The sequence below is a fragment of the Hemicordylus capensis genome, chromosome 5, assembly GCF_027244095.1.
Source record: "Hemicordylus capensis ecotype Gifberg chromosome 5, rHemCap1.1.pri, whole genome shotgun sequence".
Taxonomy (NCBI): Eukaryota; Metazoa; Chordata; class Lepidosauria; order Squamata; family Cordylidae; genus Hemicordylus; species Hemicordylus capensis.
The window spans coordinates 36848305-37949123 of record NC_069661.1 but is presented as its reverse complement, the minus strand read 5'-3'; the positions used below and the strand labels follow the sequence as shown (position 1 = coordinate 37949123).

At 42.9% G+C, this 1100819-nt stretch overlaps 12 protein-coding genes, 5 long non-coding RNA genes and 1 pseudogene across 51 annotated transcripts in view; 8 read left to right on the top strand and 10 right to left on the bottom strand.

The window, feature by feature from the left end:
• The first annotated feature begins 20255 nt into the window (after window positions 1-20255).
• LOC128327744 (uncharacterized) lies at window positions 20256-28730 on the top strand. The gene is made up of 2 exons (XR_008308756.1): window positions 20256-20463; window positions 27736-28730. It is a non-coding gene; the product is annotated as an uncharacterized LOC128327744 (long non-coding RNA).
• A 5192-nt stretch (window positions 28731-33922) lies between these two features.
• EGF (epidermal growth factor) lies at window positions 33923-125748 on the bottom strand. Of its 8 annotated transcripts, none has more exons than XM_053256957.1 (22): window positions 125433-125739; window positions 115545-115676; window positions 108713-108912; window positions 107081-107262; window positions 104768-104995; window positions 101573-101775; window positions 95541-95666; window positions 94121-94243; window positions 88527-88649; window positions 83353-83489; window positions 76726-76874; window positions 74523-74627; window positions 70979-71202; window positions 62102-62269; window positions 57948-58103; window positions 56790-56906; window positions 55457-55582; window positions 50407-50548; window positions 46219-46386; window positions 39870-39972; window positions 38420-38507; window positions 33923-36976 (listed from the first exon to the last, which is right to left on the bottom strand). In XM_053256957.1, exons 1-22 carry the CDS (start codon window positions 125560-125562, stop codon window positions 36972-36974), a joined length of 3135 nt encoding a protein of 1044 aa, XP_053112932.1. In that variant the 5' UTR covers window positions 125563-125739; the 3' UTR covers window positions 33923-36971. The 8 variants fall into 8 exon arrangements, with proteins under 8 accessions (XP_053112932.1, XP_053112931.1, XP_053112930.1 ...); XM_053256956.1 differs by having other exon boundaries at window positions 39870-39975; window positions 95541-95663; window positions 125433-125724; XM_053256955.1 differs by having other exon boundaries at window positions 39870-39975; window positions 125433-125723.
• A 1908-nt stretch (window positions 125749-127656) lies between these two features.
• Window positions 127657-127775, bottom strand: LOC128328624 (uncharacterized; annotated as a pseudogene).
• Window positions 127776-136901: 9126 nt separating this feature from the next.
• LRIT3 (leucine rich repeat, Ig-like and transmembrane domains 3) lies at window positions 136902-151038 on the bottom strand. The gene is made up of 4 exons (XM_053258362.1): window positions 150923-151038; window positions 147535-148010; window positions 144827-145132; window positions 136902-138251 (listed from the first exon to the last, which is right to left on the bottom strand). Exons 1-4 carry the CDS (start codon window positions 151036-151038, stop codon window positions 137188-137190), a joined length of 1962 nt encoding a protein of 653 aa, XP_053114337.1. The 3' UTR covers window positions 136902-137187.
• Window positions 151039-151266: 228 nt separating this feature from the next.
• Window positions 151267-167299, bottom strand: RRH (retinal pigment epithelium-derived rhodopsin homolog). Its single transcript, XM_053257044.1, has 7 exons — window positions 167116-167299; window positions 161944-162134; window positions 158773-158872; window positions 156602-156755; window positions 154603-154771; window positions 153314-153492; window positions 151267-152566 (listed from the first exon to the last, which is right to left on the bottom strand). Exons 1-7 carry the CDS (start codon window positions 167219-167221, stop codon window positions 152464-152466), a joined length of 1002 nt encoding a protein of 333 aa, XP_053113019.1. The 5' UTR covers window positions 167222-167299; the 3' UTR covers window positions 151267-152463.
• A 2706-nt stretch (window positions 167300-170005) lies between these two features.
• GAR1 (GAR1 ribonucleoprotein) lies at window positions 170006-185201 on the bottom strand. 3 transcript variants are annotated; one of them, XM_053257114.1, is made up of 8 exons: window positions 185048-185201; window positions 178507-178654; window positions 176333-176520; window positions 176090-176244; window positions 174336-174395; window positions 173232-173370; window positions 172969-173046; window positions 170006-170498 (listed from the first exon to the last, which is right to left on the bottom strand). In XM_053257114.1, the coding sequence occupies exons 3-8, from the start codon at window positions 176508-176510 to the stop codon at window positions 170485-170487; spliced, it is 624 nt and encodes a 207-aa protein (XP_053113089.1). In that variant the 5' UTR covers window positions 176511-176520; window positions 178507-178654; window positions 185048-185201; the 3' UTR covers window positions 170006-170484. The 3 variants fall into 3 exon arrangements, with proteins under 3 accessions (XP_053113089.1, XP_053113091.1, XP_053113090.1); XM_053257116.1 differs by lacking the exon at window positions 178507-178654 and having other exon boundaries at window positions 185048-185197; XM_053257115.1 differs by lacking the exon at window positions 185048-185201 and having other exon boundaries at window positions 178507-178702.
• A 530-nt stretch (window positions 185202-185731) lies between these two features.
• On the top strand, window positions 185732-209543 carry LOC128327836 (complement factor I-like). Its single transcript, XM_053257113.1, has 13 exons — window positions 185732-185869; window positions 186243-186552; window positions 189017-189167; window positions 190441-190610; window positions 192292-192402; window positions 194717-194827; window positions 196924-196950; window positions 197938-197973; window positions 200449-200552; window positions 203244-203350; window positions 204201-204481; window positions 207059-207160; window positions 208827-209543. Exons 1-13 carry the CDS (start codon window positions 185786-185788, stop codon window positions 209030-209032), a joined length of 1800 nt encoding a protein of 599 aa, XP_053113088.1. The 5' UTR covers window positions 185732-185785; the 3' UTR covers window positions 209033-209543.
• Window positions 209544-222181: 12638 nt separating this feature from the next.
• On the top strand, window positions 222182-247558 carry CFI (complement factor I). The gene is made up of 14 exons (XM_053255553.1): window positions 222182-222533; window positions 222797-223106; window positions 223585-223735; window positions 225051-225220; window positions 226192-226302; window positions 226929-227039; window positions 228492-228521; window positions 230057-230092; window positions 231568-231603; window positions 234685-234788; window positions 237719-237825; window positions 240112-240392; window positions 243383-243484; window positions 246698-247558. Exons 1-14 carry the CDS (start codon window positions 222471-222473, stop codon window positions 246913-246915), a joined length of 1830 nt encoding a protein of 609 aa, XP_053111528.1. The 5' UTR covers window positions 222182-222470; the 3' UTR covers window positions 246916-247558.
• A 3149-nt stretch (window positions 247559-250707) lies between these two features.
• On the top strand, window positions 250708-266624 carry PLA2G12A (phospholipase A2 group XIIA). Its single transcript, XM_053255554.1, has 4 exons — window positions 250708-251944; window positions 257178-257254; window positions 260591-260756; window positions 264565-266624. Exons 1-4 carry the CDS (start codon window positions 251734-251736, stop codon window positions 264681-264683), a joined length of 573 nt encoding a protein of 190 aa, XP_053111529.1. The 5' UTR covers window positions 250708-251733; the 3' UTR covers window positions 264684-266624.
• Window positions 266625-280148: 13524 nt separating this feature from the next.
• CASP6 (caspase 6) lies at window positions 280149-299552 on the top strand. Of its 6 annotated transcripts, none has more exons than XM_053256420.1 (9): window positions 280740-281028; window positions 284407-285464; window positions 286278-286319; window positions 288886-288928; window positions 290526-290678; window positions 294654-294730; window positions 296060-296235; window positions 297010-297166; window positions 298185-299552. In XM_053256420.1, exons 2-9 carry the CDS (start codon window positions 285455-285457, stop codon window positions 298421-298423), a joined length of 897 nt encoding a protein of 298 aa, XP_053112395.1. In that variant the 5' UTR covers window positions 280740-281028; window positions 284407-285454; the 3' UTR covers window positions 298424-299552. The 6 variants fall into 6 exon arrangements, with proteins under 6 accessions (XP_053112393.1, XP_053112395.1, XP_053112394.1 ...); XM_053256421.1 differs by lacking the exon at window positions 280740-281028 and adding an exon at window positions 283853-283868; XM_053256418.1 differs by lacking the exons at window positions 280740-281028; window positions 284407-285464 and adding an exon at window positions 280149-280231.
• Window positions 299532-402736, bottom strand: MCUB (mitochondrial calcium uniporter dominant negative subunit beta). 2 transcript variants are annotated; one of them, XM_053256417.1, is made up of 9 exons: window positions 382755-382892; window positions 381871-381992; window positions 317014-317089; window positions 315083-315253; window positions 307390-307494; window positions 306621-306781; window positions 305080-305283; window positions 304234-304350; window positions 299532-299926 (listed from the first exon to the last, which is right to left on the bottom strand). In XM_053256417.1, exons 3-9 carry the CDS (start codon window positions 317087-317089, stop codon window positions 299849-299851), a joined length of 912 nt encoding a protein of 303 aa, XP_053112392.1. In that variant the 5' UTR covers window positions 381871-381992; window positions 382755-382892; the 3' UTR covers window positions 299532-299848. The 2 variants fall into 2 exon arrangements, with proteins under 2 accessions (XP_053112392.1, XP_053112390.1); XM_053256415.1 differs by lacking the exons at window positions 381871-381992; window positions 382755-382892 and adding an exon at window positions 402134-402736.
• Window positions 383018-391004, top strand: LOC128327532 (uncharacterized). Its single transcript, XR_008308659.1, has 4 exons — window positions 383018-383151; window positions 386059-386144; window positions 387153-387211; window positions 390747-391004. It is a non-coding gene; the product is annotated as an uncharacterized LOC128327532 (long non-coding RNA).
• An 11889-nt stretch (window positions 402737-414625) lies between the features above and the next one.
• Window positions 414626-465417, bottom strand: SEC24B (SEC24 homolog B, COPII coat complex component). Of its 4 annotated transcripts, none has more exons than XM_053257060.1 (24): window positions 465154-465417; window positions 457906-458604; window positions 457027-457188; window positions 452645-452749; window positions 448347-448427; window positions 447036-447229; window positions 443035-443219; window positions 441834-441936; window positions 441310-441436; window positions 440965-441074; window positions 440057-440169; window positions 438796-438914; window positions 438256-438311; window positions 435410-435616; window positions 434768-434891; window positions 433060-433218; window positions 430476-430649; window positions 430165-430275; window positions 429215-429390; window positions 428072-428209; window positions 427327-427431; window positions 426855-426944; window positions 416948-417051; window positions 414626-415525 (listed from the first exon to the last, which is right to left on the bottom strand). In XM_053257060.1, the coding sequence occupies exons 1-24, from the start codon at window positions 465293-465295 to the stop codon at window positions 415411-415413; spliced, it is 3699 nt and encodes a 1232-aa protein (XP_053113035.1). In that variant the 5' UTR covers window positions 465296-465417; the 3' UTR covers window positions 414626-415410. The 4 variants fall into 4 exon arrangements, with proteins under 4 accessions (XP_053113035.1, XP_053113036.1, XP_053113038.1 ...); XM_053257061.1 differs by having other exon boundaries at window positions 441310-441433; XM_053257063.1 differs by lacking the exon at window positions 465154-465417 and adding an exon at window positions 464839-464970.
• An 80646-nt stretch (window positions 465418-546063) lies between these two features.
• On the top strand, window positions 546064-1033993 carry COL25A1 (collagen type XXV alpha 1 chain). 13 transcript variants are annotated; one of them, XM_053253606.1, is made up of 38 exons: window positions 546064-547053; window positions 548622-548691; window positions 797425-797469; window positions 800179-800186; window positions 836427-836444; window positions 874530-874556; window positions 874714-874740; window positions 892754-892825; window positions 895249-895356; window positions 896814-896849; window positions 901051-901077; window positions 904867-904911; window positions 914760-914768; window positions 930537-930581; window positions 934487-934513; window positions 936991-937035; window positions 938608-938640; window positions 938786-938821; window positions 946839-946883; window positions 967130-967192; window positions 969629-969697; window positions 972232-972276; window positions 972904-972948; window positions 976581-976658; window positions 979856-979879; window positions 983811-983855; window positions 986835-986879; window positions 987140-987220; window positions 995542-995604; window positions 996356-996406; window positions 997039-997065; window positions 1004663-1004716; window positions 1005149-1005202; window positions 1011166-1011192; window positions 1012131-1012184; window positions 1017069-1017146; window positions 1023542-1023580; window positions 1024223-1033993. In XM_053253606.1, the coding sequence occupies exons 1-38, from the start codon at window positions 546718-546720 to the stop codon at window positions 1024223-1024225; spliced, it is 2004 nt and encodes a 667-aa protein (XP_053109581.1). In that variant the 5' UTR covers window positions 546064-546717; the 3' UTR covers window positions 1024226-1033993. The 13 variants fall into 13 exon arrangements, with proteins under 13 accessions (XP_053109581.1, XP_053109573.1, XP_053109569.1 ...); XM_053253598.1 differs by lacking the exons at window positions 546064-547053; window positions 548622-548691; window positions 797425-797469; window positions 800179-800186; window positions 914760-914768 and adding exons at window positions 827770-828162; window positions 916575-916708; window positions 999549-999629; window positions 1002843-1002878 and having other exon boundaries at window positions 972232-972283; XM_053253594.1 differs by lacking the exons at window positions 546064-547053; window positions 548622-548691; window positions 797425-797469; ... (1 more) ...; window positions 914760-914768; window positions 1017069-1017146 and adding exons at window positions 827770-828162; window positions 916575-916708; window positions 999549-999629; window positions 1002843-1002878; window positions 1016259-1016345 and having other exon boundaries at window positions 972232-972283.
• Window positions 816015-829644, bottom strand: LOC128326557 (uncharacterized). The gene is made up of 4 exons (XR_008308116.1): window positions 829464-829644; window positions 829265-829376; window positions 822755-822860; window positions 816015-817630 (listed from the first exon to the last, which is right to left on the bottom strand). It is a non-coding gene; the product is annotated as an uncharacterized LOC128326557 (long non-coding RNA).
• LOC128326556 (uncharacterized) lies at window positions 1010836-1051571 on the bottom strand. Of its 2 annotated transcripts, XR_008308115.1 has the most exons (5): window positions 1051269-1051571; window positions 1051127-1051183; window positions 1049465-1049583; window positions 1024190-1024388; window positions 1010836-1013008 (listed from the first exon to the last, which is right to left on the bottom strand). It is a non-coding gene; the product is annotated as an uncharacterized LOC128326556 (long non-coding RNA). The 2 variants fall into 2 exon arrangements; XR_008308114.1 differs by lacking the exon at window positions 1024190-1024388.
• A 2824-nt stretch (window positions 1051572-1054395) lies between these two features.
• Window positions 1054396-1073267, top strand: ETNPPL (ethanolamine-phosphate phospho-lyase). The gene is made up of 13 exons (XM_053256802.1): window positions 1054396-1054526; window positions 1057497-1057615; window positions 1058158-1058317; window positions 1059826-1059900; window positions 1060762-1060855; window positions 1062837-1062953; window positions 1065853-1065935; window positions 1066947-1067172; window positions 1068482-1068636; window positions 1069922-1070011; window positions 1070783-1070913; window positions 1071103-1071170; window positions 1071494-1073267. The coding sequence occupies exons 1-13, from the start codon at window positions 1054471-1054473 to the stop codon at window positions 1071626-1071628; spliced, it is 1509 nt and encodes a 502-aa protein (XP_053112777.1). The 5' UTR covers window positions 1054396-1054470; the 3' UTR covers window positions 1071629-1073267.
• Window positions 1073268-1092411: 19144 nt separating this feature from the next.
• Window positions 1092412-1100819, bottom strand: part of LOC128328258 (uncharacterized) — a 16921-nt gene continuing 8513 nt past the window's right edge. The window contains exons 2-4 of one of the 4 annotated variants that reach the window (XR_008309100.1): window positions 1097906-1097974; window positions 1095702-1095755; window positions 1092412-1094763 (exon numbers count right to left, since the gene is read on the bottom strand). This is a non-coding gene — a long non-coding RNA (uncharacterized LOC128328258). The remainder of the gene's footprint in view (window positions 1094764-1095701; window positions 1095756-1097905; window positions 1097975-1100819) is intronic. The other 3 variants (XR_008309101.1, XR_008309098.1, XR_008309099.1) reach the window with 3 other exon arrangements.

Genomic DNA, 1100819 nt, shown 5'->3' with positions numbered 1-1100819 from the left:
GAACACAGGCCCCTGGAACACTGCCCACGCCCCTGCACACATGTATGCACTGCCGATAGGGCTGCATTGCAGGGCGGCAGCACACCAGCATGAGCACTCTGTGAAATAATGGGCATCACAATGCGCAACTGCATTCATAGAGCTCTTACAATGGAGCACACAGCCCTATCAGTGGTGCATACCCATGGGCTGGAGTGCTTCAGCCACCCACATTTCCTTACGTGGTATATCAGCCATTATTATTTTTTCCTTGCACATGCCTGTTAAGTACTGTTGAGACTCATGTCTGACAGAATTTGTTCACCGGTATTTCCTGATGAAAAATAAGGTATGTAGGAGAACAACCGAATTAGTAAGTCAACTAGTTACGTTTACCTGGGGCTGATAACAGAAGAAAGCTGGAGAAAGGGGTTAAGAAACAGTTAGTGTCAGAGCAGGCTAGACCTCAAAGTGCTCTACAGGTATGATGTTGTGCTGGTGACAGGGTTTGAATATCATAGTTGTTTTGCTCAGGGCCAGTTCTAGCATACTGTTGCAGGTGCACAAGATGTCTTTAAGTACAATTGCTGCGGCTGCATTTTGCCAGGATATATCGCCCACATTGCTTGTACGTTGTCAGTGCCATGAGTTAGATCCAGTTCATGTGTCTCTGAGAAGCTGGAGAGATCATCTGTTCTGATACAATGTTTTCCTGTGCATATACCCATAGGCATTGGTCCAAAGCCATCTTGTGAATGCAAAATATTATGGTAGGCCTGGTCTTTGGAATACAAACTGGTGCACAAGAGTACCCTGTTTGTGATGGCTGCACTTTTTTCTCTCTCTGTAGCCATGGTGGCTCCTTGTTCATGATCAATAAGCCGTTGCTGCAAAGAAAACCTGTGACTTTCCATCCTGCCACCCAAGCCAAACGGAGGCTGTTGTGGGAATGCATAATTTCAGGTTCTGCTCACAGCAAATGAATCTGAGAAGCCAAGGAGTCAATAAACATGAGCAAAGAGCCATCATAAGCAGAAGAAAACCGTGGCTACCACGAGCACTGCACAGCCCTGAAGTTACCGCATTAAGTGCAATTTGAGTGAAAGGTGCAAAGGCAAAAACAAATCTAGGGAGTTGCTAGTGTTGGATAGAAATTTCAGGGGCAAAATAACCCTGTGGTATGGTACATATTTTATATTTTTATGAACTTCAAAGAATAGCTATCTGCAACCTTAATAGCATTCTACAGGACTATGTGGCTTTAGGTAACACTGTGCTTCTGCATTTGCTTCTCAAGCAGTGCAAAGATGTTTAAAGTGCCCTCCTCTGGTCACTTGGAGATACTGAAGAAAGGCATACTTGGGAGTCCTCATATTGGAAGTTTTAAATGGGGAAAGCCTGAATGGAGTAATTGTGCTGCAACAAATTAACTCTAATGTCCAGAGAGAACCATCCTTACTTAAAAAATAAATAAATCTGTAGACAAATATACCGTAGCACCCTTGATCGCTTAAAATGACATCTGGTTCTTCGGTCAGCTGCAGAAATAAGGACAAACTATTCCACTCTGAACCTCAGAGAATTAGCTGAAAAGAGCCATATTTTCTACAAGGAAACATAGATTGCATTCTCTTGTAAGATTTCAATCCTTACAAAGCCAAATAAAATGTGTAAGCGTTCCTAGTACTTCAAAGAAACAAGTATGTAAACTTGATGTTATAATTGTGTTAACATAGTATTCTCAATCGTATCAGTTTGGTAGTTTAACTAAACAATTAGAAGAACTAGAGGAACAGATTAGGAACCACTGTTTTACATAGAAAATGCATATATGTCTATAACTCCACCTATAAAACACATTGAGGCTGTTCTCACAACACGAGCTGCCTGCTACCCCAGGCATCTTGTGTCATTTGGAGCAGAAGGCTGCCAGCTACTCCAGAAGAGGGTAGCCTGACTGTATTACCTGGCATTTTACCAAGGTAAAACACACCTGTGGTTCGTTTTACCTCAACAGGCGATCACATGGATGATTCCCCCGAGTAGAACGGCTTCTGCCTGGCCTGCCACCATTTCTGGCAGCAAGCCAGTGGGGGAAAAGCAGCCATGCCAAGCACTGCGGCTGCTCTAATGAGAGTAGCTGCTGAACCCATGGTGTGGGGAACTCTGGGATGCAAGGGGGGGGTGTCCTCCTGCTCCCAGCTTTTGGCTCCCAGCTTTTTTGCTGCGCCATTGCTTGTGTGGGTGCAAAGCGCAGCAAAGGCAAAGCTGACGATGCTCATCTGCGGGAGAGGCTCCTGTCTTCCCCGCAGACCTCCCCAGCGGTGACGTGGGGTCATGAGCTCATTATGTGAACTGTCAAAAAAGGGGGCGGGGTTTGAGGAGAGAGTAAGGTTTTTTTTTCCCTGGCTACTGCAAAAGATTGCTTTAATCGGAGACAAAGGGTTTACTTTTTTTCCCCTTCCATATTTTAGCTTCAACTGTGTTGTCTGTCATTCATGACATCGAGCTGATGTAATATCCTGTTAGACATAACAAGGGCTTTCAGTGTTTCACTATGTGCAGAAAACCTGTTACATTCTGTATTATGTGAATAGTCTTTTTAAGAAAAAGGTATCCAAAAGCTCTCGGGGGGGCTTAATCATAACTGTGAAAAATTGGGGGTGGGGGGAGTTTATATCTGTGTCCTTTTAAGTTATTGATGTTCTGACATTGTTATACAATACCGAAAGAACAGCAACATGTTATATTAAGTAGAACAGATGACATGATCTTAAATTATAGGACTCCTGTATAAATGGAAATATAAATTAAAATGTAAACAATGTTATTTGACAGCTTTGGGAGTAGATTATATTTTACAATGAGCCTTTTTGAAATTCCTGCTTACTCCCCCACCCCCCCCACCCCCACAATTTCTACATGTTTCTAAATGTTTCCAAATTTGAAACAAACCAAAATAAGTGATAGAAAGGCAAGGTTATTGGGAAGCAATAGTGAGCATTTCTCATTCATTTTGTGCCTCTCATTTCCCTTTAACTATTTCCGTGCAGGTTAAATCAGATTCCCCTTCCACAAAATTGTCTTGAAATCGTGAAAAAGCATTTCACAAGGGAAGCTAAGAACTGCATTATAATTTCTCAAATGCATAAACCAAGGGAAGTTTGAATCGGAACATGTATTCAATTTTAAAACGTCTTTCTTCTCATTTCATTCTTGCACTAACAGCAGTGACAAGTAGGGATGTGCACAAACTGGTTCGGCAGTCCTTTTACAGACCTCTGAACCGGTTCGGAAGTGGGGGGTTCCTTAAGGTGCAGGGAGGGTGCTCTCACCTACCCCACCACATTTCCCCCTGAGCACCAGAGGGAGAAATGCGGCGGGGGAGGTAAAAACACCCTCCCTGTGCCTTAAAGAATCCCGCCGTCTACCGAACGTGTTCATGCACATTCCTAGTGACATGTAACACTTTAGAGCAGGGATAGGCAACCTTGGCTCTCCAACCATTGCTGAACTACAACTCCCATGAACTGCAGCTGGAGATGATGGGAGTTGTAGTTCAGCAACAGATGGAGAGCAAAGTTTGCCTATTCCTGCTTTAGTGATATAAAAGGTCTTCTTAATATCTCTTGTTCAGTCTCCTAATTTCTCTCCTATCTTGAGCATTCTTTTTTAACTGAATAATAATGGTTATTCAGACATGTTTATCATTATTATTGAAAATTCAAAACAAACAAGCAATTTATACAAGCTTAAATCATTTAGAAGAATAGGGAAAATCCAGGTACAGTTTAGGACTTTAAAACCCTATTGATTTAAAGTATGTGCTTAACTTGCCCATGGAAATCAATGGGATTTAAATGAGCTTAGCTCTAACTGGACTATGTCCTTTTTATTTTACCACATGTGCAGTATTTTCAGGAAATGGCAATATTTCACCCTTTTTTGCTCCTCCAGAAATATTCAAAACAATGTTTTTAATGGCAAAGTGCTGTACCTGCTTGCTTGTTAGTAGTATGTTGAATTCAGTGGGATAACTCATTAGTAAGCCATTTCAGGTTGCAGTGGCTCCATATGCAAAGCATCCCATCTTTCTTGAAAAGCCCTTTGGGAAACTTGGAACCTCAGGTTTTCAATCTAATAGAAGGTGCCAAGGGGTTAGGGACACTACTCGTGAAGTATTACTTTCATATGCGCCTGTACAAATCTGATTCAGTTTATATAAATTTAACACGAGGGTTTTCAGTTAGTATCCCAGGTGCTGCTCCTGTTGCTTTAACAATTCCAGGACAACAAGACAATGAGCAGGTTCAGATGACCTGCTGCAAGTAAATAGGAAGGAACCGGAGCTTCCCAGCAAGAGTAGAGAAGGTCCTTCCCTTTTCATCACCCAGCAAAAGACGGTACCTTCCAACCCTTTCTGTGTTGTCCAAACCTGGAAATGTTGGGTGGAGAACGTCTGCTTTCCTCTACTGCCAAACACTTGGTTACAGATGTAAGGAGAATGTCAGGCAGCGGAGGGAAGTGGACATTCTCCACCCAACGTTTCTGGGTTTGGGTCATGCTGGGAGCACGTGCTCTCCGGGAACCTCCCGTTTCCTCCTTTTTACTTGCAGCCATTTGTCTGACCCACCCAGTGTGGGCAGAGTGAGCTCTCTCTGCATGTTCATCTCTCTCATGACTCATTCACAGCTAAAAACCTCACATTATGAAGATTATCTGAAAGCAGAATGAAAGACAGAACAATGCCACATCTGGAAGAGCAGTTAATTTCAAACATGTAATTAGGTCCTCTCACGGCTTATATATATGTGTTGTTGTTTCTATTCTCCACAGTGCTTCAAAAATGGAAGGAGCACTGCAAGGGTGCAAAGAGCTCAGAAATTAGTTGTGTTCCTGCCCTCAGGGACACTTTCAGGAATATGTCCCTGAGGGCAGGCACACATCCCTGCAAGTGAACAGTTCTAAAAGGAGAGAGGGTACAATCACTTCCCATCGCTGCTGAACTGCAGAGGAAAGGACACACACACAACTACCATATTCACCCAAATAGAGGATGACCCTGAATTTAAGATGGCCCCCTTAAAAAATATGGGTTAAATATAGGTTATACTACATATCCAAAAGGAAGAGGAACCTGAATTTAAGATGACCCCCCCACACACCCACACAATTTCTAACATTAAATAAATTGGGCGGAACCTAGTCTCGGATTCAAATAAATACAGTAGTTCCTGAGCACTTTGCATTACAGAGCTCCTCCCATTATTGGAGCACTGCAGGAAATGTAGCCAGTGCACACCATGGGCAGCATTCTAGGGTTCTCTTTCTCCTATCAAAAAGGCTTCCTGGAGGGAGGATATGTTTGATAGAACTCACTGGCTGGTATGTGTCTTGCAGAATTGACAGCATGGTTGGTAGTGGAGCAATGTATTACTGAAATGCTCTTTTCTTCACAAGAAGAAGTAGAATGAATTGAATAGTTTGCGGGACTATTAAATAAAGAGGTGCAGTTAGTAAATATAAGTATGCATACTTACTCATGAGTCATCCTACCAAAACCTATATCACCCATTCATTAATGATGGTACTTAAGTTTGTATCCCAATTGTTTATCCACTCAATAATTATTTGAAAGTAATGTCATTGCTTTTGAACATGAAGCCTTACTTGAACTTGAAATATCTGTTATAAAGTGAGACTATGTAGCTGAAGTCAAGAGAAATAAACTTTTACTGTGATTTGAAGAAATGAATATTTCATAACACACTATGTATGGTGCAAATATATTTAGCCAGGTGTTAGGATCCCTACATGAGTGCAATATGAAAGTACTGGATTCACTTTCTATTCTGCTCAGTAAACATGACTTTGCGAGCACAACCAAATGAGTCACCCACACTGACTGAAATCAATGGGCAGTCTTGGTTCAAGCCAAATTCTGCAAAGTGTTAAAATGTCTTGTAGTCATGTCTAGCACTTATCTGATTTGTCTTTGGTTCAGAGTCTGGGTGCTTTCCTTTTCCAGCAGAGAAAGCCCAGTTTAAATGAACTGCTGGGCATGCATAAGGCAGTTAAAGGCAAAGTGTGCCATCAAGTCAATTTCGACTCCTGGTGCCCACAGAGCCCTGTGGTTTTCTTTGATAGAATACAGGAGGGGTTTACCATTGCCTCCTCCTGTGCAGTATGAAATGATGCCTTTCAGCATCTTCCTATATTGCTGCTGCCTGATATAGTACCAGCGGGGATTTGAACTGGTAACTTTTCGCTTGTTAGTCAAGCATTTTCCTGCTACGCCACTTAAGGTGGTTAGCTGTGCAGAACTCCATGGAGTCAGTGGTGTTACATTTGAAGGGTTCTTAAGCTATGCACCAGTTCCCTACACATGTGACCCTTGCATAGCAGTGATCAATGGCCAGGGAGAAGTTACACATGGGTAATCTAGTAGCTGGCATCCAACCAAAACAGGAGCACTGTGTAAGAAGTGCTAGTGCTGCAGCGAATTCCCAATAAAGCAACACCACTGCTCACACATGAGGAGGTCACAGATTTTGACAACCTCCCCTTCCCCAGGAATCACTCCGTGCCACCTGGAAATATGTCCCCAAGGGCCTCATAACCCTCAGGGATATGTTTTTGTGTTACACAGAGCACTTCTGAGGGATGGGAGGGCATTGAAAATTATTCATCCTCCATGCACAATTGCATGGAGTTGCTGCATTCATTAAAACTGTCAGCAGCAACTATGTATCTCACATAGCATCTACAGCCACTGTATTTAAGGACAAACAGAGGTTAATGCTGTAACTGTGATTCTGGGCTACATGTAACCTAGTGCGGGTACATGCTCAATATAAGTACACTAAAAATGGCATCTCACTAATATCAGACCCATGAGACAAATTTCCAGAGAGAGGGGTTGTTGCTGAGTTGATCATTTGGCCCAGCAAATGATCAACTGTTAATACCCCCAAAGCTGTTAAGACAGACTTTGGTTCATGCCTAATGAAAAAAGGAAGGCTTTAAACAGGTTTTTGGTAGTAGGCACTACGACACTTCCATTGTATCTACACACCCTGCATAGCTGTAACCTGGGCGAGAGTCTTATGTCCAGCCCCTGCACTAGTTACGCTACCTCTCATATCTCATTGAATTGAAAGAGTTTTGAAGATGGTCAACCTCCTGTAGACTATTGGAGAGATAATTTGTACATACCACCAGCAGCCTCCTATTAAACAAGTGTGCCCTTTGAGTTGTAAAACTATTATGACTAAAGAAGAAACTATCCAATAGTTTTCTTTCTTTCTTCTAGTTAACAGTGTTGAACATTAGGGTCAACCAGACATGATGGCAGCAAAGCCAATGTTTAAACTTGGAACATCATATAGAAGAGGGGGATTAAGGTCTGTTTTTAATAGCAAAAAGGGACAAGTGGGTTAGAAGTGCAGACCCCTACTTGCACACCTGAATGTTACCTGAACGTTAGGTAGCACAGCAACCTTGTGCTAGTGCAACATTCTTGCTCAGGTGTAGCATTAGGATGTCTGCCATCGAGTAGCATCCAAATTCGTTAACCATGTGTGAGTAGCATTGAGAGGAATAGGCTGGTTCTTCTGACCAAAAGCTGATAAGAGGAGCATCCAGCCAGGCTCCTAGCCCCATGCATGTACCCAAGAAATGATTGACTGTTGGCAAAAATCAAGGTAGGAGGAGAAGGAAGTGATCATGTGCTAGTCATGATCTCGGTATGTCAACAGAAGTCAACCCACATGGTATCCCCAACACTTGGTCAAGGGTGGAGGAAAAGCACACCCTATGTTTCCCTACCCAGATCACGGCTAGCACACCATTACTTCCTCTCCTACCCTGATTTCTGCCAACACAAGACCATTGCTCCATAGCATCCATGAGGCTTGGAGCCTGGTTTGACACTCTTCCTGCCAGTCATGAGAAGTCCAATAAGGCAACTTAGTCATGACTAACCTATGTATTAGCTGGACTTAGTTATGACTAACTGAGTGGATGCAAATCAATTTGCAAGACCAGTCTATCAAAGGCTGTCCCCTTCTCCACATGCAGTTGATGCAGATGTGCATTTGGAGGCTGACATGCATCACAGTATTCACAGCTACTCATTGAACTTGATGGATATGCCTGATGGAGATGGATTCATAGGTACCATGAGTCACAAGTGACGAAAATTAGATTGGGGCCTCTGAGTATTATCGAACGATTCCATAACCAATATGAGTTCCAGCAATCTCAGTAACAATTTCTCTAAGAGATTTAATATGATCTGGACTACACCCCCAACTGCAACATTAAAATATAAAATAAAGTTGTGCCCTCGGGTTGGTGTCGACTCCTGGCGACCACAGAGCCATGTGATTTTCTTTGGTAGAATACAAGAGGGATTTACCATAGCCTTCTCCCACACAGTGTGAGATGATGCCTTTCAGCACCTTCATATATCACTGCTGCCCAGTATAGGTGTTTCCCATATTCTGGGGGAACATACCAGCAAGGATTCAAAACAGAAACCTATTGCTCACTAGACAAGTCATTTCCTCTCTGCGTCATTAGGTGGCTTGAAAATATAAAATACAACCATCAAATTTCAAAGGCTCAAAAAGCAGTCAATATAATGAATACCCTGTTAAAATTATTTTTAATTAAATTTAAATGAACTCTATTAGTATTCCCCCTCACCCAAAGTTCACACCAGTGAAATTAATCTCCACATTTTACAGACAAACTTTAACAATAAAAAAGCATTAGCTTGGCAAAGTCACATTGACCTATGTACATATATTTGATTGTATTGTTAAAACAGTTACGTATTACACTTCTAAGCAACTAATACTAAATTAAGGAAAACCATCTCTCATCTTCATTAGGTCAGCTTTGCTGAGGAGCAAATATGTACCAGTCCTTTCGATCAGCTTGAATGGTGCCGAGCCTTTTGGACCTATTTATTCATTCATTCATTCATTCATTCATTCTGTTTCTATACCGTTCTTCCAAAAGTGGCTCAGGGCGGTTTACACAGAGAAATAGCAAATAAATAAGACGGATCCCTGTCCCCAAGGGCTCACAATCTAAAAGAAACCTAAGACAGACACCAGCAATGGTCACTGAGCGGACACTGTGCTGGGGGTGGGTAGTGCTAGTTACTCTCCCCCCTGCTAAATAAAGAGAATCACCACATTAAAGAGGCGCCTCTTTGCCAAGTTAGCAGGGGTTTATTTACCAATGCAGTTGAAGTTGTATATTGTTCTTGGCCAATGGAACAGCAATGTCATGATCTCCCACACTTGTCATTCCTTTCCATTGCACAGCGATCTTTGCTGCCTCCCAGTCTTGCTCAGCCAAGACTTTTGGATAGCTCCACTGAACTGCCCTGGGGCTGGCTAGTGCACCAGCAAAGCACTGCAGATTACTGCACCAGCACTCATGCTAGGCAAGTGCCTCAGTATATCATTTTCCGAGCTGTTCAAAAAGGGGTGGCCAACCTGAGGCTCTCCAGCTGTCCTTGAACTATAATTCCCATCATCCCCACCCTCAGTAAATCCAGGGATGATGGAGTTGTAGTCCAACAACTGAAGAGCCTCTGGCTGACCATCCCTTTTTTAGATAACTTGCCTTTCCAATGCTATCAACAGTATATTTCAGTACCATTTCAGGTGTTAGATTTCTCCAAGAGTCTCTCTCTATCCAGAACTCAAAGATGAAGCTGAGTGATGCCACTCCTGCATTACCCTCCATGTTCCCAGTGCTGGATAGCCACACACAAGCCTTCATGCCGAAACATGTAGCTGTCACCTGTCTACTTTCTCCAGTGCTTTCAGTGCTTTAGGCTCTTCACTTCAGTGTCTAAAAGCTTGAGCTAGATGTACATTCCAATTCAAGTAGTTCTGTACAATATAATGACTAGGAATAGCTTTATTTTACTGTCTTCAATGTGTATTTCACTACACGAAATGAACTATTTGATTTGATTTGATTTTTGGTATATAGTATGAATATTCTAAATAGAATGTTCATTTTTTTGGTTGAAAATAATTCACTTTTCTCTGTCTTTAGATCCAAATTGCCCCTTTTCTCCATTGTGTGGGTATGGATTGTGCTTTAAACTGGCTTGTAAGCAAAAGACTTTGAGGAGGAGAGCGAGAGAATGCTGCTCTCAGAAAGCACTGGCCTCTCATCTCATACAGTGAGCAGTCTACCTCAATCTCCTTTTGCTTTACCTTCTTCATCTGCATTTTCAAGGTCCCTTGAGCCTATTAGAAGCCTTTATGAGGAAATCTACTCACACACTTGTAGATTTCCTTGGGTCCCACTTAACGATTACAACTTGGCCAATGAAGCTCATGATCCTTGACATTAAGCTCTCAGGCCCTTCAGTGAGGCAGGGTGGTCACCTCTGGCATGGATATGAGGAGGGTGGAAAGTACCGGACACTTGTAATCATGAGTGCCACCCCATGGGCCTTCCTGCCACCCACTACCACTCTTCTTCACCCCACTGAGGCATGTTGTTCATTTTCCCTTCTTTGCTGGGGCACCCTTCTTTCCTGGGGCACATGTCTTTTCACCCAATTTCTCCTCCAACATGAGGCAGGAGTGCCCTTGCAACCACTACATAGCTTGGAGGCACAGTCAGAGTGCTGGCATGCTGTTGTGGTTGTCTCATGAGCCACATTCTTCTATTTCTGCATGTGCAGGACTCAGGAGCACTGAATTATGTGCAAACCAATTGAGCAAAGAGTTCTAAGAAGCCCATAAGAACTGCATGTTCCATCAGAATATCTAAACTGCACTCTTTTCCTCTTGATGAAGGAAGTGTGCAATTCCTAAGCAGAGGCACAAACACAGACCTACAGTGCAACTTTTTACAAGCTCTTTGTTTTTCCAGCATTATGTATCACATCAAAAGTACTGAGTAAATAGACGGCCTACCAAAATGTTCCAAATATATCTTATGTACCCACCAACTATTTGGCATGATATTTTATTCAGTGGTCTGTTGTATGCCCTATAGGAATTCTATGAATACCATCTATAAAAGGAATATTTCTTATTCCCAAGAGCATATCCTTTCAGCTGGTGAATAGTGAATATAAACTTGCTCAGTAAACATTTAGAATATGTCCATGCTAGTTCCTTTAAATAAAAAAATTGCTTTTCAAAATGTTTGTTGTTTATTCTACGCTGCCTTGAGCAGCAATGTGCTGATGAAGCAGGACAGAAATGTTTTAAATAAACATTATTTACTATTATTGGCTGAAATGATGTGCAGGGCTACATCAATGAAAGTCCTGCAGTGCTACAAGAAGAGCACTGAAGAGAGCTGGTCTTGTGGTAGCAAGCAGGTCTGCCGTGGTTGGATTTGAATGGGAGACTACATGTGAGCACTGTAAGACATTCCCCTTAGGAGATGGAGCTGCTCTTGGAAGAGCATCTAGGTTCCAGGTTCCCTCTCTGGCATCTCCAAGTTGGGGCTGAGAGAGATTCCTGCCTGAAACCTTGGAGAAGCCACTGCCAGTCTGTGAAGAAAATGCTGAGCTAGATAGACCAATGGTCTGACTCAGCATATGGCAGCTTCCTGTGTTCCTATGTACTCAAAAGCTGGAGCTTTACAGGGTTCCAGACTTGTTCTACATTTCAGCGGTGGGGGGAGGCACAAATTTCCTTCCTCTCCCCTGCTCACAAAAGCTCTTTTAACTGCCAGGAACATTTCAATGAGGGCTACACTTTCAAGATATTCCTTTGAGTTTGCGGAATGGTGAGGGTTCCTTCTGCTCTAGCTCTGTTCGGAGACTCTATGAGGCTATTCCCACGACCAGCCAAAACCAGGCTAAGGGAGCCTAGCCCTGTTTTGGCTGGTCGTGTGCCGCCATGGCTGAAGCTCTCAGTGGCTAGTCCTCCTCTAATCCCATTTTTGTGATCGTGAGTTGCCACGGTGCAGCTCCATGCTGCAGCAACTCACGAGGAGACCCCAAACTGGGAGGCTACAGCAAGCCTCCTGGCATCAGGGGGGCTCCCCAGAATGCCCTGCTCACTTGTGTGGGGCATTCTGGGATGATCTCCACTGCCCCAATCAGCTCCGTAATGGAGCCAGTAATCGTGTGGGCGGCCGATCCAGCTGCCCAGGGTGAGCTTCCTGCTCTCCCTGCACAAGCCCTCATGGCACTCCACACTGCTTGTGTGAAGCACCTCTATTATTCCCAGTGAGTAATCTCAAAAGACGATGAGAAGCAGCACAATAAAGATGATGGCTGATATTCTGCACAGCATCTCCCGGGTGGTGTTAGCTCCATGAGAGCTGCTGTGTGTTCTTTTAAAAAGGATTCATGCAGTTGTGCAAGGGTGCCCTTACACAAACACTGGAATTCTCCAAAAGCAGTTGCACAATTTACAGTCATTATTTCCAATGGCCATACATTGTGCAACTGCCTTTGCACCATTCCAGCATTTGTGCAAGACTGTTCTTGCAGAGTTGTGTGGATGCTCCCCCCCCTCCCCAAGAGAACACAGCAGCTCCCAGAGTGCTAACAATGCCCATGGAAAGCTGTGCAGTATGTCAGCCACTAACGATCAGCAAAAAGCAGGCTAAGGTTTTTGCTGATCGTCTGCTGCAACGGGAGCTGTGCGGCTCACAGCAGCAAACCCTCAAAATTCCTAACTTGGCGGAGCGAGCGCTCTGCTAACCCCATCTTTTGGATCATTTATTGCCATGGTGCGGCTCCGCAACTCACGAGGAGACCCGCACCAGGAGGCTGAAACAAGCCTCCCGACCCTGGGGGCACTTGTGCAGGGCATCCTGGAACTTCTGGGGGCTGCACGGCCCCTGATCCCCGCAGCCCACGCTAGCAGAGACGGAGAGACGGAGCTAGCAGTTGTGTGGGTGGCTGCTTTCCTGCTCATCTGCAGGGAGACAGGGCTAAGCCCACTCTCCCCGCAAACCCCTTCCCGGCGAGTCTCACTGATTGTGAGACTCGCCTCTTTGTCTTTCAGTGAGAGTGTGACCCCATCCAAGACCAGATTTACCTCGCTGCTTAGATGATCAGTTTTACCAACCCAGAGAACTTCCACCTTATCTGGATTAAGTTTCAGCTTGTTTGCTCCCATCCAGTCCAGAACATCCTCCAAACCCTGGTTTAGAGCATCTGCTATTTCCCCTGGTATCTGCTGACTTAGAAAGATAGGTAATGCTGGATGTCATCAACATATTGATGGCAACGCAGCCCATACCCATGGATGACCTCTCCCAGAGGTTTCATGTAGATGTTAAACAACATAGGGGACAGAACAGATCCCAGTGGCACCTCATAGGCCAAAGGCCAAGGGGTGGAGCAGGCATCCCCCAACACCACCTTCTGAGTACGACCCTCCAGGTATTTATATTTATATTTTATTTAACATACTTGTATACTACCTAAAACTTATGTTTCCAGGTAATTTACATCTCTAGGTAGGAGTGAAGCCACTGTATAACCATGCCCACAAATCCAAACCCAGAGAGATGACCCCAAAGTATACCATGGTTGATGGTATCAAAAGATGCTGAGAAGTCCAGGAGAATCAACAGAGTCACACTCCCTCTATCTATCTACCAGCGTAGGTCATCCACCAGGGCAACCAAGGCAGCTTCCATCCTGTATTCATGCCAGAAGCCAGACTGGAAAGGATCTAAGTGATCAGATTCATCCAGAGCTGCCTGGAGCTGAGAGACCAGCTCTATATCTGGAGGTTCTACAAAGCCTGCAAGATTTATAAAATATTTTTATTTACTCAAGTATTCAGTGACTGTGGCGATAGATAGATAGATAGATAGATAGATAGATAGATAGATAGATAGATAGATAGATAATTACATGCCATAAATACATAATCTGGCACACATTTTTGCATTTAATAAAATGTTTTTATTGCTGTTTCCAACACTGAACATTTAAGCAAATAAAGACGAAGAAACACTGAAAGGCCTTCATTTCTCAGCACCCCACTTGCTGTTCCCTCCCACTAATCTTTTTAATAAACAGATCACCAGGAAAAGCTGTTTACCCCCATTAACCGAGGAAATTAGGCTAATTGCTAGAGCTGAGCAGCTTATTTGATAAATAAATAGAGGCTAATATCAGAGCTGCCCTCAGCTGAAAGATTTTCTTTTTTATGAGTTCCAAAAGAACTGAGCATTTATTATCTCAATTCATTTTTCTGCCAGCAAGTTCCTCCAGTCAGATGTATTCATTGCAAAGCCAAAAGGTGTGTGGCAGGCAGCTCTATGCTGCTGGATTATCATAGTTACTTGAAGTGACTACATCTGTGATATATATCAGTGAGAACAGGGCTGAACTCTATGGCAACTTTTAAAAAACCCATTAATTGGAAAGGAAAGGTTTCTGGAACACCTTTCATCTGTTGAGTGTGTGTGAACGTGCACGCACACACACATACATATGCATTGGACCTTTGGGAGGCTTCCTGCAAGTTATATATGCCCTGAGTTGAGACACCACATTAGGCCTCTGCCCATCTCCACAACCAGAAAAAGAATCATCAAGGGACAACATGTTCTACCATGCACAGTCAGCAAATTCCATCTGATGTTCTGAAGACACACGACTGGTTGCCTGGGTTAGTTCAAATACAAACAACCTATTCAGATATTTTGTTCTACATGCATTCAGGTCTCTGTACACAATGTGTGTGTTTTTGTGTGAATGACTATACATGCATACATTTTAAAAGTGAAACTGGATACAGTTCTTCTCAAATGCAGAGAACAAAGTGTACTCCTATACATGCCTTCAATATAATGCATGAATAACTGTACAGTAGGAAGCTGCCATATAACAAGTCAGACCATTGGTCCAGCTATCTCAGTATTGTCTACACAGACTGGCAGCAGGTTCTCCAAGGTTGCAGGAAGGAATCTCTCTCAGCCCTATCTGGAGATGCCAGGGAGGGAACTTGGAACCTTCTGCTTGCAAGCATGCAGGTGCTCTTCCCAGAGTGGTCCCATCCCCTCAGGGGAATATCTTACAGTGCTCACATGTAGTCTTCCATTCGAATGCATACCAGGGAGGACCCTGCATAGCAAAGGAGACAATTCTTGCTTGCTACCACAAGGCCACGCTTATCCGTTGCACAATTAATGCAGTTCCATCTGCTGGCCATTTGCTGCCATTCCATGATTAAACTCAAGGTTTTTGAAACTTAAAAGTAATCTCAAAAACTGTAATCTAAAAAAAAAAAAAAATCTCATCACAGATTGGCAGCAAATGGCCAACAGACAGTGTTTCAAAATTGTGCAACTGGCTGTCAGATGACATCTGTCATCTAAGTAGAAAAGAGGTAAGAACTTCCATTTTAAAATAGAGTATTTCTCTGTCTGAAAATACCCTTGGTGAATTTATCGACACCAACTTGACAGTATACTTTACCTTTACTGTTCACCAGTAAGAGCAGCACACCAATAAACTGTGGCTGAGGATGATGGGAGTTGTAGTTCAACAACAGCTGGAGAGTCAAGGTTACCTGCCCGTGGTCTAGAGTAAGGTCTGTAATGGAAACTTCAAAATAATCTGGGGATACTTCCCTCTGAGGATTCAATTCATGTGTGATTTGTTTTTGCGGGGTGTTTTTTTGGGGGGAGGGGGGCAGGGATAGATTGGGTACTTCTCCAGAGAAATATTATTTTATTCATGAACATCTCCCAGTATTCTATAGCCACATTCTAGTAATACTTTTATTAAGATCAACCATAATGACACAAAATCATTACTAGAATGAGGCTTTTGGAGGTTTTTTCCCTTAATGGACTGACATAGTTACCTACAAGTTTTCTTAGTTTATTGTAGGCATCTTGGGTGGAGCGGGCGGCAGGGCGGATGAATGGTGATAATGCAAAAAAGGCATTTTCAGTGACATTTTTATTTAGATAGGAATAATGGATGGAGTTAGGACAGGCTATTTGGGGAAAACTTGTGCAGGTGAGCAAAGGCAGAGGTGGAGCACTGCAAAAAGGAATACAATGGGATGGAAAATTTAAGCCTGGGATAATCTCTTGTGTACTACCAGATTTCTAACAACAACAACAACAACAACAAGACAGCCATGTAAAACTAGTTTTACACTATGATTTTAAGGCCAATCAGCTTAATCAAAAATATCCACTTTGATCAGATTTCCTAACAGCATTATCCTACGTATACTCATCCAAAAGTAGATCCTGCTGAATTCAATGGGGCTTCCTCCCAAGTAAGTACACTTAGAATTGAATTACAATGGAAGTTCCTTCACAGGATTATTTCAGTTTAGAAAGAGCAAGCTATTTCAGACAGTGGACAGTCACTTGGTCCATATTCAACTGTAACCTGGATCAGTTAGATATCTGCAGTTAGCTATATTCCTCCAAGCCCGCTTCCTGGACTTTCATTCTCTCCAAGCACATGTTCAGAAAAAGAGCGTGTCAAAGGAATATCATTCTTAATTGTCCAGATTCTGTCATGTGGAAATAGTTCCTTTTTTGAAGGTCCTGTCCATGGGTCCTTTTGGACAATATTTTATCCACCAGCCCGATTCCATGGGGAAAGAATGCATGCACACCATAATACCACAAGTCCTTCTGCCCTTTCTAGCATGCAGGGTGCCATTTGTTAATCACAGGGGGCCAGTGCATCTGAACCATTTGTCTACATGCAGACCAAATGCTAGAGGAGTGCTTCAAACAAACTCCCTTCCCATGTGATTTATATCTTAGGGATGAGAAGTGGATCCTTCTGATTCCCCTGGGCCCTTAGCGACTGCCCATCAATGCCAGGTGTGAGGGCTTGGCCGCAGCTGACCCTCAGTCTAACCATCAGCTGCCACCAAAGAGACTTTTAAACCTGTGTGACTGCTTAGGCTTGCAGTCACTGAATTCTCTGTCACTTAAAAGCAAGACCTGGACTTAGTAGGGTGGTAAAAAGGGCAGGTAGGCGTGAGGTGAGACTAAAATGACTGACAGAGACACCAATAAAATATAGTAAGAACAAGAACAGGTTTACTTGTGGTAAAAGGTTTCAAAAATGCAAAAAAAAAGTGCAGGAACAGTAGATAAGAGATTAGGTTAGGAAGAGTACAAAAAATACAAACAAGCAAACTTGCTAGCTTTTTGTGCTAAGGTCTAGCAGGTTAGAGTAGGATCAGCTCCCTCACTGCTACCTTACCTAGTAGTTTATGCCAAATCCCCCACTGCTAGTGTATAAGCCTTCTGGCTCTCACAACACTCAGACTAACACACCTCTTCCCTCTCCAGCAGCCCCCACTAGAGGTGTGCAAATGTGTTCGACTTTGAACCATTTCGGTTCGACCGTTCGGGGTCAAACCGAACTACCCCCTGTTTGATCCAAATATTCGGGGGGTTCACGAGCTTCATTTTGGGTTTTTTGTTTGTTTGTTTGTTTTAACCTTTTACTCCCCTCGGGGGAGTTCCTGGAGGGGGAGTCCGTGGAGGTTCCCCCTCCCCCCGTCAGCTTTCCTCATATCCTCCTTGGTCGGTTCCAAAAGCAGAGCTGGGTCCAGCAGTACCCCCAAGCTGTGCACTTGCTGTTTCAAGGGGAGTGCAACCCCATCCAGAACCAGTAGAATCTCCTCATCCTGATTGGCTCTCCTACTGACCAACAGTACCTCTGTCTTGCCCAGATTCAATCTCAGTTTGTTAGCTCACATCCAACCCATCACTGCCTCCAGCCCCCAATTCAGGATGTCCACTGCCTCCCTAGCATCAGGTGACAAGGAGAGATAGAGCTGAGTGCATATTGCTGACAACTCAGTCCAAGTCCCTGGATGACCTCTCCCAGCAGTTTCATGTAGATGTTAAAAAGCATGGGGGACAAAACCAAACCCTGAGTGACCCCACAGGCCAATGACCATGGAGCTGAGCTGTAATCTCCCAGCACCACCTTCTGAATCCTTTCCCCAAGAAAGGACCAAAGCCACTCTAAAACCATGCCTCCAATTCCTATACTCAAGAGGCAGTCCAGAAGGATACCATGGTCGATGGTATCAAATGCCGCTGAAAGGTCTGGCAGAACCAACAGGGACGCACTCCCCCTGTCTAGCTCCCGGCATAGGTCATCCACTAGAGCGACCAAGGCAGTTTCAGTCCCATATCCAGGATGGAAGCCAGAATGAAAGGGCTCTAGATAATCTGTATCATCCAAAACCCTCTGCAGCTGGGACACTGACATATCCAAATCATCCAAAACCCTCCGTATCATCCAAAACCCTCTGCAGTTGGGAAGCTGACATATAACTGTCATATATGTTGCGAGGTCCCTGTATGTAAAATGTTAGAATCAAATAAAAACATTTTTCCTATTTTTCCATGGCCAGATCTATACCTATCTATACGCACATAGACACACACACATGAGCATTAAAACATGATAGATCGCTAGATAGCTAGATCTGGACATTGCTATTGTTGATAGATTTTCTATATGTTGTGAGCCGTGCTGTGCACATTTTTTTTGTGGAAAAGTGGCATACAAATAAAAACCCAATTAAACTGAATGGGAATGCAGATATGTGATTCCCTCACTTGCAGCTCCAAGAACTGAAAAACACACTTTTCATCAGGGGTCAAGGCATCCTTGGGCAGGACTCCCACATCTCATCCTGAGACCACAATCCTTCATCTGATGGCAGAATAACTCTTGGAGCAGTCCATCCAGAGATGAGGAGCACCAGATCCCTAGAGCCAACACTGCTTGTCCTGCACATTTCAATTGGTTTTGGCTGTCTCTGCAATGAGTGTTTCAAGTGAGCAACCCCAAAGTAACATCAAGTGCCTTGCACCACTGATTCTCAAGTCAAAGTAAAAGATACTGTACAGCACACTTCCACCAAGAGTCCTCTATTACAGTGTTTGCTGTTACATTTATCCAAAATGACAGTCCTCCCGGGTATGTACAGGGTGCTCTTACTCAGTTCACTGCCTCATTTATCATTTATTTATCTCTAAGGACAAATGGAAAGACAAAGTACTCTAATAATAAGATTAGACTTACAACTCATCTTTCTGTTGGAAGCTTTCTTTTGATCCTTTTAATCAGCTACATTAAAAACTGGTCGAAATAATGAACCTTAAAAAAACTTTACAGTTGATACAGAATTTGGTGCTAATTTGTCACATGTTGTGGACATGTCTTGTAAATACTTAGCTGTTCTGGCAAACAGCAGCTCTGCACTTTGATATCAGGGACTTTATGTACCTTTCCAGGGGTGGAGATCCTCCCCAAGCATTTGGAGAACTGAACGTTCCCCACCAAATCTAGGATTGAAGACACCCATTTCTTCAATCCTTAAAACATATTTTTCTTCCCCCAAAAGAGTATTTCCTTCGCCCCTGCCCCCACAAATTAAGTGAGGAGTTCCTCCTAAACCTCTGCTTGGATCCCTGTACCTTTCTCTTTCAGCTGACTGTTTTGAGTATTTCTTAGCACTATGGGATTAGTAGTACTAATCCCATAAAAGTAAAAAAGTATCTCTGTCCACTCTCTCTACTCCATGCATAATTTTATATACTTCTGTCAAATCTCCCAGTAGTCACCTCTTTTCCAAATTATCTATCGACTGACTCCAAAGGCTCTAGGCAGTTCACAAAAATAAATACAATAAAAACAAAATAAAACAAACATACAGCAACTTTAAAAATTTCTAACGTTCAGAAATTACTAAAAACCTGGCTAAAAAAATGTGTCTTAAGTGCTCTTTTGCAGGCTGGTAAAGATGTTAAACCACAAATGTCTATAGGAAGCACATTCCACAGCCCAGGAGTGACTGCAGAGAAGACCCGCTCCCGAGTCACTGCCAGACGAGCTGGCGGTTACCAGAGAGTGCACCATAGTTCTGAGACCCCTATCTTCAAGGAACAGATGTAGCTGTCATATCAACCAAAGTTGATAGAATGTGCTCCTGGTTGTAGCCTCAACCTGAGAAACCAGAGTGAGGCGTGGGTCCAGAAGTACTCCCAAGCTCTGTACCTATTTCTTCCCATTCAGAAAAGGAAGATCTATTACATCCCTTCTTATGAGTAGCTCTGTCCAGGCGCGTAACAATGATAGGGCAAGGGGAGACAGTTGTCTGGGGGCCCCACTGCCTGGAGGGGCACCCCAGAGGCACCTCATGTGACTCCCCATTGCCCCCTGCCCAGCCCCATAGCCCCTCAGCCACTTGCCCTCTTCGCCGTCTCTCCTGCTTGTTCTGCTGGCCCGCAATGGAAGAAGCAGGCAAGCTGCAAAGAGCTCCTTTTCTCCCGCCTCTCAGCTGATCGGCGGGTGGGCGGGGCTTCCACGGAGGCCTCCGTGTAGGCCGCAGTGAAGCCTGAACTCGAGTAGGGCCCAAGCAAGCCAGGAAGGAGGAGGCAGCCAGAGTGTTCTCTGCAGCAGAAGACCCCTTGCTGCCCTGCTTAACCCAGACCAGCATTTGCCAGGTAGAGTGTGAACTCCTTTTTGTGGTTACCTTTCCCGCCCCGCCCCCCATATATAGGGATCTGCTTGCCATAGGGCTTGGATATGGGGGGGGAGGGACCGAGAAGTCTCTGAATATTTATTTTGAAACAGCTTGGAAAATTTGCTGACTTAAAAAAAACTATCTAAAAAGTCCTATAAGTGGCTTGTTTCATGGCAGAAAATTGCAAAAACTTCTGGAACAGTATTTTATTAATTTTATTTATTCATTCATTCATTTATAAATGCACTTATGATCAAGTTGTTTTGCAACCCAGAAGGTCTGAGTGAGAACTGTGAAGCATGTGTGGTGCTTTTATTTTATTTTTCTTGTGTGTTCACTGCTCCCCAATAACTTGCAGGGACTTCAGGGTAAATCTGGCCAACATGTGAATGCAGCACCTCCATTCCAGAGGAGATGTGTCTTAAAGGGCTTTAAAAGCCTCCTGTGAAAAACCTCCTGCAATCAAACTTGACTGAATTTGTTCAGAATTCTGAGAAAACAAACATAGGTTCACCCTGCATGGTTGAAAGTCTCCTTTGCTAATCTGCAGCGAGGGGCCCATTTTAATAATTCATCTTTCTAGTGTGTTCTAGGCATTAAAAGTAATACAAATGTATAGTACTCAATGTATATCACTATATATTGTGACGTGTGTGTGTATTCAGTGAAATGTATTTGCAGGCAGCATACTTATTTTGGAATATCAGACTTAAATCCTTGGGGGCCTGGGGTGTGCGGAGGCCCTGGACTTGGGGGGGCATTTTAAAATCTTGTCTCTGGGCCCACTCCAACCTTGCTACGCCCCTGGCTCTGTCATGCTTGATTCAGCTACAATTTAAAATCTCTCATCCAGTCCATTACTGCTTGTAGGCAGGTATTTAGGAGGGCTATGCCATTTCCTGATGATGATGTCATGGAGATATAGATTTGGGTGTCATCAGCATATTGCTAACACCCTGCTCCAAATCTCCTGATGATATCACCCAGAGGTTTCATGTAGATGTTAAAAAGCATTGGAGATAGGATAGAGCCCTGAAGGACACCATACAATAGCTCTAGTTTCAGAGAGCAACTATCTCCAAGCAACACCATCTGGAATCTACTGGAGAGATAGGAATGGAACCACTGCAAAGCACTGCCACCTATTCTCAAATCCTCCAGGCGATCCAGAAGGATACTATGGTCAATAGTATTGAAAGCTGCAGAAAGGTCCAAAAGAACCAAAAGAGTCACACTCCTTCTGTTCATTCCTTGGTACAGATCATCCAACAGGCCAATCAAGACTGTCTCCACCCCATAGCCTCCTCTAAAGCCAGTTTGAAATTGAGCTAGATAATCAGGGTCATCCAAAACTGCCTGGAGTTGATCAGGCACCACCCTCTCAATTACCTTGCCCACTCAAGGGAAGTTGGAGACTGGCCTATAATGATCCATCACTGAGGGCTCCAGGGCAGGCTTCTTAAGCAAAGGCCTCACAATTGCTTCCTTCAAACATGGAGGCACCCTGTCCTCCCTCAGCGAGGCATTTATGGTGTCAACTAGGCCATCTCTAACAACCTCCCAGCTAGATGTTATAAGCCACATTGGGCATAGATCCAAAGAACAAGTGGTAGGCTGAACACCTCCAAGGAGTCTGTCCACATCCTCAGGAGTCACAAATTGAAACTGATCCATCCTAATGGAAGCACAGGAGATATTGGACACCTTTGCAATTGACCCTGCCATAAACTAAAAGGGTATGTGATTTTTGTTGGGGTTTTTACTTCCAAGGATCTGTCCCTGAGTGCTGTGCAACCTTCAGGGACAGATTCCTGGAAATAAAAACTGTTTCTTGAGGGGGAAGAGAGCAGCAAAAATCATGCCCTTCCCCTACTCCATAGCTGCTTGGGCTGTGGAGAAAGACTGGAAGGCAGTTAAGCTTCAATCTGTTTGCATCTCTGCAGGGATACTTCCACTTATGTAGTTCTGCAGAGAATGTCAGCCACTAGAAGTAGCATTAGTAGCAGTAGTAGTAGAAGCAGGAAAAACAGAAGTCAGAGTAGTATTTTTATATAGTGCCTAAATCATACCCCATGGGTTCAACTCAGGGCCTGTTTACATAAGGTGGTTTGCATGGAGAAAATAGTTCCAAGATGTAAGCTATCTTGAATCTATGTGAAAAAGCAGGCTAAATGTTTAAACAAAAATAAATAAATACATGATTCAATACCTGCTTCTAGGAAATGTTAAAAAAAACAAAAAACACTGTAGAGGAAAAGCTGTAAGGTTAAAAATAGTTTTGCATAGGGCCCTGTATTCCAGAAGAATTAAACTCCTATTCAGTTGTATCTGCAGTCAGATGAACATACTTTTTTATTGCTGGACCAAACCCAAACTGAAAGGAAGAGGAAAGAAAAGTCCAAGGGTGGAATCTGACATCAATCCATTACAGAAGATGTTAACACTGAAACAACAAATTGTCCTTTTAAAAACAGCAGACTTTGAGGCCTACAAAATTTGCAATTAAGCAGGTATTTTCGCACAGCACATTTCAATCAAGCACAGCACATTGCTGTAATCAAGCACAGCACATTTTGCTTTGGAAAGCTAGCAAACACCATAGGGCTGGAAGGCAGGGTTCAACCTATTTTTCCCCAGACAAGTGGTCTGTGTTCTTTCAGCATGCAAGCCATGTGCCTACATGACCCATGCTGCCAGGAGCAGCATGGATCAACAGAGGCTGGGACTCATTTTCCCAGCCACCATGTATGCCACAAGGCACCACACAATGATCACGGTGTCTTGGGGGATTCTCCTGTCAGACAGGCACTCTAGGCACCCGTCTCTGTGTCTCCTTGAGCTCCATGGAGCCTGAGGAGACACACGAGCCCAGCAGCCAAGTTAAGGGAGCACTTGATCCTGTAACTTCAGCTGAGAGCAGATCTGGGCTTAGGTTGGGCAGGAGCGCTGAGATCTGCACGGATCCTGGCACACCACATGAGCAGCCTCAATGTGATTGAGCTGACTCTTGCTCACACATGATTAGGAATGTGCATGATCATCCCACTTCCAGAATGCCTTCTCCCAGTTCCCATTGCAATAGACCCTGCAAAGACTGTAGTTCCCTCTTTTCGCCACAGCACTCTTGGCATGCTTAGGACCCAGTCCATCAGGTCACTTACAACATCAAAGGGGAGGGAGCAAGGATGGGGAAAAAAGGTTTCTTGCCTTATGTGAGTGCAACAGACTGAGAAAGCAAGAAACACCCCCCCACCCCCACAGTTTACTACTTGTCACCCTGCTGCCACTGCTGGAAAACTGAGTAAAATATTGCCTGGTGGGTTTAGAGGAATTTTTCAAGCCTCGGCTCAGAAGATGGCACAGTTTCTTGGCAAACCTTTCATAAAGAAATCATTCTATTACCAAGCTAATACAAGGTGAGCAAAGAAAAATCCACTGGCCCCAACCACCACACAAAGAGGGGCAGCACATCTCATTCTCCCTCACAGCTTCACACAACAACGTGATTGTAATGTAGTATTTAAAACAGGTGAGCGGTAGTTTGGGCAATGTATCCCCTCATGCAATTATGCAATGTGGAATGGTGCACCAGGAGGAGGAACGAGCACATGCACTCATTCCCCTCATCATGTGGTAAGCAGAGTATCACTTTGGTAGCCAAACTGTACATGTTTTAAGCTATGCTCCGTCTTGTATGAACTCATTTGTGCGATGAGTAACCAGAGCAAACTCTACACAGCCATACCTGCCAACATGTCCCTATTTCTCCATTCACCTGAATAGGAAAATAGGGACATGTTGGCAGGTATGCACATCCCACAATGATAATATGGCAAACCTTTTTATTCCTCCTGTCTTTAAAACCACAATATAGCCACAGAAATATAGAAATGTTTCAAACTGTAGCTTTTCGTCTTTTTTACAAGAGTAAGTTCCTGTCTTCATAGGGATATGAGTACATATAAATATGCATTGACATAATCAATCATTTATGTTTTAGCACAATAATTCTTTCAGTGGGGGAGTCTTTAATCTTGCTTAAATCTGAACAGTAAACAAAATACAGTTCTCCAAAAATTCCCTAAGAACTCCCCCGACAAAGGATCATATCAATTGGTCCAAAGTCTGATCTTATTTGGATCTGCACAAATAAGGTTTACTACTTCATTGGGAATAAACACACAACCACCATTCATTCACAAATAATTACGTGTACGTACGTGTGTGTGTGTGTGTGTACACCAGTTTCTAGTATCAAAACACCACTTTGGCTAATTGAAAAGTCACTTGAGCTTCGAGCCTTTTAATACCATTGGTTGCTTCAAAGGAATCCCACCCTGGCTGCTAGGGTATGCAGGTGTAAATAATTAAGCAGCCAGCACACCAGCAAGTGAGGTATGCCCTGAGGGAACATTCTCAAATGATCCTGGAAGTCACTGGAGGATCTCCTCTGCCTTTTCTGTTCACCTTCACCACCAACCCCTTCTTCAAAAACTGTCCTCTTGCTTTCTCCTATATTCAGCTTGCAGACCAATGATTCATAAGTAGCATTCCAGCATGACTGGGATGCCACGTCATCACAACACAAACAAGATGGACTATTAAATTCTAAAACCATCATTGATATAAATATAAGACAGAGTCCACCATCCTGTTCCATACAATAATGTGAAGAAAATGGGGGGGGGGGCTGTCTTACTTGCTCATGTTGCAAAAATCAGCATGTGATGCTGAATTCCCATTGGTGGGATGTTTCAAAGCATGGAGATGAGCTGCATCATCTGCTATGTCTGCAGATCATCAAGCTGCTAATAAAGACAGGGGGACAAAAAGGCAATCCTAGAAGTGGCACAGGTGAGCCAGGGCAGTCCTTTTATGAGGCGAGGTGAGGCAGTCTCCCTTATTATTTTTTTAAAAATTAATGTTATTTTATGAATTATAGATGTTAGCTGCCCTGGGTGATTCTATTTAAAACAGAAAGGTGTTAAATTAAACATATAAGATCTAGGGATGTGCATGAATCAATTTTTTCGATTCAGTTTGTATTCAGTTTGATTTGTTTTGGGTCCAAATCTGCCCCCCACCCCCGAATCACCCCAGATTAAATTTGTTCCTGAATTTTCTGAATCTGAATTGATTTGGGGGGAAAGGGGGGTTGCAGGGGCAAAGGAGTGGTGTGGGTATTAGTGCCCAATGGGTGGAAGCTACCACACAAATTTCAAAGATATCGGGCAAAGGGTGATTTTTTTTTGGGGGGGGGATTGAAGTTTGTGCATCTTTAAGCTTTTCCCCATAGAGAATAATGGGGATTTCAGCAGACTTATAGCTCCATGTGGGGGGAACCAGGGTGGCCCAGAGTGGGTTGTGGTGGGTGGTAGTGCCCAATGGGTGCAAGGAAGCTACAATGCAGATTTCAAAGAAATTGGACAAAGGGCCTATTTTTAAGAATTTGTTTAATTTGGCATATCTTTGTGGCAGATTTGGGGCAGAAAAGGGGTTTCAGGGGCAGAGGGGTAGTGCCCCAATGGGTGCCTGCTACCACCCAGATTTCAAATAAATCGAAACAGGTGATATTTAATTTTTTTCTGAAGTTTGCACATCTTTAGGTTCTCCCCCCAGGGAATAATGGGGATTTCAGCAGCCCCATAACTCTACTTGGGGGACACCAGGTGGCCCAGAGTGGGTTATGGTGTAGTGCTCATAGGGTGTCAACCACCCCCAAACCCACAAGCCCATGGGGCACTAGGTTTTGTTGTTTTCAGTGTCTGAGGTGTTCTGAGAGTAGATTCTCTGGTAGGAAATGAGAACGGATCCTTTCTAAGTTTATTTATCATTTTGCACCAGAGAAGATTATGAATGAACAAAGATGAACAGTGATAGGGCATCCCTATCACTAAGGCTGCTGAAATTCCCCATTTTCCCCTATGGTTTAAAGACGCATGAACTTCAAAAAATTGTTAAAAATCACTCCTTTGCCCAATTTCTTTGAAATCTGGGTGGTAGCTTTCTTGAACCCATTGGGCATTACCACCCACCACAACCCACCCTGGTTCCTCCCACGTGGAGCTATAAGTCTGCTGAAATCCCCATTATTCTCTATGGGGGAAAGACGTACAAACTTCATTTTTTTAAAAATCACCCCTTTGCCCAATTCCTTTAAAATTTTGGTGGTAGCTTCCACCCATTGGGCACTACCATACAACCCACTTTGACCACAAAATGAAGGTCCAAATCTCTGAATTTGGGGGGGGGGGGGGTCTGAATCTGGGCAATTGAACACAGGGGCGATTTGTTCTGTCTACAAATTGCCCGAATCAGCCAGATTCGAGTACAAATCATTTTGTACCTGAATCAATTCGCACATCCCATATAAGATCAGTAGATATAGGACAAGGTGACAATTGGTAAAAGGAGGCATCACCTGAATGGAAAAATAGGGACATGTTGGCAGGTATGGGGGCGGTAGGGAGGGATGGTTGGTAAAATTTGGAAGTTAAGTCTAGATCCATTTACTGTTGGGGTCCCTAATCTATTTCCCTATTGATTTTCTGATTCTAAATGTCTTGCCTGCATGCCTCCACACATAAATATGTGTGTGTATGTGTGTGAGTGTGTGCATGCACACGTATCAACAGAGATACAATTAGAAGAAACCAAATTTTAGTTGAACATTTTGGCTTCAAAACTACATGCGTGTGTGTGTGTGTGTGTGTGTGTGTGGTTGTGAAGCTGAAATGTTCAGCTAAAAATTGGTTTCTTCCACCTATATGTGTGTGGGGGGTGGGGGTGGATGTCATTAAGGGTCTCTAAAGAACTGTAGCCCACAAACCCTTGTACAGAAATACATTTTTAAAAAAGTTTTTAAGGCCACTGCCTTATTTTTGCTACAGTGGATTAAGAGGACCAACCTTCTGAAAAACATTGTAGGAACGTGTAAGGGTTTTTTGCATGCTGAGGAAGGGCACAGACCTTGGAGGTGAAAGGAAGGCATGTGTTTAAACTCTTTCTGACTTTGATGGATCTTGTATAAGATTGAAAATGCAGCGAGAGCCCAGTCAGAAATATTTTAAAAGGTAAGAGTGTGTGCCCTCTGGTGGAAGAAAATAGCACAGAAGGTACCTTTTCGTTCTGTTTTTGTGTTGCCTTTCAGGAATTAAAAGTCCTGCACAGGAATACACGCTTAACATTTTGTTTCTAGTGTAGTATGTGTTATTCCTCATAGATATTGTTTATTTTCTGTTTAACTGTACAGATGTCCTTTTCCATTGATACTTCTTCCTCTCCCAACTGCTGGACTGCGCATGGAATTTGAAGGTGGCAAGGGATCTTTTTAACATAAGTGTGCAAGACCTGTTCACAAGCAGATGCATGTTGATTTCTGAATAGCTTTAAGGGGGTTGAGAATATACCTATGGGACTGTGAAACAGATAGATGCGTAGTTATGTGTGTAGCATCAGTGGGACAAAAGATAAAATTCACAAGGGATCTTCTTTGAAAAGTTTGACTGACAGATTGTCACATTTTACAAATATAAGAAGTTTTGGTGAGGGCCTCTGTGAGACCCTGGCCACACAGAGGCCCATTGGGCATGCACGGTGGCCTTCAAAATAATGTGTTTTATATAATGTGTCGTTTGGCCCTTTGATGGAATGTGGGAAGAAGACTTTCAGGAATCACATATCATACTAAATCAGCTAAATGTCAAGAAAGATCCCAGCAAAGTGGACCTTTGGAGAGAAATCTCTGATAGAATACACACAGAAGGCTTCAAAAATCACAACTGTTTTCTCTTTCTGACTGAAGGGACACGTCTCTGAACTTCTTTTGTCAGTTCTCAGTAACATAAAGTGAAAACGCCTAATGGAATCTAGCAAAGTTTATCCATGCCCAGAGAGGGTAAGAGTTATGCATAATGCAGTGGTACAAATGTTAACGGACTCTTGCAAGAATGCTCACATTTATTTTTTATGACCTTGAGAAATTGATCTGCAAAGTGGTCCCACCAGAGATTGCATCTGGGCTGTGCATAGCATTCAGAGACAGCAACCTGAGTTCCTTCCATCACATCTGGTCCGTATTTACAGATTGCAGAAGAGCAGGGATTCACACTTCAGCTGGGTTGTTATTACAGGCAATGCACCCCTAAAGTTGAAATGCATAGGACTTGAGTAGTAAGATATACGTTGCAAGTTTTTTTCTTTGCTATTCCTCAAAAAATATTGATAAATAAAACAAATAAAATCCCATGTCTTAACAGTCCTTAGCATCTGATTTCACCTAGACTCCGGGGAAACTCTGTTCTCTCCTAATCCTCTTTCTTGCAGCACTGTTTCCACTCAGTAGGATAAATAAGTGTGTTTACAACTCCAATATCTCACTGGAACCCTATGACAGTCATGTGTATTTATCCATCTTTTATTAACTAATTGGGAATATGATATGCAACCCTGTTGAGAATCATGACCAATTTCCCTTTTGCCAGTTGAGTCGATGATCCTCAAACCACTTATGGCAGATTACCTGGACTTCATCTGATAGCAACCTAATTCACCAGTTAAAACAGGGCATGTGGATTTAAGCTGATTTTGTTTACTTATTCTTAATAAGACTTTAACAAAACCATCTTAAATCTGTTTATTTAGCCCTGCTTGGTGGTGTGTCAGGTTGACCCCTGTCCCAACAGGACTGACAAAGATCTTTCCTGCTACCAACCCACATGTACAAATACTATGGTTGTGATCCAACAGTTCTACTGCATACACTGAACTCTTCATCTGCAAGGACTCTGTTTTCTTCTGCAGGATGGACACAGGCGCACAAAACAGAAAATATTTGTAAGCTATAAAGTGTCATTCTTTCTCAGAAAAGCACATTCTTTCTGCATGTGCAAAGTGGTTCTGGATGTTGGGAAATGAAGCACAAATGTTGGATGTGCCAATCCAGCACTGAGCACCAGGTATTTCCTATTCTACTTGAGTTCCCAATGCAAATCCCAGCACCATTAAAAATATGTATGTATGCCCTGTTTTGAAATTCTACTTTTAAAAACATCATAAATGGTTTTGCTTCATATAAATCCTAATGCAAAAGAACATAGCCAAAGTAGGGTGGTATATTTATGAGATATTGCCCAGCTTTGGATTATTTTTTCTAGTGAACCATGGTATGGCTATCTACAATTTTTGTCTGTAGAAGAACAATTGATATTAAAACAAACAACAAAATCAATAAGAGAAGAAAGAAAAAACACATCACATTTTTTTGTGATAGAAAAAATTGGAACTTGAAACGTATCCATTTTTCTACAAATACATGTGGAAAGAATAAAAGTTCACATTTTAAGTCTCTGCTCCTTGCTGCTTTACATTCCAGGGATTGATCCACCAGCTTTTCACTGTAACCTTTTCTGTTCTGTCTGTTCAAAAGTTACTGTTCTGTTATACACATTCTTGGACATTAATCTTGCATTAGAAGCAACTGTTTAAAGAAATTATCCACACTCAAGGTCTTTCTTATAGAACTTCTAGCTAACTGGGTGGCATGCAATAACAGCTACAACCCAGACTCAGACGTAGCATGTTTGAGGGGCTGAAATTGGCAATTTTTAAGATCTCTAGAACAGTTCCTCCATTATAAATGCGTGTGCTAATTTCAAACAGAAACCTCAACAGTGAACATGAACAATATTCCTAACATTCTCTTCTTCACTCCCCTTAAAGAGTGTTGCCACAGGAAAAATAGATATCCGTTATGGTTCCTTATCAGTTAACTATTGTCAACTAGGGAAATTTATAGAGAACATTCAACTATTTTGGGGACCAGATGACTCCCCCCCCCCTTCCTCCTCCTTCTTCTGCTTTAGGAGGAACAGAGACTATATTAGAGACCAAACAACTTTTTTTTTTTTTTTGCATGTGTTGTGGTGTCCAAATTTCTGGGGAGCAGCTGGAATATTTTGTTGGCCCAGAACACTTTAAGAACATAAGAACAGCCCTGCTGGATCAGGCTCAAGGCCTATCTAGTACAGCATCCTGTTTCACAAAGTGGCCCACGAGATGCCTATAGGAAGCCCTCAAGAGAGAGTTGAGGGTATGTCCTCTTTCCTACTGTTACTCCCCTGCAACTGGTATTTAGAGGCACTTTGCTGTCATGGGCACTTTCCAGATTACACCCTGCAATGGAGTCACGGTGGATCTCGGAAGTGTGCTTCCACACTTCCTGTGTTGTGACACCGCAGTCCCTGTGCTGACAGCAAGGTGCTATTCACATTTCCAATGCCTTGTTTCGAATGTAATCGCTGTGATATAGTGTTATGATGTTGTGTATCTGCCATAAAAAGATTGCTGTTTTTTCTGCTTATTAGTTTCCGCGAGACTGCTCCCCCTGCTGTTTACATTACATTTTGCTGCTATTGAGCAGTTAGTCTGGAAAGCACCATGAGCAACTGCTCTTCCTCGTCTCCTTCCCCTTCCTACTGACCATTCATCCAATAGAGAAGCTAGAGGGGAGGTTTTGCTGCAGTGGCAGATTGCAGAGTCACATGATGCAGGAGCACAGATAGCTGGGTCCAATTGGTGCAGCTTCCTTCCTTCCTCCCAACTTTGGCTTCAGAACTCTCAGTGGGCAGACTCAGTTATGCTCTTAGCTAGCTTTCCCTTAGTTATTTTCCCTGGTATTATGGGGATTTGAAACAGTAATTACTCAGAAATTACTAGATTGATGTTTTTCAAAAAAGCAAAAGGCACCAGTCCCATATAGACATACTTTTTGGGGAATGCTAAAAAGACATCAAACATTTTAAAATATGCATTATCTGTGGTGAAAAAAGGTCACTAGCACTTTGAACCCTCTTTTCAGGAGTTAAAAATGTAGACTTCTGGAACTCAGCCATTTTGCAATGGATTTGCACCAGATCTGGTGGGGTAGTGTCTCTTGCCCCCTAGTTGATGGCTGCATGATTTCAGAGGGGTTGTGTGGATACCTTCAGCTTTATAAGCAATAGAATGTTCAGGGCTTCTAATGGCAGCATGTTGAAAACACTCTTCATCTTAACTATACCGGTACAACTGTGCCAGTATTATAGCAGCAGAGTTCACAGGAACATAGGAAGCTGCCTTGTACCAAGTCTGACCATTGGTCCATCTAGCTCAATATTGTCTACAATGACTAGCAATGACTCTGTAAGGTTTCAGACAGGAGTCTCTCCCAGGGTTACCGGGAGATGCCAGAGATTAGATTGGGGGCTTTTTCAGAGAGTGACTTTACTAATACTTTACTTTGGGAGGGTGGATATGCGTTCACATATCAGCCACAAAAACATAGTGGTCCTCATCAACAGCCACAACCAAAATTTTCTTTCTTTTGGAATGTTCCTAATAAATTGAGTCACCTACTTAAAATGTTTCAGAAATTTAAATGCAGTAGGAGGGGATAGCTTGCCAATGCTGCAAAGAACATAAGAAAAGCCCTGCTGGATCAGGCTCAAGACCTATCTAGTTCAGCATCCTGTTTCACACAGTGGCAATCCAGATGCCTCTGGGAGGCCCACAGGCAAGAGTTGAGAGCATGACCTCTCTCTTGCTCCTCTGCAATTGGTATCGTCTTGCCTCTGATGCTGGAGGTGGCCTATAGCCCAGAGACTAGTCACCATGGATAGACTTATCCTCCTTGGATTTATCTAAGCCCTTCTTTAAGACATCCAGGCTGGTGGCTATCACCACATCTTGTGGCAGAGAATTCCATAGGTTAATTATGTATTGTGAGATAAAAGTACTTCCTTTTGCCAGTCCTAAATTTCTTGGCAATCAGTTTCAAAGGATGACCCCTGGTTCTAGTGTTATGTGAGAGGGAGAAAATTTTCTCTTTCCACACCGTATAACCTTTTATAGACCTCTATCACATCACCCCTCAGTCATCTTTTTTCTAAACTAAAAAGCCCAGGTGTTGTAGCCTTACCTTGGTGCTCTAGGCCCGATAACCTTGGTTGTACTTTTCTGCACCTACTCCACTTCTATAATGTCCTTTTTGAGGTATGGTGACCAGAAATGTTCATAGTACTCCAAATGTGGCCACACCATAGATTTGAGAAATATGATAATAGAAGTTTTATTTTTAATCCCCTTCCTAATATATAAATGTCAGTAGTAGTAGTAGTAGTAGTAGTAGTAGTAGTTTTTCCAAGAATGGAATTGGCTTTTTCACAGCTGCCGCACATTGTATCGACACTTTCAATGAGCTGCCCACCATGACCCCAAGTTCTCCCTCCTGGTCAGTCACAAACAGCTCAGACCCCATCAGCATATATTTGAAGTGGGGCTTTTTGCCCCAGTATACATAACTTTACACTTGCTAACACTGATCCAGATCTGCCATTTTGTCACCCACTCCCCTAGTTTGGAGAGACCCTTTTGGAGCTCATCACAATCTCTTTTGGATTTCACTACCCTAAATAGTTCTGTGTCATCTGCAGATTTGGCTAGTTCACTGCTTAATGCAACTTCTAGATCATTTCTAAATAAGTTAAAGAGCACTAGTTCCAGTATAGATCCCTGGGGGACCCCACTTCTTACTTCCCTCCATTTAGAGACCTGTCGATTTATATCTGTTCTCGATTTCCTGTCCTTCAACTAGTTTCCATTCCACACATGAACCTGTCCCCTTATCCCACGACTACTAAGTTTTCTCAAGAGTCTTTGATGAGGAACTTTGTCAAAAGTTTTTTTTTTAAGGTTCGTGTATACTATATCAAATGGATCACCGTTATCCACATGCCTGTTGACACTCAAAGAACTCCCAAAGGTTGGTGAGGCAAGATTTACCTTTGTGAAAACCATGCTGCTTTTCCTTCTGCAGGGCCTGTTCTTCTATATGCTTAACAATTTTATCTTTGAGAATACTTTCCATCAATTTGTCCAGCACAGACATTAAGTCAGACCTGCTCAATTTTGGCCTTCCTGCAGATGTTGGCCTACAATTCCCATAATCCCTGGCTATTGGCCACTGTGGTTGGGGATTATGGGAGCTGTAGCCCAAAAACAGCTGGGGGGGGGGCGCTAAGTCAAGCAGGCCTGCATTAAGTTAACTGACCTGTAGTTTCTCAGATCCCTCTAGATCCCTTTTTGAAAATTGGTGTTACATTGGTTACTTTCCAGTCCTCTGGTAGAGAGCCTGATTGTATGGATAAGTTACATATTTTTGCAAGGAGGTTGGCAATTTCACATTTAAGTTCTTTAAGGACTCTTAAAGACGGTATCTGGCCCTAGCAATTTTTTTTTTTGAGTGTAGAACATCACCTCTTGTCACCTCTGTCTGACTCAGTTCTTTAGCCTCCATCTCTGAGAAGCTCGGTTCAGGCACAGGTATACACTCAGTATCCTCTGCCGTGAAGATCTTCATAATGAAAATAAATGTAAGAGGCAAAACAAAAACTTAATATGAATAACAAAACAAATACTATTTTAACAAGTGAATAATTAAACAAAAGTAATTAATAACAAAAACAAATGAAATAACAAAATGGGGGGGAAAATCCCACACAACCTTCGAACGTAATCTGTGTTATCTGAATGGAATATTTTAAACAACGTTATTTCAAATATTAAGAAGTAGGGGCATCTGCCAATTAAAGAAGTCTTAGTTACTCAATTGCCAAAAAAAAATTTACTTGATTAACCAATTAAATCTGTGTAAGTTTACATACAAATAAAAATTTTCTGAAGAAAAACCATACTTAATTTGTTTTTAGATGATGCAAGTATGTCACAAGAGAAAGCATCCTAGAATAGACACACCTCTTCTAAGATGAGGCCTGCTATCCCCAGTTATTGCAAGATGCAATAACTAATTGCAACAGGCTGCCTAGCTGATCAGGACCATCTTTTTAGCTAATTAGATGTTTTAATATACTCAGCCAATACTGTATAGCCAATGAATTGACTAAACTTTGCATGCTTAGTAAAAATTATTACTAGGCATGCAATGTTACCAGCATTACAAAATAATTCCATTCTAATAATTGTCACATTACTGTCACAAAAGATTAAAACAAGTCTCTATACAACACAAGTATCCTGTTAGTTTTAATTACGTGTTATACTCTGCAACTATGTATCCATTAATTATAAAAATAAACCCTCTCAATCTTTATACAATCAATCTTATAGATTCCATGATGGCAATAAAAGCAAACCAGTTCTATTTTAAAAAATCAATTCCAAAATTGATTTTCTTCCAAATTTTGAAACAAGCTTTTGTTGCAGAGATTGGATAAGTCTTTTTTCCATTTGACAGAGCCCTATGGGTCATTTTCTCTCTCTCAGCAGTTTGCACTGTAAATGGATACAACTAGGTTTACCAGTGTTGGCCTCAGTAAAGTGTCAAGCAGTTGCTAGGAGATATATGGCTCCTCCCATGTCAGTCTTGAATGTTTTTGACTGGCCCAGGTGGTAAAATAACAACCTTTAACCTCCTAATTCCTACCACACTGTTAACCAGGTAGACCTCATGTGTTGTGTTGACAGCTGATGCCAGGGACAAGCAGAAAAAGTCATTTACTTTCTCCAGAGCATGTGCTTGGATCTTTAGCTCCTAAAAAGTATAATGCTTTGTTCCTCTTTTCTTTTTAATGGCCATCTGCCTTGCTCAGGGGAAGAACAAATAATGGCATCCAAATGGTCTATATATTTTCTTTTTCTTTTCTTTTCTTTTCTTTTTTTGTACAACCATATATTTTACTGCAAGGTAATTTATTTATTTTTTTAAAGTGCTCGTTTGATGGAGATCTGCATGTTTTGTTTCATGGAGTGTTCAGCAAAAAAACCCCACCCCAAAATAGATGATTAGTAAGGACAAGTGTGGCAAATATTATTGCTGGAGTTGAACTGATGATGGTCAATGGCATGGATGCATATTGAGCCTCTTGGGAAATTAGCAGCCATGTTGAATTGCTACACAAGATAATTTCACAAGCTAACTTTGTAGCAAAAACAAAAAATGATGGTGTGAATACAGGCTGAATTGCAACTGACAATACTCTAGCACTAGTTTATTACTATTATTAATTATTACTACTACTATTACAAGAATATCACTATAGTTAAGGGTCCCTGAAAAGTGACACTTGATGCTTGATCTAGGATTCTAGAGTTTTTAAAGTTAGAACACCCAATATAAGCATCTGCTTTCTTCAAAAAAGAAGAAGAAAGCATCTTCTTCTTCTTCTTCTTAAAAAAAAAAAAAAAAAAGCATCTGCTTTCTTCTCGCCTCCTCTGAAAGAAACAATTCTTCCTTATTGAGTGGCATTATTTTCCTTTCCAGAAAAGTACTCTTTATATTAGAAACACTGGCAACACCTGCATTTTTTTGGCCTGATTCAAGGAACTACCCCTTGCAGATTCATTTTGGACCCAAATCCATACTGTTCAGATTCCCTGTATGGCCACAAATTAATCTGCTGTCACAACCATTCTGGCACCTTCATGTGGAATTGATGTATATAAAGCTAGAACATCCAAAGTAACAAACGAGAATGATGTCTGAAGATACGAAGCATTTCATTAATATTATAGAACCCTTGTCTATTCAAACTTCACTCTTGTTTGGATATTCAGTCATTATATACAAAAATTAAGCTGCACCAGTCTGGCATGAGGCAATGAATCCCCATAACATGGCAGAGCCTGAAGGTCCCCTACTATGCTGTCCACATCACCACCATCCCAATTTCGGCTACGTAATGTAAAATGCGGATGGCCAGGTGGGTCCCATTTATGGTTAAAAAAAAAAAAGCCACAGCAAAATTCAAAGGCTCCAGGCTCTATGATGATGTGTTGCTTCAGACCTAAGCCCAATTCTCTACCAGAGTCTGGGAAATTATTCAATTTAAATTAAATTATTTCCAGACTTGATTTTCATTTCTATACCTTTATGTGTTCTCTAGGGGGTTTTGCACTTATGTTGCGCCTTTTTCATACTGTATTCATGCAGAATTGAGCTGCAGTAAATTAATTCAAAATGAAAATCTAAATGAATCACCACCACCAATGCAGAGTTCTCCTCTCTGGTATCCATTTTTCTGCCAGCTGAAGTTAGCATGGCCAGTTTTGAAAGTGGCATCAAGAGTATATGAGCAGTGTGAAGGGAGAAGAACATACCTAGCACCCTTCCAGTGCTTCCAGGCATGAATGTTATGAATGAGCAGCCGAGGATTTGTCTGGGTGTTTTTAAAATGCTCTTTTAAATGTTGTTTCCAGAAATCACATACTTCAGTTACCTAATGAGCCATCAGTGTCCCATGTTTAGCTTAGCTGAAAGGCGCTTTAAGCTGCCTGCATTAACTGGCTGCATGAGGTTGGAGAGACCAGCATCACTTTTCAAGAATGGTTAGGGCTAGTATTCCGCTGAAGGTCATTCTCTGGTTCACAGGACTAGGTCTTTGGGGTATCTGGAGGCTGATGCTGAGAAACAATGGTGGTCCAGGTATCGAAATTTCAAGCTAGACAAGGGAGGGAGGGGAGAGTTACTCAGAGCAAACTGGATCCCTAAGTATGCACATACACAGGAAGTCATAAGAGTCTTTGTTGTGTAATGGATAGATACAATCAGGGAGATTCAGGTACAAATATTTGCTTGACCATGAAACTCACAAACCCTTACAGTTTGCTGGAAGGCTAAATGAGAGGAAAACACACTGCTCTGATCTGATACTGTGTCCCTTTTCAAATTGTCATGAGAATAATTTAAGACATAAACAGAGGTTTAACTATTCTCTCTCCTGATCAGCAAGGTGATTTCCAATTAATAACACCTGTTTTCAGACATCATTTGCCACACAGTACTTGTAGGAAAAGAATCAAGAGCTATCTCCAAGGATAAATATAGTGAACTCATGATCCCCGGTGCATGCTGCTTCTGCAAATATTCCTAATTGGCATGTAAGCCACGAAATTCCATCACTGGAGGTACCCAAGGCCTGATCCATTTGTTGCCTAAGGAGCATGATTACTGCTGAGATGCCAAACACCGTGTGAGACAATCCAAAGGGGAAATAGCTTGTCTGAAGTGGCTCCCACATGTGTTGAAGTGATTACAACCATGTCGGTAAAATCACCTGCTGATATGGTTTAAGCCAATCTAACCAACATGGGAGCCATTTCACAAAAACAGCTTTACATGTAGTTTTACCTGTACAGCTTTACATGTAGCTCCCACACGTGGGGAACTCAGTAGCAACTGCACCACCGAGATAACATTTCCGAGATTTTATTTATTTTATTTTATTTATTTATTTACATTTTATATCCCGCTCTTCCTCCAAGGAGCTCAGAGCGGTGTACTACATACTTAGGTTTCTCCTCATAACAACAACCCTGTGAAGTAGGTTAGGCTGAGACAGAGTGACTGACCCAGAGTCACCCAGCTAGTTTCATGGCTGAATAGGGATTTGAACTCGGGTCTCCCCGGTCCTAGTCCGGCACTCTAGCCACTACACCATGCTGATAACATAACATAGGCCTGAAATGTTTGTCTTGTTCTTCTTCCTCTTGATTTTTCCAGCTAATAGAGATGTGCACGAAATGAATTTTTTGATTTGTTTCAAATATGAATCAAATTCCAAAAATTTGTTTCAAATTCAAATCCAGTTTGAAAATTCAATTTGAGTTTGAACAAAATTCAAATGGATTTGACCCTGTTTGGGTGCCTTTTTTAACCAACCAAGAGCCCTGAGTGGTTTTTAAAAGGTGCAAAATGGCTCTCGAATAAAATTTCAAAAATTTAATTCGAATTCAGATCAAATTGCCCTTTTAAGGAGTGATTTGATTTGAATCCGAATCACTCAAATGACCCAGATTTGAGTCGAATCAAGTCAAATTTGAATTGATTTGCACATCCCTACCCAGTAAATATATTTTCAAAGGATAAAGGAAATCATACTTACAAGGTTCTGAAAGGCAGAAATAACCAAGATCTTCCTTCTCATAATCTGTTACTTCAGCAGGCCTGTCATGTTCCATTACAATAATTAACTAGAAAACAGTCAACACAAACACCTCCAGTGAGACATGGGTCCTCTACTAAACATTCCCATGCACAAGCTCATGTTGCACAACTCATATGCATGTAAATCAGGCTTGCACCGAACTTCATATCTTAGTGTGCCAATAACCCTCATGATTTCTGGAGGCTCCTACAGATTTTTTATGTCAACCATTTACTCCAAGACTTGTGCATAAAACTTGAAATATGTACAAATATAAATATAAAATTCCCCTATGCACATTTCCCCTCCAGTTTCTTACACATCTAAAGATCCTTGTATCAACCTAGGATGAGGCTTCCAAGACTTTGGACTCTGTCAACTGTACCCAAAATTTCATGGAATGGACCTCTACCATATCAACCAAAGCCATGCAGAGGAGAAAAGCAATCTGAAAAGTATGTTGCAGAAGATTAAACTAGATTTTATTGTAATGACTCAGTCCACTGTTTATATGTTTAATTAACCTCCATACCCAATGAAAAATATTTTAGTAGCTAGGATTAGCTGTAGCAACAACTGCTGCTAAGGGAAGCTTTATTCAGTAGCAATTTATTCCATGAGCAGTTTGGAATGAACAAGGTGGTTGCAGTCCTAATGCTCGCTTCTAGTATTAGATGCATTTAGAAACTATGTTTCCCATCTATTGCCTCATAGAAAAAAGGAAAGGAAAAATGCAAGTAACACAAACATGTTGGCCGCAAAACTTTATGTTAAGACAACTGTATTCTGTCAGGGTGGTATCAAATTGGTCTCAATGTAGAAAATAATGAGTAACATAAGGATATTTCATCGGCTCATTTCTCATTCCCTTTGTTTCACTCCTCAGCTGCCCAAATAAATTCAAAGCTGTTTCTGATACAAAGGCATGTCACCTCCTCAAATCCAAACACCCCTAGGTAGCATGTTTGGATTGCAATTCTGTACTCAGTTAGACATGCTTTAAGCCCTCTGGCTTGGATGGGAGCAAGCAGGCATAACTGGTTGCAGGACTGCAGCCTCGGTCTCTAAGAAACAAACCCCATTTACATCTCTGCTGTGGGAATCAGTCACTGATCTCTCATGTCATCGCACTGGCATTCCTTAATTTAGAACACATCTCTCCAACTGTTGTGTGCCAAGCTAACAATAACATTGTCTCCTGCTTGCAATGCATTCAGGCAGCTGTGAACTTAGAAGGATAACATAACAATGAGGTAAGAGGAACTGGGACTCACAGCAAAGCACTTGATGACCCATCAGTTATTTAATATATTTAAGATGTGAATTATTTGATGGATAATCTCATGGATCCCTAATGCCCTTTGATCCTTCCTACTTCTCTCACCACTCCACATTAAGATAGAATTACCAGAGGCTCGGTGCTTGGGGGCTTCGTGTTCTCACTGTCAGCACTGCTGCTGGTATCTTTCATTGCTTCCACACAGGGAACCTTCTTGTGAAACCGCCGCTGTCTACTGTAAAACAAAACGCCCAAAGAAATGAAACGCCCTCGGAGAATGGGACACTGGCCAAACAACATGATTACTCCAACACTCACTGGGTCTTGGCAGCTGAGCTCTGTTTCATCACGACAAGGCTGTAAACTGTGGGGAGCTCCACCCTTTCCCAGGCAGCAGAGTGTAACACCTTGAACTCATGGCAAATTGTTATGTGTCCAAGTAGCAAAGATGAGGGTGTCATTAGCAAGGTAACAATGGGAACATAACCAAGTTCCATCCCTCTTCAAGAAACTACTGGCTGAAAGGCCTAGTAAAGTACTGTGGATTTTTTTTTATGAACTCACATTTGATTACACAACTGGTTTGAACATGTCCACTTATGGAAGTCATTCTGGGCCAATCTTCTACACAGAGGGAGAACTTATTGAAAACTCAAACCAGAAACCTCCCTACTATAACCTCAGCAAGGCCATTAACTTGTGAAACTTAAAATTTCCTTGCATCATAAATGTGAGAAAACAACCTGTCGGGCTCCAGGAAAACATGTCAGTCATGCTTAAGTCTCACCTCATTTAATGGTCACAATTAACATTAGTCCCAGTTATTTCAATGGGTATCAAGTGTGATTGACTTTCTCTGGATTTAGCCAAGATTAGGCGAGCTAATTAGGCACATTTAGCCACTATTAGGCAAGCTATTGTTATTATGTAGGATATAATAATATGTTTTTAAAAACAAGTTCTCAAAGCAGTTAACACATCAAAGAAATGAAAAAACCTTTTCCTTCCTAAAAGGGACTCACAGTCTAAAAAGAAACCCAAAGGATACACCAGTGATTATACAGCAGCATTTGAACCTGCGTATGGACAGAGATCTTCTGGGGAAGTCCTTTCCCAAGTTTCCCAAGTTTCACCACCTGCTGGGGTGAGGAGGGCGGGAACCATGGGAAAATGCTTGACTAACACGCAGAAGGCTGCCGGTTCAAATCCCCACTGGCACTATATCGGGCAGTAACGATATAGGATGGTGATGAAAGGCATCATCTCATACTGCGCAGGAGGAGGCAATGGTAAACCCCTCCAGTATTCTACCAAAGAAAACCACAGGACTCTGTGGGCGCCAAGAGTCGAAATCGACTTGATGGCACACTTTACCTTACCCTGTCTGTGATGTCCCATTGAAAAAGGCCTGTTCTCTGGAATATCTGGCACTTATAGTCAAGAGTTTTAGGTGGCACACATTTTAACTAAGTTAATTATTATTATTGTTATCAGCTGCTGCTTTTCGGAGTTTTGAACTGCAGAATGTTAAGCTGGCCTATATTATCTGCTGCTGTGTTTGTTGTTCTAGTACCATGTTTAGTCTTGCTTTGTTGCTGCTATTTTATTTCAATTTTTTGTCAGCATTGTCTTATGTTTTTATCTTTTATGATGTAAATTGCATCAAACATTTTCTTGATGAGATGGGGTAGAATTATATTTAATACATAAATATAAGGCTCATAATATTTATCTACCTTATAGGATTGTTGTAAAGATGACTGAGATCATGGATGTGAGAGCCTTTGTAATGTACAGCTACAACTACAAATATTTATCTACTGCTTTTCAACAAAGTTGTTCAAAGTGATTTACACAGAAAAACAATAAATAAATAAATAAGGTTCTCTTTCCCAAAATGGCAGTTCACATAATTATAATTTTGCAGTGCATGCTCCCGTTTTGTGATCATATGTGAGTGGGGAAAGCAAAGTTGACATGGGAGAAAGTGATTGGGAAAGAGGTGCTGGATTGGACAGTGATTCCTCCAATCTTGGGAAGGTGCTGGGTATGAGAGCTGGGTAGGACAGTGCCATCCGTCCCAGCAACCCTCTCCCATATGATCACTTCCTCTCCCTCCAACCTTGCTGTTTTGTTCATATACAATCACAAAATGGGGGGAGGGGCTTTGCGCAGCTCCTGAACTAGGGTAGGACAAGTGTGTTATATTTGTGTGAATTATAATTGTGTGAACTGCCTTAAAATAAAGTAGATACTGTACAAGCAACAGCCACTGGAGGGCTATAATGTACATTATCATCAGCATTAGTTTTTACATATCTGTTGACCAGTGTTCCTTCTAACAGGGATTCCCAGATGTTGTTGACTACAGCTCCCAGACTCCCCAGCTGCAATGGCTTTTGCTTGGGGATTATAGGAGTTTTAGTCAACAACATCTGGGAATCCCTGTTATAGGGAACACTGCTGTTGACTACAGAGCCTTACTCTGTTAAAGTCACCATTATAAATATTCTGAATCAGGAAACATAGTAGAGAGGGAGAGGGAGAGGGAGAGGGAGGACAGCTGCACACAATGGGGAATTGCAGTTAAATGGGACAGAGCTTCCTGAAACCTTATGTCTGAATGTGTGCAAATGTGGTTCCATGCGGTGACATACCCTCGGTTCCAGATTTCTAAGTCCAATCTGGACCCTCAGGTTGTAGTGAGTTTTGTCACCGCAGCTTGAGGTTGGATGCAGCCTGCGTTGTGTCCAAATGTGGAACCGCAGGCTGCATCCCCTTCAATCAGAGTTGAGGGAGAAAGCTCCTCAGGCTGTCCTTCAGTCAAGGAGGCAGCCCAAACTGCCAGTTCCCCCTCTGCTCTGTAGGCTTGCTGACTGCAGAGAGATCACTCTCAGTTATGTCCGAATTCATACAGGAGAGCTGGGGAAGGGAGGAGCAGAACCATGGGTCTATTGGACCCACGGTTCCACATTACATGTGAATGCGGCCGGTGGGGGGGTGTTACAAAGAAATAGATACAGAAAGTGGAGATATTCTAAAAGCCTTACCACAGCTGCTCATTTTTTTTATTCCTGTAAGCCTCACATTAAGGGGCAATATGAGTTTATGTTTTATGGATGAAGAGAAGGACTTTTACTGACCTGTTCACGGAACTTAATCAATATGTCTTAAAATACAGCCGAGTATGAGTAAAAACGAAATAGCCATTCCAATCCAAATATTGGTTTCTGGGCTCCAGTTAAAGGGGGATTTAGATCAGTGGTTTCATTTTGATCTAGTTAGGCTACTAATAGCTGTACTACAAACCCAGCCAAGCATGTAATTGAAAACTTGCTTTCAAGATAAACAGTTATATTGATCAAAACCATTTGGTAGAGGAGGAAAGTAAATCAGGGCAAAACAATGACTTTTTATTTTTGTTTTTAAATGAGAACAGGTTGTAGCAACAAAAAATAGAGAGTTCGTGAACCAAGGTACCCAAGTGCTGGCCAAAGATGCTGGCCATCCTTTTCAGTAGGGTTAAAATGACAGCTTTAGTGCTAGTTTACCAGCCAATTTAGGAAGTTCTATCCCATGTACTTCTTCCATATATATCACTTTAGCTCATTTGGAAAGTGAGTCACTTCAAGTGATGAAGTAGAGCAATCCGCAGCTAGCTTTAAATGCAGTGCTCTGAAACTTGACCGCCATGTGATGCCCAAAGGCAGCCTTTCCAGGCATGTAGTTTAAACACAGCACACACTCTACATTAGGAACAGGTAATGGCTGACTCAGTCTGACCTGGATTCCATGGACTCCTCTCCCATGCACAGCAGCCAGCTTTTAAAGGACAAAACCCGGCATGATGTGAGAGATCCGTTACTGGAACTCCTCTCAATATCTTTTATTTTGAGAGGAAGATCTAGTTCCTTCCCCAGCATCAGGCACACCCGCGTACATGCAAGCCATCACCCCTGCTAACTGGGTAAAGAGGCACCTATTTAACGTGGTAATTCTCTTTATTGAGCAGGGGGAGAGTAACTGGCCCTATCCACCCCCAGCACAGTACCTCCAGTGACTGTTGCTGGTGTCTATCTTATGTTTCTTTCTAGATTCTGAGTACGATCAATCTCTAATTAGGAATGAATCCTAATTAGAGATCGATCTGCTTGGCTAAGGTGCTTAAGACCAGAGCCTGGCTTAAGGCTTGCCGTAAAAAGTGCTTGAGAAACAAGGAGGGAGGCAAAGAAGCGGCAAGGAGATTTAGAAGTGCAAGAGGTTGGTTTACCTATCCTTCTTGGATAAGTTGGTTCGTTCATTGGACGTTGGCATGGAGGGGCTTCTTCTTTGGCAGCAGGCAGGTAAGCGATGAGAAGAAGTGAGAAGCAAAGGGTTATAACCCTCATGTGTGAGAGTCTGTGAGTCACTTCAAGTGATGAAGTAGAGTCACTTCAAGTGATGAAGTGAATAGTGATCCAAGCAGATTCTGAGGCCATATGCTTTGGCTGGAGATAGATATACCTTGAAACATGCTCTGAGGCTGTTTCCAAGCCATTCTGCTTACCAAGAGGGTGGCAGATTTCATGAAAGTCAAAGAAATCTATTGCCACTTCAAACCTAATCACTCTGAGGGTAGCTTACACAACAAAGGTAGGAAGAATCTATGTAAATGTGATGTACGTGGTGAATAGGGCTGTGAATAGGACTTCCATGTTAGTGAGGTGCAGGTGCATCTTGTTTCAGTCTGCCTTGATAGTTTAGACCTGAAGGCACGCTACCAGAATAACCTGCCAGCATCGACCTGCTTTGAGCCAAGAGTCAAGTTCTTTTGACTAGGCCAAGTAAGGTGGGCACTAGTCTCATGAGCCCATGATCCAGTGTAATTGAGATATTTGGATGGAAGGGTGCTCTCTGTGCTACCCCAAAATATGACTTGTTGGCAACGACCCAGCCCTGCATCACAGTCCTCCAAATCCTACCCCTTGTATGATTAGCTACGTATGGGAAAACATACAGGCACACTGAGGGGGGAAGTTAGTAGAGGCCTATTGCACAGGGGTGGCAGCCTCCAAAATGGTCGCCGCACCGAGGGGGAAAGGCCCAAAACCCACCCAAGAGCGGCTGAATGGCTGATTTCTGAAATAAGGAAGGCCGGCGGGGGGGGGGGGGGGAGGAGCCTCCACAGACTTCCCCTTCCTCCTGGCTGCCTCAGACAACTCGCCCAGAGGGATAAATTAAAATATGTATTTTTTAAAATCATGAAGCCCCAGTAGCAGGGTTTGGTCCAAGGTCAGACTGAACAGGGGGTGGTTTGGTGGTTTGATTTGACCCCAAACAGTCAAACCTGTTTGCACATCCCTAACAACAGCCATTCTCCCATTTAAAAGGAAAATAAGATCTAACACCGGTAGCTGGCCAGTCTGGTCTCCAGTACTAATTAAAAACAAAAACAAAACAGTCCCCTTGTAAGGTAGAGAACAGAAGTGAAGAGAAACATGGTAGTCTTTATATTAGCAAAACTGAAAATGACCCAGGAGATGATCTGAGGGCACATGATACAGCCACCTTGCTGAAGCTAAGCAGGTCTAGGGCTGGTTAGTGGCTGGATCAGGATTGGCCCTAGGATTTTTAGCACGCTAGGCAGAGTTTGATTTTGGCTATATTTGAGCCATGCAGGCTGCTCATTCGCTGGAACTGGAGAGAGTTTGGGATGGGAGGAGAGAGGAAAGCAAAGCAAGGTTGTCTTTGCTCACTCACTCTTTCTCTCTACCCCTGTACCTCTCACTCCCCCTTCAGAAAGTAGAGCAAATGGGCACTCCCAGCACGTCAGACATGTCAAGTGTTGCTTAGAGAGGGAAAGAGATGCATGTAGCACCCTCCAAGAATTGGAACCCTAGGCAACTGTCTCGTTCTGCCTAGGGGATGGGCTGGCCCTGGCCTGGATGGGTGATGAATGGTGAAACCCATATGCACTACCCCAAGTTCCAAACGGGAAGAAATGCGGGATATACACATTTGTATTAAAAAGTTGTTTTTTAAACAGCAAGAACAACATTGGGTACAGAGTCAACAGAAGCCAAGCTGTGTGGTATTACCTACCTAGTGGAACAGGTAGGACTGGCAAAAGGAGGCATTTTTTCACACAACGCATAATCAATCTATGGAAATCTCTGCCAGAGGATGTTGTGTTGGCCACAGCCTGGTTGGCTTTAAAAGGGGACTAGGCATTCATGGACTATCAATGGCTACTAGACCTGATGGCTATAGGCTATTTCCAGGGTCAGAACACCAGGTGAAAGAGAGCAACAGCAGGAGAAGGGGCATGCCTTCATCTCTTGCTTGTGGGCTTCCCGGAGGCATCTGGTGAGCCATTGTAAGGAAACAGGATGCTGGACTAGATGGGCATTGAGCCTGATACAGCAAGGCTCTTCTTACATTCTTCTGGAAACTGACAACCTAAAAAAAATTTTTTTTAAAGCTTTCCAGATCATTCTACCTGTAGCAATAGACAGCACCAACTCCAAGGAGAAGAATCAGGAGCACCAGAACCAGGCAAACAGCTGTCACAATGTTCTGTTTCTTCATTTGTTTCACATGTTGCTGTTCTTCCCACCACTCCAAGTCACTGAATTGACAGCGCTCTCCCAGGTAGCCTTTTACACACCTGTCAAAAGCAAATGAACAAATATGGACACTAATAAGGAAGACAATAAATGTTACTGTATGTGTATGATTTCACTAAATGCAGCTGTTATGGAAATGTCATACAGGGAAAATGAGAGTTTTGCAATTGGCTCCAATGAGGTGTTGACTGCAATCTATGAGACTGAAAATGTGAAAATTACTTTAGCTAATGTAGGTTTTCCAGCTCTTGAAATAAAAACAAATTGGTGATGAAGCCCAAAATGATGAAGCCCTGAAGTTTGAGCCAGGGCCAAGGGGGTAGAGATTCGGAGAAAGAATTAACTGGATTATAGCACTCTGCATAATCGTGATATGGTATTTTTTTAAGGGATGAGGATAAAAACTCCATTGATTATATATTAAAATTTTATAGAAAAGACACATTTTGATGACATCTGTAATACATAGACCTGGGTTCTCAATTCAGCACTCTCTGGAAAAATGCTAGCTTGATTCTAAAAAAATTAAAACCTATTTGTTTCAACCAGGTGCAAGAATAACACTGGAACTCATGAGAAATAGAAATGAACTGAACAAGAAACGGATAAGAACATTACACTGATCCATTTAAAATAAAGCCATAAACACTGCCCTTGGGAATCCACCATTATTATGAAAGTTTAGATTTCACTTTTCAAAAAGAAGTTCTCAAAGCCATTTACAAAGCAAAGTTATAAGGAAATGGTTCCCTGTCCCAAAAGGGCTCACAGTATTTGTAAGAACTGAAAACTGCCTTTTGTTTTTTAATCACTGCAGTGTATTAATAATATAAAATTGTAACAACTATGAAGCTGATGCCCTCCCAAACATTCACATGCACACAGATGTCCCACTGCAGTGACACATTTCCACATGCAGTCCTGCTGTATCAGAAGCTGCTATAGCATTCTGTAAATCCCTTTGTAGGGGCACAATCCCATTGCCTCTCACACAGTGATATAGTTGCAAATTCAGAAGTGCAGGTGCTCCCCATGATAAGCTCCAGAGCCACACCCAGCCCAACAGCCATGCCCCATAGCCATGCCCACTGCAACGGCCACACACTCCCACTTAGATAGATGCAATAATTTGGGTGATTCTGTTACAAGTCAAGAATAGTTTCATAAACCTACAGAGCTTGATCTTAATGTGCTTATTCACCCAGAAGAGCAGTCTGGATTATCAGTCAGAAAGAGTGGAGAATACTCCTTGTAAGGGAGGAGAGCTGGTCTTGTGGTAGCAAGCATGACTTGTCCCCATAGCTAAGCAGGGTCTGCCCTGGTTGCATCTGAATGGGAGACTTGATGTGTGAGCACTGCAAGATATTCCCCTCAGGGGATGAAGCCGTTCTGGGAAGAGCAGAAGGTTTCAAGTTCCCTCCCTTGCTTCTCCAAGATAGGGCTGAGAGAGATTCCTGCCTGCAACCTTGGAGAAGCCTCTGCTAGTCTGTGAAGACAATACTGAGCTAGATAGACCAATGGTCTGACTCAGTATATGGCAGTTTCCTATGTTCCTATGTTCCTAACAGAAGACGGGAAGAATAGTAATAAAATCTATTGTCGTCCGATATTCAGTTATGTTACAAACTGTTGGAATAGCAACAGGAGCTACTTTTGCCATTTAGAAGTATTCCTGGTATACCATAGTATACCTGGACTTCCAAAAAGCTTTCAACAAAGTTCCTCATCAAAGACTCTTGGGGAAAAAACTTAGCAGTCATGGGATAAGGGGACAAGTACATGTGTGGATTGCTAACTGGTTGAAAGACAGAAAACAAAGGGTAGGTATAAATGGAGAGTTTTCACAACGGAGGGAAGTAAGAAGTGGGGTCCCCCAGGACATAGCCTCTCACTCAGACATATCCTCTCACATAACACTAGAACCAGAGGTAATCCCATGAAACCGATTGCCAGGAAATTTAGGTCAAACTAGGAAAATTAGGAAGTAATCAACTTGTGGAATTCTCTGGCACAAGATGTGGTGACAGCCAACAACTTGGATGGCTTTAATAAGGGTTTGGATAATTTCATGGTCTATCAACAGCTACTAGTCTGCAGGCTATAGACCACCTCCAGCCTCAGAGGCAGGATGCCTCTGAATACCAGTTGCAGGAGAGTAACAGCAGGAGAGGGGGCACCCCTTAAACTCCTGCCTGTAGGCTTCTAGCAGCATCTGGTGCGCCACTATGTAAAACAGGATGCTGGACTAGATGGGTCTTGGGCCTGATCCAGCAGGGTTGTTCTTATGTTCTTAGAAAGCAAAGGACTTTGCATCCCTGCTGAGGCCCTGAATGAAAAAAAGTACTGGGACTGCATCCCTGCAGCAATACAGCACGGTCCGCACCAACATCAGAGTAGGAGAGGGTTTTGAGAAAGCTCCTCACTACATCAGTTTGTATGAGATACGGCCAGAGCACAGAAGACGACTGAAGCTGGTATAAGTTTGGGCATGCCACAATCCCCTTTCCAGAGAGATTAACTAGTACTGTAGGAGACCCCCCCCCTTCCTCTACCTGTCAGCTGATTGGGATTGAGAGGCTTCTGCTCACAAATTCCACTCTCTGACCTTGTTTACACAAAGTTCAAAGCAAGTGGTAAAACTGTTCCTAGACTGTAACATTTCAGACTGCCAGCAGGGGATGGGAATCGCATGGCTGAATGTCTGTCCACATTGAAAAATGAATCTCCACACACAAAGAAAGCTAGAAGTCAGGAAGAAGAGCTATAGTCTAGGTTGCTACATAGTAAGCTGGTTTTGTATCTGCAGGGATCCGCCCCCCCCCATGGGAAAGTATTCAAATCATCCTTCTCCTGCTGCACTGATGTTCTTCTTCAAAGAGAGAAACAATAACCTAAGAGACCCTCTACAGTCAATTTTATATTTTAAATTTCTTTCAACATGAAGGAAACTTTTAAATTTCAGGCAACATGAAGGCATCAATCCTGTGCACATTTACCTGGGAATAAGCCCAATTCGACACAGTGGAACTTACTTCCAAGTAAACATGTATGGGATTGTGCTGCAAATTTCACTGAATTTTGTGGACCAATCTCACTTATCATGCAGCACCACCAACATACACATCTTAAGCATAAACCTTACAGTATGATTTCTGTCACCAGTCAAGAAACAAAGGACAGTGAAACACTGATCATATATGTTCTTGTGCAGAATGTTGACACAGCATTTCTTACAACTTTTGAAAAGGTAGTCAAGACACATTTGTTCGCCCAGGCTTTTAATTAGATACTGTTTTAATAGTTTGATTTTTAGTAGTTTGAATGTTTTAAATTTTAAATGGTTGTAATGTTTTAACCTTTTTATTTGTTGTGTTTATTGTTTTGTTGTAAACCACCCAGAGACTTCTATTTTGGGCGGTATACAAATATGTTAAATAAAATGAATGAATGAATGAATGAATAAGCCATACTAATCATTTTGTAGCATGAGCATGTTTGCCAAAGTCATGCTGTTACGTCTACATGCTAAATACTGGTGGGGGAATAGATTTCTTAATAATGTTGTTGTGGATTTAAGAGGGCATGTTTTGGTGATGAACGATGAAACACTGCCACCTAGTGCAGAACTGTAAAAGCAATAATAATCTCACACTTGAACTCCCATACATGTTTATATCTGGTACAGTATATGGGGTGGCTTCCACCAATGTTATTTCAACAGCATCCTTTGCTTTTGAACATAAAACACAATATAATATAATATAATATTTTATATTATAACATAATATAACTTTATATAATTATGTTATATTATAACATAATACAACAAACATAAAATAAATGCACACTTGCACTAGAGATAATACCACAAATGATTTTTGCATACTCTCTTTATGGCATGTAAATATGAAATAGTTTTTAAGGAGAAAAAAACCACCCTGATTTATAATGAAACACTTTTGCTAAGTATGTTATTCCTAACCAAACTATTAAACTTCACTGTTCTCTCAGAAAGATCCTCACTGTAATGCATGGAAACACTAACATAGTTATGTACTTACTTGCATGCATAAGCTTTCAGATCTAAAAAATAAACACAAACTCCATCATGGAGACAGTAAGATGGTGGGCAGCCAGTAGGATTATCTTGTACAAATAGCGTGGACTTATCACTGGTTGCAGGGGTAGAAAATATGACAGATTCTGAAAAACAACATACCACAAAGTTTTTACTGGTTTGGGCAAACTGGCAATTTAAACTATAATGTACCATGGGATTTGTGGTAAAGCTTTTGGCATATATCATGGAATGCTCACAAACATTCTAACAGCTCAATAAACGAAACTGGCAGCAACAAAACGTTTGTAGCCCAGTTTCTATGAGGAAAGCGAAAGATGTTAGTTTGACTGGGATTAATGTCTGATGCACAATTTAAGGTTAAGAAAATCTGTGTAGATTTCCAGAGAACTAAGAAAAAGAAAACCTGGAGGCAGAGTAGGGGGGGTGAAAGGATGCACAAGATACAGAAACCTCAGGGAAGAGTAGCTGGGGAAGCCACAGGCTTAAGGAAAATAAGGTCATGAACACAGAGAAGGCTGGGTGCACATGCTCCATGCAGAGGTACTTTAAAAAGGAAATGCAGTGATATAGAGCTAAATGCAGCAAAATTAACCATGGTTGGGAAGAGGAGAGCAAGGTCTACCTGACGTGCTCACCTGCACACTATAGGCACTTCCATTGCAAAGTACCTGTGTATGAAGCATGTGCGCCCCGCCTTCTGCATGCTCATGACCTTATTTTCCTTATGCATTTGTGACTTCTCCTGCAACCTATTGGGTCACCCTTTAATTCAGCTACTCTGCCTCCAGGTTTCTTAGTTCTCTTGAAACCCAAGCTTTCCTTATCTTTACGTTCTGCATGAGCTGTTAATCCCAGAACCTTCAAAACCATGGCGTGCAAATCCATATCCGACTCTGGCTTCAAGTTCTAACTTTTAAGGAAGCAGTAGTTAGCACTGCCACACATTTAAGTGATTGGTCTTTTAAAAAAACTCCTTATGATGATGATTTATCCTATCGTATTGCAACCAGTTTTTAAAAAGTTTTTATTGGTTTGGGCAAATTGACAATGTAAACTATAACGTACTATAATGTCTGCATGTTCATGACCTTATCTCCTTATTTCCTTGTGGCCTCCCCTGTTATCCTTCCCTAAGGTTCCTGTAACTTGTGTATCCTTTGAGTCAGCTGCTCTGCCTTCTTTAATTTAATTAATTAATTTATTATTTATTTATTCAATTTTTATACCACCACTCCAGAAAGGCTCAATTCAATTCAGCTCCTCCTCCTTTAATTCGGCTATGTTACACCTTGTTTCAGGTACCATTTTTGTGGCAGAGAATGAATCACAGAAGTTTTTAAATAAACAAAGAAACTTTAAACCACAGGTAAGGCACAGCGGGAAATGACTTGACTAGCAAGCCATAGGTTGCCAGTTCGAATCCCCGCTGGTATGTTTCCCAGACTATGGGAAACACCTATATCGGGCAGCAGTGATATAGGAAGATGCTGAAAGGCATAATCTCATACTGCATGGGAGATGGCAATGGTAAACCTCTTCTGTATTCTATCAAAGACAACAGGAGGCAACACCAACTCGATGGCACACTACCTTAATGGCATATCACATGGAAAGAAAGAGGGAATTCACTTGGAGAGTGCAGGATGGAGGGAGTGTGCATTTCCGAATATGGTTCTCAGTTTGAAAGCTATTATATCGCACTGGATCTGCACAGTTGCTTAGGAGCAGGATGCCTGCAAAAAATGCCAGTCCTCCTATCTACTGCAGGAAAAAACACTTTTCAGCTGATGGTTTAAAAATCAGATCTGAAGTTCTAGTTATAAGGATCAGTGAATTGGATTATGAACATGGCTTTAAAGTACTGAGATTGTAAATGTCAGCACTCTGAATCTCATGACTATTAAACTAACATCAAATTATTTGATGAGTATTATGACTGACTCAATACTTGCTTTCGTTTATATGCAAGGCAATGATTTCCAATAAATCTCTATTGGGTCATCCATTCCCTCCTTCCATTAGAGCTGCCAAACAAAAAGAGAAGAAAACATCCACTGACAACCAGAGGCTTTGCATATTGATGAACTGTTGATGTTTCACATCAGATAGCATAGAAAGTGCCTAAAAGGAAGGAATAATAAATGCCAACTGCCTTTCGGAGCTTGCAACTTTAGCATGAGCACAGAAGGCCCTGTAGGCCAGTTTACATCAGAATTATGAACAAATTAATGCAAATTCCAAGCACCATCATATTTAGCTGGGCAGAATTGCAAAGAAAATCTCTTTTAATTATTCTGTTATTATTGCCTTCCACATGAGGCCTCAGATGGTGGTTCTGGGTTTACACAATATTGCAGCTCTGAAGTTCTTTGTTTATTATTATCACGAAACATTAAAGTAATACAATGTTGTTTTCATCAATATTTTAGGAAGTGTATGTTAAGAAATGGATATTAGTTACATCAACATAAAGCAAAGGATGTACTTTTGGCGGGTGGGGGTGGGGGGAATGCTTCAGGATTCCCACTGCTTACTAAGATCTTCTGGAGAGGTCTGCCTGCAGTTGCCACCAGCTCATCTGATGGCGACTCAGGGTCAGATATTTTCCATAGCTGCCCTGAGGCTCTGAAATGAACGGCCGGGAGGTTTTTCACACATGGCTCTATGCCTGGGGTATCTGAACAGCGAATCTGCTTCACAGCAGATTTGAGGCATTTTAATTCGAGGGATTAGAAGGACCATTTGCCTAGCCATCAGCACCTCCATCCACACCTTCAGAGAAAGCAGAAGCCCCAGACTTTTTTTCAAAAGCTGCTGGAAAGAGAGGATTTTTTTACCCCAACATAACTCGGGCTATGTCAAAATTTGCAGCCTCTCTTCTGAGAAAAACAAAGCCCTGTCTGTCCTGGTCCCTGATAGCCCGCAGGGAGGTCAGATTAAATCCAGCGAATATGTGGCCTGGCACACGCCAATCAGGAGTGGATTGGGGGCGGGGAGCCCTGTCTGTAACACCTACTGCTGTTGTAAGAGCTTCACCTTTAAAAGAGAGCCAGCGTGGTGTAGTGGTTAGAGTGCTGGACTAGGACTGGGGAGACCTGAGTTCAAATCCCCATTCAGCCACGAAACTAGCTGGGTGACTCTAGGCCAGTCACTTCTCTCTCAGCCTAACCTACTTCACAGGGTTGTTGTGAGGAGAAACCTAAGTATGTAGTACACCGCTCTGGGCTCCTAGGAGGAAGAGCGGGATAGAAAATGTAAATAAATAAAAATAAAATAAAAGAGCTCTCAAGACACTCTCCTTTGATCAGCTGTAGGTGGGTGATGTTGTTGTTTGTATATTATTTTAAACGGTTTAATAGTTTGGTTTTAATCTGTGGTTTTACTTTTACTCCACCAGGAGACATTTGCTTTGGATGGTATATAATGGAATAAATAAATATTTTTACAAAGTCATTAAAGAAAGACCAGTTATTGTTTATGTATGTTTACATTTATATCTCGCTCTTGCTTCAAGGAGCTCAGAGCAGCATACATGGTTATGTTTATCCTCACAAGAACCATGTGAGGTAAGTTAAGCTGAGAGAAAAGTGACTGAGAGTTACCCAGTGAGTGTCAGGGCTGAATGGGGATTTGAACTCGAGTCTCTCCTGCCCTTATCCAATTATTATTCATTCTTAATAAACATATTCCACTTGGTTTTTTCTCCTTTTGATTCAAAAATAAGATGTTAGTTTAGTCATAGCCACAATATCTCAAACTTTTCCAAACCATCCTTGTATGTTGGGAATTGTGGATTATCTCCATTGTTCACAAACTAAATTCTATTATATAAAATTATATATTTATATATAATTGTAGCTGTGGTAATCAGATAAGAAGCCAATTCCTTGCCTTTTTCAATAATTGATTCATTGTCACAATAAAAATAGTAATGGATCCAAGTAAATCTGATGTTCTAAAATTTTTTTGAAGGTTATTTTATAGACAATTTCACTGAATAACGAAAAAGCAGCCATGTTTGCAAACTCTGAACTTCTTTAAGATGCAGAGCCTATCAATAAATGTTAATGAATTCTTCCTTCCACTTATAAGTGGAAGTCATGTATTCCTTCGCAATGCCCAGATCTGGACTAGGAATTAGTAGTGTGGGTGCAGCATTATTTCCTTACTTTTCCTGAGATTATCTAAAACCACCTCTAATAACAACACAGTTCTTGCTAACGGACCAAAGAGGACTGAAATAATTAGCATGTAATTCCAAAATACATCACTGTATCTCTTGCTGGGGAAAAGCACGGCGTTATTAGGTAATCAAAAGATCTGGGCTCAGGACCCCCCTTTTGATAGTTAAACTCAGCTGTGTCCCCCTGAAAGAACACTTAGCAATAGCAATAGCACTTACATTTATATACCGCTTTATAGCCGGAGCTCTCTAAGCGGTTTACAATGATTTAGCATATTGCCCCCAACATTCTGGGTACTCATTTTACCAACCTCGGAAGGATGGAAGGCTGAGTCAACCTTGAGCCCCTGGTCAGGATCGAACTTGTAACCTTCTGGTTACAGGGCGGCAGTTTTACCACTGCGCCACCAGGGGCTCACTTGCATCTGACTCCTCCTCAAAGGGAAACTGGTGGAGGAGACAAGTGCTGTATTGGGGGCAAAAGCATCTGTATTGTCCCCAGCACAGCACCTTTTAGGGCGAAGACAGACCAGAAGCGGTGATCCCCCTACCCCATTCAAGAAGGAAGTGGATGATGAGATTCGGGGCTCTGAGACATTCATTGAGGGTACAAATCCCATGGGCCACCTCCTAATGATGCCCCCAGTAATAAGTAGCAACTGTTCAAAGTTTTGACTGTTATTCAGAACCCTGCCACAACAATCCCTTTGAACAGTACAAAACTGGAAAAAGTACAAAAATGGGAAAAGTCCAAAACTGGAACAAAAAGTATAAAACTGGGGAAAAAATCTCCCAAAAGGCAAGATTTTAGGGGGGAAGCAATACAGCCTCCAACTCACTAGCTCACCAGAACAATGAAGCCCATCTCCAGTATATCCCACCATGCACTTGCAAATATAGCTGCCTTCAGTATTGAAACACCTTGACACACTGTGATTGCACTGGTCCATGTTAAAAATGCACTCATCCACATCTGCAAGAGAAAACGTATTGAAAGCTGGGAGAAGGTACAGCAAGGGCATTTTGTCAGAGCTAAATAGAACAAAAATTTGCTCATTTTTCTGGTAGGTCCATTCCACATTACACGTTCAACACAGAGGCCTTGTTGAGTTTTTGATGATAGCTCATTTAGCAAATCTGACAGTCTGGAGAAGGGCAAATGCAGTAAGACGTGGACTGAATATTTCTTAGAAACTACCTCTTGCCATCTGTCCTAATGTGTAATCTCTAAAATGGGGCAGCCTCTTAACAATGCAATCTGTGCCAGATTCAGAGTACAAGGGCACACAGAAAAGCATTCTTGGTATTTGCCTCACTGTTGTGGAAACCCATCTCTTCAAAGACCTGATGAAATCTGGGCCAAAATCTCTTTCAGGAATATGTAAAAGTCTATAGATTTGGGTGCCACCTAATGGTGCAGTGGGGAAATGACTTGACTAGCAAGCCAGAAGTTGCTAGTTCGAATCTTCATGGGAAACACCTATATTGGGCAGCAGCGATATAGGAAGATGCTGGAAGGCATCATCTCATACTGCACAGGAGATGGCAATGGTAAGGAAAGGAAAGGCTGTGCCGTCAAGTTGGTGTGGACTCCTGGCGACCACAGAGCCATGTGGTTTTCTTGGTAGAATACAGGAGGGATTTGCCATTGCTATCTCCCGTGCAGTATGAGATGATGCCTTTTAGCACCTTCCTATATCGCCTGATATAAGAGTTTCCCATATTCTGAGAGACTCACCAGCGGGGATTCGAACCAACAGCCTTCTGCTCTCTAGGAAGCTTATTTCCCCACTGCTCTGTTAGGTAGCTTTGGCAATGGTAAACCCCTCCTGTATTCTACCAAAGACAACCACAGGGCTCTATGGTTGCCAGAAGTCGACACCGACTCGACGGCACACTTTACATTTATAGATTTGGGCTGATTTAGCAGGAGTGGTGGTTGTCAGAGTTAAGCTGGCAGATAGGTTGGGGTTTTCGTTTGTATTTTCATCTGCTTTAATGGTATTGTTATGTTCTTTCTATGATTACTTATCTCAAAACTTTGAAAATAAGCTGGCACTCTCACACTCTCTCTCTATACACATATCACACACACACACACACACACACACACACACACGAGTTCTATAATTAAAATTATTCTATAATATTGGCAAGTGGCATTAAAATCTTGCTATTACCATAGCACAATTGGCCTTCCATAATGAATCCTGCCTGGCACTGACAAGTAGCGCCTTCTTCATTCATAATGCACTCAGCATTGACATCACATCCCAACTCTGTACAGTCATTCTGGTCTGTGGCACAGAACAAAGAACAGATCACTTCAATTAATCCATAGTTCAGGTGCTCAAAATAATTAATTGCTTTAGACAAAGTAATTAGAGTCAACCTTTTGAAGTATGTATTAGACCTCATGCCAACGAGCATGCAGTGGTTTAACCACCCACCTTCTTACTAAAATAAACATGACCTCAGAGAGATGCAGTGTTATTTGGTCTTCTTGGAAATAATTTTCTACTTCTGTTTCTATTTTTAAATCCTGTATGGTTGTGTTTTATAGTTGCTCAAACATGTGAACCATGGAAGTCTGACAACCAAAATGGTAGTCATAGGAACTAAGAACATTAAAGATGAGGGTCAGGGCTTGGAACAGATATGCAAATTTCAAAGTAAGGTTAAAATCCGTTGATTGTATCCTGTTCTACAGCTTTGCAATCCAAGGGCCAAAGTAGATCAGATGGTGGAAGATCTGAGATCAAATCACTCTTGAGTTTTTAAAAGAGGGGAAAGGCAAGCATGGGGGTTGCTAATAGGGGCCATAACACTTGGAAGGTTAACCCTTTTTCTCCTGCACCGTAGTTCTGACTCAAATCATACCCATCCCTGAGCTATTTGCCACATAGGGCAAAATATACAGAAATCAGATGCCTGTATGTTTTGCCCCACAGGGCAAATAAAAGCTGGGGGTTATTTAAGCAGTTTAAATACCTTTCCTGGGCATCATGCCTCTGATCTCAATTTTTCCCCTGGCTACATCTGCATCAGCAGGAAGGAAATTCATTCATAGATCTCCTGCAATCTCATCCAGCTGTATTCTGAGAAAACAAATAGGCACTTGGATCCTACAAAAGGCTACTTTTCTACTAAAGTACCAGATCCTACCAGTGGCAGACAAGCCACTTTGATCCTGCAATAGGCACCTTTTCTACAAAAGTACCAGATCCTACCAACAGCAGAGAAGCTTTTCTAGTCTCCAGCTCTCTAGAACCTCTCTACCCATCACTGGCTCCATCAGCCAGTCCTGCCATTATGGAACAGGAAACGGTTGTCTTTACCAGATACCACAATTTCAGCACTTAGCATCTGTTTGATATGCAGATGGTCTCCACTGCTATCTCCACGCACATTGTTGCTCAGAGGATGTTGGTAAAATGTTTCCAGTGCTGATGTCTTGTTATTTGGCACTCCCTCCTTAGACATAAAGGTATGGCCTGAAACAATAAGAATAAAAGAGTGGACAGACTGTTTCACTTCAGCATCTCAAATCTGTAATCAAAATGTACAGGTTTACTAGCACTGAACAAAGATCCTGATCTGTGTGCCTGGATCACAATTGAAAGCAACAAGCAAAGTCACAATTTAAAATAAAATCAAAAGGCACAGTTGCTATACCAAGGACAAAATTAGCTAGTAATGATTGTGGGGAGTTGTACTTCTCTGAAACTCAGAGCAAAAAAAAAAAGTTGTTCTGGTAAGAACTAATTTGCTTACTTTCCTTTCACTATAATCTTAATTGATAATTACCATCTTCACAAGTTAGCCCACTTCTGCCTCAAACTTTCACATGTCCACAATCTTACACAGGGGTGGATGACATCATAAACTACACTGTTGAAGTGTCCCTATGTGTCATTCACTACAACTGTAGCAAATCTTGTTGAAATCAGTTAGGCAGTTCATAAGTTACCCCATTTGTGCCTCAAATATTCACACATCCACCATCTTGAATTGTGGTGGATGAAATCATCACAAATACGCCATTGAGGTGTCCCTATGTGTCCCTACAATTGTACCAAATTTGATCCTAATCAGTTCTCACTTGTACCTCAAACGTTCATGCATCTGCCATCTTCAACTGAGGTGGAGTTATTTTATTTATTTATTTATTTATTTATTATATTCCAACCAAGGACCCCAGAGTGGTGTACATGGTTGTTTTTACCCTCACAACAACCTTGTGAGGTAGGTTAGGCTAAGAGATATATAACTGGCCCAGAGTCACCCAATGAGTTTCATGGCTGAATGGAGATTTGAACTCAGGTCTCCCTGATCTTACTCCAACACTCTAACCACTACACTATGCTGGCATCATTATAAACTATGTCCTTGAGCCATCCCTATGTGTCCCTACAGCTGTAGCAAATTTGGTTCAAATCAGTTAGGTGGTTCACAAGTTAGCCCAGTTACACCTCAAACATTCATGTGTCTGTCATCCTGAATGTGATGGATGACATCACTGAACTACAAGACTGAATTGTCTATATGTCACTACAAATCTGGTTTAAATCAAATTCCAAATTTGTTTCAAATCAGGGTTTGCAACTCAAACGTTCATGCTTGAATCATCTTGAATCAGGGTGGATGACATAATTACAAACTATGCCCTTGAGGTGTCTCAATGTGTCATTTACAACTGTACCAAATTTGGTTCAAATTGGTTAGATGGTCCACAAGTTAGCCCAGCTGCACCTCAAACATTTACGCATCCACCATCTTGAATCAGGGTTGATGACCTAATCACAAAGTATGCCATTGAGATGTCTCTATGTGTTTCATGGGATGACCCCTGATTCTAGTGTTTTGAGAAAGGGAAAAACGTTTATCTCTGTCCACTCTCTCTACTCCCTGCATAATTTTATATACCTCTATTATGTCTCCCTTTAGTCATCTCTTTTCCAGACAAAAAGCCCCAGATGCTATAGCCTTGCCTCATAAGGAAGGTGATCCTGTCCCCTGATCATCTTGGTTGTCCTCTTCTGCAGCTTCTCCAGTTCTACAATGTTCGTCTTAAGATACAGTGAGCAGAACTGCATGCAGTACTTCAAATGTGACCACACCATAGATTTGTATAACAGCATTATATTTGCATTTTTATTTTAAATCCCCTTCCTAATGATCCCTAGCATGGAATTGGTCTTTTTCACAGCTGCTGCTCACTGAGTCAACACTTTCAAGGAGCTGTCCACCACAACCCCAAGATCTCTCTCCTGGTCAGTCACTGACAGCTCAGACCCCATTAGTGTATAAGTGACATTGGGGTTTTTTCCCCCCCAATCTATATTATTATTTCTCCTGGGTGTGCCTTTGAATGTGCGTCCCGGTGTCCAGCCTGATTGGCTGGGCGGCGGAGGTGCCTAATTAGCTGGTGCACCCCGGAGAATTGGCCGGCGGCGGGCCAGGCCACGGCAACGGTGGGTCCGGCCCGACCAGGCGAGGCAGTGGGCGCAGCCATGGAAGCGGCACTTGGCCCGGCAGCCTGGGCCCATGCCTGCCCAGAGACCAGGGCAGAGACTGGGGGTGGGGGGAGAGGTAGCCAGCCCCAAAGAGGTTGACCGCAGAGGCTGGCAAGCGGCGCCAGCAGGCCCAGCAGGCCGCGGAGGCGGCACTTGGCGTGGCGGGCCCGGCCACAAAGGTGGCACTCGGCCCGGTGGTGGGTCAGGCCGTGGAGCCGGCGCTCGGCCAGGCGGCGGGACCGGCAGCCGAGGCCAGGCACCCATGGGAGGCTGGGGTGGGAGGGAACCGGGTGTCGGGACATCCCTGTTTGCTGCCCAGGAGGAGGCAGTGGCAATGGCAGGGCCATTTTTGGCCGCCCGCTGCCCAGTAAGGAGAGTAAAATGGGGAGGAGGGGAGGGGGAGGAGGGAAGGGGGAGGGGGATGGCAAGAGAGCACGGGGGAAGGGGGAGGGCAAGAGAGCAGGGGGGAGGGGAGAAGGCAAGAGAGCAGGGGGAGGGCAAGAGACCAGGGGCAGGGGGAAGGCAAGAGAGAGTGGGGAGGGGGAAGGAGGAGAGAGCAGGGGAGGGGAGGGCAAGAGAGAGTGAGGCAGGGGGAGGGGGAGGGCGAGGGGGAGGGGGAGGTAAGAGAGTGGGGGAGGGCAAGAGTGAGTGGAGCAGGAGAGAGGGCAAGAGAGAGTGGGGCAGGGGCAAGAGGGGAAGGGCAGGAGAGAGGAGCAGGCGGGATGAGGAGGGAGGGCAAGAGACAGTGGGGGAGGGGAGGGCAAGAGGGGGAGGGGGAAGGTGAGAGAGTGGGGAGGGCAAGAGTGGGTGGGGCAGGAGGGAGGGCAAGAGAGAGTGGGGCAGGGTGAGAGGGGAAGGGCAGGAGAGAGGAGCAGGGGGAGGGGGAGGGAGGGCAAGAGAGAGTGGGGCAGGGGGAGAAGACAGGAGCAGGGGGAGGGGAGGGGAGGCAGGAGAGACTGGGGCAGGAGGGGGAGAGAGGGGGTGGGAGGGGGAGGGAGGGCAAGAGAGAGTGAGACAGGAGGTAGGGGAGGGGCAAGAGAGTAGTGTGGGCAGGAGGGGAAGAGTTCAATAGTGTTGGGCAGAAGGGAGGGAGGGGGAGGGAGAGTGGGGCAGGAGGGAGGGGGGAACAGCCGGCCCCAAAGAACGCACAGATGCTCTGTGCGGGTTGGCTAGTATGCATTATTTTACATTTGCTTACATTGAACCACATTTGCCATTTTGTTGCCCACTCCCTCAGTTTGAGATCCTTTTGGAGCTCCTCACAATCTGTTTTAGATTTCACTACCCAAAATAGATTAATGTCATCTGAAAATTTGGCCACTTCACTGCTTACCACAATTTGTTCATTTATGAACAAGTTAAAAAGTACTGGTCTCAGGACAGATCCCTGGGGGACTCCACTTCTTACTTCCCTCCATTGTGAAAACTGTCCATTTATTCCTACTCCTTTTTCCTGTCCTTCAACCAGTTACCAATCCGCACATGAACCTGCTCCCTTATCCCATGACTGCTAAGTTTACTCAAGAGCCTTTGGTGGGGGATTTTGTCAAAAGCTGTTTGGAAGTCCAAGTACACTATGTCAACCAGATCACCATTATCCACTCTCAAAGTGGATATCCACCTTTGACACTCTCAAAGAACTCCAAAAGTTTAGCAAGGCAAGACTTGAGCTTGCAGAAGCCATGTTGGTTCTCCTTCAGCAAGGCCTGTTCTTCTATATGTTTAAGTTTTCTCCTTAAGCATGCTTTTCATCAATTTACCTGGCAGAGAAGTTAAACTAACCAGCCTGTAATTTCCCGGATACCCCCTCCCCTGCCCCTGGATCCCTTTTTGAATATCGGAGTTACATTAGTTGGCTTGTCAAGAACTAGCTGGCCAACAATTCTACTTCTGATATATTCTGTCAGATGATCTAACGTGTTAATGCTGACAGGCATGGAAGTTGCTTAGAAAAATGCATAAGCTTTCAAATATACCTGGTTTTGCTGAAGGATGAATGACAACCAATGATGTGGGTCTCAGCATGCTGCCTCCAAGGCGTACCCTATTTTGGCCAGTCTTCTTATCCACTCTCAGAAATGAAGGCCCAGCCCAATCAGAGAACCAAATGTGATCTTCAAACACTGTTAAGTCCAAAGGATATCCTAAAGAAATATATTTACTTGTTATAACTCCATTACACAAACATACTAAAAAAAAACCCCACATCAATTGCTTACCTGTAACTGATAATCTGGAAGTGATCAGTTGACATTCATAAATATGGGGTACTGTGCTTGTGCAGGACCTTGTGGATAGATTTTCTATCTACTCATGGTGCCTGCATTCTGCCTCTCATGCTCAGCGTGTTCGTTACTTTCAGTAGTTAGGGCGCCATTTTGTCAGTCCTTGGATGACCGCCATGAATAAATGATCATCCCATGAGTAAAGTCACTGGTAAGTATACTTTTTTGATACACACAAAATACTGCTAATAGTCCAAATATCTCAAATACTTCAGTCTACTGTAGTGGGGAGGAATGGGAGGGTCTTATGAATGTCAATGGTTCACTTCCAGATTGAGTGACAGAACCCACAGCCATGCATCAACTCTCTATGTTCCATCAAACCTTGTGTGGACACATTCTCCCTCGGAGTCTTCCAAGGGCTAGTGCAAGAGCAGCCAGATAGTTCACTTATCGGTACCATGGCTTAGACCTTCATGGGTCTTGATGTCGATGGCCGTTGAGTAGCCAGGCAGACAGGGAACATCAAAGACATCTTCGGTATGGACACCGGCACCTCTTCGATGTTAAAGTCCACATCGATGTAAAGGTCCACATTCCTTGACTCAAGAAGCCATGGAAAATAGATGCTGTGGGTGTGCTTTCCGTGGAGTCTAGTATGGAAAACAATGACCTAGCTGTGGTAGGGGCTAAGCCCTACCGTGTCCATGTCCTATGGATCCTCCTCTGTATCAAAACAACCACAGACCCTGTAGGAGAGGCTGACTCACGATGCCAAGGAGCCCCCTCCCTCATGGTCAAGGGGGATTGTCTCAGTGTCCTAGCTGGAAAAAGGACAGGCTGACAATGCGGTGCAGTTGATGTTTCTTTGGAGGTGGAGGTGATAGACCTTCATCTGATTATCTCCTTTTCTTATTTTGCTTGTGTCAATGCATTGAGGTGGAACCCTTTGGGAGCTCCTTCAGACACTTGAAAACATGCTCCGAAGTCGACGGAGCAGTAGTGGATGTCAAGGATTTCAACTGTGCAGGTGTGGCAGTCCCCGACATTGATTTCATTACCAACACCGACATTGAGGGTTGGTGGTCTCAGAGCTTGCTTATAAAGTGCCACTTGAAATAGAAGAGCACAGCTCTTCAGAGTTGTCTTGAGAACAAGATGCAGATCTTGCAGGACACCGTATTATGGTGTTCTCCAAGAGGTAGGAGTCATGATGGTCGGTAGATGGGAGCTTCCCGCTGCACTCCATGCACCTCTTAAAGGCTTTCTTAATGTCCATTTGTTGGTCAAAACATGCTTAACAGTAGCAACAAGTCCAACATCCAATAAACAAAGAATAGTCAAAGTCCAGTTCAATAATAATAATAATCAAAAAACAAAGCCAACATCCAAGAAGCGAAGAGTTGTCAAAATGAATGTCAGTCCATAGTAAAAAAAACATCCTGTAGAATAAATGTATGTCTCTTTCTTTTGTAGAAATGATTCAATAACTGAGGAGGAGCAGCCAAGGAGGTGTTGACACTTTGGCAGTCGGAAAAGAACTGACAAAATGGTGCCCTAACTACGGGAAGTAACAAATACGCTGAGCGTGAGAGGCGGAATGCAGGTGCCACAAGGAACTAGAAAATCCAGCCATGAGGTGCTGCGCAGGTGCAGTACTTATGAATGCAATGGATCACGATCCAGGTCCATCTATTCCTAATATCATATGTAACTTATACACAGGAGAAATAGACTATCACAAAGTGGGACAGTACCATTTATCATTTAGTCTGACCTACTATGTTTCCCAGACTACGAGAAACACCTCTATGGCAGTGATATAGGAAGATGCTGAAAGGCATCATCTCATACTGCGCAGGAGATGGCAATGGTAAACCTCTTCTGTATTCTACCAAAGACAATCATAGGGCTCTGTGGCCACCAGGAGTCAACACCAGCTCAACGGCACACTTCACCTTTACTGCAGTTAGAAGGATCATCCTATATCTAAAGCATCCCAAGAACAGCATGCCCATTAGGAACATGGGAACAAAGGAAGCTGCCATATACTGAGTCAGACTATTGGTCTGTCTAGCTCAGTATTGTCTACACAGACTGCCAGCAGCTTCTCCAAAGCTACAGGCAGGAATCTCTCTCAGCTCTGTCTTGGAGAAGCCATGGAGGGAACCTAGAACCTATATGCTCTTCCCAGAGTGGCTCCATCCCCCGAGGGGAATATTTTACAGTGCTCGCACTTCTAGTCTCCCATTCATATGCAACCAGGGCAGACCCTGCTTAGCTAAGGGGACAACTCATGCTTGCTACCACAAGACCAGCTCTCCTCAAATTCAAAAATTGCTTAAAGACCTCCAAGGAATTAGATACCATTAACTCTCTAATCAACTTGTTCCATAGGGAATTTACTAACAGAAGTCCAGAAATTCATTATAAATAATCTTGTTTTGGGATTATTTTTAGTGAAAGGTGATATATAAATTTAACAAAATAAATAAACATACTTTTAGCAAATATTTAACCTAAATTTACTTCTCTGTGGCTCAGAACTGCACTAGTAGATGAGAAAACAGTAGTTCTTCCTTTCTGAAAGGCTTTTAAATAATTGGATAGAGGGCATCATTAACACACCCTGTCCCTGGTCAATCTGCTTTTCTAAATCTTTATCACTTCTGGTGCTCTCCCCTACACCCATCAGCCTTGCCCACAGGTACACTCCCAAGCAGATAGGTTGCTTTATCTTGTAGTGTCTGGTTTGACTCATTTATGAGAGTCAGCCTGAGCTATATGTTCTACAAAATTCTGTATACTTCAATTAATCTACTTTTATTTTCTGCTTTGTGGCACCTGTGATCAACATTACCAGGTTTAGTTTGTACAGTTAGAGTAGAAGTGGGAGTGATATACACAGAAAAGTCTTGAGGTAACGGATTTGATGAATGGCTTTCTATTCCCTCCAAGGCCAATGATTCTGTGATGGCATCTTTTGTTTTTCTTCACAGACGTATTCACTGGCTGTGGTGCTTTTTTCATGTGATCAAATTCAATATTATTTCAGAGTTTTATGAGAGATAAAAAGCTTCCTCATCCACATCAGGAATTCTGAAGTGGTCAAAACAACTATGATAAAATGGGCTCAAGATGTGGGTCACAATATAGATATGGCTGCTTGGGAAAAATTATGGAAAACTGATTTAAAGTTTACTGCATTATTATAAGATGATGTATAGGTGGTACCTGACACCGAAAAAATTAGCGTTAATGTATAAAAATGTTTCAAATAAATGTTGGAAATGTGGACAATGTGAGGGAAATTTTTTCCATATGTAGTGGTCATGTGGGAAGGCAAAGGCCTTTTGGGATATGATATCTAATGAGCTGAAGAAAAATTTTAAAGTGACATTTCTTAAGAGTCCAGAATCCTTCCTGCTGGGAATAACTGGAAGAGAGTTTTCCAGAAGAAATTCAACATTTTTAATGTATGCAACCACGACGGCCAGGATAGTATATGAGCAAAAATGGGAAGACACTAAAATGCCCTCAAAAGAAGAATGGTTGATAAAAAATTTGGAATATGCCGAGATGGCAAAGCTTACAGCACTTATAAGAGATGAAAATTTGGAATGTTTTAAAGAAGATTGGGAACCATTTTTGCTTTACTTAAAGAAATATTTTTCTAATATGGACTTTTCAGTAGGGTTTAAAATATAGCAATAACAGCAGGCTGGGTTGGGTAAAATCGAGTAGTATTGTGGAGTATGAAGGTTTTGAATTATTATAGCAATGGTTTATATGTATAGTTATTGTGAACCACGCAGATAGGCAAGCGGGAAGTCAATATTAACTTATGTGTAGAATCAGATAAATGAATGTAATTTGAAGGTAAAAGCTATTGTAAAATTCAATAAAAATTTAAAATGGAAAAAGAATTCTCATTTTATTATATATTTTCAGCCCCACTTGATGAAGCAGAAAAAGGAGTTCAAAGTGATCCTATACATGAAACTGATGCTGGAATCTCCTTCCTGCTGTTCACAAATTTCACAGCAACAAGACTGACACTAGGTGGCAGTAGTACTGCAATAAGATGGCTTCAGAGAGGTTGTTCATGAATGTTTTTGATGCCCTGTAAGAACAGCCCTACTCACTGGTAACTCTTCATACCACTTTGCAAAATATGCAAAACGGCTCCCAAGAAGATGGGTGTTGGGGAGTAAGGAGAGTGCCCCCATTGCCTCCCCATAACCCAGTCACTCTCCACCCTCCAACCCAGTAGCTGACTAGTTGGAGGCAAATGCGGATTGGGACAGCATTTGAATGAATTTCTGGAGGCACACCATTGAAGGTAATGGAATGCAAACAGATGCACATCGAGACATGGATGTTGTCCATTAGCACTGTAGTATTTTTCAACAGTGCAAAATTTGTCCAGTGTCAGCACTGACTGGTCATCTCCAATGACTAGTGTATCAGGATGAAACTCTTGTCACACAGGACTGGTGACTTATAAAACTACCAGCATAGCATGAGAGAACATGAGTTCCATTGTCTGGGCAAGGAAGATGCATTCCTTTATTCCCACCCCACTCAACTCGTTTCCTGAACTGGCTAATAGGATCATGTATTGAATAAGGCATTTTCAAGTAAAAAGAATGCTGCAGAAGTAGCAGCAGATCAGACACACAATGGCTGTAAACAGCCATTGTTTACAGCCATTGTCAACAACATTAAAAAATGTATTAGGGAATCTTTTTGCAAAAACAAAATTGAACCTCACGAATATTCAGCACATCATTAGTGCATATCGTTAGTTATGTTTCTTATAAACCTTAACATTTTGGAGAAAGCACATGTATTCATCAGTATTGCACATACTTAATAGCTAATTGTGAAATCTTTTTATCCTCCCCTTTTATTTCAACATTCCTTTTTCCCCTTTGCAAAACTGCAGCTTATATATGTATGCATGTATTTCATTCATTCATTCATTCATTCACATATTCTACTTCTTCCTATCATTTTCAAAACAGTTCACAGTTAAGATCGAATACAGCAATTAGCCACACAATAAAGACAGGAAATACATTTACCAGAAACATGCTTGTTACCCATCCAATTTAATATTTGCCTAAGTACCACATATATACTCCAAAATCATTTTTGCTGCTCTGCAAGATCATTTTTGCTGTGCTTTAAATTGTATAGCTTCATTTCGACTTTACTTGGCCTCTCCATCCTTCCATATTTTTGACATTACATTTTGATCATCTTCTTGAACAAATAATGAGAACTGAGTCATGTGACCATCTGGATACACAGGGGCATACCATTAATAAGACAAAGGGAGACAAATGTGTCCTGGCCCACAGCCTCTGAGGGGCTCCCAAGGCCAGTCCTTGACCCCATTTCTCTTCCTCCAAGGTGGGATGGAGCGCTGTTGGTGGCTATCTGGGGGGGGGGGAGGAAGAATGCCCTTTCTTTTTAACCTTTTAAAGTGCAACAGTGGAGATGGCCTGTCTCCAGCCCCGCCAGCAGCTTCTCCAGAAACATCCTGTGCATGGCCAGGGTGTCACCTGGCTCACCACTCAACTCCAATTAGTCCAGTGAAGTCCACTCCCCCTGGAGTGGACTTCAGGCAGCTGTTTGCTGATTGAACAGTGTGTATTTCCCTTTCTCTCCCTCACTGAAGGGAGTGAAAGCGAAATAAATGCTGTTCAGGCAGAAAATGGCTGCCTGAAAAGGGTATGGATGTGCAAACGTGTTCGACGTCAAAACTGTTTGACGTCGAACCAGTTCAGTCCAACTATTCAGGATTGAACCGAACCACCCCCTGTTCGGTCTGACCCCAGACCGAAACACACACTTACTCTGCCATTCAGAGGCCCATTGTGCAGGCACGGTGGCCTTCAAAATGGCTGCCATGCAGGAGGGGGAAGGCCCAAACGGGCCAAAGAGCTGGCCAAATGGGCTGGTTTGGGCAGTAAGGGAGGCTGGCAGGGGGAGAGGGAAACTCCACGGACCCCCACCTTGAGCAATTGCCCCGGAGGAGGTAACTTAAAAACATTAAATTTTTTAAAAAATGTGAACCCCTCGATAGGTGGGGGAGGTTTAAGTCCAGAGTCAGACTGAATAGGGGGTAGTTTCGCACACATAGGCAGTTGCTTGGTTTTTTGTGCAGGAGCAGTGTTTCCTATAAGAAGGAATCCCAGATGTTGTTGACTACAGCTCCCAGCATTCTCAGCCAAAGCTCCCTGCAGCTAGGGATTCTGGGAGCAGTAGTCAACAACATCTGGGATTCCCCCTTACAGGGAACACTGTGCAGGAATACTGAAAGCAGAATGCCATGCGTGACTAAAGTTACCAACATGGGCAGAGATAGCATGCACAGTCTTTTCAAGCAGTTTTCTCACAGCAACAATGCACCCAGCTATCATGTACTTCACACTAGGATATTTGGAATACTCTTTAAAAATTAGGGAGGTGGCTTCATATATAAATTTCTTGCAATGTACTCCTGGATCCCAAACTCTCTCTGGTTTCTCCGGATGAGGCAGTGGCCAGGAGTGCTTTTTATCAGCTTTGGCTGCTATGTCGGCTAGGTCAATTTCTGGAGGCAAATGTATCTATTTATCATATTTTTATACCGCCTGATATATACTTCTCTAGGTACATATCTAGTGTATTGATATATACATCTTGAAGTGACCTTAAAACAATAGTGCATATGTTGGTAACCTCCAGGCTTGACTACTGTAATGCACTCCACATGGGGCTGCCTTTGTGTGTAGTCTGGAAACTACAATTGGTACAGAATGCAGCAGTTAGATTGGACTCTGGAACATCCCAAAGGGACCATCTAACACCAATTTTAAAAGAACTGCACTGGCTGACGATGTGTTTCCGGGCAGACCATATGGTGGCATGGAGTGCACCTCCCCTGCTCCCAAATTCTTCTTCCTCCCCAGTGGCCACCAGGAGCTCAGCTGAGGAGGGAGAAGAATATTCCACCTCACAATCTGCTGCGTTGGCGCTCCAGTCGCTCCTCCTCCTTATGTTCCTGCCGAGTGAGCAGCAGTGCTTTCGTCTTCTCCCACCCGTGCGCCTGCTCAAAGAGCCAGTGTGAGCGAGGCTGGACCAAGGCACAGAGAGAGACAGCGGGAAAGACTGGGAAAGACCAACGCAATGGCCGCTGCCCACTGCTGAAAGAGAGACTCTGCAGCTGCAGTTCAGAGCAGCAGAACACAGAGGAGGAGAGAGGGGACTAGTCTCTAGTCCTCCCCTTCAGCTGGGCATATAGGGCAAGTGTTCTTGACTCGATTGACATTAAGTCATTATGCGGGCGGGGGGGTTACAGGTGAGGCAGGTAGTATGAGTAGGTGTGTGTCAGTGTGTGCCTATGTTTGTCTTCCCCATCCCCCATGATGGATCCTGGCAGCAGGCTACTGCTAACAAAGCAAAAAGAGAGGCTAGGGGGATGGGATGTGTGACACTCGTCTGGGGCTCAGAGAGAGAGAGAGAGAGAGAGAGAGAGAGAGAGAGAGAGAGAGAGACTGTATGTACAGAATAGGCATGACTGATGCTCTGCAAAAGGGATAGGCTTTCTTTGTGGCTGTCCCAGGGCTTTGGAATATGTTCCCTACTGAAATAAGAGCATCTCCTTTTCTGTTTGCTTTTAGGAAGACCCTCAAGATGCAGCTGTTTTCGCAGTCTTTTAACTGAAATCAGTTTTAAACTTAAACTTCTCTGTCTGTTTTCAGGAAGAACCTCAAGACCCTCCTGTTTTCGAAGGCATTTAATTAGAATTAATTTTAATAATTTTAAAACTTGTTTTAATGTCTATTCTATTGTTTTTATTATGTATTTTAATTTGTAACTTTTAAATATTTTAAATTTTGTTCACCGCCTAGAGATGTACATATCAGGTGGTATAGAAATATGATTAAATAAATAAATACGAATAGATGGCAGCCTGACCCCCCACACTTGTGATTCCACCCCAAAATTTTAGGCTGGCTACGGGCCTGTTTCTGGGCAAAATACAAAGTGCTGGTTATTACCTACAAAGCCCTGAATGGCTTGGGTCCAGGCTATTTAAGAGAGCGCCTTCTTTGTCATGAATCCTGTCACCTATTATGATCTTCTGGAGAGGTCCAGTTAAGACTGCCGCCGGCTCATTTGGTGGTGACTCAGGACCGGCCTTCTCTGTGGCTGCCCCAGGGCTTTGGAATTTGCTCCCTGCTGAAATAAAAGCATCTCCTTCTCTGTTTGCTTTTAGGAAGACCCTCAAAACCTGTTTTCGCAGTCTTAACTGAAATCAGTTATAAACCGTTTGATTTTGTTTATTAGACTGTTTTTACTGTATATTGTAAAATGTTAACTGTTTTTACTCTGTTTTGTATTGTGTTTCAAATTTTGTACACTGCCTAGAGATGTACATATCAGGCAGTATTAAAATATGATAAATAAATAAATAAAACTTATTCTTTATTAAGCTGACACCAATCTCTGTAAAGTTCACCAGGCATTTGTTTATTAACTCAGCTGTTAGGCTACCATTGATCATTCACTTTTTGCATACAAATATATACAGTTCTCTTTATAGTGGGAAAACAATCAATCCCAAAGCCTCACCTACATCATTCTGTGTGAGTATTCGGCGTTTAGAACCATCCAGATGTGCAGTTTCAATAACAGACTTCTTTGCATCACACCAGTATAGCTTGTCAGCTAAGTAGTCAATAGTTATTCCACTGGGCCAAACTAAGTCTGAATCAGCTATAATGAGACGATCAGTGCCTTGTAAGGATGACCTTTCAATCCGTGGGTTGTTCCCTATGTCTGTCCAAAATAGTTTCCTTCATTAAAGGAAAACAATAATTAGTCATGGTACAAGGGCATTTTGTATCAGGCAAGATGACTGAAATGTATTCTACCTTTGAAGATGGTTTGGAAAACTGCAACTAGCTCAAAATACAAAGACCAAGCTGCTAACTGCAACCAGGCCCTGGGAATATATCTTGCCAGTACACAACTGCACTGGCTCCCAATCCATTTCTGAGCACATTTCAAAGTGCTGGTGCTTACTTTAAAAAGATGAAGAGAAAATAGTTCCCTGGCCCCAATAGGGATGTGTGAACTGGCTCAACCTCGAACCGGTTTGCCATGGAGCTCGTCCAGTTCAGGAGCTCACCCTCGAGCCGAACCCCCTCTCCCCAGGTCAGTGCATGGCTGGGATTTTTTTTTAAAAAAAATTTTAAATGTATTTTGACATTTTGCATTTTACATACATCTTTCCCCCATTCCCGCCTCCCTTCCCCCGGACTCTCCCCCCAGCCCAACCTTCCCCCCCCCCAGCTATCCTTTGCGCACTGCACTGGCTGGCAGGAGGTGGGGAAAGAAAGGAGAGGTAGAGGGAAAGAAAAAGAGGGAGAAAGGGAACAGAGGAGGTGGGAGGGAAGAAGAGAAGGAAATACACACGGTTGCACCAATAAATATGGGTAAATCAGAAAGGGTTTTTGTTTTCTCTTTTATTCTAAGAATAGTTCAAGAAAGTTATCCCAGATTTCTGACCATTTATCCAGTTAATTTACTTTTATGAGGGCTCATTTTTCATGTGCCGCTAACTCGAGCAGATCATGCACCCATTCCTCACTCTGAGGGGGAGTGGGAGATTTCTATTGCTGCAGTATTAATCTCTGGGCTACCAGTAGGCTTATCCATAGCCATTGTTTAGGACCTGATTTTAGTCCCCACTCAGTTGGGATATACCCCGGTACTGCGTTCAGATCCTTCAGTGCAAGGGATGAAGCCATCACTAAATTAATACGCATAATAACCTCCCTCCAGAATCCTCGCACTATGGGACAATCCCAGAACATATGCGTTAAGTTGGCATGAGGATTATTGCATCTCCAGCAATTACTCTTGGAGGCCATTTTTAATTGCTTAAGATTCAGAGGGGGCCAATATGCCCTGAAAATAATTTTTTGTTGGATAAGGCACAATTTAAGATCCATTGAGCCACATTTAATACTACCCAGAATATCCTGCCATTGCACTAGTGACAGTTTATGTGAAAGTTCCAGTTTCCATTAGTCCCTATGTATATCCAAGCCAGGGTCCATGTCTCCACACATGAAGGAATACAGATATTTATTTAGTTTTGAAAGAGAGGACATCTTAATGACATGTACTAATATATCTGGAGTTGCTGCGGCCACCAAGTCCAATTTGAGCAGATATAAAGTAAAGTGTGCCGTCGGGTCAATGTCGACTCCTGGCAACCACAGAGCTCCACAGAGTGGTTTTTCTTTGGTAGGATACAGGAAGAGTTTTACCATTGCCATCTCCCACGCAGTAAGAGATGATGCCTTTCAGCATTTTCCTATAGCGCTGCTGCTCAATATAGGTGTTTCCCATAGTCTGGGGAACATACCAGCAGGGATGTGAACCAGCAGTCTCTGGCTTGCTGATATACTGTTTCAATTGCATATACTACTGGATGAGGGTAAGTGGAACTTCTCTTGCAGGGAAGCAAAGGGTTTGTAGTTATCCTCCTCATTTATCAACTGTGATAGACGAATGATTCCTTTTTCCACCCAATGCTTCCATAAAATTGGCTGTTTACCTATCAATATGTGCAGGTTTTTCCCCACAGTGTCATTTCCATGTAGGGGTCAAAGTTTAGTTGTCTTGCCAGTTCCTTCCAGGCATGTAGGCCTGCTTGTATTGTAGGAGATTGGTAATGGGGGTGTTTAAGATAACTGGAGTCCAATGCTTCCCAGCCTTCTAAGGGTTAGAGTTCTGCTAACTCCACTTGAGCCCATTCTGGCTCTTCCCTTTCCATGCTGTTTTGCCAATGTTTAGCTTGTGCAATTAAAAACGTGTTATGTTACAATCTAAGATTCACCAGGTTGAAGCCTCCTGTGTTTGCAGCTAGCTGGAGTTTGGTATAAGCAATCCAAGGCCTGCTGTTTCCCCAAAGAAACCTCCTCACGACTGTCAATTTCTCTGAAGTATCTTTGAGGAATAAGCAGTGGAAGTCCTCTTAAAGTTTAAATACATCTGGGCATAACATTCCTAGGTATTTCAGGGTGTCTGTTTTCTATGTAAAGGGCCATGGCATTTTGCTGCTAGGAAGTGGTAATTTCTCTATGGGCATAGACTCAGATTTGCACCAGTTAATATTATATCCAGATTGGTCGCCAAATTGGCATAACAATTCCATAAATTTAGGAACAGATTCCTGTGGTTTCACAAGGAACAGAAGGGTATCAGCAGCATTTTGGTTTGTTTTTTAAATGGCGGACTTACCACCTCCGAAGCCTCGCGGGGTGCTGCTGGCAGCTGCGGGGCAAGGGAGGGTGTCTACAGCAATTGCCCTTTCCCTGGCCAGCCTCTGCCTGGACTCCTCTGGGCCATTCAGGCCCCCTCCGAGCTTGTGGTGGCCATTTTGGAGGCTGCTGCCTATGCACATGGGCCATTTGCATGGTCAGGTCATGATCTAGCCACACAGTTGGTCCGTGCACATACGCGGTGAAATCCCAAATGGCCGGTGCGAGTTCGGAGAGGGATGGAACAGCTCAGGGGAGGCCAGTGGGGGAGGAGGAACTGCTTGAGACCCCCACACACAAAGCCACCAGCAGCACCCCAAGGCCTTGGAGGTGGTAAGTCCAACCATTTTTTAAAAAACGGCCCTGGCACACCCAAACTGGGCCTGAACCAGCTCGAACTCGAGGCAGGTTGGGCCCCTCATTCAGGGTGACAAAACTGAACATGCTCGGTTTGGTTCAAGTCAAGTTTGGACTCAAACCAAAATGGGGAAACTGGTTTTGTGCACATCCCTAGACCGAAAAGGGCTCAACATCTAAACACAGTAACAGCCATTGGAAAGATACTGTGCTAGAATGACTAGGGACAATTGCTCTTCTCTTACTAAATACTGCACAAGAAAACTACCACTTTAAAAAGTGCCTCTTTGCCCAATTTGTCTTATAAACTGAAGTCCTCCACAGTATGCGTCAATATACTTCAACAATATCCCTGCTAAACAGGGAAAGGGCAAAACCAGGGGATGGACATGACATGGTCCTTGGACATGACCAGAGCTGCTGAGTATATGAAGGTTGGCAGACACGCACACTCTGCCTGTTTCAAAGTATGATCAACACCTTACTCAGCAAATGGATGAACAGCAATTCCTCGAGGCTGAGACACATCCTTTTGGATAATTATTTTCCTCTCCTTTCCATTTAGATTGCTATTTTCAATGTGAGACTTCCTGAAATACATACACATTCAGATAGAACCATCATTGAATTTTCTTTCCATAAAAATGCACTACTAGAGTATTTCGCTTCTATAGTTTTCACACACACCCCTGATAACCCCACCCCTGCTATTAGTTTTTCAAAGTTCCTCGTCTTTCCTTCCCATCCCTGCCTTGTTCCTCTAACCTATACTGTAAGAAAAATCTCAGTAAGAGCTTTTCTGTCCTGCAATGAAACAACTAGCATTCTATACATGTTCTGTAAAGGATAAATAGTAATAATAGCTGGTTTATTACATTAGGGCAGGAGCTGGTATAGCATCATGGTTAACAGCACAAGCTATATGAGTTGAGCTGTCCTGGTCCTGATTTGAATTTCACATGAGCTCTACTGGATCAATACAGAATTTCCACTCGAGGCACAAATGACCAGGCTCAAACTACCATACTTGGACACATTATGCGAAAACTCAGTTCCCTTGAGAAGCCCATAATGCTGGGGAAAGTTGAAGGAAAGAGAAGAGGAGGACAACCAGCAGCAAGGTGGATGGACTCGATTGCGACAACAATGAATGCACCACTGAGAGACCTTAAAGGCCAAGTTGAAGACAGATCATCCTGGAAAGAATCTATCTATGTGGTCGCTAAGAGTCGACACCGACTTGACGGCACTTAATCAATCAATCAATCAATCAATCAATCAATCAATACTAGCTTAGGCAAATCTCTGTCTTTCAGCCTCATTAGGGATGTGTCTGAACCACAGCACGGTTTGAGCACTTTTAGGGAAATTCGAAAGGGAACTTTAAGAAAAAGGAGAGCAGGTTCTTTCCTGCTCTCTACTGCCCCATTCAGCTTCCTGCTGGAGTGGCATGCATCCTAACACAGGAAGCTGCATGGGATGATGGAGGCCACCTAAGGACCTGCTCTCCTTTTTCTTAAAGTTCCCTTTTGAATTTCCCTTCAAACTGCGGTTCAAGCACATCCCTAAGCCTCATCCCTTGTCCCTTTCATAACATGGTAATAAAATTATTGGTCTACCTTAGTAGGTAGTTATAAAGATTAACAAAGTTACTCCTTTGTCAACAATTCTTTGTGCTTAAAAAAGCACCATATAAATATTAAGTCTTGTGACTTATATGCAAGTAGCATGGTGTGTATTGATCCTTCCAATTACCCATTAAGACAGGGGTAGGCAAGCTTGGTTGTCCAGCTGTTGTTGAACTACAACTCCCATCCTCCCCAGTCACAAGATGACATGAGTTGTAGTTCAGCAACATCAGGCGAGCCAAGCTTGCCTACCCCTGCATTCAGGTAAAATCAGTATTTATTTGGCTCTGGCTCAAGAGGGGTGTAGCACTGGACATGCCTTTGCTGGAGGATTGAAAACAGGCTGTCAGGGATACTGTAGAAGATTCCTGTACTGAGCAGGAAGTTGGAAGAAGACCTCCAACCTCCCTCTCAACATCTGGAAATCTCTGTTAGAGGGAACATTGATCTGGAGGAATCCTGGTTGGGAACCACTGGCTTAACATAATGGGTACATAGGAACATAGGAAGCTGCCTTATACCGAGTCAGACCATTGGTCCATCTAGTTCAGTGTTGTCTATACTGACTGGCAGCGGTTCTCCAAGGTTTCAGACAGGAAGCTTTCCCTGCCCTACCTGGAGATGCCAGGGGTTGAACTTGGGACCTTCTGAACTTAAAGCAGATGCTCTAACACTGAGCTACAGCCCCATCCCCAATAGTTTGGGCCCCAAGACAAAGACATAGGTAGGGCAGATCAGCAGTTTTGAACTGCTCCTTCCAGCACTCCTCCCATTTCCATTTTCCCAAAAGGAAAAGGTTCATTGTTTAGTATACTCTAACACAGCCTTACATGAGTTTTTCATCCAGAATATTGCTTAGGGAAAGGTCATTCTGACCCTTCGGCACTGGGTGACGTCAGGTTCTTTATTGCTAACACTACCAACAACTTGCCTTAAGCACACAAAACACACCAGCATTTTAGAACAACCTTTCAGTTACTCCCTTCTTGCTGACCATTTATTTCCCGCAATGTTTTAAAGCAGCATTAGGTCTCTTGTAATATGTGTGAGAGAAGCATACCCCTTATCAGTCCAATACAATTTACGGTTAATCCAGTCCACAGCAAGCCCTTCAAGTCTCTCTGTTGCATTGCTGATAACTTTTTTGCAATCTGAGCCATCCAGATTAGTTCTTTCTATCCACTTGAAAGCTGTGTGGGCAAAATAAATCTGTAATGAGAAAACAGAAGGTTTATAGCTGATTATTGTGCCTCTTTTTGGTGGGGTAGGATATCCTTACCTAGTGGCTTTACCTTCAACAATGGCATATCACTTGGAAAGAAAGTAATTGAGTTATTTACAAAATTGCAGCCATGATTATGGATCAAATAAGCAGACACTTATCCTTCAACCAGAATGACTTCTGCAGCCTGAGCATGCTTAGGAAATAAATCCCAGCTGTCCTATATACCATCTCCTCAATATCCCGCATTTCCCTTTCAGCCAGTTAGCTTATCATATGAAACACAAGCCCTGAAGCGAGACTGGGGAGGGGGAAATTGGCTACTGTGACATGTTTTCATATTGGCCCTTACTTGTACTTTTGAATATGGTTAATGAGCCATAAAACATGAAAAACACCTTTCTTTCTTTTTTTACAGAAATAAGAGCTCTAATTTCACACACACACCAAAAAATTAGAATGGTAATAGGAGTGCAGCTATTGCCATTCTAATTTTTTGGTGAAATATATTTTCTGATCCCAAGAGACAATACTTTAACAAATCTGCCACTGGTGGACAATGGACATAGCACTCAGGCTCTTCTACTGAGTCTGTGGTCCCTAGCACACAAAACATTAGGGGAGGAGAGCTAGTCTTATGGTAAAGATAAAGTGTACCGTCGAGTCGATGTCAACTCCTGGCGACCACAGAGCCCTGTGGTTTTTCTTTGGTAGACTACAAGAGGGATTTACCATTGCCATCTCCTGTGCAGTATGAGATTATGCCTTTCCGCATCTTCCTATATTGCTGCTGCCCGATATAGGTGTTTCCCATAGTCTAGGAAACATACCAGCGGGGATTCGAACACCAGCAACCTCTGGCTTGCTAGTCAAGTCATTATGGTAGTAAGCATTAATTGTCTCCTTTGCTAGGCAGGGTCCATCCTGGTTTGCATTTAGGTGGCGGATTACATGCAAGCCCAGTATGCTGTAAGATACACACGTGGACAAATGTGTTGGTACCCCTCCATGAAAAAAGATGTCTCTGAAATAACTTGAAACTGACAAATGTAATTGGCACCCATCATTGTTTATTCCACATTTAACAAAAATCAGACTTTGCTTTAGAGTTATTATTTGAAATTTTCTGTTGCATCAAAACGCTAAAGCAAAATCTGGTTTTCTTCTACTTACATGCAGAAGGTTTTCCAGGTTCATTCCCTGGATCTCCAAGGCAGGGCTGGGAGAGACTCCTGCCTGAAACCTTTGTAGAGCCACTGCCAGTTAATGTAGACAATACTGAGCTAGATAGACCAATGGTCTCACTTGGAGATGCAAGGGACTGAACCTGGGATCTTCTGCATGCAAAGCAGATAGTTCTACATTATTGTGGGGGTTTTAACCATCAAATGCAATATGAATTTCAAATGTATGTATTATGTATGGGGTGTTGTTGTTTTTTAAATTGTGAGCTCCTTTGGGACAGAGAACCATCTTTTCATTACTTTTGCTATGGAAATCCCTTTGAGAACTCTTTTGTTAAAAAGCAGTATGTCAGAGCAGCCACCCTTCCCTGGAGGCCTCAGAAGGCAGTTCACAGGATATCAAATTGTTCCTCCTCCTCCAAGAGCTGCCTTCCTTGGTCACCTCTTCTCCCCAGAGTATGACAATCAGCCAACTGCTTCTTCTGTGCCGCTTTTAGGCCACCTCCAGCCTCAGAGGCAAGATGCTTCTAGATACCCCTTGCAGGGGAGTAACGGTAAGCGAGAGAGCATGCCCTCACCTCTTGCCTGTGGGTTTCTAGACACATCTGGTGGGCCTGTCTGAAGCAAGATGATGGACTATAGATTGGTCTTGGGCCTGATCCAGCAGGGCTGTTCTTATGCTCTTAATTATTAAAATCCCCTCCCTCCACCCATGTATTTTTACATGGACCCACCTATCCCCAGCTCTCATTAGAGCTTCTGAAAACCATCCTCACAAATGTCTGGCTGGTTTCCCTAGTAACCTTCCTTGACTGACCAGGCATGCACTATTGCTTTGGTGCATCTTCCAGGTCCTAGTTCTATATTGGTTGTGACTGCACTGGGACCCTATCTATGATGGGTTCAGAGGAGAGTCATCAGTTATCCTATCTAGGTCAGGAGGCACTGTCAGAGGCTGGGACCCCAGAACAGTTTATAAATATAAATATATTTATAAAGATAATTTTTGAGACGATGAACAAAGGTGTGTGTGTGGTGGGGAGTATAAGTCTGACTAGGGAGGCACCAAATTATCAGGGCTGGTTGCCTTTCCTTGATACAGAGATTTGTCTTGGGGATGGTGATTTACAGACCAAATGGTTTCGAAAACTGGTCAAAAAAGAATTCATCATAAATAGTAAATCTGCACACTCACAAGCAATCAAACCAGAGACAGTGGAGAATATCATAAGGAGGGCAGTTGAGGTGTCTTCTCAGGATTATTTATTTTTATTTATTTATTTTTACATTTATATCCTGCTCTTCCTCCAAGGAGCCCAGAGCGGTGTACTACATACTTGAGTTTCTCTTTCACAACAACCCTGTGAAGTAGGTTAGGCTGAGAGATGCGTGACTGGCCCAGAGTCACCCAGCTAGTTTCATGGCTGAATGGGGATTTGAACTCGGGTCTCCCTTGTCCTAGTCCAGCACTCTAACCACTACACCACACTGGCTTATGCAAGTCAGGCCATAGAAAGAGCAAGAAACCTAGCAGAGACCAATGGATACAGGTTCCCCTTAAAAAGATCAGGGGAGGGGGGCGTAAATATGAGGCAGGATTGCCGGTTTTGAAGATTCCTTTTATTTCTGATAACTTTATTAGACAGTCTCATAGAATTTAAATGAAGCATGGTGTCAAGGCCAATGTGGTTTGCCCAACAGCTAAGACCTTAAGGCAACATTTGTTGAGATCGAGACCATATGATAAAAGGTGTGAAACAAAAGCTTGTCCAGTGAGTGTATTACAGGCACCTGTAAACAGAAAGATGTTGTTTATAAGATTACTTGTGCAGATTGTGGTGAATGTTTTGTGGGAGAAATGGGAAGGCCTCAATTGGCTAAGTTTAAAGAACATCTTGCAGACTCAAAGTACATTAATAGAGAAAAACCTTTGTCAATACACATGAGAGATAGGCACAAAGGAAAAACAACATCACTTAAAGTGTGTATTTTGGAGACAGAACGTTGCATATTTAAAAGAAAAATCAGAGAAGCATTGTATACTGACAAACTGAAACCTTGGGTTAGTGGTAAAGAGGAACGTAAAGAAATTCTGAGATACTAGTGGGCCTGGGCACAGAGCATCTGTGCCTCTAGCTGGCCCGCCGCTGCAGCCTGGCCCGCCGCCCCCGCCGTCTGCGCCGCGGCCGGGCCCACCGCCTTGCCTCCGCGGCCGGGCCCGCCACTGCCGCCTGGCCCACCGTGGCTGGGCCCGCCGCCTTGCCTCCGCAGCCGCCCAGCCAGGCAATTCTCCTGGGAGCGCCAGGACCAATCAGGCGGCCCCGCAGCCCAGCCAATCAGCTGGGCTGCCAGGACGCATTTTTCCTGGGCACACCCAGGAGAAATATATATATAGATATTGGCCTCTAAAGGGTGTATAGTCAAATTTGTTCCTTTCCCTTCCCCACTTCTTAGTGCTGAGCTCAGGAAAGTGTTCTTATCTCTTCTCTCTCTCCCCCCCCACCCCCCACCCCGCTTTTCATCAGCTTCAGGTGATTGGTTGGGAGAGTTTCAGTTTGGCTATGTAGGAATGCTGTTTCAAACACTGTTAAACATCAAGCATTGAAAATGACGTCTTTATGTCGAAATGTTTGCTTTTAACAGAATCATGGATTAACCCCCTTTTTATACACAATGAAGAAGGACTATAAAATAATATATAAATATTACAGATAAATACTTTAGAAATTTTAAAATTGTACATGCCACTTTTACATTTTTTTAAAAATCCACAAGGCAGCTTTACAAAAAATAACCAACAAAACAAAAAAATAAATAGCAGGAAAAATGCAAACTTGACTTGAATTATTTTGCAGTTCTGTTCAGAGAAAAAGTATAGTGCACCTAGAATGTTAAAATATAAGTTTTAGAAAAGGATCACACAAAATAAAACAGCAGGCCTCCTTATTTGTTTCCCTCCTGGGTGCTTTCCAGACTAGCTTCTGGAACAGCCAAAAATGCCTCCGTTCGAGCAAGTCTCATTGATTCGTAACGTAAACGATTCGTAACGTAAACAACGGGGGGGCACTCTCACAGCAACTAACAACCCAAAAAACCAGCAACTTTTTTACGCCGGATGTACAGTGTCCTTGGTCTATATCACAGTGATCAAAATTGCAAGAAGGCATTGGAAATGTGGATGGCACCCTGCTGTCCACGTAGGAACTGCGATGTCACGACACAGGAAGTATGGAAACCTACTTCCAAGATACGTCCTGACCCCATTGTAGGGTCTAGTCTGGAAAGCACCCTGGCCATGCTACCCTGAGGGATGGCACTAATCCCAATGCTATGTTGCCACTCAACCTATTTTTAGGCAGCGGGATTTTGCTCATACCTGTTGGCTTTATTACACCAGAGAGCAGCAGGAAGGTTTAAACAGGTTTACTGAAGTTCAGAGGGTGAGGAAATAGGAATAAAGTACTTAATACATGCTACTGTATTGACATGTAATTCTAAGAGCACAAAACGTACATATTCTAACTGATCTAACCTAATCTATCTGCACACATCTTCATCCTAACCTAAACTAATCTACCCTAAACTATTCCCCACCACCAACTGTGTTATTTGCCAGAATCACAGTTCAGGTGCCACTTCTAACAGTTTGTTTTTTTTAAATTCCCAAGGTTAGAATGGCAAACGTCTGGACCAATGAGATGCCAGAGATTTCCCTCTGAGGTAGGAGGCTAGTCCCCTCATTCAAATATTCTGAAGCAGACTAAGTTTGTTTATGATGCATTAAACTTCTTACAACCAAGAGAATAATACAAAGGGATGCACCTTGTCTTGAGAGATCATTCCAGTAAGTACAGTAACATACAAATAAAACTCATCATTTTCAATACATTTGTCTAATAACTATCAGACTTTTCTAACTCAAATGTTTGTTAATATCACTTCTATTATTTTCCTGTTTTTGCAATATCAAAGTTTAGGATGCTATATTTTTTTCTAGTTATTTGCTATATGTGCAGCCCAATACTATACATGCTTATTCAAAACGAAAACCCACCGACCCACATGTTGCACAGAGTTACGCAGGCATTTCTGATTGGGGCACACAGCTGAGGGTGTCTGAGCAAGCATCACCAATCTTGCACAAGAGCACAAATGTTTGAAGTTGCACAAAAATGCAAAGTACTTTGTTTCCAGTGTAAATTTTCAAAGTGCAGGCATACAGCTTTAAGTATCTCCATACTTGGCACAAGACCACTGGCACTTCCTTCAGTGCTCACAGCAGCAGCCTGGCCAATCGGAAACACCCACTAAGGCTGTAATCCTACACTTGCTTACGTGAGGGGAAGCCTCACAGAACTCAGTGGCCCACATGTTGTACAGCATTAACATGTGAGCCACTGAGTTCTGTGAGGCTTCCCCTCACGTAAGCAAGTGTAGGATTACAGCTTTAGTCTTCTCACACATTTCTCAATATCACAGTTCTCAATTTTACCCTTAGGTGGCAAAGTGGAATTGTTACAGGACCAATGGGTTATTCAAACCCTTAATAAGCCACACCAATCAATTGCAGGGAAGCAACAGCAAGAGAGGGAGCATGCCTTTATTTCCCACCTGTGAACTTCCCAGAGGCATCTGCTGGGCCCTTATGGGAAACACGATGCTGGACTGCATAGGTCTTGGACCTGATCCAGCAAGGCTGTTTTTATGACTTCTATGCACCTGAGGTCGGGCACCAAATCCCCCCCCCATTGCACAATACTCTGATTCTTTCTCTCTCTTTTTAAAGCAGGGAAGCAGACGAGCATTTTGCTGGCACTTCAATAATCTGCTGCCTAAGGTGGCCACCTCATCTCTGGAAGGGCAGCCCTGCCCCCCCCCATCTCTTTCCATAGGTCTAAATTGTGATGTACTGACACCAATCATGGATAAAACCAGCAATGTAGAAAATAATTTTGACATGGTTTAGTAAGGATTTTAGATCCTTTTGAAGCAAATGAGGAAACCCAGGGTATAAATATATGTGGCTAGGTTGCAATATTAGTATATAAAGCAAGTTAACCTTTCACAAGAAGGACTTCCTTGTGAAATCACAAAGGAGGGCTTCCATTTCACCTTTAACGGATGCCTACTGTTCTACAAAGAACAAGCAAGATTCATCCAAAGGCATTTGGTAGAAATGTAGCACCTCTTCCACCAGGAACCAAGAGGTTAAAATGCAAAGAAGCAAAAGCCATGTGTCCTTGCAACACTTCAAAATCCTCTCTTTGTTTAAATGCCTTACCTTATTTTCAACAGGGTCATAGTCCAGAGCTAAGACTTCTCCCATCTGCCAGTTGAGTAAACTTGAGTAATCTGTTCCATCAAAACCAATACGGGAGACATCTCGGCCGTTTGCAAACAACAAAAATGGCTTTGTACCTGTTTGTGACACATTTCAAAGCATATTCATTTTTTGCATTCCATTATAATCTGCCATTCAGAAACTTTGAATGAAATGAGGAGGTTTACAGTCTGATTTCCCTCTTTCCTATCCTTTTCAAATCTGTGAAGTGCAAACTGATGCATGCTTACTCAGAAGTAAGTTCCAGTGTGTTCAGTGGAGCTTACTCCCAGGTAAGTGTGCATAGGATTTATTTTATTTTAATTTAATTTTTATTCATTTCTTTCTTTCTTTAATTTCTATGCCACCCTTCCAAAAATGGTCCAGGGCAGTTTACACAGAGAAATAATAAATAAATAAGATGGATCCAAGTCCCCCAAAGGCTCACAATCTAAAAAGAAACATAAAGTAGACACCGTCAACAGTCACTGGAGGTACTGTGCTGGGAGTGGATAGGGCCAGTTACTCTCCCCCTGCTAAATACAGAGAATCACCACATTAAAAGGTGCCTCTTTGCCAAGTTAAGCAGGGGTTATTAAGCACAATACATTAATTAATTGCAATAATAAGTTATAGTCAGCAAAAGGAAAAGGGGAAATTGATGGTTACATCTTTCATAGGTTAAATGTTAATATTCATCACTAAATTAATGTATTTTTATGAGGGAGAGAGAAAACAAAAACTTGCTGGGAATAAAATCTAGGGAGGGGAGGTTTTTGCTCAGTCCTCCCCCCGCCAGCCCTTTTCTAAGCCTTGCTTTCTTAAAAGACCACACTCTTATCATGGCATTTTGTGGCAAACTGAATCTTTGCAAATGTGATTTGTTGTACAATTCTGGGCAATAGAAATTGGCTAACAATTGGTGTTCCTGAGTATCTCTGCATCACTAAAGCAAGGATATAAAGGTAAAGGGTGCGGTCAAATCGATTTCAACTCCTGGTACCCACAGAGCCCTGTGGTTTTCTTTGGTAGAATACAGGAGGGATTTACCATTGCCTCCTCCCATGCAGTAGGAGATTATGCCTTTCACCATCTTCCTATATTGTTGCTGCCCGATATAGTACCAGCAGGGATTCGAACTGGCAACCTTCTGCTTGTTAGTCAAGTATTTCCCTGCTGCGCCACTTAAGGTGACTACAAATGCAAGGATATACCAATCTAAAACCATAATCCTTATCCAATCTACTCCTTTAGTACTACCTGAGGCTAACAGACTAAAGACGGCAACCTGTATCAACACACTAGAGATTTCTCTGAGCAAACTCTCCCACAAGACTTGCTTGAGATTGTGTATTTAATTTCTGACCATATTTAAGAGTGCAGATGTGATACTGACCTGAAGCTAAGCAATGCTTTTTGTCCTCCTGAAGACTATAGCTAAGAAAACAACCACATTCCTAAACTGATGGACTTGCAGAAGTACAAATCTGGCTACAACCACCATTATCTGGAGATGTACAGCCTTAATCATATCAATGTAAAAGGGGGAGAAAGAACCCTAAACGTAAAAGAATAATATCCATGTGAAATAGCACAGTTTGATTAACTATCATGCTAGGCATTACAGCCCGGCTAAAGTAGGGCCTGTTATAAGGGGGTGACTGCAAGAGGATTCAATCTGCCATTCTTTGGCTCACCAGAGTTTGAAGGTTAGGAGGATCTGCCAATTCCCCTGCAAAAGGTAGCCTGGAACTTAAAGTGCACTGGCATCACAGAAGTATGGGATACCTTGTAGAGAATGTTTGCTTATATTTGCATTGTATTATCTATAAAGGTTCTCTTTTGTGAGCCGTCCAGAGAACCACTGTTATGGGCTGTTATGGCCAATAACCACTGTTATGGCCAATAAGTGTTCATGTTGGTGTTTAAAATATACTGCCCAGCATCTAGACTAACGCCATGCAACAGCACTTTCCATTGTCTGCGGAGGTGGGTTTTTTGTTTGTTTTTAAACAATTCCCTCCTTCTGCATCTGCCTAAACCTCTCAAAAGAGGTCATGGGATCCTCTGAGGGTCCCACAATCCTCAGCAACTTATTTTCAGGGGGCAGGATGCAGAGGGAAGGGGGAAATAGTCAAAAATTACTGCCCCATTCAATGGAAAATGTTGTTGGTCTAGGTATGGCACTTGGCCGGTATGTGGTTTTTGCCTACCCCTGTGCTAGAATGTAAGAGAAGACTGACAACTAGTGCGTGTACTCATGGGGAACTTCCATGTGTTAAATATCCTTAGTCTGAACTTCATAGTTTCATGGGACTGGGGACAGAAGGTAAACACAGAATGGTTTTGAAGTACATTTTAGGATAGAAGAGGCTTTGAGGGTCATATAGTATATTGTATGGGCAGTGATAAGCTACAAGCAAGTGGGAGAAAGGTCAAGAGAAATATTTGTAATGCAACTAGAATATGCAGAAACATTTAAAGCTTAATTAGCAGGACAGATATACTAACACAGGTTGAGAAAGAGTCAGACATATTCAGCAAGCAGGATTGGAGGGGAAGCAGAATTGGGGGGGGGGTTGGGGGGATTGTTGAGATGGATGTGAACTTGTCCTGGGGAAATTGTGAAAACAAGGAAGATGAGGGACAACTTTAGAAGGTCCCCAGAATTCGGAAGGAATAAAGGAAAGGCACATGTGGTCATCTGGATCTTTTGCACTCATCAGTGACTATCCAGCTGCCCAGAGAAGATCAGACTTGAGACTGAGAACAGGTAACTAAAGGAAGTACCCGAGAGCCCATATAGCTCTTTAAAGCTAGGGACCTAGTGTGAATATGACTCCTACTTTGGCTAAATTGTAATGCTCTATTTATTTTTGCTGAGCAGATTTAAAAGAAAGTTCTGAAACCTTATTTGACCCATTAAACAGTCACTTCAACCCACTGACAAGAAAAAGTGTGTTGGGATTCTTCTAAACGTAGGGGGGAAACAAGGTTTCCCCCCTACAGTTCTAGGGGGGGGGGATATCCAACAGAAAACAGACAAATAATTAACACTCTCTCAAGCCCAGTGGCTTATGTAGCACCCATGATTTTCATTAATGACAGGCATTCCATAGCCACTAGCCAAGAATCTCTAAGGATCAAACTACATATTACATATAAGTGTGCATTTTGAAAGTTGCTTCTTTTAAGGAAAGGCTTAGGAAAGGGGGATTTTCAGCAGAGGAGTAATGGGGAAAATATCTGGAACTCTGCAGGTCTGAAAGGTGGCTTGGGAATGGCAATTTAAAATTGGTGGGTAGGGGAAGGGTAAAAGCACCCCCTGCTTCTCTCTTTAAAATCACTCCTCCAAAAGATATTTCTGTTTTAAAATAGTTTTAAAATATGTCATTGTGTGTAGTCTGTCATTTAGCTGTAAAGAATTAATTTCCTGGCTGTACAAGAGTAGAGGAGACAAAATCACCAGTAATCATCCCTCAGGAATCACGGCCAGCAAAATGGCTGGAGGGCACACACAACAAGGAGAAGAAATCATTTAAACTCTTTTTATGGTGCCAGCTTTATGGTGCCTTATTGTTATGCCATCCTGGAGAAAAACCGTAATGAATTCCAGCAGATATTAAATAACTGAATCTCATTTAATGACACACCAGATAAAAGCCATTCTCACACCGCAATATGAAATGGCTTTGGATAATGAAGCCGTGAAACCCAATGATCCTGAAACTTGTCAAGAGGGTACTTCATGCTTTACTGCATCTTTTTAGTTTTAGCGCAATACCAGATTATTAGCAGGAGGAGTTTTTAACTCTCTCCCCATTTATATGTCTATATCTCCTGCTCTGTCCCACAGGCTTAGAGCAGCTCACAGGAATTTTTCTAAATGTGAATTGTTCTGTCCCCAAGGGGCTCATGATCTAAAAGTATGGTGATAATGGCAGGACTGTTTATGCTCAGAATCTTGATGGCATCTGGACAGCAGTTATCTCTGTCAAAAGTTGAGCAATTTCCATGAGAGATTGGCTACATTCACACATCATGTGGAACCACGGGTCCAATGGACCCGCGGTTCCACTCCCCCCCCCCCCGCCCCCACTCTCCTGTCTGCATTCGGACAGGGCTAGTGTTCTCTCTGCAGTCAGCGAGAGAAGAGAGAAGAGGGGGAACCGGCTGTGCAGGCTTCCTTCTTGCTTGAAGTGAGAGAGGGAGGAGCTTCCTCCCTCAATTCATCTAGCTGAATGCAGCTTCCAGTGCTGCATTTGGATGGAACAGAGGCTCCATGGACCCTCAATTTTGAGCAGCAAAACACACTACAAACCAAGGGTTTGAACTGGAGTCTCTTGAGCAAAACCTTGGGTTGTGCAATGGTCAGGACCGGAATTGCACACATCCAGACATAATGGTGAGGAGACCACAGGTCCCTAGCATCTCTTTCTGCAGCTATAATGTGATGTAGTGAAATTCTGCCTTGGAGGAGTGCCTGCAGTTGGCCTCCGTTTGTATCTACTTGTATATCTGTCATTTTATAAACATGCTATAAGTCTCCAGCAGTGTTCTCTCTAAGGCATAGCACACTCAGAAGTTTTTTTATGTCCGCTCAGTTAATTTTAGATCCCGCTCAGGTTGAATCAGGAAGGCCCCATTCAAATGTGCACACAATGCCTTGATACTGCTGCCCAGAAGAAAACTCATTCTGCACACAGATTAAAAAAAAATTAGAGAGAACATTGGTCTTCAGTGATCTCTTACCCACAGAACACAAAATCTGAGTAGTCCTGGAACTTCTCACCACTCAGGGAAGTGTAGCGCATATGACACCTACTGACTTCCTGCCTACCTGATAGGGTTGTCATAAGGATTAGTGAGAAAATGCATGTGAAGTGGTTTGAATACTGTATAAATGCTAAGTATTATTAATCTCCTATTAACACTTTTAGCACTAGCTAGACCAGGGGTATGCAACCTTGGCTCTCCAGCTGTTGTTCAACTACAACTCCCATCATCCCTAGCCACAATAAATGATGGGAGTTGTCGTTCACCAAGAGCTGGAGAGCTAAGGTTGCCTACGCCTGAGCTATACAGTAGAGCAATGTTTTGAGAGTCAAAACTTCAAAAAAAATCTATTTAGTTACCTGTGCATGTTCTTCCGTCTGCTTGGAGAATGGCTCCTTCAGGACAAAAGCAAGCTGGCCCTTCAGGCGCCTGAACACAGCCATGGCTGCAGTGAATGTTATTGCTTGCACAGGAAATCAGTTCTACGGTAAATGCAGAATGAACAGAAAAGGGATAAGGAACAGGGGCGTAGCAAGGTTGGAGTGGGCCCAGAGACAAGATTTTAAAATGGGACCCCCTCACTGAAGCTCAGCTCATGAAGTAAAGAAATCTTAAATGAATAGGGTAACAAAAAGCATAGTAAAATTATATCTATAATTTTAGATTTATATAATATTTATATAATTTTATTTTAAAAATAATTTAGAATGATATTTTATTGTGGCACATAGGAGATATATATATATATATATATATATATATATATATATATATATATATATATATATATATATATATATAAAAACCTATGTGCCAAATAGAACATCATCCTAATTATTTTCTTAAAGGTTTTGTAAATTGTGGACAATGCAAGTCATTTAATGGTACTAGAGAAAGACATGCTGTTCTGGGAGCTCCAGGTCTTAACACTCACATCAGTTTTGGAGGATGAATAAACTGAAGGAAGCCCAGGTGGGTCAGTCATGTGACTTGCCTCTGCCCCCCCCCCGAGGCAGTGGGCCCCCAGACAACTGTCTCCATTTGCCCTATTATAGTTATGCCCCTGATAAGGAAAAATCTGAACAAAGGAAACAGCAGTTGGCAGTGATGAGTGTTAAACCTGAGACATCTTTACTATGTTCACCAAAGCTCAGCTTTAACATGTAATAAGAATGCCTCTGACTGCACAGTGTACACCCCCACCCATATGACCCAGGGTGACCAGCCCAGAAATGATGGTTTCCAGGCCAGCCCCATGACCAGCAACCCTAGTTTTAGAAAATGCCTGCATGGCATGTCTGTAGCTAGAATAAATTAAGCCAATTAGATATATTTACATGCAGCACATTACCTCCAAAATCCATATTTCAGTCTTTGACATTATGGAAGGAAGGACTGATTCTGAAGAACATACACATGCAGAAGATAGATTAAAACCATGGCAACTGGAGTGCGATGGTCTGGAGCAGTATTCCCTGTAACAGGAATGCCCAGATGTTGCTGACAACGATGCCCATCATCCTTAGCCATAACCACATTTGGTTGGGAATGATGGGAGTTGTAGTCAACATTGCAACATGGTCAAGGAGCTGTGCCCTGAAGTCCCAGGTCCTGATAAATGGAAGCATTATCCAACTCCTTTGGTATTCTGAATCATCATCCAGCATCGCCCACATGTTCCTACTCTAGGCTTGGACTGGCGTCATAACTCAGCTGTGATAGTGTCATGATCATCACCTTGAGCAGAAGTGCAGATTCCAATACTGAGGCAGTCAGGCCAGAAGAACAAGCCCAAGACCCAAGCTCTGATACCAGGCTGGAGCCTCAGCCTGCTAGATGCAGGACCCCAGAGTCAGAAGCCCCTAAACTGGAGACCCTGGAGCCGACACTCATTGAGCCTGAGCCCAAGGCCCATAATGAACCAGCTTCTTCTACCCAAGCACCTCATGGTCTCCCAGCCTGCCTACCAGTACTGGAAAACAGACCAGGAGGGATGTGACAGAGGAGAACTAGACTCTAGGCTATAAGGCTGCCCCTTTACATCTCTGCAATCCGGACAGGGAAGTGGAAGCTAGGAAGGTATTTAAGACTTCGTTCCAGCTGTGGCCTTTGCTGGAACAAGTTGCACATCTGGAGCCCTCTAGGTTTATGCAACCCTAATTGCCTTGCCTTGCAGGTTCTTGACGGTGGGAGAAGACCAATATAAAGAAAAGTACTTATCTGTATGAGGAGCCTACAAAGCTCAAGCCCCACTAATACTGTTGCTATAACAATATTCACCCCAGGATGGAAGTTTCCATTGGCATCTTACATCAATTAATTCAAAGAGCTCAGATTTCCCAGCTCATAACAAACCACAGCAGTACACACAACCTGTACTCTAGATTTTTTGAGGAGTCCAGTCCCCATTTTGACATTTTTAGTTGTGGACACAGATACCAATACCTGTACATGCGTGCCACATAATCTAGTGTATGAATGGGCCTCATGTTGTGATAACATGACCTCTACCAAACTGTACTTATCCTCTTTCATGATTTTGCTATTTATAAATAAAGGACGAAGAGAAGAAGTAAATCTATGTCATCTGATGGTATTGCCTGATGGATTCCATGCCTATCATGCTTTGGGATTGAAAGCATGATTTCTACACAGCCCCCTCGAATGCGCGCGCGCGCACACACACACACACACACACATGTGATGCTGCTTACTGAATGACCCATGGAGATCCTATCACATTTGAGTGAAGAAAGTCAGGGTGGTGAAAAAATACAAATTGTCTGAATGCATCCATCCAGACTGGGAGAGCCAGTGTGGTGTAGTGGTTAGACTGCTGGACTAGGACCGGGGAGACCCGAGTTCAAATCCCCATTCAGCCATGAAACTAGCTGGGTGACTCTAGGCCAGTCACTTCTCTCTCAGCCTCTTCTCTTCACAGGGTTGTTGTGAAAGAGAAACTCAAGCATGTAGTACACCGCTCTGGGCTCCTTGGAGGAAGAGCGGGATATAAATGTAATAAAAACAATAATAATCTCTGCATGCATTCATCTATATCCATTCCTTTTCATCAGTTAGTTACAACAACAGCCTCAGATATCCTCTTTCTACTCTGTAATATATGCTGCTACTTGTTTTTGTCCAGTGCCATATGGAAACATCTGTTAAGATGGACAAGGAGTGGAACAAATTAGGGTTGCCCACAGCTGTTTCCTGGAATCTGCTGTGGGCATTGACTGCATCAGTCCCTAACAAAATCAGTAAATATTCCTCATCCAAGAAAACAGTCCTAATTGCTTAAGTGTCTTATAAAGAGGGCTAAAAAGTATTCACATTCATATTTCCATAGCTTTTGGATAACGAGATGCACATCATAATTTCAGGATGATCTTAAGCCCTATTCAGACAATACGTTGTTCAAATGCACAGATGTCAATCTATCAGTCAATCACTTCTATTACTCTCACTGATCAGTAAAAACATATACAGAACAGGGTATATACATACAAATGAAAAAAACATAAAATAATGATAGCAAAATAATATATAATTAGCTGGGCTGGGCACAAATTTGCACTAGCACAAGACATTAGCTTAGCAGTGCTGAATACAGGGAGCTGCAGAATTGTGCATTAGCACTCTTACACAAATGTCCCCATTGAAACAAATAAATTTTGCCGAAGTTGTACAACTGTTGCACAGCTATAATGTAAGCATGCTTGTGCAACACTAATACAACTAGCTAGTGCAAGAGTTTTGTGATACTGCAATCTCTTCTGCAAGCAGTTTGTTGCTCAAGACCAGTGCTTTCCAATAAATTGTAGCTGGGGGTGATGAGGGAGGTAGTTCAGCAACATCTGGAGGACCCCAGGTTGGGAACCACTGCTCTAGATGTTGCCCATTTAATCTGCAGAAAGGTCCACTGAGTTCAGTGGGATTTATTCTCAAGGACATGTTCCTTGGATGGCATCCTGGGCTTTATAGTAGTGAAGCCAGTTTGTTTTCATAGCCCCCATAGAAGCATCAACACATCCAGTGAAGCAAGCAAAATGGTTCTCTTGTTGTCCTGCACCTTGTCCCCAATTTACGGAGCTCAGCTTGCCTTGTGCTTGGCTCAGAAGAGCAAAGACATAACACGTTTCATTTCTAAGCATTAAAGCCAGCCACATTCTCTTAATCTTATTCAAGCTGTGGTGCGGCTAAGAAAGCTACTGCAGAATTAAAGAGGTTTGGAATGCTCCGGCTGAATTTTCACTTTCAATAAGAGACCATTGGAAGTGCATATGCCTTCCAAACAATGTAACTATGGCCAAATTCACATGTAACTGCGAGTCCAATGGACCCACAGTTCCATGCCCTCCTCCCTCTGCAATCCTGTCCAGATCCGGACGTTCTGGAGAGCAGTCACTCTGCAGTCAGCAAGATTGCAGAGTCAGCAGAGGTGGAGGAGCTGGCTGTGCGGGGGTCCAGTCCACACAGCCAATTGGGCCGGAGTGAAGGAGGAGCTTCCTCCCTCAACTCCAGTTCCATGGGGCTGAAACTACAGTGCCAGCATTCAGCGCTGGTGCCACAAAACCAGAATTCAAGGCAACGAAACTGCACTCTGACCGAAGATTCAGAGTGCAGTTTGGGGAGGGAAAGCACGAGTCCCTTTCCCCCCTTAATTCCAGTTTCCTGAATTTGGACATGTCACTACAGAAACTGGAAGTGAAGGAACCTCTGGTTTCCTATTACATCTGAATTTGGCCACTGTGTGCTGACAGCCACAATCCTAACATACAAAATAGACATTTATTTCTTGGAGAGAGAGAGAGAGACTGTCTGTCTGGGGTGGGGGTCATTAATGGATAGCATTTTAACTATAAGCTTAGCTTTTAACTTATGGTGTATCCTTTGCTAGCAACAGCTTCTGAAGATAGATCAGCAAACATCATGCCCCCCCCCCAGTATGTTTCCATCTCTTCTGAGAAAACAATTAAATTCCCATTAAAAATTCTCATGCTCACTGAAGGGAGCCGGAATATTGGAGAACTTATCTGACCAGAAGCAAAGCAACGATTTTCACATGGGCCTGATTCCTGACATGTAGTTCTCCCCCCACAAATGAGAAGTGTTAGAATTCCTAACAGTAATCCTGTTCACATGAGGAGTGGAATGGCATCTACCAGCCCTGCCCCAGCTCTGTTAAGGCACCCATACACTGCCTACATTGCACCCAGGTACAGGGCAAATGGGAGTGCACCAGCTAATCACAGATTCTGGCACCAACATACCCCACAGCCATACCCGTGTTCTCAAAGCTGGGGCCTGGCTACCAAGCAAATCAGTGCTGGAGTACAGCCAGCCAGTGTGTGCCTATTCACCCTGTACTTGTAAATGTCTGAACAAGGCTCCACATGTCCAGAGAAACCTCTAGACAGTCTTTATGTGCATAAACCCTGTACACACGTTCAGTGGAATGTGCGAAAGTCAGGGGTGCGGCCAGCAGGTGCAATTCCACCCTACATGTTCACAGAACACAATTCTGTATTCTCAACAGGGCTGGTGCAGGAATAGCCTTTGTGGTTGTGGTGAAATCACTCTTGGCGCCCACAAGGGAGGGCAGTTTGCCAAGGGCGCACTGAAACCTGGAGCCAGTCCTGATCATATGTGAAGTGACCCAGAGATCCAGCCCTTACTAATGAGGTCTGAGCAATAACTTTAAAGAGGTGGACACAGAAATAAATTCCACTGAATTCAACAATTCTGTTGACGTCTAAGACACAATGCATAAACAAGATAGCATTAATGAATCTTTGATGGTTCAAAAAAATTTGATCACATCAGCCATAGAACACATTAAAAAAGAGGTTGGAAGAGGGAGATGTTATAGGGGAAATTTCACAAATTTATATGGGGATTTGGGAAACCGGAAATCATAACATCCAATAGTTTGTGTGTGAGTGCTACCTACCACGGCAAGTTTTCTTGTCAGACAGTAGAACAAAACTTCTTGGACATGTACAATAATAGGAGCCTGGGATATTGATGCAGCCCAAAGTACAACCATGGTTCCATAATGCACATTCATTGATATCTGATAAAAGAAACAGTTGTGCTGGGTACAACCTTACAAAATACAAAATCATTAGACATTATTAGTGGTTAATGCCTAGGGACCATCTTGCTCTGAGGGGAGAAAAGAAGAAAGAAGCAACCAAGTCTGAAGGGCTCCGCATATGAAGATCTAAACATGTGGCTTGATGTATGTTTTTTATTGAAGCGTTTATGTAAACCTCTTTGGTCTGTCTGCCTGAAAAGCAGTATATAAATGCCAAAATTAAATTAAATTACATTATGCTCTTATTTTGGATGCCTTGAGCAATAGAAAGTATCTATGGTGCTGGCTACTGAAGAAACTCTATGCAATGTAACCCAATCATGAGAGAAAATAAGCACAGGCTCTCTTATTGAAGTTAGAGGAGTAGATAGTATTAGGTTCTTGAAATAATATGGACCTTGACATCTTGTGGTCAACCATATCAGGTGTTCAGGGGGTGGAGAGGGCTTTTCTGGCTAGCTAATATGGCAGACAGGTTTCATGTCCTGATTTTAAGAATTAATGCCCATTGTACAAATCAAAGGTAAAGCTTCAAAGCTAATAATCAGATATGGATCCAACAGAGCAAGTACCTTTAAGTCGAGGCCAAGTTTTCATTATACAGACTGAGTTCTTAAAGCTCTCCATATACACAGCGGTTTGGTTACAGATGACTATTTTAATCAAATATTTGTGATTTATTACATATGTATCCTGCCTTTCTTCCATGTTGGAATTCAAAATGACATACATCAGTTTCCCAGGTAGTCACCCACTCAGGCCCTGACCAGATGTAAACCAGTTTAGCTTCAGTAAAGTAGCTATACCAGATGCTCTCAGACCATATCCTGGTATATACATGCACTGATGTGGTAACATTCTACTTACTACTGGGCAGCAAAGGTGTAGTGGAGGGTGGACCCACAGGGACAGAGCACTGGTACGTCTCTGCTTCTCTGACAGTTGGGGTTGTCGTGGCCATGAAGGCTGTCATGGAGAGCACCTACACTTCTGAACTTGCAACTACATCACTACAGTGATGATCATGCTACCACAGGCTGAAAAAGCTCATCCTGAAATAAGCTGGTCATATGTATATGGTCACACATGGACATCCAGTGGTGAGCTTATCATGCAAAAGACTGGCAACTCACTTGACTTCTATGACCACTGTCTGTTTTTAGATCTTGGTGCATTTGATTGTTGTTTGCTTAAAAACTGAAGCTAGTTAATAAGTATGCATGTTTCCCCACATTATTCAATTTTCTTACCATCAATTCTACTGCATCATTACCTTCACAATATTGCCTGTTTTTGCTTAATTTAAATCCACTCCTACATTTGCACTGACTGGTCTTTGGGTCTTGCCTGCAGATGCTTGTCCTGCAGCTTTTCCTGTTTGCACTACAGAGGCTGTCTTCTAGGAGAAAAGAGGATTATATCAGGATACAGAGCTACTCAAAACGTACTCTGTTTTTCTTACTTCTATATACAGAACACAGTTCTAAAGCCACTTACATACAAAGCCTCACAAGACTGTATCTTCTTGTGTTTATTGCATTTTCCCACAGCAGTAGTAGTGCTGCTTTATTGCGCAGTGCTTCCTGCACAAATAAGTTCAAAGATTTACAGCAGTTTTTCAGCACTGTCACCCAGTAGTAGACACACACACTGTTTTCAGGCAAGAGAGCTGCTGTTTATCGTAAGGGACAACGTCAAAGGCAAATGAAAGCTGAGGGTTGCTCTTAGGAATGGCAGAAAGAAGTCATGCCAGGAGCAATCTTCATCCACCTCCCCTGCACTTCCTCCTGGGCATTCAACTTCCCATTTGGCCAGAGAACTGCACCGTCACATTGTGCAACTCTACAGTGTGACCTCTGCTATTTCCCTTGATCAGATGGGATGTAGACTTAGCTGCAGTTCCGCCTGCAAAAATCTTAGCTTGCATTTGCCAGATGGGACTAGATTGTAGGAGGTAGCTGGACTGCATTAAGATTATAGCCTCCAGCTTTGGGAAGCCTCAGAAATCACACACACACACATACATACATACACACAAACCGTCCCCTTCACAGGATTATTTCAATATAATGCTCAGCTTTTGTTTCTTGCAAGGATCTCCACTGAAACACTACCCTGGAGAATAACTTGACCTCAAGATAAGAACTATTTGAAATTGCAAAGCTGATCCTGTGCCTCACTTAAAACTTGAGCTGAATACCAACATGTCCACAAAATGTACAGCCATATGTCCAAAGTTGAGCATTATAATCAAACAATTTCAGGGACGGAGGACAATATTTACTTTCTTTACCATTTCTCCCGCCCTTAATTCCTTCACATAAGTGTAAGGAATTATGTATGTAATGTAAGTGCATGTACAGTAAGTGTACATAAACAACTGTATTTTTACTGTGCCTTGCTATTAAATTAATCAAGGCATTTTGCAATCTATAATATAATATTACAAAATACAGATAGTTTAGTTTATTCACTCTAAAAACAATTTAAAGCATGTTTGTAAAAGCAGCAGCATCACTCAAATCCTGGTTTTTAAAAAACAGTCTCTCAATCAGGCCTGCTAGAATAAAACTTCCTACACACAATTATGTATATATATTTGATCTATACAAATATTTAAGACAATTGCACTATCAGATTTCATACCCTAGCCCAGGGGTTCTGACCCTTGGCACCGCAGATGTTATTGGCCTACAAATCCCATCATCCCCAGCCACAATGGTCATTTAATTGTGGGTGGTGGGAGTTGTAGTCCAGAAGCATCTGGAGCCAAGGTCAGGAATCCCTTTTCTAATAAGTTGCTGCATGCGTCAAGTTCTTTAGTTATCAAGGGTGTATGGTTGAAAGTATATCATTTATAGACACTGCCCCAACATTGAATACAATTGTTAGCACTATTTATGCCTTGACATTGCAAGCAAACAAAACAACCAAAACCACGTTGTATCAGCCCTGAGGCCAACGCTTTTTGTGCCATGAAACAATCCTGGCAAACATAAGACAGGGGCAGGGGGAGAACAGGTAAAACAGTGGGAGGCATCCTGGTTTGACCCATGGTAAGCAGAGCACTAATCTAATGGGCAGAAAAAAGCTTGCAACTAATAGCCCAAATTTGACCTTTATGAACACTGAACAGTTAAACAGTTTCTGCATTGTGCATGGAAATCATTTCCCTTTCATTTTTTGAAACAATACTAGATTGTGCACATTTAACTCCGGCACACATTGACTTGGCCTCTGCAGGGCACCGAACTGAAGCTTACATGATTTCATTTCCAGGTTTCCCCTTGTTGTACGATCCCCTTACAAATCTCATTTGTACTTTAGCCTAATTAGCCTTGCCTCAATCCAGGTTCTTGGGATGGATAAGCTAAACAGCGCACATGCAAAGTCCAAAGGGTTCATCTGGATTGGGCAACTTAAGCTTCTTTCCACCCCCTCAATGTTTTATAAGAATGCATTTAGGAGAGAGAGAGATGGGGGAAAGACCAATATTATAAGCGCTCTGCATTTCTGCGCTTTGATCTTGCTCCTTTAGAAAGGAAGATTCTGGAGTTAATGAATAGCATATTTTAAAAAGCTAACCGTTAATAAAGGGAAAAAGAAAGAGTTATCTCACTTCAGCTGTTTGTATCATGGTGTGGTGAAAAATTATGAGAAAAGGCAAAGATTGACACACATGCACGTGAATCAGTATCTTGTCTGTACCCTCACTTGGAGGGACCCCTTGCTTGTCAAAAGTCTCTGGTATTTTTTACAGGCAACTGCAACCCAGTATTTAACTCTGGTTGCCCATCCCCCAGCATACATACACACAGACATGTACATAGAAATGCTTCCTGCCAATACAAGCGCCAGCTGAGGTGAAATTATGCAATGCCTTCTAAGCTTAGGCCAACTGATTGCATCAGTTGACACCTCAGCACCAGCCCACACTTGTCTTTCTAGATCTGAGTGTACATGATAATTAGCAGATATTCCTTTTGCAAGGTTAAATAGTTAAGAATACAATCTCCATCCATTACATTCAACTTAAGATGCACAGAGCAATGGTCCCCAAGGATACAATGGCAGATGCTATCTATTCCTCAAGAGATCAACTCATGCTTCACATTCATTATAGCATTCCCTCTCACTCCTATTTGAACAGTGTGGCATCCTATGTGTCGATACAGTGGATGCCAAAAGGGGGGCATAGACAGGACTGAAGGGGGTCTGAAGAGGGTACCTACAGATGAAAAGAGAGCTCTGAGAGATGCAGGGGAGAAAGAAGTCATATCCGGGTCATCAAAATCACAACTGATGCAGAACTGGTACAAAGAGTATGAACTAACATAATTTTGACAAAGCTCACATCTGGTAAGAAAGTCAAAAATGGGTGCTTTCTATACCACATCAGAACACCAATTTTAATACTATAATATTCAACCATATGTTCCATTTTCAGGTGTATAATAGAAATATCTGCAAAGACGCCTAATACAAACTACATTTTGTTAGAAGAAGCACTCTGTTCACTGAAATAAGTGTCCCTTTCAGGGAATATCTTATTCAGACACTAGCGGAGCCAGACCAGGAATGGCCTGTGTCCGGCCACCGCAGCAGCCCTGTTCGCCCCCACCACCTACGTCTGACGTCAGATGTGGGGGACATGGTCTGGCTCCTGAATGGGCCCACACAGCCCCATTCAGGAGCTAGATTGGGGCCAGCTCTGCATCCACAGCACAGCCAGAAGCGGCTCTCCCTGCCTTTAAGGCAGGGAAGAGCTGCTTCTGGCTGTGTTGCAAATGCAGCGCCGGCTATTTAACTCCTGAACAGGGTCTCGCAGCCCCACTCGGGAGCTAAACCAGCACCCCCTATGTCTGACATCAGACGCGGGGGGGCATGTTGGGGCTGTGAGGCGTGGCCTCTGAGGGGTGGTGGCCCGGGTTCTTTGAACCCGATTGCCCAATAGTGGCTACGCCCCTGTTATCAGACATGTTCACCTGGCATCATCACTGCTGACTTTCAGGTAGCAAGTTAAAACAAATCCTTTCCCCCAGGTCTTTGAGAGATGGTCATGTTGGGAGAGCTGGTCTTGTGGTAGCAAGCATGACTTGTCCCCTTAGCTAAGCAGGGTCCATCCTGGTTGCATATGAATGCAGGGGAGTAACAGCAGGAGAGAGGGCATGCCCTCAACTCCTGCTGCAGGCTTCCAGTGGCATCTGGTGGGCCACTGTGTGAAACAGGACGCTGGACTAGATAGGCCTTGGGCAGACTACATGTGTGAGCACTGTGAGATATTCCCCTTAAGGGATGGAGCCACTCTGGGAAGAGCATCTAGGTTCCAAGTTCCCTCCCTGGCATCCCCAAGATAGGGCTGAGAGAGATTTCTACCCGCAACCTTGGAGAAGCCACTGCCAGTCTGTGTAGACAATACTGAGGTAGATGGACCAATGGTCTGATTCAGTATATGGCAGCTTCCTATGTTCCTACCATTCTCTCTGTTCATTCTTTGCTGCTTTCATAGGTACAAAAGAAGTTGTCTTTACCGAATAAGGCAATTGTTCTATCTAGCTCAGTACTGTCTACACTGACTGCCAGCAGCTCTCTATGGTTTCAGGCAGGAGTCTTTCCCAGCCTTGCCTGGAGATGGCAGGGATTGAACCTGGGACCTTCTGCATGCAAAGCGGACAGACACTCTACCACTGAGAGCAAGAGCCCCATCCCCTCTTGCCTTCTTTGATCTAATATTACATTGTGCCACTTCATAAAACTTTTTGGCTTGAAAAGCAGCATATCAAATATTTTGAATTAACAAACTGTTAATTGTTCCTGGTGCTGTTTTATTAATTGGGGCTTTATATATTGTGTTTTGGTTGTTGTTTATTGGTAATTTTTTGTATTATTGTGGGTTATTAGTAGTTTTGTGAACTGTCTTGAGAGCAAACTGCAGAAAAGGTGAGGCAAAATGTTTAAAATAAAATATCCCAGATAGAAAAAAGAATAAGTATAAAATTGGTCAATACCCTTCATTCACAACTATTTTATATTCCCACCATAAATTAAGCCTGCGTGTATACTCATTGTCTTTTAAAACAAGGAATTCAATATGAACACTAATAGTTTGGAAAACTGCAGTACGTGGGAGAAGCTCACATATATCATATGGAGATAAGATCAAAATGGGTCATGTTATCTCCTCAAAAGATCCTGTGAAAAAGATGTCAGGTTACACAACACATCGATATCAATATTTCCAAGAGAAATATTTGTTTTATAGCTGCTTCCTTCATACACACCAGGGAATCTTATGTGGATTTAGTTTGTGCTGTTGAGTCGGTGTCGACTCCTGGCGACCACAGAGCCCTGTGGTTGTCTTTGCTAAAATACTGGAGGGGTTTACCATTGCCATCGCCTGCACAGTATGAGATGATGCCTTTCAGCATCTTCCTATATCGCTGCTGCCCGAAATAGGTGTTTCCCATAGTCTGGGAAACACACCAGCTTCAAACCAGCAACCTCTTGCTCGCTAGGCAAATTACTTCCCTGTTGATTTAACTAAAGGTATATTCAGCAACAGCACCATTTTCTCCTTCTCTGACTCCTTCCTTTTCCTTTCTGACTCCTCCACCACATTCTCTACAGGATCCCCCCTGGTACAAAAGTCCAAGCAAACAAGCAAACAAACTGCAAAAGATAACTGGTCAGGATACAACAATATTAAAGGAAAGAAGAGACTTTAGAAATAAATTATTTTGAGAAGATGATTATTATAAAATGTCTGCGGAGAGCAATTAAGCAAAATATCTAACATGCTCTTAGATGAAGATATTCTTTAGATAAGTATGTGAATAACTACATGAAAAAAAATAGTGATATTCGAGTTTATCAGAAAACTATTATGTGTGGATTTGAAAGAAAATATTTTAAACACTAGATACATATCAAAACGCCTCTAAAATTAGTGAAGTAGGAACTAGAGATATGAGATCAATACAAATTTAATACATTTTATTTAATTTGTCTTTTTGTTTATTTTTATATACAGTATACCACCCTTCCAAAAATAGCAATATACGTACCTGATGAACATGCTTAGCTAAGAAATTTAATAAATTACAAGTGAGAGGAATAAAAGAAATGTCTTGTTTTGATAAACCAGAAAATCCAGCCGCAACATTGTTAACAGTATATGAATTGTTTAGTTGAAAAAATATGAACAGGAACTGGCCTTGCACTATAGTGGCTAAGATAATAAATTTAAATTATATCAGTCTGAATGGAGTCTATAGCATTTGACAACCCCATTACAGAAAAACTTACCAAATGCTTTAGAAGCCACCGTTATGGCAAGCTGTTTTAATGGATGCACCACCAGAAGCGCAGTAGGTGGGGGAAATGATGGTTGCAGTTTAATGGCAACAATGCCTTTTCCTGTGTATTTATTGGCTCTCCAAATAGTACCAGTTGTTGTGTCGGAATAGTACATGTGGTCGGCAAAGAGAAACATATTAGAGAGTTGGTTTCTATGAGGAAATAAAACAAATAGTTGAGGCTTAATTAATTTTCTTGTGCACATACAATGCAAAGATTTTCTGAGCAGATTAGCCATGTAGGCTGCAATCCAAAAATAGTGAATTGAACTTTAATTCCACAGAAAGGATTGTCTGGCATCGGCTGATCATGCACAGGGGCTCTTAAGTGCTCTTGAGCTGCCCCCACTTCAAGAGATAGCATCTGGGCCTTTCCAAAAGTTCCATCCAAAGACTGGTAACCCTGCAGAATGCCTTCCCCATTCAATACAAGGATTGGCCTTCTAAAGGATCTCCTCCCCCATATGCAAGCCACAGCAGATCTCTCACTCATAGAATTTACGTAGTTTCTAACTGTTCCTATTAATTTCAATGAGACAGAAACACAACTAACTTTTTTTACATTGGGGCTGTAGTCTCTAGTCATTTACTTCAAAATGGATGTGCTTTTGGCCTGGAATCACCTTGGGAAATTGGTTTATTCATATAGCTCCTGTACATACATCAACAGAAAATGCATATACTGGCCCTGGTACAACGGTCTGTTTGCCCAACTAAGGCAGTCGAAGATGAAGCCCAGTTAGAAATACAGTAATAGTGCTGATCACCTGTTTGTCAGCAAAGAGAGCGTACAAAACCTGGTGGTCCTCCTTTTTTTGGCACGAAACCCAGGTCCTCTTCCTCCCCTTCTTGAACAGCTGATCAATAACTAGCTTGCCTTCCACTTGGAAAGCCATGGTTCTGTAACAGATTTAGTTGCCATGTTTTTGGTGAATCTGAAAGTGGCTAGAATTAGATTGGGGACACTTGGGTTAAAATCCATGCTCATTCCCCATCGTACTGAGTGACCATGTCATGGTCATGATCTGTCAGCCTAAACTACCTCACAGAGTCGTAAGGATAAAAGAGGAGGGAACTCTGTATGGCAACCTCAAGTTTCCTTAAATAAGAATGGGATAAAAACAGAACTAAATATTTTTCTAATAAAATAAATAAATGCCTGCTCACTAGAAGAATTGTGCATTAGAGTGTCTGATCCCAATGGATCTGTAGGACTACGGTTCCCAGATGCATTTGTATGGCTTCCATATGTCCACATATGCTCCCAGCATCTCTGAGTGCTCCAGTTCCCATAGACGATGCCCCCCTGTGCTGGAAACATAAGGAACAGCATGGTCATGGCCATGCTGGAAGCAGATGCCTCCATGCAGCACCAGTGGTTGTGGCGGGTTCCTGCAGATTAATTAGCACTGGGTGCTCCAATGTACAACCCTAGTAAGTAGGTCAAAAGGCATCTTTTAAAGTGGTGGCTCTCTTCTATTTAACAGGGGGAGAGCAACTGTCCCAATTCAACCCCAGTGCAGAGTCCTTCCAGGAAGGGGCGTAGCTAGGCGTGATGGGGCCTGTGTTCACTTCTCTCTCCGGTGGCCCCTTAGAGTGAGAGAGAGAATGAAGGAGATAGGGAGGGGTGGAGCTGGGGGGGCTCTCAGGAGCTCGGGGGCCTGGGTTCTTTGAACCCATCCACTCAATTATAGCTACACCGCTGCTTCCAGGGGACTGTTGCTGGTGTTTCCTTTGTGTTTCTTTTTAGACTGTGAGCCTACTTGGGTCATAGAATCATTTTCTTATTCCATTTGGTATGTAAACACATTGATGTTTGTATTGGACAGAAGTATATCAATAAGATGATGCCATTGACAATGACGTTGACCTTGACGTTCTAATTGAGTTTCCTGTGTGAAGTGGCACCATTCCCCCCAGACTATGGGGCAGAGGTCCAATCCCCTACACCTCTGGCAGCCCCTGGAGCCCCCAAATCATGCTCCCCACCTCCACTGGCTTGCACTGCCACTACTGTGCTGGGCAGCTGAGTGCAATTGTTTTCACTGTTGAGTAGTGAGCATGCTGCATCCAGCCTGTGCCCTGTAGAAAACCCCCCAGCCTGCCTGATCTCCTCCCATCATGGAGGGGCAGAGCCAGGCCGCATGAACAATGATGGTAAATGCCTCTGTTTTCACAAAAACTTGGGGATTGCAATATAATGGTATCACACAATGATACAATGGTATGATACAGGTTTCAAGGCCACAGTGAAGTCTGGATAACAGCATAATGAGGGGCTAAAGATGAAAGGGAATAAAAGGTTCTTGCTTGTGGCAAACTAGCATGGCTACATACTTCATTGATTTTTATTTTCATCTGCTTATTTAATTATCGTAAATTGCTCTAAAATGTAAAGGTAAAGTGTGCCGTCGAGTTGATGTCGACTCCTGGTGACCACAGAGCCCTGTGGTTGTCTTTGGTAGAAGACAGGAGGGGTTTACCATTGCCATCTCCCGCAAAGTATGAGATGATTCCTTTCAGCACCTTTCCTATATCGCTGCTGCCCGATATAGGTGTTTCCCATAGTCAGGAAAACATACTAGCAGGGATTCGAACCAGCAACCTCTGGCTTGCTAGTCAAGTCATTTCCCCACTGCACCATTAGGTGGCTCTGCTCTAAAGTGTAAAATGGTGGGAAAGCAAGAAACAAATGTTCTCAGAGACCTTGCTTGCTACACTTTGTTTATTCTGAAGGTGCTTTCATAATGTCTAAATGTGAACATCCAAGTGCGTCTTCAAAAATGAAATTAGCCCCATCTCGTGTGTGGGTGTACATATGTATATGTATAGGATGCTTATCTTGTAAAGGGTGGGGGGCATTAGCCCATTAGGTCCAGGCTCCAAAATTTATTTATTTTATATTTATTTAAGTATTTCTTTAATACATTTATGTACTACCCCATATGCAAGCCCATGGGTGGTTCACAATCTAAAAACACAACAATTAAAACATTAACACAATTAAAACAGTTTAAAACACAGATTAAAACTCTAAAACTTAAACTTTAAAACTACGAACAAGGCTGCACCTCTGCCTATGTGAAGCACAGATTGGGACAATTTTCTTTAAGGTTTGACTTGACATTTTCAATCCATAACGTACCGTACTGTGTGTTTGTGCAAATGGACAGAACCACCATCATAGTCACAAGTTCCAATATGTGAAAAGCCACCTTTATCGTACTGGATCCAGTAAAGCCTCTCATTGATCAAATCCAGTGAGATAGCTTTGATTTTCCCAGTGCTCCTTAGTATGTTCCACACCTCTGTTCCATTCAGAACTGTTCTATGGATGCTGTCAACAGCTCCATCAGAAGTCCAAAATAAAAACCTGTAAGTGACAATTTGGTTACAATTACTTCAAGGACAGTCCAGCAGTGTGGTGTAGTAGTTAGAGTGCTGGGCTAGGTCTGGGGAGACCTGAGTTCAAATCCCCAATCAGCCATGACACTGACTGGGTGACTCTGGGTTAGTCATTTATGTCTCAGCTTAACCTTTCTCACAGGGTGGTTGTGAGGATAAACATAACACTACTCTGGGCTCCTTGAAGGAAAATATAAATTTCTTGCTTAACTAACTCTTTATTCAGTACTCTTCATTTGATCCCATTACGAATATTGCCTGAGTGATGGGTTTAATAACATATATTTAGAATATATTAACCCTTATTTTGTTTTCGAGAACATGTTTCTTAGAAAGAAGGCCAAAGTTTGATTCTTTGGGACCACTTTTTTAAAAAACGTGTAGTTTTCAGAACATAATGGTACCTATTAGTGCATTGTTGAGAAGCTTTAGAAAGTTATTTAAGAGCCCTACCCCAATTCTACCAGCTTACAGACATCTGTATTTGAAAAGAAAACGTCCCCAACTTTTGAAGATTTCATATTCATGCTGGAAATGGACTTAATGCCATGATTTGATGCAAGAATGTGACTCCACAAACTGCAGAACACTAATAACTTGTATTAAATTATTAAAGTAACATGTTCTGTCTCAACAGTATACAGGGATTACGTTGACATTCAGGGCATGTCTATTTTGTAAATGTTTTTACTAATGTTGCTATTCTGCTTTTATTGCATTTGTAATTCCTTTGTAAGCACCTTGAACCTCTGGAAAAGGCATAATATAAAATCTGACAATACATCCTCTATAATAAAAGGCTTGAGTGTGATCCCGTGTCTTTCTTCGGCACGTGTCTTCCTCAGCCATTCCGGGCATGTGCTCCGCGCATGCCCAGAACGGCCGAGAAAGATACAGCCGCAGGGACACAGGCGGCCATGTTGGCAAGAGCGGAGGGCTAAGAAGAACTACTTAGGGGGAGGGAGACGCTGGGATTGGGGAGGGCAGAGGTGGCGGCGGCGGGTCCAGCCCAGCTGCCGCTGAAGCCGGACGGGAGGAGGCGGCGGGGGAAGCCAGCCGAGGCGGCGGCGGGGGAAGCCAGCCGAGGCGGCGGCTCTGCCGCCGCCTCGGCCAGAGAACACGGTACAGCCGAGTGGCCGCGAGACTGGGCCTGCTGGCGGCGGGGGAACTGAGCCCGCTGGTGGCCGCCGGCAGGGAGACTGGCACCGCTGGCAGCGGTGGCCGCTGCAGGGCAACTGGGGTCAATGGCAGCAGAGGTGGGGAGAGGACTGGGCCTGGCCCGCTGGCGGACACGGCAGGCTTGGCCCACTGGCGGCGGCGGCCACACTCGGCCCTGCCAGAGACGGAGGGAACGGGAGGTGAGGGGGGGGAACGCTAGCGCCCGTTATTTTAACGGGCTGAAAAACACTAGTAAAATAATAAATGAATAATTCTTCAGTTAGGGGTGTACACAAAACCGGTTGTCCCAGTTTTGTTCGAGTCTGAACTGGACTCAAACCAGACCCGGCCAGTTCAGTTTTTCACCTCCTTGACCCCCCTCCTTTGGTTGGGGGGGGGTCGAAGAAAATTAAATTGAATTTTTAAAATCAACTTACCCCCTTCCGAGGGGTGCTGCTGCAGTGGGTCTTCAAAGGTTCCCCCTCCCTTGTCGGCCTCCATTATTGCCAGAAATCACCCAGTTTGGGCGATCTTCAGCCCGTTCCAGGCCTGCCTTCCATTGGCCATTTTTGAGGCTTCCACGCACGCTCAATGAGCCTCCATGTGGCCAAAGATGCCCAAACTGGGTGGTTTCTGGCAATAATGGAGGCCGGCAGGGGTGGGGGAACCTCCTAAGCTTCCCCACAGCTGCAGCAGCACCCCACAGATGGGGTAAGTTGATTTTTTAAAAAACTTTTTAAAACTTTGAACCCTCCGAACAGATCGGGGGGTTCGACTTGACATCGAGCCGTCAAACCGAACCAGTTTGATGTCAAACTGGTTCAGTTCTGAACCAGTTTGCACATCCCTAACTTTTGCATTATGTTACTCAAAACCATAATGTTCATCTGATTACCTTCTGTTTGGATCAATCACAATACTCTTGGGGTGGTTATCATCTCTTAAAATAACTCGGGAATTGTTTCCATTCAGGTTGATTGCCTCAATTCTGCCCTCCTTATAGCGAACAAAAAAAATATCCTGATGTATCCAATCTAGTGCAAAACCAGAAACGCCTTTTCCAATGTAGCAAATTGTCTGTGACAAAAAGCAAAATTTAAATTACCATAATACTAAAAAACAACACAATACTGCTTGCTGAATCACTCTTGAATGTCATAAGGCTTTGGAACTCAACCATATCAGGACCCAAAGGGCTCAAGTCGGAACCCTTTAAGATTATCTGTAAGAGCTACATCTTTAAGCATTTACCATTTAGCTCTGTGAAACAAGAAAGAACTACAGCCGCACAAGCAGCTTGTCTGATCTCCAAGTGAAATACTGGATCATTTTGCATTTCCAGTTCATTGGTTATTTAATGAGTCCAAAGGCCTCTTTGACACCTAAGGCCACCTAGCATCTCCTTTCAGCACTGTATCTCTCACTAATATGCTAAGATAGTTCATGTAACTAAAAATATTAACAGCCTGAGCAGGTTTTCTTGGAAGGAAGCCCCACTGATTTCAGTGAGGTGTACTTCCTAGTAAACATGCATAAGACTGTGGTGGGTTTATTGCACTGAAATTCAACGATGCCATTGGAAGCATTTTCTGTTATAATCAATTGGATTCTATGTATGCAAAGAAAGTCCATCATAAGGAACCACGTTTGAAATCAATGGGAAGCCTAGACCAAGTTATAGTCTACATGTAGCACAACATAATGCAGGCTGTGCTGTTCTGCCTATGCTCCTGCAGGCTCCAAATTAAGCACCAGAGGTCTTGCACTTTTGCACAAGGGTACTTAAAACTTAAAGTAGCAAGCCCCTTTAACTTAAAGTAGCAAGCTACTTTAAAAAGTAGCAAGCCCTGCCTTCTGGCAGTGCTACTTAGAATGGAAACATGTCACTAGACCATCCGTGTCTAAGTAGTGCTTCCAGAGTGTGGGCACACTACTTAGTGTGGATGCAACACAATAACTTATAGCTACTGTGAAAAAATGAAAAAACCCTGATGCTTTGATATGAGCCTGCTGTATGCATTTGGTACCACCCACGTTAGGCTGTGCAACATATGGGCCATTGTAATTAACAGCACTTAAGTTGGTCACAACTAGCTTCTCTCATTGATTTCAATGCTGCTTAGTCATGACCAACTTAGTTTGGATGCCACCCAATGAGATAAGTTAGTTACAACCAACTTAAATCCCATTAATCTCAACTGAACTGACTTGAAATTTACAGGACTTTAGTCATAACTGATTTGTGTCATTGATTTCAAAAATGCTTTATCATAACTAACTCTCTTTGGATTTTCAGTTATTCAAACATAAATTTGGACCCCTTTGAGATGGTCATGTGACCTTGCCAGACTGAATTTTTCAGCCTGAGCAGTTATAATCAGAAGCTTCTCCCAACATGGACAAGTATATTGAAATTAAGGAATAAATGTCACTTTACTTTAGGAGTGAAAACAGAAAGAGAGTGAGATCTTTAATTACATGCACATGGTTGTTACCAGAGAGAATTTTGAGAATTATATTGCATTACCTCTTGATTTAAGCCATTCAGATGTATTCGTCGGAGAAGACCTTTTTCAGTGTCCATCCAATAAACACATTCTTCTTCATAATGGAAATCTATTAGTGCTGATAAGCCAGCATCAGGTACCAGTCTCTTGTGATTGGTTCCATCTATATTTGTTCTAAAGATTGCATTACCTTGGCTAAAAACTAGGAATGGTGTAGGATCTAAACAAGAAAAAGAAGTGTGAAAAAATGTCTGAATGCATAAATACGTGTTGGACATGCTAAATATTTGTAGCTTTATGTTTATACACTGGGCTGGGGTTTCAATTTCCCCTTCCTCTAGAACATCTTTCATTTTCAGTTTCATGATTATATAGACATTAGCTTTGTGAGTGTACAGATATCTGTACACTCGTACATGTGTTTGTGTGAATGACTGTGCCTATGTTCATTTTAAAAGTGAACCTGGATACAGGCCTTTCAAATGCATGGTACAGACAGGAAGTGTACTTCTGTACCTGTGTTCAACATATTTTATTTATTGTTAAATTGTTAGTAACCCCTGCCAACTTAGCGAAGAGGCACCTTTCAACATGGTGATTCTCTTTATTTAGCAGGGGGAGAGTAACTGGCCCTATCTATCTCCAGCACAGTACTTCCATTGACTGTTGCTGGTGTCTGTCTGATGTTTCTTTTTAGATTGTGAGCCCTTTGGGGACAGGGAGCCATCTTATTTAATTACATTTCTCTGTGTAAACCGCCCTGAGCCATTTTTGGAAGGGCGGTATAGAAATCGAATGAATGAATGAATGAAATTTGTATACCACCTTTCATTAAAACAATCGCAAGGCAGATCACACAGAAAAATTAAAACAAAACTATAAAAATTACACAATTAAAATATTAAGCTAGAATGACTGCACCTGTATATAGATCTGTACCTATATAATTGTATGAGTGTGGAACATAATGTGTGAATGGCCTAATACATCACACAAAAGTGTACAATATAGCAAACTGAAATTATGACAGATCACATGCATTGAAGCGTGGTGCCAACTTCTCCTTCTTCAAGACAATGATGGGGGCAGGGGCGGCAGGGAGGAACTCTGCTGCCCCCCAAACTTTGCTAATAAGTCGAGTGCCGGAGGGGGAAAGTGGCGGGAGGGGTAAGTACTGACGTATGCGGCGCATGCGCGGCAGCGGCAGCAACGGACATGTACGCGCCGTGACGGGCGCATGCGTGGCGCCAACTTCTCCTTCTTCAAGACAACGATGGGGGCAGGGGTGGCAAGGAGGAACTCCTCCGCCCCATAAACTTTGCTAATAAGTCAAGCGCCAGAGGGGGGAAAGCGGAGGGAGGGGTAAGTACTACCCCCCGCCCTTAAAGCCACACTCCCCCCAGTGCCGGACCGCGCCTCCGTGGTTCCGTGCACACCCCTATTATCAGTTTTCTCCCCATGTATACGCTTGCACATGGAAGGGCTTGTTTGTTTTTTACTTTTCAAATAGCAAAAGAAAGAGAGTTTTCCCAGGGACGGTCAAGCTCTGTACATAGGAACATAGGAAGCTGCCATATACGTCTTCTTCATCATGAACCCCACCACCCACTGAGTTAATCAAGAGAGGTCCGTCTGCAATTGCCACCAGCTTATCTGATGGCTACTCTGGGAAGGGCCTTCTCCGCTGCTACCCTGAGGCTTTGGAATGTGCTCCCTGCTGAAATAAGAGTCTCCCCATCTCTGACAGCTTTTAAAAGTCTTTAAAGATGCATTTGTTCACCCAGGCTTTTAATTAAATATTGTTTTAATCGTTTTAATACTGGTTTAAAATATTATTTTAAAATTTTAAAATTGTTGTAACATTTTAACTTTTGTGTTCTTTTGTTTTAACTAATGTTTTACTTTGTTGTAAACCACCCAGAGACAAAGGCTTTGGGTGCTTTAAAAATATGTTAATTTAATTAATTTAAAAAATATATACTGCATCAGACCACAGGTCCATCTAGCTCAGTATTGTCTACACAGACTGGCAGCAGCTTCTCCAGTGTTGCAGGCACGGGGAGAGAACCTTCTGCTCTTCCCAGAGTGGCTCCATCCCCTGAGGGGAATATCTTACAGTGCTCACACATCAAGTCTCCCATTCAGATGCAACCAGGGCAGACCCTGCTTAGCTAAGAGGACAAGCCATGCTTGCTACCACAAGACCAGCTCTCCTCTCCTCCAATAGAGAGGGGTGGTGGCAGCAGCCATTTTTGAACCTACCAAAAGTAAAGAAGAGTTTTAGGAGTAGCCTTTGCCAGAAAGTTCAGCAGGGGTGATTCAACATTTCTTTCCCTCACGTAAGCTTGCTCTGAGACAAAGGCTATAATCCACTACAGGTGGGTACACCAGATGCAGGACCAATGCCATCCACTGCTACTGCCTTTCCTTGCTCTGTTGGGTAAGCTGCTAATTGATGCTGGGGCCACATATTGTCCATTGCCCCAGGTAGCAAAATGTCTTGGAATGCTCCTGTAATTACCATTTTAAATGCTACACTAGGTTGCTATATTTATACAGTGGGAGGAGAGCTGGTCTTGTGATAGCAAGCATGAATTGTCCCCTTTCTCTAAGCAGCAGCAACCCTGATTTGCATTTGAATGGGAAACTATGTGTCTGAGCTCTGTAGGGTATTCTGTTCTCCTTAGGGGATGGGGCTGCTCTGGGAAGAACATCTACATGCTTGCATGCTGAGGGTTTCAGATTTCCTCCCTGGCATCTCCAAAATAGGGCTGAAAGAGACTCCTGCCTGCAACATTGGAGAAGCCACTTCCCGTCTATGTAGACAATCCTGAGCTAGATGGACCAATGGTCTGACGTGGCATAAGGCAGCTTCCTATTTTCCTACAGTGGGCCACACTTGATTTACAACTGGCCAATAAAACTCTGGTTATTGTTTTTATGTACATCCAGGGACATAGCAACAATTGAAAAAGGGGAAGACAAATGTCCCTGGGCCCCAGGGGGCCTGTTGGCTGGCTGAGAACTTGCTCTGTATTCTTCCCCTTGTGCCCCGCTGAAGGAAATGTGGGGGAGAAAGCTCCTAGGAGGCCCATCTTCACTTTTTGTCCCAGGGCCCACTCCAACCTTGCCATACCCTTGTGTACATCACAACCTATTTGCATTTGGAATGAACAATTATATGAGCAACTTCAACATATATAATAAGGAACATATTCTGTTTGCACTGAGTATGTGAGAATATTTAAAGTATGTGGAATTTTTTTTCATAATTGGAAAGGGAAAGCTGAGCAGCAACAAAGTTCATTTGTCTAAGGAATCTGACAGCTGCTACAATTTTCCCAGTTACTCCCTTGACCAAACATTTACATACATTTTGTTACTAAGTTGGGCATCCAGACATGGAATTTCCCACTATTTCCCCAATTTCCTACAAGGATAGCCTGATCCAACAGGACTTTAGCAGGGCAATTTACTCTAATGGGAGGGGGGGATTGTTTGCTGTTTGCCAGATATCTTGAAACGGTTTTTGCTACTGCTACTATAATGAAATCTACATTGTTTTTTTCTACTGTGATCAGATTTTTTAAAAACATTTTGTTGTAAGGTGCCTTAAATAAATGAAAAGGTGGCATATAAATATTTAGAATACATAGATAAATGTATGCAGTGTGCTTATTTCCCCCACCTATTTAATCCTGGGTTGAACCCTAGAGATGGATAGTACGCTGCACATCATGTGGCCTTGGCTAACTAAGCCCATCTCTTAGTAATAATGAGCTAATCATGTTGAACATATCCCAAACACAGAGATACAAGTTGTCACCTTTGGATGACACTTTGAACAAAGGATTCAAGTATCAACACCTTCTGCCTTCTACAATTAAGAAGGTGGCATTTCCCTGAAAATTATTTCCAGTTAAGGACCACCATTTATGGACCTCCTTGATGAGGACTCCTGTTTTAGATGATGCAGGATACACATACATTCCACAGGTGTGGCTTCTGCACTAGCATCTTTCCCCACCTGCTGAAGACTAGTAGTACAGTCCTACTTGCTACAAGTGGTAAGAGAAGGCAGCTGCATATTTACTTGTCCCCGAGTTCTTGAAATAGCAAGACTTCATGGCAGGAGGAAGAAAACCTTCTTGTAGGATGCTGGGAACAATATAAGTCCTTCAAAATATTATGGAAAATTCCATTTTCCCCTTCACCTAAATCCTGGAGGCCTGTAACCCACCAAGCAAAACATAACACATCAGCTGTGTGCCTGAGGTACCAAGTGCTTTGTTACCACATGATCATGGTAACCATATGATCATGGGCTTGAGCGGGTGGTGGTGCTGGTGGTGTATCCCTAAGCAGGCAACACAGCACAAAGTTTATCAAGTCTCTGACTGAGAAACATCCATGGTTTTGTAGATCACATAAGAACAGCCCTGCTGGATCAGGCACAAGGCCCATCTAGTCCAGCAACCTGTTCCACACAGTGGCCCCAACAGATACCTCTGGGGAGTCCACAGTCAAGAGGTATGTGCATGTCCTGCTGTTGCTCCTCTGCAACTGGCATTGAGAGGCATTGTGTCTCTGAGGCTGGAGATGGCCCACAGCCACCAGACTACTAGCCATTGATAGACCTGTCCTCCATGAATCTGTCTAAGCCCCTTTTAAAGCCACCCAAGCTGGTGGCCATCACCACATCCCATGGCAAGGAATCCCATAGATTAATTATGCACTGTGTGAAAAAGTACTTCCTCTTGTCGGTCCTAAATTTCCCAACCTTCAGTTTCATGGGGTGACCCCTGGTTCTAGTGTTATGAGAGAGGGAGAAGCATTTCTCTCTGTCTACCCTCTGCACTCCATGCATATTCTATACACTTTGATCATGTCTCCTCTTAGTCGCCTCTTTTCCAGGGCAAAGAGCCCCAGATGCTGTAGCCTAGCCTCATAAGGAAGGTGCTCCAGGCCCCTGATCATTTTGGTTGCCCTCTTCTGCACCTTTTCCAGTTCTCAAGATACGGTGACCAAAGCTGTATGCGGTACTGCAGATGTGGCTGTACTACAGATTTGCATTATAATATTAGCATTTTTATTTTCAATCCCCTTCCTAATGATTCCTAGCATGGAATTAGTTTTTTCACAGTTGCCACACACTGAGATGACACTTTCAATGAGCTGTCCACCACGACCCCAAGATCTCTCTCCTGGTCAATCACTGACAGCTCAGATCCCATCAGTGTATATGTGAAGTTGGCTTTTTTTGCCCCAATGTGCATCACTCTACACTTGCTTACATTGAACCGCATTTGCCATTTTGTCACCCAGTCCCCTAGTTTGGAGAGATCTTTTTGGAGTTCCTCATGATCCATTGTGGATTTCACTACCCTAAATAGCACTGCCCTAGACTGAAGACTCCTGGTGTTCATTATTACACTCATGAATTTCCTATTCAGGATAAGTAGTTCAGTAATGTTCCACTTGAGAACCACTCTAGAGCTCATTCACATATGTACAAACATCTTGATTACTAAGCACCGACCCATCACAGCTGTTTGTGTGTATGGCTCCACTAAGATCATAGTGTTTGAAGTGGTGTGAGGCAGTAGCCCTGTTCAGGCATGATGTGCACAGGTATATCACACTTTAACAGGGCTAATACGACAGTTCTACTTGTGGTGTTTGCTTTGTGATGACCCATCCAGGCATGCAAGTTACCACTGATGCTGAGGACATCAGGTAACAAATATGCACAAGGAGCCAGCTCACTTTTTTCTAGGCCCATTGTTTACTTTCTATGAATCCAGAGGAGAGATTCTAAAAATAGACTTCTGAAGAAAATCCACTCGGTCCATGATGAAGCCACATAAGCCACAGCAAAAGGCAAATTCAGCAATGAAGTATGAACCACTCTGCTGAGTAGAAACAACTCATTTTATGCATTCCTGCTTCCTTCCCAAACCACAAAACCACCAAAGCCATTTCAACAGGACACTAAATATCATAGTGCTATCCCATTGAGAAAATTTGGCACTTAATTTTGCAAGCACTTAATTTACCCCTGAATTTGTGGTGACTCAACCATTACATAATCAGTCACTCGAAATCCCCCTTATTACTCATGCATTGCTTTGTAACAGTGGAAACCGAGTAGAATGGAATATAATGTTACTGCTGCTAGATAGAATAGTAGATCTTTATCAGTTAATCAGTCAATTCCTTTATTATGGTCCTTGAGCAATATTAACACAATATGCAGCATTATGTACAATATGCACATAATACATAATAATTATTATTATTTATTATTATTATTAATTCAATTTCTATACCGCCCTTCTGAAAATGGCTCAGGGCGGTTTACACAGAGAAATAATATATAAATAAGATGGATCCCTGTCCCCAAAGGGCTCACAATCTAAAAAGAAACAAGATAGACACCAGCAAGAGTCACTGGAGGTACTGTGCTGGGGTGGAGAGGGCCAGTTACTCTACCCCTGCTAAATAAAGAGAATCACCACATTAAAAAGGTGCCTCTTTGCCAAGTTAGCTTGAGGATACCCCTCAAACCATGCACCTTAATAGCAAATAAACTGATATTAACTAATTACTATGTATCAATATTTAATTCCAGCTCTAATTAATTATTGGTCAAAATTTGCTGATGAATTCACATGGCAACAGAACAAAACTTTGCTACATTATATGTGATGTTAAATGACTGGTCAGACAGTAAGTATAAAATATAAGTTTCATCCCCACCATCACCAGAAAGCTTAATTAAAAGTGGAAATATCAAAGAAACCCACAGACCCCGATAAAATCTCCTTAGTCAAAAACAACACACAACCTTACCGCTTACATGACAGGACCACTTGTCATTACCCAACACATAGCCTGGCATACAGGAGCAGATATAGGAGCCTGGAGTATTGACACAGTTTTGCCCACAGACACCAAGTCCCCTTTCCAGGCATTCGTTAATATCTGGAAAACAGTTGTGTTTATTAGTCAAGACATAACAATAAGCCAACGTTCAGATATGTCTCCACACAGATCAGGTATTGAGAGCAGTGTCTTAACTTCCAATTGCTGATCTGAACTCCAGGGAAAAGTAGCATTAGTAATGGTTTAAAATTTGGTTAAGATAAATCGGTTAAGAGAAAATCAGATATTCAGAGGCTCTTTTCTTGCTGTTTTTCGTTGGCAAACATTGTTACTTGTTGAAACTGACAAAAGGGAGGGAATGAGATGATTTCCATACATGGGAAATGATGGGAAGAAAGCTTGAGAATTGACATCTCAAGCTGGCCAGTGACTTTGCTTATCCTGCTCCCTTCCAATCACAGTGCTTGGGGGAGGGTCATAAACAGAAAATATCAGGCTCTGTTCACTCTGTTTTCCTGTCTTCTGAGAGGTGCTGAGCTGTTGCAGGCATAATGCTCTTAGGAGGGGCTACCACCCCTGCAATTTGCATCTCATTCCACATGAAAGCAAACCACTTATAACATTTTTAAAAACTTTTACAAAGTTTTCTGCACAGAATCCCCTACACCTATTTGCATGAAATGTTGCAGACATAATGCCCTCAGAAGGGTTACCAATTCTCAGCTATTCTCATCCCGCTACTGAATAATCATTCATCATCAAAATCCTTTCTCTATAACTTTAAACTTCTTTAAGGAAACCCCGGCATCTTTTTATTTGAAATTTTGCACACTTCATGTCCACTTAAAGGGCTACCACTCCTATTGGTTTAATTCCATTCTGCAAATAAATTAAGAAAATATAGGCATTGTAGCTATTCTCCCCATTATAGCCTAGGGACAAATTTTTGGTCGAACTGAATATTGAGATCTGAATCACAAATCCGAATGGAAGAGGATCCAAATCACTGAATCAAAGCTTCCAGTCAAATAGTGTATGCTAATACTAAATCCAGATACCAAATCCAATACTTGCCTATTCACTAGGCCTACTAGTCACTTGCAACCAAGCATAAGCATAAGCAGAGATGGATTTGGCCCATGACTTTTATTAAATGAAATAACTAACTCTGTGTACTTTGCTTTGCACCTGCAACTCAACAGACCTTTATAAAAGAAATGATTGAGCAACTCATGTTTAAAAGTGTTCTTGAATGTCAGCGTATTTGCATTTCAAATTTAATCAGCATATTTTCACATTCAAATAAGTATGTTTTTGAACACCAAAAGCAAGCACTCCAAACAATAAGCCACAAGCAAAAAAGCTTTGCACCCATAAGAAGCCCTATACCAAGTCAAACTATTGGTCCAGCTAGTCCAATATTGCTTACTTTGATTTGCAGCAGCAATCCTGCAGAGGCCTTTTTCGTCACTTGTTGCCTGATCCTTTTATATGAAGACACCAGAGACTGAACATGGACATTTTGCATACAACATATGTACTGGGCTCTTAGATTTTTTGCATGTTACACAGTTTTAAAATTACACCTGAAACAAACAGTGCACATGCCCTCTATTACATCCCACTGCACTGACAGCTTTGTTCTAGTGTCTTGAAATTTGGGTCCAATTGCCTTTAGCCATTGTGACTGGGCATGAACACCTCTCCTGCAGTCATTGCACTGGTTGCCTATTCACTTCTGAGTTCAATTTAAGGTCCTGGTTTTGACCTTCAAAGCCTTGCGAGGTTTGGCATCTGTCTACCTACAGACCCACCTCTCCCATCCAGTTACATCCCGTCCAGTCAGATCTTCTCAGATGGCCCTTCTGTCAGTCCCTGATTTCCGATAGGTTTGGGGTACTAGGATCTGTGAAAGGGCCTTTTTGGTTGCTGCCCCACTTCTCTGGAACTCCCTTCCCTTTCAGATTCATTTAGCAACTTCCTTATTGATTTTTAAATCTCTATTGAAGACTTTTCTTTTTTGCCAGGCTTTTGCCCTGTAGTTTACCTATTTGGCTTTTTTCTTTTTGGTTAGTTACTTTAGTTTATAATTTAGAATGTAATTTTAATGCTGTCTTGCTTGCATGTTTTTGTACACTGCCCAGAGTCTTCAGAGTGGGCGGTATATTAAATGTTTCAAATAAATAAATAAATAAGATGAAGGGGGTCATAGTCCAACAACATCTGGGAACAAAGTCTGAAGACCCCTGGGTTATGAGATGAAATGTCAGCTCTGCCTTTGAAGAGATGTGATGGGGATATATCTGTGATGGCCCATTCATATACACAAGCCATTGCTTGATATCACAGTCGTCAAGTTTTCCTCTCTCATAGTCCAGCACATGTTTGCATATAATCCGTTTCAAGCTGCTCACCCTGTAACGTGGACAAAGCCACCTCTGAGAAGAGCCCAGTTCTATATAATTCTGCAGGTTCAAACATACTCCAATCACAAGAGTCTTTATTTTATGGAAATTTGATCTGACCAACCTAGGAGCACCACTTTCATCCACAATGAAAGAAAGCCCAACACAGACTGAGGCATCTACAGTAAATCCCTTTGCAAGGTTACATAGTTAAGGCAGCTTCTGAACAGTAAAGAACATTCAATACACCAAGATTGTCCACCAGATGCGACCAAGTCTGAGTCATCACCTGCCTGTCTTTACCCACACAGTGAACCAGCTGCCATCTTGCTGAGGCTGATCTGTATATCCTGGCAACAATTTCTGTGTAAGGAGTACTTTCCCCATATTAAATAAATCCTCTTAGGGAACACAAAGGCTGTCTACAATGTCCTGACAGGCTGTTCTGAATGGAAGAATGAGGTTTTGCTCAGGGCTTAAAGGCCTCTTTATGCCATCTCAGCAGAGACCGTCTTGAGAATGTGTAAAAACGATGAATCATGCCATTGCAATGCTGGCAGTCAGTCCTCAGTAGCCTTAAACACAAGCAGCCTCATTTACCGAGAGCCCGCCCTCCCATCCAAAAGTCCCAATTACAGAAGGTGAAGCATTAGCATGCATGGCAGGGTGGCAGAGACGAAACAGAGTATTCTGAAGTGAGTCAGAGTCTGCCTTCATTTATTCCTCCCCCCACCCACCCCCACCATATCCACTGAACTCTCTGGTGTCTTCTAGATGTTATAGGGAGACACTAAATGCAGCCATTGAGAATGGTAATACAATAATTCTGAATTAAAAGAAGCCACTAGTAGCAACCTTTTATGTTTTAAAGATCATATTCTCACATTGAAGCAGAGAGGGAGGACTTGGGGGGGGTGAGTTTCCTACAGTATACAGCTGGTAAAATCAACTTGGGCGGAACTACCACTGGCAGACCGTGTGCAGTGAACAAGGGCTATCCAATGGGGCCAGGACTGCTCACTGCTGGCCACCACAGCCACCCAGCCACCTCCCTCCCTCCAAGGAGCCGGTACGCATGAAGCCAGGGTGGGGGGAGCCGCCCACCTGCCCTCCTCTCTCCCTCTGCCTGTATCAGTAGCACTGGTAAAGCCTTTGAGGGCTAATGGCATCACCGCCCAGATTGTGTCACTGGGCAGTGATATCATTAGCCCACCTACCAGCTCTTTGCCAGTGCCAAAGCGGACAGTGCAGAGGCAGGTGGTCCTGGCTCCTCCAGCCCTGGCCCCAGGCACACTGGTTCTTTGCCGATGCTGATGAGGAAGGGAGCACGTGAGGCTGGGGGTGAGCGGCTGCAGGGGCTGGTAGTGGCAGGAACAGGAGCTGCCAAAACTTCTAGTCACAGGCCACCACACGCATTACTATGCTGGACTAGATGGGCCTTGGGCCTGATCCAGCAGGGCTGTTCTTATGTTCTTATATTCTTATGTTCTTCATAGCTCTTGTGTTCGCAACTGCTTTTTCCCTCAGGGTGAAGGTCCTTGCAGATCTCTGCCTGGCAGTGGGCAAATTTAAACAAGTCTGCCCCCTGCATGTTGCTTCCAAATATGGGAGCAAGGAAATCAAGGGTAGAATAGTTACCCTGGATAGTTGGAACATTCTCCTTAGGTTCTTCAGGGGAAGTGACAATGGCTGAAGTAGTATAACACCAGGATACAGCGCTGGTGTAGATATGCCCTTGGATGTTTGATTATATTGACTTGATGTTGGCACTAAGCAAAGGATTCAACACCCACAGTTGAAAAAGAGCCCTGGACCTCGCAGTTATGCCCTCCTCCAGGGGAGGAGCTACCATTGCGCAGACGGGTTCAAAGAACCCCGGCCGCCAATAGGAAGGGCTGCTGAAGCCCACAGAGGGACATGGCCCAGGCTCCGTAAAAGCCCCAAGCGCACTTCCCCCACCCACCGCCTGGGCTCCAACAAGCCCTGAGCCAGCTCTGCCCTGTCATTTCAGGCAGTGTTTGCTGCCTGAAAGCTTCTATTTCCCTTTCTCTCCATTGAGAGAGAGAAAGGGAAATCACTGCTTCCAGGCAGCATGCACTTCCTGAAATGACAGGGCAGAACTTGCTTGGGCTCTCCGGAGCTTGAGGCCATGCCCACTTTGTGTGTGATGTGTTGGGGGGTGGAATGGACAGATATATCCACTTTTAGACTGGGAAACCTGAGGGGCTGCTGGAAACTGAGGCCTTCAAGGAACCAATGACAGACATGCAACTAAATCCCATATGCTTCAGTAGTGTGCCTTTGAATACCAGTAGCTGCCTTTGAATACCAGTAGCTGGGTGGTTGGAGGAAAACAGCAGGAGGAAGGCTGGGTGCCTTTATATTCTCCTTGTGTGCTTTCCAGATGCCGCTGGTTGGCCTCTGCATGAAACAGGATACTGGACTAGTTATGCCTTTGGTCTGATACAACAGTTTTCATCTATTTTGTCACACTTGCTAATGAAGAAATATCTAAAAGAAAGGAGGACATTCCCAATAAAAGCCACGATTGAAAGGGGCTAGGGGTGTGGCCCAGTTCCATTTTGCCCCCCTTGAACTCCCCCGGTTTGGCTCAGCTCAGGGCAGGGGTTCCCCCAGTTAGGTTCAGCTCATGGGGGGGGGGAGTGTGAATTGTTTTAAATAAATAAATAAATAAATATTCATTTTATTGTGTGTACTTACCCCCTCCAGGAGGCTTCTCCAAGGCTACAGGGGGTGGTCCGTGGATTTCCCTCCCCCCCCCGCCAGCCTTCCTTATATATATAGAATTGCCCAGTTTGGGTGCTCTTCGGCCCTTTCTGGGCCTTGCCCCCATCTCGGCAGCCATTTTGGAGGCTGCTGCATGTGTGCAATGGGCCCCTGCATGGCCTGGGTTATGACCCAGCAACACAGAGCCCATTGTGCATGTGTAGCAGCCTCCAAAATGGCCACTGAGATGGGGCAAGGCCAATAAAGTGCTGACTGTCACTAGTACTGGGTGCTTTTATACATAAGGAAGGCTGGCGGGGGAGGGGGAACATCTATGGGACACCTCCCCCCCCGTGTGATCTTGGTGAAACCCCCTGGAGGGGGTAGGTATCTTTATTTATTTATTTATTTATGAACCCCAAATGGCTGGTGGGGGTTGTCCAGTCTGATGTTGAGCCAAACCAGGGGGTTCGGATTGACATTGAGCCTTCAAACTGAACTGGTTTGACTTAGAACAGGTTCAGAATTGAACCTGTTCACACATCCCTAATAGAGGTGCATAAGCAAAATTAAAAGAATAAGAAGTTTCTGAACTACTTACAAAGGCAGCCCTATCTAGAGCATATTGCTGAAGTCCAACCTGGAAGTTACCAGTAGGGATGTGCACAAACCTGTTCCGATGCCCTTTTACGGGCCTCCAAACAGGTTCGAACACTGGCCGGTTTGAACGAATTTGAATGCTTCCCCCCCATACCGACACTGGAGTTTTGTAAAATCCCTTGGTACTTCCAGCCACTTCCGGCCGAAGAAGAAGGCGCGTCAGGGAGGTACACTGCTGCCCTGAAGGATTTTACAAAACTCCAGCACCAGCAAGGGGGAAACGGGGAGAGGGGTAAATGCAGCCCCCCACCCTTAAAGTCCTACCCCCCACCCCACCCCTTTGAGCCACCCCCACCTGGTTCCGTGCACATCCCTAGTTACCAGTTGGTGTACCACTGTTTTCAGGTCATTCTCTTCAAGGAACAGGTGGAGTTGTCAAATCAGTCACAGCTGGTAAAGAGCATTCCTGGCCACAAACTGAGGCACCAGGGTGAGACCCAGGTCTAACAGCACTCTCAAGATATGAACCTGTACTTTCTGAGGGAGTGTAACCTCATCCAAAACAGGAAGTTCTATCCCAGCTTGCAGATTGCGACCCCCCAACAATGAGCACCTCAGTCTTGCTTGGATTCAGGTTCACTTTATTATCCCTCATCTGGCCCATTAGTGCCTGTAGGCAACCATTTAAGGGGCTAATGCCATTTCATGATACTGATGACAGAGATAAATAGATTTGAGTGTCAGTATATTGGTAACACCCAGCACCAAATCCCCTGATGACTTCATCCAGAGGTTTCATGTGGATGTTCAAAAGTATTGGTGACAGAATGGAGCCCTGAGGGACTCCATATAGCAGCTCACATTTTGAAGAGCAATTGTCACCAAGTGCCACCATCTGAAATCACCCGAGCCATAGGAGCGGAACTACTGTAAAACAATCCCCCTTATCACCAGATCCCTCAGGCAATCCAGAAGGATACCATAGTTGATGGTATTGAAAAACCACTGAGACATCCAAGAGAACCAGCAGAATTACATTCTCTCCATCAATTCCCTTGCGAAGGTTGACCAAAGCTATCTCATTCCCATAGCCCCCACTAAAGCCAGTTTGAAATAGGTCTAGATCATCAGTTTCCTCCAAGACTGCTTGGAGCTGGTCAGCCAGCTCTCAATCATCTTGCCCAACCATGGGAGGTTGGAGACTGGCTTATAATTATCCATCACCAAGATATCTAGAGCAGGCTTCTTAAGAAGAGGTCTAACCACTTCCTCCTTCAAACAAGGTGGCATCCTGCCCTCCTTCAGTGAGGTATTAATGATATCAACTAGGCCAGCTCCAACAACCTCCCAACAAGAGGTTAATTTCCCAAAAATTAGCCATGTTTGGCAAGGATCCAAAGAACAGGTGGTAGGCCATATTGCTCCAAGCAGCTTGTCCATAACCTCAGGAGACACAAACTGAATCTGATCAAGTCTAATCTTGCAGGAGGGATTGCTGGACACCTGCCTAACTGGCCCTGCAGAAATTTTGGAATCCAGATCATCCCAAATGCAAGAGATTTTATCTTCAAAGAACTTATTGAATGCACCACAGTGAGATGTTGCTCCTGGAAACGATGTTACCATTGTTGTCCCATATTGTATCCTATATTCTAACCTGTCTCATAAGTTTCTATCCAATAATGCTGTTTTATTTCATACTCTTGGCATATAGCTATATTAACAGGCCCATTCTAGGCTTCTTTATTCAGAAGTCCCATTGGGTTGGAGTCCCATAGGTGCAGAAGAGGGCAACCAAAATGATCAGGGGCCTGGAGCACCTTCCTTATAAAGCTTGGCTACAGCATCTAGGGTTCTTTACCTTGGAAAAGAGGCAACTAAGGGGAGACATGATCAAAGTGTATAGAATTATGCATGGAGTGGAGAGGGTAGACACAGAGAAATTTTTCTCCCTCTCTCACAACTCTAGAACCAGGGGTCACCCCATGAAACTGAAGGTTGGGAAATTTAGGACTGACAAGAGGAAGTACTTTTTCCTACAGCGCATAATTAATCTATGGAATTCCTTGCCATGGGATGTGGTGATGGCCACCAGCTTGGATGGCTTTAAAAGTGGCTTAGACAGATTCACGGAGGACAGGTCTATCAATGGCTAGTAGTCTGGTGGCTGTGGGCCATCTCAAGCCTCAAAGGCACAATATTCTCTCAATACCAGTTGCAGGGAGCAACAGCAGGAGAGAGTGCATCCAGAGGCATCTGTTGGGGCCACTGTGTGAAATAGGATGTTGGACTAGATGGGTCTTGTGCCTGATCCAGCAGGGCTGTTCTTATGATCTTATGTGTTCAATAAAGTTTATTTTCAAGGGAGGGTATAGCTATAATTAAGCAGATGGGTTCAAAGAACCCAGGGCCTGCAGCTCCTGAGAGACCCTCAGCTCCAGACCTCCCTATTTTCTTCATTATCTTCCTCACTCCAAGGGGCCACTGGGGAGAGGGGTGCACATGGGCCCCCTCTCCCCTAGCTACGCCCCTGTTTCATGTAAGTTTGTCCAGGACTGTTGTGTCTATTATATTTACACCACAGACTTAAACCAGTTTGACATTCCCCATTCCCAAAGGACCTTGGGAATTATAGTTCTATGAAAGGGATCTAGGAGTCCATAATAGAGATTCCCCACCCCCCCACTCCTCCCCAAGTACCAGGTTCAAAGTCTGGGGGGATTGTTCATCGATCCAGCATTGTCGCTAGAGGCTCAAGGGGCCTCTGAGGCTCAGAGCACCTTTTATTAGCTTTGGCTGATATGCCATCTGTGACTTTACCTGGGCAGAGATAGCTTGGCCACAGTTACTCATGCTCCGGTAACCTCTCACTTAGATTACTGCAATGTGTTGTACGTAGGAATCCCAGTCCGGAAACTGCAGCTGGTACAAAACAGGACTGCAAGATTATTAATTGGGACTGATCATATTATGCCAGTGCTTTCTCAGATGCACTGGCTCCCAGTCCATTTCCGGGTCCAATTTTAAGTGCTGGTTTTAACCTTTAAAGCCGTAAATGGCTTGGGGCCTTGTTACCTGAGGGAGCGCCTCGCCCCATATGTCCCAACTCAGACTGTAAGATCATCTTTGGAGGCCCTGCTCTTAATGCCCGTGCCAAACAAGGTGGCTACTAGGAGAGGGCCTTTTTGGTGGTTACTAGGGTGGGTGGCTACCAGAGAGAGGGCCTTTTCCAGTGTTTGCACCCTGTGTATGGAATAGATTCCCCAGTGAGGTTAACCTGGCTTCATAACTTTTTTCTTTTAGATGCCAGGTAAAGATCTTTTTGTTCACTCAGGCCTTTTTAATTTTGATTTTTAAATCTGACTTTTTAAACAAAGTTTTAAAACTTGTATTGTACTTTGTTGTTGTTTTGGTGTGTTGTGACTTCATGTTTTATGTGTTTTTACTTGATTTTTTAATGCTGTGTTTTAATGCTGTGTTTAATGCTAAGCTGCTTAGAGAACAATTTGTTCTCTAGTTTATTATTTTTTGTTATGATTTATTATTATTAATAGAGAGTTCTCCTTGCCAAACTACAATTCCCAGAATTCTTTGGGGAAAGCAATGACAGTTTAAAACTATACAACCTTGGATTTTTCAATAATCCCACAAAGATCGCTACTACAATATAATAACTTGACTAAACTGCATAGTAGTAAATTTATAATGTAATTTCAATTGTTCCATTTTTACTCCCAGATACACATGAATCTACTTCCTGTTTAATGTAGCACTACTAAACTGTTTTTATGTAACTGCTTATCCAGACATTTCTCATGTATGTTTTGTTTTTCTGTTTACAAGTTTTCTCATCGAAGCCTTGAAGCACCTGTTACTGTCTCACCAGAATCTTATCAAGAATGAAGTCCTAGCCAGGAATACATTTTCAACTTCTAAAAATGTGTATACCAAACATGTAGCAATTCATGCATGCTATCAATAAAATAAAGATACATAAACACAGGTTTTTTTTAAATGCAGATTTTAAAAATGCAGATTAAAAACTTTAAACTTAAGTGAAGTTTAAAAATTAAAAAGTCCAGTAGTTACTACTTAAGTGCAGTTTAAAAATTAATTCACTCACCTATGCATGAAGAATTGTTTTCATCCTTCATTCGGTATCCCTTTGGACAGCTCCAGTGCCCTGGCTCCAAGAGACTAACAAGACTGATTCTTAAAACCACAAGAGAAAGAGCTGTGAGCAAGTGAAACATAGTCTTGAAGGAGTTTTTTCAGTGTCAATAGAACAAAATAAGCATGTGTTTCCCCCAAAGTGCATCTATAGCAGCCAGCGGAGAGCCTTCTCCTTACAGTTTCATTCTGTGTTCACGCTTTACTTGGCAATGAAGCACGGAGGTACTCCCTATTCCTAGCTCTGCCCCTTGAAGCAGTTCCAGGGTGATCTCTTCTGTATTCATCTACACACTTCCCTTTCTCTCCCTCCTTTTGGAAGCCAAGTATGAAATGCCTGACCCCCGTGTTACAAATTTAACATGGCTTAAAACCAAAGCTCCCATGCACTACTGCAAAATTCTTATGCCATGAACCAAGCAATAGAAGAAATGCTTCAATCTGAAACAAAAACAAACAAAAACAAGCATTTCAACAAAATGAATCCTCTCTCAAATATTTGAAAATAATACTTTGGGGTCAGCTAGGTAGAGGCATTATAAACTGCAAACTATAGGGCTTTTTCTTTATACATACTCGAGTGACTCTCCTTCACTTTCTACTGCTTGCTTTCCCCATTTCTTTCTTCCCTGTTTAGTGCCACTTGAGTGAAGCTTGTGTTTGCAAATAGAAATGTAAGCGGCTCCATACTTCAGGGAAGTTAGCCAAAGTACAGCTATCCAATAGCCCTCAGTTAACAGCCTGTTGGTTTTATTTTAAAAAAATAATATTGATGTTTATAGGTAATATCTGCTCAACACATTTGGTGCTTTAACCTTTCAGCATCTGGAACAACTTTTAAACTGTGTCTGATATATTCTTATTTTATTTATTTATTTATTTATTTTTATTGTTGCATTTATATACTGCCTTGCATTAAAAATTATATACCACCTTGCATTGCTCCCTCCACAATTAAGATCTTGCTAGTAACACTGCCTAACATGATGCACAGCATTACAACTCCATAATACTGTGCCTTAGGACTGCAGCAGTGCAGACTTCTAAGACCCACCCAAAGCTGTTCAAAAGCAGCCTTTCCACAGGCGTCCCTATTGTTGTGAATGGGATACCCATGGAAACACTCCTGCTGCAACCACCTTTTCTGAATAGCATCGGGGGTGCCTAGGGTTGCCAACTAGGGGCTTTAATAGAGGACATGCAACTATTTTGGGGACCAAACAACTTTTTTTGCATGAGTTGTCGTGTCCGAAGTTCTGGAGAGAAGCGGGAACATTTTGTTCACTCAGAACACTTTGCTTTCATGAGCGGCTTCCCTTCCTTTATCTCTTTTCCCTGCCAGCATCCTACTGACCATCCATCCAATGAGGAAGGCAAAGTGGAGGTTCTTAGGGGTGTGCAGAACCTTCTCGGATTCCCCTTTACAAGTGTGCCCCATCGAACCTGAGCCGAACTGCCAGTTTGAACAGTTAGTGCATACCCCTAGTTCTATTTCAGTGGCAAGTTGCAGAGTCACGTGATGCAAAAGCATGGTTTGGTGGACCCAGCAGGTGCAGCTTGCTTTGTGGTGGTGGTGGTGGCGGTGGCGGCAGTGAGAAGTTAGCTAACTAACTTTACTCAGCTAACAGCTACCGCTGCTGAGTAAAAAGGCACTTTTCAAAGTTGGGAATCTCTTCTATTTATCATGGGGAGAGCAACTGGCCCTATCCAGCCCTAGCACAGCATTTCTTCAGTGGATGATCCTAGCATTATCTTGCTTTTTATTTTAGATTGCGAGCCCTTTGAAGATAGGGAAGCATCTTATTTATTTTTCTTTGAAAACCACTGCAAAACATTTTGTTATAAATGTTGGGTAGTCGTAAATCAAGTGTGGCCCACTGTAGGAACAAAGAACGCTGCCATATACCGAGTCAGACCATAGATCCATCTAGCTCAGTATTGTCTACACAGACTGGCAGCAGCTTCTCCAAGGTTGCAGGCAGGAATCTCTCTCAGCCCTATCTTGGAGATGCCAGGGAAGGAACTTGGAACCTTCTGCTCTTCCCAAAGTGGCTCCATCCCCTAAGGGGAAGATCTTACAGTGCTCACACATCAAGTCTCCCATTCAAATGCAACCAGGGTGGACCCTGCTTAGCCAAGTCATGTTTGCTACCACAAGACCAGCTCTCCTGCTCCTAAGCCTACAGCACCCAGTATTCCCAGGTGGTCTCCCATCTAAGAACTGACCAGGCCTGACCCTGCTTAGCTTCTGAGATCAGACAAGATCGGGCACTTTCAGGGTAGTATGGCCGTAGACGTTGTAGTGGTAGAGAACAGCCAGTGAGTGGGAGACCATTCCACTACACCAGCATGTGAAGAGGCTGGCTCAGTAGCTAGCTGGCTGCCCTGCCTCAAGCCAAGAGGTGAAGCGGCTGGCCTGGTTGGGGAGAGAATGCTAGGTGACCTGTGGGGGAGGAGGACAGGACTGTATGTGTGGTACAACTAATCAGGAGTTGAATTTACAGTTAAGAAGCAGGGGCCTTGAGAACTCTGCACCTAGACAGCAGTCGGAGCAAACACATCACCCACCTGGTCATCACCTTCACAGTGCTGAGCTGCATTTATCCTCAAATTCTCCCATTTTTATCTATTATTATTATTATTAATTCAATTTCTATACCGCCCTTCCAAAAATGGCTCCAGTGGTTTACACAGAGAAATAATAAATAAATGAGAATCATATATGATGTCAATAAACAAACGCACGTTTTATGCAAAGTGGAGACTCTTTGGAGAACGTTAGTGAAAAGCATCCTCTATTTCCACTTCTGTGGTGACGGATATCAACTTTTCCCACCATCTGGACCTGGCAACCCTTGGTGCCTTAGAAGTCTGCCGCAGCCCCAGAGCACAGCACTATGGAGCCACAACACTGCGCATCACAGCACATCGGCCATTGATTCTAATAGGAGAGACTGAAGGATGTGCTTCCTTGAAGTTAATGGAACTTCAATCACAGCAGTCAATGGGACTCAGAATGTTCAGGTTTGGTTGGATCATACCCCTAAGAGATAAGCAAAGAATGTAAACCTAATAATATCCAGATAAGCAATAGGTTGAGGCCAAATTATCATGTGACCTTTTTAAACACGTAATATTCATTACATGTTGCAAAGTCATATGAGACTATTTACCACATAATGGAAACTCCTTGGAAACAAAGCTGTGATCTGGCATGGTAAATACTGGATCTCACAATATGCGAGACAGTCAAATTAATTAGTCACCCTCATGAATCGGAAATAGTTAAGTCATCTCATGGAAAGGTGGCCACATCAAGCAGTTGCATAGGGAGCTTGCCAGCAGCCAGGGGACAAGGTCCCACTGGCATATCCCTTCTTAATTGATTTCCCTGTGAACATTAGCACACGTAGCCAAGCCACACCCCCTGCATTCACATCAGATGCAGGAGGTGTGGTCAGTGCTGGGACAAGGCTATTCAGCCTTGTTGCAAAGTTTGATTCAACGAACAACTGACTGGGGTGGGAAAACTTGGAAACAGGGCAGAATGGTCTCATTACTGACCCTTCCCCTTGCGTCCCCCACCATGCACCCAGGGGGATTGTCCACTAGGGATTCTTGATGATGATACCTTTCAGCATCTTCCTATATTGCTGCTGCCTGATGTAGTACCAGCAGGGATTCGAATCGGCAACTTTCTGTTTGTTAGTCAAGCATTTCCCCACTGCGCCACTTAAGGTGGCAATAAGGGAACTATACTGGCTGCCAATAAGTTTCCGGGCAAAATATAAGTTGCTGGTTATAACCTATGAAGCCCTAAACAGCTTAGGCCCTGGGTATTTAAAAGAATGTCTTCTCCACCATGATCCCCATTGTCCATTAAGATCATCTGGGGAGGTTTGTCTGCAGTTGCCACCAGCTTGTCTGGTGGCTGCACAGAGCTGGGCCTTCTCTGTTGCTGCCCCGAGACTCTGGAATGAGCTCACTGCTGAAATAAGAACCTCCCCATCTCTGACAACTTTTTAAATGTCCTTAAAGACTTATTTTTTCACCCAAGCTTTTTAACTTGATTGTGCTTTTAAGTTTTTTTAAGGTGGTCTTAATTTGTTTTATGTTGTTGTAAACCACCCAGAGATAGAACTTTAGGGTGGTCTACAAATTTGATTGATAAACAAAAAAACAAAAAAAACAGTGAGGTGGGGGGGAAGCTAGTCTTGGCACATCAGCCCACCTCTGAGGACAGGTCTTCCTGGATAGACCTGTCCTCTGAGGCATGCTGATGCACCAAATCCGGAGCAGAGGGCTGATCCCAACTGGTAGACCAGATCTCCTGGTTTTCCGTGGAGATTTGGTCTACCAATTGGGATCGGCAGGTAGACCAATCCTCTGTTCTGGACTTGGCGCATCAACCTGCCTCAGAGAGATGGTCTACCCTCTGATCCCAACTAGTAGACCAGCTCTCTCTGTAAAGAAGCACCATTTTCCCAGCAAAACTGACCTCAAAATAGCACCCAATTTGCCCAAATCAATTCAGGTCAAATTGGGGTGATTTGTCAAGGCAGCTGGCCAAGCTAGCTACTTTTGATGAATCAATTAGGGGAGGGAGGTCTGTGATTTGATTCAACCTCAAATTGAATAGCAGATATTGATTCATTCACACCCCTAGTTCCTTGGCAGCCCACTGGACACTCGTCTCCACACCCCTGACATCAAAGCATAACAATTCGAGAAATTGAGCCCCAGATTCTCAGGTTGCCAAAGCAGACATGCCTCAATGTGGCTTTGAAGGCTCCTTCCTTTAATTTTTTAAAAAATTACCTGACAGCAGTCATGGGAGGAAGATCCAAATACAGATCATGGCATCAGGAAGGGCTTTAACCCCTTGCCACCATTCTGATCCAGATCAGTCCGCCTTAGCTCCTATAGACTGCAGAAAAACTCAGCCACTCAGGGTTAGTGATGCATTATATCACCTGTATGACAGACCAACTTGCCCTGTGCCAGGAATTGTCAGATAGAATTCTGCCATGACAGCAAAGAGCTTCCAACATCGGAATTTTCAGAAGGCTCCCTGCTGTCGTGGTGAGACCCAACAGAGACCCAACAGTTCTGTCAGATGCTCCCCTCCTTGCCCGCCGCTCTCCTTCTCTTCTTTCCCCTGTCACTGGGTGGGAGCAATTTTGTGTCCTGCAGTCTCGGGCATCTCCATTGATCTTGCAGCTTTACGACAGTCTGTTGAGCCTACCTCACTGTGCACTGCATACACAGTTTATATGTCATATGGAATAAATGTTTCAGTGAATTACTTGGTTGGGACCCTTCACACAAATCTTTGTGAAAGGCTGAGTTGACTATTAGCAGGAGAATTAGGCTGTACATCGCAGCAGCTGGTAAGCCTGGCAGCACCCAGAAGACACCACAGCTGTACGCGGAACTATCCTTGGGAATGGTCTGTGTGCCTAAATTGACAAGAGCTGGTGGGCCTGTGCACTTGGAAAAGAAACAGCATGACCTATTGATTAGAAGTTGCATCACTCTCTCCTATCCTAAGAGCTATTGTACAGAACTGTTTCCTTGGTGTTTACAGCTCTGCTTAGTAACCTTCTTCTGTCTGTTGCATCCATTCCACCCACTACAGTAAGGAAAAGAGGAAGCAATTGTATCATTACTAGCAAGGAAATTCTTCCATTAAACCAATGAGGAGCTATGGGTTGGCGAATGTGTGACTTTGGACAACGGCTTTACAAAACTAATGTGTCTGGGTAGACTAGCAACCATTTTAATTTACTGATCTGCATTTAACTGGGCAACACGTTTTCTTTCATTAAAAAAACATGCTAATTACTGCTAATGTAAATATTTACAAAAACTGTATATGGAGGGCTGGGCGGCATAGCCAGGGCAAAGGCGGCTTGGTGTTCAATGGATCAACATGCCACCCCCTGCCGGTGATCGTGTGCAGTGCCCGACACACCATCGGCGACACCTTGCTGCTGCTCCTGCTGCCTGCCACCACTTGTGGCCCTTTGCTCTTGCTCCTGCTACCCATTCCCTCATTCCCTAGTCCGATCTATACATTCATTTCAACACACATACAGTATGTGCACAGTGCAAATGTAATACCCAGTCTGTACACATAGTATGTTCAATAGCTGACTTCCTAATGAAGTGCATATGTTAGGAGGCTTTGTGGGGACATGCTGGGACCGTGTGTGCAACTCCGTCAGTCCTCTTACAGGCACACTGTTGTGCCACAGGGCTAAGATTTGGAAGCATTGCTTGTGCTCCAGAAGCACACTATAGGATTGGAAACATGTTGTTGAGGCTTACAGCATGCTTCTGAAGCACAAGCAGCACTTGGAAGTCCTATGCACCCAGTGTAGGAGAACAGGAGGAATTGTGAAAGGGCTCCCAGAATGTCCCCACAGAGTTCCCTTACACACGCACTTCATTGGTCAGGATGTCAGCCACTGTGTATACAGCAGCACACACAATCTGTGTCCAGAGGTGCTCTTACCCCTGGACTTTGGGGCCGAAGTCCAGGGCCTCCACACAGTTGGGGTGTAATTACTTATTTTAGCAGAGCTTTTCAGGAGCTAACTCACTCCCATTACAGCAGAAGTTAACAGGGTCTCCGGGGAAACAGGTTGCAAATGAGAAGCATGGAGATTCGTGTAAGGTTAAACTAATCTAGTTAATTCAGAAGTACATGGTGATAGAAAAGACCTATATCTAACTTCTGGCTACATGGTGGTCAGAGGGAGACCTATAGAAGCATGGTGCTCAGAGACAGAGCTAGAAGCATTCTGGGAAGAAGGAGGAGGAGGAGCAGCAGCAGCAGCAAGTCACTGCCAGGGAGTTCCTGAGTACACTTATCAATTGAGGCATCCAACCAGGGCTCTGTGGTCACCAGGAGTTGACACCGACTTGATGGCACACTTTACCTTTAGATGCAGAGATAAGCCATGCAAATAATGCATGTACAGATGGAAAACATGACTAAATTTCACACACACACAGGCCTATATCACGAAGTAAAAAGAAAATAGCTTATAAGAAAAGAAATGAGAAGCTTTAGCCATATATGAAACAACCTGACCCAACAAAACCTCTGAGACAGCAGGAATGCCAAGTAGCAGACAGCAGAACCAAATGCCACAGTGAAAACAAGACAGAGATTGGCATTTGTATCCTGCAAAATACCAAAAAACACCCTCCGGCTGTTGTTTATCTTTCTGGCTACAGCATGCTTGGGAGAAAAAGAGAGAGCAACTCATGAATCAGAAACTGCGACACAGATCTTCCAAAACCTTTTTAAAAGGTGGTCCTATTTTTGTAACTGAGTTTGCTGCTTATTTTAAATCTGCCTCTAGCAGCATTGCCAAGTCTCAGTGGGCCGGTTCAGATGAACAATGGCCCGCTACAGCTATACACACCATAATGTTGGATGGATGCACTGCTGCAAATGCACCTGCCCCAACATCACTCAAGGACATGCCTACGCAATTACTAGCGTGTGAGTGAGACCATTCGAATCACCCCTCTACACTTGCAAGAAAACCTTGTTTAAACATTCTGGATGCTAGCGCTTTTATTTAAATAGCTAATTTGTTTGTCTGTCTCAGGATAAAGAACCAGAGTTCCAAGGCCATTTGTAGAATTCTGTTTATTTACTTTCTTACAAAATGAGAAAAGATGAATGGGAAGAAGTCATAGGCAGGGTCTTCCCAAACCAGAATTGCAATTGCATCCTTCAGAACAGGGTCTCTCTGCACTTGTCCCCACATCTGTCTCCACCAGTTCCCAGCTCTCCCATTTCTGCAGATTCAAACACATAGTTCTGGCAGCTACTTGATTCTTCCAAATCACTACATATGGCGGAGCTTTTCCAAAGTCATTCACTACAGTATAGTCATAAAAGGGGCGTAACTATAATAGGGCAGGGGGAGACAGTTGTCTGGGGGCCCACTGCCCGGGGGGGGGGGTTTCCAGAGGCAAGTCACATGACTGACTCCCCCAGCCGCGCACCCGCCCAGACTTCCTTCAGTTGTATTCATCTTCTGAAACTGATGTGAGTGTTAAGACCTGGAGCTACCAGAACAGCATGTCTTTCTTTAGTACCATTAAATGACTTGCATCATCCACAATTTACAAAACCTTTTTAAAAAATAATTTAGGATAATGTTCTATTGTGGCACATAGGTGTTATATATATACATTTTACTATGCTTTTTGTTTCCACTATTCAGCCTCATTTAAGATTCCTTTACTTCATGAGCTGAGCTTCAATGAGGGGGGGCATTTTAAAATATTGTCTCTGGGCCCACTACAACCTTGCTACGCCCCTGAGTTATAAGCTAGTAGCCCTTAACTATGCAAAAAGTCCAAGTCTTGACCAGTGTTCCCTCTAACAGGGATTCCCAGCTGTTGTGGACTACAACTCCCAGAATCCCCAAACCAAAGCCATTGCAGCTGGGAATTCTGGGAGTTGTGAACAAAATCTGTGCATCCTTGTTAGAGGAAACACTGGTCTTGACCATAACCACATGCCAGCCACATAATTGCAAGGATATCTGTTTTACATTGCAAAGGGAAGATTTAGTAATTATCTTTCTTTTGCATGACATTATTTATCCCAGTCAAATCGGGCTTACAACTAAGCATATTCAGCTCATTTAAAATGATCTGGGGTTCTTCTATGTTTCTTGGAAGCAGCATCCTTGTACAAAATATTTGTCTGCTTGTACAAAATCTCAGTCTGCTTGATACCACCAGAGACATCTTCAGAAACTGTGCTGTTCCTAAGGCAGAAAAATAAAGGAATTCTTTCTTCATAAAAAGATGCCCTTAATCAGGTTCTGGGCAGTTACATTAGACAGATAAAAATCATATGAGCTGTTAAGGCAGACTAGAAAGCCTTAAGAATAAATATTTAGAGAGAAGGTAGAGAACATTATAGAGAAGGCACTACTTGCAGTGTTCTTTCCTTGATGTCCCGATGTCTTCCTGGCACATTCCTTCATTTATTTATCTTTTTATTTTATTTAACACATTTGTATACTGCCCCAAACACAAGTCTTATCACTGGGAGGGAGGCGCATTTCACCCAAACTGCTGGTCTACACAGGGTCCAAATACTTTTCAGGGATCCTCAACGTTGGGCCCCCAGATGTTCCTGGACTTCAACTCCCAGCATCCTCAGCTGCAGTGGCCTTTGGCTGGGGATTCTGGGAGTTGAAGTCCAAGAACATCTGGGGGCCCAACGCTGAGGATCCCTGCTTTAGACCATGTATGAGGCAGTGGTTCCGATAAACCACCTTCCCATGCAATAAAGAAAATTGCCAGGACAACATCAGGACATCCACAAAAGGTCTCTGGACAGCACTGTCTCTGTATATCTCCCTTCCTAATCACATTGGGTCTATTTGCGGAGATAATATCCTTTGAAACAGTCCTTGTCTTGCTCATTCCTAGAGAACCTGATTCTGTTATCTGTGAAGGCTGAACTCCCTTGCTCACTGCAAGTAGTGCCTTCTATACAAGAAGTTCCAGCAAAAGAAAATGAAGAAAGAAAAAATGACACAACATGTATTCACATGCACAGCCTAAACCAGGCTAGGGCAGCCCAACCTGGGTTAGGCTGCACATGTGTGAAGCACTGAGAGCAAGGTTGCTCCTGGCACTGGGTTATATGGCTTCCCCTCAGCCCACCACCATTTTCTAGTGGTGAACTGGGTGGGACGACCGGCTGTGCTGAGTGCAGCGGCTGCTCTAGTGAGAGCAGCCACCATGCTTGTGCCCTGGGGCACCCTGGGATGCAGGAGGAGAAGTCCTCCTGCTCGCAGTGTCTCCTTCTGCTGAACCACTGCTCGTGCAGGTGCGTGGTACAGAGGAAGATGGCATCTGCTCTTTTGCCAGGGAAGGCAGGCAAGTTCCTACCTTCCCTGAAGCCCGCCTGCCCTCCCCAGCGTGTGAAAGACCTTACTAACTCAGTGCTAAGCTTAATTAAAAGCAATACACTATAACTGAAATGGATGTTTTATTAACAATTTCTTATAATATGCCTGAGGTTCTCCAAATTCTTCTGTCGTTTTCAGATTATGTTAAGGATTGATCGCAGTTGAAAAAAATCACAAGGATTCAAAATATACATGAAAGGCTTCGAGCAAATATTTCAGAAATAAACAGTGTATGTCATTTCTTGTACAGCAAATCATGCACTTTCTGTGCAAGAAGACAGGATAGAAACAAAATCCAAAATTGTTTTGGAAGGGATGAGCAAGTTTTCACAAAACTATGCACCTCAATCCTTACCTTACGTCCATAATGTAGGTAAAGGTTCTTCCACATATACTCAAAATATGCTTTTTAGCAACAACAGCAACAAAAATTCTCACATGCAAAAAAAGAAAACTATGAATTCTGAGTAACTAACTTTAGCCGTGACTAATTCCTGGTCACAATCTGGCATTATGAGATCTTTAACTATGTGCTACAATCCATGCCAAATTTTAATCAAACTAGCATCGACAAAGAATGAGGATGGACAATAGTTCATTTGCTTTGCATACAGAAGATTCAAGTTCAATCCCTAGCATTGCCAGGCAGGGCTGGAAAATACCTTGGAGAGCTGCTGCCAGTCAGTGTATACAGTATGGAGCTAAATGGGCCAATGGTCCAACTCAATAAGGCAGCTTCTGTTGGAGCTAGGACCTTGGCAGCATCAGCTCTCAACTGCGATGTCTCATAGTGACCACTGGGGGGGTGGGGTTAGGGTCATGAATAAAAGTGCTGGACTGCTCCCCTCTCCCAGTGTTAGTCTCCACTTTGTCTCTCCAGAGATGGTGGTTTGTTTTGGTCTCTCTCTTCAGCCATGAGCTACATGAGCTGAAACAAGCTGCAGGCTATTTCACACTTGTTTGTAAACTTTCCTTTAAATAAATCCTTATAGTTCTTCAGTACTAAAGAACTGTCTCAAGACCTATTGCTTTGCTGCTTTCTCACCAAACTGGTTTTGCTCTGCTATTTGGGGACTGAACTGCCATTCTTCCCTTACAGCTTCATGTGACGTTTTGGCCACAATTCATAACAAAATTAAATGAATGAGCCTCCACTGATTTCAACAGATTTAAACACTCCTGATCACAGCCTGGACCAATGTTCTAATTCAGTATAAGTCAGCTTCATATGTTCCCTGCCCAGTCACCTAGAGACACTCCTTGTCCGTCACATTTCGTGGATGTACAAATCGTGACCAGTCTTTTCCAAGGGCTCAATTGTGGCCCTTAAGTTTTCAAATATTCAAGCAGAGCAGTCTAGCATTCTCAGTGAGCAAACGTGTATTTTTAAGATCCATTCTGCTAAATGAAGCATATATACTGCAGAAACAAAGACACATGGATAGTAAAGGATAGGTAGGATATACATTTTTATACACAAAATACAACAAATGCGAGATCAATAAAAAGGTATTGAGAGAATATAAATCAGGCAAAGTTGCTTCAAAAACTCATTAAGTCACAAAACGTTAGTTTTTGAAAGAGGCATTATTTCTTTACCATATCCCACCACAAGTTACTTTGAATCCTATCCAATGCTGTGTTTGATGTTTCATACCTGGCACTGGTCGAATATCGGACACAAGACTACAGTACATAGTCACTTTCTCCCTCCCAGGGACCTTCAGATTGTCCACAGAATACCCAGAGTCAGCAGAAGTACTCTGACCGTGAACCTTCACTTTTGAATGTCATCTGAGAATCCATGCTTGATCTTGAACAAAGTAGCAGCCTTTCTGACTCCTCAGTGTTCCGGCGAGCCCAGAGCTCCCCACCTGCTCCCACAGAGCGCGGTTTAAGGGACAGAGTTTCAAATTTGACATAGGTCTCTTTTTCATGGTCAGCTTCCCCAGTCAACTTTGGTTTCCTGTGAAGCATGAAGACTTTATACAGTAAAAAAAAAATCACGGGTAGAACAACAACACAAGCTACTCCACTAGCCACCAGCAAAATGGAAACCTGAGAATCCTCTTCCACACTCATTCCTTCAGTGGAGAAAACAATGCATTGATCTTTTGTGGGTGGAGTCCCTTTGGGACATACGCAGGCCATGTACTGTGTGCCGGGCTCTAAACCATCAATGGTCACTTTGTTTTTTGCGGGGTCTGTGCTCAGCGGAAGCATGTCTTTTCCCCCATACTTGGAGTACAGCACGGTCAGGGCAGAGTTGCTTGCAGCATTGGCAGTTTTCCACATTAAAGTCACTCTTTCATCGGTTTCAGGGATGACTCTTAAGTTCTTTACTGCAACTGTTTGCTCAGTTGTTGCTGCACTGAGTGATGTGCCATTATTCTTCACACTGGTATCATCTGGTTGCTTTTTGCTTCCATTGGAAACAGTCTTGGAATTCCTTTTTCCATCAGGCATGGACTTGGGTTCCTTTTTGTCAGTGGTGGTTGTAGACTTTTCAGTGGTAGCCACTGCTGTTGTGGCAAGCAGCGTTGATACTGCAGGAAGAGGAGAAGTGGTTGCATTTAAAGATTCTTGTTTGAACTCTTCTTGGGTGGTGTTTGGCTGGTCTGTTCCAGTCTTCTTCCCAAACCTTAGGGGAGACAGTGTAGTGACAACACCGACCACACTGACAGTAACAGAAGCTTCTGACATTCCAGCCAAATTTTTGGCTTTGCATCTGTAGTCACCTGCATCCTTGTAAGAAATGCCGGTCAGGCTTATGATGGACCATCGGACACCATCTCCTGGACTTTCTTGAATAACTGGAAAGGAATGACATGCATGTAAGGATGATCATCTGAACAAAAAGGAACAATCATACTATGTTAAGTCTTACTTTTTACAACAAGACAACTGAGGTGTCAAAAAGCATCCATTTTTAGGACAGTGACACTTAGGAGCTTAACTGGTTAAACATCTTTTGAACAAGTGAAAACCTATCCCCATTAATCAGCCAGCAGATTTATTTATTTTTTAAGATTTTAATGTTTATGTGTTTATCGCATTTATACACTGCTCCATATAAAATCTCTGGGGCAATTTAGAAATTAAAACAATTAAAAATGTAAATCATATAAAACAAATTAAAATAACTATCAATAAAACTTTAGCACACTATACATGAAAAGCCTGATAAAATAAGTATGTTTTCAAGAGTTGCTTGAGAACATTTGGAAGCATGTTCCTGAGGTCTGGGGCAACCCTAGAGAAGGCTCAGTTTTGGGTCACTGCCAAACAAGCCGGTGGTAAGCGCAACCAGATCTCCCCTGATGATCTTAACAGGTGGCAGTGTTCATGAAGAAGGCAGCAATACAAAGTATTTGAAAAATATGCAGGTGGCAAAATTTCAGAAAGGGCATCTTCATTCTTTCTGACACAGGAATGAATACCTTTCTACAGGGGTGGTTGCTGTGACAGATGGGCACATCATCCAAGAAAATCTGCAAATATGCTTTCTTTCCCTTCAGAAAGATCATTCATAGCAAGTTTATGCAGATTTAATTGGCCAGTTAATTACAACTTTTTAAAATAAGAAGACTGTCACAGTTCTATGTGAATCCTTTGTGGCACCCCAACCTGAAAAGGGAAAAGGACCAGTTCTCTGCCACATTAGAAAAGCTTCTGTGTTACAAAAGGGAGAGGGGATGTAACTCAACGGTAAAGCATATACACTGAATGCAGAAGTGTGTGTAGAAGATTTCCAGGCATTTCCACAGTGTTGGCGAAAGCCTGGTAGTCGCCCTGGACAGCCAGTGTTGACAATACTGACCTACTGTAAGTGGACCAATGTTCTAATTCGGTATAAGTCAGCTTCATATGTTCCCTGCCCAGTCACCTAGAGACACTTCTTGTCCGTCACATTTCGTTGATGTACAAATCGTGACCAGTCTTTTCCAAGAATTATTTTACTGTGTACCTTTTTCTGCAGCTCTAGCTGTATGCTATGACAACAACATAGGAACATACCATACAGACAGAATGCAATTTATTGTCACGAACCAATATTTGTAATAAATAAGCTGGGGTATACATGTAAAATAGCAGTTGAAGTACGTATGTATTGTTGAATTTTATTTACCACCTTTCAATCAATCAATTAATCTTTATTATGGTTATAGATCAGCAAAAAAATACAGGGAAAGGATACAGTCAATAAAAGCCATAAAAGGACGTAAGAGGGTGAGAATTGCATTAAGAAGTTGTATAAAGTTGCATAAGATTGGCTATAATGACCCAGGTACACTGCCTGACCCATCTTATTTATTTGTTATTTCTCTGTATAAACTGCTCTGAGCCATTTTTGGAAGGGCGGTATAGAAATCGAATGAATGAATGAATGGCATATCTAACACAACTGGAAGTCATAAAGCACAGGAGGGCCTTCTCTTTGGCGGGATGTCATGTTCTCCCCTCAGCCGTGGTTGAAGGACAATTCAGAAAGATCCCATTTTCGGAACGACTCCCTACCCCTGCGACTCCAGACATATAGAAACAACAGCGCATTTCCTTCTTCAGTGCTTGTACTATAGGGACATTCGCTCCACCTTCATCCTGCTATTATCACACAAGTCAAATGGGTCAATTTTACACCTCTTTACTGCTTTCTGATATCAATCCTGCCATCACATATAGTGTTGCCAGGTTTTGCATGGCAGTGCTCAAAATCCGGCGCACGATGACCTCTAGCTCATGCTCAGCGCCCAGCTTTACAGCTTAACTCCAGTGTGCCTGTAACTCGCTACCACAGAGAACTTCATGATAGCCTAGCCCCATTATAGTTTTACAATTTAACGGCCCCTCACTTTATCTAAAAGTGATAACATTTCTATCTTGCTTACAGCTGCCCTTGTATATTTTATATAATCTTTTTATATAATCTTTTTTTAAAAAATGCAATCCTTACCCCTTTATGTGTTTTTATGCCTTTTATGCCTCTATGTCTTTTATGCATTGTTATGAGTGATATGGTCCTTGGGGCCAATCTTATGCAATTTTATATAACATTTTAATGCAATCCTCGCCCTCTTATGACCTTTTATGTCATTTAATGCAATCCTCACCCTCTTATGACCTTTTATGTCATCTTATGCCTATGCCTTTATGGCTTTTATGCCTTTTTAATGACCGTATCCTCTCCCTGTACTTTATGCTGGTCTGTAACCATAATAAAAATTGATTGATTGCCTTTCATTAAAATAACCCCTAAGCGGTTTACAATATAATTAAAACAATACACAATTAGAAGTACAAATATTAAATATTAAAAATACATCTTTATTTAAAAGTTTAAAAACAAAAAATGCATAAATGTTTTAAATAAGACATAAAACAAACAGTACAATACAAAACACAGAGCAGCAGCAGACACACAAAAGAGTTCTCTCATATAAATGTTTAGGTGAAGAGCCATGTTGCTACCTTAAAAAAAGCAAAAAAAACCCTGCAATGGAGACTCAGGAGTATTCATGATAGCTATATGCTACATCCAGTAGGGATGTGCACGGAACCAGGCAGGGGAAGTTCAGAGGTGTGGGGTTCTGTCTTTAAGGGTGGGGAGGGTGCACTTACCCCCCCCCACGGCACTCCATTAGAAAAGGCTCCTTCGGGGGGGCAGCATACTCCCTGCCACCCCGTCTCCTCTTTGTCTGAAGTACCAGGAAGTAACCAGCGCGCATGTGCATGCTGCTCAACGTGCGCACGTGCAGCAGGTACTTCCTGGTACTTCTGGGCAAAGAGGAGACGGGGTGGCAGAGAGTTATGCTGCCGCCCCGAAGGCGCTTTTACTAATGGAGTGCCGTTGGGGGGGAAGCAGAGGGAGGGATAAGTACACCCTGCCCGCCCTTAAAGTCAGACTCCCCCACCTTCAAACCGGCCGAACAGCCAGTTGTTTGAACCAGTTTGGAGGCCCTTAAAAGGGCCCTCCAAACCGAACCAGTCTGTGCACATCCCAAACATCCAGGTCTAGAGGCGGTGTGTCTTTTAATACTTGTGGCTAAGGAGCAAGTGAGGGCATCTGATTGGCTACTGTGGGAAACAGGATGCCAGACTTGGTGAAACTTCGCTCAGACCCTGCAGGGCTCTTGTTACTCACAAACCATGATCCAAAGAGCTAGTTCAGGTTTGCCCAAGGCTTCTGAGTCTGCCCAGTGGGAATTTTGACTGGTTTGCTTTGTGTAGCAGGCCTTCATGCTCTATCTCTTTCAGATGCCCCCTCACTTTCAAAAGTGATTTGCTTTTGGCATAGGACAGGGGCTGGGTTTGAAAATCACAAGTTTAAAGCCCAGTTAGGTGTGCTAAACAAGTTGCATGGCTTTATGAGTTCCAGCCAGAAAAATCGAATTAAAAAAGCTTATCTAGGAGAATATTGCCAACACTTTTCATAAACAGCAGTCATATAATTTATGGTATACTATTTTAGATCCGGGCTACTTTCTAAGTCTGTAGCAGCCCCAGGATGATCCATTCCAGAGCTGGTAGGCTGCACATCATGCCAGCCACTGGTTTTAATTGTTAACTACTTTACATATGCATCTTGTTCAGCCCTAACACACCATTCCTTCAGTGGCTGTGGCTGGTATTTATCTTGTGTTTCTTTTTAGACAGACTCCTTCGGGAGACAGAACCATGTTATTATTACTCTTTTTCTCTGTAAACCACTGTGAGCACTTTTTCATTGAAAAGCAGTATATAAGTAATAGTAGTAAGTTCTATAATGGAAAGGTAGGACACTTTTAAAACAATATAAATACATACTTTGAGATGTATAGATCAGGGTTTCTTAACTTTGGGCCCCCAGATGTTGTTGGACTACAACTCATCATCCTCAGCCACAAAGGCCATGTCTGGGGATGATGGGAGTTGTAGTCCAAACATCTGGGGGCCCAAGGTTAAGAAACCCTGTTATAGATAATAATACAAGTGTGCACTCCAGGTTGGATTGTTAAACCATGCCATAGAGTGAATCTCTAGGCAAATTGGAGTTTCTTTACCTAACAGTTGCGCACTATTGACACAAGAGTATGTCAGGATAACCTAAATTGATCTACAGTATATGTTCCAGGTCCAAGATGTATCCTAGATCAGTGTTTCTCAAAGTGTGGGCCACTAGAGGTTCATGTGTACCTTCCTGAAGGTCCACAGAGTGATGCCCAAGATCTTTCCCTGTGTGCTGGTTTTTTCACTGCTGACCACATTCACAACCCTGGAAAAAACCTCTGTCACTGGAACTCCTGTGCATCTTCCGAGACAGTATAATACAGCACCATGAGAGCTTGCTCAGCTTTTGCATGGAGAAGCTTCAAAGGCTGCTTTAAATGTTTGTGCTACTTCCTCCTCCCACTGCCTGGTACATTGCTTCTTCAGTTGCCACTGCTGCAAATCTTTGCACCTCTTCATCCTCCCAATGTCTGATATGTGCTGTTTCTCTTGCTTAATATTTGGGATTGCTCAGTTTCTGGATTTTAGGGAGAGTGGGGTAGGGGGCATTAGTTTTCTCCACCTCTAAGTTCACTACTGGTGCAGGTTACCAAAAGTTTGCAAACACTATATGCTCAGAATGTTGGATAGGTTCTTGGATATGCTTACATCTGCAAGTTGTGTGCTTTGAGGGAGGAGAGCGGGTCTTGTGGTAGCAAGCGTGACTTGTCCCCATAGCTAATCAGGGTCTGTCCTGGTTGCATATGAATGGGAGACGATGTGTGAGCACTGTAAGAGATTCCCCTTAGGAGATGGAGCCGCTCTGGAAGAGCATCTAGGTTCCAAGTTCCCTCCCTGGCTTCTCCAAGATAGGGCTGAGAGAGATTCCTGCCTCCAACCTTGGAGAAGCCACTGCCAGTCTGTGTAGACAATACTGAGCTTGATGGAGCAATGGTCTGACTCAGTATATGGCAACTTCCTATGTTCCTATGACATATTAAGAGATCCATGATGACCCAGGCAATTTTCAAGTGCTCCATGAAAAAAATAGGGTTGAGAACCACTGTTCTAGATAGATTTCAAAGCACCCGGAGACATCAAACCTATGTGATGTCTGGACCCATTCATAGTGATGTGTGGCCCCATTTGTCCTGGGTCAAGGCACCTTTATTATGTTTGGCCTCTCTTCATCCATTCAGCTGGTTTACTTAAATCCTACCCCCCACTGTATATAGGCATAATAAGCATTGAGGCTTCAGGGAGTAGGATGAATTAAAGTTAAGACAGTTAAACATTATTCCTGATAGCACCTACAATTTGACCCAGTAACTAGAAACATACATTGAATAAAGAGAATAATAAGAGGAAACCCTGATAGGCTGCCCCTCTGCAATAGAGTGGATTCTGAGGACATGACACCAGCCTTAAGGATCTCCCTTTAGGGACAAACAAAGGCACTCAAGGGTTCACAAACACCTACTCGATTCCATAGTGATGCCACTAGTATCAACAGCCACACAAAATCTAAGAAGATCCATAGGGAAATACTAGTCCTATATTTTGGCTAGACAAAAGTAGCTAACCAGAGCCATAAATGTAGGCTTGAGGAAAGTCTGGCAGGAGAATCCAGGCAGCCCACAGGGTTGAGGTCAGTGTTTCCTGTAACAGGGATTCCAAAAGGCTGTTGACTACAACTCCCAGAATCCCCAGTCGCCTTTAACTGGGGATTCTGGCAGAGACAACATCTGGGAACTCCTGTTACAGGGAACACTGGATGAGGTGTCTCTGGTCTTGCACAGCCACTATTTGTGCTGCAACCTTCCCCACAAGGTCTAGGACTCAACTTACTTAGACCTGATCACAAAATTTAAGACATGCTAGATCATATACAATTAGAACACGATGGAGAAGTAACTGCCATATTTAAAGTTACAGGGAAACTTTAAATTATGGGTATCCCTCCTGGAAGGAACCACAAGATAGAACATGCATTTGTAAGATGTACAAATCTGGGCAAAAATGTCTACTCCACTATGTTTGTGCTTCATATGTACCTTTACAAAGACTAACAAAGGAGAGACACAAGAGCCCAATTGAGACATCATGGTGTATGAGCGTACAGATGTCTGTACACTTGTACATTTGTTTGTGTGAATAACTGTACATGTGTTCATTTTAAAAGTGAGCCTGGATACAGGCCCTTCAAATGCATGGTACAGATAGGAAACGTACCTCTGTACCTGCGTTCAACATAACATGTGAATGACTGCCTATGTACACTCTGCTCTTGTCATATGAGTGTTAAACGTAATGTGTGAATGGGCCTAATGGGTCCCAGGATATAACCGGTGTTATAGGTTACCAGGTCTTCAGTCGAACACAAAGTAAGACCACTTCTAGCTCTCCATTTCTTAATAAATACCTGTATAGTTCACTGGTATGTTGTCTGATCTAACCCAGGTAAGTTGTGGGGTAGGATAGCCAGTTGCATCACAGCGTAGCAGGACGTTGCTTCCTAGGGGTGAGGTGATCTTTGTGGCTGAAGTCATGACTGATGGTTTCAAACACTGTTCCAGTTCTGCCCTTTGAAATAAGATACCAGCCAGACTCTCAGGTCCACTACAGGCCACAAAAGGGTCCAGAAGCACAACTGTGGTATCCACAATTTTGGAAAATTCAATTAGCTTTGAAATCCGACAGTCACAGTACCATGGATTGTCCTGCAAACCTTGAACAGAAAAATAGTACACTCATAGTCTTGCCAGCATTTCAACTCTACACTTATAATATTTAAAAGCACAACATTTTTGCCTTTTTGCTTTCATTTTCACAGTCATCTCCAAGTCACAGAAGCAACTTTGGCAGGATATGGAGCAAATCTGAAAATACTACCGTATATTTTCCAAATTGCTGACATTGAATAACCATCTGGGAGAAAATCCCAATAATTTCTTCTTGGGAGAAACCTCTTCAAAATTCAGGGAAACCTGATTTGTCCTTGGAAAAACCCTTAAATGGTCTTCCAACTTTGAATTGCGACACTTATATTTTGATAGCAGCCCGCTTAGTTTGCTCTGTGTAGAACAGAACCAGTCATAAAATTCTTAGGCATTTTGACTGAAGAAGAGTCTAGATAAATTATTTTTCTTCCAATGTGAGTCCATCTTTTGTATACACTGCTGTCTGACTAAGGTGTGTTCTATCCAGTGTCTTTTATGTTTTGTTGTTTAGAAGGTTGTCCATCCCAGTGGGGATCTTGTAGAGAGTGTGGGGGCTGGAGTCAGAAAGGAAAAGGGAGGGAAAGGAGAAGGACAAAATGGAGCCGTTTCTGAATAAACTCTTAGTTAAATCTATATAAGATTATTTTGTGTTTGTGAGGGAAACAGCTACGAAATACATGGTTTAGATGGAACCATGGATCTATGCCCTTCTTTAGCCCTATTCAGACATCAGATGTCTGTACACTCATACACAGTTTTGTGTGAATGACTGTACCTGCTTTCATTTAAGTAAGTGAATCTGAATACGGGCCCCTCGAACACATGATTCACCAAATAAGTGCACTGCTGTACCTACATTCAATAGAACATGAATGACTGTACCTGTGTGATTGTACACTTGTTACACAAGTGTTGAATGTAATGGGTAAATGGGGCTTTTGTCAACTAATCTTGCCAAAGGGACACATTAATGAGAGTCTCTCTCAGGAGGAGGATTGACATGAAATGCTATTGCTAACAACAACGGTGACTGCTCTCCCACTATTTCCAGATAGAAAACAATAGGATGAAAGCATTATGGAGTTGCTGCCTAACCTCCTCCAGCCTCTTGTTCTCTTCTGTTTGAAATGGATAAGTCTCCCTGCCATTTCAAAGATAGGGCTGAGAGAGACTGCTGCCTGCAACCTTGGAGAAGCTGCTAGCAGTCTGAGCTAGATCTGACTTGGTATAACACAACTTCCTATGTAAACCATCAGGCAAAGAAATTGAGGAAGGGAAAAGGAGGGACCCCAAAGAGAATATTCTAGTTATGAATTTCTGTTGTGGCTATTTGGATGAACTCATCCCTAAATGCAGAACTGCTGAACAACAGCTTCCCACCTCAAAATTATATTATATTGCAAGGTATATTAATCTACTGTCAAGATTTCCTGTATTGAGTATTGTTTTAGAATTTGACATATTTGAGCTTATTTATCGTTAATATATATAGTTAAATTTTTATACCACCTTTCATTAAAACAATCTCTTAAAAACATTTCCAAATTTCCAATTTTTGGAAGAAATGTGGCATATATCAAATAAATAGAAAGCAAATACTGTAAAACCTGCTTTCAAATCAAACACTTTGTGAGAACAGCTCTAATACTGAATCAAGATTCGCAGCAGTGAAGTATGGGAAGATAGTTTGCAGACAATCAAGGGCCAGGGAAAATGAGCACTCTGAAGGTCATCCAGAACACATTCCTCTGAGGAGCATCCTAAGAGCTAGTGTTCAATTCTCACTCTAAAGGAACAGCACCCTCTACTGAGCTTTTATTTGTATTGATGAGGTGGTTTATAAAGGCCCCAAGGATAAATTTGACCATGCATCTGAAAGATGTGTTCCACATCATTTCCAGCAGGATGCTCAAAGACAATATTCACTGTAAAGCATGTCTGCTCAAAGGTTTTGGTCACTACTTGGATGCACCAGTTCAACACATCAAATAATCATAAGCAAGAAAATAATTATCCTGCTTCCCACAAGCTCATATCAGACCCAGGATTCATAAGAGCAGCCTGGGGCCTGCAGTCCATACAGAAGAGAATTCAAGAAACAGATCACTTTCAAGATGGTGTTGGGCTATATATCGTGCACTATAGTGCACTTGTACAACCTCCCACCCACCCCGCCCCCCCAGTTTTTAGTGCAAATAAGTTAACTCGCTAAATTTGCTCATTCCACAAGTGCGCCATTGCTCTGGATGTCAGCCCATGTAACTAAAGTACAGCCAAACCAGCAACAGAATCTTTTTTCAGTGTGAGAAGAATGTAGGCAAAAGCATCTTACCCTGACCTGGGGATTCAACCAGATACACACCAGCTGTCACAATGTAAGGAAAGACATTCAAAGCACTCACTGACTTACCTATTATGACCCTCTGTGTTACTGAGTCTGCATTTCTAGGCAATCCTGCTTCAGAAAGAGCAAGCCATGTATCCATAAGGTCTGATGGCAGGGAAGTTAATTTGTTGCTTGATAAATCCAAGTAAGTGAGGTTTCTCAGATACCTGCTAGCTTCAGCTGGAATACTGGTCACTTTATTGTTGTGTAAATCAAGGGTTCGTAGGTTGGGCATCTCGGCCAAAGATTCCCAAGGAAAATTTGAAAGCAAATTCCCATCAAGACGCAACTCATGCAGCTGCTTTAAGTTATAAAAACTGCTGGTGTCAATGCTAGCCAAAGAGTTGTAGGTGAGCCACAGGTACTTGAGATCCACCAAGTAGTAGAAGGCTTCTGTTGGGATCTTTCGTATGACAGTCTTTTCTATCCGGAGTTTTACTGTATCTACAGGAACGTTTACCGGGATCTCAAACATATCAGGATCATTGCATAGCACAGACCTAATATCAAAGAAAGAGAGAGCTGCAAAGCTATTGTTTTTCCTGTAAAAAAACACCTCGTTGGACCCCACTAACTGCAGAACTCTTAAGTATAAAAATAAGCTAGGGAAGTAATATGCCCACATAGTAATTCTAATCAGTCCCTTGAAGTATCTTCCAGTGCTCCTTTGGAGCATAGAAAGTTGAGACTCTCTGAGATTATTTGAAAAGAAGTGAAATTGAATTGACACTATGGGGGAAATCAAGTAGCAATAATAAGTGTGCTTATTATTGTTCATAATAAATTTGAGCTTAGTAAAACTAAAATACTTCTTGTTTTGCGTATTGCTGTACAAATTAGCTTTCCTTTTCCTATTTTGATGCTATCCTCTTGGCCTTTGTGAAGACCACAGCCTAGTTTACACTGACTGTACCACTCCATAGAGCAATGGGCAGACTGTGATGCAGGAAGCACTTCACTAGAAGACCATCCGGGGTGGGTGGGAGGGCGTGTGTGGATATCCACTCAGTAGATGTCTAGAAAAATAGAACCTTGGGGTCTAGAACCATAGCACATCATGCTATGTGCAGGAAAATGTTTTTTTCATCCAGCAAAATGAATGTATGATTTCCCCCAACCTGCAATCTCAAGTGGTACAGTCCAGACACAGGTTTCCTACCTCATCTGTATGTTTCATTTAGGCCAACTGTGTGCCAAAAGAAGAGGCCAGGGACAGAGTAGGAAAAAGCAAACAGGGCAAACAGCTCCAGATGACTTACATAATACCTTTAACAGTTCTATTTATTACCTTCTTGTATTACTCTGGGCCTCTAATGCTTAATGACAATAATATATGTCAAGTATATTATAAGACCAAAGAAATGTTTGGATGAAAATCAGATTGAATTTGAAATTGCAGTTACTCCAGGTAGCATTCTCAAATTCAGTCTGTTTTTCATCCAAATGTCGCTCTGTGCTTGTAACATATTTAAGACACATTATTATCAGTGAAATAATGTCTATTTGAACAGCAGCTCCTCATTAATATGTTCCAGTTTCTATCTCTCTACACACTGCCCAGCTCACAAATGGGCCCCCAGGTTGGCCGTATGCACATACCAAGCTCAGTGTGTATAAAGACTAATTCCACGAGTCTTCAACCCACTTTAGAGAAATCCTAATGAGGTCACAAAGGGATTATTACAAAGTAAATGGCAAAAATGAAACCTTAACCGTAGTTCTCTGTGAACACCAGAGCCACACAAAGATGGTGATGCAAGTGCATCTTCTAAAAACATAATTTAGGATCAAAAGCATCTTAAATAACTGAACAAAAGAGGCATCTTTTAAAAGTGGTGATTCTCTTTATTTAGTAGGGGGAAAGCAACTGGACCCATCCATCGCCATACAACATCCCTCCAGTGGTTGTTGCTGGTGTCTGTCTTGCATTTCTTTTTTTAGATTGTGAACCCTTTGGGGCAGGGAACCATTTTATTTATCTATTTATTTATATCTATGTAAACCACTTCAGGAACTTTTGTTGGAAAGTAGTAATATAAATATTTTCTAAAGGAAAGCTCTCCAAACCTTTGTATGGACCCAACCTGTTAATCCCTCCATGCCTTGTCCTACCACATCCATGCCACGTATTTGGAAAAATAAGACTTAGATACTTCAGAGTGCAAAGAATGGGAACTACACCCATCACAAAGCCAACAATTTTTCATAACTGTAGATTAGCTCTAACATTGGAAAACTAAATTTGTTCGTAAATGATTATTTTCATCCACAAAGCTAGGAGGATTCCAAAAATCTGGGCAGTTTTATTTCTAAGGTCAACCAAGAATTTAAAAAGCTAAATTTTAGACAGATGGTTTGTGTGTGTTGTACCTCAGTCACTGCCCCCACTGTTCCAAACACTTGTCTTTTTCTATTAGATGCTGATAAGACATTTTGCCTCTATGCTGCTCATTCTTAAATTTTGTCCCAAACAGGGTGCAACAATCCAAGTAGACAAACATTCTACTTGGAAAAATATGCAATGGAAAACAATGTATATTATCTATTGATTCAAATTACTTAAAAGTTTCCAGACTTTGGCCTCACTCCGGCGAAGAGAAACCCCTTGCAGAACCTGGCTCTGTGAATGGACCATCCTCACCATTTTTGGAATTGGCTGTTTGGGGGCAACACATCCAGAAGCTGGGCTTATGCTGATGGTTCTGGCCCCGATCAAGATACGGATGAGGACCCTGCCCATCTATTCTCCTCTCTTGACAATGAGGGACCCAGTCCTTCCTTTGTCTTCCTGCTATCCATTTGGAAGGCAGAACCACCCGATTTCTGGATATGCATTTTCATTTTTCCTGTCATCAAGTGAGACTTCACTGTTGAAGATTAACCATAACAAACTGCAATGTATTAGCTAGAAGATTTAAAATATTTTTAAAGGCACTAGCATTGCTGGAAGATGCAGGTTGTGGGGTCATTTCCCACAAATCAAGCAACTATGCACCACTCAAATTAGGGGTGGAGGGAGCAAGGTAGAAGTGTCCTTAATGAAACCAACAAGCTCCATTCATGACCCCGCCACTTTAGACAAGTCATGCCTCCATAGCATTCTAAAAACTGTAGTTAGAAGGTTCCATAGGTAGTTGCCCCCTTTATTTAGACACTGCTCCTAGGATTTTCTCTCTCTATAGCTTCAGCTCCAGAACTGCCATCAGCATGCAATCCAATTAGATAAGATTTCATGACCACCCACCCCTCTCCCTGCATATCGTTTATCATAAGAGGGTTGCAAAAATACAAACTTCTCTCCTGATAGACGAATGGGGTACCCCCACAGTTTGCACCGATCATAGGAGCTGGTGGTCCTTCTGAATCCTATCAGACTTTTGTGCTGTGCAACATTTGCTTAAAGGACACTCACCTTGTTCCCGTGCCATCACTTCTGCCGTGGTAAATGCAAGTGCACTGAGAAGGACAGAAACCATTCACTTCTTCCAAAAAGCTCATCATGATGCAGACGGTGGCAACCAGATACATGACTTCCAAGACAAATGATATATCCAAAATCTAAAATCTTTTATTCCTAGGCACTCACACTGTGTGCTATGATTGAGAATGTAGACATCCATTTAGTAAGAGCAGATTACCCTGGATTAGCTGAGATCTGCAGTTACTTAACCTTCAAATGTATTCTGCTAAGGATCAGTTGAAGCAGCTTGCTCTTTATTGTGTCAAAGGAATATATTACCTTTAAATTACATCCATTTTGAAGCAGGACTCCTTTAACAGCAACTTAAACAGTGAAATAAGAAATTCTTCACAAGTGTGGCGTGCAGCTGTGACAGCCAATGTGACTAAAACACTTTTTATCTTTGAAAAATCTGTTCCACAGTTTGAACCACCACACAGTACAATGTATACACCTGCATTTAGCAGCAAAAATTTATGATCAGCAGTATCATAGCCTGGATCTAGAAATGCTTTTGTATTATTTGCACAAGCATTATTTTACATATTTTAAAATATTTTAAAGCAACAGCTGAAAAAAATTAGCTATATACATATACAAATGAGAGCACATGAAACTTAGAAGTACTGATAAACATTTAATGAAATACAGTATTTTGATAATTAGTAGCAGATGGCTCCAATCATCAACTGAGTACAATGACCTTGAAAAGTGGCTTGCTATTGGTTGGAGAGACTGTTTATCCTTTGTTCTTCTTTAAAAACAATCAGATATTTGCCTTTTAGCACAGTTTAGCTATCAGAGGTAATTATGGCTTTTCAGAGTAGTGTTTTCAGTTGAGTTAATATGTTCAGTAACTACCTTTGACGCAACCAAGAACTGGAAACAAAAAGGTATACTGAATGGTTGAGTGTGTGTTAAGAGATAAAGAACATGAACATACAAAGTTATGAACATAAAATCTTATTTGTTACTGTATTACAGATTACAGTCTTACTTTAGTTTCCTCTCACCCTTAGTCCTGACTCCTTCATCAGGTACACAATCTATTGTTTACTAATGGCTGTTGAAAAGGACACAACTGAAGTCTTCATTTTGTTATAATATTAAATACTAATGGCACAGTCCTATGAACCATTGTGCCTGCACAGGAAAACATAGGACTGGGCACAAAGGTCTCTTTGCTGGTAGAGTTCCACAGCAGATGGCATGGCACCAGCAGCCAGTACATATAGGCTGGGCCAGCAAGGCATCACACAAGGCCAGGGAGAAGGCACTTCAAGGCCAGGGAGGGCACACAAGGCCAGGGGGAGGACACTACAGCTACTACAGCCCATGACTATGTAGTAAATTGATATGGCAGCAGGAAAAGTCATTCCCGGACAAGACACGATACATAACTGTTTCTGAAACAGACTGGGCTTTTCTTTCCAGGGACTCCACACGTTACTACAAGTAAACAAACAAAACAACAGTGCTTCCCAGCAGCCCTCTTAGGCAATGGTACTCTGAGAGACACTCATTGGCAAGACATTGTTGATGGTTATCTCCTGTCGAGTCTGACACCGGACCATTGCAAAGATGGCCCTTCGAAACCTGTAGCAAGAAGTAGTAATATAAGTGTCAGGTATTGTAAGATCATGACAAATTTACACTTTCCAAAGCTAGCCTGCAGCAACTGGTTGTTTGTTTTGTTTTTTAAACCCTGCATTTCTCCTTCACATGATGATCTCATCTGCTGTTCCATGGACAAAAATGACCAATTATGACCATTTTGGTAAAAGCAGATACAAAAAGAAAACAACCAAATTCATACACTATTTTTGTCTATTTATCTTTCCTCAAAATGGGTCTCTCAAGATGGTTTCTGATGGGATAAATCCATCTCAAGGTGGATTTATCATGTTTAGGAACATAGGAACATAGGAATCTGCCATATACTTAGTCAGACCATTGGTCTATCTAGCTCAGTATTCTTTTCACAGACTGGCAGTGGCTTCTCCAAGGTTGCAGGCAGGAATCTCTCTCAGCCCTATCTTGGAGAAGCCAGGGAGGGAACTTGGAACCATCTACATGCAAGCTTCCCAGAGCGGCTCCATCCCCTGAGGGGAATATCTTGCAGTGCTCACACATCAAGTCTCCCATTCATATGCAACCACGGCAGACCCTGCTTAGCTATGGGGACAAGTCATGCTTGCTACCACAAGACCAGCTCTCATCTCCAGAGGAGTTTGTTTTGGAACTCAATGAAAGCCATTCTCTCACTACAAAATAATGAAGCACACATTGCAGTAAAGATGAAGGATGTCCTACCCTCCCACTTCTGCAATAAGGCCCACTTACTTTTTGTTTGCAATGACATAAATACAGGGATTATAGAATGTAGACGACTTGGCAAACAGGGGTGCAATGATCGCCATGGCTGGAGAAATGGTCTTTGGGTCTCCAAAGGAAGCCCATAAACACACAATAGAATATGGGGACCAAGCCAGCAGAAACATTAAAATCATGACAACAGACATCTGTAAAATAAGAGAAAATTAGTTTGTTATAACCTCATGTATTTACATAGGAATATAGGAAGCTGCCATATGCTAAGTCAGACCCTTGGTCCATCTAAAAGAATGCCGGAGCTGTTGCACAAGAAGAGAGCTCTTGCACCAATACATACAATTCTGCAATTGTGCTTAGATGGCACACCTCTATGGCCACTGGAAATCATGCTCATAGTGACGCTCAAAATTGCAAAATGTTACATATTTGCGCAAGAGCACTCTTGCGCAACAGACCAAGTGAGACACCCTCAGCAGCACGGGTGGTATAGAACCACCCACAGTATGCTGTGTGTCGTCAACCACTAAATTCAAATATTTGTCTATTTAACAACATTTTGAATATAGTCACACTAACTAGAATACTAACAAAATCCAATAGGCATCAAAGCAGATTCTCAAAGTCTAATTTACTAGTTAATGACTTTGTGGTTAAGATATAGATAGTTAAAAATAAATCCATTCATTTTTATTTACTTACTTTCCTCAGGATGCCCAGGATAGTAACATTGGCTAACATCCTGACTACATTCCTCAATATCAGGAGTTGCTAGGAATACTAAATTTGAATAGAGCTTCCTTTAGTAAATTTGGGCAGGATGTCAACCATTGTATTCTATCCAGGATCTTTTATGTTTTGTTGTTTAGAAGTTTGTCCCAGGGGGAATCCTGTAGAGAGTGTTGGGGGTGGAGTCAGAAAGGAAAAAGGAGGGGAAGGGGAAGGAGAAAATGGAGCCATTTCTGAATAAACTCTTAGTTAAATCTATATAAGATTACCAGGTATTTGTGAGGGAAGCAGCTATAACTATGAAAACCCTAGCATCTCAAAATTTTGGCACCTATCTTTTTATTTATATATAAATCAACATTTTTCAAGAACACACACAGGAGAGGTGTTTTGTAAAAAGAATACATACATAGAGATCATGCTGTTTTGAGACAGAACACAACCACAGGAAATGAAGATTATCAGTTAGGTTAAGCATCAAGATATAAGCATGTACATACATTGAACCAATATACCGGCTCATGCAAAAGGTTTTTCTGAAGAGAGAAAAATAACTGTCAAAATTCCCATACCTTTGTTACATCTACTTGATCAGACCAATCTATGTCGATGCTTTCTAGATAACTGCTGCTGGTATATTGCTTCATGGCTCGTGAAACATTGTAGTAACAATAAAACATGACCGATAATGGAATCAGAAAATTAACAGCAACAACGGACATTGTGTAAGAAACAAAGGATCTGAAAGTTTAAAAAAACAGAAAAAGATGGCTAGAAAATGTTGCTCATTCAGGTTGTATTGTAAGTTTTGAACCAAGAAAACGTTTTAAGGCATTTTAACAGTGGCTGATATCCAGACTAACGCTGCACTAGTGCAAACATGTTGTACTAGTAGAAGGATGCTGCACTAGATAGTTCTGCTAAGTCTCAAGAACTTGTGTTCCAGACAAGTGTTGTGTAGGTGCAACAAGATGTGCTTTCATATCCCTGTGGTGCACTTTCTGCTGTAAAACCTCTTCCTCAGTCCACATGTGTTGCAGGGAATGACACAATGCTTGCTGTACAAGTGCAACACTTGCAATAGTAGACCAAGAGACTGAGCAACTTGGAGCATCCACACAGCTGCGTGACCTTCTTGCGCATGCACATCTTTGCTGCACTAGTGCCACATTAGTCGGGATGTCAACCAGCATTTTGAATGTGCGATTCCAAATCCCACAACAACTGGCCCACTATCAACATTTGAGTAGGCCCCACATATTTATCCACAGGAGCACAGTGTTTACTCTTGTCGGTATTCAAAGGGTTATTTTATCCTCTCTCATTTAACCTCTACTTCCCACCCATCCACAGTACACGGACCATTTAATATTTTACCCAGCAGCTCCCCTATTAACTGAGCAAAATGATGCCTTTTAAAGTTTTTTCAACCCCTTTTTTCAACTCCTTTTTTCAACCCCTGCTAACTTGGCAAAGAGGCACCTCTTTAATGTGGTGATTCTCTTTATTTAGCAGGGAAAGAGTAACTGGCCATTTCCACCCCCAGCGCAGTACCTCCAGTGACTGTTGCTGGTGTCTCTCTTATGTGTTTTTTTTAAAGATTGTGAGCCCTTTGGGGACAGGCATTCATCTTATTTATTTATTATTTCTCTGTGTAAACCACCCTGAGCCATTTTTGGAAGGGCAGTCTAGAAATCAATCAATCAATCAATCAATCAAATAAATAAAGTAGTGACACTCTTACATTAGCAGGGGGAGAGCAACTGGCCCTATCTAACCCCAGCACAGCATCCCTCCAGGGTGTGGTGCCTGCAACTACCTTATGTTTCTTTTTAGATTGTGAGCCCTTTGGGGACAGGGGGGGCCATCTTATTTATTTACTTTATTTCTGTGTAAACCACTTTGAGAACTTCAGCTGAAAAGCAGGATATAAATGTTAGTCATAATAGTGGCAACAGCATCACAGTGACATCTGCATTTTGGCATCATACTCTCAATCATTTGTCAGGCCATTGACAAAGCAATGTAGGATTCCTAGCCACCACAATATGTATTGGCAGGGCAGGTGGTGGGGGTGTCACTGGTTCCTTCCAAGTGCAACAGAAAGCATGGCCCGGAAATGACCTCCAACCCAGACTATTTGGGATCAGATTAGTTTAAGGTATTTGAAGCAGAAGAGGAGTGGGTGCATTCCCTCCACTGCATGCCTCAAGAATGCATAAAATGGGTGCCCCACAAAGACACCCAATAGCACAGAGGTCTTGTCCTTGTGATTTTTTCTCCTACCCTCCACAATGGTGGGGGGATGACATGAATGGGCCTCTGCATAAGTGGGTGCCACTGTGGAGGAGCACTGAGCTCTTACACTCTTGTAGAGGAAAGCAGAAAACGGGAATCTGTGTGAGCGACTTACCCATCTCTCTGCCCTCCTCTTCCCAACACTTGTAAACCAAGACAGTACTTCACAGAAACAAACATAGTTGCATAAATAGTATAAACATAATTGAATAAATAAATAATAAATAATAATGATATAAGCTAATGAACACAATCCCACATCGCAAAACATACATGTCGTTTTTCCTCCAGTTTACAGTACAGGTGGCTCCAGTTGGATCTGGGGCATAGCTTGCCCAGCCCACAACAGGCATGGAAGCCCAAAAGACTGCATTCATCCAGGCAGCAAGGATTAGGGCTGTATAGTTGTGAGCAGTAAGACGTCTACCTATTGTCAAATAAACAAGATTACCTGAATGTATATTGATCACCCTGACATTCTTTTCTGAAGCAAAACCAATGCTTAAACATCATCTAAAAGCCAAGCTCATGACCAAAATCTTGTAAAAGAAAATGGTTGCGTTAAACCTTACCTTAATCCAGGGGCTTCACGTCTGGGTCTCCAGATGTTGTAATCTACCACTGCAGATGATAGGAGTTGTAGTCCAACAACATCTGAAGAGTCGAGTTTGAAAACCCTTGCTCTAAACCATGGTGAACAGCACTATCAGTAGGCATTCCTATGCCCTAAGTTAAATATTAAAATTGTGCTGTGCTCCCATCGTATAGCTGAAGTAAGGCCACAAGGCCCAGGACACTAACAGTCTGAGAGGGGACCATCAATGTCCTAGGCTACATGGTCCTTCTTCAGCCTATTAGATTCTCTTTTCATCTCCCTGACACACTCTCACATGCCAGCTGAGATTCTCAGCCCACATTCTTGTTGGAGATGGAGTTCCAGTGCACCTTTCCACCTTAGGGGATGGAGCTGCTCTGGGAAGAGAAGAAGGTTCCAAATTCCCTCCCTGGCATCTCCAAGATAGGACTGAGAGAGATTCCTGCCTACAACCTTGGAGAAGCCGTTGTCAGTCTGTGTAGACAATACTGAGCTAGAAGGACCAATGGTCTGACTCAGTATATGGCAGCTTTCTATGTTCCTATGCACCAACTATCCTAATGACCACTAGGGGCATTGGGAGTAGAGGTAGTTAGTGAAGGTCTCCTTACTTGTCGCGGCTTGCCTCTACTCTATGATCCCTGCCTTGACTCCTCAGGTACTTTCAGTAGGGAGTCAATCCTCTTCCTTTCTCATAGAGACAAGATGGAAACTCTCTCTCTCTCTCTCCCTACCTACCTACCTACCTACCTGTTATGTAGCTGATAGGTCTTTCCTATCTCAAATGTACTTCACCAATAAATCTATTTAGTTTAGACTCTACACATCTCCATGTGTGTTCCTTAAATAGCTGCAACAACTAAACACTTCGCTCTGTAACTGGAGTGGTAGCTTCCTTGGTGCTTTGCTAAATAATCACGAACTCCAACAATTCTCCCCTTGCTTCCACCTCTCTGTGTACCTTGAAGGGCTACTGCTGCTATACCCCAGGGTTGTGTGAAGCAGACCTGCTTCAATTCAGGGGCCGCCTCAGTGCTCCAGGGATCCCCCAGTTCTATTTGGGGCTTTCAAAGAGAGGTCTTGCTTCACACATCCCTATTATACCCTATTATACCATGCATATCATGGATTCGGGACACACTTGATTCCTTGTCCTCTCCTCAGACATCCATCTTGCTAAAACATATGACTTTGCTCTCTGTATTGCCACCAGTAGGAAATTCTGCTATATATCCCTTCCAAATATAATGATTTGTTGATACTTTTCAACACAGGAAGTTGCCCAATACTGAATCAGGCCCTTAGCCCATCTAGTTGAGTATTATAGGCCCTGAGTTACAGCACCCCCAGAGTTTCGGACAGGGTCTTTCCCAGCCCTACTTGGAGATGCTGGGGATTGATTCTGACAATTCCGTCTGCTTTATGTGCTTCTGTAGCTCTACCACTGAGCTACTGCCCCTTCCTTAAAACGTGGTATAACAACAAAATTCTGCAACATTGGCTTGCATGACAAGTCCCAGGGTATGCAACCAATATGCAATGCAAGGTGTTATAACACATCTGTACAAGACATGAAACTTTACATGCTAAACCAGAGTATATGGGAAACATAATAGGTTCCTGTGACTTGAAATTACAAACCCATGCAAAATTGTAAAAAAAATTAAGGTTTTAATTCATGGATGATTTTTAAATTGTTAAATTGTTTTACATTTTTGTATATATTTTAACTTGTTTTATACTATTGCTAACCACCCAGAGACGGAAGTTTGGGGCAGTGTACAAATGTAATAAAAATAAAATATCATTACAATACAATACATTTTTTGTGCAATATGGAATACTGTACCTATATGGGGCTTGCAGATTGTCAGGTAACGATCGATTGCTACGACAGTCAGCAAACCGATACTAGCCATTCCAAAAAAGATATTCAAAGCAGCATAGATCTGAAATTTGAGGAGATATATCATTTTTTGTTGTTTTCACAGGTTTAGAATTCTGCTCCTTGCAGTATTACTGCATATTGTACAGTGGTACATATGCTGACTACTATAATGCACTCTACGTGGGATTGCCTTTGTATGTAGTCTGGAAACTACAGATGGTACAGAATGTGGAAGCCCAATTGGTCTCCAGGACAACACAAAGGGTCCACATAAAAAAATGTTTAAAACAACTGCACTGGTTGCCAATATGTTTCCGGGCAAAATACAAAGTTATTATCTATAAAGCCCTTAACGGATTGGACTCAGGCTATTTGAGAGAGCGCCTCTTTTTTCATAATCCCTGCTTCCTGTTACGATCTTCTGGAGAGGTCCGGTTATGGTTGCCACTGGCTCATTTGGTGGCGACCCAGGACCGGACTTTCTCTGTGGCTACCCCAGGGCTTTGGAATGTGCTTCCCGCTGAAATAAGAGCATCTCCTTCTTTGTTTTCAGGAATACCCTCAGGATTCACCTGTTCTTGCAGGCTTTTAATTGGAATTAATTTTAATAATTTTTTTTGCTGATGTTTTTATTGTGTTTCATGGATTTTAATCTGTGACTTTTTGTATAGTTTTGAATTCTGTACACTGGCTAGAGATGTACAGATCAGGCAATATAAAAATATGATAGATAGATAGATAGATAGATAGATAGATAGATAGATAGATAGATAATCCTAGCTGTGTTTCTGAATTCATTTGTTTAATGCACTGTTGACTAACTAGAAATGGCTAAACCAAACCTTATCAGTTTATTTATGAGATGTTATGAAGGAAGTTGCTGCCAAGGTTCCATTTGTATTCATATTCATGAACAAGGCAACAGTAGTTCTTACAGCTTTTGCCATGACAAACAAAGTATTCCCTCACCAGGAGATTCTGAGGTCAGGGACTTTGCCTTTCATCTGCCCTTTCTTTGCCCTCATAATCCAAGCCACTGGCTCTGTCCATTGAGCACTCCCTGCTTGTCCTTCCCTTCCAAACCTTTCACTTAGCCCGAACTCCTTGCCTGGAGTGGATGCAAGGGTGTAGCAAGGTTGGAGTGGGTGCAGGATCAAGAAGTGAAGATGGACCCCTGCCTCCTCTCATTCTTCTTCAGAGAGGCACAAGGGAGAGAACAAAAAGCAAGCTGTTACCCGATCCAGGTTCCCCACCTTCAGGAGCCCAGGGACATCCCACCCTTCTTGTTCAATTGTAGCTGTGCCTCTGAGTGGGTGGTGACTGCACCTCACTTGACCACTCATGTCTGGCCACATGCCCTTGAAACATACTTAACATCTCCCACTGATGCTGGTAGACCTGGCCTCCCAGCTAAGCACCTTTCTGCCTTCCTACAGCAACATCTGCCTCTTTTGATTGTGAGAAATAAGGCAGTGCTGGGGAAAATCTTTTTAGCATTTTTGCTGCTGCAAAAGTGCTACCCTAGGCAGCCATCTAGTGGCAACCTGGTTCTATTTCACATCCATAATATTTCCACCTTCTGGGTGGGCGGCTGATATCTTTTGCAGCCAACGCAAAACCGAGAGTCTTGTGGCACCTTAAAGATGAACATTTAGGAGATTTATTGTAGCACAAGGTTTTGGAAGCTGGAAATCACTTCAGCAGCTATAACTCTTAAAGAGCTTCCTAGACTCCTTGTTCAGGGAGTGCATTGCTACTAAAAAGAAGGTATGTTACAGCAGTGTTTCTCAATGTTTTTGGGGTCATGGACCAGTACATTATTCATGAGCAGTTTCCTAAACCAGCAGTTAGTAAGGGGGTTACCCCCAGGCACCCCCCCAAAAAGCAATTTTGGGCAGCTCTCCAGAGCTCATTTCTGGGCAGCCCTTGCTGCTTGATAATGTTCATTTCGAGGAAGTGAAATGAACATTATCCAGCAGTGAGGGCTGCATGGAAATGAGCTCCGGAAAGCTCCTGGTGGCCCCCACTAGCCCAAAATTGTCTTTTGGGGGGTGATTTTTATTAGTGATGCCTCATGGACCGGTACCCAACGCCTCACAGACCAGTGGTTGAGAAACAATGTGTTACAGTATAGGGATTAGTTTGGATCAGTGTGTATACACCTGTCAGTTGTACTGAATCCCACACACTGACAAAAACCCACTTGGACATGGTTTGGGGGGGGGAGAATACATTGTTTTTCATAACTAGGGAAGACGTGGAAGAGGTATACAAAATTATGCACAGTGTGGAGAAATTGATAGCAAGTTATTTCTGTTCTCCCATAACACTAGAATGTGAGGTTATCCAATGAAAGTGGTTAGCAAGAGATTCAGGACAGACAAAAGGAAGTACATCTTCACACAGCACATATTTAATCCATGGAATTCAGTTTTGGGGATTCAGAGCAGAGGGTTAATTAAGCCCCAAAGCAGAACATGTAGGGTACTTAAACCACCCTTGCTATTGCTTCCCAGTAACTAGTGTTCAGAACCAGGAATGAAGGAAAGGAAGGGAAAAGGAAGGAAACTTTAGGATACAACCCAATATATTTATATACTGCCATTTAAAGATAAAAATTCTACAAGGCAGTGTACAAAAAAACCCACAATAACTATAACATGGACTAAAACACATACCAGCAGAAAAAACAAACAGACATCAGTAAAAGTGGAATATAAAGATCCACAGCTTCCTTGAAACTAGCCAGTGGCGGCCTGCTATTTGCTCCTAACGCTTCCAAAATCTTCTTCAGACTGACTACTTCCTGGTAGCAGTGGCAGAGACACACTTCCCATGTTCCAGCACCAAGGTACATGATGAAGCCCTCGCATACATTATAATAGTTTGCAGAAGTGTATGTAGAAGAATGCAGTTTCTCAGCCACACTACTGCTGTAAGACATGAGGTGTTTTTCAGGACTCCTTCAGTGGAAGGTAAGTCTTGTTATTGTCCATGCTCTCTCCTGAGTATGAACAAATGCAGAAAAACTAAGTAGATGTCACTTGTTTCACTCATTTGTTTCCTGTGCATTGTGGTTTGGGCAGAATTAGCAGAGTATGTTTTGACCCTTCATTTTGAATGTCCCAATACCTGGCAGCCTGTGTAGCCAAATTTCCAGCTTCCATGCAGATCTGAAGCCGCTGACATGGGATAACCAATCCCACTCACTCCAACGTCAGTGAAAGCCAGGTTAATAATAATGGCATTGGTTGCTGTTCGGAGTTCCTTGTATTTAACAAATATGCCTAGTACAACTATGTTACTGAGAAGACTTACAACTCCTGTCAAGAGACAGAAAAGCAAAAATCTAAGCAAGGCAAGTATCAGTACTGGGATATATTTGTTCAGGGGGAAAATCACATTATAAAAGATCAACTCTAATGTGCCTTTGACATCTAATATCATTTATAAAGGCTTTTCTGACATACTAATCTCATCATCACTCAGTATCATTTAACTTTATATCTCTATAACTTTGGGTTAAATCCAATACAACAAACATTATATATTAACTTGACTTCAGTACATTGATGTTAATCCTGTTAAAATATATTACTATATTATATATTTTACAAATACATGGATTTTCCTCCCTTTGCACTTGGAAAAGTTGACATTTCTACAAAAGGGAAAAAAATTACAGAAATTGTCTATGCATGCAGTCATATCATGCAGTATGCCCTGGTGATTTCAGAAATGGATTGCTATACCCTGCAGGGGTTGCCAAACCTGGGTCCCGAGATTTTTTTGAACTACAACTCCCATCATGCCAAGCTACAACACCAAATATAAAACTGTGGATGAGGACAAAGGGAGTTGTAGTCCAACACTGAGACCCAAATTTGGAACCCCAGTTGTACTGTGCAGGGACTTTGAAAAATGTTCAGAACCTGCCACTGATCTGAAGTACAACATTTATTAAAAGACTAATCGATGCCCATCAGAGAACCATACAACACAAATCTTTAAAGTGCGGCATTGGTTACCAATTAGTTTCTGAGCTAAATTCAAAGTGCTTGTCTTCAGTTTTAAAACACCAAATTATCTGGGTTCATTAGTACTACAGGTGAAACTCGGAAAATTAGAATATCGTGCAAAAGTCCATTAATTTCAGTAATGCAAATTAAAAGGTGAAACTGATATATGAGACAGACGCATTACATGCAAAGCGAGTTAAGTCAAGCCTTAATTTGTTATAATTGTGATGATCATGGCGCACAGCTCATGAAAATCCCAAATCCACAATCCCAGAAAATTAGAATATTACATGGAACCAAAAAGACAAGGATTGTCGACTAGAACAATATCGGACCTCTGAAAAGTATACAGTGTACTGTGCTTGACTGGCCAGCAAATTCGCCTGACCTGACCCCATAGAGAATCTATGGGGCATTGCCAAGAGAAGGATGAGAGACATGAGACCAAATAATGCAAAATTGCTGAAGGCCGCTAATGAAGCATCCTGGTCTTCCATAACACCTCATCAGTGCCACAGGCTGATAGCATCCATGCCACGCCGCATTGAGGCAGTAATTGCTGCAAAAGGGGCCCAAACCAAGTACTGAATACATATGCATGCTTATACTTTTCAGAGGTCCGATATTGTTCTATTCTTCAATCCTTGTCTTATTGGTTCCATGTAATATTCTAATTTTCTAGGATTGTGGATTTGGGGTTTTCATGAGCTGTACGCCATGATCATCACAATTATAACAAATTAAGGCTTGAATTATCTCGCTTTGCATGTAATGCGTCTGTCTCATATATCACTTTCACCTTTTAATTTGCATTACTGAAATTAATGGACTTTTGCACGATATTCTAATTTTCCGAGTTTCACCTGTATCTCCTCTCCCTCTCCCTCACACACGTGCCTTAAGATTATCCAGAGGCCATGGTACAGCTGCTTTTACCATCTGAAGTGCAGCAAAAGCCGACCTGGACTTATCTGTGATGGCACTTTTGCTGCAGAGTTCATTGTCCAGGGAGGTCCACCTGGCAAATACATTTTCAACCTTCAGAAAATATATTCAAAAAGCTTTCAACTGCTAAGTTTGAACTGGTTTCCCTTGATTGCTAATCTGTGGTTTGGGTTGTTGGTTTAAAAAAAAGTCAATTTGTTGCAATCAGCAGCCCTATTGGTTAGGAACATAGGAAGCTACCATATACTGAGTCAGACCATTGGTCTATCTAGCTCAGTATTGTCTTCACAGACTGGCAGCAGACATGTAGAAGTTGCTTCTGCATGTATACTTGAACTTGGGACTTTCCCCTGGGCTGCAAATCTCATGACTCTGACTCTAGGAGCAGCTGGAGGTGGGGGGAATCAGCAAAAAAAAAAATTTTTTTTTTTTAAATTATAGCTGGATAAACAGGAGCCATCCAACACGAGACTGAGTTTTCAAATCCATAACATTTAGACTTCGAATCAAAAGGCTTAACTTAAAGACCAAGCCTCATTGATAGTAGCAAAAATCAGTGAAGTATCACAACATATCTCCTAAGTTAATGGTGATGATCTGGAATTTTATTTCATATGCACACTTCAACATTTCAGTGTTTAGAATTTGGATGCAGTTTACACTTACAAGAACCTTCCGTCACAGGAACAATGGAAGCTGCCATATACTGAGTCAGACCATTGGTCTATCTAGCTCAGTTTTGTCTTCACAGACTGGCAGCAGCTTCTCCAACGTTGCAGGCAGGAATCTCTCTCAGCCCTATCTTGGAAAAGCCAGGGAAGGAACTTAAAAACTTCTGCTCTTCCCAGAGCGGCTCCATCCCCTGAGGGGAATATCTTACAGAGCATACACATCTAGTCTTCTATTCCTATGCAACCAGGGCAGACCCTGCTTAGCTAAGAGGACAAGTCATGCTTCCTAACACAAGACCAGATTATTGGGGAAAACCCCACTTACTTTTCATGAGGCCTGAAATCTAAGACTGTAAAATGGAAAACAAATATCATAAAAGGCTGATTAATATTTCACTTGCATACACCTTGATTTTCATTATAATCTGTTCACACTCCCAGCAAGTACCTAAATATGTATGCTCACCCTACACAAAACATCATAACACACCAGAAGGCAGTTCACATTCTTCTTGCTAAGGGCAATTAGACAAAAAATTCTCGACCCTTTTTTGTGTGTTTATTAAGCCAAGCAGCATTTGCAAGATCAAGACAATGATGACTTGAAATGCAGCAAGGCACTCCAGCAGTGAATCTCAAAGGATCATTAACTCCTACATAGTGACGATCTCTTATATGTTGCCGCATTGCCAATGATAGTCAGAGAGCCTTCACTGAGAAAGAAATTACCCATAGACAGAAAAAAAAGATTTGCCATTAGGAAGCCGCCTGCCCTATTCACGCTGGTAAGACAGGCTTAAAGCATTTGTAATCCTATTACCATAGTCGAAAACATCAGAAATAAGAATTCTAGCCCTAGGGGTTATTTACCTGGAATCCATGGGATATGTCCTTCTGGTCCATGGAAAAATAAATATATAAAGTAGCTCACCAAAATCTATAATCAAATACAGTACATCCTTTATTTTACTTGAATGTTAAGTATATAATTTATAAAAGGGGTAGAAGTCCATGAGTAGTTCTTGAGGATCTGGGAGGGTCCGAAGGTGCAAAAAGGATAAGAATATCTACTCTATTCATACGCAGTCAAATAGTGTTTTTTTAAAGACCTTTTTAAAAACTATAAATAGAAAAAAAAAATAATCCAGTATACATTAGTATAGATCAGTGTTTCTCAATGTTTTTGGAGTCATAGACCGGTACATTATTGATGCGCAGGTTCCTGGACCAGCAGTTAGTAAGGGGGTCACCCCCCTCACACCCAACCCCACCTACAGGCACCCCCAAAAAACCGATTTTGGGCAGCTCTCTGGAGCTCATTTCCAGGTAATCCTCGCCGCTGGATAATGTTTATTTCGAGGAAGTTAAATGAACGTTATCCAGCAGCGAGGGCTGCCTGGAAATGAGCTCCAGAGAGCTCCTGGTGGCCCCTCACCAACCCAAAATTGTTTTTTGGGTGGGTGACTTTTATTAGTGACGCCTCACGGACCGACACCGGTCCGTGGACCGGTGGTTGAGAAACACTGGTATAGATCACATACACCTAGATCGTGGAATGTTTGATGATGCAGGACAAGTTGTGGCAAGGAGACAGTAGTTTTGGCTGCTCTGATAATATGTCGAGCTATTTCATGAAACAATACTTCAGTGCAATCTTTGTTCCAAACAAGAGACAAAGATGCTGTGGCACTTCAGAGCCCTCTTGAGCTTTCATAGGCAACCACTACACTGGAGACAAAGGCTCATGTCAATAGCTGTTCCATATGAAACTGCATTTCACAATAAAGCAGTCACACTTTGTATAGCATACATATCCCTGCCGCCACCAGGAATTGGTCCAATGAATGAGGACATTTCAAAAATGGCCCTAAAAAGATAGGTCCTATAATCATTCATCAGTGAAACAGAGCAGAATATAGTTCTGGCGTCTTCCCCTCTTGAAATTCCAACATCACCCATGAGATGCAGGCAAGATTTTTAGAAGGACAATCTAAGCATATACAGAATTTTCTTTTAAAAATATATTCCTAGACTTTAAAACACAAGACTGGAGTCACAACTATGAAAATTGCCACTAACAAAATAGTCTTTAAACAACATGTGTTTGCTGCTCTCTTCTGCAATCATTTCTTGGACCACAAACCTACAGAGCCCCTTAAGATTGGAACAGGCAGAGATCAATGTAAAGGGAATGTAAACAGGGCCCATCATAGAAAAGAGTGCTGATACACGCAGTAATATATATTCCATTTCCAGCATATTGTTTATTCCTGGATATTATATATCTAAGATAAAGGGCTTCCAGAACAATAAATTCCTTTATCAAGGTTGTAATTCTATGCACAGTTACCTGGGAGTAAGCACCACTGAGTATAATTGAACTTACTTCCAAGTAAACACACAGGATTGTGTAGTAGGTCAGGGTTTGTTTTTTTAACACACCAACAAATTAACATCTCTAAAAGTACACATCTAATACCTGTTCCAAGATTATAATTCTACATTTTCAGATATCTGATTCTTCTAAATCTCTTCAATATATTGATACAGCTAACCTTTCCCCTTTTTTTGTGCATGTGTGTGCGTTCTTCTGTAATGAAGACAGCATGTCTCAGTTAAAGTCTGAACTTCTGTTTTGGGGTTTTTTTTAATGTCATCAGTGTTCATACCTGCTGTTATCAAATAAGCTGCAACTATGTTGTGCTCAGTCTGTGAAAAGGCTGAAGGAGGTTCATGTTCACTTTCCGAAGAGTTAGTCGAAGCAGTCAAAAACATCTCACGGAAAAGATGAGGAAATACCCTCCACAGCTATCCTGCAAAAAGGCCATTCAAAACACACAGCAAGCCTTTTCAGGCAAGTTCTTGCCCTGGAAAACGGACTAAGGAAGTTCTTTCCCACTGAAAGGCTCCCCACAGGATTTAGACTAAGGAGCAAAGGAGTTTACATTCCCAGCCTATGAAAGGAAGAGGCTTGTTAGCTCAACAAAGAACAGCACAGTGCATTTTCAACAAGATGCTTATGCTTCATGGCCTTATTACTAAAGAGATTAGTGGTCACATAGTCAACACGCTTCGTACTTCCAACTCTGATTATTTATTTATTTTAACTTTGGCAAGAGGTGATTGGTGTTTAGCTTTGACTGGAATTCTCAACTGCACGTGATAAGCAATGAAGCAAAATTGTAATTTTCTTTTCTTAAGGGTAAAATGCATTTAAGTTTCATATTTTCAATGATATTGCAAATCCACATAGGGAAAGCCCAACTGAAAATATCTTTAAAGCATCTGATTTGTGAAGGGCTGGTATTTAACAGTTTCTATGGCAATTGGCAAATTCTTAAACACTGTTTCAGTAAAATTAACTGTTATAGTAAATTTACATTGCAGCTGTGCCTAAATAGAAAACTATCTTTGGCAGCAATTTCTATGCAGATATAACAGCTCCCATATTCTGCAGTTGCAATAACCATTTGGAGCTAACATAAAAATAATAGGGTTGTGCACAAATCAAGATTCATCCACTGATTCAAAGGGCAGTTTGGGCACCTTTAAAAGTGAGGAGAATAGGTCTGTACCTGCTCCTCTGCCACTTGCTGCAGCTTCCTGCTGAGTAAACATTTACTCAAAAGTAAATCCTGCCAAGTTCAATGGGGATAATTCACAATTCAGTGGGCACAGGGTTGCAGATTTAAATAGTTAACAACCTTTTCTATGACTGCAGGTGCACTTTTCCCAGTGACTACAATGATGCTATGGCCTTGTCAAATTACTGTCATCTTCTGTTTATTGTGCACACACATGCGCCCTCAGCGAAAACAGAGGTGGGAAGTTCCTAAATGCCCAGGTGAGAAACCTCCCTTTGTTTCCCCACAAAAATGCTGCACTAGCTGGTCCTGGGGCAGGACTACAGGCCTCTCCTGGGACAGAGGCGCCCAGGCATGGGGGAGTCCTCAAATCGGAAGACGGTATATTTTTTTATTTAAAGGGAGGACTTGCATGTGTGAACTTCCACACAGCATAAATCATATACAGCCAGTATAGTGGCTAGAGCGTTGTTTGGATGCAGAATACACTCAAGATCAAGTCTCTAGTCAGTTATGAATATGAATGCGACAAATATTTATATACCGCTTTTCAACAAAAGTTTCCAAAGCGGTTTACATAGATATAAATAAGTAAATAAAAATGCTCCCTGTCCCTAAAGGGTTCACAATCTTTAAAAAATAAAAATTTAAAAAAAGACACAGACACCAGCAACAGCCACTGGAGGGATGGTGTGCTGGGGACGGATAGGGCCCATCTCTCCTCCTACTAAATAAAGAGAATCACCATTTAAAAAAGGTTCCTCTTTGCTCAGTTAGCAGGAGCCAAGTTCACTGGAAGTGAACAAACAGGACAGCTTCTCAGCCCAATCTACCACAGAGAGTTCTGTGTAAAGCTAAAACACAAGGGGTTTGGGGCGACAGCTCAGTGGTAGTGCATATTTTTAGAATGTGAGCCCTTTGGGGACAGGGAGCCATCTTACTTATTATTTCTGTGTGTAAACCGCCCTGAGCCATTTTTGGAAGGGCGGTATAGCAATAGAATTAAGAAGAAGAAGAAGAAGAAGAAGAAGAAGAAGAAGAAGAAGAAGCAGCAGCTTGGGATGTAGGAAGCCCCAGGTTCAATCTCTAGCATCTCCAGGTAGGGTTGGGAAATACAACTGTCTGAGATCTTGGAGATCCAACACTAGGCAATGTAGACAGTTCTGAGCTAGATGCACCAGTCATCTGGCTCAGCAGATGGTGAAGTCATATGTCCATCCCACCTCCAGCTGCTTGGTGAGAGAATATAATGCCTGCACGATGTGGTAGTCTAGAGGTGCTGTGTCTGTGTTTGGTCATTGCTCAAGAGCTCACCGAGTGTAACACTGATTATTCTAAGACCACCCCACTTTCATTGAATTGCTATGCTTTGGTGCCTAACGGGCTCCAACTATTCTCCATATTAGCAACACTCTGCAAGCATCACACATGTGTGTATATTTATATACAAGAGATTCACATTTTTCTTGCCAATATACAGACAGTGAAATACTCACCAGTGTATACAAGCCACCTTCAAGATCCTACGGGTAACAACTCTGTGCCCTGTTATACACTATAGAGATCCAAACCTCAAATGCCTTGTAAATATTTACATCTATTCAGCTTTAAAGATAAAATACCTCCTCTTCCCACAGATTAAAGAACAAAATCTACTAGCTGCCATTACTATAATTCTCCTACATAGAAGCCTTACAAGTTGGAAGCAGTTGATATCAGAGTTCAGTGCTATGCCTCATTTCCTTAACAGACTGCAAAATACCTAGATTACTGCACACACCATGTACTGCTAGCACAATGTCTCTATGCATTCCATGCTCAGTATTCCAGAGAGAGCCCTGAACATGGAACAAAACATACATGCAATCCCAACCAACATCACACACACCTGAGCACTATGGAATGACAAGGGTAGCCTGACTGCCATTCTGAGTTAGTACTATAGAAAAGGCACTCCAAAATTGTTGTTTGGGTATAGTATTCAAAAGGTGTTTTATTTTATTCTATTTTTTAAATAAATGCAACTGTGAAATTGATACACTATAGTAAGACTTTTAAAAAAAACCCACCCCAAAATAAAAATCTTGTTTAAAAATTACAAAAGATTTGTGTACAGCATTTTGAGCCTGGTGCCCTTTAAACTGCTATTTACAGGTTGGTTGGTTTCCTGCTTCCAGATGAGGTTTTGGTTAAAGAGAGCTAATTAGCATCAATTTAAAAAACAACATCCATTTAATGTCTACTAAAGACAATAAGAGGTCCAAGTATATTTGTAGTCAAGAATTATAGGTCTTCACAAGATGTCCCATCTTATCCACAAGATTCAGCATTGTACTTTACTCCATTAGATAATGGTATGTTTGAAATCCATTTTCTAGCATCCAAGTTCATGAGAAATCCTATTGTTCCATCCTGTTGATGAAGCCATAAGCTTAGAATTTCCCAGAGTTCTGCTTAACGTCCTCTGCCTAATTTGAAAGACAAAAAATAAGGTTAGATCATTCACATCTAAGTCTGGAACACACTTAAAGGCTTGGTCCAGACATCATGAAACCATGGTTTATTTTGTCTAATTGTGGTTAGTTTGTATATCTGAACTCATGTCAGTCAACAAGCCATGGTTTGTTTCAGGAAGCTGAACCACAATCGGAATGCACGGTTGTAAACTGCTTGTTATGTCTAACCATGGTCTTGCATGATATCTGAGCCTGCAATCATGATTTAATCTTGGGTTTGTTTCATTATCTCCCCCCTCACAAAGCTCTTGCACAGAGAAAGGTAAGCCTAGATAATGGGAAGTAAGGAGAAAGGGCAGGACTCAAACCATACTATGATGAAACAAACCAAGATTTGATAGTTATCTGTGGTGCCAATCCAGGTCTCAAAGTTGTCACAACAGCGCTTTCAGTCTTATTTATAATCTTAACATTTCTTTAAAATACTGTATATACATTGGCACAGGTAGCTAAATGCTGTACTGCAGTTTAGTTTTCAAACTTCCTTCATCAAGAAACCCTTTCTACCTTGTCCTCTCTACACAGGACTCCCTGTGCTCTGCAGAAGAGTGTGCAGAGTGTTCTACTGAACATATTCAGGCCCTTTGAACTTCACTATTGCTTCACATGGACAGAGTGTGCAACAGAGACACAATGCTCCCCTGCAGCTGCACAGGAAGATCAAGGTTGGTCAAGCTGTCTCTTAAGGAAGCCTCTCCACCATTACTCACTGAGGAATCCCTAGAAGGTGCCAAGGAATCCTCAGGATTCCCAGGAACATTTTGAAAACTGAAACTCTACTAAATCAGAAACAGAAAGATGAAATAATATAAGAAAATAAGAATGTAAGAATAGCCCTGCTGGATAGGCCCAAGGCCTATCTAGACAAGCATCCTGTTTCACACAGTGGCCCACCAGATGCCTCTGAGAAGCCCACAGGCAAGAGGTGAGGGCATGCCCTCTCTCTTGCTGTTGCTCCCCTGCAACTGGTCTTTAGAGGCACTGTGCCTCTATGGCTGGTGATGGCTTATAGCTGCCAGACTAGTAGCCACTGATAGACCTGTCCTGTCCACCATGAATCTGTCTAAGCCCCTTTTAAAGCCATCCAAGCTAGTGGTCATCACCACATCCCATGGCAGAGAACTCCATAGATGATGAGAACTCCACTGTGTGATGATGAGAACTCCATAGAACTCCACTGTGTGAAAAGGTACTTCATTTTGCTGATCCTAAATTTCCTAGCCTTCAGTTTAATGGGATGGCCCCTGGTTCTAGTATTGCAAGAGAGAGAGACAAATTTATCTCTGCCCACTTTCTCTACTCCCTTCATAATTTTATATACCTCGATCATGTCTCCCCATAGTTGCCTCTTTTGCAAACTAAAAAGCCCCAGATCCTGTAGCCTTTATCCACATGCCTGTTGACATTCTCAAAGAACTCCAAAAGATTACTGAGGCATAACTTGCCCTTGTGGAAGCCATGCTGGTTCTCCTTCAGCAAGGCCTTTTCTTCTCTACGTTTAACAGTTTTGTCCTTAAATATGCTTTCCATTAATTTACCCAGCACTGAAGTTAAGCTAACCAGCTTAACTTTCTCAGATCCCTTTTAGAAAATTGGAGTTACATTAGCTACCATCCAGTCCTCCGGTACAGAGCCTGATTGTAGGGACAATTTTTGCTAGGAGATCAGTAATTTCACATTTGAGTTCCTTCAGAACTCTTAGGTGAATGCCATCTGGCCCTGACAATTTGTTAATTTTTAATTTTCAAGACAGTTTAGAACATCCTCTCTTATCACCTCAAATTGGCCCAGTTCTTCAGCCTCCAAGCCTGGGAAGCTCAGTTCTGGAGCGGGTATATGGTCAGTATTCTCTGACATGAAGACAGATGCAAAGAACTCATTCAGCTTCTCTGCAATTTCCTAATCCTCCTTAATAATCCCTTTCACGCCCTCATCATCAAAGGGTCCAGCCACCTCCCTGGCAAGCTTTGTGTTATATTTAAACAATTTTTTGTTATTCCCCTTTTCTAGCTGCATGCTCCTCAAGCTATCTTTTTGCATCCCTTATTGTCTCTTTGCATTTCTTTTGCCAGAGTTTATGTTCCTTTCTGTTGTCTCCATTTAGGCAGGTCTTCCATTTTCTGAAGAAAGTCAACTTCCCTGACTCTACTTGAGAGCCATGCTGGCATCCTCCTAAACTCCTTGGTATACATTCCAACTAAGCTTCTATTATTGTGGTTTTGAATAAGTTCCGTCCTTTCTGGAGTGATCTGACCCTCTTGACTCACACACACGAGAAAGAGGGGGTGGGGAAGAGGAAGAGGTGAAAATTAATTGAGAGAGAGAGAGAGAGAGAGAATGGTTATGGTACTAACAGGAACAGTGCTACTAAGCAATTCATTCTGTGAATCACTGTTGATCATTCAAACATGAACATACTTACCCCTGAATCCTCCTCTGCCACCACCTCCACCTCGTCCTCCTCTGAACCCTCCACCACCTCGTCCTCCTCTGAAACCACCTGCAAATAGGAGGCAAGTAGATTAGATGTTATGGCAGAAAATATGCAAAAAAACCTGATAGAACTAAAATCGTTTTCAAATTAGCCGAAAAAGACAGTGTTTTCAGGAAAATCTTGCTTCCAAAACTGGTTCTTCTTACTTCCCAGCATGCATCTCGATACACTGCAATAAAGAAGTTACCTACCTCCACCTCTGCCACCTCCACCTCTGCCGCCTCCTCTTCCTCCACGCCCTCCTCTTCCCCCTCTTGGAGCTCCTTTCTCACCTGGAGGTCTTGGTAAAAACCTTTGCAGAGGGAGCAGCTTTGCTGGATCAATATAGAACTGCAGAAAAAAGCCAATTTTCTTACTTATATTTACATACATAAGACCGCTGAAGTTGAGAGATAAAGGGGCTTACTTGGCATTCAGCAGCCAAGATAGGAACTACTATTTTCTTTTTAAGTTGCCTTATCCAACTAAAGCTAGTCATGACTAAGTCCTCAGGAACACAGGAGGCTGCCTTATACCAAGTCAGACCTTTGGTCCATCTAGCTCAATACTGTCTACACTGACTAGCAGCAGATGCCTGTGATTTCGAGTAGGAGTCTTTCCTAGCCGTACCTGGAGATGCTGAGAACTGAACCAGGGACCTTCTGCATAGAAGTCAGATGCAGGGGATGGAGCTGCTCTGGGAAGAGCAGAAGGTTTCAAGTTCCCTCCCTGGCTTCTCCAAGACAGGGCTGAGAGAGATTCCTGCCTGCAACCTTAGAGAAGCCACTGCCAGTCTGTGAGGACAATACTGAGCTAGACAGACCAATGGTATGACTCAGTATATGGCAGCTTCCTATGTTCCTATACTCTACCAATGAGCTATGGTTCCTCCCCATCAAGTCCAATTGAAAGATGTTGAACAAGTTAAATCTCAAATGACATAAGGCCCCTCTCTACGGAATAGCAGGACCTATTCCCAGGCCAAGTGTGCAGATAGGATCTTTAGTCATTATTAACTTCAGCTGGATTACGACAAATATATCTAAAGCAAGATGTACCAGCAAACATTTAATCAACAAAGCATATTGCTTAGTGACTAGAATACTATATTAAATTAAGAAGTCTGATACTAGAGCTTTGCTATAACACTGTATGTGGCAGGTATTTTGCAATGAGTGATATTTAATCCTATCAACATTTACTGCCAGTCCATTAGTGGGCATCCTTAAATTACATCTCATGACATAAGAGAAAAACTTGTTGCTGAATGCTTCACATGCAGAGCAGCATGCTATATTCATTAAACAGAAACTCACCTTTTGTAGTTTTTTGAAGGAAGAAGCTTTCATGTTTTCCGACAGTTTAACTGAAAAATACTATTTGGTTTTTTAAGGAATATTACACTGGGTGCATTTCTAATTCCTCATAACGTAACAGAGTAATGGTTGCCTCACATGGAATACCCAAGCCACAACACTCTCTTTTTAGTATTTTTATTAGAAAATAAATCCTAGAATTCCTTAAGGATCAGGGAACAGGTTACTCTTTTCAGTTTATACTTCAGACATAATTAAGGCATTGTGATGTTATAGTCCCTCTGTCCAAAAAAACCAACAAAAAACTCACCCAAAAACTCTCTCTGTAAAAGGTGTATATATAAAATCTTAAAAAACATAACAAACCACCATGGGGACATGTCCTGCTTCGAAGCATTCAGTGAATGAGTTACAATCATGATTGAGAAGACCTCTTTCTGAGAAAGCTGTATAATCCATTTGACTCACATTTTTCTTTGATTCCAAAGAATCAAGTTTCTGTTTTAAGTATGCTACTTGTAAAGGGGATAAAGAGAAGCCCATTTACTCTCCAGAGCGTCCATTACCAAATCTAGTAGTTTTGTCCATTGTCTGCTTCTTAAATTTTGGCACTGGCTCTTAAATCCAAAGAAAATTTGAAAAAGCCTGTCATTAAGAGCTGTATGCAGTGTGATTCTACCTGGAAGCAAGTCTCAATGATGTTTAGTTCTAGGTAATTATGCACAGGCTTGCAGTCTTGAAATTCAAACAGTTCCATTTAATTTCTTTGGACAGATCGTCAAATCCACAGTTTCAGAAGGAAACCAGCAAGGCCACAGCTATAACTATGACAGTGAGTCCTTTTACCCCACCCTCACCAAAAAGCTTCCAAGAGTCTACAAAATCTTTAATTTACCCAGTAATCAAAATACCAGTGCCAATAATCTTGGGGGGGAAATCTGCACCAAGCAGGACAGCCTGTAAGCTCAATCAGATAACTGAGCTGTAACCACCTAATGTCGCAGTGGGGAAATAGCTTGACTACCAAGCCAGCGGCTGACAGTTCGAATCCCTGCTGGTATGCTTCCTAGACTATGGGAAACACCTATATTGAGCAGCAGTGATATAGGAAGATGCTGAAAGGCCATCATCTCATACTGTGCGGGAGATGGCAATGGTAAACCCCTCCTGTATTCTACCAAAGACAGCCACAGGGCTCTGTGGTCGCCAGGAGTTGACACCAACTTGATGGCAAATTTACCTTTAACTATGACACCACTCCCAGTTTACAGAATTATCTACACAATCTGATTTCCAAGGACAGTGCAGTGTTTAGACCAGGGATAGGAAAAATGAACTCTAGAACCTGTAAACCCAAACATCCAGAAACACAGGAAAAGTCTGACTTTGAACCATTGCAGCTGGGTGCTTGAAAAGGCACATAGTCATTTTTCATGCTAGCCAGAAAAATGTACAATCAGCTGTGTCAACGTTAGGCACTGGCTACAAGATACAACAACCACTGTTTTCCAGTGGCCGAACTGATGCAAAGGTCCAATACATCTCCGTCTACTGGGACCAAGATGCTGCTCAAAGGCCAGTCCACCCAACAGCTGCCAAAAGGAGAGAAACTGTGAAGGCCAGTTGATGCCAATTGCATTTTAGATTTGCTCGGTAGCTGTGAGCCTCTCTTACAGAGAAGAAAGATGGGATATAAATACAAAAAGTATTAAGGCTTGATAATTTTATCTTCTAGAACTTTTAAAAAAGGATACAAAGTCTCTGAGCTGCCCAAATATTTCATCCACTTTCCCAATCTGCTCTTTATTTTCTAAATAGACTGGTGCATTGAAATAAGGTACTTTGTTTTCTTGAGTAACACATTTGCAAACAATGTCATCTTCACAAGGGTGCATAAACTCTCCCAGTACTGCAAAGAAGAGGAGAAATTTTGCAAATCATAAATTCAGTCAGTATCTATGCTTTTTCAATATCCTTTAGAAATGAATGTAACTTACTGACGACACTTTCAGGAGGTCCTTGGTCATATCCGCCTCTGTTGAAGCCTCCTCGTCCACCTCCTCCACGGCCAAATCCACCTCTTCCTCCACCACCCCGTCCACCTCTATTGAAGCCGCCACCGCGACCAAAGCCACGGCCACCACGATTACCACCACCTCTTCCTCGAAATGACATGCCTGCACTTCTGTTCAATAGAGAAAAAGTCCACAAGAATTAACAGGACTTTCTGCCTGTCTAGTGAACTCTGTGGAGCTTAAATCACTTCACGTGTGATGGTCACTGTACTAGTCAGCATATCCAAAATCACAGTAGCCAGTAAACAGAGTAGACCTCATTACAGAAGGGGCATTCTTTTTCTTTGAGATCCAGAGAACGAAACATCTTTTGAAAGACAGCATCTGCTGTAACCTTTGAGTCACAGCATCGCTCAAAAAGCTTCTTTTCCTTCAGAAGTTGTTTTATCCCTATGCAATTAGTCAACTTAAATAAAATATAAAACAACCAAGACTTCTTTAACTGGGTAACAGCCCTCATTGACATTATGATTTAATCATTTTAAACCACTGGAGCAAAAATATGGTTAGTACAGTATATGCAACAAGGTAATTCATTTGTATAAGATAAGATGACATTGATAACACAGTGATAATTAAAGGAGCAGATGCAAAAAGAGCTGTGAGTATAGTAGACAGCATCTCCCATCAACCCTCAGTATATTATGTATCATTTCCATTATTTTTACACATAATGTTTCTTTACATAACAAATGCCACATAAAAGTCACTATTATAGTTAAACACACTGAATACTCTCATTGCAGGAAGAACCCCGTGTTCTCCACTGCCAGCAATACAAGGTGCTGGTGTGAAAACTATGTAAAGTGATGATCCATGTAACTGGCTCTCACACTTAACAGTTGTGTGGAGCTCCACCACAGTGAAGCATTTCCAGCAGCTTCCACAACAGCCATAATGTAATGAAAGAACAATATGCTGCTGGTCTGAAACAGCAGATCCCACAACATTCATGGGGGGGGGGGGGGCGGGGCGGAAAGAAGTGGACACAAATTTACTTAACTGTCCACCCAGGGTTACCATGACTCTAGGAGCCCAACTAAATGTTGAGTTACTTATGTAATTTGACCCTTGAGATTCCACTTAGCTATCAAAGCTAAATGTATCCTGAAGGAGATATCTGGTGCGGTTGTAGAGACATTTTTTTTTTCCTCCTTCTCATCTAATTAAAGGGTATCCAATTCACTGGCAAGAGAGTCAGGACAGGAGAAAGTAGTTCTTCACACAGTGTGTAATTAACTTATAGAACTCATTGCTACAGAATTTCATAAGCTTACACATCTTTAATAAGAGAGTAGTCAAAATTCACAAAGAATAAGTCTATCATCCACTCTTAGTCATGATAACAATGGGGATGTTCCATATTCAAGAGCAGCATCTCTCTGAATATCGGTTGCCTGGAGGGGCAATACCAGGGGAGGGCTATTTCCTTCCAGTCCTACTTGTGGAGTTCCTGGCAGTATCTGTCTGGCCACTATGGGAAGCAGGACTAAATAGGACTTTGGTCTGGTCCAGCAGGGCTCACGTCCTTAAATCCATTTTAAATTCATATATGAGAAAACTATCTCATCTTCTGAGACCCCTGCTAACTTGGCAATGAGGCGCCTTTTAACATGGTGATTCTCTTTATTTAGTAGGGGGAGAGTAAATGGCCCTCTCCAGCCCCAGCACAGTACCTCCAGTTACTGTTGCTGGTGTCTATCTTATGTGTGTGTGTGTTTTAGATTGTGAGCCCTTTGAGGACAAGGATCCATCTTATTTGTTATTTCTCTGTGTAAACCGCCCTGAGCCATTTTTGGAAGTGCGGTATAGAAATCAAATCAAATCAAATCATAAAATAAAATAATCATGTTCCTAAGGCCCAGTACCGACCTGACGGCACTTAATCAATCAATCAATCAAAAGGCCCAGATCAGAAGAGGACAGAATAATCGCAGGAAATTCTTGTCGCCTTTTTTATTTTCAATAGTATTAAAAAGAGCTGCGTGTTTTCAGCCACACTGCAGGTAAAGGAAATACAAGATTTGTACGCGCGTTCTACAGATGCAGATTTTACAGGGGACGCGAAGCAAACCAAACGGCTCTCTCCCACTTACTTGAAGGCACTCTTCTACTCTCCCTTCCCACGTGTCTTCCTCCCTCGAACTCTCAAAGTGCCGCACGCCAAGCGCTTCCGATGACCTCATCAAACGGCGCCCTCCCGACTCTGGCAGAGGAGTCCTGCAGAGACAATCCCAAGCTTCCCTGCGATAGAGCGTGCGACGTAGAGATAAAAACGGTAAGAGTCACAACATGATGCTGTGGATACAACACTTCCGGGATCCCACGTTTTCCTTCGCCGCAAGAGGGAAGTGGCAACTGCCTTTAGAAAACAATAGAGAACCCCAGAATTTGTGCGTGCCTGTGATGGGCAATGGAGTATCCCCTCTTCTTGCCCCCAAAGCAAAAATGTAGTAGAAGAAAAGTTTAGAGTTCATGTCTTATAAACACAATTTATTATGGCTGGGGGTGATGGGAGCTGTATTTCATCAATATCTGGAGTACTACAGATTGGGAACCCACTTCACTGTTTTTTTCTATCGGCAGCTTTCACTTTGATCCTAGGAAGACCAAAACAATTGTGGGTAAACCCGCAAGGTAGGTTTGGGGTGTGAGCGCCTGTGCATTTCAAGTCCATGATTCTCCACTTTGATCGCCCACGGATGCTTCCATTTTAGTACGGTTGGAAACCTAAATATTGGCCAGGCTTAGAGATAAAGAAAGATTAAAGTAGCGCGGAGACTGAACACATTTAATTAAAAGCGATTGGTCGTCATTTTCTCCTCCCTATGATACCCCATCCCAATTAAAACAGCAGAAGTAGACAACAGGACGCATGCTCTTTCAAACTCGGATTTTGTTGGGCGCGGAAATGTAAATTTATCGAGTTCTTTCTTTCTTTCTTTCTTTTTTGGGGCCAGTGCTTTACAAAAATTCTCAAAGTGGTTTACATAGAGATTTTTAATGCATCTATTTATTTATTGTTCAGTTTTTCTACCGCCTTTCATAATGCGTCTCAAGGTGGTTTACAAAAGTTAGAATACAATAAGATTCCATAAAAGTAACATGCCTTCCCCCACCCACGCCCGTCCCAAAAGGGCTCACAATCTGAAAGTAACCTAAGGGAGACATCGCTACTGAGAGATGCTATGCCCTGTTTGAATAGGATTATTTGCTCTCCCTCTGCTACAATAAATGTAGGAGAATTGCGGCTTTAAAAGGTGCTTCTTGGCTCAGTTAGCAGGGGTGCTACACTACATTCTGCTATTTCCCCCATATTACAGATGTGGGGAGAAGTTCAGATACTATGCTCATATTTGTGGGTTGGGCACAGTCCCAGGTTATTATCCCCAGATTGTATGGAGAAGCAACCGGCATGCAGATGGTCACATACAAATTGCATTCAGTCCTGCGAAAGAAAAAAGTATCTCCAGCTGTGTTCCCACATAGTGTTTATCTCTGCAGATATAGGGTTCCCAACCCCCAGGGACTGGCCTGGAGTCTCCAGGAATGAACGTCAGCTTCCTGGTCACTATTCAAAACAACTCTGGAGATATTAATAGTGTGATATTGTGAAAAATATGAGATAAAAATGTCCAGGAAAAGCTTTGGTCAGAGTTAGCCCCGGACAGCAGGGGGAGGGGCTTATCAGTATACTCCTGTCCACAGGTGCTGTAACTAACCCTCTGCAGATGTCATGAAAAGCCACTGTACTCAAGTACAGCAGCTAATATGGAGCCCTTTTCTTCCCTGGGCCCTGTCAGTCATTTCCATCAGTGTGCCACTCACAGATAAGTCAGCATTCGTCAATGGCACCAAAATGAGTCCATCTGGGAAATCATTGATCTGCATGCATAGTTGGGTCATAATGCCTAATTATTCCATTTGGTGCCAGTGCCATGGTCATATACATTTGTTCATTCTATCTTTTTTTTAAATTTGAATACAGTGATAGACTTCACATTTAAACAAATTATTATTGGATATTTCTCTGTTGTGTGGTCCTTATTCAAGGAGAACAAGAACTAGATCCTTAGGGTGCCTGCTTTAACATACCCATTAGTGATGTAGTCACAAATTCAGAAGTGCAGACGCTCTCCATGACTGCCCCCATAGCCACACTCACCCTGACAGTCACACCCCATGGCCACACCCACCCCAATGGCCACACCCCTCACTTAGATAAATGCAATAATTGTGTGTGGGGGGGGGGGTTCTGTTGCAAGAAGTCATGTCAATTCCAGGGTATTCATTCATACTAGCATGAATGACACAATGCCACTGAATTGCACAGGTTCCTTCCAAATGGCTATAGGATGGCTGTTGGCCATTTGGAAAGTCAATGCATTCCAGGGCCATTTGGAAAGAACCAGTGGGCATTCCCTTTCATTCATTTTAGGATGTACTGACACTAAGCCACCTTAGCATTTGCATGCTGACGGTCCCAGGTTCAATCCCTGGCAGCATCTCCAGGAAGGGCTGAGAAAGACTGTTGCCTGAAACCACGGAGTGCTACTGCCAGTTAATGTAGACAGTACTGAGCTAGAACGACCAGTGGTCTGACTCCATATGACCACTTCCTATGTTCCTAAGACTGGGAAAATGGTAATAAAGAGCAGTATATTAATTCCATGTAGAAAGCGCAGGGCTGGTCTTGTGGCAGCAAGCATGACTTGTCCCTTTAGCTAAGCAGGGTTCACCCTGGTTGCATATGGATGGGAGACTAGAAGTGTGAGCACTGTAAGATATTCCCCTTGGAATGGAGCCGCTCTGGGAAGAGCAGAAGGCTCCAAGTTCCCTCCCTGGCATCTCCAAGATAGGGCTGAGAGACACTCCTGCTTGCAACCTTGGAGAAGCTGCTGCCAGTCTGTGAAGACAATACTGAGCTAGGTAGACCAATGGTCTGACTCAGTATATGGCAGCTTCCTATGTTCCTCTCTGTCCCTGCTGAGACTCTGGAGCGGGGGGAAGTACCAGGATTACATCCCTGCCTGATCCTGCAGCACTACACCACCGCACATAATTCAGAAATGGCTCCTGCAATTGTCAGATTCAGCAAAAAGAGCAAAATGTTGGTTTATAGACCAAGTAACTATATTAAGAAGACTGTGTTTTGAACTCCCGAGTCATTTTGGATTGTACATGCTTTGTTTGCTTCTTTCTCAAATTCTCTTTCCTGTAATCACAGCCAAAACCAACAAATTAGCCATATACTTTGTTGTTTTTAGTAAGGAGAGCTGATGTTTCTCTTCCTTCTTAATAATAATCTATTTTATTCATTTTTTAAAAGTTTTTTAAAATTAATTTTAACATACCTTTAAATAACTGAATGTGAAAAATAATAGTGGAAATGTATTCCTAGTAAGACTCTATCTTTGTAACAAGCACATATTAATACGGATGATGTCTTCTTGGGCAGTGATTATATAACTGATGTTATAGTTTATACATTAATTAGTATGTGTAATATTATTTTAGTTATAAGAAGTTTGTAATTTTTTTCCTAAAATTGTTTCTTTAAACCTACAATAAAATTGTCGATCACTAAAAGCAGAAATGCAAATGTGTCTGAATTGTTACATCAGTATAGAAATTTATCTTGGAGAAGATGACAAGTTGCCATTTTTTGGAGTAAGATGTTAAAGAATCCTGTTAAACATACAGCCTGCTTCTTGTCATGTTTACTCAGCAGAAACTTCAGTGGAGCTTACTCAGAGGTAAATACTGTGATGGTTGCTCTTCTTCCAGGTAACGCTGCTGCCCATACTCAGGTGGTTGTTTTTTTGCACATCTGAGACAATTATCACAGTCATTGAAAGACTTGTGACTGAACTTATTTGTTCAGTTTCTATCCTGCTTTTCATTAAAATAATCTCAATGCAGTTTACAATATAATTAAAACAATGCATAATTAAAATACAAAAGTACAGATTATATAAATATAAAAATAATATATTTTAAAATGTAAACACAACACATAAAAACACAAAGCAGTAGCAGTAAAAACAATAATCCCATTTAAAAGCCTGGGGTGGTGTCGCTTGGAGACTGTTGTTCTACAAAGCAAGAACTAAAGTGTGGAGTTCCACAAAGCTCCATACTGTCTCCAGTGCTCTTTAACATCTACATGAAACCGCTGGGAGAGATCATCAGGAGGTTTGGTGAAGGGTGTTATCAATATGCTGATGACACCCAGATCTACTTCTCTATGTCGACCTCATCAAGAAATGGCATATAAATGCCTGCCTGGAGGTGGTAATGGTCTGGATGAGGGATAACAAACTGAAGTTGAATACAAATAAGAAGGAGGTACTGACTGTGGAGGGTCACGACCCAAGAGATAAGAACATAAGAACAGCCCTGTTGAATTGGGCCCAAGGCCCATCTAGTCCAGCATCCTGTTTCACACAGTGGCCCACCAGATGCCACTGGAAGCCTACAGGCAGGAGTTGAGGGCATGCCCTCTCTTGCTGTTACTCCCCCGCAACTGGTACTCAGAGGTATCCTGCCTTTGATGGTTTAGATCAGGGGCGTAGCTATAATTGAGCAAAAGGGTTCAAGGAACACGGGCCTCCTGAGGGCCTTCCAGCTCAATCCCTCCCTATTTTCTTCATTATCTCTCTTCCTCTGTGAGGCCGCCAGTTAGAGGGATGAACACAGACCCCTTCTCCCCTAGCTACACCCCTGGTTTAGATTATTTAGATCTGTTCTGGATGGGGTTATACTCCCTCTGAAAGATCAGATATGTAGCTTGGGAGTGCTGGTGACCGCTAAGCTTGACGACTGTAATGCACTCTATCTGTATCTCCTTCTCTGCTTGTTTTTAGGAAGACCCTCAAGAGTCACCTGTTTTCGCAGGCTTTTAATTAGCATTAATTTTAATAATGTTTAATAACTTTTATGTGATTGTTTTTATTTTTGTGAATTTTAATCTGTGACTTTTTATATTGTTTTAAATTTTGTACACTGCTTGGAGATGTACGTATCAAGCGGTATAGAAATATAACAAATAAATAAATAAATAAATGATACAATAACATTTTACATAGTTCCATATCATTAACATTTAAAATACATATAAATAATACCTGTTAACAAACAATAATGGAAGAAATACAAAACATCACAAGCACAAATAAGCCTTTGACATCTTTGCCACAGTGTGATCCCCTATGTGTTTGTTCAGTGAGGGAAATAACAACCATTTCACAGGTTACAACATTCTTTATGGTAGTTCCTTCTGAATAAGAATTAAAGGACATCCTTCATATAGTTGGTCATGTATGTCACTGAGACAGGTAGGTTGCATATTAAATCCTGCCCCCCCCCCCACAAAAAAGCACCTTACATGTTGGAATCTTGTAGTGTGTTCAGTGGCCTCAAGACTGCACAATGTTTTGGAAGTAACAGCCCTAACTGAGCCTTGTCTGCTTTGAAGTAAGTTCCACTTAGTTCCGTTAGACTTATTGCCAAATCACAGTGCAGAGGACAACAGCCATTGGGTGATTGCAAAAGGTGTGTGTGTGTGTGTGTGTGTGTGTGTGTGTGTGTGTGTGTTAGTTAAACACATCAGCTGATTTTTCAGAAATTCTGCTTTGTCACTGACGATTGTGAGACAAGGAAGTGAGCAGTAAATTAGCCCTGTTGATATTTGTATTTCTTTTCATTTAGGGTTCACTGAGTTAATATAGAACTGATCAGTGTTTTGCTTCTGTACAATAAATTCCCAAGAGCTAAAAACCAAAGTCAATAGAAATTTGAACACTGCCTTCATTGTTTAAGGCTTTAAGCCAGGGTTCTCAAACCTGGGTCCCTAGATGGTGTTGAATTACAACTCCCATCATCCCCAGTCACAATGACCTCTATGGGATACTCCTTCCTGACCCGCCTCTTCCTTCTTTTTTCCATGTGACTGGCTGCCTCCATGCTGGTCTTGTGGTAGCTGATCTTGTGGTAGCAAGCATGACTTGCTCCAAAACGCTGAGCATGTGTAGAGGGGCAATTCAGATGAACACCCTTCTCATGCAATTCAGGGACTCGCTGAGAAAGTGTCAGGATGTCCACCAGTAACATCAGGGCAGAAGCGCTCTCAGCACATCCCCAGGGGCATTGCATGTGCTGGGCTGTGTTCATCTGAACCAGCCCTAACATAATACAACTTTTGCATGATTTGTGTTTTTGAACTGCACACATTTTCTTTTAGAACTGCACAGGGTTTTTGGTTTATTTGGTTTTTATGCTTGACCAGGGTCTAGGTCAGGCCAGATCATGATGTGCTGAAGCACTAAGCTATGTTGATTAAAAGGCCCCATAGCATTACACTACAAATATTTATGATCTATATATCATTTCTCTATCTCTAATTCTAACTTAATATTATTCTAACAAAAAGGGCAATGGAAATAGAAAAAAATAAAGCTTCAAATAATAAAGAATCAACAAAAAACCCTAATAATATAACAAAAACAATTAACTTGCAATAAGCCTATTTGCATTAGAAATACCTTTAAATGAAAATACACTATGCAAAAACTGACATTTCGTACATTTTTGTATTCTGAGGCCCCTCAAAATATGAGGCCCTAAGCTGTAACTTACTTAGCTTGTACTTAATCCAGCGTTGGTCCGGATTCCAGAGGAGCTTGAACTACTCCCTTTACTTTTCTCATTCTTAATTCATTTTTTACATCATGGAACATAATACAACTTCTGCATGACTTGAATTTTTGAGCTGCACAAATGTTCTTTTAGAACCGTCCTGGTTTTTGAATGGCACATTTGGGGTTGGGTTGCAAATTTTTTTAAAAGCCCTGAGTTATTTGTTGATTTTATTTTTAAGCTGTTCCGGGAAAGGAAAGGAAACTGGTACTCCCATTGCTGAGTACACAATACTTTTTTATCTTTGTTCCAGGGAATTGAGCAACTGATGGGAAAACAGTGTTGAAATCTGAGCCTCCAGTCTGCTCAATATTCAAATCACAGCAAAGCCTCATCTGTGCTCTGTGAAAGCGGTACATATACAAAAGAGATACAAAAACATGTGAAAGTGTTAAGGGCAGGATAGGTATGTGAGAGTTAGGTACCAAATGGTAACTTTCTCTTTAGATCTTCCAGTCTTTTGTTACTTCCCTTATCGTCTTTTAGAGTAAGGTCAGTGTGAGGCAAGATTCTCCTGAAGATTTCATCCGGCTACACTGAGGTTCTGGCACTTATTTCAAAACAGTCTTTTTAAACATTTGCTAGTAGTTAAAGATTAAACACAAACAGAAGTTTGAGGCTGGGAAGAATTTTCAGGGGGGAAATCTTCTAAATATACAGATAAATATACTCTTCACCATGAAATCATTATCCTTCACCATGAAATCATTATCAGTTGTCGTGTTCATTTTATGCCTATCGTTTTGTATTTTTGGACAAGAGGTAGGGTTTTATCTTATTTTATGTTGTTTTGTTTTATATATTTCGTACATTTATATACTGCCAGATCTCAAGGTAGTTTACAAAGAGATAAAACCAATTAAAAATAATTAATATAAATTAATATCAATTCAGATGAAATTATTAACACAAACATTTTATTTGAATATTTCAATACTTTTATTGGTTTTTTAAAATTATTTATAGATATGAAGTGTTAAAAACCATCTGATTGCTGCTATCTGTCACTTTCAGCACAACCCTATGCATCTTTACTCAGAAGGAAGTCCCTATGTTTAGTGGGTCTTATTCTCCAGTAAGAGAGGATTGTGTGCAGAGGATTGCATCCTTAGTAGTGTTTGGTTTTTTCTTGCAGAGTCTACCATCTTCGACTAGGGGGAAATCAATTCGGCAAACTCGACCACTTTGGCAAGAGCATTACCTGATCGAAGAATGTGTAAATAACAGCTATACTCAGAATTCTTGTGAGAAAGTTTTTTGTCAGCCATGGCAGAGGTGTGTGGAAGGCACCTGTGTCTGTAAGCTACCCTACCAGTGCCCAAGGAATGGCACCTCTGTTTGTTCTGTTCAGCGGAAGACTTTCCAAAATTACTGTCAGCTAAAGAGCTTTGAATGCCGACGTAGAGACAGCAGGTTTATGAACAAAGGGCATTGTAATTCTGAAGGTATTAACATTTTATATCTCCTTATTTTGTTTCATGAGTAGTGAGAAGGGCCAAGTACTGGCCGACATGCACAGGCATGTTGAGTACTTCCGGTTACATCCAGTAATGGGGGCAACTGGGCAGCAGGGAGGTATGCTGCCGCCCCGATGGACTTTGAGAAAAACGAGCGCTGGTGGGGGGAAAGCAGAGGTAAGTGCACCCTCCCCCACCCTTAAAGGCAGACACCCCCCGCCTTCGAACCTGTGAACCAGCCAGTGTTCGAACCCGTAAAAGGGCCTCCGAACAGATTCATGCACATCTCTATCTTCTTCTAGGGAGCCCAGCTTATGTTTATCCTCACAACAACCCTGTGATGTAGGCTAGGCTGAGAGAAAGGTGACTGGCCCAGAGTTGCCCAGTAAGCTTCATGGCTGAACGGGGATTTGAACCCGGCTCTCTCTGGTCTTAGTCCAACACTCTAACCGCTACTCCATGCTGAACATATTGATTCTGTGTGTTCTGAACTATGTATTTGCATTCTTTTACCCCATGTATTTTAGTACTTTGTTTGCTTTCATATAAAACGAGTTGCTTCCACATTTTAGTTAAACAATGCCTTGAAGTCAGAATTAAGTTAACATTACTGCAACTACTTCTACTAATTTATGTGCCAATTTTCAACCAAAGTTCGCAAAGCAGTTTATATAGAAAAATAAGATGGTTTCCTGTCCCAGAAGGTCTCATAGTCTGAAAAGAAACATAAGGTAGACACCAGCAATAACCACTGGAGGGAGCTTGTGCTGGGCATGGCTAGGGACAGTTGCTTTCCCCCTGCTAAGCATAAGAGAATCACCACTTTAAAAGGTGCCTTTTTTCTCAGTTAACAGTAGGGGTGTAAACTTCGTGGGGGGCAACTCAAGCCCCCCTCCAGATTTCCTGGGGAGGAAATCCCCAGGAAATCCCAGCTGCCAGGTAGCATCAGCAAGTTCTCATGCTCAAGTTCATCAGTCAGTTGAACAACACAGTCAGTCCTGTGTTGCCTTTGTAGCAACTCAGCAAGTTCTTAGGAGGCACGGCTGCCTCTCTGAACTCTTTCACTCTATGATTATCTTGTTAGAAGTAGTATAACAAGAAGAAAAGCTAGTGGTGCTCTATGCATGCAGGTGCTCTTCCCAGAACAACCCCATCCCCTAAGGGGAATATCTTACAGTGCTCACATGTAGCCTCCCATTCAAATGCAAACCAGGATGGACCCTGCTTAGCAAAAGGGATAATTCATGCTTGCTACCACAAGACACACACACAGACACACACACACACGGAAATTGAGGAGTCTATGCCCCTGGTTAACAGGAGTAACTTTACTCATGTTAGAAGGGAAATTCCTATTATTTTCCCCAGGTCCTATAACCTGAGTGCTTTCCTCAGCAGGATTATCACATAAAGTACAAAAATAGGGGATCAGGATCCTAGCCACAGGAGCAGGGGCCTGTAGGTGCCTGCCCCCCTCAGAGATCTGTTTTGTAGTTTAATGTTTATGAAATGTATAAGCCACCTTTCAGCTCAAGATTCGAATCCAAGGATCACATACATATTAAAGCAATACAATAAATATAATTACATTCAATTTTTAAAATAGCGTAGGCGAGGCCGTTCCAATGGATACAGTGAATGGATACACGAGGTGCTGCCACAATCGAGAAGGCTCCATCAACGGTCACCACCTGCCAGCTTCAGGTGGTGGGGACGGAGAGTTAGTAGAGGGCCTTTGATGATGACCACAAAGTTTGGACAAGGTAGAAGGCAGTCCCTCCAAACACAGCTCTATGTTAGGGATGTACCTAACAGAGGTTCAGCGCCTCCTCTGGGAAGTGCCAAACAGGCTCAGGCACCAAACGCCTCCTCTGGGAAGTGCCAAACTCTGGGAAGTGCCTCCTCTGGGAAGTGCCAAACAGGGACTTCCTCTGGGAAGTGCCAAACAGGCTCAGGCACTGTGGATCGGCAGGGTGGGAAGTGGTTCCCTTAAAAAGAGATAAGTAGTTTCTTACCTGCCTGTCCGCTGCCCTGCCGCTTTTCCGGTGGCGGCAGCACCCACTCTCCAAAAGACTGCACATGGCTGCGGTGCTGTTCCCCACAGCCTCCGTGCGGCATCAACACACACATTGTCAGTGCGCACATCCCTTCCTTATTTCCAACCCCCTCTCTGAACCTTCAGCTTTCACTTTTAAAATGGTAAGGCTCTAGCCCTTTTATTTGTGGATAAATAAGGGAAAGTGTGCGTGCAGAATTCTATCCAATTCCTCACTAAGCTGTAATACAATTAAATATCTTTAAACATTAATGTGTTTAACTACCTGTATTTAAGTTCTGACTGTGGTGCAATTATTCCCCACACCACAAAAATGTCTGGCTATGGACTTGTAATTACCTGGCTATCTTTCATAAACTGAATGGACATAAATGGTAGCTTTGTTTTGTTTCCTAGAGAGTTTTGAAATTTTCCTGGAGACTGAAGATGTAACATCAGAGGGATTTATTCAAGTCAGAGTGAACCATCTCCAGAACACATTTATATGTGGGGATGGATGGGGAATGAATGAAGCAAATGTGGCCTGCAGACATCTTGGTTTTCCAGAGTAAGATTCTGAGGTGGAACCTCTTATATTGAAAAATTTGATTGATTGATTGATTGATTGATTGATATATCAATAGTGTATCACTACAGTAGTGATAGTGTATCACTATTGAACAAAGATCCAGGTTTTTCAAAGATTTATTTAATGATGGAATGGGGCAAAGGGGCCAGGAGTTCAAACAGCTCCAAGTAGGGTTACCAACAGTTCCTTATTATTGGGGACATCCCTTATTTCAGCCCAAAATTTCCTGTCCCTTACAGGATGCCATTTGTCCCTTGTTTTCAGCTAATGGGGAGAACCTATAGCTCAGAGCAAAGCAGTTATTTTCACTAACGATTAAATAATCAATGAGCTCCAACTCCCTTCTCCCTCCCTACTATAGTACTCTGTGGTTCTGGTGGGCTGCCGGTTTAGAGTTGCCAACAGTCCCATCTTGGGGACATTAACAAAACACACACACACAAAATTATTCCCCACAAACAAAAAACATTAACAGTCATCAATGACTGGCTACCTTAGCACTATGCAGGTATCAGGATCATGAAAAACATGCAAGCGATGGCCAGCAGATAGTAGTGCTCATGTGTGGAACCTATTTTTACTGGCTAAGGTTTCTCTTTATGGAAATCAAAATTACATCACACCCAGTTTAGCTAATCATGGTTATAGCTATAAGCAGAAGAGAAGCAATCTAAGATATACCATAGTTTAAGTTGAAAGTGATAAAAAAATACATACAGCATTCAGGCTCTCTGTTGCTTGGTCAGACAGTGGAATGTTGGCAACCCTAGAGCTGAGCAACCCTCAGCAACCTATTTCTGAAGTCAAGAAGTACTTTTGGAGGGAGGCTAGAAAAGCAAGATTTGCTCCACCCTCTGCACACTTTTGGCTGCTCCGCAACAATCTCACTGAGCTCCGAAGCAGCCTCTTGCATGGACGCAGCTCTTGTTCCCCACTTCTGATACAGAAGAACATGTGAGCCACTGAAAGTCAAAGTCAGATATAAATATTATTATTATTATTATTACATTTATATCCCGCTCTTCCTCTTGAGTTTCTCTTTCACAACAACCCTGTGAAGTAGGTTAGGCTGAGAGATACGTGACTGGCCCAGAGTCACCCAGCTAGTTTCATGGCTGAAAGGGGATTGGAACTCGGGTCTCCCCGGTCCTAGTCCAGCACTCTAACCACTACACCACGCTGGGTCCTGCTTGTCTTGGCCTAGTGTGATAACATGCAGTATCTTGTGCTTTCTTCCCACCCTATTTTCCAGGGGGGCTGATCGTGCGGAGATTAATTACCCAGCAGATGACTCAGACTCATCAGTATGTCTAAAGGCAACTTGCAGAGGAATAGAGACCAGTCTAGCTGAATGTACTCTGACTAAATTCAGTAACATTGATGCGGAAGTTGCTAAGGTGGTATGTCATACAACGCACAAAGGTTGGTAAAATATATTTTATGAGGAAACTGTGTGTGTGTGTGGTTAGTCACTGTACATCCAACCTTAAATCTGGGAGATAAATTAGCAGAGATAGAAAGTTTAGAAGCTTCCGCATATTCCAGATGTGGCCACAAGAATGCTCTTGGGGGCACAGCAATATGCAAATATAACCCCTATTCTGCAGCAGCTTTGCTGGTTACCAGCTTACTTCCAAGCCAAATTCAAAGTACTGGTTTTTAACCTTTAAAAACCTACATGGCCTGGGACAAGGGTACCTTGACCAATCAATCATCTTTATTACGGTTAAGGACCAGCAGGGTACCTTGACCACCTGTGCCCATATAAACCTGCCTAGGCATTAAGGTCAGCCTTTCAAGCCTTGCTCAGTCTGGCCTGCCATTAGGTCACTTCCCAAATTACACCCTAGAACAGCAGTAAAATGCTTTGGCTTGGCAGGTAAGTAATCTGAAGTAAAGCATTGGAATTGTGAAAGGCACCTTGCTCTCAGTGCAGGGACTGCAGCATCAGAACACAGGAAGTACGGAAGTCCACTTTGCAGATCCATAGTGACAGTGTGGTAAGGGTTGATCTGGAAAGTGCCTAGCTCAAGTTTGTCTGTCAGTAACCAGAGACGTGGCTTTTTTGGTGGCGGTGGCGTTACAGATTGTGAAATGTTCTCCCTGGGGAGATTCACCAGGCTACATCCCTGATTATGTTTAAGAAGGCTGTAAACACATTGCCCACTTGCATGCAAGTTTAGATGAACTTTTTTTCTTCTGATTCCTTCAACTGCTGTGGTTCTAGTAATCTTGCTTTAAATTCATTGTTTTAATTTGATGTGGTTGTTTTAAATTAATATATTTTTATTTAATTGTGCTTTTGTTGTTCTTTGGAATTTATTGTGAGCTGCATTGTAAAGCATCATGCTTAAAAGATGAGGTATCCAATCTATTAAATCCATTTCATGTAGGGTTTTTTGTTTGTTTCCTGCTTATTTGGTATGACTATAAATGTGTTTCTTTCCCTCTGCTTACATTCTATAAAAACTAAGGATATATACATAGTCTCCTCAATTAAAATAATCATTCTAAATTGTAAGGGGTTGGGAAATTTCACTTAAAGAAAAATATAACAAAAGCTATGTGTATGTGTCTATATATCTATATATCTCTCCAAATCTGTTAAATGAATAGACACAATTGTGCATGAAGCCAAAGCCACCTTCGGGTTAATGGCTTGAGTTCAATGGAGCTTTCTCAACTCCTTCCTGCTGCAGCGCCTTACACCCACCTCCTCAGAGGTCTCTCCTGAAGGTTGGGGGACCCTCCAGAACAGGCATCCCCAAACTGCGGCCCTCCAGATGTTGCTGAACTACAACTCCCAGCATCCCTAGACACATTTTTTTGTGGCTGGGTATGCTGGAAGTTGTAGTTCAGCAACATCTGGAGGGCCGCAGTTTGGGGATGCCTGCTCCAGAATGTCGTGGCTTGTGGCACAGGGGACTGTAGCTGGACGGAAGGAGCTGGTGGAAAGTGAAGTGCCTTCTGATTGTGCGAGGGGCTCTCTCAATCCAACCTACTGTTGAGATTGTACATCCATTTTATAAAGTCCTAACTTCGGCATTTCTCTTCCTGAAGAAACATATTTAACAAACAATTTTTTTCTCATTGAACCTGACAGGATGTTCTTCCAGAGAATTCCGCTGTGTCAATCAAAAATGTGTCCCATCACGTAGCGTTTGTGATGGAATAAATGATTGTGGAGATTCAAGTGATGAATTGTGTTGCAAAGGTATACAACTGTATTGCTAATAATTCTTCTTTTTGCATTTTATCACTGGGCAAAATGAATTATCCTTAAAGATGTTTTAAGGCTACACAGTTCTCAAATGAATGTTTGTAAGGTTAGTTTAGAAGACTTTAGGAGATGTAAGGCATATTTGCACCAAACAGCCATGTAGTAATTAATTTTGTCACTTATGGAAATGTTTAGATTGTTTTAGCACTTACCCTAAACCTACCTAGGCATTAGGTAGCTGAAGAGCTATTGGTATTTCCTAGGTTTATCTGAAGTGGTTCTCTGGGCATTTGGACTTGCTTCTCCATTCCTTTCCTTCCAGGCAATACTGCAAATATCATTGTCTGGTTGAGTTGCCCATGCCATTTTAAAACTCTCTCTCTCTCTCTCTCTCTTTGAGTGATCTGGCTTGCTATACTTTCTCTCCCATTCATTTTTCTCCATTTGTTTTCCTCCCACAAGAAAACTATCTTTCTCCTTTCCTCTCGTACAGAAAAATAAAACTGGAATTCAGGAGTTTTGATGTTAAAATACTTTATTCTTTCTAGGGTTGTGCACGAACCGAATTTTGAGATTCGGTTCTAATTTGGACCAAGTTAGAACTGAACCGCTGGTCTGTGAACCAGTTCGGTCAAAGGGGCAGTTCAAGGGGCAATGCTCGTAAAGGAGAATCTGGTGATGATTGCCCTTCACAAGCAAGGGGTGAGGGATCCTTGAAAAGTCTTCTAAAGGGCGGCGGGGGGGGGTGAGAGGGCACCTTGAAAAGTAGATTAAGGTTCTTCCTGGCCCAGCAGCCACAGCTGCCACTCATCAAAGCCCCACGCACCCACCCCTGGCGCAGCCCAAGTGTGTGGCGCATGGCGGTGGCATGGCTCCAGCCCTTGTACACCCATGCTGAAAAGGCTTCATAGTGCTGGGCACACATTCAGGGGAAACTGGAAAAAATAGGGCAAGTGGTGCAACTCTGGGGTGTTTGAAGCCCTGACCTTAGTACAGCTTAGATGGCTAGCTAGCTAACTGCTGTGTACACAGCAATATTGCTGCGCTTCTAGGGTTCTGTTTTCATCCTTTGTCATCATTAAGTGCTCCAGAAAAATGACAACGTTCCTTTTGCCACTGTAATTGTGAGTAGAGTGGGTGCTTTAAACATGCAGTGGGTAACTTAGGGTAGATACTTTTCCAGATCACTTTAAACTACCTCTTTATTATAGTTTTTAAGCACCCGACCCTGCTCTGTCTACTCACTGCCGTAATGATTCTGGCTGGGTGGAGAACACAACTGAAGCTGAAAAGCAGAGTAAAGGAAAGCCCAAGGGGTGGGACCTAACCCTAACCCATAAGAGAAAGTTCTAATATTTAACTCTTCAAGGGTCATGTTTCTACACAGACTGTTTTCACCCAAGATCACTTAAGTCAGTGATCATCACTATATTTCACGCTGGGGACCACTTGGCAAATAGCCTTCAGGGTGAGAGTCATTCCCTATTGTGCTGACCTCTGCACAGTACTGCACTTTTCTTAGTGCTGGGAGGGCCCATTAAAAGAGACAAAACCTTCTCTTAAGATCTCTAGGAGGAAAGCACTGGGAAGGGCTACATTTCCCAGAACTCTGTGCACACCTTCCAAGATGTGCAAGGGTTCTATTTCCCTTAAAGGAACTGCTCCCTCCAGCGCTGGGCAAAGTACAGTATTGCATGGAAGGGGTGGTCATGTCTGCATGGTGCCAGGGGGACTGTGCAGAGTATTCTGCTTTGGCCAAAACTTCACACAGGCCCAATAAACTCCCTGAGTCAGGGAGCACTGGCTTCCAGGCCTTACAAGGAAGAACATTGACTTAAGTAGCAAAGGGTGATTGTGATCATGAAAAATCCACACAGTCAATTGGGCAGGCTTTTGGAGTCATCCTCTGCACTTTTGGAGGGAGCAACAGCCATTTCCCCCACAATTCTTCATGTTCTTAAGCAAACTGTCATTCTGTAAATGGAAGCTGTCACAATTTTAAAAAAATGGAAGCTGTCACAATTTTTTTTTTAAAAAAAAACCCTAGGTGGGATAATGCAGTGCTGCATGTAATCCGGTGCACCCACTGACCCTACCTTAGCTACAGACCTGCACACACATGGATAAAAGTTGGCACTTCCAACAAGTATGCATAAGCTCTCTATGTTCCCACTTATACTGCCTAAAGTTTTTATTTGTGAATCTGCCTGCATGGTGTGCTTGGTATGATCTTAGGCTTGATATGATCTTGTTATGACCTTTTATCATTGTGGTATTCATGAGTCTCTGAATTGTGTCTTTCAAATAGCATGTAGACGCGGAAGCTTCCACTGCCACTCGGATGTGTGTATTCCAAACAAATATCTTTGTAACAATGAAAAGGACTGCCTAACTGGAGAAGATGAAAGTCGCCAGTTGTGTAGGTAGACGTTTTAGTGATCTAGAATAGATTCAGTCATTTTGTCTCCTTGCAGATGAGTTTGGACAAGCTCCAGCATAGCCTGTGTAAACTCAAGATAGTTATAAATGTGATAACAGTTAAGTCCAATGGAGCTCTTTACGCAATTTGGTTCTGCTGGAGTCCTACCAACTGGTAAATAGGTCTGACTCAAAATACATTAGAGGAAAATAGAAAGCTGTCTTATACTGGGTTAGAATCTAGGGTCCATCTAGCTCAGTATTGTCTACACAGACTGGCAGCGGCTTCTCCAAAGTTGCAGACAGGAGTCTCTCTCAACCCTATCTTGGAGATGCCAGGGAGGGAACTTGGAACCATCTACATGCAAGCATGCTGGTGGTGCTCTTCCCAGAATAATCTCACAATGCAAACCAGGGCAGACCCTGCTTAGTAAGGGGGACAATACATGCTTGCTACCACAAGACCACCAGCTCTCCTCCCTTGCTTCAGCCAGTTGCCTGAATGTGCCATTGTTCCGTATCAGAGACCAAGCAGTACCAAAAATCAAAGAATGTACCACTTTGCGTGAAGTCACCTAATGGTGCAGCAGGGAAATGACTTGACTAGCAAGCTAGAGGTTGCCAGTTCTAATCCCCGCTGGTATGTTTCCCAGACTATGGGAAACACCTATATCGGGGCTGCAGCGCTATAGGAAGATGCTGGAAGGCATCATCTCATACTGCACAGGAGATGGCAATGGTAAACCCCTCCTGTATTCTGCGAAAGACACAGGGCTCTGTGGTCACCAGGAGTCAACACCAATTTGACGGCACACTTTACCACTTTGCGTAACAGGACAGCATACCTGACAGCACCATGCTACAGCCTGAGGGAGGGAAACATAGTTGTAAAGTTGAAGTTGACTTGATTTGCCGCTTGTGCTGCAGTTACAGTTGTCTTAGAATCTAGCCTGCCTCATCCAAAATCCAACAGCTCAAGAAAGCCAACAGCATTCATTTCAATGGGGAGGTCTGTGCCCTATATTTCTTCTGAATAATAATTTAAAACCAAACACACAGTTCTCACAATAGTAGCCAGAGTTGCTTTACAAACACACCCCTAATGTTTCTCAGCAGCAGCACAAAAACAACTTGCTTCAAAGATGATAATAAAGAAATAGCATTTTATTTACTTGTCAGTGTATCTTGAACTACTGTTACTATTATTTATATCCCGCTTTTCATCAAAAAGTTATCAAAGCAGTTTACATAGAAAAAGAATAATCATAAGATTGTTCCTTGTCCAAAATGGGCTCACAGTCTAAAAAGAAATATAAAGGTAGACACCAGCAACAGCCACTGGAGGGATTCTGTGCGGGAGTCAAATAGGGTCAGTTGCTCTCCCCCTGCTAAATATAAAGAGAATAACCACTTTGAAAGGTGCATTTCCCACTCAAGGCTGACCTAATGTCAATTTATTGATTATTTTTATCTTCTCAGAAAGTACATGTGGCCCTCATTCATGGGGGTTTCATTCTTGTCTATAACTCTGAATACAGAAACCACAAATAAAGGAACCTTACCCCTATAGGAATCTAAGGGTTAGGTTCCTAAACACAAAACATATGCCAAATAAAGTAGGAAGGGGGAGAAATAAGAGTAGAAATGAATGGTACCTTGGTCTCCACTCTCCAGGCCTCCAAAAATGCCCCCCAAACCCTCATATCAGCTGAATCTTTTGCTAATATTCACCCAAAACAGTTAAAAAGAAAACAAAACAAACCAGAAAGAGCTGCAAAATGTCTCCATGTTGTAAAATGGCAGCTAGAAGTAATTCCCAGCCACTGAACAACTGCAGATAGGCAAATATTAGCCTACTTTTGTGCCACAGACAAAGAAACGGGGACTCTAAGACTCTTCCATGGATAATCAAAACCATGAATAAGAGCTAGAAAACCTTCTCTGGAATAAAAGTAAATAAGTGTGTGTGTGTGTGTGTGTGTGTGTGTGTGTGTGTGTGTGTGTGTGTGTGTGTAAAACAAGCCACATGTGTATTGATAATTTGGGGGGGTACACCATACTGATGTTATTTTTGTTCAAATGTCTTTTTTGAAATAGGTGATCAGATAAAGGAAAATGAAAGAGGTAATATTTTACATTTTGCTGTTATTTTATTCTATTTAGTACTCCATTTTTAAAGGTAATTATGTTTTTGTTTTTATGATTAATTTTCAGTGATTATGATTAAATTTTTTTAATGATTAATTTTCAGTAGTGCCTGCTCTCTACAGGGCAACAAGACAAAACTAAACCCAGAAGCACCATACCTGGTCTATATTTCCTCATCTGCTCTTGTTGCCTTCCTGGAGAGTAGAGATGAATATGTACTGTATGGAACCATCTTAATCTTTTCACTGTTATGGAACCACCTTAATCTTTTCACTGTTACTGGGAAATTTCACTGAGAGAATTCTTAACTGCAATCCACATATGCAATGGGAGAAGGACTGGTGTTGAACCCCTGCTTTTGAATAATTCCAGACTAATACTGCATTGAGGCTAGTGTGTGTTTGGGAGGGATTTCAGCAATCACCCCTTTACCAGGAATCCTCTGTGTACCTGAAAATATGTTCCCCAATGGCTTCAGGACCCTCAGGGACATATTTCTGGGTGGTACAGAAGGGGTGGCACAGAAAGGGTGATCACTGAAATCTGGCCCTACTGTTGAGCCACCAGTGAAGCTGAGTTACTTGAACTTTTCAGAAGCACCAGTGCTTTGTTAGGATGTCAGCCACCTTGCTAATGCACCACATTCGGAATTGAAAGCAACATCAAGAAAAATATTTCTGTTGGTGTCCACTGAGTAGAATTGCCAGCTGGCCTGTTTGTTCTTGTGCCTTTCACAGTAGCTATGATATGCAGGAATTCAAGAGCAAAACTTTTCAAAGCCTAATGATACATATTGCTAAAAAATAGCTTCCAATTACTACAGATCATAACTGTTAAAGGCCCAGCTACAGGGGTGAGTTTGAAGTTCACAACCCCATGGCTTAAATTTTTTAAACAAACATCTGAACCTAACATTTCTTTTACAAGAATTTCAGTTTGTGGTAATTGCTTGGTTTATTGCAGAAAGAACAGAAGCACCTGAAGAGTCCATGGATGAAGGTAAACAAACAGGAAAAGTATGTCAGAGTTATGCAACTTGCTTAGATGGGTCTCAGGAAGACTAACCACCCCGTCCTATGTACATTGACTCAGAAGTAACTTCTGCTTTGTTCAATGGGACTTGCCGCCAGTTAGCCGTGCATAAGGTTGCAGCCTAAGACTTACTTTGCACATGCAATCACTGATCTGCATCATCTTTGGAAGCTGTTCCAATGGGCAAGCTGTTAGTGTAAAAAAATTCGTTGTGATCTTCCAGCAGTTTTCACCAGGCCATTGCATCCTCTATTTTATTTTTTACAAGATATATATATTTGTAAATAAGCAGCACAAAAACACTTAAGACTCCCGTGTTTGCTCTCTCTCATCTATAGGAAAGGCAGTTCAGTGCTGCTTCACCTTGACTTTTTATCACCTTAGGAAATGGGGGTGGGGGGAGTAATCTATATAATTATTTCACTAAGCCAGTGTGTGGCAGGTGGAAATACAGAGCTGGAAATGCGTGGGGATGTGGGGATGCGTGGAGATGTTTGGTGGGCAGAAATCCGGTGGCGGAGGCAGGCCCAGGCCTGGTCACCAGGAGGAGGGAAGAAAATTGGGGGGGGCAGAAGCGGATGATGGGGAGGCGGCAGCAAGGAGGAGGCAGTGGTGGTGGTGGTGGTGAGGAAGAGGAGGAGAGATGGCTGGGCCTGGCTGGGCGTGCAGCAGAGCTGTGCGGGCCTGATCCGGGCCGACTGCAGTGAGGAGGAGGTGGTGGTGGTGAGGAGAGGCAGCTGGGCGGGTGACGGAGATGTGCGGGCCCAACCCAGGCCAGCCACAGTGAGGAAGTGGTGGTGAAGAGGAGGTGGCAGTGGTGATGGTGAGGAGAGGCGGCTGGGCCTGGCTGGGTGGGCGGTGGAGCCACACGGGTCCGGCCCGGTCGTGGTGTGGTGGCAGCTTGGCCGCCAGGAAGAGGCAAAGGGCGGCGGAGGAGAGACTAGAGCAGAAGACAGTGGGGAAGGGGGAACTGCGGCCCTAAAGAACACACAGATGGTCTGTGCAGGGTTAGCTAGTAATCTATCTATCTATCTATCTATCTATCTATCTATCTATCTATCTATTTGGTTTCAATACTGCCCTTCCAAAAATGGCTCAGGGCGTTTTACACAGAGAAATAATAAATAAATAAGATGGATCTCTGTCCCCAAAGGGCTCAGAATCTGAAAAGAAACATAAGATAGACACCTGCAACAGTCACTGGAGTCATATTAGTGTTGCTCGATATATTTAATGCTCTTTACAGCCACAGAACTGCACATCTTATTCCTGTGTTGGCTTCCTCAGTCAGCATAATGGCTCCAGGAGTGAGAAATGGCAGGAGCCTGATAAAGTAAAGTTTGCTGTCGAGTTGGTGTCGACTCCTCGCAACCACAGAGCCCTGTGGTTGTCTTCGGTAGACTGAGGGGTTTACCATTGCCTCCTTCCATGCAGTATGAAAAGTCTTCCTATATCGCTTCCTATATCGCTCTTCCTATATCGCTGCTGTAGTCCTATATCGTCTTCCTATATCGCTGCTGTAGTACCAGCGGGGATTCAAACCAGCAACCTACTGCTTGTTAGTCAAGCATTTCCCCGCTGCACCATTTAAGGTGACCTAGGAGCCTGGTACTGCCTGCATTATCTGGCTGATTAGAAGGATTGCAACACTGCAAAAGGCTGGTTAGGAGGCATCGAATGAACAACACTTCTGTGGTACAGTAATGCTTTGCCTCCTCTCCTCCAGCTTTAATAGCCAGAGGCACAAATGCTGTATCTTCCTCTTTTCTCTGCCTTCTGCAATGAGAAAGATCAGCTATAACAACATAAACTTACACAAAGACCAGCAGCAACATCAAGGCACCATGTAATAAGCTTTCATAAACAGTACTTTTGTGGTGTCCAAAAGCAGTACCATTCAGTACAATGTGATCTACTCCCAGTGTTGCTGCTCCAAAATGCGTAAAGTCTGTAAATGTTGGACAAAAGGTGGTGAATGCAAGATGAATAGATCACTTAAAAGGCTCTGGATCTTACAGGCATAGATTTAGGAGCACAGAAAACTGCCATATACCGAGTCAGACCATTGGTCCATCTAGCTCATTATTCTACATAGACTGGCAGCGGATTCTCCAGGGTTGCAGGTAGGAGTCTCTCTCAGCCCTATCTTGTAGATGCCAAGGAGGGAACTTGGAACCTTCTGTGTGTAAGCATGCAGGTGCTCTTCCACTACATGCTCACATGTAGTCTCCCATTCAAATGCAACTAAGCTGAACCCTGGTTAGTAAAGGGGACAATTCACAAGAACTACGCATACATTTCCAAACATATTTTAATATTGCTGAGTTTCTACATCTTCTTTGTTAAAGTCTGGCTGATTGTTGAACTAATTGGTTAGGGTGATCAAATCATAATTTTTTGAGTATATTATAAATATTACATTGCTTTTCTGTTTTATTATAGAAAGAAAAAAGTTGAAAACATTTCTACCCCAACAACACTGTGGCATTGCAAATCGAGCGGTTGCTCGTCAGAAGCGAATCATAGGTGGACATTTGGCAGAAAAGGTAAAGTTAGCAATAACTGGAGAAACCACTAAGATGATGAGAGGGCTGGTTTTAGTAATCATGTAAGAGCTGACACCATGGATTCAGCAGCTTAATACTTCATTGTGAATAATTCAGTGTTGAATACAATAAAAAGTATAAATGTGGAGTTGATATTTTTAAACAATTGATTTTTATGTTCCAGAGGAATGTTTTTCCTCTTTCCCACTTTTCAACCCACCTTGCCACCCCCATCAATAAGTCAGGAAGGAGGATGGGCAGCTATCCATTATCCCCACGCTCAGACTCCAGAAATGCAGAGCCTGTGTTAAATGGGGTTCTCTGGGCTTTATCTCTCCTGCTTCAGCAGTTGGAAAGAAAAAAGGGAAAGCCCATTGCTTTTTCTTACCCAGCCTATGACCTGCCGTGGATGGAAAGGAAATAAGCCTACATCATTGCTGTCCAGCTTTCATAGGGCATTTCCATACATGAAATTTTGGACATAACTACATTTTCTAAAGCAAACATGAAGTTCCCGGATCTGTATTTATCTATTTATTTATCATAATTTCTTTATTCGATTATGTTCTTTGCCTCTTAGCACAGGTGAGCATGGGAGAATCATCAGATGGGGGTGCAGCAGCTCCTCCAGGCTATTTTTCATGAATCCCACCCCCAGCCAGAATCCACAAACAGAAGTTTCAAGGGAGAGTCAGTGGCCAGGGAAGGGTCAAGCAATTCATCTCCCTGTACCGGTTCATCCTGCAAACATTTACCCTATCCTTGCATACATAGTACCATTTCATGTTCTTCATAAAGGCGCTTTCCACATTAGCCGCTCTACAGCAGCAAAATGCTTCCGTTCAAACAAATTGCATGCAAAACATAAACAGCAGGGGGAGCAATCTTGCAAAAACAAACAACTCAAAAAAACAGCAATTTTTTTCTCCGGATATACGATGTCATAGCACTATATCGCAGCGATCAAATTCTAAACAAGGCATTGGGAATATGAACGGCACCCTGCTGTCAGGCTAGGGACTGCGATGTCACAACACAGGAAGTGTGGAAGCACACTTCAGAGGTATGTCCTGACCCCATTACTTGGTCTAATCTGGAAAGCACCCTAGTGAGGGAAAACAAGACACTTTTTCACTTGCTTACTTGAGACCAGGAGAGGCCCTTCTGTGAGGCGAGATGATGTGATTGCTTCAGGCAGCAGGTTAGGAACATAGGACCATAGGAAGCTGCCATATACTGAGTCAGACCATTGGTCTATCTAGCTCAGTATTGTCTACACAGACTGGCAGCAGCTTCTCCAAGGTTGCAGGCAGGAATCTCTCTCAGCCCTATCTTGGAGATGCCGGAGAGGGAACTTGGAACCTAGATGCTCTTCCCAGAGTGGCTCCATCCGCTGAGGGGAATATCTTACAGTGCTCACACTTCTAGTCTCCCATTCATATGCAACCAGGGTGGACCCTGCTTAGCTAAGGGGACGTCATGCTTGCTACCACAAGACAAGCTCTCCTCTCATTATTTAGGTGGGTTTTTTAACAGCAATGTAACAAGAGGCCCTTCTGTTCCCCTGCTTGTATAAAAGGGAGGAGGAAGGGAAGGAGGGTACACACCAGGTGAACATTTAGAACCTTGCCTCGAGCACACTGGGGCCTTAGGCTTGCACCACCTTTGACTAATACTGCCCTTTGGTTAGACTCTGATTCAGTCTCATCATGGCATTGTTTATGGCAGTCTGACAATGTAACTCCACCCCCTTTCTTCATTACCTGCCTACTGCACTGACATTTCTTTCATCATCCCTCCTCTAGGGTTCCCAGTTATTTCCTTCAGCTTCCTCACTAGGGATGTGCACGGAATGGGATTTGTATGCTATTCCAAGCTCGAACGGAATGCAAATTCCCAGAATGTTCCATTGGAACAGCCGCCATTTGTTCTGACAGAACAAGCTCAGAAAATTTTGAGTGTTCCAAGTGCCATTTTGGAGCCCTGTTTTTCCTTTGCTGACTGTTTTGCCAGTCTGTGTAACAGAAAGTACTGAGCTAGATGGACCAGTGGTCTGACTAGATAGCTAGATGGACCAATGGTCCAGTTTATGAAAGTTTCCTTTATTCCTATGTTTTTAATGCTTGGAACATTCTGACTCAGAACAGAATCATTCCGTTCCAAGCTCAAAACAAGCCCTTCATTAGAAGGGTGTTCTGTTTTAAGCTTGAAACATGTGAAACAGCCGGGTTGAGTTGGAACGTTTGAGCTCAAAACATTCTGCACATCCCTACTCTTCACTCTCTGAACTCTGGTGAAACTGACGATGTAGAGAGAAGCATTGTCATTTTCACCAATGCCACTGCAATTGTTTTTGCTTGCCGGCTTGGCTTCCTTGCTTGTTTTTTTTATACCTAAAATATGACTGCGTGAAGCTGTGCTAGTGTACATAAGGTACAGGAAGGTAGGAAAGAAGGAAACAGAGGAAATTCACAGAACTTCTCCCAACCTCGTTAGTTTCACTGTAGATAATAGATAACCTAGGAAGAGGAGTTGGGGAGGAGGAGGAGTTGGGGAGAAGGACTCAACATGCACTCCAAAAGGGGCAAGTCATATTACTAGCTGTGGTAGACTAATAAAAAGAAGTGGCATCTATGTGCAGCAAAAGGTATGACATAATCCATGACCCACCCACCCCCGCCTCCTTTGCAGGATGAGTTTCCTTGGCAAGTGGCAATTATAAACGAGCAGAAGAGACTTACCTGTGGTGGGGTTTACATTGGAGGCTGTTGGATTCTGACTGCTGCACATTGTGTTAGGTAAGTAGCATCACTTTGGTTTTCTCTAGGCTAACCCTGTTGGTGGTCTTGCCTTGCAGCAAGGGGGCTTTGGGGGCTTTAGAACTCTGTGTTCTCATCCACACTGCAAACTTATATCCATTCTCTTTTGCTTTAATTGGCTTCCCCACAACGAACCCTGTGTGCTATGGTGCTCACAATTCTCTATTAGAAATTCTTCTCCCCTCTCTATTCTTCCTCAACCTACTCACATCTAGAAATTCATCTGATCACAGAAGTATGATTTCCAGGGCTTATTGGGGAATAGGAAAGTCTGTTACGTGGCCTGTGAATGTGTGTCAAGATCTGTTTGTGGTAGTGTAGGACAAATGAAGTAATTCTCATCATGTGAATATTTGGGATCCACTATCTGCATTTGATTTTCTGATTGTGACTTATGAGAGCTGATTGAAAGCTCCAAATAAAGTACTCATGGGACAATAACATCTCAGAGATGCATATGGAGGAGTCCCTTGTTTTGAAGCACACAAACATTGTAATCTACCTGCAGGTACAATTATTGTACTTCAAGGTTCCTGTATTGTTCAATGTACTCTGCTGAATCATCTCTCAAGGAAGCAGTCAAAGATGTGTGATGTTCCGTGAACTTCTGTTTGATCAAGGTGTGATCTGACTTCAAATATTTTCACTGTCTCAGTTGCAATGAAATATAAGCCCCTTTCATCCAATTCATTTCTAAAAATCCTGGAAAGCAGAGGGTTACTAAATAGACATTCAATTAGATAAGCAAATTAATCAACTAACTGGCAAGTTATCACAAGCCACAATTTACATTTTTGCATCTGGCTTCTAAAACACTTTTCTTTTTCAGAGCAAGCCATGTGCATCTTTATAGGATATGGTCTGGGATGATTAATTCACTAAATATGAATACTGGAATAGAAATATTTTTTATAAAAAAGGGGATAGTCCATGAAAACTATAATCCCGAAACAAACGAAAATGACATTGCTTTGCTGGAGATGAAACAAAGGGACTTAAGATGTACATCATGTGACCTACCAAACTTTGTGCCAGTGTGCATCTCCTGGTCACAATATATGTTCAGACCTGGTCACCAGTGCAAAGTGTCTGGCTGGGGACTAGACGAAGGTAATTAGACTTTGTTGGTTTTCATGTTATAGCTGCATTTCTGCACCATTCTGTCTTCTCTCCTTCTTCTTGACTCAGTAGCTTACATAAGAACAGCCCTGCTGGATCAGGCACAAGGCCCATCTAGTCCAGAATCCTGTTTCACACAGTGGCCCACCAGATGCCTCTGAGAAGTCCACAGGCAAGAGGTGAGAGCATGCCCTCTTTCCTGCTGTTGCTCCCCTGCAGCTGGTATTGAGCGGCATCATGCCTCTGGGGCTGGAGATGGCCCACAGCCACCAGACTAGTAGCCATTGATAGGCCTGTCCACCGTGAATCTGTCCAAATTGCGGCAGACTTTGCTAGCTACTGTACCTTCCACTACCAGGGCTGTCCTGGGCTGCTTTTCTCCCCTCAAATAGGGCATGTATATACACCAGCACATGCCACTGCTTTTTTTCCAGTTGTCAGCTCATAAAAAGCTGCATCATTTGTATTCCCTTTTGGTCTCTGCCGCAGCCTGCAGAAGGCAGACCACTTCCAAATGATGAAACCACCACTTCCACATGATGCATAGTTGTCTCTGTCTTAGGAGAAGTGGGCAAGCTTTTCAGCAGGCTCCAGAGCAACCTTGTTTTACCTGCATTTTGCAAGTTGAACAATGTTCACCTACACTTCACAAAGCCGCTCGGTCACTCAGCACCAAGATTATGGCAGTGAATTTATTATTATTATTATTATTATTATTTTATTTTATTTTATTTTATTTTATTTTATTACATTACATTTATATCCCACTCTTCCTCCAAGGAGCCCAGAGCGGTGTACTACATACTTAGGCTTCTCCTCACAACAACCCTGTGAAGTAGGTTAGGCTGAGAGAGAAGTGCCTGGCCCAGAGTCACCCAGCTAGTATCATGGCTGAATGGGGATTGGAACTCTGGTCTCCCCGGTCCTAGTCCAGCACTCTAACCACTACACCACGCTGGCTCTCATTGCTTCATAGCCCACCGTCCATAGACAACTACATAGTGCCCAGCCATATTGCTGCAGCCAGGAGGCATTGGAGCAACTGAGGCAAGTGTGAGGTGGCAATAGATCAAGGCCTCTATGGCATTTTTCACACAGGGCTTTTAAAGCCCTTTAGCTCACATCTCCTCCAGAATGGAGGGTGTGAGTTCACATATCAGGCAGATTTACCCCAATGTCCCTGTGACCTATCGGGGAGCACTGCACACACCATTCACATTTTTCACTGTGTGTTAGAGTGTGGCCCGACTCATATCCAGGGTTTAAAAAATCCACTTTTTGCATCAGTTTTTTGGGACAACGTCGAGTTCACAGTAAAGTCTCACAGGAAACTCACAGTAAAGCCCGCTGTGTGGAGAACTCCTATAACGTCCCAGATCAGCTCATTTGGCTGGGCTGACCTGCAATACGTTGAGGAGGATATTGCACACGAGCAGTGTGGGGAGCCTTCCCAGGCTCTGTGGGGAGAGTGGGCTTAGCAGGGAGCCGTCCCTGGGTGGCCGGATTGGCCGCCCACACGACTACTGGCTCTGTCACGGAGCCGGTAGGGGCACCAGGGATCGGGGGCCACCCGGCCCTCGGAAGTCCCAGGATGCCCCCACGCAAGTCTGTGTGGCATCTTGGGGAGACCCCCGAGGCCGGGAAGCTTGATTTAGCCTCCCGGTCAGGGGTCTACTCGTGTGTCGCCGCTGCGGCACACAATCAACTGAACAGGATTAGCAGCGCGCTCACTCCGTGAACCTCATTCAAGGGGAGGAGTATTTTTTTAAAGGTTTGCTGCCAGGAGCCACACATGACAGCACATGATCGTGCGGAACCAGGCTGGCCTCCCTTCGCCTGCTTCCGCGCAGTCGTGAGAATATCCTCACTGTCTACCCATTACCAGGGTGGTCCGATGGAGTGCCTCACGGTCTAGCCATTACCAGGGTGGGCGAGCTAAAGTGCTAGCTTGATAGAATATCAAGCTAGCAGTTCCCTCCACTTGTGAGCTTACTGACAAGTCAAAAAAACACAAGGTACCTATAGCCTACTGCTAGATTCTGGTGGGGCATTACAGCCAGTGCTCATCAGACACCTTTCTTTTATAACCCCTTGCTGCGCCTGCCACTGCTTCCCCACCACATTTTCTCTGCTGAACTGGGAAGTATTTTTAATATGCTCTGGGTCAATACTAGGATACGAAGAGATTTGCAAAGCTGTCACTTACCAGACTAGTAATGCTGACCATGGCATCCCAGCCCCTTTGACCTACAGTATGCAGTGATCGAGTGAATACTACTGAAGATGTGCAGTGAGCTTGTTCATACAGACAACTTCACACAATTGCATTTTAAGTGGCTTTGCATTTTTATATGCAAGTTCTTTCTAACCAGACAGGCTGAGAGGCTTATCAGACAGGGAGAAAACTGGGTTAGCCCAGCTTCTGGTGAACTGGGATGAGCTTCTAGAGACCATCTTCTAGTGTGTCATGGTGACAAATGAGGAATCTGAAGTGTCACAGCTACAAGAGTTTTCTGTACTGGATTGTTTTTTTAATGTCCCCCCCCCCGCCATTTATTTCTTTTTTAGGATTTATGAAACAATTTTCCCTTAAGTGGGGGTATGTTTACTTACTGGGGAACTGTTCTGAGATCCACAGGGAACGTTATTTTGAAGGAATGGAATGTGCAGGTGAGTATAAACAGCTATCCTGCCCCAATCCAGAATCATAGAGTTACAAGGGACTCTGTATAATGCCCCTGCTCAGTCCAGGACACTGTTACAGCATGACAGATGGCTGTCCTGTTTGAAAGCCTCGAGTGAAGAAGAGCCCCGTGGAATACAAAGCAGACTGTTCCACTGTCGAACAGCTCTCACAGTTAGGGAATTCTTCCTCATGTCTAGCCTAAACTGACTTCATTGTAATGTCAACCCACTGGCTCTAATCCTGCCCTCTGGAGCAACTGAAAACAGCAGAGAGGTCTAACAAGCCAGTATTGTTTAGGCAGAGATCACCTGACATGTTTTGGTGTCTTGAGGCCAAAAAAAAAAAAAGGCCAAGTGTAAGTCTTAGGCATGGTGATAAAAAGGTTTAAAATGTAAACATTCCAGAGTAGTGATTGATTTTGCAAAAAAAGCAAATATTGCTTTATATGTTAGGAAGCATACTGGTGGCTCAGTGTCACAAAATGTTCAGTGAAAGAACTGGACAGTAGTTAAATCTAGAGAGGCAATCCTATGTGTGTTTCTTTGGAAGTGAGGCCCTCTGTGCTCATGGGATTGCAACATGAATCATGAATGACATAGAAAGTAGCTGTTTCAGAAGACACAGTGGCAGTTCTTTGAACTGACGTCTCATTTTTTAGATATAACATTATATTTATTTGTTTAAAATATGTCTGTCAAGCTGCTTGAGACAGCTCACAAAAATGACATCACCATTCACATGATAACAATACAAAGCCAGCAGCCATTAGACGCAATGGCTCACATGCTGACTGGAGCTGCATGTGCAGAAAAACATTTTCCTCACATGAAGGGGAGGGGAGATTTTTGCCAGCCCCTTTGCTGCCCCCAAGCCACCTGATGATATATTCCTGAACGTCCCCCAAGCCTCTGGGATATATTTGAGGGGGCATCAGAGCAGCACAGGAAAGGGGGAATCGACAAAAATCTCCCCCCTTGTTTGAGCAATACATTCTGCTCATCGAACACTATTCAGTATGTGAGCTGATGTCCTGAAAAACATGACTTCACTGAGTAATATAGTCTGCAGTGCTGGCCCATAACACTTTGCTGCCTGGTGGAGCACCCAATGGCATCTTCTTTCTCTTTTTTCTAATTGAAGTCATACTTTCAAATTTCTTCCTTTTCTACTGGAAAAGGAAGAGGGAAAGCAATGTAGTGTCATTGCCTGACTTTCCTGGCGGGTCATCCATGGGGGTGGTCTGGTCCTGGTTGTGAAATGCTGTGCTGTCCCTGAGAACTAGCCCACAGTCTGCCACCTTAAGCAGCCCACTTCACCCGGCTTCACAGTAGGGCCGGCCTAAGTCTGCACATGCACAATGCGCGTACATAACTTTCCACAACCTTTGTTTTGGATTGTCTTGACTGTAGCCAGTATCAAGAGTGTAGCAAAAGTATGACTGAAAATGAAACAGGATGCACCTTTACTCTCATGCAGGAATTCTCAAATTCAGGTCCCCAGGTGGTGTTGGGCTACAATTCCCATCATTCCAAGCCATAGTGGCCTTTGTGGCTGAGTTGGGAGTTGTACTTCAACACATCTGGGGACCAAAGCTTTAGAGGAAAAGCAGTAGCAATCATCTCACAACCTTCTTTGCATTTCCTCTTTTAGGTACAGATGATGGCTCTGTAGATTCCTGTAGAGGTGACTCAGGAGGACCCTTGGTTTGTTTTGACTCCCATAATGTAGCGTACCTTTGGGGTATTGTGAGCTGGGATAAAGGTTGTGGTGAAAAAGGACGTCCTGGAATTTATACAAAGGTGGTCAATTATTTTGATTGGATTATCCGCCATACTGGAGATCTTCTAATTTCTTGAAACAACGTGTGATTTTTTGAGTTTAAATAATTCTACACATACAAAAATGAAGATTGGCTAGAAGTCTGGAAAAGTCAAAGTTAAGCATTTTTAAGTCACATTGATTTCAGTGGGAGAGGATGTGCCCCATGTAAGCATGTTTGCTCAGAAGGGCTGACTCCCAAGTAAATGGGCAAAAGCGTGTTGAAATATATGGATTTAGAATTGCATAACTCTGGGTGGATTATACCGTAGACGCATCAATTATAACCTGTGAAATTTGCATGTAAACAATAGCCCACATGATGCACAAGGCAATGCTGTCACTCCTGATTGGCCAGTGCTGTTGCACATTGGAAGCCAGCCCTGACAGTGTTCCAGAAGAGCACAGTTGTTCAAAAGAAAAATTGCACCATTACTTAAAACCGTATACCCCTACTTGCACAGAAAATTTCCTTGCGCATCACATGGACCAATGACTGCATTTTTTGTACTTGCACTATAAGTTCAAATAAAATTGATGCATACGCCATGATTGTTTTTAACAGGAGCTTTTTGTGTTTAAAAGTGCAAAGAATACTACATAGCTGGAAAAAAATGAATGGATATTAAAATAACTATGTTCAGAGAATATTCAAAAGTCTCACAATACAGATGCAGAAAGCTACCCATATTTGTTTCATTCCAAGCCATTTGTTTCATTCCAAGCCACCTCAAATAACATGGTTTGGGGCTGTATCAGAACCAGGCCAGTGTCAAACACCAGGTAATAAGCAGCCTCAGTGTCCTGGTGGCCAGTGTTCTCTATAAAGTGTGCGCATGTGTGCGCACTCACACATTTTTAAATGTCCGCTCAATTAATTTTAAATCCCACTCAGGTTGAATCGGGAAGGCCCCGCCCTGAATGCATGTGCGCACACACTGCCTTGATACTGCCACCCAGAACAAATCTAATTGTGCACACAGAAGAAAAAAATTAGAGAGAACACAGCTGGTGGCCAACCAGTAGCATGAGAGCCACAAATGGCACAGAGGTGGCAGCACTCCTGGATGTGAGTGGGATGGCACAGTCAGGGTTTCGCTCTTGCTGACCTCTTTGTACTGGGCTGCTGCCTGTACTCTCCAGCTTGGTGGACCAGAAGGCAAACCATACCCAGATATAGGGACTTTCCCCTGTGACTGGATACCAGACATGTGGTATCTGTGAAAATGTTTCCCCATACATTATTGTTACAAGGAATTTTTTTCATTTCTAAAATGTCATCAGCTGACATCCAGACACACGTGCAGGTGTGTGAGTTCCAAACTACTGCTCCAGTGTTGAAACAGTGAGGGGAGGGGTGCTTTTTGGCAGTCTTCCCTTCCTTCTGAAGCCCTGTGTGTCACCAAAGCATGTGACCCTGAGAGTCAGGCAAGCCTCGGGAACATATTTTGGTGCTGCACGGTACACTTTAGAGCACGGGTCCTCAACGTTGGGCCCCCAGATGTTCTTGGACTTCAACTCCCATAATCCCCAGGCCCCAGTGGCCTTTGGCTGGGGATTATGGGAGTTGAAGTCCAAGAACATCTGGGGGCCCAACGTTGAGGATCCCTGCTTTAGAGGAAAGGGAAGAATGGCAAAAATAGCTCCTTCGCCATACATTTGACAGGGCAGCAGTTGTTTGGAACTTGCACTGCTGCACGTGTGCAATGCTAGTCTAGATGTCCAGCATCTACAGCTATATACTTATTTCTCTTAAACGTACCCGTTGCTAATCCCATGCGTAGCAGCTCTTACGAGAATTCATGAGTGAGCTGCCAATTAGCGATGGGGACGGGAGGAGAAGCGATGCGCCAGGCCAGCCAGCCGGCCACGGAAAAGAAGAGGCCAGCCATGCAGGGAAAGTGGCAACCGTCGGACCGGCCAGCCATGCAGGGGAAGCAACTGGCTGGCAAGGAGAAGCAGCCTAGCTTCCGAGGGAGAACAGGTGGGCGGGAGGGAGAAAGAAATGGAGCTGAAGGGTGGGGAAAAAGAAATGAAAATGCGGGAGAAGAGACAGGGAGAACTAGGGGCGCAGATGCTCTGTGGCAGGTCAGCTAGTTGTTTCATAAAATTCATTCGTAACACTGAATAGATGCCATTGCTATATTAGGCAAGTCCAGCAATTTCAAAGTTGTAATTAATGCTTTTCAGGTGTTTATCCCTATGAAGCTGTGAGAGAGCATACATATGTCTTATTGATTTATGGAATATTTTGATAAATATTTTCTTCCTGCATAAAGCTTTGACTTTGTTTCAGTATAACAAAGCACATAAAATGTCTTTATTGATCCCACCCCATGAAATATTTCAATTCAACTACAAGGACTACTTGAAAAACTTTAGAAATACACATTCAAGGCTGCACATGCATTTCCTGTTCCTGAATAAGATTGTAGGCCACAGGCAAATGCTAATCACCTGTTTGGGCAGAAGGCTGAATCCAGGTACCTTTCCTCTTCTTACTAATGTTGGAGTGGGAAGAGTGCTCAGATTCTCACCACTGAAATAGGTGACTAGTGCTCTTACGGATCATGGCACTGGCCACCTGTAGAACAGATAAGCATATATGAACAGCCAAACATGGAAATATAACTGATGTGTACTGACATATACATGGCTTGTGTCTTGTGTCACCTGTTTGTTCCATGGTGGTGACATACCAGGACTCAGTCTCACACTCTGTGGGCAGCTTCACAGTGTAGAATTATGCTAGCTTTGTGATAGTAGTGATGCATAAAGTATTTGGCTAACTTGCAAGTTTATAAAGATCCAGAAATAAGAAACAATATATTAATTTGTAACAGTGAAATACTTGGCTGAATCGCAAGCTTATAATGATCTAGAGATAAGAAACAATATACTAATTTGTAATAGTTCATTTCTGTAACCCTATGAGCCATGTGATCTTGACAAATAAGAAACTTAATTTCTTACAAACAGTATGTATGGAGGAATGCATGAGTGAGCAACATCAAGTGTGCACCAGCACCACTCTCTCTCGAACACAAACAATGTTGGGAAAGACGCCAAAGGCCTGAAGAATCGGTGAAAACCAGGGAGAACTGCAAAAGACATTGTAAAGGAGAAAGAACTGGGAATAGAACAAAAAGATGGGATGAGTACGTCTTGTGATCATGGAAATGGAAGTGGACTGCAGATGTACCAACCGGAGTGGAAACATCCCTTTATAAGTCAGGCAGGAAACCAGAAGACCCCTGAGAAGCATCACCACCCAGAGTGAGGCCTCCACACTTCTTCCAACACCCCTTTCAAAGACTGATCATCTTTAGAGTGGGGCTGGTGAGTATGAGTGTGAGTGTGTGTGTGTGTGTGTGTGTGTGTGCGTGTGCGTGTGTGTGTGAATTAGGAGCTAGCTTGCTGTTTAACTGACTATAATAAACATGAATCATTGATTGACTAAAACCAGCTGGTGTCTGTGTCCGTTTTCCTGGGGCTGCCTTGTTGTTGGGCCGTGCAGTGCTAAAGGACTTAGAGTAAATAAGTGTCCCACAACAGCAGCAAGTCAGCAAGAGGGAACCTCAAGTTCCCAGTGAGCACATGCTCCTGTTGCTTCTGCCTCTTCCATGTCATTCAAACGCACCAATGCTGGGTGGACAGTGTTGGGTTCCCATCACCCTGCAATGTTCTCCACCCAGGGCTGATCTTAGGAGTGAGTGAATGGATCAGTAGACCGCTAGTCTGGTTATAGGCCTCCTCCAGCCTAAGAGGTAAGATGCCTCTAAATACCAGTTGCAGAGGAACAACAGCAGGAGAGAGGGCATGCCCTTGTCTCTTGCCTGTGGGCTTCTCGGAGGCATCTCTTCCAGCATCCTGTTCCCTCTGTGAAACAGGATGCTGGACTAGATAGGTCTTGGGCCTGGTCCAACAGGGCTGTTCTTATGTTCTTGTGTAAGGCATCTACCTGAAGGGGATGCCAAACTGGAGTTTGGCGATGGAGCCATAGCTCAGTGGTAGTGCATTTGCTTTGCACACAGAATGTCCAGGTTCAACCCTTGGCATCTCTAGGTAGGGCTGGGAAAGAATCCTGCCTGAAACCATGGAGAGCCTCTGCCGGTCAGTGTAGGCAACACTGAGCAGGTGTTGGTATAAGGCAACTTCCTATGTTCCTATTTGGAAAGGGCAGTTGAGGGACTGAGGGGAGTAGGCAACTGCATTGCCTGGAGGGGCAATGCCAGGCTATTCCCTTCCTGTCCTACTCGTGGGCTTCCTGGAGCCTTTGCTTGGCCACTATGGGACCTTTGGTCTGATTCAGCAGGGTCATGTTCTTAATCCCATTTTAAAGTCATCCCTGAGAAGAACACCATAGAAATGCTGATAAGGTGCAGCCCAGAAGAGGGCAGAGTAATTGCAGGGAAGAGTTATATGTTTTCAGCCACAGTTCCAAGTAAAGGATACATAAAATTTGTATATGTGTGTACACGCATGTATACATGTTGAGACAGACACTCACTCCCTCACACTACCCCAAACCATGAAAAACCAAACGGCAGCGTTCCTAACCTCCATCACGGAGCATGGGCTGGCTGTCCAAACTACTTCAGGTTCCTGAACTCTTCTAGGTGTCTCCTCTTCCCCCCACCATCAGAGGAGTTTCCCTTCTGTCAGAGTGTCCCTCATACTTTAACGACACAGAGTGACCATCAGCTTTGGGCTGCTTACCCTCACCATGCTTGATGTTCTTTGCAGGATCTAATCTGCTGCTCTTCCAAAAATAAAGAAAAGAGGTAAGGGCAGGGGTGGGGGAACGAAAAGAAAAGTTAATGTGCAATGCCTGGTGACCATAAACAGGGGTCTCTTTTTAAGTGATGATCAGGGATCTCTTTTTAAGTGGCAGTGCTGGGGCCAAAACAAAGGCCCACTTGTCTGCCCTGCCTTTTGATACAATTACAGCAGATTTAAACAAACTCACACACCTGAGCACATGCAAGAGAGAGAGAGAAAGATACAGAGAGAGATGAGGAGGACTTTCCAGTTTAAGATCTCCAGCCTAATCTCGATACACACCTAACCTTTCTGCTTTTTTATTCCCTTGATCATCTGGAGTACCTCAGAAGCATCCTTATACATAACTAACCTGTGCTAAATATTCATGGGATTGCTCCAATAATCTAAGCTCTGTTGTTCCAAATTCCTCCTGCATTGATTATCTTATTTGCAGGCATGCAAAATCAGGATGAAAGTGCTGCCTGGATAAAGAGATGGTTACACTTGAAGGAAACCAAATGGAAAATTGACCGAAGTTAATTAAGCAAAGAAAAAAATCAACAGCAGAGGTTGGTTTTAAAGAATGGAAAGTTGTTGAGAGTCATCTTTCATCCCAAAACTTCTGAAAAGGTGTCACAAATAATGGTTCCTGCAGAAACAATAACCCGCTTACTTGAACAGTATCATTATCATTCAGGGAACTGGAGAAAAGGGCAGGGTAGGAGCTAGAAGCTATATTAAGAGCTCATTTCTATTGGCCAAATATGCAGAACAGTTAGAAGAAGGATTAGCCAATGCAGAACTTGTGCCCTGAAAGGGCGTTGGGGGGCGGTTAATGGAAAAGGCTCCTCTTATGCCTATTCCTTCCAGTCAACCTTTGGAGTCAGTGGCTTTGACCACTTAAAATTGCCCATATATTGAAGAGGGTATTAGTGCATAGTGGACCACTTTACACAGTTTGTAGTAGTGTTGTTGCTTTTGAAAGACTGAAGCACAGAGGTGACAGCAAAAGCCTTCATCAAGAGATCTGTACAAATTGTGGGTATGCAGAAACAGACAGGGCCAGGGAATGGCTTTTGAATCTCAGTGATTTAGGGAATTAAGCAAATTATATGACATAAAGAAAGTACATACTACTAGTTGCCATTTTCAGGGAAATGGAATGCATAAAAGAATAATCAAGTGGTGTTAAATTTGCTAAGAAGGCTAACTGAGGTGGAACGGAGTCACTGGTTGGAACATCTATCTGACTTTATTTATTTATTTATTTATTTATTTATTTATTTATTTATTTATTTAATTTACCCTAACCCTAACCCCTGCTAACTTGGCAAAGAGGCACCTTTTAACATGGTGATTCTCTTTATTTAGCAGGGGGAGAGTAACTGGCCCTGTCCACTCCTAGCACAGCACCTCCAGTGACTGTTGCTGGTATCTATCTTATGTCTCTTTTTAGATTGTGAGCCCTTTGGGGACAGGGAGCCATCTAATTTACTTATTATTTCTCTGTGTAAACCGCCCTGAGCCATTTTTGGAAGGGCAGTATAGAAATCGAAATAATAATAATAATAATAATAATAATAATAATAATAATAATAATAATAGTTATTTATGTAATTATGTATTTATTTATTGTTACATTTATATACTACTTTTTATTAAAACAATTCACACAAAAATTAAAACAAGACTATAAAAATTACAATTAAAATATTAAGCTAAAATATAAAAACATAGATCTGACTAAAAAGATTTAAAATACAAGCATAAAATAACCATACGACATGCAAAGAAGCAGCAGCAGAGGCAATCATATAAAAGCCTGGGTAAAAAGTCAAGATTTCATATGCTTTCTAAAAACTGTGCTGGAGACCAAGGAGCAAATAGCCACTGGGAGAGCATTCCAGAGTCTGGGGGCAGCAACAGAGAAGGCCCTGTCGCATGTGCACGATAGCCGTGTCTCCCTCATTGTCGGCACCCAGTGCAGAGTCCCCCTCAGATGACCTCATCAAGGTTGTTCACACAACCATACTACTGGGGTTGGGGAGGGCTGTGGGGGAAGGCAAGGGCATTCTTACCTCTCCCCCCCCCCCAAATGATCCTGTTGCTAGTTTTGGCCACATGGCTCACACACCCTCATGAGTAACGCTTCCAGGAGCTGCGCGGCTATCTGGAGGCTGGGGAAATGCAGCCCAGCCTCCAGATATCCCTCAGTGCACCGCATGAAGAGTGTGGTAGATTTGCGGGGTATCCCCACAAGCCAGGCACTCTAGGTGCTTAGCTCTGTGTCTGCTTGGGCTGCAGGCAGCATGAGCAGACACACGACCAGGGACACAGGTAGAAGGGTGCACCTTTCTACCTGGGTAATAGCCCAGGGCAAAAAACCCAGGCTACCCAGCAGGGCAGCACCAAGATCAGCCCCAATCCCAGTACTTTACACAACCCACATTTCAGAAGCAATGGTCAGATCCCACAATAAGAGCAAAAAGCTGGTTTATAAACCAAATGAGCATATTTGAAATATGTTTTGAAATCTTAAGTCCAGTTTTGGATTGTACTGGGTTTCTTTGCTTCTTTATCAAACAGATTCATACCATGCCTTTCCTGCAACCATATTTCAAGCCAGCTAACACATTAGCCATATATATTGCTATTTTAAGTAAAGTGAGGTGATGTTTCTCTTTCTTCTTAATCATATCAGAATCTCTTTTATTCATAGTCTTTTAAAATTAATTTTAACTTATTTTTCATAAATGAATACAGTGATAATTGCTGAAATGTATAGAGAGTATCTTTGTAGCAAGCACATACTGTACTAATACAAATAATGTCTCATTGGAGAGTGATTATTCAGGAAGTAATTGGTGTTTTAATATTAACGAGTATGTTTGATTACTTGATAATAACAGCTTGTAATTTTTCTTTAAATTGTTTCTGTAAACCTACAATGAAATTGTCAATAGCTAATAGTTGAAATGTAAAGTTTATTCATGCCTACACCTGTGTAGAGACAAATTTACCTTGGAGAAGATAGCAATTGCTATTTTTCAGAATGAGATATTAAGGAATCCTGTTGAGCATACCACCTGATTCTTGCTATATTTACTCAGAAGTAACTTCAGTGGAGATTACGCAGAGGTAAGTGTGCCTAAGACTGCAGTCTTTGACAACCAAGTTGGAGGACCAGTGAGCAAAACTCCATGTTTGCACAACCTGTTCCCATACATATATGTTTTCTTGGGGAAATAGAAGCAAGTTCCATTCCATTCAAGCCATTACAATATTCTACGTGATACTGAATTAAATATGAATTAAAGGGCAACCTGCATGTAGGTGGTCATGTATGATGACATACAGCCAGACTGCACATGAAATCCTGCCCACTTCCGCCAAAAAAAAGTCTTGTGAATAGGAATCTTGTAATCTGTTAAGTGGCCTCAAGACTGCATGGGGTAGCCCAACCCAACCTTGTCTACATTCAAGCAAATTCTACTAAGCTCAATGGGAAAGGGAAAGGAAAGGTTGTTCTATCAAGTCAGTGTCGACTCCTGGTGACCACAGAGCCATGTGGTTTTCTTGGTAGATTACAGGAGTGGTTTACCATTGCCTTCTCCTGTGCAGTATGAGATGATGGCTTTCAGCACCTTCCTGTATCACTGCTACCCGATATAGGAGTTTCCCATATTCTGGGAAACACACCAGCAGGGATTCAAACCAACAGCCTCCTGCTCCCTAGGCAGGTTGCTTTCCCAAATCAGTGCGCAGGACAGTAATCTTTCATTGATTCAAAAAAACTGTGTGTGAGTGCTTTTAAGTAGATCAGCTGATATTTCAGAAATTCTACTTTGTCACTGGTGATTGTGAAACAAGGAAGTGAGCAGTAAATTAGCCCTGTAGTTAACAGCAATTTTTCTTTCTTTCTTTCTTTCTTTTTTCATTTTAGGGTTCACTTAGTCAGTGATATAGGGGACTGATAAAGCTGCATGCTATCTTTCCCAAGAATGAAAACCCAAATCAACAGACATTTGGACACCGTCTTGATTGTTTAAGCCCAAGCCCTGGACACGAAACAGCTGTGCAAATTTAAAATAAATCAGGAGTGTGTGTGTGTGTGTGTGTGTGTGTGTGTGTGTGTGTGTATATATATATATATATATATATATATATATATATATATATATATATTTGCAGATGGGGAAATGTGAATACACTAATTATACTTATTCTTTTTACTGTTATTAAAACAATTGTGTGTATTTATTATATGATGGATTTTACTTCCGGGTAAGTATTTTTAGAACTGGAATGTAACCGGATCAAGTGGCTTGGCCTTAAAAATACTGATATGTAACTGTGTAAAATACCTTGTAAACTGTGGAACACTGACAGCCCTTTCTTGTTTATACTTAAACTCATTTTAGTATGCATAGATGTATCTCAGTCAATACTGTGTTGTTAATGTGCAAAAGGAGTGTGTATGTACAGAGTCAATTGCTGCACCATCAGTTCTGCTCACTGTCACATTGAACTTACAAAGTGCCTTATAACTAGCCCTATTCAGAAATTATATTATACCTGGGTTCAAATGTCTGTACGCAAGTATGTGCTTTTGTGTGAATGACTGTACATGTGTTCTTTTAAAAAGTGAACCTGGACCCTCAGATGCATTAAAAAGTGATCAAAAGTGAACCATGGACCCTCAGATGCATGGTGCAAACAACAGGTGTGTGCTGTTCTACCTGCATTCAACATAACGTTAATAAATGTATGTGCATATAGATTTGTACCAGTGTGCACTGCACCCAGGTTGTACGAGTGTTGGACATAAGGAATGACTAGGGCTTCTGAGCCAGACCATTAATCCATCTAGCCCAGTACTGTCTACTCTGACAGCAAATTTAAGCAGAGCCCTTTCCCAGCCCCTGTTGCCTGAGATCCTGCCACTGGAGATGCCAAGAACTGAACTTGCATGCAGATATGTTGTGCTGATCGGTGGCCCCTCCCACTCAACATTTACATAATGCCAGTTGTGTACTAGGCACTATAGATCTATTTCATCTTTTGCTGGAAGAGCTGGTGTATGAGCTGGAATTATTGTTCCATTTGTAAGTATGAGCTGTGCTGGAATTATTGTTCCATTTGTGTGGTGCTCAGATTATAAGGAGGGCAGACAGGTAGGCAGCCCGGATGAAGTCCAGAAGTTTCACCCCAACTCCCTCCAATTCTCACCAAATCAATTTCCCCTGTAGCCTCCCAAAAACAGTAGCTAAGAGGGCCAGGTCACCTCTACGGCTCCCTTGTGTAGACAAATTCAATCTTGCCTACATAAACTGGCAGCAGCTTCTCCAAAGTTTCAGGCAGGAGTCTCCCCAGTGCTACCTGGAGATGCCAAGGATGGAGCCTAGGACCTTCTACATACACAGCAGATGCTCTACCACTGAGCTATATCCCCATCCCTGACAAGAAGTTATAACTATTCACTTCTTTTTGGTCATATTTGCACTTACTTTTTCTGCTCCATTATTCACCCTATCAACATAACCAGGGCACTTTCCAGGTTAGCCACTCAACAGCAATAAAATGCTTCAGTACAGCCAAATGCATGCAAAATGTAAACAGCAGGGGGAGAAGTCTCACGAAAACTAACAACCTGGAAAAAACCCAGCAACTTTTTAATGCCAGATACACGTCGTCATAGCACTATATTGCAGTGATTGGATTCGAAACAAGGCATTGGAAATGTGAACAGCACCCTGCTGTCAGCGTAGGGGCTGCAGTGTCACAACACAGGAAGTATGGAAGCACACTTCCGAGATTTGCCGTGACCCCATTGCAGTGTGTTATCTGGAAAGCGCCCTCCTGTCCTTTTATTCTTCAATGAGCTTGAGGACTAGGTGCACGTAATCCCATTATTTAGAACTTTTAAAAAGGAACTTCAGAACTGCACCATGCAGTGGCGAAGGGAGGTCAGCACGCCACCAGCAGGCCCCCCTCTGCCACGCCCACAGCGTCTGACATCAGACGCAAGGGGTGTGGCCCCGTTTGTGAGCAAATTCCGGCCAGCGCTGTGTTTGCGGTGTGGCTGGGAGTGGCTCTCCCTGCTTTAAAAGGCAGGGAGATGCATTCCCAGCCAGGTTGGGAAGCCAGTGCTGGCTAGGCTTCTGAAAAATGAAACCACGCAGCTCCGTTTTTCAGACCAGCACTGGCTTCCCAGCCTGGCCGGGAACACATATCCCTGCCATTTAAAGCAGGGAGAGCTGCTCCACAGCCATGCTGCGAATGTGGTGCTAGCCGGGATTTGCTCACAAGCATCTGATGCCAGGCGCAGGGGGCATGGCTGGGGAGCGAGGCTCAGCCCCTGAGCACAGTGTCCCAGGTTCTTTGAACTCCTTCACATCATCATGGCTCCACCCCTGGCACAATAGTATGTGTGTGACATTCACACATAGGAACATAGGAAACATAGGAAGCTGCCATATACTGAGTCAGACCATTGGTCTATCTAGCTCAGTATTGTCTTCACAGACTGGCAGCGGCTTCTCCAAGGTTGCAGGCAGGAATCTCTCTCAGCCCTATCTAGGAGAAGCCAGGGAGGGAACTTGAAACCTTCTGCTCTTCCCAGAGCGGCTTCATCCCCTGAGGGGAATATCTTGCAGTGCTCACACATCAAGTCTCCCATTCATATGCAACCAGGGCGGACCCTGCTTAGCTATGGGGACAAGTCATGCTTGCTACCACAAGACCAGCTCTCCTCTCCTAGGCCAGGTCTCCTCTCCTTTCATAGCATGTGCCACTACAACACACACCTGCAGGATTTCCTTGTCTGTACACAACATGCTTTGCTGCTACAACAAACTTTGTATGTTCCTTGTCTGCACCAGGCGTGGAGCCTGACCACCAGTAGCCTGTGTGTGGCGGCGGTGGCCCCACTCACCCCACCCCCCAAGTCTGACGTCAGCTGCAGGGACTAGCCACATGGGGCACTAGCGTTCTCAGCGCCGGCCATTTAACTCCCAAATGAGCTGCACGGCATTCTCAGTGCAGCCAGGAGCGGCTCTTCCCTGCCTTAAAGGAAGGGAAGAGCCGCTCCTGGCTGCGCCGCAAACACAGCAGCCATTTAACTCGGTACCTAAACCAGCACCCCTCCGGCTGACGTCAGATGTGGGGGGCGGGTCAGGGCCGTGAGGTGTGGCTCCTGATTGAGTGCGGCCCAGGTTCTTTGAACCCGTTCGGCCAATGGTGGCTCTGCCCCTGGTCTGCACACACACTTTGTTGCCTACAGTAGTATTCCATGACATTTACCGTATTTTACGGACTATAAGACGCTATGGACTATAAGACGCACCTTCATTTTAATCCAGTTTTTCAGAGTTTTAACATATTAAACTGTTAAAACATATAAGACGCACCTGAATTTTGGCGGATATTTTTCGAGGAAAAAAGTGAGTCTTATAGTCCATAAAATATGGTAGGAGCTTACACAGAGTGAGAGGAAGTCCTCAGAACTGGGAATTTGACAACACCATTGCAGAGGAGTGTTATATTCATTGGTGAAGACTCTGTATGGAGTAGTGGTGGAGTCTACGGAAAGCATCTTTGGTAGGGGAGTGGGGAGAAATGGGTATGTTTGACTAGGGTCTGGGTTCTAGACTGGACTACTCACTCTTCTGAGCCTGGACTACTCACTCTTCTCATTGTTTTGAGTCTCTTTTTAAATAATCTAAGGTCTGGTTCAGAGGAATACAGAACAGCATATGCAATAACATTGAGGACTCCCTGATGTCACCAGCAGACATCCTGATGTGCTATCAGTGAGTCCTTTAATTGCATGAGAGGGATGTCCATCTGAATTGCCCCCCACACATGTTCCAAAACTCTGAGCATGTGTAGAGGGGCAATTCAGATGAACAGCCTTCTCATGCAATTAAAGGACTCACTGAGAGTGTATCAGGATATCCACCTGTAATGCCAGGGTGGAAGCACTCTCAGCATGTTCCCAGAGGCATTGCATGTGCTGAGCTACGTTCATCTGAACCAGCCCTAACATAATACAACTTTTGCATGACTTGTGTTTTTGAACTGCACACATTTTCTTTTAGAACTGCACAGGTTTGGGGGTTTTGTTTTGTTTTTTTAACTGAACGTTTTGTGTCTGGTTGCAAATTTTTAAAAAAGCCCTGCATTATTTGTTGATTATTTATTTATTTATTTAAGATGGACTAGATTTTCTTACCCCAGTTTGCTGTTCCCAGAAAGGAACCTGGCACTCCCAGAGCTGCGCAAACAATACTTTTTTATCCTTCTGCCAGGGAGTTGAGCAACTAGCCAAGCAAAACCTTGAAATCTGAGCCTCCAGTCCGCTAAATATGCAAATTCTCATCTGTGCTCTGTGAAAGAGATACACATATACAATGGATCTGCAAAAGCATGTGAAAGTGTTAAGGGCAGGATCGGTATGTGAGAGTTAGGTTCTGAATGGTCTCTTCCTCTTTAGATCTTCTGTTTACTTCTCTTATTTTCTGTTGCAAGGTCAGTTTGAGACCAGGTTCTCCCGAAGAGTTCAGAACCATCTGTCCACACTGAGGGTCTTATATCAAAACAATCTTTTTAAATATTTGCTAGTGGTTAAAGATTAAACTCAAGCAGAAATTTGAGGCTGGAAAGAATTCTGAGGAAAGAAACTCTTCCAAATGCACAAAGATACTCTTCACCATGAAATCCTTATCAGTCGCCGTGTTCATTTTAGGCCTATCACTTTGTATTTTGGGACAAAAGGTAGGAGTTTATCTAAAATAAAGCAACTGCTGTAAAAGACACATTGTATTTGTCATGTTTAAAAATTTTATTTAGTTTTTAAAAATTATTTATCATAGATATGAAATGTTAAAAAATTGATTTATGTTTTGTGCTACTTTCAGCATTATCTTGTGTATCTTTACTCAGAAGTAAGTCCCACTGTGTTTGGTGGGTCTTATTCTCAGATAACAGAGGACTGTGGGCAGAGGACTGCATGCTTAATAGCATTTCTTTTCTTGCAGAATCTACTATATGAGACTAAGGGAAAGTCAACCCAGCAAACGCAACCACAATGGCCCTGCCGATTCCTGATTGAAGAATGTGTAAATAACAGCTATACTCAGAATTCTTGTGAGAAAGTTTTTTGTCAGCCATGGCAGAGGTGTGTGGAAGGCACCTGTGTCTGTAAGCTACCCTACCAATGCCCAAGGAATGGCACCTCTGTTTGTTCTGCTCAGCGGAAGACTTTCCGAAATTACTGTCAGCTAAAGAGCTTTGAATGTCAGCGTAGAGACAGCAGATTTATGTACAAAGGAAATTGTAATTCTGAAGGTATTCGCATTTTATATCTCCTTATTTGTATTGAAAATGGCCAAGTATTTAAGGATGGGAAGCTGAGGCATACTGACCTGAACTGGTTTTACCAGTGATTTTGTTAGACCTGCAGACCATGCAAACCATCAGGTTAGAAAGACGAGAAAGTCGAGAACATGTACTTACTTCTTTACTTGGCAAGGTTTGTAAGATTTCAGGTAATCAGAAACATGCAATTTATTTTATAATTAATATTGCAAATTTGTAAATGTTTAAATTGCCCAATTTGCAATCACTGCCACAAAGAAAGAAACCATTCAATTGAATGCCTTTAAACATGCTAGACTACCTGACTTTATGTTCTGACTGTGGTGCAATTATCTCTCACCACCTTAGGCCTCCTCACCATAAACATACCTGGCTATGAAGCCATGCTAGCATAGCTGTCTTTCATAAACTGAATGGACATAAATGGTAGCTTTCTTATGTTTCCTAGAGAGTTTTCAGATTTTCTTGGAGAATGAAGATGTGCCATCAGAGGGATTTATTCAAGTAGAAATGAATCATCTCCAAAAGACTTTTATATGTGCAGATGGATGGAGTATGAATGAAGCAAACGTGGCCTGCAGACAGCTTCGTTTTCCAGAGTAAGATTCTGAGGTGGAACCTCTTATATTGGGAATTATGATTTGTTGTTGTTGTGGAGGAGGAGGAGGAGGAGGAGGAGGAGGAGGATGCCCCTATTTAGCAAAGATCCAGGTTTTTCTAAGATTTCTTTAATGATGGAGTAGAGAGTCAGAGCCATAGCTCAGAGGTAGACCACACACTTTGCATGCACAATGTCCCAGAATCTCTCCCTGGAATTTTCAGTTGAAGGATCTCAGGTGGCAGAACTTGGTCCTCTGCTTATGCCCTTGGAGAGCTGCTGCCAGTTAAAACAGAAAAAATGGACCTGTGGTCTGATTCAGTATATGGCTTGATGTGGTGGTTAGAGTGTTGGACTAGGATGAGGGAGGCCCATGTTCAAATCCCCGTTCAGCCATGAAACTTGCTGGGTGACTCTGGGCCAGTCACTTATCTCTCAGCCTAACCTACCTCACAAGGTTGTTGGAAAAGATAACCACATACCCCTCGCTGGGCTCCTTGGAGGAAGAGCAGGATATAAAACTAAAAACAAACAAATAATAAAATAACATGTTCATAGATCTAAACCACATGGCTAAGTCAAGCAGTTTTCAGCTCATTATAGATGGTGAAATATTTGCTATCCCCTCATATTCATTTCAGAGATTATAATATCCTCTGGACCACTGTTCTAACAAAGGTATGTTAAGAATGTTGTATCCTGTTCCAGGTGCTGAGGCAGGAATCTGGGTGTCAGTAAAAATCCTGAGAGGGTTGCAGACCTCCGATAACTCAGAGGGAAGCACAAATTGGTTCACGAGTTGAGATAGCTCTAAGCATTCAAGCAGGAACTGCCAAACTTAATGTTTCTGAACTCAAAAAGTACTTTTGGGAGGAGGATTGAAGAGCAAGAAAGGAAGCATGCTATCAACAAAGAAAGCACTTTGCTGGCTGGAGAGGGCGAAGGCCATCACACCCTGGTTCCTAGCACCGACCACACTCTCTGCATCATCATCATGATGAAGGGGGAAGGGATGTGGCCAGCCAAGGTAGCACACCTGGCCTTGAGAAGTACTGTGGAGGAGGGGGGCCCTGGGGGGTCAAGGAGATACTTTGGTGGTGCCAGGGACATATGTTTCTCCTCCACCCCACCCCATCACTCCACTACTACAAGCACCTGCTCACCAACAATCTGACTCTTGTACAGCACAGCTCTTGTTCCTCACTTCTAATGCTGCAGGCCATGTGAGCCACTGAAAGCTAAAGTCAGATATTTTTTAAAAAAATACATGAGCTTCTTGGCCTAGTGATAACATATGCTTCTTCTTTTTTCCCCAGAGGGGCTGATCGTGTAGAGTCTGGTTACCCAAATGATGCCTCAAACTCATCAGAATGCCTAAAGGCAACTTGCAGAGGAACAGAGACGAGTCTAGCAGAATGTTCTCTGACTAGGTTCAATAACACTGATATGACTGTCGCTAAAGTAGTGTGCCACACAACACACAAAGGTTGGTCAAATATGTTTCATTGGGAAACTGTGTGTGGTTAGTTACTGTACATCCACCTTTATTGTTGGGAGATAGATTAGCAGAGACAGACAGCTCAGAAGCTTCCGTTCATTCACAATGTGGCCACAAGAATGATCTTGGGGGCACATCAGTATGCAAACATAACCCCTATTCTGCAGCTCCTTCACTGGTTGCCAACTTACTTCTGAGCCAAATTGAAAGTGCTGGTTTAACCTTAAAAGCCTTATATGGCCTCATATTGGGTACTTTGACCAATTGTGCTCATATGAACCTGCCTGGGCATTAAGGTCAGCCTCTCAAGACTTGCTCTCTGGCCTCCCATTAGCTCAAGTTTGTTTGGCAGTGACCAGAGACAAGTTTTTTTTGGTGATGGCACCGCAATTGTGGAATGTTCTCCCTGGGAAAAACCACCAGGCTATATCCCCTGATATAAGAAAGCAGCAAACACTTTCATGGAGGTTTATATGAATTGTTTTTCTTCTGATTCCTTAAACTTCTGTGGGTTTAGTAATGAAATATCAAATCTATTAAGCCTCTTTCACGTAGGATTTTTGTTTATTTGTTTCATGCTTATTTGGCATGACCATTAAATGAATAGACAATTGTGCAGAAAGCCAAAGCCCCATGCCTTAAGGCTACTGGCTTGGGTTCAATGGGGCTTTCTCAACTCATTCCTGCTGCAAGTCTCCTGCTGCACCTCCTCAAGTCTCTCTTGAAGGTTGGGGGACCCTCCAGAACATCATGGCATGTGGCATAGGGGACTGCAGCTGGAAGGAAGGAACTGGTGGAAAGTGAAGACATCCACATGGAAGTGCCTTCTGATTGTGCAAGCAGCTCTCTTAATCCAACCTACTGTTGCTATTTTGTATTCATTCTATAAAGTCCTAACTTAGACATTTATCTTCCTGAACAAAAATATTTGACAGTTTGTTTCTCATCTAACTTGACAGAATGTTTTTCCGGAGAATTCCACTGTGTCAATCAAAAATGCATCCCATTACGCTATGTTTGCGATGGAAACAATGACTGTGGAGATTTAAGTGATGAATTGTGTTGCAAAGGTATACTATCTTATATATATATATATATATATATATATATATATATATATATATATATATATAAATGTCTGTTTGTTCCCTATACATTCCCAAGCCCTTTGAGCTATCAGGACCAAACTTTCCAAAATGACTTCTTAGGACCCTACGAGTAACATAGGGTACCCAGGAACGCCAACAACCACCTCAAACAGACAGGCAGACAGATATACAACGGGTATATCCACAAATCTTATGGATGCAATAACAAAGAGAAACTCGCATCATAAGCTCAAACAACTCTAGGTACTTAAAGCTAGTTACTAATAAATCTTCTTTTTGCATTTTATTATTGTATACAAACAAATGATTCTTAAGATGCTTTAAAGCTACACAGTTGTCTAACAAATGCTTTAAGGTTAGTTTCGAGGAGAGGAGCAGAAAAGTTGCATTCCAATAAGAATGTATCAGTTCTCAAAGTTCCTGGTTGCACTGTGTGTGTGTGTGTGTGTGTGTGTGAGAGAGAGAGAGAGAGAGAGAGAGAGAGAGAGAGAGAGAATATGAATCTGACTGCATGGTGTGCTTGGTATGGTCTTAGGCCTATTACCATTTTGCTATTGATGAATCTTTGGACTGTGTCTTTCTAATAGCATGTAGACGCGGAAGCTTCCACTGCCTCTCAGATGTGTGTATTCCAAACAAATATCGGTGTAACAACGAAAGGGACTGCCTAACGGGAGAAGATGAAAACCGCAAGTTGTGTAGGTAGACATTTTAGTGACCCATGCACAGAATTTCAGACAGTCATTTTGTCTCCCTTTAAATGAGTTTGGACAAGCGCAGACCTTCTAGATAGCTATAACTGCATACCTGCGAACGTGTCCCTATTTCCCATTCACATGTCCCATTCAGCAGTAGCGACATTGTTGGCAGGTATGGAACTGTGATAACAGTTAAGTCCAGTGGAGCTCTTTACACAGTCTAGTTCTGCTGATAAATAGGTGTGATTTGAGATACATTATAAGTTCCTGAGACAAAGTCTGTCTTGCTTCAACCAGTTGCCTGCTAATGTGCCATTGTTTCCATTCAGTGACCAAGCAGTACAACCATTCAAGGACGTACCACTTTGCATAATAGGGCAGCATAACTCAGAGCACCATGTTGTAGCCTAAGGGAGGGAAACATAGTGGTAAACCTCTGAGGTTTACTTGATTTGCTGCTTGTGCTCTAGTTACAGTTGTCTTAGATGTCTAGCCTGCCTCATCCAAAATCCAACACCTTAAGAAAGCCAACAGCATTCATTTCAATGATATGTCCCAGGAGGTTTGTGCCCTCTATTTCTATAAATATTCATTCATTCATTCAATTTCTATACTGCCCTTCCAAAAATGGCTCAAGGCGGTTTACACAGAGAAATAATAAATGAATAAAATGGATCCCTGTCCCCAAAGGGCTCACAATCTAAAAAGAAACATAAGATAGACACCATAAACAGTCACTGGAGGTACTGTGCTGGGGGTGGATAGGGGGATACTCTCCCCCTGCTAAATAAAAGAGAATCACCAAGTTAAAAGGTACCTCTCCCAAATTAGCAGGGGTTATATTGTATATTCAATTATATAGATTATATAGCTAGATTATATAGACTGTGCCCTATAAAACAGCTTCACAAATGCTTCCATAATATGCTTCTCAGCAGAAGCACAAACACTACTCACTTTTCAAAGAATAATAAAGAAATAGTGTTTTATTTCACTACTAATGTGTACTTCAAAGTATCGTACTATTACCATTACTATTATTTATATAGCACTTTTCAACCAAAAAAAATCTCAAAGCTCACAGAAAAAGAACAAGGAAGAAATGGTTCTTGTCCCCAAAGGAGAAGGGAAACACATAAAGAAACAGAAGATATACACCAGCAACAGCCACTGAAGAGATGCTGTGTTGGTGCTGAACAAGGCCAATAGCTCTCCCCTTGCTAAATATTCAGAGAATTGCCACTTTGAAAGGTGGCAATTCTGAATTCCTTGCCAAATCACCCTTCTTTCTCCAAGTATATGTGCTAGAAAGCTTTCGAGGGAATGATAGATAGATAGATAGATAGATAGATAGATAGATAGATAGATAGATAGACAGATAGAATGTATGTATATAATTTTATGGGTACACCATATAACTTTATTTTTGTTAAAATGTGTGTTTTGAAATAGGTGATAAACTCGCAAAGGAAAAAGAGAGAGGTAATATTTTGCATTTTGATATTCTTTTTTCACTTTATGTATTATCATTCTATTTTTTAAGGTGATCATCTTCTTATTTTTACTATTATGTTTTAGTAGTCCCTGCTCTCTACAGGGCAGTAAGGCAAAACTAGGCCCAGAACAATACACCAAACGTGGTCCATCTCTTAAGGAGGCCCTGCTGCATAAGTAGAGATGAGTGTGTGTGGAGCCACCTTAATCTTTTCACTGTTACTGAGAAATCTCACTGAGGGAATGCTTAACCACAACCTATAATCTCTATATAAGGCAACATCCATCAATTGGTCCTGGCAAAAAAAGGTACCAGTTGACATCCAAATGTAGCACCAGTATAGCACTCATGCTTCTGATGAGTTCCAGACTAATGCTTCACCAGCATGTGTGCGTACATGGGTGTGTACATGTAATTTCAGTGGCCTCCCCTTCCCACAGAAGCCCTCTATGTCACCCAAAAATATGTTCCCGGCTGACATGTTGCACAGCATAATATGGGCATTTCATCACCACCCATACTGCTGTAAGCATCCAGAACACTACCCATGGTGTGTGGAATATATGCTTATCTGCTACTACTAAAGAATGCACAATCATATTTGTGCAACTCTATGTCCATTATCCAATGAGTCATCACACCGTTGTGATTGCGCAGTTGTAAGTAGTTAGAACAGGGCTGTTCTGCAATACCACAGGTGGTGTTTTAGACACAGCAGCACAGATGGTGCTCCACTGCCCATGTTATATTACACAACCCTTGGGGAGAGGGATGTGCACAAACTGGCAGACGGTGGTGGGGAGTTTTACTTTTAAGGAGCAGAGAGGGTGTTCTTCCCCCCACTCCCGCTGCCACTTTTCCCCCACCGGAACTGTGCCAAAAATTGCTGGTGCGGGGCAGCAGCATACCCTCTTGAGTGGCTGGTGCGCGTGCAGGGGAAACGTGGCCAGGGGGTGTAGGAGCACCCTCCCTGCTCCTTAAAGGCACCCCTCCCCCCACTGCCACTGGACCGGTTCAGAGGTCTGGAAAAGGGCCTCTGAACCGGTTCGTACACATCCCTACTTGGAGACATATTTGGGGGGAGGGCACAGAATTTCCCTTCCTGGAAAGGGGGAAGTCCTTGAAATTTGCCCCTTTTCAGAGACTGATGCTTCTCCTGTTCTTGTGCCGTTGCTTTCTCACCCACCTTGCTACACGCCACAATCAGAATTGACAGCAATATCAACAAAAAAATATTCCTATCAGTGCTCACCCAGTAGGATTGCCAACTGGACTGATGAGCTTTTCTGCCTTTAGCAGTAGCTTTGATACACAGGGATTCAAAGGTGAATTTTAAAGCATAAAGATGCATATTGCCAATCAACACCTGCCAATTACAGATCAAACAACTGTTACAGACCTAAATCCAGGGGCCAGTTTGAAGTTGGCAACCCTATAGCTGAGAATTTTGAAACAAACATCTGAACCTAACATTTTCTTTTACAAGAATTTAAAGTGGACATAATTATTTGCTTAATTATAGGAAGAACAAAAGCAGCTGAAGAGTCCATGGATGAAGGTAAAGAAATGGGATAAATACAGGTGAAACTCAGAAAATTAGAATATCGTGCAAAAGTCCATTAATTTCAGTAATGCAAATTAAAAGGTGAAACTGATATATGAGACAGACGCATTACATGCAAAGCGAGATAAGTCAAACCTTAATTTGTTATAATTGTGATGATCATGGCGTACAGCTCATGAAAACCCCAAATCCACAATCTCAGAAAATTAGAATATTACATGGAACCAAGAAGACAAGGATTGAAGAATAGAACAGTATCGGACCTCTGAAAAGTATAAGCATGCATATGTATTCAGTACTTGGTTTGGGCCCCTTTTGCAGCAATTACTGCCTCAGTGCGGCGTGGCATGGATCCTATCAGCCTGTGGCACTGATGAGATATTATGGAAGACCAGGATGCTTCATTAGCGGCCTTCAGCAATTCTTCATTGTTTGGTCTCATGTCTCTCATCCTTCTCTTGGCAATGCCCCATAGATTCTCTATGGGGTAAGGTCAGGCGAGTTTGCTGGCCAATCAAGCACAGTACACTCTATACTTTTCAGAGGTCCGATATTGTTCTATTCTTCAATCCTTGTCTTATTGGTTCCATGTAATATTCTAATTTTCTGAGATTGTGGATTTGGGGTATTCATGAGCTGTACGCCATGATCATCACAATTATAACAAATTAAGGCTTGACTTATCTCGCTTTGCATGTAATGCGTCTGTCTCATATCAGTTTCACCTTTTAATTTGCATTACTGAAATTAATGGACTTTTGCACGATATTCTAATTTTCCGAGTTTCACCTGTATATCAGTTATTTCTCTTGCTTAGATGGGTTTCAGGAAGACTAACTGCTCAGTCCTATGAACATTGACTCAGATGTAACTTCTGCTTTGTTCAATGGGACTTGCTTCCAATTAGTAGAGCATATGTTTGCAGCCTAAGGCTTACTAGGGATGTGCATGGAACCACTCCAGGAGCTTTGATTCGAGTCCAAACTGGATTCGAACTGAGCCGCCCAGTCTGTGTACCAGTTCTGCCAAACTGGCCGGCAGTTACGTTTGTGCCTAGAACCAGGGTCAAACTGGGTTGACTCCAGTTCTAGTGTTTGTAAAGGGGAATCTGGTAAAGATTACCCTTTACAAGCACGGTGGAACCCTATGGGCTTTAAAAAGGATGGGTTGGGGGCAGGCAGGAGGTTACCTTACTCACTGCAGCGGCAGGCTGATGGTGGCTCCTCTAGGCCCTGATGGCACTCCCCCCATCATCTCAGGCCGGCGTGGGCCCAGTTTGCCCCTCCGCACATGCACAGAGGCCATTTGTTTCACCAGTTACTACAGATCATAACTGTTAAAGGCCCAGCTACAGGGGTGAGTTTGAAGTTGGCAACCCCATCACTGAAATTTTTTGGGGGGGGACATACGAACCTAACATTTTCTTTTACAAGAATTTCAATTTGTGGTAATTGCTTGGTTTATTGCAGAAGGAACAGAGGCACCTGAAGAGTCCATGGATGAAGGTAAACAAACAGGAAAAGTATGTCAGAGTTATGCAACTTGCTTAGATGGGTCTCAGGAAGACTAACCACCCCGTCCTATGTACATTGACTCAGAAGTAACTTCTGCTTTGTTCAATGGGACTTGCCGCCAGTTAGCCGTGCATAAGGTTGCAGCCTAAGACTCACTTTGCACATGCAATCACTGATCTGCATCATCTTTGGAAGCTGTTCCAATGGGCAAGCTGTTAGTGTAAAAAGTTTCATTGTGATCTTCCAGCAGTTTTCACCAGGCCATTGCATCCTCTCTCTCTCTCTCTCTCTCTCTGGAAGATGTTTTCTTCTGGGGATTGCTGGAATCACATGGGGATGAGCAGTGGGCAAAGATAATGGTAGAGAATGGTGGTGGCTGGCCAGCCAGCTGAAGAAAATGGTGGCGGGAGCAGGCAGGAGGGAAGGAAGAAGAAGATGGGGGGCGGGTGGGGAAGAAGAAAGCTGGTGGACAGGCAGGCGGGGAGCCAGGGAAGAAGACAACCGACAGGCGGGAAAGAAGATGGCCGATGGGTGGTGGTGGGGACGTAGCAGCGGTGAACTAGACACGCAGATGCTCTGCACCCAGCCCAACTAGTTACTTTTGGTTTTTTCTGGCGTGAAGGGTTTATTCTAATCATTTTTCTTCCCATCCCCAATCCCCGAGCACATCCCCAAAACTAAAACCTTTAGTTGTTCTCTTTAGGAACTGGTTGCAGGATTAGTGGTTATGCTACTTGCTTCAGGTATCATTTGCTCCCAATGTATACTTATTTACAGATACTTGTATATTTGTAAATGAGCAGTATAAAACCACTGTAAGTCTCCAGGGCTTGCTCTCTCATCTATAGCAGAGGCAGCTCAGTACTGCTTCACTTGACTTTTCATCGGAAGAACAAGTGGGAAGAATGTGGCAAATTAGTGTTTCCTGCTATATTTAGTGCTTTGTACAGCCACAGAAGCCACCTAATGGTGTAGAGGGGCAGTAACTTGTAGGGATGTGTGAACTGGTCTGGGGGTTCAATGGTTCAGGGGTTCGGTTTGGGGGTTCGGAGTCGTACCGAACCCCCCCCCAACAAGTCCGCGGTTTATTTTAGAAATTACCTTCTCTCCCCTCCAAGGGAGTTCCTTGGCGCAGCGGCGGGGGTCCGCAGAGGTTCCCCCTCCCTCCACCGGCCTTCAAAATGCTCCCTTCGGGCCTTTGCGGCCCTTTTTTTTGCCCATTTGAGCATTCCTAAAGTGGTGCAGTGGCTAAAATGGCGGCGGCCGCACATGGCCTCTGCGAGGCCTGGCATGGCCCAGGACACGCGGGGGCCATTATTTATTTTTAAAGGCCGCTGCGCATGCGCAAATGGTCTCTGTGAGGTCCTGGACCATGCCAGGCCTTGCATAGGCCATTTGCACCTGCGCGGCACCCGCCATTTTGGCCGCTGCGCCATTTTAGGAAGGCCTGAATGGGCTGAAAAAATGGGCCAAAAAGGCCTGAAGGGGGCATTTCAAAGGCTGGTGGGTGGAGGGGGGACCTCGCGGACCCAACCGCCACCCCAAGGAACTCCCCCAGAGGGGAGAGAAGGTAAAAAAATAAAATTTAAGTTTGAGAACCCGCTCAGACCGAACAAAACCGGGGGTGGTGGTGGTTCGAGGGTTCAGACTCGAACTGAACCGGGCCAGTCGGTTCCATGCACATCCCTAGTAACTTGCCTACCGAGCAAGAGGTTGCTGGTTCGAATCCCTGCTGGTATGTTTCTCAGTCTATGGGAAACACCTATATCAGGCAGCAGCGATATAGGAAGATGCTGAAAGGCATCATCCCATACTGTGCAGGAGATGGCAATGGTAAACCCCTCCTGTATTCTACCAAAGAAAACCACAGGGCTCTGTGTGGTCACCAGGAGTCGACACCGACTCGACAGTGCAACTTTACTTTACTTACAGCCACAGAGCCGGGGCGGATTGAGCTTTTTGCCGCCCATAAGTGACTAGAGATTTGCTGCCCCAGCAAGGGCTCCCCTTTACAAGTAAAGGGCTGGTGGGAGGGGGGTGCTTAAACCTACTTTTAAAATGTTTTCAGCCCTCTTCGGGCCTCACATGTGTGTGCACAGAGGCCCAAAATGGGCCGGAAATGGCCCGACCTGTCATTTGGGAGGCAGGTGGACCCGAGGGAGAAGATTTCACCGCCTTCTCTGCCACCATCCTGATACACACGCACATGAAGATGGCCCAACGACCTGTCATGATTTGGGAGGCAAGCAGAGCTCTTGCCACCTTCGCACAGCAGCAGTTTAAAAAGTTTTCAAAGTAGATTTAACTCCCCCCCGCCCCCCAAGAGCGAGTGGCAGATTAACACATAGGCAAATTTTCCGCTCCTCAAAATTTGCCGCTCTAGGCAAGTGCCTGCCTATGCATTAATCCACCACTGCACAGATCTGCATGTCTTATTCCTGTGCTGGCTTCCCCAGTCAGCATAATGGCTCCAGGGAATGAGAAATAGCAGGAGAGTGGTACTGCCCTGCATTATCTGGTTTCTTAGAAGGGTTGCAACACTGCAAAGGGCTGGTACAACAGTTCTGCGGTACAGTAATGCTTTGCTTTCATTCCTCCAGCTATAATCTTCCTAAATAGTCAAAGGCACAAGTGTTGTATCCTCTTTTCTCTGCTTTCTGCAATGCACAAACAGTATAAAGATCAGATATAACAACCGAAACTTTCACAAAGATCAGTAACAACATCAAAGCATCATGTAATACATTTTCATAAACAGTATTTTCGTATCATCTGATATCAGCTCCTTTTCGTACAACGTGCTCTGTGCTCTGTACTGATACAAAATATATAAAGTCTGGTCAAGGCTAAAAACGCTCTGGATTTTACCAGTATAGATTTAACTATTCATACATTTTCAAATTTATTTCTGTATTGCTCTGCTCCTGCCTCTGCTTAAAGTCTGCTTGCATGCTCCTGCCTCTGCTTAAAGTCTGGATAATTATTTAAGTTACAGAAACCAAGTCAAATATGCAATCATTTTATTTTGTGCATACATTACAAACATTACATTGCTTATCTGTTTTATTAAAGAAAGAAAAAAGATGAAGACATTTCTACCCCAACTACACTGTGGCATTGGAAATCGAATGGTTGCTCGTCGGAAGCGAATCCTCGGTGGACATGAGGCAGAAAAGGTAAAGTTAGCAATAACTGGAGAAACCGCTAAGATGATGAGAAAGCTGGTTTTAGTAATCATGTAAGAGCTGGCACTGTAGATTCAAGGAGAGGAGAGCTGATCTAGGGGAGGAGAGCTGTGCTAGGAGAGGAGAGCTGGTCTTGTGGTAGCAAGCATGACTTGTCCCCATAGCTAAGCAGAGTCTGCCCTGGTTGCATCTGAATGGGAGACTTGATGTGTGAGCACTGCAAGATATTCCCCTCAGGGGATGAAGCCGCTCTAGGAAGAGCAAAAGGTTTCAAGTTCCCTCCCTGGCTTCTCCAAGATAGGGCTGAGCGAGATTCCTGCCTGCAACCTTGCAGAAGCCGCTGCCAGTCTGTGAAGACAATACTGAGCTAGATAGACCAATGGTCTGACTCAGTATATGGCAGTTTCCTATGTTCCTATGTTCCTAACAGCTTAATACTTCATTGTGAATTATTAACTGTTGAATACAATAGAATGTAAGAAATTTGGAGCTGATATTTTTAAATGATGTTAATGTTCCAGAGGAATGTTTTTCCTCTTTCCCACTTCTCAAACGACCTTGCCACCCCTTTCAATAAGTCAGGAAGGAGGATGGGCAGCCACCATTATCCCGACGCTCAGCCTCCAGAAATGCAGCCTGTGTTAAATGGGGTTCTCTGGGCTTTATCTTTCCTGCTACAGCAGTTGGAAAGAAAAAAGGGAAAGCCCATTGGTCTTTCTTACCCAGCCTATGACCTGCTGTGGATGGAAAGGAAATAAGCCTGCATCATTGCCGTCCAGCTTTCATAGGGCATTTCCATGCATGAAATGTTAGACAGAACTACATGCCGCAAAGCAAACATGTTCCCAAATCTGCATTTTTAATTATATTTTATTTATTTCGATTATGTTCTTTGCCTCATAGCACAGATGAGCAGGGGAGAAGCAGCAGCTGGGGATGCAGCAGCTCCCCCAGGCCATTTTTCATGCATCCCCCACCCCCAGCTAGAATCCACAGACAGAAGTTGCAAGGGAGAATCAGTGGCCAGGGAAGGGTTAAGCAGCGTATCTCACTGCACTGGTTGATCCTGCAAATACTTCCCCTATCCTTGCATTTCATGTTCTCCGGGTAGTGAGGGGAAATAAGAAACTCTCTCACTTGCTGACGTCAGATCAGGAGTGGCCCTTCCATGAGGCGAGATGGGGCAGTCGCTCCAGGCCGCAGGTTATTGGGGTACCAGCAACGTGACAATAGGCCCTCCTGCTTTTATAAAATAGGGGAGGAAGGGAAGGAGGGTGCACACAAGGGGGAGAGCATTTGGCACCCTGCCTTGAGTACACTAGGCCTGAGGCTTGCATCACCTTTGACTGATACTACCCTTTGGCTAGTCTCAGATTCAATCCCATCATGACATTGTTTATGGCAGTCTCACAATGTAACCCCACCCCCTTTCTTCATTACCTGCCTACTGCACGGACATTTCTTTCATCATCCCTCCTCTAGAGTTCCCAGTTATTTCCTTCAGCCACCTCACCAGGGATGTGCACGGAATGGGATTTGTGTACTTTTCCAAGCTCGGAATGGAACACAAATTCCCAGAACGTTCCGTCCAAACAACTGCTTGAGCCAGTTGTTCCAATGGAACAAGCTCAGAACATTTTGAGTGTTCTGGGCACGATTTTGGAGGCCTTTCCCCCCCTTTCTGACTGGTTTTGGCACTGGCTTCTGATTGGCTTGCGGTCTCCTTGCTTCTTGGTTGGTTGGTTATCATACAAACCAAGCTGACTTGTATGGTAACAAATCATACAAATCAGGGAGCGGAGAGCTGGTCTTGTGGTAGCAAGCATGAATTACCCCCTGTACTAAGCAGGGTGAGACCTGACCTGGTTTGCATTTGAATGAGAGATGTGTGTGCATTCTCTATAGGGGATGGGGCTGTTCTGGGAAGAGCATCTGTATGCTTGCATGCAGAATGTTCCAAGTTCCCTCCCTGGCATCTCCAAGATAAGGTTGAGAGAGACTCCTGCCTGTAACTTTGGAAAAGCCACTGCAAGTCTGTCTAGACAGTATTGAGCTAGATGGACCAAGGGTCCGACTCGGTATATTCCCTCTTCCTATGTTCCTCTCGAAACATTCTGAATCAGAATGGGGTCATTCCGTTCTGAGCTCAAAGCAGGCCCTTCATTTTAAGGGTGTTCTTATTCGAGCTCAAAACACTTGAACGGCCTGTTTCAAGTTAGAACCTTCTCCATCCCTACTCCTCACTCTCTGAACTCTGCTGAAACTGATGGCGTGGAAAGAACCATTGCCATTTTCACCAATGCCATTACAATTGTTTTTGCTTGCTTGCTTGCTTTTTATACCTAAAGTATGACTATGTGAAGCTGACAGAACTCACCCCCCCCCCCAGATTTGTCAGTTTCACTGGCGATAACAGAGAGACCAAAATGGCACCTCTGTGCAGGGAGAAAAACAATTAACATGAAGAATTAAAAAAACACATTCCCAAACATATATAACTCTATCAAGCAGTGGCGGGCAGTGGACAGAGGACGGTGGGTGGTGGAATAAACATGCACTCCATTCACAAGTGCCCCCCCAAAACCAGGAAGATTACATGAGATTATAACCTTTCTGTGTGGCTATCAATTGATTTTCGAAAGATAGAATTTTAGAGGGGGAAAGGATCTTGTTCACAAAACCCCCATAAGCCTCTAGTGCTCTCTGCTTCAAAGAAAGCCAAGTCCAAATAGCACTGCCCCTGAAAGAACTTCTCACTGCTTGGGGAAGCGAGGCGCATGCAACCATGCGGGTAGGGGGGAATACGAGTTAGGCATATGGGCAAGTCATATTACTAGCTGAGGTAGACTAATAAAAAGAAGTAGCATATATGTGCAGAAAAAGGTAGGACATAATGAATGACTCCCCCCCCCGCTTTGCAGGATGAGTTTCCTTGGCAAGTGGCAATTAGAAATGAACAGCACAGACTTAACTGTGGTGGGGTTTTTATTGGAGGCTGTTGGATTCTGACTGCTGCACATTGTGTGAGGTAAGTGGCATCACATTGGTTTTCTCTAGGCTATCTCTATTGCTGGTCTTGCCTTGCAGCAAGGGGGCTCTTAGGGCTTTAGAACTCTGTGGCCTCATCCACACCACAAACTTCTATCTAGTCTCTTTTGCTTTAATTGGCTCCACCCCGCCAGAACCCTGGAAACTGTGGTATGGTGCTCACGCTAACTATTAGAATTCTTTCCCTCTCTCCTTCAACCTACCCACCACTCGAAATTCATCTAATTGTTGAACTATGATTTCCAGGGCTTGCTGAGGTAAAGGAAAGTCTGTTATGTGGCCTATGAATGTGTGTCAAAATCGGTTTGGGGTAGTGTAGGACAAATGAAGGAATTCTCACCATGTGAATATTTGGGATCCACTATTCACATTTTATTTTCTGATTATGACTTGTGAGTACTTCTACTACAAATATTTATATACCGCTTTTCAACACAATTTTCCAAAGTGGTTTACACAGAAAAATGATGGCGATTATTATTATTATTATTAACAACCACCACCACCACCACAACAACAATAAAAGATGGTCCCCTGTCCCCAAAGGGCTCACAGTCTTAAAAAGAAACATAAGGCAGAGACCAGCAACAGCCAATGGAGGGGTGCTGTGCTGGGGTGGATAGGGCCAGTTGCTCTCCTGCTGCTAAATAAAGAGAATCACCCTTTTAAAAGCTGCCTCTTTGCCCAATTAGCAGGGGATTGAAAGCTCATGATAGGGTACTCATGGGACGATAACGTCTCAGAGATGCATGTGGGGGAATCTCTTCTTTAAAACATCCACACATTATAATCTACTACAATATCTGCAAGTGGCAAAGCTAGTACTTCAGGAAGATGGCCCCTACATTGTGCAATGTACTCTGCTGTAGGGGTGTGCTCGGAACCGGCTGGTCCGGTTCGGTTCGAGTGCAAACTGCACTCGAACCTGACCAGACCAGTTCAGTCTGGCCCCCCTTCGAACCCGCCCCTCTCGGTCCGGTGGGGTTCACAATTTAAAAAAAAAATTGAAAAATTAATTTATCTCTAGCCCCTTTGGGGGGCTTCCTAAAGGCCGTGGGGGTGGGGGATCAGCGAAAGCTCCCCCTCCTCGCACCGGCAATCACAGCCGCGGCCCTGTTTACTGTAGTTTCTGGTCTGTTTGGGCCTCCATAAGTAGGTGCAGCCACCATTTTGCCTGCCGCCACGCATGCGCAAATGGCCTCTGCAAGGCCTGGCGTAGCCAAGGGCCTTGCAGAGGCCATTTGCGCATGCGCGGTGGCCATTTTTTAAAATTACTCTGCTGTATCATCTCTCAAGGAAGCAGATGGTTATGGGACCATAGTAGAGCATCTGCTTTGCATGAGGATCCAGGTTCAATTTCTGGCATTTCTAGGTAGGGCTGGGAAAGTCTCCTGTCTTAAACCATGGAGAGCTGCTGCCAGTCAGAGAATACAATTCTAAGCTAGATGGTCCAATGACCTGACTTAGTATGAGCTAGACCAATACATCTGACCAGGTAAGAGGAAGCTTCCTATGTTCCTAAGCAATCAAATAAGTCAAGGAGCCAGCATGGTGTTGCGGTTAGAGTGTTGGACTAGGACTGGGGAGATCCGAGTTCAAATCCCCATTTAGCCATCATAATTGCTGGGTGACTCTGGGCCATTCACTGATCTCTCAGCCTAACCTACCCCACTGGGTTGTTGTTAGGAGAAATTTAACTATGTGCTGGGTTCTTGAAGGAAACTCTGGGCTTCTTGGAGGAAGAGCGGAATATAAATGTAATAAATAAGATAAAAAATAAAATATGTGTGATGGTCTGTGAGCTTCCATCTGAGCCCAATTCAGACATTATGCTGTATGAGTGTACAGATGTCTGTACATTTGTACATGTGTTTGTGGGAATGACTGTACCTGTATTCATTTTAAAAGTGAACCTGGATACAGGCCCTTCAAATGCATGGTACAGTTAGGAAGTGCACTTCTGTACCTGAGTTCAGCATAACATGTGAATGACCTGTGTACAGATATGTACCTGTTGAACATAATGTATGAATGGGTCTCTCATCAGGGTGTAATCTGGCATCAAATATTTTCACTGTCTCAGATGCAATTAAATATAAGCTCTTCTTATCTAAACCATTTTTGACAACCCTGGAAAAACCAAGGGGGAGATTACATTTAAAACCATACATTCATAGATAAACCAATTAATTGATTAGCTGGAAAGTTATCGCATGCTGCAGTTAACATTTCTGCATCTGTCTTTTGTAACACTTTTCTTTTTCAGAGCAAGCCGTGTGCATCTTTATAGGATATGGTCTGGGATGGTTAATTCAGTAAATATGAGTGCTGGAATAGAAACATTTTATTTAAAAAAGGTGATAGTCCATGAAAAGTATAATTCCAAAACATACGAAAATGACATTGCTTTGCTGGAGATGAAACCAAAGGACATAAGACATACATCATGTGACCTACACAACTTTATGCCAGTATGCATCCCTTGGTCAAAATATATGTTCAGATCTGGTCACCAGTGCAAAGTGTCCGGCTGGGGACTAGAAGAAGGTAATTGGTCTTTGTTAATTTTTTCATATTTGCAACATTTCTGCAGATTCTTTTCTCATATATGCATATAGTCATACATTGCTTACACAGAGAGAGAGAGAGAGAGAGAGAGAGAGAGAGAGAGAGAGAGAGAGAGAGAGACTTGTAGTGGCATTGGTATTGCCAGTTCATTAAAAGCTACATCACTTGTATTCACTGCTAACTGGGCAAAGAGGCACCTTTTAAACATGGTAATTCTCTTTATTTAGCAGGGGGAGAGTAACTGGCCCTATCCACCCCCAGCCAGCACAGTACTTCCAGTGACTGTTGCTGGTGTCTGTTTTATGTCTCTTTTTAGATTGTGAGCCCTTTGGGGACAAGGAGCCATCTCATTCATTTATTATTTCTCTACTAGTATTTTTAAGCCTGTTAAAATAACGGGCGCTAGTTGGGTTACGTTTTTCCACTCTCCTCCACCCGACTGGGCCGACCGCCTCCTCTGGCCCCACACAGTTGCCTCTCTTCCCCTCCCTCCCACCCCAATCTCTTGCCCTCCCTCCCCCTCCCACCCCTCTCTCTCACCCTCCCCTCCCTCTCACCCTTCTGTCCCAGTCCCTCTTGCCCCACTCCCACTTGCCGTTCCACCTCCCCCACTCCCTCTTGCCCCTCCCCCTGCCCCACTCCCTCTTGCCCTTGCCCCTCCCCCACCCCACTCCCTCTTGCCCCTCCCCCACCCCACTCCCTCTTGCCCTTGCCCCTCCCCCCGCCCCACTCCCTCTTGCCCCTCCCCTGCCCCACTCCCTCTTGCCCCTCCCCCCTGAATTTTTTTTTCTTACCAGCCTGCTGCTCCTCCTCCCGGGCGGCAAACAATTTACTTTGGAAGCGGCGGCGAAGCAGCAGCAGGAGGCGGCAACTGGGTCCGATGCCGGCCGCGGCGGGCCCGCCACGCCACGCAGCCTGCCGTGGCCGCTGCCGCCGCTTGTTTGTCATGGCGGGCAGCTGCCGGACAGCCACCGCTCCCCCCATTCCCACCTTCAGCCCCTGGTATCGGGGCCCACTGCGGGCTGCCCTTCCGCTGCCGGGCCAGCCCTGCAACCACCAACTGTCGCCCCGCCGCGGCCGCCGCCGCCATGGGCCCCACTCGCCGGTTCCCGCTTGTTCTCCTTCGCCACTGCCGCCTCTGCCCTCCCCGGTTCCCGCTTCTCCTCCTTCGTTTTCCCACTTGTTCTCCTTCCTGCTTGTTCTCCTTCGTTCTCCCCGGTTCCCGCTTGTTCTCCTTCGCCACTGCCGCCTCTGCCCTCCCCGGTTCCCACTTCTCCTCCTTCGTTTTCCCACTTGTTCTCCTTCCTGCTTGTTCTCCTTCGTTCTCCCCGGTTCCCGCTTGTTCTCCTTCGCCGCTGCCGCCTCTTCCCTCCCCGTTCCCCGCTTATCCTCCGCCTGGCCTGGGAGACAACATGGCCGCCGTGTCTCTGCGGCCGCATCTTTCTCAGATGTTCTGGGCATGCGCTCCGCGCATGCCCAGAACGGCCGAGAAAGACACAGGGGCAGAGACACGGGCACACACTTTACCATTTTATTATAGAGGATGTAAACCACTTTGGACACGTTTGTTGAAAAGCGGTATATAAATATTTGTTGTTCTTGTTATTGTTTTGACCTCTTGCTATCCCTGCCTCAGCCTGCAGGAGGCAGGCCACTTCCAAAGAGAGTCTAGGATATAAAACCACCACTGCATGGTTGTCTCTGCCTTGTACAGACCAGAACCAACAAATCATAGTTTTAGAGTTGGAAGGGTCCTTCTAGTCCAACCTTCTGCTCAGTGCAGGACAGGCCTTTCAGCGGGATCCAGAACAACCTTTTTATTTATCTGCACTTTGCAAGTTGAAACACATTCACCTGCACTTCACAATGCTGCTCAGTCAGCAACAGAGGACCAAGACTGTGGCTGTGAATTGCTTCATAGCCCAGAATCCCTAACCAATTACATAGTGCCTAGTCATGGTTTTTTGGGGGTTTTTTTGTTTTAACTAATGTATAGTTTTTTGGTCATATTTTAATTTTTGTAAACCACCATGGGATACATTTTATGAAAGGTGGTACAGAAATTGAAGAATGAATGAATGAATGAATGAATGAAATATTGCTAGTAACTGGCAGCTAGGAGACAAGTGGGACAGCAGCAAAATAGCAGCTTTGGGAGCTAACTACCCCAGTTAAGAAGTTGCTCAATTTTCAAGGGCAGGGACGAAGTTTGAGATGGCAGTTGTACATGACCAGTGAGGCCTCTGTGGCTCCCCAGATCAGCTCATTTGGCAGGGCTAAGCTGCAGTACACTTTCCAGCCATTACCAGGATGGTGCTGTAGAGCAGTAAGGAAACACCAAGCCAGCTGTTCACTCTACTTGTGAGCTTCCTGATGGGTCCAAAAACTAAAGGTGTCAGAGGCCTGCTGCTAGAACTTGCTGGTGCCTTACATCAGGGCATCTTTCTTTTGTAACACATCCTCTTTCTTGCTGTGCCTGCCATTTCTTCCCCACCTCAGCTCCTCTGCTGAGTTTGGGGGTCCTTTTCATGCTCTGGGCAAGTACCAGGATATGAAGAAACTTGCAAAGTTGTCACTAATCATTCTACCAATGTTGACTATTCCATCGCAGCCCCTTTAATTTATAGTTTGCAGGGGTGTAGTGAACATTACTAAAACTGTAGTGAATTTCTTCTTAAAGACAACTTCACACAATTACATCATAAGTGGCTTTGAATTTTTATATGCAAGTCCTTTCTAACCGGATAGACAGAGGGGCTCATCACACAGGGAGAAAACTGGGTTAGCCAGCTTCTGGTGAACTGGGATGAGCGTCTAGCCAATCAATGTACTGGGAAGACAAGACAGCATATGGGGAATCTAAAATTTCACAGCTACAGTATTTTGTACTGGGTTCTCTCTCTCTCTCATATGTGTGTGTGTGTGTGTGTTGTGTGTGTGTATAATTTTTCCATTCATTTCTTCTTTAGATTTTAAAAAACAATTTACTCTTAAGTGGGGCTACATTTATTTAATGGAAAACTGTTCTGAGATCTACAGGGAACGTTATTTTGAAGGAATGGAATGTGCAGGTGAGTATAAATTGCCACTTTAGACAGCCATCTTGACACAAATGAAAATCACCAAATCACAGAGTTTTAGGCTTAGAAGGGACCTTCTAGTCCAGGCCTGCACAACATCAGGCCCAGGGGCTTGATCCAGCCTGCAGGGACTTTTTTTGCTGGCCTCCAGGGTGGCCCAGCCTTTTGTGGGGCATGAGGTGAGGTGCCAAATTCTTTCTTGCCCCATGGCCCTGCTAGGGGCCAGATCCCTTTCAAAATTACCCTACTCAGGCTTTGAAAGTACATGAGGTGCAGGGAGGAGAAAAGATTGTAACGGCCGCCTCTTCTCTCCTCATACTGCAGGTAACTAATAATTGTTTTCAATCATATTTTTAATGAGTATCTAATATTTGACTTCATTTATATGTAATAATTATTTTTAATGTAATCATTAATGTGCTGAACATTTACCTCCCCCCCCGCCTCACACACACCCCGCCTCACACACCAAGCCATGGTTGGTTCTGGCCCACTAGGCTGGGGAGCAAGAGAGCCCACTACTGCATGAGGAAGACTCTTCCGGAGTCAAACCACTCTTGCAGTTAGGAAATTCTTCTCATGTCTAGCCTAAATCTACTTCATTGTAATGTCAACCCACTGGCTCCAATCCTGTCCTCTGGAGCACCAGAGAATAAGTAATGAGCCAGTATCTATATATTAAATTCTCTAAGGCATACACGTGGCTAATCCCATGTATGGCAGCTCTCGCGAGAGTTCGCAATCAGAAGCACCTGATTGGGCAGTGGGGATTCCATATGCAGATAGGGAGGAGCCTGTGAGAGCAGAAGCACTGTGGTGATTGGGCAGTGGGGATTCCATATGCAGATAAGGAGATTGTGATGGTTAAGGTCAGTTTGAATGTAACTGTTACTGATCAGAAGGAGGCTGCCACTGTGCAAATTAGATGAGGAAACAAGATGAACAAGATCTGTTATTTCAGGGAGGGAGGGAGAGGGAGAGGACATGAAGGGAGGGGGAAGAAAGAGTGGAGAAGAGTGAGTGGAGGAGAGAGAGAGAGAAAAAGAAGGGAGGGGAAGAGAGACAAGGGCGAGGGATGGGCCCAAGCCTGTAAGCAGCCTGAGGGGAATGAGTGGCCTTGGCAGCACCAGCAGCAAGGAAGGGTCCAGTTAATCACTGCTGCTGTTTGGGCTACCAAGGCCATTGGTGGACAGAGGCAGGCAAGCAAGAGATGCGCCCGGGCGTGTCAGTGGCCTGAGGAGAATGAGCAGCCATGGCGGTGGCGGCAGCAAGGAAGGGCCTGGTCAACCACCACTGCTGCTGCTCCTGTAGGAAGGAGCAGGAGTGGGGCTCGGGTGGGGAGGTCTCTGGGGATAGGAGGCTGCAGCTTGGCCAATAGGTGCCTGCAATGCTGCAGTCGCAATGAAGAGCGGTGAGGGAGATGGAGTAAAGGGATGGAGGAGTGACCAAGAAGGGTGAGGGGATGGAAGCGACGGGATGGAGGAGGAGGAGCAAGAGTGCTCCCCACCCTCAGGTGAGGGTGGGGAGATCTCTGAAGTGAGGAGGGCTGTGGCAGAGGGTGAGAGAAGCAATCAAGTACTAGCATGCAGATGCTCTGCACAGTTGAAGCTAGTTGTCAGTATTGTCTAAGCAGAGATGGTCTGACACATTTTGGTGTGCCTGAGGCAAAATAGTAATCTTTGAATTTTAGTAATCTTTGAATGTTTTAAATTGTTTTAACAGTGTGTCTTATTTTGGTTTTGTTGTGTTTATTTTTGTGAACCGCCAGAGTCTTTGGAGTCAGGTGGTATATAAATTAAATGAATGAATAATTAAAAAATCCGAGTGGAGCTTGTACCCATGGTGGTAAAAAGGTTAACTGTGTAAACCATCTAGGGTGCTTATTGATTTTGCAAAAATGAGCAAATCGTACTTAATCTGCTGTGAAGCATACAAAGTGTCACAAAGTTTTCAGCGAAACAACTAGACACTCGTTAAATCTGGAGAGGCAATTATCAAGGGCATCCAGAGATGGGGGACCTGCATTGAAAAACCAGGCATCCACTCCATCTTTAGGAGGGAGCCCCAAAGGGGACCAGTGGTGGTGTCTCGCTGCAGCATTTGCCCCAGTGAGTGTGTTTATTCAGAAGTGAATTGAGCATAAGAAATGAAATGTAGTTATCTCAGAATACAGAGTGGAAGTTCTTTAACATTTCATTTTTTATATATAACATTTTATAGATAGATACATACACACACACCCCATACAACACTACAACCTTCTATGAACTGTGCAAAATAAAATCTACCAAGTCAGTCAGACGAACTGGCGCCCATACTAAGGCTATTCTCAAAGGCAGGAGCGAGGGAAGGCAGGGTGGAACCTACCTTCCCCCCAGACGATCTCCGAAGTCCTCTTTGGCACACCATTGCACACCCACACGATCTGCATTGTTGCGTGCTGCATAGATCACTGGGGGCTGGGATGCTTTACAACGAGCACGGTGCATTGGAGGATTCCCCCCAGGAGCCGGGCACTCTGGGCTCTAGCCTCCACCAGAAGTTGGACGCTCTAAGTGCTTGCACCCTTTAACTGTTTTTTTTTTTTAAAAAAAACCCAAACTAATGGTGGCTGGCATTCTGCCCAGCTTCCCGCGGGCATTGTCAGTACTTACTTTTTTCATTATTATTTATTTTTTTATTTAAAATATTTATATCCCGCCCCTCCAGTGCACTAGTGCTCGGGGCGGCTCACAACAACAAGACACAATAAAAGTAACTAAAGTAACAAAAAAAATTGTCAGATGAAAAACCACAATCATTATTAGATTCAAATTAAAGGACTTTTTAAAAGCTAACTAAATTATAAAAAGCTATAAAAATTTATAATTTATAAAATTTATAAAAATTATAAAAAGCTAAAGAACCTACCAGACATAACAAAAAACTTCAGGAGCTGCTACATGCTCTTAAAAAAGAAGAGCATTTTTATTCTTGAGTAAATGCTGGGATTGAACAAACACAGTTGCACAATGTACGGCCATTATTGCATGAACACTTTTTTAGAGAGAGGAAGCAGCTGCTCCTGTGGTGCTAACGGCACCCATGGGAAGCTGGGCAGGATGTCAGCCACCATTAGTTTAGTTTAGAGGGGGAAACTGTGGTGTTCAGTACCAGAAAAACAAGATTACCTCACAGTAATCTTCTCTGCATTTTCCCTTTTAGGTACAGATGATGGCTCTGTAGATTCCTGCAAAGGTGACTCAGGAGGACCCTTGGTTTGTTTTGACTCCAATAATGTAGCGTACCTTTGGGGTATTGTGAGCTGGGGTGAAAACTGTGGTGAAAAAGGACATCCTGGAGTTTATACAAAGGTGGTCAATTATTTTGAGTGGATTAGCCGCCATACTGGAAAGTCACTGATTTCTCAATATAATGTTTGATTTTAAATTCTGATTTTTAGATTTTAAGTACTTCTTTCTTCTGCCTGTACAAAAATACAGATTGGTTAAGATTGGGAAAGCTAAAGTTAATCATTTTAAAGTCACATTAGTTTCAGCGGGAGATGTACAGCATAAACATGTTTACTCAAAAGGTGAGCCCAGTTTAAAAACCTATTAAAATGTATGAACTTAAAAATGCTTAGCTCTCTCTGGATGCGTCAGTTTTAACCTGTAAAAACTGCATTTAAATAACCTGAAAATTCTGTGAACCTTCTTTAACCGATGGCCCACATGATGCACAAGGAAACGCCGGCATTCCTGATCGGCCAGAGATGCTGCACACATGGAAGCCAGCCTAGTGGTGTTGCACAAGAGTGCATTTGTGCAACTACTTAAAACAGTGAGTCTGCACTTGCACAGCACTACTTACATTGGAAAGTCACTTCCGTTGCAGAAGTGGGGGCACACTGTTCTAAGTAGTTGCCCATCTGCGCTCTTGCACGACACCGCCAGGGATGGCTTCCATGTGGGCAGCAACACCAACCAATCAGAATGCTGGTGTTGCCGTGTGCGTCATGTGGGCCAATGGTTGCATTTTTTGTACTTACATTGTATGTTCAGATAAAATTGATGCATACTCCGAGGTGTTTTTTTCTTTAATAATGGATTTTTGTGTTTAAACCTTTAAAGAATACTACACTGTTAAAAAACTGAATGAACAATAAAATAATGTTCAGAGAATAATTAAATGTCTCAACATAAAAACCTAGAAACCCACCCTATCTGTTTAATTCCAAGCCATTTCAGATGCCCCAAATAACATGGTTTAGTGTTGCATGCCATCTGAACCAGGCCACAGTGTCAAACATAAGTAGCTTCTATGTCATAGTGGTCAACCAAATGGCACAGATAGCAAGAGCTGGAGGCACTCCTAGGTTATAAATATTCACAACACTAGCCAATCATAGAATAGACAGGCCCTACATATATTAACAATAGAACATGGAAATATAACCTATGTGTGCTAAAATGTACATATATCTATAGGTTGTGTCCTATATCAGCCATGTGTTCCATAGTGTGATATACTGGAACTCAGTCTCATATTCTACATATTTGAAATTTTGAAAATAGCAGAAACAAAAGGACTGTTGTCTAGCTTCATGCTGTTTCATGAATGATATTCCCTAGGCTTAGAACATTTAATGGCATTTTCTATTTGTTTGAACTTTAATCCATTATTCTGAGTAACCCAATCCACTGCTGCTGATTTTCATATAGTAGTACATCTTGGCATTTGGCAATCCATCCTGTTTTCATTAACATACCATATCAGTTTAGTAATCCTGTTTTGCAATAATTTAGTGCCGCTCTATAAATCTGATGGTGATCGTTATAATTTAATGAGATTTGGTGGCAGTGGATTAAGGACAGACTAAATACAGTAAAATATTTCTTCGCAGAACATATAATTTATGCATGATATAGTGACAGTCAATAGCCGAGATGGCTTTTTAAAAGGACAAGCTCTATCAACAACTATTATCCTGTTGATATTATTTATTCCCACGACTTGTATATTCACATGATGCCTATGAAGCTAGCTTTCCCTCAGATACTTGTTCCCTCAGATACTACACCTGGATCTGATGAAAAGGAGAAACAGCTGCATGTCATTAGCATACTGTACTGATGGCATTGGAACCCCTACTTCTAGGCAATCTCATCCAATGGTTTCATGTCAATGGTTTTAAAAGCGTAGGAGGCAAAACTGAACCTTGAGAAAGAGAGTATAAGTCCCACATGCAGAAATGTTAGTCTCTTCTGGAACTTGCCCTGCTGGAGAAGAACTACTTCTAGTACTGGTGCCCTGAACCCCACATTAACAGACTGCTAAATGGAACATCAGGCGGTATAGCTCAGAATTACCAGGTGCTGCTGTATAGAAAGAAGGGGTGGGTGGGAAGGTGCTTGCCTTTCTGTCTTGCTTGTAGGATCTCTGGAGGCATTTGGTTGGCCACTGATAGAAAAATAAGACAAAGGGCTAGTTGACCCTCGGCTCAAACTACACACTATAAATCGGAGTGCAGGTCGCACCTAAGTCCCTCCCTCATTTTACTGAACTGCTCTCAAAACAGTTTTCTCCCCCTCCCCCCAGTGTCTTCCTTTCCCCCACCAACATTTAAGTGAGGGGGTGGTCCTCAAGCTTTCCTGGGTCTGCATCTCTGCTTTAAATGCATAGTTTCAGCCTTCCATGTGCTCTCTGGGTGACACTACAGTATCTTGTTGCACCATCCTGAGGGCAGAAGTGAGTGGAGGCAGTTCTGTGCTGCCTCCACACCATTTCTGCTCCTTTCCCAATTGATCGCTGCCTTCTCTACTCAGTCACCTGGGCTTGTTTTCTCTCTGGGCAAAGCAGACATGACAGTTGGGCCCAGTGCACCACCCAGGGAGACAGAATACATGAGCATTGCAGAAAGAATGGCTATAGAGAGATTTTTCTTTTCCCCTCACTCTCTCACAACACTAGAACAGGAGTCATCCCAGGAAAGAGATTGCCAGGAAATTCAAGTCCAAAAAAAGGAAGTACTTTTTCACACCGCGCATAAGGACCCCGGACCTCAACAGCTTGGGTCCAGGGTACACAAGAGAGCACCTTTTTTGTCATGAACCCTGTCACCTAGCTATTCAGATCATCTGGAGAGGTCGAGTTACACCTGAACTTTCCACCAGCTTGTTTGGTGCTGAATTGGGACTGGGCCTCTCTGTGGCTGCCCCAAGGCTTTGGAATATGCTTCCTGTTGAAATAAGTGTCTCCTTCTTTGCTTGTTTTTAGGAAGACCCTCAAGACACACCTGTTTTCTCAGGCTTTTAACCAAAATTAATTTAAACTGAAATTATTTTAAACTGTTTAATTTGTTTTTATCTTATGAGATTGTTTTTACTTTTTATTCTGTGAAATTTTAACTGTTTTACTCTGTTTTATATTTGTTGGGTTTTAAATTCTGTACACCACCTAGAGATGCACATATTAGGCGGTATTAAAACATGATAAATAAACAAATAGCCTATGGAATTCTCTGTCGCATCATGTGGAGATGGCCACCAGCCTGGATGGCTTTAAAAGGGCCTTAGAAAAATTCATGGAGGACAGGTCTATCAGTGGCAACTAGTCTTGATGGCTATAGGCCACCTCCAGGCTCAGAGACAAGATGTCGCTAAATATCAGCTGCAGGGGAGCAGCAGCAGGAGAGAGGGCATGCCCTCGCTATCTGGTGGGAAACAAGATGCTGGACTAGATGATCCTTGGGCCTGATCCAGCAGGTATGATCTGGACTTGAGGGGAGAAGCAGCGATGGCAATTTCTCTTTCACACAGAACTCTGTTTTTCTCCTTGAATTGGACCCACTGCACTGTCTAGAGAGCATCTTACTGCCCGGCCACTCCAAGGGAGTGAGCGAGGGTGCCCAGTCGCCCTCTGCCTTATGTCCCTTTTTGCCCCCTTTCCCTCTGATTGATTGATTGATTGAGTGCCATCATGTTGGTGTAGACCGTTAGTATACTGAGCAGTAGTGCACTGGAGGGGCTGGGTATAAATATTTTAAATAATTATAGATAGATTCTCTCCAAGATGATCTGTCTTCAACTTGGCCTTTAAGGTCTCTCAGTGGTGCATTCATTGTTATCGTAATTAAGTCCATCCACCTTGCTGCTGGTCGTCCTCTTCTTCTCTTGCCTTCAACTTTCCCCAGCATTATGGACTTCTCAAGGGAGCTGGATCTTTGCATAATGTGTCCAAAGTATGATAGTTTGAGCCTGGTCATTTGTGCCTCGAGTGAATATTCTGGATTGATTTATTCTATGATCCATTTGTTTGTTTTCCTGGCTGTCCACGGTATCCTCAAAAGTCTCCTTTCCCTCTAGGTGCAATTGCACAGTAATTTCCAAGCCCAATCCCAACCACTGTGCCGCCTAGAGCGAGCGCACAGAAAAGCAGCAAAACCCTCGCTCTCTTTTTCCGTATGGCGCAGCAGCGAGCTACAGCCCGACCAGAGAACGCCCCCACCTCCCAACGGCTGCAATCTGCACCGCCCAGAGAAACGACCAAGCGCGAGCGAACGGGTAGAAGCAGTAGCAGCAGCTCCTCGTCGTGCCTGCCTGGAGAACCAGCAGCGACGGCAGCATAGAGAGCAAAGAGCCGGTCTTCACTCTCTGGGAGACCCAACAGTTCGGATTGAGCCCACTGTGGAGTGCCCCCCTCCCAAAACCAAGAACAACAGCCGAACAACAACCTAGAACCAGCCTTGCTCCAGGCTTCATCCCTCTTTGTGGAGTGGACAAGGGAGGGAAACAGCGCCTCTGTCTCCTTAAGGACGCCGCCTCTTCTGCAAGCGGCGCCACTCCGCCTAACTCCTTACGCCACGACTGCCCTGCCTCCTTCTCCCCACCTCTAAAGGGCTGGTAACTCCCCTTAGCCCCGGACGCCCCTCCCAAGCGCCCTGACGTCTGGCTTTGAGGCGGGGCGAATTCAGGGTGACGGGTCGGTGGGAACAGGTACCGAAGTTTTGCGGGATGGTGGCAGTTCCCTGGCCGGAGCTGGCCGAGGAAGCAGGGAAGCCGAGCGGCCGCTATACGCCTAGCTGAGACGCAGGTGTCTGGGAAGAATGCTGCGCGCAATGGAGCTGCTCGCCGCGGGAGACTAGCCCGACGGTCAGCCTTCCGAATCCCGCTGCCGCCGCGTTCTGGAGCGCACAGCGGCGGGAGATTCCGTGGGGGGTGCGTCCTAGAGCTCTGGCCGCTGGGCGTTCTGGGACGACGATGAGGCGGGCCCTCCTGCCGCTTCTCGTGACTTGTGGCTTGCTGGGGATGCAGCCCCAGCGGGGCCAGGGCCAGGAGCCTCAAACCCCCGACTGGAGGATGACGCTGAAGACCATCAGGAACGGCGTTCACAAGATAGACACTTACCTGAATGCTGCTCTGGATCTCCTGGGAGGAGAGGATGGCCTCTGCCAGTACAAATGCAGTGATGGTAATAAATGTAGTGATATGTTCTAACGGATGGAGGTGAATGAGGATGTCCCTTATGGCATGCCCTAATTCCAGATGGTACACCATTGAGGGGGCAAATCAAATCAAATCTAAACTCAGGTCTGAAAGCATGTTGTTGCTTATGCACATGATGCAGCCAGCTTGCTAAAGGTCTGGTCAGTGCCTGCAGAGGGGACCACGGGGGGGGGGAGATATGTGCTGCTTGGAGTTCTACTAATAAATAGGCTGATCCAAATTAAAAGGCACTTGCTGGGTGTACTTAGTCAAGATATGCAAATGGTAACCATAATTATTTGCTAAATTAGAATTCTGTTTCATGATGTATATGGCATCTGGACCTTTCAAACGTCAGACACTGGACTGTGTCTATAGCCTCTCATTTGAAGCCCCCATCTGTGACAGCAAGCAACAATAGCCAGCATGGCATTGGTGGTGGGCTAGGACCGGGGAGACCCGAGTTCAAATCCTCATTCAGCTATGAAGCTCATTGGGTGACTCTGGGCCAGCCACTTATCTCTCAGCCTAACCTACCTCACAGGGTTGTTGTAAGGATAAGCATGGCCATGTACACCACTCTGGACTCCTTGGAGGAAGTAAATGTAAGTAAATGATAGATGACTTTTCAAAATACTTACAATCTTTTCTAAGTGTGGCTCCTACTTGCTTAAGTAGCTCACATAACTATTGTTCTAGTGGTTATGTTTTATCAAATGCAAGTTGATCTGTAATAGTGCCAAAGGGTCTTATTACAGAAGGATTATGCATGTATGAATGCACTGTGTATATAGGTTCCGGTTTTGTTAGATTAGTATATTTGAACATCAATATGAAAGGCAATCCATACTTCCTTGATCAGGATTCAAAAGCTAGGTTAAACCAGTTGGAACCCAACTCCTGGCACTTTAGTACTCTATTTTTTTAAAAAATTTGGTGGGGGACGTTAAAAGTTCTTGACTGCACCCTGCTTAATTTTAATCACTACAACTACTTCAGAGCTGTCTTTCTCTTTACAGCTTTGAAGGAAAGTTGTCTGTCTGAAACAAAATGTAAAAGTCTTGGATGTATTCATGTTTACCATTTCAAACTGCAGTCAGTTTAAACTGCACTCAATTCAGTTCAGTTTAGTTTAATTTAGCAGTAAAGGTACTTTATTTCTGTGCTGTGTGAATAACCACTTCAGTTGTGATTAAGCTACTGCTGTGAAAAAAGGAGTGATGGCCTCATATACTCCTGCTCTGAATAAGGTAGTACAAAGCATGCTGTGTTTCTCTAGTCGCCCTCTGCAACACAACTGTCTGTGCTCTGTTTCTTTACCACTAGTTTTCCCTAGGACTCAGAGGGTTGAGATTATGTGGCCAGTTTGGGTGGTCACATAACGGACTTTGTCTGCCATTGCACACATAATGATGTGAGCATGTGTGTTCTTCCCCTCCCTCCTGATATACAGGAGCATCTTTCCCTAACTATGTGAGGGGAGTGCAGTTCATCTGAACCTCCCCGTTACATGTGCTACAAATACTAGTTTAAAAGGGGTGGTTCAAATGAACCACACACACCCATGTGGTTAGGGAAAGGTGCTCTGGGAGGCTGGAAGGTTATGGCATTCACAGCATACACATGCTTGTACTGTGTGTGCATGGGGCAGTGGACTAAATATGGTCTGAACTGGCCCATCAATCAGTGTTCCCTCTAACGGGGATTCCCAGATGTTGTTGACTACAACTCCCGTAATCCTCAAGCAAAACCCATTGCAGCTGGGGATTCTGGGAGCTGTAGTCAACAACAACTGCGCGGGTGTAAGGCAATGGTAAACCACCCCTGTATTCTTCCAAGAAAACCACATGGCTCTGTGGTCTCCGGGAGTCAACACTGACTCGATGGCACAATCTTCCCTTTCCTTTCCTTTCCTTTCATATGGCCTCAGACTACAGCTAAGTGTATTAAACACACCTGACATTTCCAAGTAGTAGCTCCTACAGTAAAATGTTAATAACTCATATGTTTTTCTCCATATAAGGAGAGAATTTGTAATACAGGTTCTAGTAAATCTCCATTATTTTAAAACATATTTTCCTCCCCTCTCCAGTCACTTAAGATCCTTAAGTAGGGATGTGCCCGAAAGTACTTCGGTCCCAGCGGGGGAGGTTCTTTAAGGATGGGGGAGGGTGCACTCACACACACCCCCGCCGCATTTCCCCCGCTGGCATTCCGTTAATTTCAATCCCCTCGGGGCGGCAGCGTTCCTCCCTGCTGCCCCATTGCCAGCATTGGCCAGAAGTGGCTGGAAGTAATGATCGCACGTGCGCCTGTCATGTGCGCGCCCTCGACAGACACATGCGCGATCGGTACTTCCGGCCAATGATGGCAACGATGACGGGAGGAATGCTGCCACCCCGAGGGGATTGAAATTAATGGAGTGCTGGCAGGGGAAATGCAGTGGGAGGGGTGAGTGCACCCTACCCCACCTTTAAAGAACCACCCCTGCCGACGCCAAAATGGCCCCCGAAGCCAAAACGTTTCGGAGGCCTTTATAATGGCCTCCAAAATGTTTCAGGCTCAAGCCTATCCTTAAGGCTGTTAAAAATGGTTCAAAACACATAACATCAATATGATAATATTTATTTTTATATATTTAACAGCAACAAAAGTTCATAAACAGTTTACATAACAAAAGACCAGCGAAGGTGGTTCCCTGAACCCACAGACGGAGCCACTATTGTGCGAACAGGTTCAAAGAACCCAGGCCGCCAATGAAAAAGGCCGCCGAAGCCCACAGGGGTGTTCAGAAGAGCCCTGAGCGAACTCTCCCATGCCCGAACTGCAGAGCGCTCCTCCCTTGCTGGAGGGAGAGAAAGGGAAATAAAGGCTGTCAGGCAGCAAACGCTGCCTGAAATGGATGGGGGAAGAGCTTGCTCAAGTTCTCCGGAGCAGAAACCATGCCCCTGTGCACATGATGTCACACACATGGGACATCACTACAGGGGCCACTGGGCAGGGCCCGACATAGGCTGTCGTTTAGCTGGCTCCATGCCTGCTTGTCCCCATAGGACTCACGATCTTAAAATGAAACATAAGGGAGACACCACAACCACCACCACTGGAGGGACACACTGCTGATCCCAGAGACAGTTGAACTCCCCTTACAAACAAGAACCACCACGTTAAAAAGTGCCTTGATGTCCAGTTAGCCAGGGTACAATAAAACATTGGTCAGTAAAACTTGTTTTAAAAGATCAGCTACAAAAACATATCAGTTTTACATGAGCTTAGCTATCAGTCTTTACTAAAAGAATTATTGTAATTGTAATTTAGAAACGCTTTGTCATCGCAGTTCCTTCCCTTGCAAAACTATTACTACATCCTTGTGTCATCATTTCTCTATTGAGTTTAGGGCAGCTTATGTAGATGCAGGTTATCCCATTTTATACTTGCAACAATCCTCTGAAGTAGGCTAGACTGAGAGAGAGTGACTGGCCCAAGTTCACTCAATGAGCGTCATGGCTGAGTCAGAGTTTGAAGCCAGGTCTTCCTAGTCAAAGTCCAACATTCTAACCCCACTACACCACACTGGCTCTCAGCACAGTGTCCACAACTTGTATGTTTTTAAGCTGATTTACATCCCACATCTTCAACCCTAAGAAGGGCCTTCAGAGTATCTTAAGAAAAACATATAGAAAGCAACAGTTTGCAAAACCATCAAAAAATAACATTCAGGGAAAGCATGCCTAAACAAGGCCATTTTTACTTGATGCCTAAATTGCTCAAGTTCTTTCAGGAGAAGAAAGGATGTTTAAACCAGTTTAAGCCTGCAGTGTTAGGGTAGCTTTGGACATACAAAGTGTGGGGAGAGACTTCATACATCTCCCTGTCAGAGCTGTGAGTCCAGCACTTCAGACTTTACCAAAAACATGATACTGGAAGCTGTTTACAATGGAAGTGGTTGGGGACCACTGCACCCAAAGCTTTTCTTATACAGAGAATGCTTCACCTAGGGCCAGTAGAGAGATACCAGATTAGGAAGGAGATGCACAAAGAGCTTGCCCATCATTATGTCCTCCACAGATGTCCCAACACCTTCCCAGAACGTTCCTTTATTGTGTGGAGAGTCTATTCATCCCTATGGCCCATCCAGCAAGTATTTGGAGCACATGTAGAGGGCCATTCAGATGGACAGCCCCAATATCGTCTCCACCAGCCCCTAGCTGTTTCATTTCATGAGAAGCTGCAGTCTTTCAATCTTGGATATACAGTATATAAATTAGCATGTCCTAATACATAATGTTTCTATTAGAACACACAAACAAAGCTAAATATTTTTACTCCAAAGTTGACACCCTAGGCTGCACTTTGCAAGCTGTTTCCTACAGAGTAATGCCATAGACATCAGTGAAATGACTGTACACTTTGTTTGAGAAATACACCTTTACTTAAATGTAAAGGTGCATTTCTCAAACAAGGGAATCTTACATTTGTGGGACTTTTCCTTCAGTGATAGTTCCCAAGCACACAAATGTCTATGCCCATGCTTATAAACATGTTTGAGAACCAGGATGGTATAGGAATTGAAATTCTGGAATGGGAGATTGCACTCAGCTATAAAGCAATCTTGGGTGAGTCACTAGGCTTATTCATATGACCATTAAGTGGATAAGACCTTTGGGAGCTATGCACACTCCTGTTTTTTGCCCACATGTGAGTCAAAATCAAGGTGGGAGGCAGGGAGTGTGATTGTCTGTTAAGTCTCAGCTGGGTAGGATGAGGAGCTTTTCCCTCCTATTAGGGATTGAATCTGGGTAGGATGTGTTCATCCTACCTAGTTGAGGCTTAGCAGATGATCACACTCGCTACCTCCTACCTTGATTTTTTACTCATGACTGAAAATCAGGAGTGTGCACAGTTTCCAAAGGTGGATAGGACTTAACAATCATGTGAACAAGCCTAGTATCTCTCAACCATATCTATTTTACAGAACTGTTGTGAGGGAAAATGGGGTAGCCCATCTATAAGGTAGTACAGCCTTGAACTCTGGAGGAAGAGCAGGATAAATGTGTGAGTAGTAATTGCACTGGATTGCTCTACTGATGTCACTAGAACCAAGCCTACTTTCATCTACATCAACCAATGCTGTGCTTGGACCCCTGTCTCAAAATAAGATATCAAGTCCAGGGAAAATTGGGAAATTGTAAGTATTTAACACTCCTCATATTTTATAGGATACAAGCCTTTTCCTCGCTATGACTATAAACCTTCACCACCCAATGGATGTGGATCTCCTCTTTTTGGAGTTCAAGTAAGTAGCTCCTTACTCACATTTCTTCTCATGTACAGTGACTGACACCCAGACTAATGCTGCTCTGGCACTATAAGTAAGGGGCCATTTTCACCCATCTCACCAATCTGTGAGGGTTGTGTGGCCCCCAGGGACAACTTTCTGGACTCACAGTCTGCTTTAGAGGCAACGGAAGATGGAGAAAAGTTGTCGCTCCCCTGTAGTGTTAGTCTGGATGTTGGCCATTGACTCCCATATATAATGAATTTGTGCCAGAAAGGAAAATGGATCTGACTCATTTAGAAGTTCATATTTGCTAGCAATCGCCTGGAAGAAAGTCACTGGTTAACATCCTAAGTTTACCAGGGGAAGTCCTATTGAAATACAGTAGTCCTTTGAGTAGTACTATTCTTCTGAGTAGAACTTCTGAGTAGAACTTCTGAGTAGTACTATTGAGCAAATAGTCTGGATGTCAGCTGTTGGTTGTATAGCAGTAAGCTATGTCTGTACCTGTCACTGGATTGACATAAAAATGTTGCAAATGTAATGCAAAATCATCATGTACAAGCTAAATTTATTTAAAATATTTATACCCCACTCCTCCAGTACACCACTCAGTAAAGCAAGATTAATAAAGTTAAACAAGTTAAACCAGGCGAAAACCACACTTAAAATTACAAATTAAAAGTTATCAATAGAAAGCTAAAAACTGAGAACTAAAAAAAGTCTCTGCCAAATGGATCTCTGTTGGGGCTGGGCGGGGGAGGGGGCGGCACTATGTACATGTGAGCATGTTATTGCTCATATCCAAAGGCCAGTATAGTTCAAAAACAAAGGAAACAAAACATTAGATAAATACAGAAACTAGCATTATAATGTACAGTCATATCTGTGACTTGAGAAGAGTGATGTTTAACTCACTAGCGTCATAGTCATTACAACTAGAGTTTTTATTGGCACCCTGGGAACTGCAGAACTGTAGGTCTGAAAGATGTGTCGTCTTCATCTTGAAAAGAGCCTAGCTATATTAGCCCATATGTTAGAATTACACCAGCCCAAAGGAACTCTTCATACACAAAATAAGTTGGTGAGAAACTACTATGAACATCCTACTCAAATGAGTCAGAGGACTAAACTTCATTCCTAACAGAGTCATATACCCGCCCCCGCCATCTGCATTTTATGGGAAGAGACCCAGTTGTAGGTCGATTAGTGAGTTTCTAAAAAGTTCCCCTTGTTTATCTCCTATGCCCTTTATTAACAACCCCCACTTTGCAAGCTATTCCCTGGGCCTGAGAATACATATGCACCTTGCAGTTCTCCAAACATGCCCCCCAAGTGCTACTGCTCCCCCCCTCTCCGATAGTCATCTTGCCTGCCAAAACATCTGCTCCCCATTTTGGTATGTTTAAAATCCCTGTCATCAAAATCCCACTCCTTTGCATGTTGATCGCAGATTGCAAATTTCACTCAGTTTGAGATTTTTGGCACTTCCGATAATTTAAACTAAACTGGGAAGAGGCCCGTGCTGGTACACAAGGTAGTGTCTATTGGGAGGCCTCTTTCTCCTGATAAAGGCATCTCTTTTTAGTCCAGTAGATAATTCAGCTGTTGGTCTGGAGTATGGTAGCAGGTGCTGCAGGCCACACTGGGACCTCAAAGGATCTGATATGATCACCAGGCCTTATGTTTTATACCCTCTCTTGGGATGCGTAGATGGATGAATCAAGCAAGTAAACTGGGGCTATACAATTTCAGCCTTCCAGCAGATGTGTGCAGCAAAAGTGGCCAATAGTCAGGGTTGATGGGAGTTGTAGTCTCTCAGCTGGAGGACGTGACAGCCTACATGACCAGATGAAAAATTACTCCATTACCCCTAATATAACTAAACGTTGGTTCCTGAATGTGCAGTTCTAGTCTTCTACTCCTCTCATTAAAATACTTTTATCTTGAACACCAAAGTGTCATGTCTAGTATCCCTTTCTTATTTGTGGCTTTCTTTTTTGTCGTCTTCGTCTTCTTCTTCATTATTATTGTTATTATTATTATTTATATTATTTATTATGCTATTTACACACAGTCTACTAGATGTTAATGCCTGGATTTGGTACTTTAATTATCGGGCTGTCCCAAGTAGTGAGGCCTTCTGTAGTTGATGTGTTGTAATTTTATTGATGCCCAAGGCTGTTTATTATTAATTAATTAATTAATTAGCCTCAAGAACAAGGCAAATTCTCCCTTCTGTCCTCCAAGTTGCAAGGGAGATTCTCTCCATGCTCCCCCACCCCCAAGACAAGACCAAAGCATCTGATGCAAATGTGCTACTGAACAGTGTAATACAACATTGAATTATTCCAGCTCTGAATCCCTGTTCAGGCATTATTAGTAGAGATGCTGTATTAGTGTACAGCACGTCAAAGCGGGCCCAGAAGTCCCACCACCCATCAGTGAGTCCTGGCAACGTGCCCCTAACAGTTACTGTGGCGTTTATCTACAGATGGACACGCTGTAACCATGATGGCTGCTGCTTCCATGATCGGCAGCCATGGGCACCCAAGGCTGAAGAGGGCTTAAGGGAATTAAGCTATTTGTTCTCCTTACTTCTCCCTTCTACAGTTTGGTTCCACTACTAGTTGGAAAGGAGCTTAGGCCTATTCAGACATTATGCTGTGCCTTTGTTCAGAATGTCTGAATACTCATACATGTTAAGAACATAACAGCCCTGCTGGATCAGACCCAAGGCCTATCCAGTCCAATATCCTGTTTCACTCAGTGGCCCACTAGATGCCTCTGAGAAGTTCATTGGCAAGAGGTGATAGCATGCCCTTTCTCTTGCTGTTGTTCCCCTGCAACTGGTATTTAGAGGCCTTGTGCCTCGGGCTGGAGGTAGCCGATAGATATCAGACTAGTCCATTGATAGGCCAGTCTTCCATGAATGTCTGTATATGAATGACTGTATATGCATTCATTTTAAAAGTGAACTGGGGTACAGGCCCCTTTAAATGCAGAATGTAGATAGGAAGTGTGCTACTGTTCTTATATTCAGCATAACATGTGAATAACTGTACTCCATACACAGATTGTGCAGGTGTTGAATTCAATGTGTGATTAGGGCTTTTCTCAGACTTAATTGGTGTGGACAGTTTAATATATTTGTTTTTGTCCCATTTTTCTTTAGTTCTCAATATTTTTTAACCTTTTGATATATTTGTAGGACATCAGTCTATTCCTTTCCAACCCCCTCTAGGTTTCCTTTAAGATAAACTATAATTCATTTCATCCCCTGTGTGCAGGTAGTCAGTTGATTTTTATAATGGTGTATCTCTGAAATGCTAACCTGAAGAACTTGTTTCTCAGTTTGACATTGGCATTCCTTCAATGACAAAATGCTGCAATCAACATGACAGATGTTACGATACCTGTGGCAACAAAAAAAATGACTGTGATGAGCAATTTCAGTATTGCCTTTCTAAAATCTGTAGAGATGTACAGAAGACATTAGGAATACCAGAAAGTGTACAAGGTAAATACCAGAAAGTGTACAAGATACAATGATCTAACTGAGATCATTGACAGTTTATTCCTATATGTAGATTGTGTTTTATTGGAAATTTGAACCCGAGGGTACAAACTTATGTGACTTTGCTATCTTTCCCATCTTCTTGGAAGTTTGTATTGATATGCGCCTCTAATAAAGAGGGAAAATGTTCTAACAGATTCTATCAGCAGAATCTCATCTTAAACCAATTTTTTTGTAAACATTGGATTCTCAAGATTATAACTTCCATTTTTTCTCCCAGTTTACAATATAATTAGTACTGGCAAATATCTTCCAAAACTGTTACTTCAACAAAATTCTAGAATGATTTTTGGTGATGTTGTTGTCAGAGTGGGTGTTTCTTTAACACAAGCCATCTCTTTCCAAACTGTTGCATTTTACTGCTCTTTAAAACTGATAACACAACTTTATAAAAGTCTGCCTTAACTGTAAAAACCAATTAATAGGCAGCACAGAAGTGAGTAATCAAAGACCTGCTGATACATACTTCATAACATACCTGTTGTGAATCATTCAAGAATTCTTTCTTTTCTTTTTTGGGAGGGTGAAGGGGCATTATTGCAGGATATATAGACTAATGGAAATAAGTATTTGCCCTTTGAAAGTAGTGCTTATCTGCACTACTTTTGAATTGTTTACTCATGAGAATATCACCACCAATTGGAATATCCCTTCCAATCTTTCCCATGGTCTCTGTCCAAAAGAGAGTGGTTAGTTTATGTTCGAGGAGAATTCTGGGTGGTCCTCTGCATGACTTCACTATTTGTGGCTGCTATTGTAGGAGGAAAGTGGGGATTATGCTTCTGTAAGTATTAAAAAGACCAAGGGTTCTAGCTCTGTATTGTTCATACATTGTTTATATACAGAATTACCTGTTTGTTTTGGCCCATATGAACATAATTGACAACTATAGGCTGGTCTCCAACCTCCCTTTTGTAGCGAAGGTGTTAGAGAGGCTTGTATGTGCCCAGCTTGAGAGGATCTTGGAGGAAACTGGTTATCTTAATTCTTATCAGTTGGGTTTCAGGCCTTGGCATAGCACAGAGAGAGCATTGCTCACTCTGGTAGATGACCTTCTTCGGGACCTTGATGAGGGTAGTGTCCCTCTCTTGGTCCTTTTAGATCTCTCAGTGGCTTTTGACACTATTGATCATGCTATCCTCCTTGACCGCCTGTGTGGGTTGGGTATCATGGGCACTGTCTTACAGTGGTTCCGTTCTTACCTTAGCGGGCGTGTCCAGTCGGTATGCATTGAGGACAGATGCTCTGACCCATGGCCACTCCTTTATGGAGTTCCCCAGGGTTCAGTTAGGAACATAGGAAACTGCCATATACTGAGTCAGACCATTGGTCTATCTAGCTCAGTATTGTCTTCACAGACTGGCAGCGGCTTCTCCAAGGTTGCAGGCAGGAATCTCTCTCAGCCTTATCTTGGAGATGCCAGAGAGGGAACTTGAAACCTAGATGCTCTTCCCAGAGCGGCTCCATCTGCTGAGGGGAATATCTTACAGTGCTCACACTTCTAGTCTCCCATTCATATGCAACCAGGGCAGACCCTGCTTAGCTATGGGGACAAGTCATGCTTGCTACCACAAGACCAGCTCTCTTCTCCTTCTTGCCCCTGTCCTCTTTAACATCTATATGGAGCTGCTGGGTCAGGTCATTTCCCAGTTTGGGTCGAGATTTCATCAATACGCTGATGATATTTAGCTGTATATTGCCATCCCAGACCATTCTGGAGATGCTGCTTCTGTGCTTACTTGATGCCTGGAAGCTGTTAAGGTCTGAATGAATCAAAATAAGCTCAGACTGAATCCCACCCAGACTAAACTACTTTTACTCAGCCCTCGTATCGGCCAACAGCTGGATGTGAACCTTGTTTTAGATGGGGTGGCGCTGCCCCCGAAGGAGCTTGTACATGATTTGGGGGTCCTTTTGGACTCGCACCTCCTGCTTGAACAGCAGGTGGAGCCTGCAGCCGGAAGTGCCTTTGCCCAGCTCCATCTGATTCATCAAGTACGCCCTTACCTTGATCGGCAGGCATTAATGGCAGTGACCCATGCCCTTGTTATCTCCTGCCTAGATTATTGTAAAGCCCTCTGTCTAAGGTTACCTTTGAGGACGATCAGAAAGCTGCAATGGGTTCAGAATGCAGCGGCTCATTTACTTATGGGAAACAGAAAATATGACAGGGTAACACCTCTCCTGCAGTCATTGCACTGGTTGCCTATTCACTACCGAGTTCAATTTAAGGTCCCGGTTTTGACCCTCAAAGCCTTGCGGGATTTGGCACCTGTCTATCTACAGACCTGCCTCTCCCATCCAGTTACATTCCATCCGGTCAGATCTGCTCAAATAGCCCTTTTGTCAGTCCCCGATTTCCGAGAGGTTCGGGGCGCTAGAACTCGTGAAAGGGCCTTCTTGCTTGCTGCCCTACTTCTCTGGAATTCCCTTCTCCTGCAAATTCGTTTAGCTCCTTCCTTGTTAATTTTTAAGTCTCTATTGAAGATTTTTCTTTTTTGCCAGGCTTTTACCCTGTAGTTTACCTATTTGCTCTTTTTTCTTTTTTGTTAGTTACTTTAGTTTTGTTTAGAATGTAATTTTAATGCTGTCTTGTTTTGCATGTTTTTGTACACCACCCAGAGTCTTTGGAGTGGGCGGTATATCAAATGTTTCTAATAAATAAATAAAATAAAATAATGGGTTATGATATTTAAGGCAGATAACTACCAGCTGACCTATTTAAGCAGTGGCCCTTGGTATGTATGTATACCCCTCTGTTTCCAATATCATTGGTAGCTGACAGTAGTTTTGTTATATGATTGCTTATATTTATTTATTTAAAATATTTATACCCCTCCCCTCCAGTGCAGTACTGCTCAAGGCGGCTCACAACAATAAGATAGACACAGATACAATAAAAGTAATAAAATAAACTAAGATTTTTTAAAAGTCAGATTAAAAAACACAATTATTAGGTTCAAATTAAAACTGAAAATTATAAAAAGCTGAAGAACCTACCAGATATAACAAAACAATAATGGAGCAACAACAATGAATTGCTTAGCAAACTTACTTGAAAAATAGATGGTGCATGTACTATCTGCCAGTTATTTGGGCACCTTGTTTGCAGGTAATTCCTGCAGGCCCAGTACAGGGAAGATGGAAGAGAAGGCTTAATGATATGTGTTGTCTCCCTTCAGGTAGGGAAAGTAGTGATACTGGCACATATGTTACATGGTGCAGACTTTCCACAATTAACACCTTTTGACAACGCAGGTCTTGCAGGTTGGCTTTGCATCATCACAATGCGAAGTGGAACTACCCATGACTGCATGCTGTTGGGTATCTGGATCCCAGCCTGTAGATTTGCAGTAACCTAGGCATAAGGTCAGTTCTTGTGTAGCAAACCACAGGTAGTTGTGTCAGGAAGTATGGAGCTGCCTTCCAGCCTTGGCCATGATAGTGTAGACAGGCCATTTGTGTTAAACTTTATTAAAAGTTATACATACCTCTGTGCATTAATTCCCATGAATGTGGTTGTACTCCTGGTTTTTGGTTTCTTGAATAGTGGTTATGATGAAGCGCCAAATCAAGGTATATATTCACTTTTTAACTTTTAGTAAAGTTTAATGCTTGATACTCTATATCTGTATGACATATAAGCTACATATTGAGTCTTGGGTGAAAATAGAAGCTCTGTAATGACATCTGTACCTTATGTTATTATTAAAATATTAATTTGATATATGCTTTTTTCCCTCCCTTGCAGCATGTGAATCAACAGTTCAACTCCTGTTTGATGCAGTCATACATTTAGGATGCAAGCCATACCTTGATAGCCAAAGAGCTGCATGTATGTGTCAGTATGAAGACAAAAGAGACCTTTAAAGAAGCTTAAGATCAATCTTTGCAGTGAAAGCCACGTGTCATTCTCCCTTTTGTTGTTTGTTACAAAGCTGTTCAAATCATGTTGAACACTAAATTATCTCCTCTAGCTGTCAAATACTAAGCTGGACTACTTTTCTGTAGAAGACACTATTTTGTATAGATGACACTATATTTTATGTAGCACTTCTTCCCTTTGTCACCTCTGTCGACATACTTAATCGTTGAGTATATTCTGCACACATCTTTTAAGCTGAAATTGATAATTTGGGAACTGGCCTTAGCATGGTGACTATAGATCCATGCCTCTCTAAACTATATATTTTTTTAAATGCTTGGTGATGAAGGAGATGAATCTCCCTAAATATTGCATAGGGGGGAAAGTAGGTCAAACTTTGGTCTTACCAACATCCAGTGTGTCTTCAGTGCCTTGTCTTACTGATGAAAAGGAAAATGCCTTAAAGGTTTTGGGGTTGTGTTTGCAATTTTATGTTGTTGTTAAAATGGATAATTACTTTGAATCAGTTATTTTTGTACTTTAATACAAAACTACTGATAGTTTTCTATTAAATATTTAGTAGTATTTTCTACTGAAATAGAGCTGAAGATCTTTATGTCCAAAAATTTCCTATAAAGATACTCTATCTTAAGTGCCTATGAGATTTTAAAACCACATTTGATATACTTCTTAAAAGTTGTACTTTGTAAAACTTCAACAGTTTATTTGTTGCCATTCTAGGACGTATCGAGTTTGATATGTCAAGAAGATAACAGAGCTGTTTTTTAAACTCTCCAAGAATGTTTTAATATATATTTTAGAGACAAATATATTTTTAGTCAACAGTTTTAGACCCACACATGCACACCTTTATTAAGATGTCTTAATAAAGTGAAACATTTGACTATCATAGCCTTTATTCTGTGCTGTTTCAAGACTAAATTATGAAGGCTTATATGCTGTATGGTATTGCTTTAACAATTGTAATGATGATTTTTTTAAAAATAATTTATATCCCTGCATTCTCTATTTGACCTTTTAAATTGAAATGTTTACTCTAAAAGTCACATACTCTTATTTTCTCTTCTGTTTTTTTTTTTAAATGAAGCTCTTTCTAAGAAACAGCAGCCTTGATCCAGCTAAAGTGAATCAAAACTAATTCCAACTAAAAGACTGTGTGGGACTTGATTCATCACAGCTAACTTCTTTGTAAATAGAACTTAGGCTAAACATTTAAATGTAGAGTAAACCCCATTAAGCATAGTGACTGACATTCTGTACAATCCCCCACAGGTATCTTTAGCACCTTGGGAGCACCTGTCTTTTCTTTAAAATAAAATAAAAAAGATTGACATAATTGTGCAAGAGCGCTCTTGTGCAAATGCTGGAATTGTGCTAACAAAATTGTGTGATGTACTGCCATTGGAAATAATGACCATATATCATGCAATTGTGTACAGGAGCGCAGTTGCATTGACACACTTAAAGAACACACCAGAAGCTCCTGTGGTGTTAACAACAGATGGAACTTACTTTTAATGCTGCTTATCACTTAACCAAAGGAAGCTGGATCAGGGCATATAGGTTTTTATGTATTGTCATGCGGCATCAGGTTTTATCAAACTTTCCCACCCCCAAGGTGTTTAATCTTTTTTTGTGTGAATCCATGTTAATATTAGATATTAAATATTAAATTAAATGTGATAAAAATAAATATTACATACTGAGCCTGATTCTCCCTCAAGAATCTGAACACACAAGCACTACAAGCTGTTGAATGAAATTACTTGAAAAGTGGTCTGTCAGATTTTCTTTTGGGACCTTTATTGATGAAGTATAAGGGAATGTTTTTATGTTTTGTTTTTATAACTGAAAATGTGTGCAGCAGTAGAACTGTATCAGTTTGGTGTTAGGAGAGAAGAAAATAAAACCCAGAACTAAGTCTGTGTCATGTTTTTCTCTTAAAAGTTTCTGCTATACAGCCCCCAAGGCAAAACAAAAGAGGTGGGGGTGGAATCAAACCATATATAGCATAATTAGCAATCAAGTCAAACTCTAATTTTTTAAAAGGCAGGTACTGTACCAAAGACAACCACAGGGTTCTGTGGTCACCAGGAGTCGACACTGACTTGACAGCATACTTTACCTTTACTGTTACAAGGAGAACTTACAGGACTTGTTTTACAAGCCCTTATTTTGATGCAGAATTAAAAAAATTGAGCTTTACAGATGGATCAATAAGAAGTGAATGAATCTTGGGAAAAGGGTGCTCACTGATAACAAGAGAAAGCCATACATAATGCAAATAAAAGGAAAGCTTGCTCTTTGCCCAGGAAGTCCCTGAAGATATTCTGACGATCAATGAAAACCGGGCTAGGGAAGCCCAGACCAGTTTTCAGTGATCGTTGGAACCACCAGACTTGCATGTGAGCCTGGTGGTTCCACGGCAGATAGCCTGCCTGACATCCCCTCCTCTTAAATGAGGTGGATGGAGCAAGTGCTCCGTTAACCCTGTTTTTCTGCTCGTGTGTGGCTGGCACACTTGGGGAGAGGGGAGGGGAGATCATGCCCTTGATCTCAGATAGCGAGGAGGAAGGGGGAGCTGACAGCCTTTCAGCCGATGCAGGGGTGCCTGAGGGGCAGAGCCCGGCTGTCAGTTCCCAAGAGATGGCTGAGGAAGGTCCGGCTGATGTTTCAGAGCAGGCACAGCAGTCTGAGGCAGCAGAGACAGCGACGGACAGACTAGAAGATGAGCTGTGCAGGCAACCCCCACTGACTCCACAGCAAAGGTGTGTCACAAGGCGAAGAGTACAGCTGGAAACTATCAGGAGAAGTAAACGCCTCTTGCAGAGGGCTGATAAGCCTTGAATCCTTGCCAGCTGAGAGTTCTCAGCTTGGACTATAAAGCACATCAGCAGCTGTTAGCTGCTGGAAGACAACATTTGTCAACCCTCTTGTCGACAGCTTTCAGCCCGAGCCTGATATAAAGAACTATTCCGAGCCGTGTTTTGTTTCTGCAGCCCAGTTTGTATTGTGGACTATCTTCCTGGACTTCCCTTCTGGGTGGCCAGATTGCTGACACCAGCCAGGCACTGTGTACTTGCACAGTACCATCCTGGGGTTGGGGCAGGAGCTATGCGGTGGTGCTCCCCTTCCCCCTATCCCTGGAGCTCCTGATGGAGCCGTGATCAGGCACAGGAGCAGCTGCTCATCTGGGTATCCACCCACCCAGCAATGAGCAACTGCTCATGTGCAGGGAAAGTGGGCATGAACCCTCCTGGTGCTTCGCACTAATCATGTGAAGTGCTTCCCTCTCTTTTACGGTTAGAAATAATGCTTGCTGCTTCACACCATTCTTTTAAAGACTAGAAGGAAATCATGCAACTACCTTTTGTCCCTACTGGAAGAATAATGCAGTGGCCCTTGATTGCTATTAGAGGCATAGGAAGCTGCCATAGAGTCAGACCATTGGTCCATCTAGCTCAGCACAGACTGGCAGCAGATTTTCCAAGGTTACAGGCAGGAATCTCTCTCAGCCCTGTCTTGGAGATATCAGGGAGGGAAGTTGGAACTTGCAGATGTACTTCCCAGAGTAGCTCCATCTCCTAAGGTTAATATCTTACAGTGCTCACACAAGAGTGGGATATAAATGTAAAAATAAATTCATATGCAACCAGGGTGGACCCTGCTTAACAAAGGAGACAATTTATGTTTGCGACCACAAAACCAGCGCTCCATTGGTGTATTTCATTAAGGCTGAGTAAGTTGATGCTGCATTACTTTGGCAAATTTTAGGGCTTGCATGCCACTCAACATGAACAGAGGAGCTGCTAGGCCCAGTCCAGAATAAATTAGACCATTCTGAGGCTATTCTCACGATCAGGCGAAATCAGGCTAGGGGAGCCTAGCCCAATTTCGCCTGACTGTGAGAACTACCGGGCTCGCAGACGAGCCCAGTGGCCTCCAAGCAGTTAACCCACTTAAATAACCCTCCCCGAAGCCCAGGTTAGCGGAGTGAGCGCTCCACTAACCTGGGCTCTACGATCGTGAGCAGCATCCTGGCTCGGGGGTCTCTCCAGCATGCCCTGTGCACTCGTGCAGGGCATGCTGGAGCTTCCGGGGGCCACATGGCCCCCGATCCCCCCAGCCCCTGCCGGCTCTGTAATGGAGCCGGCAGTTGTGCGGGCGGCCGACTTGGTCACCTGGAGCAGACTGCTCATCTGCAGGGAGAGCGGGCTAAGCCTGCTCTCCCCACAAACCCCATTTCAGTGGTTCCCACTGATCGTGGGAACCGCCTCTCTGTCAACTAGTTATTGAGGCCATTCACACAATCAACGGGCTAAGCCTGCTCTCCCTGCACAAACCCTGATGGTGCTTCACACTAATAGTGTAAAGCACCTCATGATCTTTTTCAGGCTGTCTTATTCTTTGAGTCATAGAACATCTCCTTTTTGAGACGGTTCCTCACCAGAGCCACTCTCAACTGACTTTTCCTCTGTGCAGTCCACACACACACCCTCAAACAGATTCCTTTGATTGACAGCTCAGCAAGGTTCCAACGTATTTACATTAAAGTACCGATCATTAGACCCTCATCACATCTTCTTGCCTATTTATTGTTTTATTTTTTATTTATTGTTAAATGTATACCCCGCCTTTCATTAAGAAAATCCCAAGGTGGCTAAAAATCCCAATTACCTAAAGTGATTGCTCAGGATTGCAGCTGATAGGGCATCTTAAAAAATAAAGGAATTTTGGCTCAGTATCTTTTAAAAAGTTGTTGCTCTGACCATGGATGTTCTGCTAGATATGAACAACTGACAATCTATGTTAAATGCTTAACTGGGCATGTAGAAAGATCATGGAATTTCTCTTTCTACCAAAAAGTCAGGCCTCTACATCTTTTCTTTGCTGTGATGCAATAGCATTATTAAAACAGCATTAGCAGTACATGGAAGGAGATGTCCCGGCATGTACTAAAAGCAATTTTTTAAAAAAGCATGATTATTACTTGATAAGACTAAGAGGCATGAGCTAATTTTTAAAAAAACAAAACCACCAAGGAGTAAACAAACTCTGCAAACCCAGTATTGCCTCAGTTGGTATAACCCCTGCTATCTGAGCAAAGAGGCACCTTTTTAAAGTGGTGATTCTCTTTATTTAGCAGGGTGAAAGCACTGGCCCTATCCATCCCCAGCACAGCGTCCACCCAGTGGCTGTTGCTGGTGTATATCTAATGTTTCTTTTTTTAGATTGTGAGCTCTTTGGGGACAGGAAGTTATTTTATTTGTTTATATCTATGTAAACCACTTTTGAACTTTTGTTGAAATGCAATAAATAAATGTTCATCCTATCTGTATTTGTAGTCATAGTATTACTATTCCCTAATTCATGTATTTTATATGACCTACCATAAATAACTTAGTATTTTGCATTTCACATTTCAAGGAAACCAAACCCCAACTATCTGTGCCTAGTTTATAGACTGCTTTTCAGCAAGAATGAAAGAAAAATGTGTTCAAAGCAGTTTACATAAACAAAACTAAGATGATATTGGTTCCCTGTCCCCAAAGGGGCTCACAATTTAAAAATAAACACAAAGGTAAACACCAGCAACAGCCACTGTCTGGAGGGATGCTGTGCTGGGGTTGAATAGGGCCAGCTGCTCGCTGCTGCTTAATACAAAGAGAGACATCATTTTTTGAAAATTGCCTCTTTGCTCAGATAGCAGGAGTTATACCAACTGAGGCAATACTGGGTTTGCAGAGTTTGTTTACTCCTTGGTTGGTTTTTTTAAATTAGCTCATGTCTCTTAGTCTTATCAAGTAATAATCATGCTTTTAAAAAAAAAATTTGCTTTTAGTACATGTCGAGTGGCGTGGTATGGACTGGCATGTTACATTAAACTATGGATTTGCAAATTTACACCCTTCAGGGAATATTTTCCCCAACAACATTTGTCTTCTGAGGAGCCCTAAGCATCTGCCGTGGTAATCCTACACGTTGCAGAGGATAATGGGGCATGTTTAGACCCATGTTTTGTTCCTATGAAGCTCTGGCTGGGCTTTTTGAGCCTGCCCATTGGTCCTGAGCATGCTTGAAAACCAAAGCACCAACCATTATGAGATGCCACGTATTCTTTGGCTTTGCAATATGGGAATTCCCCTCTGATCTCTGTGGAAAATCCATGTTTGCCCACAACTGTCACTGCAATGATTACCAAATGCTGCAACATCAGCCTGCCAGTCAGAGATCTTAGGCAATGCAATATATTAAAGAGTTTTGCTTTCTCTCTTGGTTGTTCAAGCAGATAAGTGGATACTTAGCAAAAGCAACTTCTATGAGAATTTTTATGTTACAGGTGTTTTGTTTTGTTTTTTGGTAAAAAGAGTAGTTTATATTATAAATGGGATCTTGCTGTGTTTATTTAGCAACAAAAACTAAGGAACCTAGTCATTCAAATATACAACTCCAGTGAAGACAGAAACAATCCAAACAGCAAATGTGAGAATTGTTTTGGCCGACTGCCACTCAGCATTCCTAACCATCTGACTCCAAGCCCTGGGTTTATATGCATTACCTTGCTGTAAGTACAAAGTTCAGCAGGAGCAATCCAGAGGCAAAGGAGAATAAACTATACTTTCTCTAAGCATTCCCTCAAAATTATTTGGCAAGTCAAAGAGGAAATCCTTTCAGTTTAGATAAGTTACAGTGACTGTGAACTTTAATCTTAGAGATAAAATCCAAACTCAAAGCTACTGCTTTCTTATGTCTATAGCCTTGTGTGGCGGGGCATGTGTGTGCACATGGGAGCATTTGTATTGATAATTCACTATGACAGAGAAATGCTGCCTACTTCTGGAATTTAGACCTATGTTTGCACTAGTGATATGCAATTCGATTCACTAGAAAATTAATTCACCGTGAATCAGGATGATTTGCAGATTCGTTTGTGAATTGCATCACCCCTTAAATAAAGGGCTGATTCAACTGCAAGTTCATCGTGAGTCAGTTCATGTGATCTGCATAGCAGACACCATTTTGTCTCTGGATTTGTGATTGTGATAGATTTTCTGGCACTGGTTTCAGATTGGCTTCAGATCTGCTTGCTTTTTGGTTGGCTTGCTGTCTTTCAAATCAAGTGTTGGCATGGGTAATTGTGCCCCCATTGGCTGGGGGATGGAGCAAGGAGAGGGAGGCCAAAGGAGGGAGTTGTAGATTGATATACAAAATGTATATAAGGGGCTTCTTGGAGCAGAGGGAGCTTTTGTGCTTTTGTGCACATTGCTTTTGTGCCTCAGGAGAGGAGAGAACTTGGATCAGCGGCACTGCAGCAACACTGAGAGGAGAGCAGAGAGACTGTGGTCTAGGCTTGCCTGCCCTGCCTGCTGCCTGGCCCAGCAGCGAGTGGAGAGACAGAGAGTGCCTGCTCTGTCTCTCTAATTTTTTAAACTTGTTAATTGCAGTGCTACAGCAACTGCTTTGCTTTTATTTTCTGCTACCCCAACCCCCAAATACGTAACAGCAGCATGAGTGGCTTTAACTGGGTGCTGCTTGGAATTTTATTTTATTATTCTGTAGCCAGCCCCACCTCCCAGTGGCTTTAATAACTGGGGTGCTGTGTGTGCTATCTCCCCCACCCCATTATTTTAAAAGAGTACTAGCTGACCCAGAGGCTTAACTGGGTGCTGTTTGGAATTTTTTTCCTTGTGTGTTTCCCCTTCCCTCTCTCACACAAACAAGCTTATTGCTTCTCAGCTCCAAAGGGCAGCGGTGGGGTGGTTGTCCCAAGAATGAACCAGCAGCCCCAGTATCACTGCAGCCACCAAAACGGTCCCAGACCAAGAGCAGCATGGTGTGGGACCATTTTGAGAGCTGCCCTGGTGACCCACACCATGCTGCCTGCATCCACTATAGGACCCAGGTCAGCAGGGGAAGGACCCCAAGTGTCTTGGGGCCAGGGTGATGCTGCAGCACCTGCAACGGCATCTCCCAGGGTCCCTGCTCCGGCGGGCAGCAATAGGCCTGGTGTGTCCTCGAATACCAGCAAGGCACCTGCTCCTGCACCCAAGCAAGGGATGTTGCCTGCACAGTGGGTGCAGTTGGTGGGCAAGCAGTCTGGTCACCCAGAGCCTCATCTCGTCACCTGGGCCATTGGGAATGGGGACATGATCACTTTGGACAATCAGCCATTCCAGGTAGTGGAGAACACCAGCTTCTGTCAGCTGCTCCGACTGCTTGCCTCTGACTACAAGATCCCTTCATGCACACAGCACCTTCAGCAGGCGGGTGGTGCCCTCCCTGTACCAGGTGTGTAGGGAGGCTGTGTCAGGGCTGCTGCACGCAGCAGCATCTGACACCAGTGTGCACTCACTCTGGATCTGTGGTACAGTTGCAGTGAGAGGCATGCTGCTTTCCTGTCCCTCCCAGAGCACTGCTGGGGGCAGGAAAGCAAGGAGACAGTTGTTGGTGGTGGAGTGGCCAGCCCCTCCCATGCAGCAAAGCACTGGTGGGCTGTGCTGCATATGGAGGTGCTGGACACTGAGCACATGTCAGCTGAGTTGCCGATGGCCATGAATCGTCAAGTGGAGGATTGGCTGACCAGGCAGCCAAACCTTCGCCGAGGGTTCATGGTCACCCACAATGCCACCAACATTACAAAGGCAGCCGAGCAGGGTCAGTTTGTGTCCATCCACTGTGTGGCACACACTCCGAACCTGGTCATGTGAAACGTGCTTGACCTTTCTGGGGCTGTGGTCATACAAGACATCCCCACTGCAGGTGCTGAACACCATCCTGCCACAGCATCTCTTGCGGAGGAGTGCCACAAGATAGCAGCTTACTTCCACCTGAGCAGAAAGGGTCTGTGTATGCTGAGACAGTGGCAGCCTGAGTGGGCCTACATGAACACTACATGAACACTTGAGTGGGCCTACATGATCCCTCAGGATGTTCAGAACCGGTGGAACTCCACCTTTCTCTGGCTGCAGCACCTGCAGGAGCAAGAGCCGGCTAAATACTCCCTGGCAAGGAGGTGTGGCTTGGAAGTGTGCGATCTGTCCAACCAGGACTGGACGCTGCTTTCCAAGGTTGTCTTGGCACTTGAGCCATTCTTTGTTGCCAGCTTGTGTGCCGAGACAGCAACACTGAACCAAGTTTTGCCCGCCACTCTTCTCCTTGAGAAGTTGATGGGTGAGCTCCAGGCCACTCTGACCACTGAGGAAGCAATTGTCTTGGCAGGTCGACTGAGGACTGGAGTGGTAGATCAGCTCAGGACAACCTTGGGTAAATAGGCAGAGCATATTTTGTCCTGCCTGTGTGACCGAAGGATGAAGGGACCTCCTGGTTGCAGAGCTTAAGCAAGCTGAAGATAAGAGGTTAGGGCACAACCAGAAGGAAGGTGCTGGAGTCCAGCCCTAGCTGCCCTAGGGTTGGCCCTATCCAACCCCAGAACAGCATCCCACCAGTTGCTATTGCTAGTGTCTACCTTATGTTTCTTGTTAGATTGTGAGCCCTTTGGGGACAGGGGACCATCTTATTTATGTATTATTTATTTTTCTATGTAAACCACTTTGAGAATTTTGTTGAAGAACGGTATATCAATATTTGTTGTAGCAACAGCACTATCACCACCGCTTCTTGGTCCAGCAGCGTGGTGTCCCTGGCAGGGCCAAGTGAGCCAGCACTTCCACCTCCATCTTCCACCCAGTGGAGGGGTTCCTTGGCACCTTGCAAGGGGTATAGGAAGAGCTCACCAAGTCCTACAGCACTTTTGAGCAGTGTGTGTTGCAGTACCTACAGGACCCGGTGGCAGGTTGGGAGATGGAGCCAATCCGGTCTTGGGCAATGCCAATGCATTGCCAAGTCTGGCCAGCCTTGGCAACAGTTACTGGATGGTTCATCTCGTGTCCACCAACTAGGATCCAGTGCAAGAGAGTGTTCTCTGTGGCTGGCTCATGCTTGGATGCCAAGATTGTGGAGCAGCTGGTCTTCCTGAAGGCCAACCTCTCCCAGCTGGGCTATGGAGGCTAATGATGAGATATGGACTGGTGCCCTGACCCATGTGTCAGGTTGTCAGCCAGGGCCCAGCACCAATCTGAGTTGTGTTATACAGACACAGGCTGGCAGGCTGGCAGGGTATACTTATTCTGGAGAAGAAAGAAGACTTCTCATGGTAAGAGGTGATCTCCATGTCTGGCCTTGAGAGTAACTTGTGCGTCACTCACTTCTCTAGTCTGCTGAGCTCTGCAATCTGCATTGCAAGGTCTACTCACTCAGTCAAAATGTGGCTGAAGAGACATTGATGTAGTTGAGCTTATGGCTATGTTTGCTGGCTGCTAAGGGTGCTGCTGTGGCAGCTGTTGTAAGGAGTCATAATTGTGTGCAACATGTGATGTTACTGCAGCACAGGCGATGTGGTAGGTCAGTTATTCTTTTTCTTTTCTTTTTGGCCAGCTTTGGACTGTGTGTTTGGCACAATGTGATGTTCTGTTCTGCATTGGGAGGGATTGTATGTACTTTTTTCCTTCTGTGTTGCTTTTTTTGCAAGGCTGGGTTGCAAAATGTGTGCACTCTGCTTGTTTAGTCCATAGGGAATAATGGGGAACTTAAATCACCCCATTGTTCCCCATGGATAGGTCCTCGGGTCACCAGAGTGGGTTGGGTGTTAGGGCATGACCCAACCTAAAGGTAAAGTGTGTCATCAAATCAGTTTCGACTCCTGGCGACCACAGAGCCCTGTGGTTTTCTTTTGGTAGAATACAAGAGGGGTTTACCATTGCCTCCTCCCGTGCAGTATGAGATGATGCATTTCAGCATCTTCCTATATCACTGCTGTCCGATATAGGTGTTTCCCATAGTCTGGGAAGGGATTTGAACCAGCAACCTCTGGCTTGATAATCAAGTCATTTCCCCACTGCACCATTAGGTAGCTACCTACCACCAACTAACAAAACATTAGGGCAATCGGGTGATTTTTAATGAATTTTTGCATTTTATCTGGGTCAGTAGGTCAATGACTGTGGTGGGGTTGAAGAGGAACAGTTTCTCTCCCCCTGTCCCACTTTAAAAGCTGCCTCTTTCCCCATTTGGCAGGGGATGGATTATCCTGCGAGCTCCTCCATGGTGTGTGACAACGTTAAAATCTTAGTTATTAAACAATGATTGGGATTCCTTCCTAAAACATCCAGGAAGTGCGAGAATTCCTTTAAATTCAGAACCAGTACTCTGACAGCAGGGCTGTGTGTATTCTGTACAATCATTAATTTTTATACTACAGGCAATATTCAGCATTTTGTACTTTGAATAGTACTTTGAATTGTATTTTGAAGAGGAAACAAAACCAAAACAAGTGTCTAACTTTTAGGAGCCCTGTGAAGAGGAGAGCTCTAGCTCAAGCAGTACAGCACATGCTTTGCCTGCAGAATATACTAGGTTCAATTCCTGGCATCTCCAGATAAGCCTGGAACAGATTCCCTAGACCCAGAATAGCCATTGTCAGTCATGCAGAGAATGCTGAACTAGATGGCTAATGAAAGTCAAGAAGCACAGTGAAAAAATGGGACTACGACTAAATGTCAAGAAGTCTAAACTAATGACAACAGGTACAGCAACCAACCTCAGAATTGACAAAGAAGACATTAAAGTGGTGGATATCTGCCTTTTAGGATCGACCGTCAACAGTAAAGGATCCCCAGTCAAAACTTAGTAGGGTTGCAATGGAGGCCTTGGTAGGGTTGCAATGAAGGCCTTGGAAAGTATATTTAGTTGCTGTGACGTGTCTACACCTACAAAGATTAGAATCGTTCAGACAGTGGTTTTTCCTGTGACACTCTATGGATACGAAAGCTGGACTTTGAAGAAGCAAGATAGAAAAAGTATTGACGCTTTTGAACTTTGATGCTGGAGAAGACTTTTGAGGATACCATGGACAGCCAGGAAAACAAACAAATGGATCATAAAACAAATCAATCCAGAATTTTCACTCGAGGCACAAATGACCAGGCTCAAACTATCATACTTTGGACACACTATGCAAAGATCCAGCTCCCCTTGAAAAGTCCATAATGCTGGGGAAAGTTGAAGGAAAGAGAAGAAGAGGATGACCAGCAGCAAGGTGGATGGACTCGATTGCGACAACAATGAATGCACCACTGAGAGACCTTAAAGGCCAAGTTGAGGACAGATCATCCTGGAGAGAATCTATGTGGTTGCTAAGAGTCGACACCGACTTGACGGCACTTAATCAATCAACCAATCAAATCAATAGAAGACATCAGATTTAGCAGTACAAGTGGAAATCCACCTTGCCCCAATACAGACAGATATATTTTGGTCTGGCGACTCCTCTAAAAGTTGTCAACCTTATACTGTTACGCATAAGTTCTTAGACAAAGAGCTAATTTATGTTACTGGCCCATGTTATATGCAGCATTACATTGCTGTAATACCCCACCCTGGGGCTAACATGGACTTGTAAGCAGTTTGACACTGTTCAGATTGCACAAATAATTGCACAAGCAGCACAACTGCAGTTTTTCCCATTGCAGTAAGGGGGAGGGGGAGAATGGTGGTCGTAATGTTTGCACAAGCACTGGTTCTGAACCACAACAGGGTTGCTTATGAGTCCACAGCCACCCTGGAGTGGAGTGTTAATGGCAGCTTATGAGTCCACAGCCACCCTGGAGTGGAGTGCTAATGGCAGCCACTACCCCCAATATAATATTCATGTTGTAAATAGCCAGTGTGAAAATAGATATGTGGTTGGCTGTAGTAGCCAACATGACAGGCAGCCATACATTGCCATCAGGGCCCCTCCAGTGTTGCTGTACAACTTGAAAGGCAGCTACAATGGTGCAGTGATGCAGAACAACCTAAAATTGCTTCTGAGCAGTCATGCAATGCTCCAGCCACTGAACACTGTATGACTGCCCGGAAGTGGTTTTAAGTCAAGGCTGCCTTTCAGGTTGTGCAGCAGCCCCACAATGGGACCCTGACATTGATGCAGGGCTGCCCCTTCAAATTGGCCACTGTCCTTTTTACATTGGTTTATGTTACTGGCAACTTTTACATCCTTTCCCTACCGGCCTGTAAATCTTGTTTTATTTTTTCAAGTGGGAAAAATCTGCACACACCCTTGGATGATAATGAGCCATGATATGACTAGGCAGTTTCATTTTTTTAAAAGAGGAATAAAACAGCCCTTTCCTCTCTACAAGTAGTAGTTGCATGCAAACCAAGATATTAGACAGAGATACAAACTCAAAATATCAATTGAATTTACCAAGACAGAAACATTAACACTGCTTCTGGAGAACTACAGCTTTTCATTTGCCCTGATTTAAGTTGTGTATGCATAAGGTGACAGTACGACACATACATGAAATGAAACACTCTTACCATAATCATATAATGTAATATAGGGATGGTTTGTAATATCAGTATAACATTCTGTATAAGTAACACAAAGCTGTTTAAATAAACAACTTTGCCTTTTAAACCTTTAAACCTTTTCAAATAGTTGATCTTTCAACACACATGACTGTGCAGGATGTCTGTCTCAGCAACAGCTGATGACTGCTTGATTCAGTGATTGTACAGGTAAATTAGATTCTTTCTCTTGGAAGGGTAAACTCTCCCTGCCCTACAGGGATTAAATTCAGTACTTTATTATTCTGGTATTTGGTATGTAAGTTTTTAAAAAAACAAAACCTGAAAACCTAACCAGTTTTTTAAAAAAATAATTATTATGGTTATGACAACAAGAAATAAGAGCTCATTGCTGCAGGACCAACTGTTAAATTTACAAACCCACAGAGACAGGTGGAGTAATGCAGTGTGTCAAGTAAATGGAGGTCTCTGTTGTGTTACAACACCTCAGCTCTGTTTGTTTAATTTATGGTTTGTTTGTTTGTTTGTTTATCTACTGTCCCATCTAATAGCTCAGGGCAGTTTACAAACCTCCCAGAGCTATTCCTGTCGTGTTAGAACATCTCAGCATGGCAGTGTCTCCTATTTCAAAAAGCTTGATTTTGCTAATTGCTACCCTTGTTAAACACACACACACACACACACACACCCCTCAGATTTCACTATTAGAAATCTGGAATATGATTCCCATATGGAATTACGAGCATGCATAATCTCAAAAGGGACTTTTGGATGGCTCATTGTCTGGGAATTCAAAGTCCACATGCAAGTGAGTCCCCAGGTCACCACTCCCTCTGCACTATACAAGGTCAAGATTCTGCTGAACTGTACCTATGACCATTACACATTAAAATGTACATAGTCCGGAAACTACAGTTGGTCCGGAATGTGGCAGCCAGGTTGGTCTCTGGGTCATCTAGGAGAGACCATATTACTCTTGTGTTGAAAAAACTGCACTGGCTACCAATACGTTTCCAGGCAAAATACAAGGTGCTGGTCATTACCTATAAAGCCCTAAACAGCTTAGGCCCTGGGTATTTAAGAGAACATCTTCTCCACCATGAGCCACACCACCTGTTAAGATCATCTGGAGAGGTTCATCTGTGGTTGCCGCAAACTTGTTTGGTGGCTACTCGGGAATGGGCCTTCTCCATTGCTGCTCCTGGACTTTGGAATGCACTCTAAAATAAAAAATTGAAATAAGAGCCTCCCGATCTCTGGCAACTTTTAAAAAGGCACTGAAGACACATTTATTCACCCAGGCTTTTAATTAGATTTATGGTTTTAAATTTTAATGTTGGTTTTAAATGATTTTAATGTTTAAATGATTTTAATTGTTTAATTGATTTAGTTTTGATTTTAATTGCTAATTGATTTTTTTTTTTTTAATGTAAACCTCCCTGAGCCAGTTTTGGAAGGGCAGTCAGTAAATAAAATAAAATAAAAATAAAATAAAATAAAATAAAGCCTCCATTTACAGAGGCCGTATGTTAATCATGTAATGAGGATCCCTGTTGGTTGCTTGTAGTAACTACCTCCAGGCCACTCAAACCTGACCGGTTTGAAATACAAGAGAATGAATGCCTGACAGCATGTATTTCTCTTTCTCTCAGGAAATACATGCTGTCAGGCAGCAAGCACTGCCTGAAATGACAAGGGGAGAGCTCACTCAGGCCATCCCAAGCCCGGGCCATGCCCCCTTTGCACATGACATCAGATGTCATCACATCACATCACACTCACCCCTAGTGAGCTCTCCCTTTGTCTTTTCAGGCACTGCTTGCTTGCTGCCTGGCAGCATGGAATTTCCCTTTCTCTCCCTTGCTGGAGAGAGAGAAAGAGAAATAAATTTTGCTAGGCAGCAAGTTCACTTGGGGCTCTACGGAGCCCAGATGTGGTGAGTTGGCTTGGGGCTCTTCTGGAGCCCAAGCCAGATGCCCCCATGAACATGACATCACACACACAGGGCATAACTAGAGGGACAGCCAAGTGGGGCCAGACACAGGCCGCAGTTCAGCTGGCTCCACACAAGGGTAGATCCTAGGGACACCAAAGTGTGCTGTGTGGCAGGGCATGATGGGTGCTGCTACCTACCACCCAACCCACCAAAGCAATGGGCAAGCAGGTGATTTAAAACAATTTTTTAACCTTTCCACCAAACTCTGCAAAGGATCTGATTTGACTGCCGCTGGGGCAAGACATTTCGGCCATTTTGTGTCAAGTTTGGAGCTCTAAATGAAATGCACAATCTGTTCCAGGCACATCCCGAGGGGCAAGGCAGTATTTGGTGTGCCTCACCTCAGGCACTGCCGTACCTTGGGCTGCTGCTGCTCCAAATGAGAAACAAAAGCTTGGAAGTTATATTTTGTTCTGTGTGTGTGTGTGTGAGAGAGAGAGAGAGACAGAGAGAGAGAGAAGGTCGGAGGAAGGCTCCAGGCATGTCTGCCTTGATAAGCGTGTATTTGGGGGTTTGAGGGATCACGGCCGAAATGCGGATCCAGAGGCAATTCAACGGAGAGGGAGCTGACTTGCGGCTGCACGGTCTGCTTCTTTGCTGTGGTACTACCTTCTCGCATGTGGCAGGCTTGAGCACGCGGGGAGTATGATTGCGGGGACAAGCCCAGACGGGCACTGTTCTGTATCCCCTTCCGAGCAGCACTGTATCATGAGACCACAACACAGCGGCGCTGGCTCTGTCTCTAGCAGAGTGCCCAGGCTAGGAAAAGAGGGTGGGCCGTGTGTAAGCTTGGAGGTGGAGAAAAGGCAGGCGGAGAAGGAGCTAGTCTCCTTCCAGGAAGCCAAAGAGAACCGTAAGCTGCAGAAGGAGCAGCAGGGTCGAGGTGTTTCTTTCCTTCAAGTCGCGGAGCAAAACTCTAGCCATGTCGACCCACAAGCGACCGAAAAAACCCAAGAATGGCTCAGGTAGGCGCCACAAAAGCGGATGCGGCGGGCTTTCCACAGAGGGGACTCTTCCTCCTCCCGCCGCCCCCAAAAGATGCGGTGGCGGCGCTCGCGGGTGGCGGAAGCGAGCGGCTCTTGCGGCGCGAAGGTCACGAAAGGTCTCTCGGGGTTGCCAAGAGGGCTCCACACCCTGCCCTTTCTTTCCCCACTCGGTGTTTGGAGAGCCTCGCAGCCGACGCTGCCTTCCACGTTACCCAGCGCGCGCGCCCCTTTTTAGCTACCCTGAAAGAAGTCTAGTCGGAGGGCTGTGTGGAGCGATGTCAGGGAAAGGGGCAGGGGCGCGCGCTTGGGGTCAGGCTCTCAGCAGCCCAAAGAGGAGAAGTACTCAGAGCATAGACTGAATGCCTTTTTCCTCGCCGAGGAATCAGCCACCGGCCGGGACCACACCTTTATAGTTGTATTTAACCTATCTAGAGTAGACTCCCCTTTCCACCAGGGCTAACTGGTGCGTGTATGTGGGGTTTACGCGCACACAGCAGCAGGCGGCACTGCTGGCGGGGGTTGCTTAGTACAAGCGGAAGAAGGGCTCCAAGAAGGGCATCGCTCTTCGCCCACTAAAACAAGCAAAGGAAAGCGCTGCCCTCCCTGCTGCCCCGTCGCGAGTGTGCAATTAACTGCTCGCCTTTTGTTCTTCAGCAGCCTGTGGTTTCCCTTCCCGGCTTGCAGCGCGAGGCGAGGTCTCAGTCCTTCGGGGCTGCCTCGCCTTCCTGGATACATTTGCTCCAGCCACGTACTCGCCGTAAAAACATGGCTGCTTCTTTACTGCCTTTTGTATTCGGCTTGTAGCCGCCAGGCTTCTTCTTTGTGGCTCCCCAGGGCAGAGTGTGGCCGCCCAAGGGCGTGTCTTGTTTATGCGATGCTGCCAAGCAGTCATTCGCAAGCACACACTTTTAATATTATTATTCAATGTTAGCTTTTCAATGAAAAGATTCAGTGAAAAAGTTGTCAAAACAATTAATGCATTCATAACCCACGGAATTCTCTGCCACAAGATGTGGCAGCCACTAGCCTGGATGGCTTTAAAATGGGCTTAGACAAATGCATGGAGGGCAGTTCTATCAATGGCTTATAGTCTGAGGGCTGTAGGTCACCTCCATCCTCAGAGGCAAGATGCCTCTCAATAATACCAGTTGCAGGGGAGCAATAGCAGGAGAGGAGGCATGCACATACCTCTTGCCTGTGGGCTTCCTAGAGGCATCTGGTGGGCCACTGTGTGAAACAGGATGCTGGACTAGATAGGCCTTGGGCCTGATCCAGCAGGGCTTTTCTTACCTTCGTAAACAACAGACAACTCATATACCACCCAGCGAGCTGGGTCTGATCAAGGAGGGCTGTTCTTATGTTCTAAAATGATTTACACAGAAAAAGGAAAATAAGATGGTTCTCTGTCTCCAAAGGGCTCATAATGTAAAAAGAAACACAAGGAAGACAGCAGCAGCCGCTGGAGGGACACTGTGCTAGGGATAATTGCTTTCTCCATGCTATTAAATAAGAGAATCAACACTTTGAAAGGTGCCCCGGCCTTTGCCCAGATAGCAGGGCTTGACTTGATTGTGCTAGAAACAGGTAGTAAAACAACCTCTTTGGCAAGACTTCATTTTGATTCAAAGGGAAACAAGCTGGACTATGAGACAAATATGTACTATGTCAAAAGCAGCAAATGACTTCAACTGCAGCACACTGGCTGGATCCAGAACACACAGTCTATTCATACATGTCACAGAATACACTAATCCAGTACTTGGGGAAAGTGTCAATTTTCTGCGCGAGGTTACGTGAGGTTAATGCAGTCTCCTAGCTTTATTTCCCGCCCCCCAGGAGGACACAACATCAAGGTGTAGGAAAATACCTTTTAATAACTGCAGTCATAAACTCTCAGTCACAAATTGATAGGGTGGTCACCTCCCAGCTCCAGACAGTCTTGGAGGAAACTGACTCTCTCTAGACCAGGCCTGCTCAATTTAGGCCCCCCAGCTGCTTTTGGACTACAACTCCCATAATTCTCAGCCACAGCAGCCAATAGCCAGGGATTATGGAAATTGTAGGCCAACATCTGCAGGAGGGCCAAAGTTGAGCAGGCCTGCTCTAGACCCATTTCAAACTGGTTTTTGGGCAGGCTGTGGAGTGGAGTCTGCCTTAGTCTGCCTTAGTCCCGTTTCCAACTGGAAACTGACAGAGGGTCCTTTTGGATCTCTAAGCAGCTTTCGGAACCATCCATCATAGTATCCTTCTGGACTGTCTGAGAGAGTTGGGAGCGGGAGACATTACTTTGCAGAGGTTCTGCTCCTATTTCGTGGACATATTCCAGATGGTGTTGCTTGCAGACTGTTGCTCTTCAAAACAAGAACTTTTGTATGGAGTCCTGCAGGGCTCCATACTGTCTCAAGTGCTTTTTAACATCTACATGAAACTGCTGGGTGAGAGATTTGGTGCAGGGTGTTATCAGTACTACTTGTATGCTGAAGATACCCAAATCTATTTCTCCATGTCAACATAATCTGACAGAGGCATAAACCTCCCTAAATGCTTGCCTGGAGGCAATGATGGGCTGGATGAGCGATAACAAACGGAGACTGATTCCAAATAAGATGGAGGTAATGTGTGGAGTCGGAACTCAACTCAGGAGACAACTTTGATCTGCCTGTCCTTACAGAAGGAACAGATACATAGTCTGGGAGTGCTTCTGTCTCCAAACCTCTCTCTGGTGTCACACGCTGAGGCAGCAGCTAGAGATGCTTTCTATCAGCTTTGGCTGATATGCCAGCTGCGTCCATTTCATCAGATAAATGACCTCAGAACAGGTAGTGTATATGCTGATACCCTCCAGACTTGATTACTACAATGTGCTCTATTTGGGGCTGCCTTTGTCCAGAAACTGCAATTGGTGCAGAATGTGGTAGCCAGGCTGGTCTCTGGGTCATCTTGAAGAGATCACATCCTATATTAAAAGGACTTCATTAGCTACCAGTATGTTTCTGGATAAAATACAGTGTGCTGTTTATAAACTATAAAACTCTAAACAACTTAGGACAGTGATATTTAAGAAACTTCTTCGTTATGAGCCCCACCACCCACTGAGATCATCTGGAGAGGTCCTTTTGCAGTTGCCACTAGTTCATCTGGTGGCCACTCAGGGGCGGGCCTTTTCTGTTGCTGCCCTGAGGCTTTGGAGTGTGCTCCCTACTGAAATAAGAACCTCCCCATCTTGGACAGCTTTCAGATATATTCTTAAGACACATTTATTCACTCAAGCTTTTTAACCAGAATTGTGGTTTTTAAATTGTTTTACTGTTTTAATTTCTTTTTAAATTTGTTTTGTGTTCGGTGTAAACTACCCAGAGATGTGAGTTGGGACTGGTGTACAAATATAAGAAAGAAAGAAAGAAAGAAAGAAAGAAAGAAAGAAAGAAAGAAAGAAAAAGATCCCTGCCTAATATTATAATCTAATAAAAACAGGACTCAAGAAGAATGGAGGGGAAGCCAAGAGCAAATTTAAAAGCAAATCGATAACCAGAATTGCATGTTGGAAAATATTTTTGATTATTTTTAGTATTTGTTATTGTTTTAGTGGCCAGCATCCAAACTAGTGTGCTGGTGCAGTGATGCTATGCTATGGAGGAGGGGCACTTTTTGTCTCTATTTCTCCTTCCCTCTGAAGCTGGCTGCGTCTTTTGCAAAAATATGTCCCTGAGGGTCATGCAATCCTCAGGGATATATTTTCGTGAGTCACAGTGGGCTTCGAATGGAAGGGATGCTTGTCCAAACAGTCTCTCCAACTCCGCCAACCCAGGACCAGCAGTGTTCACAGCATTAGTACTCTGGATATTGGACAGTGGTTTTCCTTCCAATTAAAAGTTACCTGAACACCTTCTCACCCAAAACTAAAAACAAAAATTCAAAAGGGAAACACAAAGGATGAAATGGATGGCAGCCAGGAAGCTTTCTGAAGGGCAGCATGGGAAGAGACACCCATGTTTGTTGCCTTTATTCCAAAGATTTCAACAATGACTAACAGGGGACAAAGAATTCCATGGAAAGAAATTTGAGCAAGTACTTGAATAATGAGAGATCAAAAGAGTGAGAGAGGAACCAAATATTGTAAAGACTTGAGCAAAAAGAACACCAATAACAAATATGAGTAGTGACCATAGGAACATAGAAAGCTACCTTTTACTGAGTCAGATCATTGACCCATCTAGCTCAGTATTGTCTACACTGACTGGCAGCAGCTTCTCCAAGGTTCCAGGCAGGAGTTTTTCCCAGCACTATCTGGAGATGCCAGGAATTGAACCTGGGACCTTCTGTATGCAAAGCAGATGCTCTTATCATTGAGCTACAGCTCCACTCCCAACCAGTGAAGGGAACTGTAAACATGCAGTAGGACACAATGAGAACAAGTAAGAAAAACCGTAATGTGTTTAAATATGAGTATTTTTAGCATTTTACTTGTAGTAGAATGGTCTAAAGAGGCTTGCAGTATTTCCACTTGGGAAGTGGCGCAGATCTGGGCAGGGGCGTAACAAGGTTGGAGTGGGCCCAGAGAAAATATTTTAAAATGCCTCTCCCCCCCCCCCACCGCCCCACTGAAGCTCAGCTCATGAAGTAATGAAATCTTAAGTGAGGCTGAATAGTGGTAACAAAAAGCATAATATGTGCCACAATAGAACATCATCCTAAATTATTCTTTAAAAGGTTTTGTAAATTGTGGATGATGCAAGTCATTTAATGGTACTAGAGAAAGACATGCTGTTCTGGTAGCTCCAGGGCTTAACACTCACATCAATTTTGGAGGATGAATACAACAGAAGGAAGCCCAGGTGGGTGCACGGCTGGGGGAGTCAGTCATGTGACTTGCCTCGGGGGGGGGGCAATGCAATGGGCCCAGACAACTGTCTCCCCTTGCCCTATTATAGTTATGCCCCTGGATCTGGGCCTGGGCTATACCTAGAGACAATGTAGGAAGCCCATGTTTGCCAGTCTGAGGTAGCTGAAGCAAGCGTTAAATACATACAACCCTCTGAAACCCACAACAGTCTTGTTTAGGTAAACAAGCAATGATCAGCAAGAATTCATAGTGCCTCAGAACCAACTGTTGTAATTGTATACTGCAGAAAGGAGTGAATTGTTGACTGTAAAAAAGCCCAACCTACATTTTTTTCCAACTAAACTGGGCTTACATTATATATGTGTGGTTTTTTTATTTATTGCAGAGCAAATCCATGTAGACAGCAAGTCTGCTTTACAGAGCAAAGGTAAAGTGTCTGGCATTCATCCAAAATATTATTGGAGGTTATATCTCTTAAGTGGCAAGAGAACAGGAAAACAAGCACCTCGCCCATAGGTAGAAGACAATGAATGTTTACTGTAGGTTGGTGGGGAAATGGGATAAAATTCATGGAGCTCTACCTTTACCTATCAGCAGCAAGTGGCCATAATAGGTAACTGGAACCTCAAGATTCAGCAGTAGTATGTCACTGAACAGCAGTGTCAGTGTGGGTATGGGTGTGGGTATTAAACAGCGGGGCGAGATGAGACAGGTAGCCACGGTGGGGCAAAACAGAAACATCAAGCACTGCACTTGCAGCTTGTTTTCTGCCTCTCCTCCCAGCGTCTGCCATTGGATCATACCAAAACATTTGGAAGCTGCATGCTATTATCACTTTGGTTGTAAGTATTCAGTCTTGATGGAGTGCTTTCCCAAATGAGACCACTTTAAGCTTTCAAAACATTTTGGCTCCTCTAATAATGTTTGTAGCTGACAATTCATTAATGGCAATTTATTAAAATACTAGTATTTTTAAGCCCGTTATGATAACGGGCGCTAGCTTTCTATCCCGTCTTTTCTGTCTTTCTCTCTCTCTTTCTGTCTCTTTCCCCCCCCCTTGTCCCCTCTCTCTTTTTGTTTTTGTTGTTGTTGTTGTCTCTGTTTTTGTTCTTCCTTATTTTGCTTATACTTTTGGGTGTGTGTGTGTGGATGAATAACGGCCAAAATGGCCCATGAGAAGGTGGCCGCCCCCGCCTATCGCCCTCCCACGCACCCAGCTGCCGGAGCCCACCTTACCCGCTCCAGCCCGAAGGAGAAGAGAGGAACTCGGGAACAGAGCTACTCTCTGTGTTAAGCTGCTGCCCATACTGTCGCAATGGACGCAATAGGCGTCCTTTGCATCCATAGCGGCAGTTTGAGCAGTGACTTAGCACAGAGAGGAGCTCTGCTCGTGAGCTCCTCTCTTTTCCCTCGGGCTGGAGCGGGTAAGGTGGTCTTCGGCAGCTGGGTGGGCGGGAGGGCGATAGGCGGGGGCGGCGACCTTCTCATGGGCCATTTTGGCCCTTAATCTTTTTTGGGGGGGAGCGGGGAAGGTGATTTTTGGCAGCTGGGAGGGCGGGTGAGCAGGCGGGGGCGACGGCTGTGAGCGGGCGGGGGCCTCGTTGGCGGCTTCGCCGCCACCTCGCCCAGCTTCCCTGTCCCCCGTCTCGGTCTTCCCCCGCCGCCATTGCCCTCGCCTTTTTCAGGGCGGCCGCTTCTGGTTGCCTCGGCCTCCTCTCGCCGTGCTGCAGCTCATGCTAATGGCTGCCCGTGGCTGTGGGACACTGGTGTCTGAGGTCCTGTGTCCCTTGGGCTCTTCTGGGCCTGCGCTTCGCGCAGGCCCAGAACAGCCCAGGGAGGCAGGGACGCAGATCCCCAACGTTCCAAAGCCACGGCCACTCACTTAGCCTTTTATTATATAGGATAGTCTGGACCGGTGGTTCTCACACGAATGGATAGCCCCTCTCCCCCTGGGTATGTGAGATATTTGTTGGGGAACAACAATCCACGCTAAGCAAGACTAGGCTGATTTAATTAGGGATGTGCTGAAACAGGATTCGGTGTTCAAGTCACGGGCACATACCTTTAAAATCATGCTGACCACGCAAATGGCCACTGTGCATGCACAGAGGCCATGTGTGTGCTGGCATCACACAGGGGCAGCTGGGAAATGCCCTGCCGGTACCTAGTCATAGCTGTGGGGCACGCTGCCATTATGGAAGTGGTGGTGAATGAAGGAGGAGCAGGTATGGACCTGCTGTATTCTGTGTTAAAGGGGCTGTGTAAGTTCTCGGTTTTAAAGGGATGTGTCCACGATTCGGACACCAAATTGCGTTTTGGCACATCCCTAGATTTAATGCCCCAAGGCACCTGCTGATCCATGTGATTTGTAAGGGGGACTTCCAGTTTGTTTCTGATGCTTTCCCATATATGCCATTAGGAGGAATATGAAACTATCCTATTTTCCCCCTCTTCTACCATGAGTGTTGGATTAGTATCCCAATGCACTTGTACATGAATATGTATGAGGATCTTTGCACACTTACCTGTGGAATATGTTAGTGAAACTGCTCCGGGGTGATTGGTAAACAGCCCGAAATCTACCATTTGGGCTATAGTAGATGTTTAGAAGAGAGGTCTGACTTGAACATTTTGAAAAACACTGCTCTCTAGACACCCTCTCAAGATTTTGGCTGAAAGCAGCAGTAATATTTATTTTTTATAAACAAAAGCAGAGTGTGTGTGTGAGAGACGGGGCGGGGAGAGAGAGAGATTGAAATAGGCAAATTCCTTTTTGGATTGCTAATCATCTTAAATTTTGAGGCAAGAGTTTGAGGAAGAGCTTCCAAACACCAGACTTATTACAAGTATTAATGCAAATCCAGATCTAATCTTGAATGGTGACTACGCAAACATTGTGCATGTGTGTGTGTTAGAAGCTTAGCTGAAACATACATTCAAGTGTATCTTTAATTATACTAATTCAAACATATTTTGAATTTTTAAAATTCTAGATGGACAGCAAAACCTCATAGAAACAGATGCCCTTGATGTAAGGTAAAGAGCTTTGATGCAAAGAGTGGCTGATAGTAAAAGAGAGAGTGTGAGAGAGAAGAAAATTCAATTCCTTATGTTTGTTGCTGCACTATGTCCTAGTCATTTGTTTTACCTTTGAAGAAGTGTTTTGAAGAGAGTCAAAGCTTTGACTGAGTTCCCCTCCTACACTCCCCAGACCTGTGTTTAGTACTTGCTGCATAGGAGAGCCTTTTCTTTATTTTGCTCCTAATGATGAGGGAACATTGGTTGTTGTGGTGCAGCTTCAGTTTAAAAAAAAGACTTCGGGAATGCTTAAAAAAAAGTTCTCCCTGCAGTCCTGGGAAAGACACAGGATATGTTGGGTAATGTTATCAGAGGCTCCATTGCAGCAGCCTCTGAAAAAACTACATTTCCCAACATACTCTATGCCTTTCCAAGAACTGCAGAGATATATTTTTTTAAAGCATTCAAGAAGTATTTTTTAATCAGGAGCTATGCTGTAACAGCCACTGCTTCCTCGCCATCAGGGAAAAAAATAAACAAAAGACTCTCCTGAGTCCTGATCCTGCCTGGTAAGTATTAAAGCAGGAATCAGGGGACTGGTGAGAGGGAATGTATTTCAAAACTCCAGGGGACAAATCAGGGCCTGGAATGGATGCTGGTTCAGTTTGAGTCAAATAGGGCCCAATCTATTCAGTAGTTGAAACTTAACACACCCCTTTTAGTCATATTATGTTCATGCAGAGATACTAGAGGAGAGCTGGTATTGTGGTAGCAAGCAGAGGCGGAGCCACCATTGGGTGAACAAGTTCAAAGAACCCAGGCCGCTGCCCCAGGGGCCACGCCTCATGGCCCCGGAACACCCCCCCCCCACGTCTGATGTCAGATGTGGGGGCCGTTATTTCACTCTCAAATGGGGCCACAGAGGGCTCATGCTGAAATTGGCCCATGCTGTGTTGGTAGCACGGCTGGAGTGACTCTCCCTGCCTTTTAAAGGCAGGTAAGGTATGCCTTTTAAAGGTAGGGAGAGCCGCTCCCGGCCTCACTGCCAACGCAGTGGGGCTGATATCCCTCCCAAATGGGATTGCATGGCCCTGTTTGGGAGGGAGATTGGGCTGCGCTGTGTTGGCAGCGAGGCCAGAACGGCTCTCCCTGCCTTTAAACCCTAACCCTTTAAAGGCAGGGAGAGTCGCTTCGGCTCGCGCTGCCCAACTCAGCATGGGCCGATCTCCCAAACGGGGCCAAAAAAAATCAAAATACTTCAAGTTTTCTCTCATATCTTTGTCTCGTAACCGATAAGAAGATTTAGATACATTGGCCAAGATCCAAAGAGCGAGAGCTCCTTTGTTTGAAAGTTCAAATTCATTTGATTGAAGTTTTGGGCTTCTTTTTCTTTGACTGGCAGACACACACGCTGTTATCATGAACTGTTTTTGGAACTCTTCTCCATTTCAAAAGTAGATTGATTTTTGCCATCTGAGACTCTTTTGGCATGCAGAACTAGTTGTACAGTTTGGGGTCCAGGCTATTGACTTATTTGAATTGTTTCAGCAGAGGTATATGTGAATGAGTGAGAGAGAGACTGTGTTCGTTAACTGAGACGCTTCTTTTTAAATAGAAACAGCCATCTCTTTGATCCAACAGTAGAGTATAAAATGAGCCACAAGAAGAGAGGACTTGCTCTGATTTTCAACCACGAGCGGTTTTTCTGGCATTTAAGGTTACCAGAGCGACGAGGCACTCTTGCTGACAGAGACAACCTGAAACGCAGGTGAAGACATGAGATTTTTGTTCTTTCATGTTTTGTTTAATAGGGGTGGGGGCTGGTCCAGTTAAGCTTTGTGTCATAAAATCAAAGGTTAACATACACCTAGTGGCTGACATCCTAATGCTGTGTGCATGCTCTAAAAATAAGCATGCATGTATCACGAATCCCCAGGCTTCAGAAGTGCAGCCACACTTGCACAAAAGCTTAAATATCATAGAGCTCTCCCAGTGCTCTGGGAGCACTCAGACTGGAATGTGTTTCCGATCTCACAGAGTGCTTCTGGAACACTGGAAGAACTCTGAAGTATGTGCACTGTTGCTTGTTGATGACTTAGCATAATTTTGGGCAGAAATGCCACATCAGTGTAAACTCCGCAGTAAGGAAAAAAGGCTGAAAAATTGCAGAAACCCAGCAGAAACACCACATTGGCATAAACGCTGCAGTTAGAGGGGGACATCAAGTATTATTTTTTCAGTTGTGTTGAATGCTTAAAATTCTACTGCAGCTTGATCCTGAATCCTCGAGTAAACACCCCAGGCAGCAATAAACAACTTTTAATAACGTGCCCGCCATGGCCTTTCTACCCACAATTACAGTAACTGAGATAGCTCCAGCAAAGCTCTTGAATAAAAAATATCTGGAGCAAAGCTTGTTTAGTACTTCAGTATTTCCTGGTTTGGATGCTGCCACTGCCATGCTCACCCCCCATTTCAGAAGTGCAGCGATCAGTGCTCAGGCATTTGTTTGAAGTAAGCACACAGCGATAGTCAGGATGCCAACCAGTATCCCCAATGAAAGACAGTATAGTGTAATGAAGTCCATAATTCAGAACTTTGGGCCAGTTCACATCATTGAGAACTGGGCTAACTCGCCTCCCGAATCACTCACTTAGCATGCTCCCAATTTTTTTATCGTCTGCAAGTGGAAATCCTGGTTAAATCCTTGAAAAACGATTGTGTGCAGTGTGGGAGGCTTTACTTAGCTAGCCTTGATCTGATCCTACATCAATAATTCTGGCTAATCCATGCCAACCATCGTGGCACATGATCATTTCCAAGTTAACTGACATTTACACTCACAGATGAGTGAAGATCAGGAGTGTGCCAGGTGAGCTATCCTGGATAAGCAATGAGCCCAGTTTTTGGTCATATGAATCGACCCTTTGAATACCTTGCAATAATGGAACACCATAGTGACTTTACTTAGGCTTCATTGCAACCCTACCAAGACTAGCACTTGATAGGGTTGCAATGAAGGCCTTGGAAAGGATATTTAGATTCCATGACATGTTTACACCTACAAAGATTAGAATCGTTCAGACAATGGTTTTCCCCGTCTATGGATGCAAAAGCTGGACTTTGAAGAAGCAAGATAGAAAAAGCATTGACTCTTCTGAACTTTGGTGCTGGAGAAGACTTTTGAGGATACCATGGACAGCCAGGAAAACAAACAAATAGATCATAGAACAAATTAATCCAGAATTTTCACTCAAGGCACAAATGACCAGGCTCAAACTATCATACTTTGGACACACTATGCAAAGATCCAGCTCCCCTTGAAAAGTCCATAATGCTGGGGAAAGTTGAAGGAAAGAGAAGAAGATGACCAGCAGCAAGGTGGATGGACTCGATTATGACAGCAATGAATGCACCACTGAGAGACCTTAAAGGCAAAGTTGAAGACAAATCATCCTGGAGAGAATCTATCTATGTGGTTGCTAAGAGTCGACACCGACTTGACAGCACTCAATCAATCAATCAGTCGTGACTTTAAAAGCTTTCTAGCCTCATGAAACCCTTTCCATCAACTTATCTACCACAAGCCATTTGCACTTTGCAGAGAAATGTTCCAAGATGTGTACAGTTCATGTGGGATGCTGACCAGGCCTGTTGGGCCTTTCTGTCACCCCATGTGATCTAGAGTATATCTTAGTCCACCTAGACTAGAACCACTTAGTCTCCAGTGGCTGGACATTGTGGGACAAGGGACAAAGGGTCTTCCAAGGATGTTTTTTTAAAAAAAATTCACACCAGGAAGGGGTTGGTAAGCTTCCAGAGAACACCAAGGCTTCCCCAACACAGTTTAAAATCCATTGCAGATAGCAATAGCAATAGCAATAGCACTTACATTTATATACCGCTCTATAGCCGGAGCTCTCTAAGCGGTTTACAATGATTTAGCATATTGCCCCCAACATTCTGGGTACTCATTTTACCAACCTCGGAAGGATGGAAGGCTGAGTCAACCTTGAGCCCCTGGTCAGGATCGAACTTCTGGTTACAGGGCGGCAGTTTTACCACTGCGCCACCAGGGGCTCCTGATAGATAGGGAGATAGGGAGAAGGAGCCTGTGAGAGCAGAAGCACCATGCTGATTGGGCAGTGGGGATTCCATATGCACATGAGGAGGAGCCTGTGGCATTGTGGTGATTGGGCAGTGGGGATTCCCTATGCAGATAAGGAGGAGGAGCCTGTGATGGTTAAGGTCAGTTGGAATGCAACTGTTACTGGTTGGAAGATGTTCGTGAATGTAGAGGAGAGGAATCTATATATATATAAGGATAGTAGGTAAGGGGCTGCAAAAAGACGGGTTGTGAGGGAGGAAAGAGCCCCTTCAGAAGGAGAATGCCATTGTGTGAATTAAATGAGGAAACAAGATGAACAAAATCTGTTAACTCAGGAAGGGAGGGAGGGAGAGAGGAAAAAAACATGAAGGGAGGAGGAAGAAAGAGTGGGGAAGAGTGAGTGGAGGAGAGAGAAAGAGAAAAAGAAGGGAGGAAGAAGAGAGACAGAAGGAAGGGCAAGGGACGGGCCTGAACCTGTCAGCAGCCTGAGGGAAATGAGCGGCCATGGCAGCACTAGCAGCAAGGAAGGGCCCAGTCAACCACTGCTGCTGTTTGGGGCTACCGAGGCCATTGTCAGAGGGAGGCAGGCAGGCAAGGGATGGGCCCAGGCCTGTCAGCGGCCTGAGGGGAATGAGCGGCCATGGCGGTGGCAGCAGTGAGGAAGGACCCGGTCAACTGTTGCTGCTCCTGTGAGGAGGAGCAGGGCTCAGGTGAGGGTGGGGAGGTCTCTGGGGATAGAGGGCTGCAGCTTGGCCAAAAGGCGGCAGCAATGCTGCAGCCACGACCAAGAAGGGTGAGGAGGATGGAAGCAACCGGATTGAGGAGAAGAATCAGGAGTGCAGCTCAGGTGAGAGTGGGAAGATCTCTGAGGTGGAGCAATCAAGTACTAATGAGCAGATGCTCTAGAGCGTGCAAGAGTTCCAGCATTGAAGCAGAGAGAAATAATGGCGGCAATCAGGATGCAGAGTGGGAGGGCTGGCAGGTGAAGCCTCTCCAGCCAGAAGACGTGGGTGGACGGCGGGTGAAGTCCCGCTGGCCAGGAAGAGGAGATGGTGGTGGGGAGAAATAATGGCGGCAGCGAGGAGGTGGGCAGATGGCGGGCAAAGCCCTACCAGCCGGGACGAGGAGGTGGGAGGCAACAGTGGGATGCCCTGGCCCACCCAAAGGGGAGAGCTGCGGGGGGGGGGAGCGGGCAAGAGGGCTGTAGGGGAGAGCGAGCGAGAGGGCTGCGGGGGGATGCCACAGGCTCAGTGCACAACTGCATAGATGCTCTGTGTGGGGTCAGCTAGTAAATACGAAGTATTATTTGTATCCTACTAGAATCATTTGCAAAGTTGCTTTCCTTTTCTGTGCTATTAAGATCAGGCTCACTGAATTATTAAAGAGTCTCCAAGTTGCTTACCTATGTTAAATAGCCTTAGTTCTTGTGATATATATATATAATATGCTTTTACTGCTGTTTTGGAGAACTCATGCCATGAGAAACTAGGTATTTAGTAGTGTGCCACACCTTTATAAAGAGGAGCTTGCTTCTCTCACTAAGCAGGGACAACGTTCCAGAGATTAATACAAGGATAACACTTGTAGAAAAATCTGATAGGACACTAAAGTGAAATACTGTTGTGTTTATAATAGCTTAACAGAACTTGGATTTGAAGTGCAGTGTTTCAATGACTTTCGGGCAGAAGATGTGCTGCAAACAATTTACAATGGTAGGTTACTTTTCTATTGTATTTTCTTGGGAAAATGCAGATATACTCACACTATAGCTTTGTTGGAGAAACTGGCCTATATCCAGACTAGTGCTGTTCTAGTGCAAGGATACAGCACAAAGAACAGTGTGTCTGTTCCAGACTAGTTTTTTTTACAAATGGAAGATGTTGACAAGTGGCACGGCATTGCACATTGTGCAGTAGGTTGCACAGCCTTGTAGAACAACCTTGTGTGTGTCCCAGGCAAAGTCTTTTGCCTTTGCACAAACTAGCAGCTGTGCAAATTGTGGAGCACCACAACTTCACACAGCTCTGCCAGCTTCTTAAGTGCACACAACTTCTCTTCTTGTGCTAGCACAACACTAGTCTGGATGTCAGCCAGTGGGTTTAGCTAAAGAGCTTTATCAAGAAAGTGTTTTAATGTAAACATGCTTCTAAGACGGAAGAAAAACCTCTGTTGTTGCATTAACATTCTTAATATTTAATGAATCAAATACTCCACTGCTGTTGATGACTTAGCATAATTTTGGGCAGAAACGCCACATCGGCATAAATGCCACAGTAAGGGAAAAAGGCTGAAAAATTGTAGAAACCCAGCAGAAATGCCACATCGGCGTAAACGCCGCAGTGAGAGGGAGACACCATGTATTACCCCCCCCCAGTTGTGTTGAACGCTTAAAATTTTACTGCAGCTTGATCCTGAATTCTAGCGTAAACGCCCCAGGCAGCAATAAACAACTTTTAATAATGTGCCCGCCATGGCCTTTCTACCCAAAATTACAGTACATGAGATAGCTCCAACAAAGCTCTTGAATAAAAAATTTCTGGAGCAAAGCTTGTTTAGAATTGCAGTTTCAAACTGGTAAGCCAGGACACATTGACTAGGAGAACTAGTGTAATGGCCAAGAGACTGCAAATCAGTACTTGCCTGGTTTGAATGCTGCCACTGCCATGCTCACTGGGTGTCCAAGGACTCCTTGCTCCTGCGGTGCCACCATAGCAACATTCAGTGAGGAATAAAGGCCTCTAGCAAGACTTTCCTAGCTCATGAGACGTGATTGGTGGGAGGTTTTACACTCCTAATGAGAAGTGCTTCAGGGGTCCAGATGTTGGAATTGGACTCTTGTGTGTGTGCATGCGCACGCAGGGGGCGGGGGGGGGGGGGCTAGCTCAATTTTCCTGAACCCCTTGGGAGGTCCTAACTGCCAGTCTGAGAACCCCCTGAGTTAAGGGATTGTCGCCCACCGCTACTTACTAGCAAAGTCACTTATGCATACTTTTAATGATGGGTTTAAAATGATTTAATGTTAATGATCATCATCTTTGCAGTATCTGCCGCTGAACATGAAGACGCTGACTGCTTCATGTGTGTTTTCCTGAGCCATGGTGAAGGTGATCATATTTATAGCTATGATGCCAAAATACAAATACAGTCATTGACCGAAATGTTCAAAGGAGACAAATGCCCAAGTCTAGTGGGGAAGCCAAAAATATTTGTAATTCAGGTGAGCTTATGGAGTTAATGAAATCCTGAGTTATGCTGTAACAAATAAAAAATAAACTCTACTGAAAATGCAGAAGATGACATTTGAAGAGTTTGTTGAAATTGTTTGAGTGCAAAAATGTAACACACAAATTTGTTTTACACAAACGTAAAACACAAAACCAACCAAGCAGCCTCAGTCTGAAAATTTAGATGGAAATAAGTTATTTGCTCTTTTTATAGTTTATTCTTGGCCAGGGCTCAGGAGACATGTGTGTATTCATGGATAGCATTTTATGGACAGATAGTTTATCTTTTCTTGTGGGTTACAGAATCACTGCTTAGATTTTGCCAGAGTTTTATATATTGCATTATGCATAAAATCTGTGATGTGTAAAATAGGCTCATTTCTAAAAAAATAATTCTTAAAACAAATTAAAAACCTTCTTCTGTGTTTTTAAGCTGAAGCCCTCTTGCTAAAAGATTCCACTGTGCATAAAGTAATTGATTTTCTATTGTGTGCATATCAACAAACAGAGAACTTTTCCAGGTCTGCAAGCAAGTAAGGGACAGACAGCATTAGGGGGCCAGCATGATTGGGTAATGGCTCAGCTGACCCAAGGCCACCTCTGTGCCCACAGCCTTCATGTTGTGGAGCTGCTCACCCACGAAGGCAAGGGCCCACGAATAGCAGATTGCTAGGGGCCCTCTAAAACTGGCCCTGAAAGAAAGTGTCTCTTTTAGAATGGTTTTCAGCTGCAAGACATATTCTGACAGGCTTGTTTCCCAATACTAGGCATGCAGAGGAGACAAGCATGATGATCCAGTCCTTGCTCGTGATGCAGTAGATAGCACTGAAGAGTCAGAGACTAATGAAGTTGAAATGGATGCTGCCTCTGTAAATACATTGCCTGCTGGTGCAGACTTCCTCATGTGTTACTCTGTAGCAGAAGGTAAAACGTAGCTTTCTACTTCAAATGCCTTGAGTGGTTGTAACCTGACAGCAGTCTGTCTTTTTGTCCCACAGACATATTTGTAGATGTTCTTAGCTTACAAGACAAGATCCTTAAAATTTAGCCTCTTTGTATGTGTGTATTATTGGTTTGTCCACTTGATCCAGCTAGATATGAGCCCTGCCTGTCATCTTGGAATGATTGCCACCCAAGCTTTCAGTGTATTTCCTAGAGTGAAAGAATGGGGTGAAGGAGCTGGTCCCTCTGTGAAACTAATGATCAAGCCGTGGCAAGCAAAGAAGCTCAAGTGCATGCACATTGGACTGCCTGATGCTTGCAGGGAGGATAAAAGCAATTGTGACACTTGCGTTGCATGTACAAAATACTCAAGACATCTCATTTCTACACTTGGTGTGAGGGTAATATGGAAAGCATCCATCAGATTAATAAAATGTATTGGAGGGAATACTACTCATGAGATTTGCAGATAACACAAGACAGAGGTATAGCAAACACCTCAGAAGACAAAATTCAGAGTGACTCTGATAGCCTGGAGGACTGAAACTAACAAAATGAAATTCAGCAGAGGCATGCAAAGATCTGCACTTAAACAGAACAAATCAAATGTACATAGGCATAGGATGGGGGATACTAGGATGGGCAATAATACTGTACAGGGAAAAGGAATTTCAGGATTGCAGTCACAAGCTGAACACGAGTCAGCAGTGAAATACAGCTGTAAAAAAGGCAAATGCAATTTTAGACTGCCTTACAAGAACTATAGTTACTAAGTCATTAGAACGAATAGTTCCATTTTATTGTGCACTTGTCTCACCCAGAGCTCCAGTGTCCCATTCTATGAGCTGCACTTTGGGATGCAGAGAGGGCAGTGAAGATGGTCAAGGGCAGTGGCATTGCTAGTGTGGGGAGGCTATATTTAGTGGGGGTTATGAGAACCAAGCCATTTCTTCAGACATGACAAAAACTTTGAACCCTCTTTCCCCCCACTCCTCAATAGGATACTATTCTCATCGGGAGACTGTAAATGGCTCTTGGTACATTCAAGACCTATGCGAAATGATCAGAAGGCACGGTTCTTCCCTCGAGTTTATGGAGCTACTGACGCTGGTTAACAGGAAGGTGTCTCACCGCAGAGTTGATGTGTGCAAAGATATTTCTGCTATAGGAAAAAAGCAGATTCCATGTTTTGCATCTATGTTAACTAAGAAATTGTATTTTTACCCCAAAACTCAGTAAAATGGTAGACAACTAAGCCTTTTTTTTTTTTTGCTGTAAACACACAAATTCTTGAGATAGATTAAAGTGTTTAGTCAGGTTGACTAATAACATCAAATTGTTCTGATTAGTTCAAGTAGGGCTACTTGCAGAACGAAGAAGTGGAAATTCTGTCAGAAATATTTGGTGAAATTACCAAAAAAGAGAAATGGTAGAAAGCTGCAAGTAGAACCCAATAGAAGGCTTTAGACTGTCCTTGAAATTTTGTCAATTTAGCACCTCAGGCTTAAGTACATCCATGTACTCTGCACTTGAAACTGTTTGATTACATAATAGCCTCAGGGAGTTTTGGAACATAAACATTACCATTGACATTCCAGTGTTCATAAAGCAGTCAATCAATTTTTTTCTATCTTCTAGTTTTCACTAAGTGATTTTTGTAGGCCACTTTGTAGTGAGATTTTATACTTTCATATATGTAAAAATGCATTAAAGGGAAAGGATGCCCACAGACCTGCTGCACCTATCCCCTGCTACTTTAGTCCTGGCAGATGGGAATAACTATGCAATGGCAGCTTACACTGTAAGGGAAACGGGGCCACAGCTCAGTTGTACAGCATCTGCATTGGATGTAAAAGGTCCCCGTTTTGATCCCCAGCATCTCCAGATTAACTCCTACTTGAAACCTTGAAGAGCTGCTGCCCGTTTACTGAGTTAGATGGACCAGAGGTCTGACTTGATATAAGGCAGTTTCCTATGTTCCTAAGATCTCTTGGCATCTCTTTCCTAGTGTTGATTTCCTCTCCAATTATGCCTGGGCGGTTCGGCTGCCTGACCTGATGCTGGTGAGGATCACATCAGTGGAGATGAGTTGTGTCCCCTACTACACTACCATAAACCTAAAAATACATTTTATATGTTTACAAAAACCATTGAAGCCTGCCCAATAGCTTTTCCATGTTTAGACCACTGAATAGGTCGAGGGCAGTTTGTTGTTGCATAGGTTCTAAATTTTTAGTCAGAACTATTAATACTGAACACCAATAGCTACTTGAAAATTAGGAAGAACTGTGTCAATGATGCACCATTATGAAAATGTCTTTCAACAAATTGACCTCAGAATAAAATAAACTTTTTAAAAAAAATTGCATTTATTGTCTCTTACTTCATCAAGGACAGATTAATAATCCAAGGTTAGCTGCTGTTTGTACATCTTTTATTTTGAACCATGTTAAGAAGTTATATACATAGAGAGTCCTACATAATTTCTGTAAATTATGAAAAAGAAATCCCAGTTATCAGAAATAGGTTTCCGTCAGGCATTTTTGTAGGTTTCCCAACCCCTTTAAAACAAACAATAAAACACCTCCTATGTTGGTCCAAAATAAGCAGTTTCTAAACTTCTGAGGCAATTGAACAAGGCTAATACATATAGTATATCAAAAGTTAATGTTTGCCACTTATTTCTTGGACTGGTAGGCGCAATTGCAGGGGGTTCCTGAGCCGTTTCAAGGATTCTTCCACCTGTCAGATGTGAGAGAAAAACATAGGTTAGCTTTCAGTTGTAAATTCATTTCAGTCCCCTGACATTTCAGTCTACCGGGTCTGCCAATCCCCACCCCTTCTCAATATGCCCCCTCCCTTACCTAGTGGTGGCAGCAGGGGCAGTTTATGCAGGTAGCTGGGGGCAATGGGCTGGCTGAGGTGGCTTGTTCGCTAGGTTCACCAATCCACCACCTGAGATAGCTGACTCAGTGTGCTTCACTAGCGAGTCATGATTTACCTTGCTTTTCTGAGAGGGTAGCGTAGGTGCAGGTCAGGGCAGCGTAGGTGCAGAGTTCCCAGTTTCAAGTTAATGCGTCCGCTCCAAGAGCGGAAAGGGAGGAGTGTCAGGCAGCATTATTCCCTCCTCCTCTCCTTGCGATTGGCTGGCTCTGTGTTTGGGCTCAACCACCCCTCCCTCAGCGTGACTGAAAGGCTCAGCAACAAAGGAAATGCTGTTGCTGGGCATCAGCCACCATTTGCCTCACTGCTGAGCCTGTCAGCTTGAGGGAGGGGTGGGCTAAGCCTGAGCCAGCCAGTGACTGAGGACAGGAGGAGTGGGGTCAGGCCAGGCCAGGATGTGGAAAACAATTAGTTCTCTGCCATGGGATGTGGTGATGGCCATCAGCTTGGATGGCTTTAAAGGGGGATTAGACAAATTAATGGAGGACAGGTCTATCATTAGCTATTAGTCTTGATGGCTATAGACTAGCTCCAGTCTCAGGGGCAGGATGCCTCTGAATACCAGCTGCAGGAGAGCAAGAGGAGGAGAGGGAGCATGCTGTCATCTCTTGCCCAAGGCCTATCTAGTCCAACATCCTGTTTCATACAGTGGCCCACCAGATGCTTCTAGGAAGTTCACAGGCAAGAGATGCTCTCTCTCTTATAGCCATCAAGACTAGTAGCCAATGATAGACCTGCCCTCCATGAATTTGTCTAAGCCCCTTTTAAAGCCATCCAAACTAGTGGCCATCACCCCATCCCATAGCAAAGAATTCCACAGATTAATTATACGCTGTGTGAAAAAGTACTTCCTTTTGTCAGTCCTAAATTTCCTGTCAGTTTCATGGGATGACCCATGTTTCAAGCATTGTTCATGGGATGATTCCTAGTTCCCACCAACCTTGGCAAGATTTACTTGTCTTATTAATCTAAACTAGCTCAACCCACACAGAATATCTGCACGCCAGTACTTGATTGCTCCCCTCACCTTCTACCTCAGCCCCCCTCACCTCAGAGATCTCTCCACCCTCATCTGAGCTGCACCCCTGATTCTCCTCCTCCATCTGGTTGCTTCCATCCCCCTCACCCCTCTTGGCTGTGGCTGCATTGGTGCCCATTGGCCAAGCTGCAGTCCCCTATCCCCAGAGACCTCCCCCTCCTCACCTGAGCTCCACTCCTGCTCCTTCCCACAGGAGAAGCAGTGGTTGACAGGACACTTCCTTGCTGCTGCCACCGCCATGGCCGCTAGTTCCCTCAGGCTGCTGACAGGCCTGGGGCTGTCCCCTGCCTGCCTCCGCCAATGGCCTCGGCAGCCCCAAACAGTAGCAGTGGCTGAGTAGGCTCTTCCTTGCTGCCAATAGGTGCTGCCATGGCCCCTCGTTCCCCTCAGGCTGCTGACAGGCTTGGGCCCATCCCTTGCCCTTCCTTCTTTGTCTCTTCCCCTCCTTTCTTTCTCTCTCCTCCACTTGCTCTTCCCCTTTGTCTTTCTTTCCCTCCCTACTTTCTCTCTTTCTTACTCCCCCTCCCCGAGTTAATAGATCTTGTTCATCTTGTTTCCTCATCTAATTCACACAATGACAGTCTCCTTCTCCTGAAGAGGCTCTTTCCTCCCTCAAGACCACTCTCTTCACAGAACCCTGCCCACTATCCTTTTATGTATAAAGATTCCTCTCCTCTACAATCAAGAACATCTTCCATCCAGTAACAGTTGCATTCCAACTGACCTTAGGCTCCTCCTCCCTATCTGCATATGGAATCCCCACTGTCCAATCACCATGATGCTGCTGCTCGTGAACTCTCGCGAGAGCTGCCACGCACAGGATTAGCCATAGGTACACATTAGTGAATTTTTAGTGGGTTTTTTTTTGTGTGTGTGTGTATGTATAAACACGCCCATACACACACACACGCACACCCCTACACTCATGAATGCCACCTAATGGTGCAGTGGGGAGGCATCCTGCCTAGAGAGCAGGAGGCTGTTGATTCAAATCCCCATAGTGTGTTACTCAGAATATGGGAAACCCCTCTATTGGGCAGCAGTGATATAGGAAGGTCCTGAAAGGATATCATCTCATACTGCGCAGGAGAAGGCAATGGTAAACCACTCCTATATTCTGCCAAGAAAACCACATGGCTCTGTGGTGTTCTCTTCGCTAGGAGTCGACACCGACTTGACAATACAACCTTTCCTTCCTACTCATGAATAACTTACTATGTATCTGATCTAGTATCTGTTGTAGCCTGCCTCATAATTGTAGCATGAATTTGTTTGTATATCTATACTAATTTTTACATTTATATCCTGCTCTTCCTCTTAGGAGCCCAGAGTGGTGCCTGTTTATCCTCACAACAACCCTGTGAGGTTGTTAGGCTGAGAGATAAGAGATTGGCTCAGAGTCACCCAGTGAGTCAGAGTACATGACCTAAAGCTTTCAGACAGAAGGTGTTTTTAAAAAAACACTTGTTTTTTAAAACACTCGTTAAAAAACAAAAACAAAAAAAACCCTCTAATGTAATAGTCCGAGGCTTGTGCTCAGACTTCAAATCCACATGGCCATGATACTCACTGGGTGGCCATGAGCTAGTTACTGTGTCTCAGGATCATCCTGTAAATCACGAGTGCTCCTCCTGACCCTCCCCAAATTGTCCTCCGTTCTCTTGATGGCATTAGCTGTCAATCAGCCATAGCTTGCTTCTGTAAACCAGAGACTGAAGCAGAGAAGATGATCTGACCACTGGACAGCATAACATCTGAACTGGACCCCCACTTATATTTAGCAAGGGGAGAGCAACTGGCCTTATGCCGCCTTCCAGTAGCTGCTGATGGTGTCTGCTTTGTGTGTCTTTTTAGATTGTGAACTTTTGGGGCACAGGGAACCATCTTCATATTTTTCCATGTAAACCCATTTGAGAACTTTTTGTTGAAAAGTTTTATTAATTATTAAACAACAACCACCTCCTTTGAGCTCCATGGATGAAAGGCAGCATATAAATGCAACACCCCTCCAAAGCAGAACAGTGCAATCAATCTTCTACTGAGCAAACATTCCAAGGATTCCCTTAACAATTCAATTGGCATATGTTTAATCAGAATGGTTTACTATGCAAAGCTTGCATCATCTATTACATGTCAAGTCTACAAAACCTGTAATCTAGAACTCCATGATTTTGCAACATATTCTCAGTTATGGCACTGTGTTTTGTTTTTAAAGGGCAGTAACAGGAGGAGGAACAGGACACAGAAAGGTACTGTAGGCCATCATCAGCGCCCTGGATAATGATGTGCTAAAGGCAGTAGAGGGAGCTATTGGCTTTACAACTGTGTTGTGCAATATCAACAGCAAACTGCTGGCAATCACATAGCAAGTAAAATGTGCCATCTAAGATGGCACATTTCCCTTTCTGGCTGGCAGACTGGGCAACAGCAGCAAGACTGTGAAACAGACAACGTTTTCCTAGTTATCTCCCCTACACCTGGTGAACAGTAAAATGATCAATTCCCACCAGCTGGAGGCGGGGAGGGAGGAGGTGGCAAGCTGTTGTATGATTTGGTCCCATCTTTTGCAGTTTGTGTACTGAGAAAAAGTCCCAGCTGCATTCCTATGGTTGGAAGATACGAATGGATCTGAACTGGGTCATGTGGATTGTGTATTCATTAAGGATTTTGGTTAAAACTACTGACTGGAAACATTCCATTTGCTTTTGCAAACAGTGAGGCAGATAATGTTTGTTTTGGAGCTGGAAGGTTTTCCATTTCTCATCTCTTTGACATGAATCACAGCTGCCACAACAGATGGAAAGGGAAGCAGGACCCTATTTCCTGCAGTGTAAGAGATATTCTTCTCTTCCCTCTAATCAAGGGGATGTGAATGTTTGACTCACTCTTTTCAAAAGGAAGCCTATATATTCTGTTAAACAAAACTGTTTTCTCTGCGCAGTTTGTCATAGGGGAGGGGATGAGGGAGGAAATCAAGTTGCAAGTACTTGGTTTCAAAACTGTTTGCACCCATAAGGTTTTGCTTGCTAACTTAAGATATCTTAACTGGAAGTGATTTATCAGCTACCTCTGCAAGATCTTCTTTTAGTTTGTTATACTGATCCACACTGAAGCTCTGGGTTTTGGCTTTCCGGTGAAAGTAGTGGAGGAACTGCCTGTCCCGAGCATCTGGGTAAACATAATCCTGTGCAAGAAAAAAAAGCACTTTAAAGTCCCCAACCAAAAGATACTCCAACAGTATGGAGTTCAAACTTACTCCTTCCTAGCCAGGCATTTAATAAGGAAGTGCAGCGGCCAATGAGAAAAACCTTCTGAGTACAGAAAAGATGTATGAACTATATGGTTAAGTGAGCAATCTTAGTTGATTGCAGAGATCATTAACGAGCAAAAAGGGCTCCAGGGCTCCATGCAATGAAGGCCTCCTATGTTAAACCAATCCCTTGAACACAAAACTATAAGGAGCCAGTGTGGAAATTAGTGAAACAGGAGAGCTTCACAGTATCTTTTAATTAACATAGTCTATAACTGTATAGATATGTTAGGATAACATACAGAGCAAGGATGAACTGGTGCAAGAAGAGAAAAGCCTAACATAACTTCCCAACTAATTGCAGGGAAGTGGCAATTTTTGATCCCCTCCCCTCCCAGGGAAGCCTCTGTGCCACCCAAAAAATATGTCCCCAAGGATTGTGCAGCCCTCAGGGACATATTTTCTAGGTACAGAGGGTTTCCTGGGCAAGGGGAGGGCTAGCTCTCATGCTGCAGTGGAACATCCTTGCTCTGTATATCAGCAAGTAAAAAGACACACAAATACTTCTCAAATTGACTTAACTTCAAGGGTGCAGACAGTCATGGTAAATCTTTCAGGGTATATTACTATTTCAAATATGTTCCTTCCTTTAACAGGACTCACCTGTTTAGTAAGCACAAAGTACGCATAGAATGCCATGGCACTTCCATAGGTGATGAAGTAAGTAACGGGCTCCATTATATCCCATGAATAGACCCACCACGTTAGCCAAGCCAGGGCTCCACCTTGAGCTGACATTAAGGCTAAGCCAATCCATAAGAGACGAGAAGTCTTAGCATCAACATGTGCTGAAATTCCAGCCTTCATCTAGGGAGAAAGAATAAAGTTATGCCGATGCCGAAAGAGAAAGCAGTGTTAAGTACATCCCATCCCATACTAGATTCAGAAATGTAACCAGCAGATCTACCTTCCCCCAAGAGAAGTTTGATTTTACTTAGCAACTTTCAAATATTTTCCTGGGAGAAGGCTAGAGAAGTCTCAAACGATTTACAAAGCCAGCCTAGCTCTAAAATTATTGCTTCAGGAAGTCATCTCACAATAGATACTACGCCTGTGCCTGGCCAAAAAAGTCTGATTCCAACAAGTCATGACATGACAGTGACACTGTTGAAGAGGGCCACATTTGCCCCTCCTTACTATTCTGTCAGGAATCCAACATGTCTGTCACACTCCCCTCACTGCCACCTCCTTAGGGCTGTACGCTGCATTAACTTTGCTTCAGAAGGAGGACACAGACACCTTCCTTGGCTTCAGTTTAAAATGGACCTTTTCCCCTTTTATTAAACTAGGCCCTTAAGTGGCGTGGGTGCTTCTGGGGAAATGAGATTTTCTGAGGCTGCACCCATGGCTAACGCCTCAGGAAAAACTCCATTTCCCAGAAGCACCCATGCCACTCAAGGACTAGGCTTAATAAAAGAGAAAAAGGACCATTTTAAACTGAAGCCAAGGAAGGCATATGTGTCCCCCCTCTGTAGAAAACAAGACAAGGTAGAGCCCTGTTCTTTGTTCCCATCCAGTAAGCAGTGAGGAGGAAGAAGAGAGGGAAGCTAGGGAGAGTTCCAATAGACATGTCTGATCTCCCATGAAGATCAGAGGCTCCCTGCTGTTGCTGTCAAACTCATAGGAACATAGGAAGCTGCCATATACGGAGTCAGACCATTGGTCCATCTAGCTCAGTACAAACTGACAGCAGCTTTTCCAAGGTTGCAGACAGGAGTCCCTCTCAGCCCTATCTTGGAACCTTCTGTTCTTCCCAGAGAAGCCCCATCCCCTAAGGGGAAACTCTTACAGTCCTCAGTTTCCAGTTTAAATGCAACCAGGGTGAACCCTGCTGAGTTAAGGGAACAAGTCATGCTTGCTGCCACAAGACCAGCAACTCCCTTCAACAATGTCTGCCAGAGGGTGTGTGGACTTCCCATGATGCAGAGCCCCTAGCAAATGCTATGATTGGTCTGCAGTTCATCCCTCCTGAGACTTCTAGTAATAATTCTTCAGTTCTCTATTGCCCCCGTTGCAGAAATATATTTGACTATGCAGAGCTTGATCTGATCTAGTAGAGCAACATGAAGTTAAAACTCAGCTCACTGAACCCACTAAAGACCACTGCAACATGGGATTGATAAATCAAGAAACGTTTTCCAAACCTGCTCTAGAGGCAGAAGTTCTTCTTTCAAGAGTTCTATTTTTTGCATTAGTTCTCTCTCTCTGGTTATCTGATGGTCTTCTAAATGAAGGGCTGTAAATAATCTGTACACCATGGACTTGATGTCATCCATTTCTGTAGCATGCTCTGTGCTTATTTTATCTGAAAGGAGAATGGTGGAGTCAATACTAACACAGCTTTTGGGATTCTTGCATTGTCATACAAGGACACGATACGTTTCGAGTTCTCACATGGGTGTGAAAATTCGACCTTTCAGAAACCTGCTATGGGCAACATCATCCTAAGCAATTTAAATTATCCATGCCATTTTCTTCTTATCTTTTCACCTGACAAAGAAGCCCTTAATTCAGCTCAGAAGAAAGCAAATTGAGCAAAGCTATACAAGAATATATTTACAAATATTTCATTTTGCTTAATTATTTTAAGAGCAGAATTTAAATTATCTTGGAAAGACAGATAATTGCTTTGATAATAAATCAGAGCTAATTTCAAAGTCTGTTGTGAGAAAATCAAAGGAAAAGAGAAGACAGCTTTGCCAGTTGGGGGATCCAAGTTATTTTTAAAGGAATGGATTTTAAACATACTGTACTTAACATTCCTTTACTGTCTGGGTTTAGAACCTGTCTGATCACAAAAAAATTCTCAAGGAAGCTATAAAATTATCTTAAAACGTATCGAATATTTGACATTAAATTTGATAGTCCCAAGTGTCCAGACAACCATTTCAGAACAGCTGTGGAATTTCGTACCTTTCAGCGGAGGATTTATGCTGTATTCTGCACCATTGATGACAAGTTTAAAGTCATTCATCAGCAAAACTTCCATCAGAGTTGAAGCTGAGATTGCGCTGCCATCTGCAGAAGAAAATGAATGCTTCAATACTAGTAATAAAAACCTACATTACATAAAAATCAAATTATCATTGTATTGATCCATGGCATTGGACAGTGTTCCCTCTAAAGTGTGTGCATGTGCAAGCGCACACAAGTTTTTTTAATGTCGGCTCAGCTGATTTTAGATCCCACTCAGATTGAATCAGGAAGGACCCATTCTGAATGTACATGTACACACACTACCTTGATACTGCTACCCAGAACAAAACTCATTCTGTGCACAGATGAAAAAAAATTAGAGGGAACACTGATGCTGTATATAAGCAAGCTTTACCACATCAACATGTATTAGACAACCTGTGTCTCATTGTCCCGTTTCTTTTTAGCATCTGAGATTCATGACCTGACCACCCACCACCATCATGCTGCAAGTTCCCCTGCCCTCATCAGCCAATGAGGAGGAGTGTGGATCAGGAAAAACACCATAACATCATTGTATCACACAGCAAATTTCACTCATTCACTAGACATAGGAATGTTGTTTTTGCACGCTGCATCTTTCATAACATCTAATTCTGTTCATCTGTAGATTTCTGCTGCTCACTGAATATGCAAATGATAGATTTAGTCTGTCCTGGATAATGTAAGGCCAAGCAATGTGTGCACGTTGTACTGCCAGTGGGATGACTATTGGTATGATCATAGCTTGAGTGCCTAAAGTGCTGAAGTGCTTGAGAAGCTCAAAGCATTCCTCATGGAACAGTTAATTCCCATATCAGTTCCATCATTGCCCAAGGGGCAGGCACAGTGAGACTACACAAGCTTCCTGACTGAACATAACTCTGTCATTTTGCTGCTGGAGATATTCAAGAGCCTGTGGGTCTTTTGGATTTAGAAGTCACATTCTTGTTCAGTCATGGACTGAATGAGTAATCTTAGGCAAGGCACCCTCTTCTCAACCCCAGTCCTGTAAATGGGACAACTTTCAAAGGGTTGTGAGGAAAGAGAAAGGTTGCCAAGCACTTTGCACAGGACACATTTTACCCAGAAATGCAAACTATGACAGCACTCATTACTAGACCTCAAGACGTGTGCATTCATACCAAAAGAGAAATTGGTCCAGTTATTAAATACCAAAAATGGTTAACGCATCCCACAGCATTAGTAGGGTGGAATAGGAGCAGCACCCTTAAAGTGAGGGCTGCTCTGAGCCCAGCAAGCGTGGTCCTGAACAGCCAATAGCACATGCAGGGGGAGGGGAGAACAATTTTTGTAGGGATCCCAAAGTACTTTTTGACTTCAGAAATATGTCTCCGAGGGCTGTAGACAGTCAGGCTGATTTTCATGCATCCAGAGTCCCTTTGCCCTAAATGTTTGGTACAAATTCAGGAGATCTCTGTCCAAAAGTGTGGATACTGAACTCTTGCTTGTACAATAAATTATTTCAGTTGGCTGGTAATGCAACTTGTGTAAGCGCTATGATCAGGGCTATATAGCTAGGAGAGAGGGGGCCTGTGTTTGCCCCTCTCCCTGGTGGTCCCTCAAAGTGAGGGAGATAATAAAGATAATAGGGAGGCGTGGAGCTGTCCCTCAGGAGCTGGGAGGCCCGGGTTCTTTGAATCCATCCACTCAATTATAGCTATATCCCTGAGTATAATGTTACGAGAATGATATATGTTTTAGGTGATGGAAGCTGTTTAAGTTAAACAAGTCTCAGTTAAACTGGGAAGTAGACTGCTACCTTAGTTTCAATACAATGAAATTTTAAATTTGATAACATATGAAAAGGCATAAAGGTACTGAAATTGCCATCTTTTGATGAATTAATTATGAGAAAATATTAATTTTAGAACATGGTAGTACAATAGTGAGTCTTAATATCATTGAATCTACATTGTGATATACATTTTTTAAAAATATGTACAGTATTTCCACATTTAGTGAAGGAAAACCACTATAAAATTCTGTATCGAGCTTAATACCATCACATCTTACTTTGATATATAAAAACAATCAACGAAATTGCTGAAATGTTCTAAACCTAATGCTGATTATTATTATTTTTGCAGTGTTGGAGGTGTTATCATAAAACCAAATGTTCTGGAATGATGCAACTAGTGTATCAAGCGACAAAGATATTCTCTTCAAGCTGCCCCCATATGCATTTTATCAGGCTATGTAAAAGACTATGTCTATCCAGAACACAGAGCATTTGCAGGAAGTTTAGTAAGTTTAGCAAATTGTGATTGCTGCTAAACATGTAATGCAGAGTCCCGCTTCTGTTCAAAAATGGCTTTGAAAAGGTACGTGGCTTCAATGGCTAAACAACATAAGCATAATGATCTTATGCATTCAATCAATTTAGAACAAGCTTGGGCTCCTTTGACTGAGAATTAGAATTCTCAGTGTTATTCTTCTGAGCAGATTTTTAACATTCAATCAGATAAATCATTCAAAAATGACATCATGCCCAAGAGAAACAGAAGATCCTTCACAGATTCAAATTTACCAAACGGTAATTATTCAATAAAATGAAAAATGTTTGAAGTGGACATCCTACAAATGTCAAACTGTTCTATTACTTCCCTTTTGCAAGCACATGAATTTAAAAAAATTATCTCATAGATAGATAATCTATTATATATTTTGAAGAGGTTGTGGATTTGTTTGTGCAATGTAAAGGCACACTTCCTGATTACCTATAGATATCAAATTTTGCATAAACAATCCTGCCACTTAAGTTAGTTGAATGCACATTTTACACTGCAATATGCCGGGGAAAACTGTAAACAACATTTTTTTATGCAAAATGACTTTGCCCCGTCAACATTGGGCCTCATCTACTAGTGATAAATATAGTGTTGCAGAATTAACTTGTGTATGTGTAGGGTTGTGTCAAATTGTCAGTTTAGATGTGTGTGTATTAAAGAAAGTATTGTTAATGACATTGACCAGCATCATGACTAAGTAGCGCTGAATTCAATGACACAATGTAAGTTAATCTTGACTAAATTTCAGTTAGTGATTTTCAGTTTGTGACTCCTGAGGAAGTGGACAAACTGCTTTGAACTGTGTGTCCTGCGACATGTTCTTTTGACCCTTGCCCAACTTGGCTTATCTCATCTGATAATCATATTATCAGAGAGGGTCTGGTAAATATTATAAGTGCTTCTCTGAGGAAGGGCAGGATGCCTCCTTGTCTTAAGGAGGCTATTATTAGACCACTTCTGAAGAAAGCTACACTGGATCCCTCAGAGTCAGCTAATTAAAGACCTGTTTCCAATCTTCCATGGCTGGGCAAGGTGGCGGAGCAGGTAGTGGCCTCTCAGCTCCAGGCAGTTTTGGATAATGCAGATTATCTAGACCCATTTCAAAATGGCCTTCATGTGGGCTATGGGGCTGAGACTGCCTTGGTCAGCCTGGGATGATCTCTAGGGATGTGCACGAACCGTCCGCAGGCCATGTTAGAGGCCTGCGAACCGGTTCTCAAGTGGCCCGGTCTGGCGGTTTGACGCCAAGGCGGGTGGTGGTGGCTCTTTAAGGGGGGGGGGTTGTACTTACCCCTCCTACCGCTCCCCCCCCGTGCTCCATTTTTCAGTGCAAATTTCAGGGCGGCAGTATTCCTCCCTGCCACCCCTGCCCCCTTGTTGACTGGTAAAAGCGGAAGTAACTTCCGCACATGTGCCCGCCACTGACACACGCTGCACACATCACACATTGTGTGTGCATGCTGTGTGGCACACATGTCAGCGGCGGGCGCATGCACAGAAGTTACTTCCACTTTTACCTGTCAACAAGGGGGCAGGGGCACCAAGGAGGAACACTGCCGCCCCAAAATTTGCACTGAAAAATGGAGTGCCAGAGGGAGAAAAGCGACAGGAAGGGTAAGCACAACTCCCCCGCCCTAAAAGAGCCACCCCCCGGTGTCGAACTGCGCCTCCACGGTCCGGGTCCGTGCACATCCCTAATGATCTCCAACTGGCTATTGACAGAGAGATTGTGACTCTGCTAATCCTTTTGGATCTCTCTGCAGCTCTCGATACCAACGACCATGGTATCCTTCTGGACTGCCCGAGGGAGGTGGAACTGGAGGGCACTGTTTTACAGTGGTTCCATTCCTACCTCTCTTGTAGATTCCAGATGATGTCACTTGGAAACTACTGTTCTGCTAAGTAAGAACTGAAGTGTGGAGTTCCACAAGGCTTCATACTGTCTCCGATGCTCTTTAACATCTAGATGAAACTGCTGGGAGAGATCATCCATAGGTTTGGTGCTGGGTGTTATCAATATGCTGATGACACCCAGATCTACTTCTCCATGCCAAACTCATCAGGAAATGGTGTATCTTCCCTAAATGCCTGCCTGGAGACAGTAATGGGCTGGATGAGGGATAACAAACTGAAGTTGAATCCAAATAAGACGGAGGTACTGACTGGGGGTGGGGGCAGGACCCAAGAGATGGTTTAGATCTGCCAATTCTGGATGGGGTTACACTCCCCCTGAAAGATCAGTACGTAGTTTGGGAGTGCTCCTGGTCCCAAAGTTCTCCCTAGTTTCTCAGGTTGAGGAGGTGGCCAGAAGCACTTTTTATTAGCTTCAGGTGATACGTCAGCTACGTCCATTTCTGGAGGTGAATGACCTTAAAACAGTGGTATGTATGCTGGTAACCTCCAGGCTTGACTACTGTAGTATGCTCTACATGGGGCTGCCTTTGTACATAGTCAGGAAACTACAACTGGTACAGAATGTGGCAACCAGATTGGTCTCTGGGACAACACAAAGAGACCACATAACACTGATTTTTAAAGAACTGCACTGGCTGCCAAAATATGTCCAGATGAAATACAAAGTGCTGGTTATTACCTATAAAGCCCTTCATGGCTTGAGCCCAGGGTTTTTAAGAGAACGCCTCCTTTGTCATAAACCCTGCCACCTGTTACGATCTTCTGCAGAGATACGGTTACGTTTGCCACCTGCAAATCTGGTGGCGACCCATGACTGGGCTTTCTTTGTGGCTGCCCCAAGGCTTTGGAATATGGTCCCTGCTGAAATAAGATCATCTCCTTCTCTGTTTGTTTTCAGGAAGAACCTCAAAACTCTCCTCTTTTCGCAGACTTTTAATTAGCATTAATTTTAATTATTCTTAAAACTTGTTTTAATATATATTTTATTCTATTGTCTTTATTGTATTTTAATCTGTGACTTTTAAATATTTTAAATTTTGTACACTGCCTGGAGATGTACATATCAGGCAGTATAAAAATATGATAAATATATAAGTCTCATTAATGGCAATGGCTTACATACAGTGCAGTGCACCAACCATGGAAGCGAGATACACACGCACTGGCTCCATGCTTATCCAAACTATGTCCTCCTCGCTGTTGAGCTCAAAGAAGCTCTGTGGCTCCCAAGAATGGTATCAGAGCTGCAGCACCTCTGCTCCATTATTCCCAATGGGAGCAGGGTCACTGCAGCTCTGATGTAATTCTTGGGAGCCACAGAAACTCTGAGTTCACTAGATGCAAAGATGCAGTTTGGATTCACACAGTCAGTGCCCGAATCCCACTTCCATGGGTGGCACGCTGCACAGTACATAAGCCAATGTGCTTTAAAAGTGATCATCAACGTAGTCTGGATGCTATATTATAATATATTATATATATTCACACACTTTTTGTATCATTTAAAAAACCCAACAAATCCACTTTGTTCAATGTTACAAAAATACTGATAAAAGTGGCTGATGAATATTTAAGCACTAAAAAGGTATGATGTGGATATACTAACACTGCCTTAAACTAGCACAAATTTGATAAAGCATTTTACTGCTAGCTTGGAACCTGGCCCGTTTCTCTGTGTATCTATCACATAAACCAAATGTGCTGTAGGCAAACCCATACTGGCACTTCCTGATTGGAATTCTGTCATCTAGACTCATGCTGGGCTTCTGATTACTAAAGCTGTAAAGCAAAGCACAGTGGCTTTCTTTTCCACCCACTCAGATAATCTGGCACAGCCAGAAAGGGGGGGGGGGGACATTTATATGTATGAAACGTTCTGTTTGCTGCCTTTTCTCGTTATTAACTTCCATGGGTACAACAAACTAACAAAGCATTCACAAGTAAAAACGCATTAGCACAAAAATCCTGAGTTACTAAACGTGAAGTGAGATTCAGTATCGCAATAAAACAGCAGGATTTATGTTTGAGAAGAAAGAGTTGGGACAGAATCTTTTAAAAAAGGAATACTGTATATTTGAAAGCACCACAAAGAATCTCCTCTTTGCACTTGTTGCCGTGTTGAAATATCTGCCCTTAGGCTTAAGCCAGTGGAGGAGAAATACTCGAGTTTCTCTAGAACTCCCTAACCACAACAGTCTTCTGCAAGAGACATTTTTTTCCACTTAATGGTGCAGGTGCATAACTGTCAAAACAAAGGTAACTCCATCGCCATAGGTACAGGTGCAGAGTAAAATATAAGAGGCAAGGCAGCAAGTGTGCCAGGAATGATTTCATGTGAAGTCTGCTAATCGTTTCAATAGGAATTGCTGACATGGATGTGCTGTTTTCTTTTTGTTAGTACAGGAGTGAACAACATGCAGTCTCAACACATCCTTGTGGTGCTCACAGGCTCATGTTAAAACTCTCAAGAAAGCAGGATCTAGCCATGCCTTTAGCAGGAAAAGAGCTGGAATATATCTGAACAAATGCTACAAATAAGATTTACACTTGTGCGGAATTAAACATATGAATGCAACTGGGAAAAGAGTGCTATAGTTCTTAAGGAAATCAACAAGCCCGCTCAGTTCTTACTGCTAATACCAGCTCCAGCTCGCCTTAGCAACAGCAGCTGGTGGAGGCTGAGAGAGGGGAGGTGGATAGCAGGCAGAGTATACCTTTAACAATTAGTAAAAGCTCCCAACGTCACTACCCAGCATCCTGGCCTATCCGGCATCCTGATCTGCCACTACCTGGAACCCTGACAATCGTGAAAGGAGTACTCTGCCCTCCTGTCCCAGCCTTCACCAGATGCTCACTGCTCCTTAGTGCCCCCACTGCTCAGCTCAGTGCTATCACTTTCTGCTGGTTGCCATTGCCCACTCCCAATGGACCAGAAAAGCCAGCGGACCGCAAAGACAAAAGCAACAGCAGGTGCCAAGAGACTTCAGCTGGTGGTGCTCCTCTACCAGGGTGCAGGTCCTAGTATATGCCCCGAAATTTTAACCCCCTGATGCTGGCCCTGTTTGTTTATTCATTCATTCATTCATTCATTCATTCATTCATGCATTCATTCGATTTCTATACCGCCCTTCCAAAAATGGCTCAGGGTAGTTTACACAGAGAAATAATAAATAAATAAGATGGATCCCTGTCCCCAGAGGGCTCACAATCTAAAAAGAAACATAAGATAGACACCAGCAACAGTCACTGAAGGTACTGTGCTGGGGGTGGATAGGTGTTTGTCGCCAAGCATCTCACTGAAGGGGCTGTGGTGGAAAAAGATGCATAGACACACTGACAAACTGTCCAATCATCACACTTGGCTGTGAATGTAAAGAGTTGGAAACGAACTACCTTTACTTTTAAGGTGATAGCAGCACTAGTACCTGGTGTGAAGACTTCTACCTTTTCAATGGCTTTATCTTCTCTCTGTATGTCCTGCAGGAAAGCTCCCACAGTCATTAGCATTGGCTTGATGGTGAACTGGCAGCGTTCCTTTCTGGAGGGTAATGTAAGGGTTATCACAGGTAGTCCATGCTTATAATTAATAGTTATTTCTGGAAGGGGGGAAAAAGGAAAGCATTTAAAATATATTTAGGTACTACCTATAATCAAAATAGCAATCGGTCACACCATAGAGGGCAACAGAACAAGTTGAAAACTATTCTGGAAAGGCTGGCAACAGAGAAAGGCCTGACACACCATCCTAGATACCTGCAACAAAGAAGCATTGGACCCAAGTGCATATTCTACAGTTCCTGAGCCATCACTGTGATGGGCACACTCTGGAGTCCACATAGCTAAATGTCCTTCAGAGACAAGACATTGATCATTGCCGGAGATGCTGTGTGCTCCAAAACAGAACCAGGATTTATATGAGTCGGTTAAGAGGTCTGCTAAGTTCCACCAAGTCTCAAGGCTGCACTAGTCCATGCCACACATGTGCAAAGGACATGTTATTCACTGTGGGTCAAGCCCAAGGCAGCTTATATGGGTATTCAACAAAATACACAAGTCTTTAAAGATATGAAGGATGTGCAAGTAGGGAGGGTGGGAAGAGTTTAGGGCCAGGGCCGGATTAAGCTAGTGCGGGGCCTGTAACATATGTTATAAAGGGGCCCTAATTTTTTTTTAAAAAAAAACACCCATAAATATTAAAACATAAATTATTTACTTGCATAATAAAGTGATTCACTTTTTTCATTTGCTATATTTTGGAGTATGGGAGACCAAGCCACAAACTCACACTTACTACAACAGTCAATATTTATATACAATTTTTCAATCAAAATTCTCAAAGTGGTTTACATAGAAAAATAAAGAGTGGATAGATGATTCTCTGTCTCCAAAGGGCTCACACTCTAAAAAGTAGGCACCAACAACAGCCACTGGACAGATGCTGTGCTGGGCCTTCTCTTAAAAGGCACATTTAGCAGGAAAGGGATATTTTATCTAACATGGACCAAATAAAACAGGTAAAGTTTTAACTTTAATTCCCAGTTGGAAGCTGGGTGTGTGGGGCCCTCAAAAATGCGGGGCCCATAGCAAATACTACATTTGCTACTATGTTAATCCGCCTCTGTTTAGGGCACCAAAGTCACTGGAGAGCTAGACTGTGCCATAGTAACTTGTAGGCTTCCAATTGTCCAGAAGAAAATAGCCAGATTATATATTGCACTGTGCCTGTGATTGTGCTTGATTTTTACATCTTAAGGAGCACCGGGACCACAGCATGGGAGTAGGGATGCGCACAAACTGGTTCAGCACCTCCTTAGGGAAGCACCAAGCTGGCTCAGGCAACTGCAGCCAAAGCAGGTTGGTGGGGCGGGGAGTGGTTTCCTTAAAAAGCAGGTCCTTAGCTGCTCCGCTGCTGCCCTATCACTTTTCCAGGTGCGGCATTCACTCTACCAAAAGCCATGCGCGGTTGTGACACAGTTCCCTGCAGCCTGTGTGCAGTGTCGGTATGCACACGGCTGCCGAGCATGCACTCTCCACCCTGCCCACGGCTGCCCGAGCCCATTCGGGCACATCCATACATGGGAAAGGGGCTTTCCCCCTTTACGATCTGAATTGACCCCTTCCCCCTACAACTGTCATTTACCTTGGGAAGGAAGCTGCCATTATCACTAAGGGGTGCCTGTGGATGAAGAGCAAGTATTGCAGTAGTAAGAATGAACTGACCTATTTGCTAAGTAAGCCTCTCTTTCCAAATTGACAGGCTTAATGAAATGTATAGTTTGGTTCAAAGAGAGCATTCCTGTGCATTCACCCATAAATCATGTTATAAAAGCATTCCATAATTAATAAGAAAACTCACCATCAGATGGCACTAGTGTGCTATAAAGGGCTCTTTGGTGGTGTCTTGGGATTCCAGTTGGCCTCAGACACAGCATCTGCAAAAAGATTGATTAGATGTCAAAATGTTCAGCAGAACATACTCTAGTCTCTCAGCTTTTTCCTCTAAAACCCATTGTATAGGTTTGCAGAGGCTCATTTTAATGCCAAAACTGTCAAGGCACTGAGTGACATTCTTGCCTCAGCAACAATATTACAAGCCTCTTAAGTCACATTATTCATTAGGTTCTAAAGGTTCTTGTCAACATGGTAGTGTAAATGGTTCTAGATTATGAGGAGTTAAAAAGGCTATGTAATTACCACAAACAAAATGTGGATCAGGTCACATAACAAAATTTTCAACAGATCACATAGCTGCATAGGAAATATATATATCCAGGATTGAGATACATGAAGCTAAATAGCAAACTCCAAACTCAAAAACAAAATGTGCAAGCCCCCTGCTTGAATACCGGGTTTCTAAGGCAAAACAATTGAAACATTTTCCATCTTAAGACTTCTTTTTTATTAATTTAAAAAACCAACAACAAATCAGCTCTTCGCACACACACACCCATAACCTTCTCCCACTGGTTACTCTTTGAAGGCTGAAGTAGTATGTACATATAACAGGTTTGTTTAAGACATTTAATATAAAAACATATTGTTGTGCATTTGGTTTAGGTTCCAGGTAAGTTACCACTGATCACCAGTTTTTCTTGAATCAGTCTATTTTCTGTTTGTATTGTTGAGTACATATTTGGTACATTATCTTGTCCACTATTATATCCGTTATATATTATTATTTCTTCTTGTTTACACAGTCAGACAGGTGTTATTGACTGGTTTGTTTTATCCAGACATCGAGTCCTTCCCAAGGACCTGGGATGCCAGAATTTTATTGTCAATTGTTATAGATATCGTCGCAGAATATAGGCTGTTCCCAGTAAAGCTGCTTTTTGTAATTGGCTGGTGGTGATTTCTGTGGCCCCTATGGTGCTCTTCAAGGTCTTTTGGAACTGCACCCAGGGCACCAATTACCACTGGGATTATTTTGGTCTTTTTCTGCCACAGCCTTTCAATTTCAATTTGTAGATCTTTGTATTGGGTGATTTTTTCCATTTCTTTTTCTTCTATTCTGCTATCCCCTGGTATTGCTATGTCGATTATTTTAACTTGTTTTTCTTTCTTCTCGACTACAGTTATATCTGGTGTATTGTGTGGCAGATGTTTGTCTGTTTGTAGTCGGAAGTCCCATAATATTTTTACATTTTTATTTCTTCTTTTTTACATCTTCATTTTCTTCAACCTTTTCAATTTGATGGTCCCACCAATTTTTGGCTACAGGTAGCTTGTATTTTTTGCAGATGTTCCAGTGTATCATCCCTGCTACCTTGTCATGCCTTTGTTTGTAGTCAGTCTGTGTGATCTTTTTACAACAGCTGATTAGGTGGTCCACTGTTTCATCTGCTTCTTTACAAAGGCAGCACTTGCTGTTTGTTGTGGATTTTTCGACTTTTGCTCTTATTGCATTTGTTCTTAGTGCCTGTTCTTGCGCAGCCAGTGTTAAATCCTCTGTTTCTTTCTTCAAGTAACCATTCTTAAGCCATTGCTAGGTCTTGGTGATGTTTGATTTTCCACTTATATTGTGCAAATATTGACCATGCAGGGGCTTATTTCTCCATTTTTCTGCTCGGTTCTTGACTTGTTCTTTCTTGTAGGCCTGCTTTGTTTCATTGGTGTTGAATAGTTTCTCGTTATTGACCATTTGAAGTGCATCTTCTTCACTGTCCTTGATATATTCTTCAAGGCCTCTTTTCTCCTCCTCTACTGTTTGATGGACTTGCAGCATTCCTCTTCCACCTGAGCTGCGAGGGAGGTATATCTACATCACTGCGGGGCTGCAGAGTATGATTGATGGTCATTATTTTCCTGGTCTTATGATCCAGCATCTCTAGCTCAGCCTGGGTCCAGTCTATTATTCCTGCAGTATATCTGATAACAGGTATAGCCCAGGGGTTTATGGCTTGTATGGTGTTCCCGCCATTGAGTTTGGACTTGAGGATTTTTCTAACTCTCCTGATGTATTAACTTCCAATTTTTCTTTTAACTTTAGTATGTGCAATGTTATCAGCCTGGAGAATGCCCAAGTGTTTGTAATGTTCTTTCTCTTCCAGGTTCTTGATGTTGCTTCCATTGGGCAGTTCTATTCCTTCTGATTTTCTTACTTTCCCTCTGTTCATTATTAATACAGCACACTTGTCTAGTCCAAACTCCATTGCTATATCGCTACTGAATATACGGACAGTGTTTAGCAGTGATTCAGTTTCTGACTGGGACTTTCCATACAACTTCAAATTGTCCATGTAGAGCAGGTGGTTTATTTTACTTGATGTTTTAGATGTTTGGTATCTGAGGCCTGTTTTGTTTAGTATTTGTGAAAGTGGGGTCATTGTGATTACAAACAACAGAGGGGATAGTGAGTCCCCTTGGAAAATGCCTCTTCTAATGCTAACCTGTCCAAGTGTCTCGCCATTGATTGTTAACTGTGTAATAATAATAATAATAATAATAATAATAATAATAATACATTATAATAATACATTATAATAATAATACATTATTATTATAGCTTGTCCGTTACCAGCATATCCCAAATATTTTGAACCCAGTTCCATTCTGTCAGAGGGTTTGCACATTTCCATTTACATAATACGGCTAGGCATGTTGTTATCAGGAAATTATGGCAACAGCTTGTGTCCTTATTAATAAAGCCCAGTAGCACTGTTAATAGATTGAACTGGAACTCATATTTTGTGATTTGTTTCATGTTAGCTCTGATCATTACCCCAAATTGCTGCATTTTGTTAAGAGTCCATTAGAGATGCAAGTAAACAACACCTTTTCCAACTGAGTCTGTCTCCTGAATTTCACATATACCAGATCATGGGTTGGAAATGAAGTACAAAAACAAAACTATTTTCTTCTATATTTATACATAGTGATTTAGTTGGAGTTCCTGACCATATTGTTCTCTAGTTCTCTTCTAAATTTTGAGTTCTAGAAGTTTCTCCCAAGGTATTTTATTATCCTGCTCATCTTTAAGAAGTATCTGATAAATCTGTGACAGCAAGTTTGCTGAATTCTTTGATTAGTTTTTCAATGGAGCCAGCTTTCTAGTCACTTCAAAACAAAGTAAACCATTTGTTTTCATAGCTCTTTGTATCGGTAGGTATTTCAGGAAATTACAGTCAGTCTGCAACATGGACTTACCCACCACAGAAGGACCAATAACATCAACTATCTTGCTCTTAAAACTACCGTAGTGAGCCATCTGATGGCGTAGTGGGGAAGTAACTTGCCCAGGGAGTAAGAGGTTGCTGGTTCAAATGCCTATGGGAAATGCCTATATCGGGCAGCAGCGATATAGGAAGATGCTGAAAGGCATCATCTCATACTGCACGGGAGATGGAAATAGTAAACCACTCCTGTATTCTACCAAAAGAAAACCACATGGTTCTGTGGTCACCAGGAGTCGACACCAACTCGACAGCACAACTCTAGCTTTAGTAAGTGCCCAGCAGATCATCTCATCTGCACTCACAAAGCAATGAGATTTCACATATGCCACTTAAACCACTTGAGAGCTTTCTTGCAGCTGTTGGCACATATGACAAACAGAAATTCAGTTTTAAAAAATAAAGTGCATTGGAGTTCAAAAGCCAACTGATGGCTGTAGAGGATGCTGGATGTACAATCCTATTTCATCCTTGAAGCATTTTTGTTTCACCAGTGAATAGATACATTCCATTTAACGCGCATTCCATTTTAGTCCTCCATCCATAATTTTTTCTCTGTAGATTTTGGAATGACTTTTTTCACCTTTTAACCTATATTCTGTATAAGGAAGTGAATGGGATCCTTATTTTTACCAAAGATGGCTTTCTTCAATGACAGAGAAATGGGAAAAGCTTCACAATTTACTTCTTTTCCCATTTATATTTTTCCTCTACAAAAGGGCATATATGCACATCAGCATGGATGCACAGAGATGTTTAAGAAGAGAACAACAAACCTTCATGACCACATCATTTTTTGCTGAAGAGTGTGGGGTGGAAGAAAAGAGAACAAAATGGTGGTGGGCTGAACCAGAATTTCATCCAAGTCTAGTCACAGGTCACGATGGACCATCAACCTGAATAAGCAGAAGGTGCAGTGTGTGTTGAACCTCAGAAACTTATTCAGGATCTAAACAGATGATAATGTAGTAGGTTTATTAAAGATGCTAATATATAGGGGTGTGCACGCAACCATCTGACCCGGTTCGGTTCAACGGAACCAGACCAGTTCAGTCTGGCCCCCATTGACCTCCGAGACTGGTCTGTGAACTTTTTTTTTTAATTTCTAAAAAAGAAAAGTTTGTACCTGTAGCCCCTTTGGGGGGCTTGGTGTAGCCGTGGGGGGGGGGGTTCCACATGGGTTCCCTATCCCCCCAACAACCTTCTACGGCCTCGCAGAGGGCATTTGTGCATGCGTGGCGGCTCCTCACTTTTACGGAGGCCCGAAAGGGCCAAAAAGGCTATGATCACCTGGCTGCAGTGGTGATGAAGAAGGCCGACCGGGGGGGGGGGGGGGAACCTGCGCGGACACCACCACCCCCGCAGCTACACCAAGCCCCCTGAAGGGGCTACACGCACATACTTTTACTTTTTAGAATTTAAAAAAAAAAACAGTTTGTGGACCTTCCAGACCGGATCCGGCAGTCCGGTTCCGGTCCAATGGAACGGGGGGGGGGGTGGCGGTTCTGTTTGACCACGAACCCCCGGACCGCGGACCAGTTCCGCACATCCCTACTTATATACAGCTGGCTAACTGGGCTCTCAAAACAGGCTGGTAGCAAGAAGAGTCCAAGGGAAGAATCCGGATGCTGAGCTGTATATAAGGAGACTGGGTTACACAGGTAGTTCACTGTGCCTGCCTGAATACCACCACAGTTGAGGGAGTGTCTCCTTTCCCTCTAGCTAGAGGTGTGGTGACATTTAAAGTGGGAAAAGAATAAACTGGTGAACACTGCTGATGTGCCTTAACTGACATGGGTAGGTTCCCCAATGAGAATTAAGCACCTTAAAACGCATGTGTGATTTTGACCTTATGCTTGAGAAGTATCAGTAAGTTTGACTGTCTTCTGCTTCCCCCACTGGTACACCACTGCATTTCATAAACTAATCTCTCTCTCTCTCTCTCTCTCTCTCTCTCTCTCTCTCTCTCTCTCTCTCTCACACACACACACACACACACACACACACACACCATTTTAGGAATTTACATCTGTCCTTATCCATGGGGCTGATAAAAACATAACATTCACAATATAATAAAAGCACATCAATCATGAAAAGCAATAACATGTTAAAGCACAGGAGTTAAACACAAAATATTAAAAACCATGATTTACAAAGATTACACAGAGGACAAAAGCATAAAAAAGGTCCCAGAGCATGGTCTAAGGGCACACAATGCAGTCACCTTCCTGAAGCTGAGCGGTGGTGTGGCCAGTGCCTTCATAGCAGACCAGTGTATGCCACCTTTGGGGGTGGGTCCACAGCTTAGTGGTAGAGCATCTGGTTTGCATGCAAAAAGCCCCAGGTTCAAACCTTGGCATCTCCAGGTAAGTCTGGGAAAGACCCCTGCCCAGAAGCCTTGGAGAGCAGCTGCCAGTCAGTGTTGACAATACTGAGCTAGATGAAGCAATGCTCTGACTCAGTATACGGTAGTTTCCTATGTTCCTAAAGCCAATATTCAAAAATTTTAAAAGAGGGTAAACTTTTCCTGAAAGGCACCAAGTGCACATACATAAGGAGAAAATTCTACAGTTCAATGACCCACTAATACCAAGGAGAGCTACCTTTTAGAGGCAAACTGTAGGAGAGTTGCTCTGGACTGCAGTGAGTGGGGTGAGGGGTGGGGTGTCTCGATCTGGCTTGTGTTCAGTTAAGCAAAAAACAAGCATGCCAACATTAAGCATGTGCTTAGCGCAACATGTGGTTTGACATGGCAGAGCTGCAGCTCCAAGCAATCCAGCTAGACAATATCAAGCTGTGAGGATATGACAGAGAACAGGTGGACAGGACGAAAATGGAGATCTACTGGCAGGCCGCTGATATTTACAGTAGACAGGTCATATTTCTAATTCCCAATTGTTTCTAAACAACTGCTGCAACACAATGACTTAATTTTTTTCTATATTAGGCTGTTGAAACAACAACAGTTTGATGGTGGGGAAGCCAGGCACAGATGTGTGTGCGAAACAAGAAATGACAATAACCTTAGTTCTGGTAATGGAAACTAACCCCAGTGAGCCTTCGCAGCTACTAGATCCTGCCTCTTACATTCTAAATGCATGCCTGCGGACCAAGCTGCCATTTTGCACCCACTGCCAGTCGGAGGAGTCTGGGGCTCTAGTAAAAGAAGAAAGCAGAGCCTGCAGATCTGCTCACCCTTGCACTAGAGAGGATGGGTTCCCACCCCAGCCAATCCCCGTTTTACTGCTACTGCAGCCCCCAAGAAGCAGCAAATGAGGAGCCCTGGTCCTGGATCTGCCCCCCCCCACCTTCCCCTCTCCCCCAGTACAAGCATCTATATAGGAGAAGGGGCTTGCTTCACCCCCTCTCTCTTTCCTTCCCAGTTTGTCTAGGTGGCATGCAGGCAGCGTCACTGTGGGAGCAGAATGGAGTGAAGGCAGCTGAAGCGTTTTGTGTTTTGCTTTGAAAGACAGCAGAGAAAACCTGACACCTTTTAAAACTATATTAAGTGTGAAGGGCAGTAGATGTGTCGGCGGGGAAAAACCTCTGGGGGAAAACAATCATGCAACTGAGAGTCACATGTAGCTTGACCCTGAAATGAGGTATGCAAATGGATAACCCCACAACACCCAAGCCATCATTGTAAAACTATTACAGTTCTTAGCATCAAGAGATGGTCTATTTTTGCCTTTCAGTATCTATATAAACTACATCTTTTATAAAAGTCATTGGTGGGGGGGGGGAAATCAAACGGCTAGAGACAGTTGGACCCATATAAATTAAATAGCAGCTTCACCAACAAATCTTGTTTTATTTGGAGAACTGCAAGCTTTTTATTTTCACTCATGGCTGCCTTTTATGCTAAATAACAGTTATGTTATTATAACAGTTTTATGACTTACGCAGCGACTCTGGATGTTTTACATTTCTTCATTAATCCAGAGGAAAGCAGTATTCTAATTCCCCGATCTTGTGGCTCAGGCTTTTCCAGAACGCAGACAGAACATTTTACCAAAACAAAAAACCTTACTACTGATGTGTTTAGAAAACTAAAGCAACTCCATTTTCTTAGAAACCCCATTTCTAACCCCAGCCCAGCTCAGGGACATCACTACCTCTTATGATTAACATCATTATCTCGCTGTAGCAAAATTGTATCTATGAAACTTGTTAACATAGTCAAGTTTCTCACTGTTTTTCACAGGATCTAACCAAATAAGGAGTAATCACCCGATGAACAATGAATCATTTGCATGCGTACTAGATACTTGGGCCATGTATACTGTGTCTAGGGTGTCAGCACCATTAGATTGTTTGTATAAATGTAAGATGCACTTGTAACCAAACTGTAATCGGTTTGAGAGCGTAAGCCTATTAATTACCTATTGCTGACTGCAGAGCAAAAAACCTCAATTAATAATTCCCAATCCTTGTGTCTGACTGATTGGTTAAGCGGACCCAGGAACGAGCCGCATCCACATCACTATCATAGGTTGAAAAGGTTACTAGATTTAACTTCAAATCTGAGATAGAACGCATAGGCCGAGTTGGAGGAATCTTATCCAGTGTTCTCTCTAATTTTTTTCATCTGTGTGAGGAATGAATTTTGTTCTGGGCGGCAGTATCAAGGCAGTGTGTGCACACCTACATTCAGAATGGGGTCTTTCTAATTCAAACTGAGCGGGATCTAAAATTAACTGAGTGGGAATAAAAAATATATGTAAGCGGATGCATATGCGCGCACACCTTAGAGGGAACACCAGTCCTATCGAACCACCTACTCAGTGCAGGAAATCTAGACCATCGCTGACAGATGGCTGTCCATTTGTTATAGCTTTTGGGGGGTGCAAAAATCCCTATTGCCCTGCTCCTCTCAGAACAAGGACTGAACAACACACAGACAAGAAGAAGAACCTAAGGAACACTACTATGGCAGGGATGCTTACAATCGTAAACTGCTAAACACACTGTAGAATGAACCTGAAAGATCTACATACAGCTGATAGCAGTGGGAAGATGCCATATCCCATTATGGGGAATAAGAGGCACATTATGCAGTAGCTTTGGAAAACCTTGCAGCAACTTTCAGGTAAGGAACCTTGCCTAAAAAGTTAAGCTACCAGAACACCCCAATTTTCAAACAGAATCCCCCCCCAAAGCAATTCAAACCCAACCCAACTATTATTTCTCTGCAAGTATTATTTTCAAAGCCAACCAAATAGAGCCCCCTTTATTCCTGCTAATGGAATACTTCCTTTTAGTGGTGGCCTGTTATTTCTGCTTTCAGTCAATATCCAATTATCTGTGGTTCTGGATAGTGCACCCTGATGCTAAATTTGAGTACAGTTTTATTTCATTTGCTGCAAATCTTTTAGCATAAGCTTAGAGCAATAACCTCTTTTCCAAGTAATCAATTTAATTTACTCATTTGCTTTATAAATTGGCCAAGCTGACAAGAGAGCTTGTGCGGACTACCCCTATTCTTTGCTTGCAAAAATAACTAAATGCACATTAACATATGCAGCACATTTGCTTGTTCATCATTTTAAATTTGATTTACAAAGCATCCAAGTTACAAAAGCAATAAGGAGACTGCTGGGGATGCTAGAAGTTGAGTCCTAACAAATAAGACTTCTGTACAATCAGATATTGCAACTATTCATCAAGTGAACCATCTGGTAAAAAGAAAGTGCTGTTTGGGATAAAGGAATATGGAAGATAAATTAAAGTGTAGAAAAGATAAAGAGGAATCAGTCATGAGCACACCGGCTTATGCATGCTCTCTCCATGAATCAGTTTGTAAAATATGGCCTACTCACAGTGTGATTAAAAGTCAGGGTGTACACATTTCCCCACACACAGAGGTTCCATTCTGCCCTTAATACTTGTGCACGGGTGAAGTGTACAAAAGTGTTCTTAAATGCAAATATGCGGCATGAAATGGCACACCAAGTGGGAGAGAGCAGGACAAGTGCTACCCAGGGGACGATGTGTGCTTCAATTCTCTCTGGAGACTAAACAAAGCAACTGCTGGACTCATACTTTCTAAAAATGGAAGAACTCCATGGTTGTTTCTTCCTCCCAGAACCCTGGGTACTGCCTGAGATTGTGGCTAGCACCGAGTGGGGCTGATCAACACAAGCCTACTCAACTTGTCCTGCACTCCAGCTGCAGAATTTCACCATGCTCAGACACTCAGAAATTTGCTTAACATCCAGCCTGTTCTAGAACTCTGGAGAACTCAAGAGCTGGCTTAAGATTGTGTCTCTTTTTGATTGGTCCCAAGACAAACACACCACCTAATGGCGGAGCAGGGAAATGACTTGACTAGTAAGCCAGAGGTTGCTGGCTCGAATCCTCATTGGCATGTTTCCTAGACTATGGGAAACACCTATGTTGGGCAGCAGAGAGATAGGAAGATGCTGAAAGGCATCATCTCATACTGCACAGGAGGAGGCAATAGTAAACCCCTCCTGTATATTACCAAAGACAACCACATGGCTCTGTGATCACCAGGAGTCGACACTGACTTGACGGCACACTCTACCTTTAATAAAAGGTATTACTCGACTGTGGCTTCCAGATTTTCTCTAATGGACCAGTAAGCCTACCTATGCATTTCTTGAAAGAAGTATCAGTCTTGCAATACTTTCATGATACAGGATTTTTGCCACCTCAGCCTATAACATAACTAATGAGCAGTGTAAGGCAGGTACAGGCTACACAGGCTCATATTTATGCTGGCACTGAATGTAGTTGCTTAGTTTTGGCAAGACAGAAGATGTGCACCCAACATGATTTGTGCATGTGGTTCTAAATCAGGGATTGCTGCTTCCCTATGCAGATCTCCCCTGCAGCATTGTTACAATGGTGACTGAAACCTAACACCACTATATCACCACCTTCAGAAGTCTACATCGACCCCCCAAGAAAAGAGCAAGCTATTGGGTTTGCAAAAGAGCACTATAGCCCTCTGTTCCTCAAACTATGAAATGAGGGAGAACGGAATACTAGGATTTCTCCCCAAAGCATTATAGTGCTTTGACATAAGAGAAAGGCTCCTCTTGGCCGAATCTCTGGAACTTTTAGCTGCTGTGTTATCTTGGGCCACAGCAGACAGGTTAGCAGAGGAATTCCAGAAAAATGCATAGCTACAGTTATTACATAGCAAATTGTAGAATATGGCAGTGAATGCAGCATATTTTATTTCCTATCCAATGTCAGAGACTTGATGTTTTGTAAAGTGCAACATGATGATCATGACTCTAGATTTATAGAGGAAATCAAAGGAGAATTTTCTACTCAGTTTACTACAGATTTATAGCTATTCTTAGTTGTACAGTGCACATAAGGTATGTATACAAATATTAAAATTAGACTATTGCCAAATTTAAACAGTGTTTCTTGTTTAACAGCCTGACCGACATAAAACTCTAGCTTTTAAACTAGTGGAACTGCTAATTTACCTGAACTGCAGTTCAAAACAGTGGAACTGCTGTTCAGGTAAATTAGCATGTTGATGGTTTTCTGTGAGTGGAGAAAATAGGATTAAATTTCACACACTTAGAAAATGCAACTCAAGGATGGAGTGACATGATTGAAGAGCAGCAGAGACTGATTTGTGATGAGCCTCTGTAGATTCTAAAAGAAAAGGAATAAAATTTTCAGCTAATCCGTGAAGTAAGAACATAGTAGAGGACCAGCTTTATTAGCTGCATCCTCTAAGCTCACATAAACATGACCTTGAATTACCTACCCCAAATACCAGCTTGCCTCAGGAATTATTAATTTTCTGGCCCAGATTTATGACAAATATAAGTGAGCTTGTTGCAATTTAGGACTCAATCATCCAAGACTGGTTCCATAGGCTTATAATTCAAAGCCTCTGCTCAAGAAAACAATGTATGCAAGATTCTAGGAGGATGCCTGTCTATGCATCCCCATAACTTTAGAATCACTTATTAAAGCTTCTCGCCCATGTGGTACCATTATATTAACATTTTAATTATTACAGTACATCCTGCTTTTATTGACCAACAATATTTTCTGCCTTCTCTGCAGTTCTTGCAAGTGATTTAAATCACTATGGAGAGTGACTCTTACACATTATAACTCTGGTATTGTGCTGTACAGCGGGAAATGACTTGACTAGCAAGCCAGAGGCTGCCAGTTTGAATCCCCACTGGCATGTTTCTCAGACTATGGAAAACAGCAACATAGGAAGAAGCAATATAGGAAAATGGGCAGCAGCAATATAGGAAGATGCTGAAAGGCATAATCTCATACTGCGTGGGAGGAGGCAATGGCTAACTCCTCCTGTATTCTACCAAAGAAAACCACAGGGCTCTGTGGCACCAGGAGTCGAAATCTACTTGACGGCATGCTTTAACACCTCTTTGGGGCAGAGAGTTCAAGCTCAATTTTGTTCACAGCAGAGGCAAATCTACAAAGCTCGGAAATACAGATTGTCTTGAGAACACAAGAAGAACAATTCATTCCTTCTTGATAAAAGACTGCAGCACGCAGGAGATGACCAGCAATCAGTGGAAACCCAGCCCTGACAAACAAACAATTGTCATTAGTGAGCAATTTTTTCTGACACAAGTTAATTGACACTTTTTAGATGCAGGACGGACATTGCCATTTTTAAAAGAACTTTATGTCCTGATCCAAGGAATAAGAACTTAGCTTTTGGACATGGCTTCATGCAAAAAGGCAAACACCTTTGTTCATGCTAAGAGCTGCTGTCCTGCTGCACAGCAAAAGGGCAGGAGCTTCCTCTGATAGACAAGAGACTGTTCGCAGCTTCTGCTGTGGGGCAAGAAAGCTGGGACTACTCTGCCTATTTCTATCTGTAAAACAGCATGCCTTTTTTGAAGCCTGTCTCTCTGCATTCTAGCCTCAGACCCAAGCAACGATCACTTCCATGTGCCACAACAACTGGAGCCAGTAATATGCCATCCTAGAAGAGCATTCAGCCTTTGTCCCCTCACCCACTTCCTCCCTACTAAAACTCTGGCATTCTACCACCCCGCCTGCTCTTCTTTCCATTTTCTCTATCCTTTGTTAGGTCACAGTTAGTTAATACTGAAACCACATGCAACCAACACATTCATGAATTAAGAAATACTACTACACTACACTGGGAAACATTATTGATTTGCTTGACTGCACTATTGAGAAACCTGAGTGATCTTATAGACGTATCTGACCAGCACCACTGCCTTAGTATAAAGTCCATCGGAACTTTATAAGTATGTCTGTCTTCCCTCCTACTTGTATTTCCAGATAATACATGGTTACCATATCAAAGAACTATGCCAGTTTGTGGCTAAAGTGAACAAGCCTTATTGTCATTGCTAGCCCCAGAGCATACGCAGAGTGTGGATCAGGCTTTGCTCACATTCCCCGTCTTTCCCTTCCCAAAGATTATTTTTCTTCTACTGCTCTCATTAACCATATGAAAGTTTGATTAGCCAAATAAGAATATACTTCAGAATCTTGTAGCTCCCCTTCCCTCTGTTTCTGGAAACTTCAGAAACAATTTTTACATGGGGGCACATTCAGAGTAGCAGTGGAACATTTAAGTTCACTACTCAAACTGTGGTTACAGTGAGTGGTTTGGAAAACAATGTTTAATTCTTTTATTGGAGTTATTTATGTGTTCTTTCTCATACTTTTCACACCTTTCTTATACAGAGTCTCCACTATCACTCCTGAACTAGGAAGATAAAGTTTATTTGAAGTTAGGTAGGTACAGACTGGGAAGAGGGATTTCTCAGCAGTGACACTCCATTTTTGGAATTATCTCCCCAAGGACGGGCGGCTCATCTTGTGCCTTCACTGATGTCTCTCTTTGTGCTGGGCAAGGGCTTAAAAGAAAAAAAGTTCTCCTAGACCTTTTATGTTGATTTTGGAAGTACCAAGGGTAGTACATAAATCCGCCCCGCCCCCCGCCAACAAATAAAATAAATAAAACTAAAAGTGTGCCTCTCCTGTGCTTTCCCATAATTTCTAGCAGGTTCGCATTGACTTTACTCCCACAATCGCCAACCTTTTTGGCATGTGTGTCACCAAACAAGTCTCAAGTGTGAGTGCTAGTCTCTGTGTTAAGTTTACTTAATCATTTGGAGATCAAGTTATATGAAAGCATTCAATGGGTCACGGTGCAAACTGACTTTAAAATAAAGAAGTGTTCCTCTAGCAAGTCTAGAAACCTAGATAAATAACTTAGACTTTCACTGTTATACACTGTAGCTAAGAAAGTACGATGAAGAATGACAATCTCAAATTTCAGCACTACAGCACATATTTCCTAGACAGAAGAAAAATGCATTCTATGACCTATTTGTTGCACACTGCATTTGTATGCTCTTAACTTCAAAACAGTGCCAATCTAGAGAGGAAAAGGCACAATGTGTGTGCACAAGTCTCAGAAACAAGACAATGTACACATTGGACAATGTGCAAAATTTTATATTTTAATCCTTATCCAAATAGCACAGGGGTTGTTAACTTTTTTGTACCTACAGACATGCTCCCCCTCCAAGATTCTCATGTATTGCCCATGGACCTCACTCCATCCATATCGTGCAATATGCCTTTGTACAGCTCCAATTAAAAATAGCTGGGGTTGAGTACTAGGGAAAGTTATTTTCAAGAACTTTATTCCAGCTCACCAGGAAGCAACCTGAAATCACTACCAGGGGGGGGGGGAGTCTACAGGCCACCTGGAAGCTACACCATGACCTTGAAGAACCCTGAAATAGTGAGGTCAAATTAACCCAAAGAAATGAAAAACAAACCTATGATTTCAATCTTCTACAACTCCAAGTGTTCTTCAATTTTAATGATATCAGTCTCCCTGGGGTACTTCATGTCTCCACTCCCCTGTAATTTTTGTACATGTCTGTGTATACTTAGATGGTATTGAGATCATCTTTACTCCCAACTGCACTGAATAGAAAACTGAAATTAACAAGCACCTGTTTGGCTCATTTATGTATGTACAATAATGTATCATCATCATTATTGAACCCAGCAGAGACCACAATGAAGAGGCACACTTTCTTAGGGCAAGACAACTGTTGGGAAAGCCACCTTAATGTAACATACGCAAGTTCTGTTTCTCTGCATAAAAAACCCAGCACAATATCATTTTTGCAACTGATAACTCTGAAAACAAAGATGCATAACTTTCACACACATTAATTTGTACCATTCAGAATTAATGAAGTGAGAAACATTTTGCAAATGGGAGCAACACAGATCTTACTGAGAACATAATGGTGATGTATACAAAGTTCTTTTAGAACAAATATACTCACTGCATACAAGATGAAGCATGATAAAACATCTCACCTGCTCCTGTTCTGTTGTCTCATCCTAAAGTACTTCATCAACTTTACACATTCCATCGATTACTTCTATATCACAGCCCTCTCAGACAGCTGTCTAGCATCATTTACGAATAGGCTGCAATTTTTTACATTACTCCCTCAGCATTTTATAGCTTCCAGTATTTTTTGACACTTTCGAGAGATATTTGACTCCCATCTATATCAGTTTCTGGATATAGTTTACACCTCAGTTTCCAATTTGTTGCCAATGAATGAGTTTGCCTTTATTCTCTAGCAATTTATTAAAAGGTACTTTGACAACTGGTACTCAATTGTCTTGTTCTGAAAACAGATTTTAAAAAATCAAGTAAGAAGAAGTTTGATGACATTCTGCAATCTATTTAGAGAAATCACCCATTCCCACAATTAAAAACAAGCCAACTAGTATTAGACTTGATGACCATGTACAATGACACAACTTTTATTTATATACAGCTTACATTTTGCAAGCAGAGATTTATGCCACCAGAATCCCTCTCATCAGATTATTAAACAGATCCCTGTTCAATCATGGAACTCATTGGAGTCATCAGGTGACCCTGGGCCAAGTCACTTTCTCTCTCAGCCTAACCTGCCTTGCAGGTTGTTGTGAGAACAAACTTTAACCATTTACACTAGGGATGTGCAAACTGGCTTGATGTCGAATGGGTTCAATATCGAGCCGTTTGGTTTGACAGTCTGGGGTAGAACCAAACAAACCCCTGTTCGGTTCGGCCCTGGACTGAACCCCCCAAATGCTGGAGGTGGTGGTTCACGAACATTTCTTTTCCATTTAAATGTGTGTGTGTTTTTAAAAAACCACCCTTCTCCCCTTTGGGGAAGGTCCTCGAGGCAACGGAGTGTGTGTGTGTCTGCAGAGATTCTCCTACCCCCACAGGCCATTTTTAACAAACAAAAATGTTTGCGAACCACCCCCCGACCAAACCGAACTGCCGGGCGGGGGGGGTTGAGGGGGTGCGGGCCGGTCCAGACTCGAAGTGAACCGGACCAGGCGGCTCCGTGCACATCCCTAATGTACACAGCTCTAGGCTCATAGGAACATAGGAAGTTGCCTTATATTGAGTCAGATCATTGGTCCATCTAGCTCAGTATTGTCTACACAGACTGGCAGCGGCTTCTCCAAGGTTGCAGGCAGAAGTCTCTCTCAGCCCTATCTGGAGATGCCAGGGAGGGAACTTGAAACATTCTACCCTTCCCAGAGCGCCTCGATCCCGAGGGGAATATCTTACAGTGCTCACATTTGTCTCCCATTCAATGCAACCAGGGAAGAGTAGGATAGAAATATAAGAATAAATAAATCAACCCTGCTCTTTTACCCAATGTGCCTTTCTGCTTCACATTATTATTATGTGGGAGGAACAGTTCATACAAACTGCCCCATTATATGCAATTTAAATATGACATTGAAGTAGCATTTTAACGACATGAGGGACAGTTCCACACAATTATGTTGGGCATAACAGTGCATCAAGAGGGGGCACAGAACATGCATGCTCACATCCCACATCATATGATGGGCAGGGTCAGTGTATGTTATATTGTCTGAATCAGCTTTGTTTCAAGGGAGAACAAAAGATAAATGGGAGCATAACAAGCATAACTTGTCCCCTTAGCTAAGCAGGGTCCACCCTGGTTGCATATGAATAGGAGACCAGAAGTGTGAGTACTGTAAGATATTCCCCTCAGGGGATGGAGGAGCTCTGGGAAGAGCAGAAGGTTCCAGATTCCCTCCCTGGCTTCTCCAAGATAGGGTTGAGAGAGATTCCTGCCTGCAACCTTGGAGAAGTCACTTCCAGTCTGTGTAAACAATACTGAGCTAGATGGACCAATGTTCTGACCCAGTATATGGCAGCTTCAGATGTAGTTTTTCCCAATCCTGCCTTGCCAAATCTTGGAATATGAATGCATCAACATGTCAATTATGTGTTGTAGAACTGCCATTTCAGCAGCAGGGTGGGGGCGCGGAGAGCGGCGGGGAGAGGCAGTGGAGAGGGGGAAGCGCACCCTCCCCAGTCCTTAAAGCCACCCCCGACCCACCATTAGCTTGAAGGGAGCCGGTTCTGTGCACATCCCTACTGAAGTATAGAAACTAGACAGCAAGGCCTTTAGTAATTAATTAGTCCTACCTTTGGTAGTCAATGTGAGCAGTGGAGATTCATTTCACAATATGCAAGGTTATTTAGTCAATACAATCCAGATGATTTTAGTGGGTTAATGCTCACTGCTAATTAGGGATATGCACAAAACAGACTTAGATTTCTGTTCCAAGCTTCCGGCAGAACCAGTCGAGCCAGTATTCCACATTCAGAACAGAACAGAACAGCCCGTTTCGAGTCAGAACATTCAAAGTGCAATTTTGGATTCCAAAATGGCGTTGTTCTGGCCTCTGTGCACCCAAAGCCACCATTTGCGTGGTCAGCACCACCAACTCAAAATGGCCCATTTCAAGGTGGGATGTTCCAAGAGTGGTACATTCTGCACATTCTTACTGTGGATATCAGTTTAGACCTTTAAAGCAAACTTTTTTACTATAAAGTACTGGAAAGTGTCTGATACAGAAGAGATTGCATCTGAACTGGTGCTGTGTTCATTTAACAACAAAGATAGATAGAAGAACACAGGAAACAAACATGGATTTCTGATAAACCCACTGGAACAATCTCTATTGAATACATCCCCAAATATCATATTGTTTTTCTGAAGATGTTAGATATCAGTGATATAAACCAGATTGTTTTAGGTAACAGAGTGGAAGTTCTTTAAAATGCTGACACAACTATTCTGTTCTGAAATTCATACTCCACAGTTTTCTGCTTAATACTTTCCAGAAGTCAGCTTCAGACCATTTTCCTGACGTACTGTCATTACTGTTCTAAAAATAAGTATATATCCAATCAGGTGCTTTCCCAAAAGAATATTCTTGACCTCACGAAAAGCCTGTAGGCTATTAAACATTTTATATTTGGCTCTGAAAATTCTCGGTTAATTTTTTTGTGACACACCTCCATGATAATAAATTAAGAAGCCACTAGTATTTCTGTAGTAGCACTAGATCTTGCCCATGGCTCTCGGGACCTTAGGATATGACCTAGTGTAGTGGTTCAAAGTGTTGGACTAAGACCAGGGAGACCTAAGTTCAAATCTGTAGTCATCGAGTTCACTTTGTGACCTTAAAGAAATCACTAACTTTCAGCCTAACCTACATCACAGGTTGTTACTGAGAAAAGAAGAGAGGAGAGTGCTTTGCACACCACCCTGAGCTCCTTCTATAAGAGGCAGAATAAAGATGTAATAAATAAATTAGAAATGTTATAGACAATTTTATTATTATTATTATTATTATTATTATTATTATTATTATTATTATTATTAAATTTAAGCAGACATTTTAGACATACATAAGAACTACCTGTTTTTCTGTTTATATTATGGATAAAATAATAAGAATACTATTAAAAAGAAAAGAACCATCTAGCTGGATCAGGCCCAAGGCCCATTTAGTGCAGCATCCTGTTTCCCACAGTGGCCTGGGAAGCCCTCAAGCAAGAGATGAAGGCATTCCCCCTCTCCCACTTTTGCCCCCCCCAACTGGTATTTCAGAGGTATCCTAACTCTGAACATGGAGTAACCTATAGCAATCAAGTCTAGTAGGCACTGATAACCATGACTGTCTAGACCTCCTTTAAAGTCATCCAAGCTGGTGGCCACCATCACATTCTGTGGCAAAGAATTACACGGATCAATTATACTCTGTGTGAAAAAGTCCTAAATTCCCTAGCGATCCTGGGATGGGATCGCTGGTTCTAGTATTGTGAGAGAGGGAGATAAACTTCTATCCACTCTCTCCACACCATGCATAGCTTCCACATAAGTGGAAGAAACTATCATACTTCATACGTACTATTTGGTCAAAGACCGTAAATAAATAAATTCAAGATTTGTGAGAACAAATTAATATAATAAATTGAAAAGAGAAACAAGAAAATAGTCGGGGTTTTGCACAGAAAGCTGAAGAATGAAGTGGGCAAGCAAAGGAAGTAACTCAGGGTTGGCTCTCTCAGTTTAGTGATAGCCAGTAAAAGAATAGGAGGTGGCCTTCTGTACCTCCAGATACAAATGCCAATTAGAATAATCAAGCATTTACACTTGCTCACTCAGCAATGGAGAATAGGAACAAACACACTATTAGAGAAAGTTTTAACTACAGTCACATATAGATTGTACTTGTAATTCCGTGGCATAACGCCCCCCCCTCCGCAAACCTACATTTCAGCGCAACAGAAATTCTGCATCTATCACCACCAATAGGGGTGTGCATGGAACAGTCTGGCCCGGTCCGGTCCGGCCCCCCATCGAAACCTGCCCCCCCGGTCCACGAACTTAAAAAAAATTTTTTTTTAAGTGAATGAAGTACCTGTAGCCCCTTCGGGGGGCTTGTTGAAGCCTCTGGGGGCAGGGCTGTCTGCGCGGGTTCCCTCTCCCCCCGCCAGCCTTCTTCATCACCACTGCAGCCAGGTAAGTAAATCCTTTTCGGCCTTTCCGGGCCGCTGTAAGAGCAAATGGTCGCCATTTTGGTGGCCGCCACGCATGCACAAATGCCCTCTGTGAGGCCACAACCTCGCAGAGGGCATTTGCGCATGGCAGCCACGAAAATGGCGGCCTTTCGCTCTTACGGCGACCGGGAAGGGCAGAAAATGATTTACTTACCTGGCCATGGCGGTGATGAAGAAGGTCGGCGGGGGGGAGAGGGAACCCACAGACACACAACCCCTGCGGCCTCAGCAAGCCCCCTGAAGGGGCTTCAGGTACTTCATTCACTTAAAATAATTTTTTTTTTAAGTCCGTGGACCTGCCTGACTGGACCTGTTCCGACGGAACCAATGGGGGGGGGGATGGTTTGGTTCGATAACAAACCCCTGAACTGAACCGATCCGTACATCCCTAACCACCAATACACATGCCAAAAAATAAAAAGGTTATCTTGGAAACTGAAACTGCTAGTAGCAGTTGCCAAACAGTTCTGCCAGTTCTCATTTGCTTCTATCAAAATCAACTTTAAGACTTGAACTGCTGTAGGCCCTTGCTTATCCTGATCCTTCCACTTTTCAAAATTCAGTCCTTAACTTGCAGTTTAGGTAAATAGCACTGACAATGGAAACTAGGATCCAATCAATCAATCAATCAATCTTTATTACGGTCATAGACCAGCACAGGTTATAAAACAGTAATACTATACAATAAATGCTATATAAAAGGTGGGGGGGGGATGTTACAGTATTACGGAGATTGAGATTGATATAGCAGATAAGGCTGAGATGGGAGGAATCTAAAAAATACAAAATGTTTAAAATGTGCTATAAAGCACAAACAGAGTAGCTAAAATACATATAAGCTAAAAAGGACACAATCTGACACTTTGTTTCGGTCGGAGACCAGCGTGAAGTCAAGACAAATATAAAAGAGTAGATAATCAGCATTCTATGGGATCAATAGCACCCAATAAAATCCAAAAAGTCCTCCTCAGCACAAAGTCACTGGAAATACTACTAAAATACTACTAACATAATTTAAGATAAAAGGGGCAGCATATTCCTGCTTATAGGACTATTACAACTCAAAGCTCAGCTCAACTCCCAAAACTGGGAGGGGATATACAATTCAGGAACTCTATAAAATATCATTAAATTAGCTGCTTTTGAGCTGGCGATACCTGTCCCCACATGCCCACCTGCAACTAGCCAAGGTGTGGCTACAAATTGCTCTGGCATTAAGTCCGTCGTTTATTTGCCCATTTTTAAGCTCTTCCAAAAGCGAAGGGCTGCACTGCAAAATTTGGCTACCTGTCTAGTGGCACAGGAATTGCTTCCTTCCAGCAGCCTATCAGTCATCTGAGGTAAATCGAGACCTGGGCATTTGACTGTCAAAGGGTGTATGAGATCCCGGCACAGGTCTCTATAGAGCAGACATTCCAACAACACATGGGTAACTGTTTCAACTTGACCCTCACCGCATGGGCAGAGCCTCTCTCCGTTATCGTCCCTCTAAGAGGGCTGAGGGCAGGGCATTGCATCTTGCCAGGGTGAAAACCAATCCAATCTTTGGAAACTAGGATCCAAACCCCTTTCAGCAATGGTGAGCAATCTATGTCAAATTAGGCAGTACCATAAATTAGAAACGGGGATTAAGTTTGCAGAGGCAACAATTTGAACAAGTGCTCATTAATATATTGAACAAGAGGGGCTTCTTCTAGTCAATGCATCTCATATAGAGACATACTCATATCATGAAAGGCAATGCACATTATACTTGCATTGCAAAATTACTTAAAACTCTTGAGTAACATCAAAGAACATTGTGAACATGAGCGTGTGTGTGTAGTCATCAATGTACTGAGGCTCTTTGTTGACACTTTGGGCCTTTCAGAGTGAGTGTCCTGTCCCTGTGGGAGTGTAAAGCAGTTGCAGAAAGTATCTAGATGGCATTCATCTTATCTAGTGATTGGTTGCAAGGCAATTATATTTTACAGTGAAACTGCAAGGCTAAATGTTGACCGAATGCATGTTTTGTCTGTTCAAAATAAACCACACACACACACACACACACACACACACACACACAGCTATCTGCACCTGCAACTATCACCAGGTAGGTATGCCAATCTCCTTTCAGCACGTACATATGTAAATTGAAATAATGTTTTAAAATCCATTAGACATGGTTATTATGCTTGTCTTGGAATTTGTAGCTTCTGGCACAAATGTGCTAAAACCTCTTAATACTATTTGTAAGTAGATACTTTAGCACCGTTGGAAGCAGTATAGCATTATACTTTTCTATTGGAAATTACAAGAGACTTAAATTTACCTATAAATCTCTCTCTCTTTCTCATGGATAAGAGCAATTTTTAAAAAATTTCCCAGATATTTAAAAATAACTGTTTATTTGCTTACCCATGCATATCATCCACAGCTTCTCTTGTGTATAGCAGCAGGGCACTCTAAATTAATTTTCCAATAAAATTGAATGTAGTATTTACTCATTTGTCAGAAAGTGCTACTTCGGGAATTTTAATGATTGCTAAAGTTAAAATAAACGTACATAATTGAAGATTCCAATGTCCTTGAGACCCATTTGGGAAGTTAATCTGTAACTTAAGTGTTACGCGGTTTATGATATTTCGACATAAAAGGACTTTCATAATGGCAAACACTAATGTTCTGATTTGGTGCTCTTGACCAGCTCTCCTCTTCTTCTAATGGGAGCCATACCCATGGCAGTGCTTGTTCATAGTTGTTGATCTAATAAAAGTCTCTGGACTAAACCGTAGGATGCAGCACACAGTAAAATTCTAACCAATGTCTTAATCTCATACGCTTCTTGGTTATGAAATAAAATCCTCTGCTTTCTCTTTTTGAAGTATAGCCTTTGCACTCATGTATAGGTTATCAAAGCTCATACACTGCACAGTTTAATAAAGCCACCAATGACAAAAACATTATTTAAAAACAAATCCCAGAACAGCTTTATTGCACAGCAGTTTTACTACCCAATTCTTTAAATTCCCCAAAGACATGAAGGGAGATCAAATACAGGGCTCAAAAAACCCAACAATTAAATTTCCAGATATTCCCTCAGAAGCTTCCAGCTTCCCTTAATATTATTTTCCCCATCAAAAAGAAATCTCCACAGAAGGATGAATGCTTGACTATATAGCCTTCAATGATTTTTATATATTTATTATTATTATTATTATTATTATTATTATTATTATTATTATTATTAAACCATTTTGAGTGTAGACTGTTTATTCCCAATTACATAAGAGGTGATAGGTTTATCTGTGCATTTCTCTATAAAGAGTCATGCACATTGATTAATATCTCAATTTTGTTGAAAACATTCCATGTGACTTCTAAGAAGTAATGCAAATTTTTACTGATAAAGGAAGGAACCTGTGCATTCTTCCACCATTTTCCTTTTAGAAGCCTGTATTAGTCCATTTGCTACCACTTTACTGGAATCAGCATAGCGCCACCTTAGGAGGTGCATACAGAATACTGAAATGTGTAGTCCTTCTTGAGACTTTCCCTATAGAGCTCTATGAAGAAAGTGTCAGGAAGGACTATATTTTCTAATGCTGCGTGTATGTCTTCCAAAATGGCGCTGGGGCTCGAGAGGGCTCATTTTCTCTTCAAGGGCCCCACCAGTGCTGAGCAAAGGGGTAGCCTTTGCATGGGCCAGGGGTATTTGGCTTTGGCTGAAGCTTCACACAGGCCTAACTCACAGCCAGGGAGTTGTACTTAGGGTTGAGGGGAGCCACCACTAGCTCCCAGGCCTTGCAATGAGCAACACTGCCCTGTGGAGAGATTTTTATTTATTTATTTTTTACAAAATCAAGGGAAGACTAGCATGCCATTTATTTGAAAAATAGGTTTTCACCTCAACACCTGGGTCGAGGTGAAGACTGTTTCTATCTCCCTCCCTCCCCCTCACCCAGTGCCCCCCTCCCAACTTAGAGCCACTGTGAAGAAGGCAGCAGCCACTTTTAGACCTTCAGTCTGGTAGTGATTAAGTTCCAATTCAATGGTAATCCACTGACAAGTTTCCCTGATGGCTATCCTGATGGCTTTTTGGTTGCCAACCCTCCACTTTGGAATGCTCTCCCAGATGAGCTTCATCATACTATCTCCCTCTGGATTTTTAAGAAGCACTTCAAAATCCATCTTATAGAGAGGCATTTAAGTTTTTCATTCTTTGTCTGTTCCAGTAAGTTTTTATTCTGTAAATGTGATTTAAGTAGGTCTAAGATTAAACAAAATTAATAAAATTCAGTTAAAAACTAGAGCCAGTTAAAACCAGATATAGATAGATAGATAGATAGATAGATAGATAGATAGATAGATAGATAGATAGATAGATAGATTTTTTGCCATACCACGTATCTAGCCTCAAACCTACATTATTAAGCACCTGGTCCCAAGAAACTAAAATCACATTTTAGATCCTCAACAGATGTGGAAAGAGATCTGAAGGTGTAAATTACTTAACTATTGCTATTCTACTAATTGCTAGAAATATGAGTATGCATGACATTCTATCAACTCATAAAATACAAAACTCACTTTCCAGGCATGAAGATGGCTTCTTGGCATTTCTATTTTTTCCACAATCTTAGCAAATATATCAAAATGCTGTTCACTTTGCTCTTTGTGGTGTTTTATAGACACTAAGAGAAAGTTACAGCCTATTGCTAGCAACTTCTACAAAAAGGAAAATGCATGGGCAACATTACCTGCGTTATCACTAAATCTGGTTTCTAATGCAAGAGGAGAATCTATACTAGTCCAAAAACCCATCTGAGTTACAAATGCCTCTCTCCAGCTTTCTCTTCTGCATTAAACCACTACTCCATCTTAAAGTAGAAAGATGGAGGTCCAAAGGCAATTTAAGCCTCAAGAAAAATCAAAATGTGTCTCTTGGTTTGAGATTGCATTGTTAATGCAGTTTTCCTCTTATGTCTCCAAGAAAAATAAGATACAGAAGCTATAAGTCTGAAAAGCATCTGCTTGGAACTTTTAAAGAAGCTTTATTATACTAAATAGCTTGGAGAAATAGAGGACTACAAGCCGACCCTGCACAGAGCATCTGTGCGCTCTTTGGGGCAGGCTACCTCTCCCCCCCAGTCTCCAGCGGGGCCGAGTGCTGCCGCTAGCGGGCCTGCCGAGAGCCGCCTCCACCGCCAGCGGGCCCGCCGAGAGCCGCTTGCCAGTCTTTGCGGCCGGCCGGCCGGCCTCTTTGGGGGCCGGCCACCTCTCCCCCACCCCACCCCAGTATCTGGGCCCGCCACACTGCCACCTCCACGCCCCTCGGCCTGTCCTCCTCGCCTCGCCCCCTCGCACCACCTATCGCCGCCAGGCCAGGCCCGCCGGCAGCCCTGGCCCGCGCCGCTGGCCAATTGTCCTCTCTCCTGGGTGCGCCAGCCAATCAGGCGCCTCCGCAGCCCAGCCAATCAGCTGAGCTGCCGGGACGCATTTTGGAAGGCACACCTAGGAGAAATATATAGAGAGATTATTTAGCCTAAAGCGAGAAAAAAGTGATCATCTGAAAATTACCATTCTGGCTCACTAACCTACCCTAGGTGTATTAACTCTACCTACTTCTCAGGTGTATCTTATCCACAGGAAATCTCCTCCTCATGTTTTCAAGAAGACACCTGAAAATGTGAGGTAGGGGGAAACCATGTAAATGAAACCAACTCCTCCAAGTTTTCAGTGATGCATGGAATTTGTTCCATTGACTGCTACACAAAATCTACACACTTTCCATGCAGCTCACAGTCTATAGCCTGAATCTTCTTCAGAATATGAGGAAGAGGCTATACTTCCATTCTACTTGATGGAAGAGTTCTAAAGAATGACAAACTTCTTTTCCGAAACATCTTCGTCCCACAGAAGATCTCATTAAAAACTTGTACGCAGACTTACCGAGCAAGGTAGTCTATTATAGTACCAAATATTGATTATCAGAGTCAAGGAAGGAGGGAGGACAAGACATCAATTACTAAGCTTTTTACTTCTATCCCAAGGAAAGACAAAACTCATTTTATTACTCAAGTGCACAAACTTCAATTTCTGCTCCTGTAAAAGCACTTCTTCCATTTACAAACCTTCATCGCCACTAGAAAAGAAATTCATTAGAACAGCTTGACAGAAGTACTATGTGACAGTTACATAAGAAAAAAGAAGTTAGCTCTTTTAGGTAAGTAAGGCCAATTCTATGGCTAGAACTGTATAGAAGCACTGAAGCTTTAGAGCAGGGTTGGGGAACCTTGGCCCTCCAGCTGTTGTTGAACTACAACTCCCATCACCCCAAGCCACAATTGTGGCTGAGGATGGTGGGAGTTGTAGTTCAAAAACAGCTGGAGTGCCAAGGTTCCCCAACCCTGCTTTAGAGGGTCTATATTTGGCTGGTAAGCCTTCTAATTTAAAAAAAAAAAATCTCAGACAAAATATCAAAAGCTTGAGACTAGTAACCATTATAACAATAGTATTAAAGTAAAAGGTGACTAGCATTCCGATATTAATGATAAAAGTCAGACTCAAGGACAAAAATAGGGTCATGTAACCTACTTTGACTAACAGGATCGACTCAATCTACAACAACCTTCCAACATTCTGCAGGTTTGAGACAGCACACACTATCTTGCTTTTTCAGACATTTAAATAAATCAGGGATGCTGTACTTGCATAGAGTGTCCTGAAGATACACCCACAAGCCACACTGACATGATCAAAACTTCAGCGAGTGAAGCCCACTTCACTGGTGAGAGAGTTTGTCTCTTCCAACACTAACTGTGGATGGTGGGTGGAGCTTCTAAGTGTGGCAGCATGGGGCAGGGCTTGTGGACATGCTCTCAGGACACTGCATGTGAAAACAACGTCCTTGATTCTGAATGTCTGAAGTAGGCTTCCTTCTTTCCAGACAAAATTATGCCCAGTTACAGACATAATGTGAGGGGTACACCTGCTGGTCACCCTACTATCACACCAGTGTGTCTGCCACCTACACCTCTTGGGCATCCACATGTTCAGTGCTTGTCTACACCAGCAGCATGGGAAAATGCAGCATGCGAAAAGTAGACGGATGTGTTCAGCACTGCCCTGAACAAACACTAAATATGTAGGTACCGGGGTGGGCAGGCCAACAGGCGTCTCAGCACAGCTAGTGGCTGTATTTCCACATGCACTGGTTGTTCCTAAACACAATTTAATCTGAAGAGAGTGCAGGTCAAGGTCTCTCAAGCTCTCCCACACAACCCATTGTTTTTCATTACAACCACCCAAGTGTAAGAAAGATAACATTACTACAAATGCAGAGAAACAGTTATGTAGCATCTACAGTGATTAAAAAAGTTCTTCTCCCAAGGAGCAAGTAAATAAATTAGAAATATGGGATGATTTAGTGCTCATTTCTCATTTAATTACTGCCCTCTGCCTCTTGTAAGTAATTCAAAAGGAAAACAATTTTGTGCTTATTACTCTGAAAGCACTTAGGAAACGTTTCTCCTCCCACTCTGAATCTGACTTTTTAAGAGACCATTTGGAATCATCAAGCCCTTATATTACATACCGCTTTAGTAAAACAGGTAGTAGCAGAAGGAAGTTGAAAGCCAGGGTCTAGAATAAATATTGAAAAAACACAGACTCAAAACACGTTTTATTGGACAATGGTTTTATTTGTATTTGTTTGTTTATACACTGCCCACTACCAAAGGCTCTAGGCAGTTTACAATAACATGGGTTTTTGATTATAATGTAAACCACCCTGAGTCACTTTAGGAACGGAGGTATATAAATTGAATGAATACATAAATATGTTCAAAGAGATATGCACATTTAAACTAAGTACAGTATGACTGCTCTCTCTCTCTCTCTCTATAAAGTCATGTGTGCCGTCGAGTCAGTATCAACTCCTGACAACCACAGAGCCATGTGGTTTTCTTAGGTAAAATACAGGAAGGGTTTACCATTGCCTCCTCCTGTGCAGTATGAGATGATGCCTTTCAGCATCGTCCTATATCTCTGCTGCCCGATATAGGTATTTCCCACAGTCTGGGAAACATATCAGCGGAGATTCGAGCCAGCAACCTCTGGCTCACTAGTCAAGTCATTTCTCTTACAACTCCTATAATCTCCAGCCACAATTTGTTTGTGGCTGTGGATGATGGGAGTTGTAGCTCAACAGCAGCTGGAGAGCCAAGGTGGCCTACCCCAGTTTACACAAACATACTGCAGTAGTACAAGTATCCCTGCCACTTGAGTAGCTATTACAGCTGAGCTCTCCATTTTGCTCCACCTGTTGGCATTTTGCACAAGTGAACATGTACAGTTTTGAAAATGGCTACTAGATGCATGTTACTGTGGGTCATTCCAGGAGCAGTCACACCAAAGCAATGGGCACCAATATTTGTTTAAGTCATTTATATTCTGCTCATCTTCCAAGGAGCTCAGGAGGCATAGATGGTTCTTCTTCCCCACTTTTATTTTACCTGAATTAGAGCAGACTCGAGTGTGTGTGTGTGTGATTGGCCCAAGGTTACCCAGGGAACTTCACAGCTTAAGGGAGATTTGAACCTAGGTCTCCCCGGCACTAGTGTCATTAGCTATAACCCTAAAGGGTCTATGGAACTTGTACAATGTAGCCCACCAACTTACAGAGATGGTTTCTAGGGATTTCCTTTTCTCTTCTTTTTCTAAAGCATTGCCTGGAAAAGTTGTCATCCACTCCCTAGCTAGAGGGACGCTGCACTCACCTTAGTAGAGCTTACCTTTAGGGCTATCTACATGGGGTTTCCTTTCAGAATCGGAGTATAGCATCCTTGATTGCAGATTGACCCATGAATGCCATGTGAGCACTAAGCGAAGCCAGTACAGCCTCCTGCAAGAATTTGCTGCTAAAGCAGCTGGTTCTTAAGCAGGGGCAACAGTAATTTCTGTGTAGACATATCCCTAAGGAAGGAACTATCTCAGTTGCTCAGAAATATAGGTGTGAAGCTACTTTGCAAAAACCACCACCACCATTATTTATGAGCTGCTCCATTCTTGATGCAACACTGGAAACCAGCTATGCTTCACTGATGTCTGCAAGTGTAATCACATTGCATCAAGGAGAGACATGTCCAAACCCTTGGGAACATACAGTAGACATGCAACAGAGAGACCGCAACTACCTATAGCTCTCTGGGATATAAACACTGGAGATCCACACCTTCCTTTCACAATTCACACATTTACTGAAGCACCTACTAGTGTGCCTGCAGTGCCATGTGACATGCAATGCAACCTCAGCATTATATTCTAGAGATAAAATGTTACACAGGAATAATTCCTTGCCAAGAATTCCCACTGCCATACTCCAAAGACTTGCTTGGTCCAATGCAGTCACTAGGAAACATCTCCAGAAGGTAGGAGAGATTTCAGATTCGCATAGCTACACACTACTGTGGAATGGGGAGGGGGGGAAGCAGGCAACCTGGACACCCAATAAGGAAGAAGAATACAATGTTTGCGCTTCCCAACGACCAAAAAGGCAGAAGCAAGCAAGCAAGCAAGACCAGCCCAATTGCTAGGACAATAGGAAGGCATTCTAGTCATCACAGATCACAATGGTTCCTTTGCCTGGGCAATGGCCGTTCATTCTTGCAGTTAACATGTCGAAAGAAAACATTTGTACACTTTTAACACAATAGTATTTTTTTCTCTTAATTGATTTAAGGTAAGGCCAGTATTTTGTACCAAACAGCAATCAGGAATGAACATATATTAGCTTTTCACTTCTTTAGGGCATAGCACTTTCATATAAACACTTCCATTTTCTTTGCAAGAACTTTTATAGCCTCTGGCTCAATGTATCTGTGTTTTCCAAGTATTCTTGCTGATAAGAGTTCAGCCATACTTGAACAATAATTTTTCTTGAGCACAATAAAAGAGTAATCCATTAAAAAGGCACTGTTTTTAACAACACGGTAACATTTACTTCAAGACCATCTTCTGACAGTTTACAACTAATGGAAATTATAAATGGCTGCTTTTGATTTGTAACAAATCCACATTCAGAGATAGACAGTGAGGTCCAGTGCAATACAGCTGGATGTGTTTTCATACATTATTCTCAATAGTATACCTTATCTATCCAAGGACAAAAACCTTTATTCTATTCTGTGTGTTATTTATTTACATCTGAAATATTCCTTCTGAAAAAGCACACAACTTCTTCTGAAATATAAAATTACTCTGTCTGCAGTCTAGAAACCAGAATATGTGGAAAAGCAGAACACTGTTTTCCAAAGGTTTACTAAACAAACAAACCACACCAGTGTTTAAACAAATAATTTATATTCCTCTACTTCTTCCTTGGACGTTTCAGATTCATTCCTACGTAGCAATGCTTTGATATATCTTTTCCATTACTGTACTGCCAGTTTACATAAGCATTCACCAAATCAAGCTGGAACCAGATGGACCAAGCGTACTCCTAGGAAAACTAACGTCTTCCTTGGAGAACAATGTTCTTATACACAGAGTCATGGAGGACAGGTCTATCAGTGGCCCCTGCTAACTGAGCAAAAAGACAACTTTTTAAAGTGGTGATTTTCTTTATTTAGCAGGGGGAGAGCAACTGGTCCTATCAATCCCCAGCACAGCATCCTTCCAGTGGCAGCTGCTGGTGTCTATCTTACGTTTCTTTTTTAGCTTGTGAGCCCTTTGGGGACAGGGAGACATCTTATTTATTTCTATCTAATGTAAGCCACTTTGGGAACTTTTTGTTGAAAAGTGGTATATAAATATTCTTCTTCGTCGTCCTAGTCTTGATGGCTAGGCTACTTCCAGGTCCAGAGACAGGATGCCTCTGAATACCAATTGCAGAGAAGCAACAGCAGGAGAGAGGGCATACCTTTGTCTCTTGCCTGTGGGCTTCCCAAAGGCATCTGGTGGACTAGACAGAGCTTGGGCCTGATCCAGAGAGGCTTTTTACATTCTTATGAAAAGGCCATTTCTCTACATTATTCGAGGAAGCATTTGTGATGGGGGTGGGAAAATCCCGACAGTCCTAAAATCAAGGAACATGGATGGATGGAACAGGCATGGATTCATAGCATTATGCTTAGGTTACATGTAAGCCAAGATGTGGAGTTAAAAATTTATCGTTTTTCTTTTCCTGTGGACAATTTAAAAATGCATTGTTTCATAAAATTCATTAGTAAGAATGGCTGACATCCTAACGTAGCACAGGCATAAAGAGAAACTGCAGGGATGCAACTGGGGCCTGCGCACAACTCCCCATCCCCCAGTTCCTCTTTTTTACATATGCGCTGCTGTGCAAGCCAGCCAGCCAGCCAGCCAAACATCTTCACTCTGCCCATGCTCTGGAAGCATGTGCTATCTCTCTGCAAGAGAGAAAGATTTCCAATTCAATTAAAAACCAGACTCACATCTACGTATGAAAGAAGCCAGTGCTATTATTACCATAGTTCTAAAATAACAAAGTGTGTACTTTTGAAAGATTACTTTTTTTAAAAGCAGAGATTTAAAAATCTACTGGATGATTCAAGGCCATATAAGAAGGTAAGCAGCTATAAAAGGGGCAGCAAGAGAGGAAGGCTCCACATGGCATAATTATAATAAGAGCTTAAAGATTTCCTCTAGCAATATTACCAGCATTTTTCCTTTTCACAGCATGGACAAGCTAGCCCACCAGCACAGTCAGTCCATCATGATGTTATATACGATTGAGTACTTTCCTCACGAAAATTATAGCCCCAGAGCTTTTGACAGCTGATGAACAGCTGAATTCCCATTTCTGCCATTTTGAGAGCCTTTTGGCAGGAAAGGAAGGGCAATTTCCATGTAATCAGTAAGAGCCTCCAACATCATTCAACAACAACAAAAAAGGAACAAGGCTGAGAGCAAAGCCTTCAGTCACTTCTGTACCATAATTAATGTTGTAAAGCAAGAGCAGGGCATATAGCATATAAACTCATAAGAATCTTATGCCACTTTCCAAGGCAATGGCTGGCTATCAAATGCTAACCCTTTCCTTGAGAAGAAAAATATCTAAATGTACTCTTACCTATAAGGTTTCTAATTTAGGATTGCTGTACACAATATAGAAGTCAAAAATCACTATTCTTTGTTCCCTGATGAAAATTTATCTGGTGTAAACACATTTGGACGGAAAGATGACATAGCTGCTTCATATAGTATTGATTAAAAGTGGGTGTAGTTTAATATTAAACATGTGCCTGCTTCTACTGAGATGTCTGAAGCTGCCTTCAGACTGGGTTAAACACACGTAAAGGACATATAGAATATATTCATATACAGACACATTCATTCACCAACTGCTCATCAATATGATGAGCTTTTCAAGAAGCCATTCACCATCTTCTAATCAGCACAGAAAAGCAGGTTCTGTGGTGCCCTGTCTCAAATGTGTGCTTATTGCAAGTAGAAGCCCTTCAGATGAATCAGTCTCCACAAAAACTGATGCAAACCCTTCAGTATAATTCTAATCTCAGCGATGATAATAAGGCTCTTCACACTCTAAGAGCTTATTTCCAACAGAGATGTTGAGTGAACAAACAGCACTTCAGTTCAGGCAAGGGGCACCATTTCAGATTTCCACCAATTTCCCCCATGCTGCATCAAGAGCTGTTCTGAAGGGTCCGTCAACCCTCAGGAGTGAAATTTTGGGGAGATGTAGGGGCACTGTAGCAGAAATCAAAGCCCCTCTCCATAAATTTTGAGGTCCTTAAGCTCCAAACCACTGTGATCTTCATGGCTTGTTTAGATTATGAAAAGAATGGTGTCCAAAGTAAACTCAAAACTTGTATAGCTCAGTGTCACCTGTTATTTAGATATTAGCTTACTAATAATGCCAAACATCAACAACCTTTCATTGTAGCTTGCCTTGTGCTCAGTAGTGACTCTAGATTCTGGTGGGATTCATCACAGGCAGAGTTCAGCTACCGCAACCAGTATCTTCAGTTAGCAAAATGCTGAAGCTTACAAATATCAGCAGAAATGAATAGCTTTTGCAGAGCAAAGTACAGGCAGTCCTCAACTTAAGAAACTCCAGGTTAAGACAAATGGCTCTAAGCCATTTGTAAATTCAATTGCCAACAGCTTCCACCTTTATAACTGTGTTTCAATTATAAACACTTGTCATGGAAGGAGATACTCTGCTAAACAAGTGCTGGTGCATGGGTTAGAGTAAAAGGAGGTGACAATTTATTTTTACATTTATATCCCGCTGTTTCTCCAAGGAGCTCAGAGTGGCACACATGATTATTTTTATCCTCACAACAACCTTGTAAGGTACATTAGGCTGAGGTACGTGACTGGCCCAGAGTCACCCAGTGAGTTTAATGGCTGAATGAGGATTCGAACTTGGCTCTTCCTATTTCTAATCCAACATTCTAACCACTATGCTATGCTGGCTCAGGCTTATACGGCCACTGAGACTCAGAGTCCTGAAGATAGGTGTTGCTGCATCTGAGGCTACGGAAGGATTGGCTGACCCACCCACCCAAGATGCTCATGAGAGCCCAGCCCACACACCACTTTCTGTCTCCATTCCCTATCTAACCATTGCTCATGAGAGATGGAAATGAGCTATCGAGCTGTCTCCCTTCCTTCAACAGAAAAGTGAGAAAAGAGCTAGAGAGGGAGGGAGGAAGAGAGAGAGGGGGGCAAGGGAGGGAGGAAGAGAGGGAGGGGCAAGGGAAGGAGGAAGAGAGGGAGGGGCAAGGATGTGCACGGAACTGGCGATGGCCAGTTTGACAGTGAGAGGGAGTACCTTTAAGGAGCAGGGAGGATGCTCTTACCTCCCCGTCAAATACGTTTCTCCCACTGGCACTGTGCTTAAAAATGGTCCTGCGGGGTGGCAGCGAACCTCGTTGCCACTCCAGTGCCTGGTGCATGTGTCATGCGAGTGTGATACGCACACACACTGGGCATTTCTGGTCCAACGTGCAGTGGGGCAGCAAGGAAATGTGCTGCCGCCCCGCAGGACTGTTTTTATTTGTTTATCATATTTTATACCGCCTGATATGTATCTCTCTTTAAGTACAACGCTGGCAGGGGAAATGCGGCGGTGGGCTGTATGTCTACACATGTGACAGATACATCACCAGCTCTGACAGCTGGTTTCAGTTCAGGAACCAAACCACCCCATTTATAACATTGTTTCATATGGGGAAATAGGTTCCAAGTTAAGACACGTCAACAGTTTTCAGGAACCAATTGCACTATAAGCCTGAGGCTTTCCTGTAACCAGTGGTCATCTCTATCTTTTAGGTTCATCCATTCAGGAGTGTGATTCAATAATAGCTTCCACTGGTATATGCTAGTTAATGTCTATCAATTCTACCAGTTAATACTAATTGTTTATCTACGCAGAATGAGCCTATTGTTAGTATCAACCCCATTTCCAATACAGAAGTTCTGCTGCCATTCTGTGCAAAAGACAACACCACATTTTATTAAAACTGTCCACTATGCTACATTCCAGAGTCTAAATTGCAATGCATGGGAAGGTGGACACACAGTATCATTAAAGCTAGGCTAGGTTTTATTTGCCATCTGCCTCTCTTTTTCTGGCACCTAAATTAACCAATAAAGAGAAGCCAGGCTTGGTGTTTCATACACTGTAAACTTTCCTAGATTGTACTCAATATGGACATCTTTAAAAGAGCATTCCAGGGTGCTAACAGCTAAAAAAGCAACAGCTTTTCAAAAAAGTTTATTATTTAAGATTGTAATGCTTGAAAAGTGTTAAGCCAAGTTCTGGCCTGCAAGGACTGTTGGGGCAGCCCCTCCCACTTCTTCCCATGAGCGCATAAAGACCAGTGTGCCCTGAGATGAAGGCAAGAAAGGATGCACCCAGGCCAGGGAGCTCCTGTCCTCAACTCCAGGAAAAACCAACAGCCTGAGACGTTTTATTAATGTTCTATAATTTGCTTCTTTTAATATTGTAAACCACTTTGGGTGCCTTTGTCGAGGCAGAAAGGCGGTATAAAGAGGTCACAGACAAACAAACAATAAATAAGTTTCTAAATTTAAAAAACAAATGATTGACACATGGACAGCTCCCCCCACCCAAGACTGAGCAAGTCCCACTCAGTGGTCCCTCTAATTATTTTCATCTCTGTGCGGAATGAGTTTTGTTCTGGGCAGCAGTATCAAGGCACTGTATGCACACATGCATTCAGAACAGGGCTGTCCTAATACAACCTAATTCCATCTAAAATTAACTGAGTGGACATCAGAAAACTTGTGAGGGTGCCCGCCTTAGAGGGAACAGTGGTCCCACTGAATTTAATGGGACTTATTCCCAGGTAAGTGGGTTTAGGATTGCAGCCTTTGCCCAAACAATCCTAAAGATGCCCATGAATTAACAATTTCTAGCATCAAAGAGCAAACCCTCCTGAACCCTTCTCTGGATCAACCCCAAGAATAAAGCCCCGATTGGCACCTAAGGGGGCTTCTCGCACAGACCAAAGAGCTGCAGAATGGCCATTAATCTGGACTGCAATGAGCCAAGGGGTTAACATCCCGTCTCCCCCCACATTGCTATTTAGTAGCCAAAGAATAATTTAGTTACCTTTCATTTAATGCAAATGTGTAGCTTGGACCCAAGAACACTGCTCAACATCTGGACCAGGGCTCCACACCTTTGGCCCTCCAGCTGTTAGACTACGACTCCCACCATCCCCAGCCACAGTGTCCAATCGTCTGAGATGCTGGGATGTGTAGCTCGACAACAGCAAGTGGGCCAATGTTTTGCATGCACAATGTGGAGAGGCAATTTTTCACCAATCACTCCTTCCTCCTGCAGCTCTCTGTGCCTCCTGAAAATATGTCAGAGTTCTGCAGGCCACAGGTACATATTTTCAGGAAGCACAGAGGGCTGCAGAGAAAAGGGATCATAGGTAAAAATCATCTTTTCCATGTTGTGTGTGCAAAACATTATTCAGTGCATGCAACACTAGTCTGGATGCCAGTTGCTGAAAATACAAAAGATTCATCAGGTCAGCTAGTAACTTTTCCACTTTAGGATGCAACAATCCAATTTCATTTTCTTAATGGAACAAATGTTTAAATCCCTTGTGCGAGCAATTCCCCAGTTGAATGATTCACCCATTTGGCTGCTTGTTTAAATTATGCACAGTTGACTGATACAAAACAATCTATTGAGCTATCTAAATTTCTTTTAGGCGTACCCGTCGCTAATCCCATGTGTGGCAGCTCTCACAAGAGTTCGCAAGAAAGCTGCCAGCAGGGGAAGAGGAAAGTGGTGGCACCCGAGGCGGGAAACAAAACGGTGGTGGGGGAGAGGGAACAAAACGGTGGTGGCGGGCAGGAGAAAACTGCAACAGTGGGTGGGCGGAAGGATGAAGAAAGTGGTGGTGGGTAGGCTGAGAAAGAAAGAAGGTTAAGACTACTTGCATCTTGCTTTTTGGACAGGCTCTGTGGATAAGCTTTGCTTGCCATTATGTGGAATTGGAACTCTCCCTCTCTGCCACCCCACAAAAATTAGCTGTGAAATTGGCTAGGGAGCCTCAGTTTGGTTTACTTCTGTGGCTCATACCATATGCTTGAGCCATCCAGAATGTTTGTTAAACTTTCTTAAATCATGTGGACACTTTGTTCACTACTGTTCTTTCCTACAATGCATTATGAGTTAGATTATATAGGTCATTTTATTTATATAAATTTGGAGCGGGACAGGTGTGGATTTTGAGATGTACATGTTTGGGGGTGAATGACTGAACCTGAGTTCATTTTAAAAGTGATCCTGGGTGCAGGTCCCTTCAAATGCAAGAAATACCAATAGGAAGATACGGAAACATTTTGCGTTCAACAAAATGCATGAATAAACTGCACCTGTGTATAAATATGTGCCCTGTGGACAAACTGTATGAGTGCTGGAAATAATGTGTCAATACAGCTCTTGGAATCCTTCATTCCTTCCCACACGCTGACCTATCCCCATTGCCTTCTAGATTGTCGAGCTCAACTTTCTGACTCAGAGTAGTTTTCAAGCAGGTGGTTAAAAAGTCAGTGATCCCAACTGCATACTTGATGTTCTGTGGATACATATGTGAAACTACATATACTCAAGCTTGTCAAAACTCTGCATTCCATACTTACGCAAATCCACACATCTATTTTCTCACCTCTACAATTTTTAAAGGATCCCTTTGAATTGAGATCCCATGGCTCATGGTTATGCAGAGTTCTGAAATGTATCCAGCAGCCCAGGTGTCACATTGATCTGGTCAAAACTGTTCTCAACATGGCTCTATACTGCAGCGGACTGAAACAAAGCAAATTATGCAGAGAAAAATAGGAGCTGAGTTTTGTCAGTTATTTCAGTGTATGAAGTGCTTTAATACCATAATCACAACTGTCTGGGAGATCAGGCAGGCAGGTAGACTAGAGTCAGAAATGCACCATAGTTTACATGAAGTTTTGGTGAAACGACTTTGAAAAAAATTAAAAAGCAATTGGCTTTGTTATACAGGTACTATTCCAATGACTAAAGAGTTCTTGGTATTTTTGCAAGAAGAGCTGAAGAACATCTCTAAGGAAGTTTGTTTTTTTTAAGTCTGAAAATGGAAATACTAGCATCTGTAGACTTTTAAAATTCCATAGGTTATGTTTGTCATTAAAATGAAAAAACAGGCGTATCGAGATATTATTTATTTATTTGATTTATATACTACCCTTCAAAAAATGACTCAAGGTGGTTATGATCAGTGTGGAGGGGGTGGGGTGACTGTAACCTTGTCTACCAGCCCCAGTCATTTGGCATGCCCTACATACACGCTGACAACAATCTGTACTGACAATAATGTGTACGCACCTGCATAGGGACAACCAATATGAACTCCAACATGCACTCAACAGAACCACATCATTTGTACATTCATATTTTGCAGTATGCTGATCACTAGATTTCAATTTTCATTCAGAGTTCCTATGCAGACATAAGTAACACATGGACACTGAACACATTAAGCAGATGCAAGCAACAAGCATCACCATAAGCTTCCTTTCTGCACCTGCCAATAACATCTGTGTGCAATCCATTTAGATATCCAATGATAGACACTGCGAGGCAATGGCTAGGGCTCTAGGCTTGGATGTTCATCCTCTGCTTAGCTTGGTAACATACTAGATGTTGGACAAGAAGTTTCTCTTTGCCTTCCAACCAACATCCTAATTAAACAGGTTAGATATGTCACTTTCAGATCCCTGGAGGAAGTGCAACATACACAGGTAATCCACAGAGCATCTCCTGCAAAAGCCCTGATGCAATCAAAGGAAGTTTCATAGCTAGGCTCTCTTGCACAATTCTGTTCCATTTCAGTGACGCTTGTGCAGGTGAAACATCTTTTCAGTATTATTTCTAAAATTATGGTGAAGATTTAAAAACTAGGAAGTTTGCTCTGAGGCAAAGTCTCCTGAAAGCTTTTGATTTTGCATGCCATTAATTTGGTACTAGACTGCATATTAATTTATGTTTGAGAATATTAATATATTCATGTTACACAACTGTGACAGCAATTATACTTCCAACAAGAAAACTGGATTAAGTTTCTCAAAATAACGTAAGCTTTGCCTCTGCCTTATTACGCTAGGGCCTTTGATAATAATGCCACATGGGTGCAATTAGTAGCATGAACAGAACAAGGAAGAGATCATCATCTTTTTCTATTATAGGCTCAAAGTAAATTGAAAAGTGCTTTTTGTATTAAGGTAGATGAAAATACATATTTTTATTCTTGCATGGTGGCAATACATTTGGATCTAGAGTGTTTCCATTTTTTCAAGCTCGGAGGACTCCGCCAAAAAGATAAGCTTGTACTTTAGTTAAGAGAACAGCGAGATCATTGGAATAAAGGAATCTCTGGTCCTGCATACATGTGTCCATTCAGACTGTGAGACTGGCTTTTCCAAATGCCTAACTATACAATAAAAGCTAGATTATTTTTTCCTTCTTGGATCATGAAGTAACAAAAAACGTGAACATTTCTAAATATATGTGCACAGTGCACAAACCTGAAGCTTTATACTATTTGCATTTTTACATTTGTTGAATGGGACTGTTACAATAGCAAGACGATTCATTCCCAGTGCTAGCCTGATCTGAAACATGACTACTTGAAAGTAGGTCCCAATGATACTAATGGACTTAATTAAGGTAAGTGCACTTAGACTGGCAGCTTAACAGCCTGACCCTTGTGCACTCATAAATCCCACATAAGAGCAGCCCTCCTGGATCAGGCCGGAGGACTATCTAGTCCAGCATCCTGTTTCACACAGTGGCCCAAGAATGAAGTTTCTTAATTGTCAAAAGCTAAAACTTCTAAATCCACATAATTTCTGCAAAATCCAGGTTTTCCTTAAAATATTTTCTCCCCCAAAATATATATGTTCCAACAGCAGTTTTCAGAAATTAGCTTTTGACATGCTACAGTTACAGTGAATATGGATGGAGGATGACCACTACTATATTCATTGGAACTCTGTAGGCTGCTCTTATACATTGAGCACATGGAATGGAAATCTATATTATTAATTCTCCAAGACGGGCCATGCGTGGGGACATGGTACAAAGGAGGCGATTGGCTGACAGAGTTTGCAAGCAGAAGCACCTGATTGGGCAGTGGGGATTCCATATGCAGATAGGGAGAAGGAGCCTATGATGGTTAAGGTCAGTTGGAATGCAACTGTTACTGGTCAGAAGATGTTCTTGATTGTACAGGAGAGAAATCTATCTATCTATAAAATTCTCCTGGGTGTGCCTTGGAATCTGAGTCCCAGCACCCAGCTGATCGGCTGGGCTTCAGACGAGCCTGATTGGCTGAAGAGCACCCAGGAGGATTGGTTGCTGTGGCAGCTGCAGGCCTGGCTGCAGAGGCCAGAGGCAGCAGCGGGCCCGGCACAGCCCAGCCGCGGAGGCAAGGCCCAGGAGCAGGGGAGGGAGAGAAAGGGGGGGCAGAAGTGTAGATGGGGAGAAGAGGCGACGGCCTGGAAGTGGAGACTGGGGCAGAAGGGGTGGTGGTGACAGGTAACCACCGGCCCCAAAGAGTGCACAGATGCTCTGAGTGGGGTCGGCTAGTCCTATATAATAAAGCCCTAGCGTGTGCGCCCGTGTCTCTGGTGTCTGCGCCCGTGTCTCCCTCGGCCGTTCTGGGCGTGCATGGTGCGTGTGCGCAGAAGAGCCGAGGTAGACACGGACGCTGACACCAGCCGCCATGTTGGCCGGTTGATTGGCCCGGCCACGGAAGGGCCAGAGGCGGCCACGGGGAGGGCAGAGGCGGCGGTGGCGGGTCCAGCCTGGCCACGGGGAGCCTGGCCACGGGGAGAGGAGAGGCGGGGGCGGGTCTGGCCCACCCGCCAAAAAGGACAGGGGCGGCGGCGGGTCCGGACCGGCCGCGGGGAGGGGCAAAACGGCAGGGGCGGGAGGCATTCTTGGCGGCAGCAGAACTCTCCGCCTGGCCGCAAGGAGAACAGAGGCGGCGGCGTAACTCTCCGCTCGGCCAGAAGGCCAAAGGCGGCGGCGGCGTAACTCTCCGCTCGGCCAGAAGGCCAAAGGCGGTGGCGGTGGGTCCGGCCGGCCCGCAGGAAGGCCAGAGGCGGCAGCAGATCCGGCCCAGCCGCGAGGAAGGCAATGGCGACGGCAGCACCCTACTAGCGCCCGTTATTTTAACGGGCTTAAAAAGTATATATATAAAAGGATAGCGGGCAGGGGTCTGCGAAAAGACGGGTCGTGAGAGAGGAAAGAGCCCCTTCAGAAGAAGGAGGATGCCGTTGTATGAATTAAATGAGGAAACAAGATGAACAAAATCTGTTATCTCACGGAGGGGAGAGAAAGAGAAAAAACATGAAGGGAGGAGGAAGAGAGACAGAAGGAAGGGCAAGCGACAGGCCTCAGCCTGTCAGCAGCCTGAAGGGAATAAGAGGCCATGACAGCACTAGCAGCAAGGAAGGTCCCAGTCAACCACTGCTGCTGTTTGGGGCTACCAAGGTCACTGTCAGAGGGAGGCAGGCAGGCAGGCAAGGAACAGGCCTGGGCCTAGGCCTGTCAGTGGCCTGAGGGCAACGAGCAGCCATGGAGATGGCAGTAGTGAGGAATGGCTCGGTTAACCACTGCTGCTGCTCCTGGAGAATGGAGCAGGAGCGGGGTTCAGGTGAGGGTGGGGAGATCTCTGGGGATAGTGGGCTACAGCTTGGCCAATAGGAGATGGGCAGACGGTGGGGCAAAGCCCTACCAGCCGGGAGGAGGTGGTGGGAGACGGCGGCAGGATGGCCTGGCCCTTGCCCGCCCAATGGGGAGGGCCCAAACGAGCAGGCGGCGGGAAGAGGGCGCAGGCTCGGTGCACAACTGCACAGATGCTCTGTGAGGGGTCAGCTTGTGTGTGTGTGTGTGTGTGTGTGTGTGTGTGTGTTTAAATTTACTTTATTTTTGAATTTATGTTTGGATTAGGTTTACATTTGATTATTTTTAATAGGTTTGCTAAATTTTAAGCATCATAAGTAGTGCACAGATTACACCATGGGCCCATTCGAACAACCAGTGATACGGAGGTTAAGTTTACCTGAGATTAACCTCAGAAGCCAAGAATTGTACCACAGATGATTGGGCAGCTGTGGTTTCATTGCCTTCACCTGCAAAACCCCTCCTTCTTCCTCTTCCACTGAGAGGGTCACTTGCCCAGCAACCATTGGCCCTGATATGAGAGGGGATGTCCCTGCGGGAGGAGCTTGAGGACAAACTCCACTGCATTCAAGTGAGAAAATGGGGACTGCGGAATATCAGTTCAAGCAAGCTACCTAACTTCAAACCAAGGGTTCAAAACCTTGGTTTGAAGGTGGCAACAGAACCGTGGTTTCGGGATTTTTCCAGATGATGAGGAATGCCAACCTCCACTGAGTGTAACTGAGGGTTGCCGTATCGTCCAAACTGGGCCTATATATTGTCTTTACCTAAGGTGTGTTTTTCCCTAGAGGGATATATGGTCATTAATCTAGATGTAGTTTCTCATGGATGTAGATACTGAACTACTTAATTATACTATGTTTGTTCCAGTATATTATTATTATTGCAAATCTTTGTAGGTATAATTCCCTTGGGAGAAGAAAAACCAATATTCAAAATAAATATTGGTCAGAACATCTACCTGACTCAAGCATTGGAAATATCTTGACCAACCACAAGGAGCTATACGCTTGTATACAACTGCCACTGAAGACCACCTATAAGAGGTCAAAATCTGTCTGGCATCTTTAATATCTTTGGCATCTTAGAATGAATTCCTTTGACTATTCAACCGCACCTTTGATACCTGCCTTTGGACTGAACTACATAGGAGTAGATTATTATAGTTATATGAATATAGAATTATACTTGTATTTAATCAATTATTTTAGAAGTTACTGATCAGAGCAGGTGTTTTATATAGCTTCACTTTGTTTTTATTAACAAAAATAAGTCGTATGCTATAGAAAGCAGCTGAGATTCAGTAGCAACTCTTTAATTCCACATACCAGCTTTACTGTACTAGTGAAGTAGAAGAGTTAGCAAGTCACCTGCTAGGTATGGCTTGTATGATTTTAGTTTATTGTATATATTAAATCTTTATCCTGTCTTTGCTTGCTGTAAGGAGCTAGAGCAGTCTATATGTTTTTCACCCCATGTCCACCATGACTGTCATTCCAATAAAGGAGAACCTCGGTACTCACAGGGGTTCTGTTCCTCGCCTACTACCGCAAGTAACCACAGATAATGAGGCAATACGGCTGTAGGGGAAAGGGGGCTAGGTTCCAGGGTGGAGGGAAAAAGCAAAATAATGCCCCCCCACCAAGGCCCAGAAAAGTGAAAAAAAAAACCTGACTGTGGCATGCTCTGCAGGTCCCCCTACGAGCCCAGGAATAACCCCCAAAGGATGAAATATCTCTGAAAACCATGGAAAATCACCGGGGAAGGGGTCCATTTTTTTTTAAACAAAATGAGCTACAAAATGGTTCCTTTAGACATAAGGAGCTCCTCTGGGGAATGGAGGAGCTGCACAAGGGCTTCTCCAGTTACGCCTCTACAGTTCCTCAAAGAATAGATACTTCATTCATCAGGATGTCCACCAGTGACACCCAGTAAATTTCATGTCTAGATGTGGATTTAAACCTGCATTTCTAGTTTAAGTCCAGTGCTCTACCTACTACACTATATTTAACCCTGCTGTAGTTGTGGCAGGTGGTAAAATTACATCTATTAGCATGGCTTCATTTCCAGTACTGCATACAAGCGTACACGCACACATGCGTACACACATTATTTCACAGTGGAAAAGTGACCAATAAAATTTCCATGAAAATCAAACTGCAAATGGATACTACAGTCACATACTTCTGGACTGACTATGGGCAACTGAAAGGCTAAGATGACCAGCTTCCATTTGCAATTCATTATTTAACTAGTGCTCTAGGCTGCACACAATACTAGTGGTTTTCAACCTTTTGTTCTGTGAACTTTCACAATCCTCAGAAACTTCCTTAGGGCTTCCTGAGATCAGTGGTGATAAACCTTCAAATTTGATCCAGTAAGGCAAGTTTTATGACATACATTTTTTTCACCTCTGTATTTTCTAAGAAAACCCTCAATTTTTCAATAGTGTTCTAGAAATCTCATCTCATTGTATTGCACTCAGTTACAAATCCCTCAGTAGTACCTGGCATTTATAAAACTTTATAGTTGACAGTGATTCATTACCTTGCTTGCATCGCTGCTTTGCCAGCCCATGACTCTTTAATCTTACCTCATAAATTAATTCCACTAGTTATAGCCATTTAAACTTTTCTTTTTAACACTTCCACACAATAACCAAGTGCAATGTTTCAGAAAGTGTACTGTGAAGGGTTCTTTTTCCCTGTGACTGGAGCTCATCAGTATGGGCTGTGCACTGAGCATGCTCGAGAAACAGGACCAAAACATGTGAGGCTAGTTTCCTGTTGCCAGAGGGCGCCATATCACCAGTTCTGGGACTATAGCATAGAGTGTGGCACATGTAGAAAGAGAGAAATAGCCTAGAAAGGCAACAGGTTAAATACACAGGACACATACTAACTGTTATGTTCAGGAAGGTGGCTCCATCCAAGATACGAAGAACCAACCCCAATAACTAGATACATCTGGAGGTGGGCCTGATGAGCTCCAGTCACAGGGAAAAAGAACCCTTCACGGTAAGTCCAATGTTCCTTTCCCCCCTGTGCTGGAGCTCATCAGTATGGGACATGCTCAAGTGGTATGCGAAAGAACAACTGGGAGGGAAGGATGTATTCAAACTACTTGTAGGACGACTGTGTGCCCAAAGGTCACCCGAGGTGTCTACAAGGAGAATATTTGTAGTGATAAATAAGGAGAGAAATGGAAGAGCAGAATGGCTGCTATACCACATCCAAGGATGTAGAAGAGACAGACAAACGAAGATGGCCCTTCTCTGGGTGATGATGAATCTGTCCAGTGGCACTGGGCTCACATTTCTTTCTGCTTTTTGGAAGATGGAGGTCTGATCAAGGATTGTGAGGTGTATGTATCTGCTCTACAGGTGGGAGGTGCAACGAGTGTCACCATTACCTACATGAGTATGCAGGGGACAGATGACAGTCCAAACTGGAGCACTGTGTACTGGTAATACAGATGGTTGTGCAAGCATCTTAGGAATCTCTTGTGATGTGAATGAATTGAGATGTGGGAACAGACCTCCGAGACTTCCACTGATGCCATGAATACATTCGCACAGATAGTCACCTATACGGCATGAGGTCCTTTCTGATGAACTTGTTGAATATCTAGAGATCTAGAACGGCCTCTGACAAGCCATCTTCTTCAAGGCGGTGAATAAGATAATACGTTGACGTATTTCTGTTGAGGATACTGATTCGATTATCTAAGTCTGTAGGTGATGACGGATGGGTAGAATATCTGGAGGAGTGGAGAGAAGGTATAGGGAATAGGCTTGAGAATGGTGACTATGACCCAGAGGCCTTGGGTGGTGGGTATACATGTAGAAGCAAAGTCAAGGAGTCTGCTTACTTCTGGGTCGGAGACATAGTGTTCCATTGTGCTGCGGACTGGGATGAATGTAAGAGACTCTTGTATCCTAGAAGCTTTCTATAGTTTGTTCCACAGGGAGCAGCCCAACTCCCTGAATCTGGTGCCCTGGTAGAAATAACTGCCCGAGTTTCCTGATGGGTAGGCTTTTATTTTATCTTGTTTTACTTAAAATCCCTGATCTCTACCATGATCAGGTCCAGAAATGGTTCAACGAGCTTGGCGCTTGCCAAGGGAGAGGACATATATGCAAATTTGGACTTTGTGTCAACCTTCCAGAGTGCTAGCCAGATAGATCTGTGTTTCGTCACTCCGGGTACTAAAGGCTTGGAGGCGTGTTTTATACAATTTTAGGCTGTAGTCTGCCATCAGTGCTGTTGCTTTTGCCAAATATTGATCCCTTGGAGAAGCTCAGAGTTCTCAGACAGAACAAGAGTAGTGAGTTCCTATGCACCAGAATTGAGGCTCTTGCAAGGAAGGAGTTAGTGGTGGTTGCTTGACAAAAGCAGTGGATGCCTTGTGGGCATTCCCGAGGAGTAAGTTGCAATTTCTGTACCCTGGCAGCTCCAGCTGGTATTGCCCTTTGGAGCTGAAGGGTGATCCTGAGGCCAATTGCACACCAAGGGTGTCATCACAGGGAATGGCGAGGCAAGCCATAACCTCTGGCAAAGGTGCGTCATGTCTCCCAGGGAACTCTCAACTAACCTAGAGGGGCCAGGTTGTTACCATCCTGCCAACAACAGGGGTGAAAGAGGGGTAAGGGATTGTGGCAGTAGGGATAGAAGAGGGAGGAAAGAAAGGTTTGATCTAGTCCTGTTGATATAAACACAAAAACCGCAGCCAACTTATTTATTACACATGTAGTCTCCCATCCAAACACAAACCGGGAAAAATCTGCTCAGCAAGTGGAGCAACCCATGCCTGCCGCCACAAAACTAGCTCTCCTAGTTCATCATTTTTAACGGAGAGACAATAATGACCACCTACTTACCTTGGTAAGTAAGATCTCAAATGAGAGAGGTAGGAAGGGAGGGGAAAAGGTATTGTTGGACTACCTTCTCTTCAGATAACACTCCTTCCTCTTATTGGATCCCACAGGATTGTTTGGGTTCAAGGAGCAGACTGCGAGGCTTCAGGATCAGATGCTGGTAGCCGGTTGTTCACATGTGAACTCCTATCCAAATGTTCAGCAAAGGAGACAATTCATACTAGCTGCCACAAGACCAGCTCTCTTCCTGTGCAGGCTTTGAGCAGATAAGGAGGAAATGAGGATAATGCAGTGGCAGGTGAGGGATACAGAGGAGCAGGCAGGAACTGAGGAGTTAAATTGTAGTCTCCCATTCCATGCAACCAAGGTTGATCCTGCTAGCAAAGAACAAACTATGCCTGCCACAGGGGACTAGCCCACCCTCCTTGGGTGCAACATAGGAGCATTGGGTTGCTAGTTCTATTTGGGCAACGGAGAGATGCCTCAGAGGGGAGGAACGTTAAGCCCTCTGTGTATAAAATCAGACCTCCTGGGCACTTAATGGCCCTGCTCCAAAATGGGAATGGCCTCTCCTCAAGGGCTGTAGCCTGGGAAGGAGGAGGGCCGTCACCTAGCAGAGTGTCAGATTCTGAGAGGAAGAAAGGAGCCGTGGGAGAAGGCGTTGGGGGTGGGGTGGGTGCGTTATGCTTATGCTGACACTACCTGGACAAGAATTTTGGGCCAGCTGGGCACATCTGGTGGAATAGGGTAGTACTGAGCCCGAATGGGAGAGGGAGGCATTACTTACAGGCTGTGCTGAATAGGTTTGCCACAATGGTTTCCAGCAGGGTCACCAGCAAACTGTGGTAGAGGGCTTGCCCTTAGGAGTCGCTGACTGCACGGGCTAAAAGGGTGGCAGCAAGAGCAATCAACATGTCCTCTCCAGCAGGAGTGCTGGGATCAGCAGCGGGGAAGTAGGGCCCGCGGACCAGCTGGTTCCCCCTCAAATGCCATTGCCCCTCGTGTGGTTTGCTTAGACGCCAATTATTTGCCCAAAGGACAATGGTCATCATTTTCTCCATGCCCTGTTCAACCGAAGGGCTAGTGAGGCAGCAAGTCTTGCTTCTTCATGGAGATCTGCCAGTACCATGCAGCGTTTGTATGCAGCTTTTTAGCTTTTTAATGTGAGCCAGAGCCGCCACTACAACGGTACCTGCTGTAGTGGCAGGAGCGGGGGCTATCTGCATAGCAAAGCCAATCTACCCCATATTGGGTGTTGGAGGACTCTCGAGAGGACATTTGGCTTTACAGATGGCTGCAGGTCCTCAAAAAAGGGGGCCCTGCAGGATATTGCTATAATCAGGAGGCGCTTGCTAAGGCGCAAGGGGCAGGCAAGAATTGCATTTATTTTTAGTCAGTTCCATCTGATCCCAGCAATCTTTTGCTTTATTATTATTTTAATTTGCAGCTATTTTGTATGCAATAGCTTCCTCCACCCCAGCAAGCACCAGATCAGCTGGAAGAATTTCAATTCACATAGGCAAGGCCCAAACCGCCCAAGTAGGTGGGTTGAAGGGCTCTTGCGAAGGACTGCTGGAATTGGAAGCTAGCTGCAGGCCCTCAGAAAGGGATCCTTGCAGCAGCTCTTCTGCCTGAGCAGGCTCCATATGGAGTACAGGAAAATGAAAATGAAACTAGAAACTGCCAATGGTCTAATTAGGAATGGAATAATGTTTAGGATTTAGGTTAAAATAAAATGCTAAGATAGCTCCCTTCCCACCCTCACACAATCTAAGAAGGGGAGAGTGGAAGGAGGAAGAGAAATAAAAGTTTTAAAAAAAGAAATGAGAAACTAGCCAGTCTTTTTTCCAAAAAATCCTGAAGAGCTTTCATAGCCCTGCTACCTCGAGCAAGACAGGACCAGAACTGGGGATATGGCGCCCTCTGGCAACTGGAAACTAGTCTTACATGTTTTGGTCCTGCCTCTTGAGCATGTTCAGTGCACAACCCATACTGGTGAGCTCCAGCACAGGGGGAAAAGCAATAACTCATTTTTGCAATTCTTTGAAATGCTCAATCTCCAAGTATCTAAAAAGGTCTTCTGGGCTGTTCCAAACACCCTGTTCACATCATAATACAATTTAACAGCCCAGCTCTCAACCCAGATAAAAAGTACAAGAAAGATTAAATATGGACTGATCTCAGTGGAGCAAAGAATGGAATCTCATATATCTGAAACACACTAATAACTACAGCACATTTTGAGAATAATACTCCAGGCCTGTACAAGTTATCAGCTCTCAAGCTGAATCATCTACACACCACTGGTACATTGTTCAGTGCTTAGCTCCATGCAGAGTTGTCCTGTGTAAGGTGCCAGGAACGGCCAAATTTAGAACTGTTGAATCCTGATTGTGTAATTGGAAAAGAGATGAGCTGAAAGTGCAGGTGTCCCAATGCCATCCCAGCACATCCCTTTATCATGGGGGGAGACCGTTAATCTGAATGACCCCATGCACATGCTCCAAACACTTGTTTAAACAAGTACTTGGAGCTCTTTTGAACAAAAGGTATGAGATAAAGCGACGTACCCGAAGTCCACACACACTCTTGACATGTCCTCTTCCTCAGGGTAGTATCATCTGTATCAGTCTAAGTAATTTGTAAACTTGGCTGAAAATTCATTTTAAGAAACTAATATCCCTTCTTTTACGTATACATTCCAAATAGAGAAGAATTGATGCCAAAATCCAGATATTTAGGACATTTTTTCCAGTTAAACACATTGAGTAGTAACCAAAGTACAAACAACTAAACTGAAATCTCTTAAAAGTTTTTGATAATGAATAATAATTCAACAGATCTATTATGTATAACCCATTAGCGCAAGCATCGTGCACAACAATAGCAGGGTAAACCACTAGAAAGGAGGAAGGGACTTTTCCCTTCCAACCTGTCAAAAGCCTTTTTTTACACATATGTCAAACAAAAAGAGATTGTACCATTTTGCAGTCCAGCAATGGAAGACAGTTCTCGAATTGCTGCAGAGGCAGTGTAGAGGTATTTCCCCAAATTTTGTCAGTACTATTACAATACCAAGCAACGAAAAAGGTATGTTTTAATTTCCTTACTACTAACATCTAGAATTCAAACATACTCCAAAACATGCCTTATCCCTGGTTGTTGTATTTCTTCCCCCTATGTACAGTTCAACCTTCTCTTTAGAGACCCTCTGGGAAATCTGAAATCTTGTCAACATAGCCACATAAGAACAGCCCTGCTGGATCAGGCCCAAGGCCCATCTAGTACAGCATCCTGTTTCACACAGTGACCCACCAGACCCCACTAAAAGCCACAGGCAGGAGTTGAGGGCATGCCCTCTCTCCTGCTGTTACTCCCCTACAACTGGTACTCAGAGGCATCCTGCCTTTGAGGCTGGAGGTGGCCCACAGCCCTCAACTAGTAGCCGTTGATAGACCTCTCCTCCATGAAGTTATCCAAACCCTTCTTAAAGCCATCCAGGTCATTGGCTGTCACCACATGCTGTGGCAGAGAATTCCACAAGTGGATCACGCGTTGTGCGAAAAAGCACCTCCGTTTGTTGGTCCTAGATTTCCCGGCAAGATATTTCATGGGATGACCCCTGGTTCTAGTGTTATGTGAGAGGGAGAAGAATTTCTCTCTATCCACTTTCTCCACACTATGCATGATTTTATAGACCTCTATCATGTCTCCCCGCAGTCTTTTTTCTAAACTAAAAAGCCCCAGGTGTTGCAGTCTTGCCTTAGGCCCCTGATCATCTTGGTTGCCATCTTCTGCACCTTTTCCAGTTCTACAATGTCCTTTTTTAGATGTGGTGACCAGAATTGTACGCAGTACTCCAAGTGTGGTCGCACCATAGTTTTTTATAAGGGCGTTATATTATTGGCCGTTTTATTTTCAACCCCCTTCCTAATGATCCCTAGCATGGAATTGGCTTTTTTCACAGCTGCCGCACACTGAGTCAACACTTTCAATGAGCTGTCCACCACAACCCCAAGATTCCTCTCCTGGTCAGCCACCGACAGCTCAGATCCCATCAGCGTTTACTTGAAGTTGGGGGTTTTCTTCCCAATGTGCATCATCTTACACTTGCCAACACCGAACCAAATTTGCCACTTTGTCGCCCACTCCCCCAGTTTGGAGAGATCCTTTTGGAGCTCCTCACAATCCGTTTTAGATTTCACTACCCGGAAGAGTTTGGTATCATCTGCAAATTTGGCCACCTCGCTGCTTACCCCTGCTTCTAGATCATTTATGAATAAATTAAAAAGCACCGGTCCCTGGGGGACCCCCCATTTCTTATTTCCCTCCATTGTGAAAACTCTCCATTTATACCTACCCTCTGTTTCCTGTCTTTCAACCAGTTAGCAATCCACACATGTACTTGTCCCCTTATCCCATGACCTCTAAGTTTCCTCAGGAGTCTTTGATGAGGAACTTTGTCAAAAGCTTTTTGGATCACCTTGATCCACACACTTGTTCACACTCTCAAAAAACTCCAAAAGTTTGGTGAGGCAAGATTTACCTTTGCGGAAGCAATGCTGGTTCACTCCCAGCAGGGCCTGTTCTTCTATGTGCTTTACAATGTTATACTTGAGGATGCTTTCCATCAATTTGCCTGGAACAGACGTTAAGCTAACCGGCCTGTAATTTCCTGGATCACCCCTGGATCCCTTTTTGAAAACTGGTGTTACATTTGCTACTCTTCAGTCCTCTGGTACAGAGCCCGATATCAGGGATAAGTTATATATCTTAGGAGAAAGTCTGCAATTTGAGGCCAGCAATTTCACAAGGAAGTCGGCAATTTCACATTTGAGTTCTTTGAGAACTCTTGGATGGATGCCATCCGGCCCTGGTGATTTGTTAGTTTTCAGTTTTTCCAGACAGTTTAGAACATCATCTCTTGTCACTTCTATCTGACTCAGTTCTTTAGCCTCCATCCCTAAAAAGCCTGGTTCAAGAACAGGTATATGCTCAGTATCTTCTACCATGAAGACAGACGCAAAGAACTCATTTAGTTTCTCTGCAACCTCCATATCCTCCTTAATAATCCCTTTCACTCCCTCATTGTCTAGTGGTCCAACCACCTCCCTGGCAGGTTTCCCGCTTCTGATGTATGTAAAGAAGTTCTTGTTATTCCCCTTGATACCTTTGGCTAAATGTTCCTCAAACTCTTTTTTTGCCTCCCTTATTGTCATCTTGTATTTCTTTTGCCAGAGTTTGTGTTCCTTTCTATTCTCTTCATTTGGACAGGCCTTCCAATTTCGGAAGGAAGTCTTCTTCCCTTTTATGGCTTCTTTGACGGTACCGGTTAGCCATGTTGGCATCTTCCTGGACTTAGTGGTACCTTTCCTCCTTTTAGATATACAATCTAACTGGGCTTCTAATACTGTGGTTTTGAGTAAACTCCATGCACTCTGGAGCGAAGTGACTCTCCTGATTTTCCCTTTCAGCTTTCTTTTAACCATATTCCTCATTTTGGAGAGGTTTCCTCTTCTGAAATTCAAAATGTCCGTGTTAGACTTCCTTGGTGATTCTCTCCCTGCATGTATGCTGAATTTGATGGCACTATGGTCACTGTTCCCTAAAGGGTCGATGACACTGACATCGCGCACCAGGTCCAGGGTGCCACTCAGAATTAAGTCCAAGGTCACCTTCTCTCTGGTTGGTTCCAAGACCAACTATTCTAGGGCACAGTCATTTAGCGTATCTAGAAATTTGACCTCTTTGTCATTACCTGACTGTAAATTTACCCAGTCTACGTGTGGGTAATTGAAGTCACCCATTATTACAGCCCTGGCTCTCCTTGACACCTCCCTGATTTCCTCCTGCAACTCCCAGCATTTTAAGCCTGTTTATTATTGTCTCCTTTACCTCATTTCCTCCACCTTGGAACTGAAGACTCAACCTGGAATAGCAGGGTTAATACAATGACCCATAAAAATGTATTTTTAAATATATATATATATATATATATATATATATATAGAGAGAGAGAGAGAGAGAGAGAGAGAGAGAGAGAGAGAGAGAGAGCCAGCCCACAGATGAGTAATTGAGGCAAAGGAGAATACTACACATTTTTCAAGAAAGAGGGGGAAAACACTCAGAGTTGGGCAGCAGCAAATGCTTTATAAAGTGTTCCCAGTCCTCTCCCACCTTTCTCATTGCCCTCTCCTTGCTCTCCGTTAACTTCTTCTCAAACTATGAACCTGTTTACAGTCACATTTCATGCTCAGGGAATAGGAATCTTATTAACTGCATAACCAAGTGCCAAGAATGGTGACAAATAGGTTTGAAAGGCTCCGCATGCTACATCACTGTTGGTCTAAAAATGTAACTCACAGCTGTTTGCACAATAATGTTATTTAAGTCTTCAACGTCTTTTGTGCCATTCTTAACGCATGTCAAACAAAATCTGAAATTTTAGCTGGCAGTTTATTTTGATAAAAGTTGCACATTGTACACATCATGCATTTGAATCATGCCACATGACTTACTCATTATTGTTTGCTGCAAATCTCGACACTGCTCATTTCCAGCATTAGTAAATGCACCTGCACTTTTGAAAAAAATACTATTGCTAACACCACATGAATTTGGAGCATATTAGAAGGCCATTAGAAACCAGTGCAAATTTGGTGTTGGAAGTGTGTCCATTAGTAATATAATTGCAGCTATTACCTTTTCCAGATGTGACTTGCTCATCCTATGTGTGAAAAAGAGCATAATTATACTGCTTTTAGCAAGATGGAGGAAACAGTTTTCTAAATGATAGTTTATTTGTATGACTGCTGTGCAAAGCAACAGCTGTCATTTTGCTCATCGACTGATAACGCAAACAAAAACATTTTTCATAAAAGCATAACGTCTCTATCAAGTAGTTCCCCTAGCATATACATCTGATTTAGATGTCTGTTCCTAGATGTGGAAAGAGCAAATTTTCATACATATTACCACTGTACACTATTCTGCATTCCCTGGAGAAAGCATGGAATACAGGTTTGTTGATGAAGAAGAACGGGTGCTACAAGACAACCTCCCCTCCATCTTGGAATTTAGCACTGACCCCAACTGAGACTCTTGCAGAGAAAAGTATTTGGGGCTACAAGAGAAATGAAGCTTCCATTTGGACCAAAGCCACCCAGTCATGCAACAGCCTGGAGAGGCATAGCACAGACTGAATCCTTAATGAAGCCAAATACCATTGGGGAGTGTGAAGAATGAGACCTTTACATCCCTCTTTGTGCTTTTCAGTTTTTTGTATTTTTACAAAAGGGAAAACACAGTGAATAAGGAATTATAGACATACAAGTGTGTACACAGACACACACACTTTCCCTGTTTTAAGAAGTTGTGTATGAGTTAAATGTTCACAGCTCCTGTTCTATAGTTTGGTTTGGGAGGGACCTAAGAACGCTCTGGCACAATCAGGCCCAAGGCCTACCTAGTCAAGATTTCTTTTTCACACAGGGGCCCACCAAATGCATCTGAGAAACCCACAGGCAAGAGGTGAGGGCATGCCTTCTCTTACTGTTGCTCCCCTGCAACTGGTATTTAGTGGCATCTTGCCTCTGAGGTTGGGGGCAGTGTATAGCCACCAGACTAGCAGCCATTGATAGACCTGTTCTCCATGAATTTGTCTACTCCCCTTTTAAAGCCAGCCGAGCTAGTTCCTACCTCTCTGGTAGATTCCAGATGGTGTCGCTTGGAGACTGTTCAAAGTGAGAACCAAAGTATGGAGTTCCACAAAGTTCCATACTGTCTCCAATGTTCTTTAACATCATATGAAACCACTGGGAGAGATCATCAGGAGGTTTGGTGCTGGGTGTTATCAATATGCTGATGACACCCAGATCTATTTCCCTAAATGCCTGCCTGGAGGTACAGTAGTAATGGGCTGGATGAGGGGTAACAAACTGAAGTAGAATCAAAATAAGATGGTGTTACTGACTGTGGGGGTGGGACCCAAGAGATAGTTTAGATCTACCTGTTCTTTTTCTTTCTTTCTTTTTACATTTTAAAGGACAAACATTACAGTCCAAGACACTCCCAAGAATGAAACACTTCCATATAAAGTTTTAAAATAAGAAGGGAGGGGGGGTAGAAAAAAGAAAAGAGAAAGCGGGGGGGGGACCCAACTAACAATGCATATATATGTAATTACCTTCTAAAGCACATACAATTCATTAAATTTTGACCATATAGCTTGAGACTCTTCTTCTTTGCCTAAACGGCGAAAAAACCCCAATTCAAATGCGGATAATGAACACATTTCAGTAGTCCAAAGCTGAAGTTCTGGAGTAAGTCTGCTTTTCCAATGTTGAATTATAATCTTTTTGGCCACTCCTCAAGCACGAAGAATCCATAGTAGTTGATAAAGTGTTAAGTTCCATTATCCTGGGAATATATCCCAGGAGAACATAGCTATCTTTAACACACAATGATAACTGCAGTGTCTTATTTACAATTTTATGGACTTCATCCCAAAAAGATGCTATAATTGGGCATGAGCAAACCATATGTGACAATGACCCCTCATAAATATTACATCTGCACTGCCAGTAGTGCAGACAACACTGAGCTAGATGGACCAATGGTCTCAAACAGGATAAGGCAGCTTCTTATGTTCTTACGTTGTTTTCTCCATAGATTTTTGGAAGTTGGCATGTACACTGGGGCCTGAACAGCCACTGATCAAACTTGGATCTAAGGTGCCCAGCTGGGGCTTCTCAGTTTGTATTGAATGGCCTGAGCACGGACTCTTCTTTGCTAATCATTTTCGCAACACCTTTGCGGACAGGACCCTTGAATCTCCCCAATGAGATCCACTCCCTTGGCTGCTCACAAGACAACAGACTAATATACAGGTATCAAAAATGGCTCTTCCCATTTCCTCTCCCCCCCCCTCCTCCCCCCACATCTTGGCCAAATTTAATTTCCTGCTAGCCACGAGATCATCCAAACCTCTACTTTTCTCCATCTGTTTGTCCTAGGAGCTGTCTTCACTTCCATCACCAGCCAAGGTTGCCACATACCACTGAGCATATTTTCATACTGCATGTTTACTCTGCACAAAATAGAACTTGTTTTCAGAAGACTTCATCTCTGACTGCTCTCCTTTGGGAGGCACTCAACTATGTCACAGCACTTCTGAATGCAAGCATGAATAAAGTACAGAAAATTGGTTCTGAGTGGTTCTCCCAGTCTAGCCTCAAAGCATAGATGCACATGTGTGTAGAATATAACACTGAGCAAGCATGTTGACAGGGAGGAAAACTTAACTAGCTAGTTGAAGTGGAAAGAAGTGAAGCTAGTACAGGTTTACTTTTCATTAAAGAAATAATGGTTACTAGCAAACCCAGCGGCGCAGAACATCTGCGCCACTTTGTTGCCGCGGCCACTTTCTTTCCCCCAGTTCATGGCCTCATTACTCCCCACCTTGGAGCCCTGAGCTGCCTCCTGGCTTCTCTCTCTGTTCTCAGTCATCGTCGTCGTCCACCTACTACTACTACTGATATTTATATACCACTCTTCAACCAAAGTTCACAAAGCGGTTTACAGAGTCCTTCTCTCCCTCTCCCCCCTCAGTCCTTTTCTCTCTCTCTGGCCATTTTCAGTCTCGCCTCCTCCCCTCAATCCATCTCCATGTTTGCCTTGCAGCCTCCCCTGCATTCCTCTCCCCTGTCCCAGCATCAGGCTCCCCATGCAGCCTTCTGCTGCCCCTGCGGCCGTTTCGCTCCCCTTGGTGACGCTTCCTTTTTCTCCCGAGCAGGCAATGCACTGGCCCTCACCACCACTGCTGCTCTTGATTCCCCACGCGGCTCCTCCATGTTAGGCCATTTGCAACTGTCTCCCGAGGCCTGTTCTGTCCAGTGTGGCGGTTTGCCACCTGCCTCCTGGCGCACGCTCCTCCCTCCTGCCCTTGCACGTCTCTCCCCCTCTGGGCCCGCCAGTTGCATAGGCAAGCCTTCACCGGCCCAGCCACCCCACACCCCCCACCAGCCGCCTCTTTGCCACCGGCGCTTTCTCCCAGCAGCTGTTTGCCACCCGGCCCCAGCAACTCTCTCATCCTTTCCCACTCCCCCCCTCTTTGTCGCCGCTTGCTTTCTCTGCCACCCAGCCAATCAGCTTCCACTCCACCAAACATCCCCACGCATCCCCACCTATCCTCATGCATTTCCAGCCCCACATTTCCACTTGTCACACACTGGCTTAGTGAAATAATTATATAGATAGATACCTTCAGTTTAGTCCTCTACCAAGCATTAACTTTGAAATATTACAATTCAGACCCCAGGAGGAATGTCTGTAAGTTACAAATATATCCAGTATTTGTAAGAAAAAGTAGGTTTGCTAATAATAATGCTTCTGTAGGTTAATAAAAAGCAACAAATGAAGCTAAAAATCAAGATATGCAGTGGCCCTTGACAAAATAATATTTTAAAATTACCTCATTTTGAATAAGGCTGCAGCTAAAAGATTACTCATTTTAAGTTTCAAGCCAAATACAGTCCTTAAATGGGGGGAGGGGCTATTTATTCCCCAGCCCAAGCCTTTTTTGCAGCTTTTCACTCCCTCTCATAGTCCCCCCTCCCCCTCAAAAAAGCTCTTTTTCCCATGGTCGCCCAAGGCAATCAGGGAATACATAGTGAATGAGATAATGTCACTATGTGGCCAAATTCGGCTACATGAGAGTGTCACTAATAAGTTCAAGAGGGCCTGCTCCAAAAGCACTGTCTTCTAAAATGGGGAAATGCTTGCACTCTCCCCTTGACATGCCAAGAACTGTCAAATGGTGGGGTAGTGTTTTTCACTGCTCCTGAATGTGTTCCCAAAAAATACCTCCAATTTGCTTCAGCCCTATTTTTAAAAGCATTTTAAATATAAATTATTATACTTAAATGAAGAGTCCAGCTGTCACTATAAGAGACAGTTAGGGTTAGTAACAAGTCCAATTACAGAAGGCCTGAGAATGCAGTTTGACTTGGGCATTTTTCACACACGGCTTTTAGCTTACCTCTCCTCCGGAATGGAGGGTGTGCATCCACGTATCACCCAAGTTTGCCCCAATGTCCCAGCGAGCTATCGGGGAGCACTTCACACATGATTCAGTTTTTTCATTGTGCATTAGAGTGTAGCCCGATTTATATCCAGGGTCTAAAAATTCACCTTTTATGTTTGCTTGTTTTGGGCAACATTAAACTCACAGTAAAGCTTCACAGTAAACTCATGGCAAAACCTGCTATGTGAAAAACGCCCTGGAGCATTTTCTTAAGTCACACCATTCTGAATGACATGGACAAACCAAGATAAAAGAAGGGGGAGGAGACATAAACCCCCAGAAGGCAGCAACAGAAAGAGGGAGAAAGGCCCTTGAAATAAACAATTCTTAAATAAAAACTCAGTATTTGTATAGCACTAGTGCTTCACATATATTATCTCAATTCAGTCCTTACAACATCCTTGTAAAGCAAGTATTATCATTCCCATGCTGCAGATGGGGGCGGGGGCTGAAGCTGGAAATGGATAGCCTAAGGCCATCTACTGAGTGGCCTTAAAGGAGATGAGATTCAAATGGGGAAGTCCTGGGTGGGTGGGTGTGTGTATGCAAAAATATGTTGAATGCCTGTATGGTCTTTTTGCTGGTCAAATGACCATAACAATAAAGATTTGATTTGTATAATCTAACATCTGTAAGCATACACACTTCTTTATTAGCAGAGATATAACACCCAAACTGTCCAGTGTCCTATGAACTCTGCTCAACTCATTACCATAACAGCTAGTCAATCAGGTTTGTTTTTTTTTAATTGCATGGAAACCTATTTATGAGCATATGAAAATGAAATAATGGAGTGTGAAAGCCATTATCCCACACAGTACTGGTGTCCTTGCATTACATTAGTGAATGTTGCATGAAAGGCCTTAAATAAGAAGCCATCTCCTACAGTTCTGCTAAATAGCCATTCTCTCTATCAGTAAAACTAGGACCATTTTTTAACAAGAACACTTTCTTCCATTTAATTTAATATTCTTTTTATGTAACAATGGCCCAGTTCTCACAGAGCCAACTTGGTGTAGCGGCTAGAGTGCTGGACTAGGACATGGGAGACCTGAGTTCAAATCCCCATTCAGTCATGAAACTAGCTGGATGACTCTGGGCCAGTCACTTATCTCTCAGCCTAACCTACTTCACAGGGTTGTTGTGAGGAGAAACCTAAGTATGTAGTACACTGCTTTGGGCTCCTTGGAGGAAGAGCGGGATATAAAAAGTTTTAAAATATATATATATCTGCTGATTAGCTGTGTTTCCCACCGTCTCCACAGATGTCCCACAAGTCAACATTACATTCAACATCTAATTATGTGCATGATCCTGAAACCATACACATTCATTTCCAGTCCTGAAAATACTTCTCATAAGTACTGGCCACATGCAAACTGAAAAATAGGAGAAATCATTTTAACCAAATGCTAAGGATCCCTGATGTTTAAAGTAAAGTGTGCCATCAAGTCGATTTCGACTCCTGGCACCCACAGAGCCATTCAGTTTTATTTGGTAGAATACAGGAGGGATTTACCATTGCCTCCTCCTGCGCAGTATGAGATGATGCCTTTCAGCATCTTCCTATATCGCTGCTGCCCAATATAGGTGTTTCCCATAGTCTGGGATACGTAACAGTGGAGATTCAAACTGGCAACCTACTGCTTGTTAGTCAAGCATTTCCCTGCTGCACCATTAGGTGGCTCCCAGATGTTTACAACCAACTTAAATTCAATCACACTCAAAAAATATGGAAAACTAAGACAGTCAATGGGTTGAGCAATCTGTGACTATTTTTCTGTGGCAAAACTAGGTGATCTATCTTCCAAATACATACTGAAGAGTATAATATTAGCATATATGTTGGTGAAAAGAGTAGTAACTTTTATTAATGTTGGCACAAGGATTACAATGATCTGGGTTTTAATTACCCAGAGTCGCCTATGCAAATGTTTAGGAAACACACACACACACACACACACACACACAGTTTTTACCAAGGTTAGAAACAAGACAAACCTATAGAAAACCAAAGTCCTATAGAGCTCAGTTAGGCTACACTTGCAATACAGAAGTGTCTCCACCTAATGAACTGTTTCCATGTGCCAAATTGTAGCAGCACTAAGGTAAAGTGTGCCGTCAAGTCGATTTTGACTCCTGTGGTTGTCTTTGGTAGAATACAGGAGGGGTTTACCATTGCCTCCTCCTACGCAGTATGAGATGATGCCTTTCAGCATCTTCCTATATCACTGCTGACTGATATAGTACCAGTTGGGATTTGAAGTGGCAACCTTTTGCTTGTTAGTCAATTTTGCTTGTTAGCATTTCCCCACTGTGTCACTTAAGGTGACGTAGCAGCACTAAACACATCCTATTTCCTTATGATGTGGATCACGAACTCCTGCTGAAAACAAGCAGTGCTGGCAAAGAACCACCCCATGCAATGAGGAGGTAAAGACTGTTTAGTAATACCATTTTATGGTGCCACTAGAGACAAGGCATAATGTGGAAGAATATCCATGCAAACACACACAATGCACAGAAGAGACCCTGATTCTCAAAAAGATAAGAACATTATCTGATGAATGTAGAAAACTGGAGAAAATATTGAAACCTGAAGTTCTTTTTCAAACTCTTACCAGATAAATGCTATTATGTCCATAAAGTCTTGAGACAAAGCATGTCCTGTACCATTTGCTTGTGGACTATGTCCACTTATTGCACCACTAAGTCCCACATATAGCATAAAACATTTATACTTTCTATGCCTACATTGATAGCATATCCCATAAAATACCCTTCGGAAAAAGAATGAAGGAACAATCCCACACAAGACAGTTTAAAAGTATTTCAGCTCCAACCCCAACTGTTTTACAAGATGCTACTGGACACACAAAATGTGATTTCAGCACATTTTATATTAGAGGCTGCATCCTATGAGTGAATCTGATTACCTTGCAGCTATAATCTGGCCTAACGAATATCATAATTGCAGCTGCCTGGCCCACTGTAAGTCAAGCAGACAGGGAAATAGTTGCTGTCAAAAGCACAGTGCATTTTCATAAGGCATGGAAAGAAAGCATATTAAAGGTTTCATTTCTACCACCAGAACTTAAGTGATTAAGACAATTGCACTTGAGAAAAAACAAAGACGCCATCTGAAACAGTTTGATGATGGAAACTGAAGCAAATGTTAGAATAAAGCACTTGTTCAAACACTTGAAAAAACTGTAACACAACTTTCAGGGTAAACATCTGAAATTTCCAGAGAGGCCCAATCTTCTTCTCCCCCTTCCACCAACATTCATAATAAAGAAAGGACAGAGAAGGAGGGAGAAAAGATCTTCATCCTACTGCAGTTCTCCAAGCGGTGCACTGCCATGCTTTAAACATTCAAGAGGGAGGGAGCAGCAGTGAAATCGTAACCCCCAAGGACTAATTTACTATGCCCTAGCATTTTTCATTGCTTGAGGGGGAAAGCAGCAAGGCAGTGAATTTCACTTGAATACAGAACTCAATCCTCTATTTCTATCCTCACAAAAAACGTATCCTTTATCTCAAGGATCCTACGCATGAGCTACACTTTGCTTCCTGTATTTAGATTTGCAGTTTGCCCCATCTTGAGGACTTGAGATGGGAACATAAGAACATAAATAGATAATACACATCTACAAATATAGCCTACAACACACACATTTCATAATCCCACACCAATCAATTTCGCTCTGGACACCAAACACCAATCTACCAAAAAAAGTGGGAGGAGTTTGCAAAGCTCTTCAACAAAGGCAGAATGTTGATCTTTGATGAATATCCAAAAGGGGGGATTGAATCCAAAATGTTGCATCAGCCTATGAGAATGGGCTGCTTCAGACAATAACTTACTATACGTACTGTTGAACGTGTACACAAATATAACATGAGCCATCCCAGCAGGGGCATCATTAAGGCGTGGACCATGGAACACGAGTCCCCAGTAAATTGCTCAGAGCCCCAAATCTCACCAGCCACCTTCCTCTTCCATAAACTCTTCCTTAGAGCCTTAAAATTGTAGGGGAAGAATGGGAGTTCAGTCCCCAAATAGCAAAGCAAAACCAATTTGGTGAGAAAGCAGCAAAGCAAGAGATGTTGAGACAGTTCTTTAGTATTGAAGAACTACAAGGATTTATTTAAAGAAAAGACTGCAAACAAATGTGAAAAAGGCCTGCAGCTTAATTTCAGCTGGCTCATGGCTGACTAGAGACCAAAACAAACAGCCATCTCTGAACTGGAAAAAATGGAGACTAACGCTGGAAGAACAAACATGAGAGATTGCAGCTGAGAACTGATGCTGCCAGGGTCCTAGCTCCAACAACAACAACATACATATGTAATTATTCTTGGACGATGGGGTATGTTTGAGTTTAATGATCAAAGGGGAGCTGTGGGCCTGGAGATTGGATCTTTTAAGAACCTAGTGACGCTCTCACCTCCTAGTCTTTCAATCATGGAAACAATCTCCATCACGCCTACAGCATTTCCTGCTTCAGACAAACACCATATGCATGGAAAGTGTAGGAGAGTGAGCCTTTTCAAGCACATCAGCCTCAGGGCACAGCTTGCGGGCATGCTCTCAGGACCCTGTACATGAGTACAGTGTCCTGAGGAGGGCCATGGTGAAGGGCATATACAAAATTCTGGCCAACAGAATTGCCCATTCACAGAATAAAAGCTCTAGTTGTGAAATAAAGATGCATATAAGATTTATCTGTTTTTAAAATAAATAGCTTTCACTTTGAAGCTACTGTACTGGCTGAGTGCAGCATGTTATCAGGTAAAGCTCTCCTCAAGGATATTGCAAACACACACCAAAATAACTGGAAACTGCTATGACAAAATTTCATCTGGGGCTGTTTTTCTTGATGGTCTCAGAGCCTTAATTAACTTGGTATGAATTCTACTGCCTGGGGCAAGTAGAATCTACTTGCAAGAGCAAGCTCATCTGCCCCAGCTCTGCAGCCTGATTATGTTGTATCTGGAATACAGCCTGTTCTTTTTAAGACAGAAGGAAAGCTTTGTTCCCAAGAAAAAGCTTCCTCAACCAAATAAAGTTAAATTGCTGAGTTAGCAACATAATCTTCAAAGAGTATGCAGAAGTAATAATGTACAATTCATGGAAGCTGGGACCAATTTGAAAGAAGCCAATAATAAGCAGCTACAGCCAATGATACCGGAGTTGGTTTTCTCTTCACTAAAAAAAAAAAGCAACTGTACAGGTTGTTCGAAAGAGGAGGCAAATAGCAAGACTGAGTCACGACAGAAAGTTCAGCCCTGAGAGAGAAAGGGATAAGAATTTTTGTTCAATTTTGCAGCAAAAGTGGAAGTCAAGGTGGCATGTTGTGACATGAGCTGATTGAAACCTCTCACAAGCAATGAGTCACCACACTTCACCTTTTTAGCCTGAGAGTTTTGTCCTTTCGGAGAATATTTCTGGAAGCAAAGACACGTTGCACATAGGAAGCTGCCTTTTAACGAGTCAGACCTTTGGTCCTCTTGCTCACTACCGTCTACTTGAATAGGCAGTGGATCTCCAAGATTTCAGGTAGGAATGTTTGTCAGCTCTAGCTGGAGTCACCAAGGATTGAACCTGGGATCTTCTACATGCAAAGGAGATGCTCTACAACTGAGCTATGCCCTATTCCACTTTGTAAACACAGCATCTCAGCCTTCTTGTTCTTTTCAACTAAAGGTCAGCACATAAGCAGAGAGTGAACACTACTTATCTAAACCCCAAATATTAAAATTAACAGCGCCACAAAACGAAAGTGTGTTATCTTCTCTGAAAGACATTTTACTATCTCATGACATGCACTCATCAATAAGGAAGTGAATCCCCACCCCCACCTTTGCAGTTTCAATTAGCTTTGATTGTGTATACGTGCAAAAACCTATTTGGGCAGTCACCCAGAAAACGAGCTTTAGAGCCCAATCAATGTAGAAATACCATCCCTTTCATTGGCATTAGTCAGATACAGACATCAGCAACTCCCGTTTGTTGAGCTTAATGCATTTTCCATGCAAAGTGTTTGTGTATGTAGGTCCAGAAAACTAAAAGGCAAAGTGTGCCGTCAAGTCTATTTCGACTCCTGGCGCCCACAGAGCCCTGTGGTTTTCTTTTGGTAGAACATAGGAGGGGTTTACCACTGCTTCCTCCCACACAGTTTGAGATGATGCCTTTCAGCATCTTCCTATATCACTGCTGCCCGATACAGTAGCAGCGAGGATTCGAGCTGGCAATCTTCTGCTTGTTAGTCAAGCATTTCCCCACTGCGCTGCTTAAGGTGACTTCCAGAAAACTAGCCCCAGGCTTTCCTTAAAAGGCTACCAAAAATGAGTATATCTGTGTTATGACTGTCTCTTGAGATATTCAAAGCCAATACACAAACACACCCACACAAACACACCCAAACAGGACTGTGATGTCACCAAACAAAATGGCAGACATCTGTATCGTGCCATGAATTATGGCACTTCCTGCTCGCTGAGGCCAATATGGCCCTTCACTATTGGTCTTTCAACACCTGATGAAAACTTTATTTCACCAGACATTAAATTTAGGGTGATAGTTTACCCCCTTCTGTAAGTTAGCAATTTTGCCCCATCTGTATCTTTAACTGTAATTTTTTAAATCTAGTATCCATTGTCCTGATTTGTGTGATTTGGTTTTGTTGTATTTTAAATTATTACATGTTGCCTTGTGAATTCATTAGGGCTGAAAGGCAGAGGGGAAGTACCTTGATAAACCAAACCATGGATTCAAAAACTTGGTCACAAGTGTTTTTAGACGGCTATATCCAAAACATCCAACTAGGACTATTAAGCATAGATATCCCCTTCCTAGATACCACTACAAGTCAGATCTCTCCTTATGTACATTCCTGCAAGAGCAGCACTGTGAAAAATTAAGAAAAAAAGGAAGGGAAGCCGTTAGAAGGTTGCATAATGTCTCCATCATTCAAAATAGGGTCGGAGAGAAAGAACACAGTACAGAAAGAGATCAGCATGCAACGTATGGCTAGAAAGTAGGATTGATACACAGTCTAGGATTCCCTAGAAATAAACCTATATTACCATTCTCTACAAGACCCATTGGAATACAGCAGCCATATTCTAGCCACTGAGTGCCTGCACTATGCAAAGAGCAAAAGATATTGCCTTCATTTTGCTGTTACAGCATTGAATAAATGACCAAGAATACAATAAGATACCACTCTACAAATTCCTACTGAAAGATGCACTTTTGTAGTCTAACCTGCTTCTTACGGAAAAACCAATCTGCATCCCCTCTGCAACAGCTTAGAAGACAGTCATCAATTTTTAGACTCAAATTATAATGAACGTAAATGTGACCTGATATATAGTACTGGGCAGGTTCAGAGTTATATTATATATAATATAATATATATAGTATATTCATCATGTGGATATAAGATTAAACCTTGGCTTTTTGCTTTTAAAAATTTTATTGGTTTTTTACAATATCTCAACAATCTCATTACATCCAATTAAACAAATGTTGATTCCCGCTCGCCAATCTGTGCGAATCACTAATTATACAATCCAACCATTGCTATAGTAATTCAAAACATATATCCTATACCTTACAAACTCGATTTTACTCTACTCAACCTGCTATTATTACTAAATTTCAAACCCTGCTGAAAAATCAATATTAGAAAAATAGTTCTTTAAGTATAGTAAGAATGGTTTCCAATCGTCTTTAAAACATTCCAGGTTTTCATCCCTTATCAGTACTGTAAGTTTTGCCATCTTGGCTTTTCATGCCATCTCTTCAGAAGTGTGCACAGTCCCCACCCCACCCCTGACTTCACATGCAAGCCTCTGAAATATTCTACTTCTGACTGCAATTAGAAAAAAACCAGGTTCACTTGCAATGTCTGAACCTACCAATCCTGGCTTATTCTAACTGGAGTTCTTGAAATAAACTACTATATGAACCCAGAACTTTGAATGAAGCTGAATAAGTTACCTGAATTCCAAGAATGGTCCAGCTCAGGGATAGTTTTTTAATTTAAAAAAAGTGTAGCAAGCCTGCAAACAGGTAGAGGCCAAGGGAACGATATGTTTCACAAAGACCGAGTAAATCTACCTCCTACTTGACTGCCGTCATGCCACTAGTATACAGAACTTGTTATATATAGCATGAAGACAGTCCCAAAGTGGTCAGAGACCTATTCTAGATAAGTGAAGATCTCTGTTTTGTAAGGAGCTTACATAAAAGATGACAGTAAAATAGCAGATCCAGCAGCCCTCACATTGTTACCAGGCAGACAAGTTAAAAAGTCAATTGTCTTCTCCGAATCAACAACCTTCAGATCGACAGAAGAGCTTTTCACACTGCACTTACTATGTACGGGATGCAGTACCACAGCCAACTCTCTCTGGATTAAAGAAGTGTATAGATTGCAAAGGTTAGCAATTTCAGAGGCAAGCTGCCAACTAGTGTTCAGCATTAACCTTCATCCCCTTCTGTAAATAGGAAAAGAATACTGAATTTAGTCACCACAGCAAAAGAGGAGGGCTTGATCAGCAGGTTCTGTGGTTAACCACTAAGTAAAAATTAGAATATAAGGCATAACAAATACAGTTTTACCACTCATTACTTCTACATATAATATTTCATTTTATTTTTATTTTATTTTTGGAGGGGGTGGAGGGATTCAAGGAAGCTATACTGGGAAAAGATATTAAAATGCAGCAGAGAAAGAAAGCCAATACACGTGAAAAACTGATATTTTCTAATCCCAGGAGATTTAGTCTTCAAGATTAAGGAGAGCCAACAAAAGTAGTAAATGAAGTTTTCCACTTTGGTTTCTACCTCACTTCAAAACAAAGATTTAAAAATCATGTGATCCATTCAGATACAGTAAACGGTGTCACCTTTGGACCAATTAGGAAAGTTTACTTTCCATGAACTAGTGCTTGAGGAAGGTAACATAATGCCATAATAAGCATAAAGCAACCTTAATACGCGTCAACTTCAGAGCTTGTTACTCATCACCTTTATTAAGTGCATGCATTCCCTTACCACCACTCTATCCTCATCACCATTCTTTTCCATAAGATTACATTCATATACCCATTTTTTGGTAGGGATTTGCAAGCAAACTGTTCAAAAGGCAACACACATCGAGTATCTCCACAAAAGGACTATGTTAAATTGATTTCTAGGAGAAGGAATGTTTTAAGTAACTAATTCTTCATTCATTCATTCACTCACACACACGTTACCTGGAGGAGGACCCCAGACCCATAAACCAGAAGACAAGGATAGTTGAAGGAAGCAAAACCTTTTATTATTACTTGACCAGCACTGGTGGCGGGCTCTCTGTGCCTCACGGCGTTACCAGAGAGTCGCCCCCTCCTCATTCCTCATAAGCTTTTATACACAGGAGTAAACAAGTAGCTGGGCGTCAACATTCAGCCCTAAAAACCAATCAACTCCTGACACATAAGTAAAAGAACCAATCAAATCCTGACACACAGGTTTCGAAGTTATACATTCTTACCATCCTAGGCCATACTATGTGCAGTGTCTATCTCCAGCAATAGAATGCTTCTTTCTCAGTCCACACACACTCCTTTTGACAGACTTTCCTTTCCAAGTATTTTTATATTAAGTAGAACTGTGAGTCAAGACGCTTTTAGAGTTTGATCTCAAAAGCTTAATATTCTCTTATTCACCCCCACCCCCACCTCTTTTGAAGGCTTGTCTTTCCCATCAAAAGCATATTACTGAAGTCTCATCTCCCAGGTGCTAGCTGTGCATAATTATGTCTATCAACTGTGTCTCAATTTTAGTGCACGTTCTATTTACAGAGAGTTGCTTAAAAAGGTTAGCATAAGAGCTCCTTTGCAGGCCACAACATGGAGAAAAATAGATCTGCAAGCAGCTAAAAAGTTATCAGAAACACTGCTACAGATCTCTAAGATTATATGATACTTCAGGAAATATGTAAAAATCTAATTGAAGATGAATATAAACATGAATATATAAAACTAAAGGCCTGCAGCCAATTTGTCAGATTTTAAACCATCAGTGGCTGCTTTCAGATAGAACACAAAATCATTGTTTGTTTCATTTAAAAGGCAGGTTTCCTACTTGTAGTTCTTCAAGTGGTATTTGTGCATTTACACTTGGGTTATGCGCCTGTGCAGAGCCACAGTTCGGAACGTTCTAGAGCTATACCTAATATGGGAAAAAGAGCAGGAAAATAGCTCCCCCAGTGGATAGTACAAATCCTTACCTCAGTCTAGGAGACTGCAGCAAGCCCAATAATGTAGAGACAGGGCAGAGATAGGCTGCTGCAGTGAGGTAGGGAAGGTAGTGTGAATGCACAGAAGACCACTCAAAAAACTACTGTTGCAGACAGGAAACTTCCTTTTCTTCTTCATGGTCTCTCTGCATCACACTTCGGTTAATAGCAAGCTGTCCTTACCTGGAAGGATGGAGCAGCCTTATTGACTGGCTTAAGAACTAGAGAACCAAACGAAGCCCGAGATTGGGATCTGAGATCTAGAGCACAGTGGCAAATTAATGTTGCTATTTGATAGGGCAAGGAGATGACCTCCTTCATCCAGGCCAAAAGTCTCCGAGTAGAGATGGGGAGACCCACCACAGACAGTTCTACATAGCTGACAAGCAGCACAGTGGTCTTATGAAAAGACCTTGTCCTGTCTGTGTAAAATGCAAGGGCCCTGCACACATCCAAGGAGTGGTGTACGAATAAGACAAATATTTATATACAGCTTGTCAACAAAAAGTTTCCAAAGTGGTTTACACAGAGAAATAAATAAATAAAGATGGGTCCCTGTCCCTAAAGTGCTCACAGTCTAAAAAAGAAACAGAAGATGGACACCAGCAACAGCCACTGTCAGGATCCTGTGCTGGGGATAGATAGGGCCATTTGCTTTCCCCCTGCTCAATAAAGAGAATTACCACTTTTAAAAGGTGCCTCTTTGCTCAATTATCAGGGGTATGCCCTGGCTACCTGCAATGCTGGGTTAGGGAGAAACACAGGTAGGCACAGGTCCTGTGAAACGCGAACATCTGAGACTACCTTGGGGGGGAAAGGAGATGTCTGGGTGAAATGTGACCTTGTACTTATGGAAGACAAGGTATGGAGAATCACAGCGTAGGGCTTTCAATTCGCTGACCATCTGTGCTGACATGATGGTGACTAAGTACACAATCTTGAAGGACAAGCGTTTCAGATTGCAGGAGGCCATGGGCTCGAAGGGTTGATACATTAACTGGGTTAGGACCAGTTGCAAGTCTCAAGGCAGAAACAGCTTGGGGCATAGTGGGAACAACAAGTTTAATAAACCCTTTAAGAACTTTTAAACTGTTGGGTCAAAGAAAAGACCTGAAATCTTATGGCTCACTGCAGTAGCTGCTAAGTGAACTCTAACTAAAGTATGAGCTTGGCCTGCTTCATGTAAGGACAGCAGGTATTTCAGAATGACTGGGACTGGCAACCCTTCTGGAGAAACACCTTTGCTTGAAGCGTATGCACTGAATTTCTTCCACTTGGCTGCAGAACACCTTTGGGTGGAGGGCTTTTTTGAGGCATGTAGGATTCTCTGGACTAGGGGTGAGTCCGAACCGGTCCGGCGGCCATTCTAAGGAATGGCCGAGCTGCTGGACCGGTTCGGCCCTTGCTGGTTCGGGTCCGGGTGGGGGGGTATAACTTTAAGGGCGGGAGGGCTTTCTTACCTCTCCCGCCTCTTCACCCCCTCCAGCGCCCGTATTTAACCAAATAACGGGGCGCTGGAAACCAGCCGCCCCCGCCCCCGCCACCACCCCCACCAGCAGATGCACATAGAAAGGTGCCGCCATACCCCTGCCGCCGTCGCCCACCCTCCCTCCCTCCCTCCCAGCTGCCCGCCCGCCCGCCCAAGTCCCTACCCAAAGCTGGAGTAGTAAACGAGAGGAGCTCCCGGACAGAACTCCTCTCGTTAGAAAGGCCTGATACATAATGAAGGCGCTTTGCGCGCGCGCGCATGCACGCACCACAAAGGACGCCGGAGGCCCGGTCTACCCGCCGGGAAAGGGCCGGGTAGACCGGGCCTCCGATCGCCAGAGGCCCGGTCTACCCGGCCCTTTCCCGGCGGGTAGACCGGGCCTCCGGCGTCCTTTGCGGCGCGCACAAAGTGCCTTCATTCTGTATCAGGCCTTTCTAACGAGAGGAGCTCTGTCCGGGAGCTCCTCTCGTTTACTACTCCAGCTTTGGGTAAGGACTTGGGCGGGCGGGCGGGCAGCTGGGAGGGAGGGAGGGCGACGGCGGCAGGGGTATGGCGGCACCTTTCTATGTGCATCTGCTGGGGGGGGTGGCGGCGGCGGCGGCTGGTTTCCAGCGCCCCGTTATTTGGTTAAATACGGGCGCTGGAGGGGGTGAAGAGGCGGGAGGGGTAAGAAAGCCCTCCCGCCCTAAAAGAAAGGGCCCCCCTTCGGTGCCGGTCCAGACTGGTCCGGACCGTGCACATCTCTACTCTGGACTTGTGTGCTGCAACCTATCCCCCCTTCATCTTCCAGACGGTCAGATGCAACGAGTGCAGATCAGGATGGAGTCTCCTGCCCCCATCCAGAGTCAAGAGGTGTGGAGTCAAGGGAAGGTGCAGGTAAGTGTGATTGGACTAGTTGTTGTCCCCAGTGGCAAAGAATGGCATCGCCCAAGAACCTTAGGTCCATGCCCACCGAGGGCATTTTGCATTGGCTGCCATGACAAAGAGGCACAGGGTGGGTTTCCCCAATTGTAGAATACTTGGTCCAGCACCCCAGGGTCCAAGGATCATTCATGAGAGTGGGAGTTCTGACGGCTGAGAGAGTCTGCCAGGGTGTTGGACTTCCCTTCTCTGCCAACTGCTATAGGCCAGATCTTCCTGTGTGTGCACCAAGACCAAATTTGTAGAGGGAAGCATCAGTGGTTGAGATGCCATACCCACCCTGTTGACTGAAGTGCAATCTCGTTGTCATGTTGTCTGTGAGGATGAGAACTGGCTCGCCTCTGAGCCAAGGCTGGAAGGCTCTCAGGGCATGAAATATGGGCAGACATTCGAGGTAACTGATGTGCCTCTGAGCCTCTCTGTGGGTTCAAGCAGCAACTATGAGGTTCCTGAAATGTGCTCCCCAGCCCTTTCTTGAGGCACCTGTAGTTATGATGAGTATTGGTGCAGGCTGTTGAAAATGGACTCCCCGTGAGAGATTGAAATGATCGATCCAACACTGCACCACCAATTGTACTCTGGTGCTACATTTAGGATCATGTGCTGGTTGAGGCAGCAGTGTGGCTTGACGTTGTCCAGGAACCAGGATTGCAGGATACACATGTGAAGGGGTGCAAGGGGAATCACTGCTGTGGTTGAGGCCAAAGTACTGGAGGCGGTTATGAGGTAAGTGCCTGCAACTGAGATTCTTGCTTGTAGGGCTCTTTCCCAGAGTAATGCACCAAGCCTGGAAGCCCTGTTGTGTCTCACTTATTTAGTGAAGCCAAGACAAATGGTGCACAAGTCCACTCTATGGGCTCCTCTGAGACACAAGAGGCACTTAGGATGCCCATCCAATGTTGGGTACTAATTATTAAAGCAACAGTGAGCGAGAAAAATGACATTTTAACATCTCTTGAATAGGTACAGCTTGGAGGAGATTCCAAGAACCTTGCTTTTGAGGAGCTCAACAAAAGACTGAAGTAAGGAGTCATACTATCCACTGGGGGCGGGGGGGGGCATTCCCTGCTCTTTTCCCCCCAATTAGGTATAGCTCTAGAATTTTCTGAACTGTGGCTCTACACAGGCACATAGCCCAAGTGTGAATGCATAGAAGACCACAAACAAGAACCATGATTTCCGGTTATGTCAAAACCAAAATCTGCCCACAAACTATGATTCGTTTGCATCCAAATTGGGTTCTAAAGCCACAGTTTGAAGCAGGTTTGTGCTGACTTGCTGTTATGTCTAAATTCACATGCCACTGGCAACAAACCAAATTAAGGCCCCTGCTTCACCTTAACAGTGCAAAAGCACCAATGAGACAAGAGTGAACTTGTGAAGCTGAGTCTTGACTAGATGGAACATGGTTTGCCTATTGTAAATCTTGAAACACAAGCCTTAGTGTGGGTTCTTAATTATAGTTTGTATGAATCATGGTTTCACAATATGTCTGAACCCAATAAATTGAAAATCAAGCTTCCTCTGGTCCTGTTCATCTTGTCCTTATGCATGTGTTCTCTCAGTTTCGCTTCCCCTTTCAGACTTCTCCTTCTAGCCTTCCCATTTCTCTGGACCATTTCTTTTTCTAACCTCTCTTCCAAGATTCTCCTCTCCACATGACTTGGTGTCTTCCCAAGCCCCAATTCCAACCCCTCTTTCTATCAGCTCTGCCCCTCTGGTATTTTTACCAGACGCATTTTTACCAGATGTCAGACGCGAGGAGGCTAGTTTAACTCCCAAGTGGGGGCTGCGCGGCCCCTTCGGGAGCTAAACAAAGGCTGGTGCTGCATTCGCAGCGCCAGCCAGGAATGGCTCTTCCCTGCCTTTTGCAGGGAAGAGCCACTCCTGGGCTGTGCTGTGAAAGCAGCGCCAGCCTTTGTTTAACTGCCGAATTGGCCGCGTGGCCCCTTTGGCAGTTAAAGGGCAACTCTCCCGTCCCGGGCAGAACGGAGCCTCAAGGCTCCATTCAGCCAGACCATGCCCCTGCGTCTGACACGAGGGCGTGGCTAGCCCCAGCGTCTGACGTTAGACATGGGGGCGGGGTCAGCAGGGCCGCTGCTGCAGCCGCACACAGGCCACTGGCAGTCCTGCTCCGCCGTTGTTCTCAAAGCTATTTGCCCAGAAAAAGAATAAGGGAAAGATGGTTCCCTTTCCCCAAAGAAACACAAGGGAGACACCAGCAGCAGCCACTGGAGAGACACTGTTCTGGGGCTGAATACGGCCAGTTGCTCTCCCACTGCTCAATATAAAAAGAACCATCACTTTGAAGATGCCTCTTTACCTAGTTAGCAGGGATTTAACCAGTTGAGCCAATAGCAACTAGAAATCCTACCGCCCACCCTGCCCTCTGTAACATTAAGGCAGCTTGCCACTTACTAATGGAGTTTCACTCTAGCAGAACACTCTTTAGTGAGTTCCAATATGGTTTCCAACTGACTTTTTACTCCAAAAGTCCAATTTCAATAAGAGTTGAGATAAAGAGCTCCAAACATTAGTTTTGTAAGCAAACCTTCTGAATAAGCAAAAAAAAAAAATTAAAATTTTTTTTTAAAGTTGCAGCCATATAGTCCTTTGCCAGACAAAATACTATGATGGCAGCATTCCATTCAATTCCATTATGTCACATTGGCAAAAGAACAAGACAGAAAGAGAATGAGCCTTGTTGTTACAAGTGCTGAGGCAGGCAAGTTCTGTGTAATAGGAGTGAGAAGATCTGACTGGTTTTTACCCAAACTCTGCAATTTAATATTCACAAAAGAGATGGCATAGCTTAGCCCATAAATGTGTTACCTTTTATTGGGCTCCATGCTTTGACTACCATTTAAGCTGCAATACATTCAACTTATGTCCATAAGAAAAAGTCAGACTTGTATCTGAAAAGACGTTATGTGAACAAGAGCAATTATTTATTTATCATATTTCTATACTGCCTATATGTACATCTAGGTGGCGTACAAAATTTAAAATATTTAGAAGTTACAGATTAAAATACATGCCAAAAAAACAAAAGAATAAAATAGATATTCAAACAAAATTTTAAAATTATTAAAATTTTAATTAAAAGCCTGCGAAAGCAGGAGAGTCTTGAGGTTCTTTTACAAACCAGTTTGTAGACTCTCCCACATCTCTGTGTTGAACTGGCCTTCTGAAAAAGACCCAGGCCAGATATGATAAAAACATATGATTAAAAAACAAAAAATCAACACTTTGCCTTCACAATTAAACAGTTACAGAGATTTTATGTCCCAATTGCAATTTAGACGCTAAAAGAGCTTTGGGGTAGTATATACATATGTTAAATAAATACATTTAAACATAGGGACAAAAAAAATGAGTGATGTTAAATTTAGAAAAGTACAAGGAGCCCAGAAAAACCAAAATCCTCTGATCCAACAGCTTATGATCCCACAATACAATAGTCTCAGTTCTGCTTTTTCACCCAAAGGCTGTGCTCACTAGGGCAGCACATGTACTAAAACTGGAACGAAAAGGCTGTTCTCATGAGCAGCCTAACCCAGGGTAGGGGAGCCCCGCCTGCTCATTGGGTTAGGCTGCTCATGTGGATTGCCAGGATCCGTACAGATCTCGGCGCTCCCGCCCAGCCTAACCCTACTGTTAAGCCTGGCACTCAGACAAGGTTACCCCTGCTATCTGAATAAAGAGACACCTTTGAAAGTGGTTGTTCTCATATGTAGCGGGGGTGGGGGGAGCAACTGGCCCTATCTAACCCCAGCACAGCAGCCCTCCAGTGGCTGTTGCTAGTATCTGCCTTGTGATCCTTTTTAGACTGAGCCCCTTGGGGATAGAAGACCATCTTATTTATATATTTATTTTCCTATGTAAACCACTTTGAGAACTTTGGTTGAAGAGTGGTATATAAATAGCCGTAGTAGTAGCAGCAGTTAAGGGCACGAGCACACCCTTATCCCAGCTGCCGGGATCGTGTGTTGAGACACAGACGGGCATCTAGAACATCATTCCGATGAAGGGATCCCACAATGCACCGTGCTCAACACGTGGTGCATTGTGGAATTCCCAGAGGCCAGGGAGCATTTCCCTGGCCTCCGGAATGTTGCACTGGTTGCTGTCACAGAGAGCATGCGTGCAGTGGTACAACGCTGCTCGGACCATCCCGGATCATCTGTGGGGAAGGTAGATTAAACCCTGCCTTCCCCTCATCCTTCCTCCCAAGCCCCACAATGGTCATGTGGACGACCTCCAGGGGTTTCTCTGCTACTGAATGAACAGGCAAAATCAGTAGTAGTGAGCTGAACATAAATGGGGAACCAAATAAATAAGATGCCATACATACAGATGTGCAATATATTTGGCAAACTCTGCTCTAAGGCAAACAGGTCAGGAACGATTCATTTCTCCTCCACAGCTACCTAAGATATCTTGGGGATGTAGCCCTTACAGAATCTATTATATAATTTTATGATCATGCCCAGAAAGATAAAGGTAAAACAAAAGCAGCCTAAGAAAGCTGCCCTTTTCTTTATTTCACTCACACAGAGATCATATCTAAAAGCAGATATCCAGTTGCACCTCCTAATATATGTTACTCTGCAACTTTGAGCCAAGAGAATGTCAAGAACAATGAGTCCAGTTCGTTACAGACACAGCAATTTTGTCTAGAAGCAATTTTTGTGTGGCTTCAAGCTCTCATGCATTACCAAGCAAAAAGCCTGAAAATAGCTGAAAATAACTGTTTAACTGTAAACCGCTCAGAGATGCCAGTTTTGGGCGCTATAGAAATATGTTAAATAAATAAATAAATAAATGCTGACTGCTTCTGGTTTCCAGTCTTATATTAGAGCATTGGGATGAGACATCTAATAGTCATAGGAAATAACTTTTATGCATTCAATCTGCATTCACCTCATGGTTCTGGTCCTAGTACATTTGTACCAGGTAAGTGCGTCTTGACTTCAATCTTGTTCAGATGCTAATGTTATGTTATCATGATTATGATTATCTTGCTAGTTGAAAGCACTGGAAAAATCCCAAATAACTGGTGGCCTTGAAATCTGACACAGATACCAAGAAAATTAGAACTTTTTTTTTCCAGCTAAGAGCACTGGATCCTGCAACAACCCTTAGAATGTAGTAAGTAAAGTGTGCTGTCAAGTCGATTTCGACTCCTGGTGCCCACAAAGCCCTGTGATTTTCTTTGGTAGAATACAGGAGGGGTTTACCACTGCCTCCTCCCGTGAAGTATGAGATGATGCCTTTCAGCATCTTCCTATATCGCTGCTGCCCGATATACTACCTGTGGGGATTTGAACTGGCAACCTTCTGCTTGTTAGTCAAGCATTTCCCTGCTGTGCCACTTAAGGTGGCTTAGAATGTAATAGTCCTCTTTTATCCATAAGCCCATCCACAAAGAATAGTACAATCACACCAGAACAGACTATGTTGTGGTGTACAAGCCTCCTGTTTCCCCCTGTCCTTCCCCCTATTCTCAGTACTTAACAAATAAGGTGTTAAAAACACAGACAACAAGCTCAAATCTTAAGGACCAGAATACTGCAAGAACCACTTCATTCCATTTGAACATGCCCAAGTCCCAAGACTGGCTTCAGAAGCTTCGCTGTCTATCCAATACCACTGGAGGTACAGACAGTTGCAAGTAACAAGACCCTTTTGCTGATGGTGCATAATTTCAATATGCTTTCCCTGGAAAGATTCATTAGACTCCCTCAATTCTTGCATTCAACAAGGTTTTGAAAACCACTTGTGTGTTATTAATATTTAATAGCTTCTTTTCATAATATTTTAGTCTACTATTTTGCAGTGCCTATGGTTGACTGTATATGTTGCATGTTGAATTGCCTAATTTTTAATTACTACCTTATGTATGTTTTCTAAGCTCATATTCTATAAAAGCATATATTCAAAGCAAAATATATATTAAATTAAACCATCTATGTCAAAGGCATTCTGTCCATGAAACTAGAGAAGGATGAACCCAGCAATGAATTTTGCTCAATCATGAATACAAGTTAGGAAAACGGTTGACCTTTGTTTTAATATTAGTCCTAAAAGGTTATTTCTGGATCGAGGCAATGAAAGACCAGCAATATTAAACACTGAAATTCACACACACACATAATTGTTTGATTATGAAACACTCATTCCCAAAATAATATTACCAAGACAATTGTTTGAAAAACATTAAAAGCTTTTCTATCAGTGAGTTTCACACAAAGTTCTTACGAGTGGCACACTTGCACTAAATATCAGTTTTGTCCCATTTAAGTTGGTGGTATATAAATTAAATTAATAATATAATCAAAAGCTTTAAAACTCCAATCCCTAGCTCAGGCATGGGAAATCTTAGCCCTCCAGCTGTTTAACCCCATCACAATTTATTGTGGCTGCGATAACGAAATGTTTAATCCAGGCCTACAAATAAGTATATAAAAGTCTGGTTCAGGCTTCTAAACATAATGTAGGGCCAGTAGGCCTGAACAAGATTGTTCGAGTCAAGGATGTGAGGCCCATCGACCAAGAGAAAAACATTTCAGAGTCTGATAGGAGATAATGAATGTAGCCAAGGTCATGAGACAAATTCCCCACTCAGCAGAAAAAGAAACATAGCTGACACCAGAAGATACCAATAAGGAGGGCAGAAAGGCCAAACAGTAACTCTTGTCCAAGGCTGCTCTAATTGGCACCACATGAAAACATCTGTTTAATTACAAATGACATGTATTGATGGGTTTACTGATTTGCTTGCTTATTTTTAATCTATATGAACTAGCAACTGCGTACCTTCGGGGTGCATTACTTGTCAGACATTTTGACTTGTACTGTGCCTTCATGATCATGGATAAAAAGCTAATTTGAGCAGACACACCTTGTTGAATTTGACTCAATTCTGTCAGGCAACAAGCTCTATTGCGTGAACCTAGTCTAATCCTCTTTAGTTCAGTAAGACGCCCCATTCTCTTTCAAATCTTGATGGAAGGATGGATGCAAGGGACTGAATTAAACAGGAGGGCAAGATTCCAGAGGATTTTCCCAACAATTTGCTGGGTATGATGGGAGTTGTAGCTCAACAACAGTTGGAGGGCCAAGAGTGCCCACCCCACCCTAGTGAGAGAATTACAAGTACATTATAATTGTTATAAGTCACCCGAGTACATCTCTCCCTTGACTGCAGTTTGCAGGCAACAGCTTTATAACTAACTGTGATTAAGGTCAACCAAGGTTTCCTTTGAACTAAGAACATGAAATTTCAATTTGAAGTATATTTTAGATCCCTAGTTTGAGCAAAACTCTGGCTAGCCTAAATAGTGGCACCGAAAACTGCTTAGCCACAGTTGGAGATGGGTGGAGGGGATGAATTTGCTCCAGGGAGGGAAGCAGCTGGCACATGACAATCAACAGGAAGCTAGTATTGTGTCCCCAATAGCCCACAACATAGAGAAATGAAGCACTTCTGGCATCAAACTATCACAGCACTTCTGGCATCAAAAGCTTCAGCTGCATGGCAAGTGTGGAACAATAACTTGTAATTACAATATAGCTGTCAGCTCCATTGGATGTCTAGAACAGTGTTCTCAGCTGCCTTTGCTATTGATACTTAACTATTTTTTAAAAAAATAATACAAAAATGGTTTGCAGATCATATATGAAATATCTTTGTTGAATTATATAATTTTGAAATCATTCACTTTGATAATTGTCAGAGTACTGAAGAATTAAGAAACCATGCAAAATTCACTCAAACGCATCTTTTCCTACTGAAATGTGGAAAATCTCAGGTATATTTAAAGTCAAGGCCACTGTGTCAAAATACTGATTCTGAGCCCAACTGCAGTTTTTGAAGAATCCCTCTGAAGCACCACTGCAAACTCATTGTACCACATTTCATAGAGCATTTTATTGCCTCCTAGTTTAGAGTCTTAGGGAACAGACATAACATTAAAAAAAAAATCTAAGAGAAACAACTTTTCACAAATACTCATTTTCTTCCAGGTTCATACGTATTCTGTACTATTTAAGTCTTCGTACATGTTCACTCATTGAGAACTTCACCTGAAGTGAAGTCACAATTGCATGGCAGAGGGCCAATGGCCACTACAGCAAATAAGCTGTTGTGTGTGACTGACAGAGAATTTGTTCCTAGGATGCCTTCATTATTCCCCCAGCAGGACTGAGGGTAGCCTGTAGCAGCTGGTCTGATATGACCTTCATCATCATTAGTCATGAAAGGGAGACAGGACATTGCAACTGGTATAGGATGAAATCCCAAGTTCACATGGATTGCAATGCTCATTATCAGATATTTCACCCCTACCATGAGCTAAAAGATCTGTGGACCCATTCCGAAGTGAGTCAGTGCAAAAGGGGATGTAAGTGTCATGAGAACCCTCCATGTATTAGAAACAAAACCTGCATTTGTCCAACTATACATAATTTGATAGGACTTTGAAAGGAAATGGGAAACACTTGTTTGGTGCAGTTGCAAACATTCAGCATTGATTGTGTTTAATATTCTTATTAAACACAATAAAGAATATAATCAAAGGTGCATAAACCAGCTTGACTTCTTTACCCTTCTAACTCAAGCAGGGTTTCTAAACATAAAAAGGTACTGGGATAATTACCAGGTTTGGAATGGCAAGGAGAAAACCCCTGATGGTTTATTAGAGAGCTATTAAAAACCTGCAAACTGGGAGCAATCTGAAACTGCCTCCATATGGTAGCTGTTTAATTTATTTATCACATGTACATACAGCCTGATACATGTATCTCTAGGTAGTGTACACAATTTAACACAAATATAAAACAATTTCACAGAATAAAATGTTAAAACAATTTCACAGGATAAAAACAGTTAGATAAAAGTTAATTTCAGTTAAAAGCCTGAGAAAACAGGTGTGTCTTGAGGGTCTGTTTTATGTGTGCCAGTCCTAAAATACCTGACATCTATGCCCAGTACACACCTGCGAATCAGTCACTCTCATTTCCTCCCCCATGATTACTGTCACATACAGGAACATGTTATCAATGCATATGCCCCAGCAATAATTTTTGTGGCATTTTCCTCAATCACCACAACAACCATAGAAACAGATTGTAGGTTCTCTTTTCATAGAACCTGGTTGTGACTGTAATTTTTTCAACTTGATCCCATACAGAGCAAGCAAGCACCAGCCCCTGAATGGTAACTCTCAAAAGATTTGCCTGTGAATTGCAAATTGCATAAGCTACACATTCAGCCAGCATTTCCTCCCCAGAGAATCCTTAGTAATAATTCTTAGTAATAATTCCACTTTATTCCGTACTAGTCAGACTGCATTTGGAGTATCGTGTCTAGAATGGGTTCAAAGGAGAGCAACAAAGACCAGTCAGGGGTCTAGAAAATAAGTTATGAGGGGTCTAGAAAATAAATCATGAGTCATCAGCAGTTCCATGTTGATGGAACTGGATATGTTAAGTGTGGAGAAGAGAAGATTAAGATGGGACATAATAAAGGTAAAGTAGAGTGTGCCATCAAGTCGATTTTGACTCCTGGTGCCCACAGAGCCTGTGGTTTCCTTTGCCAGGGGTTTTCCATAGCCTCTTCCCGCACAGTATGAGATGATGCCTTTCAGCATCTTCCCACATCGCTGCTGCCTGATGTAGTAGCAGCAGGGATTCAAACCGGCAACCTTCTGCTTGTTAGTCAAGCATTTCCCCGCTGCATCACTTAAGGTGACAGGACATAATAGCACTCTTCAAATACCTGAAGGACTGTTGCATAGGACAGACTTGCTCTCTGCTGCCCACAGGACACGACTGGATCTCATGGATCTAAGTTACAGATGGTAGATTTAATGAAACCTTATGAGAAACCTCTTAACAGTAAGAGCAGCTCAACAATGGAACCAGTTGCCTAGGGGGGTTGTGGACTCTTTCTCAATGGGAGTCTTCAAGAAGCAGCAGAACGGGCAGATCAAAATGATCTCTGGGGGATCCCCTAGCTCTGGATTTCCTTAATCAAAGAGCAAATTAGACTAGATGGCTTATAAGACCACTACCATACCAATCATCTGATCCTAGCTAGTGAGCCCTTCTGGTCACACCAATTATTTGTACTATGCCGCTGCTCTTGTTACCAGTAAGACAACGACACAATAGTTCTCAATGCTTGTTTGATTTCCAACACCCTCCCTAATATTCTTAAACTATTCGATCTTCATATGGCTTAAATGTACTTTATTCCTAACCAGTTTTCCCTCTAACAGGGATTCCCAGATGTTGTTGACAACAACTCCCGTAACTCCCAAGCAAAAGCTATTGCAGCTGGAGATTCTGAGAGTTGTAGTCAAAAACATCTGGGAATCCATATTAGAGGGAACACTGTTCCTAAAACAACTGTTTCTCATATGGGGAGGTGGGCTCCTTTTAAGGAAACACAGATACAGTAAGCCATTCACACCACAAGCATCCCTCCCTGCCAGTAATCCCAGTTTCGTTCTGGCAAAGGCGGCAGAGATCACTGAGCTGTGTTTCTAAAATACTCCGAGTACCTTTGTAGCACAGTATTAAGAGACAAGACTCTGCTCCTCCTGCAAATTGAGGGAGGGGCAAGTTTGTGACAACCACAATGTTCGTCTGCTAGCCGGTCAATCTGTTGATCCCAGCCTATAACTATTAAGGACTAAAGAGTTTCCATAGCAAGACAAACATTTTAAACACCACATACTTTCAAGTTATGTTTGCATGATTTAATTGTGTTTGTTTATATAAAAACAGTCATAAAACATCAGCCCTTGGTTACAGGAGGACAGGACAGGCTCTTCAGGACAGGTTCTAACCTCCCAAATCCCCTTGCAATTAATCAATTTCTTATTTAACTTTCTAAATCTGGCAAAAGTAAAGGTTTGAAAGTGAATTTGTTGCAAGATTATATAAAAAATGGAAGGCACATTTTCAGCATTGACTATGACAGAGAATTGCTGTTAGCTACTGATAACATCTTGCTATTCTTTTAGGATTTTGATTATGAATTTTATATATCTGTCATAACATCAAAAGTAAATAAAGCTTTCTTGTACACATAGAGGCTTATATTTCTGGGGCACAAACAAAAAGTCAATATCAATCATGTCACTGCAACCCAAGCATATAACCTTCCCTTCAGGAAACACCACACAAATTTTAAATATGCGTTATAGAATATTTAAGAGAGATCATCAGGAGATCCAGCGTGGGGTGTTTTCAGTATGCTGATGACACCCAAATCTATTTCTCCATGTCAACATCATCAGGAGAAGGCATAACTTCCTTAAATGCCTGCCTGGAGGCAGTGATGGGCTGGATGAGAGATAACAGACTGAATCCAGATAAGACGGAGGTACTTATTGTGCAGGGTTGGAAATTGGGAGATGATTTTGATCTGCCTGTTCTGGATGGGATTACACTACCCCAGAAGGAACAGGTGCACAGTCTGGGCGTGCTTCTGGATCCACACCTCTCCCAAGTATCCCAGGTTGAGGTGGTGGCCAGAGGGGCTTTCTATCAGTTTCAGCTGAAATGTCAGCTGCATCCATTTGAGATAAATTGCCTCAGAACAGTGTTTCATATGCTGGTACCTCCAGACTTGACTATTACAATGCACTCTATGTGGGGATGCCTTTGTATGTAGTTCGGAAATTGCAATTGGTACAGAATGTGGCAGCCAGTTTTGTCCCTGGACACACAGCTACACTGGCTAACAATACGTTTCTGGGCAAAATACAAGGTGCTGGTTATAACCTATAAAGCCCTGTAAGCAAAACCCTACAGCATGTGTTAAGTCTGTATTACTAGATTTCTCTTCTTTCTTGCCCTCTCCCTCCATGCACTTGTGTACGAGAGACCCAAGTGATTTCTCGTCTCTCAATCCCAAGGCAAAACATACATATATGTATTGCATATTCTTCACTAGGAACATCATCTTCGCTAGGAGCCCCACTGCCCATTGAGATCGTCCGGAGAGGTCCGTCTGCAGCTGCCACCAGCTTGTCTGGTGGCTACACAGGGACGGGCCTTTTCTGTTGATGCCCCAAGACTCTGGAATGCATTCTCTCTTGAGATGAGAGCCTCTCCCTCTCTGACAACTTTTTAAAAGTCCTTAAAGAAAGTCCTTTTCACCCAAGCTTTTTAATTTAATTGTTGTTTTAAATTGTTCTAAGGTTTTTACTTTTGTGTTTTAATTTGTTTTATGTTGTTGCAAACCGCACAGAGATGGAACTTTGGGGCAGCATACAAATTTGATAAATAAACAAACAGTATAGGGTAATGAATTAATCTGAATACTGAAAGCCTTCCCAGGGAGCTTCGACATGGGAGATAGCAATACAATACTTGCTCAAGAGCTTTAAGAATGTGCTGGTGAACACATAAGTGAAGTATGCTAACATGATGCTTCGTAATGTTCGGCCTGATACTTTCCAAAATAGCAAAAACCAAAGGGGTTACTGATTAACTGGCCAAATGGTACCTCATATCATTTACATACAAGGTCAGTGGAAACAAAACCTATTTGTGTAGTTTTCTATAGCACAAACATGGCAATGGTAAGATGCTTAGCTGCTTGAACAGAGAGATGGGCAATTTGGTAACAGTAAGAAAGATGACATATTATGGGCTTCTGAAGATACCATACAGTACTGTATCCTATCTACAAAGTTCTAGGAATTATGGTAATGAAGAAAAGCTTTTTGCAACAACTAGAAGCAGATGCCAGCAGCTACAGATTTATTGAGCTCTGCTGATTTATAACCAAGTTATTTACAGAATTCATTTCTATGAAGATTTTCTGTATCCCAAACAATATCTTCCTCATACCTGACTCAACCTGAGCAGGCTACAGCTGTGCCAAATCAACTGTTAGACATTTTTCTATAGATGATTCATTGCCCTTTCAGAACTAGGACATGGCTGGATAAAGAACTGAAAAGAATGCTGCAGGTGACAGATTTAAACTCTGGATCTTGAAGGAACACATTTGTTTTGGTTTTTGATCAGGTCAAGTCAATATTGTTTTAGAGATGACTTTGTCTCTAAGCAGCAAGAAGCTTGCTCCCAGTCCTGCTTTTCCTGAACAATTAAATAAATGCTGCCAAATGCATATGTCTGAGAAATGCCTAGAGGCTTTACAAAGGCAGAAATCCCTTACTCCTTTATAAAGGCTTGGCACGAAGTGAGAGAAGTTGTGAAGCGGATGGCTGAGCATCTGTTGATGGATGTGTACAGAGTTCTGAGAACTTTGATCTAAAAGATTTGCATTCTCTTGTCAACAGAAGCTGCTGCAATGCCAGCTACTTACCTGAGGTATGGATGTACATTCTAAATATTAATGCTGGGAAGGTGGGGGGGGGGGAGGGATCTGCAGTTACTTCCATACTGGAAGTCACTAGTGTAATACTTGCTGCAGTGGTTAGTCCTGGTTTCATCCCCCATTGGCCTTTGCCTCTAGCAGCTTTGGCTGGCATCCTGACAAAGCACCATTACAATGGAAGAAACCAGTGCTTCTGAGAAGTTCAACTTGCTTAGCTCCACTGCTCTCTTAATGGTGAGGGCAAATTTTGACAACCTCTCCTTACCCAGGAAGTGCTCTGTGTCACATGAAAGCATATTCCTGGGGGTCACACAGTTCTCAGGGACATGTTTTGGGGTGACACAGAGGTTACTGAAAGTCCCACACATACACACTAGCACCAGTGCAGTATTCATTCAGAACTTTTCAGAAGCACTGGTGTATTAGTTGGTTTGGGCCCGGGATACCTGATGGACTGCCTGCTCCCAAGGGTTGCTGCCCGCTTGACGAGTTCATCTGAGGGGGCTCTGCTCCAGGTGCCGACAATGAGGGAGGCTCGGTTATCGTGCATGCAGGACAGGGCCTTCTCTGTTGCTGCCTTCAGACTCTGGAATGCTCTCCCAGTGGCCATTCACTCCTCGGTCTCCATCACAGCTTTTCGAAAGCATGTTAAATCCTGGCTTTTTACCCAGGCTTTGATATGGTTGTCTTTGCTGCTGCTCTTTGTATTAAGTACTGTTTTTATGTTTGTGTTTTAAATTTTTAATCAGATTTGTTTTTATGTTTTTAGCTTATATTTTAACTGTGTCATTTTTATAATCTTGTAAACCGCCTTGGGATTGTTTTAATGAAAGGCGGTATATAAATTTAATAATAAATAAATAAATAAATAAAATTAGTCAGCCGCTGACCACTAGGGAGCTGTTCTACAACTCACTGAGAATGAACGACACAGCAAAGACAAAGAGAGGAAAGCAAGCATGCAAGCAAGAATAAGCTGAAAACCACTGCTCTAGCTAAGTGAATTAACTGCTCTCTCCTATGGGACCATCCCCACACAGGCTAATTAAGGATGAAGCATTCTGGTGTTGATTAATGTTGGGCCTTGTAGCACTACAGCAAAGCACCTACTCTTGATGGATTACCCCAACACAATCTACATTTTAATGCTCAAAATTAGTGGCATAGAAGGTGAACTTCCTCCTTTTTGTGTGTATATGTATGTGCATTTAGGATCTAACTCAACACACTTACAGCATGATCCTCCTGTGCATGCTTACTCTAAAGCCAGTCTCACTCAGTTCACTAGACCTTACTCCACAGTAAGCATTGCAGCCTTGAAGTGCAATCCTGCACACATTTACTCAAAAGCCAGCCCCACTGCCTCTATTGGGGCATACCCCCTAATTTCAGGACTATTGCCTTAGAGACATTAAAATGCTATGAGTGGTTTTGTGTATAGAAGCAAAGCATAGAATTTTGCACATGCACCTTTCGTTCTCCTTTACTCATCTACATCCTGATGAGCAACCAGGGGCGTAACTACCATTAGGCAAGGGGAAGCAGTCGTCTCGGGGGCCCACTGCCTCGAGGGGCCCCCCAGAGGCACATCACATCTCCCCACCCACCCATGTTGCACCCCCTATGAATTATATTGAGTCGCTTGGAGATCGGCAGGAGCAGAGAGTAAAAAAACTAGATTCAATGTGAACTAGATATTCACCATATTCATAATGGGGATGTGAGTGTGAGTGCACGATATATGGTGAAGTGTGTTTGTGTGTGTGTATATCAGTAAGAGACCCATTTTAAAATCTTGTCTCTGGGTCCCCTCCAATCTTGCTACGCCCCTGTGAGCAACATTTCTGGTCTGGAGGCACAGTCAAATTTCAAATTCATCTCAAACATGCTGTGTGTCTTGGAATCAAGTCTGTAGAAACCTCCAAGTTTCTACAGATCCATACGTTTTCTTTTAAACAGAGTTTGTTTACACACACCCTTTGCCTTTGGTGTCAAGTCTGGGATAGCTCTGGGTTTCCTCGGCATTGATCAGATGAGAAAAGCACCATGCTACAAAAGCGAAGTTATGAGAGTCTTATTGACAATACACATAATCGACCGAAGGAGAAGAGAACATGATTTGACTGCACTGAATGGCAAAGGGGCGACCCAGAACTTCAAGAACAGAGAGCAGACCTCCAGATTCAGAGCCTGAGCCCTGCCCGCTGGGTTGCAAGCCGTCCCACCCCAGCCTGAAAATACCATTACATCCTCTGAGGCAAGCTCCGTCTCTGAGGAGAGGGAGCTTCGTCCCCATCCAGAACCAAGTGCAACTTTATACTGTACTCTGCTATTTGCAGGCGAGTCTCCTGTCCTGAGGCTCTCAGAGTGCCAACAATCCAGGAAGCCCAGAAGCAAAGAAGCCCAAACAAAGCGCCCGCCTCGTCTTGCCCAGCCCAGGAAGCGCGTGCACTGCACTCGCAAGTTTCTCCCCCAAGGCCTGAACCCAGAAAAAGGAGACAGAGCAGCGCCCAAGTCCGCAGCTGCTCCCCGGGTTCGCTCTTCCTCTCACCCTCCCTCCTTCTCCGGACACTCAACTCACCTGCAGCTGGTCCGTCTGGAGAAAAGAGCCGCCTTGACTTTGCCCTCCGCCGGTTGGTGGACGAGGGACGAGGAGCGTCAAGGGCTGCTGTTGCGGCGGCGGCGGCAGCGGCAGCTGCCATCTCCCTCCCCTGCCGCCCCGGAGCAGCTGCACGACCACCGGGAGCATTCTCCTCCTCGTCCCGCTGCTTCTGCGAGAGTGAGCGGAAAGGCGTCGCGGCGGCAGCACCCCGAGCCGCTGCGCCTCGCTTGCAAAAAGGCGGCCGCTGAGCGCGCGCAAAGGGCGAGGCACCGCCGCACCAGCACCGCCAGCTCTCCAAACGCCGCCGCCGCTGCCGAGACCGGGAGAGGGCGGGGCTGAAAACGGGGGCGGGCCTTCTGCCTTTTCTCTCTGCTTTTCTTGTTTTCTTCTTTCCTTCCTTCGCGTTTGTTGTCAGGAAAGAAAAAACCAGCACCCAAACGACAACTTCACGCAGCGTGGAAGGCACTTTTTATGTGCTGCGAGTGCGGCTATCAGGTGGACTCGTTTCTGCTTATGTTTAGCATGACAGCATCTAAAGTGAAATACAACGCTATTTTGCGTTCAGAAGTCTAACAAGGGGCATTTGCCTCCTTCCCCGGCGGAATTATGATATGCTGCTGAGGCCCTAGACTGTGTCAAGATTTAAAAGACCCCCATAGTAGCATCACGTGATTCCGACCCCGAAGGAAAATGAAAATAGAAACAATCAAGCTTTATTTTTACTTGGCAAAGATCCAACAAACATGGATAATTAACAAATTTTTTTTAAAAAAATACAATTATTTTGCGATATGCCTCTTTGCATTAGAAATATCTTTACATGAAAATTGTTATTCTTTGTTAATCTGGTCTGTGACCGCAATAAACATACTACTACTACTACTACTCTTTTCATGAAAATATATTTTGTAAAACTTGAAATCCAGTCTTTCCCCACCCTTTTCCTTTTTTAATTCAGAAGCTCCTCATAACCGGAGGCCCTAAACTGCAGCTTGCTTAGCTTGTGCCTGACTCTGGCACTGTCTCCCAGTGCATTTTGCCTCTTCTGTGTCCTTCCATTTTTTTTCCTGGCGCAGCCACTTTGGCCAGGATTACAAACTTCAGACTATGCATCCAGGTCTTCCTATATTTCAAAAAGGAACATTTTTGTGCTCTTGTAACCAATGATGTAATCTCAAACTCAGACGTGCAGGCACTCTCCATGACAGCCCCCATAGCCACACCCACCATGACAGCCATGCCCATCCCAATGGCCACACCCATCATTTGGATAGGTGCAATAATTGGGCGGGTTCTGTTTCAAAAAGTCAAGGATCATGTTGTCACGCGCCCTCGATCTCAGTTAGCGAGGAGGAAAGGGAAGCTGACAGGCTTTCAGCCAATGCAGGGGTGCCTGAGGGGCAGAGCCCAGCTGTCAGTTCCCAAGAGATGGCTGAGGAAGGTCCGGCTGATGTTTCAGAGCAGGCACAGCAGTCTGAGGCAGCAGAGACAGCAACAGACAGACTAGAAGATGAGCTCTGCAGGCAACCCCCACTGACACCACAGCAAAGGTGTGTCACAAGGTGAAGAGCACAACTGGAAACTATCAGGAGGAGTAAACGCCTCTTGCAGAGGGCTGATAAGCCTTGAATCCCTGCCAGCTGGGAATTATCAGCTTGGACTATAAAGCACGTCAACAGCTTTCTGTTAGCTGCTGGAAGACAACATTTGTCAACCCTCGTGTTGACAGCTTTCAGCCCAAGCCTGATATAGAGAACTATTCCTGTTTTGTTTCTGCAGCCCAGTTTGTATTGTGGACTATCTTCCTGGACTTCCCTTCCGGGTGGCCAGATTGCTGACACATGTAGACTCTAAAAAATGTACTACAATGGATGTCAGAGAATGCCCACTGAAATGCACCCGATCCTTCCAAATGGCCATAGGAATGGATGGAATTTCCAAATGGCAGTGCATTTCAGTGGGCTTTCCCTGTCATTCATTTTAGGATGTCCTGACACTAATCCACTGTAGGATTTGCATGCTGACAGTCCCAGGTTCAATCCCTGGCAATGGCAGCATCTCCAGGAACTGGGAAAGACTCCTGCCTGAAACCACGGAGAGCCACGGTCAGTCAGCAAAGACAATGCTGAGCTAGATGGAGCATTGGTCTGACTCAGTATATTGCAGCTTCCTGTGTTCCCTAAGACAGGAAGAATGGTAGCACACGCTTGGAACAGTGGAGGAGTGGGCAACGAACTGGAGGAGTGGGCAGCAAAATGGCAGATGCTGTTCAATGTAAACAAGTGAAAAGTGACACATATTGGGGCAAAAAAAACCCCAACTTCATATATTCGCTGATGTGGTCTGAGCTGTTGGTGGCTGACTAGAAGAGAGGTCTTGGGATCATAGCTGACCACCCATTGAAAATACTGGCACAATGTGCAGAAGCTGTGAAAAAGGCCAATTCCATGCTTGGAATCATTAGGAAGCAGGAGTGTTAGGGGTGTGCATGAACTGTTCAATGTAGAACCGGTTCACATCAAACCAGGCCAGTTTGGTGGTTCGATTGAGAACCAAACTGGGGCCAGTTTGGTCTGCCATCAAACCTAACTAAGTCCAGTTTGATGCAAACCAGTTCCACATCGAGGGGGAACAGGGGAGTGGCCAGAAAGGATGTTTCAGCCTCTTACCTGGCTCACCACCACCATCCCCAGTTGAATTGCTGGCTGGATGGCTCTTAAAACATGTGTTTTGGTTCGTGCACACTCCTATGGGATGTGCATGAATCACAATTTGTGCACCTATGGGAAAAGTAAGTTAAGGCTCCTTTAAGAGCAAGGAGAGCAGGTCTGTACCCGCTCCTCCACCACTTGCCACAGCTTCCTGCTGCTGCATTGCACTTTTCAGCATCCCACCCCTCACACGCATTGGTGGCAGCCATTTGCGTGTCACTGCTGTGCAGCCACCACACGAGGGGGTGCTGGGGAACATACAAGGAGGTGCTGGGAGGTGCACGAGGGGGTGCTGGGGAGTTAAATAGATTCTGTGCATGTGTAGCCAGTGCTCAGGAGACCAGGCATTCAAGACAGCTGTCATACCATTGACCTCTCTCTCTCTCAATGTCTGGTTACTATGAACAATGTGACTAGATCCCCCAATTCACAGTTTTCTCTGTTCAAGTCTATTCTCCCAGCTTAGTTTGCAGTTCTCTTGAACATTTATCCAGATCCAAAACTGTCTCATGTTCCTAGGAGTGTTTGTTTTGGGAAGGAAGAGATTGCATTTCCAATTAGCTCTCTGTTTCCAAGAGACTGAATTTCCAAGCAGCTCATATTGAGTACTACAGTTCCCAAGGGGCAATATGAGAAGGCGCATTAGTGGATCCCTCTCACTGCACATGCACCAACGATACAAGCAGTGCTTTTTTGGTGATAGTATGCAGCAGGGAAGCAACCTGCCTAGAGAGCAGGAGGCTGTTGGTTCGAACCCCCACTGGTGTGTTTCCCAGAATATGGGAAACTCCTATATCGGGCAGCAGCAATATAGGAAGATGCTGAAAGACATAATCTCATAGTTCTCCTACAGGAGAAAGATTTTGAAGCAAGCGGAGGAGAATTCACCCTTCACTAAACCACACCTACCCTTGGCTGCTCTCTCATCTCTTTGCTTTGATTGCTGGTTCTCAATTTAACTGTTAAAATATTTACTTAACAATTCTGCTAAACTGGGCATCCTCAGATGCTGCACCAAAAGAAACAGCATTCTGGAACCTTTATAAATTATGCAAAATAAGCACAAAACATGCTTAGAGAGCTGGTGTGGCTAAGAGACTCCATTATAAACAATGAAGGCCCTTCAGAATGAGGTAGCCTAACTCCCTCAGCCTCAGCAACCTTGTGAAGGAATGGAACTGTCCCCTCCCGCCATTTTCTATTTGGTGTTTAGGCCTGTGCAAATATTTGGCTCTGAATAACTAGCATTGAATAATCCACATAGCCCCTCAGGTACTGCATGGAAGTAAGCATTCCCAATGCACATCACAACTCCCACTGCAGGGCTGCACAACTTTGGCCCTCCAGTTGTTGGACTCCCATTATCCCCAGCCATAGTGACCAATAGACAGGGATGGTGGGAGTTGTAGGCCAACAGCAGCTGGAGGACTGAAGCTGTGCAGTCCTTCCTTACCAGTTCCTAGGGGATCTCTTCAAAGAGCACAGAGACCTGCTGCATTTCAGCACCATCCCTGAAGGAGCAGGGGGAACTGGGACATGTAGTCATTTCTCATTGCTTTCCCCATTGAGATCAATAGGGGCTCCCCTTGTGTTTTGCAAGATGGCACTGAAATGCAGCAGGGATCCTCAGAACCATCAGGGAGTTGGTGAGGGATCTGGCACCTGCCCAGAGGTTAACACTAAGAATGCTCACCTCCATACAGTATCGGAGGGACTATGTGGATTCTTCAACTTCAGCTATTCATCAACCACACGCCTATCGGTTTTGTTATATTCAGCATGGTAAAGTGATATGAAAAGGTCAACTTGTGGGGCAGGGAGTATGTTTGCCTACATATTGGGGTTAGTCCATTTTAATCCTCAAAGACTAATTTTTCATTCAGCACTAGGAAGGTGAGAAAAGGGACAGTTCCTGTAGGAGCTCCAGAAGTGATTATCCTCCAGGAGCCAAGTTGGACGATACTTCATCTGTATCCCTAGGACACTGTTATTCTTCAAAAACTGAACTTTTGTATGGTGTCCCTCAGGCCTCTATGTTGTCTCCAGTGTTGTTTAACATCTTCTACATGAAACCACAGGGAGAGATAATCAGGAGATTTGGTGCAGGGTGCTATCAGTATGCTGATGACACCCAAATCTATTTCTTCATGTCAACATCTTTGGGACAGGGCATAACCTCCCTAAATGCCTGCCTGAAGGTGGTGATGGGCTGGATAAGGGATAACAAACTGAGACTGAATCCAGATAAGGCAGAGGTACTCATTGTGCGGGGTCAAAACTCGGGAGATGAGTTTGATCTGCTTGTTCTGGATGAGGTCACACTTCCCTGGAAGGAACAGGTACACAGTCTGAGGGTGCTTCTGGATCCAAGCCCTCTCCCTGGTGTCCCAGCTCGAGGCAGTGGCCAGAGGTGCCTTCTATCAGCTTCGGTGGATACACCAACTGCGTCCGTTTCTTCAGATGAACGACCTCAGAACAGTGGTATATAACCACCAGACTGGATTACTGCAATGCACTCTATGTGGGGCTGCCTTTGTATGTAGTCTGGAAACTACAGCTGGTCCAGAATGCAGCTGCCAGTTTGGTCTCTGGGTCATCTTGGAGAGACCATATTACTCCTGTATTGAAAGAGCTACACTGGCTGCCGATAAGTTTCCGGGCAAAATACAAGGTGCTGGTTATAACCTATAAAGCACTAAACAGCTTGGACCCTGGGTATTTAAGAGAACATCTTCTTAATCATGAACCCCACAACACATTAAAATCGTGAGAGGTCTGTCTGCAGTTGCCACAGGCTCGTCTGGTGGCTACTCGGGGATGGGCCTTCTCCATTGCTGCCCCAAGTTTTGGAATGCACTCCCTGCTGAAATAAGAGGGCCCCTCCCCATCTCTGACAATTTTAAAAAAAATCTTTGAAGACCCATCTGTTCACCCAGGCTTTTAATTAAATGCTGTTTTAATAGTTTTAACATTGTTTTAAGACATTGTTTTAGAATTTTAAATTGTCATAATGTTTTAAATTGTTGTGATGTTTTGACTTTTTTATTATTTAAAATAAAATAAAATATTATTTTAACTAATATTTTAATTTTTCTATTGTCTTTTATTTTGTTTTGCTGTAAACCACCCAGAGATGTAACTTTTGGGCGGTATAAAAATATGTTGGATGGATGGATAGATGGCTTACAGTCTGTGATAAGGACATACACATGCTTTGAGCATACACATTCTTCTCCCCTCCTGATGCACTGGGGTACCTTTCTTTAATCACATGGGGAGTGTTTTGTCCAAACTGTTTATTTGCAGGTACTAAAAAGCTACCACCTGCAGCATAATATGACATCCCTTATCTACAATATGGGTTACTATTAACCTATGAATAGGGTTCTTTTAAGAATAAAACATGGGTAGTACCTTGAGCAGTATACAATGCTGTACAATTGCTAAATATAATGGCTGACATAATCTGTAGCGTCACAGAGACATAATGCTGCAGATTCCTAAGGCAGCCCCAACACAAGTGGACAGTAGCACAAGCAGCACTACATAAGAACAGCCCTGCTGGATCATATCAGAGGACTATCTAGTCCAGCATCCTATTTCCCATTTGAAGCCCTCAGGCAAGAGATGAAGCCCTCTCTTCTGCTGTTGCTCCCCCTGCAACTGGTATTAAGAGGCATCTTTCCTCTGAGGCTGGATGTAGCCTATAGCCCTCAGACTAGTAGTCATCGATAGACCTGTCCTCCATGAACTTATTTTATTTATTTATATCCCGCTCTTCCTCCAAGGAGCCCAGAGCGGTGTACTACATACTTGAGTTTCTCCTCACAACAACCCTGTGAAGTAGGTTAGGCTGAGAGAGAAGTGACTGGCCCAGAGTCACCTAAGGGGCTTATCTAAGCCCCTCTTAAAGCCATCCAGGCTGGTGGTCATTGCCACATCCTGTGGCAAAGAATTCTACAGATTAATTATGACACATTGCCACCGTTTCCCCCATTGTCACCGATTGACAATGTAAGAGTTCAAGCAGCTCTGGGGCACTGCATTACAGCTCCAGAGCACTGCACAACATGCCAGTCTATGATTACACATTTTTGCCTATTTTGTAAAATGTATTCTACTACTGATGGGAGTGAAGCAAGGGCCATGACCAACGGAAAATCAGCCGGACATGCCCTTGACATTATCGGTTACAAACCAACAGTTTTTGTCTTGAGGTCACTTCAAACCACAAGCTAAAACAGGTCCAGCTGGACAATATCACATTTGTATGTATTTTCCCAGGCTGGGTGGAGAGTTTGAAATCATTTGAATAGGAAAGCATCCTAACATTATGGTGTTGCCTTCTCCTCCAGAGGTTTTAAAATTTAATAGCCCCACACTGTTCCATGCCATTTCTTTTCCGAGGCATGCTGAGTCCAGCTTGAAACAAAAGACCTTTTACCACATGACTGGGCAATGCAAATTAACACTGGAAGCCATGCAGCTGTGCTTGTTCTGCTCAAATCCCTCCTTCTGACTTCTCTGCCATTTATCCCTAGTAGGCAGCAAGGACATGACAGGTTTAGGAGGAAACACAATACATGATAAATGGGCATAAAGCTTACAAGACAGCTCAATCAAAACTTGCAAGGAAGATCGACTTTTTTCTTGTCTGTTTTGACTGCAGTAACTGAGCAAAGAGGCACCTTTTAAAAGTGGTGATTCCCTTTTTTGTTTTAGCAAGGGGCTGCTAAATAAGATAGAAACATAACTTGTCCTATCCATCCCCAGCACAGCATCCTTCCAATGGCTGGTCTTTTAAAATTTAAATGTTGACATTTTATATCCTGTTCTTCCTCCAAGGAGCCCAGAGCAGTGTACTACATACTTAGGTTTCTCCTCACAACAACCCTGTGAAGTAGGTTAGGCTGAGAGAGAAGTGACTGGCCCAGAGTCACCCAGCAAGTATCATGGCTGAACGGGGATTTGAACTTGGGTCTCTGCAGTCCTAGTCCAGCACTCTAACTACTACACCACGCTGGCTTGTGTCTATGTTTCCTTTTTTGATTGTGAGCCCTTTGGGGACAGGGAGCCATTTCATTTATTTATTTATATCTACTTTTGCTGAAAAGCGGTATTTATTTGTCATATTTGTGGTTAATATCTGACAAAAATGACCTTTGTGGCTGACAACTATAGAAAGCTGTTTATTTTAAAGCCACAACTTAAGTAATTTTCAATTAAAATTGGGTTAATGAAATTCTTAAAACATTATACTGTGTTCCATCATTTTATGTTAACTAACCGAATTTAATAAGTCTGAACAAATCCCATATGTACATATTTTAATCTGTAGATGTCATTTATCTAAAAGCCTTAGCTCTGCCCTAACTCAATCATATAAGAATCCATTGCTTTAGCATGGTGAGGTTTCCAAGTTGGGTCCCCAGATGTTGATGCAAGTTGACTACAACTCCCATCATCCCCAGCCACAATTGCCAGGGAGTGGCATGGGTTACCCAAGCAGAATTTTTGCTTTAGCATATACCTGTGACTAAGATCTAAGAGACACACCTATTGGTTCAAAACAATAGATAATTTCAGGCACCTGCTTTTCATAAGTAGATTTTGGTCTTTAACCATCAACCCCTTTTCAAATGTTGTCATTCTGGCCAGAAACTGAAGCAAGTGATCATAATTAAAATTTTATGTAGTATTTCTAAATATATTTATTGAGAGCTAGCATGGTGTAGTGGTTAGACTATTGACCAGAAAGACCCACACTGAAATCCTCACTCAGAAACTCAGTGATTTTGGGCCAGTCATTTGTTAACTACCTACATGCCTCAAAGCAAAATACATGTTCAATTTAAATACATGGGTCAGAATCCAGACTAAGTTAGCCAAATTTCTTAGATTGTGAGCTCTTTGGAGACAAGGAGCCATTTTATTTGATTTTATATCTATGTAAACTGCTTTGGGAACTTTTGCTGAAAAGCAGTATATAAATATCTGTCATATTCATATGACGACTAAACAGCCTTAAAATAACTTGTATATGTTAGTTATGACTAATGTAATGTCAATGGGACTTAAATCACAACTAACTTTGACTGAATCCTGCTCATGATTGTGAATATGCTTCCTGTTTACCTAGACTGGAACAATATGATGTGAAACAGTCCTCTGTAGGAGGTGTGTATTCATTTTATAACAAATGGAAAATATGGCTGGCAAACAAAATAAATGCTAGTAGACACAAATGCATTCAGAATGGTTCCACATTCACTTGCTTTATTTCATTATGCATTTGTTTTGTTCGAGCAGCCCAGTGAAGATAGGTCACAGGAATGGGGAGAGAGCCTCTGTAAACTGTCCAATTTTCTACTCAAAACACATTTTAGCGAAACTGTCTATCATTATGAGAAGTTCCATTCCCACACAGAACCTTCCCATCAGTGACAAGGAGAGGAACATGTAGAAGTCTAGGAGGCAGCCAAAGCCTTGCTTTCTGCGTGTGTGAATACTCTCTTTTGGAGACAGGTATTTGCAGATACTCTGTTCTGTTTTGTGCAAACCCAGTTCCTAGTCACGTCTTACAGTTCTTTTAAGCATTCTTGATCAATTTTACACTGTGCTTTCCTACCTTTAGTTGCCTATAAAACAATGACCCTTTCCCCCAGTCTGAGTGAAATTTGGCAGGACTGATGCCATGGAAGAGTAGTAAAGTGTTTTGCTAATTGGATGGAAAACACAGAAGGGCGTAACAGCAAAAGAGCAGTGGGGTTCACACTTTGTTAAGCAAGTCACACATTGTGAGTAGGGATGGGCCTGGACTGGTCCAGAGGCCATTGAAAAGGCCTCTGGACCAGTCCGGACCGGTCCTGGGTGGTTCGGATTGGGGGGGGGTTGCTTTAAGAGCGGCGGGAGGGTTTACTTACCCCTCCCGCCGCTTTCCCGCTTGGCGCCGTAAGTAGTAGAGTAATTGGGGCGGCAGGATCCCTCCCTGCCACCCCTTCCCCGTTGCGGCTCTACAAAGCTCCCAGTAATGCTTTGCATGCGCGCACGTTGCAGAGCTGCAACGGGGAAGGGGTGGCAGGGAGGGATCCTGCCGCCCCAATTACTCTACTACTTATGGCGCCAAGCGGGAAAGCGGTGGGAGGGGTAAGTAAACCCTCCCGCTGCTCTTAAAGCGACCCCCCACCCCAGTGCCAGACCGCAGTGTGGCGGTTCCGTGCACACTCCTAATTGCGAGCTAGTTTGGACAACCTTCCCTCACCCCATATATTTATGCAGTAGCAGGAAGGCATGCCAGATGGGGAGATACATGTGACGTGAAGGGGCCAGAGATATATAACTTGAATGGTCTGAAAAATCCTCCCTGTCCCAATGAGCACCTGTGCTCCAGAAGTGGAGATACTACTGCTGCAGGTGTGCATCCTTTGGGGACTAACACACACACACTTACCTTTAGTGAGGATATCAAATCAGTTTGGAACTCACCTAATTTCCACCATTATTGGTTATATACAAGTCTTGGAAGATCAGTGAAAAGGGGTGGTAGAGATGTGCACAGAAACAGTTTGGAGGCCCTTTATGGGCCTCCAAACCGGTTCGAACGATGGGTGGTTACGCCTTTCGGGGGGGGGGGGGCTGCTTTAACGATGGGGGAGGGTACACTTACCCCTCACACTGCTCTTCCCCCGCTGGCACTCCATTTTTAGTAAGTCCATGCGGTGGCAGCGTCACTCCCTGCTGTCCTGTTTGCCGGATATACCCGGAAGTATCTGATGCGCTGGTGGCGCAGTGGTAAAACTGTCGCCCTGTAACCAGAAGGTTACAAGTTCAATTCTGACCAGGGGCTCAAGGTTGACTCAGCCTTCCATCCTTCCGAGGTCGGTAAAATGAGTACCCAGAATGTTGGGGGCAATATGCTAAATCATTGTAAACCGCTTAGAGAGCTCCGGCTATAGAGCGGTATATAAATGTAAGTGCTATTGCTATTGCTATATCTGGTAAACGGGGACAAATGGGGTGGCAGGGAGGTATACTGTCACCCCATGGACTTACTAAAAATGGAACGTGGGAGGGGAAAGAGCAGCGGGAGGGGAAAGAGCAGCGGGAGGGGAAAGAGCACCCTCCCTCACCCTTAAAGTGGCACACACATCCCCGGCCATCGAGCCTCCCCGGCCCAATTCCATGCACATCCCTAGAGGGTGGCACTACTTGGCAGCTGCCAAAACCTCAGGTCCTCAGAAGGACACACTGCCAGTCTCTAAGAGCATCTTTGTAGTTATAGATGCCATGTGGCAATGGTGGTGGTAACACTCCTGGTCAAGAAAATTGTTCCATTTTTGTCTGCTCTTCTCCATTCCATCTGCCAAGATAAGCCTCACCATGAATCTTAGAGGGTCCCACCAAGGAGGAGCCACTAAGCACTAGGTATTTTCCAACCGCAACAGGCAAGTACCTTACTCAATGCAAATACTTCTCAGTTTTTTCATAATCTTTATATACAAATATAGAAGAATAAAACTTTAAGTAATGGTTTTACAGATCATTTACCATATAACATGGCTTTGGATGTTTCTGTATATTCAGTGCTAAGCTCACAAGAAATATTTTATTCCAAAGTAACTATTTGTTAAGTTCACACAAATACATCTGACAAATTTATGGTTTCATATGGGCATACATTTTCAGCTGATTTCTTTCCCAAAACAAATTCAACTGATTTCTCCTCAAAGAATGGAAAGCTTGGGAAAGACTGAATCAAATGTTAAAGAACAGCTTCTTGCTCAAATTTAAGAGCACTTTCTTATATGTTGACAAATGTAAGACATATCATAAATCAAAGTGGGTGATTTTTCTGCGAGAAACTGTTTGGCAGGCTTTGCAAAATTAAAAGAAGATATTCACATTTATCTATATGAAGGTAAAATAATATCTAAAAACATGACTTTGCTGCATAAGCATATCGTGCACAGATGAAAATATACTGGGACACAGATATTTGTGAGAATACATTAGTGTCTGTCATCTTTAAAAAAAGAAATGTATTGCTTTTAAAAAATAAATTTCTTGTTCAGTTACCCTAAATATTAAACACAAAATTAATCAAATCAAATATGCAATACGTAGCCTTATACATACATGGCTCCAATAATGTAGCATCCACACACAGTGAGGGGTTAGATCACATTGGCCCCCGGCCTGCCATAAGAACTCTGGAAATATTCAGACAGTCACATGTAAATAGGGCCTAATGATCATAGAACTACATCCATCCAGCTGCTCTATACTTTACGCTCTTTCCCCAACATGTGAACATTTAGCAGGCTGGCATCACCATTAAGAGCCATGTCTTCATAAGGCTAGTGCTTAAAAAAGAAAAGAAAAGAAAAGAAAAGAAAAGAAAAGAGAAAAGGAGAGATAGATAAATGCAGGCCAGTATTTAGATGATGTGCTGAAGAAACTCTTGTCTTTGTCAAATATAAATTTTCCTTAATGTCTCAAAAGTAGCAAGAGAGCAAATGAAGAATGCAGAACCAAAATTGCTGCTGAGTACATAAAGTAAACCAGAGGTAAGAGACACTTTCTATTGCTAGGTAGTGTCACAAACCAATTGTATTGTTTACACAAATCCCAATTCAAATTCAGCAATATTCCCATTTACCCTTTTCTCACAAATCTATACAATATAGTAAACATTCTTTCTTAAGCCAAATTCAGTATTAGTGTCTAAAATGTAGTAATCACATAGATATAAAAACAGATGATCAAGCAAAATCTTTTTAATTAGCTGATCATAAATTAATCCACATAAAAATATTAAGTGAATTACAAAGTTGCATTTTTCCTATGTGGATTCAGATTTGTTTTAATATGCATTAGTCAACTTTATTCTTTGAAATAGTGATTTGTCATAGAATCACCAACACTGCAGCACACTAAGCAATTCAAACTCTGTAGTTACATTTTTACATTTTCTTTACAAATGTAACACTTCTGTACATTATATATATTTAATTTCTACAATTCATATATACTGTATTGAAATTCTATAATCTTCACAGAGAAAATGGTGAAGTCTTCAAATATGAATTATTTCCTTTACAAATTCATATAAACAGCATGGAGCACTGCACTTTGGCATCTCTGCTAAAGATCATCTGGAAAGGCTATCATACTAAATATGGGGTGGGAGAGGAAACACACTCTGAGTTTTGAAATACTATTCCATAAAGCTACACAAGTCCACCAGCTTGAAATAAAAGCAGCACCATATTGTTGCACTACTGGAAACGCATATAAACCAACTTAAAACAACTATTGAAATTGCATCATTATAGCCATCATTTTGTAGACTGAAGCAAAACTGTAAGATTCATATGGAAATGTGTATTTTGTCCTCTCAGCTGAAAAGTTTTAGATATAGATGTTGAAGAACCCATGTCTGGACACTGCAGAACCCATGACTGGTTTCACCACTTTTAGTGTGCTTCTTTCACAGCTGATGTTTGGATAAGTAGTCCAGAGTTGTTTTTCTGTTTCCTCATTCTTTTACTTACTAATTTGTTGTTGAATGTGAAGCAAAAATTCATAGTAAGAGAATGCTGCCTCTGATTTGTCTTCAACTAAATGTTGAAAGAATTCTGCCTTTGCAGGGCTTTCATCTCTGAAACAGAAATAAAGTGTGCATTTTTAGAACACTCACACGGAGCTTACTGGCTTTAGTGCTTAATTCTCAAGAGTGAATGCACCACCACGGAAGTGTTCAAAATCGGGAACAGAATATGGCAGTGCTGTAGCCCAAACCACAATGTTAAATCAGCACTGTAAACCATTTCATTGGAGGGAGGTAAACTGGCACACTTAATTTTCTTAATTGTTTATTTAAATCTATTTATGAAACAATTTTTATTCAAATTTCACAAGTTATACAATCAAATAAATACAAAATACAAGAGTAATGCATCATAACTCTGTAGCAGCAGCAAGAGGAAAACAAAACCAAGGAAAGCTCTCTTGAAACCAAGTTCTAATTATATGGCAAAGAGAGTGTAAAGAGTCTTCCTTGACAGGAAGTTCCAAAGCAGGGAGTTCCAAAGAGCTGGTGCAACTACCAAGAAGGCCCTACTCCACATTCCCACCAAAATGAAAAGGAGGAATGTGCAACAAAGTCTCTTTTTGCTGATTTTAGAATACGGGGAAGAATATGAGGGAAATGGGAACTTGACAAGAAGTAGTAGCAGCGAGTGACACCCCCCAATGATATTGCCATAACAGTCATATCCAAGTTGCGTTGGATACAAAATTATTCTGCCCATGAAGTGCTCTGCAAGCTGGTCACATAGGATGGGGAGGAGCTGTTGCTGTTGTTATTAATAAAAATATTTATACCCTGGCCCTCCAGTACACTACTGCTCAGGGTGGCTCACAACATTAGTTAAATAAATACAACTTAAAGTAAAAGATCAAAAAAATTAAAAGACCAGGCTAAAACCACATTTAAAATGAGAAATTTTAAAAATTTCAAATTAAAAGTTAATAAAAAACTAAAAACAGAACTAAAAAACTAAAAACCCCTACTAGAGATAGGCAGCAGATAAAACATTTTAAAGCCTCTTTTAAAAGATGTAATGAGTCCCAGCCTCAGAGCAATCTGCCCTGGTCCATGCTACATGGAGCAGTGTTGATTGCATGGGAGGGTGCTCCATGCTGCCACCAAGCACAGGATGATGGTGCCAGGGGGTGGGGAAGGCTTGCGAAGCCTTACCCCCAATTGCCCAGTAGATCGTGTGAATGGCCCCAATGACTATTATGCTCAGATAGGTAGATGGAGTTTTGAGTATTCGGTGGTTTCCATGTCTGCCTTCAGTGAAGTGAATGCTAGAGATCCATACGTGCATCTAAGTGCACGCTTCTCTCTGGATCAATAGAATCCAGTAGAGATAATTGCATCTTTAAAAAAATACTTTAAAATAAAATGCCTATTAAGATAAAACAAAAAGCTGTTGTACAGATGTATATAATATATTGTTGAAGTCAGCCAAGGATCAATCTACAAATATTTACTGTGTTATATATGGGTACTTACTTTATTATCTGAAGTACTGGGTTTAAAGGTCTACTATCCTTAAGCCAGGATATAAAGGACCTGGCTCGCTCTGAAGAAAGAGTATCTAATTCTGGAAGATGTGCCTAGAAGAATTAAAGTGAAGTAGTTTATCATCCTGAATTGCAGAGAGGGATTAGGTTCCAGTTCAATTAACATATATCAGTCAGGTGTTGGAGAAGCCAGAAATTAAAATACACTATGATGTCAAAACCTCTGAACATAATCAAGGGTTGGGAAAAGACCAAATTGTTTTATAGCCCATACCTATAGATATAAAATTCTGAAGTTGTACAGAAAAGTTATAAGATACTTTGAGGAACAACAGAAATGTTAAAAAAATGCATTTCTCACTTGACAGTCATATAAAAACATTATGAGCTTCAAAAACAAGCTTTTAAAAACAGACAAGTCATACAGTAGAATCTAGTCTTTACATCTGTGCTTGTTTATGACTGTAACATTAAACAAAACTAGTCTTTACATCCAAGGCCAAGCTGCATAAGTCCAAGCAGCACACTGAGATAGGGAGATTCCCAAGTCCTTGTCTGGAGCCAAGATAAAGGAAGAAGCAGCTGATTGACTGGCACATTCTGACTCCTCATCACCAGCCATTACAAGACCTGAGTCTGAGGATGCCACTAGCAGGCTTCTGTTTCCTAGACACAGTACAACATACACAAAAAAAGCCCAGGAGGAGCTGAAGAGCCTTTCTAAGGTAATCTTATCTAGCAGAAGACTACTCTCACCCAGTCTTGCTCTACTCAAGACACTCAGCATTATCTGATCCCAAACAACTTGCAAGGCTGGGCTGGGGCTTGTGAAGGCAGATTAAATGCTGGGGGTGGTGTTGGGATAAGTCCCCTCCCCCCCGCCACATACACACACACTACCTCACCATTGGTGTGCTTTTATTTGGGGTATACATGGCAGCCTCAAAACAGTGCTCTCCCAGGACACAAAAGGGGCTGAAAGGGGCTTTTATGAAGGTTCCATAAGCATGCCTGCGTTTCCACAAGAACAACATGCAGTGATTAACACAAGAGTAGGGGATGTGCACAAATCATGATTAGCGCACTGATTCAAAGGGTCAATTTGGGAACCTTTAAGAGTGAGGAGAGCAGGTCTGTTCCTGCTACAGCATGATGCTCCTCAGTACTACTCGTGCAGTGGCAGCATCGCAGTGGTATGCACGGAGCCCATTTGTGTGCCACTGCACGGGGGGTGCTGGAGAGAACACCACCATAGCAGGAAGCAGTGAAGCAGCAGGTACAGACCACCTCTTAAAGTCTTCTGGTAGCAAGCATGACTTGCCCCCTTAGCTAAGCAAGTTCCACCTTGGTTGCATATGAATGGAAGACAATGTGTGGGCACTGCAAGATATTCCCCTTAGGGGATGGAGTCGCTCTGGGAAGAGCAGAAGGCTCCAAGTTCCCCCTCTGGCATCTCCAAGATAGGGCTGAGAGATTCCTGCCTGCAACCTTGGAGAAGCTGCTGCCAGTCTGTGTAGACAATACTGAGCTAGATGGACCTATGATCTGACTCGGTATATGGCAACGTCCTATGTTCCTTAAGATTCCCAAAAAACAGGTTGCTTACCTGTAACAGATGATCTGGTAGTGATTCCGTGACATTCATAAATATGGGTTCTGTGCTTGCGCAGACCTGCTTCAAGTAGGCATCATTAGCTCCTCGCAACACCTTTAACCACTACTGCATGAGCCTGCAGTACCTCTTATTGGCGGTTAGGCGTCTCACTATTCAGTTTCTGATTGACCGACGTAGCCAGGTATGATCCATACATTCTAATATAGACATAGTATCCGTGTAGCATGCAGTGTTTAGCAGGGTCGGTTGGGAGGGTTTTATGAATGTCGCGGAATCACTATCAGATAATCTGTTACAGGTAAGCAACCTGTTTATCTGGATAGTGATTCCAGTGACATACATAAATATGGGTGACTAACGAGCTAAACCCATTGGTGGAGGGCACTGAATGCTACTGTAACACCCTCTTCAACACCTCCCTGCCAAACTTTGCCTTCGCTGCAGACCATAGGTCTAAGGCATAATGTTTTATAAAAGTGTGGTCTGTTGACCATGTTGCTGCAGAACACACGTCTGTCATACGAATTCCAGCCAAGTGTGCTGCTGAAGCAGAGTAAGCCCTAGTTGAATGGGCTTTAATAGACCTTGGAGCCGTCTTCCCCTGAAACTCATATGCGCTCCTTATGGCCTCTACTAACCAGAAGGACAAGCGTTGTTGTGATGGCTGTTGGCCTTTACAACTGCCTTCATATGTTAAAAACAGGTGATTAGTCTTCCGTAAGGGATGTGTTCTCTTTAGGTAGAAGAGAAGAGCTCTCCTGACATCCAAACTGTGCAACGTTTGTTCAAGTGGTGGTGTTGGGCTTCTAAAGAAAGTAGATGAGACAATATCTCGGTTCACATGAAAGTCTGTTACAATTTTTGGACGGAAGTCCAGTCCAGTTCTATGTGCATAACAACTTTTTCTGGATAGATTTTTGGGTAAGGCTCATCTATTCTAAGCGCAAGTAGTTCACTAACTCTTCTAGCAGAGGTAATGGCTATTAGAAAAAGTGTCTTCAGGGTCACCAATTTCATTGGTGCGGTAGCCATAGGTTCAAAAGGAGGCTGTGTCAGCGCGGCGAGAACTGGAGAAAGACTCAATTTTTCTACTGGAGTTCTAACAGGGGGATACAAATTATTGATCCCCTTCAAAAAGTCTTTTGTCTTGGGATGTGAAAATACTGTCTTGCCATCCCAACCTTGATGGCGAGAAGAAATGGCCGTTGTGTGAACTCTAATAGAGACATTAGCCAATCCTTTTGTCTTTAGGGATGTAAGGTATAGAAGGACTTCCTTAAGTGTTGCGTTCCGTGGACGGAAACCTTTCTCTTTTGCATAGGTAGCAAATCTTTTCCACTTCACTGCATACGTCCTTCTGGTAGACTCCTTTCTGTTATTCCGAAGAATACGGGCTAGAAGCCGACTCTCCACGCCGTCAGATTGAGCGTAGCAAGGCTGGAATGCAGGACTTTCCCTTCATCCTGGAAAATCTGGTCTGTCCTCCATGGCAACTTCTTGTAATTCTGTCCCGCCAGGCTGAGGAGTCCTGGAAACCACAGCTGCCGTGGCCACCAAGGAGCGATGACAATTGCCTCGGTCTTGTCCTGAAGCAACTTGGCCACTACTCTGTTGAGCAGCGGATACAATGGGAACAAGTAAAACACACTCTGCGTCCATTGAAACTGGAAAGCATCTCTCATGGACTCTTTTCCCAGTCCCATCCTTGAGCAATATTGCACACATTTCTTGTTTCCGGCAGCTGCAAACAGATCCACCGTTGGAGTGGTCCATATATGAAATATCCGGTCTATCAGAAGTGGGTGTAATTCCCACTCGTGTTGGTGCAAGGTCTTGGTTCTACTTAGTGCATCCGCAAGGACATTGTCCTGTCCTCTGATATGAATGGCCTGAAGATGAATCCCTCTGGCAATGCACCAATTCCATACCTGGAGGCTTCGTCAACAAAGTGGCCATGATACTGTTCCTCCTTGATTTTATCCACCACTGAAGGGATGCAAGCACCCTTTCCGGTATGTGAAGTGTTTTGTCTTGAGGGTCTACGTTGGGTCTGAAGAACCTCAGCTACCAAGTCTGTAGTTTCCTCATTCGGAGTTTTGCATATTGTACTGTCAAGGTACAGGATGTCATCAGGCCTAGTAGAACTTGAATTGATCTCGCCCACTGTTTCAGGGCTACATGGAAGTGTTCCACCAACCCGCATATCCTCTGATATCTTTCCAAGGGTAGAAAGGCTCTTTGCGCTTCCATGTCTAAGACTGCACCTATGTATAGCAGTCTCTTGGCTGGTTCTAGGTGAGATTTCTTCCAGTTGATTCTCACTCCTAATTGGTCCAGCAGCATCGTGACTGTCATGACATGGGTCTCCAGCTGTTCCCTTGTCTTCGCTGTCATGAGCCAGTCGTCTAAATAAAGAAAAATGGATATTCCTTGTATTCTGAGATGAGCAATTATTACAACCATACATTTGGTAAATACTCTAGGTGCAGTTACTAGGCCAAAGGGTAAAACATTGTATTCATACACCTACGTGCCTAACGTAAAACGTAAATATTTCCTGTGATTCGCTTGTATGGCGATATAGAAGTAGGCATCTTTTAAATCCAACGTTGCAATCTACCTTTCTCCATACAAAAGAGGGAGGATTGCTTGCAACGTTATCATACGGAATTTCCTTACATCGACATATTGGTTCAAATCTCTGAGGTCCATGATTGGTCTTATGCCTCCATCCCTTTTTGTAATTTGAAAATATCTGGAATAAAAACCAGATTGGCATCATGACCAAGGCACAGGTGATATAGCATGTTTTTCCAATAAGGAGTTGACCTTCTCCTTAAGAATAGTAGTTTCTGGTGTATATTTCATACCCGAGTATTCTGGAAGAGTATGGAATTCTATGGTGTATCCAGTTTGGACTATACGCATAACCCAACGGTCTGATGTTATATTGTGCCATGCTAAAGCATGGCTAGCCAGTTTGATGGAATCACTGGCTGTACACAAGGCGATGGAGGGCCTTGTGCTGACCGATGGTTGGGTCAGAATTCCATATGAGTGGGTCAGAATTTCACTTGGTTGAACATCAGGGATAGGCTGATGTCCATCAGCTAGAGGATCTTGTTCAAATCAAAAGTGTTGTTTATTTTGCTGTCTTGTCTTATTTTTATTCTGTTGGTCAGCCCTATTCCTGTTACCGTAAGGTTTCCTGTTATAGCGATTCCATGGCTTACAGTGCTCCCTGCGGTCAAAGCGTTGGTTATTGAAACGTCGTCTTTGATAAGTTTGTTGAAGGTTTGAACCATACCGTTGAGTCTGAGCCATAAAGGTTCTTGCTGTCATCTTGGACTTCTTCCATTGTTCCACTGTGTCTTGTGGTCTCTGCAAAAAGGCCTTTGCCATCAAATGGTAGTGATTCAATGCGATCTCACATGTCTTGCTGTAACGATGCCAAACGGAGCCAAGCGTGGCGTCGCAGCATTGCTGAAGTCAGGGTCCTTGATTCTGATTCAGCCAGATGTTTCACATTGGCTAACTGTTGCCGTGTAGTAGTTGTAGTTTGTGCAAAGGTGGTTTCAAACTTTTGCTTGAACTGTTCTGGGGTGAGCGTTGTCCTTTGTTCATATAGTCTCTCCCATAGACAATGTGTATATCTTGCCAGGCAAGCCACGAAATTGGTAATTTTGAGATAAAGGCAAGCTGTCGAATATGTGCGGCGACCTAGGACATCCAGCTTCCTCCCCTCTTTATCTGCCGGAGTGGTATGACGTCTCCCAGTCTTAGAAGTAGAAGCGCAGTCTATGACTAGTGAATTTGGGGCTGGATGCTTATGTAGATACACGTCAGTTTCCTGGATCCTATATAAGGTTTCTAATTTTTTTGATGCAGGCGTAGAAGTCTGTAGCACTTCCCACGCTGACTGTGCAGCATTCGTGATAACCGGTAACATTGGTAGATACACCGGTTGTAACCCTGGTGTCTGTTCCATAAAATTGTAGACGGGGTCGTCTACCTCATTTGTTTTGAGGCGCAATTCTAGACCTAGGACCTCCGCCATCTCCATCAGTTGCTGGTGATAGGTCTTCAACTGTTCGTTGGGGGATACAGTCAAAGGAGGAGGTACTTCCAGTGGCAAGTCCAGCAAGGTTGGCTCCGAGTCCCCCTTGGATGACTCGGACGCATAGCTCTCCTCAACAAAGGATTCAGAAGCATCTGGGTCAGAATCCGGTGGTTGAGAAGTTGAGCTAGAGGCTTTTTGAGTATCGGTGACTCCTGCATTCAGCACACGGTTTGCCACAGTCTGTGTTGTGCGTGCATCCGTCTGGGCAGGTTGAGGTGGGAAGCTTGCCTGTACAGACACAGTTCTTCCTGAAGGGTGCATTGCTGCCTGCACCGCTACGGATGCAGTTGCTTGGTGTGTCTGTGATTCATGGGAATGTTTCATCGGTTCGTTCTGAGGAGTGACCTGAGTCACTGCATCCCGGTGCTAACCTCGATGCAGGTGCCAGTGTCTGAACATTAAGTATACATCTGGAGACAGCGCTCCCCCATGTGGTAGCAAACCCCCTATATCAGGTGTTCTTGGGATATTTGGAAGTGCTTGGCTATCTACCGCTCCTTCATCATCATCAACATTGAGTCCAGAATGTAAGAAGCCTCTAAACGTTGATGAGGAGGGGATGGTATTCTCCAAGCGAAATGGATGCCCTATAGGATTGGCAGGAGTAAGTAAAGGGGTGGCTGTCTCTATTCCAGCATCTTCTTCCTCCAGAGGTGGCTCGGTGCCCAGAGGAGTCACCTCGATCTCAATTATCGACTTCCATCTCAGGCAGATCCACCGATACCGAGGCTTGCCCTCTTCCGGAGATGTCCCTCGATGCCGAGACGTCTTTCAATGTCGAGGCTTCCTTCGATGTTGAGGCATCCCTTGAAGTCGAAGTCAAGTTGCGTTTTGTACTGTGGCCAGCCTTTGCACGTTCGGGTCGATGTGTGTGTCTCTGTGTGTTCGGTCAGTGTCGAGCTCGGCTTTGATGGCGAGAGTTGTGGTGTCGGGGCTGGAGGCAATGACACCGCTCGATGTCAAGGACGTGCTGCTTGCAAGCCCGAGGATGACGGGGTGGATCCGGCATCCGTATGGTGTTCTTTATTTTTCTTTTTCCACGGTGGCGAGGCTTTGCGGCGGCGCGGGCTAGAGGCTTGGCTTACTGGCTGCTTAAAGGTGGAGTCCTGTCTCGATGTTGAGTGCATCTTCCCCAGGTGTTTAGACTGCTTTACGAAGGCAGATCCCGGGGCTGCTTGGGAGCCTGAAGTAGAAGGGCTCAGTGCATCCCCAGTCAGGGCGACCTTGAGGCGAGCCAATCTGTTCTTTAGGGTTTGCTTTCAAAAACCTGCACAGACTTCACAAGCTGTGGCGGCGTGCCCCTCTCCCAAACAGAAGACAGAGGTGATGACCATCCATTGAAGGGAGCTTCCCTTGGCAACCCTGGCATCTCTTAAAGGCATTTTTTCACGGGTGGCACCTTTTGGTGAGAGGGCCATTTCGGGCATGGGGAGGGGTAGTGGGGGGTAGAGGAAATGCCAGGCTCGCTTATATGTTACCGTTCCATAGTCCGTTGCCGTGAAATCCTCCGCCTCCCTTTTTAAAAAGCTGTTATATTTTTAGTAGCAAAGGGGTGTCCGAAAAGAGTAGTCAGTCAATCCAATTCCAGTCCAATAAATCCGTAGATATGAGCAAACAAACAAACTTTACTGAGGAGCTAAGAGCTTTCCGAAGTACCTGAACGCATCGGCGGTCAGAGAGAAACTGAATAGTGAGATGCCTAACCGCCAATAAGAGGTACTACAGGCTTGTGCAGAAGCAGTTAAAGGTGTCGTGAGGAGCTAATGATGCCTATCCGAAGGAGGTCTGCGCAAGCGCAGAACCTATATTTATGCATGTCGCTGGAATCACTATCCAGATCTGACCCTTCGAATCAGTGCATGAGTCGTGATTCTTACACATCCCTACACAAGAAGGGACAAATTACAATCTGCGTACTCTTTCCAAGGCATTCTCTACCACATCTTTCGTGTTTTATTAGAATGGTAAGGCATCCAACTACATTTCTGGAAAATTTAGTCCTTTTAAGCTGCAGACATTTTAGAATGGCAAAACCTGCTAATGGATCACAAGCAAGATGGGAAGTACAGCACCATTCCCTCTAAGGTCCGTGGCTGCGCGCACGCACACCCCACAAGCCCTCCACGTAGCTTTCCCAGACTGCTGTTCACTTCTTCTGCGGCTGTGATGCGGCTGCTGCTCCCCACCACTGCCTTTCCCCATCACAGCTGGGACGCTTGTGAAGGAGGGAATAATCTCCCTCCAAAAGTCCCGCTGCAGCGAATGGGTCTCTTGGAGGGAGACGATTCCCTCCTTCACAAGAGCCTGAGGAGCGCATCTGCCCTGCCCGTCCCGCCCCCCTCGGGCTCTTGTCTTCTGTCTGACTCCTTTTTTCAGCCTCCCCCCCACCTTCCTCCTTTGCAGCAGCAACAGGAACAGCAGCAAAACCCTGGACTTGCCAATCTCCTCTCACCCCTCACCTCCTCTGATGTGTCACCACAGAAGACTGATTGTTTTATAGCACTGATCTTTCCCCGCCCCAGACAGAAAATATATACTTTTCAAAGTTGACTTAATAGTTGAATATTAGCTGAACTAGTTAATTTTTTAAAAATACGTGCTTTAAAAAAATCTTTACACATAAGGAAAAAAAACCCCATGCAGCACCCATTCTAACTTCCCTCCCCTGAAATACTTTGTTTTATTTATATATTTTATATTTTTATATCCATCTGTTGGCTTTTAGGAAACAACTAAAGACATCTTTTCAGCCAAGCTTTTTAGCTATTTGGTAGTTTTATGGATATTTTAATTTGTAATTAACTTAAAACATAGAAAAAGTTCAAATAATTGTTTTATTTTTTAAAATTATGTGTGATCCTTCAACAGTGATTCTAGAATAGGTTACAAAATGTTTTACTGCTTGATGAGGTACACATAACATGGAGAATTTGGTGTTTGTTTCTGCTGATTTTAGCACCATCCTGCTGCATATTTGACTGTTTTGGTTGATATCTTAATTGCTATATTTGGTTAATGTGCCTTTCATGCAAAATATTTACTATTTTAAATTTAAATATTTTCATGTTTTCAGTCAGGGTATGTGCACTTTTAGTTCTTGCTCTGCGCTTGTTGTGTGACATCATTGTTATTTATTATCATTGCATACCACTTTTCAATGGCCTGTGTGGGCTTCCCATTTGGTGGGCCACTATGTGAAACTGGATGATGGACTAGATGGGCCTTGGGCCTGATCCAGCAGGGCTGTTCTTCTGTTCTAAAATTTCCTGAAAGTGGTTTACACTGGACAGATAAAAAATTAAAATGATTCTCTGTCCCCAAAGCCAAGTGTCTTTACAGGATAAGATCAAGAAAGCAAGGGTGAATTCAAATTTAAATAAAACTTAGACAACAGAGAGTTAATTATTTTATTTTATTTAAAACTTAAAACTTAAATTTATTATGATTTAATTTTATTACTTAATACAAAAATATTATTTTGTTATAGGCCCCTTTTAACCACCAATTACTATTAAAGAAAGCAGATAAAGGAAATTGGCCAGCAGCAGCTTCTAATACAAAACCAAGTACTTAATATATTTCTTTTTCCTTCCATATTTATAGTGCATATTTATGGTGCTTAGTAATGAATAAGCTGCAGAAAAAGAGAGGTGGTAGTGGGGGGGAGATAAACATTCTCTGCTATATATCTGTGTATTACTGGTGTGTGTGTGTGTGTGTGTGTGTGTGTGTGTGTGTGTGTGTGTGAGTGAGAGAGAGAGAGAGAGAGAAAGAGAGAGAGAGAGAGAGAGAGAGAGAGAGAGAGACAGATAGACACAGACTGCCGCCTAGAACAAAACTGTTTCAACACACTGATAAAAATTAGAGGAAACACTGAAGTACAGCCCATGTTGGTTATTTTTCAGCTCTTGCAATTTCTCACTTCAAGATGGCTTGCAGTGCTAACTGAAGTCTTCACATATGAAGGTACTAAGCAAAATAAGTGTATTGCAGCAACAGTGGAACATTTTAAGGAAGCACAGTCCCATCTGTAGGACTGTGGTACTCTACAGCAAGTTGACATGTGGAGAAATGGCATCTCACAAGTGAAATTATTCTCAGTTCCATGAACATAAGAATGAAAAGCTATTCATTTGCCTTTAAACAAAAATCAACTCTCACCGTGTTCTGTGGTACAGATGAATAGTTCGGATATCCGAGGACATCTTTTATGAAGTTGTCACAGTTTCTTCCAATCCAAATGTAAAATGTCTAAAATGTTAAGACCAGTGTCACCAAAATAAATGTCCATATATGGTTTTTATTTATGCAGTCACTCAGGATTTTCAAAGAACTACATTTTTTCAAAAAATCAATTGGATTTCAGAATGTATGATAATTTACTTTTATATAACAGGGATGTAACTAAATTGCCCTATTTGTTGTATTTATTGGCTAACAAAATAGTTTCTGCATTAGAAAATAAAATTTATCAGCTTATCACAACAATGACTATTCTTTTACGAGTCTGAAACTTTTAAGTATCATAGCGTTTAATATGTTGGGCACAATTAAAACATATTTTAAACAATTAAAACATAATTTAATTAATGTTTAGAAATAACAAACAGTGGGTCCCAAGCAGGCTACTTACTGAGCCACAATCCATAAGAAAAGCTCCTTCTCGTGTTAATTTCTCTGCAGACAATTGCAGAAGAGGCGGCTGAGGTACAACCCTATCGTTGACATGTATTGCTCCCTATAAAAAAGAAGTTTCAGTTACATCTACTATAGGAAATGGATATTCAGTTCAGTACCACTGCTGATAATCCAGCAGCAAGGGGTGCTGAGCACATGTGCCTACTTCCTGAACAACTCTGATTAAAACCACAAGATGCAAAAGCAGGGAAATGGAAGTTAGAGGTCAAATTAAACATCTTTAAGTTGCCAAGTACAAAGCAATTTGCACTAAAACTCAACCTGAGAACAAGCATCCATTGTATTTTAAAACACAATAACCTGGAACAGAATACTAATACACGGGGGGGGGGGGCCTGCAAATGAACGCAACAATTCTAGTTAATTGTGGAAAAGGTCGTAATCACTGACTTTAGGACCATGACACCAGTATTCACTTTACACTCTTAATCTTTCATTGCACTTTTGAACCTGTTGCCAGAGGATATCTACAAGACTCAAGGCTGTATAAAATAACCAAAAGTTTTAATTCCCAATACCCATACATCATTAAGGACAGCAAAAAATGAATAAGCTACACACAGGAATTTCTGATTTTCTGAAGTGGAAAACCATCAAGAAAGGCACTTCATTTTACTCAAGTACCAAAGGAACAGCTACCACAACATTCTATTACATACATTATAAAAGATATACTCTACCTCATCAGTGAGTCTGTCAATCCTGTATAGGTTAGGGTGTATCATCTTTATCAAGTGAACCAGAGGTTGACTTTTTATTTGGCACATGGCATATATGCGATCATCCAACCGTGTACTTGTGCCAATTCTAAATGCTTTCTGTAAGAAGGAACCAGTTTAAGGAAAGCACTTTGAAATAATACGTTTTAGGCCAAAACACAGTGGCTCGGATGCCACAAGATATTTTAGGTAATTCCAGAGTTTTGGGTGTACCCACAACTGGAACATTCACTTTTTTTCTTTGAATGAGACTACCCCCATGCCTGATGACAGTACAAATAACTTATGACTCCCCTCAGTTCCAGAAGACCTTTATCTGGGGCAAGGAGACCCCTGTTAAAGACACATCAGTCCTCCCTTGTACATACAAAACATGTTGCATAGGATTCAGGCAGTTCAGAGAAACTGAATAAAATTAAAGGCTTGCAACTGTTTTTAAAAAACCTAGATCCCATCCTCTTCTTAGAAATGTGAAGTATTAGAACCACTCTCTTAGCTTTTATGATGAAATAATCTTAAAGACGGTCAAGAAATACTCAGCTTTGGAAATAATGTATTTGAGAGTGCTATGATCAACAACAAGCCACCTAATGGTGCAGCGGCGAAGTAACTTGCCTAGGGAGCAAGAGGTTGCTAGTTCGAATCTCCGCTGGTATGTTCCCAGACTATAGGAAACACCTATATTGGGCAGCAGCGATATAGGAAGATGCTGAAAGGAATAATCTCACACTTCATGGGAGATGGCAATGGTAAACCCCTCCTATCAAGGAAAACCTCATGGCTCTGTGGTCGCCAGGAGTTGACACTGACTCGATGGCACAACTTTACTTTATTATCAACAAAGGTGTTGGTACATTTTTAGAAGTTCCCAGTTTCAAGCAACAATGTATACACACACTATTGTTACTATACAAGACACTACATCATTTAAGCTTCACCATGACTTAAAGGCAGAAGATAAAGGTTTTCAAATTATGTATTTCCATGTCATTCATTCAATTTATATACCACCGTTCCTAAAGTGGCTCAGGGTGGTTTCTCTCATTAAGAACACAGTTTCGCAATTGCTAGAAGTAAATATTAATGACAGTTTATATGAGGTACCTGTTTGAAGAGAGCCAGAAGGTAGAGAGGAAAAAGCCTGAGGGAATTTGGAGCAAACAAAGCAGATTGCTGGAGGCTTGATGAAGTTGACATATAAGCAGACAGTGAATCCACCACTGCATTCACTAAGGCATCTCTTGCATCAGAAAGACTTGACGAAACTGATCGATCCACAGCTACAGGAAGTGAAGTAGTAAAAATTATTATGAAGGAAATCCTGTTAAAAGTAGATATAAGCAGCATGCCAATGCAGAGATCCTGCAATATTTTGCTACCATGATTTCATTTCACTATGTATCTGATTCATCAAGTTTGGATAAAAAGAAATGTAATTTCCATAAGACTACAATGACACTCAGTTGCAGGGGAACTAAACTAGTGTCTAATAACAGTGTGAATAGCGAACTGTTAATTGAGAAAGAAGAGTAGAGCCAAAGTGATAATTAATGACTCAAAAGGTCTTTTAGAAACAATTTTATTAAAGAGTTATTTATATGAATGGGTTACAAACATTTCATCATTAATAAAATAACATTTGAAAACCCTGAGTTACTTTCTGCACGCATTGAAACTGGTTATTAAATGCCAGCATCTTTCCAGTTATACTAAATGCGCACCAAATCATAAGCCATTATAAGCAGGGTCTTATCATTCTCTTCTAACTGCAGGTAATGTAAATGATGTAATGTAAAAGATGAAACTGTATTATTGTTTCTAGTAAAGGGTTACAATACAGAAGGCTGATATTGGTAATGATTCGCCTATGCTTAGTTCCCGTGGGATCTGAGATAAGAATGCAGTACAATTATAATTACTATTCAAGGGGTATTTTTTATTTTTAAACTCGGCAACTCAAAACCTGGAATTATGAAGATCTTTATTCATGATAAGCTCAAAGTACCTTGTTATTAACATAAAAATCTCTGAACATTTTATTACCATGAACTCACCCATATTAGCCAAGAGGCATACAATTGCTTGCACATCTGCTCCAGCATAAACATCAGACAACGAAGTCACCACAGGCAAACAAAGTGTGTGCACTCTAATTCTCCGTTCACCTGCATTAGAATCAACAGTTCAAAGACAGTAAGAACCATGCTTCTTATCCAAAATGTTTATGTTACAAAGTCAATTTCTAGAAGAGAGACTAGGACAATGCACACTACACAATTAATCTCAAAGCAAACATTGTGCCTAAAGTAACACCTTCAACTTCATTTTAATGAATTTTAAGAGGGAACACCCTCTCTGAAGTTACCTTTGCTGGAAGTATACAAGAGTGCTGTCTGAAAGCAGACCAACGATGTGTCTGTCAGACTTTCTTCAATTGACATCTGTACTGCAAATCCAGCATCAGGATTCACATTGGCAAGGGATAACAAATCAGTAGATCGCACAAAAAAGTTACCATGGAAGGTATGAATGGAAAGACCTAGCAACAAAGAGCAAAGTTTAAGAAGTTAAAAAGACAAGTGATGATTCCAAGAGTAAATATCAGTGAGTTTTCCAAACACTGATAAAATTTTCTGATTGGTAATCAATAATGCAGATGCATGTATGTTTACAGACAAGTGATAGAAAACACGATGAAGTATTTTCTTGATTCCAGACATTGAAAGCTGAGAAACTTATTTCTTAACTATGATTTGAGAACAGCCAGAATAGAGATACATTTTATAATTCTGAAAACTATGTTTCTCAATACTACTAAATTTAGTAGGAAACTTCCAACCTAGTTACGGGGCTGTGAGTTGAGATCTCAAATTCTGACAAAAATGTACCATCTCCCTGGCACCATGAATTCTCTGCAGTACCTGTCATTTCCAACATTGAGGGTGGCTTTTTATGGAAAATGGAGGAGTGTGGGAATGCCAGGAAGGCATGCAGGGATGCTAGAAGGGCAACGAGGGGAGTTATGGGAACTGTAGTTCCTCTCAGTGCTTTCCTGTGGGAACTACAGGGAGAGAAACTACAGTTCCCAGATGAACTCACGTGCCTTCCTGGCAACCCCATGTGCCTCCAGTTCAGATCCCCTTGCTTGTGTCAAAAATGGCAGTTAATGCACAGAGCTGTGGAGAATGTACACTTTGGTCAGAATGAACAACAAACAGGCCTACCAGGAGCCCCTGGTGGCGCAGTGGTAAAACTGCTGCCCTGTAACCAGAAGGTTACAAGTTCAATCCTGACCAGGGGCTCAAGGTTGACTCTAGGGGTGTGCACGGAACCGCAGAGCTGTGGTCCGGCACTGTGGGGTGGGTTCCTTTAAGGGCAGGGAGGGTTTACTTACCCCCCCCCGCCGCTTGCCCCCGTCCAGCGTGCGTATTTAATGTAATAATTGGGGCAGCAGGATACTTCCCTGCTGCCCCTTGTCCCTCTGCAATGCCGCCAGCCGCTTTGACTCACAGTTTAGAAAGTTATTACTGCTGCCCAGTGCCAATAATGAAGTCGAAGGAGAAGAAGCCGGCCTCCACTTCGGCACCTCTCCGCCCGGCGGCTCCCCCAGGAGCCGCCGCCGCCTCCCAGCAGCCACTGAGAGCTGCTCTGCCATGGAGGACGTGCCGACGTGCCGCGGCAACCCTCACTTCCGGATTCCATGTGACTTTCCCCCACATACAGAGTGGCTGCATTCTGCCACTCTGTATGCAGGGGGGGGGGGAGTCGCATGGAATCCGGAAGTGAGGGTTGCCGCGGCACGTCGGCGCGTCCTCCATGGCAGAGCAGCTCTCAGTGGCTGCTGGGAGGCGGTGGCGGCTCCTGGGGGAGCCGCCGGGCGGAGAGGTGCCGAAGTGGAGGCCGGCTTCTTCTCCTTCGACTTCATTATTGGCACTGGGCAGCAGTAATAACTTTCTAAACTGTGAGTCAAAGCGGCTGGCGGCATTGCAGAGGGACAAGGGGCAGCAGGGAAGTATCCTGCTGCCCCAATTATTACATTAAATACGCGCGCTGGACGGGGGCAAGAGGCAGGGGGGTAAGTAAACCCTCCCTGCCCTTAAAGGAACCCCCCCCACCCGGACCCGAACCAGCCAGATCCGAACCGGTCTGGACAGTCCGGAGGCCTTTACAATGGCCTCCGGACCGGTTCGGACACACCCCTAGTTGACTCAGCCTTCTATCCTTCCGAGGTCGGTAAAATGAGTACCCAGAATGTTGGGGGGCAATATGCTAAATCATTGTAAACTGCTTAGAGAGCTTCCAGCTATAGAGCAGTATATAAATGTAAGTGCTATTGCTACTAGTTAGTAATGACTACTCACCACTGAAATTAAAGAGTCATGACTAACTTAGTCTGGATGTTGCCCGGTGTTCTTGTTTATATGTTAGCTATCCTTCAATTTCCTCTAATTTGGAGTTTATAGACAGCTTTTTGTCTGTTATTCCATAGTTTCATAATAAAAGAGAGCAGTTCCCAAGGAACAGTTAGCATTTCCCCCTTTATGGAGCATTGCACAATCCAAATGAAAAGTTTCTCTTCCCAATATACAGTTCAATTCAAGGCATACCATTTTCTTCTACTGATAATATATATTTTTAGTCAGTCTTTGAATGGCATACTTTGTGTTGAGCTGGCAAAAGTGAAAGGTTTAGCATGCCAGGAATGGAGGGGGAAAGTCATTACCTAAATCAAATTCTAAAATGTTTTCTACTATTGTCATCAATACCTGATGCAGTCAGCCATAAGCAAGTTCATTTCAACAGAAATGAAGAGAATCACACATTTGGAAGGCATCTTTGAAGTCTTCTAGTCCAACCTCCTGCTCAGTGGAGAAAACGACTATGATATCCCTGACAGATGACAATTCAGTCTCTTTTTGAAAAGAGTAAGACAGAAACTTATATCATACCTTTTGTACATCTTATTCGCATGACTGCTTCAAATCCGATCTTTCGTGTAAGGTATCGTTTAAGGTCTTTTTGCAATTTTTCTCCTAGGACAGGATTGTGACTATGATGGAAAGATGGATAATAATAGATGCACCCAGCAGAATATTTCGACATGCAGGCTTTGAGTAAGGAAAAAGAAAGACACTTAATATCATCTGTGAACAGCAGCAATCCAATTTCTACTTAAACACTCAAAATCTTAATGCTAGAAGGTGAGAAGTCTCTTATGGTTTTTAAAAAGCGCATTACCAATCTGATACTGGGAGTAAATAGTAGAGCTGTGTGGCCAACAAGCAGGTCAGACCCGATATGTCCTGTGTTGGGCATTATCATAACCAGTTCCACGATGACAGGAGGGAACCCTGACATTTGGAATTCCAACAAAATTCTCTCCGAGTTCCAGCATGCCTTTTGGACTTTCCCCTCTGCCACTGCCCTAGCAGGCAGGTTGCTTCCCTATGGGTTGGGATTGAAAAGGGAAAATGCCCTTTGCTCCTTTAAATATCAAGCCATACTGAAGGCAACAAACTTTCCGACTAGCTCTTTGACTTCAGGAGTCGGGAGGGCAACTCCCCACAAAAAACCCACAGGGTCAGAGGCTCTCCCATGGGTGTTTGCCCTTCTCCTCCCTTTCCCAATTTCCAGGCTGCAGCCCTTCAAAACAAGCCCAGCAACTTAGTAAGAGTGATTTCTCTCTTGTTGGGCTGGTTTTCAAGGGCTGCACCCCGGAAACTGAGTAGAGTGGGGCAGTGTCAGACAGAGTGTTGGGAAACTGTCAGCGTTCTAACTTGATACAACCAGACAGAAAGTTTTGTGGGCCATGTTGGCTCTCCTGACAATTCCTCTGTTGGGATATGATACTTTTCTGTGTGTACAAGCCTGGTATAGACCTCAACTCAGGTTTTTGTTTTTACAAAAAGCCAATGTAATGTAGTTGACAGTGAATACAATTTCATGCAAAATATGTAAATATAATTTCATAACCACTGGTCAACATCCAGACTAGCATTGCACACGTGCAGCAGAGCGAGTTCTAGACTACTGCTGCACTATCATTTGAGTGGGGGAAGGAGGGATTTTTACTGAGCTCTGCTTCCCTCTGAAAACCAATGTTTGTTAACAAAATATGTTCGCAGGGGTCAAGCGATCCTCAGAGACTATTTTGGCAACATACAGCAGACTCACTGCTAGGCCATGCTTGCTCAGAAGCCATAGCATTTCTGTGGAGGAGACTGTATATGGGGCCAATGAATTTGCATGGCTGCAAAGGTCCTCTGAGCTGTCATTATTATACAGATTGTCGGGCTCAAGATATCAGTGCCATGTGGAGGCATCAATTCAAAACACTGGCACCTCTATGCAGGACTGTTGGGATGTGAGCTTGCTGATGGCTCAGTGTGTTTCCAGAGGCGACTACATCAGGGGATACTCGAAGTAGCCAACTCAGTACAAGAGACCATGGAAAAAACATCTCCATGCCGTAAAGATCTGAACACACTTCTGCCTTATAGCATTTCAAAAATAGGCATGAAATATTAATAAACTGTGCATAATATACTTTTATGCATTTGGCTTTGGAACTCTTCTAGACATTTTAACACAAGGGGAAAACCATTGTCTCTCAACACATTAAGTTATGAAGTAATTATACAAGCTAATACCCCTTACCGAGAGAGGCCAAATCCGAATACTGCGAGCTTAAAAGAAACAAATCCACAGCAGTTTGCTGTCCTGAACAATCTAGTGCCAACTTTTTATAAAAATCTGTTGCTGGGCCAAGATGCTGAACAACCTAAGATAATCAAAATTAAAAAGCAATGTGTAAGGCACTGGGACAAAGCCGCAATACAAACAGTTTAGGTGCAGTAAGTACACAAATAAATATTTGCAGATTAAATATATACAAGCGTATGATGTGTAACAACTTGTAGAATTTTATTTTACTGTTTCAACATTGCCAAGTACTATGATATCCTTCAACAATAATTGGTATCCTTTCCAATCTCTAGATCTTTTACCATCTGCTGATGATCACATTTGCTAGAACATGATGAACACTCTTCATTAAGTTGCAACCTTTAAAAGAGCACATATCCTGGAACGTTTACACTAACATCACAGCAGCTGCATCAGAGTTTTTTTTGCTATCTACTCAGTTTCTTCTGTTTGCATGGGCATACAGAATACTGTAAACCTCTACAACCACATGTCAATAGACACTGAATAGTAATAGTAGTCTAGGATATTTCCTTCCACCCACATAAGGCACCTTTCCACCCCAGAAATTCTTCATCAAATTGTCCAAAATACCTTTGTGTTTGATCTTTGATTGGGATCTTCCCTGGACTGCAAGTGTCCAGCACCTAAGGATGGTAACTGTGTCTGAAACACAGATATGCGCCCACCCGTTGGAGACATCAATTTATAGGCAGCTTGAAGGGCTGGGCCCAGAGCACTGTGTGTTTCTCTTGTGTTGGTGAACATCGTTGGCAGTGCATTCAGTAAGTCTTTAATCAGCTAGAAAATGTATGAAATGGTGTTAGAAGTTTCAAGTTATGAAAAAAACTATTTTAGCAGCAGTAAGATGCTATACAGTAATATAAAACCACAGGATTATAACATTTAAAAGAAACCCACACATATATTATAAAGGAAACTAAGCAAACTTCTAAATCAAGCTGTTTCAAATTGCTAGAGAGATTAGTTTTCCTCTCGAACCATTCACATAATTTTTCATCAAAGCTGTTAATTCAAATAGCTGCCTCAATGTTGAAAGGAACGTATTTGTGGTGCTACACAGCACTCAACTTCAGAGGATTCAGATGGCTATACTGGCACTGTCTGATTTTCCCAGTGGAAGACACAAATCTAAATACAAAATCTGAAATCAAGTATCTATACATAAGATAGGTTTGAAACATTTCACAATAATGGGAGTGAGATTTAGCTGCTTGTTTTAATTCACATAATATGCACAGTGTCATATGTAAGATATTAACCCATAAAGTTCAGCTGCAGCAACAGAATGTGAATTGACCCACATTATGAAACTGTAGTGTATACAGCACATGATGTCTCACAAGGCCTTCAAGAAAGAGACAAGAGCAGGAACTCTGACAGCTGGTTTTGTGGTAGCAAGCATGACTTGTCCCCTTAGCTAAGCAGGGTCTGCCCTGGTTGCATATGAAAGGGAGACTTGATGTGTGAGCACTGTAAGATATTCCCATCAGAGGATGAAGCCGCTCTGGGAAGAGCAGAAGGTTCCAAGTTCCCTCCCTGGCATCTCCAAGAGAGGACTGAGAGAGATTGCTGCCTGCAACCTTGGCGAAGCCGCTGCCAGTCTGTGAAGACAATACTGAGCTAGATAGACCAATGGTCTGACTCAGTATATAACATCTTCCTATGTTCCTTTTATCCCAAATCTCCACTGTATCATGGACATGTAGGTTACTTGACTCATCCTCACTATCTGCCCTCTTCCTTCTGCAATATAATCATGGATATCTGCGGATGATCTGCAAGCTCTAGTAATGAAAGTCAAGGAGCACAGCAAAAAAATGGGACTACAATTAAATGTAAAGAAGACTAAACTAATGACAACGGGTACAGTAACCAGCCTCAGAACTGACAATGAAGACACTGAAGTGGTGGATAGCTTCTGCCTTTTAGGATCAATTGTCAACAGTAAAGGATCCAGCAGTCAAGAAATACGCCGTAGACTAGCACTTGGTAAGGTTGCAATGAAGGCCTTGGAAAGGATATTGGATGCCGCAATGTGTCTACATCTACAAAGATTAGAACTGTTCAGACAATGGTTTTCCCCGTGACACTCTATGGATACAAAAGCTGGACTTTGAAGAAGCAAGACAGAAAAAGCATTGACGCTTTTGAACTCTGATGTTGGAGAAGACTTTTCAGGATACCATGGAAAGCCAGGAATAAATGGATCATAGAACAAATCAATACAGAATTTTCACTCGAGGCACAAATGGCCAGGCTCAAATTATCATACTTTGAACACATTATGCAAAGACCCAGCTCCCTTGAACAGGGGCGTAGCAATGTTGGAGTGGGCCCAGAGACAAGATTTTAAAATGGCCCCCCGCTGATATACACACACAAACACACTTCACAATATATAGTGCACTCAGACTCACATCCCCATTATGAATACAGTGAATACTTAGTTCACATTGAATTGAGTTTCTTTTACTCTCTGCTCCTGCCGATCTCTAAGAGACACAACATAATTCATAGGGGGTGCAACACGGGTGGGTGGGGAGTCATGTGATGTGCCTCTGGGGGGCCCCTCGAGGCAGTGGGGCCCCAAGACAACTGCCTCCCCTTGCCTAATGGTAGTTACGCCCCTGCCCTTCAGAAGTCCATAATGCTTGGGAAAGTTGAAGGAACGAGAAGAAGAGGATGACCAGCAGCAAGGTGGATGGACTCGATTACGACAGCAATGAATGAACCACTGAGAGACTTTAAAGGCCAAGCTGAAGACAGATCATCCTGCAGAGAATCTATCTACGTGGTCACTAAGAGTCGACACCGACATGATGGCACTTAACCAACCAACCAACCTGCATGAACCTTTCTGTGGGGAGAGAGAAGGCAAAGTATATACAATTATATACACCTATGGCTCCACACTAAACTGGCCATGAATCCCTTTTTGACCTCCCTATGGGCACCCAAGAATATAATCTTTTAGATGAGAAAAGCATTATTGCAACAGTGAAATTTCTGCTGGTTGTCAGCAACCTCCACCCTTCCAGGTCATTGGGTCCTATCTACAGATCTCTCTTCTGAGCCAATCCAGCTGGAGGGCTCTATGCCTCTGCTTTTACCCTGAAAGGAATTGCTATTTGAAGTCCATCACCAAAGAGAGACACACTCTTACTATAGCAATTCAGCCTTCCCATGTCCGTCTGACTTATCACACTGTGCCACAAGAGGCAAAACTACAATGACAGCATATCTACAAAGCTGGAAGCAAGACTGGAATGTTACAGACTTAATGCAACTCACAAACAACACTGTACACCTCTCTTCTAAACGACTTTCTTATCAAGTGGAGAGCAGAAACGAAAACATATCTCCATATTAGTATTGAATTCTAGTGTAAATGGTCATGGTATTTTGATTTCTCTTACCTCTTTACTTTCATGCAGATTAACAAGTAAGCTATCAGGAGTGGGCAGGAAGACATCTATGGAGGGAAAATATTTTTGTGAAGAATTACTACATTGCATTAATCTGCTTTTCAAATATACATAAAAATCACAATGCTGAGGACTCAACGTGTTTTGTAAATGAATAGAAAGTGCTTCTATGCATGCAGGAGAGATCCAGTCAATTCCAGCTGTAGCTCTGTATGACTGGAACATGACTATCGGCCCTTTGGATTCCAGAGTGTATTGAATGCACCCGAGTTTTCCTCGTTTTATTTTGCAGGCATGAATTCTAGACAGACGCACACTTGCCTATTTCATTGTAGTTAATCTAGCACAATATATTCATCTTCACTTACTCACTATACAGTTAAAATAATTTAGTCATTTCATGTAATGCTTTTAGGCATTTGCCTTTTTCACTTTTGATATTGTAGAAATATTACATAGCATATTAACAATGGCCAGCTCATCTTGAAACCAGAATAAATTTTCTTCTCGCTTTTTAATTTTATTTCTTACCATCAATTTCTGAGACAATTAGCATCTGAGGCTGCGATAATCCTTCCTGCAAGTTGTAGAAATGAACAGTGCTGTCAAATGTTATGAAGCCTATTCTTGTTCTTGAATCTCCAGGCAACCTTAAGATTAACACACAAAAACAATCCTGTTGGATAGTTTTAGCACAGGGGTAAGTTATCAAGTCTCTAACACATCCCAGAGTTAGATATTAGAAGACACAGCAAGCACCCCCGAGTGCATACTGCCTACTGGAACTCAGTATTCAGCCCACTGTCTACCTATGTGGCTGGTTCTCTCTCTCCTTCCTTCTCACCTTGCAAGCATTAAAAGGTCAACAGTCTGTTAATAGAATAAGGGAGGGTGGAAAGAAGACTGTGAGATGTTCACGCTCCCATGGTCTGTCTCTGTGCTAATCACAAGAACAGCCTTGATGGATCAGGCCCAAACCTATCTGGTTCAGCATCCTGTTTCCCTACAGTGATCCACTAGTTGCCTCCAGGAAGTTCACAAGCATGTCCCCTCTCCTGCTGTTGCTCCCTTGCAAGTGGTATTCAGAAGCATCGTGCCTCTGACCCTAGAGGCAGAATATAGTCATCTTCAAGACTTGTATTTATTTATCATATTGTTTTATTTTAGTAGTCATTAATAGATTTGTCAATGAATTTCTCTATTCCCCCTTTTAAAGCCATACAAGCTGCTGGCCATCACCAAATCCTGTGGCAACCAACTCCACTGACTAATTATAAGCTATGTGAAGAAGTAATTTCAATGTCCTAAATTTCCTGCCAATCTGTTTCTTGGGATGACCCTCGATTCTAGCATTATGAAGGAGGGAGAAAAACTTACCTCAATCCACACTCTCTACACTATGCATAGTTTTATCAGTCTTGATCATGTCTCTTCTTAGTTGCCTTTTTTTCTAAACTAAAATGCCCCAAAATGATATTGCCTAATCTTGTAAGGAAGGCATTCTAATTCCCTGATCATTTTAGTTGCTCTGCATCTTCTCCAGTTCAAAGGACTAAGTTATACAAGATGCATGCTGGTTGGGATTTGTCCATCTTTCCCCTGTCCAGAGCATATAAGAGCTAGTAGCTCTAAAACCTGAGGGGAACTGGCAACAGAGGCCCAGGAGGGATTTAAACAAGGCTTTGTGGTCATGTGAGCAAAGTAGAGGGTGGATTCCGAAATCAGTAATTATTTTAATGGCCAGTCTCTAGATCACAAATACACACTACAACTAAAACAAGGAGGTTCTTACTTGTCTAGGTGCTCCAGCAAAGACTGACACACAATTGGTAAGTATCCAGCTTCTACTGCATTATGGGACACATCAAATACAAACAAATATACTGCAGGCTGTGGAGGACGGAGCTGTAAAATAAATTCAACATCTTTTGTCAGTTCTTTTTCTTTCTTAAATGTTAAATAAGTTAATAGTTAAATTAACATACTAATATACTGCCCCAAACTCACATCTCTGGGAGGTTTACACCAAAACACCACAAATTAAAACAATTTAAAATTTTAAAAGCAATGTCAAATTCTGTAAGTATGATTCAGGGCTGCTCAACTTTGGCTCTCCCGTTGTTTTTGGACTACAGCTTCCAGCATCCCCAGCCACAAGGGCCAGCAGTCAGGGATGATGTGAGTTGTAGGACAACATCTGCAGAAGAGACAAGAGCAGCCCTGGCATAATTAAACGCCTGGATGAACAAATGTATCTGAACAGCCTTTTAAAAAGTTGTCAAAGATGGGGAGGCTCTTATTTCAGCAGGGAGCGCATTCCAAAGCCTCAGGGTGGCAATGTAGAAGGCCTGTCCCTGAGCAGCCACCAGATGAGCTGGTGGCAGCTTCAGACAGACCTCCTCAGAGGGTCTTAATAGGCAGTAGGGTTCATAATGAAGAAGGCGTTCTCTTAAATATTCCCTTAACTATGAGCTGTTCTGCTATCAGATGTCCCCCCACCCCGACCTGCTCTATTTTAACACCTGCACAAAACCTTTTAAATTAAAAAAAAATCAGGAGCTGAAATGAAGTAGAAGCGCAGACAGGAGGAAAGTAATTCTAAACTCAATACTTGTTCCATCCAAATCAGAAGCATCCTCAGAGTTACATGAATGAACAACATAAATTTTGCAGAATGTTGTTTAAAAAAAATGTATTTACCATGTAATCTGAAGAAGCAATGAACTCTACAGTAGAGTTCTGGACTTCTGGTCGTTTGTGAGGCTCTCCATAGGATCGGGTCAGAGGGTTATACATAAATTCTTCAGGAACTAAATAATTATAGAATAAATATGTTATTCATTGTCAGAGGCACAGAAATTATACCTGATGACATTGTAACACTTAATACCTTCTCAAAGTACAAGTAAGTGCTACAGGAATATGCCACCCGGAATTTGGGGAGCTCCCAGCCCAATGGGCAGTAAAGCGGTTTCACAAAGAAATTTCCCTGCAAGCCCTTCCAGCTCAGCATACGGCTCTTGGGATTGTGAGGTTAATTCTTACCGTCATTAACTCTGTAGCACAGGTTACATTTCCACCTCCTTTGGTCAATGAAGGAAATGAAGGGGTTGATGTATGTTCTGCATGATCTACATCTTACAATGGTGTTCGATGTTATCACAGGCAGCTGCTAAAGAAAAAGAAAAACTGAATTAAGAAAATTTCTATTTTGAAGGAAAACCTTTAAACACTTCATAATATTCTCCTACCCCAACACACTTTCAGCTGACAGCAAGAAATTCATTGTTCAGATACTAAAACATAGTAATTATTGAAATCCATGCCATTTGCACATAATCCATGTAAGATTCAGGTATATTTAAAAACTGTAATGTTGCTTATTTTTGTTTTGCAGTATTGTGTTTTGGTTTGAAGAAGAGAAAGGTTCACATTCATATAGTAGTTACAACTTTTATTATCTTAATGTAAAGTACTATTTCACTTTGTTATATGTTTAAATAAAAAGGTGGATCAATCTAATCAAATCTGCCTATACCAACATTTTGTCTTTAAAAGGGTAACTTTACCGGTAGATCTCTGAAGGGATGTAGAAGCAACCCCAAAGGAAGTTTTGCTTTGTTTAGCAAAGCCTGAGTCTGTGGAATATTTGTCAAAGTGCATCGAAATGAGCTAGAAGATAATAAAAATCATAAATGTTAGTTTCAAGTATTATGATCCATAGTTTATTTGCTCTTTGTTATTTCTACAGGAAATGGTCTAGGCACTCAAAGGCCCCTATATTATCCAAGCAATCAGAACCACCATCCAAACCTTTGTATGAGGGAAAAGTAGTTGGGCAAAATTCAAAGCCTGTTGAATGACTCGTCTATGCACCATCCAGAGAAAGACTCTAGATTCAAAGCGTTTTTCATCCTTTGAAACAGCTCTATGGATAGAACTGTGAGTGTCCAAATGTTCTATGACACCATAGCAGGGACAGAACTAACTTTTGACATTTGAATCACTGAACAGCCTTTTTTAGCAACAAAATACTACAAAATAATCAACTGGCACTTCAGTTCATATTCTTGATGACTCATTAGTTCAGTTTACATTTCTGACAAATGTTTGTTTTATGATCCCATTTTTAATATGGAACAAATATATGACACAGAAGAGGAAACTGAGCCATATCAACTTCCATACAGGGTCATCTTGACACTCCTCAGGCTATAAGCTCCAATTCCTCTCATAAGCTCTAATTCCCTCCTTTACTTCCTGAATTGAACAATCCATCACATCGGAACAGGCAAACTACTATTTGTGCTTACCTCCAAACCAGATATGGAAACCATGGTTCGAAGTGGATTTCCAATCCTATTTGGGCAAACCACTGTTTTCAAGTTCTCTCATAACAGCAAACTATGATTTGTTAGAACCAGGAAACTGGAGAAGAAACTGGAGAATTGAAGGCAGTGCATAAGCCTGAGGCTCAGATTCAATGGGCAAACTATGCCATGGCCATTCCATCAGAGCCTCTCCTCAGTATTCAGGAGTAACACATGAATACAACTAAGATGCAGAATTCTCAATTTTCTTTATACCAAATCTTCAGGCAATACATAGGACTTAAAGACAACCTGGTACATAGAAGATTGGAGCATCTTATTGTCTAAGAGAGAACTGTTAAAAACTTAGGTCAAGCAGAATTAACACACTAGTCAGAAACACTTCCTCACACAGAGACCAACAAACCAAGAATCAGAAGACTGGAAATGTTAAACCTACTCTGGGCTGCAATTAAATTTTTTCAGGTCCGAATTTAAATTAGGCACAGGAGCTGGAACTAGAGCAATAGGCAGAATGTTTCTTTCTTGAGTAAGGTTGACCGGTCTCAAGCTCTCTGGCTGCTGCATTTGCTGTAATCCTAGACCTCCAAGACTAGCTGATAGCTGTTTCATAGTTGGATATTGCTGGAAAACAACATTTTAAACAAGCATTTACTCAAACAGCAACAGATTCTTAAACAGTACCTGTTCAAATGAGCACTCAATTCTCTAGATCTCAAACTCTAGTATTCACTATTTCAGCTGCTGCAACTCTTCACAGGGTCTCCTACCCCCACGAGGTAGTAATTCAACTTCTATTGTAGTGCATCCAAGCCACTTCATCCCATAAGCCACTCCCTCTTCCCCTCTGAAACTCATATTCACAAAATGTTTGACCCAAGGCATAGTAAGTCAGATAGGTTCTTGATAGATCCAGATGTCTACATACACTGTATCAATCAATCAATCAATCATCTTTATTACAGTCCAAGACCAGTATAAGTGGTCATACACTGTATGACATATAGTGCACATACACTGTAGAACTGTGAGTGAGTTAAGTGAGGCAGGCTTTTGTTAAAGCTGCAGGAACCCATACATTCCTGGACCAGTGTGGGCAGTCTCTCTGGTGAAGGCCCTTTGTGCAGCATTTATTTGTTGAATAAATAAATATTCTATTTCTGTTTGTCTTTTTAATTGGTTTTTTCCTCTTTTTCGGTGTGTTTTATGGTTTTTATTGTTTAACTGATTTTAAGATTTTGTGTGTGATTTTTATGGAGTTTAATTGTATTTTAATTTTTGTAGACTGCCTTGGGATGTCTTATGAAAGGCAGTATAAAAACTGAACAAAACACAAACAAATAAACCTCATCATAAGGTCTCTTATGACTTCAACAGCCTTGGTCACCCTGGTGGACGACCTATGTGGCAATCTGGACAAGGGAAATGCATCCCTGTTGATTCTGTTGGACTGGTACCTATCCGGGATGCCTGGCTGGCAAAGAACTTAGAGGCACTGTTTTGTAGTGGCTCTGGTCTTTCCTGGAGGGTAGATATCAAAATGTGGTGCTGGGGGAGGGCACTTATTTGGCACCATAGCTGACCTATGGCATTCTGCAGGGTTCTAGCTTGTTCCCCATACTATTTAATAACTGGGGAAACACATGCAGAAGTTGGGAGTTGGCAGTTATCAATATACTGATGACATGCAGCTGTCTCAGTCTTTTCCATCTCAGTCCACTGAAGCTGCCGGTGTCTGCGCATATCCTGCTCATCACTGGTCTCAAACAAGCTGAAACTTAACCCAGACAAGACAGAAATGCTCCTGGCTAGGAGAACAATTGCTACTGTAATAGGGCACCAGCCTATTCTCAGTAGGGTTGCATTCTCTATGAAGAATCAGATTCACAGCCTGTTCCTGGACCCACATTGCTCCTGGATGCTCCAGCAGCTGCTGTGTCCAGGAGTGCCTTTGCTCAGCTTTGGCTGATGTGCTAGTTGTGTCAGTTCCTGAATGAAGTAGACTGGGTCAAGGTGATGCATAGCATTATTATATCTCGTTTGGACTATGATCATGTGCTTTACATAGGTTTGCCTTTGAAGACTTGAGCAAAATGCCACTGCTAAAATTCTGACAGCAACCAGTTTTCAAGCACATGATGGTAATGGGAGTATCAACTGCACTGGCTTCAAAATCCATTCAGGTTCAATTTACTTACCTAAAGAAGAACCTCTTATTGGACAGAAACAGTCCTTTAGGTACTAAATTACTGCTGAATTCTGCCTGTCCATTAGGATCAGTTGGGGAAGGCTTTCTGCATATCCCATTGCCCTAAGACGTGTGGCTGGAGGCAATGCATGAGAGTAGTGGCACCAGAATGGGGAATTCCCTACCCACCACAGTTCCATTTAGCCTCTAGTTTGTCCTGCTTTCCTTTCCAATCAATCATTGGAAGCCCTGGCGTTTTCAGCAGACCTTTAATTCATTGCTACCGAGTTTTTATGGTTAATTAGGTGGCCAAAATAACACTGTAGGTAGCATGAAATATGGAGTGAAATGCTTATGGGACAAGGCGGTTTTGAGTTTAGAAACAGGTAGGAGAGCAAAGCATGCCCCACTTAACTACCATTATTCTATACATTGGACCACAAGCTACGTAGCAGTAGGTGGTCAGAAGAAGGGCTGTGTATTCACAGGGAGCCTTAAGCATCCCTTCAATGAAGGCCTCATGTATAGCCAAGGCAGGTGGGGGGGGGGAGGCAATTTCTTCTTGCAGAAGAGCTTTTGCTTGTATGAATATGCTCAAGGGCTGCGTGACTTTCTGCCACAAGGGGAGAGACAAGAAAAATCACCTTCCCCCCTCCGCTGCAGAAGACGCCTTCACTGCAGTGATGCTGAAGGCTCCTTGCCACCACGGAGCCCTTCTGCTGCCCACCTACTGCCATGCAGCATGTGGGCCACTTACTTGCACTGTTACAGAAAAACAGAAGTCATGCATAATACATTAACAAGTTAAGGTAACATTACACAAACTGGACACCTGTTTACAAAACAGTTCAGTGTATATAACTTAGAATACATTTATTCAAACTACTTAATTGGAAATGCATGATCTCCATGTGTAACTGTCTAACAGGTAAATTGTTAGTTTAATTTTCAGACACACTAGCATAATTAAGGATTGATTTTAAGCCACACTGGTGTACTATTAAGACACCAATATAAGCAACTATGCCATGTTAATTTATTGCCAAAGTAATAACAAGCCAGTCTCTCATAAACAGACAAGGTATGTGAAATTCACACAATACTATCATAACTAAGTCATATATGCATAATGTGAGAGAAACAACCACTGCATCCAACCACAGCAATTTATAGGCCGATGGAGTAAATCTCATATTTATTATATTTACACTTCATTTTTCAGCCAAGATCAACTGCCCAAGTAACCGAAATGAAGTTTACAATTAAAATACAAGTGAGGGGTATGTCTGGAATAGTGTCTGGTCCCTCACAATTGATGAAACAGTCCAGGTTCCAGGCTTTTCCTTCCTGAGTAAAGGGGCAGAAGGAACTGCAGGTGGACTAAGAGATTGGCTGATGGTAAAGATGGAGCCCAATGTTAATCTGGGGTGTCTTGTGGTCCCTGGGGGCCCTCTGACCTTCCAGCCTGATAGACTGTAATTCAGTTTTCCTGCAAGTTAACTCGTGAAGAACAGCGAGCTTGGTTCCTGCCATGTACGACGCTGAAAAACATGGACTGCAGAAGCAGCTACTAAACTCTAGGATTGATGGACACCATGGCATCACCTGGCGACTAGCACATCCCATGTAGTCTGCTCTTTTACTAATATTCCTCCCCAATTACATTTCACAAAGTCACTCTAAGTCTGAATGTGGACTTAAAGGTCTGAAGGAAACAGACCTGCAAAGACTGTCCTGAACTTCCCACTGTTTGGCAAAGCCATACAATTACAATATATGACACAGATGTATGTAATGGTCTAGGACTGGGATGTCTTAAGGACCATCTCCAATCATATGCAGCTATTCAGTTGCTCAGATGAAACACCAGAAGTCCTCCTCCATATTTCCCTGCTATCTGAGATATGGCAGAGGGCTATGTGGAAGAGACCTTTTCAAAACACAGCACCAAAGTTACTGAATGCCCAATTGGCAGTCACTGCTGGCCTTGTGCCATGTAGTAAAAATCACCCCCAACCCACCCATGAATGATTTATAGCCTGGCTCTTTTGACAATTTTTTCTTGTATTTTTATTTATCCTAAATCAAGGTATGCCTTGGTGGGTAGTATCTGGGGTAGGTAGTATCTTTAAAGACAGAAAAGTCAGATATAAACATTTTTATAGTCACATTTCATCTGATGGTCCTTTTATTACCATTAAAGAGCAAAGAAAATTAAACAGATTTTGTAAGAGAGTTTTCTAGGCTCTAACCTGAGGATGCTGAGGAAATCCAGAATTATATCCAGTGTTACTGGGCTGCATGGCAGATGGCGGCAAAGGCGGTGTTACATTCTGCTGGTAGCCAGGTTGAAGAATAGGGTACCCATAGCCAAAAGGCTTAGAAGTTTTAGACATCTGGGGAACTGAGGAAACAGGAGCTGGACTACTCGTTGTAGAACGTGCCTCTAAACAGAAAAATATTCTGTTTTTAACACACTGTTTTGCTCTTCAAAAAGTAAGCGCCAAAATGCAAGCAGCTGAATATATAAGATAGTATGGTGTATCTGTCATTAACAAAGCAGATAAAGTAGACTTCAGTTAGATATCTAGTTGTACTGTACCTACTGTTGTCAAACAGTGTAATGCAGAGCAATGAAATGAATATTAACACTCCATTTGTGTAAGCAAAATATAAACTATAATAAAATCAGTATTTTTAATTTTTCTGGTCCCTAAAAAATCATCAAATTATTTTTAGATCTGAAAATAATTTCTAGTTATCAATCAGTACTATCAGTAGTAGGTCAGTAGCAAAATGTGACTGCAACAAAGAAGTCAAGGAATTCTTATAGCTTCACTCTCATATATGTCATCTATGCATGTAAAGATAAGGCAGCAAGTTCCACCAACATCTTATCTCAAATTAAAGTGTGCATACAATAACAGAGCAATAATATAAAAGCAAAACTACAGAATATGCTCAGTAGAAGTGTATACAAAAACCAGACGCCTATACAAAGAGATACATGGAACAGCCCCTATGCCAGATATAATTTTGGAATACAATATTTATAACGATATATTGCAGCCAGCCTACTTTCAACAGTTAAGACTGCAATCATTTTGCAGTAAGTCTCACTGAAATTAATAGCCTTACTTCCAAGTAAACATGTTCTGAACATGGGGTTGGCCTAGGAGAGCCCAGGATCTCTTCCAACTCTAAATTCTAGGATTATATGTTTAGGATTCTACAATGGGGGGGGGGGGAGTTCCTTTGCAGTTTGATGTAATGTATAACTTGAAAGGCATAGGTGATCCAGCAATCTGAAAGGAGAGTACGCATTATTTGAATCCTAATTCTTAGCAAATAATATATGAATGCTTTTCCATCTCTAACCACCACACATTTTTTAAGATGCAATCCTACACTTGCCTCACTGCACTCAATGGGGCTTAATCCCAGGTAAGTGTGCACAGGACTGTCATCTTAAGTTTTACAAATATTTCACATACTCCCCTCATTATGCTAAAACCCCCAAACATTTAATATTAATGTTCATATTAAAACATTAAACTATTTACCTGGGTAGCCACCTCCTTCAAGGGCATCGTAATTGTTGGGCACAGGAGAGGCACTGCCCGTTGTGGAAGAGCTGTCAAGGGCTAGGAAAAGACAAAAATCACATGTATTCATCCAATGATACTTGTGAGCTGCTTTTATCAATGCCTAGTAAGAAACACTTGGGTTTCTTAATCAGGAACTCCACATGCTTACAAAAGACAGGATTTGAGCTTTAGTATTTATGCACAAGAGCTGCCAATTTGGACAGTTGTGTTAGTACCTATTAAAAATGCATGAAAAAAGCAAGTTAATAAGGAAAAAACCTGATGAAAAAATAATGGCCTGAGAGGCTTGTACTGGCAATAGTTCATTCTCACATTTTTAAATTAAAATTTTAAACTAGCAAGTACTTCACAGCCAAAAGAAAAAACAGTATTTGCAAGCATGAACCAGGGCACAGCACCCGCTACACTCTGCAGGTGCTGTAACAGCCTGGGCCAAACTATTCGTTCATGTCTTGTTATAGGAGGTCACCTTAAGTGGCGCAGCAGGGAAATGCTTGACTAACACACAGAAGGTTGCTGGTTTGAATCCCCGCTGGTACTATATTGGGCAGCAGCGATATAGGAAGATGCTGAAAGGCATCATTTCATACTGCGTGAGAGGTGGCAATGGTAAACCCCTCCTGTATTCTACCAAAGAAAACCACAGGGCTCTGTGGGTGCTAGGAGTCGAAATAGACCTGACGGCACACTCTACCTTTAGTTATAGGAGAAGCCACCTAATGGCACAGCGGGGCAATGACTTGACTAGCAAGCCAGAAATTGCTGGTTCGAATTCCCACTGGTATGTTTCCAAGACTATGAAAAACACCTATATCAGGCAGCAGCAACATAGGAAAATGCTGAAAGGCATCATCTCACACTGCGCGGGAGATGGTAATGGTAAACCCCTCCTGTATTCTACCAAAGAAAACCACAGGGCTCGGTGGTCGCCAGGAGTCGACACCGACCCAACGGCACAACTTAAGTTATAGGAGAGAGAAGGAATGCTCCCAGCACTTACTGCCAGGACTCTTGTTGGTGCAAACTCTCTTGCTGCCACTGACAACCTTGATTCAATCCAAATTACCACCTCCAGGAAAGCACATTTTGTTGTCTTGGACATGGAGCCTACCGATACCCACGCACAATTCACATTATATTCATGGGATAAATACGAGGTAGCAGTTTTAGCCTGGTACAGAAAACACACGCACATGCACACACACGTTCTATAGCACCTTAAAAATATACATAGCATAAATAGTGGGCAGAAGGCTATACAGCACAAGAGTTACAGTCTGGGACATTTCTGTGCCAAGCTCAAACCTGAGCTTGGCACAGAGTTGAGCCTGGCAGAGAGTTGTCCCAGGCTGAAATTCTTGCATTTCATGGCCTTTTGGCTCCACTGTAAGATTACCTCCAAAGCATGTTGACTGTGGAAGAGATTCACATCAAAAAATTAATTTTCTCCTTGAAGAGCAATTCTTGGTTTATTGTACATTTGTGATAAAGAGGTCTAGTGTCAATTTTTTAAATCACATTTTTATCCCTCAAAGGAGTTCAGGGCAGTGTGCAGTGAGAGTATGGATCTCCTACTTTAATCAGATATGTAACCAATTATTATAGTTTTAAGGAGCTAATCTCATGATTAGTTGGCACTATGGGATCATCTGTGGTTTACTGAAGGCTTGAAAAGTTTACAGCAAGTTTGCTGATGATTAAAGTAATTGTGAGCAGCAAAGATACAACCTGCCATTTGATTTTAACCTAAAATAGAAGTTTAAAAGCCTTTGTGTCACAGGGCAAAAAGTGAGACTTGACATTCTAATTTCTATCAAGATATCCAATCATCAGTGTTCCAAGTTTTATACTTGGCCTTTAAATCGGCCTCAGGAAATTCCCAAAGTTAAATGGGTTCCTAATGAGAAGTATGGTCTCTATGAAGTTTTCAGCAATCTGGTATAATCTGAATTCTGTTCTCCAACCTGGCAAGCAGGTCTGTCTGGCTTCTTTTCCTTCTATTTGGCAAGATGTAGATAAAATTCTTCTAATTCATGTATGCTTTTACCCAATCCTTCCCCAATGCCTCCACATGCAGAAGAGAAGAGACTGAGGATTTTAAAAAACTAAATCTTCCTAATAAACGGTGAGTGAAGAACAAGAATTTCCTAGTAATACTGACTTCATGAAGTCCCCCTTCATTTGTTACTTTTAGGAAGCTGAAGGCCTCCAAGAGAGTTCCTGAAAGATTGAGACTAGCAGCAGATGGATAATATACTTTTAATGGATGCACAGGATAAGCAATCTAACAACTTTTCATATATCTGAAAAAACTTCAAGTCATACTGAGGTATAATAGAGACAGCCATGTATTATGGTGGCTCACTTATTTCTCCTGTACTCCTTCCACAAACTCTTTCATCATTTCACTAGAGAGAGAGAAGTTATCCCTGTCACTGTTTTTTTCATGTTGATAGAACATGAAAATAGATTTTTAAAAATAGATAAAAAACAGGGAAAATGACAACTTGGGTATAGAATAATACAGAAGAGTCCAGAAGAAATAGCTAAAGAAAAAGAATGTATCATCAAGTCACAGAAAAAAGTTCTGAAAACAGTTCCTGAAGGCACAACCTTCCACGCCAAGTTGGCAACATTCCCATATGCTACCTGGGGGCACACACAATAGACATAAGCAGTCTAACAGCTCTACCCAAGATTTAATTAATATAGTGACAACTGAAAGGTTATGCTTCAAATTACCATAATTTTGGAGAGAAAGGCCACAGTGGGAACGTTATTAATAGTTGTTTATTGCCGCCTGTGGCGTTTACACCAATGTGGCCTATACGCTATAATTCAGGATCAAGCTGTAGTAAAATTTTAAGTGTTCAACACAACTGAAAATATAATGCATGATGCCCCCCTCTAACTGTGGCTTTTACGCCAATGAGGTGTTTCTTCCCAAAATTACGGTAGTGGTAACATGCCATTCCGATATCTAAATTTAAAAGAAAATTGGGTGGCATCCACAATTATCCTCAGTCTGGAACAAACTCTCCTGCTCTGGAGCAGGTACTTCTGTACCAAACTAAGGACAACTGTGGATACTATCTGCGTCTATACATCACAATTTAGATAACTAATTAGGACAGTTTAATCAACCCTTCTGCTTCAAAGCATTTCCTCTCCAGGTGCACATTTAGAACTCTGCCTAAATGTAAACTGAAAAACTTGTCCGCTGTATACATATGCATTGCAACGGGGGGGGGGGGGAGTCAAATGAAATGTGCTGGCAAGTATACACCATGTAGATAGTTTCATCAGCCTGCAGTACCAGCCTATTGCAACATATTTAAAGATAAAGGAAGTAGGTTGTATCATGTTTATGTTTAGAATGAAGTCAAAGAAAGATCAGACATTATGTAGTACGATAAATGCTGCAAGTTTACTGGAGGCGAAGGCAACTTTTAGGAGAGCGTGAACGACACTCGGGCCTGGTTCACACAACCCAGGAACATGAATGGAAAGAGCACTGAGCCTGCATGCTCCCTTCTCCTCTCAAATACAGGACTGCAATGAAAGAACTGTTGCTTGTTAAACCATAGTCTGCACATGATCCACCCTGGAGAACTGTGGTTTACAACCAGGATATGATCCTGGTTTCATATCCTGGTTTATAAGCCACTGTTAAAACCTCAGTTCAGTTGGCATGCAGAGCGGTGGTTTAGCAAACCAAGATTACTCCCTTGTAGCATCCACAAAGGGGAGGAAGGAGCACATGGACTTCATGTTAGTTGTTGTGGTGCTGAACTCTTGTGTGAACTCATCTTGGTATTCCAGTAATACACATCCACGCCCCTTAATTTTAAGAAAGCAATTTCTTACTGAAGAGATCCTATTACTCTTCTATAACTTCAGCTATTAAATAAAACATAATTTTTGCCTACAGTTAGTTTTCTTCAAGTATGATAGCAGCTGCTTTTATATATACATTTGTTATCCTGATCCTTGAATACAAACTAATTGAAAGCAAAATTCCATTTCATTTTGTAGCTGAAGACATTGAAGAGTAATGAAAAACACTTCAATAATAAAATTAAAATGCATGGACATGTATCTTATGTTTTGATAATGAATGTGTCGTTCAGTGGTTTTGGTTTTGGTTTACTTAAAGAAAAAGATATAGTCTCCAGTAAATGAAAAGAAATGGAACAATGCCATCAAAATTGGGTATGAAAAGTGAGAAATACTGGTGCAAAGCTAAAGCAGACCTGCTTCCTCATCCTCCTCATCCTCTTCCTCATCATCTGAACTTGATGACAAGGGAGTTGCTGGAGAGCTAGCTTGATTATTAACATATCCACCATACTGCATGCCTGTGAAGTGGAAAGCACAAACAGAAGAATCAGACAGACAGGAAAGGTGAGAAATTGAAAGCACAAATCAAAGCATTAAAAGTGACAGCAAAACCAAGCATTGCAAAGGACATCCTAACATGAAAAGTACGTGAATCATCCAACCAAAACTAGAAAACACTCTCTTTGAAGGAGTTTAGCAGACAATTTTATTGCTGTGCTTTAAGCATTAGTAGCAGACAAAGAAATTTAGTAAGCTTAGAACACACAATTAATCCTCCAGAGATGGTTTTCTGTTAGACAGTTCTCTTAAGGTTTAAGAACTGCACTCCACCCCTTCCCCCCACCCACCGCCACACCTTTCTTCCTACCTGAAAATATGTTTGGGACACATAAGACTTTGTTCTTTAAGATTTTTGTTTTGATGCAAGCATTTGACTTCCTACTGTACCTGCGTTCAGATGTCTGTAGACATGTGAATATTTTGCGCAAAAAACTACATGCATTCATTTTTAAAGGTGAACCTGAGTACATGCCTCCTGAAATGCAGGATACAGATAGGAAGCATACTGCTGTACCTGTATTCAACGTAACATGGGAACAACAGTAATGGCATATGGATCTGAACCTGTGTACATCGTACACAGACTGTATTAGTGTCGAACATAATGTGTGAATAGGGCTTAATCACCCATAGAAATGAACACACATCTCACTATTCAACATTGTCCATATCCTTAGCATGTACTTTCAGTTCCCAATTCCGAAGATGGAACTATTTGAAACTAATCAGGACTTTGAGATGAATGTTATTTTTCCTTAGTTCACACAGATCCATTACTTTCCAAATAACAGTCAACTACTCTGTATAATATATTACTCTGCCTACATATGTATATAAACAGTCTATGATCCAGCACAGAAAAACACATGGGGCTACTCTAATGAATGAATGTTTGCTTCACACAAGGCAACATACCTGAGTTTTCCCAACTGGAGGCAACATTTAAAGAAGTGAAGTAGTAGGCATGTTTTGGAACATGCTATGTGCATGACTGCCATTATTTTAAAACTGAAACTCTGTGAATGTTGACCATGTGAAAAGGTACTCATGACCATTAGTTTACATGTGGCAGCCAAATAATCCCTAACGTACAAATACAGTCATCAAACACTCTCTGGGATCAACAGAATACTGCCATTCGGACTGTGTTTCAGCAAGATATGAGCATGCATATACTGAAACATTATTACCCTGTAGCATGTTAGTCTATACATGAACGCACATGCAAAAGTCACATGGTGACTTGCTTGCTGAATAAACCTGCATGCAATCAGGTTGATTAGGCAGATATGGGAGGAAGGAATCTACCAGTCAAAATGCTGGCTGTAGGCTTGTAGCAAAATATAAATTTGGTAATATGGAGACATTGATGCTATGTTTATTTCTATTACTATGTTGGTATAGATCAGGCATCCCCAAACTGCGGCCCTCCAGATGTTGCTGAACTACAACTCCCAGCATCCCTAGACACAATTTTTTGTGGCTGGGTATGCTGGAAGTTGTAGTTCAGCAACATCTGGAGGGCCACAGTTTGGGGATGCCTGGTACAGATGAAGAAAATCTAAACTCGGAAGCTGGTATACAGATTTATCAAAACAATTCCTAATCCCTACCCCAAATGAGATGAGGGCGACAGTTAAAAACAAAAAACAAAAAAAGAAGAGGGATATGTGATTTTTAATCAAATCTATTGCATAACAGCAGGTTAGTTTAGAGGCAACATTTATCATACATCCTCAAAAACAATTTCACACCAGTGGCTAGTGGAGAAGGATTTCAATTGACATTTGTTGGTAAAGACATTTCCTTGAGTCTAAAGTCTTCTTCCAAGTAACCAGTTCAATAATTCTAATTCATTCTGCTGTCCTGAACTATACTGATAAATTCAGATGATCAAAACAGACCTTGCATTTTATACTTTAAGCTTTATCTGCCATCTGAATTCTTTAAATTCAAATCTTAATCCTGCTACAGATACACAAAATACAAATCAGTTTCTGGTTGCCAATATGGCATCTGTAAAGTCTCACTTTCATCCAATAAAGCACTTCCAGGTGTTAAATGTACTTGTAAACTACAGTTGTCCCCATCCATGAATATGCTATGATGACCTGGCAACCAACTTTGTAGACAGAACTACTCATATTCAATTCCCTTGGGAGTCACAGTTCCCTTGGGAGTCTCACACGCTTTGTCCCATAAGTCAATTGAGAAAGTCTGGGTTCCTTGCTGGCCAGGGCCATTAATACTAACAATCATCAGTGTCAGATGCCATTAAATCTGCAAGTTAAATCTTGATACTGCCAGTCCTCAATGCAGTCAAGTTTCTTCCCCCAGTCAAATCATTCATAGTGGTGCCGGCAAGCTGCGTCCCTTTCACATTCAACATAATTCATTCATATCTTTAACACCTCAAGACTAAATAATTGCAAATCTGTATGTCACCTCAGATGCCTTCCAGAGAAAGGTAATATTAAATAAATGCTACTCTTGATGTTTGTTTGGAAGCTTTAACTGGTGCAGAATGCTGTGGTCTGCCATCTGAGAGGAGTGAATCATCAGGATTTCATTACACCAGTTGTTCAGCATCTACCTTAGTTCCCCATGTCTTTCAGTTTTGTTTTGCTGACTATGATATACAAATGGAATCTTGAATTGAAAAGTCAAAGCAGTTACAGTCCCCTGCTAACTGAGCAAAGAGGCACTTTCAAAGTGGCAATGTTCTTATATTTAGCAGGGGGAGAGCAAGTGGCCTTAATCAACCCCAGCACAGATTCCTAGTAGGAACATAGGAAGGTGCCATATACTAAGTCAGACCTTTGGTCCATCTAGCGCTAGCTCTACACAGACTGGCAGCGACTTCCCTAAGCTTGAAGGCAGGAGTGAGCTCTTTTGGGACAGGGAACCAACTTTATTATTTTTTATTTTTCTATGTAAACTGCTTTAAGAACTTTTGTTGAAAAGCAGTATACAGTCACTGTTCACCAACTGCGAAGGTTCCATTCCGGGAAAACCTTGCAGTTGGCAAGCAATTGAAAAGCATTGGAAACAGGGAGTTAAGGGAATTGTGCTCACGAAGAGACAGAAAAAGTGACCAAAAAATCACCAAAGATCACCCGGAATCCCTTTAAATCACCAATAGACAGCAAGACAAGTGATGAGGGACCCCCAGAATTCACCCCAAACCCCCCAAAATCACAACACCCCACAATTACCAAAAATCTCACCAAACAACAAATATTTATATACTGCTTTTCAACAAAAGGTTCCAAAGTGGTTTACATAGAGAAATAATAAATAAAACAATGGATACTTGGGTCACAGTTGGCAAGACCTGACACAATTTCTCGGGCGCAGATAATCAAAACCACAATTGGGGAAAACCGTAGTTGGTAAGGGATAACTGTATCAATATTCACAGTCAAAAGGAGCTAAAGTGCTGTCACAAGTGTGAGTTTTTGTACTATAAAACAAAACAAGAGCCATTTTAAAGTAGAATAACCCATATCTTACAAATGCTAAAACAACAAACATATACCACTGTTTCTATTCTAGCCACAATACAAATCAAACTACCACCGCTACCGAGATCGGCATGTCTAGTAGGGATGTGTACTAGGGACGAAATACTTTGTGCACATCCCAGGGGACGGGGAGGGATTCCCTTAAAAGGAAGCAGGCAGGTCCTACCTGCCGCTCCCTTCAAGCCTGTGCCACTCCATTGCGACACTGTACTCCGTAAAGGTCCTCCGTGAAAGCAGCAGTCTGTGCTGCTGTCTCCTTTAAGGCACCCGCTGTGGCAATGGGATGCTGTTCCCAGCATCCCTTGCGTGGCGTCAGCATGCAAATGACGTTGATGAGTCGACACCATGCAAGGGATGCTGGGAACAGCATCCCATCACTGCAGCGGGCGGCTTAAAGGAGACAGCAACACAGGCTGCTGCTTTCACAGAGAACATTTACGGAGTACAGAGCCACAATGAGGTGGTAGAGGCTTGCAGGAGGGGCAGGAAGGACCTGCCTGCCTCCTCTTAAAGAAACCCTTCAGCCCACGCCAAAACGTTTCCGCTGCAGGGAGCTGAATCATTTTGGCGCCTCTTCAAAGAGGTACTGAAATGATTCAGGCACATCCCTAATGTCTACAAAACCTAGAAACAGAATTTATTTCAAAATATTAACTTCAAGGCAACATCAAAATGCATAGGAAAGGTTTTATTCATCTTCCACTTTATACCTTCGTGAAGTGACGGCTCGGGTGGTTGTGCGAGAGAAGTGGTAGTGGTGGGCTGGGCGATCTTATCTATAGCAGGTGTTCTTACTGAAGAGGTCACAGCTGAGGATCTTGCCTGGGCAAGGACTGCAGGCCGAACATTCTGGTTTACAGGCTGTGGTAAACCTGAAATAGCAATCAAAAAGTGGGAAATGCATATTTTAATAAGGCAAAAACAAAACAAAAAATTAAGTTATCAGATGTAAATCAATACTGTTCTGTAAACATTGAATGAAAAATTCATTGTTCTACTGCAGTCATATTTATAGCAGTGGCAAAAAATAAAGCATTAGCTTCTAAGTAAAGAACCACTGTAACATTAAAGTTAACAATGTCTGCATCACCGACATACTTGGCTATGTGCCAATCCAGTCAGATTAATATATCTGCCTATATTAATAGGCCAGCCCTGCCTATGCAGGCAAACATTATGGGGTTTTTTGAATCCTGAGGATTTCCATTCACATTCTTTTAAATGTACTGGTAGTTTACACAATAGCAGAAATCTTGAGAACACGTGTGCAACAATGTCAACAGCATTCCTAGACAGTACATACTAGAAATCACTCCTATGGCCGCTTAATGAACGCATCTGGCTCATAGCTCAGACTGCCCTAATAAAAGATCAGCAATTCAAGAGAGTGATAAGGAGCTGCTTGCCTCAAAGTGATTCATAATGGGGAAAGAGTGCTTGAAGTGACAGTGCAGCAAACTAACACTGGAGGGCTGAGCCGCCCCCCCAACCCATGTGATAAGCTCTTTCCCATTTCAGATGAGAATGGGGCAGACACATGAACCACCATGGCTGCTCCCTCACATCTGGTTTGGTCCTTTGTGCGGTACCTGTACTCAGCGGGTTGCTTGCATCAGGCAGGGATCCTGCAAAGCTTCCACTACGATTCTCTTGAGCCAAATGGAGTTCTGGAGCAGACCACGATGCAGCATTATATCCCAAAGGAACTACTGGCTGTACTGGAAGTGTGGCTCTATTCTGACTAAAGTAATCATTTGCTTCTTTCAAATGTCCAGGTGCTGGTATGCTGTGAGAAGTAGGCACCTGCCCATATGGACTGCCAATGGGCATAGAAGGATATGAAACATTAGGGTAAGCCACACTAGAGACAGCAGCAGACCTAGTATAAGGAGCAACAACAAATCCCTGAGATGGAACGGAAGAGCTGGCAGAGTGCAAGACTGAAGTAGGGTAGGGACTGCCAAAGGAGGAAACGGACTGTGAAATGCTGGCATGTAATTGCTGTGCAGAATAATTCATTCCTTGGAAAGGTCCAGATGATTCTGCTGTATGAGGTGCTCTATGGTACAACTGCTGTGTGCTCGGCATGTTGGGAGCCACAGAAGAAGCAATAACATTTTGTGCTGGTGCTGAGTAGTGGGCAGAATAATAATCGGCACCATAATGGTTATCCAGCTGTGAAGGGATAGTTTTGTTGGGCACTTGTGAATAGTGTCCCGAGGGAGCACTATAGTTCTGAGAGTGAGCGCCATATCCTGAAGCAAACTGCATCTGATTCTGCACTGGACCTGAAAAGAAAGAAAGAAAAGGGGAGGGGGGGGAATAATGGATTATTCCTTTAAAGGAAAACCAGGAAACCAAACATCCCGGAACGCTAGAGACATCACTTGCCTATAACTCATGCCACAATAAACTAGTCTTTAAGGATTCCCTCCCACTTGGCAAAAGACCAATATATTTACCCTTCTGGAATCTGTCCAAGTGTTCAATAACACTACTGTGCTAGTATGGCGAGCAGGCAACAAAAGTTAACTTGTGCAACAATTGGTACAAGTTCCAAAAGAGACAAAAGCAGTCTAGATTGAAATTTCATGCATCACAATTGTGAACAAAACATTTTTGAAACAACTATATGATATAAAATTAGTGTACACCGTGTTAAAGCAATGGTGGAGAGTTTTCTTAGTTGTCACCAGAAAGACAGTGCAATCCAAAAGAATGTATTTAGATATAAAAGGCCAGGTCAGTCTGGGAACCAGAGATGTCACATTGTTACAGCAGTGAGGGCAACCACATTGCCCTTGAAGACCTGACCCAGTTCTAGCTGTGCCAAAATGCACTTTGGAACATACGCATTTGCATATTCCAACTGAATGTACGTCAAAATTCACATTGTTTAGAGAGCAGTATAAGGCTGACAGGCAGACACAGGGAAGTTGTCTGTCTGCATTACATTGTTCTCAACAGAATGCCTGCTTGAATGGACAATCTGCAGAGCTGGGGCCAAATCTCTCTGTTGTGACACACTGCACTGTAGTAGCCTCATTGTCCACCAAAACACAGAGCACAGACTTGCCATTTAAGAGACAAATGGAACATATCCTCTCTTGCCTCAGAAACAGCTTTGTGCTTTTTCAAGCACTCATGGTGTTTTTTTGATGGACACACACAAAAATGTTTGCAAAGCCCAATGCTGATTCCTGCAAGCTTGCCTCAGCTCTAGTTGCAACTGTTACAGCTGATACGCAACACCCCAATTCCCTCCTTTGCTATGAGTCAGGGGACAATGCATTCCGTCTTACCTCTGCAGCACCCCTATGGACCAAGAAGGGCCCAAGGAACAGTACAAAGATCCACGAATGCCTCACCAGAGTGCTGCCAAAGGTCCTTACTTAGAATAGTTGTGTCAGACAGGAACCATGGAAGCACTATCACCGAGACTGAATATAGTTCCGAGCACTGGTGCAAAAAGATGAGTTATTGGGACATTTACAGAACAATCCTAGATATTCAGCTTCTAAGTGTAATGGGACTTTCTCCCTAATACATTTAGGTCTCCAGCTGCCACCATAGTGCAGAGGCATACTTTTCCATTGGTTTTAATATTTAGGTATAGGAGAATAACAAGATTTCTATGTTTGCATGAATTCAGTAGCCTGGAATGAATGAATGAATGAAGAGTGCTATGGTGTGTCCAGAATTTGCAAATAAAGAAAAAGCATAAACACTCTCTGCATAACAAACAGAGCCTCCATTTCCTACACATGACAATTTTGTAAGGTAAGTACATTCCAATAAGTATATGACACTACACTACAACTTAATTCAAAGATAATGCAATAAAACCCCTTAAGAACAGATTTCTCATAGGCTTTAAGGTCCAGGTTCAGCAGCCATAGGAGCAGCACCTTTGAAATATAAAGGTACTACGATCTATGCACGTTATGTTAGCAGTTGAACTTCAGTTCCTGCAAACATTAACAAATACCAAGAACTCACAATTTGCTCATTGTTACTGAGTTGTTACAATCAAAGTTAAAATTTGGCTTAACAGCAAAACGTGCCCAGTACATATTTTTTAGTCACATATATCACTCCATTTATCCAGGGAGCTGCGGGCAGTTTCTGGGTTATGATCATTTTAATGACAACTCCTGGAGGACTAGGTTAGTGGTCAGTCACTACCTCTCAGTAAGCAGTGAGCTTCATGGATACCTAGGGATTTGACTTGAACTGGGTTTGACAACCAAACTCAAAACTGTAGAAAATGCAAGATTTTTCTCTGTGTAAACAGCCCTGAGCCATTTTTGGAAGAGCAGTATAGAAATTGAATTAATAATAGTAGTAGTAGTAGTAGTAGTAGTAGTAGTAGTAGTAGTAATAATAATAATAATAATAGCAGCAGCTCTCAGACACTGTTCCGTCTAACAGGGATTCCCAGATGTTGTTGACTACATCTCCCAGAATTCCCAGCTGCAGTGGCCTTTGGCTGGGGATTCTGGGAGTTGTATTCAACAGCATCTGGGAATCCCTGTTAGAGAGAACACTGCTCTCAGGATCTAGATGCGTGGCCTCCCTCATCGCTGTAGCAGAGGTATCAGACAGATTTGTGCTGTGTATCACATAACAGTTCTATCTGCCACCAAGAAAGAATTACAGCCATTGATCAGCACACATTGCTAAACCACACACACACAATCATCCCAACGTGGCCAGTCATACAGTTAGTACTGTCTTATATTCTGAGGTGGGCAACCACGAAAGCTACACAAGAGATCTTTGCCATTACTTGCAACCATGAGGGCTAGAAAGTTCTAGCATTGTCAAAATCCTACCAGTAACCATTGGGCTGAAATAAAGACACCCAATGTTTAACGTTTGTGCTCATCCCTGCCTTACTTTCTTATAGAAAACTCTTCAGCACAGTTTTGATATTCTTTCATGTTAGACACATTTCATGTTAAAAAGGATGCTGGATATATATGCTTTGGATATGATTAAGCAGAGCTGATCTTACGTTAAATGGAAAGCAGGAACTGAAAACAGAGTGTACGTGTGTGAACAAGATAGGAGAGTATAACAAGATAGGAGAGGACAACTGGTCTTGTGGTAGCAAGCATGACTTGTCCCCTTAGCTAAGCAGTGTCCGCCCTGGTTGCATATAAATGGGGGACTTGAGGTATGAGCACTGTAAGATATTCCCCTTAGGGGATGGAGCTGCTCTGGGAAGAGTAGAAGGTTCCAAGTTCCCTCCCTGGTATCTCCAATATCGGGCTGAGAGAGATTTCTGTCTGCAACCTTGGAAAAGCCACTGCCAGTCTGTGTTGACAATACTGAGCTGGATGGACCAATGGTCTGACTCAGTATATGGCAGCTTCCTATGTTACATATCTCTCTTCTTTTCATATAGGGAGGGGATAGTTATAATATCTCAGCCAACCTTTGCAGGGGATATGACTAAAGATACGACTAAGTATATAATCAACTTGTGGAATTCTCTGCCACAAGATGTGGTGACAGCCAACAACCTGGATGGCTTTAAGAGGACTTTGGATAAATTCATGGAGGAGAGGTCTATCAACGGCTACTAGTCGGAGGGCTATAGGCCACATCCCGTCTCAAAGGCAGGATGCCTCTGAGTACCAGTTGCAGGGGAGTAACAGCAAAAAAGAGGGCATGCCCTCAAAGCCTGCCTGTAGGCTTCCAGTGGCATCTGGTGGGCCACTATATGAAACAGGATGCTGGACTAGATTGGCCTTGTGCCTGATCCAGCAGGGCTGTTCTTATTTTTTAAAAGCCTATATAAAGTTTAGGGTAGAGGGAACAATTATAGAGCTGAAACAGCTACCCCAGAGCCAGAAAGTAACCTTCATGCTATTAGCATTAATGTACAAAAATGTTTCAAACTAATGTGGAAATGTGGACAATTTGAAGGAACCTTTTTTCATATGTGGTGGTCATGCAGGAAGGCAAAGGCCTTTTGGGATATGATATATAATGGAGTTGAAGAAATTTTTTTAAATGACATTTCCTAAGAGGCCAGAATCCTTCCTGCTGGGAATAACGCAAGGAGAGTTCTCCAGAAGAAACTTAACATTTTTAATGTATGCAACCACAGTGGCTAGAATAGTATATGCGCAGAAATGGAAAGAGAATAAAATGCCCTCAAAAGATTGGTTGATAAAAATTTTGGAATACGCTGAAATGGCAAAACTTACAGCACTCATAAGGGATGAAAACTTGGAATGTTTCAAAGAAGATTGGGAGCCATTCTTACTCTACTTAAAGAACTATTTTTTCCAATATGGACCTTTCAGCAGGGTTTGAAATTTAGTAACAACAGCAGGTTGGGTAGGGTAAAATCGAGTTTGCAATGTGGAGTATATGTGTTTTGAATTATTATAGCAATGGTAGATTTGTATAGCTAATATGAACCATGCAGACTGGTAAGTGGGAAGTTAATATTTACTTAATTAAATGTAATTGGACTGTTAAGATATTGTAAAAACCAATAAAATTTTAAAGTGCAAAAAAAGAAAAAAAGTTAACTTCATGCTAAAGCCAAGCTGACTGTGAAGAGCTCAAAAACTTCTTCCCCAAATTAGATGTATGTGTAACAAAAGGACAAATATGACTCAGTGTAAGTAAATGAAAAGTAGTGCACATGAAGGCACTCCTTCCATCTCTCAACTTCACATTTATACTGAAGGATCTGACCTGGTAGCGATTTTGTGATGAAAAGACTGATCGTCAACTAAGTGTGTTGAAGCTGTGAAAAAGACAGATTCCAAACCATACTATACATCTTCAATCCCTCGGAAAAGGAATTGGAAACAGAACATTCAGGATCTTTCACAATTTTATATGACTCTATGATGCAGCTACATTTGGAACACTGAACAATTGTGGTTATTGAAAAGGACCTTGTAGAGCTGGAAAACATGCAGAAAAGGACAATCAAAAGATTTGAATACTTTACTTATGAGGAAAGATTAAAGTTTTAGTATACCCTCTAGCTTTCAGTAATGGAAATAGGGACATATGTGTAACATCTCTATTAGTATACCAATGAATAACTTTATGAGCCAAACCTCCATTATTACACACTGAGCAACATCCTGTCTAGTAGGTCTCTGAGTGGAAGATGGTCTGCCTGTGAAAGGGGGCAGGGGGGGGGCTCACCAATCTCCTCTGCTGCCCTTTGGACACCCAGGAGATCTGCTCCTGAGGTTCCTCCAACCCTCAAGGGCAAATTTTCAGGCGGCCCAGCAGGGTGCAGAGGGAAGGGATTGGCGAAAATGGTCCTTTGTGCAAGCAGAACATCTTCTGTTCATGTCAGGATACTGAAGGTTCTTTTCTGCCTCCAGAAACTGTAATACACTAGCAGCAAAGAACTGCCTATTTACTCAGTAGCAGTTTGTCCTCAGTTGGAAGGGGAGGGGGAAAGAGAGTGACTGTTCTTTTGCTAAAGATATACCAGGAAAGTATAATTATCTTACAACATGTTATCAACCAATTCAATACGTATACCACACAATGTCTGCAGTGTGTAAAATGTCAGGCTATGTATGGCCTGGTGCCTTAGTGCTCATAAGCATACACTTAATTTCACATGTGACTCACAATGTTATAAGGCATACCCCAAAATTCAAGAAGAGGGCAAAATAATACCACCCCTACTAAAGAGCCACCATTCAAAGTGGTGATTCTCTTTATATTAAGCAAGGGGAGAACAACTGGTCCTATCCCACCAAGCTGCACAGGGCAGATTCAGACCATAGCAAGGAATGGGAGACTTCAATCCTTTGCCCTTGCTGTTCTGACTGGGGCCCAAGGCAGCTTATTTAAATTTTACAGACACAGAGGCCCTGATCACACAATAAGAGCATTGTTTAGTTTGGCCATTAGTTTAAAAGGGGGAAAGGGACACATGACTGAAGTTCATAAAGTTACAGATAATGTGGAGGAAGGGCATTTTTACCCTGACTCATAACTCAAGAATTGGGGTCATCCAACGAAGCCAAGTGGCAGTGGATTCAGGGCAGACAAAAGAAAGTTTTCCCACACAGTGCACAATTAATTCATGGAACTGATTCCATAAGATGCAGTGACAGCAATTAGCTTAGGCAGTTTTAAAGGGGGATTTGACAAATTCATGGACCGCAGCTGCCGATACACCTATTAGGCATGACAACTAGATACAGCCTTCACATCAAGAGGCCCCAAAGCTTTGAGCCAGAGTTACTGGGGAACACACCCAGAAGGGGAGGCCTTTTGCCTTCGCGTCCTGCCTGTGGGCTGCTTCCCAGAAGCAACTGGCTGGCCGCTCCTGTCGGCTACAACAGGCTGGACTAGGCAGATCTCTGGCGTAACCCAGCCACCCACCCAGGCGGCTCTTAGGTCCTCCCAAAAAAGCACACGTGCCCAAATGCCCGGGCGCAAGGCAGAAAAGACCCACCAGCAGCCACCACGGAGAGAGGGCAGCCCAGCCCAGCCCAGCCCGGGAATTGCTGGTTCCTCACCCAAGTCCGCCGTTCTCTCTGCCCCGCTTCCAGTCCTCAGCAGCCCCTCCACGACTCGTCTCTCGCCTGATGCCCGCTCAGCGCCCCACTCACCCAACTCCATGGGGCGGCGGGCCTCCTAGCCCCACTCAGTGCCCCCTCCGGCCAACAAGCCAACCAGCTCCCTGTTGATCCCTCCAACCTCACAAACGACCCCGGCGATTACGGGGCACCTGCCCTCCCGGACCCCCGCCCAGGGCCTCTGCGCCGCCCTGCCGGCTTCCTTCGGCCCCACCATGCGCCCCTCTAGGCCCAGCCGGCCGGGCGCTTCATTACCGTTCTGGCAGAGCCGCACGCTATCCGGGCCGCCTGGGGCTCTCAGGCTCGCCGAGGCAACGCTGGGCCCGCCGGGGAAGGAGGAGCCGGCGGGTGGGGCAGGCGGCGGGGGGCGCCCGGAGGCGGCGGGGGGCACCGACATGGCGCCGTCCGTTCGAGGCTCCTGGCGACGCGGCTGGGGCTCCTGCCTCCGCGGCGCCCGCTCGGGAAGGGGGCGGGGAGAGGCCCGACCGGAGCGCGGCGACGTCGGCTACTCGGCAGGAACGTGCCGAGGAATTGCGACGTCCCTATCTCGGAAGCCACCGCGAGCAGAAGGACCCCAGGCCGGAACCTCCATGGCCTCTGTAACCCACAGCGCCACCTAGCGGCACCGCCCCAAGGAACACGCCGCAGCTCTCTCAAGAGCGTCCCGCTTTGTATGGAGTACTTCAGAAGAGCCCAAGATTCCTGCGGGGTCACCAGGCCCAGGAGGGGGTCCCTCTGATGGTCTAGTAGTCAGTCAGTGCCCTTCTTCCTGCAGTGCCTTAACAGGCGCTTCTGGCCCGGAAGCCCACAAGAAGGGCTGCAAGGCAATAAGCCTCCCTGTGGCGACATTGTTCCTGCAGACGATGGATGGTTAGTGATATGCTGACCCTGAAGAGGGAAGTTTTACATTGGCCTCATGATTGAGAGCCAGCCCAGCCTCTCCTTTGTGAATCTATCTGGCTAATGTTTTAAACCGGTTCTGCTCAACATCTGCCTTCCTGCAGACGTTGGCCTACACAGCTCCCATAATCTTTGGCTATTGGCCACTGTGGCTGGGGGTTATGGGACTTGTAGTCCAAAAACAGCTGGGGAGGGCAAAGTTGAGCAGGCCTGTTTTAAAGCCATCAACGTTGATGGTCCTCAGGAAAATGGCAGGGAATTCCACACAACATTAATTAGGCATTGTGTGAAGAAGTGTGGGGGGTTGTGCGAAGCAAGGGGAAAGCAAGTCTCGCAATTGAGGAGAGGCTACTGAGAATGCCCTTGTTCCAGGTCACTCCCAGCCTGACTTCAGTAGGTGTCGGGACAAACTGAAGATCTCAACAAGCAGGCAGATTCATATGGGAGAAGTTGGTTCTAAGGGCCAAACTGCACAGGGCATTAAAGGCCAGCACTTTGAACTGGGCTCAGAAATAGGTCTAGAGCTTGTGCAGATCGATCAGCACTGGGGAACTCACAAGATCCCTATAATGGCCACCTGTAAGCACAGCAGTCTGGCCATCACATTTTGAGCCAACTACACTTTCTGAGCTCTTTTCAAAGGCAGCCTATGCACACAGCATGTTAGCCCACCCTACAGTATATGTGACTAAGAGGGGTGATGGAGTGACAGTAGCCAGGAAAGGGTGCAGCTGGGCTGGTGCACAAGCCCAAACTGTGCAAAGGCACTCTTGGCTCTGAAAACTTCATCCATTATGAGAAGGCTAGAACTGAATGTTTTCCTGTTAGTTTCCTTTGTTTTGCATTTATGTTGAAAACCTAATAAATTGTCTTATTATGTAGCATTCACTCTATGATTCAAACCATCTATCGCTAGCAAATCCAGATGTGCTGGCAACTAGCATACTAAACCACAAGTGATTTCATCATAAACATAGATCCATTTCCCCAGTTCATTGATAATGAATGTGGCCCCATTTGCTGGAACTGGCTATTCAAAATATATTCAGTTTGGATAAGGCAACCAAGAACATATGAACAAATGCATCGTCAGATCCTTCATGTGTGTAGTCTCTGTCCTGTTTGCAGCAGTACTTAATACATGATGATTGTATGAAACAAATCTCTGATCATTGGAAAAGGTTTTGCTAAAATATGTCTAATCAACAACAGTAAACTTATTCCCTGATGTACAAGATTCCATTTCCCTTAGTTTTATTTTAAGTAAAAAATGATAAAGAATGTTCAAGTAATTATTTAATCCTTAAAATGCATCAGTGAAATCATATACAGATGTGTGGTATAGTGGTTAGAATGCTGAAATAGGACTTGGAAGGTCTGGGTTCAAATCCTTATTAAGCTATAAAATTCATTGGGTTACATTGGGACAGTTGTTCCCTCTCAGCCTAACCTGACTCACAGGCTTATTTGTGATTATACGGGGGTGTGGAGATGCTGTGTAAATTCTCCTGAGATCCTTAGAGGAAGGGTGGTCTATAAATTTGATAAAGTAATATATGTTGCTGTACAGGGCTTAGGCATTAACTTGGTAATAATATGTGACTTAGCCTGGGTCTTTGTGGTCCAAGGTAACTTTAGCAGTATGTTTTAGGTCTGTGCACTGCTGAAAATACTGGATCCAATAGGTATCAGTATTGAGTGTTTTGGCCCTTCCATATATTGTTATTGTACTGTAACTATTGGTAAAAATCCCCACAGAAGTCTATGGGGAAAATTTAAAAAAATTACAAAATGGGAATGATTGGGCAGAGAGCTCTGAAATTTGGTGCACACATAATGGAAGATGGCAGGGCTCTGTGTATATAATTGCAAGACAATCTGACCATCAATTGAGTTTTAATAATAATAAAAAAAATTCAGAAATTGTATCTGCATCCAAAAATTGCGGCAGAAAAAGTGATGTCACATGCGAGAATCACAGGGAAAGCAATGTGTAACATCCAAGAATCTAGAGAATCTGCTAGATTTTGATATTGGTAAGCAATAGATAAATAAAGCAATGCATGGGTGGGCAGGCATATAAATGGCAGAAGATGCTAGCCTTGGTTTTTTTACTGTCATTGTGGTGGGGGAAGTACACAAACTGCAGAAAGTTATGAATGTCATTTTAGGTTCCTGGCACCATTTGAGCTCCAATATTCTGCTATTTTCACCAATATTTTTATCGATATTCCCAATAGCTAATTGGATAATTCTGATCCAATATTGGCAGATAAACAATGGGTTGGAATTACCTCCGATAATGCCGATATCGGGCTGATCCCCATATCAGAATTCCAATATTGCGCAGACCTAGTATGTTTTTCCAGAAATTTGCAGAGCCACTGTACGTAAATATACTTTTAATCCTAGGTGAAGATTTGTGAAAGTTCTTACTGCCACCTGCTGATTTCTGCATACAAATGCAAGAGCACATCTACTGCATAGCAAGAGAAGAATGTGTTCACGCCAGCAGCAGCTATCATTGCAGTCCTTGGCAAAATGCCTGTGCATCCAGCCAGCCACCATTCTGCTTAATCTCTGTTCTAGCCGCTGGCATAGCAGTTATCTTGTAAAATACAACTAAAACATAAGCAGTGTAAGATATATTAGGCCCCTTGAGCCACATATGCAGCTAGTTCTGATGTATCACTCACATCCAGCATATATTTTTCCCATGTGTAAATCTGAACATCAAAATGCATATCCATGCTTGTGTCCAAACACTACAAACATGAAGACCTTGCTATTATTATTGCTTTTTTGTGCCAAATACAATCTTCATGTCCAAGAACATAGATGAGTATTCATATGATGGTCTGCTTTTACCAAAACCTGGTCCTGCAGGACAATGGAGATGGAGATGGCTTTCACATTCAGAACCAATGTTCGGAACACAAATGTGGATGTGGAAGGATCAGGAGCACTAAAGAAAACTGCAGGAAGCAGCAATGCTACAGGTACAGTTTTCCAGAGCTGGTTTGTCTCATGCATATTCAGACTTGAGATGGATTTAGTTTCATTCCAAACATTTGCTGCGTTAGATGGAAATTGAGTGTTTTGATAGAACAAGATCATAAAATTGTCATGTTTGAGTTCTAGCAATAATTGTTTGCTGGAGTCGATAGAAGGGAAACCAGCCTTCCCATGTTGTTGAAATGTTGCAGCATTGGTTATTACAACACTAAGGTTTCTAGTGCTAGCTATTGAGGTGGTTCACACGCTCAACCTGGCCCTGGCTAGGGCAGCTGGGATTGATTCAAACCTCAGCACTGCCCCCGCACCAAGCTCGGTGTTTTGCCGGGGTTAAGTGAACTTTTGATTAAGCGAACCAAGGTTAAGCAAACCTGGCCAACAACCATCAGGGCAATCACCACCGGGTTAAACGGCTTCCCCCCAACCCGCCACCGGTTCTGACAGTGAGTTGGGGAAGGAGTGGCTGCTCTGAGCACAGCAGCTGCTCTAATGAGAGCAGCCATTGTGCTAGTATCCTGGGGCACCTTGGGATGCAGGAGTGGGGTAGTCCTCTTGCTTCCAGGTCTTGCGATTGCTGCGCCGCTGCTTGTTTGGGCGGCGGGTTCCTGCCTTCCCCACAGCGCACCCAGCCGTGGCCTCGAGGTTGTGTGAAAGATCTCATTGTATTGGGGCAATGTATTATTGAGACAACGCTGATCAAATGACACGGTTCTTAGAATGTGAGACCAAAAATACAATGAGGTCATTCACAAAATCAAAAACTGTCTTCTACCTGGGTTTGGGAGCTGTATGTTCCCAATTTTCAGTTGTGTGGAAGGAACATAGGAGGAAAACCCGGGTAGAAGGGATTGTGTGGAAGCAAGGTAGGAGGAGCTTTTCCTCCTCTCTTGCTTCCACACAGTCACTTCTACCCAGGTTTTCCTCTTATCTTTTGCTTTCCCACAACCAAAAATTTGGAGCACAAACCCGGGTAGAAGACCATGAGGCTATTCTCACGTGCAGCCTAACCCAGGCTGGAGAAACCCAAGTTAGGCTGGGAAATGGTGACTGGTCCAAAGTCTTCCAATAAACTTTGTAGCTAGGTGGGAATTTTAACTTGGATCTTCCTGGCCTAAATTCAACACACTATCTACTATTCTACATTGGCTCTTGAGTTGCCCTCTGCAGACATTCTTATTGTACCAGAGGAGAAACCACAACTGCTTCAGCCAGCCTTTCTTTCTCAGTATATTTAAAGCCTACATGACATACAGATTGTACAAATGGGTCTTCATTCATGCATCTACACTAGCATAAATATGATGCCCAGTCCATGAATGTTGGGCACACACTCAGAAAGCATCTGTTTTTGACTGATCTGAGAGATTGTGAGGATTCAAGGAAGAAGGTCAGTCATATATCAACTAGTTTTTAAAGATGACAACTTACATCCCAGTGCTTTCCTTGAATAGCTATGGTTCTGACCTGTTCTCCTGCTGAATCTGTGTAGCTAGACAAGTTTCATAGCAATTGTACAACTGGTGCTTAAATGAAAGGATTCAAGATCCATGCAATCTGACCTACATGTTGTTCCTGGTTTATGGAAGAGAGCTGGTCTTAGGAACAGGAAGCTGCCATATACTAAGTCAGGCCATTGGCCTATCTAGCTCATCTTGCCAGGAAGGGAACTTGGAACCTTCTGCATGCAAGCATGCAAGTGCTCTTCCCAGAGTGGCCCCCTCAGATCTCATAGTGCTCACATGTAGTCTCCTATTTGAATACAAACCAGGGTGGGCTCTGCTTAGCAAAGGGGACAATTCATGCTTGCTACCACTCTTTGCTAAGCAGGCTCTGCCCTAGTTTGCATTTGAATGGGAGACTATATGTACGAAATATTCCCCTTAGGGGATGGGGATGGGGTCAATCTGGGAAAAGCATCTGCATGCTAGCATGCAAAAGGTTCAAAGTTCCCTCTCTGGCATCTTCCAGATAGGGCTGAGAGAGACTCCTGCCTGCAACCTTGGAAAAGCCTCTGTGTAGACCAAACTGCGCTAGACAGACCAATGATCTGACTCAGTATGACAGCTTCGTATTGTTTGTATTTACTACACAAAGTAAGGGGGAGACACTCTGTATATGCTTAAACAGGTCTGTAGTAGAAGTAGTAGTAGTAGTAATTTAAGCACCTGATTAATTCTTGGTATGTTTTGGTACTTTTAAAAGATGTCTCCACATATCTGTCTTCTAAATGGTTCATAAGCTCTGATTTTCTTTACTATTGATGGTTGTGAATGGTTGTTTTTCCAAGACTCATCTCAGCTGATCATCTGTTGGGAAGGCAGGTGAGTTCCTGCCTTCCCAGAAGCCCTTCCAAGCAGTGGCTGGAGGTCATGTGCATGACCTCAGTGTTTGCCAGTGTTTATAGAAGATATTTGGTACTAAAAATATGTGTGAGATGAGGCTCATCCCAGCTATCCACAGGAAAGTATCAATATGTCCACTAGGAGCTGCTGTTGCATACCAATTCAACGTAGGTATCAAGAACTGACATATGCCTGGACACAATTTTAGCAATCCTTGACCAAAACGAAAACAGAAAGAAGTAATGCAAAGGAGCATGTTTTAAATAATGGGATAATTGAACTTTTTGACATTTTAAACAAGTTGTTCTAGTAAGAACTAATCTTCCTACTTTCCTTTCACTGTCCCTACATCTGGACTAAATTTGGTCCAAATTGGTTAGGCAGTTCACGAGTTAGCTCTCTTCTTCATTGTCTTCATCTTCTTCTTCTTCTTCTGCTTCTACTTATACACCACTTTTCAACAAAACGCACTTGTCATTCACATGTCCGCCATCTTGATTTGGGGTGGATGACATTATCATAAAATATGCCTTTGAGGTGTCCCTATGTGTACCCATAATTGTACTTAATTTGATCCAAATTGGTTCCCACTTGCAACTCAAACATTAATGTGTCTGCCATCTTGGATCAAGGTGGATGACATCATTATAAACTTGAGCTGTCCCTATGTGTCCCTACACCTGCAGCAAATTTGGTTCAAATTGGTTAGTCGGTTCACAAGTTAGCCCACTGGTGCCTCAAATGTTTACCTGTCCACCATCTTGAATTGGGGTGGATGACATCATCACAAACTATGCTGTTGAGGTGTCCCTAGGTGTCCTTACAACTGTACCCAATTTGGTTCATATTGGTCCAGGCATTGCAAAGTTGATGGTGGTTGTGGTGGTAGTTTTGGAGCTGGTGGTGGTGACGGACACACGGATAACACACACATGGAATGCCGGGTGATCTCATAAGCTTACTAGAAAATAGACCAAAAATAAGCATTGTATTTAAGATGTTAAATACAAGGGCCTGTTTGAAGGGTCTGTTTGAATCATTCATTCATTTATGGATGGCCTCTTAAAGGGCCTGTTTCAACCACTCATTTGCTGGCTTCTCAGAATCACATCCCCCCTGCCACCTGATGTGCCATCATTCTGCTGCATAAGTACGTTGGGGGAAGTTTGTTTGAACTGCCCCTCACAGCACAGTTTAAATACTATTGTATTCTGTGATTATGTGGTGGGAGGGAGTCACATGCACACACATACATCTGTCCCATGTGATTTGGAGGGGTCCAACTGACATATCATTTGAACTAGACAAAATGTATTACTACAAAAGGAAACTGTTTCTTTTTATTTAAAAATGGAATCGTCGGGATGATTGTACAGAAAAACATGTATGTAGTAGTAGCTTAATTTATGTTATTCTGGCTGCTGTTTTGTATACGGAGGAAACATTCGGACTAAGTGAAAACATATTTTATATACGTTAAAAATAAGAAAATAGATATATGCTTCAAGATTTAAGCTATGGGTTTTTTGCTATGCATGGGTAGAACTATTTTGATTACAGTTCCAGGGTGAAACTGAGGTGTCCGAAAACCTCTTCTGAACCCAGATCAAAACAGATTGGGATTACCTGTAATTTCTTTGCACATGTTTATGCTTTGTGATTAAAATGGAAAAAATTCCATAATCTGAAGTATGGCTGTTCAAAATGTTCCTAATTCAATTTGGAGCCCACCTTACTGCTTTGAGAGGTCCCCAGTCTGCCTTGGCCCTTATGGTGGCAGCGAGGGGGGGGGGTTGTCTGGTTGAATTCTGCCTGATTTGAACAGTCACACTGAATCAGAACCAAAGCCACACACACACACACACACACACACACACACACACACACACACACACACACCACACAGAACCTAAACTTACATTCCTTCAGTCCTTCTACTTACCAGGCGGGCAGGAGACTTGGCTCTTTAAACATTATTTTCTCAAGGAGCAATGGCTATAGCTGCTTTACTTCTAAAAAGATTTCCTTTTAGATTTTTTTCCTTATTCTTCCTCCCTGCATGTAATCCTGGAAAAGAAACAGGGCTTTCTGCAATGACAGCCCCTGAAAAGACTACAGACCCGGGGGGAAACCTGCCTTTCCTTGGACTATATGCAGGGAGGGGGAAAGGGGAAAAACATAAGAATGTATTTTTAACAGTGAAGTGGCTGCAGCCACTGCTGCCTCACTCCTGGAGAAAAAAAATATTTAAAGGAACAATACCCCTGCCCAACCAGTAAGTACAACAGAGAGGAGTGTGTGTTTGGGGGGATCTGAGGCTAAATCAGATTCAAATAAAATGGGTTCATATTCACCCTGATCCTATTTGATTTGAAATATGAAATGGATGGTGATTTGTTTTGGATTAAATCAGGCCCAGTTCTATGAAAGCCAATATGGTGTGATGATTACAGTGTTGTTCTAGAACTGGAGAGACCCAGGTTCAAATTCCTGTTCAGTCATGAAATTTACCCAGTGACTCTGGGCCAGTTACTTATTTTTCAACCTAATCTATCTCACAGGGATGTTGTGAGGATAATTGTGAGGGGCTGTCACTCAGTGGCAGAGCTTCTGCTTCAGTCCTTGGCATGGCACCTCCAGGTAGGGCTGTGAAAGACTACTGTCTGAACCCTTGGAAAGCCACTGCCAGTCAGGATAGACAATACTGAGCGAGATGCACCAATGGTCTGAATTGATACAAGGCAGCTTCCTGTGTTCCTTTGTACAGTGCTCTGGACTCCTTGAAGGAAGAGAGAGAGAGAGAGAGAGAGAGAGAGAGAGAGAGAGAGAGAGAGAGAGAGAGAGAGAGATTATAAACTAACTGGCCCAGGGGCAGAGCATCTGCGCCTCTAGTTCCCCTCAGCCCCCTTCCCTCATTCTTGGCCCCTCATTCTCAGCCCTCCCCCCTCCTCTTCCCTCTTCCCCCCTCCCCCCTCCAGTGTTTTTGCTCTCGGGCCGGCTGCCTGGCCAGCTGCTTTTTCCGGGTGGCTGCCACTTTCTCACCGGTGTTGCTTTCTCTTCCCTCTGCCACTGCTGCTTTCTCTCCCCATCCACCTGCCTGCCCATTCACTGGCCTGTCCATTGGCCTTATGTTCCCCACCACCATCGCTTTCATCTCCCCCTCCCCTCGCTTGTGAACTCTTGCAAGAGCTGCCACACATGGGATTAGCGACGAGTATGTCTGAGAATTATATATAGAGATATTTGGATCCAATTCAGCCTCTGAAGTTTTGCACAGCCCTAATATGAAGTGTTAACATTCAAAGCAATTATCTGTTAAAAAAATAATAATTAAGGAACGATGTACACGTGGTGCTTGTGGTAGATGAACATCTGAAGCCACCATTGTTGGAAGCACTTGATTCAATATTTACACTGACTGAGTGAAGCCCAACCCCATCTGAGAAATTGTTATTCTATGATGAGACCAGGTACAGACTTAATAATTCCAAAGTGACATGTGCATCCCACATAGGGCCAGTTCCAGGGATGTGCAAAACTGGTTCAATCACGAACTGGACCACCGTGAACCGAACTGGTTCAAGTGGCTGGATTGTGAACTGCTTTGAACCAATTTAAGCTGGATCATTGAACCAACCGGCCCAGCAGATCGGTTCAACCGAACTGGTTCACATACCCACAGTCTTGTAAACCTGCCACACTCGATGAGCCGTCTGTAATTTATGATGCAACAGCAGGCAAAGAGATGTCTCCAGTTACAATACTTCTTTCAGGCAGGCATGAGGTTTTCATCCAGCATCTGTAAAAAGCACAGGAGAACAAATCACTACCGAGCACCAAATCACTACCGAGCACCAAGTTCATCCTGCATTCCCCCACAACCAAGGTCGATCACCAGATTCCAGAGATCCCGAATCCAAGGATCCAAGGCGTCATAGAGGGAGGTATCAAGACTGTCTGACGAGTTGTCTCCAGCAGCGCGGCAGAGTGAAGCTGCAGAATTTATAGCAGCAGGGGCATAGCAAGGCTGGAGTGGGCCCAGACACAAGATTTTAAAATGGGCCCCTCTCTCACTGAAGCTCAGCTCATGAAGTAAAGAAATCTTAAATGAAGCTGAATAGTGGTAACAAAAAGCATAAAAATGTTTTGTAAATAGTGGACGATGCAAGTCATTTAATGGTACTAGAGAAAGACATGCTGTTCTGGTAGCTCCAGGTCTTAACACTCACATCAATTTCGGAGGGTGAATACAAATGAAGGAAGCCCGGGAGGGTGTGCGGCTGGAGGAGTCAGTCATGTGACTTGCCTCTGGCGGGGGCCCAAGGCAGTGGGCTGGCAGACAACTGTCTCCCCTTGCCCTATTATAGTTACGCCCCTGTATAGCAGGTTGCCCGCTGGAATCAATCAGTGCTCTTCCCAGTCAGCTGCCTTCAGTTAGTCTTGTGGACACTGCAAGTGACTGCTGCGTCTCAACTCCCTGATTTGGTCACACCACTTCTCATACCTGTGTGCCCTGGGAGATAACACAGGCAGTGAGAGTTCCTCCTGGGATTTGTCACTCTGCTCTCCCTCCTGCACCAAGCCCTCCTCGAGTGCTTCCTCACTCTGATCACAAAGCTGGCCCTCGGGATCCTCAGGTAAATTCACCACCTCCCACTCCTCTTCCGAGTCCTTGAATAAAAAAGGCCCGACACACAGTTCAATCTGAGTTCAGTTCAAATTCAGACCGAACCAAGCCAAATGATCCATGCATGCACACCCCTAGCCAGGTCCAGGTCATGGGGGGTCCTTGGCAATATGACTGATGGGTTTGCCATCCTCCTCTTCATTCTCCAATGGGTACAGTCCTGCTACCATGTTGCCGAGAGAGATGAGCATATGGGCAGGTGTGTTGGATCTTTCACTCTCTCTCTCTCTCTGAGCAGTGCAGCATGAAGGATTGGGTTCCATGCTGCTGCAGCACATGATGTGACCAATCCCCATTGCCATGTTGACCAGGTGAGCAAGCAGGTGGATGAGGCAGCAGTTCCTTGAACTAACAGCAGAATTAGCCTACTTGCACATCTGTGCTCTCCCTCTGTGCCTCATCCCATCCATACCATATGGGGAGGTACTTTGGTTCTGATCTATATATTTCCTAGGTGCCATGTGTGTAGAAGGAGAGAGAAAGGGGCAAGTCAGGAAGTGTGATACAAAAGCACTCCCTGAGTTATGAACATTCAACTTACGAACACTTGTACATATATGAACAAAGCTCCATAGCATGTATTATAATTTTCAGGTTTGGGCATATGAACACCACACATACATATAAGTCATTGCTCTCGGGAACTGTATGCATTCTGAATTACAAACACCTGACTTACAAATTAACTTTTGCAACACAACCTGTTTGTAAGTTGGGGACTTGTATTCTTAAACAACAATGACAACAACAACAACTCTATTTGTTAGTTGCCCCATAACAATTGTTCTCTGGGTGGCTCTCAAAGTGAAGCAATAAAACAACAATTGAATAAAACATACAATTAAAAATGTGTTAAAACAAAAGAAAACTACAATGAAATGAAATGAAAACCCAAACATTTTAAACTTTTTAAAAAAGGCCTGGGTGAACAGAAAGGCCTTCATCTGGCATCTAAAATAACAAAGTGATGGTGCCAGACAAGCCTCACCCAGGAGGCTATTTTATAAATGGGGTGCTACCACCAAAAAGGTCCTCTCCTTAGTAGCCACCCACCTTGCCTCATTTGGCAGCATACTCAGAACAGGCTTCTGAAGAAGAACTCAGGGTCTGCATAGGGACATATGGGGCAAGGCTCTCTTTCAGGTAACCTGGTCCCCAGCCATTTAGAAGGAGGCAGGGCTGAATGTGAAATGTGTACCTGTTGCAATTTTTTTCTGTGCATGGGTGTGTGGAGGAGTACATACAGGGAAAGAGATTGCACTTTCTTTCAAATGAATGCGGACACCACTGCAAATGGAGGCCATTCTGTGCCCGCAAGGGATTCCTGGGTCAGAGTGTACATGTTTTGCACTGGTGTCCAAGGAGGCAGCCCTCCTGACATTCCATCACCGAGAAGTTTGGCAAAAGAGATTTGAGTAGTGCCATGCAACTGTTGGTAAAACACAGCTTACAAATCTTTTGCTGGCCTCCTTTAGACCTAAACAAGCTACTGCTAACTACTTGCACAGCCTGAAGTTAGGCACAGATGCCATTTACTAGGAGATCAACGTTGGAAGGCTTTGAAAGGAAATGTATTTAAGGAGGGATTAGAAGGAGGAAATGAAGGAAGCTTGGCATGTGAGGAGCTCTGATGAAACATTTTGGCTAGATCCATAAATGCCTGGACAGCATTCAGGACACTTTCATCAAAGGAGTTGTAAGACACATGATCTGCAAGTGTCAAACTTGGAAAGTCCCTTTGCTGGTTGTGTTGCCACTACCATGTGGATTCACAAGGGCAATAATCTAGGTCACTACAGCTAGAGAGACACCTGTGGATCCTTACTGTTCCTGGGAGTACAAGGATAGGTGGCATTCTCTTGCAAAATGAGATGTAGAAAACTCTTTAATGCTTAGATAAGTGCAAATATACTAAATGATATAACTGACAAAAAGGAGTCCAGTATCAAAGTGTCCTTTTTTTATGCCTGAGGATGACAACTCCACAACCCCAGAAAGCAATTCTGATTTGGAACGCTGCACAATAGATAAATAACCAGCATTATTTCAAGGAAACTAGTGGACCCCATAAGCCTGTTACTCTTTTTTTTAAACCCACAAAGGCAAGGAAATGAAAGCACAACAAATCATTTGGGCCACAATCATAGTAATTATAGGCGTCACTGCACTTTACAGATGGTGCTGTTGAGAATACTTAGCTTTAAGTGGTGTTATATAGAAATTATCCGAGTTCTGTTTGGGGCACACTGTACTTTATTTCTATGGTTTATAATTCTTCTGTGCAAGAGACCGAAGGCATTTTCTTCATTCTTCCTGAGGCTCAATGTGGCCACTTTTCATTCTCCTTTTACATTCTGTGTCTACTTAACAGCTACCAACTGCTTTGTTGGAATGAGGTTGGGGGTTTGTCCGAAGTCTCTCTTCTATGACCACAAACAGCTCTTTGGTCTTCGGCCAGCATTTTTAAGGCTACCCCACTGTGAGCAAACCACTTGTGTTTCAGATCCTTAGGTCTCCCCTTGGCTATCCAATTCCATACACTTGCTTCCTGGCAAGGGATCCGAACAACATGATAGCACAAAGCAGAGTCCCAGGACTCTAAACGGTTAAAAACAGGTCCTCTTATCTTAGCATGAAAACATTTAAGGAGTGAGGATATTGGCAGTAGCTTCTGGCCGGGCGATTTCATTTTCAGATACCACGGCAAGAGTGTCAGTTTTATAGCCTGGCTTATAATGCAGTCTTTTTTCCCCCCAAGAATGCATATTCTTCCCGAGGGACTGAAACAGCAAAAACATAACACAGTGATGCCTGATAAGTCCTTTGACAAGAATCTTCATATGGTCGAGTCAGTTGGGTGTAGGTTTTCAAAAGTGAAGTATATTTAGGCTGCATTCCAGGAGTTAATTACCCCCGAATAGCCCAAGTGACATCGATGGGACTACTTCAACGTAAGTGGTTTGTGGATTGCCACGTCCATTGCCTTCATTGCCAGCACATACTGTACGCACCTTGTCAGAGTCATGTTGGTGGTTTCCGTCTTACAAATTCCCATCAGTTGCTTTACTCCAAAAGCTATTTAAGGCATGCATCACTTATATCACTATATGTCTCAGTGCAAGAAGGAACAACAATGTTTAAATAGGTCATTTGACTTTAGATTTCTCCTCACAGGCAAATTCTAAAGATGCAGATTTCAGGAATCATAGCAGCAGAATACTGATTTTACAGTGCAATAATCTGGAGATAAAGCATGTATTATGCAAGGAGAGGGCATTAGCTCCCATATTTGTCTGAAGTGGCTCTCTGGGCTTTTGGGCTTGCTTCTCCTTCCCTCCCTTCCAGCCAATACTACAGATTTGATTGGCTAGCTGAGAGTCATGGCATGGTCATGCCATTTTAAATCTCTATCTCCTCAAGCACTCATGGTAGCTTTTACTTTCTCTCCTATTAATTGCTCTCCAATTTATTTCCCAGTGCAGTTTATTTCTCCAGTGTAGAGGTAAGTGGAACACCGCTTTGACCTCTGTCACTGGCCAGAGAACCAAAGATCACAAGGAGGCTGTACTCCCTTCTTTCTAGGAAAAATACAGTGACAGTACTCAATGGCTTCAGCCTAGGGATTTGTATGGAACCAGTTTGGCTAGTTCAGTGCTGAGCACTCAAGATGACATCCACAAAGCTCAGGGAACAGGGAACTTCCTGTTCCTAACTAAATGCAGTTGGCAAACAGAGAGCCCTGCTGCTTAATACTAACAGTGCCATTCTGGGGAGACAAAGAGCAACAGAACTGTAACTGATAGGCAGGTAAGACCTGCCTTCCTCCTCCTAAAGTGCCCACTCGCCCCCAGCAAAAATGATTCAGCTGGGGCATCTCAAAGCATTCTGGCACCTGGAAACAGAGTTGCCGAAATGTTTGGAGCACATCCCTAGTGTGGAGCAACTAGCCTTTTTCAGCCCCAGCACAGCATCCCTCCAGTGTCTGTTGCTGGTGTCTACCTTGTGTTTCTTTTTTGTTGTGTTCACACAACCACAGCAATCCTGGTTAAAGAGATAGCCAGGATAGTTGAGCCCTGCAGAACTGATTGTGAGAACCCAGAATTCATGGGCAATTCTGGTCAAACCATTGTGGTTAACCCACATTTAACCAGGATCAGCTCTATCCTGGTTAAATGTGGGTCAACCACAGCAGCTTGACCAGGATTGCGTGAAAATTGTGGATTCTCACAGTCAGTTCTGTGGGGCTCAGCTATCCTGGTTAACTCTTTAACCAGAATTATTGTGATTGTGTGAATGCAGTTTTAGACTCTGGGCCCTTTGGGATAGGGAACTATCTTCTGATTTTCTGTGTAAATGCTTTGGGAACTTTTCCATGAAAAACAATATAATAATGATAATAGAGGTAGTAGCAGCAGCAGCAGTAATATTTACTAGGAAATTTAGCATTTGCTTTCTTGTCTATCTATAGACAAGAAAGAAAACATCAGTCTACAAACCTATTTGGTCCATTTAAATCCAAGTGCTGATCAGTTTCATGCTTTTTTGTTGTCATTTTTCATAAGGTACATCTGAAAAATGCACTGATGACAATTATAAAAAAGAAAATGTCATATGAAACTGACAGGGCTTTTGCTTCATTTGTTTAGTTTCACCAGAATGGCAGCTATCATCCAAAATTACTGAGTAGCAACAAATCACATCCCTTCTCCAAGCAGCCAATATGAAGGCCTTTTAAAAAATCACTTACAAAGTCATGTACATGTATTAGTACTGGTACTAATTGTAGTTATTTTAAAACAAACTGACAGCAGTAAAACTATTGTGTCACTTTCAGCTGAGAAGCAGGGATGATCCCAGCCAATCAACCAGCAGCTGGTCACTTTTCTTCCACAGTCTGCCCCAAAAGGGCATTATTTGTTCAGAAAGTTATGTGTGTATATACTATGTACCATCTGCAATTCAACTGCATTCAGTTACATCATTCAATTACAAAGAATTTCTGCAATGATATTTCAGAAAAAGTGTTTCTTGTGTACAGGTTTATGCAAGATTTTCATGTGATCATTAAAGGATGGCAAAAGGAGAGTTTTTTAAAGCATCCAAACCATCATGCTGGTCTGCCCTGCCACTGCCCCAGTCTTTATAAACGCTGGAAATGCAAGCTAAAAGCAAGCAAATGCATCAGTGTTGCTCAGTGATCAGAACAAGGTAAACCCAGAACTGCTAGATCCAGAAGGAAATCTGGAGGCATGACCATTCTCAAAAAACATTTGGGGTCAACATGTTAGGCTTAATTTGTGCAAACATGCTGCAGTTGATTATGTGATTTAAAGGCAAAGATTGTTTCCTTCCTAGACACCTCTTCTCATCTCTGATGGGAAACATCTGTCCCATATTTATGAATATAGTAAAAGCAATTAAACATTTGCATCATTATTCTTAGTCAAAAGAAGCTAACTCTGCCATTTGCCAGCTACTTGAAAACGTGTGCTAAATATTCTGTAATGTATAGTCACAAAAAGAACCATAATAACATGTAGTGTGCTGACAATTCTTATCCTTTTCATCTAAGTCGGTCTGTTGATTTCTTTTCAGCTCTGGCAAAAATTATACAAAACAAGTGCTTTCTGCAGTGCTATATGGCAGGTGGTTCATTCCGGCAGTGGCCAACTCTCGATCAAAATATGGCATTTGGATAGCGGTGGCCAAGGTATTGTGGTGCCTGAGGCGAGACGCAAAATGCTGCCTTGCCCCATGGCTGTGGTTGGGGCCACCCCCCTTCCAAAACCAGGACTTGCATGCTTTGAAAGTGCATGGGAGAAGGGAAGGTTACCATCAGGTTGAGAGAGAAAACTACTTTTCTCTCCTTGTGCTTCTTTCAATTTTTGCAGAGGGTGTGAGGAGAGGCGCTCCTTGCTAAGTTTGCAAGGGTGAGATCTATCCCAAAGAGCTGCTCGGAGGGTGATGGCAGGCAGCATCTTGTGTCCTGCTGGCACCCCAGTAGTCTGCTGCCTGAGGCAACTGCCTCACCTTGCCTCATGAAAGGGCCGCCCCTGCATTTGGAGTCCTAATAGTACTTTTGTGGCAGTTTCCCTCAAAATCCACATTTTCTGCATCATCCATAATGTAGCATTAATGGCTTCAGTCAGGGATCAAGCTTTATTCTGAAATGTGTAGCTTAGCAACATTAGTCAGTCAATCCGCACGTTTAGATTTGGATGTTAGGACAATCCATGCAATTAATCATTTTATGGTTCGCAAGTAATTTTCCAACTGTCTCCATTTTGTATCAAACAGACTCTTATGGTTAAGACAAATGTGCACGTATACCTTATTTATATAGCACCTTCAAGGTGTCCAGCTGCTTCCTTCATGCTATCCTAATACTCCTTACAAAAGCCTTAGGGACATAAGAAGCTGCCGTATATTGAATCAGACCATTGGTTGATCTACCTCCGTATTGTCTGCATTGACTGGCAGTGGCTTCTTCAAGGGTTCAGGCAGGAGCCTTCTGCATGCAAAGCAGATACTCTACCACTGAGCTACAGCCTCAGTGGCATTCATGGGTCTCCCAAACAGGCACTGACCACACCAAGACTGGCATAGCTTCAGCAAGGTGGCTCTATCGTGTGTCCTTGGACCATGCTCTGGACCCTTACAAGGAAGGCCAATGTCACTATCTTCATGTGCAGATATGAGGCTAAGAGAATTGTGACTTACTTAAGGCCTCATACAGTGTTTGTGAATGAAGTGTGATTTGAATATGGGTCTTCATATCTCCTAGCTCAGCGGGGGTCTTTTTTGGACACTCATATCTGCCCCATCATTCAAATGAACCATGGAGCCCATGTGTGCCCAAAATCTATGCACACACTCGAGTACACATTTGCTATTGGCTCTAGATCAAGGTACTTATATTCACTGAAGCAATGGCATATAGAAATTAATTGTTCTCTTGTGTGTATATGACCCATTTTGTTTTTGCTCTCATTCACTAAGGATAAGATGCTAGAAATGACCCCTGTATAAAGATTCCATGTAGCTAAAGGAAATGTTTGTAATCATTTATCCTCCAGGAGAACTGGCTACAGAGCAGAAAACAACAAGCACACAAAAGTCAGACACAATAAAGCACTTCAGTTTTCAATGCTTCAGCTGGTTTTGCTGCCCTTCAGGGGAATGTCATAGTGCAAAGATTGGTATTTCCAGCACAAGAAAGGGTTTCACTTGCCTATTTTCTAAAATACTTGCTACCCTGTAGAGCCAGACAGTGTGGTGTACTCTAACCCGTTAGGGTCACTCGGCATGTTATACAGAAGCAAACACATGGCAGGGGCCCATAATTTGGTTGCCTGGCACATCTACGTATACAAAATGTGTTTGTGAACATGAGCTTGCTGCAGTGTTATCAGTGGAACAAAATGCTGTGCCAATATGTTGGATTTTTGGCAGTGTAGCACTGCAACTGCACTGGTGGTATGCAAAGCCACTGTGTGCCTGCAGGACACCACGAGCACAAGGGGCAGAAAGATTCAGAGTTGGTGGCATGGTGGGGATAGTCAGAATCAGTGTTCCCTGTAACAAGGACCCCCAGATGTTGTTGACTACAATTCCCATCATCCCCAGCAGCAATGGCCTTTGGCTGGGGATTGTGGGAGTTATAGTCCACAATATCTGGGAATCCCAATTACAGGGAATAGTGGTCAGAATTCAGGGTATAAGTCCCACCTTGTGTCATGCTCCTGCCAGAACAGACCCACTCCTCCACCATGGCCAGAGGAGACGCCTTTGCCTTTATCTTCAGACTCAGAAGGCCTCTCTAAGGACCAATTTGGCTAGGTGGAGGCTCTCCAGCCCCATCAGAGCTGCTGTCTAAAGAATGGAGTGTTGCCCCTTTAAGATCTATCAATTCCTGTAGGAGGGGGCAGAGCTAGTAGCAGGCACTGGAGAGCAGAGCACTTTGAAGCTTCGGTTTGGACCAGACCTCTGCTGACACACCATCCTCGTATCCCCTGCTGGATGTCCTACACCCAGCCCTCAGAACTCTCTGACCTGAGGCCTGTGGAGGCCCGAACCAGCCAGTTCAGGCGGCCGGCAGGGGGCTTGGAGGAGCCCCTGCTGCTGCCCCCTGGCCACCACCAATGACTTCGCCATCTATGCCACCACCTCGGATAAGATACAAAATACCCTTTCTCCTCCCCCCGCCCCGGCACCAGCCTTAGGATAGGGAATGCCCCTTTACTTGTAAAGGGATATCCTCCCTGGATTCCCCTTTACAAGTATATCCCCAAATCAGTCCGTGAACTGGTTCGGTCCAGTTTAATGGCTGAACCGAGCCAGATCCGGTTAAATCCCTGCCATTGGTAGCATCCCCAGGAACAGCTGGGAAAGACTCCTGCCTGGAACCTTGGAGAGCCACTTTCAGTCAGTGTAGACAAGATTGAGCTAGATGAACCAATGGTCTGACTTGGTATAAGGCAACTCCTATGTTTTTATGCACTGGTGAGGGGGCACTCATACTCCTTACACTGTATCTCAACTGAGGGGTACTTACACCTCACACTGATGCAGGGGACCTTTGCTGCTGCAGGCTGGTTTTTCTTTTCTTTTCTTTTTCTTTTTCTTTTTAAAGCATTGAATCGCACCCTTAGTCAGTTTCAAAACCTCATAACTCAGGGATTCTCAGACTTGGACTGCAACTCCTACCATTCCCAGCCACTAGGGCCGCTGTGGCTGGGAGAGATGGGAATTGCAGTCCATCAACATCTGGGGACCCAAGTTTGAGAACTAACTGCTGCCACAATCAATTTCAGGCTAGTCAGTTATTCCTTCAGCAGGCCCGTTTGCACTCGCTTGTCCAGAGCTGGTACACAAATATGCCCCTTTGAATGACAAACATTGCACACTCGGGGCTTCAGAGTTTCATGTGCTTTTCTCAGTTTTGGGAAAGGATCTTTGTTTCTCTGCCTCTATGAGCTGAAATCAAAATCTCTTTCTCTTAAATGGAGCTTGGAATAATATTACAATGCAGATGAGAATGCATATCTTACCAGGAAGGGGGGTGGAATGCAAATTAATGAAAGGGACAGAAAACTGTGGCAAGAGCAAGCGACACATGTGCCAATTCTGAAATTAATTATAGAAATTCTACAAAGAATGGGAAGGCAGGTGGAATAGAGAGCAAGAAACAGCCAATCCACAGAAGACTTATTGAAAGAAAAACTGGAAATCCACCCAGCTGTAATTCAGGGAAGATTTATTACTGTTTCATTGTTTCATTATTGCAGTGTGAAATCTAGACCATGCATGAGTCAACAGACTGTCCCTGTAAAGTACCTATTCCCCTCCGCCCCGCCCCCATGACATACTTTATTGTCTGATGTTACCATGGTTGACAAGATTGTACTCCTTTGGGCTAGCCAGTTTTGAATGGCACTGTTTTGCGCATAAAAGCAAAATGTTAAAAGTATCCAGGAGTTTGGGATGTAAATTCACAAAAGCAACATGATTCAAAGTTAATGTTTTCCGTTCACTGTTTGTCCAGCCTATTTTTGCAAGAATACTCTATGAGGCTGTTCTCATGCGCAGTCTAACCCGGCTAGGGACACCCAGCCCAGGTTAGGCTGTGTGTGAGAACTGCCTGGGATCAGACCCGGACCCAACAGGGCAGCGCCACCTAGCCTGGCTTTTAAGCCCATCTGTTAGCTGAGGTTAAGGGAGCAAGTACTCCCTTACCCCCAGCTACCTGCCCGTGTGTGAGCACAGGATGCTTCCAGCCCAGCCACACACAAAGATGGGTGCCTAGAGAGCTCGTTTCTTGGGGGGATCCCCCAATGCAGTGCACGTGTCAGATAGTGCATTCTGGGCTTCATGGAGGCCGGCACAATGAGTCCTGGCCTCAGATCAATCCACCCCGCCCTGCGCTGCATGAAGCAGGGCTGATTGTGTGGGAGCACATCAGAGCGCACTCCCACCGAACAACTGAACTGAAGAATCATCTGGAGGGAACAACGAAGAATCATCTGGAGGGAAAGCAAGGTTTGGGAAGCCTTCCCCCTGCCTACCTGCTTGGTAGGTCATGTGAATGGAGATGGAGTTCCAGTGCATCAACCTTTGGTGCAAGAACTTTGGGACCTACTGGTAGCTCCCGGGCTTATCTGCAAGGGTGGCAAGCCTCCCCCCCCCGAGGCAAGTGGTCCCCCCCACCAGCTGCTCCCATTTCTGATTCCGAATATGATACTGCAGATCTAATTGGCTGGCTGAGTGCATGGCTGTGCCATTTTAAATCTATCTCTCTTCTCAGGTGCCCAGGGTTGCTTTTACTTCATTCACTTTCACCCCCATTAATTTATCTCTAGTTTCTTCCCTCACAAAGCATCCTCTCTTGCTCTCCTCCTGTCCCGCAGCAAAATTCACCTGGAATTAGGGGGGTTTAATGTTCTGCCATCAAAGTAAATTTTTGTACAAGCAGCCATTTTGCAACTGACTCTGCCTCCCCCCCCGCCCCCAAGCCACAATATGGTGGCAGGCTCTGTCTCACTAAGCTATTTTGTGCAGGTAGCTCCCAAGGCTCAGCAGGGGTTGGGGGATGGGTGGGAAGGTAGCTTCCAGGGACCTTATTTCTGTCCTGTCCTGGTGTAATAAGGCCAAGGAATATGTAAAGGCTCAGGCAACCCCCAGCTCTTATCAGAGCAAGTTTCCTTTGCTCTGAGACCTGTTCAGGGTCCTGAAAGATCTGTGTCTGGCCACCCTAGACCTGGTCTTGGTTCTCAGCCTTTGGGTGGATTCACAGTCCTGGCTTGTAAGTCCTCTCCTCTTGGTATTCACTCCAGGATTCTGCCAGGAGGTGTTACAGAGAGGGCTTACCCCCTGAATCCAATCCTGATTGGAGTGTGCTAGTCCACATATTTGCTGGATTTAATCTGACCTCTCTGTGGACTATCAGGGACCAGGACAGACAAGACTTTGATTCTCCCCAAATGGAGGCTGCAAATTCTGGCTTAGCTGGAGTTATGTCCGGGGTAAAAAAAAAATCCTCTATTTCCAGCAGCTTTTGAGAGAAACTCAGGGGCTTCTGCTTTCTCTGAAGGTATTGATGGAAGTGCTGATGGCTAGGCGAAGGAGGTGCTGATGGCTAGGCAAATGGTCCATCTAATCCCTCGAATTAAAATGCCTCAAATCTGCTGTGAAGCAGATTCGCTGTTCAGATACCCCAAGGTACAGAGCCATGTGTGAAAAACCTCCAGGTCTATTTCCTGTAAAATCTCTCTTCTAGAGCTAATAGCAGCTTCAGGGTCACAATTTTTGTCAGGACCACAGCATAACAGGAAAAGGTTAACTCCAGTGTTCTCTCTAACAGGGATTTTGTGATAATCCTGACCTCCCTCCTTATAAGTCTGCTATTTAACTTAAAAAAACAAACACACAGGTCCCGGTAACATCTTGAACATACCATGTTGTTTGACCCATAGAGCACTACATGTCAGGAAGAAATAGCCTTCTCCCCAACATACTCATTTTATTTTTATTTTCCATAGGGGATCATTTAATCATGTGAATCCCCACTTGCAGACTGAAGTGGTACAGCCCAGACACAAGTTTACCAGCTCAGTAAGAACTAGGTCTTTGTCACAGATCTCCTCCCTCTTCCCCCCCTCCAAAAGTGATTAGATCGAAGCCCGAAAGTGAAACACACTTATAATTATTAGCAAGATCATTAAGTTAGGAACTGAATAGCATAAAGTAACATTAAAATTGGGCAATTAATGCTTAAAAGTTGAAATCAAGCTTATCAGTCATCTTCACTATCGTGCCTCTGTGGGGATGCGTCCCGGCAACACAGCGGATTGGCTGGGCAGTGGAGGCACCAGATTGGCTGGTTGGCCGCGTAGGGAAGTGGCCGTTTGGGGAGGAAAAGGAAGGAAGGAAAGCTGGCAAGTGGAGAGGAGAACTGAACGGACTGGGGCAGAAGGGAGGGGAGAGAAAGCGGGGGAGCCTGGCTGAGCAGAGACAAACAGTTGGCCGCTTCGGAAGATGCTCTCTAGAGGGAGGGCTGCAGGAAGGAGCTGGCTGAACGCTTGGTGGCCCGACACCAGGGACTGGAGGAAGGAGGATGTGGCAACGGCCAGCAGGGAAAACACAAGCAGGCTAAAAAGCGGAGGCGGGGGGGGGGGTGGGGGAGCACGAATGAGAGAGAGAAAGAGAGAGAGAAAGAGGTGGAAACGGAGGAGGGAGCAAGCTGGGGCAGAAGAATTGGGGGGAGGGGACTGAGGCAGAAGGATTGGCGGGGAGGGGAGTAGGAGAATTGACCAGCCCATGCTGGCGGGCCTGGCCTGGTGACCGGTGGTGGCCACAGACTCTAGCGATTGAGAGAGGCAGGTGGCAGGGGAGACAGAGCGAGCGAGAGAGGAGCAGGGGGGGAGAGACAGAGCGAGTGAGAGAGGCGTGGGGGGGAGAGACAGAGAGCGAGAGAGGCATGGGGGGAGAGACAGAGCGAGCGAGAGAGGCGTGCGGGGAGGGGGAGACAGAGCGAGCGAGAGAGGCACGGGGGAGAGCGAGCAAGCGAGAGAGGCGTGGGGGGGAGAGAGACAGCGCGAGCAAGAGAGGCGCGGGGGAGAGAGACAGCGCGAGTGGGAGAGGCGCGCAGGGGAGAGAGAGCGTGAGCAAGAGAGGCATGGGGGAGAGAGAGCGCGAGCGAGAGAGGCGCGCAGGGGAGTGACAGGGCGAGCGAGAGAGGAGCGGGGGGAGAGACAGGGCGAGCGAGAGAGGCGCGGGGGAGAGACAGGGCGAGCGAGAGAGGCGCGGGGGAGAGACAGGGCGAGTGAGAGAGGCGCGCGGGTAGAGACAGGGCGAGAGAGAGAGGCGGTGTGGGGGGGCAGAGTGAGCAAGAGAGCTGTTGGGGCGGGGACAGAGCGAGTGAGAGAGCTGTGGGAGGACCAGCCAAACAAATTCTCCCAACTAACCCCCAAAAGGAAGTGAACTACCGCACAGATGCTCTATGCTGGTTCAGCTAGTTAGTTTCTAATTACTTACCTTTAGATAGCTGTAGTGTTTAAGTAATGTCTAAGTATGATTGCTGTTGCCTCTGTTGCTTATCACTTTAAAGTATCCACAAAGAGACGTACTGTAAATGAGGCATAAAACAAACCCTCATAATTTAAATGTTCTTTGCCAAAGGTTCTAAAACTATCATCCAACTGTATATCAGTATATCTAAATGAATGACCTAATTGTTTCCATAGTGTGAATTAAACGTAAATGAGTTAGACTACAAGTTCAGAATTTTTTTCAAATCTGTTGGCTTGAATAGATTCTTCATACTGATTTGGGTACCTAACTTTAGTTATCTAGTACCTAAAGTTAGTACCTAACTTTAGTTATTTAGTTAGTTAACTTTTAGTTATTGAAAATTTTAGCATATAAAAAAGCTGTTTTACACAGAAGTAAGGTTCTTCTAGTTTGTTTGTTTGTTTGTTTGTTTGTTTGTTTGTTTGTGTATTCGATTTCTATACCGCCCTTCAAAAAATGGCTCAGGGCAGTTTATACTGAGAAATAATAAACAAATAAGATGGATCCCTGTCCCCAAAGGGCTTTCTTTTTAGATTAGGAAACATAAGAGAGACACCAGCAACATTCACTGGAGGTGGAGAGGGCCAGTTACTCTCCCCCTGCTAAATAAAGAGAATCACCACGTTAAAAGGTGCCTCTTTGCCAAGTTAGCAGAGGTTTCACATAGTTAACATAGCCCCCTTTCCTTCTGAATGTAATATTTAAAACACGAGTAAGCTACAAGATTTTGCATTTCACAAAGCAAATGTAGGTAGAATAATGAATCGTGAGACTAATTCGGAATTACTGGTTCAAATATTTTCTCAACTGTTAACTCATAAGAACACATGTAAGAACATAAGAACAGCCCTGTTGGATCAGGCCCAACGCCTAGCTAGTCAACATCCTGTTTCCCACAGCAGCCCACCAGATGCCTCTTGGAAGCCCACAAGAAGGAGATGAAGGCCTCTCCCACTATTGCTCCCCTGCAATGGCTATTCAGAGGTAGCCAACCAGAGGCGTATCTAGGGAAAATAGCGCCTAGGGCAAGCACTGAAATTGCGCCCCCTGTCCAAACATCTGACACCCATCTTCCAGATAACTTTACCATAATATCAGCTGAAAAATGCAAGTCAAGCTTGTTAATCTTTTAATATTTCAAAAACTATTTAGCAGTGGACGTAGCCAGACCAAAAAATGCTGGAAAACTACAAATCTCAGTATGCTGGGGCTCATGAAATACCCAAATACTATGTGGAGGTGTACTTGGAAAACTAAACAGAAATACCTGTTCTAATTCTCTACTATGCATTGTAGCATCACTATTACGTAAGTTTTAAAAATAAATGGAAAATTTGGCTTTTCCCAGCTACTCTGAAAATAATTAAAGGATATGCAGAGTAAACTGTGTCACAGCTTGGAATATATTCTAGTATTTCAGAAAGACAGTTAAAATGAGAGAAAGAGAGCAAGGAACTCCCAGTGGGCCTTAATACTAAGGATTTCACACTGATTCAAAGACAAACTCACCATTAATAGCCATATTATTAAGACATCACATTTAACTCACTTATCACAAGAAGCAAAGTAAGAGCAAATGAATACAATCCTAGCTCATAAGCTTCAGCTCAGTATTCACAAGCCCTGATTCTCTGTACCTAGTTCCAAACTAAATATGTGTACAGTGACTTATATTATATTATTATTTTTACCTGTAGCCATTTGGGGTGCTTCCTAAAGGCTGGGGGGGGGTCTGCAAAGGTTCCCCCTCCCCGCGCTGGCCTCTAGGGCCTTTCAGGGACCATTTGAGCATGTGTTGTGGCCATTTTTAATTTTTTTTAAAGGCCACTAAAAACAGAGGCCATTTGAGCATGTGCAGTGGCCATTTTGTTTTCGGCGACCATTTTTGATTTTTAAAAAAATTTTAGAAAATGGCGCCCCCTTCAAGTTGCGCCCGGGGCACGTGCCCTGCCTGCCCTACCCTAGATACTGCAGCCAACAGCCATTAAGACTAGTAGCCATTGATAGACATGTCCTCCATGACTCTTCACTTGGAAGTCTTGAACAAGCCACTATCTCTTAGTCTCAGCCCTTCACCTGTATAATGGGAGTACCGTACCTGACAGTACTATTGTAAAGGTTACTGAAATAACATATGTGAAGTGCTTAGAATATGCAGGACAATCTTTAATATTCATTATAGGTTACCCTGAGAACTCAGCTTAGTCATGTGATGGGATAGAATTTTTAAAAGGATAATAGATAATAGAGTTGGTAAGTTGTTAAAGGAAGGCATTTGTTCACTTGAGCACACGTGTGCGCGCACACACGTCAGTATTCTGTGAAAATGCTTATTCTAGCTCTGATCACTAAAGTTACTGGAAAACATGAATATTATGTGTCAATACTCCAGTTCATATTGGAATGCTCCCCAATTATACATTATTATTAATAACTTCAGTAGTTTTATAACTGCATCCTGATGTTCACATGGGTAAGATGCCCACAGTCCACTTTATTTATTTATTTATTTATTTATTCATTTATTCATTCATTCATTCAGTTTTTAAGCTGTCTTTCATAAAGCATCCCAAGGCAGTTTACAAAATACAATAACATTCCATAAAAACCATTTAAAAACTTAAAATCACTTAAACCCTAAAAAACCATAAAACACACACACACAAAAGCAACCCCCATTGAAAAAGTGCCCAGCATTTCCTGTGGCGGAGGATCGGCTCTGCTGCTCACCTGGCTTCCACGGAGCCGATCCCCTGCCAGCGGCCAGGTGAGTGGCAGAGATGATCCCCCACAGTAGGAAGTGCTGGGTGGCGTGCTGCTGGTCAGAGTAGCTTGCAAGTACAGCTAGAGCAGAGGTCAACACCTTCTAATTTATGCTTAAAGCTGTCTCTCGCCACCTCCGCCCCTGGCGGCACCTGCACTGGCCGCTACTGTTTTGCTGAGTGGTTTCTGAATACACATGGTGCAAAATCTACATGAGTGTGAATCTCTATTCGTCTAATCTGGGGCTGCTTTTCAAAGTCATACATGAAGTATCCCAAACCACTGGCATCTCTGAATCTCTTCTAATCCCTTTTCTTTTAGTAGAGCTAAGATGGAGGAGGAGATACAAGCCACAACAGAGATTATGGTTCACCAGGGAGCTGAGTCATCATGTGAGTATAGTTACCATTTCCCCTTTTTTTCTTTATGAGCAGGTGAGGAACACACTTTAAGTGGTTTTCCCCATTCATGCCAAACCAGCTTCTGTGACAATGGCAAAGAGTGAAAACAGGCCCTGTTTTCTCACTTCATTCTGTCCGCTCTTTTCACAGACTGGAGGGCCTGGTACTGAAGTCATGTCCTTTCTAGGCCAGTTTACCCAAAGCAAACACACCATCATTTATTAATATAGGGCATCTTTGGGAAGCACGAACAATGACTTATTGTGTATGAGACTGTTGATGCCTCAGTTCTAACCCCCAGAATTCCGCTCCTGGCCCCACAACTGACCCACAGGATCCCATAGGTTTCCCTTGAGAGTTCTTTGTTGTGTGTTTCTATTAATAAGTGTGCTGGGCACACACATTTGCATGCCAATATACCCAGAATGCAATTCCCTCTGACAGACAGTCCACAGCAAAGTTGAGGCAAACTCTAGACCCAGATTTTGCTCCAGTTTTTTCCCTTCCAAAATATACTTTACGAACAGAATAATGAAGACCACCTCTACCCCGTCATTCAATTTATACCCCATACTTACCTCTTTAGAGTGTGTAGAGTGATTAATGTAAGTGTGAAATCCTTTTTAATATCCTTTCTTGAAAACCTTAGTAGGTGTAGGATTTCAGAACTGCACTCTTTTCTGTAATTTGAACTGAGTACTAACTTGTTATAGCAAGTCTGTAATAAATAATAGATTTTACTGGGACTAAAACCCTGGGCAAGACAGACTTGCTGTATCATTAAAAAAGCTTTATAGGAAGGATACATTGTATTTATTTCATTGTTGAAAAGTTTTGCAAATGCATATTTTGGCTTTTTACCTGGAGCCTCAGATGACATTCCTCTAATAAAAAACATACTTTTCCTCAGCTACTGACAGCAGAATTAGAATGAGTTCAGTTTGCAGCAGTACTGTGAATTTGGACCCACATTAAAAACACATGGGGGAGGGCTAGCTTCCAGACTTGGATAGTTGTCTCTCTACTTCTAGGCCTTTTACTATCACAGGATAATTTCTCTGCACCTCAGTCCTAAATAGACACTTGAACTGGATCTTGTGCAAACTCACAATCTATCCCTCTGTGAATGGCAAAAGATTTATTAGGTCTTTAAATTTTAATTTCCTTGCTTGGGTTGGATTGTGCAAATGATGTGATAGGGAAGTCCAGTGGTACTCCTCAAATAAAACTCTGCCAATATTTTAAACAGAACACTTAAGTTTGTTTTGGAATAAACAGGAAGAAAAGATTAACTTTTCTCAACACAGCTCTTAGAATTTATTGACCCAAGAGGTGAATATTGACCTTTTCTCTTGGCAAATTTTAATTTGAAGGGAAAACAAATCCTGGTATTCACAGTCAAAGGAGCATAGATATACATCCGTGCTGTGCAGATTTCATTATAAGTATCTGGAAATCTCTTTCGATTATCACCATGACTTTCAGAGGAGAAACACATGCATGTTCTCAGAGTCTTGAAAATCTATTCATTGTCAGGCACTTTCTCTTTACTGGAAGGGCTAGCACAGATGTTATTTTGTTATGTTTCAAGACAAAGCATATACAAGAATGCTTTGTAAGGATGCAGTTTTTTAAAAAAACCTCACAATCCATTCAAAAGTAGAGTGCCAAGCATGGTACAGGATGAAGAACAATGAAGGGAAGTGAGAGGGAAATTACTGACAGCTGAGAGAGAGTTTCCCTTACCGGCCATGTCATGTGCCGCAATAGGTCCCTATCAATAGGTTTGTGAGGAGGCGAACATCCTAAATCCCCCCAGTGTTTCTTGCTGTCCTACCTGTTAAGGAAAAGCAGTAAGGATCAGTGGCTGACATGTTGAGCAGCTGTCCAGTGGAGCTGCATCTCTATACCGTGAGACTGCTCCAAGCTCAGCCAAGGCCTTCTGGAGCAGTGGAGCGCATATGTGAAGGGAGTCGGGAGAGATTTTCCCCACTTGCCCGCCCAGACAAGCACCGGCTGCTGTTGGCAGCTCCAAGGGTCAGCATGCCAGGGTGCATCGCCCCGCCCCGTGGAGCTCCAATGTGCGAGTGCACAGTGCATTATGTGGATCCCCCTGTCCCTGAGAGTGCTGCAGTCTGTCAGACAATCAGACAGACAATCCAAAACACAAGGTTAGGAGAGCACTCATTCGTCTAACCTCATTTTAAAGGGAAGCTTCATGGGCAGGTTTGCTGGCGTGGTGCTGCTGGGATCAGCCCAGTCCTGGTGGTACACATGCACATACAAAACTGGGCTGGGCTCCCTTAGCTCAGTTTTGCACACGCATGTGAATAGCCTCTATATTGTTCTTGGGACACAGGCTCTACCTCTTATCATGTGTCCTCTTATACTCATCATGCACATTGCTGTGGTACTAAATAAACTAATAAATACACTGAGAAAAAGCATGTGCACCTTCATATATGAAATGTAGTAGCTGTGCCATGGGTACCCAAGGCAAGTGTGTCTCAATAAATGCAATATCCGACTTTTCTTATTCACCTCTGTCTGGGTGCCATTCTGAGAGGGGGGAAAGCCTTAAAAGTTATGGGATTTATTTATTTATTTTTCAGATATGTGGATTGCTCCAAACCTCCATCTCTGGGCAGTTTACAACAATATAAAATAGATTAAAAATGAAAACCGTAACGCCATTAAAAACCACAGTCCAGTTAAAAAGCTTGGGTGAAAAAAAAGGTCTTTAGAGACTTTTTAAAAGTTGTCAGAGATGGGGAGGCTTTTATTTCAGCAGGGAGCACATTCCAGGGTCTCGGGGCAGCAACACAGAAGGCCCGTTCCTGCTTAGCCACCAGACGAGCCAGTCGCAATTGCAGACAAAACTTTCCAGATGATCTCAATGGGCAGTGAGGCTCATGGAGAAGAGGATGTTCTCTTCACAGCCCAGGGCCTCAGCTGTTTAGGGCTTTGTTGATTTAGGGATGAGATATTTATTTATCTATGCAGTCTGATTAGCAAATGCTCTTTTCATGAGTGAAAGAGGAAGCATTAGGCTTTTCCCTTGAACCAGGTGTAAACGCCCACCCCACGCCCCCCCACCCCAGTCACTTCCATGAACTCATATATACTTGTTTCTCTTTGATGGCTTGTGATACTCAAGCTCACTGGTGTTTCCCCTTTGATTTTGAGTTACACAAGTGGTTGGTTAATCTCCCATTCATTAAAAAAAGAAAAAAATCATCTAATGTTTTGTCTGAGAGTCTTGTCAGAATTAATGGGTGTCTGCCTTTGACATTCCACAGCTGTTGTCCTGTTTACATACTGGAGTACAGGGAGGTACCCTCCAGAAAGGAATTGCTATATAAGTGTAGGAAAGGCATGGGTATAAGGCCGGGTGGGTGGGGGGAGTTGGTGCATGGTATTTAAAGTTGCTTTGAAAACAGAATAATTAATATATATACACACACATACACAGAAGCACTATATTTCCACATATTGAACATGTATGTTACGTTCAGCATTTTGCAATGACTTGTTAAAGCTCAACTTCAAGGCCTTGGTTTTCAGCCCCTATTAAGTTTTCCTGTACGAGGCTGACAAGAGGGACAGGTGTGTTGCACATACGGCTTGGTGACAAGTTTTCAACTTCAGCCACATTCTTAGAGCCTCAGAGTAAAGTTGCAGCTGGTGGCTCAGGAGCCTGTTGGAATTTTTGTGGCAGAAAGAATGAGCTATTTTGTACTGCCTCATATGAGACACATTTCTGTGGAAATAGGATGAGTGTTTGATCTTGTCAGGTGAACACTCTACAAACTCCGTCTCTGGCACTTATCTACTCGCTTTGAAACCTAGTTTCCCGCTGAGTGTTAAATATTCCCAGCTCCCATTAAAACCAAGATTGTTTTTGAGTGCTGAGCATGTTTGAAGATACAGGCCTCATTATTTATCAAGAGAAATGTGGCATGATACAGTGATAGAACAGTAGAACAAATGGGTACTCAGCATATACATGAGAGACAGTAACTTGAACCATGTTACTTTCCTACTCAAATTAATATTTGTACCCCAAAAAAGGTACTGACGCCAGATTCTCAAAGGAAGTTCTTGAGATTATATCGTGAGCCCTGTCGCCTATTAAGATCATCTAGAGAGCTCTGGTTATGGTTGCTGCCAACTCGTTTGGCGGTGACTTGGGACTGGGCCTTCTCAGTGGCTGCCTCAGGGCTCTGGAATATGCTCACTGCAGCGTTTCCACAAAGTGAAATAAGTTTTTTGTGGAAAATAAGTTTTCCACAAACAAATAGGTTTTTATTGCTCTCTTAAAGGCCAACAGTGAGCCTAAACTATGGATATCTGCCAGGAGTGTATTCCATAGGCCAAAATCAGCTACAGAGAAGGCCCAGTTCCAAGTCGCCACCAGATGTACCAGTGGTAACTGGAGACAGATCTTTCCAGATAATCTCAATGTACAGTGGGAATCATCACACTCTAAGGTAGCCTGGACCCAAGCCGTTCAGGGCTTTAAAGGTAATAACCAGCACTTTGTATTTTGCGTGGAAACATATCGGAAGCCAGTGTAATTGTTTCAAGACAGGCATAATATGTTCTCCCCCGGTTACTCCACAGACCAGTCTGGCTGCCACATTCTGAACTAACTGAAGTTTCCAAACTATGTACAAAGGCAGCCCCACGTAGAGCGCATTGCAATAGTCAAGCCGGGAGGTTACCAGCTGATGCCCCAACATTTTGAGATCGTTCTCTTCAAGGAATCCTTGAAGGAATGGCTTAGTGGAACGAATGAACAGATTAATGAACAAAAGTTTACAACTGGCTGCTATGAAACAACAACCCTGGAAAGAGGCAATCCATGAAATTCTATTCGCTTCTCGAACTACACCTCATTCTACTACAGGAAAATCTCCTTTTGAACTACTGAGAGGGTGCAAATCTACCTCCAAACTTACCCAATGGGAACAACTGATAGGCCTTTCCATGCTGTCTCACCCTGAGGATGTAGAGATTTGTGATCGGGTAAGGAAGAAGCAACAAAATTACAAACTGTATGTAGATCAGAAATGGGGTGCAAAACAGTGAACACAGAATCTCGTTGGATTTCAGTTATTTATTTTGGTCCAGAATATCGGGAACATCCCTTTTTCACTTTATAAGGCAGCCGTACTTGAACAAGTATGATTGCCTTATAAAGTGAGAAAGGGATATTCCTGATATTCTGGACCAAAACAAATAATCAGAATCCAACAAGGTTCTGTCATATTGGATGATGGAAAGAAATGGAACAGTTTGAGACTTTCCAACATGTATACTATGAGACAAGAGGGAAGTGAGTCTGATCTCAAGAGAGGAACTGAAGAGGAATTTGTTCTTGCCTCTAGTTTTGGCCTCACAGATGAGGCTGATGAAAGTGATGGACAATCTTTGGTACCAGAAGAACAAAAAGCTCCTGTGCCAGAGAACCCAAGGCTTAGGAGAAGACTTCCAGACTTTGTCACTAAATTTTAAATTAGTTCAATTTTTGGTTGTTATAAAGCGGAGGGATGTGTTGTATTTGATCCAATAATCTTTTGTATTTAGTTGTTTGGGTGTTTGTCCCAGGGAGGATCATGTAGAGACTGTGGGGGAAGAGTCTGAAAGGAAAAGGAAGAAGAAAGAGAACATGGAGTTGTTGCTGAATAAACCTTTAGTTAAATCTACATATGGATTCTTTTTAGATTGTAAGATTTCTTTGTAAGATTTATTTCTACATAAGCTTTCTGGGTACAGTGCCCTGTATCCAGGCCCCTCAAATTAATGCAGGTACTGTCATCCACAAAAACCCATGTACTTGACTACAGACATCTGTAAACTTATACACCATAATGCCTTAACAGGACTATTCTGAAAGCTCCTCAATGGTCCTGAAACCTCACACAGGTTCTGGGAGCAAAAAGGGCCAGTTTTTGTTTTTGTTTTTAACCATCTTTTTCTTTTAAATTACAAATGTATGTAAGGAGTTCCCTGGGTATGCAGAAATCACTGCTGTGTTTTGTGTGGTCCTGTTCTTTGTCCAAATTGAAAGGCACTCAACCACCTGAATTCACTAGAAGAAAGAATGATTAATTTATGTAAATCGATCGCTATTGTTTCCATCAGTGGATTATGTTGTGACTGCCTTTATGATCAACTGAAAATAAAAACACTTCTGTCAACTTTGCTTGTGCTTCTTGAAGCCTAATATCATGCCTTGAGAATACAACACAATCAGTGCTCATAACTACAGTATCTGTATGTCTAAACATTGCAAGAGGAAAACAGACTAATTAAAACATCTTGTATTTTAAGGCTTATTTGATGAACCAATTTACCTCATAATGATGCTCTGCTTTGCCAGTCTTTCTGGTGTTGAGCTCCAAGTACTTCTTGGGATTGTAGCTTGCCATCATCTGCGAGCCTTGGTATCCCGCTGCCTTGTTAGGTTAAGCAGTCGAACAAAATTTTCAGACGCTGAACTCTTGCTTGGACACTTCCTTAGGAGTGAGCCCATTGAATTCAGGCTGTGTCTACACATGCAGCAGAATGAGGTAGTAAATTGGATTATACCATTTTGGACCAGGGCTGAGGAATACCAGTTCTGAGTGCTCCCCCATGTAAAAAACTAACTAACCAACCAACGAAAGAAACAAAAAAACAAAAACCCAGCTTCCACATGAGTAGAAAAGTAGCACAGTAGGCTGAAAGGTTCGAGTCGTTGACCTACTGTGCTAGTTTTCTGTTTGCAGGGAGCATTTAAAATAGCAGATCATTCAAAAATATCAATTCCATCACTTCAGCATTCCATCACATTCTGCTGCATGTGCTGCATTCTGGTGCACCCCATTCTGCTCATTCTGCAATGCAGTGGAATGAGGTACCTAAGTCTTGGTGTGGTAGGATAGACTGTACCACTTCAGGCTACAGGGGGTAGTTAGAAATGTTTTCCTCTTTTAAAAGTCCCTGCAGACCAAAAATCAGCACTGCAGGCAAAGAACTGGTCTAGAACCTTTCTTCCTGATGTGTTTGGGTCCCCCCCCCCTTTTTTTAATTTGCAGGGAGATGTTTGTTTACAATGTAAACCCTGACAAGTGATCCATTCTGCCATCTTAGCGTTCTGCCTCCTCATTCTACTGCACATAAAGATCAGTCCTCAGTGGGACTTCCCTTCTGAGTAAACATATAAAGGATAGCACAGCATGAGTTTTTTCACAGAAGGTGAGTTTTGTATACAAAAATAACTCACAGAGGATGGAAAATAACTCCATGGAGGAAAAACATGTACACAATTATTTGGCTTATCACCATATGTACTTTCAGCAAAATTAATATGTAGCTATGTTCATGAAGATTATGTCTTGCAGGAAAAACTATTGTCCAGGAAGCAACCCTAAGTAGCCATTCTAATTGTGCAATATAAGCAGTGTAAAGTGATGCATATTGGGGCAAAAAACCACAACACATATATGCTGATGGGATCTCAGCTGTCAGTGACTGACCAGAAGAGAGATCTTGAGATCATGGTGGACAGCTCATGGAAAGTGTCGACTCAGTCACTTTCCACAGTTGTGGAAAAAGCAAATTCCATGCTAGGGATCATTGGGAAGCTAATTTGCTAATTTTATAATGCCCTTATACAAATATATGGTGCAGCCACATCTGGAGTACTGAGTACAGTTTTTGTCACTGTATCTTAAGAAGGAGATTGTTGAACTGGGAAAGGTGCAGAAGAGGGCAACCAAAATGATCAGGGGCCTGGAGCACCTTCCTTATGAGGCAAGCCTACAACATATGGGACTCTTTAGTTTGGAAAAGAGATGACTAAGGGGAGACATGATCAAGGTGTATAAAATTATGCATGGAGTAGAGAGAGTGGACAGAGAGAAATTTTTCTCCCTCTCTCACAACACTAGAACCAGGGGTCATCCCATGAAACTGGTTGACAGGAGATCTAAATCTCTGACTGACAAGAAAAAGTACTTTTTCACACAGCGCATAATTAATCTATGGAATTCCTTGCCATGGGATGTGGTGATGGCCACCAGCTTGGATGGCTTCAAAATGGCTACTAGTGTGTGGGCTGGGGGCCACCTCCAGCCACCTCTTAATACCAGTTGCAGGGGAGCAACAGCAGGAGAGAGGGGATGCCCTCAACTCTTGCATGTGGGCTCCCCAGAGGCATCTGGTAGACCACTGTGTGTAACAGGATGCTGGACTAGATAGGCCTTGGTCCTCCAGCAGGGCTGTTCTTATGTAAGACAGTGGGCTGAAGTCAGTGGCTGATATCCTGACTACTGAAGCGTATGTGTAAGCAGGCTCTGTGGGAACATCCCCAGTCATCCTACATGTGCACCACTGAGCCTTACCAAAACTTACAAGAGCTGCTTGCACTATAGAAGCACTCTGCAAGGCTGGAAACACAGAGCTGAGGCGCAGTGATGGGTTTCCAGTCTTTCAGTGCATTTCCAGAGTGAAAGCAGTGCTCAGAATCATTCACCATGTGGTGCAATAGTGCTTGTGCAGGAGGATTAGGCCAGTTGCATGTGGATTTCCGGTGCATCCCTGCGGAACCACCTTACACACATGCTTCAATAGTGAGGATGTCAGCCATTGTTGAAAGCCTGTCCCATCCAATGTAGAATATTTAGCACCATGTCAGAAAATGAGCACTAGTATTCAGAAGACTGGCTCATTTCTAAGCATGCAAATGTGACCGAGAGTGGGAAGAATAACATTTTAGTTACAAACCCAAGAGGACTGACAAAGTCCAAGAGGAAAAATTCCTGCATTGAATTAATGTATTTTATAGTTATGTTACAATGCTCCTCTGCAAGATAAATAGGAGGCTGAAGGAGACGCTTGAAATCTAAACCATAACTATTCCTCTGTCAGCTGATGCAAACGGAATTGTTACAATAACATAATAATACAAAATTGGGGACAGGTTTTCCATTTTATACATACTTTTTTGCATATTAAAAAAAGCCATTGTTTATTTATCCCTCTCCATCTCAGCAGAGGACTGTATAATAGGTATAATGTTTTATCCAGAGGCAAGCAAGTGCTACAGTGACCCTATTCTGACTCCTTATTTAAGCTTTGCAAGTCTTTCACACCATACATCTATGAGAGTTGGAAAAAGAGGGGGAACTTGGGCCTTTCATCTTCTCTTACTAGTGCTGGAAGACATGAACCCAACATCCTTGAACTCTTTCCCCACTTGCAAACACTCATTGTAGCTCTTGGCCATATGAGGGGAAAAAATACAATGGTTCTTATGGACCCATTCATTTTAAATATACACTAACTCCCTGTCCCAAATCCCATTTTTCCTCTTTCCTGAGAGCAGCAGCTGTGACTGATCATCCAGTAGATGAAAGGACAATAAAATTCTGAAGCTGCATTGTTGCTTGGTAACCACCTGCTAGGAAGCACAAAAGTGGAAACCATGCAATGCCCTGGAGGCTGAGGGCATCATAAGTGGGTGCTTTGCAGTTGGCCTCTGGATCAAGAGCACTGAGCAGGGGTCTTTCGTATAAGGCAAGTGAAGTCTACATACATTAAACATAGCAGCGTCACCATTAAATTCTACACAGCAAGGATTATTCCCTTAACTATGTCAATCGTCTTAGAAAACTTTACCATATAAGAGCAGAGAAAAATAGGCAACATTGCAAAACAGATGACAGAATGGAAAATGGCATGTTATTTATCCCAGCATTTATATTCAAATATAATTAAAATGGTTAATCTAGTTTAAACGTTAAGACTTGGAGGTTGTTGCATTTTTTACAGTGGGGTCAAGGCTACAAGCTTTGGACTTGTACCAGAATCCAGATGAGGTTAGTTACGGTTTGTGCTCCACGTGAAAACAAATCAGCACTCAGGGTTGCATTTGAATTAAGCAGTGCTCTGATTCTTTGAGCTGCTTCCCTAGATGTACAGTCGCAAGTGCCAAGCATCTTAAATTAGGTAATATTGTGTAAGCTAGCCTTTGTCTCATGAGAGTTTGGCCATGTTGGCTAGAGACCTTACAAGAGATCATTTTCATCTGTATTTTATTGGACCCTTCTAACTTTGAAACAGAACAACTAGAATTGGAACAATACTTGTGGATTGATCTACGTATAATATAATTCACTTTTACACACTTACTTGACAAATGACATTGCAAGTGCAATAGATATGTGCAATCACTACTACATGTTGAAGTGTTTGTCTGCATTCTGTTTTTCAGTGTGCCACATTTTTTAACGGTGGTTCAAGAGCATTTAGCTTACCATTCTTATGTTTGTAGTTTGCAATGCCGCATGATTCCTGCCTGAAACCTTGGAGAGCTGCTGCCAGTCAGTGTAGATAGTACTGAGTTAGATGGACCAATGGTCTGACTCAGTATAAGGGAACTTCTTATGTTGCTTTGTTCCCATGCATTCTTCATCAGGGTCATATAATGACCCTGGGTATCTAAGAAAACATCTTCTTCATTATGAGCCCCACCGCCCATTGAAGTCGTCCGGAGAGATCCGTTTCCAGTTGCCAACAGCTCGGCTGGTGGCCACACAGGGACGGGCTTTCTTGGTTGCTGCCCCAAGACTGTGGCATGCGCTCCCTACTGAGATAGATCCTCACCTCTGACCGTTTTTTAAAAGCATTTGAAAACCCACCTCTTCACCCAAGCTTTTTCAGTTCTTTAAAATTTTAAGGTTTTAATTTGTGGGTGATTTTTAAATTGTTAAATAGTTTTAAGTTTTTGCATATGTTTTAACTTGTTTTATGCTATTGTTAACCGCCCAGAGATGAAAGTTTGGGGCGATGTACAAATTTGATTAATAAATTAATGCTAAATAAATAAATAAATAAATAATGATATATTGTATGACTGGTGCTTTCTTTTATTTTACAATCGGCTGTAAGTATCAACCAAAATAAGTTCATTGCTAACTTGGCAAAAAGGCACCTTTTAACATGGTGATTCTCTTTATTTAGCAGGGGGAGAGTAACTGGCCCTATTCACCCCCAGCACAGTACCTCCAGTGACTGTTGCTGGTGTCTATCAGATGTTTCTTTTTAGATTGTGAGCCCTTTGGGGACAGGGAGCCATCTTATTTATTTATTTGTTATTTCTCTATGTAAACTGCCCTGAGCCATTTTTGGAAGGGAGGTATAGAAGAAATTGAATGAATGAATGAATGAATGAATGAATGAATGAATGAATAAATAAATAAATAAATAAATAAATAGTAGTAGTAGTCGTCATTTCTGTTGAGGCTGGACATAGTGTATGGATGAATAATGACTGAAGTGGGACTATCTGCATTACAGTCTCCATGGTGCTGGAGGACATAATCTCATGAGAATGAGTCATAGAGCCCTTTCTCATTATCATGAGAAAGGGCTCCAAGGGGTGAAGGGAGGAAGCCTTCAAAAACTTACCCCCACCCCACCCCCCCAGATGATCCATTCCACTTTGCTGGGTGTGCATATCACACACCCAGATGATCCTCTGCTGTTGCCGGCAGCATGGAGGTTTGGTGGCCACGAGGCTCTCGGAGCTCCCATAAAACACTTCACAAGTGTGTGGTGCATTATGGGAATCACCCTATGCTGGCAGGGAGCCAGCAGTAGGGCTGGCAGATGATTGCAAAAGCAAGGTTAAGGGAGTGCTTGCTCCCTTAACCGCGTTCTGAAGGTGGGCTCTGAAGGTGGGTTTGCCACCATGCTGCCACCAAGAGCCGCAGGGCTCCCGGTAGTTCTCATGCACCAGCAAAACCAGCTTCTTTGGCCCGGTGTTGCCTGTGCATTAGAATAGCCAAGTTGAATTTTAGCGCTGGGCAGGATCTTGCAGGTCTTCTGGTCCTGCCCCCTCCTCAGTGCAGAAAATTAATACAGAATCCCTGACAAATGGCCATCCCTGAAAAATAACCCTCCGAAAACTTCTGGCAGAAAACGGCCCTCCACTGTGTAAGGCAAAGAGGGAGGGCAGCTGCGGGCCAGGCGAGAGAGAAACAGTTTGGGGAGACAAAAAAGAAGCAAGAGCCTGAAGGTGGCAGACAGCAGGGTGTAGGCCAACACTACTATCTGGAAAGTCAGCTAAATGTCAGCAGGACAGCCCTGAGAAAGAGGGAAATCTAGGAGAACTTCTCCCTTCCAGTTTCTTTGAGGTCAATGTAATGCAATTTTATGAATCTTCTTAATAAAGGATTTAAGTAATAGTCCCTTAATAAAGATTTGTTTATTGAAACATGCTGGAACACCAGTGAAAGGAAGCACCAGTCCTAGAGCTGTTGTGTCTATGAGTTCATGTGTTGCATCTATGTACATTTACAGTTGCTCCTGATCTTCATTTGTTGTGAGAATTGCCCCCTCTTTTTATATTAATTGCTGCCACCGGCTCCTCGTCCAGTGCCATAGCAATGTATATAGATGTTTCATTGTTCTAGATTAACAAGTGGCAACTATCTACTGGCTTCTGCACATTCCTTGAAGACAGTAATAATGAACCTCTGTGATGTGGAGCTACTCCTAATGTAAAGTGTGCTGTCAAGTCGGTGTTGACTCCTGGCGACCACAAAGCGCTCTGGTTGTCTTTGGTAGAATACAGGAGGGGTTTACCATTGCCTCCTCCTGTGCAGTATGAGATGATGCCTTTCAGCATCCTCCTATATCGCTGCTGCCCAATATAGGTGTTTCCCATAGTCTGGGAAACATACCAGCAGGGATTTGAACCAGCAACCTCTGGCTTGCTAGTCAAGACATTTCCTCGCTGCACCATTAGGTGGCTTCTCGGAGCTACTCCTATGGGGCTATGGTAGCCACTCCTACTCCTCAATTAGGCAACATGTCAAAACTACCACATGACCATCCAAAGGCCTATGTCTTGTGTGTGGGCCTATTGTGGTTGTGTATGTGGATCTGACATGAGTGAATATTTGTGAGGAATTCAGCATAGTATTACTGCAACTAGGCTTACTTGTAGCAAACCTATATTAAGGGCTGATACTAGATAAAAGAAGCATGTTACAGGCTCAGAGGGTTAATAATCAATGTGTTAATAATCTATAACAGATGAACAAGACATGGAGTTGGGAGGGAAGGGAATGTCCTTCTTTCCACAGGTCTGACTTTTAGGATATGCGTGATATGATGGGCAAAATCTTAATTTGAACTCAGTTCTGGCTCAGATGAGCTCAACTTGGAACAGAAGGTTTGCCAGTTGTATCTTCTGCAGCTCACCATGGCTTAGCATTGTAGTTTGCCAGGAGGCTTTACACATAAGGCTTCTGCCCCGAATCTCCTTCAGAAGAGAGTGTGTGCGTTCACACACCAGCCAAACTTACCTTGAAGTGCCTTGGAGATTTTTGGACCCATTCCACACACAAACTGGGCTTTGTGATGCAAATTCTAGCTTATCTCGACTTATGTCCAGGTTTTTAAAATGCTGGTTTTAAGTTGCTTTTTCTGAAAACGCCAAAACAAATGGGAGAGGCACTGACATAGAATCATGAGCAGGATAGAGGCATACTCTCTTCAGAAATGCAGATCTATCTCTGCAGAAGCTCTCCCTCCCCCATTGGCTAGAAGGAAAATACAGAGCATGCCATGTGGACTTGTTTCAAAACAAAACCAAGAACAGAAGGGAAGGGCTGCTTCCTTCAATGCCACGAGTATACTCCAAAGAGGCTTCGCTTAACATTTACCCCGAAGCCTGAAGACAAATGCAAATAACTCCCAGGAGAGTGGTAGAGTTGGCAGGACTACTACAGAACAACCACAAATATTTACATACTACTATAATGGTTCCCTGCCCCCAAAGGGCTCACAATCTAAAAAGAAACATAAGATAGACACCAGCAACAGCCACTGGAGGAATGCTGGGCTGGGGGTGGATAGGGCCAGTTGCTCTCCCCCTGCTACATAAAGAGAATCACCACTTTATTTATTATTATTTATTTATTCGATTTTTATACCACCCTTCTGAAAAGGCTCAGGATGGTTTACAATTAAAAACAGAAACCATTAAAACCAATAACAATTAAAACAGAGATATAAATATTAACACCAATTTTAAAACATCTTAAAAAACAATTAAACTATTATAACAATTAAAACCCTGAAAATCAGGTTAGCATTAAAACAATTAAAACTAATTAAAAACCTTGAAAGGCCAGGCAAACAGATGGGTTTTTAGGACTCTCTTGAAGGTCAGTAAGGAATTAAAATTACGAATTTCTGCTGGGAGTGCATTCCACAGCCCGGGAGCAGCCACAGAGAAGGCTCGCCTCTGAGTCGCCACCAAACGAACCGGTGGTAACTGGACATGGACCTCCTCAGATGACCTTAACGTGTGGTGGGGATCATGTAAAAGAAGGCGCTCTCTAAGATATCTTGGACCCAAGCCGTTCAGGGCTTTAAAGGTAATAACCAGCACTTTGTATTTTGCCTGGAAACATATCAGCAGCCAGTGTAATTGTTTCAAGACAGGCATAATATGGTCTCTCCGGGTTGCCCCAGAGACTAATCTGGCTGCCTCATTCTGAACTAACTGAAGTTTCCGAACTACGTACAAAGGCAGCCCCACGTAGAGCGCATTGCAATAGTCAAGCCAGGAGGTTACCAGCTGATGTACCACTGTTTTGAGGTCATCCTCTTCAAGGAATGGGCACGGCTGTCGAATCAGCCGAAGCTAGTAGAAAGCACTCCTTGCCATGGCCTCTACCTGAGATACCAGGGTGAGGCCTGGGTCCAGGAGTACTCCCATGCTGTGCACCTGCTCCTTCTGGGGGAGTGTAACCCCCATCCAGCACAGGAAGATCTAACTAACCCCTCAGATTCTGAGCCCCTGAGCCATTAAGGGCTTTATAGGTAATAACCTGAACTTTTCTCAGAAACATATTGGCAGCTAGGGGTGTGCACAAACAGTTTGTGCCAAACTGGTTCACCTCAAACCGGGGCCAGTTCAGGAGTTCGATCACAGACCAAACTGAATCACATCCAGTTCTTTTAAAAGGTGCCTCTTTGCTCAGTTAGCAGGAGTCTGCAGAAGAATTTGCAGATCTAGTAGGGAGCAGTAAGATGGCAATGTAGGGACATGTTTGCTATGGTGTTCAAATACAGATGCAAAATCAAATGGATTGTAATTCAAAACAGTTCCATATAAATTTGCGTTGGAGAACAAGAAACCATGTGAGCTTGCAGGAACCTGACCTCTACCCCTGTACTTTCTTTGTCTTTCCCAGGCTGCTTCCAATCTTTCCTCTGACTGATTCGGGAACAGCTAATGCAGAAACATGTCAGCTTTCTCTTTTTACTTCTTCTTGCTCCATGTTTGTTTGTTTATCATATTTATATACTGCCTGATATGTATATCTCTAGGCGGTGTACACAATTTAAAACACAACAAATATAAAACAAAGTAAGACCAATTAGAACAATTTCACAGAATAAAATGTTAAAACAATTTCATGGGATAAAAACAATTAAATTGTTTAAAATTGATTTCAGTTAAAAGCCTGAGAAACCAGGTGTGTCCTAAGGGTCTTTTAAAAAGCAACCAGAGATGGAGATGCTCTTATTTTGACAGGGAACGTATTCCAAAGCCCTGACAGCCACAGAGAAGGCTCGGTCCCAAGTTGCCACCAAATGAGCCGGTGGCATCCGTAACCAGACCTCCCCAGATGATCCTAATAGGCAGCATGGTTCATGACGAAGAAGGTGCTCTCTTAAGTACCCTGGACCTGAGCCATTAAGGGCTTTATAGGTAATAAACCTGTATTTTTCTCAGAAACATATTGGCAGCTAGGGGTGCGCACAACAGTTTGTGCCAAACTGGTTCACCTCAAACTGGGGCCAGTTCAGGAGTTCGATCACAGACCAAACTGAATCACACCCAGTCCTGGTGAACCAGTTTTGCACAATAAAGGGGAGGCTGGGCAGCGCCAAGAGAGGGAATAAGGTCCTTACCCGGCTGCTGGTGCCAACACTAGCCACTGCTCGCCCTCCCTGTGGCCCCAAATGTGCTCCTCCCCTGAGGAGCTGGGCTGGGTTGGTTCAAATCAGTTAGGATTTGAACAGAACTGGCCAAACCAGTTCCATGCACACCTGTTGCTGCACTGCTATTCTGAGGGCTCCCAGAAGCCTCTCCGCTTATGGTCTTGTGGTAGCAAGCATGTCTTGTCCCCTTAGCTCAGCAGGGTCCACCCTGGTTGCATATAAATGGGAGACTAGAAGTGTGAGCACTCTAAGATATTCCCCTCAGGGGATGGAACTGCTCTGGTAAGAGCAGAGGGTTCCAAGTTCCCTCCCTGGCATCTCCAAGATAGGGCTGAGAGAGATTTCTGCCTGCAACCTTGGAGGAGCCGCTGCCAGTCTGTGTAGACAATACTGAGTAGATGGACCTATGGTCTGACTCAGTGTATGGCAGGTTCCTATGTTCCTATGGAGACTACCCCGCAGCCATGCAGAAGCCCCTGGACTGGGTGGTGGTGAGTGTAACTACATTTTAAAAAATTTAACGAACCTCCAAACCCAAACCGGGAGTTTTTCTGTCTAAGATCAGGCTGAACATGGGTCGGTTTGGTTCAGGGGTAGTTCTACACAGAATCATCAAACTGGCCCAAAGATTGACCCTTCACTTCCCTTCCCCTGCAGTTGCCTCAAACATGTTAATGCTAATCACTTCAGCAGGAAAAGTCAAATAAGGCAATGGGAATGCGCCCTCCTTGGCGCTCGCGCTTGGCTCTGACACTGCCGCACGTGTGCCGCATACGTCACAGCGGGTGTGCTGCAGTGTCAGAGACGAGCGCGCGTGCCGAGGAGGGTGCATGCGCACCGCTAGCGCTCATCTCGTTAAAGCCTTTACAAACAACGACGGGGGCAGGGGTGGCAGGGAGGAACTCTGCCGCCCCAAGAAGATTTTACAAAGGACGAGCACCGGAGGAGGAAGAGCAGCGTGGGGGGGGGAAGTACTACCCCCCCCGCTTAAAGAAACAGCCCCCCCCCCGTGCCAGACCGGTCCGGCGGTCTTTTCTATTGTGCCGGACCAAAACCATGCACACTCCTAATAATCACTGTGCCCCTCTGGACTCTCCCTATCCCTGATCTTTTCTTCAATCCCAAAACCTGTTTTCCTAAAGCCTTATTTTCTCTAGCCAGCCTGGAAGTCATTTTAATTCAGACACTAAGCTAAACTGCCTCTTTGCAAGTACCTGGTTAATCTTTGTAACATATTTTTAGTAGTAATATTGCTGTATCCATGAACCCATTGCTGGCGGTGGGATGGGGTGCGGCGGTGGTGGCTGGCTGCAGCTGCAGAAAGGTTGAGGGGGTGAGGAGGGGGGAGTCCTAGTACCTCCCTTTTTTTAACCTCTAAGCCTGCTGTGTGGGTGGCAGTGGCAAGCTCCAACTCCTCCCTTCTTCTAGCTGACTGAATGATTGGGCTCTTTCCAAGGAAAGAGTGGGCTGCAGACTGCAGTGGGCTGCAGTCTGCAGATAGCAGAGCCCAGCCATTCAGTCAGCTAGAAGGAAGAGAGGAGGAAGAAGCTGGAGCTTGCTGCTGCCACCCACACAGCAGGCTTAGAGGTAAAAAAGGGGGGGGCACTGTGACTCTCCCCTCCTCACCCTCCCTGCAGCTGAAGTCAACCATGACCACCACACCCCATCCCTCCACCAGCAATCTTTAGGAGCAAAAGGGGTAACTTTCCCTTCACCCGCACCCCACCCCCCACCCCGCAGCTACTGCTGCTGCTGTGGCTTTTTTCCAAACCAAAGTAAAAAGGGGAACTTTCCCCTCACCCCCACTCCCTGGAGGTACTGCCACCACAATTCCTCAGATGTTGCTGCCATAGGCAGATGCCTCCTCTGCCTCTGCGCTAATCCGCGCCTGGTCTTACCCCCTAAAAATACCTTCATCCTAGCAGCATTTCTTGTCCATAGCTTATTATCACCAAAAACCAACGTTTGAGTGGCCTTCTTGGGACCTGAATTCCATTTCCATCCTCCTATAATCGAAGGATCAAATTTATCACAAGTGTTGAAACTACAGCAGTGGTCCTGAGATGGGGAAATCAGAGCTAGTCAAAGGTGATAAGCAAAAATCTAAGTAGCCATTAGGGAATTCAAGACAGGTTTGAAGGAACGTTAATGCTGCAATAGGGATGTTTAGATCTGGTTCTATTTGTTGGGATTTGCGCCCATACGATAATTCAAATGGTGTCTTGTCTATTGTTTTGGTTGGCAATCTGTTCTGCAAGTAATTTGCAGTCATCACTGCTTCTCCCCAGAATTTATTTGCCAAGCCAGCATCATGTAACATGCATCTGGTCGTTTCTAGTAGAGAGCCATTTTTCCTCTCTGCCACACCATTAAGTTCAGGTGTGTATGTGGGAGTAGGTTCACGAAATCCCATGTTTGAGGGGTATGCTTGTAAAAGTGAATCTGATGACGATTCCCCTTTACAAGCAAAGTGGGGAACCCTACCTTTAAAATACTTCTAATGTAGGCCAGGCGGACAGCAAAAGGGCACCTTACCACCAGTAGTGGAACTCCTCTGGACTCTGTGCATACCAACTTCAGAAATTAATTGTCTACCACGGCACAAGCATGGTATTTGGTTGCTCCAATCATTTGCAGAGAAGATTTCCTGGCTGCATGTGCCCAATGAAAGAAACTGGAGCACCCCATTCTTTTGTTTCTATGCTTGCTCTGTAGCACTGGCACATCTTATTCAAAACTCAATCTTCTCTAATATAGAAAGCGCCACAGGCTATTGGTATTTTGAATATCCCAACTGTGGGGATGTGATGAGTGAGTTGTCACTGTGTTTTGTGCAGACAGAATGTTAAAGAAGCCAAAAAGAAGGAGCAGGAAAAACTTTGCTCGACTCAAAAAAAGCCCTCAAATAATTAAGCTGTAATGAAGTGTTCCTCCGATTAAACCCTTTGCATCACCTTCTCGTAGATTTTAGTTCTGTATTTTCAACTTAGATGTCATCTATAGATGACCAATAGAGCAGTAAAAGATTGCTTCCTTCGCATGCACCTTCTTCCCAGTATATATGTCTGGTTTTGCTTCTGAACTATTGTCTGTGATAACTGATATTTTCATTGCACTTTCTGTTGTGTGGAGATTGTGAATATGCCAGATGACAGTTTGTGCTATGAAGCAACAAAAGTTTACATAAGAGATGGTGGCAACTGATTTATACTGGCAGACTCACCATGTGTGCGTGTGTGTTCTTGTCTTAAGGAGGCAATTATTAGACCACTTCTGAAGAAACCTATCTTGGATTCCTCAGAGTTGAGCAACTATAGGCCTGTCTCCAACCTCCCATGGCTGGGCAAGGTAATTGAGAGGGTGGTGGCCTCCCAACTCCAGGCAGTCTTGGATGAAACTGATTAGCTAGACCCATTTCAGACCAGCTTTTGGGAGGGCAATGGGGTGGAGACTGCCTTGGTCGACCGGATAGATGATCTCCAATTGGGAATTGACAGAGGAAATGTGATTCTGTTGGTCCTTTGGGACTTATCAATGGTTTTCGATACTATCAACCATAGTATCCTTCTGGAGCATCTGAGGGGGTTGGAGGTGGGAGACAATGCTTTGCAGTGGTTCTACTCTTTCCTCACGGGCAGATTCCAGATGGTGTCCCTCAGGGACTATTGAAATAAGAGTCTCTCCATCTCTTACAACTTTTTAAAAGGCAGTCAAGATGCATTTGTTCACCCAGGCTTTTAATTAGATATTATTTTGTGTTTTTAATAGTTTTAGAATTTTAAATTTTAATTCTTGTAATGTTTTAATATTTCTACCTGTTGTTTTTATTGTTTTGTTGTAAACTGCTCAGAGACTTGCGTTTTGGGTGGTATACAAATGTAATAAATAAATAAATAAATAAATAAATAAGGAGTTGTCCACGTGGAGTGTGCACAGAACCAGTTAAGGTAGTTCAGTTTGAATTTGAACCAAACCACCGGTCCATGTGCCAGCCAGTAACCTTGTTCGTTTGTTCAAACTGGATCAAACTGGTTTGACCTGGTTCGAAGGCTATGCTTGAAAAGGGGGATCAGGTGAGGATTCCATTTCACAAGCAAAGGGGTGGCAGAAATCCTTTAAGATTATTTTAAGGGCAGCTGGGAGATGGCAAGAGCACACCTTACCCGCTTCTGTGGCAGCGGCACGGTGGTGGCCCCTCTAAGCCCCACTGGTGCTCGCCCCAGCAGTGTGTGCCAGTGACGGCCCATTTCCAGCATCTATGGATGCATAGAGGCTGGAACCAGACCACTGTTGGCCCTCACTACTGGGGGGGGAGCACTGGCGAGGTTTAGAGGAGCCACCGCTGCACCATTGCGGCCACCGCAGAAGCAGGTAAGGTGTCTTCTCGCCGCCGCCCCTGGGCCCTCTTAAAACACTCTTCAATTATTCCCACACCCCTTTGCTTGTAAAGGGGAATCCTCACTGGATTCCCCTTTATAAGCTTAGCCCTCGAACCGGGTTGAACTGGTCTGAATCAGACTGAGGCGTTATGGTTTGAACTCAGTCTGGCCACCTTTTTTTGGAGGCTGAACTGGATCAAGCTTGAACCAGTTGAGCCAGGCTGGTTTGAATAGAACTCGGTTCGAGTCAAACCAGTTCTGCACACCCCTATTATGCGTAGGTTATCAGATCTTTGCTTTGCAAGATGTGGATGAGATTTGTTGGGTCCTAGCCCGAATTTTCCTCCATGATGGGGAGAATTGTGATTAAGCCTCCCGGCTGGGGTTCTACTCATGAGTAGCCACTGGTCTTGTGGAGAGCTGGTCTTGTGGTAGCAAGCATGACTTGTCCCCTTAGCTAAGCAGGGTCCACCCTGATTGCATATGAAAGGGAGACTAGAAGTGTGAGCACTGCAAGATATTCCCCTCAGGGGATGGAGTCGCTCTGGGAAGAGCAGAAGGTTTCAAGTTCCCTCCCTGGCTCCTCCAAGATAGGGCTGAAAGAGATTCCTGCCTGTAACTTTGGAGAAGCCGCTGCCAGTCTGTGAAGACAATACTGAGCTAGATAGACCAATGGTCTGACTCAGTATATGGCAGCTTCCTAGTATGTTCCTATGATTACTTAGGGCTATCATCAAGGGTTGGCACTGTTGGGCAGTGCCAAGGGGCCTAAGGGAAGGCTCACTGCTGATGCCTGAGGCCACCTCTGTGTCCATAGTCGATGTGGTGGTGGCAGGGTCCACCAAAGTAAGAGGGAAGTTATGGAGGTCAGTTGCCTCCTAAAATTTGGAGTCAGGCTTGACTATATAATAAGCAGTGCCCTATTTCTAAGATCATACTGCCCTTATATTCTCTACAGCTAATATTGCATCTTTGTTCTGTCATTTTCCAATAAAAGGAACATTGTAAGCTGGGCTACGTGATACAGAACTGTTGACATTGTGTGCTGCAGTCAACAGTGCCATTTCTGTATGTGGACTGATGCCCTCTCTTTGCTTCTCAGATTGCAAGTTCACCTTTCATTGATCATAATCTAGGGCACATTTCACATAGCTAAGAGCCTCTTCCTAACTACAAATAGTTTTGAAAACTACACTGGAAAATATGAGCAGTAATCTCCATTTTGTCCATGTTCTTCTGTACATTTTTCAGAAAGGGTAATGTATTCTCTTTTTATTGCTTCTTCCTTTCAATCTCAACTACTATTGCTAAGCTATGGGGAGAGGTCAGACAACCAATTGCACTTCTATATTCATAATTCACCCAGTTCAGGAAAATAATCGTGGCTAACGAGTGCTGGAGGAGACCGCAGAAAAATAATTGCAAGAATTAAAAGCACATTGTGAAAATGATTCAGGGTTAACTTGACACGCCATATAAGGAGCTGTGAAATATAAATATATCTTGCGCTAGTCGTGAAGTGAAAACTCTGGCTTTTCAAGAACAGAGAAATCCTCGAGTTAAGCATTAAGATGGACTGCATTCAGTTTTAGATGGCTTTCTAAAATATATCTGAAATGCCTCCAGATCGATAGTTTGATTTGTTGTGCAGCCTGAACAGCCTCCGTACTTTACCACTTAATCTGAAGCTAGTTTTTAAGCAGTTCTTTGTGCTGGATGTGGATGACAGATGTAAAGCTCCTATCATACACTTCAACAAGCAAATATTCTGTAGCCTCCCATTGGCCGCATGCATGGCCATGTCTGCCTGGGGAAACATTTGTGGAAACTGGGCTATACACACATACAGCTAATGGTGATTTCCACAGTTGTAGCTGTGTTTGTTCTGGCTGTTTAATTCACAGGAACCATTACAGTTGTATCCATGAGCAGTCTCTAGCTGACACTAACATTTCCCCAGGTAAACGTATTCTGAGGATGGGCCACAGCCTGCCTGTCCCCTGCTAACAGAGCTGTCTCCTGCTAACAGAGCAAAGAGGCACCTTTAAAAAGTGGTAATTCTCTTTATTTAGCAGGGGGAGAGCAACTGGCCCTATCCATCCCCAGCACAGCATCCCTAGTGGCTGTGGCTGTTTTTTAGATGGTGAGTCCTTTGGGGGACAGGGAGCCATTGTATGTATGTATGTATGTATATGAAAACTGCTTTACGAACTTTTATTGAGAAGTGGTATGTGAATATTTGCCGTATTCGTAACAGGAACAGGTTATCAATGAAAGATCTTGATTATCCATGCTATTAATGGATTTTTTATTGCTATTAATAGAAAATGAGGCTCTACACATGATCCATGTGTAGAGCCTAATTGGGCTCTGTGGGGAGAGCACGCTTAGCCTGCTCTCCCCACAGATTAGCAGGGAGCTCGCCCTGGGTGGTCGGATCAGCCACCCACACGATTACCGGCTCCATCACGGAGTTGGAAGGGGTGGCGGGGATTGGGGGCTGCCTGGCCCCCGGAAGTCCCAGCATGCCCCCTGTGAGGGTATGGGTGATGCTGGGAAGCCCCCCCCCCGCGCAACACCAGGAGGCTTGTTGTAGCCTCCCAGTTGGGGGTCTCCTCATGAGTAGGTGTGGCACAGAGCTGCACCATGGCAACTCACAACCGAAAAAATGGGGTTAGCGGAGCACTATTTATTAACCTCATTTAAATAAACTCGTTTAAGGGTGGGGCCATTAAGGAGGTTTGCTGCTGGGAGCCACGTGACTCCCATTGCAGCACACAACCTCCCAGAAGTGGGCTGGGCTCCCTTAGCCCACTTTTGGGAGGTCATGAGAATAGCCTCAATAACTGTTACCAATCGAAATAAACAGCACGCAGGCTATGAAAATGAAAGGAAAAAACCAGAAACCAACCCATTTTGTTATCATTGGTTAAATTCATTTTAGGCTGGTTCCTTTATCACCATACCATTCTTTTGTGTTCTACCCATCACTGCAAGTGCACACAGTGGAGCAATTCAACTAGTTATGGTCCCTGATATTTTGGTGGAACAACTCCTCTCATTTTCAGCTAGAAGTAGTTTAACAATGTCCTGGAGACTGTCCCATGTGTACATCATCAATAATCATACATTATTCTGAGTATTTAGTCATGCCACCCACAGATTTGCATAGGCCAGGGGTCTGCAACCTGCAGCTCTTTCAATAAATACAGGCAGTTCTTGCTTAATATGACTCACAGTAAATAAAAAGTCATCTTGACTTATTCGTAATAACATCAAGCAGAAATCTGTCCTGGCACTCTAACACAAATGGTCTGAAATGGATGATCTCAAAAAACAAGACCAAATTATATTTGAGGTTTGGAATTTTTTGCAGACACGTACAGCCAACTGAGGAAATATACATTTGATTCTTTCAATCTTTGACCTTTTTTTGTGACATGAATTTCTAACATGAATTTCATAAAAAGCAAACTAAGGAGCCAACTGAAAGAGGAATCCTGCTTGAAAATGGAAATCACAGCATATTCACCAGACACTAGGAAACTCTCCAAGGAAATCCAAGAAGTCATAAGAACATGAGAACATAAGAACAGCCCTGCTGGATCAGGGCCAAGGCCCATCTAGTCCAGCATCCTGTTTCACACAGTGGCCCACCAGATGCTGCTGGAAGCCACAGGCAGGAGTTGAGGGCATGCCCTCTCTCCTGCTGTTACTCCCCTGCAACTGGTACTCAGAGGCATCCTGCCTTTGAGACTGGAGGTGGCCTTTAGCCCTCCAACTAGTAGCCATTGATAGACCTCTCCTCCATGAAGTTATCCAGACCTCTCTTAAAGCCACCCAGACTGTCACCACATCTTGTGGCAGAGAATTCCACAAGTTGATTATGCGTTGTGTGAAAAAGTACTTCTGTTAGTTGGTACTAAATTTCCTGGCAATTAATTTCATGGGATGACTCCTAGTTCTAGTGTTATGTGAGAGGGAGAAGAGCTTATCTCTATCCACTTTCTCCACACCATGCATGATTTTATAGCATTCCTATAAAGCATTGCAAAGGGTTGGAATACAAAAATAAACAGGTATTTAGTTATTAAACTGTATTGTTAATGAAGAACAAACAGAACAGAAGGGACATATTGTGAGTTGCATTTGATTTCCCAATGTGGTCTTTTCATGACCAACATGCTCATGAAAAGAGACGGTAAAGTACATGCTGGCTGGCAGGTGGCACTCCAAATATAGTGCCAGAAATCGCAGAGAGACTAGTTTCTTTGTCAGTGGATGCAGTCATCTGGGTGCTTTCCAGACAGCAGCTTAAAACTGCTTCGCAACATATAGTCTTGGTGTGTGTTTGTATGATCAAGGATTTCACACCATCTTGCATAAAGGAACGTTCACACAGTCACAGCCTGAATCGGATTGAAACATTTCAAGTTTAAAGTGTTCTATGTTTCTTTGCAGGCTTGCTCCACCCACCCACCCCATCTCAGCTTCCCCACATGCCCTCTCCCTCTTTGTGGTGTGTGTGTGTGTGTGTGTGTGTGCCTCCTTCTCTCTCTCCTTGCTCTTCTTCCACCTCCTCCCCAACACTGGATACTACCCAACTGCCAGGATCACTGCTGCCACCACCACCATTACTGAGCCGCCGCCTCCTGCCTGAGTCTGCCCAGCCCCACCAAAGGTGCAGCGGAGGAAGGGGCAGTCCTCAGTTCCGAGATGGATGCCTTTTTTCAGGAGAGGGAAGGCGACAGCGACCAGGGAGGCAGGGAGGGAGCCTCTCTTGCGCAAACTCCTGGAGCTTTCCCACACATAGCTTCCAGCTCTTGGGGTAAATGGTGAGTGAAGCTACTTTGAATTAAACTTGCGGCATGAGGGAAGCAGCCCCTCCCCTCTGCTCTCGGGTTTTCTTTTTGTGCAGATTCACATTGCATGCCTCCATGTTTTCCTTCTAGCCAATGGTGGGGGGGAGAGAGAGAGAGAGAGAGAGAGAGAGAGAGAGAGAGAGAGTCCTAAACCTTGTGTCCTAGACTGGGAGCATTTGTATAGACTAACAGATTCCCCCCTTTTTTCCAACACATGCATGGTGTGCTTTACATCAGTTTGTTGGTAAAACCCTCTTTTCTAACCAGCAAAAACCTTAAGCAAGCAGACTAATATTGTTTTAAAAAAGTTAACTTGAACATACACAGAGGTTTTGTAATTAGAACTTTCAAAGAGTTTGCTTCCTGAAAACTGGTTTTTCCACCCTTCACATCTAGGCATGGCAGTTTGCATTCCTAAAGAGTGCTTTCCTCTTGTCATGTTATGGATTATGTAAATAATCCTTAATAATCCAGCATCTCTCCCTGGCATTTGCTGCGGTGTTTGTTTTTTTGTTTTTTTGTTTTTGTTTTTAAACTCACTTAAAACCAGGGTTCTTAAAACCTGGAAATGCATTGAGACAAGCTAGAATTCGGAAGACAAAGACCCATTTGTGTGTGGGATGCTTCCAAAGATCTCGAATGGACTTCGGGGTAAGTCTGGCCCATGTGTGGATGCACACACTCTCTTCCAAAGGAGATTTGTGGTAACAGCCATGTGTGGAAACACTTCTGGAGAGGAAAAAACATAGAAGTTGGGGAAGTTTATTCCCGTTTTGAAGCTAGTTAGGATTAGCATAGGATTTTACACCACTTCCTCCCTCACTCAAGCTCGCAGTCTGAAAAGCACCTTAGAGCCTACATGAAAATATTGTTAACTAAGATGGGAGCTTTAAAAATAGATGCACAGAATCCACGTGTGGAAAACTCCATAGCTTACATTTGTTCACATTCATCCTCTGTGACACTTCCCTCTGTTACTTCCTGCTGTAGTTTTCAACGCTGGGCCAGTTCAGATGGACACAACTCAGCACATTAATCAATGCTGGAGACACCCTGAAAGCATGTCTACCCAGACGTCACCTGTCGACATCTAGATATGCTCCTGAGCTGTCCTTTAATTGCATGAGGGGGGGTGTTAATTTGAATCACCTATTTTCATGTGCTCCAAAACCCAGAGTTTGGAGTGCACGTAGAGGGGTGATTCAGATGAACACCCCCTCACATGATACAGGACACCTGAGAGCACATTGGGATGTCCACTGGTGACATCAGGACAGATGCACTCTTGGAGCACACCCAACATTTTTATGTGTGCCGGCGGATGGTTGTCGAAACATATATTGAATGCAAAACAATATGACAGCACCATGAATTCAAGCTGGTGATCAGCTCACAGTTCTTCTGGAGCAGCAGGTGTTCAGGTTGCATTTTAAAGAATTATAGATTTTGGATGCCCAAATCCTGTGGATACATAAAAGCAGGCTTGTAAACAATAATCTCTTGCAGGCATTTTCATTTCCTCTTTGGAGTAGCTCATTTCTCTCTGGTGCTAGACTAAACTCTTGGAACATTCTGAGAGCAGACCAATCACCTCAGGAGTGGTACTTATTACAGAGGTATTCTAACCAACTAAATGTGGGAAAGAAGGAGGGGGAATCGCTACAGCCTCTGTTGGGAGCTGCAGCTGTTTGTACTTTTCCCCCTTTACAAGTACTGCCAGTGATAAAAGTGGTGACAGCAGCATGGATTACAGTACTTCATTTTTCTTTCATGAAGGGTAATAAAAACAAATTCAGTAGTTGATTCCTAAATGACAGTCACTTTTGTACTTAAGGTTGTGGTGCTGCATGAAAAGTAAGACGTTTGGCATTGTTTAGAACAGTGGTAGGCAACCCTGGCTCTCCAGCTGTTCGGTCCCCAGCTATTGTGGATGGGGATTATGGGAGTTGTAGTTCAATAGCTGGAGAGCCAAGGTTGTCTACCCTGGTTTAGAATGATGCAGTCTCCAGCATATGCTATTATGAAGTGGGGACACCAAGACTGCACCCATTGGGACAGTCTCCACTGACATCCCAATGCCATTCTATTGGTATAAAAGTTTTAATAATAAATAAATAAATAAATTCCAGTAAAGGAAAGGAAAGATTGTGCCATCTAGTCAGTGTCGACTCCTGGTGACCACAGAGCCATGTGGTTTTCTTGGAGGGGTCTTACAGGAGGGTTTTACCATTGCCATCTCCTATGCAGTATGAAATGATGCCTTCCAGCACCTTCCTATATTGCTGCTGCCCGATATAGGAGTTTCCCATATTCTGGGAAACAAACCAGAGGGAATTCGAACCAACAGCCTCCTGCTCTCTAGGCAAGTTACGTCCCTGCTGCACCATTAGGTGGCCATCCCAGTACATCCCTTTATAGTGGTGGGGCTGTTCATCTGGATGACCCCTATACAGACACTCCGAGTACTTTGTAAGTTACCAGCCTAATTTTGCCAGTTTCAGGATTGGATTTTTATCATGTTCATTTGGGTGTAACATGTAGTTAGGCCCTAAAATGAACCATCTAGACTAGGATTGTACACATGAGCATCTATCTGCTTTTAGACCACTTCCTTTACAAATGGAAGTACCAAAGGGCAGTGGGGGCGGGGTGAGTTGAGGGAAGGGAATTAATCACACCACCACCAGAGGTGCCACCACTAGAAGTAAGTGGCAAACCATTGGGAAGGCAATATGCTTTCTATCTCCCACCACCTCACCTGCCTCCTTCTGTCACCTACTGAAACCCAAGCAGCTTTGCTGAGTGGTGGCACAGCCAGTGCTTGGCGAAGAGCCGCTCCAAAACTATCCGCTTCTTCTCAATGATGTCACCTGTGCCAATAGGGATCTGAGAATGGTGCATTTGGAGTTTGCTTTTTACCTCCACTCCCACCCACCCTGCTCTTAGATGCTACTTAGGCTTATATACACACACACTTTATTTCTGCTGCCACCAATGATATTATGAAGTCTTTTTGATTCTTATACTCTCTTTAGGCTGATAACTTGGCTTTGCAGACATGAGGAGGGTTCAACAGAAATCACTCAGTCAAGATAATGTAAAGTTGCGCCGTTGAGTCAGTGTCGACTCCTGGTGACCACAGAGCCATGTGCTTTTTCTTTGGTAGAATAAAGGAGGGGTCTACTGTTGCTATATCCCATGCAGTATGAGATGATGCCTTGCAGCATCTTTCTATATACCAGCAGGGTTTCAAATCAGCAACCTCTTGCTCCCTAGGCAAGTTACTTCCCCGCTGAGCCATTAGATAGTTCCATAATAAAAACAAGTGTAGGGTTTATTTAAGTTAATGTCTGAGGTTTCTTTGTTTCCTTTCTCTACTGTTCAGTAGGGCTGAAATCTTGCTTGGTTACAAAAGTTATTAGTTTCCCCCCATGGCACTTGGCTGCTTAACACATAAAGCTTTATGAACGTGCACCCATTTCCTTCCAAGAACAGTATTTCACTATAGATTCACATGTTTTAGCTCGTGGTTAATACTGCAGTCCAGTCCTGGCACCCTTTATTCAAGCCTTCACCAGGGCACTTTCACAGTGTCATTACTCATTACGGATCTGCAAAGTGTGCTTCCGTACTTCCTGTGTTGTGACACCGCAGTCCCTGCGCTGACAGCAAGGTGTGATTCACATTTCCGATGCCTTACTTCAGATTTTATCTTTGTAATTTAGTGCTATAGCATTGCAGGTTTGTTGCATAAAAATAGCTGTATTTTTCCATTGTAGGGGTTTGAGATTTGGGGGATCGTTTTCAATACGATCCTCCTGAGTCGAAGCATTTTACTGCTGTTCTAGGGTGTAACCTGGAAAGTGCCCAAGCTACGATCTCAATGATTGACTCCCATTTCACACGAACTCTCAACTGATTGTTACTGCCTTCTCCAATAGGTCTAACTGACAGTTGGCGAATAGGATCCCATCCACAGAGGGAGTGAGACTTGTAAAACATTAACCCCCTAAATGGCTGAACATTCTGTAGCTATACGTGATACCAGTTCATCACAGCACCTGCTGCTGCTTGACTCGGCACATGCTCTCTTGCTCTTCTCATCTGTGCCACTGGTCTGGTTAAGAAAAGGCTAAGAAAAGGGGGACAGAGCAGAATAGGAAATGTCGAAAGGCCATTTGAGTACTGGAGGCACACTATAAAGTACTGGAGATATGTTTGGTTTGTACTGTTTTTCACAACAAGCCCAGTGGCACAGAAGGGAGTTTGAACTAGCAGCAATGGACACAACCTCTGTATGTGCTATGGGTGTCAGGAATCTTGTAATTTGCAAAAGCATGATCACTGCTGAGAGAAGCAGTTTGAAAATGGGCCCCCAAATAGCTCCCACTCTCCTTGCTTCCCCTGAACAGACTTATATAGCCACTAGGTCACTTTCTCTGGGCCCTGCATTCACACGTCAGGAGTAATCATTTGCTCACTGCCAGATTGCCTTGTCTCTCTGTATCTACTGAAGTAACTCTTCACAAAATTAGCTTTGAGTGCCCCTGGTTTAGACTGAACAAGACTGTTATGACAGTGGCTCCTAGAGCCAGAATCTATTCTATACTGTACAGCTCTTGGCTTTTAGGTCACGACCTTCATTCTCAGCTGGCTTATTACTGTCCTCTTCCTACCATTTGTCTGCTGCCTTTACCAATATCTTCCTCAAGTGTGGATAACAATAGATGGGTTTTTTAAAAGACAGTACATTTTTTTAAAAAAACCCATGAAGGCAACTGATCTCTGCTAATTCACATCAGCTGAGCATCAAATCTCTCTTTTTCTTTTGCGTTAAGAATTATGCGTGGTCAGGAACTGCAAGGTCAGCTACCACAGCTATCTGCAAAGACGCCAGCAAATAGTCATGTGCTGCCAAGAATGTTTTTTACCTTAGTACACTGTAAATCTGACACAAGAAGCTTGCATGTACTTTTTGCAGAGAAAGGATAGTCTTTTATTTTCCCATTTAAAATGTTTTATTGGATTTAGAATCAAATGAAAGAGGGTGTATTGCCTGAAAAAAATGTCTTAGAATTAATTGAGCTTTGTCAGTTTGTGACATCTAAGGTTCTTTCTCACTTTAAACTGTACTACATTCAGTCTATCACGTAGAAAAGAAGATCCAGAAAGGAACCAGAAGGAAAAAGCACTCCTGTATTTTATCGGTATCCATCTCCCCAAGATTCCACTGAGAATATTGAAATTTGGGGAAATCTAGTTGAAAATGGAGGGTGGGAAAAGAGATTGCCTTTAAAATTATTTTTTAAGTGCTTTGCAGCAGCATTCTATGCATATCTATGCTGAGTTGGCTTAACTGAATTAAAGGGGATTTACTCTTGAGTAAGTAATCACAGGGATTTCAGCCTTACTAATGTGAGCAATTGCAGGAATACTAAAATAAAGTTTGGAGAGGACACAGAGGCAGCAAGCCACTAGGGCATGGCCTGAAGGCACATGATGTAGACATCTTGCTGTAGCTAAGCCAATCTGAGTGTGGTCAGTACCTGGATGGGTGAGTGCGTGGGAATCTCCATGTACACTGCCTGGAGTTTCAGGATGGGGAAAAAAGGCAGAATATGAATGCAATAAATAAAAACAGAAATGGAAAACTTGGGGTTTAACTAGACATGACATTGATCATGACATCAATGTGTCTTTTTAAAAAGCAACAGTCATGGTGGGCGTTCCTGTTTAGATCAAGACTGTACAGGTGGACGAGGAGACTTAACATTGCCCCACTACACCCCAGTCTCAACAGAAATCCACCCCTCTCCCCAGAAGCTGCTATTTCATCTGGGAGGGAAGTGGCATAGCAGTTGCAATAAGCAGCTTCCCTCCCAAAGCAAATATCAGCTTGAGAGGATTTTCAGTGGGATCATGGTGAGAGAGGAAAGAGTTATCCCCTCTGGTCCAATCCAGATCAGTGCTGCCTATGGTTTAAAAATTAAAACATACAGAAGGGTGATGATTGTTTGATCACATCTCGTTTGACCCCCATTAGCAGCCCAGAGTCAAAACAAAACAAGTGGAGTACTGAAGTAGGCATACAAGCACACACTGAGGAGATTCTTACGATACACCAAAAGTGGGCTAAAGGAGCCTAGCCCGCTGTTGGAGGATCGTGTGCTGCCACGGAAGCCATGAGGCTCCTGGCAGCAAACCCTCCTAATCCCCCCTCCCCTTAGACGAGGTTAGCAGAGCGTGCGCTCCGCTAACTCCGTCTATTTGATCGTGTGTTGCCATGTGCGGCTCCGTGCCACAGCAACACATGGGGAGACCCCTGCCAGGAGGCTGAAACAAGCCTCTCGGCCCTGGGGGTCTCTCCAGGATGCCCCACGCTCTCACGCGGGGCATCCTGGGACTTAGGAACATAGGAAGCTGCCATATACAGAGTCAAACCATTGGTCTATCTCGCTCAATATTGTCTTCACAGACTGGCAGCGGCTTCTCCAAGGTTGCAGGCAGGAATCTCTCTCTCAGCCCTATCTTGGAGAAGCCAGGGAGGGAACTTGAAACCTTCTGTTCTTCCCAGAGCAGCTCCATCCCCTAAGGGGAATATCTTATAGTGCTCACACTTCTAGTATCCCTTTCATATGCAACCAGGGAGGACCCTGCTGAGCTAAGGGGACAAGTCATGCTTGCTACCACAAGACCGTGCAGCCCCCAGTCCCCGCAGCACCTGCCAGCTCTGTGACGGATCTGACGGTTGTGTGGGCGGTCGATGTGGCTGCCCAGGGCTGCAGGAATGATCGTCTGTGGGGAGAGCAGGCTAAGCCCACTCTCCTCGCAAACCCCATTCAGGCGAGTCTCACTGATTGTGAGACTCACCTCACAATGTGGTCACAAGCATTGCTTATGCACACTGTGTTGGAAATCGAACTCCAGATGGCATCGACCTTTTGCACCAGTAACCCTAATGGCCACCAGGGGTATTGGGAGTAGAGATAGTCTGTTAGGCTCTCCTTCTCTTTCCTGTTTATCTCTGCCTCTATGATGACCCCTCAATGAATAGGATGTACTCAAGAACTTCCTGGGAGTGACTTCCTCCTCCTCCTTCTCCCCGTGATGTTTCTAGCTCTCTCTCTGAGCATCATGCTTCTCTAGGCCTTTCTCTGACCAACATATAGCCAGCAGTTAGAGATAGGTCTTTTCTATCTTCATGTACTTAGTGAAATAAGAGCCTCCCCATCTCTGACAATGTTTAAAAAGTCTCTAAAGACACATTTCTTCACCCAGACTTTTAACTGATATTGTTTTGATTGTTTTAATGTTATTTTTATAATATTGTTTTAAAATTTTAAATTATGTTTTAAATTTCTTGCTTTTAAATTTTTTGTTTTTCTTTTTAATTAATGTTTTACTTTTTTAATCTTGTTGTAAACCGCCCAGAGACGTATGTTTTCAGCGGTATATAAATATGTTAAATACATTTTGAAAAAAATGTACTTCTGAGTAAAGTAGATGAGTTTAAGCTTAAGTCAATCTCCATGATTTTCATTTACAAGCTGTTGCCCCTGAGACCCTGTTAACTTCTTCTGTAATGGGAATGAGTTAACTCCTGAAATACTCTGCTATATAAGCAATTACCCCCAACAGATACTACTTGCCTTGATAGCTGTATATTACCATCAGGATCAGAGGTGGCAAGCCCCTGAACACCAGGTGTGCGGGAACACCAGAGGGAAAGGGCAGTCACCTTCTTTTTCTTGCTCGCAGTCTTCCCAGATGGTTGGCCATTGCATGAAGCAGGATGCTGGACTCTTTGGGCCTTCGGCTTGATTCAGCAGGGCTTTTTCTTATCCTCCTATGATATATACATTGGGAAGCCAATGAATTTAGCAGCTAGTATAAATCAAGTCTCAAGTCAGGAGCCATTTCTACATTATGTTGTGAATGTGGATTTTCAGCTGCACCTGGAAGAAGGTCTGTAAAACAGGAAGAGAGTGAATTCTGGGTGGGTTGGGTTTTTTTTAAGTTTTTTTTTTAAACACTTTGCAATAGTGGTGAGGGTTTGCCTAGAGAAAGGATTTTGAAGTGGTGTGACTGTGTGTGGTAAAGACATTCTCTCTCATTTCTCAGCTGTCTGTTGGGATTGCGATGACAAGCCAAGGCCTTCTTCACAAAAAGCAGATAATGTACAGGTCAAATGAAACAGCCCTTCCTTCTCCACCTCTCTGTCTGTGTTTCAGTGGAACCAGAAGGGGCCAGGTCTAAAGAGAATTTCTTTGTGGTGGGTTGCACATTACAGATGAGGTGAAATCTTTCGGATTAAGGTACAATTAACCCCAACAGCTGGATTCACATTTCAGTTGAGTACTTGGAGGCAATCCACAGGTGTCGATGAGATGTTAGGAAAAAGAAAGGAAATTCAGCCTTCCATTGGCCAATGCATAAAGGACTTCCCTCTCATGCAACTGGAGGCCAATTTATTCTGGTATATTAACATCTGGCAGGTATGATAATCTGACAGATGGTGAGAATGCTTTTTCAGATGCAGATAATCCATGGGGATGAGATGGAAGAGAAGGTCTACACCAGCAAATCTACCCTCTTCACAGTACGTTGTATTCTCTGCAGTTGCAGACCGAATTATATGAGGTCATTCTCATGACAAGCCCTACCCTGCTAAGAGAGCTGTAGCTGTGGTAGGGCTGGTTGTGAGAAGCACTGGGATTGCTCCCGATCCTAGCACTCCTCCCTCAGGTAGCCCGGGTGTCCAACCCAGGCTAAAAGTGAGGTAGGAGGACATACACATGCCTCCTACCGCACATCCAAGTTGTGCGGAAGCTTGGGAAGCCAGCAGCTCCTCCTGGGCTGCCAGTGGCCATAGCTCCCGTAGAGCTGGAGGGAATGAGTAGCCAGGCAGCACGGAGCTCATCTAATGCACTGAACTCCTTGTGCGGTGGATTGTGGGATACCGGAGGATGCAGGCTGGTTTCCCTGCTCTCCCTCACTGCTCTAGGATCACTTGCGTTCTGGTCATGTAGGCATACGAACTGCAGCAGTGACAGCGGCCTCAGGTCGTCCAGGGGAAAGGAGGGAGGTGCTTGCCTTCCCCCCAACCAACCCAATTTTAGTGTTGAGAATGCCTTACTATTAGCTTTTTGTTGTCTCTTCTACTGAGGTGCTCATTAACTAATTATTATTATTAATTATTATTAATATTAATAATAATAATATTTATACCACCCAAAACCTACGTCTCTGGGCGGTTTACAACAGAATAAAAACAAAGTAAAACATTCGTTAAGACAAAAATGGGAGGGGAAAAACCACACATTAGCTAAGATAGCCATAGTATTATTCTCACAAACACTTCCAATCTCTTGTATGTTGCCACACTGTACTGAAATAGCTGCTTATACATAGCTCAACAACCATAACCAATCATGCAATAAACCTGCCTCACAATTGAATGCTTAATATCTATCAATTCACAGTACATTTCCAATAATAAAAGGCTAGCTGCCAGGGTAATAAAATGCAGAAGAAATAAAAAAGTATTTAATATTAGAAGTTCAATCAGAAAATTCATATTAGAAGTGTCTAAAGTATAACGACCTGTACTTCTTAATGAAGCAGTAAAGTATGTTTATAGCTTTTTAAAAATTAACCCCCCTTCTCCTTCTAGAGTTGTTGAAAATAATACAAGCAATTACAAAAGATATTTTTTTAAAAAATATGACTCAATCACAGGTGATACTAATGAACATTAGTATGAAAATGTGCCACAGAACACATTTACACAAAAACTGCAATTGAATAAGTAAAATCTTCCATCAGATCTATTTACACAGAAATCAAGCAAACTCACAAGCACCATTTCCTTCCAACTGACTTCCTTTCTCTTGAAGAGCCTGTGCAGAAAAACCACAAAGAAATACAAAGTTTCTTATTGTATATAAATCTATGTGAAATGTCTACTAAGAAAAAGTCTAACTTCATTCTAAGCACATGGCTGGATATTCCAGGGGGTAAACTTCCTAAAAATTACTTCCAGAAGAGACACAGAAAGCAAAATCACATAGTACAGCTGATGAAACCTTGGCAGAAAGACTTTTAAGTGCAGCCAGAGAGGCGTTTCCTCCAACCATGTAGGCAAATTCACTCCTGCATTTATGACTGATATTACCATTATGCTTTCTTCTTGGTAATGTTTCAGTATTTGTTACATTCCAAGATCCTAATATTTTTTTTAGTTATATTTCATAGCAGTACCATCTGTTCTCATGAAAACATTATTGGTAGCGTGTTGGCCCATTAGACAAAATCCGCAAGCCACAGTCTGGTAATATCTTTATTAGAACTAACCAAAATGACAGAATCTTGAACAGCAAGATTTCATGTTCTCCAGAACTCTTCATCAGGCTGGATTTTAAGCAAAGCAAAAGGTGGGTGCGGAGGAGGGTAGGGTCAGAAGCTGGGCATAATGTTAGAGCCCAGAACTCTGCCCTTTATAACAAGACAGAGTGCAGGAGGATTTATGCAGGGAGCTGCATAACAACAACAATGTCTGGGGATCCAGGTTCAAGAATCCCTGCTCTAAGGTTATTCTGAGAAATCTGGACTAAGGGCATCCACCAATAGCATTTTTTAAAAGCCACTCATTGATGCTAAATACTTTTAATTGCTGAGCTGTCACAAAGCGGGGAGGGTTAGAGTGGATGATTGCCCAGGGCCCTGTGTTTACAAGTAGGGATGTGCATGGAACTGTGGTGGGGCGGTTCAAAGGCGGTGGGAGTCCCCCTTTAAGAGCAGGGGAGGGTGCACTTACCCCTCCCATTGCTTCCCCCCCCCCATTGGCGTCTGTGTTTATTAATGCCAGTCAGGGCAGCAGAATACCTCCCTGCTGCCCCGTTACCCTCATCTTCCAGATATGACTGGAAGTTGCTGATGTGCCTGCACATGTGCACATGTGTGCATGATGTGTGTGCACCTGTGCCAGTGCATGAGGGTGCATCGGCAACTTCTGGTCATATTTGGAAGACAAGGACAACAGGGCAGCAGGGAGGTACGCTTCCGCCCCGATGGGCATTAATAAACACGGACACCAGCAGGGGAAAAGTGGCGGGAGGGGAAAGTGCACCCTCCCCTGCTCTTAAAGGAAGACCCCTGCCACCTTCAAACTGGTGGAACCAACGGTTCTTTGAACCGGTTTGTAGGCCCATAAAGGGCCTCAGAACTGGTTCCATGCACATCCCTATTTACAGGGGATCCATGCAACAGCCTGGCAACAGAGTCTCTTCAAGTTCCAGCAGAGCTGGAAAAATATTGATTCATTAGGGGAGCACAATAGATCTCAAGCGGAGAGATGGTTCTGGTAGGGTGGCTAAGCATTGTCAAGGCTGGATGGCATAAGCGAAAAAACCCCCAAAGTGATTCATCATAGCCCCCACTCCCAATCTTTTCTCATTCTGGGCCCCTGTCATAAATCTGTCAGGCTAGCCAGACAGAGCGTAAAACAGGCAGGCAGAAGTATAACAGCAAAGTCTTACAGAAAGGAATTCTCCAAACCAGGGCCTGTCTGAGTCAATCCAATCAATCCAACAGAGTCCAAAGCAGAATCCACAGGCAAGGTCAACACAGTCCAGAGTCCAAACACGGTCAAGGCAATACATGAACACAGCCGATTAGCTCACAGGAAATTGACGTTGCTATCAGCAGGGTAGCTGTGGTACAGTCATCTTAAATAGGCTGACCTCCAGTGCTGTTAATCAAGAGTTCCTGAGTCAGCAGCTTTGCCTGTTGTTCTATGCATGCGGCTCTTTAACTCTTGCTGTCTCTTGGACCGACGCCTCTCCACAGCTGAGATGGTCGCACCTCCTCCACAAGAGCTGCCTCACCCGGCTCTAACTCATCTTTGACTCCCCTTGCATCGGACTCACTCTCCTTTGCAACTTCTGGTCCTTGCCCTCCCTCCTTTGCTGTCAGCTCCATCCCCTCCTCCAACTCTTCCTTGGAGTCTTCCAGCTTGCCCATGACAGCCCTGTAAAAGCTGGAGATGGTCCTGGCAGGACTGTCTGAAGGGGAGGAAGAGTGGCATCTGCCCAGTGCCCCACACTTACAGCCCCCACGCTACAGCACAGCAAAGCATAAGATTGATCAATTGATTGATTGTTGGGCTCCACACAAGCCAGAGAGTCATGATCAGCAGGCACAAGCTTTTTTTTTTTTTTTAAAGTGATTCTTCATAGGTCCCCTCTTACAAATTATTCTTGCCCTTGTCCCCTGTAAAAACTAGAAATAGCCCTGTTTATATGCTCTTCATCATGCCCCAATGGTTTGTTTCAGTGCAATTTTATCAACTCCTCTCGCTCATTGTAACCTTTTTATAGATTTGAGTACAAAACTCTAGCCTTTCCCAAACCACTACATATAGTACACTGAGCCACTGTCTAATATGAACCAATTATTCTGATGCACAGGGGGATACTTGCGTGTCTGAAAACTCTCAAATAATCTTGGTTCACAAGGCAACTGAAGCAGTTTCCAAAGCTGATATCTTTGAAAGTTTGATTCTACCAGTCAGGCTTGAATCGAGATAACAGTTTCCTCTCCCATGGCAGGTATTAATTAACTAGCAAGGCCAGGGTGATTGTTTTGTTGCCAGTTACTGCCTTGTGAATTGTTGCTGTGCTGATCATAGATATATTTATGCCTTATAAAGAATTACCACAAATTGGATGTCTTGCATTTCATTACCAATTGGCCACACTGTTTCCATTTTTAAAAAAATCTATACTCATGTATAGATAGATACCAGCCAACTGAGGGTTGTCGGGCCTTCCCACCAGCCGTGGGAGAGCCTGCTTACTCACTCAGTTGCGGAGCTGAGAAGATTGAGGTACAGTCCAAGCCAGCCGGGACCTTCCCCAGTTGCCAGGGGCAGCCAGGAGACCCAGGAACTGACGAACTGTGGGTGGGCCAGCATGGCCCAGCAGGTTGCCTCCTGGTGGCAAAGAGGAGAAGGCAGGACCTCAAAAGTCAGTGAGACGGGCAACAGCTGGAGGAGGGAGGAAGCTAGATTGGAGAGGGAGGAGTCAGGAGAAGATGGTTGGGATTGCCCTGATTGCAGGGCTTTATTTAAAGTTTGGATAGCCACGGGTGAGGAGGACAGGAGAGATGGGAGTGACTTGGCCCTTGAGACCCTTAGCGAGGAGCAATCCAAAGCCTCTCCCCGATGACTGTGAGAGGAATAGGGTGTCCTCCCTAGCACCTCTGAGGCCACTTCAATAGACTTCAATAGGAACAGATGAAGGGAAGCAGTTGGAGACTGTGGCCACAGGCAAGTGCGTGACAAGGGTAACACTTCATGCATTTGATAAGGGTAACATTTCATGCATCTAGTCCACAAACATTGATGCATCAATAAGTTTATCATATTTAAGGAGCCACAAGATTAACCCTTTGTAATTGTAATTGACCCTAGGGTGGACATAGGAGATATTAGTTTAATTAATGAGATCATTAGCACTAAGGAATGCACACAGCCAGGGAGAGCTGTGACATCTCAGTTATCTGTTCCTTGTGTGTGACTGTTTCTGTTTGTGTGGCAATGTTCTCTTTCATAAAACGAGTCAAGCAAAAGTCCAGCCTATTAAAGATACAATGTACGGTCTTTGCACACACAAAGGTTACAGACAACTTGTATCTTCTGTTTGTATTCCAGGCATACTATCGTAAACCAGAGCCTACAAGCAGTTTCCACAAAAGCATAGATCTTATATGGAAGAAAATAAAGTGTAAGATCGTATTGCAATTGCTGATATCCAGAGCTAGGAGTTTGGTAACTCACCCATAAAGCTCTCAAAAGCCCAAGCCACCATGACCAGATTAAGGTTAGTGGGGAGCAATGGAAAGTGATATATAATTTGGAAGAAGAGCACTGCGCCAAGAAGACGTGCTTCTTTTTTAAAATCAACATAGTTGGATGGCCTACCTCATGAGAGTGCATTAACACAGAGATTTGAAGCTCATTGAGTCTCTGGTCTTCCCCAGTGGACTGGCTCTCTCATGAGAAGGCTAACCCCCATCCGGCAAGCTGATGCGGAGGCAGGTTTGATTCACTATGACAAAGGTTGCTGTCAGGATCTGGGCACATAGAACACCTTTGAGAGGATGCCTTGCTGGGCAGCCGCACTTCATCAGGGGTGTTTTTAATGACAAGTCTGATTGCTTATGTGCCCCCACCCCTTCCTCCAAATGGAAACTGTCAAAAGGTCTTGCATGGTAATTGAGATTAAAGTTCCTGCATCCCAGGTGATGCGCCAAGGTGTGAGTTGCAGGTTGCTGTAAGACTCAAAAGAAATGGTCATATATAGACTACAGCTTTGTGGGTATGCGTGTTGCCTCTGTTTTTACATTGCTGGACAATTTGGAGGTTTGCATGGATGGAGTTTCCGTGGGTTTCTGCATGGGGTCAACACATTGGTATTTCTGCCAAGTGAGGAGGTGTCGCACCCCTGGCATGTGTGCCCTTTGCTTGGAAACAACTGAGTTCCCCAGTTTCTGGTGTGACTGGAGCTCCATGTGTTTGTGCACATCTTTCTGCAGTCCTGAACTGCTGGAGACCTCTCTTGCTGTGCCTGTCTTGTCATCCCATCCTTTGTGCAGATTGACAAAAGGGGACCATAAGATTCACTGGAAAGCGGGCTTACTCAAATGTGGTTCTCTTCCTGCCAATGCATTAAAGCTATAGACGTGGTGTCCCTGCTGCCAGGAGTCTGTAGACAGCGAAGGGTGGGGCAAGTGCTCAGAGAGGCAGCCAGCAAGAAGCATAGCCGGTGTAGAGCTGACACATTTCTAGGCTGGTCTGAGCCACCCTCTCTATGGTGTTAGGAGCAGCCACAACACAAAACCCAGGTTACAGCAGCAGCAGATTTCGTATGAAACAATGAGGCTATTCTCACGACTTCTCAACAGCGGGCTAAAGGAGCCCAGCCCAGTTTTGGGAGCTCGTGTGCTGCAACGGGAGCTGTGCGGCTCCTGGCAGCAAACCTCCTTAAATGCCCCCAACCTTAAACAAGGTTATCTCCACTAATCCCATTTTTCCAATCATGAGTCGCCACAGCGCAGCCCGCACCATGGTGAATCATGAGGAGACTCCTGACCAGCATGCCCTGCACACTCACACAGGGCATGCTGGGACTTCTGGGGGCTGGGCAGCCCCCAATCTCCACCACCCCTACTGGCTCTGTGACAGAGCCAGTAATCATATGGGTGGCCAATCCGGCCACCTAGGGTGCGTTGAGTGCTCATGGGTGGGAAGAGCCAGTCAAGCCCGCTCTCCCTGCCTAACCCCATCCAGCTCTCCACACTGCTTGTGTGGAGAGCCTCGATGGCCCTTTGGGAGCTGAGGTTTTGGCAGTGAAACTCAATACAACCCAAAGGTTCATATTCAGGTTTGGAGTCAAAAAAACCAACCCACAGTTGCATTGAGAAACCATGGTTTCATGCATTCAAACGACCACATCTTGAACCTGTGGCATATTGATGTTACGTCCGAAAGCGGCCCAGGTTTCATTGAACTTAAACATGAGTGTTGTGCATCAGGTGCTGATTCCATATACACTGCACCACCAAGGCTGATGGTCAGAAGAGATACCGGAATGTCGTTTGAGCTACCACAATCTGGAATCTTCATAGCTCAGGAATTAGGTGATTCCAGAGAGCCAATCCTGTGCTGCTCCCTGCTGAAATCTCCTAAATCTACACTCCCTCAGTCTGGATAAATTGCTCTCTTGCTCCTTTTGTGTGCTCACTCCAGTTAGTTACCAGACACTAGGGATGTTGTTGCAGTTTGATAATTGCCTGGTTCGGAATATGAACTTCAGTGACTCATAATGCTCACCTTCAGTACCATTGTGGCTTCATGAATGTTTTTTCGGCATTGATTGTAATCAGAATCCCTCCTTTCCACTTATCTTTCCACTTATCTGGCCTGACCTGGCAATGACAGCAACAGGGCGGTCATGCTGGAGGTCTCGCTCCCTCCCTCCTTTCCCCCCTTCCCTGTTGCCTTGAATACTTCTACAGCAGATTCCTAGGTGCTGGGGACCCTGGGAAGTAGAGTTTTGATAGAGATTCTGAGAAATGTAGTTTGTCAGGTGCCTGAGTACTTTGTATAAATGTCAGACTTTCTGTAAATTGCCATAGCAGCATTCCAGCAGGTGCCAGAGAGAAAGTGAAACTGGAAGACCACCAAAGAGGCTCCCTGCTACAGCAGCTACCACTGATGAACTCCGACCAGGTTAGGTTCATGGGACGGAGACACAGACAGGATACAGAGGTACACAAGTAGCTGGAGGAAGTGTTCAGACCCCATGACTCTCCTGATGGTGTCGCTGAAAGTAAAACAGGATGTGAAGTGAACTCAGAATAAACTAAGCAATTTTCTAAATTTTGGCAGGTGGGCGGTGGGAGGGGACTTTGCTGAGCTGATACATCCTGAGTACTTGTCACTAAACATCCCATGGCATGTTCCATAAGAACAGCAGACATTGTTGAGTTCTGTGACTACCAAACAAAATAATCATGCTGTTTAATTTCTCCCTCTGCTTTTTTTGCACAACAAATACTTGACTTATTTTCAGAACAGTTGTTTAACATCACCAGTTGTGAGCGGGTTGCTAGGGCAGCATTTCACATAGACAGCTGCGCATCTGAACTATATATTGATGATTTAATGTAGAACCCTGTCCAAACATCGCTTGAGTGCATTCTAAACATCTTCCATGAAACCATCAGCTATGAACTATTTTCTTTTGTGTATTAGCATTTTGAGGAGTCAAGGCAAGGGGATATGAAACAAGTAAACAAGTAAGCCACAGTAATTATAATATATGCTACTCACATGAGATACACAAAGGGATCCTTTATAAATTATATTTGTGATTGCTTTGGGATTCACACTGTCTTTAACTCCCTTACCCCAAATCCCATTATTACCTGGATATATAGAGGGAAGTCACATGCTGGCAAGCTGCCAGCAGGGGAAGAGGAAAGCAGCAGCACCAGACAGACAGAAAGGCAGGTGGGAGAAGACAACAGCAGCTGGCAGTTGGGTGGGCAAAAATGGCGGGGTGGGGGTGGGGAGAAAATGGCGGCAGCGACCAGCAGGCAGAGAAAACGGTAGTAGGTGGACAAAGAAAACGGCGGGTGGGAGAAAATGGCGGGGTGGGGAGAAAATGGCGGCAGCGACCAGCAGGCAGAGAAAACGGTAGTAGGTGGACAAAGAAAACAGCGGGTGGGAGAAAATGGTGGGGGTGGGGGTGGGGGACTAGAGGCGCAGATGCTCTGTGCCCGGCCCAGCTAGTTTTTGGATATTTTGTTTGTTCCATCTCTGAGCAGTTAATTGCTAAACATGGACATTTCTTTAAGCTTGGATGCTGCTTACTGATATTGCATATCTTATGCTAGTAAAATGGGCTTGCAGTTTGTAAGCATTTCCCTTGCAGAACAAAATGACCATGCACTCTCCCTTCACTCGGTAGCTGATGTGCAGAACAGTTTGTGTTTAGAAAACTGTATTTATATCTCTAGCACTTAAGCTTGCTCATGTTTTTTGATTTCTTAAGCTATTTTCATGCAAATCCAACATGGATTGAAATGCAGTGAACTGAAAAAATATAGCTTGTTCATTGCTTCATAATTCAATGAGTGTCTGGACTTTCTGTCTTGAAATAAACCCAAGAAAATTGCCGACGTTTGTCAGAAGGTATCATTTCGCATGCATCCAATGGGAGAGTTTCTGCATTTTCTGGCAAATTAATACATTTGTAGATTTTCAATTATTCTGGTAGTCTGGCTGCGGTCTGGAATCAACCTGTAAAATGACATATTTCTATCTTTCATGGTTTGGTGTGGGAATTTCATGTGAGTGAGTGAGGTCTAAGCAGCTTTATATTTATATACTAGTAAAAGGGCTTGCAAGAGCTTTCTCACACATAGCTCCCAGCTCCTGGGGTAAATGTTGAGCGAAGCTACTTTGAATTACACTCGTGGCATGAGGGAAGCAGCCTCTCCCCTCCGCTCTCAGGTTTCCTTTTGGTGCAGATTCACATTGCATACCTCCATGTTTTCCTTCTAGCCAATGGGGGGCGGGGAGAGAGAGAGAGAGCTCCTTGAGTAGGAAAACAATGTTGCCTTCAAAACCTCATGTCCTAGATTGGGAGCATTTGTATACACTAACAGATTTCTTTCCCCCCACCCAACACATGGCTGGTGTTTAACTAGCAAAAACCTTAAGCAAGCAGACTAAAATGGTGTGTTTAATAATTTTTTCACAGACAAAATCTCTCAGATTCAGGCCGACCTAGATGGAGAATCCACAATTAATCTGATGTCTGAACTTGAGGTGTCCAGCAACTCCACTTAAGCGATTTGACTGGATCAATTTCAATTTGTGACTCCTGAGGATGTGGACAAGATGCTTGGATCAGTGAGGCCTACCTAAGGTTCTCTTGACCCTTGTCCAACATGGCTAGTTCTATCTAGCAGGGAGGCTGTTGTAGGTGGACTGGTAGAAATCATAAACGCTTCTCTGAGGGAGGGCAGGATGCCTCCTTGTGTTAAGGATGCAATTATTAGACCTCTTCTAAAGAAGCCTGCATTAGATCCCTCAGAGTGGAGTAACTACAGGCCTCATTCCAACCTCCTGTGGCTGGGCAAGGTAATTGAGAGGGTGGTGGCCTCTCAGCTCCAGACGGTCTTGGAGGAAACTGATTATCTAGACCCATTTCAAACTGGTTTTCAGGCAGGCTATGGGGTGGAGACTGCCTTGGTTGCCTGATGGATGATCTCCAATTGGGAACTGACAGAGGAAGTGTGACTGTTGGTCCTTTTGGACCTCTCGGCGGCTTTTGATACTATCGACCATCGTATCCTTCTGGAATGTCTGAGGGTGTTGGGGGGTGGGAGGCACTGTTTTACAGTGGTTCCGCTCCTACCTCTTGGACAGGTTCCAGATGGTGTCGATTAGAGACTGTTGCTCTTTGAAATCTGAGCTTAAGTATGGTGTCCCTCAAGGCTCCATACTCTCTCCAGTGCTTTTTTACATCTACTTGAAACCGCTGGGAGAGATCATCAGGAGATTTGGAGCTGGGTGTTATCAGTATGCTGATGACACCCAGATCTACTTCTTTAGGAGCTGGCATATCCTCCCTAAATGCCTGCCTGGAAGCAGTAATGGGCTAGATGAGGGAGAATAAACTGAAGCTGAATCCAGATAAGACAGAGGTACTTATTGTGTGGGGTCAGAACTCCAGAGATGATTTTGATCTATCTGTTCTGGATGGGGTCACACTTCCCCAAAAAGAACATGTCCACAGTCTGGGAGTACTCCTGGATCCACACCTCTCCTTGGTTTCTCAGGTTGAGGCGGTGGCCGGGGGTGCTTTCTATCAGCTTTGGCGGATACGCCAGCTGAGCCCATTTCTTGAGATCAATGACCTCAAAACAGTGGTACATTTGTTGGTAACCTCCAGACTTGACTTCTGTAATGCACTCTACATGGGGCTGCCTTTGTATGTAGTCCAGAAACTTCAGTTGGTTCAGAATGCGGCAGCCAGGTTGGTCTCTGGGTCATCTCGGAGAAACCACATTACTCTGTTGCTGATGGAGTTACACTGGCTGCTGATAGGTTTCCGGGCAAAATACAAAGTGCTAGTTATAATTTATAAAACCGTAAACGGCTTAGGTCCTGGGTATTTAAGAGAGAGTCTTCTTCGTTACGAACCCCACTGCCCATTAAGGTCATCTGAGGAGGTCCGTCTCCAGTTACCGCCAACTCATTTGGTGGTCACACAGAGACGGGCCTTCTCAGTTGCTGCCCCAAGATTGTGGGGCAGCACTCCCTGCTGAGTTATGATCCTCCCTATCTCTGGCAATTTTCCCATTTCTCAGGTTTTTTAAAAATACTGTTGGTTTAATTTTATGGTTTTTAAATTATTGTATTGTTTTAAATTTTTATATGTGTTGATTATATGTTGAACTGTTTTTATATGTGTTTTAATTGTTGTTAGCCGCCCAGAGACGTAATTTTGGGTGGGGTATCAATTTGATAGATAGATAGATAATATAGTTCAAAAAAGTCAACTTTTAGCAAACACAGAGGTTTTACTTTCGTAACTAGCACTTAAAGAGTTTGCTTCCTGAGAACTGGGTTTTCTACTCTTTGCAGTTTGGCAAACCTGCTTGATTTGCATTTCTAAAGAGCTATATCTGCATGCCTAAAGAGTGTTTCCCTCTTATCATGTTAATAGGTCTACACAAAACTCACTTAAAATCAGCATTTTAAAAACCCAGAAATACATTGGGACAAGCTACAAACCGGAAGAGAAAGCCCGATTTGTGTGGGGGGTGCTTCCAAAGATCTTGAATGGACTTCAGTGTAAGTCTGGCTGGTGTGTGAACACACACACACACACACTCTTCCAGCGGAGATTTGGGGTAACAGCCCTGCCTGTAAAGGCTTGCAACCATTCCTCCTGTACCAAGAAATGACTATGCACTTTCCCTTCACTCCTTGCTAGTTGATGATCTTCTCTGTTTGTTTTCAAGAAGACCCTCAAGACTCTCCTGTTATCACAAGCTTTTAATTTTTAATAATTTTAATTTGTTTTAATAACTGTTTTATACTATTGTTTTTATTGTGTTTCATGTATTTTAATGTGTTGATTTTTTAATATCTTTAATTTTGTATACCGCCTAGAGATGTACATATCAGGTGGTATAAAAATATGATCAATAAATAAATATAGATGAATGAAGGTATGTAGTGCAAAATTTCCTATGGTTTTCAATTTCTTACATGAGTTTTGTGGAACTCCAACACAGAAAGAAATCCAGTGAACTGAAACAATATAGCTTGTTTGTTCGTCATTCTGTGAAAGTTTGGACTTCATCTCTGTAAAAGGAAGTCCATTTTCAAACCTCTTTGTCAACAAAAGAGTGAACAACTGTTCACAAAGGGGCAGATGTTGTGGCAAGAGGGAATATCCTATCCCAGTGTACATCCTAATGAAAGTAACACAATGAGGACAGAAAACATCCTCTTCTGGATGTACATCTAAATTTAGATGTCATTCGTTTGCCCTGCATTACCTTCAATGGATACAAACCCACATCCATATTCTCCCCCGACTGATCTGACCTTATGGGATCCCAAAGGATGCCTGAGATTATTTAATTTAATTTATCATAGTTATATACTGCCTCATATATACAACTCTAGGTGGTCTTGAAGAAGACAGGCAGGCAGCAGGTATGGTTAGGCTTGTAGTCAGTGGTGTAGCAAGGCTGGCGGCAGCCCATGTGCGGCTGCTGCAGCCCCTGGCCCCACCCCTGCATCTGACATCATACACACCCGGGTTAGCCACGCCCCCAAGTAATCACATATGTCTACAAGGCATCAACTCCACTGAAGAAAGCACCAAGTCACCAACTCAACATCCATTCCCACCCTTGTCAAAATAAGCATGAAGACCCGCTGCTGCATTGCATTGTTAGACAACAGTAAAAAAATACACCAGCAGCCCTTCTCACCCTCACTGACTCCTTAAAGGGCAGGAGGGTGCGCTCTCCCCCATCCGGAAGAGAGAGAGAGAAAAACAAGCAAATGAGCAAGGAACTAGAGAAAGGGTGAGGGAGCAAGCAGTAGGAAGGGCGCGAATGCAGCACCGCATCAGAAGTTGGCGCCTCCTTGCAAACAGGAGTTAAGGGGCTGCAAAGTGCTCTCGCTTGAACTAAGGGAGGACAGCAGAGGCCACCTGGAATGAGGGGGGTGGCAGCAGCACCCCCTGCCTCAAGGGGTGCTGCGAGGGATACGTGAGGTGAGAAAACAACTGGGAGCCAACCTGGGAGGCGGCAGGCAGGGCTGCGAGAGAAAAAGAGAATAGGAAGCTAAAGTGGAGCTCTCGCCCCAAGACGGCTCGATGAGCTGCGAAGTGCGACTGTGTCTTCCTTGCTGCCAGGGGCAGCTTCATGTTGCTCTTTCACTCCTTTGTCTCCCTCACACGCAGCTGTAGAAGCAAGACACAGCAGGGGGGCCGGGCCGCTGGGTTGAGAGAGGCTGGCCTGCTGGCCAACCAGCTTGCCCTTTCCCCGCGGGGGAGCTGCTGCTACCTTATACAGCCTTTGCAAGCAATTCTCCAGCAGATCGGTGAGTGTTTCTTCCTGATCCTGTGGACCTCGTGTAGAGGGACCTAGCAAGCCCCAGACTGAACCCGGGCAACTACACAGCAGTGCCCTCAACCGCGGGGGTTCCCTGGGGCAGACCATTCAAAGGAGCCCCCGCAGACTCAGACACTCCATCACCCTTCAGTAGCTCCGCAGCCTGCATGCAAAGCCACCCAGTACCTCTCTGTCTAGCTCCTGCTGCCGCTGCCCCGTGCTCGCTCCCAGGGCTCATCCCTTACTCTGAGGCACATGCTCGCTCTACCACCATGGAAACATTGGTGCCATTTCAGCCACAAGACTAGGAGTGGCTCTCCCTGCACAGTTAGGGAGAATAACTCTGGCCGCCTAGCATGGGCGCAGCTGATTTTGGCCCTGTGCGCACCCCATTTGAAACCAAAATAACATCCCAGCATCTGACATCAGACGCGAGGATGTGGCTAGGGTTGTGCTCATGGCCCCTGATTGGTGGGCGGCCCGGGTTCTTTGAACCCATTCGCCCAATGGTGGCTCCGCCCCTGCTTGTAGTGCAAGGCCTTGACTAGCTCCATGCAGACTTGTTCCTACAATGTCTGGTGATCAACATGAGATCCATGTGCACACACCCCTCTGGGTTTGATTAGCCCTCCTTGATTCCGCCCCTTTCTTGGGGAGTGGAGAGAGACAGCTGTAAAGGGACAAACCTTTGGCCTAGAGCCTAACCCTCTACCACCTCTCTACTAATTCCCACTTAGTGTGGTGATGGACAGGCACTGGGGAGTCCATGGATCCCAGTGCAAAGGGTCAATCTGGAGAATCTGGATGCCTCTTGCAAGTGCCAGTTGCAGGGGAGTCACAGCAGGAGAAAGGGTATGCCCTCAACTCCTGCTGTAGGCTTCCAGTGGCATCTGGTGGGCCACTGTGTGAAACAGACTAGATGGGCCTCGGGCCTGATCCAGAATGGCTGTTCTTATGAGAAGGTTGGGGTGGGGAGAGCTGAGAAGGTTGGGGTGGGGAGAGCTGCTATTTGAGGGGTTCCTGGCTCAGGCTCTGTGTTGGGACCTGGGTCTGGCACCTCTACAGCTAGTGCTGCTGGCTTTCCTAGATGGATTAACTCCTCCTCTTTTCTCCTGGTCAGGGGTTCAGAGAGGGAAGGGGCAGATGTGGCTGCCCCAGGACCCCACATAGCTGAGGTCTCCCAGTGTACTATTACTATCATTTTCTACTATCAGCTTGTATGTGTGTGTGCGCACACACAGGAGGAGGGCCCAAAGACTATTGGAAGGAGACATATGTAATATGTCTCTTATAATGCACATGTAATATGTTATTATATATATGTAATATAATGCATATGTAATATCTCTCTTATAATGCACACATTATAAGAATTTGAAGGGCAAATATGCATGTCAATCTTTTGGGGCTTACAAATTAAACTGACTGCATATAAAATGCATTACATATAGAATACATTAGCCCCATTGCCTGAGTAAGCTAAACACGTGGAGAGTATTTACTTACTCCTATAGAAAATCCTGCACAAAATCAGTTAAGGATGTAAAACTTACCTTACACAATTCCCAAATGTGGGTTCCCAGAAGTTACTGGACTATAACCCCCCATCATCCAATATCTGGGGACCCATGTTTAAGAACTCCTGCTTTACTAGATAAAACCAAAAGTTCATTTAATATTTTCTTGTTATCACTTAAGGCTTCCTTCAGAGAGAAGCTGTACTGGCCCCTCAATCCTTTTAGTTGTCCTTTTAATTATATCTTGTCCTGTTACTATATTACTTTTGAGAACTGCACAAATGAGCGCCAGTTCAAGACAGAATCCAGTGCACTTAAGCCCATTTCTTGCAATTAATTCCAAATATAGCCAGTATCTGCTTGAAGAGTACAGAAAGCCTCTAAAGAAATAAAATATAGGTATGTGAAAAGATCTTAAAACTGACATGGAAGAGAGAATGTCACTCGTCACTAATAGCATCTGTGTTGTATCCAATAGGGGTCAGGAGAAGAATTACATGTTTCCAGAAATAAAATATCACAGTTTGAATGCTGGTAAAATCAATATCCCTGTAACAGAAGTGATGGTTAGGTCCATCACAACAAATGAGCTCCATTGTGCATTTAAAACACACACACCTAAACACGCCCCCCATCACCTGCAAACACCCTCAGACTACTTGTCGTTGATCTTGCATCCATCAACCTCTTCAGCCTGTACACTGGCAACAGATTCATGTAAAGAGTCGACTGTTCTCTCTTCCAAACAAAACTGTCCTGGACTTCCTCTGCTTGGGAGATGCAAAGTATCATGTGCCAAGGTCACCAAGAGACATTCTGTATGCTTATGCACAGTCTTTCAAGGAATGTTTTTTATGAGCATGCACTGTGCATAGGCCTCATAGACAGCGGGCAAAATTTAGCCCTCAAAATCAGGGGTGGCCTTTTCATGAGGCAAGGTGAGGTGATTGCCTCAGGCAGCAGGTTATTGGGGTGCCAGAAGGGCAGCAAGATGCCCTCTGCCGCTGCCATCGGAGCAGTTCTTTAGGAGAAATCTCACCCTTGCAAGCAACAGAAGGAGCATCTCCTGTCATACTCCTCGCAAAGCTTGCAAGAAACACAAGAGGAGGCTGCTGGCAACCTTCCCTCCTTCTCACTTTCAAAACTTGCAAAGGTAGGTTTTGAAAGGTGGCTGGGCCCCACCAGGGCTGTGGGGCAAGGCAGCATTTGGTGCTCCGCCTCAGGCACTGCAATGGCCTGGGCCACCCCCTACTCAAAATATTGCTCCAGTATGTACTACATCTTCTCTTCTATGGCAGGCTGCAGTGACATTTACAATTACAACTGACGCTTCAGTGTGCTCCCACGAAAATAATAATTTCACATCTCACAAATATTTATGAGCAAGTTGCTTCCAGATTGAAGGACCTGGCTATGGTAGTTCATCCAATCATAAGGCTGGTAGGGATCCAAATATCATACAGCCAAGAGCCAACCCATTATCCCAAGCCAAGCTCTTCTAATTAGATTCTAATACACATGTAGCATGCAAGAATCCTGTTCAGTATGGATCTGAATGTTTTCAGAGACCTGCAAGTTTTGTTCTGTTTGCTTGTCTACCAAACTGCTTTCCCACTGCTCTTGCACACTAATGAATTTTTATTTTTGTTATAGACGTAAGGAAGAAAGACATTAATGTGCTATAAATAACAACACAGTCTGTTAGAAAGCTCTGTTTTTATGCTCCCCTCATTTCCTGTTAATACAACATTAACCTGTTATATTTTGTTTTTCAGGTTAGCCTTGCCACAATAAATCTGGTAGCTGTGGATGGTTTAACAGATGCTGAAGTGGCCATGGCACAGAGGAGGCAAGTCTGCCCTGCAATGCTGACTCTGATGTAACCAAATACAGGTGAAACTCGGAAAATTAGAATATCGTGCAAAAGTCCATTAATTTCAGTAATGCAAATTAGAAGGTGAAACTGATATATGAGACAGACGCATTACATGCAAAGCGAGATAAGTCAAGTCTTAATTTGTTATAATTGTGATGATCATGGCGTACAGCTCATGAAAACCCCAAATCCACAATCTCAGAAAATTAGAATATTACATGGAACCAAGAAGACAAGGATTGTAGAATAGAACAATATCGGACCTCTGAAAAGTATAAGCATGCATATGTATTCAGTACTTGGTTTGGGCCCCTTTTGCAGCAATTACTGCCTCAATGCGGCATGGCATGGATGCTATCAGCCTGTGGCACTGATGAGGTGATATGGAAGACCAGGATGCTTCATTAGCGGCCTTCAGCTCTTCTGCATTGTTTGGTCTCATGTCTCTCATCCTTCTCTTGGCAATGCCCCATAGATTCTCTATGGGGTCAGGTCAGGTGGGTTTGCTGGCCAATCAAGCACAGTACACTGTATACTTTTCAGAGGTCCGATATTGTTCTATTCTACAATGCTTGTCTTCTTGGTTCCATGTAATATTCTAATTTTCTGGGATTGTGGATTTGGGGTTTTCATGAGCTGTACGCCATGATCATCACAATTATAAAAAATTAAGGCTTGACTTATCTCGCTTTGCATGTAATGCATCTGTCTCATATATCAGTTTCACCTTTTAATTTGCATTACTGAAATTAATGGACTTTTGCACGATAGTCTAATTTTCCGAGTTTCACCTGTATAAGGAGGTGCCAGGAGCAGTCAACATATCTGATTCCACAGTGGCCACCAGGTGTCTTCAGAACACATGGATCACCTCACATGCATGGATCCTCTCATCCCATACCTGATCTATTCTGTGTAAAGCTGGACATTATGGCTGTGTTGATGTTGCAAAGATGCAACATCATAGAAGATGCATTGGGAACAGGGGCAGCCCTTCCATGAGGCAAGATGAGGTGGTTGCCTCAGGTATTGTGAGGAGGGGCGCAGGGGTTGCACGTGATGGCCCCTTGCCACCATGGGCACCACCCCATGGGTCTCTATGTCATTTGCTGCCACTGCGCTTCCTCAGCCCACTGGGACATGCTGTTCATTTCCCCTCCTTGCCTCATTGGGGCATACCTCTCCTTTCCCCTCTCCTGTTGCAAGCAAGTAATGCCCCTGGCACCACTGCCTAGCTTATATTCTTACAAGAATGTAAGAATATAAAACTGATCTATTTATGCAAATATGCATTTACAGAAACATTTCAATATGCAACTTAACATATTCCCATCCCACATATTTCTTTCCCCACTCCTCCTTCTGTCTCTAAAGCAGAGAGCACGCTTAGCCGCCCAGCACAGTGGAGGTCGGCAGTGCAGTACAGTGACCACATCATGTGGGACAAACTAAAGAGGATTTGGGGGGCCCCAGGGGGTGTGGAGGCCATGGACTTCTGCCCGGAAGTCCAGGGGTAAGAGCGCCTCTGTGAGAGTACTCATGTGCCACCGCTGCTGCCTTGACAACATGGTCTGAGAATGCTGGACACTTGCATATTGCCCTTTGCCACAGGTAGCAAAATGTCTCTGACTGCTTCTGCTTGAGAACACAGCTTTATTGCTCTATCACAGTGATCCAAAATTGACTTGTGAACCAGTTGAAGCCAGTGATCTTGTGTTGGGCCATGACACCAGCATAGTGCCACAGGTGACACAACATAGTGCCACAACCTTGCAGTCATTATGTCATATCTTCCTTAGTACTTATTTGTTTACCCGTCAATTTTATCAGCTTCCCCCAAGCTCATTCAATTGCTTGCTTTGCAGTGATGTCTTGTGTGTGGCTATTGCTATCTGACTTTATTCAGACATTCCATTCAATGTGTATACCTCCTGTGTACAGGGTATGCATGTAGAAATCTGTAAGCATGTGCAGTAATTCGCACATTACGGTCAACACATGTATTGTAGGACACTTCCTATTTGCACGCTGCATTTGAGCGGGGTCTGTTCCCAGGTTCGCTTTTAAAATGAATGCATGTACATTCATTTACAGCAAAACGTGTACATATCTCAGACACCTTAGACTTAATGTCTGAACAGGATGGATGAGGATCGTCCGAGGCAGGAAAAAAAGCTGTTTTAGAGGGTTGGGTTAACTTCTAAGGTATTTACTGTTGCTAATTCCCTATCCCCACCTCGCTCCTATTTCAGGACTTTAAAAAGTTTATAATTTGGTTTTTAAAAATGTAGTTTTGGAAAAATGATAAATCTGGTATATTAAGGTGCAACAAGGAAAACAGAAGACATGTGAATCCCACATTTATCCCCCACCCCATAGTAAATTTCTTCCATAAAACAAAGACGGCCATTTCCTCAACATTAGGGAGGATATGGGAAGCAACCCCCTTGCTGAAGCTAACAGTCCAGTCAGTGCCTGGATGGGTAATCATGGGGAAATACTCATAAAAATATAGGTCAATTAACTGGTATGGTGCAGTGGCTTGGGGGCCAGAGAAGTATCTGGGTTCAAATCCTGATTCAGCCATGAAGCTCACTGGATGACTTTGGGCCAGTCACTAGCTTTCAGCCTAACCCACCTCACAGGGTTGCTGCGAGGATAAAGGGGCAAGAACCTGAGTCTTAATCCTGTAGAAAGGTAGGATCAAATAGAGTAGTAATCATCGCGCGCATCTGGGGCTGGGAAAGAGAATGGCGCCTAGGCAGGCGTGAGCCCCTGAACCTTTTCGAAATTCGGTCTCTGCGCTGCGCGGATCCCTTCCTTCTGCTTCATGCCTCGGAGCTCCTGTCTTGCCCCAGGCAGCAGCGACGGGCATTCTCTCCCATCGCTCAGCAATGCACGGACCGTCGTCCTGTTGTCCCTCTCTTCCTTCCACAGCCGCCCCTTAGCAATTGCCGGCTTGGTCCCGTTAGTTCACGCCGCCGAGCCAAAAAGGCTGGGCAAGAGAGCGGGCTGGGGCTCGCTTTGCATATATTATGCAAATAGCCGACTCCCCGGCCTTCCCTCTCGGAGGGCGCTGGGCGTCCGCCCCTCGGTCTAGGTGAATAAATTATGCTAATGAGGCTCCCGAGGTTCTGGCAAGCGCTGGAAAGCGGCGTGTGTTGGGTACAGTCCGGAGAAGAGAGCGGGAGCCTCGCGAGTGGCTGCCGCTGCTGCCGCTGCTACTGTGCCTGGATCCTGACAGCCGCTACTGAGGCGCCTACGCAGGCACGGGGCTGCCAGCGCACTCCAGGGAAGGGGCGAGCCGCTGCTGCTTGGGTCGCCGCCGCCGCCGCTGGCCACTGGGCTCGAGGGGCTTTGCTGCTGGTGACCCCGGGCTGGGCAGTTGGGGTTGCCTTTGGCGGAGGAAGGAAGGCGCGCGGAGAGGAAGCCGAAGCAGCCCGAGGAGAGAAGAAGCAACAAGTCCGTCTGAGGAGGAGCTCGACGACGAGCACCTGGGAAGGCTGGCCGGCGCCGCTCTTGGGATATAGTCCACAGCCGCCGCTTCTCGCCGGCTCTTCCACGCCTGCCTGGATGGCTACTTTGGGGGTCCCGGCTGGGGAAAGCTTGCTATGACGCCGGTGGGGCTGCCGCCTGCCACCTTTCCCCACTGAGAGCGCGTCGAGGGCTTCGGGTCGAGGCTTTTGATTTATTTTCGTTCGGGTGGCGAGGGGATTGCTTGGCCAACTAGCCCGAGGAGGCGGAGGAAAGGCCGTCTCCCTGCTGCCCTTCTGCCAGCCAAGCATGGTGGGGAAGAGCCAAGAAGCCAGGGGTCAGGATGCCAACGGGGAGGCCAGCTGCTGGGGAGGACGGCGGCACTGCTGCTCCAGCGGGACTGTCGCCGCGCCCCCCTCCCGCGCGCTGCTGGCTGCATTCCTCCTCTCGGTGCTGTCCGTCGCTTCCTGTGTCTATCTGGGGATGAAGACCAGTGACCTCCAGGCCAGGGTCTCGGCCATCGAGACCGCTCAAGGGGACGTGTCTGCTGCTGCTGCTGCTGCGTCCTACCAGCTGCTGCCCAGCTATTCTTTGGATCAGCTGAATTCACTGATGCAGGAGAAAGTGGAGCGACTTCTGGCTCAGGTGCGGTGGCCTTGGAAACTGAGGGTGGGACTGGCTGGGCATCCCAGGAAGCGGCGTGAGAGTGAGCGAGCTAGCCAGCCAGCCAGCCCACCAACCCGCCCAGGAATGTCTGTGGTGTGTGTTTGCTGTTGGAACACCTTGTATATTTATCCCCTTGCTCTTAGCCAAAGGGGATAATGGTCTGTGTGTGCATGCATGCGTCAGAAAAAGAAACTGAGTAAATACCCGGGAAAGGGAGTAGAGCCTGTGGGGGAAAGGGAGATGGCGAAAATGTCTCTGCTGGAAAGGGGCTGGAAGAAGAAATGAGGAGATGGGAAGGGCTGATTTGGGGCCATGGCTCACCAGGGCTTAGCTGTACAACTTCTTTTGAATGCCACCCTTTGGGACTTGAGGCTGTAAAGTAACAAGAATGAAAACCGTACTTCTGCACATGTGCAGTGTGCCTTTCCACAGGTTACTGCATCAGCCACACCACACACAAGGGTTAGATGGAAGGAAGAGGTACTAAGACAAATAGGCTTGGTCTCTGGGATTAAAAATAAGGCCCCCCCCGGATCTTTTCTGTGGAGAGCTGTGATGCTACGGCAATAAGGGCATCTATTGTGTCCAGTAGGTATGGATCAAGGGGACAGTCTTTTCAAGGTTCTTCAGGAGAGAACCTTGGGGAAAAAGAGGTATGGTTTAAAAATTGTGCTGTTCTCAGAGAGTTGTTGAAGTCCTGCTTGCTTGGTGTTATGGCCTTTATGATTTTCTGAGTTCCTTCCAAACAAACCAGTATTCCAAATCTGAGGCTCAACAAGAAGCCCATGCAGACGTCATGTGGCTGTAAAGTGTGGGTTGAAGTTTCAGTGGACTGCCAGGACCAATCCCCAGAGTCCATTTGGCAGCAACCAGAATTCCATTGGCAGCAGTTAGTCCTAGAACATGGTAGCATTTGACCTTCATACATAAAATATTAATTGCTCTCTCCTCTCTAATTTACAGATGATAACCCAAACCCAAGTTTTCTAAATTTATTTTGTGCCTCATGGATGCTTTCAGGAGGGGTGACCATTTACTTAAAGAGACTAAAAACCTGGGCAGCAGTGATGCATGGAAAACCTGTGTGTGTGTGTGTGTGTGTGTGTGTGTGTGTGAGAGAGAGAGAGAGAGAGAGAGCGCGCGCACACACACACACAGCACACACACGAGGGCGAGCATTTAACCCATTATTTATGCCACAGTGTAGAAACGATGCGAGTTGACTGAAAGCCAAGTGAAGCCGTGGTAGCTTAAACAGATAATGAAATAGTTAAAAAAAAAAAAGCATCTGCCACAAACTAATAATACTCTTATTAGTGACAGATAACACACAGTCTTGAGCAGCAGCCTTTTGAGTTCTCCAGAACTATTCATCAGGCAGAATGTTAAACAAAGTAAAAAAGAAAGGGGGAGGAGGCAAAATAGTAGTAAATTATGTGGGGCGGCGGGAGAGAGCATTTAACAACCATCTGTCCTATTCCATTTTTACTGAGAAGGACTGAACCACTGCTTACTAAATTATCTGTCATCACCTTCCTTTCCTGCAGAAGTCCTATGAGCACATGGCAAAAATCAGAATAGCAAGAGAAGCTCCTCCAGAATGCAGCTGTCCACCAGGTAACAGGATGGAAATGTTTCGTTATATTCAGACTATTTTGACACAACTTTTATCTAGTGCCTCTTGATGCCCATTCAGTACAGTATTGGTGAATGCTGAATACAGTATTAAGACAGTTTCTTTGGTAAGCAGACAGTGCTGAAGTGACAAATAGTAAAATGTTAAAAATGTAGATTCTATTTTTCTGAGGACTGGGATTGTGACAGAAGGGAACATCTCAATTAATATATAAGCAATTAAATATAAGGGAAGCCCTAAACCAATTTTATGGGAGTCAGTTTGGAAAATCATTGGTGGGGTTTTTTTGGTATGTGTTAAGATATTGGTTCTAACTATTCAGTGGAATGTAAGTCTAAGCCTGTTTACCCACCCACCCCCAGCCTCTTTGAATTCAATGGGAACTATTCCCTAATAAGTAGATCTAGTAAGCTAATTAAACCTACTAATAAGTAGGTTTATGCACAGTTTGGGAATGCACTTACTAGGGATATATTTCTGAATAAACATGCATTGGATCCGACTTTAAGACTGCAATCTTGTTTACACTTACTTGGAAATAACTCCCATTGAATTCCATGAGACTTACTTCCAAGAAAACATGCATTGGCTTGGGTTGCCAATCCACCAAAGTATGGTATATTCAGTCAATGGGATTTATTTATCAGTAAATGCTCAGAATTGAAGCATTGGGTAAATGCATGCACGCACATTATTGCAAGCAATTCAGTGTTGTGTTAATTTAACAAGAAGCAATGTATTCAGACATTAAGTAGTATATAGATCACATTTGCGGCTGTTCTCTGCTGCTGTTTTGGCTTTTCTGGGGAAAAAAGACCAATATGTTAAATACATCAGACTATTCAAAAACAGAATCAAAAATAATTTTTGTGTGTGGTTTGAGTTTGCATTAAAGAATACATAAACTGTTCAGTTACTGTTTCCTACATCATTATAAATGGATATTTGACCAAGTGACTGCATGTCTTGTGCTGTATATTATTATAAGGAATATGAGCTCAGTACTGAAATACATTAACTCCAGTGGAAGTACTTTGCAAGCAACCTTTGAATGTTGGGTTCTGTGAAAATGGGATCACTAATTTGTGAAATTCTATTATTTCCTGGTCATCTGTGTTTTTAGTGGTCTGTTGCTATTTAGGTAACTTGGCATGTCATTTCTGCAGTATTTACATGTATGTCTTTAGAAGTTATGGATGACATTGTGCTGTTTTTCTTCAGGCTTGTTGGATTTAGAGTATGTACTGTTGTATGGAGTACATGTTCACAAAAAGATTATTAATTTTAAAACAAAGAATATACAATTGCAACAGTATGGAAGATAATTATAGACTGGATAACTTTGGACCTGATGGAAAGCTTCAAAAAGTGGTTGGTTTGTGGCATGCTTATTAGGAACAACTCTTAGCCTAGGAACTAGCACAGTAGACCCTAAAATTTAGACTGAACCAGAGACTTGAGGGCCATTTCACATAGTATGCAGAGTGTCAATCTGTTTCCCACTAACAGAAAGTTGCAACCAATCATGGTCTCCTGATGAGTATACGTGTATGACACACACATCTGGCAACATGTGTTCATCATATTAATATTTTTAGGTGTGCACTGAAAATATATTCAGTATATACCTAAAAGTATAATGTGTGAAGTGGTCCTCACTATGATGGTTGGTACTGATAGCTGAACACCTTATTCTGTAATAGTGTTGACGGTAAACTAGAATCCAACTAAAATGTGACATCAAAGTTTTGGTAATCCCCTGTCTTGGTGTGCAGCAAATACTTTAGGTGAAATTTCATTTTTAATAGAAATAACTTACTACTTCAATGTTCGGTACAATCCCATAGGCAGATAGATTTTATGAGGCTTAAGCATCAATAGTTACACTCTATTGGTCTCTGTTAATGTTTGTTATTGAAACAAATGTGTGCTATTATTTGCAGTGGCTACAATCGGGCTCCGGTACACAAGTGCTTTGCACAATTGCATTTATTTCATGTGTTGCTTTTCTTCCTTACTACCACTAGAGCTCCACATTACACCAACTATTACCTGAACATCCTCTATTTTTTTCTTTTTAGTACTATAATCCATTATATTGATTTTTTTGTTTATTAAAATATTTTTATATATGGACTCAGTTGGTTAAAAGCATATTCTAAAATGATGAGAAAAAAGCACATGCTTAGAAGTGGTGTTTGTCAGGGTTGGAAAACTTCCAAGCTTAGGTCTAACAGCATGATGAAAATATTTTACAAGGAGGACTTACACCGTCATGGTATTGGAGGGTACACCTAATTTTTATCAATAGTTTGAAAGCAGGCTCATTGTATTTAAAAGTTATCACATGTTTGACTATTGTATTTTAGAACATTAAACTTGCAATAGCAGTGGTCAGGCATCCTTTCTAACAATGACATTTTTGACAGCTTTTGATCAGAACATGGATTTAAGAAGTATTTGAATGAAACCCCTGTAAACAGTAATTCTTCTCTGTAGCAATGAAGATATGGCAAGTAGATGAAATGGAATATTGTACAGCTATTGTTGATTCAGTTGACTTCTCCCTGCATAACTTTCCCTTGTATAGAATAGTCAGTAACAGAATTTCATGTGTGCTGAGTTTGAGAGTCAGACTTCTGTACAGTTTGCTAACCGTTTAATGTTATTGCTTGTCGCACCAGTAAACAGATGCTTAAGGGATTGCACCAGCTTGTCATAAACCACAACAGCTTACCTGTTTTGCAGTGCTTTAACTCTGGTGTTGCAGGCAGTACACATGTTACACGTCTTGGAGCTTTCAAAGGTTAAAAAAAAATTGGACAAGGTGTCATAGTGGGTCATGGTTTATGAAAAAACTCAAGTTCAAATCTTTGCTTAGCTATAAGGCTCATGGGCATGTTGCTCATGCTCAGCCTATCCTATGACTTGGCATAGCCATGAGGCTAAAATGCTACTTGGTGGGAAGGCATGCAATAGTTACAATAATTAATGGTTGGGTGAGGGCTGTTCTGTGCTAATTAGCAAAAATCTGGCAACTGCTGAACCAGCTGGACCATAATGTGTTAAAAATGTTTGCTCATATCCCTCTGTAACCAATTGTGCATTAATCTATTGGAGAACAACTGCTTTCCATGGTCACAAATAGCATCATAATGCCTACAGGTTGGGTGGATTTAGGTTCATTTGTATAATGTATGAAAAACTGCATAATTTAGATAACATTGCATGTGAACCAAACATTTAAGTAGGTCTAGAAGCTGTTTAGTTAGGTTCTGTGAACACAATTTTTATTCTACTTCCATAGCCAGAGAAACATTCAGGTAAATAGGAATGGAATTATGGAAACTCTGATGGCTGCTGTGGCTTGATGCTTGTTCTGAATAGTATTGATTTGTATATGTAGACAGAATGCATTGCATTGAAAGCACTTACTTACATTTATATACTGCTCTATATAAATGTTTACAATGATTTACGGTTTACAATGATTTAGCATATTGCCCCCCAACATTCTGGGTACTCATTTTACCGACCTCGGAAGGATGGAAGGCTGAGTCAACCTTGAGCCCCTGGTCAGGATCGAACTTGTAACCTTCTGGTTACAGGGAGGCAGTTTTACCACTGTGCCACCAGGGGCTCACTTTCACCAAGTTTCCTTTCTCTGGAGGAAAGAGCTTGATCCAGTGGGAGTCTTTGGATATAACTCGCAGTCAGTCAAAAAGGTTCTATTCTTTTGGATCAAGCTCCTCCTGCTGGAGGAAGGAAACATTTGGATACAACCCAATGCTTTTTTTGTTTTGTTTCATAGGTTTATCATTTTTTAGCAGAATAAGACAACAAAAACCCATGAAACTGGGTGGGATTGGGGATTTTTTTTTGGAGGGGGGAGGGGAGGATAGGGAAGATAGTCCAGTGTCTTCTGTACCTGATCCAAAGAAAAGTCCAGGAGAGCTGTCTTGTGGTAGCAAGCATGAATTGTCCCCTTTCCCAAGCAGGCTTGCATTTGAATGGGAGACGAAATGTAAACACTGGAAGATATTCCCTTTAGGAGATGGGGCCACTCTGGGAAGAGCACCTGCAGGCTTGCATGCAGAATGTTCCAAGTTCCCTCCCTGGCATCTCCAGATAGGGCTGGGAGAGATTCTGCCTGTAACCTTGGAGAAGCTGCTGTCAGTCTGTGTAGACATACTGAGCTAGATGGACCAATGGTCTGACTAGGTAGAAAGCAGCTTCCTATGTTCCTCTTCTCCTTTGTGAGTATAACTTTCTCTGAAGTCTGACCAAGTATACTGGCCGGCGGTTTGGTTTGTGCTGTTGAGCTGGTTCAGTGGTAGCTCCCGGGTAAGGGTAGCTCTGTGGCAGTATCAAAGCAGTGTGTGCGCATGTGCATTCAGAGTGGGGCCTTCCTGATTCAACCTGAGCGGGATCTAAAATTTACTGAGCGGACACAAAAAAAAACTTGTGAGTGCACACATGTGAGCGCGCCTTAGAGGGAACCCTGTTCTGCGCATGTGCAGAGGCCAGGATTGGGCTGCCCGCAGGCCTGCAGTGCTGGATTGCTGGCGGAGCTAAGAGGGGCTGCTGCCACGGAGCCACCCCCACCGCTAGGAAGCCACCACCATCACAGCCAGTAAAGTACCCTCTCGCCTGCCCCCCCCCCCCCCTTTTTAGGCAGGGAATCCCCTTTGCTTGTAAAGGATTTCCATTTACAAGCAAGGCACTCAAACTGGTCAAACCAGGCTGAACTGGTCCCGGTTCAAACTTGGACTAGTCTCCTCTTTTTCCCTCTTCTCGCTGGTCTTTCCGCCATAGTATGATTTTTGCTATTATAAAAAGCCAAAGAGTATGTCTCCATTATCTATTGCTGAGTTGATATGTGAACATTGTACTCAAGTTAATCTTTGTCAGGACTCCACTGCAACTGTGTATTCTAAGAAGACAAGACTGACTGAGGGACAGGATCAGTCTTGGATTATTAGAATATTATTATTATTATTACATTTCTATCCCGCTCTTCCTCCAAGGAGCCCAGAGCAGTGTACTACATACTTGAGTTTCTCTTTCACAACAACCCTGTGAAGTAGGTTAGGCTGAGAGAGAAGTGACTGGCCTAGAGTCACCCAGCTAGTTTTATGGCTAAATGAGGATTTGAACTCGGGTCTCCCCGATCCTAGTCCAGCACTCTAACCACTACACCACACTGGCTCTCTACACCACACAATAAGGGTTTTAATGTAATACTGTCAAAGAAGACCAGGTATTTTGTAGCTCTTTTGGTACTTGTCCTGGGGCAAGCCGAGCTCTGCCACCCCAGTCATTTGAAGGCACAGGCGACTCATGTGGGTACGTCCCAGCTACTCCTCATTCCCCAGTCAAAAGACATAACTCTACCTATCATTGCATCTTCATACTGGGAAAAGCTTCTCCTGCTATATAGTTATTAAAGGCTATAACTATGCCCACAGCATGATGGTTGCTATTGCTAGGCACTGAGAATGAAAGAAATTGGTGTCAATTGCCACCGAAAGGGGAGAGTAGGAGGAGGCCTACCATCAATCTGTGGGTCATGTTGCCAAAGGCCTCCTTGGACCTGGGGCGAGAAGGCCTCCTTCCCTCTGCCGCAATCATGTTTGGTTTTATGTTGCTTCATATATAATCTAATTGACTGATCTTCTTGGAATAATAACATAGTAACAATAATATTTATTTCTTCAGTGTCTATACAATATACAAATATAGAATTAAAACCCCACAGAACTAAAGCAACAACAGAACTCTGCCAACAGACTTGCAGTCTGAAAAGACACATGAGGAACAGGAAACAGAAATGAAAGACTACGAAGAAACGGATTAAAATTAAACACATTTAAAATAATTAGTTTATTGAAAAAGATGTCAAAATATGTATGTCTAGAGAGCAAAGTGACTAGCTGATATGAACATTTGGGGTAATGAGTTCCAATATATAATCTTTGGTTTAACTTAAATGTTGGTATGATAAGAACATGACACTCAAGAAGGGGTAGGACAAGAAATCAAAGAAGAAAGATTAGGAAGAGCAACAGAGTGAAAGCATTTTATATGTAAGATGTGAGATTTAAAAATTAATACAAATAAGGGGAAGGAAGCCAGTACAAAGTGAAATGAGGAGAAGAAACATGGTTTATAGTGAAGGACAGATATCTGTGGTTTTTGGAATGAGATAAAGGAAGATCAGCAAATAGGCCTTACTGTAATAAAATCTAGATAAAATAAAAGGACAAATACGAATTTCAGCCATATATTCAGAGAGAAATGAGTGTATTTTGGAAATATTAATGCAATCAGAAAGTTGAAAGGGTCTGAAACTGCAACAAAAGAAGATGAAGCATCAAAAATCTTGTTCTGGTTCCAGGTATATAAAGTCAGAGAAACAATCTCTATCAAGAGTTAAAGAAGTAAGGTACTGAAGATGTCAAAGGAGGGAAAATATAAGAAGATTCATTCTTACAGGAATTCACTTTTAGAAAACTGAGAGGCTGTTGAAGAAGAAACTAGCAAGACTGGCAGAAAGGTTAGCAACTGAAAATAGGTTAAACCCCAGAAGTGGGGGGAAATGTGCGTGTTGATAGTTTAAGTTTCAGAAGTGACAGCCTCGGAATCTGCAGTCTCATATATAGAAACACCACTAATGATTGATATATATATTTGGATTCATTCTGGTTGCACTGAGGTCAGCCATACAACACAATTGACAATTCCATATCAGTGGCAGTAAACTAAACATGCAAAATAACTGTACAAGAAACTCACCCAGCATGTGAACAAATGTGAGCATCCACTTCCCTGAGCCAGAGATCTGTGGGAGAAAAACTATAGAAGTTTCCTCTCTTTGAGACTCACCAACAATTTGTAAGGAATATGAGAAATGTGGAAACACCAGATGAGTCAGTCTGTAGTAGTACTGGTGCTCAGTTTGTGACCACTAATTAGCTCAACAGCTTTACAAACACCTTTATATACAGTCCTTATGTTACAGCCCGCCCCTTATATAACATGGTGGGTGAAACTCCATACAGTTGTTCAGTCTTTGTGTAACTTAAAAAAGAAGAAAGATCTTTTTAGACCTTGGAGCGTGAGAATGATATACCCATTTCTATGGCATAAATAACTGCCTTCTTTCATGCCATGTTAGCTGAACAACATCAGCATTTCCAAAATCTAGTTTGCTATTTCCAGACTTAAAAAAAAAAAATACCTGTAGCTTGGAATAATTTCCGGTCTGTAGGTGCTGTCATCATTCTGAATTGCTCCTTTCTTCCTCACCATCTGCATCTATTTTGTGCTGCTTCTGCATCTATTTTGTGCCTTTGTTCTAAGATTCCCATAGTTTTCCATTTTGAAGTGGTCCCATGCTTACTGTGCAATTTGCTATGGAAAGGCTATTGAGCCTGCTTCAGTGGTGTTGTGGGAAAGCCCCAAAGGCAAGCTAAGCTCATGAAAATGATTTGTTAGTGTGGCATGCTGTAGATTTGTCACTTATATTTATATGGAAAATAACTTGCATTATGAAGATACTGTATTCTTTAAAAAGTTGATATTGACCTGGGTGGATCAAATATTTTCTATTACTTTTTGTTAGTATAGGGTTATCAATGTACATAGCACCACACAGTGTTTCTTTCATAAGCAAAAAGAGATGGGTCCAAAAAGGGGGAAACAGAGAGAGGGGACAGAGAGGCTGAATTCATGATACTGAATGAACTATGATTACATCACAGTGTTCATTACCAATACAGGTGAAACTCGGAAAATTAGAATATTGTGCAAAAGTCCATTAATTTCAGTAATGCAAATTAAAAGGTGAAACTGATATATGAGACAGACGCATTACATGCAAAGCGAGATAAGTCAAACCTTAATTTGTTATAATTGTGATGATCATGGCATACAGCTCATGAAAACCCCAAATCCACAATCCCAGAAAATTAGACTATTACATGGAACCAAGAAGACAAGGATTGTAGAATAGAACAATATCGGACCTCTGAAAAGTATAAGCATGCATATGTATTCAGTACTTGGTTTGGGCCCCTTTTGCAGCAATTACTGCCTCAATGCGGCGTGGCATGGATGCTGTCAGCCTGTGGCACTGATGAGGTGTTATGGAAGACCAGGATGCTTCATTAGCGGCCTTCAGCTCTTCTGCATTGTTTGGTCTCATGTCTCTCATCCTTCTCTTGGCAATGCCCCATAGATTCTCTATGGGGTCAGGTCAGGCGAGTTTGCTGGCCAATCAAGCACAGTACACTGTATACTTTTCGGAGGTCCGATATTGTTCTATTCTACAATCCTTGTCTTCTTGGTTCCATGTAATATTCTAATTTTCTGGGATTGTGGATTTGGGGTTTTCATGAGCTGTACGCCATGATCATCACAATTATAACAAATTAAGGCTTGACTTATCTCGCTTTGCATGTAATGCGTCTGTCTCATATATCAGTTTCACCTTTTAATTTGCATTACTGAAATTAATGGACTTTTGCACAATATTCTAATTTTCCGAGTTTCACCTGTATGTGCTTTGTACTTGAACACTCCCCCTCTCCTTCAGACAAAAGGAGAGAAAACCTGCTCACTCCATTATTCATTTAAAATAAACTGTGATGTGTAGTTGCATCCAAGCCCAATATCATCTTGGTTTGATATCCCAGCTTTTTCACAAACTGTGGTTAGAACATACCATGATTTGCTGGGTTCAGGTGCAACAACACTACCTTGGCACTGTGATGTGTTTGGATTAATCAATTCCTTGATCCAGGCCAGATTTAGTTACTTGTATTCCAATCCTGAAGTAGAGGTGGGGCTAACAAACAGCCATTTGAAAGAGCTCTGAAAAACAGTCTGCGCTTGCCTCTCTGTGCATAGCATCTATTTCATTAAAATATTAACATTCCTGATTTCACTCCATTGCCTTGTTTTGCATACCACAACTCTTTCTCTTGGATTCTGCAGGCACCAGGTTTTCTTGGGGGGCAGAGCCCTTTACTTGGCCCTCTTTGCCCCTGGGAAGCTTACTGAGAAGTGGTGCACAGCTGGAGCAGTAGATACTTAATGTTACTTTCTGCTCCACCATTTGAGATTGGAGCATTAGTGTCATTTTGCATCTCCCAAATGCCCTGGCCTCATTGCTCCAGTGGTGTCCGGCCAGGAAAGCTAACCAGCATTAGGAGAGCATGAAAAAGGAAATTTAAAATGATGCCACTTCAGAAGAAGGAGCATCTACTTAAGTAGCCCACCACTGGCTGATAAGCTTGCCAGGTTTGGGGAGGCCTACTGGACAATGGTGGGCAGTGGCAGGAGATCTTTCAGTGTTTCCACCCACAGCTAGTAGAACAGTAGTGTTGGAGCATTTGTCTGCTGTTTGGTTAGCATTCCTGGGTACTGTTGTGGGACAGTTTACTCATGTGTGCCATAGGGAAACAGGGCATGCGTAGTTGAGGATGTACAAGTACCTTGTTTTTGCATGACCATTCACTACCTATGTAAGGCTTGCTGAACTAATTCATTAGTTCAGTAAGCACTTGATCAGCACTGAGGGCCACTTTCCATTCCGAAGACGTTATCACTCCATGAGGCTATTCCCATGATCACTGGAAAGCGGGCTAAGGGAGCATAGCCTGCTTTCCAGTGTTTGTGGGAACCACCAGGCTCGCAGGCGAGCCTGGTGCTCCCAAGTCGGCTAGCCTGCCTAATTCCCCCTCCCCTTAAATGAGGTTAACGGAGTGAGTGCTCCATTAACTTCATTTTTTTGCCTGTGTGTGGCCATGCACTGTGGCAACACACGAATAGACCCCCGGCTGGGAGGCTGCAGCCAGCCTCTCCAGCTCGGGGGTCTCTCCAGGGTGCCCCGCACACTTGTGCGGGGCATCCTGGGACATGCGGGGGTCACGCAGCCCCCAATCCCCACAGCCCCCACCTGCTCCATGATGGAGCTGGCAGTCATGTGGGTGGCTGAGTCAGCCACCCAGGGCTGCACTTTGATCATCTGTGGGGAGAGCGGGCTAAGCCTGCTCTCCCCGCAGACCCAAAAGAAGCTCTTCTCATGGATCGCGAGAAGAGCTTCCATGAGTGGATGAAGCTGTTTGTGCAGTTAGGACTCATTCATCCTTGTCTGTTGGGATCTCCTCTTGGTCCGAAAGTGGAAGTCGAGGTCAATCTGCAGTTGTATTCCAAGGACTTGGAAGATATTCCACCTGGAAATCAAAGTCCATTTGTATGGTGATCCATTTGGCTATTGGAGTTGCTCATTTCATTCCCCAAGTAGCGCCAAAAAAAAGAAAGAAAAAGAAAAAGCAGGTAGGGGTTTATGGTCTGACCATAAAATGAATTTTCTGCCCCATAAGCAAGTCCTGAAGAGCCTCACTGCCCAGAAACGTGCTAGAGCTTCTTTTTCAATGACGGAATACATCTTATCTGATGCAGTAAGCGCTCTGGAAGCAAAGGCAACTGTAACTTCCCTGTCCCATTTTTGCTGGGTCAAAACAGCACCCAAACCATATTCAGAAGCATCAGTGGTTACAACAGTTTGCCTGTTGGTGTCAAAAGAAGTGAGAGCAGGGCTTTCAGCAATAGCCAGTTTGACAATCTGAAAACTACTCTTTCAGGATGCATCCCAGTTAAAAGCTACAGTCTTTTTAAAAAGAAGATGCAATGGTGGAACTTTGGAGGCAAATTGTCTAAATATTTAGAGTAATACTCGCAGAGTAACATTAAAAACGAGTGAAGTGCATCCTTGTTGTGTGGCTCTGGGTACTTCCTGAATAGCTTTCACCTGCTAATTGGGCAAAGAGGCACCCTTTAGATGTGGTGCTTCTCTTTATTTAGCAGGGGGAGAGTAACTGGCCCTATCCACCCCCATCACAATACCTCCAGTGACTTGCATGCATGTGTTTACTGCTGGGATTGGGCCCGATCCTGGTGGCACCAGAGTGGCAAACCCACCAATGAAGCCTCTCTTTAAAATGAGGCTAAGGGAGCAAGCTCTTACACACGTAAGGCAGAATGATCGTCTGTGGGGAGGTAAGCTCTTTAGGGCTTCCTCCCCATAAACTCTGTAGCCCTTTCTTACTGCTCATGAGAACGGGCTCATTGTGTGTGCCAAGTATGTCACTGAATTTGTGCAAAACTGACACTTCTCTGCGGAGATCGTAAATCTGTGGTGTTGAAGTTTTCTTAAGACTTTTGTCAGTTTAGAATCATGCTTCTCAATGGTTTTGCCATACATTAAAATGTCATCCTGAAAGTAGGTGATGCCATCTGTCACTTACTTTTTCATGAAAAAAAGAAAAATGGACTGTTTTTCATACAGTTTGGAGCAGTTTGTTTTCATAACAATTGGATCTTTGATAATTTAATCAATAATGTTGACCAACTCACAGGTTACACTTAAAACATACAGTGCTGTTACATACTGATAGATTCACCAGGCACTTGGAATCTAGAATAGATCTTGTCATGTTCAGCAATCACACTCAAAGTAGGGTTGAAACGATTATCTACAGCTTGACGAGTATCTTTATAAGAATTGGCATCCCCTTCCAAGTTGGCAGGAAAGGGCAAATGATTTATATTCTTTGGCTTTCATGGCCAAAGCAATATAGCCTTCTGCTTTGATGGAGTAAAATCAGGGGTCTGTATATTGGGGAGTTAGTTGCAGAAATAGGAGCTTCATTGTTTCTAGGGAAGAGCAAGTTCTCCTGGGGTGGACAAGGAAAAAGGTGGTGGTGGTGGGATCTGAGCCTGTTGCAGTGGGCATCCAGTGAACAAGGATTCCATATTGAGAAGGAAAAAGTACCTTCGTGGGTTGTGCAGGTCAGAATCTGGGGAAACCACCACCACCACCACCAGCAATAGTAGAAAGCAGTTCAGGAATGTAGGCACAGTAATGCAATGCAATGCAATGAACTTGCAGGCTCACATGCTTAGGTGATCCAAAATCTCGTCACCAAATTTTTTATAGTTGCTTCCCTCACAAGTACAAAGTAGTCTTATATAGATTTTAACTAAGAGTTTATTCAGAGACAACTCCATTTTCTCCTTCTCCTCCTTTTCCCTTTCTGACTCCACCCCCACCCCACACACTTCCCATCCCCACCCCTCACTGGGACAAACTTCTAAACAGCAAAACATAAAAGATAATGGATAGTATACAACAGGTACCCAGCACAAGGCCTTGTCCCATGGTCCCAGAACTTTGTGTTGAGTTTGTTAGAATGGGTGTGGATCAGGGTGAAATACTCATGTTGCTTGACCAGATAAATAGCAGAGTAGAAGAAAGACAGCACCAGGGGCGTAACTACCATTAGGCAAGGGGGGACAGTCATCTCGGGGGCCCCACTGCCTCGAGGCCCCCCCCAGAGGCATGTCACATGACTCCCCACCAGCTCGTGTTGCACCCCCTATGAATTATGTTGAATCTCTTGGAGATCGGCAGTAGCAGAGAGTAAAAAAACTAGATTCAATTGAACTAGATATTCACCGTATTCATAATGGGAATGTGAGTGTGAGTGCACTATATATTATGAAGTGTGTTTGTGTGTGTATATCAGTGAGGGGCCCATTTTAAAATCTTGTCTCTGGGCCCACTCCAACCTTGCTACGCCCCTGGACAGCATGAAGCTAAGGAGAATGAAGTCAGCCAGGTCTTTTGATTTTCTCCAAAGGTGCATTTCTTAAGTACTGTAAATTCTACTTTAATTTTGTTAAAATAGATTGGGGGCCAGTTTAAGGTGCAGTGTTAAACAGCAGTATATACAAGAATATAATGTTGATGATGCAGTTCTATAGCAACACATTTCTAATTTTCAGTGTTCCGTAAAGATTGCTTCCTGAGGCATTACAATTAAGGAGAGCAGTACAAGAGAGAAGAAATCAATTTCAGGGATTAAAACAGTCCAGAAATTGATATCAGCAGGATATTGCCACTTTATTATGAACAAAGACAGAGAGGCTTTACAAATAAGCAAAAGAGAAGATGAATGGGAAGTTGCAGGTATGAGGAATCTAGAGGGAAAGCATAGTTCAGCAAAACAAATGAGATTCTTTACTTGCTACCTTCCTGGCTGACAGAACAATTTCCATGATGTCTTTCCATTCCCTAAGCTTTATGTTATAATGCTTTCCCTTAATTTTATGGGGGTTCCCCTTGTCAGTGCTTTTATGCTTCCTAAAGAATGTCATGTATTGATGTGGAGTAGCATATAAAGGTAAAGTTGTGCTGTCCTGTCGGTGTTCACTCCTGGCAACCACAGAGCCATGTAGTTCTCTTTCAGGAGGGGTTTACCATTGCCATATCCCACGCTGTATGAGATGATGCCTTTCAGCATCTTCCTATATTGCTGCTGCCCGATATAGGTGTTTCCCGTAGTCTGGGAAACATACCAGCGGGGATTCTAACCAGCACCCTCTTGCTCCCTAGGCAAGTACTCCCTGCTGTACTATTAGGTGGCTTCGAGTAGCATATAGGTATCGCCTAAATCTGTTTAAATATACTGATTCTTTCCTCCACAGTAGAATTAAATGGGCTTTATTAGCTAGGAAAAGTCTTTTAGTTCTGTTCTGTATGGGGGAGAAGTAATGTTGAAAGTAGCTATAAAAATAATTAAAGATGACTGGATTGAAAGCTATAGATTCTCAAGTCAGCTGTTGCCTAATACTGTCATCTGTGGGGAATTATACCCAAAGTGGTTTTAGCTTAGTGTTTAGCTTTGTATTAATATAGTTCTTCAAAAGTCTTCTGTAAATGTTTTCTGTATCTTTTCTGTGTTGACAGAAAAATGTTGAATTCCAGTAGAAGTCTAAACAGCTAATATATTTCAAGTGTATCATTTAAAAATATTTGGGGTGGTGGGGATAATGTTGAAGTCTCCTATCAACACCATTTGTTGCATTAGGATCCTTAAAAAAAAAAATTCTACATTCTTAAACAGGAATTTTAGTGGGATTTAATTTTTTCCTCTCCCTGGCTGAAAAGAGAACCAGTGGTTAGAGGGTCAGACTAGGACTAGGTAAATCGAGATTTGAATCCCCACTTGGCCCTGAAGCTCACTAAGCACTTTTGGACTAGTCACTAATTGTATTTTATTTAAATGAGTTCTAAACTGCCTTTCAGACAGCTTCCAGCACAGCTAACAAGCAATACAATATAAAAACATTTTAAAATGCAGCAAATCAGCATAAATAAAACAGAACTAAAGAATTCAAACCTAAACAGTCCCTACTGGAATTTAGTTTTGAGTAAATATGACTAGGATTTGTCTCTAATGTTTTAAATAAGAACATAAAAACTCAAGAGCAGCTCTGCTAGATCAGCCCAAGGCCTATCTAGTCCAGCATCCTGTATCCCACAGTGGCCCAACAGATGCATGTAAGAAGCCCACAGACAAGAGGTGAGGGCATACCCTCTCTCTTGCTGTTGCTCCCCTGCAACTGCTATTTAGAGGCATCTTGCCTCTGAGGCTGGAGGTGGCCTATAGCTGCCAAACTAGTAGCCATTGATAGACCTGTCCTCCATGAATTTGTTGAAGCCCCCTTTAAAGCCATCCAAGCTATTGGCCATCACCATATCCTGTGGCATAGAATTGCATAGATTAATTATGTGCTGTGTGAAAAATAAGTACTTCCGTTTGTTGGTCCTGAATTTTCTAGCTTTGAGCTTCATGGGATGACCCCTGGTTCTAGCGTTTTATTTATTTACTAGCTGAGACTGCACAGAGCATCTGTGCGCTCTTTGGGGCTGGCGGTTACCGCTTCATCCCCACTTTCTGCCCCAGTCTCAGCTTCTGGGCCCAGCCGCCTCTCCTCCCCACTGCCACTTTTGCCCCTGCACTTTCCCCCCTCCTGGGCCTTGCCTCCATGGCGACCAATCCTCCTGGGTGCGCCTCAACCAATCAGGCGTTTCCGCCGCCTAGCCAATCAGCTGGGCACTGGGACGCACATTCCAAGGCACACCCAGAAGACACACACACACTTTATTTGAAACACTTGATATACCGCCCACTCGGAAGACTCTAGGTGGTGTACAAAAACATGCAAAACAAAACAGCATTAAAATTACATTCTAAATAAAACTAAAGTAACTAACCGGGGTGTGGGGGGGGGAAGGTAAACTACAGGGTAAAAGCCTGGTGAAAAAGAAAAGTCTTCAATAGAGATTTTAAAATTGACAAGGAAGGAGCTAAACAAATCTGCAGGGGAAGGGAATTCCAGACAAGTGGGGCAGCAACCGAGAAGGCCCTTTCATGGAGAAGGCCCTTTTTCTCAGTGTTGTGAGAGAGGGAGAAGTCTCCCCGTAGTTGCCTCTTTTTCTAATCTAAGAAGCCCCAGATGCTGTAGCCTTGCCTCATAAGGAAGGAGCTCCAGGCCCCTGATCATCTTGGTTGCCCTCTTTTCCACCTTTTCCAATTGTACAATTTTCCTCCTTAAGATACGTTTACCAGAACCGAACCCAGTCCTTCAAATGTGGCTGGCAGCCGCTCCATAGATTTGTATAAGGGCACTATAATATTAGCATTTTTATTTTCAGTCCCATTCCTAATGATCCCTATCATGGGTTGGCTTGGCAGGTGTAAGAAGGGATGGTGCTACATGAGATTTGATGTGGTATCTGTGCAGTTGCTCCTGGACCCAAGGGTGGATCTAATGCAAACTAATTGCTGCTGGTGTTTCTGGGAGCTGCTACCTAACTGGAAACACAGTGGCTGGCGAAGCCTTTGTAGCCACCACCTTTGGGCAGGAGGAGTCACCTCTGTTGTATGCAAGGAGGGGTTTCTGCTTATCATCTGTGATTGCTGCATTTAAAAGGGCGATAGGGATGAGTGTGCTGGGGAATGTGTTCCATTGTTTGTGCTACCAGGGCTCTATGCGTTTGAACAAAGCACTGCAGTGATGAATCATGGGGGACCTCTCCCCCTTTCTCTGTCTTGTTCTACCTTCCTTTTCTTTCTGAGGAACACCCAAGGTCCAAAACACGCAGGGGAAAGCAGCCTTTCTCCAATGTGTTGGATTCCAGGGGTGTGGCATCCCTGTTGCCAAGCAGCGGCAGGAGGAGAAAGGAGATGGCAGAGGGCGGGGCAGTGGCTCTGAGAGGCAGCCAGTGAGAAACACACCCACCACCCTAGGACTGACGGATTTCTGGGCTGCTCTGAGCCAACCTCTCAATGGTAGCGGTAGGTTTTAGCAGTGGCAGAATTCGGACAACACAATGCTGCCTTGCAACCTCAGGTTTCAGCAGCGAAATTCACTTCAAACTGAGTGTTCAAATTCAGGTTTGGGAGCGAAAAGGAGCCGCAGTTGGGTGACAAAACCATGGCTTCATGCTTTTGGACAATTGTGAGCTCAAACCTCTGGCACATTTACCTCTGGTTTGGTATTATGTCCCAAATGGGGCAAGTCTGTTTCAGGCAGTACAGTCTACTGGAACGATTATCCTGCCTCCACTCTATATCTCTGTTTGTATTAAACAATGAACTCCAGCTGAGGGTAGTGGTGGTGGTTTCATTTGTATGTGTTGCTTCAGGTGCAAAACTGGCTAAGGCTAGAAGAGTATAAAAGAAATGCTGTTTCCTATAAATGCTGTTTGAACATTCTATTGTTCGCTTAGCAAACACTCAGCTCAACAGTCCCTGCTATGGTGATTTTAATAAAAGCTGCTCTCTTGTGTCTGACATTCCCTTGATAATTTGTTTTCATTGGTTTGCTGGATTTCTTTCAATGCAGAAACAGTAATCAGGCCTGCAGGTCACTATATGTGCTTTTGAAATCTAATAGACAATGTTTTTTAACTAAAATGTTTGGAGAGCAGGTTTGGTGTGCAATTTATACATGGAAGAAGTCAGAGGAATGATAAAGAGGAATGATAGCAGTCATAGCCTGCTTCCACCACTGAACAGATGGATGAACATAACTGGTCATCAGTCTTGGCCCTTCCCTTCTGCTCCCTCTCTTGCTGCTGCCTCCACCTCCTTCTGCTTGGCTGGGGAGATTACCAGAGCCCCCTACAAGCAGGTGTTTGAGATGGGAAGGGGGTGAAGAACATGCTCTGAGCCCCACTTTATATTATGAGCCCTTTCTCATGACTGCAAGAAAGGGATCAAGGGAGAACAGGGAGGAAGTCTTAAAATGCTTACCTTTCTGCAGACCATCTTCGGCACCTTGCTGGGTGCGCGGATCACCCACTCATACCCGTGCTGTCGACAGGGAGGTTTGGGGGGCCGGGAGGCCCCCAGAACCCCTTTAATGCACTGCGCAAGTGCAGGGTGCATTGCGGGGATTCCCACGGTGCTGGCCAGCAGCCATGCAGTCTCCTAGTCAAGCATCTGGGGCTGGCAAATGCGCAGAAAAACTTGCTCCCTTAACTTCGTTTTGAAGGTGGACTCTAGAGGCAGGTTTGCCACCGGCAGGAGCTGAGTGGTTCTCACACAGGCAAAACCAGGCTGGGATTCCTTAGGTTTGGCCTGCATGTGATAATAGCCTCTGTGTCTGTCATCTTACGATTACCTTGACAGAAGACTACGTTGTGGCATACCCAATGGAATTATCATTCACTGAGATAGATGATATCAAGATAATAGGGATTTGAAAACATATATTCTAAACAACACTTCACATGTTAGTAAAGCGCTATCACTCCTGTTGCATGGACTATGCATCTGAGACCTCCCCAGAGGAACATGGTGAAGCAGACAGCCAGACCAGAGAAGAAGCATTCACACTGCTGCCTCAAGCTACTATTGTACTCTGTGCTTTTTTGAAGGAGCACTAGGAATACCCTGCACAACTAGAGCTCATGGAGTCATTGGTCAGCAACTATAGATATGCCCCTGCCCTTAAGTGAGCATGAAGCCTGCAAATTTTCAAATAAGGAGGTGTAGGAGTTTCTTTTAAAATGAACTTTAAAATTTGGGAGGGGAAAAACCCCTTATAATTCATTTTTGTTATTCAACAGTAGGATGAGAATACTAGGGAATTGGTAGTCCTTTCTGAGGACATTATAAGGTCATTCACAAAACTTTTTGCTGTGCCAGAGAGGGCAGGTGCAGGGGTAAGGCAGGATAGCACCTGTGGCGATCCAAGCCGCATTGCTCCTGTGCCCATATGACTGCCGCATGCCGCACAGCATTCTGGAGCCTGGGAAAATGCATCTCAGTCTCCAGCTATCCTGCAATGCACTGTGCAATGAGTGCAGTGCATCGAGGGATTCCCTCATGAGTCGTGCGCTATAGGCACTCAGCTCTGTGTCTGTTTGGGCTATGTGTAGCCCGAGCATACACACAACTCCATACCTGGATAAGAGATTGGGTAAAATTCCCAGGCTATCAAGAAAGGCAGCTCCGGGATTGGTCTTGATCCCATCGCTTCACACAAGCAGCCCTACCCAGGTAGGACTGCCCAAGCCTGAGTAAGGCTGCTTGTGTGAACAGCCTCTAAATCTACAACAGTTCAAGCAAATAAGTGCAAGAGTTTTCTGTAAAACTAAACGTGGTCTTTTTTATTTTCAGAGCTGTGTGTTGGCTTGTGGTCTCTGGCAAAGCATTGGTGCAGGTGGTGGCAGGAATATTGGAGCATTTAGTGGGCAACATTTTCTAAGTCTTGGTTGGTTCCTTCATAAACTTCTTGGTTGGGAGGAGAGCTGGTCTTGTATGGGAGGAGAGCTGGTTCTGTAGTAACAAGCCTGAATTGTCCTCTGATAAGCATCTCCAAGATAGGGCTGAGAGAGACTCCTGACTGTAACCTTGGGGAAACCACTGCCAATCTGTGTAGACTCACTGAGCTAGATGGACCAGTGGTCTCCATATATGGCAGCTTCCTGTATTCTTTTGGAGTCTTGCTGGCAGTCCAGCAGGCAGGGATGGCAGGTGGGCAGAAGGGTTTCAAGCACATATACTCCTATATCTCTCCAGTGCCTTCATGAATGGGATTATTTGACTGAGGAAAGGCATTGCCAGCACTCATGACTTTGTTGGCCTCCAAAAAATGGTTTGAGAACCACCAGAATCTGGGAGACGGCATTGTACTGCTGCCTGCCAAATGGATTGCTGATACCTATTTCTCCTTGTAAGGTCACCTCATGGGTGGGCTTCTGCTGCTCAACCAGTCATTGGAGTATCAAGGGAGTTCCATCTTATCTTCTGCACATCCTGCATAATTAGCATCTTGCTCCCATTGATGCTCTGTTGAAAGAAACCTGCCATTTTTCTGTATCTGGAGAGGAGGTTACTGCTGCTGCTATGAATATTTATATACCGCTCTTCAACCAAAGTTCTCAAAGCGGTTTACATAGAACAAACAAACAATACATACATAAATAAGATAGTCCCCTGTCACCAAAGGGCTCGCAATCTAAAAAGAAACATATGGTTGATACCAGAAACAGCCACTGAAGGTATGCTGTGCTGGGGCTGGATAGCACAGTTGCTCTCTGCCTGCTAAATATAAGAGAATCACCACTTTAAAAGGTGACACCACTTTGCTCAGTTAGCAGGGGTAACTGGTTCCAGCTGTGCTAGTCGTGGTGCCACCATTGGAAGTCCCCCCACCCCACCCCACCCCACCCCATCAGGCTTCACAGATGATGAGGAACAACTTGTGTACCAAACAGCAGATGCCAACAAATTTTGCATCCTGTTGCCTCTGCTGTCATAATAACATTGGCTCTACTGTGTGTGGCCATGATGAACCCACTTATGAAGTAGTTCTGCCCACCAAGCCACCACTCCACCATGTGGTTTGTGGCCACTGTAATCTTCCTGGTGGCATGAGACTCAGCTCTGCCTTCAGGAAAGCCCATCAGTTACAACAGTGTTCCATGATGGAGAAGTATGCATGATCTCCTCCAAGCTGTTCCACATATTCAAGGTGAAATGCACTGCCCGAGATGTTACTTGAGATGTCAGTTCCAAGGGACTTTTTCTTCCTCTCAGTGTTTTCCATATATAGAACATCTCCTCATTCCCTCCTTTTGGTCAGTTTCAACAAGTTACATTTGTCTTAAAACAGCAGGGCAGTGGGGAAGCCTCTGAACAGACTTTGGATTTTCCAGATAGATTCAGTCATTGCTGCTTAGATTTGGAGATACTCAGTGGTCTAACTTTAGGTAAGGTAAAGTGTGCCATCAAGTTGATGTCAATTTCGACTCCTGGCGCCCACAGAGCCCTGTGGTTTTCTTTTGATAGAACACAGGAGGGGTTTACAATTGCCTCCTCCTGCTCTGTATGAGATGGTGCCGTACAGCATCTTCCTATATCGCTGCTGCCCGATATAGTACCAGCGGAGATTTGAACTTGTGCTTGTTAGTCAAGCATTTCTTCTGCTCGTTAGTCAAGCTTTCCCCCTCTGCGCCATTAGCTATTTGATGGGATATTCGGCCCAAATATCAGTCAAATCAAACAGCAGTCTGAAACTTCATATAGCCCTACAAGGTTTGCTAATTAAGCTCTTCATTTCTCTACTTTCCAATGTCTGTTTTATGCTGCATTGACATAGTACTTTGTTGTTACTTTTAAATTCTCAGTTTCAGGACCTGTTTTATCACCCTTAACTCCTCCTTCTCTTTTAAAAATAGTTTTCATGATAAAAATAGTTTTCATTTGATAAATACTGTATTTACCTGAATCCAAGACTAGCTTTCCCCCAAGTTTTTTGATATTTGAAATCAGGTGGTCATCTTAAATTTAAACTCCTGTTCCTTTCAAGTAAATGCAGGTATAACCTGTATTTAACCTCTACTTTTAAAAGGGGTTGTCTTAAATTCAAAGTCTTTGATTCGGGTAAATACAGTGCACTGCTTCTTACCTAACTGTCACAAGTTCATATTTCTTTTACTCCACTTTTTTGAAATCAGCCCAAATCTGCTGGTATACTTTCGGTTAACTTGGAAAAAAGTATTTTGGCCAAGGCAGAGCTATCATCACTTCAAGCTATCCTTGAAGTGATGGTTTTCATGAAGTCTCTGGTTTCCCCCTTCTGCATAATGAGCTTATCTGGATAAGAAGAAAGAGAATGTGTATCCTTCCCATAATTACAATTGCATTCATGTAATACAAATAATTTTGATGTGCACATTCCCCATATTTTCAGAAAAACATTATGTGGAGGGGCAGACAGCCTATAATAGGCTGCCTGCTACACTGATCATGCTCTGAGCTGAAGTGGGACTGTTGTTCTGTTTAGTGTAATCAAGTGCTATTAATAGCTCTTGGATTGTGAGTAATGGGCTCATGATTGCCCAGGCTCTTTGGGAAAATTCATGTTGGCATTAAAGACCATTTGTTTCCAACTGAAGGCAGATTTCCCTCTCCCCACCTCCCAAATAATTTTCTTTCTCTCTTTTGGGTGCCTAAGCCTACCCTCTCTTTGACTGCATTCAGTGTTCTTTACACTTTGGTGCATGCAGAACATTACAAAGAGAGTTACTCACATTCCTTTAATCTCATTGTGTCTGGACACACTAACCTTTTTGTTAGGCCATGATTGGTCATCTCGGTCTAAAACCTACAGAACCTCCCTGAGTAGAGAGTGCCTTGAGAGGAACTTTGTGTGATACACAGACACCAGTTCAAAGTCTGGAAGGATACTATAGTATTCTGTGAGAAGGGGCTTGAGAGATTGAGAAGGAGAGACTTTTCATAGTTCAATAGACAGATGGTTCTTGCCACTTGAAATTATACAGAAGATACAATGGCTGCGCCACTTGCATCTTCTCCATGTGGGTTTGCAAGCCTGCTTCATGATGGGAACATACACTTAGGCTAGCCACAACAGGGGAACATTTGCTTATTGCTACTGGTGCTTTCCTCTCTTTTGTGGCTGCCCTTTTTATGTAGTAAAAGAAGCTTCAGCAGAACATCAGTTTCATAAAGGGTTTCTCCTCCGTTGGGAAAAAAAAATTGGTTTTGTATTTGAAACACAAATAAAGGCTATTTTAAGAACCAATAATTCTGAATCCCAATTGTGTGTTGCAGTGCTGTAATTAATTGTTTCAATTATACTAATGAATAATAGGCAGAATAAATTGGATTTTTTTTCACAGAGAGCTTTAAATGTGTACATAGTATGCAAACAAAGATATATACAGGAATAAATTATTGTTAATGCTTTTATTGAGGTTTAAAATATTTTATAGTTACAGAAAGACAGTATGCAGAATAACATTCTTTGAGCAGAAACAAGGAGAGGAGGTAGGGGAGCAAATAGCAGGAACAAATTCAGCTTAGTAACATGTAAAGTGGTGTGGTCTCCAGGAGTCGACACCGACTCGACGGCACACTTTACCTTTACTGAAATTGGTTGGTCTCCTATTCAAATGCAGTCTTAAATGCGCTGGCTGACATGCTGACTAATGAAAGGCTGGTATAATGAGCAAAGTTGTCCTAGCACAGGAAAATCACTTACTTGTGCTAAAAAAAACAACAACCCAGGGATTTGAACAATTGTTTAATTGTGCAGTTGCACAATTGTGCAAAGTTTCATTTACATAGGAAGCTGCCTTGTACAGAGTCAGAACATTGGTCTATCTAGCTCAGTATTGTCTTCACAGACTGGTAGCAGCTTCTCCGAGGTTACAGGCAGTAGTCTCTCCCAGCCCTATCTGGAGATGCGAGGGGGGGAACTTGGAACCTTCTGCATGCAAACATGCTGATGCTCTTCCCAGAGCGGCCTCACCCCTGAGGGGAATATCTTACAGTGCTCACACGTCATCTCCCATTCTCAAATCCAAACCAGGGCAGACCTCTGTTAGCAAAGAGGGTCATGTTTGTTACCAAAAGACCAGCTCTCAAATAAATGAAATGTGCTGCAGTTGAACACTGTTGTGCAAGTGCAAACACTGTAGTAGCATAATACTAGTCCAGAAGATCAGCTCCAGACTTAGCACAAGTAGTTAGCGCAACAGCTTTACACTCATGTGGCACTCTTATGCATGGGCTTCATTAGTAAGGATGCCAGCTATTTCATTTTTCAGCTTGAACTGTTTACTTTTTCCTATTTCTAGGCAATATATGATGATCATTTTAGGGGTTTAAAATTGTGTGATGCTACATGGGTGAAAAAATAAATTTCCCCTGTCCCTTATTCTTCTTGGGCTATCACTTGGCTTGCAAGCAAATTACAGAAAAGCAAAGGAGGGTGTTAAAATAGTTCTGATTACTTTATTGTTCTGTGAAGGGCTACAATTGATCTCCAACATACTTGGTGATACGTATGGTTAATAGACAAATAGTATGACTTTCTCAATTCATTGTACATCTCAGAATATCACTGAGTAATTTCAGTGATGAACATCATTGGAAAGCTCAGCTTCATGAAGATGAATTGGGAAACTTGTAGGATTTCTGGTGATTATACTTCATCAAAAGCAATGGTCTGTTTCCCTGCTGACCTTTTCCATCCATTGACTTTCCCTGCCCCCACTGCATAGTAATTACTGCTTGAAAAACTAAACCTCTGGCTAATATATATTGTAAATATATACACACACATTAACAACATTTTATTGATGGTTTTATATGTTTATTTTAATGAAAAGAAAATGTAAAAGAAAATAGTTATCAGGCATTAATCCTTCATGCAAAACACATGCGCATGTATGCATGTGTACACGGCAAAATGCATGCATGGAATAGTTCTTGGGCACAGTCCTTCTTTGAAACTAATTTTGTTGCTTAACTATGAAGATATCTTATGGGGGGGGGCAAGGAGCTCTGACATAATTTGATCATCTTGCCATCAAAGTAGGTAAAAGGTTTTTCAGAATGCTTTTGTTGCTGTCCTTAAAAATTTTTTTTTAAAACATTAGAACATGCAAATTTAACCAGTGCATGCAAAAAGTGGCTCCCACAGTATTGCTGTTGCAATGTGTGCCACTGCCAACATCTTCCCCACCATCTCCTTCCTACTGAACCTGCCTTGAGCCCCCTGGAAAGCCATGGCTGTGCGGATCAGGGGATCTTCAGCAAAGTCATGGGGAATTTCAAGGGGAGAGGCAGAATTCTGGAAGTAATGAATGCAGTGGTATTTCTGCTAGCAACTCTCCCCACTTGTGGTTCCCAGGATTCTTCCTCTATTCATGCCCCTTGCCCCCTGCTTCATCCCATGACATGGTTGAAGATTCCATGACTGCTAGGCACAGCTTTGGGGAGTGGGCTCCCTTTGTAAGGAAGGGAGGCATGGGGGCAGTGCCTTTTGCTGATGGATGTTGTGCCAGGGATACTCTAAAAGGTTTCCCATAGTTTTTACTTGTCTTGGTAAGGGGGCAATCTTCCCCTCACCAGTGCCATAGAAAGGCTGTTCATAAATGGGTGGTCATCCAAATGATTCTCTTGGCCATCCTAATCTTAACATTCAGGATCAGTGTATGTGCTGGGTGCAGCCTTGCATGTTCTCCCCTTACCCTGGCTGCGAATAGCTTGCAGGAAAGAGTCCAGACCACTAAGTTCCTGACTGGGCAGGATAAGGATGGGAGAGTGAGGTGGATGAGAGGAGAGCTGGTCTTGTGGTAGCAAGCATGACTTGTCCCCATAGCTAAGCAGGGTCTGCCCTGGTTGCATATGAATGGGAGACTTGATGTGTGAGCACTGCAAGATATTCTCCTTTCGGGATGGAGCCACTCTAGGAAGAGCAGAAGGTTCCAAGTTCCCTCCCTGGCTTCTCCAAGATAGGACTGAGAGAGATTCCTGCCTGCAACCTTGGAGAAGCCACTGCCAGTCTGTGAAGACAATACTGAGCTAGATAGACCAATGATCTGACTCAGTGTATGGCAGTTTCCTATGTTCCTAATGACTGCACTACTTAAGAAGGTTGATCCAGTCCAGCATCCTGCCTCTTGCAGCAGCCAGCCAGGTACATCTGGGAAGCCTGCAAGTGGGGAAAAGAGAGCAACTGCTCCCTTTTCAGGGGTCTAAGGTCCATCTTGCACCTAGCCAGACACTTATCACCTGAAGTAACACAGGTTACTTCAACAAACTACATGGAAGTCTGCATAACTGCAGACCTTCAAAGCCAACAGTTGTGCTTTGATCTGAACCACACACACATTGGGACCTGTCGGGAGGGGAAGTGGGCTCTTCATATCTTTAATTGTAAACCCATATGCAGTATGTCATCCTATGTCTAAACAGGATTTGCTGTTAGTGTTTTCTTCCTCTACTTTATCAGGAGAGATTTTGTCTGTCACTTCAAAAGTATCATTTTTAGCCTACTTTCCTTAAGAAAAGTAAGCTTATGAGATCAACCGGCATCCACCCCCACCGTCCATGTGTGTGTTCCCCCTATCAGCTTCACAATGCCTGGACCAATATAAACCAAATTGGGTACAGTTGTAGGGATAACTCAGTGGCATGATAACATCATCCACCCCAGTTCAAGATGGTGGATGCGTAAATGTTTGAAATGCAAGTGGCTTAACTTGTGAACCACCTAACTGATTTGAACCAAATTTGCTACAGCTGAAGGGACACACAGAGACACCTCAGTGGCACAGTTTATGATGATGTCATCTACCCTGATTCAAGATGTCAGATGCATAAACATTTGAGGTGCAAGTGGGCTAACTTGTGGACCATCTAACCGATTTGAGCCAAATTTGGTACAGTTGTAATGAGTGACACATAGCGACACCTCAATGGCATGGTTTGTAATGCTGTTATCCACCCCGATTCAAGATGGTGACACGTAATTATTTAAGGTGCATGTGGGCTAACTTGTGAGGATGGTAATTATCAATTAAGATTATAGTGAAAGGAAAGTAGGCATAGTTCTTACCAGAACAACTTGTTTAATAATGTGTTTTTTAAAATTCTATGAAAAACTACATAAAGGCAGCCAAGCTCTTGATCGTGCTGGACTACTGTGCCTTTGAAAGCTGCATGACAGACAAAGGGGCTTGAAATGCAGCTGTTCTCATCACTGATCTCCAGGCTAATACTGCACCTGTTACATTGCTGTCCATATTTCACTCTAGAAGGGCACAGGAGCCTTCCTAAAATGAGCATGTTGCAACTTCACATATAAACAGCTGACATCCCACCATCACTTTTGCTACTGTCAGCTCTGTTGGTGGGTCTGTGTGGCATAGAGGTGGGGAGCATTCTTGTCTCTGAGTATGTTGGATGCCTGCCTCATTGTGGAGAGAAAGAGAGATGGGGGTGCATCTGCAACAGAGAATACTCTTTTCCATTAGGGTTCCAACAACCCTAAAGGACACTGAGTCACCGGAACGATCAGCAATTAAGAGAACAGGAAACTAGGCAGAGGCTTGCGGAATGGAAGACCGCCTAGGGCAGAGGTGGCCAATTTGTTACTCTCCAGCTGTTTTTGGACTACAACTTGCTTTAATTGTAGTCCCACAACAGCTGGAGAGCACCAGGTTGGATTCCCCTGACCTAGGTGGTCTTCCATTCCACAAGCCTCTACCTAGTTTCCTGTTCTCCCATTGCCCTCTTGGTGTATTTTTTGGAATCTTCTGTTGGGAGAGATATTGTAATCAAGAAGATGCTCACCTATCCACTGCAGGCAGTTGCCTACACCGATACATAATGAAAAGTTGCTTATGTTGGCTGTGTGGTTGTTGGCAAAAGGATTCCCCCTTCCTGAAAACTGCATATAGGTACCCAGTGTGGGGGACACAGATCTGTTGAGTAACAAGATTGAAAAATAACTACTATACAGTTAGAAAAACAACTACTATACAGTTGTTATTTCTTGTTTACACAGTCAGACAGGTGTTATTGACTCGTTTGTTTTATCCAGACATTGAGTCCTTCCCAAGGACCTGGGATGACTGAATTTTATCATCAATACTGTTGGTTATTATAGATATTGTCGCAAAATATAGGCTGTTCCCAGTAAAGTTGCTTTTTGTAATTGACTGATGGTTATTTCTGTGGCCCCTATGGTGTTGAGGTGCTCTTTCAGTTGTTTTCAGCACCCCCTTCAGGTAAGCGCCCTGGGTGATTGCTTGGCTCACCCACCCCTAAGGTAGGCCCTGCATCTATAGTTTTAAAAGACTTTCAACTAGTTTCCCAGACATTTGTCTTTCTTCAGTTTCCCATTTGTTTAAAAGCAATTCTGTTCAAAAAGTCTAATTTATGGAATATATGTAGTCTGGATCACATCTTGTTTATTGATGTTCACCAAGGTTTTTCTGCAAGTAAGTTGAAGCTTAGCAGGTCAGGTTTGTATGACCCTCTCTTCTCCCACTAGTCTTCTTAACATCTCACAAATATCTACACATGTAATATTATATTGAATGAAATGTTATGAATGTGCATTTGTCTGAAAATGTGGATAGTTCCCATGAACAAATGTTGATGGGTGAATAATTTACATTCAGATTTTGTATCCCTTTATGTATAAAGTTTTGTAACATCTAACAAATCAAAGCATTCAACAAAATAGGCTGGCTAGAGCAAGTTTTATAGTGACACTTGCTCAAAGAGAGTAATGGTTATCCTTCATCTTCCTTGTATAAGACAGGAATTACAAGGTAAAACTTGGGCATTAAAGAAATACACAGTCTTACAGAAATAATTTTAACCATGCACCACATTGTAGCATGTGTTTTACATTACACTCAGATAATAATTCAGGAAATAATTTAAGCTTCCTACTGATACTTATTTTGTTGCAGGAGCAATATTGGTTTTCAGAGAGATGGCTACTTTGGACTGTCTATGGGCATGTAACTTTGTTTGGAATACCTTTATGTGTGCAGGGCTGGCTCTAGGTTTGAGGAGGCCCTTGGCAAAGTGCCTTGGTAGGCCCTCCAAACCGAGGGAGAGGTTTGTCAATGACTTCTTGGCAGTGTCAGCTGTCACTTTTTTTTAACCCACAATGCAATTCCCCTATCCCATTGGTACATGATTGTGATGCAGCAATGGGATAGGGACATTACATTATTGCTTTTAAGAAAAGAAGCTGGCCACAAGTACAGCTGCCAAGAAGCTCTCTAGGCTGCTGCCCTTGCTGCCAACGTAACCTTTCCAAACCCTAGTGGGGGGCTTGGGGTAGGGACATTGCATTGTTGGTGAAGAAGAAGGTGACCACCAGCACTGCTTCAGAGAAGTGCTTCAGGCTAGCACCACTGCCCTCACTACTGAGGTAAACCTTCCCCAGACTCTAGTGGTGGCTTATATAGGTGATGAGGCAGCAGTGACCTGGAGCTCTTTTTGGCAATTACATTACAGACCCAATTGTCCGCCTGCACTGGGGGCCAAATCCTCCACTAGAGTCAATGGAGGGTGAGGACTCTTGGGCTTTGACAGCTGCTTGAGGGAATCATATGGTGCCACTGGGTTTGAGTTCGTATATGGATAAATTTTTTAAAAACCACTGTATCTTGACATAAATATATAAAGCCTGCCTTTGAAGCAGTAGCAAGCACCAATAACTTGGAGGTTTAGTCATAGGAATATAAAACTACTGCAGGAAACAGTTAATGAGATGTTTTAATTCTTGATCACACTTTTGGAAGCAAGTGTCACTGAAATCAATGGGATTTCTAAGAAAACTGACTCTGGGAATTTCTGTTGCTTTAGCTCAGGGGTCTCAAACTGTGGCTATCCAGCAACTCCCATCCAATTCCAGCCACAAGGACCTTGTAGAAACAAGGATGGCTGGAGTTGTAGGCTAATGTTTGCAGGAGAGCCATAATTTGAGACTCCTGCTCTAACTCATTACAACTGGAAATTGCATAAAAGAACATCTGTGTTTGGGGACAAGTATAATTATTTACAATGGCATGTACTCAAGATGTTCCCCAATAGGCTTGTGCATTTTGATTCGGGTACAAAACATTTTGTGCCCGAAAATGGCAATTTCGGAGTTTTTGTAACCAAAACAAAATCAAGAATTAAAAAACAGAGATTTTTGTTTCCAAATCAAAATGACTGTGTTTTGGACAGAATGCTTTGTCCTTCGGAAAAGCATTGCAATTGAAATTGACTTCTCTGACTCTCTCCACTCCAGCTGAGGCACTGAGTGATTCGCAGAAGATAAGATATGCAAAAGGCTGTTGAACATGAATGGTTTAAGTATGTGTTGTATTCAGTGTGATTGAAATCACCTTGTAAAGAGATTTGGAAGACAGCATTTTGAGACAGAAATACCCAAATATCTTTGGGAGCTCAATGCATTTCCAAAGCTCTTGCTAAAAGCCATGGTATAAATTGTGTGGAGAAGCTTTTCGAGAAGCTGGTTAGGAAAGTTCTGAAATTACACAGTTTTCTCTTTCCAAAGGTTTAGAAAGAATCTCTTGACTTGTTCAGGGGTCTTTTGAAGAGCTATTTTGTTTTTTGTCTGATCTTCATGAGTTATAGTGGTGTCTAAGTTTTGATGCCCAAGTTGAGCAGTCTAATGTAATTTAGGCCACAATGTAATTTGGTGGGATATGATGTCTAAGCCAGTGGTTCACAACTTTTGCCATTGCAGGGACAGGCCATCCACATGGGACTACAGGAGACAAAAGGAGGCGGGTGGGGAATACCCCTGTCAATCTATTGACATCCCCTGGAATCTTAGTTGCTTCTCTCTTTCTTGTAACCATGATCCATGGTTTTGCACTTTCTTAAATGCAGCGATGATACATCTCAACAATTCTGAACAGTCGGCTGATTTGTTTGAGCTACGGCTCACTCCACTTCAGTTAAATGAACATTTGAAGCTGTTCCATAGTACCAAGGCAGTTCATTGGTCTATCTTGCTATCTCAAGTGACCTGTGGTCACTGTTCCATGGGGAGGGAGTGTTTTTATTGAAAGATTGCTTGAATCCACAAATGGGCTGCACTGCTGTGCTAGTGCCACAGGGACAGGCTCTCACTTGCTGCAAAATTCTCAAATAACTGTGCCAAAAAATTAAGTGTCATTGTTGTTAATCATTCTCTTCACTCTTTCAACTTGTTTGTGTGGGGCTTCAAGGGCAAAACAGTGGGTTGGGTGGCAGTGCCCCAAGGGTGGTGCACTCAGATTACAAATAGGGCAAAGGGCTGATTTCTTAGGAATTTTTGAGGTTTACACATCTTTAAGATTTTCCCCATAGGGAATAATGGAGGTTTCAGCAGCCCCATAACTCCACCTGGGGGGCACTGGGATGGCCCGAAGTGAGTGGTGGTGTAGTGCACAGAGGGTGCCAACCACCCCCCTGGATTGCTAACCCATTGGGGTACTGGGCTTTGTTGTTTCTGAGGTGTTGTGTTTAGGTTCTCTGGTAGCAAATGAGATTTTTAATGAAAAACCATGAATCCACTCTCATATGCTACTATAGAATCTACTCTCAGAACATCTCTAGAACAACAAAACCCCGTACTTCATGGGTTGGCAACCCATGTAGGTGGTTGGCACCCTATGTGCACTACACCACCACTTGCTCTGGGCCACCCCAGTGCCCCTCAAGTGGAGTTATGGGACTGCAGAAGCCTCCATTATACCCTACGAGGAAAATCTGAAAGATGAGTAACTTCATTAATTCTTTAAAAATCAGCCCTTTGCCAAATTCCTCTTAAAAAATTGTGGTAGCTTCCTTGTACCAACTGGGCACTACCACCAACCACATTCCACTCTGGGCCACCCCTCCCCCCCCACTTGAAGCTATACTTTTCCTGAAATCCTATGGGGAAAAACTGAAAGATGCGTAAACTTCAAAAATTCACCAAAAACCAGCAGTTTGCCCAATTCCTTTGAAATCTTTGTGGTAGCTTCCACTCATTGGGCACTATAACCCCCACCCACTCTTTTGACCATGTGACCCATTTTTAAATCTGAATTAATTCGGATTCGGATACAAAACAACTGGGGTGATTCGGAAGGCTTAATTTCGGAGAAAATACAAAATTGGCTATGATTCGGATTTGGTAAAAACCGAAACAGAAAAAATACAAAATATGCAACCCTATTCCCCAATGGGTTGTGCCCAATGTGTACTAGACCTGTACTTCTGCCAGAAGTGAACAGTACTGTACTTTTCAGGGAGCAGAGAGAAGTGAAAATTGCTTCTCGATCTTCCCTGCATGCTGCCCTGCTCATCAAGCCTGTAGGGCAACTACTCTGAAGGTTACTCGATGCAATTCTGATCCCATCAATGGATCACTGCCTATTATCTCAGCCACCTGACTGGGAACTGCATATACTGGGCCCAATTTTTAATTGGCAGAATTTGGATATGGAACAATGCCAGATGCCTGTGATCCCCACCTGCACTGTCCAGGATGAATGGGAATGCCCGTTTCATCCATCCTGTGATGCAAATAGAAATGCATATTCCTTTTCATTATGTGGGGCCCCTGTGCACAGATTTTTTGTGCATATTACTAGTATTGTGTAGCATATTTTGTGTGATGGTCTTGTTTAAAGAATGAAATGTTAAGTATATTTTGGAAACTAGATCAATCTACTCTTTGACTGCAAGAAAAGAAAAACTGATAACCGGTTGTATGAAGCTAGTCCCTAGAGTATATTGGGCTTTCTAAACAATGTGGTTTATACATTTTTAATACAACTTGAGCAATTATGGTGTTAATAAAGATGGCTTCACTGAAATTAAATTAAGCATTGCTTTCACTTCAGAATAACTTACTGGGTTGGTTCTCTCTGAAGAACAAAGTCAAGATGGTGGGCAGGATTTTGCATGACCTTGCTGTTAGTCCCACGGGTTTGAGATGCTTTTTTCAAAAGATGGCATTGTATATATTAACCTAATTAATTTATTTTAATATGAGGAACTGGATTATCTGAAGTTCATCCTCAATTAAAGCCTTAGTTTGGCAGTTCAGACAATGAAAAAACTGTAAACATTTCCCTTACAACTGTCTTTTATTCAACCTTAGCTCCCCCCGCCCCCAGGTCCTTTAGAAATGAGATTAACATTTTCCCTGGGAGTAAGTAGGCCTCTGTTTGGTCTCATTAAATTTACCTTTTAGCCTCTGCTTCCCTGTGGTGCTGGGAAACTGGTCTGTAGATTTTGGTGTAAAGGAGAAGGGAAACTTATTTATCATCTGTATTTTTTGTAAGCAGTGTGCTAGTAATTATTCCTTTAAAAGTGAGTTAGGTGCATGAGATGTATGAGTTTTGGACTTAAGGGCATAGCTCTTTTAACAAGTGGGCTTGAATCAAGATGGGAGAGAAATTATTAATGGTTCAACTAATGGTTTAGCTGAAAAAGTATCAGATAATTTAGTTGGGAATGTGATTTTTAATTCAAATCAAGTGATTAAATCATATTGTAAATAACACCAGCTTTTCGGCAGTTGAGCTTGGAAAAAGGAAGAAAATTGCATCTAGCTGTACAATACAGAAACATGGTTTCCAAACACATATTTTGAAGAGGGGTACGGGTATCAAGTAATAAACTATGAAATAATTTTTAATCATATTTCTGCCATATTCCTAAATGCATCAATTTGGAAGATAGGACCAAACAGAAAGGAATGTTTGCTAGGCTTATCACAGCCTTCTTTACAAGTCATGTTATTAACTTTTGTCACCTAGCATCAGGTTCTAAACACAGATGCTAGCTTTGATCTTAACTATACTTAAATGTATGCAAGCTTCACTGAAATTAACAAGATTTACTTTCAAAGTAAACAGGTTTAAGATCAGGATGCCATATGCTTAATGTACTTCACATTTTGTAAGATATAGACTATACTATTGTAACAATCTCAAATGACTGCTTCACACAATCAACTAACCACTGTGATGATGAACATGGCTTCAATCCCTCCTGAGTCCACAGGTTTCCTCCCTCCTAAGTGGACATTGTGGTTTGTTAAACCACAACTCTGTGGCTCATCCAAACTCAGAGCTTTTACTTAACTCTGGTTTACAAACCACAGTTATTTATTTTATTTTATTTATTCAATTTATATACCACCTGATACCAAAGGCTCTAGGTGGTTCACAAAAAATAAAAACAATAAAGTGTACAATAAAAACAAACAAAACTACTATTTAAAACAACTTAAAACAATTTAAAACATTCAAGAATTACTAAAAGCCAGGCCAAAAAAAGAAAAGCAGCATTTTGAGGGCTCTTTTAAAGGCTGGTAAAGATGTTAAACCACGAATGTCTATAGGGAGCGTATTCCACAGCCCAGGAGCAACTAAAGAGAAGGTCCGCTCCTGAATTGCTGCCAAAAAAGCTGGCAGCATCCGGAGACAGGCCTCTCTTGATGACCTTAATGTTAGGCCTAGATATGAAACCAGAGCTGAATCTTGGTTTCACATCCTGATATATTCATGGCTTGTAAACACAGTTTAATAGTGGCTACCAGTTTGGACAAACCATGGAACTGTGGTTTAACAAATCATGAGGCATTTCTTACACGCAGCCTAAATCGGCCTAGGGACGCCCAGCTCAGGTTAGGCTATGAGTAAGAGCCACCAGAATCAGCCCCGATCCCAGTGGCGCCTTGGTGGCAAACCCACCAAAGAAGCCTGCCAGTTAGCCGAGGGCACACTGACGCCCTTAACCGCATCTAACTGCTCATGTGTTAGCCTGCAACACTTTGGGGCTCCCAGCCAGCACTGAAGAGATCCCCCAAATGCACCACACACTTGTGTGGTACATTATGGGATTGCCAGGACATCGTCCTGCCTCTTAACCCTCCATGCTGCCGGGGGCAGCTGGTATCCATATGGTTGCGAAATCTGTATGCCCAGCACAGACCCAATGATCATTTGCAGGGGAGGTAAATTTCAGCAGCCTTCCTCCCCACATGTCTGTTGGCCCTTCTCACTGATCATGAGAAAAGGCCCCATGATTCCCCCAGCACGCAGGCAGAAGAAAAAAGGGGAAAGGGAAGGGGTGGAAAGAGCATGTGGGCTTGAGTTAGTTAGACACATTAATGACTGAACAAACTGAAGTTTGGCTATCTGAAGCAGCTCAAAAACTGAGCTGGTATCCCAAGCATTTTCTAAAAAATATCCTTGCAATTAAAGATTGTTCCTTTCAGCACTGAATGTTTACTGCTGTATTACTGTGTGGATTGTAAAATCTTGCAAGGCAAACCTTGTTTACTATACAAAATTAGTTTATTTCAGTTTACAGTGTATGTAATTACAATGCTGTCAGATGCAATATTTTTAACTTATGTTGCATATTCATTCAATGTACAGGATCAGCATGTGAGAAAGTACTTCATAAAAAACTACACAAGGAACTTTATGTAACTAATAATCTACTATCAAGAAATAGCTACCTTTTTCTCACCTGTTATCTCTACTTCTTGCCTGATTAAAATTGAACATATTTGGGATTTGGTGGATCTGATCATACCCTTGCTATGCTCCAAGTAACAGCTGCTAAAGAATTTGTATCTTATTTTAATTGTTTTATTCCATGTTTTTTATTTTGGTGTAGATCACCCTGAACCACTTTGGGAAGGGCGGTATAGAAATTGAATGAATGAATAATGTGTGTAACTGTGCCCCCGGCTCTGTGTGTGTGTTTTTTTTAATTAAAGCTGAATCTTTAGAAGTGCAGAGAAGTGGTGAGCAGGAAAGGGGTTAAATATATTTTCCCTCTTGTGCCACGTCTGCACACTAAAGTTATCCTAAAATGGCTTTTTAAAATTAAAGTAAATGAGGCATGCAAATGATTATTTATACTGTTAAAATTTATACTATAGAAAAGTAAAAAAAAAAAATAAAGTAAATGAGGCAGTATAAAACATGTAGTTTGCTCATCAAGTGTCCTAATCTTTTATTTATTATATTTTTATCACATCCTTTTTCTGAGGAACTCTGGGTGGCAGAACTAGTTTGGGGGAACAAAGGGTGGCAGGGAATGTTATTAGAGGAACAAGGATTTTGCTACACATAAAATGCTTGTAGAGGTAAGGCAATTAAAGTTGTTAGTTTACTTAATTAATGAAGCTGAATACGCTTGTGACAGGAAGCAAAACAGTCTACAACTTTGTTCAGATCAAGGGATTTGGACAACATTTTATCATCAAAGTGTTAAACCTTTTTTGAACAGCCATGATATCCAAGACCATAATATACTATGACTGTATGGAGGGATGCATTCCAAGGATGTTACAAGTGAAGAAAGTTACAAGAACGATCTGTTACAAGAGTGTACTTGGCAGGTCACTACAATTGAGAAACACCAAGTCAAAAGTGGACTACCACCACGTACAGAAGTAAATTAGGGGCCCTGTTAGGAGCCTTAGTACAAAACGCTTTTGTGCCCTGCCTAAGACTGCAGGACCTGGTGGTTTCCACTTACCACAGGCCATGCTATACTCAGCTTGCTGAATCATAAGTTTTACAGGCTTCATATATTCAACAGCGCATGAACAAATCAAGTTATTTGGTAGGCTTAATCATGATTGTGATCCTTTGTTCCTCAGCTGTCTGTCCGTTTATGGGTCTCAATGCATTTTCTAACATAACAACAACAACTATTTATATACCTCTTTTCAACAAAAGTTTACAAAGTGGTTTGCATAGAGAAATAATAAATAAATAAGATAAGATGGCTCTCTGTCCCCAAAGGGCTCACAATCTAAAAGAAAACATAGACAGACACCAGCAACAGTAACTGGAAATACTGGAAGTAACGTAAGAGTTTGTTCTTGAAACACATTGGTCTGTTCTGTAGGGTTTAACTATTGCAGACAAATGCAGTGGTCAGACATTAGAAAGCACACCTTGGACTGTTTCAGATACAGTGTGGATCCTTGGCTGAATCTGAGAATCCCTTCTGTGCTTTTCCATCTGAATGTGCCTCTCAAATTCACCCAAGGTTCAATTTGGCCAAATAAACCGAGCTTTGAAACCAAGGTGACACTTTTCTATAGTGGTGTCCAGATGGTGTCACTTGGTTGCTCTGTAAAGCGAGAGTTACTGTATGCAGAAGTGCTCTAATCCCAGTCCTTGGGGACCTGGTCCAGTCCTCCAAGATCCAGGAGGGCCTCCAAATGGCCAGGGGTCTCTGGCAGCCACCCCATGCCTGCTCCGCCAAACTTCCATGTTTAAAAAAAATATTATCATTTCCCTGGCCGAGAGGTGGTTGTGGGGTGGGGGGAGCGGAGCAGTCCTTATCCCCTCTTGCTCCTCCCCCGGCAGGGGCTGGGTCGACACTGTGCACGTCCATTCCGGACAGCATATTTTCCCAACTTCGAGGCGTGCCTGTGCAGTTGAGATTGTCACAAGTCCATGATGTCATGGGCTTGCCACGATCTCTCAGCTGAGCAGGCGCGCCTCGCAGTTGAAAAAAGACATTGGCCCAAACTGAGGGGCCCAGTGTTGCTCTGGCCCCCATCACCCTTCTGCCATGGTAATGATGATAATAATTTTAAAAGTACGGAAGTTTTGTGGAATGCATGCTGCAGGCACAGCCGTTGGGTGACAGGCCCCCCAAAGGAGGTTTTGGAGGGCCTTGCAGCTGGGCAGTCTGGGCACCCAAATTGCCTAAGTGCGCCCTTGACTGTATGGAGTTTCACAAGACTCAATGCTGTTGCTAGTGTTCTTTCATCTACATGAAACTTCTGGGAGAGATCATCAGGAAATTTGGTGGAGTGTATTATCAAAATGTTGATGACACCCAAATCTATTTCTCCCTATCAACCTCATCAGGAAATGGCATAACTTCCATAAATCCTTGCTAGGAGGTGGTAATGGGCAGGATGAGGGACAACAAACTGAAGTTGAATCCAAAGAAGATGGAGGCACTGATGGGGGGGGGCACCTGAGAGATGGTTTAGATCTGTCTCTTCTGGATGGGGTTACACTTCCCCTGAAAGATCAGGTAGATAGCTTGGGAGGCAAGATCCCAAACTCTCCCTGGTTTCTCAGGTTGAAGCTTTGGCTGATATATTAGCTATTGCTATTTCTGGAGATAAATGACTTTAAAATGGTAGCACATATGCTAGTGATCTCCATGCTTGAATACTGAAATGTACTCTGTAATGTATTCATGTAATGCATGATATGGCACTCTATGTGGGGCTGCCTTTGTACATAGTTCGGAAACTACTACAGGTTCAGAATGCGGCAGCCAGGTTATTCTCTGGGACAACACAAAGGGACCATATAACACTGATTCTAAAAGAATTGCACTGGTTGCCAGTATGTTTCTGATCAAAATACAAAATACTGTTCATTACCTATAAAGTCCAGAATGGCTTAGTTCCAGGGTACTTAAGAGACCACCTTCTTTGCCATGAACCTTGCCACCTATTAAAATAATCTGGGGAGGTCCATTTATGTTTAGGGATGCACAAACAGTTTGAAATCGAAAGGCTCGGGGTTGAGCTGAACCACCCCTATTTCGTCTCGACCCTGGACCAAACCCCCTGGCCTGTTTGGGGTGGGTGGGGTTGCAAACGAAATTGGAAAAAAATGGGGGGGCATGACCCAGGCAATGCCCAGTGCGCAGGGGGAAAGGCCCGAACGGGCCAAAGAATGACCGAACAGGGTCATTTTTGAAGGTGGGAAGGCTGTCGGGTGGAGGGGGAACCTTCCAGGGACCGAACTGGACCGGCCGGATCCATGCACTTCCCTAGTTATGGTTGCTCCCAGTTCATCTAGGGGCAACTCAGAGGCAAGCTTTCTCTGTGGCTTCCCCAGGGCTTTGGAATGCACTCCCTGTCAACTTCTTTATCTCTGATTAGTTTTTAAAAGACCCTTGAGGGACACAAATAAGATAGATATTATAATCAAATATAACTAAAACTTAAAAGGTATCTGAAGTCCTCCAATTTGTAATCCAATTCAGATGTGGTCCCTGCCATTGCTGAAGTTGTTCTACCTTGCCTACAGCATATATTGTAAATTGCTTTGGCTGTACAAAGTACATGAATTATGATGAGGTTTATTCATGAAAATATTATCTTGTAATCAACAGTTAGAAATGTACCCAAGTTGTTCAAACATATTGGCATTCTGCTTTCAACATTATTATGGCAACAGTGCAAGCCATTTCATATTGGAGATGATAATCATCAAGCCAAGAATATTAGCCTTAATTCCAAGCACCTTGGAGCAATTCATTTTGAGAATATTAGCATGGGTCATTGGACAATTAAGGCATACAAAAATAGGTTAGACCTAAACTTTTGGTTCTCCAATTAAAAACCAGAATGCAATTGGATCCTTCTGAAATTACTAAATCACAGCCTTCTCCATCTTTATGACATTGTAAAAATTGGAAGTGTCAAAAACGTCACAGTGTGAGCATGATGCATGAACACATACTTTATTTTATTGCTCTTTTAAAAAATGGTTTCACAAATGACCAGATTAACTTTAAATTATGACGATCTTACTACTCTTATATGCATTCTGTAATGAATCATGTTGTTTGCTGTAAATTTTCACATCCCTAACACAGCAGACACTGAGTTATAGTGAAACATTAATTGCATTTCACTAGAAAACACTCCAGAGATGGAGTTTTGAATGGGCAATGGACAAAAGTCATTTTCAGATAATCATATGTACACTGAATATGAAGAATCCAAATACACTGAATCCGATGCAACTGATGTGTGTGCGAGATTTGCTTGCTGTACTCCCTTCAACCTCTAAATGTTCAGCAGTAGATCTGAACTACTATTATTTTTATTATTTTTATTATTTTTATTTTTACATTTATATCCTGCTCTTCTTCCAAGGAGCCCACAGTGGTGTACTACATACTTAAGTTTCTCCTCACAAGAACCCTGTGAAGTAGGTTATGCTGAGAGAGAAGTGACTGGCCCAGAGTCACCCAGCTAGTATCATGGCTGAATGGGGATTTGAACTCGGGTTGCCCCGGTCCTAGTCCAGCACTCTAACCACTACACCATGCTGGCTCTCACTATGCTTGCACAGGCTCTTTCGCACCTTCCACTAAATGTGTTCAGGAACTTAACCCTCGGTTGAGACCCATCAAGGTCACCATGATTGAGACCCATGAAGTCAAAATTGGGCATAGCCTTGTATGACTGTCTACAGCCATAGGCACAATTCCAGTTCCACACCCTTGCAATGAATGAATATGTGAAAATGACAAAGAGGCTGTTCTCATGAGCGGCTGAGCCCAGGCTTATGCAGCCAAGCTTGGGATCATGTGTCAGCATGAGTCGCTTGCAGATTGCGCTGACACAGAAACGGGTGCCTCGAGCACTCATCCCCTGAGGGGGGAAAATCCCCCCATGCAGTACATTTGGTATGTAGTGCACGTTGGGATACGGAAGCTGAGATAACGAGTCCCAGCCTCAGAGAGATCTGCCCTCCTGCGTGCTGCATGGAGTTGCATGGATTGTGTGGGAGCGCCCTCTGTGCTCCCACCAAGCATAAAATGATCAGCTTGGAGGGTGGGCTGGGCAAGGTTTGCAAAGCGTCTCCCACCCTCCCTGTAGGCCCCAAAGAGTGTTTTTGGCCAGCAATAATGATAATACTATATGAGACTGCAAATCTTGGGTTATACAGAGACCTGGATGAATGAATTAGGCTTCTGCCGCACTTCCGATTAAGTCAAATTCCTGATAAAATTCTACCTTTATTCAAATGGAATATAATCCAATCCACCATAAATTGAATATAATCCAATCTATAACTTCCAGAATGAAATCCTGTATTGCATTGCCCATAATATGAAATGTTGTGATTTTGACAGTGCTCAAATGGAGCATGATGTGTTAAATTCAGTAATTCCATTTAGAGAAAACACATGCGAATTGGTGGAAGCAGAAATCTGAATGTTATAAATCTTTAAAAGTGTTTGAGAGAAAATTATTCTGATAAGAGGGTCAAAAGTAATTGGCGTCAAACACAATTTTGTAAGATAAAACCAATCCCCAAACTGCTGAAGCATTGCAGAATTACCAAGATGTATTGAAGTTCAGGTTTACTTTTCTAATGACTATTTTTTATGGCTAATTACTTCTTATATTGATTTTAGAGTGGAATGAATGATTTTAGATTGGGATATGACTTTGGTGGTAGTCTTATGCATGTAATTTATAGATGTGCATGGAACTGGCAACTTCCAGTTCGAAGTGGGGGTAGCTTTAAGGACTGGGGAGGGTGCTCTTTCCCCCCCCCCACCGTGTTTCCCCCTGCTGGTGCTATGTGTAAAATTGGTCCCACGGGCAGCAGCATACCTCCTGGTGCATCGTGGCCAGAACTGATGTGACACGAGCATGACGTGCGCAGCACACTGGGCACTTCCGGGCACTTCTGATCCGTGATGTACTACTACTGCTATCTGCACACTACTGCCCCACGGGACTGATCTTGCACACAGCGCCAGCAGGGGAAACGCGGTGGGAGGGGGGTGGTAAGAACACCTTCCTCAGTCTTCGAACTGGCGGAACCGTTGGACATTCAAACTGGTTCGGTGGTTCATAAAAGGGCCTCTGAACCAGTTCAATGCACATCCCTAATGTAATTATCAGTTGTTCACCAAAATCTTTTTTCACTTCTATGATTTTATGTTAAAAAAACCCAATATTGACAGTTGATCAAGATGTGTACCCTTATGTAGGATTAATCTGTCTACTAATACTATCATCCTATTCTGTTTGAACACAGGAGAAACTGCACTTAGCAGAATTTCCTCCCACTATACAATATATACACCAACTATCCTTATTTGGTAGGGTCAGCCCCCATTTTATGGTTCCCTTTCTCTGTTTTGTCCCTGTTTGGTCTCTATATTTGCCTTTTGGGAATGCATTGTTAAAAATGTTGATCATGTGAGTTGCTAGTGTTCTCATTCTTCAAGGATTGTATCCTCCAAGGTTTCCAAGGGAGGAGTGCATGTATGGCTGCGTCTTGCTTTTATTGTGTGTGTTGTATATAAAATTGATGCATATGAAAACTAGGACATAATGCAGTGTACAGTGCAGAACTGACTAGTAGTCAATGGCTACTAGTCTGGTGGCTATAGGCCAGCTCCGGCCTAAGAGGCAAGATGCCTCTAAATACTGGTTATAGGGGAACAACAGCAGGAGAGAGGGCATGCCCTCAGCTCTTACCTGCAGGCTTCCCAGAGGCATCTGGTGGGCCACTGTGTAAAACAGGGGTCCTGGACTAGATGGGCCTTGGGCCTGATCCAGCAGGACATGTTTTTATTCTGAACTGCAGTTGTCAGTGAGGCGATTCTCATCATGGAGAGAAACCGGGTTAAGGGACCCCAGCCTGATCCCCCCACCCCCCATTGCAAGAACCACCAGGCTGCCTAAGAACCCTTCCTCTAAAATGAGGGTAGTGAAGCAAGCGCATGGCTAATCATATTTTACTGATCATGTGCTGCCATGGCGCGGTGAGGCAACACATGAGTGTTGCTACAACAAGCCTCCCAGCCTTGGGGGTCTCCCCAGGGTGCCCCGCAAACTCACGTGGGGCATCCTGGGACATCCGGGGGCCAGGCCACCCCCCAATCTCCATCTCCCCTACCGGGTCCAATCTGGCTACCCTGGGACAGCTCCCCGCAGAGCTCGGTAAGGCTCTACACACCAATCATGTGTAGAGCCTCAATGACTTGTGAGCGAGCCTTCTCAGTGATGGCCCTGACCCTCTGGAATGCCCTGCTTCTTGATCTTAGGATCACCCCCTCTCTGTTTATTTTAAACAAAAGTTGAAGACTTTCTTATCCTGACTGCTCTCTTTGTAATGATTGTCTTTCATCCTGTGTTTTTATGATTTTAGAGGCTATGATGTAGTGTTGTGGATTTTAGGAGAATTTTGTGGTGAGCCGCTATGAATTCATTCATGAAGAACGCTGTCATATAAATTGCTTAAATAAATGAAAACTAGAGGAGCCATTCTAATGGGATATATTTTGGGAAAGTGCCTGACACGCCTTGCTAACCTTTGGAGGACTCTGTGCAGTTCTGTCTCTTTCCCACTTCCTATCAGCAACATGTAGCCTCTTCTGTCTTTAGGCCCTGTGGAATTTTACACATTTGTCCTCCTTCTATTAACTTCTGTGCAGTCTCTAGCCTGGAATGCCATTGCCAACACCTCCTCTTTATCTCCTCCACTTTCTTTCCATGCCTTGCCGCTCATTTCACACAGTTTTGGCCCCTAGTTCTTTTTTACCATCTGGTGACCTGATCTGGAACAGGATCTGACAATGCAATGATTAGGACATGGGGCTAGTCCTTCAGCTTTGATTCCTTATTGTCTGTCATCTGACCCACACTGCTCGAGTCATTTCTCTCTTTTGTCTGATGCTGTCACTATGTTTCCTTTAAGTTCCATACCTCATACTTAAAAAGCTAGTATCTTAGCTCTGGCCACTTCATTATGGTTGTATTTTAAGTAATATTAAACTGTTTAGATTAGGGAGGAAAGATGGTCTTGTGGTAAGTATGTGCTGTCCAGTTGGTGTCGACTACTGGTGACCACAGAGCCCTGTGGTTGTCTTTGGTAGAATACAGAGGGGGTTTTCCATTGTATCCTCCCGCGCAGTATGAGATGATGTCTTTCAGCATTTTTCTATATCGCTGCTGCCCAATATAGGTGTTTCCCATAATCTGAGAAACATACCAGCAGGGATTCAAACTGGCAACCTCTGGATTGATAATAAAAACATTTTTCCGCTGTGCTATTGTCCCCTTTGCTAAGTGGGGTCTGCTCTGGTTTGCATTTGAATGGGAGACTACATGTGAGCACTGTAAGATATTCCCCTAAGGATGGGGCCACTCTGGGAAGAGCACCTGCATGCTTGCATGCAGAAGGTTCCAAATTTCTTTCCTGGCACCTCCCGATAGGGCTGAGAGAGACTCCTGCCTGCAGCCTTGGAGAAGCTACTGCCAGTCGGTGTAAACAATACTGAGCTAGATGGACCAATTGTCTGACTCAGTATATGGCAGCTTCCTATATTCCTAAATTCAGTAGTGCAGACACAAAAAGTGCATTGTGTTCCTTACTTTAAAAACAACCCTATGTAATGAAGTACTGCTTTATGGCTCATCAAAATCCCGCCCCCCAGCGCCATTTTATGTGATGGGGGAACATTGTGGAATAGCTTTTAGAACAACAAATTGCCTAAAGTTGGTTGCATGTGTGTGTAAGGAAGTGAGTGAAAAAGATAAACCTGGATTGCAGTGATCTACTGAAAATTTGACCCTACAAATGCCAGGCAAGTGATATTGAAAGAAAGGCAACGGAGAAATGAGTTTCAAAAAGAGCAGAGTGTACAGATCCATGTGTAGAGCTTGGGAGGGTTCTGCGGGGAGACTGGGCTTAGCCCGTTCTCCCTGCAGACGAGCAGCTGCTCTTTGCTGGGTGGCCGGATCAGCAGCCCACACAGCTACCAGCTCCATCCAGGACCCGGTAGGGGCTGCCCGGCCCCAGGAAGTCCCAGGATGCCCCACATGAGTGCACGGGGCATCCTGGGGAGACCCCTGACACCCAGAGGCTACCCCCTCCTGGTAGGGGTCTCCTTATGAGTCACCATGGCACCAAGCCATGCCATGGCGACTCATGATTGGGAAAATAGGCTTAGCGGAGTGCTCACTCCGCTAAGCCTGTTTAAGGGGCTCCTCATTTAAGGGGAGCCCACGATCCCGCTGGTTCTCACAATTGGGGGAAACCGGGCTGGGATCCTTTAGCCCGGTTTCCCCCCATCGTGAGAATAGCCTCTATGTCTGCTATGGCTATTGTGGTTTGTGATGCTTTATCAGTTCTTTCTCTCTTGCTGTCCTTTTGGTGGAACTGCCTTTAAGGATATGGTGATGGGGCTCAGTGGTAGAGCATCTGCTTTGCATGCAGAAGGGACTAGGTTTAATCCCTGGAATTTCCAGGTAGGGCTGGGAAGGACTCCCGCCTGAAAAGTTGGAGAACTGCTCCCTGTCATAAGAACAGCCCTGCTGGATCAGGCCCAAGGCCCATCTAGTCCAGCACATAGTGGGCCCCCAGATGCCACTGGGAAGTCCACAGAAGACAGGAGCTGACGGCTCCAATTAGTGCAACACAGAGCTAGATAGACCAATGGCCTAACTTGGTGTAAGGTAGCTTCCTATGTTCCTAGTATCTCTGTGCTGCCATCTCCCTTATCTTTTCAAATCCCCTTCAAAATCCATTTTTATACATTCTTCTGCCTTTTACCCCAACCTCCACGTTGCTTTCCTTCCTCTGATGTAATTTTCTAGACTGTAAACCCCAAGTCCTCTCACTCTTTCTGATGTGTCATGTACCTGGATGTCATTATGAATAGTAGTAGTAGTAGTAGTAGTAGTAGTAGTAGTAATATCTATACATGCATATTCAGATGTTTTAAATGATCACAGCAGGTTGCCTCATAAATCTGTGTAACTATGTATTCAAAGTATAGCCCTTGGGCCTCTTTGATTAGAAATCTAAAAGTAATGTTTCTTTTGAATAATGTATTGTTTTGAACTGAAAACAGGTAGTAAAGACAAAAACACGGAGTTCTTGCTAAATCCTATTGGGGCCACAGCACCATTTTTTATGTATGACTTTGTTTTTCTAATTCCACAGAAAGAATTCCATAGGCTTTTCCAATGTAATTATTGCAATTTATTGTGAAGGGTGTGAATGATGAATCTATGGCAGGTTTAGTTCCAAGTGTCAGTGGAAAAACTACAATCAATTCATCATCCAAAAAAGTAACAACTTCAGCTTGATATTTAGAAGACAAACTATAGATCAAATAGCCAAAACTGATTACTTTCTAATGATAAATATACCCCTTAGATTAATATGAGACCACTGAATGGAGGATTAGAATCTATACGGAAATTCATTGTTAACATCTTTCTGCCTTAAATTCTCTTTGTGAAACCATAACCTTCCGGTCATATGCTGTGTATATCAGATGTCTTTGATCTTGGAGATGGTGTAAATTCTGTAAGGTATAATGAAATCCTCTGAATGTTTTGGACTGCAAATCTCGAGCTTGCCTCTCGAGAAATCTGAAGGATATATTATTATCAATGTAAGAAATGTTGCCTTGAGTGCCTTCTTTTTTAATACTGTGAGCCTGTTCTCATGCACAGCCTAATCTAGGCTAGGGAATCCCAGCCTGGGTTAGGCTGCATGTGCAAATGCTGGGACTGGGCCCAATCGTGTTGGGGAAGCACCACCTAGCCCCACTTTCACACCTGGCTCTTAGCCAGGCTTAAGGGCTCAAGCGAGCCCCTTAACCCAGGTTCTGGGATCATAGATTCACTGGGGCTATGTTTAGCCCCAGTGTACAGAGAGCACCCATCTCCTAGAGTGCCTAGAGCACCCATCTCCTGGGGGAATCCCCCAATGCACTGCGCATGTCGCGTGGTGCATTGTGGGATCTCTAGAGGCCAGGACACGTTGTCCTGGCCTGTAGAGCTCCATGCTTCAGGCATGCAGTGTGGATTGTTTGGGAGCATGCTCTGTGCTCCCAGCAACATTGGAACAGTTGTCTGGGAGGAAGGTACGTGACACCAGCCTTCCTCCCCTGCCCACTCGCCTCTCCAGTCCTGCTCAACTGGTCATATAAATGACCTCCAAATATCAAGATTTGTCAGTCTTCAATTTTTAGACATAAATACAGAGCCGCCTTCTTTATCATACATGCAGTTTAGGTCTGTTGTTTAAAAATAAACCCAGTTGTATTCTGAGATCTTGGAATCGTCAAGGTGAGAATTATTTCTGTATTAAAAACAGAGTATGTTTCACACTTGTGAAACTGCTCTTTGTCCTATGGACAGATGGCACAAAGGGTAAATTAAGAACCAGTTCATGAGGCTATTCGCACAATGGGAGAAAATCGGGCTAGCGGAGGCTAGCCCGATTTTCTCCCATCGTGTGAACCACCAGGTTCGGCTGTGAGCCTGGTGGTTCTTCAGCGGGTAACACACTAAAGTACCTCTGCCCTTAAACCAGGTTTGCAGAGCGAGCACTCCACAAACCCAGTTATTTTACTCATGTGTTGCTGCGGCGTGGCTCCGTGGCATGGCAACTCACGAGTAGACCCCTGACCGGGAGGCTCAAAAGCAGCATCCCAGCTCGGGGGTCTCTCCAGCATGCCCTGCGTGCTCACGTAGGGCATGCTGGAGCTTCCGAGGGCCACAAGGCCCCCGATCCCCCCAGCCCCCGCTGGCTCTGTAATGGAGCCGGCAGTTGTGTGGGCAGCCAATCCGGCTGCCCAGGTCATCTGCGGGGAGAGCGGGCTAAGCCTGATCTCCCTGCTAACCCCCTCATGGCTCTTCTCACGGATTGTGAGAAGAGCCTCCATATGTCCTAATTATCCTTGGACTGATAAGACTGGGAGTCAGCATAAGCAAAACTTTTCTTATTATGGCCATCACATGCTGAAACAGTGGCCGCATTCACACGTAACATTGACCCACGGCTCCAATGGACCCATAGTTTTGTTCTCCCCTCCCCCCACTCTTCCGTCCAAATTCAGACATATGGAAAGCTCCCTCTCTGTAGTCAGCGAGACTGCAGAGAGGAGGGGGAACTGGCTGTGTGGGCTTCCTTCTTGACTGAAGGACAGCCCCAGCAGCCAATAGAGGCCAAAGAGAGGGAGGAGCTTCCTCCCTCAATTCCAGTTGCCAAAGAGAGACTGCAGTGTCCAATTCGGATGTAACACTGGCACTGCAGAGCCGGAGGTACATGTGGCAAAACTCACTACAAACTGAAGGTACAAATTTGAGTCTGGGGAGGGTAACTGTGGGTCCATTTTCTATCCAAACTGCTGTTGTACACATTGGACAAAGAAAATCTTTAACCAGAGGTCCCTTCAACTCCAGTTTCGTGTTACATGCAAATGTGGCCATTGTGTTGAGACAAGTGGGTTCAACTGAACCATGCCTTCATGCACCTTGTGTTATATGTAATGAACCTGTGCGTGTTTCTTTTTTTGCATGGAGTGAATGTGCATAAGGCATACTCGTCATTCTGCCATGAGCCTAAATTGCCAGGCACAGTTGCTACAAACTGCATAATATACTTTGGAAAATTAATTTGCAAAGTGCCAATTTTTTGTTTGATTTAAGAGAACTTGAGTGAATTGTCCACAGTTCCAGTGCAGAACCTCTTTAAGGCTCCTGGGTTTGCCCAGTGGGGCCATACCTCAGTGGTAGAGCATTTGCTTTGCATGTAGAAGATCTCAAGCGCAATCCTTGGCATCCCCAGGCAGGGCTGGGAAAGACCCCTGTCTGAAGCCATGGAAAGCCACTGCCAGTCCATGAAAACAATATGTGCTAATGGACCAAAGGTTTGACACAGTATAAGGCAGCTTCCTGTGTTCCTAATGGCTGGTCTTTGTAGTTTTAGCCACAAAGCAAGGCCAGCAAAAGGTTTGGGATAGTGGAAGGTGTTTGTTATTGCCCCACTTTCCTCCTTCCACGTAGGGCTATAGGCAGCCTGGTCTTGTTGTGCAGTGGATGGGTTTGTTTTACAGGGGGAAGATCAAGCCCAGCATTCTGGTTAATAGTTCTCCTGTGTCTCCATCTTCCTGCTGTTGACTATGGCTGTTATTGGTCTCTGGCTTGTAGCTGGCTGACATCAGGAATGCATGCTCTACCCAGGACAACATCAGAGGGACCAGAGAGGAAATAAGACCACCTAGTTAGTTCATGGCTGAGGTGAGAATTGAAGTGGAAGTTTCCTGGCTCACCTTCTTAGTTGTTGTACTACATTTCTACCTTTAACTGATTGCAGATTATGAAACTTTGTCAAGTACATCTGAGCCGAAGAACAAAAAGCTTACCTTTTAAAAATTGGGTTCCTTGTTACATTTCATTCCTGAACAAAATATCCCTTTTGTTCAGGAATGAAACGAGTAGCACTTTTTCAACATTTAGGCAAATGGTGAATAACTTAGTAGTTTCCACAGCAGTGTGTGCTGAATATGTGGATACTGTGAAATTGAAGCAAAGCTGCAGAGATATTATAGCAGAACTAAGAAAATCTGATCTCCGAAAGTAATATCTTTATAAATAGGATGTTACTTTTTTCCTATTACAGCCGAGAAATGGCAAAGTGGTATTGAGCAAATTGTCTCATTTTTTGAAAAGAATCCATCCAAAGGAATGGAAGATGGGAATAAGCTGCCATTCATTCAGACCATTTAGACCTGCTTCAAATATCCTTTGCTTTTTTAATCCAACACAAAAGGTTATGGCAAAGATGGCTCTAGAACTTCCAGCACAAATTGCTGCTGCAGATGTGTCAGGGACTCAGTCAGTCCACTTCTGAAATTCTCCTTGGATTCTAATCTTTTTTTCATTTTTGTACATTTAAAGGCCCTTAACCCACTCAGTCCAGTAATTCCAGCTGCTTGTTTTAATAGCCTGTGGCTTAAAAATACATTTCAAAGAACACCTGTTGCTTTGAATAAATTAACAGTGAAATGCATTTTTGTACATTGCATTCATATTTGGTCAGGACAAAAGCCAAAGCAATTCCAAAAATCAGTGTGTGAGTAGATCATAAAAACAGAGACTGTCTTTGACAGCTCAGTCCTGTGTGTTGATGTACTGAGGCACAATTCAGGAGCTGGACTAAGGGCAGTTTCATACATTATATATTTGCTGTCCGCATAAGCAATCCCAGTTTTAAAAATCACATTTTTATTATTTTCATTATTGTACATTAATGGCATATCCAAAAAGTATACAAAAAGAATAGATCAAAAATACATACATTAATAACATTAACTACAACATACAAAATAGGTAATTCTCACAATTAAAAAAGAAAAAAGAAATGTTACTCTTACTTGCCAAAAATGGTGGCTGACCTCCTTATTGTTGGTGTGCATGTGCAACCCAAAAAAAGCACAGTGCTCATGAGCCCACATTTGAAGCATGGAAGTTTGTGAGAGTAGGTGGGTGATTGTCACTGATTGCCCCTCCCTCCGGAAGCTTTACATGTGATCTGGAAGTAGGTCCCTGAGGGTCACTGAGTGCTCAGAGGTGGGACTGCTAGTGCTGCATATGTACCTTTTTGTATGTACATGTGCACTGCTAATGAGGATGCCAGCCTCTGTTTACAACCTGAATTGAACCAGGAAGACATCTGCCCTTATACTTTGCAGCTGATGAAGCAGCGTGGAGCCAACTTGTTGAAGACCATTAAAGAACTGTAGCAAGATGTGGGAACAGCAGTGAATCACATAGAGAGCCCATTCTCAAGAATGAAGAATGGGCTTGGACAGGGCAAGGGGAGGAAGTTGCGAAAAGCTCCCCTGCAGATGATCCCATCCATGTTGCTGGGCAGCTGGATTGGCCACCCAGATAATTGCTGGCTTCTGCCAATAGCAGGGAGATTTGGGGTCCGAGAGGCCCCTGGAGCTTCCATAATGCACTGTGCAAGTGCCAGCCAGGAGGCTACTTGTATGTAGGTGCTGCACGAAGCCACACGGCACCAACACACAAGCATTTAGCCCACTTTGAGGAATCCTCACACCCAAAACCTGGGCTAAGTGGCGGGCTCCCTAAGTGGGCTTGCCGGCAGCAGGAGCCGTGTGGCTCTCGGCGGTACGAACATACAGTGAAAAACTGGGCTGGGGTTCCTTAGCCTGGTTTTCGGTGCACATGTGAATAGTTTTGCAGCCACGGATATCGGTTAGTAATATGATCTATTGCAAAAAGCAAAAAGCAAAAACCAAAACCTAGGATTTTAAAATCTGTTTATATCTTTTGTCATCTTTTAATATCTTATACTGGAAGTTATCTTGTACTGGAATGTTGTTTCCTAGACATAGATTGCATGCATGGAAGATGTATGATACCAGTTGCAGGGGAGTAACAGCAGGAGGGAGAGCATGCCCTCAATGCCTTCCTGTAGGTTTCCAGTGGCATCTGGTGGGCCACAGTGTGAAACATGATGCTGGACTAGATGGGCCTTGGGCCTGATCCAGCAGGGCTGTTCTTATGTTAATATGACAATGACACGGAGTTGTGGATGAGGGAGAAGCTGCTGGTATTGAGACATATGCCCAGATCTATGAGGAAATTGCAGTGTGGGGGATATCTCACGAGTTGCTAGCTTCTAAGGCCCTGTAGGTAAACAGAAAGAATTCATGAGCTCAGCTAGAAGTTAAAGTTGAACAATTAAATAACTAAGTGCAATTTTTGGCAGATTTTGTACTTCAGTAACTTGAAGCAACATTTTTCTGATTTACATTTAGAAAATACCTTTGTACAATATATTTTTGTGAACAGAACCAATGTCTATCTGAAAGTGGTAGAGAGATTGGAGCATCTAGTAGCCTCTTGATACTAACCTCATTGATGGGAATAAGGGCTATACTATTCAGTTATGTGAGGCAATTTTTCAAAAATCAAGCCCTTTAATCATCAGCTTAAAAAAAATTTATCAAGTTAAAATCTCAACCCATGTCCTGAAGTTCATGTAGATTTATACCTATTCATATAAGTACTTGCAACTTGTAGATAATCTTATATGATCAACAGTTCCAATGAACTGGAGCCAACTGGGAGCTTAAAAATAGTCTTGCCATCAGTTGATGTCCTCCACTCTGTCACCTCTGCAGAAACCATTGGAGCATTGAGGATCATGCTCTATTTCTCAAGTACTGTTCCAGCAGAATTGAGGAGCTTCCTGCGTTTCTAGGAATTTTTAGGAGAAATTATTTGAGTCAGAGGAGGAGGGCAGGGCCACTTCTTTATCCTGTGCTGGTGCAAGCTCCTAAGGCTTCTGTCTTGGGGTAGTACTTTCCAAGGCTTGTTGTGGGAGTAGCTCCTGCACCCAGTCTTCCCCATCCTCCTTCCCCAACCTCTGGACCATGACACCCCATTGGGAAGAGGCAGAAGGACTGCCATTCATTAAATCAACAGGTAGGAAGAAGCAAATACGGTTGTTTATCAAAAGGGACTTGAATAAATCTGTTCATTACCAGCAAAATGAAAGTTGCTTTCTGTAATGTTATGTTTTGTGGAAGATCCAGTGAATTCAGTAAGGTTCAGGATTTCAAAGCCTGAAATGTGTGTTTTATAAAACCTGGAGCTTTTTTTCTTGACAGGAAACCAAGGAATGTTTAATTATGCAGTGTGTGCAATCCTTCTTAATGGAGCATCCTTAAGACATATTGCCACATACAAATGCATAGGCAGGCAGTATGCATAATAGATAACGAATTATGTGATAGAGAATGACCTTATACCATAGTATAACAACTCTAGTGTGTGTTGCTTCCAGACAGGAGTTTAGGCACAAAGCCATATGAAAGTGGCAGTCCTTGAGTGGATCTGTGCTAGTCCAGATGTCCACTGAAAGGTTCTTATTCAAATTGCATATTGTGTTAAACCTGCAATTTTGAAAAGGGAGAGAAGTGATCACCAATGTTCATGTGTGCAAGTGGGACAATTAAAAATCTTTTGGAGTTTTTGAAACACTGGTGTCAGTGTAGTGATGTTTTAGTCTGTTGTGTCTTCCTATCTATAATAATTGTGTCTTCCTATCTATAATAAATAAATAGATTTTTGAGCAACATCCAGTCTAGTTTGTCATGACTAAGCACCACTGAAATCATTAAGACAAGACAGCAATGACTAAGTTAAGTGCCATAAATTTCAACAGGATTTTGTCATGGCTAACTTATCCTAATAATAATAATCATTGATAATCATACTGAGTGGCTGACATCCTGACTTGACGGAGGCACCAATGCAAAGGGATGATCACCAGTGCTTCTGAAGAGTTCCAGACACCCCCCCCCCTCTCTCTGTGTGAACATTTTGACAACCTCCCCTTCCCCCAGAAGCCCTCTGTGTCACCTAAAAGTATGGGCCTGAGGGCTGTATGACCTGCAGCAGCATGCTTTCGGGTGGCACAGAATGCTTCTGGGGAAAGGGGAGGCTGTTGAAGTTTGCCCCCTCTGCTGAGCCAGCAGTAGAGCTGAGTGAGTTGAACTTTTCAGAAGCACCAGTACTTATCACGTTGCACCAGTGTTTCAGTAGTCAAGATCAGTAGTGCAAAAATTGGCCCAGAGCGATGGCCCAGAGCGAGTAGTAGTGTAGTGCGAATAGAGTGCCAACAACCCCCATGGGTTTCTAACCCATGGGGTACAGGGTTCTGTTGTTTCAGAGGTATTCTGAGTGTGGATTCTATGGTAGCAAATGAGATTTTCAGTGAAACACCATGAATCCACTCTAATTTGCTATCATAGAATCCACACTCAGAATACCTCTGAAACAACAGAACCCTGTACCCCATGGGTTAGAAACCCATGGGGGTGGTTGGCACCCTATGTGCACTACACTACCACTCGCTCTGGGCCATCCCAGCACCCCCCAAGTGCACTTATGGGGCTGCTGAAAGCTCCATGTACACCCTATGAGGAAAAACCTTAAAGATGCGTAAATTTTAAAAATTCCCCAAAAATCAGTCCTCTGCCCAAATCCTTTGAAAAAATTCAGGTAGCTTCCTTGACCCTACCTGGCACTACCACCAACCCCACACTGCTCTAGGCCACCCCTTTGCCCCCGTGTGAAGCTATACATTTGCTGACACCTCAATGCTTCTCTATGGGGAAAAACCTTAAAGACGCATAAAATTCAACAATTCCCCAAAAATCAGCCCTCTGCCCAATCACTCTGAAATTGGGGTGGTAGCCTCCACCCATTAGGCACTACCACCCCACCCCACTCTTTTTGCCCAGATCCCACGCTACGCCCCCAAACTGCCCCAAACTAAAACTTCAAAAATTCCCCCAAAATCAGCCCTTTGCCCAATTCCCCTGAAATTTGGGTGGTAGCCTCCAACCATTGGGCACTACCACCCCACCCCACTATTTTGCCCCTGTGACCCGTTTTTCTTACCCGAATCGATTCAGATTCGGATTTAATCCGAATCTGAACCAAATCAGGGGTGATTCGGGTAGCCCAGATTTGGGCACAGAACAGAACGGGGGTGATTCGGTTTGGGTCCCGAACTGAATCACCAAAAACCCGAATTGCATACCCCTAGTCAAGATGTCAGCCACTATCTGTAAAGAACAATATGTGCTTAAAGTGTTTCATATAAGTTATTTTAGCAATCCTTACCTGCAAGGTAGTTCAGTATTAATAATATTAACCCTATTCTACAGAACTTGCAATAATGTTAGCCATTTCTGTGAGCATGTGGCTGCGTTTAGAAGGAACAAAGAGATTTCTAGCTTTTTGTCCTTAACTATCTATCCTTCCATAAAAGCATATCCCAAGGTGATGTACTGGAAAAATAGTAAACATTCAAAAGCCTTAAAACAATCCTTACAACAATAATAAAAACACAATCAAATGCAATCCAACACAGTCCATAGCAATACAAAAGACCATGAGAACTATGCTGTTGTTCATGTTTCACAGGTTATACTAAGATACTCTGTAATTTGATTAACCTCCCCTGCTAACTGGGCAAAGAGACATATTTTAATGTGGTGGTTTTCTTGTAATTATCAGGAGGAGAGCAATTGCCCTATTGCTCATCCTCCATGTCCTGAGCTATTCAGCTCAGCATAGTGTCTTTCCAGACTGTTGCTGATGTTTTGGTTGTGATTTTTGTTAGGTTTTTGAGCCCTTGTAGGACATGGCACTATTTCCTTGTACTTTTTTTGCTATGCAAACTGCTTTATGAACCACTTTTGTTGAAAAGTGGTATGTACAAATATTTTTAGTACTGAAAATATTTTATAAAGCAGCTGAATGAGCAGGTAGATTATTCTAAGAGACTGATATTTTATAGCTGCTTCCCTCATAAATACAAAGAAATCTTGTGTTTGTTTAATTAAGACTTTATTTCAGGAACAACTCCATTTTCTCCTTCCCCTCTCTTTTCTTTCTGACTCCACCCCACTCTCTATAGTAGGGATGTGTGAGCTGGCCCGAGTTCAAACTGGAGCGACTCCTGGTTCAAAGAACTGGTTCACGGGCTGGCTCGGGGTCGGGGGATATATTTGTAAAGGGGAATCCAGCAAGGTAAAGTAAAGGTGATTTCCTAGAATAAAGGCTCTGGGGTGGCGGGTGGGGAAGAGAAAATATAGTTTTTACCAGGGGCAGTGGAGGCAGTGACGGGAGCTCCTCCAACCCCCTGTCAGCCTCCCAAATAACAGCCATTTTTGTTACCTCCATGTATGCACACAGGCCATTTGTGCATGAGCCCAAGCCTGGGCTGGGTTGGTTTGAATCCAGTCTAAATTTGAACTGAACTGGTCTTACGGCCGGCTTTCACATCCCTACTCTACAGGATCCCCACTGGGACAAAATTATAATCAACAAAACATAAAGGACTACTAGATAGAATACAACAACTGATTTTTGCCCTAATGTGTGCTCACCTGGACAACTGATCTACTCCTTTTCAGTACTGAAACATCAAACAAGCCTTTACAGTAACTAACAAAAACTTGACAAGTTTCTATTCTGGCATGGAAAAAACATTTAATACATCCTCGAATATTGTTAGAATAACACTATCCTCCTGACATCATTCCTTTGGAAAAAGTAGGGAAAGGAAAAGTATTTCTAAGGGTGAAATTGTTTAAACACCAGATCTTCAGTTCTGCTGGGATTGTATCATACACCTTGTCTAGTTCATGTCTAGTCCTTTTAAGCTTTCCTGATGGCTTGTGGCCCAAACTATAAAACTACCATTATAGATTTGAATGTATAATGTAGGTGTGTGTGCTCATGATTTATGGATTGGCTGCTGATTATTCTGTGTGAGAGGCTGGCTAAAATAGGGTTAAATGCACAAACTAAAGAAAAATGGTTGAAGGGTTGTTTGCATGATTATACTGCAAATGCATGTGGACAGCACACATGGTGCAAAGCTGAAGAAACACAGGGCACTTCCTTAGCTGTTTGTATATGGGAAAAGCAGCCGGGGGAGATACATGACAACCATGTGCAAAGAAGAGTGGTATTCTACTTAGAAGCTTTGGTGATGTCACACTAATAGAATGTGGTGTGTATGAGAAGCTAAAGATGACTGCTATGCATATTCCAGACCAAAGTGAGTCTGTGTGCTTTTTGTTTTCTGCGTCCAAAACTGAAGCAACTGAAACAAATACAAGGTGACAAATTATGAATATTTTTGGCAAACCTTTAAATTGCTTACTCATAGTTCTAGTGCCTTGGAGACAGTAACAAAATTACAGTGATTAAAAATACTTTTGAATATATAGACTTTAAATAAGATATCCAAAGTAGAGGTCCTGAAGTGAAAACAAAGTTCTAGAGTTTTGCCAGTTTTATTATATCAACAAATTTGAAACATTTCCTGTGCTGTAAATAAGAAATAAACCCCAATTAAAACCATATGGAAGCTCTAAAGGGGTTTAAAGGTTTAAAAAGAGAGTGAAGGTGAACACTATATCATACAACACTGCACACTTCTTTTAGCAAAATATCCCTCCTGGCTGTTAAAATTCAGTCGCTGATATTCTTATTTTTGTTTCATGCTTGTGTATTTTCCTCCATATTATTTTAGTTAGTGCATAATTTATAATCAGAAAGAATAATCAACACAGAATCTCCTCTGCAAACTAGAATACTTCAGAGGTCTAATGTGGATTTCCATTTTTGACAAAAGAAACTTTAGTTCTAAACTGATGGTGTTCTCAGTACAGTATAGAGGGTGCTCAGCAGACTATTCCCTTGGCTCTTTTCCCAAGAGATCACGTCTTCATCTTTCCTGGCCAAAATGGTTCCATCTTCCAGTTGCCATTCCTCCATCTCCAGTGTTTTTTTCCCTTTCTACATGAGTTTCGCTGTTTAAAAGAGTTGCTGAAAATGAACGTCCTTGAACAGTTAGTTATGTTATTGATGCTATTAAAGATGAAATGTGATAGTCAATCACTAGGAGGCTTTGTTTTACCCTTTTTATTGAATCTGCATGCCACAGTGACAGTTAGCCATTTTAAGATCTGATGTTTTAGGATTTGGAGATTTTTTTCAGTGTGCTTCACTTTCCTTGATAAACAAAATTCTCATACTTGGTCAGCGCCTAAGTGGTGATGGTGGTGCAGGTGTGAAATTTGGTGACTCTGGAGAAATAGCCAGTGGTAAAGGGGTTGAGCCCACAGAAAGATGGAACTGCAATCTTGGTGGCAGAGATGGAACAGGAGTAGCAGGAACTCTAAGGTGTTGGAGGGAGCAGCAATGAACATGGCAAGGGAGGTCAGGAGCCAAATCTCAGCCAGTACCACACAGTTCCTTGTCCAGCCTCTGTGACTCCTCCCCTTTACCACTTCCATCTAAAATGTACAGCTATTACATGTGATTCCACATCCCTTTTCACTAAGTAATACCATGCCCACATGATATCTGGTTACCATTAATCAACTCACATAAGAGTGCACAGGCTGTCAGTAATAGGGATGCATCACTAGTTTGTCTGTGTTGGCAAGTTGTATGGCTTCTGTAAAATTGCAAAACCTAGAGTATAACAGGCCTTCCTAGCAATGCCCATCAAAAACGTCCCAGAGCTACCTCTTAATAATTTGCTGCTTTGCTGCAAGTGCTCTCCTGCTCCCGTTCTAGGGTCTCACGGAAATCTCACAGGCCTTCCACAACTATTTATTCAGATTTCTTCCTGCTTTCTAGGACTTTCCCTCCCTTCTTTTTCCAGCCTAGCTCCTCCATTCCCAGAGAAAGAGCATGTCCTTTTTCCTGGTCAGGCTGAGGGAGCAGGGGCCATTGGGAGATCATAGGATCATAGAATTCTAGAGTTGGAAAGGACCTTGGAGCCGGTCTCAGAGTCCAACCCTGTGTGCAGTACTGAAACTGCTGCAGAATCGCTGACTGATGGCCCTCCAGTGAGGAAGAGCCCATCATTGCATGAGGCAGACTGTTCTCATGCAGGTAGGAAATTCTTCCTAATGTCTAACCTAAATCTGCTTGTGATTTCAACCCATTGGTCCTGAGTTAGTCACAATATATCTACTTGACCGACTATCCTTTTACCCCCTCCCCTATAGTAATTCAAAATAAACCGCTGGTTGGACAAATGGGGGCACAATTATTACAGAAGTGAAAAATATTACTTCAAGTTCATAATAATAATAATAATAATAATAATAATAATAATAATAATAAAAAATTAATTCAATTTCTATACCGCCCTTCCAAAAATGGCTCAGGGCGGTTTACAAAGAGAAATAACAAACAAATAAGATGGCTCCCTGTCCCCAAAGGGCTCACATTCTAAAAAGAAACATAAGACACACACCAGCAACAGTAACTGGAAGTACTGTGCTGGGGGTGAATAGGGCCAGTTACTCTCCCCCCTGCTAAATAAAGAGAATCACCATGGTAAAAGGTGCCTCTTTGCCCAGTTAGCAGGGGCCTGAAGTTTTTGACAGCAGCCTGAAGTTTTTGAAAGCCAGCATTAGGTTTCAGTGGTGTAAATCCTAGGAAGCACCGTACAGTTTCTATGAAACCAGGTACCAGGCATTTTTTCTAGCTTTTAGATGAAGGCACATAGTAAGTTAAGCTACCCAAGCCATGTCTACTAGGACTCTCTATTGGCTGGACTGTGCATACCTTTCCCTGTCAAATCCATCATGGTACCGAGTAGTCAACATGAAAGAGCAAGGGAGTGGGGTAGAGGTTTTTGATGTTATATTCCAATACACAAATGGACAACACAATGGCAAATGTGGGTTCAGTGTGAATAAGTGTAAAGTGATGCACAGTGGGGCCAAAAATCTCAACTTAAGAGGGTCTGAGCTGTCAGTGACTAACCAGGAAATGGATGTTTGTGTCATGGTGGATAGATAGCTCAGTGAAAATTGACTAAAACTGATCATTTTGCTCAATGGAAAATTGATCATGATAGCTCAATAAAAATATTAATTATTTAATAATTAATAATAATTAATAACAATTAATTATTAATAACAATTAATTATTATTAATAATTAATTATTAATAGTCAGTTACTACTGAGGACTAGCAACTGGTAAACAGCAACATGGGAGAACAATGCTTTAATTTAGGTTGTAGTGCCTAGAAGCAAGAGTCATGGATTAAAGCCCCACTGTGTTTCTGTTATTCTCCAGCATTATTGAATGAATAATGAATATGACCCAAAGCATTTGCAGACAATGTGCAAGAGACAACAGGTGGACACAGTAGACAGACAGGGGAACACGGGGAAACAATGAGACATTAATAGTATAAAGCAAAACAGCTGCATAGGAGTAGTAGATTGTGCTTTTAAGCACTGAGTAGGAGCTTTGGTGAGTAGAAGGTAATTATCCACATCATGGTTAAGACTGTACCTCAGTCAACAAAGGGGAGGGGTCACTTGATAACTGTAAGAATAGCAGCATATCATATCCCAGAGCCTTCCATTAGAGAATGCATTGCATATACTATTAATCTTTAATTCATGAACGATGATTTATGGGAACCTTTGCCTTCCTCCCTGCTCCTTTGCCATAATGTTCTTCATCTGAATAGCCATATTCAGCAAACCAGACACATTATTCTAAATGCATCACACTAAAAACATTTGCATGCGAAGCTATCTGGTTACCTATGCAAGAGACAAAAGTATTGTTACTATGTTCCCTTGACAATTCTAAGCATTGAGAGTTAAAAACAACACACAGTAAATTGTTTTGCCTTTTCATGACTGATCTGATCATTCTGGATTCAAGTTTATATTAGAATCAGGTTCCCTTTCTAAGTCAACCATTTGAGTCATATGGCAATGCTTTAACCTGCCCCTCGCTCCCCATCAAATGCACTCCTTATAAGATGTTGAAACAACTGTATCTTATTTTTCTTTTCAATGAAAATACCTACCTACAGCTTGCAATGATCTTAACATCTTTTCCTCTAAGCACAGTTCACTATTAAACAAACACGGCAATTGAGTTTGACTCAGGGTGGATTTAGCTGTCTGGTTTTCTTCCCTACTGATACTTGCAGTCACTGCACAGTGGGTCCATGGACTATGGTTGTCTGAATGCATTCAAAATGTGATAAACTATGACACTCTTAACAAGAAATGAAAAGCTTGCTTGCTTGGAGAATGGGAGCATCAAAATACACATGCCTTCATTCAGGAAGGGTGGATTAGTGATCTAGAACCAGCCATCTGTGTGGATTACCCTTTTGCATGAAGTTTGCTTGGAGTGGCATAATAACCCTTTAACACTTAATGGGTTAAGGGTTTGCCAGGGAGTTATTTGCACATGGTGTCATGCTTTGGGGTAAATGTTGAGCAAAGCCACTTCGAACTACACTCATGGCATTGAGGGAAGCAGCCCCTCCCCTCTGCTCTCAGGTTTTGTTTTGAAAAAAGTTCACATGGCATGCGTCCGTGTTTTCCTTCTAGCCAACGCGGGGTGGTGGGGTGGTGGAGGAGAGCTTCCTAAAGAGCAATATCTGAATTTCTAAAGAGAGCATCCCTCTTAGCATATTAATAATTCTAGGTCAGTGCCTCTCCCTATTTGCTCAGGCATCTTCAGAAAAAGTAGCTTAAAACCAGCATTTTCAAAATCCAGAAATACGTTGAGGTAAGCTAGAATTTGCATCACAAAGCCCAATTTAGGAACATAGGAAGCTGCCATATGCTGAGTCAGACGACTGGTCCATCTAGCTCAGTATTGTCTACATAGACTGGCAGTGGCTTCTCCAAGGTTGCAGGCAGGAATCTCTATCAGCCCTATCTTGGAGATGCCAGGGAGGGAACTTGCAACCTTTATGCTCTTCCCAGAGCAGCTCCATCCCCTATGGGGAATATCTTACAGTGCTCACACTTCTAGTCTCCCATTTGTATGTAACCAGGGCGGACCCTGCTTAGCTAAGGGGACAAGTCATGCTTGCTACCACAAGGCCAGCTCTCCTCAACATTTCTGTGTGGAGTGGGTCCAAGAATCTCGAAGGGACTTGGGGGTAAAATTTTGGCTGGTGTGTGTATGCGCACACACTCTTCTGAAGGAGATTTGGGTAGAAGCCCTGTGTGTAAAGTCTCCATGTGAGGAGTTGCAGTTAACTAAAGGAAGGACTGCCTTCCCTGAGAAGCTTCTTCAGTATTGCTTCTTCTAAAAACAAAACAAAACAAGGAGGCTCTTGGCTACTGATGAGAAGCTGCAGGAGGCAAGTGGCTTCTGATGCCACAGTGGCAAACCTGCCTGCAGAGCCCTTCTGCAAAATGCTGCCTTGTACTGGTATGGAAGCAGTGGCACCACACCCTAGAATCTGAGGCCATAAAGAGGGAAAGATTGGGCCAGCAAGGGAGGTCAGGGGGGTGGGGGCAACATCAGTACCAGCTTCCGTCCAGCAGCAGGACCAGTGAGGGGGGAAGAGGTGGCCCATTGCTGCTTGCCTCAAGCAGCAAATGGTAACAAGCCAGTAGTGCCCTGCTGTCCTTTCATGAGTGTGGCTGGAGGTTTTCATTGCATAGTCCTGAACAGCTTAACCACTTGACTGAAGGGGGCATGGGGCATGTGAAAAGGGGGAGTTGAGCTGAAGGCACTGATTTCCCCCTGCTGAGCAAAGAGGCACCTTTCAAAGTGGTGATCCTCTTATAATTAGCAGATCCTCTTATATAGAGCAAGTGATCCCATTCAGTTCCAGCACAGTGTTCCTCCAGGGCTTTTGCTGATGTTTACCGTCTGCTACTTTTTTTAGGTTGTGAACTCTTTGGGGACAGGGAACTATATTCTTCTATGTAAATGACTGAGAATAAGGCGGTTCTCATGAGCAGTGGGAAGCGCCTGAATGGAGTTAGCAGGGAGAGCGGGCTTAGCCCGCTCTCCCCGCAGACGAGCATGCCGGCAGCCAACTCCGTCACAGAGCCAGCAGGGGCTGTGGGGTTCAGGGGCCGTGTGGCCCCCGGAAGTTCCAGGATGCCATGCACAGGGCATCCTCGAGAGAGCCCCAGGGGCGGGAGGCTTGTGAAGCCTCCCGGAGGGGGGTCTCCTCATGTGTTGCCACGGTGCGGAGCCGCACTGCAGCAATACATGATCATATAGATGGGGTAGCAGAGCACCCGCTCCACTAACCTCATCTAAGGGGAGGGCTACTTAAGTGGGTTACCTGCTTTGAGGAAACCGAGCTCGCCTGCAAGCCCAGTGGTTCTCATGTTTGCCCAAAAGCGGGCTAGGCTCCCTTAGCCCGCTTTTGGCTGATCGTGAGAATAGCCTCAGTGTTTTCACAAAAAAGGATTATTATTACTCCCTGCTTTCCCTTGAGCCCCTTCTCACTGATCATGAGAAAGGGCTCCATCTGACAACTTTTAAAAAGTACTTAAAGACTTATCTCTTCACCCAAGCTTTTTAATTTGACTGTCTTTAAATTGTGTTAAGGTTTTTATTCTCTGTGTTTTGTTTTATACTGCTGTAAACTGCCCAGAGTTTGGGACGATGAACAAATCTGATAAATAAATAAAATAAATATAAATCAAAGACTGCTAGTCTTTCTTGGCAAACACTACATGTACATGCAGAAGGGAAAATACAATAGTGCTGCTACCACTACGACTACAAATATTTATATACCTCTCTTCAACCAAAGTTCTCAAAGCAGTTTACATAGAAGAATAAATAATACATAAATAAGATGGCTACCTGTCCCCAAAGGGCTCACAATCTAAAAATGCACCTGAAACATGATATGACTTCAGTCAAAGAGTTGGTACAGTCAGTTTGGTGTAGGGGAGCAGGTCATACCTCAGCATGGGAACAGAAACAGGGGAAGGCGTTTATGGACACATGCTAAGTGACAAACACAAACAAGCAGAAGTGAGCAACAGGAGACAGCTTCATTGCAAAGGCAATGGGGATGTCTGGAGACTTACTTGAGAAGATGCGGCTGCTGAGCTGCTTGTGAGGAAGGAAAGGGGAAACAGGATGGCAACTCATGAGTAAGCTGCAGGACACTTTATGTTTACCAATGATGCCATGTGCCATATCACTTTCAGGGAATTGTGGCACTTGTAGCCTAGTCCAGTTTCTGGTGGGGAAAAATACATTCTTGATGTCATTTGCTGCCCATTGGGCAGCTTGCTAACTCTTTCAAAGTTCTGGGGAGCCTTGCTCAGACTGCAGTTTGCACTCACACTTCCCAAGGTGAGTTTCTTTGTCACCCTTGAGAATGGTGGAAGTTTTAACAGGCAGAGGAAGGGTGGGTGCAGAGAGAGAGAGAGAGAGAGAGAGAGAGAGAGAGAGAGAGAGAGAGAGGAGAAACTTTCCTTTTTAGAAGGTAGAGGAAGGAAGAAGGTGAGAGGTTAGATAAACTAACAGGGAAAGGAGTCCATTCCAGGATGGGTGGGAGAAGGAGGAGTTACTAAATACAGAGTAGCAAACAATTGCAATAAGAGAGACCCATGGGAGATGTTTAAAAAAACCCCAGTGTGGCTTGACAAAAGGTTTAGTGATTAGCTTTTAAAAAAAACACACATAAGAAATAGAAGGACACAAAAGACGAATACAGACAGTACCCCCTCCCCAAAACTTTGAAACAGTTTGCAAGTTGCCCAGTGGGCAGCAAATGACATAAAGAATGTGTTTTTCCCACCAGAAACCAAGGTGCAAGTGCCACAATTCCCTGAAAGCAATAAGGCACATAGCATCATTTGTAACTGTAGGATGGCCTGCACCTTACTCATGAGGTACAATGCTAGGAAAGCTATAGCTCAGAACAAGCTAAGGCAGGTGAGTAGCTAAGAGCAACAAAAAAGGCTGTTTCAGGTATGTTCAAAGTAAGAGGAAAGGAAATGGTAGGCCCACTGCTTGGTAAAGATGGTCAAAGAGAAGGCAGAGCTATTCATCTCTTTTGTCGCTGTTTTCTCCCCCAAAGGGGATTGTATCAATGTAGCTTTGACAGATGCCCTGTATGTATGGAATATATTGTGCTAACATGTGACAGTTTCCTGCCTGTCACATGTTTGGCTGTCACATGTTAAGTGGGATGACTGGATATCATTGGCTGACATCCAGAGCAACAAACTGCTTGAGGAAGGATGTTGGATTAGTGCAGAACTGTTGCACGAGCTAGTTATGTTAAGTCTGGAGATTCCACTTGAGACTAGCACTGCATTATCATAAGCTGGCTTGTGGCTGTGCAATAGTTGCACAACTGCAGCATGCCTCATTGGTTTTAATGGGCGCATTTGTGAAAAAGCACTCTAGTGCTGTAGTGTAGTTCTGCAAATCCCTGTTTCTTAGCACAACTAACTTGAGCTAGCACAAATTTGCTCGCTCCACAAGCTGTTCCTTGCTCTGAATGTCGGGCATTAATTCCTGTCTTGTATGGTTTTTAATGGACATTCCTACTATTGATGTGAAGCCAAAGAGAAAGTGGCTGGTGTAAATATTACAATATTAAGACATTCTAAGTGGATGAAGAGGTGCTTCTAATCTTGTACATAGTCTATTGGGTATTTAGAGACACTGTTTCTGAACAGACCTGGAGCAATGATAAGTTGAACCTGTGATGGTTGAGTCACAGCTAGGTGACTCAAGTATCTTCTCTAATTCCACCCGTGGTGGACTTCCTCTTTCTTACTTAGAGCAGTAATTAGCACTTTCCTATATGACTTTGAAATTCTAGAAGGAGATGCATGATGGATAGCATTGAACATGCTTGAACTTTTTTGGGAACATTCTTTTCACATAGCATTAGTGCCAGCTGCTTCTTTGGCTCTTTCTGAACACTTATTCTGCCGCTGTTCCTCAAAGTGTGCACAACTGAGACCAAGACATCCGCGTAATTGAGGCCCTTAGAGTGCCTTAGAAGAGTGCAAGCAGCATTAGAACTAGAGATTTTGCAGTGTATTGTTCTGCATGTAATTTGTCGTTGTTGAATTTTTGCGTTAGTGTATGTGTTTGTAAGTTCATAATTTACAGAATTGCTAAACATTGTTCAGAATTCTGAATGGCATCATTAAAATCTTGGTTTCAGTTAGTTAAGTGGGATTTGTGACTCTTTAAATGGCCTCTGTTTGAAAAAGGTGTAACCAGCAAAAAAAGCAAAATTGCTCTAACTTCCCAGGCTCCCAGCACCTGTTTCTTAATAAGTGAGAGCCAGTGTGGTGTAGTGGTTAGAGTGCTGGACTAGGACCAGGGAGACCCGAGTTCAAATCCCCATTCAGCCATTATACTAGCTGGGTGACTCTGGGCCAGTCATTTCTCTCTCAACCTAACCTGCTTCACAGGGTTGTTGTGAGGAGAAACTCAAGTATGTAGTACACTGCTCTGGGCTCCTTGGAGGAAGAGCGGGATATAAATGTAATAAATAAATAAATAAGGACTCAGCTAATTTCTTTTTACTGCAAGTAATAGCTGGATCTCCTTCCAGCAGCTAGGTGCCACCACCTCTCTGCCTTCAAAGTCTTTCCAAAACGTATCTCAACTTAACTACAACTTTCAGTTGATTTTACTCCCATCTGCAGTAAAGTCTGAATACATACAATTGCTCTTGCTCACAGGCATCCCATCAAGACTCTAGTGTCAAGAGACAACCATAACTCCAACAGAGGAGGAGGAGCTAACTTGGTCAGAAAAGACTGCAGCACCAGTAGCAGAAGCACTGGACACAGCTCTGACACTCCTTTCATGAGGAGCCAGAGGCTGTCAGTGATGAGCCCCTAAATCTGGAATCAACTGAACCTTAAATCCCTTAGCAACAGTCCCTCGACCCTGACTCCTCCAGGAGAGCAGTCTCCTCTCACTGGTACCCTCTCATTCCTGGATGTCTGGTAGTCACTGCAGACTAGGTAGAGTGAGCAGAGAGGCAGAGGAGTGCTAAGCTCTAGGCCTTAAGGCTCCTCAGCAAGGGGATGGGGCCTGGCAGTAATAGTCCAACCCAAGGACTCAGTTGAGCTTCAGATATTGTCAAAGCAAGTTGCTTGCTTGGTGTTGGCAAAGGTCCTGCAGCTCCAGCCTGACTTACATAAGAACATAAAAACGGCCCTGCTGGATCAGGCCCAAGGCCCATCTAGTCCAGCATCCTGTTTTGCACAGTGGCCCACCAGATGCTGCTGGGAGCCACAGGCAGGGGTTGAGGGCATGCCCTCTCTCCTGCTATTGCTCCCCTGCAACTGGTACTCAGAGGCTGGAGGTGGCCTGTAGTCCTCCGACTAGTAGCCGATGATAGACCTCTCCTCCATTAAGTTATCCAATCCCCTCTTAAAGCCATCCAGGTTGCTGGCTGTCACCACGTCTCATGGCAGAGAATTCCACAAGTTGCTTATGCGTTGTGTGAAAAAGTACTTCCGTTTGTTGGTCCTAGATTTCCTGGCAATCAATTTCATGGGATGACCCCTGGTTCTAGTGTTATGGGAGAGGGAGAAGAATTTCTCTGCTTGATCATGCCACTCTCATACATCCCCTCATGCCCCGTGGGTTCCTGCTTTCAATCTGGATAGACACCCATCTCTTTCTTCCCTCTGTTCCTTCAGCAACATCAACTGCTAGAACATATTCAGGATGGTTGTTTAAAACTCTTGCAGTGTTTAAAACTCTTCAGCTGCCAGCTCCACTACACCTTTTGTTTTTCTACCATTTGAAAAATACTATAAAATAGATCAGGGCTTATTAACCTTGGGCCCTCAGATGTTGTTGGACTACAACTCCCATCATCATCAGCCACAAAGGTCAAGTCTGGGGATGATGGGAGTTGTAGTCCAACAACATCTGGGGGCCCAAGGTTAAGAAACCCTGAAATAGATCATACTATCAAAACAAAAGTATGCCTTTTCTTACAGTTTTCTAGTGAATATACAGCTGAACTGAATATTGAAAATGAATCAGGTATATTATTCAGTAATGGAAAATCTATTGTTGGGTGTACAATTGAAACATCTGCGGAGTAAGCTGGATAGTGAAAACATATATATGCAGTTGCTTAATTAAAGAAAAATGTCAGCACTGGTGGGGTAAATTATTCATCGCAAATAATTGCCTGTTAACATCTTGAAATTAAACATCTACCAGGGTCTATTAATTTGAATCTTCTGATTAAGAACAACATGTTTTACCATGCATGATTACTTCTGTTTATTCACAGGTCACAATCGTATCAAGCATGAAGCCCTGGGTACACCAGCTGGTTTGATTGTTGACCTGAATTGCCAGTCAGGATATAGCCATCCTGAAATGGATACATTTATTAGAACAAGGAAAACAAAGAAAGGCACATTACTTTTGGTCAAATCTATATATTTAATTCTCCTTGGTGCACCTTGGAATATGCGTCCTGGTGCCCAGTTGATTGGCTGGGCGGCGGAGGCGCCTGATTGGCTGAGGCACACCCAGGAGGATTGGTCACCACGGTGGCGGGCCCAGCTGCTGAGGCAAGGCCCAGGAGGGGAGAAAGAAAGTGTGTGTGGGGGGGGAGTGGTGGTGGTGGGAGAGGTGGCTGGGCTCAGCATGGGTCGTCCGTGGTCAGGAAGCAGAGACTAGGGTAGAAGGTAGGGGGGAAGAGGTAACTGCTGGCCCCAAAGAGCGCACAGATGCTCTGTGCGGGGTTGGCTAGTATAGTATAATACTGGTTTAACAGGATAACTTTATTACAGGTCTGTAAGTCTTCAGGGCATTCACACAAACCACACTTTAGAGCGAAAGTCTCTCAGAGAACCAACAACAGAACAGAACAGCTAAGACAAGATACAGAACCTTACTAAATAGTAAAGCATGGAAAAACAACACCTTTTGGTCAGTGGTGTTACTTATACAATCATTACAATAGGCTGCTTATATGTGTCGGGGCTAGTGCATAGGCAGCCAGCACTGGGAAGTCCAGAGCCAGGATTGGGAGGGTCTAGCAGGGAAATAGGAATGCGGGACAAGACCAGGAACTGGGATCAAGAAGTAAGCCAGAAGCCAAAGCCAAGCAGACAAGCAGGAATCAGAGTCAGGAAACAAGCCACGGGTCAGTTTCCTTTTCACCAGTCTCGTCGTTCTTGAGCAGTTTCCTCCTTTGAAGTTAAATGTGTTTGTTCTGAACTTCCTTGACAGTTTTCCACCTGCTTATCTATTGAATTTTATAGCGCTATGGTCACTGCTCCCTATTGGTTCAACAACACTTACATCTTGTACCAGGTCCTGATGTCACTTAGGGTTACCTCCCCTCTGATCAGTTCTGTTACAGCTGTTCTAATCCCCAGTCATCTAGGGTGTCTAGAAATTTGGTCTGTCTTTCTGATCAGCCTAACATAAATTTACTCACTCTGTTGAATGGTAATTGAAAGCACCTATTATTCCACTTTCCCGCTTATGTGCCTCCTCCCTGATTTCTCTACATCACCCTTTGCATTTTCTTCAGGAGGGCCATAGGATGTTCCAACTAATATTGCATTTTAGGCCTGGTATGTCCACTTACAATCATTCTGTGAAGTAATTTGGGAGGCTCTACACATGATTGGTGTGTAGAGCCTGCACGGCTTCTGCAAGGAGAGCGGGCTTGACCCGCTCTACCCGCAGACAAGCATCCAGCCATCCCTGGGCAGCCGAATTGGCTGCCCACACGTTTACTGTCCCCATCATGGAGCTGGTGGGGCGGAGGGGATCGGGCTGCCTGGCCCCTTGAAGTGTCAGGCTGGGACTTCTGGGGAGACCCCCACGGCCGGGAGGCTTGTTGGAGTCCTCGTGACTCCCCCCCCCCCGGTTGGGGGTCTCCTTGTGAATCGCCACGGTGTGGAGCTACGCTGCTGCATCTCACGATCGGAGAAACGATCTAGAACACTTAAAAGAACCATAGACTATTTTCATGACCGCAGGAACGGGGACTAGGCTCCTCTAGCCCGCTTTCCTGCAGTCGTGAGAATAGCCTATGGTTCTTTTAAGTATTCTGGTTTGTTGGAGGGAGAGCAGGCTGTAGTCTGCACCACTGTCAGTGAGTGTTCCTCTTGCTGTCCTGAGTTTGTGTTTAGGAATGAACATATCCCACTGGTTCTCTTCATTCCACCAAGTTTCTGTTATGCCCACTCTGAGCCTGAACACACAATGAAGCTCTTCTCACGATCTCTTAGAAGAGCCTCTAGGGGTTTTGCGGGAGAGCAGGCCGCAGATGAGCAGACAGTGTGTTCTGGGCGGCCGCCAAGGCTGCCTACACGACTGCTGGCTCTGTCACGGAGCCGGCTGAGGCTGGGGAGTTTGGGGGCCATGTGGCCCCTGGAGCGACCCCCAAGCCAGGAGGCTGCTTTTGAGCTTCCTGGTTGGGGTCTACTTGTGAGTAGTACTCATGATTTTAAAACCCGGGTTTGCGGAGCACAGTTTAAGGGGAGGGTTACTTTGGCGGGTTAACTGCCTGGAGGCCACTGGGCCTGCCTGTGAGCCTGGTGGTTCTCACAGTCAGGAGAAATGGGACTAGGTAGCCCGATTTCTCCTGATCGTGGGAATAGGCTCAATGAAGCTCTTCTCACAATTGGTGGGAAGAGCCTCTTCCAGGTCTGCAGGGAGAGAGGGCTTAGCCCTCTCTCCCCACAGATGATCAAAAGGTAGCCCTGGGTGGCTGGACTGCCGGCTCCGTCATGGAGCTGGTGGGGGCTGCAAGGATAGGGGGCTGCGCAGCCCTTGGACGTTCGAGGCTGCCCTGTGTGAGTGCACGGGGTGACCTGGAGAGACCCCTGAACCTGGGAGCCTCCCAGTCAGGGGTCTCCTCATGTGTTGCCACGTGCTGCGGCAATACACGAGCAAAAAAAAAAAAAAAAAAAGAGGTTAAGTGAGTGCTCGCTCCGTTAACTTCATTTAAGAGGAGGGTGCTTTAGGTGGGCTAGCCGCCTTGGGAGCACTGGGCTTGCCTGCGAGCCCTGTGGTTCCCTTGACCAATGGAAAGCGGGCTAAGCTCCCTTCGCTCACTTTCCAGTGATCATGGGAATAGCTTTAATGACAGTAACCCAGGTTAGTGGGGGACCAGTTCAGGTTAGTGCACAGCTGGGCCCCTGGTACCTGGCTTTGGAGATCATGTGTCTGCATCCTGTGCCATTTTAAGATTTTGGCAGCCACCTGCCATGTTTTCCAGAGAGAGCTGCAGTTGTTGTGAGCGGAGAATGTGCCACTCTTCACAGTCCTCCCTATGATTGCCGGCTTGTAACGGCATGAATGGGGCTTGCCCTGCCTCCTGCCTGTGCCTGGCCAGTCAAAGTGCAGCTGTGACATAATGAGGTTTCTCCCTTCTCCTGGCAGTGTGGTGCATAATGGGAAGCCTGTAGTGATAATGTATGTGCAGAGTCCAACGGAGGCTCTGCTCATATGATCCTCCAGCACACTAGCCTATGTTAGGCTTCTGCCTAGCCCCAAGTGATCGGGTGTCGAGGCTCTCGATGTCCTTATTTGCACCCAAGCACTCCAGTCTCCCCCCTTCATCTCTTCATATTTATGAACACCCACATATTTCCCCCTTTCCAAATGTTTTTGGCCGCTGCCCTGTGAGCTTTTGGTCCCCATGACCAGTTGTCATATCCTCCTGTTTCTTTCCAAATTGGACTCTATCTTCTTTGAATGATCTGACACATTTACCACAGAGCTTGGGAAGCTGTTGGCAAACCTGTATCTCTTTAGGGCACTTCTGGGCTTTATGGAGTCAGCAGTTGGTTGCTAAAATTATGTTAGAAGCATTCTAGCAGGAAGGACTAATATAGATGGAAGCCTTATTTCTGCATATTTAATTATCCCCTACATAAATCAGCCACTGAATATCATAATAATTTCCACTTGAGTGTACTTATAATCTGTCATATTTGATTTATAAGGTGCAAAAAACAGAGGTCTGCTAGCCAGCTTGAAGTAGATTAAAATTTCTCCTCCTAACTGAGCAAAGAGGCACCTTTTAAAAGTGGTGATTCTCTTTATTTAGCAGGGGGAGAACAACTGGCCCTATCCAACTGCAGCACAGTATCCCTCCAGTGGCTGTGTCTATCTTATGCTGGTGTCTATCTTATGTTTCATTTTTAGGTTGTGAGCCCCTTGGGGACAGGGACCCATTTGATTGCTTTATTTATATCTATGTAAACCGCTTTGGGAACTTTTGTTGAAAAGCAGTATATAAATATTTGTCGTATTTATAAAATACATTATACAGTAATTAGGTGTTTCTTTCATAGCCCACTGATGTCAATGAATGGGTTTCTATTAATTCCAATGCATTTTAGATCTAGACCAAATAATGAAATATTTTATTCTGTACTGAATAATTTTATTCTGTATTGTATTTTATTCCGTACTGAATCTTTTCATGGTGTTTTAAAAAGTATATTTTCTTTTAATGATGACATTCAAATAAAGCTAGCTTTGGCACAATTAGGTTTTTATTTCAACTAAGTTAGGCAGACAAAAAAGATCAGATGGAACGTAATCAAAAAGTAGTATTGTAGTTAATGCTTTGTGAGGGGCATATTTTTAGTTTAGTTTAGTTTAGTTCATTGTGGGTCTCTCTCACATTCCTTGCAAAGTTTGCAAAAATCACAAAGAAAGAAGCGGGGACTGCTGGCAACCTCACCTCCATGCCACCTGCCACCCTCCACTTTAAAAGCTTGCAAGGGTTGGTTTTGCAAGGGAACTGCCCCCACCAGGGTCATGGGGCAAGGCAGCATTTGGCACCCTATTTCAGGCACTAGATTAGCTTGGGCCACTCCTGATTAGATGTACATACATTCAGCCTGCACACATGTTCATGTGTTCATTTGAAAAATGAATCTGGGTACAGGTCCCTCAAATGCACATAGGAATAGTACACATAGAATTTGTACTGCTGTACATGCAGTCAGCATAACATGTATGTGCATGAACTGTAAACAAATTGAACAGGTTGATCATAATGTGTATATAGGGCTATTGTTTGCAAGTTACATGAGCATAAATCATTTCAAGTAGGAAAGCATTGTGGTACAGTGGACCTGGGTGTAGTGGTCAGATTCTGCTCTTGTGGGTAACCTTAGTAACAATTTGTTTTGATGTCAGTTACCATCTGAAAGAGAGGAGAGCAGGTCTTGTGGTAGCCAGCATGAACTGTCCTCTTTGTTAAGCAGGGTCTGCTCTGGTTTGCATTTTAATGGGAGACTGCATGTGAGCACTGTAAGATATGGGGCCGCTTTGGGAAGAGCATCTGCAAGCTTGCATGCAAAAGGTTCCAAGTTCCCTCCCTGATATCAATCTCCATGATAGGACTGAGAGAGATTCCTGCCTGCAATCTTGGAGAAGCCACTGCTAGTCTGTCTAGACAATACTGGCATATTGTCTACACAGACCAATGGTAGGATAGACCAAGGGTTTGACTCAGTATAAGGCAGCTTCCTATGTTCTATGAAAGTGACCTCCTGTTGCCTGTCTAGAGGGACAATTTATGTCAAGTAGGATTAATATATCATATGCTCTTGGACAGCCTACCAACTCATTAGGTAGCCTGGAGAAAGCTAATTTAGGGATAAAGCTAGATCATAAGAATGCAAAAATATAAAGACAGGATTGTTCTTTCAAGTATGGGAGGAGGTGGATGTTTTATGTCTATTGCAGAATTTAAATTTAAATCATGCTCTTGAAAGAATTTTTTGATAACATCTTGCCCTTCACAGGGGAAACCAAAATCAGCAGAGGGGTTCAGTGTGTACTAGTTGAATAAAACCTTCAGTCAAACATGGTATTTTGTATACCTGATTAAGTGCTATTATACTTAAACATGCTGTGCTGACTGAGCTAGTTCAGTTTGTTTAATGTAATTAAGATTCTGTGGTAAATTTTTCTTGCATTCCTCTGCAAAAAGCCACATTGTGAGTGTGTTGTGAATGGCTTTTATACACAACCTGTTTGTCTCAAATGAACGGCTTTTGTTTTTTAGAGCTCTGTTTTGCACTGTCATTTCTGAATGTCTCTTCAGTTTGAGATAAATGATGAATACAAGTACCTAATGGAAGCTAGAGGCCTGTTTATTCTCAAGGAGCCTTAAAGTTCATAAAGAGGGGTCTGCTGAGGCCCAAATCAGTCAATTGGAAAAAAAAAAACCCCTACATTGAACCAAATAAAGAAACCATAGTTTGAAGAACTGACATCATGCTATAATATCTCCCAGACAACTCAAGATCTCTTGTAGTGTGTGTTGATGATTCTCAATCTCATTCTCTCTCCACACACACAAAGATTCCAATTGATAAATGCTTTATGGGTATTGTGGAGAAGTTTTTCACAAGAAAATATGCCAGTCACTTTGCTACCAGAATATTAAATGAAACATAGCAAAAGAGCATTTTCATTTGATGAGAGTTTATAACAATTCTGGCAGACTTTAGGGCAAAGAGCCAAAAAACTTTTTGAATTTGAAAAGGTGGGAGGGCAAGGGAAATGGGTAAACCTTTATTAATTCAAAGTGTTTGTTGTAGCTGCACATGGTTTATTTCAGTTGAACACTCTCTACCTCATCTCTCTCATGATAAGTGAAGCATGGAATGAAAACCTGTATGTTTCATGTTTAAAGCATGAATGTTTGATCTCTAATTAACCTTGTTTATATCAAATGCTGTGCTGTGTGTGTTGAAAGAGTTTGTAAAATGTAAAGATGGATATAAAATCTAAAGACTGAGTAAACATCCAGATTTTACATTTTCAAAATATGGGGGTACAAGTGTTAGGAATAGAAAGCTGCCTTTCACTGAGTCAGACCAGTTTAGTATTGTCTATGCTAACCGGCAGCAGCTCTCCAAGGTTTCAAGCAGGAGTCTTTCCCAGGCCTACCTAGAGATGCTAGGGAGTGAACTAGGGACCATCGGCATGCAAAGCAGATTGTTCCACTGGGCTATGACCCCATCCTCATGTTATGCTTCCTTTATACAAGCAGCTCTTTGTGTATACAGATGGCCCTTGTTATTTGAGGGGGTTCCGTTATATAGGCGTGAATACGGAAACCCTTACTAACGAAACTTTGAGTCAGTGGGAACTGGGGGGCTAGGTTCCTAACAGCAGCAGCAGCAGCAGCAGCAGCAGCAGCAGCAGCAGCAGCAGCAGCAACAGTTCCCCCCCAAAAGCAAGGGGGACTTAAATAAGAGTAGAAAAGAACAGTACCTTGTTTTCCAGGTTTCCAGCTCTCCAGCAGTGCCCCCCCACCTTAAAACCAGTCAAATATTTGCAATTAAAAATTTTTAAGAGCCACAAAATGGCTCTGTACTGTAAAATGGCAGCTGGAAATGACACTGGAAGTCATTTCTGGGTCACTTCTGGTCACTCAAAACCATGGACAGGTGAATGTCACCTATATTTCTACCTGCAGATAATGAATCTGGGTTTCTAAGACCCAATTGCAGATACATGAAACCCTGGATACAGAGTCTGCGGATAACGAGGGCCACCTGTATTGAAAGCATCCTTCTCCTTTCAGAACCTGATCCAATCCACATAAAAACCTCAAAACTCCTTTAGTTTTACAAAGGACAGTCTCCCTTCCCCCAACCCTACCCTTTTGCTTACCATCTAGCCTAATGAAGAGTTTTGTAGAACTCAAAAACTTGCTGTTTGATGTTTCATTACTTTTTGGGTGGTCATAATAAAAGCATTATCTACTTGGGACTGTGGGTTACAACTTAATATGATAAATCTTTGTGAACAAAAAAAAAAGGTTACTGCTTTAGATTTAGACAATAGAATTAGTTGTGTAAAAGAGGACTATTAATCCGGATAAGACGGAGGTACTGTTGGTCAGTAGGAGAGCCAATCGGGATGAGGAGATTTTACCGGTTCTGGATGGGGTTACACTCCCCTTGAAGGAGCAAGTATGGGAGTACTACTGGACCCGGCTCTGCTTTTGGAAGCTCAGGTGGAGGCAGTGGTCAGGGGTGCCTTTGCATGGCTTCGGCTAGTGCACCAGCTGCGTCCCTTTCTCGAGAAGGCAGATCTGGCCACGGTTACCCATGCCTTAGTCACGTCGTGGCTGGATTACTGTGACGCGCTCTACGTGGGGCTGCCCTTGAAGAATATCCGGAAACTGCAGCTAGTGCAAAACGCGGCAGCGAGGGTTTTATCCGGAGCTGCCCGTTGGGAACACATCACCCCCATTTTGAAAGAGCTGCACTGGCTGCTGGTTCGTTTCCGGGTCCAATTCAAGGTGCTAGTTTTGACCTTTTAAGCCCTTAACGGTTTGGGCCCGGGGTATTTGAGGGACCGCCTGCTCCCAAGGGTTGCTGTCCGCTTGACGAGGACATCTGAGGGGGCCCTGCTCCGGGTGCCGACAATGAGAGAGGCCCGGCTGTTGTGCACTCGGGACAGGGCCTTCTCTGTTGCTGCTCCTAGACTCTGGAATGCTCTCCCAGTGGCCATTCATTCCTCGGACTCCATCACGGCTTTTAGAAAGCTTGTAAAGACTTGGCTTTTTACCCAGGCTTTTACATAATCGTTTTTATTGCTGCTTCTGTGTGTTTTTATCTGTTGTATTGTTTTTATGCCTGTTTTTATACTTTTTAGCTTGATGTTTTTATTGTCTTTTTATTGTATGTTTTTTTGTAAACCGCCTCGGGGTTGTCTTTTAACGAAAGGCGGTATATAAATGCAAAAATAAATAAATGAAAAATTATTTATTTATTTGATTTATATACTGCCCTTCCAAAAATGACTCAGGGCGGTTTACATTAAAAAAAAATTATCAAAATCAAAACTAAATCAATTAAACAGTGACTATTTTAGATAGCCACAGGACAGAATAAACTGAAGAGTTAAATTACATTACATTACATTATTTATTTAACATATTTTTATACTGTCCAAAACTCATGTCTCTGGGTCGTTTACAACAAAGCAATATATATATATATAAATATATGGAATAGGTTTTCTGAAAATTCTTGAACAATAGCACTGAGACAGAAAATAACAGAAGCTGCTTGTCATATTCTTCCAAAGGACAAAAAAAAAAAAAAAAAAAAGAAAGAAAGAAAGAAAGGGAAAAAAAGAAAGAAAGAAAAAGAAAAGGTGATTTTAATGTAAAGAGAGTCTGAGTTCAGATCAATAGATGCAACTATCTACAAGTCCCAGCACTCTCATATCAGGGTTTTTACAAAGAGCCATTCAACATTTCAGTTTTATGATGGATTATCTTTCATCAGGACTCCAGATAAATCTCTAAAAAGGAGGGCCATCTGTTTCAGTCACATTGCAAATTCTATGACATTATTATCAATTTGGGGTTTCAATTATTTTACTTTTTTCTCCCTCTCAATCTTTGTCTTGCAAAAACCAAAAGCATCAATCTTAGATTCTTATTTTACTTATAATTGCTTCAAGAAATCTTAGCTGGGATGTCCCTTCTAGCATAGTGGAATCATTTACAGCTGGTACTATAAAAACCTTCCTTAGAGGGAAAGGAAAATAGGAAATGGAGTAGGCACCTCAGAATACTTAACTTCCCCAAATTGTGCAAGGTCAGACTGGAGATGAGAATATCCATTCAATGCACTTACTTCCTGTTGCTTTTTTCAGTGGATTGGATCAATCATTCTTTGGGGGGCAGAACGTGTAGCTGAGTACAGTGAGGGGAAAACTTTTCAGAACCTCCTCCACTGGAACTGGTGATTTGGAGAGAGAGAGGAAAATCCTTTAGATTCTTTAAGAGCTACTAAAAACAAAAGGCAGGTAGGCCTAGGTCTTGCAAACAGCAAATTAGCTAAAAGCTGAGTCTGGACTGTACCACTTAAGCTTGTAGGCTGGTAAGCACATTTCACAGAGGGGAGTAATTGGCTTCAGATAATGCACGTCCTCATGCCTTCTTGAAGTTTAAAGGACTGCTGGGTGGATCAGATGTGCATCCAGAGATGCATCCAGATGCACATCCAAGTACAGATGCAGTTTGTCTCATTGTATTGTTCTTGTGCATTCCCTCTCAGGTTTAAGGAAGGCAGGGGACAGGAGTCAGGTGTGCATTGTTGGAGTGCAACCTTTCCTCTTCAAGACAATACTTTAACTGCAAGGAGTTTGCATTGAAGGACTGAGGGGTAACTCATGTCTACACCCACCCCCCAAAGCCCATGAAAATCAGCAAAAGATTGGTCAATTTGGAGGTTGGGGGGGGCATTGCTGGAGAGCTGGAAAGTAAGGTACTGTGCTGTACTACATTTATTCCTGCTTCCCTCCCATGTTTTTTGAGGGGGGCAAATTTTTGTGAGTGCAGGAACCTAACCCCCGGATTCCCATAGAGCTAAGGTTTAATTATTTGAAGTTTCCATATTCGTGATTGTAGGCAAGAACGGAACCCCTGCAAATAACGAGGGCCTCCTGTACTATTTATGCCTCGATTCAAGCAAGCAAGACACCTGCAAGACTGATTCTGTACATCTGCTTACTGGGTGGAGGAATGAAGAGTGAAGTGGGAGGGGGGGAGGAAAAAACCAATTTCTCCTTGCCTTTCTTCTTCTGCTTCTTTGAGGATAGTTGTAATGAAAAGAATAAAAAAAGCAGGAGCAAAATGCACAAACTGCAACCTTTTTTTGTGGCTCTGCACTTGTTTTTCTTCTTGCTATTGAACTGTTGCTTATAGTAATAAAGGGAGGATGTGTTTCTTTTCAGGCATTCCAAAGGCTTTGAAATGGCAGTGAAGTATCCAAGTGTCAAGTCTAATGGGAAACCTAAAGTTGTCATCACAGCAGCCTACAGAGCTCACCAAAACTCAAGCTGATGAGAGAATTTCATAAGCATTTATTCCTTTACCACTGTGGTGCTGAAGTAGGCCTTCAGAGAGAGAGGGAGAGATCTAGAAGTACAAAAAGGACGATAATATTGTTTTAGCCTAACTGTGTTGAAAAGAGTAAAGAAAAGAGCAACCAGAATGATGACAGGGTTGGTGCAATTTCTCTATAAGGAAAAGCTAAAGCATTGAGGTTTTATAATTTAGAGGAACCAGGGTAGGAGGCAAATGACAAGAGTTCTATAAAAGTATGAATGATGTGGAGCAAGTGTATATAAATACTAGGCCTGTGCATAATCGAAAATATCAGATCCGACCTGATAAGTATCAGAATAGGATTTTGGGACTCTTGGAAATATCCAACATTGTATCGTTATCAGACATCTGATCAGAAATCTGATAAAAATCGTGGGAAGTCCCCATAGATGTGTATGAGGAAAGGGGGGGAAATGGAAACTGGGAATGGCTGGGCAGAGAGCTCCAAAATTTGGCACACATTTAGTTCAGGACAACATTGTGAATTTAATTCTGAAGAACTCAGTCCATTTGTAGATTTTTAATGATTTAAAAAAAAATTAAGCTGAAATTGGACTCGCATCCAAGAATCGCAACAGAAAAGTGATGTCACATCTAAGAATCAAAGGGAAAATTATGTCACCTGCACTGTTCAGACTTTGCAGATAGCAACAATTGCAATTATCATTCCCCAAAACCTATGTGTGTGTGTATGTTTGTTAAGGTGTTCTTGCACAAAAATGCCTTGTAAACAAACAAAAAAACCCAAAAAAACCACTCAACAGCTTCCATAATCATTTGCTGAAGCTTTTTGGTTTTGTTTGACAAGTTGTCTTTGCAGTAGGACAGATGCATAAGAACACATTGTCAAGTTAAAAAAAAAAAGCTTCAGGGAAGGATAGTGGCAGCTGCTGGGGGCGGGGGATGGACAAGGTGTTCTTACAAAGTGGTAAGGTCTTCTTGCATAAGAACACCTTTTTGTCAAACCAAAACGATATTGCACAAGAACACCTCATGAAACCTAAAAAAAAAGAAGCTGCTTCAGAGAACGATAATTGCAGTTCTGCTATTTGAGAGGAGAGGCTGTTTCATGCTCTGGAGCATGCGTAAATGCATGGGCAGGCAGATGACAGCCATTATTAAAACCACGATCGGGAGGAAATTGCTCTGTCAAAAGATGCAGAAACCATTTGGTATTTCCAACACCATTTTGTCTTACAATATTCCAATATTTCCCCTGATATTTCTTCTGATATTACAATAAAGATTCTGTTCTGATATAGGCATCTAAATGTTGGATTGGAATTATTTCTGACATATTTATTTTATTTTTTACATTTTCCCTGTGATTCTATCAATGGCTATTCAGTGATTGCTAAATGGAACCCCCAAGTTCAGTGGCAGCAAACCTTTGGCCACCAGAAACTATGGACAAAAATCAGGAGAGGGTTGTTTGCAGTGTTCCTTCTAACAGAAAATCTCAGATGTTCTTGACTACAACTCCCAGCATCCTCAGCCCAAGCCCATTGCAGCTAGGGATTCTGGGATCTGTGGTCAACAACATCTGGGATTCCCACTTACAGGGAACACTAGTTGTTTGTGAGCTTCCAAAGGCATCTGTTTGATACAGGATGCCAGAATAAATTGACCTTTGGTCTGATCCAATGAGGTGTTTATGTTTCTACAAGACATTTTTACAAGAAATGACCTTTATGCAAAAGCAACTCTATGATAGCAGAAAGACCTCCTTACCAGGGTTTCCATATGGAAGGAAAACAGATTTCAACCAACCTCCTGATGTTCTTTTTTCTGATTTTAGTGAACCTGGTTCCTGAACATAAATGTTCCTTTGCACTTGTTGCTCATAGAATGTGGCTGGCATCGCAGTAGTCTAGGAATGCTATGGGAAAAGGCACTGAAGATGGGCAAAATGGAAACAGAAGCATTTGAAAGGGCTTGTTATCATGAACCCCATGATCATAGTTAAAGGGTGATCTGTTATTGGTGAGCTGGGCATGCTCCTGCAGAGCATGATGAAAGAACCTGTGCTTTATTGGCAGTTATAGTCCCATTGCCATGGTTAACTAGAATTAAACTACAACCGGCACCTATGCTTGCATAATGCATTGTCTCAGCAATATCGTTTGGACACTATGGGCCATTCACGTGACCTACCAGGCGGGCAGTGTGAAGGCTTCCCAAACCTTGCCTTCCCCCCCAGACGATTATTGCTTTGTTGTGGCAGCGCTCCCCCCCCATCATGATGAGCCCTGTTCCATGCTGCGCAGAGCAGGGCGAATTGAATTGAGGCTGGGACTTCTTGTCCCGGCCTCCATGAATCCCACAATACACCACGCAACACACACATAATGCATTGAGGAATTCCCCCAAGAGACAGGCACTCTAGTCTGAAAGCAGCCTGGGTAAGGGAACACTTATTAACCTCAGCTAACTGCCAGGGTAAATAGTGGGGCTGCAAAAATATGTAGAGTGGGAGGCTCCCTTTCCTCCTTCCTTGCTTCTGCATCACTGAGTAATAATTCCTACTTAATATATTATGTAAGGGTTCACACTGAAGGCTCTAGTAGTAGCCTTGCATGTATGTATCGTAATTACTGGCTATGGTTCAGAGAAATGTGTGTTTGTGGTGGGGGAGGATTCAGTGCACATTGAGGTTTTTTGCATTATTTTCCAAAACTGTTTCATTTTGCAAACAGCTTTTAAAAATCCACAATTAAAAATCAGTTCATAATATGACATGGTAAAAATAAATAAACCAAAAACCTCTACTGAATCTCTTGTGTTCACCTAAAAGGACTCACTGGATCCTATGAAGTGCTTGGTTTTAAGCCAGTTAATTCCAGTTGGATTCAATCAGCTTGAATCACAGTTATTAATTTTAACTAAACTGTAGATTCAGCTGTGAAATATTATTGTTATTGGATATTTAAATATGTGTTGTATCTATGGTACATTTATTAGGAAGTATAGAATAATTAAGTGCACTGTTGCATCAGTTAAAATTATAATTTCTGTATAAACACTCTGTTGGCTTTCATTCAGAACACCACACTGGTAAATGTATATAACTCACCCCATTAAATAACAAATGAATAAGCATTTTGGTCCATCAGCCAAGCTTTACTGTGCGGACAAATCACAATATGATGAATACAATAAAGCATATATTGGTTAAACAGTAATGTGTATGGGGAGGTATCTGTGAATGTCCTTATCTCTCAGTCCTAGTGTTTTATTCATTCTTTAAAGCAACTATTTTCAAATAATTGTTTTGCATACTAATTTTTCTAATTTAGTTCAGAGTTCTTGACTTTGAACTATTTCTTCAGAGGCAATAGCAATATAATGTTCTAAGTGTCTTTTTTGATACCACTATTTCATATATGTAATTTTTTTTCTTTCTAGTGCCAAATGGTTTAAAGTATAATTTAAGCAAATGCATTTCACATTACAATTGAAGGCTATGCTAGTACATACATATTATATTGTGCCTCCTGCATTAAATGGGACATGTATCCCTGCAAAAGCATATAATTTAGTTTCACCTCCCGAAAGCAGCAAACTCATCTACAAAAAAATAAATAAACTAAAGCAATGCACAGAACAATACAATGCAGTGCTGGTAATGGTGGTAGAATTAGTTGTTTCTGGCATGTGCTATCAATTAGATGTGCATGCAGACTTAGGATGTTAACTATTATGACTATACTGGCTTATTGTTCTCCTAGTGTTTGTTTCCTAGAAAATTTTCTGAAATAATTCAAGCCTGCTGAATGCATCTCAACCGTGTATGGCAGTGGTACAAAATAGCTGACTCCCTACTTTTGCTACATGCTTATGTGCAAAAATGAAATGGGTGGGAAATGTTGGGGGTGGGGGGATAGAATAAAAAGGTAAATATAAATACTCTAAACTTCCTACTATTTGCCCTGAAAGCTTTATAGGAGCAAGGAAGGAAAGTAGGAAAGTTACTGGGGTCTTTTCCTACGTATGGAATGGAAAAGAAAAGAAAGATCTGTCAGCCTAGTAAATAGCTAATACTCAAGATGCTATCTGCAACACAACAGTTTGTATAAGCAGAGTGCTTTGAGGACTGGAGCCTCACATACCAGTTTTAAAATCTGTTATAGTGGCAAATAAATGCGAAGTACACAGTATGCAACATCAGCCTGGTAAAGTATGCTCAGGGGTGGTCACCCATCCTCTGAAATAGTTCAGTCATAGTATACAGTGAGGCTATTCGCATGGTTTTGCATGCACGTGTGAACCGCCGGGATCGGGCCCAATCCCAGCAGCAATATGGCGGCAAACCCACCTAAACAGCCACTCTGGAAAATGGGGTTAAGGGAGCAAGTGCAAGGGATTGCGCTTAAGTGCTCAGTTAACCTTGTTGTTTTAAAAACTGTGTGGCAACTGCGCCTGCCACATTGTGGGGAGCCCCGGGATGGGAGGGAGGGTCCCCGTGATGCACCGCACACTTGCATGGTGCATCGTTGTATTTCTTGGGGCTGGGGCAACACATCCTGGCCCCCAATCCTCCCTGCTGCCTCATGCGTGGGGAATCGTCTGGTTATGCAGTGAGCACGCCCAGCAACATTGCCTTGATCCTCTGCAGGGAAGGTAAGTTTAACTCACCTTCCCCACAGACTGCCCTCTAGCCCTTCTCAAGGATCCTGTGAAGAGGGGCAGTATCTGATTTGCCAAACCATGATTTGGATGATAAGGAATAAGTCCTGTGCTATTGCATTTCTTCTGCTTCTTCATGTGCTCGACTTAATGAATAGCTCCTTGGTTTGCTCAAGGCGTAGATTATCGTTAGATCTGAGTCAGAAACCATAGATTGGACAAGCCTTCTCAACCAGAATTGCAAACTACAATTAGGAGTGTGCAAACTGGTGTGGTTCGAACCCCGGTTCTACACGAACTGGAGCAGTTTGAGTGGGCCAGGTTCAAACCAGTCCAGGGGTCTACTCGTAATTCTGCTTTATGAGTAAAGGTGCAGGGGGGCTTTCTAGTACTAGAAGGTGTGGAAGGGGAGTCAGGGGTACTTACTTTAATCGACAATGGCGGCAGCTCCCCTGCCACCCTTCTCCAGTATAGTGCAGGCTGTCTGCAGCCCGGTTCAGGTCTCTGCATTAGCATTCTAGTAACTATTTATGTATGTATGTATGTATGTATGTATGTATATCCCGCTCTTCCTCTGAGGAGTTCAGAGTGGTGTAGATGGTTATTTTTATTCTCACAACAACCCTGTGAGGTAGGTTAGGATGAGAGATACATGACTGGCCCAGAGTCACCCAGTGAGTTTCATGATTGAATGGGGATTTGAACTCGGGTCTTTTTGGTCCTAGTCCAACACTCTAACCACTACGCTATGCTGGCTCTAATGGTGCAGAGGCCTGAACTGAGTTGTGAGAATGCCCGAACTGGGCTGCAGCCAGCCTGGGCTACTCTGGAGGAGGCAGGCAGAGGTGGGGGAGCTGCCCCCCGCCACCTCTGTTGATTAAAGTAAGTAGCCCTGACTCCCCTCCTGCATTCTCTAAGTCTCGTAAGCCCCCCTGCCACTTTAAGAGTAGACCCCTGAACCAGTCCGTGAAATGGTTCGAACCAGTCCGAACCCTGCCCCTACTATAGCCCTGACTCCCTTTCTACACCCTCTTGCTTTAGGAAGCCATTCTGCCCAATTATGAGTAAACCCCCGAACCAGTCTGCGAACCATTTTGAACCAGTCCGGCAGTTTGTTTGTTTATTTATTGCATTTCTAAACCACCTAGTATAGAAATCTCTAGGCGGTGTACAGATTAAAAACAAAACATTTAAAATTCATAACAGATAAAAATCACAATAGATAAAAACACATATTAAATTTTTAAATTTAAATTTCAGTTTAAAGCCTGGGAAAACAGGTATCTCTTCAAGGTCCTCTTAAGAGCAAACAGAGAAGGAGATGCTGTTATTTCAGCAGGGAGTGTATTCCAAAGCATTGGGACAGCCACAGAGAAGGCCTGGTCCTGAGTTGCCGCCAAATGAGTTGGCGGCAACCATAACCGGACCTCTCCAGATGATCTTAATAGGCGACAGGGTTCATGACGGAGATGGCGCTCTCCTAAGTACCTTGGACCTAAGCCATTAAGGGCCTTATACGCTCTTATATATACCAGCACTTTATATTTCGTTCGGAAACATATTGGTAGCCAGTGCAGTTCTTTTAGAATCGGTGTTATATGGTCCCTTCGGGTAAACCCAGAGACCAATCTGGCTGCCACATTCTGTGCCAATTGAACTACATACAAAGGCAGCCCCATGTAGAGTGCATTACAGTAGTCAAGCCTAGAGGTTACCAGCATATGTACCAATATTTTAAGGTCATTTGCCTCCAGAAATTGGAGAGTGGACCGGGTTGGTTCAAATCCAGTTTGGATTCAAAGTGAACCATCCTGGCCAGTTCCATGCACATCCCTAACTGCAATGAAACAATAGTTTGCAGTTCTCATTTGGAAGGCCTGTCCAACCCATAGTTTGTTGATTCGGAATTAAAAACCAGCTATGAATTGAGCAACCAAGGAAATCAGTCATTAATCTATGTATTGATGGCGTGTGTGTGTGTGTGTGTGTGTGTGCGCACACACACAAACACAGAACTTGTTTGTTATACCTGCACCAAGATGCTGCCTTACCTATTCTGATGTTCCTCTTTGCTGCTGCAGCTTCCTCCCATGCTGTAGTGCTCAATTCCCCTGACTTTAACGCTTGCTATTCTTAGCTTGTACACTTTCTTCTGCTCCTACAAGCACAAGAGGGAAGGTTGCAGGTATAGTTGTGCTGTATTTTACCCACTGGAGAAATACAACTGTGCCGTGTGGGCCATTCTCCCCCCCCCCTACTTTTCTAGCCTTAATGCTATAAGAGAGAGAATAAGAGGGCATGGAGCACATTAAACAGGAGAAAGGAGGCAAGCACGATCATAATATAGCAAAGAAAATATAGCACAGCAGTACTCTTGTAACTGTACTTCTGGCAGGGACGGAGCTACAATAGGGCAGACAGGTCTAAGGAACCGAAGAACAGGTCGCTCACCTCTCCCCACTTCCTCCCTTCCCCCACTGGCCAGCTTGCCAGTTACTTCTGCGGGTGCCTGCCACTGTTCTCCTCTCTGTGGTGTCACGCTGCCCATTCCCAGCAGCACGCAGCACTCACACAGCCCACTGCTGCTTCCCAGCTGCTTGGGGTTCTGATGGTGCCAAGGCAGCTGCGAACGACGGCATGTGTGCCAGCTGGATCATGGGCAGTAGAAGCATGCCTCCGCTATTGCTGGGAGTGGGGAGGCCGTACCTCTGTGCCATAGTCACCACCAGGATAGAGAGCCTGCCGCCATGGGAGGGCTGCCCATATGAACACAGACCGCTCATGCCCTCCCTACGCCATTGCTTTCTCTCTCTCTGGTCTTAAAAAAAAAAAAAAAGTCTGAGGTAGCCTGTAAGGAAATGTTGCCAATCTTATCAGTTTCCATTGATAATTCTGTATTCTTTTCCAAGAATAGAACCAGTGGCAGCCAGTGTAGCAGTGAGCTGGCTTGGAAGAATCTGGAGATCAAGGGGGGAACCATGGTTTTATTGAGGTGGTGATACTGACTCTGTGGACTGGATGTCACGATCAGTGAGACCCGGTTTGTGGCGGTGAGCGGGGAGAGCCCTGGGCGGCCGCCCACATGATTACCGGCTCCGTGATGGAGCCGGCGGGGGCTGGGGAGCTCAGGGGCTGCGTGCCCCCCGGAAGCCCCAGTATGCCCTGCGCAAGTGCGCAGAGCATACTGAGGAGGCCCCCGAAGCCAGGAGGCAGCTTTTCGCCTCCCCTCCTGGGGTCTACTCATGAGTAGCTACACCACGGAGCTGCGCCGCGGCTACTCACGGTCAGATAGCCCGGGTTTGCAGAGCGCTCGCTCTGCAAACCCGGGCTATGGGGAGGGCTTCAGGAGCGGGTTACCCACTCTAGAACCACCAGGCTCGCAGCCGAGCCTGGTGGTTCTCACGATTAGCAAAAATCGGGCTAGGTTCTCCTAGCCCAATTTTTGCTAATTGTGAGAATAACCCCAGTCAGTATCTTCCAAGCATACCTAGCTATGTATGTATGTACAGCACAGGTGCAGGCCTCTGACATTAGCTGGTGCTGCTAGGTAATCAGCACCCACAGGCTGAGCTGCCCCTGCCCACTGCCTTCTCTGGATGCATGCCAGTAGAAGCTTGAGGTCACCCCCCTCCACCTTGGTAACATCTCAGCAATGGCAGGCAGAATTGTGTAGGACCCTCCAGAGTAGCTTTTAATTTTGTTTTAGGAGTCCTTTTATCTCAAGAGTCAAGTGACGCATATTGTATAGCTATGTTATGCCTCATCTCAAGGAAATTGCTCCAAGTATATTGGTAGCGCAAGTTCAACATCCCCATCAGGTAAATGCAAATGTAAAGCCTGGCAAATGTAAGGCATTTTAGTCTCTCAAATGACAGTAATGCATCTTTTCAGATCTTTCACCATCCACTGATCACATCATTTCTTATCAAAGACAAATACTTTTTCTAGCATTCACTACACACATGATAATGTCGCCTAGTTTTTTAGTCTTATCTTCCTAACTGATGGGTCTGAGAGGAAAAATGAAAGCAGATTCAGTAAGACACAACCTGTCATGTTGCCATTCTGGACCAGCTTGTCAAGTTGGAGAGAAGTGTCTGAGAATTTCGGCAGTGAAAATGAATGGCTTAGATAGAGCCCTCCAAAAGGCTGAGACAAATTATAATGCGGATGTGATGGGATTACAAAACAAATGCAGGGAAAAAAACTTCTGAACTGTGCAATTGTAGTTTAACAATCACTTGGCATGTTCCCTGATTGCTTTTCTTAAATAACAGATGATACATGATGAATGTATAATCTTCAGTCACAAATTGCAGCCTAAACATAGCACTATAAGTAATAAAACCCATCTTACTGTTCACCACTTTATATGAAAAATATGATCTGTGGGTTGTATCCAAAGGTTTCGTTCCTCCAATGGAAAGCTGCTTTTGCTGGAGGAAGGGAACTTTTGGATATAACCCATTATACAGGAGTACTGAAAGACCAGTGGGCCCTGAGAGGAAGGCAAGAAAGGAGGCACCCAGGCCGTGGACCTCTTGTCCTCAGCTCCAGGAAAGATCAGCAGCCTGTGACGTTTTATTAATATTCTGTAATCTGCTTCTTTTAATATTGTAAACCACTTTGGGTGCCTTTGTCAAGGCAGAAAGGCGGTATAAAATGTAGGAAATAAATAATAACAATAAATTATATTTTTTAATGTATCAATTAATGCAGGGATTCTCAACGTTGGGTCCACAGATGTTACTGGACTTCAACTCCCATAATCCCCAGCCCCAGTGGCCTTGGGTTGGAGATTATGGGAGTTGAAGTCCAATAACATCTGGGGACCCAACATTGAGAATCCCTGAATTAATGGATACATTAACCCAGTATATTTTTAAATGTAAATGAGGGCTGCAGAGCCCTCAGGGGCATATTTTTGGGTAGCACAGAGTGGTTACTAGGGAGGGGGAGGTTGTCCAAATTTGCTCATCCCACTGGTGGTGCTGAGTTATAGGGATGTACACATTTTTTTCATTTTGATTTGTACCCAAATTGAAACACCTCCAATTTATTTTGGGTCTGAATCTTACCCCCAATCACCCCTGATTTGATTTGTACCCAAAATTTCAAATCTGAATCTGAATTGATTCAGATTTTTAAAAAGGGTCCCGGGGCCAAAAGAGTGGGGTGGGTGGTAGTGCCCAATGGGTGGGAGCTACCACTCAAATTTCAAATAAATAGGGACAGGGGGTGATTCTTAAAGAGTTTTTGAAGTTTATGGTTCTTTAAGCTTTTCCCCGTAGGGAATAATGGAAATTTCAGCAATCTTATAGCTCCACATGGGGGTCACCGGGGTGGCCCAGAGTGGGGTGTGGTGGGTCATAGTGCCAAATGGGTACAAGGTAGCTACCATCCATATTTCAAAGGAATTGGCTAAGGGCTGATTTTAAAATGATTTTTGAAGTTTATGCGTCTTTAAGCTTTTCCCCATAAGGAACAATGGAAATTTCAGTAGCCTTAGTTATAACTGCCCGGTGGGAGCACCAGGGTGGCCCAGAGTGGGCTGTGGAGGGTGGTCGTGCCCAATGGGTGCACGGAAGCTATCACCCAGATTTCAAAGAAAGGAGTGATTTTTAAATGATTTTTGAAGTTGGCATGACAAACAATGAACCCACTCTCATTTGCTACCAGAGAATCTACTCTCAGAGCACCTCAGTATAAAGTCTTGCAGGAAAAGAAAGTTAGCCTGCAATTCTGGCTGATATTAGCTGGCATCCTGACTAATGAAGTGCAAGTGCTATATGAGAAGTGCTGCTGCTGCTGCTGCGTTTAACTAATGTAGCACTGGTGTGTGCATGCAGGGTTTGATGACCTCCCTTTCCCCTGGAAGCACTCTGTGCCACCCCAAAATATGTCCTTGACGGTCACACAGCTGTGCAGTTACTGGTGCTACTTGATTGATTGATTGATTGATTGAAAGATTTAATATACTGCCCCACCCACAGACTCAGGGCGGTGTACAAGGCAAGAACTTTAGTTGGGAACTCAGCAGTAGCACTGATGCTTCTTATCTAGCATTGGTGCTTCATTAGTCAGGATGTTGGCCATTGTCACTTGAACCCTAATAATGCAGTCCTATTGTCATGGCTCAGACTTCTGACTCAGAAGAGTCAGAGCAGGAGGATTCGCCTGCTAGTGAGGGCTCAGAGGCACAGCAACAGGATTTGGCAGGGAGACCAGACTCTGGAGCTGAGAATTCACAACAGCTGCCAGACATGATTTCTGATGGGGAGGAGCCTGGGATTTCACCTGTCTTGAGAAGGCATCTCAAGAGGCAGGCTCAGTTGCAGTCACACAGGTACAGGAGATCACAAGAGAGGAAGCCAAAGTGCTGACTCAGGGAAGCCTGATTGGCTGCTGGTTCTCTTGAGCCATATATATTTAGCGGTCTCTCACTTGCTCAGATGCTGTTTGCAACTTTCGCTGGCGGCAGACAATGTGCTATTTAAATTCCAGACTTTTCCGAATTCCAGTTTGCCTTGTTTATGCTTTCCTGCTCTGTTCCATTAATTCCTTGTTCTGATATCTTTCGCTCATTTCATTCCTTGCTTTGTGTTTTCTGTTCACTTATTACTCAGTTATTGTTAGCGAGGGGTACCTAGTTCAGTTCAGGGGACTTAATTCGTTTACTATTTTCTTTGTGAGCCTTTTCTTTTCCTTTTCTTTTCTTTTCCTTCTTGCAGTTTCACTGCTTTCTGTTATCTCACAGGGGGAGTGATGAAGGGGGGTTGTAAATCCTGTTGGGTTAGCCAAGCTAACAGATTTACGACACCTATGCTCACTTGGTTGAAAGTTTCACTGAACTCAATAGCAGAGCCAGCACCAGCGTATGGTACCCATGGGCAGCTGTTGTGGCCCACCACTGCTGCCTGTCCTAGCCCCCCAGTGGAGGACTGGGTCCAGTCAGCTACTGGTGGTTATTAGTTGGGTGGGTCCTCCTCCCTTAGCTTTGATAATGGGTATAGCGCACAGGAGAATAGAAAAACATATCTGCTGCCACATCCATCACCAAAGGGAAGATTGCCCACCAATGCAGGATGGGTTTCACTGGCTACCTTGCTGAGGGCCCCGTCAAACCTGGAGCTGGTCTTCTTCAGTAGGGCTTACTTCTGAGTAAACATGCACAGGATTGCCTATGAATTGATCAAACACCAACAGCCAATCTGTGCAACATCATGTACGTTTCTGCTGTGAATCTGGTACAAATATTTCTGGGAACCCTCAGATGAGGGAAACAGGCTAATGTTCCCAGCAAGAAAACTTTCAAATAATTTCTGATTCTAAGAACACTGGTGTGGGATAGCTAATGATGTGTGTGTGTGTGTGTGTGTGTGATTCAGATTTGTGTTGCACTGTAAAACCCATGAACTATAGTCAGTTTCTCAAGCATTTGCATCTGGGAAGCATGCAAATAGATATTAGATACAGGGGCGGATTAATCTTTTTGTCTCCCATAGGCAGCCAAAGATTAGCCACCCTAGGGACAAGGGTAAGGGGGCTTGGGGAGGGAGAGGGAAACAATTCCATTTTTTTTAACCTTTAAAAATGCCACTGTGTGGTGGCAGCAGTGGCAGCGCAGCAGGGACAAGAGTGCCGCCTGCCTTCTAAACCATGATAGGAGGTGAGGTTGGGCGCTGGAGGCAGGCGGCAGTCCTGGTGACTAAATTGCTCCTCACTCAAGCCTGGCTTCCTTGCAAATGACACAGAGCGGGCAATTTCGGCCTGTTTGGGGCCTCTGTGCACATATGCAGAGGCCAGGATGGCAGGGACAGTGGCAAAATCCATCCGGGATGGCAGCGAAAGAGCTCCTCACTCAAGCCTGGCTTCCTTGCGAATGACACAGAGTGGGCGATTTTGGCCTTTTTGGGGCCTCTGCGTGCTCTTTAGTCACTGGGTCTTCCACTGGGTCTTCCACCTGCCTCCAGCACCCGACCTTAGGCGGGCAGCGCTCTCATCCCCACTGCACCGCTGCTGCCACACAGCAGCATTTTTAAAGGTGTAGGGGGGAAAGATTTAACTGTCTCTCTCCAAGATGCTGCTCCCCAAGATTTGTTTCCATAGGCAGCTGCTTATATTGCCTATGCGGCAATCTGCCTGAGGGTAGGTATTCAGTGAACATGAGCAGTGGAAATGAAAATTGTTCAGGGTTAGTGTTTTAAACACACACACACATACACACACATGCACGCACACACGGACACACAATAATTGCTGGTGAATTCCAGCCATTGTACTTGAATCCTCAATTTTCACATGTCTTTTAAGCAGAGCAAGGAGAGCCTGTGAATTAATTTTCATTGCAGCATCCTCATTTCCTCTGGAACCCTCTGGAGATATGGCTACCAATTCCATGTTTCATATTTAGTGATAATGAATTTTTCCTTAGCAGCGAGGCCAAGATGGGTGGCCTCTTGTGCTAGGAATATGATGCTGTGGGAGTCTTATGTCTATAAGGCCAGGCTGTCTATTTGAGTAGGTTTGTTAAATATTGAATACTGAACAAGTGCATATGACTATAATAGTTTTGGTGGTTAGCTGATTCTTCTCAGAGTTGATTCATTTTAGAAGGTATTCTGGTTTAAAGGGAAAGACTTGCTTATGTATTTCTGCAAAATCCTCTGTCTGTAAGGAATATTATACAGCAATCTATTATTGTTCACATTTCCTCTATGCCCTGCAGTGCTGAATCACCAAAACCCCTAATAGCTGGGAGTCTGGTTTTTAGTGGCTTGCTGTGTAACTTGATAGGTAAAAACTTACCTGTCTCCTGTAGAACCATAGGCCTCTTCCTTATTCTGTCATCATAATATGCTTGGGAGGCAGACTTAACAAAATATTGAAACCTAATACTAAGGAGTCTGCCAGACAACGAAAGAAGAAAATTCATTCACTTAATATTTTTTTGAACTCCAGATTTTTCTCAGTGGATTTGTGACAGTCCATAATTGGGTCAGAATTTCACGTTTGATAGTAAAATCTTGGCAAGCTAGGTCTGTGATCTTAAGCAGATTTATTTATACACTAGTTCCATTGAAACTTTTTCTTCTTCAAAAAGAAATGCCTGTGCTTCTCACTTTGCCTTTTCTTTCATTGAAGGCTTTCATTTATTCACATTTCTGCATTCAATCCTCAACCTAAACAATTTCCCCTCGATAAAAATATAAGATAAATATAACCTAAATATAAGAAAGACAGAGCTCTTACTCAAAAGTACCCTTCCTAACGTGTGTCTCTGTCACTTGCTTGATCCACACAGTGTTTTTTTTTTAATGCTATAAATAACATGGAACATGTTATGGGGTTCAGAACCTTGAATCTCCAGATACTGTTGGGCTACAACTCCCATCATCCCATCTATTGGGAGACACCTAGTCTCCCCTGCTAACTTGGCAAAGAGGCACCTTGGTGATTCTCTTTATTTAGCAGGGGGAGAGTAACTGGCCCTATCCACCCCAGCACAGTACCTCCAGCGACTGTTGCTGGTGTGTATCTTATATTTCTTTTTAGATTGTGAGCCCTTTGGGGACAAGTAGCCATATTTATTTATTTATTTCTGTGTAAACCACTTTGGAACCTTTTGTTGAAAAGTGGTATATAAATATTTTTTGTTGTTTCCGTCCCTCCCATACTTTCTCCTTCCACATGCAAGTTTTTGACATGTTCTCTTGTTATAGTCTCCAAAACATCTTCAAGATAATAGAATTTTAAAGTTGGAGGTCACCTAATCTCAACCCCAGGTCAGTGCAAACTCTTGCACCATCCTTGACTATGGCCATCCAACCTCTGTGAGGCAGGCTGTTCAAAAGGCTCCTGCAATTTGGAAATTCTTCCTAATGTCTAGACTGAAGTTTCTTTTTTCCAATTCCATGTCAATCCATTGGTTTCAATGAGCCCAAGTCAGCCTCTCGGAAGTAGCAGAGAACAAGCCCACTCTTTCTGTGTGATAGCCCTTCAGATATTTGATGCCAGGAGGCTTGTTTTTGCCTCCCAGTCGGCGGGTGGGGGGGATGTGTGTCTCCTCGTGAGTCTCTGTGGTGCAGAGCCGTGCCATGGCAACTCACTATAAAAAAAAACAGGGTTAGCGGAGCACTTGCTTTTTAAAAAGTCCCACAGCTCACTATCAAGTAACTTCATTGTTTATGGTGATGTTGCCCATAAAGCCACCAATACTCACATCAAAGTGCTGAGTCCTTTAGGGGCACTAAGTAAGGAAGGCAGAGTTTTGTGAGAAGTGGCACAGATAGTGTGTCTGTGGCGAAAACAGATATCTCCATGTTCACAGGAGTTTTCTGAAATAACTTGAACTAGCTGAACCCGCACAGAGCATCTGTGCAGTAGTACACTGAGCCTGTGGCATCTCCCTCTCCTCCTACAACTCACTCTCTGCCCCCACAAGCCTCTTGCTCGTGCGTTCTGCCCCCACAACCCTTGTGTGTTCTGCCCCCTGCAACCCTCTCTCTCTCATGCTCTGTCCCCTACAACCCTCTTGCTGGTGCGCTCTCCCCCCACAACCCTATTGCTCATGTGCCCCCACAACCCTCGTGTGTTCTGCCCCACGCAACCCTCTCTGTCTCATGCTCTGCCCCCTACAACCCTCTTGCTGGTGCGCTCCCCCCCCACAACCCTCTTGCTCATGTGCTCTGCCCCCCACAACCCTCTCACTCATGCACTCTGCCCCCGCCAACTCATCCCTCATCCTTGGTCCCATCCTTGGCCTGCCGGTGGCTGCTTTCCTTCAGCCTGCCGGCGGCCGCTACCCTTCAGCCTGCCGGCAGTAACTCCCCCTCGGACCACCGGCTGGCCTGGCAGCAGCCGCTTCTCCTCGGGCCACCGGCTGACCTGGCACCAGCTGGCCTGGCAACAACCGCCTCCTCAACCCAGGCCCGTCACACCACCTCTTCCCTCCTGAGGCCGGTGGGGCTTTGCCCGCCAGCCGAGCTTCTCCTGATTTCGGCAGGTCTTCTTTCCCCCCTCCCTGCCAGGCCGCTTCTCCCCCGCCGCCACCGCACCTCCTCCTCAGCCCTCCAGCAGCCTTCTCCGGGCAGCTGGGCTTTGCCTGCCACCCAGCTCCCTCCCTCCTTGCCTGCCAGCCAGCCAGTCCATTGTCTGTCCCGGCGCTGAGCAGCAGCTCCGCCCCCGTCTTTTCATTGGTTGTGGCTGCAGCAGGGGCGGGGCTTGCCAAATATCCCCACGCATCCCACATCCCTACGCAGTTCTCTCCTCAGTCGGCTGTAAGATAATTAAATATATAGATTTCCTATTTCTTGTATGTTCCCCAGAAAGCCGTAGTTTAATTTAGCTTGAACTGTCTAAAAGGTGTATGAAGCCTGGTAGGAAAATGGGAAAGCTAACTGAAGGACAGCATAATGCTGGGAGAAGGTCACTAAATTTCCTATAAGAAAGAAAGAATCCAATACTGTATTCTTGTCCAGGCAGGGCACAAAGTAAGTCTCTCCTTGCTGTGTGTTCTTCCATCCATCTACCGCAGCCATCATTGTTGGGTGACATAACATCACCCTAAATTATTTTTTAAAAGGTTTTGTGAATTGTGGATGATGCAAGTCATTTAATGGTACTAGAGAAAGACATGCTGTTCTGGTAACACCAGGTCTTAACGCTCACATCAATTCTGGAGGATGAATACAACTGAAGGAAGCCCAGGCGGGTGCGCAGCTGAGGAAGTTAGTCATGTGACTTGCTTCCGGGGGCCCCCCCCAGGCACTGGGCCCCCAGACAACTGTCTCCCCTTGCCCTATTATAGTTACGCCCCTGTCAGACACATACTTGAAAATGAGATTTGAGAAGTATGCATGCCGTGATCTGCGAGTACACAGGAACACAGGAAGCTGCCTTATATTGGGTCAGACCTTTTGTCTATCTCTGCAGTATTGTCTACACTGATAAGCAGTGTCTCTTCAAGGTTTCAGGGAGGACTTTCTCCCACTCCTACCTGAGATGTGAAGGATTGTGACTGGGACCTTCTGCATACAAAGCAGATGCCCCACCTTACAGCCCCATCTGCTCAATTCCTTTCCTGGATTCCAGTTGCTGACATCCAGCACAGCCTACTGCTAGTATGGCAGGCAGATGTGCCCATGCGACTGAGAGCTTTCCTAGCTGTACTCTGGCCATACAGCCTCAAAAGCAGTGTGATGTGTGTGTGTTTCAATTTCAACATTTTCTGTTGTCTCCATAAATGCCCTGTTTCACCCAAAGCCCTGTGTCACAAAGCCCTGTGTCACCCAAAAGCACAGCCGTCAGAAGTGCCCTGTGCATGTCACCCAAAGCACAGCCTTCAGTGTCATGGCTCAGACTTCTAACTCAGAAGAGTCAGAGGAGGAGCAGGAGGACTCGCCTGCTAGTGACGGCTCAGAGGCACAGCAACAGGATTTGGCAGGGAGACCAGACTCTGGAGCTGAGGAATTGGAACAGCTGTCAGACATGAATCCTGATCAGGAGCAGGCTGATCAGGAAGAGGCTGGGATTTCACCTGTCTTGAGAAGACGTCTCAAGAGGAAAGCTCAGTGGGAGACACGCAAGCGCAGGAGATCACAAGAGAGGAAGCAGAAGTGCTGACTCAGCGAAGCCTGATTGGCTGCTGATTCTCTTGAGCCATATATCAAGTAGTCTGTGATTTCCACCTATGCTGTTAGCAACTTCCGCTGACTGTGGACTGTGTTCTATTTTGAATTCTCAACTTTTCCGAGTTCCAGTTTGCCCTTGTTCTGTTCTTTCCTGCTCTGTGTTCTTGTTCCGTTAATTCCTTGCTCTGATGTCCTTTGTTCTTTTTCATTCCTTGCTCTGTTGTTTTCTTTTCATTTATTAATCAGTTATTATTAGAGGGGGGTACCTAGTTCAGTTCAAGGGACTTTATTCATTTACTATTTTCTTTGTGAACCTTTTTGTTTTCCTTCGTGCAGCTTCGCTGCTGCTTTCTGTTAACTCACAGGGGGCGTGCTGAAGGGGGTTGTAAATCCTGTTGGGTTAGCTGAGCTAACAGATTTACGACACTCAGGGATATACTTTTGGGTGACACAGGGCACTTCTGGAGGCAATGCCATGCGTGAAATCATGCTCCCTCCCCCCGCATCTGAGTGTGTGACTGGAGTGCAGCTAGGAAATTCTCTGTCAAGTGGTCACCTCTTCCTGCTGCGCTATTGGTAGGCAGTGCTGGATGTCAGCTAGTGGCACCAATTTGGTCCAGAGTTTGTACGAACTTATAGGTTGAAATCTAGATGGTTTCGGTTGAGACTTCAAGCTAATAAAAGGGGAGGAAACTAGGATAGAGAAAGTAGCTACCTTTTTTCCAAGATGCATATTAATTGGAACAGGTAAGTTGTGCTTAGCTCTGCTTCCAATGCTTTTCCTGTATGCTCTGAGACTGGGCAGGAGAAGTCATGGAAACTATCTCTGTATTTGGCTTAACACTAGGGATGTGCAAATTGATTTGGGTACAAATTGATTTATACCCAAATCTAGCTGATTCGGGTGATTCAGAAACAAAACAAATCACCCCTGTGGTCCATTGGCTAGATTCGGGTACAAATCGAATCGTGCCTGATTCAATTCGAATCAATTTGAGTTTAGGATCCCTCCTATTAATTCCCCCAGATTCCCAGTTTTCTTTAAAAAAAAAAAAAAAAAAGCTAAGCTCTAGCCCTTATGGAAGTGGAGTTATGGAGCAAAATGTGTGGTCACTATTTTTCAAGTGTTTGGATTCTTTGGTGTATAATAACTTTCACTCAATGAATCCTTATAAGGATTCATTACACACCTTCATTTCATTCATTTTGACTGTCTTTTTGACAGTGCCTACTGTCAACTGCCATGTGCCAACTACACCCCACCCCCACCCGCAAGGCAGTGGGGTACTACTCAGTTTAAGTGCCCCATGGGTGGAAGCTACCACTCAAATTGCAGAGGAATTGGGCAAAGGGCTGATTTTTCATGAATTGTTGAAGTTTTAGTGTCTTTGGGACAGATTTGGGGCATAAAGTGGGATCTGGGGCGGAAGAGTGGGGTGGGGTGAGGCTACCACCCAAATTGCAGGGGGATTGGGCAAAGGGCTGATTTTTGGTGAATTGTTGGAGTTTACACGTCTTTAAGGTTTTTCCCCATAAGGTATAATGGAGGTGTATCGCTTCACATGGGCAGAGGGCTGATTTTTGATGATTTGTTGAAGTTTACGCATCTTTAAGGTTTTTCTCCATAGGGAATCATGTAGGTTTCAGCAGCCCCATAACTGCACTTGAGGGGTGCTGGGGTGGCCCAGAGCAAGTGGCAGTGTCGTGAACAGAGGGTGCCAGCCACCCCCATGGGTTTCTAACCCATGGGGTACAGGGTTCTGTTGTTTCTGAGGTGTTCTGAGTGTAGATTCTCTGGTAGCAAATGAGATTTTCAATACAAACCATGACTCCACTCTCATTTGCTATCAGAGAAAAGCAAATCATTTGCTATCAGAGATTCCCTTCTTCAACACAGAAGCTTATGTCCAGTCTTTCCCAAACTAAAGATAAAAACTTATTTAATGTGGAACAATGCATATTTTGAACTGGAAAGAAAGCAGTTTCTGATCTTGTCCAACACCAATGAATTCATTATGTTTAATTTGGCATGGAAAATGTAGAATTATGATTGAGTGCAAAAATTGCATGACTTTTATTGCACTCCTTTAAAAAAATATGTTCTGCTTTCCATCATGCTTTAAATCCAAAGATGATCAATTTGCATGGAATAAAAAAAAACACCACACACAATGGCCACGATCCAGCATAGAGTTAAGTGACAGCCACATTGAAATCAAATGCACATAAGTGTGCACTGGATTTTGGCCACGTTGAAATTATGAATTATCCTTTGGGTTGGTCACAGTGGATGCTTATAATTCTTAATAGGATTTGTGTAGGAGAAAAGGAATTCCAGTGTAAATCATTTCAAACATGGGTCAGACATTGTTTATCTGGAACACTGTGTTTTATTTTTCAGTGGAGAACATGGGTCAACTTAAAACATTAAGTATAAGCAATGTATACTGGAGTTCTTTCAACATGTCCATTAAATGGTTATGTATTGTAGTTATGGTATTTATTTAGTATATGTTTGTGCAAATGATGTGGATAAATATGTCTCCACAAGATTTAGATTGGCAACAACCCAATACTGTAAATGTTGTTTTTGGGGGGTGTTTTTTAAAAACAAACAAACACAAAAAACTGGTTGCAGCGTTAACAAGTTAAGGAGAAAGGTGACACTGCTTACTGTCTCCTTTTTACATCTGATTCTACTATATGTATGTCTGGCAGCCCCCCCCCCCGACTTACTGGTTCCAACGTTCCCTCAGCAGCCGAGGTCAGAGAGGCCCCAGGCGGGGTGGGTGGCGAGCAGCCAGCTGAGATGCTGCAAGACCAAGGATCCAGGCTAGAGGGCCCAGGGGAAAGTGGGGACAAGTGAGGAAGGAAGCAGCAGCAGACAGAGGCACAACAGAGGGGGATAAGGGTGAGAGAGGCCTGATATGGCAGGGCGGAGGTCCAAGTAGCAGGGGCATGAGATGCATCAGTTGTCAGGAGGGATTTAAGGCAGGCTTGGCCAGTGATGAGGGGTAGTTGGAGGGTGAGTGGTGGAGGCTTCCGGAAAGAGACTGCCTCGCGGAGCCTCGAGGAGGAGGACTTGGGTGAACCAAACCCCCTCCCCCTCAAAAACTCTGAGGTCCTGCCTGGGGGAGTTGAGAAAGAGAAGTAAACAAGAGAACGGCTGTGGAGAGACCGATGTAGTGACAATGAGCTTCCTAAAGTTTCTGTCTCTTAAAACAAAGACCTTGCATGAGTGTGATTCAAACAACACACGCTTCATGCATATATTATATGAAAAACACATTTCTTAACCTATGCATATTTGTGGGCATGCAATCTAATTCCAAACCACTGTTTTCTCCCAACTCTGTGTCTTTTTTCTTTTCTCTCCCATTGTACATGAATTACTAGATGTATGTGGGGGAGGGGAGAATGGAGGAAAGACTATGATGAATACATGAAATGAGAAAAGTATTGAGTTGGGATTTCCAAAATGTGAACCAAGCATACTATATACCACATTCACTTCCCCTACAGACTTGGACTAAATGAAAAACACATGGAGTGACTTGTAGAGTTGACTTTGTTCTGTGCTCCACTCTTGGTATGGATTTGTTTTCTGAATCCAGGGTTCTGAGTGTTTCTTGCTGGATGCTAGCAGACTTAGAAATATCACAGCATGTGGGACCCAGTAAAACATGAACTTCATTTGTTTTCCTTGGCTTCTGTGTGTCATGATGCATTCAAGATGACAGACTCTGTGAAACTGTAAATTTTAGTTAGGTCTCTTTGTCCTGTGCTGTTCAGGCTGCCAGATTCTTTGTAAGTGGTCAACTGATGTTCAACTGCATTTATTCACATTAAAGGTGTATGGGGTTGTAAAGGCTAGTGGACCTTGCACTCAGATAGTAATTAAGATCACAGGCCACATCCAAGTGAAATCAATGCAAGAACAAATGTTTATTTTAATGACATTTTGAGACCCTACAGGGCCTTACTGTGTCAAAGCAGGTTTGGTTCTACAAACTGGGCTGAATTATCACCCAAAAAAGACATAACTCTATCGAAGATGAGGGACAAAAGAGAAAATTCAGGATAGAAGAGAATGACAGAATCAACTAGTTAGTAGGGATGTGCTTGAACCGATTTGGTGGTCCTTTTCTGGACTGCCAAACAAGTATGGAGATCCGGCATTCAGCCAGTTTGGTGGTGGGGGGTTACCTTTAAAGGACCGGGAGGGTGCTCTCCCACCTCCTGCATTTCCCTCGCTGGCACTCTCACCAAAATCGCTAGTGAAGGGTGGCAACGTACTTCCTTGCCACCCCGGTCAGCGTCAAACCAGAAGTGCCCGACGCGCGTGCATGGGCACTTAAAGTTTGACTGGGGTGGCAGGTACACTGGAGGTACACGGGAGGTACACTGCTGCCCCATACCAGTGATTTTGGTGAGATCGTAGGTGGGGGGAACATGGTGGGGGGGGAGTAAGAGCACCCTCCCAGTCCCATAAAGGTAACCCCCCTGCCGAACTGTCGGTCAGATGGTTCGTACACATCCCTGATAATTAGTACAATGAGGCAACGGGAACAAGGGAAAGACTCCATAGCAGGAACCCAAAGTAACAAGAGGGGTTGTAGGGGCCCCCTGAAATGTAACAGACTGCTTCAGGCCAAATCCCCATGATGTGCTGCTCAAGTCCAGTTCATCAATCTTATGTGGGTAGACACTTGAACTGTAGGGTCATGGAGACAGCTCCACATAGTGAGATCATTCACAGAATCAAAAACTGTGTTCCACCCAGGTTTGGGAGCTGTGTGTGCTCCCAATTTTTGGTTGTGTGGAAACAAAGTAGGAGGAAAACTTGGGCAGAAGTTATTGAAGCTCTTTTCATAATCCATGAGAAATAGCTTCTGACAAGTCTGCAGGGAGAGTGGGCTTAGCCCACTCTCCCTGCAGATTATCAAAAGGCAGCCTTGGGCAGCTGGATTGGCTGCCCACATTACTGCTCGCTCGATCACGAAGCCGGCAGATGCTGCAGGAATCAGGGGCCACGTGGCCCCTGAAAGTTCCAGAATGCCCCATGCAAGCATGGGGGGCATCCTGGAGAGACCCCTGAGCCCAGAAGGCTGCTTGCAGCCTCCTGGTTGGGGGGTCTCCTCATGTGTTGTTGTGCGCCATGGTGACACATGAGTTAAAAAATGAGGTTAACGGAGCACTTGCTCTGTTAACCTAATTTAAAAGGAAAGTGCTTTAGGTGGGCTAGCTGCCTTGGGAGCACCGGGCTTGCCTGTGAGGCCAGTGGTTCCCACTACTACTGGAAAGAGGGCTGAGCTTAGTCCTTTTTCCAGTGGTCGTGGGGATAGCTCCCTTGCGTGAAAGCAAGGGAGGAGGGAAAGCTACCCATGTTTTCCTCCTCCTCTGGGAAGAGCATAAGGTTTCAAGTTCCCTCCCTGGCTTCTCCAAGATAGGGCTGAGAGAGATTCCTGCCTGCAGCCTTGGAGAAGCCGCTGCCAGTCTGTAAAGACAATACTGAGCTAGATAGACCAATGGTCTGACTCAGTATATGGCAGCTTCCTATGTTCCTATGTTTCTTGCTTCCAAACCACCGAAAACTGGGAGCACATTTAGCTCCCAAACCTGGGTAGAACACAGTTTTTGATTGTGTGAATGACCTCTGTAAGTTCCCTCTTGATTAGTTTTCTACATCAGAGGTTTCCAACCTTAGGCATCCAAGTATTGTTGGACTACAACTCCCATCATCCCTAGACACAATGGCCAAAGGTCACTGAGGTTGTGAATGATAGCAATTGTTGACCAACAACATCTGGGATACAAGTATGGAAACCCCTGCGTGGCACTGTACAGAAATAATTTTCAAACTGTGGTCTGATATTATGGCTTCTGCTTTCCTCAGCAACATACAGTTGTGATTTAAATGAACAATGGTAGACAAGGCGGCAGTTTAAAGAATGCTAAGAATGGTGGATTCTCAGTAGTGGGGGGAAATTAATATATATTTCCCCCCGCACCCACCAAATATTTGCTCTTCCTGTATCTGGGATGTATATGTGCTATAGCTCTCTTTTGTAGCTAAACACACTAGAAGAGTTTTCACCTACATAAATCTTTATCCTAATTTGTCAGTATTAAAGTGTCAATCTGCTGTTCTGTACATTATTCCAGTTAGAAGTCACACCATACCTGTTACTGCAAGTAGCCAGCCTTTCTCTCTTTCTGAATGATTAGTGAAAGATTTTCAGTCCAATATTACAGGTCAAAGGACTGGAAAATGATTGGAACTGTGTGAGGATTAATTGTTATATTAATTCCTGCATCAAAGCCTTGCCATCCATAGAATCCATAAGAAATCAGATTCATCTGGTTATTTGCTGCATTTTTTAAAAAAGAGATTTGCAAAAAATAAACACACTGACAAACTTCTAACAGGAAGGGGAAAAAACCCTGGGGAAAAACATAATCAGCTTGGTACTTAATGAGCCTTTGGCCTTTCAAAGCAGCTGCTCATCTTGCAGTGTTTTCTGTTTCTGTTTCATGTGGGTGATAAGTGTCTCTTAGAGCCAGAATGAAGAAAGATTGGGGCTCACTGCCTCAGCTGTTGATGTGTGTCACCCAACTCAGATAATTAGGATTTTCTTCTCACCGGCCCTCAGGGTTTCCCAGAGGCATTCTTTTGCCTCCCACCCATAAGGTCAAATGTATAATTTGAGTACAAGAAAAAGCTTAATGTGACTTTCTTCATCTCCTGGATCTCTTCCAGACAAAGTAAATGACATTTTACTGTTTGCAAATGTTGTGAACTAGAGCCTTCTCATGCAACAAAACAGTGTGCCAAAACTGGAGCTGATTGGAAGTTGCTGTTTGCATGTGAATGCAAATCTTCTGCAAATGTTCAGATAACAGGTGAGGATGGAGCAAGAACTTGCCCATTAGCCATGCCCTTGACCTCCATGCATTGATTGACTCTCCTACACAGAACCATAGGCTCTCTAAAGGCAATGAGGTGGTGCACATGAGCAGCCTAACCTAGGCTAGGGCCTAGCTGGGGTTTGGCTGCCAGGCAGGTTTGGCTGCCTGTATGCACCACTGGGATCAAGCCTGATCCTAGTGCTGCCCTCGCGGGTAGCCAAATTTTTATCCCGGCTTTTAGCCATTTAAGGGTGTGAGCACACCCTTAACCCCGGTGCTGGGGTCATGTGTATTCTTGGGCTGCATACGTAGAATGCCCGACTCCCAGGGGAATCCTTCAATGCACCGCGCTCATCACATGGTGCATTGTGGGATTCTTGGAGGCTGGGAAAATGAGTCCTGGTCTCCAGCAATCCACGCTGCGTGGTGTGGAAATGGCATGAGGAGAAAGAATAAACAGACTGTCTCTTATGCAGAGAGAGGAAGAATCTCTCATTTTGAATTCAGGACAGCAAGGTAAGTGTAAGTATAGCGAGAAAAATCATCTATGAATGTCAGGAAAGAGATATTCTTTCCTGGTGTCTTTACTGGGAAGGGCCCACAAATATAACTATTAATCAAATCCAAAACGTCATTGGATTTCCTTTCTGTAGTTGATGAATATGTGAACATAAGAACAACCCTGCTGGATCAGGCCCAAGACCCATCTAGTCCAGCACCCAGTTTCGCACAGCGGCCCACCAGATGCTGCCGGAAGCCACAGACAGGAGTTGAGGGCATGCCCTCACTCCTGCTGTTACTCCCCTGCAACTGGTACTCAGAGGTATCCTGCCTTTGAGGTTGGAAGTGGCCCATAGCCCTCCAACTAGTAGCCATTGATAGACCTCTCCTCCATGAAATTATCCAAACCCTTCTTAAAGCCATCCAGGTTGTTGGCCGTCACCACATCTTGTGGCAGAGAATTCCACAAGTGGATTATGCGTTGTGTGAAAAAATACTTCCATTTGTTGGTCCTAGATTTCCCGGCAAGCAATTTAATGGGATGACCCCTAGTTCTAATGTTATGGGAGCGGGAGAAGAATTTCTCTCTATCCACTTTCTTCACACCATGCATGATTTTATAGACCACTATCATGTCTCCCCGCAGTTGCCTTTTTTTCTAAACTAAAAAGCCCCAGGTGTTGTAGTCTGGCATCATAAGAAAGGTGCACTAGGCCCCTGATCATCTTGTTTGCCCTCTTCTGCACCTTTTCCAGTTCTACAATGTCCTTTTTTAGATGTGGTAACCAGAATTGTACGCAGTATTCCAAGTGTGGTTGCACCATAGTTTTGTACAAGGGCATTATAATATTAGCAGTTTTATTTTCAACACCCTTCCTAATAATCCCTAGCATGGAATTGGCCTTTTTCACAGCTGCCGCACATTGACTCGACACTTTCAACGAGCTGCCCACCACGACCCAAAGATCCCTCTCCTGGTCAGTCACCAACAGCTCAGACCCCATCAGCATATACTTGAAGTTGGGGTTTTTCATCCCAGTGTGCATCACTTTACACTTGCCAACATTGAACCGCATTTGCCACTTTGTCGCCCACTCACCCAGTTTAGAGAGATCTCTTTGGAGCTCCTCACAATCCGTTTTGGATTTCACTACTCGAAATAGTTTGGTATCATCTGCAAATTTGGCCACCTCACTGCTTACCCCTGCTTCTAGTTCACGTATGAAAAAATTAAAAAGCACCAGTCCCAGTACAGATCCCTGGGGAACCCCACTTCCCTCCATTGTGAAAACTCTCCTTCTATCCCTACCCTCTGTTTCCTGTCTTTCAGCCAGTTAGCAATCCACACATGTGCTTCTCCCCTTATCCCATGACTGCTAAGTTTCTTCAGGAGTCTTTGATGAGGAACTTTGTCAAAAGCTTTTAGGAAGTCCAGGTATACTATGTCAACTGGATCACCTTGTTCCACACACTTGTTGACACTCTCAAAGAACTCCAAAAGGTTGGTCAGGCAAGATTTACCTTTGCGGAACTCATGCTGGTTCACTCCCAGCAGGGCGTGTTCTTCTATGTGCTTTACAATTTTATCCTTGAGGATGCTGTCCATCAATTTGCCTGGAATGGACGTTAAGCTAACCAGCCTGTAATTTCCCGGATCGCCCCTGGATCCCTTTTTGAAAATCGGTGTTACAGTTGCTACTCTCCAGTCCTCTGGTACAGAGCCTGATTTCAGGGATAAGTTATATATTTTAGCAAGGAGGTCAACAATTTGACATTTGAGTTCTTTGAGGACTCTTGGATGGATGCCATCCAGCCCTGGTGATTTGTTAGTTTTCAGTTTTTCCAGACAGTTTAGAACATCATCTCTTGTCACTTTTATCTGACTCAGTTCTTTAGCCTCCATCCCTAAAAAGCCTGGTTCAGGAACAGGTATATGCTCAGTATCCTCTGCCGTGAAGATGGACGCAAAGAACTCATATAGCTTCTCTGCAACCTCCATATCCTCCTTAATAATCCCTTTCACTCCCTCATTGTCAAATGGTCCAACTGCTTCCCTGGCAGGTTTCCTGCTTCTGATGTATTTAAAGAAGTTTTTGTTATTCCCCTTGATACTTTTGGCTAAATGTTCCTCAAACTCTCTTTTTGCCTCTCTTATGGTCACCTTGCATTTCTTTTGCCAGAGTTTCCTTTCTGTTCTCTTCATTTGGACAGGCCTTCCAATTTTGGAAAGAAGTCATCTTCCCTTTTATGGCTTCCTTGATGGTACCCCGTTAGCCTCTTGTTGCTTTTGCTTTAACACATTCGATGCATTTAACTTCACATTTGCATGGTTTAACCTGTAGGTTTCTTGCCAATTGTTCTTTTACTAATTTTGAAAATACATTCCTTGCTTGGATGCCCAAATGAGTGATGCCAGAAACTCATGAAATGTGTGCACGCTCACTTCCAACATTAGCTTGTTCTCTTTTGCAATCTATCAGTCCATCATCTTTCAACATGCCTTTCATCAGAAGCGTTCATCCTTTGAAAATAAACTCTACATCCTTCTGAAAGGGACTCTACATCCATGCCTTGTAGCTGTTTTTACAGTCATTAAACTGTTTTACAGACATGGAACATAGTATTCCTCTGGAATACACACTTCATTCACTCTATTTGAACCAAGATTACACTTCAGATAAACTGAAAATTTTCCTTCTGCAAAAATTTGCTGCCCATTAGTAAGGTATATAGGATTTATGTTCCATGCTTATCTCAGAGAAATGTGAAGTAGCTCCACTATCCAAATATATATTGTTTCTGCTTCGACTTGCATCAACCCTGGAGATGATTTATTTTGCAGTGCACATTTTTTAATCTTTCTCAGCATTATTTTCATTGCTTTCACTTTTGCATAGGCAAGTTTGTTAGAAAGTCAAATTTTCTGGAATTTAGTCTTATTTCCTTTTCTGTTGAGAATTTCCCTTGTCCTTTACTAGGTCAAGCATTCCTCAGATACAAGGTACTTCCACATATAAAACATTGCCTACCATCAGCAACTTTGTAGGCTTGATTTTTAATTGATTCCTCCTTTTCTTTTTGCTTTTTCAAATTAAACTCTTGGAAACATTCCTGAACAAAACCCCAAGTCACATTTTCTTTAACTTGCAGAAAATTGACAATATTCTCATATAATTTAGGCCAGGTATTAAACAAATGTCCATTTTTTTCTGGTTCAGACATATTTATCTTTTGCCATTCCAACTATCTCAGTGTTTGCAATAATGAGCATATGTGCCCTTGCAGACTCACACTTTGAATCTTTTACCACACAACTGCAGAATAAGAGAAACTTGACTGTCCATAGTTCTTTTTTGGAATAGGAACATAGGAAGCTGCCATATACTGAGTCAGGCCATTGGTCTATCTAGCTCAGTATTGTCTTCACAGGCTGGCAGCGGCTTTTCCAAGGTTCAGGCAAGAATCTTTTTCAGCCCTTTCTTAGAGAAGCCAGGGAGGGAACTTGAAACCTTCTGCTCTTCCCAGAGCGGCTCCATCCCCTGAGGGGAATATCTTACAGTGCTTACACTTCTAGTCTCCCTTTCATATGCAACCAGGGTGGACTCTGCTTAGCTAAGGGGACAAGTCATGCTTGCTACCACAAGACCAGCTCTCCTCTTATCTCATTCAACCTTTTCCACATCTCGCTTGCTGTATTGTTGTCTCCTATATGATAGATTAACAGATCACTTAACAGTCAGAGATCTGTTTCCCATGGCTTCCTTGTTTGCACAGTCCCATTCTTGTTGTTTCTCTTCATTCTCTGTTGGGCTTTGTTCCTCCAAAACATACGATAATGTAAGAGTATTCAGTAACATTTCACTCTGAAGGACCATTTTCTGTAGTCTGTTTCATTGAGCAGTTCAACAGTGGGATGCCTCCCCACAAATGCAAAATAACTCATCTTGTCCAGCTTTCTTGCCTACAAACTCTTTGTTATCTCACAACTTATTGCTTCACAACTGGGCCCATAACCCAATGTTGCAGAGAACATTAAATAATTGTACAGGAAGCAGCTTTAACTAAGAAACAAGAGTTTGATATCTGTTACTAACTAAAACATAGGCTAAGAAAACAATAAACAGATGAATAATCTCTGATGCAGAGAGAGCTTTTCTCTCCAACAAGATGGGGAAGGAACAGTGAAGAAAACCAATCAGCTTGCCACCCTATCTCTGAAACCCAGGAGATGAATTGACCTGGTCCTTTTCAGGCCAATTGGGGACCTCACAAGAACTGAAGCAGGTTCAAATGACAGGACTGAACTGTGATGCTTATTGCCAAAAAGACTTAGCTAACTCCTCTGGTAACCTCACTTCAGTTTCTTTTTTGCTATTTGTTGTGTCATTCCATTTGTATCCTGCCCCACAAGACTAAAAAAGAAAAAAAACGCCCTTTTATTTTTTAAAAAAGTTATATTAGAATAATGTGCCTAGAGTACTACTGATGATAGACTGAATAAAATTGAAATTGTGCCTGGATTAGGAAAGTAGCAGTTTTGTTAGACTGAACTAGTGGTTTGCCTGGCTCAGCATCCTCTCTGACTTTGGCTGGCATCAGATGTTGCATATGAAGCATAAAACCCTGGGGGTTAGCAAGTCAGCCCATTATGATGGACAACCAAATGTTTGGGGAACTTCCTGATTAGTAGATTGTATGCCCTGACCATACTATTTAATTCCCTTTGAAGTTTCTATAATCCATCAATTAGTCTGGTCCCTTAGCTCTTTTTTGAACCTGGTAATACTGTTGGGCCATTGCTACATCCCATGGTGGCCTTTATCTATTCATTCATTCATTCATTCATTCATTTTATTTAGATCATTAAATTTTTATACTGCCTTTTATTAAAACACTCTCAAAGCAGTTTACAAAACATTTAAAACAATATAAGACTATAAAAGTTACACTATAAAAATATTAAGTTGGAATATAAAAATACAAATCTAATTAAAAGTTTTTAAAAACATATGCGATAGGACCATAAAATACAGAGCAGCAGCAACAAAAATAATACTCATATAAAAGCCTGGATTAAAAAATGAAGATTTTACTTGCTTTCTAAAAACCGTGATGGGCACTGAGGAGTGGATGCCCACTGGGAGAGCATTCCAAAGTCTGGGAGCAGTAACTGAGAAGACCCTGTCCCGTGTGCACAACAGCCGAGCCTTTCTCATTGTCAGCACATGGAGCAGAGCCCCCTCCAAAACTTGTTTATTTTAATGATCATTTTTTGTACTGCTTCAGGGGAAAAGATATGCCATTCCCCTAGCTCTTTCTATCTGCTTGATTGCAGATCAATTTGCTCTGTATCTGTCCTGTACTGTTACCGAGAGGTTAAAGAATGTAAAAGTCTTAAGACTCTTTAGCCCTTTGCTGCTGTGGGCAAGTATATTGCTCTTGCAATGAATATATTGCTCTTTATCCTTGCTATCTTTTCCTTGGTATTTGGGTAAAAACAACAGAGAACCTTAAAGATCAATATATTTATTACAGCATAAACTTTGTGTTTGAGTGTAGCTCAGTAAAGGACATAAAGATTACTTCTACCTTTTTGACTGTATTATGATAAACTAGTATTTTTAAGCCCGTTATGATAACGGGCGCTAGCTTTCTATCCCGTCTTTTCTGTCTCTCTCTCTCTCTCTTTCTGTCTCTTCCCCCCCCCTTGTCCCCTCTATCTTTTTGTTTTTTGTTTTGTTGTTGTCTCTGTTTTTGTTCTTCCTTATTTTGCTTTTACTTTTTTGGGGGGGGGGGATGAATAACGGCCAAAATGGCCCATGAGAAGGTGGCCGCCCCCGCCTATCACCCTCCCGCGCACCCAGCTGCCGGAGCCCACCTTACCCGCTCCAGCCCGAAGGAGAAGAGAGGAACTCGGAAACAGAGCTATTCTCTGTGTTAAGCTGCTGCCTATACTGTCGCAATGGACGCAATAGGCGTCCTTTGCGTCCATAGCGGCAGTTTGAGCAGTGACTTAGCACAGAGAGGAGCTCTGCTCGTGAGCTCCTCTCTTTTCCCTCGGGCTGGAGCGGGTAAGGTGGTCTTCAACAGCTGGGAGGGCGATAGGCGGGGGCGGCGACCTTCTCATGGGCCATTTTGGCCCTTAATCTTTTTTGGGGGGGAGCGGGGAAGGTGATTTTGGGCAGCTGGGAGGGCGGGTGAGCAGGCGGCGGCGACGGCTGTGAGCGGGCGGGGGCCTCGTTGGCGGCTTCGCTGCCACCTCGCCCAGCTTCCCTGTCCCCCGTCTCGGTCTTCCCCCGTCGCCATTGCCCTCGCCTTTTTCAGGGCGGCCGCTTCTGGTTGCCTCGGCCTCCTCTCGCCGTGCCGCAGCTCATGGCTGAGGCGGCGGCTCCGCCGCCGCCTCGGCCACTTTCCCCCGCCGCCACACACCGGCTAATGGCCGCCCGTGGCTGTGGGACACTGGTGTCTGAGGTCCTGTGTCCCTTGGGCTCTTCTGGGCCTGCGCTTCGCGCAGGCCCAGAACAGCCCAGGGAGGCAGGGACGCAGATCCCCAACGTTCCAAAGCCACGGCCACTCACTTAGCCTTTTATTATATAGGATGGGTTGAAGTTGTCTTCGTATATGATGCTTAAATAATGTTCCCATTTTTTGTACCTATAATTCAAATGTAAAACCTTCATTGGTTAGAATATATATTCATTTTAAATAGGAATCTCTTCCACTTTCCATTCTCTATTAACAAGAATTGCATGTGATACAAACAGCACAAGATGCTCAAAGGTTATTTTGAGTGTCATGATTAAATATGCTTCGAATTGTCCAAGGCTTGGTTAAGATGCTTGGTTAGTGTTCAGATAAGATATGATCCATGTATCATGAGAACTATGTAATAACATAACTATATCCGAAGCACTCCTGTTTGCTTACCATAGATAGTGAATGCTCTTTAACCTCCTGTGCTCCTTCTTTTGCTTTTGAGATGGAGGATCAGCAAAGATCAATCAAATATTTATTGTGGTCATTGACCAGTGTACAAACAGTTTAAAAAACAACAACTCAGGGGCGTAGCAAGGTTGGAGTGGGCCGAGAGACAAGATTTTAAAATGCCCCGCCCCCACTGAAGCTCAGCTCATGAAGTAAAGAAATCTTAAATGAGGCCACAATAGAACATCATCCTAAATATATTTTTAAAGGTTTTGTAAATTGTGGACGATGTAAATCATTTAATGGTATTAGAGAAAGACATGCTGTTCTGGTAACTCCAGGTCTTAACTCTCACATCAGTTTCAGAGGATGAATACAACTGAAGTAAGCCCGGGCTGGGGGAGTCAGTCATGTGACTTGCCTCTGGGGGGGCCCCTCAAGGCAGTGGGCCCCTAGACGTCTCCCCTTGCCCTATTATAATTACACCCCTGCAACAACTCACAGTAAATATAGAAGCCCAAGGAATTCAAAATTTTCCCAAAATACTTCTCCTTTAAGCAAGAGCTACAATTGCCTGACGTGATCTAGAGGGTAAAATACAGAATTTAGTTACATTGTATTATTATTTTTATCTGCTAAAAGAAATAAAAAGAAAAATATATCGGGTCATTTTGGAAGATCCTTTATCATAGATGAGATTAGTTTATGGTGCAAGTCATAATAAAAACAACAGTACAGTAGAATATGGTCAGCTGATTCAATCTGTCCTGAGCCACATGACCAGAGACATTGCTGAAAAGGTATATTTTTGTATTTGCCTTCTAATAGGTCAACAGGAGGGCATTGAAACTGGCCCAAATAGTGGCATAGGGAGGATGCCAGCACCCCCTGAGCCTGATGTCAGATGCTTCTGATGTCAGATGTGCAGGGGGCATGGTCATGTTTGCAAATGTGCACCCCGGTTGCAAGTAAATTACAGCCAGTGCCTGCTTGTAAAGACGGGGAGATCCATTCCTGGTCAGGCTAGGAACAAAGAACTGGCTGAAGCTTTTCAAAAACAGAGCTGCCTTTACAAGCAGCAGTAGTTCTTTTATTGCAGCCATAAGCCAAACTACCTTTACAAGCAGGGAAAGGTGCTCTCGGCTGTCACTGCAAACACGACATTGACTGTAATTTACTCGGAAATGGGGCGCAAAACCCCATCAGATGCAGGGGTGTGGCTGAGGCACCAGACATGGCCCCTGGACATGGTGGCCCAGGTTCCTTGAATCCTTATGTGCAATGGTGGCTCCTCCCCTGGGCCAAGAGAAGACCCACTGATATCTGGGCACAGTCAATGTAATGGTGTCAATGGTGCCAGCTGAAAGTTGGCAATCTGCCCAAGGTTCCTGTAGCCCAGGGCTGCTCAGCTTTGGCCCTCCAGCTGTTTTTGGACTACAACTCCCATAATCCTCAGCAACAGAGGCCTATAGTCAAGGATTATGGGAGTTGTAGGCCAACATCTGCAGGAAAGCCAAAGTTGAGCAGGCCTGCTGTAGGCAATATATACCTTACTTAAATCACTTTGGAGTTCCATGTCCCAAATCCATTGTTTACAGGTTTCCTTGGCCCTCGCCCAGAGTTATTAAAACGGGTTTCCTTGGCCCCATCTGATTAAAAGCCATATAGAGATAACTTTTTGATGACAGTCTTCACCCACTTTGAGTGAAAATTATCAGTAAGTATTAAAGAAGCCAATCCTGTTGTTAAAAGGTTCAGCTTTAACCAATAAATGATCATGACAATCTAGATTTTGGCTTCAACCCTAATTATTCCAGCTCCCAATCTCAGTGCCACATTAGAGACACATCTTAGAACAAGGGAAAGTTATCTTAAAAAGCCAGACTGAACTCTTTCAAGGTGCTCAGAATTAGGATAAGGGACTAATTGGGCTCCACAAGGTAACTGCACCAGCCGCTTTGCTGTAACTAACTTAATGGCCACCAGGAGAAAACTTCATCCTTTTGCAAGATGAAATCTTAGAATGGCTGCCACATTTCTTTGGAGGTATTCTCCATCAACCCATTAAAACATACCTATACAAATGGCCCCAGGATTTAATATAGCAAAACATCGGTGTCCTCATTTGACTTCTGGATGTGGTTCTCAGACTATGTCCATTGTGTGTTCATAGCAGTAGCAGATGGAAGATAAAAAGTAAAAATATTTTTTTCTTACAAAGCAAATTTGCTAAAATGTCTTGATTCTGTTCACGTAGATTTAAGGGTGAAATATAGTAAAGTTCACTTCAGATAAACTTTCAGGTGAATTTGGAAGGTCCTTCTTTAGCAAAACATCTAAGAACTTCAATGTTAGGAGAATATCAGTAATGTCTGAATAAATTTATGTTTCATTCAATAAAACTGTATTTCACTCTGCTCATTTCTAGATATTCTAGAATATCTAGTTCAACACAAGCCTATCTATCTTTCTGTCTATCTATCTATCTATCTAATTCTCTAAGGCATACCCGTGGCTAATCCCATGCGTGGCAGCTCTTGCAAGAATTCGCAAACAGAAGCACCTGATTGGGCAGTGCGGATTCCATATGCAGATAGGGAGAAGGAGCCTGTGAGAGCAGAAACACCATGGTGATTGGGCAGTGGGGATTCCATATGCAGATAGGGAGGAGGAGCCTGTGGCACCGTGGTGATTGGGAAGTGGGGATTCCATATGCAGATAAGGAGGAGGAGCCTGTGATGGTTAAGGTCAGTTGGAATGCAACTGTTACTGGTCAAAAGATGTTCTTGACTGTAGAAGAGAAGAATAGATAGATAGAGAGATAGAGAGATAGATAGTAGGCAGGGGTCTGCGAAGAGAGGGGTCATGAGGGAAGGAAGAGCCCCTTCCACAGAAGGAGGTATGAATTAGATGAAGAAACAAGATGAACAAGATCTGTTAACTCAGGGAGAGAAGGAGGGAAAACATGAAGGGAGGGGAAAGAAAGAGTGGGGAAGAACGCGTGAAGGAGAGAGACAGAAGGAAGGGCGAGGGATGGGCCTGAGCCTGTCAGCAGTCTGAGGGGAATGAGCAGCCATTGCAGCACTGGCAGCAAGGAAAGGTCCAGTCAACCACTGCTGCTGTTTGGGGCTACCAAGGCCATTGTCAGAGGGAGGCAGGCAGGCAAGGGATAGGCCCGGGCCTGTCAGCAGCCTGAGGGGAATTAGCAGCCATGGCGGTGGTGGAAGCAAGGAAGGGCCTGGTCAGCCACTGCTGCTGCTCCTGTGCAGGAGTGGGGCTCGGGTGGGGAGGTCTCTGGGGATAGGAGTGTGCAACTGGGCCAATAGGCACCAGCAACACTGTAGCCGTGACCAAGAGAGGTGAAGGGGTTGGAGTAAAGGGATGGAGGAGTGACCAAGAGGGGTGAGGAGGATGGAAGCAACGGGATGGAGGAGGAGCAGGAGTGCAGCTCAGGTGAGGGTGGGGAGATCTCTGAGGTGAGGGGGCTGTGGCAGGGGGTGAGGGGAGCAATCAAGTACTAGCGTGCAGATGCTCCACGCAGGTTAAGCTAGTTAGCATTATTCCTTGAAAGCTTCCTCTGGAACAAAGCCATCTGGTCATGGACACCTGCAGGCAAGAAAACTTCAGCATATAACCTTTCTGGTTTCATGTCCATTTTCAGTTGGCAGTCTTTGGAGTATGCTTAGAAGGACCAAATTAATATTGAAAACACACATGGAAAGTGACTACACTTCTGTGCATTTCAAAGTCACTCTTAATTTCAGTTTTTGATTCTGTTCAAAAATCTCCTGAACAAAGGTGAAATACATTTTTTCAAATGATTAAGTAGATAAGCTACCTGTCTGGGCAGACTTCTTAGAGAACAAAGGAAGTGAAAACAGACATTATTTGATTTGTTGTTTACTTCAATCCATGTTATTGTTTCTGAAAGGCTGATGGAACTGTTCTTTGAGAATGCTTAAAAAAATAATTTTACTAAGACAAAAATATACATACATAGAAATATATCTTGAAATTCATAATGTTACGGAACCATATCTCTCCTAATACTTGTCATACAAACACTATTTAAAATCTTCCATACAGAAAAAAGGAAAAGAGAATGAAAAATGGGGTGAGATTATTCAGCCATGACACATTTATTTTTAATTTATCTTAACTGGCTAAACTGGCCACTTTTAGAATAACCATAATCATTGTTTCTTACACTATTGATAATATTGTTTCTCCAAAGTTTTCCTGACTGTACGTATTATTCCACAACCTTCTAAATTTATTCCAGTCACTTTCAAATATGGTCATAGCTTTAGTTCCCATTTTTTACTTTGATGAGTGCATTTATTTTCTCAATGAACATAACCCACTATATCTTCCTATGCCACCCCTCTATGCTTGGCTATATTCTTCATTGCCAATATTTAGCTATCAACAATTCTGCTGCTACCAAACAATTAATACCATCTTCCTATTTACTTTCTTTGCAGAACTATTTAAATCCATTCAAAGTAAGCCCTGGAGTTTACAGTTTAAATAATCTCTTATCATTTTAAATACCCATTGTGTTGCACTGAGCCAAAAATGTTTAACTGCCTTGCAGACCCAGCATATATGAAGAAATCCTCCCTGATGTGATTGGCATCTCCAACAATTGTCTGATGTTGTCTGGTTCATGAGATTGTGTGATATTATTTGCACAAGAGCAAAAGAAAGGGCATTTTGAGAATGTTTGTTTTTCATCATGTCCTTACTGTTCTTCTGCACCAAAAGCATGTGGGGAGGAAAAAGATGGGGGAGGAAGGGACAAAGGCCAATGCTAACCTTTTGTCTGAGGGCGGACTCCAGTGTTGCTACACCCCTATTTCTCTGTTGGCCACACAAAATGGTGGTGCTGTGCTATGTTTCATCAACAACAACAGCTGAAGTTTACTCCCAGCTCACACCTCACTGTAAGAGTTTTGTATATCAGATAAAAGATCCTAGGTTTATCTTGTGACTGAGTTTGCCCTTGCAACAGCTATGCACAGTGAAATAAATGGCATAACTTCACGAACACTGTCTTAGATATATAGAATACCATATGAAGTCCCCTCAGAACATAAAGGACAATTGTACCTGGAATTCTGTGTGGGGATTGTGTGTGTATACACACACTCATAAAAATATGTTTTTAGAATCCAGACAGAACACTGCCGAGAACTTTCTCTTGGCAGTGTTCTGTCTGGATTCTAATAACATATTTTTGGTTCCTCTCTTTGTGCTTAAATATTTATAGACCTATATTACATGTTACAGTTATTTCTTTTGCACCCCATTGTAGCAAATTCAGTCTTTACTACTGCTTTTGCATATGAGTAATTAAAACAAAAACAAACTTCCAGGCTGTGGTAATCAGTGTAATGCTGAGGCCTGAAATGTTAATTTTGAGATTATGCTATGACCTTAGAAAAGCTCCATTTGGGGGTGAGCATCTATTTATAATTTGATCTCTGTATTAACTCTAGTACTCTTTTCGTTAGCAACAATGCCATGTTCAACTCTACTTTTAAAGTAAGGCCTTATTCAGATGTAATGTTTTGCTGTGTTTCCATTCACTTTTTTTTCCTGTTGCCAATGTTGTTCTTCTAAGAGGGTGGACATTCAGATTCCAGTCTTGGTATGAAACATCTAGCCTTCAGAAATAGAGCTTCCAGGTTGCTCCTTTCATCTGTGCTTTGGATCAAACCTCTAACAAGCCTGGCTAGTCTTGCAGTCCAGAAGCCTACCAAGCCTGGCAGTCCAGAATCTATTTCCCAAATAAGTGAAGAAGGAACCATATTCTGCTGGGATCCATATCTGCTGAGCAGCCATGATGGACCATATTTATGGTCTTGCATAAAGTTGTGAAAATATAGCTAAATTCTCAATACAGAGAGCCGACAGAGATAGCACTGTCTCTTCTACATGCTTGTACAGATTCTTTAAGATATTTTATGGGAGGTTTAAAAATATTTCCTTGGTCTTAAGATGTAGAAAGGCTCAAAAGAGTGTACCTTGACATGAAAGGCTCCACACAAGAAAATACAGAACCCCTGAAATGACCAATTATCTATTGAGTTATAAGAAAGTGTTGTCGTATAATTAATGAGGACTGTCTCCATTTTATGGAAAAGCACACTCTACAGCTTAAGCAATATGTCTCTTTACATTTAATCTCTTTACACTTCAGTGTAAGTTTGTAGTACTGTCAAGACACTCATGAATACTTGAATCAAGGAACATGAATCAAGGAACTGGGAATGTTCTGAAGATATTTTGCCTAAAACCCTTATCAGCTTCCTCTTTTGTAGCAAGGCATTCAGCTACAATCTACTTCTAATATACAATCTTCAGAACTCAAACATGTATAAAGAAGTGATGGATTATAGATGTTGGGCTTCCTAAAATTGGAAATAGGAGTATAATATTTGAAACTTTGTTTTGTGGAATCCTTTTCTCACAAAATTGTAAGTAATAAAAAAAGAAAAAAATCTCAAATGTGCATGTTTCCTATTTGAAGTTCATTATTTTAAATAATAGCTATGAGGGTAATCTCACGAATGAAGGCAACAATTAAATTAGTTGCATGAGCATCGCAGATCTTAGAGAATATGGTCCAGATATCCTTAAGGCATCTAAAATATATTGTATCTTAGTGGATATATGTTCAGCTTTCACATAAGGATAATGTTTCCAAAGTCAAAAGAAATTGCAGCAAATGTTTGAGATCATGACAACGTATCAGAGGGCTCGGATGACCGTACTGTAACCAGGATGAGACCAATGTGCATAGTTTAACCGTACAGGGCTTTGAAATTGGCAGGGCTGGTTGGAGCTGTCCAAACAGTTGTTGTGTCAGGTGCAACTGGGGCCAGTCAAGCTGGATTGTATGGAAGGCCAGCTATGACGTGGTGGAGGATGTGCTGCTTTGCCAGCTTGGAGAAATTCCAAGATCAGCTGCCCAGGACATTAATCTAGCGGGACACAGATGGTGTCACCTTTGGTGGTCATGTTGTAGTAAGAGCAGACTTGGAGTTGCTGGCACATGCTAACAAGGATTTGAGGATATGACACCCTGCATTCCTAGACCAGGGTGGCAGAAGACATTCAGAGGATGTCAAACATTGACCTTCCTCTTTTAAATGACTAGAAGAAATGACACATTAGTCATGCTGCGAGTTATAAAAGCTGGTGATTGTAAAGAACCAGTTTGGAAGTTCCTTGATTTGGATTCTTGGAATGGCTTGGGAGAGATCCAGAGTTGAGACTAATTGCTGAATTGTAATCAATAGAGCTGAAGCAGAAACATATATTTTAAAGACAACCGGTTTTATCTTTTTTTTTTTAGAAAAGCACATTGCTATTGTTAATATATCATATAATAACAATATATCACAAACAAACACATGCTACAGTATGAGAGCTTCGCTTACACTACTTGTATTAGTTATGCGTGAAATGACTAGAGTAGTTATAAAATCTCTAACAGTTGCCTGACCCCATCTATTGATACACCTAATAAAATAGCTAAGCCTGTCATGTCTGAGTTACAAGAATTTATAGATACATGCCAGCTCTTTCTGCAATAGCAAGCAGCATCAGGTTGTCCAAAGTGTGCTACATACATAACTTCAATTTCTTCTTTAAATACTGTCCATATATTCATTTACAAAGTAAACAAGGTGGAAGAGCATGGTATGTCTTAAATGGATACACAGTAATGATATCTGATATGTGTGGGAAATTATATGGAGATAATCTGTTTTTCTTGTACTTGTTCTTACATCTCCTCTTGCTGCTTACACTGCAGCCACTGCCTTTTTATATATCAATAGGATCACTACTTCTGTATTGTTTACCACCATTGTGTCTGTTTCTGCTTCCCTTAACAGAAATGTTTTCTACTTAGGCAGGATGACCCCAGACATTATAGAGAGGTGAACTGTGGTTACTCTTTCCACTCTAGGGATGTGCAAACCAGTTCAGGGGCTCATTTCAGGGGTTTGATGGTTCAGGGTCGAACTGAAACACACACACCCCGAAGTTCACGGGGTTCACAATCTTTAAATTCTTTTAAAAAACATTTTTTAACCTTTTACTCCCCTCGGGGGAGTTCCTGGACGCGGCAGGGGGTTGGGTCTGTGGAGGTTCCCCCTGCCCCCCACCGGCCTTCTAAATCACTCCCTCGCCTGGTTCGGGTGCTCTTTGGCTGTTTTTCGGCCTTCACCCGGTGGCCCGGTGGCCATGTTGTGTGTGGGGGGGTGAGCACTGGGCACCTATGCAGAGACCACCGGGTGAAGGCCAAAAACTGGCTGAAAACCACCCGAACTGGGTGAGGGGGTGATTTAGAAGGCCGGCAGGGAGAGGGGGAACCTCCATGGACACCCCCCTCCTCCACCCCCAGGAACTCCCCCGAGGGGCTCGGTTGGGTTCAAGGCCGGTCCGGCCTCGAACCAAACCGGGCCAGCTGGTTCCATGCACATCCCTATTCCACACTTCTAGGATAACCTATGGAGGGGGTAAAAAGGTCATGTAGGGTATCTATCTATCTATCTATCTATCTATCTATTTTATTCATCAAACTTATATAGCAATAGCAATAGCACTTACATTTATATACCGCTCTATAGCTGGAAGCTCTCTAAGCGGTTTACAATGATGTAGCATATTGCCCCCAACATTCTGGTTACTCATTTTACCGACCTCGGAAGGATGGAAGGCTGAGTCAACCTTGAGCCCCTGGTCAGGATCAAACTTGTAACTTTCTGGTTACAGGGCAGCAGTTTTACCACTGCACCACCAGGGGCTTTTATACCGCCCAAACTTTCATCTTTGGTTAACACAAAACAATTAAAACACATATAAAAGTTAAAACAAACCAACAGTTTAAAATCAACCATAAAATTAAAAAAGGAAATTTTTAAAACCTGAGAAAGCTTGGGCGAAAAGATGGGTTTTCAGGTGTTTTGTAAAAATTACCAGAGATGGGGAGGAACATAGGAACATGCCATATATTGAGTCAGACCATTGGTCTATCTAGATCAGAATTGTCTTCACAGACTGGCAGTGGCTTCTCCAAGGTTGCCTGCAGGAATCTCTCTCAGCCCTATCTTGGAGAAGCCAGGAAGGGAACTTGAAACCTTCTGCTCTTCCCAGAGCAGCTCCATCCCCTGAGGGGAATATATTTCAGTGCTCACACTTCTATCTCCTTTTCATATGCAACCAGGGTGGACCCTGATTAGCTAAGGGGACAAGTCATGCTTGCTACCACAAGACCAGCTCTCCTCTCAAGAGAGGATCGTATCTCAGCAGGGAGTGCATTCCAAAATTTCGGGGCAGCGACCGAGAAGGCCCGTCTCTGTGTAACCAACAAATGAGTTGGCGGTAACTGGAGACGGACCTTCTCAGATGACCTCAATGGGCAATGGGGATCGTAGTGAAGAAGACGCTCTCTTAAATACCCAGGCCCTAAGCCATTTAGGGCTTTATAAGTTATAACTAGCACTTTATATTTTGTCCGGAAGCCTATTGGCAGCCAGTGTAGCTCCATCAGTAAAAGAGTAATTTGGTCTCTCCGAGATGACTCAGGGAACAACCTTTTAAATTTACAAGTTCTAGATGGGGGAAACAGTTTGCACATTTAAGTTATGTACATTCTTTTCATTTTGTTTTGGACATTTTGCCAGAAGTGTAGGACAAGTTTGTTTGTTTTGTCCAAAACAAAAAGGTTTGTTTGGGATATTATGCTAGAAGTGTGGGAAGATGTGAAGCGTGCTTTCCTCCCCACACTTGCTTATTTAGAATGTGCAAAGTCATTCTTCAAACATAATTTAATGCTGTGTAATATATTGTGAGGTCACATGGAATGCTGAGATGACTGAATATTGTAGGTGTTCAGCCTAAAAATAAAAGTAATTAAAAAAAACAAAAACATATAGGATCTAAAAGGTGATTTGATGGGTTTCTCAGAAGTCTGAAAAAGTTCAGTGGCATCATTGCTTGACTTGGTATATTGCACTTGGCTAGTGTAGTGATACAGGCTTGAGAGAGGACTAGGCCTCATTTAGAGTAACTGCTTGGAGCTGGGCCTCTCCAAATAAGGAAGAAAGCCCGGGAGAATAAAATCCCTGTGGCCCAATCCAGGGTGAGGGGCAGGGTTTACTTGACAACAGCCTATAGAGAATTAGGGAACATAAGAACATAAGAACAGCCCTGTTGGATCAGGCCCAAGGACCATCTAGTCCATCATCCCATTTCGCACAGTGGCCCACCAGATGCTGCTGGAAGCAACAGGCAGGAGTTGAGGGCATGCCCTTTCTACTGCTGTTACTCCCCTGCAACTGGTACCCAGAGGCACCCGCCCCCGAGGCTGGAGGTGGCCTACAGCCCTCTGACTAGTAGCCATCAATAGCCTTCTCCTCCATGAAGTTATCCAAACCCCTCTTAAAGCCATCTAGGTTGTTGGCTGTCACCACATCTCGTGGCATAGAATTCCACAAGTTGATTATGCGTTGTGTGAAAAAGTACTTCCGTTTGTTTTCCCGGCAATCAATTTGTTTTCCTGGCAAAAAGTACTTCCCTAGATTTCCCGGCAATCAATTTCATGGGATGAACCCTGGTTCTAGTGTTATGGGAGAGGGAAAATAATTTCTCTCTATCTACTTTCTCCACACCATGCATGATTTTATAGACCTCTATCATGTCTCCCCGCAGTCTTTTTTCTAAACTAAATACCCCAGGTGTTGTAGCCTAGCCTCATAAGAAAGGTGCTCTAGGCCCTTGATCATCTTGGTTGCCCTCTTCTGCACCTTTTCCAGTTCTACAATGTCCTTTTTTAGATGTGGTAACCAGAATTGTACTTAGAACTCCTGGTATGGCCGCACCATTGTTTTGTATAAGGGCATTATAATATTTGCAGTTTTATTTTCAGTCTCCTTCCTAATGATCCCTAGCATGGAATTGGCCTTTTTCACAGCTGCCGCACATTGACTCAACATTTTCAACGAGCTGTCCACCACAACCCCAAGATCCCTCTCCTGGTCAGTCACCAACAGCTCAGATCCCATCAGCATATACTTGATGTTGGGGTTCTTTGTCCCAATGTGCATCACTTTACACTTGCCAACATTGAACCACATTTGCCACTTTGTCGTCCACTCACCCAGTTTGGAGAGATCCTTTTGGAGCTCTTCACAATCAGTTATGGATTTCACTACCAGAAAGAGTTTGGTATCATCTGCAAATTTGGCCTCCTTGCTGCTTACCCCTGCTTCTAGATCATTTACGAATAAATTAAAAAGCACCGGTCCCAGTACAGATCCCTGGGGGACCCCACTTCTTACTTCCCTCCATTTGGAAAACTCTCCATTTATACCTACCCTCTGTTTCCTGTCTTTCAACCAGTTAGTAATCCACACATGTACTTGTCTCCTTATCCCATGACCGCTAAGTTTCCTCAGGAGTCTTTGATGAGGAACTTTGTCAAAAGGTTTTTGGAAGTCCAGGTATACTATGTCAACTGGATCACCTTGATCCACACACTTGTTGACACTCTCAAAGAACTCCAAAAGGTTGGTCAGGCAAGATTTACCTTTGTGGAACCCATGCTGGTTCACTCCCAGTAGGGCCTGTTCTTCTATTATTTATATATTATTATTTATTATTAAAATTTTATACCGCACTTCCAAAAAGCTCAGGGCGGTTTGCATTAAGACACCATTAAAATAAATTAATAATTAAAACAAAAATTATAAAGCACAAAAACAATGATTAACAATTAAAAATATCATAAAACAAATAATCAGAACAATTTAAAAACAAGTTTTAAAAAGCTGAGAAAGCCTGGTTGAAGAGATGTGTTTTCAGGTTTTTTAAAAAATTGCCAGAGATGGGGAGGATTGTATCTCAGCAGGGAGCGCATTCCACAATCTCGGGGCAGCAGTCGAGAAGGTCCATCTCTGTGTAGCCTCCAAACGAGTTAGTGGCAACTGGAGACGGACCTCCTCAAGTGACCTCAATGAGCGGTCAGGCTCATAGCTAAGAAGATGCTCTCTTAATACCCAGGGCCTAAGCCATTTAGGGATTTATACAGTAAGTTATAACTAGCACTTTGTATTTTGCCCGGAAACCTATTGGCAGCCAGTGTAACTCAATCAACAAAGGAGCTATGTGCTTCTATGTGCTTTACAATTTTAGCCTTGAGGATGCTTTCCATTAATTTGCCTTGAACGGATGTTAAGCTAACCAGCCTGTAATTTCCCGGATCACCCCTGGATCCCTTCTTGAAAATCGGTGTTACATTTGCGTCTCTCCAGTCCTCTGGTACAGAACCTGATTGCAGGGATAAGTTATATATTTTAGCAAGGAGGTCAACAATTTGACATTTGAGTTCTTTGAGGACTCTTGGATGGATGCCATCCGGCCCTGGTGATTTGCTAGTTTTCAGTTTTTCCAGACAATTTAGAACATCATCTCTCGTCACTTCTGTCTGGCTCAGTTCTTTAGCCGCCATCCCTGAAAAGCCTGGTTCAGGAACAGGTATATGCTCAGTATTGTCTGCCATGAGGATGGACGCAAAGAACTCATTGAGCTTCTCTGCAACCTCCATATCCTCCTTAATAATCCCTTTCACTCCCTCATTGTCTAATGGTCCAACTGCCTCTCTGGCAGTTTTCCTGCTTCTGATGTATTTCAGAAGGGTATTTTAGAGTTCAGCTCTTCCCTGGAGGCCTCTGAATGAGGTCTGATCAGCAACTATGGTAGGACAAAGGGAGTCTAACAGCCTTGGGCTGGGAATAAACTGGGAATTCCTTACCTAGAAGTAGGTAGGAAGAATAGGGACCAGTTTAGCTAGACATGTCAGGGAATTTATTCTTGTTTAAGTGCTTAGATCTGACTGCTTGGTTCTTGTTGTCCCCGGGGAAGAGTTTTGCTTGAATGGAAGCAATGATTGTTGGTGCCTCTATAATTTTCCTTATCATCCAATTATTAATAATTACCTCTCATTTAGATTACTGGCATTTGCCCTCATTTGGATTTTGCCAGGTGTTTGCCCTTTTATCTATATATATATTTCTCCTGGGTGTGCCAGGGAAAATGCATCCTGGCAGCCCAGCAGATTGGCTGGGCTGCGGAGGTGCCTGATTGGCTGGCACACCCAGGAGAAAGAGATTTGGCCGCTGCGAGCCATGGCCGCTGGCGGGCCCGGCCTGGTGACGGGTGGTGGTTGTGGGCCTGGCCCGGCCGCGGCGAAGCGGTGGAGGGCCCAGCCGAGGGCCGAGGTGGTAAGGCAGCTGGCCAACCGGCGGGCGGGCAGCAGGTGGCCGGTGGCCAGCCCCGATACCGGGGCAGAATTTGGGGTGGGGGGAGAGGTGGCTGGCTTGCCGCTGGCCGCAAAGAATGGCAAGCGGCGGCAGCGGGCACGGCAGGCCACGGAGGCAGCACTTGCTGTTGCGGGCCCGCCGGCGGGACAGGCCACATAGGTGCCTGGCGTGCCGGCCAGGCCAGGAGGAGCCCGTGGGAGACTGGGGTGGGAGAGAACTGGGCGGCGGAACTTTCCTGTTTTCAGCCTGGGAGGAGGAGCAGTGGCAGCGGCCGGGTAAGTAGAACTTTTAAAAATGCAGGGGGAGGGGGGAGTGCAAGGGAGAGGGGGTGGGCAAGGGGGAGGTGGGAGGTGGGAGGGGGAGGGCAAGATAGAGTGGGGCAGGGGGGAGGGGGTACACAAGAGGGAGTGGGGAGGGGAGGGCAAGAGGGAGTGGGGCAGAGGGAGGGCAAGAGAGAGGAGCAGGGGTGGGGAGGGAGGGCAGGAGAGACTGGGGAGGAGGGTGAGAGGGAGGGGAGGGTGAGAGAGAGGGGTGGGAGGATGAGGGAGGGCAAGAGAGAGTGGGGTGGGAGGGAGGGGAAGAGAGGCAAGAGTGTGGGGCAGAAGTTCTGTGCGGGTTGGCTAGTTATTATTATTATTTCTTGTTTACACAGTTGGACAGGTGTTATTGACTGGTTTATTTTAACCAATATGGGGACAGTGTTTAGCAATGATTCGATTTCTGATTGGGACTTTCCATACAACTTCAAATTGTCCATGTAGAGCAGGTGGTTGATTTTACTTGATGTTTTAGATGTTTGGTATCCGAGGCCTGTTTTGTTTAGTATCTGTGAAAGTGGAGTCATGGCGATTGCAAACAACTGCTTTAAAAAAAACACAAATATCTGAATGTTTTTGCTGACACCAGTTGTTTCTTAACATTTCACTATTATTATTATTATATTAATTGTTATTGGTTTTGTTGTTCACCACCTAGAGTCTTTGGAGGAGGCAGTATATAAGAATTTTTTTTAATAAATAACAAATAAATGAATGATAAATCCTTGTTGTGTTATAGAGTGTCACTCCTTATTGGGTTCTGCCTTAGTCACACTCTCCTGAAGGCCTAAAACTGCTCAAGCCTTTCTTGTAGGGAGAGGTTTTCCACTTTACTCTTCCAGAATATTGCCTTGGAAAGGTGAATCTGCTCATATAGGAAAGTGGATGATGACCGGGACTCCTGCTACCCAGGACTCCTCACAGGTAGAGGAGGGATTTTGTATTCTTCCCCACTTTTGATTGTTACAGCTAGTAATAAGAATTGGGAAGAATTTTGAAGATGATCTGTTTTAATGGTGATAACATGGATAGTCACTTTACCCCCAAGCATTCATGAACAGTTTGTTGGAGGCTTACAGATTGCAGACTGAACTACTTTAGAGGCAGAAGAAATGCAGCTGGCTTCCACACTGAAATCAATAGGACATGAACAAATTAAACTGATGAATTTCTTAATGATATGAATGTAATTTAAATGAATACCAACATGAATAAGACTTAGCAATGAAATCAAAGAGAAAAATTGAATGCCTTTTTTTGCAAGTCCCTAGTTTCTAAGGTGTGTTAGCCACGCATCCTTGCTAATTATTTTGCATCACTTGGATGTCACTGTGTTTCTCTGTAGAACTGTGAATTCTAACTTCCAGAGATAACAATCATGTAGTTTATAGTATTACTAAATTCAGAATGTAATTGACATGTGGCAAGAGTTTCCTTATTTAAGCCCTGAAACTTAATTTAACCCCTGGGAGGAGAGCTGGTCTTGTGGTAGTAAGCATGAATCATCCCCTTTGTTAAGCAGGATCCACCCTGGTTTGTATTTGAATGGGAGATGTGTGAGCACTGTAAGATATTTCCCTTAGGGGATGAGGCTGTTCTGGGAAGAATATTTGCATGCTTGCATGCAGAAGGTTCCAAGTTCCTTCCCTTGCATCTCCAAGATAGGGCTGAGAGAGACTGCAACCTTGGAGAAGCCATTGCCAGTTTCTATAGACAATACTTAGCTAGATTGACCAATGGTCTGATTCGGTATAAGGCAGCTTCCTATGTTCCTAACAGTGAAAAAATCAGAGATTGGAGTCAAGTCAAGATTTGTTATCCCAAGGTAAATGATAGTGTAATAGATGTCCCATTGTTGGGGCATTGTTTGATAAAAGGCAGTGTACAATGATAAATGGTCATATGAAGGTTTACAGTGGCAGTTTCCAACATTACCTTCTCAGGCAATAATTATTATTGTATTCTTGTGTGAACTCTCTGATAAAACAAAACAAAAAGATAATTGGATCCTTTTTAGCATTCTCCAGTTTTCCTAAATTTGAGAGCTTACAGGTCAACAGCAAAAAGGGAAGAATCACATAAACTGCAATGCAGAAAATTCCAATGAAAATTAGGTTGCTCCACTGCTTCTTGAAGACATGCACCCCCATTCCATGTGCCAGCTAGCAATAATCTTGGAAACATCCCTCCATGGTGCATGAATCAGAAAGGCTTTAGATCCAGCTAGGCCCCTGCAGCCCGGTTAATTTTTAAAAAGCTGGACAGAAGCTGCATTAACAGAAGCTGCATGGAAGATCCCCACATCTTTACACTGGCATTGCCACACTTCACATATCATAGGGTTAGACTAGCATTCCAGATAGATTGCAGAAACTGATTTTGACTGGTCAGCATGATTTATTCATGCAAGCTCACAGGAGACCAGTATACAGATCATAGTCAATAGAAGAAAGAGAGGCAAGATTTAAATAACAGACATTTGTGAGCTTTGCAGATAGTGAATATTAAGATGTGCTTGTATTCAAACAGTAACTGCTGCATTTTAATTGCATTTTACTTAGATTATGTTAATTTGGGAACAGTCGCACATTTCAGAGCTTGTTCAGCTTTATTGTACTGGCTTCCTATAGTGAGGAAGGCAAGTGCTGACTGTCTCTGCTAATACAGACTTAATAGATTTCCGTTTTTTAGTGCATTATTTATGAAATTAATTTTGACACGAGGCAGAGTGTTTTTGTTTTTGCTTTAAAAATACTTTATTGTCTCTTATAGATGCATGAAAGTGTAGGGGCTGCTTGTTCAGTAATTAAACAATGAATCGCATTATCTGCCACATCAAGCTCTGAAGTTTTCAATTATTCAGAAAAATGTTTTTTTGTTGTGAGCTGACACATGCTCATTAGCATGGATCTGATCTGAATCAATCATGCAGAGAAAATTAACAGACTGCCAAGCTTGTCACCTCCAGTTAACTCACAAGATAAAGTTGGCATGAAACAAAGCATGTGGACAGTATTGATAGCAAATGGTACCTACTACATTATCCGTAAGATGACGACACTCTGCATGAGAAGTGTGGGGCAAAGATTCAGGAACTTTCTAGAACGTGGCTTTGTAGCTCATTTTAATGATAAGGTTCCATAATGGAAAAGAGGTGTGCCACCAGGAACATCATAAGCACCTGTGGCTGACAAACATCAGAATAATCCTCAGGGGGAAAGAATGCAACTACAATGTACTTTGTGATATATCTTTTTATAAAATGGTTCTCTGTAGTCTCAGAGACCAAGTCACAATTCCTTTTTGTTCAAAATAATTTTAAGTAATTAGACTGCGTCATGTGATGTTTTTAAAAGGAAGATTTACTGTTTGTCATCTCCCTCAGGAAAGATTTTTTGTTTGCCTATCTCCCTCAGGAAAGCATTAAAAGCCTGTAAGCCATTTTTCTTTCTGGGCATATATATGAGAATGAAATACATTACTGTCATTAGAGGAGGCAAGCTCTGCATCCAAATCCTGGTATACCTAACATTCGCATATGGGCATACTCAGTGATTTAATTATGTAGGAACAGACTGAAAAGAAACACTGGCAAAATGTTCTAGGGTTCTAGCAAAATGTGTTGTAGTATTTACCAGTTAGCTTGGGGCTGATTCTTATGTTGAATTGCACAGTTGCGAGGACTTTTCATGCAAAGCTGGGGAATCCACATATAGGAATGACTTTCAGTAAGGAATATAGGGTTCTTGAACCAGGACTTGAATCGGTCAGGTTCTGGTGTCTTATCTTCTATGCCATTGGCACTCTGTTTCCATAGCCAGCCTGTTGTATTCTATTCAGCATATTGTATGTTTTGTTGTTTAGAAGTTTGTTCCAGTGGGGATCCTGTAGAGAGTGTGGGTGGTGGAGTCAGAAAGGAAAAGGCAGGGAAAGGAGAAGGAGAAAATGGAGTTGTCTAAATAATAAGAGTGAATAAACTCTTAGTCAAATCTATATCAGAATACTTTGCATTTGTGAGGGAAGCAGCTATAAAACATTTGGCGATGAGATTTTGAAATAGCTAAATGTGTGAGCCTTCAAAGCTTGTGAATATTCCTGCAACTTCATTCCATTACATTACTGGGCCTACATTCCTGAACTGCTTTCTACTATTGCTTCTGCTGATTGTTTCTCCAGCTTACTGACCCCTGAAGATACTTTTTCCGTATCAATCGTGGACTCTGTTGTCCACTGCAGTATGGCTCAGGTACCACCACCACCACCACCTTTTTTCTTGTTTACCCCAGGAAAACCTGCTCTTCTTTGGAAACAATGAAGGTCCTATTTCTGCTATTACCTCCCCACCATAAAGACCCCTGAATTTACTCCAGCAAAGCAGAAGTCTATATTGCTTTACTGCCTGGGCCCTGAAGGCCAAAGAATATAGATCATTTGCCCTTTCCTGCCAACTTGGAAGGTGCTCTTCAAGCCTTAGATGATTATTTCAATCCTACTTTGAATGTGATTGCTGAAGAACATTACAAGTTCTATTCTAGATTCCAACTGCCTGGTGAATCTATTGATCAGTATGTTACAGCATTGCGTGCTTTAAATGTAATGTGAGTTTGCCAACTTTACTGATGAAATGATCAGAGATCAGATTGTTATGAAAACAAATTGCTCCAAACTGCATGAAAAACTGCTATTGGAGCAGAAACCTGCCTTGGATAAAGTTAGAGAGATGGCTAGGATACAGTTCTGCAAGGATACTTGCAAGGATACTTGCAAGGATACAGTTCTTGAAGATTTTTGAGTAACTTTTGGAGCTACAACCTGTATAAGAATCAGCAAAAGAAAAGAAAAGATCTGGAAGAACTATATATTCACATGTTAAAGGACTATGGGTACAATTTACCTTCAGCTATACTTTTTGGGGTCTAGAACACAGGCCATTTCTTTGTAATTGTGTATTTCACAACATATGTTTAATTTATCCTTTGTGTGTGTGTGAATAGACTCCTATACACAGTATATATACTTTCCAGGATATGTTTTGTTCTTTGGTCCGTGTATCCTCCTTGTTTTCACTACCCCAGAAAGTGGCAGCATAAAAAAGGAGGAGCTACCACTGCTAACAATGTGTGAAAATTCTGCCCACAAAACCAGTTTTGCTCACTGTCCTGTACAGAAGGTCACTTGCAAAAGGTGCAAAAATGGGGAAACTTTGCTAAGGTTTTCAAATCTGTAGTCCACTCCATTACTGATTCACTATATGATAAGGATGAGGCAGATGAACCACTTCCTGACAGCATTTTAAATGTGACAGAGTCTGCTTCTCCACATTGTCAAGTTAAATTGAATGGCCATGAAGTGCAGAGGCTGGCTGATTCTGGTTCTCCATAGACTATCATTTCCCATTTACTTTACAAGAATCTCCTTACTACATCAGATATGCACCTGCAGCCTTCAGACATCCACCCATGGGGATATGGAGGTTCCCTAGCCCTATTGCCATAAATTGATACTTTACTGCTGTCCTGGAATACAAAGGACATACTCCAGAAGGAAAGTCTATGTGTCACAAAAAGGAATTTCAATATTGGGCTGGAAACATCAGAAAGATCTACAGATAATGTTGGACCCAAATAGCACAGAACCCGTATTACAGATGATGGAGCATCCATATGCTGATATGATTGCTGATTTCTCGGATTGCTGATTTCTCGGATGTTTTTGCTGATACTCCTGGAACTGCCATACATTTCAAATATAAAATTCAGCTGAAGGCAAATGCAAGACCTCTGAGGTACAAAGTGAGGAACGTATTCATAGCATTGCACCTACCACTTAGAGAGGAGCTCTTAAGACTACAGCATGCTGATATCACAGAGCCTGTTGATTCATCAGAATGGGTCTTTCCCATTGTTCTTGTGAGGAATTCAAAGGGTACACTTTGAATGTGCGTAGATCTAAGAGATGTGAACTCCAACATGGTGGTGGATTGTCATCCATTATCCAATATTAAGAAATGCTGCTTACTCTGAAAGAGGCCTCCATGTTCACAACTTTGGACTTGTCTTTGTTCTATCATCAAATTCCTCTGCTCAAAAGTTTTCACAAATACACAGCCTTCATTACCTCCTAGGGTCTTTTTCAGTGCAAAAGACTGCCCTTTGGATTAGCCTCTGCAGCTTTGGTATTTCAAAGAATGATGCATGCAATTTGGGGGGCTACAGATGGCATCACTTACTTTCAGGATGACATTTTAGTGTATGACAAAGCCATTGAGGAGCATGATGCTAAACTGACAGAAATTTTAAGAACACTCCAACATGGACTATCTCTACAGAGAAATGTCAGTTTTGTGCATGCTTAGTGACATACGTGGGACACACAATATCTAAGAGTGGCGTACATCCCAAAACAGACTTGGTGAAAACTATTTGGGAATCACCAGAGCTACACAACAAGGATGCATTTCGCTCATTTTTAGGACTCTGTGAGTATTACTCTAAGACTATTACTTACTTACTTACTTACTTACTTATTTATTTATATACCGCCCTTCCACAATGGCTCAGGGCGGTTTACAATTCATTGCCTCCAAAGTTGTCCCACTGTTGTCTCATTGTTGTTCCAATGTTGTTCCAAAGTTCCAGTTGTTCCAAAGTTATTCCTCTTTTTAAAAAAAAGAATGCAGTGTTTCACATTCTGCAAGGCTAGACTATCAAATTGGCCATTGCTGAAAGCCTTGCTCTCACTTCTTTTGACACCAACAGGCACATTATTGTAACTACTGATGCTTCTGAATATGGTTAGGGTGCTGTCTTGACACAGCAAAAAGGGGACAGGGAAGTTACAATTGCTTTTGCTTCCAGAGTGTTTACTGCAACAGAGAAGATGTTTTCTGTCATTGAAAAAGAAGCTCTAGCATGTTTCAGCGAGGCACTTCAGGACTTACTTGTGGGGCAGAAAATACATTTTATGGTCAGAACATAAACCCTTATCTGCGTATTTACTACTTGGAGATCAAGTTGAGCAATCTGAAGAATAGCCAAATGAATCGCCAGAACTATGGATTTCAAGTACCAGGTGGAATATCTTCCATGTCTTTGGAATACAACTGCAGATTGTTTATCTCAACTTCCATTTCCAGGCCAACAGGAGATCCCAGAAGATGAGGGTGAAAGATTCATAATTGCGCGAATAGCTTCATCCACTCATGGAGTGATCACGTCTTCTGAATGGAAAGCGGCCCTCTGTGCTGATCAAATGCTTACTGAACTTAAACCTTAAATAACTAATGGAGGGCCACACAAAAACAAGGTACCTGCCTAATAGGGGTACCTGAACATTTTCAAGCATACATGCATGTAGCAAGTGTGCTGTCTCTTCTCAATGAGCTAATGCTGAGGACTGGTCGTTTGGTAGTGCCATCCTCCTTATAAGCAAAAGTGATCAAAATTGCCCATAAAGTTACCTGGACATGAGCTTGACTAAAAAGCAAATCAGACAACATTTTTGGTGGCCAGGTATGAAGAAACACATTGAAGATTAGATCAGGCACTGTATGGCTTGGCTTGTCCCTCAAACATCACAAATGACTTTTGCCACCAACTTTACTCCAAATGCCAAATGCCACCAAATGACAAATGCCACCAACTTTACTCCAGCAGAGTATCCCAATGGTCTTTGGGGAAAACTTGCTCTGGATATAATGGGGTCTTTTGCTATATATCATCATATTTATCATATGTATATACCACCCAAAACTTATGGTTCTGGGTAACCAGTCAACAAACCAAGATTTGTTATGTTGATTGTGGATTACTATTCCAGGTAGCCAGAAGTTTAATTTGTTGAGAACATTACTACAAACAAAGTGATCCAATTCATGACTGTAGTTCTTGTGAGAGAAGGTTTTCCTAAATAACTGGTGACTGACAATGGGACATAGCTTACTTCATCTGAAATTTAGCAATACTTGCATAACCATGTGATAAAACAGATGACTGTTTCCTTGTACCATCCTCGAGGGGATGGCTTAGTGGAAATAATGAACAGATTAGTGAAGAAAGTTTACAACTGGCTACTATGCATCAACAATCCTGGAAAGAGGCAATCCATGAAACTCTGTTTGCTTAACAAACTACTCCTCATTCCACTACATGAAAATCACTTTTTGAACTGCTGAGAGGATGCAAAGCTACCACCAAACTTACCCAAAGGCAGCAACTGATAAGGCTTTACATACCATCTCACCTTGAGGATGCAGAGATTCATGATCAGGTAAGGGAGAAACAACAAAAATACAAATTGTATGTGGATCAGAAATGGGATGCAAAACAGTTAACATTTCAGGTGGGAGTCATTGCGTATGGCTGCCTTATAAAGTGCAAAAGGGATGTTCTCAATAGTCTAGACCAAAACAAATAATTGAAATCCGAGGATATTCTGTCATATTAGATGATGGAATGGAATGAAATAGTTTGAGACTTTCCATAATGCATATTATGAGAAAAGAAAGAGAGTCTCAAGAGCCTCCAGTTTTGACCTCACAGAGGAGGCTGATGAAAGTAATGGATAATCCTTGGTACCAGAAAAAACATCACCAACATGATGCCAGAGAACCCAAAAATTAGGAGAAGTGCACGTGATAGGAGACCACCTAAAAGATCAAGCATTTGTAACTGAATTTTAAATCAATTCAATTCACAAAGGGGCAGGATCTGTTGTATACTTTCCAATATATTTTATGTTTTGTTGTTTAGAAGTTTGTCCCAGTGGGGATCCTGTAGAGAGCGTGCAGGGTAGAGTCAGAAAGGAAAATGAGGGAAAAGAGGATAAAATGGAGTTGTTTCTGAATAAACTCTGAGATAAATCTATATAATCTCCAAGTTAAATCTTATATAAGATGACTTGGTACTTGTGAGGGAAGCAACTATAAAACAAACTGATTGAGCTTGGTTCTTCACACACTCTGTGTAGACTGTAGAACCAGCCTGAAGAATCAGTCCTTTCCCACCAAGCTAGGGGTGTGCACGAACCACAGTTTGAGCATCAGTTCGGCACTATGGGAAGGGCAGCGGGAGATTTTAAAAAGGGGAGAGCAGGTCCTTACCTGTTGTCCGCTGCCCCATGAAACGTCCTGCTGGGATGGCTCTCAGCCCAAATACCCACACGTGGCATCAGCATGCACGCATGCACGGGTGCCATTTGCATGGTCAGCATGGTGTTGCTGACCACACATATGGCCTCCACACATGCATAGACACCATGTGCATGCTGGTACCAAGCCAAGTGCTGCCCCAGCAGGAAGCGGCATGGGGTACAGAGAGCAAGTAAAGTCCTGTTGTCCTCTTTCTTAAAGTTCCTGTTCCCCGTGGTACTGAACAGGTGGTTGAACTGCGGTTTGTGCACACCCCTTTTAAAAACATTAGTCTCAGAGCTTCTTCCTGCCGTGTGTATGAAGTCACTGCCAGAGCTCGTGCTTCCCTTTTGATTGCTGTCTTAGATCTTGACCCCTGCCTAATAGGGATGTGCACAAAACCGGTTCTGCCGGTTCAGTTCTAAGCCTAACTCTAATCTGTGGCTGCCAATGCTGATGATAGTACTTATAAGTACTAACTGACTCCCCTCCTACCCCCACTCCCCTGCCCCCTAACTGATAAAGGGGAATTCTCATTGAATTCCCTTTTACCAATAGAATGGCAGTATTGTATTTTTATTTCAGTTTTTTCTTTATGTTACTTCTTTGTATGTGTAAGTGCAGTATTATCTTCAAGTGCCCTCATTCAGTGAATGCTATTACAGGTACCTCTTGTTATCCATGGACTCTGTACCTGCGGTTTCATGTATCCGCAAATGGGTCTTAGAGACCCAGTTTCATTATCCACTGGTAGAAAACTAGGTGGAATTTGCCTGTCTGCTATTTTGAGTGGCCGGAAAGGACCCAGAAAGGACTTTCAATGTCATTTCCAGCCTTCATTTTATAGCAGAGAGCCATTTTGTGACAATATATATAGGCATATATTCAACCATTTTGAGGGGTTTGGGGAGCATTGTTAGAAAGGTGGGGACCTGGAGAATACGGCCAGTTGGTGGAGCCACGCCAGCAGGCAAAGCCATGCTGGTGGGAGGCAGTGGCTGGCGGATGCAGGCAGCTGACCGGCTGATGGGAGGAGGTGGCGGCAGGCCGGCTGGGCAGAGGCGGCTGGTGGGTGGGTGGGAGGAAAAGTAAGCTCCGGCAGGTGGGAGGCGAGGAAACAACGGCGGCAGGCAGGAGAAAACGGCTGGGCCAAACTAAAGCTGCAGATGCTCTGTGCCCGGCGCAGCTATTTAACATTAAAATGCCATTACCAGACCATTTTAGTCTAGTCTAGCATTCTCTTTTCAACAAAGACTTGTTGGAGGATGGCCATAGGCTTCCTCCAAAGGCAAAAACATTCCCTGCTGTTTACCATCCCCTCAGTGACGACTATTCAGAGAAATATGGCCTGTGAACCCAGAAGTTCATCTAGCCATCATGACTAATATTGATTGACATACCTTTCTTCTATGAATTTATCTAATCTCATTTTTAAACGATCTAAGCCCATGACCAGCATCACAGATCAAACTTGTGGCAGATTGTAAATTGTGGTATGCAGGGACAAGGCAGTGGAGTGGAATCAGGAATATTCATAGTTTAATGAAATAGAGTTTATGTACAGCGAGGCAAGTGCAGACTGCTTTTCAGTGCTCTTGCTGCTGGCTGTTTGTTAGATCCGCTTCTATTCCAGGAGTGGAATACAAGTAACTAAAACCCCATTCAAAAGCTAGACTGGATCAAGGAATGAATTAACTAAAAAAAACACCACACAGATAAATCCATAAATTTATTATGTATTTAGTGAAGAAAGTCTTTGTTTTCTATGGTCTTACCTACTGTCACTCAGTTTCACTTGCTGACCCAGAGTTTTGCTATTTTTAGAGGGAGAAACATTTCTCTCTATCCACTTTATACATACTGGCTGACATTCTGATTAATGCAGCATGTGCACTTTGCACAACTCCCCCATTCCTCCTGCACATGTGCTGTTTGAACAAGAGCATTAGAGTGCCAAGTGGTCCCCAGAGTCTAGAAGAGTTCTGCAAGATCTGAAATATGTTGCCGGGGATCAGATATGTGTTTCTGATCTTATAGAGCCTTTCTGGAATACCAGGAGTACTTGGAACTCTAGTGGCTCTTGCACAATAGCACATACATGGAGGAAATGTGAGTGTTGTGAAAGGGCTCCTCTGGTGCTTCTGCAGTCGCTCTTCGAACTCATGCTTCGTTAGAATATGAACTTCCATCCTATATACCTCAGTCTTCTTCTATCTATATAGCTTAGAATTATTTAATGAAATACAGTCATGACTGGCTGGATTCAGACATATCACAGAACCACGGGTCCAATGGGCCCACAGTTCTGCACCTCGCCTCGCTCTTCCGTCTGTGTTTGGATGTTGGGGAGGGAGCTTTTCTGCAGTGAACAAGACTGCAGAGCGATGGGGGAGCTGGCTGTGTGGGCTTCCTTCTTTCCTGAAGGACAGCCCACATAGCCAATAGCAGCCAGAGCAAGGGAGGAGCTTCCTCCCTCAACTCTGGTTTGACACAAGGCTAACTGCAGTGCCAGTGTTCAGATGTAACAATGGCCCCACAAAACCAGAGGCTGGGACAACGAAACTTAGAGAGAACTGAAGGTAACAAATGGAGTTTGGGGAGGGCAACTGGAGGTCTATTTCCCCCTGTAACTGCAGTTTTCCACCTTCGGATATTCGGTTAGCAAAACTGAAGATGAAGGGACCTCCAGTTTTGTGTTATGTCTGAACCTGGCCGCTGTTACTGGTGTCTCCTTGTGTTTCTTTTTAGACTTTGAGCATTTTTGGGATAGGGGACTATCTTCTCATATCTTTTGCTATGTAAATCACTTGGATAACTTTTTGAAATTTAATTGTGCTCTTATTATCACTAAGCAATTTAGAAAAACAATTATATGTATTGTTATGAACTTGTGTGCATTTTACTCTTGGTTTTGATTTAGCTTCTTTCAATCTGCTGTGTGTGTGTGTGTGTGTGTGTGTGTGTGATTTCAGTTGACCTTATATTTTAAAGCAGAACACTGAACATCTGATCACCCAATTCAGGGAAGCTACCAGGCTTTCTTGAGGGAAATGAGTGCTGTCAAGAGAACAAGTAAATTATCTAAGATCCCCATAGGCTCTTTTTTTGTTATTTGTTTTTTTGGTTTAATAAGCCTTCTTTTTGTGTCAGAGCTAGAGGCATTCAAGAGGTAGTGTCACTTTACCAAGGCAGGAAACAGCTGTTAAATATAGGATACAAAAATATCCTACCAGTACATGTAAATACTCATAGTTCTATAAAATATATCAAACATGCTAACATTTTTGTAATAAATGTGTGTCTTGCAATTTCATACATTAAGACCATAATAAATAACAAATGGCACACAAACTTGTATTCATACACAAGCTCTCTCTGAAATTTAGGATAATGAATTTCGGTGATGGTTTAAATACTGCAAATGTATTTAAGGTGATATGCATTGTTGGATCTGGTATAGAAAGATGTACACTTTCAGTGTATATAGAGCTTCAGACTTGATTACTTGTTTGGTGACTGTTGGTGCAAGGAAATCTGTATGAGAAAATATCCATGTAGATAGAACAATAACATTTAAACAGCAACTCTCTCACAAGCACTTTTTTACCCTTCTTGAGTTCTAGGAATAGCTTCTAGTGTGGACTGGAGAGGTGGTATTTAAAAAAGCAAAAAGCCACACAAATTCATATGTATGTACCATGCACCATATTGTGTATTATTTTCTGATATTTATTTGGCTATAATTTTTTAACCCCAGCAATATAATCCTTACTATCTATGCTTATTTTGATAGCAAATATTTCAATTATGAATGATAATATTGAAATATGTCCGTATTTTCTTAAAACCGTTGGCAGATTCAGATTGTAATGCTGAAATGAATATTTGTTTTCAGATACAAAATGTTTGATCAGCTCTAGGCCATTCAGAAAACTTTTGGTGCTTTCTTCCTTAGAGGTGTTGGCACTTTTAAAAAAGTTGCTTTGATACTCATGCAAAATAGAAATGTCACACTTACTATTTAAATTTTTTAAAAACTGTTTAAACTGTCATTGTAACGCACATAATTCTTACCTTTGTCCTTGTTTTACGCATACGGGCTGCACTAAACATAAACTGCTTGAAATGACTGTCCTAATGTAATGGGGATTTATTTTAGTAACTGTGATCTTGAATGCAATAATCTGTTGGTCTGGTCAATGAACCAAGTGCAATTGAACTTCTCCATGATGAGGAAAACATCAGGAAAGAGTGTATAGGAATACTTGTTTAATTTCCTCCTTGTCTCTACGCCTACTGTGGAAAAATATGAAGGGTTGTCTGGGAAAACTATTAATCATAATGACCATGTTAAAGTGTTCTTCCCACTCATTTAGAGGTCAGGGCACTAATTCATGGGCAGTCGTTCAGGTCAATAATTGGGTCACACATCCACCCTGCTTGACTACTGGTTCACTGTATTAGTTGTCACTGAATTTACAATAGCTTGCTCTTCTGGTAAATATAGGAAATGTGGCAACTATAAGCAAATAAGAATGGATATGGAAGAGCCTTATGAGGGGAATCTAGATTTGCTGCTAAAGACTTCCCCCATCTGCCCCCCCAATAGCATTCTAGAATTGTAAACAAATTATTTTTGTAAACCACTTTGATGTGTGTGTGTGTGTGTGTGTGTGTGTGTGTGTTTGGTGTAAAGTGATAAATAAACAATAGTAGTTAGTAAGTAGTAAAATGTTGGTTCTTAAGGAGAAAAAGTTATTTATCATATTAGGGGATTGGTGCACCTTAAGCGGCGCAGCAGGAAAATACTTGACTAACAAGCAGAAGGTTGCCAGTTCGAATCTCCTGGTATGAACTGGTATGTTTTCCATACTATGGGAAACACCTATATTTGGCAGCAGCAATATAGGAAGATGCTGAAAGGCATCATCTCATACTGCGCAGGAGATGGCAATGGTAAACCCCTTCTGTATTCTACCAAAAGAAAACCAGAGGGCTTTGTGGGCGCGAGGAGTCAAAATCGACTCGACAGCAAACTTTACCTTTATGAATGCCAACTTCATTAAATTGCTTGGAAATTTTGTGTTAAAGTTTTTATCACACTATGATAATGCAATCATATTTAAGCTGAATTACTATTTGGTGATTTATTTATTTATTTATTTATTTATTCAATTAATTTATATTCTGCCCTTCCTAAAGTGGCTCAGGGTGGTTTACATTAAAATCAAAAACACATCATAAAACAATTTAAAAACATATCCAAACCAGAAATAAAACTCATTAAAATTAGATATTAAAAGCAAGGTTAAAAAAATGGGTCTTTCAGGCTCTCCTGAAGGCTTCCCCAAAAGATAATCCTCTTATATCCACAGGGAGTGTGTCCCACAACCTAAGGGTGACAACTGAGACAGTCCAGTCCCAGGTTGCCACCAAATCAACTGGTAGCACCTGGAGATGGACCCCTCCTGATGATCTAAAGGAGTGGTGAGGATCTCATAGAGAAAGGTGCTCTCTCAGATAACCCTACCTAAGCCATTCAGGGCTTTAAAGGTAATAACCAGCACTTTGCCCGGAAACATATCGGCAGCCAGGCTTTCTAGACAGCAGGTTTTACCACAGATTTACCGCAAGTCTTTACTGTAAGTTCAGGGCATAATGGATTTTCTGACACAAAAAGAAGATTTTTTTTACCCTGAACATAACTCAGGCTAGGTCCCAATATGGAGGGGAAAGCCCGAATCATGTGTGAAGTGCTCTCTGAAATATTGCATAGACTTCGGGATAAATCTGGCCAATATGTGAAAGCACACCCAGCCTCCCAAAGTAAAATCGCAGTAAAGTCGCCATTTGAAAAAGCTGTGGTGCAACTGTTTAAAAATAGAAATAATGTGGTCTCTCCAGGATACCCCAGAGAACTACCTAAAAAGACAGCCCTACATAGAGCACATTGCAGTAGTCCAGCCTGGAGATTACCAGCTGGTGTACCACTGTTTTTAGGTCATTATCCTCAAGGAATGAGTGAAGTTGTCAAATCAATCACAGCTGATTTTAAAAAGTGTTCCTGGCCACAGCCTCAACCTGAGACACCAGGGTGAGACCTCGGTCCAAGAGCACTCCCAAGCTAGGAACCTGTTCTTTCTGGGGGAGTATAAACTCATCCAGAACAGGAAGTTCTATCCCATCTTGCATATAGCGACCCCCAACAATGAACACTTCTGTCTTGCTTGGATTCAGCTTCAATTTATTATCCCTCATCCAGCCCATTACTGCCTCTAAGCAGGCATTTAAGAGGCTAATGCCCCTTAAATTATCTGATAAATCAATGCCTCCTAAGCCTGGTGATAATTATTAAGCAATTAATTCAATTTCCTATTCTTCAATCCACAGAAAAAACTTTATAATGTTGCAAAATGAAATAGATGAAAGTATGCAGTCAAGATTCCATATTTAGAAGTATATATAAAGAATACATTCTAAGTGCTAAAATGATGCTTTAGCCTTTCGCTCCCAAGACTAACTAGAATTAACCAGTAATATCCTCATTATTGCAGAACAGCAGCTGGGGCGGGGTGTGTGTGTTGAGTGACTTGCTTAAGGCCATCCAGAGTGTTTATGGCTGGTGTTACAGCCATAACTGTGTGCAGAGTGACCACCTAGTTCTATACACGGACAGGATTGGGTAGTAATGGCCCACCTCTCTTTATGGAAACAGCAACAAAAACCATCAGTGGCTGAAATTCTGGGATTCGGAAGAGGTATGCCAGTGTTAGTGACCTGCTGGGACTTTTGCTCAGTGTGAAAGGCAGCCCGATGGTGTTGTGCAAGTGCCCTGGAAGTAGTGCTGCAGAACTGCATGGACACTGTTGAAGTCGTTGCTCAAGTAACCTGTTGCACAAACACCAGTGGACTACCTTGTACGTTGTGCAGCAGCCCTGGTGAGTCCCTAATGCTGGCGTAGCACAGCACGGAATGTCAGCTAGAGTTTCTGCAGCAATGCCAGATGAAAGCTTCCATATGCAGGAATCCTCCACAGTACTCTTTTGGGGTGGTGGTGGAAGGCAGTAGCAGTAGAAGAAAGTATCAAGCAGGCCCTAAGAACAAACGCAAGTAGCCAGCACTGACATATGCCATGTTTAAATGATGCCGCTCCATTCCTGGCACTATAGTGCAGTATCAAAGGCATGGACATAATTGAAATGCTGCAGTCTGTGTACTAAAGCTTCTAAATACCTCTATATAAAATTACAGTTATGGCATGTTGACAAGCCACCTGTTGGGCTGAAGAAAAACTGTGCAGCTTTGTGCCCTTGTGAGGCCACCTTCTCCTGCATACCTTTTTGAAGTTTTTCTTGTGAAGCTCTTTTTATATGCAAAGAGCCTGGCTCAGAAGGTGCAAACTGTACATGGGTTTGTGGAGGTATGCATCACCAGCCATGGCTTCCTTCCTAATTTGCATGAGATAGAACAGACAAGCTGCAGTGCTTTTAAAAAAGAATCCTGCTTCTGCATCAGCAGATACTTCCATTGTCCCAGTTCAGGGGTAATGCTAAACCATGATTTAACAGTAGGTGAATGAGCCAAACAAAGCTGTGGACTGGCCCTTTCTGCATGTGCCGGGATGAATCCAAGAGTAGCGAGGGATAGTGAGTGCTCCCCCCAGAATATATTCCGCTCCCCCATACACCACACTGGAACTTTACAGCAAAATGCAGTCTTCGTATATTATGGTCCTATAGCTTGGATTAATAACAAAAGAGCAGTTGGCTTTGATGGGTATTGAAAAATATTTTCACAGTCTCTGTCTTGAACTGAAGAAAGTTGTAGACAGATTTGCTTCAGGTTGCAACAGGCACATTCAGCTTCATTAATAAGGGAAATAAGTTAGTAAAGTAATAGGTATCCACTGCTAACAGAACAAAGAGAATCACTAGGTGATTCCCTTTATATTAAGCAGAGAGGGAGTAAATGTTCCTATCCAACCCCAGTCCTGCATCCCTCCAGTGGATCTTGCTGGTGTTTCTTTTAGATTATTTATTAATTATTTATTGCTCTAAGTAAACTGCTTTGAGAACTTTTGTTGAAAAGTGGTACATAAATATCTGCAGTAGTTAGAGATGTGCACAAAAATGGCAAAGCCAACCCAACCATTTTAATGATCTCCACACCTGTGCAGAGGCCCAAATCGGGCCTAAGCCAGCCCTGCCTACTCAGGGGGAGGCCTGCAGTGTGTGGGAGGGCATAGCTGCCACCATAGCCACTACTGGCAGCATTTTAATTTTTTTACTCCTCTCCTACCCCATTTCACTTTAGGAGAGCCCCTCTGCCCCTTTTACTGATAAAGGGGAATCCTTGGGTCAAACCCATTTTGGTTCAAACTTGGACTGGCCAATGGTTCAGCCCTGAACCTTTCAACCTGAACTGGCTTACACACCCCAAGTAGCAGTATCAAAGTAGAAGTAAGTAAATTAGCAACATTAATTGACTTATCTATGCAAGTATTTAATGAGGCTATTCTCACGACCAGTCTAACTCTGCCCGGGGCAGCCTAGGCATGGTTAGTCTGGTCATGAGAAGCTATGGGTTGCTTGTGGATCCCTCCTCTCCTCACCTGCCTAACCCTCTTAACTAACCCAGCTGTCAGCTGAGGCTAAGGGTGCACTTGTCCCCTTACCCCAGCTACCAGGTATTGGTATTCACCCTGAGGAGACATAGAGGCGGGTGCAGAGAGTGCCCATTTGACGAGGGAATCCCCAATGCAATACGTATGTCACGCCTTGCATTGTAGGATGCCCATAGGCCTGAAAGGTTCCAGCCCCGGATCCTTCCACCCTGCTCTGTGCAGCTCTGAGCAGGGCTGCACGTGTGGGGCACACTGGAGGCGCACTGAGGACGACCTGCTTGGTCGTTTGCAGGGAGGTAAGTTCAAGCAGCCTTCCTCACTGTTCTCCCTCAAGCCCTTTCTCACCGATTGTGAAAAAGGGCTCACTGTATAGCAAAATCCACACTTCTCTAATAAACATTCTTTGCCACCCCTTTGCTCTCCCAAACTAGATATCTGCCCCTGCAGATACGGCACACACTATTCAATTATTTCATTTACATTTCTGGAATGCTTCCACACTTTATTGTAAGGCTGTATTGTGGAGACAAAATGGATATTTCTGATACTGTAAAGATTTCTTTTTGTTGGTCTTTTGGTTCCCTTACAGGAACATAAATATCAATGGCAGTTCTATGGTACATAATAATGTGAACTTTGAGAACTGTGATTTATTAACTCTAGAAAAAATCAGGATATCAAACCAGAATTTGATATTATTGTTTGTCTATAGTTAGTTAACAAACCACAGTTCCTTGAGATCATATGTAATGGGAAACTATGGTTTGTTATTAAAGTGAAAATGGAAGCTTTCACTTCCCTCCTCTTGCATGCAAAAGAAAAGGAGCTGGGAGGGGGAGTATGTGAGCTCGTGAATTGGGCCCTTGTCTCTTTGGAATTTAGTCTAATAGTTGAGCTATGAGCTGGAATACCCACACTATATGCCTTACACAAGTCACTATGTCTCATTCCACATAATGTACACAAAACTTCCTCTATATTATGAGTAGAATAATACTTGTCTACTTCTGGATTCCTGTAATTATTACATAAGTGATGTATGTGGCATGATTTAAGGAATTAGCAAAAGCATTAATGAAAACAATTTATCATCATTATCATCATCATCCAGGTGGAAGGAAGGTTTCCTGAATAATCAGGAATAACATCTCCTTTAAAAAATAATCATAGATCTAAAAAACATCATCAATTAAAAAGTGATGTTATATGCAGGAGGTGTAATTTATCAAAGGTGCTGACTATGTCTCATTAGTTTAAAGAGGGTACCAGGTACTCAGTTGTGACTCTAAAAATGTGTCTGATGTATGCATAGCATGTTTATTATATGTTAGAAGTGCATAATTTTCTTCTTCCTTTTTCTTTGTAAATGCCTTGATAACTGTATTGTTGGAAAAATTGTATATAAAAATGCACTGCACGGGCTCTTCAGATGGAAACTTGCCTCCTTACAACTTCTGAATGTCTAATAATGAGGTTTTCAAGGATGTTTTTATTGCTGAGAATTGAAGAACTGAATAAAAATTCTGCATTTAAGAATTTCAACTCTATAAAAATGAGCATGCTATGTCCAAGCCTGAATGCTGAAGAGACCAATTATTCCCTTATCATCTATATATTTATTTCTCCTAGGCATACCTGTCGCTAATCCCATGCATGGCAGCTCTCATGAGAGTTTGCGAGCAGGTGCTGATTAGGGTTGTGTTTTTTTTCTTTTCTGTTTTTTTTTTGGCCCAAATCCAAAACACCCCAATTTTGTTCTTTGTTCGAAATCAGCCAATCCAAAACACGCCAATTTTGTTCTTTGTCCGAAATTGCAAAATCTGAATCTGAAACATTTTGGATTTAAAAAAAATAGCCCCAGGGCAAAACTAGTGGGTGGGGGTGATAGTGCCAAATGGGTGGAAGCTACCACCCAAATTTCAGAGGAATTGGGCAAAGGGCTGATTTATGGTGAATTTTTGAAGTTTAAGATTTTTCCCATAGGGAATAATGGAGGTTTCAGCAAAAGTATAGCTTCATGTCAGAGGGAAAGGAGTGGCCCAGAGCAAAGTAGGGTGGGTGGTAGTGCCCAGTGGGGACAAGGAAGCTGCCAGAATTATTTCAAAGGAATTGGGCAGAGGGCTGGTTGTTAAAAAAGATTTAATGGAGTTTACGCATCTTTAAAGTTCTTCCCCATAGGGAATGATGGAGGTTTCAGCAGCCCCATAACTGCACTTGGGGGGCATCGGGGTGGCCCAGAGTGAGTGGTGGTGTAGAGCACATAGGGTGGAAACCACCCTATGGTTCTGTTGTTTCTGAGATGTTTTGAGTGTAGATTCTCTGGTAGCATATGAGAGTGGATTCATGGTTTGTCGTTGAAAATCTCATATGCTACCAGAGAATCTACACTCAGAACACCTCAGAAACAACAGAACCCAGCACCCCATGGGTTAGCATCCTATGTGCACTACACCACCACTTGCTCCCGGCCACCCCAGTGTCCCCCAGGTGGAGTTATGGGTCTGCTGAAACCTCCATTATTCCCGGGGGGGGGGGACCTTAAAGACATGTAAACTTCAACACTTCCTAAGAAATCAGCCTTTTGCCCTATTCCTTTGGAATCTGGGTGGCAGCAGGCACCCATTTGGGCACTACCACCTGACCCAGTCTTCTGCCCCCAAAGCCCCCTTTCTGCCCCAAATCCACCCCCAATAATATCAACATCACATATCAACAACAGCAGAGCTTTGGAAAGAACCAGGCAGATTTCCAAAGGTCATGCACATCCACCCCCACCCCTGAAATGCAATTGATCTACACACAACAGTGTGAAACAATAACAATGAAATGCACACTGCCTCACTGGCCAATGAGGGTAAATGCACACTGCGCCACTCACCAGTGAGGGTAAATTTTACCTGTACATTTCCTTAAAAGGAATAAGGAGGCAATTGCAAGCAGATAAGCCCATGCTTTCGCTGGCCAATCTGCAGGCTGGAATGGCTGGAAATTCAAACAGATGTCAAAACTCAAAATGGAGACTGAAGGATAAAGACTTTTCGTGATTACAAAATGGAGTTCCAGAACAGCTGAAACAACAAAACGTTTTGTATCCGAAACAGGGACGTTTTGTTTTGGCTACAAAATTTTCTGTTTTGAGCATTGGGAGTTTTGTTTCAGCTACAAAACAGCCCAAATGGCCTGTTTTGGGCATAAAACATTTTGTATCTGAAACGAAATGCACAACCCTGTGCCGATTAGTGACGGGGAGAAAACAAGGATGCCAGCTGCCAGCGGCTGGCTGGCTGGCAGGAGCAGGTGGCGGCAGGCAAGCCTGGCTGGTGGGAGCAGCAGGCAGTGGCCGGGTTGGCCACCGGGAATTAGCGGGTAGGCAGGAAGTGGTGGCAGGCTGGCTTTCCGTCCGGCCCACCGGCCAGAAAACACGGGTGGGCATGGGGGAGAAGTGGGCTGTTCCTACCCAGCGGGTGGCCAGCCGACAGGAGCAGGTGGTGGCAGGCTGGCCCGGTTGCCGGGAATGGGTGGGTGGGAGGAATCAAGTGGTGGGCCGGCTTTCCGGCTGTCCCGCCCGCCAGAAACCACGGGGGAGGGAAGAAGCAGGTGGTGGTGATGGGCCGGACCAGCTGCCAGGAATTGGTAGGCGGGAGGGAGGAGGTGTTGGGCCGGCTTTCTGGCCAGTCCGCCAGCCAGAAACCACAGGCAGGGGGTGGGAGAAGTGGGCTGGGTGGAACGGCGGAGGTGCAGGCGCTCTGCACCCAGCTAGTTACTTTTAATATCCCTTGATGAGGAACTTAGCTCAAAATAGGTCAGGATCTGATATTATTAAAAATATTTGCTGCACATTTTGGAAACAATATTTTCAGTAAACTACTGAAGGTTAGGTAAACTACTGAAGAATCAGTTTTTTGCCAATGGAATAATTAAAGGAAACTTTTAAACTTACTTGTGTTGACTAACAATCCTGTTGTGAACCAATCAAGTCAATGAGGATAGAAAGTACATACTGCAGTTTCTCATTGAGATTAATATAGCTCTCTCTACATCTATAAAATAGTCACAGTTTATTTAAAACAATGTACATTAATACTTAGGGTTTTGGTTTGTTGTTTTTTTTTAAACCAATTTGCTAATACTATGAATATGATATGTGTTCCCCATTATTTCCAAATATAAAGAAGTGCTTCCTTCATCATAGTGCAAAAAACCCTCCACATCATTATAGCAGATAGTTTATTGAAATGGGCAATCTGCAATTAGAAAATTGAGTAACTGATGTTAAATCTCTGTCCCTTTTATTGTTTCACATTAGTGTGAAACATTAACGTGCAATTTGGGACTTTAGGTGCAGAGCATTTGTGTGCATATTGCGAAGTAACAGGAGAAGATAGCATTCTGAATATTGTTGACTAGAGGAGAAATTACAGCCCAATCCTATGAATTAAGTAAGACTTGCTTTGTTCAATGGGACATACTTCCAAGTAAGTATGCATAGGATTGCAGCCTTAATCTAGTGCATTATCATACTGCATTCCCAGCATAACACAATCTAATTTAGCTTTGGCTTAAGGGGATGGATGTGGAAGAGTGGCAATAATTTGAACCCTGGATAAAGTGTATACAGTCAGCCTGAACATACCATTTATTTGCCTCTGGGCAAAACCTTTTGACCACTTACCATAGCTGCCTGCTAGGAAATGCAACTGTAGAACAACTTGTATGGAGTTACATACAGAAGCAATCTAATCAGACCCAAGAGTGTGTTTCTCTAATGCACATAGGGTGGAAAATTCTTGCATCCTGATACTAACCAGTTGGAAGTTGGTGTGCTTTACACATTACACGTTTACTTCATATATGTAACCCACATGCTGAATTGCTGTACAGAAATGTGCTTGCCTCATGGAAGAATGTAAAGACTTTGGTGGTGGCAGTGGCTATAATATACGTGCTGGTCTTTAAGGCATAGGCCTAAGGTGGGACTTACAGCCCCAAGAGACCTGAGCCCTCTTCAGCAATTAGGTTCATTCACATGACCAAAGTGGAGAGGGCTGGGGGTGAGGCAGGATCGGACATGCCTTCCTCCAGATAATTTATTTACTGTATTTATTTAGCGCATTTATACTTTACATTTATTTATTTATTTATTTATTTATTTATTTTTTATTTATTTATTTATTTATTTATTATTTATTTATTTATTATACACTTATTTATACATTTAAGAGCCAGTGTGGTGTAGTGGTTAGAGTGCTGGACTAGGACCGGGGAGACCCGAGTTCAAATCCCCATTCAGTCATGATACTTGCTGGGTGACTCTGGGCCAGTCGCTTCTCTCTCAGCCTCACCTACTTCACAGGGTTGTTGTGAGGAGAAACTCAAGTATGTAGTACATCGCCCTGGGCTCCTTGGAGGAAGAGCAGGATATAAATGTAATAATAATAATAAATAATACTGCTCCGTCCATACTTAAGTCTCTGGGCAGTTTGCAGTCTAAAAACACAACAATTATAACGTTGACACAATTTAAAAAATTCAAAATACAGATAAAAACTCTCTTAAAAACTTTAAAATTATAAACTAAAGGCCTGATTAAACAGGTATGTTTTCATATCCTTCCTAAAGACATCCAGAGAGAGGGAGCCTCTAATTTCATTAGGAAGCACGTTCCAAAGTCCCAGGGCAATCCTGGAAAAGGCCTGGTGTTGAGTGACCCCCAACCAAGCGGTGGCAACCGCACCGGACCTCCCCTGGTGATCTTAATAGGTGGTGAGATTCATGAAGAAGAAGGCATTCCCGTAGATCTGAGCCTCTTCTGGGCTCTGCTGCTCATGTGCCAACACAGCAGTGCTGCGGTTAGCCCAGCTGCTATTGGAAGTGAGATGGAGGAAGCCGACCACCAGGTATCACACAATGTACCATGTAAGCAGCTTGGTGCCTCCCTGCTACCAGGCTGTTCTTTCTCCCTGGGCTCTCTTGACAAGATGGCTGCTGGCAGGCCAGAAGCAGCTGCTGGTAGCACAAGCACCCAGATGTCCAGGGAGTGAGGTAGGAGGCTCCTACCTCACTTTCTGCCTGGGTTTAGGATCAGGGCTACCTGGGGAAGGACTGGTGGAATTGGGAATGATCCCAGCATTGCTCACGGACAGCCTTAGCTGGGGTAGCCCTATTCTACTCCTGTAGGCCATGAGAATGACCTCAATATGCAACCCTGTACTAGGGCTGTGTAATTGTTTTGGTATGACATGTCATGTCAGATGTGCCCCTTGTCAGGGGCTATTGGGAGGAGATTTGCAACAAACTCAAGGGGCTCCAACTGTTGGAACTTCAACTGAGATCCCTGCTGTCATTCCACAATTTTGCCAGAAATTTGTTATATCTGTTGCAACATGCCCCTGCCTATCCCCCCCCTTCTTTTACCTAGGAGTGGGTGTGGGGCAGGAGACAGTCTGCAACCTCTTGGGTCTGGAAGAAGTACTTGGTCTGCGTCCCAACTTGAGGCTTGAGTTTTAAACAGGTCCCTGTATTTTTCCAACTGGGTCTCCCATGCCACAAGGGCAGCATTCTCAATCACAGTGCGATATTTCCTGGGCAGAGCGTTTGTCTCCACAGACAAATACTGTAAGTGTGGAGACCAGGGTGTGTCGTTAAATAGCGCATTGGCATGGGGAGCTGGGCTTGCCAGCATTCTCCTACTGGCAGTGTAACCATTTGCAGTTGTTACAAAATCTAAAGAGAACTTGGCAAAGTTGTACACAATGAAATATATACGTTGACCAACATTCTGACTAACACAGTGCCAGTCTTATGTGAGATGTACCTCCAGTGCTCCTACTGCATTCCCAACTAATGCAGCACTGGAATTCATGGTGTGTGTGTGTGGATTTTGACACACACAGCCCCACCGCGGACATATTTTCAGTTGGCATGGAATGCTTCTGGGGGAATGCTTCTGGAAGCATAAGAACAGGAGTTCTTATGTTCTTATGAGCATGCCAAAATCCCCCCCCCCCCATACGAGCCCTAGTGCTGTGTTAGTCAAATCCATAAGCAGAACCAGCTCATCACACATGGCTCCAGCACTTGGCTTGTCAGGAGGTCAGGCAATATATTCTGAACATTTGACTTTTGCAGAGTAGTTTCAGAAACAGCCTGCTAGTTTCATCAGGAATGTACTTAGATAATTGTTATATTTTAACACTTGCAGATCCTATTTAAGGGTTTCTTGCTGTTGTTTTTTGTGTTTTGGAGAGGAGTTATTTTGGTACCATTCATCTCAATCTTATTCTAAGGAGCTTGTTTTAAAAGCTGATTCTCAAAAGGTCTGTAGCTTTTTATTCAGAAGAGACAAAGGCCTTTAGAAAACACTTCAGCTTCTACTTTCATTTGACACCTACACAGGAGGTCAGCTTGTGTCCCAGAGAACCATGTCTAAATGGTTCTTTTTATGTATTCCTAATTGCCTTGCTTTCCCAAGAGGGTCAAGCTAAAACTCATGCTCTTTGGACTAGCTGGCAGTGTCAGCTCAGTTCTGCCACTGGAGAATGCAGACCCTAGTCATTTGGAGGTCTTGTTAGACATAATTTTCATAAATAGATTCTGAAAGTACATAGATGTAGGTAATTCTGTCTTTACTGCCACATATGAACAGCTTTTGACTCCTTTCACTTTTGACTTTTTCCTGGGTTTTAAGTTCAAAATGAAGTATCATAGAGGTCTAGAAGTCTCAATTAATATTTTACATGCGGGGGAAAAATGACTCCTTGACCCCAGCTGTTCATTCAGACATCAAGGGCCCTGCTTCAGACACATGTAAGGGAAAATGCATAGAAATTACTGGCTGGTACCCAGAGCAGCTATTGGGGGATCCAGCAAAGCTGTGTTTTCATGCAGAAAGACTACTCTTAACTCCGCCGGACATGTTGCTGAATGCAGATCACATGCCAAGGAAGGGGGATGTGATTTTTATTGCTCTCCTCTCTCCCCATGAGTAGTCTTTCATTTCCAAAAATATATCTCTAACGGTTGTGCAACCCTCAGAGAGATATATTGAAAGGCAAAGAGCACTTATGGAGGCAGGGGAAAGCAGCAAAAATTGTGATGGTTAATGCTGGCTGGAGAACAGCACTGAATGCTGCTGGGAAGAAGAGCCATGGTGACCAGCGTGGGATGCCCAGAGACCTGTGGTGTGCTCGGTGGCAAGCATGTGGGGCAGCGTGACATTTTTATGCCTGTTTTTTATATGTTTTTATATTTTTTTAGCTTGATGTTTTTATTGCCTTTTTATTGTGTGTTTTTGACTTTTGTAAACCGCCTTGGGGTTGTCTTTTAACGAAAGGCGGTATAGAGATGCAACAATAAATAAATAAATAAATAAATTTGGCTGATGCAGGGATGCCAGCTTTGCTTCAAGTGGCACCCCTCCTCAAGCCACCCATGAAGACTTGGTACACCGCTTCTGAAAGGTTACCGACCCCTGCTTTATGCATAGAGCTACATTAGGGGTGTGCATGGAACCACCAGTCCGCAAACTGATTTGTTAGAACCGGCCGGTGGTTCAGTTAGTGTGGTCAAACTGGGTCCAACCAGTTTGACCTGGTTCGAGTCCCTTTTTTGTAAAGTGGAATTCAGTACACCCTACCTAAAATGGTAGACAGGAAGGCACCTTACCAGCTGTGGCAGTGGCAGCTCTCTGGTGGTGCCCACCCCCGTACTCCCCACTGCACTGTAGGCTGGTGGGCAGCAAGCACAGAGGCCATTTGCTTTAACACTGCACATATTATTATTATTATTATTATTATTATTACTACTATTATTATTATTATTACTATTATTATTATTATTGCATTTCTATCCCGCTCTTCCTCCAAGGAGCCCAGAGCGGTGTACTACATACTTAAGTTTCTCTTTCACAACAACCCTGTGAAGTAGGCTAGGCTGAGAGAGAAGTGACTGGCCCAGAGTCACCTAGCTAGTATCATGGCTGAATGGGGATTTGAACTCAGGTCTCCCCAGTCCTAGTCCAGCACTCTAACCACTACACCACGCTGGCTCACATATGCGGAGACTGTGCACGTGTGGAGGTCATTGACATCACCATGCAATTTGCGTGATGACCAAAATGGACTCTGTGCAGGAGTGGAATTCATGTGGAGACTGGAACTGGGCCACCCACCAGCCCGCAGGGTGGGGGTGGGGAGAGTGCCAACGGAGCCTAGAGAGGCTACATCCACAGCGCCACTGCACTGCTGCCATAGCTGGTAAAATATCCTTTCACCAACCCACCCTGCCCATCCCTCAAACACCATTTTAGGTAGGGAATCCCCCTTTGCTTATAAAGGGGAATCCTTACCAAATTCCCGTTTATAAGCAAGGTTGAACTGGTTAAACTGGGCTGAACCTTTTCAATCCGAACTTGGACTGGCTCCCCTTTTGAGGGGGCCAGTCTGGTTCAAGCTTGAACTGGCCAAACTGGCTTACTTCAAATCGATCCGGGTTTGATTCAAGGTTGATTCGGGTTTGATTTGAACTGGTTCTGCACACCCCTAAGCTACACCCCCCAACTGCTGTTCTGACTGTCAGCTAATGTTTGATGGTAGCTCTCTTGAATTTTTTGGCCTAGCAAATTTTCCTCAATTTTTACGGAGGAAAAAAAATTTCCCCCAGTTTTTGTTCTCCAATTTGTTCTCCACCGTAGTAAGGTATCAAAACAGTTGTCAGATACTTTGCTCCATTAAATGGTTATGGAAATCTTGTTCTTTCATCTCCCCTACAGGAGTCTTGTATTTAGAGAGGAGAATTGTTGATAGATTTCCTCCTGTTCTGTGAATCTAAACCTAGAAAAAATGTTAACAGTGAAAAAATGAAAACAAACACAAAGGCTCCTTGTTTACTTCACATCTGTCAATGTATGAAGGGGAAACTCACATACCCTTCCATTCTGATGCATGTGCTATATTTCTGGCTGCTGCTGAAATCCTGTCTTTCAGTCTTAGATAAAGTGTGTGAAGGGAGAAGTTTGGGGCAGAACAGTGAAACAATTATATCTGTTTTTTGAACTTTTTAATACTTTCTTCTGACTTTTGATGCTCAACTTTACCATATTGATACTTCTGTGACTGAGTCACTAAGTGACTGAGACACTGAGCCAGCGTTGTGTAGTGGTTAGAGTGCTGGACTAGGACCGGGGAGACAATCAATAAATAATGAGTAGTTGAAGCCTCAGAGAGAGAGAGAGAATCTGTATATCTACACACAACTGTATACACTCACACCACAATATTAAATACATTTGATAATACAATAATATAAAGCAATAATATTGCTTTAAAAGCAATATGCTCCAAGAATAATCCTAAAATATCAATTATACACTGATTTTTGTAAACAAGATTTGCCACTTCTATAATACAGGTAACAAGACTGCCAGAGATGAACTGTTCGAGGTCCAGTAAGGCAGGAGTTCTCTGATCTCATTTTTGGGTCCCCAAATGTTGTTGGGCTATAACTCTCACCATCCCAAGCTTCAGTGGCCAATCCTACAATGATATGTGACAAGGAGAACAATGCTACTTTAGAGACCACCTTCCTCTGTGTGATCCCCACTGCACGTTGAGGTCATCTAGAGAGGTCTGTCTCTGGTTACCACTGGGACGTCTGGTGGCAACTTGGAGTCGGGTCATCTCTGTAGCTGCTCTTGGGCTGTGGAATGTGCTCCCGCAGAAATCCATAGTTTGAGCTCATTGTTTATTTATTGTTGTTAAATTTATATACTGCCTTTTATTAAAAACTATCCTAAGGTGGTTGTTGTTGGCCTTCAAGAGAGCCCTAAAAACCCATTTGTTTGGTCTGGCCTTCCAATTGTTCTTAAATGTTTTCAACTGGTCTTGAACGATTTTAAACTGTTTTTTACATTTGTTTTATATTGTTTTAAGTTGATTGCTTTAAATGGTTGTTGTTTGCTTTTCTTGTGCATTGCCCAGAGCCTTTGGATAGGGTGGTATAGAAATGTAATTATTTATTTATTTATTTATTTATTTATTCAATTTCTATACCACCCTTCCAAAAATGGCTCAAGCCGGTTTACACAGAGAAATAGCAACATAACATAAGACAGACACCAGCAACAGTCACTGGAGGTACTGTGCTGGGCAGGGGCGTAACAAGGTTGGAGGGGGCCCAGAGACAAAATTTTAAAATGGGCCCCCCCACCTGCCATCACCGCCTACCACAAAGCGGGGACTGGGCAGGTGGGTGGCACAAAGCGGGAAGCGGGCGGACAGGCGGGCGGCACAAAGCGGGGACCAGGCGGGTGGGCAAAGCACGGGCCAGGAGGAGGAAAGCCGGCCCAGCCAGGAACCGCGGCCGTGGAGAGGCAGCCATGCGGGCGGGCGGGGAGAAGCAAGGACTCGGGGACCATGCAGGTGGGCGGGGGAGGAAAGCAAGGACCATGTGGGTGGCCAGGGAGGGGAAAGGAGAACGGGGAACCATGCGGGCAGGGAGGGGGAAGGAGAGTGGGGGACCATGTGGGCGGGCGGGCGGAGAACAGGCCGGGAGAAGGGGAGAAGCAGCCGGGTAGGAGGAAAGAAGCGGGGACCATGCGGGGTGGGCGGAGAACAGATGGGGGATGCGCGGGCCATAGGGAGATGAACACAATCTTCCTCCTCTTAGTAAAAACCAACTGCATTAGCCCCAACGTGCGCCTTTCCTCCTTCCCTCGTCACTGTGTCGCTAACTAATCTGAGAAGTCTTCCTGCCGACGCTCCTCCTACATGTCTTAAGAAGTTGTTGTTCTTAAGAGTGCCCAGGGCATAGCTAGCCGTGTGTGCAAGTGGCAATGCATTACTATTTTTATTGCTAGTAAAGTAAAGCACTTCTGGTGAACCTGGAGAGATGCCCAACTACTGCTGTAAAGGAGAGCAACGGGGTCTCTTGATCCCACCCCATCCCCGTCCCGAATGTGCATAACTAACCTTACCTGATTCCTGAGCCTCTTGCCACTCCATTTTTTTTAATGTAATGGTAGATCCTAGCTTTCTAGCTTGCTTGCTGCTAGATTGATTCGTTGGTGGGCAGCACTAGGAATAATGGCGCGGCAGCGACCTCCTCTTCCTTCCTCGGCAGCACGCGCTAGGCGGCAGCAGCAGCTGAGCATGCGCGTTTCTCTGCACCAGCAGCAGCCAATGGGTGGGGAAAGAGGAGGAGCCCCGTCGGCCACAGAACTAGGCAAAAGGGTGGAGGGTGGGCGGAGGCAGCAGCAGGCAGGAAATACGGCGCTCCGGAACAAAGGTGGAATTAAAAAAAAAAACATTTTTTAAAAATACACTTAATCAAGGAACCTGGGGCCAGCGCTGGTTGGGGGAGGCACGTGACATGTCTCTTGGGTGCCCCCTAACTGTGGGGCCCCCAGACAACTGTCTCCCCTTGCCCGATCATCGTTACGTGCCTGGTGCTGGGGGTGGATAGGGCCAGTTACTCTCCCCCTGCTCAATAAAGAGAATCACCATGTTAAAAGTGCCTCTTTGCCAAGTTAGCAGGGTTAATTAATTAATTAATTAATTAATAAGATTGTGGTAATGTAGGGCCCCAGTGGAAAGAGTGTGTCTGTTTTGCATGCACTCCTTTAAAATGTCCTTCAACAATGCAAAACATGATGGCATTTACCTTTTCAAAAGGTATGAGAGTAGGAGGTGTATTTCTAGATGTAGGCAAATTTAGAACATCAGTGGGCTGTCCTGTGTGGGAAATTGAATAAATCTCTCTGTAACAGTCCTCAAGCTGTTTATGCTGGAGTAGTTCCATAGGTTTTAATATGATTACTTTGGACTGTGAGATTTGCAGCCTAACTCATGTTCAAGTTCAATGATTCATTTAATATTACTTTTATTCCTGTTCCATTAATTTACAAAACAAGACATATATGTTGTCCAAACCAGAGTGAAAAATAGACATTGAAATGTGTGCTGCTTTTCTATAGTGGGTTCAAGGTTAGCTGTGAAAGTTGGTTGGCAGTGCAGAAACTCCCCCTTTTCCATTTGAGTGCCTGGTTACTTTGTATAAAGAGAAAGTTGTTTGTTTCAAGACAGGGCATTTATCTGTTTCAAGTACAAATTTTTAATAGCTTTTTCCATGTTTTCCTTCCAGAAGTTTTTTTTTGTGTTTTTTTTTACATTAGCTATATCCCATGGGACAAAATTGGTTGAAATCCAAATGCATTGGCTTAACTATGTTATGGATTAGACTGTCAATTAGCTTTCTCAGAAAGTTTAAATTTTGCCAGTTTAATTGCCTTGCTTTTTATAAATGCTACTCTGTTTTCCCACAATGACTTTTGTGGGAAAACCAGCCCTCTTTGTTTTATGAGTTTCATCACTGTATGTCAGCTTTTAGGTCTAAACTAGGGGGCACACCTGTCACATTGGAGGCAAGTCTGGGACAAGGCTTTTGACCTCCCCCTGCCTTGTGTGTAGTGGTGCTGCAGATGAATCAAGAGCCTGTGGCATAAGGCAGTGCTTGGCTTGAAAAGATGCCCCGTCGACCTCTTCAGTGCCACAGAATATTAACTGCCTCTTATATGTAAGATGAAGAAAGAAAATTTACATTACATCCTAGTATTTAAACTGGTCTAGACTGGTCTTGACAATCTAGAGGAGCAATAAACCTTGTTGGGATGACATCTCTGGGGATGAACTGTTCCTGCTGGCCTATTCCCAATCGCACTCTATTTTTAAAATGAAACAGAGCTCAGGTACATACAGGTTGTATGCACTTAGGTTCTCTATGCAGTGAGCCTTATATGTTCCAGGTTTGTGATGAGCACTTTGTATGCACATAGGCTTTGTTCACAGTCTGGAGCAGGATCAGTGGGCTACAAAGACTTTTCCCTCTGTGGTGCGCACATGCGCATGCAAACACATTGTTTTTTGTCCGTTCAATTAATTTTAGATCCCACTCAGGTTGAATCAGGGAGGCCCCACCTTGAATGCATGTGCGCACACACTGCCTTGATACTGCTGCCCAGAACAAATCTATTTCCACACACAGATGAAAAAAATTAGAGAGAACACTGGCTACAAATTAATATGACCAAATAGTCAAGGATTGAAATGTCTTAGCCAAAATTTACACTACTCATGGGTGTGCTCCCATATTGTCTATAACCGCCCAGAGATGTAAGTTTTGGGCAGTATTAAAAATATGTCAAATAAATAAGTAAATAAATACATAAATAAAAATAAAATAAAAAGGTCAAATGTTAAAACCTTCCAAATGGGGCCCAGGCCCACAGGTTTTGATATTTAAACCTTTTCATGCTTTCTAAAGAATTCAGCACTTTCTTCCAGTTTTTGAAGCCATTGATCTCTAGTACATCCAGCAACATCAGGCAGTGCAGAGGACAGGACACTAAAGAATTGATCCAGGGCACATAACCAGGTGGCCCAGTGCTGTCAATGCCCCCTAAGTCAGATCATACTCTTAGGGCAACAGGTCTTGATTCCAGAATACAAGATCATGTCAACTGAGTGATTAAATCAGTACTTGCAAGTTATTTTTATGCACTCATTCTTTAGACATGGACCCCTGATCACCTTGGTTGCACTCTTCTGCACTTTTTCGAGTTCTACAATATCGTTCTGGTCACCATATCTTAAGAAGGATATTGTAGAAATGGAAAAGGTGCAGAAAAGGGCAATCAAGATGATCAGGGGCCTGGAGTACCTTCCTTTTGAGGCATCTGGGTCTCCTTAGTTTGGAAAACAGGCAACTACAGAGAGACATGATATAGGTATATAAAATGATGCATGGAATAGAGAGAGTGGACAGAGAGAAAATTTTCTCCCTCTCTCACAACACTAGAACCAGGGGTCATCCTATGAAACTGAAGGTTGGGAAATTCAGTGCTGACAAAAAGTGCTTTTTCACACAGCACATTATTAATCTATAGAATTCTCTCCCATGGGATGTGGTGATAGCCACTAGCTAGGATGGCTTTAAAAGGGGCTTAGACACATTCATGGAGGACAGGTCTATCAATGGCTATTAGCCTGGTGGCTATAGACCACCTCCAACTACAGAGGAATGTTGTCTCTAAATACCAGTTGCAGGTGAGCATCAGCAAGAGAGGGCATGCCCTCACTTCTTCCAGAGGCATCTGGTGGGCCACTGTGTGAAACAGGATGCTGGACTAGATGGGCCTGATCCAGCAGGGCTGTTCTTATGTTCAGACATTTTTTAGACACAGGCAGTGTTATTGGAATACTCTTGTCTAGGAATGACCTTAACTAATGGAGTGAGCTTTCTGCTTAAAGCTAAAAAGTAAGTAAGGCTTACTAGCTCTGCTCATTTTTTAAACATCACTTAATTTTTATTTATTTATATTTTATTTTTTCCACATTTCTCAACCACCAAAATTCATTTCTCTAGATGATTTACATATTAAAAATAGCACACAGTGAAATAAAACAGAAAAACAGTGGTGCACCACCTGGTAACCTCCAGATTGGATTACTGCAATATGCTCTATGTAGGGCTGCCTTTGTATGTTGTCCGGAAACTTCAGTTAGTTCAAAATGTGGCAGCCAGATTGGCCCACATTATGCCTGTTCTCAGACAGTTGAACTGGCTGCCGATATGTTTCCAGGCAATGTACAAAGTGCTGGTTATTACCTTTAAATCCCTGAATGGCTTAGGCCCGGGTTACCTGAGAGAACACCTTACTCTGCAAGATCCCCACTGCTCATTGAGATAATCAGGAGGGGTCCATCTCTGGGTGTGACTTGTCCATCTGGTGGCAACCTGCCTTCTCTGTTGTCACCCCTAGGTTATGGAATGTGCTCCCCGTGGATATAAGAGGACTGTCTTCATTGGAGGCCTTCAGGAGAGCTGTAAAGACCCATCTTTTTAGCCTAGCTTTTATTGATATTTATTTTTAATGTTATTTAGTTTTAATTGTAATATTAATTTGCTTTTAACCTGTTTTTATTTTAATGTAAACCACCCTGAGCCACCTTTGTAGGGGCGGTATATAAAGCAAATAAACAAACAAACAAATAAATAATAAACAAAAAAGTAAAACAACAGAGCATAAAGATATCCAAAAACCTTGTTTGCATCAGCTTTGTTCTGCAACACTTGTACAAGTGGAGTTAAGGGTGCAAGACATTGTGCAGCATTGAGCATCTACTCAGCTATACAACCTCTGTGCGTGTGTTCATCTTTGTTTGTTGCACTGGTACAACATTAGTCTGGATTACAGGCATTGTCTCCCACATCTTGATTCTCTGTTGCATAAATAATGCAGTTCACATTCAATGGAAGAATGAGATTCTTAGCTTGCAGAAGGTCATAGAATAAATCTGGGGGAATTCTTGAAGTTTTACAAATATGGCCTGACTGAAATTGATAAAAAATAAAATGGGAAAAATTATATTAGGCAACATTTAAAACTCATATAAAATTTTTGCGCAATTAAAAAAAAAAGTGGGGGAAACATATGCAAAAAGGAAATTTTCACACATAACCCTTCCAGTAGGTCTGAATCATGTTTTGGAATAAGAGGCTCTAGGACTGGGGTTAATTCATGCTTTATACTAGCCATTGGTCTCCCTGTTGAATCAGCCAACAAACCACTGCTTATGTTTTTTTGTTGTTGTTGCATGGACCCAGGTGTCAAGTATGAGCTGAAACGAAGTCTACCAATTTATTTGACAGGAAGCAACAGAGAAAGAGTATTTCTGTAAATGCAAATATATTACTGTATCTTTTAAACAGTTATGTACTTCATAATTATTTTTCCAGTGGAAAGTTTTCAATAGACACTGTAATAACATTTATTATGGACAGGTTTTATATAAACTTATAGCCAAAACTTGGCATGGTGTGACAGGGAGATCCCAGCTAAGTAATTTCTCTTGTAAAACATGCAGCAAAAATAATTGGTGGTAGCTGGAATGCAAAGGATTGTGAAAGGCCATTTGTATCAGCAGAGTTTCTGCCAGCTGCAAAGCAATTACTTGATTCTTCTGTTTACTCCTTGTCTGAAGTCACATATTCAGTACAAGGTATGGTAAGAGAGAACTGCAACTGTTTCAAGGAAGGGGATAAATTTGTGAAGGTTCTGCACTTCTCTCCACATCTAAGATCTGCTGGATCAAAGGTCCATCTAAGCCTGCTGTTGCTTAACTTTAGGTTAAGCAAAAAGGCACTCCTTTTCCCCCTTTAGCCAGATATGGGCTTGAGCCCGTTTTAGGGATTACTCCGTGAGGTGGGGCGTGAAAGATGTTTCTGCTTCTATTGCATCTGCTCAGTGTAGACCAGCGGAGATGTTCTGTATAGCAAAGGCATCGCTCCACACATCACCCCAGGTAATGGGGGAGGAACTATGTACAGCCTGTTGTGACCAGTTTGCATGTCAGTTTGTAGATAAAGTTGCTTGCATCTGTGCCGATTTGGGCTCCAAGATTTTGGCAGTTCCGGCAGACGTGCCTTTTGTACCATCTGGTCCTATTGTGTTCAATTCTTTTCAGTTAATGCAGCCTGAGGACATGGACAAGACTCTGGGCAGTGTGCAGGCAACATTGTGTGTTCTTGACCCTTGCCCTTCATGACTAATAAAATCTTCTAGAGAGGGTACAGGACAATGGTTGGAGCCTATAATAAGAAACTACCATGCCTCAAGGAGGTGATGGTAAGACCATTATTACCACCCCTGTTAACTTGGCAGAGGCACCTTTTAACAGGGTGATTCTCTTTATTTAGCAGGGGGAGAGTAACTAGCCCTATCCACCCCCCAGCACGGTACCTCCAGTGACTGTTGCTGGTGTCTATCTTATGTTTCTTTTTAGATTGTGAGCCCTTTGGGGACAGGTAAAGGTAAAGTGTGCTGCCAAGTCGATTCTGACTCCTGGCGCCCACAGAGCCCTGTGGTTTTTGTGGGTTTTTTTGGTAGAATACATAAGGGGTTTACCATTGGACAGGGTTCCATCTTATTTGTTTGTTATTTCTCTGTATAAACCTTCTTGAGCCATTTTTGGAAGGGCAGTATAGAAATTGAATAAATAAGATAAAATAAAATAATTAAAAAGGCCCTCACTTGATCCCTCTAACCTGGACAACTATAGACCTGTTTCTAACATTCCCTTTTGGGGCAAGGTGATAGGGTATGTGGTGGTGTCCTAGCCGCAGAGGGTCTTGGATGATATGGATTATCTAGACCCCTTCCAACCTGGCCTCCATACCGGAAACTGAAACTGCCTTAGTCGCACTAGTGGATGACCTATGCCAGGAGCTTGACTGGGGGAGTGAGTTGCTGGTGGTTCTGCTGGACCTTTCAGTGGCATTTGATACCATCAACTATGGTATTGTTCTGGACCACCTCTATAGGGACTGGGATATACTAATTTGAAGTGCTTTGGTCTTTTCTAGGGGGGAAGGTCTAGAAAGTGGTTCTGGAGGACTACTGATTGGCTCCTTGGCCATTGGCCTGTGGGGTCCCACAGGGTTTGGTTTTGTCCCCCATCCTATGTATTATTTAGTTAGTTAGTTAGTTAGATTTATATGTCGCCCTACTCCCATAGTACTCAGGGCGGCTTACAAGCAAACATACACAAAACAATTTCATAAAAATATATCTTACATAGCCTCATAAACCACAACCCCATACAATACTCATTCCATATGACATAATAACCATGGATTACAAGATCACTCTACGACCAGCTATCTCAGCCACTGAACACCCGGCGGAACATTTCAGTCTTACATGCCTTACGAAAGGTCAACAGATCATGGAGAGCTCTGATATTATCCAGGAGACCATTCCATAGAGCCGGGGCCACCACTGAGAAGGCTCTGGCTCTCGTTGATTGCAATTTGATATCCCGGGATCCCAAGGCATTACTTGTGGCTGATTACTTATCCCAAGGCATTACTTGTGGCTGATCTCAGGACCTGGCGAGGGACATATCAAACTAGGCAGTCTTGGAGGTATGGAGGACCCATACTGTCTAGGGCTTTAAATGTTAAGGTTAATACCTTAAACTTAACCTGGAACTCGGCCAGCAACCAGTGCAACTGAATGAGCAGAGGTGTCACATGTGCTTGCTAAGGTGCCTTATTAAGGACCCTGGCCGCTGCATTCTGCACCAGTTGCAATCTCCGAGTTAAGCGCAGTGGCAGCCCCACGTAAAGCGAGTTGCAATAATCTAACCTCTGCATGAAACTGCTGTGAGAGGTCATCGGGGACTTGGACTGAGTTGTCAGCAATATGCAGATGACACTCAGCTCTATTTTGCCTTATCATCTGATCCTAGGGAGGCAGTGGATGTCCTGAGTTGGGGGCTGGGGGCAGTGATATGGGCTAATAAACTGAATCCGGGCATGACAGAGGTGCTGTTGGTCAGCAGGAGAGCCAATCAGTATGAGGGGATTCAACCAGTTCTGAATGGGGTTCCACTCCCCTTGAAAGAGCAGGTGCACAGCTTGGAGATATTGCTGAACCCAGCTCTGCTTTTGGAAGCTCAGGTGGAGGCAGTGGCCATAGGGCCTTTGCTTCAGCTAGTACATCAGCTGCATCCCTTTCTTAAGAAGGCAGATCTGGCTTGGGATGTACAAACCGTTTCTACGTCGAACTGGTTCGACGTAGAATTGGTCCGGTTCGACGGTTTTAGGCTGGACTGAACCCCTCCCCCCAATGGTTGGGGGGTGTTCATGAAATTTTTGAAATTAATTTTTTTAACCTTAAAATTGTTCTTCGAGGTGGCGGGGGTGGAGGTTCCCGCTCCCCCCCGCCAGCATTCAAAATGCCCCCCCTCGGGCCTTTTTGGCCCATTTTTGGCCCATTTGAGGCTGAAATGGTGGCCACCGCGCATGCGCAAATAGCCTCTGTGACGTCTGGCCGGAAAATGGGCTGAAAAGGACCGAGGGGGACATTTTGAAGGCTGGCAGGGGTTGGGGGAACCTCCGTAGACCACCACCCCCCACAGCCTTGGAGAGCAATTTTATTGTAAATTTTTTAAAAAAAATTCAAAAATTTCACGAACCCCCTGAACTGGACCAAAGTGGGGGGGCTGTTTGGGGGGATGCCTGATGGAACTGGCCCGGTTGGGTTTGAGTTTGGTCTGGACTTGAACCGAACTGGGCCAGCCCGTTCCGTGCCCACCCCTAGATCTGGCCACAGATAACTGTGCCTTAGTTGTGTCATGGCTGGATTACTGTAATGTGCTCTACATGGGGCTGCTCCTGAAGAATATTTGGAAACTGTAGCTAGTGCAAAATGCGGCAGCTAGGATTTTGGAATCATATTACACCCATACATTGACTGCCAGTTGTTTTTGGGTCCAATTCAAAGTGCTGGTTTTGTCCTTTAAAGTCCTTGATGATTTGGGGCCTGGATATCTGAAGAACCACCTGGTCCCAATGATTTCTGCCTCTTTGCCAAGGTCATTGAAGGGGGCTCTGCTCCGCATACCGACAATGAGGGAGACCCGGCTGTCATGCACGTGGGATAGGGCCTTCTCAGTTATTGCCCCCAGACTTTGGGATGATCTCCTGGATGGCATCTGCTCCTCAGTTTCCATCATAGTTTTTAGAAAGCAAGTGAAATCCTGGCTTTTTACCTAGGCTTTTATATGAGCTTTGGTTGCTGCTGCTTTGTATTTTATGATCTCATTGTGTATGTTTTTAAAACTTTTAATTAGATTTGTATTTTATATAAATATTATATTTTAGCATTTTATTGTGTAACTTTTATAACATAGCATAGACTTTATTTCAGTCTTTGACCAACATAACAGCCAAAAAAAGAGAAGAAAAACAGTTAAGACAATCTACACCTACAAAGTAATATGGGATCTCTAAAGAATTACCTTAAAACATAGTATAGTGAGTAGAAGAAGTTAAAAGTTAAGACTATGAGCATAAAACTATATGTAAAAATTAATCAACTTGTTTCAGAATGATACTGTGTATAAAGGGGGCAAGGCAGCAAAATTATGTGCCTAATACAGAATGGTGTTAGATATCATTCCATATTGTATTCTATACTACATATGGCAACAGCATAGCCAACAAGTGGCTATGGAGAGGAGAGCTGGTCTGGAGAGGAGATCTGGTCTTGTGGCAGCAAGCATGACTTGTCCCCATAGCTAAGCAGGGTCCACCTTGGTTGCATGTGAATGGGAGACTTGATGTGTGAGCACTGCAAGATATTCCCCTCAGGGGATGAAGCCGCTCTGGGAAGAGCAGAAGGTTTCAAGTTCCCTCCCTGGCTTCTCCAAGATAGGGCTGAGAGATATTCCTGCCTGCAACCTTGGAGAAGCCACTGCCAGTCTGTGAAGATAATACTGAGCTAGATGGACCAATGGTCTGACTCTGTATATGGCAGTTTCCTATGTTCCTAAGTGAATGCAACATATATACAGGCGCTAAAGTGTTTAGTTCTTATTAAACACTAAACGAATTTTGCTAGCTATGAGGCAGAACTTGGCCACATTATAGAATCTAAAGTCATTCTGATCTCTCAAGAGGAAATTAAGATAAAAAGAATCAGTACAGCCTGGATATGCACTAATATATGGGGAGATAAGCGTATGCCGAATGTCACAATATAAGCTTATGCTGAATGTCATAATGACAGTACAAGAGTGCATGAGCGGTCGTTTCAGTCTCACCGGAGCAACAGGGGCAAATACGCTCTCCATATGGGTTTTTTTAATGTCTTCCTTCCATCACAGCTGCATGCACGGCATTGCATCAGGCCAATGTCAGAGCTCTGTGGTACTTTGGGACTGTTAACTAGTTTAAATAGTTGACAGGGGTAAAGCTCAAAATTTGATTGCTCCAAAAGACACCAACCGGAATGGAGCCCTGATCAGTTTGCCACTCCATATCATAAACTCTTTCCCTTATTTTGACTCTGGTGCATTCATAACCCAATTTTTAATAGTTTTATGTTGTTTTAAATGTTTTTGTAAAACCACCTTGAGATTGTTTTAATGAAAGGTGGTATAGAAATCTAGCCATAGATAGATTAGATAATTAATGGTTGTACCCTACACAAACCTACGTTTTATACTTACCATCACATGGGCTTTAAGAAGATGAAAGCTCCTTTACATTCTCAGTTTATGTTGAGAATATGCTTCAGCTTTTTTGCTGAGTTATAAGTTATCATGATTTTTGTAAATCAAATTGTAAAGGATGAAACTGTAAAACCATGTTTCAAATGCAACAGCATGTTGTAGTGGTTAGAGTACTGGACTAGGACCGGGGAGACCCAAGTTCAAATCCCCATTCAGCCATGAAACTAGCTGGGTGACTCTGGGCCAGTCACTTCTCTCTCAGCCTAGCCTACTTCACAGGGTTGTTGCGAAAGATAAACTCAAGTATGTAGTACACCGCTCTGGGCTCCTTGGAGGAAGAGCGGGATATAAGTGTAACAACAACAACAACATTCCTGGCTAATTCAGTGCCTGAAAAGTGTGTGAGAACAGAAGAATTCCATGGTTTGAACCAGGTGCGGAGCGGGACCGCCGGTTACCTGTGTGCGGCGGCCCTGCTAGCCACGCCCCCATGTCTGACATCAGACATGGGGGGCATGGTCTGGCTCCCAAATGGAGCCTTGAGGCTCTGTTCGGGAGTTCGAGTTTAGCACCCGAAGGGGCCGTGTGGCCCCCGCTTGGGAGCTAAACTAGCACCCCTGTGTCTGCGAGATGCAGCCCCTAATTGGGCGCGGCCCGGGTTCTTTGAACCCGTTGCCCCAATGGTGGCTCCTCCCCTGGTTTAAACTGGGTTTCAGCTCTTAGTTATTTCATGTAAGTAGCTTAGATCCTGGGCATCAGGCTTGAGCAGAAGACTTTAAATGGCAGAGGAATGGCCAGACAGGCAGGAGACCTGGGCATTTACTGGAAAATTGTACATTTGTGTTAAGGAATTAAAACAATTTATATTGCAATGGGAAATCTATACAGACTGCCTAAAAAATGGCTAAACATTTGGTAATGACATATATGTCTTACCAAACATATATGTAACATATAGATGCAATCTTTTGACAAAGGATTGTATAGACAAGCACATAAGGCATGCATGAGATCTCACTAGAGCTAGTGCACAGCAAACAAAGGATTTACAAATGTGGATTTGGCTGGTGTCAGATTTGCCTATTGGATTTTAACTGCACCCTTCTGCTGTTCTTTCACATTATTCAACTAATTGCTCATCCACTTCAGTATAGGCAGCTAGGTGGTCTCCTGCCATGAAGGTCCCATTTCATTAGCAGTAAAAATAGCATTGAAATAAGAACATAAAATATGATTGTCACAATATAAAATAATGTCATGAAGAGGTTACTGCATTTGGCTTAGGTTGTATCCATATGAACCATTCATGTGATAAATTTATCATATGCTATTATGTCTATTACATGTCTTTTAAAAACTGTCTAATAAAATCAAGGGCTACCACTTCTAGTGACATTTAGTACCTCACCTTAGCCTCTGCAGTTCAAGCCAGCTTACATTATAAAACCAATAGAGAACACAACATAGCATGAAAAGGTGGTCACCAAAATGCAACAGTCAAAACAGAGCCATAATAATAAAATTATAACAGCCATAAAAACAAAACAAACCATTGGAGCATAAAATCACAGCCGCCTTTGCCCGCCCATTTCCATTGCCTCTGAATGGTCTTCGGAAACAATAGATTCTGTATTTTCCCCTAAAGACCAATAATGAGATGCATTTGTGCATCCCAATGAGGTGTGTATTCCATATTACCAGAGCAATTGTTGAAAAAGATTTTCAGCAATCCTCAGAATAGTTCTTATCTCTGTTACTGATGGAACTCTGAGCGGAATACATTAAAATGCAGTGATCTAGTGTCAGAAGCCAATGATAGGTCCAAAAGAATCAACAGGGTTGTTTTTCGCCAATCCCGTGTCTCCTGATGTTGCTTATCTTCTGATACCTGGTTGGGGACAGGCTTCATGGCACATATGGAGGCCTCTGCAATCTGCCCAGTCAAACCTTGACCATGAGCTGGATGATGCCCATGTTCTGTGAGGTCATTAGCCTGGAAACTTAAGAGCCTATCATCAGGCATTGTGGGGTGTGATACAAGAACTCTACTGACCTAGCATGAAGTCCCTGCATGACTGGGACTGCTTGTCAGGGGAGAGAACTGCAGACAGCTCAAGCTGGGATACTGACACCATGAATTCAAATTACCCTGGTTCTGGACACTGGACAATCTCAGAGAGCTAGCACCACACCCAGCACTAGCTCGAGTGCTGGTACCGCTCGAGGTGATGCAACTCCAGGGTTTTAGGGTATACTGCTGTACTCTAAAACTCCTATACTTGGAGTTAGCAACCTAGCATTAAATAGAGAATATTTCTGGCTATCAGGACAGCATTTGAGGTGAGAATATGAAGTGTGCACTTTCAGCATATTTGATGGGGCTGTAACACATTGCAGAGCATATAGTTTGCATTCAGAAGGTCCTAGGTAGAAACCTTGGGATCTCCATGAAGGACTGGAAACGGCCTTTGCTTGAAACCTAGGCAGCCACTGTCAAGTCAGTGTAGACAATACTATGCTAATAGTCTAATTGACAAAGTTGAAGGCAGCTTCCTTTGTTTCCTATGCAGAAAAGAAAGTTAAATATGTGTGGGCTTGTTTTTCTGAATATATTATATTATTATGATATAGCGCTGTGCTGAGTGATTAATGTAGGTAAAAAATAATTGCTGGTATTCTGTACTGGCATTGCTGCCTGATTTCTCCACTGATTCTGAACAGCATTAGTGATGTCTTTGAGTAGTATAATGAATGGCTCTAAAGATGATGAAATTGCCCATCTGAGCATGATGGTAATAATTCTTGTGATATTTTTTGCAATGTAAATGAGGCATAGAAAAGTGTGAAGTTCATAGACTTCATGTCATTCATCAGATTTTTTTTTCCTTATTCCAATATTTGGTTAATGATGTCAACTATTATTACAGATAAATAACTAAAAGTAATGTTGAAATTTAAACTTAAAAGCAAATATGGCTGTTACCTGCTGTCACCTCTTTAGTTGTATTTATCGATTTATTTTACTATTTGGTATTAATATAATATAGAGACTAATTATATGCAAAAATCCTAGCTGAAGGAGTACGTCGTGACCCCAAGATATTTTTGTATGCCAAATATCACTGATATGAAATCTTAGAGCTCACTATTTTTTTTGTTTTGTTTTGTGTCTCTTCCCTCACCCCTGAAAATAGTAGCAAAATGATAGGAAATGAGAAAAGGAAACCCCAGCTATCGCAACTGCATGGAAATCAATTTCTGTGTATTTAAGGCAAATTGTTTGTCAAGACATGGTATGCATCACTGCTGCCTCTCGACAGGTTCACCACAGAGAGACCCAAATTAAATTCTTTCAGTTGCAGTTTTGAAGCTAAAAGTGTTTGACTGATTCAGACTCTGAATGGTGTTTAAGGAATAAAGGGGAAAGAGCAGGAAGTTCTAATTGGCAAATTATTCCTTGTTATTTAGTTTGGCTTCCAAGTTGGAAATTACGATAATGAGGATCTTTGTGGGACATGCCCTTGAGCAGATCCAGGGTTTTGGTTGTGGTTTTTTTTTGTTCAATTACTATTTAATGTGAAGATAGTCAGGCAACATATTGTATCATTTAAGCCATCACTTTCTATTAAATATTTCAATGTAATGATTTTAAAAACTCCATCCATTGATGAGGTATCTAAAATGTAAAGCAAGAAAAAGGCTGAACGGATTTTCTTCTCAACTAGTATTAGTCAGAGTCTAATTCCAAAATGTGAAGATGTTAAGGCTGCAGTCCTACACACGTTTACTTGGGAGTAAGCCCCATTAAAATAAATGGGAATTAATTCTGGTTAAAAACACACACAAGCTCCTAAGGCAAGTAACTGTGCCGATATTTAAATATCACCATTATCAGGACTAAGCCAAAATATACCCAGAAGAACAGATCACAAAATACATGCACAAATCTTTGAATTCTACCAAACTGTACTTCAGGCTGGTTGTTAAAGTAAAATGAAGAAGAATGAATGAAAAAGAAATGTAAAATTATAAATCAGAATATCCATTGCTCTGTGGAATATTCTACATGTTGAACTGTTTTCAGCTGCTCTTGTTAAGATTGTAAATTTTCCCCAAAACATGTGCACTGATGGTCAACATATAAATACTTTAAATACAAATAAATGTTCTTTTAAAAAAATTAATTGGTTCACTTTGCTGCTGTTAGACTTTTATCATTTTTGATGATAAAAGAGCATCTAGGCTCCAAGCTCCTTCCCTGGCATCTCCAAGATAGGGCTGAGAGAGATTCCTGCCTGCAATCTTGGAGAAGCTGCTGCCAGTCTGTGTAGACAATCCTGAGCGAGATGGACCAAGGGTCTGACTATGGCAGCTGCCTATGTTCCTATGATGTTTTAACATATGTTACAGGTGGTTTGGGTATGTTTTTGGTATTGTTTTAACTGACTGTCATCTTGACTAATGCAGCATGAGTGCTTCCAACATCAGTGCCCATGCAGTGCTAGCCCCTGTGCTGTTCTCTGCCCTTTTTGCTGTGTGGACACTATTATGCAAGAACACAAATACCTTTTGGAGGTTGCCCATGCACCGGACCTGCTCTAGAGGAGACATCACTTGACCTTCAACAACATGTTTGTGCTCTTAACAAATTGGTTTCAGAAGATGGGCAAGCTTCAAAAAAAAAAAAAAAAATCTGTGCTCTTGTATAAGAGCACCATGCTTCAGAAAGAGCAGAGACCCGCATGGGAACTAGCACCATGGGGGCACTGAGGTTGGGAGTGCCCATACTTTGTTAGCCATGATGTCAGCCCTATTTGTTATTCCTTATTGGTCACCTTGGGAGTAGAAATATCGAGGCAGGCATATAAATATTTTAGATATCTGTGAGGCTATTTTCACAAGCAGCTGAAACTGGCCTAAGGGAGCCCAGCCCGGTTTCAGCTGCCCATGTGCAGCAACTGGAGCTGTACCGCTCCCAGTGGCAAGCTCGCCTAATTGCCCCTGCTTAAACGAGGTTAGCAGAGTGAATGCTCTGCTAACCCCGTTTTCTTGGTCATGTGTTTCTGCGGCGCTGCTGCAGCGGCTCACGAATAGACCCCCAACCGGGGGTCTACAACAAGCCTCCAGGTGTCTATAGACCGGGGAGCTACAACAAGCCTCCCAAGAGGCCCCTGAACCCCACCAGCCCAACCGGCTTTGTAATGGAGCCAGTAATTGTCTGGGCAGCTGATCCGGCTATCCAGGGAGGGCTCCCTGCTCGTCTGCAGGGAGAGCGGGCCAAGCCTGCTCTCCCCGCAAACCCCCTTTAGGCTCTCCACACTGCTCATGTGGAGAGCCTTAGTAAATATCATTGATCAAACACTTTATTATGCAGTAGTAGCCTATCAAAGAATTTGCCTGTGATATACCAAACATTTACTGTACTCAGAAGGTACAGTGGCAAACTGCATGCTTCTGTTGGCTAGATTATTTTCTCACTTCCCATCCCCTTAAAGTGGTGGTGATTGTTCAAGATCTTTTAACACAGCTAGTGTATTCAATTTCAGTGCCAGTGAAAAGCAGAAATCCCATGTTCCAAATTATTAGAAAAAGTTTTGCAAATAAAAGTGCTAGTATCATTTGGTAGTAGCATTTGGCAGACTCTGTGCAGTCCTGGTTACACCAGCTTAAAGAAGATTCCATGGATCAAGAAGATGCAGAGAAGGGTAGCCAAAATAATCAAGTCACTGGACTACCTTTGCTATGAGAAAAAGCTAAAGAATTTAGAACTTCTAGTATAGAAAACAACTAAGGAAGAATGTGATAGGAGTTTAGAAAAGTTATTATGCATTGTGTGCAAAAAGTGGATAAAGAGAAACATTCTCTTATAATACTTGAGGGTATTATATCATTCACTGAGGGTCACCCAGTGAAACTGACTGGCAATAGATTCAAGAAAGACAAAATAAAATACTTCACACAACTTATAATTAATGTATGGGATTGTCTGCCAGCAGTGGCGTAACTAGGGAAAACGGCGCCCAGGGCAAGCACTGAAATTGCACCCCCCCCGCCGCGCCCCCCCTGCCGCCCCCCCAACATACATCTGACTGACACACATGTTTCAGAAAACTTTTATTTTAAAAATTTAAAAAATTACAAAAATTACCAATATCATACATGTGGTCAAGCTCCTATCTACCACTTCAGATTTATTTTTTAAAACTATCCAAATTGTGGGGCTATCATTAATTTGTTTGGATAGCTCAGGTTAAAATGCTGGAAAATGACAAATTTCAGTATGCTGGGGCTCATGAAATCCCCAAATATTATGCGGAGTTGTACTTGGCAAAACTAAAAGAAGTGCCTGTCTAATTCTCTGCTATGCATTGTAGCATCACGATTACATAAGTTTTAAAAATAAATGGAGAATTTGACTTTTCCCAGATACTCTGAAAATAATTAAAGGATATGCAGAGTAAACTGTGTCACTGCTTGGAATATATTCTAGTATTTCAGAAAGACAGTTAAAATGAGAGAAAGAGAGCAAGAAACTCCCAGTGGGCCTTAATACTAAAGATTTCACATTGATTCAAAGACAAACTCACCATTAATAGCCATATTATTAAGACATCACATTTAACTCACTTATCACAAGAAGCAAAGTAAGAGCAAATGGATACAATCTTAGCTCATAAACTTCAGCTCAGTATTCACAAGCCCTTATTCTCTGTACATAGTGCCAATCTGAATATGTGTACAGTGACATATTATATTAATTTTTTTTAAAAAAAATTACCTGTAGCCCCTTTGGGGGACATCTTAAAGGCTGTGGGGGGTCTGCAAAGTTTCCCCCTCCTCCCACTGGCCTCTAGGGCGTCACAGGCACCATTTGAGCATGTGTGGTGGTCATTTTTAAAAACATATATATATTTTAAAATGGCCGCTGAAAACAAAATGGCCACTGTGCATGCTCAAATGGCCTCTGCGAGGCATGGCATGCCCTAGGGCCTCACAGAGGCCATTTGAGCACGCCCAGTGGCCATTTTGTTTTTGGTGGCCATTTTTTTTAATTATTTAATTTTAAGAAATTGCGCCCCCCCTTCAAGTGGCGCCCGGGGCACTTGCCCCCCCTGCCACCCCTATAGATACGCCCCTGTCTGCCAGAAGATGTAGTAGTGGCTCTTGGCTTAAAGGGGTATTAGACAAAAACCTGGCTGATGACTGCTGCACTAGTGCAACGAGCAAAGATGCACTCGTGCAAGAAGGCCACATGGCCAAGCAGATGCTCAAAGTTGCTCATTTTTTGTGCTCTTGGTTAACTTGTGCAAGTTTTTACTTGCCCAACAAGGATAGCAGATAGCTTTGCATTATCCCCTGCAACGTACATGGGCTAAGGAATGGTTTCACAGCAGGAGATGTGCCAACAAAATGCTAGTCTGGAATAAAAGTTTGCAATTTAGTGGAACTAGCAAGCACAACTTCCTTGCTCTGGTGCAACAAGTTTGCACTAGTGCAACATTAATCTGGGTGTAAGACACTGTCAACTACTATTGAACATTATAGCTAAAAGGAACCTCCATCATTGCAGCCTCTGGATACCAGCATAACATCTGGATGTTACCTCTGGATAGCAAGTGGTGAAGACAAACAGTGAGGCCCTTCATACCCTGCTTTTGGCTTCCTAGAGGCAGCTGTCTAGATGTGTTGGAAACAGTATACTGGATCCTTGGTTGGATTCAGTAGGACACTTACTTTGTCATAGCTTTTCTTTTCATTTGAAGTCATAGAAAGTCATCCATGCACATCACAGAATCTTTACTCCTCTGGGTGACTCATTCTGATCATTGACTTCATCACCACAGTGTAAAGTACTGTGTACTTTTCAGTGTAAAGTAACTGAAATCTTAATTTCCATGGAAATCTAACCCATATGCATGTGCCCATATATATAGGCCAGGCATATACAAACTGTGATCCAACAAAGAGAACTCAGCCTACCAGCCATGCGTTATGCCTAAAAGGTGCTTGCAAAACATGTTGGTCCCAGGAAATTAACAAAGCCAACAGACATTTCCAGTTTCTCATGGGCCATCATACATTGTTCATGGGGTGAATTCAACTTGATGGGTCGGAAATGGTGCATTCCTGATGGAGATACATTAAAAAATGGTTCTGCACCTCAGGTTTATCAGTTCTTTTGTTTCAGTGATAACTTCCCTCCCTGTGCTACTCACTGCCTACTAGTCTGATGGCTATAGGCCACCTCCTGCTTCAGAGGCAAGATGCCTTCAAATACCAGTTGCAGAGGAGCAACAAGAAGAGAGAGGGCATGCCCTTACCTCTTGCCTGTGGGCTTTTCAGAGGCATCTGGTGGGCTATTGTGTGGAACAGAGTGCTGAACTGGATGGGCCTTGGGCCTGATCCATCAAGTCTGTTCTTATGTACAGTGCCTGTTTGCAGACATGTAAGTAGATATGATAATAATCAACCCTCTGATGGTAGTGCACTGAAAAATAATAAATAAATCCTCAGGAGTGAGGCTTGATCTGACCCTATGTCATCATTCCCTAAGACTACTGTATATGTGAAGAACCTTTGTACTCTCTCTTGACCAGCTTGCATACAAGTTAGAAAAAATGCAGATCCTGTTCCCGGAGGAAAGTAGGCTTGCTCCACCCAGCCTGGCTTCAGGCAAGCAGTGCAAGGTGAGAACACAGGTTCCTTTCTGATATGTAACAGGGCATTTTTAGCTGATGTATAGGCTGTCACTTGAGATTGAGCTTCTAATGTAAGAGTAATCTTTAGGGCTTTTCAAACACTGTCAGACTTTTACATCTTGTGTCTCTCTATTCATTACATACTGGCTCAACGTTCTAAAATCTAATTTATAAAAATGTTAAAGTGGAATTTAAAGAGCTATGAGTACAGACCTTCTCATTGCATTTTTAAAAAAAGCAAAATCAGAGGAAAATAATAAAGTGTGTGTCTGAATTTATCCCTAGACTTCCTAATATCTAGTTTCATAATAAAAGCTGTTCTGTCAAGTCGGTGTTGACTCCAGGCAACCACAGAGCCATGTAGTTTTCTTGGTAGAATACAGGAGTGGTTTACCATTGCCTTCTCCCAGCAGTTCTAGCACGGATGATAGAGTTTCCACACAAGTGGCGGGTGGAGGAGAGGTTCAGCTGTTTCATGTATCAGAACCTGGAATGTATCAGAACCTGGAACTTTTTCTGGAACATATTAGTTAATTTCTTTCTCTTTCCCAAACTTCTGTTGCTGCTCAGTTGCCACTCCTAATTTCTGAGCTAGTAGTATGGCAGAATCATTGGTACTAAATTAAATAAATGCATGCTGGGAATAATATGGGTAATTTAATTTAATTAGCTGCATGTCAGTTAGATGAAGTGACATGGGGGTGCTTTTTGGGCTGGAAAGGAAAATAAATTTTCAGAATAAGTAAGTTTTAGGGGAAGAGTAATCTTATACTGTATGTACTACATAGCATGTTGAGTTAATTGTCCAGTGGGAATTCCAGTACTAACTCAAGATGGCAGCTCCCAGTTAGCTATTGAGTTCCACAGCAGGGGTGCAGGAAGTATGCTGGAGAAACTGATATATTTTCTGCTGAAGCAAATCCAAAACAGTAGCCATGTAGTGTTCCTTGCAGCAAAAACAACTGACAGGCCTATGGCACCTTAAATAATTTTATTGTGGCATGAACTTTTTGAGGCAAAAGCCGGCTTAATCTGGTACCTCAGTTTTCCTGAGGCACTCCCATTCTAACTGTGGGAGGCAATTGTGAAAATTCTCATTAGCAATGGAGAAGTGCATGATGAAGCATCCCTGCGGTATCTGTACTGTCACTACTGGTGGAAGTGTCGAAACAGCCTTCAAATCAAAAGGTTTGGAAAGGCATCCTTGGATTATGAATCGGTGCTGTAACGTTTTAAACTTATAGTTGTCCTTCCAGTTGTTCTGCTATGGGTTGTGCACTTGGAATTTAAGATTTCTTTCAAAATGTTGTTGTACATTGCCCAGAGCCTTTGGATGGGGTGGTTTATAAATGTAATAAATAAATAATAATAAATAAAATTCTACCATCAGTCTTGTGATTTCAGAGATGATAACTTCCTTCTGTTTGTTTTGTGGCTTGCAATCCAGCTAGGATGATGAATGCACTGACATTTGGATGCACATCCTCTTAGGTTGCAGTCCCATTTGTGGTTTTGTGATGTGTCCAGCTTCCAGAGTTGCATGTATAGCTCCCATGAAGAAGGTTTGTGCTAACAATTTGGAACGTGGCCGACATTCTTTCTAATGCAACATGCATCCTTTAAAGAGCTGCAAGGCCCCCATGCTGATCTGACACTTTGAAATCCTGATCAGAATTCTGCAGAAAAAGTGCTCAGGGGACTCCCCCGCACTTTGGAAGGGACGGGCTTCCGCTGTTGCAGAGCACTTTCGGAATTCAGTGGAGCCCTCCAAAAATCTTTGTGCTCTTGTGAATTTCTAATTAGGATTTCAACTGCAATGGAGCAATATGGGGGCTTGCACTGCATTCTACAGCTGCATGAAGAATGCATGCTTCATTAGTCAGGATGTCAGCCACTGACAATAACTTGTTAACTAGTACAAGGGTCTAAATCCAGATTGCTGTGCCCAAATAGGTCATTGGCACAGTCAGAGTGGATAGTTGTCCTAGATCAACAGGTAGGTATGCACAGCTAAGGTGCCCGCAGCAACTTGGATGAAATTGCAGCATCATTATATAGTTGCCGGTAGGATGTCGGGTGATGTGCAGCATATTACATAGCTATTACAATACTCCATTCCACAGATTTCTGCACTGCCATTACCATCCTTGCTCTGTAATTTTGCAGTACTTTTACTAATGCACTGAAGAAGAAAATACCCAATGACCATGAGCTGAGGTGATGTGTCTCAGTCAATGACCCCGAGACACATCACAGTGTTCCATTTCAGACAATGTTGCATTTCAGCCTATCCTGTGATTTCCTGATTTAAATTGTTCTTTAGCTTGCTAGTTCTGATGTTAATGGCAGCAAGGGTCATGAATTTGAAATATAATGAGGTCATTCACACAATCAAAAACTGTGTTCTATCTGGGTTACAGAGCTGTGTGTTCTCCCAATTTTCAGTTGTGTGGAAGCAAGGTAAGAGGAAAATAGGGACGTCCGAATCTTGGGCATCTCTCTTTAAAATCTAGGGCTTACATAGCCCCTTTAAAGTGGAGGATAGCAGCTCCATACCTGCTCCTCCTCTGCTCACTGCCATCCTGATTCTCCCTCCCCCAGCTATGCCCATGCACTGGCATCTCCCAGCTACCCTGCGCAGCACTGGTGCATACACAGATGCCATGTGCATGCTGGTGCTGAGCAGCAGCAGCTGGGAGACACACTGCTGGCATGTGGGCATAGCTGGGGGGAGCACTGGGATGGCAGCAGGGAGAGGAGAAGCAGGTATGTGCCTGCTCTCCTTTGCTTTAAAGGAGCTGCATAAGCACTCAATTTTAAAGGGAGGTACCCACAATTTGGACAGCTGAATTGCATTTCAGCACACCCCTAGAAGAAAACCTGGATAGAAGTGATTGTGTGGAAGCAAGGTAGGAAGAAAAGTGACACAGGTTTTCCTCCTACTTTGCTTCCACACCACAGAAATTTTGGAGCACAGACAGCTACTTAACCTAGGTAGAACACAGTTTTTGACTGTGTGAATGACCTCAATGTGTGGTAGCAAGAACCCATTAAAATAGAACCCATTAAATAACAAGTAAATGGAAACTTGCTGATCCCCCCCCCCAGATGACTGGTTGGTCAAAATGTGGGATATTGTACTTATAGTTAAATTGACTAATTTTATTCAAATGCAGGAAGGTAGACAATGAGATGATAATTTGGTTGAATTTGAGTTTTAAAAAATCAGTTTCTGATTTTTAAAAAAGGATAACTTTTTCATTTGGTGTAATTTAATATAATTGACTTATTATGCTTTTTTCTTTTTGCTCTTTTAGCTGTTTTATGTTCTTGACTAATGATAAATATTTCTGCTTATATCTGTGAAAAAAAGAAAGAAAAAGAAAATAGAGCCCATTAATAAATCACAATTCCAGCATGCTCTATATTTAAACTGATGCCACAGCCAGAGGCGCTCTTACCCCTGGACTTTGGGGCCAAAGTCCAGGGCCTTCAACAGCTCCTGGAGCACCCAAATCCTCTTTAGTCATTCCCGGGTGGTGTGGTCGCCCAACAGAGCATGATGCTTAATTTGCAGAGGATGGGGGGGCCTCCAAAGGCCTTTGGGTCCAGGCTCCAAAATTACCTAGGTGCACCTCTGGCCACAGAAATAAATAAATGTCACTGATCATCTCATTCATAAAGATTGTTTATGTTAAATCCTTGTTTCTAGTGCTATACACTGATCAAATTGAGCTACATTTCCTGTTCACTCATCGCCTACTTTTGCTTCTATGTTCATGGAGCATGCCCATTGATAGGTTTTGTAGATTGATAGCAAAACACTAATGTATCTTCTTCATACAACAACAGTGGTGATTGGCATCCATGTAATGAATACAAGTCTCCCCCTTGGGTTTGATTTGATGGATTGCAAGATTGCTTAAATGTTTAAATCCCCCCTTTTAGTATATGAGTAACTTGTAAGGAGAAAGAGATACTAGAGGGTATATTGATAGCAATATATGAACAATAAATACCCAAACAGACATTTGCAATTAGGGATCTATAGAATGACAGAGTAGAATTCTTTTTACCCTAGTAATTGAGTCCATTTGGTAAAGTAATCAGGTACTAAACAGAGACCCCCATATCATGGCTTTTAGTTATAACTTAGATACATTTAAAGTTTAATGAGTTTAATACATTTAAAATGTATTGCAGTTCCAAGTAATAACAGTTTATACCCTAGAAGTATTGCAAGTGTGACAGGAGCAAATTTTTCTCAACATAAGTCATACTGATGTATGATATATCATCAGCTGTTCAGTGCATATCAATAATTTTCCAATCAGAGGATGCCATTATAGTGTTACATCCTGAAGTTATGGTGTTCTCTCTGCAAAGGATAAAGGTGCATGCTAAATAGATTACTAACTTTACTGGAATAGATTTTTATTGCTGTATCTATTAGTCATGCAGTGGCATCAAAGTCTTTCTCCTAATGGATAGCTGTCTGCTTTCTGTTCCGTTTCTCTGCATGGAAGCCAGTGAGAAAGACATCAGTTTACACAACCCTTTGACAGCACCTAATAGAAAAGAAAAAACAATTTTCATAAGCCTCAGACATGTTTAGGTTATTGTTGGAAAGTACGGGCACAATTTTATTCTTTCCAAAGACAGGTTGTATTCCATGTATAAGAGAACTATTAGACATGAAACCTTTTTTGAGGGGTGGAAGAGTGAGGACAATGTTGTGGTTGATTTGTTAAAGTGTTACTTGTCATTTTAAAAATAATTTTAGAAACTTCAACTAGAACCACTAGATGTAGAATATATAGACCAGAATCCAAAGAACAGTATGTGTGGTTGCTTGTACCAAGTTTTGGACCTGTGTTGCTTGAGCAGCAGTTCTCTGAGCCACATCTGGTGCTGCTTCTGAAACTGGAAACTATCAAAAGCATTCTCTGAAATTGCATTGGAATCTGCTATTAGAAGTGTGTGTGTGGGGGTGTTATTTATTTATTTATTTATTTATTTATTTATTTATTTATTTATATTATTTCTACCCTGCCCCTCCAATGCAATACTGCTCAGGGTGGCTTACAACATTAATAAAATTTTATTTAAAAAAAAAAAAGATTAAAAGACCAGGATAAAACCACAATTAAAATGACAATTTTGTTTTAATTGAAATTAAAAGTTAATAGTCCCATTGGACATGCCCAAAATAGCTCTTTGGATAGCACTCATAGTATCTTAAGGGTAAGATTATTAATACTATAATCTTAATAGTATTCTGAAGTTTAGTACTGAATTTGGTATAGATGATTTAGGACTAAAATACAAGCTAAACTGAATTCTGTTTAACTTTCCCTCCAATGTTTTTATATTGAAAAATATTTGCTGGAGGCTGCAGTCAGGAGCAGAAGATGGAAAGTTCAGAGAGATGCCTCATCCTTTCCCTGCTAGTCAATTTTCCTCTGCTGTTATAAGCTGTTTTTCTTCCTTCAGGGAAAAAGTTACTTGGACATGTATCTTTTCCCTTATGTGAGGAAAAGCCGCTTGGGAGTTATTTTGAGAGGGAAAATGGCTGTCAGGGAAAGGGTTCAACACTACACTACTACTTGCGGCCTCCAGCAAATAACTTTCATTATAAATATGTGTAGTTTTGACCTTATATTTTTGTCATTAGGAGAAATAATAAATTCTACTATATTATCTTAGATTGTTGTCGGTTGATGTATCTCATTTATATTCTGTTCAAAAAGTGAAATAAATATTGCCTTGATACCAAGAACTCATTAGAATTTGGGTTCCTATTTTTATTTCATTTTGTTTGTTTTATAATAAAATGAATGTTCCAGTTTAATGAATGATAACTTGTATCAGTCTTATTTTGTGTTGGAAGGAAATTCCCAGCGAGGGCCAGATTGCCATTCTTATATTAGTTGAACATTTTTTTTATTTCCACAGACAATTCAATGTTAAAAGCAATGGGAGTCATACAATATCATAATTTATAATTTTTGGGGAAGCATATTTGCAGATTTGCATGATCCCGACAAAATCATGTTGCAACTGACTGTATGATGATGTAAATCTATACTGGTAGATTTATTAACAGGGTTCTCTACAGATCCCTGGCAGGACTGCTCAACAGTTGTCTGCATCAGGGTCTCCCTTGGGCCAAGGGAAAAAAGGAGTCTAGAGTTACAAACATAAGAAAAGCCCTGCTAGGTCAGGCCAAAGGCCCATCCCATCCAGCATCTTGCCTCACACACTGTCCAGCCAGATGTATCTGGGAAAACTGCAAGTGGGGGAAAGGGGTTAACAGCTTTACACAGTTCTGCTTAAGGGCACCATGTATAATTAATTCACTGGTCCTGAATGAAACTCATTTCCAAAGATCACCCCATGTGGTGACAAAGCCATTGTGGTTCAATTAATACATAGGGGTCCTCAAATATTAAGTTTTCAGGCCACTGCCTGACTATTTGGGGCTATCAGTGGCCCTGAAATAAGTAGGAATAACTTCACATTGCCAAAAAGGCAATATCTGCCTATCTGGTGAAAAGCTTTACACACTCCAATACTGCAAAGCACAAAATTTTGATTGCTGCAGTTGCTGTCAAACTTCTTTGATATGTGATTACAGATAGGTTGCATTTATTCACAAATGTCTCTGCTTGATACTAGAATTTAACTCTGGATATGTTAATGGAAATCGCTATGCAAAACAAGTGGAAAATGTATCTCATCATTCCCTTTCTATCTATACACATTGTACAATACTGAGGGCAGCATACCAGCAACGAAAACAGAATGTTCTTCAGAGCTGACATTCCTTTGCATACAGTCTACTCTCCCTCTGTTTTTAAGATGGATCAGCTCCAAATAAGGTTAATGCAGGTCTTCATTACTGCCCTGCAGATCATCTTACCAAGGAGACTGAGGAAGGAAGTGAACAAGTAATGAAACTTTTTTTTTTATTTAGAGTGATTCATTGCTGAGGTACATTACTGTTGAGCCCTAGTGGGTGTTTATACAATGCTTCAAATTGTATCCCCATGGTCCCTGTCATCATATCCTATGGCAGTTAGCAGGATCTAATCATGGCTTAGTGGAGGAAAAAAATAGACCATCTTGTTTCCTTGGTTTGGTTCACCATAGTAGAGTTATGGGAGGTCAAATTATTGTTGGTTTTTTGGCAGCAGACTGCACTGCAGGTCAAATTTCTTAAGCTTTGCCTTACCAATCCTCTTTAAGGGAAGGGAAGAAAATATGATCTGAGCCTGCCCCACCACCCCAAATGTAATTTGGGTAAAGGAAGTTGTACATATTATTTTTATTTATTTATCTATCTATCATATCTATAAACAACCTGATATCTGTGTCTCTAGGCAGTGTACACAATTTATAACACAACAAATATACAAAAGAGTAAAAACAAAACAATTTCACAGAATAAAAAGTTGACAATTTCATGGGAAAAACAAACAATTTAAAAGTAATTTCAGTTAAAAGCATGAGAAAACAGGTCTGTCTTGAGGGTCTTCCTAAATGAAATCAGAGATGGAGATCTTATTTTGTCAGGGAACATATTCCAAAGCCTCCGGGCAGCCACAGAGAAAACCCAGTCCCAAGTAACCACCAACGAGCCGGAGGCAACCGTAACCAGACTTCTCCAGATGATCTTAATAGGCAGCAGGATTAATGACAGAAGGTGCTCTCTTAAGTACCCTGGCCCCAAACTGTTGTGGGCTTTATAGGTAATAACCAACACTTTGTATTTCGCTCGGAAACATATCAGCTGATTTTAAAATAGGTGTTATATGTTTCCTTCAGGTTGTCCCAGAGACCAGTCTGGCTGCCGCATTCTGTACCAATTGTAGTTTCTGGACTGCGTACAAAGGCAGGCCCAAGTAGGGTGATCCTTGAAGTTACCTACATATGTGCACCAGTGCTTTAAGGTCATTTACCTCCAGAAATGGACATAGCTGATGTATTAGCTGAAGCTGATAAAAAGTACTCCTGGCCATTGCCTCAGCCTGAGAAACCAGAGAGAGTTTTGCATCCAGGAACATCCAGGAACATCCAGGAACATACCTGATATTTCAGAGGGAGAGTAACCCCATCCAGAAAAAGCATATCTAAACCATCTCTTGGGTCCCAACCCCCCAACAGTCAGTACCTCATTCTTATTTGGATTCAACTTCAGTTTGTTATCCCTCATGCAGCCCATTACCATCTACTGGCAGGCATTTAGGGAAGTTGTGCCATTTCATGGTAAGGTTGAAATAGAGAAATAGATCTTGGTGTCATCAGCATATTACGAACATAAGAAAAGCCCTGCTGGATCAGGCCTAAGGCCCATCTAGTCCAGCATCCTGCTTCACACAGTGGCCCACCAAATGTCTCTGGGAAGCCCACAGGCAAGAGCTCAGGGCAGGTCCTCTCTCCTACTGCTTTTCCCCTGCAACAAGTATTTAAAGGCATCTTGCCTCTGAGGTTATAGGTGGCTTACAGCCCTAAGACTAGTAGCCATTGATAGACCTTTCTTCCATGAATTTATCTAAACCCCTTTTAAAGCCATCCAGGCTGTTGGCGGTCACCACATCTTGTGGCAGGTAATTCCATAGGTTGATAATTCCATAGGTTGAGCCCCTGGTGGCACAGTGGTAAAACTGCCGCCCTGTAAACAGAAGGTTACAAGTTCGATCCTGACCAGGGGCTCAAGGTTGACTCAGCCTTCCATCCTTCTGAGGTCGGTAAAATGAGTACCCAGAAATGTTGGGGGCAATATGCTAAATCATTGTAAACCGCTTAGAGAGCTCCGGCTATAGAGCAGTATATAAATGTAAGTGCTATTGCTATTGCTATTGCTATTATACATTGTGTGAAAAAGTAATTCCTTTTTTTGGTCCTAAATTTCTTGGCAATCACTTTCATGGAATGACCCCTGGTTCTAGTATATGTGAGAGGGAGAAAAATGTTTCTCTATCAACTTTCTCCACACCATGCATGATTTTATAGCCCTCTATCATGTCTCCCTTCAGTCGTCTTTTTTCTAAACTAAAAAGCCCCAGGTGTTGTAGCTTTACTTTATAAGGAAGGTGCTCAAACCCCCGATCACCGTGATTGCCCTCTTATGAACCAGAGGTTGCCCAGTTCTACAATATTCTTAAGATATGGTGACCAGAACTGCACACCGTACTCCAAATGTTGCCACACCATATTTTTATATTACGTTATAATATTAGCAGTTTTATTTTCAAACCCCTTCCTAATCATTCCAAGCATGGACTTGGCCTTTTTCACATTTGCCATAAATTGAGTTGACACTTTCAACGAGCTGTCTACCACAACCCAAGATCTCTATCCTGATCAGTCACTCTCAGCTCAGACCCAGTCAGCATATATGTGAAGTTGGGGTTTTTTGCCCCCATATGCATCACTTTACACTTGTTAACATTGAACTGTATTTGCCATCTTGTTGCCCACTTCCCCTTTTTGAAAAGATCCTGTTTGGAGAGATATTGAGAACACCGTGCACCAAACCTCCTGATGAACTCTTCCAGTGGTTTCATGTAGATGTTAAATAGCATTTGAGATAGTATGGAGCCTTGTGGAACTCCATACTTGAGCTCTTGCTTTGCAGAGCAGCAGTCTCCAAGCAACACCATCTGGGATGTACCAGAGAGGTAGGAACGGAACCATTGTAAAACAGTGCCACCAATTCTACCTCCCTCAGGCAACCCAGAAGGATACCATGGTTGATTGTATCCAAAGCCACTGAGAGATCAAAAAGGATCAGTAGAGTCACACTCCCTCTGCCTATAGACAATTGGAGATTGTCCATCAGGCAGACCAAGGCAATCTCAACCCTATATCCCACTCACAAGCTGGTTTGAAATGGGTAGATAATATGTATCATCCAAAATTGCCTGGGTGTAATATTATGGGTGTAAAGAAAAAGAAAAAAAATAGTTAATTGAACCAGCAGTGTTCAATTAATAGTCAATTAACCAGCAGTGTTGTTTATTATTCTTGGGCAAAGGAAGAAAATAGTGTTCTATGAAAAATGTTAGTGCGATAGTCTTCAGAACTAAAACATGTAAAAAGGTGTTTTGGGACTAGTGAAGAAGGAGCTGGCATTTCTCTTAGTAACAGCCAGGACCAGGCCTCCATAGGGAAGCACTAACTTACACATGTAATAGCTTGGCACCCACTGGAAGTGCATCTTACTTAAATACACTTTTATTGTCATATGAGTTTATTCTTTGGTGGTTCAGCTTGTGCTCTTAGGTTGCTTCCTTAAGTTATGGGTTCTTTTCCCAACCAGATTTCAGGAAGGTGCTGCACATGCACTTTAGATTATGTATGTTTGATGTTTCAGCTATAAAAGACCTTCTGCAGTCCAAAATCTCCCACATTTTGTGCTTTGTTGTTAATGTTTTCCAAGTGCATCATGTTTTATCATCGAACTTTAGAAACTGAGAGAGAGAAATAAATTCTTCAGTTAGGATCGCAGAACGTTCACTGTGATAATTTCATGGGCAACAAGAGGGGCATTAGAAAGGGCACAAGGCCAGGTTGGAGGCTGGGAAGCCTTCTAACCTGGCCCCATATTCTTCGCAAGTTGGAAGAATTTGCATTGGATGGATAAGGGCTCCTGATTTGCAAGCTTTTGCAACTCACAAGGAGTGTAAGGTCAGGACAGGAGGCTCCTGGCTTCACTTTGCTAGGGGTAGTTCAACAGCCCCTGATCCACCTCTTGCAAGCCCTTGTAACTCATGAGAAGTTCAAGGCCACAATGGAAGACTGCCTGATACTCCTTGCAAAAGGTGGACTGGTAACAAGCCTTCAAAAGACATCCTGGGGCAATAAGAAGAGGCTGGCATCAAGCAGCCTCCTCTCCTCAAATTGTGTCTCCTGTAAAGCTTGAAGCAGCATGGCTGGCCCTGCTGGTGGGAGCAGGGAAAGGCAGTATTTGGTATCCTGGGCCACTTATGAGAGCAGGGCCTTCAGAGATGACTTGAATGCTAGCTAAGAGCATCCTTGGGAAGCTGCTAAGGGCTCACTGCCAATCCCTGATCCTATGCCCTGTGCCTGTAGCCCCCGCAGTGTGAGAATGATGCTTACAGCTGAAAATAAATCCCAATTCAGAAATGGTAGCTTCTCCTATCCAAGGCCCCTGCATCATCTTGTGGGCCTCTAGATGAAGTTCCCATCAGCAGGTGGGGGAGTACATTGAGGTAGTGGCACTGAAGCTCCATTTTCAAAATACACCAACACACACCCTAAATACAAAGGTTATCTAAGATTCTTGGCAGTTTCCCTTGGTAGAAAGTGTTGATGGTGGGCATTTTTCAAAGAGCCCCCTCAAACCTGAAGCCCTGATATCCAGGACAACATCTTGGCCTTTGGTGCCAAGCCTTCATTGTGGGACTTGAGGGCTGGGGCATACTAGCCTTTTGGCTATTTTAGGAGCTGCAACAGCTGGTTTGCCAGCCTTGTTGCTGAGACTTGGTTGAAGTTAGTTTGTAATGTGTTTGGGTTTGTCTAGAGATGGGGAAACGGGGGGCACCTTTGTGGGGCAGCTATTCCGGTGGTGGTGGTGATTAGAAGAGGTTATGTTGGCAGGTCAGCAGGCCAGTCCAGGGGAAGGGAAGTCAGAAATTTAATAGCTGTCTTCTCCTCCAGCGGTCCTGCCAGCTCTTTGACCACACTGCCAACAACCCACATAGACTCACCTTGCTCCTTTGTAATGCCAGGTTGGTCCAGAATAAACGCAAACTCATTTGTAATTTGATTGTGGATGAAGGGGCTGACCTGGTGTGCACCACCAAGACTTGGTTGGGGGAGGCTAGTGGCCCAGTCTGGTTTCAGCTTCTCCCTCCAGGGTATTCTGTAGAGGAGAAGGTGAGGGGACATGGGCGGGGAAGTGGAGTGGTTGTGGTCTATAATGATAACATCTCCCTTACCAGGGTCCTTGTTGGGGTATCTGATCACATTGAATGTGTGTACTTCGGTCTGGGGACCAGGGATAGATTGGGACTTCTGTTTGTGTACCGATCACCCTGCTGCCCAACAGAATCCCTTACTGAGCTCATGGACTTGGTCGCAGAACACGTGTTGGAGTCTCCCAGACCTTTGGTGCTGGGGGACTTCAATGTTCAGTTTGGGACCAACTTGTCTGGGGCAGCTCAGGAGTTCATAGTGGCCATGACAACTATGGGCCTATCCCAAATGGTCTCTGGACCGACGTATGTTGCAGGTCACACACTTGATCTCTTCTTTTACTCTGATAAGGTTGGTGTTCTGTGGGTGGGCACCCCTATGATTTCTCCATTATGGACAGACAACCATCCGGTTAAGTTAGGTTTACCACTTCCCACCTCTGCAGGGGTGAGGGGCCTATTAGAATGGTCCACCTCAAGAGGTTATTGGATCAAATAGGATTCAAAAACGCCTTGGAGGGATTTAATGTTGGTTCTGCTGGTGATTCTGTTGATGCCCTGGTGGAGAACTGGAACAACAAGCTCACCAGGGCAGTAGACCCCTCCGACCTGCTTTGAAATTGTCCCCTTGGTATACGGAAGATTTATGGGGGCAGAAGCAGCAAGGTAGGTGACTGGAACGCAAGTGGAGAAAGACTTGACTCAAATCCGACAGATTACGATATAGAGCACATTTAAAGATCTATGCTCAGGCAGTATCTGCAGCAAAGAAATGCTTCTTTTCTGCCCTTATTGCATCTGCAAGCTCATGTCCAGTGGAGTTGTTCAGGGTTGTGAGGGGGTTTGTACATGCCCCCCCCCCTTGAATCAGAATTTGGAGCCATCAGTTACCCGCTGTGATGTTTTTAATGAGTTCTTTGCAGATAAAATCTCTAGTATTCAGGCTGACTTGGAGACTCCACAATTACTGTGGTGTCTGAATTGGAGGTGTCCAGCAAATCCTTTTATGTGGTTTGGCTGGGTCGGTTTCAGTTTGTGACTCCTGAGAGTGTGGACAAGCTGCTTGTAGTGATGAGGCCTACCACTTGTTCTCTTGACCCTTGCCTGACATGGGAGCTCTTGTAGGAGGCCTAGTAGAAATCATAAATGCTTCTCTAAGGGAGGGCAGGATGCCTCCTTGCCTTAAGGAGACAATTATTAGACCTATTCTAATTAAGCCTGCATTAGATCCCTCAGAGTTGAACAACTATAGGCCTGCCTCCAACCTCCCATGGCTGAGCAAGGTAATTGACAGGGTGGTGGCCTCTCAGCTCCAGACAGTCTTGGAGGAAACTGATTATCTAGACCCATTTCAAACTGGCTTTCAGGCAGGCTATGGGGTGGAGACTACCTTGGTCGGCTTGATGGATGATCTCCAATTGGGAATTGAGAGAGGATGTGTGACTCTGTTGGTCTTTTTGGATCTTTTGGCAGCTTTCAATACTATCGACCATAGTATCCTTCTGGAATGTCTGAGAGTGTTAGGAGTGGGAAGCACTGTTTTACAGTGATCCAGCTCCTACCTCTCAGACAGATTCCAGATGGTGTCAATTGGAGACTGTTGCTCTTCAAAATCAGCGCTTATGTATGGCGTCCCTCAGGGCTCCATACTGTCTCCAGTGCTCTTTAATATCTACATGAAACCACTGGGAGAGATCATCAGGGGATTTGGTGCGAGGTGTTATCAGTATGCTGTTGACACCCAGATCTACTTCTCCATGTCAACATCAACAGGAGATGGCATAACCTCCCTAAATGCTTGCCTGGAAACAGTAATGGGCTGGATGAGGGAGAATAAACTGAGGCTGAATCCAGATAAGATGGAGGTACTTGTTGTGCAGGGTCAGAACTCCAAAGATGATTTTGATCTGCCTGTTCTAGATGGGGTCACAGTTCTCCAAAAGGAACAGGCATACAGTCTGGGAGTGCTTCTGGCTTCACACCTCTCCCTGGTTTCTCAGGTTGAGGCTGTGGCCAGAGGGGCTTTCTATCAGTTTCGGCTGATACACCAACTGTGTCCATTTCTTGAGTTGAACAACCTCAAAAGAGTGGTACATATGCTGGTAACCTCCAGCCTTGACTTCTGTAAATGCACTCTCTGTGGGGCTGCCTTTGTACGTAGTCCAGAAACTTCAGTTGGTACAGAATGCAGCAGCCAGGTTGGTCTCTAGGTGACCAAATCACTCCTTTGCTGATGGAACTACACTGGCTGCAAATAGGTTTCCAGGTAAAATACAAAGTGCTGGTTATAACCTAAAAGCCCTAAACGGCTTAGGCCCTGGGTATTTAAGAGAATGTCTTCTTCATTGTGAGCCCCACTGCCCATTGAGGTTGTCTGGAGAGGTCTGTCTCCAGTTGCCGCAAGCTTGGCTGGTGGCCACATGGGGACGGGCCTTCTTGGTTGCTTCGCTGAGACTGTGCTCCCTACTGAAATACGATCCTCCCCATCTCCAACAATTTTTAAAAAGCATTTGAAAACCCACCTCTTCACCCCATCTTTTTCAGCTTTTTGAATTTTTAAGTTTTAATCTGTTTTTGACTTTTAGATTATCTGAATTGTTTTAAGATTTTTGTATTTGTTTTAACTTGTTTTATGTTATTGTTAGCCATCCAGAGACTAAAGTTTGGGGCGGTGTACAAATTTGATGAACAAACAAAGTACTTTAGAAGACAAAGGTCAAGAAATGGTTATGGGTGTGCACAAAACCAGTTTTGTCGTTTCTTCTTGAATCCAGACCAGATTTGAGCCAACCTGGCCCAGCTTGGTTTTGCCTCTGGTAGAACTGGACCCGGTTCACTTTTGAATCAAGCCAGTTCAACTGGCATGGAGCTTTACTCGTAAAGGGGAATCAGGTGAGGCGGCCATGGGGATGGGTAGCAGGGGGGGGGTGGCTGTTCTCCCCACCCCTGCCAGCCTCTCCCAGAGTAGGCAGGCCACCGGCAGCCCGGTTCGGGCCTCTGTTCATGCATGGAGGCCATTTTAGTGACCTCTGTGCATGTATGGAGGTCACTAAAATGGCCTCCATGGATGCGCAGTGGCCCAAACTGGGCTGAGGAAGGCCCGAACCAGGCTACTGGAGGACCTGCCTATTCTGGGGGAGACCAGTGGGGATGGGGGGAGCCACTGTTGTCCCTGCTATCTCTGCCCTGTGGCTGCCACTGCAGCTGGCAGCACTTGTAAGTACCTATTTACTTCCTTCCTGCTCCCTCTACCCTTAGGACAGCCCTCTTTACTGGAAAAGATAAATCCTCACTGGATTCCCCTTTTCCAGCTTTGTTCAAACTGGGCCCAGTTCAGTTCACACTTGGATCGGCTGAGGGTGGTCTGGTTTGACTCAAAACCTGTTGAGCCAAGCCGGCTTGCACATCACTAGAAACAGTGACAATCAATTTCTGGCCAATCTAGATCATAGTAAAAATTATTGTAAAAATGAAGTTGCAGGTACTTAATCCATTCTACCCCATGAGGCAAAGTTATTCATGGATTGATAACTTAATATATAAATAAGATTGCTCCTTGTCCCAAAAGGCTCACTATCTAAAAGAGACATAAGGTTAATACAATGAGACGCAAATTTAAAATATTGTAATAATAAGGTATGTTTAACAAAGGTGAAATGAAGGCATCTTAAACTAGAAAAGGAATATTTTGTAGGAGGAGAAAACAAAGCTATACACATTTTTAAAAAATCTCCAGATTATTAAAACATAAGTGGAATTCACTGAAAATGCCATACTTCCCTCTGTACAATATCACTGAGACAGATCTGTTCTGCACGTTTTCCCCTGTTGCTAAAAATCAATTTATTTCTGTCATCAGTGCGTTAAAGATGCAGTCTTCTTCCTTGTCTGTTGGAGAAAATTTGCTCTCTGCTAGTTTAAGAAAATCAATCACAGAAAATTAATCATAGTTGCATATATTCCTATATATTTCTGTATTTATTATATCATTCTTCATCACATGAACTTTTTGTGCGCTAAGTCAGCCAGAAGACTTTTTCATGTTCTGCCATTTAATATTTTTTCCACTTATACTATCCAGTAAAGCCAATCAGATGAAATAAATGAGGTTGCACTTAGAATGATATACCTAAATGTTGATTAAGAGATGTGCTTGTCAGAATCTGGTTATTTGTGGGTAACTGATCAAATGTCATTTGTGTAGCTGAATCCTATGCATGTTTACTTGGCAGTGAGGCTCACTGAATCCAAGTTGACCTATCCCTAGGCATAGAACTGCAGCCTTAACCATGCGCCTTGCAGGTAAATGCTGCTTAAGATTGACGTCCTAAACATACTTGCTAGCTGCACTAAATTTAGTGGGCCTAACTTCTACATTAACATACATTGGATTGCATTGCATGGCTACATTGCTGCACTGCATAGCTACATAGCTAGAGAGTACTGATTATATACCCTCCCCAGAACTGAGCTTCTCAGGCTTGGAGGCTGAAGAACTGGGTCAATATGAGGTGACGAGGGAAGATGTTCTAAACTGTCTTGAAAAACTAAAAATTAACAAATCGCCAGGGCCAGATGGCATCCATCCAAGAATTCTGAAGGAACTCAAATGTGAAATTGCTGATCTCCTAGCAAACTATATATAACTTCTCCCTACAATCAGGCTCTGCACCAGAGGACTGGAAAGTATCTAATGCAGCTCTGATTTTCAAGAAGGGATCCAGGGGAGATCCAGGAAATTACAGGTGGTTAGCTTAACTTCTGTGCTGGGCAAATTGATGGAAAGCATATTTAAAGGCAAAATTGTTAAACACATAGAAGAACAGGCCTTGCTGAAGGAGAGCCAGCATGGCTTCTGCAAGTGCATGTCTTGCTCAACTAACATTTTGGAGTGCTTTGAGAGTGTCAGCAAGCATGTGGACAAAGGTGATCTGGTTGTCATAATATAATTAGTCTTTCAAAAAGCGTTTGACCAAGTTCCCCACCAAAGGCTCTTGCATAAACTTAGCAGTCATGGAATAAGGGAACCAGTTCATGTGTGGATTGGTAACTAGTTGAAGGACAGGGAACAGAGGATAGGAATAAATAAACAGTTTTCACAATGGAGGGGAGTAAGAAGTAGGGTTCCCCCAAGGATCTGTACTGGGACCAGTGCTCTTTAACTTGTTCATAAATGATCTAGAAGTCGGGGTAAGCAGTGAAGTAGCCAAATTCACAGATTACACTAACCTATTTAGGGTAGTTAAATCCAAAAGAGATTGTGAAAGGCTTCAAAAAGATCTCTTCAAACTGGGGGAGTGGGCAACAAAATGGCAAATGTGGTTCAGTGGAAGCAAGTGTAAAGCAATGCATATTGCAGCAAAAACCCTGCAACTTCATATATACGCTGATGGGATCTGAGCTGTCAGTGACTGACCAGGAGAGGGATCTTGGGGTTGTGGTGGACAGCTCATTGAAAGTGTCGACTCGGTGCATGGCAGCTGTGAAAAAGGCAAATTCCATGCTAGGGATCATTAAGAAGGGGATTGAAATTATTAGTATTATAATGCCCTTATACAAATATGGTGTGGTCACATTTGGAGTACTGCATGTAGTTCTGGTCACCATATCTTAAGAAGGACATTGTAGAACTGGAAAGGTTGCAGAAGAGGGCAACCAAGATGATCAGGGGCCTAGAGCACCTTCCTTAGAAGGTAAGGCTACTGCATCTGGGGCTCTTTAGTTTGGAAAAAAGGCAACTACGTGGATACATCATAGTGGTGTATAAAATTATGCATGAAGTAGAAAGAGTGGACAAGGAGACATTTTTGTCCCTCTCGTATAACACTAGAACCAGGAGTCATCCCATGAAACTGAAGGTTGGGAAATTTAGGACCAACAAAAGGAAGTACTTTTTCCTATGGAATTCTCTGCCTTAGGATGTGGTGATGGCCACTAGCTTGGATGGCTTTAAAAGGGGCTTAGACACATTAATGGAGAACAGGTCTATCAATTGCTACTAGTCTGGTGGCTATAGGCCACCTCCAGCCTCAGAGACAAGATGCTGCTAAATACCAGTAGCAGGGGAGCAACAGCAGGAGAGAGGGCAAGCCCTCGCCCCCTGCTTGTGGGCTTCTTGGAGGCATCTGGTGGGCCACTGTGTGAAAAAAGATGCTGAACTAGATCGGCCTTGAACCTGATCCAGCAGGACTCTTTTTATGCCTTTACATTCTTAAAGCAAAGTGAATCCAATTACATTAAGTGGCTGACATCCTGACTAATGAAGTGTGCATGCTCAAGAAGTCATAGGGATGTGACTGAAGCCCTCATGTAACTCCCACAGTTGCCCTGCGTGCACACTGTTGCACAAGAAATGTATAATGCAGATTGCACTCCAAGCTCTGGAAGGGCTCTGCAAGAGCAGAAACATGCCACTTTACCTTTAGCAACTTATTTCCAATCTTGAGGAGCCCTTCCAGAATGCACAAAATGGGGGACTGGGGAAGTTACATGAGGATTCCTGTCATGCCCCAACAGTTGCTCAAAGTGTGAATTCTTCATTTGTTGGGATGTCAGCCTGTGGGATTTAACTCTTAGTCCATGCACTTGGGATTGCACTGCATATCAGCTATAATAGTTTGCTAATCAGATACAATAAGAAATATATTAGGAATTCACTGTTACAAAGCACAGCTTATTATTATTGACAAATATATTATTGCGATAAACCTCTTCAAAGCCATCACTTAGCCCCACTCTTCATTCCCATCAACAAGGAAGCCTAAATGCAGATACCTGTAATTACTCATATCTCTTGTTACCCTAAATATTCCCATACCATCTGTTGGGTCCTGTCCTGCAAGCAAGAATGCATGAGGTCCAACAGAAGGCAAGATAGTTTATTACGGTCATAGACTAGCTCATAAAACAAACAGCATATTACATAAACTATATTGCAGTCACCTGTTTTCTCAGGCTTTTAATTAAAACTAGCTGATCTGGCGCAGAGCATCTCTGCCCCTAGTTCGCCTCCGCTGTCTTTCCCCCCCTGCCATCGCTTTTTTGCCTGCCCGCCCCCACCCATCTTCTCCCCCATCCACCCGCCCGCAGCCTCTGCCTTATTCTTGTTCCCCACCCACCACCCGCTCCATCTCCTTTTGTGGCCCCCGCCCACCCCCACTTTCTGGCTGCCTGCCTGCTGGCTGGCCAGCCAACTGCCAATCATGCACTTGGCTGCCCAACTTGGTGTTGGTAATGGCTGCCTGCCGCCATTTTCTTTGGTCTTCTGGCTACCACCACCACTGCCATATTCATTCTCTGGACTGTCCCGTGGCTATCTGGCAGCTCTCCGAACTGTTGTGAGAGCTGCTGCAGGTATATTTTAGAAAATTATACATAAAGATTAATTGCAAACTGTTTATTTAGCACTTAGCACTTACATTTATATACCGCTTTATAGCCGAAGCTCTCTAAGCGGTTTACAATGATTTAGCATATTGCCCCCAACATTCTGGGTACTCATTTTACCGACCTCGGAAGGATGGAAGGCTGAGTCAACCTTGAGCCCCTGGTCAGGATCGAACTTGTAACCTTCTGGTTACAGAGCGGCAGTTTTACCACTGCGCCACCAGGGGCTCATTTGTTTTTATCCTGTACAAATGTTTTAACTGTTTTTTATTTTTATCTTGTAATTTGGATTGTGTACACTGCCTAGAGCTGTATATATCAGGCAGTATATAAATATGATAGATAGATACCCTGTTTCCCCGAAAGTAAGACCTACCCCGAAAGTAAGACCTAGCAGTAATTTCTGATGTACCGCTAATTGCCCTAGTGCATTTTGGGGGGCTAAAATTAATATAAGACACTGTCTTATTTTCGGGGAAACACGGTAGATAGATAGATAAACAAACAGAAGGCAAGGCAAGGTTGCAGAACCTTGGAGAGCTCCAAGCGAGCAATTTGCTCAAACAAGGGCCAGAGATTAGGATTGTGCATTTTGTATTTTTTCTGTTTCGATTTGTATCAAATCCGAATCAACCCCATTTTGTATTTTGTCCTAAATTAAGCCTTCCGAATCACCCCAGTTTTGTTTTGTATCCAAATTAATCCGACTCTGAATCCAAATTAATTCAGGTTCAAAAATGGGTCATGTGGTCAAACGAGTGGGTGGGGATTATAGTGCTCAATGAGTGGAAGCTACCACAAAAATTTCAAAGGAATTGGGCAAACTGCTGATTTTTGGTGAATTTTTGAAGTTTGTGCATCTTTCAGATTTTCCCCATAGGGTATGATGGAGGTTTCAGGAAAAGTATAGCTTCACGCAGGGTGGGGGGAAGGGGGGGCCCAGAGTGGAGTGTGGTTGGTGGTAGTGCCCAGTTGGTACAAGGAAGCTACCACAATTTTTTAAGAGGAATTTGGCAAACTGCTGATTCTTAAAGAATTAATGAAGTTATGTGTCTTTCAGATTTTCCTCATAGGGTATAATGGAGGTTTCTGCAGTCCCATAACTCCACTTGAGGGGCACTGGGGTGGCCCAGAGCAAGTGGCAGTGTAGTGCACATAGGGTGCCAACCACCCACATGGGTTGCCAACCCATGAAGTACAGGGTTTTGTTGTTCTAGAGGTGTTCTGAGAGTAGATTCTCTAGTAGCATATGAGAGTGGATTCATGGTTTTTCATTAAAAATCTCATTTGCTACCAGAGAATCTAAACTCAACACCTCAGAAACAATAAAGCCCAGTACCCCAATGGGTTAGCAATCCAGGGGGGTGGTTGGCACCCTCTGTGTAATACACCACCACTCGCTTCGGGCCATCCCAGTGCCCCCCAGGTGGAGTTATGGGGCTGCTGAAACCTCCATTATTCTCTATGGAGAAAAATCTTAGAGATGCGTAAACCTCAAAAATTCCTAAGAAATCAGCCCTTTGCCCTATTTGGAATCTGAGTGCACCACCCTTGGGGCACTGCCACCCAACCCACTGTTTTGCCCCTGAAGCCCCACATAAACAAGTTGAAAGAGTGAAGAGAATGATTAACAACAACGACACTTAATTTTTTGGCACAGTTATTTGAGAATTTTGCAGCAGGTGAGAGCCTGTCCCTGTGGCACTAGCACAGCAGTGCAACCCATTTGTGAATTCAAGCAATCTTTCAATAAAAACACTCCCTCCCCATGGAACAGTGACCACAGGTCATTTGAGATAGCAAGATAGACCAATGAGCCAGCATGGTGTAGTGGCTAGAGTGCTGGACTAGGACTGGGGAGACCCGAGTTCAAATTCAGAATTGTTGAGATTTATCATCGCTGCATTTAAGAAAGTGCAAAACCATGGATCATGGTTACAAGAAAGAGAGCAGCAACTAAGATTCTGGGGGATGTCAATAGATTGACCCCCACCCACCTCCTTTTGTCTCCTGTAGTCCCATGTGGATGGCCTGTCCCTGCAATGGCAAAAGTTGTGAACCCCTGGCTTAGACATCACGTCCCACCAAATTACATTTTGGCCTAAATTACATTAGACTGCTCAACTTGGGCAACAAAACTTAGATACCACTATAACTCATAAAAATCAGAAGAAAAACAAAATAGCTCTTCAAAAGACCCCTGAACAAGTCAAGAGATTCTTTCTAAACCTTTGGAAAGAAAAACCTGTGTCATTTCAGAACTTTCCTAACCAGCTTCTCGAAAAGCTTCTCCACACAATTTATACCATGGCTTTTAGCAAGAGCTTTGGAATTGCATTAAGCTCCCAAAGATATTTGAGTATTTCTGTCTCAAAATGTTGGCTTCCAAATCCCTTTGCAAGGTCAGTTTGCATTTCAATCACACTGAACACAACAGTTAACTAAACTATTCATGCTCAACAGCTTTTTGCATATCTTATCTTCTGCTAATCACTCAGTGCCTCAGCTGGAGTGGAGATAGTCAGAGAACTCAATTTGAATTGCAATGCTTTTCTGAAGAACAAAGCATTCTGTCCAAAAGACAGTCATTTTGATTTGGAAACAAAAATCTCTGTTTTTTAATTCTTGATTTTGTTTTGTTACAAAACGTCCGAAATTGCCATTTTCAGGCACAAAACATTTTGTACCGAATCGAAATGCACAAGCCTACCAGAGATGGAATGAGATTTTAAATGATCCAGCCATGCTCTGCATCCTTGCCCAGAGTTCACAGATATTTTAAGGGGTAATGTCTGGCTTGGAGTCTTGAACTACTAGTTTGCTCCACCATGTCCCTCCTGGTCTGTTGTCAGTGCAAGTGTGCAGGGGGAATGCATGGTCATTGGGATGGAAGAGGTTGGTTTGTTGTGGCGGGGTGCTTGGAGTTGGGCTCAATGAGTATTGGCTCTTGGATCTCCTGTTCTGGGGTCTCTGGTTCTAGGATGGCAGGCCTAGCCTACAGCTTTGTATCAGAGGACTAGGCCTGTGTCAAGGGCTGCCTCTTCTGGCCTGACTGTTCCCCCCTCTGCAGAGTTGAACTCTGAGTTACTGCTCATGGTGGGGGTCATAACATAATCCATCCCTTGATTCTCTCTCCATAGATAAACAATACTGTAAGTTCTTTGAGACAAGAGTATGTCTCTTTTGCTAATACTCTTAAACACTTTGTACACTGATGGCGTAGTGTAAGTAATGTGCAAGATGATCTAGCCAAACAAGTCATTTAAAGTCCCATTGATTTCATACTTTCAGTGGGACTTAAAAATATTTAACTTTGGCTAAAATGCACCACAGCCACCTAATGGTGCAGCGGGGAAATGACTTGATTATCAAGCTAGAGGTTGCTGGTTCAAATCCCCGCTGGTTTGTTTCCTAGACTATGGGAAACACCTATATTGGGCAGCAGTGATCTAGGAAGATGCTGAAATGCATCATCTTATACTGCGTGGGAGGAAGCAATGGTAAACCCCTCCTGAATTCTACCAAAGACAATCACAGGGCTCTGTGGTCTCCAGGAGTCGAAACTGACTCAACGGCACACTTTACCTTGAAAATGCAGCACAAATTATTAGGAATATTCTATATGCTAATGTATATTACACATAAGAAATTAGCAATAGCAATAGCAATAGCACTTACATTTATATACCGCTCTATAGCCGGAGCTCTCTAAGCGGTTTACAATGATTTAGCATATTGCCCCCAACATTCTGGGTACTCATTTTACCGACCTCGGAAGGATGGAAGGCTGAGTCAACCTTGAGCCCCTGGTCAGGATCGAACTTGTAACCTTCTGGTTACAGGGCGGCAGGTTTTTTTACCACTGCGCCACCAGGGGCTCTGTAAATTATTGTTACAAGGAATATCATTAAAAAATACTTAGTATACATATGATCTAGTTTGCCCACCCATTAGCCCTGTGAGATAAATAACTTATTTTCCCATTTTAAGGATGAGGAATTGAGCTGAAAGATTCTGTGGAGATATGTATTTTTATATTGAAGCATCCAGCCTCTAGTTTGGGATTCATACATAAGAAAGGAAATATATCTTTATATTTATCGACAAATTATAGTCTAGTTTTGAAACCAGCTTGTGCTTTGAATTCTCACAGTTAAAGTTATCAGATAACTTTTAAAAAGAAAAGACTGAAGAACATGAGTAGTAGAGCTTTCTCGTTTGTGCTAGTTGTGAAGTGTAAGACCTGCAATTCCTTTTCCCAAATTTCAGCCTCTAAGGAGAAGTGCCAAGGATAATTCTATTAATGTTTCTCGGCTTACTTTCTAACTAAATTAGACAACGAAAGTCATGTCTAAATTTAGTAGTCCTATAGAGTAGCTCCTGACTAGCACTGCTGAGTAACATTCTCATGTTAGCCACTAGGAGCTTTATTCTGGGGACAACAGTTAGGGTTTTATGGTAGCTTTCTCCCATTAATGACTGTTGGATACATATAAGAGTGATCCTCACCTCTACTCAGAAGGGATACTTTCAGGCAACAAGGCAAAATGTTGGAAGTTGTCCAACAAGCCGATAGTTTTCAGAAGCCATTTATCTCATTTGACTGTATTTGATTGATCCAATTGGTTTCCATGTAGCTATTCAAATTTTGCTTATACAGGCTGGTTTTCCGGTTGACTTCAGAGAAGTCAGAATCTTCATCCTAAATGCTCACTGTTGCTGATAACTCCATTTTATGTTTTCCTTGAAAAAGGCAAGGATGGATTACCAGTTCATTCTTCCTGCTGCAGAATGAGAATGCACTGCTATCTCAGTGACACAGGAATATACTAGAATTCCTGAATGAGACTTTTTGGTGTGCATTTTCTATATAATATATTAATTCTGTAAACATTTGGTATTATTCTTTCATCAAACACCCAAAGACAATTATAACTTTTCAACTGACAGCTTAATGAGGTAGTAATTACTTAACTTCACGTGCTGATCATTTCCAGCCCCATAAATATAGTTATGACTGAAAACCTCATTTAGTTCTTAATTGTAAATTCCATCCATGCATTCAGTGGGTAGTTATTACCTTGAAGTTTATCATATGAGAGAGAGAAAAAAAGTTAATTGCTCTTAGTTCTTTGAGCAGTGAGTTAGACAGAGAACTATTTTAAAACTGGGGGAAAGTTGTGTTGTAGCTTACATTCTTCATCAAGCAAGATTTAGTAGCAGAGAGAAACTGCTTGTCTCTATTTCATGAAGACCAAATGGTTGAGTTTATTTATGGTTCTTTTATTACTCTGAGATGGACCTACATTGCTGATTCTTGCACCAGATTATTTTCTGGAAATCTGTGGTTTGAATGGCTAGACTATAAAACAGATGGCCATTAAACTAAATCATTCTTTAATACCACCCCTCTTGAGCAAAGAAGCAATGGAACCTAAAATGTCATTTGGTAATATTATCTATCTGGAGCCCAGTTGTTATTGATAAAGCGTCAGATACGGATTCACTGTTTGAATGAAAATTTCTTCCACCTTTTGGAATGTAATTAATAATGTAGATTGCTAACAAGGCAGATGTTTCCATTAACAGTGCTGCAACTTTCTGTTTGTAGTATGCGAACATTACTATCAGCCAAACATTCCATTCCTTGTCTATGCAAGGTGTCCTGGTAATGTTTGCATGCTGCATAGGAACATAGGCAGGAACACAGGCACCTGCCATATACCAAGTCAGACCATTGGTCCATCTAGTTCAGTATTGTCTACCCAGATGGGCAGCAGCTTCTCCATGGTTGCAGCCAGGAGTCTCTCTCAGCCCTATCTTGGAGATGCCAGGGAGGGAACATGGGACATGCTCTTCCCAGAGCGTCTCCATCCCCTAAGGGCAATTTCTTACAGTGTTCACATGTAGTCTCCCATTCAAATGAAACCAGGGTGGACCCTGCTTAGCAAAGGGGACAATTCATGCTTGCTACCACAAGACCACATTCAACTTTACAAATCAAAGGGTAAGGTTTGCATGACTAAGCAATAATAAGCATGACTATTTTATGTTTGTGGGTATATTTTTAAAATTTCTGTAATAATGAAAGTTGATGTTGTACAATAGCACTCGATGAGATATGATCCTGTAGTTGGGTGTGAATAGAGATGTGAAGGTCTTGGAACCCCCCAATAAAAAACAGCCCCCCCCATTTTTCTGGAAAACAATTTCCCCCCTGAAAAAAGTAGAAAAGCCTGTTTTTCCCTGCCCCCCCCTCGCCAGTCCTTCATATCCCTAGGGGTGATTAAGTAAAGAGAGAATAAATGGCAAAGGCCGTGATGTGTTTTAGAAAACGAAAGTAACTCCATTTTACTTAGAATACCTCACTCTAACTTAAGGTAACCCCAGCTGAGCTCAGGGACATTACTGCCTCACATGATCAACGTCATTATCTCTCTCCACTAAATTGTATCTAAGAAACTTGGTTCTCACAGGATTCTCACTGTTCTTTGCTGACAGTTTAGAAAACAGGATGTAACCAAATAAGGAGTGATCACCAGATGAACAATGAATCATTTGCATGTGTACTAGATACTTAGTCCACCATTTTGTTGCCACGTATACTGTGTCTAGGGTATCAGCATCATTCAGATTGTTTGTATAAATGTAAGATGCACCTGTAACCAAACTGTAATCAGTTTGAGAGCGTAAAGCCCACTGATTACCTGTTGCAACTGCAGTGCAATAAATTGCCTCAAAAGAGATTCCCACTGTGTCTGTTTGATTGGCTAAAAGGCGGACCCAGGGACGAACCGAATTCACATCAGCGGTAAACAAACACCTTGAACCATGAGTAAAGATGATGGACTTTCTTTGTCAAAATATTAATGTCTAGTTCTTTAAGTATCAGTCTTAAGATGAGCTGGTCCGAACTCTGGAAATGTATTTTAATGCAGAGTTCATCTCAGACATGGCCTTTGAACATGGTAGTATACCTTTCCCTCACCTCTGCATTACTTGCAGCCAGCCCTTAACATCTGCAATTCAAGGAAAAGCTCCCAGAGCATGTCCATTTTAGAATGAAACACTGGTGCTAATACAGAAGGGAAATACTTTCCTATTTAAGAGCTTCATGTCCCAATAAGTCATTACAACATCACTTTTGACACCTAGCTTTCTGGACCCACATGTAGAGAGGTGGTCTTGAGATCCGCAGCACTAGCAAGTGTTTGGCATGAAGCTTTTTCTTCTTCTTCCTGTAGTCTTGCACAAAAGCCATATCCTAAACTTTACAGAATGTGCTCTCACTCCTAATTATTTATTTCCTGGACCGCTTACCACAAGGCACCCATATTTTTTTCTGCTCATAGTAACATAGGAAGCTGCCTTCTACCAAATCAGATCATTGGTCCATCTAGCTCAGTATTGTCCACACAGACTGGCAGTGGCTTGTCCAAGGTTGCAGGCAGGAGTCTCTCTCAGCCCTATCTTGGAGATGTCAGGGAGGGAACTTGAAATCTTCTTCATGCAAGCATGCAGACGCTCTTCCCAGAGTGGTCCTATCCCCTAAGGGGAATATCTTACAGTGTTCACATGTAGTCTTCGATTCAAATACAAACCAGGGCAGACCCTGCACCAGAAAGGGGACAACTTATGCTTGTTATCGCAAGACCAGCTCTCCTCTCATAGACCAGCTCTCCTCCTTGCGAAGCCAGCAAGCCAGCAGAAGGGAGTGCTGAAGATTCCTACAGTTACTATTGTACATGGGGAGTTTAAAGGGCAGCCCCTATCACAAATAACATTCAGGCTCCTGAAGTCCTGAACAGTTTATACTTTATCAGATGTCTGTTTTCTGTTAATTCCAGCACATGCAGTGAGTTCAGAGCTCTAATAAAAGTCAGACCAAAAGTCTTTGTGCTTTGAGATTAAAATTATTCATGAAGGATGTAGATTTCTCTCAATTAGAACCAGATTATTTTCCTAGTATTCCATATGATCATTCATTCATTCATTCATTCATTTGATTTCTATACTGCACTTCCAAAAATGGCTCAGGGTGGTTTACACAGAGAAATAATAAATAAATAAGATGGATCCCTGTCCCTAAAGGGCTCACAATCTAAAAGATCAGTTCTGTCCCTTTTTAAAAAAGTTATTTCTCTGCTGCTTTTGTCACAAAGATTGTTCCATCTAAAACTGGGAAAGTGAAAAACAGGAACAATTGATTTATTTTACTAATAGATTCAGACTTTGCTATCCAACTTGGCATGCATGTTATACTCTATCATATTTTTGTAGAGAGCCAGTAATTGGGATTCCCACCATACTGAAACTTTGACAGGAAACTTTACAGCTTCTGGAAGCTAACCATGTGCAGGAATCAGAACAGAATTGATGCACTGCAGAGTAAGAAAAGAAAAATATAGCAGTCTCCGGTTGAAAAACCAGTATCTCCTACATTAGGATTCCCTGAGCAGTACATTACCCATTCTAATGCCAGCTACTTGTTGGAATTATGGGAAAGATGACCCATAAAGAAAAGTCCTACCTTTTTGTTGAACTTTCCGGGGATTTTTCAAAATATTTAGCAACAAAAAAGTCTAATTGGAGAGTTCTCATTACAAATTCAGAAGAGATTCCACTCAGTCCAACTATTAATATTAATCCATGCATTACATTAATCATACGGAGGTTGCCATGATCACAGAATAACATGTTAAATTGTTAGCATTAGTCACCACATGTGACAGTGACATTGTCATATGACAATGGCAGGCAAATATTCCAAAATTCGAATCAAGACTACAGTTCATTAGAAACAACAATCCATATTGATGGAATCATCACTTTGCCATTCACCATTGCAACTGGAGCTCAATAGTGGTATCATTTGAGGTTTTTCTGCTTGTTCTTTGCTGCTTGGCCTATTGTGATGATAATGGCGAAGTCTTGAGAAAGAAATCCTGTTCACCATGTTTTTCTGATGTCACATCTGTTTTCTTTCTCCATTGCCAGCATAGGTTGAGGATGAGAGAAACATACGTACTTCACATGTGCATACAAAAACCTGCCCAAAGTTGATTTGTCAACTTTGGCAGTGAGGAAGGCACAATCTCACCTCCGCCCCCCCCCGCCATTATCTGCACTCTTCCCACTGCCACACCACTCATGTGCTAACATGAGCTATGCTGCAGGGAGCAGTGCAGCCATTTGGAGGCCAGGGAAACAAAGTCTGGCACCCAGAAATCCCACAATGCACCATGTAAGGAACATGGTGCATTGGGGTACTTCCCTGCTGCCTGGCATTCTAGCTGCCCAACTCAAATGTTTGGGCTGCAGGCAGCCCAAATGTTCATACAGCAGGGACTGGAGTAGAAGGGCTTGCTCACACCCTTCCACCTCAGTATAAGCCTGGGTGGGAAACTTGGGCTACCCTGCCGAAGAGCACCAGGACCGAGACCAATCATATCACTCCACACAAGCAGCCCTACCCAGGGTAAGATAAACACCAGCAATACTCACTGGAAGGATGCTGTGCTGGAATTCGATAGGGACAGTTGCTCTCCCTTTGCTAAATACAAGAGAACCACAACTTTAAAAGGTGCCTCATAGCCCAGTTAGCAGGCAGCTTAGGAACATAAGAATGCACGTGCTGGGTCAGATCAAAGGTCCATCTAGTGTAGCACTCCACCTACAACATTGGCCAACCAGGAAATCTCGCTTGCCATCAAAGAAAGACATATTCTGTTTTATTTATTGTTGTTTTCATATCTAGTAATCAGAGGAATATTGCCTCTGACCATGAGATCGTTCAGGTACTACAGAGCTAGGGCTCCCATTTTCTGGTGCAGAGACAGTTCCATAAAAGCCAGTGCTTTGGGACATGCTATTCACTGCTTAGAGGTGATGAAGGGCGGAGGAGCAGCATCTGATTGAGGGTAATGGAAATTCCAGTTTGCTCCATACAAATGTGCTTGTGTGGGAGAGAAATACAATGATCTGAACTTCAGTGTCTGACATCTAGAACAATGGAATGAGGATACACCTCCAGGGGCTTCCCCAGCAGCAGTAGGTGCAAGGAGTGGGGAGTGACTGTCACTGATCTTCTTGGCCTCCAGAAGTGCCCTGTGCTTTCATGAAATATGTCTGGCTGCACTGCTGCTGTGTTCTCAGTGCATTGATCTGGATGTCAGCTGCTAATTTCATGCCTATGTAACCCTATGGTTTCTGGAATGAACAAAGCCCCCAGTTCTCCTATGGAAAAAGTGCCTTATGGAAAGTGATTAGATCGTTGTCAGCTTTCCTATACATCACCCTGCCCATGTTGTGTGATTCAGTGGTTCCTCTAAACAGCATGAATACAGTTTCCTAATGAAAGTGGTTTTGCATAGTTGGGCATCTTTAGCTTCTCTGAAGTTGAAGAAGTGGCATAAGAGTCGCAGTTATTCTATCTGTCTATCTATCTATCTACCTATCTATCTATCTATCTATCTATCTATCTATCTATCCATCTAACTTTAATTCAAAATATTTCAACCCTGCTAAAATTTCCACAAGTGGATTCAAAGGTGGGACATAAGCACAGCCCCTCTGCCTGATCTTATCAGTCAGTCAGACAGAAATGTTTGGGAGTAGGCAGCCCTTCAGTTATCTTTGCCTTGAGCTCTTTAGAAGTATATGAACTCATTTCATAGTGAGTGTTGATCTCCAAAAATCCCCTTTTTGGTTTAACACCAAAGGTTGCTGGGCTCTACACACTTCCAGTAACCTGGTGACCAGAACCAATTCCTGAAAAATGTTACAGAGCTCATGGAGCTATTGTGCTCCACTCCCAAATTCTGCAGTCCTCAACTGAGGACTGCAGAATTTTAGCTGCTGCAGTAACAGTATTATCTTCCTCCCCCCACAAGTTCAGCAATAGTACTCTGTAAAGCATTTAATTGCAAAAGGAAACAATAAAGACTTTAACAGTGTAAAAGGGACATGTTTCATGTGATATATTAAAAGTTTCCGTTTAATGACATTTCAACCTTGTTTTAATGCTCTGTGTTTTTATTGGGTGAGGTGTAGTGAACTGTTGGTTATGCATTTCTCACTAGGGACAGAACAAGAACAACTTCAGTGGTAGCTTAAATGGCTTAGTGTGTGTGAAGGGAAGGCCCAGGAGAACCAAAGAGTGTCTGAGTTTCTATGGGAGACAGCCAGATGTCAACTCGATGAGAAATTTTTGTCTGTTTCTGTGCAAACGATAATAAACAGATGGAATATGTTACCGGAGAAGGCTATTGAAGCAAAGAGTACAAATGAATCCAAGAGAAACCAAGATTTGTTTCTGGAGGATGTTGAGATGTTATGAAAGCTGGGACTTTTGCCCCATCCTCCCAAGTGAAGTACCCATGTTAGGCTAGAAAGATTGATTAATTATTTTCTTTTTTCTAGCTTCATTCTTTTAAGTTTTTGAAATTTCTACATCATTTGTTGAGATGGATCAAGGCCTATATGGGTTATGATTATTATCTGGCTGATAATCCAACTCGCTGCCATTTTAAATGTACAATACTCCATTTTGGTTACTGGGCCTGCAAAGTCATTCTCTTATATGTGTGATCCCTCCCTGTGTCTTATTCTGTTTCCCCAACAGTGATTAATCAGTTTTGTGTATTCTGTCTGCCTATCATCCCCTTCTCCCTGATGAATTCTCAAATAAAATATCAATAACCATTGTTACCTAGAAAAGTTGCAGTTTCCCAATTCAAGTGCCTGATGTCACTAATGACTCACAGGGCTCTGACTGGCCTGGGGCCATGGGGGTCCAATCTGGTTCCCTAGGTGGGAGGATTTATATTTGAAAAATAGAAAGAACTGGTTTGTTGGAGTGCTATCTTGGATCCCAAACAGTTTCACTAACCCTTCCCTTTGTTACAGCACTTGTTTTGTCATTGCCCTTTCCTGCTCCATTATAACTTTCTTTTCCTTGCTGTGCAATGTAACACCTTCCATGCCGGGCTCATAGTAATGTTTCTGCTTTGCTCCAACTAAATATTCCTGCTTTGTAGGGCTGTGCATTAGATTATCTGCTGCTGCTGAATTTGCAGTAGCCTGCTGCTGCCACGTGAAGGCAGCCCTTGTATCTCCACACAGTTCCCCACATTTCCAGGACTGGGGTGGGGGCTGTTCTACAGGAACCAAAACATACAGGACTAACTGGGAAGGCATGAGGACATGTCAGGAAGGCATGTGGGGAGATCTGGAACCTGTTGTTCCTCTAGCGCTTTCCCCATGAGAATAGCGCTAAGAGGAACTACAGTTCCCAGATGCCTTTCTGACATGCCCATGCAAATTCCCAGCCAGCCCTGCACACTCTGTCCTCATAGAAGAGCCCACACTCTGGAAGTTTTGAGGAACTGAATGGAGATCACCATGGTGTGAGCAGCCACGTCCACATAGCAGCAGACTGAAAATTCATCAGTGTTGGAGCATTTGATGCTTAACCCTATTGCTTTGTTCCCTTGCTCTATCTCAACTTCTCTTTTCAACATTGAAGCCATCTAATTCCTCAGTTGGATGCCTCAACTCTTACTGGGAAGATTCAAACAAGTATCATTGTCTCCTTTAACCAACAGTCCTGATTCTGCAAGTTAAAATACACTACGGTTGTTCTCACAATCGAGCTGAGGGTTGGCAAGGAGGCAGGCTCCTACCTGTGCCCCCCGCACATGGTCTACCCTCCCCAGTAGGCTCTGCCTCTCACACAGCACACAAGCACTGCTGCTGCAAGCGGCAGATCTGGGAGTGGGAGGAGGACGTCTTCTGGTATCCCACAATGCACGGTGTCTGAAGTGTGGTGCACTGAGGGATTTTCCCACTGCCAGGTGCTCTTGCAGGCAGCCCGAGCATTCAGACAACTGGGGAGTGGGGTGGAATGGTTGCACGTGTGCCCTTATACCCCACTTCAGGCCCAGGTAAAAAACCCCAAAGTACCCGGTCATGGAGCGGTGGGTGCTTCTCATGACCAGATGCTTCTCATGACCAGATCTACCCAGGTAGGGCTGCCCTACCTAGGTAGAGCCAGTCATGACAACGACCGTACTGTTAGATTTATTATCTGCAGGCAGATGCTGTACTTTCTCAGGTGTGACACATAGCACTGTATCTGTTCTAATCAAATTCAGTGCCACTGTGTAGTGTGTGGAAAGGTTAGCTTTTATGGAATAGATGGTAGCTGTTCCGTTGCTATCTATGTCCACTCTCCAAGGACAAAGGAAGTTACTATCCTGCTGAAAACTCTGAACTGTAAACTAAAGAATAGGAGCACTTTCTTTCCCTTGCCTTCACTTTGCCCTGCTTCTCATTGTTTCCTCATGGTGGGAATGATAGATGTTTCTACAACCCAGAGAATGTGGAATTTCCAGCTGTGAATGGACCCCTTGAGCTGAAGCAAGGAAATCTTTCTTATACTATTTCCCTGTTAGCAAGCCATATGAAGGTCTGGGCCAGCCAGCTATCTTTAACCCTTACAGTAAGCACTCTGTTAAGATAAATCAGAAGAACAAATATGTGTCTAATTCCTAGTATAGTCACTAAAAATGTCCCTTCTCTTGGTACATTAGGCTGTAGCCAAGTCAAAGGCATAAACAGAGCTCTATGTATATACATCTTAAGTAATGCTACAGTAATGTTTTAAATAAAATACGGTTTATTTTCAAATCAACGAAGTGTACACTGAGATGAATGGAGCTGGTGACTTCTATGATTTATTTTATTGTTTATTGTTAAATTTATATACCGCCTTTCATAAAAAACAATCCCAAGGTGGTTTTTCTGTTTTGATCTGGTCCTCTGTCATTCTGAAATGACCCTCATATTATCTCATGATCTTGCCCAGTTTTGTCAGGAGGAATGTACTGAGGCTGTTCTCATGCACAGCCTAACCCAGGCTTGGGATGCCCAGCCTGGGTTAGGCAGTGCATGAGAACCACCAGGATCAGGGCCAATCCTGGTGGGGCAGCACCACCTAGCCATGCTTCTTAGGCTGGGTGTTAGCCGAGGTTAAGGGAGCAAGTGCTCCCTTAACCCAGGCTACGGACTCCTATGTGAGCCAGGTACTACTAGCTTGGCTGCACACAGGGATGGACACCTTGAGCGCTCATCTCTTGATTAGAAGCATACAGTAAAAGGGAATCTGTCCCAGCACAGAACAACACACATTTCAGACACAGTCCAAAAATGGCCAAAAAAGAATTACCTATCCAGAATCCACTGCCATCCATAGTCCCTGCACTGCATGAACATCATTGGCACAAGTTGCTCTCTCCCACACAATTATGACTCCTTACACTCTAGCATTGCAACAGCTGCCACAGCAGGACCCTTAGCAACAAGCATAACCATAAGCTCAACCAAAGCAACTTCAGCCACACTTTGACTGAGTACACCTTGCAAAGCAGATTGCAAAGTAGACCAGAGCAGTGAGTGAAGAACAACAAGATAGTCTCATGGCTAGACTTGGAGCTCATCACAACAACCAACAAGAAATTTTTACACACACACACACACTCACCGCTGCCACTGTCCTTTTCTCGTCACAGCACTATCTCATAAACAAACCAAGCTACAATTCAAGGAATGCCGGCACAGAAGTTCTGCGGCCTTTGTGAATCTGAGATCCAACAAAACCAGATAGTTATAGCAGTATTAGCACAGCATATTATACTCAGTGATTAGAAAACCACAAAATCAAGCCACCTTTTTGCTGCTGCATCTCTGATCTTTCCTCCTGATGTCTCCTCGTGAAAAGGAGGGTTATCTCTGCCTCCAGGCCCTTTGAATACATTTTGAAATTACTTTCTTTTGGGTTCCGCCCTCCCTTAATCAATGAGGGCACAGTTGCCCATGACAATACTTGATGTGTATGATAAGCCAACCAAGAACCAAGGAGATTGCAAACCAATTGGAAGCCAGTGCCATAAAACCAATCAGCAAGAGAAAAACAGGCCTCCAAAATAGCGCTTGGAATGCTCACAACATTATGCTCAAAATTGGGTCATTCTGTTTCGAGCTTGAAACAGGCCCTTTATTTTAAGGGCATTTTGTTTTGAGTTTGAAACACACAAAATAAGTTGTTTTGAGTTTGAAATGTTTAGAGCTTGAAATGTTTTGCACATCGCTATAGCTAACAAAGTGCTTGCATTAATAAAGTTGCATTAGTACAAGATCACATGGCTTCTCAGAGTGAATGGGATGCATGGAATTGTGTTCTTGCACAAAGGTTCTCTGCAAAACTTATAAGGTATGCCACAGATTGTGCACCTTGCTGCTCAAGTTTGCACTCGTGTGACACTACTTTGCAATCGTGTGACACTATTTTGGAATGCAAGTTCCAGACTTAGCGCAACTAGCTAGTGCAAAAATCTTGTGCTGACACAACACATTTATGCAAACACGTTGTTAGGCTGGATGTCAGTAACTGAAAATTATCTCCTAGTTATTTTCAGTACCAAAAAATGAATACTCCAGTGTTTCCTTCCTTCCTTCCATTTATATTCTGCCCAGAATGCGGCTCTGAGTGGTATGTATAAACCTATGACAAACCTTGTGTGTGAGAGAGAGTGGACTGGGTCTCACAATCCGTGAGACTTGGTTTTGGGAAGTGAGCGGGAAGAGCGGGCTAAGCCCGCTCTCCCCACCCACGAGCGGGGAGGGAGCCCTGGTTGGCTGGATCAGCTGCCCACACGATGGCCGGCCCCAAGACAGAGCCGGCGGGGGCTGCATGGCCCCTGCAAGCCCCAGTATGCCCTGCGCAAGTGCGCAGGGCATACTGGGGAGACTCCTGAGCCAGGAGGCTGCTTTTAAGCGTCCTGGCCGGGGGTCTACTCGCAAGCATGGAGCTGCGCCATGGGTACTCACGAGCAGATAGCCCGGGTTTGCGGTGCGCTCGCTCCGCAAACCCGGGCTAAGGGGCGGGCTACAGGAGCGGGTTAGCCGCTGCAGAACCACCGGGCTTGGCTGCAAGCCCAGTGGTTCTTACGATCACAAAAATTGGGCTAGGATTTTCCTAGCTTGATTTTTGTGATCATAAGAATAGCCCCAGTGTCGTGTGTGTGTGTGTGTGTGTGTGAGAGAGAGAGAGGGGGGGGGAGGGGGGAGAGAGAGAGGGAGGGAGGGAGAGAGAGAGAGAGAGAGAGAGAGAGGGCTTTTAAAAATAACTCTGACTTTCTGTACAATTCACAGAAGCACAATTTTTTCACAGCATTTGGCTTTTCAGCTGAATCAAGTTGTGAGTGATTCTCTTTTTTTCATCTGCAGTTTATTTACCTTTTCCAAAGCAAGGTAACTTTGCTAAAAATGAAGGTCTCCACGGAATTCCTGCATGATACACTGAACCCTGCTGTCTGTAGAACAGTATCTTTAACACCTAGAGGAGGGAAAACAGTGGCCAGCATTCAGACCAGTGAAGTGCACATGTAGCTAATGAGGAATATGTGCTAGTTGATTTCCTCTTCCCTCTCTAGTCAACGGTGACTCCAAAAATATGTTCCTGATAGCTGCACAACCTCCAGGTACATATTTCCGGGAGTCATCGTTGGCTACAGAGGGAATGGGAAATCAACAAAAGTGGTGTTTTCCTTATGGCATGTATAACATCACTGCACACATTAGTCTGGATTTGACCAGTTGGTATTACATTTTCATGTTGTCCTTCCCTGAGGAAGCTCAAGACAACATACACAATTCCCCTCACACACATACTTTTAAACCTTCACAAGAACCATAGGATAAAACTTAGGTTGAGGAATCCAAGGTTATCTACGGTGTTCCCTGCTACAGAAATCCACAGATGTTGCTGGCTACAACTCCTATCATCCCCAGCCAAAGGCCATTGCCGCTGGGAATGATGGGAGCTATAGTTGACAACACCTGGCAATCCCTGTTATGGGGAACACTGGTCACCTAGTGAGCTTCATAGCTGAGAAGGGACATGAACCTTTTTTTCCTCCAGCCGAAGTGTGGCACTCTAACCCAGTGCTGCATAACTTGGGCCCTCCCTGGCTATTGGCCACTGTGGCTGGGGATGATGGGAGTCGTAGTTGTGCAGCCCTGCTCTAACCATTACACCACACTTGCACTGGTATTATAACTATGAAGCTGCCCATATCCACTGTCAGGGAATGTGTCCATGAGGCCTACCACCTGATAATCTCTCATCTGGAGAGGTTCATCTGCGGTTGCTGCCAACTCATCTGGCGGCTGCTTGGGAATGGGCCTTCTCCATTGCTGCCCCTAGACTTTGGAATGCGCTCCCTGTTGAAATAAGACCCTCCCCATCTCTGGCAACTTTTTAAAAAGGCACTGAAGACACATTTATTCACCCAGGCTTTTAATTAGATTTATAGTTTTAAAATTTTTAATACTGGGTTTTAAATGTTTTTAATGATTTTAATTGTTAATTGATTTGATGTTTTAAATTATTGTAATTGTAAACCGCCCAGAGACGCAAGTTTGGGGCAGTATAGAAATATTTTAAATAAATAAATAAATTTCTTGGAAGGCACCATTCCCTATGGAAAAGCAATGCGAGCATTAGAGACTTTGAGGCAATGTCCATATACCATATACCTCCTTGCACCTATTATGTTTCTCATGAACAGGTGAAGTGATCAGAGCTGGATGAATGTCACATTCCATCTTAGTTAAACCGAGAATTGGGAATGACAGAAGTTCTTTCAAGAGATGATGATGAATGCTAGTGTAAAGATGGGATCAAAGCTAACTCATTACTAAAAAAATTCTTAATTATTATTGTGGGGGGAAAGAGAGGTGGAAAATGATACATCTGTTAGAATGTCAGTGATAATTAGATTAGAATTTAACATATTTCCTGGCACGTTAGAAAACATTCCAGCCACTGTGGCTGCAGCAGGTGGTTATCCATGTCTCCTAAATCAATGACTCTGGACAAAGTTTTGCTGAACCTTGGCTGCAGTACCTTAAACAAAAGCATTTCTTTTACCAGTCTCTTAGACCTGTGCTCTTCTAGGCAGCCCCTCTGTTTCCTGGTGTAGTGTTCCCGCATTGCTCACCTCTTTCCAGCCATCACACTCCACTTCAGGTTACAACATTCCCTTGTACTTCTGTATTCAGGAACTTTCCCACATGACAACTCAAGTCTTTCAATCCAGGTACAGACTTGCTCTTAGCACCACTGGGGCTTTTTTTGTTGTTGTTTGTTTGTTTGCTTTGCTTTAAATAAAAGCATTGCTAGAGCTCCTGAACGTTTCTCAAGAAGTATGTGATTTTGATGAAGGACTGCAAAGTGCTGTCTGAAGCAACAAGAACCTTTTGCATATACCTCTGCTGAAGAATGATAAAGTGTCCTGGTGTGGAGAAGCCCGTTTGCAAATCGATAGACCATCTGTGCTTCTGCGGATGTTGTTGTCCCATCATTTCCAATGAATGTCATTTACTGCCTTGAGAATGAAATTTGCGGTTTGCTAGGGGATGGCATTATTTCAGTGAAGGAAATGCACTGAGCAAGAACTGATCCATAATTAAAAATAAAGAGAATAATAGAGAAGAGAGGCTATTACCCAAACTAATAATTGACCGATGTGCACACTAGGAAACTTGTACCCATGGGAATAGCAGGTTTTCCTCTGGGCAAAACCAGGGTAGATCCAGGGCATAAGCTGTTGTCAACTGCAACCACACATCATTAGAAAAAGATAGGGCTAGATCCACAGGACGTAATGCGTGGCCTTTTGTGTTTGTCTATTTATTTAATGTATATCCTGCTGTATGTTCACAGGATCAATGTGATTGGACTTCCCCATCAGCTCCCATAGAGTATTTAGCCGTAAATCTTAGGTCTGTATGTTCTCTGCATGCACTAATACCTGCATGCAACAGCTAGTTTCACATAAACAGCTCTAGACTGGGGTACATTTCCTTCTCTGACAGAATGAAATAAACATACCTTCCTAGAATGAAGGTGTATTGTGGCACCTTAAAGATTGACTAGTTTGTGGTAACATGACATTTCATAGGTTTTGTTGTTCATTTCTCCAGTATGACACAGTTTAGTATGCATTCACAATCTGTTTTAGGCTGAAGTTTTCTGAATAATTTTGCACCATCTGCAGACTTTACTTAATGATATTTTCTCTTCCAGATCTGTCACAGGTCCTAGTATAAAGTTTAGAGGCAACCAAATGACTAGACTTTGGTGATTTGTCTATAGCAGGAGTGATACCCTAGACCTTAATTTTGGATTGTGCTTTTTAATAGGGCTTTTAACACAGGTTTCAGTTTGTAATAATCTGTTCAGTATGGTTTAGCTTCTGTAATTATACTGCACTGTGAATTAATTTCAGTTATTCATGTGAAATTGCCTTGCCCCCCATGGTAAGTAATATTTACAAGTTTCTAGATATAACTAGCATGAATGCAAAATCAGTATCTCAACACTGAAATCATTCCTCTTTCAAAAACACAATTCTGTCTGATTAATTCTGAGCTTCCAAAATATGAAGTATATTGCCTGAAGTATATTGCCAAAATATAAATCTGATTGAATAGATAACCTGAGAACAAAAATATGAATGTTATATGAGACCTTTGGTTTGGCTATGAAATGTGCTAAATCCTTTTGGAAGGAATAATGGTACTTAAGCAACAGAAGAACTATTTTATATTTTAAAAGGAAGTTGTACACACTGAGTCCTTTCTCGTGATCATGTGAGAGGGCTGCCAGGTGGGCGGCGGGGAAGGCAGCAGAAGTTCTTCTTCCTTGCAGATGATCTGGCTGCCGGGTCTGGGAGGATCAAGGTGCGTGATCCCACATGCCAAGATGGTCCACTGTGTTCTCCGGCAGTGCAGAGGTGCAGGGGTCGGGATGTGTCATCCCGGTCCCTAGCACTCCCACAATGCACTGCACAAGTGTGTGGTGCATTGTGAAGTTCTCCCCAGTGATGGAAAGTAGCCAACACTGCACACAATTAAAAAAACAGGGCTAAGGGCTCTCTCATTTAACCTCATTTAGGAGGCAGGTTCCACAATGGGTTTAGGCGGCACTGGCCCATTGGGATTGGGCCCAGTCCTGGCGGTTTTCATGCACAGCCTAAGCCAGGCTGGGCATCCCTAGCCCAGTTTAGGCTGCACATGAGAACAGCCTATTTGTTATTTTATAAGCAAACACTTTGAACCAACCCGTGTCTCTAATGGATTTTCTATTTTCTGCTTACACTTTATACACTGTGAATGTAATGGAAAGAAAGAAAATTAAATTAAATGGCAAACACTTTTTGCATTATTTGTGAATCATGTATCTTATCCATCAAGTGTATGGTTTGCTTAGATTTGTACATATTACATAGATCTGCAAACTTAATAATGCTTTCCTGTCGTCTTTGATTGTTTTCATTTTCAAATATCTGAACCTGTAGAGACTACAGTGAGTCCCAACATGTTTAATTTACCTGAATGCCTTCTGCTTAATGGCAAGCTAAAATTTTGCCTCATATGAATAAAAGCTCTTTGGCTGAGGTTATGACTTTGTAGCGCTTACCTTAGTTGAACTGGAAATAGCAATTTATTTTACTAAGTTAGGGTGCTTATAGTAAGAAACATTCAAATGTTTCACTTTGACATCTAGGCATGAATAGTATTAGAAGGCTTTAAAAATAAGGAGGAAGAGGTGAACGGAATCAACATTGGAATTTTGATAACCTTTTAATAATTGCTTGAGAAGGCAGCAAAGCTTGCAACCCACATTGTGCAGTGAAATTAATGTGGCAATCATCCATTCTTGATTGGAGTCCTGTATTGGATGCCGCAGGCGGTCTTCACACAGGAATATAATTTCTTCTGGAAATTGTTCTCTGTCTACAACTGTAGCTCCTCACTCCTGCCTTCTGTCTTCCAAAAACATAGCCCTGTTACTTTTCAGTAGCAAGCTTGTGCTTTTCTGGAAGGAAAATGATTGCAATGGAAGAACCATTAAAAAAAAGGTACTTATCAGGTCACCAGTAAGTCTGTCAAGGAACCAATTTTCTAGATGATTTGAGGCAGCAAAAGGAGCTGAACTGTGTCACAACATTTGCAAATTTATTATTTTGGGGCTACTGCAGGCCCAACCCTTAGTTTATCTAATTGTGTAATATATACAAAGTACCAGGCATGGGCTGCCCTATATGTACCATGTATGTTGGCAATACAATGCAAACTTGAGTTGGGATTTGTGAAAATATAAAATAACATACATTTTAACCTTCACTATAGGGTTTAGGTGTGAACATAAACTAAAGTCTTGAATTAGATCCCTTGATCTGGAAAAACAGGAAAGCAGGAGTGCGAATGCCCGTTCTTCCATAATGGTGTCAGTGACTTCAAAACTAGAGATGTGCAGAACATTTTGACAATGAAACGTTTAAACTAGAAATGGGCTGTTTCAAGTGTTTAAAGCTTGAAACAGAATACCTTTCCTACCTTCGGTTCAGAGGAGAACGACTCCATTTGATTGAAATGGCTGCTAGTCAAAGCGCTGTGGGCCACCTCCAGCCTCAAAGGCAGGATGCCTCTGAGTACCAGTTGCAGGGGAGTGACAGCATGAGGGAGGGCATGCCCTCAACTCCTGGCTGTAGGCCTCCAGTGGCATCTGGTGGGCCACTGTGTGAAACAGGATGCTGGACTAGATGGGCCTTGGGCCTGATCCAGCAGGGCTGTTCTTATGTTCTTAAACATGTCAATGTTACGAGTGCCATTTTGGAGCATGTTTTCCCCTTGACGATTGGTTTTCTGGCACTGGCTTCCAATTAGCTTGCAATCTTCTTGCTTCTTGGTTGGCTTGTTATCATACAAATCAAGTGCTGTCATGGCCGGGGAGAGGGAGGAGGAAGGGGGGACACACAAAAGGAGGGAATTTCAAATGTTTCAGAAACATAAGATAGACACCAGCAACAGTCACTGGAGGTACTGTGCTGTGGGTGGATAGGGCCAGTTACTCTCCCCCCTGCTAAATAAAGAGAATCACCATGTTAAAAGGTGCCTCTTTGCCCAGATGCAGGCGCGGAGGCAAGCCCCCACCAGCAGCCAGGTGAGTGGCAGAGGTGATTCCCCACTGCGGGGGCTGCTGGGCGGCACAGAGCACCGGCTCCATTTACCTTAAAGAAACCGCCCGCCACCGCCCCCCCCCAGGAGAGTTCACGAGCCGCGCCTGCATCTGGGCAAAGAGGCACCTTTTAACATGGTGATTCTCTTTATTTAGCAGGGGGGAGAGTAACTGGCCTTATCCACCCACAGCACAGTACCTCCAGTGACTGTTGCTGGTGTCTATCTTATATTTCTTTTTAGATTGTGAGCCCTTTGGGGACAGGGAGCCATCTTATTTATTTATTTGTTATCTATGTAAACTGCTTTGAAAACTTTTGTTGAAAAGCAGTATATAAATATTTTTTGTTGTTGTTCATTCCAAAACTGATCCAAAGTGGTGGCTTGAGAGAGACAGCAGTGGTTTACTGGAAAATAGAGGCTTTCTTAGGGTGCAATTGCCCCAGGCCTTGCAAATGGAGGCCCCCACTCAAAATATGGTTCAGAATTTGAAATGATCAGATTCATCATTTTAATTCAAGGCAGCAAAACTAATTAGTTGAAATATAACCCCTGGGTCAAGAGTTATTTTAGTATTTTGGGTTTACTCAAACTCTATTTACTGGGCCATTGACTTCAGTGGTCATGGGTGATCTGTTGTTTGACCTGAAGATTTAACCAACATATGGCCCATTAAGTCATTGCCTTCTCCTAGCTTGGCTGATAGCCTGGCTGAAGAGAGTGGCAATTCCCATCCTCTACTAGCAGTGAATACTTAACTGCTCAGCTAAAGTCCCACCCCCTCTTTAAAAATCTGGTGATGTTTGCAAGTGAAATCAATAGCACATCACTGTCTTTCAGTAATAACATGCTGTTGTGTGTTGATGTCAATATAGATGGTTTTTGAAAAGGTTATATGAACATCTTGTCTGTATTTTTTCAAACTGAGAAAAATATCCCATTGACACAGGATGTAGTAGCATTGCATTGGGAGTGATGGGGAAATTGTTGCTTCAGAATTGCTAACGCAATTCTTAGTTGCCACAGATCCTCTCCAAGCTCCTTAGCAACATGGATGTACTTTGGAGAGGTACAGAACGGGAACATGTGCCCTGCTTGTGGATCAGCTGAACACTGCGTGTAAGAAGAAAGGAAGTAAGAGCCAGTAAAAAGAAAGTGGGGGAGGGCCTCAAAAGGATATTCTGTTTCTGGGCCTCAGAGTGTTAAAATGCCCTCACAGGAGACTTGTCACCAACACCATCAGGCCACCAATTGCTAGCTCCCACCTAGTCTTGAACATCTCCTCAAGCTCCCAGTTCCCTCACTGTGGTACATCTGTAGTTTAAAGTTTTGCCTCTAGGTTGTTGAAGTAGTCTAGTTAATTTTGGTTACTGAGCATGTTACTGAGCATGTATTTCTGTTTTTCCTAGCTGCAGGCCTATCTACATCTTCTCAGACTGCCATTACATATTCCATGTCCTTCTGCCTACACTGAAAATGGGCAAACACTCCTGCTTTGTGCCACTCCAGTGTAATATGCTCAAAGCATTCCACTCCACTGGACTCCTTTCCATTCCACTATCCATACTCCTTGGACAGGCACTACTGACTTAAAGAGAATAGTGGGAGAGGCTGATGTTAAGGCATGATGTGAGCCTAGCCCCATGCCCGAGCCTGCAGAGGAGTGGCTCTTGAAACAAGAACAATTAAGAAACTACTGTGCAGAGGTTCCTGGCAAGATTAGAGCCCCAGCAGCCTGAGATGGGGAGTAGCAGCAGGGTTTAATAAACCTCAGGTGCGACACCTGCTGTGGAAGACCCCCGCCCCCATGAATTTATCTATCTATCTGTCTGTCTGTCTGTCTGTCTGTCTATCTAATTTGTACACTGCCCCAAACTTTAATCTCTGGGTGGTTAACAATAACATACAACAAATTAAGACATACATAAAACTTAAAAACAATTTAAACAATTTAAAAAGTCAAAACAGATTAAAATCTAAAAATTGTAAAAGCTAAAAAAGCTTGGGTGAAGAGGTGGGTTTTCAAATGCTTTTGAAAAAATTGCCAGAGATGAGGAGGATTGTATTTCAGTAGGGAGCACATTCCACAATCTTAGGGCAGCAACCAAGAAGGCCCGTCGCCCTGTGGCTGCCAGCCGATAAAGAAGACTACTGGTGGGTGGAGGAGGAGAGACATAAGGAGAAGGAGGAGGCACACTTTGTATTGGAGGCAGCCATGAGTCAACGCTTACTTGCCAACTGGGGTCCTATAATCCGAGGATGGGCAGGAGGAAGAAGAGCTTCCTGGTAGCTGGAGGGTCAGGCTTGCCAAGAGTGATGACACTCCGGGAGTGTCATATAGAGGAAACAGCCCTATCTGAAAAGAAGAGTGGCCACCAAGGAAGACTCTAAGGAGGGAGGTGAAGTTAACCTACCCCTGCTGTAATCTGGGAAATAATCAAGCTGTAATCTTGTTGGTCTGTTCTCGTTCACTTTGGCTGTATGTCCATACTCCACGGAGATCCCTCAAGCCCCTTTGATTTGCCATTTGTTGGATCTAGGACCCTGGCACCAACAGCTCTCCACTGCAATGTCTCATACTGACCACGGGGGGGGGGAGACGGCATTTGGGGTCATAGACTCCTCCCCTCTTTGTTCTTCCAGTGTTAGTTTCCATTTTGTCTCTCCAGAGATGGCTGTTTGTTTTGGTCTCTCAGCAATGCACTACAGCTGAAATAAGCTGCAGGCTCTTTCACATTTGTTTGTAACCTTTTCTTTAAATAAATCCTTGTAGTTCTTCAATACTATAGAACTGTCTGGAGACCTCTTGCTTTGCTGCTTTCTCACCAAACTGGTTTTGCTCTGCTGTTTGGGGACTGAACTGCCATTCTTCCCCTACACCATTGCCCCAAATACCTCATCTCACATGAGGAATTTGTCATTACTGAAGATAGTCCAGTAATGTCTATAGAATGTGAAAGGGGTACTTTGGTCACATTTGGGAACTTTAAGGGGCCATAAGGTGCTGGGCCTTATATGTGGTAGTCTTCCTTACTTTATTTGAAAGAAGCAAGCTACACTTGTGGCTAAGACAAAACATTAAAACGTGGATAATTTTGAAGGCACAACTATCTGAAAAGTGTCTAAAATGCAGGGCCAATGAGAAAACTGACATGGCAGCATGTGGATTTATTGTATGTTGACTTTGGGTCTGTGGCTGAAGTTGTTGGTTAGTGGCTTCCATTGTAGACATGGACCCAGATTTTTCACTGGGCAACTTCAAACAGCCACTGGCAAGTCTGGTTCCCAGGAAAATGTTGGGAACCAAGAGCTCATACTTCCAGCCAGCATGGAACCCACCTAACTTCAAATCTTGGTTCCAAGAGGGTGGAGGAGGTTGGGCAAAAGTTTATAGAATATTGGGCAGACGGTTCAGGAGCTGGACTTGGGCCAGGTTCACATGAGATGCCTGCCGGGAAGGAGCACTCTCAGTTGCCAACATTTTTCTGGCAGCTTTGCTGGCAGTCATGTGAAACCACTCACTGTCACATTGCTTCCAAATGGCAAATTATGGGGAGATGGTATAAAAATAAGTATTAAAATGTGCCAGGCGATGGCTGAACTGCAAACCCCAAGTTGTGATTGATTGTCTCATCAGGCCTCCTCATGCTATTTGTTTGTGAGGACTGGCTTTGACTCTTTAATGTGTATTATACCACTTGCACAAATGGTCTGTTTAAAAGCAAAAATATCTGTTTACAGTAACAGAGGGTTAAGCTTTCCTGATACAAAATACATGAAAACCTCTGTACCTTTATACAAATATACACCAGCCTTTTAAAGATAAGAAGTAAGATGTCCCAGTCTATTTAGGATTAAAGTCAGTTTCCCTGAAAGAAAAAAAGATGTTAAAACATGGTTTATTTCAAGAGCAGTTATCTAATACATGCTGTATGTGGAAAGTGTTGTACAGAGTTGTAGAAAATGTCATAAACTGATTTGTTGTTGAGAGCTTTGCTTCTAGAGCTAAAAGCTTTTAAGCAGAATATAAGCTGTTGATGAACATTATGTTGTACTGAGTTGATTTTTTCCACAACTATTTGAGACTTGGAAACTATAACACATAATGAAATTGGTTGCTAGGGTTGTGAAAGGGATTTACACTCCTTTCCCCTTGGAGTGTGTGTGTGTTGTGTGTGTGTGTGTGTATGTGTATCATTGGTATTGTCCTTGGTGAACCTCAAGCAAGGAGATTCGTTTTTAAAAAGCAATCAATCATTGCTCCATTCTGCACAGAAAAAAGGTATTTCTTGAGCTGCCTCCCAGTGTTACAATACTCCTGTAAATCTGAATGATGATGTTGGTTTTTTAAAAATAAACTCTCCTGTGGAATGTAAGGCGTATATATTCTGATGGGCTTGCAAACTGGGGTATTAGCATTTGAAACTGAAGTAGCAGCACATTATTTCTTTATGGCACTTAGGGATAAATTATACATAATAGTAATGCCTGAAACAAGCTGTGTGGTTTTTTTGTTTTTGTTTTTGTTAAGTAGCACCCCAATTACTTTTTAGCACTTGGTAATATATTTGTGTAATGGGCCAGAAATGTTCATTTAGTTAAAATAAACAATTCTGAATTCTTTCATTTATAAGAGGTAAGTTCAGTAAGGTCACAATCTTCATGGAAAGTCTCCTGTGGAAGCCCCAAGGACATGAATCAGGGCATTCTTTGCACTGCTGCTGTTCCTTTAAATTCAGTTGGTACTTCTTGCTTAGTTAATAAATAGATCAGATACTAAGTGGAGAAGTAGTTAAGGAGAGACAGAGTGTGGAAAAGAGAATAAAGCAAACTTATGAGCAAGGAAATGATTTGCAGATTAAACACTCAGATGAAACATTCATGAATAAATTAACAAGGGCTTAAGCATGGCAATTTTTGGATTATTTTGCCTCACAAACCATAACATACTCTCTTTATACATTAAAAAAAGATGTCTTTGTTGTTGAGTTTGAAGGCTACTCTTGGAAGAGAAGAAGCAGATCTGAAAAGGTAGCAAACTTTTCTTTTCAACTTTTCCTCCTTCAAACAGGAGGAGCGGAGATATTGAGGGACTGGTATCTCTTGCGGGGACAAGTCCCAGTGTGTGTGCCTGTGTTTGTTTGTTTTCATGGCATGTTTTGGTAGCTGGGTGGCTTTCAGGTTTAGTTTCTCTTTTGCCTGGAGAGAGACAGTGCAAGGAGCCAGCTAGGACTACGAGGACCTGGGGGAAGGGGCCACATTCCTGTTGAGCCTGGTTCAGGGGTGTAGCTAGGGGAGAGGGGGCCCATGTTTGTCCCTCTCCCCAGTGGCCCCTTAGAGTGAGGAAGATAATGAAGAAAATAGGGAGGAGTGGAGCTGGGGTGTGCCCTCAGTTGCTGTAGGGTCCAGGTTTTTGAACCCATCTGCTCAGTTATAGCTACCTTTAGCCTGGTGGCCTCAGTTTGAAGCCTACTTTCAACGTAAGAGGAGGTGGCCAGGGAGCTTTATTTTATTTATTCAATTTATATACTGCCCTCCCTAAAGTGGTTTACAACAAAATAAAAAACACATAATAAAACAATTAAAATTGGGGGGGGGGGACCAGGTTCTTTAAGGCTCTCCTGAAGGCCTCCAATAAGGACAATCTTCATATCCACCGGGAGCTCATTCCACAACCCAGGGGCGACAACTGAGAAGGCCCAATCTCAGGTAGCCATCAGGTGAGCCCGTGACACCCAAAGACTGACCCTCCTGATTATCTTAAAGAGCAGTGGGGATCTTGTAGAGTAAGGCTTTCCGTCAGGTAACCCGGACCTAAACCATTCAAGGCTTTAAAGGAAATAACCAGCACTTTGTACCGTGCCCAGAAATATATCAGCAGCCAGTGCAACTGTTTACGAACAGGCATAATGTGATATCTCCAGGATACCCTGGAGACCAATCTGGCTGCCACATTTTGAACTAACTGAAGTTTCCAAACTATGTACAAAGGCAACCCTACATAGAGTGCATTACAGTAGTCCAATCTGGAGGTCACCAGCTGGTGTGCCACTGTTTTCAGGTCATTCTCTTCAAGGAATGGATGGAGTTGTCGAACCAATCACAGCTAGTAAGAAGCACTCCTGGCTAAATCCTCAACTTGAGGCACCAGGGTGAGACCCAGGTTCAAGAGCACTACCAAGCTATGAACCTGTTCTTTCTGTGGGAGAGTAATCTCGTCCAGAACAGGCAGTTCTATCCTGTCTTGCAGATTACACTCCTGAACAATGAGCACCGCAATCTTGCCTGGATTCAGCTTCAGTATATTATCTTGCATCCAGCCCATTACTGCCTGTAGGCAGGCAATTAAGGGGCTATGGTCATTTTCTGATATTGATGATAAGGAGAAATAGATATGGGTTTCATCAGCATATTGATAACACCCAGCACCAAATTCCGTGATGACCTCATGTAACGGTTTTATGTAGATGTTAAAAAGCATTGGTGACAGAATGGAGCTTGGTCAGCCTGAGGGACCTTGGTCAGTTTGACAGATGACCATATAGTAGCTCTCATTTTGAAGAGCAACTGTCACCAAGCACCACCATCTGAAATCTACCTGAGACATAGGAGCAGAACCACGGTAAAACAGTGCCTTCTATCCCCAGATTCCTCAGACAATCCAGAAGTATATCATGGAAAGCCACTGAGAGATTGTTGGGGACACTCTTACCCCAACATTAGACCCAGAGGTACCAACCCAGAATTATATGGAATTCAGGCCTGTGTCTGATTCCATTTTATTAAGAGATCAATTGATGCCTGCACTCTGGGTGAACTGACCAGTACATGACTACCTCTGCTAACTGCTCCGTGAAAGAAAAGGCAATCCAGCATTATATTGTGAAATGGATACTCAAAGAAACACAAAGGCCAGGCCTGAGCGATCCAAATGCTAAATTCTAACCCACTATCAGATAATGTCTGGAAGAAGTGAGAAGCTGAGCTCTCACTTCCTCTGCAAGGTCTATGTTAATCCTTGTCAATGATTACTCTGCTATGCCCAAAGGGGATACTCAATTGCTGTCTATAGAAATTCCACTCTAGGTAAATGCACACAAGGAAAACACCTGAGTGTGTTTCTCTCTGTCTCTGTTTGCGTGCCCAGATCCTATATGGTCACCATCTCCAAGAACCAATTCAGTTTGTGTATGATGTGACTTTCCCTCTTTCCCTCTGAGCATATACAGAGTGCGGAACCAGGTGTAGTTCACAACAAGATCCCAAAGAACCAGCAGTTACAGAGAACCAGTAGAGTCACATAGTCACTCCCTTTGTCAATTCCCTGGCAAAGGTCATCTATCAAGCTGACCAAGGCCATCTCAACCCCATAGCCTGCCCTAAAGCCAGTTTGAAATGGGTCAAGATAATCAGTTTCCTCCAAGACTACATGGAGCTGGTCAGCCACCACCCTTTCAATCATCTTCCCAACCATGGGAAGTTGGAGACTGGCCCATAACTATCCATTACCAGGGGATCCAGCTTCTTAAGAAGGGACCTCCCACCACCTCCTTCAAGCAAGGTGGCATCCTGCCCTCCCTCAGTGAGGTATTAATATATCAACTAGGCCTACTCCAACAACCTCCTGCATGATGAAATCAGTCACATTAGACAAGGATCCAAAGAACAGTTGGTAGGTAGGGATGTGCACGAACCCATCTGGAGGCCATGTTGGAGGCCTCTGAACCGGTTTGGAGCCGGACCGGTCCGGCGGTCCAGCACCGAGGGGGGGTCTACCTTTAAGGGCGGGGGGGTAGAACTTACCCCTCCCGCCGCTCTCCCCCCTCCGGCGCTATAGTTTTAAGCGAAGTTTTTGGGGCGGCAGCGTTCCTCGCTGCCGCCCCTGCCCCCGTTGTCGCCAGGAACTCTCCGTAATAGCAACACGCATGTGCGCGTGGCAGCGCGCACGCACCACCGTGCATGCATGCATGTTGCTATTACGGAGAGTTCCTGGTGATGACAGGGGCAGGGGCGGCAGCGAGGAACACTGCCGCCCCAAAAACTTCGCTTAAAACTAAAGCGCCGGAGGGGGGAGAGCGGCGGGAGGGGTAAGTTCTACCCCGCCGCCCTTAAAGGTAGACCCCCCCTCAGTGCCGGTCCAGACCGGTCCGGACCATGCACATCCCTATTGGTAGGCTGTACCACTCCAAGCAGCTTGTCCACATCCTCAGGAATCACAAACCAGGGTGGATTTGATTTAAATCAAACTGATTTAAATCACGATTTAAATCACTAGCAGGGTGGATAGAAATTTAAAAAATCCGATTTAAATCAAAAAAATCCGATTTAAATCAAAAAAATCCGATTTTTTATTTAAATCAGATTTTTTTTATTTAAATCGGATTTTTTTTATTTTTATCCACCCTGCTAGTGATTTAAATCGTGATTTAAATCAGTTTGATTTAAATCAAATCCACCCTGTCACAAACTGAAACTGATCCAATCTAATCTCATAAGAGGGATTACTGGACAACTCCCTAACTGACCCTGCAGAAATATTTGAGTCCAGATCAGCCCAACTGTAAGAGCTTTTATCTGCAAAGAACTCATTGAATGTGTCACAGTGAGATAATGTTTCTGGAAACAGATTTGAAATAGAAGGGGCTTGAGTTAAACCCCAAATAATCTGGAACATCTCTACTGGACAAGAACATGCAGATGCAATACTCACAGGAAAAAAAATTGCTTCCTTGCTTCATGAATTGCCACAGCATAGGCCTTATAATGGGCTCTATGCTGTCTTATCGAATTCAAGGTGAGTCCTCCTCCATTTGTGCTCTGGTCCATCTAGCAAACGGGAATAAGTGATTTGATCATTAGGTGTATATAGAGATGGGTTTGTGACCTGCATGTAGACTGCACAGTGACTTGCCTGCCTAGTGCAAAGGTTGCAAATGGCACGCATCATCTAGATACAGTGGTCCCTCTACTTACGAAATTAATCCGTTCCGAATGCACATTTGTAAGTCGAAAAGTTCGTAAGTCGAAAAGCGGTTTCCCATAGGAATGCATTGGGAACGGATTAATGCGTTCCGGAGCCTAGAAAAAAGTCCCAGACCCCCAGTAAGGCTTGCAAACTGCACAGGAACATTTCTTTTCAAGAATAAACAGGCAGTAAACAGGCAGGCAAGTCAAGGAAACCGCATGTAAAATTCATAAGTCGAGGAAACCCCATCTAAAAATTTGTAAGTCGAAAAAAACCCATCTAAAACCGGATCTAAAACTGCCGTTTGTAACTCGAAAAATACTTATGTCGAGTAGTTCATAAGTCGAGGGACCACTGTAGACTGTTAGGCAGTGCTGAGGTGGAGTCAGCTGTCGTGGTGCACATCAGCACCAACAATGTTGGGAAATGTAGTTGGGAAATGTAGTTGGGAAGTCCTGGAAGCCAAATTTAGGCTCCTAGGTAGCATACTGAGTAACATTCTCAGAAAGGCTACCTGTTCCACATGCAGGGCCAGTGATGTGAGGAGTCTCAATGTGAGGATAAGACAGTGGTGCCAGGAGGAAGGGTTTAGATTTGTTAGGCATTGATACATTTGTTTACATTGATACATTTTTGGACAAGATGAACCTTTACAAAAGGGACAGGCTGAACTTTAACCAAGATGGAACCAGACTTCTGGCGCTTAAAATAAAAAAGGTCGCAGAGAAGTCTTTAAAAATGTGCCTGGGAGGTAGCCAACAGAAACCTGGCAGTATCCGTTTCAGCAGATGTGTGAGGTGTGAGAGTGTAAATGTTTCAGATAAACCAGAAGGGGACAGAGTAGAACCAGGTAAAGAGCAAACAGAAGTATGTGCTAGCTGGTCAAAGAGATCAAATGATCATAAGAAAGATAGCATAAACCAGGTAAGAGATTCAGCATATGGTTACTTATATGCCAGTGCCAGAAGCTTCCAAGCCAAGATGGGCAAGTTGGAGTGCTTAGTTGCTCATGAAAACATAGATATATTGGGTGACTGAACATGGTGGAACTGAAACATTGTGGAACAGTGAGAACCAGTGGGACACTGTTATTCCTGGATATAAACTCTACAGAAAGAACAGGGAGGGACGAATTGGGGGTGGAGTAGTACTTTATGTTAAAGTAGGGATAGAATCTAACAAGCTAGAAAACCTAGGAAGACTGGAGTCCTCCACAAGGCCAGAAAGGAAATGTCCTAGGAACATGCCATTGCCCTCCTGATCAAGACACTGACAGTGAAAGAGAGACAGAGCTGTAATAATGTGTGACTTCAATTAGCCACACAGACTGAGTAAATTCACGTTCAAGTAATGACAAAGAGGCCAGATTTCTAGATATGGTGAACGACTGTGCTCTAGAGCAGTTGGTCATGGAACCAATCAAAACGGCGGCAACCTTGGACTTAATCCTGAGTGGTGCCCAGGACCTGGTGCGAGATGTCAGTGTTGAGGAACCTTTAGGGAACAGTGATAATAGTGTGATCAAATCAAATATGCAAGGAGAGAATCGCCAAGCAAGTCTAACACAGACACTTTGAAATTCAGAAGTGGAAACTTATTTAAAACGAGGAATTTGGTGAAAAGAAAACAGAAAGGGAAAATCAAGAGTCACTTCACTCCAGAATGCATGGAGTTTAAAACCAGAATAATGGAAGCCCAGTTAGAATTTATACCAAAAAGGAACACGGATATGATGAATATTTATATACTGCTTTTCAACAAAAGTTTCCAAAGCAGTTTACATAGATTTAAATTAATAATAAAATAAAATTAATAAATGGCTCCTGGTCCCCAAAGGACTCACAATCTAAAAAAGAAATATGAGATAGATACTAGCAGCAGCGACTGGAAGGATGCTGTGCTGGGGATGGGTAAGGCCAGTTGCTATCACCCTGCTAAATAAAGAAAATCACCACTTTTAAAAGGTACCTTTTTGCTCATGGAAGTGAAGGCAAGGTACCACCAAGTCCAGAAGGATGCCAGCATGACTAAAAAGTAAAGTCAAGGAAACTATGAAGGGGAAAAAATTCCTTCAGAAATTGGAAGGCCTACCCAAATGAAGAGAACAGAAATACACAAACTCTGGCAAAAGAAATGCAAGGAGACAATAAGGGAGGCAAAAAGAGAATTTGAGGGAATAACAAAACTTGTTATTAGGGAATAACAAAAACTTAGGAAATAAGAAAAACATTAGGGAATAATAAAAACATTTTAAAATATATCAGAAGCAGAAAACCTGCCAGGGAGGCAATGGGTCAGATGATGAGGAAGTGAAAGAGATTATTAAGGAGGGTATGGAGATTGTAGAGAAGCTAAACAAGTTATTTGCATCTATCTTCATGGGGAGTGAGCATATACCTATGCCTGAACCAAGCTTCTCAGGGACAGAGGCTAAAGAACTGAGACAGAGAGATAGAGTTGAAGAGATATGACATTCTAAACTGTCTGGAAAAATTAAACAAAAGAATTAACAAATTTGTTAAAAATTAACAAATCACGAGGGCCAGAGGCATCCACCCAAGATGCTTAAAGAACTCAAATGTTAAATTGCCGGCCTCCTTGCAAAAATATGTAACTTATCCCTAAAATCAGGCTCTGTACCAGAAGACTGGAAAGTAGCCAATGAAAAAATGATTTTCAAAAAGGGATCCAGAGGGGATCTGGGAAATTACAGGCCAGTTAGCCTATTGTCTGTGCCAGACAAATTGATACAAAGCATTCTTAAGGATAAACTTGTTAAGAAGAACATGTTCTGCTGAAGGAGAACCAGCATGGCTTCTGCAAAGTTAAATCTTGCCTCACCAGCATTGTGGACTTCTTTGAGAGAGTCAACAGGAGTGTGGATAAAGGTGATCCAATCAACATAGTGTACTTTGACTTTCAAAAAGCTTTTGACAAAGTTCCTTATCAAAGACTCTTGAGAAAATTTAGCAGTTATGGGATAAGGGGACACATTCATGTGTGGATTGCTAACTGGTTCAAGGACAGGAAACAGAGGGTAAATATAAATGGACAATTCTCTAAATTGAGTGAAGTAAGAAGTCAGGTCCCCTAGGGATCTGTACTGGGACCAGTGCTTTTTAATTTATTCACAAATGATCTAGAAGTTGGGGTAGGCAGCAAGGTGGCCAAATTTGCAGATGACACCAAACTATTTAGGGTATTAAATTCCAAAAGAGATTGCGAGGAGCTCCAAAAGGATCTCTCCAAACTGGGGAAGTGGGTAACAAAATGGCAGATGCAGTTCAATGTTAGCAAGTTTAAAGTGATGCATATTGGGGCAAAAAGCCCCAACTTCACATATTTGCTGATGGGATCTGAGCTGTTGGTGACTGACTAGGAGAGAGATCTTCGGGTCATGGTGGACAGCTCATTGAAAGTGTTGACTCAATGTGTGGCAGCTGTGAAAAAGGCCAATTCCATGCTTGGAAACATTAGGAGGAAGTGGGTTGAAAATAAAACTGCTAATATTATAGTGCCCCTATACAAATCTATGGTGCGGCTACATTTGGAATACTGTGTACACTTCTCCTTCTCCTTCTCCTTTTTCACTCTTCAACGAAAATTCTCAAAGTGCTTTACATAGACAAATAAATAATGCATAAATAAGATGGTCCCCTGTCCCTAAAGGGCTCACAATCTAAAAAGAAGCATAAGGCAGATTCCAGCAACAGCCACTGGAGGGATGCTGGGCTGCAGTTGGATAGAGCCAGTTGTTCACCCCCTGCTAAATATAAAAGAATCACCACTTTAAAAGATGTCTCTTTGCTCACAGCAGGGGTAACTGAGTTCTGGTCACCATACTTCAAAAAGGACATTATAGAACTGGAGAAGGTGCAGAAGAGGGTAGCCAAAATGATCAGGGGGCTAGAGTACCTTCCTTACGAGGTAAGGCTAAAACACCTGGGGCTTTTTAGTTTAGAAAAGAAGATGACTGAGGGATGACATGATAGAGGTCTATAAAATGGTTTAGAGAGAGGGGATAGAGAAAATTTATTCTTCCTCTCCCATAACAGTAGAACAGTAGATCTGGTGGGCCACGGTGCGAAACAGGAGGCTGGACTAGATGGGCCTTGGGCCTGATCCAGCATAGGGGTGTGCACGGAACCGTCAAACTGCGGTCCAGCACTGGGGTGGGGCATGGCTTTAAGAGTGGGGGGAGGGTTTACTTACCCCTCCTGCCGCTTTCCTGCTCTGGCGCCGTAATTTCAGAAGTAATTGGGGCGGCAGGATACCTCCCTGCCGCCCCTTCCCCGCTGTCCCTATGAAAAACTCCCAGGAGTCCTTTGCATGCGCGCACGTTGTGCATGCGCTTCACGTCTCTGTGACGTGCGCGTGTGCAAAGGACTCCTGGGAGTTTTTCATAGGGATAGCGGGGAAGGGGCAGCAGGGGGGTATCCTGCCGCCCCAATTACTTCTGAAATTATGGCGCCAGAGCGGGAAAGCGACGGGAGGGGTGTAAACCCTCCCCCACTCTTAAAGCCACCCCCCCACCCAAACTGGACCGTCCAGGTCCGGACCAGTCCGGGCCCATCCCTAATCCAGCAGGGCTGTTCTTACGTTCTAACCAGGGGTCATCCCATGAAACTGATTGCCAAGAAGTTTAGGATTAGCAAAAGGAAGTACTTTTTCACAGAACACATAATTAAACTATGGAATTCTCTGCCACAAGATCTGGTGACAGTGAGCAGCCTGGATGGCTTTAAGAAGGTTTTAGATAAATTCATGGAGGAAAGGTCTATCAATGGCTACAAGTCTGAGGGCTATAGGCCACCTCTAGCCAAACAGGCAAGATGCCTCTAAATCAGGCCTGCTCAACTTAGGCCTCCCAGTTGTTTTTGGACTACAACTCCCATAATCCCCAGCCACAGTGGCAAATAGAGAGGGATTATGGGAATTATAGGCCAACAACTGCAAGAAGGCCTAAGATTCAGATTCCTCCTATTAATTTCCCCAGATTCCCAGCTTTTATTTTTTTTAAAAAGCTAAACTCTTGCCCTTGTAGAAGTGGAGTTATGGAGCAAAATGTGTGGTCGCTATTTTTCAACTGTTTGGATTCTTTGATGTATAACTTTTCCTCAATGAATCCCTATGAGGATTCATTATACACCTTCATTTCTTCTATTCATTTTGACTGTCTTTAGACAGTGCCAACTGCACCCCACTCCCACCTGCAAGGCAGAGGGGTACTACTCAATTTATGTTCTAGGATTTTTTTTCCAAGTGTTTAGACTCTTTGGTGTCTAATAACCTTTCCTCATAATGAATCCCTGTGAGAATTCATTACATACCAAAGAGTCTAAACACCTCAAAAATTCCTAAAATATAAACTGAGTACCCTGTGGCTTGTGGGTTGGGAGGTAGTTGGCACAGGGGAATGAACAGAAGAAATGGAGGTGTGTAATGAAGAATTTATGGGAACTGTAGTCCAAAAACAGCTGGGGGGGGCCTAAATTGAGCAGGCCTGCATTAGTGCAAGGCTGTTGTGCCAGCTAGTTGCATTAAATCTGGAGCTTGTGTTCCAGAATAATATTGTTAGGGAAAACATGTTTTACTAGTGCCACACGGTATGGAACCTGGAGCACGCCTCCTGTATTTTGCAGGGAACTTTTGTGCCAGAGCACAATTCTGAAAATCCCAGTGATTTAGTACAGCTGCATTATGTTCTTGCACTAGCAAAACTTTGTTCATTGCTCAAGCGCAGCATAAGTCAGCATGTCAGCCACTATACAGGCATTTTAAAAATAAAATTGTGGTGGGAGAAGCAGGGACGTAGCAAGGTTGGAGTGGGCCCAGAGACAAGATTTTAAAATGGGCCCCCCACTCACTGAAGCTCAGCTCATGAAGTAAAGAAATCTTGAATGAGGCTGAATAGTGGTAACAAAAAGCATAGTATGTATGTACACACACACACACACACACACACACACAACCTATGTGCCACAATAGAACATCATCCTAAGTTTTTTTTTAAAGGTTTTGTAAATTGTGGACGATGCAAGTCATTTAATGGTACTAGAGAAAGACATGCTGTTCTGGGAGCTCCAGGTCTTAACACTCACATCAATTTCGGAGGATGAATACAACTGAAGGAAGCCTGGGCAAGTGCACGGCTGGGGGAGTCAGTCATGTGAATTGCCTCTGGGCCCCCTCCCCAAGGCAGTGGGCCCTCAGACAACTGTCTCCCCTTGCCCTATTATAGTTATGCCCCTGGGGAGAAGGGTTTAAAGAAAGTAAGCAGACTTGGCCTAATCAACTAGTAATTATAGTTGGTGTGCCATTTCTGTTGGGGACTGTCCCATGTTTTCATAGCCTGGAATTGAACACTTTCCTTAATAAGAGCAGAAGACACTGAACTCTACCCAATGTCTCAATTACCTTGTACCATAAGGATTGTAAGCCCTCTGCATTTTATGGGGCTCAGTAGTTGTCTTGACATCCTGGGTAATGCTGAGGAGGAAAAGCAAAAGAGCTTCTCAAAGTGAAATAATCACCCTGTGCCTGACAGATGAGAAGTGCTCCTATTGTTTCATTCGGGATTGTATGAGAGAGTTGAAGACCCTGCACCTGTGCAAATGATTATCTGAGTAGGTGGACAGTAACTGGTGCAGTGGGTCAGAGAGTGGCAGCTGATCATGCTGGTATGAGTTGGGAGGGTGGTGTCTGCATGCCTTGAAGCACTTTTGTCTGCCATCATGTTTTGTGTTTCAGCCTCAGGTTCTTCTTTTCGTGTCTGCAGTGAATTCAGTGGGGATCGGGGTGGGGGGTGGGGTTGTGTAATCTTGTGAACCATATTGACTCAGTGTATGTGGTACTATTATAATGAAAGGCGTTTATAGAAAGCAGGCATAATGCCACAGCATGAATTGCTAAAACCCTTGCTTGGGGATGAGGCTCCAACCATGTTTCTTACATTTTTTGAATATCACAGTGCTGTCAGCGACATGGAGCATTTTGTTCAAGCACTGGGTGGTTGATAGACAGGTCCATATTTGGCCTTCAAACATTACTTACGCCCCAGTGCTGTGAATGATGAAACTGTATAGCATGGATTCAGAAAGACTATAGGTGGCAGCAGGTGTTCCATTACTCACTGTCTGATAAGCCTATTCTTGAGTTCTCCTTCCCCTGCTGTCCAGTACAATGCAACATAGTGTGCCAGTAGCCTCTGTTACTGATTTGAATATGTTTTGGCATTATGGCAATGCTGGAGAAATTCTTGTGAGTTTTTCCAAGGCCCTCCTCGAAAAGGTGTATTCAGTTTTGCTTTAGAACCTGCAGTTGCTTACCCAGAATTCCTCTAAGGTGCACACAGGAAACAAAGAGTGACTGTACTGTTGCTCCCATCATACTTTTGACAATTTCTAACATGGTGACTTGCTTTCACACACAACCATCCAGAAATGGATATTGTTTTTCATTTTGCAGAGCAGATACAATGCAGGAGAGACAGGAAAGGGATGTCCCCAACCAGATCAGAACCAAAGTGTAACCATAGGGTATTGAGACTGAGCATGGTACAAATTGAGCCAAGGGTGTAGACAGAAGGAAAACTTGAGGAGCAATTCCTCACTTTTTCTCTTTTTTTTTTGGTAGGGAGGAAGAAAGATGATTTTGGTGTTGAGGGGGGATATAGGTTATTAGATTTGGTGGGGGAGAGGTTCGGTAAAATGTGGGGGAACTCCTCAAATGCTTAGAGGGAGATTTGTACCCCTGGCTAGAGCTGATTGGACATGATGGTAGTTTTTTGTGTTTTTTTGGTCTCTGTTAGATGCTGTGATAAATGCAGTGGAGACCATCAAGGAAGGAAGGGAATTGAGGGGCGGGGGCGCTATCAAATACAGACACACAAATTGAAAGTTTTCTTGGAGCAGGTAGAGGAATTACTACCTAATGGTGCAGTGAGGAAGCAAGCTGCCTAGAGAGCAGGAGGCTGTTGGTTTCAAATCCCCACTGGTGTGTTTCCCAGAATATGGGAAACTGCTATATTGGGCAGCAGCAATACAGGAAGGTGCTGAAAGGCATAATCTCATACTGCAGGGCAGAAGGCAATGGTAAACCCCTCCTGTATTCTACCAAGAAAACCACATGGCTCTGTGGTCGCCAGGAGTCGACACCAACTTGACAGCACAGCCTTTTATTTACATATGTTCACCATATAAAAGTGGTAGAGAAAGGAGCTCCTTTTACGTATCGGGGCAGGCAGTTGTTTAAAGGCATAGGGGAAAGCTCAGTAACACACACATTGTAATTGTATGCTACGGAACATTGCCGCTCTTAAATAGGTTTTAAAATACACTTTCTGTAGATCATGTTGACTCTTATAGGGAATTGTGAGAACTTCATCTTGAAATGGCATATCCATTTTAAAGGAGCTTGTGAAATAGTTTCATTAATCACCTGCTGGTGTTGCAATAGAAAATCAGCAGTAAGCTGTGATTGCAAGTTGCAGAACTGACAAGACCTTTTGGCATAAAGTGCTTGCTGGTTCACCTGTAATGAGAACAGCAAATGCTTTTACATAATCAATACAAAAGTCCTGAAGCAGAAGTAATCATCTGATTTGAAAGATATCAACTACGCTGTATTGATGCGGTACGAAACCAAAAGTTTTTGAAGTTTTTCTTTGAAAACCTGAATCTTATTTCAGGAGACAAAGGGGAGAATGAGGGCAGAGCTTTACTGAGGAGATGAAGAAGAGGCATGTGGGTGTTTATTGAAACTACATGTGCAGAAATTGCAGCAGCTTGCTAACATCAAGGTTGCACTGTACAGAACATTAGCCATTATCTCTGTTCATCAACAGCCCATTAAAGGGGTGCTAAAATGACTCACTTGCTTCAATCTCCCTAAGCCACCAAGCTCTGAATTACCAGAACCTATCTAAGCCCAAGGGATTTCCCAGCCACCACAGCTCATTGGGTCAGCACCAGGGTTATCCTTCTCTAAGAGAGAGATGGCTCAGGAAGGACAATGAGATCATTGTCTCATTCTGACATAATGCTCTTATCAACATCCCTCCATCTCAAATCCTTCCAACCCATTCATGATGTCTGCTCTATATCTCTCACTTATCTCTGTGTCCCCCCACCCTACCTCACTCTTTCAGCCCCAGGTGACCCTCATATAGTTGAGCAATGCATGGTTCATGATAAGGCTGTGCGTTGAGTCTCACTTTCTCTTCTACACAGTGAGCATGCACATTACTCTTCTACACATTGAGTATTTTGAAGGTATGGAAAAGTATCTTGTCAATGATGAATGAACAATGTAGTTATAATTTAAGAATACCTCTGGAGGAAAAATATAATATATTCAGATACTCTCTAATACTAAAAACATTGATGTAATTGTTTTTCTGGTTTTAGTGAAGATAATTTACATTATACATATAATGTATAATGTAATATACAATTAGTTGTATATACAATTTTGTTAATTGTATATATTGCAGTGGAAAAGGCAGTTTTATCTTTTGCAGTGAAACAAAGAGCTTCCCCTTCGTTTAAAATCCTATAATGGTGATGAGGATTTGGCTTTGAAAATTATGAGGACGTGGCAAGGCCTAAATGCCTGAGGAATTCTAGCACTGAGTTTCCTAGAGCAGACACAAGTTAAGGAATGTAAATATGGAGGAAAGGTCACATGGATGACTAATTGGTGAAAAAGTGTGGACTTCTTTCACAATTCCATGGACAACCAAGATACAAACACACTCCTCTCCCAGATTCCTAATACTGCTACAAGGGCAATACATAAATCTCTATATGAAGCTCTGTCTAAGTATCCTGAATTCATTATGAGTTTCATACTGGTTTGCAAAAACTCTGGAGAGTACATACTCCACCTGTGAAGGTTATAAATGACCTTCTTACATTTACATGTTTTGTCTACCCATCTATCCTCATCCCAAAGCACTTAATCATAGTACAGCTTTCAACACAGTTCATTATTATGTACTTGTAAAAATGCTTGAGGGATTTTGCTTAGTTGCCTGGTTCCGTTTAAAGATGGTTTCATTCGCAACACACCTGACCATACCACAGAGTGTATCAATAGGTGGTCATTGTTCTCCTGAAAAAATAATTAATAGCATCATTCTTTATGGGCTGCTGATTCATATCTGTACCTGTTTTCTATTTATAGGTAGATTTAATATCAGATTATTCATAGACAATATGTTTTCTGCTGTCACTATACAGTTGTGGAAGCTAATTTGGCTAAATTGAAATATTTTCTTGGTAGACAGAGTGGCAGAAACAAAGTATTAACGGGTTTTAATTTGTGTGTGTGTGTGTGTGTGACTTTTCAATCACATTTTGCTTAAATGTGATTATACCACTAAAATGCTATATATAGATATTTGGCAGGTGTATGCATGCTCCAAATAGGGGAGGGAAACACCGAAGTAACCTTCCATTTACTGATACAGCAGTGGCTTGTATTATAGAAAAGCTTAGCACTACTTCAGGGACCATCCTCCAGAGGCGTATCTAGGGAAAATAGTGCCGAGGGCAAGAATTGAAATTGCGCCCCCTGTCCAAACATCTGACACCTATCTTTCAGATAACTGTACCATAATATCAGCTGAAAAATATAAGTCTGAAGGTTACATACAGTTCACATATCTGAATATGTGTACAGTGACTTATATTATATTATATTATTTTTTTAAAAAAAATTACCTGTAGCCCCTTCAGGGGGCTTCATAAAGGCCATGGGGGGGGGGGTCCTGCAAAGGTTCCCCCTCCCCTCTGCTGGCCTCTAGAGCCTCACAGGGACCATTTGAGCATGTGCGGTGGCAATTTTTAAAAAATAATTGTTTTTTTTAAATGGCAGCTGAAAACAAAATGGCCACCACACATGCTCAAATGGCCTCTGTGAGGCCTGGTATGGCCTAGGGCCTCACAGATGCCATTTGAGCATGCAAGGTGGCCATTTTGTTTTCGGCAGCATTTTAAAAAAAAATAATTTTAAGAAATGGCGCCCCACTTCAAGTGGCGCCCGGGGCACATGCCCTGCCTGCCCCACCCTAGATACGCCCCTGCCATCCTCACATCAGATTGTTTCTTTACATGAATGCACCTGTGTGTAAGAGTAAACATGTGCATTATTATGTGTGAAAATAAGGTAACTGTCTCTTTTATCCTGAAAATGTATACATGAACCCAAGTTTTCATGATTTTCCATTCATGGTGTACACAGGGATTTCCCTCCCTGCATCTATGAACAACTATTGGTGGTGGTGGTGGTGTGTGTGTGTGTGTGTGTGAGGAGGCCCTCATTCTAGGACATTGTTCGCTATAAAAATGATCAGGTCCTAACTGCATTGTTATGAAGCTCTATTCTTATTTAATCCTTTCCTCAATGAGAATGATTCCTATAGACGTTTATATTTAAGAAATGTTATATAGGAATTACATGAAAAATTACATGGATTTTTAAAGGGAGGTTTCTATGAATAGGATATGTAATACAGTGCTGAGAAAACATTTGCGAACCCCAAGTAGAATAATGAGAATCACACTGCAACTTCTTACCATGATACCCTTGGTAATTGAAACCAGTCTTTCCTCATGCAATAAAAAGGGCATGAATAACACAATGCTGTGTTTCTTGAGAAACAATAAGGTACAAAGTGGGAACAAAGAGACTAATTCAGGATCAGTGTGTGAGATAGTAAGTGAACTCCTAGTGTCCTTAGCACAATTAATAGGCTAATCACAATCAGGTGCCTAACTAATTGGGTAACAAGTTAACCACCATGCAGAGGAAATTTGCATGACTGAGTTTGGGCATCCTATCCTATATAAAGGTCTTGAGTTAAGTCTACACCATGACAGCAGTCAGTTGGAACTTGTCATGCCACGATAAAAAGAAATTCCAGAGGACCTACAAAAAAAGAGTGGTTGATGACCATCTGTCTGGACAGGGTTATAAGGCCACTTCTAAGCATTTGGGGCTCCATCCATCCACAGATAGTCTGCAAATATAAAAGGCTGAAGACTACAGTGACTATACCCAGGAATGGTCATCGTGCCAAGATCACCCCACAAACAACCTGGAAAATCCCTCACAAAATTACAAAGAACCCCATACTAATATCTAAAGACCTGGACTCTTGCTGTGGCTGATATGAGGGTTTGTGTGTCAACCATCAGGAAAAAACTAGATGGGGATGGTGTTCAAGGGAGGATAGCTAGGAAGAAGCCACTGCTCTCTAAAAAAGAACACTGTTGCCTAGCTCAGGTTCGTCAAGGAACAAGCCTTCTGGAATAATGTTCTCTGGACAGATGAATCAGAAATAGAACTTTTCTGACACAATCATGAAACATTTTGTTTGGCTAAGACCAAACAATGCCTTCCAAAGTAACAACTTCATCCCAGCTGCCAAGCATGGTGGTGGAGGCATATGGTTTGGGGCTGCTTTGCTGCATCAGTACTTGGACAGCTTGCCATCATTGATGGAACCATGAATTTAGCTGCATATCAGAGAATTCTAAATGTCAGGCCATCTGTCTGAGAGCTGAAGCTGAGCCAGAAGTAGGTCATGCAGCAAGACGATGACCCTAGACACTCAAGCTACCACAGAATGGCTGAAGAAGAAGAGACTTCATGTTTTGGAGCAGCCAAGTCAAAGTCCTGACCTAAACCCTATTGAAATGTTCCAGGACCTGAAGTGAGCTGTTCATGCAAGGAAACCCTCAGATGTCACAGAGCTGAAACAGGTTTGTATGGGAAATTGGGCCAAGATTTCTCCAAGCCAATGTGAGAGACTGATCACCAGTTACAGGAAATGTTTAGTTGCAGTTATTGCTGCTCAAGGAGGTGCCTCCAGTTACTGACTGAAGGATTCACATACTTTTTCACACAAAGTTGCTGTATCTCTCTGTTGGGTGAATATTCAAATTATATCTGTTTTGCTGGAGTTACTTATTCAATGGGGTTGCCTTTCTCTCTTATCATGGTTTAACTTGGGATCTAATCCTGTTTCGAATAAGAACTGTGCTGCTAACATACAAACCATCCTAGGCGGTTCACAATTTTTTTCTCAGCACTGTATATTTAATATGTTTGCATGGAAATAATTCCAGAAGTACTTAAATGGAGACAAATACTTTTGGTGGCATGAGATAAACTTCAGACAGACAGGTATTTCCCAAGGGTGTGTTGCGTCGTGTGTGTGTGTGTGTGTGTGTGTGAAAGAGAGAGGGGGTGGAATGAATGGTTTGTTCTTTGCTGTTTAATTTCTGTTCTAGATTCAGAAATAGCATAGAACTCCCAAATTCACTAGAGGTTGTGATTGTCAGGGGCACAGGTACAATTGAACAAGGGAGCAGGGACAAATATCCCTAGACCTCTGAGGGAGAGTGGCCCACCAGTTGGGTGACAGCTTGTTCTATGCACTTCCCCTTATATCTCTCTAAAGAATAGTACTAGTACTTCACATTCTTTCCTAGTAGTGAACATTGCAGATTGTGATCATAGTAGCAAAAAAAAAAAAAATGTTTTGTGTGATCCAACCCAGATTATTCTAATATTTCATTGGCTTTTTGTGAATAAAGGTGCAGATTCTAACTAGTTCCTAACTGTTGTGCTGACACATGAGTTATACCTTTGTACCTGCCTTCTACTTTACATAGTCAATTCCTTTTGACCGCAATGTCCCTGCCAGTTAAATAGACCTATTTCTCTTACTGTAGTTCAGCAAGCTATATTGCTTAAGGTTATTGGCAGGTATGTTTCAGCCCATTAAGTTGCATATATATCTACGACCCCCACCGCCCATTGAGGTCATCCGGAGAGATCCGTCTCCAGTTGCCGCCAGCTCAGCTGGTGGCCACACGGGGACAGGCTTTCTCAGTTGCTGCCCTGAGACTGTGGAATGCGCTCCCTACTGAGATACAATCCTCCCCATCTCTGGCAGTTTTTAAAAAGCATTTGAAAACTCACCTCTTCACCCAAGCTTTTTCAGTTCTTTATAATTTTAAGGTTTTAATTTGTAGATGATTTTTAAATTTTTAAATTGTTTTAAGTTTTTGTATATATTTTAGTGTTTTATGCTATTGATAACCTCCCAGAGATGAAACTTTGGGGCGATGTACAAATTTGATAAATAAATGAATAAATATAGAAAATATCTTACTGCCATATCTTACTGTGCTAACCTCCACACATTATTGTGCTTTTCTCAGTGCTGGGTGGGTTCTTTAGGAAAGATTAAGCTCTCTTTAGAGCTCTATGGGGGAAATGCTGGGAAGAGCTGCACTTCCCAGCATTCTGTGCATGCTTTCCAAGATGGTACAGACACTTATAGGGCTCCATTTCCCTTAAAAGAAACCCCACAACACTGGGCAAAGTGCATCAAAGTGTGGTCATAATGGTTGTCTCCACATGATGCCTGGGGGACTGTGAAGAGTATTCAGCTTTGATCAAAGCATCACACAGGCGCAATAAACAGTTAGTCAGGGGGCTGCACGTAGGGTTGATGGGGGCCACCCCAGTCTTACAGTGAAGAACACTGTAGTGGGATGTTCTAAGGGTCCTTGGCTACCAAGAGATGTGGGTTTTCTGGAATAATTTGAATTTTCTTGAAAAATTTCCCATAAGAATTTCTCCCTGATTTGCATAAATTTTGCATTATTTATTCTCAAAATAATCACTATACAAATTTTCCTGATGCCTTAAATAGGTTATGATCTGAACTGGCATATTATTTTACTATTTATAGGGCAGGTAGTTCGACCCTTGACCAGGCCCTGGTGCTGCAACATTTGGCTGAAAACTATTCTCCATTGTATGCTGCCTTTATTGATTTTAAGGCAGCATTCGATTTGATATCTAGAAAGAGATTATGGAACAAACTTGCTAAAACCTCTATTGACCGTAGGCTGCTCCTTCTTATTTGCATGTTGCTCGATAATACTTTACTGAGGGTGAGATGTCGTGCCCTGGGTCATCTGACTCAGCCTGTCCCGACAATGAGGGGATTGAAATAGGGATGCATCTTGGCAACATCCCTTTTTAACTTTTACATAAATTCCTTAGTGGAATGTATGGATAGTAGAGATTTTCATCCCCCCAAATTAGCGTGTAAATCTATAGCGGCCTTGCTCTATGAGGATGACTTGGTTATCTTAACTAGAACATTGGTCGGCATGAGAAGAGCTTTGTGCAGGCTTGCTCAATATTGTGAGGAGGAGCAGTTAACTATTAATGCTCATAAATCTAAGGTCATGGTGTTTGCAAAAAAAAACCCTAAGCAGCACACATGGAGTATCAACGAGGAGGTTATTGAGCAAGTTCGGATCTATTAAATATTTGGGAATAGTGCTCACTGAGAATGGGTCCTGGACAGCACATTTGGACCATGTTACAACTAATGTCCAAAAAAGTGCTTTGGCTATTCTAAGGTTCTTCCTCTCCAGAGGTGGTCATTACATCCCTGTGGCAGTCAAGGTGTATGAAGCTAAAGTTCTTGCACAGATGTTGTATGGCATTGCTATTTGTAGTCCACAATCGTTCAAATCAATGGAGCTGGTTCAATCCAAGTTTGTGTGTTCCTTATTCTCTGTGCCCCGTTGTGTATCTAATGTCATTAATTTTTGGTGTAAAATTATGTTTTTTTCCTAAAGGCCTGACACCCCTAGTGCTGGAAGATAGTTTTAAATCTACCTGAGGAAATCATATTCATGATATGCTAGGCAGGTATGGTCTCTCAGTTCAGCTGTTAAGATCTCTGGGTCCCGATAATGCTAAAAGGCTTATTAAGCAGTGTATAGCAGATGTTGAAAAACAGAGTGATCTCTCACAAATTTCTGCAAGTAAGTTTTTGGTAGTTTTACAAATAACCCCAAACCCACAAAATATTTATTTAATTTAGCCACCAAGTCACAGAGAAGAGCCTTCTCTCTTGCACCATCTAATGTATTACCATCAGCTGTATTAGAGGGCAGATATAAGAAAATCCCTATTAATAATCGGATCTGTCCCTGTGGTCAAGGTGTAGAATTGGTGGCTCATGTTTTGCTATATTGCTTATTTTACCAGGGATATTCGTTCTGAATGGATTTCCCCCCTTTTATTGAATATCCCTGGTAGAACAGAGGATGGGTATGTTTCTTTTCTGTTAGCAGACTGCAGTGAATGTATAACACTGAATGTGGCTAAATTCTGTGCAGCAGCAAGCAAGATTAGATCCAAATTGGTTGATTAAATGGTATTAGATTGATTCAGTTAAATAATATTTTCTTGTATCTGTGAAATGAGCTGTATTGTTTTGTTTCTGTTATGGGTCATTGGCCGTAATAAAGATTCATTTATTCATTCATTCACTCACTATTTATACAGTAAAAACACACTTCCACCATATTAATTTCCCACACTGTATCTTTAAAAAAAAAAAAAGGAATACTCAATAAATCAATAAAACATAGTACCCTCTCATGCACTTCCGAGGTATAATCACCCAAAAAATATTAATTACAGCTTTGAAACTGGAAGTTGCTTAAGGTAGCATTGGCATCCATTCATTGTTACTAATTAATTTCATGGAACAAAGCTGGACATGCAGTCTAGCACTGCAATGTGCAGCAGTGCAAATTCCAGACTACCACCGCAGTGTTGCTTGAGTCGGGGAATCTTCCTTTCCCTCTGAAGTCCACTGTGCATCACCAAAATATGTCCCTGGGTTTTGCAACGTTAGGTATATGTTTTAGTGATGCACAGTGGGCATAAGAGGGAAGGGAAGATTGGTGAAATTTGCTTCTTCCTCACTTCTTCCTCTGCTTACGCTATAGTAGAGTGGTAGACTGAAAGTCACACTACTGCATATGTGAAACACTTGTTCAGATGCCAGCCAATGAACTTTTAGAAATGATTTTTTAAAAACCCTGTAAAATAAAGTATGGGAATATTTTCTGGAAAATGTTCCACCCCACATCCCTGGCCTACCCAATGATTCCAACCTGGCACCATCCCTGATGTAATGCATAAATGTATATCATGTACTATAGGATGGATGCATGTAGTGTACCATGAGTGCATGAGTATGTTATGAGTGTATTTGAAAAAAAATCACTATTGTATCTGAATTACTTGCTAGCCAACAACAATACTGTGTGCATATATTATGAAATTATTCTTAGAATATAAGAATAGCCTTGCTGGATCAGATTGAAGGCCTATCTAATCCGGCATCCTGTTTCACACAGTGGCCCACCAGATGCTCCTGGGAACCCCACAGGCAAGAGATTAAGGCATGCCCCTTCCCCCCCTGTTGCTCCCCTGCAACTGGTATTCAGAGGCATCTTACCTCTGAGCCTGGAGGTATTCTGTAGCCATCATGACTAGTAGCCATTGCTAGACATGAATTTGTCTAAGCCCTTTTAAAGCCATCCAAACTAGTGGTCATAACCACACCCTGTGGCAGAGATTTCCTCAGCTTAATTATGTGCTGTGTGAAAAAGTGCTTCCTTTTGTCAGCCCTAAATTTCCTGGCAATCAGTTTCATGGGGTGACCCCTGATCCTAGTATTGTGAGAGAGGGAGAAAAATTGCTCTCTATTCACTCCACACCATATATAATTTTATAGACTTCTATCAAGTCTCCCCTTAGTTGTCTTTTTTCTAAACTAAAACGTCTTGGGTTATATCCTTGCCACATAAAGAAAGTGCTCTAGGCCCTGATCACCTTGGTTGCCCTCTTCTGCACCTTTCTCTGCACCCTCACCTCTTCTCCTATTTAGGTTTCATTGGTGACAAGCCTGTAGATCCTTACTTTGGAGCATGTCTTAAGCTGCCTAGCTGTGCACGTGGAAGTTACATGGAAGTAGCTCCACTGAACTCAGTAGGCGTAAACGTGTATAAGATAAGCCTTTGACTTAAATACTTAATCCTCATTCCCAACAGAAAGGAACCTCTGTATGTGTAACTTACCTTGCATGTTATTTTTATCTTGTCACCTTTTAATTTCCCTTTTCCTCTCATTTATTCATTCATTCATTTATTTATTTGATTTCTATACCGCCCTTCCAAAAATGGCTCAGGGCAGTTTACACAGAGAAATAAACAAATAAGATGGAACCCTGTCCCCAAAGGGCTCACAGTCTAAAAAGAAACATAAGATATATACCAGCAACAGTCACTGGGGGTACTGTGCTGTGGGTGGATAGGGCCAGTTACTCTCCCCCTGCTAAATAAAGAGAATCACCACATTAAAAGGTGCTTCTTTGCCAAGTTAGCAGGGGTCTTTTGTCTTCCCCATTATTAAAATGCAGATTGTGACATCATGGATCTCTCATTCACATGGCACTTATAAAGTGCTTCATACATTCATGACCTATGTGGATAATAGGTAATAAGAAGAGTGACTGACACCCAGACTAATATAAAGCTTGCTCAAATCTGCTATACTAGTGTGCAAGGCTGTTGTGCTAGCTCACTGTTCTAAGTCTGGAGTTTGTGTTAGCACAGCAAGATGTCCAACCAGTAGCATGCCTCTTATGTTTTCCAGGGAACATCTGTGCAACAGCACAAGAGCACAGTTCCAAAAATCCTTATGACTTCACACAGATATGTGATCTTCTTGCATCCACACAACTTTGTTGGTTGTGCAAGCGCTTCATTAGTCTGGATGTCATCCAGTTTGTATTTTGAAAAGAGCAAATTCATTTTCAGATTTTAAAAGAAGATGGCAGCAAGGTGGCAAAAAAGAATCAGAGCATCTACTATCATCTTGACAAATATTTTCAGACATGTCTTTGGGAATTCTACTTCCTGTTATATGGTTATTCCATAACTATCAACTGTACTTAGCCTAGAGAAAGTGTGAGTTATATTGTAGCCTATTACTGTAATCCCAGACCTAGAGGTTGATTCTTTATTTTGAGATATTTATTTATATCCTGCTTTTCTCTTATAACTATTTTAATCAATTAACCATTTGGTTAAGAGCATATGCATGCCCCCAAATCAAATCAATCAAACCTCACAAATCAATAAAACTGCACGATTAAAATATGGATAAAGCTAACATCATAACAGATTCAAAAACAGTATGAATAAATCAATGAAAAGATCCAGTGCAGAAACCACCAACACTCAAAGGCCTGCTGAGCAGATGGGTCTTTAGTGCCACCTAAGCACCAAAAGAGAAGAAGCCTGGTGGATTAGCCAAAAGAGATATTTGTCTCTTTTGTTAATGAAACCTTGGAAGGAAAAAGCATTACAGTATAATATTGATCATACAGCCTCTGTGAACCTCTGATACTTGTTTCTTACAAACAAATGTTCCACTCAGTTCCTCGCTGTTATGCAACAAGGGAATTAATGGATGTATGAATACCACTAAAGTTTTTTCAGGTTTTTTAAACTCACTTCTGCAGCTGTCACTAAGCTCCTCTTCAAATGATATATTTATTATGATAGAAATGGGAGGGGGGATGCTTGCACAAGAGTTTGAAAGCAATATGCCTGGCTTGGCTTGCGATAGAGTCTTACGCTTCAATGGATGGCCTGCCTGTGTGGGTTTGACTGAGATTATTGTAGTGCCAGTGTGCCTGACTTACTAAGTGCCGCCTTTAATCTTAAAGTATTGGGTTTCATTGTGACTGAAATGAAAAACCGCCAAGTTCAGTGGCCACTTTAAATTGTCATCGTCATCACAAAAGTCTTTTCAATCTTGACTTAAAAATAAAGCCAGCATATCAAGTTTACTGTAAGAAGAGACACTTCAGCTTTACAAAGTAATGGACATTAGCTGGATGTTAGTTAATAGGCACTGACCACTGTAAATAAAGGAATATACTGCTTTAAACATGTAAGGTAAATGTTATCAAAGACAGTAAATAATTAATTCAGAAAAACTGCAGTGCAAATATGTTACGGCTGTGCGAATAAGTTCTTATCCAACTTGGGGCTGCCTCATTGCTTTGGAGCATTTGATCCAGGTCTTAGAACTGCAAAGCAGTTCAGTTTGGACTGAGTTGCATTGGCCTACTTCAGCAGTCCTCCTCCATCCCTTCTCCCAACCCCTTTACTCACTGGCAGGAGACAGGTGCAACTGAGCAGATGCAACTTGAGTCTGAAAAGGACTGCTGGAAGATTGCAATTCTTTTTCCTGCTGTCCTGGCCTGGGATGTATTCTAAAAATCATAGGTGAGCATAGCCACAGCCTTGGAAAAGACTACAGTTCCCAGAAGACATTGTGCTTTTCCCAGGACTGCTGGAAGAGGAATTAAAATTCTCATCTGGCAGCCCTTTTCAGACTCAAGCTGCATCTTCTCAGTTGCACCTGTCTCCTGCATATCCAGATGCACACCCCCCTTAAAGTATCACACATGCACATTTGATAAGAGTCTTAGATAAATACCAGCTGATCTCCAGGGCAGTGTTCTGCATGCAGAACAAGCACTGTTGTACAAGAGTGGTTAGTTGCACAAAAAGGGGGTATTTAGTTGCACAAAAGGGGGGATTTTCACAAGAGCGCTATTGCACTATAGCACTCTTACACAAAAGTTCCCATTAACACAAATGAAGCCTGCTGCTGTTGTGCAACCACAAGCAAGCTATTGGTTATGCAACACTGGTTTAGAATGCCAATTCTAGATGTAGCATAACGAGGTAGCACAAAAGCTTTGAGCAAGCACAACTACTCCTATATGTGATACCCTGTTTTGGATGACAGCCACCCTGTTTTTCATGTAACTAGAGTTACATCAGGGTGCTTTTGTTTGGGTATCTATGTAGTGCATTTTATGTGACTGAATTTACCATAGCAGCTACCTCCTTACATTAGTTTCTGTGCAATCACAGACCATGGGAATGGAGAGTTGAACTGTGCTTTTGACTACATGCCACACCTGATGTTGCTGTGCCCAGTGGCCATGCTCCCTAGTTTGTCTCAGCATTTGTCTGCAATGGGCATTGCTGTATGCTTGTAGAGTTTCTCTGTGCATCTCGGAACCCTGAACCATCAGTATATGGAGAAACTCTCAGCATGTTCAGTGCTACTCATTACAGACAAATGCCAAGTGTGCAGTTGCTGGGGGGCATAATCAGCAGGCATCAGGGGACAAGGCCAACTGTCACAGATTCGCTCCCCCTTCTTTCATTCAATGAATATGGGGAGATTACATAAAAAGAGTGCTAATGGAATTCTAAACAAAGATCAAATGCATTCACTTCCTTTGGCAGTTTTATGACTTGCAACATTTCCTACGTTATTAAAAATACAATTGCTTGGAAATACGTCCAATTTATTTGATCAGAGCTGACTTCCAAGTGAATGTATTTGGACTGTAGTCTTAGACAGGACATTTATGTGTGTATTTTAAATAATATTGTATGGGTGCAATTTCCATTAAAAGTCATCTGGCAAATTTGCCTTTAAGTCCCTCATTGCCAATGCGAAGCAATTAAGTAGATGTTTGTGGTAATGTAAATGAGATTGTTTGTGTTCTCCTCTTACAGCATGTTTTTGTGTCTCGATAAGGAAAGCATTTGCTAGGGCATAGTAGTAATACAATGCAATGGCAAACTGGAACTATGAGAAGGCTTTCATTCCATGCTAGTATAGAATGACTCGGCCTGCTTATTTCAGCTGTCTTTCAGCCATGTCTGTCAAGTAGGTGACAGCAGTTATTTCTGTGTTTGCCAAGATGACTATGTGAGCGTACTGTGTTGTATACTAAACAAGTTCAGTATCTCTACTTAAAAAGGTTCTTTTCACCCAAGCAATTGGACCTGTGAGCATTTTGTTAAATCCATGAATCCCAGGATGCTAGCATGAAACCCATTTCCAAGTGACATTGCATGCATTCATGATATATTACTGTAATGGGTTTTGTTGAAAAGGTTATTTTCACACAAGCTATATATTCTTTGTAGTAGTAGTAGTAATAGTATAAACTTAATTTGTTAGCTGCCCAATAACAAATTGTTCTCTGGGGTGCTCACAACAACATGGAACATGGATGGACATAAGACTAAAAAGCAGGGACTTGAACCAAGCATGAACCCAAAAATTTGTTCAGAGAGGTTTTTTCAGTGAACTAGAATGGATCCTGAACCTAAAATATCAAGATTGACTTGAACTTCCTCTGTGCCATATTAAAAAAAATATGTCCATGACCATTTCATAACCCTCAGGGACATATGTTTGGGTAGCACAGAGTCTTTTAAGGAGAAGGAGGGTTGTTGAAATTTGCCCCCCCCCCCACTTCTTGAGTAGTGGAGCAGAACTGAGCACTTCTCCCGAAGCACTGGTGCTTCGTAGGTCATTGGACTAATGAGTCTAGCCTATATTTCCCAGTGAGCCATCTGAAAAGAAATGGAGGAGGAGCAGTAGAGAGTCGTAGGCAGGTCCTAGGACTGGTAGTCTGGTACTCAAGTAGAAACTTACCACCCACAGACTGTTGTTGTCCAGAAGCAACAAGGCCTCATTAAACTCCAAGGCTGCAACTATATGAAAGTTTGTTTTATCTTTCCTTACCATACATCTTGAACAGGTAAATTATCTGTCAGGGTTTCCCACCCTCCTCCATGAGACAGGGTTGTTTACCCAGTCAAATGGCAGTGTGCCGAGAGAAGCAGGGGGCTCCAGATGCCAGGACAACTCCAGTGATTACCTTTCAGAATTCAGGAAGGGCTCAGAGAGGTGGGCAACAGCTGCTAGAGATGTGTGAAACGTTTTGGGTACAAAATGTTTTGTACTCAAAATGGGCCATTTTGGGTGTTTTGTAGACAAAATAAAATGCCCATTTTCCAAATCCAAAAGCTTTGTACACAAAACCAAATGTTGCTGTTTTGGCTACAAAACGTTTTGTTGTTTCGGACCTCCATTTTGTGGTGATCTCTGAGTCAGTCTCCATTTTCTGTTTGAAATCTCTTTGAATTTCCCGCCCTTCCAGCCTTCCGACCAGTGACCTAAAGCATAAGCTGACCTGCTGATGATTCCCCTCTTTGTCCCCCATTGGCTCTTTTTCCTCTTGCCACTCTTTACTAACCCCACATTGGCCAGGGAAAGGGTCGAAGAAGAGCCAAGGGGGGGAGTTCAAGGAGGGCTTTTCAATTCATTCAACAAGTTAGTTACTCATTCACCATTCTGCCTTTCTGCCTCATTGGAGAGAGAGAGAGAGAGAGAGAGAGAGAGAGAGAGAGAGAGAGAGAGAGAGCGAGAGCGCGCAAGCAATATGTAGTGATTTTCTATATTTCTGGAAAGAAGCAATCTTCTGGTCTTAGTGGTCAGAGGAGAAGAAGCTTTAGGTCCAGCCTAAAAGGAAGGTCCATCTAAGGAAGGTTTCAAGAAAAGTATCTGAATGATTATTAATCAAGCCTTCATATCCATCTCCCCCTCCTCCAAATTCATTACAGCTCTGTATAAACAGCTATCTCCCCTCTCTTAGCTAGGACTCTATCCTAATTTAAAAAGAAGGAAAATGATGATGCCCATGTTTAGCGAGGAGGAATTCTCTAGATAAACTTTCCACCCTCTCGCACTAAATTATAGGCATGGGCATTGCCTCAGAGGTGGGGGAGAAGGGAAGTATATTAACTCTACTCCTTCTCCTATCAGCGGGAGCCAAAGCCTGAGCTCCTCTCTGGGAGTCCACCAGACCAACGAGCCCCATCCCTGCTGATCATCTCATCTTCAGCAGCCCCTGCATTAAATAAAGCCATTTAGGACACTCCTCCCCGCCTTCCAGCTTGTTCCTTCTTCCCTGGCCAGACAAGTGGATTGGCCACCCAATCCTTGTTCTCCAACTCCACCTCCTTCATTAGCCTACATATCACTGCATATTGCTTGCATGATTATTCAAGATTAGGTTTGCAGGCAAACCTCCCCCTCCCCCGCGCTGCCTTTTTTATCCTGTTACTTATTTTATTTGTATTTTTTAAAAATAAAAGTTCACCAGTGAACAACTTACACGTTTTGTAGGTGTACATCGCAAACATGTTGACATGTTGATATTATTCTACATGGAATATATCCTAAACTGGTTCAGAGTGTTTCAACCAGTTACCGAACCACTTTTTAAAGTTAGTCTGAACTGGAACTGAACCAGAGTTTAAAAATGCTGTTGAGCCTGAACAGGAATTGAACCCAGATTTGTAATAGTATTACTTCCTACTGCAAAATGCCCCTGCACTGCATTCTTGAAAATCTTCTCCTGAAGTTTACGCGGCCCTCAGTATCAGCTTTTGGGGGGTTTATGGGGGCTGGAGAAGGTAGGGAGAATTAGCAAAAATTGCATCCCCTTTTGCGCTGGTATTAAATAACATGAGTGAATAGTTAATAATGCTTGCACAAGATGGGGATTGATTACAACCCACAGTCAACTTTATTTTACTGAACCCAGCTATTAGAATGTCTCATTAATCCTGCCTTGAAATACTGAGATTAAAATAAATAAGTACAATATTGGAATGTGAACATCAGCTATTCAGCTGTAATATTTTGTGATTGACCTCTCCTTAGAATAGTGAGCTTCACAGATGTTGTTGTTGATGATGATGATAATTAATAATAATAAAATCTTTATTTGTTAGCCATACTCCATAACAAATTGTTCTCTGGGCGGCTCACAACAGAGGATTAAAACACACAATAAAAATACATAACACATTAAATCATAACAGACAAAAAAGGTGAAAAGAAAATACAATACAAAGTAGCTTAAAAACTCAATTTAAAATTAGTTAAAAATCAGATCAAATCTGAAAACCAGAATTTAAAAAGTCTGGGTGAACAAAAAGGTCTTAACCTGGCATCTAAAAGAACAAAGTGATTAAACAATTATGGTGGTTTGGGAGCATTCCAACCTCTTTTATGCCCATCAATTTCAATCTGAGATAGTAAGGCATGTGGTTAGATCTGCTGTTTAAATCAGTGAAACTTCACAGTGCTATATTGGGCTGAAGCGGACCATTTCCAGCTTGAACCTTCTCTTTGTTACCACCATTAGAGATAACTGTGACTTGAACTCTGTGTTTGGAACCCAAATCAGGGGAAATACCTTCTATTGAACGTTGGCTTTTGCTATGATGACTCGTGACTCCTAGAAATAGAAATACCTTCTATTGAATCTTGACTTTTGTTATGATGACTGAGTATAATACCTTCAATATGTGTTCTGTCCATACTTGTAATAACAACCTTTTTTGTATTTTATTGTTATTTGTTTTTCAATAGAGGCACGTTCTCAGTGGTTACTTTGCAATCATTACGCTCCTTTCAGATACTCCTTCCAGCCAAAATCTTCATCTGAGCATCTTCTGAAAGCACTGATGGAATTTCCTGTTTAGGTTAACTTTTCATTTCCACTGTTAGGCTGGCATTTGCTTGGCTTTTAATTATATTGGAGTCAAGAGCTTGCCTACCAAACAAGATTAAGTAAAAATAATATTGGTATTTTAGTGTTAATGTCTTTATTTTATGATTATATTTAAAAATAGTGGCCAACATGATGGCCAATGTAATACTGGCATTGCCCATCACTTATGTGCTTACACTCATTGCAATGCTGGCACTCCTGTGCATGTGTTGCGCATCTCTGATGAAGTTATGCAAGGAAGCAGTTGAGCAACTCTTACAACTGTGCAGCCACATTTGTGCAGTGCTGCTTTCATGGGAAACAATGGAAGTAGCACTGGACAATGGTGGGTGTGCCATTTAAAGCAGGTGTGCAACTACCCACTTGTGCAACACCACCAGGGCTGTTGGTCATGTGTGCAGAAATACTAGCTGATGGGAAACACCAGCTTTGCTTTACCCATCGTGTCGGACTGTATTCAAATTTGTTCAGAGCCTTAATTATAACAAAAGATGAAGACAAAATAAATAGTTTTCCTAGAATTTAATAAACACTTTCCTCGCTAACAATTTACTTAAAATATTTATTTACTAAGGCAGGGAATAGTAACACCAAGAGTTGATATTCTGAATAAAGGTTGAATATTGTATTTAGTTTAGCTACTGTGTATTGGCTTTCCTTACAGTGTATTATTTGGTATCATTAATCTTTATGACACCAGTTTGTTCCACTGAGGAGAAGTCACATTCTTTTTAGAGACTTGAAAATTGAAAATGGCATTTAAAGCAAGTGGATCTCTCCTTAGAGCTTTGTATGGGTAAAATGTTACTTGGCACAAAATTTGCTGACCATACTTCAAGATGAATTTTACATTGCATTGTAAATTGAATAATTTCCCCTCAATTTAAGATGTCAGTGCATAGGACAGTTGTTCTACCCATGTAACAACACATGTGAATTAAAAGGATCTACCTCGTTCACTTTGGGGATCCTTCTTCAAGCAGATAACCAGGGCATCCCATATGAATGAGGAGAAAATCATAATCATATATTCTAGTAATAATAAATAATAGTAAAAATTAATCTGTGCCTCAATACTTATTTCTTTTCCTGCCTTCTCTAATTTGCTGAGATTTTAGCATAGTGTGTCGTCTTGCTACTCCTCTTTAGCCCTAGTCACATGTTATGTTCAGCACGTATACTTTCTGTATACCATGTACAGATCTGTACACAGATAGCATTTTTTGTGATTGATTGATTGATTGATTGATTATTAGAATTTTATACCACCCTTCCAAAAGGCTCAGGGCAGTTTACATTAAAACACCATTAAAATCAATTAACCTTTAAAACAGAAATTATAAAAATGCATAAAATAATTAACAAATTAAAACATCATAAAACACCAATTAAATTGCCAAAACAATTTTTAAAAAGTTTTTAAAAGCTGTGAAAGTTGAAGAGATGTGTTTTCAGAAGTTTCTTTAAAATTGCCGGAGATGGGGATGCTTGTGTCTTAGTAGGGAGTGCATTCCACAATGTTGGGGCAGCGACTGAAAAGGCCTGTCTCTGTGTAGCCACCAAACGAGTTGGCGGCAGCTGGAGACGGACCTCCTCAAGTGACCTCAATGGGCGGTGGGGTACGTAGCGAAGAAGATGTTCTCTTAAATACCCAGGGCCTAAGCTGTTTAGGGCTTTGTAAGTTATAACTAGCACTTTGTATTTTGCCCGGAAACTTATTGGCAGCCAACATAAACCTATTATGTTGAACACAGATAGATCAGTATACTTTCTGTACCATGCATTTGAGGGTACCCAGGTTCGGTTTTAAAATGAAAGCAGATATAGTCTTTCAAATTAAAAATATGTACAGACACCAATACACTGCTACAATATAATAAGGGTATTTACACTCACAGCCTAACCCAAACTAGGGCAGCAGAGTCTGGGTTAGGCTGCATGTGTGAAGCACTGAGATCCATGCATCTGGATATCTGTGCTGCATGCAGTAGTACAGATTATGTGGAAACATAGTCTATGCTTTCCACCAATGTTGGACGATTGTCTGGGGGGAGGTACGTTTAGTGCAGGCTTTCGCCCACCCTCCCTGCCTCCCGGTGGTGTGAATACCCTTAATGTCTGAATAGGGCTTTTTAAAATTTTTGATTGTAAAACAGCAGTTTTTTTGTGATTATGAACTGTGTGCTCTGTACCAGTGATTCTCAACATTGGGTCCCCAGATGTTGTTGGACTTCAACTCCCATAATCACCCAACCAAAGGCCACTGGGGCTGGGGATTATGGGAGTTGAAGTCCAATATCATCTGGGGACCCTGCTCTATACAATAAAGTCTTGCTTTTTAGATACTTAAGAAACCATAAACTTATAAATAACTTAGCAAGACAAATTATTCATGAGGAGAAAATAAATAAGAGCCAATGAATTATGTCAAATGCCTTCTCAGTATTTGTTGTAGGATGAGGAAGTTGACTTCTGTAAAGCTAAAAGTAGAAAACATGTTGGTTGACACTTTAGCCTGTTTGATCCTTGGGTTGGTATCATTTGGACTATGCACAGTTATGTACATATTAAATGAAATTAAATGAACAGAATTACAAATCATAAACTCTTTACTTTTCAGGTCCTCCTGGTAAACGAGGTAAGCGAGGAAGAAGAGGAGAGATTGGTAAGTGTTCTGATTTAAAAGTCATGCTTCTGATTTGTGATTGTGTGTGTTTCTCCAAACTCTGGTTCATTTTGTAAAAGTATGTTTTCTGGTAGTTTAGTTTGTAGGGATGTACAGAACTGGTTCACTCTTGAGCCAGCCCTCTGTGAACTGGGGTAGTTGGAGCAATTCGAAGGTGGACCGGACCACCCTTCAGGAAGGGAGCCTGGTCCAAGATCGAACTGAATCGAACAAAGTTCGAAGCGAACCAGTTCGGTGGCGAGAAGGGTGAGGGCATGGGGGTGGCATCCAGACGCATCTTTCAAAGTAAATGAGAAGGTCCTTACCAGGTACTGAAGCTGCCTGGAGCAGTGGCATGGTCACTCACCACAGCTTCGCTACCTACCTGGTAAGGACTTTGAAATATGCCTCTTGCCGGCTCCTTGGTGCTGTCCTTACGCCTCTCGCCACCAAACCAGTTCAGCAGACCTGTGGTTTGTTCCAAATTCAGTCCAAATTTGGGCCGAACTGTGAAAAATGGTACACACACACCCCTACTAGTTTGACTTATTAATGCCTTTGTTCTTACACTTAACATGACCCAATGAGGTTCACTGTGGTTTGAGAGAATATTAGAGATGTTCTAAGGAAACACAGTAAAACATGGCATGCAACTTCAAATTAAATGGTGGCTTTCAACTGATAATCAGAATGTTGCTGTGCAGATATGCTGTAAAAAGACTACAGCCAGTCAGCTGGGGTGCTCAGTACCATCCATGGGGACAAATGCTCATTGCAATTTTTGATAAAGACTGTAGCCTTAAGAGATAGAAAATAGCATTGCAATGCTTTCAGCTTCCAGTGTGATAGCATGCTTTTAGTGATCTTGAGGTCTGCAGTGGCCAAATTTGGAGAGGTGTTTTAAAACCATCTAAAAGTCTTAAAAACACAAAAATTACTATAAAATGTTATCACTGTTATAAAAGGAATGAAAATGAAAATTGACAGGAATGTTCTCCAAAGATCACTCATGCAGAGAATACAACAATTTGTTCATTGTTGCCCTAACCCCAGTGGCGCATTTAGGAACAGACCACGGGGTGGGGGGGTCTGTAGCCTCATGCCTCCTGGGGGCCTCCAAATGCTCTAGGGGGCTTCCCCAGAGCCCCAATGCCCTGCCACTGCTGCCTGTCCCCTGCCACTGCTGCCCGGGCCCCTGTCACTATTTCCCTTTTGCCACCGCATGCCTATTCCACTCCACTCACCCCCCGCCGGGCATCAGAGGGCACATCTTGTGATGTCACTTGATGTGACACTTTATAACTCCTATAGCGCATGCGTGCAGGCAGAGGAGGCCAGTCTGTAGGCCGAGGAGGCCCATCTGTGCCCACTACCAACTGGCGGGGGTGAGTGGAGTGGAGCAGGCAAGTGGGGGCAAAGGGGTAGTAGTGGTGGGGGCCAGGCACTGGTGATTTGAGGTATTAAAATTAATTAATTAATGGGGGCTTGCAGCAGGGGGGCCCTTGCAACGGGGGGCCCTTCAAAGCCCTTAAGCCTCAGATCCAGGCACCAAAAATACCTAGGTGCTCCTCTGCCTAACCCTTACCCTTTTCTCTATGCAACAGTGACTGCAATTTTGCCCTAATCATTTGGGAGTAGGGTGGGGAATGCACAGAAATCTGTTGCTGCAGCAATGCTATCACCTATTTTTCATCTTTAGTGGGGTAGGTGTTGCCAAAAATCTCTATGAACATTTGCCCCCTGAAATGGTACCGATGGCTCATGGACTAATTATGATTCTGATATAGCATTTCAGTAGCCCTCAAATGTTATAAACACATTCCATTGTGAACAAAAGAAATTAATTTGTTTTCCTTTAGAAAAGGGCCCTCTACATTAAAATTCTCCATACGACCATTTTCCAACTTCCAGAAATTACGTTAGTTAACTACACAATAAAATCACATTGTTAAAAAATGAAAGCCTAACAATATTCAAAGCAAACTTCAAGGACAGCTGCTGCTATTATATGCCCCTTTGCACCATGCTTGAGTCAGAAGGAAAAGGGAAGCATAAAAGCTAATGAAAAGTCATTGATTTGAAAGCTACAGCTGCTCTTCTTAATAAGCCTGGAAGAAATATTAGATGCGATCTGTAGACCTTTGATAATGCTCTCAAGAATGGTTGTACAAAAACCTTTGCATGATGTAAATAATTGGAAAAATGTGCCAATGTTGCTTCACAAAGTGTGACCTTTTAACAGGGAGCATTTTATAAGTGAGGTTTGAAAGGAGGAGGCAATAAAAGAAAGTTTGGTGCAGTTACGTGACTAATGGAACTAGCCTGTTTTGGCAAAGATAGAAGGGGAAAAACTGCTGATTCATGATTTGGCCTTGGTACCAGATTTAATTGCCAAGGGAAAGTGGGGAAAGGGAAGATGAGAGCTACCATGCAGACAGGGTCTAAGTATTGCTGAACGATGTATGGTAAAAATACATGCACAAAACGTAGGGAAACACAAATCTGCATGATTAATACTCTAATTATCCACCATGTGGCCTGAGAAGACTAAGACTACTACTGAGAATGTGGCCATCGGGGCGGGGGGGGGACTTAATTGGCTGTGGTGCTATAATCATGAATTCATATTTGGATACTATATGTGAATAGTTTTCCAGACCTCATAAACTTACATATATTCTTTCTTTTTCTTTTTGTTTCTTCTCACAGGACCTCCTGTAAGTACAATTGATATACTGTTGGATGTTATTAAGAATGGAGCAGAAGGTGTATTTTTAAAAACATGTACACATTGCTAACATGGTACATGTACCAAGAATATGTCAAAAGGCAATCAGATGTATTGCTAGCATGATTTAAACATCAGTTTATTTTTCTGAACTTGATAACTGATCTGGATACTATTTTGTTTTTTGTTCTTATAAAAATATAAAATAAGCATCAACGATGAAGATAGTATTTTAGCACAGAACAGCAAGTCAATGTGTTATATTGATTTGGTTTACTCTGCTGATTAGCATCTGTTTTGATATTAATTTGGTTCTGTTTATAATAAATAGGCTATAGTCAGTATCCTTCCCATGGAGGTTCAGGTGCATATTTGTCCTCAAGATTATATCAGCAGCACTGTTCCCTCTAACAGGGATTCCCAGATGTTGTTGACTACAACTCCCACAATCCCCAAGTAAAAGCCATTGCACCTGGGGATTCTGGGAGTTGTAGTTAACAACATCTGGGAATCCCTGTTAGAGGGAACACTGATTGGCAGCTGCCATTTTTCTTGATGGCTGCCATTTATTACCCACATTGATCTGGAGTAACATTGGGTCCTGGAGAAGAATGTGCATTCAAGGTCAGTCAATTATCAATCAATCAATCAGTTTATTGTGATTCAGAGACAAGAAGAAAAATGAAAAGCTATGGTTAAGCATTCAAGACAGTACCCTCCAGCATGAGACTGCAGTCTGTAGCTCTTGCTACCCATCACACAGATGGTGTTAGAATTAAGAATTGTTCTTTTTATTTTAAAAATAAAATGGAAATGAATCGGCAACAAACAGGGCTCTGAAAATTTACTCTATCATTTCCTGTTCTTGCCCATTCATGAATTGGCCTCTTAATTTTGGAAGGAATTGAACACAAAGTGAATGGGCCCTATTAAGGCTGGGTTTCATTTGTTGAATGGGCACCTCCACTGACAACACAAAATATCCAGATTGTTTTATTCACTAGTGTCAACTGAATATAATAATACAATATCATTTTTAATGATGAGAGTTAACATGACTGAAAGTGTTAGAATTTGCCCTCAAATAGGTTGAATGTGCCAAGAGAGTTTTGGAAAGATTGGCTGATGTTCAGAGTACTGTAATGTAGCACTGGTGCTGTGGGGGAGTAATGATTTGTGTTGATCTCTCTTTCCCTCTGAAGCACACTGTGTCTCCCAAAAATAAGTCCCTGGGGGTTGTGTGACCACCAGGGACAAATTTTCAGAATGCACAATGTGTTACAGAGGGAAGGGGAGATTGGCAAAAATTGTCCCTCCTCCGTACTGTCAGTGATGCGTTAGTCTTGATGTCAGCTACTGAGAGTACCATGACTTCAGTAATCTATTTCCATCTTCCAACCCACACTGCCACACTAATTCTGTGGGCTGTTTATTCATAATTTATTCTCCTCTTTTAAAGCTAAAGGATGTTGTCTCAGGTTCTGCCCTTCGGTGGACAGAGCAGTGATAGGCTGACCCTTTCTTCAGGCTACTGAAGCTCATTCGGTAGAATGATCTATCTACCCTATTAGGGCCTTTAAGTGTGGCTGCAATGCAGACAAATAAAAGTAGCACTCATTAATAGTAACTATGGTGTACTTGGCTCTAGATTTGTTTCCAGAAAAATAATTTCAGGTAATCCTTTTTCCTTCTGTTCTCACATTATTGACAAAGGTGACATTTGCCACTACTTCTTTATGGTTGCTTATGATGTGTATTTTGCTTTGCTGTATTTTCTCTCATCTGCAAAGCACCTGCTGCAACTTGAATCCAACATAGCTGAGCATGTATATCTGTGTAGGTTGCACATGCCATCCTGTGGACTTTAGTTGACCCCATTCATGCTCCAACCCCAATTAACTGAACCTGGACTGCTACAGGTGCTTTGCATATGTGTATGAAATCATGGAAGTGTTGGTAATACTCTGGCAGATAAAAGGGAGATTGCTTTTCTTTCCATCTTTCTATCTTTCCTATAATTTATTATAGTTACCTTAATAGGTCTTCAGAAATTAATATTTTTTTTCCTTGTATGGCACAGAAGATCTGTTTAAAACTACAAGCTGATATTTTCATTCAGCATTTGGAGTTTGAGGGGTGTATGCTGCCTACATGCAGTCTTTGTTTGTGTTTCAAGTGTATACAATGAGATTTATTTATTTTTTGGAAGGGTGGTATAGAAATCAAATTAATAATAATAATACATACGTTGTGTGTCTCATTAAAATAAATAAAGTGTAGAAGTTCAGCTTGCATCATGTTATGAATTTTTAGCATACAAAGTAAAGTAACAAATTCATTGTTCTCTTTTGCTTTGGAAAGGTTCACCTACAAATATTTAATACCATAAACACATTTATAGGAGTATGAGCAGGTAGAGGAGGTTGATATTGTTTGGCTGGAATTTTGCCTTCAGTTACACATGTATAAGCCCCACTGAAATCAGTGAAACTTTGTCATGAGTAATGCTGCAATCTGATATACACAATTACTTATGAGTAAGTCCCTTGGACTCAATGAGATTTCCTTCTAATTAAGGAATTCTGTATATTCTACAACCTTTGTTTGAAGCAAATACTAAGCCTGATCACACAATTGTTTGAATCTAGGTTTAGTGTGGGTTACCAACATAAATGTGATTGTGTGGACCCATGCCAAGGTGGGAATCTTGGGTCATAAACCACTGTGGCATAGGTTCACACATGGTTTCACTTCAATGTTGCTTACTCATATTAAACCTAGGTTGGAATCATTGTTTGAACAAGCCTATTCAATTCCAAGTTGTCTTTTGCTTTCTTCCCACATAGAGATGCACTTCTTCATATAAGTCACTTGTAAAAAGAGAAAATAGTGATGTCAGATTACACAGCATATTTATGTTCAAAGCATGTCTGTAGTGTCACATATCATTTAACATGTATCTAACGAGTATCATTCCATTTAATCTCATTCAACCAGGGTCAACCAGGTCGAAATGGCTACCCGGTAACTGCCCTCCCATATATTTATGAAATGCATGTATAACTTTCAAAATCATCCTTTTCTTTGCTGTCTTTATATTTGTCTGAAGCTTAATACTTTTTAGTCTGTTTATCCTTCCCCTAATGTACACTTTTCAATTCAGAATCCAACATTTTCTGTATTTATCATAGTAGATTTATAGGATTTAGCAAGTAACACTAATTTTACAATATAAGTCTGGGAGACAATATAACCTTTGTTTATTGAATTTGCACATTCTTGAATGGAGATATCATTTTTTCATCATAATTTAAAACATTATTTAAAGTAAATCTATCTTGTATATCCATTTTCACTGTTCAAATGCCATTTGGTTTGGTTACTAAAACTTCAGTTCCTTCTGAATGAGTTTACTCAATTTTTTTGCAAGTTATTTCTTGTGCATTCAGTAAAGTTAGTTTTGCTGCTCTGTGCAACTGGAAGTTCTCTGTAAAGCCTGCAAGAAGAACAATTCTATAATAGTACATGTAAATAATGTTTCTGCCACTGATGCTTGCTTGTTTGCAGCTTTATCTTTTTAAGTATATGAAATAATGCATCCCTCATTAATAAGATCTTTAAGGAATGACTAACCATAAAAATCCTTTCATATGTATGATATATGGATTATCATCCTAGTTCAGGATGTGAGATGCAAATAAATTATATAATAGTATATAAAATAGGGTATACTGTAATATCATATTTTGGTGTTATATATATATAGATGCATTTATATACTGCCTTTCATTAAAAACAATCGCAAGGCAGTTTACAAAAGTTAAAAAACAAACAATAAAAGTATTAAGCTAAAAATATAAAAACAAACCAAATTTAAAATCTATAAAATACAAGCATAAAAATGATACAATGGGTAAATCCTGTTAAAATGGATTTAATCATAACAGTTTAATAGCAATAGCAATAGCAATAGCACTTACATTTATATACCGCTCTATAGCTGAAAGCTCTCTAAGCGGTTTACAATGATTTAGCATATTGCCCCCCAACATTCTGGGTACTCCTGGTTTAACCAGGATTGCTTAGAGATTCTGGTTCTCACAATCAGCTCTGCACGACTCAGCGATCCCTGTTAATTCTTTAGCCATGATCACAGTGGTTGTGTGAATGCATCCAAAGTTTTCCCCAGGCAAGTGGCTGAAGTTAGCCTGCTCAGTTTCACTGCTGTGCGCTATTAAAAGTAGTATGGTTCTATTTTAAATACAAGTTTCCTGATAGCAGCTTTGAATATTGTTAATCTGCATTAATTATACAAAGCATGGGCTGTAGTTTGTGCATTTTCCTTATCATTAATATCTGAAGTTGCTTTGAGTTGAAAATGAGCTGTACCTGTGTATTTATATGCATGTGTGTATGTAGATGGTTGAAGCTATTGATATGTACACTTGCTAGGGGGCAGGGCAGATGACACCATGAGGAATCTTTTGTAGATCAGACCCAGTTAAAGAGCACACAGATCTGAGAGTTCTACCGTCTTTGTTCCAGGTCTAAGTCACTCAGATACATTTTACCAGCAGTACTGGAGGTGTGCAGCCCAGGTCTCTGTATAGATTCCACAAATAGTGCCTATGCAGTGGCCAGCAGCTAGCAGTGTGTGCTGATGACATCATTGTTTTGCCTCTGAGTTGGTTGCGGTTAGCCAATACAATGTATGATCTGTGTCCTCTGGGTCAGCTGCCACCAATTACTGCAGCATGCAGGAATAAGGAGCTCCTCCCCCTCCTTTGGTTCCATGTACTGCTCAACTTGAATGTGTGTCTGTATTCTGTCTATGCCACTTCATTTGTTGAGCGGAAAGTAGGATGTGAATTCCACACACAATGGCATACCCCAAAAACGTATGGTGTGTGGTGTGATAAACTAAAGACATATCCCATGAAATACAGGATGCCCACTTTTCCCATGTGGTATTATTCACCTTGGGTAACATTTTCTTCAGTGAATGTTCCACAAGATATGAGAGAAGTTCAACATTTGAGCTTGTGCAAGTTTAGTTTTGGAGGGAAGTTGCACATTACTCAGGAAAAAGCAATGTGTATGCATACAAGTTGTCACCTTCTGAGTCGGATCAGTGGTCCATCTAGTTTCCTGACCTGCCTGGCCGTGTTCGTTAGTCTGAGGTGGCGTCCTTTGCCAATCCTACCCTCAAGAGCTGTTTGAACGGAAGATGCCAAAGAAATGAAGTTGGAGTCCTGTACCTGCCAAACAATGTGTTCTACATCTGTGCAAAATATTACATACTGCTGGACAGCCTAAAGTATGTCTTAGCATTTAAGAAATTAAGGGTTGTGTTTGGAGGTATGTTTTCATTTAACACAGGTATTCTGTCTCCTGATTGGCAGTTACCAAGATTATTTCAGCTTGCAGCTTTCACAGAGAATTATTAACAAACATTCAATCTTTTCATAGGTGAGTGTGAATGAGTGGATTAGAGTATGCTGCAGGCAGCTGTGATCATTTATAAGTTTAATATCTTTCACCAGCATAGCTTGTACTTATATTCCTAATCAACGCTATAGTGCAAGTCTGAGGTTTAAAAGAAATTATTTTAAAGGTCCCTTTTGAGTCAAACTAATCGGCTGTGGTTTCCTTCAGGTAGTCTAACCCATTAGCCATTCCTTAGTATATCCCTAAATAGGAAATGACCTAAACATTTCCACTTCCAGCTGTGTGGATCAATTATCCAGATTTTTTCCCCCATGCTGGATGTGATAGAAGATCATTCATTTTGCATTTTTGCCCTTCAAGTGTGTAAAGTGCGATCTGGTATTTCCATCACACATACACATGTTAAGTGTGCTTTTCTGTGTATGATTAAAAGCATGTGTTGTCTTTAGATTCCACAGTAAGCCTAAGTAAGCTTAAAATGTAGTTGGAAGACTGGAAAGCTTCTGGTGTTGGGATGGATTTGGGGGAAGGCAAGGATCTGGATTTCAAATGAGCAACCTTTTTATTGGGCAACACCCAAATGTATTATTTGGCAATTTAAATATTATCTTTTACATATTATGTTAGATCATAGCATATTTTAGAGATTGCAAGGATGATAAACAGATAAAACTGTTGGCTAAAATTGGGAAATAATAATAAAATTGGGAAATAAAATTGTGTGATTTATCAAGTTGGCGAGCAACATAATATCTTTCAAATGTGCATGTCTGAATGTTATTGAAAAATCACATCAATGGAGACAATCCTAATATGTGAAGAGAATTTGTGATCCTCATGTTGTGAAGGGAATTTGGAATATTGAATGGTAGCCTTTTGCTCAAGAATATTCCACCCATTTCATACAGAGGCATAACTAGGGGAAACGGCGCCCGGGGCAAGCACTGAAATGGCGCCCCCCCGTGCCCCCCGCCCCCCCAACATACTACATTATACTTAGGTTTTTCCTCACAAGTGCCCGCCGCCGCCACCAAGCCAGGCCACTGACTAGCTGCCAGGTGCCAGCAAAGCAATGGGGGGGCGCAGGCGGTGCGGAAGGGACCACTTGTGGGGAAGGGGGCACCGACGTGCTTCCTTGACTGCTGCAGCGCTAATGCACTGAGCAGGAAACATTTGTATTAACAAAAAATAAAAAAAAAAAAAATTTGGTCATGGCGGCGCCCCCCACGTGACCAGAAAAGATGGCGCCCGGGGCATGTGCCCCACCTGCCCCCCCTATAGTTACGCCTCTGATTTCATACAAATAACTCCAGATCTTGCTTTTTGAAGCAATGCATGATTCTTGAACACTTATATAGCAGGGGGGAAAGCAGAGGAGAATTCTCAGGAGCAAACAAATTAAAAGCACCAGTGATTGCTACGGTGAGGAAGAGAGACTCCACCATGTGCATTAACACAGTTTATCATTTTATAACCAAACACTTAGCTTTCGTAAATTCTGTTCTGTGTTATCCCACCTGAATACAAAGCATAAATTTGCCATAGATGTGTGGGGCCTACATCCTGTAGCTGTTCCAGGCCTTAGTAGTAAGAAAATAATTGATCCCACCCCCATAGTTGGGATAGTACGCAGTTTGTATCCCACTGTAAATTAATGTCCAGTGTTTGGTTTAGTGAGCTGTAGACAATAGGTGATCCTGGACACCAGTACTTTGCAGCTTTCTTCTTGGACATTTGACCCTGAACAGTTGTATTTTATTGGTTAACACCAAGCTAGTCAGTATTTTATTCACAATCATAATTTGAGAATACTGGCACCACAAATTCCAAATAGTGGCTGACATTCTGACTAAGCCCCAGCATCAGCATGACGGGAAGTTGTGTACACACTATGGAGAGTTTTCTTAGGTCTGCAGTATGGAGTGCTAAGGGTGTTTGCAGTTTTTTGTCAATTCCTGCTTCCCCCAGCAGCGCCCTAAACCACCCAAAAATATGTCCCTGTGGGACACACAACCATCGGGGATATATTTTCGGGTGGCACAGGGCACTTCTGGCTGAAACAGAGATTGATGAAAATCACCCTGTGCACTATGGTGCTCTGGAAGCCTTCCACAGCATGGACATGTCTTCTGGCAAGCTGACTCTGGCTTATTCAGGATATTAGATAGTGAACATAACATTTTGATAGGTATTTGTAACAAATTCCAGGCCATATTTATATATTCTAGAGATGCCACATGATAGTATAGGAAATCCAGGAGTGTGGGAAGGACCTTCTCTGCTCCCAGCTATTATAGCAATACCTAGAAACTTAGTCTTGCTCTGTACTCAAGAACATCAAAGCACAGTTTTGCTGTTGGCACAGACCCAAAGAGGAACTGAAATGTGACTATATACTAAATGGCTTTCTCTTCTCAAACTGCAGTGAAACCACTCTGTTGCTGGTACAGAGTTCATATGCTGCTGGTGGTGGGGGGCCTTCTGTGATATTCTTACTGCTGTGACTTTCAAAAGAGCTCTTCCATAAAATGGAAGCAGGGGGCACAACCATGCCATTTTGAGTTATTTGAATAATTTTGGATCCACAGTGAGAAAGTGTTTGCCTCCTATTTCAGATGCACAGTTTGCAATAAACTAACTGCAGTGATGAGGGTGCAAAGCAGCATGGGTGTTTGTGGGGTTTTTTAAATGAAAAATGCAAAGGTGGACGGATGAGTGACAAGTCTCATGATTTAACAGGGCAATAAAATGGAATAATCAAGAATAGAAAAATGGTATAACAAAAGAGTTTGGAAACATGTGTAAAAGAAAACTGGAAACATGGGAACTGCTCACAGGGGGGAAAAAGTATGTATGCAGAAGAATCCTTCACCAGCATTGCTATGGGACATGTGGTTGTATGGCCTCAAGGTGAATGGGCAACACAGCACCAGTGTACTAAGAGACTGAGAATGTGTCCTCTGAGAATAACTGTCATGCAGACATCCCATTAGAGCCTGTCCCCACATTCAGAAATTCCATGCCCTTCCTGTATTACATCACTTCCAGTAGGCCATGAAGAGTTGCATATTTGAATGCTTCCTCACACTGAAACCTTAGGAAATTGTGGCGAAGGTTCTCTCCTAGACTTCATCCAGATGCACTATTTTTAATGTTCAGGACCCCACTTACATAGGAGAGCATTCACATGTCCAATCCTCGTAAAAATGTCCAATCTGCCCCAAATGGCAAAGTCCCAGGAGGGCAATTCCAATGTGGTGTTCCTGTGTGTGTATTTTGTTTCTTGGTCCAAGAGTTCACATGGCCATGTTATCATTCAGTGGCTGCAAATCTGATCACAGTGCATCTGCAGTGCACTCTTAAAAAAAAAAAAATCTCAACCAAGTTCACATGCTGCAGTTTTGTTGACTAGGGCTCCAATCCTAAACACTAGGGAGTAAAGCCCACTAAATGCAGCAGGACTTACTTCCAAGTATACTTAATATTTATATAGCACTTCCAAATGTTCAAAGTGTTTATGTGCATTGCCTTGTGCCAATCCTTATAGCAACTCTGTAAGATAGGAAAGTATTCTTCCTTTCAAAATGCAGCATGAGAGCTAAGTCTGAGAAAGCGTGACTTGCCCCAAACCATCTGGTGAGTTCATGGCAGAGGAAAAAGCCAAACCAAGGATTTCCTGATCCACAGCTCAGTCTCTTAGTTACTACATTGCACCAATGTTTTACACCTGCATAGAATTGCACTGTAAAGGCTTCAAGTCTATACATGCTTCGTTGGGGATAAATCCCCTTGAATTCAGTAGAATTTACTTCTGAATAACAATAACAATAACTATTTCAGTTTCTATACCGCCCTTCCAAAAAAGGGCTCAGGACAGTTTACACAGAGAAATAATAAATAAGATGGCTCCCTGTCCCCAAAGGGCTCGCAGTCTAAAAAGAAACATAAGACAGACACCAGCAACAGTCACTGGAATGCAGAGGATTTGGTTGCATGATCAGCTCTATGAGAACATTGGTTCTAACAAACAAAGCACACATTAGGAGGCATTGTTAGGAGCCTGTATGAACCCCCCCCCCAGTCCTCCTTCATGCGTGCTTTTGCATCAGAGGGCTAAAACATTTGAGTACCCTTTGGTATTTCCATTTTACCAGTCCTGCAGAGTGCTTCCAGAGCGCAAGCAGCATTCAGAAGTCTTAGTCCATTTGTGCAACAGTGCACATGCTGGAATCCAGGGGGAGTTGCACATGGACTTCCAGTACACCCACACAGTGCCTCCTTAAAAGCATGCTACATCATACAGGACATCAGCCAAGGGATTGTTAGACCAAGATGTAGTTCACACACCCATATTTTTGGCAATTCTGGACATGTGGTGGAACATTGGGCATCGGGTCATACATATATTCAGCTGCATGTTTGGCCAGTCTCTACACCTTTTTTGTTGAAATATTTTGGGAATCAGGCAGGGATGTGTGTATAACCTCTATGCCCCATCATGACGATGGGGTTACATGTGAGAAGCAAGTTGTTTACAGGACAGATGCAAAAGTAACTCTTGTTCTGTTTTACTCAGAAACCACATAAAAGGGTGCTGGAGTGACAGCTCCACAATTTCTTCCTGTACCATTGACAATTTTATACTTATTATCTTCACTGTGGAAAGTTTGATGTGGGTCAGAAACTTGTATTACACATATAGAAAGGTTACTTAAAGGATGGTGCTGCTGTGAGAAAAAGCAAACTTGAAGGAGCATGTAGACTTAGGAGATTATTGATGATATTTTCGATAAAAATCCAACTCCTTGATATTATTGAGGTATGTCCCCATTTCCTACAGAGGTTTAAATTTACAAGTGCAAAAAGCCAACCCCAAAATACAGACTCCCTGCCACTTACCCATACAATAAAGGACATTGTAGAACTGGAAAAGGTGCAGAAGAGGGCAACAAAGATGATCAGGGGCCTAGAGCACCTTTCTCCTGAGGCAAGGCTACAACACCTGGGGCTATTTAGCTTAGAAAAAAGATGACTGCGGGGAGACATGATAGATGTCTACAAAATCATGCATGGTGTGGAGAAACTGGATAGAGAGAAATTCGTCTCCCTCTCGCATAACACTAGATCCCATGAAATTGATTGCCAGGAAATCTAGGACCAACGAACGGAAGTACTTTTTTACACAATGCATAATCCACTTGTGGAATTCTCTGCCATGAGATGTGGTAACAGCCAACAACCTGGATGGCTTTAAGAGGGGTTTGGATAACTTCATGGAGGATAGGTCTATCATCGGCTACTAGTTGGAGGGCTATAGGCCACCTCCAGCCTCAAAGACAGGATGCATCTGAGTACCAATTGCAGGGGAGTAACAGCAAGAGAGAGGGCATGCCCTCAACTCCTGCCTGTGGCTTCCAGCGGCATCTGGTGGGCCACTGTTGAAACAGGATGCTGGACTAGATGGGTCTTGGGCCTGATCCAGCAGGGCTGTTCTTATGTTCTTATTTTCTTATTATATGACATAATGGGTATGCTGTTTGGAATCCTTTTTGATCATCAAATGAGACATAATGGAACAGATTGTCATTTAGTATGTTTTAAGCATACTAATGGATTTATCAAGGGGGGCTCGAGAGAGAGTTTATTCAGAATTATTCCAGTAAAGAAAAAAATCTAATTCATCAAAGTCATCATGCCACAGCTGTTACAACAATCCATCTCCCGCTGAATTCTCGCCAGCTAATTTTCAAGAAGTGGCATTTTTCACAGATTATTGTTTTCTCATCAACATGGCACCAGCCACATCAAATATATTCACAGAATGACACTGGCATTGATGAATTGGCCATGTGCTTTCTATTTAAAGATACAAGAGCTTCTATTTCTTCAGGGGGGAAATGAGACATTTTAAGCATGAGATTGAAGACTTTTCTGCTTTAGAAAAATGCTATATGTGCTTCTAAAATGTCCAAGTAACCAACAACAACAAAAAAGAAAAGAAAAAGAAAGGAAAGAAAGAAATTAGCAAACTAGATACTGGAGAATTAGCATTTATAAAATACATCAGCTGACGTTCTCACTAAGGGTGTGCACACACTATGAAGCTATTCTCATGAGCATGGGAAGCCCAGACTGGTTTTTGCTGTGCGTGAGAACTGCCAGGAGCCACGCAGCTCCTGGTGGTGGCACGGTGTCGAGTCCTCTTAAGTAGCCTGCCACTTAACCTGGGTTTGGGGCACTGCGGTGAGCCATCTTAAGTAGCTGCTGCTTAAGCGGGGTTTTTGGTGCGAGTGCGCCCCAAAACTTGGCTAAGTGATTGTGTGCCTGCTGCAGCTGCTTGCAGCCACAGCGGACACACTCAGGGGGAGGGTGTCAAGCCCTTGAGCTCCGACAGTGAGGAGGAAGGGGAGGCTGGCAGCTTTCCAGCCGAGTCAGGCGTGTCTGAGGGGCAGAGCCCGGCTGTCAGCGTTCCTGAGACAGCTGTGATAGATCCAGCTGATGGTTTAGAACAGGCACAGCAGCCTGAGTCAGCAGAAAGTGTGAGAGACCAATCAGAGGGAGAACTAGGCATTGAAACACCATTGACACCACAACAACGCAGGCTTTCTAAATGCAGGACGCAATTAGAAGCTGTTAGGAGGAGCAAACACCTATTGCTGAGGTCTGACAAGCCGTAAATTCCTATCAGCTGGGAGCTCTCGGCTTGCTCCATAAATTACAGCACCAGACTCCTACTCATTGCTGAGATTCAATGCACGTCATTCAGTCAGCAGCGTCCAGCCAAGCCGTGAACTTCCCTGGCCGTGGGCCAGACTTGACAGAGGGGGGCTCCCAGTAATGCACTGAGCACTCACACGGTGCCTTATTGGGACTCCAGGGGGCAGGGCACTGTGCAGTACCTGTGCCCAACCTCTAGAGCACCCAAGCAAAGCCGCAGGGAAACTGCTGCTCGTCTGGGTGGGCAATCCGCCCACCCAGAGACGGAGGATTGTCTGCGGGGAAAGTAAGGTTAACCGTCATTCCCCCACAGTTAGCCCAAAGAGCTTCTGTGTGAGATGATCCGCCGTGCCCCTTGTGATAAAGATCAGATTCTGCCACCTCTTGTTTAATATGCAAAGAGGCAGACACATCACATTGGAGGCTATTGGCACAGCAACATCTAGCCAACTACAGACCTGCCTCTCCCACCCAGTTACATCCCATCCGGTTAGATCATCTCAGATTGCCCTTTTGTCGGCCCCTGATTTCCGAGAGGTTCGGGGCTCTAGGACCTGTGAAAGGGCTTTTTCAGTTGCTGTGCCACTCCTTTGGAACTCTCTTCTCACTCAGATTCGTTTAGCCCCTTCCTTACTGATCTTCAAGTTTCTATTGAAGACTTTTCTTTTTCACCAGGCTTTTGCCCTGTAGTTTACTTTATTTGTTTTTTGTTAGTTACTTTAGTTTTTAATTTAGAATGTAGTTTTTAATGTTGCCTTATTTGCATGTTTTTGTATACCACCCGGAGTCTTTGGAGTGGGCAGGACTTCTGGGGGCTGGGCGGCCCCAATCTCTGCATCCCCTACCGGCTCCTTGATGGAGCTGGTAATTGTGTGGTTGGCCAATCCGGCTACCCAGCAACGAGCGGCTGTTCATCTGCGGGGAGAGAGGGCTAGCCTCTCTCTAGCATGACCTGTCCCCTTTGCTAAGCAGGGTCCAACCTGGTTGCATATAAATGGGAGACTAGAAGAGTGAGCACTGTGAGATATTCCCCTCAGGGCCGCTCTGGGAAAATGCAGAAGGTTTCAAGTTCCCTCCCTGGCTTCTCAAAGATAGCACTGAGAGAGATTCCTGCCTGCAACCTTGGAGAAGCCACTGCTGGTCTGTGAAGAAAATACTGAGCTAGATAGACCAATGATCTGACTCATTATATGGCAGCTTCCTATGTCCCTATCTTCTAGCATTGCTTAAAAGGTAGGTATAGCCTGTGGGCCAAACTACATGATAGGACAGTTGTGCATCTGAATACCCTATTCACCTATATCAGGGGTGGAAGGCCTCCTATTTACTTGAAAAGGGAGGGGTGTAGTGGAAGGAACAAAACTCCTCCATCACCTTACTTGAACACGCTCCACTGCTTTAAGCATTTTCCCCCAGTCCAGCTCCGATGCCAGAAAAAAACAACTGTTCAAAGCAAGAAAGTGTAGCAAAGTAAAGTGGGCAAAGGGGTTGGGGCTATTCTCGCGATCAGCAAAAATCGGGCTAGCCCAATTTTTGCTGATCGTGAGAACCACTGGGCTTGGCTGCGAGCCCGGTGGTTCTAGAGCGGGTAACGCGCTCAAGTACCCCTCCCCTTAGTCCGGGTTTGCGGAGCAAGTGCTCCGCAAACCCAGGCTATCTGATCGTTAGTAGCTGAGGCGCAGCTCCGCACCGCAGTTACTTGCGAGGAGGCGAAAAGCCACCTCCCAGCTCCGGGGGCCTCCCCAGTATGCCCTGCACACTCGCACAGGGCATACTGGGGCTTCCAGGGGCCGCGTGGCTCTATCAAGGAGCCGGCAGCCCCTGCCGGCTCTATCACGGAGCCAGCACTCGTGTGGGTGGCTGATCTGGCCGCCCATGGCTCTCTCCCCATGCACCCTGCTGAACCCATTGTTTAGCTCCCTTCACTCATGCAGTTGCTTTTGGGTGAAGAGGCTGCATTCACACAGTCACAGCAATGCTGGGTAAAGAACTGACTAGCTGAACCCTGTGGAGATCCTGGTTATTTATCTTGGTTAAATGTGGGATAACCACAGCAGTTTGACCAGGATTGCCTAGAAATTCTGGGTTCTCACAGTCTGTTCTTCAGGGCTCAGCTATCCTGGTTAACTCTTTAACCAGGATCAGAATCACAATGATTGTGTTAATGCAGCCATAGTAGACTCCTCCATCCTCATTTTATATGTGAACAGAGAAGACATGAACCCCTTTTGGGTTCAGGGATATGGGATATTGACAGGTTGGTTCTTACAACCATCATCTGGGTAGGAGGAGTCTCCAGCCAGCCTCCAAGGCCCGTGTGCACTCCTGAGAAATAGTCATGTGTGGGCAAAAATTGAGTAGGAGGAGAGGGATGTGATTGTGTGCTAGCCTTCATATGAGCAGGATGGCACAGGACTTGCTTTTCTTCCACCCTTGATACAGTGCTGGGTACACGATGTGGTTTGGCCACCTTCTTCATTCTCCATTGGTTCCACTGCAGCACAGTGTTAGGGAAATAGATCTTAAGTTCAGGGAACAGCTCACCCTTGGCGGACTGTGGTCTATAGTCAAGTCCCCCTACTATAGGAAGCATTCTGGCATTCATTGGAATCTGGTTTGCAATGTTTTTCTATATCCAGTCTCCAAAGAAATGGATAGCATTTGGCTTCCTGATCACAGTCATGGCATGCCCTGCTGTCTTCCTGGATTTGTACATGGACTAAGAGAATGCAATGTTGCTTCTCTGTCCTAGAGCTGCTGTCCTTTTGGACATTCCAGGCCAACTGGAGTCATGATGGTTAGCCAGAGAAATGATGACTGAAGTACTGCTTCCCTACTGAGGCTTAGCAAACAAGCATGACAAACTAGGAGTTTGCTCCCATAGTTAGTTTTAACAGCATTCCATTTTGACTCATCCAAAAAGAAGTAGGAGGGTTTCATTAATGGGAATGATTTATCATGTATAGGAGTGATTCTTTAAAAATGGAAGGGAGAGAAAAAGAGAGAAAATACCTGTAGCTAGAACACATTCACTGACTTCGTAAATTCCAGCATCTCATGCAACAAAGAAATCTCATCAGACTGCTGGGGAATCGCATAAAAGTACCCAATTTAAAGCTACTCTTCCTAAACATATAATTAACTTAGGTGGGAAGAAGAAATTGAGATCATTTATTTTTAATGGGTTCACGGTGAACAGCAACAGAGTGAATTGTGAACTAGTAGCGGGAAGGTGACAAGAAATATGCCTCATCTTTCAGCTTACCTGAATCAAAAGTGAATAATTTGCAAAGTGCTGGTTAGCACAAAAATGTTTTTAAAATTGGCCTTTTAATATTAGCCTTAGTTTTATACCTGTGTTCTTGTATGGTTTAGGTGGTAGCCTGCACTATGAGAGGTGAACCAAACTTACCTGGCTCCCCTTTTGCTTGTCCCTTCTTATAGCCTTCACTGCTGCCACCAAGTGAAAAATATTTCTTTTCTTATGCTCACCTTCTGTAAGTCATATTCATTCTTTCTGTCTTCCTGGCTTGTTAGTCGACTGGCTGACATCCAGAACAGAGAACTGCTTGTGGAAGGATTTTACACTTTTGCAAAATTGTTGCGCCAGCTAATAATGCTGAATCTGGGGCTAGTGTTGTGTTACTGCAAGCATGATTGTAGTTGTACAACAGTTGCACAATAGTGCAATGACCCATTTATTTCAATGGGAACTTTTGCACAAGAGCACTGTAGCACTCTTGTGCAATCGCAGGTTATAGGGCAACTTAAGCCATCTTCTGCCATTTTTAGCACAATTAAGCCATCCTCTTGTACTAGTGAAACAGTGCTCATTCTGCATGAAGTTCATTGCTTCGGATGACGGCCAATAATCTGTTTATTTTATTTTATCATTCATTCATTCATTCAATTTTTATACCACCGTTCCAAAATGGCTCAGGGCTTAGTGTTGGTAAGTAAGCAAGTACTTTGGTAAATATTCTTGGTAAAGTAAGCAAATATGTTTTATATTAGTGTGGAGATTGGTGTAACAGTTGCTGATGTCACAATGGAACTGAAGGCTCACTCAAGGGAAAGCATTTATATTCTCCTATATGCTTCCTTAGGGAGATGTGTTATTTAGGAAGGGGCTTTCTCCCAGATAAATGGTTGCAGGTTTCCTAAACGCAATTTATTGATTTCCCCTCCTATCACCTTTTCAAGGATACTTCTCTTGTCCATTCTGGCAAAATGATTTCTAAGGAGAAAACAGATTCAGAGCTGTGTGGAATGACCTGCAACTGAGACAGAGCTTTCTGACACTGGGCAGTACGTTTTGCTCCAGAATGTCTCCAATTTTGTCATTAAAAAAGCTGGACTGGAATTTCCTAAAATGCATATTGACAAGCCACAATGCTTCTGGGAGACTGTCCTTTGGGCAGATGAGACAAAACTGGAGCTTTTTGGCAATTCACATCAGCTCTATGTCCATAGATGAAAAAAATGAAACATTTAAAGAAAAGAACACCATACCTACTGTGAAACATGGAGGAGGCTCGGTTATGTTTTGGGGCTGCTTTGCTGCATCCGGCATGGGGTGCCTTGAGTCTGTGCAGGGAACAATGAAATCTCAAGACTATCAAGACATTCCGGAGTGAAACGTACAGCCCAGTGTCAGAAAACTCTGTCTCAGTCGCAGGTCATGGATCCTCCAACAGGATAATGACCCAAAACACACAGCTAAAAGCACCCAAGAATGGCTAAGGACAAGCATTGGACTATTCTGAAGTGGCCTTCTATGAGCCCTGATAAAATCCTATCAAACATCTATGGAAAGAACTGAAACATGCAGTCTGGAGAAGGCACCCTTCAAACCTGACACAGCTGGAGCAGTTTGCTCAGGAAGAGTGGGCCAAACTACCTGTTGACAGGCGCAGAAGTCTCATTGAGAGCTACAGGAATTGCTTGTTTCCAGCGATTGCCTCTAAATGTTGTGCAACAGAGTATTAGGTTAAGGGTCCCCATGCCATTTTCATTTGTGTTATTTGAAATATTCTGTTGCATCAAAACTCTAAAGCAAAGTCTGATTTTTGTTAAATGCGGAATAAACAATGATGGGTGCCAATTACGTTTGTCAGTTTCAAGTTATTTCAGCGACAATCGTGGGTTCTTCTTTTTTCGTGGAGGGGTACCAACACATTTGTCCACATGTGTAATTATAAAAGATACACAGGTGATGGTGGCATCTGATGATGGCATCTGTGGGAATTTCATCTTGCACTGAGTTTTCTTTGTACAAAACAAGGAAATAATTATTTCTCTACTAAGTCATCATACAGGTGATAAAAACATTTCAGTCTGTAGTGGAGTGCTACCAAATTGTTCAACTTAGCTAATGGCTGATACAGTCCCAGCAGGAGCATTTGGAAGGCTTTCTCTCTCTCTCTCCATTTGCCTAATAGAGCTCACCAGAGTTGTGAGGATTAGCTAGCAAATATTTATATAGCATGCCTATAGAAATAAGTCTTGTTTCTATCCAAGAAACCCTCCCGCATCCTCCTTTTCTGCCTGCACAATTCTCCACAGTTATAAACAGCCTAATTCTAAACACATTCATCGTCTTTTTTATGCCAGTGGAATGTACTCCACAGTAAATGTGCTTAAAGTGGCAGCCAACATTTAATTATTGTATTAGTCCGTATGGGGCAGATTTTCAAAATCCCCCTAGGACTTGATTTTTCTAGTGTTCAACATCCACATTTCAAGACATGTTTTCAAAAGGGTACAGCCTCAATTCAAGGTCAGATTTTTCAAATGTGCTTGGAGCACAGTAGCTTCCTTTGTATCACCCCTGGGCAGGTTGTCAGAAGAGCTCTATGAACTTGGGAGCTCTTTTCAATTCCAGTCCAATTGCAGCTGCAAATCTGTGAATGTAATTATCTGAGGGTGTTAATGTAATATCTACCCAAATAAAAGACTGTTATTATGCCATTACCCACTGTATGAATATATGCCTAGAACTGAGCTATCTTAAGGATATTTTATAAACAGGCAGGTAGAAGAGAAAACTAATTTGAATACATTTGAAGATATTGTTTTCCTTTGTATATTTTTAAAAGTAGTGTAAAAGTAAGTTGTTCTTTCTGTAGGAGACCTGCCCTTTAAGATTCTGTGAAACCTAAATAATGCTGTATAAACAGCTTCCATCTGTTATCTTGAGATTTTTCTTCCAGACATGAAATTTGATAATCTTATCTGGGTTTTTTGTGCCTAGATTTTTTAAAAAGTAAAAATAACTTGAACCTGAACATTCTGTAGCAATATTTTAAAAGCTGCCATGAAAGCTGTTTCCCACCGCCCCCTCCAAAAAAAGAAGAAGAAAACATGTTCAGTTTGTTTGTAAAAACCCTGTAAATACCATCTTGTTCTGCATATTTTTTATGTCTGTTCACTTTATCTTGCTTTAAAAATATACAGTTAATATTGTAGAATTTCTGAAAACTCTAATCACCTCCCCTCACCCCACAAATGCGTTTAGGAAAGGTGATCCTGTTCTCTAAATCTAGACTCTGAGTAATACATGAAATGGACGTGCCTTTTCCTCAAAATAAGTAAAACAAATATTTAGAAGGCAGCAAAGGTTATAAAACAAGTGAAGTAACACATTCAGCATGATAGAATCAACTCATCCCATGATTATAAATTAGGGCACTGACAGTTTTTCAATCTAAATATCACATTACTGTCATCACCTTAAGTGGTGCAGTGAGGAAATGCTTGATCAACAAGCAGGAGGTTGCCGGTTCGAATCCCTGCTGGTGCTATATCGGCCAGCAGCGATATAGGAAGATCCTGAAAGGCATCATCTCATACTGCATGGGAGGAGGCAATGGTAAACCCTTCTTGTATTCTACCAAAGAAAACCACAGGGCTCTGTGGGCGCCAGAAGTCAAAATCAACTTGACGGCACACTTTACCTTTACTTTCAAAATGGTGGTGTTGCCAGTAGAAAAGCCATTTAGCTAAAGACTGCTAGGCAGAAAGGAAAACTTAAGATTGCTATTGATTTTCTCAGAATAGATAAGGTAGCAAAAAAAAAACCACATGCTGAAAATTAATTTGAGAAGTTTGTTGATAGAAATATTAAGGTTCAATAGTGTGATGAGAACGTCAGGAATACGTGTATATTGGATTCCATAATGGGGAGCTTCATATGTCACAGAAAAGCCAAATCTCTAGTTCCCAGAGTTTGGCACTGAGCCTGATTTCTGGGGGATGGCAGCAAAAAGCCGGCATCGGTCATCTTGTATGAACCCTCCAGTGTTGGCTTATTCTGCCTGACTTTTGGTTCTTGAAGTGACATCTGAATCCGACTTCAACTCTTGTTATATCAGTTCTGGACTGAAAGTCATACAGAGCAAGCTGACATTTGAGGGTTCAGATAACATGACCAATGTTGGCTTATTGCCCCCTCCCCACTGGAATTCGGGTTTACCACCAAACACTGGGAAACAGAGATTAAGATTTCCCCATGATGTGTAAAGCTGCCCTATTTGTTTTGTTTTGTTTTTTTAATATCAGGCATCAGTCAATGGACAAAGCAATAGCAAAAAGCAAAGGACAAAAGTTCAGAATCAAAACCAAACAGAGGTTTTTTTAAATTTGGATCTTGATTATGGGCACCATTCATCTATATCACTATGCAGTCTTTATAAAGATTTCAATTCCATTATGTATAGATGATATTATCCTGAATAATGAAGATGGAAAGCAAATAATGCTAAGAAACCAAAAGCAAAAGTTTTGGGGGACATGTCATGAGGTCTTACTTAAATATAAGGTTGCACAATTAATCCTTTATTGCACTAGGTTAGGTTTAGCTGTCAGCATAAATTACCAAGTGTCTCAAATCCTAGAATAGCTGAGATTTAAAATACAGATAATTCTTTTCAGTGAATCTAAATTCATTTTTACAAACACTATTCATTTATTCTTGAAATGCTTAGGTAATTCCAGCTCTAATTCCGGGTGATGGATAACAGGAAACTGAAAGAACATATGTTAAGCATAAGGAAAGATTCTGAGCTGCACCTATATAAATCATATGTAATTTAATTAACATAAATGACTCTGACTAACTATCCTTTTGTCTAAATGTAAAATATCTATTGTGTAGTAATATGTAATTAATCACTATTAAACATAACACAATAGTCACTGGCATATAGTCACTATTAAAGTGGGGGTGATTAGCAGGTGTTTTCATTTCTTCAAATTATGGAGGAATGTTTAAGTACTTTGGACACCAAATGGAGTAGCTTTTGGTGAGTGTTTCTTCCATAAAAGAAATCATTTTAATAACCTCCACTGAAAACTGAATTACATCCAAGATTTTAGAGACAAGTGTTTGCACTCTAAATATGTTCTTGAAGCCATAATTGTGATAACAGTTAGGAATAAATTACTTACCTTATATAGTTCTCTATTATTTTAAAAGAAAAATGCAAAAGCCAGATGCATTATTTCATATATTCTGTTGTAAAATACATTTGTAGCTTGCTAATCTAGCAAATCTTTCATGAACTATCCCTCTTGCCAAATACCACCAATTGCCTAGTGGCTTTCCACCATCCTGTTCGGACTGCTGCTTTTCCGTATCTACTTCTCCTGCTGTTTCTTTCTGATGGCTTGGTGACTGAGATGCCTTGAGGCATTACACCGAATTACTGACATTCAATAAATAACTGTCTAAATTACAAGTTTTCATTTGTTCTGACATCAGCATTCATTTGATTTAACCATTTCATGTTGTTTTGGATTTTGATTATCCTAGGGTCCAATTGGTATGGATGGAAAGCTGGTAGGTGATTTCTTTTTCTTTTTTTTCTGAACAGGGGCCTTTTCCTGGAATGTTCCTGTTTTCTTTTTTTCTTGATCGTTCATGCAGAATTGTATACTTTTTGACCATATATAATTGATTGATTGATTAAGTGCCATCAAGTCAGTGTCGACTCTTAGCAACCACATAGATAGATTCTCTCCAGGATGATCTGTCTTCAACTTGGCCTTTAAGGTCTCTCAGTGCCATATATAATAAAGGTAAAATTAAGGTAAAGGTTAGTAAAGGTCAAGGTCAAGTCGGTGTCAACTCCTGGTGACCACAGAGCCATGTGGTTTTCTTTGGTAAAATACAGGAGGGGTTTACCATTGCCATATCCCACGGAGTATGAGATGATGCCTTTCAGCATCTTCCTATATTGTTGCTGCCCGATATAGATGTTTCCCATAGTCTGGAAAACATACCAGCGGGGAGTCGAACCAGCATCCTCTTGCTCCCTAGGCAAGTTACTTTCCTGCTGCGCCATTAGGTGGCTACCATATATAATACATAGAAAAAATTACAGGAATCAGATTGACTTGATTCAGGTACCTCTTTTTAAAAACTATTTCACCTAAGTGTAGCCATTAAAAAGAGATGGATACAGCTGTCTCCTCCTCAAAACATATTTCAGTCAATAAAGGCACAGGGGAGGGGAAATCAGAAACTTAATAGCTGTTTCCCCTTCTGGCTGCCCTGTCAGCTCTTTGACCTTGGGGAGCAGTGCCACCTACCTGCAGAGCCTTGCCTTGCTCCTCTTTAACGCCAGGTCAATCCAAAATAAATCTGAAGTAATCCATGATTTGGTCATGGATGAAGGGGCTGACCTGGTGTGTATTACAGAGACTTGGTTGGGGGAGGCTGGTGGCCCAGTTTGGGCCCAGCTTCTCCCTCCAGGATACTCTGTTGAGGAGCAGGTAAGGGAATGTGGGCAGGGAGGTGGAGTGGCTGTGGTCTTTAAGGAAAATATCTCCCTTACCAGAATCCCTGTCAGAATGTCTGATCATATCGAGTGTGTGTACTTACGCTTGGGGACCAGAGGTAGATTGGGACTTCAGTTGGTGTACCGATCACCCCGCTGCCCAACAGAGCTCGCATACCTGGTCTCAGATTTGGTGTTGGAGTGCCCCAGGCTTGTGGTGCTGGAGGACTTCAACGTCCACTTCAGGACCGGGTTGTCTGGAGCAGCTCAGGAGTTCATAGCAGCCATGACAACTATGAGCCTATCTCAAGTGGTCTCTGAGCTGACACGTTGCTGGTCACATGCTTGATCTGGTCTTTCACTCTGGTCAGAGTGATGTTCCATCGGTGGGGACTCCTATAATTTCCCCAGTGTCATGGATGGACCACCATCTGGTTAAGGTTGGACTTACAGTTACGTCCCACCTCTGCAGGGGTGAGGGGCCTATTATAATGGTCCATCCAAGAAGGTTATTGGATCCAATAGGATTCCAAGAAGCCTTGGTTGGATTTAATGTTGGCTTAGCCGACGATCTGGTTGCTGTCTTGGTGGGAAATTGGAATAGTCAACTTACCGGGGCAGTAGATGTGATCACTCCTAAGTGTCCTCTCCAACCCGCTTCAAAAATCTGTCCTTGGTATAAGGAAGATCTGTGGGAGCTAAAGCAGCAAGGTAGACGACTGGAAAGCAAATGGAGGAAGACTCGACTCAAATCCGACAGATTATGACATAGAGCGCACTTAAAGATCTATGCTCTGGCTGTACATGCAGCAAAGAAGCACTTCTTTTCTGCTCGTATTGCTTCCACAAACTCATGTCCAGCAGAGCTTTTTAGGGTTGTGAGGGGGCCAGTAGGAACCCCTGCTCCCTTGAATCAAAATTTGGATCCATCAGTTGCCCGCTGTGACACATTTAATGAGGTTTTCATGGACAAAATCTCTCGTATTTGGGCCTATTTAGACTTTGACTCCACAGTTATCACAATATCAGATGCAGAGGTATCCAGTAACTCCTCTTGTGTGGTTAAACTGGATCAGTTTCAGTTTGTGACTCCTGAGGATGTGGACAAGCTGCTTGGAACGGTGCATCCTACAACCTGTCTACCTGATCCTTGTCCGACGTGGCTTACACTATCTGGCAGCGAGGTAGTTGTGGAGGGCCTGGTGGCAATTATTGATGCCTCTCTGAGGGAGGGCAGGATGCCCCCTTGTTTAAAGGAGGCAATAATTAGACCTATTCTTAAGAAGCCTATCTTGGATCCCTCAGAGTTTAATAACTACAGGCCTGTCTCCAACCTCCCATGGTTGGGTAAGGTGAATGAGAAGGTGGTGGCCTCCCAGCTCCTGGCGGTCTAGGAAGAAACTGATTATCTAGACCCATTTCAAACTGGTTTTTGTGCGGGCTACGGGGTGGAGACTGCCTTGGTCAGCCTGATGGATGATCTCCAATTAGGACTTGACGGAGGAACTGTAACTCTGTTGGTCCTTTTGGACCTCTCGGCAGCTTTTGATACTATCGACCATAGTAGCCTTGTGGAACGTCTGAGGGAGTTGGGGGTAGGAGGCACTGCTTTGCAGTGGTTGCGCTCCTATCTCTCAGGCAGATTCCAGATAGTGTTGCTTGGAGACTGTTGCTCTTCAAAACTTGAGCTTTTATATGGGGTCCCTCAGGGCTCCATATTGTCTCCAGTGTTTTTTAACATCTACATGAAACTGCTGGGAGAGATCTTCTGGGGATTTGGTGCTGGCTGGCAGTTTGGTTCGAGTTCGAACTGGGCCGGTTCTCCACACCCCTACTCTGAGCAACACCCAGTTATGCCATTGAGGGTAGTGAGCCCTCAGGGACATGCTTGTACATTACTTAGAGTGCTTCTTAGGGAAGGGTAGATTGGTAAGAAGTACACACACACACACACACACACACACACGTGTCAGAAGCCAATGTGCTACCACCACACATATACTTTCTTTGCTTGCACGGATACAGCTTTAGTCAGGATGTCAGCCATTGGTTCCCTCTCTTTAATGTTTCTTCAACACCAGTTTTGAAACTTCTCCTTGTGTGATCCCAGCCAATCAGGAATCATGTCATTGATTGTGATTCTTTCACACTGTGATATAGCCAATCTGATTTGATGATGTGATTATCTCATAAAGCGAATTCAAAGTGAAAACAATGCTTCTTGCCTTTGCCTGGAACTATTTTTTTGACAGTGGCTGAAAACCTGGTTAAATATACTAGAGGAAGTCCTATTAAAAATTAGCAGACTTTTACAATTAAATTAGACCTTTACTAGAGGAAGTCCTATTGAAAATTAGCAGACCTTTAAAAGTGGGAATTTATTATTGAATAATTTAGTCAGGATGTCAGCAATGTCATGTTGCTAATTAAATTAAGATGAGTTACAATGTCACAAAGCCAATTCAGAGCAAAGAATGGGAACATTATCCTTGCTTTGGACATATGTTTTGGACTGAGCCATGCTTTCACCCCTTTCACAAAACCTTTCCAACATATCACCAAAATATGGGACATTTCATGGGTGGGCCACTGTGCACAATAATTGCCCCTAGTTTTCCCTTTAGCCCAAAAATTTACTAAATCTATTAATATAAAGTATATCCTAGTATTTTATGACTGGATTCTAATCCCTCCTGGGTTGTAGTCTATCTGCTAGCCTATTAGTAATGTTTCTTGTTTGCCCAGAAAAGCAAATATATTATGCATCACACAAAAAGAAGAATTCCACCTGATGCTGGTCTGGGCTCCTGGAACAGGAAACATGTCAAAAGCTATAGTGTCTGCTGGTAGTTTTTTAATATTATGCTCAGGTATCCTGAATTGGGATAGAGTTTTGTACAAGTAGAAACTTCCATAGAATGCTGTCTAATTAATAAAATAGTTTCATAGCATAGTGGCTGCATCTTGACTAAGACAGCATGGTCACACCAGGAAAATGTGGTTGCACTGTGGAGAGGTTCCCCATAGATACTCAGCCTCTGCACATGGGAAGGAGGTTGTCTTGGTGATCTTCTCTGCCTCTAGCTGTGCATTCTAAAAATAAGTCCTGGCAGCTCATGTAGCCTTTCAGGACATATTTTCAGAAGGCATAGAGCACTTCCAGAGGCAGAGGAGACAGCCAGAAATCCCACACACACAGACTCAGTGGCAGTGGGAAAGCTCTCCAGTGGCATGAAGAGCAGCCCTCCCACTGTGAGGACACAATTCCTGTTTTATCTTCACTGTGTAAGTCAGGATGTTAGCCAGTGTTTTTTCATCCCATAAAAGAATGCTATAGCATAATTTAACTTTCTTTGCCACTAAATGTTTTCTTTTTGCAAGTGTTTTTTTGTAGTTAATTGCCTGTCATGCAGAATCCATAGATGTTTTCCTATTTCATTTAGCACTGGGAATATGTAATGCTATTGTATGCTATTGTAAACCACCCAGAGACAAAAGTTTGGGGCAGTGTACAAATTTGATGATGATGATGATGATGATGATGATGATGATGATGATGATGATTAATAAATATGTGAGGTAGCATCATTTGCTAGCCTCAGAGACATGTAGAATATATAGAACATATATGAAAATGCTGAAATGTAATGATGAGATTTAAAATGCATTTCACACAGAAGAGAAACCCTTCCCCCCACCCCATTCTCTTCCTCCTCCATGTTGCACCACCTATTACATGACAGAGGATCCATAACATCACTTGTAAAGGACAAAAGACTACATTATCCATCTTCTGCATAATGTATGCTTTGCGCTTTTTAAAAATTTGGCAAAGCCATCCTTTTCTCTTGCTTGAAACACTACAACTCAGAGAACAAGCTATTTTTCTTATTCTGTGTGACTGTTATCAAAATGGTCAGCTAATTATTAGTGATGCTGTGGTAAGAACCTACCAGGACTTCCAGGCTTAGTTTAGAGAGTTTACAGATATTTCAGCCTGAAAGGTTTGCAGAATTCCTTATATATATAGATGAATTAATTTGAGGAGGAAGAACTTAAAAGCCCTCCCATGGCAGCCATACTGCTTCAGTAGATAGTTATTCTACAGCCTACAACCAAATGTTTAAGCACAGAGTTACCGTATCTCTGCAAAAGTAGAGGACTTTAATCTTACAGTTGTAGTCTTCTAAGCACCTCTCACCCTGCCTCACAAAGTGGCAGTACTTTCTAATTACGGCAGAATAGTTCTGGAAAGCCACATCTTTAGTGCTATTGAATGAGCGTCTTTGTCAATTAAAAATGGATTCTAAATGTTGCATGCAAACTAACTGTGGAAAATGTGTAATTTGTTCAAATACTGGCTCATATGATGGGCAGCCCTGGGATTAGGGACCTGCCTCCTTCAATTTCCAATGGCAGGAGCACTACATGATTGCCTGGAAGCAGATTTAAGTTGTTTTGCAGCAGTTTTAAGTTGTCATGATACACTGTTGACGGAGATGTGGGATGAAAATTTTCCCATACTTTATTTTTCTTGTGGGAATTTTTCCATTTCTAAAATGTCATTATCTGACATCTGGACTAGCATTGAGCCCATGCAGCAGTGTGAATTCCAGACTACTGCTGTGCTATTGTTTCAACAGTGGAAGGGGTGACTTTCACTAATCTTCCCTTCCATCTGAAGCTCATTCTGTCCCATCAAAATATGCCCCTGAGGACTGCATGGCCCTCAAGGACATATTTTGTTCAGCATTGTTTCATAAAATTTATTAGTAACAATAAATGGATGCCAATGCAATATTAGGCAAGTTCAGCAATTGCAGTGTTGTAATTAATGTTTTTTTCAGGTGATTGTACCTAGTGTGTGAGAGGGAACATATCTCTTATTTATTTATTATTTTTTTAAAAATCTTTCCACAATAAGGCTTTGAATGCAAAATGCAGCTACTGAATGTATTTCAGTATAACAAAAGCATATGAAGTATATTTTGAAGTAAATGGGTAAAATAACATGCCAACCCAGATCATAATATATTTAGGGCATCAGGAATATTTGTATATTAATTTTTGAGATAAAAATCTATGCAAAAATATGAATTTTGCAAATGAGGTAGAAATATGCATGGGAAGCTTTTTTCTGGAAGATTTCCCAGTGCAAAAACCTCCATAAAACCCATATCTCTGACTATCCCAGCTGCCTTGCAAGTTGTGCAGCAGCCCTGGCAGGTCCCTAATGTCAGTGTAGGCCCACCTTTTGTCTTTAGCTGAAAAGCATTTTTGTTATAGACCTTCAGACTAGAAGTTTAATTAAATACACACATTAACATTGCAGAAAAGCTGTAGGGTGGTTTAAGCAGTTTGCCAGTTTAAAAATATAATATCATGAGGCTGAATATCATGTCGTTTTGTAAATTGTGGACGATGCAAGTCATTTAATGGTGCTAGAGAAAGACAGGCTGTTCTGGTAGCTCCAGGTCTTAACACTCACATCAATTTTGGAGGATGAATACAACTGAAGGAAGCCCGGGCGGGTGTGTGGCTGGGGGAGTCAGTCATGTGACTTGCCTCTGCGGGGGGGTACAAGGCAGTGGGCCCCCAGACAACTGTCTCCCCTTGCCCTATTAAAGTTACCCCCCTGGTCTGAAGCGCTGGGAGCGGAGGGCTCCTGGCTGCTCCAAAAGAGGATAGCCCAACTTTTTGACCTGGTGGTTTACCAAGGTTAAATGAACCTGTTCATTGAACCTCGGCAGGCAACCGTGTGAACAATCGACGCCGGGTCAAAAGGCTTCTGCCTGGCCTGCTGCCATTTCTGGCAGTGAGCCGGGGGAAGGAGTGGCTGCATTGAGTGCAGAGGCTGCCCTAATGCGAGCAGCTGCAGGGCTTGTAGTTCAGGCTCCTCTGGGATGCAGGAGGGGGAAGTCCTCCCACTCTCAGTGTTTGCCTTTGCTGCTCTGCCACTCATGTGGCTGTGTGGCCCAGTAGAGACAGAGATGGCTGCCACTCATCTACCAGGGAAGGCAGGTGAGTTCCTGCATTCCTCCTGAGCAGCAGCCAGAGATACGAACTCATAAGAACATAAGAAGGCCCAAGGCCTCCAGCCAAGGCCTATCTTTTCCAGCATCCTGTTTCACACAGTAGCCCACCAGATGCCCCTGGGAAACCCATATGCAAGAGCCGAGGACATGCCCTTTCTCCTGCTGTTGTTCCCCTGCAACTGGTGTTTAGAGGCATCTTGCCTCTGAGGCTGGAGGTGGCCTATGGCCACCAGACTAGTAGCCATTGATAGACCTGTCCTCCATGAATTTATCTTAGCCCTTCTTAAAGACATCCAGGCTGTTGGCTATCACCACATCATGTGGTATAGAATTCCTTAGGTTAATTACGTGTTGTGAGGGAAAGTACTTCCTTTTGTCGGTCCTAAATTTTGCTCTAACAACTTTCTCCACACCATGCATGATTTTATGGACCTCTAACATATCTCCCCTCAATTGTCTTTTTTTTAAACTAAAAAGCCCCCTTGTAAGAAAAGTTAGGCCCCTGATCACCTCGGTGTGAAGAAAAAAGGTCTGCTTCTCCTCTTCCCAGAGAAGGCTTCAAACTGAGGCAACCAGGCTCAACAGGAATGTGACCCACCAGGTGTTACTCACCTCAGCCCTAGCTGGCTCCTTCCACTACCAGGCAAGAGAGAAACTAAAATTGAAAGCCACACAGGGACAAAAACAAGGCCTGGCAAAAACCACACACACACACACACAGAGAGAGAGATGGACTTCTCCCCTAATGAGATACCAGCCCCTCAAAATTTCCCCCTCCTTCTGTTTGAAGAAAAAAGTTCTGTTTTTGTTTTTCTTTTGGAAAAGCTTGCTACCTTCTCAGATCTGCTTCTCCTCTTCCCAGAATAGGCTTCAAACTGACCTCCTTGCCTTGTAGTTGAAATTGAGAGGTAGTATATCTTTAAAAGAATCAGCTGAACTAAATTTCACAAATGCAAAGAAATATTACTTCAAAAGACCAAAATATTTCTGTTGTACAAAAAGATCAAAAGTATATATTAATTTCTAAAATCTAACATATTTGTCCTCTTCCCATGCCATTTGGTGTGATATTTAACTGTCATACTTACTTCACTATATGGAGATCTATTTTCTTCTGTAGACTCATTTGTATTATTAGTTATTAGTTGTTGTTGGTAGATACGTATATAGGCCAGTTTCATCCATAAGCTCCCCAGGATCCTATAGCAGAATGTTGAATGTTGGTCTAGAAGGAAATATCAGTATTCTAGAATGTTCTTTTTTTTAAAAAGTATTAATTTAACTTACCAAATATTGGGCGAAGAGGCAACTTTTAAAAATGTTGGCTGTCTTTTATGTCTCTGCGTGCCTTGCAGTTGAGAGTGTCACAAGCCCGTGATGTCATGGGCTTGTGACAATCTCTCAAGTGTGCAGGAGCACCTCACAGTTGGAAAAAGATGCTGGCCTGAACAGACATTCTAAGACATCCACGGCCCTAGCTGCTGGGGGAGGGAGGGAGGGAGAAGCGAGAAGGACTGCTCCACTCCCCCCTCCCCGCAGCCACCCCTCAGCCGTGGTAATAATTTTAAAAACCCAGAGGTTTGGCGACAGGTCTCCCAAAGGAGGTTTCGGGGGCTTCGCTGGGGGGGGCTCGCTTGGGGGGGCTTGGGGGCCTCCCTTGGGAGGGAGGGAGAAGCAAGAAGGACCACTGCAGCTGAGTGGTCCAGGCGCCCAAATTATCTAGGTGTGCCCCTGATTGCATAGAACGGGGGGGGGGAGTCTAATTTCAAATTAGTCAGCAATCTGAATGGTGAACTGTTTTGAGCACCAGCTTGCTCAAAAGCAAACAGATGGATACCTATCTATCTATCTATCTATCTATCTATCTATCTATCTATCTATCTATCTAATTTATATACCACCTGACTCCAAAGTCTCTAGGTGGTTCACCTGCAGAGCCCTGACATTGGCCCAATGAAATGCCTTGTGCACAGCTGTGTTTATTTTTTTTTATTTTTTTACATGTGTTGGAAGGGAGATACCAAATAATTCCATATGGAGAGCGTTTTTGCCCCTGTGGCTCTGTTGAGGTTGAAACAACAGCTCACACATGCCTTGTGCTGTCACTGTTATCGCGATATCCAACATAAGCTTATCTCCTTAGATATTAGTCCATATTCAGGCTGTACTGATTCCTTTTATCTTAATTTCTTTTTAGCAGATCAGAATGACTCTAGGTCTTATAATGTGGCTAAATGCTGCCTCACAGCTAGCAAAATTCGATCAGAGTTCATTAAGAACTAATATTCTATGAGATTTAACACTGCCCTGTATTAATCATATAATTTTGCTGTCTCGCTACCTTTATAATCAGTGTCACTCTGTCATTAGTTTAGATTAACCTTTATACATAGTTTTATCTTCATAGTTTTAACTTTTAGAGTCTTCCATTTATTACTGTAAGTAACTTTACAGAGACTTTTATTTTGTAGATGTAGATTGTTTGAACCGTTTTTTGTCTGTTCCGCTGTTGTGCTGGTCTGAAATAAAGACTATCTATCTAGGTGATTCACAAAAATAAACATGAAAAAACAATTTAAAAATTTAAAACATTCAACCATTACTAAAAGCCTTGCTGAAATAATATGTCTTAAGGGTTCTTTTCAAGGCTGGCAAAGATGTTAAACCACAAAGGTCTATAGGGAGCCTAGGAGTGACTACAGAGAAGGTCCACTCTTGAGTCACTGCCAGACAAGCCGGCAGCATACGGAGATGGACCTCTCTTGATAATCAAAATGTGCAGTGGGGATCATGCAGAAGAAGGTGCTCGCCTAATTAACCCAGTCCTAAGCCGTTTGGGGCTTTAAAGATAATCACCAGCACTTTGTATTTTGCAAAGTGCAAAATACCTGTTGGTAGCTAATGCAATTGCTTTAAAACAGGCATAATATGGTATCTTCCAAACTTCATACAAAGGCAGCCCCACGTAGAGTGCACATAGAACAGCCTCACGTGTTAGATCTGATGGATGAACAGCAGCTTCTCAGTCTTTGTGTGAATGGAAATATTTGAATGAATGCAAACAGTAGTTATTTGGTTTCTGTGCCTCTGATGTTGTTTAACATCTCAATGAAACCGCTGGGAGAGATCATCAGGAGATTTGGTGCAAGGTGCTATCAGTATGCTGATGACACCCAAATCTTTTTCTCCATGTCAACATCATCAGGAGAAGGCATAACCCTCCGAAATGCCTGCCTGGAGGCGGTGACGGGTGAGAAGTAATAGGCTGAGGCTGAATCCAGATAAGACGGAGGTACTTATTGTGCAGGGTCGGAACTCGGGAGTTGATTTTGATCTGCCAGTTCTGGATGCAGTCACACTTTCCCAGAAGGAACAAGTACGCAGTCTGGGGGTACTTCTGGATACAAACCTCTCCCTGGTGTCCCAGGTTGAGGAAGTGACCAGAGGTGCCTTCTATCATCATTGGCTGATACGCCAGCTACATCCATTTCCTGAGATAAATGACCTCAGAACAGTGGTACATCTGCTGGTCACCTCCAGACTTGTCTACTGCAATGCACTGTGTCTGGGGGCTGCCTTTGTACGTAGTCCGGAAACTGCAGTTAGTCCAGAATACGGCAGCCAGGTTGGTCTCTGGGTCATCTCAGAGAGATCATATTTTCCTATCTTAAAAGATCTACACTGGCTACTGATAGGTTTCCGGCAAAGTACAAGGTTTTGGTTATAACCTATAAAGCCCTGAACAGCTTGGGCACTGGGTATTTAAGAGAACGTCTTCTTTGCTATGAAACACATTGCCCATTGAGATCATCTTGAGAGGTTCATCCACAGTTGCCACCAGCTCGTCCAGTGACTACGCAGGGATGAGCTTTCTCTATTGCTGCCCCGAGGCTTTGAAACACATTTCCTGTTGAAATAAGAGCCTCCTAATCTCTTACAACTTTTAAAAAGGTAGTCAAGACAAATTTGTTCACCCAGGCATTTAATTAGATATTGTTTTAACTGTGTTTTAATAGTTTTAACATTTTAAATTTTAATTGTTGAAATGTGGCAATCTTTTTATTGGTTGTTTTTATTGTTTTGTTGTAAACCTCCTGCCACATATTGGGTCAACACTTTCAACAGGCTGTCCATCATGACCCAAAGATCTCTCTCCCAGTTAGTCACCGACAGCTCAGATCCCATCAGCGTATACTTGAAGTTGGGGTTTTTCGTCCCAATGTGCATCACTTTACACTTGCCAACACTGGAACCACATTTGCCATTTTGTTGCTCACTCACCCAATTTGGAAAGATCCTTTTGGAGCTCCTCACAATCCATTTTGGATTTCACTGCCCCAAAGAGTTTGGTATCATCTGCAAATTTGGCCACCTCACTGCTTACCCCTACTTCTAGATCATTTATGAATAAATTAAAAAGCACCAGTCCCAGTACAGATCCCTGGAGGACCCCAGTTCTTACTTCCCTCCATTGTGAAACTCTCAATTTATCCCTACCCTCTGTCTCCTGTCTTTCAACCAATTAGCAATCTACACATGTACCTGTCCCCTTATCCCATGACTGCTAAGTTTTCTCAGGAGTCTTTGATGAGGAACTTTGTCAAAAGCCTTTTGGAAGTCCAGGTATACTATGTCAACTGGATCATCTTTATCCACACACTTGTTGACACTCTCAAAGAACTGCAAAAGATTTGTGAGGCAAGATTTACCTTTGCAGAAGCCATGCTGGTGCTCTCCCAGCAGGGCCTATTCTTCTATGTGCTTTACAATTTTATCCTTGAAATAATGGTCCTGGAAGGTGGTCAATTTTAGTGACAAGATGCATATTTTTTATTAGAAGACAATTTCATATTTTAGCTCCTTATGGGTGTGTACTCTCTGGACTTGGTGGCTTATGAATTTGTAATTTAGCCCTGGAATTTTATTTCTTTACCCCAATTTGACTTCATTCTTCAGATGTTTTCCTAGAAGCACAGTATCTGCCCAGCATCTTCTGCAGTGAAGACTAATTTAGTCGATTCATTTAGCTTATTTGCAATCCTTATCCTTCTTCAGCAATCATTTCACATCTTTGTCCTTAATAGTCCAACCATAGTTCTGTCTAGCTTTCTGTCTCCAATGTATTTAAAGAAATTTGTATTTGTCCTAACCTTTTGTCAATATACTCCTCTTTATTGCTTTCTGTGTTGTATGTATGCCAGGTGGCATTGCAATGCATAATAATGCTAGGATGTGAACTAACATGCAAAATAATAATTTGGGAAACCATTCTCTTGGGAAAATTGCAAAAATTGCAAATCCATTTTTGTAAAGAAGTATTCTGAACATGTGATTTTTTTAAAATTATTATTTTTGGTGAGGCAGAAGTATGAACAGAAATAATAGAGAAGGTTTTCACATCCCTAATTAGGGGTTAATTGGATCTGTATATTGAAATAGCAATTAGTAATTTTTTTAAATAAAAAAGATCAATGTAGTATAGAAGGTTTTTTTTTTTCAAATGTAATTGATAGCCTCTGGTAACTGTAATGAATTTCTAAGGCCAAATTCAGACGTAATTGACCGAGGCAGAGGAAGGAACTCTGTTAAGTCTGAATACGTGCAACCAGGTTTTTGTGGTAAAAGCAACTTATGGTCAGCCTTGCCAAACTCCAATTTGAACCTGCCAAATCCAGAGGTTTGGCCACCAAAGCATTACGTCTTAATGTGGATGATGCCATAACTGCAGTTCCATGCCGTTTTTGGAACCACAATCATAGAGATGGTAGTGCACACTCACCTGGGATTGTGCCCGCGTCATGCCTGTGGCACTTCTCGCTGTCCACTTGTCTGAGCACTTGCCCTGACCCTCCTGTCTCTGATCCAAAATAGCAGTTGCTTGGCAACACCATGTCCTATCCCAATGTAGTATACATTGTCAGCCTGTCAAGTGGCCAAGTCACGCAGGGCTCTCTTCCCCCTCTGTCCTTTGCTCCCCACTCCCAGCAAGCAGCAGGGAAAGAGGACAAGATAACAGGATGGGCACTAATTGCTTTACACACCAAGAATGAAGTGGCATTGATGTATGTTCACAAGCACAAACACTCCAAGTGGCAACATGAGCAGGATACCCTATTACAGCTCTTTGATGGGAACATATGCTAGGGTGGGGATACCAGGGGTTGGGTTTCAAAGGCAGCCCCAACCAGGGATTTTTAAAGAGCCAGTTTCTGCCCACCCCCCAAAATAAAGGGAGGCAGCCCCTTGCCCTTGGGTATATGGTGTGGTCTCTAGGCTTACTCATGAGAAGGGCCAGGCAGCAGGAACAGCATTGCCAACACTGAGAGGGGAGATTCCCTCTCTGTTATAATGATGGATGCTGATCCCGAGTGGACCATTCACTCATGAGGCTGTAAGGCCATGAGGACACCCCCTCACAGCTCAGGAAAAACATGGGGAACAGGGGTGTCAGGCAGAATCTCTAATAATATGTGATGACAAAAACCCCTTTTCCCCATGGACCACTCTCTTACAAAAGTGTCAGGCCATAGGGGCCATATGGCAGATGACACTTAGCCAGGTTGCTCTATACAAGCTAGCAGTAGGGATGGGTACCCCACCTACAGCTCTTCCTGTCTTGGTGACTGCCGCCAAAAAGCTTTCAAAGCATGCCCTCTGCCAGCCCGTCTACCCACTTCGACATGTCTGCCTTTGCATGTGCCCTGAAACAGCAACCCCGCTCTCTTGTGATTGCTGGAAATCAGGGCTCCCACGATTCCCCACGGCAGCAGTTCTGCATATGGCACAATGCCAGCCTGAACCCACTAATTTTGAATGACAGTAAAGATGCATCCCCACATCTGGTGTTCTCCCTGTCCGCATACGCAGCTAGGCTTGGACATATGGAGTGTCACAATCTCCTTTGGGTCCATGCAAGGCTTCCCAGGGGAGAAGAGGGTTTCAATGCAAAAGTTCTGTCATTAACCAAAGAGAGTGGGGGCCCCATGCAATTGGGGACCCCGTTGTCAGGTCAGCTCAACTCATGAGCGTGCAGTCCAGCGGGAAACCAAGGGTGTTCTCCTCTATGGTCCTCCCTTGTAGACTGGCCTTGCCATAAGAATACTAGTCTGCTGGCAGCAAGCTGCCAGGCAAGCAGGAGTGTGGCATGGACTGCTTTGCCATAGTGAGCCCTCACAAGAGCATCCTAGCTCATGGTGGAACAGACCACCCAGGATCCTTTGCCTTCCTTCATATACATATCCCCTCCTAGGAAGTCATCATGTCCCTTTCCCTTTCCTGAGTAAGAGGAAAATAGTGCCCCCCGGGCACGGGCACACACCCAAATTCTGCTTGAGTGGGATAGTTTTATTGCAGGGCTCTTAGGAGGGCAGTGGTGCTATTGCTGTCAGAAGGAGCGCTGGCATGACATGGCATTTAAAGGGATTTAAATGCCCTTTCCATACCAAGGGTGAGCGGACAGTTCCTAAAAGGTGGAATCGCACTTGGCACACATCTTTTAAGATCATGGCAGCTGCTATGGTGATGTTCTGACGCCTTGCCCACACTCTGGCGACACAAGTATTACAGGGCTTGCTGGGATCGGCCTCGATGGATCAAGAAGAGGGAGGGACTCCTCTCTCCTGAAACCAGAGTTTCCTTGATGAACGTTAGATGAACATCTGCTATGAGATTTATGGTTCGAAATTGAAAATGTGCGTTTGCCAAACTCCAGTTTCGCATTATGTGCTAATGTGGCCTGAGACTGGCTTTTAGGATCTGCTCTAGAGCAGTTTTACCAAACTCCAGTTTAAGTCAGTGATGCTAGCTCTGAAATATTCTGGTTTCAGGACTGTAGCACGCTAGAGGGATTCTCTAATAGTTGGAAATGACTGGGTTTCCCCCCAACTGTTTCTGTTTGAGAAATGAATTCGAAGTCATTAACAGCTCATTTTGAAAATCAAATATCCTTTTTCCTTTATGATGCACTGAATGGGATCCCTTGGTTTGCTTCTGATTAGCAGTTTACTAACCAGAAGCTACAAGAATTTCTTAGCTGAAATTTCTTGCTGAAATTTTCAACATTTCCTTGTGGAACTATTCCTTCTAACAAATGCATTAATTGGAATTCTAACTCTTGAGCTGTTCTTTAGGCTCTGGACTTATTCACCTGTGGCCATCTACTACCTACTAATTAGAAAGCTGTGATTTATTGTTGTGGCAAACATATGTTTAAGCCTCTTGTAACCTTTCTTCTTCTTTTTTCATTTGCAGGGTCAGCCTGGTCCTCAAGTAAGTCAAGTCTATTATTGTTGTTGTTGTTGTTGTTGTTATTATTTCTAATAACAAGCAATAACTATGTAGCACATGCAATAGAATTGATTTTCCAAATTTGGTTTAGTTTGGTTAGATTAAAATCACTATCAACTGGCCTAATCATTACACAACACAGTAGGACACTTATTTCCCAAGAGGGACAAATGGGGCCCCATATGTTTGAGTTGTATCAGCTGTTTGGCCAGATGGTGCTTTTAACAATGTACTACTAAATAAAGCAGATCTCTTAACTATGACTTGAACCTTTGCCACAGAACTTTGAAGTAAGATAAAATATCTTAACAAATGTGTGTCAGGAGCTGGTTTGCATTAAATGCTTATTAATCACATGCTAATAATGCTGCTGTAATCCAGGAAGCCTTCCGTTATTTAGGATAGCTCTAACCACTTTGATTAATTATATACAAGCCTGAGACGGATGCCTGTATTGTTTAAGAATAGCCTAACTTAGGGGATAATTAAATAAATGTGAATTCATTCATGTATTCATTCATTCAAGAGAGCAAGCTCTCCTAGGTCAGAAAGGTAAAATAAAAGTGTAGGGGTATGAATTATATAGAAGTTACCAGGGCTTTAGCAGGACAAAGGAGAAGCAGCAGGAAGAGTGATCAAAACAACATCAGGCTTTCGTTAAACTAAAATTAAAGATCTACTTGTATGAGGGTTGACTCACGTTAACAACCTTTTTGAAACATGACTTTGGCTAGCAAAGTTTCCCTCACCAGCCTATAAATTTTGAGAAATGTAGCCACATTCAAGCATTTTAGTGAGACTTGTACATTCCATTGGGCTCAGTAATGCTGCACGGCTCACATAGAGGGCAAATGTTAGTCCAGGATGATGACATCGCTGAGGCCTTTGATTTCAGGTTTTTAATGCTTAATATTGTTTAAACACCCATATTCTTCTTTCTGTTACACAACGTTTATTTTTTAAAAACCCAATACCTACTTAGTTCAAACACTCATTACTTTTTCATACTGTTCTTAAACTTTTGTTGACCTATTTCAAACTGTTAGAGAATGTCTCTGTTCTCTGATGTATATTATTATGAGCTGATTAAATATAGAGAATCAGTGTTTTGTACTACAACTCTTTCACAAAGTGGAGTTCCCTATCCTGCAAAGATGCATCTTGAAAGTGTGGACTTAGTTAAAAGTGAGAGAGTGAGATCAGAAAATTGCTCAGATGTTGGAAGACCTGGCTCCCCCACCCCCTGCAGAGTTAGTAATGGGGGCATTCAGATGCTAACTTGGCAAAGAGGCACCTTTTAACATGGTGATTCTCTTTATTTAGCAGGGGGAGAGTAACTGGCCCTGTCCACCCCCAGCACAGTACCTCCAGTGACTGTTGCTGGTGTCTCTCTTATGTTTCTTTTTAGATTGTGAGCCCTTTGGGGACAGGAATCCATCTTATTTATTTATTATTTCTCTGTATAAACCACCCTGAGCCATTTTTAGAAGGGAGGTATAGAAATTGAATGAATGAATGAATGAATATGAGAGAGGCTGGAGGAAAGGTGAAGTTATCTCTTGGCAGCCCCACAAAGGGTGATTCTCTAGACTTTGCCTTAAGACTTTAAAACAAAGTCTGGAGTGCAGGACCGCCAAGAGATAATCTAGGGTCCTGGGTAAAACATAGTATTGAGCTGTTCTTCTGCACCCCCTTATAATATTGCCAGAAGATACTCATAGTAATATGCAGGTGGGGGGTCAGTCTTGTTGGGGGCCCATCTGTTTGCTCTCTTTGCCCCCACTTCCAGCGCCTGATCTTGTGTAAAGTCTCTAAAGGACTTCCCCAGACTTTGAGCTCTTTATCTGAAGTTGGTCCTATGCTGAAACCAGCAGTGGGCTTGCCTAAAAATTTCTATGACATTTAGCTGCATGTGCTGCCAAGGTGAAACTGGCAAAATTGGGAGGTAATTTTACAAGTCCTTTGCTAGCGACTAATTAGTTCTGGTTCTCATGCAACACCTCATTCTTTGTAGGTTGAGTGTGCACCTCATATTCTACAAGGGAGCATCATCATTATTATTATTATTATTATTATTATTATTATCCAGAATTTAAGCGGGGGGGAGGCATTATTTCTTCAACTTCAAGGCTATCTGCTTCCTGCATATCTGTTGCTGTCTTAAGATAGCTATGGTTTGTTTTTTCATCATTACACAGTAAATAACCAGTTCACACAGAAAGGGTACCGTATGTTCTGTAGCATGCAAAGAGCAGACAATGGTGGTCTTAGAGACAATGATTTTTGCCACTGATGACTGTTTTGGTTCTTGTTTGGTGCAGGTATAGCAGGTCATCAATAGGAGCCTACCCTGCTAAAATGCAGGCATCCCCAAACAGGAATAAAAACAGCCATCAGTAGCAAAAGTCACATGATGCTATGTTTTTCCATCTGCTCTAGGCCTAAGGGGCAAGCAGCCCTCATGCTTGCTCTTGCTAGCAAATTACACTCAAATGAAATAAAAATGGTCACCAGTCTCCTACACGGAAGCATTCTTGGCTTCATGGCATATTTGATTGCAATCAGTTCACAATATTTGGCCTTTCAATTGACTTGCATGCCAACCCTACTAATAAGTTTAAATTATGTGGAAAAGTCAGTAGGCTTGGACCAACCTCCATCAAAATAGTGGTGTTCCTAAGATGGCAAGGGAAATACATAATCAAAGGCTTAGGTTTAAGCTTTAGCTTAAGGGGTTTTGCTTTGTTTGCTATTTTAGTTAAATAAAATGACCACTGCATTTCTATTAACTGGCAAGGTAGAAGCAAAACCATGCTATGGAATTTCTGCCAACATCTTTAAATTGTGCATGACATTCTTTGGGGGTTTTTTTGCAAGTTGAAAGGAATGTTTTTCTTCCCTTTTCTTTCTTACCTTGAGAAAATTGTAGTATACTTTAAATAACATTTGGATTTGGATTAATGTAAAGGCTTTGCCCTAAAATGACGTCAAAGAACTTTGAGAATGTCCTACGTAGCACATGAAATCATTAAACTTATTTCACCAAAATACCTAGTACTACTGATTTGTACAATACCCGTAATTTATGTATACAATTTATGTATTAATTTTAAAATGTATATACTATTCTCACAAATATATTGCCTGCGGCAGCTAACAAATAAAATGAAGTGAAATACGATAAATTAAATTAATACAATAAAACATGCAACAACAGAATAGAACATTAGCACCGTAAACATCAGATTGCTGCAGTACATTATTTGTGTGGCAGAACATCGATAAACACAATTCAATACGATGTAACAGATGTGTGGGATTTAAAATTATACCTGTATGCCTAACAATAAGTTGAAACATAAAGTTTTTTTAAAAGATTATTAGTGCAGTCAATGCTCATTGGATGAGATAGGATTGCTTCCTAACCGCCATGCACCAGTAATGTACAATGTTATATTGATGTGGAGTGGGGGGGGGGAGTACCATATTTTGACTTGCTTCTGCTAGGAGGTTATCACAGATCTTACACCAGCAGGATGTATGTATGTATTTGTTTGTTTTGGCCCAAGGCCAGCATAAATACAAGAAAAAGAAACAACAACAACAACAACAATAAAATACATAAAACATTAATACCTTCAAATACCGTATGCATGACTAATTTCATTCAAATGAAACTGGTTAATCTGAAATGCACAGCCCGTTATCTCGTGCCTCAATCACTCTAAACTGAATCTTGCTTGCTATGAATTTTTTTTTTTGCTATCCTCCTGTAAACGTACTCTGACTTAGCAGTAAGCAGAAAAAGGACCTTGTCCCCATCAGAAGGGCAATTAGAATTGTAATGAATTAATAGAGGGGAGAGAGGCTTTCCCCTTAATTCAGTATAAAATCTACATTTCAGCATCAGATGTTCCACCAGCAGGATGTCATCAAAACAAGAGAGCAAACTAGGTGGAGTTGGTGGCCTGGCAGGGAAGAAATCAAAGTCAGGATCCTATGACCACTTAAGTATCAGTCCATCTCTTAATGGCTGTGAAATGTTACAACTTCAAAAGAAGTGAGAGAGTAAAAACTCTCTTGTTGGAATAAACAGAGAATTCCAGGGTGCTTTCCAGACTGTGTGCAGAGGCGTAACTATAATAGGGCAAGGGGAGACAGTTGTCTGGGGGCCCACTGCCTTGAGGCCCGCCCCAGAGGCAAGTCACATGACTGACTCCCCCAGCCGTGCACCCGCCCGGGCTTCCTTCAGTTGTATCCATCCTCCGAAATTGATGTGAGTGTTAAGACCTGGAGCTACCAGAACAGCATGTCTTTCTCTAGTACCATTAGATGACTTGCATCGTCCACAATTTATAAAACCTTGCTTCAGTGAGGGAGGGGGCATTTTAAAATCTTGTCTCTGAGCCCACTACAACCTTACTACGCCCCTCACTGTGCGGGAGGAAGTGGTGTAAAATCCCATGGTTAACCCTAATATTTTGAAGCCGCTGTTGGATTTTACACCACTTCCTCCCAGGAGAGGGACGGGATTCAGGAGGAGTTTGCCACTGGCCTGATATCCAACCAAGCCTTGCGCACAGCAACTGCTCTTCCTTAATCAGTGGCTGCTTTTCCTCTGGCCCCATCCTGCAAATTGTCCAAGAGTACTGGGCTCTTGCAACAACAACAACAACAACAACATTGATAATAAAATTCAGCCATCCTAGGTCCTTGGGAAGGACTCGATGTCTGGATAAAACAAACCAGTCAATAACACCTGTCTGACTGTGTAAACAATAATAATAAATAATTATTATCACTGGCAAAAAATAGTCTGCCGTGTAAGCCACACTTCTACAGCTGCGATCCTATGCACTCTTACTTGAAAAGAAGCCCATTGCAGTAAATAATTTACTTCTGAATAAATCCAGCAAGCCTGCAAACTGTTCTCAAAACTAAAAAAATCATCTGCTATTTTGTAACACATATACAACGCTTTAAGTCTGAAACATCAAAAATAAGATTTGAATATGGGCTGTGGCTGTGTGAATGGCACCTTGCTGTTCCCATATGCAGGTTGGTGTAAAAACCCAGATCATATGAACACACACCAAGCCTTTACATAGCACAGCAATTTTAAGCTGCCGTCTGGAAAGCACCCAGGTAGATGCACCCTTACCCTTACCCTTTCCCCTTTCCCCCCTTTGCCCTCTAACACAATGGTCGTTATAATTGCAAGTTCGTTCACTCAGAAAGTTATTTCGCTTGGAGACAATGGCCTCAAAAGAGTCATGCATCAGTTGGTAACCTGCAGGCTAGACTACTGGAATGAGCTCTACTTAGGGCTGACTTTGTATGTAGTTTGGAAATGTGAGTTAGTTCAAAATGTGGCAGTCAGATTGGTCTCCAGTAACTCAGAGAGACCATATCACGCCTGTTCTTAAACAACTGCATTGATGCTGTTATGTTTCTGGGTGAAATATAAAGTGCTGGTTCTCACCTTTGAAGCCCTAAATGGCTTAGGCCCAGGTTACGTGAGAGAATGCTTTCCCCTGCAAAATCCCCACCACTCATTAAGATCACCAGGAGAGGTCCATCTTCAGGTGCCACCCATTCATCTGGTGGCAACCTGGGATTGGGCTTTCTCAGTTGTCACCCCTGGGTTGTTGAATGCACTCCCCATGGGTATAAGAGGCTTACTGTCTTTGGAGGCCTTCAAGAGAGCCCTAAAGACCCATCTTTTCAGCCTGACTTTTAATGATATTTAATTGGTTTAAAATGGTTTTAAAATGAGTTTTATGTTAATAAAATGAGATACGGGAGTGTGAATTTTGTCAGCTTGTCTCTTTGGGTTCGGCCTGGAGATATATCGCAGCCTCCCTACCTTCCCACTCTAGCCCAGCTTGGATAGCTAGAAGACTGGCTCTGCCTATCTGTTGGTTTGCTGCTTTGCTTCTTTCATTCCTTTTTTGAGTGCCTGACAACTACACCTGTGGGAACTAATTTCATCTGCCCCATCTTGGAGCCACCTGTGAAAGAGGTAACTCTGAGTTCTGAGTGCTTATAAGGACAGAAGGAGCGCCAGTGGCGTCGCTGACCTGGAGTGGCTGTGGTCCATAAGAATACTATTTCCTTTACCAGGACCCCTGTGTGACAGTTGACTTATATTAGTGTGTATTTTTGCAGCTGGGATCTAGGTTCTGATGGGATTCTGTTGGTGTACTGTCCACCCTGCTGCTCAACTGACTCCCTAACTGAGCTGATGGAGTTGGTCTTGGAGTTGGTGTTGGAGTCACCCACACTTTCAGTGCTGGGGCATGATAATATCCACTTTGAAACTGACTTGTCTGGTGCGGCTCAGGAGTTCATAGTGGCCATGACAATGATGGGCCTATCCCAGTTAGTTTCAGGACCACGTTGCTGGTCACACACTTGATTTGGTCTTTTGTTTGGCTCAGGGGGTGTTCCGTGGGTGGGGAATCTTGGGTTTCCCCATTGTCACAGACGAACACCTGGTTAAGTTTGGTTTCACAGCCATGACCGAGTCATGCAGGGGTGGAGGACATATTAAAATGAAGGCTGCTGGATCCAGTAGGATTCCAAAAGGCCTTGGAGGGTTTCAGTGTTGGTGCGGCCAATGATTCGGTCGATGCCCTGGTGGGAACGTGGAATAGGGAACTCACCAGGGCAGTAGACACGATCACTCCCAAGCGTGCCTTCTGAGCTGCTTTAAAAGTGGCCCTTTGGTATACAGAGGAGTTATGGAGTCTGAAGCAGCAAGTTAGGTGACTGGAATGCACATGGAGGAGAACTCAGCTTGAATTTGACAGGACACATCATAGAGCCCATTTGAAGTGTTATGTGGAGGTGGTGTGTGCAGCAAAAATAAATTAATTAATCTGTGCCCATTGCTTTCACGGGTTCGAGTTCGGCAGAGTTGTCCCGGGTTGTGAGGAGTTTGATTCAGGCTCCTCCCAGTTCGAACCAGTCTCTGAAGACTATGTTCTGCTGTAATGCCTTTAATGGGTTATTTGCGGACAAAATCTCTTGTATTTGGGCTGACTTGATCTCCACTGTTTTTGCAGAGTCTATTAAGGTGGTCCCAGCAATCCCTCTTGCAGTATTAGATTGGATCACTTTCAGTCTGTGATGCCTGAGGATGTGGACAAGCTGCATGGGGTGGTGTGACCTACCACTTGCTCTCTGGATCCTTGCCCGACTTGGCTGCTTTTATCTAGCAGGGAAATGTTGGAGAAGGCCTAGCTAATATCATTAACTCTTCGCCGAGGGAGGGTAGGATGCCTCCTTATTTGAAGGAGGCAGTGATTAAACCGCTTCTTAAGAAGCCTTCCCTAGATCCCTCAGCAAGGAATAGTTATAGGCCAGTCTCCAATCTCCCATGGTTTGGCAAGATGATTGAGAGTAGTGGCTAACCACTTTCAGGCAGTCTTGGAGGAAACCGATTATATAGACCCGTTTCAAACTGGCTTTAGAGCAGGCTATGGGGTTGAGATGGCCTTGATTGGCATGATGTCTTACCTTTATCAGGAATTCAACAGAGGAAGTGTGACTCTGTTAGTTCTTCTGGATCTCTCGATGGTGTTTGATACCATCGACCATGGTTTCCTTCTGGATTGCCTAGGGGAGTTGGAGATAGGAGGCACTGCTCATGTCTTTCAAGCAGATTCCAGGTGGTGGAGCTTGATGATGGTTGCTCTTCAGAATGGGAACTATTATATGGAGTCCCTCAGGGCTCCATTCTGTCACCAATGCTTTTGAAAATCTACATGAAAACCCCTGGGTGAGGTCATCAGGAGATTTGGTCCTAGGTGTTATCAATATGCTGATGACATCCAAATCTATTTCTGCTTATCATCATCAAAATGGCATTTATTCCCTAAATGCCTGCCTATGGGCAATAATGGACTGGATGAGGGACAACAAACTGAAGCTGAATCCAAGCAAGGCAGAGGTGCTCATTGTAAGGGATCAGAATTTGAGGAATAAGAACAAACCAGTTGGATCAGGCACAAGGCCCATCTAGTCCAGCATCCTGTTTCACACAGTGGCCCACCAGATACCTCTGGGGAGCCCATAGGCAAGAGTTATGTGCATGCCCTCTATCCTGCTGTTGCTCCCCTGCAACTGGTATTGAAAGGCATCGTGCCTCTGAGGCTGGAGATGGCCCTCAGCCACCAGACTAGTATCCATTGATAGACCTGTCCACCATGAATGTGTCTAAGCCCCTTTTAAAGCCATCCAAGCTGGTGGCCATCACCACATCCCATGGCAAATAATTCCATAAACTAATTATGCGCTGTGTGAAAAAGTACTTCCTCTTGTTAGTCCTAAATTTCCTGACCTTCAGTTTCATGGGGTGACCTCTGGTTCTAGCATTGTGAGAGAGGGAGAAATGTTTCTCTTTGTCCACCCTCTCCACTCCATGCATAATTTTATACGTCTCGATCATGTCTCGATCATGCGGGGGGGGGCACATGACTCTGCCTCCATGCCTAGAAAACTACAACATGCAAGTGGAAACTTTGCATAAACAACCAGGGATAAGTAAGATCTCCCTCTCCTGGATGGGGTTACACACTCCCAGAAGGAACAATTACACAGCTGGGAGTGCTCTTGGATCCAGACCTCACCCTGGTATCCCAGGTGGAGGCTATGGCCAGGAGCACTTTTCATCAGCTTCAGCTGATTTGACAACTGTGTCCATTCCTTGAAGAGAATGATCTCAAAACAGTGGTGCATCAGCTGGTAACCTCTAGGCTTGACTATTGCAATGCACTCTACATGGGGCAGCCTTTGTACGTAGTTCGGAAACTTCAGTTAGTTCAAAATGTAGCCGCCAGACTGGTCTCTGGGGTAACCCGGAGAGACCATATTATGCCTGTTCTTAAACAGTTGCACTGGCTGCCAATATGTTTCCAGGCAAAATACAAAGTGCTGGTTATTACCTTTAAAGCCCTAAACAGCTTAGGTCCAGGTTACCTTAGAGAGCGCCTTCTTCTGTATGATTCATTGAGGTCATTGAGGTCATTCAGGGACGTCCGTCTCCAGCTACCACTGGCACGTCTGTGGCAACTCAGAACCGGGCCTTCTCTGTAGCTGCTCCTGGCACTTCTGGCAGATATCTGTAGTCTGGGCTCATTACTGGCTTTCAAAAGAGCCCTAAAGACTTATTAATTTGGCCTGAGCTTCCAAGATTTTTTAATTGCTTTTAAGTAATTTTAATTGGTTTTAAATGCCTCTGAATTGTTTTAGATTTGTGTTTATATTATTTTAACCTGTTTGTTTTAAATGCTGTTTATTGTAGTGTTTTTCCTGTTGTGAAATGGCCCCATCAAAAAGAGCCTGTGGATGGGGCCATTTATAAATGAAATAAATAAATAAATATTTTAACTGCTTTTATTTTATGTTTTATGGTAAATGATTTAGATGTGAACTGCCCTGAGCCGTTCGGGGGTGTACACTATATAAATGAAGTAAATACATAAATAATAAATAAAACTAACTCAGAAGAGAGCTATTCATAACACACCACCAGGAGCATATAAGCCAGCACCACAGCCAGAGAACATAGAGGATGTTATATCTCATACTATGAATATGAATACGATGCATATTTATATACCACTTTTCAACCAAAGCTCCTGCAAAACTTGCGGGGCGGGGGGCACATCATTCTGCCTCCATGCCAGATCCAGCGTGGTGTAATGCTTAGAGTGCTGGACTAGGACCGGGGAGACCTGAGTTCAAATCCCCATTCAGCCATGATACTTGCTGGGTGACTCTAGGCCAGTCACTTCTCTCTCATCCTAACCTACTTCACAGGGTTGTTGTGAGGAGAAGCTTAAGTATGTAGTACACCGCTCTGGGCTTCTTGGAGGAAGAGCAGGATATAAAATGTGAATGAATGAATGAATAAAAAACTGCAACATGCAAGTGGAAACTTTTCATAAACAACCAGGCAGACAACAACAAAAACAAGGAGGAGCAGCTGAATATCACTCGTCTTCTCAGAATTCTTACAGGTACTTTGCCTTTGGACTCCTGACACCAACACTCACCAGGAATCTAATCTTGCAATGAGAGCTGTAAAACAAAGTACGCAACACAGGTAAGCAATAGGGAAGCTCACTAAGGAGGGGGAGCCCATTCTTTAAAGGTCACTGAGAGAATCTTAGCCACCACCACATCACAATTTATGGGTAACTCTGTATTGGCTAAATAATTGAGTACAGTTTGCAAAGAGGTCCCTGGTGACAACCAATTCCTGAGGGCAAATAAACTCCCACCATAAACTTGTGAAGACAATGGGAAGCAAAGCCATTTCTTTTGGTAAACACTACCCTCTGCTTCACCTACTACCACTTCTGGCCAAACGTTCATAATTTGTTTTGTCTTGTAGGATAAGTGCCAGGGCACAGGGAGCAGGACAAATAGAAATAGAAAGTGGAGGCAGACTTCCACTGCAACTCGCTTCATTGGGTGGGTGAGTATTATCTTGATGGCTGCATTACTTCTGCCAACAAGTGAACCCCGAAGTGAGAGGCTACAATGGAAGACTGAGAGTTAGGTTAAGGCATGTAGAATGGAACACAACCTAGGTGATGGCACCATTTTTATTTAGTCAACAACCTCTGAGGAACACCTAGTCAGTAGATCTACTGCAGCTGCTATCTATTATTAAACACTACCCTCATGTATCTCTTGTCTTCCTATAGGCAGCCTCAATATCACAGCCTCAGTGTCACAGAAACAAGGATGTTCACAACCTCTCTGCAAAGCAGACCATCAACAGCTGGAAGAATCACCAGAAAGCCTGTTGTTCTTCTGCAGAGTTTCCATATTTTTGTTCTCATAGGGCTCCTGTCCCTTTTCAGAGTGGCTGACAATAATGTAGCCGGTGCAGCATTACCCCACATGAAGATGCAGTTACAACTGTTGCTCTGCCATTTGTCATGCAGCTTGCAAGGAACAGCTGTCCTGCATGAACAATAAGGTTGGCAACCCCACTGCTCTGAAATACTGTAAAAACTCACCCCATTTCTAATGCTGTTCAATAAAAGCTCTGACTCTGTCTCTGTCTCTGTCATCACCATGGTGAGCAGATAGTAGGCCTATCTCCTTATTACTGGCCTCAGATGTTTTCATGATAGGGGAACCGTAATAGAAGGGAGCAGTGGATTGTCCATGATAACATCCTACCAGAGATAATGGTTTGAATTCTGTCCAAGACTTCGCACTGCAACATTAGCAGGGTAAAAGGAGGAGGCCTCAGTAGTTCAACACCTTCCTGACTTCCCCTCAAATTACCTCTGTTAAGATGATAAACTTGGCACTTTGACTGCATGAAGTGGAGGTGGTAGTTAATAAATTGCCTGTAGTTTGAGCTTCCAGGATGAGATTCAAAATACCCTCTCCAATTTCCCAAGGCAAAGTACTTGTCTTTGAGCTTCTGTGTCAGCTTTCCTCCATGAACTTCTTGTTATGTCTTCCCTTCTTCCTTGTCAATCTTGTTCTTTTAACTTTCCCTTGGGGAAAAAATTGTTTCTTTGACACAGACACTAATACAAGTGTGTTATGTGCAGTTGGTGACATCAGCACAGTGGTAGGAGGGCAGAGCAGAAGCTGCAGCCTTACATCAAGGGCTGAGCCGAGCTCAGCCAAAGGTACGTCAAGCAGCACAGTGTGCATGCAGATGAGGGGAAGTGATTTTGCTGCTCTCCCCTCCCTCCAAAAGTGCTCTTTGGCTTCCAGAAATATGTCCTTGAAAATCATGCAGCCCTCAAGGAACACCGCGCTGATGCCCTCCTAACATGGCACTGTTAGAGGTTGTCGATTTTTACCCACAATAGGTAAAACAGCAGAGCACTAAGGAATGAGCACACACTACAGTTACAGAGTACGTAGCAGAGGATGGTTTGGATACTGCAGCTATTTAGAGAAAACAGGTGGAGATCCTTGTATAACTAAGCTCTAAATATTTATTGGTTAAATACACTTAGATAGGAAAGACCTATATCTAATCTAAAGGACTACATAATGGATAGGTAAGGAGAGAGAGAGAGATGTTTCCATTGACTCTCTAGGAAGGAAGGAAGGATTGTGACTCAGCACAGGAAGTGCTGCAGAGTCAGTTCAGGAGTCATAGTGTAGGGACAGATAGGGATACCCTTACTCACTGTCTCTACTCCCAATGCCCCTAGTGGTCATTAGGACAGTTGGTGCAAAAGGTCGATGCACTGGAAGTTCATCTCCAAGAGGCACAGGATGTCAACCAGTGTTATTATTATTGCCTGTGTGGAATAATTGGCATCCTACCAGGATTAAAACTAGACAGGGGCAGTCACTAGGTTCTAAATGCATGCTACCTGATTATTGGGTCATGAGGGAGGTGCTCTATTCTCAGAAGTGTGCTCTTGTGCCTTATGTGTAGAAGACAGGTGTGTGTGTGTGTGTGTGTGTGTGTGTGTGTGTGTGTGTGTGTGTGTGTAAAATGGTAGGGTGATGTCATGATGCTGCTGTTCCCACTGTCAGGGTGTATATTAATTGGTGTCATCCATGTATGTAATGTGCACAACTGGCAAGTAGCATGATGTTGGAGTTGCTAGGGATGCTGTTAGTATGACTCAGTTTACTTTGTTTCTAAAGGTATTGTACTGCTGTTGGCTTTGCTGTTGCGAGTACATAGGATTGTGACTACGTTTGCCTACATCATGATCTCAAGCAGAAGTCTTCTGCCTGAGATCCTTGGTATTAGCTCCAGTGCAGTTTCTGTCCAGCATAAGAGTGTAATAGGACCAGCCTGCCCACCATTAAAATGCCTGGCAAAATAGAAATGTTTTTACCTGTACCAGAATTTAAACAGAGCTGGGGGGGTGGTGGAGGAGATACTGTGAATCTGAAGCAACAGACATGCTTCAAAGAAAGGTGCACTGATTGTACAGAAAAACAAAACTGTAGAGTAGGGTTGCACAACTTCAGCCCTCCAGCTATTGTTGAACTACAACTTTCATCATCCTTGACTACTGGCTGCTGTGACTGGGGATTGTGGGAGTTATAGTCCAACAACAGCTGGAGGGCTGAAGTTGTGCAGCCCTACTGTAGAGGGAATATTGCTGAGAAAATCCGTTAAATGAAGACTACCATGCATCTGTAATCACCCCAAACATATTAGGCACATCCAAAGCAGATCAAGTTAATAACTCGCTCTATGCTTCCATTTATCATATGTTTAATATTGCAGAGTCTAAAAAGTATGTGTATATATCATTCTTCACCTCTATTTTAGACCAATAATTTTGCTTCTCATGGGTCTACACTCAAAAGGGAGCAACACTCAATTCTAATCAATATAAAATAAATCATCTCAGGGTGATTAACAAAAAAACTTATGATGCATTATCTTCCCGGTACATTATTTTTTCTCCTTTGGCTGACATGCAGACAACAAAGCATCAGCATAACACAGTGTGCACGCAGCTTTTTTTTTTGCCAATCTCTCCTTCCCCAAAAGTGTTCCATGCAACCCAGAGGGTTCTGTAGCCCTCAGGGACCTACAGTACTTCTGGGGTTTGGGGAACACTTCCAGGGGAGGGGGAGATCTGTGAAAATTGCCCCCACCTGCACAAGCAGCAGAGCTGCATTAGACTGCAGCTGCAACAACACTTTTCACAAAGCTCTGGTGCTTCATTAGTCTGCATGTCAGTCACTAATTTTATTTAACCTTTGTAGCTCCAAGGTTTGCCCAGGTTTTCTGTGAAACAAACATTCAGTGATGTCTCCTGGGAGAACGTGCTAATAATGCCAGAAGTTACAAACCACAGTTGTTAGATGGGCTTCACAGTTTTGACACCACTTTAGAGAAGGTCATGATCTAGTGTTGAAGAACCTGGAATAATTAAGTTCCCATGGGACTTAGTACAAGACATGAAAGGGACCCAGTACAAAGCCTCTTTGAAAACAAGTTGATCTTAAAGAGGGCCAGCGTGGTATAGTGGTTAGAGTGCTGGACTAGGACGGGGAAGACCTGGGTTCGAATCCCCATTCAGCCATGATACTTGCTAGGTGACTCTGGGCCAGTCACTTCTCTCTCAGCCTAACCTACTTCACAGGGTTGTTGTGAGGAGAAACTCAAGTATGTAGTACACTGATCTGGGCTCCTTAGAGGAAGAGCAGGATATAAAATGTAAAAAAATAAATTAATAAATATTTAGCATCCTGCATTGAGACCAGAGCCTACTTACCTAATACTCCAAATATATTAGCCTATACCATAGTAGGAGTGGAGGAAGTAGGCCAACCCAGCTGCAGTGTTGTGTAATGGTCAGACTAGGAGTGATGGTATCTGGGTTCAAATTTAGGCAGCCATGACATTCACTGGGTAACTTCAGACCAATCACTTTCTCAGCCTCAGAGGGCTCTTCTCTCCCTATCTCTCCCTCAGAGGGCTGTTCTGGTTGTGCAGAGACCACTGTCTGAACTGCTGTCCAAATTTGGACCCGTCTGTGGTCCAGCAAACTGGTACGGCCCGGTTCAGCCAAGCCATGGACTGGTCCTGTGTTTCAAGGCATCGTGGGGGGTGGGGGGAGGCAAGCAGCTCCTTTTAAAGTAAAGGCACAGGTCCTTACCAGCATGACCACCACTCCAGGCCACTTTCTGCTGTGGTGGCACAACCCCCAGCAGCCTATGAGTGATGGCAGCATGGCTCCATCACTCATCTGGTCAGCATGATGTTGCTGATCATGCAAATGACCTCCGTGCATGCGTGGAGGCCAAGTGAGTGACAAAGCCATGCCGTTGTGTGTGAGCTGTAGGGATGTGCAAACTGGTTCGAATTCAAACCGGTTCGGTTTGATGGTTTGAATTCGAACTGAACCAGCCATCAGGTTCGAGTTGCAGGTTCAAATTTGAACCAAACCGGGGGGGGGGGGATTTGAACTGGTTTGAATGTAAAGTGGGTGGGTGGTAGCTGGAACCCATGGGTGCCTACCACCCAACCTCCAAAGCAATTGGACACTCGTACGATTTTTTATGAATTTGTTGGTTTTTTATTTTTTCCCCTCATAAGGCATAATGGGACTCGAACCAGCCCATTATTCCTTATTGTGGAGCATCCATGGGTGCCAACTACCACCTAAACCCCAAAGTAATCAGACACTCCTATGATTTTTAAAAATATTTCAAAAATTCATAAAAAATTATAGGAATGTCTGATTGCTTCTGAGTTTGGGTGGTAGTTGGCACCCCTGGGTGCTCCAGAATAGGGGATAATGGGCTGCTTCAAGTCCCATTATACCCTATTAATAATAATAATAATAATAATAATAATAATAATAATAATTCGATTTCTATACCGCCCTTCCAAAAATGGCTCCGGACGGTTTACAAAGAGAAATAACGGGCTCACATTCAAAAAAGAAACATAAGACACACACCAGCAACAGTCACTGGAAGTACTGTGTTGGGGGTGGATACTCTCCCCCTGCTAAATAAAGAGAATCACCACAGTAAAAGGTGCCTCTTTGCCCAGTTAGCAGGGGTATTGGGAAATAATTAAAAAATTAAAAATGCATTAAAAATCATACTAGTATCCGATTGCTTTGGGGGTTGGGTGGTAGGCACCCATGGGTGCCAGCTACCATCCCACCCACTTTTGGAGGTTTGAACTGGTTCAATCCAGTTTCAAACGGTTTGAATTTGAACTGAACTGTAGGGGGTTTCGAGCAAAACCAAAACCAAACTTCCTCCTCCTGGTTCAAACCCGGTTCGAATTCAAACCAAACTGGGCAAACTGGTTTTGTGCACATCCCTAGTGAGCTTCTGTGAGGAGTGCAGGAAGCTGCCTTGAGCTGCAGTCACACTGGTAAGGACCTGCACCTTTATTTTTAAACGTGCCACTTGCTGCCACCCCTGGAGCTCCCTGGACCGATCCACAGTTTGCCATACTGCGGACCAATACAAATTCAGATTGCAGCTCGGACTGAAGTCCATGCATACCCCTAGATCTGCGGATAAAACAGAGAAGAATCATACACACTGCCCTAAATGTTGTGGAGGAAGGGCAGGATAAAAATAGAACAAATAAGTAAATCATGAGCAACAGATAATGTTGCTTTGCTAAGCTGCCTGCATATTATCGACTTGGAGATAAACTGTTTTTATCTCTAAATAACAGTGTGCCTTCCTCTGTCATTGAATACAGGTAATCTACTAGAAATATGTGAGAATATGCCAGAGCATGAATTCAGCATATCTTTAGTTTAGCTATAATTCTGCAAATATATTTCACTGCTCTGCTCCCTCCATCAGTTCCTAACTGCTGGTTTGACTTTGAACTGAAGATTAGTTTGGAGAACCAAACAAACAAATGAGGTAATGCAGTTTTTTTCATTGTATTTCTTCCTGATCCATCATTGATAGTGTGGGAGGCTCCACCCTTCAGCTCATCATGATAGAAATGCCCCCCACTTTAAGTGAGTTAGAGAGAGTTCTGCACTTTTCTAATTCAGCAGCCACAATGGACTTTGGTTAAAAATAATAATCAGATAACATTAAGCACTATAACATTAAGCTCCCATTATTTCAATGGGAGAGATTTAAGCACATACTTAATTTTCCATTTGAAAGGAACAGGGCTTCAAAGAGCTTAACTTTAGCTGATGTATACCTGGCATGTGTAAAAGGTTTATATTTCACATATACAGTGTTTGAAGCTGCAACACAAATTGCTGATAAACTTACAAATTGTGAGCTTACATGAGATATGGAAACAATATTAATTCCGCAAGAGTAATATATTTTAAAAAAATTCTTTGTAGAATTAAAACACTTCTCCCCCATCAGTGGGTGATATTTTGCTAACCAAATACTGAAATGGAATACTGAGTATCCCATTTCTAAGGAAAGCAATAAATAAACTGTGGGGGAACTCCTACGCTTTGGCTGTATATTACCATTTCAGAATCTTCCCATCTCTTGGGAAATATTTCACTCAGCTATTGCTTCATATCAATATTTTACTGCTATTATTGCCCTGCAAACCAGTTATGACTTGGGGACACAACCTATCACCTCTTATAATCACATTTTATAGTGGCATTTGTGGATATTGCAAATGGAAATAATCTCTCTTTTTAAAAGAAAACCCTTTCTTGAATGTAAGTTGCAGTACGTTCTAGTGGAGTACAGAAGGTTTTTATTTATTTATTTATTTAAAGAATAGAACAAAATCTTCCCTGAAGCATTCAGAGAAAATTGCTCTGACTTGGTTTGGTTTGATGTATATGAAAATTCCTCTTCATTTATTTTCATATGTTGGCATGGCACATGAGTGAGTAGAACTCCATTCTCTTATTGCCTGTTCACCAAGGAATGTCCAAGCAGGACATTTCACTGATCCCTGCTTTACACAATTTTTCTTCATGCAACTGCTGCTGCCACTTGGCTTTCTTTTCACTGCATCTCTGAGTATGCACTCTCAACTTCACTAAGTCATGCAGTTTATTCTTACAAGGAAACCCCAAAGCACTCTCCTCCATCACCTTTTCTGCCAGGGATTTTTATTTAGAAAAACCATTCATTCTAAAAAAACACATGAAACAATAACATCTTCTAAACATCTGAAGGCATTTTACTAACAAAAACATGTCTCAGCAATTTGTCTTGGGATTGTAACAGAGTTAAAACAAATTTAGAAGTTTGAAATTTGATTGAGAGTGGAGTTGTCTCTGCTTGCATATGGGAAACCCCTTACAGGATATTGGGGTTCAATTACAAATTGGCATTTAGAAATATTTAGGGATAGTAAGAGTGAATAGTTAGGGGAACACTGTTGAAGGAGACAAAGGGAAGAAATAGAAATGAAGATTAATAGTGATAGGTGAGAAAGATACTTACAGGGAAAAGAAACAGTAAAGGTTGAAATGGTAACATTAAACATTATAGCATCATCAGTGTAAAAAAGAATGATTACAGTTAAACTAAACAGTCAGATAAATTGAGCAGAACAACGTGTGCATCTTAACTTTTGAAGCCTTGCCTGAAATATGTAGCATAGCATCTGCTATTTTGGGATTCCTCATGGCGCCCACAGCAATATTATTGTGTTCAGGATAATCTGAAATAGTGATGCCAGCAGAAAAGATGGAGCGCCAACTTTATCATCTTTGGTTAAACCAAGCCATGGTATTGAAATCACCATCCTGAGAGTTAAACATAGACAAATAAAATCTCCCCTCCCAGTATATGCAGAGTTTGTTCTCCCCTCATTTTACTGAACCCCCCCCCCCGCTGCCAAACCTAATAATCCATGTCTGACAGTGTGTGCACAGTGTTATGAATGCATAAGTAGCACAGCGTTGTCACAAATAGGCTGGTGTGGAACTTTGCCCAAGCCTTGCTGTGCAGCCCAGCAGAAGGGGAGGAGTAGTGATTTCCAGGCATATATTTCAGAGGGTTTTCAGCCCTCTGGGACATATTCCTCAAAATTAAATGTCCTTCTGGAGGAAATGGGAGCATAAGAAATTGCTCCCCCTCTGCTGCTGCTGGGCTGCACAACAAGATTTGGGTGCAGCTCTACACCAGACTGTTTGCAATTCACCGTGTTACTTCTGCATCTGTAGCATTGTGTGTCATGTCAGCCAATATCTTCAATCCCCAACATATTCTTCTTCTCCCCAAAAGCACCTCCCCCAAAGCACCTGCAGTAAAGAGTTGCTCCCCAAGCTTGTCTTTTTCTCCGCTGTAACAAACCAAGTGACTTCTGACTTAGGATAGCTGGTAGTGAAAATATGTCTTATGAACTTTTCTATCAGTGGGGAAGCAACCTGCCTAAAGAGCAGGAGGTTGTTGGTTCGAATGCCTGCTGGTGTGTTTCCCAGAATATGGGAAACTCCTATATCGGGCAGCAGTGATATAGGAAGGTGCTGAAAAACCCTTCAGCGCTTAGCACCTGCTGATCTTCTGGACCACCTCTCCCGGCCAGTTCTGTCCTGTCCTGTGAGATCTTCTCAGGTTGCCCTTCTTTCAGTACCTGGTCTCAGAGAGGTCCATAGTACTAGGGCCTGTGGAAGGGCTTTCTCTGTTGCTGCCCCTTCAATTTGGAATTCTCTTCCTCCCACCCCAGATTAAGTCCGCCTCCTCCCTATCAGTCTTTAAAATCTTATTGAAGACATTTCTTCTCTGCCAGGCATTTGCCCTTTAAATCTTTTTTTAAAAAAAATACTCGGATGCTGTTCTTGTTTTGTGCACTGCCCTGAGTCTGTGGATTGGGTGGTATATTAAATCTTTTCATATATAAACAAACAAACACTATCATACTGCACAGGAGAAGGCAATGGTAAACCACTCCTGTATTCTACCAAGAAAACCACATGGCTCTGTGGTCGCCAGGTATGAACACTGACTCAATGGCACAATCTAATCTAATCTAATCTAATCTAATCTAATCTAATCTAATCTAATCTAATCTAATCTAATCTTACCCAATTCGTATCTGCTTCTCAGTTCTCAGCTTTAAACAAGCTTCTAAGTCATATATATTATTATTTTCTTTCTCTTATTCCCCTCCCAGTCCTTTGCCAGTGCCCTTCACCCATTGCTAATGGTGTGAAACCAAAAATAGCCTAATCTAAACCTTTTTATCTTACTGCAGGCTTAATATTTGATCAAACCCAAATTGAACTTGCCTTTTGCTTTTTTTGATCTGCAACAAAGCATTGGCATGTTGTTCATTTGTGGGGAACAATGGGCAGATGTGTTAGCAATATTGATCCTGTCATAAAGACAGAACAGAAGATCTGAATGAAGATTAGAATCAAGACTTGATTTGGCAATCTGACTGAGTGCTGTCAAAAGTCTCCCCAATCTTTATGTTTCCCATAGATTCTGTTTAGGAATTTCGCAGTGGGGGTGGGGGGAGCCACATGCTGCGATGTCTTTGGCACTGTACAGAAATGGCATTTTCCTGGAAATCTGTGCCAAGTGGATTCCATATTAATGCTGACAACAGGCCCCTTGGTTGCTCCAGCAAGTGAGCAGTACTCTCCTCTGAAGACGGCCTATGTAAGCATTTCTCATTTCAATCTAAACTTTCCAGTACCTTTGAGCCTCAAAACTGGTTGATTAAGATTTCCCACAATAATATCACACTATAAATAGGTATCGTTGAAGTATACAAATATAAGTAGTAGGCTGGTATGTTTTGTAATATCATTGAGCCAAAAAGAAAGGGCTGTCTGTTAATTTTTGGTGATTGCATTGAAAGTGGGCACAGGTTTTCGCCTATTCAGTTTCTGAACCACCCTCATTTACCCTTAGTAACATCAGCCATATGTGAATGGCTACATTGTGATGTCATTCCACTTGCCACATTGTGATATCATTCTGTTTTGTGATTCTTGGTTGACTGGAGTAATCCATCTGACTAATCCAGTTAGTATTGCTCTCACTCTCAACTGTCTCTGCACTCAGTAATGTAATTATCTGTCTGTCTATTTATTTAACATATTTTTATAACGCCCAAAACACAAGTTCTCTGGGCGGTTTACAAAACAATAAAAACAACCAATAAAAAGACTGACATATTTCAACAATTAAAATTTAAGAAGTTAAAACTATTAAAAACACAGTTAAAACACAATTAAAACAATATCTAATTAAAAGCCTGGGTAAACAAATGCGTTTTGACTGCCCTTCTAAAAGTTGTAAGAGATGGGGAGGCTCTTATTACAGCAGAAAGTGTGTTCCAAAGCCTCAGGGCAGCAATGGTGAAGGCCTGTCCCTGAGCTCATTGCAGTAGTCAAGTCTGGAGGTGACCAGCAGATGTACTACTGTTCTGAGGTCATTTATCTCAAGAAATGGATGCAACTGACATATCAGCCGAAGCTGATAAAAGGCACCTCTGGTCATTGCCTCAACCTGGGACACCAGGGAGAGCTTTGTGTCCAGAAGCACCCCCAAACTGTGTACCTGTTTCTTCTGGGAAAGTGTGACCCCATCCAGAACAGGCAGATCAAAATAATCTCCAGAGTTCCGACCCCGCACAATAAGTACCCATCTTATCTGGATTCAGTCTCAGTTCGTTACTTTTCATCCAGCCCATCTCTGCCTCCAGGCAGGCATTTAGGAAGGTTATGCCTTCTCCTGATGATGTTGACATGGAGAAAAATATTTGGGTGTCATCAGCAAACTGAACCCCTGAACCAAATCTCCTGATGATCTCTCCCAGCGGTTTTATGTAGATGTTAAACAACATCGGAGACAATACGTAGCCATGACGGACACCATATCGAAGTTCAGTTTTTGAAGAACAACAGTCCCTGAGAGATACCATCTGGAATCTGCCTGAGAGGTAAGAGTGGAACCACTGCAAAGCAGTGCCTCTTACCCTCAACCCACTCAGACGCTCCAGTAGGATACTATGGTCGATAGTATCGAAAGTCGCCAAGAGGTCCCAAAGGACCAACAGAGTCACAATTCCTCTGTCAATTCCCAATTTGAGATCATCTATCAGGCCGACCAAGGCAGTCTCCACTCCATAGTCCACCCGAAAGCCGGTCTGAAATGGGTCTAGATAATCAGTTTCATCCAAGACTGCCTGGAGTTGGGAGGCCACCACCCTCTCAATTACCTTGCCCAGCCACGGGAGGTTGGAGACAGGCCTATAGTTGCTCAACTCTGAGGAATCCAGGGTAGACTTCTTCAGAAGTGGTCTAATAATTGCCTCCTTAAGGCAAGATGGCATCCTGCCCTCTCTCAGAAAAGCATTTATGATCTCTACTAGGCCTTCCACAACAACCTCCCTGCCAGATAGTATTAGCCATGTCGGGCAAAGGTCAAGAGAACATGTGGTAGGCCGCATCGTTCCAAGCAGCTTGTCCACATCCTCACGAGTCACAAACTGAAACTGATCCACATAAGAGGAGTCGCTGGACACCTCTGATTCATACACTGCAGTAACTGTGGGGTCTAAATCCAAGTCGGTCCGAATACAAGAAATTTTATCCACAAAAAATCATTAAACACATCACAGTGGGTAATAGATGGTTCCAAATTCTGATTCAAGGGAGGAGGGGCACTCACTAGCCCTCTCATGACCCTGGGCAACTCTGCCTGGACGTGACCCTGGACGTGAACTTGCGGACACAATACGGGCCGAAAAGAATCGCTTCTTTGCCACCTGTACTGCCAGAGCATAGATCTTCAAATATGCTCTGTGTTGTAATCTGTCAGACGAGTCGAGTCTTCCTCCACTTGCGCTCCAGTCTACCTCGTCAAATATAATTGGCTAGTCAAATAATCTAGTCAAATATACTTGGCTTTGTAGTGTTCATTATGTAATTCCCCATTAGTTGGGATCATCTATATGACTTATCAAAGATTCTGTAACAGGAAAAATAAAGCAGCAGCAGAAAGTGAAATAATGGCAGAAAGGAACATTGAGCAATGTGAATATTCTCATAATTCAGAGCATTATCAGGAAATATTTCTCTCCCCTGAAAAGACTACTTTCAAACTGATAATCAAAAGAAAAATACCTTTGATGCAGGTTTATTTAGTAGAGGTTCCACATGAACTGGCTTATAAATCTTGAGTATAGAGGGCCTAATAACCAAGACCATATCTTAAAATCAGTGCGAACAAGGAAGTATACAAAAGACCAAAGGCTTATGCCTCAGTATAGGCAGGAAATGATAAAGATTTGGCTTGGGGGAAAGAAATCAGTAAATACATCTGGAAAAGTGCACGGAACCCTAAAATAAAAAATGGTGGATTGAAACCTGGAATACATTTATGCAGCTAAACATTGACAACAGAGTCAGAGGGAAGGTAATATTTTAGTCTGCAAATGTAAAATAATAACACAATGGAAAATTGAGAAGTTATCCTTCTGTACGTTACTCTGTTTCAATTGCATCTAGAGTTTTACTACCTAAGTTTAGTTCTTAACGTGTATATCAGGGCAAATGCGGGCCAGTTCACACATGCAAATTGGCTGCACTTTATCTGCATGTGATACCTCCCATCTATTGGGGTCACTTGGTAAATCCTTAGTGTGAGGCAGCCTGTATGCAAAAACCAGTCATGTCTGTGATTCTAGAGGCTGCAAAATATGCCACAGTGGAAATGTTTGTAAGTTGTTATGTGTACTGTCTGAGGCACAATGTTTTCACATGTTCCAAATATGGGAAGAATCACATGCACCAGGATGGTGTTGGGGGATGGAAACAACCAGTTTTCATGTGAGAACCTGCCATTATAACCTCTAGACCAGTCCTCATCAGAAAGGACCCCAACAATAATCCCAGACTGCCAACTCTATGATTGAGGTTTGGAAATCAGCATGAAACTGCAATAACAGCTGCATCAGCAGTCGGATGTAATGCCAAACCTCAGGTCCCGGCAGCGAACCTTAGAGATAACCAAAGGTTCAAATTGGAGTTTGGCGAGGCAAACTGGAGGTTGCTTTTTCATAAATGCTGTTTCGCACGTTCAGACGTAATGGAATTACAACCTCAGCCATGATTAACTGCGGTTATCCATTACATCTGAATGCGGCTACAGGCTGCTGGCACAATTTGTTGTTATCTAATCCACTCATTCTGGAAGTGGTCCCTCAAGCCAGGATAGTTCACACATCCCTACCTATAAAGTATTTTCAAATTTTATTTAGCTTTCAACGGTCGAATCAGGGCTGGCTTTACCATGAAGCAGGGTGAAGCAAGCTACTTCAGATGGAGGATAGTGGGCCGGTTCTTATAGGTGAGCACAGCAGCCCACCAACTCCTCCATGAAGGGCCTTTTGTTGTAGCTTCTATGGCCATATCTTATTGTTATATTGGTGGTGTGTTGATTTTGAATGGTAATAGATTTTATTGTTTTTAATGCATATGCTGTGAACAATCTTCAGAATTTTTTTTTGTTAAAAGCTGTATATAAATTTAACTCTGTATTTGTGGCAGGGGAGGCAATTTAATGGCAAGTTAAGCTCTTGGAAGCCCTTAGAAAGAAAAGATTTCATCACTTTGATTGGCAGGATATGCTATAGTGTTATATTTAATTTTGCATTCTAGTAGGAAAGAAAACCAGAATGTGCTTTCCTTATCCCTGAAGTTTCATAAGCCTTAAATTCCATTTGACTTGATCAGTCTTCTTTTAAAGCCTTCTCCTCTTTACTCCTATTTTTCTTTCTGTCTTGGGATATACTAATTGCTTCCATATGGTAGCACCTTTTGATAAGCAGCAAGCCTCCAGTGCTCAACCAGCTTCCTCAGTGCAGCTTAGACAAACATTTGTACCCATTGAAGAAAATGCTCAGTAATAAAGATATCATCACAAGGATGCCTTAAAAAAAAACCCAAAAAAACCTAGAGCAAATTTTCCCATGGCTGTGACCTGATAAGTGGAGCTGACTCAGAGATTCAGCAGCCTCTGTTTATTTCCTTTTCCTTCTTTTTTTGCATTGCTTCATGGTCTCTTTAATCTTCAATGCAAAATGAAAGGTGTGAAGTTATAAATCCGTTTATAGCTCTAGCTTGCTTCCCAAGCTTAGCAGAGTTTGACATTGCAATAAACACTTGTCTTCTCTGGAATAGTGGGACAGAGTACTTTGATAATTTTCTGCATAGTCTCTAGTTCTTCCATTATAAATTCTAAGGCAGGCCTTTTATTCCTCTATGTCTGTTTGTATGTGGGGGGTTCATTTTCGCTTTCACATGCAGTTTTGTGGCTGGTTGATTTATTGTTCTGCTTCCTGAATTTCAATGCAGTCATTTCTGGTGACTGCCGTGAATATATGTTAACAATAATACTATACCCTAGTCAACTGAACTTCCTCTTGCTAGTTGAATCCTATCAGCATACTTTCCAGTGCTTGAAAAGGAAAATAGGTATAATTGTTTTAGATTAAGTGAACAAGGAGTTGATATTATGGCAGTGAATAAGCCAGATGAGTGAAAGACTTCTATAAGGTCTTGTAACTGACTCTGTCAGTGATGAACTGGCAGAACAGTGATGAATGATGAAACATGCTGAAATATTCACTTGAAAATAAACTTTCCCCATTAACCCAGAAAGCACACATTTGTGCCATGCTAAAATGGGGGTGGAGGGTCATGGTTCGCTGTTGGACAGATGGCTGATTGCCAGTAGACCATCTAGTGCCTGGGTTTCTCGCAAGGAACGCTGGACTAGGTAGACTTTTAAATGCACTTCTTTGTATTCTTAAACAAGAGGGCATACTACGATGACTAATATTTATATAACACTCTTAAACAAAATTCTCAAAGCATTTTACATAGAAAAATAAATAATACATAAATAAGATGGTCCCCTGTCCCCAAAGGGCTCACAATCTAAAAAGAAGCATAAGGTAGATACCAACAACAGCCGCTGGAGGGATGCTGTGCTGGGTATAGGGCCAGTTGCTCTCCCCCTGATAAATATAAGAGAATCACCATTTTAAAAGATGTCTCTTTGCTCAGTTAGCAGGGGTTACACAGAGTTAAACCATCACCTGTGAGAATGCACTCTTGCTTTGTTAATATAAGTCGCACTGGCAGACAATCTGAGTTCTACTAACAAAGAAAATAGCATATGAAAGACTTAAATAATCCTATTCATGTCCCAAAATAATAACTTTTTTCTCAGAATTTGGTAAAGTTGTGGCAAATTTACAGGCCATGAGGAGAGTCCACAGTAAAATAGGGTTTTGCAGAGGCACTCTTACCCCTGGACTTCTTGGCAGACGTCCAGGGCCTCCACACCCCGTGGCCCCCCCCCAAATCCTCTTTAGTCTGTCCTTGTGGTGTGGGCACCATGCTGCTGGCCCACACTGTACTGGGCGGTCGAGTGTGACTAGGCCCTGCGCTGGGCAGCCTAGCATGGCCTCTGTTTTAGAGACAGAGACTATCACCAGAGACTAGGGATGTGCCCCAACCGGTTCGGTGCCTCCTTAGGGAAGTGCCGAACTGGCTCAGGCGCCAAACTGGTTTGGCAGAGCCAGGATTGGTTCCTATAAAAACCAGGTAAGCAGGTCCTTACCTGCTCATCCATCGCCCCACCACTCTTTTGGATGATGTTCTCACTTTCCAAAAGGCTGCACACAGCTGTGGTGCTGCTCTCAGCAGCCTGCACATGGCATCAGTACTCACATGGCCACCTGAGGCTGCCCGAGTTGGTTTGGGCACACTGCTACCAGAGACCAGCAAAGACTGCCACACACATATCAACATTTCCCTATTTAAGTGCTATTCTGATTGTTTTACTTGGAAGACATCTTGAGAGCCAAATCATGGCTGAAAGGCAGGGTATAAGTATAGTACGTAAATAATTACTTTTGGAACCAATGTAAGCAGCAAAAAACAATATGATGGTTCTAAACTATCTTACAACTAATATAATTCTGCTTTTGGCACATACTATTTATTCAAACACACATTTTTACATTATAAGATATACTAATTTTGTCTGTGTAATGGAGGAGTAAAAGAAAAATGAATGAGATTGAAAACTGACATTAAAAGGAAAATTGAAAGAATAGATCCTACCACCCCCACCCACTGGGTTCTAGAAGACTCTTGATGAATCCCAGGGAGAGATTAACATTGCAGAAGTCAAGGAAGTAGCATTGAGAGAGAAATTAAAGCTCTGCAAAACCACCGGAAACTTTTATGAGCATTTTCAAATTTGAACCAAAGCAAGATGTTGGCCTTGTGCAGCAGCTCATGTAATGCTTTTCTGATAGCACAGCCAAATTCAATAAAGTCAAAACCACACCACACACCACTTAAACATTCAGGACTCACATAAGGTACCCAAGAAAAATAATACTGTAGTAAGCACAACAGTGCAGTCATTCCTCTCTTAAGATTGTTCTGTATTCTCATGATTCAGCACATTGCTCTATCAATGTCTGTTCATAGGTTCAAAGTAAATTTGAATTATAAAGCCAATGAAGTATTATTATCTGATATAATTTGGCAAGTACTTGTGGATGAAGTAAGAAATATCAGAGCCAACACCCAGACTAACCTTCCACGGACATTGCACAAAGGGAAATGAATGCTTTTTGGTGATCCCCTATCCCTCTGCTGTTGCTTGTGACTTATGAAACTATGTCTCTGAGTGCTGAAAGGCCCTTGAGGGATAGTTTTGTGGCATAAGCAGCTTCAGGGGAACACTGAAATTGTCAAACACTGCCCTTCCACCCTCCTTCAGTGGAAAAACCTGGTTCATCTGTGGAAGGTAAGTCTAGATATTGGCCAGTTTTTCTACCAGTATGTGTTCATAATCCAGTTTTTTAAAATTCAGGGAGTTAAACCATTCAAATTTAGGGTTGGTACCATTTCAGGTTAATCCATATTTTAAAATACTCCAGTGTAGGGTTGCCATATTCAAGCTTCCCCAATCTGGGTGGCCTATTTTGCATTTGTTTGTTTGACAGATTTGTATACTTTCCCCTCCTTCTCTACCTTCCCATGTGATCGGATCCAGAGTAAAATCCGGGCAGCACATTTGAAATCCATGTAAATTCAGGTGGAATTTAGCAGCGGGTGGAGGAGCCAAAATCCGGGGGCTACCCTAAATTCTGGGGTGCATGGCAACCCTACTCCAGTTCATATCGGCTTCAGATACTCATGCACATTCAGTGCAGCCTAACATAGGGGTTCAACACTGCCCACACCACTATGTGTGTTTAAAGCACCACCCACGGTGTTGCAGAACAGTCCTGTTCTGATGCAACTTTAAATTGTACATGTGCATTTATGTAATGCAACATCCATTGGGAATAATGGATATCATTTTGCACAACTATGCTTGTGTAATATGAAGTCACAGTGGAACAGGGCTGTTTTGCAATTAAACACATTCAGCAGTGTGGATGGTGCTGTACTGCCCACATTAGGCTATGTTGAATGTAGATAACTAAATTTTTAAAAGTGGCTCTGTAATTAGTTTTATACACTTTGATCCAGTTTAGATACATTTCATGCAGCGTGCTATAGAATTTTTTTCCTAGCAAAATAATTCCATAAAGTGACTATGATAACTATTTTACTGAGAAAAAAATATGTATTATTTGTAACTGATTATTTTTTAAATTTTCTTAGGTTTTTACCACACACAAAAAGACACTGTATAAACAGCTTGGGCCTCATGTACCTTAAGGACTGCCTGCTTCCAGCTGAATTCCAGCTGGGGTTATCTTTTTAACGAAAGGCGGTATATAAATGCAAAAATAGATAAATAAAATAAATAAAATAAATAAATCAACCCACCAGACTAGATCAGCTGGGAGGGCTGTGCTCCACGTGCCAACATCTACTGAGGCTTGTTTGTCAAGCATGTGGGACAGGGTCTTCTCAGTGATTGCCCCAAGTCTTTGGAAGTTGCTCACAGTTGAGATCTCCATGGGTCCTTCTCTCCCAGCCTTTCAGAGGCAGGGGCGTATCTATAGGGGGGGCAGGGGGGCACGTGCCCCGGGTGCCACCTGAAGGGGGGGCGCAATTTCCTAAAATTAAATAATAATAAAAATGGCCACCAAAAACAAAATGGCCACTGGGCATGCTCAAATGGCCTCTGTGAGGCCCTAGGGCATGCCATGCCTTGCAGAGGCCATTTGAGCATGCACAGTGGCCATTTTGTTTTCAGCGGCCATTTTTTTTAAAAAAGAAATTTTTTAAAATGACCACCGCACATGCTCAAATGGTGCCTGTGAGGCCCTAGAGGCCAGTGGGAGGAGGGGGAAAGTTTGCAGACCCCCCCCCACAGCCTTTAAGATGTCCCCCGAAGGGGCTAAAGGTAATTTTTTTTAATTAATATAATATGTCACTGTACACATATTCAGATTGGCACTATGTACAGAGAATAAGGGCTTGTGAATACTGAGCTGAAGTTTATGAGCTAAGATTGTATCCATTTGCTCTTACTTTGCTTCTTGTGATAAGTGAGTTAAATGTGATGTCTTAATAATATGGCTATTAATGGTCAGTTTGTCTTTGAATCAATGTGAAATCCTTAGTATTAAGGCCCACTGGGAGTTTCTTGCTCTTTCTCTCATTTTTACTGTCTTTCTGAAATACTAGAATATATTCCAAGCAGTGACACAGTTTACTCTGCATATCATTTAATTATTTTCAGAGTATCTGGGAAAAGTCAAATTCTCCATTTATTTTTAAAACTTATGTAATCGTGATGCTACAATGCATAGCAGAGAATTAGACAGGCACTTCTTTTAGTTTTTCCAAGTACAACTCCGCATAATATTTGGGGATTTCATGAGCCCCAGCATACTGAAATTTGTTGTTTTCCAGCATTTTAACCTGAGCTATCCAAACAAATTAATGATAGCCCCACAATTTGGATAGTTTTAAAAAATAAATCTGAAGTGGTAGATAGGAGCTTGACCACATGTATGATATTGGTAATTTTTGTAATTTTTTAAATTTTTAAAATAAAAGTTGTCTGAAACATGTGTGTCAGTCAGATGTATGTTGGGGGGGTGGCGGGGGCGGCGGTGGGGGGGCGCAATTTCAGTGCTTGCCCTGGGTGCCATTTTCCCTAGTTACGCCACTGTTCAGAGGAATCTGAAGACTGCCTTTTTTAAATGGGCGGAATGAATGAATGATAGATAGATAGATAGATAGATTTAAAAAAACAGGAAAATACTTCCTTTCTGCTGAATGACAGAATGGCAGCAAGGAGAAACTGCAGTGCCAAAGAACCACAAGGAAATTCCAGTCGCAGTTCAAGAATCCTCCACATGGAGGTTGTGTTGCTGGACAACAGCTTCTGAGTGGGCAAGTCTCTACTTGAGCAATAGGAGAACTACCATTATTATCTACCAATCTCTCTTCCTTCTCCTCTTCTTTTCAGATTGCTTACTGGAAATAGTTTCCCCAGATAAGCGCTCATCACCCATCAAAATAATCTCCTGGATGTCTGGTTGTTGAATCAGTTTTGAACTGGCTACCACTTTTTTGGTGTTTAAGGGTTTGGTCCTGGGTCAGGTATAAAGCTACCATGAGATTTTAGATTCAGGTTCTGTTTTGGTGCACTGGAAAAAAAACCCAACAACACTCGGAACCTGTTTCTGGGTTCAGGTTTAGTTCAGCTACCTGCTTTCCTCCCTTTTAAAAAACATTGTAGAATATTTTTAGTGGATGTCATGAGACATCCACTAAATAATGAAGTTATGTATGGAAATCATAAAGGTGGTCTGCAGCTGAGTGCCAGCCCAAACTTCCTTTCACTATGCCCAGCTAGCTTTGCTTCACCTTTCTTTCTCTTAGTCCCTGCTTTTTCTTTCCTCCTTACTTGCCGTTTCTTCTACTTCTGTTTCTTTCTCTTTTCCTAGGACTTTCAGCTAGTCCTCCAGCTTTTCTGGTCTTGTCTTGGACATATTCCAGCATACTGTTAAGCACTCCTAAGTCCAAAATGTTTCAATAGGATTTATGCTTACTTAATTGTGAAGAGGATTGTTATCACATGCTCAGCTAAAGTACTCTCACACAATTGTGTTGCCTTTAAAAAGTACTCAGTGGACTATTCTAAAGAAAAGGTTTCACAAATATTTAGTGCTGAAGTTACATCACATGAGGTATCATTTGGCTTTTTTCTTCATATTGTTGTCTAGGAAACTATCTGAGAGGGTGTTCAGGTTGCGAAACGATATTGAGTTTTCAAGTGTTCTGTTTGATTTGACATATCTTGGACTATCTTGGCCTGCTCCAACTTCACACCTTTGCAAATATTATTGCTCTTAGTTAGCAAATACAAGTTCTTGAAAATATGCAGGTTGACTCACATCACGTGTTTCAATATGGCCCCATTTTGCCACATGAATGTAGTCATTTTAACCACATAAGCAGTATCTCAGCCTGGTCTCAGAATGGGATTTTCAAACTCTCAGGGTGTCTCTGCAGCAGATTATCTAGTTCTTGTTGCAAAATCTTTGAATGTGTAAGAACAGCAGCACGCACCATACCTGTTCTAATAACTCTACTATTTATTACTAACAATTCACTGGGAAAGCCCAGTGAATCAAATGCAGACTGATTGGGGCGGCGGGGTGTGTGGCGGGGTAAGGTAACAGTCTATCTGTAGGAACAGTCTATTTGTAGATTGTCTCTGGTTTCTAGTCCATCTGGGTCTAAGACTGTTCAGGCCCCTGAGGACAGGCCCAGCTACTCACATAGCTGCTCACATGGCCTTCTCATCCTGAGGCTTTCTGGGCTTGCCTCTTAAATGGGCAGTTAACAACATATTCCATTCGACTTCTTCATCCACATGCAGTATGTGGGGAATGAGATGATGGACAATTTGGGCTTTTAGAAATCCAGCTATCACTGTTTGCTTGCCAGGTCCGTTGAAGTATGAGTTAACCCTTTTTTAACCACTTGATTTGGCCTTCTACCAAGTCAGACTATTGGTCCATCAAATTCAATATTGTCTAGCATGATCGGCAGCGGCTCTCCAAGGTTTTAGCCAGGAGTCTCCCTGGAGATGCCAGCAATTGAACTGGGACCTTCTGAGTACAAAGTACTCAGGATGCTGGACTAGATAGGCCTTGAGTCTGATCCGGAAGGTGCTGTTGCACTGAGCTATTCCTCTATCCCAGCTGAAGAATCAAATGTTGTACAGATAGAGGATCTTGGCTCTTAGGACTTTGAGAAACGCTTCCATTATTTTGTCTCTGTATGAGCTGGAGAATCAGGTAGTGTTTCACTTGCAATTTCTGGCTACCCATCACAATGGCTAGGAACACACAAGCATCAAACCAAAACAGGTTGGGATTTTGCGTATGTTCTGAGTAAATACCAGCAAAAGCTCGTCAAGACTGCAAAGTGTTGATTGCAAAAGGCGTGAAGGCATTCACAAAGCTGTCACATCTCCTGCCACCACCACCACCCCTTTTCCCTTCTCCAAAAGCAAGGTACTTACTTTGGGGGCTGAGGAAGGGCAAGAAGCGGTAATGGAGGAGGCAGCACTCTCAGAACCCTGGTGAATCATCTTTCCATGTCGGCAGCTGGGACTGGGACTAACAGTTCCACGGAAAACTAACTGACCAAATCTGTGTCATTTCCACCAAAGTCTCTTTGAAGTCCCCCAAAGGACTGCTCCCTAGCAGTAATGATGCAAATAGCATCAGTTTTCCACTGATAGTCCAAAAATCCCCGCTGGGCCCTGGGAGCACCTGTCATTCTTCCCTTCCCCAAAAGTCACATACTTAGCATTGGGGCTGGGGAAAGTGGAGGCAGCAGTGGCAATGCACAAGATCAAGATGAGCACAGGCATGTTTGCTTGCTCAAAGCAGGCTGTGAGCAGCTCAGTACACATTTCAGTCCTGCTCAGGATAACTTTGAACACTCCCAACTAAATGCCCACAACGCCCCTAATAGTGCCAATATCTTATTATGCGTTGCAATAATGCATATATGCTGAAAGAATGATAATTTGATTTCAGTCACAGAGAGAGAATTAAGTACCTGCCCAGTAATTGTGATTGTAAAAATGTTACTTGTCATTTCAGTGTTTTGTATATAACCTGGAGGAGACCTGGATCCCTTTTAGCCTGCTTTGCAATGCTCTTTTGGCGCAGGGGTGAGGGAGTAGCATTTATCAGCCATTAGGAGTGCAAAATTTGCATGCCCTTTTGGTTTAGCAGGTCTTGTTTATGCTAAGTGGGCTATAAATGGTATTCGGAAACGTGGCGATCTGCAGTAGATAATTGCACAATGGAAAAAAGAAGCCCTGTTTTCACTAAAAATGCTGTATCTTTTCTCTACCCCAGCAATGTTCTGGATTCTGAGGTTTCATACTACTAATGCAGAGTGCTTTCACATGTATGCAGCAGCTAGTGGCTTCAAATTTGCCATCTCATCAATGAAAGTCTTTAGGGGAAGGACAAGCTACCCCTCCTGTGCCCTTTTTTAAATTATCTCCTAATAATGTTGTTTTGAAGTCTGAAGAAATTTTAACCATAACAGGCAGAACTGTGTTCCATTTCAATCTTAATGCACTTTCCTTCTAACAATATATTTGGTAATAGCATTACTATTAGTATAAGTGGTAAGAATGGAGCCAGTCCACATTCTGGTTAATTCTACGTTCTCTTCAGACATGCAAAAGTGAGGGAGACCCCTCATGTACAGAGTCCCGAGAGCGCACTGGCAAGCTCCTCTCTGCCACTGTACATGAGTTTTTTTTGTCTTTTCAGACGAATACCATAAGTGTGGAAATCATGTGGTGGATGAGGCTTCTCAGGATGAGGCTTCAAGCATGATGTGGGACTTCCAGGCATGCTGTCAGGATGCTGAATGCTACAATTACTACTATTTATACACCACCTTCGGTATATAAAGTTATCAAATAAAAGAAAAACTCATAAAGAAGATGGTTCCCTGTCCCCAAAGTGCTCACAATCTAACACACGACAACAGTGCCCCCCCTTTCCCCCTCATGTCTGAAGAGGGCTCTAATCTCCTGTTTATGGCAAAGGTACTGGATTGCGTGTGATGTCATGCACAAAGGGGGCAAGGCCCAAGATTCATGGAGCCCAGGCAAGCTCTCCGGAGCTCATTTCTAGGCAGGTAGCCCTTGCTGCTGGATAATGAACGTTATCCAGCAGCAAGGGCTGCCTGGAAATCAGCTCCAGAGTGCTCCCGGAGGCGGCGGTGGTGGCCCCCCACCAGCCCAAAATGGACCAGTACCCAACACCTCACGGACTGGTACTAGTCCGCGGACTGGCAATTGAGAAACATTTCTCTAAATTACATCCTGCACAAACTAAAGTGTACTGTAATGGAGGGAAGCCTGAATGAATTTCCTACAGCACATATTCCATGGGCTCAGTATTGTCAGCCAGAAGAATGGAAGACTGAATTTAGGCACCTCATTCTGTCCTCTTCTCCCAGCAAGTGATCAGCACTTTTGAAGATCAGCACTATCTGTTCTTCTAAAACAAAAACATAAATTAAATAAGAGCATGCTTCCTGAACATAAGACATTGGTAAATAGGACCATTCAATATTGCATGGATATTCTACTTCTGAAAATGATGGACATGTAAATTATTTTTATATCTATGAATATTAACATAAATCAAAGTGGCCTGATTATCATGACAAATGTCCATCTCATAAGTCCTCTTATTATATCTTTTGTATTAGTATTGATAGATTAACTAAAATAAAGAACAGATCATCTCATTAAAAAAGCATCCAAAGAGTCAGTGACTGACATGTTGTGCAATGCAACATCAACATTTCCAACCAGCTAGGGCTTCTGAACACGTAAAAGGCAGCCCTAGCAGTGTTGTACAAGAGTGCGCTTGTGCAAATACTTAAAACGATGCACAGGCATTTGTGTCATGCTACTTCCATTGCTTCCAGCAGCTGTGCACAACTACATGCATGCTATTTTCAACAGTAGTGCAAGCATTCAACACTCCCAGGGCTCCATTTTACATGTGCAGCACCATGATGGGTCACAAATGCCAATATTATGCTAAGCAGCATATCAGTTAGATAAAGTGGGGCGGGGGGACATGCTTTGCAATTACATATTGTAAAGGAGCCAAGCTATGTACATTAATCCAGTACTTAAAGAGAAATAATGGAACTTTTTATACCATTCACATGTTCTACAATCTTCGTCTCAATCATCCTTATAATAATCCTTCAGTTTCTATTGAAGTGTCAAAAGCCAGTCTTTTCTGTCTCAGAAAATGATGCAGATCTTCACATGACCAGTTTGCTGTGCACTAAAATATCCATAGGCTTACTTTTTCTAATGTATTGATTGGTCATGTAAGCAGCTCCTCAGTCAATATTTTATGTATGCAAATTGTTAAGCCCACTGAATAGAAATGATAGAAAAGTGAGATGTGAATGTATCAAAATAGAGAACCACACCTTCCAAATGCTATGAGGGTGGGGGGAAAGCAGCACACTCACAGAGAGGCTGGAGAAAAGCTGCAGTGATGGCTTCTTCTGCAGCCCAACACAGATGGAGAGGGAGGGATCCACAGGCATAATTTTCACCTCCCTCCCCTCTCTCCAAAAGCCCACTTACAGAAATATGTCCCTAAAGTCACACAGCCCTCTGGGACATGTTCCTGCAAGTTAAAAGGGGTTTTGGAGGGAGAGGAGAGAAGCAAATTTTGCTTTCCCCTCCCTCTCCACCACCACTAGGCTGCAGAAGAAGACTTCAGTGGAGCCATTCTCTGCGTTCAACACAGCTATTCTCGTCAAGGATGGAGTCCTTCTTCCACCGACATACACTGCACACAACATGTGGGCCATTATTTTTATATTAAAGTTTCATTTATGTCATTATTCTCTATTCTTCAAGCCTCCTTGCATGGTTCCGTTCTGGAATGAGAAAGACAGAATATATATACCTTCAGATAAATAGCTAAATAAAACACTAAGTTAAGTTAGATCATCAAGCAAAGCCTTGCGCAAAAGCTCGGGGCCTAGACTTTTGCTTCTGTGAGCAAAATTGTACAATCACATTAATAATGTGGAGATGTGTGTGTGGTAAATAGTCTGAAACCTTGAACTATGAAACAACAATATGGCAATTTGGTTTGTCAAGTGTGCTCAAAATAATGATGCACTCAGGAAGGGAATAGCATCCTAAATCTTCATAAAGGCGAACTTATCTTTGCTCACTCTGTTGTAGTCTGGTTACATTGTATGTGATACACAAAGGAAATACTTCAGAATTAAACACTCAATTTCTTTTGCTGTGCTGCAGGAAAAGTGTCTACGATCATGACAAATTCATAAAACTAAGGCTCTATTAGCGATATTTGCCAAAGTAGTTTATGGTCCAAGCACACACATTCCACTGAGCAGAGAGTTTACTGAGGATGAATAGGTATAATGAAATCAATAAAATTATTCCGAAGCTCTGCATTACCAATTCCTGCTCACATCATTGTTCAGCTTTGGGGCAATTCATAGACTGCTGACACTCTTTTGGTCCATTAGCGTAAATCATACTACCTCAGTGAAGTGATGGTTGAAGTGGCCAGAGGCATGCCTGTTAAAACAAAGGCTAAAAAATGCTAATTTGTTTATGCCATCTGAATTGTTAGGTTCAATGACGCCTCTTCTAGGGGCAGCTTGTTTTCCTCCCTCATCTTGCTTGTGACATATTTAAAACCTCGAGGCATTAGGTTTATCTTTAGGAGGGTTAAATTGTGGAAGTTCCTGCCTTCATGCATCCTCCTTTTATATTTCAATCCTTATGCATGAAATTTAGTGATGTTTCTGAGTCACTCTGATTATGTTTCTTTAACTTCATTCTCATAAGCAGAAGTTGAAGTTGTAAATCTGTGTCTGGGCCAGCTTTCCTGATATGCTGGTTTTCTATAGGCAGTATTTTTTGTTTGTTTGTTTGATATGAAGGAACAACTGGTACACAATGTGGCTGCCAGAATGCTGGCTGATACATTAGAATTGTATTACTCCTGTTTTTCATCTGTTAACATTGCTTTTCCATTCATTTCCAGGGTCAATTTAAAGTGCTGGCATTAACTTTTAAAGCACTTAAGAGACCAGGTTACCAAAAAGGCCGCTTTCACCCATACAAACCTGCCTGAGTTTTACGGTCATGTCAGAGGCCCTGCTCTCTGGCCTATCTCCTCTGGAGTTACAGCTGGCTGGTGCTAAGAACATGGCCTTCTTGGTGATAACACCACAGTTTTTGAATACTGTACCTTCTTGTGGAAAACCAGGCAGGCTCCCTCCCTTTTTGTTTTAAGACAGACTTTAAATACTGACATACATACTGCACAGTGCCCCCGCTCCCCCGATGCAAGAGTGGGACACACTCTTTCTGCTTCCGAGCTACCGAACAGCTGCTTGCCAACACAGGGCTGTTCCTTGCCTCCTACAGAGTGGAGGTGCTCCATGGAAGAAGCGGTGCAGCAGCAATGATGCACTCCTTAGGAGGCACGGAGCTGCCTGGTGTTCGCAAGCAGTTAACACAGACTGTTTAGTGGCTTGGAAGAGCTCTAGGATCAGCGGGGCGCTACACAGTATGCAAGACACTTTTTTTTATTCAGGCAGGAATTCAGTGATCACTCTGTATCGTGCTGCTCTAACTCTTTTATATTGCTTTATTGCTACCTCTTTTCTTACTGGCTGACATCTAGAGCAACCTACCAGTGGCACTCCAAGAAGATGTGGCCGCACTGCGGAGAGATATCCTAGTTGCATAGCATTAGGTGCACGGTAGGGATGTGCACGGAACCAGGCAGAGGTGGCTTGATGGTGGTGGTCTCACTTTAAGGGCGGGGGAAGGTGTACTTACCCCTCTTTCCACTTACAAACAAGCACGGGCCCGGCAGGCACATGCACACCAGCTACTTCCAGCCATTTCCGGCCAAGGAACAAACGGGGCGGCAGGGAAGTACACTGCCACCCTGTAGGGCATTAACAATACCACCCTTAAAGTGAGACACACACCCTTGCCTTTGAACTTCAAACCCCCCAATGTTTGAACCTGCTTGGAGGCCTGTAAAAGGGCCTCCAAACAGCTTCGTGCACATCCCTAGTGCACAGCATTGGGGTGCAAATTTGGATCATCTGTGCTGCCTGTGGAAGTGTCCTGTGCCATCTGAAAATATGTCCCCGAGGATCATTCAGCCCTCAGGGGCATATTTTCAGGTGACACAGAGCCCTTTTATAGGCCATGCAGATAGTTAAGACTCACTCCCCATACTCCACTACATCCCTGATGCTGCATAGCTAGGAAAACTCTCCATAGCACAGCTGCATCTTTCTGGTGCACCACTGATAGGTTGTTCTGGATGTCAGCCACTGTTTTCTGAATCTCTAAAATGTTTATAATTGATTGTATGCTGCATTGAGTATAGATAATCAGGGTAAAAATGAAATAAATAATACAAAGCAACTCTCCCTTTGTAAGCAGTCTGAAGTGATATAGCCCTGATGCAAAGTTGCCAGCTCCTCTGCGGTTTATGAGAACAAGACCTTTCCAATCTTGCTAAGAATATCAAGAGGTTGTTAAAGAAATGTTTTCTGTTTCTTTCAGGGTCCACCTGGTCCAAAAGGAGAGAAGGTGAGTCAGCATGCTGTTGTCACTAATGAAGTAAATAGAAGCCCTCCTGATATTAACTGGTGGCTATTGAAGCGGTATGATGTGAGATTATTTAAGAGAGCTGGGCTAGCACACAGATGCTGTGTTAAAACTATCATCTCATCTTTCCACTTTGCAGGGAGATCAAGGTGATCAGGGCCCTCGGGTAAGCATATTAACAAAAATGTTACACTTCCCCTTCCCTGACTAGGCAATTAGCCCTTAGCGCAAAACTAAATTGGACAGAGTGCCAAAGCTCATTATGCTTATCAGATGCTTTTACCCTGCATGTTGTCGAGAGTGTCTGCAGGAAGGCCATCGCCAGAAATGATTTCACAAGACATGAGCAATATTTGGGTACATATTATCTGTGCTACATACACTACTGAGGACTAAAATTCAGGACTTCACAATGGTGGTGACCTGCAGCTTTAAAACAGTAGTATCGCTAAACAAGCCTTTCACTTTCCCACCTGTTTTTGTCCGATGTGCATGAGTTTCTAATTAACCAAAGGCAGGTGGGTTTTAAGGAATAGAGTTCTATAAATAGAAGGTATGCATGGCCTTAATATTTGCCTCTTGAAATAGTATTTTGTTCCAAATATCCAGAATGCAGATTCAGGATTAGTATTGTAACAGGAGCGCAATATTTATTGGATTGGGTTTTCTTGGGGTTATTTTTATGCTGAAATAGTGAAACAAATGAGAAAACACTGTCACATTAAGAGTGTCAGTTGCTTCACTTTACAACTGTGTGTGATAGTAAAAATAGACCAAGCACCAGCTGGTGCCAGGAAACAGGCAGACCTGTCTGGAGCACCAATTGTCAGGACAATGAAATGTGTGGTCTTCCCCTTCCCTCAGCTTTCCCAATGGTTATGGCGCCTTCTAACTGCCTGGCCATTCTGAGCAGTTTGGTGGCTTGCTGTGTGGTGCCACTTCTCGGAGGTTGCTCTAGAAGCCTGGTCTCGTATGCATGCAGCAGGATGCTGAGGTGACTGCATCACTGGCAGGAGGACTGCATTTCTGAATGGTTCCTTGCAGTTAGAAAACCAGCACAGCAGACACAGGGCTGATCTGTGACCTTTCTTTCTCCCTGATGTGAACATGTGAAACTGTCTTATGCTGAGTCAAACCATAGCTCCATTTGGATCAGTATTGTCCGTTCTGAATGGCAACAGCTCTCTAGAATTTTAGACAGGGTCATTCCAAGCAGTGGTGTAGTGGTTAGAGTGCTGGACTAGGACCTGGGAGACCTGAGTTCAAATCTCCATTCAGCCATGATACTTGCTGGGTGACTCTGGGCCAGTCACTTCTCTCTCAGCCTAACCTACTTCACAGGGTTGTTGTGAGGAGAAACATAACTCTGTACACCGCTCTGGGCTCCTTGGAGGAAGAGCGGACTATAAATATAAATAAATAAATAAATAACTGGGGTCCCCAAGTCTTGTGGACTACAACTCCCATAATCCCAAAGCAAAAGCCATTGTAGCTGGGGATTCTGAGAGTTGTGGTCAACAACATCTGGGAATCCCTGTTAGAGGGAACACTGGTTCCAACATCTTTGAGGAGATGCAAGGCAGGGGAAGACCTGTTATTGTGTGGCCACATGCAAAGAACATGGGCTGCCAGGGGCCCCATGGGGGCGAGGCGGCGAGCTTCCATGCCTACCTCGCTATTTACTGCCAGCTGCTGACTCCCCATCTCTACCACCTGCACACACACACACACACACACACACACACACATCTATCTGCCCACCCTTCCTCCTGCTGCTGGCTGCCATGGCCCCACTAACTCCTGCAGCAGCCAGCAAAGGGAAGCAAGCTAGAAACAGTGTGGTATAATGATGTTACTGCCGCTGGCTGGCTTCCCTTTGCCCACAGTGGTGGTTAGCAGGGTTGTGGCAGCCAGAAGCAATGATGGGTGAGCAGGAGGACTGCGCTGGAAGGGCATGCAGCATGAAGAGGCTGGTGGGGAGACAACAGTGATGACAGCAGTGATGACATGTTGCCACCAACATTATTACACCACTGATGCCAGGGACTGAACCTGAAACAACGACGATTACTACTACTACTGCTACTACAAAAATACTTATATACCACTTCTCAACAAAAGTTCTCAAAGTGGTTTACATAGAAAACAAACAAATAAATAAATAAGTAAGCAAAGGGCTCACAGTTAAAAAAAAAAACATTTATGAATATAAAGAACATGCACTGCCCTATGGCCTCTTCCCCAAATGCAGGGTTTTAAAAATTGGTACTGTGCCAAATAACAAATAAGGAGTTTTTTCTTTACAAGGAATCATTCAAAAGTGACTACCCCCTATCTGTAGTTTAAAGTTGTATAGTTGATTTTACCATCACAGTATTCTACCACGTCCCGACAACCTCATTCTTCGGCATGTGTAGACCAAGTCAGAGATAGTGCCCTATAGGATATGATTGTATCACTGACTATTACTTCAGTGTAACGAAATCTTAATGATTTCACCCCCACAGGATGGTCTTTCCTTCAGGATTCTCAGTGTGTTAGCTAATTATTATTTGTGTGTGTGTGTGCAATTTAGTTGCACTGTAAAGGAAGCCAAATGATGAAAGCATGTTGTGTGCTAATTATTCTATATGAAGTTATTGTGAGCTTTGGCACCAGTTCTGTGCAATAGGTTGCCGAAACCCTCCTCACCATTCTGATAATGATAGGAATGGATACCCTGGTCATTTTTGCTCCCCCCCCCCCCCCGCCCTTGCCAGGTGAAGTTGTTGGGAGACAAATTATTGCTCTGCTTGGAACTAGAAAACAGTGAATGGTAAAACTACTGCTAGGAAGCCTTTTATGAAGGGGTGATGCTCCCAGAGCTTTTCAAGAGCGCATTATGATTGTTTTGTACTTTCACAAAGTGCTGCTGGAGGCAGAAACAAATTGATGTTAACGCTGAACCAAGTTAAGAAACTGGAACGGGAAGAAGAGGTAGACATTGTAGGTAATGATTATGCTTGGCAGTCTAATTGTTTCCCACAGTTCAAAAGTATTATCACTATTCTTTTCAGAGTCTTGCTTTGCTATATACTTGCTTCTGATCCTTGTACATAATTAAAGTTAGAGCTTTCTTCACAATTAAAGCTGGATGTATGGCTCTCATCTCCCCAATGTATGAAATTAAAGCCCTTTGCTAATGCTTCAGTAATTTTGATTGCATCTCAAATTCCAATGCTAGGTGACACCATGGTGCTTTCAGTCATTTTCTGATGAGCAATCCATATTTGGAATAAAACCACATGCCAGCATATTTGGCATCTGAACAAAGGGGATATTTTATACTAGACTAGACCACGGACATTTTTAAAAGCTTGTAATTTAATGGTTATATAGACCTCACAGTAGATTTTTAAAGCCTAAGCTTCTTACAGTAAAGATTTTACTGTTCTAACTGTTCAGTCCTTAATATCTTATTTGGGTTGTCCCATTGATATCAATTGGCTGGAACCCAAATTGTGAGCTATCTGGCACTTGTGGGAGAATGTCTTCTTTAATTTGCTGTGGACTCCCTTGTGCAAGGAAAATAAAGCTAGAGATTTTTTTCCCACATGTGCTCTTCAGAAACTAACCACAGTGTTTTGGATTGTTAAAATAACATATTATTTCTTTGGGATTTCATAAAACCCCATATATAGTCATTATCAAGGCGCATGGTCTTGAAAATAGTTTATAGAGCCAAAACAATTCTAAGGTTTTTTTGTGGTAGTTGTTTAGTGCTTTGGCCTTTTTCTGTGGTAGTTTCGAATTCAGCATTTTTAATTTCTGTTTCAAACCTTCATTTTTAATTGTGTATACAAAATATGATATTATGTTGATGATTTTGGTCATCTTGATCACTGTGAATGCAAGCTTAACGGTCTTTATAATAACTTGGGCAGTATTTGCCACCACCCCGCCCATTTTTTTGGTCCCAAAGCACACTTAAATTAAAGGTGGTGGGACCCTGCTCTCTCAACCTTTTTTGTTTGTGATGGTAAAGCTACAGAGTGGTTTGTTGGTTTGTTTAGAATCAGCTCCAAAAGTGTGGAGTTTAAACCCCACTTTTGCAGCAGACTCTCCCATAATGCGCTGGGAAAGATGCATCCTTCCTGAACCTACATTTGAAACTGGCTCGCTCTCTTATGCACTGGGAGGGATGTGTCCAGAGGTTCAATAACTCAGACTTGGACATCGACTCTCATGCCTTCATATTGTGAACATCATGCACCGTCAGATTTACTTGCTTTTTGGAGCTCAGCTGGAACTGCCATGCCCATATCTATCCCTGTAAATCAAAGCGCCCACCCCACCTTTAATTGTATTAATAAAGTTGAGATTGGGACTCAGAAAGAATAGACCAAGGTTTGAAGATTTAAACAGGCAACAAACACCGGACATTTTAGTTGTTTCTACAGGCTACAGCTAAATTATTTCATTTCCTCTTCCTAGAGAAGTCCTGCAACTGGGGTGTTCTGCAATCCTGTCTAGGATCAAGTAATGGATTCATTATAATAACACTACAGTGATTATTTATTTGTTTGTTTGTTTAATCCACTAAATCTCTCAAAGTGGCTAACAACAATCGTACCCAAAATCACAGCATTAAACAACAACAACTGATTTGGAGACAGAGCAGATCTAAAAGGCTTGAATAAACAATTAAACCATTTTGTTTAATTTCCATCCAAAAACAGACAGTGCTGGGGCCAAATGCACTTCCCAGTGGAGGGAGTTCCACAACATGGGGGCAACCACAGAAGAGGCTCACTCCGGCATTACCACCAACCTCACCTTGAGGATATGGGAATGGGAAGAGTGGCCTCCCTGCATGATCAAATGGGTCAGGAGAAGGAATTCAGGGACCTTGACCCTCTGTATAGTCAGCATATTAAATTGCACTTGGAAACCTCCTGGCAACCAATGCAGTCATGGAGCACAGGTATTGTGTGGCCCGAGCACCTAACACCTTCCAGCACAATCACATTCTGCACCAGCCACAGTTCCTGAAAGATCTTCAAGGACAGCCCCATATAGAGTGCATTACAGTAGTCCAAACAAGAGGTAACAAGGGCACAGATAATCATGTCCATGTCCAACTGAGCCAGAAAGTGTCACAGTGCATTAGCCAAAGCTGGGCAAATGCCCCACTGGTCGCAGTCATCCCTGTGTATAATCTAGCAGCCAGGCTGAGTGCAGGAATTCTCCCAAACTGTATATTCTATCTTTCAAGGGGCGTGCAAACCCACACAGAACAGGCAAACAACTTGTAACTGGCCAGTCCCTCTCCTGACCAACAGAATTCCATCTCGTCCAGCTTTAATTTCAGCTTGTTAACCCTCATCTAGCCCATACTAACCCCACTGATGGCCTGCCCCAGTTTTAAATATTAAATAGCATGGGAAACAGAATAGAACCCTGAGGCACCCCCGAGTCAGTGACCATGGTGCCAAACAGGAGCCCACCAACTCCACCTTTTGAAACTTGTCGAGAAAGATGAGAAGGAGTGGAGCCCATCCCCAACAGGTGGTCCAGGAGGATACCATGGTGAATGGTATTAAAAGCCACAGAAAGGTCCAGCAGAACCAATAGGGACACACTCCCCCTGACCAAGTCCTGGCATAGATCACCAACTAGAATGACCAGGGCAGTTTGCATCCCAAACTAGATCAATAGCTGGAGTGAAATGGGTCCAGATGTATTACTTATTATCCTCATTGATTATTGCACAAGCACTTTTCTGATGCTCAAAAAGCATGGATAGTCAGCATGTGGATGCAAGGAGCACAATCACATCTGATGTCCTGACTCTTGACCTCCATATCTTGATTCAGGAGATCTGAACATTGCCTACACACACACACACACACACACACACACACACACCCTTGTAAATTTGACCCTCTTCACATGGTAATGTGTAAACACTCGTCAAATGTAGACTGCTCACAATTTCAGATCAATGTGTGGAGGTTGGTAATGATTTTAGTCCCCCATCTTACATACTGATGATTATTCATGAGTTTTGAAAGTCTGCACAGTGACTTAAAGTATCTCCATTGTATTTTAATGGAAGGTTGTATTTTACTTCCTCTGACTTCCCTTTGTCACTGCCTATTTATGGCATTTGGCTTATCATAGAAAAACTTGTACAACTGCAGCAGGTTTGATGTACTTAAGTATCCTGAAGAACGATTCATTTTCTAAATGAGCAAGGGCATAGCTACAATGGAACAACCAGGGACAAATATCCCTAAGCCCCTAAAGAAGGGTGGGCCCGCCAGCTGGATGACAGCTTGCTACATTCTCACCCCCTCACACCAATTTGAAGAAGAAAATTGGGGGGGCGGTGTCGGGGGCCCATCTTCATTTTTTTGGTCCCAGGGTCTGCTCCAGTCTTATTATGGTCCTGTGCTAGAGGACAGTGTACCGGTACCATACCCAGCTGATGCTGAGCTTCTGTCAAGGTCAGGTGTACTCTGCCTCTCCACAAGAAAAACCAGCAGACCCTTCAAAGACTTCAGAATGACTTTTACATGAAGAACCTTGCCACCTGAAGATCGCTCAAGATTTATAGTCCAACAAGAGGCTGCACAGTAATTAATGAAAATCAGCCTAAGAGGCTCTCATGGAGTATGTTAATCTATTTGCGATCTTCTTTCTGCAAATTATTATAAAGAGCTACTGTCACTCACTCCTGATATAGGATAGATTTATTGTTTATCAGGTCTCACAATCATCATCCAGCAGCTGACTTTAAATTAGTTTTGGGGTCTAGGTGCAATAAGAAGCCACACAGGGTGCATACTTAACTATTTTCATAACATTATTTTCTCCACATGGTGTGTTCTGAGTAAATTTTTTTAACAGCTGGGCTGCACGCAACTGATAGCATCTTTCAAATGTCTTCAGCAGGAGGGATTAAGTTCCAGAAAGCAAAAGTATTCAGAACTTTCTTTTGTTATCTTAACCTTTTTTAACTTGAGTGATTGAACAGATTCTTTTGCTCTGGTGAAACCGTTAGGACTCTCCAGTTAATATTTTCATATGATTAACTCTTGCCCCGCCCCCACCCAATCCCTGATTGCTTCTAATTAATTAGCAGCTTAATAATAACATTGAATAGAATAGAAGTGCACATATAGTAGCACTTTGCGATTCATTTCTCAACATCCTCCCTATAGCTTTATGGCATTCCGTATTAATGGGTGCAGACCTGAGACTGAAAGAGAGTTACTTGGCCAGTCCACTCAGTAAGTAGCTCTCGTCCAATCAGACTCTTGAACTCAGACCAGTGCCTATGAGAGCTAAGTAAATAAATAAATAAATAAAATTGAATAAATAAGTAAATAAGTGTCCGAGAGTGCTGTGCTCATGCACTAGGCCAGGGACTTTCAACCTTTTAAAACAAGTGTTTCCCTTTTGTTTCAGTGTTCAAGCTCATGTACCCATTTTTGTACCCTCTTGTAGTAGAACAAGAAGGCTTTCTGGAGGCTACTCCTTGACACCTCAGCATAGGAACTGAAAAGGTTGCAATATCTTAGCCATCTCACCAAGAAGGGGAAATGCTTCCTTGGGGTAATTCCGCTTTTCATGGGAGTTCCTGCCCTGAAGCTTCTGGCACTGGTTGTAGCTCCGTTGCGATTGTGATCCCACCATTGCCATATTGCTGAGCCCACCTGAACTCTCAGATGCTGGATGGGCACTGGCATCAGCTAGGGGACCATAACCTGAGCAAAGAGGCACCTTTTAAAAGTGGCGATTCTCTCTATTTAGCAATGGAAGAGCAACTGGCCCTATCCATCCCTAGCACAGCATCCCTTTGGTGGCTGTTGCTTGTGTACTGTATATCCTATGTTTCTTTTTTAGATTGTGAGCCCTTTGGGGATGGGGAGCCATTATATTCATACATTCGTTCTTTCATTCATTCATTTATATCTGTATAAACCTCTCTGAGAACTATTGTGAAAAAGCAGTATATAAATATTCATCGTAATTCAGATCAGCTGCAGATGCAGCCAGGGAATCCTGTCTTTCCCTCAGTTGTGTCCAGGCACACTTGCTCTGTGCTGCCTACCTGCCCAAGCCCATTACATGTGTCCCTAAGCCCTTGTAAAAATATGCATTTACCTTGTAAGCGTATGACCTTGAGGATGCCCCTGGGGGGATTGCCGACAGGAACTGGTTGGCATCTGGTTCGGCAAACAAAATCTCCTAGAGCATGAGAGTGCAAAAATTTTGGATAAACCAGAATGAACAGAGCAGAACCAGGAGGACAGCAGATGGACAGCTGGTCAAAAGAGTCAAATGACAATAAGGGAAATAGCACATGCCAACATCAGATAAGAAACTCAGCATATAAGTGTTTATATACCCAGTGCCAGAAGCCTCTGAGCCAGGATGGGCAAGCTGCGGTACTTGGTTGCTAATGGTGGACATAAAGGAAACCTGGTGGAACAGTGAAATCTAGTGGGACGCTGTTATTCCTGGATACAAACTCTACAGAAAGGACGGGGGGGGGCAAATTGGGGATGGAATAGTACTGTATATTAAAGAAGGGATAGAATCCAACAAGCTAGAATACCCAGGAGGACCAGAGTCCTCCACAGAATCATTATAGGTGACAATACGAGGACTGGGAAAAGTGTGTTACTAGGTACATGCTATCGCCCTCTGGATCAAAATGCTGAGAATGACCTGGAGTTGGAGAAGCAAATCAGAGAGGCGTCAAAGAGAGATGGAGCTGTAATAATGGGTGACTTCAATTACCCCCGCATAGACTGGGCAAATTCTCATGCAGATATTGAAAGAGAGGCCAGATTTCTAGACATGCTAAATGATTGTGCCTTAGAACACTTGGTCACCAGAGAGAAGGTGACCTTGGACTTAATCCTGAGTGGTGCCCATGACCTGGTGTGAGATGTCAGAGTTTTGGAACCACTGGGGAATAGTGACCATTGTATGATCCAATTCAGCTTATATGCAAGTGAAGCACTGCCAATGAAGTCAAACATAGATGCATTGGATTTTATAAGAGGAAACTTATCCAAAATGACAGGACTGGTAAAAAAGAAACTGAAAGGGAAAGTCAGGAGGGTCAAATCACTCCAGAAAGCATGTAACTTATTCAAAACCACAATAATAGAAGCTCAGTTGGATTGTATATCAAGAAAGAGGAAAGGTATCACCAAGTTCAAGAGGACATCAGCATGGCTAATAGATAAAGTCAGGGAAACTACACAAGGTAAGAAGACTTCCTTCAGAAAATGGAAGTCCTGCCCAAATGAAGAGAACAGGAAGGAACATAAACTCTGGCAAAAGAAATTCAAGGAGACAATAAGGGATGCAAAAAGAGAGTGTGAGGAGCATATAGCTAGAAGTGTCAAATGGAATAACAAAAACTAATTTACATATATCAGAAGCTGAAAACCTGCCAGGGGGGCGATTGGCCCTTAGATGATGAAAGTGTGAAGGAGATTATTAAGGAGGTTAAGGGGATTTCAGAGAAGCTGAATGAGTTCCTTACATCTGTCTTCATGGTGGAGGATACTGACCACATACTGAAACTGAGCTTTTCAGGCTTGTAGGCTGAAGAAATGGGCCAGTTTGAGGTGACCAGAGATCTTCTAAACTGTCTTGAAAAACTAAAAATTAACAAATTGCCAGGGCCAGATGACATCCACCCAAAAGTTCTGAAGGAACTCAAATGTGAAATTGCTGAACTAGCAAAAATATGTAACTTGTCCCTACAATCAGGCTCTGTACCAGAGGACTATAAAGTAGCTAATGTAACTCAGTTACAAGCCAATTAGCTTAACTTCTGTGCCGGGTAAATTGATGGAAAACATACTTAAGGACAAAATTGTTAAACATATAGAAGAACAGGCCTTGCTGAAGGAGAATCAACATGGCTTCTGCAAGGGCAAGCCTTGCCTCACTAACCTTTGGAGTTTTTTGTGAGTGTCAACAGGCATGTGGATAAAAGTGATCCAGTTTACATAGTATAAGGAATTCCAAAAAGCTTTTGACAAAGTTCCCCACCAAAGGCTCTTGGTGGGGAACTAAGAGCGAAGGTTCTTAGCAGTCATGGGATAAGGTGACATATTCTTATGTGGATTGGTAACTGGTTGAAGGAGAGCAAATAGAGTGTAGGAATCAATGGACAGTTTTCACAAAGGAGGGAAGTAAGAAGTGGTGTCCCCCAGGGATCTGTACTGGGTCCAGTGCTCTTCAACATGTTTATAAATGATCTAGAAGAAATAAGCAGCAAAGTGGCCAGATTTGCAGATCAGACTAAACTATTTAGGGTAGTGAAATCCAAAACGGATTGTGAGGAGCTCCAAAAGGATCTTTCCAAACTGGGTGAGTAGGTAACAAAATGGCAAATGTGGTTCAATGTAAGCAGGTATAAAGTGATACATATTTGGGGGACACACCCCAATTTCACATATACACTGATGCGGTCTGAGCTGTTGGTGACTGACCAGGAGAGAGATCTTGGGGTCATGGTGGACAGCTCGTTCAAAGTGTTGACTCAGGCTACACTGTGAAAAATGCCAATTCCATACTAGGAATCATTAGGAAGGGGCTTCGAAATAAAAATGCAAATATTATAATGCATTTATACAAATCTATGGTGCAGCCACATTTGGAGTACTGTGTGCAGTTCTGGTCACCATATCTTAAGAAGGACATTGTAGAACTGGAAAAAGTGCAGAAGAGGGTTACCAAGATGATCAGGGGCTTGGAGCACCTTCTTTATGAGGCAAGGCTACAGCATCTGGGACTCTTTACTTTGGAAGAGAGGTTAGTAGTCCTCTGGGAGGAATAAATAGTCCTATGGGAGGACATGATAGAGGTTTATAAAATTATGGATGGTGTAAACAGAGTGGACAGAGAAAAGTTTTTCTCCCTCTCTCACAATACTTGAACCAGGGGTCATCCCATGAAACTGAATGCTGGGAAATTTAGGTTCGACAAAAGGAAGTACTTTTTCAGACAGATTCCATTAATTTATGGAATTCTCTGCCATGGGATGTGGTGATGGGCATTAGCTTGGATGGCTTTAAAAGGGGCTTAGACAAATTCATGGTGGACAGGTCTATCAATGGCTACTAGTCTGGTGGCTTAGGCCATCTCCAGCCTCAGAGGCAAGATGCAGGGGAGCAACAGCAGTTGCAGGGGAGCAACAGCAGGAGAGAGGGTATGCCTCTGTGAGCTTCTCAGAGGCATCTGGTGGGGCACTGTGTGTAACAGGATGCTGTACAAGATAGGCCTTTGGCCTGATCCAGCAGGGCTGTTCTTATGTTCTTATGCATGTCCCCAGTTGACAACCCCTGTGCAAGACTATGCACTGCAATCCTTCCATAGAACTAACTTCATTTGGAAGCATGTCTATTGCAGAATCTGAGAGAGGAGTCAAACCAAAAGCCTCTTCCAGAGTTCATTACCTGGGAAGATATTAGAATAAATTTTAAACTGAGATGAATGATAGCCAGTGAAGATTTTCAGCATGGAAAATGATTTGGTGGGGGGCATGGGGTGGTACAGAAATGTTCCCAGAGCAAACTTCCTCCCCCTTTCCCCTGCAAAGTATACCTTTTTCTCCCCAGTGGCTTGCAGCTTTTTTCCCACTGGTTTGTGCTCCTGTTCAGCTGCAGCTTAGGTGCCATCTATTTGTTTGAAAATAGCCCTTCGCTTTCCTAGTAACAGAAATATTGTCACATAGCTAATCAGATCTGACCATGATGACATAACTGAACAAATCTAAGACTGAGGGCAATATTTCCTTACTAGGCATTATTCTCATTCCAACTAAAGTTTATTTGCCTTTAATGACATCATCATATAGGGTCGGTTCAGGTAATATTGTACTATCTTTGATTGGCCTGCCTGCTTTTACTTGAAAACAGTATTTCGAATCTATTTTGCCCCTTACAGTAGAAGCAACATTGCTTTCTTTCCTGATCTTTCTTGCTGCACAAGCTTACCTAGCAAACAGTATAAGAATTACTACCTGCTGTTTACTTGAACTTCATGCATTTATAGCCAGCTGCTGCTATTTCACATCAGATCACTCAGGCTGTAGGCCAGAGCACTCCTGACACATTACATGATGGCCTCCCCACCCTACAGCCACCTCAAACTCTAATTAATCTCTCAGACCGGGTGCTCATTATTGTACCTGCTCTGGGAAATAGAGTGTCCTGTATCATTCCCTGTACCGTGCTAAATCTCGCAGCAGGAGCTTCTTTATATAATCCCTTTTATTGCAACTGCTGCTTTCTCCATCAGCAGCCAAACTAAAACAATAATACACCACAGAGTATGATAAGTTCAGAAAGCATTCTTCCTCCCAAATGTGCATTCACTCAAAACAGAACTTTCATTTTAATACAGAGGGGGTCTGTATTATTACACTGCAAACACAAAGAATAATCTGACATATTTTGGAAAAAGGGAAATATTTCCTAAGGAATGCAAAAATAAAAAACTCAAAAGAATGGATACCCAACAACCTATTTTCACTCACACTGTTAGCAGTGAATAAATACAGTGAATAGTAACTATAGTATACTATACTGTATACTGTATAGTATACTATACTATACTGTACTATACTATGCTGAAAATATATAGTTTGGTTTTATGTATATATTCCAAAGAGGTGCTTCTGCTTTTTTAAAAAAGTTTGTCCTCTAAAGTTCTGCATCATCCACAAATTGATAATTTTGGATAATGGAACTTCTTCATGCAAATAATTAATGAAGATGTTGAACAGCATAAGACCCAGCACTCTAGAACTTTGGAGGATAACACATGCCTTTGAGGGTATTTTTCACCCACTTGTACACCCAGCTTTTATGTATTTAGTTTATAGATTTTATCTCACCTTTCAGGCACAATATCTCAATTTTTCTTTTTTTTACACACACCCCCCGCAAGTAAACACACACATTCATGATTAAGCTATTCAGTTAAACATGCTGAAACACAAATGGTAAAAGCCAAATCAGAATTAAAGCTGCAGGCTAAAAAAACAAAACCAGCTAAACGGTCCAAGAAAGGACAACATTTATTTTCACAACCTGGTTGAATGAGGGCAGGGACTCAACTTGGCGGATCTCTTTCGGGAAAGCATTCCAGAGCTGTAGCAGCACTGCCAAGAAATCCTTCTCTCTATTCACTGATAAGCGTCAGTGAACAAGAGATACAAATGTGCTAGAGTAGAGGGCCAATATTCAGATACCCTGAGGAGCACTCCATTGTGAGCTCTTAGCAACACTGATCAGCTGCAGGTTCTGCACCACATTCCTGTTTGAAATTATACTTTCTTAACATTAACACTGATGTCATATAGCATGATCATATTGGCATATGGACTGGTTTAGACAATAGCTGCATTCGCATGTAAAGTGGATTCCCCACTCCACGTTCTGCTCCCCCGCCCCCTCTGTCCTGTCCATATTTGGGCAAAATGGAGAGTGACCTCCCTGTAGTCAGCAAGGCTGCTGAGACGAGGGGGAGCTGGCTGTGCAGGCTTCCTTCTTGCTTGAAGGACAGCCCACACAGCCAATCACGCAAGGAGAGAGGGAGGAGCTTCCTCCCTCAACTCCAGTCCAGGCAGGGAATGCAGCTTGGATCAACGCTGTTCTGATTTAAGTTCTTGTAATCTGATTTTTGTTTCTGTTCAGTAAGAGTTATCATTTAGAAAAGAAATTTACCACATGCAGAAGAAGAAGAATGAATCACAGATGGAAAACCCTTGGTTTGTTACTTTATGAAAAAAAGTTGAAATAGAAAATATTTTCTGCCAAAAAATGCAAATTCCAAACATCAGTGTTTTAAAAACAAAACAAAACACTACTCAACATTTTTCCATGATTATCTTAGTTTGGTAAAGGAACACACACACACACACACACACATACCCCAGAAGCCATTTAGAAGCTTTTTAACTCAGATGTTTAATCTCCCACCTTCCTCTGTAATAGCAAGCAATTACAATGTTTTAAAGAATGCTGAGGGTGATAGAATTACTTGTGAGAGCTAAAATAAAGTCACCCATCATCAGTCCAGGAACACATCTTGTGAATCCAGTTGTTATCATCTGCACTTATGTTAGGAAATGCTCACCTTCAAAAGCAGAATAACTGGTAAAAACTTTTTTTTTTAAATCAAGCAGAGCATTACTTGCAAATCCAAAAACATAATATATGTTATGAAATTCAAGCACCCTGGAAATAACATTCAGTACATCCAGTTGAGGGGGGGAGGGATGATTTGGAAATCACAAGTCAGCAATTGCAACAAAGAAAGTTCCAGCAACCTGCTGCAAGTCATTTTAATTCCAATGGCCACAACCTTTCTGAGCTGGAAATATTTCCTGTAGAGTAATCTTCTAAACCAGGGATATTAGAAGAAAGAGAGAACTTCTGTATCTATAGATTTAATCCCCTAACACCCCATGGCCTCAATCTTGAAAATACTACTTAGTGAGGCTGTTCTCATGAGCAGCCTAGTCCAGGCTAGGGCAGCCGAGTCTTGGCTAGGATGCTTGTGTGAGGCACCATGGATCCCGGCGCTCCCAGCAAGCCTAACCCCGCTCCCAAGCCCGGCTGTTAGTCAAGGTTAAGGGAGCGAGCACTCCCTTAAACCGGCAGCCAGGCTCCTGTGTCTCCTCGGGCTCTATGAAAAGACACAGAGATGGGCACCTAGAGCACCCGTCTGATGGGGGAATCCCCCAAGGCACTGCACTGATCATGCAGTGCCTTGTGGAATGTCCGGAAGCCTGGAAAACAAGTCCCAGCCTCTGTTGATCTGTTCTGCTCTTGGCTGTGCTGGTCATGTGGGCACACAGTTTGCACGCCGAAGGGAGAAAGAGTGATAATTTGGGGAAAGGTAGGTTGAACCCTGCCTTTCCCCCTGCCTGCCCGTCCACATAGTTATGTGAATAGCCCCAGTGTATGTATGTGTTTAATTCTTTTGCATGTGCCATTCAGCTGAGAGTTCTACCACCTTTAACATTAAAAAAAACAAAAACCCTGCCACCTTGACTTGCAGTGTTCATTTAAATCAACAACTGTGTGGTTTGCTGAGAAAGGAGGAAGCTGAAACATCTGACGTTATCTGTTTTATTATCTATATCTATATCTATATTATGGGTTTGTGTCTGACAGTAGTAGTGTGTGTGTGTGTGTGTGTGTGTGTGTGTGTGTGTGTGTGCTCACACACACACACACACACACGTGTTTCAAATTACAGATGCAGAGCAATTGTATAAGAAAGAAATAACCAAGCAAATAACATTGCCTTTGATTTTTAATTCCCTTCTCATTAAACTGAAATAGGTGAGGAGGTGTAGTAGTTGGAGTTCTAGAAGAGCTACTGTAACTTATATTAAAGGAGAATCAGGCCACACTTTTAAATAATAGGCTTCTTCACACAACCCCATGGCAGGGTAGGTGAGCCAGGGATGCTCCCAGTTTTGGGTTGTGTGCTTGCAAACATCAGGGTAGGAGGCAGGAGAAATGATCATGTGCTAGGTGGCAGCTGGGTAGGATAGCTTTTCCTCCTACTTTGGTCAAATGTTGGGGACAGGGGCGTAACAAGGCTGGAGTGGGCCCAGAGACAAAATTTTAAAATGGGCCCCTCGCTGATACACACACATACACACACACTTGCCTCGGGGGGGGCCCTTGAGGCATGGGGGCCCCCAGGCAGCTGCCTCCCCTTGCCTAATAGTAGTTACGCCCCTGGTTGGGGACAGAGCCTGGGTAGGGGTGCTCATCCTGCAAAGCTGCTGCCTTGCACACAGTCATTTTCCCTGCCTCCTACCCTGATTTTTGCAAACATGCAACCAGAAATCATGAGTCTGCCGAGCTCTCAGGCTGAGTTCTCCTCCTGCCCTGCCAGCGTTCATGTGAACAAGCCGTCATGACTGAAATGCACCTCAAAGAAGAAATGAACCCTTATAAGAACATAAGGACAGCCCTGCTGGATCAGGCACAAGGTCCATCTAGTCCAGCATCCTGTTTCATGCAGTGGCCCACCAGATGCCTCTCGGGAGCCCACAGGCAAGAGGTATACGCATGCCCTCTGCTGTTGCTCCCCTGCAACTGGTATTGACAGGCATTGTGCCTCTGAGGCAGGAGATGGCCCACAGCAGTAGCCATTGATAGACCTGTCCACCATGGATCTGTCTAAGCCCCCTTTAAAGCCATCCAAGCTGGTGGCCATCACCCTTCTGGAATTTTTTATTATTGTGCTGTTGACAAGAGGACAAATAGGTGCTTATAGTTACACTGAGCAAAGAAGAAGAAAAAGGAATCCTCTGGCGAGGTAACAGTAATATCAGGGGCTCTTTTCTGAAGACTCCTTGAAGTACATTTTCAACTATGCTATATAGAGGACATTTTGCTCTGCTTAGAGGTCTGCTGAGTACTCGCCTCCCTTCTTCAGTCCTCCTGTAAAATGCTAGAAAGATTTAAGAAGTTAGATCCAACATTTTCCTCTCACATTTGATAATATTTTTTGAATGTGTATGGGCATTAATATTCATCAGTCAGCCTTTGAAGAACGTGAGAGCTTTACCCTTCTCATAGAAATATAGGCATATACGTGTGTACTAAATGCAGTGGCATCTTGGTGGGTAGTGTGCAAGATTTCCTCAGGCACCAGAAGACTGTGATGGGAGCAGGGGATTGTTGCAGCCAGCATCATGAACGTTGTAAGGTTGCTGATTGAACAGTTGGCTTCAGCACAGCTACAACTTCATCAGGGGCAACTGTCAACTCAGCAACCATGTCCTGCGGCACCTCCAACTCTGCCTGCTCCTAGCACTTAAAGATAAGGCCGGAATGTTTTCTCCTCTCCTTAACTGCTTTACAGTGGCTAGTAGTGGTTTCACCTCACCAGCTGCCGTTGAGTCAATATTGATCTGAACCTTTTGTGAACTGTCCAGCCAAATAGCCAAATGTTCAGTATTACTGTCTGTATCTACTGTCATTGTGTGTACTTTGTGTTGCATGCTAAACAGTAAACTTTAGAATACCATAATAATACAAAAAGGATCTGCTGTGAGTGTCCTAGAGTTAGAGATGTATTGTCCATGTAGATCTGTAGACATAACATGTTGTAAAGGAAGGTGGCTTCCTATCGTGTTGACTAATCAACTAAAGCTAATAAATATTCATAGTTGCTGTCTATAAAAATATGTGTGCTATTTCTGAGTGGACTTATCTTTTTGGGAGCCCACCATCTTTGAACAAAATAAAATTACACCTCTGACATGCCATCAACAAACATGAGAATAGAGATAAGGACCTACTAAATTTCATGTCTGTTCTTGAGTTGTCATTCTATGTGACGTTGTGTGTCGTGTCATTTCGATACCATGTGTGTCTCTAGGGTCTGCCAGGCTTCCCCACAGTTGCTGCTCTACACAGTAATCAGATCCTCACCGTCAAGGTTTGTGGCTGACATGTACCAGCGAGCCAGTCTTTCTGTATCAGCATAAGAGTGCCATGAATGGTTATCAGAAGCTGGTTGGTCCTTTCTATATATGATGGGCCCAATTCTTGTCTCAGTTACTCCCTGCTTCAGTGCTGTTGCATTTTACTAGCATCAATGAAATTATTCTGAATATAGGGAGATGGACATACATTTGAATGATTCAAGAAATAAGCAGAAATAATGAAAGCTATCTCTGAAGTGGCTAACTCAGAATGCTACTTCAATGGAACCGGTTTTCATGGCACAATATGCTGTTTGGGGAGTCTGGCTACAAGCTGAACTGGTGCTTTGTCTCTGGAATCTTTGCTCATGAAGCAGAATAGAGGATGCAAATTGTTCACTGTAGATCTTCAGGATAATGAAGACATTAAAAGTCCCAGCTCCAAAAGCCGTTTAAACTCGTGTTACCTTCAATTTCATAAGGTGACAATGTAGTGAAGATTCTATCTCCAATAGGCCTATGTGGTAATTCCTTTTAAACAAGGCATAGATTCTTTGGACAGACACAAGCACCAGTTGGTTATTATACTAGCTATTGCAATGCTAATGTATATATTTCTATTTCTTTCTTGGGGCCTTCTGATGTCTATTCTTCAACTCTTTCATCTCTGAACTTCAACTTTTGACCTCACCTGCCTGATCAGATGGTGTTTCCTAAAATCAATCATGGGTTTCTCTCTGCTGATCAGCAGCTCATTAAACGCCGCCTCATTAAGGTAGTGCTTAATCTCTCTCTGCACCTTTTGCCATGCTCTTGCTTGCAGCTGATTACTGAATTGTAAATACGTCTGAGCAACATTAGTTGTTAATGAAACTGATTTTTGTTTTTAGAAAAAGCAAGAAGAAACTGCATGGATCTCCACTATAAGCCTCATAATTAATTTTATCAACTGTTTAACAATAACCTTTTACTGGAAACTGGGCAAATTTTAGAAATTTTGGAGTGAATGTGATTTAATGGTTCATTACCCAACACGATTAAATTATTGCAAAATTGATATATTGAAGCTGTAAATGTTGTTTCTCAAGTGTTGCTATAAAATGGCTGCTAAAAAAGATTAAATATTATTGCTGTTAATTTATAACATAGAAAGTACTGTGCAGCTTTTCAGCAAGGCAGATATATTTCAATGCCCGCTTAGAACACAGTAGGTGCTTGCTGGTTAGGTCTCATGAACCACTCTTGTAAGCTGTCATAAAGGTTTTACAACCTCCACATAAGTCTAATCACTCAGCCTTCAATGTGAACATGACAACCACGTTGGAAAAAAATTACTGCAGAAATGCACTGGTGGGATTTTGCAAGTTTGTGTTAAACATTTCTGTGTGTTCTTCTGGAGCAGAAATCAGGTTACACAAGCTGAGATCACAGTAGCTGGTGTCAGTGGCTGACATCCTAACAAAGTACATTGTAATGAAGAACTGGGGAGATGTGATGGACCCGCGTGCAACTTCCCAGTCCTTCTACATGTACACTGTTGCACAAGTGGGCAAAATATCCCAGCTCTGCCCACACTGTGGAAGCACTCTGGAAGAGAAGAAACATGTTGTTGACACACGTGTGTTTAGACAAATTCATGGAGGACATGCCTATCAATGGCTACTAGGCCTGATGGCTATAGGTTATCTTCAGGCTCAGAGGCAGGATGCCTCTGAATACCAGTTACAGGGGAGCAACAGCAGAAGAGAGGGCATGCCTTCATCTCCTGCTTGTGGGTTTCCCAGAGGCATCTGTTGGGCCACTGTGGGAAAGAGGATGCTGGACTTGAACCAGCAAGGCTATCCTTATGTTTCTATGCTTCCTCTCTTCCAGAGTGTGGGCAAAGTAGGGATGCAACAGTGTATATATAAAGGAACTCGGGAAAATTCCACTTGAACTCCATTGTGTCCCCGAAGCCACTCATTACACACACACGCTTCATTAGTCAGGATGTTAACCAGGGTACAAAGGGGCATATTACCAGCGTGGTGTAGTGATTAGAGTGCTGGACTAGGACCAGGGAGACCCGAGTTAAAAATCCCCATTCAGCCATGAAACTAGCTGGGTGACTCTGGGCCAGTCACTTCTCTCTCAGCCTAACCTACTTCACAGGGTTGTTGTGAAAGAGAAACTCAAGTATGTAGTATACCGCTCTGGGCTCCTTGGAGGAAGAGCGGGATATAAATGTAATAATAATAATAATAACAACAAAAACAACAACAGAAATCACCATCAGCCAATTACAAAAAGCAGCTTTACTGGGAACAGCCTATATTTTGCAACGATATCTATAACAACAGCAACAACATTGATAATAAAATTCAGCCATCCCAGGTCCTTGGCAAGGACTCGATGTCTGGATAAAACAAACCAGTCAATAACACCTGTCTGACTGTGTAAACAAGAAATAATAATACTTCATATTAGATTGTGAAACATATGCACAATTCTATCCTGGATTTATTAGCTTTCTGGTGCTTTCATGGGCTCGTTTCATGAGCCTGTTTTCATGGGCTGAATCCTATAATTGGATGAAATCACTCAGGCACAGCCCTGGTCAAGATGGCTGACATGTTTAGCTTCCAAAGCATCTTCAAAGGCAGCCCTTTGTAAAGCGCATTGCAGTTTTTAACACTGTGCTAAATTTTAAATTACTTTAATGTCTTAATGTTTTAATTTTGTTTTAATTTGTATTGTTTTATTGTAAACCACCCAGAGACATAAGTTTTGGGTGGTATATAAATATGTGAAATAAAAATAAAAATATAAAGATAAATCAAAACAGGAAATTTTAAAAGCATGGATAACTGAGGCCAGCTGATAGCAGCAGCTACAGCCAGCACACTAGTCTAGCTTCATGATGATCTTCGACACTGTCACCATCTGAGAATCCAACAGCAATGCAAATAATTTGGCAATGGAAGCAATCCATCCCCTCCCCCCACCATGCAAGTGATTGACTACACCAAACATCTTGATCTGTGATAAACATAGCTGGATCAATAAACATTTCACAAATATTTTTGAGCTGTTTTGGCCCATTGGACTCATTCTCTGAATACTGCGGGGGAGGGTGGAGTTTTGTGCAACTGAGAACTGCCTGCTAAGATTAGATCTGAAAGCTGTCTATTAATGCTAATTTTATTGACTGATGTTCAGGGTGACCAAGGACAAGCTGGACCCCCTGGGCCTCCTGGGCCTCCAGGTCCAAGGGGTCCTCCTGGAGATACTGGCAAAGATGGCCCCCGAGGAATGCCTGGTGTACCGGTGAGTCAGCCATCAGCATTTATTAGCATCATAGCCTTAGAAAGGATTTGCTTAGTTGGGAAACATTAATTATCTGATGTTATCAATGTAAAAAAGAATGCATATTAGGAATGCATAAGGCATCATGAGTAATTAAAGAAAACTACATCATGAGTAATTAAAGAAAAGACTCCTGGCCTTCTGTCTTCAGCACAGATTTTCCTTTGCCAAAGGTTTTGGATAATTATTTGACATTCACATTTGAAAATTCTGAACAATTGCTTTGCAGTCATGGCAAAAAAAACACACCACACTGCTTTTTTTGTAGAGCCCCTGGTTTTAATCGCATTTTAAAATGTGCATTTCTTTGTTTTTATTTCTACTTTGCCAAAGATACTTAACACTGTTATATCAAAATATGAAAATATGTTGGACAATACAATATGCAAAACATAATTCTATTAGATGTTACAATTTTTATCTTGTTTTCTTAAAATGGCCTAGCATATTGTCTTACTGGGGCTTAATGGGGTAAGATGCCTAGAAAGGTTACAATTGCCTGCAAAAGAAAATAGGCTTCACTTGGTCTATTTTCAAAATGGGCATGCATTTTTCTAGAGGACCACAACTGGACTGAAATCCAGCACTTTGTAATGCCCCATACGTGCTTGCAAGCCATTTGATGTACTTCTTAATCTGTTTGTTTAAAAGTAAAATTGTGCTATAGCACAGAGAAACAAAATAGCGAACATCATTAGTAGCTGAACAAAAAGGAAAGCAGAGATGCTGCTCCCTAATGTTCTGTACGAAAGTGCAGAAAAGCGCTGGAGGGGCGGCAGGGGTTGGAAGCTAGTTTTCTTTTGATCTTCAAGGCTGGCTGGAAGGACTTAGCCATAAAGTTCCTCATGAAATAAACAAAACTGACTTCAACTGTGTGAACAACAGAAACTTCAAGTCTTTAGAAACATACACACACCACTTTTACTGAGTATGCACTATGGTCTACTACTTAATGGAGAGTTTGTCTGTTTTTCCTGTGACAACCAGAGGATTAGGAACTTGATCCTTAAGATTGACCCATTACAATGCATGTCTTATTTCAACACTGCCAAATGTGCAGCACTTGCATCCCAGTCCCATGTCCATGGGCATCAGTGGCCACCAATGTTAATACAATAAAAATATAGAAATATATAACAGGTGATCTTCAAACAGTCACATATTTCTCAGAACATATTTCACTGAAATATAATAAAAGGTCATTTGAAATGTAAGAATATAAGAATCCTGTTGGATCGGAGCAGTTCCATGTCATCTAGCATCCCATAGAGGCCAGCCAGATGCCTCCAGAAGCATCTTTTAAAGCAAAATAATCTAGTGACCATCTCCACATCCTGCACTAGTGAATTCCAAAGTCTACTAAGACAAGGAGTGAATGTAAATAATTATACTAATGCTGATGACATTTTGTTTTTAAGGGAGAACCAGGAAAGCCGGGTGAACAAGGCTTGCTGGTAGGTACTTATTTCTTCAAGCAAACAGAGACAAGAAGTCTTACATTTTAATTTTCCCATTCATCTTCTTATGCTGCAAGATATACGAAGTTCCACTTGTGTGGCCCATGAGAGTTACAGGCGGAATCAATTGTCAAAATCAATGAGGAAGGCGACAGAGCTTTCTGTTCCTGTATACTTAATAAAAAGTTTAAAAATTGTCTTCTATAGCCAACAAACAGAAGGGAAACATGGAGCTTGCAGACTCTCCAACAGTTTGGAAAGCTTTTATTTTATTTAGACTATCATATAATGTACACTTATGGTTAGAAAAGCAATGCTTTAGAAATATATTGCATATGGCCACCTTGAGTCCCTTGGAGGGAAGGCAGGATAAAAATATCATAAATAAATAATACAGAATTTATCTTCAGAATTGTAATGCAGATTCTCTTGCTTAGTCCAGTACAAGTTGTGTGTGTAGAGCTTCACATTTGTACTTGGGACTGTTATTTATATTTGCATTATATTTCCCCCCGATTATTGTTTGTTAAAGATCTGTTCTGCTATTTGGTCAGGACTGTAAGACCATAAAACATAGTGGCCATGTACCTGTTAGAGGTTGTTGATTTTTACCCACAATAGGTAAAACAGCAGAGCACTAAGGAATGAGCACACACTCCAGTTACAGAATAGGTAGCAGAGGATGATTTGGATATTGCAGCTATTTAGAGAAAACACATGGAGATCCTTGTATGACTAAACACTAAACATTTATTGGTTAAATACACTTAGATAGGAAAGACCTATATCTAATCTAAAGGACTACATAGTGGATAGGTAAGGAGAGAGAGAGATGTTTCCATCTGCTCTCTAGGAGGAAAGGAAGGATTGTGACTCAGGACAGGAAGTGCTGCAGAGTCAGTTCAGGGGTCATAGTGTAGGGACAGATAGGGAGACCCTTACTCACTGTCTCTACTCCCAATGCCCCTAGTGGTAATTAGGACAGTTGGTGCAAAAGGTCGATGCACTGGAAGTTCATCTCCAACAGTACCGAGTCAGACCATTGGTCCATCTAGCTCAGTAGTATCTACCCATACTGACAGCCGCTTCTCCAAGGTTGCAGCAGACAGGAATCTCTCTCAACCCTATCTTGGAGATGTCAGGGAAGAAATTTGGAACCTCAGATGCTCTTCCCAGAGTTGCCCCTTCCCCTAAGGGAAATATCTTACAGTGCTCACATGTAGTCTCCCATGCAACTAGGGTAGACCCTGCTTAGTAAAGGGGACAATTCATGCTTGCTACCACAAGACCAGCTCTCCCCTTACCAACAAGATGTAGCTGTTGGTAAATCTGTTAGGTTTACTGAAAAATTAAAAGGGTGGTCATTCACACGTTATACCCTTGCAGTTTGGACATTGCAGGTCTGACATTGATAGGAAGCTTAGCTGTATTTCTTACAGCCTTTCACCTTGGCAGAAACATGGTGAAATACAGCACCAGAATAACCAAACCTGTCATGGAACATAAATATAACAACAAATTCTGTATATAGTCTTCTCTTGTATTCCTTTTACATGATAGACGTTTTCCATGTCCCTTGCTCAAAAGTGCAGAATATTCATGGAGCAAGGATGAAAAAACAAGTAAGGTACATTCAGCCATTTAGCTATCCAGTTCTCTGATCTGGTATATTAATAGCTATAATTCCATTGTTCTCTCTGGGAGCCTGATGAAAGCTGGAATAGGAGAGAAAGTCAGACATAGATCATGAGAAGCTCATCTGCAAAGGCTCCACATGGCTCGGAGTGCCAAGCCTCCCCTATACCCACTGCCATGGGATAAATCCCTCAAAGGAGAAGGGCTGCTGTTTGGCTGAACTCAATGAGGTGGAAGTTCACAGGGTAAGGAGCACTTGTCAGTATGAATAAATTGTGAAATGTATTTTTGAGGGAGGTTTTAATTACAATTGGCATATCCCAGCACAAATGCTGGAGGCAGCCACTTTGCTATAAAAAAGGTGATATAGTGGATGAATCAAATAACACAAGAGCTCAGCAAAAAAGAAAGAAAGAAAGAGTAAACAATCTAGTAAACTGTTAAGTCAAAGTAAAATTATTCCTCATCAACAGGGGCTAGCTTGATGTTGCTGGGAACTCACATTTAAAGCTCCTTTTAGCTCATTCATTGAAACTTTAAATTCCATAAGCAACAATTGCTCATGTGCATGAGAATGCCCATTTTAGCAAAAATCATGCATGGGTGAAAAATCCTACCTTCTCCCTACTCCTAATCCATGTATAACCATTTTCCTGCAATCAAAAAGGTTGTAAAAGTGTATTCTTTCCCAAACTTTAATCACTTGTGTTGGCCTGGTTCAGATTATACTGAGTACTGACTGGTCCATTCATTAAGGTGATGGGCCCATACAGGGGCGTAACAAGTCTGGAATGGGCCCAGAGACAAAATTTTAAAATGGGCCCCTCGCTGATACACACACACACACACACACACACCCCACAATATATAGTCATGTGACTTGCCTCTGGGGGGCCCCTCAAGGCGTGGGGGCCCTCAGGCAGCCGCCTCCCCTTGCCTAATAGTAGTTACGCCCCTGGGCCCATAGCTCAGTGGTAGAGCATCTTCTTTGTGTACAGAAGGTCCCAGGTTCAACCCCTGGCTTCTCCAGGTAGGGCTGAGAAGACTCCTGCCTGAGTCTTGGAGAAACATCTTCCAGTCAGTGTAGCCAATACTGAGCTAGATAGACCAATGGTCTGACTCAGTATATGGTCGCTTCCCATGTTCCTATTTGAGCAAACTGTCTCTCAACCAAACACCAGCTGGCACAATTAGATGATGGTGGAACAGTGTGACCGATGTGGGGGAAGCTGTGTGTACCCGCACTCCTTCTGCATGTCATTAGGATGAACCAGTTGCAGTATTGTCTAAGTTGCTCATTGTGGGTATAACAGCCATTTTATAACAGCCTGAGCCATTTTTGGAAGGGCAGTATATAAATCGAACAAACAAACAAACAGGGTGGATAAAACACATTAAAGAATAGAAGCTTCCATAAACCAGATATTTTCAAGGTATGGAGAAGTTAATTAAAGTTGTACCATCGAGTAGGTGTCGACTCCTGGCAACCACAGAGCCAGGTGGTTTTCTTTGGTAGAATACAGGAGGGGTTTAACATTATCATCTCCTGTGCAGTGTGAGATGATGCCTTTCAGCATCTTCCTATATTGCTGCTGCCCGATATAGGTGTTTCCCATAGTCTGGGAAACATACCAGTGAGGATTCAAACCGGTAGCCTTCTGCTTGTTAGTCAAGCATTTCCCTGCTGTGCATCTTCTAATAACTGTGATTACTGCATTTCGTTTGAAGTTCTCTCTCCTGTATTCTACCAAAGAAAAGCACAGGGCTCTGTGGGCACCAGGAGTTGAAATTGACTTGATAGCACACTTTACCTTTACTAGGAAATACTGAAGATATGGGAACCTTCTCTCACTTCAGACTTGTAGGTGGGAAGTACCACTTTTGAATGTCCTATTGCCATGTATAAAATACCCTGAAAATAGAAAACTAGCACATCAGGGAGAAAGGTTCTGGCCTAGATTTCTAGAAAAGTGCTAGTTTTCTTCTTGGAGTTTTTTTTAATAATAGGGGACAGTCCAATATACCATCTCATTCTGGTGCATTTATGCACATGTTTCTGTGTTCAAAAAGAGCAGCTGATACAGCAAGCAGTTTTACTTCCTGGGATAGAGTAATCCCATTGATGATTCCTGAACTGAGCTCTTTAAAAAAAAAAACCAAACAGTTTGAATCTCAGTATGCTATTTTGTATTATGAAAATGTTGCCAAATTTTGTCATTAGTCGAATATATAATATGGAAAACACAAACTGGGTTTTACCAAGAATTAGGAGAAGAAATGCTCTTCAACAAGTGACAGATTTGCTAGAAGAAGCAGAGGTGGGGCTGAATGTGGAAGAGTAACATGGATGGAATCAAAATTGTGTAGCCTCTTAACACTAAAGACAAGAGAAAAGTACCCACTGTGGGTTTCTATCAGACAGTTTCACTTTTCCTTGATGTGCAAAACATCAGCTTATTTTGGCCTCATATAGAAAAGTGTGCACAATGAGGCATTTTTAATTGGTCGTTTAAACTTAAATTGGCTGCATTATGATGCTAATTGAATTGTTCTCCCTTTTCAGGGACCTCAGGGGCCTCCAGGACAAAAGGTATAGTATAAACAATGCTGTGAAAGTGATCCTACTTTCTAGTGCCAAATTGCAAGCTGTAGGAATGAAGGGAATTAGCTACTGTATACCACATTGAAACAGTTAGTTTAGTCTGTGAGCTCTGTTTTCCCAAAATACAGCCACATAATGTGAGATGTAAGATTCCTAAATTACACCCTTCCCACTCCATTATAGGGAACTCAAGCAGTGCCAAGCAAGACTGTTTTCAATCCATCTGCTAAACTTGCAGGTTAAAAGGTTACTATAATTTTCTTACTTGAATACTGGTAGAATGATGAAACCAAACTTAAAACATTGTGGGAAGTGCGGCTAGAGTTTCAAATGGAGGACATCATTCTTATCCAAGTAGATCGCTGCCATATGACCAAAAAAAAAAAAAAAGACCAAGAGAAACAAAGGATTCTAGGTGTTGCTGATAAACGGTGTTTGGTGGCTGGCTAGTGTCTTCCTATTTCTATAGAAACCTGAGCACTTACTTCCTGTGAATGCTTCCAATATTACTTACACTCATCAGGGTTGATGGCTAAAGCTTGATAGAGTGAACCCACGATTTATGAACTACAGCGTTAGACCATTATTGTAATACCAACAATAAAAATGGTTTAAATGGTTATTCACCAGTGATTAAGCAACACACCATCATCAAAACGTTGGTGGGGAGATAAAAAAGTTTTTAAAACTAATATGTTATTGTTGTTAAACACAGTATTCAGAAGAAACTGAAGGCAGCTGAGAAAGAAACATTAGTTGCATCACATATGGGAAAGACATTCATCTTCCAACTTTCCAAGTCATAGGCAAAGCTTTCTTTTCAAAAGCCATCATCCTTACAAAATAAAAGAATACTGATATGTGAAATTGCAATGAATATTTGCATTTGGCGATCAGTGTGTCCATTGGTGGAGTGCAGACTGCTCTCGTCTACTTATTGCCACTTTAGAACTCTATCAACAGGCAAGGGAAACAGATTGCTGGAAATCCCATTTTGTAAACATGCTTAATTTTTGTATTTTGACATACTTAATCCTGGAAGAAAGCTAGAAGACAGTCACGTGGTGTATGAGAAACAGCTATACATTTAAACATGAAATCCCACACTTTAAATTTAGTTTCCTACAAGTATTTCTTCTTGTACTGTATTTACCTGAATCCAAGGTTTATTTCCATGCTTTTTAATTTTAGAAATCAAGAGATTGTCTTAAATTCAGAGTCCTGTTCCTTTTGAGTAAATGCAAGTATAACCAGTACTTAACTTTTTTTAAGGGGGTCATCTTAAACTCAAAGTTGTCTTTGATTCAGGTAAATACAGTATTATATGTACAGAACAGCAAGAAAGTGTCAAAATATTCACAGATACTCTCATTCATTGTTGGTATTCATAGCCTTATCTCCAGCAACAACAGCACTAATTCAGAATATACCACCAAATCTGCATCAGTGCCTTTGTGGTTCTTGGGAAGCTTCACCCCAACATGGCTAAGATATTAATTTAGGGTTTCTAATTTAGAAGCCCTTGATCTACTGAGGATTCTGGCTGTGTTTTCCTTTTATGATAGCATTTCATGGATAATGCTGGAGAAGTCTTTTTGTTTTGACAATGTTCTTCACAAAATGTGTGAGAGAGACACAGAATATGAAAAGATTCAAGCTCTCTTTAGATGTTCCTAAAAGGGGACACTGTACTTGCACTAGGCATGTGCAGAACCGGTTTTATCACTAACTGAACCACCGTAAACCGGGCCAGTTAGAGTGATTCGATCGTGAACCGCTTCAAACCAGTTTGAGCTGGTTCGTCAAACTGACCAGCCCAGCCAATTTGTTCGACTGAACTTGTTCTCATACCTGTGATTCGGTCCGAATTTGGTTTGAATTTGGATTAAACTGCACCAAACGATACGTGCACACCCCTAACTTTCACAGTGTCCCGAGAGAGCACCCAGAAGTCCTGCCCTCATGCTGATGTACTGCGGCCTTATGCCATCAGTCTCCACGCTTACAGTGTTTGAGGATGCAAGTGCCATAAATGTAATGGAGCTTGTTTCCATGATCGGAAGCCTGGGATCGATTACAGAAACAAGCTCCTTCATACCTAAGGCATTTGGCTCTTCAGACAAACTTTTTTCATGTTTAGAGCATGGTGGTGTGAGGCTTCTCAGTGCATTAGTGCTAGGGCAGGGTTTACCGGTATGCTTTCGGGACTCTGAATGTGAGCATAGTATCCCTTTGGGGGAATATCTGAAGAGAGATTCAGTCTGTCTTTTAATCAGCATAATATCTATTTCAAGATTAAACTGGAATAGTTAGTTGCCTGAAAAGGATCCTGAAGGAGACACAATAACTACTAAAGGGCTTTACGAAGCTAGTTACCAGTGGTACCTTAGGTTCCAATAATCCCTTTTGACTAGCAGCAACATAATTATCATACAGTCACATTCCCCAATGACTTTTATACTCCATGCTTATCTTTCAGTAGGCTAAAGCCTGCTAGCTGAAGATAAAACAGAGAACACAAGATGGTGTTTCCTTTAGTCTTGTGGAAGAGAGTTCCAGCTGCTAGGACTTTCTAGCACATTTGCAACAAACCCAGGCTGATGAAGTGTGTTCTTTCTCTGACCACTTTTCCATCTGTTTCTCTTTTGGCTATAAGTAGTACGCCTTTTGAACAGATGTTGAGTCACATTTGGTACAATCTGAGGAATTGTTTAGAAATGAAAGATAAATTGGGAGTTTTGATTTATTTTTTTCTCCAAAATGTACTGGCGTGCTGGTGCATTCTGCACGGCTGTTTTCTTCCCATCTCAAGCTGTCATTGAAAATGCATCAAGGCCAACACACGAGTTATTCCACAAATGTGAGACATCCAGCTGTACTTTGAAATTATGCTACAGGCTTAAAAAACAACAACCCTAAAACCCTTTCAGTGCCAAATCTGATTCCTAAGCTTTTTAAAATGTTGATTCAAGCGACTGAAATTGAAGCCATTTTAAAATACTGATACATTTAGGCAATTATTAGTGAAATTATTTCAATTCAGGCCTCCTCCAAGGCATTAAAGATTCACAAGTGTGTAGAGGTGGATCATACTAATTTTGTTCATATAATTGCAAGTGCTAGATGTTATTTTTCAAAATATGTATTATGAAATGGGTAGTTTTAATTTTCAGTGGTCTATAGTAGAAACTGCTGTGGATATAGAAGCACGTGTGTATGTGTGAGTGTGAGTGTGTGTGTGCATTTGTGTGCACGCACACACACACACATTCATCCACAAGATATATATAAATAGCATTCAGCTGATTGAATCTGCTGGATTGATAACTCAGTGTTAGGAAATTTAGACAATCTTAGAATAAGTTGAAAACCATGAGCATCTCAACTTCTAACGTTTCAAAAAAGTTCTAGCACAAAAGTTCTAGGCTTTAAAATGTGGCAGTGAATCATATGTACTATTTTAAAGTAAAATAATTGGAAAATAACATGTCATATTTTGTTGGAGGTTTCTTAATTTGTTTCTGATTGTTTTAAATTTTTGTGTTTGTTTACCATTCTGACTGTTTTACGAGAAATATACATATTTTTATAAGTAAAAATAAGCAAATATTTTAGTAGTGTGGCATATTAGCTTGGCTGGCACCTCCAACACCTCAGTGGGTGGATCAAGTTCCACAATTATAAGAATTTCTGAAATGAAAACACTACATTTACAATGCAATGTTTCATGATATGCTTGGCCTTTCTTGCTAAACCCAAGTATGTGGTTCCCTGCAGGGCTTACTTGGTGCACCTGGTGTTCCAGGAATGGATGGTCAACAGGTGAGTTCAACACAAAGTTTTCTGCTCTGTGTTTTTGTTGCAATCAAAATATTGTTTGTACGAATCCAATTGAGTTATCAATGTTTCTACTGGGGGGTGGGGTCAAGTTGGTATTTTACGCAATAAAGCAAACATTTGCCTTGGCCAGTCAGTATTTTAGATATGAAAATGCCAAGAATAAATATTGTGGCGCTAAAATCAGTAAGCAATATGAAACAATAATGGCCACACTCCAGCTCACTGTCACATGCACATAAATCCAATTGAAATTAGAAGGTCTTAAGAATTGTAATGACACTCTGGGATGTCTGCCTTTATTGATGACAAAGAGATTACAGAGGAATCTAGTGAGATAAGAAACATATGAACAAAATAAAATTCATCCTGGGGGGAAAACTGCATACGACTGTATTTGGCAGGAAGTGAGCTAGAGACTACAGCAAAACTAAATGGAAAAAGAAATAATCTTGGCTGAGGTCACCAGTGAAATGTGTTCAGTAGTTCACGTCTTTCAGTTATGTCACCAAATTGTGTCACAGTTCACCATGACTGGCAGCCAGTAAAAGGAACCTCTTACTAAAACAGCAGGGGTGTTTCAAATCAGCGCTGAAGGCTGTTGGCAGAGATGGTTATACATAATATGTCTGGCCTACTGCTAGACAATACTGTGAGACTGTTGTTCTCATGGACATTAATGTGTATATAAAACTCTTTTTTTAAAAAGCTGAGGAATGCCATAATATAATTGAGTCACTGTGCTTATGTGAGGGCATAACATTGCAGGCAATAGTGTCATTACCAAAATAAATAAAATGTCACGCTAAAAATATTAAGAGTGGCTGAATTGTTTTAAAGTGCAGCCTGTAGTATTATAATTTGCAGTTGCTTGTATGTTTTTCTTGACTAGTGACAGTAAATATTTGACCAGTTTATAATCTAGATGTAGTGCTCTCTCTGTGTGTGTGTGTGTGTGTGTGTGTGTGTGTGTGTGTGTGTGTGTGTGTGTGTAAAATATATTGTAGCTGGAATAGCCCGAATATTCAAGAAAGTGGGGGGTTTTCAACATAGCCTCTTCACACAATAATCTAAATTTGGGTTAGAGGTAGATAACCCAGGATTGCATGCTTGCAAATTTTCCAGGCACTGGTAGTCCAAATCTGGGTAACCCTGCTTCCAACCCTTGATCTTAACCCAGGTTAGTAAAGAATAGGAGCCTCTATATCTCAAGTCATGGATTGTGTGTCCATTCTCCCCAGGTTTTGGAGGTCCCAGCAGTCAGCCATTGTGTTTGTCAGAGAGCATTGTGGCTAGAGGGGCTGTGATCTGTGAATGTGCTGCTCTGCACTGTATGATTGCTTGCTCAAATTGGTTTGAATTGGGCCTGCCCTGCCTCTTTCCCTCTCATGGCCAGTCAGAGGGAAGCTGATGACATCAGGAGGTTTCCCTTCTCCTGGCAGCAGTGATGTAGCTGCAAATTCAGAAGTGCAGGCACTCTCTATGATGTACCAGCTCTCCATTCCTGTGCATCCTCCTTCCACTACATCACTGCCTGGCAGCATGGAGTACACTGGGGAGGCTTCTCCAGTGCTCAGAGGCTTCCCTCCCCCTCAACCCAGCTCCCAGCTACAGCAATGGAGAATGTGACTGCAGTGCTCATCTGGGAGAGGGGCTTGCAGAAATGACTGGAGGCTTTGCTCCTCTGTCTTAAATAGGGTAAGAGCCCTTCCCAGCCCCAAACCACACCCTTCTGGTCATATGTAAAAGCCCTTAGTATGAAGAAAGCAAACTTCAGGCAATCATAGATTTTTCCTAGGATTCAGGCAATCCTGGTTATCTAAAAGTATAAGCATGCATATGTATTCAGTACTTGGTTTGGGCCCCTTTTGCAGCAATTACTGCCTCAATGCGGCGTGGCATGGATGCTATCAGCCTGTGGCACTGATGAGGTATTATGGAAGACCAGGATGCTTCATTAGCGGCCTTCAGCTCTTCTGCATTGTTTGGTCTCATGTCTCTCATCCTTCTCTTGGCAATGCCCCATAGATTCTCTATGGGGTCAGGTCAGGCGAGTTTGCTGGCCAATCAAGCACAGTACACTGTATACTTTTCAGAGGTCCGATATTGTTCTATTCTACAATGCTTGTCTTATCGGTTCCATGTAATATTCTAATTTTCTGGGGTTGTGGATTTGGGGTTTTCATGAGCTGTACGCCATGATCATCACAATTATAACAAATTAAGGCTTGACTTATCTCACTTTGCATGTAATGCGTCTGTCTCATATATCAGTTTCACCTTTTAATTTGCATTACTGAAATTAATGGACTTTTGCACGATATTCTAATTTTCCGAGTTTCACCTGTATTCACAAAGGCTGACATCCAGATTAGTGCTGTACAAGTGAAATGGGAGAAGTTCCACACACATAAGAAGTTTGCAGAGCTGCGCAAAATTGTGGTACTCTACAGTTAGTGGGATACATAGAAACTGATTTGTACACCACCTAGAGATTTACATATCAGGTGGTATAAAAATATGATAAATAGATAATAAATAAAGATACATAGAAAGTTGCACAATATGTTGTGCAAAAAAATTGCACAATGTGTTACACACTACGGCTATTCCCATGGTCAATGGAAAGCGGGCTAAGGGAGCTTAGACCGCTTTCCGTGGATCGTGGGAGCCACCGGGCTCACGGGTGAGCCCATTGCTACCAAGGTGGCTAGCCCGCCTAAAACACTCTCCCCTTAAATGAGGTTAACAGAGCGAGTGCTCCTTTAACCTCATTTCGTTGCTTGTGTGTCCCCAGCGACACACAAGCAGACCCCCTGCTGGGATGCTACAAGCAGCCTCCTGGGCTCAGGGGTCTCTCTGGGATGCCCCCCATGCTCGCATGGGGCATCATGGGACTTCTTGGGGGCCATGTGGCCCCCGATCCCTGCAGTCCCCACCGGCTCCGTGACGGAGCCAGCAGTCGTGTGGGCGGCCAGTCCAGTTGCCCAGGGCTCTGCCACCGATCGTCTGTGGGGAGAGCAGCTAAGCCCATTCTCCCCACAGACTTCATTGAGGCGCTTCACAGCAGTCATGTCAAGCGCCTTAATGTGTTGTGTAAAACGTTGTGCAAACTGTTGTGCAATGTATTTGCAAATGGTCAGCATCTTCTGCTAGCACAAGAACTAGTCTGGAACAGATGTTTCTTTCTTTGTACAATCTCATTGCACTACACTGTTGTGTTAGCACAACAGCATTATGCTAATGCAACGCTAGTGTGGATGAGGCCAGAAACTCTTCGCACATTTGCACCAGCCTTTCTGGTTCCCAGCCCTTTCCTCTGAAAATTGAGTTTCTGTTTTCACCAGCATAGTTCATAGATATTAATGGGGCTATCCTTCTTGACTTTAGCTGCATTCTCATGACCAAAACAATTGCGAGTAAAGAGTTAAACATGTCTGTCAAGCCCCGTGTACTCCAACAGAGCATGTCATGAGGACTCAGACTTTCAGGCAATCCTGGAAATGGGGCTGTAGCTCAATGACTAGAATCTGCCTTGCATGCTGAAGATCCCTAGCATCTCCAGATAGGGCTGCGAGAGACTCCTGCCTGAAACCTTGGAGAGCCACTGCCAGTCAGTGTAGGAAATACTGAGCTAGATGGACCAATGGTCTGACTCAGTATAAAGCAGCTTCCTATGTTTCCAGTTAAATCACTGCAGTTAACCAGCATTTAATTGGGATTATTAACCAGGATTGGATCCAATTCCTAGTTAGTAAACCAACAATAGAATGCTGCTTAGAATGTCTTCCTGGGCCAGGCTCTAATGTCTACCACTTGTGCTCTAGATATCTGCTGGCACTAGTGGTCAGTAAGAGCTTAGAGCATGAATATCCTTAGTTTGGTGACAGAGATCCATACAATGTGTTAGTCTAGATCAGTATTCCCATCCTTTTTTTAAACAAGCATGCCCCTTCAGTCACAAACTATGAGTTTCCATGTTCCACTAGTGTAGTTCATAGCTATTAATAGAGCTATTCTTCTTGACTTTGTATAGTCATTTATGGAAAAACAATCTAAGCCAATGACTAAAACTACATCTTATGGTAATGAATTTATGGAGCCTCAAAAAACCAGCATCATGGTAGGCTGAGACCTTGGGTTAGGGCGGTATAAAAATGTGCTAAATAAATAAATAAATAAATAAATCATTCACGTACTAATGCCCAAAGGCAAGAAGCAAGCACCGTAGCACAGTAAGCAACTTCTTCACTCTGCGTTGATGCATTCCTCTGCCTCGGGCCCACCGTGACCCATGAGGTCCACGCCAGATACAGGGGAGGGGGGCAGGGCGCATCTGGAGTTTCAGCGAGGTCCGCAGATGACTCAGCTGCCTTAGTCACTTGCACCAACAGGCATTTTTGCCCCTTGTCCTCCCCAGGCATGATGAAGAGCCAGATATTCCCTTGGGCTAGGGAATCCTCCCCAGGGATGGAGAGGCCCCTCCCCACAGGTCCAAATGGGCAGGAAATGCAGCTGGGCAAGACAGCTCCACTTCCCTCTGAAGCACTCCTTCCACTGCTAGCCGGCAACAACAGCAACTTTGAGCCAGCACAGCCTACAGTGCCTGGGGACACAGCGGAGCTGCCTATGCAGCCTCTTCCACCTCTGCTGCCTGCAACTCCTGGGGGCAACAGAGTCCCAAAGACTCCTCCTCTGACCCTGCCAGCCCTCACTGAGGGCAGCAGCACCAAGCTCCCCAGGGACCGGTGAGTCCAGGGCCGTCTGGTCCTCTGCACCCCTGTCTTCCTGTCCTTCCTAGAGGCCCTTGCCTGCTCCCCACCAACTCGGCACCCCCCAACCTCCCTGAAGATATGCCCATAGCATGGCAGGCTTGGTTCGTGGAGGCTCTTCATTCCTCCCTGGAACAGTTCAAGCCCAAACAGCCTGATTAAAAAATGGCGCAAGCATAGGGATGAGTAGCAGTTTGCCTCTTCTGAGTCAGCTCCTTCTTCTTCTTCCTCCTTTTACTCTTCTGAAAGTGCTCCTAAACAGACAAAAAAGAGTCACAAGCATAAGAGGTCTAGCAAACAGAAAAGGGTCAAAGAGTCTAAGAAACAGTCAAGGTGTAAGCATAAGAGGGCTTCTAATCAATCTTCGGATATCACTGATTATGACTCCCCGGATCCCATCCCTGGCAGCCAGTAGACCCCATAGGGTCCATCAAATCCCGCAGCCCTCAGAACCACCCAGGCAGCATCCCCATTTTCTCTGGGAATGACCCAAACTCAAAAGAAAGAGGAGAGTGGTCAGAAGGCCAGCTGGTGGAGCCTTCTACGCACTCACGCAAACTCTTGCCAGCTGATGACTTTTCCCAGTTGCTGCTTAAGGCCCCTCACACCCTTGGCTTACAGTCAGACATGCCAAAAGATACCACTGATTCTTCTAAAGAGTCTTTGGTGCTACCCACTTCTTCATCCAATGATCCTCTGTTTCCTTTCCCTGAAACCTTTTCTGAGGTGGTGAAACAGGAGTGGCAGGAAACTTCCTTGCAAAAAAAGACTGCCTCCATTGGGTTTTGTTCCTACAGCAGCAGCCTTGTTCCAAACACCCTTGGTCAATGACCCAGTGGCTGCTCTGACCTCTGGGGTAATCCTGAACAGAGTGTCACGCCCTCGATCTCAGACAGCGAGGAGGAAGGGGAAGCTATCAACTTTTCAGCCGATGCCAGGGTGTCTGAGGGGCAGAACCTGGCTGTCAGTTTCCAAGAAACAGCTGAGGCAGATGATTCAGAGCAGGCACAACAACCTGAGACAGCAGAAACCGTGACGGACCAATCAGAAGAGGAGCTATGCAAGCAACCTCCACTGACTCCACAACAGAGGCGTATTACAAGGTGAAGAACTCAGCTTGAAACTATCAGGAGGAGTAAACGCCTCTTGCAGAGGGCTGATAAGCCCTGAATTCCTGCCAGCTGGGAGCTCTCGACTTGTACTATAAATTACGTCACCAGCTTTCTATTCACTGCTGGAAAGCAACGTTTGTCAACTTTCACGTCGACAGCTTGCAGCCAAGCCCGATAAAGAAGAACTGTGTCCGAGCCGTATCTTGTTTCTGCAGCTCCGTTTGATACTGTGAACTTCCCTGCCAGGTGGCCAGATACTGACACAGAGATGGTGAGTCCTCCCTGAAGGATCCCAGTGAGAAGAAGCTAGAGTCCCAGGTAAGAAAAAACACAGGCATCATCTTCATATGCATCAGAGCCTCAACTGCTGCTTCCATCATATCCAGAGCAGCTCTTCTTTGGTCAGATGAGCTCCTCCAGACTCCACTTCCAGACCCACCAAGACAGAGGCAGATTCTCCTCAAGATCCAGAAAGCCCAAATATTCATTGCAGATGCTATCTTGGATTCTGTTCGATTCATGGCCCATGCCATAGCAACTAACATCATAGCCAGATGAACCTTGTGGCTCAAACATTGGCAGGTGGACCCTTTGCCCTTTGGGGCAAATCTGGTGACTGTCCCTTTCACCACTTCAAAGTTGTTCAGTGATGAGGCCCTGCAAGAGATCCTTGTTGAAACCAAGGATAAGAAGAAGGCCCTTCCTTCCTCTTCCCGTAAGGACAAGTGGCATATCCCACACAAGCCTTTTCAGTCCTTTCGTCCTTTTCACCCAGATTTCAGACCCAGAGACAGAGACACCAGACAGTCTCACCCTCGCCGCGTTTCAACTCCAGGAACAGGCCGTGTTTCAACTCCAGGAACAACACTCTCAAGCAGCAGTTTGGACAACAGCACAAACTCCTTCAAGCCTCCTGATTCACCACCACACAGCATGTAGGGGGTCGCCTGTCTCATTAATTTCACGCTTGGAAGGCCTCCATTTAGGACAGATGGGTCCTGGACACCATCCAGCATGGTTGCAAGATAGCGTTAACAGCCTGTCCCAGGGACCACTTCCTGCCTACACATTGTTCCAGGTCTCCACGAAAACATGGAGCCCTGTTGGAGGCGATCCAACACCTCCTCAGCATCTCCACAATAGATAGAGTTCCAGCAGGGCAGGAGGGGCAGGGTATCTACTCCATCTTGTTTACCATGCCCAACAGCGATGGTTTCCTAAGGGCCATACTGGGCCTCAAGTATCTAAACAGATTAATGAAACACAGGAAGTTCTGCAAGGAAACTATCCACTCCATCTCAGAGGCACTGCATCACAGGGACATCTTGGCATCGGTGGACCTCACAGAAGCCTACCTTCACGTACCCCACAGGAGCACCGTCACCTGCTCCATTTCTCCTACAACGGTCTTCACTACCAGTATGTCTCCCTTCCTTTTGGTCTCTCCTCAGCACTCTAGATTTTCATGAAGAGACTGGCTCCACTTGTAGCTCACATGCACCTACAGAAGATCCGGGTTTTAACCTATTTGGACAACCTCCTTGTCCAGTCACCCTCACGAGCCTCAGCCAAGAGGGACCTCTGCACTCATTTGAAACCTCTCATGGTTTCCTCTTGAACATTGCCATCCCTCCAACCAAATTTTGCATCTGGGAGTCCTCATAGACAACTTGAACAACTGCTTATTCTTTCCCCAGGATTGGATAGACAAACTACTTGGTTGGTACAGTGCTCACCTTGGCCTAGCTCCTGGGGCTCATGGTTTCCTCCGTGGAAGTGGTTCCCTTGGTGTGATTCCACCTCCGCCCTCTGCAGTGGTTTCTCCTCCATCACCAGATGTCCATCGCCCAAAGACAACATATCAGACTAGAACTTTACCCCATCAGTCAGAGATTCCTTGCTCTGGTGGCTTTAGGCCTCTCACCTGACCAAGGGCCATCCGTTCCTGGATCCTCCCCGAACCATCATCACGACAGATGCCAGCCTATCAGGTTGGTGAGTGCACTGCCACAACCTTTCGGCCCAGAGAAAATGGTCACCACAGGAAGCCAGGCACAGCATCAACTGGCTGGAGCTTTGGGCCATCTGCCTGGCCCTTTTAGCATTCCAGGACAGGATACTTCACCATAACATCCTCATTCAGACAGACATACCATGGCCAAGGCTCATGTCAAGTGCGGCGGGGGGGCGGGCATTCCAAGTCCTTGCACAACAATGCAGTTCTACTTCCGTCATGGGCAGAGACAAATGTCACCTCTCTTCTAGCCCACCACGTCAGCAGATCCTTGAACACCCAGGTGGACTGGTTGAGCCAGCAAGATCTCCACCCAGAGGAATGGAGACTCAGCCTTCAGGTGTTCCAGCATATTACTGTTCACCTGGGCCGACCGATGGTAGACCTCTTCACCTCCCAGACCAAATCTCAGTTCTTGAGGTTCTTTTCCCGCTTCCCCTGCAATTGGGTGGAAGCGGTGTACTCCATGTCAGCACCTTGGCCACAGGAACTCCTGTACACAATCCCTCCAGTCCCGCTCTCAGCCATCTGGTGTGCCGCATTCACCTCCAGCTCACAGAAGTAATTTTTGTGGCCCCCTTCTGGCCAAGGAGGCCCTAGTTTCCAGAAATCCTTCAGCTCACCATGGGAGAGTGTTTGTTCCTGCCCACAACTCCAGATCTTCTCAACCAGTTAAGATCTTCTTCTTAACCCCTGCTAACTTGGCAAAGAGGCACCTTTTAGTGTGGTGATTCTCTTTATTTAGCAGGGGGAGAGTAACTGGCCCTATCCACCCCCAGCACAGTACTTCCAGTGACTGTTGCTGGTGTCTGTCTTACGTTTCTTTTTAGATTGTGAGCCCTTTGGGGACAGGGATCCATTTTGTTTATCTTATTTATTTGTTATTTCTCTGTGTGAACCACCCTGGGCCATTTTTGGAAGGGCGGTATAGAAATCAAATCAAATCAAATCAATAAATAAACCAGGGCCCAGTGGCTCACTACGATTAGGTGTGGTTCAGGCTTGCCACCTGGTGATTGATTGCAACCTTCTGAACTGGCATGGTTACACCACCAGAGTCATGGACACTATCCCAGCATCCAGGAGGGCCTCAACTATCTGGATTTACCAAACCATTTGGGCACTTTCCAGATTAGCCGCTGCAATGGAGTCATGGCAAATCTCTGAAGTGTACTTCCATACTTCCTGTGTTGTAACACCGCAGTCCCTTTGCTGACAGCAGGGTGCCATTCACATTTCCAATGCCTTGTTTCAGATTTAATCGTTGCAATTTATTAATAAAACGTTGTATGTACAGCGTAAAAAGGTTGCTCTTCTTTCAGGTTGTTAGTTTTCGTGAGACTGCTCCCCCTGCTGGGTGCTTTGCTATTTACGTTTTGAATGTGATTTGCCTGAACGGAAGCATTTTGCCACTGTTGAGCGGCTAATCTGAAAAGTGCCTTGGAGGACCTTCCTCTGCTGGTGCCACCAGCACAAATTATCACCAGAAAGCTGTGGAATCTCTCAGCCCCTCCATTTTCTACAAGATGGACTAGACAAGGGGCTCAAGGCACTTACCATAAAGTGACACGTGGCTGCCTTGATCACCCTTCTAGACCCATCCATGGGGGGAAACGTACAATTTCACCCTCACCTCCGACGTTTTCTCCAAAGTGCTACATTATCTTCTCCTCCCGTAGTCCACAGGTTCCTCTCCTGGGACTTCCACAAGGTGCTCCAAGTTCTGCATGTGCCACCCTGTGAGCCCATGTATATATTTAATTCTCTAAGGCATACCTGTGTCTAATCCCATGAGTGGCAGCTCTCGCGAGAGTTCATGAGCAAAAGCACCTGATCGGGCAGTGGGGATTTTATATGCAGATAGGGAAGAGGAGCCTGTGAGAGCAGAAGCACCATGGTGATTGGGCAGTGGGGATTCCATATGCAGATAGGGAGGAGGAGCCTGTGATGGTTAAGGTCAGTTGGAATGCAACTGTTACTGGTCGGAAGATGTTCTTGATTGTAAAGGAGATTGTAGACTTGACTTTTGTAATGTGCTCTGCGTGAGGCTGTCTTTGTACGTAGTCCGGAAACTTCAGTTGGTTCAGAATGGGGCAGCCAGGCTGGTCTCTGGGTCATCTTGGAGAGACCACATTACTCCTCTGCTGATGGAGCTTCACTGGCTGCCAGTAGGTTCCTGGCTGCTGGAAATTACAAATACAAAGTGCTAGTTATAACTTATAAAGCCCTAAATGGCTTGGGCCCTGGGTATTTAAGAGAGTGTCTTCTTCACTATGAGCCACACCGCTCACTGAGGTCATCAGAGGTGGTCCATATCCAGTTTCTGCTAACTCATCTGGTGGCTACACAGAGAAGGGCCTTCTCGGTTTCTGCCCTGAGACTATGGAATGCACTCCCTGCTGAGATACGATGCTCCCCATCTCTGGCAATTTATTTTTTTTAAATCTGAAAACTCATCTTTTCACCCAAGCTTCTCCAGCTTTTTAAAACTGTCTGTTTTTAATGTTTATGGCTGATTTTAAATTGTTGCATTGTTTTAACTTTTTATATGTGTTTTAATTGTTTTATGTTAACCGCCCAGAGACGAACGTTTGGGTGGTATAGAAATTCAATAAATAAATTTTACACACACACACACATACACACACACACACACACACACACTTATGGATAGTGGGCAGGGGTCTGCGAAGAGAGGGGTCATGAGGGAGGAAAGAGCCCCTTCAGGAGAAGGAGGCTGCCGTTGTGTGAATTAGATGAGGAAACAAGATGAACAAAATATGTTAACTCAGGAAGGGACAGAGAGAGAGAAACAAACAAAGAAAAATGAAGGGAGGGGAAGACAGAGGGGGAAAGTGAGTGGAGGAGAGAGAAAGAGAGAGGAATAGAGAAAGAAGGAGGGGCAAGGGACGGGCCTGAGCCTGTCAGTGGCCTGAGAGGAACAAGCAACCATGGCGGCAGAAGCAAAGAAGGGCCCAGTCAACCACTGCTGCTTTTTGGGCCATTGGTGGAGGGAGGGAGGCAGGCAAGGGACGAACCTGGGCGTGTCAGTAGCCTGAGGGGAACAAACGGCCATGGCGGTGGTGGCAGTGGGGAAGGGCCCGATCAACTGCTGCTGCTGCTGCTGCTCCTGTGGGGAGGAGCAGGAGCGGGGCTCACCTGAAGTGGTCTCTGGGGATAGGAGGATGCAGCTTGGCCAATAGGTGCCAGCAACGCTGCAGCCATAACCAAGAGGGGAGAAGGGGATGGAGTAAAGGGATGGAGGAGTGACCAAGAGGGGTGAGGGGGATGGAAGTAACCAGATGAAGAGGAGGAGCAGGAGTTCGGCTCAGGTGAGGGTAGGGAGATCTCTGAGGTGAGAGGGGCTGTGGCAGGGGGTGAGGGGAGCAATCAAGCACTAGCGCGCAGATGCTCTGCATGGGTTAAGCTAGCAAAATCTATTCCTCTAGACATGCTCTCCTTCAAACTCATCTTCCTGGTTGCCATCACATCCGGAAGGAGGATTTCAGAGCTCAGGGCAGGGGCATAGTGAAACCCCCCAAGGTCCAGGGGACAAAATCTTGACCAGCCCCCCATACCCTGCATGCAGAGCATGCCTCAGCACCCCAAGTCCTGCCCCCTGCTTCTGACATCAGATGCAATGGGCGGGGCAACCAACATCTCCCTGCTGCTGCTCCTACTTGCTGTTGGCTGCCGCCACTACCCCTGCCCTGCTACCGCTTCTTATCTTGGCCTCTGTGGCGGCGGCAGGTGCTGTGGCTGTTGGGCATCTTCGGTTGGCCTGTGCGACCCTTCGGCCGAACTGTGCACCTGTGTAGTTCGACTATGGACGTTGCATGGCCGTTGCATGTTCTCAACACCAGCATCCAGAAAAAGCCTTCATGGTGAGTGACCAATGCTCCTTTCCTTTTGTCGGTCCTGAATTTCCTGACCTTCAGTTTCATGAGATGACCCCTGGTTCTCTGTCCACTCTTTCTAAAATAAAGTAAAGTTATGCCATCGAATCGATGTCAACTCCTGGTGACCATAGAGCCATGTTGTTTTCTTTGGTAGAATACAGGAGTGGGTTACCATTGCCATCTCCTGCACAGTTTGAGATGATGTCTTTCAGCATCTTCCTATATCGCTGCTTCCTGATACAGATGTTTCCCATAGTCTGGGAAACATACCAGCGGGGATTCAAACCAGCAACCTCTTGATCCCTAGGCAAGTTACTTACCCGCTGCACAAATAGGTGGATCCTCCACTTTTCTACTCCATGCATAATTTTATACACCTCTATCATGTCACCTCTTTTCCAAAGTAAAGAGCCCCGTAAATAGCCTTTCCTCATAAGGAAGGTGCTTCTGGCCCCTGATCATCTTGGTTGCCCTCTTCTGCACCCTACATCATGAGACATCACCAGTGGGCTACTAATACATTACAACCAAAAGATCAGGGCCATAACGTACACTGACACAAAAGAGTTAATAATGTGTTCATACAGGTGTTCTTTTAAAACATTAGTCTTCTGTGTCTGGCAACAGCCCAGAATTTCCAGGCAACGTTTTGCTGCCAGAAGGTTAATCCTTCAAATAGGATAGGAAGCCAAGGTTCTGCCAGTTTTGTGAGATGCGGGGTATTGTTCTGCAAGATGTGATGTCAAATGAAGCTAGAATAACTTTAATGCCTGGCTTAATTCTTCCATTGTCCATTACAGACGTCTGTTCCTCTGCAGTCTCAGACTAGAGCTAAAGTCTTTTGAGGAATCAGTGTTTACACTTTTGAAAACAGACTCTGTGTATTGAAACACAAGTTTGCTGTGGCCCGGTTGCTGGTGTTTCTTGCCTCATCCCTACAGATTTGCTGGTATTTATTTTAGGCCTAGGAATCAAATAGAAGGCCCTTAAGAAGACCTATTGCTGAAAAGCTTTGATTCTTAATGCTGCTTCCTCAAATCTTTTCCTGGGAATACTCCCATGGACTTCAGTGAGATAACTTCTATCAGTGACTTGAGAAATAGCGCCTTAATTACTTTTGAAAGAGCAAACAGTCTCTAACAAAGCGTTTTTGTTAAACTTGCATGGATGAGAGTGGGGGAAAGGTAGCCAACTGAAAGTAGTAAGGAGAATTTTGATGTGGCTGGAGTACCTAGCAAAGTGGATAAATTGAGTTATAGGGGTTGTTAAACATGTCAAATGTATGTAGTTTAAAAATGCTTGCAGTGTGGTAAGAAGCGGAGAGAATGAGAGCCAGTTCATACTTTTCATAGGAATGATTTTCACTTGATTCACTGCTTCTGCTGCAACACATTAAATTTGATTCCATTATGACCCAGGCAATCTCTGAGCAGGTGGCTGCTTCTATATGTAATGTATGCTGCTGCATGCCATTAAAATGATGCACATTGGAGATGCAAATCGTAAATTAAAGATCAACTAGCTGGGTGAGGCGCAGAGCATCTGTGCCTCTAGTTCTCCCCCCTGCCTGCCCACCGCTGCCATTTTCTTTCTCCACCCGCCACCACCGTTTCCTTCCCCCACCTGCCTGCCTGCCACCACTGTTTTCTTCTCCCGGCTGCCTTCCCACTGCCATCATTTCCCCCTCCCCACCACCATTTTGTTTCCAGCCTCACCCGCAAGCCCATCCACCGGCGCCTGTGCTTTCCTCTCCCCCTGCCGGCAGCTCACTTGCAAACTCTCATGAGAACTGCCACACATGGGATTAGTGACAGGTACGCCTTAGAGAAATAGAGAGAGAGATACTCTGCTGCCTGTAGTATTGTAAGTTCCTTCGGCTTGCAAAGTGATTATTTAACCTGCTTGCTCTTTAAAACATAATAGGGCTGTTCTCATGATGGTTAATAGGTTGGGAAATGCAACCTACCCAAGTTTAGGAGCTGCGTGCACTCCTGTTTTGTGATTGTTTGGGAGTAAAAAGCAAGTTAGGAGGGGGAGGAAGTGATGTGTGTGAGGCTCATGCTGGGTAGGAGGGCTCCATCCTGCCCAGAAACTGTACCCAGATCTTTAATGAGGTAGGAGGAAAAGCCATCCTACCCAGTGTGAGCTTCACACACAATCACTCGATCAGCACAAGCCTCAAGCTACCCCCCATTTAGTCGTGTGAACGACTTTCTAGTTTCTTTCTCAGCTGTGAACTGGTGATTTCCTTGAGCTATGCAATTCTAATTAGCAATAGGTAGAAATGTCCTACTGAGCATAAATCCCCCTTTCCTAACGGACGTTGGGGATAGTGCAAAATAACCAATCTCATTTTTTATAAAGTATTAGGAAGAAAATGTGTGACTATGCACATCATTTTAACTTTACCTTTTTAGAAACAGTCTGACTGAAGTACTGTCCGTGCAACAATTCCTTATTCAGTGAACACACATGGGAGCAGGATTTTGAGCCAACCTCCACATGATGGCCCCAGCCCGTAACAGAGGCTATGTACATGCAGCTTAAATGCATGTAGATTCTCTCTGTGTGATCAGGAACTCTGTTTTTCAAGGTTTCACATAGGTTCTGATGGCAGATTCAGCTGAATCATAGAGTTGGAGAAGTCCTGTAGGCCAACTAGTCCAATCCCTTGCTCGAGGAAGGAAATCCAGAGCTGGAACATTTCCAACAGAGGGCTCTCCAGCCTCTGCCTCTTCCTCTGCCTGAAGACCTCAGCAAGGGAAAGAACCCCCACGTCCTCCCCGGTAACTGACTCCACTGTTATTACTGGGAAGAAGTTTCTCCTAATGTTAAACTGAAATCTACCTTCCTGTAACTTAAGCCCACTAAATCTCATCCTGCCCTTTATGGGTGGCAGAGAACCAATCTTTGCCCTCTTCTGTGTGACAGCCTTGTGATGTTATTGAGGTAGTGTTACTTTAAGAGATAGTGTTACATTTAGGAGGGAAATATTCTAGTATGCAGAGTGGGGCAGAAGAAGGGGCTAGATTCAGAGAACTGGCAGAGATACAAACAGTCTTGATATATGCAGCTGTAAATAAAGTGTAAATACACTGAGCCTTCTGAGACTCGTTCTTCTTAGTAGCAACTACACAAGCCCTTCAGGTATTTGAAGAGTGCCATCATGTCCCCTTTCCGTCTTCTCTTTACATGGTGCATTTAACAACAACAACAACAACACAAATAAACAACAGATTTGTTAGCTGTCCTATAATAAATTGTTCTATGGGCGGCTCAGAACACAAAGTTAAAAAAACATCCAATAAAAAGTCATAAAACACAAAAAACAAATCACAACACAGAAAAACAACAAAATTTTAAAACTTAAAAAAACACAACCCACTGAATCTTTCAACATTTCCCCATAGGCAAGAGCATTTTTAGGTACTTAAAATATCTGGGGCCCAAGCTCACAGCCTCTCTTTTGACAATTAAACTCAAAACCACCCAAAAATAATTACATGTTTTTAAAAGTCTCTAATATTATAGTAGAACTGCTATGAAGGTGGAAGCAGCAGAGAGTGTGGTGAGGCTAGGAATTCTCTCCTGTGCTCTGTGCAGTTTCCTCCTGTACTTCATTTCTAGAGGAGGACATTAGGGGTGTCCTTCAAGCACTGTTTGGAAGCGGGGACCAAGAGCTTTAAGAAAGAGGAGAGCAGGTCCTTACCTTCTCTCTGCCGCCCCATGCAGCTTCCTGCTGGGGCAGCACGTATCCCAGGTTCTCCCATGTGGTGCCACCACACACATGGCATCCACACGGGCGGCATTTGCATGGTGAGCATGGTGTTGACTAGGAACATGGTGTCTGTGCATGCTGGTGCCATGTGGAGTTACTTGGGATGTGCACTACCCCAACAGGAAGCTGGATGGGGTGGCAGTGAGCAGGTAAGGACCTGCTCTCAAACTTAGCAACATAGGCAGCTGCCATATACTGAGTCAGACCATTGGTCTATCTAGCTGGCTCAGTGTTATCTTCACAGACCGGCAGTGGCTTCTCCAAGGTTGCAGGCAGGAATCTTTCTCAGTCCTATTTGGAGAAGCCAGGGAGGGAACTTGGAACCTTCTGCTCTTCCTAGAGTGGCTCCATCCCCAAAGGGGAATATCTTACAGTGCTCACACATCAAGTCTCCCATTCATATGCAACCAGGACAGACCCTGCTTAGCTAAGGGGACAAGTTATGCTTGCTACCACAAGACCAGCTCTACTCTTTTCTTTATTAAGCTCCTGCTTCCCACTCCCAACCAGGATTCAGACCATGGTTCAAATCGTGGTTTATGTACCCCACTAGAGAACATGAAGGAGGAGGTGGATGATGAGATTAAGGGCACTGAGCTCATGGAGCATCCCCCAATGACATCTCTGTTTATAGGCTTGTTTTCCAGCAGAATGTAGGGATAATTTTTCAGCAGAATGTCCAGCAGAATAGAGGCGGGGCCAGTGCGGGTGATTCTGCTTCCTATTCTGTGCATTTACAGAGTGCAGAGCGGTGTGAATGGGACTTGAGTTTCCCTTGTAATAATTTCTATTCTTTTAAAATATGTCAGTAGATTTACAGTTTGTATTTGATCAGATATACCATTTCTTTTTTCTATGTTGATTTCTTAGTGTTAGTTCAGTGCACTAATACTTCTTTTCTTTTCTGTAATTTATTACACTGGACATGCTCTCTCCCCACCTCACCCACCCATTTCCTAGAAGGATTATCTTTTTTCCTTCCAGGGACTGCCTGTATTTATGTATAAATCAGGCTGCATATACTGCAGTTTATTAGAAATAGAAATCAAAAGGAAGGAAACATCACTGCATATAGTTCACAAATTCTCAGACAGGTTTTGTGGGCCATCTGAGTATTGTTGAAAAGTCTTCTCACTTACTTTCACTTGCTGAGTGGGCTAGAAGAGGTCTCCAACCTTAAAACAAATAATTTAAAGCTTTGGGCAGGTGGGAAGGAGATGAAAAGCAAACTGAAAAAAGGTAATTCAATACTTGCTTGAAATGAAGTTGGGGGCAGCAGAATACATATCTAAAGAACCACTTTCCGTCACCCCAGCCCTCCTTTCAGAGTGTGCAGTAAAACCAACTGTGATTAGATTAAGGATAGTGGTGAGATGGCTTTTCTGTTTTCTCAGTCTTAAAATGGACTATATTTTTCCCCTGAAAAATGGATGGGTGTGTGTGTAATCAGTTGCCACAGAAAAGGAACATGTTTCAAACATAACATGTTTTTGCTGGTGGTATGATCTCAAGAAACTTTCCTCTTTTCTAGAAGGTGAATTTACACATGGAAGGGAACTAGTTTGAATATTTCTATTAGCACAGGGAAGGGAAACTGCAACTCCGCCAAAAATTGTGTGTTGCCTACAACATATTTGAAACTGGAGGTTCTCTGCCCTCATTTTAAAAACAAGGTTCTCACAGAAATAAACTGGGAGACCTGATGGAGATGTACTATGGGTTTAGGAAGCAGAAAGCTAGTGAGATCAGTAGCCCAACTACATTGTTTAGTTTTTTAAAAAATATTGTCATTTGTGCGCTTATTCATTTTAGGAGAATTTCTGATATAAGGTTTTCCTTATTTGTTTTGCAGTGCCAGAGTTAAAAATATAATGTTGAATAAATTTTAATATATCCACCGGACTGAAAAGGTTGTGATTTATGTAGTTGTTAAGCTCAGTTCCTCCTTTGAGCCCTCAGTAAGGAGAGGAGAAGGGGTTCGCCCATCTTTCTTTCTTTCTTTCTTTCTTTCTTTCTTTCTTTCTTTCTTTCTTTCTTTAACATATGTGTATACCGCCCAAAATGCAAGTCTCTTGGCAGTTTACAACAAAACAATAAAAACAACAAATAAAAAGGTTAAAACATTACAACAATTTAAAATTTAAAACATTAAAACTATGAAAAATAATCAAACTATTAATACAATATCTAATTAAAAGCCTGGGTGAACAAATGCATCTTGACTGCCTTTTTAAAAGTTGTAAGAGATGGGGAGGCTCTTATTGCAGCAGGAAGCCTTGGGGCAGCAATGGAGAAGGCCCATTCCCGAGTAGCCACTAAATAAGCCAATGGCAACTGCAGACAAACCTCTACTGGGCGCCTTCCAGATTAGACCCTGCAACGGGGTCACGTTGGATCTCGGAAGTGTGCTTCCACTCTCCCTGCACTGTGACACTGCAGTCCCTACTGGGTGCCATTCACATTGCCAATGCCTTGTCTCGAATTTAATTCCTGTGATATAGAGCTAGTATGTCATATATCCGGTGTAAGGAAGTTGCTGGTTTTGGGGGTCGTTAGTTGCTGCAAGACTGCTCCCCATGCTGTTTACGTTTTCAATGCAACTTGCCCAAATGGAGGCATTTTGCTGCTGTTGAGCAGCTAGCCTGGAAAGCGCCTTGATGATCTCAATGGGCAGTGTGATTAATAGCGAAGAAGACCTCTTAAGTACCTAGGGCCCAAGCTGTTTAGGGTGTCATATGTGAACCCCCTCCCCCTAGATGGGCTTGCTTCCCAATCTTGAGAGTTCAAGCATCAGCCACACATATTTCCTCTCCAGTCACCCTCCACCTTCCAGATCCCCTGAGCTCTTCCCCATCTCTTTTCCTGTGAGGGCTCCCCATTGATCCCTTGTTGGGAATCAATGTATGTATTTGTTATCCTCACAATGTACCTCCCAAAGGCATGCCAGGCATGCATTAACATGTCGGCACGACCTCCAATTCCACCAGCTTCTCACTGATGATGATAGTTCAGCAAAGAACTATCATATCCCCCGAGCTTTTCTGACATCTGTAGACTAGAAAGTGAGTCCATTGGCTCCCTACCTGCAGCTGGAGTGGGAGGTGGAGTCAAGAGCCAGGATCTCTGACAACAGTCATACAAAACCTTGCTAAAGTCAACTAAAGCAAATGTTTTGTGCCTTCAGTATTTGACATTCCAAAATAGACACACTTGTTTTATGTTGAATGAACAAGAGGCTCGTGAGTCATTTCCACAAGTGATCTCCGCAGGGTCTGTGTGTCATGCAAAACAAAAGACCCTCCAGTAATGTCACAGTGCATCTTTCCTTGCAACCCAGAAATAACGTTTTGATATTATATGGTTTATTGACCCACAGCTCACTCACTTTTAACATACTCATCTCTTTAGAATTTATTAAAATATTCAGCCCATACTAGCAAAGTTGTGAAATCCAAGTGCCAAACAAGAAAAACAGTATTATGACAACCAAATAGGTAGTTATCAGGGAAGCTTCAGTATGAACATGTGGTAGTATCATGCATGCATAGTGAATACAAAATAAAATTAACATATCAGGATTGGCACTCTCGTTGACTGGCAGTTCAGAGGCTTTCCCTGTAACATTTAAGCACTCTTTGAAGCTAACTGTATGAAGTGTTCTCATAGGTTAGGCTGCATGTGAGAACTGCCGGGATAGGACCCAATCCCTGTGAAGCAGCGCCGCCTAGCCCCACTTTCAGACCTGCCTGTTAGCCGAGGTTAAGGGAGCGAGTACCTAGAGCACCTGTCTCCTGGAAGAATCTCCTAAAGCATCCTGTGTGTTGCATGCAGAGGTGTATCTAGGGAAAATAGCGCCTAGGGCAAGCACTGACATTGCGCCTCCTGTCCAAACATCTGACACCCATCTTTCAGGAGATAACTTTACCATAATATCAGCTGAAAAATACAAGTTTGTTAATCTTTTAATATTTCAAAAACTATTTAGCAATGGATGTAGCCAGACCAAAAAATGCTGGATAACTACAAATTTCAGTATGCTGGGGCTCATGAAATACCCAAATACTATGTGGAGATGTACTTGGAAAACTAAACAGAAGTGCCTGTCTAATTCTCTACTATGCATTGTAGCATAGCTATTACATAAGTTTTAAAAATAAATGGAGAATTTGACTTTTCCCAGATACTCTGAAAATAATTAACAGATATGCAGAGTAAACTGTGTCACTGCTTGGAATATAGTCTAGTATTTCAGAAAGACAGTTAAAATGAGAGAAAGCAAGCAAGAAACTCCCAGTGGGCCTTAATACTAAGGATTTCACACTGATTCAAAAACAAACTCACCATTAATAGTCATTATTAAGACATCACATTTAACTCACCTATCACAAGAAGCAAAATAAGAGCAAATGAATACAATCCTAGCTCATAAGCTTCAGCTCAGTATTCACAAGCCCTGATTCTCTGTACTTAGTGCCAAACTAAATGTGTGTACAGTGACTTATATTAAATATATATTTTTTAAAATTCCCTGTAGCCCCTTTGGGGGGGCTTCCTAAAGGCCATGTGTGTGGGGGTCTGCAAAGGTTCCCCCTCCACCCGCTGGCCTCTAGGGCCTCACAGGGACCATTTGAGCATGTGCAGTGGCTGTTTTTTTTTTTTTAAAAAATTTTTTTTAAAATGGCCGCTAAAAACAAAATGGCCACCGTGCATGCTCAAATGGCCTCTGCAAGGCCTGGCATGGCCTAGGGCCTCACAGAGGCCATTTGAGCACGCACAGTGGCCATTTTGTTTTTGGCAGCCATTTTTTTTTTTAAATTAATTTTTAAGAATGGCGCCCCCCTTCAAGTGGCGCCCAGGGCATGTGCCCTGCCTGCCCCACCCTAGATACGCCCCTGGCTGTATGGTGCATTATGGGATTCATGGAGGCTGGAACAAATAGTCCCAGCCTCAGATCAATCTGCCCTGCTCCACAATGCATGGATTAGGGCTGATCGTGGGGGAGCGCTCTCCGCTCTCTCACTGAGTAACAAACGATCATATGGGGTGAAGGCAAGGTTTGGGAAGCTGCCCAGTAGGTCATGTAAATGGCCCCTATGTTTCAATTTATAAAAGCATTAATGTGGAAAAGTGCACAATTGCCACTACACATGAATGAAAACCCTATAGTTGTACTCTGTGGAAGTTAAACAAAATCAGCAAAAATACACTAACCCCTTTCACACATCTAACTGAACATGATACAGAGGGAAGCAAGATTGCGCCCACTAGCCCTGTCTCCACTCTGCATGCACATTTAGTTGACAGAGCTTACACATGTGCAGATTGTATGTACATGGGCTTAGTCCATGCATTTGGAACCCAGCTGTGGCCTTTCCTGCTGAAGACAGATCTGGACATGCACTGTTCACATCCCAGCTTGACTACTGCATCACGTTCTTCATGGGGCTGCCTTTGCAAAGTCCTCAGAAACCACCGCTGGTGCAAAATGCTGCTACCAAAATGCTTTGCATTGTGTTTTAACTTTTAAATTTTAATTGTTGAATTGTTTTAACCTTTTTATTGGTTGTTTTTATTCTCTTGTAAACCTCCCAGAGAACTTGCATTTTGGGCAGTATAAAAATATGTTAAATAAATAATCAGTCAATCCCTGGCATCTCCAGGTAAGGCTGGGAGAGACACCTGCCTGAAATCTGGGAGAGCCGCTGCCATTCAGTGTAGGCTGTGCTAGGCTAGATGGACCAATGGGCTGACTCAGTATAAGACAGCTTCCTATGTTGTTCCTAAGCTCTTCAATGACTATTTTGTTTTCCTGCCATGTTTTCTTTTAAGTTGGAATGCCCCATGTCTGCCCTTTATAATAATAAATCACTCCCAAAACATTAATTCAAATGGTTGCAAAAGACCTTTGCATTGCTTTATTCGTGTTCTTAAACAAATTTTAAGAAAATATGATATCTGTCTATCTGTCTATCTATCATATGTATATGCTACCTGCTATATGCATCTCTAGGCAGTGTACACAGTTTAAAACACAACAAATCTAAAACAGAGTAAAGACCATATAGTCTTTATTTCGGTCTTTGACCAGCACAACAGCGAAACAGATGAAAACGGTTCAGACCACATTTACAAAATAAAAATTTCTGTAAAGTTACTTAAAGTAATAAATGGAAGACGATAAAAGTTAAAGCTATGGAGATAAAGCTACGTATAAAGGTTAGTCAAAACTAATGAGGGAGTGACACTGATTATAAAGGTGGCGAGACAGCAAAATTATATGATTAATATAGAGCAGTGTTAAATCTAATAGAATATTAGTTCTTAATGAGCTCTGATCGGATTTTGCTAGCTAAGAGGCAAAATCTAGCCACATTATGAGTAAAGACAGTTAAAACTATTTCACAGAATAAACAGTTAAAACAATTTTATGAGTTAAAAACAAATTTAAAAGCTTGAAATTAATTTCAGTTAAAAGTCTGAGAGAATAGGTGTGTCTTGGGGGACTTCCTAAAAGCCAGCAGATTCAACAGGGAGCACATTCCAAAGTCCTGGGGCAATGACAGAGGAGGCCCAGTCCAGAGTTGCCACCAAATGAGCCAGCAGCAATCGTAATTGGACCTCTCCAGAAGATCTTAATAGGTGAAGGGTTCATTACAGAGAAGGTGCTCTCTTATGTACAGGTGAAACTCGGAAAATTAGAATATCGTGCAAAAGTCCATTAATTTCAGTAATGCAAATTAAAAGGTGAAACTGATATATGAGACAGATGCATTACATGCAAAGCGAGATGTCAAGCCTTAATTTGTTATAATTGTGATGATCATGGCGTACAACTCATGAAAACCCCAAATCCACAATCTCAGAAAATTAGAACATTACATAGAACCAAGAAGACAAGGATTGAAGAATAGAACAATATCGGACCTCTGAAAAGAATACAGTGTACTGTGCTTGATTGGCCAGCAAACTCGCCTGACCTGACCCCATAGAGAATCTATGGGGCATTGCCAAGAGAAGGATGAGAGACATGAGACCAAACAATGCAGAAGAGCTGAAGGCCGCTAATGAAGCATCCTGGTCTTTCATAATACCTCATCAGTGCCACAGGCTGATAGCATCCATGCCACGCCGCATTGAGGCAGTAATTGCTGCAAAAGGGGCCCAAACCAAGTACTGAATACATATGCATGCTTATACTTTTCAGAGGTCCGATATTGTTCTATTCTACAATCCTTGTCTTCTTGGTTCCATGTAATATTCTAATTTTCTGAGATTGTGGATTTGGGGTTTTCATGAGCTGTACGCCATGATCATCACAATTATAACAAATTAAGGCTTGACTTATCTCGCTTTGCATGTAATGCGTCTGTCTCATATATCAGTTTCACCTTTTAATTTGCATTACTGAAATTAATGGACTTTTGCACGATATTCTAATTTTCTGAGTTTCACCTGTATGCTGGATTCAAGCTATTGAGGGCTTTATAGGTAATAACCAGCACATTGTATTTCACTCAGAAAAATATAGACAGCCAGTGCAGTTCTTTTGAAATCAGTGTTATATGGTCCTTTCCAGTTGTCACAGAGGCCAGTCTGGCCTCCGCATTCTGTAGCAATTGTAGTTTCCGGACTAAGTACAAAGGCAGCCCCACATAGAGTGATTTACGGTAGTCAAGCCTGTATGTTACCAGCATATGCACCACTGTTTTAAAGTCATTTACCTCCAGAAATAGCATAGCTGATGGATCAGTCGAAGCTAATTAAAAACGCTCCTGGCCACTGCCTCAACTAGGGAAACCAGAGAGAGTTTTGGGTCCAGGAGCACTCCCATGTTACATACCTGATCTTTCAAGGGGAGTGTAACCCCATCTAGAACAGGCAGATTTAAACTATCTCTTGGGGATTGCCCCCCACCCCAGTCAGTACATCCGTCTTAATTGGATTAACGTGTTCTCCCTCATCCAGCCCACTACCACCTCCAGGCAGGCATTTAAGGAAGTTATGCCATTTCCTGATGTGGTTGACATGGAGAAATAGATCTGGCTGTCATCAGCATATTGATAACACCCTGCACCAAACCTCCTGATGATCTCTCCCAACAATTTCATGTAGATGTTAAAGAGCAGGAGACAGTATAGAGCCTTGTGGAACTCCATACTTTAGGTCTCACTTTGCAAAGCAGCAGTCTCCAAGCAACACCATCTGGAATCTACCAGAGAGGTGGGAACAGACCCACTGTAAAACAGTGCCAGCCAATCCCATCTCCCTCAGGAAACCCAGAAGGATACCAGAGTCAATAGTATTGAAAGCTATATATATATGCTATATATGCTGAGAAAGGATCAGCATAGTCACACTCCCTCTGTCGATAGCCAGTTGGAGCTCATCGATGAGTCCCATGTGTGCGTTTAATATGCTGTGCCTTTTGCCCACATAATGTAACATGTATTTTTTAAAAAAAGATCTTTTGGGAGTCATGCACTTGAAATAATGCAGTGTTTGTAAGCTGTAGTCAAAGAAGTTTCATCAGTTTTCCTCCGTTTAAAATGCCAAGTTCTGTAATACCTTTGAAAGTTTCTCTTTGATATGATTTCCTTTTACTTTATAGCTTTGAAAATCTCATGCTGTAAAAAATAGTCTGTGAATGCGATCTAACCTTTCCCAACAGTGCTAGCCAGGCTCCTAAAGGGTAGCACTTGATCTGCACTATATATGCTTCAGGCATTCATACCTGGCCTTTTAATATCTAGCTATGGGCTTTTCCTGTAAAAAGCAAAGTTTCTCTGTGATGTCTATATTACAACTGTAATATGAGGGAGTTTACCGGTCTGCTCTTAGAATCTTCAAGTTAATCTCAAACAATGTTTACGCAACAAGGAAGTGTTTGTTCTTCTATCTCTTTTCTGTATCTAATATCCAACTTTAAAGTTTTCAGATGCATGTCCTGGAAGTATATGCAAGAGCTTTCTTTGAGAGGAGAGCAGCATACCCAGACCTCTTCTAATAAATCTTTATTGCTTGCAACTCACTGAAAAAGCCCAATGTATAAAACTTAGATTGTTGAATAAAAACAAGTACAACTTATTTATGGACTGTCTCTAGTCCATCTAGGCTTAAGACTGTTCAGGCCCCTAAGGAAGCCAGATAAGCCTTGCCACTCACACAGGCCAGATAAACCTTACCACTCGCACAAGCTTCTGCTGCAAAACTGAAGCTGTTTCACAAGTTCTCTCACATGGCCTTCTCATCCTGAACCTTCTGAGCTTGGCTGTTAAAGATGCTGTGCACAGTACATTCCTAATCTGGTGTTTTAGGACAAAACCAAAAGCACAGGAAGCATCATCTGAGAGGAGTTGTACCATGGGATGTAAAAACAACAAATGATGCTACTATACTTTAAAAATCAACAGATTTGTGTCATAAAACCCTTTATTGTTTTTGCTGCAACAGACTAGCAAACCTACCCTTTGGGGACCTTGGATATTGTGAAGCCTCCCCCTTTGTGATTTTTCTCTTGCTGCTGGCTATATGACCCCTTGATAGCAGACTACCAAAATTAGTATGGGTTTCCAAAGGTGCTGTGTGCATGGCAAGGGTCTTGTGATGAATCAGTACATTGGTACCCTGAAAAATCCTCTCTGCGCCCTATAAAAAAAGGCCCTTGAAATGAACTTAAGATGTACACAACTCATTCGCATTACCTTCACACCCACCCTTTTCACTGTAATCCTGTATCCTGTGTGATAAGTTCTTTCAGGCAGTTCCTTTGACCCATTTCTGATGCTTCTTTTACCCCAGTAATATTGATTTTGGTAGTGCCATTTTTTCTACACCTTAGCTTAACTATTTCTACATTTATTAGTCATTCTTCCATAAAATGCTCAGGATGGTTTACAAATAAAAATAATGAGTGCTGTGTTATAATTTGTGCTCGTAGTTTATTGCACATGGGACTTTCTGAGCATTGTCTGTTCTGAGTTCCATAGACTCTGCTTAAAGAGTTCAGTATCATTTTTTTTAAAATGTTCATTTCAGGGTGAACCCGGTGCAATGGGAGAGAGAGGCGTCCCTGGACTTAAGGTTAGTGGATAAAATGATGGTGGTCCTCCTCCTCCTCCTCCTCCTCCTCCTCCTCCTTCCTCTTCTTCTCCTCCTCCTCCTCCTCCTCCTCCTCCTCTTCCCCCCCCCCAACAAATTTCTATGTGTAAGGTATTTTGTAATTCTTACCTCATTTATCCCCATAACAATTCTATGAGGAAGTGGTAGGCTGGGAGATAAGCCCAGCTTAGACGTTATGTTGTACGTGAATACTGTACATGCGTTCATTTTAAAAGTGAACCTAGGTTCAAGCCTGCTTCTGATGTTAAGACTTAAGGCACCATTTGTCTGAAGGGGAGGCACCATATGCATGTTCACTGGTGACTCCATGAGCTACAACCTGGATCAATCCAAGCGCTGTAAACATGTTTGTTGGTGGAGGGGTGGGGGAGGTGGTGAATGACAGTGGCAGGGCAGGACATCCTCCCTGCTTTTGCCATTGTACATGTGAGCACCCATGACAGTGATAATGTCTGAAGAAGGCTACTGTCTCCCTCAAATGCAGCATACAGAAAGGACCTGTGCTTCTCTACATGCACAGAACATGTGTGAATAACTGTACATGAGTACCCTGTACTCAGATTGTACATACATTGAACGTAATGTGTGAGTAGTGCTATAAATGACTTCCCAAGCCCACTGAATTTCATGATGGAGCAGGAATTTCAGCCTGAGTCTCCAGATTCACACCAAACATTTAGCTCTCTGCAGGGCTTTTTAACGGGAAAATTCAGAACTGTACAATGGTATGTGAGTGTAATCTGTGTGTGTAGCATGTACCAGTACAACACACGCCTGAGCTTTTTCCTTGTCTGTTTGCACATACTTTGTTGCCTACAGTCACATTCCATGACATTTAGTGCCCTACACAGTGTGGGAGAAAATCCTTAGAATTGAGAATTTGACAGCAGTATTGCAGAAGAGTTATATTCATTGATGATGACTCTGTGGGGAGCAGCAGTGGAGCCTACCACAAGTTTCTGTGGCAAGGGAAGGAAATGGGTGTGCTTGATCAAGGTCTGGGTTATAGAGGAGCCTGGACTCTTTACTTTTCTTGTTGTTGGTAACTTTTTACATCATCTAACACAGTGATTCTCAAACTTGGGTCCTCAGTTGTTATTGGACTTCAACTCCCATAATCCCCAACCAAAGCCCACTGAGGCTGGGGATTATGGGAGTTGAAGTCCAATAACACCTGAGGACCCAAGTTTGAGAATCCCTGATCTAACATAATACAACTTTAGCATGACTTGATTTTTGAACTGTACAATATTCTTTTAGGACTGTACAGGGTGTGTGTGTGTGTGTTGTTTTTTTGGTTTTTGGTTTGTTTTTGTAACTGCATGATTTGTGTCTGGTTACATATCTTTAAAAGTCCCCGCTCTCTGTACTGCTCTATATAGTACACTGTATTGTGTCTTGCTTTTAAAGCTCTGTTACTGGATTGTAACTTCTCTGTATCATATTAAATGATGCAAAGCATGAGCCTTTTCATACAGTCTGGTTTTTGCACAATAAATGTCACAATAAATTTTGCACAATAAATGCATATAGTCCACAATGGGAATTCCTCTGAGATTGTACAGTAATAGGGATATCCCATTTCCCCAACATTCAGACTCTAAGGTTTATACTTGGAGACAGGGAGCTACGAATCTTCACTCTGATACCTATTATACCTGTGGAAATGCAATTCTTCATTCTGATTCTTTACTTTTTAAATTATAATGTGGAATATGGTTCTGTGAAAATCTAGGGCACCTAGGATATTTTCTCTTGATGTCAGTAATGATAAGCAACCCAATTCTCCTTCCCCAAGTGCTTACTTCATTGCATGAACCTCTGTTTCAGACCATATCGAGGGGGCAGAAATTTTGTCATCTTGTTCCCTGGACCAGCCATTCAGACTTATTCCTTTAAAAATAATTTAAAAAAAGATGAATAGGAACAATTTTGATCTCAGCCCTCATCATAAGCCTTTCAGTTTATGCTTTGAAACTGATCATAGAATCAGGGGTGTAGCTATAATTGAGCAGATGGGTTCAAAGAACCTGGAGCCCCCAGCTCCTGAAGATCCCCCCAGATCCACCCCTCCCTATTTTCACCCAGGGAGAACATGAACACCCTTAGCTATGCCCCTTAAATCATTTTTTAAAAAAATATTTGGAAAGCACCTCCATTACCTAGGTGAACAGCAAAATCCCTTTTCAGATGTGAATTATGTGGACAATTAATATGCATAGTAGGGGACAGAGTCTTTCATTGGAAAGCAGTATATAAATAATTGTAGTAGTAAGTAAGAGTCTGTCTCCATTCAGGCATTTAAACAAACACGTGTAGAGTCAAGATGGAGCCTGCTGCTCTGATGTGGTCTCCAGACTACATGTGTGCTTTCTCCATGCCGTTGAAAGGGGCTAAAGCTGTTCCTTTGCAGCAAGCCTATCTCCTTTTAGTAAGGTAATTCCCTTATTTATTATTTGAGGCTAAGATTGAGCCTTACAGGTGCTGCTGCTGCTACTTCTACTACTAGGAACATTTACATACCCCTTTACAACAAAGGTTCTCAAAGCAGTTCACAAAAGAACATAAAAAATAATATAGTTCCCTGTCCCAAAGGACTCACAATCTAAAAAGAATCAAAATTTAGACACCAGCAAGGTACGTCTTGCAGTGGCTAAAAGTAACTGGGGCCAAGTTTGAGCAAAGAGGCCTAAATACTTCCCAATAAGATTTTTTTTTAAGACTGTATCCTTCAATTTCAGTTAGCATTCATATGGCAACGCTTAGCTTCTCTGATTGCATCAGCTGTGCCAGTGTTTCTCAGGATGTGCAGCTGCCTCTCAGCAGAATTTGCATGTCGTATTACTATTGACAGCTAATCAGGAAAAATATAAAAATTACCGGCTTGCTCTTTGACCATCAGGAAAGAACATAGGCCTTTGGGGAACAGTCATTTCTCACTTTTGAATCCAAATGATGACACGTAATGCTTAATTAGTTTCCACAGCAGTATATTTTAGAATTGCAGAGAAATCAATCACCATCAAATGGGATTGGAATGATCTGCAGTGGTTAAACCTGCACAATATGAGCTGTCAGGGCCAGGTTCGGTGAATGAAAAGAAACTTGCCAATGTGCTAGTTTATCAAGTGGTCAGTAATTTAAAGGGCGGCAAGTTTAAGCTTTCTTATATTGGATGCTGAGAATACTTAGCTGTCAGATTATAATACTTGAAAGAAAACTAAACAGTCTTATCTGTAAACATTACTCACTGATGTTTTTGGATTTTCACTGATGTGTTCTCTCACTTCCCTGTCCCTCTTCTTTATACTTCTTACCAACTACTCAAGGTTTGTCTTATGGTCACAATATTACATCACAATATTACAAACATAATTGGTCAAAAGCACACATCAATAAAAGAATAATTGCTATAGTGGTTCAATGGAACATGTGCAATGAACATAGAACATAGGAACATAGGAAGCTGCCATATACTAAGTCAGACCATTGGTCCATCTAGCCCAGTATTGTCTTCACAGACTGGCAGTGACTTCTCCAAGGTTGCAGGCAGGAATCTCTCTCAGCCCTATCTTGGAGAAGCCAGGGAGGGAACTTGGAATGTTATGCTCCTCCCAGAGCTGTTCCATCCCCTGTGGGGAATATCTTACAATGCTCACATTTCTAGTCTCCCATTCATATGCAACGAGGGCAGACCCTGCTTAGCTAAGGGGACAAGTCATGCTTGCAACCATAAGACCAGCTCTCCTCTCATGGCTTCAGTGGAATGCTTGTAATGATGATCTTATAGCTAGAATTCTCTGTACTCTCTGTACTTCAGAAGCATTAATGATTTCAAGCTTTGTTTCTGACTTTCTTTAAATTAGGGTGATCCTGGACAGCAGGGAGAAAAGGTGAGCTTCACACTTTAAATTTAGTCTGAAAAGTGCTGTAAAGCTGTTATTAAAGTTTCCTTATGTAATTTAAAGTAAAGTAACATCCAGGGGTATAGCAAGGTTGGAGTGGGCCCTGGAACAAAAGGTGAAGAAGGGACCCTTCCCCCCCCCCAGACCTCCTTCTTTGGAGAGGTGGGAGGGGGAAAATGTAATGTTTTTTACAAAAACATGATGGAAAATGTCATAGAAAAATACAGGAGAACCTCATTAATCACGGGTTCACTGTCTGCAGTTGTGTATTTGCGGTTGGGTAATAGACACTCAACCTCGGTATACTTGGGAAGAGATGGGAAAAAGGGGTTCAATCTGTGTATCCGTGGGTGGTTGTTGCTGTTGTTATTATTATTATTATTTGATTTCTATACTGCCCTTCCAAAAATGGCTCAGGGCAGTTTACACAGAGAAATGCAGTTAGAGGTGGCCGGAAATGATCTTGGAGGTCATTTCTGGCCTCCGTTCTGATATAGGGAACCTTTTTATGACTCATTTTTTTAAAGGCCAAAAATGATTTTCAGCCAATTTTTTGGTTAATTTTCAACTCTTGGAAACATTGCTTAACTGCTGGGGACCCATGGAGCACAGTAGACAACCCCGTCTCTTTTCTATGGCCTTTTAGCCCCCCCCCCCCAAAAAAAGAAATGAGCAAAAAATGACAATTTTTGGCCAATGTTCAGCTGGTCTTTGACTCCTGGAGGGCATTCCTGGACTGCTGCGGACCATGGAGGACATTAGACCACACACACCCCACCCCGCATTTCTAGAGCCTTTTAGCTCCATTTAAAAAAGAAAATGTAAAAAAAATGGCGATTCCCCCCCCCCAATCCCATTGTGCCAATAACCCAGTATTCATGATTTCAATATCTACAGTAGTAGCGGAGAATGGAATCCCCATGAATACTGAGGGTCTCCTGTACTAAAGATACCAAAAGAAAGGGGGAAGGAACAGGTTCTGCATCTGTTAGCTGATGTATAATGCTGCAGTTCTGTCCACACTTACATACATTCAACAGAGTGAGACTTCTGAATAAGGATTGCACTGATAATGTAAGGATGCGTAAGGATTGCACTGTTAATTATTTTAATTTCATGCAACTACAACATGCAAATTAGCTGAGGCACTCTGGTCTATGATATATTTCTGCTACAGTCCTGAAGCTTCAGTAAGTTGCCAGCTCAAGTGTCTTGTACCCTATTATTTTAATTTATGGAGCTTCCTAGAGGACAACATAGATGAGAACAGCCTAGCCATCAAAACGGAGAGAGTAGCAATTCTTTGGGATCTCACATTTATCTGGATGAATATGCTGAAGACAAAAAGCCCAAATAACTATTAAGAACATTTCAGAATTAAATAATCGAAGGTTATGTTATAAAGTTTCTCTTTGGCTGTATAACAGATATCTGGTAAAGAAAGAAGAACAAATAGCAACTTGATTTGATTTGATTTGATTTCTATACCGCCCTTCCAAAAGTGGCTATGGGCGGTTGAGAAATCGAAATACCAATTTTTAGAAATAACATTTTGAGCAAATGGAGAGGAACATTAAAATTGAACTCAAGACTTTGGTAGTCTTCAAGTTATTAACAGGATCAGTGTTTACATATTGCAATACCTTTTGCTCTATTAATATTTTCCATTTTATAGCAATCTTTTCATCCTTCAGGATCAGGTTGATGCTGAGGACAAAGTGTGCACTCACCAACTCAAGGAACATAAATACTGAAAGCTGAGGCATAGCAACATGTAAAATAGCCACAATGGCCAATAGTCGGGGGTCATATTTGGGGTAATCCAACATCTGCAGGAGGAACCAGGGTTGTGCAGCCCTGGTCTAGAGGCTTAGCTAAATATTTTTCAAGTAAAATGGTACTCATTTATTGCTTTCATAAATGAAACTTTTCTGTTGTACTATCATTAAAAAGGGGTTTTAAAGAAAAGGAAAGGAAAAAAATTAATATCAATTTGTTTACTATAGGAAATTGTAATATAGAAAATCAACAAATGATTATTTCTTCACAGCTGATATAACCAGAAACCCATTATCTCTCATCCAGTGATACCTTTCATTAAAAATACTGGCTGATGTCCGAACACAGCATGGACATGTCAGGAAAATATGTCCACAGTGCAAAGAACTTTCTCACGACTGGAGTGTGGACAGTGGGGAGCTATTTTTGTGGATCTTCCCTACCTTTGGAAGTGCCCTGTGCCTTCTGAAAATACATCCCTGGGGGTTAAAAGTGGGAAAGTTCTCCAGCTGTATTAGGAGCACCCTCTCACTGTGAGGATGCCGCTCCTGCTGTGTTATTGGATGGTTAGTCAGGATGTTAGCCATTGTTAATAAAAACATAATTGAAATAAAAACTGATATCCAAAAAGGGATTTTTAAATGCACTATAAATGTGTTATTCCTTATATATTATTTTAATTTTAGGGCGATATTGGAGAAAGTGGACCCAAAGGTGATGCAGGAGAAAAGGTACAGTATGTCCACAGTAGTAGGAAAATAGAAAACAAGACAAAAACAAGAACCTAGAACTATTATGCACATAATGACTGACTGGTCCTTGACCCAGATGTTTCTCTGGTTAGTCTTGGATAAATCTCATTTGTTTGTTTGTTTGTTTGTTTTCTATACCGCCCTTCCAAAAATGGCTCAGGGTGGTTTACACAGAGAAATAATACATAAATAAGATGGATCCCTGTCCCTAAAGGGCTCACAATCTAAAAAGAAAAATAAGATAGACACCAGTAATTCCCTGGAGATACTGTGCTGGGGTTGGATATGGCCAGTTACTCTCCCCCTGCTAAATAAAAGAAAATCACCAGGTTAAAAGGTGCCTCTTTGCCAAGTTATTAGGGGTTTTAATCGATACAAAAACACTTATTCAGTGGTTTGTTAATTGATTTCAGTAGTATTTAGTTTGTTAATTGATTTCCAGTAGCCACAACTCAAAGTCATTAAGACAGCATTAGAAAAGAATGCAAATATATTATGTGCAAAACAATGCAGCTATATTTCCCAACAACATCTCTGCACACACAACCAATTTTGGTATTTGCAATCGAATAAATATGTCTGACTTTCGCAACCTCCCCATCTCAAATATTTCTTTTTTTTAAAAACCCATACTAAAAGCAACCTTTCACTATTTCCAGAATGTTTGTAGTACAGTATTATCAGAAGAAATGCAACTTCTTTAAAAAGTAAGCACTACATCACAGTAGTGGCTCATATGGGCGGGATGCAGGTGGCTTAGTAGTAAATGTGCCACAGGTATGGCTTGTTCCCACTCTCCTCTTCCTGCCCCTGCCTCCTCACTCTGCCTTGTCTCAGCTGCCACTGTGTTCTCTTGGCATGCGAGCTGGTTATTCACCCAGCTAGCAGAACTGGGCAAATAAGCAGCCTGTGTGCTGAGGGTTAACATGGTGGTCGGTGAGACAAGGCAGCCAAGGCAGGGAGGGGAAAGCTTACTGCCCTACCCATCCTGCCTGTACAGGCTCAGCATATTTTGATTGATACAACATCGTATGATTATCCTGACATCTCATATCTTGTTAGATTTAAGTTGTCAGGATAAAGTCTGTGCTAAGCTGAAGAAAAGGCCTGATTACTCTGACAGATCTTGATTTAGGATAAATAGATGGTTCTCCGGTAGGAAAAGATTTTTGAAAGGGCTAACTGCTGTTTGTAAATGGCAGCAATTATACTGGGATAGATAAAAAGCCTTTGAGTTATGATGTGATCTGCCTCCCAGTGTTATTTTGTACATTTTGCTGAATATGAAACTTTAAAAATTAATCTATTATGATGCAATATAAAGTAGTAAACACTTCCTTCATCTGCATTTGTTCCTTGACGTGTTCCTTTTGACTAATGCTACCTACTCATCTATGGTACCACAATCATGGAATGTTGTGGGCTAATTTAATCTTGCTAAAGTAGTTGAATGTCACCTATAAAATATTTTATTGTTGTTGTCTGCTAGAGCTGCTAGTCTCCAATTATTTTTTGCATATGATTATTGTTTCCCCTGAATTTTATTATCAGGGTGACCCTGGATCTTCTGCTGCAGGAATTAAGGTAATGTAGAAGTGATTGCTTCTTTGCAATTGCTTTGCCACTTGATACCAAAATTAATTTTGTTTCATTTTTCCACTTTCTCTGTACCTTGATGTCCAACCTTGCCTGTTTTCTGATCTTGTGTTACATTATTTATTTGTTGTAGGGAGAACCGGGAGAATCGGGTCGACCAGGACAAAAGGTAACATTTCAAAGCAACCAAAAGTAATAGGTAGCCATATAGGCCCATTAGGAAAAAATTCAGGGTCTGGTAATACCTTTATTTGGACCAACCAACATGACACAAAGGGGCGCTTCTCATGATCAACAAAAATCGGGCTAGCAGAGGCTAGCCCGATTTTTGTTGACCGTAAGAACCACCGGGCTCGCAGACGAGCCCGGTGGTTCTTGAGCAGGTAACCCGCTCGAGAACCCCTGCTAAAAAGCAGGTTTGCGGAGCGAGCGCTCCAGCAAACCTGCTTTTTACGATCGTGAGTAGCCGCGGCGCACCTTCGCGCCGTGCCTACTCATGAGTAGACCCCCGGCTGGGAGGCGAAAAGCTGCCTCCCGGCTCCAGGGGTCTCCCCAATATGCCCTGCGTGCTCGCGCAGGGCTTGCGGGGGCCGCGCTGCCCCTGCTCCCCCCACCCCCCGCCTGCTCTGTCACGGAGCTGGCCATTGTGTGGGCGCTGCCCCAAACCGAGTCTCACTGATCGTGAGACCTGGTCCAAAGTCTTGAGCAGCAAGTTTTTAACTTTTCCAGAATTTGTTTTCAAGTTCAGAGGGAGGTTGGTAAAGATGCTGTAGGAGCCCAAATGTCTGCAGTAACAGGTTAAAGATGGAGTGCAGAAGGAGTTACGTAGATTTAGTGGCTAAGTTGAGAAAATTATTCAAAGTAGTCTGATTGAAATTCTAATTCCCTTTTAATTGCAATGGGCATATTTTGAGTAATTCTTCTCCTCATGTCAGTCAAATAGATCAGTCTCACAAGGTGTTTTCACTGGTTTCAGCATGCATATTAGAATTCTGGGACAAAAAAAAGAATATGGTTGTTGCCTCAGTTTTAGAAAATATATAATGCAGCAGTTACTCAGTTCTGTCTGCAGCACTAATCAAAGCACCTTGGCCCTATACAGTGTCAGCCAATAGGGGTGGGGCTGGGGGTGAGGCTGGAGAACTAGTGCTGGACAAGCTCAGGTATGGGTAATTCCCATTCTTCTTGCATCACTCAGGCTGCTTCTCTCTCTTGTGCCTTTCTCTGCTGTGGTGTTAATCTCAGGCATGCGGTCATTTGCCACAAATAACCAACCTGTGTGTCAGGGGTTAATACCACACTGGGATGAGGCAAGTAAGAGAGAGAAAACTTAGCAATCATGGGATAAGGGGACAAGTACATATGTAGATTGGTAACTGGTTGAAGGACAGGAAACAGTGGGTAGGTATAAATGGACTGTTCTCTACACTGAGGGAAGTAAGAAGTTTAGTCCCCCAGGGAGCTGTACTGGGACTGGTGCTTTTTAATTTATTCATAAATGAGCTAAAAGAAGGGGTAAGCAGCGAGGTGGCCAAATTTGCAGATGATTCCAAACTCTTAGAGGTGGTGAAATCCAAAATGGATTGTGAGGAGCTCCAAAAGGACCTCTCCAAACTGGGAGAGTGGGCGACAAAATGGCAAATGTGGATCAGTGTTGGCAAGTGTAAAGCGATGCACATTGCGGGGGGAAAACCAACTTCAAGTATACATTGATGGGATCTGAGCTGTCGGTGACTGACCAGGAGGGGGATCTTGGATTCATGGTGGACAGCTCGTTGAAAGTGCCGACCCAATGTGCGGCAACTGTGAAAAAGGCTAATTCCATGCTAGGGATCATTAGGAAAGGGATTGAAAATAAAACTGCTAATATTATAATGCCCTTATACAAAACTATGTTGTGGCCACACCTGGAGTACTGCGTACAATTCTGGTCACCACCTCTAAAAAAGGACATTGTAGAACTGGGAAAGGTGCAGAAGAGGGCAACCAAGATGATCAGGAGCCTAGAGCACTTTTCTTATGAGGCAGGCTACAACACCTGGGGCTATTTAGTTTAGAAAAAAGACGACTGTGGGGAGACATGATAGAGGTCTATAGAATCGTGCATGGTGTGGAGAAAGTGGAGAGAGAGAAAAACTTCTCCCTCTCACATAACCCTAGAACTAGGGGTCATCCCATTAAATTGATTGCCAGGAAATCTAGGACCAACAAACAGAAGTACTTTTTCACACAACACATAATCAACTTGTGGAATTCTTGACAAGACCTGTGTCCAAAGTATGATAGTTTGAAGTTGGAGAAGGAAACACCAATAACCTGCACTACGCTGATGACACCACTCTGATAGCAGAGAATGCAGATGATCTGCAAGCTCTAGTAATGAAAGTTAAGGAGCACAGTGAGAAAACGGGACTACAACTAAATGTAAAGAAGACTAAACTAATGACAACAGGTACAACAACCAGCCTCAGAATTGATAATGAAGACATTGAAGTGGTGGATAGCTTCTGCCTTTTAGGATCAACCATCAACAGTATATGCTCAGCATATAAATTGAATAAGAGAAAGTATACATCCTTGTCTAGAATCCACCAAATATATAAACTTCAGTAGGGATTACCTGAGAGAGACAGCACAAATTGAATTGAAATGTATGGACGACATACAGCAGCACTGCATCACATCCCAGAACTGTTCTTTTTACGAGTTCATAGACTGGGGTCCAAAGATCGACTTTAGTCTTAGCCAAGGCTTTGGACATGCCCAATGGATCCCCCCCCCCCTTTTGGCTTTGTTCTTTGGCCTTCATGCAATATCACAAGCTGTTTTTGGAAGTTCTATCACTTTCAAACATGGTTTGGCACAATACACTTAGGTCCAAAGGGCCCTCGGGTGCACAGAAAAACTAGATACATGGTTATTTGGGTTGCAGCCATTGCTTTTTCAGTAATGGCTCTAGAACAATAATGAGGAAAGAAAATACTGCAGCTGAAATCCTCTTTAAAATAACTATGATAAGTAGCTGCAACAAATTGATATTTATTAAAAGCTATTATTATAAGAAAATTGAATTGGCTAGTAAGACTCATTTTTAATTAGAAAAGCTAATTAAGCCATTTCAAATGAACTAATATATGAAACCATTAATTCTGTATATTGTGTTTATTATACAGCATATTATAAACATGTTCCAATCATATTCTCCATTGCTCTTCTACCAGGAAGCGAATATCTAGCAGAGAATACCTAGCAGAGATGTTTCATCAGTTTAGTCTGTATCGCTCCATTATTTTCATGGCCAATAAAATGGCTGGGACCCTAGACTTAAAATCCATATTAATACAGACTTTTGTGAGAGTACAAGTTTGCGAGATAAAGCCTGATGCTATATTAAAATGAATAAACAGGTGTAGAGGGAACATCTTCCCAAAGTACAAACCTTTTTGCAGTATACAAGCCTTCTTGCAACAGAAAATCTTCAGCTATAGTCTTGTGGAGCTTGTGTGGAGCTGGCTGTCACAGACTGACATCCACAGCATTCTACCACACACACACACTCCTAACATTCTCCATCATGCAGCGCTAGCCTCTGCACTGCTCTGCACTCTTCCCAAAGCACGGGTGCTCTTCAGCAAGAGCACAAACACTTTTCAGAGCTCACCTGCACTCCAAAACGGCTCTATTACAGTAGAAATATCTTATTTGACCCTCAGCGGTGTGGCTCTGAAGTGCTGGTGAGCTCTGGGAGATATTTGCACTCTTGTGCAAGAGCACAAGACTCTTGTGCAAGAGCACAAGACCACCAACACTTTGGGGCAAGCGTGGAGCAGCACAGGAGCTGGTGCTATGTGGCGCTGGATGTTAGGAGTGTGCACAGTAGACTATTGTGGAAGTTGGCTACTGAGTCAGTTTAATCTCACTTATATTCAGTGAGCCCTTTCTCATGATGAGTGAGAAAGGGCTCCGATCTGCAGAGGAGGACGCCTTAAAATGCTTACCTTCCTGGCAGACAATCAAGGGCTCCTTCCATAACTGGTGGTTCACCCACCCAGATGATTACCTGCTACTGTTGGCAGCATGGAAGGCTGGGAGCTGGGGTGCGTCTTCCCAACCCCCAGAACTCCTATAATGCACTGCTCTTAGGGATTCTTCCAGCACTGGTGGGAGGCTACTCGCTTGTAGGTGCTGCACTGAGCCATGTGGCACCGACACGTGAGCACTGAGCCCAGTTTAAGGGTGCCCTTGCACCCAAAACCAGGGCTACGTGGCGGGCTCCCTAAGTGGGTTTGCCGTCAGGAGCCACGCACCATCATATGCAGCAGCAAAACTGGGCTGGCTTCCTTAGCCCAGTTTTGCCTGCACGTGTGAATAGCCCCAAAGAGAACTATCTATTATTTCAAAAATAAAATGTTGCTCTACTAACCTTGAGGAGATAAGAAAGTGTCAGAGTCTTTTCTCTGTTGGTTTCTCCAATAACTAATTAAAGGTATACTTAAGTGTTGGGAAACTGAAAAGCAATATGGCTTTTCCTGTATTGCTATAACTAGATCAATTTCTTAAAACTTTACCTCTTCAAAGTGCTTAGCATTAACTTGTCCATCAGTAGTTCCAGTCGTATTCAGCACATTGTAAAACCATTCTGTAGGGAAATGTAGTTAGACAAGAGTGTGAGCTCTCATCTGTTGATCCTCCCAATATATCTATCTAGAAGCATGACTTACAATCTCTACTTTATACTTCTATATAGCAGGAACTATCAATTAGGTTAAGTGATGGGTTTGTGAAGGTGTCTAACATATCCCAAGTACCACTCTGAAACCACCAGATCTATTTCATTTATGGCCCACTGTAAATGATGTCTGAACTAAAGACTCTCAAAGTAGAAGGAATTTATGTACTGTGCTACTTGCTTCTTTAGTTTCAGTGCACCTCATTCATGGAAATAAACCCTTAAAATTTAGAGGCTAGATATACTTTGGTGAATAGGGTGAGTCATCCATCAAACACCGCTATTGTGTAACTTTTAGTCCATTAATTTTAGAATTGCTTGCTGGAGTCTCTGCACAAGGCGCTGTGCAATGATTGGAAGCTCTGCAATTGCACTGCATGATGGATTGCTCCCGTTGTCTTAAATATCAGTCAAAGGCCATTTTCATAAGTTATGCTTAATTGAATTTTACCATATCCTGCATCTATGAAGCGAATGAAATACATATGTTTACTAAAATGTACATTTGGTTATTAAATGGCTTTGACGTCCATGTTTTATACCATGTTAACATTCACAAGTGATGCAGTCTAGACTACAGTGGTCCCTCTACTTACGAAATTAATCCGTTCCGAATGCACATTTGTAAGTCGAAAAGTTCGTAAGTCGAAAAGCGGTTTCCCATAGGAATGCATTGGGAACGGATTAATGCGTTCCAGAGCCTAGAAAAAAGACCCAGACCCCCAGTAAGGCTTGCAAACTGCACAGGAACATTTCTTTTCAAGAATAAACAGGCAGTAAACAGGCAGGCAAGTCAAGGAAACCGCATGTAAAATTCGTAAGTCGAGGAAACCCCATCTAAAAATTTGTACGTCGAAAAAACCGCATCTAAAACCGGATCTAAAACTGTCGTTTGTAACTCGAAAAATACTTATGTCGAGTAGTTTGTAAGTCGAGGGACCACTGTACAAGGTATTTTTAGCACTGTATATGAAAACGCCCATAGGTACTTGGAATCACTGGTGTAATCCATAAGCATGCCTTATACAGCCTGTGAGGCACTGCCCTTAGAACACATCATCTGCTGAAGTAGCATCCAGTAGGGCTTTCTGGGTTGGTCCCTTTTGCCAGGATTCAATTTTATATAAGGCCAGTTGTGTAAATTCTTACTTCTGCTGCTGCAGCTAAACCCAGTTGATTGGATTGGATTGCCTGTCATCAGCATTACAAACAAATACACCATTTGTATGCACACTTTGCCAGTCAACCATACAAAAGTGCATTAAGAGTTTGTTTTTTAACTTCAGCCTCAGTTATTCAAAACTATATTCTCATGGGACAGCCTCGAATATAGTTGTGCTCTGAACTAACAATTATAATGGCAGAAATTCTCACCCCTGACTTGCCGATGTTTTATCTGCAACAGTGAAGATCCCCAGGGTATAATTCTTGGTCCATTCATCTGAACACCGTTTGACAGCAGACAATGTTCAGCATATAAATCATTGTAAACCGCTTAGAGAGCTTCGGCTATAGAGCGGTATATAAATGTAAGTGCTATTGCTATTGCTATTGCTATATAAATAAGTGCAAAATATGGAATACAGGGGTGAGCTGTAATAAATATGTGCTGAGTTACAAACAGGAGATGATATTCCCATTCTTTATAAATGCATATAAATAAAAGATTTGACCAATCGCTGCCAGTGAATTAGGGGGTCGAACTGACATCCTGACTAGCACTGTTCTTGTGCAACAAGCAAAGTTGCACTAGTGCAAAGGACATCGCACAGCTGCACTGAATCACTCGGATTTTCAGAATTGTGCTATTGCACAAAAGTTCCCTGCAAAATATATCAAGTGTCCCACAGGCTGCACACCTTGCTGCTCAAGCACAAACACATTTGCACTAGCGCAACTGTAGTTTGGAATGCAAGCTCCAGACTTAGCACAATGAGCTTTGTTCTAGCACAACACCCTTGCACAAGCACATCATTAGGATGTCTGCCAGTGATTTAGGAGATCAAATTGCCAGTGAATCAGGAGTTGCTGAAGAAAGCAGAATGTATAATTTGCAGTAATCAGTACTGCTGGTATGGACTGAAAACTTTAATACATACCAGTATACTCACCCAGTCTACAACAGAAGTGAATGATGCGTTATAATAATGAAGTTATACTAATGCATGGGTAGTCTTTGTACATGATCTTCCTTGTATGCATGGAGCTTCTCCATGTGCAGTATTTTCTGTGAATGTTGCAACTATGTGCATCTCCTATCAGATCAGGGTCAAGCAATGTTCCACTCTAACAGAGCACTTCTGGAGTGCAAACTATTTCAAAAAAGGATTTGCACTCTTGCGCAAGAGTGCAAAAATACCCATACATTGGAGCTTGGGCACACCAGCATGGGGTCTAGCACTGTGTGGCAGTAGATGTTAGGAATACCCATGAATCACTGGTCTGGATGTTGGCCAGCATCTCTTGCAAGTGCAATATATCACTCTAAACATGATGTTTAGAATCAATCATTCAATCAGTCTTTATTGGTACTGTCACAAACCAGCAAACATGTTTAGAATTATTATCTACATCTATTTTGCTTTTATTTTTCTAAACATTGTAAAGGTATAAGTTAGTTTATACTGCCAACTGAATTATAAAATTTAATAAAAGTATTAACTCAATACACTTGAGTTAATATGGACAACCTCTGCAGATGATACTTTTTTCACAGGATTATACCTGGAGTGAGGGAAGTAGTAGGCCTAAGGCTTGCAGGCATCTTCTCCAGCTTACAGTTTACATTACTTTACATCATGTAGAAAGTAATGAGTAAACCAGGAGATCTCACATTCGACTGAACTATTAGGAGGAGCTATCTTGCAAAGTTAAGAAGACACTAAGACTATGCACACGAGAAGCCAAACCCAGGCCAGGGCAGCCCAGCCGGGGTTTAGCTGCCCATGTACACTGCTGGGATTGAACCCGATCCCAGCACTGCCCTTGCATTTAGTTTTAATCCCAGTCTTTAGCCAGGGTTAAGGGTGCGAGTGAGTTCTTAACCCCAGCGCCTGGGTCATCTGTATGCTCAGGCTGTATGCAGCCCAAGCATACACAGAGTTGGGTGCTTAGAATGTCCAACTCCTGGGGGAATCCCCTAGTGGGATTCCTGGAGGCTGGGACTTCTTGTCCCAGCCTGTAGCAATCCACGTGCCGAGAACAGCATGGATGGTGTGGGCATGCGGCATTGTCTGGGGGAAGGTAAGTCTATCCCTGCCTTCCCCACCACCACCAGCCCTAACAGTTGTGAGAATAGCCTTACCGTGTTCAAAGGTTCAGGGGTCTGCTCAATGGAAGAATCCTAGAAGAGAAATATAATCTCTGTCACCCCCATTGATTTAAATCTCTTTGTATATACTGATTACTACACATACTCTAATATTATCCTGCAATACTATATAATTTCACTTTATAGGGAGAGCCAGGACTGCCGGGACTGCCTGGATTACCTGGGATTAAGGTAAATTTTTATTAAATTCAGTCCAAATAATGAACTGTGATATAAATGTGAAAAGGGATTGTAGCCATATGAATTGGAAAGTTATTTCAAATGTCCTTCAGATGTTCTGCTTCACAAAATAAAATTGTCGCACACAATATCACCCAGAATGAATGGATGGTAGTTAACTATAAATATTGCAGTCTGTATCTTTTGTGTGATATGAAAGGGTAATTAAATGTTATTCAAGACAGACAGAATATTCACAGTTAAATGAAAATGTAAGGTTTCATTGATGGTGCAATTAATGATGCATTTGTAAAGCTGTTTAATTGGTTACGTTATTATCTTAAGAGCTGAATTAGTAAATATTTGAAAGGCCTAGAAAAATCTTTTATTAATTTATTATATTCAGCAAGAGCATTCTTCCTAGGCGGTTGTAGCAATACATTTCATTCATATGTATCCTTCTCCCATCCCCTGCTATTGCAATCCCCTCTTCTGATAGCTGGCCATTCAGAAAGAACTCAGGTTCAGCTTGTTATGCAGTTATGAAACCTTCTGTGATCTTGGGGAAAATTTTCTTAACCAACTGTGGATATTCTTAACCAGTCTTAACCAACTGTGGTTGGAAATAGAACTGGTGTCTGAATGTGTTCCACCATTTCATTCAAAAAATGTGCTGTGCTCAAACATAGAATACTCATCTGTGTGAAACCCCACAATGCCCTTCATTATGCCTTGAAGACAATACGTCTTTGCCTTTAACCTACCATATCCCATGGAGTGTGTGCGCATGTGTGTGGGTGACTTGTTGATTACTAGAAAATTGGGGAAAGAGACATTATTGCCTTTCTATTTTGAAGCTCAAGTCGTAACGTTTGCTGCCTAATGACAGTCAACACTCCAATACAGATCAATCCATGGAACAGATGGGACAGGAAGATTGATTTCAGTGGCAGTCAAGAATGTAAATCTACAAATGGGAAAAGCCATACCTGCATGGGATTTACCTCTTACATAATTTCACAACCTTTAGATTGGATAAGAGGAGGCTCACTAGTAGTCATCAGGACCATTACCTGCTGTGCTTGCAAAGCTGTATTTACATAAAAAGTGTTGTTTAAATGACAGCTCAAGATAGATATTTGATGACTAGATTCATGCTGCAGAGCTGAGTAAGTTTTCTCTTTGTGGCACTGAACAGCTGAAATATTCGTACATCTTGCATTCTTTGGATCATATACCAGTTTCTCATGATTGAGAAAAAGATTGCATCTTGTTTCTTTCTGAAATCTGGGTGGCGTGGGCTAGTTTGTTGAGATTGGTTGAGAGACAGGGGCATAGCAAGGGCCTGGGTTCAATATTTTTTAAAAAAACAATTAAAATTTAGATTTAATTTAGTTTTCACAATGCCAGTTCATGCAATGTTGGGAGGATTCCATGGCTTCTCTCCTCACTTGAATGAGGAGAGAAGCCATAGAAACCCTTACCACTGTACATCCAGGCCAGCTGCAAAATGGAAGACATGCATGCACCCTGATTAAGCATTTCATAGCTAGCTCACGCAGCACTGAGGTGTTCTATGGCTTCTTTCTTCATTTGAGTGAGGAGAGAATCCATGGAACACCCCCTCTGCTGCTCAAAACTGCTACCCAGCAGCAGGGGTGAGGACCAGCAATGCAAGAGGCAAACAGTGGGGCTGAGGGGCGGTAGGACAGGAGACAAGCTGTGGGAGAGGATGAGGAGGAGATGGCAGGGCCTCTGAGGGTGTGTATACTGGGTGTGTATACAGTATACTTCAGTGTATACTGAAGCTGCTGTATACTGAGTCAGACCATTGGTCTATCTAGCTCAGTGTTGTCTACACAGACTGGCAGCGGCTTCTCCAACATTGCAGGCAGGAATCTCAGCCCTGTCTTGGAGAAGCCAGCGGGGGGGGAACTTGAAACCTTCTGCTCTTCCCAGAGCGGCTCCATCCCCTGAGGGCGAATATCTTACAGTGCTCACATGTGGTCTCCCATTCAAATGCAACCAGAGCAACAGACCCTGCTTAGCTAAGGGGACAAGTCATGCTTGCTACCACAAGACCAGCTCTCCTCTCTATACATAGGAACATAGGAAGCTGCCATATACTGAGTCAGACCATTGGTCCATCTAGCTCAGTACAGGTGAAATTTGGAAAATTAGAATATCGTGCAAAAGTCCATTAATTTCAGTAATGCAAATTAAAAGGTGAAACTGATATATGAGACAGACGCATTACATGCAAAGCGAGATAAGTCAAGCCTTAATTTGTTATAATTGTGATGATCATTGCGTACAGCTCATGAAAACCCCAAATCCACAATCCCAGAAAATTAGAATATTACATGGAACCAAGAAGACAAGGATTGTAGAATAGAACAATATCGGACCTCTGAAAAGTATACAGTGTACTGTGCTTGATTGGCCAGCAACCTCGCCTGACCTGACCCCATAGAGAATCTATGGGGCATTGCCAAGAGAAGGATGAGAGACATGAGACCAAACAATGCAGAAGAGCTGAAGGCCGCTAATGAAGCATCCTGGTCTTCCATAACACCTCATCAGTGCCACAGGCTGATAGCATCCATGCCACGCCGCATTGAGGCAGTAATTGCTGCAAAAGGGGCCCAAACCAAGTACTGAATACATATGCATGCTTATACTTTTCAGAGGCCTGATATTGTTCTATTCTACAATCCTTGTCTTCTTGGTTCTATGTAATATTCTAATTTTCTGGGATTGTGGATTTGGGGTTTTCGTGAGCTGTACGCCATGATCATCACAATTATAACAAATTAAGGCTTGACTTATCTCGCTTTGCATGTAATGCGTCTGTCTCGTATATCAGTTTCACCTTTTAATTTGCATTACTGAAATTAATGGACCTTTGTACGATATTCTAATTTTCCGAGTTTCACCTGTATTGTCTAGGCAGACAAGCAGTGGCTTCTCCAAGGTTGCAGGCAGGAATCTCTCTCAGTTATATCTTGGAGAAGCCAGGGAGGGAACCTTGAACCTATATGCTCTTCCCAGAGTGGCTCCATCCCCTGAGGGGAATATCTTACAATTCTCACACTTCTAGTTTCCCATTCAAATGCAACTAGGGTAGACCTTGCTTAGCTAAGGGAACAAGTCATGCTTGCTTCCACAAGACCAGCTCTGATGATGATATGAAGCTATCTTATACCAAGTGAGACCACTGGCTCATCTAGTTTAGTACTGACTCTTCTGAGTCTAAGCAGTTCTTTAAGGTTCAGGCAGGGTGTTCCACACACCTTCTGTCTTTATTTATAGAGGTGTTAGGGATTAAATCTGGGACTTTATGGTCCCAGGCCCATGGGCCTGTTATCTACAATTGTTGTCTACAAATGTTCTCTACAACTGAAGAATTTCCCTTTCCTAAGCAATGCATAGATGGATGGGTAAGGTAAGCCAGAAGTAGAGAGCAGGCAGATGATGACAGTCTTATAGCCTTCAGCAACATGGTACTTCCCAAAGAAATAAACTGCTCCTGTCTTTTTTTTTAAAGAGCAGGAGCAACCTTTGAACTTTTATAATTCAAGTGGCATGTCATTCATTCCTTTGATCATCTAAGAGACCTGCTGAATAAGCAGAAGTCAATCTGATTCTTTTCCAACCAGCTGCTTTGATGGCACTCAAGAACAGCCAGTTAATTGTCATGATATGTCTGTTGCTCCCTTTTCTGGTCAACTGTCTTGATGATTGGTCAACTGTCTTCAAGGGCCCCTTTGCTGAGAACCAGGGCACCTGATACAGTTTGAGCACCTGACACATCTATTGCACAGATTTTAGGACTGGGATCATGTGGTGTAAGTCAGTCTTATTGATCTCAGTGGAATCTATTTCTACATAATGGGGGCAGCATCCAGTCTAAACTATTCCTGAATAGTCCTATTAAAATTAAGTAGCCCTATAGAGTAACTCTGAGTAGTACTTCTGAGCAACTTAGTCTGGATGCTGCTCAGTGTGCCTAGGAACAGGAAGGTGGCTGACATACTGTGCAAATTCCTGTAAATGTAACACATTGGGAATATTGGTCACACTGTCACGCAAACACGTGTGCACAATTTTTATTTTTGTGCAACTATGTACATGTTGTATTACAACATGCACAGAACTTTGTGCATATGTCATCTGTTGTCTATAGTACAGGAGAACCTCGATATTTGTGGGGGTTCCATTCTCTGCTACTACTGTGGATATGAAAACTGCCAATACTGGGTTATTGGGGCAATGGGATCACGGGAGTTAGGTTCCCGGATCCCAAAAAATTAGTGGAAAACATGGGGGAAAATATTTTAAAGGGCAAAATAAAGTGCCCTAACGTGTTCTGAGGGCCTCCAACAATCCAGCAATGCCCCCCACTGAAGTCAAAAATAGTCCAGTTTTTAGTGTTTTTCCAAGTAAACAAGCCACAAAATGGTTTTGATTCCCAAAATGGCAGCCAGAAATTACCTCTGTGGTAATTTTAGACTGCTTCCAACTGCGGATACATGGAGTTAGCCCCTTTTTTGCCAATTTCATTCGTGTATGCCAAGGTTGGGTGTCAGTTGCCTGACCGCAGATGGTGAATCCGTGAATCCAGGATCATAATCTTGGAGGTCATTAGGTAGGTCCACTTAAACCAACTGAAATAAGTGTGCTTGACAATGCCCATCTTACAACCAACTGTGCCACTTGGAGAGTGGCAAGAGCATTGCTTTCTGTGCGACAGATGCAAATGTTTGCAATCCATCAGAAACCATTTCCTCTACATACTTAGCTGCATTTTCTTCTTAACCAAAATGAGAAATGGCATAAAAGCACAAGTAACTTTAATTCAGGATGTGGAAACATTTCAAAATTTATATTAATGGTTAAAAAATTAATCCTTTAGGGGAGGATTAGTTTTAGAATTTCCTTTAATCTGCTTCTTTTGCTGAATAACGCTTTAAGTTAAGAAATCCAAGAGCCCAATTAGCAAATCCATATAAACAGAAACCCAGGATTTATCAGTCTAAATAGAGACCTCTTGGAAATGTTTATTATTTTATAGTCCTAAATGAATAAACCTAGTTGTTAATATTAGTAACAGAAGTCTCTTAATTTTGTCTGGTTTGATCGTGAGGGGGAAAAAAACAGATTTCTGAATTAAATGGAGACTGTTCCAGATTGTTCTAAATCAACTGGAGACTTTTCATATTATTCTAATAATGTTGTAGTCCAGTCATGACACTTACCCCCCCCCCCAATTGCTCCTATTAGACAAATAGTTTAATGTAATTCTCCAAATGCAAGTGCCAGAGTGACTAATTTTAATATTTGGAGTATTTATAACATCCTTTTTCATGAATAGTGTTCAAAACAACTTACAGACCTTAAAACACAACATAGAATTTAACTAAATTAATCTAAAATTACTTATTTTAGCCAATAACATATTTTAAAAGATGGCAATAAACAGCAGCATTTATCCAAAGACAGGTGTGCCAAAACACAATTCAGCTGTCTGAATTGTGGGCAACTCTCTTTAAAATTGTGGGCTTGCCCAGCCCCTTTAAAGTGGAGGAGAGCAGGTCTGTACCTGCTCCTCCTTTGCTCGCTGCCATTGCCACCATCCCAGTACTTCCCCCAGGTATGCCCACATGCTGGCGGGGCATCTCCCAGCTGCCCCTGCACAGCACCGGCACTCACATGGCCGCTACACATGTGCAGAAGCCGTGTGTGTGCCAGTGCCATACAGGGGCAGCTGGGAGATGCCCCACCAGCATGCGGGCATAGCTGAGGGGAGCACTAGGATGGTAGCAATGTCGGTGAGCAGAGGAGGAGCAGGTATGTGCCTGCTCTTCTCTGCTTTAAAGGGGCTGTCTAAACCCTCGATTTTAAAGGTAGATGCTGTGATTCGGACAGCTGAATCATGTTTCACTACATCCCTATAGGGATTTGCACGGACACGTTTGGAGGCCCTTTTATGGACCTCTGAACTGTTTCTAACCTTGCCCGGCTCGAGGATTTGACGGTGGAGGTTACTTCCGACATTATCTGGCTGTAACTGGAAGTAGTAGTTGCAACTGCATGAGTTGCAAGTTGTGCACATCGCACATGTCACGTGCATGCACCCGATGTGCGTGCACACACAAGCACGACATGCACGCATGCGAGCGTGATGCACACAGTTGCAGCTACTACTTTTGGTTACTTCTGGATAACCTTGGAGTGGGGAGGCAGGGAGGTACGCTGCCACCCCAACAGGCTTTTAGGGAAGCATGCGCCCACAGGGGAAATGTGGCGGGGGGGGTAAGTGCATCCTCCCTCATTCTTAAAGCCACCACCACCCCGCCGTTGAACCATCCCCCACCAGTTCCGTGTACATCCCAACATCCCTATATCCAAAAGTGATGAAATAAAAAAGTACATTTTACTTGGCTCCTTTATGATGGTAGTATGGACACTAAGATCTTTGGGAAGAATGTTCCATAGATGTTATGTCACTACTGAAAGTCAGTGCCCATCAATGCCCATCTTATTGGGGACATCTGGCACAGGGTACTCAATGATGACTTAAGTGGATTTTTATTACTTTTATTTATTTATTCGATTTTTATACCGCCCTTTCAAAATAGCTCAGGGCAGATAGGCAGGATAATATGGGAGAAGGCGATTGTTCAGATTTGTGGACTTAGAGGTCATTTAGATTGTATAAGTCAAAGCATGCACTTTGTTCTGAAAGGCAAACTGGGAGCTGGGATACATCTTTCAGCTCAGGCAAAAATGTGTTCATTACAGCGGGTTTCCTTTAAGAACCTGGTCAATACATTTTTAACCAGTTTTATGTGTGCATTAATTATTTTTATGCTAATACATTCAGTCATGGAATAGCTATCACAGTCACATGGAATACCTTTAGTAACACTGAAAGCCGGATTTGTTTTTCCTACACCCCCTGCAAAATGAAAACTGGAGCCAATGAAAGGTAGTTAAGGCCTTAAAACATGCAAGAGCTTCTTTGGAGCTTGAGCTTCAAATGAAACGCTTAAGGCAAGTTTTTAAAAAGGCAGGAGTGATTTCCTTTCTGACTTCTTAGTGAAGTTTTTAAAAAAGTTCTTCATAAACTGTACTAAATGGGGAAAAAAAGATATTTTAACATAAAAAATTGATTAGGTAGTTGCAATATGGTGTCATAACTGATGGAACTGATATAACTAGGTAGTTGCTTCCATTATCTGGTTCCATATTCAAAGGTCAAAAAGAAAGGAGCTCATAAAATATGAAATGTTTATTGGGATTCCTTTTAACCTCTTTTGTTTACTTATTATAGAACTGTTTCTGTAATTCTTATTAGAATAAAATCCATTTGGTTTATATAAAACCTCAATGTTCTTTGCAAGAAAACGGATGGTACTCTTCTGTTTTTGAATAGTAGAATCTTAATTAATTTTACAGAAGCATGTTAAAGCTACAGATTTGACTAGACTGATGCAAAATTTGAAACTTTTTTAAAATGTGTAACTTTTAAATGTGGTTTTAATTTGGTCTTTTAGCTTCTATTAATTATTTTATTATTGATTTTTAAAATTATTATGTTGTGTTTATTTTATTAATGTTGTGAGTTGTCCCTATTAGTAGTGTACTGGAAGGATGAGGTATAAATATTTCAAATATCCTGGCTATTTACAGCTACTATGGGAGCAAATAGCAGTTTTAGGGCTTGTTTTTGGAGGGAAAATTGCACAGGAAGAAAGAGTTAACTCCCCGCTTCCTTTCACGGTGTGCCATGGATGTTCTCAATCAAGGGTGGGCCCCCACAACAGTTTTTTTGGGTGGGGGAGGCAGGGGGGGGGAAATAGTCACTTCTGGTTGGAAGCCCACCTTCATCAAATGCATTCCTGCAGATATATAGTTTGACCCGTATCATCAAAATTCAGATTGTATGGTCCTTGGAAGAGGGTGTTATTACTTTTGCTTCTCTTGGGGGTGAAAGAGATGTGATGCACAGAATCCACAATTGGCTCTTCCAACTTCTCTTGAATTTTAATAGTCATTGAGGAGTACCTGGTTTTTATTGGAGCATTGGCACTGAAGAAGGGAATTCAGCTCCCTTTTATCCAATCTTAACTTGGTCCTCTAAAGCTGCAATTAGCCATGTTGCAGGAAAAGACAAGGATCATGTAGGTACCTGTAGTTTTACTGCTAGGTTCAGACTTTCTTGATCTTAGTGGGAGAACAAATGACAGATATAATAAGGTACACACCTGAGACTGTGGTTTCCACTGACATAGTGTGCAGTAATGAATTACTGTGGCAATCACATGCTTGGTGACAGCACTGTAGTGCCTAAGGAAATGGCATTAGGAAATTTGAGGCAAGTGTATTAGCCCCTTAAATGTCTGCCTACAGGCAGTAATGGGCTGGATGGGGGAATAATAAACTGAAGCTGAATCCAAGCAAGACGGAGGTGCTCATTGTTGGGGGTCGTAATCTACAAGTTGGGACAGAACGTCCTGTTCTGGTAGAGGTTATACTCCCCTGGAAAGAACAGGTTCGTAGCTTGGGAGCGCTCTTCAATCCAGGTCTCACCATGGTGTCTCAGGTTGAGGCTGTGGCCAGGACCGCCTCTTACCAGCTACAATTGATTCGACAACTCTGCCTGTTCCCTGAGGACGATATCTTTGAAAACAGTGCTACACCAGCTGGTAACCTCTGAATTGGACTCTATGCACTCTATATAGAGCTGCCCCTCTATTACCTTTAAAGGTTTGAATGGCTTAGGTCTAGTTTACCCGAGAGAGCACCTTTGTCCACAAGATCCCAACCGCTCATTAAGATAATCAGGAGGGGTGCATCTTCAGGTGCCACCATTCATCTGGTGCGAACCTGGAATGGGGTCTTCTCAGTTGTCACCCCTGGACTGTGGAATGTGCTCCCCATGGATATAAAAGGATTATCTTCCTTGTAGGCCTTCAGGAGAGCCCTAAAGATCTCTCTTTTTAGTCTGGCTTTTAATGATATCTAGTTTGAATTTTAATTTTAATGAGTTTTAATCTGGTTTAAATGTTTTCTGATTTTAACTGTTTTTATAATATGTGTTTTTTTTTTAATGTAAAACCTCCCTGAGCCACTTTAGGAAAGTGGTATATAAATTGAATAAATGAATGAATAGAGGCATGGTAAGCACACATGTGAAGGCTCCCTAAGAAAAGAAGAAGAAAATAGCTACAATCCAATCAGATGAGCCACATTTCAATGCTTCTACTAAGAAGCAGAACAGCCAGTTCTTAAGAAAATATCAGTTGCCTCCTGCTCTGCCCTACCTCATTTTCCAGATTTAATTTTTGGGGCCGCAGATCGGTTTTCTATCAGATAAGGCTGAAAACTCCTCACATAGATCCTGGTCTGGTTCTGTTTGAATCCAAACTGGACCAGGACAGTTTGGTCCAGCAACCCCTTGAAGCTGCCTCCCACAGTTTGGTCTTGGGGGGGTTTCACTTATTTTTTAAATTTTAATTTCTTTTTTTACTCCCTCCGGGGGAGTTGTCCAAGGTGGCAGGGGGGTCCATGGAGGTTCCCCACCCACTGCTGGCCTCCCTTATTACAGAAATCGGCCATTCAGCCGCTCTTTAGCCTTCTTTTTGTTTTCTTTCTCTCTTTCTTTCTCTCCATTCTTGAGTTAACATATCTTGTTCATCTTGATTCCTCATTTAATTCACACAAGGGCAGCCTCCTTCTCCTGAGGGCGCTCTTTCCTCCCTCACGACCCCTCTCTTCGCAGACCCCTGCCCACTATCCTTTTATATATATAGATTCTTCTCCTCTACAATCAAGAACATCTTCCAACCAGTAACTGTTGTATTCTAACTGTCTTTAAGCATCACAGGCTCCTCCTCCCTATCTGCATATAGAGAGAGCTGCCACATAAGGGATTAGCCATGGGTGCGCCTTAGAAAATTATATAGATAGATACATCATTCATGTCTGGGTCTCAAATATAAGAACACTGTGGATTGCATGACTTTATTTAATTTATTTATTTATTACATTTCTATACCACCCAAAGCTTGCGTCTCTGGGCGGTTTACAATTAAAATATCAAATCACTTAACAATTAAAATCATTTAAAACATTAAAAAATTTAAAACATTTTAAACCCAGTATTTTTTTTAAAGGAAGGAGAAAGATCCCCCCCTTTTCTTTTTCTTCTTAGAACCATAGATCTAATTAAAAGACAGGGTGAATAAATGCGTCTTCAGTGCCTTTTAAAAGTTGCCAGAGATGGTGAGGCTCTTATCTCTTATCTCTTATCAGGGAGCGCATTCCAAAGTCCAAAGCAGATTCCAAAGCAGATTTTTATCTGCTGTCAGGACACCTCAAGGGTCAAACTAGATGTTACTTTAAGCACAAATGGCGGCCACGTGCTTGGTTTTTATTAAGTAAGTAGCAGCTGGATTACTGGATCAGGACCGTCAAATATCGGGACCACAGTATTGGGGATGGTCTAAAGTATCTGCCCCTGCCGTGGTCTGGACTGGGATCAGCCACCCCTCCCCCCCCCATGAATGCTATTTGCTGGCAGGGGACTTCTATTCAAGCCAATGTGAGGTCCCCCCCAAGGCAAATGGGCTGATCTTGGGGCAGACAGCTTCCTTTATGTTGGAAATTCTCTGTGGTGAGAGAATTCCTTTCTCAATATAGCAGAGTGCACAGAGGCACAAAACACAGCGGTAGATTAGTTAGGCATGCGTATGTGCTGAGAGTAAAGTAACTTGGAGCCAATTCATAGTTTCAAATCAATATAAAAGGCATTTATTAAGGAACTCCATTCTAGATAGAAAAGTGAGGATTTAGGATCTCTACTCTATCTATCTAACTAGATGCAGATGGATTCTGCATCCTCTCTGCACATTTGGTGCAGGGAGAGGAACTTGCCATGTTGCAAGGTAGGCGGGCAGGTAGCAAGAAGAGAGAGAAGGAGGAAGGAAGTTTGAATCCCCTGAGATTAGCAATCTACACATCAAAGGGATAGCATCAGAGCAGTGGAGAAGGGATGACAAATGTCTTGACCCTCTGGCCCTCTGACTCACTAGTCTGTCCTCCACTGTCTGAGGCAAGAGACAGCGCAAGGTCCTTTAACTTTCCAACACTTTATACCATAGTCCTGATCCCTGGGGGCCCAGTGTGGCTACTGTTTACTGGATTAAAAAACTAGTGCACAAGACCCATACATCTGGATATGTCATGTGCCAGAGTCCAGGTAAGACTTTGACAACAAGAGCATAGCTGGGAGTGTAGTGATTTGTTTCATTATGCACCTGTACACAGCTTGGGGGTGGAAATCTATCCCAAAATCCTGATGAGGGTAAAGAGAATTTACATGTTTAAAGTTAAACTTAGAGCTAGAGAGATGAGTGGGAGATTGTCCCTGACACTAGGAAGAGTGGACCTCCACCTTAACAAAACACAAGCATGCAGCTACCTGTATTCTTGATTCTTTAATAATCAGCCCCCTGTGGCTTCTGCATCCTTCAGAACATAGATCAAAACAGATGGACCTCTTTTCCCCACCTTGCCTCTGCATTGCAGAGACATCAGTATGCCTTACTGAGATGGAACTACTTGTTTACTTTGTTTCACACGCCATTAACAACACTAATCTGGATAGAATCCCATTTACTTTCTGCTATCTCAGTGGAGTAGTTGATAGCACAACACTGAAAAGGAGCAGTGTGTCTAGAATATGCTTGGTATGTTGTGGAAAAGAGCTTTCCAGTTTGCATACTTTCTTTCTCCTTGAATAAATCTGAAAGAGTGTCAGAAGAGGCAGCCTAGGAAAGGAAAGGCAACCAAATGTCCTCAGAAGTGCATGGTGCATTAATGGATTCCCCCATCGCCAGCAGGGAGCCCTGCAGTCTTCCAGCCCTGGCTGCAAGGAAAACCAAGTTCAAGGAAGCACTTGCTCCCTTAACCTCATTTTGAATGAAGGTGGGTTCCCTAAGCAGATTTGCTGCTGCCCAGAGCTGAACAGCTCCCAATGGTTCACACACAAACAGGTGAAACCAGGCTGGGCTTTTTTAGCCTGGTTTTCCCTGCGTGTGAAAACAGCCTCCTTGTATATGGAAACATACTAGAGGAGAATCTTGTTATTATTTGCAGTTCCGCATATCCACAGGGTGTCTCATTGAAACCCTTTTTCATTATCCATGGATACGAAGGGTTTAAAACCCATAGATAGATAGATAGATAGATAGATAGATAGATAGATAGATAGATAGATAAGCTTTATTACGATCGTAGATCAGACTGTACAACAACAAAAACATTACATAAAACTAGAGCGTATAATACAAACAATGTAGCAGAACCTAGCCACCTTGAAAGTGATCTCTTTACAAAAGTTAGATAACAAAAACTCTAAATAAAATTCATCGGAGTGACCTGAAAACTTCCCCAAAAGGGGAGTAATTAATTTTAAATGAGCATCACTATAAAATTTACAATATAAAATAACATGAGGGGTAGTTTCTATGGCGCCCATTCCACAGGGGCAAATTCTTAAATTAAACAGAATCCCTTTATATCTACCATCCCTAACCGCCGTTGGAAGGGCGTTTAGGTGGGCAAGAGTAAATGGACGCCTAAATTTAGGGATAAGAATATTATTTAAATATGCTGCTGGATTGGAATTAAAAAGTTCTTTCCCCAGATAGATGCCACTCCTTAGGCATGCTGTATCCACTTCCTGCCAGGCCTGATCATGTCCTAATCTAAGAATTTCCTCATGGGAGAACTCAAATTGAAGAAGTTCATTTTTAACCAAGGTCTTCCACTTATAATTAAAGTCATCAATCATTACTAAGGAAGCCAGGTCTAAACTGGCAAAAACCAGTTTTAACCAAAACTTTATAATACAGGTCCAGTAACCTGATTCAACCCTAGCGAGACCTACTTCTCGTCTGATAAGAGAGTTGGGAACACAGGGAGAAACTTGAAGAATAGTTCTAATAAATTTAGACTGTACAGCTTCCAGCAGGCCAAAATTACTAGGTGGCCCCAGTTGGGCACCATAAAAAAATACGGGATAGACTTTAGCAACAAATAACTTGATCGCCTAGAGGTCTGAAAGTGACCGTGGAGGTCATTTCCGGCCGCCATTTTGTTTCACAAAGCCCAGGAAGAGGCAGGAGTCGTCATTTTGTGGCTCCTTTTATTTTTTTAAGGACTTTCCCTCACAATTTTTTGCAGTTTTAGGGGGCACTGGATGAGCACTGGAAATCTTTGAAGGGATTTCCAGTGCTCATTGGGGACCCATGGAGCACACCACAGTGAGTTTTGGATTGTTTGGGAGGGTCGTTTGGGGTCATTTTGGGCCCATTTAGCCACCTTTAAAACATTTCCTCCTCCACCCTAGAACCTAACCCCCCTTCCCCATAGCCCTAATGCCTCGTTACTCGTGGTTCCGTGACTTGCAGCAGTAGGCGAGAACCCCCATGAGTAACGAGGTTTTCCTGTATGCAATGTTTATTATGCATAGTATGTATAGTATAGGGAAGGGAGTTTTTTAATCTCATGGCATGCATTTTTGATTCTTATGTTCCCCACCTCAGGGCTGTCTTTTCATGAGCTGAGGTGAGGAGGTCACATTTTTCAAGGGGCAGGTTTTTGGGGGTGCCCGTGAGGCAACAAGATGCTCATTACCACCCATCACTGCCTCACCATCCTCTGCCTGCCTTCTACTGCTCACCACTATGGAAGCAGCTCTTCATCAAACAGTGACACAGCAACTCCTCAGAAAAGCAAGAATCACTCTAAGATGGTCCTCGGCTGCTGCTGCTACCACCACCTCTTCCTAGCCCAGCATGCACCCTCCTACCTTCCTTGCATTGGGCTATTAATGAAAAAGAGAAGGAAGTTGAACAGGAAATGATAAAAGAACAGGAGGCATTCTCTGTGGGAAGAGCAATAGAATACAGGAGATGCTCTGTGGAGCTCTATTGCCCTTTAATAAATTCCTCTTCTATTTCTTTCCCTTCCAATGCAGGGGAATTAGGAGGATGTGCACCAGACTAAGAGGCGAAAAGTGAAGCGGTGGCAGCTGTTATTGCCACTACAAGCACAAAAGGAGGCATATGACATGGGAGGTGGCATTGGGCACCTTGGCCAGGTGCACTGAGATCTTAGGCTGCCACTGCCTCCTCCTCAAGGATGCTTAATATAAATATGGCAATGGCAAGGGCAGGAAAATTCCCTCTTTCCCCCAACCTTCCTTTTTCCTAAACAGATATCCTGAAATTCCATGTCTCCGTCATAGACTCAGACTCATACAGCCTGCCCTTCTGGTCCCTCTAAACCCCCCTTTTCCCTCCCCTGGAGTGGAAGCAAAAACTTTAAACTTTTAAACTTTTGTTCTCTAATAGACAAATTCCGTATTTCAGCATCACTGTGATTGGATAGCAGCAGGATGTTCCCTTCCTCCCCCAAACAAAAGATATCAGCAAATACAGGAGTCCTCCCCACCCCACAAGCGGTGATTTACTCTAATATTTCCTTATCCTTATGCTCTCAGCATTCCACCAGGCCCTGAAAATTCACTTAGCCCATTTGGAGCCTTTTGAAACATTTCTTTTTATTTTAACTTACAAACTTCTTTGTACCTAGGGAGTCCCCTAGAAAGGTGGAGACCACTATCTTATCTTTGGGTGATGCTGTTTTGCTTCCAAACTGATAAGCATTCAACCATCTGAATTTGCTATTAGAGGGGATAATATACTTTACAGCACACTGGAACCCAAGCATTGATTTAGCTCAGAGCTCACACGGATCTTCTCTGACTACCACTTAGCTCTGGCTCACTTCAAAGTTGGCAACTCTAGTTATATTAAAAAATGAGTGATAGGAGATGATGTGACTTAACGTCCAGCAGCATTTGCAAATGTGGGCTTCATTCCAAACATTTGATCAAGCTTAAAGGCAAAGGGCTGATTCTAACATTGCACAGCTTGCCAACAAACATAACCACATACATGATTGCTAAAGCAAGTGTTAATAAATGTCAGAACTCTTGTTGGCAGCAGATTTATACAGCGTTTCCCTCGAGGCCTCTGGAGATTATTTCTGCACAAATAAACTAGTCAAAAGACCTTTTCATAGGGGTTATTCCTAGATCAAGGTGTACAGTCAGAACTATTGTTTTCTTCCATTCCATGAGGGGATTCATTTGTGGGTGTTATGATGACCTGAGAAATAAGGCCTGAAAGCTGACTGGGACATTTTGACAGTACTATTGTCATGATGACAATAAAGGCTGGACAATAGAGGTTTACAGTAAGACAATAGGGGAGGGAGGAAAGAATCTGCCTCTTCTTTATTTAGATGTATTCAATAGGCTTTCACATGCCAAAATAGTATTACGTATAGAATCCAGGTCAGCCATTGTGGATAGAGAACCATATTGAAAGTTATTGGAGTTGAATTAACATGGAACATACCAATGTGGTTTTGAACATATAATAGTACTGTGGATGAGTTTTCTGGGTATCTCTAACTGTTCAATTGCTATTTCTGAAGGCTATTTCAGTGTGCTTATTAAAATAAGTTTGGGCATGAGAGAAGTTGTCCCTTTAAATCATAATTAGGTTGAATAACAAAGCAGCACAATTGGCCATGTGATGGCTTGAGTTTCTGAGTACTAAACAAGTTTGGGGGCTGTCAGATAAATTACTAGGCTTGCTTCTGTCAGTGCTTTCATTGTCTGCCTTTGTTTCAAGGGAATGCCTCCTTCCCAAATGAGGAATATTTTGATGATGGCTGTTTTCATTGGTTTGTGTTAACACAACTACATTAAAATAAATTAAGTGTGTACATTTCCAAACCATTCAAAACCATATCAGTATTGTGTATAGGCCATTTGTATTATATCATTATTTTATTTTTTCACAACCACTCAACAGCAACATGCAGTATATGTTTCTCCCTTATTTCTTACCTCCTATCATTTTTGTCCTAGATGTCTTTTTAACTTCTCCATTATTTTAATATGTTGTCTACGCTATGCTTGCATGGTATGCTAATTTATGTGAGGACTGTTTTCTATTTCCAGCTATTCAGGAAATATCTTTAACTCATAAACTGAAACGGTTTTTCACACCAATGTAATTCACTTGCAATGAGGGCAAGCTGACACTTCTCTTTCTTTTCACTATATAATTAAAAATGAGTTACCTACATCTGCCTCTCTTCATAGCCATGTCAACAATTACATAAAGTACAGGATGTGTTTGTCATGATTCATTAGGTTTTCACATGAGGCTAATATAGTATTTTTGAAAAATTGTAGTAATTATTGGTTTTATCACCCAAATCAGTTCCTACTAGTACAAAAGTCAGTTCCTACTAGTTCAAACGAGTACTCAATTTACATATTGCATGTAAATTGAGAGGATAGGACTTCATTATTCATAATATCTCATTCGTAAGATGTCTTCTGTCCTTTTTGTGGTTTACTGCACAATTACTGGTTATTTGGCATTTATGTGATTCTCACCTGAAGTGTTTCAGTGGAGAATTTTTACAGTCTCTCAGACGCCTTTTCAGCCAAAAGCTTGCCTAAGGTGGCTCGGCTGCTCATTATAAGAGACTGTGCAGTCAGGAGTTGGAGTATCTATTCAGCTGGTGCTTCCTGCTCCCATTTCCATCCCCATGGCCTCTGCCATGCAATTTCCCATGTCTGGTTTAGCTGTCCCTCTTTCACATTCATCTATTCACATCTGAGGCCGTTTTCCTCAACTGCTCTAATCTCATTTAACTTCCACTTCTAGTGCCACCTGCCCCTCCAACAGCCCCTTATCCAATAGCTGCCTTGCCTGCTACATATCGGTTGTAATCACACCCATATTCTGAAAAGTTCTTTACTCAACACTCGGTGACTTATGCCGAATGTGTGAGCCGAATGTGTGTTTAATATAATGCAGTAGTGGCCAGTGTGGGTGCTGCCGGTGGGCAGGGTGGCGAGAGGCACCTTTATGGTTAAATTAATGGGTTCTTTCCTCCACTCCCGCCACAGCTGAATGCTGCTTGGAGCAGCAGTGCACTGCCTAGCAGCCCCTGCAGTGGGGGATCACCTATACCACTCACGTGGCTGCCGGCAGGGGAACATCTCTGCGGAGGCCAGGTGAGTGGCACAGGTGATCCACTGCCATAGGGAGTTCTGGGCACTGCTGCTCTGAGCAGTGTGTGGTGAGAACAGATACAAGCACCTATTAATTTACCCTTAAAGGTGCCTCTTGCCGCCCCCTAGTGGCGCTCACACTGGCAGCAACTGAGATAATGTGATGTGGCAGTTCTGTTTGTGGGGTTTGATCCACTATGGTTCATTCACATATGTGAGGCACTTCTTGGTGCGAAGTTATCTAGTGATCAGCATTCATTTGTGAACCAGCCCTATTCCCATCTATCTGGTGGTGGATTTTTTTTTTCTTGCTTGCTTTTTGTGTAATAGTGCATCTGGGTAAAATTTTCCTTTGCAGTCACTGGAAGCATCCAAAGAAAGTCATAATAATAATGATGAAGTGCTATTGAAATCAGAGACAAGTTAAGTCATGACCACTGTATTTACCCAAACCAAAGACGAAGTACAGGTTAAATACAGGTTATACCTGCATTTACTCAAAGTCCGAATTTAAGATGACCTCCTGATTTCTAATATTAAAAAACTTGGAAAAAACCTAGTCTTAGATTTAGGTAAATACAGCATTTTGAGTCCCATTAATTTCAGAGCCCATTCACACGTTATACTCAACACTTGTACAGTGAGTGTACAGTGTACACAGATACATTCATTCACATGTTATGTTGAATGCACTTACAGAAGTACACTTCCTAACTGTACCATGTATTTGAAGGGCCTGTATCCAGGTTCACTTTTAAAATGAATGCAGGTACAGTCATTCACACAAAACATGTACGAGGGTACAGACATTTGTACCCACGTACAGCATAATGTCTGAATTGCGCTTAACCTTCTTTGGATACAACCCACAATCGTTAATCAAACATGCACTTTTGTGGCATTGTGGAATTCTTGCCAGAGACAAAAATATACTATAGGCCTAAGTGACAAATAAGCAAAGCAAGCCCACTCTATAATTTACTACACTCGTTATAGAAGGAAAGGTCACCATGCAAGTTTTATTGTACATCCCCTATTCCAAAGTAGCTTAAAAATACACTATGTCTTTCAAACCTAGAGCTACCAATTAAAATTTGACCCCACTGATTAATAAAATCTACTAATTTAGTGATTTCAATATTACACCCATGGTTTCCACTTGCGTAAATTCAGTTACAGTTCCCAGAGGCATCCTATACATGCAAAACATTCATCAGAACTGGATCAGTAAAGTTCTTTTAGAAAAGGAGAGAGTCTCCTAAGTTTAAACAAACACAATTATTTTAGTGAAGATCACTTTTAGGAGAGAGCTCAGCTTGCTTGCATTTTACATACATTCTCATATGTTTCTGCTGGGCCAGACCCAGCCAGTTCTAATCAATAACAAAAACTAATCAACTCTTAAAAGAACAATGCACTATTCCCACAGAGTGCTATATAAGACATAGTCAAAGGTAGGATTGCTAATCTGATAATCTTATATACCAATACAAAAATAAGCAAGGGCAGAGACATTCGGAGGTTTGGCGCGGCAGGGCAGTGGCAGGGCCACACCCGCCTTGCCACTGCCCCACTGTGCCAAACCTCCGATTTTCTTTTCATAATTTCAGCCACCATGTGCATGGCTGAGGGGTGGCAGTCAGGGGGGTGAGCCGAGCAGGCCTCCCCCCACTCCGCCCGGCAGCAGTGGGTGGCAGCAGGTGGAGCTCAGGCGCAACGGCTCTTGAGAACTGTGAGGCACCCCAGCACAGTTGAGTTGAAATAGATTGTCGCAAGCCCATGACATCATGGGCTTATGACGCTCTATTTCACCTGTGCAGTTGAAAGAGTTGTAAAGTTGTAAAAAAATTTCCAGGACTGCTGAAAGGCAAAAGGTATTGTGTCCATATCTCAGATTCCCATTTACTTCTGTGTAATAGTGTCATAAGCATAATCCCCACTGTACATTAAGGTTATCTGAGGAGGTCCATCTCCAGTTACTACGGTTCGTCTGGTGGCGACTCAGAGGCAGGCCTTCTCTGTAGCTGCTCCTGGGCTGTGGAATGCACTCGCAGCAGAAATCTGCAATTTGAATTCTTTACTGATTTTCAGGAGAGCCCTTAAAACCTGTCTGCTTGGCCTGGCCTTCCAGGGTTTTTAAATAGTTGTAATTGGCTTTAATGTTGTAACCTGGTTTTCGGGGTTTTTTATTTATTGTGATTGTTTAATTGCTGTTTTATGATGTTTTAATTGTTAATTGTTGTATACTGTTTTATAATTTTTGTTTGAATTGTTAACTGATTTTAATGGTTTTGTATTAATTGTAAACCGCCCTAAGCCATTTTGGAAGGGCGGTATAAAAATCAAATAAATAAATAAATTAAAATAAGCCACCTAATGGCACAGCGGGGAAATGACTTGACTAGCAAGCCAGAAGTTGCCGGTTCAAATCCCCACTAGTATATTTCCCAGACTGTGGGAAACACCTGTATCAGGCAGCAACGATATAGGAAGATGCTGAAAGGCATCATCTCATACTGCATGGGAGGTGGCAATGGTAAACCCCTCCTGTATTCTACCAAAGATAACCACAGGGCTCTGTGGTTGCCAGGAGTCGACACAGACTCGACGGCACATTTTAATAGTGTCATATCTATTGTTTAAATCCCAAAACAAAACTTGTGTTGTAACAAAAATGGCACAAATATTGAATTCTGTAACTTGTGAATAAAGCATTACTAGAACCACTTACCTCCCTTTTTCCACTGATATTTTTCATGATATTAATCTTGCTTTGGAAATCTTTTCCCCGCAAAAAAAAACCCCTGTAACATAATCGAGGAAGCAGAACATGCATTAATTTCATGAAAAACAAGACGTGAGAGCTCCAGTTCATTTGCTTTTCTTAAACTCAATGAAGCTTTTCTTTGAGAACTCTATGCTGATGGAAATCAAACTTGATTAATCGTATCTGTCTATAGGTATTGGACTGCTGCTAGGGAACCATGGGTGACTGCGGAAAATATCATTAAAAGTAAACATATTTTTACTATAATTGCTCACAGTTAAATTAACAAAGATCTAATATGATCATTTTTCAAAGGGTGAACCAGGTTTCATTGGTCCACAGGGAGAACCGGGATTGCCAGGATTGCCAGGAACAAAGGTATGTTCTATATTTTCTTCTTATTGTATGTGGATTACTTCATATCAGATTAGTTCAAAACCTAATCCTTAGCCCAGACCAAAACATTCAGCTATCCAACCGTTAAAGTCAAATTGAAGTGATACGTAAGTCGTGAATCTTCATCAGAATAAGAGTTATTGAAATATAATCCAATTTAAACAGTCAAGATACTTTAAAAGGGTAGAAATCCAGAATTATACTCATGCATCTCCAAGCCAAAAGTGTGGATGCCAGGATCCTGACTGTCTCCCTGTCTCCTGACATTGTGTTGCTCTTCTGTATGATGTCAAATATAATCACCTCCTCTCCATCCCAGATCCAAGTCTGGAAACAGTGAAGGGGTGGGGATCTCTCCCACAATTTCAGAAGCCCAGCTTTTTGTTGTTATTTTATTGAGTATTTTAATTTTATTGTTAATATATTAATTAATGAAATACAGTACATAAATTAATCCTGGGTTCACATCTGTTCAGATATAAGCTCAAACTGGAGTACATCTGATAAAAGTAGATTTTAATCTGTTCAGAGTTTAATCCTGTGTTCATGGGGTTAGTAATGAGAACCAAGGGACAGCCAACTGGATGATGGATGAAGTATAGCCATGTATTATAAACAGATTGCACATGACCATGGGATCAAAGTGGCTTGCCACACATATGGATGTGAACACTCCAAGTTTAAAGCGCTAACCTTGCTGATCATCAGTTTATGGAGTTGGCAGGGCAAACCCAATATTTTAAAACAAAATGGCATGCTGATAGCTCACCATAGGCTTTTCTAGAAAGCCAACCCATTGACTCTTTGTGGAGGCCAAAGGCTAGATAAAAGTGAGCCTTTCTACTGCAGTAGTTACAAAATGAAGGAGGGGACACTGTCAAAGGTCAAACCATGGGTTAGGTATGGCTCTCCAGTGATCGTGAGGATGTCCTTTCTCAATTTTAGTGCAGTTTCACTGTTCTCCATTTGGTGAAACCAAGCATTCAAGGTTATTCATACAAGCAGTGTTATGGAACTTACCAGGATTATGCAACATTATTTGAATGAAAGTATGGACTGGTTCAGATCTCATGCAGAACCATAGTTAAAGCCTGGTTTCACATGGCATTCCTGAACTTCAGGAGTGAATGTTCTCCCCTTCCTTGTCCTCATGAGCATCTAATTCTGACTCCATCACTTTAAAATGTGGGTCTGTTGCTCATCACTATCTTCTGGATCTTCAAACAATTTTAGAGGGAGTTGGAGTGTCACAAAGGAAAAACTCTATAGTTTCCTTATGAATCATAATAGGGATCCCTTGAAAGGAGCTATGCAGCTTTGGGAAGCTGAGATAGGGGCCATTAGTTGGAAATGTTCCTCCAACCTTCTTCTCATTTTTCAACATATTATGATTTTTCACAGGTTTTAACCTTTTTAGCTAAAAAAAAGTTTTTATTCAGTCTGGATATATGTTCTTAATTGTACAGCATGCACTTTTTGTCATTTTTCATTTAAAGAAGGTTGGAGGCTTCTAAACTTAAAGGCTGACATCTGGACTAACACTATGCTGTTGCACAATAGAGGCTAGGGTGATTTTCACCTATCTTCCTGTAATGTTTTTCCTTTTTCTAGTCTGTGCTTTAAATAAAGATTCATTCATTCATTCATTCATTCACCTATCATCCCTTCCCTCTGAAGCCCACTGTGCCTTCCCCCTGAAGGCCATTCAGCCCTCAGGGGCATGTTTTTGAGAGGCACAGTGTACTGAAGAGGGAAGGGGAGACCCATGAAAATTGCGTTCACATGACAGCACAGTATTAATCTCGATGTCATCACTGTTGCACTAGTGCTGTGCTAATCTGGATGTCAGCCACATATTGCTTTAATGGTAACATATGTTCTGCAGAAAATTAAGGAACAAATTCCTCTTTGATGAGGAGTTCAGCACTCTCTGCCTCTGTTATTTCTAAATTTGTTGCATTACGCTTTCAGTGGGTGAGCTAATGCAATGATTTGGCAGTTTTAGATAGCTGAATAACTGCCTACCTTGAAAACAGGATGAACAATCCAAAGCATAAAGGGCTGATCATTGTTCAGTACACTGGAACTAACAAAATGAAACCACAAAAATGACACTTCAAAAATTGATAGCTTTATCTCTTTTTCCATTTTCTATGCTTTATACTGATAATTAATCTGCAGCATTGCATGGTGATTTAATTTTGAGAACTCAAATGAAGTCGCAAAACACATCCACTTCTGAAACATAAATACATTTGCTTAGAGAAAAGTTTGGCTTTTGCAGTATGCTTATCAGTTAAATTTGAAATATTCTCTGAAGCGGATCCTCTTTAATTTTTCTGAAATAGTTTGGTACCATACCAGAAGTTGCCAGTGTTTGGTAATGTTTCTGTACATCTGTGTTGTGATTTGTGACAGGGTGAAAGGGGAGAAGCTGGGCCTCCTGGGAAAGGTGAACGAGGTGAACCTGGAGTTCCAGGGCCAAAGGTCAGTCTGGTTTAACTTTAGAAATATGTTGTGTGGTTTTTATAAAACAATTTGGCATTGGGAGTTTTGTAGAACCTGCTTGTGGGAGTTGGTGGGGGAGAATGTAAAAATTAAAATTTCAGTGTGATTTATGGTGTATTTCAGAAGTGGTTTAAATTTATGCCAGTTACTTTGGGGTATGATCCCGTCAGCAATTCATTATGTAAATTGAGGAAGCTAATATTTTTTAAAAAACCTTGAACCTATAACCATGCACAGTTTCTTATTCTTAATTGTCACGTTGAACTCAATGGGACTTGTATGCAAGTATGTCTATGCAGACTCACATTCTAAAGTGCTGGTCATGCCACTTTTCATGTAGTGAAAAAATTATGTTTCGCCAGATTTCTAATTTTATACAGTAAAATAGTTCTACATGCATCTCATCACCTTGTTAGTTTTCAATTGTTGTAGAATGTTACAGATTCCCTACACTTATTTGTTATATCAATGTCATTTATTTTATGGGAACAGCCTTAAACATCCAGACAATTGCTGGTTTGTATGAAGAGGACACAGAGAACACAAATAAGCAACATTAGGCAACTGGGTTCCTGGATTTATCTGAGAGTATGGACTTGTTCAAATGAGCATTAGGGCTCACATGACCACTTAAAAAACCTGTGCATATTAGCTCCCTTGCCACACATAGGCTTTTTTGCATCCTTTGGCAATTGCTCTAGATACAATAGTGGAAGTAATGAGCAAATGCTAAACCTTGTTTCAAACAAGCTGCTTGTAACAGGAAAAGTCTTCAAGTCATTTTCAAGACGCCACCATCAGGGACGTATCTAGGGTGGGGCAGGCAGGGCACATGCCCCAGGCGCCACTTGAAGGGGGGTGCCATTTTTTAAAATTAAAAAATGGCCACCGAAAACAAAATGGCCACCATGAATGCTCAAATGGCCTCTGTGAGGCACTAGGCCATGCGAGGCCTTGCAGAGGCCATTTGAACATGCATGGCAACCATTTTGTTTTCAGTGGCCATTTTTCAAAAAAACAATTATTTTTAAGAAATGGCCACCACACATACTCAAATGGTCCCTGTGAGGCCCTAGAGGCCAGCTGGGGGTGGGGGAAACCTTTGCAGACCCCCCACAGCCTTTAGGAAGCCCCCCTAAGGGGACACAGGTAAAAAAATTAATTTAATATAAGTCACTGTACTTTAATTTAATTAATTTAATCAATCAATTAATTAATTAATTTAGATCAATTAATTAATTAATTAGTTTAAATTAATTTAATTTGAATTTAATTAATTTAATATAATATAATATAAGTCATTCAGTCTGGCACTATGTACAGAGAATCAGGGCTTGTGAATACTGAGCTGAAGCTTATGAGCTAGGATTGTATTCATTTGCTCTTACTTTGCTTCTTGTGATAAGTGAGTTAAATGTGATGTCTTAATAATATGGCTATTAATGGTGAGTTTTTCTTTGATTCCGTATGAAATCCTTAGTATAAAGGCCCACTGGGAGTTTCTTGCTCTCTTTCTCTCATTTTAACTGTCTTTCTGAAATACTAGAATATATTCCAAGCAGTGACACAGTTTACTCTACATATCCTTTAATTATTTTCAGAGTATCTGGGAAAAGTCAAATTCTCCATTGATTTTTAAAACTTATGTAATAGTGATGCTACAATGCATAGTAGAGAATTAGATAGGCACTTCTGTTTAGTTTTCCAAGTACACCTCCACATAGTATTTGGGTATTTCATGAGCCCCAACATACTGAGATTTGTAGTTTTCCAGAATTTTTTGGTCTGGCTACGTCCACTGCTAAATAGTTTTTGAAATATTAAAAGATTAAAGAGCTTGACTTGTATTTTTCAGCTGATATTATGGTAAAGTTATCTGAAAGATGGGTGTCAGATGTTTGGACAGGGGGCGCAATTTCAGTGCTTGCCCTAGGCACTATTTTCCCTAGATACGCCTCTGCCACCATTCTTTCTTAACCGAACATAACAGTCCTACTGGATCAGACCAAATGCCTCTGGGTCTAGCTTTCTCAGAGTGGCCAACCAGATGCCTCTGGGAAACCCAGAAATAGGACATTAGCGCTCTCCCATGGTTGCTTCCCAGCAAATGGATATCCAGAAGCATACAGCTTTTGAACCTGGAGGTAGCATATGACCATCATGATTAGTAGCTGCTGATAGACTTGTCCTTCATGAATTTTTCTAATCCCCTTTTCTGGAAATCTGAACTTTCCTTTCAAGGTGTTGCAGTAAATGTATCATATAAATGTATCATATAAATAAATAAATGTATCATGTATCATTATAACATGAACTCATTAGTACTAAATATAATCAGTATTCTTCTACCTAAATCTATCACTGTTATGTGAATTAATAATTATGATCATTTTTAATATAAAGTGTTCCTACCACACTAACCACTAGGAACAAGTACTAATTCCTTTTATTCCTCTCTTTTCTTCTTCTGTCTTCATTCTTGCTGTCTATCTTGTATGTCTTCCATCATGCAGGGAAGGTCAGGCGAATCTGGAACTAGAGGCCCCAAAGGGTCGAAGGTCAGTAGTAAGCAAATTTTGGCTTTATTGGCTCAATGTGATGTGATGATATAGTGCTGGTAACTTTATACAGAGCTGTTTTAGGGTAAAGGCTTTTTCAAACAAGGTCACTAATTTACTCCTGGGTTCCAACATTATCCAACACACTCCTGGGTAAATTTCAACGTTTAGGAGAAATTTAGCCTTGATTTTTGTAGGGATGGCTTATCATCAGACCACTGAAGAGTACAGATTAATTTGACACCATTGTCCCAACCTGTTCTGGATGTTATGTAGGCTTATTTTATTTGATTGCAGTCCATATCTAAGTTTTCTACTCTATCTAACAACAAGGATTGTATCTTTGTGAGATGCCTAGATTCAATATATACAGTAAGAAGGCTTGGTTAAGGTACCAGCAGACTTGGAAATGGAGCAAATCCCTTCTAGGTGTGGAGTTCTGTTTGTGTCGCCTGCCTTGGCTACATCTGGCCTCTGGGTGACATCTGCTGGCTCTTCAGTATTCAGTGGACTTACTGTATCTTTGAAGCTTATATTTCTTTACAGATTTGTGGTGCTACTCTGCTTTCTCTTTCTCTTTAAATATGTGATACTTGCATGTGTTGACCAATATTGCTTTTTACATAGGGCGATCCTGGAGACAAAGGTGACTTGGGGGCAATAGGTCCAAGGGTAAGTAATTACCATTTGAGACTAGGTATTCATTTCCCCTTCCTCTGTTGTACATTATAGGGTGTACTCACTTTGGCTGTCAGCACCTATCTGCTCTGCTGACACCATCTTTGCAGTGCACCTTGTTGCTCCCGTGGCTGCTTGTGGAATATTGTAGTCTGAATGATGTGGCTTACAGTAGGGTTAGCCAACCTCAGGCTCTCCACCTATTGCTAAGTCTACAATGCCATTATTCAAAGTGGTAGTCCTAATAACAGCTGAAAAGCCTCAGGTTGGCTATCCCAGCTCAAACTACCTTTCCTTACGGCAAAGATTGGACTTGATGGCCCTTTGGTCTCTTCAAGGTATTCCTTGCTAGAATATGACCCTAGTCTCCTCCATAGTAACTCTGGAATTATGATACATTAAGTAATAGATTACCATGGCTGTTCCTAATGAACAGGAGAACTAATAGATACCTTTCATGAACAGGATGAATAGATGCCATTTGAGTCAGTGGCGGCTGGTGCGGGCACCCCTGGGAGGCACCTTTAATTCTAAATTACTAGGTGCTTACCTCTCCTCCTGCCACACCTGAAAGCTGTTGTGAGCAGTGGTGCGCTGCCCAGCATTCGCTGCAGCAGAAGATCGGCTCCTCCACTCTGCTGGCCTCTGCACATGCGTAATTTGCTGCCCACGCAAATGGCCTCCGCGAGCTGAGTGGTGGAGCCGATCATCTGCTGCAGAGGGTGCTAGCAGCAGGCCACTGCTCACAACAGCTTTCAGGTGTGGTGGGAGGAGCAGTAAGCACCTCGTAATTTAGAGTTAAAGGTGCCTCCCACCACCCCGCGCGCCAGTTGCCACTGATTTGAATATTACCATGACAGTTTGAGAAAAAAGCCTCACTATGATTTGACTAAAATTTACCATGGACTTTTAGACACAGCAGACTTTACAGCCAGTTCACTGGGAGGCTTTACTGCAAACTCAGTTGTCCCCAAAAACCAACAATTTTTTTTTACCCAGAATATAAATCGGGCTACATTCTAACGTGCAGTGGAAAATCCAAATTGTGTGTGAACTGCAAGGACTTCAGGGTAAATCTGGCCGATATGTGAATGCACCCTTTCCATTCCAGAGGAGATGCAAGTTAAAGAGCTTTTAAAGCCCCGTGTGTGAAACTTTCATGTGCTAGTATGAAGGACTGGAACACACAAGCATTGTCATTTCTAATAAAAAGGAACAGTAATGATGCTTAGAATTTATATAGTGCTTTAGAGTGTTGACAGTGCCTCCCATACAATGAGACTATTCACATGAGCATACAAAACTGGGCTAAGGGAGCCCAGCCCGGTTTTGCACGCTCGTGTGAACCATCGGGATTGGGATCGTCCTGGTGGCTACATGGCGGCAAGCTGGCCAAAGTAGCCTCCTGCTAAAATGAGGTTAAGAGAGCAAGCACTCCCTTGACCTAATTTTTTTGATTGTGTGTCTGCTGTGGGGGCCACAGCTACTTGCAGCCACATCGGGCACATTCAGGAGGGAGGGGCAATCCCAGTAATGCACTGCGCACTTGCTTGATTCATTTTTAGGGCCCCAGAGGGTGGGATACCATGTGACGGTGCTTCCCTGCACCTGACCCCCAGAGCCACCAGCAGGAGCCAGTGCTTGTCTGGGCGGGCGATCCGCCTGCCCAGGGAAGGGCCAGCAATTGTCTGCAGGGAGGGTAAGTAAAACCTGCTCTCCCTGCAGACTTCCGCAGAGCCCTTCTCACTGATCCTGAGAAGAGCTCCACTATCTTATAATGCTTACATTTTACCTGTAAGGTAGGTCAGTAGTGGTAATCACATGTTGCAGATGGGGGCTGAGGCAGGGGGTCTGTGCCTACCTAAGGCCTTCAGTGAGTTCATTGCAGAAGTTAAATCAAGGACGTCCTGGTTTGGATTATGCTTCATAGCCACAACTCCAGAAAGAAACACCAGAAGATTTTCAGTTTTAGTGTTCTCAACCATAAGAGAATCAGATTTGCAAGCTGATCATTAGGACGTCCTTATTTGGATTATGCTTCATAGCCACAAATCCAGAACTAAACACCAGAAGATTTTCAGTTTTAGTGTTCTCAACCATAAGAGAATCAGATTTGCAAGCTGATCATTAGGCTAGTGGATGTTGTTGCATTGTGATGTGTTTTCTGAAACAGCAGATTCCAGGTGGTATATTGATAGATTTTCCATTGCTATTGTCACACTAAAAATCTCATTGTCACTGATGGCACTGAATAGGCCTTTACAGGCCTTTACCTCTTGTCTGTGCTAAATATATCAGCATTGCAATACCATTAAGTCTTAAATACAACCATCTGAATTTGATATATCTACATATATATAAAGTTGCTTAGGCCTCATTCACTGACTCACTCACTCACTGACATGAAACTCCTAGACCAAATCACAAAAGATAGAAACATGCCATTGGACAGGAAGGTTTGGCCACTTGCTGCCGCTTTATGCAATCGCAGGCAGCGGGGTTGTGCTTTTGGCCCCTTGAGGCAAGCACAGAGGTCGCCATGTTAAAATCTGTCATGTGATACAGGCCAGCCAATAAGGAAGCTGGAGGGGCATTTTAAGAAGGCATTTTAAGTGGCTCTGGCACTCATTCTCAGTTTTCCTAGACTGAGCAGCCCTCCCTCCCACCCATTTCAGTGAGGGGAATCCGGTCACCATGTTGGGGGCAAGTAGAACTTTTTGGGTCACACCTGATTGGCCGTGGTATGGCCTTTTTTCGCCTACTCACTGAATTTGATTTAGGATTGTCACCTCTTGATTGGTCACTTGCCGATGAGTGCGGTTTAGTTTAAATGTATTGATCAGTGTTTGACTGGAGGACCATTTCAGGTGAGTAGGCAAGCCGAGGAACAGCCTTTGCAGAGTGCCCGTCTGACAGGGGAATCCCCCAAGGCATTGCGCTCATCGCACAGTGGCTTGGGGGGTATCTGGAGGCTGAGAAAACAAGTCCTGGCCTCTGGACTTGTTGCCAGGAGTAGCACAGATAGTGATCTGTACTGCTCCCAGAAGTGCAGATCATGTGGGCATGCAGCTTATGTGCTGAAGACACAAACATCTATCATCTGGGGAAGTTGGACCATGCCTTCCCCCAATCCGCCCTCCTCGCCCCAGTATTGGCCATATGAATGACCTCAAACTCTTCTGCACCTCAACTCCCAAGTGAAGGGGCTCATTTGGGTTATTTTGTGGTACAGGAGGGATAATTGCAAACTGCAACCACGTTTAACTAGTATTAATATATCTTTGGAAATATTCTACCAATCATATATCTGAAGGGTATGAGTTTCTTTCTAGGCGTTTTTGGTGGAATGGAATAAATGACATTTTTGGAAGCTTTTTAAAAAGATGGTGGTGGGGGAAAATACATTTGTACCGATTCACCATATTTAGGTATAAACTTTACATCTAGCTGGTATTTCTGTAGTGGAGCAAAAATCATTTTGGGCTGAAACTCTGATGCATGTAGCAGTTTAGGCAAACATTTATGTTACTATCATCAGATTAGGTTAGATTAGGCAATCATTTGTGTGCTGTACTCTTTATTCAAATAACATTATGGTATTTGGGGGTGGATTGGATGTGTTTCAGGGCCCACCTGGACAAAAAGGTGATCAAGGTGCCACAGAGATCATTGACTACAATGGCAATATTCATGAAGCTTTGCAGGTATGTGCTCAGCAGACATACATGGTAGGCATTGTTTTATCTCTTTCACCTTTTTGGAACAAAACAACAAGTAATCAAGATTAAATTTCATAACATTTTGTCCATCTTTGCGTGTGTGCTGTTGTTTGTGCATTTGCAGTCCACACAAGTAAAGATCAGGTTAGAAATACTACAGGAGAGGATATAATAAGAGATGAAGGGCAGCCTTAGGCAAATTAATTCTGAAGTTAATTTACTTGCAAGCAGATGCACTAGCCTGCCACATGAAACACCAGGGTGCAACACCTACATGCATATATGTAATACAGGGAAATAGTGCAACACCTTCTTGCATAGATAGGCTTGTAATACATTGAAACTGGCTGACATCCAGATTAATGAAGCATACGTACAGCATTGCTTCAGGCATGCTACAGAGAGGGGCAATTTTTGTCCATCTTCCCTCTGAAGCTGATTGTAACTCCCAAAAATATGTCCCTGAGGGTCATGCAGTCTTCAGGGACATATTTTTGGGAGTCGCAGTCAGCTTCAGAGTGAGGGGGAGATCTACAAAAATAGCCTCCCCCATAGTGTGCGTGCAGCATTAACTGCATACTTATTTCCTTAGTCTCGATGCCAGCCTTCTGAAATGCTACCACCAGAGGATAGCTCCATGTAGCAAGCCATTTTTGCAAAGAAGGTCCTAGCAGTTTCAGCTTGTAAAGAAAAGTGGGCTACACTGGCGTGGCTGCATTCTCCATTACCACATGGGGAACTGTTTCATGCAAATGGAAGAACAAATGAAACATGAAGCTTCCACACTGCTGTTTGCATGTATCAGCTGTGCCTAATAGACAGCTCTTTCAAGAAGCTCTACAAGCGCTTGTAGGAGATGCTCAGCCTTTAGGTCCTAAGTGAAGCTGAACGACAGTATTGCTCCGTGTCAGCTGTATTTTAACGATTGGCAAGGATCCTTTCTTTCCCCAGGTATTAGAGGTTCTGAGATTCATCAACTCACACTGAAGTTAGAGAAAATTCAGTGTGTGGCAGTTGTTTAGCTCTTCTCAGGATTTGGAATGCTGTTTCAAGTAAGAATTGGCATTGTTCCTCACAAGAAGCCTGTTCCCCCAGATGCATGTTGCAGACCTGGGAAATATAACCACAAAATAAGAAGGAATTTTGCAAGATGGTTTGCAGCTCCTCTGGGTCATTCTTTCTACTTTGTTACACGACTCAGCAGAGAATAGGATTTTCACTCAGTAGCACAGAAATCCATAGGCTGGATAAGAAACCTAAATAAGAATATTTCATCTGTGAGCCACTAGTCCGGACTCTGGCTCTTTTCCCCTCACAAAGACCAACATCCCAGTCCAGTAAGCCCCTTTAACCCATGTCTCATACAAGGGTTTGCATACATGTCCAGCCAGGCTCTTAGGGTCACACTAGATGTGACATTGAATAAGTTGTCATCTTCCTGTCTTTAAAAAAAAATAGCTTGAGCTGGATCCCAGTCCAGATCAGGTGTGCAGCATGGGTGGAAAGGGGCTTAAACCTTTTCCCCACACTGTGATCCCAATGAATTTCCCCTTCAGAACTGCTGTTTTCCCAGGATGGAAACTGCTCTAGTTATTAATAGCAGCTCTCTTCCCAGTAGCTCCAGCTTATGGGCCCAACCTGATGAATGGCCAGTCTGCAGGCAGTGTGGCTCTTGTTAAATGCCAGAGCAGGGCAAGATGGGAGAGAGAGGCAGCTGTGCTTCATTTGGCTTTCCCCTGGCTGGTTAGAATGAGTCACTACTGCCCTCAAGAGAGCTCCAAAGTATTTATGCTCTTACGCAAGAGCATCCATGCTTCAGAAGTGCAGTGGCTAGCACTGCATGTGTGCTGATATTTGAAGATGCAGCATCAGCCAGGATGTCAACCCTGATGTTTTGATTATTCTGCTTCATTAAAATGGTTATCAATCCAGAGTTCTCAAGGATCTAGCTTATAAATCTGAATAAGTAATAGTCATTTTTTCATAGAATTCTGCACATCTGAATATTTGTTCATTTCATTCTTTTATATGAAACAAATGCAAATGTACTACCATACAGAAAGCCATCTGTTTGGAAGTTTCCAAGTTGGAGTTTCCATTACTGTTTTGTATCCCAAAGATCCAGCTCATTTATAGATGTAAGCAAAGCAATGTGTGTTAAATGCAGACATTGGGTGACTCGATATCATGGAGAGATCATCACAATTGTGACTGTACAGTGAAATATTTGTACATAGCAATCAACATAGCAAAAACTGTTTTCTGTATTTACTCTTGTAATATTATTGCAGTGAATGGAGGGGGCACTATCAAAATGTTGCTTCTCATGGCTTAGTTAGAACATGTTTGCTGAAATTAAGTCAATGTAATAAGAGCAGGAATGAGTGCCAGATTTGTGCCAATCCACCCTCTTAACCATGTGAAGAATATTCTGTTTGAGCTGGGGTGATATTGATGGAGACTGCATTCTTCTGTTGCTGGTGTAGCTCTCAGTACAGTGGGAGTCTACACCAATTGAAGTGGTCAGTGAATTACTCTTAGGACAGGGATTCTCAGGCTTGTTGGCCCACAACTCCCATCATCCTCTCCAACCATATTGTTGGCCTACAATGGGAGTTGTAGGCAAACAACATATGGGGACCCAAGTTTGAGAACCCCTGTCATTGAGATTGCTGGCTTGATCTTATCTGGAAATCCATGGGAATTTGAATACAATACTTATTTTTCCAAAATAAATAATTGAAATGAAAGAGTTCCATTTCCTACCAAAGGAGAAATCTATGCATGCTGCCCAGTCCCCAAAATATTTAAGATTGAGAACTTTTATTTAAGCTGATTAATATATTTGCTTCCAAGTTCTCTGATTTACTGAGTTTGTGGATCACAGGCATGGTTATTTACAGTGCAAAGATTAACCTCTCAAAAAATTTTAAGTGCCTTTGGGGGTTATTATCTAATGAACAGATCTAACCTTTTAAAAATCAAGCTAGAAATATCAGTGGAACTTAAAGGAGGTTTTTTTAAAAATCCAATAAAGAATGCAGGACTGATGCTTGAGATAGTTAAACGCTTCTCCCAAGCTGCCCCAAATCCTGTGAAATCCATTATCAGACAAGCAAGGTATTTTATTTCAGATTGAACATCTGGTAACACTGTCTTCTGTTAATACATTTTGCCAACAGAGGATTACCACCCTAACTGTCACGGTAATTCCTATTGCATGACTTGTGGTGCTTTGTAGCTGTTTTCATCTGTGATGTTGCATGGTCATAACTCATCTGATTTAGAATGTGTCTTTGTTCATCAGAGATTGACCCTGTTTATCACTACCTATAGTTCCACATCACATGTTATCAATGCGGGCATTGTTGAAAACTAGGGCTGTAGTTCTGCTCCTGTTGAAATTCATAGCAAAGCTCCCATTCATTTCAGTAAGAGAAAAAGACCCAACCTCTTGTTTGCACTGTAAGATTTTTATCACTAAGCTTATTACTGTATAGCTCTGCACCAATACATTTGATCTCCTGTTTATTTTAGTGGAAGTTTTTAAAATCAAGAATTGCAGGATTGGGTGATTTCTCTGTAGCTTTATTTTTCAAGGTGACAATTTTTTTTTTAATATAAATTATGTCAGATGGAACAAATACATGTTGAAGATACAGTCCACTCTTACTCCAGAAAAGGTTTCATTTATTTTTGTGCTAAATTTATATGCCACCTTCCATTAAAATAATCCTAAAATGATTCACAACATATTTAAAACAGTACAAACCCATTAATTTAAAAAAGTACAAATATTAAATTTGAATATTAAAAACAGTACAAAGCTACTTTATTTATTATGTATTTTTATTAATTTATTACATTTATATCCCACTCTTCCTCCAAGGAGCCCAGAGCAGTGTACTACATACTTAAGTTTCTCCTCACAACAACCCTGTGAAGTAGGTTAGGCTGAGAGAGAAGTGACTGGCCCAGAGTCACCCAGCAAGTCTCATGGCTGAATGGGGATTTGAATTCGGGTCTCCCTGGTCCTGATCCTAGTCCAGCACTCTAACCACTACACCACACTGGCTCTTTAAAAAACCAAGTAACCAACAGAACAGTAAAAAGCAGCACACAAAAACAGCACCCTTCTATAAAGCAGTAACCTTCTATAAAAACCCAAGTAAAAAGCCTCGTTTCTACCTGCCTTCTAAAAGCTGTGATGGAGGCTAAGGAATGGATGCTTGTTGGGAGAGCATTCCAAAGCCTGCAGTTAATGACTGAGAAGGCCCTTTCCCACATGTACAGCAACTGAGCCTCCCTCATCATTGGCACATGGAGCAGAGTTCCCTCCAATGATCTTTTCAGGTGGGCAGAAATGGTTGAGAGTAGGTAGTCCTTCAAATATCTAAGGCGCAAGCCATTAAAGGAAGGGCTTTAAAGGTCAAGACTAGCACCTGGAAACTTGTTTCCTGGAACTGGGAACAAATCAGTGGCCGATGCAGCTGTTTCAAAATGGGTGTGATATGCTCCCAGTGAGCAACTCTGGACAAAATCCAGTCAAGTTCACTGGGATCTAAATGGCAGTGCTACAGAATATGTGAGGGATATCCATATTGTGTATGGATAAAGATGATCCACTTGACATTAGATTTTACTTAGATTTTCACAAAGCTTTCAGCAGAGTTCCCCATCAAATAATTCATTTTAACGAGTTGAAGATTTCATTGTGCCTTGAGCTCTGAACCTGCATGTTGAACATGGTCTTTCTTGGCCTCTGCTTTCATTACCCGGCAGAGGCATGCTGGGCTGGAATTTGGCCAAGGGTGTGCAATGTTACTAGGAAATATAGATACTTAAGGCTCTTGGGCAGTGTCTGCTTCTTGCAAGGTAATTAGCTGTCTCTAGCATTTCAATGAAGCCTCTTCTGCCATCTGGGCAGATGCTTTTACATCAATAGATTTTCTTTGTTCAATATCCTCCTGCAGAGCAGCACTCAGAACAGCAAATCAGTACATGCAAAATGTGTACTGCAAAGAATTACTAATATGACACACATACATGATTTATTTATTTTAAAACATTTACTTCCCGCCTTTCCAGTCCAAAGGCATTCCTAGGCAGCATACAAAAAAGAATTTGAAAGCATAATCATTCTTTAAAAAACAAACAAACAAAAAAAGAAAACACCCACCAGAAACTGAGGAAAGCAAAAAGCAAACTAAAAACCAATAAAATAAAGCAATGGCAAACAGCAAGCAAATCAATAAATCCAGCACAAACCCCAAATGCCAGCAGCCAGATAACATCACTCCACAAAAGAATAACAAACAAAAAATTAACAGCCTGTTCAAAAGAATGAAGAATAGGGGCTTTAAGGACCTTTGAGTGGAGGGAGTTCTACACAAGCGGTGCCCCTGCCCCAAAGTTCCTGTTTATGGGATATGCCCACAGGATATGCCCACAGAGTTGAATTGCTCTGACCCCCGATTCTCATCTACCATCTCCCTCCTCAATGACCTCTTCCAGAAAGGAATCACATAAGTGGAGATGCCTGCAGAGAGCTCCTGGCCTCGTCTAGGCCTCTGCTGTCTCCATCTTCAGAGATGTATTACTAGAGACTTTTAATACTAGAGAGTTTTAAAAGCATATGTAATTATTCTTGGGGGCTATGACTGAGTTCAGTTTTCAAATGGGGGACTGTGGGTCCAGGCCTCCCCTGATAGCAATGCCCCTGGAGATAGTACCTAGCTACGTCCCTGGAGATACCCAACCTGTGCCTAATAACCCGGAGCAAGGTCTCTGATTAGATGGTGATCTAAGCTTATGGGAAGGCATAAATGGGAGATGGTGATCCTTAAGCTAGTCAGGTTTTAAAGGGTTTTTAAGGTAATAACTGTTGGAATTCTCTGTGGTAAGAGAATCCCTTTTTCATTATAGCAGAGTGCACAGAGGCACAACACCGCAGAATTTACTTAGGCATGCGTGTATGCTGAGAGTAAAGTAACTTGGAGCCAATTCATAGTTTCAAATCAATATATAAGGCATTTATTAAGGAACTCCATTCTAGATAGGAAAGTGAGGAGTTAGGATCTCTAATCTAGCTATCTAGCTGGATGCAGATGGATTCTGCATCCTCTCTGCACACATGGTGCAGGGAGAGAGGCTTGCCATGTTGCAAGGTAGAAGGGCAGGTAGGGAAGAGAGAGGGGAAGGAAGTCATCCTGAGATTAGCAATCTACATTCCAAAGGGATCGTGTCAGAGCAGTTGAGAAGGGATGACCAATGTCTTGACAGTCTAGCCCTCTGACTCACTAGTCTGTCCCCCACTGAAACAAGAGACAGCGCAAAGTCCTTAGCTTCCAACAATAACCACCAGCAATTTAAATTGAACCCAGAAACAAAAAGATAAGCAGTGCAGATCACCTAGTGTTCAAGTAATATGGTCCCAATGGGTTACGAGGCAATTCTGGCTAACTACTGGGCTGCAGCATTCTGTAGCTACTGAAGTTTCTGGAAGTCTCCGAAAGCAGCCCCAAAACAAGATGAGCTACAGACTGCAAACCTGATCCTTGAGGATTAGGGTTTCAGCTTGTTCTCACATATACTACTAATGACATAGATTTAGGGTTTCCACTAAGATCTTGGGCAAAGATTAGCCCTGGTACCTACACCCTCAAGAAGGCTAAATGCTTAATTCCACTACAAGCTTACTGAGAATCTGTGCTGAATTAGAAATTATGGAGAGATTTCTGCAGTTTAATGTGGCCGTTATGTGCCTAGTGATCATGCGAATTGGATGTTACTTTGACATCAAATGGAATGTCTTTTTTTATTTGTAGAATGCTGTATACCTTTTTGTCCTGGACATTTTGACTTGGGTTTTTATAGACTCTTGTGCTACTTAAGAATGCCATTGTGAAGTTTAATCAGAGCACTTTTTTTTTTTTTTTTGGTAGCCTTGTGCTTGTCTGTCCATAGATTATCTGTATTGGTTGTTATAGATGTTGTTGGTTCTTGACTATTTTAATACAATGTTTTTGTCATCTTGTTTTGTTATTAACAAAGATTAGGGTATGTGTGACTGACACATACATTTTTTGGAAACCTGGCTGTTTCTAGACTAAAAAGCTAACTGGTTTTTGTCTTTAGGGTCCTCCAGGCCCACCTGGACCCCAAGGATTGCAAGGACCAAAGGTGAGCTTCCAAATCCTGTTTGACTATGAAAATGTCAGGACCTCATGAGTGTCATTAAATGTATGTGTTCTTAAAAATATAAATAGTACTAAGGCAATTTTATAAGAAAGAATTAATTGTCTGTTATTGTGTGTTCAGGTTCCTACAAGATGTTTGTGTGGTTCAGATAGCAATTAAGAAAAATATTTACTTCAACAGTGCTATAAATGCACAGAGAATGTTACTAAAAGACCTGAAATCTAAGTCATTCCCTTCCCATGATACAGTTAGAGATGTTCATGAACCCCTGGACTTGGTTTGAACACTTTTTGGAAATGGGCAGATAGCTTTAAGAAAAAGGAGAGCAGATCCTTACCTGCTCTCCACTGCCCCATGCAGCTTCCTGCTGGGTTGGCACATATCCCAATAACGCCCCACACGGCACCATCCATGTATGCTCATATTCAATATCCGCTATGGTATTGCTGACCATGCAAATGGCACCTGTACAGGCATGGATGCCATATGCATGCTGGCGCCCCACTGCGGTTTATCGGGATGTGCACATCCCCAACAGGAAGCTGCATGAGAGCAGATAACCTGCTCTCCTTTTTCTTAAAGTTACCTGTCCCATTTCCCAAAAAAGTGCTCAAACCACAGTTAGAACCGTGGTTCGAGCACATCCCTAGATACAATGGTCTTGTGAAAGTGGATCTTTCCCTACCATGTCACTACAAATTGCAATTCATTTATTTTCTTTGTTCTACAAAACTAACTTTGCCTTTCATCAGTATTTTGATAAGATACCCATTGCATCTATATGTAATTTTACATATCCATTTTATTTTTGATGCCTTTAAGGAAGAAATGTGAGTTCCTCAAATGATGGCAATTTTAAAGAAGCAGAGTTAGTCCAATAGAATATGGGATGTGATCCAGAGACCTCATGCCTAACCAAGGCCTTCTGCATGCACACCAGATTATTCCTGCTTTTTTCTTCTTCTGATCACATCTCAAAGCTGTGTGTAAGGCCACTGAGCTTCTTTATCAGGTGGTGTAGAGGGAGGGCAGTGATGCAAGTAGACAATCTAAAAAGACTCCCCACATCCACTTTGGAATTTGGCCAATATCTTTTCCTATTATGCATCTCATTAAAAAAAGAAGTTACATCATATTTGGACACAAGAATTACACATAAAACTTCTAGCAAAGGAGAGCCAATAATTTCCTTTGATATTGTCAGATCAACAAAGGACAATACTGGTGATTTATGAGGAATAAACCACCTGATAGGTGCCCACCTACACTCAAGAAAGCAGGTCGTTTATTCCTCATAAATCACCAGTATTGTCCTTTGTTGATCTGACAATATCAAAGGAAATTATTGGCTCTACTTTGCTAGACGTTTTCAGACAGGGGAGGATGGCGATCAGTAAGGGCTCCTATAGCAGGTTCCTCTAGTAAGCAGGAGGTTGGACTAGAAGACTGCCAAGGTCTTTTCCAATTCTAAAATTCTATGCGTCTATGAAATATGGAAATTTAATATTACCAAAGAGATGATGTGTGAACTGCAAGCTTTTCATGGTGTCATTTGACTAGCTATAAGGAAAACTCCTTATTTATATTTGTAAGAAGGATTTGTGAAAAGGAAAAAGAGTAGGCAGTTGGATATACATATACCAGCATGTTTCCTGTATATCCTCTGCAGTATGAAATATAACAACAACAACAACAAACTTTATTTGTTGGCTGCCCCATAACAATTGTTCTCTTGGCAACTCACAAAATAAAACAATAAAACAATTGAATAAAATTAAAATACTTTAAGACAAAACAAGAGATTACAATAAAATATATAAGATAAAAACTGTTTTTAAAATCCTTTTTAAAAGACCTGGGTGAACAGAAAGGTCTTCACCTGGCATCTAAAAGAGCAAACTGATGGTGCCAGGAAAATCTCGCTTAGGAGACTGTTCTATAATAGTCTGCTATAAACGGAGTGCCACCACTGAAAAGGCCTCTCCCTAATAGCCACCCACTTCACCTCATTTGGCACTGGGCATCTGAAGAAGATCTCAAGATCCAGGTAGGGGCATATGGGGCAAGGCACTCTTTCAGGTAACCTGGTGCTGGTTATTGATAAAATCAGTATATTTGAATCTTTATACTGATTTGCTTTACCAGGACATGCAAGTCTTGACATTTGGAATTATTATACACTAATTTGAATTATTATACACTATTTCATATTGTATATTTCATATTGTATTGTTGTTGTTGTTGTTGTTGTTATTTCTTGTTTGCACAGTCAAACAGGTGTTACTGACTGGTTTGTTTTGTCCAGATATCGCGTCCTTCCCAAGGACCTGGGATGCCAGAATTTTGTTATCAATATTGTTGTTGTTATAGGTATCACTTCAAAATGTAGGCTGTTCCCAGTAAAGTTGTTTCTTGTAGTTGGCTGATGGTGATTTCTGTGGCCCCTATGGAGTTGAGGTGCTCTTCAAGATGTTTTGGAATTGCACCTAGGGCTCCAATTACTACTGGGATCATTTTGGTCTTCTTCTGCCACAGCCTTTCAATTTCGATTTGTAGATCTCGGTATTTTGTTATTTTTTCTATTTCTTTTTCTTCTATTCTGCTGTCACCTGGTATTGCTATGTTGATTATTTTGACTTGTTTTTATTTTTTCTCGACTACAGTTATATCTGGTGTATTGTGTGGCAGATGTTTGTCTGTTTGTAGTCGGAAGTCCCATAATATTTTTACATCTTCATTTTCTACAACATTTTCAGTTTTGTGGTCCCACCATTTTTTGGCTGCAGGTAGCTTGTATTTTTTGCAGATATTCCAGTGTATCATTGCTGCTATCTTGTCATGCCTGTGTTTGTAATCAGTCTGTGTGATTTTATTATTATTATTATTATTATTATTAACTATTACATATTATATATTTCAAGTGATAATTGAAAGTAATGCAGTTGGATTTTGACCTTGCAGGGTGAATCTGGATCGCCAGGATTACCAGGTGTCGATGGAGAGCAGGTACTTGTACAATTCTTCTTTTTCTTAGTACAAACCAGATGAATCAAATGATAATGAATTGCTCAGAAAAGAACACAGAAAAGAAATAGAACAGAATAATTTCTACAAAGCTAAGAGACTGAAATATCCCTGCAAGTAAAAATGAAATACTAATAATGCCAATAATGACCAAAAGATATTTCAGGATTCTGCTCTGGGGTTATTTTTTAATGTTTCATTAATGTAGGGTTCATTTACATATTGTTAATTTGCTGTTTCAGGGGCCTAAAGGCTCAAAGGGGGATATGGGTGACCCTGGAATACCAGGAGAAAAAGGTGGAATTGGACTTCCAGGATTGCCAGTAAGTTTGTTTTTTAAAATGCCTTTGGTAGTAAGTAAGAGAAACATGGATGGGTGGATTTTGGAGGTTTCTGCCTGTCTGAAGTACCATTCTCATGAGAAACAGCAAGAGGCAGGAAACCATTGTTTATATGTGGCCATCTTGTATGTTGGAGTTTGATTGGGGTCTCACATGTGCCCACCTGCCCTCCCTTGATTAATTCTCACACCTCCCTCTGGGTATTGCTAGTTACCCTTTGGGGGGGGGCTGTGCGGAAATTTTGACCCCCCATTTTGATTGGCCTGTGAGCGTGGCATGGAATTTTACCCTTAAAGGATCGAGGTCTATTTTTGTCCTATTGTATTGTAACAACTAAGCAATGTTGGTTGACATCAAAAAGGTAGGTTCAGTAGCTGGATTACCTCAAATCCGTAAGGCTGGTAGGCTGTGGGGTGGGGCTTGGGAACCTTTTTGTGAAGGTAGTTGTTGAATGGTGCTGGCATGAGGTTTGAGGTTTGAGCAACTTCAAGCTGGGCACCTTCCCTGGGTGGGAAGTCTGGGGCAAACTTCAGCCAGGTGACTGGATTTTGCCTAGGTCATCTCACTATACTACTCTTCAAAGAAGTTCTTTAGCTGGGATCCTATAGCCTAGGTCCAGGTAGAGAGCAAAATATCAGCAAGAAGCCTCCAGCCCATTCCCCATCAGGTGGAATTTGAGATGGAATTTGGGGCCATTCACATGACCAGGTGGGCGATGGGGCGGGCAGGCAGTGGGGAAGGTTACTCCAACTCACCTCCCGCCTTCCCCCCGATGATCACAGAAATGCTGTAGGGAGTGCGGACTGTGCTCCCAGACGATCCGAGCTGCACCATGCAGTGCAGAGCTCCAAAGGCCGGGATGACATGTCCCAGCCTTCAGATATCTCACCATGCACTGTGTCATGAGTGTGGTGCATTGATGGAATCCCCTCAATGCACGCACCCTAAAGAGACACCCAATCCCAGCAGCTGGCTTAAGTGAACGCATGCTCCCTTAACCTCAGCAAAGAGCTGGGTGGGAGCGCCAGGATAAGTTTAGGCTGGGTGGTAGCACCAGGATCCGTGTGGATCCCGGCATGCCATACAAGCAGCCTAGCCGATGCTAGCCTGCCCTAGCCTGCTCGCAAGAACAGCCTCTTTGTGTCGTCTAACTACCTAGACAAAGCTTGCAAATAGGGGCTATATTATTAAGTTTAATAAAGTTGTGGCCAGATGCTCTGAACCACTTATCCATATGTACCTGTATCAGTGTCTATTAATTGTCACTGCAAATCCAGCTACACCTACAAATACATGAAACACATCTTTTGGCAACCGTGCTTGAAATAAACTTGGATCTGAAACTCAAACCTTGAGTTAGTCTTGGTTTATTTCAAACACTGTGGTTAGCATAACCCAAACCAGACCATTTGGATGACACAAGAACATAAGAACAGCCCGGCTGGATCAGGCCCAAGGCCCATCTAGTCCAGCATCCTGTTTCGCACAGTGGCCCACCAGATGCCGCTGGAAGCCACAGACAGGAGTTGAGGGCGTGCCCTCTCTCCTGCCATTACTCCCCTGCAACTGGTACTCAGAGGCATCCTGCCTTTGAGGCTGGAGGTGGCCCACAGCCCTCCGACTAGTAGCCATTGATAGACCTCTCCTCCATGAAGTCATCCAAACCCCTCTTAAAGCCATCCAGGTTGTTGGCTGTCACCACATCCTGTGGCAGAGAGTTCCACAAGTGGATCACGCGTTGTGTGAAAAAGTACTTCCGTTTGTTGGTCCTAGACCTCCTGGCAATCAATTTCATGGAGTGACCCATGGTTCTAGTGCTGTGTGAGAGGGAAAAGAATTTCTCTCTCTCCACTTTCTCCACACCATGCATGATTTTATAGACCTCTATCATGTCTCCCCACAGTCGTCTTTTTTCTAAACTAAAAAGCCCCAGGTGTTGTAGTCTTGCCTCATAAGAAAGGTGCTCTAGGCCCCTGATCATCTTGGTTGCCCTCTTCTGTACCTTCTCCAGTTCAACAATGTCCTTTTTAAGATGTGGTGACCAGAATTGTACACAGTACTCCAAGTGTGGTCGCACCACAGTTTTGTATAAGGGCATTATAATGTTAGCCGTTTTATTTTCAATCCCCTTTCTAATGATCCCTAGAATGGAATTTGCCTTTTTCACAGCTGCCACACATTGAGTCGACACTTTCAACGAGCTGTCCACCACAACCCCAAGATCCCTCTCCTGGTCCGTCACCGACAGCTCGGATCTCATCAGCATATACTTGAAGTTGGGGTTTTTCGTCCCAATGTGCATCACTTTACACTTGCTAACATTGAACTGCATTTGCCATTTTGTTGCCCACTTCCCCAGTTTGGAGAGATCCTTTTGGAGCTGCTCACAATCCGTTTTGGATTTCACTACCCGGAAGAGTTTGGTATCTTCTGCAAATTTGGCCACATCGCTGCTTAACCCTGCTTCTAGATCATTTATGAATAAATTAAAAAGCACCGGTCCCAGTACAGATCCCTGGGGGACCCCACTTCTTACTTCCCTCCATTGTGAAAACTCTCCATTTATACCTACCCTCTGTTTCCTGTCTTTCAACTAGTTAGCAATCCACACATGTACTTATCCCTTTATCCCGTGACAGCTAAGTTTCCTCAGGAGTCTTTGATGAGGAACTTTGTCAAAAGCTTTTTGGAAGTCCAGGTAGACTATGTCAACTGGATCACCTTGATCCATACACTCGTTGACACTCTCAAAGAACTCCAAAAGGTTGGTCAGGCAAGATTTACCTTTGCGGAAGCCATGCTGGCTCACTCCCAGCAGGGCCTGTTCTTCTAGGTGCTTTACAATTTTATCCTTGAGGATGCTTTCCATCAATTTGCCTAGTACAGACGTTAGGCTAACTGGCCTGTAATTTCCCGGATCGCCCCTGGATCCCTTTTTGAAAATCGGTGTTACATTTGCTACTCTCCAGTCCTCTGGTACAGAGCCCGATTTCAGGGATAAGTTAAATATTTTAGCAAGGAGGTCAGCAATTTCACATTTGAGTTCTTTGAGGACTCTTGGATGGATGCCATCCGGCCCTGGTGATTTGTTAGCTTTCAGTTTTTCCAGACAGTTTAGAACATCATCCCTTGTCACTTCTATCTGACTCAGCTCTCTAGCCTCCATCCCTAAAAAGCCTGGTTCAGGAACAGGTATATGCTCAGTATCCTCTGCCGTGAAGACAGATGCAAAGAACTCATTCAGCTTCTCTGCAACCTCCATATCCTCCTTAATAATCCCTTTCACTCCCTCATTGTCTAATGGTCCAACTGCCTCCCTGGCAGGTTTCCTGCTTCTGATGTACTTAAAGAAGTTTTTGTTATTCCCCTTGATACTTTTGGCTAAATGTTCCTCAGACTCTCTTTTTGCCTCCCTTATTGTCACCTTGCATTTCTTTTGCCAGAGTTTGTGTTCCTTTCTGTTCTCTTCGTTTGGACAGGCCTTCCAATTTCGGAAAGAAGTCATCTTCCCTTTTATGGCTTCCTTGACAGTACCCGTTAGCCATGCTGGCATCCTCCTGGACTTAGTGGTACCTTTCCTCCTTTGGGGTATACAATCTAACTGGGCTTCTAGTATTGTGGTTTTGAGTAAACTCCATGCACTCTGGAGTGAAGTGACTCTCCTGATTTCCCCCCTCAGCTTTCTTTTCACCATACTCCTCATTTTGGAGAAGTTTCCTCTTCTGAAATTCAAAATGTCTGTGTTAGACATCCTTGGTGATTCTCTCCCCGCATGTATGCTGAATTTGATGGCACTGTGGTCACTGTTCCCTAAAGGGTCGATGACACTGACATCATGCACCAGGTCCTGGGTGTCACTCAGAATTAGATCCAAGGTCGCCTTGTCTCTGGTCGGTTCCATGACCAGCTGTTCTAGGGCACAGTCATTTAGCGTATCTAGAAATTTGACCTCTTTGTCCTGACTTGAATGTGAATTTACCCAGTCTATGTGTGGGTAGTTGAAATCACCCATAATTACAGCCCTGCCTCTCCTTGACGCCTCCCTGATTTCCTCCTGCAACTCCCAGTCACTGTCGGCATTATGATCCGGAGGGCGATAGCACGTCCCCAGTAGCACGTTTCCTTTCCGGTATAGTCACCCACAGGGTTTCTGTGGAGGACTCCAGTCCACCTAGGTTTTCTAGCTTGTTAGATTCTATCCCTTCTTTAACATATAGTGCTCCCCTCCTCCAAGGCGCCCCGCCCTGTCCTTTCTATAGAGTTTATACCCAGGGATAACAGTGTCCCACCGGTTCTCACTCTTCCACCATGTTTCTGTTATGCCCACTATATCTATTTCTGCGTTAGCAACCAAGCACTCCAGCTCACCCATCTTGGCTCGGAGGCTTCTGGCATTGGCATATAAGCACTTATACACTGAATCTCTCCCCTGATGTATGCTATTCTTTTGACTCTTTGACCTGCTGGCACAGGCTCCCGTCTGCTCTTTATGCGGTTCTGCTCTGTCCCCTTCTGTTTTATCTGAATTCTTTGCAGCCTCACACTTTAAAGGATGGCTTTTGCCAAACAGGATACTGCCCAGCTCCCATCGGCTGTTCCCCAGGTGTCATTTTAAAAGCTGCTCTGCAACCTTTTTGATTTTAAGCGCCAACAGTCTGGTTCCATTTTGGTTCAAGTGCAGCCCGTCCCTTTTGTACAGGCCTTGCTTGCCCCAAAATGTGTCCCAGTGCCTAACAAACCTCCTCCTGGCACCAACGTCTCATCCACGCATTGAAACCCCTCAGCTCTGCCTATCTCACTGTACTTGCACGTGGAACAGGTAGCATTTCTGAGAATGCTACCTTGGGGTTCCTGGACTTCAAAATGCTACCTATCAGCCTAAATTTGGCTTCCAGGACCTCCTGACTGCATTTCCCCACATCGTTGGTGCCGACGTGCACCACAACAGCTGTCTCCTCTCCAGCATTGCCTAGGAGCTTGTCTAGGCACTGCGTAATGTCCGCAACCTTCACACCAAGCAGGCAAGTCACCGTGCGGTCAACACGCGGGTCACAAACCCATCTCTCTATCCCTCTAATGATCGAATCACCAACAAGGTGATTCGATGATGATCGAATCACCTACAAGGAGGCCCCCATCCCCCAGAGGAGTATCCCCTGCGTGAGAGGATATGGGCTCATCATCCACGGAAGGAGTCCCTTCTAAAGGAGCATTTCCCTCTTCCTCAGACTGATGTCCTCCTTGCCCAAGACCTTCATTCTCCCTGACAGCAGAGAAGCTACCAGCCCTGGAGTGGGATGCCTCTATCACATCCCTGAAAGTCTCGTCCACATGCCTCTCTGTCTCTCTGAGCTTCTCCAGATCCGCCACCTTGGTCTCAAGGGAACGGATTTGTTCCCTGAGAGCCAGGAGCTCCTTGCACTGGGCACACACCCATGACTTCTGCCCATGGGGCAAATAGTCATACATGTGGCACTCTGTGCAATACACTGGGAAGTGCCCCTTCCCCTGCTGACATATCTTCATACTGTTTTTGTTGGCTGTTTACAGTATTTAGGGAGCTTATTGTCCGTTTATTAAATAGTTTATTAGGATAGGTCTCAGCTGTAATGGTCAACTATTTAACTGTCCAAACAGTCTTTCCCAAGAATATGAGGGATATGAGGGAGGGATATGTACTTACGTTCTCTTCTCCACCAGGCTCCTTGTGATCACAGGGGCTTGTTCCAGTCTCCTCCGCACACTTCCCGCTAAACTCCTGCTAAACTCCTACGTCCTGTTTGCTATCCCTGTTCGCTATGGTCTCGGGCCTTCACCTCATATGTAGAATAGCCTTCCAACTGTCACACAGGATGTGAGTCAAAGGAAAGGAATGTGGGGCCTCTCCCAGCCCTAGTTGACTCCACCCCCTCCAAGTAGCCACTAAGTAAACACTGCAGTTAGGTAACCCTAAGAACTCCTAGCCCTGTGATATCTTAACCCTAACAAGTAACCCTAACAAGTAACACACACAGAGATAGAGAGACTAAGACCTACCCCTTAAAGAGAAACAGCTCCTGCAAAACTCCCCTCTTCCTGTTAGTTTGTTTGAAGGGGAAAAGGCTAGATGTTTAGAAAGGCTTGCTCACCTTCTCAGCTGTGTCTGCTCTTCCCAGAGTAGCCTTCCAACTTCCCCAATACTTCCAATACTTCCCCAATACTTCCAACTTCCCCAATACAAGCAATACTGTGTAACCAGAGTCAAAAGTAGAATTCTTCCGACTTGTACAAGGAAAGAGGAGGGGCGAGTGTGGGATCCTAACACTAAGGCTGTTGCATGAAACCAAGGTTAAACTTTGGCATCATGTGACATCTGAACCTTGAAAGTCAGGTTATTATTAACAGAACATGATAAAAATGTATTTCATAAGGCGTTGGACTCATGAACATTAAACTAAAATTGTTATATATCCATGACATATCCTGTTCATGATTAGAAACTTCTTCATCTGGAAATATTTAACTTGACTTCTGTGACGGGGAAACTCATTGGCCACAGTAGACTGTGACAAAGTACATTTTGCAAAATTCCAGAGAAGTATACAGTAATAACTGACCAAAATAGGGCAAAAATCCTTTTATAAGAGGCACAAGATACATTCCACAGAAACAGATTAGAAGTCCCTTCTTTGTAAGTGTATATTTTAGTGGGATTTCTTTTAATGTTAATCTAGGATGCAAACCTGCTTGCACTTGTGCACCTTTCCCCATCACAAGAAATATTGTATAATTATTCATTATATTAAAAAATATACACTCATTTGAATTGCACAATTATGAAACATTAATCACAAAACAAAAATATTTCATAAATTTTTATGCAATTAGAATTATCTATTTCACGATGATATATATGCATGATATATAATGGATTATCAGCATCTGAACCAGCAATGCTTTTTATGTATAATAGAGTTATTGCACCAATAAAAATATGTTACATGTAAAAAGCCCTCTATGGGACATCACAATATAGGGGGGTGGGGGGTGGGATGCAGATACACAAGGGATCCTGCTGAGGGTGGATAATGTTGAACTCCTTTGCAAATTAGCATAGCAATGTGCTGATCAGTTTGTGTGTGTATATGAAGTTGTATATAGAAATGAGCATACTTAGTGATGTCCCCAAAATTCATACATTATCTAATTTGTAATTTTGTCCAGCTCATTATTCTTGGATTTATTACATTGTTTCCATGATAAATTCTTCTCCAACTCAGAATGCAAAAAGAGACTTTGCCCATGCATTTTGCACCCTACATTTAGGGTGTTTTTAGGTGCATTTGCAAAATATATTAAGTGAGAGGGAAATTCTTTGAACTGCAGAGCATCACATAGATAGTCACTCATTCCTCCTAGAATGGCTGTTCTCATCATTATACAAAGATGAAGATGTATCCACATCAAAGTATTGACCATGGTAATGTGATGTGCTGTTGTTTTACATGTAGGTGTGCCTTCATTGGTTTAGTCCAACAAAAAAGCAAAATTATTGTAAACAATCCTGAAAACTATTGGGGTCATTCACACAATCAAAAACTGTGTTCAACCCAGATTTGTGAGGAGTTGTGCTCCCAATTTTTGGTTGTGTGGAAGCAAGGAAGGTGTTAAAACTGAGTAGCATACCCAGTTCCCAAACAGTGTTCTCCCTAACAGGAAATCCCAGATGTTGTTGACTACAACTCCCATAATTCCCAGCCAAAGGCCATTGCAGCTGAGGATGCTGGGAATTGTAGTCAACAACATCTGAAATTCTCTGTTAGAGGAAATGCTGCTCCCAAACCCAGGTAGAACACAGTTTTTGATTGTGTGAATGAACTTCAGTATCACATAAAGTATTTTCAGAATATTGTACATATAAGTTGCCCCAATATAGTGTAAAATATATTAAGGGCTCCTGGGATAGGATGTGGTATACCTGACATCTAGACTAACACTGCATTAGTGCAAACACATTGTGCTAGCCGGATGTGCTACACCAGGAACTTGAGGTCCAGACTAGTGTTGCACTAGTGCAACAGGGTGTACTTGTGCAACCAGGCACAGAAGTGGATGCCAAGATCCTGTTCTGCTGTCATTGTTGTGCATGTGCAACTTGACATCCCATGCAGTTATGCAACCTTCTTGCATGAGCACAACTATGTTAGTCTGGATGTCAGCCAATCTCTTTTAACAGTATCTTGAAAACTCATATTTCAACTAGACCCCATTCATGAGTTGAAAGGATGAAAGTGTTGTTCAGTAACTCATTAATGCTTTTATAGGGATCCAATGGCATGAAGGGTGAAAAAGGAGATGTTGGCTTGCCAGGTCCTCAAGGTCCCTCTGTAAGTCTTAATATTATACATTATTTTGGCACTTCCATAAATATACCCCGATGGTTCTCCAGTCTTCTACTGCATCCTTCATAAAGTCTAGCAGAGAGGGCCATTCAAAAAGATTCTCCAGCATGATACAAAGTCAGTCAAAGATTTATCATTTCACCCACTGGATTATTACAAGACATGTGATACAAAACAATGATACATTAAAACTGAAGCAGACTCAGGTTATTAAGTGGTAGCTGTTTCTATGTGAGTAACATGATGCTTGAACATGTATGCAGATGCTTCAGCTCTTGAACTGGAATTCCCATCTTTGACAAATTCCTAAATGTTACTAAAGATAGTGGCTGTTACACTATGTAATGTTACACACATGGTAGAATAAAATGTTTGTGCAGTTGCTCAAGAGCACTGTTGTGCAAGCACAAAAGTTGCACATATGGAATTCTGGGACAGTGCAGCCATTATATAAAATGGTCTCACTGTCATACAACTCAATTTGTGCAATTTTTGTGCTTATACAACAGCACAATTGTTATGTTCCACTGCATGCATAATATTGCACATAAGGTATGTCAACCAGAAATTATATGGATGTTGTTCATTTGTTATTTATTAAATTCTCTGAGAAGAGGGAGATATATTTTATCATATTTCAAGAACAAAGTTCTTTAAAATGGAAATAGATGGCATTTTCCAAGAAGATAGTTAAGCAAGAATGTTAGCATTAACTACTTAAATTTTCAATGTATAGATTTTAGGACCACCTGGACCTCCCGGCCCACATGGTCCACCAGGGCCTATGGTAAGTTTTTTGCCTTTTCTCTGTTACTTTATTTCATGAATTAAAGTAGACTGCCAAATTAAGCCAAACTGGGACTTCTGAACTATATTCCAGGGAGTTCAAGAAAGTTAATTAAGACAATGCCTTTATTTGGCATGTGTAAGCACCCTCAGGGATTTCAACCCATACCCAAGAACGGGGAGAAGAAATAATTTATCTTTCTGGTGGCTGTTGGAAAATTTACAGGCACTTTTGGGAAGAGAGGGAGCAAAAAATGGTATCAAGTCAAGTAGATTGTTAATAGGGAGAAGTAGGTGCACTTGTGGAGAAAGGGCAAATTATGACCTCCAAAATTGTGAATTGGCTTTTGACCATATGTATTTTGGTAAGAGGTTCTTAGGCTTTGATAATCTATGGAGAAGTAAAAAATTTAGAGCTAGATCCAAAATTTTGGTTCTGAGCCTTCTCCACATTTTCTCAGAATCTTTGGAAAGTTGAATGGAATTGCAACTTAATACAAAGTTTCATTATATTTATCTTGTGCTAGATAGTTAAGTATGTTGCTACTTAATGAGTCTTTGGACAGCAATAAAAATCATGTTGGCAATCTCCACTCTAGAATGCATCTCTCATGATGGAATTTTCATTTTCAGGGACCTCATGGACTACCAGGCCCAAAGGTAAAAAATCCTGGCCACAACTAACTTCAGTTTGTTGATTTGTTATGCTGCATTCCCATTAATCATGTAGAAGCACGCTGTCATGTTTTGTCTTTTGTCTCATTTTTCTGTTAAGTTTTTAAAAATATTCTTAAACCTCTAAGCAGCTGCCCAAAATAAAATGTGAAAGCATATTTTAAAATGTAAGGATTTACGGCAATTTCCTGTGTCTGCTCCACATCACCATAAGCTGAATTAGCTTTCTATAATGTTAATTATGGAGAGCCAGTAAAAACATCTAGTAACCTGGTGAGAGTTTCAGACTATGCCATTTGGAACTCCCTTACACTTAAGCTTAGAAAAACAGAGGATGAGTGTGTTATGCACTTAAGAAGTAAAGTAAAATCATTTCCAGATATTACTTTCTTCTTCACCTTTGTCTTTCATTCCTCTTAATCCCACCTATCAAGCTCACTCCTTTTTCTGTTATAATAATACATTTTGTTCCAATTCTTTCTGTCCATGTCTATTTCTTTAAAAACCCATGTGTTTAAATATATTAAATAACAAAAATCTATACCAGCAAAAGTCCTTTACTACTTGAAGCACTAATTCCAGTGTATGGACATACCTGTGCATACACACATGTTTCATAACACTGGATTGCTTCAGAAGGGATCGTTGAAGGTATACACATATGAAATAACTTAGTCTATAATAGCATAATGTAATTCAATTCCTATAAATCAAGCTTCTCATAACTTTTTATTAAAAATGCATTTTATAATCAACTTTTTTGAAAGCTATGAGCTGCAGCCGTAACGTAACATTGGAGACTTTTCTAATGGACTATATTTTGAACCTTATCTATTCCATATAAGAACAGTCCAAGGCCTATCTAAGTCCAGCATCCTGTTTCACACAGTGGCCCACCAGCTGCCTCTGGGAAGCCCACAGGCAAGAGCTGAGGGCATGCCTTCTCTGCTGCTGTTGCTCCCTTGCAACTGGTATTTAGAGGAATCTTGCCTCTGAGGCTAGAGGTGGCCTATAGCCCTCAGATTAGTAGCATCAATGTTAATAGTCTGCACATAACATCACACATGAGCACTAGGCCTATGTAACTTGAAGCAGTTTAATGAGGCTCATGTTCCTTTAAGATTTAACAAACCCTTCTCCCAGATTCTGACAGCGTTTGGTTCCCACAACATGTATAACTTCAGCAAAAATAAAATCATAGGACCAGACACAATGGGCTGGGTCAGATGTTACATGGAATCTAGCCTGGCTCCACATGATGTCCCCAGGCCTCGGGAGAGTGCAAGAGCCCCACTGCCATGTCCACATGAGTGTCTACTTCTGGTTTAGATTTTAAAAACCCAAGATCAATCATAAATCAACCAATCTTGGTTTGTTCTAATCCACCTGCTTGAAATAAATTGCCATTTGCAACTCACTTGAAACCTTAGTTTTAGATCATGTTTTATTCAGGTAGTCATATTAGAATAAGCCAAGATCTGTCAGTTCAGACATCACAAGTAGTCTTACTTTGTTGTAACCTCAGTCAGACGCAGACTGATTGAGAAGTAGACTGACAGTAGTAGTCAAGAGGTATACATGGGTATGGGGTGATGCTCCTGAGAGGATGCCACATGGAGTCAGGCTTTAGCCGAGGTTCTGCGTGGCTTCTCAACTAGCCCAATGAAATTCTATGTTGACCTGAAAACAAGGTATTGCAAGTAAGACTGATGGAGATTTGCTGCCTCAAAAGAAAATAATAAGCAAATAATGTTGCTGTTGTTACCTTGTTCCAGAAATCAATGCTCCATTTTCTCATAGAATCAGTAGCAGCTTCAATTTATTGTTTAGCATAGGTCGTAACAGTAAACAACAGAAAGCTTTGGCTGGCAATAATAGTGTAATCACTTCTCTTGAGACCATCATCTCATGAACTTTAAAATGTGTATCCCACTGCGTCACACTCCTCCTCTGAAGTCCTCTTTAGAAGAGCATGCTTAAAGGTTTAGAATATCTTTACATGAGGTGTTGCTGCACATTCCAGTTCACCATAAAAGAAGAATGGATCATCACTGAGCAGCTCTCACTGCAATTTTTGTTTGGTTTCATGAAAATCATGAAACTTCAGATTTTCTGGGGTTTTTTCATCTTTGTTGAAAGCTGCAGCTTGGTCTTTAAATCTATTCCAAGCATACAAAAAGGCATAGCAATAACACATTATTTATGTTATTCTGAAATATTTCAGTGATTATGATTCAAATATTCATGGTATTTGACATGTATGCCATCAATATTGATACAGATTAGTACCATTCCTCTCTATAAATCTGATAATCTGATGAAGAGGAAAGTTTATCTTGCACTACCCAGAACCAGTTGTGTTAAAGAACTGGAGTTTGCATCCATGTCTGTGACTGGCTCTCTTCTGTCCAAGCTTAAATAACCCTATCAACACCCCCCAAATATAGCATTTATACTTTTACATTTAGGGTGAACCAGGGTTAAATGGTCTTAAAGGATTGAAGGGTGAAGCAGGTCACAAGGGTGACAGAGGGCCCCTTGGTCTTCCAGTAAGTAAAATACCTATTCAATTTCAGTGCAAATAGCAAGCTTCTCTTTATACTTTCAGCCACAAACTCTGGTTTACTCAATAATCAGTAGCAAACATAAAGCTATATCATGATGGAGCAGAACATCAGCCTTGTTTTGTTTTTATCCAGAGTCTGTTCTTGTATCATTCCATAACACACAGTGCTTGTCAGTTGTTGATTCCGGTTTTGGTGTTTTTTGTGTTGGTTTTTTTTTGTCATTTGTCCGTTGGCAATGTTACCAGTGTTACAGTGCTGTGATTCCCCCATATTAATGTTGCATAATGTTCAATTGTACTATTGTCTTTTTTAAAATGCCTTTTACCAAAGTGCCTGGGTTTAATAGCTGCATTTCTCAGTCATCCTAAGAAACTAGCTCATGTAAATTTAAATATTCCATTTGCTCATGGAGCTTTTTAGGATTTGGCTATTTAAGTATAGTTGTTGTCAGAACCAAATTCAGGTTTCAGGGGCCCTCAGCAAACTGGCCAACATGGGTCTCCTCCTACCTGGCTGAGCCCTGAGAGTGCTCATCAAATTAAGGTTATGGGCACAGAGTAATCTCAGGGATCAGCAATAGGCCCTTGTAAGGGCTCTGGGCCCTCAGTAGCTGTTGAACCATACTTACCATTGACACTGGCCCTGCTTGTTGGTAGTGACTGACATAATGTGCAGAGCAACACAGGCAGCTCATAGCCGCCCACACTGCTGTAGGCATGTAGAGCCGCTCCCATTAGTGCAAGAAAACCCTTGCACTAATTCCTAAAATTGCATAAGCACAGTTGTACATTGCTATTTCCATTACTTCCAATGGATGTAGCTTTGTGCAACTGCAAAATTTTAGAAATCAGCGCAAGAGTGCTCTTGCCCAATGGCTGGTGCTTCACATGCCCCCAGCAGCGTCAGCCTGCATAGCATGTCAGCCAGTATTAAAAAAAATTTAAGTATTGAAATTTCTCCAACAGAACATCTTGACATAGCTTTCTGTGCGTATCCTAGAAGGGTAATAGGAACTGTCATAGGAACATAGGAAACTGCCATATACTGAGTCAGACCATTGGTCTATCTAGCTCAGTATTGTCTTCACAGACTGGCAGCAGCTTCTCCAAGGTTGCAGGCAGGAATCTCTCTCAGCCCTATCTTAGAGAAGCCAGGGAGGGAACTTGAAACCTTCTGCTCTTCCCAGAGCGGCTTCATCCCCTGAGGGGAATATCTTGCAGTGCTCACACATCAAGTCTCCCATTCAGATGCAACCAGGGCAGACCCTGTTTAGCTATGGAGACAAGTCATGCTTGCTACCACAAGACCAGCTCTCCTCTCCTAATAATATTTCAAAAGTGTTTTGGTAATACTCCGCTTTGCTTTTGTTATTCACACAAAATCCACCAGGGGTCATCTATCCCTCAGAGATACTGAAGAGAACACATTTGACAAATGCATTATACACACTGGACAAGGTCCCCATCTCATTGAAGTGACTGGTAAAACAACTCTAATGGACTGACATCACATCAGCTGCTTTGCTCACAAAGACATTCTAAATTTTAAGACATTGAAGGAGCAGAAACGTGTCAGGAGGCTCAGAAAACAATTCTGTTCAGGGGCACTGCAAGGTTGGGAGTCCCTGGGACAAAAGTGAAGATCCCGTCCCCACCGCACACTGAGGCTATTCACACAATAGGGTGAAATTGGGCTAGGGAGGCTAGCCCGATTTCGCCCCATCGTGTGAACCACCGGGCTCGGCTGTGAGCCTGGTGGTTCCTAGTTGGGTAACCCGCCTAATTACCCCTGCCCTAAAACCAGGTTTGCAGAGCAAGCGCTCCGCAAACCTGGTTTTAAAGATCGTGAGTAGACCCCCAGAAGGGAGGCAGAAAGCCGCCTCTCGGCTCTGGGGGTCTCCCCAGTATGCCCTGCACACTCATGCAGAGCATACTGTAGCTTCTGGGGGGCGCTTGGCCCCCGAGCTCCCCAGCCCCCGCCGGTTCCGTCACGGAGCTGGCAATCGTGCGGGTGGCCGATCCAGCTGCCCAGGGCTCCCTCCCTGCTCGCTTAGCCCGCTCTCCCTGTGCACTCTCCAAAACTGGGTCTCACTGATCATGAGACCCAGCTCAGTTTGTCTTTGCTGGAGGAGAACTGTAAGGATATGGTGAAAAACAACATTCTATGACACACCTTTTCTCTCCTAAGCAAATAATATCACATACTCCCCAGGCACTCACATTCCCCTGGCTCAGATAGATAGATAGATAGATAGATAGATAGATAGATAGATAGATAGATAGATAGATAGATAGATGTGCATATATACCTACTAGATACATGTGTACCTCCTGGAGAGGAGTCATCTTTTTTGATGCTGAGATTAGCATCCCAGTAAGCCTTGAAAGTGGTGGGGGGAGTGGAGAGTGAGTTGTTGCCCAGCCAGTGTGTCCCCCTCCCTCAGGGATCCAGGCACATTTGCCCCCTCTTCAGTTATAGCTCTGCCCTGATTCTATGCATGTTTACTCAAAAGTAAGTTCCAAAAGTAAATTGACTTACTCCTAGGTAAGCATGCATAGGGTGCATAACCTTGGTGGTGTCTGGTTTTCTAAAGCCATCTGCTTCTTTTTGAACTACAACTCCCATAATCCCCAGCCACAGTGGCCAATAGCCAGGGATTATGGGAATTGTAGGCCAACATCTGCAGGAGGGCTGAAGTTGAGCTCTGCATTTTGTTAGTGATGCCCCTTCACTTTTGGTTCTCATTGATGAAAATACAGTTAGACTTCTGCACAAAAATCATTACTCCCCTTATTTTACTTTCCAAGTTACAAGTTTTTCTTACTAACTTCCAAATAAGGATGTGTGTATTAAAATACGAAAACACCATGAATAATGTGTGAAGTTTGTACCACTAATACATCTAGGGACTCATTCTGATCTCGTGAAATCAAGCACAATTCCATTGAAACCTGGAGGGTTACCTTAGGACAATAAATCCACCACAAAGGGGATCAGAATAAGACTCTTCATGTTGTGTGTAAAATTATAACTAACCCAATGCAGTACTGTGAAACTTATTCTAGAACCCAGTAACAGCTTGTGTTTTGTGTTTAAATAGAAGTTGTACTTGTTCATCATCACCACCACGTACTAATCTCGCATTCTTGTCATTCGTGTTATTCCTATCATCTGTGCTTCCACTTAACCGTACAGGGAGCATCTGGCTTAGACGGAAAGCCAGGACCCCGGGTGAGTCCCTTGTGTTCCTGTGTCGTGCTTCACTATCAAATCTACATGCTTCACAGCAGACAGATTTGTATGGTTTACAGTGTGGTACTATTGCTATTGCTGCTGCTGCTGCTACTATTACTATTAGTGCAAAACTAGGTAACATCTATGATGCTCCATTTGAAAGGAACCCTGGCTAATGAGGTCTAGCAACTTTAGAGACAGGAAAAGCTTTAGTCACTGAGGCTGTTCACACCACCAAAAATTGGGTAAGACAAGTATCCTACCAGGTTTGGGAGCTGTGTATGCTCCTGGTTTTTGGTTATGTGGGACCAAACAACTAGGTAGGAGGAGGGAGAAGTGATTGTGTGGGAGACAGGAGCTGCTTAGGACAGCTTTTCCTCCTACCTTGGTCAAATGCCGGGTATGAAAGTTGGGTAGGACAATGCTCTCCTATCCAGCTCCTGTCTCCCACACAATCACTTCTCCCTCCTCCTACCTAATTGTTTTCTCCCAGCCTCCCACACAACTAAAAATTGGGGGCACACACAGCTCCCAAACCTGGGTAGGACACTTGTCCTACCCAGTTTTTGGTTGTGTGAACAACTTCCTTATATTTTCCCAGTGTGGAATTTTGACTACGACTAACCCTGTTATAGAGACACATAGAAATAATAAAGCTTTTGCATGTGATAAAAAGACCCAGCCAATGACAAATAATGTGACGGAAGACCATGCTACAATGAAATCACTGAAATCATGTGTTAAAAACATGGACGTATGAATCTACCACCCTTACCTTTCTTAGTGTACATTAATATCATTATAGATTTGTTTCAGAATCTAACTTTCAAGGCCATAGTAGCAAAACTGCTGACTGACATACTACACAAGCATACGTAACGTCATCCCAGTAATGTTGCATGCACATAAGTTGTACAAAGTATAGAAATGCAGACATTGCACAGATGATGTTACACAAGAGTTGGCACATTGCAAAAAGAAAATAGGCCTACTCTTGTGTGACATCATGTGTGCAATTTTGAAGTTGAGCCATTTGTGCAACTTATGTGCATACAGCATTACTGGCTGACACACCCTTGCATGGTATGTCAGCCCTTGTTTTATTCATCCATGTTGTATTCAGGCATCTTTCTCTTTCTTTTGCTTGTGATTCTTCCTCTGGCTTCAGCAAGCAAACCCCCAAAATTCTGCAATGTTCAGAGGAAGCCTTGATTAACATTTTTGGCCAGCTGCGTTAGGCTGGGTTATACTAAATTAGTACGAAGAGTTCCGAGATGAGTCTATCGAGAACCTTTGCTTCTGTTTGAAATGATGCTCCAGGTTTCTAACAATGGATATATTAAAGGATAGCATAGCCTGTGGATTTACCGTCTTCCTTCCTTAAGCCTGCCATCTATCCTCATGGCTCCCGATGTGACCTGCATGGTTTTCTATCTAAATCCCTTTGTTTAACCCTTTAACTCCTTGAAGAAGAATCTGCCTCTGCCATTTAAAACCTTTATAGATTAGCTGATCTAAAGCAACAAAACAAAGATGAATGAAATGGAAAGAATCCCAATAAAGATTACAAATGGAGTTATGGAGCCTGTCAGAGGAGTTTGGAGCTTTAGTTGCCCTCACAATTAAAATCCAGCCCATACTCTCAGCTGTTGAGATAAAATTTGATTCTAATTAAGCTAAATATAAATATTCTGAAGAAAGTTTATATATAATTTTTTACACAGAGAGATCTATCTATCTATCTATACACACACAGAGATCCTATTTGTTTAATATTTCAGGGTATGGATGGCCCACTTGGTCCACATGGCCTTGCAGGTCCCAAAGGAGACAGAGTGAGTGCATGTCCAAGTTCTTCTCAAATGCCTTTATAAGTTTGTTGGAAAATAGTTTTTCCCCAGAGAAATGGATACTTTCAGTGTATTAATTTGATATGGTTTTAATTTTGCCTTAGTGACTTGCTGTTAGCCACCTTGAGTGCCATTCATTGCAGGGGAGCAAAGTGGGAGGGAAGTAGTCCATCTCCTGCTTGTTGGCTTCCCAGAGGCATCTGGCTGGCCACTCTGGGAAACAGGATGCTGGACTAGAGAGGCCGTAGCCTAATCCAGCAGGGTTCTTCTTATGCTAAGATATCCACCTACATGCCTGAGCTATGGAGGAAGAATGGGAAACAAGTCTAATAAATAACATGCATCATGTGATACATAAAAATTATAATAAAATACTCTTTGCCATTTATAATGAACATTTTTTATTTTATATTTTAGGGTGAAAAGGGAGTTACAGGAGATCCTGGGCCCAGGGGACCATATGGCTTGCCTGTAAGTGACGCAACAAATTTAGAAAGTACAATTTTTTGAAATCCTTTATTAAATTCTACTGTGTTTTACATCTCAGAGAAATGTTTATTCATCTCAGAGAAATGCAATTAGTTTAAGTAGCAGCAGGTCACTGCTCATGAGGCCAGCTCTTATCTCAGGTTTAGACAGATTCATACTCTCACATGCATCTATGCAAAAAATAAATAAATATAGAGTCGATTCGACATAAACTAACAACAATGAGAAAATCCAGAACTAAGGATGCTCCTCTTAGCACAACTGATGCCATTTCCATTGTGCCTTGCATGTGTTGGGAACTTGTCTCTAGGCACTAGAATGTAACAGACATTGAGGGCAATAAAAGAGGCCAAGGGCATATTGGTTTTCCATAAGGGCCTCCGAAGTCTCTCCAGTACCAAAGAGGGACCCACTTTCATTTCCAGGAAATACTTTGCTATTATACTTTTAATTTGAATGCAGGACACGTGTGGAACAGTTTTGATTTTGTCATATGCAACCACAGCATCCCCATCCCCACCATTCTAATATCTTCAGAGGGGGGTTAAATGCAGAGACCTGGAAGGAGGGTCAGAAGGGAGTGGTATTGTGGGGTTAGTCTTGGGGGAGGGTAGGTTTCACCGCAAAAGGTGGGAAATATGACTGTTTAAGGCTGATCCCAGCATGGGTTGGCATCAGAGTGTGCAAACTGATTATTATCAGATGAAGGAGAGATGGCATAATAGCAACTTTGGATATTACAGTTTATTGCAAGTGATTACTAAACAGTGTAAGTAGTTTTCCATCGTGTCCGTATACAGTGTGCAGTGACTGCCCTATTTTCAATATAAAATAATTTTGAATTGCACTTTTTTTTTTGCTTTAGATGAATATCCCAAAGTTCAGATTGATTTTGTAATGTTTTGCTAAACCTGCAGGCATAATAATAATTATCTAGAATCCATACACATAGTTTAAGCATATGTTCATTCCATTATTAAAAAATGATGTCCTAAAACATTTATCTGAATATTGAAAGCATCATACTGGTCAGAGGTAGAATTATTGTGGCTAATTTTACTCTTAACTTGCTTCTCTGTAAAGTGTGTACCACTTTACAGATCCTTACCAAAGTCAGTGGAGTTATCCTCTATAATAAAAGGCTAAGTGTGTGTCCGTGCCTTTAGAACGTTGGGGTCTGCGTCCGTGTCTCCCTGGACTGTTCTGGGCATGCGCGAACAGTCCGAGGGAGACACGACCGCTGACACCAGGCGGCCATTTTGGAAGGAAGGCCGGAGGCTGCGGCCGCGGCGGGGCGACTGGCCCCGATGGTGGCGGCAGTGGCCGCAAGGAGACTGGCGGGAGGACTGGCGGTGGCGGCCGCCGCGGGAAGCCCAGGGGCGGCGGCCGCGGAACCAGACCGGCCGTGTAAAGGGTAAGGGAGCCCTGAGGTGGGAGGCCTGAGCTGGCGGGGGGTTGGCCCAGCCGGGGAGGCCGGCACCGGCCCCGGATGGCGCCAGACCCGGCCGAAAGAGGCGGTGGGCCCGGGTGGGAGGAGGCGGCGGTTGAGGGCACAGACTAGCGCCCGTTAAATTAACGGGCTGAAAAATACTTGTATGATATATAATTTGCTGCAGCTGCAAATGAAGCTTAGTGTGCATGTAAACATGCATTGAAACAATGATAATCACACCACTATCTGGAGTGACAACTGTTATTTTATTGGATCACTAATTTGAGAGAAGAATTAACCTACTCTAATTACTCTAAGTTGGAAATATCAGGTTAGTTTTTTCCCCAGACTGAAATTGGGAGTATAATTTTTCCTATTCTGTGCCCACACAAAACCACCATGTTTACAGCTCAGAAAATATATGCCAAATGGGAGGTCATGGAATGTTGCTAGACTAACCATTCTCTGTCAGAAGAAAGTTGCTTTAATTTCAGCAGGAGCCAGAACCTCATTAATGATGGCTTCTGCATCAGTATGGGAATTGTCTGTTTCATGGACAGGGTTAACTACTTGTTGCATGCCACACAATACCATTCTGACATGGGGAGGGAGCTCGAAGTTCCAAATTTCTGCTTGCTGTGATTCAATGCTCCACTCTCAGTTTCATGCTAAGGTAAAGTGTGCTGTCAAGTCGATTTCGACTCCTGGTGCCCACAGAGCCCTGTGGTTGTCTTTGGTAGAATACAGGATGTGCTTACCATTGCCGCCTCCCTCACAGTATGAGATGGTGCCTTTCAGCATCTTCTTATATCGCTGCTGCCTGAAATAGTACTAGTGGGGATTCTACACCTGATTAAAATGTTAATGGACAAATACATCTGATTTAAAATCTGAAATATTTCCAGCTGTATACAGTATTAGTTTATTTTGTGGCCTCACAATAAATAATAAGCATTTTGGAAGCAGCTGTTCAAATAAAACATTCAATAGAGATTCCTTATTAAAAAATAAAGATGAGAAACATCAACCTCCTCTCCCCCACTCCATATAAACATTTTACCAAATTGTTCTCTCCCACAATCCAGCTGGCCCATTGGAAAATCATCCTAACAGCAAGCTCTGAGATCCAGCCTCTCTGCCAAACATCTTAGATTATTACATGGAAAATATTCTGGGATTAGAACGCAATCAGATCTGCACCCCCTCCACCTCTCAAGGTCTTAATGTGGCTCTGGATTGTTTGCATATCTTCTGAGCACTGATCTGGCAAACATGCCCACACATGCTTTTTAAACCTTTGGATATTCTCAAAGCTCTTAGAATTGAGGCCCTAGCAAATATATTATTTCAATCTGTGCACAGTGATCAGGGGAAGCAATGTCAGATGCTGAGACGCCATTAGGCCCAAAGAAGAAAGGTTTAGGTGGTGATATTTAGTCAGAAAGTTGATTCCTCCCCCCCCCCCTTATTTCTTAGACTTGAGGGCCATACTGCCATTGCCTGGGGATAGTCACATGACTGTCTACATGTGATCTGCATACTAAAGCTTTCATGGATTTGCATCTCATATAGGAATTTTGTGACATTTTAAGCAGCCTTTGGAGTACTGCCAACTTTAGCCTATAGTGTCATGACTCATCTTGAGGGCAAAAAGTGATTCAAAGTGATGTTTAAACAGAGTTTTGGAGAGCAGGTAGAGGGACGATTCAGATTAACACCCACTTCATCCGATAAAGGGATACCCTAACAGCACTTTGGGGCATTTTCCAGTGACATCAGGGCAGCACACAGTGTACTCTCGGTGTGACCATGTCCTGACGGCATGTTGCACCAGCATTTCATCCAAACTGGATGAACCTGAACCAGAACTAAACTCAAATTTTTAATGGTTCAAGTCCTTAATTTCAAGACTCATTGCGCTTGTGTATATGCCCTCCTGTATTCTACCAAAGAAAACCACATGGCTTATGGTCGCTAGGAGTTGACACCGACTCAGCGACACAACTTTACCTTTATATACAAACACTGGCAGTGCTGCTTCTTTTTCCTGAAAAATGAGTTGGCAAGCTTGTAGATTCTCACAGTCAAACACTATTCCTAAAAAGGTTTCTTGTTCCCATAAGCATAATTTAAAAATAAATAAATAACCAAAACCTGCAGTTCCAAAGTAAAGTGGCATCTCAGTACAATGGCATCTCAGTACTGACTACTAGGTGATCCAATGCGATAAGACTGGCTTATCTGCTTGGAGTCACTCCTTTACGATACGGCCTGCCAGTAACCAGTTCCATTTTCAAAGATTACAATTCATTTTTAAAGTTGCATAGGTTTGCACCAAAACAGCTAACTCTGTGCTAGGTACTGCCAGCCCAGCCCCCTCTATGCTGTCTCTCCACACTAGTTTGTATTATTCAATATTTATAATTATGTGATATGCTGCTGGTGGTGGTGACAACTGCTGCTGTCATATCCCCACAGGTAGTGACACAGAAGTCTTTGAACCCTGTCAAGGAGTCTTACCTGTCATTTCATAAGACAGAGTGGTTAGTTTGTAGCATTTGTTTATTCAGTGAAATGTCACAAAATAAAAGCCCTTGTACTTTCCATGTGCTAGGAAATATAAATATCATGTTCCAGGTTAATATTATTCTGGACACGAAGCTTGAAATTACAGCTATATACAGTCAAGACATCAATGTCAAAAAAGAAAAAAAGTAAACCTGCTAAATGCTGATAGGAAAACAATACCTGAAAGGTCATGCAAATAATTGCAGAAACATTTTCACAGGGTAAATGTCATCACTCCTTGTAGTCATGTATCTCAAATGTCTGATTGTTCAGAATAGCCCTGATTTAAAACAACTATTTTGTAGCTGCCTCTCATTGATTTTAGCCTTGAGAATAAAACGTTCTTGATTTTTATTAGGAAACTATTATTCTTCTGGATTTTTCTGCAATAGAGTCTTCTAATAATGAGAGGTATCCTGCCAAACTAACAATGGCATATGTCCGGATACTTCCAACTACCTTATCTTTTCTAGGGTGTTTTAAGGAATGTCTTACTTCTTATTGTTGTGAGCCACTTTGAGTAGGGTTGTGAACAGACAGTTTGGTGCAGTTCAGTCCAAATTCAAACTGAATAGGACCAAAACATGAGTATCTAAACTGGTTTGGTTGAACCAATCAGCCAGGCTGGTTGGTTTGACAAACCAGCTTGAACTGGTTCAAAGTAGTTCATGATCAAACTGCTCAAACCAGCCCAATTTGCAGTAGTCCAGTTTATGGACTACTGCTAAACAAATGTTCAGTTCTGCACAAACCATATACTGGTTTGTGCAGAACTGAACACCGCTAACTCTGAGCAGTATTACACTGTATGAGTGGAATAAATATTTTAAACAAATAAATACATACTGCAGACCATTCCAATTCCACAGGAGACATTCCTAGCTTCCTAAGGACCTGTAGAATTGACTTTCGAAACTACTACCTTGCAAGACAAACCATGTTGCAGAGATTCCCATAATAATGACTATTATTTACTTACATTTTTATCCCACCCTTTCTTCAAGGAACTCAGGGTAGCATACATGGTTCTCCTCCCCCATACACACTGTATCCTCACAACAACCTGTGAATAGGTTAGGCTGAAATTCCCCCATGATCACCCAAGTGAGCATCGTGGTTGAGTGAGAATTTGAACTTGGGCCTTTCCAGTCTTGTCTAACACTCTAACCGCTACATCACCCTGGTTCTGTCAGTCCACTTGCTGGCTGTGCTTAGCATTTGTGTATTATATTTCAAGTATTCCAATCACCCTATTTATATTTTCAGTAATTCATACAGTATCTCTGTAAAATACACCAGTATGAATATACTTGGGTTGCAGTCTTATGCATTCTTCTTGGGAGTAGATCCCTTTGATCTCAGTAGGACTTAGATCAAATTAAACATGCATAGGATGAACTGGTAGCATCTATTAAGCATTGTTGGGTGTCCAGAATACTTTGCGTATATTATCTTAAGTCATTTGTTTAGCAGTCCTGCAAGCTAGGGTCAGAATTATTATTCCCATTTTGAAGTTTGGGGAAAAGGTGGCTGAAAGAATAGTAACTTGTGCCCAGACCCCCCAAGGAGACACGGAGACATTGCTATGGAATGAATGGAGTTTATTGGTTTATGGTACAGGCTCATTAGCTGGGATTGCATGGACATGAGTTCATTGCCGTGAGAGGAGATTCAGCTGGGAACTTTCTGGCACACAGCTCACACCAGTTCTCCAGATGCTCAGCCAACCATCATCCCTCTATAAAGCATTTGCTTCATTTCATTTTGTGTATCAAGTGTGATGTCCTGCATGACCTCCATGCAGAAAGCATCTACATTAAAAAATTAAATAAATCCAGGGGTTTGTGTGCAAGATAATGCACTGCACAGTTCCTGCACATCTGAACAGTCATGGCTTGAACAAGAACAACCTGAGCTTAACATAATTGATATGGTTCTTTATTAGGGCAAAGATGGCGAACCTGGCCTTGATGTAAGTAATGTTTATGCCTAGTTTGTTTGTGTGGTAGGTAAAGGTGTGTTTGCTTGTTTCTCAAGTAAAGATTGCATGCTTGGAGCATGTTGATCCCTCCCCCCATTTGGTGTGCATGATGATCATGCAGAGAATATACTAAACACTGCATTGCTGTTTGCCTTTCATTATTTAAATAATGATAAAAAGAAATAAGAATACTTATAATAGTGAGGAGAACACTGCTAAGAAAGGGCTATCTTGTAAATCCCATAATAAATAGTGACACTAATAAGCACCTGCAAAAACTGATGCTAACTAGAGCACCTGATAAATGGCCATGGGAAGTGCTTTTAGCTATACATGTAGTCAATGGTGCTTGGAAACACAACCACAAGAAGTGTGCATGCCATGACATTTTATTTGTGTGACGTGCTAAGATTCTGGTGGTAACAAGCCACAGAAAAGAGATTGCAACTTCTTGGTAAAAGAAGTTGAAATCTGATAAAAAGCTGTTTCACACAAACACATTGCCATGTGGAGCAGCCTCCACACAGTTGTGATGCCAGGTTGCTACAAGCACTAATGTCAGTGTAGTGTTTTCCTTATTAGGTGAACTTGTAAGTGAACATTCCATGTTATGCAACTGCATTTGCAGTGGGACAAATTATTGTAATATTTTCTCCTATGTGATCAGCACCAAAGACTCCTTACGGAAACACTTTGCTTTGGTGATTGCCAGTTCCCATTTGCATGTAGGAAAATAGGGTTACTTTTAATCTATCTGGATGGCTGACATAAGTCTATCTTGCTGAATATTATGGCCTTCTCTTATTTCCAAATCATGCAGTATTCTTGGTGTGTGTGTGTGTGTGCATATAACTCGGCTGTAAAATAAAAACAAACCCACAAATGGGTATGTAGAAGCCAATAGAGGTATTTTTGTTCATTTTTTATAGGGTTTCCCTGGTCCTCGCGGAGAAAAGGGTGATGTAGGAGAAAAGGGAGAAAAGGTGACCTCGATGCTATTAACTGTTGTTTGATTACTTAGCCTAGTCAGCTCTTCTGTCCCAGTCCTATAATTTGTCCCATTAAGCTTGACTTTTCTTCCTTCTGTGTGCCAAAAGCCATGTCACAGATCTTTGCTAGACAAAGTCATCTGTCAGAATGTGAAACAAAGCTTCCACCCAGATCCCAAAAGGTCAGCATTTCCATAATGGGAGAGGAAAAGCTTTCCCCTCCAAGACTCCTGACAGTCTGTGTTTGTTTATACAATAGTTACTGACAAGAGACATTGGAATAGCGACAAGGTAGGAGACACTGGGCTAGATTGACAGCTTGTGTAAATCAATATAGGTCCATTGACTTCAATTAAATGTGTGCTGTATTTATACTTTGTAAGCGTCTACTGAGTAGACGAAAGCTAAACTAAAAACATTTGAGCAAATCTGGAGAAAGTTAGGCACATTTAACTCCTGCTGAAAATCGATGGTTAAGCACACAATTAAAGTATTAATATTGTTGCCACAACTGTAATGTGCCTACTTTCCATTGAGTTGCACCCATGCTTCATGATCAGCTACTCTTTCCAAATGCGGGAACTTTGATACCCACATGCAACTGTGGCTGCAGTTCTTCACATATGTTTCCATTGCACATGCAGTGTTTCAAATGCAGATCTCCGATACACACAAAGAAATTCTTGCAAATGCAAGGACTGCCCTGTTCAGTTCAATGGCCAGGATCCAAAAAAATCCATGGAACTAGTTCAGTGAGCCACGCGGGGCTTTCAGTTTCCTCCAACAGCAGCTGCCCACGAAAAATGGCAAACTCAGTTCTGAAAAGGAGAGAAATTTCATTTGGTTAATTATGCCTCTTGAAGTAGCTGAGGAAGCTGCAGGTGTGTCTTTGTGTTTGACCACAGTGGAGCCAGGAGAGAGGGTCCTCCGTGCCTATTAATAGCGAGGGCTTTCTTGCCAACTACTGGCTATCAAGAGCCAGGGCCTTCTTCCTCGCTTAACAGCCAGCCATAGCACATGAGGTGCTATGTCTTACCTTCAACATCACCCTTTGGCAGACGTTTTGTTGAAAATAAGTTGTTAGTTATTTGCCCTCAATTATCTACTTCTCATGGAATCATAACAGCTTTGGGTGCTATTGCAAGCCACTCTGAGATTTGTAAAAAGGAAGAAAAATAGATAAATGAATAAATTCTGTATGAAAGTGAGCAGCTATTTCTTATATAAAATAATAAATAACCGCTATTAATTGTATAAAATAAATAGCTGCTCACTTTCATACAGTACCACACTCTACAAACTGCTGCTAATTACGCAGGCCAAACAATACTGCTGGCCCTGGTGAGATTACCTGTGTTTACGTGTAGAGCACATTTTTATTTTATTTATTTATTAAGAATGTTTATACCGCTTTACAACAAAAATGTTCTCAACGTGTTTTACATAGAAAAAGAATAGGGTCGTTTTCTGTCCCCAAAGGGCTCACAATCTAAAATAAAGCAATGAATCCATGTGATGAGTACAGAAGGCACAAGGCACTGTCCATCATGTTTGTTATCATACTAAACCAAAAAACAGTGTTTCAAACCAAGTTCAGTTCCTTGTGGCTCTCTGTGTTGCTTATCTCCTTAATTTTTGAGATGTTGCTTTCTTCTTCAAAGTATCACTCCAAAACATTTTGGCACACAGACAATATAGAGTAATAATATTGTTCATATGATATAATACAGTATATCTCTCCATGGAAATGTGTTTTGATTCTCATTGGAATGTTCGTGCTATATGCCATAGTTTATCATGTGTGTTGTGTAATGTCACTTTTTATATTCATATCAGTATGATACTTAATGTCTTTTATTAACTGAGAGCCTTAACCCTATTGGAGTCATTGAGAGTTTGTCAGTTACTTAAAGAATGTGTATTCTGTCTAAGATATTAACTGTAACATTAGGAAGAAAGATCTGTATGCCAAACATTTCATATTCTGCTGTAAATGGATGCATAATTTATTTGTTGGTGAGAAAATGGGTGAATGTCCATTTGCTAGATGTCATCCTAATCTTGTCTGCCTTTCCAGAGGTGCCCTCCCTCCTCCTTTTATCTTGTTTCATTACAATTCCTCATATCCTTTTTTACCCCTTTCTTTACAAATTAAATCTTTCCCACAATTTTGACTTTGGCAGTCCTCCCTTGGTTTCTTCTTATTTTATTCTACTAATTTTCCTTCTGCTATCCCTCCATCTTTTTCTGTAATATTCTTAATTTTCCATCATTATGTTTTTAAGTACAGTTGTGTTTAAGAAAAAAGTAGAGACACTTTTGGTTTTGCTGAAAACTATGTGAGTCTGAAACTCAATTACCACTGTGATAAACTGGTCAGGTGTGAAATCAATTATATAAATGAGTTCCCAAACTATTTCCCACTGACTAAAGATGAAGTCATTTTGTCAGATAGCAATTACATCTTTTTAAACATCTAATTTTGCTTTAAGTAGTCAAAAGCTGTTACATTCACTCTAACTTCAAAACTTCCTATAATTCATACTTCTTTAAAAGCAGCTCCATTTTTAGCGACTTGTCTGAATTTTCAGTTTTAAATGCAGGTACATACAGTAAGAACATGGCATCTTAATCCATGAAGGATGACCATGAACATTTTAATATCGTTTTAGTTTAGAACAAGATGGTCCACTGGGGTGGGGGTGGGGGACATTAGAGCATCTTTGGGTCAAGAAACTTGAATCTTTTGAATACGAATATGATGAATATGAATATGACAAATATTTATATATAGCTTTTCAACCAAAGTTCCCAAAGCAGTTTACATACATACATACATACATACATACATACATACATTAAATGGCTGCCTGTTCCCAAAGGGCTCACAGTCTAAAAAGAAACATAAGAAAGACACCAGCAACAGCCACTGGAGGGATGCTGTGCTGTGGTTGGACAGGGCCAGTTGCTCTCCCCCTGCTAATTAAAGAGAAACACCACTTTAAAAAGGTGCCTCTTTGCTCAGTTAGCAGGGTTAGAATCCTTTTGCAGAGTTAGAAAAGGAAGCTAAACTTGATTTTCTAGGCTATTTGTGAACTTTCTAGAATAGCATTAACAGGCTACATTTGGCCAAGAATCTTATGAAGAAAATAATGGTTGGGGGGGATGTTACATTAATTTCATTAAAATATACTACCAGTTCAGTTCACCAAAGCTACACAGTTCTATTCAGTTGTCATAAGCCTGACTCTGAGCTTTTGGATAAAGTCCCCAGTCTTGAAGAAGGTGAAATTTTCTTCCCGTCCACAGTGACATGTTAAGTTGCAGTGCTGTCTGATTTTCCAGCAAGAACTGTTCCAAAGCACTTAGATACACGAAGAGCTCTGTATGCATACGATTTCCCATTAATTTTAGTTGAATGGTTTGTTGCATAAGCACAAGGGCGTACTTCTCTTTGTGAATGTTCTTGTGAAGAGCTCCAGTGCCATTCATATTTCCCTGCAGTGGTTTAGAAGCTGCTTCCCTGTGCTTCAGTGCCCCACAATTCCAGAAACTGGAACCTGGTGTTTGGGTGAGTGCTCCTTCCTATGCAAATATTACCTGACCTCCAAAGAGAGCAGTGTATGCTTGGGAAAGAACCATAGCCCTTCCTGTAGGAAATGAACCCCAGGAAAACAGCTATGGCAAAGTGTAAATGTATCAAAACCAGTGTGCCTACAAGAGATGACTGAACTGGTTGGATTTGATCTGAAAGAGCTTTCAGTTGCCTTTTTGGCTCAAATCACTTAAAATAGCGCATAATTTCAAGCCCTGCTTTAGGATTCAAACAATCCATTATAATATAACATTGATACAAAAGGTCAGTACAGTACAACCAACCGACTCAGTTGTTGCTTATGATCATCTTGTAATTTATTTTTCCACATAATGCATCGTGCAAACTAGACCACAGTGGTAAGTGTCCTTTCAGCTCTCCATTGGCTAAACAGAAATCTTTTAAAACATCTCTCTCTTTTTTTCCATGAAACGAATGAAGCATTTGTTTTATCCAAACCATTGTGTCCACAGGGGGAAAAGGGAAAGAAAGGCAAAAAGGGGCCTAAAGGGGAGAAAGGAGAACAGGGTGCCCCCGGATTAGATGCACCTTGCCCATTGGTACGTCTCACTCATGTATTAGACATGTCTCCTCTTACAGTAGATAGTACAGCAGGATGTTGCAACATAAAGAGGAGCAAGCTACAGCTTTTGCGTAATGCCTGTAATCATTCAGATCGAAGAAATGTCATCCTCATCAAAAGCTATTATTATTATTACTTTTGGTCTAACTATCTTTGGCCTAACTATCCTTTAAAATAGGATCAGTATTAATGGCAGATTTCCCCATCATTTATGACATAAAGCCTTACATTCCGGATACTAGTTCTTGCTTGTCATATGGTTATTTGTTTTGATATGTAGCTTGTTTCAAAGAAACACCAGCTGGTATGCATATCTGTTTGTACGCAACAACATTGCGCCAGTGCAAGAAGACCACCTAGTTGCGCTACATCACTGGGTGTTTTTTTTAAATTATGGTACACTATTACACAGAGGTTCCTTGCAAAACATAATAGATTGTGCACCATTGCACTAATGCAGACATGTTTGTTCTAGTGCAGCACTAGTCTGGAATGCAAGATCCATACTTGGCGCAGCAGCCTTGAACTAGTGCAAGACATTTGTGCAGGTGCGTTGTTAATCTGGATATCATCCACTGTGATTATTGGTCACTTTCCTGAGAGCTTGCTCCTCTTTTTGTTATGTTTTTCTTTGCTTTTCCAGCTAAGTCAATGCAAAAGACATTTCTTAGTAACGTTGCAAGTTAATCTTTACAAACAGGGATTCCGTGGAATTAAGGGGGAAAAGGGGGAGCCAGGCCAGCCAGGCCTGGATGGGCTGGATGCCCCTTGCCAATTGGTACAGTATTGCTCTTTCCTACCAACCCTGCATGTGATTCCTATGCTTCTAGTCAGTTATATCCAATGTAAAGTTTAAAACAACCAGACTTTACATTATACGTCTTCATACATGCATGTGCATGATCAAACTGGCTGTTTTGGTGATCATAACAGTATCCAGAGATCACACATCCTTTCCACAACTGCAATGTAACACTAAACATTGTGCACCTGCATCACACAGCAGTTCCAAGTTTGTTTTATTCCAATATTTGCAATTAGTATAATTTTCCCCTTAGAATTGTTTGTCTTTCTTCCCACCACCACCACCAAAATACCTTCTGCCCTACTTACTATGAATGAAACTCCTCTCTGCTGAGAAGCACAAAAAGCCAGTAAACAAACCACATGACTGACTGACTGACATAACGTATCATTTTCATGTTTGTCCTGCACCTAGGTGTGAATTTTACCCTAGCTCACTTTTGAACATGTTCTACACATTTGAGTCTTGAGTGATTTTGTGTGTGGTTTTATTTATTTTTCACTAAACTGGAATAATAGAAGATTCGTCCACAAAAATGAAAATTAAGTTCCATGCCCACACACACTGATGTGAAATCAGTAGTGCTTCCCTGCATTCTCACAGTTACAGAGATTCTACTGTACACACAGACACCCCGAACATCTAGGCATTTGAGGAAACAAGAATTCCCTTTGAGCCATCTTACCTAGGCTGTGCTCTCATAGTCAGAAGGATCCAGGTTAAAACATTGATCAGGATCAGCAAACCCTGCAAAGCTGATTGTGAGAACCCAGCATTTTAGAGCAATCCTGGCCAAACTGATCCAGCTGACCAGCATTAAACCAGGATAGATAATTAGGACACACGCCCTATAAAGACTGATTAACTTCAATAGTGGAATAGTTCCATATAATTCTCTGTGTAATTGAATGGGGAAATATATGCGTACAAACACACACAAGCTCCTCGTGTGCTTTGGAGTGCACAAAGTACCAAGCCCACAGAATCCAGTGTGCACACATTTATGACTGGGACTGCTCCAGGTTCAAGAATTAAAGGAAATGCTCTGCAAAAACACAATTCTGTGTTTTTGATAGCAATAGCAATAGCACTTACATTTATATACCGCTCTATAGCCGGAGCTCTCTAAGCGGTTTACAATGATTTTAGCATATTGCCCCCAACATTCTGGGTACTCATTTTACCGACCTCGGAAGGATGGAAGGCTGAGTCAACCTTGAGCCCCTGGTCACGATCGAACTTGTAACCTTTCTGGTTACAGGGCGGCAGTTTTACCACTGCGCCACCAGGGGCTCATACTGATGAAACCTTTTCTGAAAGTGCAGGTCGTCCCTTTCTCATGGGGATTTCCATATGTCTATCAGAGCTCAGTGGAGCTTTATCTTGCAGCCAGTCTGTTTAAAATCAGGGTGCCAATGGCAGCTTAGCAGCTCTCATCAGGACAGTAGCATGGGAGAAAAGGCTTTAAAACAAAAACAAGACCAAAAAAACCTTCCACCAATGCCGTGTTCCCTATTCTGATTAATTCCAGTTTGTGTGGCTGCTATTAAAGTTGCAAGGCCAAACTACACATATCACATAACAAGGTTGTTCACACAACCGCTGGGGCTGGGGAGGGCTGGGGGGAAGGCAAGATACTATCTACCTTCCCACACATAATCCAGAACCCAACCAGGGCTCTGACACTCACACGAACAGTGGGCAGTGAGCAGTGCAGCAAACAAGGGCTGGGGGAGTGAAGCTCAGCCGCCAGATACCCCACAATGTACTGCACTGCTCATGTGGTGCACTGGGATATTTCCCAGCTGCTGGGCTGCTCCTTCACCCTGGCTCTATGATTGCCAGCAGCCCAGAAAGAGCTGCCAGCAGCCCACTCACCCACATAACCCGGCAGTGAGATAGGAGGCACATGTACATCCTCTGACCTGATCTTTAGCCTGGGTTTCAAACCTGGGCTACCTGGAAGAGGAGCACAGGGATTGGGAGTGATCCTGGCAGTTCTCACGGCCAGCTGTACTCAGGCTAGCACTACCTGGGTAGGGCTGGTCATGAGAACAAGCTCAACATGTAGCTTGGCCCTAAGCCTTTCTACATAAAAATCAACAAGTAGAGTGCATAGAAAAGGATTTGATTCTGAGCAATTCCCATAGGCGGCTATAGTTCCCATGATCAGTCCCACTATGGATTTCAACAGGGGTTCCCAGCCTTTTTAAACAAGTATAACCCTTCTATCACAAACCTTCAGCTCAGGTAATCCATAGAGAGGTGTGTGTATGTGTAAACTAGATGTAAACCAGTCAGTACCCTGAAGATGCTGAAACCCTAACTCTGAAGATGCTGCAAGGCATCATCTCATACTGCGTTGGAGGAGGCAATGGTAAACCCTTTCTGTCTTCTACCAAAGAAAACCACAAGTCTCTGTGGGCACCAGGAGTCAAAATCGACTTGATGGCACACTTTGCCTATACATGTATATACAAAAAACCACAAATTTAAATGTTACGGTTAAGGAGCAGGTTGCTACAGTCATTGACTCACATCCACACTACGTTACTCATAAGCATTCTTATTGAAATTAACGAGACAACTTTACTTATCCTATTAATTTCAATGGGAATACTCAATGCCAATTTTTGAAGCCTGTCAGTAAAACTGAGGAGGCAGGTATACTGAACTTCAGCACAAGCCAGCCAGCCAAGAGCAGAGGTGGGGTCTTCACCCGCCTCCCTCCCCTTCTGCAGTGCAGTGGACACATCACTGAGGACACATCGGCTTCAACCCAGTAATCAGATGGGGAACAAATAGTGGGGCTGCAGTGTGGGAGGCAAGAGGGGTAACTCCTGGGGGCCCTTCAAGTACTCCTAGGAGTACTGGAACCCCTGTTAGAAACCCCTGAATTAGAATGCTGTGAAAAACTGAAAACAAAACGTCTTTAGGTTCTGGTAAAGAGTTAATGGCCTGCAGCCCAAAGCCCTCACTGTCTTTGTTTCTTAAATGTTTTCAGTGTAACAGTCTTTCCCCTGGAACTTAATTTCCCACAATACACACAACACTTCCCTACTCAATGTTAGCATGAATTCAAGCTCCTACCTATACTAAAATTCTACTCGTTCATCCTTCTCCCTTGTACCAATCTGGCAATACCCTTTATTTTCAATATTGTCAAAATATGTTTTGATTTTTGTTTTCATTTTTAAAATCGACATTGTGTACACATTTCTAGAAAACTCCAAGGATTTTTTTTAATGGTTAGCGGTTAGATTTGATCTGCATGTTCTGATACTGTTTGTATAGTTAAGCACGATTCTCTGTAGGTGAATGTTAAAGTTCAGTAAGTTTTATTTCAAGTTTGTAATCTAAATTTTCAGGAGAGTCTTTATCTGAGTTCATAGTCCATGTTATATTTGGCTTGCCTCTGATTAATGATAACCTGTAGCTCATATATTTGGTTGCAAGTAAATCAAGCATGCCTTCGTAATTCTTACAAATATGTTTGCCTTTGCTGTATTGTTTCTGTCTGGAGGTCCCTGTGCTGATGAGGGCAAACTGTCCTATAGGTAGGCTGCTATAAAATGAAACTGAAAGACTGTCAACAGTATTTCTTAATCTGGTTATTGAAGAGTTCCAAACCAAGCAGAGGGAAGTCACTAGAGTTTCTCAGAATTGTTGGCAAATAGAAAATCCTGGCATAAATTACTCAACCATTCTATTCAACTTTGCAAATGTGCAAGATCAGAATTTTGCCAGCATTTACAGTCCAATTATGCAAAGGATCTCAGACGGATAGGCAGTGGAACCAGAATACTTGGATTTAAGCATGGATTAGACCTGAGCCTAAATATTTCTATCAGGGCCGGATTAAGTTAGTGCGGGGCCTGTAGCATATGTTATTAAGGGGCCCTAAATTTTTTTAAATGCACATAAATATTAAAACATAAATTATTTACTTGCATAGTAAAGTAATTCAATTTTTTCATTTGCTATTTTTTGGAGTATGAGAGACCAAGCCGCAAACGCACACTTACTACAACAACAGTGAACATTTATATACTGTTTTCCAATCAAAATTCTCAGTGGTTTACATAGAAAAATAAAGAGTGGATAGATAATTCTCTGCCTCCCAAGGGCTCACACTCTAAAATGAAAAAAATGTATTAGGCACCAGCAACAGCCACTGGACAAATGCTGTGCTGGGCCTTCTCTTAAAAGGCACATTTAGCAGAAAAGGGATATTTTATCTAACATGAACCAAATAAAACAGGTATAAAGTTTTAACTTTAATTCCCAGTTGGAAGCCGGGCGTGCGGGGCCCTCGAAAATGTGGGGCACGTAGCAAATGCTACATTTGCTACTATGTTAATCTGCCATAGATTTCTATGGGACATTTTCTGCAGTGCCAGGCTAATGTCACTGATGAATATCCACAGTGGCCCTTTAGACCCTGGAACATGAGTTCTTATTCTAGAGCAAAGATTCCTACTGCAGAGCACGCACTCCTGTTCTGACTGTGGATGCTGCCCATTGTATCTAGAAAATTCTCTAAAGAAAATGGCTTGTATCTAACAGAAGTAGTCATGATTAAGTCCCATTGAACTTAATCACCAAAATCCTGACTAATGTAGCACAGGCACTACATGAGATACACACATGATGAAGATAGGTTTGACTAACTCCCCAGCAGCAATTGCATGGGAGTGCAGATTTTACTGCTTTCCCCTTCCACCAGAAGTGCCCGTTGCCACCCAAAAATGTGCCCCTGAGAATCGCACAGCCAGTGCTACAGAAGTCAGGGACTCTTCATCAGCCTTGGTGCTTCTTCACACAGCGTGAGTGCTGCAGAAGTCAGGATATCAGCCAATTATGAGATTAAAGTTAGTCACAATGACTTGTATCATTGAATTTAATGGCTCTTAGTCATAATTAAATTTCTTTAAATGCAGCCATGGTTTGTGGTGTTGATCTGGTGCATTACACATTTCATCTGAAGCATCTGACATAGTAGTTTTCAGGAGAGGATCTTTAGTGTGGTTCAAGTCAGCCTGCTTCAAATCAAGCCAATAAAGACAACAGCACTAAACCGTCTTAAATCAAAGTACTCTGACGTAAAGTTTGTGAACCAGACTGTAAGTGGACAGATTTTGATCCTAACTGAAAGAAATTTAAAGCCCTTTAATTGTTCTGCCCTGCTCACAATGGCCAGGATCCAAAGTGGAGCTTGGGGCAGAGGTTCAAAGAGTCCACTTCCAGGCTGATTCACCCACAGTACCACACCATCCAACAAGCTACTCCCAACTAGCCTATAATGAGTGTACTTACTCATGAAAGAGTAATTCCAATGAACTCCAGATAGAAATGATACACTCTTGCTCATGGAGAGAAGCCTTCTGAAGAGTTTCCCATTTTCCAACCCTGTCCTAGGTCTGCCCAAATGCACCTCAACTCCACAGTTGATCCCAGGCTAAGAAACTGGCAATGGCCACAAACAACATGCTTATTGCTAGAATGAGTCCTTAATTGATGTCATTCCATTACCACTGTTATACATGGATCAAAGCCATAACTATATTTGCATGAAATAAGGCATTTTTAAAAGAAATGAAAAGTGTTCCTATCATTAGACACCAATCATTGGTGGTGGTTAATTTTTCTTCACAAAATACTGGTAGCCCTCATTATCCGTGGTCACAGCACCTGTGGTTTTGTGTATTCGCAGTCAGGCAATGTAGACTTTTCTTTTTTAAAAACATTTATAAACCGCCGCATCCAGAGGCTCTGGGCAGTGTACAACCTGACCTTGTTATACACAGTTTGAAAAATAGTAAGCATTTGCCTACTAAATGCAGTTCCGGGGTGGCTGGAAGTGACCTTTGAAGTCATATATCCAGCCACCATTTTGCTGAAAAAAGCCATTTTGTGGCTCTCTTTAAAAAATCATGTAATATTTTGTAGAAAATGGGCAGAATTGGGGGTTTGGGGGCATTGATGGACAGCTGGAAACCTGGAGAACACGATACAGCACTTCAATTCTTTTATTTCTGCCCTTTAAAGCCTTTTTAGCACTTTTTTCACCTCCAGGAACCTAATCCCCCAATTCCCATTGCCTCAAGATCTTGTTATCTGCAGTTTTGTTATCCACGGTTGCAGGCGAGAATGGAACTCTCACGAATAATGAGGACCACCAGTTTGATGAGTTCACATTATATATATGAAGAAAATCCTCATGCATCCCTCCTATTCTTCTATGGAATGTTTGAATTTGAATCATATTTCTTAATTAGATATGTAATTTGTGGAATATGTGTGGGTGTTCCAGTAAGCCATATCATCAAGCTCAATAATGCATTTTTTGAACTTTCTCCTTGAAACAGGGGCCAGATGGATTACCAATGCCAGGCTGTTGGCAAAAGGTGAGAAATTTTCTTCTGCTTCCACTTTTTAATCTTTCAATATATATCCCATACATCAGACACAAATGGGTTAAATCAGGGGCATGTCAGAATACTAACAAAAGCCTTCAGTAATGGGCAGCTTCACCTAACCACTGGCAAATCCAGTGCCCAGGGAAATGTCAGGACATGCTCCTGGTGGGCATGTTATGTGAACCCACCCAAGTCCGGTTCTTAAGCCATCTACCTGACATTCAACTGACTTTCTCCACCCATTTGGACCCAATATTTTATTGGGTGAAGGAAGCTGGTAGAATGTTGGGCAGATAGCTCAGAAACTGGACTTGAGCAGCTTCACATGACACATCTGCCAGGAATGCACGCTCCCGGTTCCCGACATTTTCCTGGGCACTAGACTCACCAGCAGTTGTATGAAGTTGCCCAGTGGAAATGGGAATTGCACAGAACTTTGGTAAAATCATTTGACTGAGAAACCAGAAGAAAACAAAGCAGGTACTATTGGTTTGTTTGTTTTTTAAGCGCATGCAGCTAGAGAGATTACCTTTATGTGGCTGGTTCTACATATTATTTATACAGTTGGAGCAGACGTTTGAGCACCACAATACTAACCTTGCCAATGTGTTTCTTTTTTTGTCTCTGCAGTGATGAATCTAACTTTGCAAGCATGAAGTTGTGTATATAACGCTCCACCTCTTGTATTTATAGTTGAAAATGGAACAATTGGTTTTACAAGTCCGAAATATGTTTACATGTAGCTGCTTCTACTTGTTTGCAGTAGTCCATGTGTACATCTCTTCGTCACATACATCTACAATCCAGCAAAATATAAACTGTGTGAAAAACTTGCAAAATCAAGTATTAGTTGCTCTACCAAGACAATCTCTGCAGAGCAATCAGTCATAGACATTTGAGTTGTTTCTTTCATTTTCCGTTTTGTTTTGGCTAATGGACCTGCATGGACAACAAGTGCCATGAACTAGTTTACATTAAATTGTGACCAAATATGAGCTCAATGCTATAAAATGTACTGCACCTGATCGCCATTGGAATATAGTGACTTTGCTACAATGTTCACTTCCATAAACTCCATCACAGGTTCATACACCCCATATTTGCTTGTGCTGACTAAAATCAAAACGCATGGCTTGTGTGCCAAAACAGCTTGTTGTGTGGTCATCTCATGTGCTACAATGGTTGCTTGCTGCGTGTTTCAGTTCAGACATCTGAATTGTTCTTTTTGTCATCTCAAGGGAGTCACACCATGGCTTATTGCAAAAAAATGATAAGAGGAAATTAGACAGTGGTCTCGATTTGGAGGGAACTGCAGTTCCTTCTGACGGTGGACGGCTTTCAGTCTTCTGGGTCATGGAGCCAAAAGGGTGATACCTGTACATCAGCCTCCATTTGCTGTCACTGTTCACAGTCACAAGACTTTCACTTCGGGTGGATTTCAATGTCAGGCCCTGTTGACTGTTTAACCAAGAAGGAAAGAAGCGTGAAGATCTTTCTCTGTGAGTGGCTTGACAGAGTTGCAGAGAGATACCAAATGGATCAACTGATGGTAGGCCATGGTATCAGCTGGAGAACAACATGACCTTATTCAAAGTTTGGTGCAATATGTGATCCGCATATTGTTTTTGGGATTGTGAAGGAAAAAGTATTCTTGGCAAAAGATACCATAAAATGCCTTCCTCTGAAGTAATGGAACAGATAAGACTTTATATGGATTACCATTTGGATTTTTAAAAAAATCCTGATTAAATGAGAAATATTTGTAGGATTTTGGAAAATATATGTAATTCTGTTTGTTTTATGCATTCACTAACTTCTTCATGTGTACAGACACATTTGTTTTGAAGAACACACTTGTGTTCAACTTCTTTCAGCTTTGTATATCTGAGGAGCGAAGACATCTTCACCACTGCAAAGCAAGGAGTTGTTTTTTATTATTTTATCTTACAAACTCATTTATTCATATGCCCTTTTTTCCTGCTGCAGTGAACATGTTTGAGGCCACTGTAGTCCAAAGAATGTGGAAAAAGAAAAGGAAAAATTATTGCATGCCAGTGCCAGAAAACTGTATATTTTCTCTCAAATATATCTGCTATTTTCATCTGAATTTTAATTACTAAAAAGTGAATTGTTTCATTTCTATATTTTGAATACATCTGCTTTACAGTTATGCCTTATATTCATAAGGTACATTTGTAGTCAGCCTAAGAAACTAATTTGTGTCACATGCTACGTCACTTTGCTTTAAAACAAAAAATCTGCCAGTGCTCAAGTGCTTACTATGTTTTTACATGCATTCATCAAAAAATGTGTTTTTTTACATCTGACCAAATAAGATATTTCATAAACATGTGAAAAATAATGTAAGCAGTATGAAAGTGTATTTTTATCATATAAGCGTGTGTTTCTAGAATAAGCATCAATTGCTTCCAAATGTCATGTATGATTGAACATTATCTTGAAAACAGAGTTGTAATGATTACACTTCCAAATACTAACTCAGTACTGCTTTACACCCATAAATCAATAGGATCCACCCTATAGACATCTATTTAATTTAAATTTCATTTTCAGAGCATCAGAGATATTACAATAATCTGTTGTTGTTTAAAATAATATTACTTTTTTTCCAGAGCTGAGAGAACTTCTCAATGACAGTTCAGAACTTAAAACTTTCCTCTTAACATTTCTAACAAATATTTTGCCAAAGGTTCAGTGATGTCCTCTGATAACAGGGTGGAAAATGTCAGGTATCAAGAAAAAGGATCCCTTGCTTTTGCTAAAAGCTTTCTTTCATTATTTTTTTTATTGTGAACTGTCTTACATGGATAGGCAGGATTTAACTGTTTTAAATACATGAATAATAAATCAAATTTCTCAGTAAAAAACAACTAATAGCACACTTGCAAAGAAAGCATAGTCTTGATGTATATAGCAGCCCTATCTTGGTATTGCCTCCCTTGCAAGCCCGAGTTTTGTACCTGGGCTTTTACTTGGGTTAACGGGCGCAAGTGCACCCTTTCCCCCAGGTACAGGGTAACTCATACACAGAGCATACATAGAGTTGGGTGCCTAGAGCACCCAACTCCTGAAGAAATCCCCCAATGAACTGCACTCATCACGTAGTGCATTGTGGGATTCCTGGAGGCTGGAAACGCGAGTCCCAGCCTCCAGAGATCCATGCTGTTCCGTGCAGCACGGATCATGTGGCGGTATAGCACTGTGCCAACAGAAACTTCAAGAATCATCTGGGGGGAAGGTAGGTCCATCCCTGCCTTTCCCACCACCTGCCTGATCATGAGAATAACCTTATTAACATTGTGTTTGTTTCTTGATTACTGATATGCTTACTACATCCTAATCATACAGCACTTAATTCTAAATCTGGACTTAGGTTAATATCTATAAAAACTTCATTCTGTATACAAGAAACCTATAAACCAGGCAGTACATTCCATTCTAACATTTTCGTAATATTTTTGTGGACTTTAAAAATATATATATTGCAGCTGATTTAATAACAAGTGACTCCATTTATACTTTTTGTTACTTTAAAACACCCGGGGTACGATCACTCACTGTCTAGGTGCAATGCCCATGCACTGAAACTTCCTAGTAGAGCTAAACAGAGCTGTGTTTCTTCTCCTTCCCCTGCCACAAATTCAGAGATACACACACAGGCAGTCCAGGGAATGTCTGTCTATGTCTGTCAGGGAATGCTCTATGACTGTTGACCATATCCCTGTCTAGCCCTTCCCCTCTGCTCAGTCAAAGTTCACATGTTTTCCTCACATAACTTGACCAAGGAGAGCAGGAGGACTTGGGGGGGGGGGGATATAGGAGGTGTTCTGTTGTTGCTTTTGAACTTATTTTATTTATTTATTTATTTATTTTTGCATTTTTATACTGCCTTTCGTTAAAAAATAGCCACAAGGCGGTTTACAAATGTTAAAAACATACAATAAAACACAATAAAAACATCATGCTAAAAATATAAAAACAGGCATAAAACAATACAACAGATAAAAACACCCAGAAGCAGCAGTAAAGAAGATTATGTAAAAGCCTGGGTAAAAAGCCAAGTCTTTACAAGCTTTCTAAAAGCCGTGATGGAGCCCGAGGAACGAATGGCCACTGGGAGAGCATTCCAGAGTCTGGGGGCAGCATTCCAGAGTCTGGGGGCAGCAACTTCTGCTGTTTAATAATTTTAATTAATTACATAATATTAAAAATAGCATGTATAATGCAAAATCATGTAATATTTGCATAATATACAAAGCAGCTTATGATAAAAGGCGGAAAAAATCACAAATAACGCCCCCCCCCCCAATTGGGACACATGCCCAATTATATTAATGCATCTAAAGTAAGTCCTACCGTAAATACAGGCAGACTTAGCTAGAAAGCCCCTTATTGCCCAGATTATAAATGAAGCAGCCCACCCCTAGTAAAGACAAGATCAGAGTATTTTATGCTTATGAGTCTCATAGAAAGATTCAGAGTGTTCTTTTTGTTCTCCTGGAACTTTTCCACACTGAGTTTTTATGGCGCTTTTGCATGCTGAGGCTTGGGGTGCATTTATATGAGGGTGAGATTTAGCCAAATTCAGTACTAGTACAGCAAGATACTGTTCATATAGCAAGTGGAATTATTCAGGTTTTATCTTTATGAATTGAGTTTAACTCGGAGTAGCTGCATCCAAAAATAGTTGTACTTTCTAAAATGTTTTCCTGGGATACTCCATCATTCTGTGGAGTATAATTCTGATGTGTGGAGAGATCCAATGGATAAAGCGGATCAAGATGAGATGGAACTGTGGCTTTGCTGAGTGTCTGCTGACATGATAGCACTCTGGGCAGACTTGTTTCCTGGGCCTTGGAGTCAACTTCCATTCTTTCATTTCTATTTCCCCCCTTTCATTTTAAAAATACTTCCTTCCTGAAAAGCCAGACTCATTTTTAAAAACAATTAATTTGCCATGGGTCTTGCACAAGGCTGCCACATGTTTCTATAGCCAGCTACAAGGTTTTTTTTTAGCACAGTCAATGGAAAATTAGAAAATATTCATAAGTTGGGAAGGACTGGCCATGGAGCTCTGAAACCAAGCACAGTCGTAGCACAGGATCGTGGGACTCTATGTATTAAATTTGAAGATGATAGCTCAATAAATGATATGTAATAATTTTTTTAGGCAAGCATGGTGCTTCATTATATTTTTGAATTTCTCCATCGACCTTGTGCAAGCTTGCCACCTAGTGGCCAACTGCAGTATTGTGCAAGATCAATGGGGAAACAAAAAAAGTGGAATACCCTTCCTGTTTAAACAAAAATTACAAATCAATTTATCGATCAGCTTCAAATTTAGTACAGAGTCCCACTATCCAGTGCTATAACTGTGCCTTATTTCAGAGCTCCATAGCCAGCCCTTCCCAACTTACATTTCCCCCCTAATTTTCCATTGATCTCTTTTAAAAAAACAACTACCTTGTAGCTAGCTATAGAGACACATGGCAGCCTTGTATCTCTATAGCCTTGTGTCTTTATATTCAGCCTTCTGTCTCTATATTCAAGAGTGCGGGTAGAGAAGCAGCAGGTTTGTGTGCATGTGTGGTGGAAACCCTGCATTCTTTTAAATTGTTGCTATTTTTTAATAAAATCATTATAAAGCAAAATATTTTTTTCATTAATTTCCAAAAATGGAAATTAAAAAGCAATTTTTTTTTGAGTCAAACTTTTAAATGAATTTTTTAAAGCAACTACTTAAAAGAATGCAGGGTCTCCACCACACATGCACACAATCCTGCTCCTTCTCTACCTGAGCTCTTGAATAGGAAGGAGGAGGTGGGGCATCCACCACCTCTGCAACCCCATTGGCCAAAAATGACCAGAAGGATGGCAGGGAGAGCATGCAGTATGAACAGTCCCTGCTTGGAAAAAATGTAAGGAACCATAGCCAACTTCATAAGATACAGAAATATGAACAGCCCCACTCTGAATTATGCCTGAAAATGTTTATTTCTGTTTATTTCTACTTTGACTACTTTCATCCAATGTTAGACCACATACTCTCGTTCTAAAGCTGGCAGTCTGGAATGGCTCCAGGTAAGCAGGAAAGGCTGCCATCTCAGAATTTAAAAGTTGCCATAGTTTGGTTGCTGACTGGTTTTAAGATAACAGGACATTGTGTCTATCACCATCACACTCCATAATTTATTAAACCATTGTTAGATGGGCAAGTGACCAGACTTCTTCCAGTTAGCACCAATAACCAATTTAACCACGACAGCAAGCAGATTCAACAAGTCATTCTGAGAATTAGTCAATAAGCCAGATAGCAGTTTATCTATAGGTTCATATCTGCATATTTGGTGGCCTGGATAGACATTCTGGCTAAAGGTTAATCATCATATAACTTCAATATTGAAAAAGTAATTCCCGTGGGATATTATAAACCCCACCCCTATTGCTTGTAGCCGCCAATGGAGGAGACACAAAGCTCTGTTGAGTCCCATAGGAAATGCTCAGGGGAATAGATATAATTGAACAAATGGGGGGGGGTGATCCTTGGGCCCCTGAGGGAGCGGGGCCCTTCTGCCAGCTAACAGCTTGCTTTTCTGCAGCACAGGTACAAGGGGAATCTAGGAAAGCAGAGGCCCTGGGGGTGGGCTCCTGAAAGAGCTGTGTCTAGCCCTTTGAGAATTATCCTGTGCATGGACACTGTACCCACACACTGGGAAAGATCGTATTCCAGGTGTTGTTGTTTTTTAAAGTAGCAGTAGGTATCAGCCTCTTCATTTTTACAATGAAAATAAACTCATATATAGTAATTGTAGCAGCCAAGATAGGATATTTTCCCTGCATGTGTGAGCTTTCTGAAGCATGCTTGGACATACACATACAAGGATAAATGTAACATGTGAATTGATTATATGAGCGTACAACTATAGATATGACCAGTGGCAATTTCTTTTATCGTAATGGCACTTTTTAGCTGCTGTGATGTTTCCAGTCATATCAAAGATTATGAATCATGAAGACCATGGTCAGATATATCTTGTGTGAAGAATCACCCTTTGAGCTCTTTTTTTATAAAAAGAGAGCCACATTATTGCCACAAAAGTTTGGTATACATCTCCTTAATACAGGCCATTCATTAATTTTAATTCTGATTAATCACAATTAATTAAAATGCTTTTGCATCATATTAGAGGGAGTCCATTCCAGTATGATGGTACTATAATGGTAAATCTGTGTTGTTTTCTAACGGCTCAGATTGTTAGTAAGAGCAGGAGAGGATACAGGTCTGAAATGGTGCCTGATTCTTATTTGTTTATATTGCTTGATAAAAGTTCAGACGTGCTCAGTCTGACCATACAATTACTTTCTGAAAATTTGCAGTGCCTTTGTGTTGATTTTAAACTATTATTTTGGTGCTAATAACTTTTTTCTTGCAATATGTCTCAAGCTCGCCATTTATGTGTCGCCCTTACAGTTTTAGTAGCATCTGTCCTATAGGGACAGATTTCCTTTGCTTTAAAATGTGTAGGTTTAGCAGGGTGATCTATTTTTCATTTTGAACACTGAAAGCAACAGGAGTTGTTTGGCTGTACATCCTTAGCTGCTTGTTTTTGTGATTATTTTTGCTAATCACAATGCTTGCTATTTTGTTTTTCAGTATTTATTTGGTGCCTATCTCCATAGGTATCTTTTGCTTAACAAAGAGGCAGCATGCCTGAAAGCTACATATTTCAGTTTAATCTTTCCTTTAATTTCCATAAACTGCTTTCTTTAATTCCATAAACTGAGAAGCTGTTGTATGTTTTAAGGTGCTTAAAAAACAGATAATTGTAAGAGATAAGAGGAGTTCATAGAAGATTTACATGATTTTCTTTCTCTAATCTATTTGTAAGTGAGTCACCGGAAGACTCCAAACCACTATATAGGGGCCGAATGGTGTAGTGATCCCTATTGTCCAGCTATAAAAAGCTCCGTATCATGCAGAGGCTCTCTGTGCTTGTAGTTGCTTCAGTTGGGTGTCCAGAGCCACTCATCTACACTCCTGTCCTGTCCAGTTAAATGGAAGGGCAAAATCCATGTACTCATTGTTAGTCTCTTTCAACACTCTGTTGAAATTAATGACCACATAGGAGCTCCATGTGTGCACTGGAGCATCTCAGAGCTCTTAGCGGGAGTTATTGTATCCTGTTGCTTCACTTTTATTGTGGGAAATATTGGGATAGTCAACTCTATGTATCTGTCCATGTAAGAAAACACATACATGCTAAAAAGATTTGAAATATGTTGTCCTCCAAAGTTAGTATTATGTACAGTATTGAAAGGATTTTAGCTTTATATGATACAGGGAAGACATATATTCGACTGTTATGTCATTTAATGTAGTTTATGGATATATATTTTTTAAAATTAAAGGGAACCCGCTGATGTAATTTTGACTTTTGATGCAATCAAAAAGGGAGGAAAGACAATATTCAGGCTGATTAGGAACAGGCAACTGACAATCTAGTGATATTCTTGTAGGTCCTGATTCATCGTTTGGACTTTCTGGGTAAAACTTCACATAGGACATTGTTAGCAATGGTTGTTATCCAGACTAATATTGCACACGTCTTGCATGCACAATGTGGGGAAGAGGGTTTTTTATGGATTCCCCACTTCCTTCTGTAGCCCTCTGTGCCTGCCAAAGAATATGTCCCTGAGGGTCACACAAAATATTTTGGGAGGCACAAATGGATGCAAAGGAAAGGGGAAATTGGCAAAAATTGCTCTCCCCCATTGCACATGTGGAATGTTATTTGGCATCTACAAAGTCAATCTGGATGTCAGCCAATCAGAATATGCTGCTGGATTTGTTCTGTATAATAAAATTGTTCTGTGTAATTATTTTTAAGAGTAAAAGCAACAATAACAGACACACTCAATTACAAGAGCATAAGGTTCTTGACAGCATACTTTTTTGTAAGCTTCTTAGCCTCCATTTTTTGACTGTCATACAGGTATAACTGTACATCTTTTGTGTTTTACTTACAAAAAGCTCTTGTATTTTCACACAGAAAAGGCTATTTTCCAAAAAAAATGAATGAAAAGTCAACATAGTCCTAGTGGCTGTGGACAATGCAACATTTTTCTGCAGTCAGTAACACATATAAGGTTTGCATTCATTTCTCTTGCATGACAATTCAGTATATTTTAGTGATTCAGTGCTAGGGAAATTGAATGCATTTTTCAAAGCATCCAGTGGTTGGCTAAATGTTGCAGAGACAGATGCCTGTCACCCTAATTTCTGACTCTTGCTGTTGAACATATCACAAAGTCACCAAAACAATTAAAGTGATGTTTAAAAGAGTCTTCAGAAATATTGGGAGTTTGTTAGTGGCATTCCCCTTCCCATGGTATTTGAAGTACATCCTGTTAATTATGCTGCTCAGATACACAATTGTCTTTTTTATTTTATTTTTTAAGAACAGGGGGCCTTATTCAACCTGGGACCTTCAATGTTCCTCCTCTTTACATTTCACTTAAAATCTGTTGGAATTTCCTCACTCATACTTGGTACTTGTCCAAGATACTTTGGAAGCTTTTGATTGGGGGAAGAATTTATGTTTTACATATTGTTAATGTTGGACACAATCCATTGGGGTTCACTCTTGTGCAAATACCAGTTAAATGAATGAGAGCTGCGCAAGAGTAGGACCATGGCCGTGTGTGATTCATTTCTGTGTGGCTTACACAGGAGAATCTCCCAATGCATTGTGCCCATTCATTGTGGATATTATGTCATTGTACATGTTTGGGAAAATATAGTAACATGCAACCGAGCAATGATTTTTTTAAAAGGTGTATGTATCTGGTTTTCTTTCTTTTGGAAAATATTATATTTTTATTTGTATTTTTTACTTTTTAAAAAACTGATCCGTATGTGCAGTATTTTCGTATTTCATAGTGATCTCCTAAGCAAGAGAAAGAAAGTAGTCTGCAATTAAAGGTGAATTTCACTTCTTGTGGGAAACTATATAGGTCATTCTCATATATCATATTCTGTATGTCACATCACTGTAAAAATAATATGGTTATGTAAATAATTGCAAGATTTAAATCACCATTTGAAATTTGTTATACATTTCTTCTTCATTGTGGCCTCTAGTTCAGACTTAATTCAAGACTGAGCCTCATCAAACTATGAATTCTTTCTTTCTTTCAAAATTTCCTGGTTTCTCCAGGTTTTTTTCTTTCAGTTTTTAAATGTTTTCAGTTTATTTGAGTTTTGAATTTGTTTTGTTGTTCCTAGCTTGTGAGAAGTTGATCTTCAGAATTATTTTTACACTATTTATGACTTATTTTCATAATGTAAAAAGTGTGTAATTATTAAACTCTTAATCTTAACACTCAGGCTGATTTGCATTGCTATAAAACTTTATCTTTTAATCTCTCTAGGTTGTAAAAATTGGCATGCCATTTGAAATATAGTACATCTTTCATAGTTCAATTTCCCTGAATGGTATTTTCCTAAAAGGCAGCCAGCCAACAGAAACTATTGGCTTAAACTCCAGTATTGTCTTCCAGATTCTCTTGAACATATCAGGCTATTGTACATGTCCAGAATAAGGATGAAACACCCATGTTTCATCCTAAGAGCAAAACAGTTTCAGTTTAAGAGAAGAATTAAGGCTCTTACAAATTCAGGCACACACCAGCAAGCATGGAACTTTTGTTACTGTTCCTACTTTAAGTTCGGTGCATGAAAACCATACAGACATTCTGCACTCTCACATTGTATTGTTGTGTTTGTTTACAAGTTTGGCTCCATGCACTCATACTTGCTAATATTCTCTTACCATCTTGGCTGCCTTCTTTGCTCCCTTGGCCACACTGTTTCAAGACTGGAAGCCTGTGGGTCTAACAGTGCTCAGCAATTCAATAGCTACAAAACACACCAGGAAGTTTTTCACACCCGGCTTTTAGTTCACATCTCCTCCGGAATGGAGATGGGTGTTCACATGTCAATCAAATTTACCCCCAGTCCCAGCAAGCTATTGGTGAGCACTTCGCACACAATTTGGGTTTTTCATAGTATGTTAGAGTGTAGCCCAATTTATATCCGGGTTTTAAAAATCCACTTTTTGTGTTGGATTTTTTGGGCAACTTCAAACTCGCAGTAAAGCCTTGCAAAAAACCCATGGTAAAATCTGCTGTCTGGGAAAGCTCCGGGCACAGCAAGGCTGTCTACATAAGCTGGCCACTATGACTAGGGTTCGTAACATACAATTTAGTTCCATTACTCCATTTGTTTTTCTGATTAAAATGTTGAGTTTAAATTTGTTAAGGTAATTTGTTCCTTCACATTCACATTTTTTTTAAAAAAATCCTTACTTTTGTTTTTTTTAAAAACCTTTTTTCTTGCTTTCTTGCAGTTTTTGCTACAGCAGCAAATAACAAAGATCCCCTGCACAATTTCTTCATGGAAGCTGTCATTTTATTCCTTCACAATGCTCCATCGTGGTGCATCTGGGGACTGGAAGGATAGCAAAATGGCAGCTGACCCAAAACATGCATCCCTACAATGCCCTACAAAGAGAGGCATTGCTTCCTCACTGCCTTGTGGGTTAATCTCAGGACAAATTCAAGATGAACACCCTGATAAATCACAGTACTAGTGGCCCCATCCAGGTGGTTGGTGTGTAGTCCACACACCTTCCAGCATACTCTGACAGCCATGCTGACTCCAGATGTACTTGTTGTTTCCTTGTCCAGGAAGTCAAGAGATGGAGACAGATACTGGCCAAATCATAGCCCAGGCTTTTGTAACAGACTACAAAGAGGACAGTTTGTCTTTGTTTTCAGTGAGAGGAACATCACAAATAAATCACCAAAGATAAACAGTGGCCAATATGTAAATAATATGTGTCCTGTTATATTTTGTATTAACTCTATGCAAACTCCTCTGTTTCCTGGAGTCTGTGTAATTATATTTTATACTCTAAAGATTTTCACATTATGTTTGTGTATGTTTTAAACAGACTGTTTATCACATCAGTCTCTTAGTACGCCATAAGCCTTGTGTCGTCCGTACTAATTGAACTGTACTGCATTCACCATCTTCTGAATCCCTCACTTCCCAGCCTTTAATCGGGGATTTTGCAATACTAGTAAGCACTGCAGTGCTCACATCTAGGGAGCTGCCTTGTTTTTTGAAAAGCTATTTTCCAGTGGGTTCTTATACAAAGGTCCCTCTTGCCTCCGAGCACCTTACTTTTGCTTCACTTCTATATATCTATAATAAATGTTGTGTTGTGATAAAGATTCCACATGGACTTAAAGAACAGTTTAACATTTTGTTGATTTTCCTCAAACACCATCACAGATTGCCATCTAGTGCCTCAGTCCTAGGAATGCATTTCCAAACTCAAGCAAATGAAAATAAATTTAGCTGATGTGGTCAATGCTTTGTCCATCTCGGATCTTTGGCAGGACTAATGTCCCTTTCTTACAACCTGAAAGCTCCATGAAATATAATGAAACTTTTCTGAGATGTCACATCACTGAGGTGTCTCCTTCTGAAATTCTGATCTGACCTGACATATTTAGAGCATCCGCCCATGATCCTAAAAGCTACTTTTGTGGGCATGTGTGAATATTGGTAATGTGGAAGACAACTACTTTTAAACTGATGTGCATTCTAACCAATACAGATTTTATATTCTGATGATAGACTTGGGACATACAAAACAAACAAAAATGCTTTGAGTGCCATCTGTCGGAATATGTGGAGAAGCAGCCAGCAGATGGAGCACTAAGAGAACAGAAGTCCAGTGTGCTGAATTGGTTAACCAACACTATATTAACAAGCAGAGAACAGAAGTCAAAAAGCTATTTGCCCACAACTGTCATACAGTGCAATGAGGCAAAAATGATACACGATACAGTGCAGTGATACAAAAATGATGCCTTCTATATGATATAAAGGATGTGTGCAAACCTAAGAATTTAACTTCCCACTACAGAGAGAGCTGGTCTTGTGGTAGCAAACATGTCTTTTCCCCTAGCTAAGTATGGTCTACCCTGGTTGCATTTGAATGGGAGTCCACATGTGAGCACTGTAAGATATTTCCCTCAGGGGATGGAGCCGCTCTGGGAAGAGCAGAAGGTTTCAAGTTCCCTCTCTGGCTCTTTCAAGATAGGGCTAAGACAGATTCCTGCCTGCAACCTTAGAGAAGCTGCTGCCAGTCTGTGTAGACAATACTGAGCTAGATAGACCAATGGTATGATTAAGTATACAGCAGCTCCCTATGTTCCTACAGCTTCGGGGCCTGTTTGAAGTAACTCCAAAAGTGAATATTTATTGTTGTTATACACCATAAGAACAGCCCAGCTGGAGCAGGTCCAAGGCCTATCTCGTCCAGCATCTTTTTTCACACAGTGGTCTCTGAGAAGCCCACAGCAATAGCTGAGGGAATGCCCTCTCTCTTGCTGTTGCTCCCCTGCAACTGTTATTTAGAGACATATTGCTTCTGAGAATGGAGATGGCCTATAGCCATTAGACTAGTAGTCATTGAGACCTGTCCTCCATGAATTTGTCTAAGCCTCTTTTAAAGCCATCCAAGCTAGTGGCCATCACCACATCCTAAGGCAGAGAATTCCATAGATTAATTATGTGCTGTGTGAAAAAGTACTTCCTTTTGTTGTTCCTAAATTTCCTGGCCTTCAGTTTCATGGGATGACCCCTGGTTCTAGTGTTGTGAGAGGGAATAAAAATTATCTCTGTCCACTCTCTCTACTCCATGCATAATTTTATATACCTCTATCATGTCTCCCCATAGTTGCCTCTTTTCCAAACAAAAAAGCCCCAGATGCTGTAGCCTTGCCTCATAAAGGTGCTCCAGGCCCCTGATGATCTTGGTTGCCCTCTTCTGTACCTTTTCCAGTTCTACAATGTCCTTCTTAAGATACGGTAACCAGAACTGCACACAGTACTCCAAATGTAGCTGTACCATAGATTTGTATAAAGGCATTATAATATTACCATTTTTATTTTCAAGCCTCTTCCTAATGATCCCTAGCATGGAATTGGTCTTTTTCACAGCTGCCTCACACTTAGTCTACACTTTCAAGGAGCTGTCTACCACTACCCCAAGCTCTCTCTCCTGGTCAGTCACAGACAGCTCAGAACCCAACAGTGTATATGTGAAGCTGGAGTTTTTCACCACAATATGCATCATTTTACAGTTGCTTAACACTGAACCGCATTTGCCATTTTGTCGTCCACTCCCCCGGTTTGGAGAGATCCTTTTTGAGCTCCTCATAATCTGTTTTGGATTTCACTACCCTAAACAGTTTAATGTCATCTGCAAATTTGGCCTCTTTGCTGTTTACCCCAACTTCTTACCCCAGTTCTTTTATTTATAAACAGGTTAAAGCGTTAAAGAGTGCTGGTCCCAGTACAGATCCCACTTCTTACTTCCCTCCATTGTGAAAATTTATTTATTCATTTACTCCATTTATTCCTACCCTCTGTTACCAATGTACAGCTGAACCTGTCCCCTTATCCCATGACTGCTAAATTTACTCAAGAGCCTTTGGTGGGGAACTTTGTCCAAAGCTTTTTAGATGTCCAAGTATACTATGTCGACCGGACCACCTTTATCCACAGGCCTGTTGACATTCTCAAAGAACTCCAAAAGGTTAGTGAGGCAAGACTTGCCACTCCAGTATAGACAATGGATGTTTTGCAACTTGAATACAAAGAAACACTCCATGCTGCTAAGTTCCAGATTCAGGTAAGGGTGTGACTACATAAAACCACTCCTGCATTTAGGGCAAAACGTTTCCATGAATTCTGAAGACAAACCTCTTTTGTTGCCTAGAGTGCTGGCAACCAGCTGCTATTTTTCTTATATTTGATGTACTAAGAACTCACAAATGGCCTTATTAAATTTAATCCTCCTTTAACTAGACTTCTCCTTTCTGGCTGATATTCTCCGCAGCCAGAAGGCTGCGTGCAGAAGGCCCTTGTGCAGCAGAAGAGACACAATTTTCTGATCTCCCCATTCCCTCCAAAAGCCTTTTCTGCATGCATAAATATGTTCCAGAGGGCTGCTCAGCCCTCAGGAACATATTTATACAAATGGTCAGGGCTTTTGGAGGGAGGAGACAGATGAGGACATTGCTCCCCCTCCCCCTGCATGCTCAGGCCACTATGCAAGACGCCTTCAGCACAAGGACACCAAAGGCTCTTTGGAGACCCACAGCCCTCCTTCTATCACCAGAAGGCTGCAGAGAATGCCAGTCACCAATTTGATTGTAAGACCAAACTGCACTCTAATTTTTCTTATTTCTGCCAGAAAGGCAGAATAAAGCCCATTTCACATATTACAGCAAAACATGGATTCCCATGCTTTCACCCATAGCATGTTTCCTGTAACATTTGTATTTGTATATCTAAAAACACAAGTGCAAAACGCAACTCAGCCCAATGCAATTGAGGGCTGTCACACAGTAGAAGGCGTGGACTTGTTCTCTGTTGCTCCTGAGGGCAGGACTAGAACCAATGGGTCAAAATGACAAGACAGCAGTTTTAGGCTAGACATTCAGAAGCATTTCCTAACTGCCACTGCTGTTTGACAGTAACAGTCTGCTTCCTGCAACGGCATGCTTTCCTTTTCTGGAGATTTTCAAACAGAGGCTGGGAAGGCATCTGTAAGATATCTGTAGCAGTTTTCTGCACTGAGAAGAGGGTTCAGCTAGAAGATCGCCTTCCAACACTAAAATTCTATCATTCTATTCAGGGGCATGGGGAACTCACCGGTGCCTGTGGGGCAAGCTCCTGCTACCCCCCCACCCCCATATTGTTGTTGTTATGTATGCATACCACACCCCTGCATATGACATTATGGAGATAGCTATTAATTAATAGGGATTAATTATGGAGAATAATTATTAGGGATATTAGAGACAAGAGGCTCTATGGGTTGGATCAAAACAAAACATTTCACTGGAGATCAATGATCTACATATTGTCAATGTCAAACAGCAATTAGAGTGTTGGACTAAGATCAGGGAGATCAAATCCCCACTCACCCACAAGTCTGGACAATGTAGTACCAGTCTCAGTCTAATATGAGGGAGGAGTTATAATATAAAAGGCCATGTATATGCCTTGAAAGATAAGGGAGAAGATAAAAGTAAAATAATCATTTTCCAAGGTGCCTCTAAGGTTGTACTCTGGCCATGGGTTTAAGCTCTCTTAGTCTCTGTAGGCCATTGTTGTCTGCATTGCATGCATTTATAATAATCTAGTAGTCCAACGCTTCTTGTGCTCTTAGGTGGATACCTTTCATTAGCATTAAATTTAAAATTTAAAAATAAAAAAATAAAACAAGCCTAAATCCCGGAAACAAGCAATAGCAGGTTGGCATCGCTAACTTCCCTGGGGAAACAAGGTGCTTTTGTATCACTGGATTCCCACACACACACACCCCGCCACCACCATTTGAATGCCTGGAAAAATACAGCCTACATAAGCAGTGGAAGATGCCAAGCCCACAAGTGATGCCAAGCCCACAAGGCTATTTGTCAGTTTTTCCAGTTAAGATTATCCTCAAAAGCTCTAAGCCAACTATTTAACTTATGACTTTGAGGGAACAATTTGTACTATGCTGAGAATTTACCCCATGCAATCAGTCAGACATATGTGTGTTTGTGTAGAGAGAGAGATTGGTGGTAGCACATCTGCTTAGCAATGCAAAAGATCCCAGGTTCAATCCCAGGTAGGGTTAAAAAAACTTCCTGCCTGGAGAGCCCTTGCCAATCAGAGTAGATAATCCTGAACTAGATGGACCAATGGTCTCACTCAGTAGATGGCAGCTTCCTATGGTTTCTTTGACACCAAGCATGGTGTAGTGGTTAATGTATTGGAATAGGACTGGGGAGACCAGACATCCTCATTCAGGCATGAAATTCACTAGATGACTCTGGGCCAGTCACTTCTCTCTCTCTCTCTCTCTCTCTCTCTCTCTCTCTCTCTCTCTCTTCAGCTAACCTGCTTCACTGGGTTGATGCAGAGATAAACATAACCATGTACACCGTTCTGGGCTCCCTAAATGAAAAGTGGGGTATAAATGTAAATAAATTTTTTAAAACTCATTTTTTTGTTCCAAACTTTAGTAGAGAATGCTTTCCCAGCCAAAAGGCCGAGAAGCTGCCGAGAAGCCAAAGTAGCTGTAGAAATCCATGATGTAGCAGAAATATGTGAAGGAGGGAGAAAGAAAGTTGTATCCAAGCTGAGCCAAGGCTTTGAGCCTTCCTGACAAATGGAAATAATTCAGAAGCCAGTAAGAATGTGTGAGAGGCAGGTAGGAGTACAATGGAAGATGAGGCAACTAAGACAGCACTATCCGCCCCCAGCATAGCATCCCTCCAGTGACTATTGCTGGTGTCTGTCTTATGTTCCTTTTTTAGATTGTGAACCCTTTGGGGACAGGGAGCCATTTTATTTTATTTTATTTTTCTTTGTTTGTTTATATCTCTGTAAACCACTTTGGGAACATTTGTTGCACCCTTAGGGTATTTCTATGAAAGTCATTTATTTGCAGCTCATTTTCCATCAACACAAATAAATGGAGTCCTACATGATATCTGGTTAGTTGGGTGAGAAAAACCAATATTCCTTCACATAAACATTTGCTGGTAAAGCCCCTATCCCAAATTCAACCTCGCTGAAAGTACTGCATAAAAACATCTTTTCAGTGTGGTATAGTGGTTAGAGTGCTGGACTAGGATCGGGGAGACTCAAGTTCAAATCCCCATTCAGCCATGATACTTGCTGGGTGACTCTGGGCCAGTCACTTCTCTCTCAGCTTAACCTACTCCACAGGGTTGTTGTGAGGAGAAACTTAAGTACATAGTACACCGCTCAGGGCTCCTTGGAGGAAGAGCAGGATATAAAATATAAATAATAAAATAAATAATAATAATAATAAATTACTAGAGGACAAGAGACAACATGGAAGAGGAAGGGAATGTTAGATGACAAACACTTGGAGGAGACCCCTCTAGAGATGGATCCCATAAATATTAGTTTATTAAGAGAAGTATGTGTGTATGCATGAGCACATATACACCTGAGTTGCAGTATCCTGCTCTCCGTGAAGAAGGGAAAAAGCTTTATATGAAGCAGGCATGTGCATGCACTGCTTACATTGTGCAATATAACACATGAATAATGGGAGGTGTGTACATGTGCCTGCTATTCCATCTTCCATAGAACCATATTGGTTCAGTGCATGTGTGAATGGTCCTAAGAAACCCTGGGCAATGTGTAGGAAATTGTGTTGGGGCTGGTTCAGACAAGACGCCTGCTGGTGCATGTGGTAAGAATGTGGTTGCACCGAGAACATGCCCACTGTGATGCGGTTGGAGGGCATCCTAGTGCGCTCTTGGTGCATCTTTTTATTAGGTGAGGGGGTTGTTCATCTGAATTGGCCCTCTATACCTGTTTAAACAGCACTTTTGGTCATCTGGGAGACCTACACTGAAATCTAAGCTCAGCACACTAAATAAGTGACCTCAGGCAAGTTATTATCTCATGGCCTCAGTTTCCCTACCTATAAAGTGAAAATAATCAAGAGCAACCATAAGATTGCAGTAAGGGTAAATTAATGACTACAAAATGATTTGTGCATGAAAAAATGCTGGATATATTATACTAAATCAAATGAACTCAGTACCATTCCACCTTTCTAAATCAATATTTATTTATTTATTTATTTATTTGATTTCTATACCGCCCTTCCAAAAATGGCTCAGGGCGGTTTACACAGAGAAATAACAAACAAATAAGATGGAACCCTCTCCCCGAACGGCTCACAATCTAAAAAGAAACATAAAATAGACATCAGCAACAGTCACTGGAGGTACTGTGCTGGTGGTGGATAGGGCCACTTACTCTCCCCCTGCTAAATAAAGAGAATCACCACGTTAAAAGGTGCCTCTTTGCCAAGTTAGCAGGGGTTAGTCTCCCCTGCAATAGTATCCTTTTTCTCACTATCGGTGTTTTGCTGATGATTCTGGAATATTTTTACAGATCTGGGCAATTACTGTGGTTATTTCATACCAACAGAGGGCAGGCACTAACAAGAAAGCATTTCTGTCCTTAAGCGCCCCTCACATGGCTTCGGCTTGTTTTCATGATAAAGCACTGAAAACAATGTCTGGCTCTGTTGAGTCTTGTTTACATTTAGTTCAAGCCCCAATTTTGTAACTTGTTCAGCCTCAAACATGTGAGCCCAGAGCAGCATCTCTCGCATAGTAATACAGCCATCACATCCTCCTATTGGGTTCTTTAGAAAATTGCAAGCAGCAAAAACCAGAAATTAAGGCATCCTTGAATCAAAATGGGGTGGTTGCCCATAGGGGTGTAGCTATAATTGAGCGAATGGGTTCAAAGAACCCGGGGCCCCAGCTCCAACATTTGCTATTTTCTTCATTATCTCCCTCACTCCGAGGGACCACCGTGGAGAGGGGTAAATACGGGCCCCCTCTCCCCTAGCTATGCCCCTGGTTGCCTGGTTGGTTTTAAACCAAATGGTGGTTTATTCTCTCAGGTTAAGATAAGCAAGCAAGAACATGATCAAATGAAAAAAGTGGTCTCCCCATTCTCTGAGCACGTCCAAATGACTGAATCTCATTTCACGTGAAATGGATGCCATTGGACATCATTTTCATGACATCCACTTGGGGGTGGGCGTGGCGCAGTGGAAGAGCATCTGCTTTGCATACAGAAGGTTCCAGATTCAATCCCTGGTGCATCTCCAGGTAGGGCTGGCAAAGACTTCTGCCTGAGACTTTGGTGAGCCACTGCCAGTCAGTGTAGAACAGGCCAAAGGTTCCCAACCTGTGGTACTCCAATTGTTGCTGAATTACTACTCCCATCATCCCTAGCTACAATTTACTGAGGGTTTCAAGTTCCCTCTCTGGCTTTTTCAAGATAGGTCTAAGAGAGATTCCTGCCTGCAACCTTGGAGAAGCTGCTGCCAGTCTGTGTAGACAATATTGAGCTAGATGGACCAGTGGTCTGACTTGGTATAAGGCAGCTTTCTGTGTTCCTAATATGGGAAGGAGCCCCACAGATGATAATGAAGAAGCATCAGAAAGTTCTTACAGTGGGTCTCACTGCTTCTCTCTTTCCAAGACTCATGGTAAGACTAAACTTAACAGCACAAACATCCTGAAATACCTTCTATCTATTTTACAGTCATAACTTTACCTACCTGCAGTGTTTGTTGACTTTTGTGTTTTAGCTCCACGCTATTCAGATAACACACTGTAATTGTATGCGGGTGCCTGTATATATGCACCATGTGTTTGCGTAAATGACTATACATGCATTCATTTTAAAAGGGTACAGGCTCCCTCTCATGTGGGGTACAGTGGCTGACATTACTGTGCAGAACACCACCAATCCAAAAGCAAGGTGCACACACTAGTTTTGTTGGAGTCCAAATTCCATCCATGCTGGAAGCGAGCTCAGGGAGGCTCTGTGGCTCCTAAAAACTGTGTCACTAAAGTGATGCTTCTCCCATTAGGAATGAAGGGGAAATCATCACTTCAGTTCTGTGTCTGACACAATTCTTAGGTGCCATGGAACCGCTCCAAGCTCACTTCCAGCATGGAGAGGGTTTGCACCTGAGTGGAACTACTGTGCACTCCCTGCTCTTGGATTGGTAGGGTGCTGTACAATATGTAAGTCAGATGCTGTACGTGCACTTAAAATAATGTTTAGTTTTTGTTTAGTTCATTGTGACAGTAATAAACCAGCAGAATTTAACATAATGTGTGAATGAATGTACATGCACACAGATCTGTATCTGTGTACCCTACACAGAGACTGTATATGCATTGAACGCAATGAGTGAACAGGGCTCCCCTTAGGCTCCCATACTTGCACATTTGCTTAAGAATAAGTCCATTGAACTTAGCAGGATCTTTGCTCAACTGTATGCACATCCTTTGCATGCAGGACATCCCAAGTTTAATCCCAAGCATCTCTTGAAGATGCTTAAGATTTTGGACTTCTGTTGCCAGCCAGATTAGACAATACTGGGCTCGACTGACCAATGGTATGCTTCCATATAAGGCAGCTTCATACACACACACACACACACACACACACACACACACTCCTGGACTTGGCGCTGGTACTGAAAACATAACAGGAATGGTTTAACCCTGGGGAACCCTGAGACAAATGAAGCCCTGGATAGGGCACCATTTTCTTTTTGGTTTTAAAATCATCCTTGTGCACCAGAGACATTGGTATGTGCATATCAGTCGCTTGCTGTGCTAAGGGGAGCAGTGTGGCCTGGAGAAGAGAGACGTAAGCAATAAATTGGTGGCCAGTGAGAAAATGGTGCTAAAGGAAACCATCCCATGCAGCCTAGGGACCACAAGAGCTCAGTGGGTCTGGCATTAGTGGAGTTACATGGCTACAGAGGAGAAATGTGGAGGGCTGTGAGTTAAGAAACCCAAAGACATTACCATGAGCTTTGAGGGAAGAACCTTGAACTTTATATATGAATTTATCAGCCAAAATTTGGACTGCCAAATTAGCGGCAAAAATCAACGTGCAGATGACATAAGCCTTCTTCGGATATTAAAAAAAGAAAAGAAAGCAGGACATTGCATGTGCAAGTTCAGCATTCCAAGAGCATGCCCTGAAGCTCTGCCTCCTGCACCAACTCGCTTAGGAGTCCCATCCACCTGCTCTCCACAGTTACAGCATTTGTTTGAAGAGACAAATGCTGCAACCACGGAGAGCTTCTGCCCATGATAGGAACATTGGGACACCACAGCCTACCAATCACAGGCTGAATCTGTTCATGGTTGCAGAGCTTCTTTTCAGACAAATGCTGTGACCATGGACAGCGGGTGGCTGGGGCTTCTGAGTGATTCAGTGCAAGGTGTGGCTTCAGGCATGCTCTTGGGATGCTGTACAGTACTTGCATTCAGGGTCCCACTTTTTTATACCATCTGAAGAGGGCTACAGAGGGTGAGTTACATACATTGTTAATCCCAGGACCCTCAGAGCTTTATTCTTCTTAAAACCCACCACTGGCACAATTTAATAGTTGTGGCAAAGGTGGGTTTTAAGAAAGACTTTGGCACAGCTTTATAGTTCCTAGTTTGTATTCTAACTAAGCTTAAGTATGTGCAACTGAAAAACCTGCTGATTTAATTCTTCTTGTTTCCCTTGCCTCCATTTTCCTTCCCTTACACTGTTGTCTGCTTGGTACCAATATCTAGACTAGTGATCTTCATTGTTTTTCAAGCAGGGGGCACTTTGGCAAAGAAACTCTTCAATGTGAGAGCCATTTCCCACTGTGCTGGCTTCCACAAATGGCTACACTTTTCTCAGTGCTTGGAGGACCCACTCCAAGCACTAAGAGGGAGGAAGAGTGGGAGCCCACTCATAAAAGCTTTTGGGAAAGCTCTGAGAAAGGCTCAGTCCATGCATGTCTTCCAAGGTGGTGCAGGGGCTCAAGAAGGCTCAATTTCTGGGCAAAGTGCAGCATTGCATGATAGGAATGGTTACCTTCACATGGTGCCGGGTGTGTGTGTGTGTGTGTGCAGAGTATTCAGCTTTGGCCAAAGCTTTGCACAGGCCCAATAAACAAATAGTCAGGGAGCTGCACTTAGGGATGGTGGGTACGACCACTGGCTCCCAAGCCTTACCTTGAAGAACACTGATCTATAATGTCAGTACCTGAGGCCAGGGACCTATCTAACAACAACAACAACAACATTGATAATAAAATCAAGCCATCCCAGGCCCTTGGGAAGGACTTGATGTCTGGATAAAACAAACCAGTCAATAACATCTGTCTGACTGTGTGAATAAAGAATAATAATAATACATACATGGGGGAAGAATTGTAGCTCAGTGGAAGAGCATCTGCTTTACATTCAGAAGGTCCCAGGTTCAATCCCTGGCATCTCCCAGAAGGACTAGAAAATTCCCCTCTGAAACCCTGGTAAACCACTGCCGGTCAGACACTATAGACAATACAAAGCTAGAAGCAACAACAGTGGTCTGGCTCAGTATAAAGCCTCTTCCTATGTAATCCTTTGTAAAATGCAGCAGGTTAGCCATGGATAAACCACCTCTGAAGTTTCCTCCCAGGGTGAGCAGATGGGCAATGATCACTTCTCTAGTTCTGCAGCACTATCTTCTATCTCCACCATTTTCTTTGCCTCTTATGGTGTTTTTAAAAACAGCCACCTTGCAAATGCTTGATGCTGGAGAGTTGGTCTTGCAGTAGTGAGCATGAATTGTCTCCTTTGCTAAGCAGGGTTTGCCTTGGTTTGCCTTTGGATGGTTGACTACATGTGAGTGTGGTGAGGTATTTGCCTTGGGGGATGGGCCCGTAGCTGAATAGCAGAGCATCTCCTTGCATACATGTCCCAGGTTCAATCCCTGCCATTTCCAGGGAGGGCTGGGAAGGACTCCTGCCTTGAAACCTCAGAGAACTGCTGTGTAGACAATACTGAACTAGATGGCCCAGTGCTCTGACTTGGCATAAGGCAGTTTCCTATTTTCCTGTGTATGAACTGCTGTGGCCAAAGTACATTTTCTGAGATTCATGAAGTGTTAGCCTCAGTTTATACACACAGAGAAGAAGGCCAAAGTGCTGGTTAAATGTTATAACAAAGTTTATTGCAAGGCCAAGCCATGCAAAAGTTTGCAATAGTGTGTCAATTATGCAGAGCACACAAAAAAAGAGAGCCGTTTAAAACTGAAATGGTCCAAAACTGGAGGAGGGGGCATTTCAAACCTCTCTGGGCATTTTGCAACCGACTTGAAAGCTGCAGTACTTTAGAACGGAGAAAAAACAGTTTCAAAGGATTCTTATGCAGATTTGATTCTATCAGGCTTGGGCACTGCAGAGTAGATGTGAATGCATACAATTCATCTTGCTTTTCCAATTCAGCACCAGTTGGGAATGGCTCACATCTACTTTGACTGGATCCTGAAATCTTTTAACTGGATTTCCTTTTCAGTTGTGCATAGTAATGTGACACACCTATCTTTTACATTGCTGGGCCTCTGGCCTAACTTATAATAACAATACACACGTTCATTCTAAGGATGACACTTCAGGCATCTGAAAGAGTAGTAGGCTGTGGCCCACAAAATATTACACCACCATAAATGTGTTAGTTTTCAAAGTGCCATGAAATAGCACTTTGCTGTTTTCTTCTACAAGATAGCTACGCCTCTGAAATGTATCCTGTCAGTTTGTACCCAATTTGGATGAAAAGATGTAGAAATACTTCCCAAGCATTCCTGTATCTTACAGTACTTATGACCCCAAGTTACTACTTAAACTTGCAAGTAATATGTGCATAGATTAACCTTCTTGGTTAATCTATGGCCATATCACTTGACAGATTACACTAACCCCTGACTGGCAAATTAAATTAACTCTTGACTGACAAAGTAAATTAGCACCCAAATTATTTAAAGAATTCCCAACTCAAATTATTTAAAGAATGATTTCCAAATTATTTGGAATTATTTCCAAATTATTTCCACACCCAAATTATTTAAAGAATTCCCACTTCAGCCTCTCATGATGTGAATGCTGCTAATCCGGTATGACAACATTGGCTCAGTTACCTTGTATATCAAGTGCATAATTTGTGAAGTGTTTTTCAATAACCATATGTATCAGAATCGTGATTTATATTCATGTGACTGATAAAATATTCAATCATGTTAAATATTTGCCTCCAACTATTGACCTACAACAACCTTGCAAAACTTGCAACAGTTGTTGCATTGTGCTGGCATGAGTCAGAGTATTCATTACTTCTGTCTATTTAACAAACTTTAAGCCACTTTTCTATTTTAAAAAAATATGCAAAGATGCATACAATAAAAGTAAATAAAATAACAAATACAGCATAATTAGCAACAGCAGATTAAAACAGCAGTGAAAACAATGCTAAAAAGCCACTGGCTGACATCCTACATTACTTCAAAGAACTATTTAACAACAGGACTACTCAGGAGTAATTTAGTCTAGCTGTCAGCCATTGTTTCTAAATGCCCTTGAAGAATAAATAATGTTTGCCTAGAGTGATCCTTTCTGAATGATAGGGTGTTCTCAAATATGTAATTCTATTTCATGTCCCCTGAGACTTATTCGCACATGGCTTCATGCTGCGGGGTAAATGTTGAGCGAAGCCTATTTGAAGTACACTTGTGGCACTGAGGGAAGCAGCCCCTCCCCTCTGCTCTTAGGTTTGCTTTTGATGCAAGTTCACATATTTTCCTTCTTATTTTCCTTCTAGCCAATGATGGGGTGGCGGGAGGGAGAAAGTACTGAAGAGCTACATTTGCATTTGTAAACAGAGTATCCTTCTTATCATGCTAATTATTCTACATCAGTGCCTCTCCCTATTTACTCCAGTGTTTTCAGAAAAAGTAGCTTAAAACCAGCATTTAAAAAACCCGGAAACACCTCGAGAAGCTAGAATTCTCAAGACAAAGCCCGACTTGTGTGGAGTGGGTCCAAGGATCTCGAAGGGACCTTGGGGTTTGGCTGATGTGTGAATGCGAATGCACACACTCTCTCCTGAAGGAGATTCGGGGTAGAAGCCCTGTGTGTAAAGCCTCCTGGAGACTCTCATTCTGGAAAGGGGATTTTTCCTAAATTTCAGATTGTAATGTGTTGCCAACTGTTATTCATACAATACCTAGAGAAAAATGAATCAGTGCTGTACCTGTTATAGTTTTCCTTTAAAAGTACTTTAGATTTAGCTGAAAATCATAGTCCTGGAAAGAGACTGAAAACATACCTCACTGGCTGATGCGATTATGACATCATTTTTCTGGCCTTCATTGGGGCAGAGATACTTTGCAACTTATTCTGCTGTCTGGCTTTACTCTGCTTTTTTTCTTCTAAATTTGCTGACAACTAAAAGAGAAGAAGATGACTCTGAAGACTCTCATTCTGGAATTGGTGGAAGACCTTTTAATTCCAATTGGCTTCTGCTTGGCAGGAGTATATGGGATAGGACAAGAGTTTATTCTCCATAATGGGAATGTCTCCTAAATCTCATACAGGATGTTAGTATTAATCCACTAAGCAGCTTCAGCATGGTGATTTCTTTTCATCCTGCGTGAAGTAGTTTGTTTTAAAAACCTGTGTGGAGGCCTGACTGAGTTGCATGAATTTGTTTTGTGCTGATTACTGAACACAACTGAAAAAGGATTTGTAAAAGGAAATTCAGGAAATTTGCTATTTGTAGATTCCTATTTCCTACATGATAACAAATTTCTTTGTTGGCATTGAAGATTATGTTCGAATGGAGATTGAAGACCAAAAGGTCTCCTGTCTATATCAGGGCTGGTGAAATCTGATGACATGTGCCTCCAGGGAGTGAGAAATTTTTCTGAAAATAATGGGCTGCTATTATTACTCTTGATTGAGTTAACTCATGCCTCTGAGGTAAAAAGGGAAGCAGGCTCAATCATACAGACCTTGGCTCCATTGCTATGATAGTGGCCTCTCTCTTCATTCCTTCTCTCTGACAGTGGCCTCTCTCTTCATTTTACCTCAGAACTGCTAGGCCTCTGTGCTCTTATTTGACTTTTACAACCCTCCAAGCTTGTAGGAAAGGAAAGGTTGTGCCATCGAGTCGGTATCGACTCCTGGCGACCACAGAGCCATGTGGTTTTCTTGGTAGAATACAGCCATGGTTTACCATTGTCTTCTCCCATGAAGTAGGAGATGATTCCTTTCAGCACCTTCCTATATTGCTGCTGCCCGATATAGGAGTTTCCCATATTCTGGGAAACACACTAGCGGGGATTCAAACCAACAGCCTCTTGCTCTCTAGGTAGATTGCTTCCCCGTTGCGCCATTAGGTGGCAACTCTAACCTTGTACCTCATAAGTCTAAGGGGCTGCTCAGTTACTTGTAAGAGCTAGAGGGCCCAGGACTTTTAGGCATGACAAGCAGACATCCAACTGGTGCAACTTTACCTACCGTATGAGGATGGTAAAATGAAACAAAATGAAGAAGCACTGTCATATAGAAGCAGCAACACTAATACTGCTAAGCATTTGAGGCCTATGTGATAGAACAGGCCCAATCTACCTCAAAGACACGAGTTAAACCATTTTCAATGTAAAACCGAATGCAATAATGGTCTTCAAGAGATTTCTCGGGGGGGGGGGGCATATTTGACAATCCCTGACAGAACTTCTCAGCTGTTACTGGGGCAAAAGCCAAAAAGAGCACGAAACAGGGACTGTTCATCCCCTTCTCCACACAGATGCTTCTCTCCCTTTGTTGTTGTTTTTTGTAGCAGATAAAAAATCAAATAAAAATAATTTTCCCTTATACTGGCATGCCATATAAGAGGATAGCGGGTGTGTGTGTGTGTGTGTGTGTGTGTGTGTGTGTGTGTGTAGAGAGAGATTTTTCGAGTTATAAAACTAACTCTAATACTAACCGTGAGGTGTTCACTCCCCACATCTCCACTCCTATGAAACTTCTCCACAGTTGTTCCCTTAAAAAAACAAAAAAGCAGACAAAATCAAATAGAAATACAATACTGGAGAATAATACACATTTTATAATTTATTTGTACTAACGTTGAAATAGTCTTGACACGCAAACAACAGATTTATCACTTCATGCCTTTTTTCTTCTCACTGCATCTACCCAAGCTTTCCATTCCTTCTTTTCTGTAGGTACCTGCACAATTCCCCACAATATGATTTTTGTTGTACTATTGCCCAGTATCACTTGTACTTTCTGGATTTTTCAAAATCATGGTGGTTTGGGGTCAGATTACTGCAGGAAACCTCACTCTTCATACCCTGCATGACCAGGCCTCCAAGAAAGGAGCAGCAGTGAAGTCACAGTGAGCAGCAGCAGTGAAGTCGCAGCACAGCCAAAATATTGCTGTATTGCTGCAGTGTCCAAATTTTTGCAGCAGTTCTGGACACTCTGTCATAGGAAGCATGTGCAGTATAATTGAATGATGGGGGATGGCACTATAGTTCATGGAGAAGGTCCCAACTTCAGCCCCTGGCATATCCAGGTAGGACTGAGAAAGACTTCTACCTGAAACCTTGGAGAGCTACTGCTTACATTATATCCTATATAATAAAATGCTAGGTGTCTGCATCCGTGTCTTTTTCGGGTGTTCTGGGCATGCGCGGAGTGCGTGCGCAGAACACGCCGAAAGAGACAGGGACGCAGACGCCAGCCACCATGTTGGCCGGGAGGAGGAGAAGCGGCGGCCGAGGAGAAGCGGCCGCCGCCGAAGCCGGGCGGGGGGAAAGGGGCGCTGGGGGAAGCCGGCCGAGGCGGTGAGGACACAGAACGGCTGAGGCGGCGGCAGAGCCGCGGCCTCGGCCAGAGGAGGCAGAGGGCCAGGCCGCTAAGCGAAAGAGCCGGCGGACCATGGCCGCAAGGCGGCGGCGTGCCAGCCCGTGAGGCGGCAGGGGCCGGGGCCGGCCATCCAAGGTGGCCCGGCCGCAGATGACAGGCAGGGGCGGGGCGGAGACGGAGGGCCCAGCCCGGCCGCGGAGGCCGGCGGAGGCTGGTGGCGAAGGGTCCAGCCCGGACGCGGAGGCCGGCAGCGAAGGGCCCGGCCCGGATGCGGAGGCCGGACACGGAGGCCGGCAGCGGCGCAGAGGCGGCGGAGGCCCCCCCACCCAAAGCCACCGGGGGAGGTGGAGGCCCCCCCATCCAAAACCACCGCAGAGGCCCCCACCCACCCAAACCAAAACCACCGCGGAGGCCCCCCAAAAAAAACCACCGCGGAAGGCGGAAGGCCCGGGCTGGAGGAGGCGGCAGGGGAGGGCGGAGAAGGCAACTAGCACCCGTTATTTTAACGGGCTGAAAAATACTAGTGTTCCTATAATGTGCATTAGTTCTCCCTAAGCATTATTTGACAACTTGTTTACATCTGCAAATAGAAAAAACAAAGAGTGTTATGGGGCTAGGAAAGGGAACTGGCTCAAATATTGCCAATAGTCTCCGCTTCCTTCTTGCCATGGTGATAAAAATAATATGGGTGCATCTTACAATGTTTTTTTAGGATTACTGTCTCAATGAAAATGAAGCACTCCACCCACTCAAAAAGCATTATCAGATACAAATGATCATGGTAAAGGGTGGCTTTTTTCCTCCATTCTTTTAAAGACATGCTTATGAGTGGAGTGAGATTTCTAATCTATGAATAATCCTAGAGGGAGGGCCTTCTTATTTTGTTGGTGCACAAACAACAGCAAGTTCTATTGTACTTTTCCCCCAATCCTCCTCCTCCTCCTACTATTTGTATGCCACTTTTCAACAAAAGTTTCCAAAGCAGTTTACATAGAAAAATAAATAATAAATTAATAAGATTATTCCCTGTCCCCAAAGGGTCCACAGTCTAAAAAGAAACAGACCAACAACAGCCATTGGAGGAACTGATTGGAGGGGTGGTGTTTGAGAGGGCCAGTTGCTCTCTGCCTGTCAAATATAAGAGAACCACCACTCTTTGTTCAGTTAGCAGGGGTGTCTACCTTTCAAACAATCTTCAAAGTTCTGCCATATTTATTGTGGCATAAGTTTTCATAGGTCAGCGCTCACTATGTCAGATGCATGGAACATTGTTTTCATCTGGCAGATATGTCCTGTTTACAGAGATACACAGAAGGGAGATGGGGGGTAATTATGAAGTTAGGCTACAAGGCCCAGCAATGCAAGATATAGGTGTGACCCATGCAGAGAACACAAGTGAAAATGAGATCCAGTCAAAAGGATCAAAGATTCAGAGTGGAAGAATGAATTGACAAAGCAGATAATGAGATCCAGTCAAAAGCCATCAGGGTGCATGTCAATCACTCTAACTGACAATGAAATGGCAAAGCAATATACATAAAGACCAAAAAAAAAAGGGTGACCATTACTTTCTGTAGTTCACTCACCACACTCCCAGGCTGTATTCAGCCCAACTCTCTCTGATAGCATTGAATCTTCAAATGCTTTCCAAACAGCCGCTTCACAGTGTGGAGTCTCCCTTTGGAACTTTTCTTTTGCTGGAATATCACAACTTTCAGATTTGGTACATTGCTTTGGGGTACCTATTGTAAGTATGGAAGTGTGTGGTGATAATTAGGAACATAAGAAGCTGCCTTTTACCAAGTCAGAACATTGGTCCATCTAGTTCAGCGTTGTTTCTGTGTGTGTAAATATATAGAGGGCGGGGCAAGGGGCATTTTGCTGGGGGTGGGGGCGGGGCTTTGCCCCCTATGTTAAATCTCTGAGCAAGAAAGCGGTATATTTTACATCAACACGTCCATCCAAAGCATTTCTTTTCTAAATAAAAAGATTTTGAAGGAGTTAATCTTCAAGCATGCTTCGCTCTGCAGCCTTCTTTTTTTAATGACCACTTTCTAATGCAAGATTGAGAGCAGGTGGGGGGGCGAGCTAATTGTCTGAGGTGGCGGGGGGAGCGCTTGTCTAGAAGGAAGAAGAGGACAACGACAACAACTAGGAACCAAGTTTAGACTGGTAGGAAGAAAACATAACAGTCACTGGCACAGCAAAGCCAGAGGCTACGCGCAGCCAAGGGTGGAGTGGAGAGGGAAGGAGTAGCACATCAGGCAGGGATGGACAGGCGGCCCGCGGGGGGGGGGGGCGCCGTTGTCTAGCACATCAGAGGGCAGGAGGGGGCGGGGCTTGGCATGCGGCAGAAGCTGGGCGTGTGTAATAAAAGGAAGATGCCCCTTGCCAGGGCCGGCACAGAGCGAGACCCAAGTGGTTGCAGAGCGGCAGAGTACCCGCCCACGAGCCGGCATGACGGAGATCTACAGCAAGACAGAGACCTTGGAGCTGCGGAGGAAGCACATCGGGTAAGCCAGGGGCCAAGCCAGGCTTCTGGGGGAGCCCAGCAAAAAGGAACATAGGAAGCTGCCTTATACCGAGTCGATCATTCATTTAGCTCTGTATTATCTACCCAGACTGGCAGCAGCTTGCTTCTCCCAGGTTGCAGGCAGGAGTCTCTCTCAGCCCTACAACCACTTTGTATATAATTGTGCTTTGGCAACGTACTGTATGCTTTGGTAGTTTGTTGGTTCAATAAAAAATCTTGTCCTATAAAATATTTTTTTAAAAATCTTGTCTTATCTTGGAGATGCCAGGGGGGGAACGTGGAATCTTCAGCCCCATCCCCTAAAGGGAATATCTTACAGTGCTCAGTGCTGATTTCAAATGCAAACCAGGGTGGACCCTGCTTAGCAAAGGGGACACTTCATCCGATGCTACCACAAGACCAGCTCTTCAGGGAAGGCATCCAAGCGCTCCAGGGGAATCGCCCCCCTCCCCGCCGCCAACACCCACTCCCAGATTCTGCCCCCGCGGCGCCCTGAAATTGCTCCCTCTCCCCAAGGAAAATCCATTTCGAGCAGGAGAAAAAACTTCTCCACACATTCACACGTGGCTGGTATTATAAGAAGTCCCATATGGAGGAGGATCACGACTCTAAGCGATCCCCGTAGAAATTGAGTCGGGGCGACTCTCTCTGGAGGGGATCGGAGGACTGCCCTGCAACAGTCACAGATCAGCTTGCTGCAGCGGAGATCCCGGCGATGGCGATTAGAACCGGATCAAATTGTGAAGTGAACCCAGGGAGACCAAACACACTCGGCGGGCAAACGCGAAGCTCCAAAGATCTGGCTATGGTCCTCACTGACTATGGGATATGTGAGGTTACAGGTGGATCGCGCGGGCAGTCTGAAATAAGGCAAGAGTGGGCAAGCCGCCCGGCCTTGAAAAGTAGTCCTTCTGAACTGCGTCCCCATGTCCCTTTCAGAAATCTAACATGTGGGTCACAGTTCACCCACCCAGAAATTCACGCTGTCCCTTACTGTTTCTCCCTTGGTATTTCCCCCCCCCACCCGTGCCCGAACTGGTAACCCCCTTGGAAAAATTCACAAAAATTATTTGAAAAAAGAAAAATCTTCACAATTTTTGGGATTGCTTTAAAAATTCAAATTTCTATACAAGAGTGTAAATTGTATACCTCTGAATTGCCATGTGTTCTGAAAGGCTCAATATTTGCTCCATTGAGCTATCATAAATACATTAAGTCCCACTGGGTCTTCATAATAGAGCGTGTATAGGATTGTGATTTTAGAGAGCATAAGATTGCAATTTTAGAAGAACTTAACTTTGGTAGATCATGTTTTTGTTGTTGTTGTTGTTGTTTGGAAATACCCCAATTTTTGTTGACTTTATTTTTTTATTAATACCTGCTAAAGGGGCTCATTTTAATGTAATAAAAAGAAAGCCTTCTAGAATGAATGTAAGCATAAAGCTTACATAGAAACTACACTTTTAAAGACACTTACAGTTTCCTCTTTGCTTTGTCCTCTGAGAAAGCCCTGTCACAGGCACAAGGATACCCATTTGGTTCCTTGAAACTCTGATGCTCCAGGGGAAAGCAAGCTTGGCTGAAAGTAAAGGCCCATCAGGCAGCTCTAAAATGTTTCCTTGTCTTTGTGCATAGGACTTCTCTGACCTGACCTGACCCCTGTATAAATAGTCAGATTAACAGCCAGGGGAGGTGGATCAGTGTTTGACCTTCCCAAGGAAACTTTGACAAGTGCAGAGAGAGAGATGCATGTGCTGTGAGTCGCATTAGCCAAGTGAGTGTGAGATTCCAGTGTTGCTCTTGGCACGTAAGGTTGTGTAACTGTCTATCTACACTGTACGTGCAAGCCTTGCATAACCAAGTGAGCACTGGGTGTTGTGTAACTCAGGCTTCTGTGCTCCAAAGAGGAGAAAAGTTTTGCACAAGCTCTAGAGATGTTGCCTGCTCTGGGTTGTTTTAGCCTTATGCCAGATAAGCTATTTTGGCATACATGTTGCAAACCAGTAATCTTCCCAGCCAAGTATACCTGGGATCCAACTGAAAACACCAGAAGGCAGAGTTTGGGGATTAAAACATTGCATTTGCTGCTCCCTGAAAAATTTAATAGAAATTCAGTCCTTCACTGCATTTTCTCCTCTCCTTTCTCTGTGCATTACTTTATGCCAGGGATTCTTAACCTGGGGTCTATGGAGCCCCTGGAGGTCCATGGGGGTAGGTCCAGAGGATGTATGGAAAATCAAATACATAGCTCCTCAAAGCTCTCATTTATAATCAAATACCTTCAGGTAAAATGATTGCGTTTTTATTATTCCTTCACTGTTGACACTGTTGGCAAGAGTATAACAGAACTGTTGGCAAGAGTATAACAGAACAGAGTATAACAGAAACTTAACATCAAACTGGTTTCCATTCTATGGTTTGCAGGATGGTTACGATGGTTAGCTTCAAATGAAAAAAAAAGGGAAATGGCTGTGCGGGAGGGAGAGAGCACATGGTTCCAAGGATCCTTGAAAGCTTGTTCTCATCGTGCCCGTACTACAGTTTAGCATTACATTTGAGCCAGCTCAGTGTCTCATCACTTGATGACCTATCATTCAGTGACATGCAGCTGACTATGTGATCTGCCTCTCTTGACATGCACTATTCCAGATTGTGTCAAGTGATATACAAGCTCTCTCTCTGGCATTTGCCGTCGGATTGTTGTTCCTCTCTTGCAAGTCTTCAACTGAAGTGTCAGCCCTGAAGCAATCTGTGCGCATGTGTGAATTCAGCCTTGTTTAAACTTGATGAGATTCAGACTACTCATTTATCCCCACATGTAGAGGCATTATGCTCGAGAACCCCTGATATAAAGTCATGGGTACTCTGCATTTCAGTTTTGATGCCTAAGGGTCCCAATAAGTCAGTTGAGTTGATCTGATCTAAAACCATGCCTTTTCATACATTTCAGGCCATCGTGCAAGGTCTTCTTTGCCAAGGATCCCATTAAGATTGTGCATGCTCGTGGACAGTATATGTTTGATGAGAATGGAGAAAAATACTTGGACTGCATTAACAATGTGGCGCATGGTAAGACCTGCTACAGGATGGTGGTGTTCTTTAGAGCTCCCATTTTAAAATTTGTTCAAGGTTCAGAGAGGTCAGTATAGACTTACATGCAAATATATGCTATAGAAACATGCTCCAAATCAGAAATGTGTCTTATTTCATAATGAACAGCTGAAGGGGCTCTGAAAGCTGAGCAGGACTGCAGCATTGTGGGGGCGGTGGCGGTTAATGTTCTCCCTTCACACAATTTTCCTGCCAAAAATTGCCCTTCTGAAGTGGCTATTTGCCTCGGAGTGGTGATTTCCTGAAAATTTGAAGGCAGATTGGTGTTTCAGAAGGATGATTTTCTGTGAGAAATGACACATGGGGAAAGACTTAACCTCCCCAACAAACCCATGGCCCCATTCAGGATTGGGGATCCTCACAGCTGCTTTTAATAGATTCACTTCTGGTTTGGCGCATGCCGTTTGTGTGTACATCTAGCTTGTGATTTGGGGTGTGTTTTCACAGTTCTCTTCCTGGAATCCACTGACAATGACTTTCTGGTACTTGTTCCTCTTCAGTCGGACACAGCCATCCAGATGTGATCAAGGCTGCAGTGAAACAGATGGAGCTGCTCAACACTAATTCTCGATTCCTGCATGACAACCTGGTCCAGTATGCTAAACGCCTGACTGCAACCCTACCAGAGGCACTCTCCGTTTGCTACTTTGTGAATTCTGGGTATGACTGAAGAACTTGGTATTCTCATTGCTCTTCGTTTTATCCTTAGAAACTAGTTTATTTTAAGTTTTAAGGTTGGGGGAAGAAGAAAGGGTCGGGTTAACAAATCTAGGACTTTCTCAGGATTTCTCCAGGTTAGCAGTTTCCATTACAGACAATTATGTGAGGTGCTTGAATTGTCTGCTTGTTCTTTGCACTTCACTATAATTCTCTTACTGCTGCAGATTCCCTCCATGCATCTTCTGATTTCTACACCTTTAACCTTTGAAGGTTAAGCAGGTGACAGTGGGTGAAAGGACCCCTTTTTTGGTGGCATCTTACTTAATGGAACTCCTCACTAGGGATGTTTGCCCAGCACCAAATCTTTCCATTCTAGCACCTGGATAAAATTATTTTATTGGCTTGCATTTTAAACTGAACTTTGATTTGGGCTTTTTACTGCTTTTTCTTGGATTCCATTAGGGCTTTTCTATTGTATTGACCTATGCTGCCTTTTGGCTTTTTATGGAGTACCCCCCCCCTGCCATTTTAATATTGCATTATTTTCTTCCTAATTTGGAAATAACCTTGGGAATGTTGACAAACTGAAAGGCAAGATCTATCTCTCTTAATTACATTGACTGATTACCAGAGAGGGAGCCATGTTAGTCTGTGGTAGCAAAAACATCTTACGGCACCATAAACAGAGGGGTAGGCCACCTTGGCTCTCCAACTGGTGCTGAACTACAGCTCCCACCACTGCAATTTATTGTGCCTAAGATAACAGTACCTAAGTGGTGATAACATGGACAGAGAACCACCTTCCATTTTCTTTTGTAAACCACTTTGAGAACTTTATTGGTGAAATGTGATATATACATATTTTTAAAATAATCATCATAATAATGTATAACATGATAGCCTTTTGTTACTCCCATGGCTCTCCAGAGCAGATCGATGCCTACAGCTCACAAGCTTCAATGTGTGTACGGAACTCTGTGCTGGCAGGGTATCCTCCAGCCACTTTTATTAACAGGGAATGCTATATGTGTACACTGGAAAATCCTGTGCATATATCCTGCATAAAGGGATGGTTTTCACTATCTGAAATGCTACCACATTTTCCTTGGCAGTCATCAAGGTCACGAATAAAAATGAAAATTGAGTTTCTCAAAAATTTGATATTTTGTGTCCAGAGCAGATTTTGTGCTGTTGTGTTTATGTACACATGTGCAAAGGTCTGGACCTGGTGCCTATTTCTACCAGTTTGGTGTGAGTGTATAGGTGTATGCAGCTCCTTGGTTTTGATACCAGGAGAGAATCCTGTCCCATGTTCAACATGTATTCTCAAAACCAGATAGCACCCTAATCTGTGCAAAAGATAGCTATGGTGTTAATTGTTTCTAGGAATTATCTCTAAAAACATCTACGGTATTTTGTGTTCAAATTATTGGCTTTAAAGAGCTGGTTCATGATGCAGCATTACTGTTACAATGATCCATTTAATTGCTTTGCATATCCTTTTGCAGGTCTGAAGCTAATGACCTTGCTTTGCGCCTGGCTCGGCAGTACAGCGGCCACCAAGATGTGATTACCCTTGATCAGTAAGTATGTAGGATAAAACATATGAATGAGATCAGCTGCTTGCAACACTGGACAGATGGACAACAACAGAAACAATAGCTGCCATTGTTTCTGCAGTCAGGCACTCCGAGCCCCACATGTGCTCCAGGTGCCATCTGATGCATACATGGAGCTTCTTGTGTTGGGTGCTAGTTTATATCTGTGGTGGTCACTGATCTGTCCCTCCATTCTTTTGTGCACTAAAATGTATTGACCCCCTATGTGTACAGAAGATACACGTGCATCCAGATCTGCACACAGGGGTCTCTTGATCAATGTGATAAAACAGGGGTTCCCAACCTGCGGGACTCCAGATGTTGAACTACAATTCCCATCACTATACAGTACTCTGGTTTCTCTTCAGATTGTATAAACTCTCATCACTAACTACAACCTATTATTTCTGGGGATGATGGGAGTTGTAGTTCAGCAACATCTGGAGTACTGCAGGTTGGGAACCCCTGTAATAAAATATTTTCACGAATTCCAGTAGTTTAACAAGTCTCTTTCCTTTTATTTTTGATTATGCAATCTCCATTTTAAGTAAATCATTTATATGAAAAAATTGAGGTAGGGGATGGCATTTGAACTAGTTTTGTCATGCTAAAAAAAACCAAACAGCCCATATTCTATTGATTGTAACACATCAGTATTTGTAGTTTAATAATTAAAATTACATTTTGAAGTACCATTCAGTCTGCTGAAGTAATGACACCACACACACAAACGGAACTATCTTGACTGATGCTTCAGATCAAAGTGTGCAAAACTGACTTGCCACTGTTCAGCAGAGGCAGGCATGTACAACGGAAGAGTCACTCTGTACTCATCTCCTATTTTAGTGCTTATCATGGCCATGTGACCTCCTTGATAGACATCAGTCCGTACAAATTTAATCAACTGGGGAAAGAAGGCAAAAAGGAGTTTGTACACGTGGTGAGTATTTTTATAACCAGTGTGCTTGGTTATAATCTTATTGCTGTGCTGGATTTTTACTACCATGTTTGCTCAGTAAATGGCTTAGCATGCATCTATGTTCAACTCACATCAAGGTGACCCAGGTTATGGCTCAAGAGTAGATGCCTGGAAACCATTTATACAATACCACCCCCACAAATAGTGCAGTCCTCTGGTAACAGCTGTTGATCTGGGTTTGTGCCAAATTGGCCTGAAAGTAGCACAGTCACTATCTTCTAGTCTGGATTAATGCCAGTGCTGCCACTGCTAAGGAAAGCAGTCCTGACATCCTACTGTGTAAAAGGGGGCATTTTTCCTTTCCTAGTTGTTGTGTTTTGGTTTTTTTAAAATTCCCTTGTACTAATGGTTTCAGTTCCACTACTAATCTCTTCATCAGATGCATTGCTTTTTCACTAGCATATGTTTCTCCCATTTAATTGCTACTTTGGGAGCTGCTGTCCAAGTTTTTGTTTGTTTGTTTGTTTGTTTGTTTGTTTTTAAAGATGGTGTGCATCTGAGGCTGAAGCACAGAGATGCTTCTTACAAGATAACATCCTGCTTATTGATATTTGGTATTGAAGTGCACAAAATGTATGTTGGCCAATCACATGCAAATAATGCACAGCTTTCCCTGTATTTCCCTAACCCCACCTATATGCAAGTAGGGATCTGAGTCTGTCACTGGTTTGTAGCTCTGATAGTCAAAAAGCCAAAGACCAGGGGCATAGCAAGGTCAGAGTGGGCCCTGAGACAAAAGGTGGTGAGCCCCCCGCCCTCCTTCAGAGGTGGGGAGTGGTTGGTGGAATTAAAAGAACAGTTTGACATTTGTACAATCTCAACTTCAAACACTATTTATCTATACATTTATTTCTACTAGGCGTATCCATCGCTAATCCCATGTGTGGCAGCTCTCGTGAGAGTTCGCAAGCAGCTGCCGATTGGGGACGGGGGAGAAAATAGGGATGCTGGCCGCCGGCAGGCCAGCTGGTGGGAGCAGGTGGTGGGCCGGTCAGTGGGAGCAGGCAGTGGCCTGGCCACTGGGAATTGGTGGACAGGCAGGAGGAGGTGGTGGGCCGGCTTTCCGGCTGGCCTGCCAGAAACCGCTGGCGGGGCGGAGAAGAAGCGGGCTGGCCTGCCAGCCAGACACTGGGGGATGGGGAGAGGTGGGCCGGCGGGAAGAGGCAGGCCAGTGGAGGCGCAGATGCTCTGTGTCCAGTCCAGCTAGTTTTATTGAATAATGACCATATATGGTAAATTTGAATCATAGTAAATTTGAAATCTGAGAAAGATCTTCTGCTTCTCTTGGGCATGATGCTGTTTTTGAATTATCGAACAGGTTATTGAGAGTTAATAAATCTGAGAACAATAACAGTTAAAATCTGCTTATTATTTAGCATTTCTGCTAACCCCCCCTCCAAAAAATTATTTAAACTCCCCACCCAGCATATTCTGGTGCAGAAACTAGGGCATTCAGCTAATTTAAGTGGCAGGATTGCATATGCAAAATTGGGTATCTGTTGGTAATCAGGTCACATGACTTTATTTTCCACAAACAAATCCACAAACAAACTTCAAAATACAGTATATAATAGATATAGGGTCTCAACTTGCCTGTAATATACCATTTATTATTTGCTGAAAAGTTCAACATGTCTTATGTAAGTCTGTATAATCATATATAGGCACGCATCATATGAAATACAAACTTTTAAAGACAGGGAACCACATTCTGTAGCCCTAGGGAGGGTGATCACTTCCTGATCCTCCTGTCCACAGTAGGCGAAGCAAATCTACAGCACAGCTAATGTCCTGGCTTCCTGCAAGGGTGGAGCTCTTGCTCCACTCTTATAAGCCTGCAGAGAATGTGGACCACAGATGGTTTGTTATTGGAGAAAGAATGTTAGGGACAGCATATGTAAAAATGTACTTTTCAAAGGTTTTCCCTCTTGTTGTGTTTTAGGCTCCTTCTCCAGATATCTATAGAGGAAAGTTCAGGGAGGACCATCCAGATCCGGCAAGTGCTTATGCTGATGATGTGAAAAAAATTATTGAAGAGGCTCATAAGAACGGCCGCAAGGTATGTACTGCTGCAAATAGTGGGAAAATGGGAGTCTGTTCAGATGTTGTACTGAAAAATGCTCCTTCTGAATAGGTGACCTCAACCACTTTGTATAATTGAACATTCCTTCATTTTTACCGGATTCTTGGATTTTAAGGTGTGTCCCCCAATTCAATAATTTGGGGGGCTTTTAAGATGCCCCCCTCATAAGCAGCAATACAAATTACAAGGATTATGTGAAGAAGAAAAGAGAACAAATACATTCAAAATTTGATATCCTATTAGATGCCAGGAGTAAATTTTTAAAAAATGGGATTCTCTTGGCCATCAGCACATCAAGCTCCTGTTGATATCCATGGGAGTTGTACACTGTGCGACATTTAGATTGCGCAACAGTGTAGAGCCTCTACACCAGTGTAAAAATGTACTGAAGCACAGTAGTGTATACTTTATTGTAATGACATCCAATCCATAGGAAACTCTTCAAACTCTTTAGGAAGGATGAAAGCCCAGCTCGTCAGAATTTCATGTAGTACTCTGGCAGCATGATCAGTGGATGCCATTTTGCATCTGGACTTCAGACACAAGCTTCAATCCCCATTTTCCTCTGGGTGTGTTGGGCGATTTTGTTTAAAACAGTATCACTTTGCCTCAATTTCCTGTGTACAGTGTGATTTTGTACAAATAGCGATATTGTACAATGGTGATATTGTATTGCTCAACCAATCATGTTGTACAATGAGGAAACTATATTGCTCAACCAATCACATTGAGCTTCCGTAAAGTTTTGTACATGAATTATTGATAAAGAATCTATATATTTAAAAACCTTCTATATATTTAAAAGCCTTAGGACGTATGCCGCACATCCTGTGGTACGTGGCACATCTCGTGAGAGTTGTCCAGAGGAGAGAGAAGGCACGGAGCAGGGCTGAGCGGCGGACAGAGGGGCAGCTGCAGAGGAGGAGGGAGGGCCGAGGAGGAGGCACTGTGGCAACAAGGAAGAAAGAAGAAGAGACATTGAGCAGTGGCCTCCATCGCTCTGCTGAGTCTCCTCACGAGGTGGACAGTGGGGGTGGAAGAGCACACTGAGGGCCATCCATGTAGTCCATAAGGGAAGCCCTGGCTTGGCCGTTCTCCTCACGAGGAGACACAGCAGGGTGATGGAGGCTGGCCCTCAGTGCGTTCTCCTGCCCAAATTGGCTATCCTCCTCATGAGGAAACTCGGCAGGGCGATGCGACGGAGGCCAGCGGTAGGAGCCAACCTGGGCTGCCGCAATGCCACTCTCCCTGGGAAGGGGAGAGGGGAGGCTGAGAGATGAGGGAGATCGAGAGAGGGAGAGTGTGTGGGGGAGAGAGAGTTTGGAGAGAGTGGGGGAGAGAGAGAGAGAAAGTTGCGGGGGAGAGTGGGGAAGGTTTTGCCACCTCTGCTGCCATCCTGGATGGCAGGGGGAAGATTAAGGAGGAGGGAGGCAGGGCAGGGAGCTGGATTGTCTGGAGAGGGGTAAGAGATGGAGAACTAGGACTCAGATGTTTTGCGTAGAGCCAGCTAGTAGTAGTAATTATTTTTCTAATGTAACATATTAAAAGTACAATAAAACAGCACAACAGACTGAAGATTAGAAATATAAGATCAAAATGTAATTTATATATGAATAAAAACCACACACACACAAGCTTGCAGAGGATCATTTTTTGTATTTGCACAATTCCGAAGGATGCTCATGACTTAGAAGTGCCACCTGTATTTTTATAATGCCCCCCTCCCATCTTAAAATCCAAAGGAGTCCAACCCCTGCCTTTAGTTTCTTACTGCGATTTTTTAAAAAACCCACTAACGGATAGTTTATCTTTTTCCTTATCTTTATCTCCCTTTTTTCTGTTTCTCCCCCCTCTTGCATATCTTTTTCATAGGTTTTGGTGCCGTAGATCCTGTGGCCAGCCACGGTCCTAACGTTTCACAGACTATGGGGAGCCTCCTACGGTCTGGCTGTAATGTCCCTCTGCGAATATAGTGTGCGCTTCTTTACACGTTACCGCTCGACCTTCTTTCCAGGAAGACTGCACTGCCCAGCTCACCTGGACCCTGACGATGCTCAGGGAGGGCTGCACAAAAAGTGTGGGAGGCAGTCAGTTACATAGGGCTGGCTCCAGGCATACTTGGGGGAGGACAAAGGCATATTGCTGACAGAAAAATGTAAGCTTCACGTTCCAGTCTATCTGATCTGCTGATACCGATTCCTGATTCAAAATAATACATTTTTTTGTTTGTTTTTGTTTCTATTCCTAGCAACTGGGAGTACGTCAGCTGTAGGCTCTTTCTTTTGTCAAGTGCCTCATCTTGATGTGTTCGCTATCAAAGTCGTCGTCTTTGAATCAGGCCTTACCTTTCTTTAAACCTTTCAGCACAGGAGAAGGATGGAATCAGTCACCCCGGAACAGGGTGATGACAGTGATAAGGACTGTGCAGTATCTGGCCAATTCAGATCTTGCTATATGGACTTTCAGTAATAATAAACTCATCAGAACAATTAACCTTATCATCCATCAGGCAAACTGGATGCAGCTATCTCATTTGTAGTCTGCAAGTGAGCACTTTGAAGGCCTAATCAACCTTCATTAGGCCACCAAAGTATATGAGGCCTAATCCACTGTTTTCTGGACTTGAGGCCAATAACCAGCCTTATGCTGACATCTGCAAGAGTTACTCTGGGCTGTTGCCCTGACACTGAAAAATTGGGCACCCCTGATGAGTTTTTGTTTTTTTCTGTTGAAGGTGCATCACAGCTGCCCATACCAGTTGTCCTTGTATCTCACCTGTTTTTGTGGGTTCACTCCTATAACTGTGTGCTCATTTGCACTTCCCCCCCAAAGTAGACAGAAGAATATTGTCCTTATGTCATCTTCTCTTACTTAGATTGCTGCCTTTATTGCTGAATCCATGCAGAGTTGTGGAGGCCAAGTAATTCCACCTGCAGGCTACTTCCAGAAAGTGGCAGAGTATGTACAGTGCTTAGAATGGTTTGATTGTATTGGGTTCTACTCTACTTAGCAGAGCAGGCTACAATAATGAGTTAATCAGATGTGGGAGGAGACTAAAAGCAGAGATCCATTCTAGTTCCTTAGGAATAGCTGTGTGTGTCTTGTCTCTAGTCCTTTCAATATTAAGTAGCTAAGAGTTGGAGCTATTTTTTTTTCTTTTTTAGAAAATAGATATCCCTTAGTAACAAAAGAACGGCCTGCCTCATGGATTTTGGCAAGCCATTCAATACAGTACTGCAGAGGTATACATATGAAACTGGGTCAGCTGAAGAGGTCCAAATATGCAATGAACACCACGGCTTCTTGTTGCACAGTGATTCTGAGCTGCTGTGCTCATTTAGAAAAATTGCATGGTACATCACAGCCCTTAGCATTATAATGTTTCCGAATGCAAGTGGAGGCATGTTTAAGTGCTGCTCTTTGGGAAAACAAAGATCTTACATGTGGAAAAATTATATGTGAGAAGAGAAATTGAGATTAGAATCTTTCTCCTGGGTATACTACCTTTCCATAGGGAAAGAAGAGTGTTCAAACCTGAGATTCTATACCTGTATTCTGGAGTTGAGCACTCCTACAAGGGCTATATACCACATGGTTTTTCTGAACATTTGTTTATGCTTTTTTATCAACTTCTTAAATTATCTCCAAATGATGGGGGGAAATACAATAAGTAATATTCAATGCCATAAACTAGAAAATGATCCTAAAAATGTCCAGGTGCTTCAGTGTAGATTGGCCATGAAAGTGTAGTGAGGCTTGTGTGCTTCTTTATGTGTTGGGCCACATCTTGATGACTCAAGCCCACCCAGATCTTTCTGTGGGCTCACAGAGCAAATTCAGGCCAGCTAACTATATTCTGGGTAATGCTGTAAAGAGCATATGGTCTGGTGCAGATTTCCCATTGTTTTATTTTTGTTTTGCATTACCCAATTCATGGTTAGCAACTGAACTGTTCCTTTTAATTTTCAGATCTGTCCACAAAGCAGGTGGTGTTTTCATAGCTGATGAAGTGCAGGTTGGTTTTGGTCGAGTTGGGAAACACTTCTGGGGATTCCAGCTTCAGGGTGAAGACTTTGTGCCTGACATTGTCACCATGGGAAAGCCAATTGGCAATGGCCATCCAATGTCTTGTGTAGTTACGACGAGAGAGATTGCTGAAGCCTTTGGTGCCTCTGGACTAGAGTATTTCAATACTGTGAGTGTCCTTTCTAACACTATAATGTTATCTGGTCCAGCTGTAATACGTAGTTTGCATGTGCATGTTTAGTCATGTGTTGATCCCCTCCCTAAACACCCTCACATAGAAGTGTGAGCACTGTAAGATATTCCCCTCAGCGGATGGAGCCGCTCTGGGAAGAGCTGAAGGTTTCAAGTTCCTTCCCTGGCTTCTCCAAGATAGGGCTGAGAGAGATTCCTGCCAGCAACCTTGGAGAAGCCGCTACCAGTCTATGTAGACAATACTGAGCTAGATAGGCCAATGGTCTGACTCAGTATATGGCAGCTTCCTATGTTACACACACACACACACACCATGTTAATCTATATATTTAATTCTCCTGGGTGAGTCTTGGAATGTGCATCCTGGCACCCAGCTGATTGGCTGGGCGGCGGAGGCACCTGATAGGCTGAGGCGCACCCAGGAGAATTGGTCGCCACAGCGGGCCTGGCCACCGAGGTGAGCTGGCGGTGGACCAGGCCACGGAGGCGAGGCAGCGGCCACGGCTGCGGAACTCAGCCCTGCTGCAGCACTCAACCGGAGACTGGGGCAGAAGGTGCAGGGAAAGAGGTAGCTGGCCCCAAAGAGCGCACAGATGCTCTGTGCGGGGTCAGCTAGTTATTATTTAAATTGTAAGTCAATTTGGGAAGTCAATTTTCCTGGCTGAAAAAGAGGGTGATTGATGTACTGCATAACGTTATGTGCATGGAACATAACTTTTGCCCAGTTGTGCAAAAGCACTGTTGTTAAAGTGCAAAAGGAGTTGTGCAGCCATGATATACAATGGAATCACACAACTCCATTTGTGCAATTTTTGCACTTGTGCAGCAACACCCTTTTGCAGCTGCACAAATGTTAAGTTGCACCATGTGCGTAACATTGCACAGTATGTCAGCCAGTGTAAATATAATAAATAAATATAAAGAAACTGTGGTTTGAGCAATCCTTGCAAACTAGGATCAAACTGTGGGTTACAATCCTGGTTAGCAGGGATTACTTAAGCCACAGTTTCCCAGTTCAAATAACTGGTTCGATTCAAAGCGGAAGGAAGCAGTCAAGCCCTGGCCATGAGAGGAGGAGGGAAGGGGAGTGGACATGGGAGCACATACACACACATCTTGCTCATGATCCTACAAATCATGGTTTGGCAAATCATCTGTGACCTGTATCTTATTTGCCTGAGGAAATAATCAAATGCCAAGCCTTGCCTGACTGGCAGCATTCATGCAATTCTTGTACCAAGGAGATAACTGAAGCAATCACTTTTTCCACCCATTCCTTCTTTCAGTTTGGAGGTAACCCAGTATCCTGTGCAATTGGTCTGACTGTGCTAGATATTATAGAGAAAGAAGATCTCCAAGGCAATGCCATATGTGTTGGAAACTACCTCACTGAGTTACTGGAGGAGCAAAAGGAAAAACATCCACTGGTGGGAGATGTCAGGTAGGTCCATTAAAGTACTGTGTTAAAATGCTTCCAGATAATGTTCTGATCCAGAGCTTTGTGTAGGAAGATGCATACATACTTCAGAGGTTTTAAATAACAGATTCCAACAGCAGTTCCACCATAGCACTTTGTGACCAATTTGTACAGCTCAGGTAAGCAACTTCAGCTTCAGGTAAGCAAAGCCCCTGGTGAAGAAGATCAGGGCATGCATGAACAGGCACACAAGAATCAATCAACCAATCCTCTATCAATTAGTTTATTGAGGTCCATAGAATGAACACAATAATAATGAACTATTATTTGGCCATTGCGGCTGGGGATTGTGGGTTTTGTAGTTGAGCAGCATTTGGGGACCCAAGTTTCAGAAACCCTGATGTAGTATAAGCTTTGCAGAATGTCTATTTTTTAAAAAATGTTTGTAATTCTGCATAATGCTCCTTCTATTCTAATACTGGCAACTCTAATCAAAGATGCCATCTATAGATATACCTGTATGCCCAATCCTATGATACCATGCCTCATCATGTACCTCTGCCACTCATAAGATTCAACACTAATCTAAACAATCTTATTAAATCATAACCTAGTCTGTTACGGCTTAATGTATTATGTGTTTTTATTGTATGTTTTAATCCTTTGTTGTGAGCTGCCTGGAGAACAATTTGTGGGGTGATGATGATGATTAAGCAAGCTAAACTGACAGCTTATAAAGAAGCATTTCTCAAAAGTAGAAAACAGATAGCCATCTGTACTGTGGCTGTATCCCTTCTAACTGCAGGTGGTAACATGATAGAATGTTCCTCCATGAAAAAAAACTCCTGCACATAGAAAGTTAGAATTTTGGGTAGAGGCTAAGCTAGGACCCTTCTCCCTGACATCATTTTCTCAGTGAAGGATCCTTTTTTTTGGGGGGGGGGTAGAGGATCATTCAATCAAGTCCTCACTGCAGTCTGAAATGGTACAGCAAGACACAGATTTACTACCTAGATGATAGCTAGCCTTAGAAGCTCCTCCCATGATCAAGTAGGAAGGCTACCCTTTTTTGCGGGGAGGAAGCCCAAAAGCACTTACTTCCCCAGAGACAATCCTCCTTCCGGCTCTGGGTGGGCGGATCTCGTGAGAATAGCTTTTTAGTGTTATGGAATCAGCTAGTACTTTAAAATATGCTGGGATGAAATGTAGTTTCTGTTTGCATTTTGCTTATATTGCAGAACTCTTGGAGAGGTGCATCATTTGTACAGCAGTAAGTTTTGATTTCTCTTCCCTTTTCCTTGCATTCTAGAGGTGTTGGTTTGTTCATTGGAGTGGATCTAGTGAAGGACCGACAGAAGAAAACGCCTGCCACTGCTGAAGCCCAGCATATAATCTACAAGTAAACATCTTGGCTTGCTTAAGTTTAACATAATCTTCACCCTTCAGGTTTTACAGGCTTCTAAGCTGGAAGTCTCTATACTGGAATTTAAATCAATCAATAAATAGTGGCTTAGTAGAAGAAGTCCCCATGGCTTGCCTTTTCCTAGGAGTTATACATGAAGATTTTTATGTGCTTCTGCTTCCAGACTTTGTGGTCAGCCATTATGGAATATGGAAGCCACACACTGAGGAAGGCTGTTCCCTTCCTGCATCATTGCTTGTGAGCTTCCTAGAGGCCTGGCATTGAGCTGACCGCTGTTGGACCCAGAATGTGAACTATGTTGTCTTTTGGTCTTATTTAGCATAGGCCAGGAGTTCTCAAACTTGGGTCCCCAGATATTTGGCCACTGTGACTGGGGAAGATGGCAGTTGTAGTTTGAGAACCCCTGGCATAGGCAGTCTCTCATTCTTGTGATTGTAAGATTGCTTGGTCCATTTATTTAATATGCTAAAGCTTGTTCATTTAGCTTTAATAACAATAATCTAATACAGCAGCTCAATCAATTTTTGAGCATTCAGTGAAATTCTTTTATCAACTTTCTTAAAAAGTTCCACAACTGAAAACTGAGATCCTCTACAAATAATTTGTACAAAAAGGATTATACGCACATAATCATAAAATCCAGTTCTTAAGCAGTAGACTACAATGTAAACATCAGATGTTGCGTGGCAACCTCGAACTTGGATTCAAAAATAAATTTGGCCTTTCCATATCTTTCCTATTAATCAGGCTGAAAGAACGAAGGATTCTACTAAGTGCGGATGGACCTTATAGAAACATCTTGAAATTTAAGCCACCCATGTGCTTCAGTATGGAAGATGCAAAGTTTGTTGTTGATCAAATTGATGAGCTCCTCACAGGTAAAATTTCTTGCTGGCCTGCAAACCATGTCCACTTGTTTATGTAGAAAGCAAGTCTCTAACTTTGGTCCACAGCAAGTGAGGAGATATCTGGTGGAGGAATGGGGCAAAATGTGGTAGCTGCAGTCTTTGCTCAGTGGCTTGGCACATCTCTGAGTGAGGACCTGGTAACCTTTTTTCTTGCCCTAGATTTGGAAGAAGCAATTGGAATCAGAACTAGAAATGGACTTTCTACAAGTGTTCAGTGTAAAAGAAAAGTAAGTTTGGGTATTCTTGGTTTTCCATCATTCCCCTCTCTTTGCTGGTTTGTTCCCTTGCCTCGCCTCTCTCTGTGGTTTCATGGCCTGCACACCCCCTAGGGATACAGCCATCAAATCCATCTAAATTTAGAATTGTAAACTCTTCAGTGTAGGGCTTCACTTTTGCTTATATGACTCTGTAAAGAACCATGTATACTGACAATGATAATTTAGAGGCTGCATGGCTGTAAACCAGGAGTGACAGATATTTCTGGCCATTCCCCAAAATATGAAATGTCTGCTAATTGGAAGTATTTGCTCATTCAATGTATTTGTTTCAGATGCCTACTGATGGGAGCTCCCAATTGGAGTGCATCAGTGAAAATTTCAGCCATATCAATGGAAGCGCCTGCAGACAAGAAAATGGATTTGGTGCTGAAAATCACACAGTGCCTTGCAAAAGGATCAGGACATGAAGGATTCAAGTTTTCTGTAAATAAGAACAACAGTGTATGGGTTGGGTGTTCTTAAGGGTGAGTGGAAGTGTGCAATAGTTATGAATGTCTTTAACAATACTCTTGACCACATGTCTAGCTAAAGAGATCTGTGATGCTTCTAGGAGCATGTCACTTGCTGGATTAGAAACTAAGTGCATGGCAGCTGCACATCCAAATATGCATCAGTGTGTGGATTTCACTTATCTTTTAATGGAGTGCACATTCCTATCAACTTTTTCTGGCAGAACAGGTTGTATGTAAATATATTGCATAGTTAGAGCTGGGGGTGTGTGGACATCGCACAATTAAGTCCAGAAGATTAAATATAATGTACATGTACCAGAGAAGCTTTCACTAGACTAAATGACTGGACCAGGGGTATATGAATTTAAAATCTGATGAAGTTAACATGTGGTTTAATTTTGGAGCACTGTGTTTTGCAGCCATAATAGAAAGATAGTATTTAATCCTTTGTTTGAAGTGTCTCTGATCTGACTTCTTCTGTTTGAAATTTCAATTTTCAGTATTGAGATATTAATAATTTCCCATGTTTTAATGGCTGATGTAATATACTGTTCCACACTCTGATGGGTCAATTTAAAAATCTGAGTAATGTCTAGCCTTTAGAAGTCTCAAATTCAAATCTAGAACAGATAAAATCAATTGACTGGGAACCTGCAAAAACCAGCTGTCCGACGAAGAAAGGAGATTTTGATGTTCTAAGCAGTCTCTGTGCTACTAAGAAACAAAAAAAATGGCTTGCCCTTGAACTTAGCAGAACCAAAGAAACACCTATCATATAGTAAAAGGTAAAGTGTTCCCTCGAGTCAGTGTCTGCTCCTGGCAACCACAGAGCCCTGTGGTTGTCTTTGGTAGAATACAAGTAAACTCCCCAATATCATAATGTGAAATATAAAACATAGTGTGATATTTGAATGCTCTTCCATATGGTAGGTGGCTTCTCACTAAATGCACAAAAGTATTATGAATAGGTGTCAGTTCTGAATTGCATTATTTCAAAAGTATCATCCTTTATAAAGAGAGCACCACCAAGCCTCTGAGAGCAAGATGAAGGCTTTGACCATACATTTGGTTTAATAAGAAAGACATGGATTCTGATCCACCATGTTCCATGCACATGGAACAACCTCTGTGCATCCATCCCTCTTTAAAAGAAAAAGAAAGAAAGGTGTGCCACCAATCAGCTTTTTGGAAAGGGGTGGGATGAATACAATCCCCCTCTTCTTCTTTCTCAGGAAAGGGAAGAAATGGACTGCATGCACACAGGTCTGGCTGTTGGCTGGGCCTAGGGCACACACAGCTCCCATTTGTACGTGACCTCCTTATCCAGTCAGAGATATGTGCACTGAGGTAAACTGTGTTACATTCAGTGTTGGAAGTTTTTATTATTAATTGTATGATACAACTTAAAACTTTATTAACTGTATATCATGACTGATTTTTTTTTTTTAACTGTTATATTTAGTTTAGCCTTCTGGTTTCATACATTTTTGTCAATTGTTATCTGCCTTCTTTGTGGCTCTGATAGCACACCCGTTATTTTCCAGTGACTAGTACTCCTTGTTTATTTGAAAGAATAAAACTATTTTTAACCTCAGAGTCCTTGTGTTTGGAAATGAATAATTTACCATCTCTATATAATAGTTACTTGGTAGTGTTACTTTCTTCTTACAGTTATGCTTTACCCCGCACTTACACCACTCACACTAGGCTTAGCTATACATTAACATGATTAATGTGAATTGTTGTCACAGTGTTTTCTAGATGAGTAATAGAGCAAAGTTCATTCTTTTTAGCAAATGTTGCTGTGCACAGCATTTTGGATTATGCACAGTTATTGTGTGAGCACTCTTAGCAAGATGGTCTGTTTGGGCTGACAGTTTTATGGTGGGGGGAGCCTAATTTGGGCCAGTTTGGAGGATATCCCTCCCCCACTGCCGCCAAAAGCCAGCCCATATGATCAGGGGTGTAGCAAGGTTGGAGTGGGCCCAGAGACAAGATTTTTAAAATGCTCCCCCACCACTGAAGCTCAGCTCATGAAGTAAAGAAATCTTAAATTATATATATACACACACACACCTATGTGCCACAATAGAACATCATCCTAATTTTTTTTTTTTTTTAAGGTTTTGTAAATTGTGGACAATGCAAGTCATTTAATGGTACTAGAGAAAGACATGCTGTTCTGGTAGCTCCAGGTCTTAACACTCACATCAATTTTGGAGGATGAATACAACTGAAGGAAGCCCGGACGGGTGTGTGGCTGAAGGAGTCGGTCATGTGACTTGCCTCTGGGGGGCCCCCAAGGCAGTGGGCCCCCAGACAACTGTCTCCCCTTGCCCTACGATAGTTACGCTCCTGCACATGATTACAATGAGGATGCATCAAGAGCACACATCTTTACTGCTTGCCAGCACATTTCTGGATTTTCTGTGTGAGGGTGAAGGAGGTGGATGCTTCATCCAAATACTGGTTTTAAACTAGTACTGGGGCTGCATGTCACGCAGTAGTTCAGACAAGCCATTTTCCACGCAATAAAGGAGCACACTGGAAGTGTGTCAGGGCTGTCAGGATGTGCAAGGAAGACATAAGGACCTGTGCACACCATTTTAATCACACAGGCTGGTTCTGGGTTAAACATAAAGTGGAACAAGTGGAAGGGTAAACTTAAGTGTGATGGTGGCTGGTGCACCGGGCAGCTGGATGAGATTTTTCTTTTCTTTTTGCAAGGGCAGAGAGCTGGGTGATGTGGCTGGCAGACGATCCGTGGCCTGAGGCAGCCACTTCACCCAGCCCTCAACATCCCAAATCTCACCCAGCATCATAGGAACATAGGAAGTTGCCTTATACTGAGTCAGGCCATTGGTCCATCTAGCTCAGTATTGTCCACCCAGACTGCAGCAGCTTGCAGGAAGGAATCTCAGCCCTATCTTGGAGATGCCGGGCCAGAAGGAACTTGGAACCTTTTGCATGCAAGCAGGCAGATGCTCTTCCCAGAGCGGCCCCATCCCCTCAGGGCACAATCTTACAGCACTCACATGTAGTCTACAGCACTCCATTCAAATGCAAACTAGAGTGGACTCTGCTTAGCACTGGGGACAATTCATGATTGCTGCCACAAGACCAGCCACCTTAAGTGGCATAGCAGGGAAATGCTCAACTAACAAGCAGAAGGTTGCCGGTTTGAATGCCCGCTGGTATGTTTCCCAGACTATGGGAAATGCCTATATTGGGCAGCAGTGATATAGGGAGATGCTGAAAGGAATCATCTCATACTGCGTGGAGTATGGCAAACCCCTCCTGTATTCTACCAAAGAAAACCACAGGGCTCTGTGGTTGCCAGGAGTCAAAATCGGATTGATGGCACACTTTACATTTACCACAAGACCAGCTTCCCTGCCAGCATGGGGCCTCCCCACCTCATTGGCAGGCCAGGCATGACAAGTCCTGCTTATTCAAGCAACTCTGTTAAGGGACTCAAGAAGTCTGCTTTCATAACCTAACGTGGTAGGAGGCGGACATGTCTGGGGCTGGTATTAAATAAAACGAAGGGAAGGTGAATAAGTAATACAAAAGTAAAGGGAATCTCACCCTCCCCCCCCCATTAGTTGGGCTAACCTATCAGCTTACCTGACAGTTCAGATTACCTATCAGCCAAAATAGTTTGCTGCCAGGTAAGCTGAAAATTTAGTTTCACAAGCAATTGTTCACCATTCAGCAAGGCCCTATGGTTATTTCAAGGGGGGTGGGGTGGGATGAAGCTGTTCAGGGTGTGTGATGGTGGGCAGCAGCACCAGAGCTGTCAATCGTCTTTTGAAGCCCAGGGAACTGCCCTCTGGGTGGGATTCCCGAGCAAGGGGCTTTAGAATGGAGCAGAGAGTGGCAGTTAAGCCATCTTGACTGGTAGCTCTGTGTGAGACAGGGCTGGAAAGAGCCAGAGTTAGAGTGGGCTGAGAGAAGCCAGGGGGTAGGGCTAGCTCAGAGGGGGCTTAGAGAAGCCAGAGATAGGGACAAACAGGGCTAGACAGAGGATCTCTAGGGAGGTAGAGTCTCGTCTGGGACTGGTGGGGTTCCAGGGAGGGACTGAGTAGGACAGGATCAGTGTCTATAAGTTATAGACAACCCAACTGTGGCTACCTCAGTCAAACTGTTTAACTATCTGTCCATATACTGTGTAGAGCGTCTGCCAGTGGGTGAAGTCTGTCTTCTCATAAAACCTTGCATCATACCTTATATGCACTGTAACCAGGCCTTGTTATTGTTATAGAAACCACCAAGCATGTAAAGCCCTTATTTAGCCGAGAGAGAAAACCTTTAAGCGGCTTGTACACAAATACACTTGACTTTATTTTATTCTAAAGTTAACCCAGTGTTCAGTGTGTTGTACCTTCTCTACCCACAGCCCTCAGCTATGTTACTAAGGGGTTGTCAGAACACAAACCTAAGCAAGAAGAGCTTGGAGATGGCGACAGCAAAAGCTTGATACAGGGAAGAAGAGAGAAGAACATCCTTCTCAATAAAATTGGTCCACAGTTATAAAGTTATTAACCTCTCTAGAACAGACCCGTGTGTGTGTGCACACACACGCACACACACACTCACTAGCAGTGTCCCAAAGTGACAGGCAGGGTGCCACTCGTCGCAGGGTGAAAATGAGAGCCAGTGTGGTGTAGTGGTTAGAGTGCTGGACTGGGACTGGGGAGACTCAAATTCAAATCCTTATTCAGCCATGATACTTGCTGGGTGACTCTGGGCCAGTCACTTCTCTCTCAGCCTAACCTACTTCACAGGGTTGTTGTGAGGAGAAACTTAAGTATGTAGTACACCACTCTGGGCTCCTTGGAGGAAGAGCGGGATATAAATGTAAAAAAAATATAAAATTACCCAGTACCCAGAATGTTGGGGGCAATATGCTAAATCATTGTAAACCGCTTAGAGAGCTTCGGCTATAAAGTGGTATATAAATGTAAGTGCTAAGTGCTAAAATAAAAATAAAATGAGGCTTCCAGAAGAAATTAAGCAGCGAATCTTACAGATGCTTAAGAACACCTAAGCGATATTTTTTGGTCTGTGCATGTGTAAAATCCATTTCTACCCATATCACACATTGATGCACATGTTCACATGCAACAATGTATGGTATGTTGTAGGTCACTGATAGCATGTCACCAGAAAACTATCTATCTATTTGTTTTCTACTATGTGTTATTGGCACTTGATAAAAATATATTGACATATATAGATGTGCATTTCAGTATATGGCGTGGGTACAAGCTGCCCTTACAGGCACAGAAAGGAACTTTAGAGTATTTTATGATTGCCAGGTCTAATCTGGGTGGAGAAACTGACCAAATAAAGGCCAAGGTATATGATACATCTGAGGTATAATTGGATGCTTGATTATTACTTTATGTGAATAAGATCCAGTCCAGATCAGGACTGTGGTGGAAGGAGGGAGCCTTAACTTTTTACCCCCAAAGTAGAACCAATCTGGGCTTCTTCTTCCCCTCTGTAGCTACTCTGCCCCAAGAGAAAAGCTTCCATAGCCACCAATAGGAGCTTTTATCCTGGGGCAACTAGCAGGTTTGATTTGGTCCCCTTGCATGTACTATTTACACTAGAACCATCAAGCACACCACCTCTAATCACACAATAGGTACTGACAATGCTATTACCCCTTCTCTCTGCAGCTGCCTGTGCCTCTCAGAAATAGGTCTCTGAGGGTCCCACAACCCTCAGGGACATATTTTCAGGAAGCACAGACAGCTGAGGGAAAGGGGGGAATCATTGCAAGTTGTCCCTCTCCTCTGTATGTATGTGGAGGCCCTCCCCACTTTCAAATTTTACTCAGTATGTTAGGCATTAAGGTCATTCTCACAACCATATATGGTGAGTGGGGAGGGCATGGGGAGAAGGCAAGATCAAGCTTAATCCTCTCCCCCAGTTTATTACAATCTAAGTGTAATCACACAGGGATCCAGGTCTCATGATCAGTGAGACCTGGTTTGGGGAGCTAAGTGGGGAAAGCGGGCTAAGCCTGCTCTCCCCCAACACGAGCAGGGTGGGAACCCTGGGCAGCCGGATTGGCCGCCCACACGATTGCCGGCTCCGTGACAGAGCCAGCAGGGGCTGAGGGGAGTGGGGGCTGATTGGCCCCCGGAAGCTTCAGCATGCCCTGCGCGAGCGCAAAGGGCATGCTTGTGAGACCCCCGGAGCCGGGAGGTGGCTTTTTGCCTCCCCTCCAGTGCTCCACAAACCTGGTTTAAGGGCAGGGGTAGTTAGGCGGGTTACCCGCTTAGGAACTACCGGGCTTGCAGCCAAGCCTGGTGGTTCACACGATGGGATGAAATTGGGCTAGCCTCCACTAGCCCGATTTTGTCCCATCGTGTGAAGAGCCTCACAGTGTGCACACCCACATGGGGTTATGGAGGCTGGGAAAATGCTTGTCCCCAGATATCCCTAAATACACCGCACAAAGACACCTCTTTGTCTTCTCAGCCCATTTTCAGCCTGAGCAGACACACAGCCACGTATCTGGGTAAACGGCCAGGTAAATATCCGGGGCTACCTACAGAGGCAATGCCAAGATCGGCAACGATTCCGGCACTTCACACAAGCAACCCTACCCAGGTAGGGCTTTCCAAACCTGGGTAGGGCTTCTTGTGTGAACAGCCTCATTGTCTAGTTTAACCTTAACTTTAAATAAAACCTGAGTTCAAAGTACTCCAGAATATCCTGGTACTTTAAAACAACTGCAGGACATGACATCAAGGTTTTTGCAGTGGCATTTCTAAAGATAAGAAGGCACTATTCACGTTCAGTTAGAATTATATCTCCGTAGTTCTACAGGCTGTGGTCCAGAGTACTATGTTTCTGCCTTTTATGCGAGAACAGATCTATTTGAAAATTTACCAACCCTATTTACAGTTTTACTTTTATCAGCTTTCTTAAGTAATATATTCACAGTGCAAGGTCAGGCAGATTTTTTTTTTTTTTTTTTGCTTACTTAGCTTGAAACAGCTGCTTGGAATATGTGCCCAAAGAGGTCAAACACCGTCACCACTTTCAGGGCAAGACCATGCCTGATAACAATATGTTTGGGCCCAAAGTGCTTAGGCTCTTTTAATCAATTGCAGCTGCCAATCAGGATCGTGAAAAGGGGCTTTAATTCACCCCTACCATGGTTCCAGTTCAGATTGGTGTAGAATCCAAGGGAAAGAGTTGTGGTATGCAAAGACAAGGCAGTGGAATGGAATCAGGAAGATTAATAGTTCAATGAAAAAGAAATTGAGCTCTTCCTCACAATCAGTGAGAAAGGGCTCCGATCTGCAGGAGGGGAAGCATTAAAATACTTACCTCCCCAGCAGACGATTGAGGTCTCCTTCTATGGTGGGTGGGTCACCCGTCCAGACAATTGCTTGCTACTGCCGGTAGCGTGGAGGCTCGGGGCTGGGATGCGTCTTCCCAGCCCCCGTTAACTCCTATAATGCACCATGTGAGAGTGCAGTACATTATAGGGATCCTTCCCAGCAGTGGTGGGGACTCGGGAGGTGCTATGTATAGGTTCTATGTGGAGCCACATGGCACTGACACACAAGCACTAAGCCTAGTTAAGGGCACCCTCATGCCCAAAATCTGGGCTAAGCGGGGCTCCCTAAGCAGGTTTGCCGTGGTACTGCCTCTGGGAGCCACGCAGCTCCCAGCAGTTAACACGCTCTGGCAAAACCAGGCTGGGTGTCTTTAACCCGGTTTTGCTTGTGCGTGTGAATAGCCCCATTATGTACCGAGGGGCAAGGGCAGGCTACTTTTCTTCAGTGCTCTTGCTGCTGGCTGTTTGTTAGCTCCGCCTCTATTCTAGGACTGGAATACAAGAAACTAAAGCCTCATGCAAAAGCTGGCCTGGACCAAGGAATGGATTAACCAAAAACACCACAATTGGGTCCCATGGCTAGTAGTGAGTAAAGAAAATGGAGGGTTTCAGGGCCAACCATATTAATAACTTAATATGTTGACTGGCCCTTCACTTTGCTACCTGAGAATGTGCTCGAGCCTATACAATCTCCTCAGGGCAGGCGTGCACAAGGGGTTGGACAGGCCAGGTTTGGGCATGAGTACCCACTCTCATTGGAAGGCCCAGCCAGCCAATTCCTGAATGCCCTGTCCTTAAGGAACATTTGCTAATTGCTGTTGTCTGGTACAGCTCTCCATCAGGCCCTGATGGCTACAGGACCCTAACACAGAAAGGTGTGTTGATAGTCGCATCTACTGCTGCCTAACATTGTCTGGTAAGTCAGAGCCAAATGGGAACATAGGAACATAGGAAGCTGCCATATATTGAGTCAGACCATAGGTCCATCTTGCTCAGTTTTGTCTACACAGACTGGCAGTGGCTTCTCCAAGGTTGCAGGCAGGAATCTCTCTCAGCCCTATCTTGGAGATGCCAGGGAAGGAACTTGGAGCCTAGATGATCTTCCTAGAGCGGCTCCATCCCCTAAGGGGAATATCTTACAGTGCATTTTGATCATTCCTAGTGCTATCCCATGACTCCTCGAAATAACATTCACCTCCTCTCAACTCTGTCCCGCTTATAGGTATGCAGCAAACAACCAGCTCAGCTTCTTCGAAGAAGCTGAGATCATTTATGTCTAAAACCTTAGGTGAACCTTTATGTTTCTCTGCGAAACTGGTGTCCCAGTTTAAGACAGGATCCTGTAAACCACTACTTGAATTTCCCTAGCTAACAGTTCAGCATATGTTTGCAGATTACATGTACATTTAAAGTCCTGTCTGGCCACAAGAAATAACAACTTGTGGTGCTAACTGAATCCTGCAAGATGCTTGTCAATAGCTCTCAGATTTGGCTAATTTTAAGCCAAATTTTGGGTTATGGCCCATTTGACTCAAGAATATGCCCCTTAGGTTCTGGCAACGCTAGCAGGCAGGTCTTTTGCTCCTCCTAGTCCTGATACCAAAGATCCCTAACTGGAGACGGCAGGACCTTGGACCTTGGACCAAGCTAGACTCATGCAGTCTTATAGACTTAGACTTCAGACTTAGACTCATGCAGCTCTAGACCTTATGCATGCAAAGCTATGCAGCCAAAGTTAATGGGAAGAAAGGTGTTAACCAGGCTTGTATCCACCTAAACCAGGGCTACTCAACATTGGTCCTTCTGCAGATGTTGGCCTACAACTCCTATAATCCTTGGCTATTGGCCACTGTGGCTGGGGATTATGGGAGTTGTAGTCCAAAATGCTGGGGGGCTAAGTTGAGCAGGCCTGACCTAGACTAACTCACTAGGGCTATCATCCAGCCTAAGCTACTCAATAGTACTTACTCAGGAGTTACACCATAGAGCTCTTTCTTTCCAGTAAGACTATTCAGGAGTAATCTAGTCTGGAAGTCAAGTTGACCTCTGTTTTCTGCTGTGAATGTGGCCCTGTCCTGTATCATCTGACATGTTATACTATAATAAGAACTCCTCCTCATAGGGCCATGCACTTATGAAGAGTATTGCTCTTCAGCCAAATATCTGCCAGCCCTGAAACCAATACATGGGGTCACGTGGGAGGGAAGGACAAGCACAGCTGCCATGCCTTCAAAACACTAGAAGAGGTTTTCACGGCAGAGCAGAACATAAACAGGAAAACAAAAGTTTCCTAAAAGAAACAGAGAGGAAATAGTTTATTACACAGTGGGGAAAACAGTTTACCAAAATAAAAACCCGTCCCTTATCAATGCAGAAAAGGGTGCCCCTGCTATCTATCCCAGCTTTTCATCTTTGCTGGATACTGGTACTCATCAGTTAGTTCCCTGCTAACTGTAAGGAGGGACCTTTTAAAATTGCTGATTCTCTTTATTTAGCAGGAGGAGAGCAACAGGCCCTATCTATCCCCAGCACAGCATCCCTCCGGTGGCTGTTGCTGGTGTCTTATCTTATGTTTCTTTTTTAGATGGTGAGCCCTTTGGGGGCAGGGAGCCATTTTTTTTTTTATATATATATATATATATATATATATATATATATATATATATATATATAAATAAATCAATTTGGGGACTTTTGTTGAAAAGCAGTAAATAAATATTCAATATAGTGTAGTACTGAATACTTTGCACTGAAGCTGATGTGTTGGTGAAGCACCTATCTTAAAGCTCATTGAAATGATGAAAGATAAAATTTGTCACTAAAAACTAGACCTAGCTTTTAGGTGCTTTATGCTGAGGATTGTGGAAATGTTTGACAGTTGAGATGCTGCCGTTAATGGAGAATGCTGCACATTGCCTCCTTGAGGGGTGAAGCACTGAGTGAATATTACTCCAGTCCAATCTTAGTTTATCAGTACCGACTGCATGTTGCTTCAGAGCCCAGCACAAAGTACAGAGGGTGGCATTAAAGCCCTGAACAGTATAGGGCTCAAATTGCTTTAGGGTGAACCTCCCCAGGCTCTTAGATCTGTGGGGAAGATCCTGCTCCACTTCTCATGTTTTGCATGGTGAAAATTGCAGAGACTTTTTCTTTAGTAGTACCCATGTTATGAAATGCTCTGCCGATCGGAGTGCACCCAGCTTTTCCTTTTCCTTCCCCCCAGTTTTTTTCTCCTGGTGGGGTTCTATGAACAGAACATAGGAAGCTGTCTTATACAGAGTCAGACCATTGGTCCATCTAGCTCAGTATTGTCTACACCAGGGATTCTCAACGTTGGGTCCCCAGATGTTATTGGACTTCAACTTCCATAATCCCCAGCCCCGGTGGCCTTTGGTTGGGGATTATGGGAGTTGAAGTCCAATAACATCTGGGGACCCAATGTTAAGAATCCTTGGTCTACACCGACTGGCAGTGACTCTCCAATATTTCAGGCAGGCGTCTCTCTCAGCTCTACCTGGAGATGCCAGGGAGTGAACCCAGGACAGTCTGCATGCAAGCAGATGCCCTTCTACTGAACTATTGCCCCATCTGAGCTATGGCATCCACTGAGCTATGGCCCTATGGGGCTCCATCCTCCACAGGGAGAATACATACAATGCTCACATGTAGTCACCCATCCAAATGCAAACTAGGGTGGACCCATCTTAGCAAAGGGAGGACTCATACTTGCAACCACAAGACCAGATCTCCTGGTTTAAAAGGGATTAAAATATGTGGGTAAAATATGTGGACTTGAATGGGAAGGTGTAGCAGGTGGGGCCCATTTGCCAATTGTGTGCTTTAAATCAAAGCCAACCTGCTTTATAGGGGGAAATCAGCAGAACCGCAATAAGTCCTTTCACCATCACTTCTAGCTGCATCTTTAATCCCTTTGATATTTGTTTGCCACTCTTCTTCATAAATAAGAAGACAATGAATTATATTTTTGTTCACTTATTTTTGCTCACATTATGCTCACTTCATAAATATTTCAGTGTGGATGAAATATAATTCATTACCTTTTTTTCATGTAAAGTTTTAAAGATAAAATATACAATGAATTTGTTATCTATTAATCACCAAAACCTCCCACTGACATTTAGACTGAAATGTTTCACAAGAAACAGAGAAAAATCAATCCTCTTGTCATGCGCGTCCTTGTACAGAAGCCGACCAGGTTGTGCTTGCATCAACGTATGCGCAGGTTATGTGAGTTCTTTGAATATTTCTCTGAAATATTCAAAAGATATTGTGAAATTGGTCATGTATGATGAGTCTGCCTGTTTGAATGAATGAATGAAATACTTTATTAAGATCACTGATTAGTTATATATACCAACAGATGATACTGCATTTAGATAAGAAGTAAATCATGCAGCGTACATCAACATAGAAGCCTTATGTAACAACATCTAAAAAGAAGGACTAGAGGCTAGCTATTGACAGATCTTAGCAGCTGCACAAAATTTGGCAACCTTGTAGGTGGTAGAAGGTTTCTTATCTGCCAGGAGGAGTATGGCGTAAAATTCAGCAGTCTGGCCGGGAAAGCGTGATAGCAGGGGAGAAATAAGACTGCACTGGCTATCATTATAAAAAGGACAAAACAGCACATGGTGGTCATATTCAACCTCACCTGAACCACAGGGGCATAACCGACTGGCCAGAGGGGTTTTCAAAAATCTTCCCGATAAGACCACTGACAGTAAGGCATCATATCTTGCTCTAAGGAAAACCCTGTGATGGCTTGTTAAAGAGAGGGACAATAGATAGCTAGCAAGTTCCTGGTTGAAGTCACCAAGGCGCCCTCTTATGGTCTCTAGGATGGAGCTTAAATTGTTCTGATGTTCAATGTCCAAGACCCTCTGTTTGAGGATCTCCTTGGCCTGACTGTAATCTAATAATGACAAATGTTCAGCAGAGAGGCTGAGTGATGACAATTTACCCATCAGTGCTTGTGTGCAGGTGGATTGAAACCTATTGGCCAACATAAGAGGGATCAATCCCAGAGTGATGACATGTATCCTAAGCCAATAACTGAGGATTAAAATCCATGCTTTTGTTTCCACCTTCTGGAAGTCCATTTCCAACCTCAACACTGCATTGGAGATTCATCGACGGACCCTGAATACTGCTCTAAGAAACTTAGACTGGATTATCTCCAGCAGCCTACAGTTAGGGTAGGAGCCCAATTGTGAGCCATACAAAAGTTGGGCCAATGATTTAGCAGCAAATAACTTTAGCGCTGGAGGGATAACTTCTCCACCCTTGGAGCGAAAAAATCTTAACATTGCTGAAGCACTTCTTTGTGCCTGTTGGGCAACGTAGTCCACATGGGCCTTCCATGACCCAGTGGCATGAAAAACCACACCCAGATGTTTAAAACTATTGACCTGCTCTATACGATGGTCTTCTATATGCCAGTTAAATCTTTTAGGCCTCTTGGCAAAGACCATCACTTTGGATTTCTGGAAGTTAATTACCAAGTGGTTGTCCTTGCAGTAAGTGGCCAGGAGCCTAAGTGCTCTCCTCAGGCCCACGGGAGTTCATGAGATGATAGCAGCGTCATCAGCATACAGCAGGATTGGGATAGCTGTGCCCGCAATAGTTGGGGAATGTAGGGCTGGATCAAAGAGATTGTTAGCTATGGTATTTATGTAAAGATTAAACAGGGAGGGTGCCCAAATGCACCCTTGTTTAACTCCTTTACTAGTGGTTATTAAATGTGAAAGTGGGACTTGAGGATTACATCTCACTCTTACACTGGTATTATCGTAGAGCTTCTAAATAAGAAAGAGTAAGCACCTGTTGATATTAGTGTCTCTGAGTTTTCCCCAGAGGCGTATCCTCGAGATTGAATTAAAGGCTGCTTTGAAATCTACAAAGGCCACATACAAGGAAGACTTAGGTTTGTTGCTATATTTCTCAATCAGATGGCATAGTACCAGCGCATGGTCCATGGTTGACCACCCTGTTCTAAAACCAGCCTGTTTATCACCCAGAATACCTTCAACCAGTCTTGCAACTTCCATTCTAAATGCCTCGCGTAAAGCTTACTCACAACACTCAGCAGGCTAATTGGGCGAATGTTGGCAGGATCACGTCTATCCCCCTTTTAAAATATGGGCACTATTATGGCTATGCCCCAGTCTTCAGGTATAAGCCCAGTTCGATCTATGCATGTAAAGAGGGCTGCCAATACAGGGGCCCACCAATTTGCATTAAACGTAATCATTTCAGAGCTGATACAATCACAGCCCGCAGCCTTGCCAACTTTTAAGGAGTCAATAAGCTTCTTAACTTCAGCAACTGAAACAGGTGGCCAATCAGGGAGCGGGTCATTTTTAAAATCTACTGGGACTAGTTCCTCCTCCTGGGCTGAATAGAGAGCTTTATTAAAGTGTAATTCCCATGTCTCCATAGGGACCTGACTAGTCAAATGAGAGGAATAATGCTCCAAGCAGCCAGCTGTGATATGCCAAAAGAGAGGGCAATTCTTCTCTCTTACTGAAGCAATCAACTGCTGCCAGGACAACCTTTGAGCCTCTCTTTTCTTAGCTTTGATCAAGGATTTATATTGTTTTTTCAGGACTAGTAGTGTTGAAGGGTTTGCACATTGAGGGTCTTGGTACAATTTATAGTTTGCCACTAGAGCCTTCTTGGCAGCTACACACTCTTGGTCGTACCAACCTCTAGCCCGACCCATTGGCCAGCAGATATAATTAGTTCTTTGCCGCACAAGATGATTTCATATCATATGAATGAGTGTCCCATAATGATCATATACAAGCCCAACCTCTCCCCTTATTAATTCATCACGAAGTCCCATCATATTGTCTTGAGTTTAGTAAAATGTCCATAACTTGAGCCCATCTCTCATCCCATTTAATCCGTACTTCCCTAGCCACCACTTCCAAAGCAAAATTGAGCTTATCCTGAGAATGAGATTTCCCAGCTGTCAGATTCATCCTTAGAATTAAAGGGAGATGGTCGCTATCAGGGCGGGTGTCAACCTCCATTTGAACAACACTACTAACCAGGTTACAGGATGTAAGCCAGTAATCCATGGTTGACATCATGTTCCCAGACCAGTAGGTAAATTCTGCTGGGCGGTCTCCACTCGCTGCTCCATTTAGAATACACAAATCAAATCAATTGGCCAACTGGGCCAAACACAGGCCTGCAAAATTGTATTTCCCATCCTTGGCCAGCTGGTGGGGAAGAAGGAAGTCTCCCATATCTTCTGGTGGGACAGCATAGTAATAGGTATATAAAGCTGTGTCATCCTGCCCCATCCTTGCACTGAAATCACCTCCCACTAGAATATAAGCTAAGGGGTTGGCTTCAATGCATTCCCCTAGATATTTGCTTAGAAATTGCCATTGCTGCCATTGCTGGGAATGCTTACACAGAGGGGTTAGGTATATATTAATCAGAACCAATTTAACATGATTAAATTGCAGTAAAACTGCAGTCGCCCACTGGGCATGAAAGGGCATGGGAGTAATCTTCACATGAAGTCCTGTTGTAATTAATAAGGCCAATCCTCCCTTGGGTCTACCCCACTTTTTGCTGGGCAGGGCATTGACATAGAAACGAAGAAGTACATAGAAACCATCCACCTCAATCTTATCCATGACCCAAGTCTCCTGCAGGAAAAGAATATTGAATTTAGACAGGTATTCTATAAAAGAGATATCTCTAGATTTACAAGCCCAACTGGCTACATTCCACGTGCAGAGGAAGAGTCTGCGTTGATCTGATAATTGTCACTTGGGTAATTCAGCAGTGGCTGGGACCAAAGCCTGCTCTTCAGGCAGATTTAATTGTTCAACTGTATTAGTAGAGCTCGGGGCCTTTTCAGACTCCGTTGGGCAGATGTCCAGGGGAGATTGCTCTGTTATTTGGAGACTTGCTGGAGGAGACATCTTGGGACTGGATTAATCCTTTTTCAAAGATTCTATAAGTTCAGGCAAAGATGGAAGGGGCCCCAGAAGGTCCTCCAGCTTTTCCAATGATGAAATAGGCTCAAAGGGGAATTGCTGATTTTCCTCTGGTTCCACTGAATCTGCATTGGAGTGCCTCTGAGTGTTCTCCGGAGCTATTCTTGTCAGATGGTTTTGATTTGCAAGGAGTGTCTCAGAAATATCTGTTGAATCAGAAGCCGAGAGTCTTACTATGGGATTCCCATCCTGGGTCTCAGGGTGCTTCAATTGCAGTGCTGTAGGGCTGTGAACTCCTGCCTCAGTCCCATCCACATCTTTTATCTCCTGGCTCAGTTGTCTCACGTACACCAGCTGTAGCTTCGTCAGGGACTCTGTTTCATGCATAAAGCTCCTCTCCATGAGCTCAGCAGATTTTAGAAAATCCTCCCCCACATTTAACTGTTCGTTAGCAGACATATCTTCTAGGATAGCAGAACATTCAGTGAGGGGGTCCATCTGTATAAATTCAGAGTTCAAAAACTCTATTAAGCCCTTGTAAAAACTCTATTAAGCCCTTGTCTAGGGAGACATTGGTTAAAGAAAATTGATCATGTTTCCCTACAGCCTCTGTTTCTCCAGGAGCTGAAATTCTGGAGTTATCAAATAGCTTACACTCAGCATGCTGTTGGCCAACTTTTGCAAGAGGACTCGCAATTGTTTGAACTAAGGACAGAGCCTGTTTGAGATTAAGCAAACTTTTATTGATTTCATTTATTCCTTGTTGCATCTCCTTTGCCGAATCATTTGAGGAGAAGGTTAAGCTAGCCTCTCGAATGCTGTCCAGAGTTTCAACTGTAATGCCTTGCTTATGTGAAACTATCTCAGCAGCTGGCTGTGGAAGCACATTTTCTGCAGTGGGTTTATCAATGTTATGCAAATTCAGTCTGGTTGTTGAAGATCTTGCAGTATTAACCCTTGCTGGTAGTAATGAGAAAATGGAGGTGTTTCAAAAAACATGGACAGGAAAGATTTGATAGCCAGTCAGAAAAGATCTCATTTTGAGAAGCATCAAAGCAACGGTAGATTGACTGAAAGTTAACAGAGCTCTTTTGTACTTTGGGGAAGAGGGAAACCATTCAATATCTAGGATATCAACACTTTGAGGGTGACAATGAAGTAGTTGACCTAACGAAAGTTGAATAGCCTTCCAGGTGGAGCAACACCTTCCCATATTGTATTTATTAATAATTATCTGAAATGCAACCTGTTTAGTCTGAAGAATTCTGGTATCAGACATCTTGCCAGAGACATTCCTTATGCCCACCGCATTTCTGTTCACAGAAATCTGTTCACAGAAATCTTTGTAATAAAGCTAGCTGTACTAGATGAATGCTTTTGCATAAGGGCACCAACGGAAGTCATAATACAATCTACCTTCTGGCTAATTGAGTTTAAATTTTCAAATATTGCAAGGACAGTCTGAACTGTTAGTAAACATTGTTCTCTAATAAAATCTACTGATAATCTGGGGCACTCGTTTAGGTCCAGTCCTCCAGCTGATGCAAAAGATAGGTTCATTAAAATCTCTTTATCCTTTACCAAGGTATTATCCCCCTGCAACTGTATTTCTTTGATAACTGTTGCTGCTTCAATTAGCTCAGTTTCCTGTTGCTCCAAAAGTGCAAATCTATTTGATGTGGGAACAGAGCGGTTCAAACTTACAGGCTCTTTTGGTGTCTTACTTTGCTTCATTGCCATAAATGTATCCAGGCATGTTCAAGGTTTTCACCCATCCTTGCACTTCTGGGCTGATACGCTGCTCTCTCTCTCTCTCTCTCTCTTTTTGGCCCATTATTTACAGTAGCTCAAAAATTTACAACAGAAAATAATCTGTTGTCCTTTATTAAAAACCAAAGAATCAAAAGAAAATCAAAAGCTAGGCAATCAACCAGCCAGCCAGCTGGTCAACAGTGCTCCGGCTGATTACGTGCACAACTCCTCCAAAAGACAAACTGCAAACAGAGGAGCAGAGTTTTAAAAGGGAAAAAGGTGGGGAGAGCTAAAATTAATTAACTCCTCTTCTAAGAGAGTCCATATATAAAATAGCATTAAAAAGGTTTAAAAATCCAGACATAGGCGCAACAAAAAGGGGGGGGGGGAGATTCCCACTGAGCAGAGCTAACAAGGCCAGCTGCTTTCACACCACCATCTTGGCCACCTGGCTTCCTGATGAGAAAAGGAAGGTCTTCTGAGGCCCCAGGCTGCTCACCTTCAGCTCGTGCCCCTGGCCCAGCCTGCTCCTTATAGCAACAGCAGCAGCCCTGGGGATGGAACACACCTGACATTCAGATTTAACTTTTAGAGATTAGGAGGAGCAGGCTGAAACTTCAAGAAGAGCAACTTCACATCATGTGTGCACACTATTTTTTGAAAAGGCATCCCCAAAATGCCACTCCAGTGTGCCTCTTGCTGTTTTTGCAAGTCTCCTCCTCCTCCTCCTTTCTCAGTGTACTACAGTCAGCCACCTTCCTCCCTGTTGGTCCCCTCCAATCTCCCACACAGACACACCCCAACAACATGCACAAAATCACCCCGCCTGGCCTGAAGGAACTGCCGAGCCTGCCTGTTTTATTTTAAAACAGTCTTACTTCTGTCCATTCAAAATGGAAATTGTAATTGGTCTTCCTGGGCTCTCACCAGCATTATTCTCCCTTCCTTGCTTTAGAGAGAGATTTTATAAATCACTTTCCATTGTCCTTTGAAAGGATGTTTGAGTTACACACACATCCAGGGAACACGAGCAGCTGCAAAAGATCTCAGATGATTCGGATTATCTAGATCCTTTTCAATCTGGCTTTCACCCTGGGTTTGGGACTGAAACTCTCTTGATCGCCCTGGTGGATGATCTACGCTGGGAACTAGATGGGGGAGTGCATCCCTGTTGGTTCTGCTGGACCCCCTCAGCGGCACTTGATCAACCATGTATCCTTCCGGACCACCTCTCAGTACAGGGATTGGGGATGTGCACTGGTGTATTTCCAGTCCTTTCTTGGGGAGAGGTTCCAGAAGGTGGTGCTGGGGGACTTCTGCTCAACTCCTTGGCCTCTGGGGTCCTGCAAGGCTCAGTATTATCCCCCACGCTGTTTAACATCTACATGAAACTGCAGGGAGAGGTCATCGGGAGGTTTGGACTGAAGTGTCATCAATATGCAGATGACATTCAGCTCTACGTTTCTCTGACATCAGATCCTAGGGAAGCATATTGAACCAGGTGTTGGAGGTGGTGATGAACTGGATGTGGTCTAGCAAACTGAGGTTAAATCCAGACAAGACGGAGATGCTACTGGTCAATAGAAAATCCAGTCAGGATATGGTGATTCAACCAGCTCTGGATGGAGTTATACTCTCCTTGCAAGAGCAAGTGCACAGCTTGGAGGTGTTGCTGGATTTGGCTCTGCTTTTGGATGCTCAGGTGGAGGTGGTGGCCAGGGGTGCCTTTACACAGTTTCAGCTAGTGCACCAGCTGCGCCCCTTTCTTGAGAAGGCAGATCTGGCCATGGTTACCCATGTCATGTCACAGCTGGATTACTGCAATGCACTCTACATGGGGTTGCCCTTGAAAAATATTCAGAGACTTCAGTTGGTGCAGATTGCAGGTGCCAGGATTCTCTCTGGAACTGCTCACCTGGAGCATCTTATTCCTATTTTGAAAGAGCTGCACGGGCTGCTAGGTTGTTTCCAGACCCAACTCAACATGCTGGTTATTACCTTTAAAGCCCTCAATGGTTGGGGCCCTGGATGCCTGAAGGACCGCCTACTCCCAAGGGTTTCTGCTCACCCAGCAAGGTTGTTTGAGGGGCCTTTGTTCCATGTGCAGACGTTGAAAGAGGCAAAATTGTTGTGCACGCGGCACAGGGCCTTCTCTGTTGTTACCCCCAGGCTCTGGAATGCTCTCCTAGTGAATGTTCACTCTGTGACATCTTTGGCTGCTTTTAAAAAACAACTAAAGACCTGTTTATTTGTTCACGCTTATATGCCTTAGGGGCTGCCGGGTCTCTCAGCTTTCCTGCCCCGTTTGTCTTTTTAATGGTTATTTTTGAGAGTTTTGTGGTTTTTACTGTTTAACTGATTTTAAGGTTTTGAATGTGATTTTTATGGAGTTTTATTGTATTTTAAATTTTGTAAACTGCTTTCAGATGTCTTATGAAAGGTGGTATAACAATTGAACAATAAATAAATAAAACAAAACAAAACATCCTGACAGGCACTATCTTGTTATACAGATCTGGCTTACCACCAAAATAACTGAGGGGAGGTAATATGGTTTTTCTGCCAAAACTAACAGGATCGACTAGGCGAGGCTAATTTCTTAGAAAGGATTGAAGAAACAGGAGAGTACACAATAGCTTCCGGGAGTCTCCCACTGAGGATGCAGCACTGTGATTGGTGCTTTTTAAAAATCTGAGTGTACACAAGCAAATAGACTGATGTAAGACCATCTGCGAAACATCATATAGGGACAGTTGGGAGAAGACCTAACATTGATAGTTACATTTTACCTTAGGAAACCTGACTCTGATTGGATGTAATTATGTGGGTGGCTGTTCATAATGTGGCTACTGGTTGGCTGAAATGCCCTCGATGTTTCTTTCCAAATGTCTGGAGTAGAGGACCTTCTATTTTTGTAAAAACATAAATGTTCATAATCTGATATTCAAAACAGATTCCTATCCAGTGCCATGGATTCCTATACACATGCCAGTTTTGATGAAAATTCTTTTTTTAAAAAGTCCCCTCTGTTTTAAGAACTGTGCCCATAATTTGCAAGAAACCCAGAATTATTTTCTATATTCAGTGAAGCTGAAAGGGCAGAGAGTTTGATGTAAAAGCTGCTGAAGAACTACCATGATTTGAGATGGATGAGGAACAGGAGATTTGCCTCTCCTCCACCCCCTGCCCCCAAATTGAGGTGTTACATTTTTATTATTACAAGTGCAAACCTTGTCTCCCCAGCTTATCTGAAAAGTACATTCTAGCCATCTTTATCATCTAATGATTCATAGAATAGCATTAAAAAATAGAATTGCTTACAAGGATATTTACAGAATTGCTAACTTGCCTATGCTACAGTAGCAATATTATTAGAAGTCGTTGTAGCTAAGGTATAGGAATATACCTTATCAATAGGGCAAAGGTCTATGGTTTGCCTTAAATTCAATGTAGTCACGGCATGTATGTGAAACAGGGGAGGAGTACTTCATTGTAACTACAAATGGCCCAGTTCTTATGCAAGCAATGATTCCACTGAAGTTACAAGCTCAGTTTTATTATTAGATAAAGAGTCCAGCAGCAAAATTCTCTGTAACTCAGAAGAGTCCATTTAGAGTTAGGCAGCTGACAGTCCACAGGCATGAGGTGTGCAAACAGAAGCTCTGTTCAGGCTTTATTAAAGTGGTGGTGCTGTACATAAAAAATCTCTCCATGAGTGACAAATGCAATGTTCATGGAAAGTTAAAAAGCACATTGACACAGACTTACTGTTGCACTCTCATGGATCCTGTATTCAGGTAGACAATGTCCAAAAGCAGAAGAATGTCTGAACAAGATTGAAATGTCCATTGAAAAAGGAGGCAAAACATCCCACCCTTCAAAGGCAAATTTCTGCAAAACCATATGAATCAGTAGGCTGATTCTCATGACTGTTAAAGTCAGGGTAGAGAGTGGGCTACCCAGATTTGCATGATCTTCAGAACTCACACATTCTCTTTCAGCCTAGGTTGCTCATGGCAGGGCTACCCAGCTTCTGTACCCAACTTTTTGCCGAAGGTGGAGGAGAGCAGAGCCCTCCCACCCTGATCATTTCGTAACTTGTGAGAACCCTTGCATTGCTTCTACCCAGGCTACCAGCATTCAGGACACCCTCACCCACATAGAAACCATCGAGAGCTGTGCCTACAGTGGCCACCCATCCATGGATGTGCTAGCCTTCAAAGCATACTCTGAGCCAGAGCAGCTTTGGCAGGACTATATTTACCTCCTGTTCCTTTGTGGCCAATGGGAAGGCAGTCGCTGACATCTTGAAGCTTTTTCCAGTCTACTTGCAGAGCAGAAGATGCTGGGAATGTATCCAAGCCCTTGGAGGACATTCTATGGAGGTTTGGGGCTTGGAGGTGCCAATTTCAGCAGTAGAACCATTGACAGCATTGGCCGTGTGCCTAATGGGTTTGCGGAGCCCTAATGGGTTTGCTGCTTACAGGATAACAGTTTGCCTTGGCTCCTACCCACCTCCAAATGGTTGTGTGAGTGGGCCCAATGTGTTCTACTACAGACCCTTGGATCTTCTGGAAGACACAAAATGTCCAGTAGAACAAAAATGCATTTGAGTTCTGGAATCGTGCTGAAATACCCTAAAGAACTCTGTAGAATCTGAAGGGTTTCATTGCAGTTCCAGAAAGCCTTAGGAGTTGTTGGCCATGTCAGACATATGCATGAGCTAACAACTCAACATACACATTATGGGGCTGTAGCTCAGAGGTAGAGCATCTACTTTGCATGCAGAAGGTCACGGGTTCAATCCTTGGCATATCCAGAAAGGGCTGGGAAAGACTCCTGTCTGAATCCTTGGAGAGCTGCTGCTAGTCCTGAACCCAATTTCTATTTGGGAAAATGGAGGGAAGCATAAACAACATGCTATTGTCCTCTGTTCAGCCCTGGAGCTGCCTGGAGGTGGGAAAGGGGGAGGGAATATTGACAGTGGTGACCAAGCCACCCAGAGCTAAGAGTGGTGGGCAGGTTTTGCCACCACTGCATCATGTCCCAAAATGTGCTTAGTTTCCCCCAAATGAATAAATGGCCATATTTAGGACAGGCCTATGTGAACATATCATCTGAATGGGCCCTTTATCTTTATTTTTATGCTACTTTATGGATTTTTTTAAATCAGTTGTGCATGACCCTGGGAGTTTCACAGTGAAGGCAAGCCTAGAATAACCTAAAGGTAAAGTGTGCCGTCGAGTGGGTGTCAACTCCGGACGACCACAGAGTCCTGTGGTTTTCTTTGGTAGAATACAGGAAGAGTTTACCATTGCTAATCAAGTCATTTCCCTGCTGCACCATTAGGTGGCTAGCAGAAATTACCTACATATATAATAAACAGATATACTTGATGAGTTTACTGTGAAACTATTTCAAACAAAGGAAAGATCACATTGAAATCTAGGTGGGGAAAGTACTACAGAACTCTCTCTCTCTCTCTCTCTCTCTCTCTCTCTCTCTCTCTCTCTCAGCTCAATTCCCAAAACAGCCCACAGACAGTTAAGAGTGCCATGAGACCAGACACACAAAACAGGTGCTTTTACAGAGCCTCCACCAATTCCTACCTTTTCAGCCTCATAAAAGAGGAGGATTTGAGGCAGAAGACAGCTGACTTTTTTCTTGTCATTTGTAAGTGATAAATAGCAGGTGTGTGTATATCATCCAGTATATTACATGTCCTTAAAAATATATAGAGAGAAAGGTCTAAAGTCACTATCTGTTTTAGCAGCTTGATGAAGTGCTCACTAAGCAAGTGTCTTATGGGTCTCTTCTGCTTGTGCTGTAATCTTGTAATGTAAGCTGTTCCTGGTAGTATTGTTTTCAGTTCTTTGACCTTTTGGCTGCGTGCATATGTACCAGTTCTATCCTGTCCATGATAGCTCCAAGTTCAGTTACACTGATAGATTTTCACGGCAGGAAACATTAACCTCATGCTTCAGTGTTGAGCTCTACAGCACAAAAAGGAAAAGGAAGAAAAGGATCTAAAAGACAATAGACTGCCTTAAATCAAACAGTTTAGCATTCTAAATCAGGGCACTTCATGATGGGATTTTCTCTCTAGATAATATTAATCCACTTCGAAAAGGCTGACCCTGAGCTACTTACCTCTTAAATCTTTTTTCATATTCTTCCTTAGCTCAGGTTACCTTGCTAAGAAAGAAAATGGACATGCATTTACCTTTGCCAATGTATTTAAATGTTAAAGTGCCCAACCCCAATAACTACGAATTGGGCTGAGTAAGAAATGTATCCAGTTTCCAGGACAATGGGGTTTAGTCTAATGCAGTCACCTACTAGCCATCAATGCATGGGCTCCTCTTTTGCAGATGAGAAATAATCAGTACTGTCACCTAATCACATCACTTCCTCAAAGAGATCCTTGGCCATTGTGTGTGAGGATGATAGGAGCTGAAGTCCAACAATATCTGGGGGCTCAATGTTGGGAATTCCTGAACTAATGTTCACCTGGAACAAAGTAGGATGTTGCCCAAAGAGAATTAGTTTCTCCCATTTTTATTTCAGCACACTTGGTCATGATTTAAAAGATCAAGTATGGTTAGACTCATTTTCATATGGGTGCCTCAAATCCAAAGAAGTACGTGTCGTGCAGCAGGGAAAAGACTGCACTAGCAAGCCAAAAGTTGCCGGTTCGAATCCCCGCTGGTATGTTTCCCAGACTATGGGAAACACCTATATCGGGCAGCAGCGATATAGGAAGATGCTGAAAGGCATCATTTCATAGTGCACGGGAGACGGCAATCCCTCCTGTATTCTACCAAAGAAAACCACAGGGCTCTGTTGGTGCCAAGAGCCTGTATTCTACCAAAGACAAGCACAGGGCTCTATGGTTGCCAGGAGTCGACACCGACTTGATGGCACACTTTACCTTTATGTGTGGTGGAGAATCCTCTTCCTGGATACATTCTGATACCTCAGCTATCTAGAAATATCAAATCAAATCTTTATTGTTACGGTCATTCGACCAGCAAAAACACAAAGTACAAAAACTTTACATAAAAGCAAACTTGGTTCTAGAAATATCAAGACTGTCATGGCAACATGCCGGACTAGTCACAAGCAGAACACAACAGAAGTGCTCCCAGGGGACTGTCTCACACCCATTGTCTCTTCCATCCTGCCAGCCTGATAAATGCTTAAAGTAAAGTGTGCTGTCAAGTTGATTTTGACTCCTGGTGCCCACAGAGCCCTGGGCTTGTCTTTGGTAGAATACAGGAGGGGTTTACCATTGCCTCCTCCCACACAGTATGAGATTATGCCTTTCAGCATCTTCCTATATTACTGCTGCCCGAGATAGGTGTTTCCCATAGTCAGGGAAATATACTAGTGGGGATTCGAACTGGCAAACATCTGCTTGTTAGTCAAGCATTTCCCTGCTGCACCACTTAAGATGCTTGATAAATGCCTAGCTAAGTGGTAATCATGATCAGTCCTGATAGATATTCCTGCACCTAGGATCTACTAAGCAGTTCCTCTAAATGTGATCTCTACTTTTGGGGAGAAATAGCCACTAGAGGTCTGGGGACAGCACCTCTGTGGTAAATCCCAGATGAGAAGGTTTAGTCAGGACTCACAAGGCCCAACCTAAAAAGTCAAACCCCTCAGGTGAGCAGGTTCCTGACAGTCAACAGTCACTACTTCATCACATATTTAATGCTGTATAGACAAAAGTATCTGGCTACGTAACTCAAGAGTAGAGTTGCCAGGTTGCAACTCTTTTTAACTGGAAAAAGTGCAGAAGAGGGCAATCAAGGTGATCAGGGGCCTAGAGCACCTTCCTTATGAGGCAAGGCTACAGCACCTGGGGCTACTTAATTTAGAAAAAAGACAACTGAGGGGAGACATGATAGAGGTCTATAAAATCAGGGGTCATCCCATGAAATTGATTGCCAGGAAAATTAAGACCAGCAAACGGAAGTATTTTTTCACACAACGGATAATCCACTCGTGGAATTCTCTGCCACAAGATGTGGTGACAGCCAGCAACCTGGATGGCTTTAAGAGGGGTTTGGATAACTTCATGGAGGAGAGGTCTATCATCGGCTACTAGTTGGAGGGCTAAAGGCCACCTCCAGCCTCAAAGGCAGGATGCCTCTGAGTACCAGTTGCAGGGGAGTAACAGCAGGATAGAGGGCATGCCCTCAACTCTTTCCTGTGGGCTTCTCAAAGGCATCTGGTGGGCCAGTGTGAAACAGGATGCTGGACTAGATGGGCCTTGGGCCTGATCCAGCAGGGCTGTTCTTGTGTTCTTAAAATCATGCACGGTGTTGACAGAATTTTTTTCTCCCTCTCACATAACACTAGAACCAGGAGTCATCCCATTATGTACATATGTCCCTACATTACTAAGTATTCAGTATAAGACATAAGCTCTACTCATACATTATGGAGCACAGTGGCACTAACACTTACAGCCTGGCAAGTGGGGAGGAATCCCACCTCGGAGCTGTCACTCATCCTCTTAAGCCAGCCACTCTCTGTTACAGCTCCATTTGTCTGAAGGGGGAAGCACCATACCACTGATGGCCAGTACTTCCATGAGCAGCAACCAGTTCATCCACAAATAACTGAGAGTAGGCAGGCAATTAATGCAGCTTTTATGGCCTGTTTGATATTTGGCTTGTATATAGATACTGTTTTTACAGTCTGGGGGATGGTACGGAATGTAAGTAGAAGCTGGTCTATGGTAGCCTAGAAGGTTTATTTATTTATTTCTTTAATTTACTTATTTGTATACCACCCACTACCGAAGTCTCTAGGCAGTTTACAATATACAGCTTGGTGATCTTGATCTTTCTTTATAATGAGAGAGATTATCCTGAATAATATTTTATTTTGTATGCCTGGATTGTGCTGACTTACTTCACTGGTTGTTTTGCAAGGCAAAACCGTCTATTAATCAGTAGACTTGTAAGTATGAAAATGTTCCTGAAGGAAAGATAAATGGAAAAAGGAAGACAGAGAAACTAAACAGAGCAGATTATTAGAGGCCCCAGTGGCCCTTTCTGGGGTTTTAGTCCGGATGGGTTACAATACTAATAAAATGAAAGGTTCAAAAGCCAACAACTATACCGTGGAAGTAGCAGTCCATATGTTCAGCTTTGTTTCATTGTACACTTTTAACAAGAAAGCACTTCAGCTCTAAGAAAAGGAAAATGTCACACTATACATCATTTACTTGACATCTAATCAGCACTACACAACTATATTTCTTAGCCCAGCTGAATTTAAGCCAGTCTAAAGTTTTTAGCTATAAATATAAAAAAGCGATTTCTATCAGGGGAAAAAGATTTTTCTGAATTTTTCAGGCATCAGTATATCCGAAGAGAGTCCATAACCTTTGAGTCCTGGGAGAAGCGGACAACAACAAATGATTAAATCTGTAGAAGTAAGAAACTTCTGTGCTAAAAAGAACAATACGTTTTACAATTTATTTGTATTTGTATACCAAGATAATTGAATATTTCTTGACCAAAAAACAGCCCTCAAAGCAGCCATGCTTCTATGCAAATATCTGAAAGGTAGAAGATAGACAAGGTAAATTATGGGCTTCATGAACATTAGGGAAGTAGAAAAATGGAGACATATGCCCCAACTGCATCCGTAACTGAAAGAATGGCTGCCTTCAGACCCAGAGTTTTCCTCTCCCCTCCCACACCATGCTCCCAAACAATCTCTATCTACAGTCTGGGAGACTGCAAGCAGGGAGGAGCTGACTGTGCAGGCTTCCTCCTTCACGGTATATAAATATTTGTCATATTCGTCATATGAAGGAATGCCACAGCAGCCAATCTAGAAGGAGAGCTTCCTACCCTCAACTCCGGTTTGTGCAGCTTGCACAAACCGGAGAAGACAGCAGCAGGATTTGGACAACATGATGCCACTTTTGGACCTGAGGTTTTGGCGGCTAAACTAAGAGCAGGCCAAAGATTCACAGTCAGGTTTGGGGGCTAAAACTGAACCGTGGTTCGGTGACGAAACCATGGGTTCATGCATTTGGATGACCAATATCTTGAACCTCAAGCACGGTTGCCTCCAGTTTTGCATTATGTCTGAAGGAGGCCCATCCCTACAGCTAACTGCAAACTTAGAAGAACCAGTGTGGTGTAGTCGATAGAGCACTGGACTTAGACCAGGGAAACCCAGGTTCAAATCCCTGTTCAGCCACAAACTCACTGGATGACATTGGGCCAATCACTCTTTCAGCCACAGGGTTGTTCTGAGGACACAGGGGAGCAAGAGTGGGACAGGCAGACCATGGGTAGCATCAGGAGGAGCTGAAGGGACTTTCTATCAGGGGAGCTCCATCTGGGTTCTCATTGCAGCCACCCATGCCACAGCCTACATTGTTGTCAAGTATCCTTGACCTCAGCCATGGCTTTGGGGGAGATGTGATGACCTGAGGTGGAAACAGTTGTATTAAAGCCCAGCTTTCCACCAGCATCACTCTGGATGTTGCCCAGATGTGCTATCCTGAGGTCTTTGAGAGAGCAAATTAAAAATGTAAATGTTTAAAAATTGATGTAGGGATTTCAGAAGGAAACTCTTCAGTCTACATAATGTTTTAAGAAAATGGCATGGTTGAGAGCTTGTACTAAAGGTATTCCTGAACTGAATGTTTGACTGCTCTTTTGTAGGTGCTTGTATGAGTATGCTGGGGAGGGAAATCCAGCACTGGGAGGCTGTTCTCATGCGCAGCCTAACCCAGGCTAGGGAAGCCCAGCCTGGGTTAGACTGCATGTGTGAACTGCCAGGATTGGGTCGAATCCCAGCATGGCAGTGCTACCTAGCCCAGCTTTTTACTCTGGCTTTTAGTCGGGGTTAATCAAGCATGCTTTCATCCGCAGCTCAGGGGTAGTTTGTTTGCTCAGTTTACATTCAGCCTGAGCAGACACAGAGTTGGGTGCCTAGAGCACCCATCTTCTGAAGGATCCTGTCAATGCACCGTGCTTCTAGTGCAGTGCCAGGCCTCCAGAGCTCTGTGTTGAATGGTGCAGCGTGGATCATCTGGGAGCACGATCTGTGCTCCCAGCAATATTTCTGCTATTGTCGGGGGTGGGTGGGGAGGTGAGTTGGACCAGCCTTCCCCACGCCCTGAGCCATGTGAATGATCTCAGAGAAACTTAGCATGTCAAGCAAACAATTAGTTGGGACCCCTTTTCCTTAAACATCCAAGAAGAGTTTTACTATGTGATGGGCTATTTATTTAACTTAGAGGTTCCCAACCTTGGCTGAAGGCCATTGTGGTTGCGGATGATGGGACCTGTAGTCCAAACATCTAAGAACCCAAGGTTGGGAACCCCTGGTCTAGATGGAACTATGCTCCCCGCCCACGCCTGGGTCTCAGCTGTTACCCAAACTGCCCCAGGTGCTAGCTAGACTTCAACTATGATTTTGGCTTAGACTGGGGAAATTAGCTTGGCTTGAGGGAAACAATTAGGTTCCAGTAACAATTTGAGCAAGTTTTGGGAATATTGGAAATACGAGGCAACAGAAATACAGTTCAAAGGTTTTATTAAGGATAAAATGGAAGGGAAAAAGTGTAGTTAGGGAAAAGTGTAGAAGGGAAAAATGTAGTTAGGCAATGTAATCAATCTTGGCTGATGTTATGATAATGAGTCTTACTGGAAATAATTTAGCTAAAGTCCTCAGTTGGCTAAGGCTCTTAGACCAAAGCCTGGCTTAAAGCTTGCTGTGAAAAGTGCTTAGGAGGTGGGGAGGGAGCAGGGGCGTAACGATAGGGGGGGCAGGGGGGGCACGTGTCCCAGGCGCCACCTCGTTTGGTCACGTGGGGGGCGCCAAAAAGTGCCCCGCCAATCCCCTGCCTTTGCAGAAATTTTTATTTTATTTTATTTTATTGTGATTTTTGTGTGTGTGTGTGCAGCAGTCTGCAAGGAGCAGTCCCCCTCCCCCGGTCCCAGCACGCCCCCCCCCCATTGCTTATCTCAATTCTCCGCTGGCACTCGGCAGTGCAGGGCATCGGCGT

Bases quoted from the DNA above. Each gene is read 5' to 3' on its own strand.
- EGF (XM_053256955.1), bottom strand. From the start codon at position 125,562: ATGTTTCACTTGCTCACAGCTCTTTCTCTTGTGGTTTTAAGAATCAGT. The intron at 88,650-94,120 runs GTAGGTAGCACT...CATTTACCGTAG, and splicing joins TGACAAGAAAACTTGCCGTG to AACTGATTTCCTGTGCAAGC. The intron at 56,907-57,947 runs GTAAAGACAACC...TCTGTGCCACAG, and splicing joins TGCTGAAATTGTGGTATCTG to ACCAGAATGACTGTACAGAG.
- LRIT3 (XM_053258362.1), bottom strand. From the start codon at position 151,038: ATGTATCTGGTTGCCACCGTCTGCATCATGATGAGCTTTTTGGAAGAA. The intron at 145,133-147,534 runs GTAAGTCAGTGA...TTTCTGTTCAAG, and splicing joins AACACAGAGGGTCATAATAG to GTTTGCAGGACAATCCATGG. The intron at 138,252-144,826 runs GTATTTATTAAG...ATTCCTTTCCAG, and splicing joins CATACCAGTGAACTATACAG to TTATTCAAGAAAGTCCAGGA.
- RRH (XM_053257044.1), bottom strand. From the start codon at position 167,221: ATGTTTTTGACTGCTTCGACTAACTCTTCGGAAAGTGAACATGAACCT. The intron at 156,756-158,772 runs GTACAGTATTCC...ATTTGACAATAG, and splicing joins AATCTGCAAGCCCCATATAG to GTAGACGTCTTACTGCTCAC. The intron at 152,567-153,313 runs GTAAGTGGGCCT...TTCTTGCTACAG, and splicing joins TATGTCATTGCAAACAAAAA to GTTTCGAAGGGCCATCTTTG.
- GAR1 (XM_053257114.1), bottom strand. From the start codon at position 176,510: ATGTCATTTCGAGGAAGAGGTGGTGGTAATCGTGGTGGCCGTGGCTTT. The intron at 176,245-176,332 runs GTAAGTTACATT...TCTTCTTTGCAG, and splicing joins ACCTCCTGAAAGTGTCGTCA to TACTGGGAGAGTTTATGCAC. The intron at 173,047-173,231 runs GTAGGTAACTTC...TCCTATTTGCAG, and splicing joins TGGAGGTGGCAGAGGTGGAG to GTGGTTTCAGAGGAGGACGA.
- LOC128327836 (XM_053257113.1), top strand. From the start codon at position 185,786: ATGAAATCATTATCCTTCACCATGAAATCATTATCAGTTGTCGTGTTC. The intron at 200,553-203,243 runs GTAAAGTTAGCA...CCTCCTTTGCAG, and splicing joins GTGGACATTTGGCAGAAAAG to GATGAGTTTCCTTGGCAAGT. The intron at 203,351-204,200 runs GTAAGTAGCATC...TTTCTTTTTCAG, and splicing joins ACTGCTGCACATTGTGTTAG to AGCAAGCCATGTGCATCTTT.
- CFI (XM_053255553.1), top strand. From the start codon at position 222,471: ATGAAATCCTTATCAGTCGCCGTGTTCATTTTAGGCCTATCACTTTGT. The intron at 223,107-223,584 runs GTATTCGCATTT...TATGTTTCCTAG, and splicing joins AGGAAATTGTAATTCTGAAG to AGAGTTTTCAGATTTTCTTG. The intron at 240,393-243,382 runs GTAATTGGTCTT...TTTCTTCTTTAG, and splicing joins CGGCTGGGGACTAGAAGAAG to ATTTTAAAAAACAATTTACT.
- PLA2G12A (XM_053255554.1), top strand. From the start codon at position 251,734: ATGAGGCGGGCCCTCCTGCCGCTTCTCGTGACTTGTGGCTTGCTGGGG. The intron at 251,945-257,177 runs GTAATAAATGTA...CATATTTTATAG, and splicing joins CCAGTACAAATGCAGTGATG to GATACAAGCCTTTTCCTCGC. The intron at 257,255-260,590 runs GTAAGTAGCTCC...CTTGTTTCTCAG, and splicing joins CTCCTCTTTTTGGAGTTCAA to TTTGACATTGGCATTCCTTC.
- CASP6 (XM_053256418.1), top strand. From the start codon at position 280,180: ATGATGGGTGCTGCTACCTACCACCCAACCCACCAAAGCAATGGGCAA. The intron at 280,232-286,277 runs GTGATTTAAAAC...TATTTATTGCAG, and splicing joins CCAAAGCAATGGGCAAGCAG to AGCAAATCCATGTAGACAGC. The intron at 286,320-288,885 runs GTAAAGTGTCTG...TTAAAATTCTAG, and splicing joins GTCTGCTTTACAGAGCAAAG to ATGGACAGCAAAACCTCATA.
- MCUB (XM_053256415.1), bottom strand. From the start codon at position 402,301: ATGCTCCCGGTGGTCGTGCAGCTGCTCCGGGGCGGCAGGGGAGGGAGA. The intron at 317,090-402,133 runs GTGAGTTGAGTG...ATCTTTTTGCAG, and splicing joins TCCAGACGGACCAGCTGCAG to ATGCTGTGTCTGAGGCCAAC. The intron at 305,284-306,620 runs GTTTGGAAAACG...CTTTCTCCCTAG, and splicing joins AACTTCTGCCTCTAGAGCAG to ATGAAGGCTGGAATTTCAGC.
- SEC24B (XM_053257060.1), bottom strand. From the start codon at position 465,295: ATGTCGGTGCCCCCCGCCGCCTCCGGGCGCCCCCCGCCGCCTGCCCCA. The intron at 457,189-457,905 runs GTACCGCACAAA...TTGCTATTTCAG, and splicing joins AAGCAACCCGCTGAGTACAG to GTTTACCACAGCCTGTAAAC. The intron at 433,219-434,767 runs GTAAGGGGTATT...CCTTACTCAAAG, and splicing joins TTCGGATTTGGCCTCTCTCG to CCTGCATGTCGAAATATTCT.
- COL25A1 (XM_053253606.1), top strand. From the start codon at position 546,718: ATGGTGGGGAAGAGCCAAGAAGCCAGGGGTCAGGATGCCAACGGGGAG. The intron at 946,884-967,129 runs GTAAATTTTTAT...CATTTTTCAAAG, and splicing joins CTGGATTACCTGGGATTAAG to GGTGAACCAGGTTTCATTGG. The intron at 967,193-969,628 runs GTATGTTCTATA...GATTTGTGACAG, and splicing joins CAGGATTGCCAGGAACAAAG to GGTGAAAGGGGAGAAGCTGG.
- ETNPPL (XM_053256802.1), top strand. From the start codon at position 1,054,471: ATGACGGAGATCTACAGCAAGACAGAGACCTTGGAGCTGCGGAGGAAG. The intron at 1,054,527-1,057,496 runs GTAAGCCAGGGG...CATACATTTCAG, and splicing joins CTGCGGAGGAAGCACATCGG to GCCATCGTGCAAGGTCTTCT. The intron at 1,065,936-1,066,946 runs GTATGTACAGTG...TTTAATTTTCAG, and splicing joins TACTTCCAGAAAGTGGCAGA to ATCTGTCCACAAAGCAGGTG.